Source organism: Aquarana catesbeiana, linkage group LG08 (assembly GCF_042186555.1).
Source record: "Aquarana catesbeiana isolate 2022-GZ linkage group LG08, ASM4218655v1, whole genome shotgun sequence".
NCBI lineage: Eukaryota > Metazoa > Chordata > Amphibia > Anura > Ranidae > Aquarana > Aquarana catesbeiana.
The window spans coordinates 295,273,093-296,275,912 of NC_133331.1; the positions used below are offsets into that span (position 1 = coordinate 295,273,093).

The 1,002,820-nt window shown below is 46.9% G+C and overlaps 32 protein-coding genes and 1 long non-coding RNA gene across 34 annotated transcripts; 5 read left to right on the forward strand and 28 right to left on the reverse strand.

The window, feature by feature from the left end:
• Window positions 1–32,136: 32,136 nt before the first annotated feature.
• LOC141104871 (uncharacterized) lies at window positions 32,137–40,940 on the reverse strand. The gene is made up of 5 exons (XM_073594657.1): window positions 40,778–40,940; window positions 40,564–40,661; window positions 40,278–40,484; window positions 40,027–40,168; window positions 32,137–33,745 (listed from the first exon to the last, which is right to left on the reverse strand). Exons 1-5 carry the CDS (start codon window positions 40,860–40,862, stop codon window positions 33,048–33,050), a joined length of 1,230 nt encoding a protein of 409 aa, XP_073450758.1. The 5' UTR covers window positions 40,863–40,940; the 3' UTR covers window positions 32,137–33,047.
• A 32,725-nt stretch (window positions 40,941–73,665) lies between these two features.
• LOC141106820 (uncharacterized) lies at window positions 73,666–87,053 on the reverse strand. The gene is made up of 5 exons (XM_073597748.1): window positions 86,978–87,053; window positions 83,404–83,501; window positions 83,124–83,324; window positions 82,874–83,015; window positions 73,666–75,745 (listed from the first exon to the last, which is right to left on the reverse strand). Exons 1-5 carry the CDS (start codon window positions 87,051–87,053, stop codon window positions 75,126–75,128), a joined length of 1,137 nt encoding a protein of 378 aa, XP_073453849.1. The 3' UTR covers window positions 73,666–75,125.
• Window positions 87,054–104,038: 16,985 nt separating this feature from the next.
• Window positions 104,039–151,397, reverse strand: LOC141106821 (uncharacterized). The gene is made up of 4 exons (XM_073597749.1): window positions 149,530–151,397; window positions 145,212–145,739; window positions 142,775–142,809; window positions 104,039–106,747 (listed from the first exon to the last, which is right to left on the reverse strand). Exons 1-4 carry the CDS (start codon window positions 151,139–151,141, stop codon window positions 105,617–105,619), a joined length of 3,306 nt encoding a protein of 1,101 aa, XP_073453850.1. The 5' UTR covers window positions 151,142–151,397; the 3' UTR covers window positions 104,039–105,616.
• A 1,409-nt stretch (window positions 151,398–152,806) lies between these two features.
• Window positions 152,807–165,391, reverse strand: LOC141105016 (uncharacterized). The gene is made up of 3 exons (XR_012235519.1): window positions 165,297–165,391; window positions 153,724–153,852; window positions 152,807–152,939 (listed from the first exon to the last, which is right to left on the reverse strand). It is a non-coding gene; the product is annotated as an uncharacterized lncRNA (long non-coding RNA).
• Window positions 165,392–175,615: 10,224 nt separating this feature from the next.
• On the reverse strand, window positions 175,616–186,029 carry LOC141106823 (uncharacterized). The gene is made up of 3 exons (XM_073597750.1): window positions 184,494–186,029; window positions 179,613–179,646; window positions 175,616–177,422 (listed from the first exon to the last, which is right to left on the reverse strand). Exons 1-3 carry the CDS (start codon window positions 185,924–185,926, stop codon window positions 175,902–175,904), a joined length of 2,988 nt encoding a protein of 995 aa, XP_073453851.1. The 5' UTR covers window positions 185,927–186,029; the 3' UTR covers window positions 175,616–175,901.
• Window positions 186,030–231,855: 45,826 nt separating this feature from the next.
• Window positions 231,856–234,060, reverse strand: LOC141105410 (uncharacterized). Its single transcript, XM_073595272.1, has 5 exons — window positions 233,935–234,060; window positions 233,721–233,818; window positions 233,439–233,636; window positions 233,152–233,358; window positions 231,856–233,043 (listed from the first exon to the last, which is right to left on the reverse strand). Exons 1-5 carry the CDS (start codon window positions 233,966–233,968, stop codon window positions 232,831–232,833), a joined length of 750 nt encoding a protein of 249 aa, XP_073451373.1. The 5' UTR covers window positions 233,969–234,060; the 3' UTR covers window positions 231,856–232,830.
• Window positions 234,061–248,674: 14,614 nt separating this feature from the next.
• On the reverse strand, window positions 248,675–262,200 carry LOC141106824 (uncharacterized). Its single transcript, XM_073597751.1, has 9 exons — window positions 261,911–262,200; window positions 261,697–261,794; window positions 261,410–261,616; window positions 261,117–261,320; window positions 260,867–261,008; window positions 254,563–254,784; window positions 253,987–254,082; window positions 253,648–253,764; window positions 248,675–248,832 (listed from the first exon to the last, which is right to left on the reverse strand). Exons 1-9 carry the CDS (start codon window positions 261,942–261,944, stop codon window positions 248,675–248,677), a joined length of 1,278 nt encoding a protein of 425 aa, XP_073453852.1. The 5' UTR covers window positions 261,945–262,200.
• A 23,074-nt stretch (window positions 262,201–285,274) lies between these two features.
• LOC141104810 (uncharacterized) lies at window positions 285,275–289,553 on the reverse strand. Its single transcript, XM_073594575.1, has one exon. It carries the CDS (start codon window positions 288,716–288,718, stop codon window positions 286,910–286,912), a length of 1,809 nt encoding a protein of 602 aa, XP_073450676.1. The 5' UTR covers window positions 288,719–289,553; the 3' UTR covers window positions 285,275–286,909.
• Window positions 289,554–311,672: 22,119 nt separating this feature from the next.
• On the reverse strand, window positions 311,673–347,881 carry LOC141106825 (uncharacterized). Its single transcript, XM_073597753.1, has 5 exons — window positions 345,862–347,881; window positions 344,118–344,130; window positions 327,287–328,728; window positions 318,122–318,213; window positions 311,673–314,356 (listed from the first exon to the last, which is right to left on the reverse strand). Exons 1-5 carry the CDS (start codon window positions 347,382–347,384, stop codon window positions 312,114–312,116), a joined length of 5,313 nt encoding a protein of 1,770 aa, XP_073453854.1. The 5' UTR covers window positions 347,385–347,881; the 3' UTR covers window positions 311,673–312,113.
• Window positions 347,882–362,113: 14,232 nt separating this feature from the next.
• On the reverse strand, window positions 362,114–921,764 carry LOC141106826 (uncharacterized). The gene is made up of 6 exons (XM_073597754.1): window positions 920,964–921,764; window positions 557,263–557,391; window positions 556,479–556,841; window positions 556,248–556,367; window positions 364,547–364,753; window positions 362,114–364,448 (listed from the first exon to the last, which is right to left on the reverse strand). The coding sequence occupies exons 1-6, from the start codon at window positions 921,114–921,116 to the stop codon at window positions 364,215–364,217; spliced, it is 1,206 nt and encodes a 401-aa protein (XP_073453855.1). The 5' UTR covers window positions 921,117–921,764; the 3' UTR covers window positions 362,114–364,214.
• Window positions 370,920–374,071, reverse strand: LOC141104880 (uncharacterized). Its single transcript, XM_073594668.1, has one exon. It carries the CDS (start codon window positions 374,058–374,060, stop codon window positions 372,939–372,941), a length of 1,122 nt encoding a protein of 373 aa, XP_073450769.1. The 5' UTR covers window positions 374,061–374,071; the 3' UTR covers window positions 370,920–372,938.
• Window positions 381,987–397,619, reverse strand: LOC141104992 (uncharacterized). The gene is made up of 3 exons (XM_073594799.1): window positions 396,465–397,619; window position 394,434; window positions 381,987–383,410 (listed from the first exon to the last, which is right to left on the reverse strand). The coding sequence occupies exons 1-3, from the start codon at window positions 397,607–397,609 to the stop codon at window positions 382,316–382,318; spliced, it is 2,241 nt and encodes a 746-aa protein (XP_073450900.1). The 5' UTR covers window positions 397,610–397,619; the 3' UTR covers window positions 381,987–382,315.
• LOC141104924 (uncharacterized) lies at window positions 397,835–491,602 on the reverse strand. The gene is made up of 4 exons (XM_073594730.1): window positions 491,510–491,602; window positions 398,501–398,878; window positions 398,215–398,421; window positions 397,835–398,091 (listed from the first exon to the last, which is right to left on the reverse strand). The coding sequence occupies exons 2-4, from the start codon at window positions 398,804–398,806 to the stop codon at window positions 397,888–397,890; spliced, it is 717 nt and encodes a 238-aa protein (XP_073450831.1). The 5' UTR covers window positions 398,807–398,878; window positions 491,510–491,602; the 3' UTR covers window positions 397,835–397,887.
• LOC141105466 (uncharacterized) lies at window positions 416,848–480,179 on the reverse strand. The gene is made up of 7 exons (XM_073595318.1): window positions 479,012–480,179; window positions 473,727–473,913; window positions 463,496–464,682; window positions 452,460–452,466; window positions 443,379–444,712; window positions 441,576–441,579; window positions 416,848–418,664 (listed from the first exon to the last, which is right to left on the reverse strand). The coding sequence occupies exons 1-7, from the start codon at window positions 480,160–480,162 to the stop codon at window positions 417,261–417,263; spliced, it is 5,274 nt and encodes a 1,757-aa protein (XP_073451419.1). The 5' UTR covers window positions 480,163–480,179; the 3' UTR covers window positions 416,848–417,260.
• LOC141104889 (uncharacterized) lies at window positions 431,364–432,874 on the reverse strand. The gene has a single exon (XM_073594678.1). It carries the CDS (start codon window positions 432,857–432,859, stop codon window positions 431,855–431,857), a length of 1,005 nt encoding a protein of 334 aa, XP_073450779.1. The 5' UTR covers window positions 432,860–432,874; the 3' UTR covers window positions 431,364–431,854.
• Window positions 453,735–455,804, reverse strand: LOC141104861 (uncharacterized). Its single transcript, XM_073594646.1, has one exon. The coding sequence runs from the start codon at window positions 455,569–455,571 to the stop codon at window positions 454,204–454,206; it is 1,368 nt and encodes a 455-aa protein (XP_073450747.1). The 5' UTR covers window positions 455,572–455,804; the 3' UTR covers window positions 453,735–454,203.
• Window positions 464,742–476,793, reverse strand: LOC141104894 (uncharacterized). Its single transcript, XM_073594686.1, has 7 exons — window positions 476,745–476,793; window positions 466,962–467,090; window positions 466,087–466,254; window positions 465,875–465,998; window positions 465,661–465,758; window positions 465,344–465,571; window positions 464,742–465,222 (listed from the first exon to the last, which is right to left on the reverse strand). Exons 2-7 carry the CDS (start codon window positions 467,055–467,057, stop codon window positions 465,043–465,045), a joined length of 894 nt encoding a protein of 297 aa, XP_073450787.1. The 5' UTR covers window positions 467,058–467,090; window positions 476,745–476,793; the 3' UTR covers window positions 464,742–465,042.
• Window positions 488,433–490,423, reverse strand: LOC141104831 (uncharacterized). The gene has a single exon (XM_073594606.1). It carries the CDS (start codon window positions 490,387–490,389, stop codon window positions 488,761–488,763), a length of 1,629 nt encoding a protein of 542 aa, XP_073450707.1. The 5' UTR covers window positions 490,390–490,423; the 3' UTR covers window positions 488,433–488,760.
• LOC141104975 (uncharacterized) lies at window positions 506,528–537,991 on the reverse strand. The gene is made up of 3 exons (XM_073594785.1): window positions 536,447–537,991; window positions 517,341–517,343; window positions 506,528–507,634 (listed from the first exon to the last, which is right to left on the reverse strand). Exons 1-3 carry the CDS (start codon window positions 537,979–537,981, stop codon window positions 506,776–506,778), a joined length of 2,397 nt encoding a protein of 798 aa, XP_073450886.1. The 5' UTR covers window positions 537,982–537,991; the 3' UTR covers window positions 506,528–506,775.
• On the reverse strand, window positions 553,724–555,296 carry LOC141104883 (uncharacterized). The gene has a single exon (XM_073594671.1). It carries the CDS (start codon window positions 555,266–555,268, stop codon window positions 554,162–554,164), a length of 1,107 nt encoding a protein of 368 aa, XP_073450772.1. The 5' UTR covers window positions 555,269–555,296; the 3' UTR covers window positions 553,724–554,161.
• On the reverse strand, window positions 609,094–610,514 carry LOC141104885 (uncharacterized). The gene has a single exon (XM_073594673.1). The coding sequence runs from the start codon at window positions 610,478–610,480 to the stop codon at window positions 609,380–609,382; it is 1,101 nt and encodes a 366-aa protein (XP_073450774.1). The 5' UTR covers window positions 610,481–610,514; the 3' UTR covers window positions 609,094–609,379.
• LOC141105469 (uncharacterized) lies at window positions 624,979–660,572 on the reverse strand. Its single transcript, XM_073595319.1, has 4 exons — window positions 660,498–660,572; window positions 656,429–656,573; window positions 651,636–653,680; window positions 624,979–629,745 (listed from the first exon to the last, which is right to left on the reverse strand). The coding sequence occupies exons 1-4, from the start codon at window positions 660,570–660,572 to the stop codon at window positions 627,451–627,453; spliced, it is 4,560 nt and encodes a 1,519-aa protein (XP_073451420.1). The 3' UTR covers window positions 624,979–627,450.
• On the reverse strand, window positions 654,601–860,104 carry LOC141105470 (uncharacterized). The gene is made up of 8 exons (XM_073595320.1): window positions 860,026–860,104; window positions 856,887–857,008; window positions 856,675–856,798; window positions 856,461–856,558; window positions 856,172–856,378; window positions 656,370–656,573; window positions 655,474–655,686; window positions 654,601–654,895 (listed from the first exon to the last, which is right to left on the reverse strand). The coding sequence occupies exons 1-8, from the start codon at window positions 860,102–860,104 to the stop codon at window positions 654,692–654,694; spliced, it is 1,251 nt and encodes a 416-aa protein (XP_073451421.1). The 3' UTR covers window positions 654,601–654,691.
• LOC141105471 (uncharacterized) lies at window positions 657,664–778,076 on the forward strand. The gene is made up of 24 exons (XM_073595321.1): window positions 657,664–657,723; window positions 668,344–668,458; window positions 668,504–668,600; window positions 668,760–668,903; window positions 686,460–686,590; window positions 686,707–686,804; window positions 686,884–687,078; window positions 687,174–687,315; window positions 687,660–688,676; window positions 690,984–691,108; window positions 695,293–695,367; window positions 702,530–702,658; window positions 702,786–702,920; window positions 703,043–703,123; window positions 718,669–718,821; window positions 718,910–719,071; window positions 736,952–738,218; window positions 756,340–756,770; window positions 772,600–772,788; window positions 772,879–772,951; window positions 773,068–773,165; window positions 773,255–773,473; window positions 773,621–773,741; window positions 774,868–778,076. Exons 1-24 carry the CDS (start codon window positions 657,664–657,666, stop codon window positions 775,623–775,625), a joined length of 6,015 nt encoding a protein of 2,004 aa, XP_073451422.1. The 3' UTR covers window positions 775,626–778,076.
• Window positions 703,479–722,046, forward strand: LOC141104858 (uncharacterized). 2 transcript variants are annotated; one of them, XM_073594643.1, is made up of 3 exons: window positions 703,479–703,617; window positions 703,699–704,189; window positions 719,659–722,046. In XM_073594643.1, exon 3 carries the CDS (start codon window positions 720,333–720,335, stop codon window positions 721,758–721,760), a length of 1,428 nt encoding a protein of 475 aa, XP_073450744.1. In that variant the 5' UTR covers window positions 703,479–703,617; window positions 703,699–704,189; window positions 719,659–720,332; the 3' UTR covers window positions 721,761–722,046. The 2 variants fall into 2 exon arrangements, with proteins under 2 accessions (XP_073450744.1, XP_073450743.1); XM_073594642.1 differs by lacking the exons at window positions 703,479–703,617; window positions 703,699–704,189 and adding exons at window positions 719,154–719,247; window positions 719,328–719,534.
• LOC141104839 (uncharacterized) lies at window positions 707,224–711,253 on the forward strand. The gene has a single exon (XM_073594618.1). It carries the CDS (start codon window positions 707,421–707,423, stop codon window positions 708,954–708,956), a length of 1,536 nt encoding a protein of 511 aa, XP_073450719.1. The 5' UTR covers window positions 707,224–707,420; the 3' UTR covers window positions 708,957–711,253.
• Window positions 785,458–808,242, forward strand: LOC141104856 (uncharacterized). Its single transcript, XM_073594640.1, has 5 exons — window positions 785,458–785,777; window positions 803,678–803,792; window positions 804,285–804,419; window positions 804,508–804,631; window positions 805,251–808,242. The coding sequence occupies exons 1-5, from the start codon at window positions 785,746–785,748 to the stop codon at window positions 806,297–806,299; spliced, it is 1,455 nt and encodes a 484-aa protein (XP_073450741.1). The 5' UTR covers window positions 785,458–785,745; the 3' UTR covers window positions 806,300–808,242.
• LOC141105472 (uncharacterized) lies at window positions 822,536–851,160 on the reverse strand. The gene is made up of 3 exons (XM_073595323.1): window positions 849,620–851,160; window positions 834,404–835,483; window positions 822,536–824,459 (listed from the first exon to the last, which is right to left on the reverse strand). The coding sequence occupies exons 1-3, from the start codon at window positions 851,135–851,137 to the stop codon at window positions 823,692–823,694; spliced, it is 3,366 nt and encodes a 1,121-aa protein (XP_073451424.1). The 5' UTR covers window positions 851,138–851,160; the 3' UTR covers window positions 822,536–823,691.
• Window positions 861,792–881,373, reverse strand: LOC141104981 (uncharacterized). The gene is made up of 2 exons (XM_073594790.1): window positions 879,148–881,373; window positions 861,792–862,823 (listed from the first exon to the last, which is right to left on the reverse strand). Exons 1-2 carry the CDS (start codon window positions 881,356–881,358, stop codon window positions 862,395–862,397), a joined length of 2,640 nt encoding a protein of 879 aa, XP_073450891.1. The 5' UTR covers window positions 881,359–881,373; the 3' UTR covers window positions 861,792–862,394.
• LOC141105473 (uncharacterized) lies at window positions 881,457–891,360 on the reverse strand. Its single transcript, XM_073595324.1, has 5 exons — window positions 891,333–891,360; window positions 888,823–888,938; window positions 888,539–888,742; window positions 882,236–882,448; window positions 881,457–882,104 (listed from the first exon to the last, which is right to left on the reverse strand). Exons 1-5 carry the CDS (start codon window positions 891,358–891,360, stop codon window positions 881,901–881,903), a joined length of 765 nt encoding a protein of 254 aa, XP_073451425.1. The 3' UTR covers window positions 881,457–881,900.
• On the reverse strand, window positions 893,239–916,896 carry LOC141105003 (uncharacterized). The gene is made up of 3 exons (XM_073594811.1): window positions 915,521–916,896; window positions 894,941–895,163; window positions 893,239–894,724 (listed from the first exon to the last, which is right to left on the reverse strand). Exons 1-3 carry the CDS (start codon window positions 916,884–916,886, stop codon window positions 893,971–893,973), a joined length of 2,343 nt encoding a protein of 780 aa, XP_073450912.1. The 5' UTR covers window positions 916,887–916,896; the 3' UTR covers window positions 893,239–893,970.
• Window positions 921,765–930,801: 9,037 nt separating the features above from the next.
• On the reverse strand, window positions 930,802–948,124 carry LOC141106827 (uncharacterized). The gene is made up of 2 exons (XM_073597755.1): window positions 946,127–948,124; window positions 930,802–933,695 (listed from the first exon to the last, which is right to left on the reverse strand). Exons 1-2 carry the CDS (start codon window positions 948,095–948,097, stop codon window positions 931,665–931,667), a joined length of 4,002 nt encoding a protein of 1,333 aa, XP_073453856.1. The 5' UTR covers window positions 948,098–948,124; the 3' UTR covers window positions 930,802–931,664.
• A 24,553-nt stretch (window positions 948,125–972,677) lies between these two features.
• On the forward strand, window positions 972,678–974,556 carry LOC141104886 (uncharacterized). Its single transcript, XM_073594675.1, has one exon. The coding sequence runs from the start codon at window positions 972,690–972,692 to the stop codon at window positions 973,737–973,739; it is 1,050 nt and encodes a 349-aa protein (XP_073450776.1). The 5' UTR covers window positions 972,678–972,689; the 3' UTR covers window positions 973,740–974,556.
• The last annotated feature ends 28,264 nt before the right edge of the window (window positions 974,557–1,002,820 follow it).

Consider the following 1,002,820-nt stretch of genomic DNA (forward strand, 5'->3'; position numbering starts at 1 on the left):
GAGGTCTGCGTACTGGGAGCGGCCGAAGTAGTAGGAGGGAGGTCTGTATACTGGGCAGCAGAGGGAGTAGGAGGGAGGTCTGTGTACTGGGCAGCCGAGGGAGTAGGAGGGAGATCTGTGTACTGGGAGCGGCCGCGAGAGGTCTGCGTACTGGGAGCGTCCGCGAGAGGTCTGCGTACTGGCAGCGGCCGAATTAGTAGGAGGGAGGTCTGTGTATTGGGCAGCCGAGGGAGTAGGGGGAGATCTGTGTCCCGGGGAGCGGCCGCGAGAGGTCTGTGTCCCGGGGAGCGGCCGCGAGAGGTCTGTGTCCCGGGGAGCGGCCGCGAGAGGTCTGTGTCCCGGGGAGCGGCCGCGAGAGGTCTGTGTCCCGGGGAGCGGCCGCGAGAGGTCTGTGTCCCGGGGAGCGGCCGCGAGAGGTCTGTGTCCCGGGGAGCGGCCGCGAGAGGTCTGTGTCCCGGGGAGCGGCCGCGAGAGGTCTGTGTCCCGGGGAGCGGCCGCGAGAGGTCTGTGTCCCGGGGAGCGGCCGCGAGAGGTCTGTGTCCCGGGGAGCGGCCGCGAGAGGTCTGTGTCCCGGGGAGCGGCCGCGAGAGGTCTGTGTCCCGGGGAGCGGCCGCGAGAGGTCTGTGTCCCGGGGAGCGGCCGCGAGAGGTCTGTGTCCGGGGAGCGGCCGCGAGAGGTCTGTGTCCCGGGGAGCGGCCGCGAGAGGTCTGCGTACTGGGAGCGGCCGAGGTAGTAGGAGGGAGGTATGTGTACTGGGAAGCCGAGGGAGTAGGAGGGAGGTCTGCGTACTGGGAGCGGCCGCGAGAGGTCTGCGTACTGGGAGTGGCCGCGAGAGGTCTGCGTACTGGGAGCGGCCGCGAGAGGTCTGCGTACTGGGAGCGGCCGCGAGAGGTCTGCGTACTGGGAGCGGCCGCGAGAGGTCTGCGTACTGGGGAGCGGCCGAAGTAGTAGGAGGGAGGTCTGTATACTGGGCAGCAGAGGGAGTAGGAGGGAGGTCTGCGTACTGGGTGCGGCCGCGAGAGGTCTGCGTACTGGGTGCGGCCGCGAGAGGTCTGCGTACTGGGTGCGGCCGCGAGAGGTCTGCGTACTGGGTGCGGCCGCGAGAGGTCTGCACATTGGGAGCGGCCGAGGTAGTAGGAGGGAGGTCTGTGTACTGGGGCGCCCACGAGAGGTCTGTGTACTGGGGCGCCCACGAGAGGTATGTGTTCTGGGCAGCCAAGGGAGTAGGAGGGAGGTCTGCGTACTGGGAGCGGCCGCGAGAGGTCTGCGTACTGGGAGCGGCCGCGAGAGGTCTGCGTACTGGGAGCGGCCGCGAGAGGTCTGCGTACTGGGAGCGGCCGCGAGAGGTCTGCGTACTGGGAGCGGCCGCGAGAGGTCTGCGTACTGGGAGCGGCCGCGAGAGGTCTGCGTACTGGGAGCGGCCGCGAGAGTAGGAGGGAGGTCTGTGTACTGGGCAGCCGAGGGAGTAGGAGGGAGGTCTGTGTACTGGGAGCGGCCACGAGAGGTCTGCGTACTGGGAGGTTTTTATTAAAATTTTAAACAGCTACCAAAAACAAAATTCATGCACATAACAAAGTATAAAATAAAACAGACCATACTGGAAAAAACAAAACATTAACAAACAAATCAATAATCACTTAATTTTTCCTGAATAGGTATATAACAGGCCCTGAGCCTGCATAAAACATAAAAACTCATAACATACTGGCATACCACCTGCTGGCCTCACCCATGTCTTGGGGAGCCACTGCAGAAATGGGTCATGGCCACCTACAACTTATTCCTACGACTTATTCTTACTTATTAAACTAAAATAAAACCACCCCACACTACACTGCACTGCACTACACGTCACACCATTTTTACAGGCGAGAACGTATAGACCAGGTTTGTCTGCAACCTTATGTCAAAAATAACCAAGAACAAAATCTAAGGGGAGTGGAAAGAACAGAAAGGACCACCACCCTTCAAGGGAGAGAGTCTGGCTCAAGGAGGCTGGAAGTTAAAACCCCTCCATAAACGGGCACACCTTTCTGCCCCGACTCTCTCCCTTTCCAGACTCCTCACCTTCACCAGCTCCTGAAAGACATCACCCACCACCTCATGCACCGACAGGATTTTACCCCTAGTGGATACCAAACACCTAGCGTGCCAAGTGTAATAGAGAACCACTGTACTGACTAGAAAAAGTGATGATAACTCAAACCCTCTGTGAACTCTGAAGTTACCATACACCCTCTCAGGAAGGGACAAGGCTGAGAGGCGGGGATAGCCGATGGCATCCTCCACTCCCCTCAGAACCTCCAGGTTGAAGGGACACTGGACCAAAAAATGGTCCATGGTCTCCAGTACCCCCCCACACTCCTGACGAGGTACTGGGTGCGGCTGCTAGAGGTCTGCGTACTGGGAGCGTCCGCGAGAGGTCTGCATACTGGGAGCGGCCGAGTTAGTAGGAGGGAGGTCTGTGTATTGGGCAGCCGAGGGAGTAGGGGGGAGATCTGTGTACTGGGAGCGGCCGCGAGAGGTCTGTGTACTGGGAGCGGCCGCGAAAGGTCTGTGTCCCGGGGAGCGGCCGCGAGAGGTCTGTGTCCCGGGGAGCGGCCGCGAGAGGTCTGTGTCCCGGGGAGCGGCCGCGAGAGGTCTGTGTCCCGGGGAGCGGCCGCGAGAGGTCTGTGTCCCGGGGAGCGGCCGCGAGAGGTCTGTGTCCCGGGGAGCGGCCGCGAGAGGTCTGTGTCCCGGGGAGCGGCCGCAAGAGGTCTGTGTCCCGGGGAGCGGCCGCAAGAGGTCTGTGTCCCGGGGAGCGGCCGCAAGAGGTCTGTGTCCCGGGGAGCGGCCGCAAGAGGTCTGTGTCCCGGGGAGCGGCCGCGAGAGGTCTGTGTCCCGGGGAGCGGCCGCGAGAGGTCTGTGTCCCGGGGAGCGGCCGCGAGAGGTCTGTGTCCCGGGGAGCGGCCGCGAGAGGTCTGTGTCCCGGGGAGCGGCCGCGAGAGGTCTGTGTCCCGGGGAGCGGCCGCGAGAGGTCTGCGTACTGGGAGCGGCCGAGGTAGTAGGAGGGAGGTCTGTGTACTGGGAAGCCGAGGGAGTAGGAGGGAGGTCTGCGCACTGGGAGCGGCCGCGAGAGGTCTGCGTACTGGGAGCGGCCGAGTTAGTAGGAGGGAGGTCTGTGTACTGGGAAGCCGAGGGAGTAGGAGGGAGGTCTGCGTACTGGGAGCGGCCGCGAGAGGTCTGCGTACTGGGAGCGGCCGCGAGAGGTCTGCGTACTGGGAGCGGCCGCGAGAGGTCTGCGTACTGGGAGCGGCCGCGAGAGGTCTGCGTACTGGGAGCGGCCGCGAGAGGTCTGCGTACTGGGGAGCGGCCAAAGTAGTAGGAGGGAGGTCTGTATACTGGGCAGCAGAGGGAGTAGGAGGGAGGTCTGCGTACTGGGTGCGGCCGCGAGAGGTCTGCGTACTGGGTGCGGCCGCGAGAGGTCTGCGTACTGGGTGCGGCCGCGAGAGGTCTGCGTACTGGGTGCGGCCGCGAGAGGTCTGCGTACTGGGTGCGGCCGCGAGATGTCTGCACATTGGGAGCGGCCGAGGTAGTAGGAGGGAGGTCTGTGTACTGGGGCGCCCGCGAGAGGTCTGTGTACTGGGGCGCCCACGAGAGGTATGTGTTCTGGGCAGCCAAGGGAGTAGGAGGGAGGTCTGCGTACTGGGAGTGGCCGCGAGAGGTCTGCGTACTGGGAGCGGCCGCGAGAGGTCTGCTTACTGGGAGCGGCCGCGAGAGGTCTGCGTACTGGGAGCGGCCGCGAGAGGTCTGCGTACTGGGAGCGGCCGCGAGAGGTCTGCGTACTGGGAGCGGCCGCGAGAGGTCTGCGTACTGGGAGCGGCCGCGAGAATAGGAGGGAGGTCTGTGTACTGGGCAGCCGAGGGAGTAGGAGGGAGGTCTGTGTACTGGGAGCGGCCACGAGAGGTCTGCGTACTGGGAGGTTTTTATTAAAATTTTAAACAGCTACCAAAAACAAAATTCATGCACATAACAAAGTATAAAATAAAACAGACCATACTGGAAAAAACAAAACATTAACAAACAAATCAATAATCACTTAATTTTTCCTGAATAGGTATATAACAGGCCCTGAGCCTGCATAAAACATAAAAACTCATAACATACTGGCATACCACCTGCTGGCCTCACCCATGTCTTGGGGAGCCACTGCAGAAATGGGTCATGGCCACCTACAACTTATTCCTACGACTTATTCTTACTTATTAAACTAAAATAAAACCACCCCACACTACACTGCACTGCACTACACGTCACACCATTTTTACAGGCGAGAACGTATAGACCAGGTTTGTCTGCAACCTTATGTCAAAAATAACCAAGAACAAAACCGAGAGGTCTGTGTCCCGGGGAGCGGCCGCGAGAGGTCTGTGTCCCGGGGAGCGGCCGCGAGAGGTCTGCGTACTGGGAGCGGCCGAGGTAGTAGGAGGGAGGTCTGTGTACTGGGAAGCCGAGGGAGTAGGAGGGAGGTCTGCGCACTGGGAGCGGCCGCGAGAGGTCTGCGTACTGGGAGCGGCCGAGTTAGTAGGAGGGAGGTCTGTGTATTGGGCAGCCGAGGGAGTAGGGGGGAGATCTGTGTACTGGGAGCGGCCGCGAGAGGTCTGTGTACTGGGAGCGGCTGCGAGAGGTCTGTGTCCCGGGGAGCGGCCGCGAGAGGTCTGTGTCCCGGGGAGCGGCCGCGAGAGGTCTGTGTCCCGGGGAGCGGCCGCGAGAGGTCTGTGTCCCGGGGAGCGGCCGCGAGAGGTCTGTGTCCCGGGGAGCGGCCGCGAGAGGTCTGTGTCCCGGGGAGCGGCCGCGAGAGGTCTGCGTACTGGGAGCGGCCGAGGTAGTAGGAGGGAGGTCTGTGTACTGGGAAGCCGAGGGAGTAGGAGGGAGGTCTGCGCACTGGGAGCGGCCGCGAGAGGTCTGCGCACTGGGAGCGGCCGCGAGAGGTCTGCGTACTGGGAGCGGCCGCGTTAGTAGGAGGGAGGTCTGTGTATTGGGCAGCCGAGGGAGTAGGGGGGAGATCTGTGTACTGGGAGCGGCCGCGAGAGGTCTGTGTACTGGGAGCGGCCGCGAGAGGTCTGCGTACTGGGAGCGGCCGCGAGAGGTCTGCGTACTGGGAGCAGCCGAGTTAGTAGGAGGGAGGTCTGTGTATTGGGCAGCCGAGGGAGTAGGGGGGAGATCTGTGTACTGGGAGCGGCCGCGAGAGGTCTGTGTACTGGGAGCGGCCGCGAGAGGTCTGTGTACTGGGAGCGGCCGCGAGAGGTCTGTGTCCCGGGGAGCGGCCGCGAGAGGTCTGTGTCCCGGGGAGCGGCCACGAGAGGTCTGTGTCCCGGGGAGCGGCCACGAGAGGTCTGTGTCCCGGGGAGCGGCCACGAGAGGTCTGTGTCCCGGGAAGCGGGCGCGAGAGGTCTGTGTCCCGGGGAGCGGGCGCGAAAGGTCTGCGTACTGGGTGCGGCCGCGAGAGGTCTGCGTACTGGGAGCGGCCGCGAGAGGTCTGCGTACTGGGAGCGGCCGCGAGAGGTCTGCGCACTGGGAGCGGCCGAGGTAGTAGGAGGGAGGTCTGTGTATTGGGCAGCCGAGGGAGTAGGGGGGAGATCTGTGTACTGGGAGCGGCCGCGAGAGGTCTGTGTACTGGGAGCGGCCGCGAGAGGTCTGCGTACTGGGAGCGGCCGCGAGAGGTCTGCGTACTGGGAGCGGCCGAGTTAGTAGGAGGGAGGTCTGTGTATTGGGAAGCCGAGGGAGTAGGGGGGAGATCTGTGTACTGGGAGCGGCCGCGAGAGGTCTGTGTACTGGGAGCGGCCGCGAGAGGTCTGTGTACTGGGAGCGGCCGCGAGAGGTCTGTGTCCCGGGGAGCGGCCGCGAGAGGTCTGTGTCCCGGGGAGCGGCCACGAGAGGTCTGTGTCCCGGGGAGCGGCCACGAGAGGTCTGTGTCCCGGGGAGCGGGCGCGAGAGGTCTGTGTCCCGGGGAGCGGGCGCGAAAGGTCTGCGTACTGGGTGCGGCCGCGAGAGGTCTGCGTACTGGGAGCGGCCGCGAGAGGTCTGCGCACTGGGAGCGGCCGAGGTAGTAGGAGGGAGGTCTGTGTACTGGGGCGCCCGCGAGAGGTCTGTGTACTGGGGGGGCCGCGAGAGGTCTGTGTACTGGGCAGCCAAGGGAGTAGGAGGGAGGTCTGTGTACTGGGTGCGGCCGCTAGAGGTCTGAACACTGGGAGCGGCCGAGGTAGTAGGAGGGAGGCCGCGAGAGGTCTGTGTCCCGGGGAGCGGCCGCGAGAGGTCTGTGTCCCGGGGAGCGGCCGCGAGAGGTCTGTGTCCCGGGGAGCGGCCGCGAGAGGTCTGTGTCCCGGGGAGCGGCCGCGAGAGGTCTGTGTCCCGGGGAGCGGCCGCGAGAGGTCTGCGTACTGGGAGCGGCCGGGGTAGTAGGAGGGAGGTCTGTGTAATGGGAAGCCGAGGGAGTAGGGGGGAGATCTGTGTACTGGGAGCGGCCGCGAGAGGTCTGTGTACTGGGAGCGGCCGCGAGAGGTCTGCGCACTGGGAGCGGCCGCGAGAGGTCTGCGCACTGGGAGCGGCCGAGTTAGTAGGAGGGAGGTCTGTGTATTGGGCAGCCGAGGGAGTAGGGGGGAGATCTGTGTACTGGGAGCGGCCGCGAGAGGTCTGTGTACTGGGAGCGGCCGCGAGAGGTCTGTGTCCCGGGGAGCGGCCGCGAGAGGTCTGTGTCCCGGGGAGCGGCCGCGAGAGGTCTGTGTCCCGGGGAGCGGCCAAGTTAGTAGGAGGGAGGTCTGTGTATTGGGCAGCCGAGGGAGTAGGGGGGAGATCTGTGTACTGGGAGCGGCCGCGAGAGGTCTGCGTACTGGGAGCGGCCTCGAGAGGTCTGCGTACTGGGAGCGGCCGCGAGAGGTCTGCGTACTGGGAGCGGCCGCGAGAGGTCTGCGTACTGGGAGCGGCCGCGAGAGGTCTGCGTACTGGGAGCGGCCGAGTTAGTAGGAGGGAGGTCTGTGTATTGGGCAGCCGAGGGAGTAGGGGGGAGATCTGTGTACTGGGAGCGGCCGCGAGAGGTCTGTGTACTGGGAGCGGCCGCGAGAGGTCTGTGTACTGGGAGCGGCCGCGAGAGGTCTGTGTACTGGGAGCGGCCGCGAGAGGTCTGTGTACTGGGAGCGGCCACGAGAGGTCTGTGTACTGGGAGCGGCCACGAGAGGTCTGTGTCCCGGGGAGCGGCCGCGAGAGGTCTGTGTCCCGGGGAGCGGCCGCGAGAGGTCTGTGCCCCGGGGAGCGGCCGCGAGAGGTCTGTGTCCCGGGGAGCGGGCGCGAGAGGTCTGTGTCCCGGGGAGCGGGCGCGAGAGGTCTGTGTCCCGGGGAGCGGCCGCGAGAGGTCTGCGCACTGGGAGCGGCCGCGAGAGGTCTGCGTACTGGGAGCGGCCGCGAGAGGTCTGCGTACTGGGAGCGGCCGCGAGAGGTCTGCGTACTGGGAGCGGCCGCGAGAGGTCTGCGCACTGGGAGCGGCCGCGAGAGGTCTGCGCACTGGGAGCGGCCGAGGTAGTAGGAGGGAGGTCTGTGTACTGGGGCGCCCGCGAGAGGTCTGTGTACTGGGGGGGCCGCGAGAGGTCTGTGTACTGGGCAGCCAAGGGAGTAGGAGGGAGGTCTGTGTACTGGGTGCGGCCGCTAGAGGTCTGAACACTGGGAGCGGCCGAGGTAGTAGGAGGGAGGCCGCGAGAGGTCTGTGTCCCGGGGAGCGGCCGCGAGAGGTCTGTGTCCCGGGGAGCGGCCGCGAGAGGTCTGTGTCCCGGGGAGCGGCCGCGAGAGGTCTGTGTCCCGGGGAGCGGCCGCGAGAGGTCTGCGTACTGGGAGCGGCCGAGGTAGTAGGAGGGAGGTCTGTGTAATGGGAAGCCGAGGGAGTAGGAGGGAGGTCTGCGCACTGGGAGCGGCCGCGAGAGGTCTGCGCACTGGGAGCGGCCGCGAGAGGTCTGCGCACTGGGAGCGGCCGAGTTAGTAGGAGGGAGGTCTGTGTATTGGGCAGCCGAGGGAGTAGGGGGGAGATCTGTGTACTGGGAGCGGCCGCGAGAGGTCTGTGTACTGGGAGCGGCCGCGAGAGGTCTGCGTACTGGGAGCGTCCGCGAGAGGTCTGCGTACTGGGAGCGGCAGAGTTAGTAGGAGGGAGGTCTGTGTATTGGGCAGCCGAGGGAGTAGGGGGGAGATCTGTGTACTGGGAGCGGCCGCGAGAGGTCTGTGTACTGGGAGCGGCCGCGAGAGGTCTGTGTCCCGGGGAGCGGCCGCGAGAGGTCTGTGTCCCGGGGAGCGGCCGCGAGAGGTCTGTGTCCCGGGGAGCGGCCGCGAGAGGTCTGTGTCCCGGGGAGCGGCCGCGAGAGGTCTGCGCACTGGGAGCGGCCACGAGAGGTCTGCGTACTGGGAGCGACCGCGAGAGGTCTGCGTACTGGGAGCAGGCGCGAAAGGTCTGCGTACTGGGAGCAGGCGCGAAAGGTCTGCGTACTGGGTGCGGCCGCGAGAGGTCTGCGTACTGGGAGCGGCCGCGAGAGGTCTGCGCACTGGGAGCGGCCGAGGTAGTAGGAGGGAGGTCTGTGTACTGGGGCGCCCGCGAGAGGTCTGTGTACTGGGGGGGGCCGCGAGAGGTCTGTGTACTGGGCAGCCAAGGGAGTAGGAGGGAGGTCTGTGTACTGGGTGCGGCCGCTAGAGGTCTGAACACTGGGAGCGGCCGAGGTAGTAGGAGGGAGGTCTGTGTACTGTGGCGCCCGCGAGAGGTATGTGTTCTGGGCAGCCAAGGGAGTAGGAGGGAGGTCTGGGTACTGGGTGCGGCCGCGAGAGGTCTGCGTACTGGGAGCGGCCGCGAGAGGTCTGCGTACTGGGAGCGGCCGCGAGAGGTCTGCGCACTGGGAGCGGCCGCGAGAGGTCTGCGCACTGGGAGCGGCCGCGAGAGGTCTGCGCACTGGGAGCGGCCGCGAGAGGTCTGCGCACTGGGAGCGGCCGCGAGAGGTCTGCGCACTGGGAGCGGCCGAGGTAGTAGGAGGGAGGTCTGTGTACTGGGGCACCCGCGAGAGGTCTGTGTACTGGGGGGGCCGTGAGAGGTCTGTGTACTGGGGCGCCCGCGAGAGGTCTGTGTACTGGGCAGCCAAGGGAGTAGGAGGGAGGTCTGTGTACTGGGTGCGGCCGCTAGAGGTCTGCACACTGGGAGCGGCTGAGGTAGTAGGAGGGAGGTCTGTGTACTGTGGCGCCCACGAGAGGTCTGTGTACTGGGGTGCCCGCGAGAGGTATGTGTTCTGGGCAGCCAAGGGAGTAGGAGGGAGGTCTGCGTACTGGGAGCGGCCGCGAGAGGTCTGCGTACTGGGAGCGGCCGCGAGAGGTCTGCGTACTGGGAGCGGCCGCGAGAGGTCTGCGTACTGGGAGCGGCCGCGAGAGGTCTGCGTACTGGGAGCGGCCGCGAGAGGTCTGCGTACTGGGAGCGGCCGCGAGAGGTCTGCGTACTGGGAGCGGCCGCGAGAGGTCTGCGTACTGGGAGCGGCCGCGAGAGGTCTGCGTACTGGGAGCGGCCGCGAGAGGTCTGCGTACTGGGAGCGGCTGCGAGAGGTCTGTGTACTGGGCGGCAGAGGGAGTAGGAGGGAGGTCTGTGTACCGGAGCCCCAGGGAGTAGGAGGGAGGTCTGTGTACTGGGCAGCGGCGAGAGGTCTGCGTACCAGTGGGCCCGCGAGAGGTCTGCGTACCGGGGCGCCCGCGAGAGGTCTGCGTACCGGGGCGCCCGCGAGAGGTCTGCGTACCGGGGCGCCCGCGAGAGGTCTGCGTACCGGGGCGCCCGCGAGAGGTCTGCGTACCGGGGCGCCCGCGAGAGGTCTGCGTACCGGGGCGCCCGCGAGAGGTCTGCGTACCGGGGCGCCCGCGAGAGGTCTGCGTACCGGGGCGCCCGCGAGAGGTCTGCGTACCGGGGCGCCCGCGAGAGGTCTGCATACCGGGGCGCCCGCGAGAGGTCTGCGTACGGGGCGCCCGCGAGAGGTCTGCGTACCGGGGCGCCCGCGAGAGGTCTGCGTACCGGGGCGCCCGCGAGAGGTCTGCGTACCGGGGCACCCGCGAGAGGTCTGTACTGGCCGGCCAAGGGAGTAGGAGGGAGGTCTGTGTACCGGGGCGCCCGCGAAAGGTCTCTGTACCAGGGCGCCCGCGAAAGGTCTCTGTACCGGGGCGCCCGCGAAAGGTCTCTGTACCGGGGCGCCCGCGAAAGGTCTCTGTACCGGGGCACCCGCGAAAGGTCTCTGTACCGGGGCACCCGCGAAAGGTCTCTGTACCTGGGCGCCCGCGAAAGGTCTCTGTACCGGGGCGCCCGCGAAAGGTCTGTGTACCTGGGCACCTGCGAAAGGTCTGTGTACCAGGTCGCCCGCAAAAGGTCTGTGTACCGGGCGGTCAAGGGAGTAGGAGGGAGGTCTGTGTACTGGGCAGCCAAGAGAGGTCCGTTTACTGGGGCGTCCGCGAGAGGTCTATGTACTGGGGCGCCCGCGAGAGGTCTGTGTACTGGGCTGCAGAGGGAGTAGGAGGGAGGTTCATTTCACTGGGTGCCCGCGAGAGGTCTGTGTACTGGGGCGCCCGCGAGAGGTCTGTGTACCGGGGCGCCCGCGAGAGGTCTGTGTACCGGGGCGCCCGCGAGAGGTCTGTGTACCGGGGCGCCCGCGAGAGGTCTGTGTACCGGGGCGCCCGCAAGAGGTCTGTGTACCGGGGCGCCCGCAAGAGGTCTGTGTACCGGGGCGCCCGCAAGAGGTCTGTGTACCGGGGCGCCCGCAAGAGGTCTGTGTACCGGGGCGCCCGCAAGAGGTCTGTGTACCGGGGCGCCCGCAAGAGGTCTGTGTACCGGGGCGCCCGCAAGAGGTCTGTGTACCAGGTCGCCCGCAAAAGGTCTGTGTACCGGGCGGTCAAGGGAGTAGGAGGGAGGTCTGTGTACTGGGCAGCCAAGAGAGGTCCGTTTACTGGGGCGTCCGCGAGAGGTCTATGTACTGGGGCGCCCGCGAGAGGTCTGTGTACTGGGCTGCAGAGGGAGTAGGAGGGAGGTTCATTTCACTGGGTGCCCGCGAGAGGTCTGTGTACTGGGGCGCCCGCGAGAGGTCTGTGTACCGGGGCGCCCGCGAGAGGTCTGTGTACCGGGGCGCCCGCGAGAGGTCTGTGTACCGGGGCGCCCGCAAGAGGTCTGTGTACCGGGGCGCCCGCAAGAGGTCTGTGTACCGGGGCGCCCGCAAGAGGTCTGTGTACCGGGGCGCCCGCAAGAGGTCTGTGTACCGGGGCGCCCGCAAGAGGTCTGTGTACCGGGGCGCCCGCAAGAGGTCTGTGTACCGGGGCGCCCGCAAGAGGTCTGTGTACCGGGGCGCCCGCAAGAGGTCTGTGTACCGGGGCGCCCGCAAGAGGTCTGTGTACCGGGGCGCCCGCAAGAGGTCTGTGTACCGGGGCGCCCGCAAGAGGTCTGTGTACCGGGGCGCCCGCAAGAGGTCTGTGTACCGGGGCGCCCGCAAGAGGTCTGTGTACTGGGCAGCCAAGGGAGTAGGAGGGAGAGGTCTGTTTACTGGGGCGCCCGCGAGAGGTCTGTGTACCGGGGCGCCCGCGAGAGGTCTGTGTACCGGGGCGCCCGCGAAAGGTCTGTGTACCGGGGCGCCCGCGAGAGGTCTGTGTACCGGGGCGCCCGCGAGAGGTCTGTGTACTGGGGCGCCCGCGAGAGTAGGAGGGAGGTCTATGTACTGGGGCGGCCACAAGAGATCTGCGTACTGGGGAGCCCGCGAGAGGCCTGCGTACTGGGGCGCCCGCGAGAGGCCTGCGTACTGGGGCGCCCGCGAGAGGCCTGCGTACTGGGGCGCCCGCGAGAGGCCTGCGTACTGGGGCGCCCGCGAGAGGTCGGTGTACTGAGCGGCCAAGGGAGTAGGAGGGAGGTCTGTGTACCGGGCAGCCAAGGGAGTAGGAGGGAGGTCTGTGTACCGGGGCGACCGCGAGAGGTCTGTGTACCGGGGCGACCGCGAGAGGTCTGTGTACTGGGCGGCCAAGAGAGTAGGAGGGAGGTCTGTGTACTGGGCAGCCGCTAGAGGTCTGCTTACTGGGGCACCCGCGAAAGGTCTGTGAACCGGGGTGCCCATGAGAGGTCTGTGTACCGGGGCAGCCAAGGGAGTAGGAGGGAGGTCTGTGTACCGGGGCGCCCGCGAGGTCTGTGTACCGGGGTGCCCGCGAGAGGTCTGTGTACTGGGGCGCCCGCAAGAGGTCTGTGTACCGGGGAGGCCAAGGGAGTAGGAGGGAGGTCTGTGTACTGGGCAGCCGCTAGGTCTGCTTACTGGGGCGCCCGCGAGAGGTCTGTGTACTGGGCAGCAGAGGGAGTATGAGGGAGGTCTGTTTTACTGGGTGCCACTAGAGGTCTGCTAACTGGGGTGCCCACGAGAGGTCTGTGTACTGGGGCGCCTGCGAGAGGTCTGTGTACTGGGGCGCCCGCGAGAGGTCTGTGTACTGGGGCGCCCGCGAGAGGTCTGTGTACTGGGCAGCCAAGGGAGTAGGAGGGAGGTCTGCGTACTGGGCGGCGGCGAGAGGTCTGCGTACCGGGGCGCCCGCGACAGGTCTGCGTACCGGGGCGCCCGCGACAGGTCTGCGTACCGGGGCGCCCGCGACAGGTCTGCGTACCGGGGCGCCCGCGACAGGTCTGCGTACCGGGGCGCCCGCGACAGGTCTGCGTACCGGGGCGCCCGCGACAGGTCTGCGTACCGGGGCGCCCGCGACAGGTCTGCGTACCGGGGCGCCCGCGACAGGTCTGCGTACCGGGGCGCCCGCAAGAGGTCTGCGTACCGGGGCGCCCGCAAGAGGTCTGCGTACCGGGGCGCCCGCAAAAGGTCTGCGTACCGGGGCGCCCGCAAGAGGTCTGCGTACCGGGGCGCCCGCAAGAGGTCTGCGTACCGGGTGGCCAAGGGAGTAGGAGGGAGGTCTGTGTACTGGGCGGCGGCAAGAGGTCTGCGTACCGGGGCGGCGGCAAGAGGTCTGCGTACCGGGGCGCCCGCAAGAGGTCTGCGTACCGGGGTGCCCGCAAGAGGTCTGCGTACCGGGGCGCCCGCAAGAGGTCTGCGTACCGGGGCGCCCGCAAGAGGTCTGCGTACCGGGGCGCCCGCAAGAGGTCTGCGTACCGGGGCGCCCGCAAGAGGTCTGCGTACCGGGGCGACCGCAAAAGGTCTGCGTACCGGGGCGACCGCAAAAGGTCTGCGTACCGGGGCGACCGCAAAAGGTCTGCGTACCGGGCGGCCAAGTGAGTAGGAGGGAGGTCTGTGTACTGGGCGGCGGCAAGAGGTCTGTGTACCGGGGCGCCCGCGAGAGGTCTGTGTACCGGGGCGCCCGCGAGAGGTCTGTGTACCGGGGCGCCCGCGAGAGGTCTGTGTACTGGGCGGCCAAGAGAGTAGGAGGGAGGTCTGTGTACTGGGCAGCCGCTAGAGGTCTGCGTACCGGGGCGCCCGCAAAAGGTCTGCGTACCGGGGCGCCCGCAAAAGGTCTGCGTACCGGGGCGCCCGCAAAAGGTCTGCGTACCGGGGCACCCGCAAAAGGTCTGCGTACCGGGGCACCCGCAAAAGGTCTGCGTACCGGGGCACCCGCAAAAGGTCTGCGTACCGGGGCACCCGCAAAAGGTCTGCGTACCGGGTGGCCAAGGGAGTAGGAGGGAGGTCTGTGTACTGGGCGGCGGCAAGAGGTCTGCGTACCGGGGCGCCCGCAAGAGGTCTGCGTACCGGGGCGCCCGCAAGAGGTCTGCGTACCGGGGCGCCCGCAAGAGGTCTGCGTACCGGGGCGCCCGCAAGAGGTCTGCGTACCGGGGCGCCCGCAAGAGGTCTGCGTACCGGGGCGCCCGCAAGAGGTCTGCGTACCGGGTGGCCAAGGGAGTAGGAGGGAGGTCTGTGTACCGGGGCGCCCGCAAGAGGTCTGCGTACCGGGGCGCCCGCAAGAGGTCTGCGTACCGGGGCGCCGCAAGAGGTCTGCGTACCGGGGCGCCCGCAAGAGGTCTGCGTACCGGGGCGCCCGCAAGAGGTCTGCGTACCGGGGCGCCCGCAAGAGGTCTGCGTACAGGGGCGCCCGCAAGAGGTCTGCGTACCGGGGCGCCCGCAAGAGGTCTGCGTACCGGGGCGACCGCAAAAGGTCTGCGTACCGGGCGGCCAAGTGAGTAGGAGGGAGGTCTGTGTACTGGGCGGCGGCAAGAGGTCTGTGTACCGGGGCGCCCGCGAGAGGTCTGTGTACCGGGGCGCCCGCGAGAGGTCTGTGTACCGGGGCGCCCGCGAGAGGTCTGTGTACCGGGGCGCCCGCGAGAGGTCTGTGTACCGGGGCGCCCGCGAGAGGTCTGTGTACCGGGGCGCCCGCGAGAGGTCTGTGTACTGGGCGGCCAAGAGAGTAGGAGGGAGGTCTGTGTACTGGGCGGCGGCAAGAGGTCTGCGTACCGGGGCGCCCGCAAGAGGTCTGCGTACCGGGGCGCCCGCAAGAGGTCTGCGTACCGGGGCGCCCGCAAGAGGTCTGCGTACCGGGGCGCCCGCAAGAGGTCTGCGTACCGGGGCGCCCGCAAGAGGTCTGCGTACCGGGGCGCCCGCAAAAGGTCTGCGTACCGGGGCGCCCGCAAGAGGTCTGCGTACCGGGGCGCCCGCAAGAGGTCTGCGTACCGGGGCGCCCGCAAGAGGTCTGCGTACCGGGGCGCCCGCAAGAGGTCTGCGTACCAGGCGGCCAAGTGAGTAGGAGGGAGGTCTGTGTACTGGGCGGCGGCAAGAGGTCTGTGTACCGGGGCGCCCGCGAGAGGTCTGTGTACCGGGTCGCCCGCGAGAGGTCTGTGTACCGGGGCACCCGCGAGAGGTCTGTGTACCGGGGCGCCCGCGAGAGGTCTGTGTACCGGGGCGCCCGCGAGAGGTCTGTGTACCGGGGCGCCCGCGAGAGGTCTGTGTACTGGGCGGCCAAGAGAGTAGGAGGGAGGTCTGTGTACTGGGCAGCCGCTAGAGGTCTGCTTACTGGGGCACCCGCGAAAGGTCTGTTTACTGGGCGCCCGCGAGAGGTCTGTGAACCGGGGTGCCCATGAGAGGTCTGTGTACCGGGGCAGCCAAGGGAGTAGGAGGGAGGTCTGTGTACCGGGGTGCCCGCGAGAGGTCTGTGTACTGGGGCGCCCGCGAGAGGTCTGTGTACCGGGGAGGCCAAGGGAGTAGGAGGGAGGTCTGTGTACTGGGCAGCCGCTAGGTCTGCTTACTGGGGTGCCCGCGAGAGGTCTGTGTACTGGGCAGCAGAGGGAGTATGAGGGAGGTCTGTTTTACTGGGTGCCACTAGAGGTCTGCTAACTGGGGCGCCCGCGAGAGGTCTGTGTACTGGGCAGCCAAGGGAGTAGGAGGGAGGTCTGCGTACCGGGGCGCCCGCGAGAGGTCTGCGTACCGGGGCGCCCGCGAGAGGTCTGCGTACCGGGGCGCCCGCGAGAGGTCTGCGTACCGGGGCGCCCGCGAGAGGTCTGCGTACCGGGGCGCCCGCGAGAGGTCTGCGTACCGGGGCGCCCGCGAGAGGTCTGCGTACCGGGGCGCCCGCGAGAGGTTTGTGTACTGGGCAGCCAAGGGAGTAGTAGGGAGTTCTGTGTACTGGGCGGCGGCGAGAGGTCTGTGTACCGGGGGTTCGCTAGGGGTCTGTGTACCGGGGCGCCCGCGAGAGGTCTGTGTACCGGGCGGCCAAGGGATTAGGAGGGAGAGGACTGTTTACTAGGGCGCCCGCGAGAGGACTGTGCACTGGGGCGCCCGCGAGAGGACTGTGCACTGGGGCGCCCGCGAGAGGACTGTGCACTGGGGCGCCCGCGAGAGGACTGTGCACTGGGGCGCCCGCGAGAGGACTGTGCACTGGGGCGCCCGCGAGAGGACTGTGCACCGGGGCGCCCGCGAGAGGTCTGTGTACCGGGGCGCCCGCGAGAGGTCTGTGTACCAGGGCGCCCGCGAGAGGTTTGTGTACCGGGGAGCCCGCGAGAGGTCTGTGTACTGGGCAGCCAAGGGAGTAGTAGGGAGTTCTGTGTACTGGGCGGCGGCGAGAGGTCTGTGTACCGGGGGTTCGCTAGGGGTCTGTGTACCGGGGCGCCCGCGAGAGGTCTGTGTACCGGGCGGCCAAGGGATTAGGAGGGAGAGGACTGTTTACTAGGGCGCCCGCGAGAGGACTGTGCACTGGGGCGCCCGCGAGAGGACTGTGCACTGGGGCGCCCGCGAGAGGACTGTGCACTGGAGCGCCCGCGAGAGGACTGTGCACTGGGGCGCCAGCGAGAGTAGGAGGGAGGTCTGTGTACCGTGGGGGCCCGCAAGAGGTCTGTGTACCGGGGCGCCCGCGAGAGGTCTGTGTACCGGGGCGCCCGCGAGAGGTCTGTGTACCGGGGCGCCCGCGAGAGGTCTGTGTACCGGGGCGCCCGCGAGAGGTCTGTGTACCGGGGCCCCCGCGAGAGGTCAGTGTACCGGGGCCCCCGCGAGAGGTCTGTGTACTCGGCGGCCAAGGGAGTAGGAGGGAGGTCTGTTTACTGGGGCGCCCGCGAGAAGTCTGTGTGCTGGGGCGCCCGCGAGACGTCTGTGTGCTAGGGCGCCCGCGAGAGTAGACGTCTGCGTACTGGCTGCGGCCGCGAGAGGTCTGTGTACTGGCTGCGGCCGCGAGAGGTCTGTGTACTGGGCGGCCAAGGGAGTAGGAGGGAGGTCTGTGTACTGGGCAGCGGCAAGAGGTGTGTACTGGGGCGCCCGTGAGAGGTGGGGGAGATTTTGTATTAGAAACTAGGAGGTGGGGGAAGCACTGTGTATTGGGGGGTACTAGAAGGTGGGGGGGACACTGTATTGGGGAGGTACTAGGAAGTTGGGGAGCACTGTGTATTGGGGGGTGCTAGAAAGTGTGGGGAGCACTTTGTATTGGGGAGTGCTAGAAGGGGTGGGGAGCGCTAGAAGGTGGGGGAGCTCTTTGTATTGGGGGCTAGGAAGTGGGGCGAGATTGTGTTTTGGGGCTAGGAGATGGGGCGAGATTGTGTATTGGAAACTAGGAGATGGGGGAAGCACTGTGTATTAGGGGAGGGGGTTAGTGGGGGAAGCACTGTGTATTGGGGGGTACTAGAATATTGGGGAACACTGTTTATTGGGGGGTACTAGGAGGTTGGGGAGCACTGTGTATTGGGGTGCTAGAAGGTGTGGGGAGCACTGTGTATTGGGGGGTGCTAGAAGGTGTGGGGAGTGCTAGAAGGTGGGGAGAGCTCTTTGTATTGGGGGGCTAGGAGGTGGGGCGAGATTGTGTTTTGAAAACTAGGAGATGGGGGAAGCACTGTGTATTGGTGGGTGCTGGGAAGTGGGGGAAACACTGTGTATTGGGGGGGACTAGAAAGTGGGGGGTGCACTGTGTATTGGGGCTGCTAGGAGGGGGGAGCACTATGTATTGGGGACTGCTAGGAGGGGGGAGCACTATGTATTGGGGACTGCTAGGAGGTGAGGGGAGCACTATGTATTGGGGGTAATATAAGGTGGGGGGAGCTCTGTGCATTAGGGTTGTCATAGGAGGTTGGGGAGCTCTCTGTATTGGAGAGTGCTAGGAGGTGGGATTAGATCTGTGTATTGGGGGTGCTGGAAGATTGGGGAGATCTGTGTATTGGAGGGTGCTGAAAGGTTGGGGGGGAGATCTGCGCATTGGGGGTGCGGCAGCTCTGTACCTGGGAGGGGGGGACTTATCTGTACTGGTGCGGTGGAAGGAGGGTGAGCCTTATGTACTGGGGGGTGGGACAGCAGGGGGGAGGGGTTTGTTCTCTTGGTTGCTAAGTATACAGTAGTATCCAGGACATTGTACAGAGTAGGGGGTGGGTTCCTGTGTCATAGGAAGGTATTGACCTCCCAATAGTCAATGCAGTGCAAATAGACCCCCGCCAAGTACAAGTGTCTACCGAGAGGTGAAGGACTGTCCTACTTCATTGCACTTGGTATCTTGGAAAATTTTATTTGACCAGTGAGATGGGAAGAAGGTGAAGGGTGACTTCCTTTCCTGGCATGAGTTCTGTAAGAAGGTCTGAAGTAATTTAAGGTGGGAGGACCTTCATAGACTAGCGATGAGCCGAACACCCCCCCAGTTCGGTTCGCACCAGAACCTGCGAACGGACCGAAAATTTGCATGAACGTTAGAACCCCATTGAGGTCTATGGGACTCGAACGTTTGAAATCAAAAATGCTAATTTTAAAGGTTAATTTGCATGGTATTGTCCTAAAAAGGATTTGGGGACCCGGGTCCTGCCCCAGGGGACATGTATCAATGCAAAAAAAAGTTTTAAAAATGGCCGTTTTTTCGGGAGCAGTGATTTTAATGATGCCTAAAGTAAAAAAAAAAGAAAAGTGAAATATTCCTTTATATATATATATATCATACCTGGGGGGTGTCTATAGTATGCCTGTAAAGTGGCGCGTGTTTCCCGTGCTTGGAACATGTCAAAATGACATTTTTAAAGGAATAAAAGTCATTTAAAACTGCTTAAGGCTTTAATGTAATGTCGGGTCCTGGTAATATGGATGAAAATCAGTGAGACAAATGGCATGGGTACCCCACCCCCCAGTCCATTACCAGGCCCTTTGGGTCTGGTATGGAAATTAAGGGGACACCCCGCACCCAAATTAAAAAAAGGAAAGGTGTGGGACCACCAGGCCCTATATACTCTGAACAGCAGTATACAGGCGGTGCAAACAAGACAGGGACTGTAGGTTTGTTGTTAAGTAGAATCTGTTTGTAATTTTGAACTGGTACATTTTTAAAGTGTAAAGTGCTTTTTGGAAAACATAGGGAAGGGTAATCACCCCTGTGACATTTGTTTTGCTGTCTGTGCTCCTCTTCAGAAGATTTCACCTAATTTTTTGTCCCAATGACAAATGTTTTTAGAAAATTTGGGGTTTTTAGTGAAACAAGGATTGCTGATAAAGCATCAGTGGAAAGGAGAAATGTTTTTCCCATATTAACTCTTACAGGAGAGAATTTCCTTTCCTAGGGTTAGATTTCATCTCACTTCCTGTTGTCTCCTTCCGTTTGCAAGTAGGAGTCGTTTGTAAGTTGGATGTTTGAAAGTAGGGGCCTGCCCTATATACTCAGCAGAAATTGTGGCCTTAGGTGTTGGTGTTGCCACAACACTGTAAGCCCTCACAGGGCCCTGCTGTGAAATATTAGATCAAGATTTGTAATTACATGTCCCTGTTGAACGGGATCAGAAAAATTGGGCCTTAGGCACTGGTGCCACAACACTGCAACCCCTCACAGATACTCTAGTTGGAGTGCAGGAAACAAAAATATTCTTACAAGCTATCAGCATGATCATTGAGGAGGAAGAGGATAGTCACTCAGCATCAGCATAGGGATCTGATATTTCAAAAAAATGTATTCGGTTACATCAGCATCAGGTGCTTGGTATCTGGTGGTGATCCAAGACTGATTCATTTTCATGAAGGTCAGTTGATCGACCGAGTCGGTGGACAGACGCACCCTGTGATCGGTTACAAATCCTCCAGCAGCACTGAATGTGCGTTCCAAAAGAACGCTGGATGCAAGACAGGCCAGTAGCTCAATTGCATATTGTGCAAGCTCTGGCCAGTGATCCATCCTCAAGACCCAGTAACCCAGAGGATTTTCGGTGGGAAAGGTGTCCAAGTCAGATCATGCCCCTAGGTGTTCCTGCATCATGTAAAACAGACGCTGGCGATGGTTGCTAGAACCGTTCTTACCTTGGGGCTGCGGACTAAAAAATTGTCTGAACGCATCGGTCAGACGGCCACTTTCTCCACCGCTCCTTCTTTGACTGACCGAAGCCTCAGCAACACGTTGTCCAGGAACAGGAGTTTGTAACCTCCCAGTCTCTGGGAACGCATTGCACAGACCTTTCTGCAAGGCCTCCTGAAGATGTTTCATCCTCTGCGACGGCAAGATAAGGTCCGCAACCTTACCCTTGTAAAGTGGATCAAGGAGGGTTGCCAGCCAGTAACGATCCCCCTCCTTGATACTGATACCACGAATATGAGGATCCTTTCGCAGGCTTTGCAGGATCAGGGAGGCCATGCAGCGTAGGTTTGCTGAGGCATTCAGTCCGGAGTCCTCTGGGTCACTAAGGACGACATGATCCGCAGCCACCTCCTCCCAGCCATGTACAAGTCCATGGGTTTCTTGGTACTGTAAATGATCCCTTAAAGACTGCTGCTGATGCTGCGTGCCAGGCTCCACCAACATGCTGACAAAATCCTCCTCCTCCTCTTCCTGTGTGATCGGCGGGCACGCAGGAACACTGTCTGGATAAAGGTGGCCTTGAGAGCTAAGGAAGTCCTCCTCTTCCTGCCTCAAGTGCCCTGTCCATTATTCCACGCAGCGTGTGCTCCAACAGGTGGACAAGGGGGACAGTGTCACTGATGCATGCACTGTCACTTCTCACCATCCTCGTGGCCTCCCCAAATGGTGACAGGACAGTGCATGCATCCCTGATCATGGCCCACTGGTGTTGGGGAAAAAAAACAAGCTACCCTGACCCTGTCCTGGTGCCATAGTCGCACAGGTACTCATTGATGGCCCTCTGCTGCGTGTGCAGCCGCTGCAGCATGGCCAATGTTGGGTTCCACCTGGTGGGCATGTCACAGATTAGGCGGTTCTTGGGCAGGTAAAATTCCTTTTGGAGGTCTGCCAGCCAAACACTGGCATTATATGACTGGCGGAAATGCACACAGACTTTCCTGGTCTGCCTCAGGACATCCTGTAAGCCCGGGTACCTGCCCAAGAACCGCTGCACCATCAAGTTAAGGACGTGAGCCAAACAGGGTACATGGGTCAGTTGTCGCTGTCGGAGGGCGGAGAGGAGGTTGGTGCCATTGTCGCAAACCACCATTCCTGCCTTAAGTTGGCATGGCGTCAACCACCTCTGAACCTGCCCCTGCAGAGCTGACAATCTCTGCCCCAGTGTTGCTCCTGCCCCCAAGCACACCAGCTCAAGCACCGCATGTCATCTTTTGGCCTGTGTACTTGCGTAGCCCCTTGAACGCCTACAGAGCACCGCTGGTTCCGAGGACAAAGCACAGGAGGAGGCCATGGAGAAAGAAGAGGAGGGGGTGGAGGAGAGAGGTGTGTCAGAATCACCAGTACTGGCATTTTGGATGGAACAACCTCCAACACTACTGCACCTTGTCCTGCATCCTTCCCAGCTGCCAGCAGAGTCACCCAATGCGCGGTGAAACTTAGGTAACGTCCCTGTCCATGCCTGCTGGACCATGAGTCAGTGGTAATATGCACCTTATTGCTGACCGCCCTGTCCAGCGAGGCCAAGACATTGCCTTCCACATGCCGGTAGAGAGCCAGAATCACCTTCCGTGAGAAAAAGTGGCGTTTGGGAACCTGCCACCGAGGAACTGCACATTCCACAAACTCATGGAAGGGGGCAGAATCTACCAACTGAAAAGGTAGCAGTTGAAGTGCTAGCAATTTTGCCAAGCTAGCATTCAACCGCTGGGCATGTGGATGGCTGGGAGCGAACTTCTTTCTGCGGTGCAGCAGCTGGGGCAGGGAAATTTGCCTGGTACAATCTGACGTTGGTGTACCGATAGCAGGTTGCCCGCAAGTACTTGGCTGTGACACACCTAATTCTACACCTTCATTCCTCTCAGTGCAGGTCTCAGAGAGGACTGAAGGTATAGTGGGGTTGGAGATCCCAGCTGATGAGGAGCAAGGAGAGGTCCTCTTTGTTCTTTGGTGTGGGTCTTTTAGGTACACTTGCCAACGAACTGCATGGCAGGTCAACATATGTCTGGTCAAGCATGTGGTGCCCAAGCGGGAGATGTTTTGGCCACGCGAGATACGCTTGAGACATATGTTGCAAATAGCAGCGGTGCGATCTGATGCACTTGTCTCAAAAAAGGCCCACACCAAAGAACTTTTGGAATAAAGCGCAAAGACAGCAGCGCCCTGCACATGCGGAGCTCTGCGGTGTGATGCAGTCAGTGTGCTGCCCTTAGGCTGGCCCCTGGAGGGCATCCTGCCTCGTTGGTAATGTGCCGCCTCCTTCTCTCAGGCACCCACGTGGAGTCAGTGACCTCATCATCCCCTCCCTCCTCATCACTGGAGCAAACCTGGCAGTATGCTGCAGCACGGGAACAGGACTGCCAGATTGCTGTCCTTCTTGGGCACCCCCTCTGTCTGGGCTCACGTTACTGCCTTCCTCTAGCTGAGTACCATCATCGGAGCCTTCAAAACACAGAACATCCTCCTGGAGCATGTACCCAATACTGTGGTCAAACAGTTCGAGGGACTCCTCAGGAGGACATGGTGGGGCTAGGGAAGGAGTGACTGATACCATTGAGCCGAGGGAAGAGGCCGCGTTGGAAGCTGCTTTGCCAGACAAAGTACCCTGAACCTGGGTGAGAGAGGATGAGGACGGCTTGGTCGTTCACTCGACCAAGTCTTCCGCATGTTGTGGCTCAATGCGGCCAGCTGCTGAAAAAAAGGCCAAGCGTGTCCCACGGCCACGTGCTGATGAGGATGCAACGTGTCCACGACCAGCACTGTTGCCTCTAGACACAGAGCCTGCTTGCCCTCTTTTATTGGCTTGTGACTGTCTGCCTCTCCTTGTTGGCCTGCCAGACATACTATTGGCCTGCACAAAACTGGGATGTGAGATATATAGATATATAACGATTATACTGCAGCTAGCAGAATCAACTGCCTGCCTGTAGTATTATTAGTATGAGAACACCTGCACTTGTCTTCAGGTAACTATACTGTAGGTGCAACTGTGCAGGGTACACAGTACAGTAACTGGAAATACGTCAAGAGCCTACACAAGCACCTGGCTACAGGTAGCTATACTGTAGGTGCAACTGTACAGGGTACACAGTACATTAACTGGAAATACGTCAAGAACCTACACAAGCACCTGGCTTCAGGTAGCTATACTGTAGCGCAACTGTACAGGGTACACAGTACAGTAACTGGAAATACTTCAAAGAGCCTACACAAGCACCTGGCTGCAGGTAGCTATACTGTAGGTGCAACTGTGCAGGGTACATAGTACAGTAACTGGAAATACTTCAATGAGCCTACACAAGCACCTGGCTTCAGGTAGCTATACTGTAGGTGCAACTGTGCAGGGTACATAGTACAGTAACTGGAAATACTTCAAAGAGCCTACACAAGCACCTGGCTTCAGGTAGCTATACTGTAGGTGCAACTGTACAGGGTACACAATACAGTAACTGGAAATACGTCAAGAGCCTACACAAGCACCTGGCTACAGGTAGCTATACTGTAGGTGCAACTGTGCAGGGTACACAGTACAGTAACTGGAAATACGTCAAGAGCCTACACAAGCACCTGGCTGCAGGTAGCGATACTGTAGGTGCAACTGTGCAGGGTACACAGTACAGTAACTGGAAATACTGCAAAAACGCCTGCCTGTCAGTATATTAGGAAGAGAAGAACAGGAACTAGCTAAACTGAATACAGTGTATATATATATATATAAGTCCAGCTAACTGACTCGACCTGCCTACTCTAACTTAAATCAAATGACACTATCTCTCTCTCAAGCCGGAACGCACTACACAGGGCCAATGTGCAGGCGGCCTTATATCGTGTGGGGCGTGTACTAAACCCCCTGAGCCTCTTCCTTCAGAGCCCTCTAATAAGGTCCCAGAGTCCTTCAACCCCACTACCCCCTCAGTGCTGTTCAGCTCCACTGCCTCCTCAAGAGCCCCAAGGTCCTTTAGCCTCACTACCCCCTGAGATGTTCTTCAGCTCCTCTACTTCCTTCAGAATTTTCCTCCCCCTGACCCCAATGATGGAACATATTCTTCATGGCAGGCTGGGGAATGTTTTCTTCCTCCTGACCAGCAATGTAAGGGGCTCTATGCTCCATACTCCTGACCCCCGCACTCCATCATTATGTTGGCTGCATAGTGTGATTGCCCATTGACTGCCTGTGTAGTGTAATAATTGTCCTTTGTAGGCCATGTATGGTCAGGATGGTCATTGTCTTGTCTATTTATTGTCAGTGCTGTTTGTTTAGAGGAACATATTACTAGAATTTATCTCCAAAATGAAGAGAATGTTCCGGCCCCGTAAGTGGGGGAATGTTCTTCCCCTGAAGGGGTTAATCTAGGTTCTCACACTATATATGTGTGTATCATCATCTGCTGGAGATAAAAGACATCACAGTGACTATGGAGGAAGAGGACGGACATGACGGGGGGTTACTGGGTGTAAATAGAAAATAAGATCTTATTACCTCTTCTGCTGCCACTGCCAGCAATGTCTCCTGTCTACTCCGTACCTCATGGAACTTGCTGTCTTTATCTAACAGCACTTCCTGTCTGACCCTGACATCACTTCCTGTCTTCCATAGAGGCTTCCTGTCTCTATGGTATAAGTGAGAAGATCACCACCTTGTGGAGTTCAGAGGAACTGCAGCCCCGAATAGTGTGAACACGGCCTTGTGCTGTGTGTGTATGTAGTGTATATCCTTACAGATGGGGTCATCTCCACTCCCACCAAGGGATATATATATATATATATATATATATATATATATATATATATATATATATATATATATATATATATTATTTGTAATATGGGAGTTGCTTAGCTCAGTGGTAGATTAATTTCAGTGAACTCCATGCCAGTCCTACCTATGTTTGAAAGGCTTAGAAGCCCACTTTTATTTACCAAAAATAACCAAAATTCCAGACACACAGGGGTTCTTCTCCAGCGAAAACTGATAACAGAGAATACCAAACCACCTGGCTCTCTCAGTTTGTAGTCCTAGCTCCCAGATCTCTGGTTCTCCTGGCTCATTCAGCCTTTACTGCAGCACCTCACTGCATGGGCCCACCTCTGGCTTCTGGGTAGAGGTTCTCCTGACACCCCGGCCTCTCTCACTCTCCCGAGCCTTACAAACTTCCTCTGTGGCGGAATGCCCCTTTATCTACAGTGGGTGCAGGTACCTTTAATTCAAACTCCCACAATCCTCTGGGCTCCTAGAATCCTCTGAGTTCATGGACATGCCCAGGGGATATAAATTCCAGCTTCCTGTGCTCAGAAGAGACCCTGCCTGACGGGACAGCAGTGACTGGGCAAGTGAACTGTCACCAGGTGCTGGGTTCTCTCCCCCATTAAGTCTGGTGTGCAGGCCACCAGCAGTGAGCACAAGAACACGCAGCATCTATCTAAGCCCCAGTCGATGGAGAGGACTTTGCTACAGTCCGTTTGGAGAGGCTGTCCACGCAGTGGCGTGGCCCTATCTTCAGCCACCAGAACCTCCTGACCGAAGACAACAGCAGCAGTGCCAGTGTGAACTACACTGATCACTGATATAAAGGGGTCCTTCTCCCATTGGTCACCAATGTAAGAGACCACTACACTGACCACTGATATAAGGGGGTCCTTCTCCCATTGGTCATCTAATCCCATGTCAAATCGGCAGGTATTGCCAGCAATGGTACCTTCCCGAATCGATGCAATGCTGCACCGATCTCAAAAAGTAGTTTCTGTACTACTTTTGTGGACTTCGGGTGTGATTTCAATAGACATCTGTGCAGGAACCCGCAGCAGTATAAACCTAGGCTAAAGGATTGTAGCAAAAATAACGATCAAATCCACAAAAAAAAATCGCATAGAGGACTCATTTACACCATATGTGTTGGGCCGCGTTGGTCAGTTCAGTCCCAACTCACAAATGGCAAAAAGCTAAAATGTTAGTTGACACGAAAAATCGGCTTTTAATAAAAAAAATGTGGTTAGGTTAGACTCCGTTTGGCTTTAATACATTCTAATAATATCTACGATGTTCTGTTCCAGTCTATGAATTCCTTGAGATCAGCAAACCACAAAGTGATATATTTGGCAAGATATGACATTCGTTATTTCACCCATTGTATCTGTTTAACTCTAAAAACGGTGGTGATCACATATCTCTCTAGTCTCTAGCCGGGTCAGTGTCGGAGACTGTTGATGGAGTAGAGATGGGGATTATGTGTAGTGAACGATCTTGAAAAATGGACAGGCGGACCCGATCAGACCGATCGTGTGAAAGGGGCTCAAGGCTGCTTTCATACTGATTCACTGCGGTATCCGCACCTCAACTGACCTCAATCTTCACTTCTTCCTCAGAATACCTGCAGGTATCGCTGGCTGCTGCTGTTCCCCAGGCGGGTATGGCTGGCGGCTGCTGCTTGCTTTCCTCCAGGGCAGGTACCGCTGGCTGGTACTACTGGTGGGTATTGCTGGCTGATACTACTGGCAGGTACTGCTGGCAGGTACTACTGAATGGTACTGCTGGTGGGTACTACTGGCTGGTACTGCTTGTTGGTACTGCTGGTGGGTACTACTGGCTGGTACTGCTGGCTGGTACTACCCGTGGGTATTGCCAGCCTTTACTGCTGGCTGGTACTGCTGGTGGGTACAGCCGGCTGGAACTGCCAGCCTCTACTGCTGGCTGGTACTACTGGTGGGTACTGCTGCCGGCCTTTACTGCTAGCTGGTACTGCTGGCAGGTACTACTGGAGGGTACTGTTGGCTGGTACTATCAATGGGTACTGCTGGCAGGTATTGCTGGCTGGTACTGCCGGCCTTTACTGCTGGCTGTTACTGCTGGCGGGTACTACTAGCTGCTACTACTGGCTGTTACTGCTGATGGGTATTGCTGGCGGGTACTGCTGGTGGGTACTGCTGGCGGGTACTGCTGGGGGGTATCCCTGGTGGCTGCTGTCTCTAGATCGTGGGTTCCCAACCTGCCATCCCTGATCATCTGTGTGACAGGAGCCAGCACTGGAGGAAGCATGCAGCTGCAGTAGAGAGCAAAGCCAATGCTTCCTGTATAGCTCCTGTCACAGGCGGAGTACATTTGGTATCCCTCCACCTGTGACAGGAGCAGGTTCTATACAGGAAGCATCGGCTCTGCTTCCTCTGGTACCGGCTTCATTCTTCATACTGATGCTCAGAGATGGCGGGTCGTGATCTGGGCTTGCCAAACCACACCCCTAGTTTAGGGGAATCGACTTTTTTGAAAGGAGAGTTTTAGCACATGTAAAGATCTTTTAGTAGGTCAAGTGAGAGGCTAGTCTAGCTTGGTCACAACAAGCCCACATGCCATCTGAGGCCTTGGCATTGAGTGTATCCTGGTGTTATTATACGCAAAGGGGTTGTGAGTTTGAAACCGAGTGAAAGCTCTTGAAGATAATGGCATTTTTTTGGACAATTTCACATGGTCCAAGGGAATTGACCCCTGGCCTACTAAAAGATCTTCGTAGCTGTTAAAATGCTCCTTCATTTTAACAGCTACGAAGATCTTTTAGTAGGCCAGTTTTCAAAATTTCCACTCGCCTGCTCACATTTGGCGAGTGGAAATAAGATGAGGGTGAGTGTGGAGCCGCATTGGAGTGGATAACCATCGCTCACTGGCAATCACCCGCCGCCCTATCCGAGCGCCTCTCACATCGATACCAGTGGAGTGCCGGCCGCTCACACCACTGTGATATTTCGATGCAGGCTCCCGCCACCATGTGTACGGGGTCGAAGTTCGTGAGTAAAAATAGGATGGTGGCCGGCGCACACCCTTGACCTCCCGCCGTCTGTGACACTTCTAGCCTGGCCCGAATCATCCCTCTTTCCTGGCCGTTTCACACTGGCACACACAGGCAGCCCTGAGCACAGGGGTGTAAGGGGAGGGGGAGGGCCGGTGTTCTGTCAAAATAGCCAATTCATCAAGATCTCCAATTACATCACTTATGGTTACTGCAAACCGTCATTAATTGTAGATTTCGATGACTCGGCAACCGTACACGGTATTATGAGCGGATATTAGTTGTTAGTTAGTCCGCTCTGATACTAACCAACAAAATGGCAGCCTCCGCAGCGGCAACAACTCTTTCCTCGTTACCTGCTGTTGTGTGAAAACACAAAGTCTTCATGTACGGGAGTGTACACGCTTGGCAGTGTTATGTGTTGTGCCCCACTGTTGGTGTCAGTGAAAAGAATAGTGCCCCACTGTTGGTGTTGGTGGGAGGAATAGTGCCCCACTGTTGGTGTCGGTGGGAGGAATAGTGCCCCACTGTTGGTGTCGGTGGGAGGAATAGTGCCCCACTGTTGGTGTCGGTGGGAGGAATAGTGCCCCACTGTTGGTGTCGGTGGGAGGAATAGCGCCCCATTGTTGGTGGCGGTGGCAGAAACAATGCCTCAAGGGCTGGATAAAGGCAAACAAAGGACCGCATCCAGCCCCCAGGCCACAGTTTGGAGACCACCGTTATATAGCATGAGGTACCCGGGTAGAATGAAAGCTACACTATTTGGGTGAAACCTGCATGGCACTTACCTAGGTGCCAAAGGGCTTTTAATCTCCTGCCCCCTGAAGAACAGTTTTTCCCAGGCGAAAGATAATACTCACTGGGTGACTTGTTGCCAGATCTGTATGCGGCACAATAGCTGTGGATACTTGGGTTGTATAATTCAGGGTGCTGTGCCACCTCTTCTATGAGTACGGATACATTAACCGCTTGCTGACATACCAATTAGCACTTGGCACCCGGTGGCCTATTTGAACTGGTCTATCACTGTGCAGTTGCTGAATGGTCTACAGCTCATTACTGTGTTCCCAAGACCTGATCTGCTGTACCTGTTTACCCGTGTGTGACCCAGCTTGCCTTTGGACTTCGCTCCTGCTCTCGCTCTGTTAACTACTACTCCGACCTTGACTTGTGTACTGGATCTGATTTGTCTGCTGACTCTGTACCGCGTTGCCTGGCTGCTCACGACCTTGGCCTGCATCCTGGACTTGCTGTGCCTGCCGATTCAGTGCCTCGCTGCCCGGTTGCCGCTGACTGCTGCTTGTTTCCCGGTTCTGCTTCCGTCACATGCTGCTCCTGCATCCTGTTCCAAGGACTGCAACTACCAGCTCTACCCACCTACAGAGTGGACAGCACCAGCTAGCTGCTACGGCGCTCGTGCCACTCCTTACCCTTGCACTCTCTTTCTCCACCTTCAGGAGTGTTGGGCGGGGGGGGGGATGCAAGAGAGGCCTCCACAACATTCCAGTCTTCACCAGGTACGTGAGAGTATGACTTGGCCTGGCTGACTTCACTTCTGATTTCTGCTCCTGTTTTTTGGCTCCTGACAACGCTGACTCATGGTTTCCTGACCCCGGCTCGTCTAATTACCCGATCTGGCCTCCAAACCCTTGCTTCTGTTTTTGACTACGTTCCTGATCCATTAAATTTTTGCTATTTCATTAAAGGTGTGATTTTACCTGCATTTTCAAGCTCTCCTTGGTTTATGGTTCCTGATAGTACGTGGCACATGGTCACAAAACTAAATAATTTTTCTGCATTGCGCCTCATGGGCTTTTGGCTAAGTCCGGGGCAATTTTTGCTACCAGGCCTCAGGGCCTAGCCAGTGTACATTGCAAGGACACTATTTATTTTTTCCTTCACATTTGTCACTCTTTCACTTTTGTGTGTTTTTTTTCACTGGATGAAGCGTGTGCGTTCTCGTGCCTACCTTGAAGTCTGGGGAGAGGATGTGTGGCCATTAGGTTCCTTCCTCCCGTAAACTGGGGGGGGGGGGGGGTCTCTCTTTGGGAGAAGACCTGCTACTCGTTGGTTGACTTTGGCTGGCCATGAGGAGAGGGGCCTGCCAAGCCTTTCGGCTAGGTGGACTAACATAGTAACCTTGTCCCTGGGGTTTAGGGTAAGGTTCTACCCCCTTCGGAAAGGTGGATAAAAGCACACCCTTAGTGGGAGAGCCCCTCGACCTACTACTCGTTGGCTGACTTTGGCTGGCCATGGAGGAGAGGGGCCCGCCAAGCCTTTCGGCTAGGTGGACTAAGTTAGCAACCTTGTCCCTGTCCCCGGGGGTTTAAGTTAAGGTCCTACCCCTTCGGAGAGGTGGATAAACGCACACCCTTAAGTGCCCCTTTTTTTGGGTGTGTTTTCACATGGGCCTTTTTTGTACACTTAATGGTTTTCATTTTTTTTCGCACCACCACGCATTAAAAAAAAAATAGGACGCTTGTAGGTTTCCGTAGGTCACTCTAAACATAGAAGAGGAGTTTTATTTAACTTCAACATCATGTCCACACGAGAATGTTCATACGTGCTTACATAATTTAATTTGTTGATTGGATAAATGAAAGGTATATAAATATGAATTCTTTTTTTTTACATATATGTTATTTGTATACAGCTCATTAATACTTGGCGACACAGCTCCTGATGAAGCCTTTGTTGGCGAAACATGTTGAGGAGAGCAACCTTTATGGAGAAGAGAGACATCAATATTTTCTGCTGTATATGTAAAGTAAAAATGTACACTCTAACCACTTGAAGACTAAGCCTTTTTCTGACATTTGTTGCTTACAAGTTAAAATCAGTATTCTATGCTAGAAAATTACTTAGAAAGCCACAAACATTATATACTTTTTTTCCACCTAGAGAATAAAATGGCGATCGTTGCAATTTTTTTTTATGTCACACTGTATTTGCACAGCGGTCTTTCAAATGCAATTTTAAAAAAAAAAAATAAACTTTTTTCAATTAAAAAAACCCCAGAAAAGTTAGCCCAATTTTTTGTATAATGTGAAAGATGATGTTACGCTGAGTAGATAGATACCAAACATGTCACACCCTAAAAGTCTCCATAGCCGATGCTTTAAACATTTTTTACAGGTTACCGGTTTAGAGTTACAGAACTAGAATTATTGCTTTTCCTCTAATAATCACAGCAATTCCTCACATGTGTTGTTTGAACCATGTTTACTTATGCAGGTGCGACTTACGTATGCGTTCGCTTCTGTGCGCAAGCTCGGAAGAAGGGAGCACTTTCACTTTTTTTTTTCTTATTTGTTTTACTTTATACCTTTTTTTTGGTTTATCTCTTATATTCCTATTACAAGGAATGTAAACATCCCTTGTAAAAGAAATAAGCAGGACAGGTCCTCTTTATTAAGAGAGCTGGGGTCAAAAAGAACGCAAATCTCTACTCTACCTTTAAAAGCAAAAGAAGAAGAGAAAAGATTTTTTATTTTTTTTTTATATTGACTTTAAAAAAAAAAAAAACATTTTGTTTTTTCCTGAGAACTGGAAGTGATGCTAGAGGTCTCTCCGGTCCTCCAAGGGCATAGAGATGAGTGGGGGCCCATCTTGCCCTCACTCGACTTCCTGCCCAGGAAAATGGCCACATCTGATCACTTCCAAGCTTTACTGGCGGCTCCGGTAAGCCCGGAAAACTACCGGAAATCGGTGGGGCGGGGCACTTCTGCCGCCTCTAAAAAGTGATCCAGCGGCGAATGCACCAGTGCGACCACTTTTAAGCGACACAGAATCACCCATTGTAAAAAAAAAAAAAAAAAAAAAAAAAAAAAAAAAAAAAAAAAGATACCAGGGTTATGGCAGCTAGTTGCTGCCAAAACACTAGTAATGACGTATTTTTACTATGGGACGGTCGCCAAGTGCTTTTTACTTAAGGCTCCTCCTGATGAAGCCATTGTTGGCAAAACATGTCGAGGAAAGCAACCGTGTAGCCATTATGGAGAAGAGTGCCATCAATATTTTCGTCTGTATATGTTATATTTGAATAAGATTTTGATGGATACTTAATAAAGTAAACCTTTTTTAAAAGAATTGTACTTGTTTTAGCCCCCTAAAAACCCCATATTTAAGTTGGTATTTACCAATCAATAGATTTGCGCTGAGTTTGGTGCCAAGGGCATAGAGATGAGTGGGGGCCCATCTTGCCCTCACTCGACTCCCTGCCCCCAGCAAACGGCCGCATCTGATCGCTTCCAAGCTTTTCTGGCAGCTCCGGTAAGCCCGAAAACTACTGGAAAGCGGTGGGGCGGGGCACTTCTCCCGCCGCCTCTAAAAGTTATCCCGCTGCGAATGCGCCAGTGGGACCACTTTTAAGCGACACAGAATCACCCATTGTAAAAAAAAAAACAATACCAGGGTTATGGCAGCTGGTTGCTGCCAAAACACTGGTATTTAATGTCAAAGTAATGACGTATTTTTAGTATGGGCCAGCCACCAAGTGCCTTTTACTTAACGCTCATCCTGATGAAGCCATTGTTGGCGAAACATATAGAGGAAAGCAACAGTGTAGCCATTAAGGAGAAGAGAGCCATCAATATTTTCTGCTGTATATGTTTTATTTGAATAAGATTTTGATGGATACTTGTTTAAGTTGGTATTTACCAATCAATAGATTTGCGCTGAGTTTGGAGCAACACCCAGGGGAAGCTGCTTGTGGTGTGACCTGGAGAGGATGTGCGAAGGGCTGATGATCAGAAGAGAGATATGGAGGGATCCTTTCTCAAACATCTGTTTGGGGGATGAGAAGAGAGATCGATGGATGGTGGAGGGCTGATGATCAGATGAAAGGGATCAAAGAACCCATTTTCTCTCAGAACTTTTAAACCTGTGGTTGGGGCTTCATCAGGTTTCTCTGCATATCTCATTAGTAATCTATATTGATTATAATTTATCATCTCCTTATAAACTGTTTCTTCCATGATGAAGATCCGCCATGGAGTATATCTGAGGTGTATATCAGGGTGTGCTTCTTCCCCACATGTCCAGCAACATTCATATACAAGACATTTTCCGCACTCACCAATACATCTCGAGGGTTGTGTGGGACCCCTGATGTACAGGAAGACAGGACTTCAGTGAGGAACAATTCTCTCACTCAGGACAGGAAAATGGTTTCTCCTCCGTGTCCAATCTCAGATGACTGTAAACAGAAGACTTCTGCGAGTGACAATTTCCACACTCAGGACAGGAAAGTGGCTTCTCTCCCATGTGACATCTCTGATGTTTGTAAACATTGAACTTCTCTGAAAAACCTTTCCCGCACTCAGGACAGGAATACGGCTTCTCCCCTGTGTGCAATCTCTGATGTGTATCAAGACGTAACTTAGATGAAAAACTTTTCCCACATTCAGCACAGGAATACGGCTTCTCTCCTGTGTGAGATCTCTGATGTGTATAAATATTGGACTTATCTGAAAAATATTTCCCACTCTCAAGACATGAATACAGCTATTCCCCCGTGTGCGATCTCTGATGTGTGGAAAGACTGGAACTATTTGAAAAACATTTCCCACATTCAGGACAGGAATATGGCTTCTCACCCTTGTGCAATCTCTGATGTCTGTAAAGACTGGAACTGTGTGAAAAACTTTTCCCGCACTCAGGGCAGGAAAACGGCTTCTCACCCGTGTGTGATCTTTGATGTGCAGTTAGATGGGACTTCATGGAAAAACTTTTATTGCACTCAGGGCAGGAATACGGCTTCTCACCCGTGTGAAATCTTCTATGAACATTAAGAGCAGATTTCAAATGGAAACCCTTCCCACAATCCATACAGATAAACCTCTTATCTGTTGGAAGGGTGGCACAGCCCCGCACAGTCTGAGGTCCCTCAGGATAAGAGGAATACGATGGTCCGGCACCGTCCCTCACAGTCTGAGGTTCCTCAGGATAAGAGGAATACGATGGTCCGGCACCGTCCCGCACAGTCTGAGGTTCCTCAGGATAAGAGGAATACGATGGTCCGGCAGCACCCCTCACAGTCTGAGGTTCCTCAGGATAAGAGGAATATGATGGTCCGGCACCGTCCCTCACAGTCTGAGGTTCCTCAGGATAAGAGGAATGCGATGGTCCGGCACCGTCCCGCACAGTCTGAGGTTCCTCAGGATAAGAGAAAGTGAGACAATCCCTCATCTTCCGTCCATGTACTAAAATAGAAATACAAAAGATTATTACTAAAAAAGAAGGGGAACTAATGCGCAAAACCAAAGTGTAATAGGCAGAATACGAATATAAGGATAGGAGAAGCTGACAAACATATATAAAAGTGTTCCCACACAGAAAAAACAAATGATTAATAATAAGAAGTATGTGGCGCTAACTAGAATGTGTAGATGAATAAACACAATAAATATAACTAAAACGTGTATCTAATGATAACCCTTCAAAGTGATATCAAAACTATATCAATATAAAATATAAGCAACAATACATGAAGCAAATGATAATATTCTTAAAGTGCATAAAAGTGAAACAAATGTCAAATCCCATGAAAATGGAAAAAAAAAAATCGAATCAAGTGAAAAAAGTCACATAAGTTGAAAAAAATCGCATAAATTGCAAAAAAGTGAAAAAAAAAAACACACTAAATATATAGATAAAGGTTCATAGTCCAATAAAGTGCAATATGATTCCGGCGTGAAGGAAAACAAATCTTCATATAACAGTTTATGCAAAAAAGTATATTACAAAAAAAGTGCATGTGCAAGGAATGATCGGTTTCAGATTCCTCCAATCACCAGCAGCAATCCGTGGTGCGCCACACGATTCCCCCAGCCTCTCACCTCTATTAAAGACCCCTACCGGTTGAGTCAAGCCTGCAGTCAGGAAACAGGTGGAAAGCCAGCAATCGACCAATCTCCTCCGATCGTCTCAGCACTAACAGGTCTCTGATAGAGGGCTTCAGACTTGGCAAGTAAGGTGAGGGCATGTAATATGAAGGAAGATCCCCATCGTGTAGTAATCCAACACAATTTTATTATAAACAGAACGTGGTAACTTACAGTGAAAATTCTGGATAACCAGCACAGGACAAAGTACTTCCGGTCTCGGCCGCGACCGGAAGTGACGACACCTGACTCCTCTCTGACACGTTGCGTCACTGCTCACGTGACTTCATCAAAGATACATGTTTTAGTTATATTTATTGTGTTTATTCATCTACACATTCTAGTTAGTGCCACATACTTATTATTATTAAAGATTATTACTAGACATGAAACCAGGACTCAGCCCACATCAGGCAGCTTTGTCTCTGAGGATCTTACAATTCCCCCTCAAGGTAACTAGTAAATGGGTCCTCTGATCTCCTACCAGTTCATTTCTTTATTCATGGACTTTAGTCAGAGAGTGAGGAAACAACGAGAACTGTCTTTTATAGGAGTGACAGTGATGAGGGGATTATAGGACGAGTGTCCCCACCCCCTCTATCACTCATTGCCATCTTCCCAACTTTCACATGCCTGATACTGGAGGCCAATGGAGAGAGGGCCTCCCTTGCGGCTAAGCTCCAAACTCCCCTGAAGGTGGAACAGGAGGAGTCAGGCTCAAAGAAGCATGGGCTGCCTGCAGGAAAACCTTGCAAGGTTGTTCTGACTGGAGTGTTGTCAGACAAGATGTTCAGGTACTCAGATGAAACACCAGTATAGTGTCTGCAGACCAGCGGCATCCTAGGGAAGTAGCAGGAGTTAGGAGAGAAGCCAGGGTAAGGTACCGGGTACAGACAAGAGCAAGCATAGTCAGAAGGGTAGCAAGGGCCATACACAGGTGAGCAAGATAAGACAGTCAGTTTAACAAGTCGAGGTCAGATCAGGAGGTAGGCAAAAGACAGAGCCAAGAGCAAGCCGAGTCAGTAACAGGTATCCACCAATGCAAGGATATCACGGGAACAAATCATCAGATATAAAATGTCCAGCTGGTAGGAAATGGGTGCAACAAAAGAGAATACATATTACGTGTATATATAGCAGTGGGTAGAGGGGAGAGAGCAGAAGTCAGGACTATGTAATGTACAACATAGAGTATATAGTGCAGGGGTCAGGAGTAGGGATGAGCCAAACAACCCCCCGGTTCGGTTTGCACCAGAACATCCGAACATGCAAAAAAGTTTGTTCAAACACGCGAACAACGTTAAAATCTGTGGGACACGAACGTGAAAAATCAAAAGTGCTAACTTTAAAGGCTTATATGCAAGTTTTTGCCATAAAAAGTGTTTGGGGACCCGGGCATGCCGGACATGTATCAATGCAAAAAAAAGTTTTAAAAACGGACGTTTTTTCGGGAGCAGTGATTTTAATAACGCTTAAAGTGAAAAAATAAAAATGAAATATTCCTTTAAATATTGTGCCTGGGGGTCCCCTTAGTCTGCCTCTAAAGTAGCACGTTTCCCGTGTTTAGAACAGTACCACAATAAAATGACATTTCTAAAAGGATAAAAAGTCATTTAAAACTGCTTGCGGCTGTAATGTATTGTCGGGTCCCGGCAATATAGATGAAAATCATTAAGAAAAACGGCATGGGCCCCAGCCCATTACCAGTTCTTTGGGTCTGGTATGGATATTAAGGGGAACCCCACACCCAAATTTAAAAAAATGGCGTGGGGGGGCCCCCAGGCACTATATACTCTGAACAGAAGTATATATACTATACGGCCTGCCCTATATACTCTGGAGAAAATTGGGCCTTGAGTGTTGGGGGTGCCAGAACACTGTAACCCCTCACAGATACTCTTGGTGGGCGCTGGAACGGGCCCTGCTGTGAAATATTTGATCAAAAATTGTAATTACATGCCCGTGTTAAACAGGGGCAGAAAAATGGGCCTTAGGCAGTGTTGGTGGTGCTCTAAACCAAAAATTTTATTGGAAGCTAGCATTATCAAGATTGAGGAGGAATAGGATAGTCACTCAGCATAGGCAGTCTTCAAGGGATCCCACATCCATAGAAAAATCAATCAGTTATCAGGTGCTTGATAGCTGCTGCTGATCCAAGACTGATTCATTTTTTATGAATGTGAGCCTATCAACGGAGTCTGTGGACAGGCGCACTCTATGATCCATTACAAACCCTCCAGCAGCACTGAATGTGCGTTCAAAAAGAACGCTGGATGCAGGACAGGCCAGTAGCTCAATTGCATATTGAGCAAGTTCTAGCCATCCCCAAGACCCAGTAACCCAGTGGATGGTCTGTTGGAAAGGTCTCCAAGTCTGCTCTTGCCCCAAGATATTCATGCACCAGCAGACGCTGGCATTGGTTGCTTGAACCGATCAGACCTTGGCGCTGAGGACTGAAAAATTGTCTAAAGGCATAGGTCAGCCGGCCACCTTCTCCTGAAGATGCTTCATCCTCTGCTCCCTCTGTGAAGGCAGGATGAGTTCTGCAACTTTACCCTTGTAACGTGGATCAAGAAGGGTTGCCAGTCAGTAATGATCCCTCTCCTTCATACCACGAATCCTAGAATCAGGGAGGCCATGCAGTGTAAGTTTGCAGAGGCATTCAATTGTGAGTCGTCTGGGTCACTGAGGATGACGTTGTCAGGAACTACCTCCTCCCAACCATGTACAACTCCTTGGTTTTCTGGGGACTGAAAAGCATCCCTTGAAGACTGCTGCTGAGTGTTATCCTCTACATCTATGCTGACACAATCTTCCTCCTCCTCTTCTTCCTGTGTGTTTGGCGGGCCCACAGGAATACTATCTGGATAAAGGGGGCCTTGAGAGGTAAGTAAGTCCTCCTCTTCCTCCTGCTGTTCTGCCTCAAGTGCCCTGTCCATTATTCCACGAAGCGTGTGCTCCAACAGGAAGACAAAAGGGACAGTATCACTGATGCATGCATTGTCGCTGCTCACCATTCTCGTGGCCTCCTCAAATGGTGACAGGACAGTCCATGCATCCTTGATCAGTAGCCACTGGCGTGTGGGGGAAAAAAGCCAAGCTCCCCTGACCCTGTCCTGGTGCCATACTCACACAGGTACTCATTGATGGCCCTCTGCTGTGAGTGCAGCTGCTGCAGCATTGCCAACGTTGAGTTCCACCTGGTGGGCATGTCAAAAATGAGGCGGTTGGTAGGCAGGTTGCATTCCCTTTGAATGTCAGCCAGCCGAGCACTGGCATTGTATGCTTGGCGGAAATGACCACAGACTTTTCTGGCCTGCCTCAGGAGATCCTGTAAGCCTGGGTACCTGCTCAAGAACTGCTGCACCACCAAATCCAGGACGTGTGCCAAACATCAAGTGTCGGAAGGCAGAGAGGTTTGTGCCATTGTCACATACAACCCTTCCTGGGTGAAGCTGGCGTGGCGTCAACCACCTCTGAGCCTGCCCCTGCAGAGCTGACAGAATCTCTGCCCCAGTGTGGCTCCTGTCCCCTAAGCAGTCCAACTCAAGCACCGCATGGCATCTTTTTGCCTGAGTGCTTGCGTAGCCCTTTGAACTCTTACGGAGCACCGCTAGTTCAGAGGAGAAATCTGCAGAAGAGGCCATAGAGGAAGGGGTGGAGGAGAGAGCTGTGGCAGAATCACCACTAGCATTTTGGAGGCGTGGTGGTGGAACAAGCTCCAACAATACTGATTCCTGTCCTGCATCCTTTGCAGCCAGCAGAGTTACCCAGTGCACCGTGAAAGAAAGGTAACATCCCTGTCCATGCCTGCTGGACCATGAGTCAGCGGTAATATACACCATACTGCTGACCACCCTGTCCAACGAGGCCAAAACATTGCCTTCCACATGCAGGTAGAGAGCCGGAATGGCCTTCCGTTAAAAGAAATGGCGTTTTGGAACCAGCCACTGAGGTACAGCACATTCCACAAATTCACAAAAGGGGGCAGAGTCTACCAGCTGAAAAGGCAGCAGTTGCAGTGCTAGCAATTTGGCAAAGCTAGCATTCAGACGCTGAGCATGTGGATGGCTGGGACCGAATTTCTTTTAAAGGTTTAGCAACTGGGGTAGGGAAATTTGCCTGCTAAAATCAGATGGAGGTGTACTGATAGCAGATTGGCTGCAAGTACTTGGGACACCTATTGCTATACCTTCATTCCTCTCAGTGCAGGTTTTTGAGAGGACTGAAGGTATAGTAGGGTTGGAGATCCCAGATGAGGAGCAAGGAGAGGTCCGCCTTTTTCTTTGATGTGGGTCTTTCAAGTGCTGTTGCCAATGGACTGCATGGCAGATCGTCATATGTCTGGTCAAGCATGTGGTGCCCAAGCAGCTGCTGTTCTGGCCACGCTTCAGACATAGGTAGCAAACAGCAATGGTGCGATCTGCTGCACACATGTCCAAAAAGGTCCACACCAAAGAATTTTTAAAAATCAGTGGGAGCCAGCAGCACCCTGCACCTGTGGAGCTCTGCGGTGTGATGCAGTAGGGTGGCTGCCCCCTAGAGGACATCCTGCCTCATTGGAGTTGTGCCTCCTCCTCCTACTCTCTTCTATCAGGCACCCAAGTAGAGTAAGTGACCTCATCATCCCCTCCATCCTCGTCACTGGAGCAAACTTGGCAGTATGTTCTGGCTGGGGGAACATGACTGCCAGTTTCTTCTCCTTCTTGGGCACCCCCTCTCTAGGCTCACGTTACTCCCTTCCTCAACCTGGGAACCAACATCGGAGCCTTCTAATCGTTGCGCATCCTCCATCAACATGTACCCAACACTGTAGTCGAATAGTTTGGGGGACTCCTCTGTGCATGATGGTGGGGCTACGGAAGGAGTGACTGTGGACAAGGAGCCGATGGAATAGGTGCTTTGGCAGCTGCATTGGAAGGCAAACTACTCTGAGCCTGGGTGACAGAGGATGAGGAGGATGGAGACAGCTTTGTTATCCACTCCACCAACTCTTCTGCATGTTCTGGTTCAATAACAGCCAGCAGCAGAGAAAAAGGACAAGCGTGCCCCACGGCCACCTGCAGAGGATGCACCGTGTCCATGACCAGCACTGTTGACTGTAGACACAGAGCCTGCTTGCCCTTTTTTAGTGGCCTTCGAACGGTGTTCGAGTCAAACTCATGTTCCACCCAAACATCAAGCTCATCCCTAGTCAGGAGTATGTAATGTACAACATAGAGTATATAGTGCAGGAGTATGTAACATACAATACACCCATCAGCCAAAACATCGTGACCATCCACCTAATATTGAGTAGGTTGCCAAGACCTAAAACGCATGTCCCTGGTGCCTAGGTCAAGCATTGTCTATACCAAGAATATACATTTTAATGCCAGCTGAACCCCAGAATCTCCATAAATCCAGTCTAGATACATAAATTGTGTCTGCAGCACAGAGAAGGAAGATTATCCGAGAGAAATACAGGAATACAGGACGGGGAACACAGCTCAGGAAAGTGACCAGGGGATTACAGGCTGATATCATCCAGTCCCCACCCTACTCTGGACCAATCAGTGAGCAGTATGGGTGGAGGAATGTATTTAGTGTTAATGACCCACCTGTGCTGATCTCTGTAGGAGTGTCCTCCTCTATAAATGTCCCCGTTATTCCATTCTTCTCCATAGACTGCTGATCATCCCTCACATACCTCTCTTCTTCTTCTGATTTAACCTCAAATTCTATATCGATTGGATCTCCACTCTAAACCAAGAGAATGAGAGAGAATATCATCTGTAAAATATGAGCTTACATAAAAAAAAAATCCACACATCTCCATGAGTCCATGTTCTAGATGCTTCATCTGACTAACCTTGTAACATTGAAAGATGGTGTGATCTTCCTGTGTGGATTCCCAGGAATACAGAGAACGGGGACATCTCTCTGGTGGGTTCCTGGTATTAGGTGGCTCCATCATATCCTTGTGTCCCGCTAAAAACTCCTCCATCACTCCATACTCTTCATCCTCCTCTTTATACTCTTCTTTTACAACAATATTATAATCCCTGAGGTTTCCACTCTGAATATATAATAAAACATTGATTATAACAAACATACTGTGTATAAATCATAATGACCAATAATTGTTCCTCATCTACCTGATGATGGTGAGGGATGGTGTGATCTTCCTGTGTGGAATCCCGGGAATACAGAGGACGGGGACATCTCTCTGGTGGGTTCCCATTACTGGATCCATCTGTAGGAAACACACACACTGACTGAATACATTGTTTCTATGTGTTTATCAGATGATGGGGGATCTAGGTGGACCCTCCGTACTGCTCTCTCCTTTACAATAAAGTCTCCTCTTACCCGGTGATGTGAGGGACGGCTGATTGTCCATCATGACGTCCTTGTAGAGATCCTTGTGTCCTTCTAAATACTCCCACTCCTCCATGGAGAAATAGACAGTGACATCCTGACACCTTATAGGAACCTGACACACACAATGATACAGTCACCATCCAGACACATCCCTTGTCTGTTACTGGATAATGTCCCAGAATTCCCAGAATCCTCCTCACCTCTCCTGTCAGCAGCTCCATCATCTTCTTGGTGACTTCTAGAATCTTCTCCATGTTGTGTCTCTCAGGTTTTAGGGAGTCACATGGAGGCACTGTGATGGTCATATAATCACCTGACTTCAAAAGAGGAAATCTCTGTATTGAGGAACCAATAGGAATATCATGTTAGAATCCCACAATCCTCCTCACCTCTCCGGTCAGGTCTGTGTTTTATTAATAGAGATAAGAGTGATGTCATGTGACCTCCCAGAATCCTCCTCACCTCTCCGGACAGGTCTGTGTTTTATTAATAGAGATAAGAGTGATGTCATGTGACCTCCCAGAATCCTCCTCACCTCTCCGGTCAGGTCTGTGTTTTATTAATAGAGATAAGAGTGATGTCATGTGACCTCCCAGAATCCTCCTCACCTCTCCGGTCAGCAGGCAGATGATCTCCAGGGTGAGGTTTAGTATCTTCTCAGTCATGTGACTCCGGTCCTCCTCCATCTTCATTGGTGCCGTCATTTGTTCTATACAGGTCTCCTTGTAGACGGGTAACTTTGGGAAATGAAAGTAAGAATTATTTGGATGGTATTGGTCACACAATAATAGGATGTGGGGGGGAGGGGGGAATAGGAGGGTTGATGTACATTTAGTCAGACATGAAATATGAACAAAGCACATCTCTCTATAGTATGTACTCACCTCAGTCCAGAGCACTAAGTCTAATTTCTGTCTGCTGTCTCCTTCCTCCACTATCTAAATCACTTCTGACAAGTTTTCCTTATACCAAGAGAAAAAAGGTGACAGGGGAGGAGCTCCAGCACACAGCCTGTGATTGACAACCTCAGGTATGTTCCTGTGAAAGGGGGGGGGGGGTGTTTGGTGTCCCTTCCCTCCAATCAGCTTTTCTAACTGAGCTCTGCAAAGTGTAACTTCAGCTCTCCGCCCTCTTTTTTTTCGCATGGCAGCAGGTGTCAGGAAGGGCAGCAGCCTTTCCCCTAGCTGGGACAATCCACTTCTAGGAAAGGCCTTGTGCTCAGTGCATCCAACAAAATAAATACCCTCTCCCAGAATTCCTGAGGGCCACCCTCCCTGGGATTGGCATGAATATTCGTGCTGTGTTCCTCATAGCATCCACCTATTCGTCCAGAACCTTCCTAGGTCAATGAAATACAGAGGAGGCCAGAGGCAGACCCAACCAGTAGTTGAGCACACTGAGCAGGGCTACACCAATCAATTGCAGCCTCTCTGTTAAGTAAATTTCAGTAGCAAACAAAAACTATATTACACTAACCTACCTAGGAGGGCGCTACATTCTCCCCCTGCCGAAAATAGGCTACGTCCTCATTGCTACTTGTGCATTTTTTATTTTTTTTTACTAAAATCCTAACAGAGTATCCTACAAACCTGGAGGGGGGTTAACTATTGTCGCCGCCGCCATTCATAGTAAGGGAACCCGGCAGTAAAGCCTTGCGGCTTTCACAGCCGGTCCCCTACTGTCCATGCGTGAAGCACGCTGCACGTACTGAATGGCCCGGTGATGGGGGAAGGAGAAGGCGGGTGAAACTTCAGAGTGATCGCACTGCAGGCCCCATCTCACGAAAGTGGGTAAGGGGTACCTGTCAAAAAACAGGTACCTGCTGCCCCCCAAACAGGTGCCAAATGTGGCACCGGAGGAGGGGGGGGGCGACTCAGCCGAGGCGTAGCGATTCCTTGCAGTCCTGCAGGAAGAAAAGAGAACACATATGTACACTGGTTACACATCTTATCTGGGACAGGAGTCAGGATGGGTGGGGGGACTTTTGGAACCCAACTTACCTTAGAGGGGTTGGGAAACTCCTTTTTCAGCTCCCCAGGCCCCACTTTTGTGTAAGTAACCCTGTATCTATTAGGGGCACAGGATGACCGAGAAGCCCAGTCTGGTCTGCCCTAACCAGACTCCCAGTACAACCACACATGCTCTCCTTGCCCCTCCTGGACGTAGTATTCTCCCGGACTCAGCATTTCGTGTTACCCCCGTTATCCTGGGTCTTATATGTGTGGTTTGTGTTGAAAGTTGGAGAGGTTCCTTCACTTGGGACAGCAATAGACATGTGCAATTCGTTTAGTTCAGAATTCATTTTTTAACAAATTCGTTAATTCCGAAATTTCCGAATTTTTCAATTTCCAAAATTACGAATTTCCGAAATTACAAATTTTCGAGGTTACGAATTTCCAAGGTTACGAATTTCCGAGATTACGAATTTCCGAGATTAGGAATTTCCGAAATTACAAAATTTCCGAGATTGCGAATTTCCGAGATTGCCAATTTCCGAGATTGCGAATTCTGAGATTGCGAATTTCCGAGATTGCGAATTTCGGAAATTGGAACATTTCGGAAATTGGAACATTTCGGAAATTGGAACATTTCGGAAATTGGAACATTCGAAATTTCATAAATTTTAAAATTCTAAAATTTGAAAATCCAAGAATAAGAATGAAAATCTGAAAATTCAAAAGAATGAAAATCTGGAAATTCAAAAACCCGAACTAATAATAAATATTAAATTATAGGTATTGGAATTTCCTTTCAAATTCGGCTGTTAGTGAACATAACAAATTTATCCAAAGCCACAAATTATCCGAAATAACGAATGCTGCATCTAAACAAATTAGAACGTAACAATCTAATAATAATAAATAATAACTCAAACATTCATTTCCTGGAGAAAATGAGTGGGAATGCTGAATAGCTGAATTGCTAAAGCTAACTGGATGAATAGCTTAAATCCGTAAGAAAAAGTTGAAGAAGTGAGAATAGTTGGAAAAGTAGGAATGGTTTTAAAATAAACATGAATTTCATTAAAAAAGTTTAACAACACCACTAATGTATGAAAGATGTGGAATATTTGAAGGTTTTTTGAAAAGCTTTTTGATCATTAATCCCCACACCTAATGAGTGAGAGACAGTGTGAGAGAACCCTTAAAACAAGTCTAAATAAATGCTATTGAAACAGCGACTTCACCGTTAGAGACACATGGTCTTTGTGAACGTATCGGTATAAAATTTATGTTGATAAACTTAAAAATGTGGGCATGTCAGCGATTGAAAAAAAAAAGTTGGCTGTGCGTTTCGCTGGGAAACGTGAAGAATTTTATACAGGACAGTCAATGGAAGAAAGTGTAGAACTCTTGTCATTTGGAAGCTCAAGCAGCCAAAAGTAAAAGGCGTATCACAAAACTGAGCACATTGGCAGAAACTAGACAGAAATACCTACGTTTTGATGTATAAATTGTGTATGACAAGTAGATCTTGTGGATGTGAGAGCAATTTATAAAGAAGGAACTAAGATAATGTTTTTTGAAGGCTCTTTGCTCTAACTATGACATCATCCACTCTAAGCAGCCCAATACACACTCTGTTTAATCGATAAAATGTCCTGAAATGATCACTAAACTATAACAGCTTTTTCACAAAAACTGTAAAAGATATAAAACTGAAAAGATATAGCCAGATAGCTGAATATTTTGTGAACATTTTAACATTTGTTTGGCGTCTGTAGGTGAAAGTATGGAGGAGCTGAAACCTTTTGGGAGCGGAAGAAGATTTGAAGTATTTGAAGCATGCTCTCATTCACTTCAATGTTAAAAAAAAGTGTTGAAAAGCTTAATATTTTAAAAAGTACCATCATTAGCTCAAAGAGCTGAACATTTTAAAAGTTCAGCTCTTTCAGCTAATGATGATACTTCTTCAACTTTTTTTCTACTATTTATACTTTTTAAAACATTAAGCTTTTTAACACTTTTTTTTAACATTGAAGTGAATTAATAGCTGAAAGTATGCAGAAGTTACGCAGAGCCAAAAACCGTACGGAATAAAACGTACGCAGCTGCTGAATGTTTAGGGCTGTACTTGGGATGTACAGCCCAAGATATGCTGTAAATATATCTCATAACAATATGGTTACCTGAAAAAAAAATGACATTATCCATTACTACCAAAAGTTAAAATTACCAAACAATATGTCTTACTATGCTTACTAAATTAAGTACGACAATATGCTATGTAACTGCAAAATTGGGTTTACTTTACATAGCAAGATAAACAGAGACCAACAACAATGAGACCAACACAGTCTACCTGTTCACCTGTTGTACGCAGAACCTCCTTCAACCTCCGCCGACGCAGGCTTTGAGCTTGTGACCGCTTATTCTTCCTCGGCATTGTTGATGTGATCCAAAAACCACAAATCTTGTTTTATTTTTACTGTAGACAATCAAGATAAACACAATATTAATCACATGTTTCTGGATTAATGATTACTGAGGCAGCATTAATGTAAATGTTGCATTTTACTGATAATAATGTTAACTCCTCTATATACTGTTCGGTAGCTTAAAGGTGCTCTAAGTGATGCGACACTTTTTTAGGCTACAATATTTTTTGTCACATATAGCAAACATCTTCCTATCTGCTAGCTGCCTGTCTCCTGAACACACTGTCAAAAACATCTCCTCACTATCTGCTAGCTGCCTGTCCCCTGAACACACTGTCAAAAGCGTCTCCTCACTATCTGCTAGCTGCCTGTCCCCTGAACACACTGTCAAAAGCATCTCCTCACTATCTGCTAGCTGCCTGTCCCCTGAACACACTGTCAAAAGCATCTCCTCACTATCTGCTAGCAGCCTGTCCCCTGAACACACTGTCAAAAGCATCTCCTCACTATCTGCTAGCTGTATGTCCCCTGAACACACTGTCAAAAGCATCTCCTCACTATCTGCTAGCTGTCTGTCCCCTGAACACACTGTCAAAAGCATCTCCTCAGCATCTCTTCACTATCTGCTAGCTGCCTGTCCCTGAACACACTGTCAAAAACATCTCCTCACTATCTGCTAGCTGTCTGTCCCCTGAACACACTGTCAAAAGCATCTCCTCAGCATCTCCTCACTATCTGCTAGCAGCCTGTCCCCTGAACACACTGTCAAAAGCATCTCCTCACTATCTGCTAGCTGTCTGTCCCCTGAACACACTGTCAAAAGCATCTCCTCAGCATCTCCTCACTATCTGTTAAGTACCTGGTAGGTGAGCCTGACTGTAGGAGAAGACCTCTCATACAACGCTGGTTCAGGAGCCACTGGAGTGGGAACAGTGGTCTCCTGAGCGCAGTGGGGTAGGAGTGCCTGTTGGAGTGAAGTCTCTGATGTAGAGGTAGAGATCCCTCCAGGGATAGCAGGTCTGCAGGTGAGAGGAGACTGGAACAGAAGCAGGCTGACACACTGGATGGTGGAACTTGCAGGTGAGAGGAGACTGGAACAGCAGCAGACTGATACACTGGAAGTGAGGAAGTCACTAGGCTGAAGCTGATGGTGCAACAGCAACAGGTGGACAGGCACAAACAGAGTCAAACAGTCCGGGTTGGCAGGTAACTGGCACACAGGTGATACAGCAGGCAAAGGCAGAGTCGGTGAGCAGGCAGAGGTCGGCAACGGTAGCAGATTCAGACAGCAGAAGAGTCAGGCAGGCCGGGTCGGGATAGGAGCAGGTCGGATGGTCAAACAGGCCGGGTCAATCAGGTAACAAGCAATCAGGATTCAGGTTTCAGGCAGAGTCACAGAGCTGAGACGAAGCAGCACTGTTCCCATGAAACAGGGGAACTTTTATGTGCTGGTTGGCGCCAAACCGGCGCTAACGCGGACGCGCCCGTGCTTGTGCACGCGCCCGCGCCGTGCACCCGCGCGTGCCCGAGCGCCGCGCCGACGCACGGCAACTGTGGTGGTTTGATGCTGTGTCTGAACAGGAGCGCGCTGGCTCCTAGACGCATGCAAACGCCCTGATCTGGTGCTGGTGGATCCCTGACATTGCCCCCCCCCAAGGGGCAGCCTCCGGATGCCCAACAACCTTTTCTTCTCAGGATGAGTAGAGAAATAGGTGCGTACTAAACGCCTAGCATGCACATTACTGTCCGGTTCCCACGAGTTACTTTCTGGACCATAACCTTTCCATTTGATTAAAAATTGGTTTTGCCCTTGCCTTCTTCTACAATCAAGGATAGCCTCAACCTCAAATTCCTCGCTGCCATCAACTACCACAGGTTCAGGAGGTCTTGTCCCTCTATCAGGAAAGGGATCAGGTATAGCAGGTTTGAGCAGAGATACATGGAAAACTGGATGAATTTTCAATGAATCAGGTAAAGTTAGTTCGTAAGACACTTCATTGATCTTCCTTCTAACTGGAAAGGGTCCCATGAATCTGGGTGCCAACTTCTTAGAAGGACATGCCAACTTGATATTAATGGTAGAAAGCCATACCTGATCGCCAATTTGTAAGTTCAGCTCCCCCCTTCTTTTCCGGTCGAAGATCTTCTTACCATCTGCCTGGGCCTTGGACACTGTTTCCTGCAATAACCGGCTGTTGTGACTGAGGAACTCCACTGTATTCTGTACTGCTGGGACCGAAGACTCTGAAAGGAAATCAGGTAAAAAGGTTAGGTGAAAGCCGTAATTGGCGAAAAACGGGGATTGACCGGTGGCAGAATGTTTGGCATTATTGTAAGCAAATTCTGCTAAGGGTAGTAGGGATACCCAATCGTTTTGTGTGAATGATGTGAAGCATCTGATGTATTGTTCCAGGGTCTGATTAGTCCTTTCCGTCTGACCGTTTGTTTGAGGGTGATAGGCCGAGGACAAGGCCAATTCAATCCTTAGGGTTTCACATAGGGATCTCCAGAAACGAGAAGTGAATTGAACCCCTCTATCAGAAACTATGTTTATAGGTACTCCGTGAAGTCTGATGATTTCCTTGATAAATATGCGAGCAGTCTCGGTGGCAGACGGGGTTCCCTTTAAAGGTAAAAAATGAGCCATCTTGGTTAGACGATCTACTACAACAAAGATAACTGAGCATCCTTCGGAGCATGGAAGTTCCACAATAAAGTCCATAGAAATCATTTTCCATGGTCTGTCGGGTACCGGCAATGGTTTCAATAGGCCCCAAGCTCGATTCCTGGATGATTTATTCTGGATGCAGATGGGACAGGAACTAACATACTTTTCACAAAAGTCCTTTAGATTGGGCCACCAGAATGTACGCTGCACTAGTTCCAGGGTCTTGCGGACTCCGAAGTGGCCTGCCAAAGGATGGTCGTGGAGAAGTGTTAAAACCTTGACCCGGACATTTTCAGGAACAAAAATTTGGCTTCCCTTCCAGAACAATCCATCTCTACTCACTAAAGAAATTCCCGTTGGTCTGGCTGTTTCAGAGGATGCTTCTTTAATCAGGGAAAGTAAATCTGTTTGTAGCAGTAAAAAATTGTTTGCAGGTAAGATGGTGTCAGGAGTAGATAAGTCCTTGGGGTTGTCATGCATACGTGATAATGCATCCGGTTTAATATTTTTAGAGCCTGGACGGTATGTGATATGGAAGGAGAAACGTGAGAAGAACAGAGCCCAGCGAGCTTGTCGAGGCCTCAATCGTTTGGCAGATCGCAGGTACTCTAGGTTTTTATGGTCAGTATAGATTAGTACTGGATGCATAGCCCCCTCCAACAGGTACCTCCATTCTTCTAGAGCAGTTTTAATAGCAAGAAGCTCTCGGTCACCGACATCATAATTTCTCTCCGCAGGGGAGAGTTTACGAGAGAAGAACCCTACAGGATGCATTATCTCCTTGTTACCTTTGCGCTGTGAAAGAATCGCACCTACCGCAATCTCAGAGGCATCAACCTCTAAAATAAACGGTAAGGAGGGTTCAGGGTGGCTGAGGATAGGTGCTGAAGTAAACAGTCTTTTGAGATTCTCGAAAGCGTCTTGGGCAAGTTGGTTCCAGGAGAAACGGATATTTTGTCTGGTTAACTGTGTGATAGGTGCAATTATGGCTGAGAAGCCTTTGATGAACTTTCTGTAGAAGTTTGCAAATCCCACAAACCGCTGCACACCCTTCTTGTCCACGGGGACCGGCCAGTCCAAAACAGCGGAAACCTTTTGTGGGTCCATCTTGATGCCTGTTGCAGATATGATTAACCCCAGGAATTGGATGCTATGTTGTTCAAACTCACATTTCTCTGCTTTTGCGTATAGACTGTGTAAGCGGAGGCGACCCAACACCCTGCGGACATGTTCCTGATGCAGTTCACGGGATTCAGAAAAAATCAGTATATCATCCAAGTATGCAATTACAAATACGTCTAGGAAGTCCCTGAGGACGTCGTTAATCAGGTGTTGGAAGGTTGCAGGAGCGTTGCACAGTCCAAAGGGCATGACCAGGTATTCATAATGCCCGAATCGGGTTCGGAATGCTGTCTTCCACTCATGTCCAGCCTGAATACGGATTAAATTATAAGCCCCTCTCAGGTCAAGTTTGGTGAAAATGACGGCAGTCCTTAATCTTTGAAAAAGTTCAGGTATTAAAGGTAAAGGGTACCGGTTCTTGACCGTGATCTTGTTTAGTTCACGATAGTCGATGCACGGCCGGAGAGACTTGTCCTTTTTGGTGACGAAGAATATTCCGGCGCCAGCTGGGGAGGTAGAATGGCGTATAAAACCTTTGGCCAGGTTCTCATCTATGTATGACTTTAACACTTCCTGTTCTTTCTCAGATAATGGAAAAATGCGTCCAAATGGTATTTCGGATCCTGGCAGTAATTCGATGGGGCAATCGTATGGACGATGAGGTGGAAGAGAGTCTGCCCCTTTTTTACTAAACACATCAAGGAATTCATGATATTGTTTGGGTATGACCTGGCAAAGTTTCTGGTCGGTGTCCAAACAAAGTAGGGTGGAAGAGGAATCCGAATCCTTCTCAAAACAGTGTTCAAGACAGTAAGAGGATGAGAATTTTACTTCTCCAGATGTCCACTGAATGTAAGGGTTGTGGGCCTGCAGCCAAGGGATACCCAAGATGATGGGAAACATGGGAGAGGAGATGACATCAAGAACCAGCAGTTCCTTGTGTTGGGAGGAAGTAGAAGCAAGCAGAGGCAGGGTCTCCTTGGTTACTTGTCCTGATCTGATGCGGGATCCGTCCGCTAGAAATACGGCAAGTCCCTGGGTTTTGGCTCGTAAGGGAATGTTATGTTGGCTGGTAAAGTTTGAATCAATAAAGCAACTGCATGCTCCGGAATCAATGATGGCGTTGGTTGTTATAGTCCCTTCTTGCAGCTGTAAAGACAGAGGAATGGAAATGTGGGTAGAGTTCGCTGATAGGGCAGAGAGACTGGTAAACACAACAGACGGGCACTTACTTAACTTAACAGGACAGTTCAGTACGTAGTGTCCAGACCCACCGCAGTAGAGGCACAGATTGAGTTGTCGGCGTCGGGCCCGTTCTTCAGGCGATAATGCAGGTCGCATCAGGCCCAATTGCATTGGTTCCACGGAGTCAGATGAGACATTAGCTGAATTAAGACTGGGTGAAGGTGTATAGCGGGTTGCTGGAAGTGGTGCTCTGGTTGTCATCCAACTCGGGCGGGATTGAAGAGCAGATCGCTCAGATCGACGTTCCCGGATACGTCGGTCGATTTGGATAGTCAAGTTAATCAGGGCCTCGAGAGTGTTTGGTACACCCACTCGGGCAAGTTCATCTTTTAAACCCTCAGATAGGCCCAAGCGGAACTGGTGACGCAGGGCCGCGTCGTTCCACTGAGTGTCCGCACTCCAACGTCTAAAGTCCATGATATAGTCTTCCGCAGGTCTGCGGCCTTGCTGGAGTGTAAACAAAGCGGTTTCAGCTGTAGCAGTCTGTTGGGGGTCCTCATATATCTGTGCCATGGCTTCAAAGAAGGAAGATAAGGACTGGGTCAATGCTGAGTCCCCCTCAAGTAGACGATGGGCCCAGGTCTGGGGTTCCCCTTGTAGGAGGGAGATCACGAATCCCACTTTAGTGGCCTCCAGTGAGAAAGTTCGGGGCTGTAATGCAAAGAAGAGCTTGCATGCGTTGCGAAAGGCCCGGAACTTGGCCCGGTCTCCAAAGAATCTATCAGGAGTGGGAACCTTTGGTTCAGGTGGGAGCATCACTACGGAAGGGCCAGGAACTGACTGTGCCGGGGTTGCAGCTGAGGAGGAGGCCACGGGGTTAGACCCTGCAAGGTGCTGGACTTGTCCTTCCAATCTGCTGTAATTGTCCTGGAGGGATTGGACGGCTTGGCTAAGAGCCGCAAGGTGGGTGCAGATCTCCTTTAATGGAGAGGAATCTCCTGCAGGCTCAGTCATGGCTGCTTCGTACTGTTAAGTACCTGGTAGGTGAGCCTGACTGTAGGAGAAGACCTCTCATACAACGCTGGTTCAGGAGCCACTGGAGTGGGAACAGTGGTCTCCTGAGCGCAGTGGGGTAGGAGTGCCTGTTGGAGTGAAGTCTCTGATGTAGAGGTAGAGATCCCTCCAGGGATAGCAGGTCTGCAGGTGAGAGGAGACTGGAACAGAAGCAGGCTGACACACTGGATGGTGGAACTTGCAGGTGAGAGGAGACTGGAACAGCAGCAGACTGATACACTGGAAGTGAGGAAGTCACTAGGCTGAAGCTGATGGTGCAACAGCAACAGGTGGACAGGCACAAACAGAGTCAAACAGTCCGGGTTGGCAGGTAACTGGCACACAGGTGATACAGCAGGCAAAGGCAGAGTCGGTGAGCAGGCAGAGGTCGGCAACGGTAGCAGATTCAGACAGCAGAAGAGTCAGGCAGGCCGGGTCGGGATAGGAGCAGGTCGGATGGTCAAACAGGCCGGGTCAATCAGGTAACAAGCAATCAGGATTCAGGTTTCAGGCAGAGTCACAGAGCTGAGACGAAGCAGCACTGTTCCCATGAAACAGGGGAACTTTTATGTGCTGGTTGGCGCCAAACCGGCGCTAACGCGGACGCGCGCGCGCCCGTGCTTGTGCACGCGCCCGCGCCGTGCACCCGCGCGTGCCCGAGCGCCGCGCCGACGCACGGCAACTGTGGTGGTTTGATGCTGTGTCTGAACAGGAGCGCGCTGGCTCCTAGACGCATGCAAACGCCCTGATCTGGTGCTGGTGGATCCCTGACACTATCTGCTAGCAGCCTGTCCCCTGAACACACTGTCAAAAGCATCTCCTCACTATCTGCTAGCTGTCTGTCCCCTGAACACACTGTCAAAAGCATCTCCTCAGCATCTCCTCACTATCTGCTAGCTGCCTGTCCCTGAACACACTGTCAAAAACATCTCCTCACTATCTTCCCGAGTGATAGACAGTGTGATACGTTTCATATTGCTATTTTGCACAGATTGCTTATTTGCACATTTTGCACTCCTAGTTTATTATATAAGGATTTTAGTTTTTTAGCAAGATTTTATACATCGGCATTATTTGCCCTGCACAGATCGTTTTTTTTTTTTTATATTTCTTTGTACATGGATTGTTTATATATATATATTATCTGCTTTCTGTGGATACCTTGTTTGTGAATTATCCCTAGCCAAGGTGTGGATCCCTCTTTTCTGCTTGTAAGAAGAATTTCTAGAATTAACGTTTGTAGACAGCATTGTTTGCTTGGAGGGCGTTTGTTATTTATTCATTAATTCATTTATTGTCATAGCATTGGTTTACTAACCTTTGGCTAAACATTTTTAATAAGAGATCAATTTAAGACGCTTGTTTATTTGGATGTAACCCTCTGGAACTTCCAAATATCTTTATTTAATTAGTTATGTGAGTCTTATTATCTTTTTGAAGCGCCTTAATTATTACTTCTTTGGTAAGCGCCACATTACCCTTTTATTGCTATTTTTTACTGATTAGTGTGAGAACACCTTGATGTTGGCAGCTACCTTGTCAGGGTTTAGTTACGTTTATATCTTTTTTCTCCTTTGGTTTGCGCATTAGTTCCCCCTTTTTTGCATAAAATTAGAATATCATCAAAAAGTTAATTTATTTCAGTAATTCAATTCAAAAAGTGAGTGAATATAGATTCATTACACACAGAGTGATAGATTTCAAGCATTTCTTTCTTTTAATTTTAATGACTATGGCTTTCGAGTGACACCCCAAAATTCAGTATCTCAGAAAATTAGAATATTGCATAAGATCAATTTAAAAAAAAAGGATTTTAATCCTTAGTGAAAAGTCTGTCCATGTACAGTATAGTATGCACTCAATACTTGGTCGGGGCTCCTTTTGCATGAAATACGGCATCAATGGAAGCGATCAGCCTGTGGCACTGCTGAGGTGTTATGGAATGAGCACTGTCCTTTGGTTCCACCGGCTACCAACCTCTGAGCACTGCCCCTTGGTTCCACCTCCTAGCACCGCCCCTTGGTTCCACCTCCTACTCACCTCCGAGCACCCACCTCCCATGGTTCCACCCCTACCCACCTCCGAGCACCGTCCCTTGATTCCACCCCCTACCCACCTCCGAGCACCGTCCCTTCCTTCCACCTCCCAGCACCGTCCCTTGGTCCAACCTCCCAGCACCGTCCCTTGGTCCAACCTCCCAGCACCGTCCCTTGGTCCCACCCACCTCGGAGCACCATCCCTTGGTTGCACCGCCCCTTGGTTCCACCTTCGAGCACCATCCCTTGGTTCCACCTCCGAGCACCATCCCTTGGTTCCACCCCCTACCCACCTCCGAGCACTGCCCCTTGGTTCCACCTCCGAGCACCATCCCTTGGCTCCACCCCTACCCACCTCCGTGCACCGTCCCTTGGTTCCACCTTCTAGCACCATCCCTTGGTTCCACCTCCTACCCACCTCCAAGCACCGTCCCTTGGTTCCACCTCCAAGCACCGTCCCTTGGTTCCACGCCCTACCCACCACCGAGCACCGTCCCTTGGTTCCACCTCCGAGCACCATCCCTTGGTTCCACCCCCTACTTACCTCCAAGCACCGTCCCTTGGTTCCACCCCCTACCCACCTCTGAGCACCGCCTCTTGGTCCTACCTCTCAGAACCGTCCCTTGGTTCCTACTCCCAGTACCGTCCCTTGGTTCCACCCCCTACCCACCTCCGAGCACCATCCCCTGGTTGCACCGTTCCTTGGTTCCGACTCCCAGCACCGTACCTTGGTCCCACCCCCTACCCACCTCGGAGCACCATATCTTGGTTGGTTCCATCTCCCAGCACCGCCCCTTGGTCTCACCTCCGAGCACCGCCCCTTGGTCCCAGCACCGCCCCTTGATCCAATCTCCATTACACCTCCGAGCACCGTCCCTTGGTTCCACCTCCAAACACCATCCCTTGGTTCCACCCACTACCCACTTCCAACCACCCTCCCTTGGTTTCACCCCCTACCCACCTCCGAGCACCATCCCTTGGTTACACCTCTGAGCACCGCCCCTTGGCCCCACCTCCGAGCACCGCCCCTTGGTCCCACCTCCGAGCACCGTCCCTTGGTCCCACCTCCGAGCACCGTCCCTTGGTTCCACCCCCTACCCACCTTGGAGCACCGTCCCTTGGTTCCACCTCCGAGCCCTGTCCCTTGATTGCACCCCCTACCCACCTCCGAGCACTGTCCCTTGGTTCCACCTCCCAGCACCGTCCCTTGGTTCCACCTCCCAGCACCGTCCCTTGGTTCCACCTCCCAGCACCGTCCCTTGGTCCAACCTCCCAGCACCGTCCCTTGGTCCAACCTCCCAGCACCGTCCCTTGGTCCCACCCACCTCGGAGCACCATCCCTTGGTTGCACCGCCCCTTGGTTCCACCTTTGAGCACCATCCCTTGGTTCCACCTCCGAGCACCATCCCTTGGTTCCACCCCCTACCCACCTCGGAGCACCGTCCCTTGGTTCCACCCCCTACCCACCTCGGAGCATCGTCCCTTGGTTCCACCTCTGAGCCCTGTCCCTTGATTGCACCCCCTACCCACCTCCGAGCACCGTCCCTTGGTTCCACCTCCCAGCACCGTCCCTTGGTTCCACCTCCCAGCACTGTCCCTTGGTCCAACCTCCCAGCACCGTCCCTTGGTCCAACCTCCCAGCACCGTCCCTTGGTCCAACCTCCCAGCACCGTCCCTTGGTCCAACCTCCCAGCACCGTCCCTTGGTCCAACCTCCCAGCACCGTCCCTTGGTCACACCCACCTCGGAGCACCATCCCTTGGTTGCACCGCCCCTTGGTTCCACCTTTGAGCACCATCCCTTGGTTCCACCTCCGAGCACCATCCCTTGGTTCCACCCCCTACCCACCTCCGAGCACCATCCCTTGGTTCCACCTCCGAGCACCATCCCTTGGTTCTACCCCCTACCCACCTCCGAGCACCATCCCTTGGTTCCATCTCCGAGCACCATCCCTTGGTTCCACCCCCTACCCACCTCCGAGCACTGCCCCTTGGTTCCACCTCCGAGCACCATCCCTTGGCTCCACCCCCTACCCACCTCCGTGCACCGTCCCTTGGTTCCACCTCCTACCCACCTCCAAGCACCGTCCCTTGGTTCCACCTCTGAGCACCGTCCCTTGGTTTCACGCCCTACCCACCACCGAGCACCGTCCCTTGGTTCCACCGTCCCTTGGTTCCACCTCCGAGCACCATCCCTTGGTTCCACCCCCTACCCACCTCCGTGCACCGTCCCTTGGTTCCACCTCCTAGCACCATCCCTTGGTTCCACCTCCTACCCACCTCCAAGCACCGTCCCTTGGTTCCACCTCCGAGCACCGTCCCTTGGTTCCACGCCCTACCCACCACCGAGCACCGTCCCTTGGTTCCACCTCCGAGCACCGTCCCTTGGTTCCACGCCCTACCCACCACCGAGCACCGTCCCTTGGTTCCACCTGCGAGCACCGTCCCTTGGTTCCACACCCTACCCACCACCGAGCACCGTCCCTTGGTTCCACCGTCCCTTGGTTCCACCCCCTACCCACCTCTGAGCGCCGTCCCTTGGTTCCACCCCTACCCACCTTGGAGCACCGTCCCTTGGTTCCACCGCTACCCACCTCGGAGCACCGTCCCTTAGTTCCACCCCTACCCACCTAGGAGCACCGTCCTTTGGTTCCGCCTCCGAGCCCTGTCCCTTGGTTCCACCCCTACCCACCTCCGAGCACCGTCCCTTGGTTCCACCCCTACCTACCTCAGAGCACCGTCCCTTGGTTTCACCCCCTACCCACCTCTGAGCACCATCCCAGATTAGCAGCCTTCAGCTCATCTGCATTGATGGGTCTGGTGTCATCTTCCTCTTGACAATACCAGACAGATTCTTCTCTATGGGGTTAAGGTCAGGTGAGTTTGCTGGCTAATTAAGCACAGTGATCCCATGATCATGTGTCCAGGTATTGGTAGTTTTGGCAGTGTGGACAGGTGCGAAAGTCCTGCTGGAAAATGAAATCAGCATCTCCATAAAGCTGGTCAGCAGAGGGAAGCAAGAAGTGCTCTAGAATTTCCTGCTAGAGGACTGCGCTGACTTTGGACTTGATAAAACACAGTGGACCAACACCAGCAGATAACATGGCTCCCCAAATCAACACCGACTGTGGAAACTTCACACTGGACCTCATGAAACTTGGATTCTGTGCCTCTCCGCTCTTCCTCCAGACACTGGGGCCGCGATTTCCAAATTAAATTCAGAATTTACTTTCATCTGAAAAGAGGACTTTGGACCACTAAGCAACAGTCCAATCCTTGTTCTCCTTAGCCCAGGTAAGACGCTTCTGACGTCTCTGGTTCAGGAGTAGATTGACACAAGGAATGGGACAATTGTAGCCCATGTCCTGGATGCATCTGTGCGTGGTGGCTCTTGAAGCACTGACACCAGCTGTAGTCCACTCCCTGTGAATCGCCCCCCAAATTCTTCAATGACCTTTGCATCACAATCCTCTCAAAGCTGAGGTTACCCCTGTTGCTTGTGCACCCTTTCCTACCACACGTTTCCTTACACTCAACTTTCCATTAATATGCTTGGATACAGCACTCTGTGAACAGCCAGCTTCTTTAGCAATGACCTTGTGTGACTTGCCCTCCTTGCGGAGGGTGTCAATGACTGTCTTCTGGACAACCGTCAAGTCAGCAGTCTTCCCCATTATTCTGTAACCTACTGAACCAGACTGAGAGACCATTGCAGGGGGTCTCAAACTGGCGACCCTCTAGCTGTTCTAAAACTACAAGTCCCATCATGCCTGTGGGAATCATGCTTGTAACCGTCAGCCTTGCAATGCCTCATGGGACTTATGGGCAGCGGGAGAGGTGCCCCCTTTACCGGTCGGGCAGGAAGTCGAGTGAGGGCAAGATGGCCCCACACTCCACTCTATGCCCTTGGAGGACTGGAGCAATGTCTGACGTAATTTCCGCCCTCCGGCCTTAAAGAGCCCATTTTTTTTCATGTAAATTTTTTTTTTTTTTTTTGCCTTTAAATGTGAGATCTTTTTGACCCCAGATACAGGGTGGATATAAATCAATGATTTAAAAAAAAAAACAGATTTTTTTTATTTAAAATAGATTTTTTTTTTTATTTTTAATCAAATTTATTTTAATAAAATGCTTTTGGAGTAAAAATCTATCTAAAGATAGTTTTCTGTTTAAGATACATTCATAATTTAGTTTTCTCAGCATGAAACGGAGCTTAGTTATGTAGCATGAGGCTGTATATTCTGCAATATTTATATTTTTGGTAAACTTACTCAATAAATCCAAGCTCTGCAAGCTAAGATAACATGCACTGCATTGATCACACAATGTCACAGTAACCATGAGATAAACCAAAATTCAGGAATATTCCTCTATGTACACTAAACTGTACGATTGAATCGGTTCTGATATCGCCGTTTTACTAACTTGACAGCTTATTATTCTAAATAGGAAACCTTCATTTTGTTTGTAAATATTAAAGATTCCAGCAAGAATGAGTCCTTCCATTTAAAGAGCACCTGTCATTTCAGATCCATCATGGCAGCTCCTGTTAGCGGGCGTCCAATCACCTGCTGTCACCACATCCCTCACCTTGTTGTGTCACTGCCATCTCACCAGCCGTCCCATTAAAGTGAATGAGATTGTCAGTGAGTCAACAGCGCATTAGAGGAGGGGCCAACGGTGGGTCAGAGAAGGGGCCAAAAGCGGGTTCAGAGGACAGAGGCCAACAGCAGGTTCAGAGGAGGGGCCAACAGCGGGTTCAGAGGAGAGAGGCCAACAGCGGGTTCAGAGGAGAGAGGCCAACAGCGGGTTCAGAGGAGAGAGGCCAACAGCGGGTTCAGAGGAGAGAGGCCAACAGCGGGTTCAGAGGAGAGAGGCCAACAGCGGGTTCAGAGGAGAGAGGCCAACAGCGGGTTCAGAGGAGAGAGGCCAACAGCGGGTTCAGAGGAGAGAGGCCAACAGCGGGTTCAGAGGAGAGAGGCCAACAGCGGGTTCAGAGGAGAGAGGCCAACAGCGGGTTCAGAGGAGAGAGGCCAACAGCGGGTTCAGAGGAGAGAGGCCAACAGCGGGTTCAGAGGAGAGAGGCCAACAGCGGGTTCAGAGGAGAGAGGCCAACAGCGGGTTCAGAGGAGAGAGGCCAACAGCGGGTTCAGAGGAGAGAGGCCAACAGCGGGTTCAGAGGAGAGAGGCCAACAGCGGGTTCAGAGGAGAGAGGCCAACAGCGGGTTCAGAGGAGAGAGGCCAACAGCGGGTTCAGAGGAGAGAGGCCAACAGCGGGTTCAGAGGAAAGAGGCCAACAGCGGGTTCAGAGGAGAGAGGCCAACAGCGGGTTCAGAGGAGAGAGGCCAACAGCGGGTTCAGAGGAGAGAGGCCAACAGCGGGTTCAGAGGAGAGAGGCCAACAGCGGGTTCAGAGGAGAGAGGCCAACAGCGGGTTCAGAGGAAAGAGGCCAAAAGCGGGTTCAGAGGAGAGAGGCCAAAAGCGGGTTCAGAGGAGAGAGGCCAACAGCGTGTTCAGAGGAGAGAGGCCAAAAGCGGGTTCAGAGGAGAGAGGCCAAAAGCGGGTTCAGAGGAGAGAGGCCAACAGCGGGTTCAGAGGAGAGAGGCCAAAAGCGGGTTCAGAGGAGAGAGGCCAACAGCGGGTTCAGAGGAGAGAGGCCAACAGCGGGTTCAGAGGAGAGAGGCCAACAGCGGGTTCAGAGGAAAGAGGCCAAAAGCGGGTTCAGAGGAGAGAGGCCAAAAGCGGGTTCAGAGGAGAGAGGCCAACAGCGTGTTCAGAGGAGAGAGGCCAAAAGCGGGTTCAGAGGAGAGAGGCCAAAAGCGGGTTCAGAGGAGAGAGGCCAAAAGCGGGTTCAGAGGAGAGAGGCCAACAGCGGGTTCAGAGGAGAGAGGCCAAAAGCGGGTTCAGAGGAGAGAGGCCAACAGCGGGTTCAGAGGAGAGAGGCCAACAGCGGGTTCAGAGGAGAGAGGCCAACAGCGGGTTCAGAGGAGAGAGGCCAACAGCGGGTTCAGAGGAGAGAGGCCAACAGCGGGTTCAGAGGAGAGAGGCCAACAGCGGGTTCAGAGGAGGGGGCCAACAGCGGGTTCAGAGGAGAGAGGCCAACAGCGGGTTCAGAGGAGAGAGACCAACAGCGGGTTCAGAGGAGAGAGGCCAACATCGGGTTCAGAGGAGAGAGACCAACAGCGGGTTCAGAGGAGAGACGCCAACAGCGGGTTCAGAGGAGAGACGCCAACAGCGGGTTCAGAGGAGAGAGGCCAACAGCGGGTTCAGAGGAGACAGGCCAACAGCGGGTTCAGAGGAGACAGGCCAACAGCGGGTTCAGAGGAGAGAGGCCAACAGCGGGTTCAGAGGAGAGAGGCCAACAGCGGGTTCAGAGGAGAGAGGCCAACAGCGGGTTCAGAGGAGAGAGGCCAACAGCGGGTTCAGAGGAGAGAGGCCAACAGCGGGTTCAGAGGAGAGAGGCCAACAGCGGGTTCAGAGGAGAGAGGCCAACAGCGGGTTCAGAGGAGAGAGGCCAACAGCGGGTTCAGAGGAGAGAGGCCAACAGCGGGTTCAGAGGAGAGAGGCCAACAGCGGGTTCAGAGGAGAGAGGCCAACAGCGGGTTCAGAGGAGAGAGGCCAAAAGCGGGTTCAGAGGAGAGAGGCCAAAAGCGGGTTCAGAGGAGAGAGGCCAACAGCGGGTTCAGAGGAGAGAGGCCAAAAGCGGGTTCAGAGGAGAGAGGCCAAAAGCGGGTTCAGAGGAGAGAGGCCAACAGCGGGTTCAGAGGAGAGAGGCCAAAAGCGGGTTCAGAGGAGAGAGGCCAACAGCGGGTTCAGAGGAGAGAGGCCAACAGCGGGTTCAGAGGAGAGAGGCCAACAGCGGGTTCAGAGGAGAGAGGCCAACAGCGGGTTCAGAGGAGAGAGGCCAACAGCGGGTTCAGAGGAGAGAGACCAACAGCGGGTTCAGAGGAGAGAGGCCAACATCGGGTTCAGAGGAGAGACGCCAACAGCGGGTTCAGAGGAGAGACGCCAACAGCGGGTTCAGAGGAGACAGGCCAACAGCGGGTTCAGAGGAGACAGGCCAACAGCGGGTTCAGAGGAGACAGGCCAACAGCGGGTTCAGAGGAGACAGGCCAACAGCGGGTTCAGAGGAGACAGGCCAACAGCGGGTTCAGAGGAGACAGGCCAACAGCGGGTTCAGAGGAGACAGACCAACAGCGGGTTCAGAGGAGACAGACCAACAGCGGGTTCAGAGGAGAGAGGCCAACAGCAGGTTCAGAGGAGAGAGGCCAACAGCAGGTTCAGAGGAGAGAGGCCAACAGCAGGTTCAGAGGAGAGAGGCCAACAGCAGGTTCAGAGGAGAGAGGCCAACAGCGGGTTCAGAGGAGGGGGCCAACAGCAGGTTCAGAGGAGGGGGCCAACAGCGAGTTCAGAGGAGAGAGGCCAACAGCGGGTTCAGAGGAGAGAGGCCAACAGCTGGTTCAGAGGAGGGGCCAACAGCAGGTTCAGAGGAGAGAGGCCAACAGCGGGTTCAGAGGAGGGGCCAACAGCAGGTTCAAAGGAGAGAGGCCAACAGCGATTTCAGAGTAGGGGCCAACAGCGGGTTCAGAGTAGAGAGGCCAACAGTGGGTTCAGAGGAGAGACACCAACAGCGGGTTCAGAGGAGAGACGCCAACAGCGGGTTCAGAGGAGAGAGGCCAACAGCGGGTTCAGAGGAGAGAGGCCAACAGCGGGTTCAGAGGAGAGAGGCCAACAGCGGGTTCAGAGGAGAGAGGCCAACAGCGGGTTCAGAGGAGAGAGGCCAACAGCGGGTTCAGAGGAGAGAGGCCAACAGCGGGTTCAGAGGAGAGAGGCCAACAGCGGGTTCAGAGGAGAGAGGCCAACAGCGGGTTCAGAGGAGAGAGGCCAACAGCGGGTTCAGAGGAGGGGCCAACAGCGGGTTCAGAGGAGGGGCCAACAGCGGGTTCAGAGGAGAGAGGCCAACAGCGGGTTCAGAGGAGGGGGCCAACAGCGGGTTCAGAGGAGAGAGGCCAACAGCGGGTTCAGAGGAGAGAGGCCAACAGCGGGTTCAGAGGAGGGGCCAACAGCGGGTTCAGAGGAGGGGCCAAAAAATGTAAGCGTTGCCTATGGAGATTTTTAGGGTTAAAAATATTTTTATTTGGAACATGCAGAGTACAAAAGAACGACATCAAATAATTAAGTGTGGAAATGAGTCTGCTTAATGGCGATCGCCTACGGCTAGACTTGTGTCGATCAATAATAACATATAAACATAAAAAGTCCATGGGTAGGGGTCATCAGGAAACACTATATAAACAAAAAAAATAGGGATTTACAGTTCCGTTGTTTATGTGAGAAAGGGAGAAATTTAAATAAAAGGACAAAGAAAATCAAAGGAAAAGTAGGAAAGAAGAGAAGGGGAAACAGTAAAAGAAAAAGAAAGATGGAGGAGAATTCAGCTGGGGAAAGTGATCTAGGAAACGATAAGAAGGAAGCAGGAAAAAAACATTCCTCAGGGCCCTGAATCAAGGCAGGTATGTGGATGGTCCTGCTGGGGTCGGGAGCAGAGCTGCGAGGCACATTCCAGGAGCGGGCACAATTTGAAAGTGTGACATGTTTGGTATCTATTTACTCGGCGTAACATCATCTTTCACATTATACAAAAAAAATTGGGCTAACTTTACTGTTTTCTTATTTTTCAAATTCAAAAAAAGTGTATTTTCTACCCCAAAACTTGCGTTTGTAAGACTGCTAAGCAAATATGGTGTGACAAAGTTATGCGGCCTTGGGTAGTTGACCTGAGGGCCTGAAGTCAGAGAGGAGCTGAACCCAGAGGTCCTGGAGAGCTGACTGGAAGGGACACACCAGCAAGGATCTGGTGGGAGAGGGTGGCTGACCCTCATCTTTAGAAGTTGCCTTGTGGCCTTGGGTAGTTGACCTGAGGGCCTGAAGTCAGAGAGGAGCTGAACCCAGAGGTCCTGCAGAGCTGACTGGAAGGGACACACCAGCAAGGATCTGGTGGGAGAGGGTGGCTGACTCTCATCTTTAGAAGTTGCCTTGTGGCCTTGGGTAGTCAACCTGAGGGCCTGAAGTCAGTGAGGAGCTGAACCCAGAGGTCCTGCAGGACTGACTGGAAGGGAGACACCAGCAAGGATCTAATTCTGCCTACAGCAAGTACAGATCTGTGTCATGGGGGACTGTCCTGTGAGGGCCACCACTTCACCTAGAAGAGTCAGTGGATGGGTGTCAGTCAAGGGGATGCTCCTGAAGATGAAGTAGTCTGCTGCCAGAGTAATGGTTCTCAACTCCTGTCCTCAGGACCCACCAACAGGCCAGGTTTTCAAGAGAACTGAAACACATCCCAGGTGATCTCATATGCTGTTCAGTGATTGCAGTATTCTAGTCTGCGTCTCCCCCAAGGTAATACATAAAATCTGTCCCGTTAGTGAGTCCTGAGGACGGGAGATGAGAACCACTGAGCTAGAGAGAACAAGAAGACACAAATCTTCCATACAAGTGGCAGTATGGTAAGAGCAGTGTGTCTGCCTCCACAAGTACTCTGGAGAGGCCAAGTGTGAGTGGTCCTCATCTACTATGAATAGTTCAAGTCGGAGTATCCCAACTATTCCCTTCTCCCATCCAAGCTCTACAATAAATATATAAAAAAAAAAATTCCATGGACCGATTATTGCGTAACAAGCAAACGGGAGTAATGCCGCGTACACACGGGCAGACTTTTCGACCAGACTGGTCTGACGGAATTTCCAACGAACGGACTTGCCTACACACGATCAAGCAAAGTCCGACAGATCCGTACGTGATGACGTACGACCGGACTAAAATAAGGAAGTTGATAGCCAGTAGCCAATAACGAGTCTGTTTTAGTCCGTCGGACTAGCATACAGACGAGCGGATTTTTCGACCGGACTCGAGTCTGTCTGAGAGATTTGAAACATGTTTTATTTCCAGGTCCGTCGGACTTTTGGGGAAAAAAAGTCAGCTGGAGCCCACACACGATCTGCCGGACCAAGTCTGTCGGAAAGTCCGCTCATGTGTACGCGGCATAAGGGTCTTACAAGCGCACTTTTTTTTTGGAAAAAATACACTTTTTTGAATTAAAAAAAAAATAAGACAGCAGGAAAGTTAGCCCAGTTTTTTTTTTTTTTTATATTGTGAAAGTTGATGTTACGCCGAGTAAATTGATACCCAACATGTCACGCTTCAAAATTTGCGCCCGCTCGCGGAATGGCGACAAACTTTTACCCTTAAAAATCTCCATTGGCGACGTTTAAAAAATTCTACAGGTTGCATGTTTGAAGTGACAGAAGAGGTCCAGGGCTAGAATTATCACTCTCGCTCCACTGATCGCGGTGGAAAAAAAGCATGACAGGACCTCTTAAATGTGAGATCTGGGGGTCAAAAAGACTTCACATCGGTTTCCTGTGCAGAAGAAGTGAGCCAGATTTCCCGCTCTACAGCTTTATCACTATTATTATTATTATACACGATTTATATAACGCCAACAGTTTACGCCGCGCTTTACAATGTAGGGGGGGGGGGGGAACAGCACAATGACAGTTCAATACAGAAGGGACAGGAGGGCCCGGCTCGTAGAGCTTACATTCTAAAGGGAGGGGGGTGGTGGTACAAAAGGTAATAGAAATAGAAAAAATAAATAAATAAATACATTTAAAAATAAATACACATTCATAAATAAAAAATGAATAAAAAAATAGAAATAGAAAAGGTAGTAGCTTTAGTAAATAAGCCCCACGAGACTACAACATTTTCACGATATTCAAATTTTCTAGAGATACAGAATTTTGGGTTGTCACTAGCCGTATGCCATAATCATCAAAATTATATATAAAAGTTTACCTCTTTTTTTTTTAAATGAATTGTTGAAATAAATTTACTTTTTGGTGATATTCTATTTTTTTTTTTTTTAAGCACACCAGAAGAGGTTAGGAACACAAGTCTATGGACCCTTCATGTTGTCTAAATTTGTTTATTTCAGTTTCATTCATTCATTTTTTTCCTTTTCCGGGGCCGTTCGTTATGATCGCAATTCGTAATTTCTTGAATGGATCGGCAGCAAGCCGCTGATCGAAGAAGTTTTTCCCAGCAGTCCCGTTCTACAGAAGCTGATCTGATGGGCGGCTTCTGTCTAACGGGCAAGGCCACACATAGATCAAAATTCGTCTGGTCCCTGCTGAACCGAACGAATTTTGATCCGTGTGTACTCGGTTTTCTCTTCTTCCTTGCTCCAGTAGGTTCCCTCCCGGTGCTGCCCTGTGACTGGTCCTCGGGAGCTCCTGGGTGAATTGTGAGTGGCTGTGGTCACACTCCAGCCACATCATACCATACAGGGTTAATGCTCCTCTATGGTATGATGATGATTTCTGGGTGGAGGGGGAAGAGCACTGCACATGGCTGGAGCAAGTACAAGATTTCCCCCCAGTGCTGGGCACCCGCGAGAGGTCTGTGTACTGGGGCGCCCGCAAGAGGTCTGTGTACTGGGGCGCCCGCGAGAGGTCTGTGTACTGGGGCGCCCGCGAGAGGTCTGTGTACTGGGCGCCCGCGAGAGGTCTGTGTACTGGGCGCCCCGAGAGGTCTGTGTACTGGGGCGCCCGCGAGAGGTCTGTGTACTGGGGCGCCCGCTAGAGGTCTGTGTACTGGGTGCCCGAAAAAGGTCTGTGTACTGGGAGCGGCCGCGAGAGGTCTGTGTACTGGGGCGCCCGCGAGAGGTCTGTGTACTGGGGCGCCCGCGAGAGGTCTGTGTACTGGGTGCCCGAAAAAGGTCTGTGTACTGGGAGCGGCCGCGAGAGGTCTGTGTACTGGGAGCGCCCCCGAGAGGTCTGTGTACTGGGAGCGCCCGCGAGAGGTCTGTGTACTGGGAGCGCCCGCGAGAGGTCTGTGTACTGGGAGCGCCCCCGAGAGGTCTGTGTACTGGGAGCGCCCCCGAGAGGTCTGTGTACTGGGAGCGCCCCCGAGAGGTCTGTGTACTGGGAGCGCCCCCGAGAGGTCTGTGTACTGGGAGCGCCCCCGAGAGGTCTGTGTACTGGGAGCGCCCCCGAGAGGTCTGTGTACTGGGAGCACCTGCGAGAGGTCTGTGTACTGGGGTGCCCGCGAGAGGTCTGTGTACTGGGGCACCCCGCGAGAGCGCTAGAAGGTGGGGGGGCTCTTTGTATTGGGGGGGCTAGGAGGTGGGCGGAGATTGTGTATTGAAAACTAGGAGATGGGGGAAGCACTGTGTATTGGGGGGGTGCTGGGAAGTGGGGGAAGCATTGGGGGTACTACAATGTGGGGGAGCACTGTGTATAGGGGCTGCTAGGAGGCGAGGGGAGCACTATGTATTGGGGGGCTATAGGATGGAGCGAGATTGTGGGTTTGGGGGGCTATAAGGTGGGAGGGAGCTGTGTATTGGTGGGTGCTAGGAAGTGGGGGGGGGGAGCTCTGTGAATTAGGGGGGTCCTAGGAGGTTGGGGGGGGGGCTCTCTGCATTGGAGAGTGCTAGGAGGTGGGAGGAGATCTGTGTATTAGGGGGTGCTGGGAGGAGGCTGGGAGGTTGGGGGGAGATCTGTGTATTGGGGGGTGCTGGGAGGTTGGGGGGAGATCTGTGTATTGGGGGGGGATTTAAGCATTGGGGGTGCTGGGAGGTGGGGGAGCATTAAATATTGGGGGGGGGGGGGGGGTGCGGCAGCTCTGTACCTGGGAGGAGGGGGGGGACATATCTGTACTGGTGGGGTGGAAGAAGGGTGAGCCTTATGTACTACGGGGGGGGGAACAGCAGGGGGGGAGGGGTTTGTCCTCTTGGTTGCTAAGTATACAGTAGTTTCCAGGACATTGTACAGAGTGGGGGGGGGTGGGTTCCTGTGTCATAGGAAGGTATTGGACTGTCCCCCAGACGCACAGCACTGACCTCGCAATAGTCAATGCAGTGCAAATGGACCACCTTTAAGTACAAGTGCCTCCTGAGAGGTGAAGGACTGTCCTCCATTCCTCTTGGTATCTTGAAGAATTTTATCTGACCAGTGAGATGAGAAGAAGGTGAAGGAGGACTTCCTTTCCTGGCAGGAGTTCTGTAAGAAGGTCTGAAGTAATTTAAGGTGGAAGGCCCATCATAGACCAAGAGCCCCAATCTCTACCTTAGAGTCCAACTGAGCCCTACAGCCTCCTCTTCCTTCAGAGCCCTCTAATAAGGTCCCAGAGTCCTTCAACCCCACTACCCCCTCAGTGCTGTTCAGCTCCACTGCCTCCTCAGGAGCCCCAAGGTCCTTTAGCCACACTACCCCCTGAGATGTTCCTCAGCTCCTCTACTTCCTTCAGTATTTTCTCCCTCTGACCCCAATGATGGAACATATTCTTCATGGCAGGCTGGGGAATGTTTTCTTCCTCCTGACCAGCAATGTAAGGGGCTCTATGCTCCATACTCCTGACCCCGGCACTCCATCATTGTGTTGGCTGCATAGTGTAATGATTGCCCTTTGTAGGCCATGTATGGTGAGGATGGTCATTGTCTTGTCTATTTATTGTCAGTGATGTTTTTTTAGAGGAACATATTACTAGAATTTATCTCCAAAATGAAGAGAATGTTCCGGCCCCATAAGTGGGGGATTGTTCTGCCCCTGAAGGGGTTAATCTAGGTTTCCACACTATATATGTGTGTATCATCATCTGCTGGAGATAAAAGACATCACAGTGACTATGGAGGAAGAGGACGGACATGACGGGGGGTTACTGGGTGTAAATAGAAAATAAGATCTTATTACCTCCTCAGCTGCCTCTTCCAGCAATGTCTCCTCTCTACTTCCTTCCGCCTCACCTCTCACCCGGAACTTCCTGTCTGTACCTGACATCACTTCCTGTCTGTACCTGACATCACTTTCTATCTTCCGTAGAGACTTCCTGTCTCTATGGTAGATGTGAGAAGATCACCACCTTGTGGAGATCAGAGGAACTGCAGCCCTTGAGAAACATCTCGTAGTGTGAACACGGCCTTGTGCTGTGTGTGTATGTTCTGTATATCCTTATAGATGGGGTCATCTCCACTCCCACCAAGGAATATATATTTATTATAATATAGGATTTGCTTAGCTCAGTGGTAGATCAATTTCAGTGAACTCCATGCCAGTCCGACCTATGTTTGAAAGGCTTAGAAGCCCACTTTTATTTACCAAAAATAACCAGAGTTCCAGATACACAGTTACCCACACAGAGGTTCTTCTCCAGCGAAAACTGATAACAGAGAAAACCAAACCACCTGGCTCTCTCAGCTTGTAGTCCTAGCTCCCAGATCTCTGGTTCTCCTTGCTCACTCAGCCTTTACTGCAGCACCTCACTGCATGAACCCACCTCCGGCTTCTGGGTAGAGGTTCTCCTGACACCCCAGCCTCTCTCACTCTCCCGAGCCTTACAAACTCCCTTTGTGGCGGAGTTCCCCTTTATCTACAGTCAGGTGAAGGTCCCTTTAATTCAAACTCCCACAATCCTCTGGGCTCCCAGAATCCCCTGAGTTTTTGGAACCACGCCCAGGGGATATAAATTCCAGCTCCTCTCTGCTTCCTGTGCTCAGGAGAGACCCTGCCTGACGGGACAGCAGTGACTGGGCAAGTGAACTGTCACCAGGTGCTGGGTTCTCCCCCCCATTAAGTCTGGTGTGCGGGCCACCAGCAGTGAGCACAAGAACACGCAGCATCTATCTAAGCCCCAGTCAATGGAGAGGACTTTGCTACAGTCCGTTTGGAGAGGCTGTCCATGCAGTGGGGTGGCCCTATCTTCAGCCACCAGAATCTGACCAAAGACAACAGCAGCAGTGTCAGTGTGAACTACACTGATCACTGATATAAAGGGGTCCTTCTCCCATTGGTCACTAATGTAAGGGACCACTACACTGACCACTGATTTAAGGGGGTCCTTCTCCCATTGGTCACCAATGTAAGGGACCACTACACTGACCACTGATATAAGGGGGTCCTTCTCCCATTGGTCACCAATGTAAGGGACCACTACACTGACCACTGATATAAGGGGGTCCTTCTCCCATTGGTCACCAATGTAAGGGACCACTACACTGACCATTGATATAAGGGGGTCCTTTTCCCATTGGTCACCAATGTAAGGGACCACTACACTGACCACTGATATAAGGGGGTCCTTCTCCCATTGGTCACCAATGTAAGGGACCACTACACTGACCACTGATATAAAGGGGTCCTTCTCTCATTGGTCACCAATGTAAGGGACCACTACACTGACCACTGATATAAAGGGGTCCTTCTCCCATTGGTCACCAGTGTAAGGGACCACTACACTGACCACTGATATAAGGGGGTCCTTCTCCCATTGGTCACCAATGTAAGGGACCACTACACTGACCACTGATATAAGGGAATCTGTCTCCCATTGGTCACCAATGTAAGGGACCACTACACTGACCACTGATATAAGGGGGTCCTTCTCCCATTAGTCACCTAATCCCATGTCAAATCGGCAGGTATTGCCGGCAACGGCATCGGCCGAATTGGTGCAACGCTGCACCGATCCCAAAAAGTAGTTTCTGTACTACTGTTGGCAACTTCGGGTGTGATTTCAATAGACATCTGTGCAGGAACCCGCAGCGGTGTAAACCTAGGCTAAAGGATTGTTGCAAAAATAACGATCAAATCCACAAAATAGAAAAAAAAATTGCATAGAGGACTCATTTACACCACATGTGTTGGGCCGTGTTGGTCAGTTCAGTCCCAACTCACAAACATGGTAAAAAGCTAAAATGTTAGTTGACACGAAAAATCGGCTTCTAAATAAAAAAAGATGTGGTTAGGTTAGACTCCGTTTGGCTTTAATACATTCTAATAATATCTACGATGTTCTGTTCCAGTCTATGAATTCCTTGAGATCGGCAAACCACAAAGTGATATATTTGGCAAGATATGACATTCATTATTTCACCCATTGTATCTGTTTAACTCTAAAAACGGTGGTGATCACATATCTCTCTAGTCTCTAGCCGGGTCAGTGTCGGAGACTGTTGATGGAGTAGAGATGGAGATCATGTGTAGTGAACGATCTTGAAGATAATGGCATCAGTTGAGATGATGGGTATGGTGGGTATGTCTGGCGGCTGCTGCTGGCTGTCCTCCAGGACAGGTACCGCTGGCTGGTACTACTGGTGGGTACTACTGGCTGGTACTACTGGTGGGTATTGCTGGCTGGTACTACTGAATGGTACTGCTGGTGGGTACTACTGGCTGGTACTGCTGGGGGGTACTGCTTGTTGGTACTGCTGGAGGGTACTGCTGGCTGGTACTACCCGTGGGTACTGCCAGCCTTTACTGCTGGCTGGTACTGCTGGTGGGTACTGCTGGCTGGTACTGCTGGCTGGTACTACTGGTGGGTACTGCTGCTGGCCTTTACTGCTGGCAGGTACTACTGAAGGGTACTGCTGGCTGGTACTACCGATGGGTACTGCTGGCAGGTATTGCTGGCTGGTACTGCCGGCCTTTACTACTGGCTGCTACTACTGGCCGGTACTGCTGGCGGGTACTGCTGGCTGAAACTGGTGGTGGGTATTGCTGGTACTGCTGGTGGGTACTACTGGTGGGTACTGCTGGGGGGTATTGCTGGCGGGTACTACTGGCTGGTACTGCTGGTGGGTACTGCTGGTGGGTACTGCTGAGGGGTACAGCTTGGGGGTATCCCTGGTGGCTGCTGTCTCCAGATCGTGGGTTTCCAACCTGCCATCCCTGATCATCTGTGTGACAGGAGCCAGCACTGGAGGAAGCATGCAGCTGCAGTAGAGAGCAAAGCCAATGCTTCCTGTATTGCTCCTGTCACAGGCGGAGTACATTTGGTATCCCTCTGCCTGTGACAGGAGCTGGTGCTATACAGGAAGCATTGGCTCTGCTTCCCCTGGTGCCAGCTTCGTTCTTCATACTGATGCTCGGAGATGGCGGGTCGTGATCTGGGCTTGCCAACCCACACCCCTAGTTTAGGGGAATCGACTTTTGAAAGGAGAGTTTTAGCACATGTAAAGATCTTTTAGTAGGTCAAGTGAGAGGCTCGTCTAGCTTGGTCACAAGCCCACTTGCCATCTGAGGCCATGGCATTGAGTGTATCCTGGTGTTATTATACGCAAAGGGGTTGTGAGTTTGAAACCGAGTGAAAGCTCTTGAAGCTAATGGCATCTTGTTGGACAATTTCACATGGTTCAAAGGAATTGACCCTTAAAAGGAGCATTTTACCAGCTACGAAGATCTTTTAGTAGGCCAGTTTTCAAAATGTCCACTCGCCTGCTCACATTTGGCGAGTGGAAATAAGATGAGGGTGAGGGTGGAGCCGCATTGGAGTGAATAACCATCACTCACTGGCAATCACCCGCCGCACTATCCGAGCGCCTCTCACATCGATACCAGTGGAGTGCCGGCCCCTCACACCACTGTGATATTTCGATGCAGGCTCCCGCCACCATGTGTTTGGGGTCGAAGTTCGTGAGTAAAAGTAGGATGGTGGCCGGCGCACACCCTTGACCTCCCACCGTCTGTGACACTTCTAGCCTGGCCCGAATCATCCCTCTTTCCTGGCCGTTTCACACTGGCACACACAGGCAGCCCTGAGCACATGGGTGTAAGGGGAGGGGGAGGGTGTTCTGTCAAAATAGCCAATTCATCAAGATCTCCAATTACGTCACTTACGGTTACTGTAAACCGTCATTAATTGGAGATTTCGATGACTCGGCAACCATACACGGTATTATGAGCGGATAATGTTAGTCCGCTCCGATACTAACCAACAAATTGGTCGCCTCCGCGGCGGCGACAACTCTTTCCTCGTTACCCGCTGTTGTGTGAAAACACAAAGTCTTCATGTACGGGAGTGTACACGCTTGGCAGTGTTGTGTGTTGTGCCCCACTGTTGGTGTCGGTGGAAAGAATAGTGCCCCACTGTTGGTGTCGGTGGGAGGAATAGTGCCCCACTGTTGGTGTCGGTGGGAGGAATAGTGCCCCACTGTTGGTGTCGGTGGGAGGAATAGTGCCCCACTGTTGGTGTCGGTGGGAGGAATAGTGCCCCACTGTTGGTGTCGGTGGGAGGAATAGTGCCCCACTGTTGGTGTCAGTGGGAGGAATAGCACCCCAGCTGAATGGTCTACAGCTCATTATGTGTTCCCAAGACCTGATCTGCTGTACCTGTTTACCCGTGTGTGACCCGGTTTGCCTTTGGACTTCGCTCCTGCTCTCGCTCTATTAACTACTACTCCGACCTTGACTTGTGTACTGGATCTGATTTGCCTGCTGACTCTGTACCGCATTGCCTGGCTGCTCACGACCTTGGCCTGCATCCTGGACTTGCTGTGCCTGCCGATTCAGTGCCTCGCTGCCCGGTTGCCGCTGACTGCTGCTTGTTTCCCGGTTCTGCTTCCGTCACATGCTGCTCCTGCATCCTGTTCCAAGGACTGCAACTACCACCTACAGAGTGGACAGCACCAGCTAGCTGCTACGGCGCTCGTGCCACTCCTTGCCCTCACACTCTCTTTCTCCACCTTCAGGAGTGTTGGGCGGGGGGGGGGGTGCAAGAGAGGCCTCCACAACATTCCAGTCTTCACCAGGTACGTGAGAGTATGACTTGGCCTGGCTGACTTCACTTCTGATTCCTGCTCCTGGTTTTTGGCTCCTGACAACCCTGACTCATGGTTTCTTGACCCCGGCTCATCTAATTACCCGATCTGGCCTCCAAACCCTTGCTTCTGTTTTTGACTACGTTCCTGATCCGTTAAATTTTTGCTATTTCATTAAAGGTGGGATTTTACCTGCATTTTCAAGCTCTCCTTGATTTATGATTCCTGATAGTACGTGGCACATGGTCACAAAACTAAATACTTTTTCTGCATTGCGCCTCATGGGCTTTTGGCTAAGTTCGGGGCAATTTTTGCTACCAGGCCTCAGGGCCTAGCCAGTGTACATTGCACAGACACTATTTATTTTTTCCTTCACGTTTGTCACTCTTTCACCTTTGTGTGTTTTTTTCACTGGATGAAGCGTGTGCGTCCTTGGGCCTACCTTGAAGTCTGGGGGGAGGATGTGTGGCCATTAGGTTCCTTCCTCCCGTAAACTGTGGGGGGGGGGGTCTCTCTTTGGGAGACCTACTACTCGTTGATTGTCTTTGGCTGACCATAGAGGAGAGGGGCCCGCCAAGCCTTTCGGCTAGGTGGACTAATATAGTAACCTTGTCCCTCTCCCCGGGGGTTTAGGTTAAGGTCCTACCCCTTCGGAGGGGTGGATAAAAGCACACCCTTAAGTGCCCCTTTTTTTGGGTGTGTTTTCACATGCACCTTTTTTGTACACTTAATGGTTTTCATTTTTTTTCGCACCACCACGCATTTAAAAAAAAAAAAAAAAAAATAGGACACTTGTAGGTTTCCGTAAGTCACTCTAAACATAGAAGAGGACTTTTATTTAACTTCAACATCATGTCCACACGAGAATGTTCATACGTGCTTACATAATTTAATTTGTTGATTGGATAAATGAAAGGTATATAAATATGAATTCTTTTTTTTACATATATGTTATTTGTATACAGCTCATTAATACTTGGCGACACAGCTCCTGATGAAGCCTTTGTTGGCGAAACATGTTGAGGAGAGCAACCTTTATGGAGAAGAGAGACATCAATATTTTCTGCTGTATATGTAAAGTAAAAATGTACACTCTAACCACTTGAAGACTAAGCCTTTTTTTGACATTTGTTGCTTACAAGTTAAAATCAGTATTCTTTGCTAGAAAATTACTTAGAAAGCCACAAATATTATATACTTTTTTTCCACCTAGAGAATAAAATGGTAATTTTTTTTTATGTCACACTGTATTTGCACAGCGGTCTTTCAAATGCAATTTTTTTTTAAAAATACACTTTTTTGAATTAAAAAACCCCCAGAAAAGTTAGCCCAATTTTTTTGTATAATGTGAAAGATGATGTTACGCTGAGTGGATAGATACCAAACATGTCACACCCTAAAAGTCTCCATAGGCGATGCTTTAAACATTTTTTACAGGTTACCGGTTTAGAGTTACAGAACTAGAATTATTGCTTTTCCTCTAATAATCACAGCAATTCCTCACATGTGTTGTTTGAACCATGTTTACATATGCAGGTGCGACTTACGTATGCGTTCACTTCTGTGCGCAAGCTCGGAAGAAGGGAGCACTTTCACTTTTTTTTTTCTTATTTGTTTTACTTTTTACCTTTTTTTTGTTTATCTCTTATATTCCTATTACAAGGAATGTAAACATCCCTTGTAAAAGAAATAAGCAGGACAGGTCCTCTTTATTAAGAGAGCTGGGGTCAAAAAGAACGCAAATCTCTACTCTACCTTTAAAAGCAAAAGAAGAAGAGAAAAGATTTTTTATTTTTTTTATTTTGACTTAAAAACTAAAAAATAAAATAAATAATAAAATAATAAAATAAAATAAAAACATTTTGTTTTTTCCTGAGAACTGGAAGTGATGCTAGAGGTCTCTCCGGTCCTCCAAGGGCATAGAGATGAGTGGGGGCCCATCTTGCCCTCACTCGACTTCCTGCCCAGGAAAATGGCCACATCTGATCACTTCCAAGCTTTACTGGCGGCTCCGGTAAGCCCGGAAAACTACCGGAAAGCGGTGGGGCGGGGCACTTCTGCCGCCTCTAAAAAGTGATCCTGCGGCGAATGCGCCAATGGGACTACTTTTAAGCGACACAGAATCGCCCATTGTAAAAAAAAAATAAATAAATAAAAAGAAGATACCAGGGTTATGGCAGCTAGTTGCTGCCAGAACACTAGTAATGACGTATTTTTACTATGGGACGGTCGCCAAGTGCTTTTTACTTAAGGCTCCTCCTGATGAAGCCATTGTTGGCGAAACATGTCGAGGAAAGCAACAGTGTAGCCATTATGGAGAAGAGTGCCATCAATATTTTCTGCTGTATATGTTATATTTGAATAAGATCTTGATAGATACTTAATAAAGTAAACCTTTTTTAAAAGAATTGTACTTGTTTTAGCCCCCTAAAAACCCCATATTTAAGTTGGTATTTACCAATCAATAGATTTGCGCTGAGTTTGGAGCAACACCCAGGGGAATCTGCTTGTGGTGTGACCTGGAGAGGATGTGCGAAGGGCTGATGATCAGAAGAGAGATATGGAGGGATCCTTTCTCAAACATCTGTTTGGGGGATGAGAAGAGAGATTGATGGATGGTGGAGGGCTGATGATCAGATGAAAGGGATCAAAGAACCCATTTTCTCTCTGAACTTCTAAACCTGTGGTTGGGGCTTCATCAGGTTTCTCTGCATATCTCATTAGTAATCCATATTGATTATAATTCAACATCTCCTTATGAACTGTTTCTTCCATGATGAAGATCAGCCATGGAGTATATCTGAGGTGTATATCAGGGTGTGCTTCTTCCCCACATGTCCAGCAACATTCATATACAAGACATTTCCCGCACTCACTAATACACCTCGAGGGTTGTGTGGGACCCCTGATGTACAGGAAGACAGGACTTCAGGGAGGAACAATTACCTCACTCAGGACAGGAATACGGCTTCTCCTCCGTGTCCAATCTCAGATGACTGTAAACAGAAGACTTCTGCGAGTGACAATTCCCGTACTCAGGACAGGAAAGTGGCTTCCCACCCATGTGAGATCTCTGATGTTTGTAAACATTGGACTTCTCTGAAAAACCTTTCCCGCACTCAGGACAGGAATACGGCTTCTCTCCTGTGTGCAATCTCTGATGTGTATCAAGACGTAACTTAGATGAAAAACTTTTCCCACATTCAGCACAGGAATACGGCTTCTCTCCTGTGTGAGATCTCTGATGTGTATAAATATTGGACTTATCTGAAAAATATTTCCCACTCTCAAGACATGAATACGGCTATTCCCCCGTGTGCGATCTCTGATGTGTGGAAAGACTGGAACTATTTGAAAAACATTTCCCACATTCAGGACAGGAATATGGCTTCTCACCCTCGTGCAATCTCTGATGTCTGTAAAGACTGGTCTTCGCTGGAAAACACTTCCCGCACTCAGGACAGGGATACGGCTTTTGCCCCGCGTGTAATCTCTGATGTCTGTAAAGATTGGAACTGTGTGAAAAACTTTTCCCGCACTCAGGGCAGGAAAACGGCTTCTCACCCGTGTGTGATCTTCCATGTACGGTTAGTTGGGACTTCATGAAAAAACGTTTATTGCACTCAGGGCAGGAATACGGCTTCTCACCCGTGTGAGATCTTCTATGAACATTAAGAGCATATTTCAAACGGAAACCCTTCCCGCAATCCATACAGATAAACCTCTTATCTGTTGGAAGGGTGGCACAGCCCCGCACAGTCTGAGGTCCCTCAGGATAAGAGGAATACGATGGTCCGGCACCGTCCCTCACAGTCTGAGGTTCCTCAGGATAAGAGGAATGCGATGGTCCGGCACCGTCCCTCACAGTCTGAGGTTCCTCAGGATAAGAGGAAGTGAGACAATCCCTCATCTTCCGTCCATTTACTAAAATAGAAATACAAAGATTATTACTAAAAAAGAAGGGGAACTAATGCGCAAAACCAAAGTGTAATAGGCAGAATATGAATATAAGGATAGGAGAAGCTGCCAAACATATATAAAAGTGTTCCCACACAGAAAAAACAAATGATTAATAATAAGAAGTATGTGGTGCTAACTAGAATGTGTAGATGAATAAACACAATAAATATAACTAAAACGTGTATCTAATGATAACCCTTCAAAGTGATATCAAAACTATATCAATATAAAATATAAGCAACAATACATGAATCCAATGATAATATTCTTAAAGTGCATAGAAGTGCATAAAAGTGAAGCAAATGTCAAATCCCATAAAAATGGAAAAAAATCGCATCAAGTGAAAAAGTCGCATAAATTGCAAAAAAAGTGAAAAAAACACACTAAATATATAGATAAAGGTTCATAGTCCAATAAAGTGCAATATGATTCCGGCGTGAAGGAAAACAAATCTTCATATAACAGTTCATGCAAAAAAGTATATTACAAAAAAAGTACATGTGCAAGGAATGATCGGTTTCAGATTCCTCCAATCATCAGCAGCAATCCGTGGTGCGCCACACGATTCCCCCAGCCTCTCACCTCTATTAAAGACCCCTACCGTGTGAGTCAAGCCTGCAGTCAGGAAACAGGTGGAAAGCCAGCAATCGACCGATCTCCTCCGATCGTCTCAGCACTAACAGGTCTCTGATAGAGGGCTTCAGACTTGGCAAGTAAGGTGAGGGCATGTAATATGAAGGAAGATCCCCATCGTGTAGTAATCCAACACAATTTTATTATAAACAGAACGTAGTAACTTACAGTGAAAATTCTGGATAACCAGCACAGGACAAAGTACTTCCAGTCTCGGCCGCGACCGGAAGTGACGACACCTGACTCCTCTCTGACGCGTTGCGTCACTGCTCACGTGACTTCATCAAAGATACACGTTTTAGTTATATTTATTGTGTTTATTCATCTACACATTCTAGTTAGTGCCACATACTTATTATTATTAAAGATTATTACTAGACATGAGCAGATTGGTTCCCCTAAACCAGGACTCTGCCCACATCAGGCAGCTTTGTCTCTGAGGATCTTATGCCGCGTACACACGAGCGGACTTTACGGCAGACTTTGCCCGGCGGACTTTTCAACGTACTTTACGACGGACTTTCTGAATGAACGGACTTGCCTACACACAATCCACCAAAGTCCGTCGAATTCGTACGTGATGACGTACGACCGGACTAAAACAAGGAAGTTCATAGCCAGTGGCCAATAGCTGCCCTAGCGTGGCTTTTTGTCCGTCGAACTAGCATACAGACGGCGGACTTTTCGACCAGACTCGATTTCAACGGATTAATTTAAAACATGTTTCAAATCTAAGTCCGTCCAACTTTTGAGAAAACAAAGTCCGCTGGAGCCCACACACAATCGAATTGTCCGACCAAATCCCGTCCACCGGGCAAAGTCTGCCGTAAAGTCCGCTCGTGTGTACGCGGCATTACAATTCCCCCCTCAAGGTAACTAGTAAATGGGTCCTCTGATCTCCTACCAGTTCATTTCTTTATTCATGGACCTTAGTCAGAGAGTGAGGAAACAACGAGAACTGTCTTTTATAGGAGTGACAGTGATGAGGGGATTATAGGACGAGTGTCCCCTCCCCCTCTATCACTCATTGCCATCTTCCCAACTTTCACATGCCTGATGCTGGAGGCCAATGGAGAGAGGGCTTCCCTTGTGGCTAAGCTCCAAACTCCCCTGAAGGTGGTACAGGAGGAGTCAGGCTCAAAGAAGCATGGGTTGTCTGCTGGAAAACATTGCAAGGTTGTTCTGACTGGAGTGTTGTCAGACAAGATGTTCAGGTACTCAGATGAAACACCAGTATAGTGTCTGCAGACCAGCGGCATCCTAGGGAAGTAGCAGGAGTTAGGAGAGAAGCCAGGGTAAGGTACCGGGTACAGACAAGAGCAAGCATAGTCAGAAGGGTAGCTAGGGCCATACATAGGTGAGCAAGATAAGACAGTCAGTTTAACAAGTCGAGGTCAGATCAGGAGGTAGGCAAAAGACAGAGCCAAGAGCAAGCCAAGTCAGTAACAGGTATCCACAGATGCAAGGATATCACGGGAACAAATCATCAGATATAAAATGTCCAGCTGGTAGGAAATGGGTGCAACAAAAGAGAATACATATTACGTGTATATATAGCAGTGGGTAGAGGGGAGACAGCAGAAGTCAGGAGTATGTGATGTACAACATAGAGTATATAGTGCAGGGGTCAGGAGTAGGGATGAGCCAAACACTCCCCCCCGGATCAGTTTGCACCAGAACATTCCGAACATGCAAAAAAGTTTGTTCAAACACGCGAACAACGTTAAAATCTATGGGACACGAATGTGAAAAATTTAAAAGTGCTAATTTTAAAGGCTTATATGCAAGTTTTTGCCATAAAAAGTGTTTGGGGGGACCCGGGCCTGCCTAACATGTATCAATGCAAAAAAAAAGTTTTAAAAACGGACGTTTTTTCGGGAGCAGTGATTTTAATAATGCTTAAAGTGAAAAAATAAATATGAAATATTCCTTTAAATATTGTGCCTGGGGGTCCCCTTAGTCTGCCTCTAAAGTAGCACATGTTTCCCGTGTTTGGAACAGTACCACAGCAAAATTACATTTCTAAAAGGATAAAAAGTAATTTAAAACTGCTTGCGGCTGTAATGTATTGTCGGGTCCCGGCAATATAGAAGAAAATCATTAAGAAAAACGGCATGGGCCCCAGCCCATTACCAGGTTCTTTGGGTCTGGTATGGATATTAAGGGGAACCCCGCACCCAAATTAAAAAAAAAATGGCGTGGGGGGGCCCCCAGGCACTATATACACTGAACAGAAGTATATATACTATACGGCCTGCCCTGTTGCCTTGTCTTGAGTGTTGGTGGTGCCAGAACACTGTAACCCCTCACAGATACTCTTGGTGGGCGCTGGAACGGGCCCTGCTGTGAAATATTTGATGAAAAATTGTAATTACATGCCCCTGTTAAACAGGGGCAGAAAAATTGGGCCTTAGGCAGTGTTGGTGGTGCTCTAAACCAAAAATTTTATAGGAAGCTAGCATTATCAAGATTGAGGAGGAATAGGATAGTCACTCAGCATAGGCAGCCTTCAAGGGATCCCACATCCATAGAAAAATCAATCAGTTATCAGGTGCTTGATAGCTGCTGCTGATCCAAGACTGACTCATTTTTATGAATGTGAGCCTATCAACGGAGTCTGTGGACAGGCGCACTCTATGATCCATTACAAACCCTCCAGCAGCACTGAATGTGCGTTCAGAAAGAACGCTGGCTGCAGGACAGGCCAGTAGCTCAATTGCATATTGAGCAAGTTCTAGCCATCCTCAAGACCCAGTAACCCAGTTGATGGTCTGTTGGAAAGGTCTCCAAGTCTGCTCTTGCCCCAAGATATTCATGCACCAGCATACGCTGGCGTTGGTTGCTTGAACCGATCAGACCTTGGTGCTGAGGACTGAAATATTGTCTAAAGGCATTGGTCAGCCGGCCACCTTCTCCACAAGATGCTTCATCCTCTGCTCCCTCTGTGAAGGCAGGATGAGTTCTGCAACCTTACCCTTGTAACGTGGATCAAGAAGGGTTGCCAGTCAGTAATAATCCCTCTCCTTCATACCACGAATCCTAGAATCAGGGAGGCCATGCAGTGTAAGTTTGCAGAGGCATTCAATTGTGAGTCATCTGGGTCACTGAGGACGACGTTGTCAGGAACTACCTCCTCCCAACCACGTACAACTCCTTGGTTTTCTGGGGACTGAAAACCATCCCTTGAAGACTGCTGCTGAGTGTTATCCTCTACATCCATGCTGACACAATCCTCCTCCTCTTCTTCCTGTGTGTTTGGCGGGCCCACAGGAATGCTATCTGGATAAAGGGGGCCTTGAGAGGTAAGGAAGTCCTCCTCTTCCTCCTGCTGTTCTGCCTCAAGTGCCCTGTCCATTATTCCACGAAGCGTGTGCTCCAACAGGAAGACAAGAGGGACAGTATCACTGATGCATGCACTGTCGCTGCTCACCATTCTCATGGCCTCCTCAAATGGTGACAGGACAGTCCATGCATCCTTGATCAGTAGCCACTGGCGTGTGGGGGAAAAAAGCCAAGCTCCCCTGACTCTGTCCTGGTGCCATACTCACACAGGTACTCATTGATGGCCCTCTGCTGTGAGTGCAGCTGCTGCAGCATTGCCAACGTTGAGTTCCACCTGGTGGGCATGTCACAAATGAGGCGGTTGGTGGGCAGGTTGCATTCCCTTTGAATGTCAGCCAGCCAAGCACTGGCATTGTATGCTTGGCGGAAATGACCACAGACTTTTCTGGCCTGCCTCAGGAGATCCTGTAAGCCTGGGTACCTGCTCAAGAACTGCTGCACCACCAAATCCAGGACGTGTGCCAAACATGGGACATGGGTCAAGTGTCCCTGTCGGAAGGCAGAGAGAAGGTTGGTGCCATTGTCGCATACAACTCTTCCTGGGTGAAGCTGGCGTGGCGTCAACCACCTCTGAGCCTGCCCTTGCAGAGCTGACAGAATCTCTGCCCCAGTGTGGCTCCTGTCCCCTAAGCAGTCCAACTCAAGCACCGCATGGCATCTTTTTGCCTGAGTGCTTGCGTAGCCCTTTGAACGCTTACGGAGCACCGCTAGTTCAGAGGAGAAATCTGCAGAAGAGGCCACAGAGGAAGAAGAAGAGGAAGGGGTGGAGGAGAGAGCTGTGGCAGAATCACCACTAGCATTTTGGAGGCGTTGTGGCGGAACAAGCTCCAACAATACTGATTCCTGTCCTGCATCCTTCGCAGCCAGCAGAGTTACCCAGTGCACCGTGAAAGAAAGGTAACATCCCTGTCCATGCCTGCTGGACCATGAGTCAGCGGTAATATACACCTTTCTGCTGACCACCCTGTCCAACGAGGCCAAAACATTGCCTTCCACATGCAGGTAGAGAGCCGGAATGGCCTTCCGTTAAAAGAAATGGCGTTTTGGAACCAGCCACTGAGGTACAGCACATTCCACATATTCACAAAAGGGGGCGGAGTCTACCAGCTGAAAAGGCAGCAGTTGCAGTGCTAGCAATTTGGCAAAGCTAGCATTCAGACGCTGAGCATGTGGATGGCTGGGACCGAATTTCTTTTAACGGTTTAGCAACTGGGGTAGGGAAATTTGCCTGCTAAAATCAGATGGAGGTGTACTGATAGCAGATTGGCTGCAAGTACTTGGGACACCTATTGCTATACCTTCATTCCTCTCAGTGCAGGTTTTTTAGAGGTCTGGAGGTATAGTAGGGTTGGAGATCCCAGATGAGGAGCAAGGAGAGGTCCGCCTTTTTCTTTGATGTGGGTCTTTCAAGTGCTGTTGCCAATGGACTGCATGGCAGATCGTCATATGTCCGGTCAAGCATGTGGTGCCCAAGCAGCTGCTGTTCTGGCCACGCTTGAGCCACTTCAGACATAGGTAGCAAACAGCAATGGTGCGATCTGCTGCACACGTGTGCAAAAAGGTCCACACCAAAGAATTTTTAAAAATCAGCGGGAGTCAGCAGCGCCCTGCACCTGTGGAGCTCTGCGGTGTGATGCAGTAGGGTGGCTGCCCCCTAGAGGACATCCTGCCTCATTGGAGTTGTGCCTCCTCCTCCTCTCTTCTATCAGGCACCCAAGTAGAGTAAGTGACCTCATCATCCCCTCCATCTTCAAACTTGGCAGTATGCTCTGGCTGGGGGAACATGACTGCCAGTTTCTTCTCCTTCTTGGGCACCCCCTCTCTAGGCTCACGTTACTCCCTTCCTCAACCTGGGAACCAACATCGGAGCCTTCTAATCGCTGCGCATCCTCCATCAGCATGTACCCAACACTGTGGTCGAATAGTTCGGGGGACTCCTCTGTGCATGATGGTTGGGCTACGGAAGGAGTGACTGTGGACAAGGAGCCGATGGAATAGGTGCTTTGGCAGCTGCATTGGAAGACAAACTACTCTGAGCCTGGGTGACAGAGGATGAGGAGGATGGAGACGGCTTTGTTATCCACTCCACCAACTCTTCTGCATCTTGTGGCTCAATAACAGCCAGCAGCAGAGAAAAAGGACAAGCGTGCCCCACGGCCACCTGCAGAGGATGCACCGTGTCCATGACCAGCAGTGTTGACTGTAGACACAGAGCCTCCTTGCCCTTTTTTAGTGGTATTGTGTGCTGTGTACACCAACAGAAAAGTAGTAGAAACAGTACACCACGGACTGCACTGCAGATATAGGCATCATAATTGTATATATATAACTGTCTGCATCATAATTATATATATATCAAATACACCACCTGAAGTAGATTAGAAATAGTACACCACGGAATGCACTGTAGATATAGGCTACACGGGATGCAGAGTGCATATATATATTTTTGGGCGTGGACTTAGTCCCCCTAAACGATGATTGGCCAAAGGCAGGCTCTCTTAGCAGAGGGCGCTGGGATTGGCCAAAGCATGCAGGTCAGGTGCATGCTTTGGCCAATCATCATACAGCAATGCACTGCGATCTCACAGTGCATTATGGGGCGTTCCGCGGGCGCTCGAATATTCCACGAATTCCCCATATGTTCGTTCTTCGGCGAACGGTGTTCGAGTCAAACTCATGTTCGACCCGAACATCAAGCTCATCCCTAGTCAGGAGTATGTAATGTACAACATAGAGTATATAGTGCAGGAGTATGTACCATACAATACACCAATCAGCCAAAACATCGTGACCATCCACCTAATGTTGAGTAGGCTGCCAAGACCTAAAACGCATGTCCCTGGTGCCTAGGTCAAGCATTGTCTATACCAAGAATATACATTTTAATGCCAGCTGAACCCCAGAATCTCCATAAATCCAGTCTAGATACATAAATTGTGTCTGCAGCACAGAGAAGGAAGATTATCCGAGAGAAATACAGGAATACAGGACGGGGAACACAGCTCAGGAAAGTGACCAGGGGATTACAGGCTGATATCACCCAGTCCCCGCCCTACTCTGGACCAATCAGTGAGAAGTATGGGTGGAGGAATGTATTTAGTGTTAATGACCCACCTGTGCTGATCTCTGTAGGAGTGTCCTCCTCTATAAATGTCCCCGTTATTCCATTCTTCTCCATAGACTGCTGATCATCCCTCACATACCTCTCTTCTTCTTCTGATTTAACCTCAAATTCTATATCGATTGGATCTCCACTCTAAACCAAGAAAATGAGAGAGAATATCATCTGTAAAATATGAGCTTACATAAAAAAAAATCCACACATCTCCATGAGTCCATGTTCTAGATGCTTCATCTGACTAACCTTGTAACATTGAAAGATGGTGTGATCTTCCTGTGTGGATTCCCAGGAATACAGAGGACATCTCTCTGGTGGGTTCCTGGTATTAGGTGGCTCCATCATATCCTTGTGTCCCGCTAAAAACTTCTCCATCACTCCATACTCTTCATCCTCCTCTTTATACTCTTCTTTTACAACAATATTATAATCCCTGAGGTTTCCACTCTGAATATATAATAAAACATTCATTATAACAAACATGCTGTGTATAAATCATAACTACCAATAATTGTTCCTCATCTACCTGGTGATGGTGAGGGATGGTGTGACCTTCCTGTGTAGAATCCCGGGAATACAGAGGACGGGGACATCTCTCTGGTGGGTTCCCATTACTGGATCCATCTGTAGGAAACACACACACTGACTGAATACATTGTTTCTATGTGTTTATCAGATGATGGGGGATCTAGGTGGACCCTCCGTACTGCTCTCTCCTTTACAATAAAGTCTCCTCTTACCCGGTGATGTGAGGGGCGGCTGATTGTCCATCATGACGTCCTTGTAGAGATCCTTGTGTCCTTCTAAATACTCCCACTCCTCCATGGAGAAATAGACAGTGACATCCTGACACCTTATAGGAACCTGACACACACAATGATACAGTCACCATCCAGACACATCCCTTGTCTGTTACTGGATAATGTCCCAGAATTCCCAGAATCCTCCTCACCTCTCCTGTCAGCAGCTCCATCATCTTCTTGGTGACTTCTAGAATCTTCTCCATGTTGTGTCTCTCAGGTTTTAGGGAGTCACATGGAGGCACTGTGATGGTCATATGATCACCTGACTTCACAAGAGGAAATCTCTGTATTGAGGAACCAATAGGAATATCATGTTAGAATCCCAGAATCCTCCTCACCTCTCCGGTCAGGTCTGTGTTTTATTAATAGAGATAAGAGTGATGTCATGTGACCTCCCAGAATCCTCCTCACCTCTCCGGTCAGGTCTGTGTTTTATTAATAGAGATAAGAGTGATGTCATGTGACCTCCCAGAATCCTCCTCACCTCTCCGGTCAGGTCTGTGTTTTATGAATAGAGATAAGAGTGATGTCATGTGACCTCCCAGAATCCTCCTCACCTCTCCGGTCAGGTCTGTGTTTTATTAATAGAGATAAGAGTGATGTCATGTGATCTCCCAGAATCCTCCTCACCTCTCCGGTCAGGTCTGTGTTTTATTAATAGAGATAAGAGTGATGTCATGTGACCTCCCAGAATCCTCCTCACCTCTCCGGTCAGGTCTGTGTTTTATTAATAGAGATAAGAGTGATGTCATGTGACCTCCCAGAATCCTCCTCACCTCTCCGGTCAGGTCTGTGTTTTATTACTAGAGATAAGAGTGATGTCATGTGACCTCCCAGAATCCTCCTCACCTCTCCGGTCAGCAGGTAGATGATCTCCAGGGTGAGGTTTAGTATCTTCTCAGTCATGTGACTCCGGTCCTCCTCCATCCTCATTCGTGCCGTCATTTGATCTATACAGGTCTCCTTGTAGACGGGTAACTTTAGGAAATGAAAGTAAGAATTATTTGGATGGTATTGGTCACACAATAATAGGATGTGGGGGGGAGGGGGGAATAGGAGGGTTGATGTACATTTAGTCAGACATGAAATATGAACAAAGCACATCTCTCTATAGTATGTACTCACCTCAGTCCAGAGCACTATGTATAATTTCTGTCTGTTGTCTCCTTCCTCTACTATCTAAATCACTTCTGACAAGTTTTCCTTATACCAAGAGAAAAAAGGTGACAGGGGAGGAGCTCCAGCACACAGCCTGTGATTGACAACCTCAGGTATGTTCCTGTGCAGGGGGGGTGTTTGGTGTCCCTTCCCTCCAATCAGCTTTTCTAACTGAGCTCTGCAAAGTGTAACTTCAGCTCTCCGCCCTCTTTTTTTTCGCATGGCAGCAGGTGTCAGGAAGGGCAGCAGCATTTCCCCTAGCTGGGACAATCCACTTCTGGGAAAGGCCTTGTGCTCAGTGCATCCAACAAAATAAATACCCTCTCCCAGAATTCCTTAGGGCCACCCTCCCTGGGATTGGCATGAATATTCGTGCTGTGTTCCTCATAGCATCCACCAATTCGTCCAGAACCTTCCTAGGTCAATGAAATACAGAGGAGGCCAGAGGCAGACCCAACCAGTAGTTGGGTAGAATTTAAGAGGTTACGAATTTCCGAGGTTATGAATTTCCGAGATTACGAAATTTCCGAGATTACGAAATTTCCGAGATTGCGAAATTTCCGAGATTGCGAATTTCCGAGATTGCGAATTTCGGAATTTGGAACATTTCGGAAATTTCATAAATTTTAAAATTCTAAAATTTGGAAATTTGAAAATCCAAGAATAAGAATGAAAATCTGAAAATTCAAAAGAATGAAAATCTGGAAATTCAAAAACCCAAAAATCCGAACTAATAATAAATATTAAATTATAGGTATTGGAATTTCCTTTCAAATTCGGCTGTTAGTGAACGTAACAAATTTATCCGAAGTCACAAATTATCCGAAATAACGAATGCTGCATCTAAACAAATTAGAACGTAACGATCTAATAATAACAAATAATAACTCGAACATTCATTTCCTGGAAAAAATGAGTGGGAATGCTGAATAGCTGAATTGCTAAAGCTAACTGGATGAATAGCTTAAATCCGTAAGAAAAAGTTGAAGAAGTGAGAATAGTTGGAAAAGTAGGAAAGGTTTTAAAATAAACATGAATTTTATTAAAAAAGTTTAACAAACACGACTAATGTATGAAAGATGTGGAATATTTCAAGGTTTTTTAAAAAAGCTTTTTGATCATTAATCCTCACACCTGATGAGTGAGAAACAGTGTGAGAGAACCCTTCAAACAAGCCTTAATAAATCCACAACAGTACATGCTATGGAAACAGCGACGTCACCGTTAGAGACACACGGCCTTTGTGAATGTATCGCTATAAAATTTATGTTGATAAACTGAAAAATGTGAGCATGTCAGCGATTGAAAAAAGAAGTTGGCTGTGCGTTTCGCTGGGAAATGTGAAGAATTTTATACAGGATAGTCAATGGAAAAAACTCTTGTCATTTGGAAGCTCAAAATTTCCTGAAATGATCACTAAACTTAAACAGCTTTTTCACAAAAACTGTAAAAGATATAAAACTGAAAAGATATAGCCAGATAGCTGAATATTTTGTGAACATTTTAACATTTGTTTGGCGTCTGTAGGTAAAAGTATAAAGGAGGTGAAACTTTTGGGAGCGGAAGAAGATTTGAAGGATTTGAAGCATGCTCTCATTCACTTCAATGTTAAAAAAAAGTGTTAAAAAGCTTAATATTTTAAAAAGTATAAATAGTAGAAAAAAAGTTGAAGAAGTACCATCATTAGCTCAAAGAGCTGAACATTTTAAAAGTTCAGCTCTTTCAGCTAATGATGGTACTGCTTCAACTTTTTTCCTACTATTTATACTTTTTAAAATATTAAGCTTTTTAACACTTTTTTAACATTGAAGTGAATTAATAGCTGAAAGTATGCAGAAGTTACGCAGAGCCAAAAAACATACGGAATAAAACGTACGCAGCTGCTGAATGTTTAGGGCTGTACTTGGGATGTACAGCCCAAGATATGCTGTAAATATATCTCATAACAATATGGTTACCTGAAAAAAAAATGACATTATCCAGTACTACCAAAAGTTAAAATTACCAAACAATATGTCTTACTATGCTTACTAAATTAAGTACAACAATATGCTATGTAACTGCAAATTTGGGTTTACTTTACATAGCAAGATAAACAGAGACCAACAACAATGAGACCAACACAGTCTACCTGTTCACCTGTTGTACGCGGAACCTCCTTCAACCTCCGCCGACGCAGGCTTTGAGCTTGTGACCGCTTATTCTTCCTCGGCATTGTTGATGTGATCCAAAACCACAAATCTTGTTTTATTTTTACTGTAGACAATCAAGATAAACACAATATTAATCACATGTTTCTGGATTAATGATTACTGAGGCAGCATTAATGTAAATGTTGCATTTTACTGATAATGGTAACTCCTCTATATACTGTGCAACTCTTGTGATGCAACTCTTTTTTAGGTTACAATATTTTTCGTCATGTATAGCAAACATCTCCCTATCTGCTAGATGCCTGTCCCCTGAAGACACTGTCAAAAACATCTCCCTATCTGCTAGCTGCCTGTCTCCTGAACACACTGTCAAAAACATCTCCTCACTATCTGCTAGCTGTCCGTCCCCTGAACACACTGTCAAAAGCATCTCCTCACTATCTGCTAGCTGTCTGTCCCCTGAACACACTGTCAAAAGCATCTCCTCAATATCTGCTAGCTGTCTGTCCCCTGAACACACTGTCAAAAGAATCTCCTCACTATCTGCTAGCTGCCTGTCCCCTGAACACACTGTCAAAAGCATCTCCTCACTATCTGCTAGCTGTCTGTCCACTGAACACACTGTCAAAAGCATCTCCTCACTATCTGCTAGCTGTCTGTCCCCTGAACACACTGTCAAAAGCATCTCCTCACTATTCGCTAGCTGTCTGTCCCCTGAACACACTGTCAAAAGCATCTCCTCAGCATCTCTTCACTATCTGCTAGTTGCCTGTCCCCTGAACACACTGTCAAAAACATCTCCTCACTATCTGCTAGCTGTCTGTCCCCTGAACACACTGTCAAAAGCATCTCCTCACTATCTGCTAGCTGTCTGTCCCCTGAACACACTGTCAAAAGCATCTCCTCACTATCTGCTAGCTGTCTGTCCCCTGAACACACTGTCAAAAACATCTCCTCACTATCTGCTAGCTGTCTGTCCCCTGAACACACTGTCAAAAGCATCTCCTCACTATCTGCTAGCTGTCTGTCCCCTGAACACACTGTCAAAAGCATCTCCTCACTATCTGCAAGCTGCCTGTCCCCTGAACACACTGTCAAAAGCATCTCCTCAGCATCTCTTCACTATCTGCTAGTTGCCTGTCCCCTGAACACAATGTCAAAAACATCTCCTCACTATCTGCTAGCTGTCTGTCCCCTGAACACACTGTCAAAAGCATCTCCTCACTATCTGCTAGCTGTCTGTCCCCTGAACACACTGTCAAAAGCATCTCCTCACTATCTGCAAGCTGCCTGTCCCCTGAACACACTGTCAAAAGCATCTCCTCAGCATCTCTTCACTATCTGCTAGTTGCCTGTCCCCTGAACACAATGTCAAAAACATCTCCTCACTATCTGCTAGCTGTCTGTCCCCTGAACACACTGTCAAAAGCATCTCCTCACTATCTGCTAGCTGTCTGTCCCCTGAACACACTGTCAAAAGCATCTCCTCACTATCTGCTAGCTGTCTGTCCCCTGAACATACTGTCAAAAGCATCTCCTCACTATCTGCTAGCTACCTGTCCCCTGAACACACTGTCAAAAGCTTCTCCTCACTATCTGCCTGAGTGATAGACAGTGTGATACGTTTCATATTGCTATTTTGCACAGATTGTTTATTTGCACATTTTGCACTCCTAGTTTATTATATTAGGATTTTAGTTTTTTAGCAAGATTTTATACATCGCCATTATTTGCCCTGCACAGATCGTTTTTTTTTTTTGTTTTTTATATTTCTTTGTACATGGATTGTTTATATATATATATATATATATATATATTATCTGCTTTCTGTGGATACCTTGTTTGTGAATTATCCCTAGCCAAGGTGTGGATCCCTCTTTTCTGCTTGTAAGAAGAATTTCTAGAATTAACGTTTGTGGACAGCATTGTTTGCTTGGAGGGCGTTTGTTATTTATTCATTCATTTATTGTCATAGCATTGGTTTACTAACCTTTGGCTAAACATTTTTAATAAGAGATCAATTTAAGATGCTTGTTTATTTGGATGTAACCCTCTGGAACTTCCAAATATCTTTATTTAATTAGTTATGTGAGTCTTATTGTCTTTTTGAAGCACCTTAATTATTACTTCTTTGGTAAGCGCCACATTACCCTTTTATTGCTATTTTTTACTGATTAGTGTGAGAACACCTTGATGTTGGCAGCTACCTTGTCAGGGTTTAGTTACATTTATATCTTTTTTCTCCTTTGGTTTGCGCATTAGTTCCCCCTTTTTTGCATAAAATTAGAATATCATCAAAAAGTTAATTTATTTCAGTAATTCAATTCAAAAAGTGAGACTCATTATATAGATTCATTACACACAGAGTGATAGATTTCAAGCATTTCTTTCTTTTAATTTTAATGACTATGGCTGTCGAGTGACACCCCAAAATTCAGTATCTCAGAAAATTAGAATATTGCATAAGATTAATTTAAAAAAATAATATATAGTATATAGTATATAGTATGCACTCAATACTTGGTCGGGGCTCCTTTTGCATGAAAAACGGCATCAATGGAGGCAATCAGCCTGTGGCACTGCTGAGGTGTTATGGAATGAGCACTGTCCCTTGGTTCCACCGGCTACCCACCTCTGAGCACTGCCCCTTGGTTCCACCGCCTAGCACCGCCCCTTGGTTCCACCTCCTACTCACCTCCGAGCACCCCCCTCCCATGGTTCCACCCCCTACCCACCTCCGAGCACCGTCCCTTGATTCCACCCCCTACCCACCTCCGAGCACCGTCCCTTGGTTCCACCTCCCAGCACCGTCCCTTGGTTCCACCTCCCAGCATCGTCCCTTGGTCCAACCTCCCAGCACCGTCCCTTGGTCCAACCTCCCAGCACCGTCCCTTGGTCCCACCCACCTCGGAGTACCATCCCTTGGTTGCACCGCCCCTTGGTTCCACCTTCGAGCACCATCCCCTGGTTCCACGTTCGAGCACCATCCCTTGGTTCCACCCCCTACCCACCTCCGAGCACCATCCCTTGGTTCCACCTCCAAGCACCATCCCTTGGTTCCACCCCTACCCACCTCCGAGCACTGCCCCTTGGTTCCACCTCCGAGCACCATCCCTGGGTTCCACCCCCTACCCACCTCCGTGCACTGTCCCTTGGTTCCACCTCCTAGCACCATCCCTTGGTTCCACCTCCTACCCACCTCCAAGCACCGTCCCTTGGTCCCACCGTCCCTTGGTTCCACCTCCGAGCACCGTCCCTTGGTTCAACCTCCGAGCACCGTCCCTTGGTTCCACCCCCTACCCACCACGAGCACCGTCTCCTGGTTCCACCGTTCCTTGGTTCCACCTCCGAGCACCATCCCTTGGTTCCACCCCCTACCCACCTCTGAGCACCGCCTCTTGGTCCTACCTCCCAGAACCGTCCCTTGGTTCCACCTCCCAGTACTGTCCCTTGGTTCCACCCCCTACCCACCTCCGAACACCATCCCTTGGTTCCACCTCCCAGCACCGTACCTTGGTTCCACCCCCTACCCACCTCGGAGCACCATCCCTTGGTTGCACCTCCCAGTAACCTCCCTTGGTCCCACCCCCTACCCACCTCGGAGCACCATATCTTGGTTGCACCATATCTTGGTTGGTTCCATCTCCCAGCACCGCCCCTTGGTCCCAGCACCGCCCCTTGGTCCCAGCACCGCCCCTTGGTCCCATCTCCATTACACCTCCGAGCACCGTCCCTTGGTTCCACCTCCAAGCATCATCCCTTTGTTCCACCCACCTCCAAGCACCCTCCCTTGGTTCCACCCCCTACCCACCTCTGAGCACCGCCCCTTGGTCCCACCTCCGAGCACCGTCCCTTGGTTCCACCTCCGAGCACCGTCCCTTGGTTCCACCTCCGAGCACCGTCCCTTGGTTCCACCTCCGAGCACCGTCCCTTGGTTCCACCCCCTACCCACCTCGGAGCACCGTCCCTTGGTTCCCCCCCACCTCGGAGCACCGTCCCTTGGTTCCACCTCCGAGCACTGTCCCTTGGTTCCACCCCCTACCCACCTCGGAGCACCGTCCCTTGGTTCCACCACTACCCACCTCGGAGCACCGTCCCTTGGTTCCACCCCTACCCACCTCGGAGCACCGTCCCTTGGTTCCACCCCTACCCACCTCGGAGCACCGTCCCTTGGTTCCACCCCTACCCACCTCAGAGCACCGTCCCTTGGTTCCACCCCCTACCCACCTCCGAGCACCGTCCCTTGCTTCCACCCCCTACACACCTCTGAGCACCATCCCAGGTTAGCAGCCTTCAGCTCATCTGCATTGTTGGGTCTGGTGTCATCTTCCTCTTGACAATACCCCACAGTTTCTCTATGGGGTTAAGGTAAGGTGAGTTTGCTGGCTAATTAAGCACAGTGATCCCATGATCATGTGACCAGGTATTGGTAGTTTTGGCAGTGTGGACAGGTGCGAAAGTCCTGTTGGAAAATGAAATCAGCATCTTCATAAAGCTGGTCAGCAGAGGGAAGCAAGAAGTGCTCTAGAATTTCCTGCTAGAGGACTGCGCTGACTTTGGACTTGATAAAACACAGTGGACCAACACCAGCAGATAACATGGCTCCCCAAATCAACACCGACTGTGGAAACTTCACACTGGACCTCATGAAACTTGGATTCTGTGCCTCTCCGCTCTTCCTCCAGACACTGGGGCCGCGATTTCCAAATTAAATTCAGAATTTACTTTCATCCGAAGAGGACTTTGGACCACTAAGCAACAGTCCAGTCCTTGTTCTCCTTAGCCCAGGTAAGACGCTTCTGACGTCTCTGGTTCAGGAGTAGATTGACACAAGGAATGGGACAGTTGTAGCTGATGTCCTGGATGCATCTGTGTGTGGTGGCTCTTGAAGCACTGACACCAGCTGTAGTCCACTCCCTGTGAATCGCCCCCCAAATTCTTCAATGACCTTTGCATCACAATCCTCTCAAGGCTGAGGTTACCCCTGTTGCTTGTGCACCCTTTTCTACCACACGTTTCCTTACACTCAACTTTCCATTAATATGCTTGGATACAGCACTCTGTGAACAGCCAGCTTCTTTAGCAATGACCTTGTGTGACTTGCCCTCCTTGCGGAGGGTGTCAATGACTGTCTTCTGGACAACCGTCAAGTCAGCAGTCTTCCCCATTATTCTGTAACCTACTGAACCAGACCGAGAGACCATTGCAGGGGGTCTCAAACTGGCGACCCTCTAGCTGTTGTAAAACTACAAGTCCCATCATGCCTGTGGGAATCATGCTTGTAACCGTTAGCCTTGCAATGCCTCATGGGACTTATGGGCAGCGGGAGAGGTGCCCCCCTTCCCGGTCGTTTTCCACTTGCTGGAGATGTCAGTAGTGGTGAAAAAGATCCAATGTGCTAGAGGGTTGGGCAGGAAGTTGAGTGAGGGCAAGATGGCCCCGCACTCCACTCTATGCCCTTGGAGGACTGGAGCAATGTCTGATGTAATTTCCGCCCTCCGGCCTCAAAAGAGCCCATTTTTTTTCGTGTAAAATTTTTTTTTTTTTTGCCTTTAAATGTGAGATCCTTTTGACCCCAGATCCAGGGTGTATATAAATCAATGATTTTAAAAAAAATCTGATTTTTTTGATTTACAATAGATTTTTTTTTTAATTTTTAATCAAATTTATTTTAATAAAATGCTTTTGGAGTAAAAATCTATCTAAAGATAGTTTTCTGTTTAAGATACATTAATCATTTAGTTTATTCAGCATGACATGGAGCTTAGTTATGTAGCATGAGGCTGTATATTCTGCAAAAGTTACATTTTTGGTAAACTTACTCAATAAATCCAAGCTCTGCAAGCTAAGATAACATGCACTGCATTGATCACACAATGTCACAGTAACCATGAGATAAACCAAAGTTCAGGAATATTCCTCTATGTACACTACAAACTGTACGATTGAATCGGTTCTGATATCGCCATTTTACTAACCTGACAGCTTATTATTCTAAATAGGAAACCTTCATTTTGTTTGTAAATATTGAAGATTCTAACTACCAGCAAGAATGAGTCCTTCCATTTAAAGAGCACCTGTCATTTCAGATCCATCATGGCAGCTCCTGTTAGCGGGCGTCCAATCACCTGCTGCCGCCACATCCCTCACCTTGTTGTGTCACTGCCGCATCACCAGCCGTCCCATTAAAGTGAATGAGATTGTCAGTGAGTCAACAGCGGATTCAGAGGAGAGAGGCCAACAGCGGGTTCAGAGGAGGGGGCCAACAGCGGGTTCAGAGGAGAGACGCCAACAGCGGGTTCAGAGGAGAGAGGCCAACAGCGGGTTCAGAGGAGAGACGCCAACAGCGGGTTCAGAGGAGAGAGGCCAACAGCGGGTTCAGAGGAGAGAGGCCAACAGCGGGTTCAGAGGAGAGAGGCCAACAGCGGGTTCAGAGGAGGGGCCAACAGCGGGTTCAGAGGAGGGGCCAACAGCGGGTTCAAAGGAGAGAGGCCAACAGCAGGTTCAAAGGAGAGAGGCCAACAGCGGGTTCAGAGGAGGGGCCAACAGCGGGTTCAGAGGAGAGGCCAAAAAATGTAAGCGTTGCCTATGGAGATTTTTAGGGTTGAAAATATTTTCATTTGGAACAACATGCAGAGTACAAAAGAACGATATCAAATAATTAAGTGTGGAAATGAGTCTGCTTAATGGCGATTGCCTACGGCTAGACTTGTGTCGATCAATAATAACATATAAACATAAAAGTCCATGGGTAGGGGTCATCAGGAAACACTATATAAACAAAAAAAATAGGGATTTACAGTTCCGTTGTTTATGTGAGAAAGAGAGAAATTTAAATAAAAGGACAAAGAAAATCAAAGGAAAAGTAGGAAAGAAGAGAAGGGGAAACAGTAAAAGAAAAAGAAAGATGGAGGAGAATTCTGCTGAAGAAAGCGATCTAGGAAACGATAAGAAGGAAGCAGGAAAAAAACATTCCTCAGGGCCCTGAATCAAGGCAGGTGTGTGGATGGTCCTGCTGGGGTCGGGAGCAGAGCTTCGAGGGTCTATGGGGATTTTTCCTGCAGTTTTCCGCCATTCCACAAGCGGGCACAATTTTAAAGCGTGACATGTTAGGTATCTATTTACTCGGCGTAACATCATCTTTCACATTATACAAAAAAAAAATTGGGCTAACTTTACTGTTTTCTTATTTTTCAAATTCAAAAAAGTGTATTTTCTACCCCAAAAATTGCGTTTGTAAGACCGCTAAGCAAATATGGCGTGACATAAAGTTATGCGGCCTTGGGTAGTCGACCTGAGGGCCAGAAGTCAGAGAGGAGCTGAACCCAGAGGTCCTGCAGAGCTGACTGGAAGGGGGACACCAGCAAAGATCTGGTGGGAGAGGGTGGCTGACTCTCATCTTTAGAAGTTGCCTTGCGGCCTTGGGTAGTTGACCTGAGGGACTGAAGTCAGAGAGGAGCTGAACCCAGAGTTCCTGCAGAGCTAACTGGAAGGGGGGCACCAGCAAGGATCCGGAGGGAGGGGGCGGCTGCCCCTCCTCTGTAGAAGTTGTTTTGCGGCCTTGGGTAGTCAACCTGAGGGCCTGAAGTCAGAGAGGAGCTGAACCCAGAGTTCCTGCAGAGCTGACTGGAAGGGGGACACCAGCAAGGATCCGGAGGGAGGGGACGGCAGCCCCTCCTCTGTAGAAGTTGCTTTGCGGCCTTGGGTAGTTGACCTGAGGGCATGAAGTTAGAGAGGAGCTGAACCCAGAGGTCCTGCAGAGCTGACTGGAAGGGGGACACCAGGAAAGATCTGGTGGGAGAGGGTGGCTGACCCTCATCTATAGAAGTTGCCTTGTAGTCTTGGGTAGTCAACCTGAGGGCCTGAAGTCAGTGAGGAGCTGAACCCAGAGGTCCTGCAGGACTGACTGGAAGGGAGACACCAGCAAGGATCTAATTCTACCTACAGCAAGTACAGATCTGTGTCATGGGGGACTGTCCTGTGAGGGCCACCACTTCACCTAGAAGAGTCAGTGGATGGGTGTCAGTCAAGGGGATGCTCCTGAAGATGAAGTAGTCTGCTGCCAGAGTAATGGTTCTCAACTCCTGTCCTCAGGACCCACCAACAGGCCAGGTTTTCAAGAGAACTGAAACACATCCCAGGTGATCTCATATGCTGTTCAGCGATTGCAGTATTCTAGTCTGCGTCTCCCCCAAGGTAATACATAAAATCTGTCCCGTTAGTGAGTCCTGAGGACGGGAGATGAGAACCACTGAGCTAGAGAGAACAAGAAGACACAAATCTTCCATACAAGTGGCAGTATGGTAGGAGCAGTGTGTCTGCCTCCACAAGTACTCTGGAGAGGCCAAGTGTGAGTGGTCCTCATCTACTATGAAAAAAAAAAGTCTGTGTACTGGGCGCCCGCAAGAGGTCTGTGTACTGGGTGCCCGAAAAAGGTCTGTGTACTGGGGCGCCTGAAAAAGGTCTGTGTACTGGGGCGCCCGCGACAGGTCTGTGTACTGGGGCGCCCGCAAAAGGTCTGTGTACTGGGGCGCCCGCAAAAGGTCTGTGTACTGGGGCGCCCGCGACAGGTCTGTGTACTGGGCCGCCCGCGACAGGTCTGTGTACTGGGCCGCCCGCGACAGGTCTGTGTACTGGGGCGCCCGCGAGAGGTCTGTGTACTGGGGCGCCCGCGAGAGGTCTGTGTACTGGGGTGCCCGCGAGAAGTCTGTGTACTGGGCGCCCTCGAGAGGTCTGTGTACTGGGTGCCCAAAAAAGGTCTGTGTACTGGGGCGCCTGAAAAAGGTCTGTGTACTGGGGCGTGTGTACTGGGGCGCCCGCGAGAGGTCTGTGTACTGGGCGCCCGCGAGAGGTCTGTGTACTGGGCTGCCCGCAAGAGCTCTGTGTACTGGGGCGCCCGCGACAGGTCTGTGTACTGGGGCGCCCGCGAGAGGTCTGTGTACTGAGGCACCCCGCGAGATCGCTAGAAGGTGGGGGGAGCTCTTTGTATTGGGGGGCTAGGAGGTGGGCAGGGATTGTGTATTGAAAACTAGGAGATGGGGGAAGCACTGTGTATTGGGGGGGTGCTGGGAAGTGGGGGAAGCATTGGGGGTACTACAATGTGGGGGAGCACTGTGTATTGGGGGGTACTAGAAGATGGGGGAGCACTGTGTATTGGGGCTGCTAGGAGGCAAGGGGAGCACTATGTATTGAGGGGCTATGAGATGGAGCGAGATTGTGGGTTTGGGGGGCTATAAGGTGGGAGGGAGCTGAGTATTGGTGGGTGCTAGGAAGTGGGGGGAGCTCTGTGAATTAGGGGGGTCTTAGGAGGTTGGGGGGGCTCTCGGTATTGGTGAGTGCTAGGAGGTGGGAGGCGATCTGTGTATTAGGGGGTGCTGGGAGGTTGGGGGGAGATCTGTGTATTGGGGGGTGCTGGGAGGTTGGGGGGAGATCTGTGTATTGGGGGGTGATTTAAGCATTGGGGGTGCTGGGAGGTGGGGGAGCTTTAAATATTGGGGGGGTGCTGCAGCTCTGTACCTGGGAGGAGGGGGGGGACATATCTGTACTGGTGGGGTGGAAGGAGGGTGAGCCTTATGTACTGGGGGGGACAGCAGGGGGGGAGGGGTTTGTCCTCTTGGTTGCTAAGTATACAGTAGTATACAGGACATTGTACAGAGTAGGGGGGTGGGTTCCTGTGTCATAGGAAGGTATTGGACTGTCCCCCAGACGCACAGCACTGACCTTGCAATAGTCAATGCAGTGCAAATGGACCACCTTTAAGTACAAGTGCCTACCGAGAAGTGAAGGACTGTCCTACTTCATTCCACTTGGTATCTTGAAGAATTTTATCTGACCAGTGAGATGAGAAGAAGGTGAAGGAGGACTTCCTTTCCTTACAGGAGTTCTGTAAGTAGGTCTGAAGTAATTTAAGGTGGAAGGCCCATCATAGACCAAGAGCCCCATTCCCTACCTTAGAGTCCAACTGAGCCCTACAGCCTCCTCTTCCTTCAGAGCCCTCTAATAAGGTCCCAGAGTCCTTCAACCCCACTACCCCCTCAGTGCTGTTCAGCTCCACTGCCTCCTCAGAAGCCCCAAGGTCCTCCAGCCTCACTACCCCCTGAGATGTTCCTCAGCTCCTCTACTTCCTTCAGTATTTTCCTCCCTCTGACCCCAATGATGGAACATATTCTTCATGGCAGGCTGGGGAATGTTTTCTTCCTCCTGACCAGCAATGTAAGGGGCTCTATGCTCCATACTCCTGACCCCGGCACTCCATCATTGTGTTGGCTGTTGGCAGGATGGTCATTGTCTTGTCTATTTATTGTCAGTGCGTTTTTTTTAGAGGAACATATTACTAGAATTTATCTCCAGAATAAAGAGAATGCTCCGGCTATGTAAGTGGGGGAATGTTCTGCCCCTGAAGGGGTTAATCTAGGTTTCCACACTATATATGTGTGTATCATCATCTGCTGGAGATAAAAGACATCACAGTGACTATGGAGGAAGAGGACGGAACATGACGGGGGGGTTACTGGGTGTAAATAGAAAATAAGATCTTATTACCTCCTCTCCTGCCTCTTCCAGCAATGTCTCCTCTCTACTTCCTCCCGCCTCACCTCTCATCCGATACTTCCTGTCTGTACCTGACATCACTTCCTGTCTTCCATAGAGACTTCCTGTCTCTATGGTAGATGTGAGAAGATCACCACCTTGTGGAGATCAGAGGAACTGCAGCCCCCGAGAAGCGTCTCGTAGTGTGAACACGGCCATGTGCTATGTGTGTATGTACTGTATATCCTTATAGATGGAGTCATCTCCACTCCCACCAAGGAATATATATATATTTATAATATAGGATTTGCTTAGCTCAGTGGTAGATCAATTTCAGTGAACTCCATGCCAGTCCTACCTATGTTTGAAAGGCTTAGAAGCCCACTTTTATTTACCAAAAATAACCAGAGTTCCAGATACACAGTTACCCACACAGAGGTTCTTCTCCAGCGAAAACAGGTAACAGAGAAAACCAAACCACCTGGCTCTCTCAGCTTGTGGTCCTAGTTCCTAGATCTCTGGTTCTCCTGGCTCACTCAGCCTTTACTGCAGCACCTCACTGCATGGGCCCACCTCCAGCCTCTGGGTAGAGGTTCTCCTGACACCCCGGCCTCTCTCACTCTCCCGAGCCTTACAAACTCTGTGGCGGAGTGCCCCTTTATCTACAGTCAGGTGGAGGTCCCTTTAATTCAAACTCCCACAATCCTCTGGGCTCCCAGAATCCCCTTTTTGGACACATGCCCAGGGGATATAAATTCCAGCTCCTCCCTGCTTCCTGTGCTCAGGAGAGACCCTGCCTGACGGGACAGCAGTGACTGGGCAAGTGAACTGTCACCAGGTGCTGGGTTCTCCCCCCCATTAAGTCTGGTGTGCGGGCCACCAGCAGTGAGCACAAGAACACGCAGCATCTATCTAAGCCCCAGTCGATGGAGAGGACTTTGCTACAGTCCGTTTGGAGAGGCTGTCCACGCAGTGAGGTGGCCCTATCTTCAGCCACCAGAATCTGACCGAAGACAACAGCAGCAGTGCCAGTGTGAACTACACTGATCACTGATATAAAGGGGTCTCTCTCCCATTGGTCACCAATGTAAGGGACCACTACACTGACCACTGATATAAGAGGGTCCTTCTCCCATTGGTCACCAATGTAAGGGACCACTACACTGACCACTGATATAAGGGGGTCCTTCTCCCATTGGTCACCAATGTAAGTGACCACTACACTGACCACTGATATAAGGTGGTCCTTCTCCCATTAGTCACCAATGTAAGGGACCACTACACTGACCACTGATATAAGGGGGTCCTTCTCCCATTGGTCACCAGTGTAAGGGACCACTACACTGACCACTGATATAAGAGGGTCCTTCTCCCGTTGGTCACCAGTGTAAAGGACCACTACACTGACCACTGATATAAGGGGGTCCTTCTCCCATTGGTCACTAATGTAAGGGACCACTACACTGACCACTGATGTAAGGGGGTCCTTCTCCCATTGGTCACCAATGTAAGGGACCACTACACTGACCACTGATGTAAGGGGGTTCCTTCTCCCATTGGTCACCAATGTAAGGGACCACTACACTGACCACTGATATAAGGGGGTCCTTCTCCCATTGGTCACCAGTGTAAGGGACCACTACACTGACCACTGATATAAGAGGGTCCTTCTCCCGTTGGTCACCAGTGTAAAGGACCACTACACTGACCACTGATATAAGGGGGTCCTTCTCCCATTGGTCACTAATGTAAGGGACCACTACACTGACCACTGATGTAAGGGGGTCCTTCTCCCATTGGTCACCAATGTAAGGGACCACTACACTGACCACTGATGTAAGGGGGTTCCTTCTCCCATTGGTCACCAATGTAAGGGACCACTACACTGACCACTGATATAAGGGGGTCCTTCTCCCATTGGTCACCAATGTAAGGGACCACTACACTGACCACTGATATAAGGGGGTCCTTCTCCCATTGGTCACCTAATCCCATGTCAAATCAGCAGGTATTGCCGGCAACGGCATCGGCCGAATTGGTGCAACGCTGCACCGATCCCAAAAAGTAGTTTCTGTACTACTGTTGGCAACTTCGGGTGTGATTTCAATAGACATCTGTGCAGGAACCCGCAGCGGTGTAAACCTAGGCTAAAGGATTGTTGCAAAAATAACGATCAAATCCACAAAATAGAAAAAAAAATTGCATAGAGGACTCATTTACACCACATGTGTTGGGCCGCGTTGGTCAGTTCAGTCCCAACTCACAAACATGGCAAAAAGCTAAAATCTTAGTTGACACGAAAAATCGGCTTCTAAATAAAAAAGATGTGGTTAGGTTAGACTCCGATTGGCTTTAATACATTCTAATAATATCTACGATGTTCTGTTCCAGTCTATGAATTCCTTGAGATCAGCAAACCACAAAGTGATATATTTGGCAAGATGTGACATTCGTTATTTCACCCATTGTATCTGTTTACCTCTAAAAACGGTGGTGATCACATATCTCTCTAGTCTCTAGCCGGGTCAGTGTCGGAGACTGTTGATGGAGTAGAGATGGAGATCATGTGTTGTGAACGATCTTGAAGATAATGGCATCAGTTGAGATGATGTTCTATGGTTTAAGGCAAGGGTGCCCAACCTTTTAAAGAGCGAGGGCCACTTTAGCGACTTGGTAAACGGTCGTGTGTCACAATGAACAGAGCGGGCAGATGACAGGTACGTGCCAACTCTACATATGCAGAGCAGACACGGACACAGCCCCGCTCTACTCTTCGATCCGATCCACCCAGGGATCCTCTTCTGTATTTTTCAGGTAGATCAGATTGGAGCTAGGCGGGTGTAAACTGACACAAGTCCATTTACATCTGTCGTTCTATAGAGGTGAATGGAGGGTCCATTTGGGTCTGCATGAAAAACAGACAGGCGGACCCGATCAGACCGATCGTGTGAAAGGGGCTCAAGGCTTCTTTCACACTGATGCATTGCGGTACCCACACCTCAAATGACCTCAATCTTCACTTCTTCCTCAGAATACCTGCAGGTATCGCTGGCTGCCGCTGTTCCCCAGGTGGGTATGTCTGCTGCTGGCTGTCCTCCAGTGCAGGTACTGCTGGCAGGTACTACTGAATGGTACTGCTGGGGGGTACTGCTGGCTGGTACTACTGAATGGTACTGCTGGTGGGTACTGCTGGGGGGGTACTGCTGGCTGGTACTACTGAATGGTACTGCTGGTGGGTACTGCTGGGGGGTACTGCTGGCTGGTACTACTGAATGGTACTGCTGGCGGGTACTGCTGGCTGGTACTGCTGGCAGGTACTACTGAATGGTACTGCTGGTGGGTACTGCTGGCTGGTACTACCGGTGAGTACTGCCAACCTTTACTGCTGGCTGGTACTGCTGGCGGGTACTGCTGGCTGGTACTACTGAATGGTACTGCTGGTGGGTACTACTGGCTGGTATTGCTGGGGGTACTACTGGTGGGTACTGCTGGCTGGTACTACCGGTGGGTGTGGGTACTGCCGGCCTTTACTGCTGGTACTACTGGCCTTTACTGCTGGCTGGTACTGCTGGTGGGTACTGCTGGCTGGTACTGCTGGGGGGTACTGCTGGCATGTATCCCTGGTGGCTGCTGTCTCCAGATCGTGGGTTCCTGACCCGCCATCCCTGATCATCTGTGTGACAGGAGCCAGCACTGGAGGAAGCATGCGGCTGCAGTAGAGAGCAAAGCCAATGCTTCCTGTATTGCTCCTGTCACAGGCGGAGTACATTTGGTATCCCACCGCCTGTGACAGGAGCTGGTTTTAGTAGGTCAAGTGAGAGGCTAGTCTAGCCTGGTCACAACAAGCCCACTTGCCATCTGAGGCCATGGCATTGAGTGTACCCTGGTGTTATTATACACAAAGGGGTTGTGAGTTTGAAACCGAGTGAAAGCTCTTGAAGATAATGGCATCTTTTTGGACAATTTCACATGGTCCAAGGGAATTGATCCTTAAAATGAGCATTTTAACAGCTATGAAGATCTTTTAGTAGGCCAACCCTCAAAATTTCCACTCGCCTGTTCACATTTGGCGAGTGGAAATAAGATGAGGGTGAGTGTGGAGCCGCATTGGAGGGGATAACCATCGCTCACTGGCAATCACCCGCCGCACTATCCGAGCGCCTCTCACATCAATACCAGCGGAATGTTCCGGCCGCTCACACCGCTGTGATATTTCGATGCACGCTCCCACCACCATGTGTTTGGGGTCGAAGTTCGTGGGTAAAAACAGGATGGTGGCCGGCGCACACCCTTGACCTCCCACCGTCTGTGACACTTCTAGCCTGGCCGTTCCACACTGGCACACACAGGCAGCCCTGAGCACAGGGGTGTAAGCGGAGGGTGAGGGTGTTCTGTCAAAATAGCCAATTCATCAAGATCTCCAATTCCGTCACCTATGGTTACTGTAAACCATTATTAATTGGAGATATAGACGACTCGACAACCGTACACGGTATTATGAGCGGATATGGTTAGTCCGCTCCGATACTAACCAACAAAATGGCCGTCTCCGCGTCGGCAACAACTCTTTCCTCGTTACCTTCTGTTGTGTGAAAACAGAAAGTCTTCATGTACGGGAGTGTACACGCTTGGCAGTGTTGTGTCCCACTGTTGGTGTCGGTGGAAGGAATAGTGCCCCACTGTTGGTGTCGGTGGGAGGAATAGTGCCCCGCTGTTGGTGTCGGTGGGAGAAATAGTGCCCCACTGTTGGTGTCAGTGGGAGGAATAGTGCCCCACTGTTGGTGTCGGAGGGAGGAATAGTGCCCCACTGTTGGTGTCGGAGAGAGGAATAGCACCCCATTGTTGGTGGTGGTGGCAGAAATAATGCCTCGAGGGCTGGATAAAGGCAAACAAAGGACCGCATCCGGCCCCCAGGCCACAGTTTGGAGACCACCGTAATATAGCATGAGGTACCCGGGTAGAATGAAAGCTACACTATTTGGGTAAAAACTTGCATGGCACTTACCTAGGTGCCAAAGGGCTTTTAATCTCCTGCCCCCTGGAGGACAGTTTTTCCCAGTGGAAGGATAATACTCACTGGGTGACTTGTTGCCAGATCTGTTCCGTTTGTATGCATCACAATAGCTGGTGATACTCGGGTTGTATAATTCAGGGTGCTGTGCCACCTCTTCTATGAGTACGGATACATTAACCGCTTGCTGACACATACCAATTAGCACTTGGTGGCCTATTTGAACTGGTCTATCACTGTGCAGTTGCTGAATGGTCTACAGCTCATTACTGTGTTCCCAAGACCTGATCTGCTGTACCTGTTTACCCGTGTGTGACCCAGCTTGCCTTTGGACTTCGCTCCTGTTCTCACTCTGTTAACTACTACTCCGACCTTGACTTGTGTACTGGATCTGATTTGTCTGCTGACTCTGTACCTCGTTGCCTGGCTGCTAACCACCTTGGCCTGCATCCTGGACTTGCTGTGCCTGCCGATTCAGTGCCTCGCTGCCCAGTTGCAGCTGACTGCTGCTCATTTCCCGGTTCTGCTTCCGTCACATGCTGCTCCTGCATCCTGTTCCAAGGACTGCGAATACCAGCTCTACCCACCTACAGAGTGGACAGCACCAGCTAGCTGCTACGGCACTCGTGCCACTCCTTACCCTTACACTCTCTTTCTCCACCTTCAGGAGTGTTGGGCAGGGGGTGCAAGAGAGGCCTCCACAACATTCCAGTCTTCACCAGGTACGTGAGAGTATGACTTGGCCTGGCTGACTTCACTTCTGATTCCTGCTCCTGACAACGCTGACTTCTGGTTTCCTGACCCCGGCTTGTCTAATTACCCGATCTGGCTTCCAAACCCTTGCTTCTGTTTTTGACTACGTTCCTGATCCTTTAAAATTTTTGCTATTTCATTAAAGGTGGGATTTTACCTGCATTTTCAAGCTCTCCTTGGTTTATGGTTCCTGATAGTACGTGACACATGGTCACAGCACCAAATACTTTTTCTGCATTGCGCCTCATGGGCTTTTGGCTAGGTCCGGGGCAATTTTTGCTACCAGGCCTCAGGTCCTAGCCAGTGTACAGTGCAGGGCCACTATTTATTTTTTCCTTCACGTTTGTCACACATTCACTTTTGTGTGTTTTTTTTCACTGGATGAAGCGTGTGCGTCCTCGGGCCTACCTTGAAGTCTGGGGGGGAGGATGTGTGGCCATTAGGTTCCTTTCTCCCCTAAACTGAGGGGGGAAGTCCCAAAGGGAGCCCCTCGACCTACTACTCTTTGGTTGACTTTGGCTGGCCATGGAGGAGAGGGGCCCGCCAAGCCTTTCGGCTAGGTGGAGTAAGTTAGTAACCTTGTCCCTGTCCCTGGGGGTTTAGGGTAAGGTCCTACCCCTTCGGAGGGGTGGATAAAAGCACAACCTTAAGTGCCCTTTTTTTGGGTGTGTTTTCACATGCGCCTTTTTTGTACACTTAATGGTTTTCATTTTTTTTTTCGCACCACCACACATTAAAAAAAAAATAGGACACTTGTAGGTTTCTATAGGTCTTCTAAACATAGAAGAGGAGTTTTATTTAACTTCCACATCATGTCCACACGAGAATGTTCATACATGCTTACATGACAATTTTAATTTGTTGATTGGATAAATGAAAGGTATATAAATATGAATTATTTTTTACATACATGTATATGTTATTTGTATACAGCTCATTAATACTTGGCGACACAGCTCCTGATGAAGCCTTTGTTGGCGAAACATGTTGAGGAGAGCAACCTTTATCAGAAGAGAGACATCAATATTTTGTAAAGTAAAAATGTATACTTTAACCACTTGAAGACTAAGTCTTTTTCTTACATTTGTTGCTTACAAGTTAAAATCAGTATTCTTTGCTAGAAAATATTACTTAGAAAACCACAAACATTATATATATATTTTTTTACCTAGAGAATAAAATGGAGATCGTTGCATTTTTTTTTTTATGTCACACTGTAATTGCACAGCGGTCTTTCAAAAAATACACTTTTTTAAATTAAAAAACCTCCGAAAAGTTTGTTTTTTATTTTGACATTTTGTTTTTGGCCGAGAACTGGAAGTGATGCTAGAGGTCTCTCCGGTCATCCAAGGGCATAGAGATGAGTGGGGGCCCATCTTGTCCTCACTTAACTCCCTGTCCCAGGCAAACGGCCGCATCTGATCACTTCCAAGCTTTTCTGGCGGCTGCGCTAAGCCCGGAAACTACCAGAAAGCGGTGGGGCGGGGCACTTCTCCCGCCGCCGCTAAAAGTTATCCCGCTGCGAATGCGCCAGTGGGACCACTTTTAAGCGACACAGAATCACCCACTGTAAAAATTAAAACGATACCAGGGTTATGGCAGCTGTTTGCTGCCAAAACACTGGTATTTAACGTCAAAATAATGACGTATTTTTAGTATGGGCCAGCCGCCAAGTGCCTTTTACTTAACGCTCATCCTGATGAAGCCATTGTTGGCGAAAAATGTTAAGGAAAGCAACAGTGTAGCCATTATGGAGAAGAGAGCCATCAATATTTTCTGCTGTATATGTTTTATTTGAATAAGATTTTGATGGATACTTGTTTAAGTTGGTATTTAACAATCAATAGATTTGCGCTGAGTTTGGAGCAACACCCAGGGGAAACTGCTTGTGGTGGGATCTGGAGAGGATGTGCAAAGGGCTGATGATCAGAAGAGAGATATGGAGGGATCCTTTCTCAAACATCTGTTTGGGGGATGAGAAGAGAGATCGATGGATGGTGGAGGGCTGATGGTCAGATGAAAGGGATCAAAGGACCCATTTTCTCTCTGAACTTCTAAACCTGTGGTTGGGGCTTCATCAGATTCCTCTGCATATCTCATTAGTAATCCATATTGATTATAATTCAACATCTCCTTATGAACTGTTTCTTACATGATGAAGATCAGCCATGGAGTATATGTGAGGTGTATATCAGGGTGTGCTTCTTCCCCACATGTCCAGCAACATTCATATACAAGACATTTCCCGCACTCAAGGCACTAACACACCTCAAGGGTTGTGTGGGAACCCTGAAGTACAGGAAGACAGGACTTCAGTGAGGAACATTTCTCTCACTCAGGACAGGAAAGTAGCTTCTCCTCCGTGTCCAATCTCTGATGACTGTAAACAGAAGACTTCTGTGAGTGACCATTCCCGTACTCAGGACAGGAAAGTGGCTTCTCACTCATGTGAGATCTCTGATGTTTGTAAACATTGGACTTCTCTGAAAAACATTTCCCACACTCAGGACAGGAATACGGCTTCTCCCCTGTGTGCAATCTCTGATGTGTATCAAGACGTAACTTAGATGAAAAACTTTTCCCACACTCAGCACAGGAATACGGCTTCTCTCCTGTGTGAGATCTCTGATGTGTATAAATATTGGACTTATCTGAAAAACATTTCCCACACTCAAGACATGAATACGGCTTTTCCCCCGTGTGCGATCTCTGATGTGTGGAAAGACTGTAACTATTCGAAAAACATTTCCCACATTCAGGACAGGAATATGGCTTCTCACCCTTGTGCAATCTCTGATGTCTGTAAAGATTGGACTTCTCTGGAAAACACTTCCCGCACTCAGGACAGGGATACGGCTTTTGCCCCGCGTGTAATCTCTGATGTCTGTAAAGATTGGATCTGTGTGAAAAACTTTTCCCGCACTCAGGGCAGGAAAACGGCTTCTCACCCGTGTGTGATCTTTGATGTATGGATAGATGGGACTTCATGGAAAAACATTTATTGCACTCAGGGCAGGAATACGGCTTCTCTCCCGTGTGTGATCTTTGATGTGCGGTTAGATGGGACTTCATGGAAAAACGTTTATTGCACTCAGGGCAGGAATACGGCTTCTCACCCGTGTGAGATCTTCTATGAACATTAAGAGCAGATTTCAAACGGAAACCCTTCCCGCAATCCATACAGATAAACCTGTTATCTGTTGGAAGGACGGCACCGTCCCACACAGTCTGAGGTTCCTCAGGATAAGAAGAATACGATGGTCCATCTACACTGTGTCCTCTTGGATGGACATTTGAGGTAGTCGGGTTTTCTCCTGGACTATACTGGGTGATGTCCTCATCTTCTACTTTACAGTCTGGAGACAAAGTGAGACAATCCTCTGAGGTTTTCCTCATCTCCCGTCCATCTACTAAAATAGAAATACAAAGATTATTACTAGACATGAGCAGATTGGTTCCCCTAAACCAGGACTCCGCCCACATCAGGCAGCTTTGTCTCTGAGGATCTTACAATTCCCCCCTCAAGGTAACTAGTAAATGGGTCCTCTGATCTCCTACCAGTTCATTTCTTTATTCATGGACCTTAGTCAGAGAGTGAGGAAACAACGAGAACTGTCTTTTATAGGGGTGACAGTGATGAGGGGATTATAGGACGAGCGTCCCCACCCCCTCTATCACTCATTGCCATCTTCCCAACTCTCACATGCCTGATGCTGGAGGCCAATGGAGAGAGGGCTTCCCTTGCGGCTAAGCTCCAAACTCCCCTGAAGGTGGTACAGGAGGAGTCAGGCTCAAAGAAGCATGGGTTGCCTGCTGGAAAAGCTTGCAAGGTTGTTCTGACTGGAGTGTTGTCAGACAAGATGTTCAGGTACTCAGATGAAACACCAGTATAGTGTCTGCAGACCAGCGGCATCCTAGGGAAGTAGCAGGAGTTAGGAGAGAAGCCAGGGTAAGGTACCGGGTACAGACAAGAGGAAGCATAGTCAGAAGGGTAGCTAGGGCCATACATAGGTGAGCAAGATAAGACAGTCAGTTTAACAAGTCGAGGTCAGATCAGGAGGTAGGCAAAAGACAGAGCCAAGAGCAAGCCGAGTCAGTAACAGGTATCCACAGATGCAAGGATATCACAGGAACAAATCATCAGATATAAAATGTCCAGCTGGTAGGAAATGGGTGTATCAAAAGAGAATACATATTATGTGTATATATAGAAGAGTGCCTTTTTAATATACAACATGTTTTATGAGGTACAATAGTTAGGACTATATGGTATCATAATTATGTGATGTACAACACAGAGTATATAGTGCAGCGGTCAGGAGTATGTAATGTACAACATAGAGTATATAGTGCAGCGGTCAGGAGTAGTAATGTACAACATATAGTATATAGTGCAGGGGTCAGGAGTATGTAATGTACAACATAGAGTATATAGTGCAGGGGTCAGGGGTATGTAATGTACAACATAGAGTATATAGTGCAGGGGTCAGGAGTAGGGATGAGCCAAACACCCCCTGGTTTGGTTCGCCCCAGAACATCCGAACATTCAAAAAAGTTCATTCGAACACTCGAACACCGTTAAAGTCTATGGGACACGAACGTGAAAAATCAAAAATGCTAAATTTTAAAGGCTTGTATGCAAGTTTTTGCCCTGAAAAGTGTTTGGGGACCCGGGTCCTGCCCATTACCAGGCTCTTTGGGTCTGGTATGGATATTAAGGGGAACCCCGCACCCATTAAAAAAAAAAAGAATGCGTGGGGGGGCCCCTAGGCACTATATACTCTGAGCAGAAGTATATATACAATACGGCCTGCCCTATATACTCTGCAGAAAATTGGGCCTTAGGTGTTGATGGTGCCACAACACTGTAACCCCTCACAGATACTCTTGTTGGGCGCAGGAACGGGCCCTGCTGTGAAATATTAGATCAAAAATTGTAATTACATGCCCCTGCTAAACAGGGGCAGAAAAATTGGGCCTTAGGCAGTGGTGGTGGTGCCCTAAACCAAAAATATTGTTGGAAGCTGGCATTATCAAGATTGAGGAGGAATAGGATAGTCACTCAGCATAAGCAGTCTTCAAGGGATCACACATCCATAGAAAAATCAATCAGTTACATCAACATCAGGTGCTTGATAGCTGCTGCTGATCCAAGACCGATTCATTTTTATGAATGTGAGCCTATCAATGGAGTCTGTGGACAGGCGCACTCTATGATCCGTTACAAACCCTCCAGCAGCACTGAATGTGCATTCAGAAAGAACGTTGGATGCATGACAGACCAATAGCTCAATTGCATATTGAGCAAGTTCTGGCCAGTGGTCCATTCTCAAGACCCAGTAACCCAGTGGATGGTCTGTTGGAAAGGTCTCCAAGTCTGCTCTTGCCCCAAGATATTCATGCACCATGTAATGCAGACGCTGGTGATGGTTGCTTGAACCGATCAGACCTTAGCGCTGAGGACTGAAAAATTGCGTAAAGGCATCAGTCAGCCGGCCACCTTCTCCACTGCACTTCCTCTGACTGAACAAAGCCTCAGCAACATGTTGTCAAGCACCAGGAAATTGTACCCTCCCAGGGTCTGGAAACGCACTGCAGAAACCTTTCTTCATGGCTTCCTGAAGACGTTTCATCCTTTGCTCCCTCTGCAAAGGCTAGATGAGTTTTGCAACTTTACCCTTGTAACGTGGATCAAGAAGGGTTGCCAGCCAGTAATGATCCCTCTTCTTGATACCACGAATCCTAGGGTTCTTTCACAGGCTTTTCAGAATCAGGGAGGCCATGCAGCGTAAGTTTGCAGATGCATTCAATTGTGAGTCGTCTGGGTCACTGAGGAAGACATTGTCAGAACTACCTCCTCCCAACCACGTACAACTCCTTGGGTTTCTGGGGACTGAAAACCATCCCTTGAAGACTGCTGCTGAGTGTTACACACCCACTACACATCCTCTACATCCATGCTGACACAATCCTCCTCCTCTTCCTGTGTGTTTGGCGGGCCCACAGGAATGCTATCTGGATAAAGGGGGCCTTGAGAGGTAAGGAAGTCCTCCTCTTCCTCCCGCTGTTCTGCCTCAAGTGCCCTGTCCATTATTCCACGAAGCATGTGCTTCAACAGGAAGACAAGAGGGACAGTATCACTTATGCATGCACTGTCACCATCCTCATGGCCTCCTCAAATAGTGACAGAACAGTGCATGCATCCTTTATCAGTAGCCACTGGCGTGGCGAAAAAAAAGCCAAGCTCCCCTGACCCTGTCCTGGTGCCATACTCACACAGGTACTCATTGATGACCCTCTGCTGTGAGTGCAGCTGCTGCAGCATTGTCAACGTTGAGTTCCACCTGGTGGGCATGTCACAAATGAGGCAGTTGGTGGGCAGGTTGCATTCCCTTTGAATGTCAGCCAGCCAAGCACTGGCATTGTATGATCGAAGGAAATGACCACAGACTTTTCTGGCCTGCCTTAGGAGATCCTGCAAACCTGGGTACCTGTTCAAGAACCGCTGTACCACCAAATCCAGGACGTGTGCCAAACATGGGACATGGGTCAAGTGTCTCTGTCGGAGAAAAGGTTGGTGTCATTGTCGCATACAACCATTCCTGTCTGAAGCTGGTGTGGCATCAACCACCTCTGAGCCTGCCCCTGCAGAGCTGACAGAATCTCTGCCCCAGTGTGGGACTGAATTTCTTTTTACAGTTTAGCAACTGGGGTAGGGAAATTTGCCTGCTAAAATCAGATGGTGGTGTACTGCTAGCAGATTGGTTGCAAGTACTTGGGACACCTATTGCTATACCTTCATTCCTCTTAGTGCAGGTTTTTGAGAGGACTGGAGGTATAGTGGGGTTGGAGATCCCAGATGGGGAGCAAGGAGAAGTCCGCCTTTTTCATTGATGTGGGTCTTTAAAGTGCTGTTGCCAACGGACTGCATGGGAGGTCGTCATATGTCTGGTCAAGCATGTGGTGCCGAAGCGGCTGCTGTTGTGGCCACGCTTGATCCGCTTCAGACATAGGTTGTAAACAGCAACGGTGCGATGTGCTGCACACGTGTCAATAAATGCCCACACCAAAGAACTTTTCAAAATCAGCGGGGAGTCAGCAGCGCCCTGCACCTGCGGAGCTCTGCGGTGTGATGCAGTAGGGTGGCTGCCCTTCAGCTGCCCCCTAGAGGACATCCTGCCTTGTTGGAGTTGTGCCTCCTCCTCCTCTCTTCTATCAGGCACCCAAGTACAGTCAGTGACCTCATCATCCCCTCCCTCCTCGTCACTGGAGCAAACTTGGCAGTATGCTGCGGCTGGAGGAACATGACTGCCAGTTTCTTGTCCTAATTGGGCACCCCCTCTCTAGGCTCACGTTACTCCCTTCCTCAACCTGGGAACCAACATCGGAGCTTTCAAATCGCTGCGCATCCACCAGCAACATGTACCCAAAACTGTGGTCGAATAATTCTGGGGACTCCTCTGTGCATGATGGTGGGGCTACGGAAGGAGTAACTGTGGACAAGGAGCTGGTGGAATAGGCCGCTTTGGCAGCTGCATTGGAAGGCAAACTACTCTGAGCCTGGGTGACAGAGGATGAGGACGGCTTTATTATCCACTCCACCAAATCTTCTGCTTGTTGTGGCTCAATAACACGGCCAGCAACAGAAAAAAAGGACAAGCGTGCCCCACGGCCACCTGCAGAGGATGCACTGTGTCCATCACCGTTGACTGTAGACAGAGAGCCTGCTTGCCCTCTTTTAGTGGCCTGTGAGCGTCTGCCTCTCCTTGGTGGCCTTCCGGACATGATTTGGTTTTGCAACACCACACTACACTGTATTAGATACCGTGTACACCACCAGAAAAGTAGTAGCAACTGTACACCACGGAACACCCGATGTTCGACTTATACATTTTGCTGCCAGCTGAACCCCATAATCTCCATAAATCCAGTCTAGATACATAAATTGTGTCTGCAGGACAGAGAAGGAAGATTATCCGAGAGAAATACAGGAATACAGGATGGGGAACACAGCTCAGGAAAGTGACCAGGGGATTACAGGCTGATATCACCCAGTCCCCGCCCTACTCTGGACCAATCAGTGAGCAGTATGGGTGGAGGAATGGATTTAGTGTTAATGACCCACCTGTGCTGATCTCTGTAGGAGTGTCCTCCTCTATAAATGTCCCCGTTATTCCATCCTCCTCCATAGACTGTTGATCATCCCTCACATACCTCTCTTCTTCTTCTGATTTAACCTCAAATTCTATATCGATTGGATCTCCACTCTAAATCAAGAAAATGAGAGAGAATATCATCTGTAAAATATAAGCTTACATAAAAAAAAAAAAAATCCACACATCTCCATGAGTCCATGTTCTAGAAGCTCCATCCAACTAACCTTGTAACGGTGAGGGATGGTGTGATCTTCCTGTGTGGAATCCCAGGAATACAGAGGATGGGGACATCTCTCTGGTGGGTTCCTGGTATTTGGTGGCTCCATCATATCCTTGTGTCCTACAGGAAACTCCTCCATCACTCCATACTCCTCATCCTCCTCTTTATACTCTTCTTTTACAACAATATTGTAATCCCCAAGGTTTCCACTCTGAATATATAATAAAACATTCATTGTAACAAACATGCTGTGTATAAATCATAACTACCAATAATTGTCAATCATCTACCTGATGATGGTGAGGGATGATGTGATCTTCCTGTGTGGAATCCCGGGAATAAAGAGGATGGGGACATCTCTCTGGTGGGTTCCCATTACTGGATCCATCTGTAGGAAACACACACACTGACTGAATACATTGTTTCTATGTGTTTATCAGATGATGGGGGATCTAGGTGAACCCTCCGTACTGCTCTCTCCTTTACAATAAAGTCTCCTCTTACCCGGTGATGTGAGGGGCGGCTGATTGTCCATCATGACGTCCTTGTAGAGATCCTTGTGTCCTTCTAAATACTCCCACTCCTCCATGGAGAAATAGACAGTGACATCCTGACACCTTATAGGAACCTGACACACACAATGATACAGTCACCATCCAGACACATCCCTTGTCTGTTACTGGATAATGTCCCAGAATTCCCAGAATCCTCCTCACCTCTCCTGTCAGCAGCTCCATCATCTTCTTGGTGACTTCTAGAATCTTCTCCATGTTGTGTCTCTCAGGTTTTAGGGAGTCACATGGAGGCACTGTGATGGTCATATGATCACCTGACTTCACAAGAGGAAATCTCTGTATTGGAGAACCAATAGGAATATCATGTTAGAATCCCAGAATCCTCCTCAGCTCTCCGGTCAGGTCTGTGTTTTATTAATAGAGATAAGAGTGATGTCATGTGACCTCCCAGAATCCTCCTCACCTCTCCGGTCAGGTCTGTGTTTTATTAATAGAGATAAGAGTGATGTCATGTGACCTCCCAGAATCCTCCTCACCTCTCCGGTCAGGTCTGTGTTTTATTAATAGAGATAAGAGTGATGTCATGTGACCTCCCAGAATCCTCCTCACCTCTCCGGTCAGGTCTGTGTTTTATTAATAGAGATAAGAGTGATGTCATGTGACCTCCCAGAATCCTCCTCACCTCTCCGGTCAGGTCTGTGTTTTATTAATAGAGATAAGAGTGATGTCATGTGACCTCCCAGAATCCTCCTCACCTCTCCGGTCAGGTCTGTGTTTTATTAATAGAGATAAGAGTGATGTCATGTGACCTCCCAGAATCCTCCTCACCTCTCCGGTCAGGTCTGTGTTTTATTAATAGAGATAAGAGTGATGTCATGTGACCTCCCAGAATCCTCCTCACCTCTCCGGTCAGGTCTGTGTTTTATTAATAGAGATAAGAGTGATGTCATGTGACCTCCCAGAATCCTCCTCACCTCTCCGGTCAGGTCTGTGTTTTATTAATAGAGATAAGAGTGATGTCATGTGACCTCCCAGAATCCTCCTCACCTCTCCGGTCAGGTCTGTGTTTTATTAATAGAGATAAGAGTGATGTCTAAGGATGAGCTCCGGCGTGTTCGCATGCTGTACGTGCCGATCCCGCCAGGAAGTCGGCACGGCGCAGCGCTAATCACAGGCAGTGAGACATTTCCCGATGTGTGGCTGCAGAGCTCGGGAAATGTCTCACTGCCTGTGATTAGCGCTGCGCCGTGCCGACTTCCTGGCGGGATCGGCACGTACAGCATGCGAACACGCCGGAGCTCATCCTTAGTGATGTCATGTGACCTCCCAGAATCCTCCTCACCTCTCCGGTCAGGTCTGTGTTTTATTAATAGAGATAAGAGTGATGTCATGTGACCTCCCAGAATCCTCCTCACCTCTCCGGTCAGGTCTGTGTTTTATTAATAGAGATAAGAGTGATGTCATGTGACCTCCCAGAATCCTCCTCACCTCTCCGGTCAGGTCTGTGTTTTATTAATAGAGATAAGAGTGATGTCATGTGACCTCCCAGAATCCTCCTCACCTCTCCGGTCAGCAGGTAGATGATCTCCAGGGTGAGGTTTAGTATCTTCTCAGTCATGTGACTCCGGTCCTCCTCCATCCTCATTTGTGCCGTCATTTGATCTATACAGGTCTCCTTGTAGACGGAAAACTTGGGGAAATAAAAGTAAGAATTATTTGGAGGGTGTTGGTCACACAATAATAAGATGGGGGGGGGGGTAATTGGAGGGTTGCTGTACATTTAAAGTCAGACATGAAATATGAACAAAGCATATCCCTATGTAGTGTGTACTTGTCTCAGTCAAGAGCACTAAGTGTCATTTCTGTCTGCTGCCTCCTTCCTCTGCCATCTGCATAAATCACTTTTCATACGTTTTCCTGACACCAAAAGGAAAAAAGGTGACAGGGGAGGGAGCTCCAGCACACAATCTATGATTCACAGTCTCAGCTCCGTTCCTGTGTACTGTATAAGGGGGGGTCCCTTCCCTTCCCTCCAATCAGCTTTTCTTACTCAGCTCTGCAAAGTTTAACTTCAGCTCCCCATCCTCTTTTTTTCTGACAGTCCAGACAAGCTGTTTAAATTCAGCAATTTTAACAGATGTAGAGAAGAGAACACTGCAGATAAACAGGTACAACTTATGTAGGAGGATTTGTTTCATCTCTATATCACCTGAGGCCGGTCACTTCACTGGGTATGTGGAGGGTTTACAACCACTTTAAGAACTACTGCCCCCCATGGGAACACATTTATCTACTCGGTAAAGCTCTGGTGAAGTCCTTGCTGGGTCGCTCTCTCTGACTTCAGGCCCTCAGGTCACCCACCTGAGGCTGCATGGCAGCAAGTGCCAGGAGGAGCAGCAGCCTCTCCCGTAGCTGGTACAATACACTCCGGAAAAGACCTCAAAGCTCTTCAGAACACTAGCCAGTGTTCCCTTGTTTGGACCCTTAGCTGACTATATAGCCCACCAGAAGAGGTTAGGAACACAAGTCTATGGATCCCTTATATTGTCGGTAGTCACAAAATGTCCAGGGAAAACTGGTAGCCTCCTTCCAACTTCCTAGCGACACTCTATACCAGTGACCTTCAATAGACATCCCCCTCACCAGTGTTACCAGACCAGATCTTCTCAGCCAGCTCTCTGTAGAACCAGGGTCGCTCTCTCTGACTTCAGGCCCTCAGGTCACCCACCTGAGGTCGCATGGCAGCAGGTGCCAGGAGGAGCAGCAGCCTCTCCTTAGCTGGGACAATCCACTTTTGGGAAAGACCTTGTGCTCAGTGCATCCAAAAAAATAAATACCCTCCTGCCAGAATTCCTTAGGGCCACCCTCTCTGGGATTGGCTGGAGCGGCATTAATATTCGTGCTGTGTTCTGCATAGCATTCACCTATTCAGCCAGAACCTTCTTAGGTTACTTGGATACAGAGAGTGCCAGAGGCGGACCCAACCAGCAGCCGAGTAGGCTACACCAATCAATTGCAGCCTCTCTGTTAAGTAAATTTCCTTGTCAAAAGAAGTTTATTGAGTATACAATGTTATAAAGATACATAAAGTAAGTTTACAAGGATCTATAAAGTAAGCTCATTGTTTTACAGTAGGGTTTATATAGGTAAATATCATGAAATTTCAAATATTAAACATTGGGTTCACGTAAACCTAAATTAAAGATATATATCATTTCCTTAGTTACTTTTGTAGGTATTTAAATGATTTATACCTACTATACATATTGTTTACAAGTAGAGTGTATATAGGTCAAATAAATTCTGATAATGAGCTTTAATCGTAAGGTGGAGAAAAGGAAAGAGAAAGAAGAAAAAGGGTTGAAAGGTAGAGGTATGGTCCACAAGGTTGTCCCGCTCGTCAGTTTATTATTCTTTTTAGTTCTCTTTGAAGCCTTAGAATGGGTGTCTCTGTAAGTCATTTAATTCTGTTAAGTAAATTTCAGTAGCAAACAAAAACGACATTACACTAACCCAGGGCTTGACAAATTTGCTTGGAATCTAGGAGCCAGCTAAAAAAGTTAGGAGCCAGGTTTTTTTTTTTTTTTTTTAAACGACCGACAAAGCTTTATTTTCAATATAAAAATGAACCAATCTTAAATTTACACAGAGACGACTAGAACAAATGTGACTGCTTTTATTTCCTGCCATGCAGGGACACAAGACCGCCATATTCCCGCTAAGGATCCAATCAGGTCCTCCTGGAAAACTGACAGGTGAACCTGATCAGACAGCCCGTGTGAAGGGGGCCAAGCAGGGAGATGACAAATCATAAATTCATTTTAATGAACCACTTCCTTCCCGCAGGACGACTATATACGTCCTGTCTTTGAAGAGAAATACCGTTCTTATGGTAGCATCTAGCTACCATAACCCCGGTATCTTCTTCAAGAGCCGGCGGTTCTCTTTCAGATAAAAGTGGTCTCTGCAGCAGATTCGCAGCGAGATCAATTTTATCGGCGGCAGGAGAGGGCCCCCCCCCTACCGCCGCTCTCCGGTGCCCTTCACCGCTTACCGTGGCCGTCGGTAACGGCGGAGGCGATCCGGATCTGTCCCTGGCCTGACATGGAGACCAGCGAGAGGAAGATGGGCCCCCCAGCCCATCTCCAAGTCATTGCAGGGCGGAAGCGACGTCAAATCTTCACTTCCACCCATAGCTCTTGAAGGGACATTTTATTATTTTTTTTTCAAATGACAATTTCTTTTTTTTTTTTTTTAATGCATTTTAGTGTAAATATGAGATCTGAGGTCTTTTTGACCCCCCAGATGTCATATTTAAGAGGTCCTGTCATGCTTTTTTTTCTATTACAAGGGATTTTTACATTCCTTGTAATAGGAATAAAAGCGACTTTTTTTTTTTTTTTTTTTTAAAAGAACAGTGAAAAAATAAAAGTTAAAATAAATAAGAAAAAAAAAATTAAATATGCCCCATCCCTTGTAATAGAAATAAAAGTGACACCATTTTTATTTTTTTTTAAAAAACAGTGTAAAAATAAATGCGCCCCGTCCCGCCGAGCTCACTTGCAGAAGCAAACGCATATGTGAGTAGCACCCGCATATGAAAGCGGTGTTCAAACCACATATGTGAGGTATTGCCACGATCGGTAGAGTGAGAGCAATAATTCTAGCCTTAGACCTCCTCTGTAACTCAAAACATGCAACCTGTAGAATTTTTTAAACGACGCCTATGGAGATTTTAAAGGGTAAAAGTTTGTCGCCATTCCACGAGCGGACGAAATTTTGAAGCGTGACATGTTGGGAATCAATTTACTCGGCGTAACATTATGTTTCACAATATAAAAAAAATTGGGCTAACTTTACTGTTTTCTTATTTTTTAATTTAAAAAAGTATTTTTTCCCAAAAAAGTGCGCTTGTAAGTCCGCTGCGCAAATACGGTGTGACAAAGTATTTTAATGACCACCATTTTATTCTCTAGGGTGTTAGAATAAAAAATATATATAATGTTTGGGGGTTCTAAGTAAAGGGAAGGAGATGAGCAGGCAGTGAAAACAGGTAGGGAAAGCTCCATTAGCATTGGTGGATGTCTTGTCATACCAACGGCCACCACCAGAGGGCGCCTGATTGCAGAAGGAACCATAGGACTGCAGTAGGCCGCAAAGCTGGGGCCTCAATTACCGGCGTGGCCCAACGCGATCGCACCGGGAGGGGGGGGTGTCGAACGGACACAGGATACCCCAGCTGTGCCGCCCCAGGCGCCAGGTTGCTAATTCTAGTCGCAAATGCGTCCTGGCGCCCGGGGTTTGTCGAGCCCTGCACTAACCTACCTAGGAGGGCGCTGCATTCTCCCCCTGCCAAAAATAGGCTACGTCCACATTGGCCTGGGCAGCCACCCATGAGTATTCCACAAACCTGGAGGGGAGGGGGGTAAAAGTTTAACAAAATGAACAGGGCCAATGTGGCATTCCGCATTCGTGGCCAAGAAATACAAAAAGTTATAATTGCAAAAATATAAAAGGAAAATAATACTGGGAGTATGCTATAGGCCCCCTAACCTGAGGGAGGAAGTGGAGACGGATCTCCTATCACAAATTGGATTAGCAGCAAGGATGGGAAGTGTTATCATAATGGGGGATTTTAATTATCCAGACATGGACTGGGTGGAGGGAACCGCGCATTCATTTAAGGCTCGCCAGTTCCTTAGTGTCTTGCAGGACAATTTTATGGGTCAGATGGTAGACTCACCAACTAGAAATAAAACATTACTAGATCTACTGATTACCAACAATACAGACCTGATCACAGATGTGGAAATACGGGGCAATTTAGGTAACAGCGATCACAGGTCAATTAGTTTCAGTATAAATCACACAAATAGGAAACATGAAGGGAACACAAAGACACTGAATTTCAAAAGAGCCAACTTCCCTAAACTACAAACCTTGCTAAAAAGGCATAAATTGGGATAAAATCTTAGGAACAAAGAATACGGAGGAGAGGTGGGTTTGCTTTAAGAGCATATTAAATAAGGTCATTAGCCAATGTATCCCATTGGGTAATAAATTTAAAAGAGCGAACAAAAATCCTGGATGGCTTAACTCCAATGTAAAAATGCATATAAAAGCAAAGGAGAAGGCCTTCAAAAAATACAAGGTTGAGGGATCATCCTCAGCATTCAGACTTTATAAAGAATGCAACAAGAAATGTAAGGGTGCAATTAGGACGGCTAAGATAGAACATGAAAGACACATAGCGGAGGAGAGCAAAAAAAATCCCAAGAAATTCTTTAAGTATGTAAACAGTAAAAAAGGGAGGACAGACCATATTGGCCCCATAAAGAATGAGGAAGGACATCTGGTTACAAAGGATGGGGAGATGGCGAAGGTATTGAATTTATTCTTCTCCTCAGTCTTCACGAGTGAATCGGGGGGCTTCAGTAACCAAAACTGTAGTGTTTATCCTCATGACACAACACAGGAAGCACCTCCATGGTTAACAGAGGACAGAATTAAAATTAGACTTGAGAAACTTAACATTAATAAATCACCGGGACCAGATGGCTTGCATCCGAGGGTACTTAGGGAACTCAGGTGATTGCCAGACCGTTGTTCCTAATTTTTACAGACAGTCTATTGACTGGAATGGTACCAGCTGATTGGAGAAAAGCCAATGTAGCACCAATATTTAAAAAGGGCCCAAAAAACATCCCTGGGAATTACAGACCAGTTAGCCTAACATCAATAGTATGTAAACTCTTGGAGGGGATGATAAGGGACTATATACAAGATTTTAGTAATAAGAACGATATCATTAGCAGTAATCAGCATGGATTCATGAAGAATCGTTCTTGCCAAACCAATCTATTAACCTTCTATGAGGAGGTGAGTTGCCATCTAGATAAAGGAAGGCCCGTAGACGTGGTGTATCTGGATTTTGCAAAAGCATTTGACACAGTTCCCCATAAACGTTTACTGTACAAAATAAGGTCCGTTGGCATGGACCATAGGGTGAGTACCTGGATTGAAAACTGGCTACAAGGGCGAGTTCAGAGGGTGGTGATAAATGGGGAGTACTCAGAATGGTCAGGGGTGGGTAGTGGGGTCCCCCAGGGTTCTGTGCTGGGACCAATCCTATTTAATGTGTTCATAAACGACCTGGAGGATGGGATAAACAGTTCAATCTCTGTATTTGCAGATGATACTAAGCTAAGCAGGGCAATAACTTCTCCGCAGGATGTGAAAATCTTGCAAAAAGATCTGAACAAATTAATGGGGTGGGCGACTACATGGCAAATGAGGTTCAATGTAGAAAAATGTAAAATAATGCATTTGGGTGGCAAAAATCTGAATGCAATCTATACACTGGGGGGAGAACCTCTGGGGGGATCTAGGATGGAAAAGGACCTGGGGGTCCTAGTAGATGATAGGCTCAGCAATGGCATGCAATGCCAAGCTGCTGCTAACAAAGCAAACAGAATATTGGCATTAAAAAGGAAATCAACTCCAGAGATAAAACGATAATTCTCCCGCTCTACAAGACTCTGGTCCGGCCACACCTGGATTATGCTGTCCAGTTCTGGGCACCAGTCCTCAGGAAGGATGTACTGGAAATGGAGCGAGTACAAAGAAGGGCAACAAAGCTAATAAAGGGTCTGGAGGATCTTAGTTATGAGGAAAGGTTGCGAGCACTGAACTTATTCTCTCTGGAGAAGAGACGCTTGAGAGGGGATATGATTTCAATTTACAAATACTGTACTGGTGACCCCACAATAGGGAGAAAACTTTTTCGCAGAAGAGAGTTTAATAAGACTCGTGGCCACTCATTACAATTAGAAGAAAAGAGGTTTAACCTTAAAATACGTAGAGGGTTCTTTACTGTAAGAGCGGTAAGGATGTGGAATTCCCTTCCACAGGCGGTGGTCTCAGCGGGGAGCATTGATAGCTTCAAGAAACTATTAGATAATCACCTGAATGACCGCAACATACAGGGATATACAATGTAATACTGACACATAATCACACACATAGGTTGGACTTGATGGACTTGTGTCTTTTTTCAACTTCACCTACTATGTAACTATGTAATAAAAGCATCTGCTGTAAAAAGATTACATACAAAAGGTTTAGGTAGAGCCCTACCAAGTGCGCTTTGGTCTGTGCATCCCCCCGTGACAAATATAAATGATGGGGGGTTGAAAGAAACAACCACATACCTAACTAATCCTAAGCCAACAATACTTAAATAGGAGTTCTACCAGCCAGTCCCTCCATTCATGCCTGGGGAGCCTTCCCATGTGTCTCAGCTCCCAGGGGAGTTAAGTCACCATCTCTGCATGAACTCGTGCAGATAAAACCATTTCTTGAGGAACTTCTCATAGGAGGCCCCTGTCTGTGGCCACCAAATCCTCCATTGCATCGATTTCGGCTACTCTTTTCAACCAGACGGCCACCGCCGCCGGCTGCGTCTGCTTCCAGAACAGTGGGATACAGCTCTTCGCTGCTGTGAGCAGGAGAGGCAGGATGGGTCTCCTATAGATCTTGCTTGGAATCTCGTGGTGGTGCAAGAGGAAGAACGCAAGGGGTCAAAAGGCAACTCCCGATCAGTAAACTTCTGGACAATGCGGTGAACCTCGGTCCAATAAGGGACCAGAAGACGACAAGACCTGAAGATGTGGAGGAGAAAACTAAGTATCTTCCCACAACTCTAGCACAAATCTGAGCTCTCGGGGAACATCTTGTGGACTCTCACAGGCGTAAAGTACCACTTTTTTGATAAAAAATGTGGGATATTTTTTATAGCAAAAAGTACAAAATATTGTGGTTTTTTTTCAAAATTGTCGCTTTTTTTGTTTATAGCGCAAAAAATAAAAACCGCAGAGGCGATCAAATGCCACCAAAAGAAAGCTCTATTTGTGGGGGGAAAAAGGATGTCAATTTTGTTTGGGTGCAGCATGGTACGACCACGCAATTGTCAGTTAAAGCGACGCAGTGCCGAATCGCAAAAAAATGGCCCGGTCATCGAGCAGCCAAATCTTCCGGGGCTGAAGTGGTTGAATGAATGAATGATTTGTAAAGCGCTGTAAATGCGAACTGAATCGCCTCAAGGCGCTAAATGCGTTGGTGTTGACCAGCTTCTTAGAAGAGGAAGGTTTTGAGTTTTTTCCCTGAAGGCCTGATGGTTTTCTTCCATGCGGATGTGAGTCGGAAGAGCATTCCATAGCCGAGGTCCCTGGACTGCGAATCTGCGTTCTCCCCTTGCTTTGTAGCGATATTTGGGAACGAGGAGGATGTTTTGGTTGGATGATCGCAAACTGCGATTCGGTGTGTAGTGTTTTATTTTCTCTCGGAGGTATTGAGGGGCGTTACCTTGTATGCATTTTTGGGTGAGGCAGAGGGTCTTGAATGTGATCCGATTCTTTACCGTTGGTGTAGGCTCCTCAGGGATGGGTAGATGGACTCCCAGGGTTTTTTTCCTGTTATCAGTCTTGCCGCCACGTTTTGAATGGCCTGTAGGCGCGCAAGCTGATATTGGGGCAAGCCTATGTAGAGTGAGTTTGCGTAGTCAAGACGGGAATTGATGATTGTTCCAACTACTGCTGCTTTGTCCTTTTCTGGGATGAAGGGGATGAGTCTGCGTAGCAGGCGGAGGAGATGATGAGATCCGCTAACTACTGAACCTATTTATGCATCCATTGTCATTTCTGAGTCAAAGATGACTCCAAGACTCTTGGCTTTGGTGCTCGGAGAGATGGTCTGTCCGAAGATGGCGGGAGGTTTCCATGGAGTCTTGGATTTGGGATTTTGGTTAGTGTGTAGGAGGAGAAGTTCTGTTTTTGACCCGTTGAGTTTGAGGGAACTAATGGTCATCCAGTCATCTATCAAAGTGAGACACTTCTCTAGTTGTTGATGATGGTCTTTTTGTCCGGTGATGCGGAAGTAGATTTGGGTATCGTCAGCGTATGAGTGGAAGCAGAGGTCCGATTTTCTGATGATATTGAGGAGTGGGCGGATGTAGATGTTGAATAGCACTGGCGACAAAGGTGAACCCTGGGGGACTCCACAGGAAATTGTCTGGGTGTCAGAGGTAAATGCTCCCAGTTTCATGGTCTGCGAGCGATTCTCTAAGGATGCAAAAACGAGTTCGGAATGAAACAAAGTGCACATGTCTAGCGCCAGGTGCTGGGGTGGGGGGCAGCCTCTGCTCCTAGCTGGTGCAATCCCTGGGAAAGACCTCGTGTTGAGTGCATCCAAAAGAATAACTACCCTCCTCCCAGCATGCCTCCCTGGGATTGGCTGGAGTGGCATTATTTCTAATGCTGTGTTCTGCACAGCGTCCACCTATTCATCCAGAATCTTCCTGGGTCACTTGGACACAGAGGATACCAGAGGAAGACCCAACCAGCAGCTGAGCACACTGAGCAGGCTACACCAATCAATTGCAAGCTCTCTGTTGAAGCAGAGAACTACACAAATGGACTCAGCTCTAGGTGGGTCGTCTATATAGTCTCCCACGCTATCCTCATAACTGCAGGTGCGATGCCCAGCTCGTTATCTGAAGACTAGGAGGCACAAAAATTCCAAAACTTAAATTTTACAGAGTGCCCAGGTCTGTGTACTGGGAGGGGGGGGAGGTCTGTGTACTGGGAGGGGGGGGGGCCCGTGTACTGGGAGGAGGGGGGGAGGTCTGTGTACTGGGAGGAGGGGGGGGAGGTCTGTGTACTGGGAGGGGGGGAGGCCTGTGTACTGGGAGAGGGGGGAGGTCTGTGTACTGGGAGGAGGGGGGGAGGTCTGTGTACTGGGAGGAGGGGGGGAGGTCTGTGTACTGGGAGGAGGGGGGGAGGTCTGTGTACTGGGAGGAGGGGGGGAGGTCTGTGTACTGGGAGGAGGGGGGGAGGTCTGTGTACTGGGAGGGGGGGGAGGTCTGTGTACTGGGAGGGGGGGGAGGTCTGTGTACTGGGAGGGGGGGAGGTCTGTGTACTGGGAGGAGGGGGGGAGGTCTGTGTACTGGGAGAGGGGGGAGGTCTGTGTACTGGGAGGAGGGGGGAGGTCCGTGTACTGGGAGGAAGGGGGGAGGCCCGTGTACTGGGAGGAAGGGGGGAGGCCCGTGTACTGGGAGGAAGGGGGGAGGCCCGTGTACTGGGAGGGGGGGGGGGGAGGTCTGTGTACTGGGAGAGGGGGGAGGTCTGTGTACTGGGAGGGGGGGAGGCCTGTGTACTGGGAGAGGGGGGAGGTCTGTGTACTGGGAGGAAGGGGGGAGGTCTGTGTACTGGGAGAGGGGGGAGGTCTGTGTACTGGGAGGAGGGGGGGAGGTCTGTGTACTGGGAGGGGGGGGGGGAGGCCCGTGTACTGGGAGGAAGGGGGGAGGCCCGTGTACTGGGAGGGGGGGGAGGCCTGTGTACTGGGAGAGGGGGGAGGTCTGTGTACTGGGAGGAGGGGGGGAGGTCTGTGTACTGGGAGGAGGGGGGGAGGTCTGTGTACTGGGAGGAGGGGGGGAGGTCTGTGTACTGGGAGGGGGGGAGGTCTGTGTACTGGGAGGGGGGGGAGGTCTGTGTACTGGGAGGAAGGGGGGAGGTCTGTGTACTGGGAGGAAGGGGGGAGGTCTGTGTACTGGGAGGAAGGGGGGAGGTCTGTGTACTGGGAGGAAGGGGGGAGGTCTGTGTACTGGGAGAGGGGGGAGGTCTGTGTACTGGGAGGAGGGGGGGAGGTCTGTGTACTGGGAGGAGGTGGGGGGAGGTCTGTGTACTGGGAGGAGGTGGGGGGAGGTCTGTGTACTGGGAGGAAGGGGGGAGGCCCGTGTACTGGGAGGTGGGGGGAGGTCTGTGTACTGGGAGAGGGGGGAGGTCTGTGTACTGGGAGAGGGGGGAGGTCTGTGTACTGGGAGAGGGGGGAGGTCTGTGTACTGGGAGGAGGGGGGGAGGTCTGTGTACTGGGAGGGGGGGGGGGAGGTCTGTGTACTGGGAGAGGGGGGAGGTCTGTGTACTGGGAGGAGGGGGGGAGGTCTGTGTACTGGGAGGAGGAGGGGGGAGGTCTGTGTACTGGGAGGAGGAGGGGGGAGGTCTGTGTACTGGGAGGAGGAGGGGGGAGGTCTGTGTACTGGGAGGAGGAGGGGGGAGGTCTGTGTACTGGGAGGAGGGGGGGAGGTCTGTGACCTGGGAGGAGGAGGGGGGAGGTCTGTGTACTGGGAGGAGGGGGGGAGGTCTGTGTACTGGGAGGAGGGGGGGAGGTCTGTGTACTGGGAGGAGGGGGGGAGGTCTGTGTACTGGGAGGAGGGGGGGAGGTCTGTGTACTGGGAGGAGGGGGGGAGGTCTGTGTACTGGGAGGGGGGGGAGGTCTGTGTACTGGGAGGGGGGGGAGGTCTGTGTACTGGGAGGGGGGGGAGGTCTGTGTACTGGGAGGAGGGGGGGAGGTCTGTGTACTGGGAGGAGGAGGGGGGAGGTCTGTGTACTGGGAGGAGGGGGGGAGGTCTGTGTACTGGGAGGAAGGGGGGAGGTCTGTGTACTGGGAGGTGGGGGGAGGTCTGTGTACTGGGAGAGGGGGGAGGTCTGTGTACTGGGAGGAGGAGGGGGGAGGTCTGTGTACTGGGAGGAAGGGGGGAGGTCTGTGTACTGGGAGGTGGGGGGAGGTCTGTGTACTGGGAGGAGGAGGGGGGAGGTCTGTGTACTGGGAGAGGGGGGAGGTCTGTGTACTGGGAGGAGGAGGGGGGAGGTCTGTGTACTGGGAGAGGGGGGAGGTCTGTGTACTGGGAGGAGGGGGGGAGGTCTGTGTACTGGGAGGAAGGGGGGAGGTCTGTGTACTGGGAGGTGGGGGGAGGTCTGTGTACTGGGAGAGGGGGGAGGTCTGTGTACTGGGAGGAGGAGGGGGGAGGTCTGTGTACTGGGAGGAAGGGGGGAGGTCTGTGTACTGGGAGGTGGGGGGAGGTCTGTGTACTGGGAGGAGGAGGGGGGAGGTCTGTGTACTGGGAGAGGGGGGAGGTCTGTGTACTGGGAGGAGGAGGGGGGAGGTCTGTGACCTGGGAGGAGGAGGGGGGAGGTCTGTGTACTGGGAGGAGGAGGGGGGAGGTCTGTGTACTGGGAGGAGGAGGGGGGAGGTCTGTGTACTGGGAGGAGGAGGGGGGAGGTCTGTGTACTGGGAGGAGGAGGGGGGAGGTCTGTGTACTGGGAGGAGGAGGGGGAGGTCTGTGTACTGGGAGGAGGGGGGGAGGTCTGTGTACTGGGAGGAGGGGGGGAGGTCTGTGTACTGGGAGGAGGGGGGGAGGTCTGTGTACTGGGAGGAGGGGGGGAGGTCTGTGTACTGGGAGGGGGGGGAGGTCTGTGTACTGGGAGGGGGGGGAGGTCTGTGTACTGGGAGGAAGGGGGGAGGTCTGTGTACTGGGAGGAAGGGGGGAGGTCTGTGTACTGGGAGGAAGGGGGGAGGTCTGTGTACTGGGAGGAAGGGGGGAGGTCTGTGTACTGGGAGGGGGGGGAGGTCTGTGTACTGGGAGGGGGGGGAGGTCTGTGTACTGGGAGAGGGGGGAGGTCTGTGTACTGGGAGGGGGGGGAGGTCTGTGTACTGGGAGGGGGGGGAGGTCTGTGTACTGGGAGGGGGGGAGGTCTGTGTACTGGGAGGTGGGGGGAGGTCTGTGTACTGGGAGGAGGGGGGAGGTCTGTGTACTGGGAGGAGGGGGGAGGTCTGTGTACTAGGAGGAGGGGGGAGGCCCGTGTACTGGGAGGAAGGGGGGAGGTCTGTGTACTGGGAGGAGGGGGGAGGTCTGTGTACTGGGAGGAAGGGGGGAGGTCTGTGTACTGGGAGGAGGGGGGAGGCCCGTGTACTGGGAGGAAGGGGGGAGGTCTGTGTACTGGGAGGAAGGGGGGAGGTCTGTGTACTGGGAGGAAGGGGGGAGGTCTGTGTACTGGGAGGAAGGGGGGAGGTCTGTGTACTGGGAGGAAGGGGGGAGGTCTGTGTACTGGGAGGAGGGGGGAGGCCCGTGTACTGGGAGGAAGGGGGGAGGTCTGTGTACTGGGAGGAAGGGGGGAGGCCCGTGTACTGGGAGGAAGGGGGGAGGTCTGTGTACTGGGAGGAGGGGGGAGGCCCGTGTACTGGGAGGAAGGGGGGAGGTCTGTGTACTGGGAGGAAGGGGGGAGGTCTGTGTACTGGGAGGAGGGGGGGAGGTCTGTGTACTGGGAGGAAGAGGGGAGGTCTGTGTACTGGGAGGAGGGGGGGAGGTCTGTGTACTGGGAGGAAGAGGGGAGGTCTGTGTACTGGGAGGAGGGGGGGAGGTCTGTGTACTGGGAGGAAGGGGGAGGTCTGTGTACTGGGAGGAAGGGGGGAGGTCTGTGTACTGGGAGGAAGGGGGAGGTCTGTGTACTGGGAGGGGGGGGAGGTCTGTGTACTGGGAGGGGGGGGGAGGTCTGTGTACTGGGAGGGGGGGGAGGTCTGTGTACTGGGAGGAAGGGGGGAGGTCTGTGTACTGGGAGGAAGGGGGGAGGTCTGTGTACTGGGAGGAAGGGGGGAGGTCTGTGTACTGGGAGGAGGGGGGGAGGTCTGTGTACTGGGAGGAAGGGGGGAGGTCTGTGTACTGGGAGGAAGGGGGGAGGTCTGTGTACTGGGAGGAAGGGGGGAGGTCTGTGTACTGGGAGGAAGGGGGGAGGTCTGTGTACTGGGAGGAAGGGGGGAGGTCTGTGTACTGGGAGGAGGGGGGAGGTCTGTGTACTGGGAGGAAGGGGGGAGGTCTGTGTACTGGGAGGAGGGGGGGAGGTCTGTGTACTGGGAGGAAGAGGGGAGGTCTGTGTACTGGGAGGAGGGGGGAGGCCCGTGTACTGGGAGGAAGGGGGGAGGCCCGTGTACTGGGAGGACTGTATAGTGAAATGAACCACTGAAGGTCAGATATGTTGCCTTCAAAAGGTTGTCAACATCCCGGATCGGTACAAAAAATAAGACCCTTTGGTTAGGGAGCTCATATACCCCCCAGTATAATGGGACTTTGTAGGCGAACCATACGATTGAATTAGATAAAAAAAAAAAAAAATTTATTTGAAAAAGCATAAAAACAAAATACATTGGACATGAATCTCAACAGTAGTACTTATACAATAAAATTTGCTTTCATATAACAATTTTGTTTTGGAAATGGAAGTATACAAAATTGTTATATGAAAGCAAATTTTATTGTATAAGTACTACTGTTGAGATTCATGTCCAATGTATTTTGTGGGAGGTCTGTGTACTGGGAGGTGGGGGGAGGTCTGTGTACTGGGAGGTGGGGGGAGGTCTGTGTACTGGGAGGTGGGGGGAGGTCTGTGTACTGGGAGGAGGGGGGGAGGTCTGTGTACTGGGAGAGGGGGGAGGTCTGTGTACTGGGAGGTGGGGGGAGGTCTGTGTACTGGGAGGAGGAGGAGGAGGGGGGAGGTCTGTGTACTGGGTGGAGGAGGAGGAGGGGGGAGGTCTGTGTACTGGGAGGAGGAGGAGGAGGGGGGAGGTCTGTGTACTGGGAGGAGGAGGGGGGAGGTCTGTGTACTGGGAGGAGGAGGGGGGAGGTCTGTGTACTGGGAGGAGGAGGGGGGAGGTCTGTGTACTGGGAGGAGGAGGGGGGAGGTCTGTGTACTGGGAGGAGGAGGGGGGAGGTCTGTGTACTGGGAGGAGGAGGGGGGAGGTCTGTGTACTGGGAGGAGGTCTGTGTACTGGGAGGAGGAGGGGGGAGGTCTGTGTACTGGGAGGAGGAGGGTGGAGGTCTGTGTACTGGGAGGAGGAGGGTGGAGGTCTGTGTACTGGGAGGAGGAGGGGGGAGGTCTGTGTACTGGGAGGAGGAGGGGGGAGGTCTGTGTACTGGGAGGAGGAGGGGGGAGGTCTGTGTACTGGGAGGAGGAGGGGGGAGGTCTGTGTACTGGGAGGAGGAGGGTGGAGGTCTGTGTACTGGGAGGAGGAGGGTGGAGGTCTGTGTACTGGGAGGAGGAGGGGGGGAGGTCTGTGTACTGGGAGGAGGAGGGGGGGAGGTCTGTGTACTGGGAGGAGGAGGGGGGAGGTCTGTGTACTGGGAGGTGGGGGGAGGTCTGTGTACTGGGAGGTGGGGGGAGGTCTGTGTACTGGGAGGAGGGGGGGAGGTCTGTGTACTGGGAGGAGGGGGGGAGGTCTGTGACCTGGGAGGAGGAGGGGGGAGGTCTGTGTACTGGGAGGAGGAGGGGGGAGGTCTGTGTACTGGGAGGAGGAGGGGGGAGGTCTGTGTACTGGGAGGAGGAGGGGGGAGGTCTGTGTACTGGGAGGTGGGGGGAGGTCTGTGTACTGGGAGGAGGGGGGGGGAGGTCTGTGTACTGGGAGGAGGAGGGTGGAGGTCTGTGTACTGGGAGGAGGAGGGTGGAGGTCTGTGTACTGGGAGGAGGAGGGGGGAGGTCTGTGTACTGGGAGGAGGAGGGTGGAGGTCTGTGTACTGGGAGGAGGAGGGTGGAGGTCTGTGTACTGGGAGGAGGAGGGGGGAGGTCTGTGTACTGGGAGGAGGGGGGGAGGTCTGTGTACTGGGAGGGGGGGGAGGTCTGTGTACTGGGAGGAGGAGGTGGGAGGTCTGTGTACTGGGAGGAGGAGGGGGGAGGTCTGTGTACTGGGAGGAGGAGGGGGGAGGTCTGTGTACTGGGAGGAGGAGGGGGGAGGTCTGTGTACTGGGAGGAGGTGGGGGGAGGTCTGTGTACTGGGAGGAGGAGGGGGGAGGTCTGTGTACTGGGAGGAGGAGGGGGGAGGTCTGTGTACTGGGAGGAGGGGGGGAGGTCTGTGTACTGGGAGGAGGAGGGGGGAGGTCTGTGTACTGGGAGGAGGGGGGAGGTCTGTGTACTGGGAGGAGGGGGGGAGGTCTGTGTACTGGGAGGAGGAGGGGGGAGGTCTGTGTACTGGGAGGTGGGGGGAGGTCTGTGTACTGGGAGGAGGAGGGGGGAGGTCTGTGTACTGGGAGGTGGGGGGAGGTCTGTGTACTGGGAGGTGGGGGGAGGTCTGTGTACTGGGAGGAGGGGGGGAGGTCTGTGACCTGGGAGGAGGAGGGGGGAGGTCTGTGTACTGGGAGGTGGGGGGAGGTCTGTGTACTGGGAGGAGGGGGGAGGTCTGTGTACTGGGAGGAGGAGGGGGGAGGTCTGTGTACTGGGAGGAGGGGGGGAGGTCTGTGTACTGGGAGGAGGAGGGGGGGAGGTCTGTGACCTGGGAGGAGGAGGGGGGGAGGTCTGTGACCTGGGAGGAGGAGGGGGGGAGGTCTGTGTACTGGGAGGAGGAGGGGGGGAGGTCTGTGTACTGGGAGGAGGAAGGGGGGAGGTCTGTGTACTGGGAGGAGGAGGGGGGAGGTCTGTGTACTGGGAGGTGGGGGGAGGTCTGTGTACTGGGTGGAGGAGGAGGAGGGGGGAGGTCTGTGTACTGGGTGGAGGAGGAGGAGGGGGGAGGTCTGTGTACTGGGAGGAGGAGGAGGAGGGGGGAGGTCTGTGTACTGGGAGGAGGAGGGGGGAGGTCTGTGTACTGGGTGGAGGAGGAGGAGGGGGGAGGTCTGTGTACTGGGAGGAGGAAGGGGGGAGGTCTGTGTACTGGGAGGAGGAGGGGGGAGGTCTGTGTACTGGGAGGAGGGGGGAGATTGTGTATTGGAAACTAGGAGGCAAGGGAGCACTGTGTATTAGGGGGGGTGCTGGGAAGTGGGGGAAGCACTGGGTATCGGGGGGTACTAGGAGGTGACGGGAGCACTGTGTCTTGCGGGGTGCTAAGAGGTGAGGTGAGCTCTGTGTATTGGGGGTGCTAGGAGGTGGGGGGGCACTGTATGGGGGGTACAAGGAGGTGAGGGAGTTCTGTGTATTAGGGGAGTTTCCCAACTTTGCCCTGGGCATTAGTTGCCCTTGTCCCGGCACTGTATGGGAGGAGGAGGACAGCAGGGGGGAGGGGTTTGTTCTCTTGGTTGCCAAGTATACTGTAGTATCCAGGACATTGTACAGAGTGGGGGGGGGGGGGGGGTTGTGAGTTCCTGTGTAATGAGGACTGTCCTCCATTCCTCTTGGTATCTTGGAGAATTTTATCTGACCAGTGAGATGAGAAGAAGGTGAAGGAGGACTTCCTTTCCTGGCAGGAGTTCTGTAAGAAGGTCTGAAGTAATTTAAGGTGGGAGGACCATCATAGACCAAGAGCCCCAATCTCTACCTTAGAGTCCAACTGAGCCCTACAGCCTCCTCTTCCTTCAGAGCCCTCTAATAAGGTCCCAGAGTCCTTCAACCCCACTACCCCCTCAGTGCTGTTCAGCTCCACTGCCTCCTCAGGAGCCCCAAGGTCCTCCAGCCTCACTACCCCCTGAGATGTTCCTCAGCTCCTCTACTTCCTTCAGTATTTTCCTCCCCCTGACACCAATAATGAAACATATTCTTCATGACAGGCTGGGGAATGTTTTCTTCCTCCTGACCAGCAATGTAAGGGGCTCTATGCTCCATACTCCTGACCCCGGCACTCCATCATTGTGTTGGCTGCATAGTGTAATGATTGCCCTTTGTAGGCCATGTATGGTCAGGATGGTCATTGTCTTGTCTATTTATTGTCAGTGATGTTTGTTTAGAGGAACATATTACTAGAATTTATCTCCAAAATAAGGAGAATGTTCCGGGCCCATAAGTGGGGGGAAATATTCTGCCCCTGAAGGGGTTAATCTAGGTTTCCACACTATATATGTGTATATCATCATCTGCTGGAGATAAAAGACATCACAGTGACTATGGAGGAAGAGGACGAACATGACGGGGGGTTACTGGGTGTAAATAGAAAATAAGATCTTATTACCTCTTCTGTTGCCTCTTCCAGCAATGTCTATTTCGTAGCTCATGGAACTTGATGCCTTTATCTAACATCACTTCCTGTCTGGCCATGACATCACTTCCTGTCTTCCATAGAGACTTCCTGTCTCTATGGTAGAAGTGAGAAGATCACCACCTTGTGGAGCTCAGAGGAACTGCAGCTCCGAGAAACGTCTCATAGTGTGAACACGGCCTTGTGCTGTATGTGTATGTACTGTATATCCTTATAGATGGGGTCATCTCCACTCCCACCAAGGAGAATATATATATATATATTTGTAATATGGGAGTTGCTTAGCTCAGTGGTAGATGAATTTCCGTGAACTCCATGCCAGTCCGAACTGTGTTTGAAAGGCTTAGAAGCCCACTTTTATTTACCAAAAGTAATAAAAATTCCATAGACACAGTTGCCCACACAGAGGTTCTTCTCCAGCAAAAACAGATAACAGAGAATACTGAACCACCTGGCTCTCTCAGCTTGTAGTCCTAGCTCCCAGCTCTCTGGTTCTCCTGGATCACTCAGCCTTTAGCTCACTGCATGGGCCCACCTCCGGCCTGTGGGTAGAGGTTCTCCTGACACCCCGGCCCCTCTAAAGCCTCGTACACCCGATTAGATTTTCAGGCCGGGAATTGTGTGATGACATACCGTTTGCCTAAAATCTGACCGTTAGTACGCTCCATCAGACAATTGTTGTCCAACTTTCGGCCAACAAATGTTGGATGGCAGGCTAGTAAATTTTCGGCGGACAACGGTCGGTTGTCAGATTTTCATATCTATCGTGTGTACACAAGTCCGTCACTCAAAAGTCCAAAGTGCAAACACGCATGCTCGGAATCAATGCTCACCAAACACGACATTAGCAGAAGGGGCCCAAAGGGTGGCACTCAAGAGCTGAAATTCCACGTAGTACGTCACTACGTTCGTATTTGTTGGCCGACAATTGTGTGCCGTTTGTATGCAAGACAAGTTCCCGGCGCTCGTCCTTCGGACAAAAAGTCTGACGCTTTGTTGGCCAACAATCAGATCGTGTGTACGAGGCTTTACTCTCGAGACTTATATCCCTCCAGTCCCATGCACTCTCTAGTTGCCTCCACTTTCTCAGTCTCCCCAGATTCGCACAGCTGTCCCAACTCTCCCAGTGCTGTGGACAAGGATTCCCTCCATCATGGGATGCCTTCTCCTTAGTTGGTCACCTCTCCTGCCTGGAGCACACACCTCTCCTCAAACAAAGGCTCTGTCTCCAAATGGGAGTCTTACATTATGGTCAGGCCTGGCTTATAACGAATCTACACACCTGTCCACTCACACGGCCTGCAGGTCTCCAGCAAGACCCGGACACAGGAAATCTCTGTGAATTAACGGGGTTGTAAACCCTCATGTTTTTTCACCTTAAGGCATCCTATGAATTCTTCTCAGCCAGCCTGAGCCCAGCCTTGAGACAAAGCCCTCTAGACTTAGGGGACCCCTCCTAGGGTACCAACAGCCTCCTCAGCAATCCATCTTCCACCCAATCCCCCCGGCTGGCATGGCTCCACCATATTTAAGGGCTGACCTAGCTACCCTGCCAGGACATTCTGCCTGTGGATTGGCCCAAGTTCCCTCAAGTTTGCAGATCAGGACCTCCTGGCCTCCGCTTACTAACATCCATGAGCTTCTACATCCAGAGGGAGGTTCCAGAGACTTGCATCTCTAACAGCCATCCAGCCTGACCTGCAGGAACCTGACCCAATTAGACTCCCATAAACTACCATGAGTCATAAGGGTAAGGACCATGAGGTCAGTTCCTCCACTGATGTTGGATGAGAAGGCCTAGCTCGCCGTCTCTGCTCTAATCCACCCTAAAGGTGTTCTGTCGGGTTGAGGTCAGGACTCTGTGCAGGACAGTCAAGTTTCTCCACCCCAAACTCGCTTATCCATGTCTTTATGGACCTTGCTTTTTGTACTGGTGCTCAGTCATGTTGTAACATGTTGGAACAGGAAGGGGCCGTCCTCAAACTGTTCCCACAAAGTTGGGAGCATGAAATTATCCAAAATGTCTTGGTATGCTGAAGCCTTAAGAGTTCCCTTCACAGGAACTAAGGGGCCAAGCCCAACCCCTGAAAAACAACCCCCCACACCATAATCCCCCCCACCCCGAAAACCATAATCCCCCCTCCACCAAATGATTTGGACCAGAGCACAAAGCAAGGTCCATAAAGACATGGATGAGCGAGTTTGGGGTGGAGGAACTTGACGGGTCCTGACCTCAACCCGACAGAACACCTGTTGGACTGCGAGCCAGGCCTTCTCATCCAACATCAGTGCCTGACCTCACAAATTCTGGAAGAATGGTCAAACATTCCCATAGACGCCCTCCTAAACAATGAGGACGGCCTTCCCAGAAGAGTTGAAGCTGTTATAGCTGCAAAGAGCGGAGCCAACTCAATATTGAACCCTCCGGACTAAGACTGGTATGCCATTAAAGTTCATGTGTGTGTAAAGGCAGGCGTCCCAATACTATTGACAATATAGTGTATGTTGATTTAGGATAGATGACAATAATTATATAAAATGAAAAACAGCCCACCCAAACCCCCCCCCCTCCCCCCCCGCCGATCATCTGGAAGACACGCAGGGCAGAGCTGTGCCTGTGTCCTGTCAGCAAGGAAGTCATGGATTTTCTTTCCCCCCCACAAAGCAGGGAATAAAAATCAATTTCTTCCCTAAGTGAAAGCAGCACACATACTACACCTAAAACACCGGCTAGGCACACTTTTAACCCTTTGATCGCCCCAAGATGTTTAACTTCTTCCCAGCCAGTGTCATTAGTACAGTGACGGTGCATATTTTTTAGCACTGACCATTGTAGGGTTCTCCGTCGTTCTCTTCTCCTTTTTCCTTCCATGTTTCCCAGCATCAGGGTCTTTTCCAAAGAGTCCTCCCTTCGCATTAGGTGGTCAAAGTATTCGAGTTTCAGCTTCAGGATCTGTCCTTCCAGTGAATATTCAGGGTTCACTCCCTTCAGGATTGACTGGATTGATCTTCTTGCCGTCCAAGGGACTTTCAAGAGTCTTCTCCAACACCATAGTTCAAAAAGCATCAATCCTTCGGCGTTCAGCCCTTCTTATGGTCCAACTTTCACAGCCATAGGATCAGGGCTTTTTTTCAGCGGAAACGTGGGGGGAACGCAGTTCCGGAACCTTTAGTACTGAATGTATGTGATGGCAAGGGGTACTGGGGTATGCTGGAGGGCCTATTGATGCTGGCAGGAATCTATTGTTGCTGAAGTCTAGGCATGTGCAATTCGTTTCGTTACGAATTCGTTTTTTAACGAATTTCGACAAATTCGTTAATTCGGGACTATCCGAATTAACGAAAACCCGTTTAACAAATTTTTTCCGAATATTCGTAAATTCGATAAAATTGGACATTCGTAAATTCGGGCATTCGAACATTCGTACATTCGCAATTTACATTCGTACATTCGCAATTTACATTCGTACATTCGTACATTCGAACATTCGTACATTCGTGCATTCGTACATTCGTGCATTCGTACATTAGTAAATTAGTGAATTCGTACATTTGTAAATTCGAAAATTCGGAAATCTGAAATAATAGTTAACTAATAATAACTTAACTATTAGTAATTACTAGTAACTTTGAATTTATAGGTATTGTAATTTCCTTTTAAATTTGGCTGTTAGTGAACGTAACACATACAAATTTATCCGAAGTTATGAATGATCCGAAAAAACGGAAAGGAACGTAATGAATTAATAATAATAAATAACAATAATAATAATAACAATGTTTTATTATTATTATTTATTATTAATTTGTTCCGTTCCATTTGTTTAAATGCAGCCTTCATTTTGGATAATTCGTAACTTCGGATAAATTTGTATTTGTTACGTTCACTGACAGTCAAGTTTGAAAGGAAATTACAATACCTATAATTTAATAGTTAGTTACTATTTCAGATTTTTGAATTTTCGGGGTTTTTGGTTTTTCAAACTTCGAATTTACAAATTTCCGAATTTTCGAATTTACAAATGTACGATTTTACGAATGTACGAATTTACGAATGTACAAATGTAAAAATGTACGAATGTACGAATGAACGAATGTTCGAATTCCGAATGTTCGAATTACGAATGTTCGAATTACGAATGTTCGAATGTACGAATGAACGCATTTACGAATTTACGAATTTACGAATTTACGAATCGCAATCATAACGAATGACCCGAAAAACGAAAAAAATAATAAACTAATGAAACGAAAACGAAAATGAACGAATTTTTTTGGCTGTGCACATGTCTACTGAAGTCTATTGTTGCTGGGGGAGGTCTATTGTTGCTGGGGAGGGTCTAGCGTTGCTGGGAGGGTCTAGTGTTGCTGAGGGGGGATCTATTACTGCTGGGGGAGGTCTATTGTTGCTGGGGAGGGTCTAGCGTTGCTGGCGGGGTCTATTGTTGCTGGGGTGGGTCTAGTGTTGCTGAGGGGGGATCTATTACTGCTGGGGGAGGTCTATTGTTGCTGGGGGAGGTCTATTGTTGCTGGGGGAGGTCTATTGTTGCTGGGGGAGGTCTATTGTTGCTGGCTGCTGAGGATCGATTTTACTGTTTTTCTTGTTATCATTAACAAATACCATACAAATGATTTAGCGTCACAAAGGGGCAGTACTGGGAGGTGGGTAGGGGGTGGAACCAAGGGACGGTGCTCAGAGGTGGGTATGGGGGCGGAGACAAGGAGTGACTCAGAAGGGGGGAGTTCCTGCCCCTATTCCCTGAGAAAAAAAGCCCTGCATAGGATACTACTGGGAATACCAAAGCTTTGACTATACGGCACTTTGTCGGTAGGGTGGTGTCTCTGGTTCTTATAATGTTGTCTAGGTTTGCCATTGCTTTCCTCCCAGGAAGCAAGCGTCTTCTAAATTCATGGCCACGGTCACCATCTACCGTGATCCTAGGAAGATAAAATCTGTCACTGTTTCCATTTCTTCTCCTTCTATTTGCCAAGGAGTGATGGGACCGGTTGCCATGATCTCAGTTTTCTTAAAAGAGAAGTATGTTTTCACAGATGGTTCTCAATCAGCAGCTCTCCCGCTCTGCTCCTGCTCGCTCACTGGAGCACTGAGCTGTGGCGGGAGCGGGGGAGCGCCTCGCTGAGAGGCTGAGACGGCCATCAGTCCAGGCACCTGGCGGATCCAGACTCTATTGTCAGGATGGCGCAGTGCCCCGGACTGTTTCCAGTGACGTCAGCGGAGGGCGGACTTCAGACCGCTCTCCGCTGAAAATGGGTCACAGGAGTGCAAAACGAATTGCACTCCTGTGACCCAGAGGAGAAGCCCGGCCAAATGATCTCAGGCTGGACTTCTCCTTTAATGTTCAATTTCAGGCCAGCTTTTGCGCTCTCATCTTTCACCTTCATTAAGAGGATCTTTAGTTCTTCTTCACGTTCTGCCTTCAGTGTGGTATCTTCTGTATATTTTTGGTTGTTGATGTTTCTCCCGGCTATCTTAATTCCGGCTTGTGATTCGTCGATCCCGGCATCTCACATGATGTACTCTGCATATAAGTTAAATAAGTAGGGTGACAATATACATCCTTGCCGCACTCTGCTGTACCTGCTTAACCATGTGTGACCCGGCTTGCCTTTGGCCTTCACTCCTGCTCTCGGCTCTGGTAACTACTACTCCGACCTTGGCTTTACTGGATCTGATCTGCCTGCTGACTCTGTACCACGTTGTGTGGCTGCTAACGACCTTGGCTTGCCTCCTGCTGATTCAGTGCCTCGCTGCCCAGTTGCCACTGACTGCTGCTTGTCTCCTGGTTCTGCTTCCTTCCCACGTCCTGCTGCCAAGCTGCTCCTGCATCCTGTTCCATGGAGTGCGACTACCAGCTCTACCCACCTACAGAGTGGACATCACCAGCTAGCTGCTACGGCACTCGTGCCACTCCTTGCCCTTACACTCTCTTTCTCCACCTTCAGAAGTGTTGGGCGGGAGATGCAGGAGAGGCCTCCACAACATTCCAGTCTTCACCAGGTACGTGACTGTATGACTTGGCCTGGCTGACTTCACTTCTGATTCCTGCTCCTGACAATGCTGACTTCTGGTTTCCTGACCCCGGCTCATCTAATTACCCACTCTGGCTTCCAAACCCTGTGTCATGAGTCTGCAGTAATGTTCATGTCTGTCTGCTTACCTCTCTGTTGTGTTTAGCTTAGAGACCGACCCCTGTTCTCCTGTCTGCTTAAGTAATCTTCCCTCAAGCATGGCTCCACCCAAGCCCCTAACTGGGAACACTATATTAACCTGTGCACTGCAGTCAAGCCTCACTGATCAATATTGTGTGTTTGGCTTCCTGTGTGCTTCTTGCCGTGTGCTCTACGTCTGATTCTGTTTACCGTCCTTGGCTTGTTCTTGACTATCCTTGTCTGCTTCATACCCTGACCTTTGGCGTGTTCTTTGACTACCTCTGTCTGCTCGTTGCCCCGACCTTTTGGCTTATCTCCTGACTATCCCTTGTTGTCCCGGTCTGCTGCTTCCTCTCTATCCTCCAGTAGCCTACTGTGAGCGTGAGCTGGGAGACCCTGGGGGTTGCAGCGATGTCCATCCCCACCACTAGGGGCTCTGGTGAACACCTGCTGGCTCTTAGACTCTGCGCCCTGGGGAATTTCTTACTCCCAGTGTGATCCGTGTTGGTGCTCCAGGGCTCCATCCGCAGCAATCAGCCATAAGGTCCACTACGTTAACAGTGCACTCCTGACCCCAACGGCGTGCATCTGTCACCTGGCCTCAGGTGACCTGACAGTTTGATCAGCCATGGACCCGGCTGATGTGCCTCTACCCGCAGATGATCCGTTGTAGGGCATAGTCCGCAGACTCGAGACCCAGGAATCTAATCAAAATCAGGTGATTCGATTCCTCCAGGATTTGGCTTCCTGCTTCAAGCCCCCTTAGGAACCCTGATTCAGCAACGTCAATCACAATCAGCAGCTGTACCTATTTCGGTCGCAGCCACACATTTACTGAAACTGCCAGCTCCGTCCCGTTTCTCTGGGGACTCCAAGGCCTGCAGGGGGTTCCTCGGCCAGTGCACCATTCACTTCGAACTCCAGCCTCAAGATTTCTCGTCTGATCGGGCAAAGGTAGCCTATATTATTTCCCCTTCTTTCCGGTGAGGCTTTAGGCTGGACTGCTCTCCTGTGGGAGAAGAATGATCCAGTGGTTTCTAGCCTGCCTGACTTCTTGAAGCTCTTTCGGAATATCTTTGAGGAACTGGGTCGGGTTCTTCAGCGACCGGTGCCATTTTACGTCTTCGCTAAGAGCCTTCTTCCGTGGGACAGTATGCCTTTCAGTTTTGTATACTAACAGCTGAGTTGAGCTGGAATAATGAGGCCTTAGTTGCAACCTTTTTACATGGCCTCTCTGACCGAGTGAAGGATGAATTAACGGGAAGAACCATCCCCGCCGGTCTGGACAATGTCATTTCCTTGTGTAACCAGATCGATATTTGCTTTCAGGAGACGTCCCTAGAAAAAAGACGCCAGCACTCCCTGGTCCTTAGCCAGCCTGGGCTCCCCTCCCTCCACCCCGTGGAGCATCTTCTGCCAGCTGAGCAACCTATGCAGTTGGGCTGGACCAGGCTTTCCCCTGAGGAACGTGCTAAGTGCAGAACTCTGGGCCTGTGTCTCTGTTATGGGGGCAAAGGTCATTTTCGTGACTCCTGCTTGCTTCGTCTGGGAAAAGCTCAGGTCTAATACATCTGGAAGGCGGAGTGTTGAACCCAGAAATATCACCTTTTTGTCTCCTTCTGTGTTCCTTCATGTAGGCGCTTCCCCTCAATCGGTCTTGGCATATCTGGATTCTGGTGCTGCTAGCAATTTTATGGACTGGAGAACTCCATCTTCCATGAAGCTTACCCTTTCGCCCCTCACCACACCACTGGTGGTATCGGCTATTGATGGCACTGTTCTTCCAGGGGGCCCTATCTGCTTCCAGGACCTCCCTGTTAAGATGTTGGTAGGGATACTCCACCAGGGGTGGATATCCTCCCTTATCCTACATAAGGCCTCAACCCTCATCCCATTGGGCCTCCATTGGCTACAGCTCTATTCTCCACACGTTAAATGGACTTCTGGGCAGATCCTGGCTTGGGGTCCCTCCTGTTTCTTGTCCTGCCTATTCAAGGTTGCCCCAAAGGAGAAGTCCACGTTGAATGGACTTCTGGGCAGATCCTGGCTTGGGGTCCCTCCTGTTTCTCGTCCTGCCTATTCAAGGTTGCCCCAAAGGGGAGAGTTCTGGTTGCAAACACATCTGTATCTTCTGCTCTTCCTGCTGCATATAGCGATTTCCGGGATGTGTCCTGCAAAAAATCAGCTGAGGTGCTTCCTCCTCGCAGGCCCTTTGACTGTGCTATTGACCTTGTTCCCTGAGCAACTCTGCCCAGGGGCCGTACCTACCCTCTGTCTATCCCAGAGACCCAGTCCATGTCAGAGTATGTTGCTGAGAATCTTGAGAGACGGTTCATCCGGAAATCTTCATTGCCTGCGGGAGCAGGGCTCTTTTTCGTTGCCAAAAAAGATGGTACCTTAAGACCCTACATTGACTATCGAAGCTTAAACGCGGTGACAATCAAAAATCGATACCCCTTACCCTTAATATCTGAGCTATTCGACAGATGCCTCCGTTTTTACCAAGCTGGATCTCAGAGGTGCGTACAATCTGATCCGGATATGGGAAGGTGATGAATGGAAAACCGCGTTTAACACTAGAGATGGGCATTACGAACACTTGGTTATGCCTTTTGGTTTGTGTAATGCCCCAGCTGTTTTCTAAAACTCTGTCAACAAAATCTTCAGGGATCTGCTTTATTAATTTGTGGTCATCTATCTGGATGACATTCTCATCTTTTTGGAAAACCTGCTTGTTCACAGAAACCATGTCTGGATTGTACTTCAGTGCCTTAGAGAGAATAATCTGTATTGCCAAGCTGGAGAAATGTTCTTTTGAATGTTCTGTACCTGGGATGCTTTGTCTCTAGTTTGGGTCTTCCTAGGGATCCTCGAAAGGTCTCGGCCATTACCAATTGGCCTCTTCCTGCCAGCCTCAAGGCCACACAGCACTTTCTTGGGTTCACAAATTATTATAGGCAGTTCATCACAAATTTCTCTTCCATTGCTGCGCCTATTACCACCTTGACCAAGAAGGGTGCGAATGTGAAGGAGTGGTCTCCTGAAGCTGTCTCTGCGTTTCATGATTTGAAAACAGGCCTTTGTTTCTGGACCTCTCTTGAGGAGACCTAATCCTGGGGATCCATTTTTTATTGAAGTGGACTTTTCTTCAAAGGGAGGTGGGAGCTGTGCTTCTTCAAACCTTTGAGAAGAGACGTCAACCGCATGCTTTCTTCTCCAAAAAAGAAATAAATTCTCAGGCAGAGAAAAATTACGCTATTGGTGATCGGGAACTTCTTGCAATTAAATTGGCGTTAGAGGAGTGACGTCATCTATTTGGAGGGTTCCTATCACTCCATAATGATTTTCAGTGATCATCGGGCTGATGCACTCTCTAGGTCATTTGACCCACAACTGAACCTGAGCCGATCATTCCGACCTCCTTTTTTTTTTTTTTAAGAAGAAAAGGTTTATTCAAATCTTTACATTACAAGCAATGAACAGGCACAGTCGGTAACATTTACAATACAATAGGGATTACCACCGCAATTCTCTGATATCCCAGAGGAGAAAGGGGTGTGAGACACCTAAAATACAGTAGGATGGTCCTCTGATAGTTGTATTGTACTTTATAGATAAAGGAGGAACCAAAGAGGTGGGAGGGGAGGAGAGGGGGGACCCCAAGTGAAAAAGATTAATTACAAACTCTATATAGGTATTAAACGGCAAGGGAACACATGAGTAAACAGTTGTCAAGGCACAGCTTCATGACCTAAAACAAGGTTTCTCAACCAGGGTTCCGTGGAACCCAAGGGTTCCTCCAATGGTTGCTAGGGGTTCCTTTAGCAATGACCGATTTTTGACTCTCAGATAAGTTCCCAGTGACAAAAATGATCTTTTTAGCTATCTGTAGGGGGGAAATTCTTCCCCAAGACCACAGATGTAAGGAGCACTCTTCCATTGACCATCCTACGAATTTATCTTGAGTTGTAGATATAGCCATTTTTTAACAGGGGTTCCCTGAGACCGAAAAGGTTATTTCAAGGGTTCCTCTGTGTTGAAAAGGTTGAGAAAGTCTGACCTAGAGCATCGTCTGTAATCTCCGAGCCCCAAGCATCTATCCATCCTGACCAGATTTGAATCTAATTTGTTAGGGCAAATCCGGTTAAGCTAAGTGATTCCATACGGTGGCAAAACAGTGTTTAGAAAAGAGCGCCAAGTAGATGCCATGGGTGGTGAAGCATCTTTCAAATGGAGAAATGTCTCCCTACGTGGATAAAAAGTGGCATAACTAACCACTTAAAGGACTGAGATTTGTTGTTTACAAAAGTTAAAAACGGTTTCTTCTCGCTAGAAAATGACTTAGAACCCCCAAACATTATACTTTTTTTTTTCTAAAACCTTAGAGAACAAAATGGCGGTCGTTGCAATACTTTCTGTCGCACCGTATTTGCGCAGCGGTCTTACAAGCGCACTTTTTTATTTATTTATTATTATTATTATTTTTATTTTTTTACAAGCTCACTTTTTTTTGGAAAAAATACACTTTTTTTAATTAAAAAATAAGACAAACAGTAAAGCTCGGCGGGACGGGGCGCGTTTAAAAAATTTTTTCTTTTTTTTCTTATTTATTTTACCTTTTATTTTTTATTTTTACACTGTTCTTTAAAAAAAAAATTGTGTCATTTTTATTCCTTTTACAAGGAATGTAAACATCCCTTGTAATAGAAAAAAAGCATGACAGGACCTCTTAATTATGAGATCTGGGGGGTCAAAAAGATCTCACAACTCATATTTACACTAACATGCAATAAAAAAAAATGTCACTTAAAATTTTTTTTTTTTTTTTAAATGACCCTTTAAGGGCTATGGGCGTAAGTGAAGTTTTGACGTCGCTTCTGCCCTGCAATGGTATGGAGACGGGTGGGGGCCATCTTCCCCTTTTTCGTCTCCATACCCAGCATGGAACAACATCCAATCGCCTCCGCTGCTGCTGACGGCTCCGGTAAATGGCGGAGGGCACCGGAGCGTGGCTGGAGAAGGGGCCCCTCTCCCACCGCCGTTAAAAGTGATCTTGCGGCAAATCCGCCGCAGAGACCACTATTATCGGAAACCGGACCACCGGCCAAAAAAGAGAGGATACCGGGGTTATGGCAGCTAGCTGCTGCCATAACAATGATATTCCTCTTCAAACTTCGGACGTATATCAGCGTGCGGCGGTCCGGAAGTGGTTAACAACAACTTAGTATATCGGCCCTTAACGTTAGTACCAAAAACATTAAGCAACATAAACCTGGGATCTGACTCAAGGACTAGAGAGGTAATCCGATTGAGATCAGTAAGAATCCCTGACCAAAAGGCATCAAGGCGTGGACAGGACAAGAACATATGGAGAAAAAGAAGCAGCCTGCTTACCACATTTGGGACAGGATACCGGGGGCCACCGGGTTCATAATTGTCAATCTTTTTGGGGGTGAAGTAGGCCTGTGCAAGAACCTAACCTAACTGGCTGAGACCATATTAGTCACAAAAGAGGACAAACAACCCTCCCAATCGTCCTCAGTTAAGCCAGGGATGTCTACTTTCCACTTGTCAAAGGTCTTTTCTCATTTATTAGTAGGGGTATGGATAGGCGGAAGAAGTACAGGGAAGATAGAGGTTTGTCTATTACCTTAGCAATAAGCAATTCTTCAACAGGGTCCGATTCTAGGGTGAGAGAAGGTGGGAACGGTTTATGAAATGCGTTTTCTCTGCCTGAGAATTGTTTTTTTTTTTTTTTTGGAGAAGAACGCACATGGTTGACGTTTCTTCTCAAAGGTTTGAAGAAGCACAGCTCTCACTCCCCATTGAAGAAGAGTCCACTTCAATAAAAAATGGATCCCCAGCATTAGGTCTCCTCAAGAGAGGTCCAGAAACAAAGGCCTGTTTTCAAATCATGAAATGCAGAGACAGCTTCAGGAGACCACTCCTTGACATTCGCACCCTTCTTGGTCAAGGCGGTAATAGGCGCAGCAATGGAAGAGTAATTTGTGATGAACTGCCTATAATAATTTGTGAACCCAAGAAAGCGCTGCGTGGCCTTGAGGCTGGCAGGAAGAGGCCAGTTGGTAATGGCCGAGACCTTTCGAGGATCCATATGAAGACCCAAATTAGAGACAAACTTCACCACGCATTTCCCAGACCTTAAAGATATGCATCTTTAAGGTCGGCGAAAGAGCGCAACTTGCCAATTCACTATCCCTCTTGTTGCCCAAACCTGAGGGTCAGGAACACTATTCAGATGCAGAGATACGGATTACCCCAAAGGGGGTATGTAGGGAGAACGTCTCCGGAGAGCTATAACGGGCCCTCGCCCTGTGCCACACCGAAATAGTGGTACGCATCAAATCTGTAATTCCCCTGAACACCAAGTTTACTAAGGGTGGAGTACGACCCCATGATGGCCGCCTCCAGAGTAACCGCTGGGTTATCTTTAGGTTGGGAGAACCACCATCTCACTGTTACCAGGACCGCCACCCAGAAATAAGCCTAAGAGCTGGGTAGGGACAGGCCCCCCTGGGTGAGAGGGAGCTGTAAACTAGAGATAGCCAAACATGGAGGCCTCCCATTCCACACAAAGGATGATATAATTCCCCCCCCCGTAGTTGGTTAAAGAAGGAGGCTGGAGGCACCAGAGGGGAACTACGGAAGAGATAAAAGAACTTAGGTAAATATACCATCTTAACAAGGATCACTCTACCCACTGGAGCAAGAGGGAGAGACCTCCAGACCATACATTTCTGAGAGAAGGTCCTAAGCAATGGCAAGAGTTTCAGCTCAAAATATGAGGACTACAGGGCCCTTTTCACTACACCTAAATATTTAAATTCTGTAGTCCAGGTCAACGGAGTACTAATCTGGGTGCGGGGATCTGAGGTGTGTAACGGGAATAGGAGTGACTTTCCCCAGTTAACCTTGATGCCCGAAAATGATCCAAAAACATCTATGATTTGAAGGGCCGGAGGCAAAAAAGGAGATATCTTTCAGGAGTGTCGTCTGCATACAGGGATATTTTGTCACCCCCGCCTGGATGCCCTCAACCGAGGGAGCAGACCTAATGCGCACCGCCAGGGGTTCCATTGCCAATGCAAACAGGCCCGGGGAGAGTGGGCAGCCCCGTCTAGTACCCCAAGTCAGGGGGAAAGGAGAGGACAGTGAGTTATTAGTACGTATGCGGGCCGTAGGGTTGTGATAAAGCAATTGGACCCACTTAATAAACCGAAGGACCGAATCCAAATTTACGTAGGACAGCCCAGAGGTAGCGCCACTCCACTGAATCAAAGGCCTTAATATCGGTTTACCTACCCGGCATAAATCCGGATTGATCCACATGTACCAAAGCAGTGATCACAGTGTTCAAATGACCGGCCAGGACCTTAGCTCAAAATTTTTTGCATCCACATTAAAGTGATTGTAAAGGTTCGAGTTTTATTTTTAAAAAATAACAAACATGTCATACTTGCCTCCACTGTGCAGCTCGTTTTGCACAGAGTGGCCCTCGTCTTCTGGGGTCCCCTGGCGGCTCCCCCGCGCATCAGATAACCCCCTAGGAGAAGCGTTCTCCCAGGGGGGTTACCTTGCGGGCACGCTCCCGAGTCCAGCATTTGCGTCCATAGACACGAATGCCGGACTCGGCCCAGCCGTCATTGGATTTCATTGACAGCAGCAGGAGCCAATGGCTGCGCTGCTATCAACCTATCCAATCAAGAGCCGGAACCCCGTGGAGAGAGGGCCAGTGCGTCTCCGCCGGGGGGAAATACGGGGCTCAGGTAAGTAAAATGGGGGGCTGGGGGCCGGTCACTGCCAGGTGTTTTTTCACCTTACTGCATAGGATGCAATAAGGTGAAAAAACACGAGGGTTTACAACCCCTTTAAGGAAGGATATTGGCCGGTCCGAGGAACACTGCTCCGGAGCCTTCCCAGGTTTGAGAAGGCCCACAACAACTGCTTCAGACATGGAAAGAGGAAGACACCCCTCCTCCATTGCTTTTTGAAGCAATAGGAAGCAGTTCCTTTCGCATAGGTCTTAAAGAATTCAGCAGGGAGGCCATCAAGGCCCGTTTTTTTACGATTTTGCAGGGAAGCCACCGCCCGATGGAGCTCCTCCAGCGTAATGGGGGCATCCAATGCATCTCTAAAAGTAGATGTTAAGCATGGCAGCTCAATTTCCTCCAGATAGTCATATAGTTCCTCATCCATGCCCACCTTCCTGGAGCTATATAGCTCTTGATAAAACGATGCAAAACAAGCATTAATAGAGGCAGGATCAGTCATCAGCGACCCGTTAGAGTCACGAATGCTGGAGATAGACACAGGTGAGGAACTCTCCCTAGCCAACCATGCCAGCATACTCCCAGTTTTTTCCCCATGTTTGAATATGCGTTGGGATTGATGTAGAAGCTGGGTTTTAGTAGCAGATGTTCGGAGCAGAAGAACATCTCTTAGTGCCGCCTGAAAATCAGAGTACACTCGGGAAGCTCTTGACAGGGAGTACTCTACCTCAAGGGCAGCCACCCTCTCTTCAGCCCTCAGCAAATCCTCCCTCAAGCCCCTGCGAACCTGACGCACCTGTGACTGCAGACTGCCTCTGGAAAACGCTTTAAAAGCATCCCAAGACGTGGACAGAGATATAGAACGGTCCTAATCCTTCGAGTAGTGTATCATGTCAGATCTATACGGCTCAGAAACTCTCGAATCGGACAACCAGAACCTGGATAGATGCCACAAACTATCCTGCGGGGCAATAGATACATTCAGTTTCAAGGCAAGGAGGAGCATGGTCCAAAATGCCACGAGGTAGGATGGAGATGTCCCAAATTCTAGAAAGGACAGACCCCCCAGCATAGACTAGGTCTATAAGGGAAAAGGTTTTATGCGAGGCGGAATGACAGGTGTAGGAGCGTTGATGGGGATGATGCCATTTCCACACATCTGTCAGATTGGAGGCTTCCGCCCAAGCGTACCGCTCCGAGGGAGTACACGCCCCGGTGGAAAGTCTTTCCATCCCAGGACCTGAGACCATATTGAAATCTCCAAGAGTCATCACATTATCAGTAGAGTAGGTAACAATTTTGGCAAGACCTCATGCATTCTTGCCCATTCCACCACCCTGGAGTCAAAAATTCCTCCTGGCAAGACCTTCGTCCCCACTGAGCTAAGAGCTAAGATCCTTTGTTGGGGACATGATTCCAAGGTGGCAGGTCCTGCTGGGTTCCTCCGATCCTTCCTGCTCATCAGTCGCCACTACTGGTGGCCTACTCTCAGCTCGGATGTCAAAGACTACGTTAAGGCTTGTCATGTCTGTGCTCAGTCTAAATCCTCCGCACAAGCTCCTGCTGGTTACAATGCCATGGATTTTATCACCAATCTCCCACTGTCTGAGAATAATACGGTCATTTGGGTGGTAATCGATGGGTTCTCCAAGATGGCTCATTGTGTTCCTCTTCCTGGTCTGCCTTCTGCTCCGTGTTCAATTTACTTCTAGTTTTTGGAGAGCCTTTTGCCCTCAATATCGTCTTGGATTTTTCCTCTTCTTACCACCCTCAACCCAATGGACAGACTGAGAGGGTTAATCAGGAATTAGAGGCCTTTCTCGGCACCTTAGTCTTTGCTCATCATGACGATTGGTCCTCTCTACTCCTGTGGGCAGAATTCTCTCACAATAATCATGTAAACACCAGTTCTCAGAAGACACCCTTTTGTACAGTTTATGGAAGACACCCTCAGTTCCCTCTTCCTATGACCTGTTCTCCAGACATACCAGTTTAGGCTACGGCTCAGCAATCTTTGAATTCTATTTGAGGTGACGTTCATGATTCCCTCTGGGCAGCTGCTGACAAATTCAAAGGTTTTGCTGACCGTGGCGGGCGTAAACCGCCTTTCTACAGCCAGGGGACAAAAAGTCTGACTTTCCACCGGAAACATCAAGATCCGGGTTCCTTCTCTGAAGTTTGCCCCAAGATTCATTGGCCCATACTCTATAACTTCTAAACTTCTAGGCCTCGTAAGGGGGGGGGGGGTACTGTCATGAGTCTGCAGTAATGTTCATGTCTGTCTGCTTACCTCTCTGTTGTGTTCAGCTTAGAAACCGATCCCTTTTCACCTGTCTGCTTAAGTAATCTTCCTTCAAGCATAGCTCCACCCCAGCCTCTAACAGGGAACACTATATTAACCTTTGCACTGCAACCAAGCCTTGCTGATCAATATTGTGTGTTTGGCTTCCTGTGTGCTTCTTGCCGTGTGCTCTATGTCGGATTCTGTTTACTGTCCTTGGCTTGTTCTTGACTATCCTTATCTGCTTCATACCCCGACCTTTGGCGAGTTCTTTGACTACCCCTGTCTGCTCGCTGCCCCAACCTTTTGGCTTATCTCCTGACTAGCCCTTGTTGTTCCGGTCTGCTGCTTCCTCTCTATCCTCCAGTAGCCTGCCATGAGCTGGGACACCCTGGGGGGCCGCGACCTGGAGCCAGTTGCAGCAAAGTCCATCCCCACCACTAGGGGCTCTGGTGAACACCTGTTGTCTCTTAGACTCCATGCCCTGGGGAATCTATGCTCCAGCTCCCAGTGTGATCCGTGTTAGTGCTCCAGAGGACCAGCTTTCCTGAACCACCCAGAGCTCCATCCGCGGCAGTCAGCTGTAAGGTCCACTACCTAAGCGGTGCACTCCTGACCCCCAACGGCGCGCATCTGTCCCCTGGCCTCAGGTGACCTGACACCCTGGCTTCTGTTTTTGACTAAGTTCCTGATCTGTGTTATTTTTTTCTATTTCAGGTGCGATTATAACTGCATTTTCTGTCTCTGCTTGGTTTATGGTTCCTGACAGTACATCACACATGGTCAAAGCACTAAATACTTTTTCTGCACTGCTCCTCTATGGGCAAGGCCTATTGGCTAAGTCCTGGGCAATATTTGCTACCAGGTCTCAGGGCCTAGCCAGTGTACATTGCACGGCCAATATTTATGTTTTCCTTCACATTCGTCACTCTTTCTCTTTTGTGTGTTTTTTCACTGGATGGAGGGAGTCCCCAGGCCTACCTTGAAGTCTGGGAGGAGGATGTGTGGCCATTAGGTTCCTTCCTCCCGTGAACGTGGGGGGGGGGACTCTCTTTGGGAGAAGACCTACTACTTGTTGGTTGACTTTGGCTGGCCATGAAGAGAGGGGTCCGCCAAGCCTTTCGGGTAGGTGGACTAAGTTCGTAACCTTGTCCCTGTCCCCGGGGGTTTAGGGTAAGGTCCTAACCCTTCGGGGAGCGGATAAAAGCACACCCTTAAGTGCACTTTTTTCGTGTGTGTTTTCACATGTGGGCCTCTTTTGTACACTGAATGTTTTTTTTTCGCACCACCACAGATTGAAAAATAAATAAATAGGACACTTGTAGGTTTCTGTAGGTCTTCTAAACATAGAAGAAGTGTTTTATTTAACTTCCACATCATGTGCACAGGAGAATCTTTATACATGCTTCCATGACTTGACAATTTAATTTTGTTGATTGCATAAATTAAATGTCTGTAAATGTGATTTTTTTTTTACATACACATATGTTATTTGTATACAGCTCATTAATACTTGGCAACATTCTCCTGATGAAGCCTTTGTCGGCGAAACATGTTGAGGAAAGCAACAGTGCAGCCTTTATGGAGAAAAGAGACATCAATATTTTCTGCTGTATATGTTATATTTTTATAAGATTTTAATGGATACTTAATAAAGAAAATATTTTTAAAAGAATTTTACTTGTTTTAGCACCCTAAAAATCCAACATTTGTTTAATCAAGTGATTAGCGCTGTGTTTGGAGCCACACCCAGGGAAAGTAGCTTGTGGTGTGACCAGGAGAGGATGTGCGAAGGGTTGATGATCAGAAGAGAGATATGGAGGGATCCTTTCTCAGACAAACACACAAAGGTCTCAGTTGGGGGATCAGAAGAGAGATCGATTTATGGTGAAGGGCTGATGATCAGATGAAAGGGATCAAAGATCCCATTTTCTCTCTGAACATCTAAACCTGTGGTTGGGGCTTCATCAGGTTTCTCTGCATATCTCATTAGTAATCCATATTGATTATTATACAACATCTTATGAAATGTTTCTTACATGATGAAGATCCGCCATGGAGTATATCTGAGGTGTATATCAGGGTGTGCTTCTTCCCCACATGTCCAGCGACATTCATAAAGAAGACATTTCCCGCACTCACTAATACACCTCGAGGGTTGTGTGGGAACCCTGATGTACAGGAAGACAGGACTTCAGTGAGGAACAATTCCCTCACACGGGACAGGAATGTGGCTTCTCCCCGTGTGAGATCTCTGATGTGTATTAAGATTGGACTTATCTGAAAAACATTTCCCGCACCCAAGACAAGAATGCGGCTAGGGCTGCAACTAACGATTATTTTCATCTGTGTGTAATCTTTGATGTCTGGATAGATATGACTTCATGGAAAAAAGTTTTTTGCACTCAGGACAGGAATACGGCTTCTCCCCGGTGTGAGACCTTTGATGTGCAACAAGGTTTTGTTTATGTACAAAACATTTCCCACATTTAATACAGGAATACGGCTTCTCCCCAGTGTGAGATCTTCGATGTGTACAAAAATTGGACTTATCTGAAAAACATTTCCCGCACTCAGCACAGGAATACGGCTTCTCACCCGTGTGAGATCTCTGATGTGTGGAAAGACTGGAATTATATGAAAAACATTTCCCACACTCAGGACAGGAATACGGCTTCTCACCCGTGTGAGATCTCTGATGTCTGTAAAGATCGGACTTATCTTGAAAACATTTTCCACACTCAGGACAGGAATTTGACTTTTCCTCTGTGTGCAATCTCTGATGTCTGTTAAGATGGGACTTATCTGGAAAACATTTTCCGCACTCGGGGCAGGAAAACGGCTTCTCACCTGTGTGTGATCTTTGATGTCTGGATAGATGTGACTTCGAGGAATAAAGTTTTTTGCACTCGGGGCAGGAATACGGCTTCTTCCCCGTGTGAGACCTTTGATGTGCCACAAGGTTTGGCTTATTTACAAAACATTTCCCACATTCAATACAGGAATACGGCTTCTCCCCTGTGTGAGATCTTTTATGAATATTAGGAGGTTCCTCAGGATAAGAGGAATACGATGGTCCGGCACCGTCCCGCACAGTCTGAGGTTCCTCAGGATAAGAGCAATACGATGGTCCGGCACCGTCCCGCACAGTCTGAGGTTCCTCGGGATAAGAGGAATACGATGATCCGGCACCGTCCCGCACAGTCTGAGGTTCCTCAGGATAAGAGGAATATGATGGTCCGGCACCGTCCCGCACAGTCTGAGGTTCCTCGGGATAAGAGGAATACGATGGTCCGGCACCGTCCCGCACAGTCTGAGGTTCCTCAGGATAAGAGGAATATGATGGTCCGGCACCGTCCCCCACAGTCTGAGGTTCCTCAGGATAAGAGGAATACGATGGTCCGGCACCGTCCCTCACAGTCTGAGGTTCCTCAGGATAAGAGGAATACGATGGTCCGGTACCGTCCCCCACAGTCTGAGGTTCCTCAGGATAAGAGGAATACGATGGTCCGGCACCGTCCCTCACAGTCTGAGGTTCCTCAGGATAAGAGGAATACGATGGTCCGGCACCGTCCCTCACAGTCTGAGGTTCCTCAGGATAAGAGGAATACGATGGTCCGGTACCGTCCCCCACAGTCTGAGGTTCCTCAGGATAAGAGGAATACGATGGTCCGGCACCGTCCCGCACAGTCTGAGGTTCCTCAGGATAAGAGGAGTACGATGGTCCATCTACACTGTGTGGTGCCGGATGGACATTTGAGGTAGTCGGGTTTTCTCCTGGACTATACTGTGTGATGTCCTCATCTTCTACTTTACAGTCTGGAGACAAAGTGAGACAATCCTCTGAGGTTTTCCTCATCTCCCGTCCATCTACTAAAATAGAAATACAAAGATTATTACTAGACATGAGCAGATTGGTTCCCCTAAACCAGGACTCCGCCCACATCAGGCAGCTTTGTCTCTGAGGATCTTACAATTCCCCCCTCAAGGTAACTAGTAAATGGGTCCTCTGATCTCCTACCAGTTCATTTCTTTATTCATGGACCTTAGTCAGAGAGTGAGGAAACAACGAGAACTGTCTTTTATAGGAGTGACAGTGATGAGGGGATTATAGGACGAGTGTCCTCTCCCCCTCTATCACTCATTGCCATCTTCCCAACACAAGAAGTCCTGCATTTCCTTATTTAGTCCATGATTTAGTCATAATTAACAGCGGGGCTGAGCCTCACCAGAGGTCAGAGAGTGAGGATGGGGGGGGAGAACAACCAAGATGAAGACTGGACTGATCCTGAAGACCACCATCATTGGGTTACTGACTCCTCCCTCATTATCACTTTCTGTTTAAGGTTCCAAAGTTGGAGGATGTTATCACCTTACTATCAACATGTAAAAGTCTGTGCTCCAATCACATCATCAGATATAAAATGTCCAGCTGGTAGGAAATGGGTGTAACAAAAGAGAAGACATATTATGTGTATATATAGCAGTGGGTGGAGGGGAGAGAGCAGAAGTCAGGACTATGTAATGTATAACATAGAGTATATAGTGCAGGGGTCAGGAGTATGTAGCATACAATACACCAAGCAACCATAACATCATGATCATCAACCTAATAGTGAGTAGGTCCCCCTTTTGCCAAGACCTATAACGCATGTCCCAGGTGCCTAGGCCGAGCAACGCCTATGCCAAAAATCTAAATTTTACTGCCAGCTGAACCCCAGAATCTCCATAAATCCAGTCTAGATACATAAATTGTGTCTGCAGCACAGAGAAGGAAGATTATCCGAGAGAAATACAGGAATACAGGACGGGGAACACAGCTCAGGAAAGTGACCAGGGGATTACAGGCTGATATCACCCAGTCCCCGCCCTACTCTGGACCAATCAGTGAGCAGTATGGGTGGAGGAATGTATTTAGTGTTAATGACCCACCTGTGCTGATCTCTGTAGGAGTGTTCTCCTCTATAAATGTCCCCGTTATTCCATCCTCCTCCATAGACTGCTGATCATCCCTCACATACCTCTCTTCTTCTTCTGCTTTAACCTCAAATTCTATATCGATTGGATCTCCACTCTAAACCAAGAAAGTGAGAGAGAATATCATCTGTAAAATGATAAGCTTACATACAAAATACAAATATCATCTCCACCAGTCCATGTTCTAGATGCTCCGTCCCACCAACCTTGTAATGATGAGGGATGGTGTGACCTTCCTGTGTGGAATCCCGGGAATACAGAGGACGGGGACATCTCTCTGGTGGGTTCCCATTACTGGATCCATCTGTAGGAAACACACACACTGACTGAATACATTGTTTCTATGTGTTTATCAGATGATGGGGGATCTAGGTGGACCCTCCGTACTGCTCTCTCCTTTACAATAAAGTCTCCTCTTACCCGGTGATGTGAGGGGCGGCTGATTGTCCATCATGACGTCCTTGTAGAGATCCTTGTGTCCTTCTAAATACTCCCACTCCTCCATGGAGAAATAGACAGTGACATCCTGACACCTTATAGGAACCTGACACACACAATGATACAGTCACCATCCAGACACATCCCTTGTCTGTTACTGGATAATGTCCCAGAATTCCCAGAATCCTCCTCACCTCTCCTGTCAGCAGCTCCATCATCTTCTTGGTGACTTCTAGAATCTTCTCCATGTTATGTCTCTCAGGTTTTAGGGAGTCACATGGAGGCACTGTGATGGTCATATGATCACCTGACTTCACAAGAGGAAATCTCTGTATTGGAGAACCAATAGGAATATCATGTTAGAATCCCAGAATCCTCCTCACCTCTCCGGTCAGGTCTGTGTATTATTAATAGAGATAAGAGTGATGTCATGTGACCTCCCAGAATCCTCCTCACCTCTCCGGTCAGGTCTGTGTATTATTAATAGAGATAAGAGTGATGTCATGTCACCTCCCAGAATGCTCCTCACCTCTCCGGTCAGGTCTGTGTATTATTAATAGAGATAAGAGTGATGTCATGTGACCTCCCAGAATCCTCCTCACCTCTCCGGTCAGGTCTGTGTTTTATTAATAGAGATAAGAGTGATGTCATGTGATCTCCCAGAATCCTCCTCACCTCTCCGGTCAGGTCTGTGTTTTATTAATAGAGATAAGAGTGATGTCATGTGACCTCCCAGAATCCTCCTCACCTCTCCGATCAGGTCTGTGTTTTATTAATAGAGATAAGAGTGATGTCATGTGGCCTCCCAGAATCCTCCTCACCTCTCCGGTCAGGTCTGTGTTTTATTAATAGAGATAAGAGTGATGTCATGTGACCTCCCAGAATCCTCCTCACCTCTCCGGTCAGGTCTGTGTTTTATTAATAGAGATAAGACTGATGTCATGTGGCCTCCCAGAATCCTCCTCACCTCTCCGGTCAGGTCTGTGTTTTATTAATAGAGATAAGAGTGATGTCATGTGACCTCCCAGAATCCTCCTCACCTCTCCGGTCAGGTCTGTGTTTTATTAATAGAGATAAGAGTGATGTCATGTGACCTCCCAGAATCCTCCTCACCTCTCCGGTCAGCAGGTAGATGATCTCCAGGGTGAGGTTTAGTATCTTCTCAGTCATGTGACCCCCGTCCTCCTCCATCCTGATTGGTGCCATCATTTGATCTATACAGGTCTCCTTGTAGACGGATAACTTTGGGAAATGAAAGTAAGAATTATTTGGATGGTATTGGTCACACAATAATAGGATGTGAGGGGGTTAATTGGAGAGTTGCTTTACATTTAAGGACTACTCCCTCTATGGTAACACATTTAGTTTTGACTGTTTAGTGATTGTTACATTTCCAGGAACCCGGGACCCTCTTGGCCTGCCGGATCAGAAATTTCCCTTTTTCTCTGTTGGGTTTGTTTGGTTTCTGAACTGGATTTGATTAGTATTGTAAAAAAGAAAATGAAGTCAACATAAAACATAAGTCCTTATTAATCCGTATATAGATCAAGCTTCAATCCTTGATCATGGAAGGACGTATAAATTCTTCTCCGTAACTTATGCACACTGAATCTGTAGGAAATGCGCTTACCAGAGTAGCTGGACCTCTACATTGTAGGAGGTCAAACGGGCATGATAATCAAACACCATCAGCACAGCGACACCGATCACCTGGATATTTGTCCTCATCCACCATAGCCTGATGACAAGCTGGAGATAGTGTAAACTGTATTGCAGTAATCCTCAATCAGATCCTCAGTGTATTTAGCAAAGCACCAAAGGTAAGAAGTGCCATGGAGATAAAAAGAAAACAAAGTCTTCTACAGTAAGTGTAGACTGATTGCTACTTTATTTCAAAAACAAAAGAAATGTCAATCCTAAAAGCGCTGTGGAGCGCGGTAATAAAGTAAAGCTCAAGAACAAGTAAACAATTCCTCTGGCCGCAGCAGCGCTGCGATGCAGGGTCAGACCAGTGACTAATAAGTAAGACTCAAAGAACGCTCAGCTGTTTGCGTCCGAACAGCTGAGAAGGCTGCGGGTGACGTCACAGGCAGGCTCCACCCCCCGTACGCGGCGTTACGTCCAGATGGACTTCGTCCCTTCGACCGAGGGATTGAAGCTTGATCTATATACGGATTAATGAGGACTTATGTTTTATGTTGACTTCATTTTCTTTTTTGCGCTGCACTTATCTTCTTTATTACATTATTTTCGGGTTGGTGAATCCTTTAGTGTTCAGCTTGCAATATTTGCTTTTTGTTAATTGTTTTGCGCTGATTGTTCCCTTTATCTTATAACTATTTGATTAGTATTAGATCTGCAGACAAGGAATGATAAATACGATCCTTCCTTTGACTTGTTTGCTCTGAGGCAGTGCTGTGAGGTCAATGGAGGGTCATCATGATGTCCAGCAAGGGGAACTTGTTGACCTTTGGCCGGAGTTGCCGAATAATAAGGATAATCACCAAAACTCTGACTGTAAGGCCCCAATCTCCGACAGCCTGCTGACTGACAGGAGTGATGTCACTCTCTGCAGTAAGAGAAGGGATTGGATTGGACAACAGGAGGATGCTGCTGGCGGGGTAGAGAGCTTGTGGGGGAGGAGTATGTTCTCTTCCCTCCAATGGCAGCCCAGTATGGGTAGGAAGAGGACAGCAGGGGGAGGGGTTTGTTCTCTTGGTTGCCAAGTATACTGTAGTATCCAGGACATTGTACAGGGTGGTGGTGGGTTCCTGGGCCTCTGAACTCCAGCACCGGGCACTGCCAGACTCTGTGTCATGGGAAGGCCCCCCAGATTCACAACACTGATCCCTGACCACCCATTAGGCAATTCTTCACAAACCGACCTCATCCAAGAATAAGTGCCCACCAATTGGTGAGAGACTGTCCTTTTTCATTCCCCTTGGTATCTTGAACAATGTTATTATAAGGAGAAGGTCGCCTCCATTTCCTGGCAGGGGTTCTGTAAGGAGGTCTGAAAAGTATGAGCAGGTAGGAGGACCATCATAGATCAAGAGCTTCCCTCCCTACCTTGGAATCCCTCTGAGTCCTACAGCCTCCTCTTCCTTCAGAGCCCTGATGCCTGACAACCCTATCATGGGCCCAGAGCCATTCAACTCCACTACCCCCTCAGGGGCCCCAGAGTCCTCTAGTCTCAGTCCCCCCGTGAGATGTTCCTCAGCTTCTCTACATTTCTCAGAACCCTCAGTATTTATCTCCCTCTGACACCAGTGGTGGAACATATTCTTCATGACAGGCTGGGGAATGTTTTCTTTATCCTGACCAGCAATGTAAGGGGATCTATGCTCCATACTCCTCACCCCGGCACTCCATCATTGTGTTGGCTGCATAGTGTAATGATTGCCCATTAGCTGCCTGTGTAGTGTAATAAGTGCCCTTTCTAGGCCATGTATGGTCAGGATGGTCATTGTCTTGTCTATTTATTGTCAGTGCTGTTTGTTTCAAGCAGTGGTTCTCAACCTTAGTCCTCAAGTACCCCCAACAGTAGGGTGACCAGACGTCCCCAGTTTTCAGGGACAGTCCCTAGGTTGAGGACACTGTCCCCAGACCAAGTCTGTCCCCGGTTTTGTCCCCGGATTCCTGGTTTTGTCCCAGGAACTTGGGGGTGCTCAAGCACCCTCACAAATTCTTAAAGCACCCCCAAAATTCACATACCAGTTTTTATATTTGTTACAGTGTTTTTTTAAAATTGCATTCTACCTGTAAATCCTATACTGATGCCAGGAAGCTGGGGACTCTTTCTTTCCTGTGGAGGGATACAGCAGCTCCTGCCGCATATGCCGATGATCTTTAGCTAGGTCCGGCAGGCAGATTTATATACAGCCTCTTGGTGTCTTCTCAGCCAATAGGAAAGTGCTGAACCCGCCCCCTTCTCCAGCCTGCCTTCTTTGAGTTGTGAGATGCGGGGAGAAGAGGACATGAAGAGAGAGGAGAGAGCTCAGCCCAGCAATAGAACAGAGAGATTCTCCAGCTCCTGGCTGCAGGGAGGGAGTTTTCCCTACACTTGGCCTAAAGAGAGAAAGGAGCAGCTTCAGCATGAAGGGCACATGCTGGTTTCTGCAGTGTGGCATAGTGGAGATTAATAGGGCAGCTCCAGAGAACAAGACCATCCAGGCTGTATTCTGACACCAACAAGGCTTTTGGTCCTTGTGGGGTGGACAGAGCACACACATCCTGCATTACTTTCTGCCAGCACAAAGCTCATGGCTCTTACAGAGACTCTGACAGGGAGAAAAGAATGCAGGATTTCTGTGTGTTCTGTCTGTCCATCCATCCATCTACTTTCCTTATCTTTGACATAAACATTGCTGGTGTTACAATACAAGATAAATAGATTGAAAAAAGGATTTTGTTCTCTGGTGTTATTCTAACGCTGTTTCCCACTCTTTAGAAACTTTCCTCCATCCAGGCAGCCCAGGTGCAGTGTACAGCAGTCCTTTATACAGTGGTGCTATCATAAACATAAATACAGCAGTGTACAACCATTCATGTCAATGACAGGCTGTACGTTGCACCTGGGCTGCCTGGATGGAGGAAATTCAACTGCAATTACACAGAATATTACACCTGTGTGCAAGAGAAACAAATCTCAATAAAAGTAACGTGTACTTTCCCTCTCCCTCCTCATGTCATGCACTCTATTCAAGAGAATCAGCCAATTCGCAACTGTGCACTCCACGTAATACATTCCTGAACTCTGCACCCTGTACATAGCACCCTCCCGAGCCCTGCACTCCCTACGTAGCACCCTCCCAAGCCCTGCACTCCCTACGTAGCACCCTCCTGAGCCTTGCACTCCCTACGTAGCACCCTCCTGAGCCTTGCACTCCCTACGTATTACCCTCCTGAGCCTTGCACTCCCTACGTAGCACCCTCCCAAGCCCTGCACTCCCTACGTAGCACCCTCCTGAGCCTTGCACTCCCTACGTAGCACCCTCTTGAGCCTTGCACTCCCTACGTAGCACCCTCCTGAGCCCTGCACTCCCTACATAGCACCCTCCCGAGCCCTGCACTCCCTACGTAGCACCCTCCTGAGCCTTGCACTCCCTACGTAGCACCCTCCTGAGCCTTGCACTCCCTACGTAGCACCCTCCTGAGCCCTGCACTCCCTACGTAGCACCCACCTGAGCTCTGCACTCCGTAAGTAGCATCCTCCTAAACCCTGCACGTAGCATCCTCCTGAACCTTCGCCCTGCACATAGCATCCTCCTGAATCCTGCACCCTGCATGTAGCATCTTCCTTAACCCTGAACGTAACACCCTCCTGAGCCCTGCACTCCGTACGTAGCACCCTCCCGAGTCCTGCACTTCATATGTAGCACCCTGCTAAACCCTGCACTTCCTACGTAGCACCCTCCTGAGCCCTGCACTCCCTACATAGCACCCTCCTGAGCACTGCACTCCGTATGTAGCTTCCTCCTAAACCCAGCACGTAGCATCCTCCTGAACCCTGCATGTAGCATCCTCCTGAATCCTGCACCCTACACATAGCATCTTCCTGAACCCTGCATGTAGCACCCTCCTGAGCCCTGCACTCCGTACGTAGCACCCTCCTGAGCCCTGCACTCCATACGTAGCACCCTCCTGAGCCCTGCACTTCGTACGTAGCACCCTCCTGAGCCCTGCACTTCGTATGTAGCACCCTCCTGAGCCCTGCACTTCATAGGTAGCACCCTCCTGAGCCCTGCACTCCCTACGATGAACCCTCCTGAGCCCTGCACCCCCTACGTAGCACCCTCCTGAGCACTGCACTCTGTACGTAGCATCCTCCTAAACCTCATAAACTTCGCCCTGCACATAGCATCCTCCTGAATCCTGCACCCTGCATGTAGCATCTTCCTTAACCCTGAACGTAACACCCTCCTGAGCCCTGCACTCCGTACGTAGCACCCTCCCGAGTCCTGCACTTCATATGTAGCACCCTGCTAAACCCTGCACTTCCTACGTAGCACCCTCCTGAGCCCTGCACTCCCTACATAGCACCCTCCTGAGCACTGCACTCCGTATGTAGCTTCCTCCTAAACCCAGCACGTAGCATCCTCCTGAACCCTGCATGTAGCATCCTCCTGAATCCTGCACCCTACACATAGCATCTTCCTGAACCCTGCATGTAGCACCCTCCTGAGCCCTGCACTCCGTACGTAGCACCCTCCTGAGCCCTGCACTCCATACGTAGCACCCTCCTGAGCCCTGCACTTCGTACGTAGCACCCTCCTGAGCCCTGCACTTCGTATGTAGCACCCTCCTGAGCCCTGCACTTCATAGGTAGCACCCTCCTGAGCCCTGCACTCCCTACGATGAACCCTCCTGAGCCCTGCACCCCCTACGTAGCACCCTCCTGAGCACTGCACTCTGTACGTAGCATCCTCCTAAACCATGCATGGAGCATCCTCCTGAACCCTTCGCCCTGCACGTAGCAACCTCCTGAATCCTGTACCCTACATGTAGCACCATCCTGAGCCCTGCACTCTGCACGTAGCACCCTCCTGAACCCTGCGCTCCCTACGTAGCACCCTCCTGAACCCTGCGCTCCGTACGTTGCACCCTCCTGAGCCCTGCGCTCCGTACGTAGCACCCTGCATGTAGCATCCCCTGAACATAGCATCCCTTTGAACCCTGCACGTAGCATCCCCCTAAACCCTGCACGTAGCATCCCCCTAAACCCTGCATGTAGCATCCCCCTGAACATAGCATCCCTTTGAATCCTGCACGTAGCATCCCCTTGAACCCTGCACGTAGCATCCCCCTGAAGGGAGGGGATCATGCTCTGCTTCAGTATGTCACAGTACATGTTGGCATTCGTGGTTCCCTCAATGAACTGTAGCTCCCCAGCCAAAGACAACCTCTGGATATGACGCTGAGCACGTGACCTCAACTTCTTTGGTGGACCATTGCGAGGCCTGTTCTGAGGGGAACCTGTCCTGTTATACCGCTGTATGGTCTTGGCCACCGTGCTGCAGCTCAGTTTCAGGGTCTTGGCAATCTTCTTATAGCCTAGGCCATCTTTATGTAGAACAACAATTCTTTACTTCAGATCCTCAGAGAGTTCTTTGCCATGAGGTGCTTGAAATTTTAAATTTTTTTTTACTTTTTATTTTGACACTGTCCTTTTAACCACTTAAGGACCGCCTAACGCCGATTTATGTCGGCAAAGCGGCACGGGCAGGCAAAATCACGTACATGTACGTGATTTGCCTTCCGCGGGTGGGGGGTCCGATCGGACCCCCCCCCCCCCCCCGGTGCCCGAGGCGGTCCCGTTCTGTTCCCCGGCGATCCGAGATGAGGGGGAGGCCATCCGTTCGTGGCCCCCCCCCTCGCGATCGCCGCCGGCCAATGGGAACATTCCTTTGCTGCTGTATGCTAAACAGCAGCAAAGGAAATGATGTCATCTCCCCTCGGCTCGGTATTCTGTTCCAGCGCCGAGGGGAGAAGACATCAATGTAAGTGCACAACACTACACAACACAGTAGAACATGCCAGGCATACAAAACACCCCGATCCCCCCCCCACCGATCCCCCCCCCCCGATCGCCCCCCCGATCCCCCCCTAATCACCCCCCCCCCCCCCTGTCACAAACTGACACCAGCAGGTTTTTTTTTTTTTTTTTTTTTTTTTTTTTTTCTGATTACTGCATAGTGTCAGTTTGTGACAGTTACTGTGTTGGGACAGTTAGTATTACCCCCCTTTAGGTCTAGGGTACCCCCCTAACCCCCCTAATAAAGTTTTAACCCCTTGATCACCCCCTGTCACCAGTGTCACTAAGCGATCATTTTTCTGATCGCTGTATTAGTGTCGCTGGTGACGCTAGTTAGGGACGTAAATATTTAGGTTCGCCGTCAGCGTTTTATAGCGACAGGGACCCCCATATACTATCTAATAAAGGTTTTAACCCCTTGATTGCCCCCTAGTTAACCCTTTCACCACTGATCACCGTATAACCGTTACGGTTGACGCTGGTTAGTTTGTTTATTTTTTATAGTGTCAGGGCACCCGCCGTTTATTACCGAATAAAGGTTTAGCCCCCTGATCGCCCGGCGGTGATATGCGTCGCCCCAGGCAGCGTCAGATTAGCGCCAGTACCGCTAACACCCACGCACGCAGCATACGCCTCCCTTAGTGGTATAGTATCTGTACGGATCAATATCTGATCCGATCAGATCTATACTAGCGTCCCCAGCAGTTTAGGGTTCCCAAAAACGCAGTGTTAGCGGGATCAGCCCAGATACCTGCTAGCACCTGCGTTTTGCCCCTCCGCCCGGCCCAGCCCACCCAAGTGCAGTATCGATCGATCACTGACACTTACAAAACACTAAACGCATAACTGCAGCGTTCGCAGAGTCAGGCCTGATCCCTGCGATCGCTAACAGTTTTTTTGGTAGCGTTTTGGTGAACTGGCAAGCACCAGCGGCCTAGTACACCCCGGTCGTAGTCAAACCAGCACTGCAGTAACACTTGGTGACGTGGCGAGTCCCATAAGTGCAGTTCAAGCTGGTGAGGTGGCAAGCACAAGTAGTGTCCCGCTGCCACCAAGAAGACAAACACAGGCCCGTCGTGCCCATAATGCCCTTCCTGCTGCATTCGCCAATCCTAATTGGGAACCCACCGCTTCTGCAGCGCCCGTACTTCCCCCATTCACATCCCCAACCAAATGCAGTCGGCTGCATGAGAGGCATTTTGTTTATGTCCTCCCGAGTACCCCTACCCAACGAACCCCCCAAAAAAGATGTCGTGTCTGCAGCAAGCGCGGATATAGGCATGACACCCGCTAATATTGTCCCTCCTGTCCTGACAATCCTGGTCTTTGCATTGGTGAATGTTTTGAACGCTACCATGCACTAGTTATTAGCGTAGGGTACAGCATTGCACAGACTAGGCACACTTTCACAGGGTCTCCCAAGATGCCATCGCATTCTGAGAGACCCGAACCTGGAACTGGTTACAGTTATAAAAGTTAGTTACAAAAAAAGTGTAAAAAAAAAAATATATATAAAATAAAAAAAAAATAGTTGTCGTTTTATTGTTCTCTCTCTCTCTATTCTCTCTCTATTGTTCTGCTCTTTTTTACTGTATTCTATTCTGCAATGTTTTATTGTTATTATGTTTTATCATGTTTACTTTTCAGGTATGCAATTTTTTATACTTTACCGTTTACTGTGCTTTATTGTTAACCATTTTTTTGTCTTCAGGTACGCCATTCACGACTTTGAGTGGTTATACCAGAATGATGCTTGCAGGTTTAGGTATCATCTTGGTATCATTCTTTTCAGCCAGCGGTCGGCTTTCATGTAAAAGCAATCCTAGCGGCTAATTAGCCTCTAGACTGCTTTTACAAGCCGTGGGAGGGAATGCCCCCCCCCCCACCGTCTTCCGTGTTTTTCTCTGGCTCTCCTGTCTCAACAGGGAACCTGAGAATGCAGCCGGTGATTCAGCCAGCTGACCATAGAGCTGATCAGAGACCAGAGTGGCTCCAAACATCTCTATGACCTAAGAAACCGGAAGCTACGAGCATTTTATGACTTAGATTTCGCCGGATGTAAATAGCGCCATTGGGAAATTGGGGAAGCATTTTATCACACCGATCTTGGTGTGGTCAGATGCTTTGAGGGCAGAGGAGAGATCTAGGGTCTAATAGACCCCAATTTTTTCAAAAAAGAGTACCTGTCACTACCTATTGCTATCATAGGGGATATTTACATTCCCCGAGATAACAATAAAAATGATTAAAAAAAAAAAAAATGAAAGGAACAGTTTAAAAATAAGATAAAAAAAGCAGAAAAATAATAAAGAAAAAAAAAAAAAGCACCCCTGTCGCCCCCTGCTCTCGCGCTAAGGCGAACGCAATCGGCGGTCTGTCGTCAAACGTAAACAGCAATTGCACCATGCATGTGAGGTATCACCGCGAAGGTCAGATCGAGGGCAGTAATTTTTGCAGTAGACCTCCTCTGTAGATCTAAAGTGGTAACCTGTAAAGGCTTTTAAAGGCTTTTAAAAATGTATTTATTTTGTTGCCACTGCACGTTTGTGCGCAATTTTAAAGCATGTCATGTTTGGTATCCATGTACTCGGCCTAAGATCATCTTTTTTATTTCATCAAACATTTGGGCAATATAGTGTGTTTTAGTGCATTAAAATTTAAAAAAGTGTGTTTTTTCCCCAAAAAATGCGTTTGAAAAATCGCTGCGCAAATACTGTGTGAAAAAAAAAATGAAACACCCACCATTTTAATCTGTAGGGCATTTGCTTTAAAAAAATATATAATGTTTGGGGGTTCAAAGTAATTTTTTTGCAAAAAAAAAATAACTTTTTCATGTAAACAATAAGTGTCAGAAAGGGCTTTGTCTTCAAGTGGTTAGAAGTGTGGGTGATGTGTGACATAAGCTTCTAAATGTTGTGCATAAAATGCCAGGACAGTTCAAAACCCCCCCAAATGACCCCATTTTGGAAAGTAGACACCCCAAGCTATTTGCTGAGAGGCATGTCGAGTCCATGGAATATTTTATATTGCGACACAAGTTGCGGGAAAGAGACACATTTTTTTTTTTTTTTGCACAAAGTTGTCACTAAATGATATATTGCTCAAACATGCCATGGGAATATGTGAAATTACACCCCAAAATACATTCTGCTGCTTCTCCTGAGTACGGGGATACCACATGTGTGAGACTTTTTGGGAGCCTAGCCACGTACGGGACCCCGAAAACCAAGCACCGCCTTCAGGCTTTCTAAGGGCGTGAATTTTTGATTTCACTCTTCACTGCCTATCACAGTTTCGGAGGCCATGGAATGCCCAGGTGGCACAAACCCCCCCCAAATGACCCCATTTTGGAAAGTAGACACCCCAAGCTATTTGCTGAGAGGTATGGTGAGTATTTTGCAGACCTCACTTTTTGTCACAAAGTTTTGAAAATTGAAAAAAGAAAAAAAAAATGTTTTTTCTTGTCTTTCTTCATTTTCAAAAACAAATGAGAGCTGCAAAATACTCACCATGCCTTTCAGCAAACAGCTTGGGGTGTCTACTTTCCAAAATGGGGTCATTTGGGGGGTTTTGTGCCACCTGGGCATTCCATGGCCTCCGAAACTGTGATAGGCAGTGAGGAGTAAAATCAAAAATTTACACCCTTAGAAATCCTGAAGGCGGTGCTTGGTTTTCGGGGCCCCGTACGCGGCTAGGCTCCCAAAAAGTCCCACACATGTGGTATCCCCATACTCAGGAGAAGCAGCTAAATGTATTTTGGGGTGCAATTCCACATATGCCCATGGCCTGTGTGAGCAATATATCATTTAGTGACAACTTTTTGTAAATATTTTTTTTTTTTTGTCATTATTCAATCACTTGGGACAAAAAAAATAAATATTCAATGGGTTCAACATGCCTCTCAGCAATTTCCTTGGGGTGTCTACTTTCCAAAATGGGGTCATTTGGGGGGTTTTGTACTGCCCTGCCATTTTAGCACCTCAAGAAATGACATAGGCAGTCATAAACTAAAAGCTGTGTAAATTACAGAAAATGTACCCTAGTTTGTAGACGCTATAACTTTTGCGTAAACCAATAAATATACGCTTATTGACATTTTTTTTACCAAAGACATGTGGCCGAATACATTTTGGCCTAAATGTATGACTAAAATTTAGTTTATTGGATTTTTTTTATAACAAAAAGTAGAAAATATCATTTTTTTTCAAAATTTTCGGTCTTTTTCCATTTATAGCGCAAAAAATAAAAACCGCAGAGGTGATCAAATACCATCAAAAGAAAGCTCTATTTGTGGGAAGAAAAGGACGCAAATTTCGTTTGGGTACAGCATTGCTAATTACTGCAATTAGCAGTTAAAGCGACGCAGTGCCAAATTGGAAAAAGACCTCTGGTCCTTAGGCAGCATAATGGTCCGGGGCTCAAGTGGTTAAAATAAAAAAATTTGGGTCACTTTTATCCCTATTACAAGGAATGTAAACATCTCTTGTAATAGAAAAAAAACATAACAGGTCCTCATTAATATGAGATCTGGGGTCAAAAAGACCTCAGGTCCCACATTTACACTAAAATGCAGAAATGCAATAAAAAAAAAAATTCCCCTTTAAGACATTGGGCGGAAGTGACGTTTGACTTTGCTTCCGCCATCCAATGGTGGGGAGCCGCGCGCAGGGGGCGGCCATCTGTCCCTGTGAGACGATCGTCTCCCTGCTGCTACCGAAGGCTCCGGTAAGCGGCGGAGATGACCAAAGCGGGGCCGGAGGGGGGAGGGGGCCCAGAGAAGATTCACCATAGAGACCACTTTTATTTGAAAGCGGACCGCCCGCTGATAAAGAGGGTACCGGGGTTATGGTAGCTAGCCGCTGCCATAACAACGATATTCCACTTCAAAGTGCCGATGTACAACTGCGGCAGGCGGTCCTTATGTGGTTAAAGGACCATATTACTAAAACGTATCTTCAAAATGAAGAGGATGTTCCGGCCCCGTAAGTGGGGGGAATGTTTTGCCCCCCGAAGGGGTTAATCTAGGTTTCCACACTATATATGTGTGTATCATCATCTGCTTGAGATAAAAGACGTCACAGTGACTATGGAGGAAGAGGACGAAACATGACGGGGGGTTACTGGGTGTAAATAGAAAATAAGATCTTATTACCTCCTCTACTGCCAATTTCAGCAACGTCTCCTCACTACTTCCTCCCGACTCACCTCACACCCGGCACTTCCTATTTGTATATGACATCACTTCCTGTCTTTACCTGACATCACTTCCTGTCTTCCATAGAGACTTCCTGTCTCTATGGTAGAAGTGAGAAGATCACCACCTTGTGGAGATCAGAGGAACTGGAGCCCCCGAGAAACGTCTCGTAGTGTGAACACGGCCTTGTGCTGTGTGTGTATGTGTGTATGTACTGTACATCCTTATAGATGGGGTCATCTCCACTCCCACCAAGGAATATGCCTGTGTGTATATATATATATATATATATATATAGATAGATATCTATCTATATATATATATATATATAGATAGATAGATAGATAGATAGATAGATAGATAGATAGATAGATAGATAGATAGATAGATAGATAGATAGACACAGGATTGAAGGCTTCATCCCACCCAAGACACTTTGAAGCCTTCAAACCCAAGACCCCAGCTCTCTGGCTCTCCTGGCTCACTCAGTAGGGGTTCTTCTCCAGCAAAAACAGATAACATAAAATACAGAGCCACCTGGCTCTCTCAGCTTGTAGTTCTAGCTCTCAGCTCTCTAGCCTCATTCAGCCTTTAGCTGCAGCACCTCTCTGTATGGGCCTACCCCTGACCTCTGGCCTCTCTCACTCTCCCGAGACTTACAAACTCCCTCCAGTCCTCTAGACTCACTAGTCACCTCAGTTTTCTCAGTCACCCCAGATTCACACAGCTGTCTCAACTACTCCAGTGCTGTGGGCAACAAATCCCTCCAACATGGGATGCCTTCTCCCAAGTGGGTCACCTCTCTTGTCTGGTGCACACACCTCTCCACAAACAAAGGCTCTGTCTCCAAATTAGAGTTTTAAGTTATGGTCAGGCATGGCTTATAATGAATCTGCACATCTGTCCACTCACATGGCCTGTATGTCCCCAGCAAGACCTGGACACAGGATTGAAGGCTTCATCCCACCCAAGACACTTTGAAGCCTTCAAACCCAAGACCCCAGCTCTCTGGTTCTCCTGGTTCACTCAACAGGGGTTCTTCTCCAGCAAAAACAGATAACATAAAATACAGAGTCACCTGGCTCTCTCAGCTTGTAGTCCTAGCTCTCAGCTCTCTAGCCTCATTCAGCCTTTAGCTGCAGCACCTCGCTGCATGGGCCCACCCCTGACCTCTGGGTGGGGGTTCTCCTGACACCCCGGCCTCTCTCACTCTCCCGAGACTTACAGACTCCCTCCAGGCCTCTGGACTCACTAGTCACCTCAGTTTTCTCAGTCACCCCAGATTCTCACAGCTGTCCCAACTCCTCCAGTGCTGTGGGCAACAAATCTCTCCAACATGGGATGCCTTCTCCCAAGTGGGTCACCTCTCTTGTCTGGAGCACACACCTCTCCACAAACAAAGGCTCTGTCTCCAAATTAGAGTTTTAAGTTATGGTCAGGCATATAACAAATCTGCACATCTGTCCACTCACATGGCCTGTATGTCTCCAGCAAGACCTAGACACAGGATTGAAGGCTTCATCCCACCGAAGACACTTTGAAGCCTTCAAACCCAAGACCCCAGCTCTCTGGTTCTCCTGGCTCACTCAACAGGGGTTCTTCTCCAGCAAAAACAGATAACATAAAATACAGAGCCACCTGGCTCTCTCGGCTTGTAGTCCTAGCTCTCAGCTCTCTAGCCTCACTAAGTGTTTAGCTGCAGCACCTCGCTGCATGGGCCCACCCCTGACCTCTGGATAGAGGTTCTCCTGACACCCCGGCCTCTCTCACTTTCCCGAGACGTACAGACTCCCTCCAGTCCCCTGGACTCACTAATCACCTCAGTTTTCTTAGTCACCCCGGATTCGCACAGCTGTCCCAACTCCTCCAGTGCTGTGGGCAACAAATCCCTCCAACATGGGGTGCCTTCTCCTGAGTGGGTTACCTCTCATGGCTGGAGCACACACCTTTCTCCAAACAAAGGCTCTATTTCCACATGGGATTTTTAAGTTATGGTCAGGCCTGGCTTATAATGAATCTGCACATCTGTCCACTCACATGGCCTGCAGGTCTCCAGCAAGACCTGGACACAGGATTGAAGGCTTCATCCCACCCAAAACGCTTTGAAGCCTTCAAACTCCAGGCCCTGATCCGGATTCCAAATCTTGGCGAAAAGGGAAAACACGGTCTTATCCGCTCACAATAAAAATGCTGGAGCCCCGCACTCGGCATTACCGTTTAAATAGCGGCAGGGCTTCAGACTGTCATAATGCTTATCAGCGTTATTTAATTGACAGTTAAAGTTCCAGTGCTGTGGGAAAGGATTCCCTCCAACATAGGGGTGAATTCTCCTGAGTGGTTCACCTCTCCTGGCTGGAGCACACACCTTTCTCCATACAAAGGTTCCATCTCCAAATGGTAGTTTTAAGTTATGGTCAGGCCTGGCTTATAACAAATCTGCACACCTGTCCACTCACATGGCCTGCAGGTCTCCAGCAAGACCCGGACACAGGATTCAAGGCTTCATCCTACCCAAGACACTTTAATCACTTCAATACTGGGCACTTTTTACCCCCCTTCCTGCCCAGGCCAATTTTCAGCTTTCGGCGCTGTCACGCTTTGAATGACAATTGCGCGGGCATGCAACACTGTACTCATATGATTTTCCCCACAAATAAAGCTTTCTTTTGGTGGTATTTACTTCCCATTGGGTTAATTTTTTTTTTTACTAAACAAACGAAAAAAGACAGAAAATTTTGAAAAAAAAAAGGTTTTTCTTTGTTTCTGTTATAAAATGTTGTAAATAAGTATGTTTTCTACTTCACTGACAAGCACTGATGAGGAGTCACTGATAGGCAGCACTAATGGGCACAGATCCGTGGCACTGATAGGCCACAATGATGGGCACTGATATGCAGCACTGATGGGCACCAATATGCAGCACTGATAGGCCACGATGATGGGCACTGATATGCAGCACTGATAGGCCACGATGATGGGCACTGATATGCAGCACTAATGGGCACAGATAGGTGGCACTGATAGGCAACAACGGTGGACACTGATAGGCAGCAGTGATGAGTGACCCCAATGCACAGGAACCATTTCCAGTAGATGATCTCTCTAGTGGAATCAGCAATCAGACCCCACAGATTTTTTTTTACCCTTTTGTCATATACCTGGTTGGAGGCTGAAGTAACAAGATGGCTTCCCTTGTGACGGAGTGCAGAGCACCCCTGAAGGTGGAGACAGGGGGAGCTGCGCCCAAAGAAGCACGGGTTGACAGCTGCGAAGTTGCCTGAAGATCTGAGTAGATGAGGCACCAGAAGGAGATTTGACCATGCATCTAAGTCAGCAGGACAGAAACCACTCTATATGAGCAGGTAAAGTCTTGACTGTGCAGAGGTACCAGTAAGACAGGAGTAACTCTAGATGCACAGGTGGATCTTAACAGGTGGGCGACACAGAAAGCGAGGTCAGGAGCCAGAACCAGAATCATGCACAAGAGATCAGTTGGGAACAGGAGCTGATGCGAGGTCAGGAGCTAGAACCAGGATCATGCACAAGAGATCAGTTGGGAACAGGAGCTGATGCGAGGTCAGGAGCTAGAACCAGGATCATGCACAGGAGGTAAGTCAGGAGCAGGAGCGGAAAAGAGGTCAGGAGCCAGAACCAGGATCATGCACAGAAGCTCAGTAAGGAACAGGAGTGGAAACGAGGTCAGGAGCCAGAACCAGGATCATGCACACGAGGTCAGTCGGAAACAAGAGAGGAAGCGAGCACAGGAGCCAGAACCAAGATCATGCACAGGAGGTCAGTCGGAAACAGGAGAGGAAGCGAGCACAGGAGCCAGAACCAGGATCATGCACAGGAGGTCAGTCAGGAAAAGGAGAGGAAGCGAGGTCAGGAGCCAGAACCAGGATCATGCACAGGAGGTCAGTCAGGAATAGGAGAGGAAATGAGGACAGGAGCCAGAACCAAGATCATGCACAGGAAGTCAGTCAGGAACAGTAGCGGAATGGAGGTCAGGAGCCAGAACAAAGATCATGCACAGGAGGTCAGTCGGGAACAGGAGAGGAAGCGAGGACAGGAGCCAGAACCATGATCATGCACAGGTCAATCAGGAACAGGAGCAAAGCAAGGTTAGGCGCCAGAACCAGGATCATGCACAGGTCATTCTGGGACAGGAGCGGAAGCGAGGTCAGGAGCCAGAACCAGGATCATGCACAGGAGGTCAGTCGGGAACAGGAGCGGAAGCGAGGTCAGGAGCCAGAACCAGGATCATGCACAGGAGGTCAGTTGGGAACAGGAACAAAAGCGAGTTCAGGAGCCAGAACCAGGATCATGCACAGGAGGTCAGTCAGGAACAGGAGCGGAAGCGAGGTCAGGAGCCGGAACCAAGATCATGCACAGGAGGTCAGTCGGGAACAGGAGAGGAAGCGAGGACAGGAGCCAGAACCAGGATCATGCACAGGAGGTCAGTCGGGAACAGGAGAGGAAGCGAGGACAGGAGCCACAACCATGATCATGCACATGTCAATAAGGAACAGGAGCGGAAGCAAGGTCAGGAGCCAGAACCAGGATCATGCACAGGTCATTCGGGAACAGGAGCGGTAGCAAGGTCAGGAGACAGAACCGGGATCATGCACAGGAGGTCAGTCAGGAACAGGAGCGGAAGCGAGGTCAGGAGCCAGAACCCGGATCATGCACAGGAGGTCAGTCGGGAACAGGAATAGAAGCGAGGACAGGAGCCAGAACCAGGATCATGCACAGGAGGTCAGTCGGGAACAGGAGAGGAAGCGAGGACAGGAGCCAGAACCAGGATCATGCACAGGAGGTCAGTCGGGAACAGGAGAGGAAGCGAGGACAGGAGCCAGAACCAGGATCATGCACAGGAGGTCAGTTGGGAACAGGAGAGGAAGCGAGGATAGGAGCCACAACCATGATCATGCACAGGTCAATAAGGAACAGGAGCGGAAGCAAGGTCAGGAGCCAGAACCAGGATCATGCACAGGTCATTCGGGAACAGGAGCGGTAGCAAGGTCAGGAGACAGAACCGGGATCATGCACAGGAGGTCAGTCAGGAACAGGAGCGGAAGCGAGGTCAGAAGCCAGAACCCGGATCATGCACAGGAGGTCAGTCGGGAACAGGAATAGAAGCGAGGACAGGAGCCAGAACCAGGATCATGCACAGGAGGTCAGTCGGGAACAGGAGAGGAAGCGAGGACAGGAGCCAGAACCAGGATCATGCACAGGTAAATCAGGAACAGGAGTGGAAGCGAGGTCAGGCGCCAGAACCAGGATCATGCACAGGTCATTCGGGGAGAGGAAGCAAGGTCAGGAGACAGAACCAGGATTATGCACAGGTCAGTCAGGAACAGGAGCGGAAGCGAGGTCAGGAGCCAGAACCAGGATCATGCACAGGAGGTCAGTCGGGAACAGGAGAGGAAGCAAGGACAGGAGCCAGAACCAAGATCATGCACGGGAGGTCAGTTGGGAACAGGAGTGGAAGCGAGGTCAGGAGCCAGAACCAAGATCATGCACAGGAGGTCAGTCTGGAACAGGAGAGGAAGCGAGGACAGGAGCCAGAACCAGGATCATGCACAGGTCAATAAGGAACAGGAGCAGAAGCGAGGTCAGGAGCCAGAACCAGGATCATGCACAGGTCATTCGGGGAGCGGTAGCAAGGTCAGGAGACAGAACCAGGATCATGCACAGGAGGTCAGTCAGGAAAAGGTGCGGAAGCGAGGTCAGGAGCCAGAACCCGGATCATGCACAGGAGGTCAGTCGGGAACAGGAATAGAAGCGAGGACAGGAGCCAGAACCAGGATCATGCACAGGAGGTCAGTTGGGAATAGGAGAAGAAGCGAGGACAGGAGCCAGAACCAGGATCATGCACAGGTCAATCAGGAACAGGAGTGGAAGCGAGGTCAGGCGCCAGAACCAGGATCATGCACAGGTCATTCAGGGAGAGGAAGCAAGGTCAGGAGACAGAACCAGGATCATGCACAGGTCAGTCAGGAACAGGAGCGGAAGCAAGGTCAGGAGCCAGAACCAGGATCATGCACAGGAAGTCAGTCGGGAACAGGAGAGGAAGCAAGGACAGGAGCCAGAAACAAGATCATGCACGGGAGGTCAGTCGGGAACAGGAACGGAAGCAAGGTCAGGAGCCAGAACCAGGATCATGCACAGGAGGTCAGTTGGGAACAGGAACGAAAGCGAGTTCAGGAGCCAGAACCATGATCATGCACAGGTCATTTGGGAACAGGAGCGGAAGTGAGGTCAGGAGCCAGAACCAAGATCATGCACAGGAGGTCAGTCGGGAACAGGAACGGAAGCGAGGACAGGAGCCAGAACCAGGATCATGCACAGGTCAGTAAGGAACAGGAGCAGAAGCGAGGTCAGGAGCCAGAACCAGGATCATGCACAGGTCATTTGGGAACAGGAGCGGAAGTGAGGTCAGGAGACAGAACCAGAATCATGCACAGGAGGTCAGTCGGGAACAGGAACGGAAGCAAGTTCAGGAGCCAGAACCATGATCATGCACAGGAGGTCAGTAAGGAACAGGAGCAGAAGCGAGGTCAGGAGCCAGAACCAGGATCATGCACAGGTCATTTGGGAACAGGAGCGGAAGTGAGGTCAGGAGACAGAACCAGGATCATGCACAGGTCAGTCGGGAACAGGAACGGAAGCGAGGTCAGGAGCCAGAACCAGGATCATGCACAGGAGGTCAGTTGGGAACAGGAACGAAAGCGAGTTCAGGAGCCAGAACCATGATCATGCACAGGAGGTCAGTCAGGAACAGGAGTGGAAGCGAGGTCAGGCGCCAGAACCAGGATCATGCACAGGTCATTCAGGGAGAGGAAGCAAGGTCAGGAGACAGAACCAGGATCATGCACAGGTCAGTCAGGAACAGGAGCGGAAGCAAGGTCAGGAGCCAGAACCAGGATCATGCACAGGAAGTCAGTCGGGAACAGGAGAGGAAGCAAGGACAGGAGCCAGAACCAAGATCATGCACGGGAGGTCAGTCGGGAACAGGAGCGGAAGCGAGGTCAGGAGCCAGAACCAAGATCATGCACAGGAGGTCAGTCGGGAACAGGAGAGGAAGCGAGGACAGGAGCCAGAACCAGAATCATGCACAGGTCAGTAAGGAACAGGAGCAGAAGCGAGGTCAGGAGCCAGAACCAGGATCATGCACAGGTCATTTGGGAACAGGAGCGGAAGTGAGGTCAGGAGACAGAACCAGGATCATGCACAGGAGGTCAGTCGGGAACAGGAACGGAAGCGAGGTCAGGAGCCAGAACCAGGATCATGCACAGGAGGTCAGTTGGGAACAGGAACGAAAGCGAGTTCAGGAGCCAGAACCATGATCATGCACAGGAGGTCAGTCAGGAACAGGAGCAGAAGCGAGGTCAGAGCCAGAACCAAGATCATGCACAGGAGGTCAGTCGGGAACAGGAGAGGAAGCAAAGACAGGAGCCAGAACCAGGATCATGCACAGGAGGTCAGTCGGGAACAGGAGAGGAAGCGAGGACAGGAGCCAGAACCAAGATCATGCACAGGAGGTCAGTCGGGAACAGGAGCGGAAGCGAGGTCAGGAGCCAGAACCAAGATCATGCACAGGAGGTCAGTCGGGAACAGGAGAGGAAGCGAGGACAGGAGCCAGAACCAGGATCATGCACAGGTCAATAAGGAACAGGAGCGGAAGCAAGGTCAGGAGCCAGAACCAGGATCATGCACGGGTCATTCAGGAACAGTAGCGATAGCAAGGTCAGGAGACAGAATCAGGATCATGCACAGGAGGTCAGTTAGGAACAGGAGTGGAAGCGAGGTCAGGAGCCAAAACCAGGATCATGCACAGGAGGTCAGTCGGGAACAGGAACGAAAGCGAGGACAGGAGCCAGAACCAGGATCATGCACAGGGGTCAGTCGGGAACAGGAGAGGAAGCGAGGACAGGAGCCAGAACCGGGATCATGCACAGGTCAATCAGGAACAGGAGAGGAAGCTTGGACAGAAGCCAGAACCAGGATCATGCACAGGAGGTCAGTCGGGAACAGGAGCGGAAGTCAGGTCAGGAGCCAGAACCAGGATCATGCACAGGAGATCACTCAGGAACAGGAGAGGAAGCGAGGTCAGAAGCCAGAACCAGGATCATGCACAGGAGGTCAGTCGGGAAAAGGAGCGGAAGCGAGGTCAGAAGGTAGAACCAGGATCATGCACAGAAGATGACTCAGGAACAGGAGAGGAAGCGAGGTCAGAAGCCAGAACCAGGATCATGCACAGGAGGTCAGTCGGGAAAAGGAGCGGAAGCAAGGTCAGGAGCCAGAACCAAGATCATGCACAGGAGGTCAGTCGGGAACAGGAGAGGAAGCGAGGACAGGAGCCAGAACCAGGATCATGCACAGGTCAGTAAGGAACAGGAGCAGAAGCGAGGTCAGGAGCCAGAACCAGGATCATGCACAGGTCATTTGGGAACAGGAGCGGAAGCGAGGTCAGGAGACAGAACCAGGATCATGCACAGGAGGTCAGTCGGGAACAGGAACGGAAGCGAGGTCAGGAGCCAGAACCAGGATCATGCACAGGAGGTCAGTTGGGAACAGGAACGAAAGCGAGTTCAGGAGCCAGAACCATGATCATGCACAGGAGGTCAGTCAGGAACAGGAGCGGAAGCGAGGTCAGAGCCAGAACCAAGATCATGCACAGGAGGTCAGTCGGGAACAGGAGAGGAAGCGAAGACAGGAGCCAGAACCAGGATCATGCACAGGAGGTCAGTCGGGAACAGGAGAGGAAGCGAGGACAGGAGCCAGAACCAAGATCATGCACAGGAGGTCAGTCGGAAACAGGAGCGGAAGCGAGGTCAGGAGCCAGAACCAAGATCATGCACAGGAGGTCAGTCGGGAACAGGAGAGGAAGCGAGGACAGGAGCCAGAACCAGGATCATGCACAGGTCATTCAGGAACAGTAGCGATAGCAAGGTCAGGAGACAGAATCAGGATCATGCACAGGAGGTCAGGAGCCAAAACCAGGATCATGCACAGGAGGTCAGTCGGGAACAGGAACGAAAGCGAGGACAGGAGCCAGAACCAGGATCATGCACAGGAGGTCAGTCGGGAACAGGAGAGGAAGCGAGGACAGGAGCCAGAACCAGGATCATGCACAGGTCAATCAGGAACAGGAGAGGAAGCTTGGACAGGAGCCAGAACCAGGATCATAAACAGGAGGTCAGTCGGGAAAAGGAGCGAAAGCGAGGTCAGAAGACAGAACCAGGATCATGCACAGGAGGTCAATCAGGAAGAGGAGCGGAAACAAAGTCAGGAGCCAGAACCAGGATCATGCTGCGGAGGTCGGAAGTGTGGTCAGGATTTAGCCAAGGTCATACACAGAAGGCAGTGAGTGAGGTTCGAGGAACAAGCCGGGGTTAGAAGCAGGAGAGAAGCCAAGACAGGTCCAAGGGCAAGCTGGGTTAGCAACAGGGAATCCAAGAATACAGCAAGACACGGAAGCACAGGAACGGGGAAGGCTGATGATAATCCAGCAACTTTTGGACCAGACTGCTGACTTCCAGTAGGCCACTCTTCGGCTCCACCCACTAGCTTCTAGAAACTTCTGGTAGCTTCTAGAACCAAGGAGAGGTACCAGAGGCCTGATCTGTAGAGTTCCTCCAGCCTGACCTACAGTAACCCCCGACCAATTACCCAGAATCACACAGCTACTGCGTAAAAATACATTTTCCTCACTCGCTAACTAGACTGTACAATAGAGGGCGCTACAAGTGGTTGGATTAATATTGTTAGTTTAATTAATTTATATTGTTCGATGTCTTTTGTACTCAAAAGTGCATGAGGATGATCTCAGTTATTTGTAGCAATCCATGTCTGCTGAAGGAAACTAAGGGGTCTATCTTATAAAAAAATGTTCAAAGTATTGGCCCAGCCATGAAAAATCCTGTCCGTAATTTGATAAACAAATTGATTTCCTATGATCCTCAGCTCCATCTAGTGGTAACATTATGACCACTAGATGGAACCAATGAGCATAGGAAATCATCAAGAAAATCAAGAAATAAAATAAAGCCAAATTTGTTATATTATTTTTTATTAAATTTTTTTAAAACAAACCTCTGTGTTTTTACACCACAAAATGTCCTCAGCCAATGAGAGGTAATGACTCCATTTTTATTTTAAAAAGCCTAGGGGACTGCCTTTTAAGTGGTGGGGTTAACGTGTTTCGTCCTGGAAGACGACTTGAGAAAACTGACCTCTTGCAAGAGTTTCCACCACAAAATGTACTCAGCCAATGAGAGGTAATGACTCCATTTTTATTTTTCTCCTGCTATCAATGGCCAACACGGTACAACACTTCATCCATGTCTTTGGTGATCTCTGATCTCCTTATCAACTGTTTCTTACATGATGAAGATCAGCCATGGAGTATATCTGAGGTGTATATCAGGGTGTGCTTCTTCCCCACATGTCCAGCAACATTCATATACAAGACATTTCCCGCACTCACTAATACACCTCGAGGGTTGTGTGGGACCCCTGATGTACAGGAAGACAGGACTTCAGTGAGGAACTATTCCCTCACTCAGACCAGGAAAGTTCATTCTCCTCCATGTCTAATTTCAGATGACTGTAAACAGAAGACTTCTGTGACGGACAATTCCCGTACTCAGGACAGGAAAGTGGCTTCTCCCTCGTGTGAGATCTCCGATGTTTGTAATAACTAGACTGATCTGAAAAACGTTTCCCACACTCAGGACAGGAATACGGCTTCTCCCCCGTGTGCAATCTCTGATGTGTATAAAGATGGGACTTAAGTGAAAAACATTTCCCGCACTCAGGACAGGAATACGGCTTTTCCCCCGTGTGAGATCTCTGATGATGATAAAGATTGGACTTATCTGAAAAACATTTCCCGCACACAAGACAGCAAAATGGCTTCTCCCCCGTGTGAGACCTCTGATGTGTGACAAGGTTTAATTTATGTACAAAACATTTCCCGCACTCAGGACAAGAATGCGGCTTCTCGCCCGTGTGCAATCTCTGATGTCTGTAAAGAATGGACGTCTGTGAAAAACATTTCCCGCACACAGGACAGGAATATGGCTTCCCCTCTGTGTGAGACCTTTGATGTCTGCTAAGACTGAACTTCCCTGAAAAACATTTCCCGCAGTTAGGACAGGAATATGGCTTTTCCCCCGTGTGAAACCTTTGATGTGGGATAAGTTGTGATTTTCTTGCAAAACATTTTCCGCACTCAGGACACGAATATGGCTTCTCACCCGTGTGAGATCTTTTATGCGCATTAAGACGGGATTTAAAACGGAAACGTTTCCCGCACTCAGTACAGGAAAACCTCTTATGTGTTGGAAGGATGGCACCGTCCCTCACAGTCTGAGGTTCCTCAGGATAAGAGGAATACGATGGTCCGGCACCGTCCCTCACAGTCTGAGGTTCCTCAGGATAAGAGGAATACGATGGTCCGGCACCGTCCCTCACAGTCTGAGGTTCCTCAGGATAAGAGGAATACGATGGTCCGGCACCGTCCCTCACAGTCTGAGGTTCCTCAGGATAAGAGGAATACGATGGTCCGGCACCGTCCCGCACAGTCTGAGGTTCCTCAGGATAAGAGGAATACGATGGTCCGGCACCGTCCCTCACAGTCTGAAGTTCCTCAGGATAAGAGGAATACGATGGTCCGGCACTGTCCCTCACAGTCTGAGGTTCCTCAGGATAAGAGGAATACGATGGTCCGGCACCGTCCCTCACAGTCTGAAGTTCCTCAGGATAAGAGGAATACGATGGTCCGGCACTGTCCCTCACAGTCTGAGGTTCCTCAGGATAAGAGGAATACGATGGTCCATCTACACTGTGTGGTGCCGGATGGACATTTGAGGTAGTCGGGTTTTCTCCTGGACTATACTGTGTGATGTCCTCATCTTCTACTTTACAGTCTGGAGACAAAGTGAGACAATCCTCTGAGGTTTTCCTCATCTCCCGTCCATCTACTAAAATAGAAATACAAAGATTATTACTAGACATGAGCAGATTGGTTCCCCTAAACCAGGACTCCGCCCACATCAGGCAGCTTTGTCTCTGAGGGTCTTACAATTCCCCCCTCAAGGTAACTAGTAAATGGGTCCTCTGATCTCCTACCAATTCATTTCTTTATTCATGGACCTTAGTCAGAGAGTGAGGAAACAACGAGAACTGTCTTTTATAGGAGTGACAGTGATGAGGGGATTATAGGACGAGTGTCAGGACTTTGTAATGTATAACATAGAGTATATAGTGCAGGGGTCAGTACTCATAATTTTGGTATTCAGTAATCAGTGGCAGGTTATATGTTTATCAGAGACAAGTTGCAGAGGTCCCACACCGCTGCCTCCCATCCCCTGAGACTGTACTCAGTGACTTGGGTCTGAGACTATACAGACATATCCCTCCACCCGGCACAGCCAGCAAATAACAGAGCAAGTAACCCCAGGAGAATTGTTCTGTCAGAGATCTTCCTAGACCCGGGTATGGGGCAGAAGACCCGGGTAGGTCAAGCAACATCTATGGTGAAAATAAACATTTTGCTGCCAGCTGAACCCCAGAATCTCCATAAATCCAGTCTAGATACATCAATTATGTCTGCAGCACAGAGAAGGAAGATTATCCGAGAGAAATACAGGAATACAGGACGGGGAACACAGCTCAGGAAAGTGACCAGGGGATTACAGGCTGATATCACGCAGTCCCCGCCCTACTCTGGACCAATCAGTGAGCAGTAGGAGGAGGAGGAATGTATTCAGTGTTAATGACCCACCTGTGCTGATCTCTGTAGGAGTGTCCTCCTCTATAAATGTCCCCGTTATTCCATCCTTCTCCATAGACTGCTGATCATCCCTCACATACCTCTCTTCTTCTTCTGATTTAACCTCAAATTCTATATCGATTGGATCTCCACTCTAAATCAAGAAAATTAGAGAAAATATCATCTGTAAAATATATTTATTATTATTTTGACATCACATAAGAAATCTACACATCGTCTCCATGAGTCTGTGTCTTATAATCTCCATCCCACCAACCTTGTAACAGTGAGGGATGGTGTGATCTTCCTGTGTGGAATCCCGGGAATACAGAGGACGGGGACATCTCTCTGGTGGGTTCCTGGTATTAGGTGGCTCCTTCATATCCTTGTGTCCTTCTGAAAACTCCTCCATAACTCCATACTCCTCATCCTCCTCTTTATACTCTTCTTTAACAACAATATTATCATCCCCGAGGTTTCCACTCTGAATATATAATAAAACATTAATTGTAACAAACAAGCTTGTGTATAAATCATAACTACCAATAATTGTTCCTTATCTACCTGATGATGGTGAGGGATGGTGTGACCTTCCTGTGTGGAATCCCGGGAATACAGAGGATGGGGACATCTCTCTGGTGGGTTGCTGTAGCTGGATGACTCCACCATGGTGTCCTGGTACAGATCTTTGTGTTCTTTTGGAATCTCTGACTCCTCCATCACCCCATCCTCATCATCCTCCTCTTTTATCTCTTCTTTAACCTCAACTTTAGAATCTCTCAAGTTCCCACTCTGAATATATAATAAAAATGACATCAATGGTAACAATGCAGATAATGTACAGATCCTAATGATACTATCAGTGATTGTTCTTCATCTACCTGATGATGGTGAGGGATGGTGTGACCTTCCTGTGTGGAATCCCGGGAATACAGAGGACGGGGACATCTCTCTGGTGGGTTCCCATTACTGGATCCATCTGTAGGAAACACACACACTGACTGAATACATTGTTTCTATGAGTTTATCAGATGATGGGGGATCTAGGTGGAGCCTCCGTAATGCTCTCTCCTTTACAATAAAGTCTCCTCTTACCCGGTGATGTGAGGGGCAGCTGATTGTCCATCATATTGCCAGCTCGGCTCTCGTAATTTGCTATTTATACCTGACATCACTTCCGGTCTTTACCTGACATCACTTCCTGTCTTCCATAGAGACTTCATGTCTCTATAGTAGAAGTGAGAAGATCACCACCTTGTGGAGCTCAGAGGAACTGCAGCCCCGAGAAACGTCTCGTAGTGTGAACACGGCCTTGTGCTGTGTGTGTATGTACTGTATATCCTTATAGATGGGGTCATCTCTACTCCCTCCAAGGGGGATAGAAATATATTTTGAGATATGGGGTTCGCTTAGCTCATTGGTAGATGCATTTTAGTGAACTCCATGCCAGTCTGAACTATGTTTAAAAGGCCTAGAGGCCTGGTTTTATTTACCAAAAATACTGGAAATTCCACGTACTGTATATAGCTGCCCATGCAAGAACAGATAACAGAAAATACAGAGCCACCTGGCTCTCTCAGCTAGTAGTCCTAGCTCCCAGCCCTCTGGTTCTCCTGGCTCACTCAGCATTTAGCTGAAGCACCTGGCTGCATGGACTCATCCCCGGTGTCAGTGTAGCACCCCCTAGCCTGGCTAGAGTGCTAAGTATAGGTTTAGTGTTAGTGTAGGTACATTTTCAGGCTTAGCTGGTAGCCAAGCCTGTGTGTTTATCTGGGTCAGGGTTTGAGTGACTCAGGTAGGCTGGATGACTCATCAACAGCTTCTCTGGTGACTCCCCCTGTTATCTGGAAACTCGGAGAAGATTCCAGGAGTAGTTGGGAGGGGTCTATGAGGAGCTAGCTGGAGTATTCTGAGGGCTCTGACCAATCCCCAACATAAGGTTCGGCAGTCCCCCTTAAATACTCTGGGTCAGCCCAGCTGGGGCAGTGTGGAGTTCAGGTGGAAGATGGAGATGGAGTGTTAGGCTGTCGGAGGACTTTGAGATTAACTCCCTAGTCTGAGGGGGGGGGGGGGGGGGTTTGAACCCAGGCCTGGGCTCGGGTACAGAAGGGTCCCCTTCTTATAACACATGGAGGGATCCTGATCAGAAGGCATGGGAGCAAGGAGAGGACAGCAGAAGGACACTGCCAGGCAAATCTCTAGGGAGGAAGACAGTCAGGAGGGCTGGTGAGTGTTGCAGTCAGAGGACTGAGATGCATGCATTAAAGGAATGGGCGCAAGCAGTCATGGATGGATGCAGAGTCAATCTGGGAGGACTGTGGAGAACTAGCCACGAGGGCTAGTGAAAGGGGAAGCTGTATCCAGGCGGGATGGCAGTGCCTGAAGAGGTGGTACTGGGAGCAGTAGCCACAGAGAAAGACAGATAACACCAAAGACCTCTCTTTTTGCTACACCACTAAAGGGCCCCGCGGTCCCTGCCTGCAAAGGGCATTCACTTGGATCTGACTGAGGCTGTCTTGGATCAATTTGTCAGTGCTAGCTGGTCCTGGGAGCTGTAGTTCTACAAGCAAGTCTGTGCTGGAGGAAGAAGAAGAGTGTGTATATACAGGATGTATATAGTTTGTGTCCCTGAAGAGTTTCTACTAATCAAATGGGCATCCCATAATAACCGTAACCCATCCAAGGTTACTTCCCCTAAATAATAAAACAAACAAAGATGCAAGGACTGCTTCTTGTCTCAGGAGTGATTGAGATATTCATGTGCCTGGCTGTGCAGGGTGGTGGATAACCAACGTTCACCAGCAGCTCCTGCGGGGGTAGTGCTACATCTGGATAGGGGTTCTCCTCACACCCCGGCCTCTCTCAAGACTTAAAGACTCTGTCCAGTCCCCTGGACTCACCAATTGCCTCAGCTTTCTCAGTCTTTCCATATTCGCATAGCTGTCCCAACTTTCCCAGTCCTGTGGGCAAGGATTCCCTCCAACATGGGGTGCATTCTCCTGAGTGGGTCACCTCTCCTGGCTGGAGCACACACTTCTCTACAAAGTTTTTGTCTCCAAATGGTAGCCTTGAGCTATGGTCAGGCCTGGCTTATAACGAATCTGCACAACTGTCATCTCACATGGCCTGCAGGTCTCCAGCGAAACGCAGACAAAGGACCAAAGGTTTTATCCCACCCAAGACATTGTGAAGCCTTCAAGCCCAGCTCTCTGGTTCTCCTGGCTCACTCAGCAGGGGGTTTTCTCCAGCAAAGACGGATAACATAAAATGCAGAGCCACCTGTCAGACAAATCTGATTTATTTTTAGGAAGAGGTAAGTAAAACATTGGACAGAGGGGTGGCTGTGGAATACTTGGCTAGAGGGGTGGCTGTGGACATGGTAAACTTGGACAGAAGGGTGGCTGTGGACGTGGTATACTTGGACAGAGGGGTGGCGGTGGATGTGGTATACTTGGACAGAGGGGTGGCGGTGGTCGTGGTATACTTGGATTTTGCTAAAACGTTCGATACAGTTCCCCACACACGGCTCATGTGCAAGGTAAAGTCTACAGGCTGGAAATATCAGTTTGTAAATGGATAGAAAACTGTCTAAAAGACAGAATTCAGAGAGTCATGGTCAATGACTCTTACTCTGAAAGGTCTAAGATTATCAGTGGTGTACCCCAAGGTTCAGTGCTGGGACCATAACTTTTTAATACCTTTATAAATGATATTGGGTCTGGGATCAAAAGTACCATTTCGGTCTTTGCAGATGACACCAAGCTATGCAGTGGAATAACGTCCTTACAGGATGTCTCCAATTTACAAGCCGACCTCAATGCTCTGTCTAATTGGGCGACTATGTGGCAGATGAGGTTTAATGTTGATAAATGGAAAGTTCTGCACTTGGGGGAATAAGAATTTGCATCATACATACTAGGGGGAGTACAACTGGGGGAATCCATAGTGGAGAAGGATCTGGGGGTTTTGGTAGATCATAAGCTCAATAATAACATGCAATGCCAAGCTACGGTTTCCAAAGCGAGCAAAGTCCTTTCTTGTATAAGAGAGGTATGGACTCCAGAGAGAGAGATATAATTTTGCAGGTTTAACAGGTGGGCGATACAGGAAGCGAGGTCAGGAGTCAGAACAAGGATAATGCACAGGGGGTCAGTTGGGAACAGAAGTAGAAGCGAGGTCAGGAGCCAAAACCTTCTCTCTGCCAATCGCTCCACTGGCTTCCATTCAGTGTCCTTCACCCCTCTCTGCCAATCCCTCTACTGACCTCCATTCAGTGTCCTCCACCCCTCGCTGCCATTCCTCTATTGGCTTCCATTCAGTGTCCTCCACCTCTCTCTGCCAATCCCTCCACTGGCTTTCATTCAGTGTCCTCCACCCCTCTCTGCCAATCCCTCCACTGGCTTCCATTCAGTGTCCTCCACCCCTCTCTGCTAATCCCTCCACTGGTCTCCATTCAGTGTCCTCCACCCCTCTCTGCCAATCCCTCCGCTGGTCTCCATTCAGTGTCCTCCACCCCTCTCTGCCAATCCTTCCATTGGTCTCCATTCAGTGTCCTTCACACCTCTCTGCCAATCCCTCCACTGGTCTCCATTCAGTGTCCTCCACCCCTCTCTACCAATCCCTCCACTGGTCTCCATTCAGTGTCCTCCACTGGTCACCATTCACTGTCCTCCACCCCTCTCTACCAATCCCTCCACTGGCCTCCATTCAGTGTCCTCCACCCCTCAGACAATCCCTACTCTGGCCTCCACCCCTCTCTGACAATCCCTCCACTGGCCTCAATTCAGTGTCCTCCACCCCTCTCTGCTAATCCCTCCACTGGTCTCAATTCAGTGTCCTCCACCCCTCTCTGCCAATCCCTCCACTGACCTCCATTCAGTGTCCTCCACCCCTCTCTACCAATCCCTCCACTGGTCTCAATTCAGTGTCCTCCACCCCTCTCTGACAATCCATCCACTGGCCTCAATTCAGTGTCCTCCATCCCTCTCCACTGCATCATATTTCTTCAAGGAGTTTTTTAAGAAAAAAACAGACCTGTAAGACTGAAGGGCAGTGGAGATCTCTCTCTTCAGCTGCTCTCCTTCCTCAGCTCCAGCCTGGAGGCAGAGCCCCCTCAGCCCTGGGGTCCCCTCCCAGGCTCCACAACATCCATCCTCAGCACTCCAATTTTCACCCGGCAATAACAAACCTTCCCTTGCTAGCCAGGCTCCACAATATTTATGGGCTAACTCAACCACCCTGCCAAGCCACCTGCCTGGGGATTGGTCAGATCTCCATAAATATGCAGATCATAGTCTCTCTTCGCCTCCCCCCACTAGCTTCTAGAAACTTCTGGTAACTTCTAGAACCACAGAGAGGTACCAGAGGCCTGACCTGTAGAGTCCTCCAGCCTGACCTACTGTAACCCCCGACCAATTACCCAGACTCACACAGCTACTGCGAGTGAGAATAAATTTTCCTCACAAATAGACTGTACACTAGAGGGCACTACAAGTGGTTGCTTTAATATTGTTAGTTTAATTAATTTATATTATTCAATGTCTGCTGTAATCATAAGTGGATGAGGATGATCTCAGTTATTTGTAGCAATCCATGTCTGCTGAAGGAAACTAAGGGGTCTATTTTATTAAAAAAAATTAGTTGGACAAATGTGAGAAGCATTTGCCAAGCCCTGAACACAGTGATTTCCTATGATCCTCAGAGCTATCCGGTGGCTATAATGTGGTATTTTTTTCCTGTACCTTCATTAGCAAAAATAGTGCCTCACAGCATTCTGGTCACTAGATGGAGCCAATGATCATAGAAAATCATCAAGAAAATCAAGAAATAAAATACAGCCAAAATTTATCATAGGTGGGTGAATGCGTGTTACATTCGTTCAACAAATTTTTAACAAACAGACCTGTAAATGTTTTTGAAATCTTCCACCACAAAATGGTGGAATGAGGTAATGACTCCATTTTTATTTTAAAAGGCCTAGAGGACTGCCTTTTAAGTGGTGGGGTTAACGTGTTTCGTCCTGGAAGACGACTTGAGAAAACAGACCTCTTGCAAGAGTTTACACCACAAAATGTACTCAGCCAATGAGAGGTAATGACTCCATTTTTATTTTTCTCCTGCTATCAATGACCAACACGGTACAACACTTCATCCATGTCTTTGGTGATCTCTGATCTCCTTATCAACTGTTTCTTACATGATGAAGATCAGCCATGGAGTATATCTGAGGTGTATATCAGGGTGTGCTTCTTCCCCACATGTCCAGCAACATTCATATAGAAGACATTTCCCGCACTCACTAATACACCTCGAGGGTTGTGTGGGACCCCTGATGTAGAGGAAGACAGGACTTCAGTGAGGAACAATTCTCTCACTCAGACCAGGAAAGTTCGTTCTCCTCCGCGTCCAATCTCAGATGACTGTAAACAGAGGACTTCTGTGACTGACAATTCCCGTACTCAGGACAGAAAAGTGGCTTCTCCCTCGTATGAGATCTCTGATGTGTATAAAGATGTGACTTACGTGAAAAACATTTTCCGCACTCCGGACAGGAATACGGCTTCTTCTCCATATGAGACCTCTGATGATAATAAAGAATGGACTTGTCTGAAAAACATTTTCTGCACTCAAGACAGGAAAACGGCTTTTCACCCGTGTGAGATCTCTCATGTGTGACAAGGCTTAATTTATGTACAAAACTTTTCCCGCACTCAGGACAGGAATACGGCTTCTCCCCCGTGTGGGATCTCTGATGTGTGTAAAGATGGGCTATCTGTGAAAAACATTTCCCGCACTCAGAACAGGAATAGGGCTTCTCACCCGTGTGCAATCTTTGATGTCTGTAAAGAATGGACTTCTGCGAAAAACATTTTTCACACTCAGGACAGGAATACGGCTTCTCTCCCGTGTGAGATCTCTGATGTGTGTAAAGATGGGCTATCTGTGAAAAACATTTCCCGCACTCAGAACAGGAATACGGCTTCTCTCCCGTGTGAGATCTCTGATGTCTGTAAAGATGGGACTTCTGCGAAAAACATTTTCCACACTCAGGACAGGTATACGGCTTCTCTCCCGTGTGCAATCTCTGATGTATGGATAGATGGGACTTCATTAAAAACAGTTTTTTGCACTCAGGGCAAGAATACGGCTTCTTACTGGTGTGAGATCTTCTATGAACATTAAGATGGGATTTAGAATGGAAGCATTTCTGGCACTTAGTACAGGGAAATCTCTTATGTGTTGGAAGAACGGCACCATCCCGCACAGTCTGAGGTTCCTCAGGATAAGAGGAATACGATGGTCCGGCACCGTCCCTCACAGTCTGAGGTTCCTCAGGATAAGAGGAATACGATGGTCCGGCACCGTCCCGCACAGTCTGAGGTTCCTCAGGATAAGAGGAATACGATGGTCCGGCACCGTCCCTCACAGTCTGAGGTTCCTCAGGATAAGAGGAATACGATGGTCCGGCACCGTCCCTCACAGTCTGAGGTTCCTCAGGATAAGAGGAATACGATGGTCCGGCACCGTCCCTCACAGTCTGAGCTTCCTCAGGATAAGAGGAATACGATGGTCCGGCACCGTCCCTCACAGTCTGAGGTTCCTCAGGATAAGAGGAATACGATGGTCCATCTACACTGTGTGGTGCCGGATGGACATTTGAGGTCGTCGGGTTTTCTCCTGGACTACACTGTGTGATGTCCTCATCTTCTACTTTACAGTCTGGAGACAAAGTGAGACAATCCTCTGAGGTTTTCCTCATCTCCCGTCCATCTACTAAAATAGAAATACAAAGATTATTACTGGACATGAGCAGATTGGTTCCCCTAACCAACCAAGATGAAGACTGGACTGATCCTGAAGACCACCATCATTGAGTTATTGACTCCTCCCTCATTATCACTTTCTGTTTAAGGTTCCAAAATTGGAGGATGTTATCACATTATTATCACCATGTAAAAGTCTGTGCTCCAATCAAATCATCAGATATAAAATGTCCAGCTGATAGGAAATGGGTGTGACAAAAGAGAATACATATTATGTGTATATATAGCAGTGGGTGGAGGGGAGAGAGAGAAGTCAGGACTATGTAAGGTACAACATAGAGTATACATTGTAAGGGTCAGGACTCATAATATTGGTATTCAGTAATTAGTGGTGGATGAAATGTTTATTTCAGAAAAAGTTGCAGAGGTCCCACACCGCTGCCTCCCATCTCCTGAGACTGCACTCAGTGACTTGGGTCTGAGACTATACAGACATATCCCTCCACCCGGCACAGCCAGCAAATAACAGAGCAAGTAATCCTGGGAGAATTGTTCTGTCAGAGATCTTACTAGACCCGGGCATGGGGCAGAAGACCCAAGGTACATACCCCAGGTGTCTAGGTCAAGCAAACCCTATGGTGAAAATCTAAATTTTACTGCCAGCGGAACCCCAGAATCTCCATAAATCCAGTCTAGATACATAAATTGTGTCTGCAGCACAGAGAAGGAAGATTATCCGAGAAAAATACAGGAATACAGGACGGGGAACACAGCTCAGGAAAGTGACCAGGGGATTACAGGCTGATATCACCCAGTCCCCACCCTACTCTGGACCAATCAGTGAGCAGTATGGGTGAAGGAATGTATTCAGTGTTAATGACCCACCTGTGCTGATCTCTGTAGGAGTGTCCTCCTCTATAAATGTCCCCGTTATTCCATCCTCCTCCATAGACTGCTGATCATCCCTCACATACCTCTCTTCTTCTTCTGATTTAACCTCAAATTCTATATCGATTGGATCTCCACTCTAAACCAAGAGAATGAGAGAGAATATCATCTGTAAAAATAAGCTTTGTTATTGTGACATCACATAAGAAATCCAGACATTGTCTCCATGAGTCTGTGTTTTATAATCTCCATCCCACCAACCTTGTAACAGTGAGGGATGGTGTGATCTTCCTGTGTGGAATCCCGGGAATACAGAGGACGGGGACATCTCTCTGGTGGGTTCCTGGTATTAGGTGGCTCCACCATATCCTTGTGTCCTTCTGAAAACTCCTCCATCACTCCATACTCCTCATCCTCCTCTTTATACTCTTCTTTAACATCAATAGTATCATCCCCGATTTTTCCACTCTAAAAGATATAATAAAATATTCATTGTAACAAACATGCTTGTATATAAATTATAACTACCAATAATTGTCAATCATCTACCTGATGATGGTGAGGGATGGTGTGACCTTCCTGTGTGGAATCCCGGGAATACAGAGGACGGGGACATCTCTCTGGTGGGTTCCTGGTATTAGGTGGCTCCACCATATCCTTGTGTCCTTCTGAAAACTCCTCCATCACTCCATACTCCTCATCCTCCTCTTTATACTCTTCTTTAACATCAATAGTATCATCCCCGATTTTTCCACTCTAAAAGATATAATAAAATATTCATTGTAACAAACATGCTTGTATATAAATCATAACTACCAATAATTGTCAATCATCTACCTGATGATGGTGAGGTATGGTGTGACCTTCCTGTGTGGAATCCCGGGAATACAGAGGACGGGGACATCTCTCTGGTGGGTTTCTGTAGCTGGATGACTCCACCATGGTGTCCTGGTACAGATCTTTGTGTATTTCCTCCATCACCCCATCCTCATCATCCTCCTCTTTTATCTCTTCTTTAACCTCAACTTTAGGATCTCTCAGGTTTCCACTCTGAATATATAATAAAAATGACATCAATGGTAACAATGCAGATAATGTACAGATCCTAATGATACTATCAGTGATTGTTCCTCATCTACCTGATGATGGTGAGGGATGGTGTGATCTTCCTGTGTGGAATCCCGGGAATACAGAGGACGGGGACATCTCTCTGGTGGGTTCCTGGTATTAGGTGGCTCCATCATATCCTTGTGTCCTTCTGAAAACTGCTTCATCACTCCATACTCCTCATCTTCTTCTATAAACTCTTTCTTAACACCAATATTATCATCCCCGAGGTTTCCACTCTGAATATATAATAAAGCATTTATTGTAAAAAATATGATTGTGTATAAATCATAACTACCAATAATTGTCACTCCTCTACCTGATGATGGTGAGGGATGGTGTGACCACCCTGTGTGGAATCCCGGGAATACAGAGGACGGGGACATCTCTCTGGTGGGTTCCCATTACTGGACCCATCTGTAAGTGTAGCACCCTCCTAGCTAGGTGCTAGAAGAGAGTTTAGTTTTTGGGTCTTTCTGCTTACCAGGAAGATTGCTAGGCATATTTAGAGTGCACTCTGTCTACCAGGGAGCAGGATCCATTGATAGAGTCTGCTCATGGTGCTCAGGTGACGCTCAGCTTGTCTGAATGTTTCACACTGCTCCAGTAGAGAGGCATATTGGACAGTGGAAGGAAACCTGACAAGTTAGGTCACAGGTATTGTTACAGCCTTGACTATTGGCAGAGGAAAGTGCCTCGTTGCATACTGGGTGACTGTATAAATACCAAGGGCACATGTGCTCGGGGTCTTCGGCTGGAGAGCGGGGTCCTGGAGGGAGGGGGGCGGTTGCCCCTCCTCTGTAGAAGTTGCCATGCGGCCTTGGGTATTCGACCCAATTGCAGGAAAGTCAGAAAGAAGCTGAACCCAGAGGTCCTGCAGAACTGACTGGAAGGGAGACACCAGGAAGGACATAATTCTGCCTACAGTGAGTACAGATCTGTGCCATGGGGTCTGTCCTGTGAGGACCACCACTTCACCTAGAAGAGTCAGTGGATGGGTGTCAGGTGATGCTAGAGTGTGTCCTGAACATAAAGTAGTTGCATCAAGTCTTTTGCTAGAGAGAACAAGAAGACTTCATTCTTTCATACAAGTGGCAGTATGTTAAGAGCAGTGTGTCTGCTTCCACAAGTACTCTGGTGAGGCCAAGTGTGAGTGGTCCTCATCTACTATGAATAGTTCAAGTTGGAGTATCCCACTATTCCCTTCTCCCATCCAAGTTCTACAATAAATATAAAAAAAAACAAATACCCTGGACTGTTTATTGAGTAACAACCAAATGGGAGTAAGGGGGGATATGTGAAAAAACCCCTAGTAACTGCCAGGCAAAAAAATCAGAGAGAGGTCCAAGAAGTCAACACACAGCAAGCCCTACGGGGACAGCGCTACTTAGGAAACACACACACTGACTGAATACATTGTTTCTATGTGTTTATCAGATGATGGGGGATCTAGGTGGAGCCTCCGTACTGCTCTCTCCTTTACAATAAAGTCTCCTCTTACCGGGGGATGTGAGGGGCGGCTGATTCTCCATCGTGTTACCACTTCCAGCAATGTCTCCTCTCTACTTCCTCCTGACTCAGCTCTCACCCGTAACTCATTATTTATACCCTACATCACTTCCTGTCTGTCCCTGGCATCACTTCCGATCTACCATAGAGACTTCCTGTCTGAGTTAAAGTGAGAAGATCACCACCTTGTGGAGCTCAAAGGAACTGCAGCCCCCGAGAAACGTCTCGTAGTGTGAACACGGCCTTGTGCTGTGTGTGTATGTACTGTATATCCTTATAGATGGGGTCATCTCCACTCCCACCAAAGGGGGACACAAAATATATTTTGTGGCATGGGTTTTGCTTAGCTCAATGGTAGGTGCGTTTTAGTAAACTCCATGCCATTCCAAACTGTGTTTAAAAGGCTTAGAGGCCCACTTTTATTTACCAAAAGTAATGGAAATTTTACAAACACAGTTGCCCATGCAAAAAATAGAAAATACAGAGCCACCTGGCTCTCTCAGCTTGTAGTCCTAGCTCCCAGCTCTCTGGTTCTCCTGGCTCACTCAGCATTTAGTTGAAGCACCTCACTGCTTAGGCCCACCCCCATCCTCTGGATAGGGGTTCTCCTGACACCCCAGGCCTCTCTCACTCTCCTGAGACTTGCAGCCTACCTCCAGTCCCCTAGACTCACTAGTTGCCTCCACTTTCTCAGTCTCCCCATATTCATAGTTACATAGTTAGTCAGGTTGAAAAAAGACACAAGTCCATCTAGTTCAACCAAAAAAAAATAATCATGCAATCCTATATACACAATCCTTCACCCACAGTTGAACCAGAAGAAGGCGAAAACCCCAGCAGAGCATGATCCAATTTGCTACAGCAGGGAAAAAAATTGCTTCCTGATCCCCCAAGAGGCAATCAGATTTTCCCTGGATCAACTTTACCTATAAATGTCAGTACCCCGTTATATTCTGTACATTTAGGATATAATCCAGGCCCTTCTTATAGCAATCTACTGAGCTGGCCAGAACCACCTTTGGAGGGAGTCTATTCCATGTTTTCACAGCTCTTACTGTGAAGAAACCTTTCCGTATTTGGAGATGAAATCTCTTTTCCTCTAGAATTACTATGTGGCTGGGCGGTCCTCAATGTGATACAGCACCTCATCCCAAAAATCTAATGATAAAGTCAGAGGAAGGGAATATGGGGATTATGACGGTGCCAGGAAAAACACAGTATATTTTTTTAAAATAAATAATTTTTATTAGGACATATCATGTATATAAAAAATATAAACAGAAGGATTACAAAATCAAGGTGTGCATAAATGCTAAAAACATATCTGTAGTGAACTTCACAGGGCTTGGCCTCATGGGTGTGACGGCCAATGCGAAGGGTAGGTATTTTAATTATCCGACATGTTTCGCCAGTGTTGGCTTCTTCAGGGATAGGTTGTTAATACCTAGAACGCTACAGTAATTCTGTGAAAATGACATAACAATCAGTAGATGTAATCGAATAAATGATACAATAGAAAAAATATCATTTAAATAGATATATATATATATGTTTGCGAGCTGACAGTATAGACTGACCTCCACCACCACCCAAAGGGCACCAAGAGAAAGTCCCCACACAACATCGGGCAGCCCAGAGATCCCCATCCCGAAACAATCACCCAACCAGACATTCTATAGATGGAAATGAGATACCTGCAGGTCACCAAGGGGGGCCCCCACACACCTCCAGCACTAAACCTCCAGCCAAGATCACAATGAGTAGCTGCAGGGGGCAGTAAAAAGGACCTGGCCAAGTATGTATCTAAAGAGGTATAAATTATTTAGAATAAGATCATTTATCATAATGTCATATTTTTTTTTCAAAGAAGTCATATAAGTTCCAATAGTTGGTGGAGAAAATTCATTATATGGGACTAAAGAGTCTCCAATTAATGTACTTACAAAATAGTGCTCTTTAAAGTGAATGGCGGGACACCGATAAGTCCTTCAGCTTAGAGAGAAACTTTAAGCAACAATAGGAGACGTATCTCTATGATTTGCATAAACAGGAGAAGAGTTTATATGCCACTTGTAAGATTATCTGGGGGGGAGAAGGTATAATCACAAAATGCACTTTGGTTGATCCATAGGTAGATTACACCAGCGAAAAGCAAGGTAAGTACACACTTACCATTGAGTAGATATAAAGCGAAATGCTGGGCTAAGTAAAGCCTGCAGCCAGTGATAACACTAGATAGGAAAAACCAAAAAGCAAAAGATAGTAAGAACAAAAAGTAAGTCTATTAAGGCGCCAAGCAATAAGGGTCCATACTAGTACCTACCCAGTCAAGTGGTGGTTGATACGTCGGTGTCCTGTAACATCCCTGGCGAGTGTGCTGGCCTGGGATGCCGGCGTTCTTATGCCCCCCACACACGCGCGGCGTCTGACGTCACCGCACGTGTGAGCGGACAAAGGAAGCCACGGCGCATGCGCCCACCGCAAATCCGTCCCGGCCTACAAGATCCAGAAGGCATTGCGGTGGTGTCCATGGTGATGTGATCAACATCACAGACAGAACGCGGTGTCAGACGCCGCATAGAGCGGAGTGATACCTGGAAAAGAATAGAAATTCCCAATGTGTCGTGGCTAAGGTGGGCAGAGGGAATTCCCTACGCCCTTGGGTGTCCATACAGCTAAGTGTGTCCCCGGTAGGAGGCTAAAAGTACCGGATAAAGTGCATAAACCCCACATCAGGAAGCAGGGACTCAGGGACAATAGAGAAACCAGAAAGGGGATTGAGAGGGAATAAGGGAAGAGAAGGAGAAAAGGAAGGAGATGGGCCGGAAAGTGGAAAGACAGGAGAGGAAAGAGGCAAGGGAGGGGGGGAAAAAAGAAGAGAAAGAAGGGGAAGAAGGGGAATGGGAAGGGAAAGAGAAAGCCCGAGCATCCGAGGGCACGGGGACGTCATCGAGGCACACAGAGGGAGAAGGTAAAGGTGGGTGAGAACACTCCAGGGACATGTGTAAAACCCCAAAGAAGCGCCTGCACACAAGGCATGAAATTGGGAAAGATTACAGAAGGAAAAATGAAGAGGGGGGGGGGGGGGGTTTTGTCCCTGGAGTGTGCTCACACAAGTCGCCCTGACAGCTCGCAAAAACCATACATAGGTAATAGTGATAAAAGTTCATAAACTACCAATCAAACAGAGAGGTCAACATATAATTTACAATAATGTACAAGATAGTAAAGTAAGTATCTTAACTGAACATAAATATACCGTGAAGTATCCCATAGTAAGAGAAAGTATATTTTTTTCTCCCAAAGAAAAAAGAAAAGGAAGGGAAAGGGGGGGCTGTGTCCCAATCCAACACAGCCAACTTATGCATGGGGAGGGCTAAGGGGAGGATTATGAAGAAAACACATAAATAAAGTAAATGAATACAGTAAAACTTAATATAGTCCACATCACAGAGGAGTATTTTATAAGAAGGGTTTGAAACTAATATTTTCATTGAGCCCAGGATATCTGGTGGCATCCAAGATGTGTATCCACTTGGTTTCTAACTGTAAAAGTTTCTGGTCAATATCTCCACCCCTTACATGTACAGGGATGTGTTCTAATGCTGTAAATCCTATGACATGGGGATTAAACTCATGATACTGTGCTATATGTCGATTAATAGAGGTAGAAGTCTTCCCTTTCAATAAGGGCTTGATATGGTCTCGAATCCTCACACAAAATTGGCGTTTGGTTTTACCCACATAGTAACTGCCACAGAGGCATGTGGCAAGATATACTACACCAATAGTCTGGCACGTAACTTTATGTTTAATTTTGTATGTTTGGCCATTGGGAAGCGGTTTCTCGCATGTATCGTAGATGAACTCACATGTGTCACAGTGGCCACAAGGAAATGTGCCATGCACAGTTGAAAGGCACTCAAGTTTAGATGTATGGTGACTCACCGTGACTTTATCCCTTAGGGATGGGGAGCGACGGTAAGTAATTTGAGGCTGAGACTGAATGTATTTTTTGATGGTATTGTCTGCTGTCAAGAGAGGCCAAAATTTACATAAAATGTCTCTTATTTCCTTGTGATGTTGGGAATATTGGGTTATAACCCGGACAGGCTGGACATCATCCCTATTTTTGGTAGAAAATATCAGTTTTTTACGATCCAATTTTCTAACTTTGTTGAAGGCCTGCTTTAGCAAGTTATGACTGTAACCTCTTCTTTTTAGTCTTTCATAAAGTTCATGTGAGGCCTTAAAGAAGTCACCTTCATCCGTACAGTTTCGTCTGATACGCAAGTATTGGCTGTAAGGAATGCTGTTGAGCAATGGTTTGGGATGGGCACTGTCAGCATGTAAAATAGTGTTCCCTGATGTTTCTTTACGAAACAGAGACGAGGAAAGATTTCCTTCAGAGTCCAATCGTATTTCCAGGTCAAGGAAAGTGATCCTTGTCTGGCTACACTCCATTGTGAACTTAAGATTATACGAGTTAACCGCAAGAGTGTCTATAAATCTCGAGAGATGTTCTCGAGTACCTGTCCAAAAGAAAATGATATCGTCTATATACCTGTGCCACGAGGTAACGTGGCACAGGAAATCGACCAAGTCATGATTGGAAAAGAGGTCTTTTTCCCACCCCCCCAGGTACAAGTTGGCGTAGGATGGCGCACATTTAGTGCCCATGGCTACGCCTTGTACCTGGAGGAAGTGGGAAGTACCAAATACAAAGTGGTTACGTGTTAGGATAAATTTCAGGAGGTCAACAACAAATTGGTTGTATGCCTCAGAGCTAGGGCCTCTGTCTTGTAGCAGTTTAGAAATAACTTGAGTACCAGTATCATGGGGTATTGTGTTATACAGACTTTCTACATCCAAAGCCACCATCCACGTGTTTCCTGGAAGCTTTAGATTCTCAAGAACACGGAGAAGGTGTACTGTATCCTGTATATATGAAGGAAGAGCCTGAACATGTGGGCTCAGGTACTTGTCCACCAAAGCACTCGCATTTTCTGTCAAGCTTGAACATCCTGATATAATTGGGCGCCCAGGGGGATTTTTTAGAGACTTATGGAGTTTGGGCAAGGCATAGAACGTGGGTATTCTTCCATCTTTGACATTTAGGAATTTCCAGGTGTTAATGTCTATGATTCCCTTCTGGTAAGCAGAAAAGATGAGTTCATAATATTCGCAAGCGTAATTTTCAATAAGTGTACGTGAGATGGGTCTATACCAATCAGGGTTGTCAAGGATGTTGCGGCACATGATTTCATATGCCGCAACATCCATGACAACCACATTACCACCTTTGTCCGCAGGCTTTATAACTAAGCCAGCGTGGTTTTGAAGAGATCTCAAGGCCTGTCTTTGGGCTCCAGACAAATTAGAGGAACGTGAAGTGGAAAAATCGGTATCTCTGATGGTCTTAGTTATTTGTTCAACGAATGCCCAGATGTTGGGATTCGTGGAAAGGTTAGGGAAATTGGTAGATTTGGGTTTGAAGCATAAGGGAGGAGGGAAGGATACTCCAGAGGCAACGATGCCGTGGTCATCAGATTGCCACTCACATTCGTCCTCTGTGCCACCTTCTTCAAGAAGTGTTAACAGGTCTTCGATGGCCTGGATTTCGGCCACCGTGGGAACAGTATTGTCTGAAGCTGAGGCTACCGTAGAAGTAACCATTGTTTTATCAAAAATGACCTTATACATCAATTTTCTTGCAAACAGTTGTATGTCTTTGACAAATCGAAATTTGTCAAATTCTGCTGAAGGACAGAAGGTGAGGCCTAATTGTAAAACTTTTATTTGGTGTTTAGTTAAAGGAAAAGACGAGAGATTGACCACATCTAGGTCAAGGGTATTAGATACAGGAGTAGTAGGGGCTACAGAGTTGGACTCTGGGTTGAGTCCAAGGCTTGGGATAAAAAAATAGGAGCTAACTTGGGATCAATCGACTGGGATGCTGTGGGAAACATAGTAGTTAAAGTAGGTTCACTTACCCGTCTTGCCATAGAAACAGGGAGTGCAGGTGGTGCCGGAGTGGTGATAGGAAGTGCTGAGTGAGAGGTACGAGTGGAGGTGAGTGGTGGTCGTGGTAGTGCTCGTGTGAGTGGGGTGGAGGTGCTCGTGGTTTTAGGTCGGGCCCCTAGGGGCTTAGTAGAGTGCGTAGTTCCAAAAGTGCGTCGAATAGAATCTGTAGAGGAAGTAGGTAGGTCATTCTTTCTTTTTTTAGGAATTCCATCTTGTGAAAGCTCGCGATAGATGGTAGATGAGCTGGAGGAAAAGGAGGTAGAAAAAACATTAGGTACTTCAGTGTTGTTTTTAGGTGCATTATCCGGATTTGATTTAGTGAAAGGTTTTTTGGGGGTATTTCCATCCCATCTATAGGCGTAGCCATTGGTATGGGCGAGTTTGTCCCGCAGAAACTTGTTTATATTTTTTATATACATGATATGTCCTAATAAAAATTATTTATTTTAAAAAAATATACTGTGTTTTTCCTGGCACCGTCATAATCCCCATATTCCCTTCCTCTGACTTTATCATTAGATTTTTGGGATGAGGTGCTGTATCACATTGAGGACCGCCCAGCCACATAGTAATTTTTGTGGTTTTTCTGGACTCTTATCCTGAAATTTCAGTGTTTTAATACACATTTTTCAGGCTGGGCTACCCTCTCATATTTATATTTATGTCTGTGCCAGGACATGCACTTATATATTACTGTGTATTAACTATTTTCTAAAAATTGTCCTATTTTGTGCTCTAAACTAATCTTTTCTAATTTTTGAAGCTGATATATTGTAATACGGTGTAATTTCTGCATACATTTTTCGCTGTTCCCTCTGAAGCCATGGCTGATTTTTGTGGGGCAGGGTGGGAGGACCTCATGACAAAAATTCAAACGTCACATACTAGCTCAAATGTCTCCGACACTGAGCTAGATAAATACTTTATTAGATTGCAACGTTTGTTGGAAAAGAAGGTTCGTGTCTATTGGCACAAAACTTACTTTGAAAAATACGTTGAGAATCAGATTGTCCCCTGGGGACTTAGAATCCAGATATTCCCCAATATTAAAAAAATCACTGACCCCCTTAAAAAGATTTGGGAAGATAACTTACAAATGTGCTCTTTTAATATGATTCGTACGCTTTGTGAGGAATATGACAAGGAATTGGCAGTTCTGGATGTCTCTATTAACGAATGGCTTGTGGATCGGGCGGCAGATGTAGCCTCCTCGAGATTTGCCCAGAGGGAGAAGGACCTCCGCGCTCACCTCGAGGAGTACACAATAGACATAATTAATGCCAAAGAAAACAAGTTTCTGCGGGACAAACTCGCCCATACCAATGGCTACGCCTATAGATGGGATGGAAATACCCCCAAAAAACCTTTCACTAAATCAAATCCGGATAATGCACCTAAAAACAACACTGAAGTACCTAATGTTTTTTCTACCTCCTTTTCCTCCAGCTCATCTACCATCTATCGCGAGCTTTCACAAGATGGAATTCCTAAAAAAAGAAAGAATGACCTACCTACTTCCTCTACAGATTCTATTCGACGCACTTTTGGAACTACGCACTCTACTAAGCCCCTAGGGGCCCGACCTAAAACCACGAGCACCTCCACCCCACTCACACGAGCACTACCACGACCACCACTCACCTCCACTCGTACCTCTCACTCAGCACTTCCTATCACCACTCCGGCACCACCTGCACTCCCTGTTTCTATGGCAAGACGGGTAAGTGAACCTACTTTAACTACTATGTTTCCCACAGCATCCCAGTCGATTGATCCCAAGTTAGCTCCTATTTTTTTATCCCAAGCCTTGGACTCAACCCAGAGTCCAACTCTGTAGCCCCTACTACTCCTGTATCTAATACCCTTGACCTAGATGTGGTCAATCTCTCGTCTTTTCCTTTAACTAAACACCAAATAAAAGTTTTACAATTAGGCCTCACCTTCTGTCCTTCAGCAGAATTTGACAAATTTCGATTTGTCAAAGACATACAACTGTTTGCAAGAAAATTGATGTATAAGGTCATTTTTGATAAAACAATGGTTACTTCTACGGTAGCCTCAGCTTCAGACAATACTGTTCCCACGGTGGCTGAAATCCAGGCCATCGAAGACCTGTTAACACTTCTTGAAGAAGGTGGCACAGAGGACGAATGTGAGTGGCAATCTGATGACCACGGCATCGTTGCCTCTGGAGTATCCTTCCCTCCTCCCTTATGCTTCAAACCCAAATCTACCAATTTCCCTAACCTTTCCACGAATCCCAACATCTGGGCATTCGTTGAACAAATAACTAAGACCATCAGAGATACCGATTTTTCCACTTCACGTTCCTCTAATTTGTCTGGAGCCCAAAGACAGGCCTTGAGATCTCTTCAAAACCACGCTGGCTTAGTTATAAAGCCTGCGGACAAAGGTGGTAATGTGGTTGTCATGGATGTTGCGGCATATGAAATCATGTGCCGCAACATCCTTGACAACCCTGATTGGTATAGACCCATCTCACGTACACTTATTGAAAATTACGCTTGCGAATATTATGAACTCATCTTTTCTGCTTACCAGAAGGGAATCATAGACATTAACACCTGGAAATTCCTAAATGTCAAAGATGGAAGAATACCCACGTTCTATGCCTTGCCCAAACTCCATAAGTCTCTAAAAAATCCCCCTGGGCGCCCAATTATATCAGGATGTTCAAGCTTGACAGAAAATGCGAGTGCTTTGGTGGACAAGTACCTGAGCCCACATGTTCAGGCTCTTCCTTCATATATACAGGATACAGTACACCTTCTCCGTGTTCTTGAGAATCTAAAGCTTCCAGGAAACACGTGGATGGTGGCTTTGGATGTAGAAAGTCTGTATAACACAATACCCCATGATACTGGTACTCAAGTTATTTCTAAACTGCTACAAGACAGAGGCCCTAGCTCTGAGGCATACAACCAATTTGTTGTTGACCTCCTGAAATTTATCCTAACACGTAACCACTTTGTATTTGGTACTTCCCACTTCCTCCAGGTACAAGGCGTAGCCATGGGCACTAAATGTGCGCCATCCTACGCCAACTTGTACCTGGGGGGGTGGGAAAAAGACCTCTTTTCCAATCATGACTTGGTCGATTTCCTGTGCCACGTTACCTCGTGGCACAGGTATATAGACGATATCATTTTCTTTTGGACAGGTACTCGAGAACATCTCTCGAGATTTATAGACACTCTTGCGGTTAACTCGTATAATCTTAAGTTCACAATGGAGTGTAGCCAGACAAGGATCACTTTCCTTGACCTGGAAATACGATTGGACTCTGAAGGAAATCTTTCCTCGTCTCTGTTTCGTAAAGAAACATCAGGGAACACTATTTTACATGCTGACAGTGCCCATCCCAAACCATTGCTCAACAGCATTCCTTACAGCCAATACTTGCGTATCAGACGAAACTGTACGGATGAAGGTGACTTCTTTAAGGCCTCACATGAACTTTATGAAAGACTAAAAAGAAGAGGTTACAGTCATAACTTGCTAAAGCAGGCCTTCAACAAAGTTAGAAAATTGGATCGTAAAAAACTGATATTTTCTACCAAAAATAGGGATGATGTCCAGCCTGTCCGGGTTATAACCCAATATTCCCAACATCACAAGGAAATAAGAGACATTTTATGTAAATTTTGGCCTCTCTTGACAGCAGACAATACCATCAAAAAATACATTCAGTCTCAGCCTCAAATTACTTACCGTCGCTCCCCATCCCTAAGGGATAAAGTCACGGTGAGTCACCATACATCTAAACTTGAGTGCCTTTCAACTGTGCATGGCACATTTCCTTGTGGCCACTGTGACACATGTGAGTTCATCTACGATACATGCGAGAAACCGCTTCCCAATGGCCAAACATACAAAATTAAACATAAAGTTACGTGCCAGACTATTGGTGTAGTATATCTTGCCACATGCCTCTGTGGCAGTTACTATGTGGGTAAAACCAAACGCCAATTTTGTGTGAGGATTCGAGACCATATCAAGCCCTTATTGAAAGGGAAGACTTCTACCTCTATTAATCGACATATAGCACAGTATCATGAGTTTAATCCCCATGTCATAGGATTTACAGCATTAGAACACATCCCTGTACATGTAAGGGGTGGAGATATTGACCAGAAACTTTTACAGTTAGAAACCAAGTGGATACACATCTTGGATGCCACCAGATATCCTGGGCTCAATGAAAATATTAGTTTCAAACCCTTCTTATAAAATACTCCTCTGTGATGTGGACTATATTAAGTTTTACTGTATTCATTTACTTTATTTATGTGTTTTCTTCATAATCCTCCCCTTAGCCCTCCCCATGCATAAGTTGGCTGTGTTGGATTGGGACACAGCCCCCCCTTTCCCTTCCTTTTCTTTTTTCTTTGGGAGAAAAAAATATACTTTCTCTTACTATGGGATACTTCACGGTATATTTATGTTCAGTTAAGATACTTACTTTACTATCTTGTACATTATTGTAAATTATATGTTGACCTCTCTGTTTGATTGGTAGTTTATGAACTTTTATCACTATTACCTATGTATGGTTTTTGCGAGCTGTCAGGGCGACTTGTGTGAGCACACTCCAGGGACAAAACCCCCCCCCCCCCCTCTTCATTTTTCCTTCTGTAATCTTTCCCAATTTCATGCCTTGTGTGCAGGCGCTTCTTTGGGGTTTTACACATGTCCCTGGAGTGTTCTCACCCACCTTTACCTTCTCCCTCTGTGTGCCTCGATGACGTCCCCGTGCCCTCGGATGCTCGGGCTTTCTCTTTCCCTTCCCATTCCCCTTCTTCCCCTTCTTTCTCTTCTTTTTTCCCCCCCTCCCTTGCCTCTTTCCTCTCCTGTCTTTCCACTTTCCGGCCCATCTCCTTCCTTTTCTCCTTCTCTTCCCTTATTCCCTCTCAATCCCCTTTCTGGTTTCTCTATTGTCCCTGAGTCCCTGCTTCCTGATGTGGGGTTTATGCACTTTATCCGGTACTTTTAGCCTCCTACCGGGGACACACTTAGCTGTATGGACACCCAAGGGCGTAGGGAATTCCCTCTGCCCACCTTAGCCACGACACATTGGGAATTTCTATTCTTTTCCAGGTATCACTCCGCTCTATGCGGCGTCTGACACCGCGTTCTGTCTGTGATGTTGATCACATCACCATGGACACCACCGCAATGCCTTCTGGATCTTGTAGGCCGGGACGGATTTGCGGTGGGCGCATGCGCCGTGGCTTCCTTTGTCCGCTCACACGTGCGGTGACGTCAGACGCCGCGCGTGTGTGGGGGGCATAAGAACGCCGGCATCCCAGGCCAGCACACTCGCCAGGGATGTTACAGGACACCGACGTATCAACCACCACTTGACTGGGTAGGTACTAGTATGGACCCTTATTGCTTGGCGCCTTAATAGACTTACTTTTTGTTCTTACTATCTTTTGCTTTTTGGTTTTTCCTATCTAGTGTTATCACTGGCTGCAGGCTTTACTTAGCCCAGCATTTCGCTTTATATCTACTCAATGGTAAGTGTGTACTTACCTTGCTTTTCGCTGGTGTAATCTACCTATGGATCAACCAAAGTGCATTTTGTGATTATACCTTCTCCCCCCCAGATAATCTTACAAGTGGCATATAAACTCTTCTCCTGTTTATGCAAATCATAGAGATACGTCTCCTATTGTTGCTTAAAGTTTCTCTCTAAGCTGAAGGACTTATCGGTGTCCCGCCATTCACTTTAAAGAGCACTATTTTGTAAGTACATTAATTGGAGACTCTTTAGTCCCATATAATGAATTTTCTCCACCAACTATTGGAACTTATATGACTTCTTTGAAAAAAAAATATGACATTATGATAAATGATCTTATTCTAAATAATTTATACCTCTTTAGATACATACTTGGCCAGGTCCTTTTTACTGCCCCCTGCAGCTACTCATTGTGATCTTGGCTGGAGGTTTAGTGCTGGAGGTGTGTGGGGGCCCCCCTTGGTGACCTGCAGGTATCTCATTTCCATCTATAGAATGTCTGGTTGGGTGATTGTTTCGGGATGGGGATCTCTGGGCTGCCCGATGTTGTGTGGGGACTTTCTCTTGGTGCCCTTTGGGTGGTGGTGGAGGTCAGTCTATACTGTCAGCTCGCAAACATATATATATATATCTATTTAAATGATATTTTTTCTATTGTATCATTTATTCGATTACATCTACTGATTGTTATGTCATTTTCACAGAATTACTGTAGCGTTCTAGGTATTAACAACCTATCCCTGAAGAAGCCAACACTGGCGAAACATGTCGGATAATTAAAATACCTACCCTTCGCATTGGCCGTCACACCCATGAGGCCAAGCCCTGTGAAGTTCACTACAGATATGTTTTTAGCATTTATGCACACCTTGATTTTGTAATCCTTCTGTTTATATTTTTTATATACATGATATGTCCTAATAAAAATTATTTATTTTAAAAAAATATACTGTGTTTTTCCTGGCACCGTCATAATCCCCATATTCCCTTCCTCTGACTTACTCTTTTCCTCTAGGCGTAAAGAGTGCCCCCTTGTCCTCCTTGTGATGACCTTAAAGTGAATAACTCAACACCAAGTTCACTATATTGACCGATTGTGTATTTATACATGGTGATCATATCCCCCCTTAATCTCCTCTTCTCAAGAGAGAATAAATTCAGTTCCTCTAATCTCTCCTCATAGCTGAGCTCCTCCATGCCTCTTATCAGTTTGGTTGCTCTTCTCTGCACTTTCTCCAGTTCCCCGATATCCTTTTTGAGAACTGGAGCCCAAAACTGAACTGCATATTCCAGATGAGGTCTTACTAATGATTTGTACAGATGATCTCTCTCTCTGGGGTCCATACCTCTCCTAATACAAGAAAGGACTTTGCTCGCTTTGGAAAGTGCAGCTTGGCATTGCATGTTATTATTGAGCTTATGATCTACCAAAACCACCAGATCCTACTCCACTACGGATTCCCCCAGTTTTACTCCCTCTAATATGTATGATGCATATTCTTAGCCCCCAAGTGCTGAACTTTACATTTATCAACATTAAACCTCATCTGCCACATAGACACCCAATTAGACATTGAGCATTGAGGTTGGCTTGTAAATTGGAGACATCCTGTAAGGACGTTATTCCACTGCATAGCTTAGTGTCATCTGCAAAGCCTGAAATGTTACTTTTGATCCCAGACCCGATATCATTTATTAGGGATGAGCCGAACACCCCCCCCCGGTTCGGTTCGCACCAGAACCTGCGAACGGACCGAAAGTTCGCACGAACGTTAGAACCCCATTGACGTCTATGGGACTCGAACGTTCGAAATCAAAAGTGCTCATTTTAAAGGCTAATTTGCATGGTATTGTCCTAAAAAGGGTTTGGGGACCCCCAGGGGACATGTATCAATGCAAAAAAAACTTTTAAAAACGGCCGTTTTTTCGGGAGCAGTGATTTTAATGATGCTTAAAGTAAAAAAAAAAAAAGTGAAATATTCCTTTAAATATCGTACCTGGGGGGTGTCTATAGTATGCCTGTAAAGTGGCGCGTGTTTCCTGTGTTTAGAACAGTCCCTGCACCAAATGTCATTTTTAAAGGAAAAAATCTCATTTAAAACTGCTTGCGGGTTTAATGTAATGTCGGGTCCTGGCAATATGGATGAAAATCAGTGAGACAAACGGCATGGGTACCCCCCAGTCCATTACCAGGCCTTTGGGTCTTGTATGGATATTAAGGGGAACCCCACACCCAAATTAAAATAAGGAAAGGTGTGGGGCCACCAGGCCCTATATACTCTGAACAGCAGTATACAGGCTGTAGGTTTGTTGTTAAGTAGAATCTCTTTGTAATTTAGAACGAGTACATTTTTAACGTGTTTAGCTCCAGCCAAAAAATCTTTTTTAAGCTTTTTGGAAAACATAGGAAAGGGTTATCACCCCTGTGACATTTGTTTTGCTGTCTTTCCTCCTCTTCAGAAGATTTCACCTCACTTTTTGTCCCAATGGATTGGAAAGCATCAGTGGAAAGGAGAAATGTTTTTCCCATATTAACTCTTACAGGAGAGAATTTCCCTTCCTAGGGGTAGATTTATTCTCACTTCCTGTTGTCTCCTTCCGTTTGCAAGTAGGAGTCGTTTGTAAGTTAGTTGTTTGAAAGTAGGGTCCTGCCCTATATACTCAGCAGAAATTTGGGCCTTAGGTGTTGCTGTGGCCACAACACTGTAAGCCCTCACAGGGCCCTGCTGTGAAATATTAGATCAAGAATTGTAATTACACGCCCCTGTTGAACAGGAGCTGAAAAATTAGGCCTTAGGCACTGGTGCTGGTGCCACAACACTGCAACCCCTCACAGACACTCTAGTTGGAATGCAGGAACGAGCCCTGCTGCAAAGTATTGCATCAAAAATTGTAATTACACGCCCCTGTTAAACAGGGGCTGAAAAATTGTGCCTTAGGCACTGGTGGTGGCACCCAGAACCAAAAATAGTCACTCAGCATCAGCATAGGCAGTCTTTGAAGGGATCTGAGATTTCAAAAAAAATTATTCGGTTACATCAGCATCAGGTGTTTGGTAGCTGATGGTGATCCAAGACTCATTCATTTTTATGAAGGTCAGTTGATCGACCGAATCAGTGGACAGACGCACCCTGTGATCGGTTACCACGCCTCCAGCAGCACTGAATGTGCGTTCCGAAAGAATGCTGGATGCAGGACAGGTCAGTAGCTCAATTGCATACTGTGCAAGCTCTGGCCAGTGATCCATCCTCAAGACCCAGTAACCCAGAGGATTTTCGGTGGGAAAGGTGTCCAAGTCTGATCTTGCCCCTAGGTATTCCTGCACCATGTAAAACAGACGCTGGCGATGGTTGCTGGAACCAATCATACCTTGGGGCTGCGGACCAAAAAATTGTCTGAACGCATCGGTCAGACGGCCACCTTCTCCACCGCTCCTTCTTTGACTGACCGAAGCCTCAGCAACACGTTGTCCAGAAACAGGAGTTTGTAACCTCCCAGTCTCTGGGAACGCGTTGCACAGACCTTTCTGCAAGGCCTCCCGAAGATGTTTCATCCTCTGCTCCCTCTGCGATGGCAAGATAAGGTCTGCAACCTTACCCTTGTAACGTGGATCAAGGAGGGTTGCCAGCCAGTATTGGTCCTTCTCCTTGATACCACGAATACGAGGATCCTTACGCAGGCTTTGCAGGATCAGGGAGGCCATGCAGCGTAGGTTTGCTGAGGCATTCGGTCCGGAGTACTCTGGGTCACTAAGGACGACATGGTCCGCAGCCACCTCCTCCCAGCCACGTACAAGTCCATGTGTTTCTTGGGACTGATCCCTTAAAGACTGCTGCTGATGCTGAGTGCCAGGCTCCACCTCCATACTGACACAATCTTCCTCCTCCTCCTCCTCCTCCTCTTCCTCCTCGTCCTCTTCCTGTGTGATCGGCGGGCACGCAGGAACACTGTCTGGATAAAGGGGGCCTTGAGAGCTAAGGAAGTCCTCCTCTTCCTGCCTCTGTTCTGCCTCAAGTGCCCTGTCCATTATTCCACGCAGCGTGTGCTCCAACAGGTGGACAAGGGGGACAGTGTCACTGATGCATGCACTGTCACTGCTCACCATCCTCGTGGCCTCCTCAAATGGTGACAGGACAGTGCATGCATCCCTGATCATGGCCCACTGGCGTGGGGAAAAAAAAAACAAGCTCCCCTGACCCTGTCCTGGTGCCATAGTCGCACAGGTACTCATTGATGGCCCTCTGCTGCGTGTGCAGCCGCTGCAGCATGGCCAACGTTGAGTTCCACCTGGTGGGCATGTCACAGATTAGGCGGTTCTTGGGCAGGTTAAACTCCTTTTGGAGGTCCGTCAGCCGAGCACTAGCATTATATGACCGGCGGAAATGCACACAGACTTTCCTGGCCTGCCTCAGGACATCCTGTAAGCCCGGGTACCTGCCCAAGAACCGCTGCACCACCAAGTTAAGGACGTGAGCCAAACAGGGCACATGGGTCATTTGTCCCTGTCGGAGGGCAGAGAGGAGGTTGGTGCCATTGTCGCAAACCACCATTCCTGCCTTAAGTTGGCGTGGCGTCAACCACCTCTGAACCTGCCCCTGCAGAGCTGACAGAACCTCTGCCCCAGTGTGGCTCCTGTCCCCCAAGCACACCAGCTCAAGCACCGCATGGCATCTTTTGGCCTGCGTACTTGCGTAGCCCCTTGAACGACTACGGAGCACCGCTGGTTCCGAGGAAGAGGCCATGGAGGAAGAAGAAGAGGAGGGGGTGGAGGAGAGAGGTGTGTCAGAATCATTAGCATTTTGGAGGCGTGGTGGCGGAACAACCTCCAACACTACTGCACCTTGTCCTGCATCCTTCCCAGCTGCCAGCAGAGTCACCCAATGCGCCGTGAAACTTAGGTAACGTCCCTGTCCATGCCTGCTGGACCATGAGTCAGCGGTAATATGCACCTTACCGCTGACCGCCCTGTCCAGCGAGGCATGGACATTGCCTTCCACATGCTGGTAGAGAGCCGGAATCGCCTTCCGTGAGAAAAAGTGGCGTTTGGGTACCTGCCACTGAGGAACCGCACATTCCACAAACTCACGGAAGGGGGCAGAGTCTACCAACTGAAAAGGCAGCAGTTGAAGTGCTAGCAATTTTGCCAAGCTAGCATTCAACCGCTGGGCATGTGGATGGCTGGGAGCAAACTTCTTTCGGCGGTGCAGCAGCTGGGGCAGGGAAATTTGCCTGGTACAATCTGACGTCGGTGTACCAAAATCAGATTGCCCACAAGTACGTGGCTGTGACACACCTAATTCTACACCTTCATTCCTCTCAGTGCAGGTCTCAGAGAGGACTGAAGGTCTAGTGGGGTTGGAAATCTCAGCTGATGAGGAGCAAGCAGAGGTCCTCTTTGTTCTTTGGTGTGGGTCTTTTAGATACGCTTGCCAACGAACTGCATGGCAGGTCAACATATGTCTGGTCAAGCATGTGGTACCCAAGCGGGAGATGTTTTGGCCACGCGAGATACGCTTGAGACATATGTTGCAAATAGCAGAGGTGCGATCTGATGCACTCGTCTCAAAAAAGGCCCACACCAAAGAACTTTTTGAATAACGCGCAGAGACTGCAGCGCCCTGCACATGTGGAGCTTTGGGGTGTGGTGCAGTCAATGTGCTGCCCTTAGGCTGGCCCCTGGAGGGCATCCTGCCTCGTTGGTGATGTGCCGCCTCCTCCTCCTCCTCCTCTCTCCTATCAGGCACCCACGTTGAGTCAGTGACCTCATCATCCCCTCCCTCCTCATCACTGGAGCAAACCTGGCAGTATGCTGCAGCAGGGGGAGCATGACTGCCAGATTGCTGTCCTTCTTGGGCACCCCCTCTGTCCGCGCTCGTGTTACTGCCTTCATGGAGCTCAGTATCATCATCAGAGCCTTCCAAACGCTGGGCATCCTCCTGGAGCATGTACCCAACACTGTGGTCAAACAGTTCGAGGGACTCCTCAGGAGGACATGGTGGGGCTAGGGAAGGAGTCACTGATGACATTGAGCCGAGGGAAGAGGCCGCTGCTTTGCCAGACAAAGCACCCTGAGCATGGGTGAGAGAGGATGAGGAGGATGAGGACGGCTTGGTCATCCACTCGACCAAGTCTTCCGCATGTTGCGGCTCAACACGGCCAGCTGCCGAAAAAAAGGCCAAGCGTGTCCCATGGCCACGTGCTGATGAGGATGCACCGTCTCCACGACCAGCACTAGACACAGAGCCTGCTTGCCCTCTCTTATTGGCTTGTGACTGTCTGCCTCTCCTTCTTGGCCTTCCAGACATACTAATGGCCTGTAGCTGCACTAAGCTGGGATATATATATATATATATATATATATATATATATATATATATGTACTGATACTGCAGCTAGCAAAATCAACTGCCTGCCTGTAGTATGAGAACACCACCAACCTTCTACAGGTAGCTTTAGCTGAACACTGTGAGGTGGACGCACCCCACTAACTTGTAGGTTTAGCAGAACACTGTGAGCAGGACGCACTGCACTAACTGTAAATAGTCTAGCTGCCTGACTGTGGTACTAATAGGATCAAAAGAACACCAGTAATTTTCTTCAGGTAGCTGTATTTACTGTAACAAGACAAGCCTGCCTGTCAGTAAGAAGATAACAGAAACGGATCTAGCTGAACACTGTGAGGTGGACGCACCCCACTAGCTTGTAGGTTTAGCAGAACACTGTGAGCAGGACGCACTGCACTAACTGTAAATAGTCTAGCTGCCTGACTGTGGCACTAATAGGATGAAAAGAACACCAGTAATTTTCTTTAAAATACTGTAACAAGACAAGCCTGCCTGTCAGTAGGAATATAACAGGAACGGATCTAGCTGAACACTGTGAGCAGGACGCACTGCACTAAATGTAAATAGTCTAGAAGATAACAGGAACGGATCTAGCTAAACTGAATACAGTGTATATATATATATATATACACATATATATACACAATACACTTTAAGTGCAGCTAACTGACTGACTGTCCTGCCTAATCTAGCTAACTCAAATGAAATGACACTGTCTCTCTCTCTCTCTCTAAGCACACCGGAACACACTGCACAGGGCCGCCGTGCAGGCGGCCTTATATAGTGTGGGGCGTGTACTAAATCCCCTGAGCCATAATTGGCCAAAGCCTCCTTGGCTTTGGCCAATTATGGCTCTCTGTTAAGGCGGCGCTGTGATTGGCCAAGCATGCGGGTCATAGTGCATGCTTGGCCAATCATCAGCAAGCAATGCACTGCGATGCCGCAGTGAATTATGGGCCGTGACGCGCCACACGAATTTGGCACGAACGGCCCATATCGTTCGCAATTCGGCGAACGATCGAACAGCCGATGTTCGAGTCGAACATGGGTTCGACTCGAACACGAAGCTCATCCCTATCATTTATAAAGATATTAAAAAGTAAGGGTCCCAACACTGAACCTTGGGGTACACCACTTATAACCTTAGACCATTCAGAGTAAGAATCATTAACCACTACTCTCTGAATTCTGTCATTTAGCCAGTTTTCTATCCATTTACGAATTGATCTTTCCAAGCCCATAGACTTTACCTTAAAATTAGCCGTGTGTGGGGAACTGTGTCAAACTCTTAGAACTAGATGTGTACCTCAAAATGGGATTTTAAGGGCAATGCAAAAATTGGCAGTGTTGAATTATAGTTAAAAAGAAGTTTATTGATACAAAAACGAATAGGATATACATGAACATACACATTGATCTAGTTAAGAATAATTATAAAAACATCAGATATATGGAAACATATGATGCATCCTACTGCTAGTTACAAGTACCACCCCCGATAGGTGTGATGGCGTCCTGATAGCAGATTTCCAACGCGTTTCAACTTATTGTAAGGATAAAGTCTTCCTCAGGGAGGGACTGCATCACATTCTAAAATTTTAAGTAACAGCATGATTATTGGTATATACTTAAATATTTGTTTGTTACCTATATCTACAGAAATCGCATTACAACAGAAAAGTATTATATGCGACTTACATTTGCGACTACAGAGATCGCATTACAACAGAAAAGTATTATATGCGACTTACATTTGCGACTACAGAAAATCGCATTACAACAGAAAAGTATTATATGCGACTTACATTTGCGACTACAGAAATCGCATTACAACAGAAAAGTATTATATGCGACTTACATTTGCGACTACAGAGATCGCATTACAACAGAAAAGTATTATATGTGACTTACATTTGCGACTACAGAAATCGCATTACAACAGAAAAGTATTATATGCGACTTACATTTGCGACTACAGAAATCGCATTACAACAGAAAAGTATTATATGCGACTTACATTTGCGACTACAGAAAATCGCATTACAACAGAAAAGTATTATATGCGACTTACATTTGCATTTAACTGTGAAAAATCGCTTTCCCAGTGCTGGCAGGGGTCCTAACACGTGATTGTCAATGCTGCTCAAATATCCTCTATGGGATGGCCTGGTATATTGTGAAGAAACCAGTATTTGGCAGTTGTGATAATTAAACAACTGAAAAACATGAAGGTATAAGGGAAATGCTAAGAAATTGAACATCAAAGAGGTCAAAGAATGGAAATAATGGTGATTCGTAGGGGAAATAAGGTTCCCCAGGGCCATCATAGAGTAAAAGAGATCAAATACCTTAAATTGATTGTGTCAGGTGTATTGTTCCAAGTGGCAGGGAGCTCCGGTCCTGGAGTACCTCTCTGTAACAAAGCCAGTTGTGGAATGCTGCCTGTGGCCATCCCTGGCGTCCTAATATATGGGGTGTGGGCGTGGCTAAGTGATGGGCGTAGCCCTATTCTAGGTAGAGTCTCACATTCATTGGTGGTGCAGTGGAGGGGGTGCGACTTCAATTGGCTGCTGTCACTGTTTAGAGGAAGCACCTTTGTACAATGTATTGAGGGGAAGCGTCCACAAGCTTCCCTGTTGTCTAGGTAGCAGACGCTTGGACCTCCTCCTTCCTTTTCTCCTCCCCGTGACGTGAAGCCTATTGCTTACACGTAGCCCATGTAATATGGGCACGGGGTGAGGCGGGGAGAGAGGTGCGTCTGGTTGCCAGGGCAATGTGCTTTTGTAGATATAGGTAACAAACAAATATTTAAGTATATACCAATAATCATGCTGTTACTTAAAATTTTAGAATGTGATGCAGTCCCTCCCTGAGGAAGACTTTATCCTTACAATAAGTTGAAACGCGTTGGAAATCTGCTATCAGGACGCCATCACACCTATCGGGGGTGGTACTTGTAACTAGCAGTAGGATGCATCATATGTTTCCATATATCTGATGTTTTTATAATTATTCTTAACTAGATCAATGTGTATGCTCATGTATATCCTATTCGTTTTTGTATCAATAAACTTCTTTTTAACTATAATTCAACACTGCCAATTTTTGCATTGCCCTTAAAATCCCATTTTGAGGTACACATCTAGTTCTAAAAATTACAAGGGATGTTGGCAATGACACGGCCAACCCTCTGAGTCATACATTTATGTAAACAATTTATTAGGGTGGAAAATACACCCACACCTCATCTATCGTTGACTCAGACAGTTGGTTGTGGACTCTCCTTGAACCAAAAATAAATATTTAATCTAATTAATACGAGGCTCCACCCATCCTATTATATAATAAGGGATTTTCCTGTTTTAGGAGTGGAGCAGCCCAACTCAGTCATTGGAGAACCCCCGATGACCATTTATCTTTCTTTTTCTTTTTTCTGCTTTTGGGTTGAGTGTATTTCCACTAGGCAGTAACGACATACAATGGGGGACCTATTGGGGTGAGAATGGGAGGAACTTATGGCTAATATCCAAAAAGACTATCAAGACAAAGAACAGGTCACCTCAGACCTATCTTCACTTTTTTCATGCTTAACCAAAATACTAGAGAAAAAATCTGCCCTACACTGGCATATAGAATCTTTAGGACGCTACATCAGGGAGGGCATAAACCCTATAGGTCTACGAATACAAATATTCCCCACCCTGGATAACATTACCAAAGAACTGAAAACAAATTGGGAAACAAAACTAAATGAATGTTCCAAACACCTCATGCTACTGCTGCAAAACGAATACCAGCAGCAATTGAGAGGTATGGACATGGAAATCCAAACACTTTATACCCGACTTTCCGCCCTCAAAAAACACGAACAATATACAGTATATGAGAAAAAACTGAAGGAACACCTAGAAACCTTCAGCAAAAATATTCTCATAAAAAAGGAGAAAAAATACTGGAGGGATAAAAACGCTTTTGGCGAAGGCAGGGCATATAAGTGGAATACCAATTCACAGATAAGAAAAAGTTCCAGATTTCCCAAACAGAATAATATAAACCAGACCAATGACTATCTTTCGGATACACCTTCCAATAACTCCTCCTCCTCAGCCTCATCCCAGGCTGGCAAATTTCGAGGCAAAAGAAAGGGTCCCTTTCCCAAACAAACAGATATGGAGGGAGAGATTCAACAAACACACAAGAGAAGAACCACAGACGTCCAGTCAAATGAAAGCACACGAGGTGGAAGAGAAGGGGGCATGGGTAGAACTAGGGGGACAATACCGGGCAACCCAAAAGGCTCATCCTCTCAGAATACCGGAAAAAGTTACAAAGAACAGGGTGCGATTCCGAAAACCCAGCAGACCCATATAGACACTTTTTTAGACAAGAGCAACATACAATCCCAACCTCCTCCAACCCCACCACCACAACTTTCAATGATATCCATGACAGCTCCACCGGTGAAGGAAAACTAAATGTCATAAATCTCTCATCTCACAAACTCACAACAATAGAACAGGAAGTTTTGTCTCTAGGTCTCTCCTTTTGTCCGAATCGGAGTTTAGACAGCTTTGAAACCATCAAAGATATAAATCTGTTCGCCAGAAAACTTTTACTCAAAAGCTTATATGCGACTAAAAAAACCACGGCTACACCTGAAGTGGAACCTAATGTCAAAGCAGCAGACTTTAGAGCTCTCAGAGATCTTAATCTATTACTGCAAGAAAGTGGCCCAATAGAGGATTTTTGTGAGAGGGATCTTGACAGTGAAAGCAGTGAAGAAGAATATGAGGAACCCAGCAGAGTCCAAACCACCAAAAAATACAAAAGGAAATCACACAGATTTCCACCACTGAATCAGAATCCAGCCATAGCTCTATTTGTAGGACAGATCACTAAAGAAATCAACAAGATGGAAAAATACAACAAAAAAAGCAACCTAAATCGGGAACAACAAAAGGCATTAAACTCCCTTAAAAACAACACAGAAATTACAATCAAAGCATCAGACAAGGGAGGGAACATCGTCCTTATGGACAATGCCAAATATGAAAAAATGTGTTTTAACATATTGAATGATACCAAATGCTATAAAAAGATTTCTCCCTCCACAGTAGACAAATTCAACCAGGAATTCTTCTCCCTGGTGGATGAATCTGTCAATGAAGGGGTAATAGATAAAGACACGTGGGATTTTATACGCACTAGACATCCACGTCAACCCACCTTTTATGCACTACCCAAAGTGCATAAAAAACTAAATGACCCACCAGGGAGACCTATCATTTCCGGGAATGGTTCCATCACAGAGGGGATCAGCCAAATAATAGATCAATACCTGAGACCCCATGTAATGGAACTTCCATCGTATACAAGGGATACCATACATCTATTGCAAATCCTCGATGGAATATCCATTCCCAGTTCAGCTCTACTTGCTACAGTGGATGTGGAATCGCTGTATAATAGTATCCCACACCACTTAGGCATAGCTGCAATTGAACGTGTCCTACAACAAAGAGCAACAACAGACTGGAAATTCAATGCATTCATTCTAACTATGCTGGACTACATCCTCAGACACAACACCTTCCTTTTCAAGGGCTCCCACTACCTCCAGGTGCAGGGAGTGGCTATGGGGACGTGCTGCGCACCCTCCTATGCCAACCTGTACCTGGGGGAGTGGGAGAGGGAATTCCTACAGGGGGAGGCAGCGTCTGTGTACACTCGCCACATATGTATGTGGCAGAGGTACATAGACGATCTCTTCATCATCTGGGACGGCCCCCCTGAATTATTGAGGGACTGTCTAAAGCTGATGAACAACAATGCTTTTAACCTGTTTTTCACTATGACCTCGGATACCCATGAAGTAAATTTCCTGGACATTACCATCTTTAAAAACTCTGAGGGCGGACTATCAAGTAAACTTTACAGAAAGGAGACTGCTGGCAACACCCTGTTGCATGCAAACAGCTTTCACCCGGAACCTCTGAAAAGATCCATTCCCTACAGCCAGTTTCTCCGCCTTAAAAGAAACTGCAGTAACAACGAAGACTTTCAACACGAAGCGGACAAACTTACCATTAGGCTCATGAACAGAGGCTACTCCAAATCCTCTTTAAAAAAAGCGTTCAACCGAGTTAAGCAAACCAATAGAAGGGATTTAATCTTCTCAAAGAAACCAACCAAAGAAGACGACACTACAAGGATTATTGTGAGATTTTCTAATGAGCATTTTAAAATCAATAAAATTATCTCAAAATATTGGTCCATCCTTACAGATGATCCAATCCTGAAAGGATTAATTGGTCCTAAACCCCAAATCACCTATAGAAAACCTGGCTCAATAGGAAATGCACTCATCCAAAGTGAATACAAGGGCACGGCAAGAAAGGACCCCTGTAAAACATGGGGTACATACCCATGTGGTTCCTGTGCCCAATGTCCAGTCATCGGTAGGAGGACCACACTGGCACTGCCTAATGGGGAAAGTTTTTCCCTGCGTCATTTTGCCAATTGCAAGACGCAGGGTGTGGTATACCTCATGCAGTGCCAGTGTGGTGCCTTCTACGTGGGCAAAACAAGACAGGAATTTAGAAAACGCGTCGACAAACATATGCAAAGTATGCAAATCGGCAACTTGTATCTGACTTTGGGAAGGCATGTTGCCAGATATCACAATTACCGACTACCCTCGGTGAACTTCACAGTCCTTGATAGGATTCATTTGCCACTCAGGGGGGGAGACTGGAACAAGGTCCTCCTCCAGCGTGAAATGCGCTGGATAAGGTACCTTAGGGCCACTACCCCCCCAGGCCTAAATGAAACCGAAAGTTTCAGACCCTTCTTGGAGGGCTTCAGCTCGGGGAAAACGGATTAACATAATTTTTATCTCACCTTCTTTGTTCCCTTGCACCTCTGCTTTTCTAGAACTGGAGTTCTATTCCAGTACCCCTTGCGGAGAAACAGAGGGCTCCCTCCACAACAACATAGGCCCATTATCTCCCCATTGATGATCATATGTCTTAAACTGCTAAGAATCTACACCCTACCCAGTCAGAAACTATATAGGAGAGTTTTTCTAATTAAACTTATTTACTGTAATTACTGTAATCTCTTTTGTGTAACTATTTTGTATACAGTATTATGTTAATTGCTGTTATTTCTGCAGATGCATTTTTCATGCGACTGTGCCATATGAATCCGCCTCTCAGTGCTGAAACAAAGGGCCAATGATACCGTTGCCATTCTGCCCACTATCCCTACCCGGCACAGGGGGGGGGCCATGACGCAATATCATGGCCCGAATACCCCGAAGGCGTCAGATCTTATTTTGATGCCCCGGGATTTCCTACTGTGTCAGTGGTTATAAGCCCTCATTTTGATGTTCTGCCATTCGCTCAATGACAGTACAATCATCATAAAGAGGTTTGGGCATATTTAAGAATAAAAATCTCCCTTCACATTCTCTTATTATGTATATTTCATATTTCATCAGCACTATCCCCATTTCAATCAATTCTTTGCAATTCTTTTATACAATTTTTCTTCCTTCCTTTTTCCATCTCTAATGAGGGAGTATAGACCTGCTACTTTTTGTCATACTTGTCACTGTATATCTTGGTGACATCTATGACATCAGCATAGAACAGTACCCCATACACCGCTGTGCATACTCTGATACTTTTTTGTCAGACAGCGGGGCTACTATGCCCCGATGCCCGGTTTAACATGGATAAGACTGCTCAATAGCGCTGTGGAGTCACACGGCGCCCCTCCCTCTTTTAGGAACTGACCCTCGGGGCCATGTGACCCCAACGTCATATGCACATTGCCCTGGCAACCAGACGCACCTCTCTCCCCGCCTCACCCCGTGCCCATATTACATGGGCTACGTGTAAGCAATAGGCTTCACGTCACGGGGAGGAGAAAAGGAAGGAGGAGGTCCAAGCGTCTGCTACCTAGACAACAGGGAAGCTTGTGGACGCTTCCCCTCAATACATTGTACAAAGGTGCTTCCTCTAAACAGTGACAGCAGCCAATTGAAGTCGCACCCCCTCCACTGCACCACCAATGAATGTGAGACTCTACCTAGAATAGGGCTACGCCCATCACTTAGCCACGCCCACACCCCATATATTAGGACGCCAGGGATGGCCACAGGCAGCATTCCACAACTGGCTTTGTTACAGAGAGGTACTCCAGGACCGGAGCTCCCTGCCACTTGGAACAATACACCTGACACAATCAATTTAAGGTATTTGATCTCTTTTACTCTATGATGGCCCTGGGGAACCTTATTTCCCCTACGAATCACCATTATTTCCATTCTTTGACCTCTTTGATGTTCAATTTCTTAGCATTTCCCTTATACCTTCATGTTTTTCAGTTGTTTAATTATCACAACTGCCAAATACTGGTTTCTTCACAATATACCAGGCCATCCCATAGAGGATATTTGAGCAGCATTGACAATCACGTGTTAGGACCCCTGCCAGCACTGGGAAAGCGATTTTTCACAGTTAAATGCAAATGTAAGTCGCATATAATACTTTTCTGTTGTAATGCGATTTCTGTAGTCGCAAATGTAAGTCGCATATAATACTTTTCTGTTGTAATGCGATTTTCTGTAGTCGCAAATGTAAGTCGCATATAATACTTTTCTGTTGTAATGCGATCTCTGTAGTCGCAAATGTAAGTCGCATATAATACTTTTCTGTTGTAATGCGATTTCTGTAGATATAGGTAACAAACAAATATTTAAGTATATACCAATAATCATGCTGTTACTTAAAATTTTAGAATGTGATGCAGTCCCTCCCTGAGGAAGACTTTATCCTTACAATAAGTTGAAACGCGTTGGAAATCTGCTATCAGGACGCCATCACACCTATCGGGGGTGGTACTTGTAACTAGCAGTAGGATGCATCATATGTTTCCATATATCTGATGTTTTTATAATTATTCTTAACTAGATCAATGTGTATGCTCATGTATATCCTATTCGTTTTTGTATCAATAAACTTCTTTTTAACTATAATTCAACACTGCCAATTTTTGCATTGCCCTTAAAATCCCATTTTGAGGTACACATCTAGTTCTAAAAATTACAAGGGATGTTGGCAATGACACGGCCAACCCTCTGAGTCATACATTTATGTAAACTGTGTCAAACTCTTTTGCAAAATCCAATCCATTTTTTCAAAATATTCGCACAGCTGCCCCAACTTTTACAGTCCTGTGGATAAGGATTCCCTCCAACATGGGGTGCATTCTCCTGAGTGGGTTACCTCTCCTGGCTGGAGCACACACCTCTCTCCAAAGTCTTGGTCTCCATATGGTAAACTTAAGCTATGGTCAGGCCTGGCTTATAACGAATCACCCAGACACAGGACTGAAGGTTTCATTCTACCCAAGACATTTTGAAGCCTTCAAGCTCCAGACCCCCATCTCTCTGGTTCTCCTGGCTCATTCAGGTTCTTCTCCAGCAAAAACAGATAACATAAAATGCAGAGCCAACTGGCTCTCTTAGCTTGTAGTCCCATCTCCCTTCTCTCTAGCTCTTCTGACTCACTCAGGCTTTAGCTGCTGCACCTCACTGCACGGGCCCACCTCCGGCGTCTGTATAAGGGTTCTCCTGACACCCCGGCCTTTCTCACTCTCCCGAGACTTACTGACTCCCTCCAGTCCCCTGGACTCACTAGTCACCTCAGTTATCTCAGTCCCCCCAGATTCACACAGCTGTTCCAACTCCTCCAGTGCTGTGGGCAACAAATCCCTCCAACATGGGACACCTTCTCCCAAGTGGGTCACCTCTCCTGGCTGAAGCACACACCTCTCCCCAAACAAAAGCTCTATCTCCAAATGGGAGTTATGGAAAGTCCTGGCTTATACCAAATCTGCGCACCTGTCTACTCAAATGGCCTGCAGGTCTCCAGCAAGACCTGGACACAGGTTTGAAGGCTTCATCCCACCCAAGACACTTTGAAGCCTTCAAGCTCCAGGCCCTGATCCGGGAATACAAATCTTGGAAAAAAGTGAAAAGACAGATTTCTCCGCTCACAATAAACATGCCTGATACCCGTACTCTGCATTACTGGGATCCCAGCGTCATTCCTATATCCATTTCCATAGCGGCAGGGCCCCGCACTGTCACAATGCATATCTGCATTTTTAATTGGCAGTTCAATTTTAGAGTGAGTTCTAACTACAAAGTACGATGGCCAGAATAGGCAACATCTGCTATCCAGCGAGAGAAGGTGCTCACTGTATTATCATTCAGAGAATATTTAGAACTCAACGAATGTCAAATTTGCTGCCCAACTTCCCAAATTATTTTCTCCACACATCACCTCTCTAAAATAGAGGAAACTCCCTGAGAATGACCCAGCCTGGCATGACCAGGGCCCTCTTCCAACCCACATCTGCCTTATTAGCAATGGACCCCATAGTGACCCCAATGCACAGGAACCATTTTCAAGAGATGATCCCTTCTGGTGGAATCAGCAATCAGACCTCAGAGATAGTTTTTACTTAACTGTTTTGTCATGTTCCTGGTTGGAGGCCAAAGTGACGAGAGGGCTTCCCTTGTTACTGTGTGCAGAGTACCCCTAAAGGTGGGGACAGGGAGTGCTGCACCCAAAGAAGCACGAGTTTCCAGCTGGGAAGTTGCCTGAAGATCTGAGTAAATGAGTCACCAGAAGGGGACTTGCCCATGCACCTGTGTCAACAGGACAGAAGACATTCTAGATAAGCAGGTGAAGTCTTGACTGTGCAGATACCAGTAAGACAAAAGTATCTCTAGATGCACAGGCAGATCTTGGTAGACAGGCGATTGAGGAAGCGAGGTAAGGACCAGAACAAAGATCATGCACAGGAGGTAAGTCAGGAACAGGAACGGAAGTGAGGTCAGGGGCCAGAACCAGGATCACGCACAGGAGGTAAGTCAGGAACAGGAGCGGAAGTGAGGTCAGGGGCCAGAACCAGGATCATGCACAGGAGGTCAGTCAGGAACAGGAGCGGAAGTGAGGTCAGGGACCAGAACCAGGATCTTGCACAGGAGGTAAGTCAGGAACAGGAGCGGAAGTGAGGTCAGGGGCCAGAACCAGGATCACGCACAGGAGGTAAGTCAGGAACAGGAGCGGAAGTGAGGTCAGGGGCCAGAACCAGGATCATACACAGGAGGTCAGTCAGGAACAGGAACGGAAGTGAGGTCAGGGGCCAGAACCAGGATCATGCACAGGAGGTAAGTCAGGAACAGGAGCGGAAGTGAGGTCAAGGGCCAGAACCAGGATCATGCACAGGAGGTAAGTCAGGAACAGGAGCGGAAGTGAGGTCAAGGGCCAGAACCAGGATCATGTGCAGGAGGTAAGTCAGGAACAGGAGCGGAAGTGAGGTCAGGGGCCAGAACCAGGATCATACACAGGAGGTAAGTCAGGAACAGGAACGGAAGTGAGGTCAGGGGCCAGAACCAGGATCATGCACAGGAGGTAAGTCAGGAACAGGAGCGGAAGTGAGGTCAAGGGCCAGAACCAGGATCATCCACAGGAGGTAAGTCAGGAACAGGAGCGGAAGTGAGGTCAGGGGCCAGAACCAGGATCATACACAGGAGGTCAGTCGGGAACAGGAACGGAAGTGAGGTCAGGGACCAGAACCAAGATCATGCACAGGAGGTAAGTCAGGAACAGGAGCGGAAGTGAGGTCAAGGGCCAGAACCAGGATCATGCGCAGGAGGTAAGTCAGGAACAGGAACGGAAGCCAGCAGAAACTGGCACCAATACTGGTGCTTATTATTGCAGAAACTGACACCAATACTGGCGGTTATTATTGCAGCAACTGGCACCAATGCTGGCGATTATTGCAAAAACTGACACCGATGCTGGGGATTATTATTGCAGAAACTGACACCAGGTCAACCACATCCTCTGGTAAACTAGCAGAGACTTCAACAACAGTTCCCACATCTTGGCCACTGCAAAACTAGGTACACTCTCCCCCCCCAAAAAAATGCCAAATGTGGCAGTGGAAGAAGGGAGGGTTGTCACACTTTATGTGATAATGACTAAGCTCCTCCCCTTTATGACATTGTCAAAAAGGGGCGGCGCATAGGTGACCTTAAAAATGATGCCCCCCCCGGAAAAAAAATTCTGTGGAGGCTCGTGGAGGAAGCTGTAGTAGTCCACAGGGAGCAGAGGAGGCAACATGGCTGGGTGTGCTGCTGACTCAGAACCCGTCCCAATGTATGGTAAGGAGAAGGCTGAGGCTGCAGGCGCAGGGGTTCGGAGTGGGAGCGGCATCGCTGAGATCCCCGGAGAGCTGATCGCATGTGCAGGAAGCTGGCTGGCAGGTAGGTCCCTCAGCTTCTCCCCAAAGCGATTGTCTGACGAGGCTGCATTGATGGATACTGATAGGCTGCACTGATGTGGTGGCACTGATGAAAACTTATGGGCACTGATAGGCTGCACTGATGGACACTAATAGGCTGCACTGATGGGCACTGATAGGCTGCCCTGGTGGGCACTGATGAAGTGGCACTGATGGAAGCTGATGGGCACTGATAGGCTGCCCTGGTGGACACTGATAAGCTGCACTGATGGGCAATGATGAGGTGGCACTGATGGACACTGATAAGCTGCACTGGTGAGCACTGATGAGTATATAATTATCATGATATAAAATAATGGATGTGGGGGCCTTTTGGTGGGCGTGATTTTTTTTTTTGGGGGGGGCAGCATTTTATTCTTGGACCCAGGCAGCACAATGTCTTGGGCCAGCCCTGATTGTTAGTTGAATTAATTTAACCGGTTCAATACAGGGCAATTTCACCCCCTTCCTTCCCGGCCAATTTTTAGTTTTCAGCGCTGTCGCACTTTAAACGTCAATTGCGCGGTCGTGCGGCGTTGTACCCAAAAAAAATTGACGTCCTTTTTTCACCACAAATAGAGCTTTCTTTTGGTGGTATTTGATCGCCTCTGCGGTTTTTATTTTTTGCGCTATAAACAAAAGAAGAGCGACAATTTTGAAAAAAACACAATATTTTTTACTTTTTGCTATAATAAATATCCCAATTTAAAAAAAAAAAAAACAAATTTTTTCCTCAGTTTCGGCCGATACGTATTCTTCTACATATTTTTGGTAAAAAAAAATCGCAATAAGCGTATATTGATTGGTTTGCGCAAAAGTTATAGCGTCTACAAAATAGGGGATAGATTTATTTATTTATTTTAGATTTATGGCATTTTTAAAAAAAAAAAAAATTATTTATTTTTTTAGCGGCGATCGCGATTTTTTTTCGTGACTGCGACATTATGGCGGACACATCGGACACTTTTGACACATTTTTGGGACCATTCACATTTATACAGCGATCAATGCTATAAAATTGCATTGATTACTGTGTAAATGTGACAGGCAGTGAAGGGGTTAACCACTAGGGGGCGGGGAGGGGTTAATATGTTTCCTAGGGAGTGATTACTAACTGAAGGGGGAGGGGACGCACAAGGGGAGGAGACCGATCAGTGTTCCTCCGTTCTGGGAACACACGATCGCTCTCCTCAGAGCTGACAGGACGTGGATCTGTGTGTTTACACACACAGATCCACATGCCGGCCCGGTTAACGGGCAATCGCGGGTGCCCGGCGGACATCGCGGGCGCCGGGCACATGCACCGGGTCCCGAGCAACGCGGCGCGCGCGCTCCCGGCGGCGAGCGCGCGCCCCCTAGGCGGCCGGGAATCCCAGGACGTCATATGACGCCCACCCAGGATGGGAGATCCCATCCCAGGATGTCATATGACAATACGCCGGTACTGAAGTGGTTAAATTGTTCGATGTCTGCTGTACTCATAAGTGCATAAGGAAGATTTCAGTTATTTTAGCAATCCATGTCTGCTGAAGGAAACGAAGGGGTCTATCTTTTAAAAAATGTGTGAAGCATTTGCCCAGCCATGAAAAATTCTGTCCGTAATTTAATGAACACGGTGATTTCCTATGATCCTCAGCTCCATCTAGTGGCTATCATGTGGTATTTTTTTCCTGAAATACTGTACCTCCATTAGTAGAAATAGCACAACGCAACATTATGATCACTAAATGGAGCCAATGAGCATAGGAAACCATCAAGAAATAAAATACAGCCAACATTTTTATATTTGTTTTCATTCAAATATTTAAAAAACAGACCTCTATGTGTTTTTACACCACAAAATGTACTCAGCCAATGAGAGGTAATGACTCCATTTTTATTTTTCTCCTGCTATCAATGGCCAACACGGTACAACACTTCATCCATGTCTTTGGTGATCTCTGATCTCCTTATCAACTGTTTCTTACATGATGAAGATCAGCCATGGAGTATATCTGAGGTGTATATCAGGGTGTGCTTCTTCCCCACATGTCCAGCAACATTCATATACAAGACATTTCCCGCACTCACTAATACACCTTGAGGGTTGTGTGGGACCCCTGATGTACAGGAAGACAGGACTTCAGTGAGGAACAATTCCCTCACTCAGGACAGGAAAGTGGCTACTCCCCCGTGTGAGATCTCTAATGTCTGACAAGGCTTGATTTACGTGCAAACCTTTTCCCACATTGCGGACAGGAATACGGCTTCTCCCTTGTGTGAGATCTTTGATGTGTGGATAGATGGGACTTCGATGAGAAACGTTTTTTGCACTCAGGGCAGGAATACGAATGGATTGGTGGGACTTTAAATGAGGGATGTGTATGTAAGTAATAAAGAAGAAGAAAACTTATTATAGGTTATATGTCGTTGTTACCATAGGGAAAAACTTTCGCAGACCCGCCCCTCCTTAGTTAACCCATGAGTAACGTATGAGTCGCCAAATTTCTCTTTTTAGACGGTATGGTATATATTTTTAGATCCTCCTTACCTATTGACCCCTTTTTCATCCTTTAGCCAAAACCTATGCCCTTTACTCCTGATGATTGGCTGTAAATGCCATGAAACGCGTCGAGTCTTCATTTAAGGATGCCAAGCCAGGCTTGCTTAGAATCACAAATTCTGAAAATACTATATATTGTCTATATTTGGTATCATGATTATCAATTTCATTGGATTTGAATGTTTATTTAATCAACTTATCAATTACCTATGTCTGTATCAATCATGTTTTATCAACTACCAATATTAAATATGTCAATGTCTATTATTATATCTCTTCTTGTTTACATCACGTATTATGTATCATTATATATCGTATTATATGTCGCATTCATTAGATTGTGTTCAAACATATTGGGGTTGTCAAATCAGATCGATTCATTTCATTATGGCTATATGGTTTTTCCCTATGGGTGCAACGACATATAACCTATAATAAGTTTTCTTCTTCATTTTACTTACATATACATCCCTCATTTAAAGTCCCACCAATCCATTCCCCCCTCTTTTACATATATATATATATATATAGGAATGGAGGCATGTCTACGATACGTTTTGGTTGGGTTCTAACAGGTTACTTTTCATTCTCTATTTTCTTACCAGTGTGAGATTTTTTATGCTTATTAAGACCGAATTTGTAACTGAAACGGTTCCCTCACTCAGTACAGGGAAACCTCTTATCTGTTGGAAGGACGGCACCGTCCCTCACAGTCTGAGGCTCCTCAGGATAAGAGGAATACGATGGTCCGGCACCGTCCCTCACAGTCTGAGGTTCCTCAGGATAAGAGGAATACGATGGTCCGGCACCGTCCCTCACAGTCTGAGGTTCCTCAGGATAAGAGGAATACGATGGTCCGGCACCGTCCCTCACAGTCTGAGGCTCCTCAGGATAAGAGGAATACGATGGTCCGGCACCATCCCTCACAGTCTGAGGTTCCTCAGGATAAGAAGAATATGATGGTCCGGCACCGTCCCTCACAGTCTGAGGTTCCTCAGGATAAGAGGAATACGATGGTCCGGCACCGTCCCTCACAGTCTGAGGTTCCTCAGGATAAGAGGAATACGATGGTCCGGCACCGTCCCTCACAGTCTGAGGTTCCTCAGGATAAGAGGAATACGATGGTCCGGCACCGTCCCTCACAGTCTGAGGTTCCTCAGGATAAGAGGAATACGATGGTCCGGCACCGTCCCTCACAGTCTGAGGTTCCTCAGGATAAGAGGAATACGATGGTCCATCTACACTGTGTGGTGCCGGATGGACATTTCAGATAGCCAGGTTTTCTCCTCTGTGAGAATTTTGATGTTCTACAAGCTCTGATTTTTGTACAAAACATTTCCCACACACAGGACAGGAATACGGCTTCTCCCCTGTGTGAGACTTCAGATGTGTGTAAAGATGGGCCTTCACTGAATAACATTTACCACACTCAGGACAGGAATATGGCTTTTCACCTGTGTGAGAAATTTGGTGTCTGCTGAGAATGAATTTCCTTGCAAAACATTTCCCGCACTCAGAACAAGAATAAGGCTTTTTCTCCATGTGAGACCATTGATGTGTGACAAGCGCTGATTTTTGTATAAAACATTTCCCACACATAGAACAGGAATACGGCTTCTCCCCCGTGTGTCGTTGCTGATGACTGCGAAGATTGGCCTTAGCTGAAAAACATTTCCCACATTCAGGACAGGAATACGGCTTCTCCCCCGTGTGTGATCTCTGATGTACGTAAAGAATGGACTTCTTTGAAAAACATTTCCCGCACTCAGTACAGGGAAACCTCTTATCTGTTGGAAAGACGACACCTTCCCTCACAGTCTGAGGTTCCTCAGGATAAGAGGAATACGATGGTCCGGCACCGTCCCGCACAGTCTGAGGTTCCTCAGGATAAGAGGAATACGATGGTCCGGCACCGTCCCGCACAGTCTGAGGTTCCTCAGGATAAGAGGAATACGATGGTCCATCTACACTGTGTGGTGCCGGATGGACATTTGAGGTAGCCGGGTTTTCTCCTGTGTGAGAATTTTGATGTTTTATAAGCTCTGATTCTTGAACAAAACATTTCCCACACACAGGACAGGGATACGGCTTCTCCCCCGTGTGAGTTCTCTGATGACTGTTAAGATGCGATTTGTATGCAAATCTTTTCCCGCATTCAGTACAAGAATATGGCTTCTCACCTGTGTGATATCTTTTATGTACAGAAAGATAGCCTTTCAAACGGAAACATTTCCCGCACTCAGGACAGGAATACGGCTTCTCTCCCGTGTGCAATGTCTGATGTCGGTAAAGATGGGCCTTATGTGAAAAACATATCCCACACTCAGGACAGGAGTGCGGCTTCTCCCCCGTGTGAGATTTTTTATGCTCATTAAGACTGGCTTTGGAACTGAAACGCTTCCCACACTCAGTACAGGAATGTGCCTTCTCTCCGGTGTGAGTTACTTTATGAAGATCAAGTTTGGATTTACAAGAGAAACACTTTCCGCACTCAGGACAGGGAAACCTCTTATGTGTTGGAAGGACGGCACCGTCCCTCACAGTCTGAGGTTCCTCAGGATAGGAGGAATACGATGGTCCGGCACCGTCCCTCACAGTCTGAGGTTCCTCAGGATAAGAGGAATACGATGGTCCGGCACCGTCCCGCACAGTCTGAGGTTCCTCAGGATAAGAGGAATACGATGGTCCGGCACCGTCCCTCACAGTCTGAGATTCCTCAGGATAAGAGGAATACGATGGTCCGGCACCGTCCCGCACAGTCTGAGGTTCCTCAGGATAAGAGGAATACGATGGTCCATCTACACTGTGTGGTGCCGGATGGACATTTGAGGTAGTCGGGTTTTCTCCTGGACTATACTGTGTGATGTCCTCATCTTCTACTTTACAGTCTGGAGACAAAGTGAGACAATCCTCTGAGGTTTTCCTCATCTCCCGTCCATCTACTAAAATAGAAATACAAAGATCATTACTAGACATGAGCAGATTGGTTCCCCTAATCCAACCAAGATGAAGACTGGACTGATCCTGAAGACCACCATCATTTGGTTATTGACTCCTCCCTCATTATCACTTTCTGTTTAAGGTTCCAAAGTTGGAGGATGTTATCACATTATTATCACCATGGAAAAGTCTGTGCTCCAATCAAATCATCAGATATAAAATGTCCAGCTGGTAGGAAATGGGTGTAACAAAAGAGAATACATATTATGTGTATATAATGTAAAATGTACAACATAGAATATATAGTGCCGGGGTCAGGAGTATGTAATGTGTGATGGACGCACCTGGGACAGAGGCTCTTGGAGGGGACTGAATGCTAGCGTCTTGCCTACTGACTATGGGACCTGATGTTTAACCACTTGCCGACCGACCCACGAACATTTACGTCAGCAGAATGGCACGGACCAGCAAATGGGCGTATATATACGTCCCTTTAAATTTGTCGCCGTGCCCGCGGACTCGATGTCCGCCGGTGTCCCGCGATCGTGTCACGGAGCTGCAGAACGGGGGGAGGCCAATGTAAACAAGGCATCTCCCTGTTCTGCCTTGTGACAGGACACTGATCTTCTGTTCCCTGTCATCGGGAGCGGTGATCTGTCACATGTAGCCCAGCCCCCACACGGTTAGAATCACTCCCTAGGACACACTTAACCCCTTCCCCGCTCCCTAGTGGTTAACCCCTTCCCTGCCAGTGTCATTTACACGGTAATCAGTGCATTTTTATAGCACTGATCGCTCTATAAATGACAATGGTCCCAAAATAGCGTGAAAAGTGTCCGATGTGTCCGCCGCAATATCGCAGTCACGATAAAAATCGCAGAACGCCGCCATTACTAGTAAAAATGCCATGAAACTATCCCCTATTTTGTAGACGCTATAACTTTTGGGCAAACCAAACAATAAACGCTTATTGCGATTTTTGTTTACCAAAAATATGTAGAAGAAGAATACATATCGGCCTAAACTGAGTTTAGCAATGATTAAGCACTGTTTGTAGTGTGAAACGCGTCAGTTTCTTGTCCTGCTGTGGCATGTACTTTTTGATGTTGTTTTTTTTGAATAAAAGGCATATTTTTTTCGGAATTCGGCTGTCCAGAACTACTTCCGATCTATTGGGAGAAATCCATGCTAATGCCCCTGGATCCCCTTCCAGATTCATTGCCATCTGCACTTTCTCATCTTATGGTTGTTTCTTCTATAAAATATTTGGGTATAACCAGGGGCGTTGCTAGGGGGGTGGCTTTTGGGGCTATAGCCCCGAATCTGAGGCCAATAGCCCCGAGTCTCTGCAGGGGTCCCCCAAGGGGAGGGGAGGCTCTCTGGGGACCCTGATGTAAGTGGGGGGCTCTCTGGGGACCCTGATGTAAGGGAGAGGCTCTCTGGGGACCCTGATTTTAAGGCCTAGGCTCTCTAGGGACCCAGATTTAAGGGGGAGGCTCTCTGGGGACCCTAATGTAAGGGGGCCTCTCTGGGAACTCTGATGTAAGTGGGGGGGGGTACCCTAATGGAAGGGGGAGGTTCTCTGAGGACTCTGATGTAAGGAGGAGGCTCTCTGGGGACCCTGATGTAAGGTGATGTAAGGGGGGCTCTCTGGGGACCCTGATGTAAGCGGGGGGCTCTCTGGGGATATATATACACCCACACTTTTGTTACTGTATATACATGTGTATGCCCGCCCAAGTGTATGACTTTCTTTACTACGCTGCTATGGGCTCTAGCCCCAGATCTTTTGTAGACCTACCAACGCCCCCTGGGTATAACTATTTCTGACTCCCCGCAGTCATATATTGTGGAAGATAAACTTACATTGCTTTCTAGATTCCAAAATCAAGGAAAACCTGGAATCAGCTCCCTTATGTTTAATAGGCCGTATCAATCTGATTAAGAAGATATGGATGCCTCAGCTTCTTTATTTTAGACACAATGCCCCCCCGATCTGGATCCCCAATACGGATCTTTATTAAGATAATTACCATATTTAGGGCGATTAATATGGCGGGAACGAAACCCCTCGTATTAAATTGGAGATTCTACAACACCCCAAAAATGCGGGCGGTCTGGCAGTTCCTAATCCAAGCTTGTCATTTTTTGCATCCCAACTACAGCACTTTGCTGGATGGGGGTCTGAGCCGACACTTCTTCCTGCTCGATAATTATTTTCTTATGCATTTAAGGGTCGGTTACCGCTTTATTATTATTATTATTATTATTATTATTATACAGGATTTATATATTATTATTATACAGGATTTATATATTATTATTATACAGGATTTATATGGCGCCAACAGTTTGCACAACGCTTTACAACATCGGGGAGGACAGTACAATTACAATACAATTCAATACAGGAGGGATCAGAGGGCCCGGATCGTTAGAGCTTACAATCTAGAAGGGAGGGTCAAGTGGAACAATGGAGAGTAGCTGTGAGGGGATGATCAGATGGACAAAATGAAAACACAGTTGCTAGGTGGGGGTGGGGTAGCCTTCTCTGAAGAGGAGGATTTTCGGGGATTGTCTAAAAGCTAATAGAGTAGGAGATAGACTGACAGATTGGGGTAAGGAGTTCCATAGGCTTGGAGAGGCTCTGGAAAAGTCCTGGAGGCGAGCATGGGAGGAGGTGATGAGAGAGCTAGAGAGCAGGAGGTCTTGAGAAGAACGAAGAGAACGAGTAGGTTGGTATTTTGAGACTAGGTCAGTGAGGTATCTGGGGCCAGGTCATGGATGGCTTTGTAGGTAGTTGTTAGTATTTTGAATTCGATTCGTTGGGTGAGCGGAAGCCAGTGGAGCCAGTGGAAAAAGGGCCGGTGCTACCACTAGGCAAACTAGGCAGCCGTCTAGGGCGCACTGCTGCCTAGGGGTGCCTGGCCACTGGTGTTCCTACTCTCTTCTCTCTGCAACAAGCAACTAAGTCTCAGCATCAGCAGGCAGCCACCGCTCCGTTCGCACATAGTGTCAGAGGCGCAGTGGCGGCGGAGGACTGTGTCTGAGTCCCAACTCCTGAATGAATGGAAGCAAGCAAACATTTATTGATGGGCACTGGTGAGCTGCATTTGATGGGGGCTGGTGAGGCTACATTTGATGGGGGCTGGTGAGGCTGCATTTGATGGGGGCTGATGAGGCTGCATTTGATGGGGGCTGGTGATCCTGCATTTGATGGGGGCTGGTGAGGCTACATTTGATGGGGGCTGGTGAGGCTACATTTGATGGGCGCTGGTGAGGCTGCATTTGATGGGGGCTGGTGAGGCTGCATTTGATGGGGGCTGGTGAGGCTGCATTTGATGGGTGCTGATGAGGCTGCATTTGATGGGGGCTGGTGATCCTGCATTTGATGGGGGCTGGTGAGGCTACATTTGATGGGGGCTGGTGAGGCTACATTTGATGGGCGCTGGTGAGGCTGCATTTGATGGGGGCTGGTGAGGCTACATTTGATGGGCTCTGGTGAGGCTACATTTGATGGGGGCTGGTTAGGCTGCATTTGATGGGGGCTGGTGAGGCTGCATTTGATGGGGGCTGGTGAGGTTGCATTTGATGGGGGCTGGTGAGGCTGCATTTGATGGGGGCTGGTGAGGCTACATTTGATGGGCTCTGGTGAGGCTACATTTGATGGGGGCTGGTTAGGCTGCATTTGATGGGGGCTGGTGAGGCTGCATTTGATGGGGGCTGGTGAGGTTGCATTTGATGGGGGCTGGTGAGGCTGCATTTGATGGGGGCTGGTGAGGTTGCATTTGATGGGGGCTGGTTAGGCTGCATTTGATGGGGGCTGGTTAGGCTGCATTTGATGGGGGCTGGTGAGGCTGCATTTGATGGGGGCTGGTGAGGTTGCATTTGATGGGGGCTGGTTAGGCTGCATTTGATGGGGGCTGGTGAGGCTGCATTTGATGGGGGCTGGTGAGGTTGCATTTGATGGGGGCTGGTGAGGCTGCATTTGATGGGGGCTGGTGAGGTTGCATTTGATGGGGGCTGGTGAGGCTGCATTTGATGGGCGCTGGTGAGGCTACATTTGATGGGCGCTGGTGAGGCTGCATTTGATGGGCGCTGGTGAGGCTGCATTTGATGGGTGCTGATGAGGCTGCATTTGATGGGGGCTGGTGATGCTGCATTTGATGGGGGCTGGTGATGCTGCATTTGATGGGGGCTGGTGAGCCTGCATTTGATGGGGGCTGGTGAGCCTGCATTTGATGGGGGCTGGTGAGCCTGCATTTGATGGGGGCTGGTGAGCCTGCATTTGATAGGCACTGGTGAGGCTGCATTTGATGGGGGCTGGTGAGCCTGCATTTGATGGGGGCTGGTGAGCCTGCATTTGATGGGGGCTGGTGAGCCTGCATTTGATGGGGGCTGGTGAGCCTGCATTTGATGGGGGCTGGTGAGCCTGCATTTGATAGGCACTGGTGAGGCTGCATTTGATGGGTGCTGGTGAGCCTGCATTTGATGGGCGCTGGTGAGGCTGCATTTGATAGGCACTGGTGAGGCTGCATTTGATGGGCGCTGGTGAGGCTGCATTTGATGGGGGCTGGTGCGGCTGCATTTGATAGGCACTGGTGAGGCTGCATTCGATGGGCACTGGTGGGTTGCATTTGATGGGCGCTTCATTAAAAAGGTGGGGTATACATGGGTAGGACAAAAGGGGTGGAGTCAAGGGGGGTGCAGCAAAATGAAGTTTCGCCTAGGGTATCAAAAATCCTTGCTCCAGCCCTGGAGAGAGAGGAGTAGCAGAGACAGAGCGGTTGGTAAGGTGGATGAGTCTGGCAGCTGCATTCATGATGGACTGAAGGGGGGATAGAGTATGCAGAGGTAGGCCAATGAGGAGGGAGTTGCAGTAGTCGAGGTGAGAGATGACCAGCGAGTGAATTAAGAGCTTTTTGGTGTCATTGGTTAGAAAGGGGCGTATTTCGGAGATGTTGAAGCGGCAAGATTTGGACAGTGATTGGACATGGGGCTTAAAGGAGAGTTCAGAGTCCAGGACTACTCCTAGGACCTTGGCATGTGGGGGATGGGCTGATAGTTGTGCCATCAATTTTGACCGAGAGATCAGGGGAAGAGGCACGTGGGGGAGGAAAAATGATAAGTTCAGTTTTGGATAGATTAAGTTTGAGGAAGTGGTGTGACATCCAGACTGATATATCTGATATCGCTCTATGTCCTAGATGGTGCAAGAGGGGGTGTCTCGCTTGCCGATATGCCTACCTTCACGTTAATATGTAACGTTCCGTCTAATGGTATAATGCATCTTACCTATCACTCTATTTCCCGTATATCCCCAAGTGAACAGACATCACCACAGCTTACGTGCTTACATCCTCCGTACCATGCTCTTCTGCCCTCTACCCAGCACCGCACTTGGCTTTTTATTCATAGACAACAAAAGCAATGACAAACAGGAAGCCATGGCCCCAACAGCCAATCGCTTCCTTCATGGGAAATGACATCACAGGAAATGACCTCCACACAGGAAATGACCTCACAGGATGAGTTTATACAAACAACCAAGAAATAATGGCTGACGGACATATCCCCACTCTGCAAACACCTCTCCCCAACCTCAGGAAGCTTTCCACTACCAGACGAGACTCAACCAGCGTCAGTCTGCCCCAGTCAGCTCTTTAGAGCTGGGCTACGGGAGAACTAACACTGGGAGACACTATGACAATACACATTAAAAATACATCTTCATAAAATTTCCACAACACACTCCTATATGGGAAAATGATAGACTTCCTCAAATTTTGGCCCTTAGAGGCTTTCAGAGATGGGGGGAAATTAGGAATAACACCTCTAGCTCAGTTATACGAAAACGCTATACTTAAATCCTTTGAAGATGTAAGGGGAGAGTTCTCTCTACAATCTGATTGGTTCTATCAATTCCTCCAACTAAGACATGCTTTACATGCCTAATTCTCTTCTGCTAGGATCCCCCCCCCCCCCATCCTTGTTCTTGATAAGATAGTACAGGCAGGGTCAACAAAAGGTCTCACCTCTGCTACATATAGGGTATCGTCAGATAGGTTCCTACTGAACTTTCCCATCCGCTCTAGGACTGGTTGGGAAAAAGATATCGGTTCTATCCCCGAGGAGGTCTGGGATGATATTCTCTGGTCCTCGCCCCGGGTGTCTCTCTCTCCATCACACAGATCTTTATTCTCCATAGAGTCTCTAGAACCCTAGAATCTGAGTCAGCCTGTTCTAGATGTGGTAATACAGGTACGCTAGTGCAGCGTACACACGGGCGGACTTTTCGTCCGGACTGGTCCGACGGTCTAGCCGACGGACTTCCGATGGACTTTCCCAACGAACGGACTTGCCTACACACGATCACACCAAAGTCCGACGGATTCGTACGTGATGACGTACGACCGGACTAAAACAAGGAAGTTGATAGCCAGTAGCCAATAGCTGCCCTAGCGTCGGTTTTTGTCCGTCGGACTAGCATACAGACGAGTGGACTTTTCGACCGGACTCGAGTCCGTTGGAAAGATTTGAAACATGTTCCAAATCTAAAGTCCATCAGATTTTTGACCGAAAAAGTCAGCTGCAGGTCCGATGAAGCCCACACACGGTCGAATTGTCCACTGGACTCGTTCCGTCGGACCAGTCCGGTCCAAAAGTCCGCTCGTGTGTACGCGGCATAATACATCTTTTGTGGTGGTGTCCCGAAACTTCAAAGATACCGGGTGGAGGTGATTCGTACCCTAAACGTGCTATTGGATACTAATATTCCGGTTGAACCACTTATATGTCTATTGGGATACCCCGATACCTCTATTTATACCTCCTCTATTGGTAACGCTATAAGACGCGCACTTTTTGTTGCCCGTAGACAGATTGCTCTTAATTGGACCTCTCCCTACCCGCCGACCGTATCTGAGGTATGTGAGTGGATTTTAGATCTCAATAGGATTATTCTTTTTGAAAAACATGCATACTCCCTAAGGAATCCCATGAGTAAGTTTGATGCTACCTGGTCAAGATGGCTTCAATGCATGACCTAGGTATCATGTGAACATATAGGTACTATATTTGTAATATTGGATGCTGTTTTTTCTGTCTTTATTTTTTACATACATACTCCAAGAACAAGGTGGGGGTTGGGGGATGGGGGGGTTGTTGAGGTGGGGTGGTTTGGGTTTTTTTTTTTTTTGCTTTGTGTTTTGTTTAATGTGATTTTGTTTTTTGTATAATTTATCTGGACTGTCTCAATGTTGTTTGCATATATGAATAAAAAAAAAAGATCTGTGTGACGGGAGGGTCAGTGGAACCAAGAATCACTTGGAAAGGTTGGGAAACCCATGTTTTAGCTCCCCATGCACCTCTTATGTCTAAGTCACCCTATGCCATCATGGCACAGGGTGACTGAGAAAATATATCTTGGATTACTTGAAATGGGACAGTGATATTTATCCACAATATCTCCCAGGATATATGTAAAGACAATTCTTGGGTTGTTTGATTCTGAGCTCAACATGTTAGTTGAGTGAGCTGATCACATTGGCCTCTAGAACTGGGTAGGAGCCGGACAGTCTACTCCTACTATAGTTATAGTTGCCTACTAGGCTGAGGAGGGGGGAGATCACTGTTTGTATTGTTAATTGTAATTAGCTCCCGCTATTGTGAGGTGTCCTATGTTTATACTAATGTGTGAAGATCGGTGACAACAAGTCTGACCTGTAGTGAAATCCTGAAAAACAATGACCCACCTGTGCTGATCTCTGTAGGAGTGTCCTCCTCTATAATTATCCTCATTATTCCATCCTCCTCCATAGACTGCGGATCATCCCTCACATACCTCTCTTCTTCTTCTGATTTAACCTCAAATTCTATATTGATCGGATCTCCACTCTAAACCAAGAGAATGAGAGAGAATATCATCTGTAAAATATAATCTTACATAAAAAATACACACATCATCTCCACCAGTCCATGTTTTAGATGCTCCGTCCCACCAACCTTGTAACAGTGAGGGATGGTGTGATCTTCCTGTGTGGAATCCCGGGAATACAGAGGACGGGGACATCTCTCTGGTGGGTTCCTGGTATTAGGTGGCTCCATCATATCCTTGTGTCCTTCTGAAAACTCCTCCATCACTCCATACTCCTCATCCTCCTCTTTATACTCTTCTTTAACAACAGTAATATAATCTTCAAGGTTTCCACTCTGAATATATAATAAAACATTCATTGTAACAAACATGATTGTGTATAAATCATAACTATCAATAATTGTTCCTCGTCTACCTGATGATGTTGAGGGATGGTGTGACCTTCCTGTGTGGAATACATTGGATGGGGACATCTCATTGGTGGGTTCCTGGTATTAGGTGGTTCCATCATATCCTTGTGTCCTTCTGAATACTCCTCCATCACTCCATACTCCTCATCCTCCTCTTTATACTCTTCTTTAACAATAATATTATAATCTTCAAGGTTTTCCCTCTGAATATATAATAAAACATTCATTGTAACAATCATGCTGTGTATACTGTAAATCATAACTACCAATAATTGTCAATCATCTACCTGATGATGGTGAGGGATGGTGTGACCTTCCGGTGTGGAATCCCGGGAATACAGAGGACGGGGACATCTCTCTGGTGGGTTCCCATTACTGGATCCATCTGTAGGAAACACACACACTGACTGAATACATTGTTTCTATGTGTTTATTAGATGATGGGGGATCTAGGTGGACCCTCCGTACTGCTCTCTCCTTTACAATAAAGTCTCCTCTTACCCAGTGATGTGAGGGGCGGCTGATTGTCCATCATGTTGCCACTTCCAACAATGTCTTCTCTCTACTTGCTCCTGACTCAGCTCTCAACCGTCACTTGATATTTATAACTGACATCACTTCCTGTCTGTACCTGACATCACTTCCTATGTTCCATAGAGACTTCCTGTCTGGGTAGAAGTGAGAAGATCGCCACCTTGTGGAGCTCAGAGGAACTGCAGCCCCGAGAAACATCTCGTAGTGTGAACACAGCCTTGTGCTGTGTGTGTATGTACTGTATATCCTTATAGATGGGGTCATCTCCACTCCCACCAAGGGGGATATATACTATATATATATTTGCAGACAAAAAATGAATTAGTGAGTAGCAGCCAGCACAATACCCTTGTGACAGACTCACCCGGGACAAAGGCTTTTGGAGGGGTCTGAACGCTAGCCTCTTGCCCACCGATCATGGGCCCTGGCATCTGGGGGAATGGTGCTCTCTGTGAGCTGTATGCCTGGGGACCCTGGAGGTGGTGTTACCTTGGATTCAGGTCCATGTGCCCCCAAGACACACAGACTCTGGGAACCCTTTATATGCCATATTAGAATAGTGACTGATTCATACTGTTGGGGCTCATACTGTTAGATGCTAATGTCATCAACTCCAGCTACCTGTCTGTTGTCTGCTATAATGTGTTTATTGTAAATAAGTCTAGTGTGGGCTCTAAGAGTCTTTTCATCCATTGTTGTTTGTGTTAATTAACTCTGCTACTTTCATGGATCTGCCACCTAAGGGTTAACTTAGTCCAGGCTGATTTCAGTGATTGGCAACAGGCTGCCTTATTTAAACACCTCAGCAGCACTGTGTCCTTGCTGTCTGATCTGCAGCTCTGTGTATGTGTTTCCTGAAGATCTGATATCTGCTCCTGTTTGACCCGGCTTGTTTTGAGACTATTCCTGTTATCCACCTGCATCTGACCCTTGGCTTGTTTGACGATTCCTTCTGCCTGCTCCTCCTGTACCTCTGTTGCCAGCCTGATTACCGACCCGGCCCGCCTGATGTTCCAAGACTCTCCTCCAGTCTGCTATACTTTCCTACTGCAGCCATCCAGCTCCAGTCCCGGTTTGCCTCACCTGTCTGCTGATCCATCCAGTCTGCTCACCTATCTGCTGATCCATCCAGTCTGCTCACCTATCTGCTGATCCATCCAGCCTGCTGGTCCTGTCTGCTGTGCCGGCCATCTGACCCATCTGCTGTTGATCCTGCCAGGCACTCATACCATTCTGCACTCCCGTGCCACCTGTCTGCTCTACCAGGGTCCGCAAGTCAGATACGTAAGAGAGGCCTTCCTCTGCACTATCGGGCTCATCAGTCAGGTACGTGAGAACTTGACAGTATCAGACAGCCATGTCTGAGCCCGAGCGAGGAACCTCCCCCATGGAAGAACTGTGCCGACACCTGGCGGGTTTGACACAAGCTGTTAAAGATCTGCAAGAGGGATATACTCGGCTGGAAGAACGAGTTCAAATTCTGTCATCTCCCGCCAACCCTCAAAGCGCTACCTTAGCTGGTACCTCATCTGCACCTTCAGTAGTGATGTTACCACCAGAACCAAGGGTACTCACGCCCGAAAGGCTTGCGGGTGAACGTAGCAAATACAGAGCCTTTCGTAATGCTTGTGAACTCTATTTTGCCATACAACCCCGCACCTTTTATCTGGAAGCAACTAAAGTGGGCTTCGTTATCTCCCTGTTGACCGGTGAACCCCAAGCCTGGGCACATCGCCTTCTGGAACAAAAGGCCGAATCATTAAACAACCTCACCACATTCTTTGTCGCTATGCCACAACTTTATGAGATCCTCTTCAGAAGGATTTTCCCTTTAACCAAGCTTGAGTTGGGCACGCTGAAGGACTATATTGATGACAACCTTAAAAAAGGATTTATTCGCCCATCTACTTCTCCGGCTGGCGCAAGCATCTTCTTTGTTGAAAAGAAGGACCATTCACTATGCCCCTGCGTAGACTACCGAGAATTGAACAAGATTACCCACTGTCTCTTGTGCCCAAACTGTTTCAAAGAGTGGGAACCGCAGTCATCTTCACAAAACTGGATCTCCGGGGAGCATAGAACCTAATCTGTATTCGAGAAGGAGATTAGTGGAAGACGGCTTTTCGTACCCGATTCGGGCACTTTGAATACCTAGTCATGCCTTTTGGGTTATGCAACGCTCCAGCCACCTTTCAGCACTTTGTCAATGACATTTTTCGTGACTATCTGGACTTGTACGTCATTGTGTACCTGGATGACATCCTGATTTTATCCCCCACAGTAGATGACCACCGTAGGCATGTCCAAAATGTGCTAACCCGACTCCGGCAGTATGGCCTCTATGCCAAACCGGAGAAGTGCGAATTTGAACTTCAGTGTATCCAGTTCTTAGGTCTGATAATCTCTGTTGAAGGCATCAAGATGAACCCCCAGAAAGTCACTGCCATCTTACATTGGCCAGTTCCTGTGGACAAGAAGGGGGTTCAGCGCTTCATCGGGTTTGCCAACTTCTACCGGACATTTATTAGGGGGTTTTCTGCTATTATTGCCCCCATTACTGAACTAACTAAACAAGGAACCCAATTCCTCTGGTCTCCCAAAGCGCAATCGGAATTTGAAGCCCTCAAAAAACTGTTCACTTCAGCCTCCATCTTGAAGCACCCTGACCCTGCCTTACAGTTTGTTCTTGAAGTTGATGCCTCGGAAGTTGCAGTAGGGGCTGTGCTGTCTCAATGGCAAGGAGCTAAAGCCCTACTCTACCCAGTTGCTTTCTTTTCCTGCAAATTATCTACAGCGGAAAGAAATTATGATGTGGGAGACAGTGAGCTTTTGGCCATCAAGGCCACATTAGAAGAATGGCGTTACTTACTTGAAGGTGCAGCACATCCCATTCTGGTCTATACGGACCACAAGAATTTAGAATATCTGAGAACAGCTAAGAGATTAAAACCACGGCAGGCAAAGTGGGCACTTTTTTTCTCTAGATTCTCGCTCCATATAACGTACAGGCCAGGGTCGAAGGATACAAAACCAGATGCACTCTCACGTATGTTCAATGACTCTGAGAGGTCCACACTTCCAGACACCATCCTTCCCTCAGGAAACTTTCTCATACCACAGGAGAATCTGCTATCCCGAATCAAACAGGCTTCTGCTAAGGTTGCTTCGTCTTCTGAAACCAGCTTACAGGCACAGTATGGCCTACTGTGGAATGAAGGTAAAGTTGTTGTACCTAAGGACTTAAGGGTGGCGGTATTGGAGCTCTGTCATGACCAAAAGCTGGCTGGGCACTTCAGTGCCATGAAGATGGCCGAACTGGTACAACGCATGTTCTGGTGGCCTCAGGTGGTAGATGACTGTAAGAGTTATGTGGAGTCTTGTACTACTTGCTCCCGAAGCAAGAACAGCAAGGTAAAAGCCTGGGGTTTACTGAACCAATTGCCCGTTCCAGAGAGACCCTGGAAAATGATCTCAATGGACTTCATTGTGGAACTCCCTCCGGCAGAGGGTTTTTCTACCACCTTCGTGGTGGTGGACAGGCTGTCCAAAATGGCCCATTTTTTGCCCATGAAAGGAACACCCTCGGCTGCGGAAACTGCAAAAATATTCATCAAAGAAATTGTAAGGCTCCATGGAGTCCCAGCCAACATTGTGTCCGACCAGGGTGTCCAGTTCACCTCCAAGTTCTGGACAGCTCTGTGTGGGACCCTTGAGATCGAATTGGCCTTCTCCTCCGCATACCACCCTCAGACGAACGGGCAAACGGAAAGAACCAATCAGATCCTGGAGCAGTACCTCCATTGCTTTTCTTCGTTCTCACAAGATGACTGGGTCGCTTTACCCCCCATGGCCGAGTTCGCTTATAATAACTCTTCAAATTCTGCCATCAAATTCCATTTTTTTGCTAATTACGGCTTTCACCCGTCCTTCCTGCCTAGTACCATACCTGAATGCTCAATCCCTGCAGTCTCTGAAACGATAGATTTCTTCTTTAAAAACAACAAACTATTACAAAAGACCATGACCAAAACACAAGAGTACAATAAAAAGATCTTTGACAGGAAAAAATGAGGAGAACTAATTCTGGAACCCGGTCTAAAGTGAACTTGAAAATGGCTTGCCCCTCAAGCAAATTGTGCCCTAAGTTTGTGGGCCCCTTCCCACGTAGTTTATGAGCTGGAATTACCTGATTCACTTAAAGTTCACCCTGTCTTCCATGTGACTCTTTTGAAACCTGCTGTTCCGAATCCCTTCCCTGAACGAAGTACTGGTCCACCGGAGCCTGTAATAGTCAATGGAGAGGAGGAATTTGAGGTGGAGGCAATCTTGGATTGTAGAAGGAGGTACAATCAGGTTCAGTATCTAATTAAATGGAAGGGTTATGGGCCGGAAAATAACTCTTGGGAGCCTGAAAGCAATATTCATGCTAAAGAACTAATGCAATACTTCAAGAGATCCCATGCTGTGAAGTTGGCCCAATTGGGCATCTGGAGGCTTCCCTTTAGGAAGGGGCAATGTCATGGATCTGCCACCTAAGGGTTAACTTAGTCCAGGCTGATTTCAGTGATTGGCAACAGGCTGCCTTATTTAAACACCTCAGCAGCACTGTGTCCTTGCTGTCTGATCTGCAGCTCTGTGTATGTGTTTCCTGAAGATCTGATATCTGCTCCTGTTTGACCCGGCTTATTTTGAGACTGTTCCTGTTATCTGCCTGCATCTGACCCTTGGCTTGTTTGACGATTCTTTCTGCCTGATCCTCTTGTACCTCTGTTGCCAGCCTGATTACTGACCCGACCCGCCTGATGTTCCAAGACTCTCCTCCAGTCTGCTATACTTACCTACTGCAGCCATCCAGCTCCAGTCCCAGTTTGCCTCACCTGTCTGCTGATCCATCCAGTCTGCTCACCAGGCAGTTGATTTTGCTAGCTGCAGTATCAGTATATATATATATATATATATATATATATATATATATATATATATATATATATATATATATATATATATATATATATATATCCCAGCTTAGTGCAGCTACATATCACTGCAGGCCATTAGTATGTCTGGAAGGCCAACAAGTAGAAGCAGACAGTCACAAGCCAATAAAAGAGGGCAAGCAGGCTCTGTGTCTAGAGGCAACAATGCTGGTCGTGGAGACGGTGCATACTCATCAGCACGTGGCCGTGGGACACGCTTGGCCTTTTTTTCGGCAGCTGGCCGTGTTGAGCCGCAACATGCGGAAGACTTGGTCGAGTGGATGACCAAGCCGTCCTCATCCTCATCATCCTCTCTCACCCATGCTCAGGATACTTTGTCTGGCAAAGCAGCTGCCAACATGGCCTCTTCCCTCGGCTCAATGTCATCAGTGACTCCTTCCCTAGCCCCACCATGTCCTCCTGAGGAGTCCCTCGAACTGTTTGACCACAGCGTTGGGTACAAGCTCCAGGAGGATGCCCAGCATTTAGAAGGCTCTGATGATGCTACTGAGCTAGATGAAGGCAGTAACATGAGCACGGACAGAGGGGGTGCCCAAGAAGGACAGCAATCTGGCAGTCATGTTCCCCCTGCTGCAGCATACTGCCAGGTTTGCTCCAGTGATGAGGAGGGAGGGGATGGTGAGGTCACTGACTCCACATGGGTGCCTGATAGGAGAGGAGGAGGAGGAGGCACATCACCAATGATGCAAGGGGCCAGCCTAAGGGCAGCACACTGACTGCATCACACCGCAAAGCTCCGCATGTGCAGGGCGCTGCTGTCTCTGCGCGTTATTCCAAAAGTTCTTTGGTGTGGGCCTTTTTTGAGACGAGTGCATCAGATCGCACCGCTGCTATTTGCAACATATGTCTCAAGCGTATCTCGCGTGGCCAAAACATCTCCCGCTTGGGTACCACATGCTTGATCAGACATATGTTGACCTGCCATGCAGTTCGTTGGCAAGCGTACCTAGAAGACCCACACCAAAGAACATAGAAGACCTCTCCTTGCTCCTCATCAGCTGAGATCTCCAACCCCACTATACCTTCAGTCCTCTCTGAGACCTGCACTGAGAGGAATGAAGGTGTAGAATTAGGTGTGTCACAGCCAAGTACTTGCGGGCAATCTGCTTTCGGTACACCGATGTCAGATTGTACCAGGTAAATTTCCCTGCCCCGGCTGCTGCACCGCCGAAAGAAGTTCGCTCCCAGCCATCCACATGCCCAGCGGTTGAATGCTAGCTTGGCAAAATTGCTAGCACTTCAACTGCTACCTTTTCAGTTGGTAGACTCTGTCCCCTTCCGTGAGTTTGTGGAATGTGCGGTTCCTCAGTGGCAGGTACCCAAACGCCACTTTTTCTCACGGAAGGCGATTCCGGCTCTCTACCGGCATGTGGAAGGCAATGTCCATGCCTCGTTGGACAGGGCGGTCAGCGGTAAGTTGCATATTACCGCTGACTCATGGTCCAGCAGGCATGGACAGGGACGTTACCTAAGTTTCATGGCGCATTGGGTGACTCTGCTGGCAGCTGGGAAGGATGCAGGACAAGGTGCAGTAGTGTTGGAGGTTGTTCCGCCACCACGCCTCCAAAATGCTAGTACTAATGATTCTGACACACCTCTCTCCTCCACCCCCTCCTCTTCTTCTGGCCCATTTTAAAGTCTGATAGGACCTTAGGGAAAATCCTTACAAAAAAGCCCCGTTTTATTGATAGGAAAGCACCAACCCTTAGAAACCATTTGCTTTGTAACGTTATCGATCCCCCTAAGACTAGACTTTTTTAGTATAAAGGGCTTTTACAGGTGCCAGAAATGCCTGGCTTGCCGGGTCAGTAAGAAACAACCTAAGAAAAGAACTTCCTTTAAATCAAGGCATGGAAATGAGTATGAGATTAGAGAACTGGTCACCTGCAATACTACCCATGTGACTTACGTCATCGAATGTCCGTGCCGATTACAATACGTGGGTAGGACCACCAGACCCCTTTGTGTACGCATTAGGGAACACATTAATAATATTAGAAAGGGGTTCCCTAAACACAATCTTTCCAGACATTTTGATGAATTTAATCATAGGGATCCATGTTTTTTGTTTTTTTATGGCATCGACACCATTAAGGACCACTGGAGAGGGGGCAGTAAGAAAAACCTGATATCCCAGAACGAAACCAGATGGATATACCGTTTAGATTGTTTGGTACCGAGAGGGCTAAATGTGGAGATTGACTAAAACTGCTTTTTATCTAATTTTTAATATGGACCACCTCCCTAGTCCCCACACGTCTTCTATTCATCTCCCCCTTTTTTATAATTTTTATAATATAGTTTTTTACATTATCATTTATATCTAATAAGCTTATACACACACTTGCTTATAACATATATCTTTGACATGGGAGATATTTTTATTTTACGATAGTATGGCTTTGTATTTATTCTTTTTTCTATATTCAACATATGCGGTGATGCATCTAGTTGCACTTCCATTTTTATTTTCACTTTAATCTGATCCCCTTTTTTATTTTTATTTTTTATTTTTATTTTTATTTAAATTGATCTATTGTAGGAGACTTAATCATTTTTTATATTGCCATTTTTGGTTGTTTTTAATATACGCCTTATAATATATATATTTTTTATATACTTTTACATATTTATATATTTTTGTCTATTTAAATTTGTTGATTAAATTGGATACATGGAGGCGCCAACTATGACTATATTCTAATATTCCACTAGATGGCGTTTGGTGCAAACCTCTTTATTCCATTATTAAAGGTTTTTTACATCACGCCCTGTTTTGATTGGATATTATGGCGCCTCTATGTACTATATATAGGCGTATGGTGTACCAATATGGCAGCGCCTCAGATGACGTCTGTGTGACGAAACGCGTAAGGCGTGGCTACGTGGTACGCATACGTCTCGTCTGTGTGTTTCTTTCCTTTGGACTTCCGGTTTCTGGTAGGCAGGCTGTGGAACGCACGCCGCTACCACGCTGTTGCTGCGGCTATCGGCTTTGAGCCAGCCGGCGGAGCATTGTCAGCTCCCGTTTTAAATTGTTTTTTATTAACAATAAATTTCATTTCTTGGATTTACACTATGAGGCTCCTTTTTTTCTATACTATATGGATGTCTATCGTTGGGGACCATTAAGAGGACACCCGTGGTACATAGTAAAAGGAGAAGGAAACGGCACCCGTGCAGAGGACCATCTATCACCAAGAAACATCACTGCTGGATCTTAGCCTACATGCCTATTACCCCTGTAGGGGTTAGGCGCTCTGGTGAGTGAGGGTAGGATTGGGGTTGCAGTTGAAGACGGGGAGCACTTGTTACATCATTATATCAAGAATTTTCTTTCTCCTCTTTTTTTGGATTGATACATTATAGTTTTTTACAGACTTTATTCATCTTTTTTCAGGACACAGAACTTTTATTACTACTTGTTACACCCAGTATTTTCCACATCACATTTTTGTTTTTTTGCTATCTTTTCACAGTGGTTTGATGTGGATTTAATCAAAAGATTTTTTATATTACGTTATTTGGTGTTCAATATCACCGTTAGTTATTCCTTTATCTTTATGAATTGTATTTAACTGATATATTTAGATCACATATTTTCTAGCACTTTGCACTTTATAGTATAATATTGTATTTTGGTACATTCTCACTTGGAGTCTTTATTTAGTTATCGATTCACATCTATTTTTATTTATTTATTTATTTATTTAAATCACTGATTAACTTAATATTTATTATTTAATATTTACTGAATACCTTTTTGAACAGCGCCAATTCCCCCATTATAGGATCTCTCTTCCTGTGCTCGGAACCAGCGGTGCTCCGTAGGCGTTCAAGGGGCTACGCAAGTATGCAGGCCAAAAGATGCCATGCGGTGCTTGAGCTGGTGTGCTTGGGGGACAGGAGCCACACTGGGGCAGAGGTTCTGTCAGCTCTGCAGGGGCAGGTTCAGAGGTGGTTGACGCCACGCCAACTTAAGGCAGGAATGGTGGTTTGCGACAATGGCACAAACCTCCTCTCCGCCCTCCGACAGGGACAAATGACCCATGTGCCCTGTTTGGCTCATGTCCTTAACTTGGTGGTGCAGCGGTTCTTGGGCAGGTACCCGGGCTTACAGGATGTCCTGAGGCAGGCCAGGAAAGTCTGTGTGCATTTACACCGATCATATAATGCCAGTGCTCAGCTGGCAGACCTCCAAAAGGAGTTTAACCTGCCCAAGAACCGCCTAATCTGTGACATGCCCACCAGGTGGAACTCAACGTTGGCCATGCTGCAGCGGCTGCACACGCAGCAGAGGGCCATCAATGAGTACCTGTGCGACTATGGCACCAGGACAGGGTCAGGGGAGCTTGGTTTTTTTTCCCCACGCCAGTGGGCCATGATCAGGGATGTATGCACTGTACTGTCACCATTTGAGGAGGCTACGAGGATGGTGAGCAGTGACAGTGCATGCATCAGTGACACTGTCCCTCTTGTCCACCTGTTGGAGCACACGCTGCGTGGAATAATGGACAGGGCACTTGAGGCAGAACAGAGGCAGGAAGAGGAGGACTTACTTAGCTCTCAAGGCCCCCTTTATCCAGACAGTGTTCCTGCGTGCCTGCCGATCACACAGGAAGAGGAGGAGGAGGAGGAGGATTGTGTCAGTATGGAGGTGGAGCCTGGCACTCAGCATCAGCAGCAGTCTTTAAGGGATCATTTACAGTCCAAAGAAACACATGGACTTGTACGTGGCTGGGAGGAGGTGGCTGCGGATCATGTCGTCCTTAGGGACCCAGAGGACTCCGGACCGAATGCCTCAGCAAACCTACGCTGCATGGCCTCCCTGATCCTGCAAAGCCTGCGTAAGGATCCTTGTATTCGTGGTATCAAGGAGAAGGAACAATACTGGCTGGCAACCCTCCTTGATCCACGTTACAAGGGTAAGGTTGCGGACCTTATCTTGCCATCGCAGAGGGAGCAGAGGATGAAACATCTTCGGGAGGCCTTGCAGAAAAGTCTGTGCAACGCGTTCCCAGAAACTAGGAGGTTACAAACTCTTGTTCCTGGACAACATGTTGCTGAGGCTTCGGTCAGTCAAAGAAGGAGCGGTGGAGAAGGTGGCCGTCTGACCGATGCGTTCAGACAATTTTTTAGCCCGCAGCCCTAAGGTATGATCGGTTCCAGCAACCATCGCCAGTGTCTGATTTACATGGTGCAGGAATACCTAGGGGCAAGATCTGACTTGGACACCTTTCCCACCGAAAATCCTCTGGGTTACTGGGTCTTGAGGATGGATCACTGGCCAGAGCTTACACAGTATGCAATTGAGCTACTGGCCTGTCCTGCATCCAGCGTTCTTTTGGAACGCACATTCAGTGCTGCTGGAGGCTTTGTAACCGATCACAGGGTGCGTCTGTCCACCGACTTGGTCGTTCGACTGACCTTCATAAAAATGAATCACTCTTGGATCACCACCAGCTACCAAGCACCTGATGCTGATGTAACCGAATAAATGTTTTTGAAATGTCAGATACCTTCAAAGACTGCCTATGCTGATGCTGAGTGACTATCCTGTTATGCTGAGTAATTATCCTCTTTTTATTATTATTATTATTATACAGGATTTATATAGCGCCAACAGTTTACATAGCGCTTTACAACTTGAGGGTAGACAGTACAAATACAATACACTTTGATACAGTAGGAATCAGAGGGCCCTGCTCCTTAGAGCTTACAATCTAAGAGGGAAGGTCAAAAGATACAAGAGGTAATAACTGTGGGTGATGTGCTGATTGAGAAGATAAATGTACAGTTGTTAGGTGGGGGCCAGATAGGCTTCTCTGAAGAGATGAGTTTTCAGGGATCGTCTGAAAGTGGATAAAGTAGGAGAAAAACGGACGGATTGGGGTAGAGCATTCCAGAGGATGGGGGAGGCTCTGGAGAAGTCCTGAAGGCGAGCATGGGATGAGGTGACAAGGGAGTTTGAGAGCAGGAGGTCTTGGGAGTAGCGAAGAGAACGATTAGGTTGGTATTTTGTGACTAGGTTAGAGATGTAGCTGGGGGCCAGGTTGTGGATGGCTTTGTAAGTTATAGTTAGTATCTTGAATTTAATTCGGTGATTGAGTGGCAGCCAATGGAGGGATTGGCAGAGGGGTGTAGCAGACGCTGAGCGGTTTGTGTGGTGGATGAGCCTGGCAGCAGCGTTCATGATGGACTGAAGTGGGGATAGCCTATTTAGAGGTAAACCAATGAGGAGGGAGTTGCAGTAGTCGAGGCGGGAGATGACCAGGGAGTGGATTAGAAGCTTTGTGGTGACATTGGTTAGGAAGGGGCGTATCTTGGAGATGTTGCGGAGATTGAGGCGGCAAGCTTTGGATAGTGATAGAATGTGGGGGCGAAAGGTTAGTTCAGAGTCCAGGATTACACCTAGGACCCTGGCGTGGGGAGATGGGTTGATAGTTGAGCCGTTGATATTGACAGGGAAAGCAGGGGAAGTGGCACCTGAGGGAGGAAATATCATGAGCTCGGTTTTGGATAGGTTGAGTTTGAGGTAGTGATGTGACATCCAGGCTGATATGTCTGCTAGTAAGTTGGTAATGCGTGAGGAGACAGATGGAGAGAGCTGAGGGGTGGAGAGATAGATTTGGGTGTCATCAGCGTAGAGATGATATTGAAAGCCATGGGAGGCAATCAACTGACCCAAGGAGGTGGTGTAGATTGAGAAAAGGAGAGGTCCAAGAACAGAACCTTGGGGGACCCCAACGGAAAAAGGAAGAGGAGAGGAGGAAGTAGAGTTGTAAGTGACACTGAAGGAGCGGTGTGATAGGTAGGATGAGAACCAGCGAAGAGTACAGTCACGGAGACCAAAGGAGTGGAGTTTTTTGAGGAGGAGGGGGTGGTCCACTGTGTCAAAGGCAGCAGAGAGATCCAGGAGAAGTAGTACCGAATAGTGTCCATTGGCTTTAGCCATTAGTAGGTCATTTGAGAGTTTAAGGAGAGCAGTTTCCGTGGAGTGTTGAGGGCGAAAACCGGACTGGAGGGGATCTAGAAGTTTATTCATGGTCAGATGGTCGCTTAGTCGGATGTAGACCAGTCTTTCAAGAAGTTTGGAGGAGAAGGAGAGTAAGGAGATTGGACGTAAGTTGTTGAGATTGGTGGGATCCAGTGAGGGCTTTTTTAGAATGGGGATGACTAGCGCATGTTCCTTCTCAATCATCACCCTGATAGCTTATAAGAACATTTTTGGTTCTGGGCGCCGCCACCAGTGCCTAAGGCCCAATTTTTCAGCCCCTGTTTAACAGAGGCATGTAATTACAATTTTTGATGCAATACTTTGCAGCAGGGCTCCTTCCTGCGTTCCAGCTAGAGTATCTGTGAGGGGTTGCAGTGTTGTGGCACCAGCACCAGTGCCTAAGGCCCAATTTTTCAGCCCCTGTTCAACAGGGTCATGTAATTAGAATTCTTGATCTAATATTTCACAGCAGGGCCCATTTCTGCTCCCACCAAGAGTGTCTGTGAGGACTTACAGTGTTGTGGCACCACCAGCACCACCAAATGCCCAATTTTTCTGCCCCTGTTCAACAGGGAAACGTAATTACAATTCTTGATCTAATATTTCACAGCAGGGCCCTGTGAGGGCTTACAGTGTTGTGGCCACAACAACACCTAAGGCCCAAATTTCTGCTGAGTATATAGGGCAGGCCCCTACTTTCAAACATCCAACTTACAAACGACTCCTACTTGCAAACGGAAGGAGACAACAGGAAGTGAGCTGAAATCAACCCCTAGGAAGGGAAATGCTCTCCTGTAAGAGTTAATATGGGAAAAACGTTTCTCCTTTGCACTGATGCTTTATCACCAATCCTTGTTTCACAAACAAACCCAAATTTTCAAAAAACATTTGTCATTGGGACAAAAAGTGAAGTGAAATCTTCTGAAGAGGAGCACAGACAGCAAAACAAATGTCACAGGGGTGATAACCCTTCCCTATGTTTTCCAAAAACTGTCTGGAGCTAAACACGTTAAAAATGTACCAGTTCAAAATTACAAACAGATTCTACTTAACAACAAACCTACAGTCCCTGTCTTGTTTGCACCGCCTGTATACTGCTGTTCAGAGTATATAGGGCCTGGGGGCCTCACACCATTCCTTTTTTAATTTGGTTGCGGGGTTCCCCTTAATATCCATACAAGAGCCAAAGGGCCTGGTAATGGACTGGGGGGTACCCATGTCGTTTGTCTCACTGATTTTCATCCATATTGCCAGGACCTGACATTACATTAAATCCGCAAGCAGTTTTAAATGACTTTTTTTCCTTTAAAAAATGACATTTTGTGCAGGGACTGCTCTAAACACGGGAAACATGCGCCACTTTACAGGCATACTATAGACACCCCCCAGGTACGATATTTAAAGGAATATTTCACTTTTTTTTTTTTTTACTTTAAGCATCATTAAAATCACTGCTCTCAAAAAAACAGCCATTTTTAAAAGTTTTTTTTGCATTGATACATGTCCCCTGGGGCAGGACCCGGGTCCCCAAACCCTTTTTAGGACAATACCATGCAAATTGGCCTTTAAAATGAGCACTTTTGATTTTGAACGTTCGAGTCCCATAGACGTCAATAGGGTTCTAACGTTCGTGCAAATTTTCGGTCAGTTCGCAGGTTCTGGTGCGAACCGAACCGGGGGGGGGGGGAGGTGTTCAGCTCACCCCTACTGTTAGATGCTAATGTCATCAACTCCAGCTACCTGTCTGTTGTCTGCTATAATGTGTTTATTATAAATAAGTCTAGTGTGGGCTCTAGGAGTCTTTTCATCCATTGTTGTTTGTGTTAATTAACTCTGCTATTGTGTGAAGCTGGGTGACCACAAGTCTGTCCTAAAGGTCATGTATCTTAGTCACCTAGGCTGTCTAAAGGATTAGATAATTAGCTCATGTTAATTAGGTTTCTGGATACAGATTGTATTGTCATCCTGCTGTATATATTTGTGTGCCATCTCAAATAAAACAGTCCATGTTAGCAGCTAAACAAGTGTCGTCTTGTTTTGTGCTTGTGAGCGGTTGGAATATCTGATATCTAGATTCAGACTGGGAGGAAGTGGTATACTGACGGAAGCATTCAACCGTTTTTGTATATTTAAATTTATTTGATAATATGGGGGTTGTTTAGCTCAATGGTAGATTATTATTATTAGTATTATTATTATTATTATAGAAGATTTATATGGCGCCAACAGGTTGCGCAGCGCTTTACAACATGAGGGCAGACAGTACAGTTACAATACAGTTTAATACAGGAGGAATCAGAGGGTGTTGCTCATAGGAGCTTACAATCTTAAAGTGAGGATGACGTGATACCAAAGGTAATATCTGTGGGGGTTGGGCTGATGGAAAAAATAAAATATCAAGGTTGTTAGGTGGGGGTGGGATAGGGTTCTCTGAAGCGAAGTGTTTTCAGGAATCGTTAAAAAGCAAACAGAGTAGGAGATACAGTAGGTGTGTTTGAGTGAAGTCCACACCAGTCCAAACTGTAAAGGCCTGGAGGCCCACTTTTATTTAGCAAAAGAAACGAAAGTCCACACACACAGTTGCCCATGCAGGGGTTCTTCTCCAGCCGAAAGAGATAACATAAAATACTGAGCCATCTGGCTCTCTGAGCTTGTAGTCCCAGCTTCCATGTCTTTGGTTCTCCTGGCTCAGTCAGCCTTTAGCTGCAGCACCTCACTGCATGGGCCTACCCCCGGCCTCTGGATAGAGGTTCTCCTGACACCCATCAGCTATCTCAGTCTCCCCAGGTTCACACAGCTGTCCAAACTCCTCCAGTCCTGTGTACTGCAAAACCTGTGTCATTCCTATTTCCATAGCGGCAGGGCCTCGCACTGTCACAATTTATATCAACATTTTTATTGGCAGTTGAATTTTAGAGTGAGTTTTAACTACAAAGTACGATGGCCAGAATAGGCAACATCTCAGGGCGTCACTATAGAGGGCACAATTGAGACCTATCCTCATGCTTCAGGGTGCCCCTGCAGCTCCCGTCACATTTGTCTACTCCTGGATAGAAGGGTCGGTGCGATGGAGCAGCTTATAGAAGAACCGATCTCTTCCATTATCCTCCTGACTTCTGCAGCCGCTAAATGCTTGTGGGAAGGAGAGGAGGAGAAGCAAGCTTTCAGCAGCTGCAAGAGTCAGGTGGGTAATGGAGGTGATCGGTTCTTCTATAAGCCGCTCTGCCCCTCCTATCCAGCCTGGTGCTCTGATCCGCTGGTGTTGGCAAGGGGTCATCGGTCCGCCTCTCAGTTCCTCCACTTCAGCTCCCGCTCATCCAGGCTGCTCCTGCTGGGAAAGTCTTGCTTCCTGGCTGTGTCTACCTATACTTCTCTGCCCCCTCCATTAATATGACTGCCCTTCTGTCACATGGCTTATCCTCTTGTCACACTGTCCCCCTCCTGTCATACAGCCCCTCCTCCTGTCAAATGGTTTATCCTCCTGTCATACTGCCCCCTCCAGTCACGCTGCTCCCCCTCCTGTCATACTGCCCCCTCCAGTCACGCTGCTCCCCCTCCTGTCATACTGCCCCCTCCTGTCACACTGCTCCCCCACCTGTCACACTGCCCCCTCCTGTCATACTGCTGCCCCTCCTGTCATACTGCTGCCCCTCCTGTCACACTGCCCCCCTCCTATCATACTGCTCCCCCTACTGTCACACTGCCCCCCTCCTGTCACACTGCTCCCCTCCTGTCATACTGCTCCCCCTCCTGTCACACTGCTCCCCCTCCTGTCACACTGCTCCACTCCTGTCATACTGCTCCCTTCCTGTCACACTGCCCCCCCCTGTCACACTGCCCCAATCATGTCATACTGCTTCCCCTGCTGTCACACTGCCCCCCTCCTGTCACACTGCCCCCTCCTGTCACACTGCCCCCTCCTGTCATACTGCCACCCCTCCTGTCATACTGCCCCCCTCCTGTCACACTGCTCCCTCTCCTGTCACACTGCTCCCCATCCTGTCACACTGCTCCCCTCCTGTCACACTGCCCCCCTCTGGTTACACTGCCCCCCCCGTCACATCTTTTATATTTTACCAAATAATTGGGTAATACAGTAAAATCTTGGATTGAAAGTAATTTGGTTTGAGAGCATTTTGCAAGACAAGCAAATTTTTTTTTCTTAAATTTTGCCTTGATATACAAGTGATGTCTTGATATACGAGTAGCATCACGGCACAACAGAGTATAAAAGAGAAGAGAGGCGCCTCTAAGTGTACCAATATGGTTACATTTAATGAAGGTACAACATTTAGCAACTCACATGGTTGATGATTAAAGTCTAAGTTTGCAGGCATCCGGGGTAAAGCTGTCCACATAGACCGTAATCCTCACCGCCATCTACCTCATCCCTTCCACACTGCGCTCCACGAATGCTCCAAGCCTCGCTTTTAGATCGCTCTACTGTGGGGTAGTCTTCCCGGTCACCATTGCAGACTGACAGCGGTGAGAGCCGGCATTGCGGGGGATGGTCTATGTGGACAGCTTTACCCCGGATGCCTGCATACTTAGATGCTGGTGGTTATTATTGCAGAAACTGGCACCAATACTGGCTGTTATTATTGCAGAAACTGGCACCAATGCTGGTGGTTATTATTGCAGAAACTGACACCAATACTGGGGGTTATTATTGCAGAAACTGGCACCAATGCTGGGGGTTATTATTTCAGAAACCGACACCAATGCTGGGGGTTATTATTTCAGAAACTGACACCAATGCTGGGGGATTATTATTGCAGAAACTGACACCAATGCTGGGGGTTATTATTGCAGAAACTGGCACCAATACTGGCTGTTATTATTGCAGAAACTGGCACCAATGCTGGGGGTTATTATTGCAGAAACTGACACCAATGCTGATGGTTATTATTGCAGAAACTGACACCAATGCTGGGGGTTATTATTGCAGAAACTGACACCAATGCTGGGGGTTATTATTGCAGAAACTGACACCAATGCTGGGGGTTATTATTTCAGAAACTGACACCAATGCTGGGGGATTATTATTGCAGAAACTGACACCAATGCTGGGGGTTGTTATTGCAGAAACTGACACCAATGCTGGGGGTTATTATTGCAGAAACTGACACCAATGCTGGGGGTTATTATTGCAGAAACTGACACCAATGCTGGGGGATTATTATTGCAGAAACTGACACCAATGCTGGGGGTTATTATTGCAGAAACTGACACCAATGCTGGGGGTTATTATTGCAGAAACTGACACCAATGCTGGGGGTTATTATTTCAGAAACTGACACCAATGCTGGGGGATTATTATTGCAGAAACTGACACCAATGCTGGGGGTTATTATTGCAGAAACTGACACCAATGCTGGGGGATTATTATTGCAGAAACTGACACCAATGCTGGGGGTTATTATTGCAGAAACTGACACCAATGCTGGGGATTATTATTGCAGAAACTGACACCAGGTCAACCACATCCTCTGGTAAACTAGCAGAGACTTCAACAACAGTTCCATCATCTTGGCCACTGCAAAACTAGGTACACTCCCCCCAAAAAAGTTTCAAATGTGGCAGTAGAAGGTGGAGGGTTATCACACTTTATGTGATGACTAAGCCCCTCCCCTTTATGACATTGTCAAAAAGGGGCGGCGCATAGGTGACCTTAAAATGATGCCCCCCCCTGAAAAAAGTTCTGCGGACGCTCATGCAGGCAACTGTAGTAGTCCACAGGAAGCAGGGGAGGCAATGGGGCTGGGAGCGCCGCTGACTCAGACCCCTGATGTATGGTCGGGAGAAAGCAGAGGCTGCAGGCGCAGGGGTTTGGAGTGGGAGCAGCAGCGCTGAGATCCCTGGAGCACTGATCGTATGTGCAGCAAAATGGCCGGCAAGTAGGTCCTTCAGCTTCTCCCCAATGTGATGCCTGTGTGGATTGTCTGATGAGGCTGCATTGATGGATACTGATAGGCTGCACTGATGAAAACTTATGGGCACTGATAGACTGCACTGGTGGGCACTGATAGGCTGCACTGGTGGGCATTGATAGGCTGCACCGATGAGGTGGCACTGGTGGGCATTAATAGGCTGCACTGGTGGGCACTGATAGGCTGCACTGGTGGGCACTGATGGAAATTATGAACACTGATAGGCTGCACTGATTGACACTAATAGGCTGCACTGGTGGGCACTGATGGAAAATTATGAACACTGATAGGCTGCACTGATTGACACTAATAGGCTGCACTGGTGGGCACTGATGGAAAATTATGAACACTGATAGGCTGCACTGATTGACACTAATAGGTTGCACTGGTGGGCACTGATAGAAACTGATGGGTGCTGATGGACACTAATAGGCTGCACTGGTGGGCACTGATGGGCACCGAAAGGCTGAACTTGTGGGCACTGATAAGCTGCACTGATGAACACCGATGAGTATATAATTATCATGATATAAAATAATGGATGTGGGGGCCTTTTGGTGGGCGTGATTTTTATTTGGGGGGGGGGGGGTGGCAGCATTTCATTCTTGGACCCAGGCAGCACAATGTCTTGGGCCAGCCCTGATTGTTAGTTGAATTAATTTAAATTGTTCGATGTCTGCTGTACTCATATGTGCATGAGGATAATTTCAGTTATTTTAGCAATCCATGTCTGCTGAAGGAAACTAAGGGGTCTATCTTTTAAAAAATGTGCGAAGCATTTACCCAACCATGAAAAATTCTGTCCGTAATTTAATGAACACGGTGATTTCCTATGATCCTCAGCTCCATCTAGTGGCTATAATGTGGTATTTTTTCCTGAAATACTGTACCTCCATTCGTAAAAATAGCACAACGCAACATTATGATCACTAAATGGAGCCGATGAGCATAGGAAATCATTAAGAAATAAAATACAGCCAACATTTTTATATTAGTTTTTATTCAAATATTTTAAAAATAGACCTCCATGTGTACACCACAAAATGTACTCAGCCAATGAGAGGTAATGACTCCATTTTTATTTTTCTCCTGCTATCAATGGCCAACACGGTACAACACTTCATCCATGTCTTTGGTGATCTCTGATCTCCTTATCAACTGTTTCTTCCATGATGAAGATCAGCCATGGAGTGTATCTGAGGTGTATATCAGGGTGTGCTTCTTCCCCACATGTCCAGCAACATTCATATACAAGACATTTCCCCCACTCACTAATACACCTCGAGGGTTGTGTGGGACCCCTGATGTACAGGAAGACAGGACTTCAGTGAGGAACAATTCCCTCACTCAGGACAGGAAAGTGGCTACTCCCCCGTGTGAGATCTCTGATGTCTGTAAAGACTGGACTTCTGCGAAAAACATTTCCCGCACTCAGGACAGGAATATGGCTTCTCCCCTGTGTGCAATCTCTGATGTCTGTCAAGCCTTGATTTATATACAAAACTTTTCCCACATTCAGGACAGGAATACGGCTTCTCACCCGTGTGAGATCTCTGATGGTTGTAAAGACTGGACGTCTGCGAAAAGCATTTCCCGCACTCAGGACAGGAATATGGCTTCTCCCCCGTGTGTAATCTCTGATGTGTGACAAGGCTTGATTTATGTACAAAACTTTTCCCACATTCAGGACAGGAATATGGCTTCTCCCCTGTGTGAGATCTTTGATGTGCGGATAGATGGGACTTCATTAAGAAACGTTTTTTGCACTCAGGGCAGGAATACGGCTTCTCACCTGTGTGAGTTTTTTTATGAACATTAAGATGGGATTTAGAGTAGAAACACTTCCCGCACTCAGGACAGGGAAACCTCTTATCTGTTGAAAAGATAGCACCGCCCCGCACAGTCTGAGGCTCCTCAGGATAAGAGGAATACGATGGTCCATCTACACTGTGTGGTGCCGGATTGACATTTGGGGTAGCCGGGTTTTCTACTGTATGAGAATTTTGATGTTTTAAAAGCTCTGACTTTTGTACAAAACATTTCCCACACACAGGACAGGGATACGGCTTCTCCCCCGTGTGAGTTCTCTGATGACTGTTAAGATGTGATTTGTTTGCAAATCTTTTCTCGCACTCAGTACAAGAATACGGCTTCTCACCTGTGTGATATCTTTTATGTACAGTAAGATTGCCTTTCAAACGGAAACATTTCCCACACTCAGGACAGGAATATGGCTTCTCTCCTGTGTGCAAAGTCAGATGTCGGTAAAGATCGGCCTTCTCTGAAAAACATATCCCACACTCTGGACAGGAATGCGGCTTCTTACCTGTGTGAGATTTTTTATGCTTATTAAGACCAGATTTGTAACTGAAATGCTTCCCGCACTCGGTGCAGGGAAACCTCTTATTTGTTGGAAGGACGGCACCGTCCCTCACAGTCTGAGGTTCCTCAGGATAAGAGGAATACGATGGTCCATCTACACTGAGTGGTGCCGGATGGACATTTGAGGTAGTCGGGTTTTCTCCTGTGTGAGAATTTTGATGTTCTACAAGCTCTGATTTTCGTACAAAACATTTCCCACACACAGGACAGGAATACGGCTTCTCCCCCGTGTGAGATCTCCAATGTCTGTAAAGACTGGACCTCTGTGAAAAACATTTCCCACACTCACGGCAGGAGTATGGTTTCTCTCCCGTGTGCAATCTTTGATGTATGGTAAGATCAGGCTTGTTTGAAAAACATTTCCCGCACTCAGAACAGAAATATGGTTTTTCTCCAGTGTGATATCTCAGATGACAGTGAAGAAGTGAATTGTTTGAAAATCTTTTCCCGCATTCAGTACAAGAATATGGCTTCTCACCTGTGTGAGATCTTTTATGTAAAGTAAGATTGCCTTTCAAACGGAAACATTTCCCACACTCAGGACAGGAATACGGCTTCTCTCCTGTGTGCAATGTCTGATGTCGGTAAAGATGGGCCTTGTGTGAAAAACATTTCCCGCACTCAGGACAGGAATGCGGCTTCTCACCTGTGTGAGATTTTTTATGCTCATTAAGACTGGCTTTGGAACTGAAACGCTTCCCACACTCAATACAGGGAAACCTCTTATGTGTTGGAAGGATGGCACCGTCCTGCACAATCTGAGGTTCCTCAGGATAAGAGGAATACGATGGTCCGGCACCGTCCCTCACAGTCTGAGGTTCCTCAGGATAAGAGGAATACGATGGTCCGGCACCGTCCCGCACAGTCTGAGGTTCCTCAGGATAAGAGGAATACGATGGTCCGGCACCGTCCCTCACAGTCTGAGGTTCCTCAGGATAAGAGGAATACGATGGTCCGGCACCGTCCCGCACAGTCTGAGGTTCCTCAGGATAAGAGGAATACGATGGTCCATCTACACTGTGTGGTGCCGGATGGACATTTGAGGTAGTCGGGTTTTCTCCTGGACTATACTGTGTGATGTCCTCATCTTCTACTTTACAGTCTGGAGACAAAGTGAGACAATCCTCTGAGGTTTTCCTCATCTCCCGTCCATCTACTAAAATAGAAATACAAAGATTATTACTAGACATGAGCAGATTGGTTCCCCTAAACCAGGACTCCGCCCACATCAGGCAGCTTTGTCTCTGAGGATCTTACAATTCCCCCCTCAAGGTAACTAGTAAATGGGTCCTCTGATCTCCTACCAGTTCATTTCTTTATTCATGGACCTTAGTCAGAGAGTGAGGAAACAACGAGAACTGTCTTTTATAGAAGTGACAGTGATGAGGGGATTATAGGACGAGTGTCCCCACCCCCTCTATCACTCATTGTCATCTTTCCAACACAAGAAGTCCTGCACTTCCTTATTTAGTCCATGATTTAGTCATGAATAACAGCGGGGCTGAGCCCCACCAGAGGTCAGAGAGTGAGGATGGGGGGAGAACAACCAAGATGAAGACTGGACTGATCCTGAAGACCACCATCATTGGGTTATTGACTCCTCCCTCATTATCATTTTCTGTTTAATTCCAAAGTTGGAGGATGTTATCACATTATTATCACCATGTAAAAGTCTGTGCTCCAATCAAATCATCAGATATAAAATGTCCAGCTGGTAGGAAATGGGTGTAACAAAAGAGAATACATATTATGTGTATATATAGCAGAGGGTGGAGGGGAGAGAGCAGAAGTCAGGACTATGTAATGTACAACATAGAGAATATAGTGCAGGGGTCAGGAGTATGTAATGTACAATATAGAGTATATAGTGCAGGGGTCAGGAGTATGTAATGTACAACATAGAGTATATAGTGCAGGGGTCAGGAGTATGTAATGTACAGCATGGTCGGGACTATGTAATGTGTGATGGACTCACCTGGGCCAGAGGCTTTTGGAGGGGACTGAATGCTAGCCTCTTGCCTACTGACTATGGGCCCTGACGTTTAAGAGAACACTACTCTTTGTGAGGTGTATACCTGGGGGACCCTTGGAGTAATGTTACTTTAGATTCAAGTCCCTGTCTCCCCAAGACACACTGACTCTTGGACCATGTTAAAGGCCTAGATGCCACATTTCCAGCAATGACTGCTCCACACTGTGGGACTCATAGCAGATGATGATGTCATCAGCAAGCCACCTGCTATAATGTGTTTATTGTAAGTAGGTCTAGTGTGCCTCCTAAGGGTCTCTCACCCATTGTTTATTGTGCTAATTAACACACCTATTGCCTGTCTGCTAGCAAACCATTGGGGGATGTGTTCATACTTGTTATAATGTGTATTGCTTTTAGGGAGCTTGAAGTCGGCAAGTCTGACCTGGAAGGAGACCTCTGAGCCCTCCAGGTGGCTAATTAACGTCATGTTTATAGTATATGTCGGTTGTTGTAATTATATTCCTGTGTGCAGTTTGTATTGTTAAGGTAATATGATTGGGGGGGGGGTGTCCTCCTATGTAATATAAATTCTTTGTAAGAGTTCAAATAAACAGTTCTTATTCTGGTTTACTCCAAAACTGGTATTGCCTAGGTACTGGGGTAACTATAGCCAGATTCACTGGCCTCATGTTGGGAAGCAGCTTCTTGGCGGAGATACCCAGTCAGGGTGTCCAGGTTCTCTTACATTGTTGGCAGGCAGTGGGACGCTTTCTGAAGTCTGAGACATCTAAACCCCCACCTGGATCCAAGATCGGGATAGCAGACTTCGGTCACCCCATCGGAGATATGGACCTGGCCTCCACACCCATGGCAGTTCCAGAGGCCCAGGGTGAGAAGCAGGCTATCACTCCCCAGCAGCAGTTCAAAAACTCGGGAGGAGAGGTGGTCGTCCTCCCTCCCCAGCCACAGATTACAGAAAGCATGAAGTTAATTGACGTTAATTGACATTTCATTGAAGGATGTAACAATTACAGAAATTCAAACTGAAGTGCTAATAGCAGGGCTGCGCTCTGCCAGCCTCTACCCAGCACCATGAACATCTTCTGGGTTTCAGGGACAGCAGATGGTGAACCACTATTCCCAGACACGAGTTCCAGAGACTGAGGATTTAATAGACTTTTCTGCTGAAAACAATCCAGTGAGCCTCCAGCAGAAGATAGCTGCTGACATCTGCCTGCAACCATCGTTGACCCTGGCCACCGGCTTTGTCAGTGCAAGGCCGACCGACTTTTACGTTTACTTCCCAGCGGACCAGCTGGCTACAGGGCAGAACATCACTAAGCTCTGCCCAGCACCAACAGCAGCTTTAGACTTCCTGAGAGAAGAGGCAGCCGGCTTTTCTCCCACAACAGTGATAGGAACATGAGATTTCCTGTCAGCAGCATCTGTGAGAGTTACAAAAAACGTCTCCAGCTGAAGTGCTGACAACTGGACAGAGGGTCCAAGACCTCTGCCCCACACCAATAGCAGTTCCGGATGCCCAGGGCAAGGAGGGGGCGGTCACTCCTCAGCAGCAGATCAGGATCCAGGGGGAGAAGGGAGAGGAGGTTGTCATCCTCCCTCCCCAACAGTCAGCCAGAGTGGAGAAAAGCGTCTTCCCTCCCCAACAGTTGGCCGGTGCGGATTATGTGGGGTCCCCAGCAGAAGTGCTGGCAACAAGGGCTGAGTGCTACGAACCCATGCCCAGCACCAACTGTGGAGTTCCAGGGAGCCGGGGTAGACAGCCCCTCTGCCTAGCAACACACCGAGCTATGAGCCATGTAATGGTAAAGACCACCCAGCTGAAGCGCTGGAAGCCGGACAGAGAGTCAATCACCTCTGCCCCACACCTACTGATGACAACCATTTCCTGCAGCCAAGAATGTAAATCAGGTTGACCGACTATGTGAGTTCACTCTGCCCGACTAACGCATGTCCAGACCAGGTGGAGGTCTGGGACCTTGTTAGTCGACTTTTGATGTGGGGGAGAAATGTGACAGACTCACCCAGGACAGTCGCTTTTGGAGGGGACTGAATGCTAGCCTCTTGCCTACTGACTATGGGCCCTGGCTTTTAAGGGAACACTACTCTTTATGAGGTGTATCCCTTGGAGTAATGGTACTTTGGATTCAAGTCCCTGTCTCCCCAAGACACACCGACTCTGGGACACTAGGCCTGGGATCCATGGTAAATGCCTAGATGCCACATTTCCAGCAATGACTGCTCCACACTGTGGGACTCATAGCAGATGTTGATGTCATCAGCAAGCCACCTGTCTGGGGTCGCCTGCTATAATGTGTTTATTGCAAGTAGGTCTAGTGTGCCTCCTAAGGGTCTCTCACCCATTGTTTATTGTGCTAATTAACACACCTATTGTCTGTCTGCTAGCCATTGTGGGATGTGTTCATACTTGTTATAATGTGTATTGCTTTTAGTGAGCTTGAAGTCGGCAAGTCTGACCTGGAAGGAGACCTCTGAGTCCTCCAGGTGGCTAATTACCGTAATGTTTATAGTATATGCCGGTTGTTGTAATTATACTCCTGTGTGCAGTTTGCATTGTTAGGGTAATATGATCAGGAGGGGTGGGGGGGGTGTCCTCTTGTAGCGTGTAAATTCTCTGTGACAGTTCAAATAAACAGTTCTTATTCTGGTTTACTCCAAAACTGGTATTGCCTAGGTATTGGGGTAACTATAGCCAGATTCACTGGCCTTGTGTTCCAGAGCTTGGTGGAGATACCTTGTCAGGGTGTCCGGGTTCTGTTACATAATGTTCATCACAGAGTATATAGTGCAGGGGTCAGGAGTATGTAATGTACAACATAGAGTATATAGTGCAGGGGTCAGGAGTATGTAATGTACAATATAGAGTATATAGTGCAGGGGTCAGGAGTATGTAATGTACAATATAGAGTATATAGGGCAGGGGTCAGGAGTATGTAATGTACAAGAGTATATAGGGCAGGGGTCAGGACTTTTAATATTGGTACTCAGTAATCAGTGGTGGATGAAATGTCTATTTCAGAAAAGGTCCCACACCGCTGCCTCCCATCTCCTGAGACTGCACTCAGTGACTTGGGTCTGAGACTAAACAGACATATCCCTCCACCCGGCACAGCCAGCAAATAACAGAGCAAGTAACCCCGGGAGAATTGTTCTGTCAGAGAGCTTCCTAGACCCGGGTATGGGACAGACACAAGGTCTGTTGGCTGAATCCGGCCCACCAGGCTATTTTATGTGGCCCTCACACCTAATGTTTTTTCAGCCAGAACATGGTGGAACTCCATTCTTCCACCTCCGGCTCTCGCTCTCCTCTCACCACTATCACTTGTACACATAGAAGACTTCTGTGATTAGAAGAACAGCTTTCCTCTTGGCGGCTCTCACCGATCCCTGCCTGCCCGGCATTTACAGCAGGGACAAGGGAGATGCAGAGACAGGTGCAGCGTGGGAGGGAGCATCGTGTGGTTAGCGGCACTGTGATCCCTATCTTAATCCGGGTGTACAGACACCAACCAATGACCTACCTGAAAGTGAGAGAGAGAGAGAGAGGTAGGGCCACCTACAGTTTCGGAGGTACTAGAGATGGGCCAAGTAGGTGAGATGCAAGGAAAGTTTTGGGGTGTGTGTGTGGGGGGAGATGAGGGCTGTGGATGGAGATGTATGCAGAGGTGGGGGATGAGGGGGGAGTGGTGCAGAGGTCAGGGCCAAGGAGGGCAGGAAGTGAGATGTGCATAGACTGTGAAAGAGAGCTGAACCCTGCACACTGTGCACAGCACATTTCTAAACCCTGCACTCTGTATGTAGTGCACCCCTCAACTCTGCACTCTGTATGTAGCACACTCCTCAACCTTGCATTCTGTATACAGCGCACCCCTAAACCCTGCACTCTGTACACAGCGCACCCCTAAACCCTACACTCTTTATGTAGTGCATGCATCAACCTTGCACTCTGTACACAGTGCACCCTTAAACCCTGCACTCTGTATGCAGCACACCCCTAAACCCTGCACTCTGTATGTAGCGCAATCCTCAACCCTAAGCACAGTGTACCCCCTAAACCCTACACTCCATATGTAGTGCATGCATCAACCTTGCACTCTGTACACAGCGCACCCTTAAACCCTGCACTCTGTATGCAGCACACCCCTAAACCCTGCACTCTGTATGTAGCGCAATCCTCAACCCTGCACTCTGTACACAGTGCATCCCTAAACCCTGCACTCTGTATGTAGTGCACTCCTCAACCTTGTGCTTTGTACACAGTGTATCCCCTAAACCCTGCACACTGTATGTAGCACACTCCTCAACTCTGCACACCCCTAAACCATGCACTCTGTATTTAGGCAATCCTCAAGCCTGTACTCTGTACACAGTAAATCCTTAAACCCTACACTATGTATGTAGTACACTCCTCATCCCTGCACTCTGTACATAGTGCATCCCTGAAGCTGCACCCTCTCCGAATATAACACTCTTGGTGGGGTGGGGGGGGTGGTGGCTGATATCAGCCAGTCCACACCCTACTCTGGACCATACAGTGAGCAGTATGGGTGGAGGAATGTATTTAGTGTTAATGACCCACCTGTGCTGATCTCTGTAGGAGTGTCCTCCTCTATAAATATCCCCGTTATTCCATACTCCTCCATAGACTGTTGATCATCCCTCACATACCTCTCTTCTTCTTCTGATTTAACCTCAAATTCTATATCGATTGGATCTCCACTCTAAATCAAGAGAATGAGAGAGAATATAATCTGTAAAATATAAGCTTACATACAAAATACACACATCATCTCCACCAGTCCATGTTCTAGAAGTTCCATCCCACCAACCTTGTAACAGTGAGGGATGGTGTGACCTTCCTGTGTGGAATCCCGGGAATACAGAGGACGGGGACATCTCACTGGTGGGTTTTTGTAGCTGGATGACTCCACCATGGTGTCCTGGTACAGATCTTTGTGTTCTTCCTCCATCACTCCATCCTCCTCTTTTATCTCTTCTTTAACCTCAACTTTAGGATCTCTCAGGTTTCCACTCTGAATATATAATAAAAATGACATCAATGGTAACAATGCAGATAATGTACAGATCCTAATGATACTATCAGTGATTGTTCCTCATCTACCTGATGATGGTAAGGCATGGTGTGATCTTCCTGTGTGGAATCCCGGGAATACAGAGGACGGGGACATCTCTCTGGTGGGTTCCTGGTATTAGGTGGCTCCATCATATCCTTGTGTCCTTCTGAAAACTCCTCCATCACTCCATACTCCTCATCCTCCTCTTTATACTCTTCTTTAACTACAATATTATCATTCCCGAGGTTTCCACTCTGAATATATAATAAAACATTTATTGTAACAAACATGCTTGGGTATAAATCATAACTACCAATAATTGTTCCTCATCTACCTGATGATGGTGAGGGATGGTGTGACCTTCCTGTGTGGAATCCTGGGAATACAGAGGACGGGGACATCTCTCTGGTGGGTTCCCATTACTGGATCCATCTGTAGGAAACACACACACTGACTGAATACATTGTTTCTATGTGTTTATCAGATGATGGGGAATCTAGGTGGACCCTCCGTACTGCTCTCTCCTTTACAATAAAGTCTCCTCTTACCCGGTGATGTGAGGGGCGTCTGATTGTCCATCATGTTGCCACTTCCAACAATGTCTTCTCTCTACTTCCTCCTGACTCAGCTCTCAACCGTCACTTGATATTTATACCTGACATCACTTCCTGTCTGTACCTGACATCACTTCCTGTCTTCCATAGAGACTTCCTGTCTCTATGGTAGAAGTGAGATCACCATCTTGTGGAGATCAAAGGAACTGCAGCCCCGAGAAACATCTCGTAGTGAGAACACGGCCTTGTGCTGTATGTGTATGTACTGTATATCCCAATAGATGGGGTCATCTCCACTCCCACCAAAGGGGATATGCAGACAAAAAAGTGTGCTGCACTGATGCTTTTGTATATTTAAATATATTTGATGATATGGGGGTTGCTTAGCTCAATGGTAGATTATTAATATTATTATTATACGGGATTTATATGGTGCCAACAGTTTGGCCAGCGCTTTACAACATGAGGGCAGACAGTACAGTTACATACAATACAGTTTAATACAGGAGGAATCAGAGGGCCTTGCTCATAGGTGCTTACAATCTAAGAGTGAGGGTGATGTGAAACCAAAGGTAATAGCTGTGGGGGGTCCAGGTTGTTAGATGGGGGTGGGACAAGCTTCTCTGAAGCAAAGTGTTTTCAGGAATCGTTAAAAAGCAAACAGAGTAGGAGATAGGTGCGTTTGAGTGAAGTCCACACCAATCCAAACTGTGTTTTAAAGGCTTGGAGGCCCACTTTTATTTAGCAAAAGAAACGAAAGTCCACACACACAGTTGCCCACACAGGGGTTTTTCTCCAGCCGAAACAGATAACATAAAATACTGAGCCACTTGGCTCTCGCAGCTTGTAGTTCTAGCTCCCAGCTCTCTGGTTCTCCTGGCTCTCTCAGCCTTTAGTTGAAGCACCTCACTGCATGGGCCCACACCTGGCCTCTGGATAGAGGTTCTCCTGACACCCCGGCCTCTCTAACTCTCCCAAGACTTACAGACTCCCTCCAGTCCCCTCAGCTATCTCAGTTTCCCAGGTTCGCACAGCTGTTCAAACTCCTCCAGTCCTGTGGGAAAAATTTCCCTCCAACATGGGATGCCTTCTCCTGAGTGGGTCACCTTTCCTGGTTGGAGCAAACACCTCTCTACAAAGGCTCTGTCCAAATTGGAGTTTTAAGTTATGGTCAGGCCTGGCTTATAACGCATCCGCACACCTGTCCACTCATATGGCCTGCAGGTCTCCAGCAAGATAAGGACACAGGATCGAAGGCTTCACCGAAGACACTTTGAATCATTTAAGCTCCAGGCCCTGATCCGGGATTACAAAACACGTCGGAGCCCCACACTCTGCATACTGCAAAACTTGTGTCATTCCTAGTTTTATTTCCATAGTGGCAGGGCCTCGCACTGTCACAATTTATATCAACATTTTTATTGCCAGTTTCATTTTAGAGTGAGTTTTAACTACAATGTACGAGGGCCAGAATAGGCGACATCTCAGGGCGTCACTATAGGGGTCACAATTGAGATCCATCCCCATGCTTCAGGGGGCCCCTGCGGCTCCCGTAAGATTTGTCTACTCCTGGATAGGGATGGGCTGAACGGACCCCTGTTCGGTTCACACCAGAACTTCCAAACACCGCGAAAGTTTGGAACCAAATAGCGAACCCCATTAAAGTCAATGGGACTCGAACGTCAAAAATCAAAAGTGCCCATTTTGAAGGCTTAAATGCAAGTAATTAGGCATACAATGGTTATAGGGGTCCGGGTCCTGCCCTGGGGGATATGTATCAATAAAAAAAAAGTTTGTGAAAAACGTCATTTTTAAATGAGCAGTGATTTTTTTATTTTTAAAATGAAAGCATAAAAATGAAAAATTCCTTCCAATATAGTGCCTGGGGGGTCCCCTTAGTCTACCTGTAAAGTGGCAGATCTGTACCATGTATAGAATCTGCTGCAGCAATAATTGCATTTATAAAGTCTAAAAAAAAAAAAAATTTTCCCTGCAAGCTGCCTTCATTTTGCTCAGCAACAGCTGGGGATCCAGTGTGTATGATGAGGCCACAATGTAGTGCACTGGGAACAAGATTAGAGATTTTTTGGATACATTCTGGTGTCACTTTGGCTTTGTATAGAAGTAACGTGTGCGTAAAAATTGGTCTTTGGGTGTCGGTGGCGCCTTCCCACTGTAACCCTATAGAGGTACTCTTGATGAAAGCAAGAATTGGCCTTGCTGTAAAAAATTGCAATGATATTCACCTGTCAAACAGGTGCTGAAAAATCGGTCTTTGGGTGTTAACTGTGCCCATAAAACCTTTACAAAAAACATTCTTCCATATGAAATGATTGAACACCCTCAAAGCTAGGCAGCCTCGAAGTCCTGCAGAGATTCCACATCCCAAAAAGACTTAATCAGTGACATTGGCATCAGGGGCTTCATAGCTAGTAATCCAGGACTGATTCATTTTTATAAAAGTCAAACGGTCCACGGAGTCTGTGGACAGACGTGTTCTATGATCAATAACAAAGCCTCCTGCAGCACTGAATGCCCATTCTGAAAGCACGCTGGATGCAGGGCAGCCCAACAACTCAATAGCATACTGGGCAAGTTCTGGCCAGTGGTCTATTCTCATGACCCAGTAAGTCAGTGGATCGCCAGCTGGAAAGCTCTCCATCTGTTTTGGCCCCGAGGTAATCGTCCACCATGTGATGCAGACGCTGTGATGCAGATTCACTGCTTCAGCCAATCAGGGCTTGCAATGCACTGTTCAGAGCCGCAATGCATTGGGGTTGGTTCATGGGGGGGGGTAGAACAAACGGTCGAACTACCTGTTTGTTTGGCTAATCCCTGAACGTCAGAATAGTGAAAGTTCGGCCCGAACTTATGCTCTGGCCGAACCGCTCACCCATCCCTACTCCTGGATAGAAGGGGCAGCGTGGTGGAGTGGCTTTTAGAAGAAGAACCAATCCCTTCCATTATCCTCCTGCAGCAGCTGAATGCTTGTGGGAAGAAGATGAGGAGAAGCAAGCTTTCAGCAGCTGCAGGAGTCAGGTGGGTGATAGAGGGGATCGGTTCTTCTATAAGCCGCTCTGCCCCTCCTATCCAGCCTGGTGCCCTGATCCACTGATGTTGGCAAGGGGTCATCGATACTTCAGGCTGCTCCTGCTGGGTGAGTCAGAATAAATTCTCCTCACAACTAGACTGTACACTAGAGGGCACTACAAGTGATTGGATTAATATTGTTAGTCTAAATAATTTATATGATTCGATGTCTGCTGTAATCATAAGTGGATGAGGAAGATCTCAGTTATTTGTAGCAATGTAGTCTGCTGAAGGAAACTAAGGGGTCTATTTTATGAAAAAAGCATTTGCCCAGCCATGAAAAATTCTGTCCGTAATTTAATGAACACAGTGATTTCCTATGATCCTCAGCTCCATCTAGTGACTATAATGTGGTATTTTTTTCCTGAATTACTGTACCTCCATTAGTATAAATAGCGCAACACAACATTATGACCACTAGATGGAGCCAATGAGCATAGGAAACCATCAAGAAAATCAAGAAATAAAATACAGCCAAGATTTTTATGTTAATTTTTATTCACATTTTTAAAAAATAAACCTCTATGTGTTTTTACACCACAAAAACGTGTTTCGTCCTGGAAGATGACTTGAGAAAACAGACCTCTTGCAAGAGAATAATAGACCTCTAAGTCTCCATAACACAAAATGTACGCCAATGAGAGATAATGACTCCATTTTTATTTTTCTCCTGCTATCAACGGCCAACACTTTATCCATGTCTTTGGTGATCTCTGATCTCCTTATGAACGGTTTCTTCCATGATGAAGATCAGCCATGGAGTATATCTGAGGTGTATATCAGGGTGTGCTTTTCCCCACATGTCCAGCAACATTCATATACAAGACATTTCCCGCACTCACTAATACACCTCGAGGGTTGTGTGGGACCCCTGATGTACAGGAAGACAGGACTTCATTGAGGAACATTTCCCTCACTCAGACCAGGAAAGTTCATTCTCCTCTGTGTCTAATCTCAGATGACTGTAAACAGAGGACTTCTGTGACTGACCATTCCCATACTCAGGACAGAAAAGTGGCTTCTCTCCCACATGAGACCTCTGATGTTTGTAATAACTGGACTTATCTGAAAAACATTTCCCACACTCAGGACAGGAAAGTGGCATCTCCTCCGTGTGAGATCTCAGATGTGTGACAAACCTTGACTCATATACAAAACTTTTCCCACATTCAGGACAGGAATACGGCTTCTCCCTCGTGTGAGACCTCTGGTGTATGAAAAGCCTTGATTTATGTACAAAAATTTTCCCACATTCAGGACAGGAATGTGGCTTCTCCCTGGTGTGAGATCTCTGATGTATGGAAAGATGGGCCTTCTGTGAAAAACATTTTCTACATTCAGGGCAGGAATACGGCTTCTCCCCTGTGTGAGATCTTTTATGAACATTAAGAGAGGATTTGGAATAAAAACACTTCCCACACTCAGTACAGGGAAACCTTTTATCTGTTGGAAGGACGGCACTGTCCTTCACAGTCTGAGGTTCCTCAGGATAAGAGGAATACGATGGTCCATCTACACTGTGTGGTGCTGGATGGACATTTGAGGTAGCTGGGTTTTCTCCTGTGTCAGAATTTAGATGTTTTGCAAGTTTTGGTTTTTGTACAAAACATTTTCCGCGCTCAGGACAGGAATACGGCTTCTCTCCTGTGTGAGATCTCCGATGTCTGTAAAGACTGGACATCTGTGGAAAACATTTCCCGCACCCATGACAGGAATACGGTTTTTCTCCCGTGTGCAATCTTTGATGTATGGTAAGATCAGGCTTGGTTGAAAAACATTTCCCACACTCAGAACAGAAAAACCTGTTATCTGTTGGAAGGACGGCACCGTCCCTCACAGTCTGAGGTTCCTCAGGATAAGAGGGATACAATGGTCCGGCACCGTCCCTCACAGTCTGAGGTTCCTCAGGATAAGAGGAATACGATGGTCCGGCACCGTCCCTCACAGTCTGAGGTTCCTCAGGATAAGAGGAATACGATGGTCCGGCACCGTCCCTCACAGTCTGAGGTTCCTCAGGATAAGAGGAATACGATGGTCCGGCACCGTCCCTCACAGTCTGAGGTTCCTCAGGATAAGAGGAATACGATGGTCCGGCACCGTCCCTCACAGTCTGAGGTTCCTCAGGATAAGAGGAATACGATGGTCCGGCACCGTCCCTCACAGTCTGAGGTTCCTCAGGATAAGAGGAATACGATGGTCCGGCACCGTCCCTCACAGTCTGAGGTTCCTCAGGATAAGAGGAATACGATGGTCCATCTACACTGTGTGGTGCCGGATGGACATTTGAGGTAGTCGGGTTTTCTCCTGGACTATACTGTGTGATGTCCTCATCTTCTACTTTACAGTCTGGAGACAAAGTGAGACAATCCTCTGAGGTTTTCCTCATCTCCCGTCCATCTACTAAAATAGAAATACAAAGATTATTACTAGACATGAGCAGATTGGTTCCCCTAAACCAGGACTCCGCCCACATCAGGCAGCTTTGTCTCTGAGGATCTTACAATTCCCCTCTCAAGGTAACTAGTAAATGGGTCCATAGGTGTGCACAGACTATTACATTAGGGTGTGCACCCCAAAGTTCAAACACACATGCGTGCGTGTGTATGTTTATATTATATTATTTATATATATATATATATATATATATATATACACACACACACACACACACGAACATTAATGGCATCCCAACTCTTTTTTTTTTTACAAAAAATAAATATTTTAATATTTTTTTAAGTATACATAATATATTGTATACATGGCTAAACATAATAACAAAAACTTACATCAACTTATAATACAGTGCCTTGAAAAAGTATTCATACCCCTTGAAATTTCCCACATGTTGTCATGTTACAACCAAAACCATAAATGTATTTTATTGGGATTTTATGTGATAGACCAACACAAAGTGTCACATAATTGTGAAGTGGAAGGAAAATGATAAATGATACAAATAAATATGTGAAAGGTGTGTGTGTGTGTGTGTGTGGGGGGGCATTTGTATTCAACCCCCTTTACTCTGATACCCCTAACTAAAATCTAGTAGAACCAATTAGTCACCTAATTAGTAAATAGAGTCCACCTGTGTGTCATATACTCTCAGTATAAATACAGCTGTTTTGTGAAGCCCTCAGAGGTTTGTTAGAGAACCTTAGTGAACAAACAGCATCATGAAGGCCAAGGAACACACCAGACAGGTCAGGGATAAAGTTGTGGAGAAGTATAAAGCTGGGTTAGGTTATAAAAAAATCTCCCAAGCTTTGAACATCTCACGGAGCTCTGTTCAATCCATCATCAGAAAATGGAAAGAGTATGGCACAACTGCAAACCTACCAAGACATGGCTGTCCACCTAAACTGACCGGCCGGGCAAGGAGAGCATTCATCAGAGAAGAGCCAAGAGGTCCATGGTAACTCTGAAGGAGCTGCAGAGATCCACAGCTCAGGTGGGAGAATCTGTCCACAGGACAACTATTAGTCGTGTTCTCCACAAATCTGCCCTTTATGGAAGAGTGACAAGAAGAAAGACATTGGTGAAAGAAAGTCATAAGAAGTCCTGTTTGTAGTTTGTGAGAAGCCATATGGAGGACACAGCAAACATGTGGAAGAAGGTGCTCTGGTCAGAGGAGACCAAAACTGAACTTTTTGGCCTAACGCTATGTGTGGGGGAAAACTAACACTGCCCATCACCCTGAACACACATCCCCACTGTGAAACATGGTGGTGGCAGCATCATGTGGTGGGGATGCTTTTCTTCAGCAGGGACAGGGAAGCTGGTCAGAGTTGATGGAAGATGGATGGAGCCAAATATAGGACAATCTTAGAAGAAAACCTGTTAGGGATAGTTTAACCTTAAACTACGTAGAGGGTTCTTTACTGTAAGAGCGGCAAGGATGTGGAATTCCCTTCCACAGGCGGTGGTCTCAGCGGGGAGCATTGATAGCTTCAAGAAACTATTAGATAAGCACCTGAATGACCGCAACATACAGGGATATACAATGTAATACTGACATATAATCACACACATAGGTTGGACTTGATGAACTTGTGTCTTTTTTCAACCTCACCTACTATGTAACTATGTAACCTGACACCGTGCATTGCAGGTGTAATATCAGACTACTAAGTTGACTAGATAAAGAGTGTCCAAATCAAATCCCTTGCGATTCTGCAATGTTTCATACACCCACTCAGCATAAGACCTGATAGGCAAGAAAGGAATATTCAGAACCCTCCCCACCTATTTATAGACTTCTACATTGAAAGGGCAGTGAAGAAAGAAGTTGTCCATGGTTTCCACCTCACCCTGACACTCTGCTCTCAAACAACCACGGTTGTCCAAAGAGCGGCACTTCGCGTTCCCCCTCACATAGAGCCTACCGTGGAAAGCGGGCCAGGCCTGGTCCCCAAACTTCAAGGGAATCCGCTCAGAATTTATCAAACGTAAACCCTCCCTCATAATATGATCTGGGAAATCCCTTAAGGCCAGTGGTGCATGATAGACAGTACCCACGATCTTCTCACCCAGGAGTCTCCTAGGGAGGGACCTGATATCCCCCGCTGTCACATGCCACCGTCTAATGCCCCGTACACACGATCGGATTTTCCGACAACAAATGTTGGATGTGAGCTTGTTGGCAGAAAGTCAGACTGTGTGTACGCTCCATCGAACATTTGTTGTCGGACTTTCCGCCAACAAATGTTGGCTAGCAGGTACTCAAATTTTCGTTGTCGGACTTTCCGATCGTGTGTACACAAGTCCGTTGCAGAAAAGTCCACGCATGCTCAGAATCAGGTACGAGCCGGAAGCGCTCGGTCTTGTAAAACTAGCGTTCGTAATGGAGACATCATGAACGCATTGTACGCCACTACGTTCGTAATTGTTGGCCAACATTTGTGTGACCGTGTGTATGCAAGACAAGTTGGAGCCAACATCCTTCGGACAAAAATCCACGGTTTTGTTGTCCGATCGTGTGTCCATACACAGGCACGGGGCAACATAAGCCAGGAGCTTACCATGCTTGACACTTAGGCTTTTCACTGGCCCGCCACTCTCCCAACAGCCCAGAAAAGATCTAAACCAGATCTGGAAAATACCCACCCATCCAGGCGGTCTCTCTGCTAGCATGCTACCACAATTGTGTTTCAAAAGCATCAGAGAAAAGAACACAACCAGGTTGACCATCCCTAGGCCACCCTCCCACCTAGATAGGTAAGTAACATTTCGCTTCACAAGATTCAGCTTGTTTCCCCCATAACAATTGGAAGAAACAACTGTAAATCCTGGTATTAAAGGACTGGCAATATGCAAAGCTGACATACAGAAAGGTAGGAATCAGGTAGGTCTCAATCAAGTCCACCTTTTCCCTCAAGGAGAGCCGCCACCCTTTCCAGCATTTCACCTTGACATCAGCATCATTCAGCCTGGCTTCCCAATTTGACTTACTGTAATCATCAGGGCCAAACTCCATGCCTAATACTTTGACTTTCTGCTGAGGCCTCGGGAACGTGTCCAGAAGTGAAAAGATCTCACCTTACTCAAAAAAAAAAAAAAATTTAAGCTGCGCTAAAAATTCTCAATGAATGCGTCCACTGAAACAGGCATAACAACAGGGAAATCAATTTAAAACCACTTGAAAACTTGATACCACCGCAGTTTGCACACGCAAACAAGAAGAGTGCCCAACCACCGTAGCTGTAGATTCTGCTTACCAGACGGCAAGCTTAAAAGGCGTATGGCTATAGCCCAGCCTAGGCCTTTTAGCTTGCAGATGACCACAATAGGGACGGTAAACCGGATGGTGCAGATCGCTCCCTCTGTCCCGCTAAAGTGTCTGTATACACTCAAATGGATACCCAGGAAAAGAGAAAAAATGTAAAAGAAATTAGTATTGCATAAAAGAATTCCCGCCGGCACAAACACACGGAGCCTGTCCTCCTACTCCAATCGCGGGGTGACGCCACTACGTGCCTTCCTCCAGACGTGTTTCGTCATCAGCAGATGTTGTCAATGGGGAACGGTCTCACCTCACTCACTCATCCAAAAAACATCACTTTTATCACGGTTGACCTTGGAGCCAGATGCCTCAGAATACTACTCTATCACTGAGACAACCTCCTGCACCTCCTCTGTCCCAAAGATATAGACAGCAACTTCATCAGCATAGGCTACAACCCTCAAGGGCAGCTCACCAGTAATGTCTACCAGCACCCCGCACAACGTTCTGCTCTCTAGCCTTCTGACGAAGGGGTCGATTGTGAACACTTATAGCAAAGGTCTCAGCAGACACCCCTGGCGCCCCCCCCCCCCCAAAGGGCTGTCCAACCCAACCCTTAACAAGCATGAAGCTCTCTGCCTCTCTGTACAAAGTCTTAAGCCATCCAATAAACCCACCCTCCAGGCCATACTTGTCAAGGAGAAGCCAGAGGTACTCATGATTGACGCGATCAAAAGCCTTCGCCTGATCCAATACCAGCAAATACTTTCCCCAGCTTTCAGCCCTGCAACGTTCCAGAGCCTCCCTGACAGCTAACACCACTGAAAAAGTGCTCCCGCCCTGGACCAAACAGTGCTGCTGACAAGAAAGCAATCTGTCTGCTACTGACGACAAGCGCCAGAAAATTATCTTCACCAGAATCTTTCTATCGACATTGAGAAGGCTAATGGGGCGCCAATTCTCAATCATCGAGGGATCCTTGCCTTTTGACAACAGAATCACAGCAGATTGTCTCATGGAGGGAGGGGGCGAACCCTCCTGCAGACAGCCGTTAAATACCTCCACAAGATAAGATTCCAAGCTGGATGTGAAAGTTTTATAAAATTCAGCCAGCAATCCATCCGGCCCAGACGTTTTAATAGCCAGACCGTCTATAGCTTTGACTACTTCTTCTGCTGTGATCTCCCACGTCAAACTTGCCAGTGGAATGTCATTTCCCAGACCTGGTGTAGAGTCCAGAAAACTCGACATCTTTGACCAATTGAGGTACTCCTCCCCAGAAGATCCATAAAAAGACCTCGAGACCTCCAAGATCCCTGACCTGGATTTCGTCCAAGAGCCCATACTATCCCTTAGCTCAACAACCATCTTAACTGCTGCGCTTTGTTCGCAGTTCTAGTAAGGGTCAGGGGAGGGATATTTGCTGCAGTCCCTTTCCAGAATCAAAGAAGCATTCCGGTCATACTGATACTTCCTAAAAGGAGAAGTTTCACCTCAGAGATCGCCCCTGAATCTCCACCACTCGAGACAAAAGACCCACTGATCCGGCTTTTTGGTAAGCTCCCACCACTTCGACTTACTGCTGCAGAAATCCAGAATGGTTACCTGAGCCTGAAAAAAGTTCCCAAAAGGTCGTCTTACCTCCTCGTCTTCTAGTAGAACCAAATTCATCCTCCAAATAATACCCCTTTCTTTAGCTAGGATATGTGAAGCATTGAGAATAACAGACAGCATAAGGTGATCAGAGAACTCCACCATATGACTAGACATGTGCAATTCGTTTAGTTCCAAATTCGTTTTTTTGACGAATTTTTACAAATTCGTTAATTCCGAAATTACCGAATTTTCAAATTCCGAAATTTTCGGATTTTCGAATTTCCGTAAAAAACAGAATGAAACGAAAACGAACACATTTTTTGTCAGTGCACATGTCTACATATGACCCTCAGGAGCCAAAAAGGCAGAGTCCCCTAAAAAAAAAAAAAAAAAAAAAAAAAACCTATCTATCCTGCTCTCACAACTGCCTCGCTTAAATGTGTGACCTGAGCTGTCTGGGCAACGCTTCATATGCTCATCTTCCAGACCTGCTTCCCTGGCTATCATATTAAGAAAGACGCTATCATATCTCAGGCTGTCAGTGGAACCTTTCCTGTCTTTGACCCTACTGACGGTGTTAAAATCACCTCCAAAGACAACTTGCTGAGATGTAAAAAGGAAAGGCTTAATCTTTGTAAAGAGGCATGTGCCCGTCCCACCTAGATTGTGGTCCTTAAATATTTCTTAAAAGTAGATCATGCCCCTTCACAGAGACGTCCAGGACCATACACCTTCCAATCTCTACCTCAATAACCCGCCAACACGTTACCATGCCAGTAAAAAGTACTGCAGCTCCGCTGTAAGGCTCAGCCGCAAGAGACCAGAAGGAGGGCCCACGCCTCCACCCCCTCTTTGCCAGGTGGACATCGGCAAGGCTATTTAGCCGTGTTTCTTGCAAAAAATAAAATATCAGCATCCATCTCACTGAGCAAAAATAAGGCCGTATTACGAGCCCGAGATTTTATACTGGCAACATTTATCGTCACCACCTTTATCGGAGTGGGAACTGCCATCAAGGTGATTAAGGTAGGCTTTTCTTAGCCTGAGCTCCCTCCCCTCCCTTACTGGAGACCCTGACCTCTTTAGGGAATCCTCTACCCCATCCTCCTCCATCTGAGACACGGATTTAGAAGAGTCCTCCTCCCCCTCAGATAAGATCCCAAACTTGTTTCCCAGAGATATGTAGCCAAGTCCCTTATAGTTACCTCCAGAGTTAGGGAGCGCTGACGTCCTTCAGTGTAGAGTGGGTTACAAGGTATTGTGGGTGTAATGCAAGATGAGCTGATGAGCTTTTTGAATGCAATGAGATTTATTGTCTCTTAAATAGAACTGTGGGAGAGAGGGTTAGGGCCAGGACACCCTTAGGTAGATGCAAAGATAATTAGCAGACTCCGGGACTTCTATAGATAGACAGCTATACAGGTGAAGGCCTCCAGCTGGACACCACTTGTAGGTAGGATCGCTGTCTCCAATGTAACAGTAATTGGTTTTAACTATTTGTAACACGAACAGTCCTCAGATTACCCCACACTCACTCACTGTGGGTCTTCACTCAACAAGCTCCCAGTCTTTCACTAGACTTCAGATCCACTAGCCACTGGATCCCCTGAGCTCTTTCGCTTTAGCACTCAGTATCTTCCTAAAGCTTCACCATCGCTTCACTGCTGGGTCCCTGGCTTGGCACTCACAGATACTCTTCAAGCTTCACACTCTGCTGACACGTTAGGTCCCTGGCTTGGCACTCACAGACATTCTTCAAGCTTCACCCCCTGCTGACACGTTAGGTCCCTGGCTTGGAACACACTGATGCTCCACAAGCTCTGCTGTCCCGCTGGGTCCCTGACTTGGCACTTGCTGAATTTTTCCCACTTCTTCACCTTCCCCGGGTTGGCGAGAAGTCTGCTCTGGTACTGGCCTCAGATTATTCACAGTGGTCTCTGGAAGCAAGGTGGATGGTACCTTAGTGGCGACAGCTTTCCCTCTACCTCAGACCACGACTGGTTTCCCTGGCCGGTTGAACTGTTACTTCGGGTTAGGACTACAAGGCCCCAGTCCCAATGCTACGCTGCTTTTCCTGCTTCTAGATAGGCGCTCAGACAGCCTACACAAGTCCACCAAGACAGCCGTCCAGGAGGCACGGAACCCTGATCATCTGACTCCACCCAAATAAATAGGGTCTCCCAGCAGGCCAGAAGACCCAAGAAAATCCCTGTCCATTTGGCCCGAGACACTCCATTCTTTCCTAATCTGTCTTTGCTATGCCCTTGTCAATACGTAAATTGTGTCTGCACCACAGAGAAGGAAGATTTTCTGAGAGAAATACAGGAACACAGCTCAGGAAAGTGACCAGGGGATTACAGGCTGATATCACCCAGTCCCCGCCCTACTCTGGACCAATCAGTGAGCAGTATGGGGGGGAGGAATGTATTTAGTGTTAATGACCCACCTGTGCTGATCTCTGTAGGAGTGTTCTCCTCTATAAATGTCCCCGTTATTCCATCCTCCTCCATAGACTGCTGATCATCCCTCACATACCTCTCTTCTTCTTCTGATTTAACCTCAAATTCTATATCGATTGGATCTCCACTCTAAACCAAGAAAATACGAGAGAATATCATCTGTAAAATATAAGCTTTATTATTGTGACATTAAATAAGAAATACACACATCATCTCCATAAGTCCATATTCTAGATTTTCCATCCCACCAACCTTGTAACATTGAGGGATGGTGTGACCTTCCTGTGTGGAATCCCGGGAATACAGAGGACGGGAACATCTCTCTGGTGGGTTCCTGGTATTAGGTGGCTCCATCATATCCTTGTGTCCTTCTGAAAACACCTCCATCACTCCATAGTCCTCATCCTCCTCTTTATACTCTTCTTTTACATCTATATTATCATCCCCAAGGTTTCCACTCTGAATATAAAACATTCATTGTAACAAACACGCTTGTGTATAAATCATAACTACCAATAATTGTTCCTCATCTACCTGATGATGGTGAGGGATGGTGTGACCTTCCTGTGTGGAATCCCGGGAATACAGAGGACAGGGACATCTCTCTGGTGGGTTTCTGTAGCTGGATGACTCCACCATGGTGTCCTGGTACAGATCTTTGTGTTCTTTTGGTATCTCTGACTCCTCCATCACCCCATCCTCATCATCCTCCTCTTTTATCTCTTCTTTAACCTCAACTTTAGGATCTCTCAGGTTTCCACTCTGAATATATAATAAAAATGACATCAATGGTAACAATGCAGATAATGTACAGATCCTAATGATACTATCAGTGATTGTTCCTCATCTACCTGATGATGGTGAGGGATGGTGTGACCTTCCTGTGTGGAATCCCGGGAATACAGAGGACGGGGACATCTCTCTGGTGGGTTCCCATTACTGGATCCATCTGTAGGAAACACACACACTGACTGAATACATTGTTTCTATGTGTTTATCAGATGATGGGGGATCTAGGTGGACCCTCCGTACTGCTCTCTCCTTTACCATAAAGTCTTCTCTTACCCGGTGATGTGAGGGGCGGCTGATTCTCCATCGTGTTGCCACTTCCAGCAACATCTTCTCTCTACTTCCTCCCAACTCACTTTTCACCCGTAAATTCCTATTTATACCTGACATCACTTCCTGCCTTCCATAGAGACTTCCTGTCTCTATGGTAGAAGTCAGAAGATTACCACCTTGTGGAGATCAGAGGAACTGCAGCCCAGAGAAACGTCTCGTAGTGTGAACACGGCCTTGTGCTGTGTGTGTATGTACTGTATATCCTTATAGATGGGATCATCTCCACTTCAACCAAAGGGGATGTAGTAATTTCCTAAATTCTTTTTGCTGTGTATTGTGATCTGTTAGTGTAGTTAGTTAGTCAGCTTGCTTAGCAGTGTGCTCTCGGTGCACTCCAGTGGGCTGTACACACGATAGGATTTTCCGACAACAAATGTTGGATGTGAGCTCATTGTCGGAAAGTCCGACCGTGTGTATGCTCCATAGAACATTTGTTGGCGGAATTTCCGCCAACAAATATTTGAGAGCAGGTTCTCAAATTTTCCGACAACAAGATTTGTTGTCGGAAATTCCGTGCGTGCGTAGACAATTCCGACGCACAAGAGTCCACACATGGTCGGAATCAAGCAGAAGAGCCGCCCTGGCTATTGAACTTCATTTTTCTCGGCTCGTCGTACGTGTTGTACGTCACCGCGTTCTTGACGTTCGGAATTTCCGACAACATTTGTGTGACCGTGTGTATGCAAGACAAGTTTGAGCCAACATCCATCGGAAAAAAATCCACGGTTTTGTTGTCGGAAAATCCTATCGTGTGTACATAGCTTTTGTGTCCAGAGATTATTCTCAGTCACATGCTGTGTGAGGGTTCTCCAGCAGGGTGTGCTAGAAATATTACTGCACATTATAGATTTTTAATACCTGGCCAATCAGCAGGCCTGAGGAGCTTGCTGTGCATGCTGGGAGAGCTATTAAATATCTGAGTCACTTCCTGCTCTTTCTCTTTCCCTCCAGGGATTTTCCCTGGGAAGATGTCTGTGTGATCCACTTCTCCAGGCTTCAGGCCTTAAGGAATCTCCTGTCCTGGGAGGTGCCCCTAAGCTGCTGGCTGAGATGAAGAGCTACTGGCTATTGAGGAAGCAAAGTTGTCCTACCACAGGGGTGGTGAGTGACTGACCGAGCTGGGAAGCACCACATGAACCTTCCTACTGCCGTCCTGCCTTGTATCATAAGACTGAGAATACACAGGAACCTCAGTTGGCAAGGAGCCACATTTATGAGCTGTATTCCATCCAGCAGAGTTCTGTTACAGGAGGATTGATATTAGTGAGAAGACCATGTATGAGACCAGAGACTGTGTATTGTTCATGGAACCCTCAAGTCTCCTGTGTTCCCTCCACCATCCTTCCCACTCTTCATACATGTGCATTATTAAAACATCTAAAATGTATTCAAAGTGACTGTCGCCCTTAAAAGAGAAGTATGGGAATCCAGTTTTTCCCAGGATCATGCTTACCTAGGTGGGTGCAGCATGGGTCTGATGCTGCATCTGTCCCCTGGCACCTCTACACTGAGAACTGAGCGATCGAACATCGCAGATGGCTCGGTTCTGACAGCTCCCCGAGCAAAGAGCTGCTGACTGTCAATCAGCAGCTCTCCTCGCTCACTGGAGCGCTGAGCTGTGGAGGGGCCGTCTCAGTCTCAGGCAGACAGGCATCAGCCCAGGCGCCTGGCGGATCCTGACCTCCATTGTCACAATGGCGCGGTGCCTGGACTGATTCCTGTGATGTCAGCAGAGAGCGGACGTGGGTCACTCCTGTGACCCATAGGAGAAGCCCAGCCAAACGAGCCCAGGCTGGACTTCTTTTAATGAATCCACCACCACCCGGGAAAAAGGACTTTCACCCTGAGAAGGAATGTGCCTGGGACATTCACATGTACCTATCGGGCATCGGTAGAGCCAAATGTGCCAGGACTGGTTACCGATAGCGTTACAAATATACAAAAAGTCCACGTATTGCTGCACAGAAATGACCTCCTATTAACTACAATATCATTTGTTCAAAAAATACTTCTGGACCTTTGGAAGGTGACTGCATCTCATTACACCTTCTTTCTGGGATTTAGGATGAAGTAATTCTGACAATTTGTATTGATTAATTGTTAAATTGATACCTAATTGATTCCTGGTGTGAAATGTAACAATGTAAAAGGATGTAAGAATATTGCCATTGTATATCTTGTTCCTACTTGAGGAAGGGAGTAAGCTATATAGCCCGAAACTGTTGTATTTGGAACAATATGTAGCTTATTACATGTGAATCTTCTATAATACATTTTTAAGTGCAGCAATCCCTGGACTTTTTCTTTATATACGGCCATTGGGAAGGCTTGATTGCTGGCACTTGGAAGTATACCGTGTGCTGTCCACCTCACCAGTGAAATTATATATATTTAAATATACATACAGTATCTGACAAAAGTAAGTACACCCCTCACATTTTTGTAAATCTTTTCATGTGACAACACTGAAGAAATGACACTTTGTCTACAATGTAAAGTAGTGAGTGTACAGCTTGTATAACAGTGTAAATTTACTGTCCCCTCAAAATAACTCAACACACAGCCATTAATGTCTAAACCGCTGGCAACAAAAGTCAGTACACCCCCAAGTGAAAATCTCCAAATTGGGCCCAATTAGCCATTTTCTCTCCCCGGTGTCATGTGACTCGTTAGTGTTACAAGGTCTCAGGTGTGAATGGGGAGCAGGTGTGTTAAATTTGGTGTTATCGCTCTCACTCTCTCATACTGGTCACTGGAAGTACAACATGGCACCTCATGGCAAAGAACTCTCTGAGGATCTGAAAAAAAGAATTGTTGCTCTACATAAAGATGGCCTAGGCTATAAGAAGATTGCCAAGACCCTGAAACTGATCTGCAGCACGGTGGCCAAGACCATACAGCGGTATAACAGGACAGGTTCCACTCAGAACAGGCCTCGCCATGGTCCACCTAAGAAGTTGAGGTCACGTGCTCAAAGTCATATCCAGAGGTTGTCTTTGGGAAATAGACGTATGAGTGCTGCCAGCATTGCTGCAGAGGTTGTAGGGGTGGGGGGTCAGCCTGTCAGTGCTCAGACCATACGCCGCACACTGCATCAAATTGGTCTGCATGGCTGTCGTCCCAGAAGGAAGCCTCTTCTAAAGATGATGAACAAGAAAGACCACAAACAGTTTGCTGAAGACAAGCTGACTAAGGACATGGATTACTGGAACCATGTCCTGTGGTCTGATGAGACCAAGATAAACGTATTTGGATCAGATGGTGACAAGCGTGTGTGGGGGCAACCAGGTGAGGAGGACAAAGACAAGTGTGTCTTGCCTACAGTCACAGACACAGTTGCCCAAATAGGGGTTCTTCTCCAGCTAAAACAGATAACAGAGAATACTGAGCCACCTGGCTCTCTCAGCTTGTAGTCCTAGCTCCCAGCTCTCTGGTTCTCTTGGCTCACTCAGCCTTTAGCTGCAGCACCTCACTGCATGGGCCCACCTCTGGCCTCTGGATAGAGGTTCTCCTGACGCCCCAGCCTCTCTCACTCTCCTGAACCTTACAAACTCCCTCCAGTCCCCTCAGCTATCTCAGTCTCCCCAGATTCGCACAGCTGTCCCAACTCTCCCAGTGCTGTGGGCAAGATTTCCCTCCAATATGGGGTGCCTTCTCCTGAGTGGGTCACCTCTCCTGGTTGGAGCACACACCTCATTCCAAAGGCTCTGTCTCCAAATGGGAGTCTTAAGTTATGGCCAGTCCTGGCTTATAACGAATCTGCACATCTGTCCACTCACATGGCCTGCAGGTCTCCAGCAAGACCTGGACACAGGATTCAAGGCTTCATCCTACCCAAGACACTTTGAAGCCTTCAAGGTCCAGGCCCTGATCCGGGATTACAAAACTCGACGAAAACTGAAAAGATTTCTCCACTCATAATAAGCACATAAGAGCCCCGCACTCTGCATTGCGTCAAACCCTGCGTCATTCCTTTATCCATTTCCATATCGGCAGGGCCCTGCACTCTCACAATGCTTATCGGCATTTTTAATTGACAGTTTAACCACTTCAGCCCCGGAAGATTTGGCTGCTCAATGGCCAGAGCACTTTTTGCGATTCGGCACTGCGTCACTTTAACTGACAATTGTGCAGTCGTGTGACGTTGTACCCAAACAAAATCCATGTCCTTTTTTTCCCACAAATGGAGCTTTCTTTTGGTGGTATTTGATCACCTCTGCAGGTTTTATTTTTTGCGCTATAAACAGAAAAAGAGCGACAATTTTGAGATAAACAATATTTTTTGTTGCTATGGTAAATATCCCCAATTTTTTTTTAAAAAACAACAAATTTCTTCCTCCGTTTAGGCCGATATGTATTCTTCTACATATTTTTGGTAATAAAAATCGCAATAAGCGTATATTGATTGGTTTGCACAAAAGTTATAACGTCTACAAAATAGGAGATAGATTTATGGGTTTTTATTTTATTATTTTTATTTTTACTAGTAATGACGGTGATCTGCGATTTTTTATCAGGACTGCGACATTGCGGCAGACACATCGGACACTTTTGACACATTTTTTGAAACCACTGACAATTATACAGCGATCTGTGCTATAAAAATGCGCTGATTACTGTGTAAATGTCACTGGCAGGGAAGGGGTTAACACTAGGGGGCGATCAAGGGGTTAACTGTGTTCCCTGACTGTGTGTTCTAACTGTGGGGGGAGGGGACTGACTATAGGAGATGACAGATCGTGGTTACTAGCTATTGGGAACTCACAATCTGCCTCTCCTCTCCTCACAGAACATGGAATTGTGTGTTTACACACACACACACGTCCCTGTTCTGTCTCTTGTGCCACCGGCCACGAGCATCAGCACCCCCGTAATGCAGCGAGCGCGCGCCTGCCATCTTGCTTAAAGCAGCTGATGTACAGCTACGACGGTTCGTTGGATCGCGCCGTTCGCAGTATTATGGCGGCGGCTGGTCGGCAAGTGGTTAATTTTAGAGTGAGTTCTGACTACAAAGTATGATGATCTGAAAAGGCAACGTCTTAGGAGTGTAACTACACGGGGGGTTGCAACCCGGCCCCATGCTTCATGGGGGCCCATGCGGCTCCCCTGTCAGATTTGTCTACTTCTGGACAGGAAGGGCAGCACGGTGTACATAAGTATGACAGGCTCCTCCCATGTACTTAAGTATGACAGGCTCCTCCCATGTACATAAGTATCACAGACTCCTCCCATGTACATAAGTATCACAGCCTCCTCCCATGTACATAAGTATCACAGACTCCTCCCATGTACATAAGTATCACAGACTCCTCCCATGTACATAAGTATCACAGACTCCTCCCATGTACATAAGTATCACAGACTCCTCCCATGTACATAAGTATCACAGGCTCCTCCCATGTACATAAGTATCACAGACTCCTCCCATGTACATAAGTATCACAGCCTCCTCCCATGTACATAAGTATCACAGCCTCCTCCCATGTACATAAGTATCACAGACTCCTCCCATGTACATAAGTATCACAGACTCCTCCCATGTACATAAGTATCACAGACTCCTCCCATGTACATAAGTATCACAGACTCCTCCCATGTACATAAGTATCACAGACTCCTCCCATGTACATAGGTATCACAGCCTGTGCTCAATACTTTGGTGAAGCTCCTTTGGCACCAATTACATCCTCCAGTCTTTTTGAGTATGACGCTACAAGCTTGACACACCTATTTTTGGACAGTTTCTCCCATTCTTCTTTGCAGGACCTCTCATTCACTCAAGGACATTCACAGAGTTGTCCCGTAGCCACTCCTTTGTTATCTTGGCTGTGTGCTAAGGGTTGTTGTCCTGTTGGAAGATGGATCTTCTGTCTGAGGTCCAGAGTGCTCTGGAGCAGGTTTTCATCAAGGATGTCTCTGTACATTGCTGCATTCATCTTTCCCTCAATCCTGACTAGTCTTGCAGTTCCTGCCGCTGAAAAACATTCCCACAGCATGATGCTGCCACCACCATGCTTCACAGTAGGGATGGTATTGTCAGAATGTTTATACTGAAATATTAAAATAATATTATATTTATGGAATTATGCTAACAACTATGTTTCAGGAGATTTCTACATTTTTCCACAAATACAATCAAGTAATTCAAGTTCATTTATTCGTGCTTTTTTGAAGACAAGTGATAATAAATATATATTTTCAGCATATCGTTGTTAACTAAAAATTCAGTGTAAAATATTATCAGGTATATTTGGTGATAATACAAAAAAGATATTATATACTTTCAAACATCAAATATATATGGGGATACAGATGATAATCACATTTTTACCACAAGCTCTTATTACAAAATACCATATTTCAATACTTGAATAACTTGGAAAATTTGGACTTGGTAACTTTTAGTGAATAGCTTTCCATAGCTCCACTGACTTATGTAAACAGACTAGGTGCTGATGTTGACACTTGTGCTTCTTCTCAAAACAAATAGACCTTCAAACTTACACTTTTGATGGGCACAGTGGCTGCGTTTGATGGCACAGTGGCGGAAACTGATGGGCACAGTGGCAGCATTGATCATACTATTGATGTTAGGCTAACTGGTCTGTAATTCCCAGGGATGTATTTTGGGTCCTTTTTAAAATATTGGTGCTACATTGGCTTTTCTCCAATCAGCTGGTACCTTTCCAGTCAGTAGACTGGTCGTAGAAATTAGGAACAATGGTCTGGCAATTACTTGACTGAGTTCCTTAAGGATCCTCAGGTGCAAGCCATCTGGTCCCGGTGACTTATTAATGTTACGTTTTTCAAGTCTATTTCTAATTCTGTCCTCTGTTAACCATGGAGGTGCTTCCTGTGATGTGTCATGAGGATAAATATTGCAGTTTTGGAACTGAAGCCCCCCTATTCCCTCGTGAAGACTGAGGAAAAGAATAAATTCAATACCTTCACCATCTCCCCATCCTTTGTAACCAGATTCCCTTCATCATTCTTTATGGGACCAATATGGTCTGTCCTCCCTCTTTTACTATTTTGTACTTAAAGAATTTCTTGGGATTTTTTTTTACTCTCCGCCGCTATGTGCCTTTCGTGTTCTATCTTAGCCGCCCTGATTGCACCCTTACATCTCTTGTTGCATTCTTTGTAAAGTTGGAATGCTGATGATGATCCTCAGCCTTGTATTTTTTGAAGGCCTTCTTCTTTGCTTTTTTTATGCATTTTTACTTTGGAGTTAAGCCACCCAGGACTTTTATTAGCTCTTTTGAATTTATTTCCCATTGAGATGCATTGGCTAATGCCCTTATTTAATATGCTCTTAAAGCATATCCATTTATCCTCCGTGTTCTTTGTTCCTAAGATTTTATCCCATTTAGTATCTTCTAGCAAGGATCGTAGTTTAGGGAAGTTGGCTCTTTTGAAATTCAGTGTTTTTTTATTCCCCTTATGTTTCCTATTTGTGTGATTTATACTGAAACGAATTGACCTTTGATCGCTGTTTCCTAAATTGCCCCGTATTTCCACATCCGTGATCAGGTCTGTATTGTTAGTAATCAGTAGGTCTAGTAATGCTTTGTTTCTAGTTGGTGCGTTTACCATCTGACCCATGAAATTGTCCTGCAAGACCTTTAGGAACTGGTGAGCCTTAGATGAATGCGTGGTTTCCTCCACCCAGTCTATGTCTGGATAAATAAAAACCCCCATTATGATGACACTTCCCATCCTTGTCGCTAATCCAAACTGTGATAGGAGGTCCACCTCCTCCCTCTGGTTAGGGGGCCTATAGCATACCCAGTATTACTGTCATGTGCCTTTTTCCTGAGAAGTGGCTTCCGTCTGGCCTCTCTACCATACAGGCCTGATTGGTGGAGTGCTGCAGAGATAGTTGTTCTTCTGCAAGGTTCTTCTCTCTCCACAGACCTTTGACGGGGAAGAAATGTGACAAACCTAGCCAGGACAGAGGCTTTTGGAGGGGACTGAATGCTAGCCTCTTGCCTACCGATCATGGGCCCTGGCATTTGGGGGAACGGTGCTCTTTGTGAGCTGTATGCCTGGGGACCCTTGAGGTGGTGTTTCTTTGGATTCAGGTCCATATCCCCCCAAGACACACACAGACTCTGGGAAACCTGTATATGCCATATTATAAATAGTGACTGATTCATAATGTTGGGGCTCATAGAAGATGCTGATGTCATCAACTCCAGCCACCTGTCTGTTGTCTGCTATAATGTGTTTATTGTAAATAAGGCTAGTGTGGGCTCTAAGAGTCTTTCACCCATTGTTGTTTGTGTTAATTAACTCTGATATTGTGAGAAGGTTTTCTGTGTTTCTATTATGATAATGTCAATTGTGTCTTCTGAGCTAAAAAAACGGCAAGACTGTCCTAAAGGTCATGTCTCTGAGTCACCTAGTCTGGGTAAATGATTTAGTAAACTAGCTCATGTTAATTAGGTTTCTGGTTACACGTGTATTGTTAAAGTAATATGATTAGGAGGGGAGAACCTCTTCTCCTACTGTATATAAGACTGTATTCTGGTCCTAACAAAAGAGTCCATGTCAGCAGCTACACAAGTATCGTCCTGTTTTGTGCTTGTGAGCGCTTGGCATATCTAATATCTATATTCAGACTGGGAGGAAGTGGTATATGACATGCACTGTTACCTGTGGGACCTTATATAGACAGGTGTGTGCCTTTCCAAATCATGTCCAATCAACTGAATGTACCACAGGTGGACTCCAATCAAGCTGTAGAAATGTCCCAAGGATGATCAGTGGAAAAAGGATGCACCTGAGCTCAGTGTTGAGTGTAATGGCAAAGGGTGTGATACTTCTGTACATGGGATTTTTTCCTTTTTTATATTTTTAAAATTTGCTAAGATTTCAAACAAACTTCTTTCACGTTGTCATTATGGGGGATTGTTTGTAGAACTTTGAGGAAAATAATTAATTTAATCCATTTTGGAATAAGGCTGTAACATAACAAAATGTGCTCCCCCTAGCTGCAGCCTGATAATAACATTGCTGGGAGGTCTGTTCATTTATCTGCTACATACTTCCCATTTTTCTATAAACGACTCCTGAGATTTAGGGGTCTAGTCATAAAAAAATGTGCATAGCAATTCCCCTAGAGAAAGTCCATGTGCATTCCTTCTCTCTAAATAGGGGTAAAAAACCAAACGTTATTACGCTATATGCTATGCTGGTCGAATGGTCTCTACTGATTTGAAAGGGAAAATACCGCATCTGGCCAGTAGATGGCACTAGCTGCTGTGATAAGTAGTGCCACCTAATTGCCAAATGCAGTATTTTCTACTCTAAATCCGTGTGTAGCGCTACCCCCTAGAGGGCCGCTGGATTTTGGCTCTCCCTATTCCTGCACAGCCAGGCAAATATGCATTTTCCAACTTTAAAATCAGTCAATGGGCTTGTTTTTATTGGGGAAAACAACTTGGACAGGGAAGAGGGATTATGGGATGCCCCACTTGATATGATAGAACATCTAGAGGACAAACTACCTTCACTATATACAAAGAAAATGCTGAATCCTGGACTGTATCCCCTCTAGAATAATATCAGTCTCTCCTATATTTGCAGAAAGAATTCCTCTTATAGGAGCTCCCAGTCCCCTTAGTGGGATTTAGCCCCATACTTGTAGGAGCTCCATGTCCCCTTAACTGAAAATACCAGCCCACCTGGCTGCCTCACAACATGTCCCAGGATAAGGGCTTGAGCTTAGCTGTGACACCGTCTCTTTAAAGCTTGCTGAATGTTGCATCTGGCATCCTTCTCCCTCTTTGGCCCCCGGGGGGTGTAGAGGTACCCCCACTGTCCCCTGAATTTGGATAAGATTTCTGTTCAGGCCTCCTGCTGTCCAGGTCCTCCCATAATAGCCAGGGTGTCCCCTAGAGAGAGACTGAAGGGTAGTGGAGATTCCTCTCTTCAGCTTCTCTCCTTCCTCAGCTCCAGCCTGGAGGCAGGGCCCCCTCAGCCCCGGGGTCCCCTCCTAGGCTCCATGACATCCAGCTTCAGCACTCCATCTTCCACCCAACAACAAACCTTCCCTTGCTGGCCAGGCTCCACAATATTTATGGGCTACCCTACAAAGCCACCTCCTGCCTGGGGATTGGTCAGATTTCCATGAATATTCAGATCATAGCCTCTCTTCGCTTCCACCCACTAGCTTCTAGAAACGTTTGGTAACTTCTACAACCACAGGGAGGTACCAGAGGCCTGACCTGTAGAGTCCTCCAGCCTGACCTACAGTAACCCCCGACCAATTACCCAGACTCACACAGCTACTGAGTAAGAATAAACTTTCCTCCTAACTAGACTGTACACTAGAGGGCGCTACAAGTGGTTGGAATAGAATTGTTAGAATAATTTATATTGTTCAACGTCTACTGTAATCATAAATGGATGAGGATGGTCTCAGTTATTTGTAGCAATCCATGTCTGCTGAAGGACATGGGTGGGGGGGTCTATGTTATTAAAAATGTGGAAAACATTTGCCCAGCCATGAAAAAGTCTGTCCATAATTTAATGAACACATTGATTTTCTTATGATCTTCAGCTCCATCTAGTGGTAACATTATGACCACTAGATGGAACCAATGAGCATAGGAAATCAAGAAAACCAAGAAATAAAATACAGCCAAAATTGTTATATTCATTATTAAATTTTTTTTAATATTAGACCTCTATCTGTTTTTACACCACAAATTGTCCTCAGCCTAATGACTCCATTTTTATTTTTCTCCTGCTATCAATGGCCAACACGGTACAACACTTCATCCATGTCTTTGGTGATCTCTGATCTCCTTATCAACTGTTTCTTCCATGATGAAGATCAGCCATGGAGTATATCTGAGGTGTATATCAGGGTGTGCTTCTTCCCCACATGTCCAGCAACATTCATATACAAGACATTTCCCGCACTCACTAATACACCTCGAGGGTTGTGTGGGAACCCTGATGTACAGGAAGACAGGACTTCAGTGAGGAACAATCCCCTCACTCAGACCAGGAAAGTTCGTTCTCCTCCGTGTCCAATCTCAGATGACTGTAAACAGAGGACTTCTGTGATGGACAATTCCCGTACTCAGGAGAGGAAAGTGGCTTCTTCCTCCTGTGAGACCTCTGATGTGTGGAAAGGTTTGATTTATATACAAAACTTTTCCCACATTCAGGACAGGAATACGGCTTCTCCCCTGTGTGAGATATCTGATGTGTATAAAGAATGGCCATCCGCGAAAAAAATTTCCCGCACTCAGGACAGGAATACGGCTTCTCCCCCGTGTGAGACCTTTGATGTCTGTAATAACTGGACATATCTGAAAAACATTTCCCGCACTCAGCACAGGAATATGGCTTCTCCCCCGTGTGAGATCTCTGATGTATCACAAGGCCTTTTTTATATAGAAAACTTTTCCCACATTCGGGACAGGAATACAGCTTCTCCCCCGTGTGAGATCTCTGATGTGCATTAAGATTGGCCGTCCGCGAAAAACATTTCCCACATTTAGGACAGGGATACGGCTTCTCCCCCGTGTGAGATCTCAGATGTGTATCAAGAATGGCCTTCTGCGAAAAACATTTCCCGCATTCAGGACAGGAATACGGCTTCTCACCCGTGTGCAATCTCTGATGTCTAAAAAGAATGTCCTTCCGCGAAAAACATTTACCACACTCAAGACAGGAATACGGCTTCTCACCTGTGTGAGATCTCTGATGTGTGGAAAGATCAGACTTTCTTATGAAACGTTTTTTGCACTCAGTACAGGAATATGGCTTCTCACCCGTGTGCGATCTCTGATGTCTATAAAGAAGGGCCGTCTGCGAAAAACATTTCCCGCACTCAGGACAGGAATACGGCTTCTCACCTGTGTGAGATCTCTGATGTTTGGAAAGATCGCACTTTCTTATGAAACGTTTTTTGCACACAGGACAGGGATACGGCTTCTCCCCCGTGTGAGATCTCATATGTCTGTAAAGAGTGGACCTATGTGAAAAACATATCCCGCACTCAGAACAGGAATAAGGTTTCTCTCCTGTGTGCAATCTTTGATGTGCGGTAAGTTTAGGCTGGTTTGAAAAACATTTATCGCACTCAGAACAGAAATATGTTTTTTTTCCAGTGTGATATCTCTGATGACTGTTAAGATGCGATTTGTTTGAAAATCTCTTCCCACACTCAGTACAAGAATATGGCTTCTCACCTCTGTGAGATCTTTTATGTAAAGTAAGATTGCCTTTCAAACGGAAACATTTCCCGCACTCAGGACAGGAATACGGCTTCTCTCCTGTGTGACATCTCTGATGTCGGTAAAGATGGGCCTTCTGTGAAAAACATTTCCCGCACTCAGGACAGGAATGGGGCTTCTTACCTGTGTGAGATTTTTTATGCTCATTAAGACTACTTTTGGAACTGAAACGCTTCCCACACTCAGTACAGGGAAACCTCTTATCTGTTGGAAGGACGGCACCATCCCTCACAGTCTGAGGTTCCTCAGGATAAGAGGAATACGATGGTCCGGCACCATCCCTCACAGTCTGAGGTTCCTCAGGATAAGAGGAATACGATGGTCCGGCACCGTCCCTCACAATCTGAGGTTCCTCAGGATAAGAGGAATACGATGGTCCATCTACACTGTGTGGTGCCGGATGGACATTTGAGGTAGTCGGGTTTTCTCCTGGACTATACTGTGTGATGTCCTCATCTTCTACTTTACAGTCTGGAGACAAAGTGAGACAATCCTCTGAGGTTTTCCTCATCTCCCGTCCATCTACTAAAATAGAAATACAAAGATTATTACTAGACATGAGCAGATTGGTTCCCCTAACCAACCAAGGAGTATGTAATGTACAATATAAATTATATAGTGTAAGGGTCAGGGCTCATAATATTGATATTCAGTAATCAGTGGAAGGTTAAATGTTTACTGGAGACAAGTTGCAGAGGTCCCACACCGCTGCCTCCCATCTCCTGAGACTGCACTCAGTGACTTGGGTCTGAGACTATACAGACATATCCCTCCACCCGGCACAGTCAGCAAACAACAGAGCAATTAACCCCGGGAGAATTGTTATGTCAGAGGTCTTGCTAGACCCGGGCATGGGGCAGACACAAGGTCTGTTGGCTGAATCCGGCCCACCAGGCTATTCAATGTGGCCCTCACACCTAAGGTTTTTTCAGCCAGAACACGGTGGAACTCCGTTCTGCCACCTCCGTCTCTCATCCTCCGCTCTCCACTCACCACTATCACTTGTAAACATAGAAGCCTCCTGTGATTAGAAGAACAGCTTTCCTGTCGGTGGCTCTCACCAATCCCTGCCTGCCCGGCACTCACAGCGAGGACAAGGAAGATGCAGAGACAGGTGCAGTGTGGGAGGGGACACCATGTGGTGAGCGGCATTGTGATCCCTATCTGTGTCCAGGTGTACAAACACCAACCAATGTCCTCCCTGCAAGTGAGAGAGGTGGAGCCACCTACAGTTCCGGGAGGTACTAGAGATGGGCCGGGTAGGTGAGATACAAGGAAGGTTTTGGAGGGTGTGTGGGCGGGGAGATGAGGGCTGTGGGGTATACAGAGTTGGGGGATGGGGGAGAGTGGTGCAGAGGTCAGAGCCAAGGAGGGCTGGAAGTGAGATGTGCATAGACTGTGAAAGAGAGCTGAACCCTGCACTCTGTACACAGTGCACCCCTAAACCCTGCACTCTGTACACAGCGCGCCCCTAAACCCTGCACTCTGTACACAGCGCGCCCCTAAACCCTGCACTCTGTACACAGCGCGCCCCTAAACCCTGCGCTCTGTACACAGCGCGCCCCTAAACCCTGCACTCTGTACACAGCGCGCCACTAAACCCTGCACTCTGTACACAGCGCGCCCCTAAACCCTGCACTCTGTACACAGCGCGCCCCTAAACCCTGCACTCTGTACACAGCGCGCCCCTAAACCCTGCACTCTGTACACAGCGCGCCCCTAAACCCTGCACTCTGTACACAGTGCACTCCTCAACCCTGCACTCTGTACACAGCGCACCCCTAAACCCTGCACTCTGTACACAGCGCACCCCTAAACCCTGCACTCTGTACACAGTGCACCCCTAAACCCTGCACTCTGTACACAGCGCACTCCCCAACCCTGCACTCTGTACACAGTGCACCCCAAAACCCTGCACTCTGTACACAACGCACCCCTAAACCCTGCACTCTGTATGCAGCGCACTCCTCAACCCTGCACTCTGTACACAGTGCACCCCTAAACCCTGCACTCTGTACACAGTGCACCCCTAAAACCCTACACAGTGCACCCCTAAACCCTGCACTCTGTACACAGTGCACCCCTAAACCCTGCACTCTGTACACAGTGCACCACTAAACCCTGCACACAGTGCACCCCTAAACCCTGCACTCTGTACACAGTGCACCCCTAAACCCTGCACTCTGTACACAGTGCACCCCTAAACCCTGCACTCTGTACACAGTGCACCCCTAAACCCTGCACTCTGTATGTAGTGTACTCCTCAACCCTGCACACTGTAAACCTTGCACTCTGTATGTAGGGCACCCCTAAAGCCTGCACTCTGTACACAGTGCTATAACATAAATATAAGAGTAGGATAGTTTTTTCCAGTAGTGTGATGTGATCTGTAGAAGTCGTATAATTGTAGATGGAATTCTGGGTAATTAGAGATTTAGTATTCAGTAATCAGTCATACACATAGGTTCTTTCATTAGCATTTGAGGACAGGACTATCTTTAATGATAGAGGGGACACCTAGATTAGGGTGACCAGACATCCCCGGTTTCCAGGGACAATCCCCGGAAAAAGTCTGTCCCTGGTTGAGGGGCCGGATTAAAGTAGACAGGGCATCCCATGTTGGCTGAGAAACCGACGCCCCCTGCTGGATGATCTCACTGCCGCTACTGTTCAGTGGAGGAGAAGCAGAGCCAAAAATTGACTGTGTGGAGGGCTGAGACCTCTGTGTATTATATAGTCCTGTGCCCAGTTCTCTGTGTATTATATACTCCTGTGCCCAGCGCTCTGTGTATTATGTAGTCCTGTGCCCAGAGCTCAGTGTATTATATACTCCTGTGCCCAGCGCTCTGTGTATTATATACTCCTGTGCCCAGCGCTCTGTGTATTATGTAGTCCTGTGCCCAGCGCTCTGTGTATTATGTAGTCCTGTGCCCAGCGCTCTGTGTATTATATAGTCCTGTGCCCAGCGCTCTGTGTATTATATAGTCCTGTGCCCAGCGCTCTGTGTATTATGTAGTCCTGTGCCCAGAGCTCTGTGTATTATGTGGTCCTGTGCCCAGCGCTCTGTGTATTATATAGTCCTGTGCCCAGCGCTCTGTGTATTATGTAGTCCTGTGCCCAGAGCTCTGTGTATTATGGAGTCCTGTGCCCAGAGCTCTGTGTATTATATAGTCCTGTGCCCAGCGCTCTGTATATTATATAGTCCTGTGCCCAGTGCTCTGTGTATTATGGAGTCCTGTGCCCAGAGCTCTGTGTATTATATAGTCCTGTGCCCAGAGCTCTGTGTATTATGGAGTCCTGTGCCCAGCGCTCTGTGTATTATATAGTCCTGTGCCCAGCGCTCTGTGTATTATATAGTCCTGTGCCCAGAGCTCTGTGTATTATGGAGTCCTGTGCCCAGAGCTCTGTGTATTATATAGTCCTGTGCCCATTGCTCTGTATATTATATAGTCCTGTGCCCAGCGCTCTGTGTATTATGTAGTCCTGTGCCCAGCGCTCTGTGTATTATATAGTCCTGTGCCCAGCGCTCTGTGTATTATGGAGTCCTGTGCCCAGAGCTCTGTGTATTATATAGTCCTGTGCCCAGCGCTCTGTATATTATATAGTCCTGTGCCCAGCGCTCTGTGTATTATATAGTCCTGTGCCCAGCGCTCTGTGTATTATGTAGTCCCGTGCCCAGCGCTCTGTGTATTATATAGTCCTGTGCCCAGCGCTCTGTGTATTATGTAGTCCTGTGCCCAGCGCTCTGTGTATTATATAGTCCTGTGCCCAGCGCTCTGTGTATTATATAGTCCTGTGCCCAGCGCTCTGTGTATTATATAGTCCTGTGCCCAGCGCTCTGTGTATTATGTAGTCCTGTGCCCAGCGCTCTGTGTATTATATAGTCCTGTGCCCAGCGCTCTGTGTATTATGTAGTCCTGTGCCCAGAGCTCTGTGTATTATATAGTCCTGTGCCCAGCGCTCTGTGTATTATATAGTCCTGTGCCCAGAGCTCTGTATATTATATAGTCCTGTGCCCAGCGCTCTGTGTATTATATAGTCCTGTGCCCAGCGCTCTGTATATTATATAGTCCTGTGCCCAGCGCTCTGTGTATTATGTAGTCCTGTGCCCAGCGCTCTGTGTATTATATAGTCCTGTGCCCAGCGCTCTGTGTATTATGTAGTCCTGTGCCCAGCGCTCTGTGTATTATATAGTCCTGTGCCCAGAGCTCTGTGTATTATGTAGTCCTGTGCCCAGCGCTCTGTATATTATATAGTCCTGTGCCCAGCGCTCTGTGTATTATGTAGTCCTGTGCCCAGCGCTCTGTGTATTATATAGTCCTGTGCCCAGAGCTCTGTGTATTATATAGTCCTGTGCCCAGCGCTCTGTGTATTATATAGTCCTGTGCCCAGAGTTCTGTGTATTATATAGTCCTGTGCCCAGCGCTCTGTGTATTATATAGTCCTGTGCCCAGCGCTCTGTGTATTATGTAGTCCTGTGCCCAGCGCTCTGTGTATTATGTAGTCCTGTGCCCAGCGCTCTGTGTATTATGTAGTCCTGTGCCCAGCGCTCTGTGTATTATGTAGTCCTGTGCCCAGCGCTCTGTGTATTATGGAGTCCTGTGCCCAGCGCTCTGTGTATTATATACTCCTGTGCCCAGTGCTCTGTGTATTATATAGTCCTGTGCCCAGCGTTCTGTGTATTATATAGTCCTGTGCCCAGCGCTCTGTGTATTATGGAGTCCTGTGCCCAGCGCTCTGTATATTATATAGTCCTGTGCCCAGCGCTCTGTGTATTATATAGTCCTGTGCCCAGCGCTCTGTGTATTATATAGTCCTGTGCCCAGCGCTCTGTGTATTATATAGTCCTGTGCCCAGTGCTCTGTGTATTATATAGTCCTGTGCCCAGCGCTCTGTGTATTATATAGTCCTGTGCCCAGCGCTCTGTGTATTATATAGTCCTGTGCCCAGTGCTCTGTGTATTATATAGTCCTGTGCCCAGCGCTCTGTGTATTATGGAGTCCTGTGCCCAGCGCTCTGTATATTATATAGTCCTGTGCCCAGCGTTCTGTGTATTATATAGTCCTGTGCCCAGCGCTCTGTGTATTATGTAGTCCTGTGCCCAGAGCTCTGTGTATTATGTAGTCCTGTGCCCAGCGCTCTGTGTATTATATAGTCCTGTGCCCAGCGCTCTGTGTATTATATAGTCCTGTGCCCAGCGCTCTGTGTATTATGTAGTCCTGTGCCCAGAGCTCTGTGTATTATGTGGTCCTGTGCCCAGCGCTCTGTGTATTATATAGTCCTGTGCCCAGTGCTCTGTGTATTATGTAGTCCTGTGCCCAGAGCTCTGTGTATTATGGAGTCCTGTGCCCAGAGCTCTGTGTATTATATAGTCCTGTGCCCAGCGCTCTGTATATTATATAGTCCTGTGCCCAGTGCTCTGTGTATTATGGAGTCCTGTGCCCAGAGCTCTGTGTATTATATAGTCCTGTGCCCAGAGCTCTGTGTATTATGGAGTCCTGTGCCCAGCGCTCTGTGTATTATATAGTCCTGTGCCCAGCGCTCTGTGTATTATATAGTCCTGTGCCCAGAGCTCTGTGTATTATGGAGTCCTGTGCCCAGAGCTCTGTGTATTATATAGTCCTGTGCCCATTGCTCTGTATATTATATAGTCCTGTGCCCAGCGCTCTGTGTATTATGTAGTCCTGTGCCCAGCGCTCTGTGTATTATATAGTCCTGTGCCCAGCGCTCTGTGTATTATGGAGTCCTGTGCCCAGAGCTCTGTGTATTATATAGTCCTGTGCCCAGCGCTCTGTATATTATATAGTCCTGTGCCCAGCGCTCTGTGTATTATATAGTCCTGTGCCCAGCGCTCTGTGTATTATGTAGTCCTGTGCCCAGCGCTCTGTGTATTATATAGTCCTGTGCCCAGCGCTCTGTGTATTATGTAGTCCTGTGCCCAGCGCTCTGTGTATTATGTAGTCCTGTGCCCAGCGCTCTGTGTATTATGTAGTCCTGTGCCCAGCGCTCTGTGTATTATGTAGTCCTGTGCCCAGAGCTCTGTGTATTATATAGTCCTGTGCCCAGCGCTCTGTGTATTATATAGTCCTGTGCCCAGAGCTCTGTATATTATATAGTCCTGTGCCCAGCGCTCTGTGTATTATATAGTCCTGTGCCCAGCGCTCTGTATATTATATAGTCCTGTGCCCAGAGCTCTGTGTATTATGTAGTCCTGTGCCCAGCGCTCTGTATATTATATAGTCCTGTGCCCAGCGCTCTGTGTATTATGTAGTCCTGTGCCCAGCGCTCTGTGTATTATATAGTCCTGTGCCCAGAGCTCTGTGTATTATATAGTCCTGTGCCCAGCGCTCTGTGTATTATATAGTCCTGTGCCCAGAGTTCTGTGTATTATATAGTCCTGTGCCCAGCGCTCTGTGTATTATATAGTCCTGTGCCCAGCGCTCTGTGTATTATGTAGTCCTGTGCCCAGCGCTCTGTGTATTATGTAGTCCTGTGCCCAGCGCTCTGTGTATTATGTAGTCCTGTGCCCAGCGCTCTGTGTATTATGTAGTCCTGTGCCCAGCGCTCTGTGTATTATATACTCCTGTGCCCAGTGCTCTGTGTATTATATAGTCCTGTGCCCAGCGTTCTGTGTATTATATAGTCCTGTGCCCAGCGCTCTGTGTATTATGGAGTCCTGTGCCCAGCGCTCTGTGTATTATATAGTCCTGTGCCCAGTGCTCTGTGTATTATATAGTCCTGTGCCCAGCGCTCTGTGTATTATATAGTCCTGTGCCCAGCGCTCTGTGTATTATATAGTCCTGTGCCCAGCGCTCTGTGTATTATATAGTCCTGTGCCCAGCGCTCTGTGTATTATGGAGTCCTGTGCCCAGCGCTCTGTGTATTATATAGTCCTGTGCCCAGCGTTCTGTGTATTATATAGTCCTGTGCCCAGCGCTCTGTGTATTATATAGTCCTGTGCCCAGTGCTCTGTGTATTATATAGTCCTGTGCCCAGCGCTCTCTGTATTATATAGTCCTGTGCCCAGCGCTCTGTGTATTATGTAGTCCTGTGCCCAGAGCTCTGTGTATTATATAGTCCTGTGCCCAGCGCTCTGTGTATTATATAGTCCTGTGCCCAGCGCTCTGTGTATTATATAGTCCTGTGCCCAGCGCTCTGTGTATTATATAGTCCTGTGCCCAGCGCTCTGTGTATTATATAGTCCTGTGCCCAGCGCTCTGTGTATTATGGAGTCCTGTGCCCAGCGCTCTGTGTATTATGTAGTGGGGTGGGGGGCGTACCGATTATCTGAGAAAAAAAAATTCATATAGCCTTACAGATACAACTGTCTCTTTGGGGCAATCAGAATGTTGATGCAGCCCATGATGAAATGGAGTTTGACTCCCCTGCACTACGTGTTTAGGTTGAGCAACGCCTATGGTGAAATTGAACATTTTACTGCCAGTTGAACCCCAGAATCTCCATAAATCCAGTCTAGATACATAAATTGTGTCTGCAGCACAGAGAAGGAAGATTATCCGAGAGAAATACAGGAATACAGGACGGGGAACACAGCTCAGGAAAGTGACCAGGGGATTACAGGCTGATATCACCCAGTCCCCGCCCTACTCTGGACCAATCAGTGAGCAGTATGGGTGGAGGAATATATTTAGTGTTAATGACCCACCTGTGCTGATCTCTGTAGGAGTGTCCTCCTCTATAAATGTCCCCGTTATTCCATCCTCCTCCATAGACTGCTGATCATCCCTCACATACCTCTCTTCTTCTGATTTAACCTCAAATTCTATATCGATTGGATCTCCATTCTAAACCAAGAGAATGAGAGAAAATATCATCTGTAAGATATAAGCTCACATACAAAATCCACACATCATCTCCACCAGTCCATGTTTTAGATGCTCCGTCCCACCAACTTTGTAACACTGAGGGATGGTGTGATCTTCCTGTGTGGAATCCCGGGAATACAGAGGATGAGGACATCTCTCTGGTGGGTTCCTGGTATTAGGTGGCTCCATCATATCCTTGTGTCCTTCAGGAAACTCCTCCATCACTCCATACTCCTCATCCTCCTCTTTATACTCTTCTTTACCAACAATATTATCCAATATTTCATTCTGAAAAATATAATAAAACCGTGATTGTAACAAATATGCTTTTATATAAATTATAACTACCAATAATTGTTCCTCATCTACCTGATGATGGTGAGAGATGGTGTGATCTTCCTGTGTGGAATCCCGGGAATACAGAGGACGGGGACATCTCTCTGGTGGGTTCCCATTACTGGATCCATCTGTAGGAAACACACACACTGACTGAATACATTGTCTCTATGTGTTTATCAGATGATGGGGGATCTAGGTGGAGCTAGGGTTGCCACCTCATCCCTTTAAACCCGAACACATAGTAATTACACAGGTTCTGAGACTAATTTAGTGCAGATAAAGCACCAAGTGAGTTTAATTACCACCTTAATCAGCCACAGAACCTGTGTAATTAATATGTGTTTGGGTTTAAAGGGATAAGGTGGCAACTCTAGGTGGACCCTCCGTACTGCTCTCTCCTTTACAATAAAGTCTCCTCTTACCCGGTGATGTGAGGGGTGGCTGATTGTCCATCGTGTTGCTACTTCCAGCAATGTCTCCTCTCTACTTCCTCCCAACTCACTTTTCACCTGGAAATTCCTATTTATACCTGACATCACTTCCTGTCTGTATCTGACATCACTTCCTGTCTTCCATAGAGACTTCCTGTTTCTATTGTAGAAATGAGAAGATCACCATCTTGTGGAGCTCAGAGGAACTGCAGCCCGAGAAACGTCTCGTAATGTGAACACGGCCTTGTGCTGTGTGTGTATGTACTGTATATCCTTATAGATGGAGTCATCTCCACTCCCATCAAGGGGGATATATAATGTATGTATATATATATATATATATATATATATATATATATATATATATAAAAGCAAAGAAAATTGCTCTAAATGCCCCAAAAAAATAAATTAGTGAGTAGTAGCCAGCACAATACCCAAATACATACATAAATACAAAGAGCGTTGCACTGATTTTTTTGTATATATATATATATATATATATATATATATATATATATATAAATTATATGGGGGTTGCTCAGCTCAATGGTAGATTATTATTATTATACAGGATTTTTACAGCGCCAACAGATTGAGGGCAGATAGTACAGTTACGATACAATTTAATACAGGAGGAATCAGAGGGTCTTGATCATAGGAGCTTACAATCTATGAGTGAGGGTGACGTGATACCAAAGGTAATAGCTGTGGGGGGATGGGCTGATGGAGAAAATAAAATTCCAGTTGTTAGGTGGGGGGCGGGATAGGCTTCTCTGAAGAGAAGGGTTTTTAGGAATCATCTAAAAGCAGGCAGAGTAGAAGATACAGTAGATGCGTTTGAGTGACATCCACACCAGTCCAAACTGTATTTTAAAGGCTTGGAGGCCCACTTTTATTGAACGAAAGAAACGAAAAGTCCACAGACACAGTTGCCCATGCAGGGGTTCTTCTCCAGCAACAAAACAGATGACAGAGAATACAGAGCCACCTGGCTCTCTCAGCTTGTAGTCCTAGCTCCCAGCTCTCTGGTTCCCTGGGCTCACTCAGCAGTAGGGATGGACGAACGGTTTGGTCCGAGCATGAGTTCGGGTCGAACATTGGCTGTTGGCCTGTTTGACGAACACCTGAATTGTCAGGGCTTTCGACCACTTGCATAGTTGCCAACAGTCCCGATTTTCCCGGGACAATCCCGATTTTGGGACCCTTGTCCCGATTTAATTTTGTCCCGGGTGTTTTCCCGAATTTTTGGGGTTTGTCCCGAGAAAATCGTGAGTGTTTTTGTAAAAAACGGCAACGGCTCCACAAAAATGGCCGCCGTTGCCTCCACGAGTCAGTCACAAAGTTCCCCTTGTGTTCAGTGCAGGGGAGAGGGGCAGCCAATCCGCTTCTCTCTTCAGTGTACAAATAGAAAATTCTATTGTACACTGAAGCCTATTGGCTGGAGGGATTGGCAACCCCTCCCCGCTCTACACTGAACACAAGGAAGACGTGATCAGCCTCCACTGCCATCACCCTCCGCCCCCGTGTGTCCAACGGAGCTCTGAGGAATAGTGGGAGTGACGGGAGGGAAGAAGGGAGGCTTTCATCTGGCTGTTCAGGAGTTGTCTGACACTGTGAGTAGTGGCCTGTCAGTGTAGTGGGGGAGAGGAGAGATAGGGGGAGGGGGTGTACTCAGTGTATGGGAGGCTTGGAGCTTTCCCTGCAGTACACTTCTCAAAGGCTGAGGTCCAGCATGGATGGACTGGGGCTCCGCTGGCTGGGGACATTGATGGTCCTGGCTCCCCTCTTGCACACCATGTCACCACCATACCTGCACCCCTCTCCCCCCGTGTCACCACCATACCTGATTCCCCCCTCCCCCCTGTGTCACCAACATACCTGCACCCCCCTCTCCCCCCCTGTGTCACCAACATACCTGCACCCCCCTCTCCCCCCTGTGTCACCAACATACCTGCACCCCCCTCTCCCCCCCTGTGTCACCAACATACCTGCACCCCCCTCTCCCCCCCTGTGTCACCAACATACCTGCACCCCCCCTCCCCCCTGTGTCACCACCATACCTGCACCCCCCTCTCCCCCCCTGTGTCACCACCATACCTGCACCCCCCTCTCCCCCCCTGTGTCACCACCATACCTGCACCCCCCTCTCCCCCCCGTGTCACCACCATACCTGCACCCCCCTCTCCCCCCCTGTGTCACCAACATACCTGCACCCCCCCTCCCCCCTGTGTCACCACCATACCTGCACCCCCCTCTCCCCCCCTGTGTCACCACCATACCTGCACCCCCCTCTCCCCCCCTGTGTCACCACCATACCTGCACCCCCCTCTCCCCCCCCTGTGTCACCACCATACCTGCACCCCCCTCTCCCCCCCGTGTCACCACCATACCTGCACCCCCCTCTCCCCCCCTGTGTCACCACCATACCTGCACCCCCCTCTCCCCCCCTGTGTCACCACCATACCTGCACCCCCCTCTCCCCCCCCTGTGTCACCACCATACCTGCACCGCCCTCTCCCCCCCGTGTCACCACCATACCTGCACCCCCCCTCTCCCCCCCGTGTCACCACCATACCTGCACCCCCCTCTCCCCCCCTGTGTCACCACCATACCTGCACCCCCCTCTCCCCCCCCTGTGTCACCACCATACCTGCACCCCCCTCTCCCCCCCCTGTGTCACCACCATACCTGCACCCCCCTCTCCCCCCCCTGTGTCACCACCATACCTGCACCCCCCTCTCCCCCCCTGTGTCACCACCATACCTGCACCCCCCTCTCCCCCCCCTGTGTCACCACCATACCTGCACCGCCCTCTCCCCCCCGTGTCACCACCATACCTGCACCCCCCCTCTCCCCCCCCTGTGTCACCACCATACCTGCACCCCCCTCTCCCCCCCCTGTGTCACCACCATACCTGCACCCCCCTCTCCCCCCCCTGTGTCACCACCATACCTGCACCCCCCTCTCCCCCCCCTGTGTCACCACCATACCTGCACCCCCCTCTCCCCCCCTGTGTCACCACCATACCTGCACTCCCCTCTCCCCCCCTGTGTCACCACCATACCTGCACTCCCCTCTCCCCCCCTGTGTCACCACCATACCTGCACTCCCCTCTCCCCCCCTGTGTCACCACCATACCTGCACTCCCCTCTCCCCCCCTGTGTCACCAACATACCTGCACCCCCCCTCCCCCCTGTGTCACCACCATACCTGCACCCCCCTCTCCCCCCCTGTGTCACCACCATACCTGCACCCCCCTCTCCCCCCCTGTGTCACCACCATACCTGCACCCCCCTCTCCCCCCCCTGTGTCACCACCATACCTGCACCCCCCTCTCCCCCCCGTGTCACCACCATACCTGCACCCCCCTCTCCCCCCCTGTGTCACCACCATACCTGCACCCCCCTCTCCCCCCCTGTGTCACCACCATACCTGCACCCCCCTCTCCCCCCCCTGTGTCACCACCATACCTGCACCGCCCTCTCCCCCCCGTGTCACCACCATACCTGCACCCCCCCTCTCCCCCCCGTGTCACCACCATACCTGCACCCCCCTCTCCCCCCCTGTGTCACCACCATACCTGCACCCCCCTCTCCCCCCCCTGTGTCACCACCATACCTGCACCCCCCTCTCCCCCCCCTGTGTCACCACCATACCTGCACCCCCCTCTCCCCCCCCTGTGTCACCACCATACCTGCACCCCCCTCTCCCCCCCTGTGTCACCACCATACCTGCACCCCCCTCTCCCCCCCCTGTGTCACCACCATACCTGCACCGCCCTCTCCCCCCCGTGTCACCACCATACCTGCACCCCCCCTCTCCCCCCCCTGTGTCACCACCATACCTGCACCCCCCTCTCCCCCCCTGTGTCACCACCATACCTGCACCCCCCTCTCCCCCCCCTGTGTCACCACCATACCTGCACCCCCCTCTCCCCCCCCTGTGTCACCACCATACCTGCACCCCCCTCTCCCCCCCTGTGTCACCACCATACCTGCACTCCCCTCTCCCCCCCTGTGTCACCACCATACCTGCACCCCCCTCTCCCCCCCTGTGTCACCACCATACCTGCACCCCCCCTCTCCCCCCCCTGTGTCACCACCATACCTGCCCCGCCCTCTCCCCCCCGTGTCACCACCATACCTGCACCCCCCTCTCCCCCCCGTGTCACCACCATACCTGCACCCCCCTCTCCCCCCCTGTGTCACCACCATACCTGCACCCCCCTCTCCCCCCCTGTGTCACCACCATACCTGCACCCCCCTCTCCCCCCCCTGTGTCACCACCATACCTGCACCGCCCTCTCCCCCCCGTGTCACCACCATACCTGCACCCCCCCTCTCCCCCCCCGTGTCACCACCATACCTGCACCCCCCTCTCCCCCCCTGTGTCACCACCATACCTGCACCCCCCTCTCCCCCCCCTGTGTCACCACCATACCTGCACCCCCCTCTCCCCCCCTGTGTCACCACCATACCTGCACCCCCCTCTCCCCCCCTGTGTCACCACCATACCTGCACCCCCCTCTCCCCCCCTGTGTCACCACCATACCTGCACCCCCCTCTCCCCCCCCTGTGTCACCACCATACCTGCACCGCCCTCTCCCCCCCGTGTCACCACCATACCTGCACCCCCCCTCTCCCCCCCCTGTGTCACCACCATACCTGCACCCCCCTCTCCCCCCCCTGTGTCACCACCATACCTGCACCCCCCTCTCCCCCCCCTGTGTCACCACCATACCTGCACCCCCCTCTCCCCCCCTGTGTCACCACCATACCTGCACCCCCCTCTCCCCCCCTGTGTCACCACCATACCTGCACCCCCCTCTCCCCCCCCTGTGTCACCACCATACCTGCACCGCCCTCTCCCCCCCGTGTCACCACCATACCTGCACCCCCCCTCTCCCCCCCCCGTGTCACCACCATACCTGCACCCCCCTCTCCCCCCCCTGTGTCACCACCATACCTGCACCCCCCTCTCCCCCCCCTGTGTCACCACCATACCTGCACCCCCCTCTCCCCCCCCTGTGTCACCACCATACCTGCACCCCCCTCTCCCCCCCCTGTGTCACCACCATACCTGCACCCCCCTCTCCCCCCCCTGTGTCACCACCATACCTGCACCCCCCTCTCCCCCCCTGTGTCACCACCATACCTGCACTCCCCTCTCCCCCCCTGTGTCACCACCATACCTGCACCCCCCTCTCCCCCCCTGTGTCACCACCATACCTGCACCCCCCTCTCCCCCCCTGTGTCACCACCATACCTGCACCCCCCTGTGTCACCACCATACCTGCACCCCCCTGTGTCACCACCATACCTGCACCCCCCTGTGTCACCACCATACCTGCACCCCCCTGTGTCACCACCATACCTGCACCCCCCTCTCCCCCCTGTGTCACCACCATACCTGCACCCCCCTCTCCCCCCCTGTGTCACCACCATACCTGCACCCCCCTCTCCCCCCCTGTGTCACCACCATACCTGCACCCCCCTCTCCCCCCCCTGTGTCACCACCATACCTGCACCCCCCTCTCCCCCCTGTGTCACCAACATACCTGCACCCCCTTCTCCCCCCTCTGCTGGGGGCACCTTATGTAAGGACAGACTCTGCTGGGGGAACCTGATGGCATCTGGTGGCAGGTGACGTGGCAGGTGACACGCTCAGGGGTCCCACTGATTCTGCATTATGGTGAGTTGAATGATTTCATTATTTATATTACAATGTAATAATAGTAATAATGCGCTTCAATCATCCTGACATTATAACAACCATGGTGCCGGGATGATTGAAGTGCTAACACCAGGTGTTTGGAGTATCTTTATCTGCTGATTATTAAACTCTGGAATACACATTGCTATTATGGTGTAGGATCTGGGTCTGCTGTCCCTCCATCCCTCTACCCCCCTTTCCCTCTGCATCCCTCATTCATCTCAGACTCTAACCACACCCCATTTAGCCACGCCCATGTAAGCCACGCCCACTATTTCACGTAAACCACGCCCATTTTTTTGCGCGGCGCGCTTCGCGCGCCGCATTTTTCCTTTTTCCTATGCCCCGCCTACTATCGCATGCCCCGCCCCCTAATTATAGCCTGACTCCGCCTACAGCCAAAAAAAGTGTCCCAAATTTTTTTTCCCCAATGTTGGCAACTATGCACTTGTTTGGCCCGCCCAACCACCACAAGGCACTGCCCCGCTGCACAGTGCCTTGGAAGCCCTGATTGGCTGAAGCAATGAAAGCTTCGCCCAATCAGGGCACAGAGCGCTGTCAGAGCCATGATTGGACACTGACATGATGAAGCTATCCAATCATGGCTCATTGTTCTTAGTCCCACCCCACACTATATAAGTATTCTTTCAATAGTGGCCATTTGCAGTGCAATATCAGTGTGGAGAGAGATAGAACAGGGCTCTGTTCAGTGCTACTAAACAGTTAGTGTGCTATTCTGATTCTATTGTCAGTGTAGAATATCAGTTTAGTGTGAATCTAGTGATAGTTCAGTGTGAGTGTAGTGCGATCATTCATTTTTACTTTAGTGTCAGTTTTTTGTCTTGGCAGGTTTTCTGCAGTATAGTTCAGTGTGTTACTGTACATTTAACGCTGTATATTTCAGTGTGTTAGTGGATGTTAAACTCCGTTTATTGTAGTGTGTCAGTGGAGTGTGTCTGTGTAGTGAGTACTCAGGTTAACCACTTAAAGCGGCTGTATCCCCCGCTTGGTGATTTTTACATACAGGTAAGCCTATAATAAGGCTTACTTGTAGGCAGTGGCGGCCCATGCATTAAGGGCGCATGGGCGGCGCCCCCTCTCTCCTGCTACCCCCTCTAGCACCAATAGATAGATTCACGCATTGCATTAATCTATCTATGGCCACCGCTGCCACCCCCTATTCAGGCGCCCGGCCCCTTTTCGGGCACCTGAATTACAGCAGCGGGGGGTGTTTTTGAAGCACCTGATTAGAGCCCTAGGCTCTAATAGGCGTCAAAAAAGGTGACCTGCGAGCGCCATGCTGGGCACTTGCAGGTCACTCAGCTGTGTTAGAAAAGTGAATGAATTTTCTCTTTCCTAACACTAAACCTCCTCTCCCCCAATCATTTGCTCGGATCTGTTACCCGTCACCTGACTGGCTGAACGACAGGCGCTGTGATTGAAGGCCAGGCGTCCAATCACAGCGCCGTCCCGTCAAATCATAGCAGAGGACGGGAAGAGAAGACGGGAGAAGACATCGGGGAACTGTCCCACCGAGACAGGTAAGTGCAGACAGCGGGCGGCACAGTGGCAGCATTTGATATGGCACAGTGACTGCGTTTGATGGGGCACAGTGGGAACAATTGATGGGCAGAGTGGCGGCAATTGATGGGCACAGTGGCTGCATTTGATGGGGCACAGTGGCTACATTTGATGGCACAGTGGCTGCGTTTGATGGGCACAGTGGCTGCGTTTAATGGGCACAGTGGCTGCATTTGATGGGCACAGTGGCTGTGTTTGATGGGTACAGTGGCTGCGTTTGATGGGCACAGTGGCTGCGTTTAATGGCACAGTGGCTGCGAATGATGGCACAGTGGCTGTGATTGATGGGGGTTTTCTTCTGAATTTTTCAGTTTGTTCGCGCCCCCCCAATTTGAGCACAAGCCGCCACTGCCTGTAGGTAAAATGAATATCTCCTAAATCTGCACGGTTTAGGAGATATTCGCCCTGCATGCAGCCGCTGACGTCAGCGGCCGCATGTGCTCTGTAGGTCTGGCGGATCGTGACGGAAATCCAGAGCTCCTTGCAGGAATGGAGGACTCCCATGCACGCGGGGGGAGTGACGTCATCGCGGCTCCAGCCACTCACAGCGCCGGAAACGTCATCCCAGAAGAAATGCAGAGGGAACATGTCAGCTCCCTCAGCTGTGACCGGGAGGCGGTGCGGGCGTTTCGTTCTCTAAGTATTGCATACTAGCTCATAATGCTTTGCCTTTACAGGTTTTTATTTTTGTCAGGCATACAACCGCTTTAAGGACCGGAAGGTTTTACACCACTTAATGACCAGGCCATTTTTTGCGATATGGCACTCCGTTAATTTAACTGACAATTGCCCAAACGTGCACCCAAATAAAATGTACTTCTTTTTTTTCCCACAAATAGAGCTTTCTTTTGGTGGTATTTGATCACCTCTGCGGTTTTTATTTTTTGCGCTATAAACAAAAAAAGACCGACAATTTTGAAAAAAAAAAACAATATTTTTTTACTTTCTGCTATAATAAAACATAACCAATAAAAAATGTAAAAAATCAAATTTCTTCATCAATTTATTCCAATATGTATTTAGCTACATATTTTTGGTAAAAAAAATCCCAATAAGCGTATATTGATTAGTTTGCACAAAAGTTATAGCGTCTACAAAATAGGGGATAGATTTAGAAACTTTTTTCTTTTTTACTAGTAATGGCGGCCATCAGTGATTTTTTTAGCCAGACTGCGACAATGCGCTGTTCTGACCCGCTTATCCTGACCTCTTGGCTTTACCCTTGGCTTGCACCCTGACTCTGCTCCTGGTTTGGCTAATGACTCTGCCTATTACCAATCTCACCATGTATGACCCCTGGCCTGGCTCCTGATCCTGTTCCTGGTTTGCTCCACTGCCACATACAACTGGCACCACCCAAGCACAAGTGCATCCTGCCTGTTCAAGCTATCCTCTGGTGATCAGCTCATCAAGCTTCAGTAACCGGCAAACCATGCTTCTTTGGGCACTGCATTCCCTGTATCACTCTCAGGACTTAGCCACATGGGGAGCTCTCTCAGCAGCTCGGCCTCACTCCTGGAATGTGACACTATTGCACGGAACGATGTACAGGTACGTCGCTTTGCGCAATAGAGCCAACCTGCTGCAGTATATATACTGTGACTGGTCGGCAAGTGGTTGTATAATACCACCAATGCGGAAGTTGTACCTATGGGTAAGCCTATAATAAGGCTTAACTATAGGTACTGTAAATATCTCCTAAACGTGAGCCGTTTAGGAGATATTTACCTTGTAGTGCGCCGATGATGTCATCGGCACATGCGCTGTGAAGAAACGGCCCCTCCGTGCTGTTTCTTCACTAACAAGTGCCCGTGACTGATGGTTCCCACCATTGATTCAGGGGCATCCATGTACACATTTCCACATCTTTATTATTGTGTTAATGAGACCCTTCCCCCATCATGTCTGGGAGGACAACAAGGAGACAGATGTTCTCTTGGCACTGTGAGGGGCCCAGCAGCGTCTATGTCCACAGGCAAAGGTGGACGTGATCCGTCCTCGGGCAGGGCTCTATTTCCTCTGTTTAGTGATTTTGCCCATTCTATACAGCCACAGCATGCAGAGGAGGTGGTGGACTGGCTTACTAACCCATCCTGATCCTCCGTCACTCAAGCAGAGACTGGTACACAGTCCACTGCAACTGCGAGAGTGGCTTATTCTGCCTCCTTGTCCACAGCCATTCCTGTCACAGCCCCAACATCAGGCATGGAGTCAGCTGAGTTATTTGAACACAGCGCCAGCCACTTGTTTCTTGACGATGCACAGCCATTACTTAAATCAGGTGTTGGTTCTGAGGCTGAGGAAGGTAGGAACATGAGCCTACAGAGAGGGGAGAACAATGATACACAACAAATTGGCACTCATGTTCCCACAGCCACAGTGTATTGCAAAGTTGGCTCCAGTGATGATGAGGATGGAGGTTATGATGATGATGAGGTAACTGACACGACTTGGGTGTCAGGTCAAATAGAGTGAAGGAGGAAAGTGAGGGTGAGGCACAATGAGGCAGCCATCATGGAAGAGTAGAGAGCAGCCACCCTATTCCATCACATTGTGGAGCTGTTATCTCCCGGCCCACTTCCCACAGCTCAGCTGTCTGGGCCTTTTTTAGTACATGTGTAGCCGATCGCACTGTTGCAATTTGCAAACTTTGCCTCAAGCACATCAAGCGTGGCAAAAACACCAGCCATATGGGTACCACATGCTTGACAAGGCATTTAACCTCCCACCACTCAGCCCGTTGGCAAGAGCACCTGAAAGCCACACAAAAGGGACGCAATTCTGCTCCTCCTCACCTCAGTCTACCCCGCTATACCTCATGACCTCTCAGCAGCCTCCACTGACAGGGATGATGGTATAGCAGAGGGTGTCCGAGGTCCTTGCAGCACACCTGCTAGTAGCACACCACCAGCTGTAGATTATAGCTGGCAAATTTCTCTGCCCCATCTGCTGCAGCAGAAAAAAAATACAGTCACTGCCACCCACGTGCCCAGCATCCAAATGCAAGTTTGTCAAAGCTGCTGCCTTTACAACTCCCGCCTTTCCGTCTGGGGGATTTTGCCCCCTTCCATTAATTTGCAGAATGTGCGGTACCACAATGACAGGTTCCCAGACGCTAATTCTTTTCACATAGGCCATTGCAGCTCTGTAGCATCACGTGGAAGGCAATGTTGTGGCATAGTTGGGTAAGGCAGTTAGCCGCAAAGTTCACATTACTGCTGACACGTGGTCCAGCAAACATGGTCAGGGACGATATATTTAGTTCACAGCACACTGGGTAACTCTGCTTGCAATGCGGAAGGATGCAGGACAGGGCTTAGTGCTGCAGCTTGTTGTGCCATCACGTCTCCATACAGCTAGTGGTGATGATGCGAGATTTGTCAGTTCCACCCCCTCCTCCTTCATGCCCTCCTCTGCTGAATTGTCATATGAACCACAAGTACCCCCTAAGCATTTTAGGGGCTATTGAATGAGTCTGGCTAAAAGGTGCCATGCAGTGCTTCAGCTGGTGTGTCTAGGGGACAGGAACCACACTGGAGCAGAGATTCTTGTAGCTCTGCAGGGGCAGGCCCAGAGGTGGTTCACGCCATGCCAGCTGGAGCCAGGAATGGTGGTGTGTGATAATAGCACAAACATCCTGTCCGCCCTTAGACAGGGAAATTTGACGCATGTGCCATGCCGGGCACATGTCCTCAATTTGGTGGTGCAGCATTTCTTAAATAGGTACCCAGGGTTGGAAGACCTGCTAAAGCAGGCCGGAAGAGTCTGTAGCCATTTCAGATGGTCATACACAGCCAGTGCTCGGTTGGCTGAAATTTAGCAAACTTGCGGTGCATGGACTCCCTCATGCTTCAAAGCCTGCGAAAGGACCGGAGAATGCGTAAAATCAAGGAGAAGGATCACTATTGATTGGCAACCCTCCTTGACCACCATTACAATGGGAAAGTCTAAGAACTCATCCTGTTCCCACAGAGGGAGCAGAAGATTAAATATCTTGACACCTTAAAGAGGAGTTTATGTAACGCCTTTCCAGGTTCTGGTAGCTTACACTGTCGCGGAAGATGTAATTTTGAGGCTTCTGTTGGTCAAGAGAGGAGTGGTGGAGAGGGGGGGCTCCTAAGTGATACATTTCATACTTTTTTTAGTCCTCAGTGTCAGCTTTAACATCCCATTGGCAGCGTCTGCATCACATGGTGGACAATTGTCTAGGGGCAAAAATAGAGATAGGGAGCTTTCCAGCTGACGATTCACTGGGTTGCTGGGTCATGAGAATAGACCACTGGCCAGAACTTGCTCAGTATGCAATTGAGCTGCTGGGCTGCCCTGCATTGCTGCTTTCCGAATGGGAATTTAGTGCTGCCGCAGGTTTTGTGACATAATAGAGCATGTCTGTCCACAGACTCTGTGGACCGGCTGACATTTATCAAAATGAATCAGTCCTGGATTACCAGCAGGTACAGTATGAAGCCCCTGATGCAGATGACTTCTAGGCTGCCTAGCAATGTAGGTGTTGATTTCATCTGGAAGATTTTTTTTGGTTTAGGTTTCATGGGCACAATTAACACCCAAAGACCAATTTTTCCGCATATCTTTTACATTTTTTGACAGTAATAGGCAATTCTTGCTTTCATCAAGAGTAGCTCTATAGGTATACAGTGTGAAGGCACCTCTGACACCCAAAGACCAATTTTTCCACACCTGTTACTTCTATCCAAAGTCTGTGGAAGAGTCACCAGAATTTTTCCAAAAAATCTCTAATCTTGTTCCCAGTGCACTACATTGTGGCCTCATCATACAGACTGACTCCCCAAGCCGTTGCTTACAAAATAAAGAAAACTTGAATGGAAAATGTCATTCCTTTGGCTTTATAAATGCAATTATTGCTTCAGCAGGTCAGAGGCGGCTCTAGGCTTTGTGAGGCCTTAGGCAAAACTTAGATGGGTAAAAGAAAAATGGGAAAAAGAATTAAAGTGATACAAATTAATAATTCATTGCACTGTAGTGTCCAATAAACTGATGACAATTCACCCATGGCAGTTCAGCACGCCATTATCATATCACACCAGGATATGCACTGCAACACAAGCTCCCTCCATATAGCGATCGTCACTTACTAGACAGCTCACTGTTATGCCTACATCTCACTTTTCCTTGGCCATAGATTCATCATCTATTTTCCTAAACCTATGCCCCATGCCTGCTGTGGACACAACCAATGGTTATGATTATGGTCAATGACTATGACAATGACAGTAAACCTGAATACAGAAATTATTTATTTAAGCATGAGCTAATCATGTGTTTTAGGGACACACATCAGAGGATGCAGGACTAGGGATAATCTCCCATGTGCAGCCTCTACACACATCCTATGATCCCAGTGCTGGGGCTGACTGGCAACTAATTGAGGAGAGAGAGAGAGGGAGGAGAGAGGAATAGGAGAGAGGGGGGAAGAAAAAAGGAGGAGGAAGAGAGGATCGAGAAAGAGAGGAGAGAGAAAGAGAGGAGGGAGAAAGAGAGGAGGGAGAAAGAGAGGAGAGAGAAAGAGAGGAGAGAGAAAGAGAGGGGGAGAGGAGGGAGAAAGAGAGGGGGGTGAGGTGAGAGAAAGAGAGGGGGAGAGGAGAAAGAAAGAGGTGTGAGAGAGGGAACAATAGTGAGGAGAGGGGGGAGTGAGAAAAAGGTGGGATAGAGGGGGGAAAGGGGGAGAATGGAGAGAGAGGGGCAGAGAAGAGAGAGGGGAGGAGAGAGGGGGGAGTGGAGAGAGAGAGAGGGGGGAGAGGAGAGAGGGGGGAGAGGAGAGAGGGGGGAGAGGAGAGATGGGGGAGAGAGAAAGAGGGGGGAGAGGAGAGAGAGAGGAGGAGAGAGAGAGGGGGGAGAGGAGAGAGAGAGGAGGAGAGAGAGAGGGGGAGAGGAGAGAGAGAGGAGGAGAGGAGAGAGAGAGGAGGAGAGAGAGGGGGGGAGATGAGAGGGGGAGAGGAGAGAGCGGGGGAGAGGAGAGAGAGGGGGGAGAGAAAGAGGGGGAGAGGAGAGAGAGAGATATAACATATCCTTCCTGTCACTGGACTCACCCCGTTCCCCATGTTCATCAGATCGCCTTCACTACTGGCAGCCTTTGCATTGCCGCTGGGTGAAATCACAACACATGTGAGGGCGGGCTTCATCTACCAGTCAACACGGCATCCTACAGTTCATTGGACCAACCAATGATAATGTTTCCTCCCATTATCGCTGGTGCAGATCTTATTACTGGCATTACAGCGGCTCGAGGGGCAGTGACTTAACCTGGTTCTCCCTCTGTGCAGCCCGGGATAAAGATGAGAGGGAGAGAGGCAGTCCAGCTGGTGTTAGTGCAGAGTCCTGGCATGAGGAGATTGGTCCCGCACATCCGCAAGCAGTGCCATCATTCTTCCCGATGCTGGGCTCTCCCTTTCCTCCGTCAGGCAAATTAGGCGGCAGCGAGGCCCGTGTGAGAGCGAGGCCTTAGGCGACCGCCTTATTTGCCTAATTAAAGAGCCGCCTCTGCAGCAGGTTCTATACATGGTACAGATGTGCCACTTTACAGGCAAACTAAGGGGACCCCCAGTCACTATATTGAAAGGAAGTTTTCAATTTTATTGTCATTTCTCATTTTTATGCTTTCACTTTAAGCATCAGTAAATCACTGCTCATTTAAAAATGACGTTTTTTACATAATTTTTTTATTGATATATGTCCCCTAGGGCAGTACCCAGACCCCCATAACCATTGTATGCCCAATTACTTGCATATAAGCCTTCAAAATGGGCACTTTTGATTTTTCCAGTTCGAGTCCCAAAGACTTCAATAGGGTTCGTTATTCGGTTCCAAACTTTCACAATGTTCGAAAGTTCTGGTGCGAACGGACCAGGGGGTCGTCCATCCCTACTGGCGAGGCTACAGTTTTTTATAGGCTGACCCAACCACCATGCCAAGCTACCTGCCTGGGGATTGGTCAGATTCCCATGAATATGCAGTTTATAGCCTCTTTGCCACCACCCACTAGCTTCTAGAATATACTGGTACCTTCTAGAACCTGGGGGAGGTACCAGAGGCCTGACCTGTAGAGTCCTCCAGCCTGACCTACGGTATCTCCTGCCAATTACCCAGACTAACACAGCTACTGTGAGTCAGCAAAAATTTTACTCACAACTAGACTGTACAATAGAGGGAGCTACAAGTGGTTGGATTAATATTGTTAGTTTAACTCATTTATATTGTTCGATGTCTGCTGTAATCATAAGTGCATGAGGCTGATCTCATTATTTGTAGCAATCCGTGTCTGCTGAAGGAAACCAAGGGGTCTATCTCATAACAAAATGTGCAAAGCATTTGCCCAGCCATGAAAAATTATGTTCGTAATATAATGAACACAGTGATTTCCTATGATCCTCATCTAGTGGCTATAATGTGGAAATGTTTCCTGAAATACTGTACCTCCATTAGTAAAAATAGCGCAACACAACATTATGATCACTAGATGGTGCCAATGAGCATAGGAAATCATCAAGAAATAAAATACAGCCAACATTTTTATATATTAATTTTTATTCATATTTTCGAAAAATAGACCTCCATGTGTTTTTACACCACGAAATGTATTCAGCCAATGAGAGGTAATGACTCCATTTTTATTTTAAAAGCCCTAGAGGACTGCCTTTTTAAGTGGTGGGGTTAACGTGTTTTGTCCTGGAAAACACACCTCTTGTAAGAGAGTTTACACCACAAAATGTACTCAGCCAATGAGAGGTAATGACTCCATTTTTATTTTTCTCCTGCTATCAATGCCCAACACGGTACAACACTTCATCCATGTCTTTGATGATCTCTGATCTCCTTATCAACTGTTTCTTACATGATGAAGATCAGCCATGGAGTATATCTGAGGTGTATATCAGGGTGTGCTTCTTCCCCACATGTCCAGCAACATTCAAATACAAGACATTTCCCGCACGCAAGGCACTAATACATAATTTCACGAATACACCTCGAGGGTTGTGTGGGACCCTTGATGTACAGGAAGACAGGACTTCAGTGAGGAACATTTCCATCACTCAGGACAGGAAAGTGGCTTCTCCCCCGTGTGAGATCTCTGATGTTTGTTAAGACTGGACTTTACTGAAAAACATTTCCCACACTCAGGACAGGAAAACGGCTTCTCCCCTGTGTGAGACCTCTGATGTCTGTTAAGAGTGGACTTCTGTGAAAAACATTTCCCGCACTCAGGACAGGAATACGGCTTCTCACCCGTGTGCACTCTCTGATGTGTGTAAAGAGTGGTCTTATCTGAAAAACATTTCCCGCACTCAGGACAGGAATACGGCTTCTCACCCGTGTGAGATCTCTGATGTATGGAAAGATGGGACTTCATTGAGAAAAGTTTTTTGCACTCAGGGCAGGAATACGGCTTCTCACCTGTGTGAGATCTCTGATGTTTGTTAAGACTGGACTTCACTGAAAAACATTTCCTGCACTCAGGACAGGAATAAGGCTTCTCCCCCGTGTGGGATTTCTGATGATTATAGAGATTGGACTTATCTGAAAAACATTTACCGCACTCAGGACAGGAAAACGGCTTCTCCCCCGTGTGAGACCTCTGATGTGTGACAAGCTTTGATTTAAGTACAAAACCTTTTCCACATTTAGGACAGGAATATGGCTTCTCCCCCGTGTGAGATCTCTGATGTGTGTAAAGATGGGCTCTCTGTGAAAAACATTTCCCACACTCAGGACAGGAATACAGCTTCTCCCCCATGTGAGACCCCTGATGTGTGTAAAGATGGCTTAGCTGTGAAAAACATTTCCCGCAATCAGGACAGGAATATGGCTTCTCCCCTGTGTGCAATCTCTGATGTGTGTAAAGATGGCTTATCTGTGAAAAACATTTTCCGCATTCAGAACAGGAATACGGCTTCTCACCCGTGTGAGATCTCTGATGTCGGTTAAGACCGGACTTCTGTGAAAAACATTTCCCGCACTCAGGACAAGAATACGGCTTTTCACCCGTGTGCAATCTCTGATGTGTGTAAAGGGTGGTCTTATCTGAAAAACATTTCCCGCACTCAGGACAGGGATACGGTTTCTCACCCGTGTGAGATCTCCGATGTATGGAAAGATGGGACTTCATTGAGAAAAGTTTTTTGCACTCAGGGCAGGAATACGGCTTCTCACCTGTGTGATATCTTTTATGAACATTAAGATGGGATTTAGAATTGAAACACTTCCCGCACTCAGCACAGGAATGTGGCTTCCCTCTGGTGTGAGATCTTTTATGCACATTAAGATCATAGTTAGAATGGAAACACTTTCCGCACTCAGTACAGGAAAACCTCTTCTGTTTTGGAAGGATGGCACCGTCCCTCACAGTCTCAGGCTCCTCAGGATCAGAGGAATACGATGGTCCGGCACCGTCCCTCACAGTCTGAGGTTCCTCAGGATAAGAGGAATACGATGGCCCGGCACTGTCCCTCACAGTCTGAGGTTCCTCAGGATAAGAGGAATACGATGGTCCGGCACCGTCCCTCACAGTCTGGGGTTCCTCAGGATAAGAGGAATACGATTGTCCGGCACCGTCCCGCACAGTCTGAGGTTCCTCAGGATAAGAGGAATACGATGGTCCGGCACCGTCCCTCACAGTCTGGGGTTCCTCAGGATCAGAGGAATACGATGGTCCGGCACCGTCCCTCACAGTCTGAGGTTCCTCAGGATAAGAGGAATACGATGGTCCGGCACCGTCCCGCACAGTCTGAGGTTCCTCAGGATCAGAGGAATACGATGGTCCGGCACCGTCCCTCACAGTCTGAGGTTCCTCAGGATCAGAGGAATACGATGGTCCGGCACCGTCCCTCACAGTCTGAGGTTCCTCAGGATAAGAGGAATACGATGGTCCGGCACCGTCCCTCACAGTCTGAGGTTCCTCAGGATAAGAGGAATACGATGGTCCGGCACCGTCCCTCACAGTCTGAGGTTCCTCAGGATAAGAGGAATACAATGGTCCGGCACCGTCCCTCACAGTCTGAGGTTCCTCAGGATAAGAGGAATACGATGGTCCATCTACACTGTGTGGTGCCGGATGGACATTTGAGGTAGCCGGGTTTTCTCCTGGACTATACTGTGTGATGTCTTCATCTTCTACTTTACAGTCTGGAGACAAAGTGAGACAATCCTCTGAGGTTTTCCTCATCTCCCGTCCATCTACTAAAATAGAAATACAAAGATTATTACTAGACATGAGCAGATTGGTTCCCCTAAACCAGGACTCCACCCACATCAGGCAGCTTTGTCTCCGAGGATCTTACAATACCCGCTCAAGGTAACTAGTAAATGGGTCCTCTGATCTCCTACCAGTTCATTTTTTTATTCATGGACCTTAGTCAGAGATGTATCATTAAAAAAATAAAAAAAGCAATAGTTTTTGCAGGAGCAGTGATTTTAATTATGCTTAAAGTGCAACAAAAAAATTCCTTTAAATATAGTGCCTGGGAGGTCTCCTTAGTATGCCTCTAAAGTGGCGTATCTGTACCATGTATAGAGCCTGTTGCAGCAAAAATTATATTCTTTCTGAATTCCAGGCCAGAACTGCAGGAGCAAACCTGTTTGGCATTAGACACTGACTCTAGAACTGCAGTCCTCTTTCATTCAGCAGATATGTACTCTGAGGCAGGAGGCCCGGACTAAATACAGCTCTTAGCTGTCAAATGAAGCTAGCCATTGAAGGGGACAGTTTAAACACTTGCAGTGCAGAACAGATTGTCCCACTTTTCAGAATTCTTTAGGATAGAATATTCTTCATCTCAACTTCCATTGCATTGGCAGAGAGGCAAGGGTTAAGGCAGGCTTCCAGGCTGCAACTGCAGAAAGAAATACTCCTTAGGGACAAGTCCAACACAAAGCTACCACCAGAAGATGCTACACCCCCCCCCCCCAAAGACACACCCAATCATCCTGATTAAGTATACCCCTGAAGGACACTGCATCCTCCAATGACAACTCCATGCATACGGGCTAAGATGATGAAGGCCACATCAACCAAACAGAGGACTCATTGTGACAGACTCACCCGGGACAGAGGCTTTTGGAGGGGACTGAATGCTAGCCTCTTGCCTACCGACTATGGGCCCTGGCATTTGAGGGAGCTACAAGCATTTAGGAAGATATTCTGTTATTTAATGCAAAAGGACATTATTAAGGAGGCCATAATGGTCTCTGCCAGCTCGGGACTAGGTGGAGAGATGTCAGTGAAAGGAATGATGATTAATGAGATCTGGAAAGCCCAGGTCTTTCACCCAATAGTTTAGTGTGTTCATTAACACACCTTTGTCTCCTAGCAAACTATTGGGGGATGTGTTTATACTTATGTGTATTGTAAATTATGAGTGAGGAAATGGCAAGTCTACCCTGAAAGGTCATATCTCTGAGTCACCAAGTCCGGGTAAATGATTAGATAACTAGCTCATGTTAATTAGGTTTCTGGTTACAGTTTGTATTGTCAGCCTGCTGTATATATTTGTGTGTCATCTCAAATGAATCAGTTCATGGTGAGCAACCAAATGAGTATTGCCTTGTTTTGTGGTTGGAATATCTGATATCTATATTCAGACTGGGAGGAAGCGGTATAGGACGAAAGCACTCAAGCGGAGTGAGGGACGTTTCATTACACTCATTATGCTGGAAGACCTCTTCCCCATAAGTGCCTTATTCTGACAACCTGTAGTGCAGGTAGAAGTGTCCCGGTTGGGTTTTGAACTTGAGCAACCCAGTACTGCAAAGTGCTGACCACTAAGACATTCTGCTGCTCTTTCCTTCTGTTCAATTTGCACCCCCTCTTTAAGAATGAGCTTCCGGCTTAAACATTCTAAAAAAAAAAGGGCAATGCACTCCTTTAGAAGTGCTAAAATACTCGCATTGCAGGTACCTCTGCCATGTTAGGCACCCCAGCAGCCTTACAAAAAGGAGGTACAAAAACCTGCTCAAAAGGTCCTCCTCATCCGCATCTTCCTTTAAGGAATTGTTTTGAAGAGGGTTAAGTTGGCTAGATGACTGGTCCTGCAAGGAAAAGCTTGACATTTTCAGAGTAGGGAATCCTTGCACAGGGAGAGTTCTAACAGACTCCTTTAGAGTGTCTTGACTACCTGTGGCAACCTGTTGGTGGTCATCTTGCTCCCTGGATGCCTGAACAAGGCAGGACATTCATACAAGGTTTTGCCAACCAAGGCACGAGCAGCAAAGGTCCAGTCTACAGAGTGTATAATACATGCAGATCTGGAGAGGCTTAATAGCAAGAGTCCATTAGTCAGCTTCCCATAGACCAGCTTCAGGAGGCCTGCAGAAGGGCTGACCATCCAAAAACAGTACCAGGAAGGAAGACACTGCCCACCTCCAGCTGTGACCCGCATAGAGCAGACACAGCATAGAGGGAATAGGCTGCAGCGGCACAAGGACTTGTTTCAGAAATAAACAAATCCCTGCAAGTCTAAGGGAGAACTTCACATTGTTAATAAAATAAATATTAAAAACATGTACAATTGCTACTGACGCCATGTAGTCATTTATTAAATAACATTCCCAAATCAAAAAACTGCAGCTGCTGAAGTTTCCTAAGCTGTCCAACGAGACAAAGTAACAGTTGTTTGTTTGCCAGGTTAGAAAACCCCTAAGGGGTTAACTACTGCTAAAGGAATACTGACACTGCAGACTTCTCACATCAGAGCTCCACCACAACCGGTGATTTCATTAGACCGAGCCTCCAACACACAAAGAAAAAATCCTGCTTAACCACCTGCAGACCGGGCCATAGCTGAATTGTGGCTACAGCGCGGTCGGCTAGTTCTCGAAGGGCGTACCTTGACTTCCTCCCAGACTCCGGAAACACCCTCTGGACGCATCGCTTCACAGATCGGTGTAAAGGGCTGATGACAGCGGCCCTTTACCACGTGATCGCTCCATCCAGTGAAGGAGCGATCACTTGTCAACAAACCGATGCATGTTCGGTTCAGCTCTCTCCTTTCCTTACATGTGATCGGTATAGCGTGGGAGGAGAAGAGGGAGCCGGTGCAGCACAGCGAGTGGGCTGTCTCTGGAGTGCCCACAGCACAGATCTGTGCCCGTTCATGCCTCATCCGTGCCTGATACATGCCCATCCAGGCCTTATACATGCCCATTCATGCCTCATCACTGCCCATCCGTGCCTCACCCATGCTTCATCCGTGCCTCACCACTACCCATCTGTGCCCATTTATGCCTTATCCGTGCCTCATACATGCCCATCCATACCTCATCTGTGCCCCATCCACACCTCGTCCGTGCCCATTCATACCTCATCTGTGCCCATCCATGCCACATCAGTGCTCATCGTGCCACATCCATACCACATCAGTGCTCATCTTGACGGTGCTCCCTGCATGTTGGGCCTCTGTATGTGGCCAGGCTGTGTAAAGGTCTCACACATGTGGTATCTCCATACTCGGGAGGAGTAGCAGAATGTGTTTTGGGATGTAATTTTTGCTATGTACATGTGATGTGTTACAAATATCTTATAAATTGCTAACTTTGTGTAAAAAAAAATTTTTTTTTTAAATATGCGTTTTCATTTTCTTTCCACATTTTCCAAAAACTTGTGGGAAAAAAATGACATGTTCAAAAGACTCATTATGCCTCATAGAATATACATTGGGGTGTTTGCTTTCCAAAAATTTCTGGGCGTTTCCATTGTCCTGGTGCTCCAGGGCCTTCAAAAGTGTGATAGGTCATCAAAAATTTAAATGTGTAATTTATGCTCCTAGAACACCTGAAGGTGCTCCCTTAATGTTGGGCCTCTGTATGTGGCCAGGCTGTGTAAAAGTCTCACACATGTGGTATCGTCATACTCAGGAGGAATAGCAGAATGTATTTTAGGGTGTAATTTGTGTTATGCATATACCATGTGTGAGAAATAACTTGTTAATATGACAGTTTTGAGGGAAAAAAAAATTAATCTTCTACGCATGTGTGCCATTCACTACCTCGCTGTTAACTGGGGACTCGGTGACTATTGGAGCCATCCTAACAATTTCTGGATACCACAGGATGCTCCCAATAGCCACATGGCTGTCCCACATGAGACCCCGGTCACCACATCTTCCAAAAGGTATGAAACGTTATACAAAATGGTCCTATGAGTGAAGAGGACAAAAAAGAAACATGGCCTCTGGCTCAGCCTGAAAGTTTATGGGAGTGGGGTCCTATGGGGTAGGAGCGAAAGTGGGGCTACCCAAACGTATGCTGCCATGGAGTCTGTCAGCAAATTGAGATTGACTCCTCTGCATCAGGTTTAGGTTGAGCAACGCCTATGGTGAAAATCAACATTTTGCTGCCAGCTGAACCCCAGAATCTCCATAAATCCAGTCTAGATACATAAATTGTGTCTGCAGCACAGAGAAGGAAGATTATCCGAGAGAAATACAGGAATACAGGACGGGGAACACAGCTAAGGAAAGTGACCAGGGGATTACAGGCTGATATCATCCAGTCCCCGCCCTACTCTGGACCAATCAGTGAGCAGTATGGGTGGAGGAATGTATTTAGTGTTAATGACCCACCTGTGCTGATCTCTGTAGGAGTGTCCTCCTCTATAAATGTCCCCGTTATTCCATCCTCCTCCATAGACTGCTGATCATCCCTCACATACCTCTCTTCTTCTTCTGATTTAACCTCAAATTCTATATCGATTGGATCTCCACTCTAAACCAAGAAAATGAGAGAGAATATCATCTGTAAAATATAAGATTTAATATTGTGACATCATATAGAAAAAAAAAAAAATAATACACATCCTTTACACAAGTCCATGTTCTAGATTCTCCGTTCCACCAACCTTGTAACAGTGAGGTATGGTGTGATCTTCCTGTGTGGAATCCCGGGAATACAGAGGACGGGGACATCTCTCTGGTGGGTTCCTGGTATTAGGTGGCTCCATCACATCCTTGTGTCTATTTGAAAACTCCTCTATCACTCCATACTCCTCATCCTCCTCTTTATACTCTTCTTTAACATCAATATTATCATTACCGAGGTTTCCACTCTGAATATATAATAAAACTGTCATTGTAACAAACATGCTTGTGTATAAATCATAACTACCAATAATTGTCAATCATCTACCTGATGATGGTGGGGGATGGTGTGACCTTCCTGTGTGGAATCCCGGGAATACAGAGGACGGGGACATCTCTCTGGTGGGTTTCTGTAGCTGGATGACTCCACCATGGTATTCTCATTCAGATCTTTGTGTCTTTTTAGAATCTCTGACTCCTGCATCATCCCATCCTCATCACCATCCTCTTTTATTTCTTCTTTAACCTCAACTTTAGGATCTCTCAGGTTTCCACTCTGAATATATAATAAAAATGACATCAATGGTAACAATGCAGATAATGTACAGATCCTAATGATACTATCAGTGATTGTTCCTCATCTACCTGATGATGGTGAGGGATGGTGTGACCTTCCTGTGTGGAATCCCGGGAATACAGAGGACGGGGACATCTCTCTGGTGGGTTCCCATTACTGGATCCATCTGTAGGAAACACACACACTGACTGAATACATTGTTTCTATGTGTTTATCAGATGATGGGGGATCTAGGTGGAGCCTCCGTACTGCTCTCTCCATTACAATAAAGTCTCCTCTTACCCATTGATGTGAGGGGCGGCTGACTGTCCATCACGTTGCCACTTCCAGCAATGTCTCCTGTCTACTTCCTCCCAACTCACCTTTCACCCGGAAATTCCTATTTATACCTGACATCACTTCCTGTCTGTAGCTGACATCACTTCCTGTCTTCCATAGAGACTTCCTGTCTGGGTAGAAGTGAGAAGCTCACCATCTTGTGGAGCTCAGAGGAACTGCAGCCCCCGAGAAACATCTCGTAGTGTGAACACGGCCTTGTGCTGTGTGTGTATGTACTGTATATCCTTATAGATGGGGTCATCTCCACTCCCACCAAGAGGGATGTATACTGTGAGAGGGTTAGATCGACAGCAGGTGTGTGTGACCCCCTGGATGAGTTCAATACACAAAGTAGGCACAGCAAACAGCATTATAGGTGAAAAAAAACAGAGACGCAGTTTATTTACACTATATACAATAAAAAAATAACAGCAAAAGAAAAACGAAACATGAAAATAAAACCTTGCCAACTTGGCCACTTACTACACACGCAGGTTCCCTATCTATCAACTAGGTGCAGCCCCCAGTACCTATCTCCCTGTTTTAGAGGTTTGCCACACAGGACAGGTATCAAGCTCCCCAGTCTACACAGAACTGGTTCCACGATGGAGCAACTCCCTAAGCAGGCTGGGAACTTTTGTAGAGGCCCAATGAGCCAACTTGCTTCAGCTGGGCTCATTACCTCACCAGTGAAGGACTCTCAGCACTATATATATACAGTGCCTTGAAAAAGTATTCATACCCCTTGAAATTTTCCACATTTTGTCATGTTACAACCAAAAATGTAAATGTATTTTATTAGGATTGTATGTGATAGACCAACACAAAGTGGCGCATAATTGTGAAGTGGAAGGAAAATGATAAATGATACAAATAAATATGTGAAAAGTGTGGGGGGCATTTGTATTCAGCCCCCTTTACTCTGATACCCCTAACTTGGAACCAATTGCCTTCAGAGGTCACCTAATTAATAAACAGAGTCCATCTGTGTGTCATATTAATCTCAGTATAAATACAGCTGTTCTGTGAAGCCCTCAGTGGTTTGTTAGAGAACCTTAGTGAACAAACAGAATCATGAAGGCCAAGGAACACACCAGACAGGTCAGGGATAAATGGAAAGAATACTTTTATAGTGTGGGGCGGGACATGGCACAATTGCAAACCCACCAAGACATGGCCGTCCACCTAAACTGACCAGCCAAGCAAGGAGAGCATTCATCAGAGAAGAGCCAAGAGGTCCATGGTAACTCTGCAGGAGCTGCAGAGATCCACAGCTCAGGTGGGCAGGGACAGGGAAGCTGGTCAGAGTTGATGGGAAGATGGATGGAGCCAAATACAAGGCAATCTTAGAAGAAAACCTGTTAGAGTCTGCAAAAGAATTGAGACTGGGCAGAGGTTCACCTTCCAGCAGGACAACGACCCTAAACATACTGTACTGATTCAGGAACCATCTAAAAGCAAACAGAGTAGGAGACAGATGTGTCTGAGTGAAGTCCACAACAGTCCAAACTATAGTTTAAAGGCTTGGAGGCCCACTTTTATTTAGCAAAAGAAACAAAAAGTCCACAGACACAGGTGCCCACGCAGGGGTTCTTCTCCACCTAAAACAGATGACAGAGTACACGGAACCACCTGGTTTTCTCAGCTTGTAGTCCTAGCTCCCAGCTCTCTGGTTCTCCTGGCTCACTCAGCATTAGGATTGGGCGAACAGTTCACCCCGAACATGAGTTCAGGCCAAACATTGGCTGTTCATCCGTTCAACGAACATCCAAATTATCTGGGCATTTGACCGTTTCTTCGGCCCGCCGAAGGACCACAATGCACTACAACGCTGGACAGTGCATTGAAAGCCCTGATTGGCTGAAGAAATGAAAGCTTTGCCCAATCAGGGCACAGAGAACTATCAGGGACATTATTGTAGAAAGTAATGATGGCTCTATCCAATCATGGTTCATTGCTCTTAGTCCCGCCCCACACTATAAAAGTATTCTTTCAATAGCAGCCATTTGTAGTGTGATATCAGCATAGAGAGAGATAGAACAGGGCTCTGTTCAGTGCTACTAGACAGTTAGTGTGTTATTCTGATTCTCTTGTCAGTGTAGAGTATCAGTTTAGTGTGAATTTAGTGATAGTTCAGTGTGAATGTAGTGCGACCATTCATTTTTACTTTAGTGTCAGTTTTTTTTTTCAGGGCAGGTTTACTGAAGTACAGTTCAGTGCTTTAGTGCACGTTTAACGCAGTATATTTCAGTTCGCTTATGCACGTTTAAAGCAGTATATTTCTGTGCACTAGTGCACATTTAACGCAGTACATTTCAGTGCGCTAGTGTAGGTTAAATGCAGTATATTTCAGTGTGTTACTGCACGTTTAACGCAGTATATTTCAGTGCCCTAGTGCAGGTTTAACGCAGTATATTTCAGTGCATTACTGCACGTTTAACGCAGTATATTTCACTGCGCTAGTGCACATTTAACACAGTATATTTCAGTGCATTACTGCATGTTTAACAGTCTATTTTAGTGTGTTAATGCAGCACATTTAACGTAATATATTTCAGTGCATTACTGCACATTTGACGCAGTACATCTCAGTGCGTTAGTGCGCGTTTAACGCAGTATATTGTAGTGTGTCAGTGGAATGTGTCTGTGTAGTGAGTACTCAGGTTAAAGTGCATCAAACACCACTTTCCATTGATTGAAGTGCATCAAGGTATACATTTCCACATCTTTATTACATTTTGGTAATAAGGCAGACGTTCCCATGGCACTGTGAGGGGGCCAACAGCGTAGGTGTCCACAGGCAAAGGTGGACATGGTCAGTCCTCAGGGAGGGCATCATTTCCTCTGTTTAGTGATGTTGCCATGCTATCCAGCCACAGCTTGCAGAGGACGTGGTGGACTGGCTTACTAAACCATTCTCATCTTCCGTCACCCAAGCAGAGACTAGTGCGCAGTCCACTGCAGCTGCCAGAGTGGCTAAACCTGCCTCCTTGTCCACAGCTATTCCTGCCATAGCCCAGGCATCAGGCATGGAGGAGTCAGCTGAGTTATTTGAACACAGAGTCAGCCACTTGTACCTTGATGATGCACAGCCATTACTCGATTCAGATGTTGGCTCTGAGGTTGAGGAAGGCAGGAACATGAGCCTACAGAGACCGGAGAACACTGGTACACAAATTGGCAGTGATGTTCCCCCAGCCACGGCGTATTGCCATGTTGGATGAGGTCACTGATGCGACTTGGGTGCCAGATAAAGCAGAAGAGGAAAGTGAAGGTGAGGCACAACCCCAACAAGGCAGCCATCATGGAAGAGTAGAGAGCAGCCACCCTAATTAACCCGATTGTGGAGCTGTTATTTCCTGTCCCACAGCTCAGCTGTCTGGGCCTTTTTTAGTACATGTGCAGCCGATCACACTGTTGCAATTTGAAAACTTTGCCTCAAGCAGATGAAGCGTGGCAAGAACACCAGTCATTTTGGTACCACATGCTTGACAAGGCATTTAACCTCCCACCACATAGCCCATTGGCAAGAGCACCTGAAAGCCACACAAAAGAGACATAATTTTGTTCCTCCTCCTTACTCACCTCAGTCTGCCCCCGCTATACCTCATGACCTGTCAGCAGCCTCCACTGACAGGGATGATGGTATAGCGCAGGGTGTCACAGGTCCTTGCAGCACATCTGCCAGTATCACACCACCAGCTGTAGACTATAGCCGGCAAATTTCTCTGCCCCATCTGCTGCAGTGAAAAAAAAAATACAGTCACTGCCACCCATATGCCCAGCATCTAAATTCAAGCTTGTCAAAGCTGCCGGCTTTACAACTCCCGCCTTTCCATCTGGTGGAATCTGCCCCCTTATGTGAATTTGCAGAATGTGCTGTACCACAAGGGCAGGTTCCCAGTCGCTATTTCTTTTCACGTAAGGCCATTCCAGCTTTGTACCATCACGTGGAAGGCAATGTTGTGGTATCGTTGGGCAAGGCAGTCAGCTGCAATGTCCACATTACTGCTGACATATGGTCCAGCAAGCATGGTCAGAGATGATATATTTCATTCACAGCACACTTAGTAACACTGCTTGCAACTCAGAAGGATGCAGGACAGGGCTTAGTGCTGCAGCTTGTTGTGCTGCCACGTCTCCATACAGCTAGTGGTGATGATGCAGAATTTGTCAGCTCTACCCCCTCCTCCTTCATGCCCTCCTCTGATGAATTGTCCTATGAACCACAAGTACCCCTAAGCATTCAAGGGGCAATTCAATGAGTCAGGCTAAAAGGTGCCATTCCTGCTACACCAGTGCTTCAGCTGTGTCTAGGGGACAGGAACCACACCAGAGCAGAGATTCTTGCAGCTCTGCAGGGGCAGGCCCAGAGGTGGTTCACGCCATGCCAGCTGGAGCCAGGAATGGTGGTGTGCGATAATGACACAAACCTTATATACACTCTTAGACAGGAAAAGTTGACGCGTGTGCCATACCTGCCACATGTCCTCAATTTGGTGGTGCAGCATTTCTTAAATAGGTACCCAGGGTTGGAAGACCTGCTAAAGCAGGCCAGAAGAGTATGTAGCCATTTCAGGCGGTCATACACAGCCAGTGTTCAGTTGGCTGAAATTCAGCGGGAATTCCACCTGCCCGTAGACCACCTGATTCGTGACATGCCCGCTAGGTGGAACATGACTTTGACAATGCTGCAGCGGCTGCACATGCAGCAGAGGGCTGTCAGCGAGTACCTGTGTGAGTATGGCACAATGACATGCTCAGGCTGGCTCGGCTTTTCTTCCCCACGCCAATGGCTGCTCATAAAGGATGCATGCAGTGTACTGTCACCATTTGAGGAGGCCACAAGGATGGTGAGCCGTGACAGTGCATGCATCAGTAACACAATCCCTCCTGTGTTCCTGCTGGAGCAGACTCTGCATGGCATTATGGACAGGGCACTCGAGGCAGAGTAACGGGAGGAAGAGTACTTTCTTTACTCTCAGGGCCCACTTTATGCAGACACCATTCTTGCCACGCCACAGAACACAAAGGAGAGGATGGTGGAGGATTCTGGCAGTTTTGGAGACATTGAAGCAGAGTAAGACATACGTCAAACCTTAAGAGATGGTTTTCCTTCCCCAGAACCCTTGGGAGTAGTATGTGGCTGGGAAAAGGCAGTTCCAGATACTGTAATCCTCAGTGAACCCGAGGAGTCTGCTTCTCATGCCTCTGCAAACTTGTGGTGCATAGGCTCCCTCATGCTTCAAAGCCTGCGAATGGACCCGAGAATACGTGGCATCAAGGAGAAGGATAACTATTGGTTGAGAACCCTCCTTGACCACTATTACAAGGGGAAAGTCTCAGAACTCATCCTGTCCCCACAGAGAGTGCAGAACATGAAAACTCTTGAAGACACCTTAAAGAGGAGTTTATCTAATGCTTTTCCAGGTTCTGGTAGGTTACAGTGTAACAGTGGAAATTTTAATTTTGAGGCTTCTGTTGGTCAAGAGAGGAGCGGTGGAGAAGGGGGCTGCCTAAGTTATACATTTCACAATTTTTTTATTCCTCGATGCCCAGGGATGTCAGCTTCCACATCCCATCAGCAGGGTCTGCATCATATGGTGGATGATTATCTAGGGGGGAAAACAGATGGAGAGTTTTTCAGTTAACGATCCACTGGGTTACGAGAATAGACCACTGGCCAGAACTTGCCCAGTATGCAACTGAGCTGATGGGCTGCCCTGCATCCAGCATGCTTTCCGAATGGGCATTCAGTGCTGCTGGAGGTTTTGTTACTGATAAAAGAGAGAGTCTGTCCACAGACTCTGTGGACCGGCTGACATTTTGTCGAAATGAATCAGTCCTTGGATTACCAGCAGCTATTGTATGAAGCCCCTAATGCCGATGTCACTGATTAAGTGTTTTAGGGATGTGGATTCTACAAGATTTCTAGGCTGCTTAGCATTGTGGGTGTTGATTTCATCTGGAAGAAATGTTTTTGTGTAGGTTTCATGGGCACAATTAACACCCAAAGACTAATTTTTCCGCAACTGTTTGATAGGTGCATTACATTTAAATTTTTGGCAGTAAGGCCAATTCTTGCTTTCATCAAGAGTACCTCGATAGGGTTACGGTGTGAAGGCACCTCCGACACCCAAAGACCAATTTTTCTGTGCCTTTTACTTCTATCCAAAGTCTGTGGAAATGTATAATCTTGTTCCCAGTGCACTACATTGTGGCCTCATCATACAGACTGGCTCCCCAAGCCGTTGCTTACAAAATAAAGAAAGCTTGCAGGGAAAATGTCATTTTTTTGGTTCATAAATACAATTATTGCTGCAGCAGCTTCTATACACAGTACAGATGTGTCACTTTACAGGTGGACTAAGGGGACCCCCCAGGCACAATATTGAAAGAATTCTTTCATTTTTATTGTTGTTATTTTTCCTTTTTGTTGCCTTCACTGTAAGCATCAATAAATCACTGCTCATTTAGAAATTAAGTTTTTTTACAAACTTTTTTTTACTTTAATACATGTCCCCCAGGGCAGTACCCAGACCCCCATGCCCTTTGTTTGCCTAGCTACTTGCATATAAGCTTTGAAAATAGGCACTTTTTTCCAGTTCGAGTCCCACAAACATCAATGGGGTTTGTTATTTGGTTCTGAACTTTTGCAATGTGCGAAAGTTCTGATGCGAACCAAACAGGGGGTCGTTCGGCCCATCCCTACTGGCCAGGCTCCAAATGATTTATGGGCTGACCCAACCACCCTGCCAAGCCACCTGCCTGGAGATTGGTCAGATTCCCATGAATATGCAGATCATAGCCTCTTTGCCTCCATCCACTAGCTTCTAGAAACTCCTTGTAGCTTCTAAAACCAAGGGGAGGTACCAGAGGCCTGACCTGTAGAGTCCTCAGTAACACCGTGCAAAGCATTTGGCCAGCCATGAAAAATTCTGTTCGTAATTTAATGAACACATTGATTTCCTATGATCTTTAGCTCCATCTAGTGGCTATCGTGTGGTATTTTTTCCTGAAATTCTGTACCTCTATTAGTAAAAATAAAGCAACACAGCATTATGGTCACTAGACAAAGTCAATGATCATCAAAAAAAAATCAAGAAATAAAATACAACCAAAATTTGTCACAGGTAGGTGAATAGCTTTTTATTTTTATATTCATTCTTATTTAAATGTTATAAAAATAGTCCTCTGTATTTTTGCACCTTAAAATGTACTCAGCCAATGAGAGGTAATGACTCCATTTTTATTTTTCTCCTGCTATCAATGGCCAAAATGGTACAACACTTCATCCATGTCTTTGGTGATCTCTGATCTCCTTATGAACTCTTTCTTACATGATGAAGATCAGCCATGGAGTATATCTGAGGTGTATATCAGGGTGTGCTTCTTCCCCACATGTCCAGCAACATTCTTATACAAGACATTTCCCACACTCACTAATACACCTCGAGGGTTGTGTGGGACCCCTGATGTACAGGAAGACAGGACTTCAGTGAGGAACAATTCCCTCACTCAGACCAGGAAAGTTCATTCTCCTTTGCGTCCAATCTCAGATGACTGTAAACAGAGGACTTCTGTGACTGACAATTCCCGTACTCAGGAGAGGAAAGTGGCTTCTCCCTCGTGTGAGATCTCTGATGTATGACAAGCCTTGATTTATATACAAAACTTTTCCCACATTCAGGACAGGAACATGGCTTCTTCCTCGTGTGAGATCTCTGATGTGCATAAAGATGTGACTTAAGTAAAAAACATTTCCTGCACTCTGGACAAGAATACGGCTTCTCCCCCTTGTGAGATTTCTGATGATAATAGAGATTGGACTTATCCGAAAAACATTTCCCGCACTCAAGACAGGAAAACGGCTTCTCCCCCGTGTGAGACCTCTGATGAGTGACAAGCCTTGATTTATGTATAAAACTTTTCCCACATTTAAGACAGGAATACGGCTTCTCCCCCGTGTGAGATCTCTGATGTGTGTAAAGAATGGACTTCTGCGAAAAACGTTTCCCGCAATCAGAACAGGAATACGGCTTCTCACCCGTGTGCAATCTCTGATGTATGTAAAGATTGGTTATCTGTGAAAAACATTTTCCGCATTCAGAACAGGAATATGGTTTCTCACCCGTGTGCAATCTCTGATGTCTGTAAAGAATGGATCTCTGCGAAAAACACTTCCCACACTCAGGACAGGAATACGGCTTCTCCCCCGTGTGCAATCTCTGGTGTGTGTGAAGACTGGGCTTATCTGAAAAATATTTCCCGCACTCAGGACAGGGATACGGCTTCTCACCCGTGTGAGATCTCTGATGTATGGAAAGATGGGACTTCATGAAGAAACGTTTTTTACACTCAGGACAGGAATACGGCTTCTCACCTGTATGATATCTTTTATGAACATTAAGATGGGATTTGGAATTGAAACACTTCCCGCACTCAGCACAGGAATATGGCTTCTCTCTGGTGTGAGATCTTTTATGCACATTAAGATCGTAGTTTGAACGGAAACGCTTTCCGCACTCACTACAGGAAAACCTCTTCTGTTTTGGAGGGGCGCCACCATCCCTCACAGTCTGAGGTTCCTCAGGATAAGAGGAATACGATGGTCCGGCACAGTCCCTCACAGTCTGAGGTTCCTCAGGATAAGAGGAATACGATGGTCCGGCACCGTTCCTCACAGTCTGAGATTCCTCAGGATTAGAGGAATACGATGGTCCATCTACACTGTGTGGTGCCGGATGGACATTTGAGGTAGTTGGGTTTTCTCCTGGACTATACTGTGTGATGTTCTCATCTTCTACTTTACAGTCTGGAGACAAAGTGAGACAATCCTCTGAGGTTTTCCTCATCTCCCGTCCATCTACTAAAATAGAAATACAAAGATTATTACTAGACATGAGCAGATTGGTTCCCCTAAACCAGGACTCCGCCCACATCAGGCAGCTTTGTCTCTGAGGATCTTACAATTCCCCCCTCAAGGTAACTAGTAAATGGGTCCTCTGATCTCCTACCAGTTCATTTCTTTATTCATGGACCTTAGTCAGAGAGTGAGGAAACAACGAGAACTGTCTTTTATAGGAGTGACAGTGATGAGGGGATTATAGGACGAGTGTCCCCTCCCCCTCTATCACTCATTGCCATCTTCCCAACACAAGAAGTCCTGCACTTCCTTATTTAGTCCATGATTTAGTCACGAATAACAGCGGGGCTGAGCCTCACCAGAGGTCAGAGAGTGAGGATGGGGGGAGAACAACCAAGATGAAGACTGGACTGATCCTGAAGACCACCATCATTGGGTTATTGACTCCTCCCTCATTATCACTTTATGTTTAAGGTTCCAAAGTTGAAGGATGTTATCACATTATTATCAACATGTAAAAGTCTGTTCTCCAATCACATCGTCAGATATAAAATGTCCAGCTGGTAGGAAATGGGTGTAACAAAAGAGAATACATAATATGTGTATATATAGCAGTGGGTGGAGGGGAGAGAGCAGAAGTCAGGAGTATGTAATGTACAACATATTGTATATAGTGCAGGGGTCAGAAGTATGTAATGTACAACATAGAGTAGATAGTTCAGGGGTCAGGACTCATAATAATGGTTTTCAGTAATCAGTTATTTCAGAAAAAGTTGCAGAGGTCCCACACCGCTGCCTCCCATCTCCTGAGACTGCACTCAGTGACTTGGGTCTGAGACTATACAGACATATCCCTCCACCCGGCACAGCCAGCAAATAACAGAGCAATTAACCTCGGGAGAATTGTTCTGTCTGAGATCTTGCTAGACCCAGGCATGGGGCAGACACAAGGTCTGTTGGCTAAATCCGGCCCACCAGACTATTCCATGTGGCCCTCACACCTAAGGTTTTTGCAGCCAGAACATGGTGGAACTCCGTTCTTCCACCTCCGTCTCTCGCCCTCCGCTCACCACTATCACTTGTACACATAGAAGCCTCCTGTGATTAGAAGAACAGCTTTCCTCTCGGTGGCTCTCACCGATCCCTGCCTGCCCGGCACTCACAAGGAAGATGCAGAGACAAGTGCAGTGTGGGAGGGAACACCATGTGGTTATCGCAATTGTGATCCCTATCTGTGTCCGGGTGTACAGACACCAACCAATGACTTATACTATAAGAAAAGAAAACCATATAAGTCATCAACTCACTATTGAGTAGCCGCTACACCGTTGTACATATGCGCATACAGGTGCAGCGGACCTTAATTTGGAGACTGACCAGTTAAGGTGCGGTCTTCGTAACTAAAGCTTAATCTAGAAAAAAAAGACCAGGGGTAAAGAGGCCCACTGGAAAGGGCTACGGGTAGACCAAGCTACTTGAAAAAGGTATATTTTATTTCACAAAAACCTAATTTATGATACACTGTTCCAAACACCGGGTACCAGCCACCAACACCCAGACTCTCTAAAAAAAGGACAACGTTGTTCTGAATAAAGACAATAGCGCCACGTTCCGATCTTATATACATCTATCACCCACCCTGAGGTTTAAACATTAAGTACAAAGTATGACTAGGGGTTAGCTCACAGATCCCAGTGGGTATCACCATTGACCAGGGTTACCCATCGTCATTGAATACTGAAAAGACCCCCAGCTGGGGGATAATCAAGGGTATTGATGAAATCATAAGCTGTGCGCTTCTGATTGGGTCCCTGGAAAAAATATCGTTTTGAACTGAATACTGCTATTAGGTCCTACGTAGCAGACGGCATATAGCCCACTGTTAATTGGTTAATAATAATCCAGGTGTTCAGCCAAACAATAGCGCCATATATTAACCGCTTGCTTACTGGGTACTTAAACCCCCCCTCCTGCCCAGACCAACTTTCAGCTTTCAGCGCTGACGCACTTTGATTGACAATCCGCGGTCATACAACACTGTGCTAAAATTGTTATCATTTTTTTCCCACATATAGAGTTTTCTTTTGGTGGTATTTAATCACAGCTGGGGTTTTTATTTTTTGCTAAACAAACAAAAAAAGATGGAAAATTTTGAAAAAAAAAAGTTTCATAGTTTGTTATAAAATTTTGCAAACAGGTAATTTTTCTCCTTCATTGATATGCCCTGATGAGGCGGCACTGGTGGGCATTGATAGGCTGCACTGATGGGGACAGATAAGGCGGCACTGATGGGGACAGATCAGATAAGGCGGCACTGATGGGGACAGATAAGGCGGCACTGATGGGGACAGATCAGATAAGGCGGCACTGATAGGCACAGATAAGGCGGCACTGATGGGGACAGATAAGGCGGCACTGATGAAGACAGATAAGGCGGCACTGATGAAGACAGATAAGGCGGCACTGATTAGGACAGATAAGGCGGCACTGATTAGGACAGATAAGGCGGCACTGATGGGGACAGATAAGGCGGCACTGATGGGGACAGATAAGGCGGCACTGATGGGGACAGATAAGGCGGCACTGATGGGCACAGATAAGGTGGCACTGATGAGGACAGATAAGGCGGCACTGATAAGGACAGATAAGGCGGCACTGATGGGGACAGATAGGCACAGATAAGGCGGCACTGATGGGGACAGATAAGGCGGCACTGATGGGGACAGATAGGCACAGATAAGGCGGCACTGATGGGGACAGATAAGGCGGCACAGATAAGGCGGCACTGATGGGGACAGATAAGGCGGCACTGATGAGGACAGATAAGGCGGCACTGATGGGGACAGATAAGGCGGCACTGATGGGGACAGATAAGGCGGCACAGATAAGGCGGCACTGATGGGGACAGATAGGGCGGCACTGATGGGAACAGATAAGGCGGCACTGATGGGGACAGATAAGGCGGCACTGATGGGGACAGATAAGGCGGCACTGATGGGGACAGATAAGGCGGCACTGATGGGGACAGATAAGGCAGCACTGATGGGGACAGATAAGGCGGCACAGATAAGGCGGCACTGATGGGGACAGATAGGGCGGCACTGATGGGGACAGATAAGGCGGCACTGATGGCCACTTCTAAGATGGCATTGATGGGCCCTGATGGGTACTGGTAGGTGGCACTGATGGGCAGCACTGCTGAGGCACTGATTGTGAGCACTGAGAGGTGACACTGTGGGTGGCTCTGGTAGGCACTGGTAGGCGGCAGTGTTGTGTACTGCTAGTTGGCACTTGCAGGTAGCACAAGTGGCACAGATGAGCTGGCGGCAGCTCTCCGTGATCGGTACTGATGTCCCTCTCACAGCCGCCAGTGACCGGCTTTTTTTTTTTTCTCCTCGAGCCATTAGTGTGAGGAGAAAAAATAGCCGATTACTGGCTCTGTTTACATCACATGGTCAGCTGTCATTGGCTGACAGCTGATCACATGGTAAGGGGTCGGGATCGACCCCTTACTCCGATCTGCGATCAGGCGGGTCTCATAGACTCGCTGATCACAGAGCGCACCACGTGCGCCCAGCAGGGGCGCGCAGGCTGCTCTGGCACGGGAGGACATCAATATACGTACTCCTGGCAAAGCAGGTCCGCGCTGTAGCCGTCATTTGGCTATAGCACGGATCTGAACCAGTTAAAGCAGAGCGTGATCCCAGAGAGTGTGCTGCTCAAAGGATAAACCACTATTCAGAACAGGCATATTATCAGTAGTTATTCAGCAAACTCAATTGGACTGGTCCGCTCACCCGACCACAATGAACAGGAGTTTGGAATTATCAGACAGATGTCCCGGTTCCTCCTTGGAAGTCCATAAGTTGCAAAGGGTTTCATCTACTGCATGAAGCTGTTCAGCTGTGATACTCTACTGTTTACAAGTGGATCCTGGTGGCTAAGCAGACGATCTGCTGGGTGCTATGTAGCGCTAACTGTTATCCCACAAGCCCTTCTGATGTCTGTACAAAAAAAATGGCTGCTGCTGGCTTCAGATAGTGCACTGCGCATGCGCCTGTGTGGCGTGATGCGTCCTCCGTGACGTAAAGAGCGTTACCTTTGTGGAATTACCTCTTTTTTAGAGAGTCTGGGTGTTGGTGGCAGGTACCTGGTGTTTGTAACAGTGTATCATAAATTACATTTCAGAGAGAGATGGAGCCACCTATATTGCTGGGAGGTACTAGAGATGGGCCGGGTAAGTGAGATACAAAGAAGCTTTTGGGGGGCACAGGGTAGGGGGATGAGGGCTGTGGAGGAAGATGTATGCAGAGATGGGGGATGGGGGGGGAGTGGTGCAGAGGTCAGAGCCAAGGAGGGCTGGAAGTGAGATGTACATAGACTGTGAAAGAGAGTTGAACTCTGCACACATCACATCTCTAAGCCTTGCACTCTGTATGTAGTGCACCCCTCAACTCTGCACTCTGTATGTAATGCACTTCCTAACCCTGCACTCTGTACACAGTGTAGCCCTAAACTCTACACTCTGTATGTAGCGCACTCCTCAACACTGCACTCTGTATGTAGGGCACCCCTAAACCCTGCACTCTGTATGTAGCACACTCGTCAACCCTGCACACTGTATGTAGTGCACCCCTCAACCCTGCACTCTGTATGTAGTGCACCCCTCAACCCTGCACTCTGTATGTAGTGCACCCCTCAACCCTGCACTCTGTATGTAGCGCACTACTCAACCCTGCACTCTGCACACAGTGCACCCCTAAATCCTGTACTCTGTATGTAGCACACTCCTCAACCCTGCACTCTGTACAAAGTTTATCCCTAAACTCTGCACTCTGTACATAGCGTACCCCTGAAATCTGGGCATAGGGCCCCCCTGAAGCTGCACTCTCTCTGCACATAATGCACTTTTGGTATTTATGCGGCCACACCCACTGTTCGATGTTGTTCGGGGGGGTTATGGCCCGGTTGAGTTCCTGTACCTATTTTTTGAGAAAATTTTTTACATAGCCTTACAGATGCACCCAGTTCTTTGAGGGCAATCAGAATGCTGATGTCGCCCACGATGAAATGGAGTTTGACTCCCCTGAATTACGTGTTTAGGTTGAGCAACGTCTATGGTGAAAATCAACATTTTGCTGCCAGCTGAACCCCAGAATCTCCATAAATCCAGTCTAGATACATAAATTGTGTCTGCAGCACAGAGAAGGAAGATTATCCGAGAGAAATACAGGAATACAGGACGGGGAACACAGTTCAGGAAAGTGACCAGGGGATTACAGGCTGATATCACCCAGTCCCCGCCCTACTCTGGACCAATCAGTGAGCAGTATGGGTGGAGGAATGTATTTAGTGTTAATGACCCACCTGTGCTGATCTCTGTAGGAGTGTCCTCCTCTTTAAATGTCCCCGTTATTCCATCCTCCTCCATAGACTGCTGATCATCCCTCACATACCTCTCTTCTTCTTCTGATTTAACCTCAAATTCTATATCGATTGGATCTCCACTCTAAATCAAGAAAATATAATATGTAAAATATAAGCTTTATTACAAAATACACTCATCATCTCCACCAGTTCATGTTCTAGTTGCTCTGTCTCACCAACCTTGTAACAGTGAGGGATGATGTGATCTTCCTGTGTAGAAACCCGAGGATACAGAGGATGGGGACATCTCTCTGGTGGGTTCCTGGTATTAGGTGGCTCCACCATATCCTTGTGTCCTTCTGAAAACTCCTCCATCACTCCATACTCCTCATCCTCCTCTTTATACTCTTCTTTTACAACAATATTATCAACCCCGAGGTTTCCTCTCTGAAAATTTAATAAAACATTCATCGTATTAAACATGCTGTGTATAAATCATAACTACCAATAATTCTCAATCATCTACCTGATGATGGTGAGGGATGGTGTGATCTTCCTGTGTGGAAGTCCGGGAACACAGAGGACGGAGACATCTCTCTGGTGGGTTCCTGTAGCTAGATGACTCCTCCGTGGTGTCCTGGTACAGATCTTTGTGTTTTTTAGCAAAATCTGACTCCTCCATCACACCATCCTCCTCTTTAATCTCTTCTTTAACCTCCACTTTAGGATCTCTCAGGTCTCCACTCTGTATATATAAAAAAAATGACATCAATGGTAACAATGCAGATAATGTACAGATCCTAATGATACTATCAGTGATTGTTCCTCATCTACCTGATGATGGTGAGGGATGGTGTGACCTTCCGATGTAGAATCCCGGGAATACAGAGGACGGGGACATCTCTCTGGTGGGTTCCTGGTATTAGGTGACTCCATCATATCCTTGTGTCCTTCTGAAAACTCCTCCATCACTCCATACTCCTCATCCTCCTCTTTATACTCTTCTTTAATATCAATATTATCATCCCCGAGGTTTCCACTCTGAATATATAAATAAAACATTCATTGTAACAAACATACTGTGTATAAATCATAACTACCAATAATTGTTCCTCATCTACCTGATGATGGTGAGGGATGGTGTGATCTTCCTGTGTGGAATCCCGGGAATACAGAGGACGGGGACATCTCTCTGGTGGGTTCCCATTACTGGATCTATCTGTAGGAAACACACACACTGACTGAATACATTGTTTCTATGTGTTTATCAGATGATGGGGGATCTAGGTGGAGCCTCCGTACTGCTCTCTCCTTTACAATAAAGTCTCCTCTTACCCGGTGATGTGAGGGGCGGCTGATTGTCCATCGTGTTGCCACCTCCACTACGTCTCTGTTCTATTTCCTCCTGACTCAGCTCTCAACTGTAACTTGCTATTTATTCCTGACATCACTTCCTGTCTGTACCTGACCTCACTTCCTGTCTTCCATAGATACTTCCTGTCTCTATGGTAGAAGTAAGAAGATCACCATCTTGTGGATCTCAGAGGAACTGCAGCCCTGAGAAACGTCTCGTAACGTGAACACGGCCTTGTGCTGTGTGTGTGTATGTACTGTATATTCTTATTAGGGTTGCCATCTTCTCTTCAAGCCAAACGCGAACATGTTAGTGGTGCGCGGAACTGCTCTTGCCTAACTCAACCTATTCAACTGAATGGGGCTCTGCTACAACCGTGTGCAATGCACATGGCTACAGCACAGTGGTGTAGGTTTTTAGGGGTTAAAAAAGGTGGTGAGGAGGCAACATAACGCTTCTTCGCCCACCTGTCAAATACCTTCAAAACATGATCCACTATGGATCACTCTTCAGAGTGCCCTGCGACTCAGTTTACACTTGTGGTTGGGGGACAGTAAAAATTAGAGGTTGAGCTGTGTTTTAATTGCTACCCAACCATTCCCCTTAAGCTGAAAAGGAAGCAGAGGGGAACTTGCCACACTTTGCATCACAGTGCAGCAAAACATGTCTGCACTGTTGGGTTGTGCGAGCAGTAATGCCTGCTGAATGTGGCCCATTCAAGTGAATGGGGGCTTCCTGCATCCATGTGCAATGCATTAAATTGTGGGGCGATGCTGTGGGGTTTAAACAGGTGGTGAGGAGGTGCTATAATACCTCCTCCCTGCCTGTCAAATGCCCTCTGAAGGCCAATGCAAATGTGGATTGCTCTTCAGAGGGCCCCACATGTGTAAATGAGCCCTTAAGGCTGTTCAGCCATTCCAGTATATTCTGTGGAATCAGCTGGGGGCCAGGGGAAGGAACAGGACTATTTAACCTCTGGGCTCAAGCACTTACCTTCTGTGTTTCTCTGCACTGTTCCATGTTTATCATGTGTAAAAATGTGGAGAGGGTGTAAAAACCTTCTCCTCTCAGACACGTGTTATGTCAACAGTGTCTTAGGCGTTTTGTTCAAAAGTTCAGTAGCCAGGCTGTCTTAAAACAAAGTGTGAGTTTATTTGGTCACACTTGGCAACAACTTGAAAATATACAAAGTTAAATTCTTCTTACAGCTTGATGTAGTAAAACAAAAATAATAAGAACAAAAACTTGTATCAAGAATGTTCAAGAGATGTCTCAGCTCCGTTTGTGCTTTTCTATGTCAGAGAGATGTCCACTCTAGCAGCTGTTTGTGAGGTAGGCTGTATTTAGGCCTAATGTAAACGAAATGTCTTCTGTAGAGTAAGAATGCGTGTGTTCTTCTTCTTTATGTGTGTGAAAAAGTAGCGAAGTCCTTCTGTGTGTGAGTGAAGGACATGTGTTGTGTTGTGTCGTGTAGTGAAGTGTAGTGAAGTGTGTCGTGCGTCCTGAAGTGAAGTGTCACTCTGTTTTTATACTATTTCAAATCAACTAGTCAGCAAACTAAAGCCATAGCCATATACGGCTAGAACTAAAAATGAAATGATCATATTCGTGATTATTCTAAATATTCTCTTTGCCAACAGCTGACACGTCTCTTAAACCTCTTTGATTGTCAGTAACACACAACAGTTTCTTATAAAAAACTCAAGGTGAATGACCTTTACAAATGGCCAAATTCTTGTAATGGATATCTTTTAAACTACAGAAATGCAATTCTGTACCAAACCTTACAAATGCATATTAAACTATAATTGGATACATATATAAATATATACTACTTCACACAAACTCAATCTAACTAACTAATTAAATAACTATATCAAATAACTAACTATATTATGGATAATATGTTTTTACCTTTAAAAAGATCTTTACAATAAAGTTTATGACAGATATACTGAGTATATTCTTATCTGTGAAATCACTGACCTACTGACCTTTAGTCATTAACTCTGCACATGAAGAACAACTGTTACAAAAAATGACATGCACACAACCTAGCTATTTCAAGATTCGTCTTATGCTGAGCTGAGTAAGCTTTTTCAATGTCAAAGCTTAAAAGGGACCCAGATTGCATAAATACAGATCTTGATTGTAAAGCCGAATTAATATAATTATTCTACATCATGCACCAGCCGTCTAATGCTTGTAAAGAGGCTCAGAGACCCAATGTCCACTTCATAGGTGTGTGCAGCCTGTTGCACTAGGTTGTGCACCCCAAATCAAAGCTCAAACACACATGGGTGTATGTATATATATATATATATATATATATATATAAAGGGGGCAGGATGACAGGAGGGGTCAGGCAGAAAGACAGGAAGGGGCAGGCAGAGTGACAGGACGGGGGCAGGATGACAGGAGGGGGGCAGGATGACAGGAGGGGGGCAGGATGACAGGAGGGGGGCAGGATGACAGGAGGGGGGCAGGATGACAGGAGGGGGCAGGATGACAGGAGGGGGGCAGGATGACAGGAGGGGGCAGGCAGAGTGACAGGAGGGGGCAGGATGACAGGAGGGGGCAGGATGACAGGAGGGGGCAGACAGAGTGACAGGAGGGGGGCAGGATGACAGAAGGGGGCAGACAGAGTGACAGGAGGGGGGCAGGATGACAGAAGGGGGCAGACAGAGTGACAGGAGGGGGCAGGTAGACAGGAGGGGGGCAGGATGACAGGAGGGGGCAGGATGACAGGAGGGGGGCAGGATGACAGGAGGGGGCAGACAGAGTGACAGGAGGGGGCAGACAGAGTGACAGGAGGGGGGCAGGATGACAGGAGGGGGCAGGATGACAGGAGGGGGCAGGATGACAGGAGGGGGCAGACAGAGTGACAGGAGGGGGGCAGGATGACAGGAGGCAGCAGGATGACAGGAGGGGGCAGGATGACAGGAGGGGGTAGGCAGAAGGACAGGAGAGGGGCAGGATGACAGGAGGGGGCAGGATGACAGGAGGGGGCAGGCAGAGTGACAGGAGGGGGGCAGGATGACAGGAGGGGGCAGGCAGAGTGACAGGAGGGGGCAGGATGACAGGAGGGGGCAGGATGACAGGAGGGGGCAGGCAGAGTGACAGGAGGGGGGCAGGATGACAGGAGGGGGGCAGGATGATCAGTGTTTTTCTTACCTAGTTGTAGCTGATTCTGCAGCTGATCTCTTGCAGGGTCTGTTCCCAGTCAGCTATCTGTGTGATAAACTACATACTGTACATGCTGATCGGCCGATCATGGAGCTCCCATCCCTGATCCAGGGCGCTGTCCTCCAATTCTCCACTGACAGGGCACTGCTGGTCAGAGTGGACTTCTTTAGTGGTCTCTTCCTCTCTGTAAAGTTGTCCAGGGTTCGAGTGCCCTCAGTGTCTGCCAGGCACCTCTTCTCCTCCCGTAGGATCCTGCGCATTGTCTGAGAAAGTCGGCGGCTCTTCCAGAAAAAAGCCGTGGGAGCACGGGGGGGGGGGGGGGGATCATCAAATAGTCCTGGTAGCAATCTCTGAGCTGTGGTTCCCGGCAATTACATTCCCCTGGTGGATACTATGAAGCGGGCGTTGGGACTTTGCTGTATTAGGATAAGGAACCTGTGCCTGATAAACTCTAGTAATGTTCCTGCCCCGGCCCCCAGCTGAACAGTTGGAGCCCTAAGTCACAGTGCAGTCTGGATCGTGTGTCCGGGTTCCAGGCGGACACATGATTCAAAATGACTCTAAACCTGTACTGTCCGAGTGAATTCTGGACAGCAAAATGCAAATAGTGCTGCACTGATATTTTTGTATATATAAATATATTTGATGATATGGGGGTTGCTTAGCTCAATGGTAGAATATTATTATTATTATACAGGATGTATATAGCGCCAACAGTTTGCACAGCGCTTTACAAAACAAGGGCAGACAGTACAAGTACATTACAGTTTAAAGGGGTTGTAAACCCTCATGTTTTTTTTTTTTTTTTAAACAAACATGTCATACTTGCATCCACTGTGAGTGGTCCCGGTCCTCCTCTTTTGGGGTCCTTCAGTGGTGCTGGTGGCTCCTCCCCACATCGATTGTCCACATTGGTGGACACAAGTACGGGCGTGCTCCCGAGTCCCACATCTGTGTCCATTCACACAGAGTGCAGGACTCTGCCCCGCCCCCCCAGCGTCACCATATGGGATTTGATTGACAGCAGCAGGAACCAATGGCTGCGCTGCTATCAATCTATCCAATCAGGACACGAGACACCAGCTAGAGCTCGTTCCCGGCCGGAGAAGAATCGGGGACAGGACCACAGAAGGTTTTTCACCTAATGCATAGGATGCAAACCACGAGGGTTTACAACCCCTTTAATACAGGAGGAATCAGAGGGTCTTGCTCATAGGAGCTTTCAATCTAAGAGCGAGGGTGATGTGATACCAAAGGTAATAGCTGTGGGGGGATGGGCTGATGGAGAAAATAAAAGTCCAGTTGTTAGGTGGGGGCGGGATAGGCTTTTCTGAAGAGAAGGGTTTTCAGGAATCGTCTAAAAGCAAACTGAGTAGGAGATAAAGTAGATGCGTTTGAGTGAAGTCCACACCAGTCCAAACTGTATTTTAATGGCTTGGAGGCCTACTTTTATTTAGCGAAAGAAATGAAAAGTCCGCAGACACAGTGTCCATGCAGGGGTTCTTCTCCAGCAAAAACAGATAACAGAGAACACCAAACCACCTGGCTTGTAGTCCTAGCTCCCAGCTCTCTGGTTCTCCTGGCTCACTCCGCATTAGGGATGGGCGAATGGTTTGGTCCGAGCATGAGTTTGGGCCAAACATTGGCTGGTTGCCCATTTAATGAACACCCGAATTGCCAGGGCGTTCAACTGTTTGTTCGACCGGCCGAACGACCACAATGCACTGCACCGCTGCACAGTTCATTGAAAGCCCTGATTGGCTGAAGCAATGAAAGCTTCATTCACAGAGCAGCGTCAGAGCCATGTTTAAAGAAAGTAATGATGACTCTATCCAATCATGGCTCATTGCTCTTAGTCCTGCACTATAAAACTATTCTTTCAATAGCGGCCATTTGTAATGTGATATCGGCATGGAGAGAGATAGAACAGGGCTCTGTTCAGTGCTATTAGACAGTTATGCCCCATACACACGATCGGATTTTCCGACAACAAATGTTGGATGTGAGCTTGTTGAAAGTCCTTGAAAGTCTGACCGTGTGTATGCTCCATCGAACATTTGTTGTCGGACTTTCCGCCAACAAATGTTGGCTAGCAGGTTCTCAAATTTTCCGCCAACAAATTTTTGTTGTCGGACTTTCCGATCGTATCCGTCGCACAAAAGTCCACGCATGCTCGGAGTCAATGCTCACCAAACACAACATTAGAAGAAGGAGCTCAAAGGGTGGCGCATGACTATTGAACTTTCTTTTTATCGGCTCGCCGTACGTCTTGTACATCACTACGTTAGTAATTGTTGGCCAACATTTGTGTGCCTGTGTGTATGCAAGACAAGTTGGAGCCAACAACCTTTAAACAAAATTCCACGGTTTTGTTTTTGGAAAGTCTGATTGTGTATACGGGGCACTAGTGTGTTATTCTGATTCTATTGTCAGTGTAGAGTATCAGTGTAGTGTGAATCTAGATATTCAGAGTGCAGGTGAGTGTAGTGCAAACGTTCATATTTACTTTAGTGTGAGTTTATTTTGCCAGGGCAGGTTTACTGCAGTATATTTCAGTCTATTACTGCACGTTTAATGCAGTATATTGTAGTGTGTTAGTGCAGTTTTACTGCAGTATATTATAGTGTGTCAGTGGAGTGTGTCTGTGTAGTGAGTACTCAAGTTAAAGTGCACCAAACACCACTTTCCATTGATTAAAGTGCGTCCACGTACACATTTCTACATCTTTATTACATTTTGTTAATAAGACCTCCCCCCCATCATGTCTGGGAGGACAACAAGGAGAGGCAGATGTTCCCATGACACTGTGAGGGGTTCAGCAGCATATGTGTCCACAGGCAAAGGTGGATGTGGTCAGTCCTCAGGCAGGGCATCATTTCCTCTGTTTAGTGATGTTGGATTTTGCCCCCCTGTGAATTTGCAGAATGTGCTGTATCACAATGGCAGGTTTCCAGTCGCTATTTCTTTTCACGTAAGGCCATTCCAACTCTCTACCATCACATGGAAGGCAATGTTGTAGCATCATTGGGCAAGGCAGTCAGCTGCAAAGTCCACACTACTGCTGACATGTGGTTCAGCAAGCATGGTCAGAGAATATTTTGTTCACATCACACTAGGTACAGTAACTCTGCTTGCAACTCAGAAGGATGCAGGACAGGGCTCAGTACTGCAGCTTGTTGTGCTGCCATGTCTCCATACAACTAGTGGTGATGATGCGGGATTTGTCAGCTCCACTCTCTCCTCCTCCTTCATGCCCTCCTCTGCTGAATTGTCCTATGAGTCACAAGTAGCCCCTAAGCGTTTAAGGGGATTTTCAATGAGTCCGGCTAAAAGATGCCATGCAGTGCTTCAGCTGGTGTGTCTAGGGGACATGAACCACACCGGAGTAGAGATTCTTGCAGCTCTGCAGGGGCAGGCAAAAAGGTGGTTTACACCACGTCAGCTGAAGCCAAGAATGGTGGTGTGCGATAATGGCACAAACCTCCTGTCCGCCCTTAGACAGGGAAAGTTGCCTGGCACATGTCCTCAATTTAGTGGTGCAGCGTTTCTTAATTAGGTACCCAGGGTTGGAAGATCTGCTAAAGCAGGCCAGAAGAGTCTGTAGCCATTTCAGGCGGTCATACACAGCCAGTGCTCGGGTGGTTGAAATTCAGCGGAAATTATACCTGCCGTTAAACAGCCTGATTTTTAACATGCCCACTGCGTGGAAGTCGACTTTGGCAATTCTGTAGTGGCTGCACATGCAGCAGAGTGCTGTCAACGAGTACCTGTGTGAGTATGGCACAATGACACTCTCAGGCCAGCTCTGCTTATTTTCCCCATGCCAATGGCTGCTCATAAAGGAGGCATGCTCTGTACTGTCACCATTTGGGGAGGCAACAAGGATGGTGAGCCGTAACAATGCATGCATCAGTGACACGATCCCTGCTGTGTTCCTGCTGGAGCAGACTCTGTGTGGCATTATGGACAGGGCACTTGAGGCAGAGCAACTGGAGGAAGAGGAGGACTTCCTTTACTCTCAAGGCTCGCTTTATGCAGACACCATTCTTGCCACGCCACAGAACACACAAGAGGAATCTGGCAGTTTTGGATGCACTGAAGCAGAGGAAGACATACATCAAACCTTAAGAGATGGGTCTTCATCCCCAGAACCCTTGGGAGTAGTACATGGCTGGGAGGAGACAATTCCAGATACTGTAATCCTCAGTGAACCCGAGGAGTCTGCTTCTCATGCCTCCACACACTTGCAGTGCATGGGCTCCCTCATGCTTCACAGCCTGCAAAAGGACCCAAGAATATGTGGCATCAAGGAGAAGGATCACTATTAGTTGACAACCCTTCTCAGCCACCATTACAAGGAGAAAGTCTCAGAACTCATTTCATTCACTCAGAGGAAGCAGAAGATGACATCTCTTGAGGACACCTTAAATAAAAGTTTATCTAACGCTTTTCTAGATTCTGGTGGGTTACAGTGTCATGGAATTTAGTTTTGAGGCTTCTGATGGTCAAGAGAGGAGCGGTGGAGAAGGGGGCTGCCTAAATGAAGTATTTCACAATTCTTTTAGTCCTTGGCACCCAGGGCTGTCTGCTTCCACATCCAATTGGCAGCGACTGCATCACATGGTCGACGATTATCTAGGAGCAAAAACAGAAATGGAGAGCTTTCCAGTTGACTATCCACTGGGTTACTGCGTCATGAGAATAGACAACTGGCTAGAATTTGCCCTTTCCAAATGGGCATTCAGTGCTATAAGAGGTTTTGTTACTGATAACAGAGCACATCTGTCCACAGACTCTGTAGACCGGCTGACATTTATCAAAATTAATCTGTCCTAGATTACCAGCAGCTACTCTATTGCCCCGTACACACGGTCGGACTTTGTTCGGACATTCCGACAACAAAATCCTAGAATTTTTTCCCACAGATGTTGGCTCAAACTTGTCTTGCATACACACGGTCACACAAAGTTGTCGGAAAATCCGATCGTTCTAAACGCGGTGACGTAAAACACATACGTCGGGACTATAAACGGGGCAGTGGCCAATAGCTTTCATCTCTTTATTTATTCTGAGCATGCGTGGCACTTTGTCCGTCGGATTTGTGTACACACGATCGGAATTTCTGACAACGGATTTTGTTGTCGGAAAATTTTATATCCTGCTCTCAAACTTTGTGTGTCGGAAAATCCGATGGAAAATGTGTGATGGAGCCTACACACGGTCGGAATTTCCGACAACAAGGTCCTATCACACATTTTCCGTTAGAAAATCCGACTGTGTGTACGGGGCATATGAAGCCCCTGATGCCGATGTCGCTGATTAAGTGTTTTTGGGATCTTAAATCTCTGCAAGACTTCTAGGCTGCCCAGTGTTGTGGGTGTTGATTGAAAGAATTTTTTTGTTGTAGGTTTCATGGCACAATTAACACCCAAATTTTCCCGCACCTGTTTGACGGTGCATTTCATTAAAATTTTTGACAGAAAGGTCAATTCTTGCTTTCATCAAGAGTACCTCTATAGGGTTACAGTGTGAAGGCGCCACCGACACCCAAATTCCAATTTTTCCACACCCGTTACTTCTATCCAAAGTCTGCAGAAGACACAAGAATTTTTCAAAAAAATCTGTAATCTTGTTCCCAGTGCACTACATTGTGGTCTCATCATACAGACTGACTCCCCAAGCCATTGCTTACAAAATAAAGTTTCCAGGGAAAATATAAATGCAGTTATTGCTGCAGCAGGTTATATACATGTTACAGATGTGCTAATTTAAAGGTAGACTAAGGGGACCCCCAGGCACTATATTGAATCTTTCATTTTTATTGTTATTTCTCATTCTTATGCTTTCATTTTAAACATCAATAAATCACTGCTCATTAAAAAAATTACGTTTTTTACAAACTTTTTCATTGATAAATGTCCCCCAGGGCAGTACCCTGACCCCTATAAGCATTGTATGCCCAATTACTTGCACATAAGCCTTCAAAATGGGCACTTGATTTTTCCAGCTTGAGTCACACTTGAGTCAGACTTCAAAGGGGTTCGTTTTTTGGTTCCGAACTTTCGTGATGTTCGAAAGTTCTGGTGCGAACCAAACAAGGCTTATCCCTACTTATCAAGCTCCACAAAATGTATGGGCTGACCCAACCACCCTGCCAAGCAACCTACCTGGGGATTGGTCAGATTTCCATAAATATGCAGATCATAGCCTCCACCAGCTAGCTTCTAGAAACTTTTGGTAGCTTCTAGATCCAAGGGAAGGTACCAGACCTGTAGAGTCCTCAAGCTTGACCTTCAGTAACCCCCAACCAATTACCCAGACTCACACAGCTACTGTGAGTCAGAATACATTTTCTTCACAACTAGACTGTACATTAGAGAGCGCTGCAAGTGGTTGGATTAATATTGTTAGTTTAATTAATTTGTATTGTGCAATGTCTGCTGTACACATAAATGCATGAGGATCATCTCAGTTATTTGTAGCAATCCATGTCTAAAGGAAACTAGGGAGTCTATCTTATAAAAAATGTGGGAACCATTTGCCCAGCCATGAAAGAATTTGTACATAATTTAATGAACACAGTGATTTCCTATGATCCTCAGCTCCATCTAGTGGCTATTGTGGTACTTTTTCCTGAAATACTGTACCTCCATTAGTAAAAATTGCACAACACAACATTATGATCACTAGATGGAGCCAATGAGCATAGGAAATCATCAAGAAAATCAAGAAATAAAATACAGCCAGAATTTGTCACTGGTGGGTGGATACCTTTTTATATTCACTTTTATTCAATTTTTTTTTTAAATAGACCTCTATCTGTTTTTACACCACAAAATGTAAAAAATAACGCAACACAGCATTATGGTCACTAGACAAAGTCAATGATCATCAAAAAAAATCAAGAAATAAAATACAACCAAAATTTGTCACAGGTAGGTGAATACCTTTTTATTTTTATTCGTTCTTATTTAAATTTGATAAAAATAGACCTCTAGCTGTTTTTACACCACAAAATGTACTCAGCCAATGAGAGGTAATGACTCCATTTTTATTTTGCTCCTGCTATCAATGGCCAACACGGTACAGCACTTCATCCATGTCTTTGGTGATCTCTGATCTCCTTATCAACTGTTTCTTACATGATGAAGATCAGCCATGGAGTATATCTGAGGTGTATATCAGGGTGTGCTTCTTCCCCACATGTCCAGCAACATTCATATACAAGACATTTCCCACACTCACTAATACACCTCGAGGGTTGTGTGGGACCCCTGATGTACAGGAAGACAGGACTTCAGTAAGGAACAATTCCCTCACTCAGACCAGGAAAGTTCATTCTCCTTCGTGTCCAATCTCAGATGACTGTAAACAGAGGACTTCTGTGACTGACAATTCCCGTAATCAGGACAGGAAAGTGGCTTCTCCCTCGTGTGAGATCTCTGATGTATGACAAGCCTTGATTTATATACAAAACTTTTCCCACATTCAGGACAGGAATAGGGCTTCTCCCCGGTGTGAGATATCTGATGTGTGTAAAGAATGGACTTCTGCGAAAAACATTTCCCACACTCAGGACAGGAATAAGGCTTCCCCCTCATGTGAGATTTCTGATGATTATAGAGATTGGACTTATCTGAAAAACATTTCCCACACTGAAGACAGGAAAACGGCTTCTCCCCCGTGTGAGACCTCTGATGTGTGACAAGCCTTGATTTATGTACAAAACTTTTCCCACATTTAGGACAGGAATACGGCTTCTCCCCCGTGTGAGATCTCTGATGTGTGTAAAGAATGGACTTCTGTGAAAAACATTTCCCACACTCAGCACAGGAATACGGCTTCTCACCCGTGTGCAATCTCTGATGTATGTAAAGATTGGCTATCTGTGAAAAACATTTTCCGCATTCAGAACAGGAATACGGTTTCTGCCTCGTGTGTGATCTCTTATGTCTGTAAAGAATGGACTTATCTGAAAAACATTTCCCGCACTCAGGACAGGAATACGGTTTCTCACCCGTGTGAGATCTCTGATGTATGGAAAGACTGCTTATCTGTGCAAAACATTTCCCGCACTCAGGACAGGAATACGGCTTCTCACCAGTGTGCAATCTCTGATGTGTGTAAAGACTTGACTTCTCTGAAAAACATCTCCCACATTCAGGACAGGGATATGGCTTCTCACCCGTGTGAGATCTCTGATGTATGGAAAGATGGGACTTCATTGAGAAACGTTTTTTGCACTCAGGACAGGAATACGGCTTCTCACCTGTGTGATATCTTTTATGAACATTAAGATGGGATTTAGAATAGAAACACTTCCCGCACTCAGCACAGGAATATGGCTTCTCTCTGGTGTGAGATCTTTTATGCACATTAAGATCGTAGTTAGAACGGAAACACTTTCCGCACTCACTACAGGAAAACCTCTTATGTTTTGGAAGGACGGCAGCATTCCTCACAGTCTGATGTTCCTCCGGATTAAAACAATACGATGGTCCGGCACCGTCCCCCACAGTCTGAGGTTCCTCAGGATAAGAGGAATACGATGGTCCGGCACCGTCCCGCACAGTCTGAGGTTCCTCAGGATAAGAGGAATACGATGGTCCGGCACCGTCCCGCACAGTCTGAGGTTCCTCAGGATAAGAAGAAGACGATGGTCCATCTACACTGTGTGGTGCCGGATGGACATTTGAGGTAGTCGGGTTTTCTCCTGGACTATACTGTGTGATGTCCTCATCTTCTACTTTACAGTCTGGAGACAAAGTGAGACAATCCTCTGAGGTTTTCCTCATCTCCCGTCCATGTACTAAAATAGAGATACAAAGATTATTACTAGACATGAGCAGATTGGTTCCCCTAACCAACCAAGATGAAGACTGGACTGATCCTGAAGAGCACCATCATTGAGTAACTGACAAAGATGGAGGATGTTATCACATTATTATCAATATGTAAGATAGAAAACGAAAAGGCACATAGCGGAGCAGAGTAAAAAAAATCCCAAGAAATTCTTTATGTATATAAATAGTAAGAAAGGGAGGTCAGATCATATTGGTCCCATAAAGAATGATGAAGGGAATCTGGTTACTAAGAATGGAAAGATGGCAAAAGGTATTGAATTTATTCTTCTCTTTCAGAAACCAAAACTGCAATCCTCATGACACATCACAGGAAGCACCCTCATGGCTAACAGAGGATAGAATTAGAAATAGACTTGAAAAACGTAACATTAATAAGTCACCGGGACCAGATGGCTTGCACCCGAGGGCCCTTAAGGAACTCAGTCAAGTAATTGCCAGACCGTTGTTCCTAATTTTTACGAACAATCTACTGACTGGAATGGTACCAGATGATTGGAGAAAAGCCAATGTAGCACCAATATTTAACCAAGATACATCCCTGGGAATTACAGACCAGTTAGCCTAACATCAATAGTATGTAAACTCTTGGAGGGGATGATAAGGGACTATATACAAGATTTTAGTACTAAGAACGATATCATTAGCAGTAATCAGCATGGATTCATGAAGAATCGTTCTTGCCGAACCAATCTACTAACCGTCTATGAGGAGGTGAGATGCCATCTAGATAAAGGAAGGCCCGTAGACGTGGTGTATCTGGATTTTACAAAAGCATTTGACACAGTTCCCCATAAACGTTTACTGTACAAAATAAAATCCGTTGGCATGGATCATAGGGTGAGTACATGGATTGAAAACTGGCTACAAGGGGGAGTTCAGAGGGTGGTGATAAATGGGGAGTACTCAGAATGGTCAGGGGTGGGTAGTGGGGTCCCCCAGGGTTCTGTGCTGGGACCAATCCTATTTAATTTGTTCATAAACGACCTGGAGGATGGGATAAACAGTTCAATCTCTGTATTTGCAGACGATACTAAGCTAAGCAGGGCAATAACTTCTCCGCAGGATGTGGAAACCTTGCAAAAAGACCTGAACAAATGAATGGGGTGGCAACTACATGGCAAATGAGGTTCAATGTAGAAAAATGTAAAATAATGCATTTGGGTGGCAAAAATATGAAAGAAATAAATCTACTCACTAGGGGGAGAACCTCTGGGGGAATCTAGGATGGAAAAGGACCGTACTGGTGACCCCACAATAGGGATAAAACTTATTCGCAGACGGGAGTTTAACAAGACTCGTGGCCACTTATTAAAATTAGAAGAAAAGAGGTTTAACCTTAAACTACGTAGAGGGTTCTTTACTGTAAGAGCAGCAAGGATGTGGAATTTCCACAGGCGGTGGTCTCAGCGGGGGGCATTGATAGTTTCAAGAAACTATTAGATAAGCACCTGAACGACCGCAACATACAGGGATATACAATGTAATACTGACATATAATCACACACATAGGTTGGACTTGATGGACTTTTTTCAACCTCACCTACTATGTAACTATGTAAAAGTCTGTGCTCCAATCAAATCATCAGATATAAAATGTCCAGCTGGTAGGAAATGGGTCTAACAAAAGAGAATACATATTATGTGTATATATAGCAGTGGGTAGAGGGGAGAGAGCAGAAGTCAGGAGTATGTAATGTACAACATAGAGTAGATAGTTCAGGGGTCAGGACTCATAATAATGGTATTCAGTAATCAGTGGTGGATGAAATGTTTACTGGAGACAAGTTGCAGAGGTCCCACACCGCTGCCTCCCATCTCCTGAGACTGCACTCAGTGACTTTGGTCTGAGACTATACAGACATATCCCTCCACCCGGCACAGCCAGCAAATAACAGAGCAAGTAACCCCGGGAAAATTGTTCTGTCAGAGATCTTGCTAGACCCGGGCATGGGGCAGACACAAGTCCCTTTGGCCAAATCCGGCCCACCAGGCTATTTCATGTGGGAAGACCACCATCATTGGGTTATTGACTCCTCCCTCATTATCACTTTCTATTTAAGGTTACAAAGTCGGAGGATGTTATCACATTATTATCAACATGTAAAAGTCTGTGCTCCAATCAAATCATCAGATATAAAATGTCCAGCTGGTAGGAAATGGGTGTAACAAAAGAGAATACATATTATGTGTATATATAGCAGTGGGTGGAGGGGAGAGAACAGAAGTCAGGAGTATGTTATGTACAACATAGAGTATATAGTGCAGGAGTCAGGAGTATGTAATGTACAACATAGAGTATATAGTGCAGGGGTCAGGAGTATGTAATGTACAACATAGAGTATATAGTGCAGGAGTCAGGAGTATGTAATGTACAACATAGAGTATATAGTGCAGGGGTCAAGAGTATGTAATGTACAACATAGAGTATATAGTGCAGGGGTCAGGAGTATGTAATGTACAACATAGAGTATATAGTGCAGGGGTCAGGAGTATGTAGCATACAATACACCAAGCAACCATAACATCATGATCATCGACCTAATAGTGAGTAGGTCCCTCTTTTGCCAAGACCTACAACGCATGTCCCAGGCGCCTAGGCCGAGCAACGCCTATGCCAAAAATCAACATTTTGCTGCTAGATGAACCCCAGAATCTCCATAAATCCAGTCTAGATACATAAATTGTGTCTGCTGCACAGAGAAGGAAGATTATCCGAGAGAAATACAGGAATACAGGACGGGGAACACAGCTCAGGAAAGTGACCAGGGGATTACAGGCTGATATCACCCAGTCCCCACCCTACTCTGGACCAATCAGTGAGCAGTATGGGTGGAGGAATGTATTTAGTGTTAATGACCCACCTGTGCTGATCTCTGTAGGAGTGTCCTCCTCTATAAATGTCCCCGTTATTCCATCCTCCTCCATAGACTGCTGATCATCCCTCACATACATCTCTTCTTCTTCTGATTTAACTTCAAATTCTATATCAATGGGATCTCCACTCTAAACCAAGAAAATGAGAGAAAAATATAATCTGTAAAATATAAGCTTACATACAAAATACACAACTCATCTCCAACAGTCCATGTTCTAGAAGTTCCATCCCACCAACCTTGTAACAGTGAGGGATGGTGTGATCTTCCTGTGTGGAATCCCGGGAATACAGAGGAGGGGAACATCTCTCTGGTGGGTTCCTGGTATTAGGTGGCTCCATCATATCCTTGTGTCCTTCTGAAAACTCCTCCATCACTCCATACTCCTCATCCTCCTCTTTATACTCTTCTTTTACAACAATATTATCATCCCTGAGGTTTTCTCTCTAAATATTTAATAAAACATTAATTGTAACAAACATGATTGTGTATAAATCATAACTACCAATAATTGTTCCTCATCTACCTGATGATGGTGAGGGATGGTGAGACCTTCCTGTGTGGAATCCCGGGAATACAGAGGACGGGGACATCTCTCTGGTAGGTTTCTGTAACTGGATGACTCCACCATGGTGTCCTGGTACAGAGCCTTGTGTATTTCCTCCATCACTCCGTCATCATCATCCTCCTCCTCTTTTATCTCTTCTTTAACCTCAACTTTAAGATCTCTCAAGTTTCCACTCTGAATATATAATAAAAATGACATCAATGGTAACAATGCAGATAATGTACAGATCCTAATGATAATATCAGTGATTGTTCCTCATCTACCTGATGATGGTGAGGGATGGTGTGACCTTCCTGTGTGGAATCCCGGGAATACAGAGGACAGGCACATCTCTCTGGTGGGTTCCCATTACTGGATCCATCTGTAGGAAACACACACACTGACTGAATACATTGTTTCTATGTGTTTATCAGATGATGGGGGATCTAGGTGGACCCTCCGTACTGCTCTCTCCTTTACAATAAAGTCTCCTCTTACCCGGTGATGTGAGGGGCGGCTGATTGTCCATCGTGTTGCCACTTCCAGCAATGTCTTCTCTCTACTTCCTCCTGACTCAGCTCTCAACCGTCACTTGCTATTTATACCTGACATCACTTCCTGTCTGTACCTGACATCACTTCCTGTCTTCCATAGAGACTTCCTGTCTCTATGGTAGAAGTGAGAAGATCGCCATCTTGTGGAGATCAGAGGAACTGCAGCCCCAAGAAACGTCTCGTAGTGTGAACACGGCCTTGTGCTGTGTGTATGTACTGTATATCCTTATAGATGGGGTCATCTCCACTCCCACCAAGGGGGGTATATACTAACTAATAAATATATAACGCAAAAAAAACTGCGCTGAATGCCCAATAAAAATATGTAGTGAGTAGCAGCCACACCAACACCCTAATACAAGGCATACACACATACAAAAAGTGTTTTTGTATATATATATATATATATATATATATATATATATATATATATATATATATATATATATATATATATATATATATATTATATGATATGGAGATTGCTTAGCTCAATGATAGATTTTTCTTATTATTATACAGGATTTATATATTATTATTATAGAGGATTTATATGGCGCCAACAGTTTGCTCAGCGCTTTACAACATGAGGGCAGACAGTACAGTTACGATACAATTTAATACAGGAGGAATCAGAGGGTCTTGATCATAGGAGCTTACAATCTATGAGTGAGTGTGACGTGATACCAAAAGGTAATAACTGTGGGGGATGAGCTGATGGAGAAAATAAAAGTCCAGTTGTTAGGTGGGGGGTGGGATAGGCTTCTCTGAAGAGAAGGGTTTTCAGGAATCATCTAAAAGCAGAGTAGGAGATATAGTAGATGCGTTTGAGTGAAGTCCACACCAGTCCAAACTGTATTTTAATGGCTTGGAGGCCCACTTTTATTTAGCGAAAGAAATGAAAAGTCCACAGGCACGGTGTCCATGCAGGGGTTCTTCTCCAGCAAAAACAGGTAACAGAGAACACCGAACCACCTGGCTTGTAGTCCTAGCTCCCAGCTAGCTCCCAGCTATTCCATCACATTGTGGAGCTGTTATCTCCCGGCCCACTTCCCACAGCTCAGCTGTCTGGGCCTTTTTTAGCACATGTAGCCGATCACACTGTTGCAATTTGCAAACTTTCTCTCAGGCACATCAAGCATGGCAAGAACACCAGCCATTTGGTTACCACATGCTTAACGAGGCATTTAACTCCCACTACTCAGCCTGTTGGCAAGAGCACCTGAAGGCCACACAAAAGGAACGCAAATCTGTTCCTCCTCTTTACTCACCTCAATCTGCCCCCGCTATACCTCATGACCTCTAAGCAGCCTCCACTGACAGGGATGATCAAATAGTGAAGGGTGTCACAGGTCCTTTCAGCACATCTACCAATAGCACACCACCAGTTGTAGAGTATAGCCGGCAAATTTTTCTGCCCCATCTGCTGCAGCGGAAAATAAAATACAGTCACTGCCACCCACATGCCCAGCATCTACATGCACGCTTGTCAAAGTAGCTGGCTTTACAACTCCCGCCTTTCCATCTGGTGGATTCTGCCCCCTTCTGTGAATTTGCAGAATGTGCTCTATCACAATGGCAGGTTCCCAGTCACTAATTCTTTTCAAGTAAGGCCATTCCAACTCTGCACCATCACGCAGAAGGCAATGTTGTGGCATCAATGGGCAAGGCAGTCAGCTGCAAAGTCCATGTTGCTGCTGACATGTGGTCCAGCAAGCATCGTTAGAGATGATATATTTTGTTCACAGCACACTGGGTAACTTTGCTTGCAACTCGGAAGGATGCAGGACAGGGCTCAGTACTGCAGCTTCTTGTGCCGTCATGTCTCCATACAGCTAGTGGTGATGATGCGGAATTTGTCAGCTCCACCCCTCCTCCTCCTCTATGCCCTCTGTTGAATTGTCCTATGAATCACAAGTACCCCCTAAGCATTCAAGGGGCTATTCAATGTGTCAGGCTAAAAGGTGCCATGCAGTGCTTCAGCTGGTGTGTCTAGGGAACAGGAACCACACCGGAGCAGAGATTCTTGCAGCTCTGCGGGGGGCAGGCCCAGAGGTGGTTCACGCTACGCCAGCTGAAGCCAAGAATGGTGGTGTGCGATAATGGCACAAACCTCCTGTCCGCCCTTAGACAGGGAAAGTTGACACATGTCCCATGCCTGAATTTGGTGGTGCAGCATTTGTTAATTAGGTACCCAGGGTTTGGAAGATCTGCTAAAGCAGGCCAGAAGTGTCTGTAGCCATTTCAGGTGGTCATACACAGCCAGTGCTCGGGTGGTTGAAATTCAGCGGGAATTACACCTGCCAGTAAACCGCCTGATTTGTGACATGCCCACCGGGTGGAAGTCAACTTTGGCAATGTTGCAGCGGCTGCACATGCAGCAGAGGGCCGTCAACAAGTACCTGTGTGAGTATGGCACAATGACACGCTCAGGCTGGCTTGGCTTTTTTTTCCCACACCAATGGCTGCTCATAAAGGATGCATGCACTGTACTGTCACCATTTGAGGAGGCAACAAGGATGGTGAGCTGTAACAATGCATGCATCGGTGACACAATCCCTGTTGTGTTCCTGCTGGAGCAGACTCTGTGTGGCATTATGGACAGGGCACTCAAGGCAGAGCAGCGGGAAGAAGGGGAGGACTTCCTTTCCTCTCAAAGCCAGCTTTATGCAGACACAATTCTTGCCACGCCACAGAACACACAAGAGGAGAGGGAGGAGGATTCTGTCAGTTTTGGATGCACTGAAGCAGTGGAAGACATACGTCAAACCTTAAGAGATGGTTTTCCATCCCCAGAACCCTTGGGAGTAGTACATGGCTGGGAGGAGGCAATTTCAGATACTGTAATCCTCAGTGAACCCAAGGAGTCTGCTTCTCATGCCTCCACACACTTGCAGTGCATGGGCTCCATCATGCTTCAAAGCCTGCAAAAGGACCTGAGAATACGTGGCATCAAGGAGAAGGATCACTATTAGTTGGCAACCCTCCCTGACCACCATTACAAGGAGAAAGTCTCAGAAAACATTTAGTTCCCACAGAGGGAGCAGACGATGAAATCTCTTGAAGACACCATAAAGAGGAGTTTATCCAGGGCGGCCTGTCCATTAAGGGTGCAAGGGCGCCGCCCCCTCTGTCCAGCCACTCCCTCTATGTAGAATGGATAGATTCATGCATTGCATGAATCTATCCATGGCCGCCGCCACCCCCTATTCAGGCCTCCGGCCCATTTTAGGATGTCAGGCGCCTGAATTACAGCCCCGGGGGTGGGTTTTTTAAGCACCCAATTAGAGCCATAGGCTCTAATATGCTTCAACAAAGGTGGACTCAGAGCACAGAACAGTGCATTTGGAGCCCACCCAGGTGTCTTAGAAAAGCAAATGAATATTTGCTTTTCTAACGCTGAACCGCCTCTCAGGTAGCGTGGGTCTGATACCCATTACCTGATTGGCTGAAAGGACAGGCGCTGCTATTGGACGCCTAGCAGGAAGCAGAAAGATGAGACACACAGAGGACACAGCACGCCGCTGCCTGACCCACCACCAAGATGGGGTAAGTGCCGGCCAGACAGCAGGTGGGCGAGGGGTCACAGTGGCTGCATTTGATGGGCACAATGGTGGCATTTGATGGGCACAATGGCGGCATTTGATGGCACAGTGGCTGCGTTTGATGGCACAGTGGCTGAGTTTGATGGGCACAGCGGCTGCAATTGATGGGCACAGCGGCTGCAATTGATGGGCACAGTGGCTGCGTTTGATGGGCACAGTGGCTTTGTTTGATGGGCATAGTGGCTGCATTTGATGGGCACAGTGGCTGCATTTGATGGCACAGTGGCTTAGTTTGATGGGAATAGTGGCTGCATTTGATGGGCACAATGGTTGCGTTTGATGGCACAGTGGCTGCATTTGATGGGCACAGTTAGGCTGCAACTGCTATATTTTTTTCAGATTTTTTCTTTTTGTTTGCGCCCCCCCGAAAATTTTGAGCACCAGCCGCCACTGAGTTTATCTAATGCTTTTCTAGACTCTGGGGGGATACAGTATCGTAGAAAACGTAGTTTTGAGGCTTCTGTTGGTCAAGAGAGGAGCGGTGGAGAAGGGGGCTGCCTAAGTGATGCATTTAACAATTTTTTTTAGTCCTCAGCGCCCAGGGCTGTCAGCTTTCACATCCCATCGGCAACGTCTGCATCACATGGTCAACGATTATCTAGGGGCGAAAACCAGTGGTGTATTTTGGTTTAGTGCTGCCCTAGTCAAGAGTAAAATCTGACGCCCCCCCATCTGAATTTGCCACACCCCTTACTGTTTAAGATCCACCCCTTCCACTGTAAACTCCACCCCGTCCTTTTTAGGCTCCACCTCTTCCTCTTAGAGCTCTACCTCAGGAGTTGGTCAGAGACTGCAGAGATGATAAAAGAGATGGTCAGAGACTGCGGACATGATGCAAGAGATGGTCCGAGACTGCGGACATGATACAGGAGATGGTCAAAGACTGCAGACATGATACAGGAGATGGTCAGAGACTGCAGACATGATACAAGAGATGGTCAGAGACTGCGGACATGATACAGGAGATGGTCAGAGACTGCAGACATGATACAGGAGATGGTCAGGGACTGCAGAAATGATACAAGAGACGGTCAGAAACTGCAGACATGATCAGAAACTGCAGACATGATACAAGAGATGGTCAGAAGCTGCAGACATGATGCAGGAGATGATTATAGACTGCGGACATGATCAGAGGCTGCGGACATGGTCAGAGGCTGGGGACATGGTCAGGTGCTGCGGAAATGGTCAGAGGATGCAGACGTGGTCAGAGGCTGCGGAAATGGTCAGAGGCTGCAGACATGGTCAGAAGCTGCAGAAATGGTCAGAGGCTGCGTATATGGTCAGAGGTGGCGGACATGGTCAGAGGATGCGGACATGTTCAGAGGCTGCAGACATGGTCAGTGACTGCGGGTATATGGTCAGAGGCTGGGGACATGATCAGAGGCTGCGGACATGATCAGAGGCTGCAGAAATGGTCAGAGACTGCGGACATGGTCAGAGGTTGCGGAAATGGTCAGAGGCTGCGGACATGGTCAGAGACTGCAGAAATGGTCAGAGGCTGCAGACATGGTCAGCATCTTCTCTAACATGATCAGCATCCTTCTTCTAATACATTTGCCAGTTATCATTACTTACATCCCTGTGACCGTCCCCTCTGCCTGAGCCCAGCAAAGCCTAGGTGAGTTAAGACCGCCTGCTTCCCCGCCCAAGCACAGCACAGCACAGCAGAGACCGCCCCCCCAACGAGCACAGCCGAGCCCAGCCGAGCGGAGACGGCCCCTCCACCCAAGCACAGCCCAGCCGAGCAGAGACCGCCTCCGCCCAAACACAGTAAAGCAGAGACCGCCTGAGCACAGCTGAGCAGAGACCGCCCCTCTGCCTGAGCACAGCCAAGCGGAGACCACCCGAACACAGTCGAGCCCAGCCAAGCAGAGACCACCCCTGCCAGTCACTTTATGCTGCTCTATGGGAGACTGTATTTGTGTGGCTGTCAGGACTCGGGAGGAGGTGGGGGCTTTTTTTGCGCAAAGTGCCGCCCTAGGCCTGGGCCTTGTCGCCCTAGGCCAAGACACAGCGCTGGTGAAAACAGAGATGGAGAGCTTTCCAGTTGACTATTCACTGGGTTACTGGGTCATGAGACTAGACCACTGGCCAGAACTTGCCAATTGAGCTACTGGGCTGCCCTGCATCCAACATGCTTTCCAAATGGGCATTCAGTGTTGCCAGAGGTTTTTGTTACTGATAATAGAGCATGTCTGTCCACAGACTCTGTGGACTGGCTGACATTTATCAAAATGAATCAGTCCTGGATTACCAGCAGCTACAGTATGAAGTCCCTGATGCCGATGTTGTTGATTAAGTGTTTTTGGGATGTGGAATCTCTGCAAGACTTCTAGGCTGCCTAGCGTTGTGGGTGTTGATTTAATCTGGAAGAATATTTTTGGTGTAGGTTTCATGGGCACAATTAGCATCCAAAGACGAATTTGTCTGCATCTGTTTGACAGGTGCATATCATTGCAATTTTGACAGCAAGGCCAATTCTTGCTGTCATCAAGAGTACCTCTATAGGGTTATGGTGTGAAAGCGCCGCCAACACCCAAAGCCCAATTTCTCTGCACCTTTTACTTCTATCCAAAGTCTGCGGAAGAGACACCAGAATTTTTCCAAAAAATCTCTAATTTTGTTCCCAGTGAACTACATTGTGGCCTCATTATACAGACTGGCTCTGCAAGCCACTGTTTACAAAATAACGAAAGCTTGCAGGGAAAATTACATTTTTTGGGGGCTTTATAAATACAATTATTGCTGCAGCAGGTTCTATACATGGTACAGATGTGCCACTTTACAGGTAGACTAAGGGGACCCCCCAGGCACTATATTGAAAGGATTTTTTTTTCTTTTTATTGTTTTTTCTCATTCTTATGCTTTCACTTTAAGCAAATGTACGTTTTTTTACAAACTTTTTTTCATTGATGCCTCACAGGGCAGTACCCGGACCCCACAACCATTGTATGCCCAATTACTTGCATATAAGCCTTCAAAATGGGCACTTTTGTTTTTCTAAGTTCGAGTCCCATAGATTTCAATGGGGCTTGTTATTTGGTTCTGAACTTTCGCAATGTTTGAAAGTTCTGGTGCAAACCAAACAAGGCTTATGCCTACTGGTCCACAAAATGTATGGGCTGACCCAATCACCCTGCCAGGCCACCTACCTGGGGATTGGTCAGATTCCTATTAATATGCAGATCATAGCCTCTTTGCCTTCACCCACTAGCTTCTAGAAACTTCTGGTAGCTTCTAGAACAAAGGGGAGGTACCAGAGGCCTGACCTGTAGAGTCCTCCTGCTTGACCTAAAGTAACACCGGCCAATTACCCAGACTCACACAGCTACTGTGAGTCAGAATACATTTTCTTCACAACTAGACTGTACACTAGAGGGTGCTACAAGTGGTTGGATTATTATTGTTAGTTTATTTACTTTATATTGTACGATGTCTGCTGTACTCATGAGTGCACGAGGATGATCTCAGTTATTTGTAGCAATCCATGTCTGCTGAAGGAAACAAAGGGATCTATCTTATATGTACGAGGCATTTGCCCAGCCATGAAAAATTCTGTCCGTAATTTAATGAACACGGTGCTTTCCTTTGATCTTTAGTTCCATCAAATGGTTATAATGTGGTATTTTTACCTGAAAAATACTGTACCTCCATTAGTAAAAATGGCGCAACACAACATTATGATCACTAGATGGAACCAATAATCATAGGAAATCAAGAGGAAGAAGATCAAGAAATAAAATACAGCCCAAAATTTTTATATTTGTTTTTATTTAAATTTTTTAAAATAGACCTCTATCTGTTTTTACACAAAATGTACTCAGCCAATGAGAGGTAATGACTCCCTTTTTATTTTCCTCCTGCTATCAATGGCCAACACAGTACAACACTTCATCAATGTCTTTGGTGATCTCTGATCTTCTTATGAACTGTTTCTTACATGATGAAGATCAGCCATGGAGTATATCTGAGGTGTATATCAGGGTGTGCTTCTTCCCCACATGTCCAGCAACATTCATATACAAGACATTTCCCGCACTCACTAACACACCTCGAGGGTTGTGTGGGACCCCTGATGTACAGGAAGACAGGACTTCAGTGAGGAACATTTCCCTCAGTCAGACCAGGAAAGTTCGTTCTCCTCCGTGTCCAATCTCAGATGACTGTAAACAGAGGACTTCTGTGACTGACCATTCCCGTACGCAGGACAGGAAAGTGGCTTCTCCCTCAAGTGAGATCTCTCATGTATGACAAGCCTTGATTTATATACAAAACTTTTCCCACATTCAGGACAGGAACACGGCTTCTTCCTCATGTGAGATCTCTGATGTATGTAAAGATTGCTTATCCTTGAAAAATATTTTCCACATTCAGAACACGAATACCGTTTCTGCCGAGTGTGCAATTTCTGATGTCTATAAAGAATGGACTTATCTGAAAAACATTTACCGCACTCAAGACAAGAAAACGGCTTCTCCCCCGTGTGAGACCTCTGATGTGTGACAAGCCTTGATTTATTTACAAAACGTTTCCCACATTTAGGACAGGAATACGGCTTCTCCCCTGTATGAGATCTCTGATGTGCGTTCAGATTGGACTGCATAGAAAAACATTTCCCGCACTCAGGACAGGAATACGGCTTCTCATCTGTGTGATATCTTTTATGAACATTAAGATGGGATTTCGAATAGAAACACTTCCCGCACTCAGCACAGGAATATGGCCTCTCTCTGGTGTGAGATCTTTTATGCACATTAAGATCGTAGTTAGAACGGAAACACTTTCTGCACTCACTACAGGAAAACCTCTTCTGTTTTGGAAGGACGGCACCATCCCGCACAGTCTGAGGTTCCTCAGGATAAGAGGAATACGATGGTCCGGCACTGTCCCTCACAGCCTGAGGTTCCTCAGGATAAGAGGAATACGATGGTCCGGCACTGTCCCTCACAGCCTGAGGTTCCTCAGGATAAGAGGAATACGATGGTCCGGCACCATCCCTCACAGTCTGAGGTTCCTCAGGATAAGAGGAATACGATGGTCCGGCACCGTCCCTCACAGTCTGAGGTTCCTCAGGATAAGAGGAATACGATGGTCCGGCACCGTCCCTCACAGTCTGAGGTTCCTTAGGATAAGTGGAATACGATGGTCCGGCACCGTCCCGCACAGTCTGAGGTTCCTCAGGATAAGAGGAATATGATGGTCCGGCACCGTCCCTCACAGTCTGAGATTCCTCAGGATAAGAGGAATACGATGGTCCATCTACACTGTGTGGTGCCGGATGGACATTTGAGGTAGTCGGGTTTTCTCCTGGACTATACTGTGTGATGTCCTCATCTTCTACTTTACAGTCTGGAGACAAAGTGAGACAATCCTCTGAGGTTTTCCTCATCTCCCGTCCATCTACTAAAATAGAAATACAAAGATTATTACTAGACATGAGCAGATTGTGTCCCCTAACCAACCAAGATGGAGACTGGACCGATCCTGAAGACCACCATCATTGGGTAACTGACAGATGGAGGATGTTATCACATTATTATCAACATGTAAGATAGAACACGAAAGGCACATAGCGGAGGAGAGTAAAAAAAAATCCCAAGAAATTCTTTAAGTACATAAATAGTAAGAAAACGAGGTCATATCATATTGGTCCCATAAAGAATGATGAAGGGAATCTGGTTACTAAGAATCAGGGGTCTTCAGTAATCAAAACTGCAATGTTTAATCCCATGACACATCACAGGAAGCACCCTAATGGCTAACAGAGGATAGAATTAGAAATAGACTTAAAAAACTTAACATTAATAAGTCACCGGGACCAGATGGCTTGCACCCGAGGGCCCTTAAGGAACTCAGTCAAGTAATTGCCAGACCATTGTTCCTAATTTTTACAAACAGTCTACTGACTGGAATAGTACCAGCTGATTGGAGAAAAGCCAATGTAGCACCAATATTTAACCAAGATACATCCCTGGGGATTACAGACCAGTTAGCCTAACATCAATAGTATGTAAACTCTTGAAGGGGATGATAAAGGACTATATACAAGATTTTAGTAATGAGAATGATATCATTAGCAGTAATCAGCATGGATTCATGAAGAATCGTTCTTGACAAACCAATCTATTAACCTTCTATGAGGAGGTGAGTTGCCATCTAGATAAAGGAAGGCCCGTAGACGTGGTGTATCTGGATTTTGCAAAATCATTTGACACAGTTCCCCATAAACGTTTACTGTATAAAGTAAGGTGCGTTGGCATGGACCATAGGGGGAGTACATGGATTGAAAACTGGCTACAAGGGCGAGTTCAGAGGGTGGTGATAAATGAGGGGTACTCGGAAAGGTCAGGGGTGGGTAGTGGGGTCCCCAGGGTTCTGGGCTGGGACCAAATGTAAAATAATGTATTTGGGTGGCAAAAATCTGAATGCAATCTATACACTGGGGGGAGAACCTCTGGGGGAATCTAGGATGGAAAAGGACCTGGGGGTCCTAGTAGATGATAGGCTCAGCAATGGCATGCAATGCCAAGCTGCTGCTAACAAAGCAAACAGAATATTGGCATTAAAAAGGGGATCAACTCCAGAGATAAAACGATCATTCTCCCGCTCTACAAGAATCTGGTCCGGCCGCACCTGGAGTATGCTGTCCAGTTCTGGGCACCAGTCCTCAGGAAGGATGTACTGGAAATTCAGCGAGTACAAAGAAGGGCAACAAAGCTAATAAAGGGTCTGGAGGATCTTAGTTATGAGGAAAGGTTGTGAGCTCTGAACTTATTCTCTCTGGAGAAGAGACGCTTGAGAGGGGATATGATTTCAATGTACAAATACCGGACTGGTGACCCCACAATATATAAATACCGGACTGGTGGCCCCACAATAGGGAGAAAACGTTTCCACGAAAGGGAATTTACCAAGACACGTGGCCATTCAGTAAAATGAAAAGAAAATTGGTAGAAACCCTAAACTGCGTAGAGGGTTCTTTACTGTAAGAGCGGCAAAGATGTGGAATTCCCTTCCACAGGCGGTGGTCTCAGCGGGGAGCATCGATAGTTTAAAAAAACTATTAGATAAGCATCTGAATGACCACAACATACAGGGATATATAATGTAATACTGACACATAATCACAGACATAGGTTGGACTTGATGGACTTGTGTCTTTTTTCAACTTCACCTACTATGTAACTATGTAAAAGTCTGTGCTCCAATCAAATCATCAGATATAAAATGTCCAGCTAGTAGGAAATGGGTGTAACAAAAGAGAATACATATTATGTGTATATATAGCAGTGGGTGGAGAGCAGAGAGCAGAAGTCAGGAGTATGTAATGTACAATATAGAGTATATAGTGCAGGGGTCAGGAGTATGTAATGTACAATATAGAGTATATAGTGCAGGGGTCAGGAGTATGTAATGTACAACATAGAGTATATAGTGCAGGGGTCAGGAGTATGTAATATACAACATAGAGTATATAGTGCAGGGGTCAGGAGTATGTAATGTACAACATAGAGTATATAGTACAGGGGTCAGGAGTATGTAATGTACAATATAAATTATACAGTGTAAGGGTCAGGACTTATAATATTGGTACTCGGTAATCAGTGGTGGATGAAATGTTTACTGGAGACAAGTTGCAGAGGTCCCACATCGCTGCCTCCCATCTCCTGAGACTGCACTCAGTGACTTGGGTCTGAGACTATACAGACATATCCCCCAACCCGGCACAGACAGCAAATAACAGAGCAAGTAACCCCGGGAGAATTGTTCTGTCAGAGATCTTGCTAGACCCGGCATGGGGCAGAAGACTCAAGGTCTGTTGGCCGTATCCGCCTCCCCAGACTATTTTATGTGGCCCTCACACCTAAGGTTTTTTCAGCCAGAACATGGTGGAACTCCATTCTGCCACCTCCGTCTCGCCCTCCGCTCATCACTATCACTTGTACACATAGAAGCCTCCTGTGATTAGAAGAACAGCTTTCCTCTCGGTGGCTCTCACCGATCCCTGCCTGCCCGGCACTCACAGCGAGGACAAGGAAGATGCAGAGACAGGTGCAGTGTGGGAGGGGACACCATGTGGTAAGCGGCATTGTGATCCCTATCTGTGTCCGGGTGTACAAACACCAACCAATGACCTCCCTGCATGTGAGAGAGGTGGAGCCACCTACAGTTCCGGGAGGTACTAGAGATGGGCCAGGTAGGTGAGATACAAGGAAGGTTTTGTGTGGGGGGGGAGAGATGAGAGCTGAGAAGGGAGGTGTATGCAGAGGTGGGGGATGGAGGAGAATGGTGCAGAGGTCAGAGCCAAGGAGGGCTGGAAGTGAGATGTGCATAGACTGTGAAAGAGAGCTGAACCCTGCACACTGTGCACAGCGCACCCCTAAACCCTGCACTCTGTATGTAGTGCACCCCTAAACCCTGCACTCTGTATGTAGTGCACCCCTCAACTCTGCACTCTGTATGTAGTGCACCCCTAAACCCTGCACTCTGTATGTAGCGCACTCCTCCGTGGCTCGGTTGAGTTCCTGTACCTATTGTCTGAGAAATTGCTTTAGATAGCCTTACAGATGCACCCAGTTCTTTGAGGGCAATCAGAATGCTGATGCATCCCATGATAAAATTGAGTTTGACACCCCTGCATTACGTGTTTGAGCAATGTCTATGGTGAAAATCAACATTTTGCTGTCAGCTGAACCCCAGAATCTCCATAAATCCAGTCTAGATACATAAATTGTGTCTGCAGCACAGAGAAGGAAGATTATCCGAGAGAAATACAGGAATACAGGACGGGGAACACAGCTCAGGAAAGTGACCAGGGGATTACAGGCTGATATCATCCAGTCCCCGCCCTACTCTGGACCAATCAGTGAGCAGTATGGGTGGAGGAATGTGTGACGGACTCCAGACACCCTGTTGGGTATTTTCGCCAAGAAACTACTTCCCAAGTCCTGGAACATGAGACCAATGGATATGGTTATAGAAACCCCAAGGACCAGACAACACCAGTCTTGGAGTACACCAGAAAAATGAACTGCTTTATTTGAGAAACACACTGAATTTATACAGCAAACCATCAGATAAGAGCTACTCCCATTATCTCAGACAAAGGCCACCTTACACAGTAGAGCTAGACCTATTATCATAACAATGACCTCCTTAGACAGTCCGGCTCCCCGGACTAACTTGCATAAGAAGCCACAAGCAATTAGTGACCAGCTCTGGATAACTTAAGAATACATTATAACAGAGAGTTCTCCAGGCCATGGTTCTCCTGCAGCCCAAAGTCTGTGACAGAATATATTTAGTGTTAATGACCCACCTGTGCTGATCTCTGTAGGAGTGTCCTCCTCTATAAATGTCCCCGTTATTCCATCCTCCTCCATAGACTGCTGATCATCCCTCACATACCTCTCTTCTTCTTCTGCTTTAACCTCAAATTCTATATCGATTGGATCTCCACTCTAAAAAGAGAAAATATAATCTGTAAAATATAAGCTTGCATACAAAATACACACATCATCTCCACCAGTCTATGTTGTAGAAGTTCCATCCCACCAACCTTGTAACAGTGAGGGATGGTGTGATCTTCCTGTGTGGAATCCCGGGAATACAGAGGACGGGGACATCTCTCTGGTGGGTTCCTGGTATTAGGTGGCTCCATCATATCCTTGTGTCCTTCTGAAAACTCCTCCATCACTCCATACTCCTCATCCTCCTCTTTATACTCTTCTTTAACATCAATATTATCATCCCCGAGGTTTCCACTCTGAATATATAATAAAATATTCATTGTAATAAACACGCTTGTGTATAAATCATAACTACCAATAATTGTTCCTCATCTACCTGATGATGGTGAGGGATGGTGTGACCTTCCTGTGTGGAATCCCGGGAATACAGAGGATGGGGACATCTCTCTGGTGGGTTTCTGTAGCTGGATGACTCCACCATGGTGTCCTGGTACAGATCTTTGTGTATTTCCTCCATCACCCCATCCTCATCATCCTCCTCTTTTATCTCTTCTTTAATCTCAACTTTAGGATCTCTCAGGATTCCACTCTGAATATTTAATAAAAATGACATCAATGGTAACAATGCAGATAATGTACAGATCCTAATGATACTATCAGAGATTGTTCCTCATCTACCTGATGATGGTGAGGGATGGTGTGATCTTCCTGTGTGGAATCCCGGGAATACAGAGGACGGGGACATCTCTCTGGTGGGTTCCCATTACTGGATCCATCTGTAGGAAACACACACACTGACTGAATACATTGTTTCTATGTGTTTATCAGATGATGGGGGATCTAGGTGGAGCCTCCGTACTGCTCTCTCCTTTACAATAAAGTCTCCTCTTACCCGGTGATGTGAGGGGCGGCTGATTGTCCATCATGACGTCCTTGTAGAGATCCTTGTGTCCTTCTAAATACTCCCACTCCTCCATGGAGAAATAGACAGTGACATCCTGACACCTTATAGGAACCTGACACACACAATGATACAGTCACCATCCAGACACATCCCTTGTCTGTTACTGGATAATGTCCCAGAATTCCCAGAATCCTCCTCACCTCTCCTGTCAGCAGCTCCATCATCTTCTTGGTGACTTCTAGAATCTTCTCCATGTTGTGTCTCTCAGGTTTTAGGGAGTCACATGGAGGCACTGTGATGGTCATATGATCACCTGACTTCACAAGAGGAAATCTCTGTATTGGGGAACCAATAGGAATATCATGTTAGAATCCCAGAATCCTCCTCACCTCTCTGGTCAGGTCTGTGTTTTATTAATAGAGATAAGAGTGATGTCATGTGACCTCCCAGAATCCTCCTCACCTCTCCGGTCAGGTCTGTGTTTTATTAATAGAGATAAGAGTGATGTCATGTGACCTCCCAGAATCCTCCTCACCTCTCCGGTCAGGTCTGTGTTTTATTAATAGAGATAAGAGTGATGTCATGTGACCTCCCAGAATCCTCCTCACCTCTCCGGTCAGGTCTGTGTTTTATTAATAGAGATAAGAGTGATGTCATGTGACCTCCCAGAATCCTCCTCACCTCTCCGGTCAGGTCTGTGTTTTATTAGTAGAGATAAGAGTGATGTCATGTGACCTCCCAGAATCCTCCTCACCTCTCCGGTCAGGTCTGTGTTTTATTAATAGAGATAAGAGTGATGTCATGTGACCTCCCAGAATCCTCCTCACCTCTCCGGTCAGGTCTGTGTTTTATTAATAGAGATAAGACTGATGTCATGTGACCTCCCAGAATCCTCCTCACCTCTCCGGTCAGGTCTGTGTTTTATTAATAGAGATAAGAGTGATGTCATGTGACCTCCCAGAATCCTCCTCACCTCTCCGGTCAGGTCTGTGTTTTATTAATAGAGATAAGAGTGATGTCATGTGACCTCCCAGAATCCTCCTCACCTCTCCGGTCAGCAGGTAGATGATCTCCAGGGTGAGGTTTAGTATCTTCTCAGTCATGTGACTCCGGTCCTCCTCCATCCTCATTGGTGCCGTCATTTGATCTATACAGGTCTCCTTGTAGACGGATAACTTTGGGAAATAAAAGTAAGAATTATTTGGATGGTGTTGGTCACACAATAATAGGATGTGTGTGGGGGGAGGGGGAATAGGAGGGTTGCTGTTAGGGATGAGCTTCGAGTTCAAGTCGAACATCGGCTGTTCGCAAGGGGATCGGGGATCAGGGAATTGGCACGTCTGTGTACCCGTTGCACTTTTTTGTGAGCACTCTTTATGTGTGTGCACATAAATAATTTTTATGCGCCGGGTGAAGTTTTTGGGTGTGTTTTGCACGCCATAGGCTTTCAATTAAAAAAAAAAAAAAAAAAAATCGGCTGTTTGCCAGTTCGCCGAACAGCGAACAATTTGGGGTGTTCGCCGCAAATTAGAATGCCGCGGAACACCCTTTAAAAGTCTATGGGAGAAATCAAAAGTGCTAATTTTAAAGGCTTATATGCATGGTATTGTCATAAAAAGTGTTTGGGGACCCGGGTCCTGCCCCAGGGGACATGTATCAATGCAAAAAAAAGTTTTAAAAACGGCCGTTTTTTCGGGAGCAGTGATTTTAATAATGCTTAAAGTCAAACAATAAAAGTGTAATATTCCTTTAAATTTCGTACCTGGGGGGTGTCTATAGTGTGCCTGTAAAGGGGCGCATGTTTCCCGTGTTTAGAACAGTCTGACAGCAAAATGACATTTCGAAGGAAAAAACCCATTTAAAACTACTCGTGGCTATTAATGAATTGCTGGTCCGACAATACACATAAAAGTTCATTGATAAAAACAGCATGGGAATTCCCCACAGGGGAACCCCGAACCAAAATTTTTAAAAAAACTGACGTGGGGGTCCCCCTTAAATTCCATACCAGGCCCTTCAGGTCTGGTATGGATATTAAGGGGAACCCCGGCCAAAATTAAAAAAAAAAAAAATGACGTGGGAGTCCCCCTAAATTCCATACCAGACCCTGGTATGGATATTAAGGGGAACCCCGGCCAAAATTAAAAAAAAAAATGACGTGGGGGTCCCCCTAAATTCCATACCAGACCCTTCAGGTCTGGTATGGATTTTAAGGGGAACCCTGCGCCAAAAAAAAAAAAAACGGCGTGGGGTCACCCCACGCGTCACACAGCGGGAGCCTCCCTCCATGCCAGCATGGATGCGGAGCGGCCCGAGGAAGAAAATGAAGAAGAGAAGAAGATGAAGAAGAGAAGAAGATGAAGAAGAGAAGAAGATGAAGAGAAGAGCGGGAGCCTCCCCTCATGCCATGGGTGCAGAGATTCTGCTCTATTCTGTTTCTCCTCCTACCTATCACAGCGTTCCTTCGGTGTTACCTACAACTCTGTCTCCTCCTCTCCACTTCCTCTAGGGGTCCCCCAAGGCTCTGTACTTGGACCCCTTCTCTTCTCACTCTACACCTCCTCCCTTGGTCACTTGATAAACTCCCACGGCTTCCAATACCATCTGTACACCAATGACACCCAAATCTATCTGTCTACTCCTCACCTCATATCAGCCTGGATGACGCACCACTTCCATCTCTCTAAAACCGAGCTGATAATATTCCCCGCTACCCGTGCCCCCCTCCATGACTTTTCCATCAAGGTCAATAATGCAACCATCAATCCCATCTCTCATACCAGGGTACTCGGTGTAATCCTAGACTCTGATCTCTCCTTTCAGCCCCAAAGCCAATCGTTGTCAAAAGTTTGTAGACTTCACCTCCGTAACATCTCTAAAATTCACCCTTTTTAACGAATGAAACCACCAAGCTCCTCATTCCCTCCCTCGTTATCTCTCCCCTTGACTATTGTAACTCCCTCCTCATTGGCCGGCCTCTCCATAGGCTCCTCCCCTCTTCCCTCCATTATGAATGCTGCTGCCAAACTCATCTACCTTACCAACCACTCAGTGTCTGCCACCCCTCTCCGCCAATCCCTACACTGGCTTCGCATCGCCCAGCAAATTAAATTCAAAATACTAACCACAACATACAAAGCCATTCACAACTCTGCCCCGAGCTACATCACCAAACTTGTCTCCAAATATCACCCAAATCGTCCTCTCCGCTCTTCTCAAGACCACCTACGCTTGTCTCCAGAGCCTCTCCCATCCTCTGGATCTCCCTACCCCAATCTATCCGGCTATCTCCTACTCTGGCTGCCTTCAGGCGAGCCCTAAATACTCATCTCTTCAGAGAAGTCTATCACACCTCCAACTAATATTTTACCACTTCCCTCAGCCCATTCCCCACAGTTACGACCTTTTGTGCCACCCGCCACACCCTATTAGATTGTAAGCTCTTCTGAGCGTGGCTCTCTTAACCCTCTTTTATTTTACTGTATTCTAACTGTATTGTCTCCCTTTCATATTGTAACGCAATGTTGGCACAATATAAATCCTGTATAATAATATTCTAGGTTTCCACACTATATATGTGTGTATCATCATCTGCTGGAGATAAAAGACGTCACAGTGACTATGGAGGAAGAGGATGGACATGACGGGGGGGTTACTGGGTGTAAATAGAAAATAAGATCTTATTACCTCCTCTGCTGAAACTTCCAGCAATTTCTCCTCTCTACTTCCTCCTGACTCACCTCTCACCCAGAACTTCCTGTCTGTGCCTGACATCACTTCCTGTCTCTATGGTATAAGTGAGAAGATCACCACCTTGTGGAGCTCAGAGGAACTGCAGCCATGAGAGACGTCTCGTAATGTGAACACGGCCTTGTGCGGTGTGTGTATGTACTAATATTATATATATATATATATATATATATATATATATATATATATATGTATATATATATATATATATATATATATGTATATATATATATATATATATATATATATATATATATGTATATATATATATAAAATAAAGCAAAGAAAACCTGAATGCTGCAAAAAAAATAAATTTGTGCGTAGCAGCCAGCGCAATACCCTAATACAAGGCATAGATAAATACAAAAAAGTGCTGCACTGATGTTTTTATATATATATATATATTTGGGATGGGCTATCTGTTCGAGTCGATCAGGAGTTCAACTCGAACATTGGCTGTTCGCCCGTTCACCGAACAGCAAACAATTTGGGGTGTTCGCGGCAAATTCGAAAAGCCGCGGAACACCCTTTAAAAGTCTATGTGAGAAATCTAAAGTTCTAATTTTAAAAGGTTAATATGCAAGTTATTGTCATAAAAAGTGTTTGGGGACCCGGGTCCTGCCCCAGGGGACATGTATCAATGCAAAAAAAGTTTTAAAAACGGCCGTTTTTTCGGGAGCAGTGATTTTAATAATGCTTAAAGTGAAAAAATAAAAGTGTAATATTCCTTTAAATTTCGTACCTGGGGGGTGTCTATAGAATGCCTGTAAAGGGGCGCATGTTTCCCGTGTTTAGAACTGTCTGACAGCAAAATGACATTTCTTAAGGAAAAAAAAAGTAATTTAAAAGTACTAGCACTAGTGCCGGCTAATAATGAATTGTCGGTCCCGACAATACAAATAAAAGTTATTGAAAGTCATTTAAAAAAAAAAAATGCGTGGGGGTCCCCCAAAATTCCATTACCAGGCCCTTCAGGTCTGGTATGGATATTAAGGGGAACTCCGCACCAAAATTAAAAAAAAATGGCTTGGGGTTCCCCTAAAAATCCACACCAGACCCTTATCCGAGCACGCAACCTGGCAGGCCGCAGGAAAAGAGGGGGGGCGAGAGAGCGCCCCCCCTCCTGGACCGTACCAGGCCACATGCCCCCATGGATGTCCCCATGTTGATAGGGACAAGGGCCTCCTCTGATGCAACGCAGGATTTCCGTTGCATCAGAGGGGGTCAGGGTCACTCGTACACGTCACTGGGAAACCCCGGCGTTTCCCCTTGTCAGAGAGGAATGGGGTCACGTGATGGGTGGCCCCGCCCTCAGCTACATAAGAGCTGTCAAGCTGGTGCCACGTCATTGGCTGGGTGCCTCCGGTGGAGGCAGGATCCTGTGTGTGTTCCTCGCTGGAGATCATCCATCGCTGGAGATCGAGAATTGGATTACATCGCTGGAGTAGGAGCGTGGATTTATTGGATTACATCGCTGGAATTTTTTTATTTTTTTTTGCATTTTTAATAAAGGACTTGTCCCAAGTCTCCTGTTGTTTTTTAACATTTTGACACTTTCTTTTTGTGAAATAGTAGGGGTAAAATGTACCCCTTACCAATTCACATGGGGGGGCAGGATCTGGGTGTCCCCTTTGTTAAAGTAGGCTTCCAGATTCCGATAAGCCCCCCGCCCGCAGACCCCCACAACCACCGGGCAAGGGTTGTGGGGATGAGGCCCTTGTCCCCATCAACATGGGGACATCCTCCCCATGTTGAGGGCATGTGGCCTGGTACGGTTCAGGAAGGGGGGCGCTCTCTTGTCCACCCCTCTTTTCCTGCGGCCTGCCAGGTTGCGTGCTCGGATAAGGATCTGGTGTGGATTTTTGGGGGAACCCCACGCCATTTTTTTAAAAATTTTGGTGCAGGGTTCCCTTTTAAATCCATACCAGACCTGAAGGGTCTGGTGTGGATTTTTGGGGGAACCCCACGCCATTTTTTTTTTAATTTTGGCGTGGAGTTCCCCTTAATATCCATACCAGACTTGATGGAATTTTGGGGGACCCCCACACATTTTTTTTTTAATTTTTCAATGATTTTCAATGACTTTTATGTGTATTGTCGGGACCGACAATTCATTAATAGCCGGCACTAGCGCTAGCACTTTTAAATGACTTTATTTTCCTTTAGAAATGTCATTTTGCTCTCGGACTGTTATAAACACGGGAAACATGCGCTACTTTACAGGCATACTATAGACACCCCCCAGGTACAATATTTAAAGGAATATTTCACTTTTATTGTTTTACTTTAAGCATTATTAAAATCACTGCTCCCAAAAAAACGAGCGTTTTTAAAACTTTTTTTTATATGATGCCAACAGTTTGCGCAGCGCTTTACAACATGAGGGCAGATAGTACACTTACAATACAATTTAATACAGGAGGAATCAGAGGGTCTTGGTCATAGGAGCTTACAATCTATGAGTGAGGGTGACGTAATACCAAAAGGTAATAACTGTGGGGGATGGGATGATGGAGAGAATAAAAGTCCCGTTGTTAGGTGGGGGTGGGATAGGTTTTTCTGAAGAGAAGGGTTTTCAGGAATCGTCTAAAAGCAAACAGAGTAGGAGATACAGTAGATGCATCTGAGCGAAGTACATAGGAGTCCAAACTGTATTTTAAAGGCTTGGAGGCTCACTTTTATTTAGCGAAAGAAACGAAAAGTCCACAGATACAGGTACCCACACAGGGGTTCTTCTCCAGCAAAAACAGATAACAGAGAATACCGAGCCACCTGGCTCTCTTAGCTTGTAGTCCTAGCTCCCAGCTCTCTGGTTCTCCTGGCTCACTCAGACTTTAGCTGAAGCACCTCACTGCATGGGCCCACCCCCGGCCTCTGGATAGAGGTTCTCCTGACACCCGTCCTCTAACGCTCCTGAGACTTACAGACTCCCTCCAGTCACCTCAGTCTTTCCAGATTTGCACAGCTGTCCCAACTCTCCCAGTACTGAGGGCAAGGATTCCCCTCCAACATGGGGTGCCTTCTCCTGAGTGGGTCACCTCTCATGGCTGGGGCACACACCTCTCTCCAAACAAAGGCTCTGTTTCCACATGGGATTTTTAAGTTATGGTCAGGCCTGGCTTATAATGAATCTGCACACCTGTTTACTCACATGGCCTGCAGGTCTCCAGCAAGACCTGGACACAGGATTGAAGGCTTCATCCCACCCAAGACACTTTGAAGCCTTCAAGCGGACCCTAGCCTTTGGATTGTGAGACCCACTGAATTTCTTCGGGATGTGTAAGAAGTCCCACACCAGGTCATCCTCCCACTAGGTGCAGGTAGTCTCGATAATATCCATATCAAGTCCTGATATGCAATATTCTCTAATGTACTCAGCCAATGAGAGGTAATGACTCCATTTTTTATTTTAAAAGGCCTAGAGGGCTGCCTTTTAAGTGGTGGGGTTAACGTGTTTTGTCCTGGAAGACGACTTGAGAAAACAGACCTCTTGAGACCTCAAGAGAATGATAGACCTCTAAGTCTCCACACCACAAAATGTACTCAGCCAATGACTCCATTTTTATTTTTCTCCTGCTATCAATGGCCAACACGGTACAACACTTCATCCATGTCTTTGGTGATCTCTGATCTCCTTATCAACTGTTTCTTACATGATGAAGATCAGCCATGGAGTATATCTGAGGTGTATATCAGGGTGTGCTTCTTCCCCACATGTCCAGCAACATTTATATACAAGACATTTCCCGCACTCACTAATACACCTCGAGGGTTGTGTGGGACCCCTGATGTACAGGAAGACAGGACTTCACTGAGGAACAATTCCCTCAGTCAGACCAGGAAAGTTCATTCTCATCTGCGTCCAACCTCAGATGACTGTAAACAGAGGACTTCTGTGACTGACAATTCCCGTACTCAGGACAGGAAAGTGGCTTCTCCTCCCTGTGAGATCTCTGATGTCTGTAATAACTGGACTTATATAAAAAACGTTTCCCACATTCAGGACAGAAATACGGCTTCCCCCTCGTGTGCAGTCTCTGATGGCTGGAAAGCATTGACTTGTATGAAAAACATTTCCCGCACTCAGGACAGGAATACGGCTTTTCCCCCGTGTGAGATCTCTGATGTGCATTAACATTGGACTTTTGTGAAAAACATTTCCCACACTCAGGACAGGAATATGGCTTCTCCCCTGTGTGAGACCTCCGATGTTTGTAAAGATTGGACCTCTCTCGAAAACACTTTTCGCACTCAGGGCAGGAAAATGGCTTCTCACCCGTATGATATCTCTGATGCAGGGAAAGATGGGACTTCTTTAAGAAAAATTTCTCGCACTCAGGACAGGAATATAGTTTTTCACCTGTGTGAGTCCTTTGATGTTCACTAAGTTTGGATTTAAAACTGAAACCCTTCCCGCACTCGATACAGGAGTACGGCTTCTCACCTGTATGAGTTCTTTTATGCTCATTATAATTTGATTTAGAAGCAAAACACTTTCCGCACTCAGTACAGGAATAGGGCTTCTCACCTGTGTGGGATCTTTTATGCTCATTAAAATTGGATTTAAAATTGAAGCACTTCCCACACTCAGCACAGAAAAACTTCTTATCTTTTGGAAGGACGGCACCATCCTGCACAGTCTGAGGTTCCTCAGGATAAGAGGAATACGATGGTCCGGCACCGTCCCGCACAGTCTGAGGTTCCTCAGGATAAGAGGAATACGATGGTCCATCTACACTGTGTGGTGCCGGATGGACATTTGAGGTAGTCGGGTTTTCTCCTGGACTATACTGTGTGATGTCTTCATCTTCTACTTTACAGTCTGGAGACAAAGTGAGACAATCCTCTGAGGTTTTCCTCATCTCCCGTCCATCTACTAAAATAGAAATACAAAGATTATTACTAGACATGAGCTGATTGGTTCCCCTAAACCAGGACTCCGCCCACATCAGGCAGCTTTGTCTCTGAGGATCTTACAATTCTCCCCTCAAGGTAACTAGTAAATGGGTCCTCTGATCTCCTACCAATTCATTTCTTTATTCATGGACCTTAGTCAGAGAGTTAGAGTCAGGACTATGTAATGTACAACATAGAGTATATAGTGCAGGGGTCAGCAGTATGTACCATACAATACACCAATCAGCCATAAAATCATGACCATCCACCTAATATTGAGTAGGTCCCCCTTTTCCAAGATCAAAAACACATCCCCAGGTGCCTAGGTCGAGCAATGCCTATGCCAAAAATCAACATTTTACTGCCAGCACAGAGAATGAAGATTATCAGAGAGAAATACAGGAATACAGGACGGGGAACACAGCTCAGGAAAGTGACCAGGGGATTACAGGCTGATATCACCCAGTCCCCGCCCTACTCTGGACCAATCAGTGAGCAGTATGGGTGGAGGAATGTATTTAGTGATAATGACCCACCTGTGCTGATCTCTGTAGGAGTGTCCTCCTCTATAAATGTCCCCGTTATTCCATCCTCCTCCATAGACTGCTGATCATCCCTCACATACCTCTCTTCTTCTTCTGATTTAACCTCAACTTTAGAATCTCTCAGGTTTCCACTCTGAATATATAATAAAAATGACATCAATGGTAACAATGCAGATAATGTACAGATCCTAATGATACTATCAGTGATTGTTCCTCATCTACCTGATAATGGTGAGGGATGGTGTGACCTTCCTGTGTGGAATCCCGGGAATACAGAGGACGGGGACATCTCTCTGGTGGGTTCCCATTACTGGATCCATCTGTAGGAAACACACACACTGACTGAATACATTGTTTCTATGTGTTTATCAGATGATGGGGGATCTAGGTGGACCCTCCGTACTGCTCTCTCCTTTACAATAAAGTCTCCTCTTACCCGGTGATGTGAGGGGCGGCTGATTGTCCATCATGACGTCCTTGTAGAGATCCTTGTGTCCTTCTAAATACTCCCACTCCTCCATGGAGAAATAGACAGTGACATCCTGACACCTTATAGGAACCTGACACACACAATGATACAGTCACCATCCAGACACATCCCTTGTCTGTTACTGGATAATGTCCCAGAATTCCCAGAATCCTCCTCACCTCTCCTGTCAGCAGCTCCATCATCTTTTTGGTGACTTCTAGAATCTTCTGCATGTTGTGTCTCTCAGGTTTTAGGGAGTCACATGGAGGCACTGTGATGGTCATATGATCACCTGACTTCACAAGAGGAAATCTCTGTATTGGAGAACCAATAGGAATATCATGTTAGAATCCCAGAATCCTCCTCACCTCTCCGGTCAGGTCTGTGTTTTATTAATAGAGATAAGAGTGATGTCATGTGACCTCCCAGAATCCTCCTCACCTCTCCGGTCAGGTCTGTGTTTTATTAATAGAGATAAGAGTGATGTCATGTGACCTCCCAGAATCCTCCTCACCTCTCTGGTCAGCAGGTAGATGATCTCCAGGGTGAGGTTTAGTATCTTCTCAGTCATGTGACTCCGGTCCTCCTTCATCCTCATTGGTGCCGTCATTTGATCTATACAGGTCTCCTTGTAGACAGAAAACTTGGTCACGGTCACGATGGTGTTGGTCACACAATAATAGGATGCGGGGGGGGGGTAAAAAGAGGGTTGCTTTACATTGAAGAACTATTGCCTCCATGGGAACACTTTTAGTCCGGCCTATTTAGGGCTTTCTACATTTTTGATAGCCTTGTGCCGTATAAAAATTTCCCTTTTTTTCTGTTGGGTTTGTTTGGTTTCTGAACTGGATTTGATTAGTATTAGATCTGCAGACAAGGAATGATAAATATGATCTGTTTGCAGTGCTGTGAGGTCAATGGAGGATCATCATGATGTCCAGGAAGGGGAACCTCCTACACAAATGGACTCATCTCTAGGTAGGTCTGCTATATGGTCTCTCACGCTATCCTCGTAACGGCAGGTGCAATGCCCAGCTCGTTACCTGAATACTAGGATGCATGAATTCCACATTTAAATTTTACAGAGTGCGGCCATCCAGAATTTTTGTGCATCCTAAGGGGAACTTGTTGACTTTTGGTCGTAGTTGCCGGTTAATCAGGATATCTGCCAGAACTCCGGCTGCAAGGCTCCAATCTCTCCCGCTTTAGTGGCACCTTCCCCTCCACTCTAAAGCATGCACAGATCACTCCCATACTTAAAAAGCCCTCATCTCTTTGCTCCCGTTCACCTCTAAACTTCTAGAACACTTAGTCCACAACCATCTTAGCTCCTACCTCAGTGAAAATAACCTTCTTGACCCCTTACAGTCTGGCTTTTACTCGCAGCACTCCATGGAAACTTCCTTACTAAAACTCACAACGATTTACTGCTAAATCCAATGGCCACTACTCCATACTCTTTCTACTTAACCTGTCTCTAGCCTTTGATACTGTTGACCATTCGCTCCTCCTCAATAAACTCTGTTCCTTTGACCTCCACGATTCTGCTCTATTCTGGTTCTTCTCCTACCTATCACAGCGCTCCTTCGGTGTTACCTACAACTCTGTCTCCTCCTCTCCACTTCCTCTAGGGGTCCCCCAAGGCTCTGTACTTGGACCTCTTCTCTTCTCGATCCACACCTCCTCCAATGGTCACTTGATAAACTCCCACGGCTTCCAATACCATCTCTACACCAATGACACCCAAATCTATCTGTCTACTCCTCACCTCTCCCCTTCAGTCTACTCTCCCATTTCTTACTTACTGACATATCAGCCTGGATGACGCACCACTTCCTTAAAGTAAATCTCTCTAAAACCGAGCTGATAATATTCCCTGCTACCCATGCCCCCCTCCATGACTTTTCCATCAAGGTCAATAATGCAACCATCAATCCCCATCTCTCATACCAGGGTACTCGATGTAATCCTAGACTCTGACCTCTCCTTTCAGCCCCAAATCCAATCGTTGTCAAAAGTTTGTAGACTTCACCTCCGTAACATCTCTAAAATTCACCCTTTTTAACTAATGAAACCACCAAGCTCCTCATTCCCTCCCTTGTTATCTCTCGCCTTGACTATTGTAACTCCCTCCTCATTGGCCGGCCTCTCCATAGGCTCCTCCCCTCTTCAGTCTATCATGAATGCTGCTGCCAGACTTATCCACCTTACCAAACACTCAGTGTCTGTCACCCCCAATACTAACCACAACATACAAAGCCATTCACAACTCTGCCCCGAGCTACACCACCAATCTTATCTCGAAAATATCACCCAAATCGTCCTCTCAAGACCTCCTACTCTCTACCTCCCATGCTTGTCTCCAGAGCCTCTCCCATCCTCTGGATCTCCCTACCCCAATCTGTCCGGCTATCTCCTACTCTTGCTGCCTTCAGGGGAGCCCTAAATACTCATCTCTTCAGAGAAGTCTATCACGCCTCCCACTAATGGTTTACCACTTCCCTCATCTCATTCCCCACAGTTACGACCTTTTGTACCACCTGCCCCACCCTATTAGATTGTAAGCTCTTCTGAGCAGGGTCCCCTTATTCCTCTTTTATTTTACTGTATTCTAACAGAATTGTCTCCCTTTCATATTGTAAAGCAACGTTGCCACAATATAAATCCTATATTTAAATAATCTAGGTACACACTATATATGTGCTGGAGATAAAAGACGTCACAGTGACTATGGAGGAAGAGGACGGAACATGACGGGGGGTTACTGGGTGTAAATAGAAAATAAGATCTTATTACCTCTTCTGCTACTCCCAGCAATGTCTCCTCTCTGCTTCCTCCTGACTCCCCTCTCACCCGAAACTTCCTATTTATACCTGACATCACTTCCTGTCTTCCATAGAGACTTCCTGTATAGATAGAGGCGAGATCACCATCTTGTGGAGCTCAGAGGAACTGCAGCCCCCCGAGAAACGTCTCGTAGTGTGAACACGGCCTTGTGCTGTGTGTGTATGTACTGTATATCCTTATAGATGGGGTCATCTCCAGTCCCACCAAGGGGGATATATATACAGGGCTTTTTTTCAGGGGGAACTCAGTTCCACCACCTCTGGCTCAGACCCTTTGGTGCTTGCTCACCACAGACACTTGTAAACACAGAAGTCTGGTTTATGTGTTTACAAGTGACAGCTCTGCATTCTGTGTGTAATGCAATCCTAATATTTAATGCCCCTTTAAGGCCCTTCTACTGTTTGTGAAATATGACCACACCCATTATTTGATGTGAGTTGGAGGGTGTGTGTAGGGGGGGGGGTTTGGGGGGTCGTGGTTGAGTTCCAGCACCTATATATATATATGTAAAGCAAAGAAAATCTGAATGCCCCAAAAAAAGTATTAGTGAGTAGTAGAGAGCACAATATCCTAATACAAGGCATACATAAATAAATACAAAAAAGTGCTGCACTGATGTTTTTGTATATATATATATATATATATATATATATATATATATATATATATATATATATATATAGATACATAAATCTATTTTATGATATAGGGGTTGCTTAGCTCAATAGTAGATTGTTATTATTATACGGGATTTATATATTATTATTATAGAGGATTTATATGGCGCCAACAGTTTGTGCAGCGCTTTACAACATGAGGGCAGACAGTACAGTTACCATACAATTTAATACAGGAGGAATCAGAGGGTCTTGCTCATAAGAGCTTACAAACTAAGAGTGAGGGTGACGTGATACCAAAGGTAATAACTGTGGGGGATGGGCTGATGGAGAAAATAAAAGTCCCGTTGTTAGGTGGGGGGTGGGATAGGCTTCTCTGAAGAGAAGGGTTTTCAGGAATCATCTAAAAGCAAATAGAGTAGGAGATACAGTAGATGCGTTTGAGTGGAGTCCCCAACGGTCCAAACTGTATTTTAAAGGCTTGGGGGCCCACTTTTATTTAGCGAAAGAAACGAAAAGTCCACAGACACAGTTGCCCACGCAGGGGTTCTTCTCCAGCTTAAAGCGGAGTTCCACCCATTTAAAAGTCAGCAGCTACAAAGAGTGTAGCTACTGACTTTTAATAATCAGACACTAACCAGACACTAACTCCTCTCCGTGGCGCCGGCATTTTAACTGTGGGCGCCTGGTTGTAGTTTCACAGCCAGGCGCGCACTGCGTGAATTGCCGGGCAATCTTCTGGGACCTGTGATGTGTCCAGAAGATTGCAGGGAGGGAGGGGGGGAGAGGTGATCTTCCTTCTGGCGTCACCGCGCCAGGGGAGAAAGTGGGCGTTGGGTGCCTGTAAAAACAGGGTACCTGCTCCCCCCCCCCCCAAAAAAAAAAATGACATGCCAAATGTCAGGGGGTCACGAGAACTTAAACCGGAAGTTCCATTTTTGGGTGGAATTCCGCTTTAAACAGATAACAGAGAACACCGAACCACCCAGTTCTCTCAGTTTGTAGTCCTAGCTCCCAGCTCTCTGGTTCTCTTGGCTCACTCAGCCTTTAGCTGCGGCACCTCATTGCATGGGCCCACTGCTGGCCTCTGGATAGGGGTCCTCCTGACACTCCAGGCTCTCATTCTCCCAAGACTTACAAACTTCCTGCAGTCACCTCAGCTATCTCAGTCTCCCCAGATTTGCACAGCTGTCCAAACCCTCCCAGTCCTGTGGGCAAAAACTCCCTCCAATATGGGGTGCCTTCTCCTGAGTGGGTCACCTATCCTGGCTGGAGCACGCACCTTTCTCCAAACAAAGGCTCTGTCTCCAAATGGGAATCTTACGGTATGGTCAGGCCTGGCTTATAACGAATCTGCACACCTGTCCACTCACATGGCCTGCAGGTCTCCAGCAAGACCCGGACACAGGATTGAAGGCTTCATCCCACCCAAGACACTTTGAAGCCTTCAATGTCCATGACATCTTCAGGGACATACAGGTAGTTCAATCCCCATTCTAGTGCAGTCCTCCTTTGCACTTCTTGCTGGAATCTTGAAAAACAGGGAAGTTCCCTGATCCTGCCCTGTCCAGGGAGGGCATAGGATTGCGGGGATCTAACGATCTAGTCCCGATATGCAACATTCTGGGACTGGGTGCTGGCCCAAGTACCACACAGTCCTGACTTTACTCGATGCTGCATATAAGCTGAGCTCAACTGCAGCCCTTCTCCACAGGTAACAGCCGCTCAGCTGTCAGCTAATCGCCAGCTCCTATCTCTCCACAGTTACTCAGATGTTGATGATATCCTGCTCGTCAGTCCTGCCTACTTAAGACATACAATCCAGTGGATCTCTGCCTTCGCCTTGGTCACATCACAGAAACTATCTCCTGCGATCCTGTACAAGACATGCTTTGCTGACATCCCTTCTGGCTCCAGATCCTGCTTGCTGTTCCACTACATTGATCCCTGACTTCTGGCTTGGCTGACTATCCGTTCCGATTACTGAACTTTGGCTATATTTTGACTACGTTTGTTCTTTTTACTTTCATTATTAAACAAGTGTAATTACCTGTACTTCTGTCTCGGCCTGATTCCATGGTTTCTGACACACTGATACCAACAATGGGACACTATTTCTTCCACTGATACCAACAATGGGGCACTATTCCTTCCACTGATACCAACAATGGGGCTTTATTCCTTCCACTGATACCAACAATGGGGGCACTATTTCTTCAACTGATACCAACAATGGGGCACCATTCCTTCCACTGATACCAACAATGGGGCACTATTCCTTCCTCTGATACAAACAATAGGGCACTATTCCTTCCACTGATACCAACAATAGGGCATTATTCCTTACACTGATACCAACAAGGGGGGCACTATTCCTTCCACTGATACCAACAATAGGGCACTATTCCTTCCACTGACGCTGGGGCATTTTCTACTCCCACTAGCCACAGTCCGGCCTCCCTAAACCTTGAAGTATAGTAAACTGCCCCTTTGTTTATAAAGTTTGGAGACCCCTGCTCTATATCATTTATGAATAAATTAAACAGAATTGGTCCCAAGACAGAACCTTGTGGTACCCCACTTTCCACTCCAGACCAGTCTCAGCACACGTTATTTATCACCACCCTTTGGACACGCTCCGGTAACCAGTTTTCTATCCAAGAACAAACCTTATGGTCCATGCCTACAGACCTCGGCTTGTAGATTAAGCGTTTGTGGGGAACCGCACCGGATGCAATATCCAGATACACCACATTCACAGGCCTCCCCTTTTCTAGATGGCAGCTCAGTTCCTCATAGAATGTTAGCAGATTGGTTTGGCAAGAACGACCCTTCAAAAACCCATGCTGATTACTAATAATGATACTGTTTCCATCAGCAAATTATTGGATATAGTCCCTTATCATCCCCTCCAATAATTTACATACTATTGATGTTAGGCTGACTGGCCTGTAAGTTCCCAGGAATATGTCTCTGCCCTTTTTTGAATAATGGTACCACATTGGCTTTTCTCCAATCATCTGTTACCATTCCCGTCAGTAAGATTAGGAATAATGGTCTGGCGAGTTCTTTGAGGACTCTCGGGTGTAAGCCATCTGGTCCCGGTGATTTGTTCATGTTTTCTAGTTTTTTCTGGACACCGGCTTCTGTTAGGCACAAGGGTACATCCTGAGACGTGTTACTAACCATACAGTCGTGGTCAGTATAACCCTCCTTTTCATGTGTAAAGACTGAGGAAACTAAGGGGTCTATTTTATAAAAATAAAATAGAAGAAGAAGAAAAATTTTGGCCGTAAGTTAATGAACACAGTGATTTCCTATGATCCTCAGTTCCATCTTGTGGCCATAATGTGGTATTTTTACTAAAAGAGCCCCATTATGACCACTAGATGGAGCCAATAATCATAGGAAATCATAAGAAATAAAATAGGGCCAACATTTGTGAGAATGGTGAAAATATGTCATATTTGTTCAACAAATTTAATAAAAATAATAGACTTATAAGTGTTTGTGAAATCTTCCACCACAAAATGTACTCAGCCAATGAGAGGTAATGACTCCATTTTTATTTTTCTCCTGCTATCAATGGCCAACACGGTACAACACTTCATCCATGTCTTTGGTGATCTCTGATCTCCTTATCAACTGTTTCTTCCATGATGAAGATCAGCCATGGAGTATATCTGAGGTGTATATCAGGGTGTGCTTCTTCCCCACATGTCCAGCAACATTCATATACAAGACATTTCCCGCACTCACTAATACACCTCGAGGGTTGTGTGGGACCCCTGATGTACAGGAAGACAGGACTTCAGGGAGGAACAATTCCCTTACTCAGGACAGGAAAGTGACTTCTTCTTTGTGTGAGATCTCTGATGTCTGGAAAGATTGGAATTATCTGCAAAACCTTTCCCGCACTCAGGACAGGAATACGGCTTCTCCCCCGTGTGAGACCTCAGATGTCTGGAAAGAGTGGACTTCTGTGAAAAGCATTTCCCGCACTCAGGACAGGAATATGGCTTCTCCCCCATGTGAGATCTCCGATGTCTGGAAAGATGGGACTTATCTGAAAAACATTTCCCGCACTCAGGACAGGAAAGTGGCTTCTCCCCCATGTGAGATCTTCGATGTCTGGAAAGATGGGACTTCCGTGAAAAACATTTCCCGCACTCAGGACAAGGATACGGCTTCTCCCCCGTGTGCAGTCTCTGATGGCTGGAAAGCATTGACTTGTATGAAAAACATTTCCTGCACTCAGGACAGGAATACGGCCTTTCCCCCGTGTGTGATCTCTGATGTGTGTTAAGATTGGACTTCTGTGAAAAACAATTCCCGCACTCAGGACAAGAATACGGCTTCTCCCCCGTGTGAGACCTCCGATGTTTGTAAAGATTGGACCTCTCTCGAAAACACTTTCCGCACTCAGGGCAGGAAAATGGCTTCTCGCCTGTGTGATATCTCTGATGTAGGGAAAGATGGGACTTCTTTAAGAAAAATTTCTCGCACTCAGGACAGGAATATAGTTTTTCACCTGTGTGAGTCCTTTGATGTTCACTAAGTTTGGATTTAAAACTGAAACCCTTCCCGCACTCGATACAGGAGTATGGCTTCTCATCTGTGTGAGTTCTTTTATGCTCATTATAATTTGATTTAGAAGCAAAACACTTTCCGCACTCAGTACAGGAATAGGGCTTCTCACCTGTGTGGGATCTTTTATGAATATTAAGTTTGGATTTAGTACGGAAACATTTCCCGCACTCAGGACAGGAGTATGGCTTCTCACCTGTGTGAGATCTTTTATGCTCATTAAAATTGGATTTTAAACGGAAACATTTCCCGCACTCAGGGCAGGAATGTGGCTTCTCACCTGTGTGAGAATTTTTATGCGCAGTAAGATTGGATTTAAAATTGAAGCACTTTCCACACTCAGCACAGAAAAACTTCTTTGGAAGGATGGCACCGTCCCTCACAGTCTGAGGTTCCTCAGGATAAGAGGAATACGATGGTCCGGCACCGTCCCTCACAGTCTGAGGTTCCTCAGGATAAGAGGAATACGATGGTCCGGCACCGTCCCTCACAGTCTGAGGTTCCTCAGGATAAGAGGAATACGATGGTCCGGCACCGTCCCTCACAGTCTGAGGTTCCTCAGGATAAGAGGAATACGATGGTCCGGCACCGTCCCTCACAGTCTGAGGTTCCTCAGGATAAGAGGAATACGATGGTCCGGCACCGTCCCTCACAGTCTGAGGTTCCTCAGGATAAGAGGAATACGATGGTCCGGCACCGTCCCGCACAGTCTGAGGTTCCTCAGGATAAGAGGAATACGATGGTCCGGCACCGTCCCCCACAGTCTGAGGTTCCTCAGGATAAGAGGAATACGATGGTCCGGCACCATCCCTCACAGTCTGAGGTTCCTCAGGATAAGAGGAATACGATGGTCCGGCACCGTCCCGCACAGTCTGAGGTTCCTCAGGATAAGAGGAATACGATGGTCCGGCACCGTCCCACACAGTCTGAGGTTCCTCAGGATAAGAGGAATACGATGGTCCATCTACACTGTGTGGTGCCGTATGGACATTTGAGGTAGTCGGGTTTTCTCCTGGACTATACTGTGTGATGTCCTCATCTTCTACTTTACAGTCTGGAGACAAAGTGAGACAATCCTCTGAGGTTTTCCTCATCTCCCGTCCATCTACTAAAATAGAAATACAAAGATTATTACTAGACATGAGCAGATTGGGTCCCCTAAACCAGGACTCCGCCCACATCAGGCAGCTTTGTCTCTGAGGATCTTACAATTCCCCCCTCAAGGTAACTAGTAAATGGGTCCTCTGATCTCCTACCAATTCATTTCTTTGTTCATGGACCTTAGTCAGAGAGTGAAGACTATGTAATTTACAACATAGAGTATATAGTGCAGGGGACAGGAGTATGTACCATACAATACACCAATCAGCAATAAAATCATGACCATCCACCTAATATTGAGTAGGTCCCCCTTTTGCCAAGATCCAAAACACATTCCCCAGGTGCCTAGGCCAAGCAACGCCTGTGACAGACTCACCCGGGATAGAGGCTTTTGGAGGGGACTGAATGCAAGCCACTTGCCAACCGATTATGGGCCCTGGCATTTGGGGGAATGGTGCTCTTTGTGAGCTGTATGCCTGGGGACACTTGAGGTGGTATTAGTGTGGATTCGGGTCCTGGTCCCCCAGGACACACAGACTCTGGGGACCCTGTGTATGCCATATGGGAAATGGTGATTCGGAGGGTATGTCTTGGATTGCTTAAAATGGGACAGTAATATTTATCCCCAATATCTCCCAGGATATATATGTAAAGACTATTCTTGGTTTGTTTGATTCTGAACTCAACATGTTAATTGAGTGAGCTGATCACATTGGTCTCCAGGACTGGCTAGGAGACGAACAGTCTACTCCTACTATAATTTATGATGACTAGGCTGAGGAGGGGGGATTCCACCAGCAGCCCCCCTGCTGATAAGACTGATTCATACTGTTGGGACACATACTGTGAGGAGATGCTGGTGTCATCAACTCCAACTACCTGTCTTGTTCTCTGCTATAATATGTTTAATGTAAATGAGTTTAGTCTGGCTTACCACAGGTTCTAAGGGTATTCCACACATTGTTGTTTGTTCTAATTAACCCTATGTTGATGTTTATGGTAATAATGTGTATTGAATAGTCACCTAGTCTGGGTAAATGATTTAGTAAACTAGCTCATGTTAATTAGGTTACAGTTGTATTGTTAGAGGAGGTTCCAACGGCATATAAAGTCTTGTAATTTTGATTCTAAATAAAACAGTCCATGTTAGCATCTAAGCAAGTCTCGCCTTGTTTTGTGCTTGGGAGCAGTTGGAATATCTGATATATGTATCCAGACTGGGAGGAAATGGTATACTGACGGAAGCACTCAAGCGGAGTGTGGGACGTTCCGTGACAGCACCTATGCCAAAAATCAACATTTTACTGCCAGCACAGAGAAGGAAGATTATCCGAGAGAAATACAGGAATACAGGACGGGGAACACAGCTCAGGAAAGTGACCAGGGGATTACAGGCTGATATCACCCAGTCCCCACCCTACTCTGGACCAATCAGTGAGCAGTATGGGTGGAGGAATGGATTTAGTGTTAATGACCCACCTGTGCTGATCTCTGTAGGAGTGTCCTCCTCTATAAATGTCCCCGTTATTCCATCCTCCTCCATAGACTGCTGATCATCCCTCACATACCTCTCTTCTTCTTCTGCTTTAACCTCAACTTTAGGATCTCTCAGGTTTCCACTCTGAATATATAATAAAAATGACATCAATTGTAACAATGCAGATAATGTACAGATCCTAATGATACTATCAGTGATTGTTCCTCATCTACCTGATGATGGTGAGGGATGGTGTGACCTTCCGGTGTAGAATCCTGGGAATACAGAGGACGGGGACATCTCTCTGGTGGGTTCCTGGTATTAGGTGACTCCATCATATCCTTGTGTCCTTCTGAAAACTCCTCCATCACTCCATACTCCTCATCCTCCTCTTTATACTCTTCTTTAATATCAATATTATCATCCCTGAGGTTTCCACTCTGAATATATAAATAAAACATTAATTGTAACAAACATACTGTGTATAAATCATAACTACCAATAATTGTTCCTCATCTACCTGATGATGGTGAGGGATGGTGTGATCTTCCTGTGTGGAATCCCGGGAATACAGAGGACGGGGACATCTCTCTGGTGGGTTCCCATTACTGGATCCATCTGTAGGAAACACACACACTGACTGAATACATTGTTTCTATGTGTTTATCAGATGATGGGGGATCTAGGTGGACCCTCCGTACTGCTCTCTCCTTTACAATAAAGTCTCCTCTTACCCGGTGATGTGAGGGGCGGCTGATTGTCCATCATGATGTCCTTGTAGAGATCCTTGTGTCCTTCTAAATACTCCCACTCCTCCATGGAGAAATAGACAGTGACATCCTGACACCTTATAGGAACCTGACACACACAATGATACAGTCACCATCCAGACACATCCCTTGTCTGTTACTGGATAATATCCCAGAATTCCCAGAATCCTCCTCACCTCTCCTGTCAGCAGCTCCATCATCTTCTTGGTGACTTCTAGAATCTTCTCCATGTTGTGTCTCTCAGGTTTTAGGGAGTCACATGGAGGCACTGTGATGGTCATATGATCACCTGACTTCACCAGAGGAAATCTCTGTATTGGAGAACCAATAGGAATATCATGTTAGAATCCCAGAATCCTCCTCACCTCTCCGGTCAGGTCTATGTTTTATTAATAGAGATAAGAGTGATGTCATGTGACCTCCCAGAATCCTCCTCACCTCTTCGGTCAGGTCTGTGTTTTATTAATAGAGATAAGAGTGATGTCATGTGACCTCCCAGAATCCTCCTCACCTCTCCGGTCAGGTCTGTGTTTTATTAATAGAGATAAGAGTGATGTCATGTGACCTCCCAGAATCCTCCTCACCTCTCCGGTCAGGTCTGTGTTTTATTAATAGAGATAAGAGTGATGTCATGTGACCTCCCAGAATCCTCCTCACCTCTCCGGTCAGGTCTGTGTTTTATTAATAGAGATAAGAGTGATGTCATGTGACCTCCCAGAATCCTCCTCACCTCTCCGGTCAGGTCTGTGTTTTATTAATAGAGATAAGAGTGATGTCATGTGACCTCCCAGAATCCTCCTCACCTCTCCGGTCAGGTCTGTGTTTTATTAATAGAGATAAGAGTGATGTCATGTGACCTCCCAGAATCCTCCTCACCTCTCCGGTCAGCAGGTAGATGATCTCCAGGGTGAGGTTTATTATCTTCTCAGTCATGTGACCCCCGTCCTCCTCCATCCTCATTGGTTCCGTCATTTGACCTATACAGGTCTCCTTGTAGGCGGAAAACTTTGGGAAATAAAAGAAAGAATTATTTGGAGGGTATTGGTCACACAATAATAGGATCCGGGGGGGGGGGGGGGTAATAGGAGGGTTGCTGTACATTGAAGAACTATGATAAATTCGATCCTTCCTGTGACTTGTTTGCTCTGAGGCAGTGCTGTGAGGTCAATGGAGGGTCATCATGATGTCCAGTGTTGTGGAAAATGTTATATTAATGTGTTGTCATAAATCTCCCAGTGTCTGATCTCTCGCAGGACGCTCTAAAGAGCTGACTGGGGCAGTCTGACGCTGGCTGAGACCTGTTAGGTAGTGGAAAACTTCCTGGTGTTTGGAGAGAGGTGTTTGCGGAGAGAGGACATGTCCGCCAGCAAAGGGCCCCTGTGCAATGCACAGAACGATTGTTTGGTGGGGATGCGTTCACTCTGCAAAGACGTTATCGGTTTAGAGGTGTTTTGCTCTTGTCACCCCTGGTATGCCTGACCAACATGTTTGGGGTGCCATGACGTATACCTGCAGATAATCTCCCATCCACAAGGAACTTTAGTCATCGTCATTTAGTATATTGTATCATGTCCTGTAGTCATTGTTCATTGGTTGTTTTGTGTTCTGTTGTTAAATCCTTATATGGTCACTCACATCCTGTGAGGTCATATCCTGTGAGGCTGAGGTCATACCCTGTGAAGGAAGCGATTGGCTGTTGGGGCCAGGGCTTCCTGTTTGTGATTGCTTTTGTGGTCTTTTGAATAAAGGAGGCAGACAGAGCTGTAAGGGGAGTCTTTGCTGAGATGAGAGTGTAAGAAGGATGTGTTGTGGTTCTATTTGTAAGCATGAGGCACACACCAGAGGATGAGATACACCAGAGGAGAGACATATGATCAAAAGGTGAGATGGTATTATATCATTAGACAAAACTGTTATTATGATTAGAAACAGGAGGTTTGGCTGTGTGCTCTGTGTGCAGCCAAATTTCGCTAACACCAGGAAGGGGAACTTCCTACACAAATGGACTCAGCTCTAGGTGGGTCTGCTATATGGTCTCTCACGCTATCCTCCTAACCGCAGGTGTAATACCCAGCTCATCACCTGAAGACTAGGATGCACAAAAATTCCAAATTGAAATTTTACAGCGTGCAACCATCCAGAATTTTTGTGCATCCTAAGGGGAACTGGCTGACTTTTGGCCGGAGTTGCCGGTTAATCATGATATCTGCCAGAACTCCGGCTGCAAGGCTCCAATCTGTCCCTCTCTAGTGGCACCTTCCCCTCCACTCTAAAGCATGCACAGATCACTCCCATACTTAAAAAGCCCTCATCTCTTTGCTCCCGTTCACCTGTAAACTTCTAGAACACTTAGTCCACAACCATCTTAGCTCCTACCTCAGTGAAAATAACCTTCTTGACCCCTTACAGTCTGGCTTTCACTCTCAGCACTCCACAGAATACTGAAACTCACTAATGATTTATTGCTAAATCCAATGGCCACTACTCCATACTCCTTCTACTTGACCTGTCTCTGGCCTTTGACACTGTTGACCATACACTCCTCCTCAATAAACTCTGTTCCTTTGGCCTCCAAGATTCTGCTCTATTCTGGTTCTTCTACCTATCAGAACGCTCCTTCAATGTTAACTACAACTCTGTCTCCTCCTCTCCACTTCCTCTAGGGGTCCCCCAAGGCTCTGTACTTGGACCTCTTCTCTTCTCGATCCACACCTCATCCCTTGGTCACTTGATAAACTCCCACGGCTTCCAATACCATCTGTACACCGATGACACCCAAATCCAACTGTCTACTCCTCACCTCTCCCCTTCAGTCTACTCTCCCATTTCTTACTTACTGACATATCAGCCTGGATGACGCACCACTTCCTTAAAGTAAATCTCTCTAAAACCGAGCTGATAATATTCCCCGCTACCCATGCCCCCCTCCATGACTTTTCCATCAAGGTCAATAATGCAACCATCAATCCCCATCTCTTATGCCAGGGTACTCGGTGTAATCCTAGACTCTGACCTCTCCTTTCAGCCCCAAATCCAATTGTTGCCAAAAGTTTGTAGAATTCACCTCCATAACATCTCTAAAATTCACCCTTTTTAACTAATGAAACCACCAATCTCCTCATTCCCTCCCTCGTTATCTCTCCCCTTGACTATTGTAAGTCCCTCCTCATTGGCCGGCCTCTCCATAGGCTCCTCCCCTCTTCAGTCTATCATGAATGCTGCTGCCAGAGTTATCCACCTTACCAACCACTCAGTGTCTGCCACCCCCAATACTAACCACAACATACAAAGCCATTTACAACTCTGCCCCGAGCTACACCACCAATCTTATCTCCAAATATCACCCAAACTGTCCTCTCCACTCCTCTCCAGACCTCCTACTCTCTACCTCCCATGCTTGTCTCCAGAGCCTCTCCCATCCTCTGGATCTCCCTACCCCAATCTGTCCGGCTATCTCCTACTCTGGCTGCCTTCAGGTGAGCCCTAAAAACTCATCTCTTCAGAGAGGTCTATCACACCTCCAACTAATCTTTTAGCACTTCCATCAGCTCATTCCCCACAGTTACGACCTTTTGTACCACCCGCCCCACCCTATTAGATTGTAAGCTCTTCTGACCAGGGCCCTCTTAAAACTCTTTTATTTCATTGTATGTTATACTGTAAAGCAATGTTGGTGCTATATAAATCCTCTATAATATTAATTTAGGTTTCCACACTACATATGTGTGTATCATCATCTGCTGGAGATAAAAGACGTCACAGTGACTATGGAGGAAGAGGACGGAACATGACGGGGGGGTTACTGGGTGTAAATAGAAAATAAGATCTTATTACCTCTGCTGCCACACCAAGCGAAGTCTCCTCTCTACTTCCTCCCGACTCACCTCTCACCCGGAACTTCCTATTTATAACTTGTCATCACTTCCTGTTTGTACCTGACATCACTTCCCTTTTTCCATAGAGACTTCCTGTCTGGGAAGAAGTGGAGCTCAGAGGAACTGCAGCCCTGAGAAACATCTCATCGTGTGAACACGGCCTTGTGCTGTGTGTATATGTACTGTATATCCTTATAGATGGGGTCATCTCCACTCCCACCAAGGGGGGGGATAAATATATATATATATATATATATATATATATATATATATATATATATATATATATATATACTGTACTGTATATATAATTATGTAAAACAAAGAAAACAAGAATGCCCCAAAAAATACATGTGTGAGTAACAGCCAGCACAATACCCTAATACAAGGCATACATAAATACATACAAAAAGTGCTGCACTGATGTTTTTGTATATATATAAAAATATATTTTATGATATGGGGGTTGCTTAGCTCAAGGATAGATTATTATTATACAGGATTTATATATTATTATTATAGAGAATTTATATGGCGCCAATAGTTTGTGCAGCACTTTACAACATGAGGGCAGACAGTACAGTTACAATACAATTGAACACAAGAGGAATCAGAGGGTCTTGCTCATAGGAGCTTACAATCTAATGCCGTGTACACACGGTCGGACATTCCGACAACAAAATCCTGGATTTATTTCTGACGTATGTTGGCTCAAACTTGTCTTGCATACATACGGTCACACAAATGTTGTTGGAAATTCCGAACGTCAAGAACGCGGTGACGTACAACACGTACGACGAGCCGAGAAAAATGAAGTTCAATAGCCAGTGCAGCTCTTCTGCTTGATTCCGAGCATGCGTGAAATTTTCTGCGTCACGATTGTCTACACACGATTGGAATTTACGCGAACGGATTTTGTTGTCGGAAAATTTGAGAACCAGCTCTAAAAATTTTTGTTGTCCGAAATTCCGACAGCAAATGTCTGATGGAGCCTACACACAGTCAGAATTTCCGACAACAAGCTCCCATCGAACATTTGTTGTCGGAAATTCCGACCGTTTGTATGCAGCATAAGAGTGAGGGTGATGTGATACCAAAGGTAATAACTGGGGGATGGGCCAATGGAGAAAATATAAGTCCAGTTGTTAGGTAGGGGTGGGATAGTCTTCTCTGAAGAGAAGGGTTTTCAGGAATCGTCTAAAAGCAAACAGAGTAGGAGATAGATGTGAGTCCAAACTGTATTTAAAGGCTTTGAGGCCCACTTTTATTTAGCTACAAAAAGTCCACAGGCACAGTTGTCCACACAGGGGTTCTTCTCCAGCAAAAACATATATCAGAGAATATTGAGCCATCTGGCTCTCTCAGCTTGTAGTCCTAGCTCCCAGATCTCTCTTTCTCTTGGCTCACTCAGCCTTTAGCTGAAGCACCTCACTGCATGGGCCCACCTCCGGCCTCTGGATAGAGGTTCTCCTGACACCCCGGCCTCTCTAACACTCCAGAGACTTACAGACTCCCTCCAATCACCTCAGCTATCTCAGTCTCCCCAGATTCGCACAGCTGTTCAAACTCTCCTAGTGCTGTGGGCAAGGACTCCCTCCAACATGGGGTGAATTCTCCTGAGTGGGTCACCTCTCCTGGCTGGAGCACACACCTCTCTCCAAACAAAGGCTCTGTCTCCAAATGGAAATCTTACATTATGGTCAAGCCTGGCTTATAAAGAATCTGAACAATATATTACATCGCACACATGTCGCAAGTACCCCATTATTAGTGGGTCCTACCCTCATCATTGCCTCTCCACCTGTGTTATAGGAGGTGTTCTTTAGTCCTCTCATATAGAGGAGTGTATTTCTCCCATGGTTTAGAGAAGCAGGATCTCCCATTCTATGGATAGCATAAGACCCACTAATAATGGGGTACTTTGTCGCAGTAGGTGAGCTTAAGCACCATATAGCAATATGGTGTGACCAAATCCCCATATTTTTTGAAAATGTTCAGGTGTTTTAAATAGCCTTGCATAAGGTAAATGTCATTTTTTGCATGTGTACGCTGTAATATTTAGTTTTGTTGTATGGTCTTATGGCTGCACCATCTTTAATGCATCTTTTAGGGTGTGCCCCCCAAATATTTTGTTTGTTTATAAAGAATCTGCACACCTGTCCACTCACATGGCCTGAACGTCTCTGGCAAGACCCATACACAGGATTGAAGGCTTCATCCCACCCAAGACACTATGAAGCCTTCAAGCGGGCCCAAGCCTTTGGATTGTGAGACCCACTGAATGGCTTTGGGACGTATAAGAAGTTGCACACCGGGTCATCTTCCCACTGGGTGCGGTTAGTCTCAATAATGTCCATGACATCTTCGGGGACATACAAATAGCTCAGTGCCCATTCTAGCGCAGTCCTCCTGGACTTGATGCTGCATATAAGCTGAGATCATCTGCAGTCCTTTTCCACAGGTTAACAATTGGTCAACTTCTGTTGCCCGCTCAGCCTGCGTAGGAGATAAAACCTCACCAGAAAGTCCTACTGTCAGCTCTCCTTCCTGTGTGTCAGTCCCCCAATCCCACTCAGAATCAGACTCGCTGGTTAGAGACGACTCATTCAGCTCTGGCTCCAGGGGCCCCGATTAATCTCCCACCACTGTCAATCTCTGCCGGCTCACCTGAAGAAGATTCCCCTGAATCCAGCTGACAGGGGGCACTACGACAGCTGACCTCTACAAGACATCTGCTGGTTCTTCTTGGAGCCATTCGGTTGTGTTTTCCTCCCAGACTGTGAGTAGCAGCGGGCTTTTGGCCCCTGCCATGGGTGTACTTTACCTTCATGGGGGAATCTCTGTCCTGGGACGCGACCTCGCTCTCTGCATCCACTTCCCGGTCCTATCCAGCCGACCAGGTCTTCTTCACTGGCTGCTCTGTGCACAAACCGGACTGTAGGTTATGGGAGCCAATTTGCTGGGTTTTAGCTTCACAAGCGGCTCTGCTTGTGACCTCTACAGGCTAGACAATGGCAGCCTGACTGCCATCAGGTATCAGGATGAAATCCTTGGACCCATTGTCAGACCCTACGCTGGTGCAGTGGGTCCTGGGTTGCTCCTGGTGCACGACAATGCCCAGCCTCATGTGGTGAGAGTATGCATCCAGTTCCTGGAGGACGAAGGAATTCAATACCATTGAATGACCCCCGCGCTCAAATGACCTAAATCCAATAGAACAAATCTGGGACATTATGTCTCGGTCCATCCAACGCCACCAGGTTGCACCTCATTCTGTTCAGGAGCTCAGTGATGCCCTGGTCCAGATCTGAGAGTAAATTCCCCAGGGCACCATCTGTCTTCTCATTAGGAGCATGCCCCAACATTGCCAGGCATGCATACAAGTACATGGGGGCCACACAAACTACTGAGGACCATTGTGAGTTGCTGGAATAAAATTTCAGCAAAATGGACTCGCCTGCTGCATCATTTCTTCACTTTGATTTTTGGGGTGTCTTTGAATTCAGCCCTCTGTAGGGTGATCCCTTTCATTTCCATCAATACAATGTGGCATTCTTTCATCCCCAACACATTACCCAGTCCATACCAGTATAGATCCTAACACATTACCCAGCCAATACCAGTATAGATCCCAACACATTACCCAGCCAATACCAGTATAGATCCTAACACATTACCCAGCCAATACCAGTATAGATCCTAACACATTACCCAGTCCATACCAGTATAGATCTAATGTGTCTTCAAAGTGTTCCTTTCATTTTGTTGAGCGGTGTATAAGTACACAGTCATTAATCCCAGCCATGGTTTGGACACTTGTAATCCACAAGGCAATAGCCTGTCCTGGTTGCTGCGGGCGATGGCAAGCAGGATAGCACAGTTCACACCGACTTTAGCAGGATTTGTAGTAGGGTGAACATAGATCCCAGCCGCTTTGGGGCAACTGGATGACAGTTGCAGTTCTGAATGAGACTGAAGGGTATTGGAGATCCCTTTCTCTTTCCTCAGCTCCAGCCTGGAGGCAGAACCCCCCAGCCCCGGGGTCCCCTCCCAGGCCTCATGACACAACCTCAGCACTCCATCCTCCACCTGATCTCATTACTGACCAGGCTTTTCAATATTTATGGGCCAGTCTGACTCTCATTTAACGTTCAGACCCAGCCTCCTTATCTCCGCCCACTAGTTTATAGACATTTCCATGGACCCACAGAACCAGGGGGGAGGCGATAGAGTTCTGCAGAGCATCCCAGCCCGACCTTAAGCTGAACGCATAGCAATTACCAGACCCACAAAAGCTACCGCAAGTCAGCATAAAGTTACCTCACCACACTGCACACTAGAGGATGCTACATAAGGTTGGACATGTTTGGTATCTAAATACTCGGCACAACCTCACCTTTTATATTTTAACAAATAATTGGATAATATATTGTGTTCATGTGACCTAAAATTACATTTAGTGTACCTCAATTTTCTGAAAGCAGAAAATATAGGTTTGGGGGAGGAGTCTGTGATACTTATGTACATGGGAGGAGCCTGTGATACTTATGTACACGGGAGGAGCCTGTGATACTTACGTACATGGGAGGAGTCTGTGATACTTATGTACATGGGAGGAGTCTGTGATGCTTATGTACATGGGAGGAGCCTGTGATACTTATGCACATGGGAGGAGTCTGTGATGGGAGGAGCCTATGATACTTATGTACATGGGAGGAGCCTGTGATACTTATGTACATGGGAGGAGCCTGTGATACTTGTGTACATGTGAGGAGTCTGTGATGGGAGGAGCCTATGATACTTATGTACATGGGAGGAGCCTGTAATACTTATGTACATGGGAGGAGTCTGTGATACTTATGTACATGGGAGGAGCCTGTGATACTTATGTACATGGGAGGAGTCTGTGATACTTATGTACATGGGGAGGAGCCTGTGATCCTTATGTACAGGGGAGGAGCCTGTGATACTTATGTACATGGGAGGAGCCTGTGATACTTATGTACATGGGAGGAGCCTGTGATACTTATGTACATGGGAGGAGCCTGTGATACTTATGTACATGGGAGGAGTCTGTGATGGGAGGAGCCTGTGATACCTATGTACATGGTATTTTTCTCATTTTTTTATTTTTAATAAATTTTCAAAGATTTCAAACAAACTTCTCTCACGTTGTCATTATGGGGATTGTAGAATTTTGAGGAAAATAATTAATTGAATCCATTTTGGATTAAAATATAAAAATATTGGAATAAAAAAAAAAATAGGTGGACGAATGTAAGAAAAATTCTGGCCATAATTTAATGAACACAGGGATTTCCTATGATCCTCAGCTCCATCTAGGGGCTATAATGTGGTATTTATTTTATGAAATAGCTCCATTACTAATAAAGGCGCAACACAGCATTATGACCACTAGATGGAGCCAATGATCATAGGAAATCATAAGAAAAAAAAAATGGCCAACATTTGTGAGAGTTTGGTGAAAATGTATCACATTTGATCAACAAATTAAAAAAAAAACAGACCCGTAAGTGTTTGTGAAATCTTCCACCACAAAATGTACTCAGGCAATGAGAGGTAATGACTCCATTTTTATTTGAAAAAGCCTAGAGGACCGCCTTTTAAGTGGTGAGGTTAACGTGTTTCGTCCTGGAAGACGACTTGAGAAAACAGACCTCTTGCAAGAGAATATTAGATCTCTAAGTCACAATACCACAAAATGTACTCAGCCAATGAGAGGTAATGAATCCATGTTTATTTTAAAATGCCTAGAGGACTGCCTTTTAAGTGGTGGGGTTAACGTGTTTCGTCCTGGAAGACGACTTGAGAAAACAGACCACTCGCAAGAGTTTACACCACAAAATGTACTCAGCCAATGAGAGGTAATGACTCCATTTTTATTTTTCTCCTGCTATCAATGGCCAACATGGTACAACACTTCATCCATGTCTTTGGTGATCTCTGATCTCCTTATGAACTGTTTCTTACATGATGAAGATCAGCCATGGAGTATATCTGAGGTTTATATCAGGGTGTGCTTCTTCCCCACATGTCCAGCAACATTCATATAGAAGACATTTCCCGCACTCACTAATACACCTCGAGGGTTGTGTGGGACCCCTGATGTACAGGAAGACAGGACTTCAGTGAGGAACAATTCTCTCACTCAGGACAGGAATATGGCTTCTCCCCCGTGTGAGACCTCTGATGATAATAAAGACTGGGCTTCCGTGTAAAACATTTCCCGCAATCAGGACAGGAATACGGCTTCTCCCCCGTGTGAGATCTCTGATGTCTAGAAAGATGGGACTTCTGTGAAAAACATTTCCCGCACTCAGGACAGGAATACGGCTTCTCTCCCGTGTGACATTTCTGATGGTGGTAAAGATTGGACCTTGCTCGAAAACATTTCCCGCATGCAGAGCAAGAAAATGGTTTCTCGCCCGTGTGATATCTCTGACGAACAGAAAGTGTCTTCTCTAAGATTAATTTTCCGCACTCAGGGCAGGAATATAGTTTTTCACCTGTGTGAATCCTTTGATATTCACTAAGTTCTGATTTAAAACGGAAACATTTCCTGCACTCAGGACAGAAATACGGTTTCTCACCTGTGTGAGATCTCTGATGCTGGTAAAGATGGGAATTCTGTGAAAAAGATTTCCCGCACTCAGGGCAGGAATACGGCTTTTCACCTGTGTGCACTCTCTGATGTGTGGAAAGAGTGGACTTCTGTGAAAAACCTTTTCCGCACTCAGAGCAGGAATACGGCTTCTCCCCTGTGTGAGATCTCTGATGTGCGTCCAGATTGGACTGCCTTGAAAAACATTTCCCACAGTCAGGACAGGAATGCGGCTTTTTGCCCGTGTGAGATCTCTGATGAACGGAAAGATGGGACTTCTTTATGAATAATTTCCCGCACTCACCTGTGTGAATCATTTGATGTTGACTAAGTTCAGATTTAAAATGGAAACACTTCCCGCATGCAGTACAGGAAAACCTCTTATCTGTTGGAAGGACGGCACCATCCCTCACAGTCTGAGGTTCCTCAGGATAAGAGGAATACGATGGTCCGGCACCGTCCCTCACAGTCTGAGGTTCCTCAGGATAAGAGGAATACGATGGTCCGGCACTGTCCCTCACAGTCTGAGGTTCCTCAGGATAAGAGGAATACGATGGTCCATCTACACTGTGTGGTGCCGGATTGACATTTGAGGTAGTCGGGTTTTCTCCTGGACTATACTGTGTGATGTCCTCATCTTCTACTTTACAGTCTGGAGACAAAGTGAGACAATCCTCTGAGGTTTTCTTCATCTCCCGTCCATCTACTAAAATAGAAATACAAAGATTATTACTAGACATGAGCAGATTGGTTCCCCTAAACCAGGACTCCGCCCACATCAGTCAGCTTTGTCTCTGAGGATCTTACAATTCCCCCCTCAAGGTAACTAGTAAATGGGTCCTCTGATCTCCTACCAGTTCATTTCTTTATTCATGGACCTCAGTCAGAGAGTAAGGAAACAACAAAAACTGTATTTTATAGGAGTGACAGTGATGAGAGTATTACAGGGTGATATCACCCAGTCCCCACCCTATTCTGGACCAATCAGTGAGCAGTATGGGTGGAGGAATGTATTTAGTGTTAATGACCCACCTGTGCTGATCTCTGTAGGAGTGTCCTCCTCTATAAATGTCCCCGTTATTCCATCCTCCTCCATAGACTGCTGATCATCCCTCACATACCTCTCTTCTTCTTCTGATTTAACCTCAACTTTTATATCGATCGGATCTCCACTCTAAACCAAGAAAATGAGAGAGAATATCATCTGTAAGATATAAGCTTTAATATTGTGAGATCACATAAAAAATCCACACATTGTCTCTGTAAGTGTATGTTCTAGATTCTCCGTCCCACCAACCTTGTAACAGTGAGGGATGGTGTGACCTTCCTGTGTGGAATCCCGGGAATACAGAGGACGGGGACATCTCTCTGGTGGGTTCCTGGTATTAGGTGGCTCCATCATATCCTTGTGTCCTTCTGAAACCTCCTTCATCACTCCATACTCCTCATCCTCCTCTTTATACTCTTCTTTAACCACAATATTATCATTGCTGAGGTTTCCACTCTGAATATATAATAAAACAGTAATTGTGACAAACATGCTGTGTATAAATCACATTAACCAGTATTATTTAATGATCTACCTGAACATGTTTTGCGTAGCTGTGATCTTCAAGTGTGGAACTCCTAAAATACTGAGGACAGAGACATCTCTCTGGGGGGTTTATGTTTATAGAGGACTCTGCCATGGTGTCCGGGTATAGATCTTTGTGTTTTTTTGGAATCTCTGACTCCTTCTTCACCCCATCCTCCTCTTTTATCTCTTCTTTAATATTGACCTGTGTAGAATCCTGGAAATACAGAGGACGGGGACATCTCTCTGGTGGGTTCCTGTAGCTTGAGGACTCATCCAAGGTGTCCTGGTACAGACCTTTGTGTTCTTCCTCCATCACCCCATCCTCATCATCCTCCTCTTTTATCTCTTCTTTAACCTCAACTTTAGAATCTCTCAGGTTTCCACTCTGAATATATAATAAAAATGACATCAATGGTAACAATGCAGATAATGTACAGATCCTAATGGTACTATCAGTGATTGTTCCTCATCTACCTGATGATGGTGAGGGATGGTGTGACCTTCCTGTGTGGAATCCCGGGAGTACAGAGGACGGGGACATCTCTCTGGTGGGTTCCCATTACTGGATCCATCTGTAGGAAACACACACACTGACTGAATACATTGTTTCTATGTGTTTATCAGATGATGGGGGATCTAGGTGGAGCCTCCGTACTGCTCTCTCCTTTACAATAAAGTCTCCTCTTACCCGGTGATGTGAGGGGCGGCTGATTGTCCATCATGACGTCCTTGTAGAGATCCTTGTGTCCTTCTAAATACTCCCACTCCTCCATGGAGAAATAGACAGTGACATCCTGACACCTTATAGGAACCTGACACACACAATGATACAGTCACCATCCAGACACATCCCTTGTCTGTTACTGGATAATGTCCCAGAATTCCCAGAATCCTCCTCACCTCTCCTGTCAGCAGCTCCATCATCTTCTTGGTGACTTCTAGAATCTTCTGCATGTTGTGTCTCTCAGGTTTTAGGGAGTCACATGGAGGCACTGTGATGGTCATATGATCACCTGACTTCACAAGAGGAAATCTCTGTAAAGAAACCAATAGTGATGTCATGTGACCTCCCAGAATCCTCCTCACCTCTCCGGTCAGGTCTGTGTTTTATTAATAGAGATAAGAGTGATGTCATGTGACCTCCCAGAATCCTCCTCACCTCTCCGGTCAGGTCTGTGTTTTATTAATAGAGATAAGAGTGATGTCATGTGACCTCCCAGAATCCTCCTCACCTCTCCGGTCAGGTCTGTGTTTTATTAATAGAGATAAGAGTGATGTCATGTGACCTCCCAGAATCCTCCTCACCTCTCCGGTCAGGTCTGTGTTTTATTAATAGAGATAAGAGTGATGTCATGTGACCTCCCAGAATCCTCCTCACCTCTCCGGTCAGCAGGTAGATGATCTCCAGGGTGAGGTTTAGTATCTTCTCAGTCATGTGACTCCGGTCCTCCTCCATCCTCATTGGTGCCGTCATTTGATCTATACAGGTATCCTTGTAGATGGATAACTTTGGGAAATGAAAGTAAGAATTATTTGGATGGTATTGGTCACTCAATAATAGGATGTGTGTGGGGGGAGGGGTAATAGGAAGGTTGCTGTACATTGAAGAACTATTGCCTCCATGGGAACACTTTTAGTCTGGCCGGTTCAGAAACTCCCTTTTCTATGTTGGGTTTGTTTGGTTTCTGAACTGGATTTGATTAGTATTAGATCTGCAGACAAGGAATGTGACTTGTTTGCTCTGAGGCAGTGCTGTGAGGTCAATGGAGGGGAACTTACTGAATTTTGGCCGGAGTTCCCGGTTAATCAGGATAATTGAGAGAACTTTGGCTGCAAGGCTCCAATCTCCGGCAGCCTGCTGACTGACAGGAGTGATGTCACTCTCTGCAGTAAGTGAAGGGATTGGATTGGATAGCATGAGGATGCTGCTGGTGGAGTAGAGAGCTGTGGGGGAGGAGTCTATTCTCTTCCCTCCAATGGCAACGCAGTGTGGGTAGGATGAGGACAGTAGGGGGAGGGGGTGTTCTATGGGTTGCCAAGTATAGTGTAGTATCCAGGACATTGTACAGGGTGGTGGTGGGTTCCTGGGGCTCTGAATTCCAGCACCGGGCACTGCCAGACCCTGTGTCATGGGAAGGTATTGGACTGACCACTGTATGCATAGCACTGACCCCTGACCATCCATTAGGTAATGCTGTGCAAACAGACCTCCTTCAAATACGAGTGATCACCAAAGGGTGAAGGACTGTACTTCTTTATTTCCCCTAGTATCTTGAAAAATGTTTTTTGACCAGTGAGATGGTAAGGAGGTGAAGGTTGCTTCCATTTCCTGGCAGGTGTTCTGTAAGGAGCTCTGAAAAGTAAGTGCAGGAGGGAGGACCATCAAGGACCAAGAGCCCCGTTCCCTACCTTACAGTCCTCCTGAGCCCTACGTCCTCCTGTTCCCTCAGAGCCCTGCTGTCCATCAACCTGATCAAGGGCCCAGAGCCATTCAACTCCTCTACCCCCTCAGGGGCCCCAAAGTCATTTAGCCTCAGTACCCCCTGAGATGTTCCTCAGCTCCCCTTCATTCCTCAGAACCCTCAGCATTTTCCTCCCTATAACACCAATGATTATTTTTAGTATTATTATTATACAGCATTTATATGGCGCCAACAGTTTGCGCATCGCTTTACAACACAAGGGCAGACAGTACAATTGCAATACAATATAATACAGGAGGAATCAGAGGGCCCCATTCATTAGAGCTTACAATCTAGGAGGGAGGGTCAAGTGATACAAAAGGTAATAGCTGTAAGGGATGGGCCGATGGAGAGAATAAAAGTCCAGTGTATTTTCAGGAATCGTCTGAATGCAGACAGAGTTGGAGATAATCGGACAGATTGGGGTAGGGAGTTCCATTTGATGGGAGATGCTATGGAAAAGTACTGGAGGCGAGCATGGGAGGAGGCGACGAGAGATCAGGAGGACTTGGCAGGAATGAAGAGAACGATTGGGTTGGTATTTTGAGTCTAGACTGGTGATGTAGCTGGGGGCAGAGTCGTGGATGACTTTGTAAGTTTTTGTTAGTATTTTAAATTTAATTCATTGGGTGAATGGCAGTCAGTGCAGAGATTGGCAGAAAGGGGTGAAGAACACTGAATGGAGATCAGTGGAGGGATTGGTAGAGAGGGGTGGAGGACACTGAATGGAGACCAGTGGAGGGATTGGTAGAGAGGGGTGGAGGACACTGAATGGAGACCAGTGGAGGGATTGGTAGAGAGGGGTGGAGGACACTGAATGGAGGCCAGTGAAGGGATTGGCAGAGAGGGGTGGTGGACACTAAATGGAGGCCAGTGCAGGGATTGGTAGAGATGGGTGGAGGACACTGAATGGAGGCCAGTGGAGAGATTGGCAGAGAGGAGTGGAGGACACTGAATGGAGGCCAGTGGAGGGATTGGTAGAGAGGGGTGTAGGACACTGAATGGAGACCAGTGCAGGGATTGGCAGAGAGGGGTGGAGGGCACTGAATGGAGGCCAGTGGAGGGATTGGTAGAGAGGGGTGGAGGACACTGAATGAAGACCAGTGGAGAGATTGGTAGAGAGGGGTGGAGGACACTGAATGGAGACCAGTGGAGGGATTGGCAGGGAGGAGTGGAGGACACTGAATGGAGGCCAGTGGAGGGATTGGTAGAGAGGGGTGGAGGACACTGAATGGAGACCAGTGGAGGGATTGGCAGAGAGGGGTGGAGGACACTGAATGGAGGCCAGTGGAGGGATTGGCAGAGAGGGGTGAAGAACACTGAATGGAGATCAGTGGAGGGATTGGTAGAGAGGGGTGGAGGACACTGAATGGAGGCCAGTGAAGGGATTGGCAGAGAGGGGTGGTGGACACTAAATGGAGGCCAGTGCAGGGATTGGTAGAGATGGGTGGAGGACACTGAATGGAGGCCAGTGGAGAGATTGGCAGAGAGGAGTGGAGGACACTGAATGGAGGCCAGTGGAGGGATTGGTAGAGAGGGGTGTAGGACACTGAATGGAGGCCAGTGGAGGGATTGGCAGAGAGGGGTGAAGAACACTGAATGGAGACCAGTGGAGGGATTGGTAGAGAGGGGTGGAGGACACTGAATGGAGGCCAGTGAAGGGATTGGCAGAGAGGGGTGGTGGACACTAAATGGAGGCCAGTGCAGAGATTGGCAGAAAGGGGTGAAGAACACTGAATGGAGGTCAGTGGAGGGATTGGTAGAGAGGGGTGGAGGACACTGAATGGAGGTCAGTGGAGGGATTGGTAGAGAGGGGTGGAGGACACTGAATGGAGGCCAGTGGAGGGATTGGCAGAGAGGGGTGGTGGACACTAAATGGAGGCCAGTGCAGGGATTGGTAGAGATGGGTGGAGGACACTGAATGGAGGCCAGTGGAGAGATTGGCAGAGAGGAGTGGAGGACACTGAATGGAGGCCAGTGGAGGGATTGGTAGAGAGGGGTGGAGGACACTGAATGGAGACCAGTGCAGGGATTGGCAGAGAGGGGTGGAGGGCACTGAATGGAGGCCAGTGGAGGGATTGGTAGAGAGGGGTGGAGAACACTGAATGAAGACCAGTGGAGAGATTGGTAGAGAGGGGTGGAGGACACTGAATGGAGACCAGTGGAGGGATTGTCAGGGAGGAGTGGAGGACACTGAATGGAGGCCAGTGGAGGGATTGGTAGAGAGGGGTGGAGGACACTGAATGGAGACCAGTGGAGGGATTGGCAGAGAGGGGTGGAGGACACTGAATGGAGACCAGTGGGGGGATTGGCAGAGAGGGGTGGAGGACACTGAATGGAGACCAGTGGAGGGATTGGTAGAGAGGGGTGGAGGACACTGAATGGAGGCCAGTGGAGGGATTGGTAGAGAGGGGTGGAGGACACTGAATGGAGACCAGTGGGGGGATTGGTAGAGAGGGGTGGAGGACACTGAATGGAGACCAGTGGGGGGATTGGCAGAGAGGGGTGGAGGACACTGAATGGAGACCAGTGGAGGGATTGGTAGAGAGGGGTGGAGGACACTGAATGGAGACCAGTGGAGGGATTGGTAGAGAGGGGTGGAGGACACTGAATAGAGACCAGTGGAGGGATTGGCAGAGAGGGGCAGAGGACACTAAATGGAGGCCAGTGGAGGGATTGGCAGAGAGGGATAGCAGACACGGAGTGGTTGGTAAGGTGAATGAGTCTGACAGCAGCATTCATGATGGACTAAGGGAAGGAGGAGCCTATGTAAAGATAAGCTGATGAGGAGGGAGTTGCAGTAGTCAAGGTGAGAGATAACCAGGGAGTAGGGATGGTCCTGATGTTATGTTCGACTCGAACATTGGGCGTTTGTTTGGTCGTAGAAGAAACGAACATATGGGGCGCTCATGGGAAGTTCGCCAGCTGCAGCGCGCCCCATAATGCACTGCGAGATCGCAGTGCATTGAAGGCTGCTGATTGGCCAAAGCATGCACCTAACCTGTATGCTTTGACCAATCACAGCGCGATATGCTGGGGTGCCTTTGGCCAATCATGGCTCAGGGGCTAAGTCCACGCCCCATACTATATAAGGCTGCTTACATGGCGGCCGTATATAATGTATATTAATGAAGAGAGATTAGGCAGGTTAGTTAGTGGATTGAGTATGCAGTCCGTGTAGTATATATAATCATACAGTGTAGAGTATATAGTACAGTCAGTGTAGTGTATATAATCATACAGTGTAGAGTATATAGTGCAGTCAGTGTAGTGTATATAATCATACAGTGTAGAGTATATAGTACAGTCAGTGTAGAGTATATAATCATACAGTGTAGAGTATATAGTGCAGTCAGTGTAGTGTATAAAATCATACAGTGTAGAGTATATAGTGCAGTCAGTGTAGGGTATATAATCATACAGTGTAGAGTATATAGTGCAGTCAGTGTAGTGTATATAATCATACAGTGTAGAGTATATAGTGCAGTCAGTGTAGTGTATATAATCATACAGTGTAGAGTATATAGTGCAGTCAGTGTAGTGTATATAATCATACAGTGTAGAGTATATAGTGCAGTCAGTGTAGTTTATATAATCATACAGTGTAGAGTATATAGTGCAGTCAGTGTAGTGTATATAATCATACAGTGTAGAGTATATAGTGCAGTCAGTGTAGTGTATATAATCATACAGTGTAGAGTATATAGTGCAGTCAGTGTAGAGTACATAATCATACAGTGTAGAGTATATAGTGCAGTCAGTGTAGTGTATATAATCATACAGTGTAGAGTATATAGTGCAGTCAGTGTAGTGTATATAATCATACAGTGTAGAGTATATAGTACAGTCAGTGTAGAGTATATAATCATACAGTGTAGAGTATATAGTGCAGTCAGTGTAGAGTATATAATCATACAGTGTAGAGTATATAGTGCAGTCAGTGTAGTGTATATAATCACACAGTGTAGAGTATATAGTGCAGTCAGTGTAGTGTATATAATCATACAGTGTAGAGTATATAGTGCAGTCAGTGTAGTGTATATAATTATACAGTGTAGAGTATATAGTGCAGTCAGTGTAGTGTATATAATCATACAGTGTAGAGTATATAGTGCAGTCAGTGTAGAGTATATAATCATACAGTGTAGAGTATATAGTGCAGTCAGTGTAGTGTATATAATCACACAGTGTAGAGTATATAGTGCAGTCAGTGTAGTGTATATAATCATACAGTGTAGAGTATATAGTACAGTCAGTGTAGTGTATATAATCATACAGTGTAGAGTATATAGTGCAGTCAGTGTAGTGTATATAATCATACAGTGTAGAGTATATAGTGCAGTCAGTGTAGAGTATATAATCATACAGTGTAGAGTATATAGTGCAGTCAGTGTAGTGTATATAATCACACAGTGTAGAGTATATAGTGCAGTCAGTGTAGTGTATATAATCATACAGTGTAGAGTATATAGTGCAGTCAGTGTAGTGTATATAATCATACAGTGCCGAGTATATAATACAGTCAGTGTAGTGTATATAATCATACATGGTAGAGCATATAGTAGGGATGCACCAAATGGGTTTTATGGTGCCGAAACCGATACCGAAAATAAATCTTCCTTGATCCCGAAAACCGATACCAAAAGTGACAGTTTTTAAAAAAACTTTTATACAGAAGATGGTCAGAGACTGGGGACATGGCACAGGAGATTGTCAGAGACTGCAGACATGGTACAGGAGATTGTCAGAGACTGCAGACATGGTAGAGGTGATGGTCGGAGACTGCAGACATAGTACAGGAGATGATCAGAGACTGCAGACATAGTACAGGAGATGATCAGAGACTGCAGACATAGTACAGGAGATGATCAGAGACTGCAGACATAATACAGGAGAGAGTCAGAGACTGCAGACATGATACAGGAGATGATCAGAGACTGCAGACATAGTACAGGAGATGATCAGAGACTGCAGACATAGTACAGGAGATGATCAGAGACTGCAGACATAGTACAGGAGATGATCAGAGACTGCAGACATAGTACAGGAGATGATCAGAGACTGCAGACATAATACAGGAGAGAGTCAGAGACTGCAGACATGATACAGGAGATGATCAGAGACTGCAGACATAATACAGGAGATGATCAGAGACTGGTGGTGACATGATACAGGAGATGATCAGAGACTGCAGACATAATACAGGAGATGATCAGAGACTAGTGACATGATACAGGAGATGATCAGAGACTGCAGACATAGTACAGGAGATGATAAGAGACTGCAGACATAATACAGGAGATGATCAGAGACTGCAGACATAGTACAGGAGATGATCAGAGACTGCAGACATAATACAGGAGATGATCAGAGACTGCAGACATAATACAGGAGATGATCAGAGACTGCAGACATAGTACAGGAGATGATAAGAGACTGCAGACATAATACAGGAGATGATCAGAGACTGCAGACATAGTACAGGAGATGATCAGAGACTGCAGACATAGTACAGGAGATGATCAGAGACTGCAGACATAATACAGGAGATGATCAGAGACTGCAGACGTAGTACAGGAGATGATCAGAGACTGCAGACGTAATACAGGAGATGATCAGAGACTGCAGACGTAATACAGGAGATGATCAGAGACTGCAGACGTAATACAGGAGATGATCAGAGACTGCAGACGTAATACAGGAGATGATCAGAGACTGCAGGCATAGTACAGGAGATGGTCAGAGACTGCAGACATAGTACAGGAGATGATCAGGGACTGCAGACATAATACAGGAGATGATCAGAGACTGCAGACATAGTACAGGAGATGATCAGAGACTGCAGACATAGTACAGGAGATGATCAGAGACTGCAGACATAGTACAGGAGATGATCAGAGACTGCAGACATAGTACAGGAGATGATCAGAGACTGCAGACATAATACAGGAGAGGAGTAGAGACTGCAGACATAGTACAGGAGATGATCAGAGACTGCAGACATAATACAGGAGATGATCAGAGACTGCAGACATAATACAGGAGATGATCAGAGACTGCAGGCATAATACAGGAGATGATCAGAGACTGTAGACATAGTACAGGAGATGATCAGAGACTGCAGACATAATACAGGAGATGATCAGAGACTGCAGGCATAATACAGGAGATGATCAGAGACTGCAGACATAATACAGGAGATGATCAGAGACTGCAGGCATAATACAGGAGATGGTCAGAGACTGCAGACATAATACAGGAGATGGTCAGAGACTGCAGACATAATACAGGAGATGATCAGAGACTGCAGACATAATACAGGAGATGATCAGAGACTGCAGACATAATACAGGAGATGATCAGAGACTGCAGACATAATACAGGAGATGATCAGAGACTGCAGACATAATACAGGAGATAATCAGAGACTGCAGACATAATACAGGAGATGATCAGAGACTGCAGACATAATACAGGAGATGATCAGAGACTGCAGACATAATACAGGAGATGATCAGAGACTGCAGACATAATACAGGAGATGATCAGAGACTGCAGACATAGTACAGCTTGCCAGTTCCTGAATCAGAGTGTCGATCTCCATGTGTCACGGAGCTGCATTTGAATTGCCCGGGTCGCAGTATCGATGTTCCGCCTCCTGTGATCACGTCACACTGATTCAATGTCCCACCATTGGCTCGGTGTGCCGTCTGTCACAGGAGGCGGGAAATTGTTACTGCGGTCTGTGTAGTTAAGCCCTGTGACACAACAGAGATCGCGGCGAGGAGGGAGGGGAGGAGGAGAAGAGAGGAGAGGACTGCGGCGCGCCGCGCCAGAAGGACACCCCCGTAATGGGCAGCACCAGGGATGGGGCCTCGCCCCCATTTTCGGCGAGATTTCCTTTTCGGCATATTTCCAAAAAGGCCATTTTCGGCCGATATGTTTCGGCGGCTGAAATTTTGGTGCATCACTAGTATATAGTGCAGTGTATATAATCATACAGTGTAGAGTATATAGTGCAGTCAGTGTAGTGTATATAATCATACAGTGTAGAGTATATAGTGCAGTCAGTGTAGTGTATATAATCATACAGTGTAGAGTATATAGTGCAGTCAGTGTAGTGTATATAATCATACAGTGTAGAGTATATAGTGCAGTCAGTGTAGTGTATATAATCATACAGTGTAGAGTATGTAGTGCAGTCAGTGTAGTGTATATAATCATACAGTGTAGAGTATATAGTGCAGTCAGTGTAGTTTATATAATCATACAGTGTAGAGTATATAGTGCAGTCAGTGTAGTGTATATAATCATACAGTGTAGAGTATATAGTGCAGTCAGTGTAGTGTATATAATCATACAGTGTAGAGTATATAGTGCAGTCAGTGTAGTGTATATAATCATACAGTGTAGAGTATATAGTGCAGTCAGTGTAGTGTATATAATCATACAGTGTAGAGTATATAGTACAGTCAGTGTAGTGTATATAATCATACAGTGTAGAGTATATAGTGCAGTCAGTGTAGTGTATATAATCATACAGTGTAGAGTATATAGTGCAGTCAGTGTAGTGTATATAATCATACAGTGTAGAGTATATAGTGCAGTCAGTGTAGTGTATATAATCATACAGTGTATATAGTGCAGTCAGTGTAGTGTATATAATCATACAGTGTAGAGTATATAGTGCAGTCAGTGTAGTGTATATAATCATACAGTGTAGAGTATATAGTGCAGTCAGTGTAGTGTATATAATCATACAGTGTAGAGTATATAGTGCAGTCAGTGTAGTGTATATATAATACAGTGTAGAGTATATAGTATAGTCAGTGTAGTGTATATAATCATACAGTGTAGAGTATATAGTACAGTCAGTGTAGAGTATATAATCATACAGTGTAGAGTATATAGTGCAGTCAGTGTAGTGTATATAATCATACAGTGTAGAGTATATAGTGCAGTCAGTGTAGTGTATATAATCATACAGTGTAGAGTATATAGTACAGTCAGTGTAGAGTATATAATCATACAGTGTAGAGTATATAGTGCAGTCAGTGTAGTGTATATAATCATACAGTGTAGAGTATATAGTGCAGTCAGTGTAGTGTATATAATCATACAGTGTAGAGTATATAGTGCAGTCAGTGTAGTGTATATAACGCAGTGCAGAGTATATAATGCAGTGTATTGAGATGGTTAAGGGGAAACCTATGACAGAATTTTTTAAAAATTGGCATGGGGTCCCCCCCAGTCCCTTTGGGTCTGGTATAGATTTTAAGTGAAATTCCACACCAAAATGTAAAAAAAAATTGGCGTGGGGTCCCCGCCAAAATCCATACCAGACCCTTAACAGGCAGACTAATGGGACTAATGGGGCAAGATTTGGACAGTGATTGAATGTGGGGCCTAAAGGAGAGTTCAGAGTCCAGGATAACACCTAGAACCTTGGCATGGGTTGATGGTTGTGCCATCGATCTTAACAGAGATAAGGGGGCGGAAGTTATATGACCTCGGTTTTGGATAGATTGAGTTTGAGGAAGTGGTGTGACAGCCAGGCTGATATGACTGTTAGTAAATTAGTGATGTGTGAGGAGACTCTGGAGGAACCCAACAGAGAAAAGAAGAGGAGAGGAGGAAGTAGAATTGTAAGTGACACTGAAGATATGGTAGGATAAGTAGGAAGAGAACCAGCGGAGAGTACAGTCATGGAGACTGTCATTGTCTTGTCCATTTATTGTCAGTGATGTTTGTTTAGAGGAATATATTACTAGAATTTATCTCCAAAATGAAGAGAATGTTTCGGCCCCGTAAGTGGGGGGATGTTCTGCCCCTGAAGGGGTTAATCTAAGTTCCCACACTATATATGTGTGTATCATCATCTGCTGGAGATAAAAGACGTCACAGTGACTATGGAGGAAGAGGACGGACATGACGGGGGGGTTACTGGGTGTAAATAGAAAATAAGATCTTATTACCTCCTCTGCTACAACTTCCAGCAATGTCTCCTCTCTACTTCCTCCCGACTCACCTCTCACCCGGAACTTCCTGTCCGTATCTGACATCACTTCCTGTCTTCCATAGAGACTTCCTGTCTGGGTAGAAGTGAGATCACCACCTTGTGGAGCTCAGAGGAACTGCACCCCAGAGAAACGTCTCGTAGTGTGAACACGGCCTTGTGCTGTGTGCGTATGTACTGTATATTTTGGCCGCTAGATGACGCCAGTTGCTAAAATAAATATATATATATATAAAATATATATATATATATATATATATTTATTTATATATAACATTACATTATCATAGCTGCCAACTGTCCCGGATTTCCCGGGACATTCCCGGGACTTGGACTTCATTCCCGAATTTGTGGTGTCCCGGGAAATGTCCCGAAAAATCCGGTTCCCGTTTTCGAAACCGCCGCCGCCGCTAGAGGTCGGCGGCCGGCAGAGACATTGTCTCCGCCGGCCGCCATTTTGTGGAAGTTCAGGAAGACGGCTGGGGGGGGCTAGACGAAGCTTCTGCATCGCCGCCCACCCCCTGCCCCGCTCCGCCTCGGCCCGCCCCGCTCCGCCTCGCCCCGCTCCGCCTCGGCCCGCCTACCCCCCGCCCCGCTGCCAGTCTGATATGGAAAGGGGCGGGGGTTCTAGCCATGCTGCGGACACACCTCTGAGGTGGGGGGAGCGCGCGCACCGCTGTGGGACACCTGATGTGAGTGGGGGGGGCACTGGGGACACCTGATGTGAGTGGGGGGGCACTGGGGACAGCTGATGTGAGTGGGGGGGGCACTGGGGACACCTGATGTGAGTGGGGGGGGCACTGGGGACACCTGATGTGAGGGGGGGCACAGGGGACTCCTAATGTGAGGGGGGCTCCGCTGGGGACTCCTGATGTGAGGGGGGCTCCGCCGGGGACTCCTGATGTGAGGGGGACTCCTGATTGTGAGGGGGGGCTCCGCCGGGGACACCTGATGTGAGGGGGGCTCCGCTGGGGACTCCTGATGTGAGGGGGACTCCTGATTGTGAGGGGGGCTCCGCCGGGGACTCCTGATGTGAGGGGGGGCTCCGCCGGGGACTCTTGATGTGAGGGGGAGCTCCGCTGGGGACTCCTGATGTGAGGAGGGGCTCCGCCGGGGACTCCTGATGTGAGGGGGGCTCCGCCGGGGACTCCTGATGTGAGGGGGGGATCCGCCGGGGACTCCTGATGTGAGGGGGGGCTCCGCCGGGGACTCCTGATGTGAGGGGGCTCCGCCGGGGACTCTTGATGTGAGGGGGAGCTCCGCTGGGGACACCTGATGTGAGGGGGGCTCCGCCGGGGACTCCTGATGTGAGGGGGGCTCCGCTGGGGACTCCTGATGTGAGGGGGGGCTCCGCCGGGGACTCCTGGTGTGAGGGGGGGCTCCGCCGGGGACTCCTGATGTGAGGGGGGGCTCTGCCGGGGACTCCTGATGTGAGGGGGGGCTCCTCCGGGGACTCCTGGTGTGAGGGGGAGCTCTGCCGGGGACTCCTGATGTGAGGGGGGGCTCCGCCGGGGACTCCTGATGTGAGGGGGGGCTCCGCCGGGGACTCCTGGTGTGAGGGGGGGCTCCGCTGGGGACATCTGATGCAAGGACGGACGGCTGGTGGCAGGCGACGTGGCTAGTGACACACTCGGGGCTCCCACTGATTCTGCATTATGGTGAGTTGAATGATTTCATTTTATATAACAATGTAATAATAGAAATAATGCGCTTCAATCATCCTGACACCATAACAACCATGGTGCTGGGATGATTGAAGTGCTAACACCAGGTGTTTGGAGTATCTTTATCTGCTGATTGTTAAACTTTCTAGAATACACATATTTCTATTGTGTAGGATCTGGGGCTGCTGTCCCGTCATTCCCCTCTCTCTCCCCCTTTCCCTCTCCATCCCTCATTCATTTCAGACTCTAACCACACCCTCTAGAGCCACGCCCATTTAAGCCACGCCCACAATTTCGCTTCGCGCGCCGCAGTTGTCTATTTTTGCTAGGCCACGCCTGCTGATGAATGCCCCGCCCCCTAATTATTGGACAGCTCCGCCTACAGCCACAAAAGTGTCCCACATTTTTTTTTTACAATGTTGGCAACTATGCATTATACATCAAAAATGTGACCCGCTTTTTTGCTTTTTGTGGTAAATACCTCATAAAGCAATAGTGAATTGACATTTTCAGGAGCCCCTTTTTCCCAAATGTTGTATTTGGGAAAACACCTAAATACCGCGTGTGATCTGCTTTTGAGTAGGGATGAGCTTTACGTTCGGGTCGAACATAAGTTCGACTCGAACATTGGCTGTTCGCCGAATAGCGAACAATTTGGGGTGTTCGCGGCAAATTCGGAAGCCCTTTAAAAGTCTATGGGAGAAATCAAAAGTGCTCATTTTAAAGGTTAATATGCAAGCTATTGTCAAAAAAAGTGTTTGGGGACCCGGGTCCTGCCCCAGGGGACATGGATCAATGCAAAAAAAAGTTTTAAAAATGGCTGTTTTTCGGGAGCAGTGATTTTAATAATGCTTAAAGTGAAACAATAAAAGTGTAATATTCCTTTAAATTTCGTACCTGGGGGGTGTCTATAGTATGCCTGTAAAGGGGCGCATGTTTCCCGTGTTTAGAACAGTCTGAAAGCAAAATGACATTTCAAAGGAAAAAAAGTCATTTAAAACTACTCCCGGCTATAATGAATTGTCAGGTCTCTGCAATACAGATAAAAGTCATTGAAAAAAAAAGGCATGGGATTACCCCACAGTCCATTACCAGACCCTTTGGGTCTGGTGTGAATATTAAGGGGAACCCCGAACCAAAATTTTAAAAAAATCTTGCTTGGGGGTCCCCCCAAATTCCATACCAGGCCCTTCAGGTCTGGTATGGATATTAAGGGGAACCCCCTCGCCAATTAAAAAAAATTGGCGTAGGGGTCCCCCTCAAAATCCATACCAGACCCTTATCTGAGCACGCAACCTGGCAGGCCGCAGGAAAAGAGGGGGGGACAAGAGAGTGCCCCCTCCCTGAACCGTACCAGGCCACATGCCCTCAACATGGGGAGGATGTTGATGGGGACTAGGGCCTCATCCCCACAACCCTTTCCCGGTGGTTGTGAGCGTCTGCGGGCGGGGGGCTTATCGGAATCTGGAAGCCCCCTTTAACAAGGGGATCCCCAGATCCCGCCCGTGTGTGTGAAATAGTAACGAGTACATTGTACTCCTGCCATTTCACAAAAAAAGTGTCAAAAATTGTATAAAACACACAGACACAGCATGGGACAAGTCCTTTATTAAAAAAGAAAAAAAGAAATTCCAGCGATGTAATCCTTCCTCGTCCCTGGGATACGGAGAAACACACCGCCAAGATAGGATCTGCCTCCATGGGAGGAGTCCGCTGAATGACTCTAGACCCGCCGGGACAGCTCTTAATAGCTGAGGGCGGGGCAACCCGTGACGTGCGCGGGTGACCCTGCCCCCCTCTGACACAATGGGGAAATGCCGCGGGGTTACCCAGTGACATGTATGGGTGACCCCTCCCCCCTTTGATGCAACGGGGGTTTCCGTGTGCCTACCTCACCTGGCTCCCCAGTGTCCCCTCCCCACTGTCCTCTGCCTCCCCAGCTGTGCCGGCCTCATCCGGCTCCCCAGTGTCCCCTTCCTAGCTGTGCCCACCTCGTCGGGCTCCCCAGTGTCCCCTCCCCACTGTTCTTCCCCTGCCTCCCCAGCTGTGCCCACCTCATCCGGCTCCCCAGTGTCCCCTCCCCACTGTCCCCCTCCCCAGCTGTGTCCACCACGTCGGGCTCCCCAGTGTCCCCTCACCACTGTCCTCCTCCATCTCCCCAGCTGTGCCCACCTTATCCGGCTCCCCAGTGTCTCCTCCCCACTGTCCTCCTCCGCCTCCCCAGCTGTGCCCACCTCATCCGGCTCCCCAGTGTCCCCTCCCCACTGTCCTCCTCCATCTCCCCAGCTGTGCCCACCTTGTCGGGCTCCCTAGTGTCCCCTCATCACTCTCCTCCTCCATCTCCCCAGCTGTGCCCACCTCCTCCGGCTCCCCAGTGTCCCCTCCCCACTGTCCTCCTCCGCCTCCCTAGCTGTGCCCACCTCATCAGGCTCCCCAGTGTCCCCTCCCCACTGTCCTCCTCCGCCTCCCCAGCTGTGCCCACCTTGTTTGGCTCCCCAGTGTCCCCTCCCCACTGTCCTCCTACGCCTCCCCAGCTGTGCCCACCTCGTCTGGCTCCCCAGTGTCCCCTCACCACTGTCCTCCTCCATCTCCCCAGCTGTGCCCACCTCATCTGGATCTCCAGCGTTCCCTCCCCACTGTCCTCCTCCATCTCCCCAGCTGTGCCCACCTTGTCAGGCTCCCCAGTGTCCCCTCCCCACTGTCCTCCGCCTCCCCAGCTGTGCCGGCCTCATCCGGCTCCCCAGTGTCCGCTCCCCACTGTCCTCCTCCGCCTCCCCAGCTGTGCCCACCTCGTCCAGCTCCCCAATGTCTCCTCCCCACTAATATCCTCCGCCTCCCCAGGTGTGCCCACCTCATCCGGCTCCCTAGTGTCCCCTCCACACTGTCCTCCTCCGCCTCCCCAGCTGTGCCCACCTCGTCCAGCTCCCCAGTGTCCCCATGCGCCTCCCCAGCTGTGCCCACCTCATCCGGCTCCCCAGTGTCCCACACCCACTGTCCTCCTCCACCTCCCCAGCTGTGCCCACCTCATCCGGCTCCCCAGTGTCCCCTCCACCTCCCCAGCTGTACCCACCTCGTCGGGCTCCCCAATGTCCCCTAACCACTGTCCTCCATCTCCCCAGCTGTGCCCACCTCATCCGGCTCCCCAGTGTCCCACACCCACTGTCCTCCTCCACCTCCCCAGCTGTGCCCACCTCATCCGGCTCCCCAGTGTCCCCTCCACCTCCCCAGCTGTACCCACCTCATCGGGCTCCCCAATGTCCCCTAACCACTGTCCTCCATCTCCCCAGCTGTGCCCACCTCATCCGGCTCCCCAGCTGTGCCCACCTCATCCGGCTCCCCAGTGTCCCCTCCCCAGCTGTGCCCACCTCATCGGGCTCCCCAGTGTCCCCTCCCCACTGTCCTCCTCCGCCTCCCCAGCTGTGCCCACCTCATCCGGCTCCCCAGTGTCCCCTCCCCACTGTCCTCCTCCGCCTCCCCAGCTGTGCCCATCTCGTCAGGCTCCCCAGTGTCCCCTCACCACTGTCTTCCATCTCCCCAGTTGTGCCCACCTCATCCGGCTCCCCAGTGTCCCCTCCCCACTGTCCTCCTCCGTCTCCCCAGCTGTGCCCACCTAATCCGGCTCCCAAGTGTCTCCTCCCCACTGTCCTCCGCCTCCCCAGCTGTCTCCACCTCATCCGGCTCCCCAGTGTCCCCCTTCATCTCCCCAGCTGTGCCCACCTTGTCGGGCTCCCCAGTGTCCCCTTCCCATTGTCCTCCTCCACCTCCCCAGCTGTGCCCATCTCGTTGGGCTCCACAGTGTCCCCTCCCCACTGTCCTCCTCCACCTCCCCAGCTGTGCCCACCTCGTCCCCAGTGTCCCTTCCCCACTGTCCTCCTCCGCCTCCCCAGCTGTGCCCACCTCGACGGGCTCCCCAGTGTCCCCTCACCACTGTCCTCCTCCATCTCCCCAGCTGAGCCCACCTCATCCGGATCTCCAGTGTCCCCTCCCCACTGTCCTCCTCCGCCTCCCCAGCTGTGCCAACCTCATCCGGCTCCCCAGTGTCCCGTCCCCACTGTTCTCCTCAGTCTCCCCAGCTGTGCCCACCTCGTCCGGCTCCCGAGTGTCTCCTCCCCACTGTCCTCCTCTGCCTCCCCAGGTGTGCCCACCTCATCTGGCTCCCCAGTGTCCCGCCCCCACTGTTCTCCTCAGTCTCCCCAACTGTGCCCACCTCATCCAGCTCCCCAGTGTCCCCTCCCCACTGTCCTCCTCCGCCTCCCCAGGTGTTCCCACCTTATCTGGCTTCCCAGTGTCCCCTCCACCTCCCCACCTGTGCCTACCTCGTCTGGCTCCCCAGTGTCCTCTCCACACTGTCCTCCTTCGCCTCCACAGCTGTGTTCGCTGGACATTCTTCAGCCCCTCATGTTCTCCGGCCAAGCTAGAGGGGAAGTCAGTGGCTGCGCCCCCTAGGTGGCTGCATGGTTCGCCTAGCGGGATCGTCGGCCCTGTACGTTCCCCTAAATAGACAAAGCTCCTATCCAATTGTATATGTATAATGGCTGGGCGGGAGGTGGTTAAATAAACATCTCCTGACACTTTGGGGTCTATTCAGAAATAATTTGCACAGCAATTTGCTTGGCTTCATTAACTCACGTTCTTCGATGTCTTCTGTACTCATAAGTGTATGATCTCAGTTATTTGTATGAAATCACGTCTGATGGAGGAAACTAAGGGGTCTATTTCATAGAATATTAGTTGATTATTGTGACAAACATTTGCCCAGCCATGAAAAATTCTGTCCATTTTATAATGAAGACAGTGATTTACTATGATCCTCAGCGCCATCTAATGTTTATAATGCAGTATTTTTTCCTTAAATACCTTCATCAGTAAAAATAGTGCAACACCGCATTATGGCCACAAGATGGAGCCAATGATCATAGGAAATCATAATAAGAAATACAATATGGACAAAAATCATCACAGTCGGGTGAATGTGCATCATATTTCTTCAAGGAGTTTAAAAAAAAAACAGACCTGTAAGTGTTTGTGAAATCTTCCACCACAAAATGTACTCAGCCAATGAGAGGTAATAACTCTTTTAAGTGGTGGGGTTAACGTGTTTTGTCCTGGAAGATGACTTGAGTAAAAACAGACTTTTTGCAAGAGAATAATAGACCTCTAAGTTTTCATACCAGAAAATGTACTCAGCCAATGAGAGGTAATGACTCCATTTTTATTTTAAAATGCCTAGAGGACCACCTTTTAAGTGGTGGGGTTAACGTGTTTCGTCCTGGAAGACGACTTGAGAAAACAGACCACTTGCAAGAGTTTACACCACAAAATGTACTCAGCCAATGAGAGGTAATGACTCCATTTTTATTTTTCTCCTGCTATTAATAACCAACACGGTACAACACTTCACCCATGTCTTTGGTGATCTCTGATCTCCTTATGAACTGTTTCTTACATGATGAAGATCAGCCATGGAGTATATCTGAGGTGTATATCAGGGTGTGGTTCTTCCACACATGTCCAGAAACATTCATATACAAGACATTTCCTGCACTCAAGGCACTAATACACCTCGAGGGTTGTGTGGGACCCCTGATGTACAGGAAGACAGGACTTCAGGGAGAAACAATTCCCTCACTCAAACCAGGAAAGTGACTTCTTGTTTGTGTGAGATCTCTGATGTCTGGAAAGATGGGACTTCTGTGAAAAACATTTCTTGCACTCAGGACAGGAATACGGCTTCTCTCCCGTGTGGGATCTTTGGTGTTTGTAAAGGGTGGACTTCTGTGAAAAACATTTCCCGCACTCAGGACAGCAATACGGCTTCTCCCCCGTGTGAGATCTCTGATGGATGTAAAGGGTGGACTTATCTGAAAAACATTTTCCACACTCAGGACAGGAAAATGGCTTCTCCCCCGTGTGAGACCTCAGATGTTTGTAAAAATAGGACCTGTCAGAAAAACATTTCCTGCACTCAGGGCAGGAAAATGGCTTCTCCCCCGTGTGAGATCTCTGATGTTTGTAAAAATAGGACCTGTCAGAAAAACATTTCCCACATTCAGAACAGGAAAACGGCTTCTCTATCGCGTGAGACTTCTGATGTTTGTACAGTGTGGACTTTAGTGAAAAACATTTCCTGCACTCAGGACAGGAAAACAGCTTCTCCCCCGAGTGAGACTTCTGATGTTTGTAAAAATTGGACCTGTCTGAAAAACATTTCCCGCACTCAGAACAGGAAAATGGCTTCTCCCCTGTGTGCAATCTCTGATGTGTGTAAAGATTGTCCTTCTTTGAAAAACACTTCCCACACGCAGGACATGAAAACCTCTTGTGTGTTGGAAGGACTGCACTTTCCCTCACAGTCTGAGCTTCCTCAGGATAAGAGGAATACGATGGTCCGGCACCGTCCCGCACAGTCTGAGGTTCCTCAGGATAAGAGGAATACGATGGTCCGGCACCGTCCCTCACAGTCTGAGGTTCCTCAGGATAAGAGGAATACGATGGTCCGGCACCGTCCCTCACAGTCTGAGGTTCCTCAGGATAAGAGGAATACGATGGTCCGGCACCGTCCCGCACAGTCTGAGGTTCCTCAGGATAAGAGGAATACGATGGTCCGGCACCGTCCCTCACAGTCTGAGATTCCTCAGGATAAGAGGAATACGATGGTCTGGCACTGTCCCTCACAGTCTGAGGTTCCTCAGGATAAGAGGAATACGATGGTCCGGCACCGTCCCTCACAGTCTGAGGTTCCTCAGGATAAGAGGAATACGATGGTCCGGCACCGTCCCTCACAGTCTGAGGTTCCTCAGGATAAGAGGAATACGATGGTCCGGCACCGTCCCGCACAGTCAGAGGTTCCTCAGGATAAGAGGAATACGATGGTCCATCTACACTGTGTGGTGCCGGATGGACATTTGAGGTAGTCGGGTTTTCTCCTGGACTATACTGTGTGATGTCCTCATCTTCTACTTTACAGTCTGGAGACAAAGTGAGACAATCCTCTGAGGTTTTCCTCATCTCCCGTCCATCTACTAAAATAGAAATAAAAAGATTATTACTAGATCTCCTACCAGTTCATTTCTTCATTTATGGACCTTAGTCAGAGAGTGAGAATCAGGACTATGTAATGTACAACATAGAGTATATAGTGCAGGAGTCAGGAGTATGTACCATACAATACACCAATCAGCCATAAAATCATGACCATCCACCTAATATTGACTAGGTTCCCCCTTTTTCCAAGATCCAAAACACATCCCCAGGTGCCTAGGCCGAGCAATGCCTATGCCAAAAATCAACATTTTACTGCCAGCACAGAGAAGGAAGATTATCGGAGAGAAATACAGGAATACAGGACGGGGAACACAGCTCAGGAAAGTGACCAGGGGATTACAGGCTGATATCACCCAGTCCCCGCCCTACTCTGGACCAATCAGTGAGCAGTAGGAGGAGGAGGAATGTATTTAGTGTTAATGACCCACCTGTGCTGATCTCTGTAGGAGTGTCCTCTATAAATGTCCCCGTTATTCCATCCTCCTCCATAGACTGCTGATCATCCCTCACATACCTCTCTTCTTCTTCTGATTTAACCTCAACTTTAGGATCTCTCAGGTTTCCACTCTGAATATATAATAAAAATGACATCAATGGTAACAATGCAGATAATGTACAGATCCTAATGATACTATCAGTGATTGTTCCTCATCTACCTGATGATGGTGAGGGATGGTGTGATCTTCCTGTGTGGAATCCCGGGAATACAGAGGACGGGGACATCTCTCTGGTGGGTTCCTGGTATTAGGTGGCTCCATCATATCCTTGTGTCCTTCTGAAAACTCCTCCATCACTCCATACTCCTCATCCTCCTCTTTATACTCTTCTTTAATATCAATATTATCATCCCCGAGGTTTTGACTCTTAATATATAATAAAACATTCATTGTAACAAATACACTTGTGTATAAATCACAACTACCAATAATTGTTCCTCATCTACCTGATGATGGTGGGGGATGGTGTGATCTTCCTGTGTGGAATCCCAGGAATACAGAGGACGGGGACATCTCTCTGGTGGGTTCCCATTACTGGATCCATCTGTAGGAAACACACACACTGACTGAATACATTGTTTCTATGTGTTTATCAGATGATGGGGGATCTAGGTGGACCCTCCGTACTGCTCTCTCCTTTACAATAAAGTCTCCTCTTACCCGGTGATGTGAGGGGCGGCTGATTGTCCATCATGACGTCCTTGTAGAGATCCTTGTGTCCTTCTAAATACTCCCACTCCTCCATGGAGAAATAGACAGTGACATCCTGACACCTTATAGGAACCTGACACACACAATGATACAGTCACCATCCAGACACATCCCTTGTCTGTTACTGGATAATGTCCCAGAATTCCCAGAATCCTCCTCACCTCTCCTGTCAGCAGCTCCATCATCTTCTTGGTGACTTCTAGAATCTTCTCCATGTTGTGTCTCTCAGGTTTTAGGGAGTCACATGGAGGCACTGTGATGGTCATATGATCACCTGACTTCACAAGAGGAAATCTCTGTAAAGAAACCAATAGTGATGTCATGTGACCTCCCAGAATCCTCCTCACCTCCCCGGTCAGGTCTGTGTTTTATTAATAGAGATAAGAGTGATGTCATGTGACCTCCCAGAATCCTCCTCACCTCTCCGGTCAGGTCTGTGTTTTATTAATAGAGATAAGAGTGATGTCATGTGACCTCCCAGAATCCTCCTCTCCTCTCCGGTCAGGTCTGTGTTTTATTAATAGAGATAAGAGTGATGTCATGTGACCTCCCAGAATCCTCCTCACCTCTCCGGTCAGGTCTGTGTTTTATTAATAGAGATAAGAGTGATGTCATGTGACCTCCCAGAATCCTCCTCTCCTCTCCGGTCAGGTCTGTGTTTTATTAATAGAGATAAGAGTGATGTCATGTGACCTCCCAGAATCCTCCTCACCTCTCCGGTCAGGTCTGTGTTTTATTAATAGAGATAAGAGTGATGTCATGTGACCTCCCAGAATCCTCCTCACCTCTCCGGTCAGGTCTGTGTTTTATTAATAGAGATAAGAGTGATGTCATGTGACCTCCCAGAATCCTCCTCACCTCTCCGGTCAGGTCTGTGTTTTATTAATAGAGATAAGAGTTATGTCATGTGACCTCCCAGAATCCTCCTCTCCTCTCCGGTCAGGTCTGTGTTTTATTAGTAGAGATAAGAGTGATGTCATGTGACCTCCCAGAATCCTCTTCACCTCTCCGGTCAGGTCTGTGTTTTATTAATAGAGATAAGAGTGATGTCATGTGACCTCCCAGAATCCTCCTCACCTCTCTGGTCAGGTCTGTGTTTTATTAATAGAGATAAGAGTGATGTCATGTGACCTCCCAGAATCCTCCTCACCTCTCCGGTCAGGTCTGTTTTATTAATAGAGATAAGAGTGATGTCATGTGACCTCCCAGAATCCTCCTCACCTCTCCGGTCAGGTCTGTGTTTTATTAATAGAGATAAGAGTGATGTCATGTGACCTCCCAGAATCCTCCTCACCTCTCCGGTCAGGTCTGTGTTTTATTAATAGAGATAAGAGTGATGTCATGTGACCTCCCAGAATCCTCCTCACCTCTCCGGTCAGGTCTGTGTTTTATTAATAGAGATAAGAGTGATGTCATGTGACCTCCCAGAATCCTCCTCACCTCTCCGGTCAGCAGGTAGATGATCTCCAGGGTGAGGTTTAGTATCTTCTCAGTCATGTGACTCCGGTCCTCCTCCATCCTCATTGGTGCCGTCATTTGATCTATACAGGTCTCCTTGTAGACGGATAACTTTGGGAAATGAAAGTAAGAATTATTTGGATGGTGTTGGTCACACAATAATAGGATGTGTGTGGGGGGAGGGGTAATAGGAAGGTTGCTGTACATTGAAGAATTATTGCCTCCATGGGAACACTTTTAGTCCGGCCTATTTAGTGCTTTCTACATTTTCGAGGGCCTTTGTTTGGTTTCTGAACTGGATTTGATTAGTATTAGATCTGCAGACAAGGAATGATAAATACGATCCTTCCTGTGACTTGTTTGCTCTGAGGCAGTGGTGTGAGGTCAATGGAGGGTCATCATGATGTCCAGGAAGGGGAACTTCTGATTTTTGGCTGGAGTTGCCGACTAAAAAGAACTCCGGCTGTAAGGCTCCAATCTCCGTCAGCCTGCTGACTGACAGGAGTGATGTCACTCTCTGCAGTAAGAGAAGGGATTGGATAACAGAAGGGTGCTGCTGGTGAAATAGAGAGAGGTGTTGGGGAGGAGTGTAATCTCTTCCCTCCTATGGCAATGCAGTGTGGGTAGGAGGAGGACAGTAGGGGGGGAGGGGGTGTTCTATGGGTTGCCAAGTATAGTGTAGTATCCAGGACATTGTACAGGGTGGTGGTGGGTTCCTGGGTCTCAGAATTCCAGCACCGGGCACTGCCAGACCCTGTGTCATGGGAAGGTATTGGAATGACCACTGTATGCACAGCACTGATACGCTGACCATCCATTAGGCAATGCTGTGCAAAGACAACTCCTTCAAATACGAGTGATCACCAAAGGGTGAAGGATTGTCCTTCTTCATTTCCCCTAGTATCTTGAAAAATGTTTTTCGACCAGTGAGATGGTAAGGAGGTGAAGGTTGCTTCCATTTCCTGGCAGGTGTTCTGTAAGGAGCTCTGAAAAGTAAGTGCAGGTGGGAGGACCATCAAGGACCAAGAGCCCCCCATTCCCTACCTTACAGTCCTCCTGAGCCCTACGTCCTCCTGTTCCCTCAGAGCCCTGCTGTCCATCAACCTGATCAAGGACCCAGAGCCATTCAACTCCTCTACCCCCTCAGAGCTTAGAATCTAGGAGGGAGGGTCAAGTGATACAAAAGGTAATATCTGTGGGGGATGGGCTGATGGAGAACAAGAGAACGAAGAGAACAATTGGGTTGGTATTTTGAGTCTAGGTTGGTGATGTAGCTGGGGGCCGAGTTGTTGATGGTTTTGTAAGTTGTTGTTAGTATTTTTAATTTAATTCATTGGGTGAATGGAGGCCAGTGGAGGGATTGGTAGAGAGGGGTGGAGGACACTGAATGGAGGCCAGTGGAGGGATTGGCAGAGAGGGGTGGAGGACACTGAATGGAGGCCAGTGGAGGGATTGGTAGAGAGGGGAGGAGGACACTGAATGGAGGCCAGTGGAGGGATTGGCAGGGGTGGAGGACACTGAATGGAGACCAGTGGAGCAATTGGTAGAGAGGGGTGGAGGACACTGAATGGAGACCAGTGGAGGGATTGGCAGAGAGGGCTGGAGGACATTGAATTGAGGCCCGTGTTGGGATTGAGGACACTAAATGGAAGCCAGTGGAGGGATTGGCAGAGAGGGGTGGAGGACACTAAATGGAGGCCAGTGGAGGGATTGGCAGAGAGGGGTGGAGGACACTGAATGGAGACCAGTGGATGGATTGGTAGAGAGGAGTGGAGGACACTGAATGGAGACCAGTGGAGGGATTGGCAGAGAGGGGTGGAGGACACTGAATGGAGGCCAGTGGAGGTATTGTCAGAGAGGGGTGGAGGACACTGAATGGAGGCCAGTGGAGCGATTGGCAGAGAAGGGTGGAGGACACTGAATGGAGACCAGTGCAGGGATTGGTAGAGGGCACTGAATGGAGGCCAGTGGAGGGATTGGCAGAGAGGGGTGGAGGAAACTGAATGGAGGCCAACGGAGGGATGGGCAGAGAGGGGTGGAGGACACTGAATTGAAGCCAGTGGAGGGATTGGTAGAGAGGGGTGGAGGACACTGAATGGAGGCCAGTGGAGCGATTGGCAGAGAGGGGTGGAGGACGCTGAATGGAAGTCAGTGGAGGGATTGGCAGAGGGGGTGGAGGACACTGAATGGAGGTCAGTGGAGGGATTGATAGAGAGGGGTGGAGGACACTGAATGGAGGCCAGTGCAGGGATTGGTAGAGGGCACTGAATGGAGGCCAGGGGAGGGATTGGCAGAGAGGGGTGGAGGAAACTGAATGGAGGCCAGTGGAGGGATTGGCAGAGAGGGGTGGAGGACAGTGAATGGAGGCCAGCGGAGGGATGGGCAGAGAGGGGTGGAGGACACTGAATGGAGGCCACTGGAGGGATTGGCAGAGAGGGGTGGAGGACACTGAATGGAGGCTAATGGAGAGATTGGCAGAGAGGGGTGGAGGACACTGAATGGAGGCCAGTGGAGGGATTGGCAGAGAGGGGTAGCAGACACGGAGCGGTTGGTAAGGTGAATGAGTCTGACAGCAGCATTCATGATGGACTAAAGGAAGGAGGAGACTATGTAAAGGTAAGCCAATGAGGGAGTTGCAGGGTGCCTTTGGCCAATCATGGCTCAGGGGCTAAGTCCACGTCCCATACTATATAAGGCTGCTTACATGGCGGCCGCATATAATGTATATGAATGAAGAGAGATTAGGCAGGTTAGTTAGTGGATTGAGTGTGCAGTCCGTGTAGTATATATATATATATATAGTAATACAGTGTAGAGCAGGGGTCTCAAACTGGCGGCCCTCCAGCTGTTGCGGAACTACAAGTCCCATCATGCCTCTGCCTATGGGAGTCATGCTTGTAACTGTCAGCCTTGCAATGCCTCATGGGAATTGTAGTTCTACAACAGCTGGAGGGCCACCAGTTTGAGACCCCTGGTGTAGAGTATATAGTGCAGAGTATATTTTGCAGTCAGTGTAGGGTATATAATCATACAGTGTAGAGTATATAGTGCAGTCAGTGTAGTGTATATAATCATACAGTGTAGAGTATATAGTGCAGTCAGTGTAGTGTATATAATCATACAGTGTAGAGTATATAGTGCAGTCAGTGTAGTGTATATAATTATACAGTGTAGAGTATATAGTACAGTCAGTGTAGTGTATATAATCATACAGTGTAAAGTATATAGTGCAGTCAGTGTAGTGTATATAATCATACAGTGTAGAGTATATAGTGCAGTCAGTGTAGTGTATATAATTATACAGTGTAGAGTATATAGTACAGTCAGTGCAGTGTATATAGGGATGAGCTTCGAGTTCGAGTCGAACTCATGTTCGACTCGAACATTGGCTGTTCGCAAGTTCGTCGAACAGCGAACAATTTGGGGTGTTCGCGGCAAATTCGAATGCCGCGGAACACCCTTTAAAAGTCTATGGGAGAAATCAAAAGTGCTAATTTTAAAGGCTAATATGCAAGTTATTGTCATAAAAAGTGTTTGGGGACCCGGGTCCTGCCCCAGGGGACATGGATCAATGCAAAAAAAAGTTTTAAAAACAGCCGTTTTTTCAGGAGCAGTGATTTTAATAATGCTTAAAGTCAAACAATAAAAGTGTAATATCCCTTTAAATTTCGTACCTGGGGGGTGTCTATAGTGTGCCTGTAAAGGGGCGCATGTTTCCTGTGTTTAGAACAGTCTGACAGCAAAATGACATTTTGAAGGAAAAAACTCATTTAAAACTACCCGCGGCTATTGCATTGCCGACAATACACATAGAAGTTCATTGATAAAAACGGCATGGGAATTCCCCAAAGGGGAACCCCGAACCAAAATTTTAAAAAAAAAATGACGTGGGAGTCCCCCTAAATTCCATACCAGGCCCTTCAGGTCTGGTATGGATATTAAGGGGAACCCCGGCCAAAATTTAAAAAAAAAAATGACGTGGGGTTCCCCCTAAATTCCATACCAGACCCTTCAGGTCTGGTATGGATTTTAAGGGGAACCCCGCGCCAAAAAAAAAAAAAAAAAAAAAACGGCGTGGGGTCCCCCCCAAAAATCCATACCAGACCCTTATCCGAGCACGCAACCTGGCAGGCCGCAGGAAAAGAGGGGGGGACGAGAGTGCGCCCCCCCCCCTCCTGAACCGTACCAGGCCACATGCCCTCAACATTGGGAGGGTGCTTTGGGGTAGCCCCCCAAAACACCTTGTCCCCATGTTGATGAGGACAAGGGCCTCATCCCCACAACCCTGGCCGGTGGTTGTGGAGGTCTGCGGGCGGGGGGCTTATCGGAATCTGGAAGCCCCCTTTAACAAGGGGACCCCCAGATCCCGGCCCCCCCCCCTGTGTGAAATGGTAAGGGGGTACAAAAGTACCCCTACCATTTCACTAAAAAACTGTCAAAAATGTTAAAAATGACAAGAGACAGTTTTTGACAATTCCTTTATTTAAATACTTCTTCTACCTTCCTTCATCTTCTGGTTCTTCTGGTTCTTCTGGCTCTTCTGGTTCTTCCTCCGGCGTTCTCGTCCAGCATCTCCTCCGCGGCGTCTTCTATCTTCTTCTCCTCGGGCCGCTCCGCACCCATGGCATGGGGGGAGGCTCCCGCTCTTCTCTTCTTCTTCATCTTCTTCTCTTCTTCTTTTCTTCTCTTCTTCATTTTCTTCTCCGGGCCGCTCCTCACACATGCTAGCATGGCGGGAGGCTCCCGCTGTGTGACGGCGCTCCTCGTCTGACAGTTCTTAAATAACGGGGGGCGGAGCCAGAAGAACCAGAAGATGAAGGAAGATAGAAGAAAGAAGAAGTATTTAAATAAAGGAATTGTCAAAAACTGTCTCTTGTCATTTTTAACATTTTTGACAGTTTTTTAGTGAAATGGTAGGGGTACCCCCTTACCATTTCACACAGGGGGGGGCCGGGATCTGGGGGTCCCCTTGTTAAAGGGGGCTTCCAGATTCCGATAAGCCCCCCGCCCGCAGACCCCCACAACCACCGGCCAGGGTTGTGGGGATGAGGCCCTTGTCCTCATCAACATGGGGACAAGGTGTTTTGGGGGGCTACCCCAAAGCACCCTCCCAATGTTGAGGGCATGTGGCCTGGTACGGTTCAGGAGGGGGGGGCCGCACTCTCGTCCCCCCCTCTTTTCCTGCGGCCTGCCAGGTTGCGTGCTCGGATAAGGGTCTGGTATGGATTTTTGGGGGGACCCCACGCCGGTTTTTTTTTTTTTTTTGCGCGGGGTTCCCCTTAAAATCCATACCAGACCTGAAGGGTCTGGTATGGAATTTAGGGGGAACCCCACGTCATTTTTTTAAAAAAATTTTGGCTGGGGTTCCCCTTAATATCCATACCAGACCTGAAGGGCCTGGTATGGAATTTAGGGGGACTCCCACGTCATTTTTTTTTTTTAATTTTGGTTCGGGGTTCCCCTTTGGGGAATTCCCATGCCGTTTTTATCAATGAACTTCTATGTGTATTGTCGGCAATGCAATAGTCGCGGGTAGTTTTAAATGAGTTTTTTCCTTCAAAATGTCATTTTGCTGTCAGACTGTTCTAAACACAGGAAACATGCGCCCCTTTACAGGCATACTATAGACACCCCCCAGGTACGAAATTTAAAGGGATATTACACTTTTATTGTTTGACTTTAAGCATTATTAAAATCACTGCTCCTGAAAAAACGTCCGTTTTTAAAACTTTTTTTTGCATTGATCCATGTCCCCTGGGGCAGGACCCGGGTCCCCAAACACTTTTTATGACAATAACTTGCATATTTGCCTTTAAAATTAGCACTTTTGATTATTCATGTTCGTGTCCCATAGACTTTAACGGTGTTCACGTGTTCGAACGAACTTTTTTCCTGTTCGCATGTTCTGGTGCGAACCGAACAGGGGGGTGTTCGGCTCATCCCTAAGTGTATATAATCATACAGTGTAGAGTATATAGTGCAGTCAGTGTAGAGTATATAATCATACAGTGTAGAGTATATAGTACAGTCAGTGTAGTGTATATAATCATACAGTGTAGAGTATATAGTGCAGTCAGTGTAGGGTATATAATCATACAGTGTAGAGTATATAGTACAGTCAGTGCAGTGTATATAATCATACAGTGTAGAGTATATAGTACAGTCAGTGTAGTGTATATAATCATACAGTGTAGAGTATATAGTGCAGTCAGTGTAGGGTATATAATCATACAGTGTAATGTATATAGTGCAGTCAGTGTAGAGTATATAATCATACAGTGTAGAGTATATAGTACAGTCAGTGTAGTGTATATAATCATACAGTGTAGAGTATATAGTGCAGTCAGTGTAGGGTATATAATCATACAGTGTAAAGTATATAGTGCAGTCAGTGTAGAGTATATAATCATACAGTGTAGAGTATATAGTACAGTCAGTGTAGAGTATATAATCATACAGTGTAGAGTATATAGTACAGTCAGTGTAGTGTATATAATCATACAGTGTAGAGTATATAGTACAGTCAGTGTAGTGTATATAATCATACAGTGTAGAGTATATAGTGCAGTCAGTGTAGAATCATACAGTGTAGAGCAAGGATATGCAATTAGTGGACCTCCAGCTGTTGCAGAACTACAAGTTCCAAGATCTCTATGACAGAATTTAAAAAATATGGCATGGGGTCCCCCCTCAGTCCATACCAGGCCCTTTGGGTCTGGTATAGATTTTAAGGGGAATTCCACGACATAATGTAAAAAAAAAATTTGCGTGGGGTCCCCCCAAAATCCATACCAGACCCTTTTCCGAGCATGCAACCTGGCAGGCCAGGAAATGGGAGGACGAGCGCCCCCCCCCCCCCCCTCCTGAACCATACCAGGCTGCTTGCCATCAACATGGGGAGGGAGCCAGGGTTGCCAAGAAGAGGCCCTTGTCCCCATCAACATGGGGACAAGGTGCTTAGAGGGGCACCCCAAAGCACCCTCCCTATGTTGAGGGCAAGCAGGTTTGGGGGGGGCTCATTCATCCCCCCCCCCATCCTGACCTGCCAGGCTGCATGCTTGGATAAGGGTCTGGTATGGATTTTGGGGGGAACCCCACGCCAATTCTTTTTTTTTCATCTATATTGCCGGCAGCTATAAATTACAGCTATTGCCGGGGCAATACATTACAGCCACAAGCAAGTTTAAATGACATTTTTTCCTTTAGAAATGTCATTATTGCTGCGACTTGTTCTATACATGCTACAGATGTGCTACTTTACAGGCAGACTAATGGGACCCCCCCCCCCCCCCGGCAAAGAATATTTCATTTTTATTGTTTTACTTTAGGCATCATTAAAATCACTGCTCCTTTAAAAACGATTGTTTTAAAAACATTTTTTTGCATTGATACATGTCCCCTGGGGCAGGACCCGGGTCCCCAAACACTTTTTATGACAATAACTTGCATATAAACCTTTAAAATGAGGACTTTTTGCCTGTTCGAGTAGTTCTGGTGCAAACCGAACCGGGCGGGGGGGGGGTGGGGTGTTCAGGCCATCCCTACCAGGGAGTGAACTAGGATCTTGGTGGTGTCATTGGTTTGGAAGGGGCATATTTTGGAGATGTTCCGGAGGTTGAGGCGGCAAAATTTGGACAATGATTAAATGTGGGGCCTAAAGGAGAGTTCAGAGTCCAGGATAACACCTAGAACCTTGGCATGGGTTGATGGTTGTGCCATCGATCTTAACAGAGAAGTCAGAGGAAGGGGCAGGTGGGGGCGGAAGTTATATGACCTCGGTTTTGGATAGATTGAGTTTGAGGAAGTGGTGTGACAGCCAGGCTGATATGACTGTTAGTAAATTAGTGATGTGTGAGGAGACTCTGGAGGAACCCAACAGAGAAAGGAAGAGGAGAGGAGGAAGTAGAATTGTAAGTGACACTGAAGATACGGCGGGATAAGTAGGAAGAGAACCAGCGGAGAGTACAGTTATGGAGACTGTCATTGTCTTGTCTATTTATTGTCAGTGCTGTTTGTTTAGAGGAAAATATTACTAGAATTTATCTCCAAAATGAAGAGAATGTTCCGACTCCGTAAGTGGGGGAATGTTCTGCCCCTGAAGGGGTTAATCTAGGTTTCCACACTATATATGTGTGTATCATCATCTGCTGGAGATAAAAGACATCACAGTGACTATGGAGGAAGAGGACGGAACATGACGGGGGGGGGTTACTGGGTGTAAATAGAAAATAAGATCTTATTACCTCCTCTACTGCCTCTTTCAGCTACGTCTCCTCTCTACTTCCTCCTGACTCACCTCTCACCCGGAACGTCCTGTCTGTACCTGACATCACTTCCTGTCTTCCATAGAGACTTCCTGTCTGGGTAGAAGTGAGATCACCACCTTGTGGAGCTCAGAGGAACTGCACCCACAAGAAACTTCTCATAGTGTGAACACGGCCTTGTGCTGTGTGTGTATGTACTGTATATCCTTATAGATGGGGTCATCTCCACTCCCAGCAAAAGGGACGTGTATGTAAATGTATTTATATGGACATTTTTAATTTTAGAGTAAGTTCTAACCACAAAGTACGATGGCCAGAATAGGTTATCATCTGTTATGCAGCGGGAGAAGGTGCTCGCTGTGTTATCATTCACGGAATGTTTAGAACTCACATTTGACGAATGTCACATTTGCCACCCGCCAGAATTATTTTCTTTACACATCACCTCTCTAAAATAGCATTTTAAAAATAATAATCCAATGTATATCCTTTTAGAAATTCATCATCCGTTGTACGGACCTTACTTTTTTTTTATTGAAGAGCAAATTCATTCCAGTGAGAAGAAGACAGACAAACGGAGGGTAACATGGTATCCTCAGGAAGGTGAAAGGTGGACACAGTCTATGGATGGAAGTATGGGCTGTAAATCAATCATGTTCTTGAGAAGAGTAAGAAAAGGTGATTGGCCACCAACTCAGATACCTTCTCAGGTTGAGACAATAACAAGAATAGCTTCTGTGCTGGGGTCATAGAAGAAACCTTGTGCAATGGTTTGAAGAAAGGATACTGAAGTGCTGATAACACATAGAACCACGGAACAATGTAACTGATGTAAGTGTACTGGTTTGACACTAGCTGCACTGGTCACATGGTACTGGTGTGACGGTGATCAGGTACTGGTATGTTAGTGACACTGGTACAGATATTGATTGGGCCCTGTACCCCGATCTGTGATTGGCGGAGTCCAAGAGACACGACAATCACAGTTTTCACCAGTACACACCCCCGAGGGGCACAGTGGGAGGATGTACGGGTACATTCCCCTAAATAGACAAAGCTCCCATCCAACTGTATATGTATAATGGCTGGGCGAGTAGTGGTTAAATAAACATCTCCTGACATTTAGGGGTCTATTCAGAAATAATTTGCACAGTAATTTGCCCAGGTAAAGTGCATGTTCATTCCTTCTCTGGATATCGGGGGAAAATATGAATGTTATTTGGCTATTTGCTGAGCTTTTCATGTTTTCCATTGAATTAAAATGGAAAATACCACATTTGGCCACTAGTTGGCCCTAATCCCCATACTTAGTGCCATCTAATGACCAAATGTAGAATTGTCCTTTCTATATCAATGGTTGATATAATATTGTTGGCTTCATTACCTCACGTTCTTCAATGTCTTCTGTACTCATAAGTGTATGATCTCAGTTATTTGTATGAAATCACTACTGATGGAGGAAACTAAGGGGTCTATTTCATAGAATATTAGTTGATTATTGTGACAAACATTTGTTCAGCCGTGAAAAATTCTGTCCATTTTATAATGAACACAGTGATTTCCTATGATCCTCAGCTCCATCTAGTGTTTATAATGCAGTATTTTTTCCTGAAAGACCTTCATCAGTAAAACTAGTGCAACACCGCATTATGGCCACAAGATGGAGCCAATGATCACAGGAAATCATCATAAGAAATAAAATATGGCCAAAATTCATCACAGTTGGGTGAATGTACATCATATTTCTTCAAGGAGTTTTAAAAAACAGACCTGTAAGTGTTTGTGAAATCTTCCACCACAAAATGTACTCAGCCAATGAGAGGTAATGACTCCATTTTTATTTTAAAAGGCCTAGAGGACCGCCTTTTAAGTGGTGGGGTTAACGTGTTTCGTCCTGGAAGACGACTTGAGAAAACTGACCTCTTGCAAGAGTTTACATCACAAAATGTACTCAGCCAATGAGAGGTAATGACTCCATTTTTATTTTTCTCCTGCTATCAATGGCCAACACTGTACAACACTTCATCCATGTCTTTGGTGATCTCTGATCTCCTTATCAACTGTTTCTTACATGATGAAGATCAGCCATGGAGTATATCTGAGGTGTATATCAGGGTGTGCTTCTTCCCCACATGTCCAGCAACATTCATATACAAGACATTTCCCGCACTCACTAATACACCTCGAGGGTTGTGTGGGACCCCTGATGTACAGGAAGACAGGACTTCAGTGAGGAACAATACCCTCACTCAGGACAGGAAAGTGACTTCTTCTTTGTGTGAGATCTCTGATGTCTGGAAAGATTGGACTTCTGTGAAAAACATTTCCCACACTCAGGACAGGAATACGGCTTCTCCCCCGTGTGGGATCTCTGGTGTTTGTAAAGGGTGGACAACTGTGAAAAACATTTCCCGCACTCAGGACAGAAATACGGCTTCTCCCCCGTGTGAGATCTCTGATGTTTGGAAAGATGGGACTTCTGTGAAAAACATTTCCCACACTCAGGACAGGAATACGGCTTCTCCCCCGTGTGGGATCTCTGGTGTTTGTAAAGGGTGGACAACTGTGAAAAACATTTCCCGCACTCAGGACAGGAATACGGCTTCTCCCCCGTGTGAGATCTCTGATGTTTGGAAAAATTGAACTTGTGTGAAAAAAATTTCCCACACTCGGGACAGGAAAATGGCTTCTCCCCCGTGTGAGATCTCTGATGTTTGTAAAGACTGGACTTCTGTGAAAAACATTTCCCGCACTCAGGACAGGAAAACAGCTTCTCCCCCGAGTGAGACTTCTGATGTTTGTAAAAATTGGACCTGTCTGAAAAACATTTCCCGCACTCAGAACAGGAAAATGGCTTCTCCCCTGTGTGCAATCTCTGATGTGTGTAAAGATTGTCCTTCTTTGAAAAACACTTCCCACACGCAGGACATGAAAACCTCTTGTGTGTTGGAAGGACGGCACCGTCCCTCACAGTCTGAGGTTCCTCAGGATAAGAGGAATACGATGGTCCGGCACCGTCCCTCACAGTCTGAGGTTCCTCAGGATAAGAAGAATACGATGGTCCGGCACCGTCCCGCACAGTCTGAGGTTCCTCAGGATAAGAGGAATACGATGGTCCATCTACACTGTGTGGTGCCGGATGGACATTTGAGGTAGTCGGGTTTTCTCCTGGACTATACTGTGTGATGTCCTCATCTTCTACTTTACAGTCTGGAGACAAAGTGAGACAATCCTCTGAGGTTTTCCTCATCTCCCGTCCATCTACTAAAATAGGAATAAAAAGATTATTACTAGATCTACTTCCCGTTCATTTCCTCATTTATGGACCTTAGTCAGAGAGTGAGAGTCTGGACTATGTAATGTACAACATAGAGTATATAGTGCAGGAGTCAGGAGTATGTACCATACAATACACCAATCAGCCATAAAATCATAACCATCCACCTAATATTGAGTAGGTTCCCCCTTTTTCCAAGATCCAAAACACATCCCCCAGGTGTCTAGGCTGAGCAACGCCTTTGCCAAAAATCAACATTTTCCTGCCAGCACAGAGAAGGAAGATTATCCGAGAGAAATACAGGAATACAGGACGGGGAACACAGCTCAGGAAAGTGACCAGGGGATTACAGGCTGATATCACCCAGTCCCCACCCTACTCTGGACCAATCAGTGAGCAGTATGGGTGGAGGAATGTATTTAGTGTTAATGACCCACCTGTGCTGATCTCTGTAGGAGTGTCCTCCTCTATAAATGTCCCCGTTATTCCATCCTCCTCCATAGACTGCTGATCATCCCTCACATACCTCTCTTCTTCTTCTGATTTCACCTCAACTTTAGGATCTCTCAGGTTTCCACTCTGAATATATAATAAAAATGACATCAATGGTAACAATGCAGATAATGTACAGATCCTAATGATACTATCAGTGATTGTTCCTCATCTACCTGATGATGGTGAGGGATGGTGTGACCTTCCTGTGTGGAATCCCAGGAATACAGAGGATGGGGACATCTCTCTGGTGGGTTCCCATTACTGGATCCATCTGTAGGAAACACACACACTGACTGAATACATTGTTTCTATGTGTTTATCAGATGATGGGGGATCTAGGTGGAGCCTCCGTACTGCTCTCTCCTTTACAATAAAGTCTCCTCTTACCCGGTGATGTGAGGGGCGGCTGATTGTCCATCATGACGTCCTTGTAGAGATCCTTGTGTCCTTCTAAATACTCCCACTCCTCCATGGAGAAATAGACAGTGACATCCTGACACCTTATAGGAACCTGACACACACAATGATACAGTCACCATCCAGACACATCCCTTGTCTGTTACTGGATAATGTCCCAGAATCCTCCTCACCTCTCCTGTCAGCAGCTCCATCATCTTCTTGGTGACTTCTAGAATCTTCTCCATGTTGTGTCTCTTAGGTTTTAGGGAGTCACATGGAGGCACTGTGATGGTCATATGATCACCTGACTTCACAAGAGGAAATCTCTGTAAAGAAACCAATAGTGATGTCATGTGACCTCCCAGAATCCTCCTCACCTCTCTGGTCAGGTCTGTGTTTTATTAATAGAGATAAGAGTGATGTCATGTGACCTCCCAGAATCCTCCTCACCTCTACGGTCAGGTCTGTGTTTTATTAATAGAGATAAGAGTGATGTCATGTGACCTCCCAGAATCCTCCTCACCTCTCCGGTCAGGTCTGTGTTTTATTAATAGAGATAAGAGTGATGTCATGTGACCTCCCAGAATCCTCCTCACCTCTCCGGTCAGGTCTGTGTTTTATTAATAGAGATAAGAGTGATGTCATGTGACCTCCCAGAATCCTCCTCACCTCTCCAGTCAGGTCTGTGTTTTATTAATAGAGATAAGAGTGATGTCATGTGACCTCCCAGAATCCTCCTCACCTCTCCGGTCAGCAGGTAGATGATCTCCAGGGTGAGGTTTAGTATCTTCTCAGTCATGTGACTCCGGTCCTCCTCCATCCTCATTGGTGCCATCATTTGATCTATACAGGTCGCCTTGTAGACGGATAACGTTGGGAAATGAAAGTAAGAATTATTTGGATGGTGTTGGTCACACAAAAATAAGATGTGTGTGTGTGGGGGGAGGGGTAATAGGAAGGTTGCTTTACATTGAAGAATTATTGCCTCCATGGGAACACTTTTAGTCCGGCCTATTTAGTGCTTTCTACATTTTCGAGGGCCTTGTGCCGTATAATAATTTCCCTTTTTCTCTGTTGGGTTTGTTTGGTTTCTGAACTGAATTTGATTAGTATTAGATCTGCAGACAAGGAATGATAAATATGATCCTTTCTGTGACTTGTTTGCTCTGAGGCAGTGGTGTGAGGTCAATGGAGGGTCATCATGATGTCCAGGAAGGGGAACTTACTGACTTTTGGCCGGAGTTGCCGGCTAAAAAGAACTCCGGCTGTAAGGCTCCAATCTCCGTTGGCCTGCTGACTGACAGGAGTGATGTCACTCTCTTCAGTAAAAGAAGGGATTGGATTGGATAACATGAGGATGCTGCTGGTGAAGTAGAGAGCTGTGGGGGAGGAGTGTAATCTCTTCCCTCCTATGGCAATGCAGTGTGGGTAGGAGGAGGACAGTAGGGGGGGAGGGGGTGTTCTATGGGTTGCCAAGTATACTGTAGTATCCAGTACATTGTACAGGGTGGTGGTGGGTTCCTGGGACTCAGAATTCCAGCACCGGGCACTGCCAGACCCTGAGTCATGGGAAGGTATTGGACTGACCACTGTATGCACAGCACTGATACGCTGACCATCCATTAGGCAATGCTGTGCAAAGACAACTCCTTCAAATACGAGTGATCACCAAAGGGTGAAGGATTGTCCTTCTTCATTTCCCCTAGTATCTTGAAAAATGTTTTTCGACCAGTGAGATGGTAAGGAGGTGAAGGTTGCTTCCATTTCCTGGCAGGTGTTCTGTAAGGAGCTCTGAAAAATAAGTGCAGGTGGGAGGACCATCAAGGACCAAGAGCCCCGTTCCCTACCTTACAGTCCTCCTGAGCCCTACATCCTCCTGTTCCCTCAGAGCCCTGCTGTCCATCAAACTGATCAAGGACCCAGAGCCATTCAACTCCTCTACCCCCTCAGGGGCCCCAAAGTTCTTTAGCCTCAGTACCCCCTGAGATGTTCCTCAGCTCTCCTTCATCCCTCAGAACCCTCAGCATTTTCCTCCCTATAACACCAATGATTATTATTAGTATTATCATTATACAGGATTTGTTTGGCGTCAACAGTTTGCACAGCACTTTACAACACGAGGGCAGACAGTACAATTACAATACAATATAATACAGGAGGAATCAGAGGGCCCTGATCCGGAGAGCTTAGAATCTAGGAGGGAGGGTCAAGTGATACAAAAGGTAATATCTGTGGGGGATGGGCTGATGGAGAACAAGAGAACGAAGAGAACAATTGGGTTGGTATTTTGAGTCTAGGTTGGTGATGTAGCTGGGGGCCGAGTTGTTGATGGTTTTGTAAGTTGTTGTTAGTATTTTTAATTTAATTCATTGGGTGAATGGAGGCCAGTGGAGGGATTGGTAGAGAGGGGTGGAGGACACTGGATGGAGGTCAGTGGAGGGATTGGCAGAAAGGGCTGGAGGACATTCAATTGAGGCCCGTGTTGGGATTGAGGACACTGAATGGAAGCCAGTGGAGGGATTGGCAGAGAGGGGTGGAGGACACTGAATGGAGGCCAGTGGAGGGATTGGCAGAGAGGAATGGAGGATACTGAATGGAGACCAGTGGATGGATTGGTAGAGAGGGGTGGAGGACACTGAATGGAGACCAGTGGAGGGATTGGCAGAGAGGAGTGGAGGACACTGAATGGAGGCCAGTGGAGGTATTGTCAGAGAGGGGTGGAGGACACTGAATGGAGGCCAGTGGAGCGATTGGCAGAGAGGGGTGGAGGACACTGAATGGAAGTCAGTGGAGGGATTGGCAGAGAGGAGTGGAGGACACTGAATGGAGGCCAGTGCAGGGATTGGTAGAGGGCACTGAATGGAGGCCAGTGGAGGGATTGGCAGAGAGGGGTGGAGGAAACTGAATGGAGGTCAGTGGAGGGATTGGCAGAGAGAGGTGGAGGACACTGAATGGAGGCCAGTGCAGGGATTGGTAGAGGGCACTGAATGGAGGCCAGGGGAGGGATTGGCAGAGAGGGGTGGAGGAAACTGAATGGAGGCCAGTGGAGGGATTGGCAGAGAGGGGTGGAGGACACTGAATGGAGACCAGTGGAGGGATGGGCAGAGAGGGGTGGAGGACACTGAATGGAGACCAGTGGAGGGATTGGCAGAGAGGGGTGGAGGACACTGAATGGAAGTCAGTGGAGGGATTGGCAGAGAGGAGTGGAGGACACTGAATGGAGGCCAGTGCAGGGATTGGTAGAGGGCACTGAATGGAGGCCAGTGGAGGGATTGGCAGAGAGGGGTGGAGGAAACTGAATGGAGGTCAGTGGAGGGATTGGCAGAGAGAGGTGGAGGACACTGAATGGAGGCCAGTGCAGGGATTGGTAGAGGGCACTGAATGGAGGCCAGGGGAGGGATTGGCAGAGAGGGGTGGAGGAAACTGAATGGAGGCCAGTGGAGGGATTGGCAGAGAGGGGTGGAGGACACTGAATGGAGGCCAGCGGAGGGATGGGCAGAGAGGGGTGGAGGACACTGAATGGAGGCCAGTGGAGGGATTGGTAGAGAGAGGTGGAGGACACTGAATGGAGGCCAGTGGAGGTATTGTCAGAGAGGGGTGGAGGACACTGAATGGAGGCCAGTGGAGCGATTGGCAGAGAGGGGTGGAGGACACTGAATGGAAGTCAGTGGAGGGATTGGCAGAGGGGGTGGAGGACACTGAATGGAGGTCAGTGGAGGGATTGGCAGAGAGGGGTGGAGGACACTGAATGGAGGCCAGTGCAGGGATTGGTAGAGGACACTGAATGGAGACCAGTGGAGGGATTGGTAGAGAGGGGTGGAGGAAATTGAATGGAGGCCAGTGGAGGGATTGGCAGAGAGGGGTGGAGGACACTGAATGGAGGCCAGCGGAGGATGGGCAGAGAGGGGTGGAGGACACTGAATGGAGGCCAGTGGAGGGATTGGCAGAGGGGGGGGGAGAAAATGAATGGAGACCAGTGGAGGGATTGGTAGAGATGGGTGGAGGACACTGAATGGAGGCCAGTGGAGCGATTGGCAGAGAGAGGTGGAGAACACTGAATGGAAGTCAGTGGAGGGATTGGCAGAGGGGGTGGAGGACACTGAATGGAGGTCAGTGGAGGGATTGGCAGAGAGAGGTGGAGGACACTGAATGGAGGCCAGTGCAGGGATTGGTAGAGGGCACTGAATGGAGGCCAGGGGAGGGATTGGCAGAGAGGGGTGGAGGAAACTGAATGGAGGCCAGTGGAGGGATTGGCAGAGAGGGGTGGAGGACACTGAATGGAGGCCAGCGGAGGGATGGGCAGAGAGGGGTGGAGGACACTGAATGGAGGCCAGTGGAGGGATTGGTAGAGAGAGGTGGAGGACACTGAATGGAGGCCAGTGGAAAGATTGGCAGAGAGGGGTGGAGGACACTGAATGGAGGCCAGTGGAGGGATTGGTAGAGAGAGGCGGAGGACACTGAATGGAGGCCAGTGGAGAGATTGGTAGAGAGGGGTGGAGGACACTGAATGGAGGCCAGTGGAGGGATTGGTAGAGAGGGGTGGAAGACACTGAATGGAGGTCAGTGGAGGGATTGGTAGAGAGGGGTGGAGGACACTGAATGGAGGCCAGTGGAGGGATTGGTAGAGAGGGGTGGAGGACACTGAATGGAGGCCAGTGGAGGGATTGGCAGAGAGGGGTAGCAGACACGTAGCGGTTGGTAAGGTGAATGAGTCTGACAGCAGCATTCATGATGGACTAAAGGAAGGAGGAGACTATGTAAAGGTAAGCCAATGAGGGAGTTGCAGGGTGCCTTTGGCCAATCACGGCTCAGGGGCTAAGTCCACGCCCCATACTATATAAGGCTGCTTACATGGCGGCCGCATATAATGTATATGAATGAAGAGAGATTAGGCAGGTTAGTTAGTGGATTGAGTGTGCAATCTGTGTAGTGCATATAATCATATAGTGCAGAGTATATTGTGCAGTCAGTGTAGTGTATATAATTATACAGTGTAGAGTATATAGTACAGTCAGTGTAGTGTATATAATCATACAGTGTAGAGTATATAGTGCAGTCAGTGTAATGTATATAATCATACAGTGTAGAGTATATAGTGCAGTCAGTGTAGTGTATATAATCATACAGTGTAGAGTATATAGTGCAGTCAGTGTAGTGTATATAATCATACAATGTAGAGTATATAGTGCAGTCAGTGTAGTGTATATAATCATACAGTGTAGAGTATATAGTGCAGTCAGTGTAGTGTATATAATCATACAATGTAGAGTATATAGTGCAGTCAGTGTAGTGTATATAATCATACAGTGTAAAGTATATAGTGCAGTCAGTGTAGTGTATATAATCATACAGTGTAAAGTATATAGTGCAGTCAGTGTAGTGTATATAATCATACAGTGTAAAGTATATAGTGCAGTCAGTGTAGTGTATATAATCATACAGTGTAGAGCAGGGATATGCAATTAGTGGACCTTCAGCTGTTGCAGAACTACAAGTTTCATGAGGCATAACAAGACTCTGAGAGCCACAAGCATGACACCCAGAGGCAGAGGCATGATGGGACTTTTTGCAACAGCTGGAGGTCCACTCAGTGCATATCCCTGGTGTAGAGTATATAGTGCAGTCAGTGTAGTGTATATAACGCAGTGCAGAGTATATAGTGCAGTGCAGAGTATATAATACAGTGTTTTGAGGTGGTTAAGGGGAACTCTATGACAGAATTTAAAAAATATGGCATGGGGTCCCCCCCCAGTCCATACCAGGCCCTTTGGGTCTGGTATAGATTTTAAGGGAAATTCCACGACATCATGTAAAAAAAAAATTTGCGTGGGGTCCCCCCAAAATCCATACCAGACCCTTTTCCGAGCATGCAACCTGGCAGGCCAGGAAATGGGAGGACGAACCATACCAGGCTGCTTGCCATCAACATGGGGAGGGAGCCAGGGTTGCCAAGAAGAGGCCCTTGTCCCCATCAACATGGGGAAAAGGTGCTTAGAGGGGCACCCCAAAGCACCCTCCCTATGTTGAGGGCAAGCAGGTTCGGTTCGGGGGGGGGCGCTCGTTCATCCCCCCCAATCCTGACCTGCCAGGCTGCATGCTTGGATAAGGGTCTGGTATAGATTTGGGGGGAACCCCACGTCAATTTTTTTTTTTTTTCATCTATATTGCTGGGAGCTATAAATTACAGCTATTGCCGGGGCAATACATTACAGCCACAAGCAAGTTTAAATGACATTTTTTTCCTTTAGAAATGTCATTATTGCTGCGACATGTTCTATACATGCTACAGATGTGCTACTTTACAGGCAGACTAATGGGACCCCCCCACAGGCACGATATTTAAAAGAATATTTCATTTTTATTGTTTTACTTTAGGCATCATTAAAATCACTGCTCCTTTAAAAACTTTTTTTTGCATTGATACATGACCCCTGGGGAAGGACCCGGGTCCCCAAACACTTTTTATGGCAATAGCTTGTATATAAGCCTTTAAAATGAGGACTTTTGATTTTTCATGTTCGTGTCCCATAGACTTCAATAGGGTTCTCATGTTCGCTAAAACTTTTTGCCTGTTCGAGTAGTTCTGGTGCAAACCGAACCAGGGGGGTGGGGTGTTCGGGCCATCCCTAACAGGGAGTGAACTAGGACCTTTGTGGTGTCATTGGTTTGGAAGGGGCATATTTTGGAGATGTTCCGGAGGTTGAGGCGGCAAAATTTGGACAGTGATTGAATGTGGAGCCTAAAGGAGAGTTCAGAGTCCAGGATAACACCTAGAACCTTGGCATGGGTTGATGGTTGTGCCATCGATCTTAACAGAGAAGTCACGGGAAGGGGCAGGTGGGGGCGGAAGTTATATGACCTCGGTTTTGGATAGATTGAGTTTGAGGAACTGGTGTGACAGCCAGGCTGATATGACTGTTAGTAAATTAGTGATGTGTGAGGAGACTCTGGAGGAACCCAACAGAGAAAAGAAGAGGAGAGGAGGAAGTAGAATTGTAAGTGACACTGAAGATATGGTAGGATAAGTAGGAAGAGAACCAGCGGAGAGTACAGTCATGGAGACTGTCATTGTCTTGTCTATTTATTGTCAGTGCTGTTTGTTTAGAGAAAAATATTACTAGAATTTATCTCCAAAATGAAGAGAAAGTTCCGACCCCGTAAGTGGGGGGATGTTCTGCCCGGAAGGGTTAATCTAGGTTTCCACACTATATATGTGTGTATCATCATCTGCTGGAGATAAAAGACATCACAGTGACTATAGAGGAAGAGGACGGAACATGACGGGGGAGGTTACTGGGTGTAAATATAAAATAAGATCTTATTACCTCCTCTACTGCCTCTTTCAGCGACGTCTCCTCTCTACTTCCTCCTGACTCACCTCTCACCCGGAACTTCCTGTCTGTACCTGACATCACTTCCTGTCTTCCATAGAGACTTCCTGTCTGGGTAGAAGTGAGATCACCACCTTGTGGAGCTCAGAGGAACTGCACCCACAAGAAACTTCTCATAGTGTGAACACGGCCTTGTGCTGTGTGTGTATGTACTGTATATCCTTATAGATGGAGTCATCTCCACTCCCACCAAAAGGGATGTGTATGTAAATGTATTTATATGGACATTTTTAATTTTAGAGTAAGTTCTAACCACAAAGTACGATGGCCAGAATAGGTTATCATCTGTTATGCAGCGGGAGAAGGTGCTCGCTGTGTTATCATTCACGGAATGTTTAGAACTCACATTTGACGAATGTCACATTTGCCACCCGCCAGCCAGAATTATTTTCTTTACACATCACCTCTCTAAAATAGAATTTTAAAAATAATAATCCAATGTGTATCCTTTTAGAAATTCATCATCCATTGTACGGATCTTACTTTTTTTTTATTGAAGAGCAAATTCATTCCAGTGAGAAGAAGACAGACAAACGGAGGGTAACATGGTATCCTCAGGAAGGTGAAAGGTGGACACAGTCTATGGATGGAAGTATGGGCTGTAAATCAATCATGTTCTTGAGAAGAGTAAGAAAAGGCGATTGGCCACCAACTCAGATACCTTCTCAGGTTGAGACAATAACAAGAATAGCTTCTGTGCTGGGGTCATAGAAGAAACCTTGTGCAATGGTTTGAAGAAAGGATACTGAAGTGCTGATAACACATAGAACCACGGAACAATGTAACTGATGTAAGTGTACTGGTTTGACACTAGCTGCACTGGTCACATGGTACTGGTGTGACGGTGATCAGGTACTGGTATGTTAGTGACACTGGTACAGATATTGATTGGGCCCTGTACCCCGATCTGTGATTGGCGGAGTCCAAGAGACACGACAATCACAGTTTTCACCAGTACACGCCCCCGAGGGGCACAGTGGGAGGATGTACGGGTACATTCCCCTAAATAGACAAAGCTCCCATCCAACTGTATATGTATAATGGCTGGGCGAGAGGTGGTTAAATAAACATCTCCTGACACTTAGGGGTCTATTCAGAAATAATTTGCACAGTAATTTGCCCAGGTAAAGTGCATGTACATTCCTTCTCTGGATATCGGGGTAAAATATGAATGTTATTTGGCTATTTGCTGAGCTTTTCATGTTTTCCATTGAATTAAAATGGAAAATACCACATTTGGCCACTAGTTGGCCCTAATCCCCATACTTAGTGCCATCTAATGACCAAATGTAGAATTGTCCTTTCTATATCAATGGTTGATATAATATTGTTGGCTTCATTACCTCACGTTCTTCAATGTCTTCTGTACTCATAAGTGTATGATCTCAGTTATTTGTATGAAATCACGTCTGATGGAGGAAACGAAGGGGTCTATTTCATAGAATATTAGTTGATTATTGTGACAAACATTTGCCCAGCCGTGAAAATTTCTGTCCATTTTATAATGAACACAGTGATTTCCTATGATCCTCAGCTCCATCTAGTGTTTATAATGCAGTATTTTTTCCTGAAAGACCTTCATCAGTAAAACTAGTGCAACACCGCATTATGGCCACAAGATGGAGCCAATGATCATAAGAAATCATCATAAGGAATAAAATATGGCAAAATTCATCACAGTTGGGTGAATGTGCATCATATTTCTTCAAGGAGTTTTAAAAAACAGACCTGTAAGTGTTTGTGAAATCTTCCACCACAAAATGTACTCAGCCAATGAGAGGTAATGACTCCATTTTTATTTTAAAAGGCCTAGAGGACCGCCTTTTAAGTGGTGGGGTTAACGTGTTTCGTCCTGGAAGACAACTTGAGAAAACAGACCTCTTGCAAGAGTTTACACCACAAAATGTACTCAGCCAATGAGAGGCAATGACTCCATTTTTATTTTTCTCCTGCTATCAATGGTCAACACGGTACAACACTTCATCCATGTCTTTGGTGATCTCTGATCTCCTTATCAACTGTTTCTTACATGATGAAGATCAGCCATGGAGTATATCTGAGGTGTATATCAGGGTGCGCTTCTTCCCCACATCTCCAGCAACATTCATATACAAGACATTTCCCGCACTCACTAATACACCTCGAGGGTTGTGTGGGACCCCTGATGTACAGGAAGACAGGACTTCAGTGAGGAACAATACCCTCACTCAGGACAGGAAAGTGACTTCTTCTTTGTGTGAGATCTCTGATGTCTGTAAAGATTGGACTTCTGTGAAAAACATTTCCCACACTCAGGACAGGAATACGGCTTCTCCCCCGTGTGGGATCTCTGGTGTTTGTAAAGGGTGGACAACTGTGAAAAACAATTCCCGCACTCAGGACAGGAATACGGCTTCTCCCCCGTGTGAGATCTCTGATGTTTGGAAAGATGGGACTTCTGTGAAAAACATTTCCCACACTCAGGACAGGAATACGGCTTCTCCCCCGTGTGGGATCTCTGGTGTTTGTAAAGGGTGGACAACTGTGAAAAACATTTCCCGCACTCAGGACAGGAATACGGCTTCCCCCCCGTGTGAGATCTCTGATGTTTGGAAAAATTGGACTTGTGTGAAAAAAATTTCCCACACTCAGGACAGGAAAATGGCTTCTCCCCCGTGTGGGATCTCTGATGTTTGTAAAGACTGGACTTCTGTGAAAAACATTTCCCGCACTCAGGACAGGAAAACAGCTTCTCCCCCGAGTGAGACTTCTGATGTTTGTAAAAATTGGACCTGTCTGAAAAACATTTCCTGCACTCAGAACAGGAAAATGGCTTCTCCCCTGTGTGCAATCTCTGATGTGTGTAAAGATTGTCCTTCTTTGAAAAACACTTCCCACACGCAGGACATGAAAACCTCTTGTGTGTTGGAAGGACGGCACCGTCCCTCACAGTCTGAGGTTCCTCAGGATAAGAGGAATACGATGGTCCGGCACCGTCCCGCACAGTCTGAGGTTCCTCAGGATAAGAAGAATACGATGGTCCGGCACCGTTCCTCACAGTCTGAGGTTCCTCAGGATAAGAGGAATACGATGGTCCGGCACCGTCCCTCACAGTCTGAGGTTCCTCAGGATAAGAAGAATACGATGGTCCGGCACCGTTCCTCACAGTCTGAGGTTCCTCAGGATAAGAGGAATACGATGGTCCGGCACCGTCCCTCACAGTCTGAGGTTCCTCAGGATAAGAGGAATACGATGGTCTGGCACCGTCCCGCACAGTCTGAGGTTCCTCAGGATAAGAGGAATACGATGGTCCGGCACCGTCCCTCACAGTCTGAGGTTCCTCAGGATAAGAGGAATACGATGGTCCGGCACCGTCCCTCACAGTCTGAGGTTCCTCAGGATAAGAGGAATACGATGGTCCATCTACACTGTGTGGTGCCGGATGGACATTTGAGGTAGTCGGGTTTTCTTCTGGACTATACTGTGTGATGTCCTCATCTTCTACTTTACAGTCTGGAGACAAAGTGAGACAATCCTCTGAGGTTTTCCTCATCTCCCGTCCATCTACTAAAATAGGAATAAAAAGATTATTACTAGATCTACTTCCCGTTCATTTCCTCATTTATGGACCTTAGTCAGAGAGTGAGAGTCTGGACTATGTAATGTACAACATAGAGTATATAGTGCAGGAGTCAGGAGTATGTACCATACAATACACCAATCAGCCATAAAATCATCACCATCCACCTAATATTGACTAGGTCCCCCTTTTTCCAAGATCCAAAACACATCCCCCAGGTGTCTAGGCTGAGCAACGCCTTTGCCAAAAATCAACATTTTCCTGCCAGCACAGAGAAGGAAGATTATCCGAGAGAAATACAGGAATACAGGACGGGGAACACAGCTCAGGAAAGTGACCAGGGGATTACAGGCTGATATCACCCAGTCCCCACCCTACTCTGGACCAATCAGTGAGCAGTATGGGTGGAGGAATGTATTTAGTGTTAATGACCCACCTGTGCTGATCTCTGTAGGAGTGTCCTCCTCTATAAATGTCCCCGTTATTCCATCCTCCTCCATAGACTGCTGATCATCCCTCACATACCTCTCTTCTTCTTCTGATTTAACCTCAACTTTAGGATCTCTCAGGTTTCCTCTCTGAATATACAATAAAAATGACATCAATGGTAACAATGCAGATAATGTACAGATCCTGATGATACTATCAGTGATTGTTCCTCATCTACCTGATGATGGTGAGGGATGGTGTGATCTTCCTGTGTGAAATCCCGGGAATACAGAGGACGGGGACATCTCTCTGGTGGGTTCCTGGTATTAGGTGGCTCCATCATATCCTTGTGTCCTTCTGAAAACTCCTCTATCACTCCATACTCCTCATCCTCCTCTTTATACTCTTCTTTAATATCAATATTATCATCCCAGAGGTTTTGACTCTTAATATATAATAAAACATTCATTGTAACAAATACACTTGTGTATAAATCATAACTACCAATGATTGTTCCTCACCTACCTGATAATGGTGGGGGATGGTGTGATCTTCCTGTGTGGAATCCCAGGAATACAGAGGACGGGGACATCTCTCTGGTGGGTTCCCATTACTGGATCCATCTGTAGGAAACACACACACTGACTGAATACATTGTTTCTATGTGTTTATCAGATGATGGGGGATCTAGGTGGACCCTCCGTACTGCTCTCTCCTTTACAATAAAGTCTCCTCTTACCCGGTGATGTGAGGGGCGGCTGATTGTCCATCATGACGTCCTTGTAGAGATCCTTGTGTCCTTCTAAATACTCCCACTCCTCCATGGAGAAATAGACAGTGACATCCTGACACCTTATAGGAACCTGACACACACAATGATACAGTCACCATCCAGACACATCCCTTGTCTGTTACTGGATAATGTCCCAGAATTCCCAGAATCCTCCTCACCTCTCCTGTCAGCAGCTCCATCATCTTCTTGGTGACTTCTAGAATCTCCCCCATGTTGTGTCTCTCAGGTTTTAGGGAGTCACATGGAGGCACTGTGATGGTCATATGATCACCTGACTTCACAAGAGGAAATCTCTGTAAAGAAACCAATAGTGATGTCATGTGACCTTCCAGAATCCTCCTCACCTCTCCGGTCAGGTCTGTGTTTTATTAATAGAGATAAGAGTGATGTCATGTGACCTCCCAGAATCCTCCTCACCTCTCCGGTCAGGTCTGTGTTTTATTAATAGAGATAAGAGTGATGTCATGTGACCTCCCAGAATCCTCCTCACCTCTCCGGTCAGGTCTGTGTTTTATTAATAGAGATAAGAGTGATGTCATGTGACCTCCCAGAATCCTCCTCACCTCTCCGGTCAGGTCTGTGTTTTATTAATAGAGATAAGAGTGATGTCATGTGACCTCCCAGAATCCTCCTCACCTCTCCGGTCAGCAGGTAGATGATCTCCAGGGTGAGGTTTAGTACCTTCTCAGTCATGTGACTCCGGTCCTCCTCCATCCTCATTGGTGCCATCATTTGATCTATACAGGTCTCCTTGTAGACGGATAACTTTGGGAAATGAAAGTAAGAATTATTTGGATGGTGTTGGTCACACAATAATAGGATGTGTGTGGGGGGAGGGGTAATAGGAAGGTTGCTGTACATTGAAGAATTATTGCCTCCATGGGAACACTTTTAGTCCGGCCTATTTAGTGCTTTCTACATTTTCGAGGGCCTTGTGCCGTATAATAATTTCCCTTTTTTTCTGTTGGGTTTGTTTGGTTTCTGAACTGAATTTGATTAGTATTAGATCTGCAGACAAGGAATGATAAATACGATCCTTCCTGTGACTTGTTTGCTCTGAGGCAGTGGTGTGAGGTCAATGGAGGGTCATCATGATGTCCAGGAAGGGGAACTTCTGATTTCTGGCTGGAGTTGCCGGCTAAAAAGAACTCCGGCTGCAAGGCTCCAATCTCCGGCAACCTGCTGACTGACAGGAGTGATGTCACTCTGTTCAGTAAGAGAAGGGATTGGATTGGATAACATGAGGATGCTGCTGGTGAAGTAGAGAGCTGTGGGGGAGGAGTCTAATCTCTTCCCTCCAATGGCAACGCAGTGTGGGTAGGATGAGGACAGTAGGGGGGGAGGGGGTGTTCTATGGGTTGCCAAGTATATGTAGTATCCAGGACATTGTACAGGATGGTGGTGGGTTCCTGGGTCTCAGAATTCCAGCACCGGGCACTGCCAGACCCTGAGTCATGGGAAGGTATTGGACTGACCACTGTATGCACAGCACTGATACGCTGACCATCCATTAGGCAATGCTGTGCAAAGACAACTCCTTCAAATACGAGTGATCACCAAACGGTGAAGGATTGTCCTTCTTCATTTCCCCTGATATCTTGAAAAATGTTTTTCGACCAGTGAGATGGTAAGGAGGTGAAGGTTGCTTCCATTTCCTGGCAGGTGTTCTGTAATAAGCTCTGAAAAGTAAGTGCAGGTGGGAGGACCATCAAGGACCAAGAGCCCCATTCCCTACCTTACAGTCCTCCTGAGCCCTACATCCTCCTGTTCCCTCAGAGCCCTGCTGTCCATCAACCTGATCAAGGACCCAGAGCCATTCAACTCCTCTACCCCCTCAGGGGCCCCAAAGTTCTTTAGCCTCAGTACCCCCTGAGATGTTCCTCAGCTCTCCTTCATCCCTCAGAACCCTCAGCATTTTCCTCCCTATAACACCAATGATTATTATTAGTATTATCATTATACAGGATTTGTTTGGCGTCAACAGTTTGCACAGCACTTTACAACACGAGGGCAGACAGTACAATTACAATACAATATAATACAGGAGGAATCAGAGGGCCCTGATCCGGAGAGCTTAGAATCTAGGAGGGAGGGTCAAGTGATACAAAAGGTAATATCTGTGGGGGATGGGCTGATGGAGAACAAGAGAACGAAGAGAACAATTGGGTTGGTATTTTGAGTCTAGGTTGGTGATGTAGCTGGGGGCCGAGTTGTTGATGGTTTTGTAAGTTGTTGTTAGTATTTTTAATTTAATTCATTGGGTGAATGGAGGCCAGTGGAGGGATTGGCAGAGAGGGGTGGAGGACACTGAATGGAGACCAGTAGAGCGATTGGTAGAGAGGGGTGGAGGACACTGGATGGAGGTCAGTAGAGCGATTGGTAGAGAGGGGTGGAGGACACTGGATGGAGGTCAGTGGAGGGATTGGCAGAGAGGGCTGGAGGACATTGAATTGAGGCCCGTGTTGGGATTGAGGACACTGAATGGAAGCCAGTGGAGGGATTGGCAGAGAGGGGTGGAGGACACTAAATGGAGGCCAGTGGAGGGATTGGCAGAGAGGGGTGGAGGACACTGAATGGAGACCAGTGGAGGGATTGGTAGAGAGGGGTGGAGGACACTGAATGGAGACCAGTGGAGGGATTGGCAGAGAGGGGTGGAGGACACTGAATGGAGGCCAGTGGAGCGATTGGCAGAGAGGGGTGGAGGACACTGAATGGAAGTCAGTGGAGGGATTGGCAGAGAGGGGCAGAGGACACTGAATGGAGGTCAGTGGAGGGATTGGCAGAGAGAGGTGGAGGACACTGAATGGAGGCCAGTGCAGGGATTGGTAGAGGGCACTGAATGGAGGCCAGTAGAGGGATTGGCAGAGAGAGGTGGAGGAAACTGAATGGAGGCCAGTGGAGGGATTGGCAGAGAGGGGTGGAGGACACTGAATGGAGGCCAGCGGAGGGATGGGCAGAGAGGGGTGGAGGACACTGAATGGAGGCCAGTGGAGGGATTGGCAGAGAGGGGTGGAGGACACTGAATGGAGGCCAGTGGAGAGACTGGTAGAGAGCGGTGGAGGACACTGAATGGAAGTCAGTGGAGGGATTGGCAGAGGGGGTGGAGGACACTGAATGGAGGTCAGTGGAGGGATTGGTAGAGGGCACTGAATGGAGGCCAGGGGAGGGATTGGCAGAGGGGTGGAGGACACTGAATGGAGGCCAGTGGAGGGATGGGCAGAGAGGGGTGGAGGACACTGAATGGAGGCCACTGGAGGGATTGGCAGAGAGGGGTGGAGGACACTGAATGGAGGCCACTGGAGGGATTGGTAGAGAGAGGTGGAGGACACTGAATGGAGGCCAGTGGAGAGACTGGTAGAGAGGGGTGGAGGACACTGAATGGAGACCAGTGGAGAGATTGGTAGAGAGGGGTGGAGGACACTGAATGGTGGCCAGTGGAGGAATTGGCAGAGAGGGGTGGAGGACACTGAATGGAGACCAGTGGAGAGATTGGTAGAGAGGGGTGGAGGACACTGAATGGAGACCAGTGGAGGGATTGGCAGAGAGGGGTGGAGGACACTGAATGGTGGCCAGTGGAGGAATTGGCAGAGAGGGGTGGAGGACACTGAATGGAGACCAGTGGAGAGATTGGTAGAGAGGGGTGGAGGACACTGAATGGTGGCCAATGGAGGGATTGGCAGAGAGGGGTAGCAGACACGGAGCGGTTGGTAAGGTGAATGAGTCTGACAGCAGCATTCATGATGGACTAAAGGAAGGAGGAGACTATGTAAAGGTAAGCCAATGAGGGAGTTGCAGGGTGCCTTTGGCCAATCATGGCTCAGGGGCTAAGTCCACGCCCCATACTATATAAGGCTGCTTACATGGCGGCCGCATATAATGTATATGAATGAAGAGAGATTAGGCAGGTTATGATGGGACTTTTTGCAACAGCTGGAGGTCCGCTCAGTGCATATCTCTGGTGTAGAGTATATAGTGCAGTCAGTGTAGTGTATATAACGCAGTGCAGAGTATATAGTGCAGTGCAGAGTATATAATACAGTGTTTTGAGGTGGTTAAGGGGAACTCTATGACAGAATTTAAAAAATATGGCATGGGGTCCCCCCCAGTCCATACCAGGCCCTTTGGGTCTGGTATAGATTTTAAGGGGAATTCCACGACATAATGTAAAAAAAAAATTTGCGTGGGGTCCCCCCAAAATCCATACCAGACCCTTTTCTGAGCATGCAACCTGGCAGGCCAGGAAATGGGAGGACGAGCGCCCCCCCTCCTGAACCATAGCAGGCTGCTTGACATCAACATGGGGAGGGAGCCAGGGTTGCCAAGAAGAGACCCTTGTCCCCATCAACATGGGGACAAGGTGCTTAGAGGGGCACCCCAAAGCACCCTCCCTATGTTGAGGGCAAGCAGGTTCGGGAGGGGGGGGGGGGCGCTCGTTCATCCCCCCCCAATCCTGACCTGCCAGGCTGCATGCTTGGATAAGGGTCTGGTATAGATTTGGGGGGGAACCCCACGTCAATTTTTTTTTTTTTCATCTATATTGCTGGGAGCTATAAATTACAGCTATTGCCGGGGCAATACATTACAGCCACAAGCAAGTTTAAATGACATTTTTTTCCTTTAGAAATGTCATTATTGCTGCGACATGTTCTATACATGCTACAGATGTGCTACTTTACAGGCAGACTAATGGGACCCCCCCAGGCACGATATTTAAAAGAATATTTCATTTTTATTGTTTTACTTTAGGCATCATTAAAATCACTGCTCCTTTAAAAACTTTTTTTTGCATTGATACATGACCCCTGGGGAAGGACCCGGGTCCCCAAACACTTTTTATGGCAATAACTTGCATATAAGCCTTTAAAATGAGGACTTTTGATTTTTCATGTTCGTGTCCCATAGACTTTAATAGGGTTCTCATGTTCGCTAAAACTTTTTTCCTGTTCGAGTAGTTCTGGTGCAAACCGAACCAGGGGGGTGGGGTGTTCGGGCCATCCCTACTAGGGAGTGAACTAGGATCTTTGTGGTGTCATTGGTTTGGAAGGGGCATATTTTGGAGATGTTCCGGAGGTTGAGGCGGCAAAATTTGGACAGTGATTGAATGTGGGGCCTAAAGGAGGGTTCAGAGTCCAGGATTACACCTAGAACCTTGGCATGGGTTGATGGTTGTGCCATCGATCTTAACAGAGAAGTCAGAGGAAGGGGCAGGTGGGGGCGGAAGTTATATGACCTCGGTTTTGGATAGATTGAGTTTGAGGAACTGGTGTGACAGCCAGGCTGATATGACTGTTAGTAAATTAGTGATGTGTGAGGAGACTCTGGAGGAACCCAACAGAGAAAGGAAGAGGAGAGGAGGAAGTAGAATTGTAAGCGACACTGAAGATACGGCGGGATAAGTAGGAAGAGAACCAGCGGAGAGTACAGTTATGGAGACTGTCATTGTCTTGTCTATTTATTGTCAGTGCTGTTTGTTTAGAGGAAAATATTACTAGAATTTATCTCCAAAATGAAGAAAAAGTTCCGACCCCGTAAGTGGGGGGATGTTCTGCCCCTGAAGGGTTAATCTAGGTTTCCACACTATATATGTGTGTATCATCATCTGCTGGAGATAAAAGACATCACAGTGACTATGGAGGAAGAGGACGGAACATGACGGGGGGGGGGTTACTGGGTGTAAATATAAAATAAGATCTTATTACCTCCTCTACTGCCTCTTTCCTCTCTACTTCCTCCTGACTCACCTCTCACCCGGAACGTCCTGTCTGTACCTGACATCACTTCCTGTCTTCCATAGAGACTTCCTGTCTGGGTAGAAGTGAGATCACCACCTTGTGGAGCTCAGAGGAACTGCACCCACAAGAAACTTCTCATAGTGTGAACAAGGCCTTGTGCTGTGTGTGTATGTACTGTATATCCTTATAGATGGAGTCATCTCCACTCCCACCAAAAGGGATGTGTATGTAAATGTATTTATATGGACATTTTTAATTTTAGAGTAAGTTCTAACCACAAAGTACGATGGCCAGAATAGGTTATCATCTGTTATGCAGCGGGAGAAGGTGCTCGCTGTGTTATCATTCACGGAATGTTTAGAACTCACATTTGACGAATGTCACATTTGCCACCAGCCAGAATTATTTTCTTCACACATCAACTCTCTAAAATAGCATTTTAAAAATAATAATCCAATGTGTATCCTTTTAGAAATTCATCATCCGTTGTACGGACCTTACTTTTTTTTTTATTGAAGAGCAAATTCATTCCAGTGAGAAGAAGACAGACAAATGGAAGGTAACATGGTATCCTCAGAAAGGTGAAAGGTGGACACAGTCTATGGAAGGACGGAGGATGGGCTGTAAATCAATCATGTTCTTGAGAAGAATAAGAAAAGGTGATTGGCCACCAACTCAGATACCTTCTCAGGTTGAGACAACAGTAACAAGGAAGGCTACCTTCTGTGCTGGGGTCATAGAAGGAACCTTGTGCAATGGTTTGAAGAAAGGATACCGAAGTGCTGATAACACATAGAACCACGGAACAATGTAACTAATGTAAGTGTACTGGTTTGACACTGGCTGCAATGGTCACTTGGTACTGGTGTGACGGTGATCAGGTACTGGTATGTTACTGACACTGGTACAGATATTTATTGGGCCCTGTACCCCGATCTGTGATTGGCGGAGTCCAAGAGACACGACAATCACAGTTTTCACCATTACATGCCCCCGAGGGGTACAGTGGGAGGATGTACGGGTACATTCCCCTAAATAGACAAAGCTCCCGTCCAACTGTATATGTATAATGGCATTTGGCCAGTAGATAGCCCTAACCCCAATACTTAGCGCCACCTAATGACCAAATGTAGAATTGTCCTTTCTATATCAATGGTTGGTATAATATTGTTGGCTTCATTATAGCGGGGTTCCACTCAAATTTTTAACTTAATCTTACCCCCTTCAGTTAATTGCATAGATGTTGAAATGGCGCACGAAAATTTTTTTTTATCTCTGTAATTACCTTTATATTGTACTTTATTGTGGCACTTCCTGTCTCTCCTCCCATGGGCGTGTTTATTGCCTTTCCCCGGCGCCGCACTGTCTCCTGGGAGCTTAGTGTCAGGCTTCCCAAGATTCAGTGCGGAAACAATTATCATGCGCGTGAACAAGCTGTGAATGAACAGCATTTACTGCATCCAGGAAATCAATGCTTGTGGGCTTCACATGCCCACAAGCAAGATGGAAACAGCCAGCATCACATTTTTTAAGTTATTCTTCAGTACGAAAACAGAGGCGGAAATATTACACCCAAACTGGGAGTATTATTTTGGGGTTAGCAAAGTGTCTCAATGACCTAAAAAAAAAAAAGATTGATCGCCGGACTCCCGCTTTAACTCACATTCTTCAATGTCTTCTGTACTCATAAGTGTATGATCTCAGTTATTTGTATGAAATCACGTCTGATGGAGGAAACTAAGGGGTCTATTTTATAGAATATTAGTTGAGGATTGTGACAAACATTTGCCCAGCCGTGAAAAATTCTGTCCATTTTATAATGAACACAGTGATTTCCTATGATCCTCAGCGCCATCTAGTGTTTATAATGCAGTATTTTTTCCTGAAATACCTTCATCAGTAAAACTAGTGCAACACCGCATTATGGCCACAAGATGGAGCCAATGATCATAGGAAATCATCATAAGAAATAAAATATGGGCAAAATTAATCACAGTTGGGTGAATGTACATCATATTTCTTCTAGGAGTTTTAAAAAATAGACCTGTAAGTGTTTGTGAAATCTTCCACCACAAAATGTACTCAGCCAATGAGAGGTAATGACTCCATTTTTATTTTAAAAGGTCTAGAGGACCGCCTTTTAAGTGGTGGGGTTAACGTGTTTCGTCCTGGAAGACGACTTGAGAAAACAGACCTCTTGCAAGAGTTTACACCACAAAATGTACTCAGCCAATGAGAGGTAATGACTCCATTTTTATTTTTCTCCTGCTATCAATGGCCAACACAGTACAACACTTCATCCATGTCTTTGGTGATCTCTGATCTCCTTATCAATTGTTTCTTACATGATGAAGATCAGCCATGGAGTATATCTGAGGTGTATATCAGGGTGTGCTTTTTCCCCACATGTCCAGCAACATTCATATACAAGACATTTCCCGCACTCACTAATACACCTCGAGGGTTGTGTGGGACCCCTGATGTACAGGAAGACAGGACTTCAGTGAGGAACAATTCCCTCACTCAGGACAGGAATATGGCTTCTCCCTCGTGTGAGATCTCTGATGTCTGGAAAGATGGGACTTCTGTGAAAAACATTTCCCACACTCAGGACAGCAATACGGCTTCTCCCCCGTGTGGGATCTCTGGTGTTTGTAAAGGGTGGACAACTGTGAAAAACATTTCCCACACTCAGGACAGGAATACGGCTTCTCCCCCGTGTGAGATCTCTGATGTTTGGAAAAATTGGACTTGTGTGAAAAAAATTTCCCGCACTCGGGACAGGAAAATGGCTTCTCCCCCGTGTGGGATCTTTGATGTTTGTAAAGACTGGACTTCTGTGAAAAACATTTCCCGCACTCTGGGCAGGAATATGGCTTCTCCCCCGTGTGCAATCTCTGATGTGTGTAAAGATTGGACTTATCTGAAAAACATTTCCCGCACTCAGGACAGGAAAATGGCTTCTCCCCTGTGTGAGACCTCTGATGTTTGTAAAGGGTGGACTTGTGTGAAAAACATTTCCCACACTCAGGGCAGAAAAACGGCTTTTCCCCCGTGTGAGATCTCTGATGTTTGTAAAAATTGGACCTGTCTGAAAAACATTTCCCGCACTCAGAACAGGAAAATGGCTTCACCACTGCATGAGACTTCTGATGTTTGTAAAGGGTGGACTTGTGTGAAAAACATTTCCCGCACTCAGGACAGGAAAACAGCTTCTCCCCCGAGTGAGATTTCTGATGTTTGTAAAAATTAGACCTGTCTGAAAAACATTTCCCACACTCAGAACAGGAATATGGCTTCTCCCCCGTGTGCAATCTCTGATGTGCGTAAAGATAGGCCTTCTTTGAAAAACATTTCCCACATTCAGGACATGAAAGCCTCTTGTGTGTTGGAAGGACGGCACCATCCCTCACAGTCTGAGGTTCCTCAGGATAAAAGGAATACGATGGTCCGGCACCGTCCCTCACAGTCTGAGGTTCCTCAGGATAAGAGGAATACGATGGTCCGGCACCGTCCCTCACAGTCTGAGGTTCCTCAGGATAAGAGGAATACGATGGTCCGGCACCGTCCCTCACAGTCTGAGGTTCCTCAGGATAAGAGGAATACGATGGTCCGGCACCATCCCGCACAGTCTGAGGTTCCTCAGGATAAGAGGAATACGATGGTCCATCTACACTGTGTGGTGCCGGATGGACATTTGAGGTAGTCGGGTTTTCTCCTGGACTATACTGTGTGATGTCCTCATCTTCTACTTTACAGTCTGGAGACAAAGTGAGACAATCCTCTGAGGTTTTCCTCATCTCCCGTCCATCTACTAAAATAGAAATACAAAGATTATTACTAGACATGAGCAGATTGGTTCCCCTAAACCAGGACTCCGCCCACATCAGGCAGCTTTGTCTCCGAGGATCTTACAATTCCCCCCTCAAGGTAACTAGTAAATGGGTCCTCTGATCTCCTACCAGTTCATTTCTTTATTCATGGACCTTAGTCAGAGAGTGAGGAAACAACGAGAACTGTCTTTTATAGGAGTGACAGTGATGAGGGGATTATAGGACGAATGTCAGGACTATGTAATATACAACATAGAGTATATAGTGCAGGAGTCAGGAGTATGTTCCATACTAATTACCAATCGGCCATAAAATCATAATCATCCACCTAATATTGAGTAGGTCCCCTTCTTGCCACGATCCAAAACACATTTCCCCAGGTGCCTAGGCCGAGCAACGCCTATGCTAAATGTCAACATTTTACTGCCAGCACAGAGAAGGAAGATTATTGGTGGAGGAATGTATTTAGTGTTAATGACCCACCTGTGCTGATCTCTGTAGGAGTGTCCTCCTCTATAAATGTCCCCGTTATTCCATCCTCCTCCATAGACTGCTGATCATCCCTCACATACCTCTCTTCTTCTTCTGATTTAACCTCAAATTCCATATCGATTGGATCTCCACTCTAAATCAAGAAAATGAGAGAGAAAATATCATATGTAAAAATAAGCTTTATTATTGTGACATGACAAAAGAAATCCACACATCATCTCCACAAGTCTGTTTTATAAGCTCCATCTCACCAACCTTGTAACAGTGAGGGATGGTGTGACCTTCCTGTGTGGAATCCCGGGAATACAGAGGACGGGGACATCTCTCTGGTGGGTTCCTGGTATTAGGTGGCTCCATCATATCCTTGTGTCCTTCTGAAAACTTCTTCATCACTCCATACTCCTCATCCTCCTCTTTATACTCTTCTTTTACAACAATATTATCATCCCCGTGAAATCTCTCTGGTGGGTTCCCATTACTGGATCCATCTGTAGGAAACACACACACTGACTGAATACATTGTTTCTATGTGTTTATCAGATGATGGGGGATCTAGGTGGACCCTCCGTACTGCTCTCTCCTTTACAATAAAGTCTCCTCTTACCCGGTGATGTGAGGGGCGGCTGATTGTCCATCATGACGTCCTTGTAGAGATCCTTGTGTCCTTCTAAATACTCCCACTCCTCCATGGAGAAATAGATAGTGACATCCTGACACCTTATAGGAACCTGACACACACAATGATACAGTCACCATCCAGACACATCCCTTGTCTGTTACTGGATAATGTCCCAGAATTCCCAGAATCCTCCTCACCTCTCCTGTCAGCAGCTCCATCATCTTCTTGGTGACTTCTAGAATCTTCTCCATGTTGTGTCTCTCAGGTTTTAGGGAGTCACATGGAGGCACTGTGATGGTCATATGATCACCTGACTTCACAAGAGGAAATCTCTGTATTGGAGAACCAATAGGAATATCATGTTAGAATCCCAGAATCCTCCTCACCTCTCCGGTCAGGTCTGTGTTTTATTAATAGAGATAAGAGTGATGTCATGTGACCTCCCAGAATCCTCCTCACCTCTCCGGTCAGGTCTGTGTTTTATTAATAGAGATAAGAGTGATGTCATGTGACCTCCCAGAATCCCCCTCACCTCTCCGGTCAGGTCTGTGTTTTATTAATAGAGATAAGAGTGATGTCATGTGACCTCCCAGAATCCTCCTCACCTCTCCGGTCAGGTCTGTGTTTTATTAATAGAGATAAGAGTGATGTCATGTGACCTCCCAGAATCCTCCTCACCTCTCCGGTCAGGTCTGTGTTTTATTAATAGAGATAAGAGTGATGTCATGTGACCTCCCAGAATCCTCCTCACCTCTCCGGTCAGCAGGTAGATGATCTCCAGGGTGAGGTTTAGTATCTTCTCAGTCATGTGACTCCAGTCCTCCTCCATCCTCATTGGTGCCGTCATTTGATCTATACAGGTCTCCTTGTAGACGGATAACTTTGGGAAATGAAAGTAAGAATTATTTGGATGGTGTTGGTCACACAATAATAGGATGTGTGTGGGGGGAGGGGTAATAGGAAGGTTGCTGTACATTGAAGAACTATTGCCTCCATGGGAACACTTTTAGTCCGGCCTATTTAGTGCTTTCTACATTTTCGTGGGCCTTATGCCGGATCAGAATTTCCCTTTTCTCTGTTGGGTTTGTTTGGTTTCTGAACTGGATTTGATTAGTATTCGATCTGCAGACAAGGAATGATAAATACGATCCTTCCTTTGACTTGTTTGCTCTGAGGCAGTGCTGTGAGGACAATGTCGGGTCATCATGATGTCCAGGAAGGGGAACTTGTTGACTTTTGTCCAGATTTGTCGGCTAATCAGGATAATTGCCAGAACTCCGGCTGCAAGACTCCAATCTCCGGCAGCCTGCTGACTGACAGGAGTGATGTCACTCTCTGCAGTAAGAGAAGGGATTTGATTGGATAACAGAGGATGATGCTGGTGGAGTAGAGAGCTGTGGGGGAGGAGTCTGTTCTCTTCCCCCCAATGGCAGCCCAGTGTTGGTAGGAGGAGGACAGCAGGGGGAGGGGTTTGTTCTCTTGGTTGCCAAATATACTGTAGTATCCAGGGCATTGTACAGGGTGGTGTTCAGGGCAGGGTGGGGGGGGGGAGAAAAGGGGTAAGTGAGGGCAGGGTAGTTGAGCGAGGGGTGAAATAAGGATTGTGGGGTGGGAAAGTTGGGATGGAAAAGGCTGTGATCACAGGGGGGGATGGGAGGGTCATTGGGGCAGAGATGACAGCTGGTGGAGGCAGGAGAGCACTATACAGGGGGTTAGGAGGGCACAGTAAGGGGGGGGTAGGAGGGCACAGTAACGGAGGTAAGAGGGCACAGCAAGAAGTTAGGAGAGCACAGTAATGGGGTGTAGGAAGGCACAGTACAGGGGTTTAGGAGGGCACAGTAAGAAGGGGAGCAGGGCACAGTATAAGGGGTGTAGCAGGGCACCGTAGAGGGTTAGGAGGGCACAGTAAGGAGAGGTGGGCACAGTTCAGGGGGTTAGGAGGGCACAGTAAGGGGGTAAGAGGTCACAGTAAGGTGTGTAGGAGAGCACAGTACAGGGGGTTAGGAGGGCACAGAAAGGGGGTGGGAGGGCACAATAAGGGGGGTAGGAGGGCACAGTAAGTGGTGTAGGAAGGCACAGTGCAGGGAGGTAGGAGGGCACAGTAAGAAGAGGAGGAGGTCACAGTACAGGGGGTTGGGAGGACACAATAAGGGAGTTAGAAGGGCACAGTACAGGGGCTTAGAAGGGCACAGTAGAGGGGGTTAGGAGGGCATAGTACAGGGGGTTAGGAGGGCACAGTAAGAGGGTAGGAGGGCACAGTTAGGTGGGTAAGAGGGCAAAAAAGGTGGGTAGGAGGGCACAGTAGAGGGGGTGTAGAAGGGCACAGTAGAGGGGGTGTAGAAGGGCACAGTAAGGTGGGTAGGAGGGCACAGTAGAGGGGGTTAGGAGGGCACAGTAAGGGGTGTAGGAGGGCACAGTAAGGTGGGTAGGAGGGCACAGTAAGGTGGGTAGGAGGGCACAGTAAGGAGTGTAGGAGGGCACAGTAAGGGGTGTAGATGGGCACAGTAAGGAGTGTAGGAGGGCACAGTAGAGGGGGTTAGGTGGGCACAGTAAGGGGTGTAGGTGGGCACAGTAAGGGGTGTAGGTGGGCACAGTAGGGGGGGTAGGAGGGCACAGTAAGGTGGGTAAGGGCACAGTAGAGGGGGTTAGGTGGGCACAGTAAGGGGTATAGGAGGGCACAGTAAGGTGGGTAGGAGGGCACAGTAGAGGGGGTGAGGTGGGCACAGTAAGGGGTCACTGCTGGCAGAGCTTTGTCTCCCATCCCTGCATTGTACACATCCTGAACACAGGCAGAGCTCCCCACACAGCACACACTGGAGGTGAAATCCCATTCCCTGCACAGTGTATATCTAACTACTGGTTGCAGTTCTGACCTGTGACCTTCCATGGTGGGAACGGAGTTGCAGTATCTATCTATACACTATGCACATGGTAGCTGTAAGGGAATGGGATGGGGAGGAGGAGCTCTTAGTTCTGTGCTCAAGATGTGTGCCATGCGGGGATGGGAGACTGCCGGCAAGCGTCAGGGGTGGTGGAGGGCTTGGAAGGGGGGAGCCCACCCCTCCCCAGTACCCCACCCACCCCCAGTACCCCCCTAGATCAGGGAATGATCTTACCTCTGCTACTTGTGTTGGAGGAATGTCTACTGCTCCGATCCCCGACGGCTTTCTTCTCCATGCCCTGTGATTGGAGCACTACAGATCCCGCTCACATAGGCAGTGCCCAGGTTGGCCCTGTGCATTAAGATGGCCCTGGACCTGAGGAGAGAGCCCGCCGGAGGGGAGGAGGAGGTGTTCCACTCCCAAGGTGACGTCACTTCCAGTATTGCAGCATTTTCATGAGTACCGATACTCTCAAACATGCCTAGTATCAGTCCCGATACCGATATGTCCATTTCTTAGCTGTGTAGTCAGGATGTAGGCCATGTATGGTCAGGATGGTCATTGTCTTGTCTATTTATTGTCAGTGCGGTTTGTTTAGAGGAACATATTACTAGAATTTATCTCCAAAATGAAGAGAATGTTCCGGCCCCATAAGTGGGGAAATGTTCTGCCCCTGAAGGGGTTAATCTAGGTTTCCACACTATATATGTGTGTATCATCATCTGCTGGAGATAAAAGACATCACAGTGACTATGGAGGAAGAGGACGGAACATGACGGGGGGTTACTGGGTGTAAATAGAAAATAAGATCTTATTACCTCGTCTGCTGCCAATTTCAGCAATGTCTCCTCTCTAATTCCTCCCAACTCACCTCTCACCCGGAACATCCTGTCTGTACCTGACATCACTTCCTGTCTCTATGGTAGAAGATCACCACCTTGTGGAGCTCAGAAGAACTGCAGCCCCAAGAAACGTCTCGTAGTGTGAACACGGCCTTGTGCTGTGTGTTTATGTACAGTGAAACCTTAGATTATGAGCATAATCTGTTCCAGGAGAATGATTGTAATCCAAAGCACTCGCATATAAAAGCGAGTTTCCCCATAGAAGTCAATGGAAATGAAGATAATTCGTTCCACATTGACTTCTATTTCATGTAATACCGCATGTGGCCAGAGGTGGGGGGGGGGGGGGACCGGAGAGACTTGGAAATACTCAGAGACCGCTTGGAAACACTCGGGAATGGAGTATTTCTGAGTATTTCTGAGCGGCTCCGAGTGTCACCGGCACCCCAGGCCAAATGCGGTACTGCAAACTTTAAAAAAATAATAGTTCATATTGCGAAACGTTCGATAACTCGAGGTTCCACTGTACTGTATATCCTTATAGATGGGGTCATCTCCACTCCCACCAAGAGGGAGATATATGTAAATATATATTTATATGGACATTTCTAATTGGCAATTGAATTTTAGTATTCTAACCATAAAGTACGATGGCCAGAATAGGGAACATCCGTTAAGCAGAGGGAGAAGGTGCTCACTGTGTTATCATTCAGGGAATGTTTAGAACTCAATGAATGTCACATTTGGCGCCCGACTGCCAGAATTCCTCTCTTCACACATCACCTCTCTAATATAGCATTTTAAAATAATATTCCAATGTGTGTCCTCATGGAAATCTGGTGTCCGTTGTATGGAGCTTAGTTTTTATTAATTGAGGAGCAACTTCATTCCAGTGAGAAGAAGACAGACAAATGGAAGGTAACATGGTATCCTCGGGAAGGTGAAAGGTGGACACAGTCTATGGAAGGATGGAGGATGGGCTGTAAATCAATCATGTTCTTCAGAAGAATAAGAAAAGGTGATTGGCCACCAACTCAGATACCTTCTCAGCTTGAGACAACAGTAACAAGGAAGGTTGCCTTCTGTGCTGGGGTCGTAGAAGGAACCTTGTGCAATGGTTTGAAGAAAGAATACCGAAGTGCTGATAACACATAGGGGTAGAGTGGGAGGATGTACAGGTACATTCCCCTAAATAGACAAAGCTCTCTTCCAACTGTATATGTATAATAAAGTGATGATACCCACAAAATATATTGCAAGAAAATGGTATATAGTTTAATACAAAAAGATCATAAAACCAAATACATAATAAAAGGAGTACATTTGGGCTACAATGAAGCATGTTGACATACGTAGGTTTACAGACATGGTTCGAATAATGATTATACATGTACAGAACATGATAAAATGGTGTAATACATAGTACACTAGATAGATGTATGCATCAATAGATGTTAACTCTACGCGTTTCTTGGCTTGAAACCAATCGTCAGGAGTCTGATGCAGTGTAGCTGCATTGAAAAAATAACTATGTGTCAGTAGAAGTATGGGGAAAATGGACTCATAAAAAAATTTATTTTGATATACTCACAGAGGATGCATGGGTGAATGATAACCCATACATTATGGTGCAATGTTGGTCCGGGTGCACTGGTTCATTGTAGCCCAAATGTATTTCTTTTATTATGTATTTGGTTTTATGATCTTTTTGTATTAAACTATATACCATTTTCTTGCAATATATTTTGTGGGTATCATCACTCTATACAGGATCCACTTTAGACACCCTATTACAACATTTTTTGTTATGTGGACATATTCACCAACATGCCTCACACAAAGTCCCGCCTCCATTTTCCATTTTTTTCTGTACCTATGGGATGGAGGCATGTTGGTGCATCCACACAAAAATAAGTGGACAGGTCACAACCCCAATTTTGATGTATATGTATAATAGCTGGGCGGGAGGGGGTTAAATAAACATCTCCTGCCATTTAGGGGTCTATTCAGAAATCATTTGCACAGTAATTTGCCCGGGTAAAGTGCATGTACATTCCTTCTCTGGGTATCGGGGTAAAAAATTAATGTTATTTGGCTATTTGCTGAGCTTTTCATATGTTTTTCATTGATTTAAAATGGAAAATACCACATTTGGCCACTAGATGGCCCTAATCCCCATACTTAGTGCCATCTAATGACCAAATGTAGAATTGTCCTTTCTATATCAATGGTTGGTAGAATATTGTTGGCTTCATTAACTCACGTTCTTCGATGTCTTCTGTACTCATAAGTGTATGATCTCAGTTATTTGTATGAAATCACGTCTGATGGAGGAAACTAAGGCTTCTATTTTATAAAATATTAATTGATTGTTGTGACAAACATTTGCCCAGCCGTGAAAAATTCTGTCCATTTTATAATGAACACAGTGATTTCCTATGATCCTCAGCTCCATCTAGTGTTTATAATGCAGTATTTTTCCCTGAAATACCTTCATCAGTAAAACTAGTGCAACACCGCATTATGGCCACAAGATGGAGCCAATGATCACAGGAAATCATCATAAGAAATAAAATATGGCCAAAATTCATCACAGTTGGGTGAATGTGCATCATATTTCTTCAAGGAGTTTTAAAAAAACAGACCTGTAAGTGTTTGTGAAATCTTCCACCACAAAATGTACTCAGCCAATGAGAGGTAATAACTCCTTTTTTATTTTAAAAGGCCTAGAGAACCACCTTTTAAGTGGTGGGGTTAACGTGTTTCGTCCTGGAAGATGACATGAGAAAACAGACCTCTTGCAAGAGAATAATAGACCTCTAGGTCTCCATACCACAAAATGTACTCAGCCAATGAGAGGTAATGACTCCATTTTTATTTTTCTCCTGCTATCAATGGCCAACATGGTACAACACTTCATCCATGTCTTTGGTGATCTCTGATCTCCTTATCAACTGTTTCTTACATGATGAAAATCAGCCATGGAGTATATCTGAGGTGTATATCAGGGTGTGCTTCTTCCCCACATGTCCAGCAACATTTATATTCAAGACATTTCCCGTACTCACTAATACACCTCGAGGGTTGTGTGGGACCCCTGATGTACAGGAAGACAGGACTTCAGTGAGGAACAATTCCCTCACTCAGGACAGGAAAGTGACTTCTTCTTTGTGTGAGATCTCTGATGTGCAGAAAGATGGGACTTTTGTATAAAACATTTCCCGCACTCAGTACAGGAATACGGCTTCTCCCCTGTGTGGGATCTCTGGTGTTTGTAAAGGGTGGACAACTGTGAAAAACATTTCCTGCACTCTGGACAGGAATATGGCTTCTCCCCCGTGTGAGATCTCAGATGTTTGGAAAAATTGGACTTGTGTGAAAAACATTTTCCACACTCAGGACAGGAAAATGGCTTCTCCCCCGTGTGGGATCTCTGATGTTTGTAAAGGATGGACTTCTGTGAAAAACATTTCCCACACTCTGGACAGGAATATGGCTTCTCCCCCGTATGCAATCTCTGATGTGTGTAAAAATTGGACTTATCTGAAAAACATTTTCCACACTCTGGACAGGAATACGGCTTCTCCCCCGTGTGCAATCTCTGATGTGTGTAAAGATTGGATTTATCTGAAAAACATTTTCCACACTCTGGACAGGAATACGGCTTCTCCCCTGTGTGCAATCTCTGATGTGTGTAAAGATTGGACTTATCTGAAAAACATTTCCCGCACTCAGGACATGAAAACATCTTGTGTGTTGGAAGGACTGTACCATCCCTTACAGTCTGACGTTCCTCAGGATAATAGGAATACGATGGTCCGGCACCGTCCCCCACAATTTGAGGTTCCTCAGGATAAGAGGAATACGATGGTCCGGCACCGTCCCTCACAGTCTGAGGTTCCTCAGGATAAGAGGAATACGATGGTCCGGCACCGTCCCTCACAGTCTGAGGTTCCTCAGGATAAGAGGAATACGATGGTCCGGCACCGTCCCCCACAGTCTGAGGCTCCTCAGGATAAGAGGAATACGATGGTCCGGCACTGTCCCTCACAGTCTGAGGTTCCTCAGGATAAGAGGAATACGATGGTCCATCTACACTGTGTGGTGCCGGATGGACATTTGAGGTAGTCGGGTTTTCTCCTGGACTATACTGTGTGATGTCCTCATCTTCTACTTTACAGTCTGGAGACAAAGTGAGACAATCCTCTGAGGTTTTCCTCATCTCCCGTCCATCTACTAAAATAGAAATACAAAGATTATTACTAGACGTGAGCAGATTGGTTCCCCTAAACCAGGACTCCGCCCACATCAGGCAGCTTTGTCTCTGAGGATCTTACAATTCCCCCCTCAAGGTAACTAGTAAATGGGTCCTTTGATCTCCTACCAGTTAATTTCTTTATTCATGGACCTTAGTCAGAGAGTGAGGAAACAACGAGAACTGTCTTTTATAGGAGTGACAGTGATGAGGGGATTATAGGACGAGTGTCAGGACTATGTAATGTACAACATGGAGTATATAGTGCAGGAGTCAGGAGTATGTACCATATAAAAGACTGATCAGCCATAAAATCATGACCATCTACCTAATTTTGAGTAGGTCCCCCTCTTGCCAAGATCCAAAACACATCCTCCAAGGACCTAGGTTGGGCAACGCCTATGCTAAACGTACTGCCAGCACAGAGAAGGAAGATTATGGGTGGAGGAATGTATTTAGTGTTAATGACCCACCTGTGCTGATCTCTGTAGGAGTGTCCTCCTCTATAAATGTCCCCGTTATTCCATCCCCCTCCATAGACTGCTGATCATCCCTCACATACCTCTCTTCTTCTTCTGATTTAACCTCAAATTCTATATCAATTGGATCTCCACTCTAAATCAAGAAAATGAGAGAGAATATCATCTGTAAAATATAAGCTTTATATTTGTGACACCACATAAGAAATCCACACATCATCTCAATGAGTCTGTTTTATAATCTCTGTCCAACCAACCTTGTAACAGTGAGGGATGTTGTGACCTTCCTGTGTGGAATCCCGGGAATACAGAGGACGGGGACATCTCTCTGGTGGGCTTCTGTAGCTGGATGACTCCACCATGGTGTCCTGGTACAGATCATTTTCTTCTTTGGGAATCTGCAACTCCTCCATCACCCCATCCTCATCATCCTCCTCTTTTATCTCTTTTTTAACCTCAACATTAGGATCTCTCAGGTTTCCACTCTGAATATATAATAAAAATGACATCAATGGTAACAATGCAGATAATGTACAGATCCTAATGATACTATCAGTGATTGTTCCTCATCTACCTGATGATGGTGAGGGATGGTGTGACCTTCCTGTGTGGAATCCCAGGAATACAGAGGATGGGGACATCGCTCTGGTGGGTTCCCATTACTGGATCCATCTGTAGGAAACACACACACTGACTGAATACATTGTTTCTATGTGTTTATCAGATGATGGGGGATCTAGGTGGACCCTCCGTACTGCTCTCTCCTTTACAATAAAGTCTCCTCTTACCCGGTGATGTGAGGGGCGGCTGATTGTCCATCATGAGGTCCTTGTAGAGATCCTTGTGTCCTTCTAAATACTCCCACTCCTCCATGGAGAAATAGACAGTGACATCCTGACACCTTATAGGAACCTGACACACACAATGATACAGTCACCATCCAGACACATCCCTTGTCTGTCACTGGATAATGTCCCAGAATTCCCAGAATCCTCCTCACCTCTCCTGTCAGCAGATGAACCATCATGGTGGTTAGTTGCAGGATTTTCTGCTCTTTGTTCCTCTCAGGTATGGGAGAAGGAGGAGGAGGCACCATGGTTGGGCTCTGGGTCCTGCTCCATCCTCCTGAGATTGGCTCCCCACTAGACTTCTTCACTACAACATAATCCTACAGATCAGGAGAAAGATAAACCGACATCAATCATCTGACATCATCTAAATGTCTACAATAAGAACATGGTCTACTGACTAGACTAGACAAGAGTGATGTCATGTGACCTCCCAGAATCCTCCTCACCTCTCCGGTCAGGTCTGTGTTTTATTAACAAAGATAAGAGTGATGTCATGTGACCTCCCAGAATCCTCCTCACCTCTCCGGTCAGGTCTGTGATTTATTAATAGAGATAAGAGTGATGTCATGTGACCTCCCAGAATCCTCCTCACCTCTTTGGTCAGGTCTGTGTTTTATTAATAGAGATAAGAGTGATGTCATGTGACCTCCCAGAATCCTCCTCACCTCTCCGGTCAGGTCTGTTTTATTAATAGAGATAAGAGTGATGTCATGTGACCTCCCAGAATCCTCCTCACCTCTCCGGTCAGGTCCATGTTTTATTAATAGATAAGAGTGATGTCATGTGACCTCCTAGAATCCTCCTCACCTCTCTGGTCAGGTCTGTGTTTTATTAATAGATAAGAGTGATGTCATGTGACCTCCCAGAATCCTCCTCACCTCTCCGGTCAGGTCTGTGTTTTATTAATAGAGATAAGAGTGATGTCATGTGACCTCCCAGAATCCTCCTCACCTCTCCGGTCAGGTCTGTGTTTTATTAATAGAGATAAGAGTGATGTCATGTGACCTCCCAGAATCCTCCTCACCTCTCCGGTCAGCAGGTAGATGATCTCCAGGGTGAGGTTTAGTATCCTCTCAGTCATGTGACTCCGGTCCTCCTCCATCCTCATTGGTGCCGTCATTTGATCTATACAGGTCTCCTTGTTGACGGATAACTTTGGGAAATGAAAGTAAAAATTATTTGGATGGTATTGGTCACACAATAATGGGATGTGGGGGGGTAATAGGAGGGTTGCTGGATATTGAAGAACTACTAGCCCCATTGTAATCACATTTATGATTTGGACTGTTTGCACCGATTAAATAGATACCAAACATGTCAAACCTTAAACTTACGTGCACCCATAAAATGGTGGCTAACTTCAGTACCCGATATTTATTTTATATATATATATATATATATATATATATATATATATATGCTTTAAAAGCCCCCTATATGTCATCAGTTTAGTGTTACAGCAGAGGTCTTCTGTAAAATTATCGCTCTCATTCCGGCATGCGTGGCGATATGCAACATGTGTTTCGCAAACAAATTTTCAGGCGTGTGTGTATGTGTGGTGGTGGGGTGGGATTTTATGTGCTTGGGTGTAACTTTAACTTTTTACAATAAATTTTTATTTTTTTATTTTACGTAACTTTTTTCCCCATAACATAAAAAGTCCCCTATATGATGATTATTTTTTTAGGTGACAGGTTCTTTTTAATGAGACATCCAGGGTCTAAAAGACCCCCAATGTCTCCCCCTGAGCTCTACTGAATGTAATGCGATGCACATCACACTGCATTACATTCTTTTCCGGCCTCGATGGTCGGGGAAACTGCCAATGAGGACCTGGAAGTCATGTCATACACGTCACTTCCAGGTCAGCAACAAGAAGGGGAGGAGAGCGGATGTGTGTACGCTCTCCTCCCTCCCCCATACCCGGCAGCACCTGCTATGCCAGTCCCGAGCCTGCAGATGGGCAATCGGGATACATAGCGGAGGACGCGCATGGAGTGTGTTTAGTATTCTGGTGGCAGACCAGGTGCCAGGACGCAATTTTTTTTTTTGCCATGGTGGACTGGCACCTGGGGTTTGTTGAGCCTGATTTAGTGTTTGTTACATATTACACTAGGGACTAGGGATGGGCCAAACGACCCCCTGTTGGGTTCACACCAGAACTTTCGAACATTGCAAAAGTTCAGAACAGAAAAAAAAATGGCACTCAGACAGGATAAATCAAAAGTGCCCTTTTTTTACGCGAGGCCGAGCACATGGAGAGATTGGACACCTTCTTCCTCGTCTCCCGCACACACCAGGCAATCAACGGCTCCTGGCGCCCCTACAACAGCCCTGCAGGTCGGTAATGGGGCTTATTGAACCTAACAAAGAAAAAAGTGCCCATTTTGAAGGCTTATATGCAAGTAATTGGGCATACAATGGTTATAAGGGTCTGGGTACTGCCCCAGGGGACAGTTATCAATGAAAAAAGTTTGTAAGAAACGTAATTTTTAAATGAGCAGTGACTTACTGATGCTTAAAGCATAATTTTTTTTAAATAAAGTGCCTGGGGGGTCCCCTTAGTCTACCTGTAAAGTGGTGCATCTGTACTGTGTATAGAACCTGCTGCATTATTAATTGCATTTGTAAAGCCAAAGAAATGACATTTTCCCTGCAAGCTTTTACTTTGTAAGCTACGGCTTGGGGAGCCAGTCTGTATGATGAGGCCACAAAGTAGTGCACTGGGAACAAGATTAGAGATTTTTTGGATAAATTCTGGTGTTTCTTCCACAGACTTTGGATAGATGTAACAGGTGCGGAAAAATTGTTCTTTGGGTTTCGGTGGCGCCTTCACACCATAACCCTATAGAAGTACTCTTATTGAAAGCAAGAATTAGCCTTGCTGTCAAAAAATGAAATAATATGCACCTGTAAACAGGTGCGGAAAAATTGATCTTTGGGTGTTAATTGTGCCCAAAAACATTCTTCCAGATGAAATCAACACCCACAGTGCTAGGCAGCCTAGAAGTCCTGCAGAGATTCCACATCCCAAAAACAATTAATCAGCGACATCAGCATCAGGGGCTTCATAGCTGTTGGAAAAACAGGACTGATTCATTTTGATAAATGTCAGATGGTCCACGGAGTCTGTGGACAGACGCATTCTACTATCTGTAACAAAACCTTCAGCAGCAATGAATGCCTGTTCGGAAAGCACGCTGAATGCAGGGCAGCCCAGCAGCTCAATTGTATCCTAGGCAAGTTCTGGCCAGTGGTCTATTGTCATGACCAAGTGGCCATGGCCAGTGGATCGTTAACTGGAAAGCTCTCCATCTCTGTTTTTGCCCCTAGATAATCGTCCACCATGCGATGCAGACGCTGCAGATGGGATGTAGAAGCTGACAGCCCTGGGCGTTGAGGACTAAAGAAATTGTAAAATGCATCCCTTAGGCGGACGCCTTCTCCACCGCTCCTCTCTTGACCAACAGAAGCCTCAAAACTACGTTTTCCACGACACTGTAACCTACCAGAGTTGGGAAAAGCGTTAGATAAACTCCTCTTTAAGGTGTCCTCAACAGATTTCATCTTCTGCACTATCTGTGGAGGACTGGATGAGTTCTGAGATTTTCCCCTTGTAACAGTGGTTAAGGAGAGTTGCCAACCAATATTGATCCTTCTGTTTTATGCCACATATTCTTGGGTGTTTTTGCAGGCTTTGAAGTGTGAGGGTGCCCATGCATCGCAATTTTTCGGAGGCATGAAAAGCAGAATCCCCAGGGTCACTGAGGATTACAGTATCTGGAACTGCCTCCTTCCAACCATGTACTACTCCCAAGGGTTCTGCGGATGGAAAACCATATCTTACTGTTTGGCGTATGTCTTCTTCTGCTTCAATGCCTCCAAAACTGCCAGAATCCTCCTCCTCCTCTTGTGTGTTCTGTGGCGTAGGAACAATGTTTGCATAAAGTGGGCCTTGAAAGGAAAGAAAGTCCTCCTCTCCCTCCCGCTGCTCTGCCTCAAGTGCCCTGTCCATAATGCCACGCAGAGTCTGCTCCAGGTACTCGTTGATGGCCCTCTGTTGCATGTGCATCCACTGCAGCATTGCCAAAGTCAAATTCCACTTGGTGGGCATGTCACAATCAGGCGGTTTATTCAGGCGGGTGGTCTATGGGCAGGTGGAATTCCTGCTGAATTTCAGCCAACCAAGCACTGGCTGTGTATGTTCGCCTGAAATGGCTACAGACTCTTCTGGCCTGCTTTAGCAGATCTTCCTTCCCTGGGTACCTGTTTAAAAAATGCTCCACCACCAAATTAAGGACATGTGCCAGGCATGGCATGTGTCAACCTTCCTTGTCTAAGGGCAGACAGGAGGTTTGTGCCATTATCGCACACCACCATTCCTGGCTCCAGCTGATGTGGCGTGAACCACCTCTGGGCCTGCCCCTGCAGAGCTGAAAGAATCTCTGCTCTGATGTGGTTCCTGTCCCCTAGACACACCAGCTGAAGAACTGCATTGCACTTTTTAGCCTGACTCATTGAAAAGCCCCTTGGATGCATAGTGGGTACTTGTAGTTCATAGGACAATTCAGCAGAGGAAAGCATTGAGGAGGAGGAGGTGGAGCTGACAAATCCTGCATCATCGCCACTAGCTGTATGGAGTCGTGGCAGCACAAAACAAGCCGCAGCACTGAGCCCTGTCCTGAATCCTTCCGAGTTGCAAGCAGAGTTCCCCAGTTTGCTGTGAACAAAATATATCATCCCTGACCATGCTTGCTGGACCATGTGTCAGCAGCAACGTGGACAACATTGCCTTTCACATGATGGTACAGAGCTGGAATGGCCTTACATGAAAATAAATAGTAACTGGGAACCTGCCATTGTGGTACAGCACATTCTGCAAATTCACGGAAGGTGGCAGAATCCAAAGGCAGAAGTTGTAGAGCCAGCAGCTTTGACAAGCTTGCTTTTAGACATTGGGCACATGGGTCGCAGTGACTGTATTTTTTCTTTTTCGCTGCAGCACATGAATCAGAGAAATTTGCCGGCTATATTCTACAGTTGGTGGTGTGCTACTGGCAGATGTGCTTCAAGGACCTGGGACACCCTGCGCTATACCATCATCCCTGTCAGTGGAGGCTGCTGAGAGGCCATAAGGTATAGTGGGGGTAGACTGAGGTGAGTAAGGAGGTGGAACAGAATTGCGCCTCTTTTGCGTAGCTTTCAGGTGCTCAAGCCAATGGGCTGAGTGGTGGGAGGTTAAATGCCTTGTCAAGCATGTGATACCCAAATGGCTAGTGTTTTTGCCACGCGTGATGTGCTTGAGACAAAGTTTGTAAAAAACAACAGTGTGTTCAACTGCACATGTGCTAATAAAGGCCCAGACAGCTGAGCTGTGGGAAGTGGGCCGGGAGATAACATCTCCACAATGTAATGGAATAGGGTGGCTGCTCTCTACTCTTCCATGATGGCTCCTTCGTTAGGGTTGTGCCTCACCCTCACTTTCCTCCTCTGCTCTATTCGGCACACAAGTCACGTCAGTGACCTCTTTTATCATCATCTCCTCCATCTTCATTATCGCTGGAGACAACTTGGCAGTACGCTGCGGCTGGGAGTACATGACTGCCAATTTATGTACCAGAGTTCTCCCCTCTCTGTAGGCTCATGTTCTTACCTTCCTCAACCTCAGAACCAACATCTGAGTCAAGTAGTGGTTGTGCATTGTCAAGGAGCCTGACGCAGTGTTCAAATAACTCAGCTGATTCCTCCATGCCTGATGCTGGGGCTATGTCAGGAATAGCTGTGGACAAGGAGGCAAAATAAGTCACTCTGGCAGCTGCAGTTGACTGCGCACTAGTGTTTGCTTGGGTGACGGAGGATGAGGATGATGATTTAGTAAGCCAGTCCACCACCTCCTCTGCATGCTGTGGCTGGATAGCACGGGCAACATCACTAAACAGAGGAAATAATGCCCTGCCTGAGGACTGACCAGGTCCATCTTTGCCTGTGGACACCTACGCTGCTGGCCCCCTCACAGTGTCATGGGAACATCTGCCTCTCCTTGTTGTCCTCCCAGATATGATGGGGGGGCGCTTATTAACAAAATGTAATAAAGATGTGGAAATGTGTACGTGGATGCACTTTAATCAATGTAAAGGGGTGGTTGGTGCACTTTAACCTGAGTACTCACTACACAGACACACTCCACATTATAATATACTGCAGTAAAACTACACTGAGGCACTGCAATATACTGCGTCAAATGTGCACTAATGCACAGAAATATACTGCGTTAAACGTGCACTAATGCACTGAAATTTACGGCAGTAACCTTGCAGTAACCTACTGAAATATACTGCGTTAAACGGCACATATGTCACTGAAATATACAGCGTTAAACTTGCAGTAACACAATGAAATATACAGGGTTAAATGGCTAGTAACGCACTGAAATATACGGTGTTAAACTTGCAGTAACGCAATGAAATATACTGCATTAAACGGCAAGTAACAAACTGAAATATACGGTGCTAAACTTTTAGTAACGCACCGAAATATACTGTGTTAAACGGCACATGATGCACTGAATATAAAGCTTTAAACTTGCAGTAACACAATGAAATATACTACGTTAAATGGCACATAACGCACTGAAATATACAGTGTTAAACTTGCAGTAATGCAATAAAATATACTGCGTTAAATGGCATGTAACGCACTGAAATATATATACGGAATTAAACTTTCAGAAATGCACTGAATTATACTGCATTAAATGGCACGTAATGTACAAAATTAAACAACGTTAAACTTGCAGTAATGCACAGAAACATACTGTGTTAAACATGCACTAACGCACTGAAATATATGGTGTTAAACTTGCATAATGCTCTTAAAAATACGGCGTTAAACTTGCAGCAACACATGGCATGTAACGCCCTGAAATATATGGCGTTACACGGTACATAACTTCTGAAATATACTGCAGTAAACCTGCCCTGACAAAATAAACTGATACTAATGTAAACGAAAATGAAAGGTCACTACACTCACACTGACTGAACTATCACTAGATTAAACTGACTAAAGGTCAGACTAAACTGATATTCTACACTGACAATAGAATCAGAACAGCTCACTATAACACACTAACTGTCTAGTAGCACTGAACAGAGCCCTGTTCTATCTCTCTCCACGCTGATATCACACTACAAATGGCCACTATTGAAAGAATACTTTTATAGTGTGGGGCGGGACTAAGCAATGAGCCATGATTGGATAGAGTCATCATGACAGTGTCCAATCATGGCTCTGACAGTGCTAGGTGCCCTGATTGGGCAAAGCTTTCATTGCTTCAGCCAATCAGGGATTCCAATGCACTGTTTGGCGGCACAGTGCATTGTGGTCATTCGGCGGGCCGAACAAACGGTCAAATGCCCCGATAATTTGGGTGATCATCGAACGGGTGAACAGCCAATGTTCGCCCCGAACTCATGCTCGGGCTGAATCATTCACCCATCCCTACCCGGGACCCTCTTGGTCTGTCAGATCATAAACTCCCTTTTCTCTGTTGGGTTTGTTTGGTTTCTGAACTGGATTTGATTCGTTTTAGATCTGCAGACAAGGAATGGTAAATACGATCCTTCCGTTGCCTTGTTTGCTCTGAGGCAGTGCTGTGAGGTCAATGGAGGGTCATCATGATGTCCAGGAAGGGGAACTTCCTACACAAATAGACTCAGCTCTAGGTGGGTCTGCTATATGGTCTCTCACGCTATCCTTGTAACTGCAGATGCAATGACCAGCTCATTACCTGAAGACTAGGAGGCACAAAAATTCCAAATTTAAATTTTATAGAGTGCAGCCATCCAGAGTTTTTGTGCATCCTAACTTGCTGACTTTTGGCCGGAGTTGCCGGATAATCAGGATAATTGCCAGAACTCCGGCTGCAAGACTCCAATCTCTGGCAGCCTACTGACTGACAGGAGTGATGTCTCTTTCTGCAGTAAGAGAAGGGATTTGATTGGATAGCAGGAGGATGCTGCTGGTGGAGTAGAGAGCTGTGGGGGAGGAATCTATTTTCTTCCCTCCAATGGCAGCCCAGTGTGGGTAGGAGGAGGACAGCAGGGGGGGAGGGGTTTGTTCTCTTGGTTGCCAAGTATACTGTAGTATCTAGGACATTGTACAGGGTGGTGGTGAGGGCAGGGTGGGGGGGGAGTAAAGGGGTAAGTGATGGCAGGGTAGTTGAGCGAGGGGTGAAATAGGGATTGTGGGGTGGGAGAGTTGGGATGGAAAAGACTGTGATCATGGGGGGGGGGGGGGGGCATGGGGATGGGGGGGGTCATTGGGGCAGAGTTGACAACTGGTGGAGGCAGGAGGACAAAACACAGGAGGCAGGAGAGCACAGTACAGGGGGTTAGGATGGCACATTAAGGGAGTTAGGAGGGCACAGTACAGGGTAGAGCTGCACAATTAATCGTCAAGAATCGTTATCGTGATTAATCGTCAAAGAATCGTTATTGCGATCTTGACTAAAGTGTTTCACAATTCTTTCTATGCAAAGAATTCTCTCTGCTCTTCTGAAGCCGCAGCCCTCAAAAGAAAGGAAGAGAAAAATCGGGCAGTCTACCAAGAAACAAAACATTCTTTATCAGTTGAACTTAAGTATAAACATTGTAACAATTTGTCAATGGAATAGACTTCCTGTGTAAGTGAAAAAAGTTTAACACTAAACCTTTTTCTGACATTTGTTGGTTTCAAGTTAAAATCATTTTTTTTTACTAGAAAATTATTTAGAACCCCCAACATATATATTTTTTTAGTAGACACCCTAGAGAATAAAATGGTGGTTGTTGCAATAATTTATGTCACCCTGTATTTGCGCAGCGGTCTTTCAAATGCAATTTTTTTGGAAAAAAATACTTTAATGAATTAAAAAAAATAAAAATCTAACCAGTAAAGTTAGCCCGTTTTTTTTTTTTTGTATAATGTGAAAGATTTTAGTTTGCGAGAATTGTGATCTTTTTATTCTAAGCAAAAAAATTGTGATTCTCATTTTGGCCAGAATCGTGCAGCTCTAGTACAGGGTGGATAGGAGGGCACAGTAAGGGGGTTGGGAGGGCACAGAAAGGTGGGTAGGATAACACAGTAAGGGGTGTAGGTGGGCACAGTAAGGGGTGTAGGAGGGCACAGTAAGGGGTGTAGGAGGCCACAGTAGAGGGGGTGAGGTGGGCACAATAAGGTGGTTAGGAGGGCACAGTAGTGGGAGTTAGGTGGTAACAGTAAGGAGTTTAGGAGGGCACAGTAGAGGGAGTTAGGTGGGCACAGTAAGGAGTGTAGGAGGGCACAGTAGAGGGAGTTAGGTGGGCACAGTAAGGAGTGTAGGAGGGCACAGTAGAGGGAGTTAGGTGGGCACAGTAAGGGGTGTAGGAGGGCACAGTAAGGTGGGTAGTAGGGCACAGTAATTGGGTTGGGAGGGCACAGTAAGGTGGGTAGGAGGGCACAGTAAGGGGTGTAGGAGGGCACAGTAAGGGGTGTAGGAGGGCACAGTAAGGGGTTTAGGTGGGCACAGTAAGGTAGGTAGGAGGGCACAGTAAGGGGTGTAGGAGGCCACAGTAGAGGGGGTGAGGTGGGCACAATAAGGTGGGTAGGAGGGCACAGTAGTGGGAGTTAGGTGGTAACAGTAAGGAGTTTAGGAGGGCACAGTAGAGGGAGTTAGGTGGGCACAGTAAGGAGTGTAGGAGGGCACAGTAGAGGGAGTTAGGTGGGCACAGTAAGGAGTGTAGGAGGGCACAGTAGAGGGAGTTAGGTGGGCACAGTAAGGGGTGTAGGAGGGCACAGTAAGGTGGGTAGTAGGGCACAGTAATTGGGTTGGGAGGGCACAGTAAGGTGGGTAGGAGGGCACACTAAGGGGTTTACTGCTGGAAGAGCTCTGTCTCCCATCCCTGCATTGTACACATCCTGAACACAGGCAGAGCTCCCCACACAGCACACACTGGAGGTGAAATCCCATTCCCTGCACAGTGTATATCTAACTACTGGTTGCAGTTCTGACCTGTGACCTTCCATGGTGGCAACGGAGTTGCAGTATCTATCTATACACTATGCACATGGTAGCTGTAAGGATGGGGAGGAGGAGCTCTTAGTTCTGTACTCAAGATGTGTGCCATGCGGGGATGCTAGACTGCCGACAAGCGTCAGGGGTGGTGGAGGGCTTCCCCAGTACCCCACCCGTCCCCAATAACCCCCCTAGATCGGGGCATGATGGAATGTCTACTGCTCCGATCCCCACCGGCTCTCCTCTCCATGCCCTGTGATTGGAGCAGTACAGATCCCGCTCACATAGGCAGTGCCCAGGTTGGCCCCGTGCATTAAGATAGCCCTGGACCAGAGGAGAGAGTCGGCCTGAGGGGGGGAGGAGGTGTGCCATTCCCAGGGTGACGTCACTTCGGGTATCGGAGCATTTTCACGAGTACCGATACACGTAAAAATGCCTAGTATCGGCCCCCGATACCGGTATGCCCATTTGTTAGCTGTGTAGTCAGGATCTAGGCCATGTATGGTCAGGATGGTCATTGTCTTGTCTATTTATTGTCAGTGCTGTTTGTTTAGAGGAACATATTACTAGAATTTATCTCCAAAATGAAGAGAATGTTCCGGCCCAGTAAGTGGGGAAATGATCTGCCCCTGAAGGGGTTAATCTAGGTTTCCACACTATATATGTGTGTATCATCATCTGCTGGAGATAAAAGACGTCACAGTGACTATGGAGGAAGAGGACGGAACATGACGGGGGGTTACTGGGTGTAAATAGAAAATAAGATCTTATTACCTCTTCCAACAATTTCTTCTCTCTACTTCCTCCAGACTCACCTCTCACCCGGAACTTCCTGTCTGTACCTGACATCACTTCCTGTCTTCCATAGAGACTTCCTGTCCGGGTAGAAGTGAGATCACTAAAACACTCGTTAACCGCGTTACTCGCAATCCGAGGTTCCACTGTACTGTATATCCTTATAGATCATCTCCACTCCCACCAAGGGGGAGATATATGTGAACATAAATTGATATGGACATTTTAAATTGGCAATTTAATTTTAGAGTGAGTTCTAACCACAAAGTACGATGGCCAGAATAGGGAACATCTGGTATTCAGTAGAAGGTCCTCGCTGTGTTTTCATTCAGGGAATGTTTAGAACTCAACAAATGTCACATCTTTCCACCCGACAGCCAGAATTTTTTTCTCCACGCATCACCTCTCTAATATAGCATTTTAAAATAATATTCCAATATGCGTTCTCATGGAAATCTGGTGTCCGTTGTACGGAGCTTAGTTTTTTTAATTGAAGAGCAACTTCATTCCAGTGAGAAGAAGACAAATGGAAGGTAACATGGTATCCTCAGGAAGGTGAAAGGTGGACACAGTCTATGGAAGGGAGGAGGATGGGCTGTAAATTGATCATATTCTTGAGAAGAATAAGAAAAGGTGATTGGCCACCAACTCAGATACCTTCTCAGGTTGAGACAACAGTAACAAGGAAGGCTGCCTTCTGTGCTGGGGTCGTAGAAGGAACCTTGGGCAATGGTTTGAGGAAAGGATACAGAAGTGCTGATAACACATAGAGCCACGGGACAATGTGACTAGTGTGACGGTGATCAGGTAATGGTATGTCAGTGACACTGGTACTGATATTACTGGCTGCACTGGTCACATGGTACTGGTGTGATGGTGATCAGGTACTGGTATGTCAGTGACAAGGCTACAGATTTTGATGGGGCCCTGTACCCCGATCTGTGATTGGCGGTGTCCAAGAGACACAACAATCACAGTTTTCACCACTACACGCCCCCGAGGGGTACAGTGGGAGGATGTACGGGTATGTTAGATAATAGACAAAGCTCCCTCCAACTGTATATGTATAATGGCTGGGTGGGAGGTGGTTAAATAAACATCTCCTGACACTTAGGGGTCTATTCAGAAATAATTTGCACAGCAATTTGCATGGGTAAAGTGCATGCACATTCCTTCTCTGGGTATCGGGGTAAAAAATTAATGTTATTCAGCTATTTGCTAAGCTTTTCATATGTTTTCCATTGATTTAAAATGGAAAATACCACATTTGGCCAGTAGATGGCCCTAATTCCCATACTTAGCGCCATCTAATGACCAAATGTGGAATTGTCCTTTCTAAATCAATGGTTGGTATAATATTGTTGGCTTCATTCACTCACGTTCTTCGATGTCTTCTGTACTCATAAGTGTATGATCTCAGTTATTTGTATGAAATCACATCTGATGGAGGAAACTAAGGGGTCTATTTTATAGAATATTAGTTGATGATTGTGACAAACATTTGCCCAGCCGTGAAAAATTCTGTCCATTTTATAATGAACACAGTGATTTCCTATGATCCTCAGCTCCATCTAGTGTTTATAATGCAGTATTTTTTCCTGAAATACCTTCATCAGTAAAACTAGTGCAACACCACATTATAGCCACAAGATGGAGCCAATGATCATAGGAAATCATCATAAGAAATACAATATGGCCAAAATTCATCACAGTTGGGTGAATGTGCATCATATTTCTTCAAGGAGTTTTAAAAAACAGACCTGTAAGTGTTTGTGAAATCTTCCATCACAAAATGTACTCAGCCAAGGAGAGGTAAGGACTCTATTTTTATTTTAAAAGCCCTAGAGGGCTGCCTTTTAAGTGGTGGGGTTAACGTGTTTCGTCCTGGAAGACAATTTCAGAAAACAGACCTCTTACAAGAGAATAATAGACCTCTAAGTCTCCATACCACAAAATGTACTCAGCCAATGAGAGGTATTTTTATTTTTCTCCTGCTATCAATGGCCAACACGGTACAACACTTCATCCATGTCTTTGGTGATCTCTGATCTCCTTATCAATTGTTTCTTACATGATGAAGATCAGCAATGGGGTATATCTGAGGTGTATATCAGGGTGTGCTTCTTCCCCACATGTCCAGCAACATTCATATACAAGACATTTCCCGCACTCACTAATACACCTCGAGGGTTGTGTGGGACCCCTGTACAGGAAGACAGGACTTCAGTGAGGAACAATTCCCTCACTCAGGACAGGAAAGTGACTTCCTCTTTGTGTGAGATCTCTGATGTGCAGAAAGATGGGAATTTTGTATAAAACATTTCCCACACTCAGGACAGGAATAAGGCTTCTCCCCCGTGTGGGATCTCTGGTGTTTGTAAAGGGTGGCAAACTGTGAAAAACATTTCCAGCACTCTGGACAGGAATACGGCTTCTCCCCCGTGTGAGATCTCAGATGTTTGGAAAAATTGGACTTGTCTGAAAAACATTTTCCACACTCAGGACAGGAAAATGGCTTCTCCCCCGTGTGCAATCTCTGATGTGTGTAAAGATTGGCCTTCTTTGAAAAACATTTCCCACACGCAGGACACGAAAACCTCTTGTGTGTTGGAAGGACAGCACCGTCCCGCACAGTCTGAGGTTCCTCAGGATAAGAGGAATACGATGGTCCGGCACCGTCCCTCACAGTCTGAGGTTCCTCAGGATAAGAGGAATACGATGGTCCGGCACCGTCCCTCACAGTCTGAGGTTCCTCAGGATAAGAGGAATACGATGGTCCGGCACCGTCCCTCACAGTCTGAGGTTCCTCAGGATGAGAGGAATACGATGGTCCGGCACCGTCCCTCACAGTCTGAGGTTCCTCAGGATAAGAGGAATACGATGGTCCGGCACCGTCCCGCACAGTCTGAGGTTCCTCAGGATAAGAGCAATACGATGGTCCGGCACCGTCCCTCACAGTCTGAGGTTCCTCAGGATAAGAGGAATACGATGGTCCGGCACCGTCCCTCACAGTCTGAGGTTCCTCAGGATAAGAGGAATACGATGGTCCGGCACCGTCCCTCACAGTCTGAGGTTCCTCAGGATAAGAGGAATACGATGGTCCGGCACCGTCCCGCACAGTCTGAGGTTCCTCAGGATAAGAGGAATACGATGGTCCGGCACCGTCCCGCACAGTCTGAGGTTCCTCAGGATAGGAGGAATACGATGGTCCGGCACCGTCCCTCACAGTCTGAGGTTCCTCAGGATAAGAGGAATACAATGGTCCATCTACACTGTGTGGTGCCAAATGGACATTTGAGGTAGTCTGGTTTTCTCCTGGACTATACTGTGTGATGTCCTCATCTTCTACTTTACAGTCTGGAGACAAAGTGAGACAATCCTCTGAGGTTTTCCTCATCTCCCGTCCATCTACTAAAATAGAGATACAAAGATTATTACTAGACATGAGCAGATTGGTTCCCCTAAACCAGGACTCCGCCCACATCAGGCAGCTTTGTCTCTAAGGATCTTACAATTCCCCCCTCAAGGTAACTAGTAAATGGGTCCTCTGATCTCCTACCAGATCATTTCTTTATTCATGGACCTTAGTCAGAGAGTGAGGAAACAATCAGAATTGTCTTTTATAGGAGTGACAGTGATGAGGGGATTATAGGACAAGTGTCAGGACTATGTAGTGTACAACATAGAGTATATAGTGCAGGGGTCAGCAGTATGTTCCATACAATACACCGATCAGCCAAAAAATCATAACCATCCACCTAATATTGAGTAGGTCCCCCTCTTGCCAAGATCCAAAACACATCCCCCAGGTGCCTAGGCCAAGCAAGGCCTATGCTAAACGCCAACATTTTACTGCCAGCACAGAGAAGGAAGATTATGGGTGGAGGAATGTATTTAGTGTTAATGACCCACCTGTGCTGATCTCTGTAGGAGTGTCCTCCTCTATAAATGTCTCCATTATTCCATCCTCCTCCATAGACTGCTGATCATCCCTCACATACCTCTCTTCTTCTTCTGATTTAACCTCAAATTCTATATCGATTGGATCTCCACTCTAAATCAAGAGAATGAGAGAGAATATCATCTGTAAGATATAAGCTTTATAATTGTGACATCACATAAGAAATCCACACATCGTCTCCATGAGTCTGTTTTATAATCTCCGTCCAACCAACCTTGTAACAGTGAGGGATGGTGTGACCTTCCTGTGTGGAATCCCGGGAATACAGAGGACGGGGACATCTCTCTGGTGGGTTCCCATTACTGGATCCATCTGTAGGAAACACACACACTGACTGAATACATTGTTTCTATGTGTTTATCAGATGATGGGGGATCTTGGTGGACCCTCCGTACTGCTCTCTCCTTTACAATAAAGTCTCCTCTTACCCGGTGATGTGAGGGGCGGCTGATTGTCCATCATGACGTCCTTGTAGAGATCCTTGTGTCCTTCTAAATACTCCCACTCCTCCATGGAGAAATAGACAGTGACATCCTGACACCTTATAGGAACCTGACACACACAATGATACAGTCACCATCCAGACACATCCCTTGTCTGTTACTGGATAATGTCCCAGAATTCCCAGAATCCTCCTCACCTCTCCTGTCAGCAAATGGACCATCATGGTGGTCAGTTCCAGGATCTTCTGCTCTTTGTTCCTTTCTGGTATAGGAGAAGGAGGGGGAGGCACCATGGTGGGGCTCTGGGTCCTGCTCCATCCTCCTGAGATTTGCTCCCCACCAGACTTCTTGACTACATCATAATCCTGTAGATCAGGAGAAAGATAAACCGATATCAATCATCTGACATCATCTAAATGTCTACAATAAGAACATGGTCTACTGACCAGACTAGACAAGAGTGATGTCATGTGACCTCCCAGAATCCTCCTCACCTCTCCGGTCAGGTCTGTGTTTTATTAATAGAGATAAGAGTGATGTCATGTGACCTCCCAGAATCCTCCTCACCTCCCCGGTCAGGTCTGTGTTTTATTAATAGAGATAAGAGTGATGTCATGTGACCTCCCAGAATCCTCCTCACCTCTCCGGTCAGGTCTGTGTTTTATTAATAGAGATAAGAGTGATGTCATGTGACCTCCCAGAATCCTCCTCACCTCTCCGGTCAGGTCTGTGTTTTATTAATAGAGATAAGAGTGATGTCATGTGACCTCCCAGAATCCTCCTCACCTCTCCGGTCAGGTCTGTGTTTTATTAATAGAGATAAGAGTGATGTCATGTGACCTCCCAGAATCCTCCTCACCTCTCTGGTCAGGTCTGTGTTTCATTAATAGAGATAAGATTGATGTCATGTGACCTCCCAGAATCCTCCTCACCTCTCCGGTCAGCAGGTAGATGATCTCCAGGGTGAGGTTTAGTATCTTCTCAGTCATGTGACTCCGGTCCTCCTCCATCCCCATTGATGCCGTCATTTGATCTATACAGGTCTCCTTGTAGATTGAAAAATTTGGGAAATGAAAGTAAAAATTATTTGGATGGTCACAAAAATATAGGGGGGGGGGGGGGTAATAGGAGGGTTGCTGGATATTGAAGAACTACTAATCCCATTGGTAACACATTTTTGATTTGGACTGTTTGCACTGATTAAAAAGACACCAAACATGTCAAACGTTAAATTTACGTGCACCCATAAAATAACGGCTAACTTCAGGACCGGATATTTATTATATATATATGTACAGTATTTATATCTGCTTTAAAAGCCCCCTATATGTGATCAGTTTAGCGGAGACAGTAGAGGTCTGGTTTAGAATTATCGCTCTCATTCTGGCATGTGTGGCGATATGTAACATGCGTATCGCAATCGACTTTTCTGGTTTGTGTGTATGTGTGGTGGTGGGGTGGGATTTTATGTGCTTGGGTGTAACTTTAATTTTTTACAATAAAAAATTATTTTTTTATTTTACATAACTTTTTTCCCCATAACATAAAAAAGTCCCATATATGATGATTATTTTTTTTAGGTGACAGGTTCTTTTTAATGAGACATCCAGGGTCTAAAAGACCCCCAATGTCCCCCCTAACGCAATGCACATCACACTGCATTACATTCTTTTCCGGCCTTGATGGTCGGGGAAACTGCTAGTGAGGACCTGGAAGTCACATCATACACGTCACTTCCAGGTCAGCAACAAGAAGGGGAGGAGAGCGGATGTGTGTTTGCTCTCCTCCCTCCCCCATACCCGGCAGCACCTGCTATGCCAGTCCCGAGCCTGCAGATGGGCAATCGGGATACATAGCAGGGGGCGCACATGGGGTGTGTGGAATATTCGGGTGGCAGCTGGTGGACTGGCACCTGGGGTTTGTTGAGCCTGGTTTAGTGTTTGTTACATATTAGAGGACCTGGGACTAGGGATGGGCCGAACGACCCCCTGTTGGGTTCACACCAGAACTTTCGAACACCGCAAAAGCAAAACCAAAAAAAAAAAACCTGTTGAAGTCTATGTATGGCACTCAAACAGGAAAAATCAATAGTGCCCATTTTTTTTCGCGTGGCCGAGCGCATGGAGAGATAGGACACTTCTTTCCTCGGCTCCCACACACACCAGGCAATCAACGGCCCCCGGCGCCCCTACAACAGCCCTGCAGGTCAGTAAAGGGGCTTATTGAACCTAATAAATATATATATATATATATATATATATATATATATATATATATATATTTATATATAATATAAAATACTTATATGCAAGTAATTGGGCATACAATGGTTATGAGGGTCCCGTTACTGCCCTGGGGGACATTAATCAATGAAAAAAAAGTTTGTAAGAAACTTAATTTTTAAATGAGCAGTGATGCTTAAAGCATAAAAATGAAAAAAAAAATCATTTAATATAGTGCCTGGGGGGTCCCCTTAGTCTACCTGTAAATTGGTGCCTCTGTACTGTGTAGAGAACCTACTGCAGTAATAGCTGCATTTGTAAAGCCAAAGAAATGACATTTTCCCTGCAAGCTTTCTTTGTTTTGTAAGCAACGGCTCGGGGAGCCAGTCTGTATGATGAGGCCACAATGTAGTGCACTGGGAAAAAGATTAGAGATTTTTTGGATTAATTCTGGTGTTAGAAGTAACAGGTGCGGAAAAATTGGTCTTTGGGGTTTGGTAGCGCCTTCACACCGTAACCCTATAGAAGTACTCTTGATGAAAGCAAGAATTGGCCTTGCTGTCAAAAATTGAAATGATATGCACCTGTCAAACAAGTGTGGGAAAATTGGGTGTTAATTGTGCCCAAAAACATTCTTCCAGATGAAATCAACACCCACAGTGCTAGGCAGCCTAAAAGTCCTGCAGAGATTCCACATCCCAAAAACACTTAATCAGCGACATCAGCATCAGGGGCTTCATAGCTGTTGGTAATCCAGGACTGATTCATTTTGATAAATGTCAGATGGTCCACGGAGTCTGTGGACAGACGCATTCTATTATCAGTAACAAAAGCTCTCCATCTCTGTTTTTGCCTCTAGATAATCGTCCACCATGTGATGCAGACACAGCAGATGGAATGTGGAAGTTGACAGCCCTGGGCGTCGAGGACTAAAGAAATTGTAAAATGCATCACTTATGCGGATGCCTTCTCCACCGCTCCTCTCTTGACCAACAGAAGCCTCAAAACTACGTTTTCCACGACATTGTAACCTACCAGAGTTAGATGAACTCCTCTTTAAGGTGTCCTCAAAGATTTCATCTTCTGCCCTATCTGTGGGGGACTGGATGAGTTCTGAGATTTTCCCCTTGTAAAGGTGGTCAAGGAGGGTTGCCAACCAATATTCTTCTGTTTTATGCCACATATTCTTGGGTCCTTTCGCAGGCTTTGAAGTGTGAGGGTGCCCATGCACCGCACCTTTGTGGAGGCATGAGAAGCAGAGTCCTCAGGGTCACTGAGGATTACAGCATCTGGAACTGCCTCCTCCCAACCACGTACTACTCCCAAGGGTTCTGTGGATGGAAAACCATCTCTTACTGCTTGGGGCATGTCTTCTTCTGCTTCAATGCCTCCAAAACTGCCAGAATCCTCCTCCTCCTCCCTCTCCTCTTGTTTGTTCTGTGGCGTAGGAACAATGTTATCTGCATAAAGTGGGCCTTGAGAGGAAAGAAAGTCCTCCTCTTCCTCCTGCTGCTCTGCCTCAAGTGCCCTTTCCATAATGCCATGCAGAGTCTGCTCCAGCAGGAACAAAACAAGGATTGTGTCACTGATGCTTGCATTGTCACGGCTCACCATCCTTGTGGTCTCCTCAAATGGTGACAGTGCAGTGCATGCATCTATTGTGCCATATTCACACAGGTACTCATTGACGGCCCTCTGCTGCATGTGCATCCACTGCAGAATTGCCAAAGTCGAATTCCAATTGGTGGGCATGTTACAAATCAGGCGGGTGGAATTCCCACCAACCAAGTACTGGCAGTGTATGTTTGCCTGAAATGGCTACAGACTCTTCTAGCCTGCTTTAGCAGATTTTCCAACCCTGGGTACCTGTTTAAAAAATGCTCCACCACCAAATTAAGGACATGTGCCAGGCATGGCATGTGTCAACTTTCCTTGTTTAAGGGTGGACAGGAGGTTTGTGCCATTATCGCACACCAACATTCCTGGCTCCAACTAATGTGGCGTGAACCACCTCTGGGCCTGCCCCTGCAGAGCTGATAGAATCTCTGCTCTGATGTGGTTCCCTTCCCCTAGACACACCAGCTGAAAAACTGCATGGCACCTTTTAGCCTGACTCATTGAAAAGCCCCTTGGACGCTTAGGGGGTACTTGTAGTTCATAGGACAAATTAGCAGAGGAGAGCATTGAGGAAGAGGAGGAAGTAGAGCTGAAAAATCCTGCATCATCACCATTAGCTGTATGGAGACATGGCACAAAACAAGCTGCAGCACTGAGCCCTGTCCTGGATCCTTCCGAGTTGCAAGCAGAGTTCCCCAGTGTGCTGTGAACAAAATATATAATCCCTGACCATGCTTGCTGGATCACGTGTCAGCAGTAATGTGGACTTTGCGGCTGACTGCCTTTCCCAACGATGCCACAACATTGCCTTTCACGTGATGGTAGAGAGCTGGAATGGCCTTACGTGAAAATAAATAGTAACTGGGAACCTGCCATTGTGGTACAGCACATTCTGCAAATTCACAGAAGGTGGCAGAAGTTGCAGAGCCAGCAGCTTTGACAAGCTTGCATTTAGACATTGGGCATGTGGGTGGCAGTGACTGTATTTTTTCTTTTTGCTGCAGCAGATGAATCAGAGAAATTTGCCGGCTATAGTCTACAGCTGGTGGTTTGCTACTGGCAGATGTACTTCAAGGACCTGGGACACCCTGCGCTATATCATCATCCATGGCAGTGGAGGCTGCTGAGAGGCCATAAGGTATAGTGGGGGCAGACTGAGGTGAGTAAGGAGGTGGAACAGAATTGTGCCTCTTTTGTGTGGCTTTCAGGTGCTCTTGCCAATGGGCTGAGTGGTGGGAGGTTAAATGCCTTGTCAAGCATGTGATACCCAAATGGCTGGTGTTTTTGCCACGCGTGATGTGCTTGAGACAAAGTTTGCAAATTGCACTAGTGCAATCGACTGCACTGTGCTAAAAAAAGTCCCAGACAGCTGAGCTGTGGGAAGTGGGCCGGGAGATAACATCTCCACAATGTGATGGAATAGGGTGGCTGCTCTCTACTCATCCATGATGGCTGCCTCATTGGGGTTGTGCCTCACCTTCTCTTTCCTCCTCTGCTCAGCACCCAACTCACGTCAAATCTTTTATCATCATTTCCTCCATCTTCATTATCACTGGAGACAACTTGGCAATACGTTGCGGCTGGGGGTACATGACTTCCAATTTGTGTACCGGTGTTCTCCCCTCTCTGTAGGCTCATGTTCTTACCTTCCTCAACCTCAGAACCAACATCTGAATCAAGTAGTGGTTGTGCATCATCAAGGAGCAAGTGCCTGACGCTGTGTTCAAATAACTCAGCTGATTCCTCCATGCCTGATGCTGGGGCTATGTCAGGAATAGCTGTGGACAAGGAGGCAGAATAAGTCACTTTGGCAGCTGCAGTGGACTGCGTACTAGTCTTTGCTTGTGTGACGGAGGAGGAGGATGATGATTTAGCAAGCCAGTCCACCACCTCCTCTGCATGCTGTGGCTGGATAGCACGGGCAACATCACTAAACAGCCAAAATGAAGAGAATGTTCCGGCCCCGTAAGTGGGGAAATGTTCTGACCCTGAAGGAGTTAATCTAGGTTTCCACACTATATATGTGTGTATCATCATCTGCTGGAGATAAAAGACGTCACAGTGACTATGAAGGAAGAGGACGGAACATGACGGGGGGGGGGGGTTACTGGGTGTAAATAGAAAATAAGATCTTATCACCTCCTCTGCTGCCACTTCCAGCAATGTCTCCCCACTAATTCCTCCCAATACGCCTCTCACCCGGAACTTCCTGTCTGTACCTGACATCACTTCCTGTCTTCCATAGAGACTTCCTGTCTGGGTGGAAGTGAGAAGTTCACCACTGTGTGGAGCTCAGAGGAACTGCACCCGCCAAGGAACGCCTCATGGTGTGAACACGGCTTTTAATTGGCAATTTAATTTTAGAGTGAGTTCTAACCACAAAGTACGATGGCCAGAATAGGCAACATCTGTTATTCAGTGGGAGAAGGTCCTCGCTGTTATCATTCAGGGAATGTTTAGAACTCACCAAATGTCACATTTGTCGCCCAACTGCCAGAATTCCTTTCTTCACACATCACCTCTCTAATATATTACTGGCTGCACTGGTCACATGGTACTGGTATGTCAGTGACACTGGTACAGATGTTGATGGGGCCCTGTAGCCCAATCTGTGATTGGAGGTGTCCAAGTGACACAACGATCACAGGTCCCACCGTTACACGCCCCCGAGGGGTACAGTGGGAAGATGTAGGGGTAAGTTGTCCTAAATAGACAAAGCTCCGGTCCAACTGTATATGTATAATGGCTGGGCGGGAGGTGGTTAAATAAACATCTCCTGACACTTAGGGGTCTATTCAGGAATAATTTGCACAGTAATTTGCCCGGATAAAGTGCATGTACATTCCTTCTCTGTGTATCGGTGTAAAAAATGAATGTTATTCAGCTATTTGCTGAGCTTTTCAGATGTTTTCCATTGATTTAAAATGGAAAATACCACATTTGGCCAGTAGATGGCCCTAATCCCCATACTTAGCGCCATCTAATGACCAAATGTAGAATTGTCCTTTCTATATCAATGGTTGGTATAATATTGTTGGCTTCATTAACTCACGTTCTTCGATGTCTTCTGTAATCATAAGTGTATGATCTCAGTTATTTGTATGAAATCACGTCTGATGGAGGAAACTAAGGGGTCTGTTTTATAGAATATTAGTTGATGATTGTGACAAACATTTGCCCAGCCGTTAAAAATTCTGTCCATTTTATAATGAACACAGTGATTTCCTATGATCCTCAGCTCCATCTAGTGTTTATAATGCAGTATTTTTTCCTGAAAGACCTTCATCAGTAAAACTAGTGCAACACCGCATTATGGCCACAAGATGGAGCCAATGATCACAGGAAATCATCATAAGAAATAAAATATGGACAAAATTCATCACAGTTGGGTGAATGTGCATCATATTTCTTCAAGAAGTTTTAAAAAACAGACCTGTAAGTGTTTGTGAAATCTTCCACCACAAAATGTACTCAGCCAATGAGAGGTAAGGACTCCATTTTTATTTTTCTCCTGCTATCAATGGCCAACACAGTACAACACTTCATCCATGTCTTTGGTGATCTCTGATCTCCTTATCAACTGTTTCTTCCATGATGAAGATCAGCCATGGAGTATATCTGAGCTGATTATCAGGGTGTGCTTCTTCCCCACATGTCCAGATACAAGACATTCATATACAAGACATTTCCCGCACTCACTAATACACCTTGAGAGTTGTGTGGAACCCCCTGATGTACAGGAAGAAAGGACTTCACTCAGACCAGGAAAGTTCATTCTCCTCCTTGTCCAATCTCAGATGGTTGTAAACAGAGGACTTCTGTGACTGACAATTCCCGTACTCAGGACAAGAATACAGCTTCTCCCCCGTGTGAGATCTCTGATGTCTGTAAAGATGGTCCTTCTGTGCAAAACATTTACCGCAGTCAGGACAGGAATGTGGCTTCTCCCCCGTGTGAGATCTCTGATGTGTGTTAAGACTGGACTTCTGTGAAAAACATTTCCCACACTCAGAACAGGAATACGGCTTCTCCCCCGTGTGAGATCTCTGATGTCTGTAAAGATGGTCCTTCTGTGCAAAACATTTATCGCAGTCAGGACAGGAATGTGGCTTTTCCCCTGTGTGAGATCTCTGATGTGTGTAAAGGGTAGACGTTCTAGAAAAACATTTCCCGCACTCAGGACAGGAAAACGGCTTCTCCCCCGTGTGAGACCTCAGATGTGTGTAAAGGGAGGACTTCTGTGCAAAACATTTCCCGCACTCAGGACAGGAATGTGGCTTCTCCCCTATGTGTGAACTCTGATGTGTGTAAAGGGAGGACTTCTGTGAAAAACATTTACCGCACTCAGGACAGGAATACGGCTTCTCCCCCGTGTGACATCTCTGATGTGTGTAAAAATTGGAAATCTTTGAAAAACTTTTCCCGCAATTTGGACAGAAATATGGCTTTTCCCCAGTGTGAGATCTTTGATGTGAGTTAAGACTGGACTGGTGTGAAAAACATTTCCCGCACTCAGGGCAGGAATACGGCTTCTCACCCGTGTGCAATCTCTGATGTGAGTTAAGACTGGACTTCTGTGAAAAACATTTCCCGCATTGAGAACAGGAATATGACTTCTCACCCGTGTGAGATTTCTGATGTCTGTAAAGAAGGGCCTTCTTTGAAAAACATTTCCCGCACTCAGTACAGGAAAACCTCTTATGTGTTGGAAGGGCGGCACTGTCCCTCACAGTCTGAGGTTCCTCAGGATAAGAGGAATACGATGGTCCGGCACCGTCCCTCACAGTCTGAGGTTCCTCAGGATAAGAGGAATACGATGGTCCAGCACCGTCCCTCACAGTCTGAGGTTCCTCAGGATAAGAGGAATACGATGGTCCGGCACCGTCCCTCACAGTCTGAGGTTCCTCAGGATAAGAGGAATACGATGGTCCGGCACCGTCCGTCACAGTCTGAGGTTCCTCAGGATAAGAGGAATATGATGGTCCGGCACCGTCCCTCACAGTCTGAGGTTCCTCAGGATAAGAGCAATACGATGGTCTGGCACCGTCCCGCACAGTCTGAGGTTCCTCAGGATAAGAGGAATACGATGGTCCGGCACCGTCCCTCACAGTCTGAGGTTCCTCAGGATAAGAGGAATACGATGGTCCGGCACCGTCCCGCACAGTCTGAGGTTCCTCAGGATAAGAGGAATACGATGGTCCATCTACACTGTGTGGTGCCGGATGGACATTTGAGGTAGTCGGGTTTTCTCCTGGACTATACTGTGTGATGTCCTCATCTTCTACTTTACAGTCTGGAGACAAAGTGAGACAATCCTCTGAGGTTTTCCTCATCTCCCGTCCATCTACTAAAATAGAAATACAAAGATTATTACTAGACATGAGCTGATTGGTTCCCCTAAACCAGGACTCCGCCCACATCAGGCAGCTTTGTCTCTGAGGATCTTACAATTCCCCCCTCAAGGTAACTAGTAAATGGGTCCTCTGATCTCCTACCAGATCATTTCTTTATTCATGGACCTTAGTCAGAGAGTGAGGAAACAACGAGAACTGTCTTTTATAGGAGTGACAGTGATGAGGGGATTATAGGACGAGTGTCAGGACTATGTAATGTACAACACAGAGAATATAGTGCAGGGGTCAGCAGTATGCACCGTACAATACACAGATCAGCCATAAAATCATAACTATCCACCTAATATTGAGTAGGTCCCCCTTTGCCAAGATCCAAAACACATCCCCCAAATGCCTAAGCTGAGCAACACCTATACCAAAAATCAACATTTTACTGCCAGCAAAGAGAAGGAAGATTATCCAAGAGAAATACAGGAATACAGGACGGGGAACATAGCTCAGGAAAGTGACCAGGGGATTACAGGCTGATATCACGCAGTCCCCGCCCTACTCTGGACCAATCAGTGAGCAGTATGGGTGGAGGAATGTATTTAGTGTTAATGACCCACCTGTGCTGATCTCTGTAGGAGTGTCCTCCTCTATAAATGTCCCCGTTATTCCATCCTCCTCCATAGACTGCTGATCATCCCTCACATACCTCTCTTCTTCTTCTGCTTTAACCTCAAATTCTATATCGATTGGATCTCCACTCTAAACCAAGAGAATGAGAGAAAATATCATCTGTAAAATATAAGCTTTATGATTGTGACATCACATAAGAAATCCACACATCATCTCCAAGAGTCTGTGTCTTACAATCTCCGTCCCACCAACCTTGTAACATTTAGGGATGGTGTGACCTTCCTTTGCGGAATCCTGGGAATACAGAGGTGGATTCCTGGAGCTGGATGACTCCACCATGGTATCCTGGTACAGATCTTTGTGTATTTTTTCCATCACACCATCCTCATCATCCTCCTCTTTTACCTCTTCTTTAACCTCAACTTTAGAATCTCTTAGGTTTCCACGCTGAAAGATAATAAAACATTCATTGTAACAAATATGCTTGTGTATAAATCATAACTACCAATAATTGTTCCTCATCTACCTGATGATGGTGAGAGATGATGTGACCTTCCTGTGTGGAATCCCGGGAATACAGAGGACGGGGACATCTCTCTGGTGGGTTCCCATTAAAGGATCCATCTGTAGGAAACACACACACTGACTGAATACATTGTTTCTATGTGTTTATCAGATGATGGGGGATCTAGGTGGACCCTCCGTACTGCTCTCTCCTTTACAATAAAGTCTCCTCTTACCCGGTGATGTGAGGGGCGGCTGATTGTCCATCATGACGTCCTTGTAGAGATCCTTGTGTCCTTCTAAATACTCCCACTCCTCCATGGAGAAATAGACAGTGACATCCTGACACCTTATAGGAACCTGACACACACAATGATACAGTCACCATCCAGACACATCCCTTGTCTGTTACTGGATAATGTCCCAGAATTCCCAGCACCGCTCACCTCTCCTGTCAGCAGATGGACCATCATGGTGGTCAGTTCCAGGATCTTCTGCTCTTTGCTCTTCTCAGCTATGGGAGAAGGAGGTGGAGTCACCATGGTGGGGCTCTGGGCCCTGCTCCATCCTCCTGAGATTGGCTCCCCACTAGACTTCTTCACTACAACATAATCCTACAGATCAGGAGAAAGATAAACCGATATCAATCATCTGACATCATCTAAATGTCTACAATAAGAACATGGTCTACTGACCAGACTAGACAAGAGTGATGTCATGTGACCTCCCAGAATCCTCCTCACCTCTCCGGTCAGGTCTGTGTTTTATTAATAGAGATAAGAGTGATGTCATGTGACCTCCCAGAATCCTCCTCCCCTCTCCGGTCAGGTCTGTGTTTTATTAATAGAGATAAGAGTGATGTCATGTGACCTCCCAGAATCCTCCTCCCCTCTCCGGTCAGGTCTGTGTTTTATTAATAGAGATAAGAGTGATGTCATGTGACCTCCCAGAATCCTCCTCACCTCTCTCCGGTCAGGTCTGTGTTTTATTAATAGAGATAAGAGTGATGTCATGTGACCTCCCAGAATCCTCCTCACCTCTCTCCGGTCAGGTCTGTGTTTTATTAATAGAGATAAGAGTGATGTCATGTGACCTCCCAGAATCCTCCTCACCTCTCTCCGGTCAGGTCTGTGTTTTATTAATAGAGATAAGAGTGATGTCATGTGACCTCCCAGAATCCTCCTCACCTCTCCGGTCAGGTCTGTGTTTTATTAATAGAGATAAGAGTGATGTCATGTGACCTCCCAGAATCCTCCTCACCTCTCCGGTCAGGTCTGTGTTTTATTAATAGAGATAAGAGTGATGTCATGTCACCTCCCAGAATCCTCCTCACCTCTCCGGTCAGGTCTGTGTTTTATTAATAGAGATAAGAGTGATGTCATGTGACCTCCCAGAATCCTCCTCACCTCTCCGGTCAGCAGGTAGATGATCTCCAGGGTGAGGTTTAGTATCTTCTCAGTCATGTGACTCCGGTCCTCCTCCATCCTCATTCGTGCCGTCATTTGATCTATACAGGTCCCCTTGTAGACGGATAACTTTGGGAAATGAAAGTAAAAATTATTTGGATGTATTGGTCACACAATAATAGGATGTGGGGGGGGGGGTAATAGGAGGGTTGCTGGATATTGAAGAACTACTAACCCCATGGTAACACATTTATGATTTGGACTGTTTGTACCGATTAAATAGATACCAAACATGTCAAACCTTAAATTTACGTGCGCCCGTGAAATGGTGGCTAACTTCAGTACCTGATATTATATATATATATATATATATATATATATACATATATTTATATATATATATATGAAAATATGTGTGTACAGTATTTATATATGCTTTAAAAGCCCCTTATATGTCATCAGTGTTACAGCGGTAAGGTCTTGTGTAGAATTATCGCTTTAATTCCGGCATGCATGGAGGACCCTGGACTAGGGATGGGACGAACGACCCCCTGTTGGGTTCACACCAGAACTTTGGAACATCACAAAAGTTTGAAACCGAAAAACAAACCATATTGAAGTCTACGTATGGCACTCAAACTGGACAAATCAAAAGTGCCCATTTTGAAGGCTTATATACATTTATCAATGAAAAAAAGGTTTGTAAGAAACATAGTTTTTAAATGAGCAGTGATCTACTGATTCTTAAAGCATAAAAATGAAAAAAATCCTTTTAATATAGTGCCTGGGGGGTCCCCTTAGTCTACCTGTAAAGTGGTGCATCTGTACTGTGTATAGAACCTGCTGCAGTGATAATTGCATTTGTAAAGCCAAAGAAATGTCATTTTCCCTGCAAGCTTTCTTTATTTTGTAAGCAACGGCTTGGGGAGCCAGTCTGTATAATGAGGCCACAATGTAGTACACTGGAAACAAGATTAGTGATTTTTTGGATAAATTCTGGTGTTTCTTCCACATACTTTGGATAGAAGTAACAGATGCGGAAAAATTGGTCTTTGGGTTCCGGTGGCGCCTTCACACAGTAACCCTATAGAAGTACTCTTGAAGAAAGCAAGAATTGGCCTTGCTTTTAAAAATCTAAATGACATGCACCTGTCAAACAGGTGCGAAAAAATTGGTCTTTGGGAGTTAATTGTGCCCAAAAACATTCTTCCAGATGAAATCAACACCCACAAAGCTAGGCAGCCTAGAAGTCCTGCAGAGATTCCATATCACAAAAACACTTAATCAGCGACATTTGCGTCAGGGGCTTCATAGCTGTTGGTAATCCAGGACTGATTCATTTTGATAAATGTCAGATGGTCCACGGAGTCTGTGGACAGACGCATTCTATTATCAGTAACAAAACCTTCAGCAACACTGAATGCCCATTCGGAAAGCACGTTGAATGCAGGGCAGCCTAGCAGCTCAATTGCATACTGGGCCAGTTCTGGTCAGTGGTCTATTCTCATGACCTCGTAAGCCAGTGGATCGTTGACTGGAAAATGCTCCTTCTCTGTTTTTGCCCCTAGATAATCGTCCACCATGTGATGCAGACGCAGAAGCTGACAGCCCTGGGCGGTGAGGACTAAAGAAATTGTAAAATGCATCACTTATGCAGATTCCTTCTCCACTGCTCCTCCCTTGAACAACAGAAGCCTCAAAACTACATTTTCCACTACACTGTAACCTACCAGAGTTGGGAAAAGCGTTAGATAAACTGCTCTTTAAGGTGTCCTCAAGAGATTTCATCTTCTGCATCTGTGGGGGACTGAATTAGTTCTGAGATTTTCCCCTTGTAACGGTGGTCAAGGAGGGTTGCCAACCAATAGTGATCCTTTTGTTTTATGCCACATATTCTTGGGTCCTTACGCAGGCTTTGAAGTATGAGGATGCCCATGCACCGCAAATTTGTGGAGGCATGAGAAGCAGACTCCTCAGGGTCACTGAGGATTACAGTATCTGGAGCTGCCTCCTCCCAACCACGTACTACTCCCAAGGGTTCTGCGGATGGAAAACCATCTCTTACTGTTTGGCGTATGTCTTCCTCTGCTTCAGTGCCTCCACAACTGCCAGAATCCTCCTCCTCCCTCTCCTCTTGTGTGTTCTGTGGTGTAGGAACAATGGTGTCTGCATAAAGTGGGCCTTGAGCGGAAAGAAAGTCCTCCTCTTCCTCCCACTGCTCTGCCTCAAATGTCCTGTCCATAATGCCACGCAGAGTCTGCTCCAGCAGGAACACAACAGGGATTGTGTCACTGATTCTTGCATTGTCACGGCTCCCCATCCTTGTGGCCTCCTCAAATGGTGACAGTGCAGTGCATGCATCTTTTATGAGCAGCCATTGGCATGGGGAAAAAAAAAGTGGAGCTGCCCTGAGCCTGTCATTGTGCCATATTCAAACAGGTAATCATTGACGGCCCTCTGCTGCAATGTGCAGCATTGCCAAATTCGAATTCCACTTGGTGGGCATGTCACTAATCAGGCAGTTTACAGGCAGGTGGAATTCCTGCTGAATTTCAGCTAACCGAGCACTGGCTGTGTATAACCGCCTGAAATGGCTACAGACTCTTCTGGCCTGCTTTAACAGATCTTCCAACCCTGGGTAACTGTTTAAAAAAATGCTCCACCACCAAATTGAGGACATGTGCCAGGCATGGCACGTGTCAACTCTCCTTGTCTAAGGGTGGACAGGAGGTTTGCGCCATTATCGCACACCACCATTCCTAGCTCCAGCTGGGCCTGCCCCTGCAGAGCTGCTAGAATCTCTGCTCTGATATGGTTCCCATCCCCTAGACACACCAGCTGAAGCACTGCATGGCATGTTTTAACCTGACTCATTGAAAAGCCTCTTGGATGCTTAGGGGGTACTTGTAGTTCATAGGACAATTCAGCAGAGGAGAGCATTGAGGAGGAGGTAGAGCTGACAAATCCTGCATCATCACCACTAGCTGTATGGAGACGTGGTGGCACAAAACAAGCTACAGCAATGAGCCCTGTCCTGGATCCTTCTGAGCTGCAAGCAGAGTTCCCCAGTGTGCTGTGAACAAAATATATCATCCCTAACCATGCATGCTGGACCACGGGTCAGCAGTAACGTGGACTTTGCGGCTGACTGCCTTGCCCAACGATGCCACAACATTGCCTTTCACGTGATGGTACAGAGCTGGAATGGCCTTACGTGAAAATAAATAGTAACTGGGAACCTGTGGTACAGCACATTCTCCAAATTCACGGAAGGCGGTAGAATCCAAAGGTAGAAGTTGTAGAGCCAGCAGCTTTGACAAGCTTGCATTTAGACATTGGGCATGTGGGTGGCAGTGACTGTATTTTTTCTTTTTCGCTGCAGCAGATGGGTCAGAGAAATTTGCTGGCTATAGTCTACAGCTGGTGGTGTGCTACTGGCAGATGTGCTTCAAGGACCTGGGACACTCTGCGCTACACCATCATCCCTGCCAGTGGAGGCTGCTACGAGGCCATAAGGTATAGTGGGGGCAGACTGAGGTGAGTAAGGAGGTGGAACAGAATTGTGCCTCTTTTGTGTGGCTTTTAGGTGCTCTTGCCAATGGGCTGAGTCGTGGGAGGTTAAATGCCTTGTCAAGCATGTGGCACCCAAATGGCGGCTGTTTTTGCCACGCGTGATGTGCTTGAGACAAAGTTTGCAAATTGCAATCGATTGCACATTTGCTAAGAAAGGCCCAGACAGCTGAGCTGTGGGAAGTGGGCCAGGAGATAATAGCTCCACAATGTGATGGAATAGGGTGGCTGCTCTCTACTCTTCCATGATGGGTTAAACTTGTAGTAACGCACTGAAATATACTGCGTTAAAGGACACATAATGCACTGAAATATACAACTTTAAACTTGCACTAATGTACTGAAATATACGGTGTTAAACTTGCAGTAACGCAATGAAATATACTGCGTTAAATGGCATGTAACACACTGAAATATACGTTGTTAAACTTGCAGTAATGCACTGAAATATACTGGGTTAAACGGCACATAATCCCTTGAAATATACAGCTTTAAACCTGCAGTAACGTACTGAAATATACGGTAATAAATACGCTAATAAACACAATTAAATATACTGCGTTAAATGGCACGTAACGCACTGAAATATACTGCGTTAAACGGCATGTAACGCTCTGAAACATATATATGGCGTTAAAATTGCAGTAATGCACTGAATTATACTGTGTTAACTGGCATGTAACATACAGAAATATACTGTCTTAGACTTGCAGTAACGCATTGAAATATACTGCGTTAAATGGCATGTAATGTACAGAAATAAACAATGTTAAATTTGCAGTAACGCACTGAAATATATGGTGTTAAACTTGCATAACGCTCCTAAAAAATACAGCGGTAAACTTGCAGTAACACACTGAAATATAGGCGTTAAACTTGCATAACGCTCTATAATATACAGCATTAAACTTGCAGTAACGCACTGAAATATACAGAGTTAAATGTCACGTAACGCACTGAAATATACGGCATTAAACATCACATAACGCACTGAAATATACTGCAGTAAACCTGCCCTGACAAAATAAACTGATACAAATGTAAAAATGAATGGTCACTACACTCACACTGACTGAACGATCACTAGATTCACACTAAACTGATATTCTACACTGACAATAGAATCAGAACAGCACACTATAACACAATAACTGTTTAGTAGCACTGAACAGAGCCCTGTTCTATCTCACGCTGATTTCACACTACAAATGGCCACTATTGAAAGAATACTTTTATAGTGCGGAGCAATGAGCCATGATTGGATAGAGTCATTATGACAGTGTCCAATCATGGCTCTGACAGTGCTCAGTGCCCTGATTGGACAAAGCTTTCATTGCTTCAGCCAATCAGGGATTCCAATGCACTGTGTGCCAGCACAGTGCATTGTGGTTATTCGGCGGGCCGAACAAACGGTCAAACGGCCCGATAATTGGGGTGATCATCGAACGGGCGAACATCTAATTTTCGCCCCGAACTCATGCTCGGGCCGAACCATTCACTCATCCCTACCCGGGACCCTCTTGGCCTGTCAGATCATAAACTCACTTTTCTCTGTTGGGTTTGTTTGGTTTCTGAACTGGATTTGATTAGTATTAGATCTGCAGACAAGGAATGATAAATATGATCTGTTTGCAGTGCTGTGAGGTCAATGAAGGGTCATCAAGATGTCCAGGAAGGGGAACTTCCTACACAAATGGACTCAGCTTTAAGTGGGTCTGCTATATGGTCTCTCACGCTATCCTTGTCAATACAGGTGCAATGACCAGCTCGTTACCTGAAGACTAGGAAGCAGAAAAATTCCAAATTGAAATTTTATAGAATGCGGCCATCCTAACTTTCTGAGTTTTGGCCTGAGTTGCTGGCTAATCAAGATAATTGGCAGAAATCTGGCTGCAAGATTCCAATCTCCGACAGCCTGCTGACTGACAGGAGTGATGTCACACTCTGCAGTAAGAGAAGGGATTTGATTGGATAGCAGGAGGATGCTGCTGGTGGAGTAGAGAGCTGTGGGGAAGAGTCTTTTTTCTTCCCTCCAATGGCAGCCCAGTGTGGGTAGGAGGAGGACAGCAGGGAGAGGGGTTTGTTCTCTTGGTTGCCAAGTATACTGTAGTATTCAGGACATTGTACAGGGTGGTGGTGGTTTCCTGGGTCTCAGAATTCCAGCACTGGGCACTGCCAGTCCCTGTGTCATGGGAAGGTATTGGACTGTCTCCCTGTATGTATAGCACTGACCCCTGACCATTCGAGTGCCCAACAAGGAGTTAAGGACTGCCCTTCTTCATTCCGATTGGTATCTTGAAAATTTTTCATTTGACCAGTGAGATGGTAAGAAGGTGAAGGTCGTCTCCATTTCCTGGCAGGAGTTCTGTAAGGAGGTCTGAAAAGTAAGTGTAGGTGGGAGGACCATCATAGACCAAGAGCCCCATTCCCTACTTAGAGTCCCCCTGACCCTACAGCCTCCTCTTCCCTCAGAGCCCTGATGCCTGCCAACCCTATGAAGGGCCCAGAGCCATTCAACTCCACTACCCCCTCAGGGGCCCCAAAGTCCTCTAGCCTTAGTACCCCCTGAGGTGTTCCTCAGCTCCTCTACTTCCTTCAGAATTTTCCTCCCCCTGACCCCAATGATAGAACATATTCTTCATGGCAGGCTGGGGAATGTTTTCTTCCTCCTGACCAGTAATGTAAGGGGCTCTATGCTCCATACTCCTGACCCCGGCACTCCATCATTGTGTTGGCTGCAAAGTGTAATGATTGCCCATTGGCTGCCTGTGTAGTGTAATAATTGTCCTTTGTAGGCCATGTATGGTCAGGATGGTCATTGTCTTGTCTATTTATTGTCAGTGATGTTTGTTTAGAGGAACATATTACTAGAATTTATCTCCAAAATGAAGAGAATGTTCCGGCCCCGTAAGTGGGGGAATATTCTGCCCCTGAAGGGGTTAATCTAGGTTCCCACACTATATATGTGTGTATCATCATCTGCTGGAGATAAAAGACATCACAGTGACTATGGAGGAAGAGGACGAACATGACGGGGGGTTACTGGGTGTAAATAGAAAATAAGATCTTATTACCTCCTCTACTGCCACTTCCAGCAATGTCTCCTCTCTACTTCCTCCCGACTCACCTCTCACCCAGAACTTCCTGTTTTCCATAGAGACTTCCTGTCTGGGTAGAAGTGAGATCACCACCTTGTGGAGCTCAGAGGAACTGCAGCCCCGACCGAGATATGTCTTGTAGTGTGAACACGGCCTTGTGCTGTGTGTGTATCAGTGGCGGCTGGTGAAGTTTTAAGATGGGGGGCCCTCCTTTTGACCCCTCCCACTTGGTACAAATGGGTGTGGTTTTAGCAAAATAGTGGGCGTGGCTCTAAGGTGGTGTGGTTAGCATCTGAGATGAACGAGAGATGGAGGGAGAGGGAGAGAGGGATGGAGGGACAGCAGGCCCAGATCCTGCACAACAATAGAAATATGTGTATTCTAGAAAGTTTAACAATCAGCAGATAAAGATATTCCAAACACCTGGTGTTAGCACTTCAATCATACCGACACCATGGTTGTTATGGTGTCAGGATGATGGAAGCGCATTATTTCTATTATTACATTGTAACATAAAAGGAAATCATTCAACTCACCATAATGCAGAATCAGTGGGAGCCCTGAGCGTGTCACTAGCCACGTCGCCTGCCACTAGATGCCATCAGGTGTCCCCAGCGGAGTCCATCCTTACATCAGGTGCCCCCAGTGGAGTCCCTCCTTACATGCAGCCTGTGTCACATAAAATGCAGCCTGTGTCCCACTAAATACAGCCTGTGTCCCACAAAATACAGCCTGTGTCCCACCAAATACAGCCTGCCTGTGTCCAACGAAATGCAGCAGCCTGTGTCCCACCAAATACAGCCTGTGTTCCAGGACATGCAACAGCCTGTGTCCCACCAAATGCAGCAGCCTGTGTCACCACCAAATGCAGCAGCCTGTGTTACCACCAAATGCAGCAGCCTCTGTCCCACCAAATGCAGCAGCCTGTGTCCCCACCAAATAAAGCAGCCTGTGTCACCACCAAATGCAGCAGCCTGCCTGTGTCACATCAAACCCCCCTCCCCCGTTACTTACCTTGCTGTGTGTTGTCCTCTCCAGCGGTGTCTCCTGTGGAGAGGTCCGTTCCTCTCATACTTCCTGTTTCCTCTCTCCCGGGCGCAATGGGAGAGAAAAAACAGGAAGTGACATCAAGCTCAGATGTCAAACTGCCCGGCCGTAGTAATACATACTACAGGAGCCAGGCGGAAGCTACTCGGCACTTCAGAAAGCGACGCAAGATGGGCTAAACGCCTGCAAATGAAGCGCCACGTCTGCAATCTCGTGATTGCATAGACGTGGTGCTTCCCATAAGTGCACTGTATCCGGCGTCCAAACACAGTGCACTTAAGGACCTTTTTTTGTATTTTTTTTTAAAGGGCCAGTTTTATAAAAAAAAAATTTTTGACATTTTTTTTGTGACTGCCTGGACGGGGGCGGCGACTAGGCGCCCCCTATGGATGGTCTGCCACTGGTGTATATGTACTGTATATCCTTATAGATGGTGTCATCTCCACTACCACCAAGGGGGACATATATGTAAATAAATTTATATGGACATTATTAATTGGCAATTTAATTTTAGAGTGAGTTCTAACCACAAAGTATGATGGCCAGAATAGGTAACATCTGTTATTCAGCGGGAGAAGGTGCTCTCTGTGTTATCATTCAGGGAATGTTTAGAACTCAATGAATGTCACATTTGTTGCCCGACTGCCAGAATTCTATTCTTCACACATCACCTAATATAGCATTTTAAAATAATAATCCAATGTGTGTCCTCACGGAAATCTGGTGACCATTGTAGGGAGATTACTTTTTTTCTAGCAACTTCATGCCAGTGAAAAGAAGACAGACAAATGGAGGTAACATGGTATCCTCCAGAAGGTGAAAGGTGGTCTATGGAAGGGAGGATGGGCTGTAAATCAACCATGTCCTTGAGAAGATTAGAAAAGATGATTGGCCACTAACTGTCTAATCTGAGACAATAGTAACAAGGAAGGCTGCCTTCTGTGCTGGGGTCATAGAAGGAACCTTGGGCAATGGTTTGAAGGAAGGATACTGAAGTGTTGATAACACAGAGAGCCACGGGAGGCTTAATAAAAGGAACCATGTAACTGATGCCATTGTTGTGACCCAAGCATCCTTGAAATATTGCAGGGGCCAACAGCTGGCCCTCAGTGTTGTTAAGTGGCAGGCTCTGATCAATGCCATATTACATTTAGACAATGTAACTGACACCCTGAATAAAGCTGTGACTCAGAAAGTGGGTTGTAGGACACAATCTTTGGAGTGGGATGTAAAGCAATCAAAAAGTCCTTAAGAAGAATAAGAAAAGCTGAATGTCCGGCAACTTGGATACACATCTTCAGGTTGAGACCATGACAAGAAAGGCTTCCTTCTGGGCTAGGGTCATAGGGCTCCATTCACAAAGTCATATCTTACGGTATCCGAGTATGGGGAGGGCATCGTGATTGACGATGGATCTACACCCGGGGACTTTTCTTTAATTGTTTTTGTTTTTTTAATAAAGGACTCAAAAACTGCCTCCTGTGTTTTTTTTGGTGAAAGAGAAGGGGTATGTACCCCATGCTCATTCAAATGGGGGGGGGGGGGGGCTGGGATCCAGATTCAAATAAGCCCCCACCCATACACCCCCACAACCACTGGCCAGGTTGTGGGGAAGAGGCCCTTGTCCCCATCAACACGGGGAAAAGGTGCTTTGAGGGGGCAGAGCCCAACCTGCCCCAAAGCACCCCCCCTGTGTTGAGGGCATGTGGCATGGTATGGTACAGGAGGGGGAAGCGTTCCCTCAGCCCCCTCCCCTTCCTGTCCTGTCAGGCTACATGCTCAGATAAGGGTCTGGTATGGATTTGGGGGAGGGGGGGCACGCCATTTGTTTTTACATTTTGGCATGAGGGTTCTCCTCAAAATTCATACCAGACCCAAAGGGCATTATATGGATTGGGTGGGCCCCATGCTATTTTTATTTATTTTTCATCACCAGCAAAATTTTTTCTTTACAGTCAGCGGGGTAATCCCGCTGACAGTTGATGATTCATTGGTTCTTAAGGACGCGGTGGCCACCCATTCCTTAACAACTATTGTTTACTGGTTGTTAGGGATGCCAGCGGCTATTGATTCTTTCAATCTTGCATGCCGAGACCACTACTTATTTGCAGCATGCATTTTTTTTCGTCTTGTGAATTGACTCCTGTTTTTGCGGTATTTACCGAGCGTTTTTGCATTTTGTGGTAAATACCGTATAAAGTAATAGTGAATTGACATTTTCAGGATCGCATGTCGTATTTGGGAAAACACCTAAATACCGCGTGAGATCTGCTTCTGTGAATGGAGCCCATAAAAAGAATGTCACATATTGTTTTTTTTTTGTTTTTTTGCATGCTAGTCTCATAGCAAAAGTGAATAGGTTATCAGAGTTACGAAAATTCTTGTAAGTATTGCATTGTATAGTAATCCGTCATTTCCGTGCATCCAAGTCTTAGTCACTCAATTTTTTTTTATGGACGAATACTGTACTGATTAAACGAAAGTCCCTTGTTCTGTTATCTTTCGCGAAAAATTGTTTGTGCTTGTCCCTTCAAATAATTTAGCATGAACTGTCATGATTGGCTCTCAAAAGTTGTGAATTGCCGGTGCTCACCACTTCACCAGGATGTACTGTGTTGCTGGTGCTTGCCACTTCGTCAGGATGTACTGCGCTGCCGGTGCTCGCCACTTCACCAGGATGTACTGCGCTGCCGGTGCTCACCACTTCACCAGGATGTACTGCTCTGCTGATGCTCGCCACTTCACCAGGATGTACTGTGCTACCGGTGCTCACCATTTCACCAGGATGTACTGCGCTGCCGGTGCTCACCACTTCACCAGTATCTACTGCGCTGCTGGTGCTCACCACATCACCAGGATGTACTGCGCTGCCGGTGCTCACAACTTCACCAGGATGTACTGCGCTGCCGGTGCTCACCACTTCACCAGTATCTACTGCGCTGCTGGTGCTCACCATCACCAGGATGTACTGCGCTGCCGGTGCTCACCACATCACCAGGATGTACTGCTCTGCTGATGCTCGCCACTTCACCAGGATGTACTGCGCTACCGGTGCTCACCCCTTCACCAGGATGTACTGCCGTGCTGGTGCTCGCCACTTCACCAGGATGTACTGCGCTGCCGGTGCTCACCACTTCACCAGGATGTACTGCGCTGCCGGTGCTCACCACTTCACCAGTATCTACTGCGCTGCTGGTGCTCACCACATCACCAGGATGTACTGCTCTGCTGGTGCTCGCCACTTCACCAGGATATCCTGCTCTGCTGGTGCTCACCACTTCACCAGGATGTACTGCTCTGCTGGTGCTCACCACTTCACAAGGATGTACTGCACTGCTGGTGCTCACCACTTCACCAGGATGTACTGCACTGCTGGTGCTCAGCACTTCACCAGGATGTACTGCTCTGCTGGTGCTCACCACATCACCAGGATGTACTGCTCTGCTGATGCTCGCCACTTCACCAGGATGTACTGCGCTACCGGTGCTCACCCCTTCACCAGGATGTACTGCCGTGCTGGTGCTCGCCACTTCACCAGGATGTACTGCGCTGCCGGTGCTCACCACTTCACCAGGATGTACTGCGCTGCCGGTGCTCACCACTTCACCAGTATCTACTGCGCTGCTGGTGCTCACCACATCACCAGGATGTACTGCTCTGCTGGTGCTCGCCACTTCACCAGGATATCCTGCTCTGCTGGTGCTCACCACTTCACCTGGATATCCTGCTCTGCTGGTGCTCGCCACTTCACCTGGATATCCTGCTCTGCTGGTGCTCGCCACTTCACCAGGATATACTGCTCTGCTGGTGCTCGCCACTTCACCTGGATATCCTGCTCTGCTGGTGCTCGCCACTTCACCAGGATTTCCTGCTCTACTGGTGCTCACCACTTCACCAGGATGTACTGCGTTGCTGGTGCTCACCACTTCACCAGGATGTACTGCGTTGCTGGTGCTCACCACTTCACCAGGATGTACTGCGCTGATGGTGCTCGCCACTTCACCAGGATGTACTGTGCTGCTGGTGCTCACCACTTCACCAGGATGTACTGCGTTGCTGGTGCTCGCCACTTCACCAGGATGTACTGCACTGCTGGTGCTCACCACTTCACCAGGATGTACTGCCGTGCTGGTGCTCACCACTTCACCAGGATGTACTGCGTTGCTGGTGCTCGCCACTTCACCAGGATGTACTGTGTTGCTGGTGCTCGCCCCTTCACCAGGATGTACTGCTCTGCTGGTGCTCACCACTTCACCAGGATGTACTGCTCTGCTGGTGCTCACCACTTCACCAGGATGTACTGCACTGCTGGTGCTCACCACTTCACCAGGATGTACTGCACTGCTAGTGCTCACCACTTCACCAGGATGTACTGTTCTGCTGGTGCTCACCACTTCACCAGGATGTACTGCGCTGCTGGTGCTCACCACTTCACCAGGATGTACTGTTCTGCTGGTGCTCACCACTTCACCAGGATGTACTGTTCTGCTGGTGCTCACCACTTCACCAGGATGTACTGTTCTGCTGGTGCTCACCACTTCACCAGGATGTACTGCGTTGCTGGTGCTCGCCACTTCACCAAGATGTACTGCGCTGCTGTTTCTCCTCATTCTCCTTGTTGGGATTCTTTCATCTTCTGAATCGGTTACTGAACCGCGGCTCTCCATGGGTTCATATTCAGAATCCCAATCTGACAGTGAGAGCTCCTCCCAGCTACTCTCATCTGTCATGATCAAAATCTGAAAGGCGCCCTCCACTTCTGTACCTTTGTTCGGACATGGTGTTCATGTTTCTGCTGGCTCTGGTGACTCTGTACTGGTTTGACAGTGGTACAGATATTACTGGCTGCACTGGTCACATGGTACTGGTGTGACGGTGATCAGGTACTGGTATGTCAGTGACACTGGTACAGATATTACTGGCTGCACTGGTCACATGGTACTGTTGTGACGGTGATCAGGTACTGGTATGTCAGTGACACTGGTAACAGATGTTGATGGAGCCCTGTACCCCGATCTGTGATTGGCGGAGTCCAAGTGACACAAAGATCACAGGTCGCACCGCTACACACCCCTGAGGGGTACAGTAGGAGGATGTATGGGTACGTTCTCCTAAATAGACAAAGCTTCCATCCAACTTTATATGTATAATGGCTGAGCGGAAGTGGGTTAAATAAACATCTCCTGACACTTAGGGGTCTATTCAGGAATAATTTGCACAGTAATTTGCCCGGGTAAAGTGCATGTACATTCCTTCTCTGTGTATCGGGGTAAAAAATTAATGTTATTTGGCTATTTGCTGAGCTTTTCATATGTTTTCCATTGATTTAAAATGGAAAATACCACATTTGGCCATTAGTTGGCCCTAATCCCCATACTTAGCGCCACCTAATGACCAAATGTACAATTGTCCCTTCTAACGCAATGGTTGGTATAATATTGTTGGCTTCATTCACTCACGTTCTTCGATGTCTTCTGTGCGCATAAGTGTATGATCTCAGTTATTTGTATGAAATCACGTCTGATGGAGGAAACTAAGGGGTTTATTTTATAGAATATTAGTTGAGGATTGTGACAAACATTTGCCCAGCTGTGAAAAATTCTGTCCATTTTATAATGAACACAGTGATTTCCTATGAGCCTCAGCTCCCTCTAGTGTTTATAATGCAGTATTTTTTCCTGAAATACCTTCATCAGTAAAACTAGTGCAACACCGCATTATGGCCACAAGATGGAGCCAATGATCATAGGAAATCATCATAAGAAATAAAACATGGGCAAAATTCATCCCAGTTGGGTGAATGTGCAGCATATTTCCTTAAGGAGTTTTAAAAAAATAAACCTGTTTGTGAAATCTTCCACCACAAAATGTACTCAGCCAATGAGAAGTAATGACTCCATTTTTATTTTTCTCCTGCTATCAATGGCCAACACAGTACAACACTTCATCCATGTCTTTGGTGATCTCTGATCTCCTTATCAACTGTTTCTTCCACGATGAAGATCAGGCATGGAGTATATCTGAGGTGTATATCAGGGTGTGCTTCTTCCCCACATGTCCAGCAACATTCATATACAAGACATTTCCCGCACTCACTAATACGCCTCGAGGGATGTGTGGGACCCCTGATGTACAGGAAGACAGGACTTCAGGGAGGAACATTTCCCTCACTCCGGACAGGAAAGGGGCTTCTTCTTTGTGTGAGATCTCTGATGTAGGGAAAGATTGGACTTATCTGAAAAACATTTCCCGCACTCAGTACAGGAATACGGCTTCTCCCCTGTGTGAGATCTCTGGTGTTTGTAAAGACCGGACTTCTGTGAAAAACATTTCCCGCACTCTGGACAGGAATATGGCTTCTCCCCCGTGTGAGATCTCTGATGTCTGGAAAAATGGGACTTGTTTGAAAAACATTTCCCGCACTCAGGACAGGAATACGGCTTCTCCCCTGTGTGGGATCTCTGATGGTTGTAAAGACCGGACTTCTGTGAAAAACATTTCCCGCACTCTGGACAGGAATACGGCTTCTCCCCTGTGTGCAATCTCTGATGTGTGTAAAGATTGGACTTCAGTGAAAAACATTTTCCACACTCAGAACAGGAAAATGGCTTCTCCCCCGTGTGAGACCTCTGATGTTTGTAAAGGATGGACTTCAGTGAAAAACATTTTCCACACTCAGAACAGGAAAATGCGTTCTCCCCCGTGTGAGATCTCTGATGTTTGTAAAAATTAGACATGTCAGAAAAAAATTTCCCGCACTCAGAACAGGAATATGGCTTCTCCCCCGTGTGAGACCTCTGATGTTTGTAAAGGGTGGACTTGTGTGAAAAACATTTCCCGCACTCAGGACAGGAAAACAGCTTCTCCCCCGTGTGAGTTTTCTGATGTTTGTAAAAATTGGACCTGTCTGAAAAACATTTCCCGCACTCAGAACAGGAAAACGGCTTCTCCCCTGTGTGCAATCTCTGATGTGTGTAAAGATTGGCCTTGTTTGAAAAACACTTCCCACACGCAGGACATGAAAACCTCTTGTGTGTTGGAAGGACTGCACCGTCCCTCACAGTCTGAGGTTCCTCAGGATAAGAGGAATACGATGGTCCGGCACCGTCCCTCACAGTCTGAGGTTCCTCAGGATAAGAGGAATACGATGGTCCGGCACCATCCCTCACAGTCTGAGGTTCCTCAGGATAAGAGGAATACGATGGTCCGGCACCGTCCCGCACAGTCTGAGGTTCCTCAGGATAAGAGGAATACGATGGTCCGGCACCGTCCCTCACAGTCTGAGGTTCCCCAGGATAAGAGGAATACGATGGTCCGGCACCGTCCCTCACAGTCTGAGGTTCCTCAGGATATGAGGAATACGATGGTCCAGCACCGTCCCTCACAGTCTGAGGTTCCTCAGGATATGAGGAATACGATGGTCCGGCACCGTCCCGCACAGTCTGAGGTTCCTCGGGATAAGAGGAATACGATGGTCCATCTACACTGTGTGGTGCCGGATGGACATTTGAGGTAGCCGGGTTTTCTCCTGGACTATACTGTGTGATGTCCTCATCTTCTACTTTACAGTCTGGAGACAAAGTGAGACAATCCTCTGAAGTTTTCCTCATCTCCCGTCCATCTACTAAAATAGAAATACAAAGATTATTACTAGACATGAGCAGATTGGTTCCCCTAAACCAGGACTCCTCCCACATCAGGCAGCTTTGTCTCTGAGGATCTTACAATTCCCCCCTCAAGGTAACTAGTAAATGGGTCCTCTGATCTCCTACCAGTTCATTTCTTTATTCATGGACCTTAGTCAGAGAGTGAGGAAACCACGAGAACTGTCTTTTATAGGAGTGACAGTGATGAGGGGATTATAGGACGAGTGTCAGGACTATGTAGTGTACAACATAGAATATATAGTGCAGGGGTCAACAGCATGTTCCATACAAATTACCGATCGCCATAAAATCATAACCACCCACCTAATATTGAGTAGGTCCCCCTCTTGCCAAGATCCAAAACACATCCCCCAGGTGCCTAGGCCAAGCAAGGCCTATGCTAAACGCCAACATTTTACTGCCAGCACAGAGAAGGAAGATTATTGGTGGAGGAATGTATTTAGTGTTAATGACCCACCTGTGCTGATCTCTGTAGGAGTGTCCTCCTCTATAAATGTCCCCGTTATTCCATCCTCCTCCATAGACTGCTGATCATCCCTCACATACCTCTCTTCTTCTTCTGATTTAACCTCAAATTCTATATCGATTGGATCTCCACTCTAAATCAAGAGAATGAGAGAAAATATCATCTGTAAATATAAACTTTATAATTGTGACATCACATAAGAAATCCACACATCATCTCCATGAGTCTGTGTTTTATAATCTCCGTCCCACCAACCTTGTAACAGTGAGGGATGGTGTGACCTTCCTGCGTGGAATCCCGGGAATACAGAGGACGGGGACATCTCTCTGGTGGGTTCCCATTACTGGATCCATCTGTAGGAAACGCACACACTGACTGAATACATTGTTTCTATGTGTTTATCAGATGATGGGGGATCTAGGTGGACCCTCCGTACTGCTCTCTCCTTTACAATAAAGTCTCCTCTTACCCGGTGATGTGAGGGGCGGCTGATTGTCCATCATGACGTCCTTGTAGAGATCCTTGTGTCCTTCTAAATACTCCCACTCCTCCATGGAGAAATAGACAGTGACATCCTGACACCTTATAGGAACCTGACACACACAATGATACAGTCACCATCCAGACACATCCCTTGTCTGTTACTGGATAATGTCCCAGAATTCCCAGAATCCTCCTCACCTCTCCTGTCAGCAGATGGACCATCATGGTGGTCAGTTCCAGGATCTTCTGCTCTTTGTTCCTCTCAGGTATGGGAGAAGGAGGGGGAGGCACCATGGTGGGGCTCTGGGTCCTGCTCCATCCTCCTGAGATTGGCTCCCCACTAGACATCTTCACTACAACATAATCCTACAGATCAGGAGAAAGATAAACCGATATCAATCATCTGACATCATCTAAATGTCTACAATAAGAACATGGTCTACTGACCAGACTAGACAAGAGTGATGTCATGTGACCTCCCAGAATCCTCCTCACCTCTCCGGTCAGGTCTGTGTTTTATTAATAGAGATAAGAGTGATGTCATGTGACCTCCCAGAATCCTCCTCACCTCTCCGGTCAGGTCTGTGTTTTATTAATAGAGATAAGAGTGATGTCATGTGACCTCCCAGAATCCTCCTCACCTCTCCGGTCTGGTCTGTGTTTTATTAATAGAGATAAGAGTGATGTCATGTGACCTCCCAGAATCCTCCTCACCTCTCCGGTCAGGTCTGTGTTTTATTAATAGAGATAAGAGTGATGTCATGTGACCTCCCAGAATCCTCCTCACCTCTCCGGTCAGGTCTGTGTTTTATTAATAGAGATAAGAGTGATGTCATGTGACCTCCCAGAATGCTCCTCACCTCTCCGGTCAGGTCTGTGTTTTATTAATAGAGATAAGAGTGATGTCATGTGACCTCCCAGAATCCTCCTCACCTCTCCGGTCAGGTCTGTGTTTTATTAATAGAGATAAGAGTGATGTCATGTGACCTCCCAGAATCCTCCTCACCTCTCCGGTCACGTCTGTGTTTTATTAATAGAGATAAGAGTGATGTCATGTGACCTCCCAGAATCCTCCTCACCTCTCCGGTCAGGTCTGTGTTTTATTAATAGAGATAAGAGTGATGTCATGTGACCTCCCAGAATCCTCCTCACCTCTCCGGTCAGGTCTGTGTTTTATTAATAGAGATAAGAGTGATGTCATGTGACCTCCCAGAATCCTCCTCACCTCTCCGGTCAGGTCTGTGTTTTATTAATAGAGATAAGAGTGATGTCATGTGACCTCCCAGAATCCTCCTCACCTCTCCGGTCAGCAGGTAGATGATCTCCAGGGTGAGGTTTAGTATCTTCTCAGTCATGTGACTCCGGTCCTCCTCCATCCTCATTGGTGCCGTCATTTGATCTATACAGGTCTCCTCTCCTTTGGGAAATGAAAGTAAAAATTATTTGGATGGTATTGGTCACACAATAATAGGGTGTGGGGGGTTGCTGGATATTGAAGAACTACTAATCCCATGGTAACACATTTTTGGACTGTTTGCACCGGTTAAATAGATACCAAACATGTCAATCCTTAAATTTACGTGCGCCCGTGAAATGATGGCTAACTTCAGAACCCGATATTATATATATATATGTACAGTATTTATATATGCTTTAAAAGCCCCCTATATGTCATCAGTTTAGTGTTACAGTGGGGGTCTGGTGTAGAATTATCGCTTTCATTCCGGCATGCGTGGCGATATGTAACATGTGTATCGCGGGGGGCGTGGCCAACGACCGGGATGTGAGGACGTGTAAAGCCTGAGCTCCGTCCATCTCACTCAGATCCTTCAACCATCCTGCTAGCCCGGCCGCCATCCACAACCATCCTGAAGCTTACTAACCTCCCAGGACTCCAGAGCACCTCTGGCCATGGTGAAATACGGTCCGGCCATGGAGGAAACCTCGGGATTCGGTCCGCCATCGCAGCCATGCCCGCAGCAGCAAAATGGCGCCGGCCGGCTCCAAGCTCAGAAGCAAGGTCAGCCATCCACCTCCCTGACAATCCAGCAGCATCGAGGGAAGGGTGAGTCACAACATACCCCTGGCAGCAGCCCTGAAGGCCCCCTTCTATCCTCCTCCCCAGATGACATAGACTCAGTATCTGATCCTAATGCTGATGTGGCTGCAGGCCCTGCAGAGCCCTCTCTCTCACAAATCATTGAGGCTATACAGCACAGCCATGCTTCCCTTACCACTCAGATGGACTCAATTAAAACTGATCTATCATTCCTGAAGCATGATGTGCAAAACCTGCGACATAGAGTGCAAAATGCGGAACAGCGCATAGGAGATTTAGAGGATGACACGCGTCCTTTGCAGGGATCTGTAAGGGAGTTGCGCCAGGCCCAAGATTATATGGCTGATAAGCTTACAGATATGGAAGATCGTCTAAGACGCAATAATCTCCGCTTCCTAGGCTTTCCGGAAGGGGCAGAGGGCAAGGCCCCAGAAAAGTTTATGGAGCAATGGCTGATGTCAGTATTTGGCGCAAATGTTTTTTCCACCATGTTTGCCATCGAGAGAGCCCATAGGGTTCCGCTGCGCCCCTTACCCCTGGGGCACCCCCACGTGCCATGCTCATTAAGATGCTGCATTTCAGGGATAGAGAAGCCATCATCAGGGCGGCCAGAGAGAAGGGGAACATACTCTTCAACGGTAATGGCATCACCATCTTCCCTGATTTCTCGGTAGCCACACAGAAACAGCGTGCCACTTTCCTAGCGGTCAAGAGGCGTTTGCGTGATCTACAACTACCATACAGCATGCTATATCCTGCACACCTTCGGGTCATTCATCAGGGTAAAGCCCATTTCTTCAGTGATCCGAAAGAAGCAGCTCACTGGGCAGACACGCTAGGACCTTTAGAGCAAAGGAACTTGCCACGGAGATCACCCCCTCGATGACCAATACATCTCCTTATTGTTCAAATAACAGCAAAGCTCTCTGTTCATTGACATCCTTGAGCTAATGATCTTTAATATCCAAGAAGATTGAAAACTAGCCCCAGGAACTTGACATTCCCATATTGGCACTTATCCAACTGCAGGAAGACTAAGATATCCAATGCTGTACGTCCCATGATGGAACTGTTAGTATCCTTCTATAGGCTGACCAATCTGGTTACAGCTAGGTGGGCTGGAACTGAAACTTTCCTACCATCATTCAGAAGAATATTTTGTTAAGGCCAGGCTGATGAATATTCAGCTTGGGAAGTATCCACGGGTGGTAGCTTGTGTTCACAATCTCCCCCTGATTAGTGTTATCTCAGGTTATTGACCACGAGACTGTTCTAAACACCCCCTGCTACGCAGTTTCAGTTTAGGGTACAAAGCTCTCATGAGTTGGGGTATGGGAGCCGGGAGGGTTAGGGTGGGTTGGAAAACCTTATGGGTATTGGCATCGTTTATGCCATGGTTACATGATTATTACTTTATGATAAATATTTGCAGGTTCACGGATCAGACAAATCATCAAGGTGCTCAGGTATACGTGTTTGATAACATAATATTTTTTCAGAAAAGTGTCCGGAGTTGCGCCCCCACCTCTCGGGGAGATTGAAGTTCCACACGATGGTTAGCTCTGAGGTGCCTCGGAAGGTGGTCGTGCAACCTTAAGTTTTACACTCAGAAATGAATACTTTACGTCTGATATCATGGAATGTTAGGGGGCTTAATTCTAAGATAAAACATTCAGTGATGTTTGATTACTTAGCACGCCACAAGCCGCATGTGATCCTCCTCCAGGAGACCCATCTCCAGGGCTCCAGAGTTATGGCCCTTAAAAGAGCTAAAATAGCTTATGCTCTACATTCCACCTATTCCTCTTTTGCCAGGGGGACGTCTATTCTCATTGCCAAATCAGCACCAATCCCAATTAAACACATTAAACTTGATCCAAATGGCTGTTTTGTCATCTTGGTAATGGAACTTCTAGGTAAACCATATACGGTGATAAACATTTATATCCCACCACCCTTTACAAAGAAATTTTTTGAGAAGGTGATGGGAACAATACTCGAAATTGCTGAAGGCCCATTAATAATAGCTGGGGATTACAATACGGTGCGAGATAATTCTATGGACAGATTCCGATGTTCTACACTACCCCCAACGCCCCTAGGGTCTTATCTAACTCAATTTGACCTGGTGGAGGCCTGGAGGTGGAGACATGCTAATGTGAGGGAATACTCGTGTCAATCTGACTCCCATAATACTCTATCACGAATTGATCTCTGCTTGGTCTCTTCTAATATACTTCATTTAATAACAGGAATTAAGTACCTACCCAGGGCACTATCAGACCATTCACCTCTGATGGTGGACCTGGCCTTTAACGCGCCCTCCTTGTACAGGGTGTGGAGGCTGAGCCCACTCTGGTTAGAGGATCAGGCCGTGATAGACCAGAGTTCAGCTGATATGAAACTTTACTGGATAAATAACAAACATAGTGCAGACGCCCTGATGGTCTGGGATGCCTTTAAGGCCACCACTTGTGGTTCCTTTGCAGCTGCGATTGGACAGGCCCGCAAGGCATCACAGTCCAGACTAGTGGACGCAGAGGGTGGGCTCAGGGACGCAGAGATTGCGCACTCTGATGGCCCTACTTCTGCGACACACGCCACTTGGCGACACAAGGCAAGAGAGCTGGATTTGGTACTAGTGGAACGTACACAAAAAAAACTTCTATATCAGAGCCAGCGTATATTTGAATTCGGGGATAAAAATAGTCGGTTATTAGCATACCTAGCCAGACCAGCCTGCAATATCCCCAGAATTAAAAATTCAGCGGGCATAGTGGTGGAACAGAGCGAAGATATTATGGAAGCATTTGTCGAGTTCTACTCCACCCTATACACAACCAGAGCTCACTATACAATAGTGGAACTAGACGATTACCTCTCGGAAATTTCACTCCCCAAATTAACGGAGCTTCAGACAGTTACACTTGACGCCCCATTGACGGTAGACGAAATAGGAGAAGCAATACAATCCTTTGCTAGACACAAAACTCCAGGCCTTGATGGATTTCCTATTGAGTGGTACATGCAATTTAGGGACCTACTAATACCTCATTTGTTAAGGATGTACAATTTTGCCATTAAAACAGGTCAGCTGCCACCCTCCATGTCAGAAGCACTGATAGTGTTAATCCCCAAGCCTCATAAAGACCACCTCTTATGCGAATCATACCGGCCAATCTCGCTTATCAACTCTGATGTAAAGATTTTAGCTAAAGTACTTGCTAAACGATTGAATGCGGTGATTACGACCATTGTGGGGGCGGATCAAACAGGATTCATACCTGGAAGGTCAACCTCTATCAATTTGCGTAGACTGTATACTAATCTGAAGGCAATTCACGATACAACTGGTACCCGCGCTGTACTTGCTTTAGACGCTCACAAGGCCTTTGTCTCAGTCGAATGGCCATATCTTTTTGAAGTTCTAGCCAAATTTGGATTTGGCCCTACTTTTATAAAGTGGGTACGCCTCCTTTATTCCAATCCTATTGCTAGATTGAGAGTAAATGCGTCCGTATCAAAAGCTTTTCAGATAAAGAGAGGTACAAGACAAGGGTGTCCATTGTCACCACTCCTGTTCGCAATAGCAATAAAGCCCCTGGCAGCATTGGTGAGATCCAGTGGGGAAATTAAGGTACTGACGACTGGGGGCCTAGAAGAAAAAGTGTCCTTATATGCGGATGACATCTTGATATATTTGGAGGACCCCCAGTCGTCACTCCCGACCCTGCTGGAAATCATCCGGCGGTTTGGCCATTTTTCAGGCTTTCAGGTCAACTGGGATAAATCTTTATTGTTCCAGATCGACCGAGAGGCTCAAATAAGACTACCTCAAGACTGCCCATTACAAATAGTCCACAGCTTTAGATACCTGGGGGTTTTGATTGAACAACCTATCTCTTCCTATGCCAAGATTAATTTAGACCCCCTCATTAGTAGATTAAAAAACACATTGAAAACCTGGAATAACCTCCCACTTACGCTCTTAGGAAGAATAAATATCTTTAAAATGATTTACCTCCCGAGATTCCTTTACGTTCTGGGTAACTCACCAATCTATATAACAAAAGCTAAATTTAAGGAAATAGACTCTATAATCACCCATTTTATATGGAGGGGCGGTGTGGTGAGGATTGCCAAACATACCTTACAATTGCCCACCTTGGAGGGGGGACTGGCGCTACCATGTCTCCAAACATATTATATCGGTTCACAACTGGCACATGCCCATTGGTGGTTCTTTCCAGAGGCCAACAATGCAGCTACTGCTCTTGAGGCAGCCTTCCTCACCTCATACGAATCCCTCCAAAACCTAATACATCGCATGTCACTTAGGGGGAGAGGGGGAGTAAAGGTTCTGGCCATGACACTACAGATTTTTAAAATTTCTAAACTACTACCCCCTAGTTCTAGAGCTGTCTTGTCTCCTAATGCTCCATTATGGGGAAATCCAAGCTTACCAGAATTTAACCAGAGAACTGACGGGGGATATTGGGCAAAGAAAGGGGTTAAAACTATAGCACACCTGTTTTTAGACAATACATTCTGATCTTTTATGGAATTTCAGAGGGATTTTGGGCTCCCACACACGGCCTATTTCCAGTATTTACAGATAAGACATACTGCAGTGGCACAATTTGGGCTTCGTAATACAGAGATGCAACCTTCCCAACTTGAGCTTCTACTGACCGATCCTTGACATGACAAACTTATATCGTCCTATTATAAGACTTTGCTACACTCTACTACTACTAGGCTCACTGCTATTGAACATAAATGGAAATCGGACATACCCGAGCTGACGGAGGAGATTTGGGGGGAAATATTGCCCGTACAGATCCCCTCTGTCATCTCTTCTAGAGATAAAGTGATCCAGACTAAGTTATTATACAGAGCATACTTCACACCACAATTGCTATTTAAACTTAAGAGAGCATCTGATTCTTTATGTCCTCGATGCGGGACAGCTGAGGGCACGTTCTTCCACTTAATATGGGAGTGCGCGCCGGTACGGCAATTTTGGTCAGAGGTTACGGCCATTATCAGCACTATAGCTAAAATACCAAATATCTGTAATCCTCTTAGATGTCTGTTGGGGTATATTGATGATGAAGAGTTACCCAAAAATGTTCAATCCTTCATACGTATAGTGATGTTTTATGCTAAAAAAACAATAACCATGCATTGGAAATCTAATGTGGTCCCGACCGTGAAACTCTGGCTCACTATTGTCAACCAAGCTATACCATTATATAAGCTGACATATGAAGCTACAGGATGCCCCAAAAAGTTCACCAAAATCTGGAACTCATGGGTGAGTTCAGAGAGTACCATACCTCCTGCTTAATAAGAGACCACAACATTGGTATGATATTGTAAATCCCAGTACCTAACACCTGATGGCGACAATGATATGTATTTTGAGATGTGTTGTATGTACTACTGCATAATGTTAATCTGTATACCTGTCCACTGTATTGAACCTTGAATAATGCAATATTTGCTGTGCTTTGTACACCTGTATAACAATTATTGTTACTGTTTATAAAAACAATAAAAAAGTTACCTTTAAAAAAAACAAAAAAACATGTGTATCGCAATCGACTTTTCAGGCGTGTGTATGTATATTTTTTAATTTTATGTAACTTTTTTCCCCATAACATAAAAAAGCCCCCTATTTTTTTGGTGATAGGTTCTCTTTAAGGAGACATCCAGGGTCTAAAAGACACCCAATGTCCCCCCTGAGCTCCACTGAATGTAATGCGATGCACTTCGCACTGCGTTACATTCTTTCCCAGCTTCGATGGTCGGGGAAACTGCCAATGAGGACCTGGAAGTCACGTCATACAAGTCACTTCTGGGTCAGCAACAAGAAGGGAAGGAGAGCGGATGTGTGTTCGCTCTCCTCCCTCCCCTATACCCGGCAGCACCTGCTATGCCAGTCCTGAACCTGTAGATTGGTAATCAGGATCCATAGCGGAGGGCACACCTGGGGTGTGTGGAGTATTCGGGTGGCAGCCCAGGTGCCAGGACGCAATTTTTTGTCACCATGACGGCCTGACACCTAGGGTTTGTTGAGCCTGGATTATTGTTTGTTACATATTAGAGGACCCGGGACTAGGGATAGACCGAACGACCCCCTGTTGGGTTCAAACCAGAACTTTCAAACATCGCAAAAGTTTGGAACTGAAAAACAAACCCCATTGAAGTCTACGTATGGCACTCAAACTGGACAGATCAAAAGTGCCCATTTTGAAGGCTTATATGCAAGTAATTGGGCATACAATGGTTATGAGGGTCCGGGTACTGCCCTAGGGGACATTTATCAATGAAAAAAAAGTTTGTAAGAAACGTAATTTTTACATGAGCGGTGATCTACTGATGCTTAAAGCATAAAAATGAAAAAAAAAATCATTTTAATATAGTGCCTGGGGAGTCCTCTTAGTCTACCTGTAAAGTGGTGCATCTGTACTGTGTATAGAAACTGCTGCAGTAATAATTGCATTTGTAAAGCCAAAGAAATGACATTTTTCCTGCAAGCTTTCTTTATTTTGTAAGCAACGGCTTGGGGAGCCAGTCTGTATGATGAGGCCACAATGTAGTGCACTGGGAACAAGATTAGAGATTTTTTGGATAAATTCTGCTGTTTTTTCCACAGACTTTGGATAGAAGTAACAGGTGCGGAAAAATTGGTCTTTGGGTTTTGGTGGCACCTTCACACTGTAACCCTATAGAAGTACTCTTGATGAAAGCAAGAATTGGCCTTGCTGTCAAAAATCTAAATGACATGCACCTGTCAAACAGGTGCGAAAAAATTGGTCTTTGGGAGTTAATTGTGCCCAAAAACATTCTTCCAGATGAAATCAACATCCACAAAGCTAGGCAGCCTAGAAGTCCTGCAGAGATTCCACATCACAAAAACACTTAATCAGCAACATTAGCGTCAGGGGCTTCATAGCTGTTGGTAATCCAGGACTGATTAATTTTGATAAATGTCAGATGGTCCACGGAGTCTGTGGACAGACGCATTCTATTATCAGTAACAAAACCTTCAGTAGCACTGAATGCCTGTCCGGAAAGCACGCTGAATGCAGGGCAGCCCAGCAGCTCAATTGCATACTGGGCAAGTTCTGGCCAGTGGTCTATTCTCATGACCTCATAAGCCAGTGGATCGTTGACTGGAAAACTCTCCATCTCTGTTTTTGCCCCTAGATAATCGTCCACCATGTGATGCAGACGCTGACCAACAGAAGCCTCAAAACTACGTTTTCCATGACACTGTAACCTACCAGAGTTGGGAAAAGCATTAGATAAACTCCTCTTTAAGGTGTCCTCAAGAGATTTCATCTTCTGCACTAGCCTGAGTTCTGAGATTTTCCCCTTGTAACGGTGGTCAAGGAAGGTTGCCAACCAATAGTGATCCTTCTGTTTTATGCCACATATTCTTGGGTCTATTCGCAGGCTTTGAAGTATGAGGGTGCCCGTGCAAATTTGCGGAGGCATGAGAAGCAGACTCATCAGGGTCACTGAGGATTACAGTATCTGGAACTGCCTCCTCCCAACCACGTACTACTCCCAAGGGTTCTGCGGATGGAAAACCATCTCTTACTGTTTGGCGTATGTCTTCCTCTGCTTCAATGCCTCCAAAACTGCCAGAAACCTCCTCCCTCTCCTCTTGTGTGTTTTGTGGCGTAGGAACAATGGTGTCTGCTGCATAAAGTGGGCCTTGAGAGGAAAGAAAGTCCCCCTCTTCCTCCCGCTGCTCTGCCTCAAGTGTCCTGTACATAATACCATGCAGAGTCTGCTCCAGCAGGAACACAGCAGGGATTGTGTCACTGATTCTTGCATTGTCACGGCTCCCCATCCTTGTGGCCTCCTCAAATGGTGACAGTGCAGTGCATGCATTTTTTATGAGCAGCCATTGGCATGGGGACACACCAGCTGAAGCACTGCATGACACGTTTTAGCCTGACTCATTGAAAAGCCCCTTGGACGCTTAGGGGGTACTTGTAGTTCATAGGACAATTCAGCAGAGGAGAGCATTGAGGAGGAGTAGGAGGTAGAGCTGACAAATCTTGCATCATCACCACTAGCTGTATGGAGACATGGCAGCACAAAACAAGCTACAGCAATGAGCCCTGTCCTGGATCCTTCCGAGTTGCAAGCAGAGTTACTCAGTGTGCTGTGAACAAAATATATCATCCCTGACTATGCTTGCTGGACCACGTGTCAGTAGTAACGTGGACTTTGCGGCTGACTGCCTTGCCAAACGATGCCACAACATTGCCTTTCACGTGATGGTACAGAGCTGGAATGGCCTTACGTGAAAATAAATAGTATCTGGGAACCTGCTATTGTGGTACAGCACATTCTGCAAATTCATGGAAGGTGGTAGAATCCAAAGGCAGTAGTAGAGACAGCAGCTTTGACAAGCTTGCATTTAGACATTGGGCATGTGGGTGGCAGTGTCTGTAATTTTTCTTTTTTGCTGCAGCAGATGGGTCAGAAAAATTGCTGCTGAGAGGCCATAAAATATAAATATATAAATATAGTGGGGGCAGACTGCGTTGATTAAGGAGGTGTAACAGAATTGCGCCTCTTTTGTGTGGCTTTCAGGTGCTCTTGCCAATGGGCTGAGTGGTGGGAGGTTCAATGCCTTGTCAAGCATGCGGTACCCAAATGGCTGGTGTTCTTGCCATGCTTGATACAAACTTTGCAAATTGCAACAGTGCAATCGACTGTACATGTGCTGAGAAAGGCCCAGACAGCTGAGCTGTGGGAAGTGGGCTGGGAGATAACAGCTCCACAATGTGATGGAATAGGGTGGCTGCTCTCTACCCTTCCTTGATGGCTGCCTCGTTGGGGGGTGTGCCTCACCCTCACTTTCCTCCTCTGCTCTATTCAGCACCCAAGTCACGTCAGTGAGCTCATCATCATCATCTCCTCCATCTTCATTATCACTGGAGACAACTTAGCAATATGCTGCGGCTGGGAGAACATGACTGCCAATTTGTGTACCGGTATTCTCCCCTCTCTGTAGGCTTATGTTCTTACCTTCCTCATCCTCAGAACCAACATATGAATCAAGTAGTGGCTATGCATCGTCAAGGAGTAAGCTCAGCTCAGCTGACTCCTCCATGCCTGATGCTGGGGCTATGTCAGGAATAAGACAAGGAGGCAGAATAAGTCACTCTGGCAGCTGCAGTGGACCACGCACTAGTCTTTGCTTGGGTGACGGAGGATGAGGATGATGATTTAGTAAGCCAGTCCACCACCTCCTCTGCATGCTGTGGCTGGATAGCATGGGCAACATCACTAAACAGAGGAAATGATGCCCTGCCTGAGGACTGACCACGTCCATCTTTGCCTGTGGACACCTACGCTGCTGCTGGTCCCCTCATAGTGCCACGGGAACGTCTGCCTCTCCCTGTTGTCCTCCCAGACATGATGGGGGGGCGCTTATTTACAAAATGTAATAAAGATGTGGAAATGTGTACGTGGATGCACTTTAATCAATGGAAAGTGGTGTTTGGTGCACTTTAACCTGAGTAGTCACTACACAGACACACTCCACACTATAATATACTGCAGTAAAACTACACTGAGGCACTGCAATATACTGCGCCAAATGTGCAGTAATGCACAGAAATATACTGTGTTAAACGTGCACTAATGCACTGAAATATACGGCGGTAAACTTGCAGTAACGCAATGAAATAAACTGCATTAAATGGCTAGTAACGCACTGAAATATATGGTGTTAAACTTACAGTAACGCAATGAAATATACTGCGTTAAACGGCACATAATGCACTGAAATATACAGCTTTAAACTTGCAGTAACGTACTGAAATATACGGCGTTAAACTTGCAGTAACGCACTGAAATATACTGCATTAAATGGCACGTAACATGCAGAAATAAATAACGATAAATTTGCAGTAATGCACTGAAATATATGGTGTTAAACTTGCATAACGCTCCTAAATATACAGCGTTGAACTTGCAGTAACACACTGAAATATACAACGTTAAACTTGCAGTAACCCCAGAAATATACAGCGTTAAACTTGCAGTAATGCACAGAAATATACAGCGTTAAACTTGCAGTAACGCACTGAAATATACAGCGTTAAACGGCACGTAACGCACTGAAATATACGGCGTTAAACGGCACGTAACGCACTGAAATATACTGCAGTAAACCTGCCCTGATAAAATAAACTGATACTAATGTAAAAATGAATGGTCACTACACTCACACTGACTGAACTATCACAAGATTCACATTAAACTGATACTCTACACTGACAATAGAATCAGAATAGCACACTAACTGTCTAGTAGCACTGAACAGAGTCCTGTTCTATCTCTCTCCACGCTGATATCACACTACAAATGGGCACTATTGAAAGAATGCTTTTATAGTGTGGGGCGGGACTAAGCAATGGGCCATGATTGGATAGAGTCGTCATGACAGCGTTCAATCATGGCTCTGACAGTGCTCGATGCCCTGATTGGACAAAGCTTTCATTCCTTCAGCCAATCAGGGATTCCAATGCACTGTGTGCCAGCACAGTGCATTGAGGTCATTCGGCGGTGCCAAACAAACGGTCAAACGCCCCGATAATTCGGGTGATCATCTAATGAGCGAACAGCCAATGTTCGCCCGAACTCATGCTCAGGCCGAATCATTCACCCATCCCTACCCAGGACCCTCTTGGTCTGTCAGATTATAAACCCCCTTTTCTCTGTTGGTCTTGTTTGGTTTCTGAACTGGATTTGATTAGTATTAGATCTGCAGACAAGGAATGATAAATATGATCTGTTTGCTCTGAGGCAGTGCTGTGAGGTCAATGGAGGGTCATCATGATGTCCAGAAAGGGGAACTTCCTACACAAATAGACTCAGCTCTAAGTGGGTCTGCTATATGGTCTCTCACACTATCCTCGTAACGGCAGGTGCAATGATGAGCTCGTTATCTGAAGACTAGAAAGCACAAAAATTCCACATTTTAATTTTATAGAGTGCGGCCATCCAGAGTTTGCTGAATTTTGGCCGCAGTAGCCGGCTAATCAGGATAATTGCCAGAACTCCGGCTGCAAGGCTCCAATCTCTGACAGCCTGCTGACTGACAGGAGTGATGTCACTCTCTGCAGTAAGAGAAGGGATTTGATTGGATAGCAGGAGGATGCTGCTGGTGGAGTAGAGAGCTGTGGGGGAGGAGCCTTTTTTCTTCCCTCCAGTGGCAGCCCAGTGTGGATAGGAGGACAGCAGGGGGAGGGGTTTGTTCTCTTGGTTGCCAAGTATTCTCTAGTATTCAGGACATTGTACAGGGTGGTGGTGGGTTCCTGGGTCTCTGAATTCCAGCACCGGGCACTGCCAGACCCTGTGTCATGGGAAGGTATTGGACTGTCTCCCTGTATGTATAGCACTGATCATTTGAGTGCCCAACAAGGAGTTAAAGCGGTATTCCGCCCCAAAAAAAAATATTAAGAGCCAGCAGCTACACATACTGCAGCTGCTGGCTTTTCACAATAGGACACTTACCTGTCCTGGAGTCCAGCGATGTCAGCACCGCAGCTGATGTTTCCATCAGCTGTCAGGTGCTGCAGCCGCCATTGCCGGTGAGGGTACCCGGCAGTGTAGCCTTACGGCTTCATGCTGGGAACCCTACTGTTGTCGTGGATAAACCACTATATTCTTTTGCGCTATTAAGCGCCCTTTCAGCTTCTCAGTATAATCCATCTTTAAACAACCCGTGTCTCCTTCATTTCCCCAATAAACAGACACAGTCACCGTTCTGATGTTCTTAGCTCCATCGCTCAAACCCACTGACCTGAACCTCTAAGCACATTTTATTCATATAGCCTCATGGTTTTTCAATCGACCAATCAAGCACAGGCATTCCCCCAAACAGGAGGGGTTATACAACAACCAATGAACAATGACTAGGGGAGTCTTATGGGCGTGTCTGGGCGGGGGCAGCGTGTACGATTTCCCGCCCCCTGTCTCTGTAAGCTAAAATAGAAAAAAAAATAAAAAGCTAAAAGACAACTGGCTATTTTGGACTATGCCGCCTAGAACTATGACGACTAAAGGAGTGGGGTGTTCCATTCCAGTATTAGCATTTTGTCTCACAGACTACTGTGAAAGCTCCAACCAGGAGCTTGTAATTTATGTTGTTCGTAAAAGTTAATGTACAGTTTTTTTTGTTTTTTTTATGGTTTAGGCTACAAACAGCTGATCCCAGTTTGTTTGCTGGGTTGCATTTTTGGGGCTTTTCCTTTTAGTTTGTAATTTGCCTTTTGCTGTCACTTTTTAAATAGCTTTTTTTTTCCCTCTGGTTTCATCAGTCTATCAATTAAGGGTTGTGGTTAATTGCTCACAGGTGCCTATTTAACTGGTTGTAGGACTCAGTCTGAAGCTGTGGAACTTGGTGTAAGTGGAGCTGGAATAAGTGGGAGTTAAAAACCAGAGTTTAAAACAGGAGGTTATAACAGGGGTCATAGTACCTGTGTAGTGTGAGTATCTGAGTGTTGCCTGAGTAGTGTGTGTGGATCGTTAGTACTTGTGTATTGCGAGTGCACGTAGGTCTGTGAGTACCTGTGTATTGTCTTGTTTTGTACCTGTGTATTGTCTTGTCGTGTACCTGTGTATTGTCTTGAGTATTAGTGCCAGGAAGCTAGCTGTTAGGTAATTTGGACAGGGTAAAATCCCCAAATCCTCACTAAATTTAATAGGTACGATGCCCAGCAGGTGTGGAGAGGCGACTCTTTGTACATCTTGCCGCATGTATGCGTTCCTTGATCATCCGATCGAGGGCGAATACTGCTGTGCAAAATGTAAGCACATTGTTTCCCTGGAAGCCCAGGTTCTGAATCTAGGGAAGCAACTGTCAGCACTGAGGAGTCCCTCCATACTAAAGGTGAGCCAGGAACGTACACGGCAGGTGCCGTCAGGGGCCAGCACAGAGGCGGGTGGAGACAAAGAGGTGCCGGCACTAGCAGAGAGTAGATGGGTGACAGTCAGGAGGGGTAGAGGGGGAAGTGCCAGAGAGGCCGATCCAGGACTGGAGCATCCCAATAAGTACACTCCATTGAGTGACATTGGTGAAACCAGTCAGGGACCAGCACTGCTGGAGATGAGGGACTCTCCTAGCTGCTAGGGGAAGAACTCCTCCAGTGAGAGTGGGGGGGCAGCAAAGGGAAAGGAAAGACAGATTCTGGTGGTAGGGGACTCAATTCTTAGAAGGACAGAGAGGGCAATCTGTAACCAAGACCTGAAGCGCCGAACAGTATGTTGTCTACCGGGCGCTCGGGTTCGGCACATCACGGATCTTGTGGACAGATTACTGGGAGGGGCTGGGGAAGACCCGGCTGTCATGGTGCACGTTGGCACCAATGACAAAGTCAGAGGCAGATGGAGTGTCCTAAAGAACGATTTTAGGGACTTAGGAGCTAAATTGAGGAAAAGGACCTCCAAGGTAGTGTTCTCAGGAATACTACCGGTACATCGAGCCACACCAGAAAGGCAGAGGGAGATTAGGGAAGTAAACAAGTGGCTGAAGAGCTGGTGTAGTAAGGAGGGGTTTGGGTTCCTGGAGGACTGGGCCAACTTCTCAGTCGATAACCGGTACTATAGAAGGGACGGACTGCACCTAAATGAGGAGGGTGCAGATCTGCTGGGAATGAAGATGGCCAAAAAGTTAGAGGGGTTTTTAAACTAGGCGATGGGGGGGAGGGTCCAGAGACAGTGATAGCCAGCGCGGAAGATATTCCAGAGGGTAGTATTGGGGGCATTAGTGGTAGGTTAACCAAAGCACAAAAACACAAGGTGAGTATAGTAGCAAGTCCTAGTTGCAATCTTGAAACACCCAATACGAGGACAATATGCGACCGGTCTAAACTATGTGGCATGTTCACTAATGCCAGGAGTATGGCGGACAAGATGGGTGAACTAGAGATACTGTTGTACGAGGAGGATTTGGATTTTGTGGGAATTTCAGAGACCTGGTTCAACAGCTCTCATGATTGGCTGGCAAACATTCAAGGGTATACCCTATACCGCAAGGATAGAGAGGGTAAAAAAGGGGGAGGGGTATGCCTATATATCAAGAATAATGTACAAGTGAATGTGAGAGATGACATCACTGAGGGGGCTAGGGAGGAGGTGGAATCTTTATGGGTAGAGCTCCAAAGGGATGAAGCTAAGGGGAAAATAATACTGGGACGGATCTCCTATCACAAATTGGATTAGCAGCAAGGATGGGAAGTGTTATCATAATGGGGGATTTTAATTATCCAGACATAGACTGGGCGGAGGGAACCGCGCATTCATTTAAGGCTCGCCAGTTCCTTAATGTCTTGCAGGACAATTTTATGGGTCAGATGGTAGATGCACCAACTAGAAATAAAACATTACTAGAGCTACTGATTACCAACAATACAGACCTGATCACAGATGTGGAAATACGGGGCAATTTAGGTAACAGCGATCATAGGTCAATTAGTTTCAGTATAAATCACACAAATAGGAAACATGAAGGGAACACAAAGACACTGAATTTCAAAAGAGCCAACTTCCCTAAACTACAAACCTTGCTAAAAGGCATAAATTGGGATAAAATCTTAGGAACAAAGAATACGGAGGAGAGATGGGTTTGCTTTAAGAGCATATTAAATAAGGGCATTAGCCAATGTATCCCATTGGGTAATAAATTTAAAAGAGCGAACAAACATCCTGGATGGCTTAACTCCAATGTAAAAATGCATATAAAAACAAAGGAGAAGGCCTTCAAAAAATACAAGGTTGAGGGATCATCATCAGCATTCAGAATTTATAAAGAATGCAATAAGAAATGTAAGGGTGCAATTAGGACGGCTAAGATAGAACATGAAAGACACATAGCGGAGGAGAGCAAAAAAAATCCCAAGAAATTCTTTAAGTATGTAAACAGTAAAAAAGGGAGGACAGACCATATTGGCCCCATAAAGAATGAGAAAGGACATCTGGTTACAAAGGATGGGGAGATGGCAAAGGTATTGAATTTATTCTTCTCCTCAGTCTTCACGAGTGAATCGGGGGGCTTCAGTAACCAAAACTGCAGTGTTTATCCTCATGACACAACACAGGAAGCATCTACATGGTTAACAGAGGACGGAATTAAAATTAGACTTGAGAAACTTAACATTAACCACTTCCCGCCCGCCCTATAGCGGATTGACGTCCGGGAAGTGGTTGTGTTATCCTGACTGGACGTCACATGACGTCCAGCAGGATAACATGCCGCAGCGCGCCCCCGGGGGCGCGCATCGCGGCGATCGGTGTGTCAGTCTGACACACCGCTACACTGATCTTGGTAAAAAGCCTCCGGCGGAGGCTCTTTACCACGTGATCAGCCGTGTCCAATCACGGCTGATCACGCTGTCAATAGGAAGAGCCGTTGATCGGCTCTTCCTCACTCGCGTCTGACAGACGCGAGTAGAGGAGAGCCGATCGGCGGCTCTCCTGGCAGGGGGGGTCTGCGCTGATTGTTTATCAGCGCAGCCCCCCCGCAGATCACCACACTGGACCACCAGGGATCGCCACTAGGACCACCAGGGAAGGGGCAACATGTGGATGGCCAGGTATGTACCCCATGGCCATCCACATGTGCCCAGTGTGCCAAATCTGTGCCAATCAGTGCCCACAAATGGGCACTGATTGGCACAATTATGTTGCAGTGATGCCCAGCAATGCCACCCTTAGGGGCATCACTGCAAACAAGCAATGCCATCAGTGCCACCCATCAGTGTCCATTCATGCCATCTGTTAGTGCCCATCCGTGCCCATCAATCAGTGCCCATCTGTGCCCATCTGTGCCAACTATCAGTGCCACCCATAAGTAACCATCAATGCCACCTACGAGAGCCCATCAATGCCACCTATGAGTGCCCATCAGTGCCGCCTATAAGTGCCCATCCGTGCCACCTATGAGTGCCCATCAGTGCCGCATACCAGTGCCACCTATCAGTGCCCATCAGTGCCACCTATCAGTGCCCGTCAGTGCCGCCTATTAGTGCCCATCATCAGTGCCGTCAGTGCCACCTCATCGGTGCCCATCAGTGCTGCTGTATCAGTGCCCGTCAGTGCAGCCATATCAGTGCCCGTCATTGAAGAAGAAAACGTACTTATTTACAAAAAGGTTTAACAGAAACAAAGAAAAACTTTTTTTTTTCAAAATTTTCGGTCTTTTTTTATTTGTTGCGCAAAAAATAAAAACCGCAGAGGTGATCAAATACCACCAAAAGAAAGCTCTATTTGTGGGAACAAAATTATAAAAAATTTGTTTGGGTACAGTGTAGCATGACCGCGCAATTGTCATTCAAATTGTGACAGCGCTGAAAGCTGAAAATTGGTCTGGGCGGGAAGGTGTCTAAGTGCCTGGTATTGAAGTGGTTAATAAATCACCGGGACCAGATGGCTTGCATCCGAGGGTACTTAGGGAACTCAGTCAGGTGATTGCCAGACCGTTGTTCCTAATTTTTACAGACAGTCTATTGACTGGAATGGTACCAGCTGATTGGAGAAAAGCCAATGTAGCACCAATATTTAAAAAGGGCCCAAAAAACATCCCTGGGAATTACAGACCAGTTAGCCTAACATCAATAGTATGTAAACTCTTGGAGGGGATGATAAGGGACTATATACAAGATTTTAGTAATAAGAATGATATCATTAGCAGTAATCAGCATGGATTAATGAAGAATTGTTCTTGCCAAACCAATCTATTAACCTTCTATGAGGAGGTGAGTTGCCATCTAGATAAAGGAAGGCCCGTAGACGTGGTGTATCTGGATTTTGCAAAAGCATTTGACACAGTTCCCCATAAACGTTTACTGTACAAAATAAGGTGCGTTGGCATGGACCATAGGGTGAGTACATGGATTGAAAACTGGCTACAAGGGCGAGTTCAGAGGGTGGTGATAAATGGGGAGTACTCAGAATGGTCAGGGGTGGGTAGTGGGGTTCCCCAGGGTTCTGTGCTGGGACCAATCCTATTTAATTTGTTTATAAATGACCTGGAGGATGGGATAAACAGTTCAATCTCTGTATTTGCAGACGATACTAAGCTAAGCAGGGCAATAACTTCTCCGCAGGATGTGGAAATCTTGCAAAAAGACCTGAACAAATTAATGGGGTGGGCGACTACATGGCAAATGAGGTTCAATGTAGAAAAATGTAAAATAATACATTTGGGTGGCAAAAATATGAATGCAATCTATAGACTGGGGGGAGAACCTCTGGGGGAATCTAGGATGGAAAAGGACCTGGGGGTCCTAGTAGATGATAGGCTCAGCAATGCCATGCAACACCAAGCTGCTGCTAATAAAGCAAACAGGATATTGGCATTAAAAGGGGATCAACTCCAGAGATAAAACGATAATTCTCCCGCTCTACAAGACTCTGGTCCGGCTGCACCTGGAGTATGCTGTCCAGTTCTGGGCACCAGTCCTCAGGAGGGACTTACTGGAAATGGAGCGAGTACAAAGAAGGGCAACAAAGCTAATAAAGGGTCTGGAGGATCTTAGTTATGAGGAAAGGTTGCGAGCACTGAACTTATTCTCTCTGGAGAAGAGACGCTTGAGAGGGGATATGATTTCAATTTACAAATACTGTACTGGTGACCCCACAATAGGGATAAAACTTTTTCGCAAAGAGAGTTTAATAAGACTCGTGGCCACTCATTACAATTAGAAGAAAAGAGGTTTAACCTTAAACTACGTAGAGGGTTCTTTACTGTAAGAGCGGCAAGGATGTGGAATTCCCTTCCACAGGCGGTGGTCTCAGCGGGGAGCATCGATAGCTTCAAGAAACTATTAGATAATCACCTGAATGACCACAACATACAGGGATATATAATGTAATACTGACACATAATCACACACATAGGTTGGACTTGATAGACTTGTGTCTTTTTTCAACCTCACCTACTATGTAACTAAAAAAGACAGGTATCCTGTCCCACCTCCCCCCCCCCCCCCCCGAAAGGTGCCAATTGTGGCACCGGAGGGGGAGAGGAGACATATGAGCGGAAGTTCCACTTTTGGGTGTAACTCAGCTTTAAGGACTGCCCTTCTTCATTCCGATTGGTATCATGAAAAATGTTAAGTTGACCAGTGAGATGGTAAGGTGAAGGTCGCCTCCATTTCCTGGCAGGAGTTCTGTAAGGAGGTCTACACAGTAGTATAAACACAATAGCAGGAGCTAATTACAATTACCAATACAAACAGTGACCTCCCCCCCCCCCCCAGCCTAGTAGGCAACAAACTATAGTAGGAGTAGACTGTCCGACTCCTACCCAGTTCTAGAGGCCAATGTGATCAGCTCTCTCAACTAACATGTGGAGTTCAGAATCAAACAAAGTCTTTACATATATCCTGGGAGATGTTGTGGATAAATATTACTGTCCCCTTTTAAGTAGTCCAAGATATATTTTCTCACTCACCCTGTGCCAGGATAGCACAGGGTGACTTAGACATAAGAGGTGTATGGGGAGCTGAAACAAGGGCATCCCATACTTTCCAAGGGATTCTGGGTTCCATGGGCCCTCTCGTCACACTCGGCTTTAAGGACTGCCCTTCTTCATTCCGATTGGTATCATGAAAAATGTTAATTTGACCAGTGAGATGGTAAGAAGGTGAAGGTCGCCTCCATTTCCTGGCAGGAATTCTGTAAGGAGGTCTGAAAAGTAAGTGCAGGTGGGAGGACCATCATAGACCAAGAGCCCCATTCCCTACTTAGAGTCCCCCTGACCCTACAGCCTCCTCTTCCCTCAGAGCCCTGATGCCTGTCAACCCTATGAAGGGCCCAGAGCCATTCAACTCCACTACCCCCTCAGGGGCCCCAAAGACCTCTAGCCTCAGTACCCCCTGAGATGTCCCTCAGCTCCTCTACTTCCCTCAGAACCCTCAGTATTTTCCTCTCTCTGGCACCAATGATGGAACATATTCTTCATGGCAGGCTGGGGAATGTTTTCTTCCTCCTGACCAGCAATGTAAGGGGCTCTATGCTCCATACTCCTGACCCCGGCACTCCATCATTGTGATGGCTGCATAGTGTAATGATTGCCCATTGACTGCCTGTGTAGTGTAATAATTGCCCTTTGTAGACCATGTATGGTCAGGATGGTCATTGTCTAGTCTATTTATTGTCAGTGTGGTTTGTTTAGAGGAACATATTACTAGAATTTATCTCCAAAATGAAGAGAATGTTCCAGGCCCGTAAGTGGGGGAATGTTCTGCCCCTGAAGGGGTTAATCTAGGTTTCCACACTATATATATGTGTATCATCATCTGCTGGAGATAAAAGACGTCACAGTGACTATGGAGGAAGAGGACGGACATGACGGGGGGGTTACTGGGTGTAAATAGAAAATAAGATCTTATTACCTCTTCCAACAATGTCTTCTCTCTACTTCCTCCCGACTCACCTCTCACCCAGAACTTCCTGTCTGTACCTGAGATTACTTTTTGTCTTCCATAGAGACTTCCTGTCTCTATGGTAGAAGTGAGAAGATCACCACCTTGTGGAGCTCAGAGGAACTGCAGCCCCCGAGAAACGTCTCGTAGTGTGAACAAGGTTTTGTGCTGTGTTTGTATGTACTGTATATCCTTATAGATGGTGTCATCTCCTCTCCCACCAAGGGGGGCATATGTGTAAATACATTTATATGGACATTTTTAATTGGCAATTACATTTTAGAGTGAGTTCTAACCACAAAGTACGATGGTCAGAATAGGTAACATCTGTTATTCAGCGGGAGAAGGTGCTCGCTGTGCTATCATTCAGGGAATGTTTAGAACTCAACGAATATCACATTTGTCGCCCAACTGCCAGAATTCTTTTCTTCACACATCACCTCTCTATTATAGCATTTTAAAATAATAATCCAATGTGTGTCCTCATGGAAATCCGGTGTCCGTTGTAGGGAGCTTACTTTTTTACTAGCAACTTCATTACAGTGGGAAGAAGACAAATGGAGGTAACATGGTATCCTCAGAAAGGTGAAAGGTGGACATAGTCTATGGAAGAGAGGATGGGCTGTAAATCAACCATGTTCTTGAGAAGAGTAAGAAATGGTGATTGGCCACCAACTGTCTAATCTGAGATAATAGTAACAAGGAAGGCTGCCTTCTGTGCTGGAGTCATAGAAGGGACCTTGGGCAATGGTTTGAAGGAAGGATACTGAAGTGTTGATAACACATAGAGCCACGGGAGGCTTAATAAAAGGAACCATGTAACTGATGCCATTGTTGTGACCCAAGTAAGGGTTGCCAAGCATCCTTGAAATATTGCAGGGGCCAACAGCTGGCCCTCAGTGTTGTTAAGTGGCAGACACTGATCAATGCCACATTACATTCGGACAATGTAACTGACACCCTGAATAAAGCTGTGACTCAGAAAGTGGGTTGTAGGACACGATCTTTGGAGTGGGGTGTAAAGCAATCAAAAAGTCCTTAAGAAGAATAAGAAAAGCTGAATGTCTGGCAAGTGGCAACTCGGATACACGTCTACAGGTTGAGACCATGACAAGAAAGGCTTCCTTCTGGGCTAGGGTCATAGGGCTCCATTCACAAAGTCATATCTTACGGTATCCGAGTATGGGGTTGTCATCGTGATTGACAATGGATCTACATCCGGGGACTTTTCTTTAATTGTTTTTGTTTTTTAATAAAGGAGTCAAAAACTGCCTCCTGTGTTTTTTTGGTGAAAGAGAAGGTGTACCATGTACCCCATGCTCATTCATATAGGGGGGGGCTGGGATCCAGATTCCGATAAGCCCCCCACCCATACACACCCACAACCACTGGCCAGGTTGTGGGGAAGAGGCCCTTGTCCCCATCAACACGAGAAAAGGTGTTTTGGGGGGGCAGAGCCCAACCTGCCCCAAAGCATCCCCCCTATGTTGAGGGCATGTGGCCTGGTATGGTACAGGAGGGGAAGGGGCGCTCGCTCATCTTCCCCCTTTCCTGTCCTGCCTGGCTGCATGCTCAGATAAGGGTCTGGTATGAATTTGGGGAAGGGGGGGGCACGCCATTTGTTTTTACATTTTGGCGTGAGGGTTCTCCTCAAAATTCATACCAGACCCAAAGGGCCTGGTATGAATTGAGTGGGCCCCATGCCATTTTTATTTTTTTCATCGCCAGCAAATCTTTTTCTTTACAGTCAGCGTGGGAATTCCTCTGACAGCCGATGACTCATTGGTTTTAAAGGACGCAGCGGCCGCCCGTTCCTTAACAACTATTGTTTTCTGGTTGTTAAGGATGCCAGCAGCTACTGATTCCTTCAATATCACATGCCGAGATCATTAATTATTTGCTGCATGCATTTTTTTTTCCTCTTGTGAACTGATTTTCACTCCTGTTTTTGCGGTATTTACCGAGCGTTTTTGCTTTTTGTGGTAAATACCGCATAAAGCAATAGTGAATTGACATTTTCAGGATGTCGCATGTCGTATTTGGGAAAACACCTAAATACCGCGTGAGATCTGCTTCTGTGAATGGAGCCCACAGAAAGCATCTCACACATTGTTTTTGTTTTTTTTTTGCATGCTAGTCTCATAGCAAAAGTGAATAGGTTACCAGAGTTACGAAAATTCTTGTAAGTATTGACTATAGTAATCCTTCATTTCCGTGCATCCACGTCTTGGTCTACAGACGAATACTGTACTGATCAAACGAAAGTCACTTGTTCTGTTATCTTCCGAGAAAATTTTTTGTGCTTGTCCCTTCAAATAAATTAGCATGAACTCGTGATCGGCTCTCGAAAGCTGTGAACTGCCGGTGCTCACCACTTCACCAGGATGTACTGCGTTGCTGGTGCTCACCACTTCACCAGGATGTACTGCACTGCTGGTGCTCGCCACTTCACCAGGATGTACTGCTCTGCTGGTGCTCACCACTTCACCAGGATGTACTGCGTTGCTGGTGCTCACTACTTCACCAGGATGTACTGCACTGCTGGTGCTCGCCACTTCACCAGGATGTGCTGTGCTGCTGGTGCTCACCACTTCACCAGGATGTACTGCGCTGCTGGTGCTCACCACTTCACCAGGATGTACTGCGTTGCTGGTGCTCGCCACTTCACCAGGATGTGCTGTGCTGCTGGTACTCACCACTTCACCAGGATGTACTGCGCTGCTGGTGCTCGCCACTTCACCAGGATTTAATGCTCTGCTGCTGCTCGCCACTTCACCAGGATGTACTGCGCTGCTGGTGCTTGCCACTTCACCAGGATGTACTGCGCTGCTGGTGCTTGCCACTTCACCAGGATGTACTGTGTTGCTGGTGCTCGCCACTTCACCAGGATGTACTGCGCTGCTGGTGCTCACCCCTTCACCAGGATGTACTGTGCTGCTGGTGCTCGCCACTTCACCAGGATGTACTGCGCTGCTGGTGCTCACCCCTTCACCAGGATGTACTGCGTTGCTGGTGCTCGCCACTTCACCAGGATGTACTGCGCTGCTGGTGCTCACCCCTTCACCAGGATGTACTGCGTTGCTGGTGCTCGCCACTTCACCAGGATGTACTGCGCTGCTGGTGCTCACCACTTCACCAGGATGTACTGCGCTGCTGGTGCTCACCCCTTCACCAGGATGTACTGCGTTGCTGGTGCTCGCCACTTCACCAGGATGTACTGCGCTGCTGGTGCTCACCACTTCACCAGGATGTACTGCGCTGCTGGTGCTCGCCACTTTACCAGGATGTACTGTGCTGCTGGTGCTCACCACTTCACCAGGATGTACTGCTCTGCTGATGCTCGCCACTTCTCAAGGATGTACTGCTCTGCTGGTGCTCGCCACTTCACCAGAATGTACTGCGCTGCTGGTGCTCGCCACTTCACCAGGATGTACTGTGCTGCTGGTGCTCACTACTTTACCAGGATGTACTGCGCTGCTGGTGCTCACCACTTCACCAGGATGTACTGCTCTGCTGGTGCTCACCACTTCACCAGGATGTACTGCGCTGCTGGTGCTCACTACTTTACCAGGATGTACTGCGCTGCTGGTGCTCACCACTTCACCAGGATGTACTGCTCTGCTGGTGCTCACCACTTCACCAGGATGTACTGCGTTGCTGGTGCTCACCACTTCACCAGGATGTACTACGTTGCTGGTGCTCACCACTTCACCAGGATGTTCTGCGCTGCTGGTGCTCACCACTTCACCAGGATGTTCTGCGCTGCTGGTGCTCACCACTTCACCAGGATGTTCTGCGCTACTGGTGCTCACGACTTCACCAGGATGTACTGCACTGCTGGAGCTCATCACTTCACCAGGATGTACTGCGCTGCTGGAGCTCATCACTTCACCAGGATGTACTGCGTTGCTGGTGCTCACCACTTCACCAGGTTGTACTGCGCTGCTGGTGCTCACCACTTCACCAAGATGTACTGCGCTGCTGTTTCTCCTCATTCTCTTTGTTGGGATTCTTTCATCTTCTGAATCGGTTACTGAACCGCGGCTCTCCATGGGTTCATATTCAGAATCCCAATCTGACAGTGAGAGCTCCTCCCAGCTACTCTCATCTGTCATGATCAGAATCTAAAAGGCCCCCTCCACTTCTGTACCTTTGTTCAGACATGGCGTTCATTTTTCTGCTGGCTCTGGTGACTCTGTATTGGTTTGACACTGGTACAGATATTACTGGCTGCACTGGTCACATGGTACTGGTGTGACGGTGATCAGGTCCTGGTATGTCAGTGACACTGGTACAGATATTACTGGCTGCACTGGTGTGATGGTGATCAGGTACTGGTATGTCAGTGACACTGGTAAAAGATGTTGATGGGGCCCTGTACCCCGATCTGTGATTGGCGGAGTCCAAGTGACACAACTATCACATTTCTCACTCCTACACACCCCCGAGGGGTACAGTGGGAGGATGTACGGGTACGTTCCCCTAAATAGACAAAGCTCCCAACCAACTTTATATGTATAATGGTTGGGTGGGAGGTGGTTAAATAAACATCTCCTGACACTTAGGGGTCTTTTCAGGAAACATTTGCACAGTAATTTGCCTGGGTAAAGTGCATGTACATTCCTTCTCTGTGTATCGGGGTAAAAAAATGAATGTTATTTGGCTATTTGCTGAGCTTTTCATATGTTTTCCATTGATTTAAAATGAAAATACCACATTTGGCCACTAGATGGCCCTAATCCCCATACTTAGCGCCATCTAATGACCAAATGTAGAATTGTCCTTTCTATATCAATGGTTGGTATAATATTGTTGGCTTCATTAACTCACGTTCTTCAATGTCTTCTGTACTCATAAGTGTATGATCTCAGTTATTTGTATGAAATCACGTCTGATGGAGGAAACTAAGGGGTCTATTTTATAGAATATTAGTTGAGGATTGTGACAAACATTTGCCCAGCCGTAAAAAATTCAGTCCATTTTATAATGAACACAGTGATTTCCTATGAGCCTCAGCTCCATCTAGTGTTTATAATGCAGTATTTTTTCCTGAAATACCTTCATCAGTAAAACTAGTGCAACACGGCATTATGGCCACAAGATGGAGCCAATGATCATAGGAAATCATCATAAGAAATAAAATTTGGACACAATTCATCACAGTTGGGTGAATTGGAGGGATATAGGGGTGGAGGCGCCCCCACCCCTATATCCCTCCAATTCTATAATCCGGATGATGGCATTTATATTTGGTATTTACCAATGTGTAAACTGAGGCTATACTCACTTTCACAGTTGGGTGAATGTGCATCATATTTCTTCAAGGAGTTTTAAAAAATAGACCTGTATGTGTTTGTGAAATCTTCCACCACAAAATGTACTCAGCCAATGAGAGGTAATGACTCCATTTTTATTTTTCTCCTGCTATCAATGGCCAACACGGTACAACACTTCATCCATGTCTTTGGTGATCTCTGATCTCCTTATCAACTGTTTCTTACATGATGAAGATCAGCCATGGAGTGTATCTGAGGTGTATATCAGGGTGTGCTTCTTCCCCACATGTCCAGCAACATTCATATACAAGACATTTCCCGCACTCACTAATACATCTCGAGGGTTGTGTGGGACCCCTGATGTACAGGAAGACAGGACTTCAGGGAGGAACAATTCCCTCACTCAGGACAGGAAAGTGACTTTCTCTTTGTGTGAGATCTCTGATGTCTGGAAAGATTGGAATTATCTGCAAAACCTTTCCCGCACTCAGGACAGGAATACGGCTTCTCCCCCGTGTGAGATCTCTGATGTGTGGAAAAATGGGACTTGTTTGAAAAACATTTCCCGCACTCAGGACAGGAATACGGCTTCTCCCCCGTGTGGGATCTCTGATGTTTGTAAAGATTGGACTTCTGTGAAAAGCATTTCCTGCACTCTGGACAGGAATACGGCTTCTCCCCCGTGTGAGACTTCTGATGTCTGTAAAGATTGGACTTCAGTGAAAAACATTTTCCACACTCAGGACAGATAAACGGCTTCTCCCCCGTGTGGGATCTCTGGTGTTTGTAAAGGGCAAACAACTGTGAAAAACATTTCCCACACTCTGAACAGGAATACGGCTTCTCCCCCGTGTGAGATCTCTGATGTGTGGAAAAATGGAACTTGTTTGAAAAACATTTCCCGCACTCAGGACAGGAATACGGCTTCTCCCCCGTGTGAGATCTCTGATGTTTGTAAAGATTGGATTTCAGTGAAAAACATTTTCCACACTCAGGACAGGAAAATGGCTTCTCCCCCGTGTGAGACCTCTGATGTTTGTAAAGGATGGACTTGTGTGAAAAACATTTGCCGCACTCAGGGCAGGAAAATGCGTTCTCCCCCGTGTGAGATCTCTGATGTTGGTAAAAATTAGATATATATGAAAAACATTTCCCACACTCAGAACAAGAAAATGGCTTCTCCCCCGTGTGAAACCTCTGATGTTTGTAAAGGGTGGACTTGTGTGAAAAACATTTCCCGCACTCAGGACAGGAAAACAGCTTCTCCCCCGAGTGAGATTTCTGATGTTTGTAAAAATTGGACCTGTCTGAAAAACATTTCCCGCACTCAGAACAGGAAAATGGCTTCTCCCCTGTGTGCAATCTCTGATGTGTGTAAAGATTGGCCTTGTTTGAAAAACACTTCCCACACGCAGGACATGAAAACCTCTTGTGTGTTGGAAGGACGGCACCGTCCCTCACAGTCTGAGGTTCCTCAGGATAAGAGGAATACGATGGTCCGGTACCGTCCCGCACAGTCTGAGGTTCCTCAGGATAAGAGGAATACGATGGTCCGGCACCGTCCCTCACAGTCTGAGGTTCCTCAGGATAAGAGGAATACGATGGTCCGGCACCGTCCCGCACAGTCTGAGGTTCCTCAGGATAAGAGAAATACGATGGTCCGGCACCGTCCCTCACAGTCTGAGGTTCCTCAGGATAAGAGGAATACGATGGTCCGGCACCGTCCCGCACAGTCTGAGGTTCCTCAGGATAAGAGAAATACGATGGTCCGGCACCGTCCCTCACAGTCTGAGGTTCCTCAGGATAAGAGGAATACGATGGTCCATCTACACTGTGTGGTGCCGGATGGACATTTGAGGTAGTCGGGTTTTCTCCTGGACTATACTGTGTAATGTCCTCATCTTCTACTTTACAGTCTGGAGACAAAGTGAGACAATCCTCGGAGGTTTTCCTCATCTCCCGTCCATCTACTAAAATAGAAATACAAAGATTATTATTAGACATGAGCAGATTGGTTCCCCTAAACCAGGACTCCGCCCACATCAGGCAGCTTTGTCTCTGAGGATCTTACAATTCCCCCCTCAAGGTAACTAGTAAATGGGTCCTCTGATCTCCTACCAGTTCATTTCTTTATTCATGGACCTTAGTCAGAGAGTGAGGAAACAACGAGAACTGTCTTTTATAGGAGTGACAGTGATGAGGGGATTATAGGACGAGTGTCAGGACTATGTAGTGTACAACATAGAGTATATAGTGCAGGGGTCAGCAGTATGTTCCATACAAATTACCGATCGGCTATAAAATCATAACCACCCACCTAATATTGAGTAGGTCCCCCTCTTGCCAAAATCCAAAACACATCCCCCAGGTGCCTAGGCTGAGCAACGCCTATGCTAAACATTTTACTGCCAGCACAGAGAAAGAAGATTATGGGTGGAGGAATGTATTTAGTGTTAATGACCCACCTGTGCTGATCTCTGTAGGAGTGTCCTCCTCTATAAATGTCCCCGTTATTCCATCCTCCTCCATAGACTGCTGATCCCTCACATACTTCTCTTCTTCTTCTGATTTAACCTCAACTTTTATATCGATTGGATCTCCACTCTAAATCAAGAGAATGAGAGAAAATATCATCTGTTAAATATAAGCTTTATAATTGTGACATCACATAAGAAATCCACACATCGTCTCCATGAGTCTGTTTTATAATCTCCGTCCCACCAACCTTGTAACAGTGAGGGATGGTGTGACCTTCCTGTGTGGAATACCGGGAATACAGAGGATGGGGACATCTCTCTGGTGGGTTCCCATTACTGGATCCATCTGTAGGAAACACACACACTGACTGAATACATTGTTTCTATGTGTTTATCAGATGATGGGGGATCTAGGTGGACCCTCCGTACTGCTCTCTCCTTTACAATAAAGTCTCCTCTTACCCGGTGATGTGAGGGGCGGCTGATTGTCCATCATGACGTCCTTGTAGAGATCCTTGTGTCCTTCTAAATACTCCCACTCCTCCATGGAGAAATAGACAGTGACATCCTGACACCTTATAGGAACCTGACACACACAATGATACAGTCACCATCCAGACACATCCCTTGTCTGTTACTGGATAATGTCCCAGAATCCTCCTCACCTCTCCTGTCAGCAGATGGACCATCATGGTGGTCAGTTCCAGGATCTTCTGCTCTTTGTTCCTCTCAGGTATGGGAGAAGGAGGGGGAGGCACCATGGTGGGGCTCTGGGTCCTGCTCCATCCTCCTGAGATTGGCTCCCCACTAGACTTCTTCACTACAACATAATCCTACAGATCAGGAGAAAGATAAACCGATATCAATCATCTGACATCATCTAAATGTCTACAATAAGAACGTGGTCTACTGACCAGACTAGACAAGAGTGATGTCATGTGACCTCCCAGAATCCTCCTCACCTCTCCGGTCAGGTCTGTGTTTTATTAATAGAGATAAGAGTGATGTCATGTGACCTCCCAGAATCCTCCTCACCTCTCCGGTCAGCAGGTAGATGATCTCCAGGGTGAGGTTTAGTATCTTCTCAGTCATGTGACTCCGGTCCTCCTCCATCCTCATTGGTGCCGTCATTTGATCTATACAGGTCTCCTCTCCTTTGGGAAATGAAAGTAAAAATTATTTGGATGGTATTGGTCACACAATAATAGGATGTGGGGGTTGCTGGATTTTGAAGAACTACTAATCCCATGGTAACACATTTTTGATTTGGACTGTTTGCACCGGTTATGTACAGTATTTATATATGCTTTAAAAGCCCCCTATATGTCATCAGTTTAGTGTTACAGCGGGGGTCTGGTGTAGAATTATCACTTTCATTCCGGCATGTGTGGCGATATGTAACATGTGTATCGCAATCGACTTTTCAGGTGTGTGTGTATTTGTATTTTTTTATTTCATGTAACTTTTTTCCCCATAACATAAAAAAGCCCCCTATTTTTTTGGTGATAGGTTCTCTTTAATGAGACATCCAGGGTCTAAAAGACCCCCAATGTCCACCCTGAGCTCCACTGAATGTAATGCGATGCACTTCGCACTGCGTTACATTCTTTCCCGGCTTCGATAGTCGGGGAAACTGCCACTGAGGACCTGGAAGTCATGTCATACACGTCACTTCCAGGTCAGCAACAAGAAGGGACACACATCCGCTCTCCTCCCTCCCCTATACCCGGCAGCACCTGCTATGCCAGTCCCAAGCCTGCAGATGGGCAATCGGGATCCATTACGGAGGGCACACCTGGGGTGTGTGGAGTATGCTGGTGGCAGCCCAGGTGCCAGGACGCAATTTTTTGTCACAATGGCGGCCTGGCACCTGGGGTTTGTTGAGCCTGGATTAGTGTTTGTTACATATTAGAGGACCCTGGACTAGGGATAGACGGAACGACCCCCTGTTGGGTTCACACCAGAACTTTCGAACATTGCAAAAGTTTGGAACCGAAAAACAAACCCCATTGAAGTCTACGTATGGCACTCAAACTGGACGAATCAAAAGTGCCCATTTTGAAGGCTTATATGCAAGTAATTGGGCATACAATGGTTATGTGGGTCTGGGTACTGCCCCAGGGGACATTTATCAATGATAAAAATGTTTGTAAGAAACGTAATTTTTTAATGAGCAGTGATCTACTGATGCTTAAAGCATAAAAAATAAAAAATCCTTTTAATATAGTGCCTGGGGGTCCCCTTAGTCTACCTGTAAAGTGGTGTATCTGTACTGTTTATAGAACCAGCTACAGTAATAATTGCATTTGTAAAGCCAAAGAAATGACATTTTCCCTGCAAGCTTTTTATTTTGTAAGCAATGGCTTGGGGAGCCAGTCTGTATGATGAGGCCACAATGTAGTACACTGGAAACAAGATTAGAGATTTTTTGGATAAATTCTGCTGTTTCTTCCACAGACTTTGGATAGAAGTAACAGGTGCGGAAACATTGGTCTTTGGGTTTCGGTGGCGCCTTCTTACTGTAACCCTATAGAAGTACTCTTGATGAAAGCAAGAATTGGCCTTGCTGTCAAAAATCTAAATGACATGCAGCTGTCAAACAGGTGCGGAAAAATTGGTCTTTGGGAGTTAATTGTGCCCAAAAACATTCTTCCAGATGAAATCAACACCCACAGTGCTAGGCAGCCTAGAAGTCCTCCAGAGATTCCACATCACAAAAACACCTAATCAGCGATATTGGCATCAGGTGCTTCATAGCTGCTGGTAATCCAGGACTGATTCATTTTGATAAATGTCAGATGGTCCACGGAGTCTGTGGACAGACGCATTCTATTATCAGTAACAAAACCTTCAGCAGCACTGAATGCCCGTTTGGAAAGCATGCTGAATGCAGGGCAGCCAAGCAGCTCAATTGCATACTGGGCAAGTTCTGGACAGTGGTCTATTCTCCTGATCTCATAAGCCAGTGGATCGTTGACTGGAAAACTCTCCATCTCTGTTTTTGCCCCTAGATAATCCTCCACCGTGTGATGCAGACGCTGCAGATGGGATGTGGAAGCTGACAGCCCTGAGCCGCGAGGACTAAAGAAATTGTAAAATGCATCACTTAGGCGAATGCCTTCTCCACCGCTCCTCTCTTGACCAACAGAAGCCCCAAAACTACGTTTTCCATGACACTGTAACCTACCAGAGTTGGGAAAAGCGTTAGATAAACTCTTCTTTAAGGTGTCCTCAAGAGATTTCATCTTCTGCACTAGCCTGAGTTCTGAGATTTTCCCCTTGTAATGGTGGTCAAGGAAGGTTGCAAACCAATAGTGATCCTTCTGTTTTATGCCACATATTCTTGGGTTTATTTGCAGGCTTTGAAGTATAAGGGTGCCCATGCACCGCAAATTTGTGGAGGCATGAGAAGCAGACTCCTCAGGGTCACTGAGGATTACAGTATCTGGAACTGCCTCTTCCCAATCACGTACTACTCCCAAGGGTTCTGCGGATGGAAAACCATCTCTTACTGTTTGGCGTATGTCTTCCTCCTCTTCAATGCCTCCAAAACTGCCAGAATTCTCCTCCCTCTCCTCTTGTGTGTTCTGTGGCGTAGGAACAATGGTGTCTGCTGCATAAAGTGGGCCTTGAGAGGAAAGAAAGTCCCCCTCTTCCTCCCGCTGCTCTGCCTCAAGTGTCCTGTCCATAATACCATGCAGAGTCTGCTCCAGCAGGAACACAACAGGGATTGTGTCACTGATGCATGCATTGTCACATGTCCTCCCCATCCTTGTGGCCTCCTCAAATAGTGACAGTGCAGTGCATGCATCTTTTATGAGCAGCCATTGGCGTGGGGAAAAAAAAGTTGAGCCGCCCTGTCGTTGTGCCATAATCACACAGGTACTCGTTGACGGCCCTCTGCTGCATGTGCATCCGCTGCAGCAATGCCAAAGTTGAATTCCACTTGGTGGGCATGTCACAAATCAGGCGGTTTACAGGCAGGTGGAATTCCCGCTGAATTTCAGCCAACCGAGCACTGGCTGTGTATGACCGCCTGAAATGGCTACAGACTCTTCTGGTCTGCTTTAGCAGATCTTCCTACCCTGGGTACCTGTTTAAAAAATGCTCCACCACCAAATTGAGGACACGTGTCAACTTTCCTTGTCTAAGGGCAGACAGAAGGTTTGTGCCATTATTGCACACCACCATTCCTGGCTCCCGCTGATGTGGCATGAACCACCTCTGGGCCTGCCCCTGCAGAGCTGCTAGAATCTCTGCTTAGGTGTGGTTCCCATCCCCTAGACACACCAGCTGAAGCACTGCATGGCACGTTTTAGCCTGACTCATTGAAAAGTCCCTTGGACGCTTAGGGGGTACTTGTAGTTCATAGGACAATTCAGCAGAGGAGAGCATTGAGGAGGAGGTAGAGCTGACAAATCCTGCATCATCACCACTAGCTGTATGGAGACGTGGCAGCAAAAAACAAGCTGCAGCAATGAGCCCTGTCCTGGATCCTTCCGAGTTGCAAGCAGAGTTAGCCAGTGTGCTGTAAACAAAATATACCATCCCTGACCATGCTTGCTGGACCACGTGTCAGCAGTAACGTGGACTTTGCGGCTGACTGCCTTGCCAAATGATGCCACAACATTGCCTTTCAGGTGATGGTACAGAGCTGGAATGGCCTTACGTGAAAATAAATAGTACCTGGGAACCTGTGTTACAGCACATTCTGCAAATTCGTGGAAGGTGGTATAATCCAAAGGCAGAAGTTGTAGAGCCAGCAGCTTTGACAAGCTTGCATTTAGACATTGGGCAATTGGGTGGCAGTGACTGTATTTTTTCTTTTTTGCTGCAGCAGATGGGTCAGAGAGATTGCTGCTGAGAGGCCATAAGGTATAGTGGGGGAAGACTGAGGTGAGTAAGGAGGTGGAACAGAATTGCTCCTCTTTTGTATGTCTTTCAGGTACTCTTGCCAATGGGCTTAGTGGAAGTTAAATGCCTTGTCAAGCATATGATACCCAAATAGCTGGTGTTCTTGCCATGCTTGAGACAAACTTTGCAAACTGCAACAGTGCGATCGACTGCACATGTGCTAAGAAAGGCCCAGACAGCTGAGTTGTGGGAAGTGGGCCAGGAGATAACAGCTCCACAATGTGATGGAATAGGGTGGCTGCTCTCTACTCTTCCATGATGGCTATCTCGTTGGGGTTGTGCCTCAACCCCACTTTCCTCCTCTGCTCTATTCAGCACCCAAGTCACGTCAGTGACCTCATCATCATCTTCTCCATCTTCATTATCACTGGAGACAACTTGGCAATAAGCTGCGGCTGGGGGTACATGACTGCCAATTTGTGTACCGTTGTTCTCCCCTCTCTGTAGGCTTATGTTCTTACCTTCCTCAACCTCAGAATCAACATCTGAATCAAGTAGTGGCTATGCATCGTCAAGGAGCAAGTGCCTGACGCAGTGTTCAAATAACTCAGCTGATTCCTCTATGCCTGATGCTGGGGCTATGTCAGGAATAGCTGTGGACAAGGAGGCAGAATAAGTCACTCTGGCAGCTGCAGTGGACTGCGCACTAGTCTTTGCTTGTGTGACGGAGGATGAGGATGATGATTTAGTAAGCCAGTCCACCACCTCCTCTGCATGCTGTGGCTGGATACTTCACAGCATGAGAGAGGAAATGATGCCTTGCCTGAGGACTGACCACGTCCATGTTTGCCTGTGGACACCCACACTGCTGGCCCCCTCACAGTGTCATGGGAACGTCTGCCTCTCCTTGTTGTCCTCCCAGACATGATGGAGGGGGGGGGCGCTTATTTACAAAATGTAATAAAGATGTGGAAATGTGTACGTGGATGCACTTTAATCAATGGAAAGTGGTGTTTGGTGCACTTTAACCTGAGTACTCACTACACAGACACACTCCACACTATAATATACTGCAGTAAAACTACAGTAAGGCACTGCAATATACTGCGTCAAATGTGCAGTAACACACAGAAATATACCGTGTTAAACGTGCACTAATGCACTGAAATATACGGCGGTAAACTTGCAGTAACACACTGAAATATACTGCGTTAAACGGCACGCAGCGCACTGAAATATACAGTGTTAAACTTGCAGTAACCCAATTAAATAAACTGCATTAAATGGCTAGTAACGCACTGAAATATACGGTGTTAAACTTGTAATAACTCACTGAAACGCAATGAAATATACTGCACAATGAAATATACTGCGTTAAACGGCACATAATGCACTGAAATATACAGCTTTAAACTTGCAGTAACATACTGAAATATACTGCGTTAAATGGCACATAACATACAGAAATATACTGCGTTAAATGGCACGTAACATACAGAAATAAACAACGTTAAATTTGCAGTAACGCACTGAAATATATGGTGTTAAACCTGCATAACGCTCCTAAATTTACGGCCTTAAACTTGCAGTAACACACTGAAATATACAGCGTTAAACTTGCAGTAACCCACAGAAATATACAACGTTAAACTTGCAGTAATGCACTGAAATATACTAGATTAAATGGCACGTAACGCACTGAAATATACGGCGTTAAATGGCACATAACACACTGAAATATACTGCAGTAAACCTGCCCTGACAAAATAAACTGATACTAATGTAAAAATACACTCACACTGACTGAACTATCATTAGATTCACATTAAACTGATATTCTGCACTGACAATAGAATCAGAATAGCACACTCATAGGGCGTACACACGGTCGGACTTTGTTCGGACATTCCGACAACAAAATCCTAGGATTTTTTCCGACGGATGTTGGCTCAAACTTGTTTTGTCTACACACGGTCGCACAAAGTTGTCGGAAAATCCGATCGTTCTAAACGCGGTGATGTAAAACACATACGTCGGGACTATAAACGGGGCAGTGGCCAATAGCTTTCATCTCTTTATTTATTCTGAGCATGCGTGGCACTATGTCCGTCGGATTTGTGTACACACGATCGGAATTTCCGACAACAGATTTTGTTGTCGGAAAATTTTATCTCCTGCTCTCCAACTTTGTGTGTCGGAAAATCCGATGGAAAATGTCCGATGGAGCCCACACACGGTCGGAATTTCCGACAACGCACTCCGATCGGACATTTTCCATCGGAAAATCCAACCGTGTGTACGGGGCATAACTGTCTAGTAGCACTGAACAGAGCCCTGTTCTATCTCTCTCCACGCTGATATCACACTACAAATGGCCACTATTGAAAGAATACTTTTATAGTGTGGGGCGGGACTAAGCAACGGGCCATGATTGGATAGAGTCATTATGACAGTGTCCAATCATGGCTCTGACAGTGCTCAGTGCCCTGATTGGGCAAAGCTTTCATTGCTTCAGCCAATCAGGGATTCCAATGCACTGTGTGGCAGCACAGTGCATTGTGGTCATTTGGTGGGCCGAACAAACGTTAAAACGCCCCAATAATTCGGGTGATCACCGAACGGGCGAACAGCCAATGTTCGCCCGAACTCATGCTGTTGGGTTTGTTTGGTTTCTGAACTGGATTCGATTAGTATTAGATCTGCAGACAAGGAAGTCAATGAAATTTTATAGAGTACGGCCATCCAGAGTTTTTGTGCATCCTAACTTGCTGAATTTTGGCCACAGTAGGAATGATAAATATGATCTGTTTGCTCTGAGGCAGTGCTGTGAGGTCAATGGAGGGTCATCATGATGTCCAGAAAGGGGAACTTCCTACACAAATAGACTCAGCTCTAAGTGGGTCTGCTATATGGTCTCTCACGCTATCCTCGTAACGGCAGGTGCAATGATGAGCTCGTTATCTGAAGACTAGAAAGCACAAAAATTCCAAATTTAAATTTTATAGAGTGCGGCCATCCAGAGTTTTTGTGCATCCTAACTTGCTGAATTTAGGCCGCAGTAGCCGGCTAATCAGGATAATAAACCACTATACTATTTTGCGCTATTAAGCACCCTTTCAGCTTCTCAGTATACTTAAACAGAAGAAACAGACAGCTCAAAACCTAATTACTAAAACTCAGCAGCTGGACGCTGTAGGTCAATATACAAAACCTAAAAAGACATACAAAAAAATATAGCAGTGCAGCGCTCAATACAGGTCAGATGTATACACATAAAATGTACATATTAAACGTACATAAATAAAACGCATGAGGCAAAGTCCCAAAAAGTATATCTTAGTCCGAGGAGATCAAAAGCTGCCCACTTGCAAAAGGGGGATCCCTCAGTTGGCAAGGAAAGGGTGCAGTAATGGGATAAGATTGTATTCGTTATATCACCACCAATGTGAACCTCCACCAAGGGTCTAGGCTGCTCACCTTATTAAGTGGACCTTCTGGGTTAGCAGCAAGGTCACTCATGCATTCCCTTCCACAGGGTAGATTATGGAGATAGGGGTCCACAGGCAGTATCCCAAATTCAGTCTCATCGGTTGATATATATCATGTTAAAAACAAAAATAACAGGACATAGTGCTCTCCATACGAAAAGGTATAAAATGTATTAAATAAGAAAAATATTACTCACAAAGCAAGCACTGTTTCCCAGTGCAGGAGTATACAGCATAAAATGAACCAGATGGGTGGCTGTACTGACATCACAGAGCCCCTCGCACGCGTATCGTCCGTGTGGACGTCCTTAGCGAATCTGATTGGGGGCCCGTGCGTCAGCTCTTATATCTAATCCTGGTTCCACATACAATTCATGATGATACTGGAAACCCCGCCCACTCTCCAATAATACACAGGTGAATGGACTTAACTACTAAGTAGTAGAGAATCAGGAGTGGCTACAAATCTAATAGGGCACAAGCAAGCTGAATACACTGATAACTTACTGATAGGCAGCCACCATTCCTCCCATGCTATGCGCTAAAGCATTTCCAGGTCAAATCCTTATCTTCCAATAGCAGTGAACACTGCTGTGTCCTGAAAGACAGCCCGCCCCCATTTCCGGGTCAAAAAAAAAAAAAAAAAACCAGGCCCCATCCTGCTTAGCCTCCGAGATCAGACAAGATCAGGCGCTTTCAGGGTGATATGGCTGTAGGCAAATCCATCTCGTTCAATGGCAGCTAACGCTGCTGCGTCCTGGGAAGAAGCCCGCCCTCTAATGGGGCGTTCGTATGGAGACGGGGATGGGGGGGGGGGCGGGAGCACAACAAACAAGCCGCCCATTTCATACACGTCGCTCACAGACTAAGAGAACGGCAACAGGGAGCGCAAGACGCAATGCGCGCTCCGCCCCTCCCTTCCACGTCACTCCCTGGACAGATCGAGATGCAAACTCCAGTCTCCTTTCCCCAATAAACAGACAGTCACCGTTCTGATGTTCTTAACTCCATCGCTCAAACCCACTGACCTGAACCTCTGAGCACATTTTATTCATATAGCCTCATGGTTTCACAATCGACCAATCAAGCACAGGCATTCCCTCAAACAGGAGGGGTTATACGACAACCAATGAACAATGACTAGGGGAGTCTTATGGGCGTGTCTGGGCGGGGGGGCAGCGTGTACGATTTCCCGCCCCTTGTCTCTGTAAGCTAAAATAGCTAGACAAAGGAAGCCGCATGGCTTGAATTCATGAACGCTGTCCGACCATAACGCACCCAAAAACTCCCGTTTTTACCGATTGGCGTGAATCCTTATTCTGCGTTGTTCAGAGAACAAAGCATACCCGGATTATACTACCGTCCAGTGTGGATGGGAGATTATCTGCAGGTGCACGCCACGGCACCCCCCCCCCCAAATGTGTTGATCAGGCACACAGGGGTGACACGAGCCTACATCCGCTAAACCGATAGAAAGACGATCGTTCTGTGCATCGCACAGGGGCCCTTAGCTGGCGGACATATCCCCACTCTGCAAACACTTCTCTACATCTCCAAGGAGCTTTTCACTACCAAACAGATCTCAACCAGCATCAGTCTGCCCCAGTCAGCACTTTAGAGCGGGCTGCGGGAGAACTAACACTATGACAATACATATTAAATACATCTTCATACAATTTCCACAACACTGCACATGCGCAAGGCCCCGCTCCTCTCTCCTACTGGCCCGGTGACAGGTAAAGGAGGAGGGAGCCCCGTGGTGATGTCATGGGCCGTGGCCCGGACTCCAAGACAGGTATCATGTCCCCCCCCCCCCTGAAAGGTGCCAATTGTGGCACCGGAGGGGGAGAGGAGACAGATGAGTGGAAGTTCCACTTTTGGGTGTAACTCTGCTTTAAGGACTGCCCTTCTTCATTCCGATTGCTATCATGAAAATTTTTCATTTGACCAGTGAGATGGTAAGAAGGTGAAGGTCGCCTCCATTTCCTGGCAGGAGTTCTGTAAGGAGGTCTGAAAAGTAAGTGTAGGTGGTAGGACCATCATAGACCAAGAGGCCCATTCCCTACTTAGAGTCCCCCTGACCCTACAGCCTCCTCTTCCCTCAGAGCCCTGATGCCTGCCAACCCTATGAAGGGCCCAGAGCCATTCAACTCCACTACCCCCTCAGGGGCCCCGAACACCTCTAGCCACAGTACCCCCTAAGACAGGGGTCTTCAAACTGCGGCCCTCCAGGTGTTCAGGAACTACAATTCCCATCATGCCTAGTCATGTCTGTGAATGTCAGAGTTTTACAATGCCTCATGGGATGTGTAGTTCTGCAGCAGCTGGAGGGCCGTAGTTTGAGGATCCCTGCCCTAAGATGTTACTCAGCTCCACTACTTCCCTCAGAACCCTCAGTATTTTCCTCCCTCTGGCACCAATGATGGAACATATTCTTCATGGCAGGCTGGGGAATGTTCTCGTCCTCCTGACCAGCAATGTAAGGGGCTCTATGCTCCATACTCCTGACCCCGGCACTCCATCATTGTGTTGGCTGCATAGTGTAATGATTGCCCATTGGCTGCCTGTGTAGTGTAATAATTGCCCTTTGTAGGCCATGTATGGTCAGGATGGTCATTGTCTTGTCTATTTATTGTCAGTGATGTTTGTTTTGTTTAGAGGAACATATTACTAGAATTTATCTCCAAAATGAAGAGAATGTTCCGGCCCTGTAAGTGGGGAGTATTCTGGCCCTGAAGGGGTTAATCTAGGTTTCCACACTATATATGTGTATATCATCATCTGCTGGAGATAAAAGACGTCACAGTGACTATGGAGGAAGAGGACGGACATGACGGGGGGTTACTGGGTGTAAATAGAAAATAAGATCTTATTACCTCTTCCAACAATGTCTCCTCTCTACTTCCTCCCAACTCACCTCTCACCCGGAACTTCCTGTCTGTACCTGACATCACTTCCTGTCTGTTCCTGACATCACTTCCTGTCTTCCATAGAGACTTCCTGTCTGGGTAGAAGTGAGAAGATCACCACCTTGTGGAGCTCAGAGGAACTGCAGCCCCCGAGAAACATCTTGTAGTGTGAACAAGGTTTTATGCTGTGTGTGTATGTACTGTATATCCTTATAGATGGGGTCATCTCCACTCCCACCAAGAGGGGCATATATGTAAATAAATTTATATGGACATTATTAATTGGCAATTTAATTTTAGAGTGAGTTCTAACCACAAAGTACGATGGTCAGAATAGGTAACATCTGTTATTCAGAGGGAGAAGGTCCTCGCTGTGTTATCATTCAGGGAATGTTTAGAACTAGAATTAGAATGTCACATTTGTCGTCCGACTGCCAGAATTCTTTTCTTCACACATCACCTCTCTATTATAGCATTTTAAAATAATAATCCAATGTGTGTCCTCATGGAAATCTGGTGACCATTGTAGGGGAGCTTACTTTTTTTCTAGCAACTTCATTACAGTGGGAGGAAGACAAATGGAGGTAACATGGTATCATCAGGAAGGTGAAAGGTGGTCTATGGAAGGGAGGATGGGCTGTAAATCAACCATGTCCTTGAGAAGAGTAAGAAAAGGTGATTGGCCACCAACTGTTTAATCTGAGACAATAGTAACAAGGAAGGCTGCCTTCTGTTCTGGGGTCATAGAAGGGACCTTGGGCAATGGTTTGAAGGAAGGATACTGAAGTGTTGATAACACAGAGAGCCACGGGAGGCTTAATAAAAGGAACCATGTAACTGATGCCATTGTTGTGACCCAAGTAAGGGTTGCCAAGCATCCTTGAAATATTGCAGGGGCCAACAGCTGGCCCTCAATGTTGTTAAGTGGCAGGCACTGATCAATGCTATATTACATTTAGACAATGTAACTGACACCCTGAATAAAGCTGTGACTCAGAAAGTGGGTTGTAGGACACGATCTTTGGAGTGGGATGTAAAGCAATCAAAAAGTCCTTAAGAAGAATAAGAAAAGCTGAATGTCCGGCAACTCGGATACACTTCTTCAGGTTGAGACCATGACAAGAAAGGCTTCCTTCTGGGCTAGGGTCATAGGGCTCCATTCACAAAGTGATATCTTACGGTATCCGAGTATGGGGTTGTCATCGTGATTGACGATCGATCTACATCCGGGGACTTTTCCTTAATTTTTTTTGTTTTTTTAATAAAGGACTCAAAAACTGCCTCCTGTGTTTTTTTTGGTGAAAGAGAAGGTGTACCATGTACCCCATGCTCATTCATATAGGGGGGGCTGGGATCCAGATTCCGATAAGCCCCCCACCCATACACCCCCACAACCACTGGCCAGGTTGTGGGGAAGAGGCCCTTGTCCCCATCAACATGGGGAAAAGGTGCTTTGAGGGTGCAGAGCCCAACCTGTCCCAAAGCACCCCCCCTGTGTTGAGGGCATGTGGCCTGGTATGGTACAGGAGGGGCGCTCCCTCATCCCCCCCTTTCCTGTCCTGCCTAGCTGCATGCTCAGATAAGGGTCTGTTATGGATTTGGGGAAGGGGGGGGCACGCCATTTGTTTTTACATTTTGGCGTGAGGGTTCTCCTCAAAATTCATACCAGACCTAAAGGGCCTGGTATGGACTGAGTGGACCCCATGCCATTTTTATTTTTTTCATCGCCAGCAAATCTTTTTCTTTACAGTCAGCGGGGGAATTCCTCTGACAGCCGATGACTCATTGGTTTTAAAGGACGCAGCGGCCGCCCGTTCCTTAACGACTGTTGTTTTCTGGTTGTTAAGGATGCCAGCAGCTACTGATTCCTTCAATATCGCATGCCGAGATCATTACTTATTTGCCGCATGCATTTTTCTTTCCTCTTGTGAATTGACTTTCACTCCTGTTTTTGCGGTATTTACCGAGCGTTTTTGCTTTTTGTGGTAAATACCGTATAAAGCAATAGTGAATTGACATTTTCAGGATGTCGCATGTCGTATTTGGGAAAACACCTAAATACCGCGTGCGATCTGCTTCTGTGAATAGAGCCCACAGAAAGCATCTCACACGTTGTTTTTGTTTTTTTTTTTGCATGCTAGTCTCATAGCAAAAGTGAATAGGTTACCAGAGTTAAGAAAATTTGTGTAAGTATTGACTATAGTAATCCTAAATTTCCATGCGTCCAAGTCTTGGTCTACAGACGAATACTGTACTGATCAAATGAAAGTTACTTGTTCTGTTATCTTCCGAGAAAATTTTTTGTGCTTGTTCCTTCAAATAAATTAGCATGAACTCGTGATCGGCTCTCGAAAGCTGTGAACTGCCGGTGCTCACCACTTCACCAGGATGTACTGCTCTGCCGGTGCTCACCACTTCACCAGGATGTACTGCTCTGCTGGTGCTCGCCACTTCACCAGGATGTACTGCGCTGCTGGTGCTCATCACTTCACCAGGATGTACTGCTCTGCTGGTGCTCGCCACTTCACCAGGATGTACTGCGCTGCTGGTGCTCATCACTTCACCAGGATGTACTGCGCTGCTGGTGCTCATCACTTCACCAGGATGTAATGCGCTGCCGGTGCTCACCACTTCACCAGGATGTACTGCGCTGCTGGTGCTCGCCACTTCACCAGGATGTACTGCGCTGCTAGTGCTCACCACTTCACCAGGATGTACTGCGCTGCTGGTGCTCACCACTTCACCAGGATGTACTGCTCTGCTGGTGCTCACCACTTAACCAGGATGTACTGCACTGCTGGTGCTCACCACTTCACCAGGATGTTCTGCGCTGCTGGTGCTCGCCACTTCACCAGGATGTACTGCGCTGCTGGTGCTCACCACTTCACCAGGATGTACTGCATTGCTGGTGCTCACCACTTCACCAGGATGTTCTTCGCTGCTGGTGCTCACCACTTCACCTGTACCCCGATCTGTGATTGACGAAGTCCAAGAGACACAACGATCACAGGTCGCACCTCTACACACCCTCGAGGGGTACAGTGGGAGGATGTACGGGTACGTTCCCCTAAATAGACAAAGCTCCCATCCAACTTTATATGTATAATGGCTGGGCGGGAGATGGTTAAATAAAAATCTCCTGACACTTAGGGGTCTTTTCAGGAATAATTTGCACAGTAATTTGCCCGGGTAAAGTGCATGTACATTCCTTCTCTGTGTATCGGGGTAAAAAATGAATGTTATTTGGCTATTTGCTGAGCTTTTCATATGTTTTCCATTGATTTAAAATGAAAATACCACATTTGGCCAGTAGATGGCCCTAATCCCCATACTTAGCGCCATCTAATGACCAAATGTACAATTGTCCCTTCTAAATCAATGGTTGGTATAATATTGTTGGCTTCATTAACTCACGTTCTTCGAAGTCTTCTATGCTCATAAGTGTATGATCTCAGTTATTTGTATGAAATCACGTCTGATGGAGGAAACTGAGGGGTCTATTTAAAGAATATTAGTTGAGGATTGTGACAAACATTTGCCCAGCCGTGAAAAATTCTGTCCATTTTATAATGAACACAGTGATTTCCTATAATCCTCAGCTCCATCTAGTGTTTATAATGTATTTTTTCCTGAAATACCTTCAACAGTAAAACTAGTGCAACACCACATTATGGCCACAAGATGGAGCCAATGATCATAGGAAATCATCATAAGAAATAAAATTTGGACACAATTCATCACAGTTGGGCGAATTGGAGGGATATAGGGGTGGAGGCGCCTCCACCCCTATATCCCTCCAATTCTATAATCCGGATGATGGCATTTATATTTTGTATTTACCAATGTGTAAACTGAGGCTATACTCACTTTCACAGTTGGGTGAATGTGCATCATATTTCTTCAAGGAGTTTTAAAAAACAGACCTGTAAGTGTTTGTGAAATCTTCCATCACAAAATGTACTCAGCCAAGGAGAGGTAAGGACTCTATTTTTATTTTAAAAGCCCTAGAGGGCTGCCTTTTAAGTGGTGGGGTTAACGTGTTTCGTCCTGGAAGACAATTTCAGAAAACAGACCTCTTACAAGAGAATAATAGACCTCTAAGTCTCCATACCACAAAATGTACTCAGCCAATGAGAGGTATTTTTATTTTTCTCCTGCTATCAATGGCCAACACGGTACAACACTTCATCCATGTCTTTGGTGATCTCTGATCTCCTTATCAACTGTTTCTTCCATGATGAAGATCAGCCATGGAGTATATCTGAGGTGTATATCAGGGTGTGCGTCTTCCCCACATGTCCAGCAACATTCATATACAAGACATTTCCCACACTCACTAATACACCTCGAGGGTTGTGTGGGACCCCTGATGTACAGAAAGACAGGACTTCAGGGAGGAACATTTCCCTCACTCAGGACAGGAAAGTGACTTCTTCTTTGTGTGAGATCTCTGATGTCTGGAAAGATTGGACTTATCTGAAAAACCTTTCCCGCACTCAGGACAGGAATACGGCTTCTCCCCTGTGTGAGATCTCTGATGTGTGGAAAAATGGTACTTGTTTGAAAAACATTTCCCGCACTCAGGACAGGAATACGGCTTCTCCCCCGTGTGGGATCTCTGATGTTTGTAAAGACTGGACTTCTGTGAAAAACATTTCCTGCACTCAGGACAGGAATATGGCTTCTCCCCCGTGTGAGACTTCCGATGTCTGTAAAGATTGGCCTTCAGTGAAAAACATTTTCCACACTCAGGACAGCAAAACGGCTTCTCCCCCGTGTGGGATCTCTGGTGTTTGTAAAGGGCAAACAACTGTGAAAAACATTTTCCACACTCAGGACAGGAAAACGGCTTCTCCCCCGTGTGAGTTTTCTGATGTGTGGAAAAATGGAACTTGTTAAAAAAACATTTCCCGCACTCAGGACAGGAATGCGGCTTCTCCCCCGTGTGAGACCTCTGATGTGCGTAAAGATTGCACTTATGTGAAAAACATTTTCCACACTCAGGACAGGAAAATGGCTTCTCCCCCGTGTGAGATCTCTGATGTTTGTAAAGGGTGGACTTGTGTGAAAAACATTTCCCGCACTCAGGACAGGAAAACCTCTTGTGTGTTGGTAGGACGGCACCATCCCGCACAGTCTGAGGTTCCTCAGGATGAGAGGAATACGATGGTCCGGCACCGTCCCTCACAGTCTGAGGTTCCTCAGGATAAGAGGAATACGATGGTCCGGCACCGTCCCGCACAGTCTGAGGTTCCTCAGGATAAGAGGAATACGATGGTCCGGCACCGTCCCTCACAGTCTGAGGTTCCTCAGGATAAGAGGAATACGATGGTCCATCTACACTGTGTGGTGCCGGATGGACATTTGAGGTAGTCGGGTTTTCTCCTGGACTATACTGTGTGATGTCCTCATCTTCTACTTTACAGTCTGGAGACAAAGTGAGACAATCCTCTGAGGTTTTCCTCATCTCCCGTCCATCTACTAAAATAGAAATACAAAGATTATTACTAGACATGAGCAGATTGGTTCCCCTAAACCAGGACTCCGCCCACATCAGGCAGCTTTGTCTCCGAGGATCTTACAATTCCACCCTCAAGGTAACTAGTAAATGGGTCCTCTGATCTCCTACCAGTTTATTTCTTTATTCATGGACGTTAGTCATAGGAGTGACAGTGATGAGGGGATTATAGGACGAGTGTCAGGACTATGTAGTGTACAACATAGAATATATAGTGCAGGGGTCAACAGCATGTTCCATACAAATTACCGATCGCCATAAAATCATAACCACCCACCTAATATTGAGTAGGTCCCCCTCTTGCCAAGATCCAAAACACATCCCCCAGGTGCCTAGGCACAGCAACGCCTATGCTAAACATTTCACTGCCAGCACAGAGAAGGAAGATTATGTGTGGAGGAATGTATTTAGTGTTAATGACCCACCTGTGCTGATCTCTGTAGGAGTGTCCTCCTCTATAAATGTCCCCGTTATTCCATCCTCCTCCATAGACTGCTGATCATCCCTCACATACCTCTCTTCTTCTTCTGATTTAACCTCAAATTCTATATCGATTGGATCTCCACTCTAAATCAACAGAATGAGAGAAAATATCATCTGTTAAATATAAGATTTATTATTGTGACATCACATAAGAAATCCACACATCGTCTCCATGTGTTTTATAATCCCCATCCCACCAACCTTGTAACAGTGAGAGATGGTGTGACCTTCCTGTGTGGAATCCCGGGAATACAGAGGATGGGGACATCTCTCTGGTGGATTCCTGGAGCTGGATGACTCCTCCATGGTATCCTGGTACAGATCTTTGTGTATTTTCTCCATCACCCCATCCTCATCATCCTCCTCTTTTATCTCTTCTTTAACCTCAACTTTAGAATCTCTCAGGTTTCCACACTGAAAGATAATAAAACATTTATTGTAACAAACATGCTTGCGTATAAATCAAAACTACCAATAATTGTTCCTCATCTACCTGATGATGGTGAGGGATGGTGTGACCTTCCTGTGTGGAATTCCGGGAATACAGAGGACGGGGACATCTCTCTGGTGGGTTCCCATTACTGGATCCATCTGTAGGAAACACACACACTGACTGAATACATTGTTTCTATGTGTTTATCAGATGATGGGGGATCTAGGTGGACCCTCCGTACTGCTCTCTCCTTTACAATAAAGTCTCCTCTTACCCGGTGATGTGAGGGGCGGCTGATTGTCCATCATGACGTCCTTGTAGAGATCCTTGTGTCCTTCTAAATACTCCCACTCCTCCATGGAGAAATAGACAGTGACATCCTGACACCTTATAGGAACCTGACACACACAATGATACAGTCACCATCCAGACACATCCCTTGTCTGTTACTGGATAATGTCCCAGAATTCCCAGAATCCTCCTCACCTCTCCTGTCAGCAGATGGACCATCATGGTGGTCAGTCCCAGGATCTTCTGCTCTTTGTTCCTCTCAGGTATGGGAGAAGGAGGGGGAGGCACCATGGTGGAGCACTGGGTCCTGCTCCATCCTCCTGAGATTGGCTCCCCACTAGACTTCTTCACTACAACATAATCCTACAGATCAGGAGAACGATAAACCAATATCAATCATCTGACATCATCTCAATGTCTACAATAAGAACATGGTCTACTGACCAGGCTAGACAAGAGTGATGTCATGTGACCTCCCAGAATCCTCCTCACCTCTCCGGTCAGGTCTGTGTTTTATTAATAGAGATAAGAGTGATGTCATGTGACCTCCCAGAATCCTCCTCACCTCTCCTGTCAGGTCTGTGTTTTATTAATAGAGATAAGAGTGATGTCATGTGACCTCCCAGAATCCTCCTCACCTCTCCGGTCAGGTCTGTGTTTTATTAATAGAGATAAGAGTGATGTCATGTGACCTCCCAGAATCCTCCTCACCTCTCCGGTCAGGTCTGTGTTTTATTAATAGAGATAAGAGTGATGTCATGTGACCTCCCAGAATCCCCCTCACCTCTCCGGTCAGCAGGTAGATGATCTCCAGGGTGAGGTTTAGTATCTTCTCAGTCATGTGACTCCGGTCCTCCTCCATCCTCATTGGTGCCATCATTTGATCTATACAGGTCTCCTTGTAGACGGATAACTTTGGGAAATGAATGTAAAAATTATTTGGATGGTATTGGTCACACAATAATAGGGTGTGGGGGGGTTGCTGGATATTGAAGAACTACTAATCCCATGGTAACACATTTTTGATTTGGACTGTTTGCACCGGTTAAATAGATACCAAACATGTCAATCCTTAAATTTACGTGCGCCCGTGAAATGGTGGCTAACTTCAGAACCCGATATTATATATATATATATATATATATATGTACAGTATTTATATATGCTTTAAAAGCCCCCTATATGTCATCAGTTTAGTGTTACAGCGGGGGTCTGGTGTAAAATTATCGCTTTCATTCCGGCATGTGTGGCGATATGTAACATATGTATCGCAATCGACTTTTCAGGCGTGTGTGTATGTGTATTTTTTTATTTTATTTAACTTTTTTTTCCCCATAACATAAAAAAGCCCCCCATTTTTTTGGTGATAGGTTCTCTTTAATGAGACATCCAGGGTCTAAAAGACCCACAATGTCCACCCTGAGCTTCACTGAATGTAATGCGATGCACTTCGCACTGCGTTACATTCTTTCCCGGCTTCGATGGTCGGGGAAACTGCCAATGAGGACCTGGAAGTCACGTCATATCGTTACTTCCAGATCAGCAACAAGAAGGGGAGGAGAGCGGATGTGTGTCCGCTCTCCTCCCTCCCCTATACCCGGCAGCACCTGCTATGCCAGTCCCAAGCCTGCAGATGGGCAATCGGGATCCATAGCGGAGGGCACACCTGGGTTGTGTGGAGTATGTGGGTGGCAGGACGCAATTTTTTGTCACAATGGCGGCCTGGCACCTGGGGTTTGTTGAGCCTGGATTAGTGTTTGTTACATATTAGAGGACCCGGGACTAGGGATGGACCGAACGACCCCCTGTTGGGTTCACACCAGAACTTTCGAACATTGCAAAAGTGTGGAACCGAAAAACAAACGCCATTGAAGTCTACGTATGGCACTCAAACTGGACGAATCAAAAGTGCCCATTTTGAAGGCTTATATGCAAGTAATTGGGCATACAATGGTTATGAGGGTCTGGGTACTGCCCTAGGGGACATTTATCAATGATAAAAAAGTTTGTAAGAAACATAATTTTTAAATGTGCAGTGATCTACTGATGCTTAAAGCATAAAAAATAAAAAAATCCTTTTAATATTGTGCCTGGGGGTCCCCTTAGTCTACCTGTAAAGTGGTGCATCTGTACTGTGTATAGAACCTGCTGCAGTAATAATTGCATTTGTAAAGCCAAAGTGACATTTTCCCTGCAAGCTTTTTATTTTGTAAGCAATGGCTTGGGGAGCCAGTCTGTATGATGAGGCCACAATGTAGTACACTGGGAACAAGATTAGTGATTTTTTGTATAAATTCTGGTGTTTCTTCCACAGACTTTGGATAGAAGTAACAGGTGCGGAAAAATTGGTCTTTGGGTTTCAGTGGCGCCTTCACACTGTAACCCTATACAAGTACTCTTGATGAAAGCAAGAATTGGCCTTGCTGTCAAAAATCTAAATGACATGCACCTGTCAAACAGGTGTGGAAAAATTGGTCTTTGGGAGGTAATTGTGCCCAAAAACATTCTTCCAGATGAAATCAACACCCACAGTGCTAGGCAGCCTAGAAGTCCTCCAGAGATTCCACATCACAAAAACACCTAATCAGCGAAAGTGGCATCTGGGGCTTCATAGCTGCTGGTAATCCAGGACTGATTCATTTTGATAAATGTCAGATGGTCCACGGAGTCTGTGGACAGACGCATTCTATTATCAGTAACAAAACCTTCAGCAGCACTGAATGCCCGTTCGGAAAGCACTCTGAATGCAGGGCAGCCAAGCAGCTCAATTGCATACTGGGCAAGTTCTGGACATTGGTCTATTCTCCTGATCTCATAAGCCAGTGGATCGTTGACTGGAAAACTCTCCATCTCTGTTTTTGCCCCTAGATAATCGTCCACCATGTGATGCAGACGCTGCAGATGGGATGTGGAAGCTGACAGCCCTGGGCGGCGAGGACTAAAGAAATTGTAAAATGCATCACTTAGGCAGATGCCTTCTCCACTGCTCCTCTCTTGACCAACAGAAGCCTCAAAACTATGTTTTCCACGACACTGTAACCTACCAGAGTTGGGAAAAGCGTTAGATAAACTCCTCTTTAAGGTGTCCTCAAGAGATTTCATCTTCTGCACTATCATGAGTTCTGAGATTTTCCCCTTGTAACGGTGGTCAAGGAAGGTTGCCAACCAATAGTGATGCTTCTGTTTTATGCCACATATTCTTGGGTCCATTCGCAGGCTTTGAAGTATGAGGGTGCCCATGCACCGCAAATTTGTGGAGGCATGAAAAGCAGACTCCTCAGGGTCACTGAGGATTACAGTATCTGGAACTGCCTCCTCCCAATCACGTACTACTCCCAAGGGTTCTGCGGATGGAAAACCATCTCTTACTGTTTGGCGTATGTCTTCCTCTGCTTCACTGCCTCCAAAACTGCCAAAATTCTCCTCCCTCTCCTCTTTTGTGTTCTGTGGCGTAGGAACAATGGTGTCTGCTGCAAAAAGTGGGCCTTGAGAGGAAAGAAAGTCCCCCCCTTCCTCCCGCTGCTCTGCCTCAAGTGTCCTGTCCATAATACCATGCAGAGTCTGTTCAAGCAGGAACACAACAGGGATTGTGTCACTGATGCATGCATTGTCACATGTCCTCCCCATCCTTGTGGCCTCCTCAAATAGTGACAGTGCATGCATCTTTTATGAGCAGCCATTGGTGTGGGGAAAAAAAAGTAGAGCCGCCCTGTCATTGTGCCATAATCACACAGGTACTCGTTGATGGCCCTCTGCTGCATGTGCATCCGCTGCAGCAATGCCAAAGTTGAATTCCACTTGGTGGGCATGTCACAAATCAGGCGGTTTACAGGCAGGTGGAATTCCCGCTGAATTTCAGCCAACCGAGCACTGGCTGTGTATGACCGCCTGAAATGGCTACAGACTCTTCTGGCCTGCTTTAGCAGATCTTCCTACCCTGGGTACCTGTTTAAAAAATGCTCCACCACCAAAATGAGGACATGTGCCAGGCATAGCTCGTGTCAACTTTCCTTGTCTAAGGGCAGACAGGAGGTTTGTGCCATTATCGCACACCACCATTCCTGGCTCCCGCTGATGTGGCATGAACCACCTCTGGGCCTGCCCCTGCCCCTGCAGAGCTGCTAGAATCTCTGCTCTGATGTGGTTCCCATCCCCTAGACACACCAGCTGAAGCACTGCATGGCATGTTTTAGCCTGACTCATGAAAAGCCCCTTAGGGGGGACTTGTAGTTCATAGGACAATTCAGCAGAGGAGAGCATTGAGGAGGAGGAGGAGGTAGAGCTGACAAATCCTGCATCATCACCACTAGCTGTATAGAGACGTGGCAGCACAAAACAAGCTGCAGCAATGAGCCCTGTCCTGGATCCTTCCGAGTTGCAAGCAGAGTTAGCCAGTGTGCTGTAAACAAAATATATCATCCCTGACCATGCTTGCTGGACCACGTGTCAGCAGTAATGTGGACTTTGCGGCTGACTGCCTTGCCAAACGATGCCACAACATTGCCTTTCACGTGATGGTACAGAGCTGGAATGGCCTTACGTGAAAATAAATAGTACCTGGGAACCTGTGTTACAGCACATTCTGCAAATTCGCGGAATGTGGTAGAATCCAAAGGCAGAAGTTGTAGAGCCAGCAGCTTTGACAAGCTTGCATTTCGACATTGGGCATGTGGGTGGCAGTGACTGTATTTTTTCTTTTTTGCTGCAGCAGATGGGTCAGAGAGATTGCTGCTGAGAGGCCATAAGGTATAGTGGGGGAAGACTGAGGTGAGTAAGGAGGTGGAACAGAATTGCTCCTCTTTTGTTTGTCTTTCATGTACTCTTGCCAATGGGCTGAGTGGAGGTTATACCCAAATAGCTGGTGTTCTTGCCATGCTTGAGACAAACTTTGCAAATTGCAACAGTGCGATCGACTGCACATGTGCTAAGAAAATCCCAGACAGCTGAGCTGTGGGAAGTGGGCCAGGAGATAACAGCTCCACAATGTGATGGAATAGGGTGGCTGCTCTCTACTCTTCCACGCTGTCTCGTTGGGGTTGTGCCTCACCCCCACTTTCCTTCTCTGCTCTATTTAGCACCCAAGTCACGTCAGTGACCTCATCATCATCATCATCTCCTCCATCTTCATTATCACTGGAGACAACTTGGCAAAAAGCTGCGGCTGGGGGTACATGACTGCCAATTTGTGTACCGTTGTTCTCCCCTCTCTGTAGGCTTATGTTCTTACCTTCCTCAACCTCAGAACCAACATCTAATTCAAGTAGTGGCTATGCATCGTCAAGGAGCAAGTGCCTGATGCAGTGTTCAAATAACTCAGCTGATTCCTCCATGCCAGATGCTGGGGCTATGTCAGGAATAGCTGTGGACAAGGAGGCAGAATAAGTCACTCTGGCAGCTGCAGTGCACTGCGCACTAGCCTTTGCTTGTGTGACGGAGGATGAGGATGATGATTTAGTAAGCCAGTCCACCACCTCCTCTGCATGCTGTGGCTGGATAGCATGGGCAACATCACTAAACAGAGGAAATGATGCCCTGCCTGAGGACTGACCACGTCCATCTTTGCCTGTGGGCACCTACACTGCTGGCTCCCTCACAGTGTCATGGGAACGTCTGCCTCTCCTTGTTGTCCTCCCAGACATGATGGGGGGGGCGCTTATTTACAAAATGTAATAAAGATGTGAAAATGTGTACGTGGATGCACTTTAATCAATGGAAAGTGGTGTTTTGTGCACTTTAACCTGAGTACTCACTACACAGACACACTCCACACTATAATATACTGCAGTAAATCTACAGTAAGGCACTGCAATATACTGCGTCAAATGTGCAGTAACGCACAGAAATATACCGTGTTAAACGTGCACTAATGCACTGAAATATACGGCGGTAAACTTGCATTAACACACTGAAATATACTGCGTTAAACGGCATGTAGCACACTGAAATATACAGCGTTAAACTTGCAGTAACCCAATTAAATAAACTGCGTTAAATGGCTAGTAACGCACTGAAACATACGGTGTTAAATTTGTAATAACGCAATGATATATACTGCACAATGAAATATACTGCGTTAAACGGCACATAATGCACTGAAATATACAACTTTAAACTTGCAGTAACGTACTGAAATATACTTAAATGGCACATAACGTACAGAAATATACTGCGTTAAATGGCACGTAACATACAGAAATAAACAGCATTAAATTTGCAGTAACGCACTGAAATATATGGTGTTAAACCTGCATAACGCTCCTAAATATACGGCGTTAAACTTGCAGTAACACACTGAAATATACAGCGGTAAACTTGCAGTAATGCACAGAAATATACTAGATTAAATGGCATGTAACGCACTGAAATATACAGCGTTAAATGGCACATAACACACTGAAATATACTGCAGTGAACCTGCCCTGACAAAATAAACTGATACTAATGTAAAAATACACTCACACTGACTGAACTATCACAAGATTCACATTAAACTGATATTCTACACTGACAATAGAATCAGAATAGCACACTAACTGTCTAGTAGCACTGAACAGAGCCTTCTTCTATCTCTCTCCATGCTGATATCACACTAGAAATGGCCACTATTGAAAGAATTCTTTTATAGTGTGGGGCGGGACTAAGCAACAGGCCATGATTGGATAGAGTCATCATGACAGTGTCCAATCATGGCTCTGACAGTGCTCAGTGCCCTGATTGGGCAAAGCATTTATTGCTTCAACCAATCAGGGATTCCAATGCACTGTGTGGCTGCACAGTGCATTGTGGTCTTTGGCGGGCCGAACAAACGTTAAAACTCCCCAATAATTCGGGTGATCATCGAACGGGCGACCAGCCAATGTTCGCCCGAACTCATGCTCGGGCTGAATCGTTCACCCATCCCTACCCGGGACCCTCTTGGTCTGTCAAATCAACTCACTTTTTTTATGTTGGGTTTGTTTGGTTTCTGAACTGGATTCGATTAGTATTAGATCTGCAGACAAGGAAAGATAAATATGATCTGTTTGCAGTGCTGTGAGGTATTGATGTCCAGGAAGGGGAACTTCCTACACAAATGGACTCAGCTCTAGGTAGGTCTGCTATATGATCTCTCACGGTATCCTTGTAACCACAGGTGCAATGATCAGCTCCTTACCTGAAGACTAGGATGCACAAAAATTCCAAATTGAAATTTTATAGAGTTTTTGTGCATCCTAACTTGCTGAATTTTGGCCGCAGTAGCCGGCTAATCAGGATAATTGTCAGAACTCTGGCTGCAAGGCTCCAATCTCCGACAGCCTGCTGACTGACAGGAGTGATGTCACTCTCTGCAGTAAGAGAAGGGATTTGATTGGATAGCAGGAGGGTGCTGCTGGTGGAGTAGAGAGCTGTGTGGGAGGAGTCTTTTTTCTTCCCTCCAATGGCAGCCCAGTGTGGATAGGAGGACAGCAGGGGGAGGGGTTTGTTCTCTTGGTTGCCAAGTATTCTCTAGTATTCAGGATATTGTACAGGGTGGTGGTGGGTTCCTGGGTCTCAGAATTCCAGCACCGGGCACTGCCAGACCCTGTGTCATGGGAAGGTATTGGACTGTCTCCCTGTATGTATAGCACTGACCCCTGACCATTCGAGTGCCCAACAAGGAGTTAAAGCGGTGTTCCGCCCAAAAAAAAAAAATTAAAAGCCAGCAGCTACACATACTGCAGCTGCTGGCTTTTAACAATAGGACACTTACCTGTCCTGGAGTCCAGCAATGTCGGCACCGCAGCTGATGTTTCCATCAGCTGTTGGGTGCTGCCGCCGCCATTGCCGGTAAGGGTACCCAGCAGTGTGGCCTTATGGCTTCACACAGGGAACCCTACTGTTGTGATGGATAAACCACTATACTCTTTTGCGCTTTTAAGCGCCCTTTCAGCTTCTCAGTATAATCCATCTTTAACCACATGCCGACCGGGCCATAGCCGAAAGACGGCCACAGCGCGGTCGGCTTATCCTGGGAGGACGTCCATGGACGTCCTCCCAGAATACTGCTCTCGCGCGCCCCCTGGGGCGCGCACCCGAGAACTTCCGTGACCGCCGGGTCCAGAGGACCCGGCGCATCACGGATCACGGTGAACGGCCGCTAATCGCGGCCGTTTACCATGTGATCGCTCCGTCAAATGACGGAGCGATCACATGTAAACAAACCGGCGTCATGTCATGACGCCGGTTCCTCCCTCCCCTCTGTGTACCGATCGGTACAGAGGGGGAGGAGCGGGGGAGGGATCGGATGGTAGCAGCGTTGTGGGCTGCATCTGTAGTGCCCACAACGCTGCTCTGTGACAAATACAGTCACATCCAGCCATCCATCCCTCCATGCTCAGCCATCCCTCCATACTATAATACCCCACAATACTCTGCACTACTCTGCAACACCCCACAATGCTCTGCAATACTCTGCACTACTCCCCAATACCCCGCACTACTCTGCAACACCCCACAATACCCCGCAATACCCCACAATAACCAGCAATACCCCACAATACTCCGCAACACCCCACAATACCCCACAATACTCCGCAACACCCCACAATACTCCGCAACACCCCACAATACCCCGCAATACTCCGCAACACCCCACAATACCCCACAATACTCCGCAACACCCCACAATACCCCACAATACTCCGCAACACCCCACAATACTCCGCAACACCCCACAATACCCCGCAATACTCCGCAACACCCCACAATACCCCACAATACTCCGCAACACCCCACAATACCCCACAATACTCCGCAACACCCCACAATACCCCGCAATACTCCGCAACACCCCACAATACCCCGCAATACTCCGCAACACCCCACAATACCCCGCAACACCCCACAATACCCCGCAATACCCCACAATACTCCGCAACACTCCACAATACCCCGCAATACCCCGCAATACCCCACAATACTCCGCAACACCCCACAATACTCCACAACACCCCACAATACCCCACACTACTCTGCAACACCCCACACTACTCTGCAATACCCCGCAACACCCCACAATACTCCGCAACACCCCACAATACTCCGCAACACCCCACAATACCCCGCAACACCCCACAATACCCCGCAATACTCTGCACTACTCCGCAACACCCTGCAATACTCTGTACTACTCCGCAACACCCCGCAATACTCTGTACTACTCCGCAACACCCCGCAATACTCTGTACTACTCTGCAACACCCTGCAATACTCTGCAACACCCCGCAATACCCAGCCATACCCAGTCATACTCGGTGATACCCTGCCATGCGCAGCCATGCTCAGCCATGCTCGGCCATATTCGGCTGTACTCGGCCTCTGTATGTGACCAGGCTGTGGAAGTCTCACACATGTGGTATCGCCGTACTCAGGGGGAGTAGGTGAATCTATTTCGGGGTGTCATTTTTGGTATGTACATGTTATGTGTTCGAAATATTGTATAAATGGACAACTTTGTGTTAAAAAAAAAAAATGTGTTTTAACCACTTCCCGCCCACCGGCCATCATACGACGTCCTTGACTTTGTGTGGGGATATCTGAATGATGGGTGCAGCTACAGGCATCATTCAGATATCAGCTTTTTCAGCCGGCGATTCCCTACACCATAAGAATGATCATAGCGGCTATTCCACTGCTTGATCGTTCTCATGGGAGGCGAGAGGGGACCTCCCCCCCTTCCCGCCGCCCTCCAGTGCTTCTACCGTCTCACCACTACGATCGAAGCCAGGATCGTTTTTTTTTTGGTTTTTTTTTTTTTTTTTATTTCAGGCTTCCCAGCCTAGAGGTGAGATGTGGGGTCTTATTGACCCCATATCTCACTGTAAAGAGGACCTGTCATGCCATATTCCTATTACAAGGGATGTTTACATTCCTTGTAATAGGAATAAAAGTGATCAAATTTTTTTTTTTTTTTTAAAAAGTGTCAAACTAAAATAAATAAAGTAAAACGAACAATAAAAAAAAAAAAAATTTTTTTAAAGTGCCCCTGTCCGTGTGCTCGCATGCAGAAGCGAATGCACACGTAAGTCCCGCCCACATATGAAAACGGTGTTCAAACCACACATGTGAGGTATCGGTGCGAACGTTAGAGTGAGAGAAATCATTTTGGCCCTAGACCTCCTCTGTAACTCAAAACATGTAACCAGTAAAAAATGTTAAAGCGTCGCCTATGGGGATTTTTAAGTAGCGAAGTTTGGCGCTATTCCACGAGCGTGTGCAATTTTGAAGAATGACATGTTAGGTATCTATTTACTCGGCGTAACTTCATCTTTCACATTATGCAAAAACATTGGGCCAACTTTACTGTTTTTGTTTTTTTTTAAAGCACAAAACTGTGTTTTCCCCCAAAAAAAGCGTTCAAAAAATTGCTGCGCAAATACCGTGCAAGATAAAAAGTTGCAACAACCACCATTGTATTCTCTAGGGTCTTTGCTAAAAAAAACATATATAATGTTTTGGGGTTCTATGTAATTTTCTAGCAAATAAATGATGATTTTTACATTTAGGAGAGAAATGTCAGAATTGGCCTGGGTGCTCCAGAACGCCTGGAGGTGCTCCGTGCATGTTGGGCCTCTGTATGTGGCCACGCTGTGTAAAAGTCTCACACATGTAGTATTGCCATACTCGGGAGTAATAGCAGAATGTGTTTTGGGGTGTAATTTGTGGTATGCATATGCGGTGTGTGAGATATAACATGCTAATATGACATTTTTGTGGAAAAAAAAAAAAAGAAAAAAAAAATCTTGATTTTGCAAAGAATCGTGGGAAAAATTGCCAACTTCAAAAAACTCACCCTGCCTCTTACTAAATACCTTGGAATGTCTTCTTTCCAAAAAGGGGTCATTTGGGGGGTATTTGTACTTTTCTGGCATGTTAGGGTCTCAAGAATATAGATAGTCCGTCAGTAATTTAGGTATGATCAATTTTCAGATATTGGCACCATAGCTTTTGGACTCTATAACTTTCACAAAGACCAAATAATTTACACCGATTTGTACTTATTTTTACCAAAGATATGTAGCAGTATAAATTGTGGCCAAAATTTACGAAGAAAAATTACTAAATTTGCTAAATTTTATAATGGAAACAAAGAAAATTTCATTTTTTAACCGAATTTTCAGTCTTTTTTCTTTTATAGCGCAAAAAATAAAGAACCCAGCGGTGATTAAATACCACCAAAAGAAAGCTCTATTTGTGTGAAAAAAAGGACAAAAATTTCATATGGGTACAGTGTTGCATGACTGAGTAATTGTCATTCAAAATGTGAGAGCACCGAAAGCTGAAAATTGGTCTGGTTAGGAAGGGGGTTTAAGTGCCCAGTTGTCAAGTGGTTAAACAACCCGTGTCTCCTGCATTTCCCCAATAAACAGACATAGTCACCGTTCTGATGTTCTTAGCTCCATCGCTCAAACCCACTGACCTGAACCTCTGAGCACATTTTATTCATATAGCCTCATGGTTTCACAATCAACCAATCAAGCACAGGCATTCCCTCAAACAGGAGGGGTTATACAACAACCAATGAACAATGACTAGGGGAGTATTATGGGCGTGTCTGGGCGGGGGGGGGGGGCAGCGTGTACGATTTCCTGCCCCCTGTCTCTGTAAGCTAAAATAGCTAGACAAAGGAAGCCGCATGGCTTGAATTCATGAACGCTGTCCGACCATAACGCACCCAAAGACTCCCGTTTTTACCATTTGGCGTGAATCCTTATTCTGCGTTGTTCAGAGAACAAAGCATACCCGGATTATACTACCGTCCAGTGTGGATGGGAGATTATCTGCAGGTGCATGCCACGGCACCCCCCCCCCAAATGTGTTGATCAGGCACACAGGGGTGACACGAGCCTACATCCGCTAAACCGATAATGTCTTTGCAGAGCAAACGCATCTCCCCAGGCGATCGTTCTGTGCATCGCACAGGGACCCTTAGCTGGCGGACATATCCCCACTCTGCAAAAACTTCTCTACATCCCCAAGGAGCTTTTCACTACCAATAAGATCTCAACCAGCGTCAGTCTCCCCCAGTCAGCACTTTAGAGCGGGCTGCAGGAGAACTAACCCTGGGAGACACTATGACAATACATATTAAATACATCTTCATACAATTTCCACAACACTGCGCATGCGCGAGGCCCTGCTCCTCTCTCCTACTGGCCCGGCGACAGGTAAAGGAGGAGGGAGCCCTGTGGTGATGTCAAGGGCCGTGGCCCGGACTCCAAGAAGACAGGTATCATGTGTCCCCCCCCCCAAAAGGTGCCAATTGTGGCACCGGAGGGGGAGAGGAGACAAATGAGTGGAAGTTCCACTTTTGGGTGTAACTCTGCTTTAAGGACTGCCCTTCTTCATTCCGATTGGTATCATGAAAAATTTTCATTTGACCAGTGAGATGGTAAGAAGGTGAAGGTCGCCTCCATTTCCTGGCAGGAGTTCTGTAAGGAGGTCTGAAAAGTAAGTGCAGGTGGGAGGATCATCATAGACCAAGAGCCCCATTCCCTACTTAGAGTCCCCCTGACCCTACAGCCTCCTCTTCCCTCAGAGCCCTGATGCCTGCCAACCCTATGAAGGGCCCAGAGCCATTCAACTCCACTACCCCCTCAGGGGCCCCGAAGACCTCTAGCCTCAGTACCCCCTAAGATGTTGCTCAGCTCCACTACTTCTCAGACCCCTCAGTATTTTCCTCTCCCTGGCACCAATGATGGAACATATTCTTCATGGCAGGCTGGAGAATGTTTTCTTCCTCCTGACCAGCAATGTAAGGGGCTCTATGCTCCATACTCCTGACCCCGGCACCCCATCATTGTGTTGGCTGCATAGTGTAATGATTGCCCATTGGCTGCCTGTGTAGTGTAATAACTGCCCTTTGTAGGCCATGTATGGTCAGGATGGTCATCGTCTTGTCTATTTCTTGTCAGTGATGTTTGTTTAGAGGAACATATTACTAGAATTTATCTCCAAAATGAAGAGAATGTTCCGGCCCCGTAAGTGGGGGAATGTTCTGCCCCTGAAGGGGTTAATCTAGGTTTCCACACTATATATGTGTGTATCATCATCTGCTGGAGATAAAAGACGTCACAGTGACTATGGAGGAAGAGGACGGACATGACGGGGGGTTACTGGGTGTAAATAGAAAATAAGATCTTATTACCTCTTCCAACAATGTCTTCTCTCTACTTCCTCCCGACTCACCTCTCACCCAGAACTTCCTGTCTGTATCTGACATCACTTCCTGTTTGTTCCTGACATCACTTCCTATCTTCCATAGAGACTTCCTGTCTGGGTAGAAGTGAGATCACCACCTTGTGGAGCTCAGAGGAACTGTAGCCCCCGAGAAACGTCTTGTAGTGTGAACAAGGTTTTATGCTGTGTGTGTATGTACTGTATATCCTTATAGATGGGGTCATCTCCACTCCCACCAAGGGGGACATATATGTAAATAAATTTATATGGACATTATTAATTGGCAATTTAATTTTAGAGTGAGTTCTAACCACAAAGTATGATGGCCAGAATAGGTAACATCTTTTATTCAGCGGGAGAAGATGCTCTCTGTATTATCATTCAGGGAATGTTTAGAACTCAATGAATGTCACATTTGTCGTCCGACTGCCAGGATTCTTTTCTTCACACATCACCTCTCTATTATAGCATTTTAAAATAATAATCCAATGTGTGTCCTCATGGAAATCTGGTGACCATTGTAGGGGAGCTTACTTTTTTTCTAGCAACTTCATTACAGTGGGAGGAAGACAAATGGAGGGTAACATGGTATCCTCAGGAAGGTGAAAGGTGGTCTATGGAAGGAAGGATGGGCTGTAAATCAACCATGTCCTTGAGAAGAGTAAGAAAAGGTGATTGGCCACCAACTGTCTAATCTGAGACAATAGTAACAAGGAAGACTGCCTTCTGTGCTGGGGTCATAGAAGGGACCTTGGGCAATGGTTTGAAGGAAGGATACTGAAGTGTTGATAACACAGAGAGCCACGGGAGGCTTAATAAAAGGAACCATGTAACTGATGCCATTGTTGTGACCCAAGTAAGGGTTGCCAAGCATCCTTGAAATATTGCAGGGGCCAACAGCTGGCCCTCAATGTTGTTAAGTGGCAGACACTGATCAATGCCACATTACGTTCGGACAATGTAACTGACACCCTGAATAAAGCTGTGACTCAGAAAGTGGGTTGTAGGACACGATCTTTGGAGTGGGATGTAAAGCAATCAAAAAGTCCTTAAGAAGAATAAGAAAAGCTGAATGTCCGGCAACTCGGATACACGTCTACAGGTTGAGACCATGACAAGAAAGGCTTCCTTCTGGGCTAGGGTCATAGGGCTCCATTCACAAAGTGATATCTTACGGTATCCGAGTATGGGGTTGTCATCGTGATTGACGATGGATCTACACCCGAGGACTTTTCCTTAATTTTTTTTGTTTTTTTAATAAAGGACTCAAAAACTGCCTCCTGTGTTTTTTTGGTGAAAGAGGTGTACCATTTACCCCATGCTCATTCAAATAGGGGGGGGGGCTGGCATCCAGATTCTGATAAGCCCCCCACCCATACACCCCCACAACCACTGGCCAGGTTGTGGGGAAGAGGCCCTTGTCCCCATCAACATGGGGAAAGGGTGCTTTGGGGGGCAGAGCCCAACCTGCCCCAAAGCACCCCCCCTGTGTTGAGGGCATGTGGCCTGGTATGGTACAGGAGGGGCGCTCCCTCATCCCCCCCCTTTCCTGTCCTGCCGGGCTGCATGCTCAGATAAGGGTCTGGTATGGATTGGGTGGGCCTCATGCCATTTTTTTTTCTTTTTCATCGCCAGCAAATCTTTTTCTTTACAGTCAGCGGGGGAATCCCTCTGCCAGCTGATGGCTCATTGGTTTTTAAGGACGCGGTGGCCACCCGTTCCTTAACAACTATTGTTTACTGGTTGTTAGGGATGCCAGCGGCTACTGATTCCTTCAATATCACATGCCGAGACCACTACTTATTTGCCACATGCATTTTTTTTCCTCTTGTGAATTGACTTTTACTCCTGTTTTTGCAGTATTTACCGAGCGTTTTTGCTTTTTGTGGTAAATACCGCATAAAGCAATAGTGAATTGACATTTTCAGGATCGCATGTCGTATTTGGGAAAACACCTAAATACCGCGTGAGATCTGCTTCTGTGAATGGAGCCCACTGAAAGAATGTCACATATTGTTATTTTTTTTTTTTTTTTTTTGCATGCTAGTCTCATAGCAAAAGTGAATAGGTTATCAGAGTTACGAAAATTCTTGTAAGTATTGACTATAGTAATCCTTCATTTCCGTGCATCCAAGTCTTGGTCTACAGAAGAATACTGTACTAATCAAACGAAAGTCACTTGTTCTGTTATCTTCCGAGAAAAAAATGTTGTGCTTGTCCCTTCAAATAATTTAGCATGAACTGTCATGATTGGCACTCGAAAGGTGTGAACTGCCGGCAATGGTATATTTTGGTTTTGTGCTGCCCTAGGCCCAACTAAACTCATGCACTCCCTATTTAAAATATGGGCCACCCCTTCCTGTCAAGGCCACACCCCTTCTGTTTAAGACCTGCCCTATCTGTAAACCACACCCCTTCCTATTCAGGCTCCACCTTTTCCTTTCAGAGCTCCACCTCTTCCACTCTGTACATTAAAAGTGGGTACCAAGTGGCCTCATCAGTCAGTGGCCATCAGTGCAGCCTATTAGTGCCCATCAGTGCCACCTATCAGTGCTCATCAGTACAGCCTTATCAGTGCCCATCAGTGCAGCCTCATCAGGGGCAACCGGTGCAGCCTATTAGTGCCCATCAGTGTCCAACAGTGCAGCTCATCAGTGGCCATCAGTGCGGCCTCATCAGGGGCAACTAGTGCAGCCAATTAGTGCCGCCTATCAGTGCTCATCAGTACAGCCTTATCAGTGCAGACTCATCAGTACAGCCTTATTAGTGCCCATCAGTGCAGCCTCATCAGGGGCAACCAGTGCAGCCTATCAGTGCCCATGAGTACAGCCTTATCAGTGCCCATCAGAGCATCCTTATTAGTGCCCATCAGTGTGGCCTCATCAGGGGCAACAAGTGCAGCCTAATAGTGGTCATAAGTGCTCATATCAGTGCAGCCTATCAGTGCCCATATCAGTGCAGCTCATCAGTGCCCATATCAGCGCAGCTCATCAGTGCCCATATCAGCGCAGCTCATCACTGCCCATATCAGTGCAGCTCATCTGTGCAGCCTATCAGTGCCCATATCGATGCAGCTCATCAGTGCCCATATCGGTGCAGCTCAGCTCATCAGTGCCCATATCGGTGCAGCTCATCAGTGCCCATATCGGTGCAGCTCGTCAGTGCCCATATCGGTGCAGCTCGTCAGTGCCCATATCGGTGCAGCTCATCAGTCCACATATTATTGCAGCCTATCAGTGCCCATAACAGTGCAGCCTATCAGTGCCCATATCAGTGCAGCTCATCAATGGCCATCAGTATAATAACTTTAACATTGAGCACTTGACACACATTAGTAATAGTAACATAACCTGTCCTGGCCACTGGCTGGGGATTCCCCTCGTGCTCCTCTCTCTCTCTCTCCTCCTCCTATCGCCCCGGGCCGGGGAGAAGATTCAGTGAAGAAGCCATACGGAGAGTGGGCGGAGCATTGAGCTCCACCAGTCAGATTACATTTAGCCGGCCTGGCCAATCATTGGCTGCCAATGGGGGTGCCAGTCATCGTCGCTGCCGCCCCACCCCCTCCCCGCCCACCAAGCACGCTCCAAATACTGCCCACAATATTTACAAGTGCCGCGCTGCAGCAAGACGGCCGCTGGGGCTGTGTTTGATGGGCACAGTGGCTGCATTTGATGGGCACAGTGGCTGCATTTGATGGGCACAGTGGCTGCATTTGATGGGCACAGTGGCTGCATTTGATGGGCACAGTGGCTGCATTTGATGGTGCTGTGAGGCTGCAATTGATGGGGTTTTTTTTCCAGAATTTTTCAGTTTTTTTTGCGCCCCTCCAAAAATTTTGAACACCAGCCGCCACTGGATGGGATCATCATTGTGCCGCTTCTCCTTACTTGTTGAATGGCAGGCTGAGGGCATGTACATTCCAGTGTGGGCTTTGAGGAAGGCCGTTGAATGAGGCTGCCTGTCGTTCAAACTGGAGGGCTTGTTTTATTTTTAATGGGCTTTTTTTATTTATCTTGCTGCAGTTCTGTTTTCAAAATGAACGTCAAGCAAACAGCTATTCACACACATATGTGAAATGTTTCATATACCAAAAGATCTGTAATTCTGTGCACCCATTTTTGTGATTCATTTTCCTCTGCCAGACAGTACAGCCAGAATGGTGCACCACCTTCTCTATTACAGTTAACTAATACAGCAGTGTTATCTACCCTCTCCCTAAACCTGCTGGTAATGAAGAAGCATTACACTGATAAGTTATCAATCATGCTCATTCTTATGTTTTCCCCTATCAGCATCCTGTATCATTGTTCGCGCAGTCTCTGAACATCTCCTGTATCATGTCCGCGCAGTCTCTGACCATCTCCTGTATCATGTCCGCGCAGTCTCTGACCATCTTCTGTATCATTGTCCGCACACAGTCTCTGACCATCTCCTGTATCATGTCCGCGCAGTCTCTGACCATCTCCTGTATCATTGTCCGCACACAGTCTCTGACCGTCTCCTATATCATTGTCCGCACACAGTCTCTGACCGTCTCCTGTATCATTGTCCGCACACAGTCTCTGACCTTCTCCTGTATCATTGTCCGCACAGTCTCTGAGCATCTCCTGTATCATTGTCCACACACAGTCTCTGACCATCTCCTGTATCATTGTCCACACACAGTCTCTGACCATCTCCTGTATCATTGTCCGCACACAGTCTCTGACCGTCTCCTGTATCATTGTCCGCACACAGTCTCTGACCATCTCCTGTATCATTGTCCGCACACAGTCTCTGACCGTCTCCTGTATCATTGTCCGCACACAGTCTCTGACCTTCTCCTGTATCATTGTCCACACAGTCTCTGAGCATCTCCTGTATCATTGTCCACACACAGTCTCTGACCATCTCCTGTATCATTGTCCGCACACAGTCTCTGACCATCTCCTGTATCATTGTCCGCACACAGTCTCTGACCATCTCCTGTATCATTGTCCGCACTGTCTCTGACCATCGCCTGTATCATTGTCCGCACACAATCTCTGACCATCTCCTGTATCATTGTCCACACACAGTCTCTGACCATCTCCTGTATCATTGTCCGCACACAGTCTCTGACCATCTCCTGTAACATTGTCCGCACACAGTCTCTGACCATCGCCTGTATCATTGTCCGCACTGTCTCTGACCATCGCCTGTATCATTGTCCGCACACAGTCTCTGACCATCTCCTGTATCATTGTCCACACACAGTCTCTGACCATCTCCTGTATCATTGTCCGCACACAGTCTCTGACCGTCTCCTGTATCATTGTCCGCACACAGTCTCTGACCATCTCCTGTATCGTTGTCCGCACACAGTCTCTGACCGTCTCCTGTATCATTGTCCGCACACAGTCTCTGACCTTCTCCTGTATCATTGTCCGCACAGTCTCTGAGCATCTCCTGTATCATTGTCCACACACAGTCTCTGACCATCTCCTGTAACATTGTCCGCACACAGTCTCTGACCATCGCCTGTATCATTGTCCGCACTGTCTCTGACCATCGCCTGTATCATTGTCCGCACACAGTCTCTGACCATCTCCTGTATCATTGTCCACACACAGTCTCTGACCATCTCCTGTATCATTGTCCGCACACAGTCTCTGACCATCTCCTGTAACATTGTCCGCACACAGTCTCTGACCATCGCCTGTATCATTGTCCGCACTGTCTCTGACCATCACCTGTATCATTGTCTGCACACAGTCTCTGACCATCTCCTGTATCATTGTCCGCACTGTCTCTGACCATCGCCTGTATCATTGTCCGCACACAGTCTCTGACCATCTCCTGTATCATTGTCCACACACAGTCTCTGACCATCGCCTGTATCATTGTCTGCACACAGTCTCTGACCATTTCCTGTATCATTGTCCACACACAGTCTCTGAGCATCTCCTGTATCATTGTCCGCACACAGTCTCTGACCGTCTCCTGTATCATTGTCCGCACACAGTCTCTGACCGTCTCCTGTATCATTGTCCGCACACAGTCTCTGACCGTCTCCTGTATCATTGTCCGCACACAGTCTCTGACCGTCTCCTGTATCATTGTCTACACACAGTCTCTGAGCATCTCCTGTATCATTGTCCACACACAGTCTCTGACCGTCTCCTGCATCATTGTCCGCACACAGTCTCTGACCATCTCCTGTATCATTGTCCGCACATAGTCTCTGACCGTCTCCTGTATCATTGTCTGCTCACAGTCTCTGACCATCTCCTGTATCATTGTCCGCACACAGTCTCTGACCATCTCCTGTATCATTGTCTGCACACAGTCTCTGAGCATCTCCTGTATCATTGTCTGCACACAGTCTCTGACCATCTCCTGTATCATTGTCCACACACAGTCTCTGACCGTCTCCTGTATCATTGTCCGCACACAGTCTCTGACCGTCTCCTGTATCATTGTCCGCACACAGTCTCTGAGCATCTCCTGTATCATTGTCCGCACACAGTCTCTGACCCTCTCCTGTATCATTGTCCGCACACAGTCTCTGACCAACTCCTGTATCATTGTCCGCACACAGTCTCTGACCATCTCCTGTATCATTGTCTGCACACAGTCTCTGACCATCTCCTGTATCATTGTCTGCACACAGTCTCTGACCATCTCCTGTATCATTGTCCGCACACAGTCTCTGACTGTCTCCTGTATCATTGTCTGCACACAGTCTCTGACCATCTCCTGTATCATTGTCCGCACTGTCTTTGACCATCGCCTGTATCATTGTCCGCACACAGTCTCTGACCATCTCCTGTATCATTGTCCGCACACAGTCTCTGACCATCTCCTGTAACATTGTCCGCACACAGTCTCTGACCATCGCCTGTATCATTGTCCGCACTGTCTCTGACCATCACCTGTATCATTGTCTGCACACAGTCTCTGACCATCTCCTGTATCATTGTCCGCACTGTCTCTGACCATCGTCTGTATCATTGTCCGCACACAGTCTCTGACCATCTCCTGTATCATTGTCCACACACAGTCTCTGACCATCGCCTGTATCATTGTCTGCACACAGTCTCTGACCATTTCCTGTATCATTGTCCACACACAGTCTCTGACCATCTCCTGTATCATTGTCTGCACACAGTCTCTGACCATCTCCTGTATCATTGTCCGCACACAGTCTCTGAGCATCTCCTGTATCATTGTCTGCACACAGTCTCTGACCATCTCCTGTATCATTGTCCACACACAGTCTCTGACCGTCTCCTGTATCATTGTCCGCACACAGTCTCTGACCGTCTCCTGTATCATTGTCCGCACACAGTCTCTGAGCATCTCCTGTATCATTGTCTGCACACAGTCTCTGACCCTCTCCTGTATCATTGTCCGCACACAGTCTCTGACCAACTCCTGTATCATTGTCCGCACACAGTCTCTGACCATCTCCTGTATCATTGTCCGCACACAGTCTCTGACCATCTCCTGTATCATTGTCCGCACACAGTCTCTGACCATCTCCTGTATCATTGTCCGCACTGTCTCTGACCATCGCCTGTATCATTGTCCGCACAGTCTCTGACCATCTCCTGTATCATTGTCCACACACAGTCTCTGACCATCTCCTGTATCATTGTCCGCACACAGTCTCTGACCATCTCCTGTAACATTGTCCGCACACAGTCTCTGACCATCGCCTGTATCATTGTCCGCACTGTCTCTGACCATCGCCTGTATCATTGTCCGCACACAGTCTCTGACCATCTCCTGTATCATTGTCCACACACAGTCTCTGACCATCTCCTGTATCATTGTCCGCACACAGTCTCTGACCATCTCCTGTAACATTGTCCGCACACAGTCTCTGACCATCGCCTGTATCATTGTCCGCACTGTCTCTGACCATCACCTGTATCATTGTCTGCACACAGTCTCTGACCATCTCCTGTATCATTGTCCGCACTGTCTCTGACCATCGCCTGTATCATTGTCCGCACACAGTCTCTGACCATCTCGTGTATCATTGTCCACACACAGTCTCTGACCATCTCCAGTATCATTGTCCGCACACAGTCTCTGACCATCTCCTGTATCATTGTCCGCACACAGTCTCTGACCATCGCCTGTATCATTGTCTGCACACAGTCTCTGACCATTTCCTGTATCATTGTCCACACACAGTCTCTGAGCATCTCCTGTATCATTGTCCGCACACAGTCTCTGACCGTCTCCTGTATCATTGTCCGCACACACAGTCTCTGACCGTCTCCTGTATCATTGTCCGCACACAGTCTCTGACCGTCTCCTGTATCATTGTCCACACACAGTCTCTGAGCATCTCCTGTATCATTGTCCACACACAGTCTCTGAGCATCTCCTGTATCATTGTCCACACACAGTCTCTGACCGTCTCCTGTATCATTGTCTGCACACAGTCTCTGACCGTCTCCTGTATCATTGTCTGCACACAGTCTCTGAGCATCTCCTGTATCATTGTCCGCACACAGTCTCTGACCATCTCCTTTATCATTGTCCGCACACAGTCTCTGAGCATTTCCTGTATCATTGTCCGCACACAGTCTCTGACCATCTCCTGTATCATTGTCCGCACACAGTCTCTGACCATCTCCTTTATCATTGTCCGCACACAGTCTCTGAGCATTTCCTGTATCATTGTCTGCACACAGTCTCTGACCATCTCCTGTATCATTGTCCGCACACAGTCTCTGACCATCTCCTGTATCATTGTCCGCACACAGTCTCTGACCATCTCCTGTATCATTGTTCGCACACAGTCTCTGACCGTCTCCTGTATCATTGTCTGCACACAGTCTCTGACCATCTTCTGTATCATTGTCCGCACACAGTCTCTGACCATCTCCTGTATCATTGTCTGCACACAGTCTCTGACCATCTCCTGTATCATTGTCCGCACACAGTCTCTGACCATCTCCTGTATCATTGTCTGCACACAGTCTCTGACCATCTCCTGTATCATTGTCCGCACACAGTCTCTGACCATCTCCTGTATCATTGTCCGCACACAGTCTCTGACCGTCTCCTGTATCATTGTCTCTATTCCTCTTCTTTCCAAAACCAGCCCCCCCCCTTTTCCTGTGCCCTTTGGAACGCACGCTCTGTCTGTAACAAACTCACCGCCCTCCACGACCTCTTTATCACAAATTCCTTTAACCTACTTGCCATTACTGAAACCTGGCTTCATGAATCAGATACTACTTCTCCTGCTTCCCTCTCCCATGGGGGCCTTCTCTGGACTCACACCCCCAGAACAAGTGGACGGAAGGGAGGTGGAGTGGGCATCCTTCTAGCCCCATGCAGCACCTATCAGGTACTTCACCCACCTCCCTCTCTGACACTCTCCTCTTTTGAGGCACATTGTATTTGTCTATGCTCTCCCATTTCTCTAATGCCCCGTACACACGGTCGGACATTGATCGGACATTCCGACAACAAAATCCATGGATTTTTTCCGACGGATGTTGGCTCAAACTTGTCTTGCATACACACGGTCACACAAAGTTGTTGGAAAATCCGATCATTCTGAACGCGGTGACGTAAAACGCGTACGTCGGGACTATAAACGGGGCAGTAGCCAATAGCTTTCGTCTCTTAATTTATTCTGAGCATGCGTGGCACTTTGTGTGTCGGATTTGTGTACACACGATCGGAATTTCTGACAACGGATTTTGTTGTCGGAAAATTTTATAGCCTGCTCTCAAACTTTGTGTGTCGGAAATTCCTATGGAAAATGTGTGATGGAGCCTACACACGGTCAGAATTTCCGACAACAAGGTCCTATCACACATTTTCCATCGCAAAATCCGACCATGTGTACGGGGCATATGTGTTGCTGTCATCTACCGGCCCCCTGAACCAGTATCAGCCTTCCTTGATGACTTCTCTGCCTGGCTACCCTACTTTTTCTATTCTGAAATCCCCACAATTATTCTCGGTGACTTCAACATCCCTGTTAACACTAATACTGCTATTACTTCTAAACTTCTCAGTCTAACCTCATCGCTTGACCTGAAGCAATGGATACAGGCTCCTACTCACTCCAACGGCAACACCCTTGACCTTGTCTTCTCCTATCTGTGCACTCCGTGCAACCTTTCCAACAATCTACTCCCACTCTCTGATCACCACCTTATTAGTTTTGCTTTCTCCCTGTCTTCCACCTCCTCTCCCTCCAACCGCCTAACAGTTACCCGTAGAAACCTTCGCCACCTCAACCCTTCTCTTCTCTACTCTGCTACTGATCACCTCTATGACAAAATCTCACCCCTGTCCTGCCCCAACCTAGCCACTTTCATCTACAACAGCTCACTGTCTTCCTCCCTAGACAAGCTTGCTCCCCTCACTACACGCAGAATTAGGCCCCGACTGCTACAACCCTGGCAAACAGATGACACCAGAAGTCTCAGAAAACGTAGCCGCGCTCTTGAGCGTCTGTGGCATAAGACTAAGATCCGGGAAGACTTCACACAATATAAATCTGCCCTCCTAAAATACTATTCCTGCTTTCACACTGCCAAACAGACCTACCTTATCGCACTCATTAAGACCTTCTCATCCAGTCCACGTCAACTCTTCTCTACCTTCAACACTCTACTCTGTCCTCCACTGCCTCCACCCACCAACTCACTCACTGCCCAGGAGATCGCCAATCACTTCAAAACTAAGATTGATACAATTCATGAGGAGCTCTCCAATGCGCAATAACCTCCCCCATGCAACACCCCATGACCACAGATACAATCATTACTTCCCTCATTCCACACTGCTACTATTAATGAGGTTGCTAATCTTTTATCTAACACTCATCTAACCACCTGCCCCCTGGATCCTGTTCCCTCACAAATGCTATGCTCACCCTCTGACTCAATTCTACACTCTCTAACTCACATTTTCAACCTCTCCCTCTCTTGTGGCATCTTCCCACACTCTCTAAAACATGCACTGGTCACCCCCATACTTAAAAAGCCCTCGCTGGACCCCACCAATCTTAACAACCTACGTCCCATCTCCTTACTCGCCTTCTCCTCCAAACTTCTTGAAAGACTGGTGTACAACCAACTAAGCCACCATCTGACCATGAATAAACTTCTTGATCCCCTTCAGTCCAGATTTCGCCCTCAACACTCCACGGAAATTGCTCTCCTTAAACTTTCAAATGACCTACTAACGGCTAAAACCAGCAGACACTATTCTGTACTACTTCTCCTTAATCTCTCTGCTGCCTTTGACACAGTGGACCACCCCCTCCTCCTCAATAAACTCCACTCCTTTGGTCTCCGTGACTGTACTCTTCGCTGGTTCTCATCCTACCTATCCCACCGCTCCTTCAGTGTCACTTACAACTCTACTTCTTCCTCTCCTCTTCCTTTCTCCGTTGGGATCCCCCAAGGTTCTGTTCTTGGACCTCTCCTTTTCTCAATCTACACCACCTCCTTGGGTCAGTTGACTGCCTCCCATGGCTTTCAATATCATCTCTACGCTGATGACACCCAAATCTATCTCTCCACCCCCCAGCTCTCTCCATCTGTCTCCTCACGCATTACCAACTTACTAGCAGACATATCAGCCTGGATGTCACATCACTTCCTCAAACTCAACCTATCCAAACCCGAGCTCATGATATTTCCTCCCTCAGGTGCCACTTCCCCCTGATTTCTCTGTCAATATCAACGGTTCGACTATCAACCCATCCCCCCACGCCAAGGTCCTAGGTGTAATCCTGGACTATGAACTAACCATTCAGCCCCACATTCTATCACTATCCAAAATTTGCCGCCTCAACCACCGCAACATCTCCAAGATACGCCCCTTCCTAACCAATGTCACCACAAAGCTTCTAATCCACTCCCTGGTCATCTCCCGCCGCGACTACTGCAACTCCCTCCTCATTGGTTTACCTCTAAATAGGCTCCTCCCCACTTCAGTCCATCATGAACGCTGCTGCCAGGCTCATCCACCACACAAACCGCTCAGCATCTGCCACACCCCTCTGCCAATCCCTCCACTGGCTGCCACTCAGTCACCGAATTAAATTCAAGATACTAACTATAACTTACAAAGCCATCCACAATCTGGCCCCCAGCTACATCTCTAACCTAGTCTCATAATACCAACCTAATCGTTCTCTTCGCTCCTCCCAAGACCTCCTGCTCTCAAACTCCCTTGTCACCTCATCCCATGCTCGCCTTCAGGACTTCTCCAGAGCCTCTCCCATCCTCTGGAATGCTCTACCCCAATCCGTCCGATTTTCTCCTACTTTATCCACTTTCAGACGATCCCTCAAAACTCATCTCTTCAGAGAAGCCTATCTGGCCCCCACCTAACAACTGTACATTTATCTTCTCAATCAGCACATCATCCACAGTTATTACCTCTTGTATCTCTTGACCTTCCCTCTTAGATTGTAAGCTCTAAGGAGCAGGGCACTCTGATTCCTACTGTATTAAAGTGTATTGTATTTGTACTGTCTACCCTCAAGTTGTAAAGCGCTACGTAAACTGTTGGCGCTATATAAATCCTGTATAATAATAATAATCATTGTCCGCAAGTCTCTGACCATCTCCTGTATCATTGTCCGCACACAGTCTCTGACCATCTCCTGTATCATTGTCTGCACACAGTCTCTGACCATTTCCTGTATCATTGTCTGCACACAGTCTCTGACCATCTCCTGTATCATTGTCCGCACACAGTCTCTGACCATCCCCTGTATCATTGTCCGCACACAGTCTCTGACCATCTCCTGTAACATTGTCCGCACACAGTCTCTGACCATCTCCTGTATCATTGTCCACACACAGTCTCTGACCATCTCCTGTATCATTGTCTGCACACAGTCTCTGACCATCTCCTGTAACATTGTCCGCACACAGTCTCTGACCATCGCCTGTATCATTGTCCGCACACAGTCTCTGACCATCTCCTGTATCATTGTCCGCACACAGTCTCTGACCATCGCCTGTATCATTGTCCACACACAGTCTCTGACCATTGCCTGTATCATTGTCCGCACACAGTCTCTGACCATCTCCTGTATCATTGTCCACACTGTCTATGACCATCGCCTGTATCATTGTCCGCACACAGTCTCTGACCATCTCCTGTATCATTGTCCACACTGTCTATGACCATCGCCTGTATCATTGTCCGCACACAGTCTCTGACCATCTCCTGTATCATTGTCCACACTGTCTCTGACCATCTCCTGTATCATTGTCCACACTGTCTATGACCATCGCCTGTATCATTGTCCGCACACAGTCTCTGACCATCTCCTGTATCATTGTCCGCACTCAGTCTCTGACCATCTCCTTTATCATTGTCTGCACACAGTCTCTGACCATCTCCTGTATCATTGTCCGCACACAGTCTCTGACCATCGCCTGTATCATTGTCCACACACAGTCTCTGACCATTGCCTGTATCATTGTCCACACTGTCTATGACGATCGCCTGTATCATTGTCCGCACACAGTCTCTGACCATCTCCTGTATCATTGTCCACACACAGTCTCTGACCATCTCCTGTATCATTGTCCGCACACAGTCTCTGACCATCTCCTGTATCATTGTCCACACTGTCTCTGACCATCTCCTGTATCATTGTCCTCACACAGTCTCTGACCATCTCCTGTATCATTGTCCACACTGTCTCTGACCATCTCCTGTATCATTGTCCACACACAGTCTCTGAGCATCTCCTGTATCATTGTCCGCACACAGTCTCTGACCATCTCCTGTATCATTGTCCGCACACAGTCTCTGACCATTTCCTGTATCATTGTCCGCACACAGTCTCTGACCATCTCCTGTATCATTGTCCGCACACAGTCTCTGACCATCGCCTGTATCATTGTCCACACACAGTCTCTGACCATCGCCTGTATCATTGTCCACACTGTCTATGACCATCGCCTGTATCATTGTCCGCACACAGTCTCTGACCATCTCCTGTATCATTGTCCGCACACAGTCTCTGACTGTCTCCTGTATCATTGTCCGCACACAGTCTCTGACCAACTCCTGTATCATTGTCCTCACACAGTCTCTGACCATCTCCTGTATCATTGTCCGCACACAGTCTCTGACCATCTCCTGTATCGTTGTCCGCACACAGTCTCTGACCATCTCCTGTATCATTGTCCGCACACAGTCTCTGACCATCTCCTGTATCGTTGTCCGCACACAGTCTCTGACCATCTCCTGTATCATTGTCCGCACACAGTCTCTGACCAGCTCTGTATCATTGTCCGCACACAGTCTCTGACCATCTCCTGTATCATTGTCTGCACACAGTCTCTGACCATCTCCTGTATCATTGTCCGCACACAGTCTCTGACCATCTCCTGTATCATTGTCTGCACACAGTCTCTGACCATCTCCTGTATCATTGTCCACACACAGTCTCTGACCATCGCCTGTATCATTGTCCGCACACAGTCTCTGACCATCTCCTGTATCATTGTCTGCACACAGTCTCTGACCATCTCCTGTATCATTGTCCGCACAGAGTCTCTGACCGTCTCCTGTATCATTGTCCGCACAGTCTCTGACCATCTCCTGTATCATTGTCCGCACACAGTCTCTGACCATCTCCTGTATCGTTGTCCGCACACAGTCTCTGACCATCTCCTGTATCATTGTCCGCACACAGTCTCTGACCATCTCCTGTATCGTTGTCCGCACACAGTCTCTGACCATCTCCTGTATCATTGTCCGCACACAGTCTCTGACCAGCTCTGTATCATTGTCCGCACACAGTCTCTGACCATCTCCTGTATCATTGTCTGCACACAGTCTCTGACCATCTCCTGTATCATTGTCCGCACACAGTCTCTGACCATCTCCTGTATCATTGTCTGCACACAGTCTCTGACCATCTCCTGTATCATTGTCCACACACAGTCTCTGACCATCGCCTGTATCATTGTCCGCACACAGTCTCTGACCATCTCCTGTATCATTGTCTGCACACAGTCTCTGACCATCTCCTGTATCATTGTCCGCACAGAGTCTCTGACCGTCTCCTGTATCATTGTCCGCACACAGTCTCACTGTAATAGATATACAGTATACATTCTATGTTTAATGATATTTAATTAAAAAATAATTGGTCAGAGAAATTTATAGAAACTGTGAATTCATAGTTCATAGGATTTAAGGCTGCTAATATATGCATTTATACAGTTAATATTTATCACCTATATTTTTCCCAATATGGGAGTGAGTGGGGCCTCATGTCTAAGTTTTGCCTAAGGCCTCACAAAGTCTAGAGTTGCCTCTGCTGGTACAGGTATTGATGGGGCCCTGTACCCCGATCTGTGATTGGCGGTGTCCAAGAGACACAATGATCACAGGTCCCACCACTACAGGCCCCCGAGGGGTACAGTGGAAGGATGTACGGGTACGTTCTCCTAAATAAGACAAAGCTTCCATCCAACTGTATATGTATAATGGCTGGGCGGGAGGTGGTTAAATAAACATCTCCTGACACTTAGGGGTCTATTCAGAAATAATTTGCACAGCAATTTACCCGGGTAAAGTGCATGTACATTCCTTCTCTGGGTATCGGAGTCAATGAATGTTATTTGGCTATTTGCTGAGCTTTTCATATGTTTTCCATTGATTTAAAATGGAAAATACCCCATGTGGCCACTAGTTGGCCCTAATCCCCCTACTTAGCGCCATCTAATGACCAAATGTAGAATTGTCCTTTCTATATCAACGGTTGATATAATATTGTTGGCTTCATTAACTCACGTTCTTCGATGTCTTCTGTACTCATAAGTGTATGATCTCAGTTATTTGTATGAAATCACGTCTGATGGAGGAAACTAAGGGGTCTATTTTATAGAATATTAGTTGAGGATTGTGACAAACATTTGCCCAGCCATGAAAAATTCTGTCCATTTTATAATGAAGACAGTGATTTCCTATGATCCTCAGCGCCATCTAGTGTTTATAATGCAGTATTTTTTCCTGAAATACCTTCATCAGTAAAACGAGTGCAACACGGCATTATAGCCACAAGATGGAGCCAATGATCATAGGAAATCATCATAAGAAATACAATATGGCCAAAATTCATCCCAGTTGAGTGAATGTGCATCATATTTCTTCAAGGAGTTTTAAAATACAGACCTGTAAGTGTTTGTGAAATCTTCCACCACAAAATGTACTCAGCCAATGAGAGGTAATGACTCCATTTTTATTTTTCTCCTGCTATCAATGGCCAACACAGTACAACACTTCATCCATGTCTTTGGTGATCTCTGATCTTCTTATGAACTCTTTCTTACATGATGAAGATCAGCCATGGAGTATATCTGAGGTGTATATCAGGGTGTGCTTCTTCCCCACATGTCCAGCAACATTCATATACAAGACATTTCCCGCACTCACTAATACACCTCGAGGGTTGTGTGGGACCCCTGATGTACAGGAAGACAGGACTTCAGTGAGGAACAATTCCCTCACTCAGGACAGGAATACGGCTTCTCCCCCCGTGTGAGATCTCTGATGTGAATAAAGCCTGGACTTAACCGAAAAACATTTTCCGCACTCAGCACAGGAATATGGCTTCTCCCCCGTGTGCAATCTCTGATGAATGGAAAGATAACACTTCTGTGCAAAACATTTCCCGCACTCAGGACAGGAATACGGCTTTTCCCCCCGAGTGACACCTCTGATGTTTGGCAAGATCTGATTTTCGTACAAAACATTTCCCACACTCGGAACAGGAATACGGCTTGTCCCCCATGTGAGATCTCTGATGTCTGTGAAGATTGGACTTCCGTGAAAAACATTTCCCGCACTCAGGACAGGAATGTGTTTTTTTTCCCACAGAATGAGTCCTTTGACTCGTAACAAGATCTGATGTTTGTAAAAGAAAATTCCCACACTCAGGATTGGAAAATGGCTTTTCTCCCGTGTGAGACTTCAGATGTGTGTCAAGATCTGATTTTTTTACAAAGCATTTCCCACACTCAGAACAGGAATACGGCTTTTCTCCAATGTGAGTTCTTTGATGTGTAATATGATTTGAAATCCGTGCAAAACATTTTCCGCATTTAGGACAGGAATACGGCTTCTCCCCCGTGTGAGATCTCAGGTGTGTGATAAGAACTGATTTCTGTGCAAAACATTTTCCACACTCAGAACAGCAATATGGCTTCTCCCCCGTGTGAAATCTCTGATGTATGATAAGATTTGAAAGCTGTACAAAACATTTTCCGCACTCAGGACAGGAATACGGCTTCTCCCCCGTGTGAGATCTCTGATGTGTTGAAAGATGGGATTTCTGAGAAAAACATTTCCCGCACTCAGGACAAGAGCGCGGCTTCTCTCCTGTGTGAGATCTTTTATGCTTCTTAAGATTGCCTTTAAAATTGAAGCATTTCCCACACTCAGCACAGGAAAACCTTTTATCTGTTAGAAGGATGGCACCGTCCCTCAAAGTCTGAGGTTCCTCAGGATAAGAGGAATACGATGGTCCGGCACCGTCCCGCACAGTCTGAGGTTCCTCAGGATAAGAGGAATACGATGGTCCGGCACCGTCCCTCAAAGTCTGAGGTTCCTCAGGATAAGAGGAATACGATGGTCCATCTACACTGTGTGGTGCCAGATGGACATATGAGGAAGCCGGGTTTTCTCCTGGACTATTCCCCGTATGAGATCTCCAATGTGTGATAAGAAATGATTTTCGTGCAAAACATATTCCACATTCAAGACAGGAATATGGCTTCTCTCCCGTATGAATTCTCTGATGTACTAAAAGACTGGACTTCTGTGAAAAACCCTTCCCACACTCAGGGCAGGAATACGGCTTCTCACCTGTGTGAGTTCTTTTATGTACATTAAGATTGCCTTTCAAATTGAAACACTTTCCGCACTCAGGACAGGGAAATCTCTTATCTGTTAGGATGACAGTATACCTCATAGTCTGAGGTTCCTCAGGATAAGAGGAATACGATGGTCCGGCACCATCCCTCACAGTCTGAGGTTCCTCAGGATAAGAGGAATACGATGGTCCGGCACCGTCCCGCACAGTCTGAGGTTCCTCAGGATAAGAGGAATACGATGGTCCGGCACCGTCCCTCACAGTCTGAGGTTCCTCAGGATAAGAGGAATACGATGGTCCGGCACCGTCCCTCACAATCTGAGGTTCCTCAGGATAAGAGGAATACGATGGTCCGGCACCGTCCTGCACAGTCTGAGGTTCCTCAGGATAAGAGGAATACGATGGTCCGGCACCGTCCCTCACAGTCTGATGTTCCTCAGGATAAGAGGAATACGATGGTCCGGCACCGTCCCTCACAGTCTGAGGTTCCTCAGGATAAGAGGAATACGATGGTCCGGCACCGTCCCTCACAGTCTGAGGTTCCTCAGGATAAGAGGAATACGATGGTCCATCTACACTGTGTGGTGCCGGATGGACATATGAGGAAGCCGGGTTTTCTCCTGGACTATTCCCCGTATGAGATCTCCAATGTGTGATAAGAAATGATTTTCGTGCAAAACATATTCCACATTCAAGACTGGAATATGGCTTCTCTCCCGTATGAATTCTCTGATGTACTAAAAGACTGGACTTCTGTGAAAAACCCTTCCCACACTCAGGGCAGGAATACGGCTTCTCACCTGTGTGAGTTCTTTTATGTACATTAAGATTGCCTTTCAAATTGAAACACTTTCCGCACTCAGGACAGGGAAATCTCTTATCTGTTAGGATGACAGTATACCTCATAGTCTGAGGTTCCTCAGGATAAGAGGAATACGATGGTCCGGGACTGTCCCGCACAGTCTGAGGTTCCTCGGGATAAGAGGAATACGATGGTCCGGGACCGTCCCGCACAGTCTGAGGTTCCTCAGGATAAGAGGAATACGATGGTCCGGGACCGTCCCGCACAGTCTGAGGCTCCTCAGGATAAGAGGAATACGAGGGTCCATCTACACTGTGTGGTGCCGGATGGACATTTGAGGTAGTCGGGTTTTCTCCTGGACTATACTGTGTGATGTCCTCATCTTCTACTTTACAGTCTGGAGACAAAGTGAGACAATCCTCTGAGGTTTTCCTCATCTCCCGTCCATCTACTAAAATAGAAATACAAAGATTATTACTAGACATGAGCAGATTGGTTCCCCTAAACCAGGACTCCGCCCACATCAAGCAGCTTTGTCTCTGAGGATCTTACAATTCCCCCCTCAAGGTAACTAGTAAATGGGTCCTCTGATCTCCTACCAGTTCATTTCTTTATTCATGGACCTTAGTCAGAGAGTGAGGAAACAACGAGAACTGTCTTTTATAGGAGTGACAGTGATGAGGGGATTATAGGACGAGTGTCAGGACTTTGTAATGTCCAACATAAAGTATATAGTGCAGGGGTCAGGAGTATGTACCATATAATACACTGATCAGCCATAAAATCATCACCATCCACCTAATATTGAGTAGGCCCCCCAGGTGCCTAGCTTGAGCAACGCCTATGCCAAAAATCGACATTTTACTGCCAGCACAGAGAAGGAAGATTATTGGAGAGAAATACAGGAATACAGGACGGGGAACACAGCTCAGGAAAGTGACCAGGGGATTACAGGCTGATATCACCCAGTCCCCGCCCTACTCTGGACCAATCAGTGAGCAGTATGGGTGGAGGAATGTATTTAGTGTTAATGACCCACCTGTGCTGATCTCTGTAGGAGTGTCCTCCTCTATAAATGTCCCCGTTATTCCATCCTCCTCCATAGACTGCTGATCATCCCTCACATACCTCTCTTCTTCTTCTGATTTAACCTCAACTTTTATATTTATCAGATCTTCACCCTAAACCAAGAGAAGGACAGAAAATGTTATCTCTAAAATATAAGCTTTAGCTTGTGACATCACATAAGAAATACAGAATACTTTATTAATTCCAAAGGAAATTGGGAAACCCAAACATTATCTCCATGAGTCCATGTTCTAGTTGTTCCGTCCCACCAACCTTGTAACAGTGAGGGATGGTGAGACCTTCCTGTGTGGAATCCCGGGAATACAGAGGACGGGGACATCTCTCTGGTAGGTTCCTGGTATTAGGTGGCTCCATCATGTCCTTGTGTCCTTCTGAAAATTCCTCCATCACTCCATACTCCTCATCCTCCTCTTTATACTCTTCCTTAACAATAATATTATAATCCCCGATGTTTTGACTCTGAATATATAAAAAAAAAACATTCATTGTAACAAACATGCTTGTGTATAAATCAAAACTACTAATAATTGTTCCTCATCTACCTGATGATGGTGAGGGATGGTGTGATCTTCCTGTGTGGAATCCCGGGAATACAGAGGACGGGGACATCTCTCTGGTGGGTTTCTGTAGCTGGATGACTCCACCATTGGGTCCTGGTACAGATCTTTGTGTATTTCCTCCATCACCCCATCCTCATCATCCTCCTCTTTTATCTCAACTTTAGGATCTCTCAGGTTTCCACTCTGAATATATAATAAAAATGACATCAATGGGAACAATGCAGATAATGTACAGATCCTAATGATACTATCAGTGATTGTTCCTCATCTACCTGATGATGGTGAGGGATGGTGTGACCTTCCTGTGTGGAATCCCGGGAATACAGAGGACGGGGACATCTCTCTGGTAGGTTCCCATTACTGGATCCATCTGTAGGAAACGCACACACTGACTGAATACATTGTTTCTATGTGTTTATCAGATGATGGGGGATCTAGGTGGACCCTCCGTACTGCTCTCTCCTTTACAATAAAGTCTCCTCTTACCCGGTGATGTGAGGGGCGGCTGATTGTCCATCATGACGTCCTTGTAGAGATCCTTGTGTCCTTCTAAATACTCCCACTCCTCCATGGAGAAATAGACAGTGACATCCTGACACCTTATAGGAACCTGACACACACAATGATACAGTCACCATCCAGACACATCCCTTGTCTGTTACTGGATAATGTCCCAGAATTCCCAGAATCCTCCTCACCTCTCCTGTCAGCAGCTCCATCATCTTCTTGGTGACTTCTAGAATCTTCTCCATGTTGTGTCTCTCAGGTTTTAGGGAGTCACATGGAGGCACTGTGATGGTCATATGATCACCTGACTTCACAAGAGGAAATCTCTGTATTGGGGAACCAATAGGAATATCATGTTAGAATCCCAGAATCCTCCTCACCTCTCCGGTCAGGTCTGTGTTTTATTAATAGAGATAAGAGTGATGTCATGTGACCTCCCAGAATCCTCCTCACCTCTCCGGTCAGGTCTGTGTTTTATTAATAGAGATAAGAGTGATGTCATGTGACCTCCCAGAATCCTCCTCACCTCTCCGGTCAGGTCTGTGTTTTATTAATAGAGATAAGAGTGATGTCATGTGACCTCCCAGAATCCTCCTCACCTCTCCGGTCAGGTCTGTGTTTTATTAATAGAGATAAGAGTGATGTCATGTGACCTCCCAGAATCCTCCTCTCCTCTCCGGTCAGGTCTGTGTTTTATTAGTAGAGATAAGAGTGATGTCATGTGACCTCCCAGAATCCTCCTCACCTCTCCGGTCAGGTCTGTGTTTTATTAATAGAGATAAGAGTGATGTCATGTGACCTCCCAGAATCCTCCTCACCTCTCTGGTCAGGTCTGTGTTTTATTAATAGAGATAAGAGTGATGTCATGTGACCTCCCAGAATCCTCCTCACCTCTCCGGTCAGGTCTGTGTTTTATTAATAGAGATAAGAGTGATGTCATGTGACCTCCCAGAATCCTCCTCACCTCTCCGGTCAGGTCTGTGTTTTATTAATAGAGATAAGAGTGATGTCATGTGACCTCCCAGAATCCTCCTCACCTCTCTGGTCAGGTCTGTGTTTTATTAATAGAGATAAGAGTGATGTCATGTGACCTCCCAGAATCCTCCTCACCTCTCTGGTCAGGTCTGTGTTTTATTAATAGAGATAAGAGTGATGTCATGTGACCTCCCAGAATCCTCCTCACCTCTCCGGTCAGGTCTGTGTTTTATTAATAGAGATAAGAGTGATGTCATGTGACCTCCCAGAATCCTCCTCACCTCTCCGGTCAGGTCTGTGTTTTATTAATAGAGATAAGAGTGATGTCATGTGACCTCCCAGAATCCTCCTCACCTCTCCGGTCAGGTCTGTGTTTTATTAATAGAGATAAGAGTGATGTCATGTGACCTCCCAGAATCCTCCTCACCTCTCCGGTCAGGTGTGTGTTTTATTAATAGAGATAAGAGTGATGTCATGTGACCTCCCAGAATCCTCCTCACCTCTCCGGTCAGGTCTGTGTTTTATTAATAGAGATAAGAGTGATGTCATGTGACCTCCCAGAATCCTCCTCACCTCTCCGGTCAGGTCTGTGTTTTATTAATAGAGATAAGAGTGATGTCATGTGACCTCCCAGAATCCTCCTCACCTCTCCGGTCAGCAGGTAGATGATCTCCAGGGTGAGGTTTAGTATCTTCTCAGTCATGTGACTCCGGTCCTCCTCCATCCTCATTGTTGTGGTCATGTGATCTGTGCGGGTTTCTCTGTAGACGGATAGTGGGGAATTATCTGGACTGTATTGGTTGTACAATGTTGGGATGGGGATATAAGGGGTTAATATTCTGGCTGCCCCTCAGTGGGGATTGGAACAGGTAGATCAGGTTACTTAGGGGTCTAGCTATAAAAAAAAGTTGCATAATCATTCGTCCAGCAAAGCTGCATGAGCATTTGTTCTGTGCAAATTGTGCGATTACAAGCATTCTTCAGAATTTTTTCTCTTAACAAATTTTATTTGAGTAAGCGCAGTAGTGAAATACCACACTGGGGGCCACTAGATGGAGCTGAGGAGCACAAGAAATACACAGAATATAACTTTGTAAGAGGAGATTTAAAGAAAGATTACGGAAAGAGAGGAAAAATTCAATAGCACCTACATCCCAAATATTCACTTTAAATATAGGAGAAGGGCATTGAGGCCATTGTATGGTCCTCAGGGACTTTTTACGGTGCTTGAGTCAAATGATATATCCAACATATCATAAAATCATATTTTATTAAACAATCTTATAAAAGGAAACAGACATGATAAAGGACAATATACAAAAAAGAAAAAAGGGGAGGGAGGATAACCCTTTGATACATAAATTATACAAATTAATACCACTTTCTCAACATGTTTCGCTTGCATAAGCTTCTTCAGGAGATATATTTGTGATATTAAGGTCAACTATAAAAAATAGAAAGAATATCTGTAAATAATACATATACATGTCTGTTAATACCTCATACAGTCATGATATTAGAAAATAAACCATATACAAAATGAATCTAATAATTAAATCTGCATATATATAAGCATTATATATTTAAATTTAAGCATAAAAAAAAAAAAAAAAAAAGGGGGAGGGGGTTTTTTTTGCATTATCATCATTCAGCTCAAAAGAGCTTACCTGTAGAGAAAAGTCTACAATTCACATGGAGATTTACGTAATGGCAAAATGCTTCCTCCTCGATTCTCACCTCACTTGGGAGGCATGCAGAGAGAGATAAAAATCTTTAGGCATAAGCTCTTCTTAGAAGAGAAAGAGAATGGAAAAAAGTAAGTCTAAGTAGTTAGAGTAATTATCAATGATAATTATGTATAAATATAAATCCAGAAATACCTCAATAGAATCAATTCAAGATAAAAAGAAGGCTACATCCAGGGGATGGTAGATTGCAAAATTGCTAACAGATATAAAAGATGGTTCTAATATTGCAGTGGAGTAGCAAAACCAAAGGGGGGTAGTATACGTCCATACACAGCTGATGGCTGAAGCTGGACCCGGAGGTATTGCTGCAAACTAACCACAAAAAACCTAAAAAATAAATAAAGACATATTGGAGAAATGTCTCTGAGTATCATCAATATTAGGAGTGCATAATTCATGTAGACGGCAAAAAAGCATAGACTTACTATGATGATCAAAGTTCTTATTTGAATTAGAATGGCCCGTCCGGGAGATCTCTCTGCCCCATGTGTCAAACAGGAACTGACAGAAAATTGGCGGGGGATAAAGCCCCGCTTTTAAAACTCTCCAGCGTGACGACGTCCGACTCATCGTCACGCTGCGGACACAAAGAAGACGCCCGCGCATGCGCACACCTCTGACTCCCGTACATCGGAAAGCGTGAGTGACGTCAGGTACTGGCAAATGGGCTCGCGGCCATCTTTAAAAATCCTGCGTCCTAAGTGTGGTAGTAAGGAGGCTCACAAGGCTCAAAAGAGAAGAGCAACAATAAAGTTGAATTGTACTAGGTAAATGCGATGAAATTAATTAAGCTCAAAAATCATTAGAATAAAAAGTAGCCATAATTGGGGATTGTTCAGAAATGGTCCGGAAATGAAAAAGCCCAATGATAAATTTTCGTGGATCTAATAAAATAATGAATACTGTAGGCACGAAAAAATCGGAGACAGAAAGGGGGGGGGGGGGGGCGCCGCCGCGCAAGGGGTCTAAAAAACAGGCAACCGAGCAACCAAAACATTGATTAAGAAATGATTGCCCAGGTGCCCGGGGTGTCCGTACATGCCAAATAGTGTAGAGGGAGGAAATCAAGGAAGAAGCAAGAGCTCATACCACCTTTTAGGTCAATAAAATTAATAATTAGGTTGATTAAACCGTCAATTGATTTAATAATATATAATGCAAAAAAAAAAATACACTAATATTTTTTACATTATCAAAAAGGAATAAATTATAAAAAAGGTTTGTAACTCAGAGTATCATTTAGGCCTGGATGTTTTAGAGCATTGAGGGTAACAATCCATTTGGTTTCACGTTGTAACAGGATTTTATCATAATCACCCCCTCTTTCATTTGGGGGGGACGTGTTCCAAAGCATAAAAGTGCATCAACTGATCATTAAATTGATGATGGAGGCCCATATGTCGACTTATCGGGGTCTCCATCCTCTTTTTACACACTAAAGATACATGGTCTCTGATCCTATGAAAAAAGGGGCGTTTGGTTTTGCCCACATAGTATGCGTTACATTCGCATGTCATTATATAGACTACACCTATGGACTGACATGTAGCTAGGAACTTAGGATTGTATAACTGACCATTAGGAAGAGTAATATTGCGAGATGAATAGATATATCTGCAAAAATCACATTTATGGCAGGGTCTGGTGCCTTTGTTTTTGGTCTGCATTATAGATGGTGGGACATAGTGACTGTGAACTAGATGGTCTTTAATTGACCGGAGACGTACCTAGGGCATACAGTTGCTTTATTTTGGATCTTCTGAAGTTTATTCTCATGAATAACATTTTCTTGTTTGCTCGCTCCCACTACCTTCAGGTGCAGGGAGTCGCTATGGGGACCAGATGTGCCCCCACCTATGCGAACCTGTACCTGGGGGAGTGGGAGCAGAACCTTCTCTTTAGGGAGGATTTGGAAAATTTGACGAAAAACATATCAATATGGAAACGATATATTGATGATGTTTTCCTAATCTGGACAGGAAGTAGAGAGGAGCTTTCATCTTTCTTTGAGAGCTTAAAGACCAATCCTTATAATTTAACTTTTACTATGGAAGCAAGTCAAACGACCTTAACATTCTTGGATGTTACTCTTTTCATTAATCCAGACAGATCAATTGGAACCACCCTTTTCCGCAAGGCATCAGCAGGAAACTCACTCCTGCATGCTGCCAGCTCCCATCCCCAACCACTTATTGATAATGTCCCCTACGGACAGTATTTAAGACTAAGGAGAAATTGCAGCGAGAACATTCATTTTGAGTCCGAGGCCAGGGCATTGAGGGAACGTCTTAGAGCAAGAGGCTATAGCAACAAATGTTTAAAAAGAGCCTATCTCGGAGCGAAAAGAAACCAACGTAATCTACTAATCTACAGGCCCACAAAATCCAAATCGACCTCAGGCCTGAGAATGATCACTACTTTCTCTGGTCAGCATCAACAAATGCGGGAGTTGCTGCAAAAACACTGGTATTTGTTGATGGGAGACCCTAAGGTGTCCAAACACCTCAAAGAGTACCCTGAGATCACTTTTCGCAGATCCCGATCAATTAAAGACCATCTAGTTCACAGTCACTATGTCCCACCATCTATAATGCAGACCAAAAACAAAGGCACCAGACCCTGCCATAAATGTGATTTTTGCAGATATATCTATTCATCTCGCAATATTACTCTTCCTAATGGTCAGTTATACAATCCTAAGTTCCTAGCTACATGTCAGTCCATAGGTGTAGTCTATATAATGACATGCGATTGTAACGCATACTATGTGGGCAAAACCAAACGCCCCTTTTTTCATAGGATCAGAGACCATGTATCTTTAGTGTGTAAAAAGAGGATGGAGACCCCGATAAGTCGACATATTGGCCTCCATCATCAATTTAATGATCAGTTGATGCACTTTTATGCTTTGGAACACGTCCCCCCAAATGAAAGAGGGGGTGATTATGATAAAATCCTGTTACAACGTGAAACCAAATGGATTGTTACCCTCAATGCTCTAAAACATCCAGGCCTAAATGATACTCTGAGTTACAAACCTTTTTTATAATTTATTCCTTTTTGATAATGTAAAAAATATTAGTGTATTTTTTTTTTTTTTTTTTTTTGCATTATATATTATTAAATCAATTGACGGTTTAATCAACCTAATTATTAATTTTATTGACCTAAAAGGTGGTATGAGCTCTTGCTTCTTCCTTGATTTCCTCCCTCTACACTATTTGGCATGTACGGACACCCCGGGCACCTGGGCAATCATTTCTTAATCAATGTTTTGGTTGCTCGGTTGCCTGTTTTTTAGACCCCTTGCGCGGCGGCGCCCCCCCCCCCCCCCCTTTCTGTCTCCGATTTTTTCGTGCCTACAGTATTCATTATTTTATTAGATCCACGAAAATTTATCATTGGGCTTTTTCATTTCCGGACCATTTCTGAACAATCCCCAATTATGGCTACTTTTTATTCTAATGATTTTTGAGCTTAATTAATTTCATCGCATTTACCTAGTACAATTCAACTTTATTGTTGCTCTTCTCTTTTGAGCCTTGTGAGCCTCCTTACTACCACACTTAGGACGCAGGATTTTTAAAGATGGCCGCGAGCCCATTTGCCAGTACCTGACGTCACTCACGCTTTCCGATGTACGGGAGTCAGAGGTGTGCGCATGCGCGGGCGTCTTCTTTGTGTCCGCAGCGTGACGATGAGTCGGACGTCGTCACGCTGGAGAGTTTTAAAAGCGGGGCTTTATCCCCCGCCAATTTTCTGTCAGTTCCTGTTTGACACATGGGGCAGAGAGATCTCCCGGACGGGCCATTCTAATTCAAATAAGAACTTTGATCATCATAGTAAGTCTATGCTTTTTTGCCGTCTACATGAATTATGCACTCCTTAATATTGATGATACTCAGAGACATTTCTCCAATATGTCTTTATTTATTTTTTAGGTTTTTTGTGGTTAGTTTGCAGCAATACCTCCGGGTCCAGCTTCAGCCATCAGCTGTGTATGGACGTATACTGCCCCCCTTTGGTTTTGCTACTCCACTGCAATATTAAAACCATCTTTTATATCTGTTAGCAATTTTGCAATCTACCATCCCCTGGATGTAGCCTTCTTTTTATCTTGAATTGATTCTATTGAGGTATTTCTGGATTTATATTTATACATAATTATCATTGATAATTACTCTAACTACTTAGACTTACTTTTTTCCATTCTCTTTCTCTTCTAAGAAGAGCTTATGCCTAAAGATTTTTATCTCTCTCTGCATGCCTCCCAAGTGAGGTGAGAATCGAGGAGGAAGCATTTTGCCATTACGTAAATCTCCATGTGAATTGTAGACTTTTCTCTACAGGTAAGCTCTTTTGAGCTGAATGATGATAATGCAAAAAAACCCCCCTCCCCCTTTTTTTTTTTTTTTTTTTATGCTTAAATTTAAATATATAATGCTTATATATATGCAGATTTAATTATTAGATTCATTTTGTATATGGTTTATTTTCTAATATCATGACTGTATGAGGTATTAACAGACATGTATATGTATTATTTACAGATATTCTTTCTATTTTTTATAGTTGACCTTAATATCACAAATATATCTCCTGAAGAAGCTTATGCAAGCGAAACATGTTGAGAAAGTGGTATTAATTTGTATAATTTTTGTATCAAAGGGTTATCCTCCCTCCCCTTTTTTCTTTTTTGTATATTGTCCTTTATCATGTCTGTTTCCTTTTATAAGATTGTTTAATAAAATATGATTTTATGATATGTTGGATATATCATTTGACTCAAGCACCGTAAAAAGTCCCTGAGGACCATACAATGGCCTCAATGCCCTTCTCCTATATTTATTTGTAAGAGGAGATATGATGTAGCAATTCTGGAGAACACTAGAGGGAATAAATGTAACCAATGGGTGTGCAGCATACACAGGTTGTTAAAAAGCTATTGGAGCCCCATTTGTATGCAGCCTGCCATCACCTTGCAACATCATAGTATAAATAAAAGTTGGGCTATCCATTCACCTCCATCAATATACTACAAAGGCAGTGAGACCTCATATGAGAGGTAGAGTTACTGCACAAGTAGGGGAAAGTAGTTGCTGCACAGGGAGATAGTAGGGGGAGGGCAGTTGCTGCACAGGGAGATAATGGGGGAGAGAGTAGTACAGAGATAGTAGAGAGCACTTGCTGCACAGGGAGATAGTAGGGAGAAAGCAATTACCGCACAGGGATAGTAGGGGGAAAGCAGTTGCTGCACAGGGAGATAGTAGTGGGAGAGCAGTTAGTGCACAGGGAGATAGTAGGGAGAGAGCAGTACGGAGATAGTAGGGAGAGAGCAGTTGCTGCACATGGAGATAGTAGGGAGAGAGCAGTACAGAGATAGTAGGGGGAGAGTAGTTGCTGCACATGGAAATAGTAGGGGAAGAGCAGTTACTGCACAGGGAGATAGTAGGGGGAGAGCAGTATGGAGATAGTAGGGGGAGAGCAGTATGGAGATAGTAGGGAGAGAGCAGTACAGAGATAGTAGGGGGAGAGCAGTTGCTGCACAGAGATACAGTAGGGGAAGAGCAGTTAGTGCACAGGGAGATAGTAGGGAGAGAGCAGTTGCTGCACGAGGAGATAGTAGGGAGAGAGCAGTATGGAGATAGTAGGGAGAGAGCAGTATGGAGATAGTAGGGAGAGAGCAGTATGGAGATAGTAGGGAGAGAGCAGTACAGAGATAGTAGGGAGAGAGCAGTATGGAGATAGTAGGGAGAGAGCAGTACAGAGATAGTAGGGAGAGAGCAGTTGCTGCACAGGGAGATAATAGGGAGAGAGCAGTACGGAGATAGTAGGGAGAGAGCAGTTGCTGCACAGGGAGATAGTAGGGAGAGAGCAGTTGCTGCACAGGGAGATAATAAGGAGAGAGCAGTTGCTGCACAGGGAGATAATAGGGAGAGAGCAGTTGCTGCACAGGGAGATAATAGGGAGAGAGCAGTACGGAGATAGTAGGGAGAGAGCAGTACAGAGATAGTAGGGAGAGAGCAGTATGGAGATAGTAGGGAGAGAGCAGTACAGAGATAGTAGGGAGAGAGCAGTATGGAGATAGTAGGGAGAGAGCAGTATGGAGATAGTAGGGAGAGAGCAGTTGCTGCACAGGGAGATAGTAGGGAGAGAGCAGTTGCTGCACAGGGAGATAGTAGGGAGAGAGCAGTTGCTGCACAGGGAGATAATAGGGAGAGAGCAGTACAGAGATAGTAGGGAGAGAGCAGTTGCTGCACATGGAGATAGTAGGGAGAGAGCAGTTGCTGCACAGGGAGATAGTAGGGAGAGAGCAGTTGCTACACAGGGAGATAATAGGGAGAGAGCAGTACGGAGATAGTAGGGAGAGAGCAGTTGCTGCACATGGAGATAGTAGGGAGAGAACAGTACAGAGATAGTAGGGGGAGAGCAGTTGCTGCACAGGGAGATAGTAGGGGAAGAGCAGTTACTGCACAGGGAGATAGTAGGGAGAGAGCAGCTGCTGCACAGGGAGATAGTAGGGAGAGAGCAGTTGCTGCACAGGGAGATAGTAGAGAGCAGTACGGAGATAGTAGGGGGAGAGCAGTTGCTGCACAGGGAGATAGTAGAGAGCAGTACGGAGATAGTAGGGAGAGAGCAGTTGCTGCACGAGGAGATAGTAGGGAGAGAGCAGTTGCTGCACAGGGAGATAGTAGGGAGAGAGCAGTTAGTGCACATGGAGATAGTAGGGGAAGAGCAGTTACTGCACAGGGAGATAGTAGGGAGAGAGCAGTTGCTGCACAGGGAGGTAGTAGGGAGAGAGCAGTTGCTGCACAGGGAGATAGTAGAGAGCAGTACGGAGATAGTAGGGGGAGAGCAGTTGCTGCACAGGGAGATAGTAGGGAGAGAGCAGTTGCTGCACAGGGAGGTAGTAGGGAGAGAGCAGTTGCTGCACAGGGAGATAGTAGAGAGCAGTACGGAGATAGTAGGGGGAGAGCAGTTGCTGCACAGGGAGATAGTAGAGAGCAGTACAGAGATAGTAGGGGGAGAGCAGTTGCTGCACAGGGAGGTAGTAGGGAGAGAGCAGTTGCTGCACAGGGAGATAGCAGGGAGAGAGCAGTTGCTGCACAGGGAGATAGCAGGGAGAGAGCAGTTATTGCAGGACATAACGGTGGTAAGTCTTTACAAATTAGAGGCAGGGTACATCTACCGACCAATAAAGCCAGAGCACACACAGGAGGCCGATGACCGGTAGAATAAGTGACCAATTATCTCCAACTCCTTCAAGATTGTCTTGGGTCTAACGGGTCAAAAATGATGGAGAAAGTGAAATCAGCAGCTGTCTGCTCTGCCCACCCCCCTCCTTAGACGCTCACTGGAGTCCTGGGTTGTGGAGGGAATGGCCGGCTCAGGCTCTCAGTGGCTCAGTGCAGGGTTGTGGGAAGATAACGAACATATTGTCATGAACTTTCCTGGACCGGCTCTGTGATGTCAGCCTGCTGTCTGCTGAAAACGGGTCACGGAACGAACCACGCACCTGTGATCCACGGGAGAAGTTCAGCCAAACCAGCTTTTCCCCGTACTTCTCTTTTAGATAAACGTCTTCTAAGTATCTGATCTCCTCTAAGCCTTCATGAGAATAGTCCCCTATGACTCAACATAACCGGAATATTGGCCACTTCTAGGATCTTCCACTCCCGCAGGCTCCTCCTCTCTTTCTTTTTTTTTAGTAATTTTTGCTTGCAGAAATAAAAATCAACCCTCCCCCCACACAATTATGGCAACTCTTAAAATTGTGTGTCCCCATGAAAGGGTGACTAACTTCACTACCCAACACGGTGCCAAGACAACGCTGTAGAAGCTCCTGCAGGTCATCAGTTTAGAGAAAACTGGGAATAACGGCCCCCAGAATTATTCCTCTCACTGCAGGGGGTGTGACAATGACAACAACCCCCTATGTGATAATGTAGTAGAAATGACAGGTCCTCTTTAACCACGTCCCACCCACGTTATAGCCGAAAGACGTCTACAGTGCGGGCTTACTTTGCCGGGAGGGCGTCCATGGACATCCCCCCATGATCACTCTACTCACACAATCCTTCGGACTCAGCTGATCAAAGATGAAGGTAAAGGGCCAATCACAGCATCAAGGTTTCCACACTATATATGTATTTATCATCATCTGCTGGAGATAAAAGACGTCACAGTGACTATGGAGGAAGAGGACGGAACATGACGGGGGGGTTACTGGGTGTAAATAGAAAATAAGATCTTATTACCTCCTCAGCTGCCACTTTCAGTGACGTCTCCTCTCTACTTTGTACCTCACGAACTTCCTGTCTGTAGCTGACATCACTTCCTGTCTTCTATAGAGACTTCCTGTCTCTATGGTATAAGTGAAATAACCATCTTGTGGAGATCAGAGGAACTGCAGCCCGGAGAAACGTCTCGTAGTGTGAACACAGCCTTGTGCTGTGTGTGTATGTACTGTATATCCTTATAGAAGGGGTCATCTCCACTCCCACCAAGGGGGAAAGAAATATATTACTGCCTAGTCCAGCCTTTCTCAGCCAGGGTTCCTCCAAAGGTTTCTAGGGGTTCCTTGAACAATGAACAATTTCTGTCTTCCAGTAACTGACATCAATGATCTGTAGGGGGGGGCAGTCTCCTCACTGATGACAATGTAAGAATGTCCTTTTCCCACTGGCCACTGATATAAGAGAGTCCTTTTCCAATTGGTCACCAATGTAAGGGACCACTAATATACGGGGGTCCTTCTCCCATTGGTCACCAATGTAAGGGACCACTACACTGACCACTGAAATAAAGGGGTCCTTCTCCATTAGCCACCAATGTAAGGGGCCACTACACTGACCTGTAATATAAGAGGGTCCTTTTCCCATTGGTCACTGATGTAAGGGACCACTACACTGACCACTCATATAAGGAGGTTCTTCCCCATTAGTCATCAATGTAAGGGACCACTATACTGACCACTGATGTAAAGGAGTCCTTCTCCATTAGCCACCAATGTAAGGAACCACTACACTGACCACTCATGTAAGGGGGTTCTTCTCCCATTGGTCACCTGTGTAAGGGAATACTACACTGACCACTGATATACTAGAAAGCTCTCCATGTCTGTTTTTGCACCTAAAATCATCCACCATATGATGCAGATGCTGCCAATGGGCACGGAGGACTAAAAAATGTTTGAAATGCATCATTGAGGAGGTCCCATTCTCCACCGCTCCTCCTTTGACCAATGGAAGCCTCAAAACTAGCTTTTCCATGAGACTGTAACCTACCAGAGTCTGGAAAGGTGTTAGGTAAACTCCTCTTTGAGGTGTACTCAAGATATTTCACCCTGTGCTCCCTCTGTGAGGGCAGGATGAGTTCCGAGACTCTCCCCTTGTAACTGTGGTCAAGGAGGGTTGCCAAGCAACCTTGATGCCACGAATTCTCGGGTCTTTTCACTGGCTTTGAAGAATAAGGAAGCCCATGCACAGCAAGTTTGCGGAGCAATGAGAAGTAAAATCCTTGGGGTCACTGAGGATTACAGTATCTGGAACTGCCTCCTCCCAGCCACTTACTACTCCCAAGGGTGCTGGGGATTGAAAATCATCTCTTAAGGTTTGACGTATGTCTTCCACTGCTTCAATGCCTCCAAAATTCTCCTCCTCTTGTGTGTTCTGTGGCATCGCAAGAATGGTGTCTGCATAAAACAGGCCTTGAGAGGAAAGGAAGTTCTCCTCTTCCTCCCGCTGCTCTGCCTCAAGTGCCCTGTCCATAATACCATGCAGAATCTGCTCCAGCAGGAATATAAGAGGGATTGTTTCACTGATGCAAGCATTGACATGGCTCACCATCCTTGTCGCCTCCTCAAATGGTGACAGTACAGTGCATGCATCCTTTATCATCATCAGCTATTGGCGTTGGGGGAAAAAAAGCCAAGCTCCCCTGAGCCTGTCCTTGTGTCATACACAGGTACTCGTTGATGGCCTTCTGCTACGCTGCAGCATTGCCAACGTTGAGTTCCACCTGTGGGCATGTTACAAATCTTGCGGTTTACAGGCAGGTGGAATTCCCGCTGAATTTTAGCCAACTGAACACTGGCTGTGTATGACTGGCTAAAAAAGCTACAGACTCTTCTGCCAGTCTTACAAATTCTTGCACCACCAAATTGAGGACATGTGCCAGGCATGGTACATGTGTCAACATTCCCTGTCGAAGGACAGACAGGTTAGTGCCATTATCGCACACCACCATTCCTGGCTCAAGCTGGCATGGCGTGAACCACCTCTGGGCCTGCCCCCACAAAGCTGAAAGAATCTCTGCTCTGGTGTGGCTCCTGTCCCCTAGACACACCATCTGAAACACTCCCTGTCATTTTTTAGCCTGACTCGTTTTAGCCCCTTTGAACGCTTATGGGGTACTGGTGGTTCACAGGACAATTCAGCAGTGGAGGGTATAGAGGAGAAGGACGGGGTGGAGCTGACAGATCTCGCATCATCACCACCACCAGCTGTATGGAGATGTGGTGGAAAAACAAGCTCTAGCACTGAGCCCTGTCCTGCATCCTTTCTAGTTGCAAGCAGCGTTACCCAGTGTGCTGTGAACAAAATATATCATCCCTGACCATGCTTGCTGGACCACGAGTCAGTGAGGTGGACCTTGCTGCTTTCTCCCTTGCCCAACAATGGCAAAACATTGCCTTCCACGTGATGGTACAGATCTGGAGTGGCCTTACGTGAAAAGAAATAGCATCTGGTAATCTGCCATTGTAGTACAGCATCTTCTGCAAATTCACAGAAGGGGCAGAAGCCACCAGATAGAAAGGCAGGTGTTGTAAAGCCAGTGGACAAGCTGGAGTTTAGATGCTGGGCATGTGGGTGGCAGTGACTGTATTTTTTTTTGCACTGCAGCAGCTGGGGCAGAGACATTTGCCTGCATTACTCTAGCTGGTGGTGTGCTGCTAGCAGACATGTTGCAAGGACCTGTGACATCCTTCGCTATACCATCATCCTTGTCAGTAGAGGCTGCTGAGAGGTCATGAGATATAGCGGGGGTAGATATCAAAAGAAGGGTCCTAGTTCTGAAGTACCTAAAAAACAGGGTGACTCTGTAGGTACTTAATAAAAATTTGTGCCAACGTCCCCAACATTGTAATTGTGAACATATAAAGACTAAGAAATGGGACTTTAGGGGCACAACGGTATTAAACTACAAAAAGATAGGTATAGTTTTTGAAATTTTATTATCAAAGTACAAAAAACAGAAAATAAACATAAGAGTTTAAAAACAAGTCTGACTAGACATGGGACCTAATTATATACACCATATGGATCCTATCCTGCAAGCTCTCATAAGATCTCTTGTATCTATAAATATACAATCCAGACACTCATTCCAAACGGAAAAGAATAAACTTCCCCAAGCAAGAGGTGATGGAAGAATGTGGAGCTGTGATTGAAGGAATGCTGCAGGTCTGGTAGTCCAAGGTGCGGTGCTCTCTAATTGCTCAACATGTTTCACGTTAACAAAAAACGCTTCTTCAGGAGCTAGAGGTTCAATTATGTATGGTGATTGTGGATGCTACCAGTGAAACAGGTAATCGGTTGATCGCAAAACGACCAGGAGTAATTGTATCTGAATTGATTAAAAAAGACAGCGGTCGGAGCCAGGAACCTGCCAGGTGCATGTAACATCGGATAGTCGTGGGTAGGAGGAATAGCTTTTGTGAGCTATAATTCCAGGGGCAGATGAGAGGAGGTTTGGGGGTACACTGCTCAGTTAGACCAGTACCTTATCCATGAAAGGTCATGGATAAGGCACTGGTCACACTATATAGTCATATAGTGCTAAGCCCACATACTGCGACAAAGTACCCCCAATTAGTGGGTCCTACACTAGTAATAGAATGGAAGATCCTTTTTCTCAACCATGGGAGCCGAACTCCTCTATGTGGGAGAACTGAAGGGGATACATCCTAAACACTGGTGGCCACTAAATAGGAGGTAATGAGGAGGGGGAGGGGTGCTCCAGCCCAAAAAACCTGGTCAGGGCCTATTACAAGATACAAGAACATATTTGGGGGGCACACCACACAATGCGTTTAAATTCAAGATGGTGCTGCTATAAGACCTACAAACAATACAAAATATTTTACAGCGCACACATACAAGAATGACATTTCCTGCAGGGCTAGTTAAAAACACCTGAACATGTTCAAAAAAATATGGGGGTTTGGTCACACTATATGGTCATATAGTGCTAAGCCCACTTACTGCGACAAAGTACCCCGAATTAGTGGGTCCTACACTACTAATAGAATGGAAGATCCTTTGTCTCAACCATGGGAGCCGAACTCCTCTATGTGGGAGAACTGAAGGGGATACATCCTAAACACTGGTGACCACTAAATAGGAGGTAATGTAGTCTTTGTAGGCTCATGTTACTCCCTTCCTCTACCTCAGAACCAACAAAATCTTAATAAACTTCAATATCACCACAATACTGGTCTCTGTGATATGTAACGTCACATATAATACATATCACACAGAATGCAAGACATAAAAAAATGAAACTTTGCAGGGATGGTGGAAACCCCTCCTACAGATATTTGGCAGTGGACTGTGTCAGTAAAGCAGTGGACGGTGTCCACTGCTTATCAGTGCAGCATATCAGTGCCCATCACTGCAGCATATCAGTGCCCATCAGTGCAGCTTATCAGTCCTGTCTTGTCAGTGCAGCTTATCAGTGCCCATAAGTGCAGCCTCAGCAGTGCAGCTTATCTCTGCCTTATCCGTGCAGCCTCATAAGTGCCCACCAGTGCAGCTTCATCAGTGCCACCTATCAGTGCCCAAAAGTGCAGCCTTATCAGTGTCACCTCAGTGCAGCTTATCTGTGCCCATCAGTGCAGTCTCATCTGTGCCCATCAGTGCAGCTTCATCAGTGCCGATCAGTGCAGCCTTATCAGTGCTGCCTCATTGCAGCTTATCTCTTCCCATCAGTGAAACCTATCTGTGCCCATCAGTGCAGCCTATCTGTGCCTATAAGTGCAGTCTCATCTGTGCCCATCAGTGCAGCTTCATCAGTGCCCATCAGTGCAGCCTTATCAGTGCTGCCTCATTGCAGCTTATCTGTTCCCATCAGTGCAGCCTATCTGTGCCCATAAGTGGAGTCTCATCTGTGCCCATCAGTGCAGCCTATCTGTGCCCATAAGTGGAGTCTCATCTGTGCCCATCAGTGAAGCCTATCTGTGCCCATCAGTGCAGCCTATCTGTCCCCATAAGTGCAGTCTCATCTGTGCTCATCAGTGAAGCCTATCTGTGCCAATAAGTGTATTCTCATCTGTGTCCATCAGTGCAGCCTGTGCCCATCAGTGTCCATAAGTGCAGTCTCATCTGTGCCCATCGGTGAAACCTATTTGTGCCCATAAGTGCATTCTCATCTCTGCCCATCAGTGCAGCTTATCAATGTCCATCAGTGCAGTCTCATTTGTGCCCATCAGTGCAATCTCATCTGTGCCCATCAGTGAAGTCTCATTTGTGCCCATCAGTGCAGCTCATCAATGTCCATCAGTGCAGTCTCATCTGTGCCCATCAGTGCAGCTCATCAATGTCCATCAGTGCAGTCTCATCTGTGCCCATCAGTGCAGTCTCATTTGTGCCCATCAGTGCAGCCTCATTTGTGCCCATCAGTGCAGCAGGGACTGTTAGGAGACACCAGCCGTATGACAGAGCGGGGATCTCCCGCTGTGACAGATCTTGTATGTGAAAAGCCAGTCACTGTAAAGTCCTGCCTCCTGGACCGGCATTGGACCAGTGAGCTGTCCATCACAATGCCGGTCCAGGAGACAGGACTTTACATCAACCGGCATTTCACATACAAGATCTGCCACAGCAGAGAATCCCCGCTCTGTCATCCAGCTGGCCGGTGTCTCCTAACAGTCCCTACTGCACTGACTGATGACTGAATGACGGGCAGGCGGGAAGTGACTGGCGTGCTGGTAGGGAGCGGAGGAGGAGGACACCACCTCCATGGGCAGTACAGACCGGGGTGGGGGGGGGGGATCTGGGAGACCCGTCCACCCACTACAGCAAGTAGGGACAGAAGTACAAGTCCCTGCTTGCTGGAAAGAACTACAAATCGGCTGTCCCAAGACCAGTGGCTGAAAGTCCAGGAGGAATAGTAGCCACCGGTCAGGAAATCACAGGGGATTCAGGGTTTTATTTCATAATCATCAAGGCCATTACAGAGGAACTACTGAGCTTAGAGGAAGATGGACGGCCTAGTTGGTGAATGAAGGAGGTCGACAACAAGGACATGGAAAAAAGTTTTTGCCCCGGAGTTCTCCTTTAAGGTAATACTGTTGGTGTAAATGATCTGGTTCCTGGGCATGGCAGCTTCTACGCCCCTCCCCTGAGGATCTCCAAAGCCTCCTTGGCTTGTAGTGTAATGTGAAAAGGAGTTGAAATTGAGGCGCCAACACCAACGCCAAGACGTCCAGATACAACTTTATTATATTAAAAGGTCAGGGGTACAATTCAAAAAGTAGCCAACGCATTTCAAGTGTCTAATTAGAGTGATTAGGATTATTATTGTTGTTAGTACTATTATTATGCTATTTTTTTATTATTGTTTTTTATTTACTTATTTATTATTATTATTTTTATCTGTTTTACGATTGTACAGTCAGCTTGTATAACGTACGGTTCAATATATACACATACCAGTTTTAGGAGTTTTTATTTCTCATCATATCACCCACAAATCGTTTTAAACAATAGAGATAAATATTATTATTATATAACCTTTTGGGTTGTTTTCTCTCTTCAGCGCTCATATTCCCATTTTTTTCTGTAATTATTTTGACACTTTTATTACTACTGACCGTTTGGTTTTAATTATGACCCCAATGGAGGGGAAATTATAATGATATCAGATTGATATAAAAATCTTCTTATGTTCTTTCTAGCCCTGATGGAGGGGGGCTCTTAGACCCCTGAAACGTGTTGGCTACTTTTTAAAATTGTACCCCCGATCCTTTTATGGAACAAAGTTGTATCTGGACCTCTTAGTAGTGTTGTGGTGCTTCAATTTCAACTCTTTCTAGATCCCCATGTGATGAATTGCCAAACTCTGCTGTACATATTAGAACCCCCCCTGTAGCTGCAGCCTGGTAATAACATGCTAGGAGGTCTATTCATTGAGCTGCTCCATACTTCCCATCTTTATATAAACGTCTCCAGACATTTAGTGGTCTATTCATAAAAGGTTTGCATAGAAATTCACCTGGAGAAAGCCCATGTACATGTCTTCTGTGTGAATGGGGGAAAAAATGAATGTTATTAAGCTATTTGCTGAGCTGGTTGAATGCTTTCTAGTGATTTAAAATGGAAAAATACTGCTTTCAGCCACTAGATGGAGCTAATGCTAATGACACGTGCCGCCATCACTTTAATAAATAAAATACAACCAATATTTATCATGGCTGGACAAATGCTTATCACATGTACTCAATAATTAAAAAAAAAATAGATTTCTAAGTGTTTGTGAAATCTTCCACCACCAAATGTACTCAGCCAATGAGAGGTAATGACACCATTTTTATTTTAAAAGGCCTAGAGGACCGCCTTTTAAGTGGTGGGGTAAATGTGTTTCGTCCTGGAAGACGACTTGAGTAAAAACAGACCTCTTGCAAGAGAATAATAGACCTCTAAGTCTCCATACCACAAAATGTACTCAGCCAATGAGAGGTAATGACTCCATTCTTATTCTAAAAGGCCTAGAGGACCGCCTTTTAAGTGGTGGGGTTAACTTGTTTTGTCCTGGAAGACGACTTGAGAAAACAGACGTATTGCAAGAGTTTACACCACAAAATGCACTCAGCCAATGAGAGGTAATGACTCCATTTTTATTTTTCTCCTGCTATCAATGGCCAACACGGTACAACACTTCATCCATGTCTTTGGTGATCTCTGATCTCCTTATCAACTGTTTCTTACATGATGAAGATCAGCCATGGAGTATATCTGAGGTGTATATCAGGGTGTGCTTCTTCCCCACACGTCCAACAACATTCATATACAACACATTTCCCGCACTCACTAACACACCTCAAGGGTTGTGTGGGACCCCTGATGTACAGGAAGACAGGACTTCAGTGAGGAACAATTCCCTCATTCAGGACAGGAAAATGACTTCTTCGCCGTGTGAGATCTCTGATGTGTGGAAAGATGGGACTTCACTGAAAAACACTTCCCACACTCAGGACAGGAATACGGCTTCTCCCCAGTGTGGGATCTCTGATGTTCGTAAAGGGTGGACAATTGTGAAAAACATTTCCTGCACTCTGAGCAGGAATACGGCTTCTCCCCTGCGTGAGATCTCAGATGCTTGGAAAAATTGGACTTGTGTGAAAAACATTTCCCGCACTCAGGACAGCAATATGGCCGCTCTCCCGTGTGAGATCTCTGATGTGTGGTAAGATTTGAAAGCTGTACAAAACATTTTCCGCACTCAGGACAGCAATACGGCTTCTCCCCCGTGTGAGATCTCTGATGTGTTGCAAGATGGGATTTCTGAAAAAAACATTTCCCGCACTCAGGACAGGAGTACGGCTTCTCACCTGTGTGAGATCTTTTATGCTTCTCAAGATTGCCTTTAAAATTGAAATATTTTCCACACTCACCACAGGAAAACCTCTTATCTTTTTGAAGGATGGCACCGTCCCTCACAGTCTGAGGTTCCTCAGGATAAGAGGAATACGATGGTCCGACACCGTCCCTCACAGTCTGAGGTTCCTCAGGATAAGAGGAATACGATGGTCCGGCACCGTCCCGCACAGTCTGAGGTTCCTCAGGATAAGAGGAATACGATGGTCCGGCACCGTCCCTCACAGTCTGAGGTTCCTCAGGATAAGAGGAATACGATGGTCCGGCACCGTCCCTCACAATCTGAGGTTCCTCAGGATAAGAGGAATACGATGGTCCGGCACCGTCCTGCACAGTCTGAGGTTCCTCAGGATAAGAGGAATACGATGGTCCGGCACCGTCCCTCACAGTCTGAGGTTCCTCAGGATAAGAGGAATACGATGGTCCATCTACACTGTGTGGTGCCGGATGGACATTTGAGGTAGTCGGGTTTTCTCCTGGACTATACTGTGTGATGTCCTCATCTTCTACTTTACAGTCTGGAGACAAAGTGAGACAATCCTCTGAGGTTTTCCTCATCTCCCGTCCATCTACTAAAATAGAAATACAAAGATTATTACTAGACATGAGCTGATTGGTTCCCCTAAACCAGGACTCCGCCCACATCAGGCAGCTTTGTCTCTGAGGATCTTACAATTCCCCCCTCAAGGTAACTAGTAAATGGGTCCTCTGATCTCCTACCAGTTCATTTCTTTATTCATGGACCTTAGTCAGAGAGTGAGGAAACAACGAGAACTGTCTTTTATAGGAGTGACAGTGATGAGGGGATTATAGGACGGGTGATATATGATATAGCGGTTGGTATAAACAGCTCAATCTCAGTGGTTGCTCAGAATACAAAGCTAAGCAGGACAATAACTTCATAGCAAGATAAAGAAACCTTACAAGAAGACCTGAATAAAATAATGAGGTTGGCAACTACATGGTATATGAGGTTTAATGCTGAAAAATGTAAAGTGATGCACTTGGGGGCTAAAAATATAAACACAAATTACTCACTAGGGGGAGAACCTCTGGGGGAATCCAGGATGGAGAAGGATCTGGGGGTCCTAGTAGAAGACAGACTCAGCAATGCCAAGCTGGGGCTACCAAAGCCAGAAGACTACTAGCATGCATTAAAAAGGGAATTTACTCCAGAGATAAAATTATAATCCTGTTTTATAGAACTCTGGTCCGGCCGCATCTGGAGTATTCCGTCCAGTTCTGGTCGCCAGTCCTCAGAAGTGATGTGCTAGAACTGGAGAGAGTCCAGAGAAGGGCAACTAAAATAATAAAGTAGATTGATGGACCCCATTTATGAGGAACGACTACAAGCGTTAAGCGTCTCTTCTCCAGGGAGTATAAGTTTAAGAGATGATATGATAGCGATATACAAATATCTCATCGGTGATCCAGGTAGGTAGAAAACTATTCAGTCTCAGGGGGTGTAAGAAGACACGGGGGCCCACACAATGAGAGTTGAGGAAAAAGCGGTTTAACCTTAAGCTGTGTAGGGGTTTTTTTTCACTGTCAGGGCAGCAAGAATGTGGATCTCTCTTCCACAATCGGTGGGGTCAGCGGGCAGTATCGATCGATTTAAAAGACTCTTGGGACGTACATCTTAACCACTTCCGGACCGCCGCACACCGATATCCGTCCTAAGTTTGAAGAGGAACCCCGGTATCCTCTTTTTTTCGGCTGGCGGTCCGCTTTCCGATAAGAGTGGTCTCTGCGGCGGATTCGCCACGAGATCACTTTTATCGGCAGCGGGAGAGGGGCCCCCCCCTTCCTCCGCACTCGGGCGCCCTCTGCCGCTTACCGGAGCCGTCGGCAGCGGCGGAGGCAATCGGACGTTTTCCCTTACTTGACATGCAGTTGAGTGAGGGGAAGATGGCCCCCCACCCGTCTCTATACCATTGCAGGGCGGAAGCGACGTCAAAACTTTACTTCCACCCATAGCTCTTAAGAGGGCCATTTTTTTTTTTTAAATTAAAACATTTTTTATATTTTTTTATATTTTTTTTTTTTTATTGCATTTTAGTGTAAATATGAGATCTGAAGTCTTTTTGACCCCCCAGATCTCATATTAAAGAGGACCTGTCATGCTTTTTTCTATTATAAAGGGATGTTTACATTCCTTGTAATAGGAATAAAAAGTGACACCATTTTTGTTTTTTAAAAAACAGTGTAAAAATAAAAAAGGTAAAATAAATAAGAAAAAAACTAAAAAATTTTTTAAACGCGCCCCGTCCCGACGAGCTCGCGCGCAGAAGCGAATGCATACGTGAGCAGCGCCCGCATATGAAAACGGCGTTCAAACCACAGATGTGAGGTATCGCCGCGATCGGTAGAGCGAGAGCAATAATTCTAGCTCTAGACCTCCTCTGTAACTCTAAACATGCAACCTGTAGACATTTTTAAACGTCGCCTATGGTGATTTTTAAGGGTAAAAGTTTGTCGCCATTCCACGAGCGGGGCGCAATTTTGAAGCGTGACATGTTGGGTATCAATTTACTCGGCGTAACATTATCTTTCACAATATCAGAATTAAAGGAATTTTTTTATTAATGTATGTTGTCAGATGCCCCCCAGTGTCTGTTTTGCTGTAATACTCTCATGTGAGGGTATTCGTACATACAGACATCGGTGGAAGACCATTGGATGCGGAGACCTTCCCGTGGACACGGCAGATCTGGTTGCTCTTTTAAGGATGTTTGTTTATGCCTCAGCAAGGGACTGGCCACTCCATGGCGACCGCATTTAAACTCCTAAGTAAGCAGATCTGCGTACATGGGAACCATAGCATAACCATGCAAAATTATTGCCCTCTGGGCCATGATAGAGTACGGCTCATTGGTAGCAGTGGGAGTGTTTGGAACTATGTGCTCGCCGCATGGTTTTGCACACCACCATCTGCAGACGTTACTACTGTATTTCTATTTGAATATATGCATGTGTGTGTGATTGGTTCTTTTGAATGAATACAAGTGTCTGATTGGCTGATTCTGAAGCCAGCACGCTCTTTTCTTATCCACGTGTTTAGTATAAATAAAAGCAGCTTGGCCATTTTGTTCAGGATTATACTGAGCTCGAGGTGATACCAGCATCTGTTTGTGTTACTTGGAGAGATACACTAGCGCACTTTCCCGGCATTATATAAGAGAGAAATGATATGCTTAACCAGTTACCAACCGGCCCATAGCCAAATGACGGTTACAGGGCGGCTGGATAACTCTGGGAGAGCGTACTGTGACGTCCTCCCAGAATCCTGCTCTTGCGGGCCCCCTGGGGCGCGCACCCGAGAACATCCGTGACCACACATCACAGATCACGGTAAACGGCCGCTGATTGCGGCAAATGAGTAATCACATGTAAACAAACCGGGATCATGTCATGACGCCGGTTCCTCCCTCCCATCTGTGTAGCGATTGCAGTCACATCCAGCCGTTCATCCATGCTCAGCAATACCCGCCAATACTCTGCCAATACCCTGCAATACTCCGCAATACTCTGCAATACCCGCCAATACTCTGCAATACCCGCCAATACTCTGCAATACCCGCCAATACTCTGCAATACCCGCCAATCCTCTGCAATACCCGCCAATACCCGCCAATACTCTGCAATACCCGCCAATACCCGCCAATACTCTGCAATACCCGCCAATACTCTGCAATACCCGCCAATACTCTGCAATACCCGCCAATACCCGCCAATACTCTGCAATACCCGCCAATACTCTGCAATACCCGCCAATCCTCTGCAATACCCCGCAGTACTCTGCAATACCCGCCAATACTCTGCAATACCCGCCAATACTCTGCAATACCCGCCAATACTCTGCAATACCCTCCAATACTCCGCAATACTCTGCAATACCCGCTAATACTCTGCAATACCCGCCAATACTCTGCAATACCCGCCAATACCCGCCAATACCCGCCAATACTCTGCAATACTCTGCAATACTCTGCAATACCCGCCAATACTCTGCAATACCCTCCAATCCTCTGCAATACCCGCCAATACTCTGCAATACCCTGCCAATACCCCGCAATACCCCGCAATACCCGCCAATACTCTGCAATACCCCGTAATACCCGCAATACTCTGCAATACCCTGCCAATACTCTGCAATACCCGCCAATACTCTGCAATACTCTGCCAATGCTCTGCCAATACCCCGCAATACTCTGCCAATACCCTGCAATACCCGCCAACATTCTGCAAATACTCTACAATACCCCGCAATACTCTACAATACCCCGCAATACTCTACAATACCCCGCAATACTCTACAATACCCCGCAATACTCTACAATACCCCACAATACTCTACAATACCCCACAATACTCTACAATACCCCACAATACTCTACAATACCCCACAATACTCTGCAATACCCCCACAATACTCTACAATACCCCGCAATACTCTACAATACCCCGCAATACTCTACAATACCCCACAATACTCTACAATACCCCACAATACTCTGCAATACCCCGCAATACTCTACAATACCCCGCAATACTCTACAATACCCCGCAATACTCTACAATACCCCGCAATACTCTGCAATACCCTGCAATACTCTACAATACCCTGCAATACCCGCCAACATTCTGCCAATACTCTGCCAATACCCCGCAATACTCTACAATACCCTGCAATACTCTACAATACCCTGCAATACTCTACAATACCCCGCAATACTCGCCAATACTCTGCCAATACTCTGCAATAACCTCCAATACCCTGCCATACCCAGTCATTATCAGCCATACTCGCCCTCTGTATGTGGCCAGCCTGTGGAAGTCTCACACATGGGGTATCGCCGTACTCAGGAGGAGGAGGAGAATCTATTTTGGGGTGTCATTTTTGGTATGTACATGTTATGTGGTAGAAATATTGTATAAATGGACAACTTTGTGTTTAAAAAAAAAATGCGTTTTAACCACTTCCCGCCCACCGGCCGTCATACGACGTCCTTGACTTTGTGCGGGGATATCTGAATGATGGGTGCAGCTACAGGCATCATTCAGATATCAGCTTTTTCAGCAGGCGATTCCCTACACCATAAGAACGATCATAGAGGCTGTTCCACTGCTTGATCATTCTTATGGGAGGCGAGAGGGGACGTCCCCCCCTCCCGCCGCCCTCCGGTGCTTCTACCGACTCACCACTACGATCAAAGCCAGGAAAGTTTTATTTATTTATTTCAGGCTTCCCAGCCTAGAGGTGAGATGTGGGGTCTTATTGACCCCATATCTCACTGTAAAGAGGACCTGTCATGCCATATTCCTATTACAAGGGATGCTTACATTCCTTGTAATAGGAAAAAAAGTGATCAAAAAATAATTTAAATGGAAAAAAGTGCCAAACTAAAATAAATAAAGTAAAATGAACAATAAAAAAAAAAAAAATATGTTTTCCCCATGTCCCCGTGTGCTCGCATGCAGAAGCGAACGCATACATAAGTCCCGCCCACATATGAAAATGGTATTCAAATCACACATGTGAGGTATCACTGCGATTGGTAGAGCGAGAGCAATAATTTTGGCCCTAGACCTCCTCTGTAACTCAAAACATGTAACCAGTAAAAAAATTTAAAGCGTCACCTATGGAGATTTTTAAGTAGCGAAGTTTGGCGCCATTCCACAAGCGTGTGCAATTTTGAAGGGTGACATGTTGGGTATCTATTTACTCAGCGTAATTTCATCTTTCACAGTATGCAAAAACATTGGGCTAACTTTACTGTTTTGGTTTTTTTTAAAGCACAAAACTGTTTTTTTCCAAAAAAAAGCGTTCAAAAAATTGCTGCGCAAATACCGTGTGAGATAAAAAGTTGCAATGACCGCCATTGTATTCTCTAGGGTCTTTGCTGAAAAAAACATATATAATGTTTGGGGTTTCTATGTAATTTTCTAGCAAATAAATGATGATTTTTACATGTAGGAGAGAAATGTCAGAATTGGCCTGGGAGCTCCAGAACGCCTGAAGGTGCTCCCTGCATGTTGGGCCTCTGTATGTGGCCACGCTGTGTAAAAGTCTCACACATGTGGTATCGCCATACTCGGGAGTAATAGCAGAATGTGTTTTGGGGTGTAATTTGTGGTATGCATATACTGTGTGTGAGAAATAACCTGCTAATATGACAATTTTGTGCAAAAAAAAAAAATAAAAATCTTGATTGTGCAAAGAATTGTGGGAAAAAATGACAACTTCAAAAAACTCATCATGCATCTTTCTAAATACCTTGGAATGTCTTCTTTCCAAAAAGGGGTCATTTGGGGGGTATTTGTACTTTTCTGGCATGTTAGGGTCTCAAGAAATGAGATAGGCCGTCAGGACTTCAGGTGTGATCAATTTTCAGATATTGGCACCATAGCTAATACAGTTTTGGGTAGAGAGCAAACAGGAGGCATCCAAGTTCTTGTAGTAACATCTAGGTACAGAGAGGAGCCAGGAGATTGTTTTGAATAGTGGAGGATTTTCATGGTGTTTTTGTAGTTGTCGGACAAACATGTTTAGAAGGCTGGATATCGTGAGACCGGTCGGGCCGTGTATAATAATCGGAATTCCAGTGCGTGATTGTATTGGCATAAACGTGAGGAGTAGTACGCCAGCAGCCCTGCTCAGGTCGTGTACGATAATTGGGAAGCGGGGGGCCGGTTATAGTGATAAAGGCGCAAACAATAACCGCTCCGAAAGTAAAGCGCAGGGTTCTCTGGACGCCAAAAAAAAGCAATTTGAATCATCACGAGCAATGGGCCGTCCATGCACCCCAGTCAGACAGCTGCACAATCCATGAAATCTGAGTTTGGGGCTAAGGCCATTAGACTCCTTAAGATTGGCAGATATGGTCAGAGGATACAGTAAGGTGTATTCCTTTGGAGACCCCAGAATAAAAATACCTTGGAAGTAGTTCAGCTGTGGCTTCAGAAATCTGTGATGAGCGAGTTGATGGATGTATAGTACACGTTTATGTGTTTTAAAATTCTCAGGCCTGTTTTTGGACTTTGTGTGGCTGGTCCATGCGAGGTTTCGAGCTGCTCTCATGTTTTTCCCATTGTATTTTTTTCTATTGCTACAAGAGTGAAGGTAGCATTCCATCTGGTTGTTTTGGTTTTTTTTTTTTCAATTTTGTTTTGGGAACTATGAAATATGAAATATCACCCCCACATTTGTATCTAAATGCTTGTTAAGTCTCCTCTTACCCGGTGATGTGAGGGGCGGCTGATTGTCCATCATGACGTCCTTGTAGAGATCCTTGTGTCCTTCTAAATACTCCCACTCCTCCATGGAGAAATAGACAGTGACATCCTGACACCTTATAGGAACCTGACACACACAATGATACAGTCACCATCCAGACACATCCCTTGTCTGTTACTGGATAATGTCCCAGAATTCCCAGAATCCTCCTCACCTCTCCTGTCAGCAGCTCCATCATCTTCTTGGTGACTTCTAGAATCTTCTCCATGTTGTGTCTCTCAGGTTTTAGGGAGTCACATGGAGGCACTGTGATGGTCATATGATCACCTGACTTCACCAGAGGAAATCTCTGTATTGAGGAACCAATAGGAATATCATGTTAGAATCCCAGAATCCTCCTCACCTCTCCGGTCAGGTCTGTGTTTTATTAATAGAGATAAGAGTGATGTCATGTGACCTCCCAGAATCCTCCTCACCTCTCCGGTCAGGTCTGTGTTTTATTAATAGAGATAAGAGTGATGTCATGTGACCTCCCAGAATCCTCCTCACCTCTCCGGTCAGATCTGTGTTTTATTAATAGAGATAAGAGTGATGTCATGTGACCTCCCAGAATCCTCCTCACCTCTCCGGTCAGGTCTGTGTTTTATTATTAGAGATAAGAGTGATGTCATGTGACCTCCCAGAATCCTCCTCACCTCTCCGGTCAGGTCTGTGTTTTATTAATAGAGATAAGAGTGATGTCATGTGACCTCCCAGAATCCTCCTCACCTCTCCTGTCAGGTCTGTGTTTTATTAATAGAGATAAGAGTGATGTCATGTGACCTCCCAGAATCCTCCTCACCTCTCCGGTCAGGTCTGTGTTTTATTAATAGAGATAAGAGTGATGTCATGTGACCTCCCAGAATCCTCCTCACCTCTCCGGTCAGCAGGTAGATGATCTCCAGGGTGAGGTTTAGTATCTTCTCAGTCATGTGACTCCGGTCCTCCTCCATCCTCATTGATGTGATCATGTGATCTATGCGGGTTTCTCTGAAGATGGATAGTGGAGAATTATCTGGACTGTATTGGTTGTACAATGTTAGGATGGGGATATAAATGGTTGATAGGCCGGCTGCCCCCCCAGTGGGGATTAGAACATGTAGATCGGGTTACTTAGGAGTCTATAAAAAACATTTGCATAATCATCCAGAAAATTTACATTTACATGTTGCTGCACGGGGAGATAGTAGGGGGAGAGCAGTAGGGAGATAGTAGGGGGAGAGCAGTTGCTGAGGAACATAACAGAGGTAGGACTGCACAAACTAGAGGCAGGGTACATCTCCAACCAATTAAGTCACAGCACACAGAGGAGGTGATGCACTTCGGGTCACCTACTGTCCATAAGGACAATAAGGGACGCCTAGCAGCTGTAGCATATAGGTTGGTTTTATCTTCCAGAGGCGCAGAGTTTATTGCTTTATCATAACCAGATATGATATACTTTTACTCCCCTGAGCCCCCCACTTCCCCAGACTCCTCCAGGTTGTACGACCGGTCCACACAACCTCTTCTTCCCAATACCGGGCCCATAGCCCTTCATTGGACAGGAGGAGGGACAGTCCATTGCTGGAGTGTAAGAATGCTTTTCCTGGTTCCCTACACCCAAATTACCATATAGCCATTGGTGTGGGGTTGCCCCAGTTATGTTAAGGATTAAATACTCATGTAGGTTTTGGTAATTTTCCTTTCCCTGGAGATGGGCTTTAAAAAAATGTAAAAAAAATTCACACACATGGTAAAATCTGCATTTTTTTTTTGCTCTAAAGAAAGTTGCCCCTCCCCCCAAACACACAATTATCAACTTTTAACATTTTATGTCCCTATGAAACGGCGACTAACTTCACTACTCAACACGGTGCAAAGACAACACTGTAGAAGCTCCTACAGGTCATCAGTTTAGAGAAAACCGTGAATAACGGCCCCCAGAATTATTTCTCTCACTCCTATGTGCGTGACAATGGCTCTGAGCCTAGAAGTGATGAAATGCTCGTCTCTTCTGGGTTCATTCACCGGAGGGGAGATCCGAGAACTGATCACCCTCCACTCCATCCGCCATGCCGGTTAGGATTGCCACCTCATCCCTTTAATCCAGGACACATATGAATTACACGGGTTCTGATGCTAATTAAATGCAGATAAGGCAACAAGTGAGTCTAATTACCACCTTAATCAGCCACAGAACCCGTGTAATTCATATGTGTTCGGGTTTAAAGGGATGAGGTGGCAACTCTAATGCCGGTCCTTGGCCATGCAGGAGAGGGCAGAGGAGCCTGTGGTACACGGCGGGGGTAGTCAGGTGTAGGGGAGGGGTCGGGTGTGGAAGCGTAAGTTTCAGTACAACCCGAATCTGAATCTCATCCTTCGTTACAAGAGACTTCTAAGTTGAGAAGGTGACACGTCTCCAAAATAAAGAGAAGGTTCCGTCCCCGTAAGTGGGGGAATGTTCTGCCCCTGAAGGGGTTAATCTAGGTTTCCACATTATATATGTGAGTATCATCATCTGCTGGAGATAAAAGACGTCACAGTGACTATGGAGGAAGAGGACGGAACATGACGGGGGGGGGGTTACTGGGTGTAAATAGAAAATAAGATCTTATTACCTCCTCTGCTTCACTTCCAGCAATATCTCCTCTCTACTTCCTCCTGATTCACCTCTCATCCGGAACTTCCTATTTATATGTGACATCACTTCCTGTTTGTACCGGACATCACTTCCTGTCTGTACCTGACATCACTTCCTGTCTGTACCTGACATCACTTCCGGTCTTCCATAGAGATTTTCCGTCTGGGTGGAAGTGAGGAGATCCCCATCTTGTGGAACTCAGAGGAACTGCACCCCCGAGAAACATCTTGTAGTGTGAACACGACCTTGTACTGTATATTATTATTATACAGGATTTATATAGTGCCAAAAATCACTTTACAACATGAGGGCAGACAGTACACTTACAATGCAATTCAATACAGGAGGAATCAGAGGGCCCGGCTCCTAAGATCCTTGTAGCACACTCTCTGTCTCTGTAGGATGCTATATACATTTAGTTTAGTTTCTCTGTACTCAGAGGAGCAGTGGTTGATTGGTTTAGTCTGCTCAATGCTTCACAGTCGCTGATCTGATTAATTTCCCCTGCATTCTGCAGGATTCTTTATTCTCAGTGGAAGGAAGAATAGAAAGGCAGCCTGAATATTTATGGGGACCCAGCCCATCCCTGGGGTGGTGTGTTGAGTCAGTGGCTGGAGACACCATAAATAGTTGGAGGCCTGAAGTAGTAGGGGTGTGGGTCCTGGGTCCAGTCCTGCAAAAGGGTAACCCCCTGTCTAAGGGGCTTAGCCCCTCAGGGCAGGACGCTGGAGATGCTACTTGAAGGTCATTCGGGTCCCAGTTGAAGTCTAAGCTGGGGAGCTAATTTCCAAAGTCTGGGATTTTCTTATAGAGACTACCTGGTGGAAGTTGGGGGGGGGGGGAGTGTCTAGCTGTGTGTCTCCCTCACTCAAGAGTGCTGGGTGGATATCAGAAGGAGGCAACTGATGACTTGTGGCATTGTGAGTTCTGACCTCCATTCTGTGCCCTAGTGTCTTGTGCAGTCCTCAGTTCTACAAAGGCAAGCCCTCATAGGCATTTCCCAGCCAGTAGTGAACATGGAGGGAGCTCTCTGTCAGATCAGTCAATTCAGTTTCCTTTTGGGGTATCCTATGTGTCCCCCTCACCCAGCCATGTTTTCTTCAGTAATAAAAGTATAAAAGACACTCCCTGGAGCAATTGAGGGAAAGGAAATGCTGTGTGCCTGGCTGTGTGTGCATTGAGTTTGGAGAAAAGGACAGTCAAAGCCAGCGGCTCCTTTATAGGTGCGCTTCATCCTTATAGATGGGGTCATCTCCACTCCAACCAAGGGGGATAGAAATATATAAAAGCCTACATGAATCCCACTGATGATGATAAAAGAATGTCCTTCTCCCATTTGTCACCAATGTAAGGGACCACTACACTGACCACTGATATAAGGGGTCCTTCTCCCATTGGTCACCAATATAAGGGACCACTACACTGACCACTCATATAAGGGGGTTCTTCTTCCATTGGTCACCAATATAAGGGACCACTACACTGACCACTGATATAAGGGGGTTCTTCTTCCATTGGTCACCAATATAAGGGACCACTACACTGACCACTCATATAAGGGGGTCCTTCTCCCATTGGTCACCAATATAGGGGACCACTACACTGACGACTAATATAAGGGGGTCCCTCTCCCATTGGTCACCAATGTAAGGGACACTACACTGACCACTGATTTAAGGGGACCTTCTCTCATTGGTCACCAATGTAAGGGACCACTACACTGACCACTGATATAAGGCGTCCTCCCATTGGTCACCAATGTATGGGACCACTACACTGACTATTGATATTAGAGGGTCCATCTCTCATTGCTCACCAATGTAAGGAACCACTACACTGACCACTAATATAAGGGGGTTCTTCTCCCATTGGTCACCAATGTAAGGGACCACTGATATAAGGGGGTCCTTCTCCCTTTGGTCACCAATATAAGGGACCGCTACACTGACCACTGATATAAGGGGATCCTTCTTCCATTGGTCACCAATATAAGGGACCACTACACTGACCACTCATATAAGGGGGTCCTTCTACCATTGGTCACCAATATAGGGGGCCACTACACCGACCACAGATATAAGGTGGTCCTTCTCCCATTGGTCACCAATTTATGGGGCCACTACATTGACCACTGATATAAGGGGGTCCTTCTCCCATTGGTCACCAATGTAAGGGACCACTACACTGACCACTGATATAAGGGGGTCCTTCTCCCATTGGTCACCAATGTAAGGGACCACTACACTGACCACTGATATAAGGGGACCTTCTACCATTGGTCAACAATGTAAGGGACCACTACACTGACCACTGATATAAGGGGTTCTTCTCCCATTGGCCACCAATGTAAGGGACCACTACACTGACCACTGATATAAGGGGGTCCTTCTCCCATTGGTCACCAATGTAAGGGACCACTACACTGACCACTGATATAAGGGGACCTTCTCCCATTTATCACCAATGTAAGGGACCACTACACTGACCACTGATATAAGGGGACCTTCTCCCATTGGTCACCAATGTAAGGGACCACTACACTGACCACTGCTATAAGGGGACCTTCTCCCATTGGTCACCAATGTAAGGGGCCACTACACTGACCACTGATATAAGGGGACCTTCTCCCATTTATCACCAATGTAAGGGACCACCACACTGACCACTGATATAAGGGGACCTTCTCCCATTTATCACCAATGTAAGGGACCACTACACTGACCACTGATATAAGGGGACCTTCTCCCATTGGTCACCAATGTAAGGGACCACTACACTGACCACTGATATAAGGGGACCTTCTCCCATTTATCACCAATGTAAGGGACCACTACACTGACCACTGATATAAGGGGGTCCTTCTACTAGTCACCAATAAAAGGGACCGCTACACTGATCCTGATCAAGCTTCCCGAGTGCCCCCTGCAGCGTGCAACAGCAGTGATCTGTGATCGCTGTGTCCTTCGGACTGTCCAATCACAGTGTAAACAGGGTTTGGCGGTTATCGGCAATTCCCTCCTCACACTGACAGCACCGAGAGCTGAAAATTGTCTTGGGCAGGAAGGGGGGGAAAGTGCCCGGTAGACTCAGGGTTAAAGGCATGACTACCTCACGGGGCGACTGGGGAGCACCAGGGGCACAATGGAGCACTTTGAGGACTTTGTACAGGAATGTGTATGGAGGACGTCTCTGAGAATTATTCCTCCTTCAGTAAAAGAACTTTGTTGTTATTAAACCCCTTCAATACCGGGCACTTTAACCCCCTTCCTGCCAGGGCCAATGTTCAGCTTTCAGCGCTGTCGCACTTTGAATGACAATAACGCAGTCGTGCTACACTGTACACATAGGACATTTTTATAATTTTTTTTTTCACACAAATAGAACTTTCTTTTGATGGTATTTAATTACCACTGCTGGCGTTTTTTATTTTTTTGTTAAACAAACTAAAAAAGACCAAAAATTATAAAAAAAATGCATCTTTCTTCGTTTCTGTTATAAATACCAGTGGCAGCCAGTTGACAAGGGGCACAAGGGCGCCGCCACCCCCCCCCCCAGCTGTGTGGCCATGCACTGTGCGGGGCGCCAGACCAACAGGTCTCTACCAGGTCCGTCACCATCTCACAAGCAGGTGACCACAACCCGAGGCCCCAATTGGCCAGTATCATAATGTCCTCAAGGCGAAGAGCACCTGTACATTTTTAATACTTTTTTTTTTTTTTATTTTACGTTTTTTTTTTTTTTTCTTACATACTGTGAACAGAGCAATACAGTGGTGATCAGCGACACTGACTGGCAACAGCATGTAAAAAACATACATTTTTAATCATTTTTTTCTACAATTTTGTTTACATATTGTTGCCAGTCAGTGTCACTGATCACCAGTGTATTGCTCTGGTCACAGTATGTAAAAAAAAATCGTAAAATGAAGAAAAAAAAATGGAAAAATGTAACATTAAAAAAAAAAAAAAAAAAATCTTTTTATTTTTTTACGATTTTTTTTTAACATATTGTGACCGGAGCAATATAGTGCTGATTAACAACACTGACTGGCAACAGTATATAAAAAATAAATAAATACATTTTTAATAATATTTTTATTACTTTTTTTTTAGGATTTTTTTTCCCCGTACATACGATGAGCAGAGCATTACACTGCTGGAAACCGTATGTAAAAAATAAATAATACATTTTTAATAATATATTTATTACCCTTTTTTTTTTCCTTGTACATACAGTGACCAGAGCATTACAGTGGTGATCAGCAACACTGACTGGCAACAGTATGTAAACAAAAATACATTTTTAATACTTTTTTTTATGATTTTTTTTTTTTTTACATATTGTGACCAGAGCAATACAGTGCTGATTAACAACACTGACTGGCAACAGTATATAAATAAATAAATAAATAAATAAATACAATTTTAATAATATTTTTATTACTTTTTTTGGGAGGGGGGGGGGGTTCCGTAAATACGGTGACCAGAGCATTACAGTGGTGATCAGCGACACTGACTTGCAACAGTATGTAAAAAAAATAAATTTTTGATAAAAAATTTTAGACATATTGTCACCAGAGCAATATAGTGCTGATTCACAACACTGACTTGCAACAGTATATAAAAAAAATATATAAATACATTTTTAATAATATTAAAAGGGAGAAGAATGAGGGAAAATGTGGGACTTTATATGAGGTATAGGGGTGCCGCTCAGGTCCCCCCCTCCATCCCGGTTGAATGAAATAAAAAATGAAGGAATAGCGGGACTTTTTATATAAACACACGGGGGCAAAAATAAAATTGATAGCTTTTAATAGAATCAAATAATTATAGAGTTTCTGTATTCAAATAATTCAATGCATGATGCTATATATGAGATTATTCGTACAACTACTACAATTCATTGAAACCACAGAAGATATACATACATACATATTCCAACAAGGAATCAATATATAATATACATAGTATAGTCAACACATTTGGAGCATGATTACATGATTAAAATGGAAAAAATATAAAAAACAAAGAAAAGAGAAAGGTGTTGTAGGGGGGAGAAAAACCAATTAATATGAAACGGCCTGATCAGATGCATCAATGTGTACACTAGGTTGTTGTAGGCTCTACGCGTTTCAAGGTATTTGACCTATCGTCACTTCTGCCTTTTCTCCTCTCCCTTTCTCCCCCTTCCTGTTCCTCACCATTTGCCCCCCTCTAATCACTCCGCCATTCCCTTCCCCTCCCCCTTTCCCTTTTCAGCTTCCTATTTCCCTCTCACCTTTTTCACAACTTCACACCTTTTTTCTATTCACACTAATCCTCTTCACCCCCTCTTATTCCTTCCTGTGTTCTACATCTTTCTTTCTCTACCTCTTTCTCCTCACTTGTGCCTCACGTTCACTCCACAGCAACATAACTTTCTTTTCCTTTTTTGGCTCTCTTGTTCCATCACTTTCTACACTGTTATTCCTGCGGGGCGTCGTCCATTCCTGTGGTTTGCTTCCTGCGGCATGTCCCCTCAGCTCCCGAGCATGACATACTTGGTTTGGCCTGGGTGTTTCATGGCCGCACCGCCACTGTGTGGACCACACATGTAAGTGTACGGGCAGTTTGGGTCCATCAGGGAAGACCCTTCCTGACTGTTCTGAGTTTTTTTTTTTCTTTTTTTTTTTTTGTTTTTTTTTTTTTTTTCAAATAAACATTTTTCTTTCATTTTTTAGATTATCACTATGGTTCCTTGCTCCTGACGATAGGTCAAATACCTTGAAACTCGTAGAGCCTACAACAACCTAGTGTACACATTGATGCATCTGATCAGGCCGTTTCATATTAATTGGTTTTTCTCCCCCCTACAACACCTTTCTCTTTTCTTTGTTTTTTATATTTTTTCCATTTTAATCATGTAATCATGCTCCAAATGTGTTGACTATACTATGTATATTATATATTGATTCCTTGTCGGAATATGTATGTATGTATATCTTCTGTGGTTTCAATGAATTGTAGTAGTTGTACGAATAATCTCATATATAGCATCATGCATTGAATTATTTGAATACAGAAACCCTATAATTATTTGATTCTATTAAAAGCTATCAATTTTATTTTTGCCCCCGTGTGTTTATATAAAAAGTCCCGCTATTCCTTCATTTTTTATTACATTTTTAATAATATTTTTATTACTTTTTTCTTTTAGGATTTTTTTTTTCCGTACATACGGTGACCAGAGCATTACAGTGGTGTTCAGGAACACTGACTTGCAACAGTATGTAAAAAATAAATAATACATTTTTAATAATATATTTATATAACCTTTTTTTAACGTGTTTTTTTTTTTTTTTTGTACATAAGGTGACCAAAGCATTACAGTGGTGATCAGCAATACTGACTCGCAACAGTATGTAAAAAAAAAAAAATAAATAAATACATTTTTAATATTTTTATTCCTTTTTTTGTGTACTTACTGTGACCAGAGCATTACAGCGTTACCATAGTAACATTGTACTACTCTGGGGAGGTGATCAGGATTTTTTTTTACACATTGTGATCACTTATAACAGTGATACTCATTGTTATAAGCAAACATCTTTTTTTCTGAATTAAATCCTTTCATTCGGTGTGTATTGAGATCATCACAATAGTACACAATGAATGGCATGCATGGAAGCCCTCCATTGTTTACAGTTGTCATGTGATCTGCTGTGATTGGTCACAGTGACCACATGGTACCATCAGCGGGCGACAGATCCTGACGTATCCCATCACATGACGTCCACACAGGATAACAGGGGCTCCCGGCTCGACCGTCGTTTGCCTATATAGGCCCAGGCAGGAAGCAGTTAAAATACCTAATCTGAAACCAGTGCCTGGTGTATCAATAGAGCCGGGCCTGACAGGGGAAGAGAGGAGTTGGTGAATGCTGTACCAATGTTCAACCAGCAGAGGAGCCGTCCAGAGGAGGATATATTGCTGTTATCAATGACTACAGTGTTAGTATCAGGTGCACAAGCAACCAGCTAGTCAGGAAGCGGGTGACATTTCAGGTAGGGGCAGGAGGCCCTGGTGATGAAGGAGCTCGGTGCTTAGGCGACCAGTTCCCCACATATTGGAACTGAACTTGCGGTTATTCAGAGAAAGAAATAGTGAAATAACACATTATGGCCACTAGATGGAACTGACGATTATAGGAAATTACGTTTTTAAGAAAAAAAAAAAAAAACAGACCTGTGTTTGTGAAATCTTCCACCACAAAATGTACTCAGCCAATGAGAGGTAATGACTCCATTTTTATTATAAAAGGCCTACAGACTGCCTTTTAAGTGTTGGGGTTAACATGTTTCGTCCTGGAAGACAACTTGGGGAAACAGACCTGTTGCAAGAGTTTACACCACAAAATGTACTCAGCCAATGAGAGGTAATGACTCCATTTTTATTTTTCTCCTGCTATCAATGGCCAACACAGTACAACACTTCATCCATGTCTTTGGTGATCTCTGATCTCCTTATCAACTGTTTCTTACATGATGAAGATCAGCCATGGAGTATATCTGAGGTGTATATCAGGGTGTGCTTCTTCCCCACATGTCCAGCAACATTCATATACAAGACATTTCCCGCACTCACTAATACACCTCGAGGGTTGTGTGGGACCCCTGATGTACAGGAAGACAGGACTTCAGTGAGGAACAATTCCCTCACTCAGGACAGGGATATGGCTTCTCCCCCCCGTGTGAGATCTCTGATGTTTGTACAAATTGTGCTTATCTGAAAAACATTTCCCGCATTCTAAACAGGTATACGGCTTCTCCCCCGTGTGAGACCTCTGATGTCTGTCAAGACTGGACTTCTGTGAAAAACATTTCCCGCACTCAGGGCAGGAAAGTGGTTTCTCCTCCGTGTGAGATCTCTGATGTCTGTAAAAATTGGACTTATCTGAAAAACATTTCCCGCACACAGCACAGGAATACGGCTTCACACCCGTGTGAGACCTCTGATGTTTGTTAAGACTGGACCTCTGTAAAAAACATTTCCCGCACTCAGGACAGGAAAGTGGTTTCTCCCCCGTGTGCAATTTCTGATGATCGTCAAGAGAGCCCTTCTGTGAAAAACATTTCTCGCACTCAGGACAGGAATACGGCTTCACCCCTGTGTGCAATTTCTGATGTTTGTAAAGATTAGACTTCTGTGAAAAACATTTCCCGCACTCAGGACAGGAATACGGCTTCTCCCCCGTGTGCAATATCTGATGTCTGTAAAGACGGGAATAATCTGAAAAACATTTCCCGCACTCAGGACAGGAATACGGCCTCTCCCCCGTGTGAGATCTCTGATGTACAGAAAGATTGGACCTATATGGAAAACATTTCCCACACTCAGGACAGGAATATGGCTTAACACCCATGTGAGATCTCTTATGTTTGTTAAGACTGGACCTCTGTAAATAACATTTCCCGCACTCAGGACAGGAATGTGGTTTCTCCTCTGTGTGCAATTTCTGATGTTTGTAAAGACTACACTTCTGTGAAAAACATTTCCCGCACTCAGGACAGGAATACGGCTTCTCCCCCGTATGTAATCTCTGATGTGTGTAAAGATTGGACATCACTGAAAAACATTTCCCGCACTCAGGACAGGAATACGGCTTCTCCCCCGTGTGAGACCTCTGATGTGTGACAAGGTCTGATTTTGTTTGAAAACATTTCTCACATTTAGAACAGGAATACGGTTTCTCCCCCGTGTGCAATTTCTGACACCTGCAAAGACATGACCTATCTGACAAACATTTCCCACACTCAGGACAGGGAAATGTTTTTTCCCCCATGTGAGATCTCTGATGTAGGACAAGTTCTGATTTTTGTACCAAACATTTCTCGCACTCAGCACAGGAATGTGTCTTCTCCCCAGTGTGAGATCTCTGATGTCTGTAAAGCTTAAATATCTGTGAAAAACTTTCCCCACACTCAGGACAAAAAAATGGCTTTTCTTCCATGTGAGACCTCTGGTGTAAGTTAAGTTTAGACTTCTGTGAAAAACATTTCTCGCACTCAGGACAGGAGTATGGTTTTTCCCCCGTGTGTGACCTCCGATGTGCGACAAAATCTGATTTTTGTACAAAACATTTCCCACACTCAGAACAGGAATACAGCTTTTCCCCTGTGTGAGATCTTTTATGTTCACTAAGTTTGGATTTAGAATGAAAACCCTTCCCGCACTCAATACAGGAAAACCTCTTATCTGTCGGAAGGACGGTACCGTCCCTCACAGTCTGAGGTTCCTCAGGATAAGAGGAATACGATGGTCCGGCACCGTCCCGCACAGTCTGAGGTTCCTCAGGATAAGAGGAATACGATGGTACGGCACTGTCCCTCACAGTCTGAGGTTCCTCAGGATAAGAGGAATACGATGGTCCGGCACCGTCCCTCACAGTCTGAGGTTCCTCAGGATAAGAGGAATACGATGGTCCGGCACCGTCCCTCACAGTCTGAGGTTCCTCAGGATAAGAGGAATACGATGGTACGGCACCGTCCCTCACAGTCTGAGGTTCCTCAGGATAAGAGGAATACGATGGTCCGGCACCGTCCCTCACAGTCTGAAGTTCCTCAGGATAAGAGGAATACGATGGTCCGGCACAGTCCCGCACAGTGTGAGGTTCCTCAGGATAAGAGGAATACGATGGTCCGGCACCGTCCCTCACAGTCTGAGGTTCCTCAGGATAAGAGGAATACGATGGTCCATCTACACTGTGTGGTGCCGGATGGACATTTGAGGTAGTCGGGTTTTCTCCTGGACTATACTGTGTGATGTCCTCATCTTCTACTTTACAGTCTGGAGACAAAGTGAGACAATCCTCTGAGGTTTTCCTCATCTCCCGTCCATCTACTAAAATAGAAATACAAAGATTATTACTAGACATGAGCAGATTGGTTCCCCTAAACCAGGACTCCGCCCACATCAGGCAGCTTTGTCTCTGAGGATCTTACAATTCCACCCTCAAGGTAACTAGTAAATGGGTCTTCTGATCTCCTACCAGTTCATTTCTTTATTCATGGACCTTAGTCAGAGAGTGAGGAAACAACGAGAACTGTCTTTTATAGGAGTGACAGTGATGAGGGGATGATAGGACGAGTGCTTTCTTTGCTTGGCCTCAGTATATCCTGTTGGCCACCCTGCAACCCTGGAATGTGAGGAGCGATCTCTTCTTGGGGAGGACAGCTTTAATGCCAAGTCTGTTTTCTAGACTTCTTACCGACCTTATTTGAAGCCCACATGCCTTGAGATAGCAACCCCACCGGCATAATGTCTCATGTTATGTATCCATAATTTTAACATCACACAATGAAATATTGAAAAACATCTTTCTATTCAATACTATGTAAGTAGTCTCTGGAAATGTTCGGTATTGTATATATTTTTTGTACCATGACTGCAATCCTCTACTTGTGAAACTGATTATATTTGTCTCTTATTATGCCATAGAGGAATTCCTCCTCTTCATGCACCCCTGAAGAAGGACTCAATTACTACCCCGAAACGAGTTGGTTGTAAGGGGGGTCTTTCAGTATGGTGATTTTGTCTAGAAAAAGTCATATTTCATGTCTAACCGTATTTTTAATCATGTCTAATTATAAATAAAAATCTTTTTGTTACTATTATACTTGTATACATTGATACTATTTGGTGCAACAAAAGTCCACCCAGGGGAAAAATTCTCTTCTTTCTTAGTCAGAGAGTGAGGAAACAACGAGAACTGTCTTTTGTAGGAGTGACAATGATGAGGGGATGATAGGACAAGTGATATATATTGGTTGGTATAAACAGCTCAATCTCAGTGGTTGTTGAGGATACAAAGCTAAGCAGGACGATAACTTCACATCAGGATATAGAAACCTTACAAGAAGACCTTAAAAAAAAATTTGAGGTTGGCAACTACATGGCATATGAGTTTTAATGTTGAAAAATGTAAGGTAATGCCCTTGGGGGCTAAAAATATAAACACAAGTTACTCACTAGGGGGAGAACCTCTGGGGGAATCCAGGATGGAGAAGGATCTGGGGGTCCTAGTAGAAGACAGACTCAGCAGCGGCATGCAATGGCAATGCCAAGCTGCAGCAAGTAAAGCCAGCAGAATATTAGCATGCGTTAAAAAGGGGATATACTCCAGAGATAAACCTATAATCCTGTCTCTTTATAGAACTCCGGCCACATCTGGAGTACTCCGTCCAGTTCTGGTCACCAGTCCTCAGGAAATATGTGCTGGAGAGCTTGGGAGAGTTCAGAGAAGGGCAACTAAATTAAAAAGGAGGCTGGAGGACGTCAGTTATGAGGAAGGACTACAAACATTAGACCTATTCTCCCTGGAAAAGAGACGCTCAAGAGATGATATGAGAGCGATATACAAATATCTCAAAGGTGACCCCAGCGTAGGGAGGAAACTATTCGGTCTCGGGGTCGTAGAAGACACGGGGCTACACAATGAGATTAGAGAAGAGGTTTAACCTTAAGCTGTATAGGGTTTTTTTTTCACTGTCAGGGCAATAAGGGTGTGGAACTCTCTTCCACAACTGGTGGTGTCAGCGGGAAGTATGGATAGTTTTAAAAGATGGGCGTGCATCTTAGAGAACACAACATACAAGGATACGGGGAAATGATTACAGACATGAACACACACCTACACAATTTGAACTGGATGGACTGTTGTCTTCAGTCAACGTTACCAACTATGTAAATATTTACTTAACCGAGACAAGTTGCAGAGGTCCCACCCCGCTGCCTCCCATCTCCTGAGACTGCACTCAGTGACTTGGGTCTGAGACTATACAGACATATCCCTCCACCCGGCACAGCCAGCAAATAACAGAGCAAGTAACCCCGGGAGAATTGTTCTGTCAGAGGTCTTACTAGACCCGGGTATGGGGCAGAAGACCCAAGGTACATTGATAAGAAATATGTAAAGAATTACAAGTGATATCAACATTTGCCTTGTTCCTTATATGCTTTTTTCTAGCTAAAATGGCGCTGACTTATTGTTTATGCAATCTGCTTAGTTCCGACCAACACCTACAACAATATTTAAAGAATTAGCAAAAGTTTACCATAATAGGAAATATTGCGTAAAGACACACTGTTTTTTTGACAAATAAAGCTGACGATGCACCATGAGTCACCAGTGTGCCTTAGCCAATGGTAGCTTGCCAAATACTGCTATAAAATGACATGTGTAAAAGGGTTCTGGATGACTCTGTTGAAACTCCTTGCTGTGTACAGAGCTCATCCCTATGTACCGGCACATTTGTAATAAATCTGTCTTCTAATCAACATGACCGGAGTTGACTGATCAGTGAGAGAATGGAATTTTACCGACATACATACCCCAGGTGCCTAGGTCAAGCAAACCCTATGGTGAAAATCAACATTTTGCTTCCAGCTGAACCCCAGAATCTCCATAAATCCAGTCTAGATACATAAATTGTGTCTGCAGCACAGAGAAGGAAGATTATCCGAGAGAAATACAGGAATACAGGACGGGGAACACAGCTCAGGAAAGTGACCAGGGGATTACAGGCTGATATCACCCAGTCCCCGCCCTACTCTGGACCAATCAGTGATCAGTATGGGGGGAGGAATGTATTTAGTGTTAATGACCCACCTGTGCTGATCTCTGTAGGAGTGTCCTCCTCTATAAATGTCCCCGTTATTCCATCCTCCTCCATAGACTGCTGATCATCCCTCACATACCTCTCTTCTTCTTCTGATTCCACCTCAACTTTTATATCTATCAGATCTTCATCCTAAAACAAGAGAATGAAAGAAAAGCACACCCTGTAAGGTCCATAAATCACCTCCATGAGTCACTTTGAAGTTCTGGATGCTCCGTTCCACCAACCTTGTAATAGTAAGGGATGGTGTGATCTTCCTGTGTGGAATCCCGGGAATACAGAGGACGGGGACATCTCTCTGGTTGGTTTCTGTAGCTGGATGACTCCACCATGGTGTCCTGGTACAGATCTTTGTGTCCTTTTGGAAACCCTGACTCCTCTATCACCCCATCCTCCTCTCTTATCTTTTCTTTAACAGCAATATTATTAAAGCCGAGGTTTCCACTCTGAATATATAATAAAATGACATCAATGGTAACAATGCAGATAATGTACAGATCCTAATGATACTATCAGTGATTGTTCCTCATCTACCTGATGATGGTGAGGGATGGTGTGACCTTCCTGTGTGGAATCCCGGGAATACAGAGGACGGGGACATCTCTCTGGTGGGTTCCCATTACTGGATCCATCTGTAGGAAACACACACACTGACTGAATACATTGTTTCTATGTGTTTATCAGACGATGGGGGATCTAGGTGGACCCTCCGTACTGCTCTCTCCTTTACAATAAAGTCTCCTCTTACCCGGTGATGTGAGGGGCGGCTGATTGTCCATCATGACGTCCTTGTAGAGATCCTTGTGTCCTTCTAAATACTCCCACTCCTCCATGGAGAAATAGACAGTGACATCCTGACACCTTATAGGAACCTGACACACACAATGATACAGTCACCATCCAGACACATCCCTTGTCTGTTACTGGATAATGTCCCAGAATTCCCAGAATCCTCCTCACCTCTCCTGTCAGCAGCTCCATCATCTTCTTGGTGACTTCTAGAATCTTCTCCATGTTGTGTCTCTCAGGTTTTAGGGAGTCACATGGAGGCACTGTGATGGTCATATGATCACCTGACTTCACAAGAGGAAATCTCTGTATTGAGGAACCAATAGGAATGTCATGTTAGAATCCCAGAATCCTCCTCACCTCTCCGGTCAGGTCTGTGTTTTATTAATAGAGATAAGAGTGATGTCATGTGACCTCCCAGAATCCCCCTCACCTCTCCGGTCAGGTCTGTGTTTTATTAATAGAGATAAAAGTGATGTCATGTGACCTCCCAGAATCCTCCTCACCTCTCCGGTCAGGTCTGTGTTTTATTAATAGAGATAAGAGTGATGTCATGTGACCTCCCAGAATCCTCCTCACCTCTCCGGTCAGGTCTGTGTTTTATTAATAGAGATAAGAGTGATGTCATGTGACCTCCCAGAATCCTCCTCACCTCTCCGGTCAGGTCTGTGTTTTATTAATAGAGATAAGAGTGATGTCATGTGACCTCCCAGAATCCTCCTCACCTCTCCGGTCAGGTCTGTGTTTTATTAATAGAGATAAGAGTGATGTCATGTGACCTCCCAGAATCCTCCTCACCTCTCCGGTCAGCAGGTAGATGATCTCCAGGGTGAGGTTTAGTATCTTCTCAGTCATGTGACTCCGGTCCTCCTCCATCCTCCTTGGTGTGGTCATGTGATCTCTGCGGGTTTCTCTGTAGATGGATAGAGGACAGTTATTTGGACTGTATTGGTTGTACAATGTTAGGATGGGGATATAAGGAGTCATTATGCCGGCTGCCCCCCGGCGGGGATTGGAACATGAAGATCGGGTTACTTAGGAGACTATGTATAAAAAACATTTCATAATCACACAGAACATTTACATTTACATTTTTTTTTGTGTGAATACAAACATTCTTCAGACTTTTGTTCTTTTCTGAACAAAAGTTCTTTTTATATTGGGCAGTAGTAAAATAGCACTTTGTGGCCACTAGGTGGGGCTGAGGAGCACAGGAAATACATGCGCCTTTTGCAACAAGAGTTGGGCTCCATGCATACTGAGCTTAAATAAGACGTCTGTTCTCTTGGGAGTAAATAACGCTCACATAGAGCATTTTTAGTACAAGTTTAGGACAGTTTTACGCTTTTTCTGCCGGTGAGCTCCAATCAAAAAACACGAACCGGAAGGTTTTTTTTTTTTTTTGCCTCTAAACGTTGAGCTGAAAATATGCCTGTAAACGTCCTAATGTGCTTGGACACATAGAAGAACATTGAGCTGCTTCTACAGGCAGAACACAGAACTCCTGGAGAAGCAGCCATTTTTTATGCCAATGTTCAGGGAGCCTTACAATGTTTTGGATAACGCTAGAGGGAATGAGCAAATAAATGTAACCAATGGGTGTGCAGCATACACAAGTTGTTGAAAAGTTGTTGGAGCCCCATTTGTAGGCAGCCTGCTGTCACCTTGCTGTGTGAAAAACAGTGTGCACTAAAAGCAGCACACATTTATCCCTCCCATGAGGAGATAGTAGGGGAGAGCAGTTGCTGTACGGAGAGATAGTAGGGGGAGAACAGTTAATGCACAAGGAGATAGTAGGGGGAAGAGTAGTTGCTGCACGGGGAGATAGTAGGGGGACAGCAGTTGTTGCACGAGAAGATAGTAGGGGGAGAGCAGTTGCTGCACAGGGAGATAGTAGGGGGGAGCAATTACTGCACAGGGAGATAGTAGGGGGAGAGCAGTTGCTGCACGGGGGAATAGTAGGGGGAGAGCAGTTGCTGCACGGGGGAATAGTAGGGGGAGAGCAGTTGCTGCATGAGGTGATAGTAGGGGAGAGCAGTTGCTGCACGAGAAGATAGTAGGGGGAGAGCAGTTGCTGCACAGGGATATAGTAGGGGGGAGCAATTACTGCACAGGGAGATTGTAGGGGAGAGCAGTTGCTGCACAGGGAGATAGTAGGGGAAGAGTAGTTGCTGCATGAGGAGATAGTAGGGGGAGAGCAGTTGCTGCACGAGGAGATAGTAGGGGAAGAGTAATTGCTGCACATGGAGATAGTAGAGAGGAGCAATTACTGCACGGGGAGATAGTAGGGGGAGAGCAGTTGCTGCACGAGTAGATAGCAGGGGGAGAGCAGTTGCTGCATGAGGAGATAGTAGGGGGAGAGCAGTTGCTGCACATGGAAATAGTAGGGGGGGGGCAATTACTGCACGGGGGGATAGGAGGGGGACAGCAGTTGCTGCACGAGGAGATAGTAGGGGGAGAGCAGTTGCTGCACATGGAAATAGTAGGGGGGAGCAATTACTGCACGCGGAGATTGTAGGGGAGAGCAGTTGCTGCACAGGGAGATAGTAGGGGAAGAGTAGTTGCTGCACGGGGAGATAGTAGGGGGAGAGTAGTTGCTGCACATGGAGATAGTAGGGGGGAGCAATTACTGCACGGGGAGATAGTAGGGGGAGAGCAGTTGCTGCACGAGTAGATAGTAGGAGGAGAGCAGTTGCTGCATGAGGAGATAGTAGGGGGAGAGCAGTTGCTGCATGAGGAGATAGTAGGGGGGAGAGCAGTTGCTGCATGAGGAGATAGTAGGGGGAGAGCAGTTGCTGCACATGGAAATAGTAGGGGGGGGCAATTACTGCACGGGGGGATAGGAGGTGGACAGCAGTTGCTGCACGAGGAGATAGTAGGGGGAGAGCAGTTGCTGCACATGGAAATAGTAGGGGGAGAGCCGTTGCTGCATGAGGAGATAGTAGGGGAAGAGTAGTTGCTGCATGAGGAGATAGTAGGGGAAGAGTAGTTGCTGCACAAGGAGATAGTAGGGGGAGAGCAGTTGCTGCACATGGAAATAGTAGGGGGAGAGCCGTTGCTGCATGAGGAGATAGTAGGGGGAGAGCAGTTGCTGCATGAGGAGATAGTAGGGGAAGAGTAGTTGCTGCACGAGGAGATAGTAGGGGGAGAGCAGTTGCTGCATGAGGAGATAGTAGGGGGAGAACAGTTGCTGCACGGGGAGATAGTAGGGGGAGAGCAGTTGCTGCACAGGGAGATAATGGGGGAGAGCAGTTGCTGCACAGGGAGATAGTAGGGGGAGAGCAGTTGCTGAGGAACATAACAGAGGTAGGGTTGCACAAACTAGAGGCAGGGTACATCTCCAACCGAAAACACAGCACACAGAGGAGGTGACACACTTCCGTTGACTACTGTCCACAAGGACAATAGGGGGCGCCTAGCAGCTGTAGCATATAGGTTGGTTATATCTTCCAGAGGCGCAGAGTTTATTACTTTATCATAACCAGATATGATGTACTTTTACACCCCTGAGCCCCCCCCCCCCACTTCCGCAGACTCCTCCAGGTTGTAGGACTTCTCCACACAGCCTCTTCTTCCCTATGCTCCATTGGTTGCAGGCTCTCTGATGTCATCCAGCTCCCTCCACTGGACAGAAGGGGGGACAGTCCATTGGCGGAATGTGGGGAAGTAGAAGAGAGTGCTGACCACCAGGGAAGTAGAGGACCGGGTTAGTAAAAGTGTTTCTCCTGCTTCCCTACACTTAAATGACCATTAAACCTTCAGAGGTGGACCGTTACGTAAGGGTTAAATGCTCCTTTAGGTCTCGGCCATTTTTCCTTACCCCAGAGATGGGCTTTAAATTTTTTTTTTTTTTTTTTACACAGATGGTAAAATCAGCATTTGTTCGTTATAAAGTTACCCCCCCCCCCCCCCCAACACACACAGACAATTATGTCAACTCTTAAAATTGCAACTACCTTCACTACCCAACATGGTGCAAAGACAATGCTGTAGAAGCTCCTACAGGTCATCAGCTTAGAGAAAACCGGGAATAACGGCCCCCAGAATTATTCCTCTCACTCCGGGGTGTGACAATGTGTGCCCCCCCCGCCATGTGATAGTATAGTAGAAATGACAGGTCCTCTTTAAGGAGACATCAGAGGTCTATTAGACCCCCTAACATCACCTATGGCCCCCGGTGAAGCTGATGAAGGACAGATCGGGATTAATCAGCTTCTTCCCTGACCACAGTGACCGGGGAATGACGGCTCTGAGCCTGGAAGTGATGAAATGCTCGTCTCTTCCGGGTTCATTCACCGGAGAGGAGATCCGAGAACTGATCACCCTCCACTCCATCCGCCATACCGGTCCCGGGCCTGCAGGAGGGGCAGAGGAGCCCGGGGTACATGGAGGAGGTAGTCAGGAGTGGGGGAGGGGTTTGTGTCTTCGGAGGAAGGGTGCGGAAGTGCCAATTTCAGTACAAACCGAATCCGAATCTCATCCCTCGTTAGAGACTGCTAAGGGGAGAAGGTGACATCTCCAATATGAAGAGAACGTTCCGACCCCGTAAGTGGGGGAATATTCTGCCCCTGGAGGGGTTAATCTAGGTCTCCACACTATATATGTGTATATCATCATCTGCTGGAGATAAAAGACATCACAGTGACTATGGAGGAAGAGGACGGACATGACGGGGGGGTTACTGGGTGTAAATAGAAAATAAGATCTTATTACCTCCTCTACTGCCAAATCCAGCTTTGTCTTCTCTCTATTTCCTCCCGACTCACCTCTCACCCGGAACTTCCTGTCTGGCCCTGACATCACTTCCTGTCTTCCATAGAGACTTCCTGTCTGAGTAGAAGTGAGATCACCACCTTGTGGAGCTCAGAGGAACTGCAGTCCCCGAGAAATGTCTCGTAGTGTGAACACGGCCTTGTGCTGTGTGTGTATGTACTGTATATCCTTATAGATGAGGTCATCTCCACTCCCACCAAGGGGGAGAGAAATATATTACTGCCTAGTCCAGCCTTTCTCAGCCAGGGTTTCTCCAAAGGTCTCTAGGGGTTCCTTGAGCCGTAGCTCCCAACTGTTCCTGATTTCGAGGGACTGTCCCTGATTTGGAACAATGTCCCTCTGTCCCCCTTTCCCCCTCATTTGTCCCTCATTTTGGTATGATCCACATAGTTGTATATAAAATGCACTTTTTATCTTTCAAAAGCTGATTCCCAGTGCTAAACCTTTCATCCAATTTCTAAATTGCTGCATTTGTACATTTTTAAAGCCAGTATAAATGAATAGTAGTGGTAAAAAAAAGCACTTCTGGATTTGAGTAACCTTTTCTTTTGGTTAATTCTCCTTTAAGGGGGTGTGGCAGGGGGCGTGTAATATGCCTACATACATTTTCTAGTAGGTGTCCCTCATTCCCATCTGAATATGTTGGGAGGAATGCCTTGAGAAATGAACAATTTCTGTCTCTCGGTAACAACTGACATCAATGATCTGTAAGGGGGGGCAGTCTTCCCAATGATGACAATGTAAGAAAGTTTTTCTACCACTGATATAAGGGGGTCCTTCTCCATAAGCCACCAATGTAAGGGGCCTCCACACTGACCACTGATATAAGGGGTCCTTCTCCCATTGGTCACCAATGTAAGGGACCACTACAATGACCATTGATATAAGGGGGTCCTTCTCCCATTGGTCACCAATGTAAGGAACCACTACACTGACCACTGATATAAGGGAGTCTTTCTCCCATTGGCCACCAATGTAGGGACCACTACAATGACCATTGATATAAGGGAGTCTTTCTCCCATTGGCCACCAATGTAGGGACCACTACAATGACCATTGATATAAGGGGTACCTTCTTCTATTGGTCACCAATGTAAGGGGCAACTACCAGTGTTGGCTGGACCACAAGGGGTGCAGGGGCTCTACCCCCCCCGGCCCGCACAATCCGCCCCCTAGCCTGCACAATCAAACATCAAAACGTTCCAATTCTAAATAACTAACAATATGACTAACACCCTTCGACATCTCAAAGTTAAAAAATGTTAGTCATACTATCAATCATCCGAAAACCAATCGATCCATGTGTGTGGCCGTGCACTGTGCAGGGCACCGGACCAACAAGTCCCCACCAGGTCCGTCACCCACTCACAAGCACGTGACCAGAGCCTGAGGCCCCAATTAGCTTGTTTCATGTTGTCCTCAGGGCACAGAGCACTGCGCCTCGAACCCTCCCTCCCTGCGATACCAGCGAATCAACACTCGCCATCGGCTTCTGGCTTCCCGCCCTGGCCAATCAGGACAGGAGGCCGAAGACCCAGAACCCGGAAAGAAGACCAGGTCAACACAGAAGCCGCGGCGCTGGGCACCAGGGGAGCCGCGACTGCTGGAGGGTGAGTGCAGACCTGAAGGGGCCCACGCATGCCTGTCCAAAATCCTCCAGTACCAGCCGCCACTGACCACTACATTGACCACTGATATAAGCGGTTCTTCTCCCATTGGTCACCAATGTAAGGGACCACTACACTGACCACTGATATAAAGGGGTCCTTCTCCCATTGGTCACCAATGTAAGGGACCACTACACTGACCACTGATATAAGGGGTCCTTCTCCCATTGGTCACCAATGTAAGGGACCACTACACTGACCACTGATATAAGGGGTCCTTCTCCCATTGGTCACCAATGTAAGGGACCACTACACTGACTACTGATATAAGGGGGTCCTTCTCCCATTGGTCACCAATGTAAGGGACCACTACACTGACCACTGATATAAGGGGGTCCTTCTCCTACTGGTCACCAATGTAAGGGACCACTACTAGTGGGCTCCAGGTTGTGTCTCAACCGAGGTTCAGACTGAATTTTGTTTGTTTGAAGATTCAGAGAATGACCAAACTAAATGAGTATTCATCCATGTATAACCCGATTACTATCGCTGCTAAATACTACTGTCTGCTCAGCCCCCATTCCTGGTCAGCCAGGCTGTATGCTCAAAGAGTCTGTTATGGATTTTTTTGGGGAACCTCATTGTTTTTACACGAGGATCCCCTTTCCTGAAAAAATCTGGTCTGTAATTTTTCGGGACTCTACGCAAATTTTTTTTTTTTAACAAAAGGAGCCGGCAATGAAATGTCATTTGTCAGCAATTTCTTTGTAAATGTCACTTTTGCTGTACCGTCTCCTACAAGCCGGCAATGAAATGTCATTTGCAGCAATTTTAAACTTTTTTCCTTCATAAATATCAGCGCTGGTGCAGCTCTTCTGTCCATCACAGACATATCCCCCTTCGCAGACAGGATTAGGACACCCCCCCAGGATTAGGACACCCCCCAGGATTAGGACACCCCCCCAGGATTAGGACACCCCCCAGGATTAGGACACCCCCCCAGGATTAGGACACCCCCCCAGGATTAGGACACCCCCCCAGGATTAGGACACCCCCCCAGGATTAGGACACCCCCCAGGTTTGGGACCCCCCCCAGGATTAGGACACCCCCCAGGATTAGGACACCCCCCAGGATTAGGACACCCCCAGGATTAGGACATACCCCAGGATTAAGACACCCCCAGGATTAGGACACCCCCGATTAAGTCACCCCCAGGATTAGGACACCCTCCCGGATTAAGACACCCCCAGGATTAGGACACCCCCAGGATTAGGACACCCCCCAGGATTAAGACACCCCCAGGATTAGGACACCCCCCGATTAAGTCACCCCCAGGATTAGGACACCCCCAGGATTAGGACACCCTCCCGGATTAGGACACCCTCCCGGATTAAGACACCCCCAGGATTAGGACATCCCCCAGGATTAAGACACCCCCAGGATTAGGACACCCCCAGGATTAGGACACCCCCTAGGATTAGGACCCCCCCCCAGGATTAGGACACCCCCAGGATTAGGACACCCCCCCAGGATTAGGACAACCATCAGGATTAGGACACCCCCCAGGATTAGGACAACCGTCAGGATTAGGACACCCCCCAGGATTGGTGTCCTGGTGCAAGAGACACATTGGTGGCTGAGTGTTGAGAGGGTCTTCAAGAGAGCGAATGTTCTCCTGGGATTTAGAATTGGATCCCTTTCACCTGGTCTCCACCATAGCTACAAGTGAGGGGTATTTTCCTGTGGGGTACTCATGGAGTAGGGTGCGGGAGATAGAGTAAGCGTGTTCTGGTACATGGTAACCTAGGTGTAGACTGTTCTGCTATGAATCTTAGTTGATGGCAGGAAGCACCTTATAAGGGCGATAGGTGGTGGGACCAATGGTGTGATGTAACACCTGGTCATCCACCTGAGACTGAGCTCCCAGTGGTTGAATTTTAGCACCAAGTTTGAAAAGTTTGCACTGTGAAGTGGATACATTCCAGACATAGTCCCAACGCTGTATCTTGGCCTAGGCTGACAAGGCCCAGGTCGGCACTTTGCAGGGGGCAGCAAAAAAGCTGCCCAAAACAGCCTCCTCCTGGCTCCTGCGCAAAAAGAGTCCCCGTGCGCTTTTAGTGTAGTGCCAGTCTTATGGGGCGGACTGGGCCAGGGGGCAAATTGGTCATAAAGCCACACCTATGGCCACTGATAAGCTGCACTGATGAGGCAGCACTGATGGGCACCAATAGGCTGCACTGATGAGGTTGACTTATAGGCACTGATAGACTGCACTGATAGGCTGCACTGATGGATACTGATGAGACTGACAGTGACTATGGAGGAAGAGGACGGACATGACGGGGGGGGGGTTACTGGGTGTAAATAGAAAATAAGATCTTATTACCTCCTCATCTGCCTCTTCCAGCTTTGTCTCCCCTCTATTTCCTCCCGACTCACCTCTCACCCGGAACTTCCTGTCTGTCCCTGACATCACTTCCTGTTTTCCATAGAGACTTCCTGTCTGGGTAGAAGTGAGATCACCACCTTGTGGCTCTCAGAGGAACTGCAGTGCCGAGAAACGTCTTGTAGTGTGAACACGGCCTTGTGCTGTAGTACTCTATATCCTAATTAGCGTTAGGCGAGCGATTCGGCCCGAGCATGAGTTCAGGCCGAACAATTGCCTGTTAGAGCATTTGGCAAACATCCGAATTATCGTGTGCTCGACCGTTTGATCGGCCAGCTGAATGACCACAATGTACTGCGCAGCCGTGTAACACAGTGCATTGGAAGCCCTGATTGGCTGAAGCAATGAAAGCTTTGCCTAATCAGGGCACAGAACACAGTCAAGAAGCTAATGATGACTCTCTCCAATCATGGCTCATTGCTCTTAGTCCCACCCCCTCTACAGAATAAAACTATTTCTATTGCCGGTGTTCTGCCGAGAAAGATCCGCTCGGCGGATAAGGACCCCCCTCTACTGCGCAGACGCTGCTCCTGTGCAGTAGGATCCGGCGGAAATAGCCGACGATAAATAGGGGAAAATCAGCTGTACACGGCGCCTGTAAGAGGGCTCGCTTCGCTCGGCTCTTTTAGATTCCCCCTCTAGGTCCACTTGGATGGTGGGGAAGGAACCTGGACCCAGAGCACAGGCGCCGTGTACAGCTGATTGTAGATTTTGTCGTTCGGCTATCTCCGACGGCTGCTAGTAGTTGGTACTGCGCAGGCGCTGCGCCTGCGCAGTACAGGGGGGGAATTTATCCGCCGAGGGAACTTTCTCGGCAAGACACTGGTTTATATGGACAGCCATGTCTTGGTAGGTTTGCAGTTGTGTCATAACCTTTCCATTTTCCGATGATGGATTGAACAGAGCTCTGTGAGATGTGTAAAGCTTGGGAGATTTTTTTTATGACATAACCCTGCTTTATACTGTAGTGCTGACAGTTTTTGTTTTTAGTCATCTGTATGTTATAAAAGAATATAAGTTGATCTAGTGCACAATTGAAAAGGTACAACACTTTTATGTTTCATGATTAAGAGAAGTGACATGGAAGTGATTGATTGTTTACTTCTGAACATTAACTATGACCTACCCACAATGCTCCTGGACAAGAGAAGAACTGAACTGCATTGTGGGAGGATATAAAAGGGCTGGGAGCGGCCATCTTAGGTCTCTTGTTCCTGGGATCCGTTGCCTGCCAGCAGAACTCTGTGGGTGTGTGTGTGTCCCACAGGGTTGCGGTCTACCTTGTGAAGGAGCGGAGCAGCAGCAAGGATCCTGCCATCATATCACAGTGTGCTGGAGGAGCAGAAGTTATTGTTCCGGAGACCCGTGGGGGAGGTAACCGAGGACTCCTGGTCATTAGTGAACAGAACAGTGTGACGGTGTGGTGGTGCCTCCATACGGACTGAGAACTGCTGAAACGGAGACATCCATCTGCCTGGATCCCGTGTGGTGAGAGGGTTAACACCCGGAACTTTGTTTAATACTACACACACTTAGAACTGTTACAGAGTATTGCTCGGACTGATAGTCCCACGGAACAAGTTAAGTTGGAGAACGTTTGCATAGATTTCAGTATTCAAGAACTGATGCTAGATGTTTGTCTTCTTCGTATAAGAACACTTAATCAATCTTCTGGATTATAATTTTCTTAGTGTATTTCCTTACACTGCGCAACGCTCAAGAAGAACCCTCTTACAATTACAAATTTGTAGCTAGCGAAGGTTGAAGACATCAAGACTTTCTCTTTTATTGCAGGGCCCTGCATCTAGTTACAAAGAGTAGTGACTTTACGGTTTAGAGCAGGGGGAGCTCCCTGGTACAGATATATATATATATATATATATATATTTGGGTATATTTGTGTTTGTTACCAAGATTGTCATAATTGTCTACTATACTGTTGCACTACGTTGGTGTGATAGTGTAGTCACTGTAATAATTCTTTATATAAATATATAATTTATTCACACAAAGAAGTTATCTTGGTTATTACAGAAGTTTGTGTGCAGTGTTGTTATTTCTCCTGCAGGTGGAGCTACAAGCACCCAGGTAGAGGTAAATATAAATATAAGTGTATATTGTGGGTTAAAGTTGGTACTAATATCATTACAACACTGCACTACAGCTGTGTCAAGGGGATTGAACAATTTAAGAGGGGTGAAAAGAATAGAGGACAGGCCCAATAATAAACCAGCAGCTCCACCGTGAGTTGTTGCTACAATACTTCTCCACAACTTTTTCCCTGACTTGTCTTGTGTGTTCCTTGGCTTTCATGATGCTGCTTGTTCACTAAGGTTCTCTAACAAACCTCGGAGGGCTTCACAGAACAGGTGCATTTATACTGAGATTAAATTACACACAGGTGAACTCTATTTACTAATTTGGTGACTTCTGAAGGCAATTGGTTCCACTAAATTTTAGTTAGGGGTAATGGGGGCTGAATAAAAATGCACGCCACACTTTTCACACATTTATTTGTAAAAAAAAGTTGAAAATCATTTTCCTTCCACTTCACAATTATGTGCCACTTTGTGTTGGTCTATCACATAAAATCCCAATAAAATACATTTACGTTTTTGGTTGTAACATGACAAAATGTGGAAAATGTCAATGGGGTGCGAATACTTTTTCAAGGCACTGTACTTGATTCAGATCTTGGTTCTGTCAACTAGGTTGAGAAAGGTAGGAACATGAGCCTACAAAGAGCCATAAGCACACCACCAGCTGTCGACTACAGGCAAATTTCTCTGCCCCATTTGCTGCAGCAAAAAAAATAATACAGTCGCTGCCACCCACATGCCCAGCATCTAAATTCAAGCTTGTCAAAGCTGCTGGCTTTACAACTCCTGCCTTTTTTCCATTTGGTGAATTCTGCCCCCTTCTGTGAATTTGCAGAATGTGCTGTACCGCAATGGCAGGTTCCCAGTCACTATTTCTTTGCACGTAGGGCCATTACAGCTCTGTACCATCACGTGGAAGGCAATGTTGTGGCATTGTTGGACAAGGCAGTCAGCTGCAAGGTCTACATAACTACTGACATGTGGTCCAGCAAGCATGGTCAGGGACAATATACAATATTTCATTCACAGCACACTGAGTAACTCTGCTTCCAACTTGGAAGGATGGAGGACAGGGCTCAGTGCTGCAGATTGTAGTGCTTCCAAGGCTCCAGACAGCTAGTGTCAGCTCCACCCCCTCTTCCTGCTCCAGCTCCATGCCCTCCTCTGCTGAATTGTCCTATGAACCACCAGTACCCCCTAAGCTTTCAAAAGGGCTACTCAATGAGTCAGGCTAAAATATGCCATGCAGTGCTTCAGCTGGTCTGTCTAGGAGACAGGAGCCACACCGGAGCAGAGATTCTGTCAGCTCTGCAGGGGGCAGGTCCAGACGTGAGCCAGGAATAATGGTGCGCGATAATGGCACTAACCTCCTGTCTGTCCTTCAACAGGGAAAGTTGACACGTGCCGTGCCTGGCACATGTCCTCAATTTGGTGGTCCAGTATTTCTTAAATAGGTACCCAGGGCTGAAGGATCTGCTAAAGCAGGCCAGAAGAGTCTGTAGCCATTTCAGGCGATCATACACAGCCAGTGTTCGGTTGGCTAAAATTCAGCGGGAATTCCACCTGCCCATAAACCGCCTGATTTGTGATATGCCCACCAGGTGGAACTCGACTTTGGCAATGCTGCAGTGGCTGCACATGCAGCAGAGGGCCGTCAATAAGTACCTTTGTGAGTATGGCACCAGGACAGGGTCAGGGGAGCTTGGCTTCTTTTTGCCACGCCAGTGGCTACTGATTAAGGATGCATGCACTGTTCTGTCACCATTTGAGGAGGCCACAAGAATGGTGAGCAGTGACAATGCATGCATCAGTGACACTGTCCCTCTAGTCTTCCTGCTGGGGCACACGCTTCGTGAAATCATAGATAGGGCACTTGAGACAGCGGAGAAAGAGGCAGACTTCCTTTCCTCTCAAGGCTCTCTTTATGCAGATAGCATTCCTGTGAGGCTGCCAAACACACAAGAAGAGGAGGAGGAGGATTGTGTAAGCATGGATGTAGAGGATAACACACAGTAGTCTTCAAGGGATGGTTTTCAGTCCCCAGAAACCCAAGGAGTTGTACGTGGCTGGGAGGAGGTAGTTCCTGACAATGTCATCCATAGTAATCCAGATGACTCAGAATTGAATGCCTCTGCAAATTTACACTGCATGGGCTCCCTGATTCTGCAAAAGGACCCTAGGATTCGTGGTATCAAGGAGAGGGATCATTACCGGCTGGCAACCCTTCTTGATCCATGTTACAAGGGTAAAGTTGCAGAGCTCATCCTGCCTTCGCAGAGGGAGCAGAGGATGAAACATCTTCAGGACGCCTTGAAGAAAAGTTTGTGTAACGCCTTTCCAGACCCTGGGAGGTTACCATTTCCTGGTGCTGGACAACGTGTTTCTGAGGCTTTGTTCAGTCAGAGGAAGAACGGTGGAGAAGGTGGTCTGCTGACTGATGCCTTTAAACAATTTTTTAGTCCTCAGGGCCCAGGGCTGATGGGTTTAAGCAGCCATCGGCAGCGTCTGCATTATATGGTGCAGGAATATCTAGGGGCAAGAGCAGACTTGGGAGACCTTTCCAACTGAGCATCCACTGGGTTACTGGGTTTTGAGGATGGACCACTGGCATGAACTTGCTCAATATGCAATCGAACTACTGGCCTGTCCTGCATTGAGCGTGCTTCCTGATCGCACCATCAGTGCCACTGGAGGGTTTGTAACGGATCAAAGAGTGCGCCTGTCCACAGACACTGTTGATAGGCTCACATTCATAAAAATGAATCAGTACTGGATCAGTAGCTATCAAGCCCCTGATGCTGATGTAACTGATTGAATTTGCTAGGGATCTGGGATCCCTTGAAGACTGCCTATGCTATTCCTGAATCTTGATGATGCTAGCTTCAAACAATATTTAGGGCATCACCAACACCCAAGGCCCAGTTTTTCTGCCCTTGTATAACTGGGGCATGTAATTTTAATTTTGGAACAAATTTTTAACAGGACTCTTAGGTCTGGTATAGATTTAAAGGGGAACTCCACGTCAATTTAAAAAAAAAAAAAAAAACTGTGTGGGGTCCCCCCCAAAATCGATACCAGGCCTTTTGGGTCTGGCAAAGATATTAAGGGGAACTCCACGGCAAAATTTTTTTAAAAATTGGCGAGGGGTCTCCCCCAAAATCCATATCAGACCCTTATCCGAGTAAGCAGCCTGGAAGGCCAGGAAAGAGGGGAGGCGAGCGAACTGTCTCCCCCCTCCTGAACCAAGCCTGCTTGCCCTCAAACATGGGGAGGGTACTTTGGGGCCCCCCCAAAGCACCTTGTTGATGGGGACAAGTTCCTCTTCCCAACAACCCTGGCCATTGGTTGTGGGGGCCTGCGGGCGGGGGGCTTATCAGAATATGGAATCCGCCTTTAACAAGAGGGCCCCAGATATCACCCCCCCATGTGAACGGGTAAAAGTGTCAAAAAGTAAAAACCACAATACACAATACAATACACACAATACAGAGTTTTTGACAATTTCTTTATTAAAAAAGAAAAAAAAAGTGTCCGGTGATCCATCCATCCATCTTCAATCACGCTGCCCGGGGACCAGAAAAATAGAAAAAGTTCCGCCTCGATGGGAGGCCTCCCGGTGACTGCTGTCTCTTGGCTGTGACAGCAGTTATATAGGCAAGGGCGGGGCCACCCAGGGACATAACCGAGTGACCCCACCCCCTTCTGATGTCATGTGATGTCTGATGGGGCGGGGTCATCCAGATTCCGATAAACCCCCCGCCCCCCAATGGCCAGGGTTGTGGGGAAGAGGCCCTTGTCCCTATCAACATGGGGACAAGGTGCTTCGGGGGGCATCCCAAAGCACCCTCCCCGTGTTAAGGGCAAGCAGCCTGGTATGGTTCAGGAGGGGGGGGACCACTAGCTCGTCTCCCCCCTTTCCTGGCCTGCCAGGCTGCTTGCTCGGATAAGGGTCTGGTATGGATTTTTCGGGGCCCCATGCCAATTTTTTTTTCAATGTTGGCATGGAGTTCCTCTTCAAATCTATGCCAGACCCAAAGGACCTGATATGGATTTTGATGGGACCCCACACTGTTTATTTTAGTGTGAAGTTCCCCTTAAAGAGCATACCAGACCCAAAGGGCCTGGTATGGACTGTGGGGGTGGGGGGGGGGACCCACGCTGATTATTTCCTTGATTTTTCATCTATTTTGCCGGGAGCCGGCAATACATTACAGCTGCGAGCAATTTTAAATGACATTTTTTCCTTTAGAAATGTCATTATTGCTGCGGCATGTTCTATACATTGCACAGATGGGCCACTTTACAGGCAGACTAAGGAAAACCCCCAGGCACGATATTTAAAGGAATCTTTCATTTTCATTGTTTCACTTTAAGCATTATTAAAATCTCTGCTCCTGAAAAAAACGGACATTTTTGAAAACTTTTGTTTGCACTGATGCATGTCCCCTGGGGCAGAACCCGGGTCCCCAAACACTTTTTATGGCAATAACTTGCATATAAGCCTTTAAAATGAACACTTTTGACTTTTCATGTTTGTGTCCCATAGACTTTAATAGGGTTCGCATGTTCGCTAAAACTTTTTGCCTATTCGCATGTTCTGGTGCAAACCTAACTGAGGAGGGGGGGGGGGGGGGGGTGGGCTCAGCCCTATTTTCAATAAAGGAATTGTCAAAAACTGCCTCCTGTTTTTATTTATTTTTACACTTTTTTGGTGAATGGGTAGGAGTACTATGCACCTCATACTCATTCACATGGGGGGGGGACTGGGATCTGGGGGCTTATTCTAATGTCCCCTGCCCTCAGACACCCACAGCCCAGGGTTGTGAGGATGAGGCCCTTGATCCATTAACATGGGGACAAGGTGCTTTGGGGTGAGAAGGGCAGAGACCCCCATTGCCTTTAAAACTGAGGACTCACTGAGTGGGGGAGTATTATAGGAAATGTGCCCCCCCCATAGGAGGGGTGTCATGTACCTGATTGGAGTCTGAAGTGACGAAGTCGGCCTCCCTTGTATCTCCAGCCCAGGCCCCACTGAGAGTGAGACAGAGGGTGCCAAGGGACAGGAGGAACATGAGTGCCCGTAGGTGTAAGTTGCAGAGCTTGTGACAGAAGTCGAAGACTTGGAGATTCAGGCAGAACATCAAGCCTGGAACTGTGATGATGCTGGGTAGATCAACCGAGGTTAAAGGGGAACTCCACCAGGCTTGCAGTTTCAGGAGATGCGGCTTGCCAGAGCTTCCAGCAGACAGGTGTTCAATGGAGCTTGGAAGAGAGGAAGCCACCTCAGGTACTTGGAGGCGTGGAGCCAGACAGGAAACAGGAGTGAAGTCAGTGGACCAGCCAGAGTGGGCAGCGAAGTACCAGGGCATCAGACAGAATCAGGAACCAGTAATCAGCAGTATAATCGGAATCCAAAGCTTATGTCGGTGGTAAGCCAGGTCATCTACGGATGAATAAACAGGATACAGCCAGGTCACAGGGAAACAGCTGAAGACCAGTCAGCATTGAGCAAGGGTCAGAGCATCCTTTAAATAGGCCATCTGGTGCCAAAGGGAACTGTGGACGCGCTAACGCGAGCGCGCGCATTCCTTTGCGCATGCGCACCTGCGATCAGCCAGGTTCAGTATGCGTGCATGCGCAGGCGCGTGTGTGCGCCCGATGCGCTACAACCGTTCTCTTACAGGGGGTTTTCTCAAAAGCTTGCCAGTGTCCAATCACCTGAAAGTACGTGCCTATAACCCCATGGTGTATGAATATGTTTCCTGCGTCCTGCACTGTATGATTAAGATATTGCTCCAAAGCACTTAACCCTCCCAAATTTTTGGAGCCCCCCCTGTACATGCGCATATGAATGTGAACACGCATGTTGCAGGCGACATACATTGTGCTACATACATATCGCCATGTGTTCCGGCGTTAGAGCAATAATTGTCAGTCCATTATTCACAGTTACTTCCAAACTGATGGCCTGTAAGGGCTTTGAAGCGTCACCCACGGACCATTTTTGGGGACCAAAGTTTTTTCGTCATTGCACCAAAACACACAATTTTATTTAAAAAAATTCTTTATTCAAGAAAAAAGAACAATCCAGAAGGTATATAGACATAGAGCATTATAGTGTATTACAATCGTGTAACACGAGAGGTTATAAGGCACCAATATAGAGTAGGGTCCATATGACAAAAATATGGCCGTCCTTCCTCTCCCATGACCTTACTATAATTTTAGATCTCTAGAAAGGACCTTAAAAGAGAAAATAAAGCGATAGTAGGGGGGGGGGGGGTTTGGGGAAGGAAGTGGGATCACACACAATTTTAAGGCTTGGGCGTGTTGGGTATCTATTTACTCGGTACAACCTCATCTTTTCTATTTTACCAGAAAAATTGGCTATTATATTGTGTTTGTCTGCACTTGAAATACATTTGGTGTATTCTTTACTCATATTTACTATTAATAAAACCGTCATCTGATATAAAAAAAACTGGAACTACCACCATTTTATTCTCCAGGGCCCTTGTTATCAGAAAATATATGTTTTGGGGGTTTTCAGAAAATAGACATTTTGTAGGGGGGGGGTTTAACTAATCTTCAGGCCCAAGATGTCCATTTTAACAGATGTAATAGATGGATTCTCTCTGCTGTGGTCACACTCGAAAAACATTAGAGCTCCCCCTAGCTGCAGCCTGGTAATAACATTGCTGGGAGGTCTATTCATTTATTTGCCACAAACTTCCCATCTTTGAATAAAAGGCTCCTGAGATTTAGGGTTCTATTCATAAAAAAAAATGCATAGCAGTACGCTCAGTGTAATAGAAAGTACATTCCTTCTTTGTGAATGGGGGATAAACAAATGTTATTAGGATATTTGCTGTGCAAAGCAAACGTTTTCCATTGATTTAAAATGAAAAATACCACATTTTGCCCGTAGGTGGAGCTAATTCCTATGATACTTAGGCCAAATTCAGTCATTTTCATTTTACATCAATGATTGGTTTAATTAACTTATTTTTGTACAATGTTGATTGTACTCATATGTGCATGAGCCAATGAGAGGTAATGACTCCATTTTTATTTTAAAAGGCCTAGAGGACCGCCTTTTAAGTGGTGAGGTTAACGCGTTTCGTCTTGGAAGACGACTTAAGAAAACAGACCTCTTGCAAGAGTTAAAACCCCAAAATGTACCAATGAGAGGTAATGACTCCATTTTTATTTTTCTCCTGCTATCAATGGCCAACACGGTACAACACTTCATCCATGTCTTTGGTGATCTCTGATCTCCTTATCAACTGTTCCTTACATGATGAAGATCAGCCATGGAGTATATCTGAGGTGTATATCAGGGTGTGCTTCTTCCCCACATGTCCAGCAACATTCATATACAAGACATTTCCCGCACTCACTAATACACCTCGAGGGTTGTGTGGGACCCCTGATGTACAGGAAGACAGGACTTCAGTGAGGAACATTTCCCTCACTCAGGACAGGAACGTGGCTTCTCCCCCGTGTGAGACCTCTGATGTCTGCAACAATTGGACTTATCTGAAAAACGTTTCCCGCACTCAGGACAGGAAAACGGCTTCTCACCTGTGTGCAATCTCTGATGTTTGAAAAGACTGGACTTCTGTGAAAAACATTTCCCACACTCAGGACAGAAATACGGTTTCTCCCCCGTGTGAGATCTTTCATGTTTGACAAGACATGATTTTTGTACAAAACATTTCCCGCACACAGAACATGAGTAGGGCTTCTCACCTGTGTGAGATCTCTGATGATAGTAAAGATATGACTTGTGTAAAAAAGATTTCCCGCACTCAGAACAGGAATACGGCTTCTCCCCCGTGTGCAATTTCTGATGATCGTAAAGGGAGCTCATCTGTGAAAAACATTTCCCGCACTCAGGACAGGAGTATGGCCTCTCCCCCGTGTGCAGTTTCTGATGTTTGTAAAGATTCGATTTCTGTGAAAAACTTTGTCCACACTCGGGACAGGAATATGGTTTTTCCCCTGTGTGAGACCTTTGATGTGTGACCAGCTTTGATTTTACTCGAAAACATTTCTCACATTCAGAACAGGAATACGGCTTCTCCCCCTTGTGGGATCTCCGATGTGTGACAAGTTCTGATTTTTGTACAAAACATTTACCGCACTCAGGACAGGAATAGGGCTTTTCATCCATGTGCAATTTCTGATGTTTGTAAAGATCAGACATCTGTGAAAAACCTTTCCCGCACTCAGAACAGGAATAAGGCTTCTCCCCCATGTGCAATCTCTGATGTTTGTAAAGGTCAGACTTCTGTGAAAAGCAATTCCCACACTCAGGACAGGAAAGTGGTTTCTCCCCCATATGCAAGCTCTGATGTATGTAAAGCTTGCATTTTTCTGAAAAACATTTCCCGCACTCACGACAAGAATATGGCTTCTCCATGTGAGATTTCTGATGATTATTAAGAGAGGACTTCACTGAAAAACATTTCCCACACTCAGGACAGGAATATGGCTTCTCCGCGTGAGATCTCTGATGTTGGGAAAGATTGGACTTCTGTGAGAAACTTTTCCCACATTTAGAACAGAGAAATGTTTTTTCCCCCGTGTGATATCTCTGATGATTATTAAGAGAGGACTTCATTGAAAAACATTTCCCGCACTCAGGACAATAATGCGGCTTATTCCTCGTATGAGATTTCTCATGTCGGGAAAGATGGGACTTGTGTGAAAAACATTTCCTGCACTCAGGACAGGAATACGGCTTCTCCCCTGTGTGAGATCTTTTATGCACATTAAAATTGTATGTAGAATGGAAACACTTCCCGCACTCCGGACAGGAAAGACTCTTATGTGTTGGAAGGACGGCACTGTCCCTCACAGTCTGAGGTTCCTCAGGATAAGAGGAATACGATGGTCCGGCACTGTCCCTCACAGTCTGAGGTTCCTCAGGATAAGAGGAATACGATGGTCCGGCACCGTCCCTCACAGTCTGAGGTTCCTCAGGATAAGAGGAATACGATGGTCCGGCACCGTCCCTCACAGTCTGAGGTTCCTCAGGATAAGAGGAATACGATGGTCCAGCACCGTCCCCCACAGTCTGAGGTTCCTCAGGATAAGAGGAATACGATGGTCCGGCACCGTCCCTCACAGTCTGAGGTTCCTCAGGATAAGAGGAATACGATGGTCCGGCACCGTCCCTCACAGTCTGAGGTTCCTCAGGATTAGAGGAATACGATGGTCCGGCACCGTCCCTCACAGTCTGAGGTTCCTCAGGATAAGAGGAATACGATGGTCCGGCACCGTCCCTCACAGTCTGAGGTTCCTCAGGATAAGAGGAATACGATGGTCCGGCACCGTCCCTCACAGTCTGAGGTTCCTCAGGATAAGAGGAATACGATAGTCCATCTACACTGTGTGGTGCCGTATGGACATTTGAGGTAGTCGGGTTTTCTCCTGGACTATACTGTGTGATGTCCTCATCTTCTACTTTACAGTCTGGAGACAAAGTGAGACAATCCTCTGAGGTTTTCCTCATCTCCCGTCCATCTACTAAAATAGAAATACAAAGATTATTATTAGACATGAGCAGATTGGTTCCCCTAAACCAGGACTCCGCCCACATCAGGCAGCTTTGTCTCTGAGGATCTTACAATTCCCCCCTCAAGGTAACTAGTAAATGGGTCCTCTGATCTCCTACCAGTTCATTTCTTTATTCATGGACCTTAGTCAGAGAGTGAGGAAACAACGAGAACTGTCTTTTATAGGAGTGACAGTGATGAGGGGATTATAGGACGAGTGTCCCCACCCCCTCTATCACTCATTGCCATCTTCCCAACACAAGAAGTCCTGCACTTCCTTATTTAGTCCATGATTTAGTCATGAATAACAGCGGGGCTGAGCCCCACCAGAGGTCAGAGAGTGAGGATGGGGGGAGAACAACCAAGATGAAGACTGGACTGATCCTGAAGACCACCATCATTGGGTTATTGACTCCTCCCTCATTATCACTTTCTGTTTAAGGTTCCAAAGTTGGAGGATGTTATCACATTATTATCAACATGTAAAAGTCTGTGCTCTAATCAAATCATATAGTGCTGGGGCCAGGACTCACGATATTGGTGATCAGTAATCAGTGGAAGGTTAAATGTTTATCGGAGACAAGTTGCAGAGATCCCACACCGCTGCCTCCCATCTCCTGAGACTGCACTCAGTGACTTGGGTCTGAGACTATACAGACATATCCCTCCACCCGGCACAGCCAGCACATAACAGAGCAAGTAACCCCGGGAGAATTGTTCTGTCAGAGATCTTGCTAGGAATGGGGCAGAAGACTCAAGGTACATAACCCAGGTGCCTAGGTCAAGCAACGCCTATGGTGAAAATCAATATTTTACTGCCAGCTGAACCCCAGAATCTCCATAAATCCAGTCTAGATACATAAATTGTGTCTGCAGCACAGAGAAGGAAGATTATCCGAGAGAAATACAGGAATACAGGACGGGGAACACAGCTCAGGAAAGTGACCAGGGGATTACAGGCTGATATCACCCAGTCCCCGCCCTACTCTGGACCAATCAGTGAGCAGTATGGGTGGAGGAATGTATTTAGTGTTAATGACCCACCTGTGCTGATCTCTGTAGGAGTGTCCTCCTCTATAAATGTCCCCGTTATTCCATCCTCCTCCATAGACTGCTGATCATCCCTCACATACCTCTCTTCTTCTTCTGATTTAACCTCAAATTCTATATCGATTGGATCTCCACTCTAAATCAAGATAATGAGAGAAAATATAATATGTAAAATATAACTTTACATACAAAATACCCACATCATCTCCACCAGTCCATGTTCTAGATCAGTGTTTCTCACCCATTTTTTCAGTCAATGAACCTATCTCAGGGCACATTATTCTAAAATGTAAAAAACTAAACCAAACTAAGACAGCAACAGCCACACACGGAGGTCACCCAGCATTACACGTGATTTATTCTTCCAAAGAAAATACACCTTTGCACACTGGTTCTGACTAGTAGTCCAATGTTTCTCTTCTCCCTCACTGCCTGTGCTGATGAAGTAAGGCAAACAAGGGTGCTGTGGGGGCACCCGACATTTCCCTTATCAGCCGATGACATCATTGGTTGTTAGGACGCCAGAGGCTGGACGGTTGTATTGGTGCACACTGAAATCCCATGGCTTCGTGTAACAAAAAGGCCAGCTTGATTGATCTGCAGGCTTGTATACAATTTTTGAGCAATTTTTATCCATTTTGCCAAGACACCCCTGAAGAAACCTGAAGGCACCCTGGTTGAAAAAGGCCTTTCTCGATGCTCCGCCCCACCAACCTTGTAACAGTGAGGGATGGTGTGATCTTCCTGTGTGGAATCCCGGGAATACAGAGGACGGGGACATCTCTCTGGTGGGTTTCTGTAGCTGGATGACTCCACCATGGTGTCCTGGTACAGATCTTTGTGAACTTCCTCTATCACCCCATCCTCATCATCCTCCTCTTTTATCTCTTCTTTAACCTCAACTTTAGAATCTCTCAGGTTTGCACTCTGAATATATAATAAAAATGACATCAATTGTAACAATGCAGATAATGTACAGATCCTAATGATACTATCAGTGATTGTTCCTCATCTACCTGATGATGGTGAGGGATGGTGTGACCTTCCTGTGTGGAATCCCGGGAATACAGAGGACGGGGACATCTCTCTGGTGGGTTCCTGGTATTTGGTGGCTCCATCATATCCTTGTGTCCTTCTGAAAACTCCTCCATCACTCCATACTCCTCATCCTCCTCTTCTTTTACAACAATATTATCATCCCCAAGGTTTCCACTCTGAAATATAATAAAACATTATTTGTCACAAACATACTTGTGTATAAATCATAACTACCAATAATTGTTCCTCATCTACCTGATGATGGTGAGGGATGGTGTGACCTTCCTGTGTGGAATCCCGGGAATACAGAGGACGGGGACATCTCTCTGGTTGGTTTCTGTAGCTGGGTGACTCCTCTGTGGTGTCCTGGTACAGATCTTTGTGTTCTTTTGGTATCTCTGACTCCTCTATCACCCCATCCTCATCATCCTCCTCTTTTATCACTTCTTTAACCTCAACTTTAGGATCTCTCAGGTTTCCACTCTGAATATATAATAAAAATGACATCAATGGTAACAATGCAGATAATGTACAGATCCTAATGATACTATCAGTGATTGTTCCTCATCTACCTGATGATGGTGAGGGATGGTGTGACCTTCCTGTGTGGAATCCCAGGAATACAGAGGACGGGGACATCTCTCTGGAGGGTTCCTGGTCTTAGGTGGCTCCATCATATCCTTGTGTCCTTCAGAAAACTCCTCCATCAACCCATATTCCTCATCCTCCCCTGTAAATTCTTCTTTTACAACAATATTATCCTTGGAGTTTTCATTCTGAAAGATTTAATAAAACATTCATTGTAACAAAATGCTTGTGTATAAATCATAACTACCAATCATTGTCAGTCATCTACCTGATGATGATGAGGGATGGTGTGACCTTCCTGTGTGGAATCCCGGGAATACAGAGGACGGGGACATCTCTCTGGTGGGTTTCTGTAGCTGGATGACTCCACCATGGTGTCCTGGTACAGATCTTTGTGTATTTCCTCCATCACCCCATCCTCATCATCCTCCTCTTTAATCTCTACTTTAGGATCTCTCAGGTTTCCACTCTGAATATATAATAAAAATGACATCAATGGTAACAATGCAGATAATGTACAGATCCTAATGATACTATCAGTGATTGTTCCTCATCTACCTGATGATGGTGAGGGATGGTGTGATCTTCCTGTGTGGAATCCCGGGAATACAGAGGACATCTCTCTGGTGGGTTCCCATTACTGGATCCATCTGTAGGAAACACACACACTGACTGAATACATTGTTTCTATGTGTTTATCAGATGATGGGGGATCTAGGTGGAGCCTCCGTACTGCTCTCTCCTTTACAATAAAGTCTCCTCTTACCCGGTGATGTGAGGGGCGGCTGATTGTCCATCATGACGTCCTTGTAGAGATCCTTGTGTCCTTCTAAATACTCCCACTCCTCCATGGAGAAATAGACAGTGACATCCTGACACCTTATAGGAACCTGACACACACAATGATACAGTCACCATCCAGACACATCCCTTGTCTGTTACTGGATAATGTCCCAGAATTCCCGGCACCGCTCACCTCTCCTCCATGATCTCTCTGGTGACTTCTAGAATCTTCTTTTTATTTCTCTATTCTATCAGGGAGGGAGGTGGAGGCAATGTGATGGTCAGATGATCTCCAGACTTCACAGGAGGAAAACTCTAGATCTGAAGACAAATAGTAAAATCAAATGATGTTCCCAGAATCCTCCTCACCTCACTGGTCAGGTCTCCATTTTTTTTGAGGCCTTACTTCAAGTTGAGATATAATTTACCCACACAGGGCCCCCAACTCTGTAGGTTAAAATCTTGTCAAAAGGAATTCTGACGTCATTACACACAATGCAGGAGCAACACTCCCGCTTTGCTTATAAAAGGGACATTGAGAGGAGGAGCTGTGAGGTCAGTGTGATGTCATAGGATTGTATGACTCTGGTTGGAGGGACATTGGAAGGAGGAGCTGTGAGGTCAGTGTGATGTCATAGGATTCTCTGGATGGAGGGACATTGGGAGGAGGAGCTGTGAGGTCAGTGTGAGGTCATAGGACATATAGACTCTGGATGGAGGGACATTAGGAGGAGGAGCTGTGAGGTCAGTGTGATGTCATAGGATTCTCTGGATGGAGGGACATTGGGAGGAGGAGCTGTGAGGTCAGTGTGATGTCATAGGATTCTCTGGATGGAGGGACATTGGGAGGAGGAGCTTTGGGGGGGGGCGCTGTGTGAGGTTTCTGTACACAGAATCATTTCTCCTGGGTGCGTCCCTCCTCTTCTAATCTAGGTTTCCACACTATATATTAGGGTTGTCCCGATAGCACTTTCTTAAGACTGAGTACGAGCACCGATACTTTTTTTTAATGTCAGGTGACAGTGGCACTAATATGCAGCACTGATGACGCAAGGACTGAGTCAGTAGTTTTTTATTTTTATGTTTTTACAATTTTATTTTTTACAATTTTTTCTTTCTTTTTTTTTTTTTACAATGCTTTTTTTTTGGGGGGGGGGGATTGGGGGACGTGGACGGTGTCAGTGTTTTTTATTTTATTTTTTAATTATTGTTCTTACAATTTAAGCTTTTAAATATTTATTTATTGCAATTCTTTATCAGCCCTGTTGGGGGGGTTTTGGTGAAATAAAAGGGGTCTTAACACCCCTGACATCTCCCAGTCCCTTTCTCAGCAGCCTCAGCTGCACTGGAGATGAATGGACAGGAAACAAGGACTCCTCTCCATTCATAAACTGAAGTATCGTAACACAGATTACAATCCTCAGTTATGATTGGACAGTCACTGATCACTGACTCTCTTCATTTTACATAGGAAGGAGCCGACAGATTTACTGGCTGTATAGAGGAATACACGGAGGGGGGACAGGAGAGGAGTATACAGAGGGGGAGACAGGAGAGGAGTATACAGAGAGGGGACAGGAGAGGAGTATACAGAGGGGGGACAGGAGAGGAGTATACAGAGAGGGGACAGGAGAGGAGTATACAGAGGGGGGGCAGGAGAGGAGTATACAGAGGGGGGACAGGAGAGGAGTATACAGAGGGGGGACAGGAGAGGAGTATACAGAGGGGGGACAGGAGAGGAGTATACAGAGGGGGGACAGGAGAGGAGTATACAGAGGGGGGACAGGAGAGGAGTATACAGAGGGGGGACAGGAGAGGAGTATACAGAGGGGGGACAGGAGCAGAGTATACAGAGGGGGGACAGGAGAGGAGTATACAGAGAGGGGACAGGAGAGGAGTATACAGAGAGGGGACAGGAGAGGAGTATACAGAGAGGGGACAGGAGAGGAGTATACAGAGGGGGGACAGGAGAGGAGTATACAGAGGGGGGACAGGAGAGGAGTATACAGAAGGGGAACAGGAGCGGAGTATACAGAGGGGGGACAGGAGAGGAGTATACAGAGGGGGGACAGGAGAGGAGTATACAGAGGGGGGACAGGAGAGGAGTATACAGAGGGGGGACAGGAGAGGAGTATACAGAGGGGGAACAGGAGCGGAGTATACAGAGGGGGGACAGGAGAGGAGTATACAGAGGGGGGACAGGAGTGGAGTATACAGAGGGGGGACAGGAGAGGAGTATACAGAGAGGGGACAGGAGAGGAGTATACAGAGGGGGGACAGGAGTGGAGTATACAGAGGGGGGACAGGAGAGGAGTATACAGAGGGGGGACAGGAGAGGAGTATACAGAGAGGGGACAGGAGAGGAGTATACAGAGGGGGGACAGGAGAGGAGTATACAGAGGGGGAACAGGAGCGGAGTATACAGAGGGGGGACAGGAGAGGAGTATACAGAGGGGGAACAGGAGCGGAGTATACAGAGGGGGGACAGGAGAGGAGTATACAGAGGGGGGACAGGAGAGGAGTATACAGAGGGGGACAGGAGAGGAGTATACAGAGGGGGGACAGGAGAGGAGTATACAGAGGGGGGACAGGAGAGGAGTATACAGAGGGGGGACAGGAGCGGGTTATACAGAGGGGGAACAGGAGAGGAGTATACAGAGGGGGGACAGGAGAGGAGTATACAGAAGGGGAACAGGAGCGGAGTATACAGAGGGGGGACAGGAGAGGAGTATACAGAAGGGGAACAGGAGCGGCGTATACAGAGGGGGGACAGGAGTGGAGTATACAGAGGGGGGACAGGAGAGGAGTATACAGAGAGGGGACAGGAGAGGAGTATACAGAGGGGGACAGGAGAGGAGTATACAGAGGGGGGACAGGAGAGGAGTATACAGAAGGGGGACAGGAGAGGAGTATACAGAGGACAGTCAGGGGGTGAGGGGTACGGTGGGAGGAGTTACAATCACCGATCTCCTTGTATAAATTTCAATAAATCAGCTGGAAGCCGCGGAGGGGAGAGGAGAGGAGAGGAGAGGAGAGGAGAGGAGAGGCGTCTGTCAGCTACTTTATTGAAATCTATACAGGGAGATCGGTGATTGTAACTCCTCCCACCGCCAGAACTGATCACCCCCTGACTGTCCAGGTATTGGATAAAGCATCAGAGCATTTGCCCGAGTACAAGTACTAGTATCGGTATCGGTGCAACCAACCCTACTATATATGTGTGTATCATCATCTGCTGGAGATAAAAGACGTCACAGTGACTATGGAGGAAGAGGACGGAACATGACGGGGGGGTTACTGGGTGTAAATAGAAAATAAGATCTTATTACCTCCTCTGCTGTCTCTTCCACCAATGTCTCCTTGCTAGGTCGTAACTCATGGAACTTCCTGTCTGTACCTGACATCACTTCCTGTCTTCCATAGAGACTTCCTGTCTGGGTAGAAGTGAGATTACCACCTTGTGGAGCTCAGAGGAACTGCAGCCCCTGAGAAACGTCTCGTAGTGTGAACACGTCCTTGTGCTGTGTGTGTTTGTACTGTATATCCTTATAGATGGGGTCATCTCCACTCCCACCAAGGGGGAGAGAAATATATTACTGCCTAATCCAGCCTTTCTCAGCCAGGGTTCCCTACAATTTTATGATAATGTAAGAATGTCCTTCTCCCATTGACTACTGATATATGGCCTTTTCCTATCGGTCACCAATAAGGGGCCAATAAAACAGACCATGAGGAATGCGCTCCGGGTTGAGACTGAATTTGACTTGTTTAGGGGGTCAGAGAATAGCTGAACTAAATAGGATATTCAGCCAAGTTGAACCTCCAGTTGCAGTGTTAATATAGCTGCTAAATGTGGCATCTTCCCACTAAGGTTGGTTGAGAGCAAGTCGGCAGCCACGGGTGCCATAACACCTGGTGACATCCTGGTGGGTCCAGCATGTACACACCCTGGTAATGGTGCGTCCCCCATGTACACACCCTGGTAATGGTGGGTCTCCCCTGTACACACCCTGGTAATGGTGGGTCTTCCCTGTACACACCCTGGTAATGGTAGGTCTCCCCTGTACACACCCTGGTAATGGTGGGTCCCCCCTGTACACACCCTGGTAATGGTGGGTCCCCCCTGTACACACCCTGGTAATGGTAGGTCTCCCCTGTACACACCCTGGTAATGGTAGGTCTCCCCTGTACACACCCTGGTAATGGTGGGTCCCCCCTGTACACACCCTGGTAATGGTGGGTCTCCCATGTACACACCCTGGTAATGGTGGATCCCCCCTGTACACACCCTGGTAATGGTGGGTCTCCCCTGTACACACCCTGGTAATGGTGGGTCTCCCATGTACACACCCTGGTAATGGTGGGTCTCCCCTGTACACACCCTGGTAATGGTGGGTCTCCCCTGTACACACCCTGGTAATGGTGGGTCTCCCCTGTACACACCCTGGTAATGGTGGGTCTCCCCTGTACACACCCTGGTAATGGTGGGTCTCCCCTGTACACATCCTGGTAATGGTGGGTCCCCCCTGTACACACCCTGGTAATGGTGGGTCTCCCCTGTACACACCCTGGTAATGGTGGGTCTCCCCTGTACACACCCTGGTAATGGTGGGTCTCCCCTGTACACACCCTGGTAATGGTGGGTCTCCCCTGTACACACCCTGGTAATGGTGGGTTCAGCATGTACACACCCTGGTAATGGTGGGTCTTCCCTGTACACACCCTGGTAATGGTGCGTCCCCCATGTACACACCCTGGTAATGGTGGGTCTCCCCTGTACACACCCTGGTAATGGTGGGTCCCCCCTGTACACACCCTAGTAATGGTGGGTCTCCCCTGTACACACCCTGGTAATGGTGCGTCCCCCATGTACACACCCTGGTAATAGTGGGCCTCCCCTGTACACACCCTAGTAATGGTGCGTCCCCCATGTATGCACCCTGGTAATAGTGGGTTCAGCATGTACACACCCTGGTAATGATGGATCTCCCCTGTACATACCCTGGTAATAGTGGGTCTCCCCATGTACACACCCTGGTAATGATGGATCTCCCCTGTACACACCCTGGTAATAGTGGGTCTCCCCTGTACACACCCTGGTAATGGTGGGTCTTCCCTGTACACACCCTGGTAATAGTGGGTCTCCCCTGTACACACCCTGGTAATGGTGGGTCTTCCCTGTACACACCCTGGTAATGGTGGGTCCCCCCTGTACATACCCTGGTAATGGTGCGTCCCCCATGTACGCACCCTGGTAATAGTGGGTTCAGCATGTACACACCCTGGTAATGGTGGGTCTCCCATGTACACATCCTGGTAATGGTGGGTCTCCCCTGTACACATCCTGGTAATGGTGGGTCTCCCCTGTACACACCCTGGTAATGGTGCGTCCCCCATGTATGCACCCTGGTAATAGTGGGTTCAGCATGTACACACCCTGGTAATGGTGGGTCTCCCCTGTACACACCCTGGTAATGGCGGGTCTCCCCTGTACACATCCTGGTAATGGTGGGTCTCCCCTGTACACACCCTGGTAATGGTGGGTCTCCCATGTACACACCCTGGTAATGGTGGGTCCCCCCTGTACACACCCTGGTAATGGTGGGTCCCCCCTGTACACACCCTGGTAATGGTGGGTCTCCCCTGTACACACCCTGGTAATGGTGGGTCTCCCCTGTACACACCCTGGTAATGGTGGGTCCCCCCTGTACACACCCTAGTAATGGTGGATCCCCCCTGTACACACCCTGGTAATGGTGGGTCCCCCCTGTACACACCCTGGTAATGGTGGGTCTCCCCTGTACACACCCTGGTAATGGTGGGTCTCCCCTGTACACACCCTGGTAATGGTGGGTCTCCCCTGTACACACCCTGGTAATGGTGGGTCCCCCCTGTACACACCCTGGTAATGGTGGGTCCCCCCTGTACACACCCTGGTAATGGTGGGTCTCCCCTGTACACACCCTGGTAATGGTGGGTCTCCCCTGTACACACCCTGGTAATGGTGGGTCTCCCCTATACACACCCTGGTAATGGTGGGTTCAGCATGTACACACCCTGGTAATGGTGGGTCTTCCCTGTACACACCCTGGTAATGGTGCGTCCCCCATGTACACACCCTGGTAATGGTGGGTCTCCCCTGTACACACCCTGGTAATGGTGCGTCCCCCATGTACACACCCTGGTAATGGTGGGTCTCCCCTGTACACACCCTGGTAATGGTGGGTCTCCCCTGTACACACCCTGGTAATGGTGCGTCCCCCATGTACACACCCTGGTAATAGTGGGCCTCCCCTGTACACACCCTAGTAATGGTGGGTCTCCCCTGTACATACCCTGGTAATGGTGGATCTCCCCTGTACACACCCTGGTAATGGTGCGTCCCCCATGTACACACCCTGGTAATAGTGGGCCTCCCCTGTACACACCCTAGTAATGGTGGGTCTCCCCTGTACACACCCTAGTAATGGTGGATCTCCCCTGTACACACCCTGGTAATGGTGCGTCCCCCATGTACACACCCTGGTAATAGTGGGCCTCCCCTGTACACACCCTAGTAATGGTGGGTCTCCCCTGTACACACCCTGGTAATAGTGGGCCTCCCCTGTACACATCCTGGTAATAGTGGGCCTCCCCTGTACACACCCTGGTAATGGTGGGTCTCCCATGTACGCACCCTGGTAATAGTGGGTTCAGCATGTACACACCCTGGTAATGATGGATCTCCCCTGTACACACCCTGGTAATGGTGGGTCCCCCCTGTACATACCCTGGTAATGGTAGGTCTCCCCTGTACACACCCTGGTAATGGTGGGTCCCCCCTGTACATACCCTGGTAATGGTGGGTCTTCCCTGTACACACCCTGGTAATGGTGCGTCCCCCATGTACGCACCCTGGTAATAGTGGGTTCAGCATGTACACACCCTGGTAATGATGGATCTCCCCTGTACACACCCTGGTAATGGTGGGTCCCCCCTGTACATACCCTGGTAATGGTGGGTCTTCCCTGTACACACCCTGGTAATGGTGCGTCCCCCATGTACGCACCCTGGTAATAGTGGGTTCAGCATGTACACACCCTGGTAATGATGGATCTCCCCTGTACACACCCTGGTAATGGTGGGTCCCCCCTGTACACACCCTGGTAATGGTGGGTCTCCCCTGTACACACCCTGGTAATGGTGGGTCTCCCCTGTACACACCCTGGTAATGGTGGGTCCCCCCTGTACACACCCTGGTAATGGTGGGTCTCCCCTGTACACACCCTGGTAATGGTGGGTCTCCCCTGTACACACCCTGGTAATGGCGGGTCTCCCCTGTACACACCCTGGTAATGGTGGGTCTCCCCTGTACACACCCTGGTAATGGTGGGTCTCCCCTGTACATACCCTGGTAATGGTGGGTCTCCCCTGTACACACCCTGGTAATGGTGGGTCCCCCCTGTACACACCCTGGTAATGGTGGGTCTCCCCTGTACACACCCTGGTAATGGTGGGTCCCCCCTGTACACACCCTGGTAATGGTGGGTCTCCCCTGTACACACCCTGGTAATGGTGGGTCTCCCCTGTACATACCCTGGTAATGGTGGGTCCCCCCTGTACACACCCTGGTAATGGTGGGTCTCCCCTGTACACACCCTGGTAATGGTGGGTCCCCCCTGTACACACCCTGGTAATGGTGGGTCTTCCCTGTACACACCCTGGTAATGGTGGGTCTCCCCTGTACACACCCTGGTAATGGTGGGTCCCCCCTGTACACACCCTGGTAATGGTGGGTCCCCCCTGTACACACCCTGGTAATGGTGGGTCCCCCCTGTACACACCCTGGTAATGGTGGGTCCCCCCTGTACACACCCTGGTAATGGTGGGTCTCCCCTGTACACACCCTGGTAATGGTGGGCATACCTCCCAAATTGTTGAGATGGGAATGAGGGACACCTATCAGCAAAAGTATGCAGGCATATGACACACCCCTTGCCACGCCCCCTTAAAGGGGGATTGTACAAAAAACAAGATTGGTTAAACCCGCAAGTGCTTTTTTTTTACCGCGACTATTCCTTTATATTGGCTTTTGGAATTTACAAATGCAGCAATTTAGAAATCAGATGAAAGGTTCAGCTCTGGAAAACCCTTTTTGATAGATAAAAAGTGCATTTTATATACATCTATATAGATCAGACCAACATGGGGAACAAATGAGGAGGACAAAGGGACATTGCTCCACATCAGGGACAGTTGGGAGCTATGCATACACACAGCACAAGGCCGTGTTCACACTACGAGACGTTTCTCAGGGCTGCAGTTCCTCTGATCTCCACAAGGTGGTGATCTCACTTCAACCCAGACAGGAAGTCTCTATGGAAGACAGGAAGTGAGGTCAAATACAGACAGGAAGTTCCGGGTGAGAGGTGAGTTGGGAGGAAGAGAAGAGACATTGCTATAAGTGACAGCAGAGGAGGTAATAAGATCTTATTTACACCCAGTAACCCCCCGTCATGTCCGTCCTCTTCCTCCATAGTCACTGTGATGTCTTTTATCTCCAGCAGATGATGATACACACATATATAGTGTGGAAACCTAGATTAACCCCTCCAGGGTCAGAACATTCCCCACTTCCAGGGCCGGAACATTCTCTTCATTTTGGAGATAAATTCTAGTAATATGTTCCTCTAAACAAACATCACTGACAATAAATAGACAAGACAATGACCATCCTGACCATACATGGCCTACAAAGGACAATTATTACACTACACAGGCACTGTTCCCATAGGGGTAGTAGTTCTTAAATATAAAGTAACCCTCCTATTACCCCCCTCACATCCACATCTTATTATTTTCTGACCAACACCATCCAAATAATTCTTACTTTCATTTCCTAATATTATCTGTCTACAAGGAGACCTGTATAGATCAAATGATGGCACCAATGAGGATGGAGGAGGACCGGAGTCACATGACTGAGAAGATACTAAACCTCACCCTGGAGATCATCTACCTGCTGACCGGAGAGGTGAGGAGGATTCTGGGAGGTCACATGACATCACTCTTATCTCTATTAATAAAACACAGACCTGACCGGAGAGGTGAGGAGGATTCTGGGAGGTCACATGACATCACTCTTATCTCTATTAATAAAACACAGACCTGACCGGAGAGGTGAGGAGGATTCTGGGAGGTCACATGACATCACTCTTATCTCTATTAATAAAACACAGACCTGACCGGAGAGGTGAGGAGGATTCTGGGAGGTCACATGACATCACTCTTATCTCTATTAATAAAACACAGACCTGACCGGAGAGGTGAGGAGGATTCTGGGAGGTCACATGACATCACTCTTATCTCTATTAATAAAACACAGACCTGACCGGAGAGGTGAGGAGGATTCTGGGAGGTCACATGACATCACTCTTATCTCTATTAATAAAACACAGACCTGACCGGAGAGGTGAGGAGGATTCTGGGTGGTCACATGACATCACTTTTATCTCTATTAATAAAACACAGACCTGACCGGAGAGGTGAGGAGGATTCTGGGAGGTCACATGACATCACTCTTATCTCTATTAATAAAACACAGACCTGACCGGAGAGGTGAGGAGGATTCTGGGAGGTCACATGACATCACTCTTATCTCTATTAATAAAACACAGACCTGACCGGAGAGGTGAGGAGGATTCTGGGAGGTCACATGACATCACTCTTATCTCTATTAATAAAACACAGACCTGACCGGAGAGGTGAGGAGGATTCTGGGAGGTCACATGACATCACTCTTATCTCTATTAATAAAACACAGACCTGACCGGAGAGGTGAGGAGGATTCTGGGATCTAACATGATATTCCTATTGGTTCCTCAATACAGAGATTTCCTCTTGTGAAGTCAGGTGATCATATGACCATCACAGTGCCTCCATGTGACTCCCTAAAACCTGAGAGACACAACATGGAGAAGATTCTAGAAGTCACCGGGAAGATGATGGAGCTGCTGACAGGAGAGGTGAGGAGGATTCTGGGAATTCTGGGACATTATCCAGTAACAGACAAGGGATGTGTCTGGATGGTGACTGTATTATTGTGTGTGTCAGGTTCCTATAAGGTGTCAGGATGTCACTGTCTATTTCTCCATGGAGGAGTGGGAGTATTTAGAAGGACACAAGGATCTCTACAAGGACGTCATGATGGACAATCAGCCGCCCCTCACATCACCGGGTAAGAGGAGACTTTATTGTAAAGGAGAGAGCAGTACGGAGGGTCCACCTAGATCCCCCATCATCTGATAAACACATAGAAACAATGTATTCAGTCAGTGTGTGTGTTTCCTACAGATGGATCCAGTAATGGGAACCCACCAGAGAGATGTCCCCGTCCTCTGTATTCCCGGGATTCCACACAGGAAGGTCACACCATCTCTCATCATTTTAAGGTTGGTGGGACAGAGTATCTAGAACATGGAGATGTAGTGTCATGATTTATATTTTACATCTCATTTTCTTGGTTTAGGGTGAAGATTTGATAGATATAAAAGTTGAGGTTAAATCAGAAGAAGAAGAGAGGTATGTGAGGGATGATCAGCAGTCTATGGAGGAGGATGGAATAACGGGGACATTTATAGAGGAGGACACTCCTACAGAGATCAGCACAGGTGGGTCATTAACACTAAATACACTACATACTCTATGTTATGTGCAGGACTTCTTGTGCTGGGAAGATGGCAATGAGTGATAGAGGGGGTGGGGACACTCGTCCTATAATCCCCTCATCACTGTCACTCCTATAAAAGACAGTTCTCGTTGTTTCCTCACTCTCTGACTAAGGTCCATGAATAAAGAAATGAACTGGTAGGAGATCAGAGGACCCATTTACTAGTTACCTTGAGGGGGGAATTGTAAGATCCTCAGAGACAAAGCTGCCTGATGTGGGCGGAGTCCTGGTTTAGGGGAACCAATCTGCTCATGTCTAGTAATAATCTTTGTATTTCTATTTTAGTAGATGGACGGGAGATGAGGAAAACCTCAGAGGATTGTCTCACTTTGTCTCCAGACTGTAAAGTAGAAGATGAGGACATCACACAGTATAGTCCAGGAGAAAACCCGACGACCTCAAATGTCCATCCGGCACCACACAGTGTAGATGGACCATCGTATTCCTCTTATCCTGAGGAACCTCAGACTGTGAGGGACGGTGCCATCATTTCAACAGATAAGCAGAGGCTTTCCTGTACTGAGTGTGGGAAGTGTTTCCGCTACAAATCCAAACTTAGTGTGCATATAAGATCTCACACAGGTGAGAAGCCGTATTCCTGTCCTGAGTGCGGGAAATGTTTTTTAGTAAAGTCCCATCTTTCCCGACATCAGAGATCTCACAGGAGGGATAAGCCATATTTCTGTTCTGAGTGCGGAAAATGTTTTTCACATAAGTGCAATCTGTATAATCATCACAGATTGCACACGGGGGAAAAGCCGTATTTCTGTCCTGAGTGCGGGAAATGTTTTTCACAGAAGTCCACTCTTTCCACACATCAGAGATTGCATACGGGGGAAAAGCCATATTCCTGTCTTGAGTGTGGGAAATTGTTTTCACTAAGGTCATATCTTTACAGCCATCAGAGAGTGCACACAAAGGTAGAGCCACTTTCCTGTTCTGAGTCCTGGAATTGTAACCCACAGAAGTCCTCTATTTACAGTCATCTGAGATTGGACACGGAGGAGAACGAACTTTCCTGGTCTGAGTGAGGGAATAGTTCCTCACTGAAGTCCTGTCTTCCTGTACATCAGGGGTCCCACACAACCCTCGAGGTGTATTAGTGAGTGCGGGAAATGTCTTGTATATGAATGTTGCTGGACATGTGGGGAAGAAGCACACCCTGATATACACCTCAGATATACTCCATGGCTGATCTTCATCATGTAAGGAACAGTTGATAAGGAGATCAGAGATCACCAAAGACATGGATGAAGTGTTGTACCGTGTTGGTCATTGATAGAAGGAGGAAAATAAAAATGGAGTCATTACCTCATTGGCTGAGTACATTTTGTGGTGTAAACTCTTGCAAGAGGTCTGTTTTCTCAAGACGTCTTCCAGGACGAAACATGTTAACCTCACCACTTAAAAGGCTGTCCTATAGGCCTTTTAAAATAAAAATGGAGTCATTACCTCTCATAGGCTGAGTACATTTTGTGGTGTAAACTCTTGCAAGAGGTCTGTTTTCTCAAGACGTCTTCCAGGACGAAACATGTTAACCTCACCACTCAAAAGGCTGTCCTATAGGCCTTTTAAAATAAAAATGGAGTCATTACCTCTCATTGGCTGAGTACATTTTGTGGTGGAAGATTTGACATGGGGCAGATTCCGTTCCGATCAGCTCACAGAACCCCCGGTAATCAGAGCAGTCTGGGCGCCTGGAAGTAAACGGACTCCGCTGTCTGTTTACACCCAACTACCCGCTGATCTGCTCTACCCAAACGAAAGTAGACATGTTGCAGAATGGAAAAATGTGTCTCGTTTCGTTTCAGATAGATTCGTTATGTTACTAATTAAATTTTGTTAATTCGTTTGGTTACGTTTCGTTTAATTATATATTTTCGAATAAAATATAATAACAAATATAAAAATAAAATATTTCGAATAAATATAAATTTTCGAATAAATTCCAATATTTCGGAACAGTTCGAATTTGGATCGGTTGAAAAATGTTTGACCGATTTAGAATTCTGTGTGAAGAATAGTTGGTTCTTAAGCAGCGGGTCGGGAAGCCGGCCGCCAGCACCTTAACAACTGATGACTCAGCGGCTGTCAGCGGGCTTCCCCACCGACAGCTGAAATGTATACAAAACAATGCTGGCAATCAAAAATTCTGAAAAAAAACCCAGCATGGGGTCCCCTCCCCCCAATCCATACCAGGCCCTTATCTAAGCACGCAGCCTGGCAGACCAGGAAATGAACCATACCAAGCTACATGCCCTCAAATTGGGGGGGGAGTGTGCTTTGGGGCAGGGGGGCTCTGCCCCCCCATCCTGAAGCACCCTTCCCCGTATGTTGATGGAGACAAGGGCTTTATCCCCACAACCCTGGCCAGGGGTCTGCAGGCGGGAGCTTATCAGAATCTGGAAGCCCTTTTCCAGATCCCACCCCTCCCCCCCTTTCATTAATGAGTATGGGATACATGGTACTGCTACCCATTCACCAAAAAAGTGAGTGTAGCACCCTGGAGTTTAGGCAGGGTTGCTCCTAAATTTACCTGCCAGGTATAGCTGCCTTGGCTAATTGTTAAGGATTAATTGATTTCACTCTAAGTCTGTATTTGCTGCATTTCTCTCTTTTGTCGCTAGGTGGCTGGGTACCTGGTAGCATTAGATATAAGAAGGGCAATGCAAGGTCAGATTATGGGTATATGGGATATCCCAGCCAATGGGCAGGGGTTTTCTTAAATCCCTTGGCCTGCTGGGAGAACCTATATATTCGGGTGGAGTCAGATGATCGGTGTTCTGTGCCACCTGGACGGCTGTCTGGGTGGACGTGTGTTGTATTGCCCGGGCTGCTAGGCCGGAGATTGGGCCTATCCGGGGCACATCTGGCTGCTAGGCTGTCTGAGGGCCTACGGTTCTGCCGTATTTTCCCCAGACAGGCACACGCTTAGGCTCGTTTCTTGAATAATTAGTCCAGGGGTTTTGGTTGTTTTTAATATTTGAGAACTTGGATAGGGAAGGGTAGATAGTGGGATACTGCAGATTCAACTAATTACAGGGAGGACAACTTCTTCAGCTTGACTGTGGAATTCCTATTTGCAGCAACATGCGCTCTTGAGCAATTCCCTTGAGAAGGACGGACTATTGCTCCTCAGGACACAAGCCAGTATCCTTTCTCTGCTGTACCCAGTAGCTGAATTTCCTAGCACAGAGAGGTAGCCTACAAAAGAAGAGGCCCCTGGATCTTTGGTCTTTACCAACATGAGTCGCCAACAGATCGTCGCAGGCATGGCTCCCCTCAGAACACGTGGGTCAGCTCTCCAGCTTCCAGGCCTCCAGCCTGAGGCCGCATGGCAGCAGGTGCTGAGTAGGGATGGGCGAACGGTTCGGGCCGAGCATAAGTTCGGGCTGAACTTTTGTTGTTCGGTCGTTCGGCGAACAGCCGAACTATGGGTAGTTTATTCGGCCCCCCGAACCAACCACAATGCATTTCAGCGCTAAACCGTGCTTTGCAAGACCTGATCAGCTGAAGCAGTGAAAGCTTCAGTCAATCAGGGCACAGAGCACTGTCAGTCATGATTGGACACTGTCATCATGACTTTATCCAATCATGGCTCATTCCTGCCCCACGGTATAAAAGTATTCTTTCAATGGCAGCCATTTTCAGTGTGATTTCGGCATGGAGAGAGATAGAACAGGGCTCTGTTCAGTGCTATCAGTTAGTGTGCTATACTGTGCTATTTTGCTTTAACTGTCAGTGTAGAATATTAGTTTATTGTCAGTCTAGGGATAGTGTGAGTGTAGTGAGGAGGACCATCATTTAGCTTTGCATAGTGTGCAGCTAGAGTAGGGACAGCTCAGATAGTTTCACTGTAGTGTAGTGAGACCGTGTCAGTAATCTTTACATTAGTGTAAAGCTAGAGTAGGGACAGTTCAGATAGTGTCAGTGTAGTGACGGTTAAAAAACGTCTATTTGATTGCGTTACTGCCAGTTTAATGCCATTTACTTCTGTGTGCGTTACTGCTAGTTTAACGCCATATTGTTTTGCGTGCGTTACTGCCAGTTTAATTCCATATAGTTTTGTGCATTACTGCCAGTTTAACGCCATATAGTTATGTGTTTGTTACTGCCAGTTTAACGCCATATAGTTTTGTGTGTGTTACTGCCAGTTCAATGCCATATGGTTTTGTGCGTTACTGCCAGTTTAAAGCCATTTACTTCTGTGTGTTTTACTACCAATTTAACGCCATGTAGTTTTGTGTGCGTTACTGCCAGTTTAATGCCATATAGTTCTGTGTGCGTTACTGCCAGTTTAATGCCATATAGTTTTTTGTGAGTTACTGCAACATTAACGCAATTTACTTCTGTGTGCGTTACTGCAAGTTTATCGCCATTTACTTCTGTGTGCATTACTGTAAGTTTAACGCCATATAGTTCTGTGCGTCACTGTACGTTTGGCGCATTATATTGCAGTATATTATAGTGTATCCGTGGAGTGTGTCTGAGTAGTGTGAGTACTCAAATTAAAGTGCACCAAACACCACTTTACATTGATTAAAGTGCATCTACGTACAGATTTCCACTTTTTCTTTACATTTGCTTATAAGCACCGCCCCCTCCCTCCCAATAATGTCTGGGAGGACAACAAGGAGAAGCAGATGTTCCCTTGGCACTTTAAGGGGGCCAGCAACAAATGTGTCCACAGGAAAAGGTGGACGTGGTGGTCAGTCCTCAGGCAGGGCATCATTTCCTCTGTTTAGGGAGTTTGCCCGTGCTATCCAGCCACAGCATGCAGAGGAGGTGGACTGGCTTACTAAACCTTCCTCATCCTCCTCATCCTCTATCACGCAAGCAGTTGCCAGAGTGGATAAACCTGCCTCCTTGCCCACAGCTATTCCTGCCATAGCCCCAACATCAGCCATGGAGGAGTCAGCTGAGTTATTTGACCACAGCGTCAGTTAATTGCTCCTTGATGATGGCCAGCCATTACTGGATTCAGATGTTGGTTCTGAGGTTGAGGATGACAGAAACATGAGCCTAGAGAGAGGGGAGAACACTGGTAGACAAATTGGCATTCATGTTCCCCCAGCTGCAGCGTATTGCCAAGTTGTCTCCAGTGGTAATGATGAAGATGGAGATGATGATGATGAGATCACTGACAAGCCCACTTCCCAAAGCTCAGCTGTCTGGGCCTTTTTCAGCACTTCTGCAGCAGATCGCACTGTTGCTATCTGCAAACTGTGTCTCAGGCACATCAAACGTGGCAAAAACACCAACCATTTGGGTACCACATCCTTAACAAGGCAATTAACGTCCAACCACTCAGCCTGTTGGCAAGAGCACCTAAAAGCCACACAAAAGGGGCACAAATCTGTCCCTCCTCCTTACCCACTTCAGTCTGCCCCTGCTATACTGAGTCATTACCTCTCAGCAGCCTCCACTGACAGGAATGATTGTATAGCGCAGGGTGTCCCAGGACCTTGCAGCACATCTGCCAGCAGCACACAAGCAGCTGTAGCTGGCAAATTTCTCTGCCCCATCTGCTGCAGTGGAAAAAAAATACAGTCCCTGCCACCCACATGCCCAGCATCTGAATGCAAGCTTGTCAAAGCTCTTGCTCTCCAACTTCTGCCTTTCAGCCTGGTGGATTCTACCCCCTTCCGTGAATTTGCACAATGTGCTGTACCACAATGGCAGGTTCCTGGTTGCTACTATTTTTCACCTAAGGCCGTTCCATCTCTCTACCATCACATGGAAGGGAATGTTCTGGCATCTTTGGGCAAGGCAGTCAGCTGTAAAAAATCAACCTTACTGCTGACATGTGGTGCAGCAAGCATGGGCAGGGACGATATATATTTAGTTCACAGCACACTGGGTAACGCTGCTTGCAACTCGAAAGGATGCAGGGCAAAGCTCGGTGCTGCAGCTTGTTGTACCCCTACGTCTCCATACAGCTGGTGGTGATGATGCCAGACCTGTGAGCTCTACCTCCTCCTCCGCCATCTCCATGCCCTCCTCTGAAGAATTGTCCTATGAACATCAGGTACCCCCTAAGCCAGTGGTTCTCAACCTGGGGGTCGGGACCCCCTCGGGGTCAAATGACGATTTGCCAGTGGTCACTGAATCCTGGCCTGTTCCTGAAGCCTGTCCTGCTCTCCCAGCCTTTTTGCAGCCGCCCAGCTGGGCTGTTCCTGGAGCCCACGGCCGCCCACTCAGCCTCTTTGCAGCCACCCATTCAGTTCATGCCATGGGGCAGAGACTAGAGGTCAGCTGATTGGTGAGGAATGTGAAGTGGGAGGGGCTGGAGGAGACCCTATCAACTGATTTTGGCATAGGTCTTACTGCTACAAGACACCACAAAGTCAGAGACACAGTGAGTAACACTACCTGGGATTATAGTTGCCATTAAAGGTCCCACTACAGTTCTCAGATCAGAGATGACTTTGATCAAGAGCACCTAAGTTGGCTGATCAGAACTCCCCCAGTACTGCCACTCATCCCATTCCCCCCACCAAGGAGTAAGAGAAAGAATAAAAATAGAGAGGGAAGAACAAAGGGAGAGGAAAAGAGGGGGAGGAGCAAAGAAAAAGGGAGAGAAAGAATAAGAGAAAGAACAAGAAAGATGGCTAGAGAGAGGGATGGGGGAAAAAACAAGAAATTAGCATAGAGGGATAAAAGGGAAAGGTAAGGAGAAGAAAAAGAAAGGAGTGGTACATCCTAAAATGTACCATAGGGGTTTTAATAGTGTATGTGTGGAAGGGACTCAGGGAGTGCTAAATATCTGTGGGTTGGGGGTACAAATTACTTGTCTTGCCTTGGGTGCTGACAACCTATAAAAATAATTTTACTGTTAGGGGTCCCCGCAACTTGGGAAATTTTATTAAGGGGTCACGACACTAGAAAGGTTGAGAACCAGTGCCCTAAGCGTTCAAAGAGCTATTCCCAGAGTCAGGCTAAAAGGTGCCATGCAGTGCTTCAGCTGGTGTGTTTAGGGGACAGGAACCACACTGGAGCAGAGATTCTTGCAGCTCTGCAGGGACAGGCCCAGAGGTGGTTCACACCACGCCAGCTGGAGCCAGGAATGGCGGTGTGCGATAATGACTCAAACCTCCTGTCCGCCCTTAGACAGGTAAAGCAGACATGCCTGGCAAATGTCCTCAATTTGGTGGTGCAGCGTTTCCTAAATACGTACCCAGGGTTGAAAGATGTGCTAAAGCTGGCCAGAAGAGTCTGTAGCCATTTCAGGCGGTCATACACAGCCAGTGCTAGGTTGGCTGAAATTAAGCGGGAAATCCACCTGCCCGTAAACTGCCTGATTTGTGACATGCCCACCAGGAGGAACTTGACTTTGTCAATGCTGCAGCAGTATACATGCAGCAAAGGGCTGTCAACGAGTACCTGTGCCAGTACGGCATGACGACAGGCTCAGGCCACCTCGGCTTTTTTTTCCCCCACGCCAATGGTTGATCATTAAGGATGCATGCACTGTATTGTCACCATTTGAGGAGGCCACAAGGATGATGAGCCATCACAGTGCATGCATCAGTGACACAATCCCTGTTGTGTTCTTGCTGGAGCAGACTCTGCGTGGCATTATGGGCAGGACACTGGAGGCAGAGCAGCAGGTTGAAGAAGATGACTTCTTTTCCTCTCAAGGCCCACTTTATCCAGACACCATCATTCCTATGTCACAGAACACACAGGAGGAGAGAGGGGAAGAGGATGAGGAGGAGGATTCTGGCACTTTCATAGGCTTCGAAGAAGAGGAAGACATGCGTCAATCTGTAAGCGATGGCTTTCCAACCCCAGGACCCTTGGGAGTAGTACGTGGCTGGGAGGAGGAAGTTCCAGATGCTGTCCTCCTAAATGACCCCGAGGAGTCTGCTTCTCAAGCCTTGGCAAATTTGAGGAGCATGGGCAACCTCATGCTTCAAAGCCTGCGAAAGGACCCAAGAATAAGTGGCATAAAGGAGAAGGATGATTACTGGTTGGCAACCCTCCTTGACCACCGTTATAAGGGGAAGGTCTCAGAACTAATCCCGTCCCCACAGAGAGTGCAGAAGATAAAATCTCTTGAGGAAACGTTAAAGAGGATTTTATTGAACATTTTTCCTGACTGACAGTAGGCTACAGTGTCGTGGAAAACGTAGTTTTGAGTCTTCTTTTGGTCAAGAGAGAAGCGTTGGAGAAGCGAGAGAAGCGTCCGCCTAAGTGAGGCATTTTTGAATTTTTTTTTAGTCCTCGCCACCCAGGGCTATCAGCTTCCACATCCCATTGGCAGCGTTTGCATCACATGGTGGACGATTACCTCGGGGCCAAAATAGAGATGGAAAGCTTTCCAGGTGACGATCCACTGACTTACTGAATCATGAGAATAGACCACTGGCCAGAACTTGCCCAGTATGCTATTGAGTTGTTGGGCTGCCCTGCATCCAGCGTGCTTTCAGAACTGGCATTCAGTGCTGCAGGAGGTTTCGTTACTGATCATAGAACGCATCTGTCCACAGACTCCGTGGACCGTTTGACTTTTATAAAAATGAATCAGTCCTGGACTATCAGCTATGAAGCCCCTGATTAGGGATGAGCTTCGTGTTCGAGTCGAACCCATGTTCGACTCGAACATCGGCTGTTCGATCGTTCGCCGAATTGCGAACGTTATGGGCCGTTCGCGCTAAATTCGTGTGGCGCGTCACGGCCCATAATTCACTGCGGCATCGCAGTGCATTGCTGGCTGATGATTGGCCAAGCATGCACTATGACCCGCATGCTTGGCCAATCACAGCGCTGTCAGTAGAGAGAGCTGTAATTGGCCAAAGCCAGGGTGGCTTTGGCCAATTATGGCTCAGGGGATTTAGTACACACCCCACACTATATAAGGCCGCCTGCACGGCGGCCCTGTGTAGTGTGTGTTCCGGTGTGCTGAGAGAGAGAGAGACAGTGTCATTTGATTTGAGTTAGATAGATTAGGCAGAACAGTCAGTCAGTTAGCTGCACTTACAGTGTATTGTGTATATATATGCATCCCAGGTGTTGCATATATATATATACACTGTATTCAGTTTAGCTAGATCCGTTCCTGTTATCTTCTATCTAGACTATTTACATTTAATGCAGTGCGTCCTGCTCACAGTGTTCAGCTAGATCCGTTCCTGCTATTTACATTTAGTGCAGTGCGTCCTGCTCACAGTGTTCAGCTAGATCCGTTCCTGTTATCTTCTAGACTATTTACATTTAGTGCAGTGCGTCCTGCTCACAGTGTTCAGCTAGATCCGTTCCTGCTATTTACATTTAGTGCAGTGCGTCCTGCTCACAGTGTTCAGCTAGATCCGTTCCTGCTATTTACATTTAGTGCAGTGCGTCTTGCTCACAGTGTTCAGCTAGATCCGTTCCTGTTATCTTCTAGACTATTTACATTTAGTGCAGTGCGTCCTGCTCACAGTGTTCAGCTAGATCCGTTCCTGCAATTTACATTTAGTGCAGTGCGTCCTGCTCACAGTGTTCAGCTAGATCCGTTCCTGCTATTTACATTTAGTGCAGTGCGTCCTGCTCACAGTGTTCAGCTAGATCCGTTCCTGCTATTTACATTTAGTGCAGTGCGTCCTGCTCACAGTGTTCAGCTAGATCCGTTCCTGCTATTTACATTTAGTGCAGTGCGTCCTGCTCACAGTGTTCAGCTAGATCCATTCCTGCTATTTACATTTAGTGCAGTGCATCCTGCGCACAGTGTTCAGCTAGAGCCGTTCCTGCTATTTACATTTAGTGCAGTGCGTCCTGCTCACAGTGTTCAGCTAGATCCGTTCCTGTTATCTTCTAGACTATTTACATTTAGTGCAGTGCGTCCTGCTCACAGTGTTCAGCTAGATCCGTTCCTGCTATTTACATTTAGTGCAGTGCGTCCTGCTCACAGTGTTCAGCTAGATCCGTTCCTGTTATCTTCTAGACTATTTACATTTAGTGCAGTGCGTCCTGCTCACAGTGTTCAGCTAGATCCGTTCCTGTTATCTTCTAGACTATTTACATTTAGTGCAGTGCGTCCTGCTCACAGTGTTCAGCTAGATCCGTTCCTGTTATCTTCTAGACTATTTACATTTAGTGCAGTGCGTCCTGCTCACAGTGTTCAGCTAGATCCGTTCCTGTTATCTTCTAGACTATTTACATTTAGTGCAGTGCGTCCTGCTCACAGTGTTCAGCTAGATCCGTTCCTGTTATCTTCCTACTGACAGGCAGGCTTGTCTGGTTACAGTATATAAAGCTACCTGAAGAAAATTACAGGTGTTCTGTTTGATCCTATTAGTACCACGGTCAGGCAGCTAGACTATTTACATTTAGTACAGTGCGTCCTGCTCACAGTGTTCAGCTAGATCCGTTCCTGTTATCTTCCTACTGACAGGCAGGCTTGTCTGGTTACAGTATATAAAGCTACTTGAAGAAAATTACAGGTGTTCTATCCCAGCTTAGTGCAGCTACAGGCCATTAGTATGTCTGGAAGGCCAAGAAGGAGAGGCAGACAGTCACAAGCCAATAAGAGAGGGCAAGCAGGCTCTGTGTCTAGTGCTGGTCGTGGAGACGGTGCATCCTCATCAGCACGTGGCCATGGGACACGCTTGGCCTTTTTTTCGTCAGCTGGCCATGTTGAGCCGCAACATGCGGAAGACTTGGTCGAGTGGATGACCAAGCCGTCCTCATCCTCCTCATCCTCTCTCACCCATGCCCAGGGTGCTTTGTCTGGCAAAGCAGCGGCCTCTTCCCTCAGCTCAATGTCATCAGTGACTCCTTCCCTAGCTCCACCATGTCCTCATGAGGATTCCCTCGAACTGTTTGACCACAGTGTTGGGTACATGCTCCAGGAGGATGCCCAGCGTTTGGAAGGCTCTGATGACGATACTGAGCTCGATGAAGGCAGTAACATGAGCGCGGACAGAGGGGGTGCCCAAGAAGGACAGCAATCTGGCAGTCATGCTCCCCCTGCTGCAGCATACTGCCAGGTTTGCTCCAGTGATGAGGAGGGAGGGGATGATGAGGTCACTGACTCAACGTGGGTGCCTGATAGGAGAGAGGAGGAGGAGGAGGAGGAGGAGGAGGAGGCGGCAGCACATCACCAACGAGGCAGGATGCCCTCCAGGGGCCAGCCTAAGGGCAGCACATTGACTGCATCACACCCCAAAGCTCCACATGTGCAGGGCGCTGCAGTCTCTGCGCGTTATTCAAAAAGTTCTTTGGTGTGGGCCTTTTTTGAGACGAGTGCATCAGATCGCACCGCTGCTATTTGCAACATATGTCTCAAGCGTATCTCGCGTGGCCAAAATATCTCCCGCTTGGGTACCACATGCTTGACCAGACATATGTTGACCTGCCATGCAGTTCGTTGGCAAGCGTATCTAAAAGACCCACACCAAAGAACAAAGAGGATCTCTCCTTGCTCCTCATCAGCTGAGATTTCCAACCCCACTAGACCTTCAGTCCTCTCTGAGACCTGCAGTGAGAGGAATGAAGGTGTAGAATTAGGTGTGTCACAGCCAAGTACTTGTGGGCAATCTGCTTTTGGTACACCGACGTCAGATTGTACCAGGCAAATTTCCCTGCCCCAGCTGCTGCACCGCCGAAAGAAGTTTGCTCCCAGCCATCCACATGCCCAGCGGTTGAATGCTAGCTTTGCAAAATTGCTAGCACTTCAACTGCTGCCTTTTCAGTTGGTAGACTCTGCCCCCTTCCGTGAGTTTGTGGAATGTGCGGTTCCTCAGTGGCAGGTACCCAAACGCCACTTTTTCTCACGGAAGGCGATTCCGGCTCTCTACCGGCATGTGGAAGTCAATGTCCATGCCTCGCTGGACAGGGCGGTCAGCGGTAAGGTGCATATTACCGCTGACTCATGGTCCAGCAGGCATGGACAGGGACGTTACCTAAGTTTCACGGCGCATTGGGTGACTCTGCTGGCAGCTGGGAAGGATGCAGGACAAGGTGCAGTAGTGTTGGAGGTTGTTCCGCCACCACGCCTCCAAAATGCTGATTGTGACACACCTCTCTCCTCCACCCCCTCCTCTTCTTCTTCCTCCATGGCCTCTTCCTCGGAACCAGCGGTGCTCCGTAGGCGTTCAAGGGGCTACGCAAGTACGCAGGCCAAAAGATGCCATGCGGTGCTTGAGCTGGTGTGCTTGGGGGACAGGAGCCACACTGGGGCAGAGGTTCTGTCAGCTCTGCAGGGGCAGGTTCAGAGGTGGTTGACGCCACGCCAACTTAAGGCAGGAATGGTGGTTTGCGACAATGGCACCAACCTCCTCTCTGCCCTCCGACAGGGACAAATGACCCATGTGCCCTGTTTGGCTCACGTCCTTAACTTGGTGGTGCAGCGGTTCTTGGGCAGGTACCCGGGCTTACAGGATGTCCTGAGGCAGGCCAGGAAAGTCTGTGTGCATTTCCGCCGGTCATATAATGCCAGTGCTCGGCTGACGGACCTCCAAAAGGAGTTTAACCTGCCCAAGAACCGCCTAATCTGTGACATGCCCACCAGGTGGAACTCAACGTTGGCCATGCTGCAGCGGCTGCACACGCAGCAGAGGGCCATCAATGAGTACCTGTGCGACTATGGCACCAGGACAGGGTCAGGGGAGCTTGGTTTTTTTTCCCCACGCCAGTGGGCCATGATCAGGGATGCATGCACTGTCCTGTCACCATTCAAGGAGGCCACGAGGATGGTGAGCAGTGACAGTGCATGCATCAGTGACACTGTCCCCCTTGTCCACCTGTTGGAGCACACGCTGCGTGGAATAATGGACAGGGCACTTGAGGCAGAACAGAGGCAGGAAGAGGAGGACTTCCTTAGCTCTCAAGGCCCCCTTTATCCAGACAGTGTTCCTGCGTGCCCGCCGATCACACAGGAAGAGGACGAGGAGGAAGAGGAGGAGGAGGAAGATTGTGTCAGTATGGAGGTGGAGCCTGGCACTCAGCATCAGCAGCAGTCTTTAAGGGATCAGTCCCAAGAAACACATGGACTTGTACGTGGCTGGGAGGAGGTGGCTGCGGACCATGTCGTTCTTAGTGACCCAGAGGACTCCGGACCGAATGCCTCAGCAAACCTACGCTGCATGGCCTCCCTGATCCTGCAAAGCCTGCGTAAGGATCCTCGTATTCGTGGTATCAAGGAGAAGGACCAATACTGGCTGGCAACCCTCCTTGATCCACGTTACAAGGGTAAGGTTGCGGACCTTATCTTGCCATCGCAGAGGGAGCAGAGGATGAAACATCTTCGGGAGGCCTTGCAGAAAGGTCTGTGCAACGCGTTCCCAGAGACTGGGAGGTTACAAACTCCTGTTTCTGGACAACGTGTTGCTGAGGCTTCGGTCAGTCAAAGAAGGAGCGGTGGAGAAGGTGGCCGTCTGACCGATGCGTTCAGACAATTTTTTGGTCCGCAGCCCCAAGGTATGATCGGTTCCAGCAACCATCGCCAGCGTCTGTTTTACATGGTGCAGGAATACCTAGGGGCAAGATCAGACTTGGACACCTTTCCCACCGAAAATCCTCTGGGTTACTGGGTCTTGAGGATGGATCACTGGCCAGAGCTTGCACAGTATGCAATTGAGCTACTGGCCTGTCCTGCATCCAGCGTTCTTTCGGAACGCACATTCAGTGCTGCTGGAGGCGTGGTAACCGATCACAGGGTGCGTCTGTCCACCGACTCGGTCGATCGGCTGACCTTCATAAAAATGAATGAGTCTTGGATCACCACCAGCTACCAAGCACCTGATGCTGATGTAACCGAATAATTTTTTTTGAAATCTCAGATCCCTTCAAAGACTGCCTATGCTGATGCTGAGTGACTATCCCTGAGTAATTATCCTCTTCCTCCTCAATCATCACGCTGATAGCTTGTAAGAACATTTTTGGTTCTGGGCGCCACCACCAGTGCCTAAGGCACAATTTTTCAGCCCCTGTTTAACAGGGGCGTGTAATTACAATTTTTGATGTAATACTTTGCAGCAGGGCTCGTTCCTGCATTCCAACTAGAGTGTCTGTGAGGGGTTGCAGTGTTGTGGCACCAGCACCAGTGCCTAAGGCCCAATTTTTCTGCCCCTGTCTAACAGGGGCGTGTAATTACAATTTTTGATGCAATACTTTGCAGCAGGGCTCGTTCCTGCATTCCAACTAGAGTGTCTGTGAGGGGTTGCAGTGTTGTGGCACCAGCACCAGTGCCTAAGGCCCAATTTTTCTGCCCCTGTCTAACAGGGGCGTGTAATTACAATTTTTGAAGCAATAATTTGCAGCAGGGCTCGTTCCTGCGTTCCAACTAGAGTGTCTGTGAGGGGTTGCAGTGTTGTGGCACCAGCACCAGTGCCTAAGGCCTAATTTTTCAGCTCCTGTTCAACAGGGGCATGTAATTACAATTCTTGATCTAATATTTCACAGCAGGGCCCTGTGAGGGCTTACAGTGTTGTGGCCACAGCAACACCTAAGGCCCAAATTTCTGCTGAGTATATAGGGCAGGACCCTACTTTCAAACATCTAACTTACAAACGACTCCTACTTGCAAACGGAAGGAGACAACAGGAAGTGAGATGAAATCTACCCCTAGGAAGGGAAATTCTCTCCTGTAAGAGTTAATATGGGAAAACAAGTTCTCCTTTCCACTGATGCTTTCCAATCCTTGTTCCACAAAAAAACCCAAATTTTCAAAAAACATTTTTCATTGGGACAAAAAAGTGAGGTGAAATCTTCTGAAGAGGAGGAAAGACAGCAAAACAAATGTCACAGGGGTGATAACCCTTCCCTATGTTTTCCAAAAAGCTTAGAAAAGATTTTTTGGCTGGAGCTAAACACGTTAAAAATGTTCAAAATTACAAACAGATTCTACTTAACAACAAACCTACAGTCCCTGTCTTGTTTGCACCGCCTGTATACTGCTGTTCAGAGTATATAGGGCCTGGTGGCCCCACACCTTTCCTTATTTTAATTTGGGTGCGGGGTTCCCCTTAATATCCATACAAGACCCAAAGGGACTGGTAATGGACTGGGGGGTACCCATGCCGTTTGTCTCACTGATTTTCATCCATATTGCCATGACCCGACATGACATTAAACCCGCAAGCAGTTTTAAATGAGATTTTTTCCTTTAAAAATGACATTTGGTGCAGGGACTGTTCTAAACATGGGAAACACGCGTCACTTTACAGGCATACTATAGACACCCCCCAGGTACGATATTTAAAGGAATATTTCACTTTTTTTTTTTTACTTTAAGCATCATTAAAATCACTGCTCCCGAAAAAACGGCCGTTTTTAAAAGTTTTTTTTGCATTGATACATGTCCCCTGGGGTAGGACCCGGGTCCCCAAACCCTTTTTAGGACAATACCATGCAAATTAGCCTTTAAAATGAGCACTTTTGATTTCGAACGTTCGAGTCCCATAGACGTCAATGGGGTTCTAACGTTCGTGCGAACTTTCGGTCCGTTCGCGGGTTCTGGTGCGAACCGAACCGGGGGGTGTTCGGCTCATCCCTACTCCTGATGCCGATGTCACTGATTAAGTCTTTTTGGGATGTGGAATCTCTGCAGGACTTCGAGGCTGCCTAGCTTTGAGGGTGTTCAGTCATTTCATCTGGAAGAATGTTTTTGGTATAGGTTTTATGGGCACAGTTAACACCCAAAGACCAATTTTTCAGCACCTGTCTGACAGGTGCATTTCATTGCAATTTTTTTACAGCAAGGCCAATTCTTTGCTTTCATCAAGATTACCTCTATAGGGTTACGGTGGGAAGGCACCACCAACACCCAAAGACCAATTTTTACGCACCCGCTACGTCTATCTAAAGTCAAAGTGACACCAGAATTTATCCAAAAAATCTCTAATCTTGTTCCCAGTCTGCTACATTGTGGCCTCATCATACACACTGGCTCCCCAGCTGCTGCTGAGCAAAAAAAAGGCAGCTTGCAAGGAAAAGGTAATTTCTTTTGGCTTTATAAATGCAATTATTGCTGCAGCAGGTTCTATACATGGTACAGATGTGTCACTTTACAGGTAGACTAAGGGGACCCCCAGACACTATATTGGACGGAATTTTTCATTTTTATGCTTTCACTTTAAAAATCACTGCTCATTTAAAAAGGACGTTTTTCACAAACTTTTTTTTTTGATGCATGTCCCCCAGGGCAGGACCCGGACCCCTATAACCATTGTATGCCCAATTACTTGCACATAAGCCTTCAAAATGGGCATTTTTGACGTTCGGGTCCCATTGACTATAATGGGGTTCCTTATTCGGGTTCGAACTTTCGCGGTGTGACCAAATAGGGGTCAGTTTGACCTATCCCTTGTGCTGAGGAGGGCAAAGCGCTGCCTCCTCCTCAGCTGGACTCTAATCTCCAGGCAAAAGACCACTTCCTGTGTCTCCTCACTGGATGTAAATACCCCTTCCCAGCATGCATAGGGGCCCCTTTGCCTGCAATTGGCTGGGATGGCCTCCATATTCATGCCACTGATCTGCATGAGTCACTCCTGTCCACCCAGCAAATTCCAACAATGCCTGGATACAGATGAGTCAATGCAAGATCCAGTAACATTTGTTAAACACAAAGGACTCCCTCACTACACCAATTCAGCCTCCCTGTTAGGCTGGAAACAACTATGTTTTACCTTAGTTTCCTGTTAAGCAGGAGACTACACTACACTATTAGAGATGGACTCGGATGTGTTTGAATTCCCACGTGCCCGATCCCGCCAGGAAGCCAAAACTGCAAATCGCTAATCACAGGCAGTGAGACATTTCCTGTTCTGCAGCTGCACAGATCGGGAAATATCTCACTACCTGTGATTAGCCGTGTGCAATGTCGGCTTTCTGGCGGGATCGGGCACGTGGGATTTCGGAAAAGCCAAAGCCCATTTCTACTAACTAAATACATCCTAGCAACCTACCTAGGAGGGCGCTACACTTACACATTACCATTTTTTCTGCTTTCAACATGTCAACTTCAGGGACAATATATTCACTTGCTGCCTAATACATCCCACCCACTTTCAGATGTCATTGTAATGAGATGATCAATGTTATTCACTTCACCTGTCAGTGATCTGAATGTTATGGCTGATTGGTATACAGTACATACACACACAGCACAAGGCCGTGTTCACACTACGAGACGTTTCTCGGGACTGCAGTTCCTCTGAGCTCCACAAGATGGTGATCTCACTTCTGCCTAGACAGAGAGTCTCTATGGAAGACAGGAAGTGATGTCAGCGACAGGCAGGAAGTGATGTCAGGTATAAATAGGAAGTTCCAGGTGAGAGGTGAGTCGGGAGGAAGTAGAGAGGAGACATTGCAGGAAGGAGCAGCAGAGGAGGTAATAAGATCTTATTTTCTATTTACACCCAGTAACCCCCCGTCATGTCCGTCCTCTTCCTCCATAGTCACTGTGACGTCTTTTATCTCCAGCAGATGAAGATACACACATATATAGTGCGGAAACCTAGATTAAGCCCTACAGAGTCAGAACATTCCCCCACTTATGGGGCTGTAACATTTCTTCATTTTGGAAAAATTTTTTACTAATATGGTCCTCTAAACAAACCGCACTGACAATAAATAGACAAGACAATGACCATCCTGACCATACATGGCCTACAAAGGGCAATTATTACACTACACAGGCAGTGTTCCCATAGGGGTAGTAGTTCTTAAATATAAAGCAACCCTCCTATTACCCCCCTCACATCCACATCTTATTATTTTCTGACCAATACCATCCAAATAATTCTTACTTTCATTTCCCAAAGTTATCCGTCTACAAGGAGACCTGTATAGATCAAATGACGGCACCAATGAGGATGGAGGAGGACCGGAGTCACATGACTGAGAAGATACTAAACCTCACCCTGGAGATCATCTACCTGCTGACCGGAGAGGTGAGGAGGATTCTGGGAGGTCACATGACATCACTCTTATCTCTATTAATAAAACACAGACCTGACCGGAGAGGTGAGGAGGATTCTGGGAGGTCACATGACATCACTCTTATCTCTATTAATAAAACACAGACCTGACCGGAGAGGTGAGGAGGATTCTGGGAGGTCACATGACATCACTCTTATCTCTGATAATAAAACACAGACCTGACCGGAGAGGTAAGGAGGATTCTGGGAGGTCACATGACATCACTCTTATCTCTATTAATAAAACACAGACCTGACCGGAGAGGTGAGGAGGATTCTGGGAGGTCACATGACATCACTCTTATCTCTATTAATAAAACACAGACCTGACCGGAGAGGTGAGGAGGATTCTGGGAGGTCACATGACATCACTCTTATCTCTGATAATAAAACACAGACCTGACTGGAGAGGTGAGGAGGATTCTGGGATCTAACATGATATTCCTATTGGTTCCCCAATACAGAGATTTCCTCTTGTGAAGTCAGGTGATCATATGACCATCACAGTGCCTCCATGTCACTCCCTAAAACCTGAGAGACACAACATGGAGAAGATTCTAGAAGTCACCAAGAAGATGATGGAGCTGCTGACAGGAGAGGTGAGGAGGATTCTGGGAATTCTGGGACATTATCCAGTAACAGACAAGGGATGTGTCTGGATGGTGACTGTATCATTGTGTGTGTCAGGTTCCTATAAGGTGTCAGGATGTCACTGTCTATTTCTCCATGGAGGAGTGGGAGTATTTAGAAGGACACATAGATCTCTACAAGGACCTCATGATGGACAATCAGCTGCCCCTCACATCACCGGGTAAGAGGAGACTTTATTGTAAAGGAGAGAGCAGTACGGAGGGTCCACCTAGATCCCCCATCATCTGATAAACACATAGAGACAATGTATTCAGTCAGTGTGTGTGTTTCCTACAGATGGATCCAGTAATGGGAACCCACCAGAGAGATGTCCCCGTCCTCTGTATTCCCGGGATTCCACACAGGAAGATCACACCATCCCTCACCATCATCAGGTAGATGATTGACAATTATTGGTAGTTATGATTTATACACAAGCATGTTTGTTACAATGAATGTTTTATTATATTTCAGAGTGGAAACCACGTGGATGATAAGTTTGTTGTTAAAGAGGAGGATGAGGAGTATGGAGTGATGGAGGAGTTTTCAGGACGACACAAGGATATGATGGAGCCACCAAATACCAGGAACCCACCAGAGAGATGTCCCCGTCCTCTGTATTCCCGGGATTCCACACAGGAAAGTCACACCATCTCTCATCATTTTAAGGTTGATGGAACAGAGTATCTAGAACATGGACCCATGGAGATGTAGTGTTACGATTATATTTTACATGTGATATTTTCTCTCATTTCTTGGTTTAGGGTGAAGATCTGATAGGTATAAAAGTTGAGGTTAAATCAGAAGAAGAAGAGACGTATGTGAGGGATGATCAGCAGTCTATGGAGGAGGATGGAATAACGGGGACATTTATAGAGGAGGACACTCCTACAGAGATCAGAACAGGTGGGTCATTAACACTAAATACACTACATATTCTATGTTGTGTGCAGGACTTCTTGTGTTGGGAAGATGGCAATGAGTGATAGAGGGGGAGGGGACACTCGTCCTATAATCCCCTCATCACTGTCACTCCTATAAAAGACAGTTCTCGTTGTTTCCTCACTCTCTGACTAAGGTCCATGAATAAAGAAATGAACTGGTAGGAGATCAGAGGACCCATTTACTAGTTACCTTGATGGGGGAATTGTAAGATCCTCAGAGACAAAGCTGCCTGATGTGGGCGGAGTCCTGGTTTAGGGGAACCAATCTGCTCATGTCTAGTAATAATCTTTGTATTTCTATTTTAGTAGATGGACGGGAGATGAGGAAAACCTCAGAGGATTGTCTCACTTTGTCTCCAGACTGCAAAGTAAAAGATGAGGACATCACACAGTATAGTCCAGGAGAAAACCCGACTACCTCAAATGTCCATCCGACACCTCACAGTGTAGATGTACCATCGTATTCCTCTTATCCTGAGGAACCTCAGACTGTGCGGGAAGGTGCCGGACCATCGTATTCCTCTTATCCTGAGGAACCTCAGACTGTGAGGGACGGTGCCGGACCATCGTATTCCTCTTATCCTGAGGAACCTCAGACTGTGAGGGACGGTGCCGTCCTACCAACAGATAAGAGGTTTTACTGTACTGAGTGCGGGGAGTGTTTCCCTTTCAAATTTAGGCTTCGTATGCATAAAAGATCTCACAAGGGGGAAAAGCCTTATTCCTGTTCTGAGTGCGGGAAATGTTTTCCATGGAAGTCCACTCTTTACAAACATCAGCGATTTCACACGGGGGAGAAGCCATTTTCCTGTCCTGAGTGCGGGCAATGTTTTTCACAGAAGTCCAATCTCTACAGACATCAGAGACTGCACACAGACAAGAAGCCACTTTCCTGTAATGAGTGCGGAAAATGTTTTTCACATAAGTGCAATCTGTATAATCATCAGAGATTGCACACGGGGGAGAAGCTGTATTCCTGTTCTGAGTGTGGGAAATGTTTTGTACAAAAATCAGAACTTGTCCTACATCAAAGATCTCACACAGGGGAGAAGCCGTATTCCTGTCCTGAGTGCGGGAAATGTTTTTCACAGAAGTCCACTCTTTCCACACATCAGAGTTTGCACACGGGGGAAAAGCCATATTCCTGTCTTGAGTGCGGGAAATGTTTTTCACTAAGGTCATATCTTTACAGCCATCAGAGAGTGCACACAAAGGTAGAGCCACTTTCCTGTTCTGAGTACGGGAATTGTAACCCCCAGAAGTCCTCTGTTTACAGTCATCTGAGATTGGACACGGAGGAGAATGAACTTTGCTGGTCTGAGTGAGGGAATTGTTCGTCATTGAAGTCCTGTCTTCCTGTACATCACCACACAACCCTCGAGGTGTATTAGTGAGTGCGGGAAATGTCTTGTATATGAATGTTGCTGGACATGTGGGGAAGAAGCACACCCTGATATACACCTCAGATATACTCCATGGCTGATCTTCATCATGTAAGAAACAGTTGATGAGGAGATCAGAGATCACCAAAGACATGGATGAAGTGTTGTACCGTGTTGGCCATTGATAGCAGGAGAAAAATAAAAATGGAGTCATTACCTCTCATTGGCTGAGTACATTTTATGGTATGGAGACCTAGAGGTCTATTATTCTCTTGAAAGAGGTCTGTTTTTACTCAAGTCGTCTTCCAGGACGAAACACGTTAACCCCACCACTTAAAAGGTGGTCCTCTAGGCCTTTTAAAATAAAAATGCAGTCATTACCTCTCATTGGCTGAGTACATTTTGTGGTGGAAGATTTGACATGGGGCAGATTCCGTTCCGATCAGCTCACAGAACCCCCGGTAATCAGAGCAGTCTGGGAGCCTGAAAGTAAACGGACTCTGCTGTCTATTTACACCCAACTACCCGCTGATCTGCTCTACCCAAACGAAAGTAGACATGTTGCAGAATGGAAAAATTTGTTTCATTTCGGATAGATTTGTTATGTTACTATTTTTCTTTTGTTAATTTGTTTGGTTACGCTTCATTTAATTTCATTTTGTTTATTAATTTTCTAATGAATTCCAAATTTTCGGAACAGGTTGAATTTGGATCGGTCGAAAAGCGGTTGACCGATTCAAATTCTGTGCGAAGAATTGCTGGTTTTTAAGCAGCGGTCCGGGAAGCCGGCCGCCACCTCCTTAACAACCGATGACTCAGCAGCTGTCAGCGTGCTTCCCCACTGACAGCTGAAATGTAAACAAAACAATGCTGGCAATCAAAAATTCAAAAAAAAATACCCAGCATTGGGGTCTTCTCCCCCCTATCCATACCAGGCCCTTATCTAAGTATGCAACCTGGCAGACCAGGAAATGAACCATACCAAGCCACATGCCCTCAATATAGGGGTGGGGGTGCTTTGGAGCAGTAGGGCTTTGCCCCCCCATCCCGAAGCACCCTTCCCTGTATGTTGATGGAGACAAGGGCCTCATCCCCACAACCCTGGCCAGGGGTCTGCGGGCGGGAGCTTATCAGAATCTGGAAGTCCCTTTTAACAGATCCCAACCCCCCCTCTTTGAGTATGGGGTACATGGTACCACTAACCATTCACCAAAAAAGTGACAACATGAGTTTTTGACAAGTCCTTTAATAAAACATAAAAAATGGGGGCATGGTTGAGCAGCGAATGTAACAGGGCGTGTGTACTGGTCTCTCCGCCAGTGATCCTGCTAATTATCCTTGGGGTGACCCGTTTCACCACAAACACACGTCGGCAGATTGCTACAGCACAGCGGCAGCTTCTGGACAGGTTAATCCACTCGTCGCCATGGCCAAAAAGCTGAAAGAAGCTCTTTCTTTCCCGGACCTGGCATTCCAAGATGGCGACCGGCCACAGCGCTCGGCAAAAGGAGGCCACGCAGAAGTTCTTTGCGTGGTCCTCCCCGAAGGCCCCTCACGCTTCCTCCATCTCCAGGGACCAACTATCAGGGGCACAGTCAGAAGCAGATGACACGGCGCCGCTGGAGGATCCGACCGGACTGCTGGCTGAGTGAGATAAATTAAGTGCACAAACTGTCTCCCCTACTGTGCCACCACAATCACCTGGGGACAGCCCTGAGCCGGTCACTAGCTGCACTACTTCCATTACTGTTTTAACTGCTGGGATAAAGGGGGGTGAAGGCAGAAGTGTCTTTCATTCGGCATGACTTACAAAAATTGAGGGAACGGACCTCAGCTCTGGAGGGTCGAGTCAGTACAGTAGAGGATGACATGGAGCCATTGCTGCGAGATGTGAAGCAAAATGTGATGATGACTGCTCACCATGCTGCTCGCTTAGATGATTTAGAGAATAGGATGAGGCGCAATAATGTGCGGGCAACTGGTATACTAGTAAGAGCATAGGAGAAAAATCCTATTGTTTTTATTGAATCTTGGTTGCTCACAGTATTTGGGAAGGAATCCTTTACCCCCATATTTTCCGTGGAGAGGGCACACATAGTGCCCAAGCGCCCCCTACCTCCGGGACACCCGCCTCGCACCTTCTTGTTCAAAATGTTAAATTACAAGGGCAGAGATGTGATACTGGCCAAGGCACGTGAAGTGAACGGAGGGTTGGCTATGGATAATACTAAAATTTCCCTATTCCCAGATTACTCGGCGGAAGTACAGAAGCAGAGGGTGAAATTTACCGATGTAAAACGACGCCTCAGGTCCCTCAATCTACAATACATCATGCTCTTCCCCGTGAAGCTACGAGTGGTGGCCAATGGAGAGGCCAGTGGCAGCTGGTGCTCAAATCTTTTGGAGGGGTGCAAACAAACTGAAAAATACTTTTAAAAAAATCTATTGCAGCCTCAGTGTGCCTATCAAATTCAGCCACTTTTCCCATCAAATGCAGCCACTGTGCCATCAATTGCAGCCACTGTGCTCATCAAATGCAGCCACTGTGCCCATCATATGCAGCCACTGTGCCTATCAAATGCAGCCACTGTGCCCATCATATGCAGCCACTGTGCCATCAAATGCAACCACTGTGCCCATCATATGCAGCCACTGTACCCATCATATGCAGCCACTGTGCCCATCAAATGCAGCCACTGTGCCCATCATATGCAGCCACTGTGCCATCAAATGCAGTCACTGTGCCCATCAAATGCAGCCACTGTGCCCAGCATATGCAGCCACTGCGCCCATCAAATACAGCCACTGTGCCCATCATATGCAGCCACTGTACCATCATCATCTTACTTGAGCACGCAACCTGGCAGGCCGCAGGAAAAGAGGGGGGACAAGAGAGCCCCCCCCATCCTGAACCGTACCAGACCACATGCCCTCAACATGGGGAGGGTGCTTTGGGGTCCACATGTTGATGGGGACAAGGGCCTCATCCCCACAACCCTTGCCCGGTGGTTGTGGGGGTCTGCGGGTGGGGGGCTTATCGGAATCTGGAAGCTCCCTTTAACAAGGGGACCCTCAGATCCTGGTTACGTAACCGGGTGGCTCTGCCCCCCTCTCACGCCCCGGGAAAGCCATAGGGAAGTCCCCGTGCATCAGAGGGGGGCGGCGTCATCCGGCAACGTCATGGTGTGGCCCCCCTCAGTTATAAAAGAACTGTCAAAGCGAAGACGCGTCATATGGTGGGAGTCTCCCATGGAGGCGGGTCAGTCACGGTTTTTTTTCTTTTTTGGTCAAGAGAGAAGAAGATGAATGTACTACGTAGGACATTTTTATTTATTTTATTTTTTAATAAAGAACTTGTCCCAAGCCGTGTCTTGTCATTTTTACCATTTTGATGCTTTTTTTGTGAAAAGGTAACGGGGTACATACCCCGTTACCATTTCACACAGTGGGGGAGGCAGGGATCTGGGGGTCCACTTGTTAAAGGGGCTTCCAGATTCCGATAAGCCCCCCGCCCGCAGACCCCCACAACTACCGGGCAAGGGTTGTGGGGATGAGGCCCTTATCCTTATCAACATGGGGACAAGGTGCTTTGGGGGGCTACCCCAAAGCACCCTCCCCATGTTGAGGACATGTGGCCTGGTACGGTTCAGAAGGGGGGGTGCTCTTTCGTCCCCCCCTCTTTTCCTGTGGCCTACCAGGTTGCATGCTCGGATAAGGGTCTGGTAAAGATTTTGGGGGGGACCCCGACGCCATTTTTTAAAAAATTTTGGCGCGGGGTTCCCCTTAATATCCATACTAGACCTGAAAGGCCTGGTATGGAATTTGGGGGGACCCCCACGCAATTTTTTTTTAAATTTTGGTTCGGGGTTCCCCTTAATAAACATACCAGACACAAATGGACTGGGGGATCCCGTGTCGTTTTTTTCAATGACTTCTTTTATCTGTATTGCCGAGACCTGACAATTCATTAATAGGAATGGAATTTAGGGGGACCCCCCACGTCATTTTTTTTTTAAATTTTGGTTCGGGGTTCCCCTGTGGGGAATTCCCATGCCGTTTTTATCAATGAACTTTTATGTGTATTGTCGGACCGGCAATGCAATAGCCGCGAGTAGTTTTAAATGACTTTTTTTCCTTTGAAATGTTTTTTTGCTGTTAAGACTGTTCTAAACACAGGAAACATGCGCCCCTTTACAGGCATACTATAGACACCCCCCAGGTACAAAATTTAAAGGAATATTACACTTTTATTGTTTCACTTTAATCATTATTAAAATCACTTCTCCCGAAAAACCGTCCTTTTTTAAAACTTCTTTTTGCATTGATCCATGTCCCCTGGAGCAGGACCCGGGTCCCCAAACACTTTTTATGACAATAACTTGCATATAAGCCTTTAAAATGAGCACTTTTGATTTTTCATGTTTGTGTCCCATAGACTTTAACGGTGTTCGCGTGTTCGAACAAATTTTTTACCTGTTCGCATGTTCTGCTGCGAACCGAACTGGGGGGGGGGGGGGTTCAGCCCAGGACATGCGGGTTGCATTGCTGTGGGGATTCCCCAGGGAAAGCACCTTTTTAGCTTGGCTGGTGGCTGTGGGGATCTTTGGACGGGGATCATACTGAGGCCCCCATATACTTTCTTTCCACGTGAATGAGTATGGGGTATATGGTACTGGACAGTAGCACTAGCCGGATGATGGCTCCCTAAACTGTCACCATCTACATACAGTAAGTGAAGGAACAGAGCTAGTGGTGACCCTAATACCTGAATATGACCAGTGGCTATATTTGGTCGGTGATGTCACTCCTATCCCCACCCACTTGCTTAGATGGCAGGGATTCCGGATGACATCAGTGATTCTAGAGACGTAGCAGCTGCAAGAATCCAGGGCTTCTTTAGGTGAAAGTGGGAGGCTATCACATATGAACGTGGTAGAAATGTCTCTTCTATAAGGCTCCATTCACACCTGGGCATTTGGAACTACCGCAATTCCAAATTGCGGCAAAACACGGGACGCGATTGCGATGCCGTTACTTTTTACATTTTTGTTTGCACGATTTTGCCGCGATTGGTTGCCGGACAGTCGCAGCAAAATTGCCATTAAGAAGTGATGGCATCGCAAACGCATCTCACATCTTGCCGTGATTCCAAATGATGCCAAACAGGGAACTGGAAGAGCAAAAGTTTGGTTTGGACTGTGAGCTCATCCCTACTCTCCGACAACTAAACACAGAACTCATCCCTATTGGTCAATGTAGTGCCCCCTATATTGGGGACCAATAGAAGGAGGACCCCCTTATATCAGTTGTCAGTGTAGTGGCCCCTATATTAGTGACCCATGGAAGAAGGACCCCCTTATACTAGTGGTCAGTGTAGTGGTCCCTTGGTGACCAATGGGAGAAGGACCCCCTTATATCAGTGGTCAGTGTATTGGTCCCTTACAGTGGTGACCAATGGGAGAAGGACTCTAGAGTTGCCACCTCATCCCTTTAAACCCGAACACATACGAATTACACAGGTTCTGAGGCTAATAAAATGCAGATAAGGCACCAAGTGAGTTTAATTACCACCTTAATCAGCCTCAGAACCTGTGTAATTCATATGTGTTCGGGTTTAAAGGGATGAGGTGGCAACCCTAAAGGACCCCCTTATATCAGTGGTCAGTGTATTGGTCCCTTACAGTGGTGACCAATGGGAGAAGGACTCTAGAGTTGCCACCTCATCCCTTTAAACCCGAACACATACAAATTACACAGGTTCTGAGGCTAATAAAATGCAGATAAGGCACCAAGTGAGTTTAATTACCACCTTAATCAGCCTCAGAACCTGTGTAATTCATATGTGTTCGGGTTTAAAGGGATGAGGTGGCAACCCTAAAGGACCCCCTTATATCAGTGGTCAGTGTATTGGTCCCTTACAGTGGTGACCAATGGGAGAAGGACTCTAGAGTTGCCACCTCATCCCTTTAAACCCGAACACATACGAATTACACAGGTTCTGAGGCTAATAAAATGCAGATAAGGCACCAAGTGAGTTTAATTACCACCTTAATCAGCCTCAGAACCTGTGTAATTCATATGTGTTCGGGTTTAAAGGGATGAGGTGGCAACCCTAAAGGACCCCCTTATATCAGTGGTCAGTGTAGTGGTCCCTTACATTGGTGACCAATGGGAGAAGGACCCCCTTATATCAGTGATCAGTGGGAGAAGCACACTCTTTAAACGTGATCAGTGGGAAGATTGCTCCCTTACTGATCACTGATGTCACTGTGTGATAGAAATTGTTCATTGCTCAAGGAACCCCAAGAAACCTTTGGAGGAACCCTGGCTGAGAAAGGCTGGACTAGGCAGTAATATATTTCTCTCCCCCTTGGTGGGAGTGGAGATGACCCCATCTATAAGGATATACAGTACATACACACACAGCACAAGGCCGTGTTCACACTACGAGACGTTTCTTGGGACTGCAGTTCCTCTGATCTCCACAAGATGGTGATCTCACTTTTACCATAGAGACAGGAAGTCTCTATGGAAGACAGGAAGTGATGTCAGGTACAGACAGGAAGTTCCGGGTGAGAGGTGAGGCGGGAGGAAGTATAGAGGAGACATCGCTGGAAGTGGCAGCTGAGGAGGTAATAAGATCTTATTTCTCTTCCATCCATTAAAATATACAGCCAGATCTTCACGATGAATGGTTTTAGTGTTGGTATCTGTAGGAGCAGGACAAAACTAAAAGCACACCTTATGGTCGAACCATTGCTGGTGGCCAAACCTCACATTTCCAACACTAGTGATAGTTTTTGTTGCCTAGCGGTCAGGAGCGAGGACCTAGGAATTTTTTTTCTCTGCTCCTTTTATGTTGCGTTTGAAGGATTTTTGTTCCAGCCGATGGATTTCTTTATGGTCCATCAACTGTGGTGCTGGGTGACAGAGCATGATACATATAGATGTAGTTTTCGACTGTGATGAGGTCCACACTTTGGCGGATAATGGTCAGACCTGGCCCTTTCAGTGTGACGCAGCATTAAAGTGTGGGGGGGGGGTCCCTTTCCAATGCAGCTGCCCCAAACCTCAGCGGTGTCTCTCTACAGCAGCGCGGATTCACCACCGTTCAGATCAGGTGGTGATCCCGTTCATTTTTTGGAACTCCTTTTCCTTCTAAATCAGAGATATAAACTCTGTGCAGGTCAGTCAAGTTTCTCCACCCCAAAGTCACTCATCCATGTCTTTATGGACCTTGCTTTGTGCACTGGTGGGCAGTCATGTTGGAACAGGAAGGGAACATCCTCAAACTGTTCCCACAAAGTTGGGAGCTTTAAATTGTCTGAAACTACTTGGTATGCTGACGCCTTAAAAGTTCCCTTCACTGGAACCAGGGGGTTAAGCCCAACCCCTGAAAAACAACCCCACACCATCATCCCCCCTCCACCAAATGATTTGGACCAGTGCACAAAGCAAGGTCCATAAAGACATGGATGAGCGAGTCAGTGACACTACTGGTAGCATGAGGCCATACCTGGACCCTATAGTGGTCAGTGTCCCTACTGGTAGCATGAGGCCATACCTGGACCCTATAGAGGTCGCACAGGCAGTCCAACTCCTCCAGGATGGCACATTAATACGTACCATTGCCAGAAGGTTGGCTGTGTCTCCCAGCACAGTCTCAAGAGCATCGAGGAGATTTCAGCAAACAGGCAGTGACTTGAGGAAAGCTGGACAGGGCCGTAGAAGGTCTTTAACCCATCAGCAGGACAGGTATCTGCTCCTTTGTGCAAGGAGGAACAGGTTGAGCACTACCAGAGCCCTACCAATTGACCTCCAGCAGGCCACCGGTGTGAATGTCTCTGACCAAACAATTAGAAACGGACTTCAATATTGGTGGCCTGAGCACCAATGTCCTCTAGTGGGCCTTGTGCTCACTGCCCAGCGCCGTGGAGCTTGATTGCCATTTGCCATTGAACAGCAGAATTGGCAGGTCCACCATTTGCGCCCTGTGCTTTTCTCAGATGAGAGCAGGTTCACCCTGAGCACATGTGACGGACGTGAAAGGGTCTGGAGAAGGCGCACAGAATGTTATGCTGCCTGTAACATCGTTCGCCATGGCTGGTTTGGTGGGTCAGTGATGGTCTGGGGACACACAGACCTCTACAGGCTAGACAATGACACCCTGACTACCATTAAGTATCGGGATGAGATCCTTGGACCCGTTGTCAGAACCTACGCTGGTGCAGTGGGTCCTGGGTTCCTCCTGGTGCACGACAATGCCTGGCCTCATGTGGTGAGAGCATGCAGCCAGTTTCCAGAGGATGAGGGAATTTATACCATTGAATGGCCCCCCACGCTCGCCTGACCTAAAAACAATAGAACACCTCTAGGACATTATGTTTCGGTCCATCCAACGTTGCTAGGTGGCACCTCAGTCTGTTCAGGAGCTCAGTGATGCCTTGGTCCAGATCCGTAAGGAAATGCCCCAGGACACCATCTTCTCATTAGGTACATGAATACAAGCATGTGGGGGCCATACAACCTACTGAGAACCATTTTGAGTTGCTGCAATGAGATTTCTGATGTGTTTTCAAAGTGTTCCTTTCATTTTTTTTGAGCGGTGTAGTAAAGAGTTACATTTTATATAAGTTCCTTTCTTTGTTTGGCACCTACTATATATATAAAGTCCCATTCCATGCTTGCATACGATATATACTCATTCAGGATGAGGTACCTTTGGGTATATTGGTTAGGTGAAAGCAATAAGATAATTACTTCAGCCACATCTCTGTGGATTCTTCAGGTTGGACCTCCGAAGTTGATTCCTTCCCTCCTGCTTCAGATAGTGAAGAGGAGCTACTGGTGGCCAGTTTGGGGCACGAGAAGGAGCTGGTCATGGCAGTCCAGGGAATTTTAAAGATGGAGGATTCCTCATCTACTTTAATGGATTCCCAGGTTCTCGTGTTACTTGCAGGTGAAGAAAAAGTCCTGTAAAGTTTTTCCTTATGACCCCCCCCCCCTTTTTTTTTTTTGATGATTTCATCTACAAGACTTGGTCCCATCGATCTAAGTCGTTCACCTTGCCTAAACCTATTCTCTCTGTTCTATCCTTTTGAGGAGGTGTTTGTCAAATAACTGTTCTGCTCCTCCAATAGTAGACCCTCCTATTTCAAGAACTTGAATAAAGCCACCATCATTCTGTGTCAGGAATCCCCCTCTTACGGGGAACCATCAGGCAGAATGGTGGAAAGCGCTGCATATCCACTTCATGACCTCCATGTGAGGTGAAGAGGGGGGTGTGACGAAAATGTAAGCGTAGGATAGTTTTGCCTTAACAAGATGTGGTGTGATCTGTAGAAGTAGTGTTATTGTAGATGTAGTTTAATTCTGGGTTATTAAATATATAGTATTCTATGTCAGTCATGCACATATGTTCTTTCATTAGCATTTGAAAAGGACAGAGACCGTTTTTCCTAGGATCGAAGTGACACCTAGATGCCAATAAAAGTTCCCATTAGAGTAAACATAGATTGCCACCTTCCTGAGGCTCAAAGAAAACTGCTAGTCATCTTGGCCACACGGATCTGCAGGGGGCATTCACAAGGCTCCGGACAGTCTGTAAGCTTTGATTAATATCAAGAGATCTAAGGAACCTATTTTATCTCTCATAAAAGCTAAAATATTAACGGCAGAGAGATGAAAATAATTCCTTTTGATCGTACACCTGTTGGGTTACGTGTACATGTAACTCTGTATGTTTAGCAGGTGTGGAATCCTAGAGAACCACACAAAACCGTTATATGGCGCCTGATTGCACCAGGCAGGCGGTGATTGGTACTGTTGCGATCGGACTGATGCGCTGGTATCGGAAATCCTATCCACGACCCAGCAATCAGCGCCGTTCTGGGCCAATTCCACTCTGGTAAATTCAGAACACAAAACCTCTTGTGGGCTGAGACAGGAACACCCCCCCAGGGTTGATTGGCCAAGGGCTAAAGTCCAGCCCGCATCCATATTTCAATAAATTGGGTAGCCTGAGATATGGACCTTGTTCCACGAAGCCAGTTCAACACTGGGGAGGTCCCACATGTTCCAGTATGCTTCTACTAAAGGATAGACTTGGGTAAAGTTTATTTCTGTTTTTATCCCTTTTTATTTTCATAGCAAATTGCCAATTTGTGTGTCTTTCTGCATTTTTTGTATCTTTTTTGGTAAATCCTTTTTCCTTGTATATCTTTTATGCACTGCCCACTTTCGGGATATTAAATGATAAAATTAATAAGTGACTTCTGTGTACTAAGCTAGGACTCATATCTCTGGAGAGGTTGTTGTATTTTAGTGCCTAAGTACTCGGTCTAAGTTACGTGCCAATCGGTATGCAATTGCACTGTGTGTTGGCAGATTGTATGCAGATTGTAAGCTAACAGATCTTCCAGACAGAGATCTGTGTGTGTGGTGGCTCAGCAGACCAGTCTGCGGACAAACTGTTGGGTGGTGGCAGGCTATCGTTTATTGTGTGTTTGGTGTGTGGGTGTGGGGACAGTGAGAAGAGTGATTAACACAGGGGTTCAAGCTTGTAGGATAGCTGGAGGAACCCTAGAAGTGTATAGTAATTGCTAGACTGCTCCCCAAACCTTAGAGTGCACCAGATTGTATGTAAGATTCGTATCTGCCTGTGTGTGGTCAGCTAGCTGGATTGGAGTGGAGTCTCCCTCTAGTGGTGGCCAAAGGTAGTGTAGGCTGTGAACGTACCACAGCCAGTCTTACATGCTCAGTATAAGTTCTCCCTTAGTTCCTCATAACCCCCGGTCACGGAACGCACGTCACGGTTAGTTAGTCGCCGTGCGAATTCGTGACAGGGGGCACCTTTATGAGATTGGGGAGAGGGAATATGTGTTGGAGGGGGGGAGTGTGAGGTGGTAAGAATTGTTCTAGGAAGGGGGAATTTGGGGACGTGCGCTAGGAGTGGTGATTTGGGGGCATTTGTGTTGGGAAGGGGGATGGGTGAAGAGAATTTGTGCTGGGGGGGTTGCTAGAAAAGGTAATGTGGTTGGGGGGATTTGTGATAAGATTTGAGTTTTTTTTCAGGAGGGGGGAGCGATTAATGCCAGTATGGGATGACTGGGGGGTATTTGTGCTGGGGGGGGGGGTATTTGGAGTTGGGGGTGAGGATTTTTGCTCTGAGGGGATTTTGAAGAAAGTGTAGAGTGGGAAGTTTTTCTTTTTAAAGGGGGGGGGGGTGGTGTTTGCTGGGGGCATATGGGGAGAGAGAGGATTTGGGATGGGGGGGCAAAGATGTGTGCCAGGAGGGGGTATTTCAGCAGTGGGGTGGATTTGTATTGGGAGGAATAGGGGATTTATGCTTAGGGGGGGAAGATGCAGATTAGTGCTCTTCTTTTTTTTTCTTTTTTTTTTTTTTGAGGGGTTGGGATTTTTGCTGACACATCATCATACATCTTTGGGAGGCACAATTTGGCATGTTCTCCCTAGGCTCTAGGTGACCTTGTCCCGGCACTGACGACCGCAATACGTATATCTACGTTGCGGCTTTGAAGTGGTTTACTGGGGTTATGGCTGAAGCTATCAGCCATAACCCCGGGAATTTTTTCTTCAGCCATCGATTCAGTTTCTCATAAAAGTGGTCCGAGCGGCTGATGAGCCCCTGGATATCTTTTAGAAGCAGCGGGACTGGTCTTCCCCTTCACCCCCGCTGCTTGGCAGTGTTTCTCAAGCTTACCAATCTTACCGACGAGCCTGGGAAACGATCCAACGGTTTGTGCGGCTGGCCATAAAGGTAAACGGAGACCAGATCATCTCTGATCGCTTCTATGATCTAGGAGGACCAGAGCGACATCATGACGTCACTTCCGATCGTAGAGGCGGAAGTAATATTTTTTTTTTTTTTTTTTTTTAAGCAAAAGATTTTTTTGGATCTTTTGCTTTCAAAGGTAGAGGAGAGATTTGGGGTCTTGTAGACCTCAGATCTCTCCAAAAAGAGGGTCCCGGTCCTTAAGTTGATATTCTATGTATATGTCCAATCTTTGCCAATATCGGCCTTGGTTTCCCAGACGCTGACAGAATGAGCAAAGGTCTTGTGCCAGGGTCTGGTTTCTCCCCGCTAAATGGAATTGGTGGATGAGTTGGGTTCAAGATTTGCAGTACTTGTGTAATGCAGCCCTGGATTCCGGTCATCTGGTCTTCCATCTGATGGTTTCCGGTGTGGTTTTGCGATGTCTGCTTTGGCTCAAGTGTGGATCCATGAGATTTTGACTTCTATGCAGGCAGTCGTCTTTTGGTACATCTCTAGACAACATCTTCAAGAACATCAAGAGTACCTTTCTACTTAGGGCCTGGTAGAATAAGGCCACTTTTCCATGGCCAAGGCTCTTCTACAAAGGACAAGTCCCTGGTGTCAGAAGGAGGAAAATAGAGGAGTTGAGGGGCTGTGAGGGATAATATATAGCTAATGGGCTCTGAGGGACCTTGAAGGGGTATTGGGCTTGAAGGGCTATGATGGGGTAATGTAGCTGAAGTACTCTGGGCTCTTAATCGTGTTGGTGGACAGCAGGACTCAGAGGTAAAAGTAGGCTGTAGGGCTCAAGGGGATTGTAAGGTAGGGAGGGAGCTCTTGGTCTATGATGGTCCTCCCACCTGCATTTCATTTTCAGACTTCCTTACAGAACTGGAGCCTACAAGGAATTGACGGCAGCCTACACCTTCTTACCAAGTCACTGATGGAGACAAGGTGCTTTGGGGTAGGGGGGCAGAGCACCAAAGCACCCCTCTATGTTGAGAGCTTGTGGCCTGGTATGCTTTAGGAGGGGGTGCTCACTGGTCCCCCTCCCCTTTCCTGGCTTGCTGGGCTGCATGCTTGGATAACGGTCTGGTATGGATTTTGGGGGGGACCCCACGCCGTTTTTTTTTCTTTGGTTTAAATTTCAGCTGTGTGTGGGGAAGCCCGCTGACAGCTGACGAGTCATTGATTGTTAAGGATGCGGGGCACTTGTTCTTAGAGGAGGTCTGTTTGTGCAGCATTGACTATTGGGTGGCCTTTGGTCTGAATTGGGGTTCTTGTAGGTCGGTCCAATACCTTCCCATGACACAGGCTCTGGCACTGCCCAGTGCTGGAATTCAGAGCCCCAGAAACCCACCACCACCCTGTACAATGTCCTGGGTATGACAGTATACTTAGCAACCAAGAGAACAAACCCTTCCCCCTTCTGCCCTCTTCCCACCCACACTGGGTTGCCATTGGAGGGAAGAGAACAGACTCCTCCCCCACAGCTCTCTACTCCACCAGCATCCTCCTGCTATCCAATCCAATCCCTTCACTTACTGCAAAGAGTGACATAACTCCTGTCAGTCAGCAGGCTGCCGGAGATTGGAGCCTTGCAGCCGAAGTTCTGACAACTATCCTGATTAGCAACTCTGAAACTCTGACCAAAAGTCAGATGTCCCCTTCCTGGACATCATGATGACCCGACATTGTCCTCACAGCACTGCCTCAGAGCAAACAAGTCACAGGAAGGATCGTATTTATCATTCCTTGTCTGCAGATCTAATACTAATCAAATCCAGTTCAGAAACCAAACAAACCCAACAGAGAAAAGGGAAATTCTGATCCGGCAGGCCAAGAGGGTTCTGAGTTCATGAAAATGTAACAAACAGTCCAAACTATATGTGTTCCCATGGGGGGGGAGGGGGGGGTAGTAGTCCTTAAATATACAGCAACCCTCCTATTCCCCCCTCCACATCCTATTATTGTGTGACCAATACCATCCAAATAATTCTTACTTTCATTTCCCAAAGTTATCCGTCTACAAGGAGACCTGTATAGATCAAATGATGGGACCAATGAGGATGGAGGAGGACCGAAGTCACATGACTGAGAAGGTACTAAACCTGACCCTGGAGATCATCTACCTGCTGACCGGAGAGGTGAGGAGGATTCTGGGAGGTCACATGACATCACTCTTATCTCTATTAATAAAACACAGACCTGACCGAAGAGGTGAGGAGAATTCTGGGATTCTAACATGATATTCCTATTGGTTCTCCAATATAGAGATTTCCTCTTGTGAAGTCAGGTGATCATATGACCATCACAGTGCCTCCATGTCACTCCCTAAAACCTGAGAGACACAACATGGAGAAGATTCTAGAAGTCACCAAGAAGATGATGGAGCTGCTGACAGGAGAGGTGAGGAGGATTCTGGGAATTCTGGGACATTATCCAGTAACAGACAAGGGATGTGTCTGGATGGTGACTGTATCATTAAAATCAGGTTCCTAAGTAGTGTCACTGTCTAATTCCCTATGTAGGAGTATTTAGAAGGACACAAGGATCTCCACAAGGACGTCATGATGGACAATCAGCCGCCCCTCACATCACCGGGTAAGAGGAGACTTTATTGTAAAGGAGAGAGCAGTACGGAGGGTCCACCTAGATCCACCATCATCTGATAAACACATAGAAACAATGTATTCAGTCAGTGTGTGTGTTTCCTACAGATGGATCCAGTAATGGGAACCCACCAGAGAGATGTCCCCGTCCTCTGTATTCCCGGGATTCCACACAGGAAGATCACACCATCCCCCACCATCATCAGGTAGATGAGGAACAATCACTGATAGTATCATTAGGATCTGTACATTATCTGAATTGTTACCATTGATGTCATTTTTATTATATATTCAGAGTGGAAACCTGAGAGATCCTAAAGTTGAGGTTAAAGAAGAGATAAAAGAGGAGGGTGATGGAAGAAGAACACAAAGATCTGTACAAGGACACCATGGTGGAGTCATCCAGCTACAAAAACCCACCAGAGAGATGTCCCCGTCCTCTGTATTCCCGGGATTCCACACAGGAAGATCACAACATATCTCACCATCATCAGGTAGATGAGGAGCAAGTATTGGTAGTTATGATTTATACACAAGCATGTTTATTACAATTAATGTTTTATTATATCTTTCAGAATGAAAACGGCAAGAATAATATTGTTGTAAAAGAAGAGTATAAAGAGGAGGATGAGGAGTATGGAGTGATGGAGGAGTTTTCAGAAGGACACAAGGATATGATGGATCCACCTAATACCAGGAACCCACCAGAGAGATGTCCCCGTCCTCTGTATTCCCGGGATTCCACACAGGAAGATCACACCATCCCTCACCATCATCAGGTAGATGATTGACAATTATTGGTAGTTATGATTTATACACAAGCATGTTTGTTACAACGAATGTTTTATTATATATTCAGATTGGAAAACTTGGAGATGATAATATTGATGTTAAAGAAGAGTATAAAGAGGAGGATGAGGAGTATGGAGTGATGGAGGAGTTTTCTGAAGGACACAAGGATATAATGGAGCCACCTAATACCAGGAACCCACCAGAGAGATGTCCCCGTCCTCTGTATTCCCGGGATTCCACACAGGAAGATCACACCATCCCTCACTATTACAAGGTTGGTTGGATGGAGATTATAAGACAGACTCATGGAGACGATGTGTGGATTTCCTATGTGATGTCACAATAATAAAGCTTATATCTTACAGATGATATTTTCTCTCTCATTTTCTTGGTTTAGAGTGGAGATCCAATCGATATAGAATTTGAGGTTAAAGCAGAAGAAGAAGAGAGGTATGTGAGGGATGATCAGCAGTCTATGGAGGAGGATGGAATAACGGGGACATTTATAGAGGAGGACACTCCTACAGAGATCAGCACAGGTGGGTCATCCATTCTTCCAACAGTAGTGGGGTAAAATGTTTTGGGGAATTATATGAAGTTGAAGAAATTGTGTATTTCAGGGACAATCAATTATTACTTTGTGTGTCACGGACCATATTTACCATTATTTGCATTAATTTTGTGCATTTTATTTCATCATTTCATTTGATTTTTTCACCTATACATATATTAGAGCTGCACGAATAATCTTTAAGAATCAAAATCGTGATTCTATTCCCTTCCCGATCTTAAAACAGCATTTCCCGATTCCATCTAACAAATGCAGAGAGTTCTCTGACAGCTGACAAAAAAAAAAATCCAGGCAGCCTGAAAAATTTTTTATCCCAACATCGCAGATAACTATAAACAAAGTAACATTTCGTTCGTAGATCAAAGGAATGAACTTCGGTCTGTAAATGAGGTCAGTTTAACCACTTAAAGACTAAACCTTTTTCTGACACTTGCTGCTTACAAGATAAAATATGTATTTATTGCTAAAAAATTGCTCAGACCCCCCCAAACATATATTATATTATATTATATATTATATATATATATATATATATATATATATATATATATAATATTTATTTATATTATTATTAATAATATTTTTTTTTTAACAGAGACCCTAGAGAATAAAATGGTTGTTGTTGCAATATTTTATGTCACACCGTATTTGTGTGCAGCAGTCTTTCAAATGCAATTATTTTGAAAAAAAAATACAGTTTAATGAATTAAAAGAAAGAGTAAAGTTAGCCCAATTTTTTTTTTATAATGTGAAAGATGTTGTTACGCCATGAGAATCGTGGTCTTTATACTAAGCAAAAAAAATGTGATTCTCATTTTAGCCAAAATCATGCAGCTCTAATATATATATATATATATACACACAGTGCCTTGAAAAAGTATTCATACCCCTTGAAGTTCCCCACATTTTGTCATGTTACAACCAAAAACGTAAATGTATTTTATTGGGATTTTATGTGATAGACCAACACAAAGTGGCCCATAATTGTGAAGTGGAAGGAAAATGATAAATGATACAAATAAATATGTGAAAAGTGTGGGGGGGGCATTTGTATGGCGCCCCCCGGAGTCAATACTTTGTAGAACCCCCGTTCTCTACAAGTCTTTTTGGGGATGTCTCTACCAGCTTTGCACATCTAGAGAGGACATTTCTGCCCATTCTTCTTTGTAAAATATCTCAAGCTCTGTCAGATTGGATGGAGAGCGTCTGTGAACAGCAATTTTCAAGTCTTGCCACAGATTCTCAGTGTGATTTAGGTCTGGACTGTGACTGGGCCATTCTAACACATGAATATGCTTTGATCTAAACCATTCCATTGTAGCTCTGGCTGGATGTTTCGGGTCGTTGTCCTGCTGGAAGGTGAACCTCCCCCCCAGTCTCAAGTCTTTTGTAGACTCTAACAGGTTTTCTTCTAAGATTGTCCTGTATTTGTCTCCATCCATCTTCCCATCAACTCTGACCAGCTTCCCTGTCCCTGCTGAAGAAAAGCATCCCCACCACATGATGCTGCCACCACCATGTTTCACAGTGGGGATGGTGTGTTCAGGGTGATGTGCAGTGTTAGTTTTCCCCACACATAGCGTTTGAATTTTGGTCTCATGTGATCAGATCACCTTCTTCCACATGTTTGCTGTGTCCTCCACATGGCTTCTCACAAACTACAAACAGGACTTCTTATGACTTTCTTTCTCCAATGTCTTTCTTCTTGTCACTCTTCCATAAAGGGCAGATTTGTGGAGAACACGACTAATAGTTGTCCTGTGGACAGATTCTCCCACCTGAGCTGTGGATCTCTGCAGCTCCTCCAGAGTTACCATGGACCTCTTGGCTCTTCTCTGATGAATGCTCTCCTTGCCCGGCCGGTCAGTTTAGGTGGACGGCCATGTCTTGGTAGGTTTGCAGTTGTGCCATACTCTTTCCATTTTCCGATGATGGATTGAACAGAGCTCCGTGAGATGTTCAAAGCTTGGGAGATTTTTTTATAACCTAACCCTGCTTTATACTTCTCCACAACTTTATCCCTGACCTGTCTGGTGTGTTCCTTGGCCTTCATGATGCTGTTTGTTCACTAAGGTTCTCTAACAAACCTCCGAGGGCTTCACAGAACAGCTGTATTTATCCTGAGATTACATTACACACAGGTGGACTCTATTTACTAATTGGGTCACTTCTGAAGGCAATTGGTTGCACTAGATTTTAGTTATAGGTATCAGAGTAAAGGGGGCTGAATACAAATGCCCCCCCCCACACTTTTCACATATTTATTTGTATCATTTATCATTTTCCTTCCACTTCACAACTATGTGCTACTTTGTGTTGGTCTATCACATAAAATCCCAATAAAATACTTTTACATTTTTGGTATGAAAACTTTTTCAAGGCACTGTGTGTGTGTGTGTGTATATATATATATATATATATTCTCTTTTATTACACGCATTTTCTACCAGCTGTTAGGAAAATATCTGATGATTTGATTGGAGCACAGACTTTTACATGTTGATAATAATGTGATAACATCCTCCAACTTTGGACCCTTAAACAGAAAGTGATAATGAGGGAGGAGTCAATAACCCAATGATGGTGGTCTTCAGGATCAGCCCAGTCTTCATCTTGGTTGTTCTCCTCCCATCCTCACTCTCTGACCTCTGGTGGGGCTCAGCCCCGCTGTTATTCATGACTAAATCATGGACTAAAAAAGGAAGTGCAGGACTTCTTGTGTTGGGAAGATGGCAATGAGTGATAGAAGGGGTGGGGACACTCGTCCTATAATCCCCTCATCACTGTCACTCCTATAAAAGACAGTTCTCGTTGTTTCCTCACTCTCTGACTAAGGTCCATGAATAAAGAAATGAACTGGTAGGAGATCAGAGGACCCATTTACTAGTTACCTTGAGGGGGGAATTGTAAGATCCTCAGAGACAAAGCTGCCTGATGTGGGCGGAGTCCTGGTTTAGGGGAACCAATCTGCTCATGTCTAGTAATAATCTTTGTATTTCTATTTTAGTAGATGGACGGGAGATGAGGAAAACCTCAGAGGATTGTCTCACTTTGTCTCCAGACTGTAAAGTAGAAGATGAGGACATCACACAGTATAGTCCAGGAGAAAACCCGACTACCTCAAATGTCCATCCGGCACCACACAGTGTAGATGGACCATCGTATTCCTCTTATCCTGAGGAACCTCAGACTGTGCGGGATGGTGCCGGACCATCGTATTCCTCTTATCCTGAGGAACCTCAGACTGTGAGGGACGGTGCCGGACCATCGTATTCCTCTTATCCTGAGGAACCTCAGACTGTGCGGGACGGTGCCGGACCATCGTATTCCTCTTATCCTGAGGAACCTCAGACTGTGAGGGACGGTGCCGGACCATCGTATTCCTCTTATCCTGAGGAACCTCAGACTGTGAGGGACGGTGCCATCCTTCCAACAGATAAGAAGTTTTCCTGTCCTGAGTGCGGGAAGTGTTACCGTTTAAAATCAGATTTTAATGTGCATAAAAGATCCCATACAGGTGAGAAGCCATATTGCTGCCCTGAGTGCGGGAAGTGTTTCTATACTAAATCCAGTCTTAATGTGCATAAAAGATCTCACATGAGGGAGAAGCGTTATTCCTGTCCTGAGTGCGGGAAAGGTTTTTCAAGCAAGTCCAATCTTTCCATACATCAGAGATCTCACACAGGGGAGAAGCCGTATTCCTGTCCTGAGTGTGGAAAAGGTTTTTCACAGAAGTACAGCCTATCTAAACATCAGAGAATACACACTGGGGAGAAGCCTTATTCCTGTCCTGAGTGTGGGAAATGTTTTTCAGATAATTCCAGTTTTTACGCACATCACAGATTACACACGGGGGAGAAGCCGTTTTCCTGTCCTGAGTGCGGGAAATGTTTTTCAGATAGGTCCACTTTTTGCACACATCAGAGATCTCACACGGGGGAGAAGCCGTATTCCTGTCCTGAGTGTGGAAAATGTTTTTCACTAAAGTCCACTTTTTACATACATCAGAGATTGCACACGGGGGAGAAGCCGTATTCCTGTCCTGAGTGTGGGAAATGTTTTTCAGATAAATCCAGTTTTTGCACACATCAGAGATTACACACAGGGGAGAAGCCGTATTCCTGTTCTGAGTGTGGGAAATGTTTTTCAGATAGGTCCGCTTTTAACATACATCAGAGATTACACACGGGGGAGAAGCCATATTCCTGTCCAGAGTGTGGGAAATGTTTTTCAGATAAGTCCAGTCTTTCCAAACATCAGAGATCTCACACGGGGGAGAAGCCACTTTCCTGTCCTGAGTGCGGTAAATGTTTTTCACAGAAGTCCAATCTTTCCAGACATCAGAGATCTCACACAGGTGAGAAGCCATATTCCTGTCCTCAATGTGGGAAAAGTTTTGCACGTAAATCAAGCCTTGACAGACATCAGAGATTGCACAAGGGGGAGAAGCCGTATTCCTGTCCTGAGTGAGGGAATTGTTCCTCACTGAAGTCCTGTCTTCCTGTACATCAGGGGTCCCACCAACCCTTGAGGTGTATTAGTGAGTGCGGGAAATGTCTTGTATATGAATGTTGCTGGACATGTGGGGAAGAAGCACACCCTGATATACACCTCAGATATACTCCATGGCTGATCTTCATCATGTAAGAAACAGTTGATAAGGAGATCAGAGATCACCAAAGACATGGATGAAGTGTTGTACCGTGTTGGCTATTGATAGCAGGAGAAAAATAAAAACGAATGTGACGCACATTCCCAGAGCCGTGACAAATATTTGCCATGTTTTATATAATACAGTGATTTTTTAATATATTCTTAGGCTCCATCTATTGGACATAATGTGTTAGTTTGCTATTTTTACGATTACGTTTTGTCAGAATAAATTATGGCTGATAAATGTTGCGGACGTTAATAGAAAATTATTGTTTTTATTAAATTAGGGGCAGAATTTGGCAGGGCTGGGAAATGATTGTAGCATTCATCTTTTACCACCCATTCACACAGAAGGAATGTACACGCACTTTCACCCGGAGAACGGCTACGCCACATTTTTTATGGATGGACCCCCAAGACCCACCCTTTTCTGACAATTTTTGTTAAAATCAGTACTTTTTGCTAAAAAATTACTTATAACCCCGTTTTGCTTGCGTCTATTTAGCAAGCTTACTTTGCGGTATAAGCACGGAAACTCAGACCTTTGCAGTGTGTAAGTGTGCTTTTACTATACAAAAATGCTGTACATACAAAACTATTACAATATTAGGAATACAATACAAGACTGACAGATATCTATAGCAAGATGCCTAGCAAATAAGCATAAACTATGGTCTATCCACAATAAAAGTAGGCTTAGAAGTTACTTAATTCCGGTTACTGTATGTTCATGATCTCCGTTGCTTCTGGAGATCAGGCATCTTCCTCTTGGCTGGAACAGATTTGAGTGTCCTTGGTTCTAATGCATGATGTGTGGCCCCCCTAGCTTATGCCTGACAACCATTTTATGTGTCAGGCTGTTTACCATAGTTACCAAACAACAGAAAACATACTTGTTTACTGTAGCTGTAGAGACAATGGACTGCTGAAACTGTCAGCAGTTCCCACTCTTTAAGGACAGCCTATGTATTCATTACCAAAATATTAGTTTGAGAAACAGCCTCAAACAAACTCAAACAAAACCTGATTTCTGTTTCTGTTAAAACTAATATGTTGGAGAAACTAATTAATTTAATAAATACATTATATATCTATATATAGATATACTCAAATCAAATAGAACACATTCCGCCCTTGATTTTTCTCTCAGACTACACACAGAAAATCTCTTCATTAATAACAACTCATTCTACACATTATTTTCCTTATTTCTCCCATTTTCTGTCACTGAGAAGGTGTTTCAGTCTTTGGAATAAAAGTTCATTAGAATGTCCCTTCAGGCTTGTAATGCATCAACGACCTTGCTCTCCACAGCTCCTGTAGTCTTCCATTATTCTGTCCATCATGAAGCCACTTTTCTCTGGCCTTCCTATGGATCAAATCAGAGACAGCCTGTGGAATAGAAAACAAAGCAAATTATCTGTTCCTTCTAATAATACATAAACAGTAGACCCTGGCCCTTCAGCTACAATCTCTCCTCTAACTGGCTTCTTGCCTGCATCTCTGACCGACACTTTGCCACCTGCCTGTAGCCACTTCTGATCCTCCCAAAGAACACCAATCGGGAGGAGATGAAATATACTGATATTTCCCAGAAGATCACTGTCACGGGCATGGCCGGAGCAGAGGCTGTTGGAGAGGACTGTGTGCAAGCCTGTTGCCCACCGATTATGGGCCCTAGCATTTGAGGTGAATGAGAAATCCAGTCTGAACTGTATTAATCGGACTCAGTCATGTATATATTGTATGGGGACTCCTTACTGTATATTTGTGTCCCTGAAGAGGGAGGGGGGATTTCTCCAGCAGCCCCCTGCTGATAAGACTGATTCATTCTGCTGGGACACATCCTGTGAGGAGATGCTGGTGTTATCAACATGTGTTTATGTTAATTGAGAGAGCTGATCACATTAGCCACCAGCCCTGGCTAATAGACGAATGGTCTAGGCTGAGGAGGGGGGAGATTGTTGTTTGTATTGTTAATTGTATTAATGTGTGAAGCTCGGTGCCCACAAGACTGTCATCTGGTCTGGGTACATGTAGTAAATTAGGTCATGTTAATTAGGTTAGCTTTGAGTCATCCCTGCTGTATAAAAGGTCTGTGAGATCTCAAAATAAAGAGGAGTTCTGATGTACTCCAAGACTGGTGTTGTCTAGTTCTTGGGGTTCCTATAGCCAGATCCATTGGACTCGTGTTTCAGAACTTAGGAAGCGGTATATGACGGAAGCACTCAAGCGGAGTGTGGGGCATTCCGTGACAATCACTGTTTGTTTTGGAAGGTTTGATGTTATTTAGCCTCACTTTCCACTCTTGCTGAGAAGTATCCACTAACCAGTCAGAGTCCCAGACACTGTCTTGAAGCTCATCTGCCAATGCAAATATAACTTCAAAGCTTCCTAGATAGGCTTAAGCTTCAGATACATCACTCTTGGTTTCTATTTCTATGGATGAAGCTTGAAGGTATCCGGAATGCCAAGCTAGGGACCCAGCAGGGAAGCATGGGTGACGCTTGAGGGAGATACCACCGCAAAAGCCTTGAGGAGCTCATGGGATTCAGAGTCAGTGAATCAGAGGGTCCAGTGAGAGACCAGGAGCTCAAGGGGCTGAATAACTACAGGGAGAAGTCGTAGTACAGCTGAGAGAACTGTTTAAGTACTGTTGCCATAGGAGATAGCAATCCTGCACATGCAGAAGCGGCACCTTGCTGGGGCCTTTTCCAGTACGGCTGTCTTCCTGTTTAAGTCTTGGAGTCTGCCATTTGAAATTACAACTACTTAAGAGTGTCCTGGCCCTAACCCTCTTTCCCCCCAAAATACAAAGGGGGACTGTTAAAAAAAACAAAACTTCTTTTGCATCCAAAAAGTGTCTGGCGCCCAATGACTTTTACTATCTTTGCACCCACTATGCCTCACAACCCACCACATGTTGAAGGATGTCAGCTGTATTTGGCCCTGAAGGTTCCCATTAGACTGGAAGAGGTCAGAGAGTCTGCTACATCTGGCGCCCAATGTGGGGCTAAGGCATTGTCCTTGCTGCAGTCACCCATAGCAACCGGCTCCAGCTGTAACGGGATTTCACCTAGCTCCGTGGGAAAGTGGCAAGTAACCTTTAATCCTTCTTATAGACTCCGTTGTTGTGTGTACAATCAGCGTGGGGAAGAACCAAAAGAGTCTCGCTGCTCATGAGAAAGAACCAGCCTGGTCTTTTGACACTTCCCGCCAGCGCTGTAAGGGTTAATATAGGCCCCAAAATGGACTCCATTACAGTTTTGGCATGCAGAAGCAAGAAGAAGGCGGGTGCCACAGTTACCGAGAAACATTTGCACCAATTCGTTGGCAGGGGAAGGAGCTCCCGCTCTGCAGAGGAGGATAAGGAAGTGCTGCCACGTGTGTGTCTGATTATGGGCTAGCAAAGAAAATGGGGCAGTTCTGGAGTGTAATGGCGGATTGGACAATGCATTTTGCTGGTGTTGACCCCCGGGTGTTCTGACTGTTACCGGAGTGCGGTATGCCACTGAGGGTCAGCTCGCCCTTAGGCCTGAAGGCTATGAGTCGGTGGGACTGATATGTAGGAGATGTTCCGGTCTGACCCCGTAGCTGAGGCCTTGGATCAGATGTGGAGGCTGCGGAAAGCACCTGTTGGAGGTTGTATTTATGACTCAGCCTTTGAGGATTCTGCACATGGATCAAGACCTGATACCGCCCCAATGATCATCCCGGGACCCAGCTCATCAGTCGCTGATGGAGGCCGAGATTGGGTCAAGCGGTTGGGTGAGGGAAGTGCCGGGACTGAGTAAGCCAGTGGGAAGTGGTGTGTCTGAAGAGAAAGTGATGTCCGCAGAGGCTAAAGGGGATACCCCAGGGGTGTCCACGAACGTGACCATCATGCCTAATTACATACTTGTGGGAGAGTGTCCTACTATGCCAAAGTCAGATGCTTTATCTATTGGACTTCCTGAACCCGAGATTAATACCTTGTCCGATAGTGAGGAGTACAGTGACAGTGATGAAGAACTAGTGTGGGGGTGGGTGAAAGGAATCCAGGATCGCTGGATTCCTAAAATCACCCGCTATTGTGGCAATATGCTCAGCACCGAATACCCTCACTGCAAAGATTCAAATCCAGTCTGGGAGCCAGTTTATCCTGTCCACGGGATTCCGGATAAAGAAGCAGAGGCACCCATATAGGATAAATGAGTGATGATGTAAAATTGCTAATGATGTGCTAAGTTTTAATTAGCTGGACGACTTCCTGCTAATCAAACGGCTTGATGAGTTCCCCTCAGATTTAGATAATTAAGGGTAGTGTTCAGCAACCTCAATGTGCCCTTAGCAGAACATAAAGTGGAAGGCCCCGCACAGTCCATCACCTTCCTAGGAATCACCCTTGACACCTGCTCTATGCAGGCCAGCCTACCACTTGACAAGCTGTCCCGGATTAGGGCAGTCATTCACGCCTTCACCACCTCACGAAGATGCACCAACAGACAGCTGCAGTCCCTGTTAGGCATGCTGAACTTTGCTGCAGATCTAGCAATGTGGGACAACTTCCTTGAGAGATGGAACGGCATATCCATGTTCATCCCAGCAGCTTCAGCCTCATCACCTCATATAGTAACAGATGCAGCAGCCTCCACAGGCTTCGCTGCCATGTTTGGCACCCATTGGTCTGCAGGTCCATGGCCACTGGAAATCCTCCTGGTCCCCGGTTTCAGCCAGACGTCCTCATTGTTCAAGCTTTACCATAACTTTGCGGCAGCTCAGGTCTGGAGACACACCTGGGCGGGGCAGATTGTGGTCTTCTCCACTGACAACTTAGCCACGGCTGAGATTGTCAACAAAAGCAGGTCCAAGTCCCTGTCCATCATGTCCTTCCCATGCAGGCTGGTGCAGATATCCCTTCACTACAATTGCAATGTGCACTGTACTTACATACCTGGCAAGTGCAATCTCGCAGCAGACACACTATCCTGCCTCAATTTTCCTTTGTATTTCTTACAGAGACCCGGAGCTGACCCAACCTCATATCCTATCCCACCTTGGTCGCAGCTAACGATGGGCTAAGACACCACCTTCACAATGCTATGCTGCTCATAAACCGGTCACTGTTGCCCAACACGCTGAAGGCCTATCGCGCCGCCTGGATGCCTACGGCAAATTCTTAGCCACATGCCCCGGGACAGTCACATTAAGCACATCACATTAAGCATGTTCTGGCCTTCATGTCTTACTGTCACACTCATCTGAGCCTGTCCCACGACACTGTCAGGCTGTACCTAGCTGGCATCCAGCATTTCCTCTCCCTACAAGCCCCTGGGAATTCCTCGTTGTTTGCGACCCATGCGGTCAAAGCCTTGCTGCATGGCATCCAGAAACATCAGCCGATAGCCAGTAGATAACGCTTGCCCATATCAAGTTCCACGTTCTGGGACATGTCACCCATCCTGTCATGGTCCCCTTTTGGGTTGTGCCCAGCCTGGTCATCTAAGCAGCTATCTACCTTCTACGGCTTCCTGCAGCCCGGTAAGTTCACTTACAGTGGCCCCAGTTGCCAGGTGCCATCTGGCCCGCCTTCAAGACCCTTTTGTCCTACATCTGGCAGTGTCCAAAACTCATCAGTCCGGCACCGGGGTTGATATCAAATTCTTCCAGACCCACAATGAATGGTGTCCAGTAACGGTTCTGGACCTGTTGTTATCACACCTGCCAAGCCAGTCTAGCTCCAACCCATTGTTGCTTTTTCCTTCCAGCCCACTAACAGCTAGCCAGTTCATCAGACATGTTCGCATCCTCCTGGCTAATCTAGGCCTCAACTCTTAACCAGTTTTCCTGGCACACCTTCTGGATCTGAGCAGCCTCAGCTGTCTGCCAGGACGGAGTGGCAGGTCATGTCATCAGAAGATTAGATAGATGGAAATAGCTGGTACATATAGGAATCCCCAGTTTGAGATGTCGCAAGCCTTTACCAAGCTTGCTCAATAAATGTCATGTATACCAATAAAACAGCTTCCCCGTCCTGGAATTTTTGCCCCCATTTTGGCGTACCGACCAGCTGACCAGGGCACACCTCAGGTCTATGTTATGTTGTGAGTCTTGTGGCGTCTTTATGTGGTTTCAAGTCTATCCACAGAAGGCCAGTATGGTGGCCTGAATTTATGGGAGGAGCCCCGGGGGGGTATTTAAGCAGCCCACTCACCTGTGTTCCTTCACGGTTCCAGTGCACGATACCCTTCCTCCCATCCCCTTTTACAGGGGACTTCCTTCACATCCCTCTTCTACAATCAACCATTACTTATCTTGGGCATGCCCCCTTTTACCAGGGCACACCTCAGGTCTATGTTATGTTGTGAGTCTTGTGGCGTCTTTATGTGGTTTCACGTCTATCTCGGTTGGAGGGCCCTGACCATAAGTACGTATATATGCACACTCTATTGTCAAAAGTATTGGGACGCCTGCCTTTACACGCACATGAACTTTAAAGGCATCCCAGGCCTATGCCGTAGGGTTCAATATTGAGTTGGCCCACCCTTTGCAGCTATGACAGCTTCAACTCTTCTGGGAAGGGCGTCCACAAGGTTTAGGAGGGTGTCTATGGGAATGTTTGACCATTCTTCCAGAAGAGCATTTGTGAGGTCAGGCATTGATGTTGGAGGAGAAGGCCTGCTCCGCTCTAATTCATCCCAAAGGTGTTCTATCAGGTTGAGGTTTTATATACTTACGATTTAGAAAATCCTCTTCTGGCCGTTGCTATGATGATTGTGGGCATGTGAAGCCCAATCGTAACCTCTTCCTGGATTAGCGATGGAGAGGTGCATGCCCCGTTGTTTTGGCAACCTAGACAGATCCGCTTTAAATTGTGTCATTTCCTATCGGGAAATAACGCAATTTTTTTTTACACACTCCTGCCCACTGACTCACATTTCCCAGGAGCATAGGCGAGGGAGGAAGTGATGCGGAGCCGGAATGTGGCAGATTAGGAGCCACCACATAGCAACAGGGCATTTCCGGTGAGAAAAAAATGTTTTTTTTAATCCAAATGTTTGTTATTACTAGTAAAGGACTGTGATAATGTAAAATGGTTTTCAGGGTGGAACTCCGCTTTAATAAAATAAACAAGATTTGGGGAAAAAAAAAAATAAAAATGAGACAAGGATCCCCTTATATCAGTGGTCAGTGTAGTGGTCCCTTACATTGGTGACCCATGGGAGAAGGACCCCTTATATCAGTGGTCAGTGTAGTGGTCCCTTACATTGGTGACCAATGGGAGAAGGACCCCCTTATATCAGTGGTCAGTGTAGTGGTCCCTTACATTGGTAACCAATGGGAGAAGGACCCCCTTATATCAGTGGTCAGAGATAGAAGGACATTCTTACATTGTCATCAGTGGGAAGACTGCCCCTCTTACAGATCATTGATGTCAGTTGTTACTGAGAGACAGAAATTGTTCATTGTTCAAGGAACCCCTGGAGACCATTAGAGGAACCCTGGCTGAGAAAGGCTGGAATAGGCAGTAATATATTTCTCTCCCCCTTGGTGGGAGTGGAGATGACCCCATCTATAGGGATATACAGTACATACACACACACAGCACAAGGCCGTGTTCACACTACGAGACGTTTCTCGGGGATGCAGTTCCCCTGAGCTCCACAAGGTGGTGGTCTTCTACCATAGAGACAGGAAGTGATGTCAGGTATAAATTGGAAGTTCCAGGTGAGAGGTGAGTCGGGAAGAAGTAGAGAGGAGACGTTGCTGGAAGTTTCAGTAGAGGAGGTAATAAGATCTTATTTTCTATTTACACCCAGTAACCCCCCGTCATGTCCGTCCTCTTCCTCCATAGTCACTGTGATGTCTTTTATCTCCAGCAGATGATGATACACACATATATAGTGTGGAAACCTCGATTAACCCCTTCAGGGGCAGAACATCCCCCCACTTACGGGCCGGAACATTCTCTTCATATTGGAGATGTGTCTATTTCTCACCTTATCAGTCTCTTTTAAGGAGGGATGAGAGTCGAATTCGGGTTTTACTGAAATTGGCACTTCCACACCCTTTATTTTGAAAATACGAACCCCTACCTCTCACCTGACTACCTCCACCATGTACCCCGGGCTCCTCTGCCCCTCCTGCAGGCCCGGGACCGGTATGGCGGATGGAGTGGAGGGTGATCAGTTCTCGGATCTCCTCTCCGGTGAATGAACCCTGAAGAGACGAGCATTTCATCACTTCCAGGCTCAGAGCCGTCATTCCCCGGTCACTGTGGTCAGGGAAGAAGCTGATTAATCCGAATCTGTACTTCATCAGCTTCACCGGGGTCCATAGGTGATGTTAGAGGGTCTAATAGACCTCTGATGTCTCCTTGAAGAGAACCTGTCGTTTCTACTACACTATCACATGGGGGTTGTTGGCCGCACATTGTCACAACCCGGAGTGAGAGGAATAATTCTGGGGGCCGTTATTCCCGGTTCTCTCTAAGCTGATGACCTGTAGGAGCTTCTACAGCATTGTCTTTGCACCGTGTTGGGTAGTGAAGAGTCGCCGTTTCATGGGGGACACGTAAGGTTTGACATAAATGTGTGGGGGGGGGACGTTTTTTTCTGAGCAAAAATGCAGATTTAGCCATGTGTGTGAATTTATTTTTTATTTTTTTTAAAGCCCATCTCCAGAGAAAGGGACAATGGCCGACACCTAAATGAGCATTTAACCCTTACATAACCGGGGGAAAAAAACACTCCAAGGGAAATATGGCTGTTTTGGTGTAGGGAAAACACTTACATTTGCTCCCTGGCTGTCAGCGGTCTCCTACAATTCAGCAGGGGAATTGTTCCTCCTCTTCCTGTCCAATGAAGGACTATGGGCTCTGCATTGGTTTTGATGACATCAAAGAACCTGAGACATAGGGGAGAAGAGGCTGCGAGGACAAGCCACATAACCCAGAGGAGCCTGTGAGAGTGAACGATCGATGAAGTAAAAGGGCTTTTGCAGGTTCCCTACACCTAAGCCACCATTTACCCCTTGGCGTGGGCATTGTTTGTATTTGCCAAACTTGTAAAAAAAGAATGTGAATTTACTGCATGAATAATTGTACAAATGTTGATTATAAATTGAACCCTAGACAACCCAATGTACTTGTTCCAATTCACATTTGAGCAGCCCACCTATTAACCCCTTATATCCCCATCTGAATATTGTACAAACAATACAGTCCAGATAATTCTCCACTATCCATCTACAGAGAAACCCGCATAGATCACATGACCACATCAATGAGAATGGAGGAGGACCGGAGTCACATGACTGAGAAGATACTAAACCTCACCCTGGAGATCATCTACCTGCTGACCGGAGAGGTGAGGAGGATTCTGGGAGGTCACATGACATCACTCTTATCTCTATTAATAAAACACAGACCTGACCGGAGAGGTGAGGAGGATTCTGGGAGGTCACGTGACATCACTCTTATCTCTATTAATAAAACACAGACCTGACCAGAGAGGTGAGGAGGATTCTGGGATTCTAACATGATATTCCTATTGGTTCACCAATACAGAGATTTCCTCTTGTGAAGTCAGGTGATCATATGACCATCACAGTGCCTCCATGTGACTCCCTAAAACCTGAGAGACACAACATGGAGAAGATTCTAGAAGTCACCAAGAAGATGATGGAGCTGCTGACAGGAGAGGTGAGGAGGATTCTGGGAATTCTGGGACATTATCCAGTAACAGACAAGGGATGTGTCTGGATGGTGACTGTATCATTGTGTGTGTCAGGTTCCTATAAGGTGTCAGGATGTCACTGTCTGTTTCTCCATGGAGGAGTGGGAGTATTTAGAAGGACACAAGGATCTCTACAAGGACGTCATGATGGACAATCAGCCGCCCCTCACATCACCGGGTAAGAGGAGACTTTATTGTAAAGGAGAGAGCAGTACGGAGGATCCACCTAGATCCCCCATCATCTGATAAACACATAGAAACAATGTATTCAGTCAGTGTGTGTGTTTCCTACAGATGGATCCAGTAATGAGAACCCACCAGAGAGATGTCCCCGTCCTCTGTATTCCCGGGATTCCACACAGGAAGGTCACACCATCCCTCACCATCATCAGGTAGATGATTGACAATTATTGGTAGTTATGATTTATACATAAGTGTGTTTGTTACAATGAATGTTTTATTATATATTCAGAGTGGAAACCTCGGGGATGATAATATTGTTGTTAAGAAAGAGTTAATAGAAGAAGATGAGGAGTATGGAGTAATGGAGGAGTTTTCAGAAGGATACAAGGATATGATGGAGCCACCAAATACCAGGAACCCACCAGAGAGATGTCCCCGTCCTCTGTATTCCCGGGATTCCACACAGGAAGGTCCCACCATCCCTCACTATTACAAGGTTGGTGGGACGGAACATCTAGAACATGGACTCATGAAGATGATGTGTGAAGTTTCTTTTTGTGATGTCACAATAATAAAGCTTATATTTTACAGATGATATTCTCTCTCTTTTCTTGATTTAGAGTGGAGATCCAATTGATATAGAATTTGAGGTTAAAGCAGAAGAAGAAGAGACGTATGTGAGGGATGATCAGCAGTCTATGGAGGAGGATGGAATAACGGGGACATTTATAGAGGAGGACACTCCTACAGAGATCAGCACAGGTGGGTCATTAACACTAAATACATTCCTCCCCCCATACTGCTCACTGATTGGTCCAGAGTAGGGTGGGGACTGGGTGATATCAGCCTGTAATGCCCTGGTCACTTTCCTGAGCTGTGTTCCCCGTCCTGTATTCCTGTATTTCTCTGAGATAATCTTTCTTCTCTGTGCTGCAGACACAATTTATGTATCTAGACTGGATTTATGGAGATTCTGGGGTTCAGCTGGCAGCAAAATGTTGTTTTACATCATGGGTGTTGCTTGACCTAGACACCTGGGGTATGTTTCATGAGTCTTCTGCCCCATACCCGGTCTACCAAAATCTCTGGCAGAACAATTCTCCCGGGGTTACTTGTTCTGTTATTTGCTGGCTGTGCCGGGTGGAGGGATATGCCTGTATAGTCTCAGACCCAAGTCTGACAATGAGGGACTAAGGTCCATGAATAAAGAAATGAACTGGTAGGAGATCAGAGGACCCATTTACTAGTTACCTTGAGGGGGGAATTGTAAGATCCTCAGAGACAAAGCTGCCTGATGTGGGCGGAGTCCTGGTTTAGGGGAACCAATCTGCTCATGTCTAGTAATAATCTTTGTATTTCTATTTTAGTAGATGGACGGGAGATGAGGAAAACCTCAGAGGATTGTCTCACTTTGTCTCCAGACTGTAAAGTAGAAGATGAGGACATCACACAGTATAGTCCAGGAGAAAACCCGACTACCTCAAATGTCCATCCGGCACCACACAGTGTAGATGGACCATCGTATTCCTCTTATCCTGAGGAACCTCAGACTGTGAGGGACGGTGCCGGACCATCGTATTCCTCTTATCCTGAGGAACCTCAGACTGTGCGGGACGGTGCCGGACCATCGTATTCCTCTTATCCTGAGGAACCTCAGACTGTGAGGGACGGTGCCGTCCTTCCAATACATAAGAGGCTTTCCTGTACTGAGTGTGGGAAGTGTTTCCCTTTTCAATCCAAACTTAATATACATAAAAGATCTCACACGGGTGAGAAGCCGTATTCCTGTCATGAGTGCGGGAAATGTTTTTCTCATAAGTATTATCTTTGCAGCCATCAGAGATTGCACACAGGTGAGAAGCTGTATTCCTGTTCTGAGTGTGGGAAATGTTTTGTACAAAAACCAGATCTTGTCAAACATCAGAGATTGCACACGGGTGAGAAGCCGTATTCCTGTCCTGAGTGCGGGAAATGTTTTTCAAATAAGTCCCATCTTCACTCACATCAGAGATCTCACACGGGGGAAAAGCCGTATTCCTGTCCTGAGTGTGGGAAATGTTTTTCACAGATGTCCGCTCTTTCCCATCATAAGAAGTTGCACACGGGGGAGAAGCCGTATTCCTGTCCTGAGTGCGGGAAATGTTTTTCACAGAAGTCCCATCTTTCCGGTCATCAGAAATTGCACACGGGGGAGAAGCCGTATTCCTGTTCTGAGTGCGGGAAATGTTTTTCACAGAAGTCCCATCTTTCCGATCATCAGAAATTGCACACGGGAGAGAAGCCGTATTCCTGTCCTGCGTGCGGGAAATGTTTTGCACGAAATACTCTTCTTTTCCGTCATCAGAAGTTGCACACGGGGGAGAAGCCGTATTCGTGTTCTGAGTGTGGAAAATGTTTTGCACAGAAGTCCAATCTTTCCTGTCATCAGAGATTACACACGAGGGAGAAGCCGTATTCCTGTCCTGAGTGCGGGAAATGTTTTTCACAGAAGTCCCATCTTTCCAATCATCAGCAATTGCACACGGGAGAGAAGCCGTATTCCTGTACTGAGTGCGGGAAATGTTTTAGAGTGAAGGCCTCTCTTTCCGATCATCAGAGATTACACACGGGGGAGAAGCCGTATTCCTGTCCTGAGTGCAAGAAATGTTTTTCATATAAGGCCAATCTTTACAGACATCAGAGATCTCACACGGGGGAGAAGCCACATTCCTGTCCTGAGTGAGGGAATTGTTCCTCACTGAAGTCCTGTCTTCCTGTACATCAGGGGTCCCACACAACCCTCGAGGTGTATTAGTGAGTGCGGGAAATGTCTCGTATATGAATGTTGCTGGACATGTGGGGAAGAAGCACACCCTGATATACACCTCAGATATACTCCATGGCTGATCTTCATCATGTAAGAAACAGTTGATAAGGAGATCAGAGATCACCAAAGACATGGATGAAGTGTTGTACCGTGTTGGCCATTGATAGCAGGAGAAAAATAAAAATGGAGTCATTACCTCTCATTGGCTGAGTACATTTTGTGGTGTAAACTCTTTCAAAAGGTCTATTTTCTTATGTCCTCTTCCAGGACAAAACACGTTAACCCCACCATTTAAAAGTGGGTCCTCTAGGCCTTTTAAAATAAAAATGCAGTCATTACCTCTCATTGGCTGAGTACATTTTGTAATGGAAGCTTTCACAAACACTTAAGACAAGGTTTTGCCCAGCCATAATGAACATTCGCCATGTTTTATTTAATTCTGTGTTTTTTTTATATTCATCAGCTCCATCTATTGGCCATAATGTACTATTTCTCTATTTTTCCGATTGCAATACTTCAGAAAAGATTATGGGCACTAGATGTTGGCATGATTTCATACAAATGCACTTACGAGTATAGTAGATATTGAGGGACATAAGTTAATTGAACCAATAGTGTTAAACCAACCATTGATAGAGGTGGGTCGAACACCTCCGATTCATTTCGCGCCACAACTCTCGAACATTGTAAAAGTCCAGGCCCGAACCACGAACCCTTTTAATGTCTATGGGACCCCAACTTAAAAAATCAACAGCCCCTGTTTTGAAGGTTTCTGTGCATGTTATTGGCCATAAAAAGGGTATGGGGACCCAGGTACTGCCCGGGGGGACATGAATCAATGTAAAATGTTTTTTTTTTAAAAGGAGCAGTGATTTTAATGACGCTTAAAGCAACAATAAAAATAAAAAATTCCTTTAAATATGGTGCCCATAGTCTACTTTTAAAGTGACACATCTGTACCATGTATAGAACCTGCTGCAGCAAATTTTACATTTACAATCCAAAAAAAAATGACATTTTCCCTGCAAGCTTTCTTTTTTTTATAAACAATGGCTTGGGTCTGCACAAGATGCTCTACATCGGGTGGTGTCATCATCGGCAGATAAAAAGCGTTTCTTCTTGAAACTGGCATTTTATGAAGAGGGAGAACAAAGGGGGAGGCTGCTGGTCAGAATTGCTAGAGCACAAACCTGAGGGGGTTCTATTGGTGCCTGGTGAAGAGGGAATGGGAGACCAGTCACTACCCCAGACTCTATTATGTTGGAGCTTGTCTCCTTTTACTCCACTCTGTATCAATCCAGACAAGTCTGCACACCAGATGACATTTTGACATATTTGAATGGCATTAGTCTACCGAAATTGTCTCCCCAAAATAGGAGAATGCTTGACTCTCCAATTGCATTGGAGGAGTTGCCACAGGCGGTCGCTGCTTTTTAGGCAGTGTGGCACTTTACCATACTCAATGACTAAAGCTAACATCATTCTCTTGCTCAAACCAGGTAAGGACCCCTCTGACACAGGATCATATAGGCCGATTTTTCTACTTCAAAGTGACATCAAAATCACGGCCAAAGTGTACTGGCTCTGCGTCTTAACAAAGCCATCTCCTCAACAATCAACCCTTATCAATCTGGATTCATGCCTCAGAAGTCCACGGCTGTAAACTTGAGGAGACTGTTTCTCAACATTCAGACTCTGGCGGATTACAGGGGCAGCAGGGCTTTGTTGTCCTTAGATGCGGCCAAGGCCTTTGACAACGTGGAATAGCCCTTTCTTTGGGCTGGCCTTGCTAGAGTCATCTTTGGCAATGTCTTCACATCATGGGTCAAACTGTTATACAGTCACCCATTGGCGACCATTCAAGAGACAGGGTGGATTTCGACCATGTTCCCCCTGAGCAGGGGTACCCGACAAGGGTGTCCCCTCCCCCCATCCCCCTTATTATTCGCACTGGCAATTAAACCTTTGGCCGCCTCTATCAGACAAAACTCGTAACATAGTGGGCTTTCAATTTGGGGAATTGCAGGAGAAGGTCATGCTTTACACTGATGACACTATGCTGTTACTGGAGGACATCTCGAGTTCTCTAGAGGCAGCAATACACACAATCACCCAATTTGGGTTCTCTGCTTGGCCGTTCAGAGATAAAATTAAAATTTGGAATAGACTCTGGCTTTCTTTAGTCGGCAAAGTGAATTTGGTAAAAATGATCTTTATGCCCCAGTTTTTGTACTTCCTGCACAATACACCTGTGGTTATACCACTGAGTGTCTTTCAGGAGATGAACTCTTATTTTAGGCAACTGTTATGGCACATCAAGTTTCCAAGAGTGAGGATAGAACACCTGCAAAGACCTAAGGATGCAGGTGGCCTAGCTATGCCCAATCCATGGCTTTATTACTTGGCTGCACAATTGCAGCACTTATGCAAGGATCTGGCGCCTAACGCTGGTCAGCTCCAATTGCATTCTGATCCCTCTCTAAACATTCTCCTGTATACGACTGGGGGGGTTTGATATGCCTACTGGCTTGGAGGCTATGGCCTTTGCTAAATCTAACCCACATACATCCTTATCCAAAAAGTATGGAACAAAGCCAAGCAGCTCCAGCAAGTAACCGGTTTTACTCGCTACAGCCCGATTTGGCAGAATCATAACTACTCTGAGTTGGCTAAAACCCAACAAGCCTCAAGATGGCGCAAGTGGGGTATTATCCAACTTCATCATATCTTTAGAAATGGAACCTTGTGCTCCTGAGTGTGAACTGAATGTGAAGTTCTCCCTCCTTAGGTCCATGCTATTGCGATAGCGATAGAATGGCAACAATCCCAAACCCCAGTGTTTAATATGATGGCTAAAACAGTCTCCACAAAGGGATTTATATCCAGATGTTATGCAATGTTGCTGAATGATTTTCTAACTTTATTCCCCTTGAAGGTGAACGAGATCAGTGGGTTCATGGTCAATGAGTGGCTCAATGATCCAAAGCGTATTTCCTAATTTAATACGGGAGGAACTGACATATAGACATAGAGGAAGCCCTAAAAAATGTTTTTGAAAATTTGGTCCTGGTGGTTAGTCTCCAATTTGTCTGAGCAAGTAGTTGAACATATTAATGATACTGAGGAAAGTTAATGAGATGGATCCTTAGAGGTGCATATTTAAAGGGGGGGTAGTAATTAAACTGAATATAATGGTTAGCTTTATATTGTTAAACTCAGGTAGGAAAAAATGTAACTATTAAATTCAATTTGATGTGAGGTTTTGTAAAGAATAATCCTTTTGTGTGCCTTTTTTTCTCTCTCGTAGTTGTTTAATGGGGTGGTTCTGTGGGAATGCTTTGTGCGTTTTGAAGTTGTTGTTTTTTTCTTTTGTTGTTGTAAATTTGAAAATGAAATAAAAACTATGGGGTGCAAAAAGATCAGTGGGAGGAGGCTCTGCAGGTTGTACCCCAATGCCCCCCTTACGTAACTGTCGGGTCATCTGATGCGAGGTGACAGATGCAGGGTCGGGAGCACACCGCAAAGCTTGTGGAACCTTCGGCTGAGTGCTGCAGATGGAGCTCTGGGTGGTTCAGGAAATTAGCTCCACCTGAGCACCGACACGGATTGAACAGAGAGCTAGAGCATACGGCCCCCAGGGTCTCCCAGCTCAGGGCAGGCTCTGGTGGATCGAGAGGAAACTGCAAGTTCAGGGCAACAGGGAATAGTCAGAAGGACAAGCAAAGGGTCAGGGTAGCAAGCAGACAGGGATGGTCAGGAGAACAGGCCAAAGGTCAGGGCATCAAGCAGACAGGGATAGTCAAGGAGAACACGCCAAAGGTCGGGGCTACAAGCAAACAGGGATAGTAGGGAGAACTAGCCAAAGTCGGTACATGGAATCAAACGTAGAGCACACAGCAAGAGACACACAGGGGAGCCTAAACACACTATTGCTTGGGAAAGGCTGGCTTGCAGTGCACGGTGTTAAATAGTGTTTCCTGTTGGAGACTTGGGTGGAGCCAAACTGAGAGAAAACGACTTAAATATGCAGGTGAGAGAGCGCGGTCCCTAAGCTGATACACAGACCAGAGGTAAGCAGACAGACAGGGCATGAAACATTACCGCAGATTCATGACAGTAACACAGAGACTCATGCAGTTATATATTCTCCTGAGGGCTCACTTTACCCCAGCCAGGTTGCATACAATGGGCATTCTAGACCCCCCAACCTGTGACAAATGTTTGAGGGATCATGGAGACCTGATTCACTTAACCTGGGGTGTCCAAAAATGCATCCTTATTGGGTGGGGATGATAAACACCATAAATACCGTATTTCAGATTTCCATACTGCTTGGTCCTAAACCCTTCCTTTTGGGGATTTTGGATGACTTCCAACTACAAGCTCCTACAAGAGAAGCAGTTGCTAGAGCCCTCTTTCAAGCCCGAAGGGTAATACTGAGAAAATGGAAGCTTGCTGACACTCCTTCCCACAAAGAATGGATACAATGTATATGGAAATATGTTTACCAGCATAGGGGGCGTTTCAGTAAATTTAACAATCTATGGGGGACCATGGCTGGACAACCAGGTCTGAGCCTGTTGGAGTTAGTACTGGATAGACTACTTCTAGGCTAGGTCAGACTCACCTGCCTGGTGTTTGTTGCAGTACGATTGTTGCCTAGTGTAGTATGTCCCTGTATGTACCCAATGAGGTGGTTATTAAACTATCCCCTTTTAGATTTTTCAATTCTGTATCTCTGCTTCAGTTGTTGATAAATGTAATGCTATAAGCAGATGCTAATAGTATTTGTGGAACTGTCTTGGAAACTTTATATTGTATACTACTTTTTTTGTTTCTCTGATTTAAAAATGGCTTGGGGAGCCTATTTGTATGAAAAGGCCACAATGTAGTGCACTCGGAACAAGATTAGAATTTTTTTGGATAAATTCTGGTGTCTCTTTGGCAGACTTTGGATAAAGATAACAAAGTTTCGTACCACAGTGAGCAAGCCTTATGTGAAGAAGCCAAATTATAGTACACTCAGGTCAGGATTAACAATTTTGTTTTAGATAATGTCTCATGTCTCTTTCGCAGACTTTGGCTAGTAGTAACAGGTGCAGAAAAATTGGGCTTTGGGTGTTGATGGTGCCTTCACACTCTTGATTAGACATGTGCATTCGTTTTCGTCCGAATGCATTTTGGTCCGAATTTCAGGTATTTTCGTTATCGTTTTAACAAACGATAACGAAAGTGCAGAGTCCGAAAAACGAAAGATCCGACATAAACAAATGCTTTATTTTCGTTTTCGTTGCTACAACAGTTCGATATAGATAGGAGATTCGACATGATGATGACAATAACAATCTGTGTCCATCAAACCTGTGGTCGAATGTGCCTAACCTTAGCTCTATTAGTCCAAGATTATTCTACATAGAGAGAAAAGATTCGACGTAGGGGAGAAAAGATTCGACGTAGGGGAGAAAAGATTCGACGTAGGGGAGGAAAGATTCGACGTAGGGGAGGAAAGATTCGACGTAGGGGAGGAAAGATAAATAAAAATAATGATGATGATGAATGTTATTAGCTGATTGTAACCAAAGAGGTGGAGCAGTAAAATAGCTAGAACTAAGTACACACGTACTTTGGCTTATGGTGTCTGTTGAAAGTTCTAAGAAGATTCAACGGAGCAGGTAAACTATACGGCATTGTACAGTTTAGCTGCTCCGTCGAATCTTCTTTGAACATTCGACAGACACCATAAGCCTTCAATGACAGATTCGACCGTAATTTGGATTTTCGGACGAATGCAATTTTTAACGAAAAACGAAATAAATAAAAACGAATTTCGGGAGTAACTAAATAAATTTATTTTTCAGACGAAAACGAAATTCCGAAACGAAATATTTCAGTGTGCACATGTCTACTCTTGATGTACTCTTGATGAAAGCAAGAATTGGCTTTGCTGTAAAATATTAAAATTTGATGCACCTGTCAAACAGGTGAGGAAAAATTGGTCCTTGGGTGTTAATTGTGCCCATGAAACCTATACCAAAAAATGACAAGATTAAATCAACACCCACAAAGCAAAGGAACCTAGACAGTCTTGAAGAGATTTGAGATCCGATTAACACTTAATCAGTGACATCGGCATCAGGGGCTTAATAGCTGCTGCTAATCCAGGACTGATTCATCTTGATAAATGCCGGCCGGTCAATGGAGTCTGTGGACAGACGCACTCTTTTATCTGTCACAAAACCTCCGACAGCACTGAATGCCTGTTCGGAAAGCTTGCTGGATGCAGAGCAGCTCAATTGCATACTGGGCAAGTTCTGGCCGGTGGTCTATTGTCATGACCCAAAAACCCAGTGAATTGTCTACTGGAAAGCTCTCCATGTCTGTTTTTATCACTAGATAATCTTACACCATATGATGCAGACGCTGCCGATGGGATCTTGAAGCTGACAGCCCTGGGTGCCGAGTACAATTTTCTTTTGAAATGCATCACTGAAGTGGCCCCCTTCTCCACACTCCTCCTTTGACCAACAGAAGCTTCAAAACTAGCTTTTCCATGAGACTGTAACCTACTACAGTCTGGAAAGGCGTTACAGAAACTCCTCTTCAAGGTGTCCTTAAGATATTTCATCCTTTGCTCCCTCTAAGAGAGCAGAATGAGTTCCGAGACTTTCCCTTTGTAACGGTAGTCAAAGAGGGTAGCTAAACAATAATGATCCATCTCCTTGATGCCACATATTCTCGGGTCCATTTGCAGGCTTTGGAGAATAAGGGAGCCCATGCACCGCAAGTTTGCAGAGGCATGAGAAGCAGAGTCCTCGGGGTCACTGAGGATTACAGTATCTGGAACTACCTCCTCTCAGCCACGCACTACTACTAATGTTTCTGTGGACTGAAAAGCATCTCTTAAGGTTTGACATATGTCTTCCTCTACTTCTATGCCTTCAAAACTGCCAGAATCCTCCTCCCTCTCCTCTTGTGTGTTCTGTGGTGTAGGAAGAATGGTGTCTGCATAAAGCGGGCCTTGAGAGGAAAGGAAGTCCACCTCTTCCTCCTGCTGCTCTGCCTCCAGTGCCCTGTCCATAATGCCACGCAGAGTCTGCTGCAGCAGGAACACAGGAGGGATTGTGTCACTGATGCATGCATTGTCACAGCTCACCATCCTTGTGGCCTCCTCAAATGGTGACAGTACAGTGCATGCATCCTTTATGAGAAGCCATTGGTGTGGAAAAAAAAAGCTGTGCCGGCCTGAGCCTCTCCTTGTTCCATACTCACACAGGTACTCGATGGCCTTCTGCTGCATGTGCAGCTGCTGCAGCATTACCAAAGTTGAGTTCCACCTGGTAGGCATGTCCAGAAATCAGGCAGTTTATGGGGAGGTGGAATTGCCACTGAATTTCAGCCAACCAAGCACTTGCTGTGTAGGACCACCTGAAATGGCTAGACTTTTCTGGTCTGCCTTAGAAGATCTTGCAATACTGGGTACCTGTTTAAGAAATACTGCACCACCAAATTGAAGACGTGCCAGGCATGCAACATTCCCTGTCTAAGGGTGGAAAGGAGGTTTGTGTCATTATCGCACACCACCATTCCTGGCTCCAACTGGCGTGGCGTGAACCACCCCTGGGCCTGTCCCTGCAGAGCTAAAAGAATCTCTGCTCTGGTGTGGCTCTTGTCCCCTAGACAGACCAGCTGAAGCACTGCATGACACCTTTTAGCCTGGCTCGTTGAATAGCCCCTTAAACACTTAGGGGTGCTGGTGGTTCATAGGACAATCCAGCAGAGGAGGGCATGAAGCAGGAGGGGGTGGAGCTGACAGATCTCACATTATCACCACTAGCTGTATGGAGATGTGGCAACAAAACAAGCTGCAGCACTGAGCCATTTCCTGCATCCTTCCAGGTTGTAAGCAGAGTTATCCAGTGTGCTGTGAACAAAATATATCGTCCCTGTCCATGCTTGCTGGACTATGTGTCAGCAGTAACGTGGACCTTGCTGCTGACTGTTTATCCCAACAATACCAAAACATTGCCTTCCACATGATGGTACAAAGCTGGAATGGCCTTACATGAAAATACATACCGACTGGGAAACTGCCATTGAGGTACAGCACATTCTGCAAATTCACAGAAAGGGGCAAAATCCACCAAAAGGAAAGGCAGAAGTTGTAAAGCCAGCAATTTGGACAAGCTGGAATTTAAACGCTAGTCATGTGGGTGGCAGGGAGTGTTTTTTTGTTTTGCTGCAGCAGCTGGGGCAGAGATATTTGCCTGCTATACTCTACAGCTGGTGGTGTGCTATTGACAGACATGTTGCAAAGACCTGTGACACCTGTTCCCTATACCATCATCCCTGTCAGTGGAGGCTGCTGAGAGGTCATGAGATATAGTAGGGGTAGGTCTGAAAGGTGAGGAGGAGAAGAATTGATTCCCTTTTTTGTGGCTTTCAGGTGCTCTTGCCAACAGGCTGTGTGGTGGGAGGTTAAATGCCTTGTCAAGCATGTGGTACCCGAATGGCTGGTGTTCTTGCCATGCTTGATCTGCTTGTGGCAGAGACTGCAAATTGCAACAGTGAGATCAGCCGCACATGTGCTAAATAAGGCCTACAGCTGAGCTGTGGGAAGTGGGCAGGGAGTTGGGGATGGGGCCCTTGTCCTCATCAACATGGGGACAAGGTGTTTTGGGGGGCTACCCCAAAGCACCCTCCCAATGTTGAGGGCATGTGGCCTGGTACGGTTCAGGAGGGGGGGGGGCGCTCTCTCGTCCCCCCCTTTTTTCTGCGGCCTGCCAGGTTGCGTGCTCAGATAAGGGTCTGGTATGGATTCTTGGGGGGACCCCACGCCTTTTTTTTTTTTTTTTTTTTGGTTCGGGGTTCCCCTGTGGGGAATTCCCATGCCGTTTTTATCAATGAACTTCTATGTGTATTGTCGGACCGGCAATGCAATAGCCGCGAGTAGTTTTAAATGGGTTTTTTCCTTCGAAATGTCATTTTGCTGTCAGACTGTTCTAAACACAGGAAACATGCGCCCCTTTACAGGCATACTATAGACACCCCCCAGCTACGAAATTTAAAGGGTTATTACACTTTTATTGTTTGAATTTAAGCATTATTTAAATCACTGCTCCTGAAAAAATGGCCGTTTTTAAAACTTCTTTTTGCATTGATACATGTCCCCTGGGCAGGACCCAGGTCCCAAAACACTTTTTATGACAACAACTTGCATATAAGCCTTTAAAATTAGCACTTTTGATTATTCATGTTCGTGTCCCATAGACTTTAACGCTGTTCACGTGTTTGAACGAACTTTTTTCCTGTTCGCATGTTCTGGTGCGAACCGAACAGGGGGGTGTTCGGCTCATCCCTAATCATCATCACTGGAGCCAACTTGGCAATACGCTGTGGCTGGGGGAACACGACTGCCAATTTGTTGTTTACCAGTGTTCTCCCCTCTCTGTAGGCTCATGTTCCTACCTTCTACCTCAGAACCAACATCAGAATCAAGTAATGGCTGTGCATCATCAAGGAGCAAGTGGCTGATGCTGTGTTCAAATAACTCAACTAACTCCTCCATGCATGATGCTGGGGCGATGGCAGGAGTAGCTGTGGACAAGAAGGCAGAATAAGTCTTTCTGACAGCTGCGGTGGACTGCTCACTAGTGTCAACTTGGGTCATAGAGGATGTCCTCCAGAGATAGCCATCATGGAATAGTAGAGAGCAGCCACAAAATTCAATCATGTTGTGGAGCTGTTATCTCTCGGCCCACTTCCCACAGCTCAGCTGTGTGGGCCTTTTTTTAGCACATGTGCAGCCGATCCCACTGTTGCAATTTGCAATCTCTGCCGCAAGCAGATCAATCGTGGCAAAACACCAACCATTTGGGAACCACATGCTTGACAAGGCATTTAACCTCCCACCACTCAGCCCATTGGCAAGAGCACTTGAAAGCCACACAAAAGGCACACAATTCTTCTCTTCCTCACTCCTCACCTTTCAGGTCTACCACCGCTATATCTTATTACCTCCCAGCAGCCTCCATGGACAGGGATGATGGTATATCGAAAGGGTGTCACTGGTCCCTGCAGCACGTCTGCCAGCAGCACACCACCAGCTGTAGAATATAGCAGGCAAATTTCTCTCCCAGGCTGCTGCTTTGAAAACAAATACACTCCCTGCCACCCACATACCCAGTGTCCAAATTCCAGCTTGTCAAAGCTGCTGGCTTTACAACTCCTACCTTTCCGTCAGGTGAATTCTGCCCCCTTCCATGAATTTGCAGAATGTGCTGTACCACAATGGCAGGTTCCCAGTCGCTATTTCTTTGCACGTAAGGCCATTCCAGCTCTGTACCATCATGTGGAAGGCAATGTTTTGGTATCGTTGGGCAAGGCAGTCAGCAGCAAGGTCCACATTACTGCTGACACGTGGTCCAGCAACCACAGTCAGGGACGATATACACACACTGGGTAACACTGCTTGCAACTAGGAAGGATGCAGTACAGGGCTCAGTGAGGGAGCTTGTTTTGCCACCACGCCTCCATACAGTTTTTGTATGTTTCGTTAACAAAAATAAACAGATTTATTTTCGAGAGTACCTATGTAGGATTACAGTGTGAAGCCACCACCAACACCCTAAGCCCAACTTTTCCGCACCTGTTACTTCTATCCAAAGTCTGTGAAGGAGATACCAGACTTTATCTAAAAAAACATTTTTAATCCAGGCCTGAGTGTATTATAATTTGGCTTCTTCACATAAGGCTTGCTCACTGTGGTGCAAAACTTTGTTATTTCCATACAAGGTCTGCCAAAGAGACACCACAATTTATCCAAAAAATCTTGTTCAGTTTCCAAAATAAAGAAAGCTTGCAGTGAAAATGTCTTTTTTTTAATAAATGTAATTTTTGCTGCGGCAGGTTCTATACATGGTACAGATGCACCACTTTACAGGCAGACTAAGGGGACCCCCCCAGGCACTATATTTAAATGAATTTTTCATTTTTATTGTTTCACTTTAATAATCATTAAAATAGTTGCTCATTTAAAAACCCCATACTGTTTTTATGGCCAATAATTTGCATATAAGCCTTCAAAATGGGCTTTTGATTTTTCAAGTTCAGGTCCCATAGACTTCAATAGGAGATTTGCGGTTTGGGTCCGAACTTTTGCGATGCTCGAGAATTCTGGTGCGAACCAAACCGGAGGGTGCTCGGCTCAACTCTATTCCTTACATTGGTGACCAAAAGGAGAAGGACCCCCTTATATCAGTGTAGTGGTCCCTTACATTGGTGATCAATGGGAAAAGGACCCCCTTATGTCAGTGGTCAGTGGGAGAAGGACATTTTTACATTGTCATCAGTGAGAAGGCTGCCGTCCTTACAGATCATTGATGTCAGTTGTTACTGAGAGACAGAAATGGTTCATTGCTCAACGAACCCCTAAAAACCTTTTCTTCCCCCATTGCGCCCCTTGCCCCCCTTGGTGGGAGTGCAGATGACCCCATCTATAAGGATATACAGCACAAGGCCGTGTTCACACTACGAGATGTTTCTCGGGGCTGCAGTTCCTCTGAGCTCCACAAGGTGGTAATCTCACTCCTACCCAGACAGGAAGTCTCTATGGAAGACAGGAAGTGACGTCAGTTACAAACAGGAAGTTCCGGGTGAGAGGTGAGTTGGGAGGAAGTAGAGAAGAGACATTGTTAGAACTGGCAGCTGAGGAGGTAATAAGATCTTATTTTCTATTTACATTCAGTAACCCCCCCGTCATGTCCGTCCTCTTCCTCCATAGTCACTGTGACGTCTTTTATCTCCAGCAGATGATAATACACACAGGTTACCTTTTTTATATGAGCAAAAATTAGAGTTGCCACCTCATCCCTTTAAACCCGAACACCTTTAAATTACACAGGTTCTGAGGCTAATTAAATGTAGAGAAGGCACCAAATGAGTTTAATTACCACCTTAATCAACCACAGAACCTGTGTAATTAATATGTGTTCGGGTTTAAAGGGATGAGGTGGCAACCATAGCAAAAATGCAGATTTTACTGTGTGTGAAATTTTTTTTTTTTTGTTAAGCCCAGCTCCAGGGGAAATGAAAAATGATATAAATGAGCATTTATTAACCCTTACATAGCGGGGGCAACTCAGCTCCAAGGGTTACATGGTTGTTTCGGTATAGGGAACCAGGAAAAACACGGTTACTTATGTTTGCTCCCCGGCTGTCAGCACTCTCCTCTAATCCCCTACGATCCCGCTGTCCTCCCATCTCTTCTTTTATTTTGAATTATAGTATAAATGTTATTTATAAATGGACCCCTAGGTAACCCAATTTACTTGTTCCAATTCACATTTGTGCAGCCCACCAATTAACCCCTTATATCCCCATCTGAATATCGTACAACCAACCAACCGATACAACCAATAATTCTCCACTGTCCGTCTACAGAGAAACCCGCAGAGATCACATGACCCCATCAATGAGGATGGAGGAGGACCGGAGTCACATGACTGAGAAGATACTAAACCTCACCCTGGAGATCATCTACCTGCTGACCGGAGAGGTGAGGAGGATTCTGGGAGGTCACATGACATCACTCTTATCTCTATTAATAAAACACAGACCTGACCGGAGAGGTGAGGAGGATTCTGGGAGGTCACATGACATCACTCTTATCTCTATTAATAAAACACAGACCTGACCGGAGAGGTGAGGAGGATTCTGGGAGGTCACATGACATCACTCTTATCTCTATTAATAAAACACAGACCTGACCGGAGAGGTGAGGAGGATTCTGGGAGGTCACATGACATCACTCTTATCTCTATTAATAAAACACAGACCTGACCGGAGAGGTGAAGAGGATTCTGGGAGGTCACATGACATCCCTCTTATCTCTATTAATAAAACACAGACCTGACCAGAGAGGTGAGGAGGATTCTGGGAGGTCACATGACATCACTCTTATCTCTATTAATAAAACACAGACCTGACCGGAGAGGTGAGGAGGATTCTGGGATTCTAACATGATATTCCTATTGGTTCCTCAATACAGAGATTTCCTCTTGTGAAGTCAGGTGATCATATGACCATCACAGTGCCTCCATGTGACTCCCTAAAACCTGAGAGACACAACATGGAGAAGATTCTAGAAGTCACCAAGAAGATGATGGAGCTGCTGACAGGAGAGGTGAGGAGGATTCTGGGAATTCTGGGACATTATCCAGTAACAGACAAGGGATGTGTCTGGATGGTGACTGTATCATTGTGTGTGTCAGGTTCCTATAAGGTGTCAGGATGTCACTGTCTATTTCTCCATGGAGGAGTGGGAGTATTTAGAAGGACACAAGGATCTCTACAAGGACGTCATGATGGACAATCAGCCGCCCCTCACATCACCGGGTAAGAGGAGACTTTATTGTAAAGGAGAGAGCAGTACGGAGGGTCCACCTAGATCCCCCATCATCTGATAAACACATAGAAACAATGTATTCAGTCAGTGTGTGTGTTTCCTACAGATGGATCCAGTAATGGGAACCCACCAGAGAGATGTCCCCGTCCTCTGTATTCCCGGGATTCCACACAGGAAGGTCACACCATCCCTCACCATCATCAGGTAGATGAGGAACAATTATTGGTAGTTCTGATTTATACAAAGTATGTTTGTTACAATGAATGTTTTATTTTTTATTCAGAGTGGAAACCTCGCGGATTATAATCTTGTTGTTAAGAAAGAGTATAAAGAGGAGGATGAGGAGTATGGGGTGATGGAGGAGTTTTCAGAAGGACACAAGGATATAATGAAGCCACCTAATACCAGGAACCCACCAGAGAGATGTCCCCGTCCTCTGTATTCCCGGGATTCCACACAGGAAGGTCACACCATCCCTCACCGTTACAAGGTTGGTGGGACAGAACATCTAGAACATGGACTCATGAAGATGATGTGTGAAGTTTTTTTTGTGGTGTTACAATATTCACACTTATATTTTACAGGTGATATTTTCTCTCTTTTCTTGGTTTAGAGTGGAGATCCAATCGATATAGAATTTGAGGTTAAATCAGAAGAAGAAGAAGAGAGGTATTTGAGGGATGATCAGCAGTCTATGGAGGAGGATGGAATAACGGGGACATTTATAGAGGAGGACACTCCTACAGAGATCAGCACAGGTGGGTCATTAACACTAAATACATTCCTCCACCCATACTGCTCACTGATTGGTCCAGAGTAGGGCGGGGAATGGGTGATATCAGCCTGTAATCCCCTGGTCACTTTCCTGATGTCTAGTGAGAGCTCAGACAGAACAATTCTCCCGGGTTTACTTGCTCTGTTGTCTGCTGACTGTGCCGGGTGGAGGGATATGTCTGTATAGTCTCAGACCCAAGTCACTGAGTGCAGTCTCAGGAGATGGGAGGCAGCGGTGTGGGACCTCTGCAACTTGTCTCCAGTAAACATTTCAGCCACCAATGATTACTGAACACCAATATTATGAGTCCTGACCCCTGCACTATATACAATATGTTGTACATTACATACTCCTGACTTCTGCTCTCTCCCCTCCACCCACTGCTATATATACACATAATTTGTATTCTCTTTTCTAACACCCATTTCCTACCAGCTGGACATTTTATATCGGATGATGTGATTGGAGCACAGACTTTTACATGTTGATAGTAAGGTGATAACATCCTCCAACTTTGGAACCTTAAACAGAAAGTGATAATGAGGGAGGAGTCAATAACCCAATGATGGTGGTCTTCAGGATCAGTCCAGTCTACATCTTGGTTGTTCTCCCCCCATCCTCACTCTCTGACCTCTGGTGGGGCTCAGCCCCGCTGTTATTCATGACTAAATCATGGACTAAATAAGGAAGTGCAGGACTTCTTGTGTTGGGAAGATGGCAATGAGTGATAGAGGGGTGGGAACACTCGTCCTATAATCCCCTCATCACTGTCACTCCTATAAAAGACAGTTCTTGTTGTTTCCTCACTCTCTGACTAAAGTCCGTGAATAAAGAAATGAACTGGTAGGAGATCAGAGGACCCATTTACTAGTTACCTTGAGGGGGGAATTGTAAGATCCTCAGAGACAAAGCTGCCTGATGTGGGCGGAGTCCTGGTTTAGGGGAACCAATCTGCTCATGTCTAGTAATAATCTTTGTATTTCTATTTTAGTAGATGGACGGGAGATGAGGAAAACCTCAGAGGATTGTCTCACTTTGTCTCCAGACTGTAAAGTAGAAGATGAGGACATCACACAGTATAGTCCAGGAGAAAACCCGACTACCTCAAATGTCCATCCGGCACCACACAGTGTAGATGGACCATCGTATTCCTCTTATCCTGAGGAACCTCAGACTGTGAGGGACGGTGCCGGACCATCGTATTCCTCTTATCCTGAGGAACCTCAGACTGTGAGGGACAGTGCCGGACCATCGTATTCCTCTTATCCTGAGGAACCTCAGACTGTGAGGGACGGTGCCCGACCATCGTATTCCTCTTATCCTGAGGAACCTCAGACTGTGAGGGACGGTGCCGGACCATCGTATTCCTCTTATCCTGAGGAACCTCAGACTGTGAGGGACGGTGCCGGACCATCGTATTCCTCTTATCCTGAGGAACCTCAGACTGTGAGGGACGGTCCCGGACCATCGTATTCCTCTTATCCTGAGGAACCTCAGACTGTGAGGGATGGTGCCGGACCATCGTATTCCTCTTATCCTGAGGAACCTCAGACTGTGAGGGACGGTGCCGGACCATCGTATTCCTCTTATCCTGAGGAACCTCAGACTGTGAGGGACAGTGCCGGACCATCGTATTCCTCTTATCCTGAGGAACCTCAGACTGTGAGGGACGGTGCCGTCCTTCCAACAGATAAGAGGTTTCCATGTCCTGAGTGCGGGAAGTGTTTCCGTTTTAAATCTCGTCTTAAAGTGCATAAAAGATCTCACACAGGCGAGAAGCTATATTCCTGTCCTGTTCCTGAGTGCGGGAAACGTTTTTCTCATAAGCCTCATCTTTACATCCATCAGAGATTGCACACAGGTGAGAAGCTGTATTCCTGTACTGAGTGTGGGAAGGGTTTTCCTTTTAAATCAACACTTAATGAGCATAAAAGATCTCACACAGGTGAGAAGCCGTATTCTTGTCCTGAGTGCGGGAAATGTTTTTCTCATAAGCCTCATCTTTACAGCCATCAGAGATTGCACACAGGTGAGAAGCTGTATTCCTGTTCTGAGTGTGGGAAATGTTTTGTACAAAAATCAGATCTGGTCAGGCATCAGAGATCTCACACTGGGGAGAAGCCGTATTCCTGTACTGAGTGCGGGAAATGTTTTGCAGATAAGTCCAATCTTTACTCGCATCAGAGATTGCACACAGGTGAGAAGCCGTATTCCTGTGCTGAGTGTGGGAAAAGTGTTTCTCATAAGTCGAATCTTTACAAACATCAGAGATTGCACATGCGGAAAAAATAACTTTTCTGTCCTGTGAGGGAATTGTTACTTCCTGTCCTGAGTGTGGTAAATGTTTTTCATGGAAGTCCAATCTTCACAGACATCTGAAGTCTCACACGGGGGAGAAGCCGTATTCCTGTCTTGAGTGCAGGAAAAGTTTTTCACAGAAGTCTGATCTTTCCAGACATCAGAGATCTCACACGGTGGAGAAGCCTTGTTCCTGTCCTGAGTAAGGGAATTGTTCCTCACCGAAGTCCTGTCCTCCTGTACATCAGGGGTCCCACACATCCCTCGAGGTGTATTAGTGAGTGTGGGTAATGTCTTGTATATGAATGTTGCTGGAGATGTGGGGAAGTCATTACCTCTCATTGGCTGAGTACATTTTGTGGTGGAAGCTTTCACCATGTTTTATTTAATTCTGGGTTTTTTTTTTGTATTCATCAGCTCCATCTATTGGCCATAATGTACTATTTCACTATTTTTCCGATTTGCAGTATTTCAGAAAAAATGATGGCCGCTAAATGTTGGCATAATTTCATACAAATATCTGAGATCACACTCATGCACTTATGAGTACAGTAGATATTGAGGGACATAAGTTAATTGAACCAATAGTGTCAAACCAACCATTGATAGAGGTGGGTCGAACACCCCCGATTCGTTTTGCGCCGCAAGTCTCGAACATCATAAATGTTCAGACCCGAACCACAAACCCTTTTAAAGTCTATGGGACCTGAACTTGAAAAATCAATAGTCCCTGTTTTTAAGTTTATATGCATGTTATTGGCCATAAAAAGGGTATGGGGACTCGGGTACTGCCCGGTGGGACATGAATCAATGCAATTTTCTTTTAAAGGATCGCTGATTTTAATGATGCTTAAAGCAACAATAAAAATGAAAAATTCCTTTAAACATAGTGCCCATAGTCTACTTTTAAAGTGATACATCTGTACCATGTATAGAACCTGGTGCAGCAAAATTTACATTTACAAAGCCAAAATAATGACATTTTTCCTGCAAGCTTTCTTTTCTTTTTTTTTTTTTTGATTTAAAAAGGTTTTTATTTATAATAAAGAGTATAAGTAACATAAATCATCCCTCGCAGGGGAATCTTACTAGAAAGATCAAGGCACAGAGAAAACATAGCATATACAATATTATGGTGGTATTCTAGGTGTACAAAGGATATCCTAAAGAATAATGTAACTAGACAATGTCTGGACAGATCCCTTAAAATTTCTACTTTAAGGTTAGTAGTGAAGGATACAAAATTTTTAGGCATGACTAAGGGTACCTAGACTTTTAGACAATAAATTGCCAATTGCCCTGGAGCCCCCACACCCCAAATGGGTACAAACTGTGTGAGTGCTGCCAGGACTACCGGCTATTGGAGAGAGAGTTAATCTAAGTACATTGTTAGGAGATAACTCCAGACAGAGGAAATTCACAATTAAAGATTATCTAGTCCCTTCTGGAGAGCTTTCTTTTTTTTATAAAAAATGGCTTGGGTCTGCACAAGATGCTCTAGATCAGGTGGTGTCATCATCGGCAGATAAAAAGCGTTTCTTCTCGAAACTGGCATTTTATGAAGAGGGAGAACGAAGGGGGAGGCTGCTGGTCAGAAATGCTAGAGCACAAACCTCAGGGGGTTCTATTGGTGCCTGGCGAAGAGGGGATGGGAGACTAGTCATTACCCCAGACTCTATCATGTGGGAGCTTGTCTCCTTTTACTCCACTCTGTATCAATCCAAACAAGTCTGCACACCAGATGACATTTTGGCATATTTGAATGGCATTAGTCTACCGGAATTGTCTCCCCAAAATAGGAGATTCCTTGACTCTCCAATTGGAGGAGTTGCCACAGGCGGTTGCAAATTGCAAGGCACCAGGTGATGATGGCTTACCCATAGAGGTGTACAAACAATACGGGGAAAGGGTACTGCCATACCTGTTAAGGGTGTTGAATGCTGCTAGGCAGTGTGGGACTTTATCATACTCTATGACTAAAGCTAACATCATTCTCTTGCTCAAACCAGGTAAGGACCCCTCTGACACAGGATCATATAGGCCGATTTCTCTACTTCAAAGTGACATCAAAATCACGGCCAAGGTACTGGCTCTGCGTCTTAACAAAGCCATCTCCTCAATAATCCACCCGGATCAATCCTGATTCATGCCTCAGAAGTCCACGGCTGTAAACTTGAGGAGACTGTTTCTCAACATTCAGGCTTTGGCGGATTACAGGGGTAGCAGGGCTCTGTTGTCCTTAGATGCGGCCAAGGCCTTTGACAGCGTGGAATAGCCCTTTCTTTGGGATGGCCTTGCTAGATTTGGCTTTGGCAATGTCTTCACATCATGGGTCAAACTGTTATACAGTCACCCGTTGGCGACCATTCAAGAGACAGGGCGGATTTCTACCACGTTCCCCCTGAGCAGGGGAACCCGACAAGGATGTCCCCCCCCCCCCATCCCCCTTATTATTCGCAGTGGCAATTAAACCTTTAGCCGCCTCTATCAGACAAAACTCGTAACATAGTGGGCTTTCAATTTGGGGAAATGCAGGAGAAGGTCATGCTTTACACTGATGACACTATGCTGTTACTGGAGGACATCTCAAGTTCTCTAGAGGCAGCATTGCAAACAATCACCCAATTTGGGGAATTCTCTGTTTGGCCGTTTCAGAGATAAAATTAAAGTTCGTGAAGTGAATTTGTTAAAAATGATCTTTATGCCCCAGTTATTGTACTTCCTGCACAATATACCTGTGGTTATACCACTGAGTGTCTTTCAGGAGGTGAACTCTATTTTTAGGCAACTGTTATGGCACAATAAGTTTCCAAGAGTGAGGATAGAACACCTGCAAAGACCTAAGGATGCAGGTGGCCTAGCTATGCCCAATCCATGGCTTTATTACTTGGCTGCACAATTGCAGCACTTATGCAAGGATCTGGCGCCTAACGCTGGTCAGCTCCAATTGCATTCTGATTCCTCTCTAAACATTCTCCTGTATACGACTGGGGGGTCTGATATGCCTACTGGCTTGGAGGCTATGGCCTTTGCTAAATCTAACCGTCTGTTACTCACATACATCCTTATCCAAAAAGTATGGAACAAAGCCAAGCAGCTCCAGCAAGTCACCGGTTTTACTCACTACAGCCCGATTTGGCAGAATAGTAACTACCCTGAGTTGGCTAAAACCCAATAAGCCTCAAGATGGCGCAAGTGGGGTATTATCCACCTTCATCATATTTTTAGAAATGGAACCTTGTGCTCCTTTGCAGAACTGAGTGTGAAGTTCTCCCTCCCTAGGTCCATGCTATTTTACTATATTCAACTCAAACATGCTGTAACAGCACTGGGCTCAGCGATAGAATGGCAACAATCCCAAACCCCAGTGTTTAATATGATGGCTAAAACGGTCTCCACAAAGGGATTTATATCCAGATGTTATGCAATGTTGTTGAATGATTTTTGTGACAGACCTAGCCGGGACAGAGGCTTTTGGGAGGGGACTGAATGCCAGCCTCTTGCCAACCGATTATGGGCCCTGGCATTTGGGGGAACGGTGCTCTTTGTGAGCTATATGCCTGGGGACCCTTGAGGTGGCATTACTTTAGATTCAGGTCCATGTCCCCCAAGACACACAGACTCTGGGGACCCTGGATATGCCATGGTGATGGGAGTCACTAATAGGGGCACAAGGTGAATGAGAACCCCACAGACTCAATGCTGTATATATGTATATATATATTGTGTGTTGTCTCATGCTGTTATGTACTATTTGCTATGCTACTTTGGGGTGGGGCTGTATTCCAATGTTCTATTGTGTCTGTCTGCCTTGGATATCACAGGATCTGTATCTCTGTGGAGGGAGGGGGGATTCCTCCAACAGCTCTCCCTGCTGATAAGACTGTTTTCTGAAGTTATACACACCTGACCTGTGTGTCCATTGTCATTGGACAGTTTAACCTGCCCTGTTTTCCAAGGGTGGGGGGAAGTGTTTTGAAGTGGTATCTGTATAACTTGTGTTTGAATAAAGAATCATTCCTGCTTGAACCTCAAGACAGAGCATCTTGTCTCGTACTTGGGGGAGAATTATTTGTATGGGTTCCTTGTTCGGCTGACTGAAGTGTCCGGTAGCTGCCTGTGTGTTCGGGAATGGAATGTCCTAAATGACTTTAACCTCTTTCATACTCGGGGTGTCGTTACAATTTTATAACTTTATTTCTCTTGAAGGTGAATGAGCGATGGGAGAGGGATATTGGTCCATTTGTTGATGATCAGTGGGAGGAGGCTATGCAGGCTGTACCCCAATGCTCCCTTAACGTAACACAGAGACTCATGCAGTTATATATTCTCTTGAGGGCTCACCTTACCCCAGCCAGGTTGCATACAATGGGCATTCTAGACTCCCCTACCTGTGACAAATGTTTGAGGGATCATGGAGACCTGATTCACTTAACCTGGAGGTGTAATGTACCTGGTAGTTGAGCCTGACTGGTGGAAGGAGACCTCTCTTAAACGCTGGTTCAGGAGCCGCTGGAAGTGGGAACAGTGGTCTTCTGAGCACAGTGGGTAGGAGGGCCTGATGTAGGTTCCAGCAGAAGCAGACACCGGAACTGGAAGGATGTCCCTCAGGGATGGCTGAATCGCGGATGCAGGCAACTGGTGCAGGCCGGAGGGCAGGCGGACAGATGCGATGACAGCAGCTGGAAGCAAACAAGCAGGCTGGAAGCAGCGTCACAGGACACAGGCAAACAAGGTCAGACAGTCCGTGTTGGCAGGAGATCAGGCAGGTATAAACAGGAGGGATGATCCAAGGATAGTCAGACAGGCAGGAGTTCGGCAACAGGTAACAGAATAAGCAAGGTCAGGCAAGCCGGGTTGGGTTTGGAGACTGGAGAGTGGTCAGACGTAGCCGGGTCAATAGCAAACAATCAGCAAGCAGATACAGGAACTTTCAGGTGCAGAGCTGCAGACGAACAGCACCTGACATGAGCACCTGTGACTCTTTTAAAGGCCCCTTGGCGCCAAACGGCGCTAGCGCGAACGGGCGCGCGCGCGCACCCGCGTACGGGCGCACGCGGAACCGCGCCGGCGCCCCCTGGTGGGGAATTTAGCTGAATTCGCCTAGAAACATTTCTTGTGGACCTACGTGCACGCAGATTCACCCGACGACTGCTGACATGTCCCTGACATTGCCCCCTCCCTCCGGATGACTTTTCTTTTCCGGATGGGCAGAGAAAAAGGCCCTTGCTCTTCCTCTTGCTGCTCTGCTTCCAGTGCCCTGTCCATAATGCCACGCAGGGTCTGTGTCAGGGCTGGGCTTAGCACTCCCTTCTCAGAGCTGGCCGCTCAGCTGTCAGCTAATTGCCAGCTCCTATCTCTCCACAGGTACTCAGCTGTTGATGATATCCTGCTCGTCACTCCTGCCTACTTAAGCTGTTCAGCCCACGGGATCTCAGCCTTTGCCTTGGTCAAACATCACAGAGGCTATTACCTGCATTCCTGTTCAAAGACTTGCTTTACTGATATCCCTTCTGGCTCCAGATCCTGCTTGCTGTTCCACTACATTGATCCCTGACTTCTGGCTTGCCTGACTATTTGTTCTGGTTACTGAACTCTGGCTATGTTTTGACTACGTTTGTTCTTTTTACTTTTATTATTAAACAAGTTTGATTTAACTGTACTTCTGTACTTCTTTAACTGATTTTATGGTTTCTGATAGTCTGCTCCAGCAGGAACACAGGAGGGATTGTGTCACTGATGCATGCATTGTGACAGCTCACCATCCTTTTGGCCCTTCTCAAATGGTGACAGTGCAGTGCATGCATCCTTTATCAGCAGCCATTGGCATGGGGAAAAAAAAGCTGAGATGCCCTGAGCCTGTCCTTGTGCCATTCTCATACAGGTACTTGTTGACGGCCCTCTACTGAAATTTGATTCACCTGTCAAACAGGTGATGAAAAATTGGTCCTCGAGTGTGAATTGTGCCCATGAAACCTATACCAAAAAATTACTTCAAGATTAAATCAACACCCACAAAGCAAGGGAACCTAGACAGTCTTGAAGAGATTTGAGATCCCATTAACACTTAATCAGTGACATCGGCATCAGGGGCTTAATAGCTGCTGCTAATCCAGGACTGATTCATTTTGATAAATGTTTGCTAGTCAATGGAGTCTGTGGACAGACGCGCTCTTTTTTAATCTGTCTCAAAATCTCCAGCAGCACTGAATGCCCGTTCAGAAAGCATGCTGGATGCAGGGCAGCTCAGTTGCATACTGGGCAAGTTCTGGCCAGTGGTCTATTCTCATGACCCAGAAACCCAGTGGATCATCTACTGGAAAGCTCCCCATTTCTGTTTTTGCCACTAGATAATCTTACACCATATGATCATATGATGCAGGCACTGCTGATGGGATCTTGCAGCTGACAGTCCTGGGCGTCGAGTACAAAAAAATGTTGAAATACATCACTGAGGTGGCCCCCTTCTCCACCGCTTCTCCTTTGACCAACAGAAGCCTCAAAACTAGCTTTTCCACGAGGCTTTAACCTACAAGAGTCTGGAAAGGTGTTATATAAACTCCTCTTTAAGGTGTCCTCAAGATATTTCATCCTCTGCTCCCTCTGCGAGGGCAAAATGAGTTCCGAGACTTTCCCTTTGTAACAGTAGTCAAGGAGGGTTGCCAACCAATAATTATCTCTCTGCTTGATGCCACGTATTCTTGGGTCTATTTGCAGGCTTTGCAGAATAAGGGAGCCCATGCTCTCCATGTCTGTTTTCGTCACTAGATAATCTTACACCATATGATGCAGATGCTGCCGATGGCATCTTGAAGCTGACAGCCCTGGGCGCTGAGTACAAAAATGTTTTGAAATGCATCACTGAGGTGGCCCCCTTCTCCACCGCTCCTCCTTTGACCAACAGAAGCCTCAAAACTAGCTTTTCCATGAGGCTGTAACCTACAAGAGTCTGGAAAGGCGTTATATAAACTCCTCTATAAGGTTTCCTCAAGATATTTCATCCTCTGCTCCCTCTGCAAGGGTAGAATTAGTTCCGAGACTTTCCTTTTTTTAACAGCAGCCAAGGAGGGGTGCCAACCAATAATGATCCTTCTCCTTGATGCCACATATTCTTGGGTCCGTTTTGCAGGCTTTGCAGAATAAGGGAGCCCATGCACCGCAAGTTTGCGGAGGCATGAGAAGCAGAGTCCTCGGGGTCAGTGAGGATTACAGTATCTGGAACTACCTCCTCTCAGCCATGTACTACTACCAAGGTTTCTGGGGACTGAAAACCATCTCTTAAGGTTTGACATATGTCTTCCTCTACTTCTATGCCTCCAAAACTGCCAGAATCCTTCTCCTCTCTCTCCTCTTGTATGTTCTATGGCATTGGAAGAATGGTGTCTGCATAAAGTGGGCCTTGAGAGGAAAGGAAGTCCTCCTCTTCCTCTTGCTGCTCTGCTTCCAGTGCCCTGTCCATAATGCCACGCAGAGTCTGCTCCAGCAGGAACACAGGAGGGATTATGTCACTGATTCTTGCATTGTGACGGCTCACCATCCTTGTCCCCTCCTCAAATGGTGATAGTGCAGTGCCTGCATCCTTTATCAGCAGCCATTGGCGTGGGGAAAAAAAAGCTGAGCTGCCCTGAGCCTGTCCTTGTGCCATACTCACACAGGTACTCGTTGATGGCCCCCTACTGCATGTGCAGTTGCTGCAGCATTGCCAAAGTTGAGTTCCACCTGGTAGGCATGTCAAAAATCAGGAAGTTTATGGGCAGGTGGAATTCCCACTGAATTTCAGCCAACCAAGCACTTGCTGTGTATGACCACATGAAATGGCTAGACTTTTCTGGTCTGCCTCAGATCTTGCAACACTGGGTACCTTTAAGAAATGCTGCACCGCCAAATTGAGGACATGTGCCAGGCATGTTAAATGTGTCAACATTCCCTGTCTAAGGGCGGACAGGAGGTTTATGCCATTATTGCACACCACCATTCCTGGCTCCAACTGGCATGGCGTGAACTACCTCTGGGCCTTCCCCTGCAGAGCTAAAATAATCTCTGCTCCATGTGGTTCCTGTCCCCTAGACAGACCAACTGAAGCACTGCGTGACACCTTTTAGCCTGGCTCGTTGAATAGCCCCTTAAACGCTTAGGGGGTACTTGAGGTTTATAGGAAAATCCAGCAGAGGAGGGCATGGAGGAGAAGTAGCAAGAGGGGGTGGAGCTGACAGACTTCGCATCATCTCCACCAGCTGTATGGAGACATGGCAGCAAAACAAGCGGCAGCACTGAGCCCTGTCCTGCATCCTTCTGAGTTGCAAGCAGAGTTACCCAGTGTACTGTGAACAAAATATATCGTCCCTGACCATGCTTGCTGGACCACGTGTCAGCAGTAACGTGGACCTTGCTGCTGTATGCTTTGCCCAATGATGCCAAAACATTGCCTTCCACATGATGGTACAAAGCTGGAATGGCCTTATATGCAAAGACCCACTGACTGGGAAACTGCCATTGTGGTACAGCGCATTCTGCAAATTCATGGAAAGAGGAAAATCCACCAGAAGGAAAGGCAGGAGTTGTAAAGCCAGCAATATGGACAAGCTGGAATTTAAACTTTGGTCATGTGGGTGGCAGGGAGTGCTTTTTTGTTTTGCTGCAGCAGCTGGGGCAGAGATATTTGCCTGCTATACTCTACAGCCAGTGGTGTGCTATTGGCAGACATGTTGCAATGACCTGTGACACCCTTCCCTATATGGAAGGCAACTATCCGTCTACAAAGAAACCCCTGTCAGTGGAGGCTGCTGAGAGATCATGAGATATAGTGGGGGTAGCTCTGAAAGGTGAGGAGGAGAAGAATTGATTCCCTTTTTTGTGCTTTCTGCATGTGGTAGAGACTGCAAATTGTAACAGTGCGATCAGCCACACATGTGCTAAGGCCTACAGCTGAGCTGTGGGAAGTGGGCTGGGAGTTAACAGCTCTACGATGTGATGGAATAGGGTGGCTGCTCACTACTCTCCCATGATGGCTGCCTCATTGGGGTTGTTTCTCCCCCTCACTTTCCTCCTCTTCTTTATCCAGGACCCAAGTCCCATGACCTCATCAATATCATCCCCTCCATCATCATCATCACTGGAGCCAACTTGGCAATATGCTGTGGCTGGGGGAACATGACTGCCAATTTGTTGTTTACCAGTGTGCTCCCCTCTCTGTAGGCTCATGTTCCTACCTTCTTCTACCTCAGAACCAACATCAGAATCAAGTAATGGCTGTGCATCGTCAAGCAGCAAGTGGCTGATGATGTGTTCAAATAACTCAACTGACTCCTCCATGCATGATGCTGAGGCTATGGCAGGAGTAGCTGTGGACTAGGAGGCAGAATAAGTCTCTGGCAGCTGCAAGGGACTGCGCACTAGTGTCAGCTTGGGTCATAGAGAATGTCCTCCAGAGACAGCCATCATGGAATAGTAGATAGCAGCCACAATATTCCATCAAGTTGTGGAGCTGTTATCTCCCGGCCCACTTCCCACAGCTCAGCTGTTTTTTAGCACATGTGCAGCTGATCACACTGTTGCAATCTCTGCCGCAAGCAGATCAGGCATGGCAAAACACCAACCATTTGGGAACAACATGCTTGACAAGGCATTTATCCTCCCACCACTCAGTCCATTGGCAAGAGCACCTGAAAGCCACACACAAGGCTCACAATTCCTCTCCTCCTCACTCCTCACCTTTCAGGTCTACCCCTGCTATATCTCATGACCTCTCAGCAGCCTTCATGGATAGGGATGATGGTATATCGAAAGGGTGTCACTGGTCCCTGCAACATGTCTGCCAGCAGTACACCACATCTGTAGAGTATAGCAGGCAAATTTCTCTGCCCAGCTGCTGCACTGAAAACAAATACACTCCCTGCCACCCACATACCCAGTGACCAAATTCCAGCTTGTCAAAGCTTCTGGCTTTACAACTCCTGCCTTTCAATCAGGTGAATTCTGCCCCTTCCATGAATTTGCAGAATGTGCTGTACCACAATAGCAGGTTCCCAGTAGCTATTTCTTTGCACGTAAGGCCATTCCAGCTCTATACCATCCTGTGGAAGGCATGTTTTAGCATCGTTGGGCAAGGCAGTCAGCAGCAAGCTTCACATTACCGCTGACACGTGGTCCAGCAAGAATGGTCAGGGACGATACACAGCTCGCAACTAGGAAGGATGCAGTACAGGGCTCAGTGCAGGAGCTTGTTTTGCCACCACGTCTCTATACAGTTTTTGTATGTTTCGTTAAGAAAAATAAACAGATTTATTTTCAAGAGTATGTAGAGTTACGGTGTGAAGATACCACCAACATCCTAAGCCCAACTTTTTCACACCTGTTACTTCTATCCAAAGTCTGTGACATAAGGCTTGCTCGCTGTGGTACAAAACTTTGTTATTTCCGTACAAGGTCTGCCAAAGAGACACCACAATTTATCCAAAAATGTTGTTCTGTTTCCAAAATAAAGAAAACTTGCAGGGAAAATGTATTTTTTTTATAAATGCAATTTTTGCTGCGGCGGGTTCGATACATGGTACAGATGTACCACTTTACAGGCAGACTAAGGGGACCCCCCAGGCACTAAATTTAAAGGAAGTTTTCATTTTTATTGTTTCACTTTAATTATCATTAAAATAACTGCTCATTTAAAAACCCCATACCCTTTTTGTGGCCAATAACTTGCATATAAGCCTTTTAAAATGGGCTTTTGATTTTTCAAGGTCAAGTTCCATATACTTCAATAGGAGTTGCGGTTTGGGTCCGAACTTTTGCGATGCTTGAGAATTCTGGTGCAAACCAAACCGGAGGGTGTTTGGCTCAACTCTATCCCTTACATTGGTGACCAAAGGGTGAAGGACCCCCTTATATCAGTGTAGTGGTCTCTTACATTGGTGATCAATGGGAAAAGGACCCCCTTATGTCAGTGGTCAGTGGGAGAAGGACATTTTTACATTGTCATCAGTGAGAAGACTGCCCTCCTTACAGATCATTGATGTCAGTTGTTACTGAGAGACAGAAATGGTTCATTGCTCAAGGAACCCCTAAAAACGTTTGGAGGAACCCTGGCTGAGAAAGGCTGGACTAGGCAGTAATATATTTCTCTCCCCCCTTGGTGGGAGTGCAGATGATCCCATCTATAAGGATATACAGTACATACACACACAGCACAAGGCCGTGTTCACACTACGAGACGTTTCTCTTGGCTACAGTTCCTCTGAGCTCCACAAGGTGGTGATCTCACTCCTACCCAGGCAAGAAGTCTCTATGGAAGACAGGAAGTGATGTCAGGTACAGACAGGAGGTTCCGGGTGAGAGGTGAGTTAGGAGGAAGTAGAGAAGAGACATTGTTAGAACTGGCAGCTGAGGAGGTAATAAGATCTTATTTTCTATTTACACCCAGTAACCCCCCCGTCATGTTCCGTCCTCTTCCTCCATAGTCACTGTGACGTCTTTTATCTCCAGCAGATGATAATACACACAGGTTACCTTTTTTATACGAGCAAAAATGCAGATTTTATCGTGTGTGAAAAAAAATATTTTTTTGAAAAATGATCTAAATCTAAATGAGCATTTAACCCTTACATAGCCGGGGCAACTCAACTCCAAGGGTTACATGGTTGTTTCGGTGTAGGGAACCAGGAAAAACACGGTTACTTACGTTTGCTCCCCTAGAGTGACCACATTTTCAAACTGCCATTCAGGGACAATTTTGCCAAGGACCGGGGGGGGGGGGAGTTTGTGTTGAATGTAGTCTCGGGTTGACGGGATTTCGTCGGCGAGTGATTTGTCGGGTGAATGGCTGGTTTTAGCACTTATATCATCCCAACACCATGCTTGGAATGTATTTTTATTATTACATTAAGTAAAGACCCCCCTCTCTCAGTACGGACCCCCCTCTCCACTAAGTATAGACCCCCCTCCCTCAGTACGTACCCCCCTCTCCACTAAGTATAGACCCCCCTCCCTCAGTACAGGACCGGGGGGGGGAGTTTGTGTTGAATGTAGTCTCGGGTTGACGGGATTTCGTCGGCGAGTGATTTGTCGGGTGAATGGCTGGTTTTAGCACTTATATCATCCCAACACCATGCTTGGAATGTATTTTTATTATTACATTAAGTAAAGACCCCCCTCTCTCAGTACGGACCCCCCTCTCCACTAAGTATAGACCCCCCTCCCTCAGTACGTACCCCCCTCTCCACTAAGTATAGACCCCCCTCCCTCAGTACAGACCCCCCCCTCCACTAAGTATAGACCCCCCCTCCCTCAGTACGTACCCCCCTCTCCACTAACTATAGAGCCCCTCCCTCAGTACGGACCCCCCTCCACTAAGTATAGACCCCCCTCCCTCAGTATGTACCCCCCTCTCCACTATGTATAGACCCCCCTCCCTCAGTACAGACCCCCCTCTCCACTAAGTATAGACCCCCCTCCCTCAGTACAGACCCCCCTCTCCACTAAGTATAGAACCCCTCCCTCAATACAGACCCCCCCTCTCCACTAAGTATAGAACCCCTCCCTCAGTACAGACCCCCCTCTCCACTATGTATAGACCCCCCTCCCTCAGTATGTACCCCCCTCTCCACTAAGTATAGAGCCCCTCCCTCAGTACGGACCCCCCCTCCACTAAGTATAGACCCCCCTCCCTCAGTACGGACCCCCCCTCTCCACTAAGTATAGACCCCCCTCCCTCAGTACGGACCCCCCTCTCCACTAAGTATAGACCCCCCTCAGTACGGACCCCCCTCTCCACTAAGTATAGACCCCCCTCCCTCAGTACGTACCCCCCTCTCCACTAAGTATAGACCCCCTCCCTCAGTACGGACCCCCTCTCCACTAAGTATAGACCCCCCTCCCTCAGTACGGACCCCCTCTCCACTAAGTATAGACCCCCTCCCTCAGTACGGACCCCTCTCCACTAAGTATAGACCCCCCTCAGTACAGACCCCCCTCTCCACTAAGTATAGACCCCCCTCCCTCAGTACGAACCCCCCTCTCCACTAAGTATAGACCCCCTCCCTCAGTACGGACCCCCCTCTCCACTAAGTATAGACCCCCTCCCTCAGTACGGACCCCCCTCTCCACTAAGTATAGACCCCCTCCCTCAGTACAGACCCCCCTCTCCACTAAGTATAGACCCCCTCCCTCAGTACAGACCCCCCTCTCCACTAAGTATAGACCCCCTCCCTCAGTACGGACCCCCTCTACACTAAGTATAGACCCCCTCCCTCAGTATGGACCCCCTCTTTACTAAGTATAGACCCCCCTCCCTCAGTACGGACCCCCCTCTCCACTAAGTATAGACCCCCCTCCCTCAGTAAAGACCCCCCCTCTCCACTAAGTATAGACCCCCCTCCCTCAGTACGTACCCCCCTCTCCACTAAGTATAGACCCCCTCGCTCAGTACGGACCTCCCTCTCCACTAAGTATAGACCCCCCTCCCTCAGTACAGACCCCCCTCTCCACTAAGTATAGACCCCCTCCCTAAATACGGACCCCCCTCTCCACTAAGTATAGACCCCCTCCCTCAGTACGGACCCCCCTCTCCACTAAGTATAGACCCCCCTCCCTCAGTAAAGACCCCCCCTCTCCACTAAGTATAGACCCCCCTCCCTCAGTACGTACCCCCCTCTCCACTAAGTATAGACCCCCTCGCTCAGTACGGACCTCCCTCTCCACTAAGTATAGACCCCCTCCCTCAGTACAGACCCCCCTCTCCACTAAGTATAGACCCCCTCCCTAAATACGGACCCCCTCTCCACTAAGTATAGACCCCCTCGCTCAGTACGGACCTCCCTCTCCACTAAGTATAGACCCCCCTCCCTCAGTACGGACCCCCCTCTCCACTAAGTATAGACCCCTCCCTAAATACGGACCCCTTCTCCATTAAGTATAGACCCCCTCCCTCAGTACGGACCCCCCTCTCCACTAAGTATAGACCTCAGATCAGGAGGTGATTGGAGCTAAACAGTAGGTGCGGAGGAGGAAGTTAAATCTCCTCCGCTGTGAATGCTGGGTCTCTGCCTCTCTCCTGCCTGTGACCTCACTGGTTGCTACACACCAAGTGGGCGGCAGGTAGCAACCAGTTTGGGCACTGAGCCAGCGGCGGTGGTGAATAAAGCAAACGGGTCTCTGCCAGTTAGGGGTCCACCACAGGCTGAGACAGTGAGAGACAGAGTTGATGCAAAGGCTATTTTAGGGGGCATTAGATCAACCCAGGGAAAGGGGCAATTCCGCAAGGACACTGTATTGTCCCGGAATGAAGGTGCCCGGGACAGACCTGCTAATTGCGGGATTGTCCCGGCCAATCTGGGACACGTGAGCACCCTATGCTCCCCGGCTGTCAGAACTCTCCTCGAATCCCCTATGATCCAGCTGTCCTCCCATCTCTCCATTATTGTGAAATATAATATAAATTTTATTTATAAATTGACCCCTAGGTAGCCCAATTTACTTAATCCAATTCACATTTGTGCAGCCCACCTATTAGCCCCTTATAACCCCATCTGAATATTGTACAACCAACCAACTGATACAACCAATAATTCTCCACTGTCCGTCTACAGAGAAACCCGCAGAGATCACATGACCACATCAATGAGGATGGAGGAGGACCAGAGTCACATGACTGAGAAGATACTAAACCTCACCCTGGAGATCATCTACCTGCTGACCGGAGAGGTGAGGAGGATTCTTGGAGGTCACATGACATCACTCTTATCTCTATTAATAAAACATAGACCTGACCGGAGAGGTGAGGAGGATTCTGGGAGGTCACATGACATCACTCTTATCTCTATTAATTAAACACAGACCTGACCGGAGAGGTGAGGAGGATTCTGGGAGGTCACATGACATCACTTTTATCTCTATTAATAAAAAAAAAGACCTGACCGGAGAGGTGAGGAGGATTCTGGGAGGTCACATGACATCACTCTTATGTCTATTAAAAAAACACAGACCTGACCGGAGAGGTGAGGGGGATTCTGGGAGGTCACATGACATCACTCTTATCTCTATTAATAAAAAAAAAGACCTGACCGGAGAGGTGAGGAGGATTCTGGGAGGTCACATGACATCACTCTTATCTCTATTAATAAAACACAGACCTGACCGGAGAGGTGAGGAGGATTCTGGGAGGTCACATGACATCACTCTTATCTCTATTAATAAAACACAGACCTGACCGGAGGGGTGAGGAGGATTCTGGGAGGTCACATGACATCACTCTTATCTCTATTAATAAAACACAGACCTGACCGGAGAGGTGAGGAGGATTCTGGGATTCTAACATGATATTCCTATTGGTTCTCCAATACAGAGATTTCCTCTTGTGAAGTCAGGTGATCATATGACCATCACAGTGCCTCCATGTGACTCCCTAAAACCTGAGAGACACAACATGCAGAAGATTCTAGAAGTCACCAAGAAGATGATGGAGCTGCTGACAGGAGAGGTGAGGAGGATTCTGGGAATTCTGGGACATTATCCAGTAACAGACAAGGGATGTGTCTGGATGGTGACTGTATCATTGTGTGTGTCAGGTTCCTATAAGGTGTCAGGATGTCACTGTCTATTTCTCCATGGAGGAGTGGGAGTATTTAGAAGGACACAAGGATCTCTACAAGGACGTCATGATGGACAATCAGCCGCCCCTCACATCACCGGGTAAGAGGAGACTTTATTGTAAAGGAGAGAGCAGTACGGAGGGTCCACCTAGATCCCCCATCATCTGATAAACACATAGAAACAATGTATTCAGTCAGTGTGTGTGTTTCCTACAGATGGATCCAGTAATGGGAACCCACCAGAGAGATGTCCCCGTCCTCTGTATTCCCGGGATTCCACACAGGAAGATCACACCATCCCCCACCATCATCAGGTAGATGAGGAACAATTATTGATAGTTAAGATTTATACACAAACATGTTTGTTACATTGAATGTTTTATGTTATATTCAGTGTGGAAACCTCGGGGATTATAATATTGTTGTTAAGAAAGAGTATAAAGAGGAGGATGAGGAGTATGGAGTGATGGAGGACTTTTCAGAAGGACACAAGGATATGATGGAGCCACCTAATACCAGGAACCCACCAGAGAGATGTCCCCGTCCTCTGTATTCCCGGGATTCCACACAGGAAGATCACACCATCCCTCACCGTCACAAGGTTGGTGGGACGGAACATCTAGAACATTGACTCATGAAGATGATGTGTGAATTTTCTTTTTGTGCTGTTACAATATTCACGCTTATATTTTACAGATGATATTCTTTCTCTTTTTTTTGTTTAGAGTGGAGATCCAATCGATATAGAATTTGAGGTTAAATCAGAAGAAGAAGAGAGGTATGTGAGGGATGATCAGCAGTCTATGGAGGAGGATGGAATAACGGGGACATTTATAGAGGAGGACACTCCTACAGAGATCAGCACAGGTGGGTCATTAACACTAAATACATTCCTCCACCCATACTGCTCACTGATTGGTCCAGAGTAGTGCGGGGGCTGGGTGATATCAGCCTGTAATCCCCTGGTCACTTTCCTGATGTCCGGGTCTAGCAAGATCTCTGACAGAACAATTCTCCTGGGGTTACTTGCTCTGATATTTGCTGGCTGTGCCGGGTGGAGGGATATGTCTGTATAGTCCCAAGTCACTGAGTGCAGTCTCAGGAGATGGGAGGCAGCGGTGTGGGACCTCTGCAACTTGTCTCCGCTAAACATTTAACCTTCCACTGATTACTGAATACCAATATTATGAGTCCTGACCCCTGCACTATATACTCTATGTTGTAAATTACATACTCCTGACTGCTGCTCTCTCCCCTCTACCCACTGCTATATATACACATAATATGTATTCTCTTTTGTTACACCCATTTCCTACCAGCTGGACATTTTATATCTGATGATTTGATTGGAGCACAGACTTTTACATGATGATAATAATGTGATAACATCCTCCAACTTTGGACCCTTCAACAGAAAGTGACAATGAGGGAGGAGTCAATAACCCAATGATGATGGTCTTCAGGATCAGTCCAGTCTTCATCTTGGTTGTTCTCCCCCCATCCTCACACTCTGACCTCTGGTGGGGCTCAGCCCCGCTGTTATTCATGACTAAATCATGGACTAAATAAGGAAGTGCAGGACTTCTTGTGTTGGGAAGATGGCAATGAGTGATAGAGGGGGTGGGGACACTCGTCCTATAATCCCCTCATCACTGTCACTCCTATAAAAGACAGTTCTCGTTGTTTCCTCACTCACTGACTAAGGTCCATGAATAAAGAAATGAACTGGTAGGAGATCAGAGGACCCATTTACTAGTTACCTTGAGGGGGTATTGTAAGATCCTCAGAGACAAAGCTGCCTGATGTGGGCGGAGTCCTGGTTTAGGGGAACCAATCAGCTCATGTCTAGTAATAATCTTTGTATTTCTATTTTAGTAGATGGACGGGAGATGAGGAAAACCTCAGAGGATTGTCTCACTTTGTCTCCAGACTGTAAAGTAGAAGATGAGGACATCACACAGTATAGTCCAGGAGAAAACCCGACTACCTCAAATGTCCATCCGGCACCACACAGTGTAGATGGACCATCGTATTCCTCTTATCCTGAGGAACCTCAGACTGTGAGGGACAGTGCCGGACCATCGTATTCCTCTTATCCTGAGGAACTTCAGACTGTGAGGGACGGTGCCGGACCATCGTATTCCTCTTATCCTGAGGAACCTCAGACTGTGAGGGACAGTGCCGGACCATCGTATTCCTCTTATCCTGAGGAACCTCAGACTGTGAGGGACGGTGCCGGACCATCGTATTCCTCTTATCCTGAGGAACCTCAGACTGTGAGGGACAGTGCCGGACCATCGTATTCCTCTTATCCTGAGGAACCTCAGACTGTGAGGGACGGTGCTGTCCTTCCAATACATAAGAGGCTTTCCTGTACTGAGTGTGGGAAGTGTTTCCCTTATAAGTCCAAACTTAATGAGCATAAAAGATCTCACACAGGTGAGAAGCCATATTCCTGTCCTGAGTGCGGGAAATGTTTTTCTCATAAGTCTCATCTTTACAGCCATCAGAGATTGCACACAGGTGAGAAGCTGTATTCCTGTTCTGAGTGTGGGAAATGTTTTGTACAAAAATCAGATCTGGTCAAACATCAGAGATTGCACACGGGGGAGAAGCCGTATTCGTGTCCTGAGTGCGGGAAATGTTTTGCAGATAAGTCTAATCTTCACTCACATCAGAGATTGCACACAGGTGAGAAGCCATATTCCTGTGCTGAGTGTGGGAAAAGTTTTTCTCATAAGTCAAATCTTTACAAACATCAGAGATTGCACATACGGAAAAAGGAACTTTACTGTCCTGTGAGGGAATTGTTACTTCCTGTCCTGAGTGCGGGAAATGTTTTTAACGGAAGTCCAATCTTCACAGACATCTGATGTCTCACACGGGGGAGAAGCCGTATTCCTGTCTTGAGTGAGGGAATTGTTCCTCACTGAAGTCCTGTCTTCCTGTACATCAGGGGTCCCACACAACCCTCGAGGTGTATTAGTGAGTGCGGGAAATGTCTTGTATATGAATGTTGCTGGACATGTGGGGAAGAAGCACACCCTGATATACACCTCAGATATACTCCATGGCTGATCTTCATCATGTAAGAAACAGTTCATAAGGAGATCAGAGATCACCAAAGACATGGATGAAGTGTTGTACCGTGTTGGCCATTGATAGCAGGAGAAAAATAAAAATGGAGTCATTACCTCTCATTGGCTGAGTACATTTTGTGGTGGAAACTTTCACAAACACTTAAGACAAGGTTTTGCCCAGCCATAATGAACATTTCGCCATGTTTTATTTAATTCTGTGGTTTTTTTTATATTCATCAGCTCCATCTATTGGCCATAATGTACTATTTCACTATTTTTCCGATTTGCAGTATTTCAGAAAAAATTATGGCCACTAGATGTTGGCATAATTTCATACAAATATCTGAGATCACACTCATGCACGTATGAGTACAGTAGATATTGAGGGACATAAGTTAATTGAACCAATAGTGTTAAACCAACCATTGATAGAGGTGGGTCAAACACCCCTGATTTGTTTCGCGCCACAACTCTCGAACATCGTAAAAGTTCGGACCCGAACAACGAACCCTTTTAAAGTCTATGGGACCCGAACTTGAAAAATCAATAGTCCCTGTTTTGAAGGTTTATATGCATGTTATTGGCCATAAAAAGGGTATGGGGACCCAGGTACTGCCCTGGGGGGACATGAATCAATGCAAATTTCTTTTTTTTTTTTTAAAGATCGTTTTTAAAGGAGCAGTGATTTTAATATGCTTAAAGCAACAATAGAAATGAAAAATTCCTTTAAATATAGTGCCCTTAGTCTAATTTTAAAGTGATGCATCATGTATAGAACCTGCTGCAGCAAAATTTACATTTACAAAGCAAAAAAAATGACATTTTCCCTGCAAGCTTTCTTTTTTTTATAAACAATGGCTTGGGTCTGCAGAAGATGCTCTAGATCGGGTGGTGTCATCATCGGCATATAAAAAGCGTTTCTTCTCCAAACTGGCATTTTATGAAGAGGGAGAACAAAGAGGGAGGCTGCTGGTCAGAATTGCTAGAGCACAAATTCAGGGGGTTCTATTGGTGCCTGGCGAAGAGGGGATGGGAGACTAGTCTCTACCCCAGACTCTATCATGTTGGAGCTTGTCTCTTTTTACTCCACTCTGTATCAATCCAAACAAGTCTGCACATCAGATGACAATTTGGCATATTTGAATGGCATTAGTCTACCGGAATTGTCTCCCCAAAATAGGAGAATGCTTGACTCTCCAATTACATTGGAGGAGTTGCCACAGGCGGTCGCTGCGTTTCCTAATTGCAAGGCACCAGGTAATGATGGCTTACCCATAAAGGTGTACAAACAATACGGGGAAAGGGTACTGCCATACCTGTTAAGGGTGTTGAATGCTGCTAGGCAGTGTGGCACTTTATCATACTCTATGACTAAAGCTAAAATCATTCTCTTGCTCAAACCAGGTAAGGACCCCTCTGACACAGGATCATATAGGCCGATTTCTCTACTTCAAAGTGACATCAAAATTATGGCAAGGTACTGGCTCTGCGTCTTAACAAAGCCATCTCCTCAATAATCCACCCAGATCAATCCGGATTCATGCCTCAGAAGTCCACGGCTGTAAACTTGAGGAGACTGTTTCTCAACATTCAGGCTCTGGCGGATTACAGGGGCGGCAGGGCTCTGTTGTTCTTAGATGCGGCCAAGGCCTTTGACAGCGTGGAATAGCCCTTTCTTTGGGCTGTCCTTGCTAGATTCGGCTTTGGCAATGTCTTCACATCATCGGTCAAACTGTTATACAGTCACCCGTTGGCGACCATTCAAGAGACAGGGGGGATTTCGACCACGTTCCCCCTGAGCAGCGGTACTTGACAAGGATGTCCCCCCGTCCCCCTTATTATTCGCACTGGCAATTAAACCTTTGGCCGCCTCTATCAGACAAAACTCGTAACATAGTGGGCTTTCAATTTGAGGAAATGCAGGAGAAGGTCATGGTTTACACTGATGACACTATGCTGTTACTGGAGGACATCTTGAGTTCTCTAGAGGCAGCAATGCACACAATCAACCAATTTGGGGAGTTACCTGCTTGGCCATTTCAGAGATAAAATTAAAATTTGGAACAGACTCTGGCTGTCTTTAGCCAGCAAAGTGATTTTGGTAAAAATGATCTTTATGCCCCAGTTATTGTCCTTCCTGCACAATACACCAGTGGTTATACCTATGAGTGTCTTTCAGGAGGTGAACTCTATTTTTAGGGATGATGAACACCATAAATACCGTATTTCAGATTTCCATACCACTTGATCCTAAACCCTGCCTTTTGGGGATTTTGGATGACTTCCATGCTCCTACAAGAGAAGCAGTTGCTAGAGCCCTCTTTCAAGCCCGAGGGGTAATAATGAGAAAATGGAACTTTGCTGACTCCTATTCCCACAAAGAATGGATACAATGTATGGGAGAAACCTTTAGACTAGAGATATATGTTTACCAGCATAGGGGGCTTTCCAGTAAATTTAACAACCTATGGGGGCCATGGCTGGATACACCAGATCTGAGCACACTGGAAGTAGTTCTGAATAGACTACTTATAGGCAAAGTCATACTCACCTGGCTAGTTTTTGCTGCAGTACGATTGTTGGCTAGTGTAGTATGTCCCTGTATGTACCCAATGAGGTGGTTATTAAACTATCCCCTTTTAGCTTTTTCAATTCCGTATCACTGCTTCAGTTGTTGATAAATGTAATGCTATAACCAGATGCTAATAGTATTTGTTGAACTGTCTTTGAAACTTTATATGTGTACTAATTTTTTTGTTTCTTGTTTTAGTCCTTAATAAAATGTCTCTGATTTAAAAAAAAAACAGTGGCTTGCTGAGTCTGTATGATGAGGCCACAATGTAGTGCACAGGGAACAAGATTAGAGCTTTTTTGGATACATTTTGGTGTCTCTGGCAGACTTTGGATAAAGATAACAAAGTTTTTCACTACAGTGAACAAGCCTTATGTGAAGAAGCAAAATTATAGTACACTCAGGTCAAGATTAATATTTTTTTTACATTAAGTCTGAAGTCTCTTTCGCAGACTTTGGATAGTAGTAACAGGTTTGGAAAAATCGGGTTTTGGATGTTGGTGGTGCCTTCACACTCTTGATGAAAGCAAGAATTGTCCATGCTATAAAATATTGAAATTTGATTCACCTGTCAAACAGGTGATGAAAAATTGGTCCTCGAGTGTGAATTGTGCCCATGAAACCTATACCAAAAAATTACTTCAAGATTAAATCAACACCCACAAAGCAAGGGAACCTAGACAGTCTTGAAGAGATTTGAGATCCCATTAACACTTAATCAGCAACATTGGCATCAGGAGCTTAATAGCTGCTGCTAATCCAGGACTGCTTCATTTTGATAAATGTTTGCCGGTCAATGGAGTCTGTGGACAGACACGCTCTTTTATCTGTCACAAAACCTCCGGCAGCACTGAATGTCCGTTCAGAAAGCATGCTGGATGCAGGGCAGCTCAATTGCATACTGGGCAAGTTCTGGCCAGTGGTCTATTCTCATGACCCAGAAACCCAGTGGATCATCTACTGGAAAGCTCCATGTCTGTTTTCGCCACTAGATAATCTTACACCATATGATGCAGACGCTGCCGATGGGATCTTGAAGCTGACAGCCCTGGTCGCGAGTACAAAAATGTTTTCAAATGCATCACTGAGGTGGCCACCTTCTCCACTGCTCCTCCTTTGACCAACAGAAGCCTCAAAACTAGCTTTTCCATGAGGCTGTAACCTACAAGAGTCTGGAAAGGCATTATATAAACTCCTCTTTAGGGTGTCCTCAAGATATTTCATCCTCTGCTCCCTCTGCAAGGGCAGAATGAGTTCCGAGACTTTCCCTTTGTAACAGTAGTCAAGGAGGGCTGCCAACCAATAATGATTCTTTTCCTTGATGCCACGCATTCTTGGGTCCGTTTACAGGCCTTGCACAATAAGGGAGCCCATGCACCGCAAGTTGGTGGAGGCATGAGAAGCAGAGTCCTCGGGGTCACTGAGGATTACAAAATCTGGAACTACCTCCTCTCAGTCACGTACCATTACCAAGGTTTCTGGGGACTGAAAACCATCTCTTAAGGTTTGACGTATGTCTTCCTCTACTTCTATGCCTCCAAAACTGCCAGAATCCTCCCTCTCCTCTTGTATGTTCTATGGCATAGGAAGAAAGGTGTCCACATAAAGCGGGCCTTGAGAGGAAAGGAAATCCTCCTCCTCCTCTTGCTGCTCTGCTTCCAGTGCCCTGTCCATAATGCCACGCAGAGTCTGCTCCAGCAGGAACACAGGAGGGATTATGTCACTGATTCTTGCATTGTGACAGCTCACCATCCTTGTGGCCTCTTCAAATGGTGACAGTGCAGTGCATGCATCCTTTATCAGCAGCCATTGGCGTGGGAAAAAAAAAGCTGAGCTGCCCTGAGCCTGTCCTTGTGCCATACTCACACAGGTACTCATTACGACCCTCTACTGCATGTGCAGTTGCTGCAGCATTGCCAAAGTTGAGTTCCACCTAGTAGGCATGTCAAAAATCAGGCAGTTTATGGGCAGGTGGAATTCCCACTGAATCTCAGCCAACCAAGCACTTGCTGTGTATGACCACCTGAAATGGCTAGACTTTTCTGGTCTGCCTTAGATCTTGCAACACTGGGTACCTGTTTAAGAAATACTGCACCACCAAATTGAGGAGATGTGCCAAGCATTGTACATGTGTCAACATTCCCTGTCTAAGTGCGGACAGGAGGTTTATGCCGTTATGGCACACTACCATTCCTGGCTCCAACTGGCATGGCGTGAACCACCTCTGGGCCTTCCCCTGCAGAGCTAAAAGAATCTCTGCTCTGGTGTGGTTCCTGTCCCCTAGACAGACCAGCTTAAGCACTGCATGACACCTTTTAGCCTGGCTCGTTGAATAGCCCCTTAAACGCTTAGGGGGTACTCGAGGTTCATAGGAAAATCCAACAGAGCAGGACATGGAGAAGGGGGTGGAGTTACATAGTTACATAGTTAGTCAGGTTGAAAAAAGACACAAGTCCATCCAGTTCAACATTACAAAAAAAAAAAATATATATCGTACAATCCAATAGACCCAATTCTATACCCACAGTTGATCCAGAGGAAGGCAAAAAACCCCAGCAGAGCATGCTCCAATTTGCTACAGCAGGGGAACAAATTCCTTCCTGATCCCAGAGAGGCAATCGGATTTTCCCTGGATCAACTTTACCTATAAATGCTAGCCAGGTTCATAGCGGACTCTCCCAGGACCCTGGTAATAGTAATGGGGGATTTTAACATGACGATGAATAAGAGCTTAGACAGGTTCCCACCAAAATGCAAAACCAGTGAGGTCACCAAGAGCCCCCTCTTGCAATACTGTGATGAAATAGGGCTGGTGGATATCTGGAGGAGGAGGCATCCGGAAGAGAGGCAATATTCATGCCACTCCAGGACTCATGCCACCTTATCCAGAATTGACCTCGTCCTGGGTAATATGGAAGCACTAAACGTAGTGGAGGAAATAGTCTACGAGCCAAGAGGTGTCTCGGACCACACGCCAGTTATCACCACTGTAAAGGTAGGGGAGCGATACAGTGGGGGTGGCTGGAAGGTTAACCCCTTTTGGCTCGAGCTTATAGGAGAGGAGGAGAAAGTGATGGAAGGCCTGTCTGAGTTTATTAATATTAATTTAGGATCGGCCCCATTGAGGGTAGTCTGGGACTCCCTGAAGGCTTACCTCCGGGGAGCCCTAATTCAGAAAATCGCATATATTAGAAAACAGTCACAAGCAGAGGAATTAGGAGCCAAAGAAAGTGCGAGACTGGCGGAGGCGCAGTTCATAGTAACACCATCCCAAGCTAGCTATGAGTGTTGGGTGAGGAGACAGGAAGAGTATAGCAGGGTACTCCGGGAAAAGATGGAAAAAATTAGATCCTTTCAGAGGCAGAGCTTTTTTGGAGAAGGAGAGCGAGTCGGGGAAGCTCTGTCCCTGATAATCAAGGCAAATGGCCCCCCGATTGCTATACCAGCAATTGAGGGGAGGGAAGGAGTATTAAAAACAACTACCCCTGACATACTGGGTGAATTCAGGTCATACTTTGAGAAACTATATAGTTCATCTAAAACAAATGTGGAGGGGGAAATGCAGGGTTTTTTTGAGGGGCTGGAGATAACTCCAGTAACAAGGGAGGACCGGGAAATGCTGGATGCCCCATTGACTCTCGCGGAGTTGCAAAGGGCAGTGGGAGACATGGCGGGCCAAAAGTCACCAGGCCCGGATGGTCTGCCCATAGAAACATTTAAAAAATATGGGGAGGTACTATTGCCCTTACTCTTGGAGGTATTTAATGGAGCCAGGGAGGATAAAATCTTACCTTCCTCTATGTCGGAAGCTATAATAATAACATTGCTGAAAGAAGGGAAGAACCCAACAGATATGACTTCATATAGGCCCATCTCGCTGTTGTGTTCGGACGTGAAGATCTTGGCGAAAGTATTGGCCGCTAGGCTGAACAAGATAATTTCCAAATTAATACATGTGGACCAGTCCGGGTTTATCCCGGACAGATCCACAAGTACGAACATAAGACGAGTATACCTTAACATGCAAATACCCATAGAAAATAGTGGCAGGAGAGCGGTTCTTTCATTGGACGCGGCCAAAGCCTTCGATTCTCTGGAATGGCACTACTTGTGGAAGGTGCTGGCGGAATACCAGTTTGGCTCTGGGTTTGTCCAATGGCTAAGTTTATTGTACGCTAATCCGAGGGCCAAGGTTAAAATTAATGGACAGTGTTCAGAGTGGTTCCAGCTGAGCAGGGGTACAAGACAGGGGTGCCCTTTGTCCCCCCTGCTTTTCGCCCTGGCAATCGAGTCCTTGGCTGTTGCTTTAAGGATGGCACAGGGTGTACAGGGGTTTAAAAGAAGAAGAGGGGTGGACAAAGTAGCCCTGTACGCCGATGATATTCCGCTGTTTCTGGCAGACACGCAGGAATCATTGGAATCAGCTATGAGGATAATTGAGGAGTTTGGTGTTTTCTCCGGGTTATTGGTCAATTGGGAGAAATCAGTGATTTTACCTATAGACCCCCTGGGTGTACCCCTCCCTCCCCAAGTATCCCAAGTCAAAGTAGTCAGACAAATGAAATATCTGGGGATCAATATATCTAGCGATCCAGGACAGTACATATCCGGAAACCTCGTTCCACTGTTGAAAAAGCTGAAGCAGAAGTGTCGAGTGTGGAGACGCCTACCCCTCTCGGTTGCCGGGCGCTGCAACCTGATCAAAATGGTCTGGCTATCCCAAATTTTATATGTTCTGCAGAACTCCCCTGCTTGGATTCCCAAGCACTGGTTTAAAAAAATCGACAGTGTGTTCAGGGAGCTTATTTGGAAAAATGGGGTGGCTAGGATCGGTTTGCGGACGTTGCGGCAACCAGAGGCGAAGGGCGGCCTGGCGGTACCAGACCCACGAGACTATTTTTTAGCAGCCCAATTGCAACAGGTGGGAGGTAGCAATAGGCTAGGGGATGAAGGAGTGGGGGGTAGTATTCTGTTGAATGACACTGCTCACGACACAATTGCGGAGGGATTAGAGGCAGACTCATTTTGCACTAAATGCCCCACTACCCGGATGATGGTTAAGGTGTGGGTACAAGCCAAAAAAATTTTGGGATATACTGGCTTTGCAGAATTCTCCCCACTTTGGGATAACAACAGCCTCAATGAGCTTAAAAAGATGGGACGTTTCGAGGAATGGGACCGTCAGGGTATCCACTACTTGGCACAGATGTACAGGGTTGGGAGGTTAAAATCTTTTCGTGAGCTGGTAGAGGAATACGCAATCTCCAATAGGTCATTTTATAGATATTTGCAAATTAGACATGCCCTGGAGGCACAATTCGGGAAGGAAACACCAGTATGGTGTGAAATGGCCTCTTTGAGAAAGCTGATTGACGCAGGCTCTACGAGGGGTTTGATCTCTGGCTTGTATGGATGCCTGAAGGCATCAGCCCAGGAAGGTATGGTGGAAAATAAAAATAGGATTAAATGGGAGAAAGATGTGGGAGCACTGTCTGATGATCAATGGGAGTATGTCTTGTCGCTAGGGCCCAGGGTTACTCTCTCTCCTTCACAGGTGATGTCTCACTTCTATTTATCCTATAGGGCATATTACACACCCCTGAAATTATTCGAGTGGGGTAAGAGACCTGACCCAAAGTGCCAAAGATGTGGAGGGGGGCACGGAGATTTGATTCACATGTTTTGGCGATGTCCCAAATTGCATAGATACTGGAAGGGAGTGGTGGAAAAAATAAACGCAGTGCTTGGGACGTCGCTGAGGTTGGAGGCGAGAGAGTGCCTATTGGGACTGACGGAGGATAAAGCGATATCAAAGGACATACAGACAGCAAGGGTTAGATGCCTGTTCCAGGGAAGAAAGCTCATTGCACAGCGCTGGCAGAGAAAGGAGGCGCCGACGGTGCCAGAATGGGAGAATGCAGTAAGGGAGGTGATCTGTAGGGAAAAGTACATATATAAGAAGAGGGGTAATTATAAGAAATTTGAAAATATATGGAAAATATGGCTAGACCAGGACAAGGTCAGAACAGAAGGGGGGGTGGGGCAGGATGGTATGGGGCGGGTCTAGTCTTAAGAAGTATGGTAGAGTAAATGGCGGGAGGCTGGATAGGGGGTGGGGTGAGGGAGTAAAATGGGGGGGGGGGGAAAGAAGAAACCATCTTGAAAGCTTACTGCACACGGGTATTTTGAACTGGTATATTTTGAATTAATGGATAAATGCTAGTACCCAGTTATATTATGTACATTTAGGAAAGAATTCAGGCCTTTCTTAAAGCAATCTACTGAGCTGGCCAGAACCACCTCTGGCGGGAGTCTATTCCACATTTTCACAGCTCTTACAGTGAAGAAACCTTTCCGTATTTGGAGATGAAATCTCTTTTCCTCCAGTCGTAAAGAGTGCCCCCTTGTCCTCTGTGATGACCATAAAGTGAATAACTCAACACCAAGGTCACTATATGGACCCCTTATATATTTAAACATGTTGATCATATCCCCCCTTATTCTCCTCTTCTCAAGAGTGAATAAATTCAGTTCCTCTAATCTTTCCTCATAGCTGATCTCCTCCATGCCTCTTATCAGTTTGGTTGCCCTTCTCTGCACTTTCTCCAGTTCCCCGATATCCTTTTTGAGAACTGGTGCCCAAAACTGAACTGCATATTCCAGATGAGGTCTTACTAATGATTTGAACAGGGGAGCAAAATGATATCTCTCTCTCTAGAGTCCATACCTCTCTTAATACAAGAAAGGACTTTGCTCGCTTTGGAAACCGTAGCTTGGCATTGCATGTTATTATTGAGCTTATGATCTACCAAAACCCCCAGATCCTTCTCCACTACAGATTCCCCCAGTTGTACTCCCCCTAGTATGTATGATGCATATTCTTAGCCCCCAAGTGCAGAACTTTACACTTCTCAACATTAAACCTCATCTGCCACATAGTCGCCCAATCAGACAGAGCATTGAGGTCAGCTTGTAAATTGGAGACATCCTGTAAGGATGTTATTCCACTGCATAGCTTGGTGTCATCTGCAAAGACAGAAATGTTACTTTTGATCCCAGACCCAATATCATTTATAAAGATATTAAAGACTAAGGGTCCCAACACTGAACCTTGGGGTACACCACTTATAATCTTAGACCATTCAGAGGAAAAATCATTAACCACTTCTCTCTGAATTCTGTCTTTTAGCCAGTTTTCTATCCATTTACAAACTGATATTTCCAAGCCTGTAGACGTTAACTTACACATGAGCCGTGTGTGCGGAATCCAAGTATACCACGACCACAGCCACCCCTCTGTCCAAGGTTTTACTTACCTCTTCATAAAAAGAAATCAGGTTTGTCTGACAACTTCTGTCTTTCATGAATCCATGCTGTCTGTTGCTTAAAATGTTTTTTTCCAGCAAGAACTCGTCTATGTGGTCTTTTATTAAATGCTCCAGTATCTTCCCGACTATAGAAGTTAAACTAACAGGTATATAGTTACAAAACAATCTGCAGCACTGAGCCCTGTGCTGCATCATTCCGAGTTGCAAACACAGTTACCCAGTGTACTGTGAACAAAATATATCGTCTCTGACCATGCTTGCTGGACCACGTGTCAGCAGTAACGTGGACCTTGCTGCTGTATGCTTTGCCCAACAATGCCAAAAAATTGCCTTCCACATGATGGTACAAAGCTGGAATGGCCTTACATGCAAATGCATACCAACTGGGAAACTGCCATTGTGGTACAGCACATTCTGCAAATTCATGGAAGGGGCAAAATCCACCAGAAGGAAAGGCAGGAGTTGTAAAGCTAGCAGTTTGGACAAGCTGGTCATGTGGATGGCAGGGAGTATTTTTTGTTTCACTGCAGCAGCTGGGGCAGAGATATTTGCCTGCTATACTCTACAGCTGGTGGTGTGCTATTGACAGACATGTTGCAAGGAACTGTAACACCCTTCCCTATACCATCATCCCTGTCAGTGGAGGCTGCTGAGAGGTCATAAGATATAGTAGGGGTAGATCTGAAAGGTGAGGAGGAGAAGAATTGATTCCCCTTTTTGTGGCTTTCAAGTGCTCTTGCCAACAGGCTGAGTGGTGGGAGGTTAAATGCCCTGTCAAGCATGTGTTACCCAAATAGCTGGTGTTCTTGCCATGCTTGATCTGCTTGTGGCAGAGACTGCAAACTGTAACAGTGAGATCAGCCACACATGTGCTAAATAAGGCCTACAGCTGAGCTGTGGGAAGTGGGCCCGGAGTTAACAGCTCTACAATGTGATGGAATAGGGTGGCTGCTCTCTACTCTTCTATGATGGCTGCCTCATTGGGGTTGTTTCTCCCCCTCACTTTCCTCCTCTTCTCTATCCAGGGTAAAAAGAAAAACAAATCAGCGCAATCAAAAACCCTATACCGAGATAGCTGCTGAACACCAGGGTCAATAATCACAAATCCCTCAAGAGAATATAAAATAGATAGTGCAGCGCTAAAATCAAGTCCACATATCAATCAATAAAACACCATCCATGTGATCTTCGGTGATATATGGATACAGCATGCAGGTGACTCCATGGGTATATGTAAAACCTCCATGGGTATATGTAAAAATGTTGCGTCCCTATGGACGGGGACTTCATCAGCAGATACAATATGATACCATCCAATTGTGCCCACAAGGGAAGGTGTATTTGACCCTCTATAATCAAAGGGTCCCCTCAGTGAGGTGAGAGGCCATCTTTATTACTGGCGGAGGTTTTATATATACCCACGGAGTCACCTGCATGCTGTATCCATATATCACCGAAGATTACATGGATGGTGTTTTATTGACTGATATGTGGACTTGATTTTAGCGCTGCACTATCTATTTTATATTTATCTTCTCTATCCAGGACCCAGGTCGCAGGACCTCATCATCCTCATCCCCTCCATCATCATCATCACTGGAGCCAACTCGGCAATACGCTGTGGCTGGGGAAACATGACTGCCAATTTGTTGTTTACCAGTGTTCTCCCCTCTCTGTAGGCTCTGTTCCTACCTTCTACCTCAGAACAAACATCAGAATCAAGTAATGGCTGTGCATCATCAAGGAGCAAGTTGCTGATGCTGTGTTCAAATAACTCAACTAACTCCTCCATGCATGATGCTGGGGCTATGGCAGGAGTAGCTGTGAACAAGGAGGCAGAAATAGTCTCTCTGGCAGCTGCGATGGACTGCTCACTAGTGTCAACTCATAGAAGATGTCCTCCAGAGACAGCTATCATGGAATACTAGAGAGCAGCCACAATATTTAATCATGTTGTGAAGCGGTTATCTCCCGGCCCACTTCCCACAGCTCAGCTGTGTGGGCCTTTTTTAGCACATGTGCAGCCGATTGCACTGTTGCAATTTGCAATCTCTGCCGCAAGCAGATCAAGCATGGCAAAACGCCAACCATTTGGGAACCACATGCTTGACAAGGCATTTAACCTCCCACCGCTCAGCCCGTTGGCAAGAGCACTTGAAAGCCACACGCAAGGCACACAATTCTTCTCCTCTTCACTCCTCACCTTTCAGGTCTACCCCTGCTATATCTCATGACCTCCCAGCAGCCTCGATGGATAGGGATGATGGTATATCGAAAGGGTGTCACTGGTCCCTGCAGCAAGACTGCCAGCAGCACACCACCAGCTGTAGAGTATAGCAGGCAAATTTCTCTGCCCAGCTGCTGCATTGAAAACAAATACTCTCCCTGCCACCCACATACCCAGTGTCTAATTTCCAGCTTGTCAAAGCTGCTAGCTTTACAACTCCTGCCTTTCTGTCAGGTGAATTCTGCCCCCTTCCATGAATTTGCAGAATATGCTGTACCACAATGGCAGGTTCCCAGTCGCTATTTCTTTGCACGTAAGGCCATTCCAGCTCTATACCATCCTGTGGAAGGCAATGTTTTGGCATCGTTGGGCAAGGCAGTCAGCAGCAAGGTCCCCATTACTACTGACACGTGGTCCAGCAAGCATGGTCAGGGATGATATATACACACTGGGTAACACTGCAACTAGGAAGGATGCAGGACAGGGCTCAGTGCAGGAGCTTGTTTTGTCACCATGTCTACATACAATTCTTGTATGTTTCGTTAAGAAAAATAAACAGACTTATTTTCAAGAGTACCTATGTAGGATTATGGTGTGAAGGTACCACCAACATCCTAAACCCAACTTTTCCACACCTGTTACTTCTATCCAAAGTCTGTGAGGGAGACACCAGATTTTATCTAAAAAAAAAACATTTTTAAGCTAGGCCTGAGTGTACTATAATTTGGCTTGCTCACTGTGGTGCAAAACTTTGTTATTTCCATCCAAGGTCTGCCAAAGAGACACCACAATCCAAAAAAATCTCTAATCTTGTTCTAAATGCACTAAGATATGGCCTCATCATACAGACTGGCTCCCCAAGCCATTGTCTCCAAAATAAAGAAAGATTGCAGGGGAAATTTCTTTTTTTTTTTAATAAATGTAATTTTTGCTGCGGCAGGTTTTATACTTGGTACAGATGCACCACTTTACAGGCAGACTAAGGGGACCACCCAGGCACTATATTTAAAGGAAGTTTTCATTTTTATTGTTTCACTTTAATCATGATTAAAATAACTGCTCATTTAAAAACCCCATACCCTTTTTATGGCCAATAATTTGCATACAAGCCTTCAAAATGGGCTTTTGATTTTTCAAGTTCAGGTCCCATAGACTTTAACAGGAAATTAAATTACGGTAGCAGTTTGGGTCTGAACTTTTGCAATCCTCGAGAATTCTGGTGCGAACCAAACTGGAAGGTGTTCGGCCCAACTCTATCCCTTACATTGGTGACCAAAGGAAGAAGGACCCCTTTTATCAGTGTAGTGGTCCCTTACATTGGCGATCAATGGGAAAAGGACCCCCTTATATCAGTGGTCAGTGGGAGAAGGACATTTTTACATTGTCATCAGTAAGAAGACTGCCCTCCTTACTGATCATTGATGTCAGTTGTTACTGAGAGACAGAAATAGTTCATTGGTCAAGGAACCCCTAAAAACCTTTGGAGGAACCCTGGCTGAGAAAGATTGGACTAAGCAGTAATATATTTCTCTCCCCCCTTGGTGGGAGTGAAGATGACCCCATCTATAAGGATATACAGCACAAGGCCGTGTTCACACTACGAGACGTTTCTCAGGGCTGCAGTTCCTCTGAGCTCCACAAGGTGGTGATCTCACTCTTACCCAGACAGGAAGTCTCTATGGAAGACAGGAAGTGACGTCAGTTACAAACAGGACGTTCCGGGTGAGAGGTGAGTCAGGAGGAAGTAGAGAAGAGACATTGTTAGAACTGGCAGCTGAGGAGGTAATAAGATCTTATTTTATATTTACACCCAGTAACCCCCCCCCGTCATGTCCGTCCTCTTCCTCCATAGTCACTGTGATGTCTTTTATCCCCGGTAGATCAGGATACACACAGGTTACCTTTTTTATAGGAGCAAAAATGCATATGTTACCGCGTGTGAAAAAAACTATTTGTTTTTTTTTAAAGCCCAGCTCCGGGGAAATGAAAAATGACCGAAATCAAAATGAGCATTTAACCCTTACATAGCGGGGGGAGCTCAACTCCAAGGGTTACATGATTGTTTCGGTGTAGGGAACCAGGAAAAACACGGTTACTTACGTTTGCTCCCCGGCTGTCAGCACTCTCCTCTAATCCCCTACGATCGCGCTGTCCTCCCATCTCTTCTTTTATTTTGAATTATAGTATAAATGTTATTTATAAATGGACCCCTAGGTAACCCAATTTACTTGTTCCAATTCACATTTGTGCAGCCCACCAATTAACCCCTTATATCCCCATCTGAATATTGTACAACCAACCAACCGATACAACCAAAAATTCTCCACTGTCCGTCTACAGAGAAACCCGCAGAGATCACATGACCACATCACTGAGGATGGAGGAGGACCGGAGTCACATGACTGAGAAGATACTAAACCTCACCCTGGAGATCATCTACCTGCTGACCGGAGAGGTGAGGAGGATTCTGGGAGGTCACATGACATCACTCTTATCTCTATTAATAAAACACAGACCTGACCGGAGAGGTGAGGAGGATTCTGGGAGGTCACATGACATCACTCTTATCTCTATTAATAAAACACAGACCTGACCGGGGAGGTGAGGAGGATTCTGGGAGGTCACATGACATCACTCTTATCTCTATTAATAAAACACAGACCTGACCGGAGAGGTGAGGAGGATTCTGGGAGGTCACATGACATCACTCTAATCTCTACTAATAAAACACAGACCTGACCGGAGAGGTGAGGAGGATTCTGGGAGGTCACATGACATCACTCTTATCTCTATTAATAAAACACAGACCTGATCGGAAAGGTGAGGAGGATTCTGGGAGGTCACATGACATCACTCTTATCTCTAGTAATAAAACACAGACCTGACCGGAGAGGTGAGGAGGATTCTGGGAGGTCACATGACATCACTCTTATCTCTATTAATAAAACACAGACCTGACCGGAGAGGTGAGAAGGATTCTGGGAGGTCACATGACATCACTCTTATCTCTATTAATAAAACACAGACCTGACCGGAGAGGTGAGGAGGATTCTGGGAGGTCACATGACATCACTCTTATCTCTATTAATAAAACACAGACCTGACCGGAGAGGTGAGGAGGATTCTGGGAGGTCACATGACATCACTCTTATCTCTAGTAATAAAACACAGACCTGACCGGAGAGGTGAGGAGGATTTAGGTTTCTAAGGCTGGCCATAGATTATGCAATTTTCTTTCCTTCAACCACAGGTTGAAGGTTAGAAAAATTACTCTATTTCTCCATCAGTACAGTCAGTGTTGATGGGGGAGTCCCTCCCACTGCTCTATTGTATTCTGACAAGGGAAGTTTCCAAACTATAGCCATCGGCAGTGATCGTACAAAAAAAAACAGGCTGGTTTTACTAAAGTCAATCGATATAATGACTTCAGTACAAGCAGCCTGCCCATAGATGGTATGAAACTCATCTGGTTCCTGTTGAACTGGCCAAATTTGGACCTGTCTGTGGCCGTGTTTACATGATATTCCTATTGGTTTTTCAATACAGAGATTTCCTCTTGTGAAGTCAGGTGATCATATGACCATCACAGTGCCTCCATGTGACTCCCTAAAACCTGAGAGACACAACATGGAGAAGATTCTAGAAGTCACCAAGAAGATGATGGAGCTGCTGACAGGAGAGGTGAGGAGGATTCTGGGCCAGCAGATGTGTCTGGATGGTGACTGTATCTTTGTAAGTATCAGGTGATGTCACTGTCAATTCTCTATGTAGGAGTATTTAGAAGGACACAAGGATCTCTACAAGGACGTCATGATGGACAATCAGCCGCCCCTCACATCACTGGGTAAGAGGAGACTTTATTGTAAAGGAGAGAGCAGTACGGAGGGTCCACCTAGATCCCCCATCATCTGATAAACACATAGAAACAATGTATTCAGTCAGTGTGTGTGTTTCCTACAGATGGATCCAGTAATGGGAACCCACCAGAGAGATGTCCCCGTCCTCTGTATTCCCGGGATTCCACACAGGAAGGTCACACCATCCCTCACCATCATCAGGTAGATGAGGAACAATCACTGATAGTTTCATTAGGATCTGTACATTATCTGAATTGTTACAATTGATGCCATTTTTATTATATATTCAGAGTGGAAACCTGAGAGATTCTAAAGTTGTTGTTAAAGTTGAGATAAAAGAGGAGGATGATGAGGATGGGGTGAGGGAGGAATCAGAGTTTCCAAAAGAACACAAAGATCTGTACCAGGACACCATAGTGGAGTCATCCAGCTACAGAAACCCACCAGGGAGATGTCACCGTCCTCTGTATTCCACACAGGAAGGTCACAGCTATGGACACCATCATCAGGTTGGTGGGAAGGAGTGTCCAGAACACAAAAGTTACTCATGTAGACAATGTGTGGACCCTACAAGATGATTTTTATTTTCTATTTGGTCTCACATTATTAGAAGTTATATTTTACAGATGTTATTGTTGATCCTTCCCTTGGTTTAGGGAGAAGAGCTGATAGATATACAAGTTGAGGTTAAGGCAGAAGAAGAAGAGACGTATGTGGAGGAGGATGGAATAACGGGCACATTTATAAAGGAGGACACTCCTACAGAGATCAGCACAGGTGGGTCATTAACACTAAATACATTCCTCCACCCATACTGCTCACTGATTGGTCCAGAGTAGGGCAATCGCTTGGCACTAAGAGCATGTAAGACATGATTTATGTATCTAGACTGGATTTATGGAAATTCTGGGGTTCAGTTGGCAGCAAAATATTGATTTTCACCAAAGGTGTTCCTTAACATCGTCATCTAATGCACGTACTTTAGATCTTCTGCCCCATGCCGGGTCTACCAATATCTCTGACATAACAATTCTCCGGGGTTACTTGCTCTGTTATTTGCTGGCTGTGCCGGGTGGAGGGATATGTCTGTATAGTCTCAGACCCAAGTCACTGAGTGCAGTCTCAGGATATGGGAGGCAGCGGTGTGGGACCTCTATAACTTGTCTCCAGTAAACATATAACCTTCCACTGATTACTGATTGCCAATATTTTGAGTCCTGACCCCTGCACTTTATACTCTATGTTGTACATTACATACTTCTGACTTCTGCTCTCTCCCCTCCACCCACTGCTATATATACACATAATATGTATTCTCTTTTGTTACACCCATTTCCTACCAGCTGGACATTTTATATCTGATGATTTGATTGGAGCACAGACTTTTACATGTTGATAATAATGTGATAACATCCTCCAACTTTGGAATCTTCAACAGAAAAGTGATAATGAGGGAGGAGTCAATAACCCAATGATGGTGGTCTTCAGGATCAGTCCAGTCTTCATCTTGTTTTTTTCTGCCCCCCATCCTCACTCTCTGACCTCTGGTGGGGCTCAGCCCTGCTGTTATTCATGACTACATCATGGACTAAATAAGGAAATGCAGGACTTCTTGTGTTGGGAAGATGGCAATGAGTGATAGAGGGGGAGGGGACACTCGTCCTATGATCCCCTCATCACTGTCACCCCTATAAAAGACAGTTCTCGTTGTTTCCTCACACTCTGACTAAGGTCCGTGAATAAAGAAATGAACTGGTAGGAGATCTGAGGACCCATTTACTAGTTACCTTGAGGGGGGATCTATAAGATCCTCAGAGACAAAGCTGCCTGATGTGGGCGGAGTCCTGGTTTAGGGGAACCAATCTGCTCATGTCTAGTAATAATCTTTGTATTTCTATTTTAGTAGATGGACGGGAGATGAGGAAAACCTCAGAGGATTGTCTCACTTTGTCTCCAGACTGTAAAGTAGAAGATGAGGACATCACACAGTATAGTCCAGGAGAAAACCCGGCTACCTCAAATGTCCATCCGGCACCACACAGTGTAGATGGACCATCGTATTCCTCTTATCCTGAGGAACCTCAGACTGTGAGGGGCGGTGCCAGACCATCGTATTCCTCTTATCCTGAGGAACCTCAGACTGTGAGGGACGGTGCCGGACCATCGTATTCCTCTTATCCTGAAGAACCTCAGACTGTGAGGGAAGGTGTTGTCCTTCCAACAGATAAGAGGTTTCCTTGTACTGAGTGCGGAAAGACTTTCTATTCTAAATTCAGTCTTAAGGTTCATAAAAGAACTCACACAGGGGAGAAGCCGTATTCCTGTCCTGATTGCGAGAAGTGTTTTTCTCATAAATCTCATCTTTACATACATCAAAGACTGCACTCCGGTGAGAAGCCATATTCTTGTTCTGAGTGCGGGAAATGTTTTGTACAAAAATCAGATCTAGTCAAACATCAGAGATCTCACACAGGGGAGAAGCCGTATTCCTGTAGTGAGTGCGGGAAATGTTTTTCAGATAAATCCAATCTTCACACACATCAGAGATTGCACACAGGGGAGAAGCCGTATTCCTGTCCTGAGTGCGGGAAATGTTTTTCTCATAAGTCCAATCTTTATACACATCAGAGATTACACATTCGGAAGAAGGCACTGTCCTGAGTGAGGGAATTGTTCCTCACTGAAGTCCTGTCTTCCTGTACATCAGGTCCCAAACAACCCTTGAGCTGTATTAGTGCCTTGGGGGCCGGAAATTTCTTGTATATGAATGTTGCTGGACATGTGGGGAAGAAGCACACCATGATATACACCTCAGATATACTCCATGGCTGATCTTCATCATGTAAGAAACAGTTGATAAGGAGATCAGAGATCACCAAAGACATGGATGAAGTGTTGTACCATGTTGGCCATTGATAGCAGGAGAAAAATAAAAATGGAGTCATTACCTCTCATTGGCTGAGTACATTTTGTGGTGTAGAGCAAGGTTTGGCAAATCATTTTCTCAGGAGGCCACATGAGAATCTGGGACTGTTGCAGAGGGCCGAATTTAATTCTGCTCAATATTAATTTTGGAGGCCCACGATAAAATAGATAGATCAAATAGATATAATACATCTTCCATCAAAACGATTTACAGATTTAGAAATGCAGGTCTTAGGCCTTGGACTGAATTTTTGTCCTGACCAGCCCATAGATCAATTTGCAGTGCCAATCGTTCCAGGGAGGACATGTCTATGTACCTGTGCCACATTATCCTATGGCATAGATACATAGATGATATCCTCCATCATGTGCCAATCTGTACCCAGGGAGAGGGAGCGCCAATTATGTGCCAGGGAGGACATGTCTATGTACCTGTGCCCCATTATCCTATGGCACAAATACATAGATGATATCCTCATAGTATGGATGGGTTCAAAACAGGCCCACGATAAAATAGATAGATAAAATAGATATAATAAATCTTCCATCAAAACGATTTACGGATTTAGAGTTTTGGGTCTTAGGCCTGGGATTGAACTTTTGTCCTGACCAGCCCATAGATCAATTTGCAGTGCCAATTGTTCCAGGGAGGACATGTCTATGTACCTGTGCCACATTATCCTATTGCACAGATACATAGATGATATCCTCCATCATTTGCCAATCTGTACCCGGGGAGAGGGAGCGCCAATTATGTGCCAGGGAGGACATGTCTATGTACCTGTGCCCCATTATCCTATGGCACAGATACATAGATGATTTCTTCCATCATATGCCAATTTGTACCTGGGGGGGCGAGAGTGCCAATTTTTTACCAGGGAGGACTTATTTATGTACCTGGGCCACATTATCCTATGGCACAGATACATAGATGATATCCTCATAGTATGGATGGGTTCAAAACAGGAATTGAGGGGAGGTACATGATTTTAATTTAAAGGTTCACACACAGATTTGGTATAAAGATTTCATTTCTGGATATTAAAATTTGAACTCAAGAGGACGGGAGGCTAGCTACCTTGATTTATAGAAAAGAGACAAGAGTCACTACTAATCTAAGGGCAAACAGTGCCCAATCTAGAGCATTAATTAGGAGAATTCCACATGGGCCGTATTTTAAGAAGATAGAGGAACTGCTCAGAAGATGTAGATTTTCAAAGATAGGCAGCAGCGTTGAGGGACCGCCTGCTATTACGTGGGTATAGCAAGAAATCCCTTAAAAAAGCAGACAACAGGGAGGTTGCTTTCAGAACTCCTCCTTGGCCCAATTAAAAGAAAAGATCCAGAGACAGTTACATTTATCACTAAACATACGTGTCATTGGGAGGAATTGTACCCCATCACTGGGGTCATTGGGAGGAACTGTGGCCCACCGTTGATGTAATTGAAAGGAATTGTGGCCCATCATTGGTGTCATTGAGAGGAATTGTGCCCCATTACTGGTTTCTTTGGGAGGAATTATGGCCCATCATTGTGTCATTGAACGGAATTGTGCCCCATCAACGGTTTCTTAGGGAGGAATTGTGGCCCATCGTTGGTGTCATTGAGAGGAATTGAGTCCCATCACTGGTTTCATTGAGAGGGATTGTGTCCCATCACCGATGTCATTGTTGGATGTCATTTTGAGAAACTGTGCCCCATCGTTGGTGTCATTGGCAGGAATTGTGCCCCATCGTTGGTGTCATTGGGAGGAATTGTGCCTCGTTATTGGTGTCAGTGAATGAAATTGTGCCTCTAAGGCCAAAAAGCATGCAGAGGGCCGCATCCGGCCACCGGGCGCAGTTTGGAGACCACTGATCTAAAGCACTGGAGAAATATTGGTCCTTGTTAAGCTCAGATGAAATAATTGGTAACTATGTAAAGTCTCACCCCAGGGGTGGTTTATAGATGATGTACATCCTTCAGAGATAGGTTGGTAAAAGAACATTTTGCCCCAGAACCTACACAGAGATAAAGGCCCAATGAAACTTTCAGATGTGGCAGTTGCCCTGAATGCCCATTCATTAACCACCTGCCTAGCAAGCACTAACGCATCCTTCCTGCCCAGGCCATTTTTCAGCTTTCAGTGCTGTCGTACTTTGAATGACAATTGCGTGGTCGTGCTACACTGTACCCAAACAAATTTTTTTTTCTTCACACAAATAGAGCTTTCTTTTGGTGGTATTTAATCACTGCTGGGTTTTTTATTTTTTACAAAAATTTTGAAAAAAAAAGGTTTTTAACTTTTTTTCTGTCAGTAAATTTTGTAACTAAGTAATTTTTTGCCTTCACTGATGTGCGCTGATGAGGCGGCACCGATGGGCACTGATAGGCTGAACTGGTGGGCATTTATAAGGTGGCACTTATGGGCACTGATGAGGTGGCACTGATAGGCGGCACTGATGGGCACTGTTAGGTGGCACTGATGGGCACTAATCGGCGGCACTGGTGGGCACTGATAGGCGGCAGTGGGGGGCACTGATAGGCTGCACTGGTGGGCACGGATAGGCTGTACATATGGACACTGATGGGCATTGATGGGTGGCACTGATGGGCGACACTGATGGGCATTGATGGACAGCAGTGATGGGCAGCACTGATTGCCAGCACTGACTGGCATGGCTAATGGGCACTGATTGCTGCCACTGGTGAGCACTGTATGCTGGCATTGGTGGGCACTGTATTGTGACACTATATTTCTTTATTGTAATCAGGGCACTGATGATCAGTGCCCTGATTACATACCTACATGTCCCCCTGTGAGGAGATGCCGCTGATCGGCTCTCCTCGCCACACACTCTGTCAGTGTGAGGCGAGCCAATTACCGGCATCTTCGTGTTTACATGTGACCAGATGTGATTGGACACAGCGGACGCGGCTCTTTACACAGATCGAGGTCGCGCCGTGTCCTAGCAACATGGTGCGACCCCGAGCTGCACCGCCCCGCCGCCACGTATATTATACTGGAAATGGAAAGATAGTCTCCCCGATTGGTAGACATGTAGGTGTAAGCCACAATTTTGATGTAACAATGATGCATTTTTTGGGGAATTTTGACAAAATAATTCTACGAGAAACTCATTGGATACAACATCTCAAAGTCTGTAAATGTTATATTCCTTTGCACTGCACTCTGGACCATTATTCATGGTTAACTCTAAACTGATGACCTGAGGTGAAGTCACTCACCTCTTGATAAGAGGAGCCATTTAATAAAATGTGGTATTATTGGCACTATCTCCAGGACTATGCTACCCTTCTACCCTATGATCCTTTGGAGGGTTTCACAAAGGTATGCTTTCGACTCCAGACATCTAGACTGGCTTCCAGCTGTCCAACCCCTTCCCTCATTCCTTTCCCCCTCCTTCCCTGCAGCCCCCCCTCCTTTTTTTCCCCCTCTTTCTCTTCCCTCCTTTCCTATCTTTCTACATCTGACATATTTGGCCCTCGGCCTTACCTTCTCCCTTTGTCTCTTTAGTCCTTGGCCTTACCTTCTCCCTTTGTCTCTTTAGTACCTGGCCTTATCTTCTCCCTTTCTTTTTTTAGTTCTCAGAACTTATCGTCTCCCTTTCTCTCTTTAGTCCGCGGCCTTATCTTCTCCCTTTCTCCCTGGCCTTATCTTCTCCCTTTCTCTCTTTAGTCCTCGGCCTTATCTTCTCCCTTTCTCCCTGGCCTTATCTTCTCCCTTTCTCTCTTTAGTCCTCAGCCTTATCTTCTCCCTTTCTCTTTTTAGTCCTCTGCCTTATCTTCTCCCTTTGTCCCTGGCCTTATCTTCACCCTTTGTCTCTTTAGTACCCGGCCTTATCTTCTCCCTTTCTCTCTTTAGTCCTCGGCCTTATCTTCTCCCTTTCTCCCTGGCCTTATCTTCTCCCTTTCTCTCTTTAGTCCTCAGCCTTATCTTCTCCCTTTCTCTTTTTAGTCCTCTGCCTTATCTTCTCCCTTTGTCCCTGGCCTTATCTTCACCCTTTGTCTCTTTAGTACCCGGCCTTATCTTCTCCCTTTCTCTCTTTAGTCCTTGGTCTTATCTTCTCCCTTTCTCTCTTTAGTTCTCAGACCTTATCTTCTCTCTTTAGTCCCCGGCCTTATCTTCTCCCTTTCTCTCTTTAGTCCTCCGCCTTACCTTCTCCCTTTAGTCCTCGGCCCTACCTTCTCCCCTTCTCTCTCTAGTCCTCGCCTTACTTTCTCCCTTTCTCTCTCTAGTCCTTACCTTACCTTCTCCCTTTCTCTCTTCAGTCCTCGGCCTTACTTTCTCTCTTTAGTCCTCGGCCTTACCATCTCCCTTTCTTTTAGTCCCCGGCCTTATTGTCTCCCTTTCTCTCTTTTAGTCCCCAGCTTTACATTCTCCCTTTCTCTCTCTAGTCCTCACCTTACCTTCTCCCTTTCCCTCATTAGTCATTGGCCTTACCTTCTCCCTTCCTCTCTCTAGTCCTCACCTTACCTTCTCCCTTTCTCTCTCTAGTCCTTGCCTTAACTTCTCTCTTTCTCTTTTTAGTCCTCGGCCTTACCTTCTCCCTTTTTCTCTCTAGTCCTTGGCCTTACCTTCTTCTTTTCTCTCTCTAGTCCTTGCCTTACCTTCTCCCTTCCTCTCTTTAATCATTGGCCTTACCTTCTCCTTTTCTCTCTTAGTCCTCGGCCTTATCTTCTCCTTTTCTCTCTTTAGTCCTCGGCCTTACCTTCTCGCTTTCTCTCCTTATTCCTCGCCTTACCTTCTCCCTTTCTCTCTTTTACTCCCTGGCCTTACCTTCTCCCTTTCTCTCTCTAGTCCTCACCTTACCTTCTCCTTTTCTCTCTTTAGTCCTTGGCCTTATCTTCTCCCTTTCTCTCTTTTATGTCCTTGGCCTTACCTTCTTCTTTTCTCTCTTTAGTCCTCTGCCTTATCGTCTCCCTTTCTCTCTTTAGTCCCCGGCCTTATCCTCTTTCTTTAGTCCTCAGCCCTAACTTCTTCCTTTCTCTCTTTAGTCCTCAGCCTTCCTTTCTCCCTTTGTCTCTTTAGTCCTCGACCTTACCTTCTTCCTTTCTTTCTTTAGTCCTTGACCTTACCTTCTCCCTTTCTTTCTTTAGTCCCCAGCCTCATCTTCTCCCTTTGTCTCTTTAGTCCTTGACCCTACCTTCTTCCTTTCTCTCTTTAGTCCTTGGCCTTACCTTCTCCCTTTCTTTCTTTAGTCCTCAGCTTCGTCTTATCCCTTTCTCTCTTTAGTCATCTGCCTTATCTTTTTTTTTGGACCACTCATTTCCCATATCCATTTCTTACCCACTTGAGCTCCAGAAGGTTTTACCCCCTTCATGACCAGGCCACTTTTTGCTATTCAGCACTGTGCTACTTCAACTGGTAATTGCGTGGTCATGCAACACTTTACCCAAATATAATATACTGTATATAATTTTTTGTGCACATTGGACTCCCAATTGGCTGAAAAAGATTTGTCCTTAGATAAAATGGTATGTGTCAGGTGGCGTCTGAGTGTGAAGTAGCAAATCTGTCAGACAGAGATCTGTGTGTATGTATAGTTGCCTAGTAGACCAGTCAGCAAACAAACTGCTAGGTGGTGGCAAGTTATGGTAAGTCATGTGCCTGGTATATGTGGGTGTGCATAGGCAGCGGGAAGAGTGATTAACACAAGGTTTCTAGGTAGCTTGAGGAATATAAGAAGTTTGTGCTAATTGCTAGACTTCTCCCAAACCCTTATGCCAAGTATAGACGATCAGAATTTCCGACAACAAATGTTCGATGTGAGCTTGTTGTCGGAAATTCCAACCGTGTGTATGCTCAGACATTTGCTGTCGGAATTTCCGACAACATGTTTGAGAGCAGGTTCTCAAATTTTCCGACAACAAAACTTGTTGTCAGAAATACCGAGCGTGTGTACACAAGTCCAACGCACAAAAGTCCACGCATGCTCGGAATCAAGCAGAAGAGCCGCACTGGCTATTGAACTTCATTTTTCTCGGCTCGTCGTACGTGTTGTACGTGACCGCATTCTTGACGTTCGGAATTTCCGAAAACATTTGTGTGACCGTTTGTATGCAAGACAAGTTTGAGCCAACATCCGTCGGAAAAAAAGCCACGGTTTTGTTGTTAGAATGTCCGATCGTCTGTACGCTGCATTAGAGTGCACCAGATTGCATGTAAGGTTTGTATCTGCCTGTGTGTGGCCAGCTAGCTTGATCTGGGTGAAGGCTCCCTCTAGTGGTGGCCAGAGGTACTGCAGGCTGTGAGAACTGTATCACAGCTGGCTTTACCTACCAAAATCAAGTTCTGCCCTCATATCCTCCTACACCAAACAGGGTCCTTGCCATGGTTATCTAGATGCTATGGGGTTGTGTCCTTAACGTCTGGTGGTAGACATGGGATATTAGAGGGTGAATGCTGTGGTACTTCTGTTACCTGTGTCTGGACTGGGAAAAATGGGATTCTCGCAAGAATCAACCAGCGTGCTGGTTGGTTTCTGAGGACGCACAGTGGACAGCAATGGATAATCTTACCACATCTCAGGAAATCCCTACCTTCCTTATTACACTCTGTTTTTTTTATTGTCTATATTCTATAGCATGAGGTTCAATAATAATGTAATCTGTGACATATACGATCTACAAGAAGATGGAGACTCACTCTCCGTAACTAGCCCATTTCTGACATTTTAGTCTGCGTTTCACCCCAATGGGCTTGCTCAGAAAGTTATGCCCCGTGCTCACAATCGGACTTTCCGACAACAAAACCGTGCAATTTTGTTCGAAGTTTGTTGGCTCCAACTTGTCTTGCATACACACGGCCACACAAATGTTGGCCAACAATTACGAACGTAGTGGCGTACAGGATGTACGGTGAGCCGAAAAAAGGGAAGTTCAATAGTCATGTGGTATCTCCATTACGAACGCTAGTTTTACAAGACCGAGCGCTTCCGGCTCGTCCTTGATTCCGAGCATGCATGAACTTTTGTGCGACGAACTTGTGTACACAAGATTGGAAAGTACGACAACAAAAGTTTTGTTGGCGGAAAATTTGAGAACCTGCTAGCCAACATTTGTTGGCGGGAAAGTCCGACAACAAATGTTTGATGGAGCATACACACAGTCGAACTTTCTGCCAACAAGCTCACATCCAACATTTGTTGTCGGAAAATCTGACCGTGTGTACGGGGCATAAGAGTAACCCCAAACACTACCCTATCTATGTGAGCAAGCCCATGGAGGTGAAACGTGTTTAGAGAGTGTGGTTTTTGCGGGAGGAGTCTACATGTATGGAGTTACTCCATCATCAACAGAAGACAATATCATAAGTGAGCTAATTACGGAGTGCAACTCTATATCTTATATTTTCATGTTGAAATAGAGACTGGCTACAGGAGTCGGCATCCAGATGGTCCATGGTCATTGAGAGGTGTAGGGTTGGAAGAGGTGCCATGGATTTGGGTATGTTCTTACCATATGGTCTACACTCATCCTCTGTGATCTTGGAAATCATCCAAAGTCTCCAGATGGAAACTTTAAAATCTAAAAATTTAGTATTTATGCTTCTCACAAAAAATCCCTCTTCTTCAAGCTATCCTCGTCTTGAATTGATAAATACACTCTGGCCTTTATTAGGTACACCTTGCTAGTACTGGGTTGGATCCCCTTTTACCTTTATTCTTCGTGGCATAGATTTAACAAGGTGTTGGAAAGAGATTTTGGTCCATGATAGCACCACACAGTTGCTGCAGATTTGTTGGCTGCACATTGATAGCTCTTTCTCGATCCTGTGGGTGGTGGTGCATGGCCGTTGAAGCGAGAGCCCCTCGGGGCTCACCCCCCTCCCCATTCCACTACATCCCAAAGGTGCTCTATTGAATTTGATGTGGTGAGTGTGGAGGCCATTGGAGTACAGTGACCTCATTGTCCAGTGGTGAGATGATTGGAGCTTTGTGACATGGTGCATTATCCTGCTGGTAGGAGCCATCAGAAGATTGGGACACTGTAGTCATAAAGGGATGGACACATTTTTTAATGTAATGTAAACATCCCTTGTAATAGAAGAAAGCATGACAGGATCTCTTACTTATGAGATCTGGTGTCAAAAAGACTTCACAGCTCATATTTACACTAAAATGCAATAAAAAAAAAAATTAAATGTCATTTAAAAAAAAAATTTAAAAATGTTGCTTTAAGAGCTATAGGCGGAAGTGATGTTTTGACGTCGCTTCCTCCCTGCAATGCTATGGAGACGGGTGGGGGCCATCTTCCCCTCACTCGTCTCCACGCCTGACAGGGGGAAGGATGCGATCGCCTCCGCAGGTAATCGGCAGAGGGCACCGGAGAGCGGCGGGAGGGGGGTCCTCCCCCGCCAGCCGATAAAAGTGATCTTGCGCCGAATCCGCCGCAGAGACCACTTTTATCTGAAAGCGGACCGACCGCTGAAGAGGATACCGGGGGTTATGGCAGTTTTTTACAGCTTTTTACACACTGATCACCAGCCCATTGTCCCCACACAATGTCTCCAAAATAATGTCCCAGCAACAGTGTCACCCCACTCATGTCCCCACACAGAAAAAAACACCTGTCCCCACATATGTGCCAGTAAAATCATATGTCCCAATGATCATCTGCACACATCTGTCCATGATCATCTGCACACATGTGTCCGTGATCATCTGTGCACATCTGTCCGTGATCATCTGCGCACATCTGTCCGCGATCACACAAACCAATTATTATACACTCAGTTTTTTTTTTTACCAAAGACATGTAGCAGAATACATTTTGGCTTAAATTTATGACAAATTTGTACCATCATCCAAAAAATTTGTTTTTTGAAGTGCATAGTTCTCCACTCCAACAGCTCTATTCCATCCATTTAGGTACCAGTCCATTGACTTGCAATCCCCCCCCCCCTAGTTGCCGCGGGGGACCCCTTGAATGACGTCCTGTGCTCTGTGCATGCCGGGTGTTGGTAAGCAACTCTGCTTGTTCCCCAATGTATATTTTGGACTGATATGATTTTATGTACTGTTGTGATTATTTGGTCAATTGCAATGTTATTGATCACTTGTCAATCAAATTACAGATATTCTCCTGACGAAGAGGCATTAGAACGCGAAACTAGTTGAGACGCTATCTGTGATCAACTATCCCACTGTGATTTTCCCCCCCGTTTGGGGACCATTATTTTGGTGATACTCATGGATTGTTACCAATGTTTTTTAGTCTGTTTTTGGTTATTTGCCATGTATTATTATTATATATAATACATTTTTATATATTTTTCTATACAATTGTTTATATTTACAGTGGCGTCACCTGTACTGCAATAGTCCAATTGTCTCTGTCTTCTAAGGTAGCTCGGTTGGGGACCAAGCTCCCGTTTTATATTCATCTCTTGTGGCAAAATTAGATTTTATTGGATTTCTTTTAAAATAGAAAGTAGAAAGCATTGGGTTTTTTACCACTCTTTACACTCTTTTTCCGCTTATAACGCAAAAAAAAAAAAAAAAAAACGAAAGTAGTGAATAAATACCACCGAAATAAAGCTCTATTTGCGTGAACAAAATGATAAAAAAAAAAAAATTCATATGGGTACGGTGTTGCATGACCGCGCAATTACCATTGAAAGCGCGAGAGCGCTGAAAGCTGAACATTGGCCTGGTACAGGAAAGGGGGTGAAAGTGCCCGGTATTGAAGGGGGTTAAGGACAAATGTGACAATAAAACGTTCAAAATGCTAAATGAGGTGTTCACACTGCGAGACGTTTCTTGGGGGCTGCAGTTCCTCTAAGATCCACAAGATGGTGATCTTCTCACTTCTACCATAGAGACAGGAAGTTCCTTTACGGCGTGACGTACTTATGAGACATCGCTTGAAGTGGCAGCAGAGGAGGTAATAAGATCTTATTTTCTATATAAACCCAGTAACCCCCCCCCCGTCATGTTCCGTCCTCTTCCACCATAGTCAATGTGAGCTTCCATTCATGGTGAGTAGTTGATGGGAATGGATCACGTTGGAGGTCAGCAGCATCATTCAATAACATTATGGAGGGCCATCTTACGTGTGGGAAAGTATTTGGGGGCCATCTTATTTTTCTTCATTTTCTTTATTCAAAATTTCTCGGGGACTATTGCCTATAAGAGCATTTCTCTCTCCATAAATTTTCTTTCCCTATTCCTTCCCTTCTCCTTCCTTCCCCTCCCCGCTTCTCGTTTCCCCTTATCGGACATCTAGGTTACTATGTATCCTTTTCCTTTGCGTCCCACCAAAGACTCCAGATCAAGTCATATTTCCGGAGTGCTCTCTGTCTTATATATACCGTTCTTCCTTTAACCACTTAAGGACCAGCCTCGTTTTGGATTTTAGGTGTTTACATGTTTAAAACATTTTTTCTTGCTAGAAGATTACTTAGAACCCCCAAACATTATTTTTATAACACCCTAGAGCAGTGTTTCTCAACTCCAGTCCTCAAGGCGCACCAACAGGTCATGTTTTCAGGATTTCCCTCAGATGAAAGGGCTGTGGTATTTACTAAGGCATTGAAACTGATCAAATCACCTGTGCAAAATTAGTGGAAATCCTGAAAACATGACCTGTTGGTGCGCCTTGAGGACTGGAGTTGAGAAACACTGCCCTAGAGAATACAATGGCGGTCATTGAAATACTTTTTTTTGCACCGTATTTGCGCAGCGGTCTTACAAGCGCATTTTTTTTGGAAAAAATTCACTTTTTTGAATAAAAAAATAAGACAACAGTAAAGTTAGCCCAATTTTTTTTTATATTGTGAAATATAATGTTACGCCAAGTAAATTCATACCCATAACATGTCACGCTTCAAAATTGCGCCCGCTCGTGGAATGGCGTCAAACATTTACCCTTAATAATCTCCATAGGCGACGTTTAAAAAAATTCTACAGGTTGCGTGTTTTGAGTTACAGAGGAGGTCTAGGGCTAGAATTATTGCTATCGCTCTACCGGTCGCGGCGATACCTCACGTGTGTGGTTTGACCACCGTTTTCATATGCGGGCGCTACTCACGTATGCGTTCGCTTCTGCGCGCGAGCTCGCCGGGACAGGGCGCTTTGAAAACATTTTTTTTTATTTTCTTATTAATTTTACTTTATTATATTTATTTTTGCACTGTTTTTTAAAAAAAAAAAAATTTGGATCACTTTTATTCCTATTACAAGGAATGTAAACATCCCTTGTAATAGAAAAAAAGCATGACAGGACCTCTTAAATATGAGATCTGGGGGGTCAAAAAGTCCTCAGATCTCTTTTTTTTGGACTAGAATGCAAAAAAAAAAAAAAAAAAAAAAAAAAGTAGTTTGAAAAAATGACAAAAAAAAAAATGCCTTTGAGACATATGGGCGGAGCTTACAAGAACATATTTGGGGGCACACCCTACAATGCATTTAAATTCAAGATGGTGCTGCTATAAGACCTACAAACAGTACAAAATATTTTACAGCGCACACATACAAGAATGACATTTCCTGCAGGGCTAGTTAAAAACACCTGAACATATTAAAAAAATACGGGGGGGTTTGGTCACACTATATGGTCATATAGTGCTAAGCCCACTTACTGCGACAAAGTACCCCGAATTAGTGGGGCGGAGCTGACGTCATGACGTCGCTTCCGCCCTCCTATGGTATGGAGACGAGTGGCGGCCATCTTAGCCTCACTCGTCTCCATACCTCAGCAGTGAGAGGTCCCGATCTCCTCCGCCGCTACCGACGGCTCCGGTAAGCGGCGGAGGGCGGGGGAGAGCGGCGGGAGGCGGGGTGGCCCCTCTCCCGCCGCCGATAACGGTGATCTCGCAGCAAAACCCGCCACAGAGACCACCATTATCGTACACAGAACTGGCTCCTGTAAAGATGGTTGTGGCAGCAGCTGCTGCCGTTACCGAGATATCCATCTTCAAAGTGCCGACGTACATGTACAGGAGCCGGTCGGTAAGTGGTCAAGAATAACGGTATTCATAATATTAACCCATTCCTCACTGGAAGGGGGAGTCGCCAACTGCCATCTATGAGCAATCAGGTTCCTTGCTTGGAATAAGCATCTTGAGATCGCCGTTTTGTCTATTTCCCAGTTTCCCCCCCTCCTCCCTCCACTAGTCCCAGCAAACATCGCTTTGCCTCACTCTCAATGGGGGTACCAAAAACCCGGTCAATGTGATCTATTACTCTCGTCCAATAGCGAAACAATTTTGGGCATCTCCAAAACACGTGGAGCATGTCCGCCTCTGCGCCTCCGCACCTGGGGCAGTTCGAGTCTGGTCGGCAGCCAAACCCGAAAAAGTTTTTAGAAAAAGTGTAATAAGTTCTATGAAGCATAAACAAGAGTGGCATCCTTCGGGAGGGAGACAAAGAAACTATCGGGGCCAATTCCAGAATTTCCTTTTCCACTGGGGGTACGGAGATATTCCCCACTTCTTTTTCCCATTTTTCCCTGTGTAAAAGGGGTTCTGCCTCTCTCGTTTTTTTTTCTTGTTGATATGTAAGTATAGTTTTGATATTAGGCTTTTCCCTGTTTCGCTGTAAAACTAGATCTTTGAGTACAGGAATTGCACTCCATTCTAAGGTCCTTCCCCTGAATTGTTCCGTTAGTGCATTCGTAAATAATTAAAGAAGGATTTATTTGAAAGGGCATATTGATCTCTTAGGTCCTGGAAGGACCTAAGGGATCCGTTTGTATATAGTTGGGCGACAACCTTTATTCCTCCATTCCTCCAATCCTCTATCGTCTCGATCTTCTGCAGTTCTCCCAATTTGTTGTTGTATGGCGCTGCCCTTATGGAGACAAAAATTTTTTTTTTTCTTCTTTGTAGTGAATGTATTGCCTAGTGTCCTTATAGAATTGCTGTATGGACGGTCACGGTGTCTGCCACTGTGCAGCAATCAAGGATATCCCCCAAACTTTACTTGCGTATTGTGGTGTAGTAATTACATGTAAAGGAAAGAAGGTATGCCCATCGCGTAAAACCATAAGAGAACTTTTATTAAAACTTAATAGACAAATGCACTCACATTTCAAATGAACAAATCAAGCATGGCAAAAGTTAGCAAATTCCCTTTGTTAGAGGCGCTGCAAGACGTTCGTAAACCCCCGCCCTACGCGCGTTTCGTCGTCAGACTTCTACTGGGGCGTTCTTCTTGCTGTGCCTCCTGAGTTTAAAGCGGGGGTCCACCTATCTATCGTTTTTTTTTTTTTTTTTGAGTTCATTCACAAACTTTTCTTCTCAGCATTCCATACTCACATATTGTGTGTAATATGTCCGCCTGTGTCAGATTTCGTCGGAAAGAATAACTTATAGTATTCACTGCAGGCGGTTTCCATCTTCATTGTGGGCATTTGAAGCCCACAAGCATTTATTTCCTGAATGCGGTGAATGCTGTGCTCCCAGCATTCACTGCTCGTTCCCGCACATGCTCAGTGGCATCCTGGAAAGCCTGAGACTAGCTCCCAGGAGACTGTGCGGAGTCTGGGAGAGGCAGAAACATGCCTACTCCCACGGGAGGAGAACCAGGAAGTGCAAAGAAGAATAGAAAAATAAAAGGTAATTACTGCGATTTAAATTTTTTTAAACGGCATGTCAGCATCTAGGCAAGGAAGAGAATACATACAGATATTGCTCAAAATTTGGGTGGAACCCCGCTTTAAATAGTGTGGCCAGTAATAAGTGCAATTGGATCGGCGGCCATTTTTGCTGGGATTTTGAAGACCGAAGCCTAATAGGACTGTGCATTAGGTTGTTAGCGGCCATTTTCTTGTGGATATTGCAGACCGAAGCCTTGTAGAACTATCCGTTGAGTCCTTATGGCGGCCATTTTCTTGGGGGTTTTGTAGACCGAAGCCCCGGGTTAGCGCGCCTGCGCTTTACTGTTAGTGGGGGGAACGTTGAGTCAGAGCTGTCAGCAAAGAACGTCACCCTTGACGCCCGGCCGCATTCTTTCTTCCCCCCCCACTTCGTATTGGAATCTAAGCCGACTTCCGGGTCGGTGACACCCCCCAAGCCACTGCTAATCGTTTTTTTTGGAAAAAAAAAAGTATATGCACCTACTGGTCCCACTATTACTCTATGTTCTAAGGTTTAAACATACATGTCAAAAAATGAGATATTATAAACATATTAAAAATTTAAAAATAAATATAAAATAAATTCAAATATGAAAGTACACATATGTGAATCTTATATATATATATTTATATACCTGCATGTAACCTGGAGAGGTTGTCCTATATGTGTGTTTTAAAACTAAGATTAGAAGCAGGGAGGGAAGAGGGTGTGTGTGTTACCCATAGTCTATGTATAGTTGGGGGCTTTAAATTCCATTCTGTATATGTGCCCCTAAGTGACCTTATTTTGAATTAGAGTGGGGATTGGGGGGGTTTCTTAGGAGGTTAAAGTGCATGTTGTTTCAGGTCTCATGGACAGTGAGAAATAGACAATCCAAGGGACAAGAAATAAAAAAAATAATTGATTGTTAAAAAAATTCTTTGTTTGCTAAGAATTTTTTTCTAGAAATTTGTGATTATATAGGACATGGAAATGGGGGCAATTGGGTCCCCGGGACTTTAACGGTGCTCAAAATGATTCAGGGTAACTAAGGCTACAAAAAAATATATGCAACTATGCAAATAAAACCAACAATTTTTATTTAGAAAAATACATAATCACATACCGTATATACTCGAGTATAAGTCGTTCCGAGTATAAGTCGAGGCCCTAATTTACCACAAAAAAATGGGAAAAACTTATTGACCCGAGTATAAGACGAGGGTGAGAAATGCGCAGCTACTGTAAGTGGAAAAGAGGGTCAACAATGCCCATTTGCAGCCTCACTGTGCCCATTTGCAGCCTCACTGTGCCCATTTGCAGCCTCACTGTGCCCATTTGCAGCCTTACTGTGCCCATTTGCAGCCTCACTGTGCCCATTTGCAGCCTTACTGTGCCCATTTGCAGCCTCACTGTGCCCATTTGCAGCCTTACTGTGCCCATTTGCAGCCTCACTGTGCCCATTTGCAGCCATAGGTCCCCTGAACTTCAAACTCGGTAGTTAAGGGTTCCTAGATGCCCCCCTAGCTGCAGCCAAAATTAGGGGTCTCTGGACCCAAAGGGTCCCGAAATGACATTGCTGCAGATGGATACAGTTGACCGAATTTGGGGCCCCGTATCTCAGGGCCACTTAGCGCTAAGAACCCCAAATTTGGTATGCAAACCCAGTGGAACTGGCACCATAAAATTATCAAAGCTGGGGTTTCTAGCACTAAGTGGCCCCGAGATACAGGGCCCCAAAAATCAGTTCAGAAAATGTCAAGCACTTTTCTGCAGCAGAGAATGACATTTTCCGAACCGAATTTGGGGCCCTGTATCTCGGGGCCACTTGGTGCTAGGAACCCCAGCTTTGGATATGTTATTGTACCAGTTCCACTGGGTTTGCACACCAAATTTGGGGTTCCTAGCCCCAAGTGGCCTCGAGATACAGGGCCCCAAAAATCAGTTCAGAAAATGTCACGCACTTTTCTGCAGCAGAGAATGACATTTTCCAAACCGGTTTTGGGGCCCCGTATCTCAGGGCCACTTAGCGCTAAGAACCCCAAATTTGGTATGCAAACCCAGTGGAACTGGCACCATAAAATTATCAAAGCTGGGGTTTCTAGCACTAAGTGGCCCCGAGATACAGGGCCCCAAAAATCAGTTCAGAAAATGTCAAGCACTTTTCTGCAGCAGAGAATGACATTTTCCGAACCGAATTTGGGGCCCTGTATCTCGGGGCCACTTGGTGCTAGGAACCCCAGCTTTGGATATGTTATTGTACCAGTTCCACTGGGTTTGCACACCAAATTTGGGGTTCCTAGCCCCAAGTGGCCTCGAGATACAGGGCCCCAAAAATCAGTTCAGAAAATGTCACGCACTTTTCTGCAGCAGAGAATGACATTTTCCAAACCGGTTTTGGGGCCCCGTATCTCAGGGCCACTTGGTGCTAGGAACCCCAGCTTTGGATATGTTGTGGTACCAGTTCCACTGGGTTTGCACACCAAATTTGGGGTTCCTAGCCCCAAGTGGCCTCGAGATACAGGGCCCCAAAAATCAGTTCAGAAAATGTCACACACTTTTCTGCAGCAGAGAATGACATTTTCCAAACCGGTTTTGGGGCCCCGTATCTCAGGGCCACTTGGTGCTAGGAACCCCAGCTTTGGATATGTTGTGGTACCAGTTCCACTGGGTTTGCACACCAAATTTGGGGTTCCTAGCACCAAGTGGCCCTGGAGATACGGGGCCCCAAATTCGGTTCAGAAAATGAAATTTTTTGCTGCAGAAAAGTGCTTGACTTGAGTATAAGTCGACGGGGGCACTTTCAGCACAAAAAAATGTGCTGAAAAATTCGACTTATACTCGAGTATATACGGTATGTTTAAAAGAGATCCACTTTTTGAAAAGGCACACAGGCCCATCATGTTAGAAATACCAATTAGCGACTCAACATGTTTCGCTCAACTTCTTGAGCTTCATCAGGAGTTTATGGTACATAAATGGTCTCAACTGTGGATGAAAAAAAAATATATATAAACATATATATATATATATATATATATATATATATATATATATATATATATATATATATATGGTGTAAGCCAACAAGGTAAATGCAAACCATGCTAACAGTGCATGGGTCAGAGACAATAGTTGCATATGGTTATTACAGAAATTACATCAAAGTAGTTGATAAATAATAATAATAGTTGATTATTCATAAAGATTGTTACACTATGACAATAAAATCTCAATGTCTGAACATAGTGTTAAAGAACACATGAATTTACAAAAATGGAAATACAACTATCTTACCAAGCCTGATTAAAAGAAAAAAGCACTGTGCATTGATTGTGGATATAGGAACGCAGAATATCGCACTTCCAATTTTGAGCGGGTCTCAGATACCGATACCTCCCAAGTATGATGGTCACAGAGGGACTAGTGTATAGAGTAGTAGAAAACCTGTTCATTTCCTGCCGGTTGGAGGGTGTCCATCAGGAAAATCCATTTGGTCTCATTTTGTGAGATTTTGATTTTTTTTTTTTTTTATTCTCACCTCTCCAATGTCCTTTAATTTTATCGATCCCATAGAATACCATACATGACGGGTCCTTATTGTGATAATCTTTAAAAATGTCTTGAGACGCTGTGTTTAGGATATCCGTTTTTGATGTTTGTTACGTGTTCCCTGATTCTAACGTTTAGCTGTCTTGTCGTCCTACCCACGTATTGTATATGGCACGGGCATTCCAGTACATAGGTCACATGAGTAGTGTTGCAGGTTATGAGCTCTTTTTATGTTATATTCTTTGCCATTAGGTTGCTGATCTGAATGTTGTTATTTTCCTATTAGTTTTTTTTTTTTTTTTTGCTGCTTTTACACGGTAGGCATTTTCCGCACTTGAAAAAAATCTTTCAGGTTTTTTATTATTTTAACCTGTTTTGGTGGGTCCAGAGCGTTATGCTCCAATTTATTTCTGAGTGGAGGGGCTTTTCTGTAGATGAAACTAGGCTTTTTTTGGTAATATGGAGTTCAGAATTTTATCCAATTGTAAAATGGACCAGTGTTTCTTGACTATGGACTCTGCCAAAGCTATGGATGGAATCCAAGGGTAACCAGAAACATAGATACAGGGAACAGAGAAAGGGAGGAGGAAATACAACGGGAGGAGAAGACAGACCACCAAAATGGGCAAGAAGAAACGATACAGAGGAAAGAGAGGGGGGACTAAGAAAAAGAAGAAGGGAATATTAGGAAGTGGCATTTTTAATCTAAGTGATGTAAGTTTTAATGAAGAAGAACCTCTCCAGGTTATATGCAGGTATATAAATATATATATATAAGATTCACATATGTGTACTTTCATATTTTAATTTATTTTATATTTATTTTTACATTTTTAATATGTTTATAATATCTAATTTTTGACATGTATGTTTAAACCTTAGAACATAGAGTAATAGTGGGACCAGTAGGTGCATATACTTTTTTTCCAAAAAAAAACGATTAGCAGTGGCTTGGGGGGTGTCACCGACCCGGAAGTCGGCTTAGATTCCAATACGAAGTGGGGGGGGAAGAAAGAATGCGGCCGGGCGTCAAGGGTGACGTTCTTTGCTGACAGCTCTGACTCAACGTTCCCCCCACTAACAGTAAAGCGCAGGCGCGCTACCCGGGGCTTCGGTCTACAAAATCCCCAAGAAAATGGCCGCCATAAGGACTCAACGGATAGTTCTACAAGGCTTCGGTCTGTAAAAATCCACAAGAAAATGGCCGCTAACAACCTAATGCACAGTCCTATTAGGCTTCGGTCTTCAAAATCCTAGCAAAAAATGGCCGCCGATCCAATTGCACTTATTACTGGCCACACTATTTAAACTCAGGAGGTACAGCAAGATGAACGCCCCCAGTAGAAGTCTGATGACGAAACGTGCGTAGGGCGTCTTGCAGCACCTCTAACAAAGGGAATTTGCTAACTTTTGCCATGCTTGATTTGTTCGTTTGAAATGTGAGTACATTTGTCTATTAAGTTTTAATGGTTTTACGCGATGGGCATACCTTCTTTCCTTTACGTGTAATTACTACACCACAATACGCAAGTAAAGTTTGGGGGACATCCTTGATTGCTACACAGTGGCAGACACTGTGACCATCCATACCCCTGCAGGGGAAAGGAGAATCCGGTGAGTGCAAGCATTGTCAGAGCATTTTAATTAAAGAAACCAGCACCTGGATAAGAAGCTTTCCTACAGATATTTGACCCTCAAGGATTGAACACTACAAAATACTCCAAAAAGAACTTGTTTTTTCATAAACGGAACTTTTCCTATCCAACTAATACTGGTCACAGCACAAGAGTCACTATTTATGATGGATAATTTGCACAATGTTGTATGGATTTGTATGATTTAACACTGGTCACTTTAGTGATGCTGCACTATGCACTTTTGTTGAACAATTGGAGCACCAGTTGTTGTATTTTCACTTCTAATAGAAATATTCACCACCAGTCACAGTATGTTTTAGAAGCAATTCTATAAGGACACTAGGCAATACATTCACTACAAAGAAGAAAAAAAAAATGTTGTCTCCATAAGGGCAGCGCCATACTACTCCTGCTTTTTTTACCATTATCTAATACTTTCCACTTAGGTGGTATTGTATGTGTAGAGGCAGCAGCCATATCCATAACTAAAACATTCAATTCATTGCGCGGATTTTCCCCCATACACCTAAAATTCAGTGAGGCCTTCATATTTCAAGATGGTTTTTGCTGTGTCCCGGACTTTCACCATAAGGTTCAGAGTGGGCATTTCTGAGGGGAAGGAGCCAGCCTCCAGGGCCTCGACTATCGAGTCATGTGGAGTGTTTTGTAGCAGCCTCCTTCTCCTTGGTTCTTGTTCTGCCAGGTTACATCCACCAACATGCTGAAGTTGAGACGCTAAAAAATAGCTAAATGGATGTGGGAGGACTACTGCTCCTCCTTCCTGCTGCTGAAGTTGAAGGACACTCAACCGGATCCGGGCATTTCCGCCCCACCAAACCGACTCTCTAAACAGGCCATCAATCTTCTGAAACCATTTTTCGTACAGCCATATCGGAGAGTTGTGCAGCACGTAAAGAAGCTCCGGCATCCAGATCGTTTTAACTAAACTGCATCGCCCCGCCACTGAGATTGGCAAATTTTTTCCAAATGTTTGTTTTGGCTCTAAGCTTGGTCAGTAATGGGACGATGTTGTCCACAACATAACTTGAAGGGTCTCCGGATATGGTTATACCTAGATACTTAAATTTGTTCACCACTGGAGTCTGGGCAACCTCTTCTGGTAAGGGGGCACACAGCGGGTCAACCAACAGCAGAGAAGATTTTGCCCAATTTATTTTCAGCCCTGATATTGCTCCAAAATTATTGATGATCCTCACTGCTTCCCTGGGAGATTCTCGCATATCCCCCAGAAACAGCAACAGGTCGTCTGCATACAATGCGAGTTTGTCTTCCCGTTCGCCCACTCCAAATCCCTTCACCCGTCCTGAGGCTCTAAGGGTGGCAGCCAGGGGTTCTATAGCAAGGGCAAAGAGGAGGGGGGGACAGGGGGCAGCCCTGTCTCATCCCCCTCCCCAAGCTAAATCTATTCCGATAGTTCATTATTTACCTTGACTCTAGCTCCAGGTGCACCATATAGCATTTTAACCCGCCCGATAAATCTCAGTCCAAGCTGGGCTGCTTTCATGGCTCTCCATGGGTACTGCCACTCCAAGCAGTCAAAAGCCTTAGCGGCATCTAATGAAGGAACGGCTCTCTCATCATCTTGTTCCATTGGGGCTTGTAGATTCAGAAAAAGACGTCTAATATTTATATATTTATAAACCTGATTGGTCAAAACGAATAAGTTTCACAATGACCTTGTTCAGCCGTGCTGCCAAAATTTTTGCAAAAATTTTTATATCTGTATTTAAAAGCGCTATGGGTCTGTATGAAGCCACATCAAGTGGATCTTCACCCTCTTTATATATGGTTATAATAGTGGAATCCATCATTGATGGGGGGTAGGGCGCCTTCTATCATTGAGACATTCAATACCCTCAACAATTCAGGTAGCAGAACCTTCCCAAATTCTCGATATATTTCCACCGGCAGACCGTCTGGGCCCAGTGTTTTTTGACTTGCCATCTCATTGATAACCAATTGGAGTTCTTCTAGCGCAATAGGGTGATCCAATTCAGTTCTATCCCCGTCAGTGAGGGACGGAAGGTCCAAGTCGCCGAAAAAAAAACTTTCCAACTCGTCCTCCGTCCCTCCCTGGCGGGATCTGTACAGATCTTCGTAGTATTCCTTAAATTTGATCACTATTTCCGGGGGTGGGTGGGAAGTCCCTCTTCCATCCCGTGCAGTGACTGATGACACTACTGAGGTGGAAGAGTTTGACCCAACCAATTGCGCCAGCATACGTCCCACCGTTTCCCCCTCTCCAAAGGCCACCTGTCTTTGGAAGAGATATTTATTCTCTGATCTTTGGAGAGTCACCAATCGGTAATTGTTTTGTTTATCTATCCAGGCCCTTAAGGTTTCTTGTGACGGGTTGTTGATATAGTGTCTCTCTGCTGCTGCTACCTTATCGCCCATTGATCTTTCCCAAACATTTGTTTGTTTTTTAAATTTTGGAAATTTGTGAGATCAATAGGCCTCTCGGGAAGGCTTTCATGGCGTTCCATGCTAGTCCCTCCGGAGCAGACCCTCTATTTAAGTCAATAAATTCTTGCAGGATTTCGTCCGAGTCTCCCAACAATTCAGTCCAAAGAGGGCTTATCCCCCCACTCCCTCGCTAGGGGGCGTTCTCCCATTTGTAATATTGCCGTCACCGGGGGAGTGGTCTGACAAACCTCTCGGATTGTAATTTATGCTTTTTTATCAGAGGTACCATTTCCTCATTCCCCAGGGTTAGGTCAATTCTGGAGAGTGTGGAATGTGTCTTAGAGAAACATGAGTATTGACGGGTCTCTGGGCTCCGAGTTCTCCAGATATCTCTCAATCCAATTTCCATCATAAACTCAGTTAGACGGGCTTAGTTTGTGTGGAGGGGGGGAAACCTATCCCGCCCAAAGTCTGTTACCATATTGAAGTCCCCCGCTACTACCACCGGCACCCCAGGCTTATCCAGCATGAACTCAACAAGACCCACAAGAATCGCGGTGTCGAAAGGAGGGGGAATATAAACATTTGCCAGTACGCAGGGTCTATTTTCAATTCTACAATACAAAAAAACATATCTACCGTGTTCATCTATTTTGGACTGTATAGGGAAGAAGGCCACGTCATTCCTAATAAGGATACTAGTTCCTCTGGAATAAGACGTGTGAACAGGGTGAATCTGTGTCTTATATTCTCGACATCTCAGTTGATGAGCGGAAGCCTTGGTGAGATGCGTTTCCTGCAGGCATAGAATGGCTGCTTCATATGTTTCTGCTCTAAGAAAGATTGCCGCCTCTTCCCCTGGTTCGCCCATTCCTCGTATATTCCAAGAACATAAAGTGAATTTTTTAAAGTGCGTATTTCTACCCATCATATCTTAATTCTCTATAAAACAAAGAAGGGTTCTTTTCGTGAAATTCCGTGCCGTGGCATCATTTTTTTTTTTTGCTTTCGTGCCTATGTATGTGTCCAAACACTCTTGTATGCCTTCCGCACCTCTTACAACTCTGATGCCGGCCATGCACGGTTCGAATTTCGTAAGAATTTTCTTTCGAAAATCGTATGAAAGAATTTTCGTATGGATTTCGCACCATTAGTGGGGCTACAGCGACGGCCGATTTTCGTGCAGCAATCAAATTTGACATGTTGGAAATTTTTAGAAAAACGAACGATTTTCTAATCAATGATGGGAGAATCGTGCGAGAAATGCAATAAGAAAAGAACATTTACGGAGAGAAAAGAAAATTCCTGGCCACGAAAATTCTTTTCTGTAGCAACATGCGGTGAAATTGAAGGCTTGGTCGGCCGAATTTGGAAAATCAATGGTGGCACCATCGGATCACAAAAAAAAAAACGAACATTCTGATTTTGAAAAGAAAATTTGTTCGAAATTCGACCATCTATGGCCTGCTTTACACACCTTTTTACATCCCATTTTTACTCGCCCACTGGGCCTTCTAGGGGGCACCACCCTCATGTGACCATTCCACACTCTAGTGATTTCAATAGTTTTTAACAACTCTATTTTCAACAAATACCGCTTTTGCATCCCTTCTCCTGCCACTCTTCCCAACCCCACTCCACCCCCCAAGACAAAACCAATCACCTAAACACCGAACAAGACAAATCAGACATACAACAAATAACACATAAGTGAAACATTTTTCACAGTGTCTCACCATTGTGAATGGTGACGTAAATTCCTCCTTCCCCACCCACCTCCCCTCCCAAACCTGGTGCCGAAAACTGAAAAAAGATAATAATCTTATACACTCAATGTTATCCTATAGTGTCAGTAAATTAAATTCTGAGCGCAAATAATCAGGAATCTTGGTACTCATAAGCGCCCAGGGGGGAAGAGGAGAAACAAAGTTCCCTAGATAGAGAAACTAGGAGCATTCACCTCGGAAACCCGGGCAATCTCCTGTGGAGTCCCTCAGGGTTCACCCTTGTCACCAGTGCTATTCAACATCTACATCCGCCCACTCCTCAATATCATCAGAAAATCGGACCTCTGCTTCCACTCATACGCTGATGACACCCAACTCTACCTTCGCATCACCGGACAAAAAAGACCATCAGCAGCAATTAGAGAAATGCCTCGCTTTGATAGATGACTGGATGACCATTAGCTCCCTCAAACTCAACGTTTCAAAAACAGAACTTCTTCTCCTACACGCTAACAAAATTTTCAAAACTAAGACTCCGTGGACACCTCCCACCGTCTTCGGACAGACCATCTCTCCAAGCACCAAAGCCAAGAGTCTCGGAGTCATCGTTGACTCAGAAATGACAATGGATGCACAAATAGGATCAGTAGTTAGCGGATCTCACCATCTCCTCCGCCTGCTACGTAGACTCATCCCCTTCATCCCAGAAGAGGACAAAGCAGCAGTAGTTGGAGCAATCATCAATTCCCGACTCGACTACGCAAACTCGCTCTACATAGGACTACCCCAATATCAGATTGCGCGCTTACAACTCATCCAAAACACGGCGGCAAGACTGCTAACAGGAAAAAAAACCCTGGGAGTCCATTTCCCCATCCCTGAGGAGCCTACATTGGCTAACCGTAAAGAATCGGATCACATTCAAGACCCTCTGCCTCACCCACAAATGCTTACAAGGAAACGCTCCTCTATATCTCCAAGAGAAAATACACACCCAATCGCAGTCTGTGATCAGCTAACCAAAACCTCCTCATCATTCCCAAATACCGCTACAAATCAAAGGGAGAACGAAGATTCGCAGTCCAAGGACCTCGGCTATGGAACGCTCTTCTGACTTACATCTGCATGGAAGAAAACCATCAGGCCTTCAGGAAAAAACTCAAGACCTTCCTCTTCTAAGAAGCTGACAACAGAGAACGCATCTAGCGCCTTGAGGCAATTCAGTTCGCATTTGCAGCGCTTTACAAATCATTCATTCATTCCCATATTTTTTAAAGTTTTTTCTTATAGGATATTATCCACTCCTCCACTTTCTCTGGGTTATCAAGAACCACAGTCTCTTCCATGGCGTTTATTCGTAGCCTTGTTGGGTATAACAAGGCATATTTCACTTTTAATTGTTGTAGCTTCCGCTTGACTTCCCCAAACCTGGCTCTCTTTTTCTGCAGTTCTGGGGAAAAATCAGGATACATAGAAACCCGGTTCCCATTATACATGATGTTGCCTATTTCTCTGGCCTTATTTAGGATGGTCATTTTGTCCTTGTAGAAAAGAAATTTCACCAAAAGAGATCCCGACTGAGGGGATCTGGGGGGGGACCCTATGGGCTCTTTCCAAAGCAAAAAAAGGCGAGAGGGACTGATCAGAAAACAGCTCCTTGAACCATTTTCTAAAAAGAGAATGGGGTCCAAGCCTTCACTTCATTCAGGCAGTCCTACTATCCGTATATATTCTTCCTACGCATCCTATTCTCCATTTCATCAAATTTTAACTGATAGTTGGTAATTTGCTCCTTTATGGTACCCAGTTCCCTTTTTTATTGGGTTTACATCATCCTCCAATATACTGACCCTTCCCTCTAAAGCCGCCGTTCTTTCCCGTATTTTCTGCATATCATGTCTCACAAGTGACAGTTCTGCTTGCATTGCTTTAAGTTGTGTGGAAATCCCATCTGTGGAGAATTTACAGGAATTAATTGCTTGCAATATGTCTTTTAGTGATGGTTCTTGGGGTGCTGACTGGCCGGGAGGATCCTGGCTGGGACCGGGTGGGGGGGAGTCTTGGAGAACATCGGGTTTAGGAGTAACAGCCTTACGCATGTGACTGCGCATACGTATCCTCTGAAGAAGACCCGATGGGGTCGAAACGCGTCAGGATCTACCCAAGCGCTCTACTAATTAATATTTTGTATTTGTATAATGTGTTTAGTTTCCCATGTGTGGTTACGCTGTTTACTTATCCCCTGTAACACAGCTCATATTTTTACTTCATTGTCATCTTCTGAAATTATGTCTCAATAAGGCTCATCAATTTCATATTCCGTGATATCATCTTTATCGCCTTGCTGCCTGGAAAACCCCTTTTCAGTTGGGGGACCATTTCCTTTTTTTCTGATTACACTCGGGGTGTGCAGCATTCCCTTCTTTTCTCAAGTGTTTCCCTGTCTTTTAGTGATGGTTCTAATTCCCCCATATTTGCCACACATGGAGGTGGTGTTGTTTGACCCTGCGCCCCCTCCAGCCCTTCTGTTGGTGCATTTCCTATGGAAGTGTTCGTTCCTGTTACCGGGGTTACGTGACCCTGACCTTGACCCTGGCTTCTCCTGGCTGGATTAGCCCCTGGCTGTAATTTTGACAACATGCTGGTATGAGCTGGTTGTTGGTTACTTTTTGGAGGGGTCTGCCCGTGTGTAAACTCCTTTTAATTTAGCAGCAGCTGCTTGACTCACTTCTGTGGTACGTTGTGATGGCATACTCGTATCATAATGTATAAATTGGGAAAGTGTGGTATTTAAGGGCTCTCTCCCATGATTCAAAGACACAAAGAGAACTCAGGTAAAACTGTTTAGTTCAGCCCCTACTGTCCAGGTGTAGAACATACAATACAAATGGTGGTAAAATACTGGCAGATAGGCACAGATCAGAAAAGAAGAAAAAATTGGGTATCTCTCACCAAAGTCCGACGTCTTCCAGTCTGATATTCTATCTATGTCCGATTTCATCAGCCTGGTTTCAGCAGGAGTGTTTCCGGTACTGGTCTCGGTTTTCCAGATAAAGGGGGGGGGGAATCGGCGGGAGTCTCTCACACTGCCGCCGTCACCTCACCACTACAATCCTGTCTCTTCCCTCTGTGTTTCGGCGCGCTCAGCCTGGCGGCGTGTCAGGTCTCCAATGGGAGGTGCACTCCGGTGCCGACACTCCCTTCCGTATCCGGCCAACGCCGTCCACAGCTGGTCAGCGTTCGTATAGTAGAGACAAGCCGGTGGAAGCCGGGATCCGAGCGCTGTCTGTCCAGCATCAACTGGTCAGTAGCTCTGGTCAATGACGTCCTGGGGCATCTGGAGGGGATCTCCACGAGGTGTATAGGGGATATAGCTGGACTTAGGTTAAGCGGGAAGGGAGAAGGAGGGGCAGGGAGATGGCAGAGGTTGCGCTCTCACATCTCACACCACACTGCCGCCAGCATCCGCTTCCGGTCACGCCCCCGAGGGCCATCTTATTTTTAAGGGGAGCATCCAGATTCCATTTAAACCCCCCCCCCCCACCAAGAGACCCCCCAATGTAAGGGTTGTGGGGATGGGGCCCTTTGCAAAGTACACTCCCCCTGTTGAGGGCATGTGGCCTGGCATGGTTCAGGGGGAATGCGCATGCTCACCCCCCCTTGTTCCTGGCCGGCCAGCTTAGATAAGAGTCTAGTATGGAATTTGGGGAGGACCCCAGGCCATTTTTGTTATGTTGTGTGGATCCCCCCCCCTTTACTTCCCATATCAGATCCTCATCAAAGATGAGGGTCCGGTGTGTATTTTTTAAGGGAAACCCCATATCATTTTGGGGTTTTTTTTTGGGTGAGAGTCCCCTATTACAGGATAAGTTCACCTTTTTTTTCCCCCTAGATTCCACCTCTCTTATGTACCAATATATCATTAATGTACCTCTGTTGCAGTAAAATAAAAGCTTTCTTTGATGTTTAGAACAAAGCCTTACCTCGGCCCTTGTTGTATTTCTTAGAAAGCTTCAGAGACTTCCAGGTATGTCGATTTGGGATGGAGATGGAGAAACCAGTAAAACACAGGAAGGAGTTTACCAGATGACTTCATTAGCACACACATCCTTCACCCATCAACTACACTATATTGTCATTGGGACGCCTGCCTTTACACACACATGAACTTTAATGGCATCCCAGTCTTAGTCCGTAGGGTTCAATATTGAGCTGGCTCCGCCCTTTGCAGCTATAACAGCTTCACCTCTTCTGGGAAGGCCGTCCACAAGGTTTAGGAGGGTGTCTATGGGAATGTTTGACCATAGCTGTTATAGCTGCAAAGGGTGGGGCCAACTCAATATTTAACCCTACAGACTAAGACTGGGATGCCATTAAAGTTCATGTGTTTGTAAAGGCAGGTGTCCCAATACTTTTGACAACATAGTGTATGTTTGTACAGCACCCCCAGCCTCCCTCAACGCCTGAATTTGCCTGGCTTGTCAATGTAGGCTGCCACAGCTGCTATGTCTGCATGCTAAGCTCTCTGGGGCCGCATGTGGCCCACCAGTTGGACACGCTTGGTGTAGTGCAATGGCCTGCCTGATTGGATAGATGGCCTCTCCTTCTATTCCATAGTTTTGGTAAATCTAAAGGAGATTGTACAATCACCTCGAATGTGTATGACCACCTTTAAGACACTCCCTATCACACCCTTTTCTGTAATACTTCAGTACTTTTGTTAGTCAAAGCAGGCCAAGCACAGCTTTGTAGGAAACAGGAAGTAACCAGATCTACATGTCCCAATTCCCACCGGGGGGCAGCCCACCTATAAACCCCTTATATCCCCCTCCTAACATTGTACAACCGATATAATCCAGATAATTCTCCAATATCCATCTACAGAGAAACCCGCACAGATCACATGACAACACAAATGAGGATGGAGGAGGACCGGAGTCACATGACTGAGAAGATACTAAACTTCACCCTGGAGATCATCTACCTGCTGACCGGAGAGGTGAGGAGGATTCTGGGAGGTCACATGACATCACTCTTATCTCTATTAATAAAACACAGACCTGACCGGAGAGGTGAGGAGGATTCTGGGAGGTCACATGACATCACTCTTATCTCTATTAATAAAACACAGACCTGACTGGAGAGGTGAGGAGGATTCTGGGAGGTCACATGACATCACTCTTATCTCTATTAATAAAACACAGACCTGACCGGAGAGGTGAGGAGGATTCTGGGAGGTCACATGACATCACTCTTATCTCTATTAATAAAACACAGACCTGACCGGAGAGGTGAGGAGGATTCTGGGAAGTCATATGACATCACTCTTATCTCTATTAATAAAACACAGACCTGACCGGAGAGGTGAGGAGGATTCTGGGAGGTCACATGACATCACTCTTATCTCTATTAATAAAACACAGACCTGACCGGAGAGGTGAGGAGGATTCTGGGATTCTAACATGATATTCCTATTGGTTCTCCAATACAGAGATTTCCTCTTGTGAAGTCAGGTGATCATATGACCATCACAGTGCCTCCATGTGACTCCCTAAAACCTGAGAGACGCAACATGGAGAAGATTCTAGAAGTCACCAAGAAGATGATGGAGCTGCTGACAGGAGAGGTGAGGAGGATTCTGGGAATTCTGGGACATTATCCAGTAACAGACAAGGGATGTGTCTGGATGGTGACTGTATCATTGTGTGTGTCAGGTTCCTATAAGGTGTCAGGATGTCACTGTCTATTTCTCCATGGAGGAGTGGGAGTATTTAGAAGGACACAAGGATCTCTACAAGGACGTCATGATGGACAATCAGCCGCCCCTCACATCACCGGGTAAGAGGAGACCTTATTGTAAAAGAGAGAGCAGTACGGAGGCTCCACCTAGATCCCCCATCATCTGATAAACACATAGAAACAATGTATTCAGTCAGTGTGTGTGTTTCCTACAGATGGATCCAGTAATGGGAACCCACCAGAGAGATGTCCCCGTCCTCTGTATTCCCGGGATTCCACACAGGAAGGTCACACCATCCCTCACCATCATCAAGTAGATGAGGAACAATCACTGATAGTATCATTAGGATCTGTACATTATCTGCATTGTTCCCATTGATATCATTTTTATAAAAATATTCAGAGTGGAAACCCGAGAGATTCTAAGGTTGAGGTTAAATCAGAAGAAGAAGAGAGGTATGTGAGGGATGATCAGCAGTCTATGGAGGAGGATGGAATAACGGGGACATTTATAGAGGAGGACACTCCTACAGAGATCAGCACAGGTGGGTCATTAACACTAAATCCATTCCTCCACCCATACTGCTCACTGATTGGTCCAGAGTAGGGTGGGGACTGGGTGATATCAGCCTGTAATCCCCTGGTCACTTTCCTGAGCTGTGTTCCCCGTCCTGTATTCCTGTATTTCTCTCAGATAATCTTTGTATTTCTATTTTAGTAGATGGACGGGAGATGAGGAAAACCTCAGAGGATTGTCTCACTTTGTCTCCAGACTGTGAAGTAGAAGATGAGGACATCACACAGTATAGTCCAGGAGAAAACCCGACTACCTCAAATGTCCATCCGGCACCACACAGTGTAGATGGACCATCGTCTTCTTCTTATCCTGAGGAACCTCAGACTGTGAGGGACGGTGCCGGACCATCGTCTTCTTCTTATCCTGAGGAACCTCAGACTGTGAGGGACGGTGCCGCCCTTCCAACACATAAGAGGTTTTCCTGTACTAAGTGTGGGAAGTCCTTCCGTTTTAAATGCGATCTTACAGTGCATAAAAGAACACACACAGGTGTGAAGCCGTTTCCCTGTCCTGAGTGCGGGAAACGTTTTTTAAGTAAGTCAAATCTTTGCAAGCATCACAGGTTGCACACAGGAGAGAAGCCTTATTCCTGCTCTGAGTGTGATAAATGTTTTGCACAAAAACCAGAGCTGGTCACACATCTAAGGTATCACACGGGGGAAAAGCCTTATTACTGTTCTGAGTGTCGGAAATGTTTTGTACAAAAATCAGAACTGGTCATACATCAAAGGGTTCACACAGGGAAAAAGCCATATTCCTGTCCTGAGTGCGGAAAATGTTTTTCACAGAAATGCCATTATAACACCCATCAGAGATCGCACACGGGGGAGAAACCATATTCCTGTCCTGAGTGCGGGAAAAGTTTTTCACAGAAATGCCATTATAACACCCATCAGAGATTGCACACGGGGGAGAAACCATATTCCTGCCCTGAGTGCGAGAAATGTTTTTCAAGGAAGTTCAATCTTTACACACATCAGAGATGGCACACAGGTGAGAAGCCGTTTTCCTGTTCCGAGTGCGGGAAATGTTTTGTACAAAAATCAGATCTCGTCACACATCAAAGGTCTCACACAAAGGAAAAGCCGTATTCCTGTCCTGAGTGTGGGAAATGTTTTTCAAGGAAGTCCAATCTTTCCAAACATCAAAAATCTCACACGAGGGAGAAGCCGTATTCCTGTCCTGAGTGAGGGAAATGTTCCTCACTGAAGTCCTGTCTTCTTGTACATCAGGGGTCCCACACAACCCTCGAGGTGTATTAGTGAGTGTGGGAAATGTCTTGTATATGAATGTTGCTGGACATGTGGGGAAGAAGCACACCCTGATATACACCTCAGATATACTCCATGGCTGATCTTCATCATGTAAGAAACAGTTGATAAGGAGATCAGAGATCACCAAAGACATGGATGAAGTGTTGTATCGTGTTGGTCATTGATAGCAGGAGAAAAATAAAAATGGAGTCATTACATCTCATTGGCTGAGTACATTTTGTGGTATAAAGACTTAGAGGTCTATTATTCTCTTGCAAGAGGTCTGTTTTCTCAAGTCGTCTTCCAGGACGAAACACGTTAACCCCACTACTTAAAAGGCGGCCCTCTAGGCCTTGCAAAAATTTGTGACAGTCACGAAGCAACTCTTCTATGAGGACAAACCAATGATGAAAGTATTGATTTTTATTTGAAACTATCCAAAAATGTAATTCTAAATACAAATAACAATGAAAAAATTAAATATACATCCCTATTTCCAATACATACTAAAAAGACTATATGTCTTTTTAGTATGTATTGGGAATAGGGATGTATATTTAATTTTTTCATCACTGGTTTGTCCTCATAGACGAGTTGCTTCGTGACTGTCAAAATTTTTTTCTAGATTGATATTTAACTCAGAGGACAACCAAATCCCGGTATCTCTGGTATCTATATTACTTCCTGGGATACCCCGATCTGGACAATGAAACCGGTTAAATCCCCAAAGGGTTAGGCAAATTTATGGCCACTATTTCGCATAGGGGAATACCGAATAGGTATTAAGGAGTAGTTGAGATTTCCCTTTTTTTTTTCCTTTTTTCTTTGATTATATGGCCCTCTAGGCCTTTTAAAATACAAATGGGAGTCATTACCTCTCATTGGCTGAGTACATTTTGTGGTGTAAACTCTTGCAAGAGGTCTATTTTCTCAAGCCGTCTTCCAGGACGAAACACGTTAACCCCACCACTTAAAAGGCGGCCCTCTAGGCCTTTTAAAATACAAAAGGGAGTCATTACCTCTCATTGGCTGAGTACATTTTGTGGTGTAAACTCTTGCAAGAGGTCTATTTTCTCAAGCCGTCTTCCAGGACGAAACACGTTAACCCCACCTCTTTAAAAGGCGGCCCTCTAGGCCTCCCCTTCAGTATTAGTGTTTCCCCCAGATGGGAGGTTAACATGTTTCCTGGAACCTATGTGATCCCTGACCCAACCCAAAACCCTTTTCAAATTTGCACCGCAGCCACCCCAGACATGTGAACCGGCTCCATTGAAAGGCGGTCACACTCGCATGTTATACAATTTGGGTGCTGCGTAAAACATGCATCCACTTCGCATATATGTGAACCATGCATAGAGATATACTTGGGTATGAGGCAATGCACCTTTCACCTCCTAGCAATGTTATTACCAGGCTGCAGCTAGGGGGAGCTCTAATGTGTGACCACAGCAGAGTGATCCCATCTAGCTCACAATAATCCTTTCACTGCTAGAGTTTTTTTTTTTACTTTAGAGTTAAAATGCAGATTTTGGGCCTGAAGATTAGATAAAACCCCCAAACATATATTATCTGAAAGCAGAGGCCCTGGAGAATAAAATGGTGGTGATTGTTAAGGTGTTCCTCGTACACAAATTTCCCCCTTCATATCCGGGTTTATTTTCTCCTTTCCCCCCATTTTCTATGGTGTGATCTTTTCTACAATACTTTGTTATAATAATGTAACACGTTGTGTATTGTATTGTATGACTCCGCCTCCACATTTCAGGCAAGTCATTTACCTGACCAATCAAATTTCTGCCTTTTACTATTTCCCGATCTTATGACTGCAAATCTTATTAAAAGTAAAATTATAATTAAAAACTTTGTGTGGAAAAAAAAAAGTTGCGTGTGATGACAATATCTATCTATATATTCCTCGTAGGTGACGTTTTAAGCCTTCGGAGGTCATCAGTTTGGAGTGAAGTGTGAATAATAGTCCTAGAGTGCAGTGGTCAGGAGTAGGGATGAGCCGAACACCCCCCTGTTCGGTTCGCACCAGAACATGCGAACAGGAAAAAAGTTCGTTCGAACACGCGAACACCGTTAAAGTCTATGGGACACGAACATGAATAATCAAAAGTGCTAATTTTAAAGGCTTATATGCAAGTTATTGTCATAAAAAGTGTTTGGGGACCTGGGTCCTGCCCCAGGGGACATGGATCAATGCAAAAAAAAAAAAAACGGCGTGGGGTCCCCCCAAAAATCCATACCAGACCCTTATCCGAGCACGCAACCTGGCAGGCCGCAGGAAAAGAGGGGGGGACGAGAGTGCGGCCCCCCCTCCCTCCTGAACCGTACCAGGCCACATGCCCTCAACATTGGGAGGGTGCTTTGGGGTAGCCCCCCAAAACACCTTGTCCCCATGTTGATGAGGACAAGGGCCTCATCCCCACAACCCTGGCCGGTGGTTGTGGGGGTCTGCGGGCGGGGGGCTTATCGGAATCTGGAAGCCCCCTTTAACAAGGTGACCCCCAGATCCCGGCCCCCCCCCTGTGTGAAATGGTAAGGGGGTACATAAGTACCCCTACCATTTCACGAAAAAAGTGTCAAAAATGTTAAAAATGACAAGAGACAGTTTTTGACAATTCCTTTATTTAAATGCTTCTTCTTTCTTCTATCTTCCTTCATCTTCTGGTTCTTCTGGTTCTTCTGGCTCTTCTGGTTCTTCCTCCGGCGTTCTCGTCCAGCATCTCCTCCGCGGCGTCTTCTATCTTCTTCTCCTCGGGCCGCTCCGCACCCATGGCATGGGGGGGAGGCTCCCGCTCTTCTCTTCTTCTTTTCTTCTCTTCTTCATTTTCTTCTCCGGGCCGCTCCGCAATCCATGCTGGCATGGAGGGAGGCTCCCGCTGTGTGACTGCGCTCCTCGTCTGACAGTTCTTAAATAACGGGGGGCGGGTCCACCCGGTGACACCGCCCCCCTCTGACGCACGGTGACTTGACGGGACTTCCCTGTGGCATTCCCCGTGACGTCACAGGGAAGTCCCGTCAAGTCACCGTGCGTCAGAGGGGGGCGGGGTCACCGGGTGGCCCCGTCCCCCCCGTTATTTAAGAACTGTCAGATGAGGAGCGCAGTCACACAGCGGGAGCCTCCCTCCATGCCAGCATGGATTGCGGAGCGGCCCGGAGAAGAAAATGAAGAAGAGAAGAAGAGAAGAAAAGAAGAAGAGAAGAGCGGGAGCCTCCCCCCCATGCCATGGGTGCGGAGCGGCCCGAGGAGAAGAAGATAGAAGACGCCGCGGAGGAGATGCTGGACGAGAACGCCGGAGGAAGAACCAGAAGAGCCAGAAGAACCAGAAGATGAAGGAAGATAGAAGAAAGAAGAAGCATTTAAATAAAGGAATTGTCAAAAACTGTCTCTTGTCATTTTTAACATTTTTGACACTTTTTTCGTGAAATGGTAGGGGTACTTATGTACCCCCTTACCATTTCACATAGGGGGGGGGCCGGGATCTGGGGGTCACCTTGTTAAAGGGGGCTTCCAGATTCCGATAAGCCCCCCGCCCGCAGACCCCCACAACCACCGGCCAGGGTTGTGGGGATGAGGCCCTTGTCCTCATCAACATGGGGACAAGGTGTTTTGGGGGGCTACCCCAAAGCACCCTCCCAATGTTGAGGGCATGTGGCCTGGTACGGTTCAGGAGGGAGGGGGGGCCGCACTCTCGTCCCCCCCTCTTTTCCTGCGGCCTGCCAGGTTGCGTGCTCGGATAAGGGTCTGGTATGGATTTTTGGGGGGACCCCACGCCGTTTTTTTTTTTTTTTTTTGGCGCGGGGTTCCCCTTAAAATCCATACCAGACCTGAAGGGTCTGGTATGGAATTTAGGGGGAACCCCACGTCATTTTTTTTTTTTTAATTTTGGCCGGGGTTCCCCTTAATATCCATACCAGACCTGAAGGGCCTGGTATGGAATTTAGGGGGACTCCCACGTCATTTTTTTTTTTTTAATTTTGGTTCGGGGTTCCCCTTTGGGGAATTCCCATGACGTTTTTATCAATGAACTTCTATGTGTATTGTCGGCAATGCAATAGCCGCGGTAGTTTTAAATGAGTTTTTTCCTTCCAAATGTCATTTTGCTGTCAGACTGTTCTAAACACAGGAAACATGCGCCCCTTTACAGGCACACTATAGACACCCCCCAGGTACGAAATTTAAAGGGATATTACACTTTTATTGATTGACTTTAAGCATTATTAAAATCACTGCTCCTGAAAAAACGGCCGTTTTTAAAACTTTTTTTTGCATTGATCCATGTCTCCTGGGGCAGGACCCAGGTCCCCAAACACTTTTTATGACAATAACTTGCATATTAGCCTTTAAAATTAGCACTTTTGATTTCTCCCATAGACTTTTAAAGGGTGTTCCGCGGCATTCGAATTTGCCGCGAACACCCCAAATTGTTCGCTGTTCGGTGAACTTGCGAACAGCCAATGTTCGAGTCGAACATGAGTTCGACTCGAACTCGAAGCTCATCCCTAGTCAGGAGTATATCATATACAGTCCTGTGTACAGAGTGCAGTGGTCAGGAGTATATCATATACAGCCCTGTGTATAGAGTGCAGTGGTCAGGAGTATATCATATACAGTCCTGTGTACAGAGTGCAGTGGTCAGGAGTATATCATATACAGCCCTGTGTATAGAGTGCAGTGGTCAGGAGTATATCATATACAGCCCTGTGTATAGAGTGCAGTGGTCAGGAGTATATCATATACAGTCCTGTGTACAGAGTGCAGTGGTCAGGAGTATATAATATACAGCCCTGTGTATAGAGTGCAGTGGTCAGGAGTATATCATATACAGCCCAGGGTACAGAGTGCAGTGGTCAGGAGTATATCATATACAGTCCTGTGTACAGAGTGCAGTGGTCAGGAGTATATCATATACAGCCCTGTGTATAGAGTGCAGTGATCAGGAGTATATCATATACAGCCCTGTGTACAGAGTGCAGTGGTCAGGTGTATATCATATACAGCCCTGTGTATAGAGTGCAGAGGTCAGGAGTATATAATATACAGCCCTGTGTATAGAGTGCAGTGGTCAGGAGTATATCATATACAGCCCTGTGTATAGAGTGCAGTGATCAGGAGTATATCATATACAGCCCTGTGTATAGAGTGCAGTGGTCAGGAGTATATTATATAAAGCCCTGTGTATAGAGTGCAGTGGTCAGGAGTATATCATATACAGCCCTGTGTATAGAGTGCAGTGGTCAGGAGTATATCATATACAGACCTGTGTATAGAGTGCAGTGGTCAGGAGTATATCATATACAGCCCTGTGTATAGAGTGCAGTGGTCAGGAGTATATCATACACAGCCCTGTATACAGAGTGCAGTGGTCAGGAGTATATCATATACAGACCTGTGTATAGAGTGCAGTGGTCAGGAGTATATCATATACTGCGCCTTGAAAAAATATTCATACCCCTTGAAATATTCCAGATGTTGTCATGTTACAACCAAAAACGTAAACGTATTTTATTAGGATTTTATGTGATAGACCAACACAAAGTGTCACATAATTGTGAAGTGGAAGGAAAATGATAAATGATACAAATAAATATGTGAAAAGTGTGGGGGGGGGGGCATTTGTATTCAGCCCCCTTTACTCTGATACCTCTAACTAAGATCTAGTGGAACCAATTAGTCACCTAATTAGTAAATAGAGTCCACCTGTGTGTCATTTAATCTCAGTATAAATACAGCTGTTCTGTGAAGCCCTCAGAGGTTTGTTAGAGAACCTTAGTGAACAAACAGCATCATGAAGGCCAAGGAACACACCAGACAGGTCAGGGATAAAGTTGTGGAGAAGTATAAAGCAGGGTTAGGTTATAAAAAAAATCTCCCAAGCTTTGACCATCTCACGGAGCTCTGTTCAATCCATCATCGGAAAATGGAAAGAGTATGGCACAACTGCAAACCTACCAAGACATGGCCGTCCACCTAAACTGACCGGCTGTCACGTGCCTGGTGGGTTTTGAGCCCGAACTGCAGAGAGAGGCCTCCCCTACGGCTCCCACTCACGGCCCTCTGGAATGGGGACAGAGAGCACAGGAGTGAGGGGTGGTATGAGTGCCTGGCAGGATCAACAGCAGGTGAGTAGGCAGAAGACTGGAGTGCTGGACTGGAACCAGGAACAACAGCAGGCGAGTAGGCTTGAGACTGGAACACTTAACAGGAACCAGGAACAACAGCAGGTGAGCAGACTGGAGACTGGATGCTGGACTGGAACCAGGAACAACAGCAGGCAAGTAGACTGGAAACTGTATGCTGGACTGGAACCAGAAACACAGCAGGCAAGTAGGCAGGAGACTGGAATGCTGACTGGAGCCAGGAACAACAGCAGGTGAGTAGACTGGAAACTGGATGCTGGACTGGAACCAGGAACAACAGCAGGCAAGTAGGCAGATATCAGGAATCAGGCAGAAGGATCGTCAAACAGGCCAGTGATCGGTATCAGACGGACAGCAAAGGTACCAGGGATCAAACGGGAGGATAGTCTGGGCAAGCCGGTGGTCAGATGCATGCAGATAGCTGGGTTGGTCACAAACAGATAGCCGGGTCAATAACAGGTAGTCTCAGATCAGATCAGGTGAACACACAGAACGCTGTAGAGCAGACAGTGGAGACTGAGTGTGACAGGCAGGTTTAAATAGCCCGCCTGGCGCCAACAAGGATGCACGCGCCCGTGCGCACACACGCACGTGTGCATGCGCATCGGCGCCCGCAAACGCGCACCAGTGAGCCTGGGATGCTGATTGCTGGCAGGATCTTCCTGACACCGGCCTGGCAAGGAGAGCATTCATCAGAGAAGAGCCAAGAGGTCCATGGTAACTCTGGAGGAGCTGCAGAGATCCACAGCTCAGGTGGGAGAATCTGTCCACAGGACAACTATTAGTCGTGTTCTCCGAAAATCTGCCCTTTATGGAAGAGTGACAAGAAGAAAGACATTGGTGAAAGAAAGTCATAAGAAGTCCTGTTTGTAGTTTGTGAGAAGCCATGTGGAGGACACAGCAAACATGTGGAAGAAGGTGATCTGGTCAGATGAGACCAAAATTCAACTTTTTGGCCTAAAAGCAAAATGCTATGTGTGGGGGAAAACTAACACTGCCCATCACCCTGAACACACCATCCCCACCGTGAAACATGGTGGTGGCAGCATCATGTGGTGGGGATGGTTTTCTTCAGCAGGGACAGGGAAGCTGGTCAGAGTTGACGGGAAGATGGATGGAGACAAATACAGGACAACCTTAGAAGAAAACCTTTTGAGACTGGGGCGGAGGTTCACCTTCCAGCAGGACAATGACCCTAAACATCCAGCCAGAGCTACAATGGAATGGTTTAGATCAAAGCATATTCATGTGTTAGAATGGCCCAGTCACAGTCCAGACCTAAATCACATTGAGAATCTGTGGCAAGACTTGAAAATTGCTGTTCACAGACGCTCTCCATCCAATCTGACAGAGCTTGAGATATTTTGGAAAGAAGAATGGGCAAAAATGTCCTCTCTAGATGTGCAAAGCTGGTAGAGACATCCCCAAAAAGACTTGTAGCTGTAATTGCAGAGAAAGGGGATTCTACAAAGTACTGACTCCGGGGGGCGCCATACAAATGCCCCCCCACACTTTTCACATATTTATTTGTATCGTTTATCATTTTCCTTCCACTTCACAATTATGAGCCACTTTGTGTTGGTCTATCACATAAGTTCCCAATAAAATACATTTACGTTTTTGGTTGTAACATGGCAAAATGTGAGAAATTTCAAGGGGTATGAATACTTTTTCAAGGCACTGTACAGCCCAGGGTACAGAGTGCAGTGGTCAGGAGTATATATCTATATACACAAATTTAGCCACGTTAGCTTTTAGCAGCGTTTCTCTGCCTCTATTCGAAATCAATGGTTCCCTATGAGAGCCGTCTTAACTGATCCAACTTTCAGCCAATTGATTTTAATAGAAGTCGCATCCAAGTCAAATCATCATGATCTTACTTGTGGTGTGACGTGTGCACTGAGGATCTTAAAGGGGAACCTCACGCCAAAATGTAAAAAAGGAAACAACGTGGCCCCCCCCAAGACCATACCAGACCCTTATCCGAGCATGCAGCATGGCAGGTCAGGAAAGGGGGGAGAATGAGCACCCCCTCCCCCCCTCCTGGAGCATAGCAGGCCACACGCCCTCAGCATGAGGACAAGATGCTTTGGGGTGGGAGAGCCCCCCCTGCCCCAAAGCACCCACCCCCCATGTTGAGGGTGTTTGGCCTGGTATGCTCCGGGGGGGCGCTCATTCTTCCTCCTTTCCTGACCTGCTGTGCTGCATGTTTGGATAAGGGTCTGATATGGTCTTGCGGGGGGGACCCCACGCCATTTTCTTTGTTGATGGGGACAAGGGTCTCTTCCCGATAATCCTGGGCAGTGGTTGTGGTGGGAGCTGCGGGCGGGGGGCTTATCGGAATCTGGAAGCCCCCTTTAATAAGGAGGCCCCCAGATCCTCCCCCCCTATGTGAATGAGCATGGGATACATTGTACCCCTACCCATTCACCCCAAAAAAAGGCAGTGTAGTGTAAATAAAAACAAGAGTCCTTTAATAAAAGTCTTCCTCCGGTATTCTCCCTTTGTTCTTCCTCTGGTCTTCTCTGCTGCTAACCTGATCCTCCTCCGACGCTCTGTCCCGTCCTTGTGCCAGCTCCACTCTCTGCCGGTTTTTATATAGTCATGGGGCATGGCCATCCAGTGACATAATCATCAGACCCCGCCCATTGTGCCATCAGGTGCTGTTGCAAGGGGTGGGGTCTCATGGTGACGTCACCGGATGACCACGCCCCATGGCTATAAAAAAAAAAAATACGTCAGAGAGCAGAGCTGGCACAGCGATGGGAGATAGCATCGAAGGAGGATCGGGTTAGTGGCAGAGAAGACCAGAGGAAGAAGAACAGAGGGAGAAGACCAGAGGGAGATTTTTATTAAAGGACTTGTCAAAACTTGTTTTTATTTACACTACACTGCCTTATTTTGGGGTGTGTCGGAGGAGAATTGGGTAGGCAGCGGAGAAGATTGGAGGAAAGAACACCTCCAATTCACATTGGGGGGCCAGATTCCAATAAGCCCCCCCCCCCGCAGAACCCCACAACCCTCACCCAGGGTTGTCAGGAAGAGGTTCTTGTCCCCATCAACATGGGAACAAGGTGCTTTGGGGTGGGGAGCACAAAGCCCCCCTGCCCAAAAGCACATACCCCCTCCCCCATGTTGAGTGCGTGTGGCCTGGTCTGATCCAGGAGGGGGGCACTCGCTCGCCCCCCCTTCCCTGATCTGCCGTGGTGCACGGGAGAATTTGTGCACATGACCTGACACCTTGCCGTGTCTTTATGTAGACATCCCCGTCTCCTTTTCCTTGCCTTGAGCAATTGATTTCCAGTGCATATAGCATTAAATACATGAGGTCAGTTTTTAATATCAATATATATGGATCTATAGTGATTGAACTGTTGTGTATATTTGTATGACATTATATATATAATCATTATATTTTGTATCAACCTCATAGATTGTTTGTATTTTTATGGAAGCCTTTCAGCCCTCTCTCCCTGAAGAAGACCCTCACTTTACATGTCGAAACGCGTTGGATTTAATCTGTCTGGTTGGCAGTAGCTTTGGGCTTCTTCCATCTTTTTATGCTGTAACTTCCTGTGTTTTTCAAAGTCACTATGTGTTTTAGCTTCCCTTTGACATGATGTTAATGAATAAAAACTTTATTTTTTACAAAACATTTTTCTCTGTTTTTCTCTGAGTGTTCATAGTCCTTTAAAGTCCCGTTTTCTTTTACATATTGTACAAGGGATGTGGACCTGAACCTTGTCTTTCCCATCCAATTAGTCTCATCCAATTTTTGTCCTTCCCTGACCTACCGGGCTGCATGCTCAGATAAGGACCCGGTATAGATTTTGGGGGGGGCCCCACGCCATTTTTCTTATTCAGTCTGGTATGGATTTTAAGGGGAAATCCCACACCAAAAAAAAAAAAAAAAAAACGGTGTCTGGTATGGTCTTGGGTCTGATAGGGTCTTGGGGGTGGGGCCATTTTTGTTTTCATTTTGGTGTAGGGTTCCCTTTCAAGATCCATACCAGACTCAAAAGGCCTGGTATGGATCTTGGGGGGGGACCCCACGCCGTTTCTTTTAAAATTTGGCGTGGGGTTTGCCTTCAAGATCCTCAGAGCACAGGTCGGATCATGATGCGACCTCCATTCAAATAAATGGGCTAAAAGTCGGATCAGTTAAGATGGCTCTCATAGGGAACCATTGATTTTGATGAAAAAAGAAAAAAAATGCTTGACACAGCTTAACGCTGTTTCCAGCATTAAGCCACGTTTAGCAGCGTCAGACGTTTTTACAGCCTAAGCGCTTTCCCCGACTTGTTCATTCCCCAACTTAGTTGGGGTAGGCGGAACACTTTGGTGGGGGTGGGTCAGCCACGCCTCTTGACCATTGACCTCTGGGGACCATCCTGCTGACCTTTGGAGGAGGTCCCTATTCCAATCCCTGAGTCCTAACCTTGTTCTTCAGGGGAAAACGTTAACCCTAACCCCTACTTTTCCCAGATGCCATTCGGTTTGTCGGAAAAAGGGTAAAAAAAAATTTGTTTCGCTCGCTCGCCCCGTAGAAACTCGTAGGATGCTCGGCAGCCTTATAAAAAGCATTTGCTACGCACGCGAAACGTTTTCCCCGACTTAGTTGGAGTAAGGCGGAACACTTTGGTGGGGATGGGTCAGCCACGCCTCTTGACCATTGACCTCTGGGAACCCGCCTGCTGACTTTTGGAGGAGGTCCCTATTCCAATCCCTGAGTCCTAACCTTGTTCTTCAAGGGGAAACCCTAACCGCTGGTCTTCAGAACACGGGCCCTGGGGTTTTTTTTTTTTTTTTTTGCAGCTCGTAGGCGCCTATGCCACTTACAGCTTTTAAAAGCCTGTGTGTGCATGAGGCCGTAGAATAAAATGGAGAGGCGTTTTTAAGCTGCAAAAAAAAAAAAAAAGTCGGACGCTGGTAAAAAAGCAGCTGTAAAAACGCCCCGTGTGCATGAGGCCTTCCATACATGGCTACACACGTAGACGCTAAGGTTTAGTTTCAGACTGACAATGAAAAAATCCCAGGCCCTGCGCAAAAGAATATCACCTCTCTTATCCATGGGACCCTTAAGGGTCCTCATGTTGTCAAATGACCAGGTCCATATTTTGATGCGTCCAACTTGAGAGACTTGTTTCATCTTCATCAAATGGAAACCTGCTTTTAAGTCTGCTGGAAAAAAAAATGGTTTCCTCTCAGGATTCTCCCGTTCTAATTTAATACAACCCCTGGCAAAAAATGATGGAATCACCAGTCCCTGAGGATGTTCTTTCAGTTGTTTATTGTTATAGAAAAAAGCAGATCACAGACATGGCCAAAAACTAAAGGCATTTCAAATGGCAACTTTCTGGCTTTAAGAAACACTAAAAGAAATCAAGAAAAATAATTGTGGTGCTAAGTAACAGTTAGATTTATAGAAAAAGCACAGGGAATAAATTATGGAATCACTCAATTGTGAGGAAAAAATTATGGAATCACCCTGTAAATTTTCATTACAAACACTAACACCTGCATCAGATTAAATCTGCTTGTTAGTATGTAGGTAAAAAGGAGTGATCACACCTTGGAGAGCTGTTGCAACAAGTGGACTGACATGAAGCATGGCTCCAACACCAGAGATGTCAATGGAAAAAAAGGAGAGGATTATCAAACTCCTTAAAGAGGGTAAATCATCACACAGTGTTGCACAAGATGTTGGTTGTTCACAGTCGGCTGTGTCTAAAACATGGACCAAATACAAACAACATGGGAAGGTGGTTAAAGGCAAGCATACTGGTAGACCAAGGAAGACATCAAAGCGTCAAGACAGAAATCCAATCATCCACAGTCCACGATTGCCTTTCCTTAGCCCATTGTAACCTTGTTTTTTTGTGTTTAGGTGTTAGAGATGGCTTTCTTTTAGCTTTTCTGTATGTAAATTCCATTTCCTTTAGGCGGTTTCTTACAGTTCGGTCACAGATGTTGACTCCAGTTTCCTCCCATTTGTTCCTCATTTGTTTTGTTGTACATTTTCTGTTTTCAAGGCATATTGCTTTATGTTTTCTGTCTTGACGCTTTGATGTCTTCCTTGGTCTACCAGTATGCTTGCCTTGAACCACCTTGGTCCGCCGGAAATCTCTATGATCTACATCCGGCGCCGGCGGATCTACTCTCCGCCTCACCAATCGTAACGGTGAGTCGGAGCAGGCACCGGAGGGCGGCGGGAGGGGGGGGACGTCCCCTCTCGCCTCCCATAGGAACGATCAAGCGGCGGAACGGCCGCTATGATCGTTCCTATGGTGTAGAGATTCGCCGGCTGAAACCGGCAATATCTGAATGATGTCTGTAACTACAGGCATCATTCAGATATACCTGCTCAAAGCCAAGGACATCATATGACGTCCTTAAAGCCAGAAAGTTGCCATTTGAAATGCCTTTAGTTTTTGGCCATGTCTGTGATCTGCTTTTTTTCTACAACAATATACAACTGAAGGAACATCCTCAGGGACTGGTGATTCCATCATTTTTGCCAGGGGTTGTAGTATCTAGAAGGAAGCTGTGCACAGGAAAAACTCTGGACTTCTTCTTATGCATTCCTTGGTACATAAGATCGAGGCATTTAGACAATTGCACCTTCTCCTCCTCAATTTCAAGTGTCTCATAGATGGCCTTTAACCGCTTCCATACCGGGCCTATTCTGGCACTTCTCTCCTACATGTAAAAATCTGAGTAATTTTCTAGCAAAAAAAAAAATGATGAACTCCTAAACATCATATATATATTTTTTTGCAGAGACCCCATGGAATAAAATGGCGGTTGCTGTCATTTTTTGATGTCACACGGTATTTGCGCAACAATTTTTCGAACGTGTTTTTTTTGGGGGAAAAAAACAGCTTCGTGAATTAAAAAAATAAAAAAACAGTTAGCGTTAGCCCAATTTTTTTGTATAATGTGAAAGATGATGTTACGCCGAGTAAATAGATATCCAACATGTCACGCTTTAAAATTGCGCACGTTCGTGGAATGGCGCTAAACTCTGGTACCTAAAAGTCTCCATAGGTGACGCTTCAATCTAGTGCCACTTATCTTTTTACACATAAATGTGTAACTCCCGCAATAAGAGGTAAATGTAAGATGGCAAGGGGAAGAAGAGAGGGATCCCAGGATAGTGTAGTATGTTTTGAAACAACATTTATTTTTTTAATAAAAATGGTGGATACAGGTATTCACATTCACAAAGTACATTACAGTCATCAAACCACGAGCGACGAGCTCGCCTACGTCACTTCTGGTTCCTCTACGTCCCTACATGTATCGTCACGGTCACATGACTTCATCACGGGATCCCGATCGTGGAATGACTTCATCAGGGGAGCCCGCTCGTGGAATGGCGGCAAACTTTTACCCTTAAAAATCTCCATAGGCGACGTTTACAAATTTTTACAGGTTACATGTTTAGATTTAAAGAGGAGGTCTAGTGCTAGAATTTTCGCTCTCGCTCTAACGATCGCAGCGATCGTTATTGTTTATTTTACTTTAATTTTTTGTATTTTTACACTTTCTCTTTAAAAATTTTTATTTTATTTTTTGATCACTTTTATTTCTATCACAAGGAACGTAAACCTCCCTTATAATAGGAATGGTGCATGACAGGTCCTCTTTATGGAGAGATGTGATGTCTATAATACCCCACATCTCTCGTCCAGGCTGGAAAGATTGAGACAAAAACAAATCAATTACCGATCTCTTTCTTTCTAGCCGAGATCTCGGCTTTGTTTATTTCTTTGTCATAAACATCGCAAGCCTGGGCTCTCCGGCAGTCATAGAGATGACTAGGAACCATCTGGTCACTGAAAATCTCTATGATCATCGCCAGGCGGCGGATTCTTTCTCCAGGTCCCCAATCGCACGGGCGAGACTGGAGAAGCACCGGAGGGCGGCGGGAAGGGGGTGGGGATGTCCTCTCCCGCTGCCTGTAAGAACAATCAAGCAGCTGAGCTGCCACTATTGATTCTTACGGCGCACGGAATCGCCGGCTGAAAAAGTTGATATCTGAATGATGTCTGCAGCTGCACCCATCATTCAGATATCCCCACTGAAAGTCTAAGACAGGGTTTCTCAACTAGGGTTCCTCCAGTGGTTGCTGGGGGTTCCTTGAGTAATGAGCTATTTCTGTCTCTCAGATAAGTTCCCACTGCCATCATTGATCTTTTTAGCTATTTGTAATATGACCTCCTTGGGCTGGAAGTGGTTAACAAATCATAAACGTTATCCAGCGATAGTTTGTACCTAGAGCCCCTGATGGATTCGCTATCCTTGGGCACCAGTAGAAACTGCAGGCCTATCAGGAGACGGACCCCGAGAAGGGGGCTGCATCTTGTCAATCATGGATCTGAATGAGCTTAATGCTGAGGTTAGCTCATCTCTTAGAGAAGTAAGCATTTTATGACAGGCTGTTGCTGGATCATCCTTAATCAAGCTACAGTATTTATACACGTGCAGCAAAGAGGTTTACTCCAAGATGGCCTTGATTTAGAAACACAAACTGCACAGTTCCGCTTAGGCACTTGCGCCCCGGGGGCCTTGTCATGAAATCAGAAAACAGAGACTGGAAGGTTGAGACTCGAGCTACCCAACCTCTCTAAAAACACACCCAAGTGCATGAGAGAGGAAAGGTGCCCCTCACCAGAACCAGGTGATTGGAGAAAAGCCAATGTAGCACCAATATTTAAAAAAGGGCCCAAAATACATCCCTGGGAATTACAGACCAGTTAGCCTAACATCAATAGTATGTAAACTCTTGGAGGGGCTGATAAGGGACTATATACAAGATTTTAGTAATAAGAATGATATCATTAGCAGTAATCAGCATAGATTCATGAAGAATCGTTCTTGCCGAACCAATCTACTAACCTTCTATGAGGAGGTGAGTTGCCATCTAGATAGGAGAAGGAAGGCCCGTAGACGTGGTGTATCTGGATTTTGCAAAAGCATTTGACACAGTTCCCCATAAACGTTTACTGTACAAAATAAGGTCTGTTGGCATGGACCATAGGGTGAGTACATGGATTGAAAACTGGCTACAAGGGCGAGTTCAGAGGGTGGTGATAAATGGGGAGTACTCAGAATGGTCAGGAGTGGGTAGTGGGGTCCCCAGGGTTCTGTGCTGGGACCAATCCTATTTAATTTGTTCATAAACGATCTGGAGGATGGGATAAACAGTTCAATCTCTGTATTTGCAGATGATACTAAGCTAAGCAGGGCAATAACTTCTCCGCAGGATGTGGAAATCTTGCAAAAAGACCTGAACAAATTAATGGGGTGGGCGACTACATGGCAAATGAGGTTCAATGTAGAAAAATGTAAAATAATGCATTTGGGTGACAAAAATTTGAATGCAATCTATACACTGGGGGGAGAACCTCTGGGGGGATCTAGGATGGAAAAGGACCTGGGGGTCCTAGTAGATGATAGGCTCAGCAATGACATGCAATGCCAAGCTGCTGCTAACAAAGCAAACAGAATATTGGCATTAAAAAGGGGATCAACTCCAGAGATAAAACGATAATTCTCCCGCTCTACAAGACTCTGGTCCGGCCGCACCTGGAGTATGCTGTCCAGTTCTGGGCACCAGTCCTCAGGAAGGATGTACTGGAAATGGAGCGAGTACAAAGAAGGGCAACAAAGCTAATAAAGGGTCTGGAGGATCTTAGTTATGAGGAAAGGTTGCGAGCTCTGAACTTATTCTCTCTGGAGAAGAGACGCTTGAGAGGGGATATGATTTCGATATACAAATAACGGAGTGGTGACCCCACAATATATAAATACCGGACTGGTGACCTCACAATAGGGAGGAAACTTTTTCGCAGAAGAGAGTTTAATAAGACTCGTGGCCACTCATTACAATTAGAAGAAAAGAGGATTAACCTTAAACTACGTAGAGGGTTCTTTACTGTAAGAGTGGCAAGGATGTGGAATTCCCTTCCACAGGCGGTGTCTTTTAGGCGTTTCCTTCAATAGTTCAATAGTCAGACTGACTTAAAACAAAGCGTGAGTTTATTTAATCATACTTGGCATCGACTTAAAAGTAAATACAAAGATAAAACAAATTACAGATTGAAACAAAAATATAAAAGGAATAAAAGCTGTAGTTAGAAGATATTATAGAAAAAGATTTCACTTGGTGCCCGCTCTATGGCCATGGGGCGTCTGTTAGTTTTTAGAAAAAAGAAAGAGAGAACAGCTGTTAGGAGTGAAGCAATGTGTCGGCCTAAAGTAAACAAAACGTCAGCTCCAGTGTGTGAATACAGTGCTAGGAAAAAGTATTCACACCCCTTGAAATATCCCACATTTTTTCTGGTTACAACCAAAAATATTGCATTTTATTGGGGATTTTATGTGATAGACCAACACAAAGTGTCACATAATTGTGAAGTGGAAGGAAAATGATAAATGATACAAATAAATATGTGAAAAGTGTGGGGGGGACATTTGTATTCAGCCTCCCCCCCCCGACACGGAGAGCCAGGCTGCCAGCGGGGACGTTACCCGGCCCGGTCAGCGAGATCCGGCTCCTGGCCAGACTGGACTAGGGACCTGGGAACATTAGTAGCGGTCCTGGCCTTCCCTAGGCACTGAAGACTTGAGATTAGTAGATGCCCCCAACCCCCTGGAGGATGTATCGCTCTGGGCAATAGAAGGTAGGCACCATTTCTCTACCGAGTATCAGGAGCACAGCACGTGAGACCCAGGGATCACATAGGTTCCAGGAAACATGTTAACCCCCCATCCGGAGGAAACACGAATACTGAAGGGGAGGCCTAGAGGGCTGCCTTTTAAGTGGTGGGTTTACGTGTTTCGTCCTGGAAGACGACTGGAGAAAACAGACCCCTTGCAAGAGTTTACACCACAAAATGTACTCAGCCAATGAGAGGTAATGACTCCATTTTTTAATTTTCTCCTCTATCAATGGCCAACACGGTACAACACTTCATCCATGTCTTTGGTGACCTCTGAGCTCCTTATGAACTGTTTCTTACATGATGAAGATCAGCCATGGAGTATATCTGAGGTGTATATCAGGGTGTGCTTCTTCCCCACATGTCCAGCAACATTCATATAGAAGACATTTCCCGCACTCACTAATACACCTCAAGGGTTGTGTGGGACTCCTGATGTACAGGAAGACAGGACTTCAGTGACTAACAAATCCCTCATTAAGGACAGGAACGTTTCTTCTCCCCGTGTGCAATCTTTGATGTCTGTACAGACAGGACTTATCTGAAAAACATTTCCCGCACTCAGGACAGGAAAACGGCTTCTCCCCCGTGTGAGATCTCTGATGTTTGACAAGATCTGATTTTTGTACAAAACATTTCCCGCACTCAGAACAGGAATACGGCTTCTCCCCCGTGTGCAGTCTCTGATGTATGATAAGACTGCCCTTAAATGAGAAACATTTCCCGCATTCAGAACAGAAATATGGCTTCTCACCTGTGTGAGATCTTCTATGTCTACTTAGATCAGATGGAAAACGAAAACGCTTCCCGCACTCAGTACAGGAAAGCCTCTTATCTGTTGGAAAGACGGCACCGTCCCTCAGAGTCTGAGGTTCCTCAGGAAAAGAGGAATACGATGGTCCGGCACCGTCCCTCACAGTCTGAGGTTCCTCAGGATAAGAGGAATACGATGGTCCATCTACACTGTGTGGTGCCGGATGGACATTTGAGGTAGTCGGGTTTTCTCCTGGACTATACTGTGTGATGTCCTCATCTTCTACTTTACAGTCTGGAGACAAAGTGAGACAATCCTCTGAGGTTTTCCTCATCTCCCGTCCATCTACTAAAATAGAAATACAAAGATTATTACTAGACATGAGCAGATTGGTTCCCCTAAACCAGGACTCCGCCCACATCAGAAGATTATACGAGAGAAATATAGGAATGCAGGACGGGGAACACAGCTCAGGAAAGTGACCAGGGGATTACAGGCTGATATCACCCAGTCCCCGCCCTACTCTGGACCAATCAGTGAGCAGTATGGGGGGAGGAATGGATTTAGTGTTAATAACCCACCTGTGCTGATCTCTGTAGGAGTGTCCTCCTCTATAAATGTCCCCGCTATTCCATCCTCCTCCATAGACTGCTGATCATCTCTCACATACCTCTCTTCTTCTTCTGATTTAAACTCAACTTTTATATCTATCAGATCTTCAACCTAAATCAAGAGAATGAGAGAGAATATCATCTGTAAAATATAAGCTTTATTACTGTGACATCACATAAGAAATCCACACATCGTCTCTATGAGTCTGTTTTATAAGCTCAGTCCCACCAACCTTGTAATAGTGAGAGATGGTGTGACCTTCCTGTGTGGAATCCCGAGAATACAGAGGACGGGGACATCTCTCTGGTGGGTTCCCATTACTGGATCCATCTGTAGGAAACACACACACTGACTGAATACATTGTTTCTATGTGTTTATCAGATGATGGGGGATCTAGGTGGACCCTCCGTACTGCTCTCTCCTTTACAATAAAGTCTCCTCTTACCCGGTGATGTGAGGGGCGGCTGATTGTCCATCATGACGTCCTTGTAGAGATCCTTGTGTCCTTCTAAATACTCCCACTCCTCCATGGAGAAATAGACAGTGACATCCTGACACCTTATAGGAACCTGACACACACAATGATACAGTCACCATCCAGACACATCCCTTGTCTGTTACTGGATAATGTCCCAGAATTCCCAGAATCCTCCTCACCTCTCCTTCCAGTAGCTCCATCATCTTCTTGGTGACTTCTAGAATCTTCTGCATGTTGTGTCTCTCAGGTTTTAGGGAGTCACATGGAGGCACTGTGATGGTCATATGATCACCTGACTTCACAAGAGGAAATCTCTGTATTGAGGAACCAATAGGAATATCATGTTAGACTCCCAGAATCCTCCTCACCTCTCCGGTCAGGTCTGTGTTTTATTAATAGAGATAAGAGTGATGTCATGTGACCTCCCAGAATCCTCCTCACCTCTCCGGTCAGGTCTGTGTTTTATTAATAGAGATAAGAGTGATGTCATGTGACCTCCCAGAATCCTCCTCACCTCTCCGGTCAGGTCTGTGTTTTATTAATAGAGATAAGAGTGATGTCATGTGACCTCCCAGAATCCTCCTCACCTCTCCGGTCAGCAGGTAGATGATCTCCAGGGTGAGGTTTAGTATCTTCTCAGTCATGTGACTCCGGTCCTCCTCCATCCTCATTGATGTGGTCATGTGATCTATGCCAGTTTCTCTGTAGATGGATATTGGAGAATTATCTGGATTGTATATATATTATTAGGATGGGGATATAAGGGGTTTATAAGCAGGCTTGAGACATGTAGATCGGGTTACTTAGCGTTTCCTACAAACCTGTACTTGGCCTGTTTTGACTACAAGAAGTACTGTAGTTGTCACAAAATCATTTACATTTTTTTAATATCAGAAAAAAGCTTTTTGGGGACAGATATGTTTGTATGAAGCACCAACAGACCTAAATGTAGAGTCAGAAGCTGCAGATGTCACAGGGTGTCCCTTATGCCCATTGGGGGGGGTCTGAGAGCAGCCATGATGGCAGCGTGTTGAAGCTGGTGACAGTGAACGATAGTGAGGAGCCAAATGTACCCGGTTTCAGTCCAGTTCGTGAACAAAGCGGCCTGGGATTCTTTGATCCATACTGGACCCTTATCCAAAATAAGGGTCTACTATAGACATAAATAGGGGACTTCCACCAAAAAATAAATAAATAAACTGTGCGTAAAAAATACATACCAGACCCTTATCCTTGATGAATGTCAAGGGAAAATCCAAAAACAACATAGCATGAGGTCCTCCCCAAATTCCATACCAGGCCCTTATCTGAGCATGCAGGCTGGAAGGCCAGGAACGGGGGAGGTGAGCATGTGCCCATCCCCCCCGAACCATGCCAGACCACATACACTCAACATGGGGAGTATATCTTGCAAAGGGCCTCTTCCCCACAACCCTGGCCCAGTGGGGGTCTCTTGTTGGGGAGGCTTAATGAAATCTGGAAGCCCCCCTTTAGAAATAAGGGGGGCCCTCAGATACCTCTCCACACGTGAATGTGTAAGGGGTACATACTCATTGAGAAAGAAATAATGTAAATATGATAAATAAAATAGTATATATAAAAAGACATTACTGACACTATATCACCAGTCCTTAAGTGAGGTAAATCCCTCATCAATCGTCCAACGATGTAGATCGACATCAATAATAATGAACAATGCCCGCCGAAAAAAAAATGCTGACCGCCAACACGATCCGTTCCCAGCGACTACTCACCGTGAATGACAGAGGAGGCTCTAAACACTGTGAGGCCTTAGGCACAGCCTAGACATGAGGCCCCACTCACTCCCATAATTGGAAAAAAAATGAAACTGTATAAATTGCATATAATTAAAAGGTTTAAAGTACTGTTGTCAGCGCTCTCTATCTCGGTGCTGGTGTCAGCGCTCTCTATCTCGGTGCTGGTGTCAGCGCTCTCTATCTCGGTGCTGGTCTTGGCGCTCTCTATCTCGGTGTTGGTGTCGGCGCTCTCTATCTCGGTGTTGGTGTCGGCGTTCTCTATCTCGGTGTTGGTGTCGGCGTTCTCTATCTCGGTGTTGGTGTCGGCGTTCTCTATCTCGGTGTTGGTGTCGGCGTTCTCTATCTCGGTGTTGGTGTCGGCATTCTCTATCTCGGTGTTGGTGTCGGCGTTCTCTATCTCGGTGTTGGTGTCGGCGTTCTCTGTCTCGGTGCTGGTGTAAGCGCTCTCTATATCGGTGCTGCTGTCAGCGCTCTCTATCTCGGTGCTGGTCTTGGCGCTCTCTATCTCGGTGTTGGTGTCAGTGTTTTCTATCTCGGTGTTGGTGTCAGTGTTCTCTATCTTGGTGTTGGCCCTCTCTATCTTAGTGCTGGTGTCAGTGAGAGCGATAGCAGCGGAGAAGCCAATCAACACTCCAACACTACTGCACCTTGTCCTGCATCCTTCCCAGCTGCCAGCAAAGTCACCCAATGCGCTCTGAAACTTAGGTAACGTCCCTGCCCATGCCTGCTGGACCATGAGTCAGAGGTAATATGCACCTTACCACTGACCGCCCTGTCCAGCGAGGCATGGACATTGCCTTCCACATGCCGGTAGAGAGCCGGAATCGCCTTCCGTGAGAAAAAGTGGCGTTTGGGTACCTGCCACTGAGGAACCGCACATTCCACAAACTCACGGAAGGGGGCAGAGTCTACCAACTGAAAAGGTAGCAGTTGAAGTGCTAGCAATTTTGCCAAGCTAGCATTCAACCGCTGGGCATTTGGATGGCTGGGAGCGAACTTCTTTCTGTGGTGCAGCAGCTGGGGCAGGGAAATTTGCCTGGTACAATCTGACGTCGGTGTACCGATAGCAGATTGCCCATAATTACTTGGCTGTGACACACCTAATTCTACACCTTCATTCCTCTCAGCGCAGGTCTCAGAGAGGACTGAAGGTATAGTGGGGTTGGAGATCTCAGCTGATGAGGAGCAAGGAGAGGTCCTCTTTGTTCTTTGGTGTCGGTCTTTAAAGGTACGCTTGCCAACGAACTGCATGGCAGGTCAACATATGTCTGGTCAAGCATGTGGTGCCCAAGCGGGAGATGTTTTGGCTACGCTTGAGACATATGTTGCAAATAGCAGCGGTGCGATCTAATGCACTCGTCTCAAAAAAGGCCCCCACCAAAGAACTTTTGGAATAACGCGCAGACAGCAGCGCCCTGCACATGTGGAGCTTTGGGGTGTGATGCAGTCAGTGTGCTGCCCTTAAGGTGGCCCCTGGAGGGCATCCTGCCTCGTTGGTGATGTGCCTCCTCCTCCTCCTATCAGGCACCCACGTGGAGTCAGTGACCTCATCATCCCCTCCCTCCTCATCACTGGAGCAAACCTGGCAGTATGCTGCAGCAGGGGCAACATGACTGCCAGATTGCTGTCCTTCTTGGGCACCCCCTCTGTCTGGGGTCACGTTACTGCCTTCCTCTAGCGGAGTACCATCATCGGAGCCTTCAAAACGCTGGGCATCCTCCTGAAGCATGTACCCAACAATGTGGTCAAACAGTTTGGGGGACTCCTCAGGAGGACATGGTGGGGCTAGGGAAGGAGCGACTGATTCCATTGAGCCGAGGGAAGAGGCCAGGTTGGCAGCTGCTTTGCCAGACAAAGTACCCTGAGCCTGGGTGAGAGAGGATGAGGAGGATGAGGACGGCTTGGTCATCCACTCGACCAAGTCTTCTGCATGTTGCGGCTCAACACGGCCAGCTGCCGAAAAAAAGGCCCAGCATGTCCCACGGCCACGTGCTGATGAGGATGCACTGTCTCCACGACCAGCACTGTTGCCTCTAGACACAGAGCCTGCTTGACCTCTTTTATTGGCTTGTGACTGTCTGCCTCTCCTTGTTAGCCTTCCAGACATACTAATAGCCTGCAGTGATATGTAGCTGCACTATGCTGGGAGATTATATATATATATATACACACTGCAGCTAGCAAAATCAACTGCCTGCCTGTAGTATTATTAGTATGAGAACACCATCAATCTTCTACAGGTAGCTTTAGCTGAACACTGTGCAGAGGTCGCACTACACTAACTTGTAGCTTTAGCTAAACACTGTGCAGAGGTCGCACTACACTAACTCATAGCTTTAGCTGAACATTGTGCAGAGGACACACTACACTAACGTTTAAATAATGTAGCTGCCTGCGGTAGTGGTAGGATCAGGAAAACACAACCAACCTTCTATAGGTAGCTTTAGCTTGAACACTGTGCAGAGGTCGCACTACACTAACTTGTAGCTTTAGCTTGAACACTGTGCAGAGGTCACACTACACTAACTTGTAGCTTTAGCTGAACACTGTGCAGAGGTCGCACTACACTAACTTGTAGCTTTAGCTGAGCACTGTGCAGAGGTCGCACTACACTAACTTGTAGCTTTAGCTGAACACTGTGCAGAGGTCGCACTACACTAACTTGTAGCTTTAGCTGAACACTGTGCAGAGGTCGCACTACACTAACTTGTAGCTTTAGCTGAACACTGCAGAGGTCACACTACACTAACTTGTAGCTTTAGCTGAACACTGTGCAGAGGTCGCACTACACTAACTTGTAAATAATGTAGCTGCCTGCGGTAGTGATAGGATCAGAAAAACACCACCAATCTTCTACAGGTAGCTTTAGCTGAACACTTTGCAAAGGACGCACTACACTAACTGTAAATACTGTAGCTGCCTGACTGTGGTACTAATAGGATCAGAAGAACACCAGCAATTTTCTTCAGGTAGCTTTAGCTGAACACTGTGCAGAGGACGCACTACACTAACTGTAAATACTGTAGCTGCCTGCCTGTGGTATTAATAGGATCAGTAGGAAGAGAATAACAAGAACAGATCTAGCTAAACTGAATACAGTGTGTGTGCGTATATATATATATATACACACACACACAACACTTGGGCTGCATATATATATATACACAATCCACTGTAAGTGCAGCTAACTGACTGACTGTCCTGCCTAATCTATCTAACTTAAATCAAATGACACTGGCTCCATAAATTGACGGCGCTATATAAGTACCTTAAATATTAACAATAATAATGTCTGCTTTCTTCTACATACCTCATGGAACTTCCTTGTCTGTAGCTGACATTACTTCCTGTCTGTAGTTGACATCACTTCCTTTCTGTTCCTGACCTCACTTCCTGTCTTTCATAGAGACTTCCTGTCTGAGGAGAAGTGAGCTCACCATCTTGTGGAGCTCAGAGGAATTGCAGCCCCTAGAAAATTCTTAAAAGAGAAGTAAAGGTTTTATTTTTTTTCCCCCCATTTATACTTACCTAGGTGGATGCCGCATGGGTCCTATGCTGCACCTGTCCCCCGCCACCTCTACACTGAAAACTTAGCGATCAAACATCGCTGATCGCTCAGTTTTCAGAGCTCCGTGAGCAGAGAGCTGTAGACTGTCAGTCACAGCTCTCTGCTCTTCTCCTTCCTCGCTCATTGGAGCGCTGGGCTGTGAAGGGGGGGGGGGGGAGCAGCTCGCTGAAGGGGTTGAGACGGGTATCAGTCCAGGCACCTGGCAGATCCAGATCCATGGTCGTGATGGCGCTGTGCCTGGACGGACATCTGTGACGTCAGTCCGCTCTCTGCTGAAAACGGGTCACAGGAGTTCTAAATGAAATGGACTCCTGTGACCTATAGGAGAAGCCCAGCCAACTTCTCCTTTAATACTTTATTTCTGGACCATTTATCATCCTCTGATCACACGTGTTCACATGGTCTTGTACCACCATTCCTTGAAACCCATATATTCACATACTGACGATCATTCTTATGTTTCATTTTTTATAGTCTATTTTTTTATTTGTCAGACTTCATCATGCAATCCTCAATTTTCATTACATTTCGCTTTCTTTTTTCACTTTTTTACAGTCCTGTTTACACCTTGATTTTGCTTTGCTTTTCTTCAGAAATTATACCCCATGTCACTTTAGTTGTGCTTTAAAGCATCTTCAAAGCCTCCATAGAAGTCTATGGCAAAGCTCGCTTGAAGCCCCTCCAAAGCCTCATCAAATCCCCACCAAATGCTCATCTAAGCCCCATTGAAGCCCCACCAAAGGCTCATCGAAGCTCCACCAAAGGCTCATCGAAGCCCCACCAAAGGCTCATCGAAGCCCCACCAAAGGCTCATCGAAGCCCCACCAAAGGCTCATCGAAGCTCCACCAAAGGCTCATCGAAGCTCCACCAAAGGCTCATTGAAGCTCCTGTTTACACCTTGCTTTTGCTTTGTGCTTTGGTGGGGCTTCGATGAGGCTTTGGTGGAGCTTCGATGAGGCTTTGGTGGAGCTTCGATGAGCCTTTGGTGGGGCTTCGATGAGCCTTTGGTGGAGCTTCAATGAGCCTTTGGTGGAGCTTCGATGAGCCTTTGGTGGGGCTTCAATGGGGCTTCGATGAGCCTTTGGTGGGGCTTCGATGAGGCTTTGGTGAGACTTCGATGAGGCTTCGGTGGGGCTTCAAGCGAGCTTTGCCATAGACTTCTATGGAGGCTTTGAATACGCTTTGAAGCACAACTAAAGTGACATGGTAAATAATTTCTGAAGCGAAGCTGAAGCAAAGCAAAGCAAAAGCAAGGTGTAAACAGGACTGTAAGCTAACCATTTTATTTAGTGACAGGAGCTTTGACTGGCGTTCAGAGAGCTTTAACACAGCCTGTCCGAAGCCATGTTTTGAAGCAAGCACACCCGAAGCAAAGCAAAGTGTAAACAGGACTGTAAGCTAACTATTTTATTTAGTGACAGGGGCTTTGACTGGCGTTCAGAGAGCTTCAACAAGGCCTGTCCAAAGCCTGTTTTTGAAGCAAGTGTAAATTAGCCCTTAATGTGCGTTGAAGCCGAAGCAAGTGTACATGAGCCCTTAGGGCTAGTTTACACTTGCTTCAAAACAAGGCTTCGGACAGGCTTTGTTAAAGCTCTCTGAACGCCAGTCAAAGTTCCTGTCACTAAATAAAAATGGTTAGCTTACAGTCCTGTTTACACCTTGATTTTGCTTGGTGCTTTGGTGGGCTTCGATGAGGCTTTGGTGGGCTTCGATGAGCCTTTGGTGGGACTTCGATGAGCCTTTGGTGGGGCTTCGATGAGCCTTTGGTGGGGCTTCGATGAGCCTTTGGTGGGGCTTCAATGAGGCTTTGGCGGGGCTTCAAGCGAGCTTTTCCAGACTTCTATGGTTGCTTTGAAGACACTTTGGAGCACAACTAAAGCGACATGGGGTTTATTTTTGAAGCAAAGCAAGGTGTAAACAGGACTGTAAGCTAACCATTTTATTTAGTGAGCCTTTGGTGGAGCTTCGATGAGCCTTTGGTGGGGCTTTGATGAGGCTTTGGAGGGGCTTCGATGAGCCTTTGGTGGGGCTTCAATGAGCCTTTGGTGGGGCTTCATGGGGCTTCGAGCGAGCTTTGCCACAGACTTCTATGGAGGCTTTGAAGCACAACTAAAGCGACATGGGTTTTTTTTTTTTTTTTGCATATGTATTATAGCAGAAAGTAAAAATATATATTTTTTTCATAGTTGGTGCTTTTTTTTATAGCGTAATAAAAACCAACAAATACCACCAAAAGAAAGCTCTATTTGTGGGAAAAAAAGGACAAAAAGTTTTATTTGGGTACAACATCGCACGATCGTGCAATTGTCAGTTAAAGCGTCGCAGTGCTGTATCGCAAAAAATAGCCTGGTCATTAAGGGTGGGGGGGATAAATCCTTCTGGGGCTGAAGTGGCTAACAAATCATCGGCATCGTCTAGTGATAATTTGTGCCTAGAGCCTTTGACAGATTCGCTATCCTTGGGCTCTGCCTCTGATCCTGAATCTGCCTGGGAAGAATGAGGAGAGCTCATGAGCTTCCTCCACTGGACCTTCGCTTTCCGCACTCTGCGGAGGAGCGCCAGTAGAAACCGCAGGCCTATCAGGAGACAGACCCTGAGAAGGGGGCTGCATCTTGTCAATCATGGATCTGAATGAGCTAAACATTGACGTTAGCTCATCTTGTAATTATTTTATGATAAGCTGGATCATCCTTAAGCTATCTATACACGTGCGGCAATGAGGTTTACTCCAAGATGACCTCAATTTAGCCACGCAAACTGCACAGTTTCGCTTGGGCCTGGGCCTTGTCCTGCAATCAGAAAACAAAGACTGGAAGGTTGAGACTCAAGCTACCCAAGCTCTCTAAAAACACACCCAAGTGCATGAGAGAGGAAAGGTGCCCCTCACCAAAACCCAACTAAGCCCATGGGAGAGGAAAAAAAACTCCACTCTGAGGGACACCAGATCCCCAGGCTTACCTGTGAAGTTCTGGCACCAGAGCCTGCGTCCGCTGCCTGTGCAGGTACCGCAGAGGAATCCATCCCGCTCTTTGCGGTGATCGGCAAAGCCTCTGCTGGGTCCCCGTACTGCTACACCAGCCGCTCAGGAAAACCCCTGTTGCAGAGACTGGAACCAGCATGATGTCAACTGAATCAGCAGCTGCTGTCAACTGACCCAGAAGCGACGCGCCCGCCACTTCCCCTTAACCAGCTTAGAGCGCAGAATCTTCGCCCCCTTCACGTGCACGGGAAGCGGCGAGCAAGCAGCCTTTCCCTCAACATGGCCAGCACGGCTGCCAGCGGGTATGCTAACCACCCTGGCCAACGAGATCCAGCTCCTGGCCGGACTGGACTGGGGGACCTATGAACATTGGCAGCGGTCCTGGCCTTTCCCTAGGCACTGAGGACTTGAGATTAGCACCCGCTACCCCGACCCCCCAGGAGGAGGTATCGCTCTGGGCAGGAGAAGGTAAGCACAATTTCCCTAATGAGTATCAGGAGCACAGCCCATGAGACCCAGGGATCACATAAGTTCCAGGAAACATGTTAACCCCCCTTCCAGAGGAAACAAGAAAACTGAAGGGGAGGCCAAGAGGACCGCCTTTTAAGTGGTGGGGTTAACGTGTTTCGTCCTGGAAGAAGACTTGAGAAAACAGACCTCTTGCAAGAGTTTGCACCACAAAATGTACTCAGCCAATAAGAGGTAATGACTCAATTTTTTATTTTTCTCCTGCTATCAATGGCCAACACGGTACAACACTTCATCCATGTCTTTGGTGATCTCTGATCTCCTTATCAACTGTTTCTTACATGATGAAGATCAGCCATGGAGTATATCTGAGGTGTATATCAGGGTGTGCTTCTTCCCCACATGTCCAGCAACATTCATATACAAGACATTTCCCGCACTCACTAATACACCTCGGGGGTTGTGTGGGACCCCTGATGTCCAGGAAGACAGGACTTCAGTGAGGAACAATTCTCTCACTCAGGACAGGAAATGTGTTTCCCCCCCATGTGAGATCTCTGATGTCTGGAAAGATGGGACTTCTTTGAAAAACATTTCCCACACTCAGGACAGGAATACGGCTTCTCCCCCGTGTGAGATTTCTGATGACTGTTCAGACTGGACTTATCTGAAAAACATTTCCCACACTCAGGACAGGAATATGGCTTCTCCCCCGTGTGAGATCTCTGATGTTTGACAAGAACTGATTTTTGTACAAAACATTTCCCGCACTCAGAACAGAAATACGGCTTCTCCCCCGTGTGCAATCTCTGATGTATGGTAAGACTGCCCTTTAATGAGAAACATTTCCCACACTCAGAACAGAAAAGTAGTTTCTCCGCCGTGTGTGATCTCTGATGTTCATAAAGATTGGACTGATGAGAAAAACATTTCCTGCACTCATGACAGGAATACGGCTTCTCACCTGTGTGAGATCTTTTATGCCTATTAAGATCGGATGGAAAACGGAAAAACTTTCCGCACTCAGGACAGGGAAACCTCTTATCTGTTGGAAGGACGACACCGTCCCTCACAGTCTGAGGTTCCTCAGGATAAGAGGAATACGATGGTCCGGCACCGTCCCTCACAGTCTGAGGTTCCTCAGGATAAGAAGAATACGATGGTCCGGCACCGTCCCGCACAGTCTGAGGTTCCTCAGGATAAGAGGAATACGATGGTCCGGCACCGTCCCTCACAGTCTGAGGTTCCTCAGGATAAGAGGAATACGATGGTCCGGCACCGTCCCTCACAGTCTGAGGTTCCTCAGGATAAGAGGAATACGATGGTCCGGCACCGTCCCTCACAGTCTGAGGTTCCTCAGGATAAGAAGAATACGATGGTCCATCTACACTGTGTGGTGCCGGATGGACATTTGAGGTAGTCGGGTTTTCTCCTGGACTATACTGTGTGATGTCCTCATCTTCTACTTTACAGTCTGGAGACAAAGTGAGACAATCCTCTGAGGTTTTCCTCATCTCCCGTCCATCTACTAAAATAGAAATACAAAGATTATTACTAGACATGAGCTGATTGGTTCCCCTAAACCAGGACTCCGCCCACATCAGGCAGCTTTGTCTCTGAGGATCTTACAATTCCCCCCTCAAGGTAACTAGTAAATGGGTCCTCTGATCTCTTACCAGTTCATTTCTTTATTCATGGACCTTAGTCAGAGAGTGAGGAAACAACGAGAACTGTCTTTTATAGGAGTGACAGTGATGAGGAGATTATAGGACGAGTGTCCCCTCCCCCTCTATCACTCATTGCCATCTTCCCAACACAAGAAGTCCTGCACTTCCTTATTTAGTCCATGATTTAGTCATGAATAACAGCGGGGCTGAGCCCCACCAGAGGTCAGAGAGTGAGGATGGGGGGGGGGGGACCAACCAAGATGAAGACTGGACTGATCCTGAAGACCACCATTATTGGGTTACTGACTCCTCCCTCATTATCACATTACTATCAACATGTAAAAGTCTGTGCTCCAATCAAATCATCAGATATAAAATGTCCAGCTGGTAGGAAATGGGTGTAACAAAAGAGAATACATATTATTTGTATATATAGCAGTGGGTAGAGGGGAGAGAGCAGAAGTCAGGAGTATGTAATGTACAATATAAATGATACAGTGTCAGGACTCATTATAGGCATTCAGTTTATAGGTGGTAGATTAAATGTACTGTATACTTGAGTTCAGTTGTAGGGAGAATTGCTCTGTCAGAGATCTTGCTAAACTAGGTATGGAGCAAAACACCTAAGCTACATACCCCAGGTGCCTAGGTTGAGTAAGGCCTATGGTAAAAATCAACATTTTGCTGCCAGCTGAACCCCAGAATCTCCATAAATCCAGTCTAGATACATAAATTGTGTCTGCAGCACAGAGAAGGAAGATTATCGGAGAGAAATACAGGAATACAGGACGGGGAACACAGCTCAGGAAAGTGACCAGGGGATTACAGGCTGATATCACCCAGTCCCCGCCCTACTCTGGACCAATCAGTGAGCAGTATGGGTGGAGGAATGTATTTAGTGTTAATGACCCACCTGTGCTGATCTCTGTAGGAGTGTCCTCCTCTATAAATGTCCCCGTTATTCCATCCTCCTCCATAGACTGCTGATCATCCCTCACATACCTCTCTTCTTCTTCTGATTTAACCTCAAATTCTATATCGATTGGATCTCCACTCTAAACCAAGAAAATGAGAGAGAATATCATCTGTAACATATAAGCTTTAATATTGTGATATCACATAAGAAATCCACACATCATCTCAATAAGTCTGTGTTTTATAATCTCCGTCCCACCAACCTTGTAACAGTGAGGGATGGTGTGACCTTCCTGCGTGGAATCCCGGGAATACAGAGGACGGGGACATCTCTCTGGTGGGTTCCCATTACTGGATCCATCTGTAGGAAACACACACACTGACTGAATACATTGTTTCTATGTGTTTATCAGATGATGGGGGATCTAGGTGGACCCTCCGTACTGCTCTCTCCTTTACAATAAAGTCTCCTCTTACCCGGTGATGTGAGGGGCGGCTGATTGTCCATCATGACGTCCTTGTAGAGATCCTTGTGTCCTTCTAAATACTCCCACTCCTCCATGGAGAAATAGACAGTGACATCCTGACACCTTATAGGAACCTGACACACACAATGATACAGTCACCATCCAGACACATCCCTTGTCTGTTACCGGAAATGTCCCAGAATTCCCAGAATCCTCCTCACCTCTCCTGTCAGCAGCTCCATCATCTTCTTGGTGACTTCTAGAATCTTCTCCATGTTGTGTCTCTCAGGTTTTAGGGAGTCACATGGAGGCACTGTGATGGTCATATGATCACCTGACTTCACAAGAGGAAATCTCTGTATTGAGGAACCAATAGGAATATCATGTTAGAGTCCCAGAATCCTCCTCACCTCTCCGGTCAGGTCTGTGTTTTATTAATAGAGATAAGAGTGATGTCATGTGACCTCCCAGAATCCTCCTCACCTCTCCGGTCAGGTCTGTGTTTTATTAATAGAGATAAGAGTGATGTCATGTGACCTCCCAGAATCCTCCTCACCTCTCCGGTCAGGTCTGTGTTTTATTAATAGAGATAAGAGTGATGTCATGTGACCTCCCAGAATCCTCCTCACCTCTCAGGTCAGGTCTGTGTTTTATTAATAGAGATAAGAGTGATGTCATGTGACCTCCCAGAATCCTCCTCACCTCTCCGGTCAGGTCTGTGTTTTATTAATAGAGATAAGAGTGATGTCATGTGACCTCCCAGAATCCTCCTCACCTCTCCGGTCAGGTCTGTGTTTTATTAATAGAGATAAGAGTGATGTCATGTGACCTCCCAGAATCCCCCTCACCTCTCCGGTCAGGTCTGTGTTTTATTAATAGAGATAAGAGTGATGTCATGTGACCTCCCAGAATCCTCCTCACCTCTCCGGTCAGGTCTGTGTTTTATTAATAGAGATAAGAGTGATGTCATGTGACCTCCCAGAATCCTCCTCACCTCTCCGGTCAGGTCTGTGTTTTATTAATAGAGATAAGAGTGATGTCATGTGACCTCCCAGAATCCTCCTCACCTCTCCGGTCAGGTCTGTGTTTTATTAATAGAGATAAGAGTGATGTCATGTGACCTCCCAGAATCCTCCTCACCTCTCCGGTCAGCAGGTAGATGATCTCCAGGGTGAGGTTTAGTATCTCCTCAGTCATGTGACTCCGGTCCTCCTCCATCCTCATTGATGTGGTCATGAGATCTCTGCGAGTTTTGTAGACGGATAGTGGGGAATTATCTGGGCTGTATTGGTTGTACAATGTTAGGAGGGGGATATAAGGGGTTTTTAAGCAGGCTGCCCCCCAGGGGGAATTGGGACAGGCAGGTTGGGTTACTGTAGTAGTCGCAAAATATTTCAATTTTTTTTTTATATCAGACAAAAGCTTTTTGGGGACAGATATGTTTGTATGAAGCACCAACAGACCTAAATGTAGTGTCAGAAGCTGCAAATGTCACAGGGTGTCCCTAATGCCCATTGGGGGGTCTGAAAGTCGCCATGATGGCAGCGTTTTGAAGCTGGTGACAGTGAACGATAGTGAGGAGCCAAATGTACCCGGTTTCAGTCCAGTTCGTGAACAAAGCGGCCTGGGATTCTTTGATCCATACTGGACCCTTATCCAAAATAAGGGTCTACTATAGACATAATATGGGACTTCCACCAAAAAAAAAAAAGATGTGTAAAAATTATATACCGGACCCTTTTCTTTGATAAATATCAAGGGGAAATCCAAAAAAACAGCGGGTGTACAGACCCGGGAACTCAGCACAGGGATGGTGGGAACCCCTCATAATGGGCACAGCAGATGTACACTCAGACCCGGGAACTCAGCACAGGGATGGCGGGAGCCCCTCATAATGGGCACGGCGGGTGTACAGACCCGGGAACTCAGCATAGGGATGGTGGGAACCCCTCATAATGGGCACAGCGGGTGTACAGACCCGGGAACTCAGCACAGGGATGGCGGGAGCCCCTCATAATGGGCACGGCGGGTGTACAGACCCGGGAACTCAGCATAGGGATGGTGGGAACCCCTCATAATGGGCACAGCGGGTGTACAGACCCGGGAACTCAGCACAGGGATGGTGAGAACCCCTCATAATGGGCACTGCGGGTGTACAGACCCGGGAACTCAGCACAGGGATGGTGAGAACCCCTCATAATGGGCACAGCAGGTGTACAGACCCAGGAACTCAGCACAGGGATGGTGGGAACCCCTCATAATGGGCACAGCGGGTGTACAGACCCAGGAACTCAGCACAGGGATGGTGAGAACCCCTCATAATGGGCACAGCGGGTGTACAGACCCAGGAACTCAGCACAGGGATGGTGGGAACCCCTCATAATGGGCACAGCGGGTGTACAGACCCAGGAACTCAGCACAGGGATGGTGGGAACCCCTCATAATGGGCACAGCGGGTGTACAGACCTGGGAACTCAGCACAGGGATGGTGGGAACCCCTCATAATGGGCACAGCGGGTGTACAGACCCGGGAACTCAGCACAGGGATGGTGGGAACCTCTTATAATGATAAATTCATCATAACGAACATTCGTAATTGTTACGAAAAGTTGCCGTATTTCGTACGAATCCAAATTGACTTTCGGACACAAATTACAAATTAATTCTAATACTAAACATAACGAATTTATTGTCGGCGCACATGTCTATCCGGCAACACGATCCATTTCCAGCGACTACTCACTGTGAATGACAGCTAACAGTGACTATGGAGGAAGAGGACGGACATGACGGGGGGTTACTGGGTGTAAATAGAAAATAAGATCTTATTACCTCCTCTACTGAAACTTCCAGCAATGTCTTCTCTCTACTTCTTCCCGACTCACCTCTCACCCGGAACTTTCTATTTATACCTGACATCACTTCCTGTCTTCCATAGAGACTTCCTGTCTGGGCAGAAGTGAGAAGATCACCACCTTGTGGAGCTCAGAGGAACTGCAGCCCCGAGAAACATCTTGTAGTGTGAACACGGTCTTGGTCTACCTGTTTAGCATTTTAAATGTTTTCTGTTTTCTTGTTATATTTTCCCCTTAAATATCCTTTGTGGGGAATTACATTCATAACTAATCCATCCTAATCCATACGATGGCAATGGACTTATATAAAGAAGCAGAAATGTTCAAAGACTTACATTTTTCTCAAACATAACCATTAATAATCATTTTGTTTTCTATGTGTTGGGCCATAGCTGGACCTGGTGTGGACTTGCTAAATGGAGATACTTGACTATAAGGCTTACACACTAGTGAAAAAGAAATGTATACAATATATTACCAAAAGTATTGGGACGCCTGCCTTTACACGCACATGAACTTTAATGGCATCCCAGTCTTAGTCCGTAGGGTTCAATATGGAGTTGGCCCGCCCTTTGCAACTATAACAGCTTCAACTCTTCTGTCCACAAGGTTTAGGAGGGTGTCTATGGGAATGTTTGACCATTCTTCCAGAAGCGCATTTGTGAGGTCAGCAGGCACTGATGTTAGAACTTGGACGAGAAAGCTTGGCTCTTGGTCTCCACTCAAATTCATCCCAAAGGTGTTCTATCGGGTTGAGGTCAGGACTGTGCAGGCCAGTCAAGTTCCTCCACCCGAAACTCGCTCATCCATGTCTTTATGGACCTTGCTTTGTGCACTGGTCCAAATCATTTGGTATAAGACAAAAACAATTCCATAGCTCAACTCACCAACCAGTCTGCTGACCAACCAAATTACCCGTCAAACCGTCTGTTAAAAGCAGGGGTTTAGTTAGCACACATTTGCAAACGCATGTGAAAGCTGCAAGGCCTCGTCACAGCACCCTGTGTTGCTTGCAGTCCTAACACAACAAATTTATAAGTGTCTCCACAGTGGAAGCACATGCATGGAATGGATAGATGTGGGGCAGGTGAGCCTGGTGGCAGCCCAAGCCCCCTTAAAGGAACAGGAGCACACTGGACACCCAGCAAGAGCACAATGGCAGCGAAGGTGCCATTTGGTGGAGGAGGGATTGGGCTTGGCCCCTTGGTTCCAGTGAAGGGAACTCTTAAGGCGTCCAGCCCCCACATTGTCCCCTACCCCTCAAATAACTTTCAGGAAAGCACGCACAATCAAGAACATCCTAGGTCCAAGTAAGCTACAAATCCCCAACAAAAGGCTTCTGACATTAGGTCATATTGTGATAGCAGGACAGGCATCTTCCAATGTCGCAAAAGGGGGTGCCTTACCTGTCAATTCATAACACATGGTCGCTCTGTCATCACTACCAACAAGGGTAACACTTTTCAGGTCAAACAGTTAATCACCTGTTCGACTGATTTTGTTATCTATGTTCTACGGTGCCCATGCAACCTCCTATACGTAGAATGCACTATACGCACTTTGTGAACTAAGGTTGGTGAGCATCATAGGTCCATTACAAAAGGATGTGATGAGCACAGCGTTCCACGCCATTTCCATCAGATGCATATGTAGCAAAGTCCCGGGGCCCCTGAGGCCTAATGGTGACCTCCAGAGTTAGGGACAGCTGACAGAGTGGGTTACAAGGCATGGTGGGTGTAATGCAAGATGAACAGGTGGGCGCCAGACACTTTTTGAATGCAAAGAGATTTATTGTCTCTTAAACAGAACTGTGGGAGAGAGTGTTAGGGCCAGGACACCTTTAGGTAGATGCAATGTTAATTGGCAGACTCCGAGACTTCTATAGGTAGTCTGGGAGGACAACAAGGAGAGGCAGACATTCCCATGACTCTGTGAGGGGTCCAGCAGCGTAGGTGTCCACAGGCAAAGGTGGACGTGGTCAGTCCTCAGGCAGGGCATCATTTCCTCTGTTTAGTGATGTTGCCTGTGTTCACCAGCCACAGCATGCAGAGGAGGTGGTGGACTGGCTTACTAAACCGTCCTCATCCTCCGTCACCCAAGCAGAAACTAGTGTGCAGTTCATTGCAGCTGCCAGAGTGGCTTATTCTGCCTCCTTGTCCACAGCTATTCCTGCCATAGCGCCATCATCAGGCATGGAGGCTTCAGCTGAGTTATTTGAACACAGTGTCAGCCACTTGAACCTTGACGATGCCCAGCCATTACTTGATTCAGATGTTGGTTCTGAGGTTGAGGAAGGTAAGAACATGAGCCTACAGAGAGGGGAGAACACTGGTACACAAATTGGCAGTCATGTACCTCCAGCCACAGCTTATTGCCAAGTTGTCTCCAGTGGTAATGAGGATGGAGGAGATGATGATGATGATAAAGTCACAGACTCAACTTGGGTGCCTGATAGAGCAGAGGAGGAAAGTGAGGGTGAGGCACAACCCCAATGAGGCAGCCATCATGGAAGAGTAGAGAGCAGCCACCCTATTCCATCACATTGTGGAGATGTTATCTCCCGGCCCACTTCCCACAGCTCAGCTGTCTGGGCCTTTTTTAGTACATGTGCAGCCGATCACACTGTTGCAATTTGCAAACTTTGCCTCAAGCAGATCAAGCATCGCAAAAACATTTGAGTACTACATGCTTGACAAGGCATTTAACCTCCCACCACCATTGGCAAGAGCACCTGAAAGCCACTCAAAAGGGACACAATTCTGCTCCTCCTCACTCCTTACCTTTCAGGTATCATGACCTCTGAGCAGCCTCCACTGACAGGGATGATAGTATAGCGCACAGTGTAACAGGTCCTTGCAACACATCTTCCAGCAGCACACCATCAGCTGTAGACTATAGCCGGCAAATTTCTCTGCTCCATCTGCTGCAGTGAAAAAAAAAAAAAAGTCACTGCCACCCACATGCCCAGTGCCTAAATGCAAGCTTGTCAAAGCTGCTGGCTTTACAACTCCTGCCACCTTCTGTGAATTTGCAGAATGTGCTGTACCACAATGGCAGGTTCCCAGTCACTATTTCTTTTCACATAATCCCATTCCAGCTCTGTACCTTCACGTGGAAGGCAATGTTGTGGCATTGTTGGGCAAGACAGTTAGCTGCATGGTCTATGTTACTGCTGACATGTGGTCCAGCAAGAATGGTCAGGGACGAAATATTTTGTTCACAGCACACTGAGAAACTCTGCTTGCAACTCAGAAGAATGCAGGACAGGGCTCAGTGCTGCAGCTTGTTTTGCTGCCACATCTCCATACAGCTGGTGGTAGTGATGTGAGATTTGTCAGCTCCACCCCCTCCTCTGCTGAATTGTCCTATGAACTACAAGTACCCCTTAAGCATTCAATGGACTATTCAATGAGTCAGGCTAAAAGGTTCAGCTGGTGTGTCTAAGGGACAGGAGGCACACCGGAGCAGAGATTCCATCAGCTCTGCAGGGGCAGGCCCAGAGGTGGTTCATGCCAACGCCAGCTTGAGCCAGGAATGGTGGTGTGTGATAATGCCACTAACCTCCTGTCCGCCCTCAGACAGGGAAAGCTGACACGTGTACATTACCTGGCACATGTCCTCAATTTGGTGGTGCAGCATTTCTTAAACGGTTACCCAGGGTTGGAAGATCTGCTAAAGCCGGCTAAAAGAGTCTGTAGCCATTTCAGACGGTCATACACAGCCAGTGCCCGGTTGGCTGAAATTCAGCGGGAATTCCACCTGCCTGTAAACCGCCTGTTTTGTGACATGCCCACCGGGTGGAACTAAACTATGGCAATGCTGCAGAGGCTTCACATGCAGCAGAGGGCTGACTTTTTTGGTGTAGCTTTCATGGGCACAATTAACACCCAAGGACCAATTTTTCCACACCTGTTTGACAATTGCATATCATTTACATTTTTTTTACAGCAAGGCCAATTCTGTATAAATACATAAGGAGGGATATGATCTCCATGTATAAATACATAAGGAGGGATATGATCTCCATGTATAAATACATAAGGGGGATATGATCTTCATGTATAAATACATAAGGAGGGATATGATCTCCATGTATAAATACATAAGGAGGGATATGATCTCCATGTATAAATACATAAGGGGGATATGATCTTCATGTATAAATACATAAGGGGGGATATGATCACCATTAGAAATGGGCTGAACACTCCCCCAGTTTGGTTCGCGCCATAACTCTCGAACAGCGTGAAAGTTCAGAGTTGAATAACGAACCACATTGAAGTCTATGGGACCCAAACTAAAACAATTAAACGTGCCCAATTTTACTTCGATGCAAGTAATTGGGCATACAATGGTTATGGAGGTCCAGGTACGTCCCGGGGGACATGTATCAATGAAAAAAAAGTTTTTTAAAGGAGCAGTGATTTTATTGATGCTTAAAGTGAAACAATAGAAATGAAAAATGTATTTAAATAAAGTGCCTGGGGGGTCTCCCTTAGTCTATCTGTAAAGTGGCAGATCTGTACCATGTATAGAACCTACTGCAGCAAAAATGACATTTATAAAGGCAAGCGTTCTTTATTTTATAAACAAAAGCTGGGGAGTCAGTCTGCATGATGAGGTCACAATGTAGTGCACTCGGAACAAGAGTAGAGATTTTTTGGGATAAATTCTGGTGTCTATTTGGCAGACTTTGGAAAGAAGTAACAGGGGTGGAAAAAATTTGGCTTTGGGTGTTGGTGGTGCCTTCACACCCTATAGAGGTACTCTTGATGGAAGCAAGAATTGGCCTTGCTGTAAAAAATGTAAATGATATGCAAATGTCAAACAGGTGTGGAAAAATTGGTCCTAGGGTGTTAATTGTGCCCATGAAACCTATACCAAAAAATGTCTTCCAGATAAAATCAAAGCTGGGCAGTCCAGATCCAGAAAACACTTAATTGGTGAAATCGGCATCAGCGGCTTGATAGCTGTGTTGTCACAAGAATTGTGTCTGCATAAAAAGGGCCTTGAGAGGAAAGTAAGTCCTCCTCTTCCTCCCGTTGCTCTGCCTCGAGTGCCCTGTCCATAATGCCACACAGAGTCTGCTCCAGCAGGAACACAACAGGGATTGTGTCACTGATGCATGCATTGTCACGGCTCACCGTCCTTGTGGCCTCCTCAAATAGTGACAGTACAGTGCATGCATCCTTTATCAGCAGCCATTGGCGTGGGGGAAAAAAAAGCCAAGCCGGGCCTCAGCCTGTGGTTGTGCCATGCTCACACAGGTACTTGTTGACGGTCCTCCGCTGCAGCATTGCCAAAGTTTAGTTCCACCCGGTGGGCATGTCACAAAACAGGCGTGTTTACGAGCAGGTGGAATTCCCAATACAGCATCATGATACAATATAACTGGCGTGGAGGTGATCAGGGACACTGGTGACAACACATAAAAAAATAAAACAAAATAATAATAATTTAATAATTATTTTTCAATTTTTTTAAATATTGTTTTTGGAAAACAAAGGGATTTAAAAAAAAAGAAATTTCTTCACAATTTTTTTTTTACATGCTGTGACCAGTGCAATATAGCATCATAATGCAATATAACTGGTGTGGTGGTGATCGGGGACACTGACTGGTGTTATATGAAAAATAAAAAAAACATTTGTTCACTTTTTCATTACACTTTTTTTTCTTTTTTATGATTTTATTTTATTTTGACCATACTGTGACCAGAGCAATGTAGGACTTTTTTTTTCCATTACACCCTATGATTGCTTATACCATTTGAATGTTACTGTTATAAACAACCATTTTTCTGAATGAAACTTATTCAGTCTGAGTTTACTATTGTTATTACCCTGTTTCCCCGAAAATAAGACCTAGCGTGATTGTCGGTGATGGCTGCAATATAAGCCCTACCCCCCAAATAAGCTCTACCCTATTTCTCCCGAAAAGAAGCCCTACCCTGAAAATAAGACCTACAAGGACTTTAACTAGGGCTTATTTGGGGGGTAGGGCTTATATTGCAGCCATCACCGACAATCACGCTAGGTCTTATTTTCGGGGAAACAGGGTAGCTGTAATTGACCACACCTAATCACATGGTACAGATGAGCTGTGATTGGCCCTGTCTGTACCATGTGATTACTGTGACCAATCACAGAGATCAACACAATAGTATACAATGAATGGCACGAATAGAAACCATCCATTGTGTACAATTTTTATGTAATCTGCTGGGATTGGTCAAATCGATCACATGGTACCGGCAGCAAATCGGTACACTGATTTGTTATTCTGCTCCATTTTCGTGACTGGCCCTGTCTGTACCATGTGATCACTGTGACCATTCACAGAGATCAACACAATAATACACAATGAATGACATGAATAGAAACCATCTGTTGTGTACAATTGTCATGTAATCTGCTGGGATTGGTCACAGCAATCACATGGTACCGGCAGCGAATCGGTACACTGATTTGTTATTCTGCTCCATTTCTGTGACTGGCCCTGTCTGTACCATGTGATCACTGTGACCAACCACAAAGATCAACACAACAGTACACAATGAATGGCATGAACAGAAAGTGTGTACAATTGTCATGAAATCTGCTGGGATTGGTCACAGCGATCACATGGTACCGGCAGCGAGTTGGTACCCTGATCGTTCATTCTGCTCCATTTCTTTGACTGGCCCTGTCTGTACCATGTGATCACTGTGACCAATCACAAAGATCAACACAACAGTACACAATGAATGGCATGAACAGAAAGTGTGTACAATTGTCATGAAATCTGCTGGGCTTGGTCACAGCGATCACATGGTACCGGCAGCGAGTTGGTACCCTGATCTGTCACCAGACACAGCGGGTGACAGATCGCTCCACAGCGTGGCCCGTGGGAGGTGCGTTCTGCAGGGGGGGGACGTCATATGATGTCCACCCAGAATGGCGAATGTCCTGCCAGGCCGTCATTTTACTCTAGGCCAGACGGGACGGTGTTAAAGTGTCACCGAAGAGCCGTTTTCAGGTACTCAAGTTTGAAATCATTGCACCGACACACACACATACCATTTTTTTTTCTTATTTCATTTTTTTTTTTAGAACTTTAAGTTTTAACAAGATTGCAGTCATAAAATCAGTAAACAGTAAAAGGAAGAAATCCAATTGGTCAGTAAAATCACTTTATATTTTAAACAAAATGTTTGGTTTACAATTGCTGGGCTAATTAACATAGTTTCTTCAAAGTCTAACTGTACGAATATGATCTCAGGTATTTGTAGTAGACGACCTGACGAAGGAAACACAGGGATCTACTTACTAAAAAATAAGATGCACAAATTCTACATCCAGCCATGATGAACATCTAGCCCAGTGTTTCTCAACCTTTTTCCAGTCAGGGCACACTTAAAAAGTATTTTCAGTCTTGAGGCACCCCAGTCCAAGGCTTAGTTCACATTAATGTGTGTCGCGGAACATGCACAAAATTGCACTCGTTCCTGACACACAGACAAATGCTCTGCTCTTTAGGGGTACCATTAAATCTTCATGGTACCTCACACATTGGAAAATGTGGGGTGCTTTTTGTGCAGTGCAATTTAAAAAAAAAAAAGGTCGGGGATTTCCTTCCCTGAATTTTTGTGGTTAGGGAAGCCCATTGAAATGAATGGGCTGCACTACACACAGCATGCAGCAACACAGATGTGAACCAAGGGCTTGTTCACATGTCGGGTTGGAGGGGTGGTAAAAGCACATGGTTAAGCTGTTTTTACCACCCCCAAATTCTTCCCCTTTAGCTGCAGAGACAACAGCTGGGGGTGTACACATGTGGCTGCAACTGGAGGTATACCCAGGGTGAATGGGGCTGAACTGCAACTACCCTGCAACTGTGTACATTGCACGGTTGCGGTGTAGTGATGCTGCATTAAAACAGGTGGTGAGGAGGCAACATAATGCCTCTTTACCGCCTGTCAAATGCCTCTGAAAAGCGATCTGTGCATAGGTTGCTTTTCAGAGGAGAAGCAGTCCTTGCTGCTATCACAAACAAGACCTACAAAAGCAGTTCTGATGGTACAGGAATTGGGGGGGGGGGGGGGTGTCAGGATTAAAAGTAACATACGCACACACACATATACAGACACATACACGTGCACACACGCATACAGACACATACATACAGACACTTGTACATACGCACATGCAGACACATGCACACACACATGCAGACACACATACAGACACATGCACACACACACACATGTACACACACACATACAGACACATGCACACACACACATGTACAAACATACAGACAGACACATGCACACACACACACACACATACAGACCAGCACACACACACACACATACAGACCAGCACACACACACACACATACAGACACTCACATGCACACACACATACAGACACATGCACACACACACACACACACACGTACAAACACACATACAGATGTACACACACATATACAGACACTCACATTCTCACGCACATACACACACATGCACACACACATACCAGACACATGTACAAAGACACATACAGACACATGTACACACATGTACACACACACACACACACATGTATAAAGCCCTTTTAAAACGAATCTAGCTTCTAGCACAGTACCTTTCCAGTTTCCTCATTCAGCCAGGTACTGCACTGTAGGGGGAAGCAGAGAGCACATCACACTCCCCTGCACTTTACTTTCACTTTGCTGAGGTTGACAGAGCTTCTCACAGTGCCGATGTACAGTTCGGCAGGGGATCGGGCTCATCTGACAGCCCTTCTCTCCCCTGATCCCGCGGCACACCTGAGAACCTCTGACGGCACACCAGTGTGCCGCGGCACACTGGTTGAGAAAGGCTGCTCTAGCCTTATTTGAACTAACACAGTGATTTCCTATGATGGTCAGCTCCATCTAGCGGCCAAAACTAGGTATTTTTTTTTCTTTTTCTGAAACACCTCCATCAGGAAAAATAGCAATATAGCCACTAGATGGAGCCAATGATCATGGGAAATCATTGTAAGAATTTTAAATACGGCCAAAATTTGTCAAAGTTGGGCAAATGCTTGTCCTATTTATTCATTTCATTTTTAAAAAATACATACATTAAATAAAAACAAATATTCGCTATGGGTCACATTTCTCCAACACATTTTTCAAAAACAGACCTGTAAGTGTTTGTGAAATCGTCCACCACAAAATGTACTCAGCCAATGAGAGGTAATGAATCCATTTTTTTTATTTTAAAAGCCCTAGAGGACCGCCTTTTAAGTGGTGGGGGTTAACGTGTTTCGCCCTGGAAGACGACTTGAGTAAAAACAGACCTCTTGCAAGAGAATAATAGACCTCTAAGTCTCCATACCACAAAATGTACTCAGTCAATGAAAGGTAATGACTCCATTTTTATTTTAAAAAGCCCTAGAGGACCGCCTTTTAAGTGGTGGGGGTTAACGTGTTTCGTCCTGGAAGACGACTTGAGAAAACAGACCTCTTGCAAGAGTTTCCACCACAAAATCTACTCAGCCAATGAGAGGTAATGACTCCATTTTTATTTTTCTCCTGCTATCAATGGCCAACACGGTACAACACTTCATCCATGTCTTTGGTGATCTCTGATCTCCTTATCAACTGTTCCTTACATGATGAAGATCAGCCATGGAGTATATCTGAGGTGTATATCAGGGTGTGCTTCTTCCCCACATGTCCAGCAACATTCATATACAAGACATTTCCCGCACTCACTAATACACCTTGAGGGTTGTGTGGGACTCCTGATGTACAGGAAGACAGGACTTCAGTGAGGAACAATTCCCTCACTCAGGACAGGGAAGTGGCTTCTCGCCCGTGTGAGATCTCTGATGGGTGTAAAGACTGGACTTTCTTGAAAAACAATTCCCACAGTCAGAACAGGAATACGGCTTCTCCCCCGTGTGCAATCTCTGGTGTCTGAAAAGGCTGGACTTCCGTGTGAAACATTTCCCGCACTCAGAACATGAAAGTGGCTTCACCCCCGTGTGAGATCTCTGATGGGTGTAAAGATTAGACTTCTGTGAAAAAAATTTCCCGCACTCAGGACAGCAATATGGCTTCTCCCCAGTGTGCAAGCTCTGATGTTTGGAAAGATAGGTCTTTACTGAAAAACATTTTCCGCACACATGACAGGAATACGGCTTTTCCCCCGTGTGAGATCTCAGGTGTGCATTAAGATTGTACTTCACTGAAAAAGATTTCCCGCACTCAGGGCAGAAATATGGTTTCTCCCCCTTGTGCAGTCTTCGATGTCTATAAAGATCGGACTTGTGTGAAAAACATTTCTCGCATTCAGGACAGGAATACGGCTTCTCCCCCGTGTGAGTCCTCTGATGCGTGACAAGATCTGATTTTTGAATAAACCATTTTCCACAATCAAAACAGGTATGCAGATTTTCACCCGTGTGCAATCTTTGATGTCTGTAAATATGTGACTTGGCTGTAAAACATTTCCCGCACTCAGGACAGGAATACGGCTTCTCACCCGTGTGAATTCTCTGATGTGTGTGAAGATTGGACATCCGTGAAAAACATTCCCCGCACTCAGAACAGGAAAATGGCTTCTCCCGTCTGTGCCATTTTTGATGAGTGGAAAAACTGGATTTATGTGCAAAACATTTCCCACACTCAGGACAGGAATACGGCTTCTCCCCTGTGTGCACTCTTTTATGTCTGTAAAGACTGGAATTATCTGAAAAACATTTCCCACACTCTGGGCAGGAATACGGCTTCTCGCCTGTGTGAGATCTTTTATGCACTTTAAGATGAGATTTAAAACGGAAACACTTCCCGCACTCAGGACATGGGAACCTCTTATGTGTTGGAAGGATGGCACCGTCCCTCACAGTCTGAGGTTCCTCAGGATAAGAGGAATACGATGGTCCGGCACCGTCCCTCACAGTCTGAGGTTCCTCAGGATAAGAGGAATACGATGGTCCGGCACCGTCCCTCACAGTCTGAGGTTCCTCAGGATAAGAGGAATACGATGGTCCGGCACCGTCCCTCACAGTCTGAGGTTCCTCAGGATAAGAGGAATACGATGGTCCGGCACCGTCCCGCACAGTCTGAGGTTCCTCAGGATAAGAGGAATACGATGGTCCATCTACACTGTGTGGTGCCGGATGGACATTTGAGGTAGTCGGGTTTTCTCCTGGACTATACTGTGTGATGTCCTCATCTTCTACTTTACAGTCTGGAGACAAAGTGAGACAATCCTCTGAGGTTTTCCTCATCTCCCGTCCATCTACTAAAATAGAAATACAAAGATTATTACTAGACATGAGCAGATTGGTTCCCCTAAACCAGGACTCGGCCCACATCAGGCAGCTTTGTCTCTGAGGATCTTACAATTCCCCCCTCAAGGTAACTAGTAAATGGGTCCTCTGATCTCCTACCAGTTCATTTCTTTATTCATGGACCTTAGTCAGAGAGTGAGGAAACAACGAGAACTGTCTTTTATAGGAGTGACAGTTACATAGTTACATAGTAGGTGAGGTTGAAAAAAGACACAAGTCCATCAAGTCCAACCTATGTGTGTGATTATATGTCAGTATTTCATTACATATCCCTGTATGTTGCGGTCATTCAGGTGATTATCTAATAGTTTCTTGAAGCTATCAATGCTCCCCGCTGAGACCACCGCCTGTGGAAGGGAATTCCACATCCTTGCCGCACTTACAGTAAAGAACCCTCTACGTAGTTTAAGGTTAAACCTCTTTTCTTCTAATTGTAATGAGTGGCCACGAGTCTTATTAAACTCTCTTCTGCGAAAAAGTTTTATCCCTATTGTGGGGTCACCAGTCCGGTATTTATATATTGAAATCATATCCCCTCTCGAGCGTCTCTTCTCCAGAGAGAATAAGTTCAGAGCTCGCAACCTTTCCTCATAACTAAGATCCTCCAGACCCTTTATTAGCTTTGTTGCCCTTCTTTGTACTCGCTCCATTTCCAGTACATCCTTCCTGAGGACTGGTGCCCAGAACTGGACAGCATACTCCAGGTGCGGCCGGACCAGAGTCTTGTAGAGCGGGAGAATTATCGTTTTATCTCTGGAGTTGATCCCCTTTTTAATGCCAATATTCTGTTTGCTTTGTTAGCAGCAGCTTGGCATTGCATGCCATTGCTGAGCCTATCATCTACTAGGACCCCCAGGTCCTTTTCCATCCTAGATTCCCCCAGAGGTTCTCCCCCCAGTGTATAGATTGCATTCATATTTTTGCCACCCAAATGCATTATTTTACATTTTTCTACATTGAACCTCATTTGCCATGTAGTCGCCCACCCCATTAATTTGTTCAGGTCTTTTTGCAAGGTTTCCACATCCTGCGGAGAACTTATTGCCCTGCTTAGCTTAGTATCGTCTGCAAATACAGAGATTGAACTGTTTATCCCATTCTCCAGATCGTTTATGAACAAATTAAATAGGATTGGTCCCAGCACAGAACCCTGGGGGACCCCACTATCCACCCCTGACCATTCTGAGTACTCCCCATTTATCACCACCCTCTGAACATGCCCTTGTAGCCAGTTTTCAATCCATGTACTCACCCTATGGTCCATGCCAACGGACCTTATTTTGTACAGTAAACGTTTATGGGGAACTGTGTCAAATGCTTTTGCAAAATACAGATACACCACATCTACGGGCCTTCCTTTATCTAGATGGCAACTCACCTCCTCATAGAAGGTTAATAGATTGGTTTGGCAAGAACGATTCTTCATGAATCCATGCTGATTACTGCTAATGATATCATTCTTATTACTAAAATCTTGTATATAGTCCCTCATCATCCCCTCTAAGAGTTTACATACTATTGATGTTAGGCTAACTGGTCTGTAATTCCCAGGGATGTATTTTGGGCCCTTTTTAAATATTGGTGCTACATTGGCTTTTCTCCAATCAGCTGGTACCATTCCAGTCAATAGACTGTCTGTAAAAATTAGGAACAACAGTCTGGCAATCACCTGACTGAGTTCCCTAAGTACCCTCGGATGCAAGCCATCTGGTCCCGGAGATTTATTAATGTTAAGTTTCTCAAGTCTAATTTTAATTCTGTCCTCTATTATTCTGTCCTTCCTGTGTTGTGTCATGAGGATAAAAACTGCAGTTTTGGTTACTGAAGCCCCCCGATTCACTCGTGAAGACTGAGGAGAAGAATAAATTCAATACCTTCGCCATCTCCCCATCCTTTGTAACCAGATGTCCTTCCTCATTCTTTATGGGGCCAATATGGTCTGTCCTCCCTTTATTACTGTTTACATACTTAAAGAATTTCTTGGGATTTTTTTTGCTCTCCTCCGCTATGTGTCTTTCATGTTCTATCTTAGCCGTCCCAATTGCACCCTTACATTTCTTGTTGCATTCTTTATAAAGTCTGAATGCTGATGATGATCCCTCAACCTTGTATTTTTTGAAGGCCTTCTCCTTTGCTTTTATATGCATTTTTACATTGGAGTTAAGCCATCCAGGATTTTTGTTCACTCTTTTAAATTTATTACCCAATTGGATACATTGGCTAATGCCCTTATTTAATATGCTCTTAAAGCAAACCCATCTCTCCTCCGTATTCTTTGTTCCTAATATTTTATCCCAATTTATGCCTTTTAGCAAGGTTTGTAGTTTAGGGAAGTTGTCTCTTTTGAAATTCAGTGTCTTTGTGTTCCCTTCATGTTTCCTATTTGTGTGATTTATACTGAAACTAATTGACCTGTGATCGCTGTTACCTAAATTGCCCCGTATTTCCACATCTGTGATCAGGTCTGTATTGTTGGTAATCAGTAGATCCAGTAATGTTTTATTTCTAGTTGGTGCGTCTACCATCTGACCCATAAAATTGTCCTGCAAGACACTAAGGAACTGGCGAGCCTTAAATGAATGCGCGGTTCCCTCCGCCCAGTCTATGTCTGGATAATTAAAATCCCCCATTATGATAACACTTCCCATCCTTGCTGCTAATCCAATTTGTGATAGGAGATCCGTCTCCACTTCCTCCCTCAGGTTAGGGGGCCTATAGCATACTCCCAGTATTATTTTCCCCTTAGCTTCATCCCTTTGGAGCTCTACCCTCTACTCAGTGATGTCATCTCTCACATTCGCTTGTACATTATTCTTGATATATAGGCATACCCCTCCCCCTTTTTTACCCTCTCTATCCTGGCGGTATAGGGTATACCCTTGAATGTTTGCCAGCCAATCATGAGAGCTGTTGAACCAGGTCTCTGAAATTCCCACAAAATGCAAATCCTCCTCGTACAACAGTATCTCTAGTTCACCCATCTTGTCCGCCGTGCTCCTGGCATTGGTGAACATGCCACATAGTTTAGACCGGTCGCATATTGTCCTCGTATTGGGTGTTTCGAGATTGCAACTAGGACTTGCTACTATACTTACCTAGGGTTTTTGTGCTTTGGTTAACCTACCACTAATGCCCCCAATACTACCCTTTGGAATATCTTCCACGCTGGCTATCACTGTCTCTGGACCCTCCCCCCCATCGCCTAGTTTAAAAACCCCTCTAACTTTTTGGCAGTGATGAGGGGATTATAGGACGAGTGTCCCCACCCCCTCTATCACTCATTGCCATCTTCCCAACACAAGAAGTCCTGCACTTCCTTATTTAGTCCATGATTTAGTCATGAGTAACAGCGGGGCTGAGCCCCACCAGTGGTCAGAGAGTGAGGATGGGGGGAGAACAACCAAGATGAAGACTGGACTGATCCTGAAGACCACCATCATTGGGTTATTGACTCCTCCCTCATTATCACTTTCTGTTTAAGGGTCCAAAGTTGGAGGATGTTATCACATTATTATCAACATGTAAAAGTCTGTGCTCCAATCACATCATCAGATATAAAATGTCCAGCTGGTAGGAAATGGGTGTAATAAAAAAGAATACATATTATGTGTATATATAGCAGTGGGTAGAGGGGAGAGAGAGAAAAGTCAGGAGTATGTAATGTACAACATAGAGAATATAATGTACAACAAAGAGTATACAGTGTAAGGATCAGGACTCAGGAATATTGGTATTCAGTAATCAGTGGAAAGCTATATGTCTACTAGAGACAAGTTTCAGAGGTCCCACACCGCTGCCTCTCATCTCCTGAGACTGCACTCAGTGACTTGGGTCTGAGACTATACAGACATATCCCTCCACCCGGCACAGCCAGCAAATAACAGAGCAAGTAACCCCGGGAGAATTGTTCTGTCAGAGATCTTGGTAGACCTGGATTTTGGTCTGAAGGCGCCTAGATCTAGTAACGCCTATGACGGAATCCAACATTTTACTACCAGCTGAACCCCAGAATCTCCATAAATCCAGTCTAGATACATAAATTTTGTCTGCAGCACAGAGAAGGAAGATTATCCAAGAGAAATACAGGAATACAGGACGGGGAACACAGCTCAGGAAAGTGACCAGGGGATTACAGGCTGATATCACCCAGTCCCCGCCCTACTCTGAACCAATCAGTGAGCAGTATGGGTGGAGGAATGTATTTAGTGTTAATGACCCACCTGTACTGATCTCTGTAGGAGTGTCCTCCTCTATAAATGTCCCCGTTATTCCATCCTCCTCCATAGACTGCTGATCATCCCTCACATACCTCTCTTCTTCTTCTGATTTAACCTCAACTTTTATAGCTATCAGATCTTCATCCTAAACCAAGAAAATGAGAGAAAATATAATCTGTAAAATATAAGCTTTAATATTGTGACATAAAATAAAGGAGAATAACCCATTATCTCCACCAGTCCATGCTCTAGATTATCCATTCCACCAACCTTGTAACAATGAGGGATGGTGTGACCTTCCTGTGTGGAATCCCGGGAATACAGAGGACGGGGACATCTCTCTGGTGGGTTCCTGGTATTAGGTGGCTCCATCATATCCTTGTGTCCTTCAGAAAACTCCTCCATCACTCCATACTCCTCATCCTCCTCTTTATACTCTTCTTTAACAACAATATTATCATCCCCGAGGTTTCCACTCTGTTACAATAAATGTTTTATTATATATTCAAACATGCTTCTGTATAAATCATAACTACCAATAATTGTTCCTCATCTACCTGATGTTGGGGAGGGATGGTGTGATCTTCCTGTGTGGAATCCCGGGAATACAGAGGACGGGGACATCTCTCTGGTGGGTTCCTGGTATTAGGTGGCTCCATCATATCCTTGTGTCCTTTTGAAAACTCCTCTATCACTCCATACTCCTCATCCTCCTCTTTATACTCTTCTTTAACAACATTATCAATGCAGACGTTTCCACTCTGAATGTATAATAAAAAATTCATGATAATGAATAACCTTGTGCATAAATCACCACTATCAATGACTGTTACTTAGCTACCTGATGATGGTGAGGGATGGTGTGACCTTCCTGTGTGGAATCCCAGGAATACAGAGGACGGGGACATCTCTCTGGTGGGTTCCTGGTATTAGGTGGCTCCATCATATCCTTGTGTTCTTCAGAAAACTCCTTCATCACTTCATAGTCCTCATCCTCCTCTTTATACTCTTCTTTAAAATCAATATAATTATTGTCCAGGTTTCTTCCCTTAAAATATATCATAAAACATTTATTGTAACTAAATGGCTTGAGTATAAACCTTTCCCACCAAAAATGGTCAATCATCTACCTGATGATGGTGAGGGATGGTGTGATCTTCCTGTGTGGAATCCCGGGAATACAGAGGACGGGGACATCTCTCTGGTGGGTTCCCATTACTGGATCCATCTGTAGGAAACACACACACTGACTGAATACATTGTTTCTATGTGTTTATCAGATGATGGGGGATCTAGGTGGACCCTCCGTACTGCTCTCTCCTTTACAATAAAGTCTCCTCTTACCCGGTGATGTGAGGGGCGGCTGATTGTCCATCATGACGTCCTTGTAGAAATCCTTGTGTCCTTCTAAATACTCCCACTCCTCCATGGAGAAATAGACAGTGACATCCTGACACCTTATAGGAACCTGACACACACAATGATACAGTCACCATCCAGACACATCCCTTGTCTGTTACTGGATAATGTCCCAGAATTCCCAGAATCCTCCTCACCTCTCCTCGATGATCTCTTTGGTGACTTCTAGAATCTTCTTTGAATTTCTCTATTCCATCAGGGAGGGAGGTGGAGGCAATGTGACAGTCATATGATCTCCAGACTTCACAGGAGGAAAACTCTAGATGTGAACACAAAGTGTAAAATCAAATGACGTTCCCAGAATCCTCCTCACCTCTCCGGTCAGGTCTGTGTTTTATTAATAGAGATAAGAGTGATGTCATGTGACCTCCCAGAATCCTCCTCACCTCTCCGGTCAGGTCTGTGTTTTATTAATAGAGATAAGAGTGATGTCATGTGACCTCCCAGAATCCTCCTCACCTCTCCGGTCAGGTCTGTGTTTTATTAATAGAGATAAGAATGATGTCATGTGACCTCCCAGAATCCTCCTCACCTCTCCGGTCAGGTCTGTGTTTTATTAATAGAGATAAGAGTGATGTCATGTGACCTCCCAGAATCCTCCTCACCTCTCCGGTCAGGTCTGTGTTTTATTAATAGAGATAAGAGTGATGTCATGTGACCTCCCAGAATCCTCCTCACCTCTCCGGTCAGGTCTGTGTTTTATTAATAGAGATAAGAGTGATGTCATGTGACCTCCCAGAATTCTCCTCACCTCTCCGGTCAGGTCTGTGTTTTATTAATAGAGATAAGAGTGATGTCATGTGACCTCCCAGAATCCTCCTCACCTCTCCGGTCAGGTCTGTGTTTTATTAATAGAGATAAGAGTGATGTCATGTGACCTCCCAGAATCCTCCTCACCTCACTGATCAGGTTTCCCCACTTCAGGCTGAGATATCATTTACCCACACAGGGTCCTGAACTCTGTAGGTTACAAGCGTGACACAAGGAATTCTGGTGTCATTACACACAATGCAGGAGCAGCAGTCCCAGCATCCCTTCACAGACATCAGAATTCGTTATTTTCCCTTTTCTATATATTTTATTTAGCTTATAAAATACAAACATGTGCATTATAAATCAATCGCTACCCCACCCCCATATCCCAAATTATTGTATTAAGCATTAGCATAGACCAGGCATCACTAAATGATGGCCCGTGGTCCGCATCTGGACCAGGTCACTGTCCCATCTGAACCCCAGTGGTCCCCACCATTTAGCAGCTGGTCCCTCCCCCCCCAGCTTCTGTCGCTGTCATTATCACAAGTAGAGCGGAGAGCTGGAGCTACCGGAGTTCACTGTTTAAGTTAACCAGTTGGCGATTGGTTTCTAGGATGCAGGGTGGTTCTAGCAACCAATCACCAGCTTGTTGATATGAAAAGTTAATTTCGACTGCAGCTTCCAATCCCGCCCTCTGTCCAGAGCCGTCCTGCCTCCAGTTCTCCGCTCTGTGCAAATGTAGGACAGTGAGGAGGCAGAGCTGCAGGGGGGTGGGTGGGGGTGAAGTGGCGGGCAAGAAGTGGGGAGGGGCAGAGCTGCAGGGCTCTGTGATGTGGAGGGTCAGAGGACACAGGCCAGGGTCTGATGTGAAGGGTCAGAGGACACAGGCGGGGGTCTGTGTTGTGGAGGGTCAGAGGACACAGGCGGGGGTCTGATGTGAAGGGTCAGAGGACACAGGCAGGGGTCTGATGTGGAGGGTCAGAAGACACAGGCCGGGGTCTGATGTGGACGGTCAGAGGACACAGGCCGGGGTCTGTGATGTGGAGGGTCAGAGGACACAGGCGGGGGTCTGATGTGAAGGGTCAGAGGACACAGGCGGGGGTCTGTGATGTGGAGGGTCAGAGGACACAGGTGGGGGTCTGATGTGAAGGGTCAGAGGACACAGGCGGGGGTCTGATGTGGAGGGTCAGAGGACACAGGCCGGGGTCTGATGTGGACGGTCAGAGGACACAGGCCGGGGTCTGATGTGGAGGGTCAGAGGACACAGGCAGGGGTCTGTGACGTGGATGGGGCAGAGCTGAAGGGCTGTGTGATGTGAAGGGTCAGAGGACACAGGCGGGGGTCTGTGATGTGGAGGGTCAGAGGACACAGGCGGGGTCTGTGATGTGGAGGGTCAGAGGACACAGGCGGGGGTCTGTGATGTGGACGGTCAGAGGACACAGGCGGGGTCTGTGATGTGGAGGGTCAGAGGACACAGGCAGGAGTCTGTGATGTGGAGGGTCAGAGGACACAGGCAGGGGTCTGTGATGTGAAGGGTCAGAGGACACAGGCGGGGGTCTGTGATGTGGACGGTCAGAGGACACAGGCGGGGGTCTGTGATGTGGAGGGTCAGAGGACACAGGCAGGGGTCTGTGATGTGAAGGGTCAGAGGACACAGGCCAGGGTCTGATGTGAAGGGTCAGAGGACACAGGCGGGGGTCTGTGATGTGGAGGGTCAGAGGACACAGGCAGGGGTCTGTGACATGGATGGGGCAGAGCTGAAGGGCTCTGTGATGTGAAGGGTCAGAGGACACAGGCGGGGTCTGTGATGTGGACGGTCAGAGGACACAGGCGGGGTCTGTGATGTGGACGGTCAGAGGACACAGGCGGGGTCTGTGATGTGGACGGTCAGAGGACACAGGCGGGGTCTGTGATGTGGAGGGTCAGAGGACACAGGCAGGGGTCTGTGACATGGATGGGGCAGAGCTGAAGGGCTCTGTGATGTGAAGGGTCAGAGGACACAGGCGGGGTCTGTGACGTGGATGGGGCAGAGCTGAAGGGCTCTGTGATGTGAAGGGTCAGAGGACACAGGCGGGGGTCTGTGATGTGGAGGGTCAGAGGACACAGGCAGGGGTCTGTGACATGGATGGGGCAGAGCTGAAGGGCTCTGTGATGTGAAGGGTCAGAGGACACAGGCGTGGGTCTGTGATGTGGATGGGGCAGAGCTGTGAAGGTGGACAGAAGACACTACTATAGGGGGGGGGGGGGGGGTGATGTGACATCTCAAAAATGAAGAGAATGTTCCGACTCCGTAAGTGGGGGAATGTTCTGCCCTTGAAGGGGTCAATCTACGTTTCCACACTATATATGTGTGTATCATCATCTGCTGGAGATAAAAGACGTCACAGTGACTATGGAGGAAGAGGACGGAACATGACGGGGGGGGGGGGGAATTACTGGGTGTAAATAGAAAATAAGATCTTATTACCTCCTCAGTTGCCACTTTCAGTGACGTCTTCTCTCTACTTCCTCCCGACTCACCTCTCACCCGTAAATTCCTGTCCGTACCTGACATCACTTCCTGTCTTCCATAGAGACTTCCTGTCTGGATAGAAGGCATTCGAAGGAACTGCACTGCAGCCCCGAGAAACGTCTTGTAGTGTGAACACGGCCTTGTGCTGTGTGTGTATGTACTGTATATCCTTATAGATGGGGTCATCTCCACTCCCACCAAGGGGGAGAGAAATATATTACTGCCTAGTCCAGCCTTTCTCAGCCAGGGTTCCTCCAAAAGGTATCTAGGGGTTCATTTAGCAATGAACAATTTCTGTCTCTCAGTAACCACTGACATCAATGATCTGTAAGGGGGGGGGGGGGGGGGCAATCTTCCCACCAATAATGATGCAAGACTGTCCTTCTCCCATTAGTCACCACTGGTATAAGAAGGTCCATCTGCCATTGGTCACCAATGTAAGGGACCACTATACAGACCACTGATATTAGGAGGTCCATATGCCATTGAGATCATTACACCGACCAGTAATATAAGGGGGTTCTTCTCACATTGGTCACCAATGTAAGGGACAACTACACTGACCACTGATATAAGGAGATCCATATGCCATTAAGATCACTACACTGACCACTGATATAAGGGGGTCCTTCTCCCATTGGTTACCAATGTAATGGACCACTACACTGACCTCTAGGAATGGGCTCCAAGTCTCGTATGACCCATATTATGTTCAGCCAGTATTTTGCTTGTTCAAAGATTCAGATAACGGTTGAACGAAATGGGAATTCACTCAATGGGATTTGAACCTCGTACTATCGCTGTTAATATTATCCAATGCCCCCTCCTCTCCCAGATTTAGGGTCTGGCATGGATTTCCTGAGGGACTTCACACTTTTCTTTTTGCATGAAGACCCCTCTTACAATCCATAGTGGACTCGAAAGATCTGCTACATAATTTTGAGGGACTCCATGCAAGTATTTTCATTTTTTTTCCATTCTTCCTGACATTTCATTGCCAGCTGCTTAATAAAAAACAAAAAAAAAAAAAAACACACAAACCCCTCGGAGGGAGATAAATAGCAGACCATTTGAGATTTCGGTGTGATTTTTTTTTTTTATCAAGAACTTGACAATGGAATGTCATTCGCAGCAAACTTAATGCCTTTTTTCTTTGCAAATGTTTGCGCTGCTGTAGCACTTTCTGTACATCACAGAGCTATCCCCCTTTACCGGCAGGATTAGGGCACCCCCCCCCCCCCCGCCGACACATCACCCAGCCTGCTGTGGGTTAGGGGGGCATGCAACTTGCCGCTTCGGCGACTGTTGTGCACACTGGTCCCAGCTGATTCCGGTGATTTCCTATGAATATCAGCTCCATCTAGTGGCCGGCGCAGGCAGGCTGGATGGCATACAAGTACATCATCCAGCCTGCTGCAGGTTACGGGCGTGCAAGCGTGTCACTCCCACAACCGCTGTGTGATCACAACGGTTTCCGGTGATTTACGATTATTCGATTCATTTAGCGGCCGGCACAAGCAGGCTGGATGACGTGCCGGTACGTCATCCAGCCTGCTATGGGTTAGGGGCATGCCACTTTCACGATCCTTGTGTCCTTCCCAGTGATCATGTGATTTCCTATGATTATCAGCTCCAACTGGTGGACATAATAAGGTATTTTCCTGAAATACTTCCGTAAAAAAAAAAAAATAGCTAAATTCCGCATTAAGGCCACAAGATGGTGCTAATGGTCATAGGAAATCACTGTATGAATTAAAATACGTACAATCTTTATCATGGCTGGGTGAATGCTGATCATATTCATTCAACTAATTTTTTTTAACAAATAGCTTGTTTGTGAAATCTTCCACCACAAAATGTACTCAGCCAATTAGAGGTAATGACTCTCAGCCCAGGGATCACATAGGTTCCAAGAAACATGTTAACCCCCCTTCCGGAGAAAACGCGAATACTGAAGGGGAGGCCTAGAGGACCGCCTTTTAAGTGGTGGGGTTAACGTGTTTCGTCCTGGAAGACGACTGGAGAAAACAGACCTCTTGCAAGAGTTTAAACCACAAAATGTACTCAGCCAATGAGAGGTAATGACACCATTTTTATTTTTCTCCTGCTATCGATGGCCAACACGGTACAACACTTCATCCATGTCTTTGGTGATCTCTGATCTCCTTATGAACGGTTTCTTCCTTGATGAAGATCAGCCATGGAGTATATCTGAGGTGTATATCAGGGTGTGCTTCTTCCCCACATGTCCAGCAACATTCATATACAAGACATTTCCCGCACTCACTTAAACACCTCGAGGGTTGTGTGGGACCCCTGATGTACAGGAAGACAGGACTTCAATGAGGAACATTTCCTTCAGTCAGACCAGGAAAGTTCATTCTCCTCCGTGTCCAACCTCAGATGACTGTAAACAGAGGACTTCTGTGAGTGAATTCCCATATTTAGAAGAGGAAAGGAGCTTCTGCTTCGTGTGAGATTTCTGATGTCTGGAAAGATTGGACTTCTGTGAAAAACATTTCCCGCACTCAGGACAGGAATACGGCTTTTCCCCCGTATGAGACCTCCGATGTTTGACCACCTCCGATATTTGTACAAAACATTTCCCACACTCAGGACAGGAATACGGCCTCTCCCCCGTGTGAAACCTCAGATGGGTGATGAGATTGGACTTCCCTGAAAAACATTTCCCGCATTCAGGACAGCAATACGGCTTTTCCCCCGTGTGAGATCTCTGATGTGTGACAAGATTTGATTTTTGACCAAAACACTTCCCGCACTCAGTACAGAGAAACCTCTTCTTATCCTGAGGAACCTCAAACTGTGAGGGACGGTGCCGTCCTTCCAACAGATAAGAGGAATACGATGGTCCATCTACACTGTGTGGTGCCGGATGGACATTTGAGGTAGTCTGGTTTTCTCCTGGACTATACTGTGTGATGTCCTCATCTTCTACTTTACAGTCTGGAGACAAAGTGAGACAATCCTCTGAGGTTTTCCTCATCTCCCGTCCATCTACTAAAATAGAAAAACAAAGATTATTACTAGACATGAGCAGATTGGTTCCCCTAAACCAGGACTCCGCCCACATCAGGCAGCTTTGTCTCTGAGGATCTTACAATTCCCCCCTCAAGGTAACTAGTAAATGGGTCCTCTGATCTCCTACCAGTTCATTTCTTTATTCATGGACCTTAGTCAGAGAGTGAGGAAACAACGAGAACTGTCTTTTATAGGAGGAGTGACAGTGATGAGGGGATTATAGGACGAGTGTCAGGAGTATGTAATGTACAACGTATTGTATAGGATACAACAGTAAGGGCTATATAGTATTATGACTATGTAATGTACAATATAGAGTATATAGTGCAGGGGTCAGGAGTATGTAATGTACAATATAGAGTATATAGTGCAGGGTCAGGAGTATGTAATGTACAACAGAGTATACAGTGCAGGGGTAAGGTCTATGTAAGATGCAAAAGTGAATAGAGATGGGTGAACACCCCCCCGGTTCGGCGCCAGAACTTTCGAGCATTGCAAAAGTTCGGAGCCGAACATCATTAAAAAGTCTATGGAATCCAAACTGGAAAAAAATCAAAAGTGCCCATTTTTAAGGCTTATGTGCAAGTTATTAAGCATACAAATGGCATGGGGGTCTGGGTACTGCCCTGGGGGACATGTATCAATGCAAAAAAAAAATGTTAAAAAAAAAAAAAGATCATTTTTAAATGAGAAGTGATTTAATGATGCTCAAAGTGAAACAATAAAAATGAAAAATTCCTTTAAATATAGTGCCTGGGGGGGGGGGGGGGGGTGTCCCCTTAGTCTGTCTGTAAAGTGGCGCATCTGTAGCATGTATGAAACCTGCTGCAGCAAAACTGACATTTACAAAAGGGAACAAAAACTAGATTTTCCCTGCAAGCTTTTTTTTATTTTGTAAACGACGACTTGGGGAGCCAGTCTGTATGATGAGGCCACATTTAGTGCACTGGGAACAAGATTAGAGATTTTTTGGGATAAATTCTGATGTCTCATTTGCAGACTTTGGATAGAAGTAACAGGTGTGCAAAAATTGGTCTTTGGGTGGTGGTGCCTTCACACCGTAACCCTATAGATGTACTCCTGATGAAAGCAAGAATTGGCATAGCTGTAAAAATTTTTAAAATTGCCTAGGTCAAACAGTGGCAAAAAAATTGGGGTTTGGGTGTTAATTGTGCCCATGAAACCTATACCAACACCACAGCTAGGCAGCCTAGATAGTCTTGCAGAGATTTCACATCCCAAAAACACTTAATCGGTGATATCGGCATTAGGGGCTTGATAACTGCTGCTAATCTAGGAATGATTAATTTTAATAAATGTCAGCTGGTCAACAGAGTCTGTGGACAGACGAGCTCTTATCTATCACAAAACCTCTAGCAGCACTGAATGCCCATTCGGAAAGCACGCAGGATGCAGGGCAGCCCAGCAGTTCAAATGCATACTGGGCAAGTTCTTGCCAGTGGTCTATTCTCATGACCCAGTAATCCAGTGGATCATCGACTGGAAAGCTCTCCATGTCTGTTTTCGCCCCTAGATTTATCTCCCACCATATGATGCTGCCGATGGGATGTGGAAGCTCACAGCTCTGGGCGCTGAGGACTAATAAAATTTTGATAAGCGTCACTGAGGCGGCCCCCTTCTCCACCGTTCCTCCTTTGACCAACAGAAGCCTCAAAACTACCTTTTCCATGAGACTGTAACCTACAAGAGTCTGGAAAGGCATTACACAAACTCTTTAAGGTGTCCTCAGGATATTTCATCCTCTGCTCTCTGTGGGGATAGGATAGATTCTGATACTTTCTCCTTGTAATAGTGGTCAAGGAGGGTTGCCAAACAATAATGATACTTCTACTTGATGCTACGCATTTTCTGGTCCTTTCGCAGGCTTTGAAGTGTGAGGGTGCCCATTCACCGCAAGTTTGCGGAGGCGTGAGAAGCACAGTCCTCAGGGTCACAGTATCTGGAACTGCCTCCTCCCAGCCACGTACTACTCCCAACAGTTCTGGGGACAGAAAAGCATCTCTTAAGGTTTGACGTGTGTCTTCCTCTGCTTCAATGCCTCCAAAACAGCCACCATCCTCCTCCTTCTCCTCCCCTTGTGTGTTCTGTGGAATCACAAGAATGGTGTCTGCATAAAGCGGGCCTTGAGAGGAAAGGAAGTCCTTTTCTTCCTCCTGCTGCTCTGCCTCGAGTTCCCTCTCTATAATGCTCCAGCAGGAACACAACAGGGATTGTGTCACTGATAATTGCCTTGTTATGGCTCACCATCCTTGTTGCCTCCTAAATGGTGACAGTACAGTGCATGCATCCTTTATGAGCAGCCATTGGCGTGGGGGGAAAAAAGCTGAGACGTCCTGAGCCTGTCCTTGTACTATACTCATACACTGGTACTCATTGACAGCCTCTGTTGCATGTGCAGCCACTGCAGCATTGCCAAAGTGGAGTTCCACCTGGTGGGCATGTCACAAATCAGGCGGTTTACGGGCAGGGGAAATTTCTGCCAACACTGGCTGTGTATGACCGCCTGAAATGGCTACAGACTCTTCTGGCCTGCTTTAGAAGGTCTTGCAACCCTGGGTACCTATTTAGAAAATGCTGCACCACTAAATTGAGGACATGTGCCAAGCCAAGCATGGCACATGCGTCAACTTTCCCTGTCAAAGGGCAGACAGGAGGTCTGTGCCATTATCACACACCACCATTCCTGGCTCAAGCTGGCATGGCGTGAACCATCTCTGGGCCTGCCCCTGCAGAGCAGAAAGAATCTCTGCTCTGATGTGGTTCCCATCCCCTAGACACACCAGCTGAAGCACTGCATGGCACCTTTTAGCCTGACTCATTGAATAGCCCCTTGAATGCTTAGGGGGGTACTTGAGGTTAATAGGAAAATCCAACAGAGGAGGACATGGCGAAGGAGAAGTAGGAGGAGGTGGAGCTAACAGATCTTGCATCATCTCCACCATCTGTATAGAGATGTGGCAGCAAAACAAGCTTCAGCACTGAGCCCTGTCCTGCATCCTTCCGAGTTGCAAGCAGAGTTACCCAGTGTACTGTGAACAAAATATATCGTCCCTGACCATGCTTGCTGGACCACGTGTCAGCAGTAATGTGGAACTTGCTGCTGTATGCTTTGTCCAATGATGCCACAACATTGCCTTCCACGTGATGGTACAGAGCTGGAATGTATTTAGTGTTAATGACCCACCTGTACTGATCTCTGTAGGAGTGTCCTCCTCTATAAATGTCCCCGTTATTCCATCCTCCTCCATAGACTGCTGATCATCCCTCACATACCTCTCTTCTTCTTCCGATTTAAAATCAACTTTAGGATCTCTCAGGTTTCCACTCTGAATATAAAATAAAAACGACATTGATGGTAACAATGCAGATAATGTACAGATCCTAATGATACTATCAGTGATTGTTCCTCATCTACCTGATGATGGTGAGGGATGGTGAGACCTTCCTGTGTGGAATCCCGGGAATACAGAGGACGGGGACATCTCTCTGGTGGGTTCCTGGTATTAGGTGGCTGCATCATATCCTTGTGTCCTTCTGAAACCTCCTTCATCACTCCATACTCCTCATCCTCCTCTTTATCCTCTTCCTTGACAACAATGTTATAATTCTCAAGGTATTCACTCTGAATATATAATAAAACATTCATTGTAACAAACATGCTTGTTGATAAATCATAACTACTAATAATTGTTCCTCATCTACCTGATGATGGTGGGGGATGGTGTGACCTTCCTGTGTGGAATCCCGGGAATACAGAGGACGGGGACATCTCTCTGGTGGGTTCCCATTACTGGATCCATCTGTAGGAAACACACACACTGACTGAATACATTGTTTCTATGTGTTTATCAGATGATGGGGGATCTAGGTGGACCCTCCGTACTGCTCTCTCCTTTACAATAAAGTCTCCTCTTACCCGGTGATGTGAGGGGCGGCTGATTGTCCATCATGACGTCCTTGTAGAGATCCTTGTGGCCTTCTAAATACTCCTACATAGAGAAATAGACAGTGACATCACTTAGGAATCTGATACTTTATAATGATACAGTCACCATCCAGACACATCCCTTGTCTGTTACTGGATAATGTCCCAGAATTCCCAGAATCCTCCTCACCTCTCCTGTTAGCAGCTCCATCATCTTCTTGGTGACTTCTAGAATCTTCTCCATGTTGTGTCTCTCAGGTTTTAGGGAGTCACATGGAGGCACTGTGATGGTCATATGATCACCTGACTTCACAAGAGGAAATCTCTGTATTGAGGAACCAATAGAAATATCATGTTAGAATCCCAGAATCCTCCTCACCTCTCCGGTCAGGTCTGTGTTTTATTAATAGAGATAAGAGTGATGTCATGTGACCTCCCAGAATCCTCCTCACCTCTCCGGTCAGCAGGTAGATGATCTCCAGGGTGAGGTTTAGTATCTTCTCAGTCATGCGACTCCGGTCCTCCTCCATCCTCATTGGTCCCATCATTTGATCTATACAGGTCTCCTTGTAGATGGATAACTTTGGGAAATGAAAGTAAGAATTATTTGGATGGTATTGGTCACACAATAATAGTATGTGGATGTGGGGGGTGGGGTGATAGGAGGGTTGCTGCCCCCCCCCCATGGGAACACATTTAGTTTGGACTGTTTAGGGTTTTCTACATTTTCATGACCCTCTTGGCCTGCAGGATCAGAAATCCCCTTTTCTCTGTTGGGTTTGTTTGGTTTCTGAACTGGATTTGATTAGTATTAGATCTGCAGACAAGGAATGATAAATATGATCCTTTCTGTGACTTGTTTGCTCTGAGGCAGTGATGTGAGGACAATGTCGGGTCATCATGATGTCCAGGAAGGGGAACTTGCTGACTTTTGTCCAGATTTGCCGGCTAATCAGGATAATTGCCAGAATTCCGGCTGCAAGGCTCCAATCTCCGGCAGCCTGCTGACTGACAGGAGTGATGTCACACTCTGCAGTAAGGGAAGGGATTGGATTGGACATGAGGATGTTGCTGGTGGAGTAGAGAGGTGGGGGAGGAGTCTGTTTTCTTCCCTCCAATGGCAGCCCAGTGTGGGTAGGAGGACAGTAGGGGGAGGGGGTGTTCTATTGGTTGCCAAGAATACTGTAGTATCCAGGACATTGTACAGGGTGGTGGTGGGTTCCTGTGGCTCTGAATTCCAGCACCGGGCACTGCCAGACCCTGTGTCATGGGAAGGTATTGGATTGAACCTCCTGATTCACAACACAGAATACCGACCACCCATTAGGCAATGCTGCACAAACAGACCTCCTCTGAGTACAAGTAACCATCAAGGGGTGAAGGACTGTCCTCCTTCATTCCACTTGGTATCTTGAAAATTTTTATTTGACCAGTGAGATGGTAAGAAGGTGAAGGTCACCTCCATTTCCTGGCAGGAGTTCTGTAAGGAGGTTCTGAAAAGTAAGTGCAGGTGGGAGAACCATCATAGACCAAGAGCTTCCCTCCCTACCTTAGAGTCCCCTGAGCCATACAGCCTCCTGTTCCCTTAGAGCCCTGGTTCCCAACAACCCTCCAAGGACCCAGAGCCCTTCAGCCCCACTACCCCCCTGAGAGCTGTTGAGTCCCACTACCCCCAAAAGGGGTCCCAAGAGTTCCTCAGCTATCAATTATCCCTCAAAGCCCCTTAGCTTCTCTTCATCCCTCAGTATTTTCCTCCCTCTGACACCAATGATGAAACATATTCTTCATGTCAAGCTGGGGAATGTTGTCTTCCTCCTGACCAGCAATGTAATGGTCCATACTCCTGACCCCGGCACTCCATCATTGTGTTGGTTGCATAGTGTAATGATTGCCCATTGGCTCCCTGTGTGGTGTAATAATTGTCCTTTGTAGGCCATGTTTGGTCAGGATGGTCATCGTCTTGCAGGGCCAGATCTAGCCTGTCTGATGCGGGGGTGCAGTAAAAAAATGTCAGAGGGGCGGGAGATGGGGGGGTCAGCAGGACAGTGTATAGGGAGAGTTCAGGGGTTAGTACGCAGAGGACAGATATTGCATAACAGTGGGAGGAACTTAAAGAGGGACAATTAAATTGAATCTGTGCCTAGTCACTGTATACACTTCACCCATACTTCAGTACATGTACCCACAAAATACTTCTATTTACCAGGTCACAGATACACATAAACCTCAGAACAAAGGATCATTTCTAAAACTATAAAAGTTTCCATCACCTATGCTATTCTGCACACAAAAAGTGATCTCTGTGTCTGTCTGATCCGACCTTAAAAAGAACATTTAAACCAGCAACTGTTGGGATGATGAGCACCTTGGTCAGGTCTATGTATAACATAATGTATAGAGTGAAGGGGTCAGGAGTAAGTAATATAGAAAGGAACCACTAGAGTGCAGTATCAGGATGAGCCCACCTTGTTCACATCAGGTTTCCCCCTTACGTCAAGAATTCCCCTTTTTATATCAGTGTTCTTCCCCGCATGTCAGCATCCCAAGATCCCTCCCAAAATCAGGGGTCCCAGAGTCCCCTCCTGTACATCAGGGTCCCCAGTCATACCCCTAATATCAGGGTCCCAAGGGCCCCCCTCCTTACATCAGGGTCCCCAGAGTTTCCCCTAACATCAGGGTCACCCCTCTTTCTTTCATCAGGGTCTTCAGAGCCACCCCCTTACATTAGGGTCCCAAGAACTATCCCCTTTACATCAGGGTCCCCAGAGTTACCCCCCCTTTACACTAGTGTCCTCAGAGTCCCCTTCCTTACATGAGAGCTACTGGGGCCCCCCTACCTTACATCAGGGTTCCCAGAGTCACCCCCTTACATCAGTGTTCCTAGAGCTACCCCCCCCCCTTACATTAGGGTTTACACAGAGCCACCCAGTTTACATCAGGATCCCCCAAGTCACCCCTGTTGCACCAGGGTTCCCAGATCCTCCTTCCTTACACCAGGGTTCCCAGAGCCCCCCCCCCCCCCACATCAGTGTCCCCGTAATCTCTGTCCTTTACATTAGGGTCCCCAGAACTGCCCCTCCAACACAAAATCAGTGACTGAAGATTTAACCTTACTCCCTTTACATCAGGGTCCCCAGAGTCACCCCCTTTACAATAGTGTCCTCAGAGTCCCCCTCCTTACATCAGGGCTACTGGGGCCCCCCTACCTTACATCAGTGTTCCTAGAGCTACCCCCCTTACATCAGGGTCCCCGGAGCCACCCCACCTTACTTCAGGGACCCCCTTACATTAGGGTTTACACAGAGCCACCCAGTTTACATCAGGATCCCCAAAGTCACCCCTGTTGCACCAGGGTTCTCAGATCCCCCCTCCTTACACCAGGGTTCCCAGGGCCCCCCCCCCACCTCAGCGTCCCCATAATCTCTATCCTTTACATTAGGGTCCCCAGAACTCCCCCTCCAATACTGAATCATCGACTGAAGATTTAACCTTACTCTCTTTGCATTAGTATCCACCACTTCCAATTACAGTGCAGCCTGCAGGTACGAGAAACCTGGGAGGTGGGGCACTGGCAGCAGGTTTGGAGAAGCGATTTCTGTACTCCTCCTCTGGGGGGCGGGGGTGAAGCAAGCAAGTGGGTTGGTTCTCAGGACGCTGGGCAGTCCTATCAACCAACCACAGTTCTCTTTGTGTTTACAAGTAGATGTAGGTAGCGCTGTAGAGCTGACAGTGGCGGGTAGAAACTGTGCTTCACACGGGGTATTCCTTGGCTTTGGGGAGGGGCAGAATTAAAATATGAGGGGGGCACAGCCCCCCAACCCAGTACCCCCATAGATCCGGCCCTGTTGTCTTGTCTATTTATTGTCAGTGCTGTTTGTTTAGAGCAGGGGTGCCCAACCACCCTCCAATGTGGCCCGCCATGTCTTGCTCTGAGATGGCGGGTCGACAAGCCCAGATCGCGGGTTTCTGGCCCGCCATCTCAGAGTATCAGCGCGAAGAACGGAGCCGCTGCTAGAGGAAGCAGAGCCGAGGCTTCCTGTATAGCGGCGGCTCCTTCACAGGCCGAGTGATACCAAATGTACTCCGCATGTGACAGGAAGCATCGGCTCTGCTCTCTACTGCAGCCGCATGCTTCTGTCACACTAATGCACGGGAACCCGCAATCTGGGACAGCAGCCAGCAGTGCCAGAGCCAGCAGTGCCAGTACCAGCCACCAGTACCCACCAGCAGTATCGGTACCAGCACCTGTCCGCAGTACCCAACAGCAGTACCAGTACCCGCCAGCAGTACCACTCAGCAATACCAGCCAGCGAGATCTGCCAGCAGTACCAGCAGGCAGTACCCAACAGCAGTACCCGCCAGCAGTATCAGAACCCACCAGCAGTACAAGCAGGCAGTACCCAACAGCAGTACCCGGCAGCAGTATCAGTACCCACCAGCAGTACCAGCAGGCAGTACCCAACAGCAGTACCCGGCAGCAGTATCAGTACCCACCAGCACTACCAGCAGGCAGTACCCAACAGCAGTACCCGCCAGCAGTATCAGTACCCACCAGCAGTACCAGCAGGCAGTACCCAACAGCAGTACCCGGCAGCAGTATCAGTACCCACCAGCTGTACCAGCAGGCAGTACCCAACAGCAGTACCCGGCAGCAGTATCAGTACCCACCAGCAGTACCAGCAGGCAGTACCCAACAGCAGTACCCGCCAGCAGTATCAGTACCCACCAGCAGTACCAGCAGGCAGTACCCAACAGCAGTACCCGGCAGCAGTATCAGTACCCACCAGCTGTACCAGCAGGCAGTACCCAACAGCAGTACCCGGCAGCAGTATCAGTACCCAACAGCAGTACCAGCAGGCAGTACCCAACAGCAGTACCCGCCAGCAGTATCAGTACCCACCAGCAGTACCAGCAGGCAGTACCCAACAGCAGTACCCGGCAGCAGTATCAGTACCCACCAGCTGTACCAGCAGGCAGTACCCGCCAGCAGTACCACTCAGCAGTACCAGCACCTGTCCGCAGTACCCAACAGCAGTACCAGTTCTGGAGGACAGCCAGCAGCAGCCACCAGTTATAACCACCTGGTGGACAGCAGCAACCAGCTGCAGGACTCCTGAGGAAGAAGTGAAGATTGAGGAGCAGGTAAACCGCTGTGCATCAGTGCGAAAGCAGCCTCAGGCCCCTTTCACACGATTGGTCTGATCGGGTCCACCTGTCTGTTTTTCAGGCGGACCCTCCATTCACCTCTATAGAGTGGCAGATGTAAACGGACTCGTGTCTGCTTACACCCGCCTATCTGCAACCCGATCCGCTTAAAAAAAAAACAGAAGGGGATCCGTCCCCTTCTGTCTGGGCGGATTGGAGGGCCCTTAGGGTAGAGCGGGCTGCATCTGTGTCTGCTCTACATATGGAGAGTGGACACAGACCTGCCATCCGCCCGCTACACTTATTGTGGCCCGCGGCCGGTTACCAAGTTGCTAAAGTGGCCCTCGCTCATCAAAAGGTTGGGCACCCCTTGTTTAGAGGAACATATTACTAGAATTTATCTCCAAAATGAGGACAATGTTCCGGCCCCATAAGTGGGGGAATGTTCTGACCCTGAAGGGGTTAATCTAGGTTTCCACACTATATATGTGTGTATCATCATCAGCTGGAGATAAAAGACGTCACAGTGACTATGGAGGAAGAGGACGGAACATGACGGGGGGGGTTACTGGGTGTAAATAGAAAATAAGATCTTATTACCTCCTCTGCTAAAACTTCCAGCGATGTCTCCTCTTTACTTCCTCCCGACTCACCTCTCACCCAGAACTTCCTGTTTATATCTAACATCACTTCCTGTCTGTCCCTGACATCACTTCCTGTCTCTATGGTAGAAGTGAGATCACCACCTTGTGGAGCTCAGAAGAACTGCAACCCCCGAGAAACATCTCAGCATTTTTTGACAGCCATACATATACATTATATATATATATATATATATATATATATATACACACACACACACATACACACACACACACATTATATATATATAAATAATTTGTATAGCGCTGCAAATGCGAACTGAATCGCCTCAAGGCGCTAGATCGGTCCTGTGTTCTCCAGCTTCTTAGAAGAGGAAGGTCTTGAGTTTTTTCCTGAAGGCCCGATGGTTTTCTTCCATGCGGATGTAAGTCAGTAGAGCGCTCCATAGCCGTGGTCCTTGGACTGCGAATCTTCGTTCTCCCTTTGATTTGTAGCGGGATTTGGGAATGAGGAGGAGGTTTTGGTTAGATGATCGAAGACTGCGATTGGGTGTGTAGTGTTTTATTTTCTCGCATAGGTATTGAGGAGCGTTTCCTTGTGTGCATTTGTGGGCGAGGCAGAGGGTCTTGAATGTGATTCAATTCTTGACGGTTAGCCAATTTAGGCTCCTCAGGGATGGGGAGATGGACTCCCAGGGTTTTTTTCCTGTTAGCAGTCTTGCCGCTGTGTTTTGGATGAGTTGTAAGCGCGCAATCTGATATTGGGTTAATCCTATGTAGAGGGAGTTTGCTTAATCGTGTCGGGAATTAATGATTGTTCCAACTACTGCTGCTTTGTCCTCTTCTGGGATGAAGGGGATGAGTCTGCGTAGCAGGCGGAGGAGATGGTGAGATCCGTTGACTACTGATCCTATTTGTGCATCTATTGACATTTCCAAGTCAAAAATGACTCCGAGACTCTTGGCTTTGGTGCTTGGAGAGATGGTCTATCCAAATATATATATATATATATATACATACACCAAATTACCAAAAGTATTGGGAATAGATCCCTAAGGCTGGGTACACACAGGTATGGCTGCGGTTTGCAGTCCGGGGTCCTGTGCGTTTGTGTTCACCGATTCAGGTGCAGATTTTCCCTAAATTCGCACCTGAACTGGACCAAAAAATGCACAGCACCATCCAATTTGCATATACACTATATTACCAAAAGTATTGGGACGCCTGCCTTTACACGCACATGAACTTTAATGGCAACCCAGTCTTAGTACGTAGGTTTCAATATGGAGTGCAGGTTTAGGAGCTATCCGGGGTAGCTACAGGTAAGCCTATAATAAGCCTTATCTGTAGCTACCCCTTGTATCTCCTAAACCTGGTTTACAACCACTTTAAGGCATCATCATACCAAGACATTTTGAACAATTCCATGCTACCTTTAAGCTGGTTTAACCAGTGTTCTAGATTTCTTGCCATGCCTATGAGTGCCATAGCCGGTGTGACAGACCCAAACGGGTCTAATTCCTCCCATAGGTGTTCTGTCAGGTTGAGGTCAGGACTCTGTGCAGGCCAGTCAAGTTCCTCCACCCCAAACTCGCTCATCCATGTCTTTATGGACCTTGCTTTGTGCACTGGTCCAAATCATTTGGTGGAGGGGGGATTATGGTGGGGGGGGGGTTATGGTGGGGGTTGTTTTTTCAGGGGTTGGGTTTGGCCCCTTAGTTCCAGTGAAAGGAACTCCTAAGGCATCAGCATACCAAGACATTTTGGACAATTTCATCCTCCCAACATTGTGAGAACAGTTTGGAGATGGCCCCTCCCTGTTCCAATATGACTGCCCACCAGTGCACAAAGCAAGGTCTATAAAGACATGGATGAGCGAGTTTGGGGTGGAGGAACTTGACTGGCCTGCACAGAGTCCTGACCTCAACATGACAGAACACCTATGGGAGGAATTAGACCCGTTTGGGTCTGTCACCCCGGCTATGGCAGTCATATGCATGGCAAGAATTCCTGACCTCAACCCGATAGACTTAATGAATTAAAGCGGAGACTGCGAGCCAGGCCTTCTCGTTCAACATCAGTATCTGACCCCACAAATGCTCTTCTGGAAGAATGGTCAAACATTCCCATAGCCACACTCCTAAACCTTGTGGACGGCCTTCCCAGAAGAGTTGAAGCTGTTATAGCTGCAAAGGGCGGAGCCAACTCAATATTGAACCCTATGGACTAAGACTGGGATGCCATTAAAGTTCATGTGTGTGTAAAGGCAGGCGTCCCAATACTTTTAACAAAATAGTCTATCTATATATCTATCTATATATATGGGGGGACTTGCAGAGCAGCACTATTCATTTGTCTAAGAGGAGTACCATTTCTACAAAGCTTAGTATTGTGACTGTTGCACCCTCAGGCACAGCCTCTGTTTGCTAAAGGGGGTAGCGATTAGTGGTAAACTAGAAGCTCAACTATGTGTTTTTACCACCCCCAATCTCATCTGTAATTTAATCCTCAAGGACTCATTCACATCGGTATTCTGGCCGTTTGAATGAGCGGAATGTTTCTGCAGCTGGAGACGCCTGTTGCTCCATATGGGATGCCGCAGCTGTATGAACACAGCCGCAGGTCCTAAAATGGCAAGTTTGCAGGCATGGGTGAGTAGCCCCCAAACGCACACCGTCTATGTTTTGGGGCTGTACGTGTTTTCACCCATACGCCTGTCAAATTAAGAGCTGCGGCTGTGTTCATTCCCACAGTGTGCACACAGCTCCAGCCACATAAACAAAGCACTGGTTCACAGGAGTGGATTGTTTAGGGCTGCTCAGGTTTTCTCAGGCTGCTGCTCTGTTATTTCCCACAAAGACATCACAGTGACTATGGAGGAAGAGGACGGACATGACGGGGGGGAGTTACTGGGTGTAAATCGAAAATAAGATCTTATTACCTCCTCTGCTGCAACTTCCAGCAATGTCGCCTCTCTACTTCCTCCCGACTCAACTCTCACCTGGAACTTCCTATTTATACCTGACATCACTTCCTGTGTGTATCTGACATCACTTCCTGTCTACCATAGAGACTTCCTGTCTGGGAAGAAGTGAGATCACCACCTTGTGGAGCTCCGGGGAACTGCAGCCCTCGAGAAACGTCTCGTAGTGTGAACACGGCCTTGTGCTGTGTGTGTATGTACTGTATATCCTTATAGATGGGGTCATCTCCACTCCACGTAATTCCTATTACTATCATTGCTAAAAACGATTGCCCCCTGGCAAGGCTGGCTGTACGCTTGGATTAAAGGTTTGGTATTGACTTTCTGGTGGACCTCATGCATTTATTTTTGTTTTTGTTTTTTTCGTGTAAGGACCCCTCTTAAAAACCCTACCAGACTCATAGGGTCTTGTATGTCATTTTGGGGAACTTTGATGTTCCCCTTCACAGGCAGAACTAGGACCCCCCCCCAGGCATGTTCTTTAACCACTTGCTTACCGGGCACTTTCACCCCCTTCCTGCCCAGGCCAATTTTCAGCTTTCAGCGCTGTCGCGCTTTGAATGACAATTACGCGGTCATACAACACTGTACACATATGACATTTTTTTTCACACAAATAGAGCTTACTTTTGGTGGCATTTAACCGATTGCCGACCAGCCGCCGCAGTTATACAGCGGCAGGTTGATACAGCTGCACAAATTGGCGTAGCTATACGTTGCTCCTTTAAGACGACATAGCAGGTGCGTGTCCCCGGGGCCGAAGTGATGTCCGCCGGGGCACCCGCGATCGCTCGTGACAGAACGAGAACTGGAATGTGTGTGTGTAAGCACACACATGACCCGGTTCTCTCAGGGGAGAGGAGACAGATCGTGTGTTCCTACTAAGTAGGAACACCGATTGGTCTCCTCCCCCAGTCAGTCCTATCCCCCCCTATAGTTAGAACACACACTAGGGAAAACAGTTGACCCCTTGATCACCCCCTAGTGTTAACCCCTTCCCTGCCAGTGATATTTATACAGTAACCAGTGGCTAATTTTAGCTCTGATTGCTGTAAAAATGTTCCCAAAAAAGTGTCAAAAGTGTCCGATCTGTCCGTTGCAATGTCGCAGTGCCGATGAAAATGGCAGATCGCCGCCATTACTAGTAAAAAAAAAAAAATAATAATAAAAAAAATGACAGAAATCTACTTTGTGGACGTTATAACTTTTGCGCAAACCAATCAATATACGCTTATTGCGATTTTTTTTTTTTTTACCAAGAATATGTAGAAGAATAAATATCGGCCTAAGCTGAGGAAGAAATTCAGGTTAGCAAAAAGTACAAAATATTGTGTGTTTTTCAAATATGACGCTCATTTTTTGTTTATAGCGCAAAAAATAAAAAACGCAGAGGTGATCAAATACCACCTAAAGGCATCTCTATTTGTGGGGGAAAAAAAAGGACGTCAACTTTGTTTGGGTACAGCGCCGCAGGACCGCGCGATTGTCAGTTAAAGCGACGCAGTGCCGAATCGCAAAAAACGGCCTGGTCAGGAAGGGGGCAAATCCTTCCGAGGCTGAAGTGGTCAATCACTTAAGGACAGAGCCTCGGTTTGAGATTCGGTGTTATATGACGTCCACCCAGAACGAGAGCCGCACCGCCCCGCCGTCATTTGACGATGGGTGGGCGGCAAGTGGTTGAAGTGTCATTTTACCCAAAAGTTTAGGTATCGTAGTTTGGCGCAGTTCCACAGGCGTTTCTGCGATTTTAAAGCATGACGACATGTTAGGTATCTATTTACTCGGCATAACATCATCTTTTATATTTTACCGCAAAAAAAATCGTATTATATTGTGTTTGTTTGCACTAAAGTTCATTCAAGTGTAATTTTTCTAAAACTTTTGGCGCCGTTCCACAGGCGTATCCGCGATTTTAAAGCGTGGAATGTTTGGTATCTATTTACTCGGCATAACATCATCTTTTATATTTTACCAAAAAAAAAAAAAAAGAAGTATTATATTGTATTTGCACTAAAGTTTATCAAAGTGTAATTTTTCCAAAACGTATCGTAGTTTGGCGCCGTTCCACTGGCGTTTTTGCAATTTTAAAGCGTGACATGTTAGGTATCTATTTACTCGGCATAACATCATCTTTTATATTTTACCCAAAAAAATTTGTATTATATTGTGTTTGTTTGCACTAAAGTTAAAGTATCATTTTTCCAAAACGTTTGCGTATAAAAAACCTCAGCGCAAATGCCGTGTGAGATAAAAAATTGCAACACCCACCATTTTTTTCTCTGTGGCCTCTGCTTAAAAAAAAAAAAAACATATATAATGTTTAGAGGGTTCTAAGTAAAAAAAAATAATGATTTATTTTTTCAGAATAGGCCTGGGAAACAGGCGATTAACTTACGTTCTTCGATGTCTACTAAACTCAAAAGTGTATGAGTCTGATCTCAGTCATTTGTAGTAAACCGCGCCTGACGAAGGAAACGAATAAAAAAAATGTGTTGAAGGAAGGTGACAAGCATTGGCCCAGTCGCGACAAATTCTGTCCATATCTAAATGAGTGATTTCCTATGACTGTCAGCTCCATCTAGGGGCAGTATTAATACCACAGGGCCAGATTTCTGCCACTAGGTGGAGCCAATGATTCAATATTTGTCATGTTTAGACAAATGCGTGTCACATTCGTTCAACATTTTTTTTTTTAGAAACAGACCTGTTAAATTTTGTGAAATCTTCCACCACAAAATGTACTCAGCCAATGAGAGGTAATGACTCCATTTTTATTTTAAAAGCCCTAGAGGGCCGCCTTCTAAGTGGTGGGGTTAACGTGTTTCGTCCTGGAAGACGACTTGAGAAAACAGACCTCTTGCAAGAGAATAATAGACCTCTAAGTCTCCATACCACAAAATGTACTCAGCCAATGAGAGGTAATGACTCCATTTTTATTTTTCTCCTGCTATCAATGGCCAACACGGTACAACACTTCATCCATGTCTTTGGTGATCTCCTCAACTGTTTCTTGCCGTTTCTTATGTTGTTGCCTTTTATTTGGAAAGTTTTATTATCCCCACATGGGTGTGGCCCCTTTCTCAATACCATGTTTCAATGGGAGCAACATTTACCAATCCAACCTTTAGATGGCACTGTTGTATCATCCATTCCATAGGACATCTTTGTCAAAAGGTCAGGCTATGGTTGAGGTCTATGAACTGTTTCTTACATGATGAAGATCAGCCATGGAGTATATCTGAGGTGTATATCAGGGTGTGCTCCTTCCCCACATGTCCAGCAACATTCATATACAAGACATTTCCCGCACTCACTAATACACCTCGAGGGTTGTGTGGGACCCCTGATGTAAAGGAAGACAGGACTTCACTGAGGAACATTTCCCTCACTCAGGACAGGAAAATGACTTCACCACCATGTGCAGTCTCTGGTGTCTGTACAGATCGGACTTCTTTGAAAAACAAATCCCGCACTCATTACAGGAAAGTTGCCTCTCCCCCGTGTGCGATTTCTGATGTCTTTGAAGATGGGACTTATTTGAATAACATTTCCCGCACTCAGAACAGGAAAGTGGCTTCTCCCCCGTGTGCAATTTCTGATGTCTTTGAAGATTGGACTTCTGTGAAAAACTTTTCCCGCACTCAGGACAGGAATACGGCTTCTCCCCCGTGTGAGATCTCTGATGTGTGACAAGCTCTGATTTATTTAAAAATAATTTTCCGCACACAGGACAGGAATGCAGCTCCGCCCCCGTGTCATACCTCTGATGTGTGACAAGATCTGATTTATCAACAAAACTTTTTGTGCAGAAATTTATCTGATGTTTGTAAAGACTGGACTTCCTAGAAAAACATTTCCCACACTCAGGACAGGAATACGGCTTCTCACCCGTGTGCACTCTCTGATGTAAGCGAAGACTGGACTTCTGTGAAAAACATTTCCCACACGCAGAACAGGAATACGGCTTCTCCCCTGTGTGAGATCTCCCATGTCTGACAAGATCTGATCTCTCTTGAAAACATTTCCCGCACTCAGGACAGGAATACGGCTTCTCCCCCGTGTGAGATCTCCCATGTCTGACAAGATCTGATCTCTCTAGAAAACATTTCCCGCACTCAGGACAGGAATACGGCTTCTCCCCCATGTGAGATCTCCCATGTCTGACAGGATCTGATCTCTCTAGAAAACATTTCCCGAACAAACGTCTCTGATGTTTGTAAATTTGATACTTCTGTGAAAAACATTTCCCGCACTCAGGACAGGAATACGGCTTCTCCCCCGTGTGAGATCTCCCATGTCTGACAAGATCAGATTTTTTTAAAAAATATTTCCCGCACTCAGGACAAGAATATGGCTTCTCCCCCGTGTGAGTTCTTTTATGGTTATTAAGGGTGCGTCTTGCTGTGAAATGTTTTCCGCACTCAGTACAAGAATATGGCTTCTCCCCTGTGTGAGACCTTTGGTGTCTGTTGAGATCGCACTTTTCTGAAAAACATTTCCCACACTCAGGACAGGAATACGGCTTCTCCCCCGTGTGAGACCTTTGGTGTCTGTTGAGATCGCATTTCATGGAAAAAAATTTCCCACACTCAGAACAAAAATATGGTTTTTCCCCCGTGTGAGATCTCTGATGTCTAAAAAGATGAGACTTCTGTGAAAAACATTTCCCGCACTCAGAACAGAAATATGGTTTTTGCCCCGTGTGAAATCTCTGATGCTGGGAAAGATGAGACTTCTTTGAAAAACCTTTCCCGCACTCAAGACAGGAATACGGCTTCTCCCCTGTGTGAGATTTTATATGAAGATTAAGACTGATTTTAAAACTGAAACCCTTCCCGCACTCAGGACAGGAATAAGGCTTCTCTCCTGTGTGAGATCTTTTATGCACATTAAGATCGTATTTAGAACGGAAACACTTCCCGCACTCAGGACAGGGAAACCTCTTATGTGTTGGAAGGACAGCACCGTCCCTCACAGTCTGAGGTTCCTCAGGATAAGAGGAATACGATGGTCCGACACTGTCCCTCACAGTCTGAGGTTCCTCAGGATAAGAGGAATACGATGGTCCGGGACCGTCCCGCACAGTCTGAGGTTCCTCAGGATAAGAGGAATACGATGGTCCGGGACCGTCCCGCACAGTCTGAGGTTCCTCGGGATAAGAGGAATACGATGGTCCGGGACCGTCCCGCACAGTCTGAGGTTCCTCAGGATAAGAGGAATACGATGGTCCGGGACCGTCCCGCACAGTCTGAGGTTCCTCAGGATAAGAGGAATACGATGGTCCGGGACTGTCCCGCACAGTCTGAGGTTCCTCGGGATAAGAGGAATACGATGGTCCGGCACGTTCCCTCACAGTCTGAGGTTCCTCAGGATAAGAGGAATACGATGGTCCGGCACCGTCCCTCACAGTCTGAGGTTCCTCAGGATAAGAGGAATACGATGGTCCATCTACACTGTGTGGTGCCGGATGGACATTTGAGGTAGTCGGGTTTTCTCCTGGACTATACTGTGTGATGTCCTCATCTTCTACTTTACAGTCTGGAGACAAAGTGAGACAATCCTCTGAGGTTTTCCTCATCTCCCGTCCATCTACTAAAATAGAAATACAAAGATTATTACTAGACATGAGCAGATTGGTTCCCCTAACCAAACAAAGATAAAGACCAGGCTGATCCTGAAGACCACCATCATTGGGTTATTGACTCCTCCCTCATTATCACTTTCTGTTTAAGGTTCCAAAGTTGGAGGATGTTATCACATTATTATCACCATGTAAAAGTCTGTGCTCCAATCAAATCATCAGATATAAAATGTCCAGCTGGTAGGAAATGGGTGTAAAAGAGAATACATATTATGTGTATATATAGCAGTGGGTGGAGGGGAGAGAGCAGAAGTCAGGAGTATATAATGTACAACATAGAGAATATAGTGCAGGGGTCAGGAGTATGTAATGTACAATATAAATGGTTTATGATAGGTTTAGCAATGCCTATGGTGAAAATCAACATTTTGCTGCCAGAATCTCCATAAATCCAGTCTAGATACATAAATTGTGTCTGCAGCACAGAGAAGGAAGATTATCCGAGAGAAATACAGGAATACAGGACGGGGAACACAGCTCAGGAAAGTGACCAGGGGATTACAGGCTGATATCACCCAGTCCCCGCCCTACTCTGGACCAATCAGTGAGCAGTATGGGTGGAGGAATGTATTTAGTGTTAATGACCCACCTGTGCTGATCTCTGTAGGAGTGTCCTCCTCTATAAATGTCCCCGTTATTCCATCCTCCTCCATAGACTGCTGATCATCCCTCACATACCTCTCTTCTTCTTCTGCTTTAACCTCAAATTCTATATCGATTGGATCTCCACTCTAAACCAAGAAAATGAGAGATAATATAATCTGTAAGATATAGGCTTTATTATTGTGACATCACAAAAAAAAAAAAAACACACACACATCGTCTCCATGAGTCCATGATCTAGAAGCTCCGTCTCACCAACCTTGTAATATTGATGGATGGTTGGACCTTCCTGTGTGGAATCCCGGGAATACAGAGGACGGGGACATTTCTCTGGTGGGTTTCTGTAGCTGGATGACTCCACCATGGTGTCCTGGTACAGATCTTTGTGCTCTTCCTCCATCACCCCATCCTCATCATCCTCCTCTTTTATCTCTTCTTTAACCTCAACTTTAGGATCTCTCAGGTTTCCACTCTGAATATATAATAAAATTGACATCAATTGTAACAATGCAGATAATGTACAGATCCTATATAGAGTTGGGCGAAAGGTTTGGCCCGAACATCGCCTGTTTAAACGTTCGGCGAACACTCGAATTCGGGCTGCACAGAGCATTCTAAGCCCTAATTCGGCAAAGCTTTCTCCAATCAGGAGACAGTGAATAGTTGGTTGGTAAGGAGTGGGGCCCGGAAGCCGGCCGCGTCATCCTTAACAACTGATGACTCATCAGCTGTCAGTGGGCTTCTCTGCTGACAGCTGAAGGAAAAAAAAAATACATTGCCGGCAATAAAAAAAGTGAAAAAAAAAAAAAAACACCATGGGGTCCCCCCCTCCATATCAGGTCCAGCATGCATCGATCAGTGATGTCACAATGGGGTGGGGCCACCAGGTGATGTCACGAGTGGCTCCGCCCCTTACCTATAAGAACTGTCAAACAGTAGGCGGTCAGACTTCATGGAACTACGGAGCATTTTTTGGATTTCGGTGGTGGCGGTGGGCGACGGCTCTACATCAAGGGACATTGTTTTTTTAATAAAGGACTTGTTAAAAACCTGTCTACGGTTTTTATTTATTTTTGACACTTTTTTTTAGGTGAATGGGTAGGGGTACAATTGGGGGGGGGGGTTCAGATGGGGGGGGCTGGGATCTGGAGGCCCCCTTGTTAAAGGGGCTTCCCAATTCTGATAAGCCCCCCCACCCGCAGACCCCAACAACCACAGCCCAGGGTTGTGGGGAAGAGACCCCTTCAACATGCTCCAAAGCACCCCCTGCTATGTTGAGAGCATGTGGCCTGGTATGGTTCAGGAGGGGGGGTGCTTGCTTGTCCCCCCTTCTTTACTGGTCTGCCAGGCTGCATGCTCAGATAAGGGTCTGGTACGGATTTTGGGGGGACCCCACACCGTTTTTTTAAATTTTGGGCCTGGGGGGGCCCACACCGTTTTTTCTTTCTTTTTTTTAACTAGAAGGGTGCCGGGAATTGCAACCTCGAGTCAATTTAAATGAAATTTGAATAGTTTTTTTTTCTTTAATGTTGTCAGTTTTGCTGCAGCAGGTTCTATACATGGTACAGATACGCCACTTTACAGGCAAACTAAGGGGACCCCCAGGCACTATATTTAAAGGAATTTTTCATTTTTATTTTTTCACTTTAAGTATCACTAAAATCACTGCACCTTTAACCGCTTCTGGACCGCTCCCATTACATATATACTGTGGCAGGACGGCCCGGCTGTGAAAAATCACGTACCTGTATGTGATTTCGTTCACGCGATCTGGGGCACGTGCCACCGGAGCACCGCTCCCACTGTGATTGGACACAGCAGGAGTCAATCAGCGGGTCTGGCAGCCGCAATTGCCACCAGGACCCGCCGATCGTTCGGAGGAAAGGCAGAATGGTGGTCTGCTTATGTGAACAAGGCAGACCACTGCTCTGTCAGGGAGTAAAAGACATCTGTCATGAACCATGAATCAGACGGAGACAGAAAATGCAGTAAAATTCACACCTTTTAATAAAATGTAAAAATGGTACAAATAGTAAACGAAATCAAAACATAGCCAGGGTTCGGTAATCAAAGCGGGTAGTCAGTGCTAGCCAGTAAATCAGGAAGCCAGAGATCAGTGTAGTCGGAGACAGCAAACAGGATCAGGAACCAGAAGGGATGTTATCCAGGCAAGTCTTTAACAAGAACACAGAAGAGAATCTTCAGATATGTTGACCAAGGCGAAGGCATGGGAGAAATGAACCAGGCAGTTTAAATAGCCAGAAGGGGCTGGCTGACGAGTAGGAAATAATCACTAGGTGAGGCACTGCGGAACGATGAGTGCTGGAAATTAACAGACAGCTAAGCACCGAGAAGGGAGGGCTGAGCCCAGCCCTGACAGTACTCCCTCAACGACCCCTTCCCCTCGGAGGGCCACCAGGTTTGAGGGGAAAACGTCTATGGAAAGCACGGAGGAAGACAGGAGCATGTACGTCTGAGGGTGATACCCAAAAGCACTCCTCCCAAACAGTACCCTTTTCAATGAACCAGTTACTGTATGCGCCCACAGAACCTACGGGAGTTAGTGATTGATTGTATCTCACACTCCTTATGGTTCGCAACCTAAACTGGGCGAGGGCATGGTATCAAGGTGGTGAAGTGGTTGCACACCAAGGGGTTTAATAGGCAGACATGAAATACATTTGAAATACGCATGTTAGAAGGAAGGTCTAATGTGTAAGCCACTGGGTTGATCTTATGGAGAATATGAAAAGGCCGAATAAACCGTGGTGCCAGTTTCAGTGAGGTAACATGGAGTCGGAGGTTGCGAGATGACAGCCAGACCCTCTCCCCAACCTGGTAGGAAGGCGTAGGTAGGCACCTGCGGTCAACATGGAGTCTGTGCCTATCACGTGGCAAGGACTCTTGGACCTGTACCCAAGTGGAACGAAGACCACTGAGATGCTCCTCTAATGCAGGAATTCTTTGAGGATCAAACGAGTGAGGCAGCATGGATGGTTGGAAACCATAAATTCGGCAAAAACAGAAAATCGGGAAGCAGTATTGACGGCACTATTGTGAGCAAACTCCGCCAAAGGTAAGAGGTCTGACCAGTTGTTATGGTGGTCAGAAATAAAGCAGCGTAGAAACTGCACCAAGACTTGGTTGGCTCGTTCTGCGGAATCCATTGGACTGCAGGTGATACGTAGAGGAGAAGGAAAGCTGAATTCCAAACTGCACAAATGGCTCGCCAAAATCTGGAGACAAACTGGCTACCCCTGTCTGAGATGATAATCTTGGGTAGCCCATGTAATCGAAAAATCTCCCGAGCAAAAATGGACACCAGTTCTTTGGATGTGGGCAACTTCTTAAGTGGAATACAATGTGACATTTTCGAGAATCAGTCAACCAGCATAAAAATAACTGTGTTGCCCTGGGAGTTGGGTAACTCCATAACAAAATCCATAGACAGGTGGGTATAAGGCTTCTCTCCATTGGGTATGGGTTGTAGGAGGCCCACTAAAAGGTGTCATGGTGTCTTACACTGAGCACACACGGAACAAGCGGCTATAAAGGCGGCTAAATCCGTGCAGAGACTAGGCCACCAGAATTTTTGGGAAATGGCCCAAATGAGTTGATTCTTCCCAGGGTGGCCAGCTACCTTGGGAGAATGGTAAGTCTGCAGCAAAGCAGTGCGGAGACTCTCTGGGACAAAGCAGCAGTCACAAGGTTTCTCAGGAGAAGAGTGGATCTGAGCGGCAAGAATTTTGTCACCCAAAGGTGTGGTGAGACTGGTACGAACAGTGGCCAGAATACCATAAGGAGGTATCACAGGAACCGACGCCATCTTGGAAGCGGAGGAAAACTTTTGCAACAATGCATCAGCCCTTACATTCTTAGTACCGGGTAAGAACGAGACTGTAATTGAAGCTTGGCAGAAAAAGAGCTCATCGCACCCTTCTGGGAGACAAACGTTTTGAATGTGAGATTCTTGCGGTCAGTCAAAATGAGGACCGGCACAGTGGTACCTTCAAGGAGATGCCCCCATTCTTTAAGAGCTAAAATGATCGCTAACAACTCTCTGTCCCCAATCTAGTAATTGCATTCCACAGGAGACAATTTCTTGGAAAAGTAGTCACAAGGATGCAAAGCGCTCTCAGAGGTGGGATGTTGAGACAGAAGGGTGCCAACACCAGTCTCGGATGCATCAACCTCAAGAATGAAGGGTAACGTGGGATCAGGATGTGCCAACACAGGAGCAGAAACAAAAGGCAGCCTTGAGAGACTCAAAGGCTTTAATGGAATCCGGAGACCAATTCTGTGAGTTACCGTCCTTTCTGGGCATATCAGTCAGGGGTTTGACCAAAGAGAAGTGACGAATAAACTTCTGAAAATAACTGGCAAAGCCAAGAAAACGTTGTAGCGAACGTAGACCTATGGGTCGAGGCCACTGTAGAACTGCAGATAGTTTCTCTGGGTCCATCGAAATAACTTGAAATTGGAAATATCTCATGGTGAAGAGGCCCTATGGCCATGGTCAACCGAGCAGTCTCATGAGTCACATGGGCAGGCTGTAGAGGTCTCCCATCAATAGCCTCAATGGCTGCAGCGGAATTAAGTGCTTAGACACAAAGGCACTATCTATGAACAGGCCTGCAGCCCCGGAGTCGATTAAAGCCTGTGTCTCAATGGATGATTCAGACCAAGAAAGGGTAACTGGACAAAAGGATTATCCTTCAGGATAACTGGGGACGTAACAACCCCACCTAAGGTCTATCCCCTACAGGACTTCAGGTGCAAGCATTTCCCAGACGGGTAGGGCAGGACTTCAACAAGTGACCTGTCTGGCCACAATAAAGGCACAATCTCTCCCTCCTCCTAAAGGCTCTCTCCTCTGCAGAGAGACGTGTGAAGCCCAACTGCATGGGTTCTACTTCACTGGCAGACTCGGTACAAGGAGGCATGGGAGGTGAGGGAGGCACGGGTGGGACTGCAAAGCTCGGAGCCAAAACATACAGGAGGCTTCCGCAAGCATTCCTTAAAGGAAGGTCTCTCGGAGTCTTGAGTCAATCAGAATGGCAAATGTGATCAACTTCTCCAGATCTGTAGGTATGTCTCGGGCTGCTATCTCATCTTTGATGTTATCTGAGAGACCATGAGAAAAAGCAGCCATGAGGGCCCCATTGTTCCAAGCAACCTCTGCTACCAAAGTAGGGAATTCAATAGCGTGATCAGCAACAGTTCTCGTACTCTGTTTGATTGACATGAGGCTCTTGGCAGCAGAAGTGGAGTGAGCAGGAACGTCAAATACCCTTTTAAAGGAAGCCACAAACTCTGGGTAACTCAGGACAATGGGTTTTTGTGTCTCCCAGCTCTATCAGAAAGCAAATAAATGATGAAGCCTACTTTGCTTCTGTGGGGAACGCCTGGGGCAGCATCTCAAAGTATATCCCAACCTGGTTCAGAAACCCTCTGCATTGGACTGAATCGCCCCCGAATCGCTGAGAAAGCGGAGCAGAACCAGACATACCTCTTACAGAGGTAATATTCGAGGCTGGTGCCTGCACAGAGACTGGAGCAGCAGCAGGGACGGCCTGCAACACAGGTTGTACCGGAACAGCCTCAGTGGGAGGATCCAGACGAGCCGTGTGAATCAGGAGCGTCTGTAACGTTATGGCAAACTGATCCATGCGGTGATGCTACTCATTCAACCTGGAAAAAATATTACCACTAGGTGGATTGCCTGCATCTTCTAAATTCATGGCCTTCACCTACTGTCAGGAACCATGAATCAGACTGAGACAGAAAATGCAGTAAAAATCACACCTTTTAATATAGTGGTAAAAATGGTAGTCAAAACATTGCCAGGGTTGGGTAATCAAAGCAGGTAGTCAGAACAAGCTAGTAAATCAGGAAGCCAGAGATCAGCGTAGTCGGAGACAGCAAACAGGATCAGGAACCAGAAGGGACGTCAGCCAGGCAAGTCTTTAACAGGAACACAGCAGAGAATCCCTAGATATGATGACCAAGGCGAAGGCGTGGGAGAAATGCATCCACTCCCCTCACAGTTAGAAAGCACTCCCTAGGAGCACACCTAACCCCTTGATTGCTCCTGGTGTTAACCCCTTCTCTGTCAGTGTAATTTTTTTCAAAATTGCCGGTCTTTTTTTGTTTACAGCTCAGAAAATAAAAAACAGCAGAGGTGATCAAATACAACCAAAAAAAAGCTCTATTTGTGGGGAAAAAAGAACATCAATTCTATTTGGATACAGCATTGCAGGACCGCGCAATTGTCAGTTAAAGCGACCCAGTGGCGTATCGCAAGAAATGGCCTGGTCAGGAAGGTGGTAAAACTTTCTGGAGCTGAAGTTAAAAAATTTTTTTTTGCATTGATACGTGTCCCCAAAGGGCAGTACCTGGACCCCCTAACCCCTTTTTATGGGCAACAACTTGCATATAAGCCTTCAAAATGGGGACTCTTTCTCATGCTTGGCTCCCATCGACTTGAACGAAGTTCACGGTTCGGGGGCCAAACTTTTCCCCTGTTCGGGGAAAATACTATCAGTGAATGTTCCTCATTTACCTGATGATGGTGTGGGATGGTGTGATCTTCCTGTGTGGAATCCCGGGAATACAGAGGACGGGGACATCTCTCTGGTGGGTTCCTGGTATGAGGTGGCTCCATCATATCCTTGTCTCCATCTATAAACTTCATCACTCCATACTCCTCATCCTCCTCTTTAAACTCTTCTTTTACAACAATATTATCATCCCCGAGGTTTCCACTCTGAATATATAATAAAACATTCATTGTAACAAACATGCTTGTGTATAAATCATAACTACCAATAATTGTTCCTCATCTACCTGATGATGTTTTGCATAGTTGTGTTCTTTTAGTATGGAATCCCGGGAATACAGAGGACGGAGACATCTCTTTGGTGGGTTCCCATTACTGGATCCATCTGTAGGAAACACACACACTGACTGAATACATTGTTTCTATGTGTTTATCAGATGATGGGGGATCTAGGTGGACCCTCCGTACTGCTCTCTCCTTTACAATAAAGTCTCCTCTTACCCGGTGATGTGAGGGGCGGCTGATTGTCCATCATGACGTCCTTGTAGAGATCCTTGTGTCCTTCTAAATACTCCCACTCCTCCATGGAGAAATAGACAGTGACATCCTGACACCTTATAGGAACCTGACACACACAATGATACAGTCACCATCCAGACACATCCCTTGTGTTGAACCTTCACAGACATCAGAAATAGTTGTTTCCTCCTCCATAAAGATTATAAAATCAAACTTACATTTTGTAAACCCCCCCCTCCTAAATAAAACCCCCATCCCGTATTATCGTATAAACTGAAAAGGTGAAATTGATGGAACAGCGACACATCTCCAAAATGAAGGAAATGTTCCGACCCTGTTTGTGAGGAACTGTTCTGCCCTGAAGGGGTTAATCTAGGTTTCCACACTATACATGTGTATATCATCATCTGCTGGAGATAAAAGGCGTCACAGTGACTATGGAGGAAGAGGACGGACATGACGGGGGGGTTACTGGGTGTAAAAAGAAAATATCTTATTACCTCCTAGGCTGCCGCTTCCAGCAACGTCTCCTCTCTACTTCTTCCCGACTCACCTCTCACCCGGAACAGCCTATTTATAACCTGACATCACTTCCTGTCTGTCCCTGACATCACCTCCTGTGTTCTATAGCGACTTCCTGTCTGCAGAAATGAAATTTCCATCTTGTGGCGCTCAGGGGAACTGCAGTCCCGAGAAACGTCTCGTAGTGTGAACACGGTCTTGTGCTGTGTGTGTATGTACTGTATATCCTTATAGATGGGGTCATCTCCACTCCCACCAAGGGGGGTAGAAATAAATACCTCCCATCTCTCCCCCCTGCTACCCTATCTCCACATACCCCTCTTTGGTTGAATCCCTCTCTTCTACACTTTTATACTGTCCCGGATCCCCAGGCTTGGGGATCCAAATATAAAAGAAAAACCTTGAAGCATATAGCTGGAAGCACTGGCCTACTTCCCTTCCATACCCTTAGATCCAAATTTAATTTACCCTCCCACTATTATTTTAGATACCTTCAGGTTTCCCGTGCCTTCAGTTGTCAATTTTCAGAGCACCAATTGTCTCTCTCATATTCTGAACTGGAGGCTATCCTAATGCCGTGTACAAACGACCGGACTTTTTGGCATCAAAGGTCCGACGGTCTTTCCGACGGACTTTCGACGGAGTTACGACGGGTTTCGAACGACCGGACTTGCACACACACAAGTCCGTTCGAAAGTCCGGTCGTTTGAACGTGATGACGTACGAAGGGACTAGTATAAGGAAGTTCATAGCCAGTAGCCAATAGCTGCCCTTGCGTCGTTTTTTGTCCGTCTGACTAGCATACAGACGAAAGGAATTTTCGATCGGACTCGAGACCGTCGGAAAGATTTGAAACATTTTCTATTTCTAAAGTCCGTCAGATTTTTCGGTCGAAGAGGTCAGATGAAGCCCACACACGATTGCAATGTCCAACGGATTCGTTCCGTCTGACCAGTTCGGTCGAAAAGTCCGGTCGTGTCTACACAGCATTAGATAGGATTGCCACCTCATCCCTTTAACCCGAACACATATGAATTACACAGGTTCTGACACTACTTTATATGCAGATAAGGCACCAAGTGAGTTTAATTACCACCTTAATCAGCCACAGAACCTGTGTAATTAATATGTGTTCGGGTTTAAAGGGATGAGGTGGCAACCCTATCCTTTAAGCACCAGACATGGAGAAGCCCACCTCGGAATTGTATCGCTATCTTTTTTTTTTTTTTGCCAAAATAAAGTTTATTGATTGTCAAGCGTGATATAGATCCGCTTTTTCTATATGGGCTAATGGACTGTGGGATTGGGGTCATCAGACCTCTAGCAATCCCCGCGAAGAGAGACCGATGGGTTGTTTCTTTGATTAAGACTCTTAGGGGGGGAGGTGTAGAGAGTCCATCAGGGGAGCGGTTTGGAGAGGTGTTTTCTTCTCCGGAGGGTGAAAGGAGAAGGTAGACTAGAGAGTCAACTGAGAGCGGTATATTTCTCAGGCTTAGGGGGGGATGCATAGGGTCTTTGTCCCTATCACTATCAGGGGGGTGTACTCTGTGTTATACAACGTAGACTACAGGGGTAGTGTTGAGGAATGGAAATGGTGGGGGGAGGGGTTTCAGGGGTGTAGGAGGATCTCTGTTCTCCTCCTCCGCATTATTGTCTTGTGCCTTCAGATTGTTCTAAGCCAATAGGTTGGTGTATTCTGCAGTCGTTTGGAAATGTTGCCAGCAAGCCCAGGTTTTCCGGTATTTGGTGGAGGTACCTTTAGCTTGGTGGACCAGGTCCTCCATTTCCGCTACTCTGTTCACGTGCTTAATTCATTCCGCTATGGTATGTGGGCTGAGGGATTTCCAGTGTACTGGTATACCCATTTTTGTGGCATTTAGTAGGTGTAGGGCTAGCGAGCAGTGGTAAGCGTTTTTTGGGATGGAGGAATGGTGTAGAAGTGCTTGGGCTGGTGAGAATTCCAATTGGAATGTGGCGATTTGGATCGTGAGGCGGTGGATTTCTTTCCAGAAGTTTTGGATTATAAGGCATTCCCACCATATGTGAAGGAGAGAGAGCACCTTGGTAGAACATCTCCAGCAGGTGGGGGGCAGTCGTGGGGTTAATTTTGTGCAGTTTGAGGGAGGTCTTGTACCATCTGGAGAATAGTTTAAAGCCATTTTCCTGGGCCGAAACATTGATTGTTCCCTTGTGTGTGTATATAAGAATATATTTTTTCCCAATCATCTTCTGAAAGGTTGATTGAGAGATCTTTTTCCCATTTCGTGCTCGCTGTGTTGGACTTTGGGTTGTGTTCTGCAAAGAGAATGGAGTAAATGGTTGAGATCAGATGTCGCTGAGGTTCTGTGTTGGTACTGTGTGTGTTGTCTCGAAAAGTCTGAGCGTGATAGGGGGTCATTAGGAAAGTGTCGGAGTTGCACATATGTCCAGAGCAGGAAAGGTTGTCCGGAGAGGTCTTTTTCCCATACTTACATGGATGTCCTCCTGTTCTCACGCTGCTCCTGGGACTTGGGTTATCACAGATCGGGTAAAGGGCCAATCATAGCAGGCCATTTACCATGTGATCAGCTGTCAGCCAATGACAGTTGATCATGGAAGTAAACAGAAGCCGGTCATTGGCTTTTTTTTTTTCCCTCCCGCTGTCAGCATGAAGAAAAGAAGAAAGCTAACTGGAATGTAACAAAAAAGAAAAGAAGAAAGCCATTAACCGGCTTCTGATAGAGGGACATCGGTCGATCGCACCATACATGTGAGATATCATGGCACACGTCAGAGTGGGAGCAATAATTCTAGCACCAGTCCTCCTGTGTAACCATAAACTGGTGACCTGTAAAGGCATTTAGAGCGTTGTCTATAGAGATTTTTAGGTACCGTAGTTTGGCGCCGTTCCACAGGCGTTTCGTCAATTTTAAAGCGTGACATGTTAGGTATCTATTTACTCGGCATAACATCATCTTTTATATTTTACCAAAAAAATTATTATTATATTGTGTTTGTTTGCACTAAAGTTCATTAACCACTTATCCACCGGGCACTTTCACCCCCTTCCTGCCCAGGCCATTTTTTCAGCTTTCAGCGCTGTCACACTTTGAATGACAATTGCGCGGTCATACAACACTGTACAGATATGACATTTTTCTTATTTTCTTCACACAAATAGAGCTTTCTGTTGGTGCTATTTAATCACTGCTGGCATTTTAATTTTTTTCCCAAAAAAAAAAAAAAAAATGACCGAAAATGTTGAAAAAAAAAATTTGTAAATAAGTAATTTTTCTCCTTCACTGATGAGGTGGCACTTATGGGCACTGATCAGGAGGCACTAATATTCTGCACTTATGGGCACTGATAGGTGGCACTGGTGGGCATTGATAGGTGGCACTGACAGGCGATTAATTAACTTACATTCTTCGATGTCTACTAAACTCAAAAGTGTATGAGTCTGATCTCAGTCATTTGTAGTAAACCGCGCCTGAGGAAGAAAACAAATAAAAAATGTGTTAAAGGAAGGTGACAAGCATTGGCCCAGTCGCAACAAATTCTGTCCATATCTAAATGAGTGATTTCCTATGACTGTCAGCTCCATCTAGTGGCCAAATGGCAGTATTAATACCACAGGGCCAGATTTCTGCCACTAGATGGAGCCGGTAATCCAATATTTGTCATGATTAGACAAAGGCGTGTCACATTCGTTCAACATTTTTTTTTTTAGAAACAGACCTGTAAGTGTTTGTGAAATCTTCCACCACAAAATCTACTCAGCCAATGAGAGGTAATGACTCCATTTTTTATTTTAAAAGGCCTAAAGGACCGCCTTTTAAGTGGTGGGGTTAACGTGTTTCGTCCTGGAAGACGTCTTGAGTAAAAATAGACCTCTTGCAAGAGTTTACACCACAAAATGTAGTCAGCCAATAAGAGGTAATGACTCCATTTTTATTTTTTCTCCTGCTATCAATGGCCAACACAGTACAACACTTCATCCATGTCTTTGGTGATCTCTGATCTCTTTATCAACTGTTTCCTGCTTTTTTGTATGTTGTTGTCTTTTTAGTTGGAAAGTTTTATTATCCCCACATGGGTGTGGCCCCTTTCTCAATACTATGTTTCAATGGGAGAAACATTTACCAATCCAACCTCTAGATGGCACTGTTGTATCATTCATTCCATAGGACATCTTTGTCAAAAGGTCAGGCTATGGTTGAGGTCTATGAACTCTTTCTTACATGATGAAGATCAGCCATGGAGTATATTTGAGGTGTATATCAGGGTGTGCTTCTTCCCCACATGTCCAGCAACATTCATATACAAGACATTTCCCGCACTCACTAATACACCTCGAGGGTTGTGTGGGACCCCTGATGTACAGGAAGATAGGACTTCAGTGAGGAACAATTCCCTCACTCAGGACAGGAAAATGACTTCACCACCATGTGCAGTCTCTGGTGTCTGTACAGATCGGACTTCTTTGAAAAACAAATCCCGCACTCATTACAGGAAAGTTTCTTCTCCCTCGTGTGCAATTTCTGATGTTTTTGAAGATGGGACTTATCTGAACAACATTTCCCGCACTCAGGACAGGAAATTGGCTTCTCCCTCATGTGCAATTTCTGATGTTTTTGAAGATTGCACTTCTGTGAAAAACATTTCCCACACTCAGGACAGGAATACGGCTTCTCTCCGGTGTGAGATCTCTGATGTTTGACAAGCTCTGATTTATTTAAAAATAATTTTCCGCACACCGGACAGGAATACGGCTCCGCGCCTGTGTCATATCTCTGATGTGTGACAAGATCTGATTTCTCTACAAAACTTTTCCCACAGAAATTTATCTGATGTTTGAAAAGACTGGACTTCCAAGAAAAACATTTTCCGCACTCTGGACAGGAATACGGCTTCTCACCCGTGTGCAATCTCTGATGTAAGCGAAGACTGGACTTCTGTGAAAAACATTTCCCGCACTCAGGACAGGAATGCGGCTTCTCCCCCGTGTGAGATCTCTGATGTACGGAAAGATTGGACTTCTGTGCAAAACATTTTCCGCAGTCAGGGCAGGAATACGGCTTCTCCCCCAGGTGAAATCTCTGATGTGTGCTAAGACTTGACTTCTGTGTAAAATATTTCCCACATTCAGGACAGGAATACGGCTTCTCCCTCGTGTGAGATTTCCCATGTGTGACAAGATCTGATCTCTCTAGAAAACATTTCCCGAACAAACGTCTCTGATGTGTGTAAAGATTGGACTTCTGTGAAAAACATTTTCCACAGTCAGGACAGGAATACGGCTTTTCCCCCGTGTGAGATCTTTTATGGTTATTAAGGGTGCGTCTTGCTGCAAAATGTTTTCCGCACTCAGGACAAGAATATGGCTTCTCCCCCGTGTGAGACCTTTGGTGTCTGTTGAGATCGTATTTCATGGAAAAAAATTTCCCGCACTCAGAACAAAAATATGGTTTTTCCCCCGTGTGAGATCTCTGATGTCTAAAAAGATGAGACTTCTGTGAAAAACATTTCCCACACTCAGAACAGAAATATGTTTCTTGACCCGTGTGAAATCTCTGATGCTGGGAAAGATGAGACTTCTTTGAAAAACCTTTCCCGCACTCAAGACAGGAATACGGCTTCTCCCCCGTGTGAGATCTTATATGAAGATTAAGACTGATTTTAAAACTGAAACCCTTCCCGCACTCAGGACAGGAATACGGCTTCTCTCCTGTGTGAGATCTTTTATGCACATTAAGATCATATTTAGAACGGAAACACGTCCCGCACTCAGTACAGGGAAACCTCTTATGTGTTGGAGTGACGGCACCGTCCCTCACAGTCTGAGGTTCCTCAGGATAAGAGGAATACGATGGTCCGGCACCGTCCCTCACAGTCTGAGGTTCCTCAGGATAAGAGGAATACGATGGTCCGGCACCGTCCCTCACAGTCTGAGGTTCCTCAGGATAAGAGGAATACGATGGTCCGGCACCGTCCCGCACAGTCTGAGGTTCCTCAGGATAAGAGGAATACGATGGTCCGGCACCGTCCCTCACAGTCTGAGGTTCCTCAGGATAAGAGGAATACGATGGTCCGGCACCGTCCCTTACAGTCTGAGGTTCCTCAGGATAAGAGGAATACGATGGTCCATCTACACTGTGTGGTGCCGGATGGACATTTGAGGTAGTCGGGTTTTCTCCTGGACTATACTGTGTGATGTCCTCATCTTCTACTTTACAGTCTGGAGACAAAGTGAGACAATCCTCTGAGGTTTTCCTCATCTCTCGTCCATCTACTAAAATAGAAATACAAAGATTATTACTAGACATGAGCAGATTGGTTCCCCTAACCAACCAAGATAAAGACCAGGCTGATCCTGAAGACCACCATCATTGGGTTATTGACTCCTCCCTCATTATCACTTTCTGTTTAGGGTTCCAAAGTTGGAGGATGTTATCACATTATTATCAACATGTAAAAGTCTGTGCTCCAATCAAATAATCAGATATAAAATGTCCAGCTGGTAGGAAATGGGTGTAACAAAAGAGAATACATATTATGTGTATATATAGCAGTGGGTGGAGGGGAGAGAGCAGAAGTCAGGAGTATGTAATGTACAACATAGAGTATATAGTGCAGGGGTCAGGAGTATGTAATGTACAATATAAATGGTTTATGATAGGTCAAGCAACACCTATGGTGAAAATCAACATTTTGCTGCCAGCTGAACCCCAGAATCTCCATAAATCCAGTCTAGATACATAAATTGTGTCTGCAGCACAGAGAAGGAAGATTATCCGAGAGAAATACAGGAATACAGGACGGGGAACACAGCTCAGGAAAGTGACCAGGAGATTACAGGCTGATATCACCCAGCCCCCGCCCTACTCTGGACCAATCAGTGAGCAGTATGAGTGGAGGAATGTATTTAGTGTTAATGACCCACCTGTGCTGATCTCTGTAGGAGTGTCCTCCTCTATAAATGTCCCCGTTATTCCATCCTCCTCCATAGACTGCTGATCATCCCTCACATACGTCTCTACACACAACACTGGCTGTGTATGACCACCTGAAATGGCTACAGACTCTTCTGGCTTGCCTTAGAAGATCTTGCAACCCTGGGTACCCATTTAGGAAATGCTGCACCACCAAATTGAAGACATGTGCCAAGCCAGGCACATGTGTCAACTTTCCCTGTCGAAGGGCAGACAGGAGGTTTGTGCCATTATCACACACCACCATTCCTGGCTCAAGCTGGTATGGCATGAACCTCCCCTGGGCCTGACCCTGCAGAGCAGAAAGAATCTCTGCTCCAGTCCCCTAGACAGACCAGCTGAAGCACTGCATGGCATCTTTATCCTGACTCATTGAATAGCCCCTTCAATGCTTGGGTGATACTGTTGGTTTATAGGAGAATTCAACAGAGGAGTGCATGGAGGAGGAGGAGACAAAATCTCATCATCATCATCATTGTCTGTATGGAGACATAGTGGCAAAACAAGCCCTGTCCTGTATCCTTCCTACTTGCAAGCAGAGTTCCCCAGTGTGCCGTGAACGAAATGTAGCATCCCTGACCATGCCTGCTGGACCACGTGTTAGCAGTTACGTGGACCTTTCTGCTAACTGCCTTGCCCAACGATGCCACAATTGCCTCCCACGTGCTGGTACAGAGCTGGAATGTATTTAGTGTTAATGACCCACCTGTGCTGATCTCTGTAGGAGTGTCCTCCTCTATAAATGTCCCCGTTATTCCATCCTCCTCCATAGACTGCTGATCATCCCTCACATACGTCTCTTCTTCTTCTGATTTAACCTCAAATTCTATATCGATTGGATCTCCACTCTAAACCAAGAGAATGAGAGAGAATATCATCTGTAAGATATAAGATTTATTATTGTGACATCACAAAAAAAAAAAAAACACACACACATTGTCTCCACGAGTCCATATTCTAGAAGCTCCGTCTCACCAACCTTGTAACAGTGAGGGATGGTGTGATCTTCCTGTGTGGAATCCCGGGAATACAGAGGACGGGGACATCTCTCTGGTGGGTTTCTGTAGCTGGATGACTCCACCATGGTGTCCTGGTACAGATCTTTGTGTTCTTCCTCCGTCACCCCATCCTCATCATCCTCCTCTTTTATCTCTTCTTTAACCTCAACTTTAGAATCTCTCAGGTTTCCACTCTGAATATATAATAAAATTGACATCAATTGTAACAATGCAGATAATGTACAGGTCCTAATTAGAGTTGGGTGAAAGGTTTGGCCCAAACATCGCCTGTTCGCCCGTTCGGCGAACACCCGAATTCGGGCTGCACAGAGCATTCTAAGCTCTAATTGGGCAAAGCTTTCTCCAATCAGGACACAGTGAATAGCTGGTTGTTAAGGAGTGGGGCCGGGAAGCCGGCCACGTCATCCTTAACAACTGATGAGTCATCAGCTGTCAGTGGGCTTCTCTGCTGACAGCTGAAGGAAAAAACAAAAAAACATTGCCGGCAATAAAAATGTGAAAAAAAACCCGCCATGGCATCCCCCCCCTCCATACCAGGTCCAGTATGCATCGATCAGTGATGTCACAATGGGGTGTGGCCACCAGGTAACGTCGCCAGGTAGCTCCGCCCCTTACCTATAAGAACTGTCAAACAGTAGGCGGTCAGCCTTCATGGACAATGGAACATTTTTCGGGGGGGTTTTGGGCTCCGGTGGTGGCAGTGTTTATTTTTGACACTTTTTTTTTTTTTTTTAGGGGAAAGGGTAGGAGTACAACGTACCCCATACCCATTCACATGGGGGGGGGGCTGGGATCTGGAGGCCCCCCTTGTTAAAATGAGGCTTCAATATTCTAAATATGCCCCCCGCCCGCAGATCCCAACAACCACAGCCCAGGGTTGTGGGGAAGTGACCCTTGTCCCCTTCAACATGCTCCAAAGCACACCCTGCCATGTTGAGAGCATGTGGCCTGGTATGGTTCCGGAGGGGGGGGGGGTGCTTGCTTGTCCCCCCCTTTACTGGTCTGCCAGGCTGCATGTTCAGATAAGGGTCTGGTACAGATTCTGGGGGGGATAAACACCGTTTATCCCGGGGATCCCACGCCGGATTTAAAAAAAAAATTTTTATATAGCCGGGTGCCGGGAATTGTAACTGCGAGTCAATTTAAATGGGATTTTTTTCTTTATTAAAGTCAGTTTTGCTGCAGCAGGTTCTATACATGGTACAGATACGCCTCTTTACAGGCAGACTAAAAGGACCCCCCAGGCACTATACTTAAAGGAATTTTTCATTTTTATTGTTTCACTTTAAGTATCACTAAAATCACTGCACTTTTAACCTCTTCTGCACCGCTCCCACTACATATATACTGCGGCAGGGCGGCCCGGCTGTGAAAAATCACGTACCTGTATGTGATTTCATTCACACGATCTGGGGCACATGCCGCTGGAGCGCCACTCCCACTGTGACTGGACACAGCGAGAGTCAATCAGCAGGTCCGGCAGCCGCAATGGCCACCAGGACCCGCCGATCGTTTGGCGGAAAAAGAAAGAATAGTGGTCTGCCTATGTAAACAAGGCAGACCGTTGCTCTGTCAGGGAGTAAAAGAGATCTGTCATGAACCATGAATCAGATGAAGACAGAAAATGCAGTAAAAACCTTTTGATAAAATGGTACAAATAGTAAACGTAATCAAAACATAGCCAGGGTTGGGTAATCAAAGCAGGTAGTCAGTGCTAGCCAGTAAATCAGGAAGCCAGAGATCAGTGTAGTCGGAGACAGCAAACAGGATCAGGAACCAAAAGGGACGTTAGCCAGGCAAGTCTTTAACAGGAACACAGCAGAGAATCTTCTGCTATGTTGACCAAGGTGAAGGCATGGGAGAAATGAACCAGGCAGTTTAAATAGCCAGAAGGGGCTGGCTGACGAGCAGGAAATAATCACCAGGTGAGGCACTGCAGACCGATGAGTGCTGCAAATTAACAGACAGCTGAGCACTGAGAAGGGAGGGCTGAGCCCAGCCCTGACAGTACTCCCTCCTCAACTACCCCTCCTCCCTTGGAGGGCCACCATATTTGAGGGGAAAATGTCTATGGAAAGGAGGAGGACAGGAGCATGTACATCCGAGGGTGATACCCAAGAGCACTCCTCCCGAACCGTACCTTTTCCAATGAACCAGGCACTGTATGCACCCACGGAACCTACGGGAGTCAATGATTGATCCTATCTCATACTCCTCATGGTTCTCAAACTGAACCGGGCAAGGACATGGTACCAAGGTGGTGAAGTGGTTACACACCAAAGGTTTTAATAAGGAGACATGAAATACATTTGAAATACACATGTTAGAAGGAAGGTCTAATGTGTAAGCCACTGGGTTGATCTTACGGAGAGTACAGAACAGCCCAATAAACCGTTGTGCCAGTTTAAGTGAGGGAACACGGAGTCGGAGGTTGCGAGGTGACAGCCAGACCCTCTCCCCAATCTGGTTGGAAGGCGTAGGTAGGCACCTGCTGTCAGCATGGAGTCTGTACCTATCACTGACACGTTGCAAGAACTCTTGAACCCGTACCCAAGTTGAATGAAGACCACGGAGATGCTCCTTTAACGCAGGAATTCTTTGAGGAGCAAATGAGCCAGGCAACATGGATGGCTGGAAACAATAATTTGCCAAAAACAGAGATAATCAGGAATCGGCACTATTGTGAGCAAACTCCGCACAAGGTAAGAGGTCTGACCAGTTGTTATGGTGGTCAAAAATATAGCAGCGTAGAAACTGCTCCACGGCTTGGTTGGCTCTTTCTCTGCAGAGGAGGAGGAGAAGGAAAGCTCAATTCCTAACTGTGCACAAAAGGCTCGCCAAAATCTGGAGACAAAATGGCTACTCCTGTCCGAAATGATGACCTTGGGTAGCCCATGTGATCGAAAGATCTCCCGAGCAAAAATAGACGCTAGTTCTTTGGATGTGGGCAACTTCTTAAGTGGAATACAATGTGACATTTTCGAGAACCGGTCAACCACCATAAGAATAACTGTGTTGGCCTGGGAGATGGGTAACTCCACAATAAAACCCATAGACAGGTGGGTCCAAGGCCTCTCTCCATTGGGTATGGCTTGTAGGAGACCCACTGGAAGGTGTCATGGTGTCTTACACTGAGAACACATGGAACAATCGGCAATAAAGGCGACTACATCCACGCAGAGACTAGGCCACCAGGATTTTTGGGAAATGGCCCAAATGAGTTGATTCTTCCCTGGGTGGCCAGATGCCTTGTAAAAATGGTAAGTCTGGAGCAAAGCAGTGTGGAGACTCTCAGGGACAAAGCAGCGGTCACAAGGTTTCTCGGGAGGAGAGTGGATCTGAGCGGCAAGAATTCTGTCACCCGAGGGTGAAGTGAGACTGGTATGAACAGTGGCCAGAATACGATCAGGAGGTATCACAGGAACAGGAACCGACTGCATCTTGGAAGCGAAGGAAAACTGGCGCGACAATGCATCATTTCTTACATTCTTGGTACCGGGTAAGAACGAGACTACGTAATTGAAGCTTGACAGAGAAAGAGCCTATCACACCCTTCTGGGAGATAAATGTTTACACTCAGACAAGGAATGTGAAAATTCTAGTAGTCAGTCAAAATGAGGACCGGTACAGTGGTACCTTCGAGGAGATGCCCCCATTCTTTAAGAGCTAAAATGATCGCTAACAGCTCTCTGTCCCCAATCTTTTAAATGCATTCTGCAGGAGACAATTTCTTGGAAAATTAGCCACAAGGATGCATAGCGCTCTCAGAGGTAGGACGTTGAGACAGAAGGGCACAAACTCCAGTCGCGGATGCATCAACCTCAAGAATGAAGGGTTACGTTGGGATTAGGATGTGCCAACACAGGAGCAGAAACAAAGGCAGCCTTGAGAGACTCAAAAGCTTTAATGGAATCCAGAGACCAACTCTTTGAGTTACCATCTTTTCTGGTCATATCAGTCAGGGGTTTGACCAGAGAAGAGAAGTTACGAATAAACTTCCGATAACTGGCAAAGCCAAGAAAATGTTGTAGCGGACGTAGACCTACGGGTCGAGGCCACTGTAGAACTGCAGATGGTTTTTCGATGGACCCAGAGAAACTAGCATTAGAAATTACATAACCCAGAAATTTAACCTGTGCACGATGGAACTCGCACTTCTCCAACCTACAATATAGGTTATTATCTCTCAGCCTCTGTAGCACACGGGAGACATCTGTGTGGTGGTTCTCTAGGGAATTAGAATATATGAGGATATCGTTGAGATAAACCACCACACATTGCTGCAACATATCTTGGAGGACATTGTTGATAAATTCCTGAAAAACTGCAAGAGCTTTGCAAAGACCAAACGGCATTATGAGGTACTCATAATGTCCTGTCCTAGTATTAAACACAGTTTTCCATTCATTGCCCTCCTTGATCCTCCCGAGATTGTATGCCATAAGCAATGGAATTGGATACGCGTTCTTAATCATGATGCGATTGAGACCCCTATAATCAATACAAGTTCCCAGTTCTCCACTCTTCTTTTTCACACAGAAGAAGCCAGAACCAGCAGTAGACGAGGATTTGCGGATGAACCCTCGAGGAACTGCGTCGGCAACATAGTCCTCCATGGCTTTATCCTTCGAGACAAACAAAGGGTAAACCTGGCCACGAGGAGGCATGGCACCAGATTGAAGGTCAATCGTGCAATCATGCGCCCGGTGTTGGGGCAAACTACCGGCTTGACCTTTGTCAAAGACATTGCCAAATTTGCGGTACTCCTCTGGCAGGGAGGAGAGTGAAGAGGTGCACAAGACCTTAGCCACTTTCCAAAAACATGTTTTACTGCATTGTGGCGGCCCGGAAAGAACCTCAGCCTGAAGCCTCTGTAACCAAGGATAACCAATAACCACCGGATAATGGGGTGAGGAAATAACTTGAAATTGGATTATCTCATGGTGATGAGCCCCTACGGCCATAGTCAATGGAGCAGTCTCATGAGTCACATAGACAGGCTGTAGAGGTCTCCCGTCAATAGCCTCAATGACAAGTGGAGTGACGCGAAGCTGCAGCGGAATCAAATGATTAGACACAAAGGCACCATCTATGAACAGGCCTGCAGCCCCGGAGTCAGTTAGAGTCTGTGTCTCGATGGACGACTCAGACCAAGAAAGGGTGACGGAACCAGGGGCGTATCCTTCTGGATAACTGGGGACGTAACAACAGGTCTACAGGAAGTCAGGTGCAAGCGTTTCCCAGATGGGTAGGACAGGACTTCAGAAAGGACCTGCCTGGCCACAATAAAGGCACAATCTCTCCCTCCTCCTAAAGGCCCTCCTCCTGCGCAGAGAGACGTGTGAAGCCCAACTGTATGGGTTCTACTTCATTGGCAGACTCAGTACCAGGAGGTATGGGAGGTGAGGGAGGCACGGGTGGGACCGCAAAGCTTGGAGCCAAAACGTACAGGAGGCTTCGGCAAGCACTCCCTAAAGGAAGGTCTCTCTCGGAGTCTGGAGTCAATCAGAATGACAAACGTGATCAACTTCTCCAGATCTGTAGTTATGTCCCAGGCTGCTATCTCATTTTTTTTTTAAAGATATTTTTATTGCGGTTTTACGACATACAGACATAAAACAAAAAAGGCACAAACAAAAACTACAACACCGATAACAGAATGCTCCTACTCCAGCATATCATGAAAATCTGGGCAGTGTGCAATAATAAACTAGATATTACATCTACCAGTGGATATAAAACATCAACAGAGGAGTAAGCGATACGGTTTTTAAACATCCTGGACATAACAGAAGTTCCTGTTTAATACAACACTCACAAGGTGAACCCCTGTCATGGTAGTACAGGGGAGAGGGTCAGTGGGCTAGCCATATATTGTGCCCCATATTTTGTGGAACGCTTTAGTCCTCTTACGGATGTCAATGGTAAGTTTATATAGCGGCAGGGAATCATTGACAAGTTTCATCCACATATTCCGTGTTGGGGTCTCTGACCCTTTCCACGTCAGCAGGAGGGACTTCCTCGCATAGAAACAGAGGATGCGAAGTAGTCTCTTAGCCTGAGGCTGGACAGCGAGGTCACCAAATATGCCCAGCAGACCGTTTTTTAGGGTGCGCCATATTTGGCAAACCCAGTGCAGAAGATATGAAGGCCCCCATGTCCACCCAGAAGCCGCGTACCAGTGGACACGTCCAAAAGCAGTGGAGAAAATCAGCAGTTTGTCCGCAACCGCGGAAGCAGTCAGCAGAGGGGGATAGTCCCATTTTATACAGTCTAGCAGGGGTGGGGTGCGAATGATGGAAAATTTTTACTTGAATCACCCTGTCCCTCGAGGAGATAACAGAGGTTTTGAACGTATCACAGAACTCAGACCAATTCTCTTCTGCGATAAGAGATATCAAAAAGGAGGCCCACCTCTCTTGAGCCCTCCGAAACCTAGGGTTAGTGCCTGTCATGAGAGTGGAGTAATATGTGGATATAAGTTTCGTCTGGTCCGGGTCTCTCAGACGTTTTTCCAGTTGAGGTGTCTTAATAGGACTGAGCAGAGAACCAAACTGAGTACGTATAGCAAGTCTGAGTTGTAAATAGTAAAATACGTTTTTCCAGGTCAGGTGTCTTAATAGGTCTGAGCATAGAACCAAACTGAGTACGTATAGCAAGTCTGAGTTGGAAATAGGTATGTCGATGGGATGTCAAAGTCTGTCTGTTGTTGAGAAAAGGATTTAAAACCCTGGGGGGTATATAGATGACATAGGTATTTCACTCCCTTTGATGACCATCTGATGGGGTCAGGTATAGAACATAACTCCTTAAGGTTAGGGTTGAACCACAAGGGACTGTTGGGGGAGGTCTGCCATGAATGAGCGGACATTTTCACAACTACCATTCGGAATGGGGAGCGGGAGGTTTTGGATTATCGACATGCCCGGTCCAGGTGGTGTGCATCCCCTATAGGCAATGCTGTGGAGTGTCTCGAATGAGGAAACAATGGCTCCCTCAGTAGTGGTGCAGGCATTATCAGAGTTAGGATGAAGCCAGTCATGAATGTTACCCAGCTGGGATGCTTGGTAGTAAAAGGTAGAAGTTAGGGAATGCCAGACCTGCCATATGTGAGGGGAGTTTTAAGCGCAACTCTAGGGGACTGCCTGTTCCAAAAGAACCTAACACAGATGGAGGCAATGCCTTTAAAACGTGGATTTGGGAATTTTGCAAGGTGAATTAGCCATAACATACAGTGGTTTAGGTAAGTAAATAATTTTAAGGACATTGGCTCTCCCCATGCTGTCTCATTTTTGATGTTATCTGAGAGACCATGAGAGAAAGCAGCCACGAGGGCCTCATTGTTCCAAGCGACCTCTGCTGCCAGAGTACGGAATTCAATGGCGTATCCAGCAACAGTTCTCGTACTCTGATGGACATGAGGTTCCTGGCAGCAGAAGTGGAGCGAGCAGGAACGTCAAACACCCTTTTAAAGGAAGCCACAAACTCTGGGTAACTCAAGACAATGGTTTTTTGCATCTCCCATAGAGGGTTTGCCCAGGCCAAGGCTCTCTCAGAAAGCAAAGAAATTATGAAACCGACTTTGCTTCTGTCCGTGGGGATCGCCTGGGGCAGCATCTTAAAGAGTATCCTAACCTGGTTGAGAAACCCTCTGCATTGAACTGGATCGCCTCCAAACCGATGGGGAAGCGGAGAGGAACCAGACATACCTCTTATAGAGGTAATACTCAAGGTGGGTGCCTCCACAGAGACTGGAGCAGCAGCAGGGACGGCCTGCAACTCCAGATGTATACCGGAACAGCCTCAGTGGGAGGATCCAGGTGAGCCATGCAACTCAGCAGCGTTTGTAACGCCATGGCAAACTGATCCAGACGGTGATCCTGGTCATCCAATCTGGAAAAAAATATTACCACTAGGTGGATTGGCTGCATCTTCTGAATTCATGGCCTTCGCCTACTGTCAGGAACCATGAATCAGACGGGGACAGAAAATGCAGTAAAAAAAAAAAATCACACCTTTTAATATAGTGGCAAAAATGGCGCAAATAGTAAAACGTAGTCAAAACATAGCAAGAGTTCGGTAATGAAAGCGGGTTAGTCAGAACAAGCCAGTAAATCAGAAAGCCAGAGATCAGCATAGTCGGCGACAACAAACAGGATCAGGAACCAGAAGGGACGTCAGCCAGGCAAGTCTTTAGCAAGAACACAGCAGAGAGAGAATCTCTAGATACGTTGACCAAGGCGAAGGCGTGGGAGAAATGATCTCTCCTTTTATCCAGTGCATCCACTACCCCCACAGTTAGAAAGCACTCCCTAGGGACACACTTAACCCCTTGATCCCCCCCTGGCGTTAACTCCTTCCCTGTCAGTGTTATTTATACAGTGACAGTGCATTTTTTTAGCATTGATCACTGTATTGATGTCACTGGTCCCCAAAAAGTGTCACAGATTTGTCCAACGCAATGTCGGAGTCCCGCTAAAAAAAAAAAATCACTTGTCGTCATTACTAGTAAAAAAAATTTAAAAAATAATATATAATATAATAAAAAAAAAAAAAAAATATATATATATATATATATATATATATATATATATATATATATATATATATATATATATATTTTTTTTTTTTTTTTAATTATATTATAATAATAAACAATACAAAAAATAAAAAGTCCATAAATTTACTCCATAGTTTGCAGGCGCTATATTTTTTGCGCAAACCAATCAATATACACTTATTGGGATTTCTTTTTACCAAACATATGTAGCAGAATATATATTGGCCTAAATTGATGAAAAAATTAGATTTTTTTTTAAAAAAATGTATTGGGTATGTTTTATAGCAGTAAGTAAAAAAATATTATTTTTTTTCAAAATTGTCTGTCTTCTTTTGTTTATAGCGCAAAAAATAAAAACCGCAGAGGTGATCAAATACCACCAAAAGAAAGCTTCATTTGTGGGGAAAAAAAAGGACATCAATTTAGTTTGGGTACAATGTCGCATGACCGCGCAACTGTCAGTTAAAGTAACGCAGTGCTGTATCACAAAAAAATGGCCTGGTCAGGAAGGGGTAAATCCTTCCCGAGCTGAAGTGGTTAAAAACAATTGTTTTTAGAAAACATTTTTTGCATTGATACGTGTCCCCAAAGAGCAGTACCTGGACCCTCTAACCCCTTTTTATGGCACATAAAATTCAAAATGGGGACTCTTTCTCATGTTCGGGTCCCATAGACTTGAACGGAGTTCGCGGTTCGGCCCATCTCTAAATACTAATGATACTATCAGTGATCGTTCCTCATCTACCTGATGATGGTGAGGGATGGTGTGACCTTCCTGTGTGGAATCCCGGGAATACAGAGGACGGGGACATCTCTCTGGTGGGTTCCTGGTATTAGGTGGCTCCATCATATCCTTGTGTCCTTCTGAAAAGTCCTCCATCACTCCATACTCCTCATCCTCCTCTTTATACTCTTCTTTAACATCAATATTATCATCCCTGAGGTTTCCACTCTGAATATTAAATAAAACGTTCATTGTAACAAACATGTTTGTGTATAAATCATAACTACAAATAGTTGTCCTACCTGACGATGTTTTGCATAGTTGTGTTCTTTTAGTATGGAATCCCGGGAATACAGAGGACGGGGACATCTCTCTGGTGGGTTCCCATTACTGGATCCATCTGTAGGAAACACACACACTGACTGAATACATTGTTTCTATGTGTTTATCAGATGATGGGGGATCTAGGTGGACCCTCCGTACTGCTCTCTCCTTTACAATAAAGTCTCCTCTTACCCGGTGATGTGAGGGGCGGCTGATTGTCCATCATGACGTCCTTGTAGAGATCCTTGTGTCCTTCTAAATACTCCCACTCCTCCATGGAGAAATAGACAGTGACATCCTGACACCTTATAGGAACCTGACACACACAATGATACAGTCACCATCCAGACACATCCCTTGTGTTGAACCTTCACAGACATCAGGAATAGTTGTTTCCTCCACCATAAAACTTATAATTATTTTTTTTATTATACAGTATTTATATAGCGCCAACAGTTTACGTAGCGCTTTCATAAAATCAAACATACATTTTGTAAACCCCCCCCCGCCCCCTAAATAAAACCCCCATACTCCGTTAGTATAAACTGAAAAGGTGAAATTGATGGAAAAGCGACACATCCCCAAAATGAAGGAAATGTTCTGCCCCTGGAGGGGTTAATCTAGGTTTCCACACTATATATGTGTGTATCATCATCTGCTGGAGATAAAAGACGTCATAGTGACTATGGAGGAAGAGGACGGACATGACGGGGGGGTTACTGGGTGTAAATAGAAAATGAGATCTTATTACCTCCTCTGCTGCCACTTCCAGCAATGTCTCCTCTCTACCTCCTCCCGACTCACCTCTCACTCGGAACAACCTATTTATAACCTGACATCACTTCCTGTCTGTCCCTGACATCACTTCCTGTCTTCTATAGAGACTTCCTGTCTGCAGGAATTAGATCTCCATCTTGTGGAGGTCAGAGGAACTGCAGCCCCGTCAAACGACTCGTAGTATGAACACGGCCTGCTGTGTGTGTATGTACTGTATATCCTTATAGATGGGGTCAACTCCACTCCCACCAAGGGGGGTAGAAATAAATACCTTCCATTTCTCCCCCTGCTACCCTATCTCCACATATCCCTCTTTGGTTAAATCCCTCTCTTCCACACTTTTATACTGTCCCGGATCCCCAGGCTTGGGGATCCTATATAAAAGAAAAACCTAGAAGCATATAGCTGGAAGCACTGGCCTACTACCCTTCCATACCCTTAGATCCAAATTTAATTTACCCTCCCACTATTATTTTAGATACCTTCAGGTTTCCCGTGCCTTCACTTGTCAATCTTCAGGGCACCAATTGTCTCTCTCATACTCTGAGCTGGAGGCTATCCTTAGATAGGGTCGCCACCTCATCCCTTTAAACCCGGACACATACGAATTACACAGGTTCTAACATTACTTTAATGCAGATAAGACACCAAGTGAGTTTAATTATACCTTAATCAGCCACAGAACCTGTGTAATTCATATGTGTTTGGGTTTAAAGGGATGAGGTGGCAGCCCTATCCTTAAAGCACCAGACATGGAGAAGCCCACCTCTGAATTGTATCCCTATCTTTTAGTGGCGGTCGGTCCCGAGCTATCCTCATTACGCCAGAAATGGACTGTGGATATTCCTGGACGATGAAGACTGGAAAGAGATCTGTGACTTTCCCTTCTCTCATTTGGGATAAAATGATCCAATTTAAAATCTTACACCGAGCTTACTATACTCCGTACAGAGTCCATAGGATGATTACCTCACTTTCCCCAGCATGCTGGCGCTGCTTGCACCAAACTTTTCACATCTTTTGGACATGTCTGGCTATAGTACAATATTGACAAGACGTATTGGAAGTGATAGGTAGCGCGACACAAATTGTCTTTCCCCTTGAACCACAATAATGTTTACTGGGTCTGGTGGAATTGTTGGCTGCAATGGTGGATAAAAAGACCCTTATCAGCCTCCTGTTATTTTAGGCTCGTAAGGCAATTACTATGTGTTGGAAACAAGTCTCTCCTCCCACAATGCCCTTTTGGATGCGTTTAATTAATTCTAATTTGCCTCTGTACCAAGCCATTTATACTAATAGAGGATGCCCCTCTAAGTTCCAGAAGGGGTAGCGGAGGAGGACACAGAGGGGGAGAGGAGGAGGACACGGAGAGGGAGAGGAGTACATGGAGGGGGGGGGGCGAAGGAGGACATGGAGGGGGAGCGTAGGAGTACACAGTGGGGGGGGCGAAGGAGGACATGGAGGGGGAGAGGAGGAGTACACGGAGAGGGGGTGGAGGAGTACATGGAGGGGGCGTGAAGGAGGACGTTGAGGGAGAGAGGAGGAGGACACAGAGGGGGAGAGGAGTACACAGAGGGGGGGCGGAGGAGTATATGGAGGGGGGACGAAGGAGGACATCGAGGGGGAGAGGAGGAGGACACGGAGGGGGAGAGGAGTACACGGAGGGGGGCGAAGGAGTACATGGAGGGGGGCGAAAGGAGGACACGGAGGGGAGCGGAGGAGGACATGGAGGGGGAGCGGAGGAGTACGTGGAGGGGGGGTGAAGGAGGACACGGAGGGGGACGGAGGAGGAAATGAAGGGGGAGTGGAGGAGGACACAGAGGGGGAGTGGATGAGGACACGGAGGGGGAGAGGAGGAGGACATGGAGGGGGAGTGGATGAGGACACGGAGGGGGAGAGGAGGAGTACCTGAAGGGGGAGAGGAGGAGTACACGAAGGGGGAGCGGAGAAGGACCCAGAGGGGGAGCGGAGAAGGACATGGAGGGAAAGCAGAGAAGGAGCGTAGGAGGACACAGAGGGGGAGCGGAGAAAGAGCGGAGAAGAACCTAGAGGGGGAGCGAAGGAAACGGAGGGAGAGTGGAGGAGAACATGGAGGGGGAGCAGAGGAGGACAGGGAATGGGAGCAGAGGACACGGAGGGGGAGCAGAGGAGGACACGGAGAGGGGGTGGAGAAGGACCCTATGGGGGAGCGGAGAAGGACATGGAGCAGGATTGGAGGAAGAGGGGAGGAGGACACAGAGGGGGAGCAGAGGAGGACACAGAGGGGGAGCAGAGGAGGACACAGAGGGGGAGCAGAGGACACGGAGGGGGAGCAGAGGAGGACACGGAGGGGGAGTGGAGAAGGACATGGAGCGGGATTGGAGGAGGAGGGGAGGAGGACACGGAGGGGGAACGAAGAAGGAGCAGAGAAGGACCCGGAGGGGGAGCGGAGAAGGACCGGAGGGGATAGTGGAGAGGGAGGACATGGAGGGGGAGCGGATAAAGAGCGGAGAAGGACCTGGAGGGGGAGCAAAGGACACAGAGGTGGAGTGGAGAAGGACACAGAAGGGGAGCGTAGGAGGACAGAGGAGGACTGAAGGAGGACATGGTGGGGACCTTAGGAGCCACAGAGGAGGAAACGGAGGACACAGGGGACAGTCAGGGATGATCAGTGCAGCGGTGGGGGCCTTTACAAGCACCGGTCTCCCTGTATAGATTTCAATAAAGCAGCTAAAAGCCACGGGGGGGAGAGGAGGAGAAGTGGCTCCTCAGCTGCTTTATTGAAATCTTTACAGAGAGATTGGTGCATGCAAAGGCCCCCCACCGCTGTACCGATCATCCCTGACTGTCCAGGTATCGGGTTAGGCATCGGAGCATTTGCACGAGTACAAGTACTAGTATCAGTGCAACCCTAGTTTCATAAATTTAAATATTCTCTAAATATTTTTGTCGAAAAACGAATCCAGACCAAAAGGAATTGCACACGTCTAACAGTTATGTGGGGTTCATTTGGAAATTCCACCCCCCACAAGATCGTCATAGAGATGGATAATTTTATCCCAAAAGGGGGTAATTTGTGGGCATGTGCCCCCAAATGTGTGTCATGGTGTCAGGGGCCTGTAAGCATCTCCGGCACATGTCTGGTACGTCAGGATCTAATTTATGTAGGTTAGAAGGGCAGCGATATCACCCAGACAATTCTGGCAATATTTAAAGTGTTTGTTAAACCCCCCCGCCAAAAAAAATGCTGCTCCTGTCCCTTTAATGTGCAATTAGCAGCGTGGTGCTTTTTAAATGATCCCTCTGTATCTCCTACAATAGCCGTTTGATAATGCCATGTCCTGACTCCTCCCCCCCGGAGTTCTGACCACGATTACCATGTCTGCTGAGCTGAGAGATCGTAGTCTGTGCATGTCTCTCCTATTCTCCTCTCAGCTCCCCCTTCCTCCCCATCCCCCTTCCTGTGAACACGTAGCCTCTCTCCTCTCTGTTTGTCTGCTTGGCTCTCATACTTAACCTGAAAAGCTCCCATCCCCTCTGTATTAGAACAAGAAGTTCCCCTGTGTCTGTGTTATATCATAAATATGATTATCACATGACTCCTTGGCTCTGTCTCTCCTCTCTCCTCTCCTCCCTAGCTGATGTCAGTGGCAGTGCTCGCCCCCATCCCCCCTTGGAACTCTCAGCTGGCAGAGGAGAGGAGAGAAAAGACAACTGATGGCAGGAAGAAGGTGTGTTATCAGTACAGATAAGCAGATTTATGATACAACACAGGCACAGGGGAACATATTGTCCTAATACAGAGGGGATGGGAGCATTTTATACAAGTGGCTTAACAACCACTTTAAATGAGTGATTTCCTATGACGGTCAGCTCCATCTAGTGGCCAAACTGTGGTATTAATACTACAGTGCCAGATTTTTGCCATGTAGTCATAAGTGAATGGGTATAATATCTCCGGCGTTTGTAGGAAACCATGCCTGATGACGGAAACCAAGGGATCAATGTACAGAAGATTTGTTGGATGAGTGTGACAAGAATTAGCCCAGATGCGATCAATTCTGGCCGTATTGTAATTAGCAGAGTGATTTCCAATGAGTAGAGTAAGGGGGAGTTAGGGGAAGGGGGACAATTGAGACTTTATATGAAACACACCACTAGGGTTTCATATAAAGTCCCAATTGTCCCCCTTCCCCTAACTCCCCCTTACTTTTCTCATATACATAGGGATGGAGACCTGTGTACTGGATGGTCATGGTCTCATATAAAGTCCCAACCTAAACTTTTTGTTCCAGATTTCCAATGAGTGTCAGCTCCATCTAGTGGCCAATAATGAGGTATTGTTCCTGAAATTCTTCCATGTGGAAAAGGATTGTTGTAGCCCCCTGGTCCTAAACTGGGGTTATAATATAAATGTAGTTTCGGGCTGGGCTGTAGCCATCTCAGATTGATTGTACAGTTTATCTGTTCTTTCCCTAAGCTCAATTATGTTGTACATTTCTCACTGTCGCCAGTTGGAGTCACTGGTACCGCAGGCCAGTATGAAAAGTACAACTAGGTTAAGTTCTGGAAGAGGATCTATATTTGGGCTGGGCCATGTGCTCACTCTCTTGCCTCAGGCCCTCCTGGCCTGGAGATGTGCTGCTGAAGTGAGCTCTGCAAGTAGACCTAGATGCCTGTCTGGGCGACTACTAATCCTGGAGGTGGTCCTCAGGCTGTCTTGCTCGGCGTGGAAGAAGTCAAACCAAATAGAGAAGATCCAGGGGAGGACTCATGCTGGAGAGAGCCTGGATGCAGGCTGGTCACCCAGAAGGGTATGGTGACTCGTTTGAAGGACGCACCTACATCTAAAACATGCTTACAGTGTCGCCGGGTCGGCTTATAGGTTCTGACACTGTGAAGCCGAATCTTTGTCTACATCGGAAAACGTGTTTGAAGTATCGCCGGGTCGGCTTAAAGGTTCTACTACTGTGAAGCTGTACTTTTTCGGGATCCAAGGAGTCTATAAGTGATCTGCTCCTGGTATCTGAGACCCCCAACCCTTTCTCCTACTACTTCCTTCCACGTTCTCCATTAACCACTTCCGGACCGCCCGCCATCGATATATGCCGGTACTTTGACGTTTGACTTTAAATACCGGGGTTATGGCAGCAGATAGCTGCCATAACCCCGGTATTTTCTTAAATGGCGGGTGGTGCGCTTTAAGATAAAAGTGGTCTCTGTGGCGGATTCGCAGCAAGATCACTTTTCATCGTCGGTGGGAGAGGTGCCCACCCCCCCTCCCGCCATGTTTCGGTCGTCTAAGCCGCTTACTGGAGCCGTCTGTAGCGGCGGAGACGATCCGTTCCTTTCCCCTCAGAGGCACTAAGTCAAGGGAGGGAATGGTGGCCCCCCCACTCGACTCAATGCCGTTGGATGACGGAAGCGACGTCAAATGTCACTTCTGCCCAACGGCCTTAAAAAGGGTCATTTTTTTTTTGTAAATGTGAGATCCGAGGTCTTTTTGACCCCCCAGATCTCATATTTAAGAGGTCCTGTCATGTTTACATTCCTTGTAATAGGAATAAAAGTGATCTCATTTTTTTTTTTAAAGGGACAGTGTAAAAATAAAAAATAAAATAAATAAGAAAAAAAAAATTAAAAATGTAAAGCGCCCCGTCCCTCCGAGCTCGCACGCAGACGTAAGTCGCGCCCACATATGTAAACGGTGTTCAAACCACACATGTGAGGTATCGCCGCGATCGATAGAGTGAGAGCAATCATTCTAGACCTCCTCTGTAACTCAAAACTGGTAACCTGTAGAAATTTTTAAACGTCACCTATGGAGATTTTTAAGCGTCAAAGTTTGTCGCCATTCCATGAGCGGGCGCAGTTTTGAAGCATTACAGGTTAGGTATTAATTTACTTGGCGTAGCATTAGCTTTCACAATATAAAAACAAATTGGGCTAACTACTGTTTTCTTTTTTTTTTATTTAAAAAAGTGTATTTTTTTTCAAAAAAATTGCGTTGGTAAAACCGATGCGCAAATACGGTGTGACATAAAGTATTGCAACGACCGCCATTTCATTCTCTAGGGTGTCTGGAAAAAAACATAATGTTTGGGTGTTCTAAGTAATTTTCTAGAAAAAAAAGAAGATTTTACTTTGTAAAAACAAGTTTAAAAAATAGACCAGGTCCTTAAGTGGTTAAAGCTTTGAAAAGATCAAAAAGTAACTGGCGCCCAATTTTTGTTCAAAACTCCCCAATGTAGCCTTGGACTCAGCCCTGGGGTACATGCTAGCTCGCCCCCCCCCCCACCCCTGGTGGTGACGCCCTGCCTTCAGTAGACCCAGGGGGGCCCTACATTGTGATACAGAATTATGGACACTAGATGGAGGCAATGATCATAGAAAATCACAGTTATATAAAATATGGACAATATTTGTCACGGCTGGGCAAACCTGTGCCACATTCCATCAACTATTTGTTTTCTTATTCATAATAGACCTCTAAGTCTCCGCACCACAAAACGTACTCAGCCAATGAGAGGTAATAACTCCATTTTTATCTTAAAAGGCATAGAGGACCGCCTTTCAGTGGTGGGGTTAACGTGTTTCGTCCTGGAAGACGACTTGAGAAAACAGACCTCTTGCAAGAGTATAGACCTCTAAGTCTCAATACCACAAAATGTACTCAGCCAAAGAGAGGTAATGACTCCATTTTTATTTTAAAAGGTGTAGAGGACTGCCTTTTAAGTGGTGATGTGTTTCGTCCTGGAGGACGACTTGAGAAAACAGACCTCTTGCAAGAGTTTACACCACAAAATGTACTCAGCCATGATTACGTAGCTATCACATTAATATTACAATTGTACTTTTATGGTAACAAGGGGCGTAACATAGGCAGGCTAATTCTAATCAGGACTGGAAAGAATGCAAACATGTAATGAAAACATTATTAGTGCCGTGTGCAATACATACAAAATACAATACAATTCTATACAGAACTTACACATTTCCTTTACACATTCATTCTACAAAGTTTAAGGAACAGACCTGTAAGTGTTTGTGAAATCTTCCACCACAAAATGTACTCAGCCAATGAGAGGTAATGACTCCATTTTTATTTTAAAAGCCCTAGAGGACTGCCTTTTAAGTGGTAAGGTTAACGTGTTTCGTCCTGGAAGACGACTTGAGAAAACAGACCTCTTGCAAGAGTTTACACCACAAAATGTACTCAGCCAATGAGAGGTAATGACTCCATTTTTATTTTTCTCCTGCTATCAATGGCCAACACGGTACAACACTTCATCCATGTCTTTGGTGATCTCTGATCTCCTTATCAACTGTTTCTTACATGATGAAGATCAGCCATGGAGTATATCTGAGGTGTATATCAGGGTGTGCTTCTTCCCCACATGTCCAGCAACATTCATATACAAGACATTTCCCGCACTCACTAATACACCTCGAGGGTTGTGTGGGACCCCTGATGTACAGGAAGACAGGACTTCAGTGAGGAACATTTCCCTCACTCAGGACAGGAAAGTGGCTTCTCCCCCTTGTGAGATCTCTGATGTCTGTAAAAATTGGGCTTATTTGAAAAACTTTTCCCGCACACAGGACAGCTATATGGCTTCTCACCTGTGTGTAATCTCTGATGATTGTTAAGAGAGGACTTGTGTGAAAAACATTTCCCGCACTCAGGACAGGAATACGGTTTCTCTCCTGTGTGAGACCTTAAGTGAATGTTGAGAGTGGATTTCTTTGAAAAGCATTTCCCACACTCAAAACAGAAATATGGTTTTTCCCCCATGTGAGACCTTTGATGTGTGAGGAATGTCGACTTGTCTGAAAAACATTTCCTGCACTCAGCACAGGAATATGGCTTCTCAGCCGTGTGAGACCTCTGATGTATGAGAAGATGGGACTGCTGCGTAAATTTTTTCCCACACTCGGAACAGAAATATGGCTTTTCTCCCGTGTGAGACCTCAGATGTACGACAAGTACTGATTTATCTACAAAACATTTTCCACACTCAGGACAGCAATGCAGCTTCTCCCCCGTGTGAGTCATTTGGTGTTTGTTGAGATCGGAATTCCTTGAAAAACATTTCCCGCACTCAGGACAGGAAAACGGCTTTTCCCCCGTGTGAGACATTTTGTGTCTTTTGAGATCGGACTTCTGTGAAAAGCATTTTCCGCACTCAGAACAGACATGTGGTTTTTCCCCCGTGTGAGTTCTCTGATGTGTGTAAAGATGTGGCTTCTGTGAAAAACATTTCCCACACTCAGGACATGAACACACCTTCTCCCCTGTGTGAGATCTTTTATGCACATCAAGTTTGTATTTAGAAACGAAACACTTCCCGCACTCAGTACAGAAAAACCTCTTATGTGTTGGAAAAACAGCACCGTCCCTCACAGTCTGAGGTTCCTCAGGATAAGAGCAATACGATGGTCCGGCACCGTCCCGCACAGTCTGAGGTTCCTCAGGATAAGAGGAATACGATGGTCCGGCACCGTCCCTCACAGTCTGAGGTTCCTCAGGATAAGAGGAATACGATGGTCCGGCACCGTCCCTCACAGTCTGAGGTTCCTCAGGATAAGAGGAATACGATGGTCCGGCACCGTCCCGCACAGTCTGAGGTTCCTCAGGATAAGAGGAATACGATGGTCCGGCACCGTCCCTCACAGTCTGAGGTTCCTCAGGATAAGAGGAATAGGATGGTCCGGCACCGTCCCGCACAGTCTGAGGTTCCTCAGGATAAGAGGAATACGATGGTCCGGCACTGTCCCTCACAGTCTGAGGTTCCTCAGGATAAGAGGAATACGATGGTCCATCTACACTGTGTGGTGCCGGATGGACATTTGAGGTAGTCGGGTTTTCTCCTGGACTATACTGTGTGATGTCCTCATCTTCTACTTTACAGTCTGGAGACAAAGTGAGACAATCCTCTGAGGTTTTCCTCATCTCCCGTCCATCTACTAAAATAGAAATACAAAGATTATTACTAGACATGAGCTGATTGGTTCCCCTAAACCAGGACTCCGCCCACATCAGGCAGCTTTGTCTCTGAGGATCTTACAATTCCCCCCTCAAGGTAACTAGTAAATGGGTCCTCTGATCTCCTACCAGATCATTTCTTTATTCATGGACCTTAGTCAGAGAGTGAGGAAACAACGAGAACTGTCTTTTATAGGAGTGACAGTGATGAGGGGATTATAGGACGAGTGTCCCCACCCCCTCTATCACTCATTGCCATCTTCCCAACACAAGAAGTCCTGCACTTCCTTATTTAGTCCATGATTTAGTCATGAATAACAGCGGGGCTGAGCCCCACCAGAGGTCAGAGAGTGAGGATGGGGGGAGAACAACCAAGATGAAGACTGGACTGATCCTGAAGACCACCATCATTGGGTTATTGACTCCTCCCTCATTATCACTTTCTGTTTAAGGTTCCAAAGTTGGAGGATGTTATCACATTATTATCAACATGTAAAAGTCTGTGCTCCAATCAAATCATCAGATATAAAATGTCCAGCTGGTAGGAAATGGGTGTAACAAAAGAGAATACATATTATGTGTATATATAGCAGTGGGTAGAGGGGAGAGAGCAGCAGTCAGGAGTATGTAATGTATAATATAAATGGCCTATGACAAAAATCTGTATTTTGCTGCCAGCTGAACCCCAGAACCTCCATAAATCCAGTCTAGATACATAAATTGTGTCTGCAGCACAGAGAAGGAAGATTATCCGAGAGAAATACAGGAATACAGGACGGGGAACACAGCTCAGGAAAGTGACCAGGGGATTACAGGCTGATATCACCCAGTCCCCGCCCTACTCTGGACCAATCAGTGAGCAGTATGGGTGGAGGAATGGATTTAGTGTTAATGACCCACCTGTGCTGATCTCTGTAGGAGTGTCCTCCTCTATAAATGTCCCCGTTATTCCATCCTCCTCCATAGACTGCTGATCATCCCTCACATACCTCTCTTCTTCTTCTGCTTTAACCTCAAATTCTATATCGATTGGATCTCCACTCTAAATCAAGAAAATGAGAGAAAATATCATCTGTAAAAATAAGTTTTATTATTGTGACATCACAAAAGAAATCCACACATTGTCTCCACAAGTCTGTTTTATAAGCTCCATCTCACCAACCTTGTAACAGTGAGGGATGGTGTGACCTTCTTGTGTGGAATCCCGGGAATACAGAGGACGGGGACATCTCTCTGGTGGGTTCCTGGTATTAGGTGGCTCCATCGTATCCTTATGTCCTTCTGAAAACGACTCCATCACTCCATACTCCTCATCCTCCTCTTTTACAACAATAGTATACTCCCCGAGGTTTCCACTCTGAAATATAATAAAACATTCATTGTAACAAACATGCTTGTGTATAAATCATAACTACCAATAACTGTTCCTCATCTACCTGATGATGGTGAGGGATGGTGTGATCTTCCTGTGTGGAATCCCGGGAATACAGAGGACGGGGACATCTCTCTGGTGGGTTCCCATTACTGGATCCATCTGTAGGAAACACACACACTGACTGAATACATTGTTTCTATGTGTTTATCAGATGATGGGGGATCTAGGTGGACCCTCCGTACTGCTCTCTCCTTTACAATAAAGTCTCCTCTTACCCGGTGATGTGAGGGGCGGCTGATTGTCCATCATGACGTCCTTGTAGAGATCCTTGTGTCCTTCTAAATACTCCCACTCCTCCATGGAGAAATAGACAGTGACATCCTGACACCTTATAGGAACCTGACACACACAATGATACAGTCACCATCCAGACACATCCCTTGTCTGTTACTGGATAATGTCCCAGAATTCCCAGAATCCTCCTCACCTCTCCTGTCAGCAGCTCCATCATCTTCTTGGTGACTTCTAGAATCTTCTCCATGTTGTGTCTCTCAGGTTTTAGGGAGTCACATGGAGGCACTGTGATGGTCATATGATCACCTGACTTCACAAGAGGAGATCTCTGTATTGGAGAACCAATAGGAATATCATGTTAGAATCCCAGAATCCTCCTCACCTCTCCGGTCAGGTCTGTGTTTTATTAATAGAGATAAGAGTGATGTCATGTGACCTCCCAGAATCCTCCTCACCTCTCCGGTCAGGTCTGTGTTTTATTAATAGAGATAAGAGTGATGTCATGTGACCTCCCAGAATCCTCCTCACCTCTCCGGTCAGGTCTGTGTTTTATTAATAGAGATAAGAGTGATGTCATGTGACCTCCCAGAATCCTCCTCACCTCTCCGGTCAGGTCTGTATTTTATTAATAGAGATAAGAGTGATGTCATGTGACCTCCCAGTATCCTCCTCACCTCTCCGGTCAGGTCTGTGTTTTATTAATAGAGATAAGAGTGATGTCATGTGACCTCCCAGAATCCTCCTCACCTCTCCGGTCAGGTCTGTGTTTTATTAATAGAGATAAGAGTGATGTCATGTGACCTCCCAGAATCCTCCTCACCTCTCCGGTCAGGTTCGTGTTTTATTAATAGAGATAAGAGTGATGTCATGTGACCTCCCAGAATCCTCCTCACCTCTCCGGTCAGGTCTGTGTTTTATTAATAGAGATAAGAGTGATGTCATGTGACCTCCCAGAATCCTCCTCACCTCTCCGGTCAGGTCTGTGTTTTATTAATAGAGATAAGAGTGATGTCATGTGACCTCCCAGAATCCTCCTCACCTCTCCGGTCAGGTCTGTGTTTTATTAATAGAGATAAGAGTGATGTCATGTGACCTCCCAGAATCCTCCTCACCTCTCCGGTCAGGTCTGTGTTTTATTAATAGAGATAAGAGTGATGTCATGTGACCTCCCAGAATCCTCCTCACCTCTCCGGTCAGGTCTGTGTTTTATTAATAGAGATAAGAGTGATGTCATGTGACCTCCCAGAATCCTCCTCACCTCTCCGGTCAGGTCTGTGTTTTATTAATAGAGATAAGAGTGATGTCATGTGACCTCCCAGAATCCTCCTCACCTCTCCGTTCAGGTCTCTGTTTTATTAATAGAGATAAGAGTGATGTCATGTGACCTCCCAGAATCCTCCTCACCTCTCCGGTCAGCAGGTAGATGATCTCCAGGGTGAGGTTTAGTATCTTCTCAGTCATGTGACTCCGGTCCTCCTCCATCCTCATTGGTGCCGTCATTTGATCTATACAGGTCTCCTTGTAGACGGATAACTTTGGGAAATGAAAGTTAAGAATTATTTGGATGGTATTGGTCACACAATAATAAGAAGGTTCCTTTAGATTTAGGAACTACTGCCTCCATGGGAACACATTTAATTTGGACTGTCTAGTGTTTGTTACATCTTGGAGGACCCGGGACCATCTTGGTCTGCTGGATCAGTTTTTCTTTTTTCTCTGTTGGGTTTGTTTGGATTCTGAACTGGATTTGATTAGTTTTAGATCTGCAGACAAGGAATGATAAATATGATCCTTCCTGTGACTTGTTTGCTGTGAGGCAGTGCTGTGAGGACAATGGAGGGTCATCATGATGTCCAGGAAGGGGAACTTGCTAACTTTTGGCCGGAGTTGCCGACTAATCAGGATAATTGCCAGAACTCCGGCTGCAAGGCTCCAATCCAGTGGCGGACTTATAGGAACCTGACACACGCAATGATACAGTCACCATTCAGACACATCCCTTGTGTTGAACCTTCACAGGACATCAGGAATAGTTACAGTACATCCTCCACCATAAAGCTTATAAAATCAAACATACATTTTGAAAGACCCCCCCTCTAAATAAAACCCCCACCCCGTATTATCGCATAATTTGTTAGAATAAACTCAAAATAAGAAATTGATGGAACAGCGACACATCTCAAAAATGAGGAGAATGTTTCGGCCCCTTAACTGTGGAAATGTTAGGACCCTGAAGGGGTTAATCTAGGTCTCCACACTATATATGTGTGTATCATCATCTGCTGGAGATAAAAGACGTCACAGTGACTACGGAGGAAGAGGATGGACATGACGGGGGGGTTACTGGGTGTAAATAGAAAATAAGATCTTATTACCTCGTCTGCTGCCTCTTCAAGCGACGTCTCTTCTCTACTTCCCGACTCACCTCTCACCCGGAACTTCCTGTCTGTACCTGACGTCACTTCCTGTCTGTACCTGACATCACGTCCTGTCGGGCCAAGGTCTGGCTGCGGAGTGGGGCTCCACATTTGACAGGAAGCGTGTGGCCTCAACTCTACATTTTTATTTCTTTTTTTATTGACCTTTATTTAACAAACAATGAATGGTTGTAGCTCCAATGTTGGTAGGAAACATGTGGCCTCCGCTCCACCTTTTTTTTTTTTTGTTTAATGAACTTTATTGTAACAAACATTCACTAGGCTAGACATTAGAAACGACAAGTGGATGTGACATGTTTCCTGTCCTATCTGCATTTTCCGGGAGGGTATCTGGCTGCTTGTGGCTCTCAGAGGAACTGCAGCCCCGAGAAACATCTCGTAGTGTGAACACGGTCTTGTGCTGTGTGTATGTACTGTATATCCTTATAGATGGGGTCATCTCCACTCCCACCAAGGGGGAGAGAAATATATTACTGCCCAGTCCAGCCTTTCTCAGCCAGGGTTCCTCCAAATGGACCGGTTGGAATGAGTTCCGGTTTTGGACTGAACCCATGTTTGTACAGAATTTGGTTTACTTGGGGGTTCAGCGAGCGTCTGAACTAAATGGGTATTCAGCCAAGTTGAACCTCCATTTGCAGTATTACTATCACAGCTAAATGTGGCAGCTTCCCACTCAGGCTGGTTTATAGGAAGCCAGTGGCTGTAGGCACCCCAACACCTGGTGATATTCAAGTCTGGTCTGGATTTTAGAAGGGAACCCTATGCTATATATATAAAAGGTACCCCTAAAATCCACACCAGATCCTCATTTGAGCATGCAGCCTGGCTGGGTAGGAAAAGGTGAGGGGTAGGAAGTGAGCATGCCCCCTCCTGAACCATACCCGGTGTCAGTAATGTGTCCTCAACATGCCAAGTCTTGCCTAGTCCATTCCCTCCTGGTTGGAAAAGTTGAACAAGTCCAATGTATGAGGTTGTATCGGGGGACATGAGGGATCTGTACAACATAAGACATCGGGAAATGTATATCTGTCTGAAGAACACAGGGGAGATATCGGAACTCTAATTCATGGTCACCTGGAAATAATGAAAAGGAGAAAGTCCATCCAAACCGTGAGATTGGTCAGAGAATAATTGGTATCATTCTGGGCATTGCCAGACTAGGTCTTGGTGACAGAGTGAAAGGTGATGCTGCTCATACTACACAGTGCTTTGAAAAAGTATTCATATCCATTGAAATTTTCAACATTTTGTCATGTTACAACCAAAAATGTAAATTTTATTGGGATTTTATGTGATAGACCAACACAAAGTGTCATATAATTGTGAAGTGGAAGGAAAATGATAAATGATACAAATAAATATGTGAAAAGTGTGTGTGTGGGGGGGGGGGGGCATTTGTATTCAGCCCCCTTTACTCTGATGCCCCTAACTAAAATCTAGTGGAACCAAATGCCTTCACAAGTCACCTAATTAGTAAATAGAGTCCTCCTGTATGTCATTTAATCTCAGTATAAATACAGCTGTTCTGTGAAGCCCTCAGAGGTTTGTTAGAGAACCTTAGTGAACAAACAGCATCATGAAGGCCAAGGAACACACCAGACAGGTCAGAGATAAAGTTGTGGAGAAGTATAAAGCAGGGTTAGGTTATAAAAAAATCTCCCAAGCTTTGAACATCTCACGGAGCTCTGTTCAATCCATCATCGGAAAATGGAAAGAGTATGGCACAACTGCAAACCTACCAAGACATGGCTGTCCACCTAAACTGACCGGCCGGGCAAGGAGAGCATTCATCAGAGAAGAGCCAAGAGGTCCATGGTAACTCTGGAGGAGCTGCAGAGATCCACAGCTCAGGTGGGAGAATCTGTCCACAGGACAACTATTAGTCGTGTTCTCCACAAATCTGCCCTTTATGAAGAGTGACAAGAAGAAAGACATTGGTGAAAGAAAGTCATAAGAAGTCCTGTTTGTAGTTTGTGAGAAGCCATGTGGAGGACACAGCAAACATGTGGAAGAAGGTGATCTGGTCAGATGAGACCAAAATTCAACTTTATGGCCTAAAAGTAAAACGCTATGTGTGGGGGAAACTAACACTGCCCATCACCCTGAACACACCATCCCCACCGTGAAACATGGTGGTGGCATCATGTGGTGGGGATGCTTTTCTTCAGCAGGGACAGGGAAGCTGGTCAGAGTTGATGGGAAGATGGATGGAGCCAAATACAGGGCAATCTTAGAAGAAAACCTGTTAGAGTCTACAAAAGACTTGAGACTGGGGTGGAGGTTCACCTTCCAGCAGGACAACGACCCGAAACATCCAGCCAGAGCTACAATGGAATGGTTTAGATCAAAGCATATTCATGTGTTAGAATTTCCCAGTCACAGTCCAGACCAAAATCACATTGAAAATCTGTGGCAAGACTTGAAAATTGCTGATCACAGACGCTCTCCATCCAATCTGACAGAGCTTGAGATATTTTACAAAGAAGAATGGGCAAAAATGTCCCTCTCTAGATGTGCAAAGCTGGTAGAGACATCCCAAAAAGACTTGCAGCTGTAATTGCAGAGAAAGAGGGTTCTACAAAGTATTGACTCCGGGGGGCGCCATACAAATGCCTTCCCACACTTTTCACACATTTATTTGTATCATTTATCACTTTCCTTCCACTTATTATGTGCCACTTTGTGTTGGATCTCCAAACTACAGTCTTTCAGCTATTGCGGAACTACATGTCCCATGAGGCATTGTAAAACGCTGACATTCACAGACATGACTAGGCATGATGGGAATTGTAGTTCCTGAACACCTGGCGGGCCATAGTTTGGAGACCCCTGGTCTATCACATAAAATCCCAATGAAATACATTTACGTTTTTGGTTGTAACATGACAAAATGTGGAAAACGTCAAGGGGTATGAATACTTTTTCAAGGCACTGTATGTAACCCTCATCTATACCTTGGACATTTTCTTCAGCTTCTTAATACATAGGATAGAAATCTTCACAATCCTATAGAAGAGGTTGGGGTCCTGAGTAGTCATAAAAAGGCTCAGCATCCAATAGTAGAGGAAGAGGTGGTCTGGTGACATGGAGAAGAAGACTCCGGTCAATCTCTGGATTGCAATCATTGAAAACATGCGGACAACTAGAAATCCTCACAATCCTATAGATAAGGTTGGGGGTCCTGAGTAGTCATAGAGAGGCCCAGCACTACAAAAGTAGAGGAAGAGGTGGTCTGGTGACAAGGAGAAGAAGACTCCAGTCAATCTCTGGATCTCCATCATTGCAAACATGGTGAGACAACTAGAAATCCTCACAATCCTATAGATAAGGTTGGGGGTCCTGAGTAGTCATAGAGAGGCCCAGCACCACAAAAGTAGAGGAAGAGGTGGTCTGGTGACAAGGAGAAGAAGACTCCAGTCAATCTCTGGATCTCCATCGTTGGAAACATGGTGAGACAACTAGAAATCTTCACAATCCTATAGAAAAGGTTGGGGTCTTGAGTAGTCATAGAGAAGCCCAGCACCCCAAAAGTAGAGGAAGAGGTGGTCTGGTGACATGGAGAAGAAGACCTCGGCCAATCTGTGGATCTCCATCATTGGAAACACGCAGACAACTAGAAATCCTCACAATCCCAAAGTCAGCCCCCCCTTCATGCGCCCTCTGGAATGCCTGCTCGGTCTTCAACAAACTAGCTTCTGTCAATGACCTTTTCCTCTCCAAATCCCTTAATCTCTTTGCTATAACCGAAACTTGGCTCCAGGAATTCGACACTACGTCTCCAGCTGCCCTGTCTGGACTCTACCAGACCCAGTGGATGAAAAGGAGGTGACATTGGACTTTTCCTCTCCCCACAATGCACCTTCCAGGCTCTTCCCACACCTCCCTCTCTTTGTCCTGCTCTTTCAAAGTGCACTGCATTCGTTTTTTCTCTCCAGCTTGTCTGAGGGTCACAGTCATTTTTCGGCCTCCTGGACCAGTGTCACGCTTTCTGGATGACTTCTCTGCATGGCTACCCTACATTCTCTCCTCTGAAGTACCTGCCATCATCCTAGGTGACTTTAACATTCCAATCAATGTTAATACTGCAACCACTTCTCAACTGCTCAACCTAACCTCCTCTTTTAACCTAACACAATGGACACAAACCACCACCCACTCCAACAGCAATACTCTTGACCTCGTATTCTCCCATCGCTGTACTCCCTGCAACCTCTTTAACACCCCCTTTTCCTCTCTCTGATCACAACCTTATCCATTTCACACTCTCCTTGTCTCCTACCACCCATGCTGCCAACCCACAAACCCCTACCTGCAGAAACCTTCACAACCTCAACCCTTCCCTCCTTCATTCTGCTACTGATGGCCTTTACAACAAAATCGTACCCCTGTCCTGCCCAGACCTAACCACTTCCATCTACAACACCACGTTGTCATCCTCCCTAGATGTACTTGCTCCTCTTTCTACACGCAGAACCAGGCCCCATCTGCCACAACCCTGGCAAACAGACAACACCAGAAGTCTCAAGAGACACAGCCGTACTCTTGAGCGAGCATGGCGTAAATCTAAGTCCCTGCAAGACTTTAGCCTCTACATATCTGCCCTTCTCAAATACAACTCCTGCCTCCACACTGCTAAACAAACCTACTACAACACTCTCATCAAAACCCTCTCATCCAAACCTTGTCAACTCTTTTTTACCCTTAATTCCTTACATCACTCCCCACTGCCCCCACCCACCAACTTGCTTACCGCTCAACAGATTGCCAACCATTTCAAAAGCAAAATCGACACAATTCGCAAGGAGATATCCAGCATTCAACTTCCTTCCCTACCCAACACATCAGGTCCAAAACCACACTCAATACTCTCCTCCTTCTGCCCAGTTACCACCGATGAAGTTGATAAACTCCTCTCCATGGCCCACCTCACCACCTGTCCCCTCACAATTACTGCGACCACCTTCCCGCTCTATCCTAAACTCCCCAACCCACATCTTCAACCTCTCCCTCTCCTCCAGCACCTTTCCTTCCCCGCTCAAACATGCACTGGTTACCCCCATACTTAAAAAACCCTCACTAGACCCCACCTGTTTGAATAACTTAAGACCCATCTCCCTGCTCCCATTTGCCTCCAAGCTCATCGAACACCTTGTCCATGACCGAATGAGTCGCTACCTCATGGACAACAACCTTCTCGACCCCCTATAGTCTGGCTTCTGTCAACAACATTCCACTGAAACTGCCCTACTAAAACTCACCAATGACCTACTAACTGCTAAAACGAATGGCCATTACTCCATACTCGTACTCTTAGACCTCTCTGCTGCCTTCAACACAGTTGACCACCTGCTCCTCCTCAGCAGACTACACTCCCTTGGCCTCCATGATTCTGCTTTATTCTGGTTCTCCTCCTACCTATCTCAGCGCACTTTGAGTGTCACTTCCAACTCCATCTCCTCAGCTCCTCTTCCTCTCTCTGTTGGGGTACCCCGAGGCTCTGCCCTTGGGCCCCTCATATTCTCGCTCTATACCTCTCCCCGGGCCAGTTGATAACCTCCCATGGTTTCCAATACCACCTCTATGCCGATGACACCCAGATCTATCTCTCCACTCCTCAACTTACCCCCTCAAACTTACAGAATGACATCTCGGTATGGATGTCACACCACTTTCTCAAACTCAATCTTTCTAAAACTGAGCTTGTAATATTTCCTCCTTCACGGTCCTCCCCCCCATGACTTTACCATTAATATCAACAACACAACCATTGGTCCCTCCACACATGCCAGGGTCCTGGGTGTAATCCTTGACTCTGACCTCTCCTTCAGCCCCCACATCCAATCACTGGCTAAATCCTGCCGCCTTAACCTCCACAACATCTCCAGAGTTTGACCCTTCCTGACTAATGACACCACAAAGCAACGTATTCACTCCTTGATTATTTCCCACCTTGACTACTGCAACTCTCTCCTTAATGGCCGACCCTTACACAGGCTCCTCCCCCCTTCAGTCTATTATGAATGCTGCTGCTAGACTAATACACCTCACTAATCGATCCATGACTGCTGACCCTCTCTGACGATCCCTTCACTGGCTTCCCCTACCCCACCATATAAAATTGAAAATGCTAACCACAACATACAAGGCCATCCACAACATCGCCCCCATCTACATCACCAACCTTATCTGCAGATATCGCCAAATTGTCCCCTCCGCTCCTCCCAGGACCTCCTGCTCTCTAGCTCCCTTGTTACCTCCTCTCATGCTCACCTTCAGGACTTCTCCAGAGCCTCTCCCATCCTCTGGAACTCCCTGCCCCGGTATGTCCGATCAGCCCCTACCCTGTCCACCTTTAGGACTTCTCCAGAGCCTCTTCCATCCTCTGAAACTCCCTGCCCCGGTATATCCGATCAGCCCCTAACCTGTCCACCTCCAGGACTTCTCCAGAGCCTCTCCCATCCTCTGGAACGCCCTGCCCCAGTATATCCAATCAGCCCCTAACCTGTCCACCTTTAGGATATCCCTGAAAACTCACTTATTCAGGGAAGCCTATCCCACCCCCACCTAACAACTGTCCCTGAGCCACCCCCCATCAAATCATTCCCTGCATCTATTACCTTTTGTACCACCTCCCCCCTCCCTTTAGAATGTAAGCTCTACGAGCCAGGCCCTCCTGTCCCTTCTGTATTGAACGGTAATTGTGCTGTCCCCCCTCTACATTGTAAAGCGCTGCGTAAACTGTTAGCCCTATATAAATTGTGAATAATAATAATAATCCTATAGATAAGGTTGGGGATCCTGAGTAGTCATAGAGAGGCCCAGAACTCCAAAAGTAGAGGAAGAGGTGGTCTGGTGACATGGAGAAGAAGACTCCGGTCAATCTCTGGATCTCCATCATTGAAAACATGGTGAGACAACTAGAAATCTTCACAATCCTATAGAAGAGGTTGGGGGTCCTGAGTAGTCATAGAAAGGCTCAGCACCCCAATAGTAGAGGAAGAGGTGGTCTGGTCACATGGAGAAGACTCCGGTCAATCTGTGGATCTCCATCATTGGCAACATGGTGAGACAACTAGAAATCTTCACAATCCTATAGAAGAGGTTGGGGGTCCTGAGTAGTCATAGAAAGGCTCAGCACCCCAATAGTAGAGGAAGAGGTGGTCTGGTCACATGGAGAAGACTCCGGTCAATCTGTGGATCTCCATCATTGGCAACATGGTGAGACAACTAGAAATCTTCACAATCCTATAGAAGAGGTTGGGGGTCCTGAGTAGTCATAGAAAGGCTCAGCACCCCAATAGTAGAGGAAGAGGTGGTCTGGTCACATGGAGAAGACTCCGGTCAATCTGTGGATCTCCATCATTGGCAACATGGTGAGACAACTAGAAATCTTCACAATCCTATAGAAGAGGTTGGGGGTCCTGAGTAGTCATAGAAAGGCCCGGCACCCAAATAGTAGAGGAAGAAGCGGTCTGCTGACATGTAGAAGAAGACTTCGACCAATCTCTGGATCTCCATCATTGGAAAAATGGTGAGACAACAAATACAGCGGGGTGGTGGAGGAGATGTTGGTGTGTAAATGGACAGAACACGGGATGATGACCCTGAAAGAACAATACGGCTTCATCCTTTTTTTTATACAATCTTTATTGAAGGTTTTTTTGATGCAGTACAATGACAAAAGGAATTAGCGTAGGAGTTCCATCAAGCGAGTGCACATGGGATTTCTACAATCAAGTAAGGTGATCTAGATTGTCATTTATATCTATATATATACATACACACAGTATATACTGTATATATAGAGGAGACGCACAAAAAAAGAAAAGGGAATGACTTATAATCATCTTATGTTCCTCAATGTCTACTAAACTCAAAAGTGTAGGAGGATGATCTCAGTAACTTCTAGCAAACCGCGCCTTACGAAGGAAACTAAGGGGTCTATTTATAGAAATATTGCTGAAGGAATGTGACATCCGCCCAGCGGTGAACGATTCCGGCCATATTTAAAATGAATGATTTCCTTTGACTGTCAGCTCCATCTAGTGGCCAAAATGTTGTATTAATACCACAGTGCCAGATTTTTGCCACTACCTGCGTTTCCCCCAAAAAATAAGACCGGGTCTTAAATTAATTTTGCCTACAAAAAAAAAAACACACACACACTAGGGCTTATTTTCAGGGGATGTCTTATTTATTTGGTGACACCAGCCCCACTCCGAGCACCGTAGAGGGCCGCTGACGTCAGCCGGGAGGAGAAGATCTCCGGCGGGGTCACGTGAACGATCAGCGGCGCTGGAAAGAAGGTATTTTCCACAATAAAAGTTACAAAAAGGAGGCACACTGCACATTACATCATCTTTTTACAAAAACGGATTACATGTTTTTTTACAAGGACTTTAACTAGGTCTTATTTTCGGGGTAGGGCTCTTATTGCAGCCATCCCTGAAAATCATGCTAGGTCTTATTTTTGGGGTAGTGCTTATATATTGCAGCCATCCCTGAAAATCATGCTAGGTCTTATTTTCAGGGTAGGGCTTATATATTGCAGCCATCCGTGAAAATCATGCCAAGTCTTATTTTTGGGATAGGGCTTATATATTGCAGCCATCCCTGAAAATCATGCTAGGTCTTATTTTCGGAGTAGGGCTTCTATTGCAGCCATCCCTGAAAATCATGCTAGGCCTTATTTTCAAGTTGGCCTTCTATTGCAGCCATCCCTGAAAATCATGCCAAGTCTTATTTTCGGGGTAGGGCTTCTATTGCAGCCATCCCTGAAAATCATGCTAGGCCTTATTTTCAGGGTAGGGCTTCTATTGCAGCCATCCCTGAAAATCATGCTAGGTCTTATTTTCAGGGTAGGACTTCTATTGCAGCCATCCCTGAAAATCATGCTAGGCCTTATTTTCAAGTTGGCCTTCTATTGCAGCCATCCCTGAAAATCATGCTAGGTCTTATTTTCGGGGTAGGGCTTCTATTGCAGCCATCCCTGAAAATCATGCCAAGTCTTATTTTCGGGGTAGGGCTTCTATTGCAGCCATCCCTGAAAATCATGCTAGGCCTTATTTTCAGGGTAGGGCTTCTATTGCAGCCATCCCTGAAAATCATGCTAGGCCTTATTTTCAGGGTAGGGCTTCTATTGCAGCCATCCCTGAAAATCATGCTAGGTCTTATTTTCGGAGTAGGGCTTCTATTGCAGCCATCCCTGAAAATCATGCTAGGTCTTATTTTTGGAGTAGGGCTTCTATTGCAGCCATCCCTGAAAATCATGCTAGGTCTTATTTTTGGCGTAGGGCTTCTATTGCAGCCATCCCTGAAAATCATGCTAGGTCTTATTTTCGGGGTAGGGCTTCTATTGCAGCCATCCCTGAAAATCATGCTAGGTCTTATTTTCGGAGTAGGGCTTCTATTGCAGCCATCCCTGAAAATCATGCCAAGTCTTATTTTCGGGGTAGGGCTTCTATTGCAGCCATCCCTGAAAATCATGCTAGGCCTTATTTTCAGGGTAGGGCTTCTATTGCAGCCATCCCTGAAAATCATGCTAGGTCTTATTTTCAGGGTAGGGCTTCTATTGCAGCCATCCCTGAAAATCATGCTAGGTCTTATTTTCGGAGTAGGACTTCTATTGCAGCCATCCCTGAAAATCATGCTAGGTCTTATTTTCGGGGTAGGACTTCTATTGCAGCCATCCCTGAAAATCATGCTAGGTCTTATTTTTGGAGTAGGGCTTCTATTGCAGCCATCCCTGAAAATCATGCTAGGTCTTATTTTCAGGGTAGGACTTCTATTGCAGCCATCCCTGAAAATCATGCTAGGTCTTATTTTCGGAGTAGGACTTCTATTGCAGCCATCCCTGAAAATCATGCTAGGTCTTATTTTCGGGGTAGGGCTTCTATTGCAGCCATCCCTGAAAATCATGCTAGGTCTTATTTTCAGGGTAGGGCTTCTATTGCAGCCATCCCTGAAAATCATGCTAGGTCTTATTTTCGGGGTAGGGCTTCTATTGCAGCCATCCCTGAAAGTCATGCTAGGTCTTATTTTCAGGGTAGGGCTTCTATTGCAGCCATCCCTGAAAATCATGCTAGGTCTTATTTTCGGGGTAGGGCTTCTATTGCAGCCATCCCTGAAAGTCATGCTAGGTCTTATTTTCAGGGTAGGGCTTCTATTGCAGCCATCCCTGAAAATCATGCTAGGTCTTATTTTCGGAGTAGGACTTCTATTGCAGCCATCCCTGAAAATCATGCTAGGTCTTATTTTCGGGGTAGGACTTCTATTGCAGCCATCCCTGAAAATCATGCTAGGTCTTATTTTCGGGGTAGGGCTTCTATTGCAGCCATCCCTGAAAATCATGCTAGGTCTTATTTTCGGGGTAGGACTTCTATTGCAGCCATCCCTGAAAATCATGCTAGGTCTTATTTTCGGGGTAGGGCTTCTATTGCAGCCATCCCTGAAAATCATGCTAGGTCTTATTTTCGGGGTAGGGCTTATTTTTGGGGAAACAGGGTAGATGGAGACGATGACCCAATATTTGTCATGACCGGATGAATGCGTGTCACATTAGTTCGACAATTTTTGGTGAGGGTTGTGTGGGACCCTCTGATATACAGAAAGACAGGACTTCAGTGAGGAACAATTCCCTCACTCAGTATCAGAAAGCTGCTTCTCCCTCGTGTGCAATTTCTGATGTCTTTGAAGATGGGACTTATCTGAATAACATTTCCCGCAATCAGGACAGAAATAGGGCTTCTCCCCCGTGTGGCATCTCAGATGTCTGCAAAGACTGGACTGCTGTGAAAAGCGTTTCCCGCACTCAGGGCAGGGATACGGCTTCTCCCCCGTGTGAGATCTCTGATGTTTGAGAAGTTCTGCTTTTTTGAAAAAGCATTTTCCGCACTCGGCACAGGAATGAGGCTTCTCCCCCGTGTGATACCTCTGATGTCGGGTAAGATAGGACTTCTCTACAAAACCTTTCCCACACTCAAGACAGCTATATGGATTCTCTCCCGTGTGAGATCTCAGATGTCTGCAAAGACTGGACTTCTGTGAAAAACATTTCCCACACTCAGCACAGGGATACAGATTCTTCCCTGTGTGCAATTTCTGATGTCTGCAAAGATGTGACTTAACTGAAAAACATTTCCCGCACTCAGGGCAGGAATACGGCTTCTCCCCTGTGTGAGTTCTTTTATGCTCTCTGACATTGCGTCTCGCTTTGAAATGTTTTCCGCACTCAGGGCAGGAATACGGCTTCTCCCCTGTGTGAGACCTCAGATGTGCTGTAAGATTATCCCTCTTAAAAAAACGTTTCCCACACTCAGAACATAAAAACGGCCTATCCCCCGTGTGAGATTGCAGATGTCGGGAAAGATGGGACTTTACTATAAAACATTTCCCACACTCGGGACAGGAATACGGTTTCTCACCTGTGTGAGATCTTTTATGCACATTAAGATGGGATTTAAAACCGAAACATTTCCCGCACTCATTGCAAGAAAACTTCTTGACACCGTCCCGCACAGTCTGAGGTTCCTCAGGATAAGAGGAATACGATGGTCCGGCACCGTCCCGCACAGTCTGAGGTTCCTCAGGATAAGAGGAATACGATGGTCCGGCACCATCCCTCACAGTCTGAGGTTCCTCAGGATAAGAGGAATACGATGGTCCGGCACCGTCCCTCACAGTCTGAGGTTCCTCAGGATAAGAGGAATACGATGGTCCGGCACCGTCCCTCACAGTCTGAGGTTCCTCAGGATAAGAGGAATACGATGGTCCGGCACCGTCCCTCACAGTCTGAGGTTCCTCAGGATAAGAGGAATACGATGGTCCGGCACCATCCCGCACAGTCTGAGGTTCCTCAGGATAAGAGGAATACGATGGTCCGGCACCGTCCCTCACAGTCTGAGGTTCCTCAGGATAAGAGGAATACGATGGTCCGGCACCGTCCCTCACAGTCTGAGGTTCCTCAGGATAAGAGGAATACGATGGTCCGGCACCATCCCGCACAGTCTGAGGTTCCTCAGGATAAGAGGAATACGATGGTCCATCTACACTGTGTGGTGCCGGATGGACATTTGAGGTAGTCGGGTTTTCTCCTGGAATATTCCCCGTGTGAGACCTTTGATGTGCAGTAAGATTATCAATCTGTGAAAAAAATTTCCCGCACTCAGAACAGAAATACGGCTTATCCCTCATGTGAATTCGGTGATGTCGGGAAAGATGGGACTTTACCAAAAAACATTTCCCGCACTCAGCACAGGAATACGGTTTCTCACCTGTGTGAGATCTTATATGCACATTAAGTTTGGATTTACAAACGAAACACTTCTCACACTCAGGACAGGGAAACCTTTTATGTGTTGGAAGGAAGTCACCGTCCCGCACAGTCTGAGGTTCCTCAGGATAAGAGGAATACGATGGTCCGGCACCGTCCCTCACAGTCTGAGGTTCCTCAGGATAAGAGGAATACGATGGTCCGGCACCGTCCCGCACAGTCTGAGGTTCCTCAGGATAAGAGGAGTACGATGGTCCATCTACACTGTGTGGTGCCGGATGGACATTTGAGGTAGTCGGGTTTTCTCCTGGACTATACTGTGTGATGTCCTCATCTTCTACTTTACAGTCTGGAGACAAAGTGAGACAATCCTCTGAGGTTTTCCTCATCTCCCGTCCATCTACTAAAATAGAAATACAAAGATTATTACTAGACATGAGCAGATTGGTTCCCCTAACCAACTAAGATAAAGACCAGGCTGATCCTGAAGACCACCATCATTGGGTTATTGACTCCTCCCTCATTATCACTTTCTGTTTAAGGCTCCAAAGTTGGAGGATGTTATCACATTATTATCACCATGTAAAAGTCTGTGCTCCAATCACATCATCAGATATAAAATGTCCAGCTGGTAGGAAATGGGTGTAACAAAAGAGAATACATATTATGTGTATATATAGCAGTGGGTAGAGGGGAGAGAGCAGAAGTCAGGAGTATGTAATGTACAACATAGAGTATATAGTGCAGGGGTCAGGACTTATAATATTGGTGGCTTAATGTTTACTGGAGACAAGTTGCAGAGGTCCCACACCGCTGCCTCCCATCTCCTGAGACTGCACTCAGTGACTTGGGTCTGAGACTATACAGACATATCCCTCCACCCGGCACAGCCAGCAAATAACAGAGCAAGTAACCCCGGGAGAATTCTTCTGTCTGAGATCTTGCTAGACCCGGGAAGGGGGCAGAAGACCCAAGGTACATACCCCAGGTCCCTGGGTCGAGCAACACCTATGGTGAAATTCAACATTTTGCGGCCAGCTAAACCCCAGAATCTCCATAAATCCAGTCTAGATACATAAATTGTGTCTGCAGCACAGAGAAGGAAGATTATCCGAGAGAAATACAGGAATACAGGACGGGGAACACAGCTCAGGAAAGTGACCAGGGGATTACAGGCTGATATCACCCAGTCCCCGCCCTACTCTGGACCAATCAGTGAGCAGTATGGGTGGAGGAATGTATTTAGTGTTAATAACCCACCTGTGCTGATCTCTGTAGGAGTGTCCTCCTCTATAAATGTCCCCGTTATTCCATCCTCCTCCATAGACTGCTGATCATCCCTCACATACCTCTCTTCTTCTTCTGATTTAACCTCAAATTCTATATCGATTGGATCTCCACTCTACATCAAGAAAATGAGAGAAAATATCATCTGTAAAATATAAAAGTTACATACAAAATACACCCATCGTCTCTAGGAGTCCATGTTCTAGATGCTCCATCCCACCAACCTTGTAACAGTGAGGGATGGTGTGATCTTCCTGTGTGGAATCCCGGGAATACAGAGGACGGGGACATCTCTCTGGTGGGTTCCTGGTATTAGGTGGCTCCATCATATCCTTGTGTCCTTCTGAAACCTCCTCCATCACTCCATACTCCTCATCCTCCTCTTTATACTCTTCTTTAACATCAATATTATCATCCCCGAGGTTTCCACTCTGAATATATAATAAAACATTCATTGTAACAAACATGCTGTGTATAAATCAGAACTACCAATAATTATCAATCATCTACCTGATGATGGTGGGGGATGGTGTGACCTTCCTGTGTGGAATCCCGGGAATACAGAGGACGGGGACATCTCTCTGGTGGGTTCCTGTAGCTGGATGACTCCACCATGGTATTCTCATTCATATCTTTGTGTCTTTTTGGAATCTCTGACTCCTCCATCACCCCATCCTCATCATCTTCTTCTTTTATCTCTTCTTTAACCTCAACTTTAGGATCTCTCAGGTTTCCACTCTGAATATACAATAAAAATGACATCAGTTGTAACAATGCAGATAATGTACAGATCCTAATAATACTATCAGTGATTGTTCCTCATCTACCTGATGATGGTGAGGGATGGTGTGACCTTCCTGTGTGGAATCCCGGGAATACAGAGGACGGGGACATCTCTCTGGTGGGTTCCCATTACTGGATCCATCTGTAGGAAACACACACACTGACTGAATACATTGTTTCTATGTGTTTATCAGATGATGGGGGATCTAGGTGGACCTTCCGTACTGCTCTCTCCTTTACAATAAAGTCTCCTCTTACCCGGTGATGTGAGGGGCGGCTGATTGTCCATCATGACGTCCTTGTAGAGATCCTTGTGTCCTTCTAAATACTCCCACTCCTCCATGGAGAAATAGACAGTGACATCCTGACACCTTATAGGAACCTGACACACACAATGATACAGTCACCATCCAGACACATCCCTTGTGTTGAACCTTCACAGACATCAGGAATAGTTGTTTCCTCCTCCATAAAGATTATAAATTCAAACATACGTATTATAAATCCAGCTCTCGATAAAACCCCCATACCCTATTATAGTATAATCCGTTAGCATAGATTGAGGTGAGAAGGTGATTGGTAGGGAAACATCTCCAAAATGAAGAGAATGTTCCTGCTCCCTTAAGTGGGGAATGTTCTGACCCTGGAGGGGTTTATTTGGTTTCCATACTATATTACCAAAAGTATTGGGACACCTGCCTTTACACACACACATGACCTTTAATGACATCCCAGTCTTAGTTTGTAGGGTTCTATATTGAGTTGGCTCCGCCCTTTGCAGCTATAACAGCTTCAACTCTTCTGGGAAGGCCGTCCACAAGGTTTAGGAGGGTGTCTATGGGAATGTTTGACCATTCTTCCAGAAGAGCATTTGTGAGGTCAGGCACTGATGTTGGATGAGAAGGCCTGGCTCGCAGTCTCCGCTCTAATTCATCCCAAAAGTGTTCTATCGGGTTGAGGTCAGGACTCTGTGCAAGTTCCTCCGCCCCAAACTCGCTCATCCATGTCTTTATGGACCTTGCTTTGTGCACTGTCCAAGACATTTTGTACAATTTCATGCTCCCAACTTTGTGGGAACAGTTTGGGGATGTCCCTTTCCTGTTCCAACATGACTGCGCACAAAGCAAGGTCCATAAAGACATGGATGAGCGAGTTTAGCGTGGAGGAACTTGACTGGCCTGCACAGATTTCTGGCCTCAACCTTTGACCTAAAACACCTTTAGGATGAATTAGAGCGGAGACTGCGTGTCAGGCCTTCTCATCCAACATCAGTGCCTGACCTCACAAATACGCTTCTGGAAGAATGGTCAAACATTGCCATAGACACACTCCTAAACCTTGTGGACGGCCTTCCCAGAAAAGTTGAAGCTGTTATAGCTGCAAAGGGCGGGGCCAACTCAATATTGAACCCTCCGGACTAAGACTGGGATGTCATTAAATTTCATGTGCGTGTAAAGGCAGGCGTCCCAATACTTTTGGTAATATAGTGTATGTGTTTATCATCATCTGCTGGAGATAAAAGACGTCACAGTGACTATGGAGGAAGAGGACGGAACATGACGGGGGGGTTACTGGGTCTAAATAGAAAATAAGATCTTATTACCTCCTCTGCAGCCACTTCCAGCAAAGTCTCCTCTCTACTCCGTGGCACATGGAACTTCCTGTTTGTAACTGACATCACTTCCTGTCTGTGTCTGACATCAATTCCTGTCTTCCATAGAGACGTGCTGTCTCTATGGTATAGGTGAGATCACCACCTTGTGGAGCTCAGAGGAACTGCAGCCCCCCGAGAAACGTCTCGTAGTGTGAACACGGCCTTGTGCAGTGTGTGTATGTACTGTATATCCTTATAGATGGGGTCATCTCCACTCCCACCAAGGGGGAGAGAAATATATTACTGCCTAGTCCAGCCTTTCTCAGCCAGGGTTCCTCCAAAAGTTTCTAGGGGTTTCTCGAGCAATGAACAATTTCTGTCTTCCAGTAGCAATGATTTCATGACGATGTAAGAATTTCCTTCTCCCACTGACTACTCATATAAGGGGATCCTTCTCCCGTTGGTCACCAATGTAAGGGACCAATAAACGGACCACTTCCTAATTGATCAATCGATGAATCCTTCCCCGCCCCATCTCCCTAGAAATTTAGATCAGCTTGTGGGCAAGTCACAGTCTCAAATTCTCATTTTTTTACCCCTCTTCTCCACCCCAAAGCTTTTACCTATCACCCTCACTTCTACCCTCTCCCTACTACTGTACTCTTCACCTCTTGTAAATACTGAACCCACATGCTGACCCAAACACCAGGACAGGGAGGTACATGCACTCATATCATCCCATCTTACTTTCTTCAACCTCTTTCTTCTCCTAATCTCTGAGGAGATCTCCCCTACTGCTACGCTTCTGGTATCTTACTGCCGCCCCACATCCAGCACCCTCCTTCCTCTGACAATAGCTGCAATTCACTCAGTTTAATCCCGACCCCCCACCCCCGGCTTCCAAACCCCCTTATTATGTGCCCTCTGGAATGTCTGCTCTGTCTGTAACATGCTCACCTCTGTCCATGACCTTTTTGTCTTCCATTCTCTTAACCTACTCGCAATCAGTGAAACCTGGCTTCAAGAATCTGACTCTGCCTCTCCCGCTGCTCTCTCCCATGGAGGCCTCCACTGGACTCACCCAGACCAAGTGGACGGAAAGGAGGTGGTGTTGGTTTTCTTCTATCCCCACTGAGCACCTTTCAAGTCCTTCCCACCCCTCCCTCTTCATCCTTCTCTTCTTTCGAGACTCGCTGTATTAGTCTTTTTTTGCAGGAGTGTTCAGCAAGTAAAGCAGTAGAAAGAAACCAACGAAGAAATCAACTGCACTCTGGACTGACCGCAAGCAAACCAACATTTTGTAAATCTTTTCTTACAAGTCTGATTCCTACTCCCTCTACCCTTTGATATGCCCCATCTTCTCTTCCTTCTCAGATTAGTATCCTCCATTCTCAAATTCTCATTTCTCCACCCCAAAGTTTGTACCTATCACCCTCACTTCTACCCTCTCCTTACTACTGTACTCATCACCTCTTGTAAATACTGAACCCACATGCTGACCCAAACGCCAGGACAGGGAGGTACATGCACTCATATCATCCTATCTTACTTTCTTCAACCTCTTTCTTCTCCTAATCTCTGAGGAGATCTCCCCTACTGCTACGCTTCTGGTATCTTACTGCCGCCCCACATCCAGCACCCTCCTTCCTCTGACAATAGCTGCAATTCACTCAGTTTAATCCTGACCCCCCCCCCCCCCGGCTTCCAAACCCCCTTATTATGTGCCCTCTGGAATGTCTGCTCTATCTGTAACATGCTCACCTCACCCAGACCAAGTGGACGGAAAGGAGGTGGTGTTGGTTTTCTTCTATCCCCACTGAGCACCTTTCAGTTCCTTCCTACCCCTCCCTCTTTATCCTTCTCTTCTTTCGAGGCTCACTGTATTAGTCTTGTTTTGCAGAAGTGTTCAACAACTAAAGCAGTAGAAAGAAACAACAAAGAAATCAACTGCACTCTGGACTGACCACAAGCAAACCAACATTTTGTAAATCTTTTCTTACTGATTCCTACTCCCTCTACCCTTTAATATGCCCCTTCTTCTCTTCCTTCTCAGATTAGTATCCTCCCTTCTCAAATTCTCATTTCTTTACCCCTCTTCTCCACCCCACAGTTTTTACCTATCACCCTCACTTCTACCCTCTCCTTACTACTGTACTCATCACCTCTTGTAAATACTGAACCCACATGCAGACCCAAACATTAGGACAGGGAGGTACATGCACTTGTAGCAAACCCACGTAGGAGCTGCAGATAGAAGGGATCCCCCAACTCCTGTACAACCAGGCATGCAGAATCTTCACCAACACCTCAGAGTGTCAGGGCTGGGCTCAGCCCTTCCTTCTCAAAGCTGGCCGCTCAGCTGTCGGCTAATTGCCAGCTCCTTTCTCTCCACAGTGACTCACCTGTTGATGATACCCTGCTCATCAGTCCTGCCTACTTAAGCGGTCCAGCCCAGATAATCTCTGACTTCGCCTTGGTCACATCACTAGAGACGCTCTAGTGATGTGTTCTGTTTTCCTGTTAAAGACTTGCTTGGCTGACATTCCTTCTGGCTCCAGATCCTGCTTGCTGTTCTACTACGCTCATCTCTGGCAACCCTGACGTTTTGGCTTGTCTGACTATCCGTTCCGGTTCCTGAACTCTGGCTATGTTTTGACTACGTTTACTCTGTTTACCTTTTTTATTATTATTAAACAAGTGAGATTTGACTGTACTTCTGACTCAGTCTGATTCATGGTTTCTGACACAGAGACAGAGAACAGTGTATAGCTTTGTTTGAGAGCTATGGATGGGAGGTTATGGGATGCCCACTTGACTTCATCAACTTCAGGGACAATTTCATATCCACGGTCTCTATATACAGCCTCCAATTCTTCAGCCATCTGTACACACTTGGCTCTGACTGACTCACTCCTTGATGGGAGCTGACAAGGTCTGATTGTCAGCTCAGACATAGCCCATTACAGGCAGGAACTCACAGTCCCTTAAAGTGTAAGTTCACCTTTACAGAAAACTCTGTAAGGTGAACTTACACAGGTCCCCCTCCTCACCCCCCCCCCCTCGGTCCGCCGCAATCTCCGGTTCTAAGCCCGTGGCTTAGAAATCCTCTCTCCATCCTCACGTCTTCTACATGGCTGACAGGACGGGCTATGAGGCTGCTGATTGGTCCGTGCTGCCCAAGTGAGGGCACTGACCAATTAGAATGCTCCATGTTCCAAAACGTCTCCCTGATGAGGGATGTTTTGGACATTCAGCTCAGGAGGATTTCCAAGCCCTGGGCACCTGGCGCGAATATACCGTGACTTAGAACCAGAGATCACGGCGGTACAGGTAAGTGGGATCGGGGGGGGGGGGGGGAGGGGGACCTGTGTAAGTTCACCTTACAGAGTTTTCTGTAAAGGTGAACTTAGCCTTTAACAGTAATACAGTGGTGACCCAGCTTCAACTTTCTCCTTGACATCTTCTGTGGTCATTGAGCCCAACACCAATTCTTCAGGCAATGCCACCCCACCTAGCTGCATATGCCCCTTTACACCAGTCCACTCGCCTGACTCTTCACTAGCCCACTCGCCTGACTCTTCACTAGCCCACCTGGCTGACTCTCAGGAGAAAGGCGGAAGACATAAGCACACCGGTGTCTTCAAGGGAGACTGACTACATGTGGCAGTCTCCATCCATTGTAGTTCCCCCAGTGCTACTCACTCTGTCCTCTCTTGCTCCCGTGCCTCCAGGAAGGCTTCCTCCTCTGTGTTTTAGCAGGAATCCTCCAGCATCCAAGCCCCGGTCCAAAGTCACCCACCCCCAGATTAGGGGGCACCCCTGATGGCCATTGACAGCCTCCTCAGCATCTTCCACCTGACTGCCTTTGCTGGCATGGCCCATATCTATTTATGAGGTAAACTCTGCCCCCCTGCCTGCCCTCTACTGGGGATTGGCTGAGGTCTCACAAATATTCATGGCCGCTCCTGCCCACTAGCTCTAGAACATTCTCCAATGTTCCAGAAACAGGGGGAGGCACCAGGAGAGCTGTCAGGATGAGTCATCCAGCCCTGACTCACTGAACCCTGACCCAAATTCACAGCTCAGGCTTAGCCCTGAGCTAACTAAATTTACCTACACTAACAAAACCTACACTAACATACCTATACTACTTCTAGCACACACTAGAGGGTGCTACACACTCATATACATCCTGTGCCCATCTTACTTTCTTCACCCTCTATCTTCTTCTAATCTCTGAGGATATCTCCCCTAATCCTGGTCCTCTGGTAGCTCACTGTCACCCCACATCCGGCACCCTCCTTCCACTGGCAACAGATGCAATCCACTCAGTGTAATCCTGATCCCCTGGCTTCCAAACCCCCCTTTTCATGTGCCCTCTGAAATGTCCGCTCTGTCTGTAACATGCTCAGCTCTGTCCATGACCTTTTTGTCTCCCATTCCCTTAACCTACTTGCAATCATTGAAACCTGGCTTCAAGAATCTGACTCTGCCTCTCCCGCTGCCCTCTCCCATGAAGGCCTCCACTGGACTCACTCACCCAGACCCAGTGAATGGGAAGGAGGTGGAGTTGGACTCCTATCCCCACAGAGAACCTTTCAAGCCCTTTCTACCCCTCCCTCTCTAGCCTTCTCTTCTTTTGAGACTCACTGTATTAGTCTGTTTTCTCCAATTTCTCTGAGGATTGCAATAATCTATTGGCCTCCTGGACTGGTGTGGAACTTTTTTGATGACTTCTCTGCCTGGTTACTCTACCTTCTGTCCTCTCAAATATCCACTATCATTCTTGGTGATTTTAAAATCCCTATTAATTAATGTAAACAGACCAGCTACATCTCAATTTAACTTCATCTTTGACCTAGCACAATGGACACCACTGGCTCTGATGGTAATACACTTAACCTTGTTTTCTCCCATCTTTGCACTCCTGGCAACCTCACCCACAGCCCCTTTCCTCTCTCTGATCACAACCATCATTAGTTGATGATCACTTAAGAACAGAGTTCTTGTTTTTAACTACCTGTCCCTACAAGCATCAAACAATTACCCGTAGAAACCTTTAATCCCCCTCTTTTCTACTCTGCAACTGACCACCTCTATGACAAAATCACCCCCCTGTCCTGACCTGGCCAGTCTACAATAGTTCACTCACATACTCACTGGACTCACTTGCAACACCACTCTTTGCCAATCCCTCCACTGGCCCTATTCAGTGTCCTCTACCCCTCTCCACCAATCCCTCCACTGGCCTCCATATAGTGTCCTCCACCCCTCTCTACTAATCCCTCCACTGGCTTAAATTCAGTGTCCTCCACCCCTCTCTGCCAATCCCTCCACTGGCTTTCATTTAGTGTCCTCCACCCCTCTCTGTCAATCTCTCCACTGGCTTCCATTCAGTGTCCTCCACCTCCCTCTGCTTATCCCTCCACTGACCTCCATTAAGTGTCCTCCACCCCTCTCTACCAATCCCTCCACTAGTTTCCATTCAGTGTCCTCCTCCACTCTCTGCCAATCCCACCACTGGCTTCCATTCAGTGTCCTCCACCCCTCTCTGCCAATCCCTCCATGTGCTTCATTTCAGTGTCCTCCACCCCCCCTCTGCTAATCCCTCCACTGGCTTTCATTCAGTGTCCCCCACCCCTCTCTGCCAATCCCTCCACTGGCTTCCATTCAGTGTCCTTCACCCCTCTCTGCCAATCCCTCCACTGCCCGCCATTCAGTGTCCTCTACCCCTCTCTGCCAATCCCTCCACTGCCCTCCAATAAGTGTCCTCCAACCCTCCCTACCAATCCTTTTACTGGCTTTCATTCAGTGTCCTCCACCCCACCAATTCCTCCACTGGCCTCCATCTTTCTCTGCCAATCCCTCCACTGGTTTCCATTCAGTGCCCTCCACCGCTCTCTGACAATCGCTCCACTGGCCTCCATTCAGCGTCCTCCACCCCTCTCTACCAATCCCTCCACTGGCTTCCATTCAGTGTCCTCCACCCCTCTCTGCCAATCCCTCCACTGGCTTCCATTCAGTGTCCTCCACCCCTCTCTGCCAATCCCTCCACTGGCTTCCATTCAGTGTCCTCCATCTTTCTCTGCCAATCCCTCCACTGGTCTCCATTCAGTGTCCTCCACCCCTCTCTGCCAATCCCTCCACTAGTTTCCATTCAGTGTCCTCCACCACTCTCTGCCAATCCCTCCACTGGACTCCATTCAGTGTCCTTCATCTTTCTCTGCCAATCCCTCCACTGCCCTCCAATAAGTGTCCTCTACCCCACCCTGCCAATCCCTCCACTGGCCTTCATCTTTCTCTACTGATCCCTCCACTGGTTTCCATTCAGTGCCCTCCACCGCTCTCTGCCAATCCCTCCACTGGCTTCCATTCAGTGTCCTCCACCCCTCTCTGCCAATCCCTCCACTGGCTTCCATTCAGTGTCCTCCATCTTTCTCTGCCAATCCCTCCACTGGTCTCCATTCAGTGTCCTCCACCCCTCTCTGCCAATCCCTCCACTAGTTTCCATTCAGTGTCCTCCACCACTCTCTGCCAATCCCTCCACTGCCCTCCAATAAGTGTCCTCTACCCCACCCTGCCAATCCCTCCACTGGCCTTCATCTTTCTCTACTGATCCCTCCACTGGTTTCCATTCACTGTCCTCCACCCCTCTCTACCAATCCCCCCACTGGCATCCATTCAGTATCCTCCCCCCCTCTGCCAATCCCTCATTTCCTATGCCAGAGTCATCATTCTGTTACTGGGAGTGAGGTAACAGAGATGCGCTGGACTGGTGGAGGGAATGTGGCTCATCCCACTACTCTGATTGCAACAAGTCAATGCCACTGTGTGCAGAGCGATGGGACACCATTAAACAGAGGAACTTAGCTTCATTACTATCTGCAGTGAAAGTTCATCTATAAGTCGGAGAACTGCCCAAATGTTAGACTGTGCACATGACCGCAGGCCCTACCTGATCCCGGGCATTGGTGAGCACACCCTCAGGCAAAGGTACCCCTAGTTCATGGGCACGGTAGGCCCCCCTCCCACAAGTTAAAGTAGAGTATTAGAACCATGCCAGTCATAATAACCAGCCAGAGTAATAATAACAATGATAACAACACACACTGAGAACTGTATCATCTGTTCTTTCAGAATATGGAACATGCTTTTTCCCATCACTCCGTAACCAAGACCTAGTCTGGCAATGCCCAGAATGATACCAACGGGTCTCTGACCAATCTTATGGTTTGGATGGACTTTCTTCTTTTCATTATTTCCAGGTGACCATGAATTAGAGTTCCAATATCTCCCCTGTGTTCTGTAGACAGATATACATTTCTTGATACATTATAAATACATCCCAACCATCCCTGATTCACCGGGACCGTCCCGGATTAAATGTATGTCCCGGAGATTCAGAGTTCGGTCCCGGAATGGAGCCCAGTGCTGGAACAAGTTTGACGCTATACTCCTGACCACTCCACTCTGTACTGATTATTCACGGTTAACTCTGATGAACTATGATCTCCTATGAGCAATTGTTGAATACTGAAGTTTGTCCTCATTGCACCGACACACACAATTTATTTTTCCTTCGATCCATTTTTATTATAATTTTATAAGATTTGCAGTCATAAGATCTGGAAACAGTAAAAGGTAGAAATGCGATTGGTCAGGAAAATGACTTGCCTGGACTGTGGAGGCGGAGTCGTACAACACAATACACAACGTGTTACATTATTATAACAAAGTATTGTAAAAAAAGATCACACCATAGAAAATGGGGGAAAAGGAGAAAATAAACCCGGATATTAAGGGCACATTTGTGTATGAGGAACACCTTAACAATCACCACCATTTTATTCGCCAGGGCCTCTGCTTTCAGAAAACATATGTTTGGGGGTTTTAACCAGACCTTAAATGTGCATTTTAGCACCAATGTAAAAACAGCTCTGACAGCGAAAGAGTTAATATGAGCTAGATGGGATCACTCTGCTGTGGTCACACATTAGAGCTCCCCCTAGCTGCAGCCTGGTAATAACATTGCTGGGAGGTCTATTCATTTATCTGCTCCATACTTCCCATCTTTATATAAACGTCTCCTGACATTTAGGGGTCTATTCATTAAAGATTTGCATGGAAATTCACCCGGGGAAAGTCCATGTACATGCCTTCTGTGTGAATTGGACATAAAATTAATGTTATTAGGCCATTGGTTGAGCTGGTTAAATGATTTCTATTGATTTAAAATGTAAATTGTTGCATTTGCCACTAGATGGAGCTAATTTCGATGATACATAGCGCCATCTAGTGCCCAAATGAAATATTTTCTGTTTTACGTCAATGGTTGGTTTAATTGACTTATATCCTTCAATATCTACTAAACACATAAGTGTATGGGTATGATCTCAGTTATTTCTATGAAACCGCGCCTGACGAGGAGAAGCTAAGGGGGCTATTTATAGAAAATTTGTTTAACGAATGTGACAAGCATTTGCCCAGTCGTGACAAATTCTGTCTATATTGAAATAAACACAGTGATTTCCTATGACTGTCAGCTCCATCTAGTGGCCGAAATGAAGAATTAATACCACAGTGGCAGATTTGTTTTCCCCTAGATGGAGCCGATGATCCAATATTTGTCATGACTGGACGAACGCGTGTCACATTCATTCAACAATTTGTTTTTTTTTAAAACAGATCCCTAAATGTCTGTGAAGTCTTCCACCACAAAATGTACTCAGCCAATGAGAGGTAATGACTCCATTTTTATTTTAAACGGCCTAGAGGACCGCCTTTTAAGTGGTGAGGTTAACGTGTTTCGTCCTGGAAGACGACTTGAGAAAACAGACCTCTTGCAAGAGTTTACACCACAAAATGTACTCAGCCAATGAGAGGTAATGACTCCATTTTTATTTTTCTCCCGCTATCAATGGCCAACACGGTACAACACTTCATCCATGTCTTTGGTGATCTCTGATCTTCTTATCAACTGTTTCTTACATGATGAAGATCAGCCATGGAGTATATCTGAGGTGTATATCAGGGTGTGCTTCTTCCCCACATGTCCAGCAACATTCATATACAAGACATTTCCCGCACTCACTAATACACCTCGAGGGTTGTGTGGGAAGCCTTATGTACAGGAAGACAGGACTTCAGTAATCAACCATTCCCTCACTCAGGACAGGGATATGGCTTCTCCCCCGTGTGAGATCTCTGATGTCTGCAAAGATCGGTCTTATGTGAATAACATTTCCCGCACTCAGGACAGAAATACGGCTTCTCCCCCGTGTGAGATCTCTGGTGTGTGTTAAGATTGCCCTTTAGTGAAAAACATTTCCCGCACTCAGGGCAGGAATAGGGCTTCTCCCCCATGTGAGATCTCTGATGTCTGGAAAAATAGGACTTTCTAGAAAAACATTTCCCGCACTCAGGACAGGAATAGGGCTTCTCCCCCGTGTGAGATCTCTGATGTTTACAAAAATAGGACTTATCTGAAAAACATTTACCGCACTCAGGACAGGAATACGGCTTCTCCCCTGTGTGCACTCTCTGATGTGTGTAAAGACTGGTCTTCATTGAAAAACATTTCCCGCACTCACCACAGCAATATGGTTTCTCCCCCGTGTGAGATCTCTGATGTGTGTAAAGAGTGGACTGGAATGAAAAACATTTCCCGCACTCAGGACAGGAATACGGAGTCCTCCCCGTGTGCAATCTCTGATGTGCGTAAAGACTGGTCTTCACTGAAAAACATCTCCCGCACTCAGCACAGGAATAAGGCTTTTCCCCCGTGTGAGACCTCTGATGTGAGTTAAGATTGGACTTCATTGAAAAACATTTCCCGCACTCAGCACAGGAATACGGCTTCTCCCCCGTGTGAGTAATTTTATGCTCATTCATATGGTATTTTGAATTGAAACACTTTCCGCACTCAGAACAGGAATACGGCTTTTCTCCCGTGTGAGACCTCCGGTGTTTTGTAAGTTGGGACTTCTGTGAAAAACATTTCCCACACTCAGAACAGAAATATGGTTTTTCCCCTGTGTGAGATCTCTGATGTGAGACAAGAAGTGATTTAAGTTTAAAACATTTGCCACACTCAGGGCAGGAATATGGTTTCTCTCCTGTGTGAGATCTTATATGAATATTAAGTTTGGGTTTAGTACAGAAACATTTCCCGCATTCAGGACAGGAGTACGGCTTCTCACCTGTGTGAGATCGCTTATGCTCATTAAAATTGGATTTCAAACGGAAACATTTACCACACTCAGGGCAGGAATACGGCTTTTCCCCTGTGTGAGATCTTTTATGAATATTAAGATTGCCTTTCAAACTGAAACACTTCCCACACTCAGGACAGGGAAATATCTTATCTGTTGGAAGGACGGCACCGTCCCTCACAGTCTGAGGTTCCTCAGGATAAGAGGAATACGATGGTCCGGCACCGTCCCTCACAGTCTGAGGTTCCTCAGGATAAGAGGAATACGATGGTCCGGCACCGTCCCGCACAGTCTGAGGTTCCTCAGGATAAGAGGAATACGATGGTCCGGCACCGTCCCGCACAGTCTGAGGTTCCTCAGGATAAGAGGAATACGATGGTCCGGCACGTTCCCTCACAGTCTGAGGTTCCTCAGGATAAGAGGAATACGATGGTCCGGCACCGTCCCTCACAGTCTGAGGTTCCTCAGGATAAGAAGAATACGATGGTCCGGCACCGTCCCTCACAGTCTGAGGTTCCTCAGGATAAGAGGAATACGATGGTCCGGCACCGTCCCGCACAGTCTGAGGTTCCTCAGGATAAGAGGAATACGATGGTCCGGCACCGTCCCGCACAGTCTGAGGTTCCTCAGGATAAGAGGAATACGATGGTCCGGCACCGTCCCTCACAGTCTGAGGTTCCTCAGGATAAGAGGAATACGATGGTCCATCTACACTGTGTGGTGCCGGATGGACATTTGAGGTAGTCGGGTTTTCTCCTGGACTATACTGTGTGATGTCCTCATCTTCTACTTTACAGTCTGGAGACAAAGTGAGACAATCCTCTGAGGTTTTCCTCATCTCCCGTCCATCTACTAAAATAGAAATACAAAGATTATTACTAGACATGAGCAGATTGGTTCCCCTAAACCAGGACTCCGCCCACATCAGGCAGCTTTGTCTCTGAGGATCTTACAATTCCACCCTCAAGGTAACTAGTAAATGGGTCCTCTGATCTCCTACCAGTTCATTTCTTTATTCATGGACCTTAGTCAGAGAGTGAGGAAACAACGAGAACTGTCATTTATAGGAGTGACAGTGATGAGGGGATTATAGGACGAGTGTCCCCACCCCCTCTATCACTCATTGCCATCTTCCCAACACAAGAAGTCCTGCACTTCCTTATTTAGTCCATGATTTAGTCATGAATAACAGCGGGGCTGAGCCCCACCAGAGGTCAGAGAGTGAGGATGGGGGGAGAACAACCAAGATGAAGACTGGACTGATCCTGAAGACCACCATCATTGGGTTATTGACTCCTTTCTCATTATCACTTTCTGTTTAAGGCTCCAAAGTTGGAGGATGTTATCACATTTCTATCACCATGTAAAAGTCTGTGCTCCAATCAAATCATCAGATATAAAATGTCCAGCTGGTAGGAAATGGGTGTAACAAAAGAGAATACATATTATGTGTATATATAGCAGTGGGTGGAGGGGAGAGAGCAGAAGGCAGGAGTATGTAATGTATAACATATTGTTTAAGATACAACAGATAGGATAGTATCAGAATTATGTAATGTACAACATATTGTATATAGTGCAGTGGTCAGGAGTATGTAATGTACAGCATAGATTATATAGTGCAGGGGTCAGGAGTATGTAATGTACAGCATAGATTATATAGTGCAGGGGTCAGGAGTATGTAATAAACAACATTGAGTATATAGTGCAGTGTAGTGTTTAGTATCCGACTCTTCATGACCTCATGGACCATAGTATGCCAGGCTTTTCTGTCCTCCACTGCCTCCCGGAGCTTGCTTAACTTCATGTTCATTGTTTCGATGATGCTATCTATTCATCTTGTTTACTGTCGTTCTCTTCTCCTTTTTCTTCCATGTTTCCCAGCACCAGGGTCTTTTCCAAAGAGTCCTCTCTTCGCATTAGGTGGCCAAATATTTGGCTTCAGGATCTGTCTTTCCAAAGAATATTCAAGATTGATTTCCTTCAAGATTGACTGGATTGATCTTCTTGCCCTCCAAGGGACTTTCAAGAGTCTTCTCCAACACCATAGTTCAAAAGCATCAATTCTTCGCTGTTCAGCCTTCCTTATGGTCCAACTTTCACAGCCATAAGTTACTACTGGGAATACCATAGCTTTGACTATACGGCAATTTGTCGGTTGGGTGTCGTCTCTGATTTTTATAATGTTGTCTAGGTTTGCCCCTCACAGTCACTGTCTGCCGTGATCCTAGGAAGATAAAATCCATCACTGGTTTCATTTCTTCTCCTTCTATTTGCCAAGGAGTGATGGGACTGCATTGCCATGATCTTCATTTTCAATTTCAGGCCAGCTTTTGTGCTCTCCTCTTTCAGCTTCATAAACTACTATTGGATGCCTATCAGGAGGAGGGGAGGAGACGCTTGGAGGACACACCTCACCGCTGTCTGACCCGCTGCAAGGAAGCTGCCTCGCGACCCTGAGACACAGATGCCCGAAAGCACCAGAGGCACTAGCCCCCTCATGGAGCGTGTCGTAAGAGGCAAGGGCGGATCCCGCCCTTAGGATTGAACACCTGAACAGGCGTGCAACAGAAAAAAATGTGTCAGGGAAGGTCCAGGCCTTACCCAGAGCCCAACAGGAACATGAAAGACATCTAATCAACCGGCAGGAGGTCACAGTAGACAAGGGTACATGAACCACACAGACCATATCCAAAAGCATTCGGCACAAGCTCCTTAGGATACCAGACATCGCCACAAGGAAGGCAGGGCAATATTCTCAGGTAAGTGAGAGACTGACACCACCTGCCAGGCAGGAGAGACACAAAAAAGGAATCACCCTATCCCTGTGAAAAAACAAACAGGGAGACAAACAAGCTAACTCAGACGTGTTCCGTAGAAGCAAAAATACACAAAAGGGCAACCCTCTGAAAAAAAGAAGACAGGTAATATCCTCCATACTGTCCAAGGGAAGGCTTCTAGAATATCAAAACCCCAACCCAAACCTAATAAGGTTCACAGGGGGAACACAGGGAACCTCAACGACAAATCATCCAGGGCAGACTAGACCCTGGAGAGGCGACCCTTCTGAAGAGCCAACCACCAAAAAACAACTAAGACCAGCCGTACCATGTCAGCGTACTACAGGCCAATCTGGGGCCAATCGACGGACCGGAACCCCTACAGTTGCCGTCCCATGAATCCTACAGCAGACAAAAGAATATAGTGCATCTAATGCATCCGCCAGGCGTACCCGTAGCCTTACCCAATCATTACAGCCCCCTGTAAGGCAGGAGACCAAAACAACCCTTCCAGGGATTCTCCACTATAGGCAATCTGCTGAAAAACAAAACTGTCTGGGTACAGAACTGACTTCCCATGTGGACAGTGAAAATCAGGTGAATCAATAGCGTAATAAATGACCGTCCATAGGAAAGGAAGGGAGTACGCCCTGGCTTGCCGGACAGAGGACTCGAACCACCATAAGAGGAAAGTCCTCGATGATCGGTCCAGAAGAGCTGGTCGTCTAAGGAATGTAGGTTCACACCGAATGTACCAAATGTTTTCCCACAGAATCCCCCCATGGAACTGCCCACACAAGGCCTTCCAGAAAGGTGGGTACCAAAGGAACCACAGTCCATAATCGAGACTGTTGGAAGGCTCACTCATGGGGTAAAAAGTGATTGGACTGCAATCAGAAAATTCTTCTATGAGAAGAAACATGCTGGCATGCTCCAAGCCGAGAATCAGGTCCCGAGACTCCAGTCTCCCAGTCAGAACAGTCCAACAGATGTCCCGTAACCAGCCAAAGCCCTGCCGGGAGCCTTGGGTCCCCTAAGAGACCAGCCACCGTGGTGAGACTACACGCCCAAAAAACAGTCACAGCAATCCCAGCTGCCTCAGCAACACCAAGACTGGAACCAGTACCTCCGAAAAAAAACACAGAGTGCGACAAAGCAGGTCAAGGGAAAAAATCAATAGCTTGACCCACAGCTCGACCTCTGGTCCCTGAGACAGGACCATGAACAGAATGGAGGAACCCTCGTAACTTGTGCCATCTCGGGCACAGGGATCAAAACCCTCTCAGCGTGGTAGATACAGCACTGGGCGCATAGAGGAAAAGAAGATTGGAGGGAAGGAACTGCTCAGCAGATAAGAAGGAAAGCTACAGCCAGACAGAAGAAATAAGCAGACCCACCTGTCGGAAACAGGGGGGTTCCATGGTCCAAAAACCAACAAGGCAAGCCCCAACCCAGAAAATTCATGAGCATCGCGGACTCGTAGTTCCAAGAGCGATTACCCCCCCTCCAGTCCTGGAGCTGGTCAGGCATCAAGTTAAAGCGGAAATTTATGACCTGACAGACACAGTACATGGCCCATACTGTGGATCTTAGGACCCATGAACAAACAACAGTGACATGCCACCTAGTAAAACGGGGCAGGTGGAAACTACAAGCCAAAGCTTAGCTGCGGACTCGAAGGGGGACCCACAAATTACTTTCAGGGCCTGGATTTGAACCCAGAATCTCTGCTGTGCCAGGCAATGTCTCTTCTTGCTGAGCTACCTGGAATGCTCACGTGTGGCCGCTGGTTGAGCCGCCCAGAGTGAGCCAACGTGCAAAGCAGTCTGACAGAGGTCCTGCCCAAAGGCCACCGCAAGAGGAGCCGTCGCCTGCGGCCCCGCAAAGGAAGCCCCCAGAGGCCCGCAAGGGGAGCCGCCAACTGAGGCATCGCAAAGGAGGTCGTTGTCTGAGGAAGGAATGAAGTATCTAAGCATATCTTCCGAAACATGTTGGGACTTCTGTGTACGAACACCTCGCTTGGCTTCCCTTAGTGAGATCAATTGTGTGTTTCAGAACTTTGCTGTATTATACCATTATCCATTCTTGCTTTTAGAAACATATTGTGTTAATTTACTTGTTTTCTTTTTGTACTTAATACATTTTGTATAATTTTTTATATACGTTTGACACCTCCTGTACTTGGTTCTTCTCCTCTGCCCATAAAATCCCAGGGGCAACCCTCTTGCTTTTTCTGTATACATTTGGCATGTGGCATAGGTTTCTATATTTTTATAACCAACAGGTAGCTTACACAACTTTTTCTCCAGCTATCCCCCCCCGTGAGCAGTGTGCAGGCATGCAGACTCACGACCTCCTGGGGGGGGGGGGGGCAACAGGAGAACAAGTCTGGAGGGAGGAAGGGAACCCTGGAGGAACTGACTACCCCAGTTAGCACCTGCGCCCCACACCATATCCAGGGAAGGAGAGGAGGGGATCCAGCAAAGCATGTGGGTAACACTCTCAAGACAGAACCTCCTCGCCACCAAAGTGGGGGGTGGGGGGGGGGGGCTGTCGGCCTAAACTCACCTACCTGACAACTACATTGGCCTACCTGACCCTACACTGGCCCACCTGACCCCTACACTGGCCTACCTGACCCTACTCTGGCCCACCTGACCCCATACATTTGCCTACCTGACCCCTACACTGGCCTACCTGACCCCATACACTTGCCTACCTGACCCCTACACTGGCCTACCTGACCACTACACTGGCCCACAGATTCCTACATAGGCCCACCTGACAACTACACTGGCCTACCTGACCCTACACTGGCCTACCTGACCACTACACTGGCCCACAGATTCCTACATAGGCCCACCTGACAACTACACTGGCCTACCTGACCACTACACTGGCCTACCTGACCACTACACTGGCCCACAGATTCCTACATAGGCCCACCTGACAACTACACTGGCCTACCTGACCACTACACTGGCCTACCTGACCACTACACTGGCCCACAGATTCCTACATAGGCCCACCTGACAACTACACTGACCCACCAGATTCCTACATAGGCCCACCTGACCACTACACTGGCCTACCTGACCACTACACTGCCCCACAGATTCCTACATAGGCCCACCTGACAACTACACTGACCCACCAGATTCCTACATAGGCCCACCTGACCACTACACTGGCCCACCTGACCCCTACACTGGCCCACCTGACCCCTACACTGGCCCACCTGATTCCCACTAACTGTGTCCTGTACATCTCCAGCCCTCAGAAAAGCCCTGCACTGCTCACAGAACACCCCCCCCCTTTCTCCAGTATAATGTGCATCGGTGGATCTTCCCCCCCTCTCCATGGTCTCCAGGCTCCATCGTCAGGCTCTCCCCAGCACCGGACACACAGAATAATCCTTTGGGGTCCCACCACCCAGCCGTTCCTCGGTATCACCGCAGGTCCACCAACAGCCGCTGTACCTCTGCGCTCCACCCATCTGCACTGTGCACCACCCCTCCCCCGTCCGTCGTTCTCACACAACAGGCCGCACCAGGCCAGAGGGTTTCTGAGGCGAGGGGGGAGGGGTAATAGGCTGCTGCGGAACGCATCTCATTGGAGGAGGCAACAGGCCGCAGCACAGCACACTCGGGGCAGTGTGGAGAGGCCGGGTGAGTGGAGCCGCCCTAAGGAGCAGCCAAGCTGCCTTGGGCCCCACAAATACATGTAGCCCCGGCCCAGTCCGCCCCTTCCGGCGTCGTCCCGGACTGAAGTGCACTCTAGGCCGGCGCCTACCTTGCCTATGGGTAGCGCTGGCCCTGCTCTCCAGGATATCCAGTTCAAGGTCATTAACTGCATCATCGGGGTTACATGGGACATTCAGACCTTTCATGTATAGTTCTTCTGTGTAATCTTGCCATCTCTTCTTTATCTCTTCTGCTTCTTTCAGGTCCTTGTCATTTTTGTCTATTATCGTGCCCATCTTTGCACAAACCTTTCCCTTGATATCCCCAATGTTCTTGAAAAGCTCTCTAGTCTTTCCCATTCTGTTCTTTTCCTCTTATTCTTTGCATTGATTGTTTAAGAAGGTCTTTTTTTGTCTCTTATTGTTATCCCCTGGAAGTCTACATTCAGTTGGGTAGACTTTTCCCCTTTCTCCATTGCCTTTTGCTTTCCTTCTTTGCTCAGCTCTTTGTATGGCCTCCTCAGATGCTTTCTTGCATTCCTTCCTCTTTGGGATGGTTTTCCTTGCTGCGTCTTGTATGATGTTACACACTTCCTTCCATAGTTCCTCAGGCACTCTGTCAGATCTAATCCCTTAAATCTGTTCATCGCCTCCACTGGGTATTCCCCCAAGGGATCCGACTTAGATCATATCTGAAATGTCTAGTGGTGTTTCCCACTTTCTTCAATCTGAGCCTGAATCTTGCCATAAGAAGCTCATGGTCTGAGCCACAGTCAGCTCCAGGTCTTGTTTTGACTGACTGGATAGAGCTTCTCCATCTTTGGCTGCAGAGAATATAATCAATCTGATGTCTGTATGGACCATCTGGTGATGTCCATGCATGGAGTCACCTCTTTGGTTGTTGGAAAAGAGTGTTGGTTATTACGAGTGTGTTCTCTTGACAAAACTCTATTAGCCTTTGGCCTGCTTCGTTTTATACTCCAGGGCTGTTATTCCCGGATATGCTTTGACTTCCTACTTTAGCATTCCATTCTCCCATTACGAGAAGGATATCATTTTTTTGGAGTAAATTCTAAAAGGTGTTGTAGATCTTCATAATAGTAGTCAACGTCAGCTTCCTCCGCATCAGATGTTGGTGCATAAACTTGGATTATTGGGTTGTTTGCCTTGGATACATACTGAGATCACACTGTCGTTTTTGGGATTGTACCCCAGTACTGCTTTCTTCACTCTTTTGTTGACTATGAGGGCTACACCTTGTCCACAGTAGTAGATATACCCTGTTTCCCCGAAAATAAGACCTAGCGTGATTGTCGGTGATGCCTGCAATATAAGCCCTACCCCCCCAAATAAGCCCTACCCTGTTTCCCCGAAAATAAGCCCTACCCTGAAAAGAAGACCTACAAGGACTTTAACTAGGGCTTATTTAGGGGGGTAGGGCTTATATTGCAGCCATCACCGACAATCACGCTAGGTCTTATTTTCGGGGAAACAGGGTAGTAGTCATCTGAGTTGAATTCTCCCATTACAGTACATTTTAGTTCACTAATTCCCAAGATATCGATGATCCATCTTGCCATCTCCTGAATGAACACATCCAGAGTACCCTGATTCACCAATCTTACATTTCGGGTTTCTATGCAGTATTCTTCTTTACAGCATCGGACTTTCCTTTCAGTCCGACCATCTACAGCTGAGAGTCCTTGTGGCTTTGGCCCAACCATTTCATTAGTTCTGGAGCTACTTGAAATTGCCCTCGGCTCTTCCCCAGTAGCACATTGGACACCTTCCGGTCTTGGGGGCTCATCTTCCGGTGTCATATCTTTTAGCCTTTTGTTTCTGTTCATGAGGTTTTCTTGGCGAGGATACTGGAGTGGGCTGCCATTTCCTTTTCCAGTGGATCACATTTTGTGGGATTTCTCCGCCGTGACCTGTCTGTCTTGGTTGAGCCTACACGGTATAGCTCATGGCTTCACTGAATTATGCAAGCCCCTTCGGCAAAGCAGTGATCCATAAAGTAATGTATAACAGAGTATATAGTGCAGAGGTCCGTAGTGTATAGTGCAGGGGTCAGGAGTATATAATGTACAACAGAGTATACAGTGCAGGGGTCAGGAGTATGTAATGTACAACACAGAGTATATAGTGCAGGGGTCAGGAGTATGTAATGTACTTTATATATTATATAGTGTAAGGATCAGGATTCATAATATTGGTGGCTGAAATATTTACTGGAGACAAGTTGCAGAGGTCCCACACCGCTGCCTCCCATCTCCTGAGACTGCACTCAGTGACTTGGGTCTGAGACTATACAGACATATCCCTCCACCAGGCACAGCCAGCAGACAACAGAACAAGTAACCCCGGGAGAATTCTTCTGTCAGAGATCTTGCTAGACCCGGGCATGGGGCAGAAGACTCATGAAACATACCCCAGGTGCCTAGGTCAAGCAACACCTATGATGTAAAACAACATTTTGCGGCCAGCTAAACCCCAGAATCTCCATAAATCCAGTCTAGATACATAAATTGTGTCTGCAGCACAGAGAAGGAAGATTATCTGAGAGAAATACAGGAATACAGGATGGGGAACACAGCTCAGGAAAGTGACCAGGGGATTACAGGCTGATATCACCCAGTCCCCGCCCTACTCTGGACCAATCAGTGAGCAGTATGGGTGGAGAAATGTATTTAGTGTTAATGACCCACCTGTGCTGATCTCTGTAGGAGTGTCCTCCTCTATAAATGTCCCCGTTATTCCATCCTCCTCCATAGACTGCTGATCATCCCTCACATACCTCTCTTCTTCTGATTTAACCTCAAATTCTATATCGATTGGATCTCCACTCTAAACCAAGAGAATGAGAGAGAATATAATCTGTAAAATATAAGCTTACAAACAAAATACACACATCATCTCTACCAGTTCATGTTCTAGATGCTCCGTCCCACCAACCTTATAACAGTGAGGGATGGTGTGATCTTCCAGTGTGGAATCCCGGGAATACAGAGGACAGGGACATCTCTCTGGTGGGTTCCTGGTATTAGGTGGCTCCATCACATATTTGTGTCCCTCTGAAAACTTCTCTATCACTCCATACTCCTCATCCTCCTCTTTATACTCTTCTTTAATATCAATATTATCATCCCCAAGGCTTCCGCTCTGAATATATAATAAAATGACATAAATGGTAACAATGCAGATAATGTACAGATCCTAATGATACTATCAGTGATTGTTCCTCATCTACCTGATGATGGTGAGGGATGGTGTGACCTTCCTGTGTGGAATCCCGGGAATACAGAGGACGGGGACATCTCTCTGGTGGGTTCCTGGTATTAGGTGGCTCCATCATATCCTTGTGTCCTTCTGAAAACTCCTCCATCACTCCATACTCCTCATCCTCCTCTTTATACTCTTCTTTAATATCAATATTATAATCCCCGAGGTTTTTACTCTGAATATATAATAAAACATTCATTGTAACAAACATGCTGTGTATAAATCATAACTACCAATAATTGTTCCTTATCTACCTGATGATGGTGAGGGATGGTGTGACCTTCCTGTGTGGAATCCCGGGAATACAGAGGACAGGGACATCTCTCTGGTGGGTTCCCATTACTGGATCCATCTGTAGGAAACACACACACTGACTGAATACATTGTTTCTATGTGTTTATCAGATGATGGGGGATCTAGGTGGACCCTCCGTACTGCTCTCTCCTTTACAATAAAGTCTCCTCTTACCCGGTGATGTGAGGGGCGGCTGATTGTCCGTCATGACGTCCTTGTAGAGATCCTTGTGTCCTTCTAAATACTCCCACTCCTCCATGGAGAAATAGACAGTGACATCCTGACACCTTATAGGAACCTGACACACACAATGATACAGTCACCATCCAGACACATCCCTTGTGTTGAACCTTCACAGACATCAGGAATAGTTATTTTCTCCTCCATAAAGCTTATACAATCAAACGTACGTATCATAAATGCACCTCTACATAAAACCCCCAACCCGTATCATCGTATAATCCATTAGTATAAACTGAATAGATCAAATTGATGGAACAGCGACACATCTCCAATATGAAGAGAATGTCCCGGCCCGGTAAAGTGGGGGAATGTTCTGCCCCTGAAGGGGTTAATTTAGGTTTCCACACTATATATGTGTGTATCATCATCTGCTGGAGATAAAAGACATCACAGTGACTATGGAGGAAGAGGACGGACATGACGGGGGAGTTACTGGGTGTAAATAGAAAATAAGATCTTATTACCTCCTCTACTGCCACTTCCAGCAACGTCTCCTCTCTACTTCATACCTCATGGAACTTTCTGTCTTCCATAGAGACTTCCTGTCTCTATGGTAGAAGTGAAATTACCACCTTGTGGAGCTCAGAGGAACTACACCCCAAGAAATGTCTCGTAATGTGAACACGGCCTTGTGCTGTGTGTGTATGTACTGTATATCCTTATAGATGGGGTCATCTCCACTCCCACCAAGGGGGAGAGAAATATATTACTGTCTAGTCCAGACGTCCTCAGCCAGGGTTCCTCCAAAGGTTTTTCAAGTTTTCTAGGGGTTCCTTGAGCATGGGACAATTTCAGTCTTCCAGTAACAATGAATTTCCTTCTCCCACTGACTACTCATATAAGGGGATCCTTCTCCCGTTGGTCACCAATGTAAGGGACCAATAAACAGACCACTTCCTAATTGATCAATCGATGAATCCTTCCCCGCCCCATCTCCCTAGAAATTTAGATCAGCTTGTGGGGCAAGTCACAGTCGGGCCATCTTTCTTTTTTTTGCCGGAGCGTTATTTTGCAGGAGTGTTCAGCAACTAAAGCAGGATAACTAAAGCAGTAGAAAGAAACAACAAAAAAATCGGCTTCACTCTGGACTGACCGCAAGCAAACCGACATTTTGTAAATCATCTCTTACAAGTCTGATTCCTAGTCCCTCTACCCTTTAATGTGCCCCTTCTTCTCTTCCTTCTCATATTAGTATCCTCTGGTCTCAAATTCTCATTTCTTTACCCCTCTTCTCCACCCCAAAGCTTTTACCTATCACCCTCACTTCTACCCTCTCCCTACTACTGTACTCATCACCTCTTGTAAATACTGAACCCACATGCTGACCCAAACACCAGGACAGGGAGGTACATGCACTCATATCATCCCATCTTACTTTCTTCACCCTCTTTCTTCTCCTAATCTGAGGAGATCTCCCCTACTGCTTGGCCTCCGGTATCTCACTGTTACCCCACATCTGGCACCCTCCTTCCTCTGGCAATAGCTGCAATCCACTCAGTTTAATCCTGATTACTCGGCTTCTAAGCCCCCCCTCCTTCTCCTTTGGAATGCCCACTCTGTCTGTAACATGCTCACCTCTGTCCATGACTTTTTTGTCTCCCATTCCCTTAGCCTACTTGCAATCAGTGTAACCTGGCTTCAAGAAAGAATCTGACTCTGCCTCTCCCACTGCCCTCTCCCATGGGGGCCGCCACTGAACTCACTCTCCTAGGCCCAAGGAAAGGAGGTGGCGTTGGTTTGCTTCTATCCCCACTGAGCACCTTTCAAATCTTACCCCTGTTACCCCCCCTCCCAATTTCCCCCTCCAGCAACCCCCCCCCCCCACAAAATTACACCTTTTCCACATCCTTCCCAAATTTCCCCTCCTAAAGCTAACCATACCCCTGTCACCCCCCGATTTCACCCTCCAGCACAACCTCCCCCCCTAGCCTGAATCACCCTCTTACCACATCCTTCCCAAATTTCCTCTCCTAGAACAAGTCTTACTCCTGTCCCCCCCCAATTCCCCCTCTCGGCCAGCATCCCCCCCCCCACAATCCCACCATTACCGGGGTATGTGGAGGACTCACTATTATTAGGGTGTGCAGAGAATCCACTATTACTGGGGTGTGCAGGGGGACCCACCATTATTGGAGTGGGCAGGAGATGCATCATTACTGTTGTGTACCCGGGGATCCACCATTGCTGGGGTGTGCTCAGGGACCCACCATTACTGGGGTTTGTGGAGGGCTCACTATTTTCAGGGTGTGCAGAGAATCCACTATTACTGGGGTGTGCAGGGGGACCCACCATTACCGCAGGGTATCGGAGGACCCACCATTACCAGGGTGCGCAGGGGACCCATCATTACTGGGGTGTGCTAGGGGACCCTCCATTACAGGGGTGTGTGTGTGGGACCCACTATTATCAAGATGTGCGGGGAACACACTATTACTGGGGTGTGCAAGAGGACTTACCATTACCAGGGGGGGTGCGGAGAACCCACCATTACTGGGGGGGTGCGGAGGACCCACCATTACCAGGGTGCGCAGGGGACCCATCATTACTGGGGTGTGCAGAGGACCCACCATTACCAGGGTGTGCAGTAGGACCCATCATTACCTGGGTGTGTGGGGGTCCCATCATTACCAGGGTGCACAGGGAGGACCCGCCATTACTGGGGTGTATGGGGGAACCCACCATTATCAGGGTGTGTGGAAGGGACCCACCATTACTGAGGTGTGCGGGGGAGACCCATCATTACCGGAGTGTGCGGGGGAGACCCATCATTACTGGGCTGTGCGGTAGGACCCACCATTACCTGGGTGTGTGGGGGGGTCCTATCATTACCAGGGTGTGCGGGGGTGGGATCCACTATTACTAGGGTGTGTGGGGAGGGCCCACCATTACTGATATGTGCCGGGGGACCCACCATTACCAGGGGGGGGGTGTCGAAGTTATCACTTTGTCATGTTTTTCTCATAGAAATTCTAATGAATAATATGGATTGTTAATTAAAGATGGCGCCTGGACTTCAGACAAAGCCGACACTACAGGTGTCACCTGACCATTTCCTGATCTCAGGACTGGAGTAACGGGAAGAGTTTGTTGTGGAAGTGAAGTTGTGTACAAGTCAATGAAACCCCCCGACACTCCCAGCTGAGAACAATGAGTTTACTATTCCAGTCCTCCAACCAGTTTTCTGGCTAGGAATATTTCCGCAGCTGACCAGGAACAATGAAGGAGTTTACTATGCAAATCCTCAACATCTAGTTTTCCCACTCACTATTTTCCCAACTGGCAGACACAAGACTTCCTATACAGTGTCAGCTTCTTACATCGTCCAGCATCGGGAAATGGGTGATCAATACAATGACCCCTCCCCTTATATCCATTAATCCCGCCCTCTTATCATCAAAGTAAAACATCGGTGATAAATCATCGACTCATCTCTCTCTTAGAGCTCCAATATCTCCCCTGTGTTCTGCAGACAGATATACATTTCCAAATGCCTTATGTTCTACAGATTCCTCATGTTCCCCGATATGACCTCATACACTGGATTTGTCCAACTTTCCAACCAGGAGTGAATGGCCTTGGCAAGATACTCTCCCTATGTTGAAGGTATGTGGTCTGGTATGGTTTAGGAGAGGGCACGCTTGTTATGGAAATGATTAAGAGCTCCAATCGAGCTCAAGGTTATCTGCTGCTGTCTCTAATTTGAAAAGTGTTGATATGCATGCATATAAAAGTAAACACACTGAGACACGCTCAGTTTCGTTACTGTTACACTTCTAATTTATTCAAGGCGGTGTTAATGTTTTATACACACAAATACGTCATTGCTATGTCAGTCTAATAGGTACATCTCATTGGTCAAGAAGATAAAGAAGATGGAGAATTTTCATAACGAGGTTTGGCTCTCTTTGGTTTTATCTCCAGTTCCGCGTTCTTCTGATGTGTGGGAGGTAGGGGGTACGCGCCATCTTGAGAAAATATAGGAACAGAGCTAATCTGTATACTTATGTAATGAGTAAGGAGAAAAATATGTATGCACATAAGAAAATAGACATTTTCAGATTACTATTATTATCTACATCACATTCCTTCACAATCCCCCCTAAAATGACTATTTTCTCTTTTCTGTCCCTAATACTAAAGGTCCCACTTTGGCCTGGCCCTTCTCCTCAGCAACTCTTTTAGGCTGTATATAGAATTGGGCAGCAACTGTTCACTTCCCTCCTCGATACAGCTGGAGAGGTGCAGTCAGGCGCTATCTATCCCTAAAACCCTATAGGATTGTGAGGTTATGGACAGGGAGTGACTGTAGAGGAGTGAAGGGTTTGTCATCTTCCATCATAAGGGGGTCCTCTTCTTCTTGGTGGAGAAATGTAGGTGTGCTATTGTCTACAGCCTTGCTCATTAACTTTTTTACAAAAGGTAGAATACAGCATATAATCAGGGCTAAAAGATCCAGGATTATTAATACCGTTACCCGTATCTGGGCGAGCACCTTTTGCCACCCACTCATCCAGCTAAAATATTGGTCCCATGGGTCTGTGATACCTGAGTTCTTCTTCAACTCCAGTGACAGATCTTCTAATTTCTTTATAGCTAAAGTAACCTTACCATTTGGGCCAATATTATCAGGAATGTATGTGCAGCAGGTTCCCGGTTTTTCCTATGATTTTACAGACACCCCCCTTCTCGGCTAACACCATGTCTAAGGCCATCCGGTTCTGGAATGTCATGTAGGTAGTGGGGGCTAGCTGGTCAGCAATTCCCTGGAGGGCGTCTTTAGTGTAATTTACGAATCTCTGTTGGTTATAATATGTGTAGTGTCAGGTCACCTAGAGGCTGGATGACAGATGCACTCCGTTGGGATCAGGAATGCACCGCAAGGTAGTGGACCCTAGCACTGACTGCTGCGGATTGTACCTTGGGAGGTTCAGGAAGCAGGTCTACTGGATCACTGACACAGATCCCACTGGGAGCTAGAGCATAGATTCCCCAGGGCGCGGAGTCTAAGAGCCAGCAGGTGTTCACCAGAGCCTCTAGTGGTGAGGATGGACTGCGCTGCAGTCTGGCTCCAGGTCGCGGCCCCCAGGGTCTCACAGCTCACGCTCACGGTAGACTACAGGAGCAGAGGAAGGAGGGAGCTGGCTGGAACATCAGGGTCACAGGCAAACAGGGATGGCCGGGAACAGGCCAAAGTCGGTAACAGAAATCAGATGTAGGAAACATAGCAAATACACACATAGGCTAACACACAGTGGTTGATCAGCACTGCTGGCTTGCAGTGCACAGGTTAATATAGGGTTCCCTGATAGGGCCTGGGGTGGGGCCATGCTTAGAGGGGAGGTTACAAAAGCAGTCAGGTGAGGGTCAGCTGGTCTCTAGAGATGAACACATGGAGACAGGTATGCTGATCGACAAACTCTATTGCATAACCATGACATGTAGTTAATCCAATCTACATTCTTGCTGACAGTTGTTATGGGGATCAAAGACTCAAAACCAGCTTTTACCTGATCCCTGGCTTTAAATTCATCAGGGACCCCCCTTGAAACCCCTATGACATGTATGTATACATGAGGATCAAAAGCTTCCGGAGAGAGCTGCTCGCTTCCTCCTCTGACTGTGTGCTGGGTCAGTGTATGTATCAGGGGTATCTTTGGTTAGGATATGGGGGCTTTCTATTTTCATCTTTTTTGTCTAATGCACTCTGTGGTCGCCCATTCTGGCCCTGTGTTCCAACCCACTGGCCCCCACAGAAGCCACAACTCTGTCCCCAGTAACTGTCTGTGTGGCATACATATATGTCCTTACCGTCAGGGATATCACTGTACCAATGGCATCACCATGAAGGGTCAAACGGACAAGGTACTATGTCACAGTAATCTAAGGTAAAGGTGGTCACATGTGTACCTGAAGAGTTACACCAAAACGTAATTATGTTATCATTTTTGTGATGGCCACCTCCTGGGCCCCTCCCCCCTAGATCAAACAGAAAAAGGATATGCAGCACCCGAAAACACGCTCTCCTGCAGTGATAAGCGTGCATTCAGGTGTTCTTCCTGGCCAACTTGACTGAGGTGGCTGTGGTCAGCAAAACTTGGAATGGACCATCATAACTTGGCTCAAGGATCTCCAGACAGTAGTTGGTGTGTTCCTGTATCTGATTCAGGATCTGGAATGGAAGAAAACACCTGGACATGCATTCAGGTTAATTCTCGTGATAATGTGGTTACATAATTAGTCAACACATCAGACTGCAACTGTTGTGGAAAGTAACAACCAAGTCTGGGAGCTGAACCAAACAAAATTTCATAAGGGGATAGGGCATGTTTCCCCTGGGGGTGTGTCTGACACTGAACAGGGCAATGGGCTAACTGTCTGGCCAACTCATGTTAGTCTCTTGGGCCATCTTTAACATCCTGTTTTTAGTGTCCCATTCATCCTTTCTACCTTCCCGCTACTTTGAGGGTGGTATGGGATGTGTAGTGCCAAGTGAACCCCCAGTGCTGCCCAAATCTCTTTAGTAAGGGTTGTTGTTAGGGCTGGTCCCTGATCTCTCAATATCACCTCTGGGACCCCAAATCTACATACTATCTCACTCAGTAATTTCTTAGCTGTGGTCCTGGCAGTCATGACCACTTCCACTAGGGCGTATTCGAATCTGTCACTTCTTGGCACTTGAGAATGATCAATTTGCATCCTCTGGAATGGGGTATAGGGCTTTTGCCAGGTGCTTCTTCTGTGCATCCTGGGTTACATTTGGTGCAGATAATGCATGATCTGCAGAAGCTGTCGGTCAGTGGAGTAACTCTTGGTGCAACACTTGTTGATAAGAGAGTTCATAAAAGTCTTTGTCAAGTGGGCAGCTCCATGTGCCCATTGCACCACGGCTGGGTACATACTCCTGGGTAGACAAGGCTTCTTGTTGCACTCGAATAGTCCATTTCTGAGAGTTGTTCCTCTCCGTTTCCAGCTTTCCTTCTTATCCGGACTTGTTGTTTCCTGTAGTTCTTTTAGATAAACTCTGTCCACTGGGAAAGTCTGTAAGGTAAGCACGGGGTGGTTTTCTTCTACCACCCTGCTGTCCACTTCCCGCGGACCACCAGCTGTCTGTTTAGCAGCTGTATTGGCTCGATGATTGCCTTAAGCTTCCTTTGAGTTCATTTTGTCGTGTGCTTTTACTCAGAATAGTCACTTGGGTTGGGAGAAGCAAGGCATCAATCAAGTTTTCACAGGTGTTCCTGCAGCCATCAGGAATCCTCTGTCCTAGATAACACCATAATCATGGGCAATGCTGAAAGCATATCTTGAGTCAATATGAATGTTGGCTCTTATTCCCTCTGCCCATTTACATGCTGTAGTAAGTGCTTACAGGTCTGCCTCCTGTGTAGACATCACTGGTGGTAAGGCTTCAGCTTGTAGAACAGTGTTTTCAGTGGTGACCGCGTGTCCTGTGTGGTCATGGGGTGACAAGCCAAGACTCTACTCCTCCTTTTCCCCCCTCGAGAAGTGGAAGAAGGGTGGTAGGGTTCAGTGTTGGATCTTGGTTGAATATGGCAACAACATCATGGGGGGCAAGCACAACGAGGCAGTGTCCGAGGACCAAGTTCAAAGTTTTGTCAAGCAAGGCTTGTGTAGCAAATCCAGCTCGCAGACACAATAGGCCTCCTCTTGCTACCGCATCCAGCCGACAGGAATAATATCCTATGGGGCGTAGGCTGATGCCGTGTGATTGGGTGAGTACACCTGCAGCATGTCCCAGACGTTCGGATACAAAGAGCTTGAGCGTTTTGTCGTAGGCTGGGAGCCCTAGCGCCGGGGGTGGCGCACTCAAGGGTTTCAAACTTTAGATATTTCTTCAGGAGACATCTGGAAGGGTCTGATTGCAGAGCATCAGTAGGAAGGCTTCTGGAATCCATGCTCTGCACTAGGAAATTAGTCCAAGGAAAATGACAGGTGTTGAGCACCACTGCAATTTGGGCTTTGAGGCTCTGCAGCCCTGGTTGGCAAGATAGCACAACAGGCTTTCTGAGGTGACTTCAAGAGGGGGTAAGTCAGCTGCACAAAAGAGAAGGTCATCAACATGTTGGAAGAGAATCACTTCCGGGTGTTCCTTTTGTCATGTGTCAAGGATGATAGCCATAGCTTTTGCAAACTGGCTTGGAAAGTTCTGTGCCCCTTGTGGCACAACTGTTTAGGTATGTTGCCGTTTCTTTCCGTGGATGAATGCGAAAAGGTACCAGCAGGAGGGGTGAGGGTGGACACTGAAGAAAACGTTTGTAAGGTCCACCTCTGTGAGGTATTTTGCAGTCAAAGGCATCCACAGTAGGTACCTGGTTCTCTTTTTAGGATTCTCTTCTTGGGGTTATTGTGGTTTCCGGGGCAATGAAGCGCCCTCTTTTAGCTTGACTGAAACTGGTGGCACCTTTAAGTTACCGTTGTCTCCCGGTCCTGTGGACCATAGGCACGCAGGGATTCTGTCAAGTACTTCCTGCAGTATTGAACTTGAAGTTTTTTTTTTTTTTTCTTCATTAAGAGTCATCAGGAGAGGCAGAGAACACAAAGCAGATGAGTCTTCTAAAGATAGGGGAGTATGTAACTTCACCCCCCTTCAGGCGTGTCCTGATTGAGGCCTGTAGTCTGGACAACACATCAGCTCCTAGTAGATTCAAGGGACATGTAGAGGACACCACAAATCTGGCAAGCAAATCAGGAAGTGGAAAGGAAAGAATTATTAGGCAGGTTCACCGCTCTCAACACACTTTTGGCTGCACCCCTGTCAATGAGGAAAGTGGTAGGTTTTTCGTCTGGGACATCTTGGGGCTCTGCATTCTTTTTTGAAGTGACCCCGTTTCCCACAGTTGTAACAGGTGATCCTTTTCCTGGTATTGGGCAGTGGTGGTGGACGAGTGTAGGCGGGATCTTCGTCATGGGTTACCATGAGGGGCGTGGGTTTTTTACCTTTTTGATTTTCTATACCTCTGGTCACCAACAATAAATCAGACATTTTCATTGAATGGTATTCAGGGCGGGCCACCATCAGGCCTTTTCTGATATCCTCTCTGAGCCCTGAAACAAAAGCAGTTGATAACATGTGTGTGTGTGCCTTTATGAGTCTAGCATGATACTTCTTCACAGACTCCCCTTTATCTTGGGTAATATCTTGGATTGTGGTCTTCTGATCCGTCAACTTCTCCTTTGCCCAGTCGTGGAGTTGTGCACAGAACTCCACGCCTGAGGTGTAGGAAGTGGCACTTGTCAGGCAGGCATCATTGAAGGCCATCTGCATGACTGGCCAAAAGACATATCCTGCTTTGATTTGGCATAGGCTGATCAAGTCTCTCCAGGCAGCTGAGTAAGTTTCTTGTATCTGCACTATCCTGTGGTAGAAGGGAATTGGCTGCTTCTCTGGGTCAGGCAGACTTGTCACTAAGGCCGCTGCTTGTGATAGAGTAAAAGCGACATACATCACTGGTGCCCCTTCTGGTAACCGAGACTGTTGTTGGGGCAGGGGCTGGCAAGGGGCACTGTTCTTTACGGTTGCCAGCATGTGTTTGAGATCCTCTCGGAACTGAGAGTCTGGAGCCGGATTGGGGGTTAAATCAGTGGGTGGCCTTGCTGCCTGCTGTCGGGCTTCCCACTCAGATGCTTCTTCATCATTAACATATCCGGCCTGAGAATGTGATGCTCCCGTATTGGGGAAGACAGGTGTGTGGTATGAACCATCTTGGTTTAAAACAGGGAGGGCTGGGTACAGGCTGTTTAAGCTTACTGGGTGTACCAAGATGGCCGCCGGCAGGAAGTGCACTGGACTGGGTAGAAAGTGAAGGCATGGGTGCACTAAGATGGCCGCCGGGCTGAGTTGTCACAGTGGGTTGTGCTTGGGTGGTGAGAAAGGAGTGGTTGTTAGACGGAGGGCAGTGCTGTCCCTCCCCTCCTTTGTTTCAGGTTCCAACATATTATCAGTTTTGTGATAAACATACATAATACAATCGCCATCTTTCTTAACTTCCTTTATACAATTTTCTTTACATACATAATACAATCGCCATCTTTCTTAACTTCCTTTATCCAATTTTCTTTATCACACAGGATTTTTCTCCCTGTTTCTTCTGCAACATAACTTTCGTCACTTCTTTCAACTTTGTTAACTATTTCAACATCTTCTTTGCAATATCACTTTCTGTTTCTCGGCTAACGGCTTGAGAGGGGAATACATACAACCAAGGAGTTAATATTTTTCTCAGCGTTCTTATCAGCAAATTCCTTCGGTGGGAGCTCATAAGACTAATGTACGGTTAATCTCAGAACAAGAACAAACACATCAGGGGTAGTGAGGAGCAACGGCCCGCGACCCAACAGATCTCCCGGGCAGCCCCCCTCCGACTTTAACCAGTCCCCACCCCCTCTCGTGTATATAGCAAACAATAAACCACAAATACAATCACGACAGGACATTACACCTGCCACTCTTCGAACCGTAAAGCCTCAGCAGGCTAAGATAATCGCAAGGGCAGACCACCCTGCAAAAAAAATAAACCCGTTTATAGACGTTTTTCTACAGCTCTACACCAAGAGGCCGACAACTCTTCTTGGGGTGAGTCCTCTGTAACGCTTTCAGACTGCAAAGCCCGCAGCTGAGATAACCCTCAAAGGTTCCTTGAACCTAGAGTACACCCGTCTATAAACGACTGCCACAAGGGAAACTATCTCACTCCAGAGGCCGACAGCTCGTCTGGAGATGAGAACATACATTCACGCATGTAGCACTTTTAGACTGCTGAGTTTCGTAGCCCAAAGAATGGCAGACAGTGAACAAATACAGTCAGCAGAAACCCATCAGCAGGTTCGTTAAACAACCTCAGGCGAGGAAATACCTGCCTCTAAGACAGTCTCAGCATACCGACAGAATCCAGCCGTCAACCGAAAGATAAGAGAGTCGTACAGTGGTAAGAATATCAATCAACTCACCGGTACTGTTAGGGCTGCGCAAGACCCCCTCTGTTATCTTTCAATTAACGCCCGAATGCTTGTCGCGGTATAACTTCGACCGTAGCCTGAGGTCCCGGGTTTCGGCACCATCTGTTATGGAAATGATTAAGAGCTCCAATCGAGCTCAAGGTTATCTGCTGCTGTCTCTAATTTGAAAAGTGTTGATATGCATGCATATAAAAGTAAACACACTGAGACACGCTCAGTTTCGTTACTGTTACACTTCTAATTTATTCAAGGCGGTGTTAATGTTTTATACACACAAATACGTCATTGCTATGTCAGTCTAATAGGTACATCTCATTGGTCAAGAAGATAAAGAAGATGGAGAATTTTCATAACGAGGTTTGGCTCTCTTTGGTTTTATCTCCAGTTCCGCGTTCTTCTGATGTGTGGGAGGCAGGGGGTACGCGCCATCTTGAGAAAATATAGGAACAGAGCTAATCTGTATACTTATGTAATGAGTAAGGAGAAAAATATGTATGCACATAAGAAAATAGACATTTTCAGATTACTATTATTATCTACATCACATTCCTTCACACGCTCACCCCCCAGCCCCACCCTTTCTTGGGCAGCCAGGCTGCATTCTCGGATGGGGGTCTGGTATGGATTTTGGGAGGGACCTCACACTTTTATTCTTGATTTTAAGTTCCCTCTTATCAACCATAACAGACCTGAAGGGTCAAGTATTTTTTTGGGGGGGCCTCATGCCGTTTTTTTTCTTACATTTTGCCTACATGCACCTGTCAGCCAGGAACCTCAAGTGGACAGCTGAATGGGCAGGGGAGGATACATCCCCGGGTGTTGGGGAACCTGTGACCATTGGATCCCTATCAACCAGCCCGAGGCTTGTGTGGGAAGCTCCAACATTTAGCAGTGGTAGTAATACTGCTGCTGGAGGTTCAACTTGGCTAAGTACACATTTAGTTGAGTTGTACCCTGACTGCCCCCCCCAAACAAGCCAAATTCTATCCAAACATGGGTTCAGTAAAAACCCAGAGCGCATTTCAAGTGGTCAGTTTTTTGGTCCCTTTGTCCCTTACATTGGTGACCAATAAGAAAAGGATACCCTTATATGTAGTCACCGGGAGAAGGACTTTCTTACATCATCATAAAATAGTTGTTATCGAGAGATGGCAATTGTTCATTGCTCAAGAAGCCTGTAGAAACCTTTGGAGGAACCCTGGCTGAGAAAGGCTGGACTAGGCAGTGATATATTTCTCCCCCCCTTGGTGGGAGTGGAGATGACCCCGTCTATAAGGATATACAGTACATACACACACAGCACAAGGCCGTGTTCACACTACGAGACAATTCTCGAGGCTGCAGTTCCTCTGAGCTCCACAAGACGGTGATCTCACTTCTACCATAGAGTACCATAGAGACAGGAAGTCTCTATGGAAGACAGGAAGTGATGTCAGGTATAAATAGGAAGTTTTGGGTGAGCGGTGAGTCGGGAGGAATTAGTGAGGAGACGTTGCTGGAAGAGGCAGCAGAGGAGGTAATAAGATCTTATTTTCTATTTACACCCAGTAACCCCCCCGTCATGTTCCGTCCTCTTCCTCCATAGTCACTGTGATGTCTTTTATCTCCAGCAGATGATGATACACACATATATAGTGTGGAAACCTAGATTAACCCCTTCAGGGGCAGAACATTTCCCCACTTATGGGGCCGGAACATTCTCTTCATTTTGGAGATAAATTCTAGTAATATGTTCCTCTAAACAAACCGCACTGACAATAAATAGACAAGACAATGACCATCCTGACCATACATGGCCTACAAAGGACAATTATTACACTACAAAGGGCAGCCAATGGACAATCATTACACTATGCAGCCAACACAATGATGGAGTGCCGGGGTCAGGAGTATGGAGCATAGAGCCCCTTACATTGCTGGTCTGGAGGAAGAAAACATTCCCCAGCCTGCCATGAAGAATATGTTCCATCATTGGTGTCAGGGGGAGGAAAATGCTGATGGGCTGTGAGGGATAATGCAAAGCTGATGGTCTCTAAGGGCCCCTGAAGGTGTTGTGGGGTTGAAGTGCTTGGATGGGGTAGTGTAGCTGACAGACATTGGGCCCTTAATCGGGTTGGTGGGCAGCATGGCTCTGAGGGAAGAGGTGGCTGTAGGGACCGGGCTCCCTATAGTCCTGAAATGGCCAGTGCTTTCTCGCTCTTTTTTCATTCTCTGTTTTTACTGGGAGCTGTAGTCCAGATTTTCATTCGACTCGGGCTACAATCGTATTTATCATTCCTTGTCTGTAGACCTAAAACTAAGCCGTTTAGAAACCAAACAAACCCAACAGAGAAAATGGAATTTCTGATCCACAAGCCAAGAGGTTCCTGGGTTTTTGAAAATGTATTAAATAGTAAACAGTCCAGACTAAATGTGTTCCCATGGGGGCAGTAGTCCTAAATGTACAGCAACCCCCCCCCCCCCCATCCTATTATTGTGTGACCAATACCCTCCAAATAATTCTTATTTTAATTACCCAAAGTTATTTGTCTACAAGGAAAACTGTATAGATCAAATGACGACACCAATGAGGATGGAGGAGGACCGGAGTCACATTACTGAGAAGATACTAAACCTCACCCTGGAGATCATCTACCTGCTGACCGGAGAGGTGAGGAGGATTCTGGGAGGTCACATGACATCACTCTTATCTCTATTAATAAAACACAGACCTGACCGGAGAGGTGAGGAGGATTCTGGGAGGTCACATGACATCACTCTTATCTCTATTAATAAAACACAGACCTTACCGGAGAGGTGAGGAGGATTCTGGGAGGTCACATGACATCACTCTTATCTCTATTAATAATACACAGACCTGACCGGAGAGGTGAGGAGGATTCTGGGAGGTCACATGACATCACTCTTATCTCTATTAATAAAACACAGACCTGACCGGAGAGGTGAGGAGGATTCTGGGATTCTAACATGATATTCCTATTGGTTCTCCAATACAGAGATTTCCTCTTGTGAAGTCAGGTGATCATATGACCATCACAGTGCCTCCATGTGACTCCCTAAAACCTGAGAGACACAACATGGAGAAGATTCTAGAAGTCACCAAGAAGATGATGGAGCTGCTGACAGGAGAGGTGAGGAGGATTCTGGAAATTCTGGGACATTATCCAGTAACAGACAAGGGATGTACATTATCTGCATTGTTACAATTGGTGTAATTTTTATTATATATTTAGAGTGGAAACTTCGGGGTTAATAATATTTTTGTTAAAGAAGAGATAAAAGAGGAGGATGGGGTGATGGAGGAGTCAGACTTTCCAAAAGGAGACAAAGATCTGTACCAGGACACCATGGTGGAGTCATCCAGCTACAGAAACCCACCAGAGAGATGTCCCCGTCCTTTGTATTCCCGGGATTCCACACAGGAAGATCACACCATCCCTCACTGTTACAAGGTTGGTGGGATGGAGCATCTAGAACACAAAAGAGACTCATAGAGATGATGTATGAAACGTACAAGATGTTATCGTCTCTCATTTTCTTGATTTAGAGTGGAGATCCAATCGATATAGAATTTGAGGTGAAATCAGAAGAAGAAGAAGAGAGGTATGTGAGGGATGATCAGCAGTCTATGGAGGAGGATGGAATAACGGGGACATTTATAGAGGAGGACACTCCTACAGAGATCAGCTCAGGTGGGTCATTAACACTAAATCCATTCCTCCACCCATACTGCTCACTGATTGGTCCACAGTAGGGTGGGGACTGGGTGATATCAGCCTGTAATCCCCTGGTCACTTTCCTGAGCTGTGTTCCCCGTCCTGTATTCCTGTATTTCTCTCTGATAATCTTCCTTCTCTGTGCTGCAGAAACAATTTGTGTATCTAGACTGGTGGGGCTCAGCCCCGCTGTTATTCATGACTAAATCATGGATTAAATAAGGAAGTTCAGGACTTCTTGTGTTGGGAAGATGGCAATGAGTGATAGAGGGGGAGGGGACACTCGTCCTATAATCCCCTCATCACTGTCACTCCTATAAAAGACACTTCTCGTTGTTTCCTCACTCTCTGACTAAGGTCCATGAATAAAGAAATTAACTGGTAGGAAATCAGAGGACCCATTTACTAGTTACCTTGAGGGGGGAATTGTAAGATCCTCAGAGACAAAGCTGCCTGATGTGGGCGGAGTCCTGGTTTAGGGGAACCAATCAGCTCATGTCTAGTAATAATCTTTGTATTTCTATTTTAGTAGATGGACGGGAGATGAGGAAAACCTCAGAGGATTGTCTCACTTTGTCTCCAGACTGTAAAGTAGAAGATGAGGACATCACACAGTATAGTCCAGGAGAAAACCCGACTACCTCAAATGTCCATCCGGCACCACACAGTGTAGATGGACCATCGTATTCTTCTTATCCTGAGGAACCTCAGACTGTGAGGGACGGTGCCGGACCATCGTATTCCTCTTATCCTGAGGAACCTCAGACTGTGAGGGACAGTGCCGGACCATCGTATTCCTCTTATCCTGAGGAACCTCAGACTGTGAGGGACGGTGCCGGACCATCGTATTCCTCTTATCCTGAGGAACCTCAGACTGTGAGGGACGGTGCTGGACCATCGTATTCCTCTTATCCTGAGGAACCTCAGACTGTGAGGGACGGTGCCGGACCATCGTATTCCTCTTATCCTGAGGAACCTCAGACTGTGAGGGATAATCCAACAGATAAGAGGTTTCCCTGTCCTGATTGTGGGAAATGTTTCCAATATAAATCCAGTCTTAATGTGCATAGAAGATCTCACACAGGAGAGAAACAATATTCCTGTACTGAGTGTGGGAAATGTTTTGTACAAAAATCACATCTTGTCATACATCAGAGGTCCCACACGGGGGAGAAGCCGTATTCCTGTTCTGAGTGCGGAAAATGTTTTTCTCAGAAGTCACATCTTTACAAACATCAGAGATCTCACACGGGGGAAAAGCCGTATTTCTGTCCAGAGTGCGGGAAATGTTTTTCACACAAGTCCAATCTTTACACACATCAGAGATGTCACACAAATGAGAAGCCGTATTCCTGTCCTGAGTGTGGGAAATGTTTTTCAGATAGATCCACCCTTTACAATCATCAAAGATTGCACACTGGTGAAAAGCCATACTCCTGCCCTGAGTGCGGGAAATGTTTCTCAGTGAAGTCCAGTCTTTCCACACATCAGAGATTGCACACGGGGGAGAAGCCGTATTCCTGTCCTGAGTGCGGGAAATGTTTTTCACAGAAGTCCATTCTTTCCAGACATCAGAGATCTCACACAAGATAAAAACCCCTTTCCTGTCCTGAGTGAGGGAATTGTTCCTCACTGAAGTCCTGTCTTCCTGTACATCAGGGGTCCCACACAACCCTCGAGGTGTATTAGTGCCTTGAGTGCGGGAAATATCTTCTCTATGAATGTTGCTGGACATCACAGCTCTCGTGTAGGGAAGAAGCACACACTGGTATAGATGCAGCACTCCCCCAGATAGGCGGCTAGGTTTGGTTAGGCAAATGGTGCCCTGTGGTTGTCCTGTAATCAGCAGAGCAGCAAGTGATTGCTTTGGGCTTCTCTGGGCTCTGCAGGCTGCGAGTTTGATTGCTTACCACTGTCTTCTGGAGGCTTCCAGAATATGGTTGAACGGAAGAGTCAGATAAGCAGCCTGAATATTTATGCAGCTCCAGCCAATCTCTGGGGGGAGGGGGCCCAGATGGTGGCTGGGAGAGTGTATAAATAGTCTAAAAGGACAGTGTTCTTCCCTCAAGGAGAGGTTCCCATCCAGAAGGGCTGCTGCTCTTTCTGGCAGCCCAGCTGAAGCTTCTGCCTGTCTCATTGAAATGTCTATCTATAATGCCATTTGATTGATTATGTTTGATACTCCCCATACCCCTGACGAAGGAGCTGTATAGTCTCTGAAACGCGTCGGAAGGAGGAAGTCATGCAGTATCATCGTATCTCTCATAGTTGGCGTACAAGTCGCCTTACATACCATGTACACATTGTTTTCGTGTCTTTTTCCTGTTGACACGGTACTAAAACCTGTTTTTGTTAACTTTTTTCGCTACATACTATTGAAGTGCCTTAAAAATCCCATTGCTTGGGTAAATCTCGCTTTTTTTGTAAAGGAATAAAATAAAACCGTTTCCACTTTAGGACCCGGCCTTTTCTGGAATTTTTTGCTTACAAGTTTAAATCAGTATTTTTTTCTAGAAAATTACTTATAACCCCCAAATAAAAAAAAAAAAAAAAAAATATATATATATATATATATATATATATATATATATATATATATATATATTTTTTTAAATTTATTTATTTTTTAATTTATTTTTTTTTTAGCAGAGACCCTAGAGAAAAAAATGGTGATTGTTGCAATATTTTCTGTCGCGCACTGTATTTGAGCAGCTGTCTTTTAAACACAATTTTTTTGGGGGAAAAAATACACTTTTTTAAAATAATAATAATAAAAAAAAAAAAACAATAAAGTTATCCCAATTTTTTTGTGTAATGTAAAAAGATGATGTTACGCCGAGTAAATAGATACCCAACATGTTGCGCTTTAAAATTGCGCGCCACTCGTGGAATGGCGACAAACTACGGTACTTAAAAATCTCCAAATCTCCGACGGTTTCAATGTATTTTTTTTTTTTACAGGTTACCAGTTTACAGTTACAGAGGAGGTCTAGCGCTAGAATTATTGCTCTCGCTCTAACGATCGCGGCGATACCTCGCATGTGTGGTTTGAACGTCGTTTACATATGTGGGCGCAACTTATTAGTTCATAGTTTCTTCACAGTAAGAGCTGTGAAAATGTGGAATGGACTCCTTCCAGAGGTGGTTCTGGCCGGCTCAGTAGATTGCTTTAAGAAAGGATTGGATACTTTCCTAAATGTACAGAATATAACTGGGTACTGACATTTATAGGTAAAGTTGATCCAGGGAAAATCCAATTACCTCTCGTGGGATCAGGAAGGAATTTTTTCCCCTGCTGTAGCAAATTGGATTATGCTCTGCTGGGGTTTTCACCTTCTTCTGGATCAACTGAGGGTATAGTATTGGGTATATTGGATTGTACGATATATTTTTTTTTTTTTTTTTATGGTTGACCTGGATGGACTTGTGTCTTTTTTCAACCTAACTATGTAATTATATGAGTTTGCTTCTGCGCACGAGCTTTACTTTTTATTATTATTATTTATTTTACTATTTATTTTTACACTGTCCCTTTTAATTTTTTTGATCGCTTTTATTCCTATTACAAGGGATGTTTACATCGCCTACGGAGATTTTTAAGTACCGTAGTTTGCCGCCATTCCACGAGCAGGGCGCAATTTTAAAGCGTGACATGTTAGGTATCTATTTACTCGGCGTAACATTATCTTTTTACATTATACAAAAAAAATTGGGCTAACTTTACTGTTTTGGGGGGGGTTTATTTTAAAAAAGTTGTGATTGACAGCCGCGCAAATACAGTGTGACAGAAAAATAATTATGTCGGGGCCTCTTTATTGAGAGATCTGGGGGTGAAAAAAGATCTCAGATCTCTCATTTACCTTTTTTTTTTTTTTTTTTTGTTTAAACTTTCTTTATTGTATTCAGTCACAGTTTGACAAACATAGTTCAATATTGGCGCCTTGATGACAAATACTTTCTCGTTTCAACAGTGGCAATAAATTGCGTACACATAAGTGACATAAATAATAAGTGAAAAGAAATGGCAAGGGAAGGGAAGATAAGAAAGGAGGATAAATAGGCTAGTGCGGTACTAAAACAGCAATTAAAGGGGGTTGTAAAGGTAAAAATTTTTTCACCTTAATGCATTCTATGCATTAGGCTATGTTTCCACTAGTGCGACTTTTCATGCGACTTGGGACTGAAAAGTCGCATGACAAATTGTATCCCATGATTTCCAATGAGTACCGTTCATATTTGTGCGACTTCAAGTCGCAGCGACTTCAAAGTAGTCCCTGCACTACTTTGGTCCCACTTTGATGCGACTTGAGGTCCATAGATACAGGCATTGCTTCAAATCGCGGTAAAAAGTCGCGGTAAAATTGCGGCAAAATCGCGCGACTTTTGGGGACGCAATAGTGGAAACATAGCCTTAAGGTGAAAAAACTACTAACAATACCGCCGTCCCCAGCCCCCCCCCCCATTTTACTTACCCGACCCCTCGAAATTCGGCTGCTCGTTCCCGACCTCCATTCCGCTGCTCAGCCTGGCCGCTGATTGGCTACAGTGGATGGATTGGAAGCAGCGCAGCCATTGGCTCGCGCTGCTGTCAATCACATCCAATGACGCGGCGCGGCCGAGTGATATAGCCGCTCGCTGTATCACGGGAGCGCGCCCGCAATAACTAACCACCATGCGAGGGAGCTCGCGTTAAGGTGGTTAGTTATTACGGGGAGGAGCTGAAACAGCCGCCGAGGGACCCCAGTAGAGCCGCACAATTAATCGTTAAAAAATCGTGATCTCGATTCACCTCCCCTGACGATCTCTCCTGCTGAGTTTGACGATTCTTTCATATAAACAAGTGGAGAGACTTATCTGCTCACTCAGCTGTCAAAAGAAAACATCCAGGCATTCTGCCAAGTTTAGAACTTGAAACATTGTATCTAACTTCCTTCTTAGATCAAAGGGAAAGAACTTCTGTGTAAACAAATAACCTGGGCAGTCTGCCAAGCTTTAAACAACGTGTAAATGCAGGAAGTTTAACCACTTAAAGTCTAAATCTTTTTCTGACACTTCTTTCTTAAGTTAAAATCAATATTTTTTGCTAAAAAAAATTACTTGGAACCCCCAAACATTAGAGATAAAATATATATATATATATATATATATATATATATATATATATTCTAATATTTTATAATATGGAATAAAATGGCAATTGCTGCAATATTTTATGTCGCACTGTATTTGCCCAGCGGTCTTTCAAATGCAATTTTTTGGGAAAAAATACACTTCAATAAATAAAAAAAAAGAAACAGTAAAGTTAGCGCAATTTTTTTTGGTTTTAATGTGAAAGATGATGTTACGCCGCGAGAATCGTGAGAGAATCGTGATCTATCCTCTAAGCAAAAAAATCGTGATTCTCATTTTAGCCAGAATCGTGCAGCTCTAGACCCCAGAAGACCAGGTTCGGGGCCACTCTGTGCAAAACGAGCTGCACAGTGAAGGTAAGTATAACATGTTTGTTATTTTTAAAAAATAAAAAAATTACCTTTTACAACCCCTTTAAGGCATTGAGAATGTGCGCTTTTAGTGTTACATATACAAGTTGTTTGAAGGCCTCAGCACCCAAAAGGTGGAGACTGGCTGGGCTCTCTATCTAATCGTGGATTCCTACAACTGAGCCATGCTGGTCTCCTGGACCGAGGAAAAGTAAGCCGCGGCAGCACAGTACCAACCCCTACCCAGGGCCCACACCGGGAGAGGGGGGCCCCTCTAGGCCTCCTTCTGTCCTCTCCCGGCGCGCCCCCCCCCCCCAGACCACAGGCGCACCCCCCCGCCACCACGACCCTCCCGGCCAGGGGAGCATCTCCACTACAAATCCACCTCGTAATAATGTGGTCATCAACTTTTTTTTTTTTTTTATCAATAATTGCTAACATTCTGGTCATTCAGCAAATAAGTCTGTTGATTACAGTGCCTATTAGGATAGGAAAGAGCAAGGGGAGAAAAAAGAGAGGGGGGAGTGGGTAGAGGGTAAGTGGAGTAGGGAGGGGTGGATAGGATCTCACCTTTAGATCTGTGTATTGCTCCTAGGATCTGCTCCGGATAGTCCGCCGCCAGGTGGCCTTCTTGTCTTGGTAAGAGCACATATGCTTTGCATGCGGTCCATGTTTCGGTCTTAGAGAAATTAGTGTTGGTTATTACTTAGGGAGGTCACGAAGACCCAGTGTGGGGTCTGCCAATTTTAATAAGGATACGTCTAGACTGGATGACACTTGGGCAGTGTCATGGAAGTGTTCATATCCATGTTGACCATGTGGCTGTGTGTTTGTCTGTAGTGCCTTTTGCTACCCATTCCTCTGCTTCCCTTATCTCATCTACCCTGCGTATCCACCTCTCTTTGCTCGGTACCTGTTCCTTCTTCCAAAAGATTGGCAGTAGCCGCTTAGCAGCGTTTAGCAAATGGTGTAGTGCGCTTTTTTTTTGTAGCGACTAACTGGCATGGGAGGGATATGCAGGAGGAGATGTCCCGGGGAGAGGGGAATCTCTATCCCAAGGATATCTTTATTCTGGTTTTTAATAGTTTGCCAGTATGTCTTTATTCGAGGGCATTCCCACCACAGGTGTAAGAGGGTACCTCGGCCTCCGCATCCTCGCCAGCATAGGTCTGAGCTAGCCGGGTATATCCGTGGCCAAGTCAGAGGGAACTCTGTACCAGCGTGTTAATAGTTTGTAATTTGCCTCTTGCATCTTGGAGTCCACTGAGCTGGAATGCGTGAGTTGGTATAAGTGTGTTAGCTGAGATCCAGAGAACTCTTTACCAAGGTCTCTTTCCCAGGCATGTATATAAGTAGGTTTAGATGCCGAGGCCGAAGACCCTATCAATAGGTACATTTCCGAAATCATGTGGGGGATCGGTTCCTCCGCTATGAACATTTTACTCAAAAGGTGTGAGCAATGAGATATCTCTTATAGGGCTACTGTGTATCTCGAAGAAGTGGTGCAACTGTCTGTACTTCCAGAAATTGAGCTGCGGTCTGCCAGGTCGGTTCCCCAGGGATTCGAAGGGCAAAATTTCCCACAGCTGGCATTCTTGTCTTCCACCCATGTTCCAAAGAAGCCCGCATGTCCCCCCAGAGGAATCCACCCAGAGGAATCCACCCAGAGGAGTCAGCGGGGACACAGGGGGGGCTAAGTTCAACGTTCGATTAACTCGGTCCCATGTGTTGAGCGTAGTTATCTTTAATGGGGACGTAGTTTCGGACAATCCCCTGTGTTCCCGTGAAAGCCACGGGGCATAGGACAGGTTTCTCCCTGCCATACATTTTTCCATGGTCATCCATAGTTTGGATTGTCCACACCTGGGGCTCACCTCTACACACCACCCTACACTCAGCACTTCTCCTCCCAGCAAGCCACCACAAAGGATCTGCAATTTCGAGTGCCATTTCCATTACCGTGGGACCATCTACTTAGACAAGTCTTCATCCTTATCCACTGAGTGTGGTAAAAGCTGTTATGACCCTTCTGTTAGCTCAGGGGTCCATATGCTAAGGTGAGCGGTTTGGCTGGCCGGTGGTGGGTTCACGGACTTGTAGCACTGCATGGAATTTTTTTGAGCACCTACATCATTCTAGAGGAGAATCCTTCTTTCCATTCATATGCGTTTTCCAATTCTTTTGGGACTTTATTTGGACTTTTAGTATAGCGCTGCACTGCTTTGTTTTCCATATGTCACCCATAGTTTGGACTGACCATGGAATTGCCAATTTAGAATCCTCTTCAGGGCAATGGCCTGGCAGTACCGCTGCAAGTCCGGGACACCTAACCCTCCGTAGTGTTTTGGACGCCTCAACATCTTCATAGCTGTTTGTGGTTTCCGTGAGTTCCATATGAAAGTAGTGATCAAGTTAGGCACTTGTGTGAAGAATATAGAACAAGATTCTAGGGAGAACGTTCATCTTTATTATGTTCGCCCAACGTAAAGGCTATTTTCGTCCACCGTGCTTTCAGACAAAAGTCTGGCGTAGTTTGTAGTATATAAGGTGTCAAAGCAGTCTGTCAGTTGTATGCCCAGGTAGCGTAGGGAAGTGTTGGTCCATGTGAAGGGGAATTCAGCCTTTAAGCTATTTGTCATAGATGTAGGTACGTTTATGGGCAGAATTTCTGATTTATTATAATTAATCTTAAAGTTAGAGAGGGTTCCGAAATATTGGAGTTCCCGCATCAGGACCGTCAACGAGATCAGAAACAGTACGTCATCTGCGTAAGCCGAGAGTTTGTGTTCCACAGCTCCCACAATCAGACCTGAGATATCGGTATTTGCTCTCACTCTTCGTAACAGTGGTTCGAGGGCCAGAGCGAAGAGCAGGGGGGAGAGTGGGCACCCCTGTCTCGTGCCGTTCCCGATCGGGAACCTGGTTGAGAGGACTCCATTAACCTTAACCTGTGCACTAGGTTCTGAGTAGAGGGCTAGTATCCAAGATAGCATATTCGGGCCCAGCCCCAGTGAGGTTAAAACCTCCCTGAGGTAGGACCAGTCAATGCGGTCGAATGCCTTCTCGGCGTCGGTAGAATGTATTAAGTGGGGGGGGACCTCTCTATTTTTAGCCCAGTGTATTAGTTGAATCGCTCGTATGGAGTTGTCTCGGGCTTCACGACCCGCAATAAATCCGGTCTGGTCTAGGTGTATTATAAGGGGGACAAGATGCTTCAGACGGTTTGCTAGGATTTTCGCCAGAATTTTTACGTCTGTATTCAGGAGGGATATGGGGCGGTAGCTCTGTGGGACAGTCAGGTCTTTGCCCTCTTTCGGTATAACCGATATGTGGGCTAAGAGAGCCTCAGGGGGAATATGGCAACCTTTATTTAGGGAGTTAAAGTACCTACACATATGGTTCGCGAGTATCGGGGAGAACTTAGCATAGTAGGCTTTGGTGAACCCATCAGGGCCTGGGCTTTTCCCATTGGGTAACGATTTGATGGTGGACTCGAGCTCTGCGGTAGTGATAGGAGAATCTAAGTCAGCTAGTTGGTCTTCAGTCAGGGAAGGCAATCCAATTAATAGATAGATAGTCACGGATTTTTTTCAGTCTGGTCACCTTAGCTTCTGAGGTCGTGTTCGCATCTAGGTTATAGAGGTCGGCGTAATAGTCGCGGAACCCTGCCGCTATCTTGGAAGAGTGGGATGTCATGTCTCCTGTGGAGGAGCGGAGTTTGTGCACTTGCATTTGGGCTCGCTTTGTGCGCAGTGCTCTTGCCGACATCCGTCCGCACTTATTATTATGTTTTTTTTTTTTTTTTTTTTTTTTAATCCAACAAGATTTTATTAAATTTGCAGGGAAAGCACTACAAGCATTGTAGCCAGGTTTACACATCACCTCTTGTGCTACACATAATCCAATAGTAGAGTAACAATCTCCATATAACATTGTTAAAAGGTTATTCTAATCACAGTCAACCTCTATCCAGGTCTCACCCGGCATTAATACCTAACAACCTGTCATATACCAGTTCCATAGGTGCCAATCCCGGTACATCTAACCATGGACCCCATATTTTTTCAAATTTTGGCATGCTACCTCTATGTTGGTAAATCAACTTTTCCATTTTTAGAGTTGTGTTAATACTTTCAGTCCACTCTTTAACAGTCGGTGACCTATCGGACTTCCAGTGAGTCATAATCAGTCTTCTGGCCTGAAAAAGTACTCTATGCACAGCTTCTCTGTTGTGACCTTCCCATTCGTATTCCTCCAGAGCACCCAAGAGACACGCTCTAGGGTCCTGTGGAAGACCCACATCAAAGATTGAGTTAATAGTTTGAACCACTCCTGCCCAGTACGCATACAACTTGGGGCATCTCCACAGCATATGAATCAGATCTCCATGTTCCCGTTTACACCTAGTACATGTTGGTTCCGTCAGCCTGTTCATTAGATGTAATCTGTGCGGAGTATAATATGTTCTCAATAGAATATATAATTGGGTGAGTTTTTGTGACACATTAAGTGAACATTGGTTCACTGCCTGAAAGATCTCCTCCCACTGATCACTTATTATTATGTTTATAGTATTTGTGGGATAAATACCGCAATTGTTTACGCGCCTGTCGTTCTAATAACCGCGAGAATATGTGTCTAAGTTCTATTAGTTCCCGTAGGGCTTCTGGGGCACCCCCCCCCCCCCCCCGCTTTGTGCTTAAGTTCCGCTTGCTGGAGTGCGTTAAAAACTCTATTGTAGTCTGCTAGCCGTTCTCTCTTCAGTCTAGTGCCCTGGGCAATAAGCTCACCCCTTTTTACTGCCTTGTGGCATTCCCATATCGTGCCCTCACTCAAGTTCTCTGATGTATTCTCTCGTAAGTAGTTCTTTAGCGTATCTGAGATCTGAGTTTCCACTACAGGGTCATCTAATAAGTTTTCATTGAGACGCCAGTTCCACTTTCTATGGGACCCCGCCGGGATGGTAAAGGTAGCAGCAGCCGGAGCGTGGTCCGAAATGGTAATGTTTCCTAAAAAAAGAGCTTTGGAGGAGCTCTAGGGTCGGGCGATCAATATATATCAAATCTATGCACGTGTAGACATTGTGTACTGCCGAGTAGTAGCTATAGTCCCTTTCTGTGGGGTGCAGAACCCTCCAGCTGTCGACTAAGCCCACTGTCTAGAGGGACCTCCGTAAGTGCCTAAGGAAGGCATGCGAGTGCGAAGGACGGCTATGCGAAGTGTCCAGGGATGGCTCCGGGCTCACATTGAAGTCGCCTCCCAGGATTAGGGACCCCTCCCTGAACCCCTCTAGGTGCTCTATGATTGAGTCAAGGAAGGTCAATTGATTCGAGTTAGGGGAATATATATATTAGCGAAGGTGTATTTAGTACCCGCAATGGTCCCTTTCAGGAAGACGTATCTCCCCTGGGGGTCAACCATGTCGCCCGTATGTTGAAAGGGGCAGTTTTTGTGGATAGCTATTGCAGTGCCTCTGGACTTATTGACCGGGGAAGTGATATGGTACCACTGACTATATATGTGTGTCGGTAATTTGGGAATAGAGTGGTGGGTAAAGTGCGTTTCCTGCAGGAAAACTACCTGTGCTTTCAATTTTTTTCAGTTCCCACCACAATTTACTACGCTTACAGGGGGAGCAAAGACCGCGGACATTATAAGAAATTACCTTAACAGCTGTCAGTGAAGCATGGTGTTGTAGGTTGGATTTGGTCCCGGCGGCGGAGTCCGGAGCAGGCAATGTCAATCTGGTGAGTCCTGTTAGTAAAGGGGGGGGGGGGGGGGGGAGCAGAGACCAAGAAGAGAAAAAAGAATAGTAGAGAAAAGTAAAGAGACGAGGGAAAAACAATCATTAACGTCATCGTAAACATAGGCAACGATTAAACTCAAAAAGAACCTAACAGTGGTTCGGAATAGGTGCAGACTGTGCCTAATGAGTCCCCTTTTCTCAGGGGGCCCACTCTGTCCAGACCTGACATCCCAAATGGGATTAATAGCCGTATAAGGGTGGCCTACTGGGGGGTCGTGGGCCAACATGAAGGAGGGAAGGAGGAAAGGGTCCGCTCCGCCCCCACTTCATAGGAGCTTCTCTGTGACCTCAAGTATCGGGGGAGGGGGGAATGGCAGGGGCTTAGGGGATTGCATAATCCGAGATGAGTCCTGGGGAGGGTAGATCCGGTAAGTGAAGAGGTCTGGAAGCAACCCCAAAATGTGTCTATCTGGGTTGCAGGGCAAAACCTTGACTATCTTTGTGCCGTCAAAGCCAAGTCAGGACAAGCACAGATATGGCCAAGTTAGGTGAGGAGCTTCCAATCTTCTGGTGGTCTTGCAATTAGGGGTGCTTCCATGTTAGGGGGTAGGGATGAAGTTTAGGATCCAGGCAGTACCATCAGTCTCTTGGTATAGAGGGGCCAGGAGAGGCATCCGATTCCTGCTGGTGGCGACTGCGTCCACGGCCTCGGCGTTGAGGCATCTGCATCCAGGGCTGGGGGAGTGGAATGGCTGGAAAGTTTGCCATCGCAGGATCCCCACGCCAATCTGGAAAGTCAACTTAATTCAATCTTATTTTATTGATAGGCAGAGTATCATTGCAAAGATGTACAGTATACATATAGGTCGTTCAATAACACATAACAAAGATATACATTCGTATATTCGTAAACATTCGTGCAACACTGTTGTCGTACCATCTCATGGTTTAGATAATTCGTGAACTCGGAAAGTCAACTTTACCTAGGTCCAAAGCAGAGAGGAAGTGAGGAAGGTCATCTCTGGTGCGTAATGTGGCTGAGCGGCCATCTTTAGTGGCCTGGAGGTAGAAGGGGAAACCCCAGCGGTATGCGAGACCCGCTTCTTGGAGGGCCAATAACACAGGTTTTAGGGCCCGACGCTGCATGAGCGTGCGTCTGGAGATGTCCTGAAAGAAACAAAGATGGGCGCCATCGAAATCAAAGAAAGGCCTGTTGCGCATCTTTTTGCATTATTCGCTCTTTGAGGGTGTATTTATGCAGCTTGCATATTATGTCTCTGGGGTTTTCAACATCTTGGGATGGCGGTCTCAGGGCCCGGTGGGCTCGGTCGATCTCGATGGGCACCGTGTTCGGTAGTTCCAGGATATCCCTGAATATGCCTTGCAAGGAGGGAATAATATCCCTGGGGGGCTGTGGCTTCTGGCATACCTCGAATGCGGATATTAGCCCTCCTGCTACGGTTCTCAAAATCGTCAAGTTGTGACAACAGTAAGTCCAGCTTTTGATCTTGAGCTGTACATCTCAATTGCATAGCTGACATAGTAGGAAGAGCCTCATGCAGCCTTTGTTCAAATGTTTCCACTCTTGTGCCCAGATGTGCGGTGTCCTCCTTAAGCTGTGCTATATCCTCTTTAAATGCCTTTTCCACCCTTGCTGTGAATTTTTCTAGATCTTCTCTAGTGGGGAGGGACCAAATATGCCTCTTGATATCCCCATCCTCCATGAGGTCAGCAATGTCCGATCCCCCAGCCCTGGACACGGAGGACCCAGGGGAGGCCGGGGGTGCAGAGTCACTCACCGATCTGGGTGATAGCTGTGGAGACATGGCAAGGCGGTGTGGGCTGCTTCTGTGTCGGCGCGTGCTGTTTCGCCGTTTTGCTGACCGGCGCCATCTTGGATTTTTCCTGGGCCTTGCCGCGGGTCCAGGAGAAATAGGAGTCCAGCTGCCCCTGCTGTGTATTATCCGTCCCGGAGTTGTGGGCCGTATTCTGCCGCCTCTGTGACATGTCCTGGGCCGTGTCAGGGCCCAGGATCGCAGGTGTGCTGCTGGGGAAGTAGCGGTGGGAGCGGAGCGCGGACCAAGCACGTCCTCACAGCTCCATGTTCAGGACACGCCCCTCTCATTTACCTTTTAAAAGCAAAAAAAAAAAAAAAAGTAATTTTACATTAAACAGAAAAAAATGTGGCCCTTTAAGGGCGTTAGGTGGAGGTGACGTCAGAAGCCGCTCCAGTCCTCCAAGGGTATAGAGTTGAGTGGGTGGTTATCTTGCCCTCACTCGACCTGCCCATCGCTCCAGCAGATCTGATCGTTTCCTCCTTTTACCGATCTCTCCGGTCAGCGGGGGGGGAAACGACCAGGAAGCAGGGCAGGTCGCCACCTCTAAAAGTGATCTTGCGGTGAATGCGCCACTGAGACCACTTTTGTTTTGTAGACGATCGCCCACAGAACAGGAGGATACCGGGGGGGGGGGTTATGACCGCTAGCTTCCCCCATAACAACGGTACTTAGCGTCAAAGTAATGATGTACAGTGCCTTGCAAAAGTATTCACCCCCTTGGCTTTTTACCTATTTTGTTACATTACAGCCTTTAGGTCAAAGTTTTTTTAAATCTGAATTATATGTGATGGATCAGAACACAAAAGTCTAAGTTGGTGAAGTAAAATTTAGAAACATATATACATAAAACTATTTTTCAGAAACAAAAAACTCATAATTGGCATGTGTGTATGTATTCACCCCCTTTGTTATAAAGCCCATAAAAAGCTCTGGTGAAACCAATGACCTTCAGAAGTCCCATAATTAGTGAAATGATGTCCACCTGTGTGCAATCTAAGTGTCACATGATCTGTCATTACATAGACACACCTTTGTGAAAGGCCCCAGAGGCTGCAACACCTAAGCAAGAGGCACCACTAACCAAACACTGCCATGAAGACCAAGGAACTCTCCAAACAAGTAAGGGACAATGTTGTTGAGAAGTACAAGTCAGGGTTAGGTTATAAAAAAAAAATATCCAAATCTTTGATGATCCCTAGGGGCACCATCAAATCTATCATAACCAAATGGAAAGAACATGGCACAACAGCCAACCTGCCAAGAGACGGCCGCACACCAAACCTCACGGACCGGGCAAGGAGGACATTAATCAGAGAGGAGCACAGAGACCTAAGGTAACCCTGGAGGAGCTGCTGAGTTCCACAGCAGAGACTGGAGTATCTGTACATAGGACCACAATAAGCCCTACGCTCCATAGAGTTGGGCTTTGTGGCAGAGTGGCCAGAAGAAAGCCATTACTTTCAGCAAAAAACAAAATGGCACGTTTTGAGTCTGTGAAAAGGCATGTGGGAGACTCCCAAAATGTATGGAGGAAGGTGCTCTGGTCTGATGAGACTAAAATTCAACTTTTTGGCCATCAAAGAAAACGCTATATCTGGCGCAAACCCAACACATCACATCACCCAAAGAACACCATCCCCACTGTGAAAGATGGTGGTGGCAGCATCATGCTGTGGGGATGTTTTTCAGCAGTCGGGACTGGGAAACTGGTCAGAGTTGAGGGAAAGATGGATGGTGCTAAATACAGGGATGTTCTGGAGCAAAAACCTGTAGCACTCTGTGTGTGATTTGAGGCTAGGATGGAGGTTCACCTTCCAGCAGGACAATGACCCCAAACACACTGCTAAAGCAACACTTGAGTGGTTTAAGGGGAAACATGGAAATGTGTTGGAATGGCCTAGTCAAAGCCCAGACCTCAATCCAACAGAAAATCTGTGGTCAGACTTAAAGATTTCTGTTCACAAGCGCAAACCATCCAACTTGAAGGAGCTGGAGCAGTTTTGCAAGGAGGAATGGGCAAAAATCCCAGTGGTGAGATGTGGCAAGCTCATAGAGACTTATCCAAAGTGACTTGGAGCTGTGATAGCCGCAAAAGGTGGCTCTACAAAGTATTGACTTTAGGGGGGTGAATAGTTATGCACATTGACTTTTTCTGTTATTTCATTGACAGGAATTTGCACCATCTAGTGGCGAAACATGTGTAGCGCCCTTCTAATTTAGGAGGTTAGGCAAATGTAGTTCTTTTTGGCTGCTCTGTAATCAGCGGAGCGGTTGTTGATTGCTTTGGGCTTTTCGAGAAAGGCGAATTCCTGTGCACAGAAGATTGGACCTTGCGCACTTGCGCGAACGGGTGCATGAGCGTTCACAAACTGCAGGCGGGTTATTTAGGCTTGAATATAGTAGAAAACACCTGTAGTAATTCCCCGAAGTGGTGAGCCGTCGGTGCACTGGCTTGTAGTGGCCTCCTAGCACTCGAGCAAGCATGTAGAGAAAGGAAAGCCGGCAGCACGATCTTCCGCAATTATTCAATTTTTGAATGCAGGTGTGGTACAAAATAATACAGGGCTTACGCGTTTCGGCATGTAGCCTTAGTCATTCGGCATAGTACTGAGTTGTCATTGAGCCATTCGCTCGGTGTGCTGTCAATTACTGAGCATTCATTATACTGGCCCCCCCCTCCGGACACTTTATATTGAGTCTCACGTGTTAGCTTGCAGAAGGAGCGTGGCTGCCACGTCACTCGCAGCCTGTACGCTCAGGAAACACGTTGCTTTCCAGTGACGTCATCCCGCCTAGCATGTATGGCACCTGCGCATTGTCCTCCACTGCGGCTGGCTATTTACCATCCAGCAGTGATTATCGAGCAGAGTGCGTCCACCTCGCAGGAACGGATTGACGACCTGATGACCACATTGTCCCCATGTTGGGATTTCCTATGCCTACTTATGTCTACTCAAATGTGAGTTGCCTGTACTAAGTGTTATTAAACTTGTCATAAATATTCGGTATATACAGACAGGCTAGTGTAGTATATAGACAGGCAAGTGTATATACAGACAGGCTAGTGTATACAGACAGTAGGGTATATACATACAGGCTAGTGTAGTAGATAGACAGGCTAGGGTATTACATAGACAGACTAGTGTAGTATACAGACAGTAGGGTATATACAGACAGGCTAGTGTAGTATACAGACATGCTAGTGTAGTATGTAGACAGGCTAGTGTAGTATATAGACAGGCTAGGGTATACAGACAGTAGGGTATATACATACAAGCTAGTGAAGTAGATAGACAGGCCGGGGTATTGTATAAACATGTTAATGTAGTATATAGACAGGCTAGTGAAGTATATAGACAGGATAGTGAAGTATATAGACATGCTAGTGTAGTATATAGACAGGTTAGGGTATATACAGACATGCTAGTGTAGTATATAGACAGGCTAGGGTATATACAGACAGGCTAGTGTAGTATATAGACAGGTTAGGGTATAAGACAGGCTAGTGTAGTATATAGACAGGCTAGTGTAGTATATAGACAGGTTAGGGTATATAGACAGTCTAGTGTAGTATATAGACAGGCTAGTGTAGTATATAGACAGGCTAGTGTATTGTATAAACAGGCTAGGGTATTATATAGACAGGCTAGTGTAGTATATAGACAGGCTAGTGTAGTTTATAGACAGGCTAGGGTATATACAGACAGACTAGTGTAGTATATAGACAGGCTAGGGTATATACAGACAGGCTAGTATAGTATATAGACAGGCTAGTGTAGTATATAGACAGGCTAGTGTAGTATATAGACAGGCTAGTGTATTGTATAAACAGGCTAGGGTATTATATAGACAGGCTAGTGTAGTATATAGACAGGCTAGTGTAGTTTATAGACAGGCTAGGGTATATACAGACAGACTAGTGTAGTATATAGACAGGCTAGGGTATATACAGACAGGCTAGTATAGTATATAGACAGGCTAGTGTAGTATATAGACAGGCTAGTGTAGTATATAGACAGGTTAGGGTATATAGACAGGCTAGTGTAGTATATAGACAGGCTAGTGTATTATATAGACAGGCTAGGGTATTATATAGACAGGCTAGTGTAGTATGTAGACAGGATATGGTATTATATAGACAGGCTATGGTATTATATAGACAGGCTAGTGTAGTTTATAGACAGGCTAGGGTATATACAGACAGGCTAGTGTAGTATACAGACAGGCTAGGGTATATACAGACAGGCTAGGGTAGTATATAGACAGGCTAGGGTATTATATAGACAGTCTAGGGTAGTTTATAGACAGGCTATAGTATATACAGACAGGCTAGGGTAGTATATAGACAGGCTAGGTTATTTACAGACAGGCTACTGTAGTATATGAATAGGCTAGGGTATATACAGACAGAATAGTGTAGTATATAGACAGGTTAGGGTATATACAGACAGGCTAGTGTAGTATATAGACAGGTTAGGGTATATACAGACAGGCTAGTGTAGTATATAGACAGGCTAGGGTATTATATAGACAGTCTAGGGTAGTTTATAGACAGACTAGGGTATATACAGACTGGCTGGTGTACTATATGGATAGGCTAGGGTATACAGGCTCACCTGACACCACCCCTGCTCAGTAGCTCATGTGAGGAAGTTCCTCCCTGCTCTATCATATGGGCGGAGGAAGGGAGGACGCTCGCTCTCACGCTGATCTCTGGCTGTCACTGAGGCATCGAGTGCAGACTCGGTGAGAGTGCCGCGGCTGTGAGGGACAGCGCTGTGACAGGCAGCCCGTGACACTCTCACTGAGTCTGCACTCGGTGTGGATCACGTGGGTAGCGGCAGCCCTGCTCTGCCGCCCCTCTCAACTTGCCGCCTGGGTCCATTGGACCCACTGGGACCCATGGTAGGGCCAGCCCCGACTGCCCCCCTAACAGACCATTGATGTCAGTTGTCACTGAGAGACAGAAATTGTTCATTGCTCCAGGTACCCCTAGAAACCTTTGGAGGAACCCTGGCTGAGAAAGGCTGGACTAGGCAGTCATATATTTCTCTCCCCCTTGGTGGGAGTGGAGATGACCCCATCTATAAGGATATACAGTACATACACACACACAGCACAAGGCCGTGTTCACACTACGAGATGTTTCTTGGGGAGTGCAGTTCCTCTGATCTCCACAAGGTGGTGATCTCACTTATACCATAGAGACAGGAAGTCTCTATGGAAGACAGGAAGTGATGTCAGGTGCAGACAGGAAGTGATCTTAGATAAAGACGGGAAGATCCATGAGGGACGAAGTAGAGAGGAGACATTGTTGGATGTGGCAGCAGAGGCGGTAATAAGATCTTATTTTCTATTTACACCTTTGGCTGAGAAAGGCTGGACTAGGCACTAATACACACTATATTATCAAAAGTATTGGGACGCCTTTACACGCACATAAAGGTTAACCATCTCCTGCCTGCGCTATAGCCGAATGACTGCTACAGCGTGGGTCTCAATTGCCGGGAGGCCGTCATATGACATCCTCCCGTGCATTAGCTGCCTGCCCTGTGGGACGCTCACGGCGTGCTCTGTGATCACCGAGTCTATGAGACTCGGCTGATCACAGATCGAATTAAAGGGGCCGATCCTGGGCCCCTTACCATGTGATCAGCTGTCAGCCAATGACAGCTGATCACGTGATGTAAACAGAAGATCGGTAATGGTTATTTTCGTGAGGGGAAAAAAAAAGGCAGATCACCGGTTTCTGCCAGAGGGATGTCGGTCCCTCACACAGAGAGCTGCGGCTAACTTATCTGTACCCACCAGTGCCATCTACCAGTGCCAATCAGGGTCACCTACCAGTGCCGCCTTATCAGTGGACCTTGCTTTGTGCACTGGTCCAAATCATTTGGTGGAGGGGGGATTATGGTGTGGGGGGTTGTTTTTCAGGGGTTGGGCTTGGCCCCTTAGTTCCAGTGAAGGGAACTCTTAAAGAGGAGTTCCGCCAACCCCTCTCCAAAAATAAAAGTCAGCAGCTACACGTACTGTAGCTGCTGACTTTTAATAATAGGACACTTACCTGTCCTGGAGTCCAACGATGTCGGCATCACAGACGATGATTCCATCGGCTGTCGGATGCTGCCGCCGCCTTTGCCAGTAAGGGTACCCGGCAGTGAAGCCTTGCGGTTTCACAGCCGGGTCCCGACTTCACATGCGTGAAGCTCACTGTACTCTCTTATTGGCCTGGCGGCAGGGGAAAAGGGAGGGGGCCTGACTTCTGACGTACCTCGCCGTGCCCAAGTCTGGCGGAAGTGGGGATAGGGTACCTGTCAAAAACAGGTACCCGCTCCCCCCTCCCCCATGAAAGGTGCCAAATGTGGCACCGGCTGGGGGGGAGGAATCGGATAAGTAGAAATTCTGCTTTTGGTTGGAACTTCGCTTTACACGCACATGGACTTTATTGGCATCCCAGTCTTAGTCCGTAGGGTTCAATATTGAGTTGGCCCACCCTTAACATCTTCAATTCTTTTGGGACAGCTGTCCACAAGGTTAGAAGGTTTAGGAGTGTGTCTATGGGAATGTTTGACCATTCTTCCAGAAGCACATTTGCAAGGTCAGGCACTGCTGTTGAATGAGAAGGCCTGCCTCGCAGCCAAAAGTGTTCTATGGTTGAGGTCAGGACTCTGTGAAGGCCAGTCAAGTTCCTCCATCCCAAACTCGCTTCTCCATGTCTCTATGGACCTTACTTTGTGCACTGGTCCAAATCATTTGGTGGAGGGGGGATTATGGTGTGGGGTTGTTTTTCAGGGGTTGGGCTTGGCCCATTAGTTCCAGTGAAGGGAACTCTTAAGGCGTCAGCATACCAAGACATTTTGGACAATTTCATGCTCCCAACTTTGTGGGGACAGTTTGGGCCCCTTCTTGTTCCAACATGACTGCCCACCAGTGCACAAAGCAAGGTCCGTAAAAACATGGATGAGCGAGTTTGGGGTGGAGGAACTTGACTGGCCTGCACAGAGTCCTGAACTCACCCTGATAGAACACCTTTGGGATGAATTAGAGCGCAGACTGCGAGCCAGGCCTTCTCATCCAACATCAGTGCCTGACCTCACAAATGCTCTTCTGGAAGAATGGTCAACCATTCCCATAGACACACTCCTAAACCTTGTAGACAACCTTCCCAGAAGAGTTGAAGCTGTTATAGGACAACTTGATTTTAAACCCTGCGGACTAGGACTGGGATGCCATTAAACTTCATGTGTGTGTAAAGGCAGGCGTCCCAATACTTTTGGATATATAATCTATTTCTCTCCCCCTTGGTGGGAGTGGAGATGACTCCATCTATAAGGATATACAGTACATACACACACAGCACAAGGCTGTGTTCACATTACGAGACGTTTTTTGGGGATGCAGTTCCTCTGAGCTCCACAAGGTGGTGATCTTCTCACTTCTACCATAGAGACAGGAAGTCTCTATGGAAGACAGGAAGTGATGTTCGGTATTAAAAGGCAGAGGGGGGCGAAAGGTGAGTCATGAGGAAGTAGAGAGGAGACATTGTTGGAAGAGGCAGCAGAGGAGGTAATAAGATCTTATTTTCTATTTACACCCAGTAACCCCCCGTCATGTTCCGTCCTCTTCCTCCATAGTCACTCTGACGTCTTTAATCTCCAGCAGATGATGATGCACACATATATAGTGTGGAAACTTAGATTAACCTAGGGTTGTCCCGATACCACTTTTTTAGGACCGAGTACAAGTACCGATACTTTTTTCAAGTACTCGCCGATACCGATTACCGATACTTTTTTTTAATGTCACGTGACAGTGGTTTTTTTTTTTTTTTTGGGGGGGGGGGGGGGAGTGAACGGTGTGTGTGTGTTTTGTTTTGTTTTTTTTTTTGTTTTTTTTTCATTTACATTTATTATTTTTTACAATTTAATTTTTTTTTATTCTTTATTGTGTGTGTTTTTTTTTTTTTAATCAGCCCTGTTGGGGGGCTTTGGTGAGATATCAGGGGTCTTAACAGACCTCTGATATCTCCCCCTTGAGACAGAGAAAGAGACAGAGGATAGAGATTCCCCAGTCCCTTTCTCTGCAGCCTCATATGTACTGAGAATGAATGGAGAGAAGACAGCGGCTCCTCTTCATTCATAAACTGAGACATCGTAATCACAGGTGATTACAATGTTTCAGTTATGTGAATAGACAGAGTCAGCTGACTCTGTCCATTCACACAGCGGAGAGACAGCAGAACGGAGGGGACAGAGGAAGAGAGAGGGGGACAGCGGAAAGCAGGAAAAGAAGGGGACAGCGGAGGGGGACAGAGCAACGGAGGGGGACAGAGCAAAGAAGGAGAACAGCGGAGGGGGACAGAGGAATGGAGGGGGACAAAGCAACGGAGCAGGACAGCGGAGGGGGACAGAGGAACGGAGGGGGACAAAGCAATGGAGCAGGACAGCGGAGGGGGACAGAGGAATGGAGGGGGACAAAGCAATGGAGCAGGACAGCGGAGGGGGACAGAGGAACGGAGGGGGACAAAGCAACGGAGCAGGACAGCGGAGGGGGACAGAGGAACGGAGGGGGACAAAGCAACGGAGCAGGACAGCGGAGGGGGACAGAGGAACGGAGGGGGACAAAGCAACGGAGCAGGACAGCGGAGGGGGACAGAGGAACGGAGGGGGACAAAGCAACGGAGCAGGACAGCGGAGGGGGACAGAGGAACGGAGGGGGACAAAGCAACGGAGCAGGACAGCGGAGGGGGACAGAGGAATGGAGGGGGACAAAGCAATGGAGCAGGACAGCGGAGGGGGACAGAGGAACGGAGGGGGACAAAGCAACGGAGCAGGACAGCGGAGGGGGACAGAGGAACGGAGGGGGACAAAGCAACGGAGCAGGACAGCGGAGGGGGACAGAGGAACGGAGGGGGACAGAGCAAAGAAGGAGAACAGCGGAGGGGGTCAGAGGAATGGAGGGGGACAAAGCAACGGAGCAGGACAGCGGAGGGGGACAGAGGAACGGAGGGGGACAGTGCAAAGAAGGAGAACAGCGGAGGGGGTCAGAGGAATGGAGGGGGACAAAGCAACGGAGCAGGACAGCGGAGGGGGACAGAGGAACGGAGGGGGACAGAGCAAAGAAGGAGGACAGCGGAGGGGGACAGAGGAACGGAGCAGGACAGCGGAGGGGGACAGAGGAACGGAGGGGGACAAAGCAACGGAGCAGGACAGCGGAGGGGGACAGAGGAACGGAGGGGGACAAAGCAATGGAGCAGGACAGCGGAGGGGGACAGAGGAACGGAGGGGGACAAAGCAACGGAGCAGGACAGCGGAGGGGGACAGAGGAACGGAGGGGGACAAAGCAACGGAGCAGGACAGCGGAGGGGGACAGAGGAACGGAGGGGGACAAAGCAACGGAGCAGGACAGCGGAGGGGGACAGAGGAACGGAGGGGGACAAAGCAACGGAGCAGGACAGCGGAGGGGGACAGAGGAACGGAGGGGGACAAAGCAACGGAGCAGGACAGCGGAGGGGGACAGAGGAACGGAGGGGGACAAAGCAACGGAGCAGGACAGCGGAGGGGGACAGAGGAACGGAGGGGGACAAAGCAACGGAGCAGAACAGCGGAGGGGGTCAGAGGAACGGAGGGGGACAAAGCAACGGAGCAGGACAGCGGAGGGGGACAGAGGAACGGAGGGGGACAAAGCAACGGAGCAGGACAGCGGAGGGGGACAGAGGAACGGAGGGGGACAAAGCAACGGAGCAGGACAGCGGAGGGGGACAGAGGAACGGAGGGGGACAAAGCAACGGAGCAGGACAGCGGAGGGGGACAGAGGAACGGAGGGGGACAAAGCAATGGAGCAGGACAGCGGAGGGGGACAGAGGAACGGAGGGGGACAAAGCAACGGAGCAGGACAGCGGAGGGGGACAGAGGAACGGAGGGGGACAAAGCAACGGAGCAGGACAGCGGAGGGGGACAGAGGAACGGAGGGGGACAAAGCAACGGAGCAGGACAGCGGAGGGGGACAGAGGAACGGAGGGGGACAAAGCAACGGAGCAGGACAGCGGAGGGGGACAGAGGAACAGAGGGGGACAAAGCAACGGAGCAGGACAGCGGAGGGGGACAGAGGAACGGAGGGGGACAGAGCAAAGAAGGAGGACAGCGGAGGGGGTCAGAGGAACGGAGGGGGACAAAGCAACGGAGCAGGACAGCGGAGGGGGTCAGAGGAACGGAGGGGGACAAAGCAACGGAGCAGGACAGCGGAGGGGGTCAGAGGAACGGAGGGGGACAAAGCAACGGAGCAGGACAGCGGAGGGGGTCAGAGGAACGGAGCAGGACAGCGGAGGGGGACAGAGGAACGGAGGGGGACAGAGCAACGGAGCAGGACAGCGGAGGGGGTCAGAGGAACGGAGGGGGACAAAGCAACGGAGCAGGACAGCGGAGGGGGACAGAGGAACGGAGGGGGACAAAGCAACGGAGCAGGACAGCGGAGGGGGACAGAGGAACAGAGGGGGACAAAGCAACGGAGCAGGACAGCGGAGGGGGTCAGAGGAACGGAGGGGGACAAAGCAACGGAGCAGGACAGCGGAGGGGGACAGAGGAACGGAGGGGGACAAAGCAACGGAGCAGGACAGCGGAGGGGGACAGAGGAACGGAGGGGGACAAAGCAACGGAGCAGGACAGCGGAGGGGGACAGAGGAACGGAGGGGGACAGAGCAAAGAAGGAGGACAGCGGAGGGGGTCAGAGGAACGGAGGGGGACAGAGCAACGGAGCAGGACAGCGGAGGGGGACAGAGGAACGGAGGGGGACAAAGCAACGGAGCAGGACAGCGGAGGGGGACAGAGCAACGGAGCAGGACAGCGGAGGGGGACAGAGGAACGAAGGGGGACAAAGCAACGGAGCAGGACAGCGGAGGGGGTCAGAGGAACGGAGGGGGACAAAGCAACGGAGCAGGACAGCGGAGGGGGACAGAGGAACGGAGGGGGACAGAGGAACGGAGGGGGACAGAGGAACGGAGGGGGACAGAGGAACGGAGGGGAACAGAGGAACGGAGGGGGACTAAGGGGGATGAGGTGACAGTCAGCGGTGATCGTGTGTGGGGGAGTTACAAGCACCGATCACCGCTGTATGTCACTAAAGCAGCTGAAAGCCGCGGGGGGGATGCTTGTAACTCCCCCACGCGCCGATCACCGCTGACAGTCAAGGTATCGGGGGAAGCATCGGGAGCATTTGCCCGAGTACAAGTACTTGGGCAAATGCTCGGTATCGGTGCCGATACCGATACTAGTATCGGGACAACCCTAGATTAACCCCTTCAGGTGCAGAACATCCCCCACTTACAGGGCCAGAACATTCTTTTCATTTTGGAGATGTGTCACCTTTCCCACCAATCACCTCATCTGTCTATAGTAACGGATTATACGATAATATGGGATGTGGTGGTGGCGGTGTTGGGGGATTTATAATGCACGTGTTTATATTTTATAAGCTTTATATAGAAAAGGAAAAATAACTATTCCTGATATCTGTGAAGGTTCTACACAAGGGATGTGTCTGGATGGTGACTGTATCATTGTGTGTGTCAGGTTCCTATAAGGTGTCAGGATGTCACTGTCTATTTCTCCATGGAGGAGTGGGAGTATTTAGAAGGACACAAGGATCTCTACAAGGACGTCATGATGGACAATCAGCCGCCCCTCACATCACCGGGTAAGAGGAGACTTTATTGTAAAGGAGAGAGCAGTACGGAGGGTCCACCTAGATCCCCCATCATCTGATAAACACATAGAAACAATGTATTCAGTCAGTGTGTGTGTTTCCTACAGATGGATCCAGTAATGGGAACCCACCAGAGAGATGTCCCCATCCTCTGTATTCCCGGGATTCCACACAGGAAGGTCACACCATCCCTCACCATCATCAGGTAGATGAGGAACAATCACTGATAGTATCATTAGGATCTGTACATTATCTGCATTGTTACCATTGATGTCATTTTTATTATATATTCAGAGTGGAAACCTGAGAGATCCTAAAGTTGAGATAAAAGAAGAGATAAAAGAGGAGAATGAGGTGATGGTTGAGTCAGCATTTTTAAAAGGACACCAAAATCTGTACCAGGACACCATGGTGGAGTCATCCAGCTACAGGAACCCACCAGAGAGATGTCCCCGTCCTCTGTATTCCCGGGATTCCACACAGGAAGATCACACCATCCCTCACCATCATCAGGTAGATGAGGAACAAATATTGGTAGTTAAAATTGTTATACAAGCGTGTTTGTTAGAAATTAATGTTTTATTATATCTTTCAGAATGAAAATGGCAAATATAATGTTGGAAAAGAAGAGTATAAAGAGGAGGATGAGGAGTATGGAGTGATGGAGGAGTTTTCAGAAGGACACAAGGATATGATGGAGCCACCAAATACCAGGAACCCACCAGAGAGATGTCCCCGTCCTCTGTATTCCCGGGATTCCACACAGGAAGATCACACCATCCCTCACTGTTACAAGGTTGGTGGGACGGAGTATTTAGAACATGGACTCATGGAGATGATGTGTGGATTTCTTACAGTCATGACCGAAATTGTTGGCGCCCCAGACATTTTTCCAGAAAATCAAGTATTTCTCACAGAAAAGTATTGCAGTAACATGTTTTGCTGTACACATGTTTATTCCCTTTGTGTGTATTGGAACAAAACAAAAAAAGGGAGGAAAAGAAGCAAATTGGACATAATGTCACACAAAACTCCAAAAATGGGCTGGTCAAAATTCTTGGCACCCTTTCAAAATTGTGGATAAATAAGATTGTTTCAAGCATGTGATGCTCCTTTAAACTCACCTGGGGCAAGTAACAGGTGTGGGCAATATAGAAATCACACCAGAAAGCAGATAAAAAAGGAGAGAAGTTCACTTAGTCTTTGCATGGTGTGTCTTGTGTGCGCCACACTAAGCATGGACAACAAAGAGAAGAGAACTGTCTGAGGACTTGAGAACCAAAATTGTGGAAAAATCTCAAGGTTACAAGTCCACCTCCAGAGATCTAGATTTGCCTTTGTCCACAGTACTCAACGTTATCAAGAAGTTTGCATCCCATGGCACTGTAGCTAATCTCTCTGGGCGTGGACAGAAGAGAAAAATTGATGAAAGGTTGCAACGCAGGATAGTCCGGATGGTGGATAAGCGGCCCCAAACAAGTTCCAAAGAAATTCAAGCTGTCCTGCAGGCTCAGGGAGCATCAGTGTCAGCGCGAACTATCCATAGACATTTAAGTGAAATGAAACGCGATGGCAGGAGACCCAGGAGGACCCCACTGCTGACATAAAGACATAAAAAAGCAAGACTACAGTTTGCCAAAATGTACTTGAGTAAGCCAAAATCCTTCTGGGAAAACGTCTTGTGGACAGATGAGACCAAGATAGAGCTTTTTGGCAAAGCACATCATTCTACTGTTTACCGAAAACGGAATGAGGCCTTCAAAGAAAAGAACACAGTACCTACAGTGAAATATGGTGGAGGTTCAATTATGTTTTTGGGGTTGTTTCGCTGCCTCTGGCACTGGGTGCCTTGAATGTGTGCAAGGCAGGGGCATTGCTAGGGGGTGGCTTTTGGGGCTATAGCTCCGAATCTGAGGCCAATAGCCCTAAGTCTCTGCAGGGGTCCCCGAGGGGAGGCTCTCTGGGGACCCTTATGTAAGTGGGGGGGTATCTCTGGGGACTCTGATGTAAGGGAGAGGCTCTCTAGGGACCCAGATTTAAGGGGGAGGCTCTCTGGTGACCCTAATGTAAGTGGGGGGGGGGGGGGGGGGTATCTCTGGGGACCCTGATGTAAGGGAGAGGCTCTCTAGGGACCCAGATTTAAGGGGGAGGCTCTCTGGGGACCCTAATGTAAGTGGGGGGGGGGGTATCTCTGGGGACCCTGATGTAAGGGAGAGGCTCTCTAGGGACCCAGATTTAAGGGGGAGGCTCTCTGGGGACCCTAATGTAAGTGGGGGGGGGGGTATCTCTGGGGACCCTGATGTAAGGGAGAGGCTCTCTAGGGACCCAGATTTAAGGGGGAGGCTCTCTGGGGACCCTAATGTAAGTGGGGGGGTATCTCTGGGGACCCTGATGTAAGGGAGAGGCTCTCTAGGGACCCAGATTTAAGGGGGAGGCTCTCTGGGGACCCTTATGTAAGTGGGGGGGTATCTCTGGGGACCCTGATGTAAGGGAGAGGCTCTCTAGGGACCCAGATTTAAGGGGGAGGCTCTCTGGGGACCCTAATGTAAGGGGGCCTCTCTGGGAACCCTGATGTAAGTGGGGGGGCCCTCTGGGTACCCTGATGGAAGGGGGAGGCTCTCTGAGGACTCCGATGTAAGGAGGAGGCTCTCTTGGGACCCTGATGTAAGCGGGGGGGGGCTCTCTGGGGATATATACACCCACACCTATATTACTGTATATACATGTGTATGCCCGCCCAAGCGTATGACTTTCTTTACTACGCTGCTATGGGCTCTAGCCCCAGATTATTTGTAGACCTAACAATGCCCCTGGTGCAAGGCATCATGAAATCTGAGGATTACCAAAGAATTTTGGGTGGCACTGTAGAGCCCAGTGTCAGAAAGCTGGGTTTGTGTCCGAGATCTTGGGTCTTCCAGCAGGACAATGATCCCAAACATACGTCAAAAAGCACCCAGAAATGGATGGCAACAAAGCGCTGTTCTAAAGTGGCCAGCAATGAGTCCAGATCTTAATCCCATTGAACACCTGTGGAGAGATCTTAAAATTGCTGTTGGGGAAAAGGCGCCCTTCCAATAAGAGAGACCTGGAGCAGTTTGCAAAGGAAGAGCGGTCCAAAATTACGGGTGAGAGGTGTAAGAAGCTTATTGATGGTTATAGGAAGCGACTGATTTCAGTTATTTTTTCCAAAGGGTGTGCAACCAAATATTAAGGGTGCCAAGAATTTTGACCAGTCCATTTTTGGAGTTTTGTGTGACATTATGTCCAATTTGCTTTTATTTCCTCCTTTTTTTGTTTTGTTCCAATACACACAAAGGGAATAAACGTGTGTCTATAGCAAAACACGTGTTACTGTAATACTTTTCTGTGAGAAATACTTGATTTTCTGGAAAAATGTCTGGGGTGCCAACAATTTCGGCCATGACTGTATGTGATGTCACAATAATAAAGCCTATATCTTACAGATGATATTTTCTCTCATTTTCTTGATTTAGAGTGGAGATCCAATCGATATAGAATTTGAGGTTAAATCAGAAGAAGAAGAGAGGTATGTGAGGGATGATCAGCAGTCTATGGAGGAGGATGGAATAACGGGGACATTTATAGAGGAGGACACTCCTACAGAGATCAGCACAGGTGGGTCATTAACACTAAATACATTCCTCCACCCATACTGCTCACTGATTGGTCCAGAGTAGGGTGGGGACTGGGTGATATCAGCCTGTAATCCCCTGGTCACTTTCCTGAGCTGTGTTCCCCGTCCTGTATTCCTGTATTTCTCTCGGATAATCTTCCTTCTCTGTGCTGCAGACACAATTTATGTATCTAGACTGGATTTATGGAGATTCTGTGGTTCAGCTGGTAGTAAAATGTGGATTTTCACCATAGGTGTTGCTCAGCCTAGACACCTGGGGTATGTACCTTTGATCTTCTGCCCCATGCCAGGGTATAGCAAGATCTCTGACAGAGTAATTCTCCCGGGAATACTTGTTCTGTTATTTGCTGGCTGTGCCGGGTGGAGGGATATGTCTGTATAGTCTCAGACCCAAGTCACTGAGTGCAGTCTCAGGAGATGGGAGGCAGCGGTGTGGGACCTCTGCAACTTGTCTCCAGTAAACATATAAGCAACTAATGATTACTGAATACCAATATTATGAATCCTGACCCCTGCACTATATACTCTATGTTGTACATTACATACTCCTGACCCCTGCACTATATACTCTATGTTGTACATTACATACTCCTGACCCCTGCACTATATACCCAATATTGTACATTACATACTCCTGACCCCTGCACTATATACCCAATATTGTACATTACATACTCCTGACCCCTGCACTATATACTCTATGTGGTACATTACATACTCCTGACCCCTGCACTATATACTCTATGTTGTACATTACATACTCCTGACTTCTGCACTATATACCCAATATTGTACATTACATAGTCCTGACCCCTGTACTATATACTCTATGTGGTACATTACATACTCCTGACCCCTGCACTATATACTCTGTTGTACATTACATACTCCTGACTCCTGCACTATATACTCTGTTGTACATTACATACTCCTGACCCCTGCACTATATACTCTATGTTCAAACATAAACTCTATTATATCTACTTAATGGACAAACAAACATGAACAAATCCACCCTTCTCGTGTCACAGACAATAAGCTGACAGCGGGCCACTCTGCAATACCTTCATACAGGGCCGTTCCTAGGGTCACAGACGCCTGGATGCAGAAATATTTTTGGCGCCTCCACATGGGCGTGGTCATCTTTACTAACACCTCCCCTTTACAAGTGTTTCTATGGCAACGACTCAAACACAGAGATGCTTCCGTAAGGAGTCTTCCTTACCCTGGGATCCTCCCAAGAACTCTTAACAATAAACAAAATGCAGGAAGAGAAGCGGAGATTACTCTATTTGGACCTGGAGGAGGTCTCTCTAATGGACACGGAGAGGGCCTCTGTTAGAAAGAGATTCCAGACATTCTGCAGGAGATGGTCAGAGACTGCAGACAAGAGATCAATGCAGCCTCACCTGTGCCCATCAAATGCAGCCCCACAACGGTGATCTCCCGCTGTGTCACAGATCCTGGATTTGAATTGCCCAGTGGCCACTGTAACAAAGTCTCACCTCCTAGACCGGTTCCTGTGATAGAGCATTGGATCTTATCACAGGGTCCGGTCTAGGAGGCGGGACAGCGGCCGCCGAATATTTCAGATCCGAGCTCTGTGACACAGCGGGAGATCGCAGCTCTGTGTGACATACACAAGGAGAGGAGGAGGGAGGTCAGGACTCTGCACTTGAGCTCCGGCGCCCCCCCTCTGCCTCAGCTTGCGGTGCACCCTGCGCATCGGCCCTGACCTCCCGCAATTCCAGGTGTTCTCTCACCTCTTCAGATGGACCCCATTGCTAAATAACAAGAGGACATAACCAGCATGAAATCACACCTTCAGGTCCATGTAGATGGAGCCTCCTCTTTAGGTAGCCAGACACAGCTCCTGCTATGTGCTTGACTTCTCTTTGTCTGAATATACTCAAGAAGAGATAAAGAGACTACATAGTGCTGACTGTTCTATGTATTAAATGGATAAGATAGAAAAGCACTCACATGGTTAAAATAACAATTCAGCATTGAATACACATAATCACTGCAGATTCCCCAAGCATCGGTCTCAGTGTAACTTGAGGGCACTTCACCTAACGTGATGAGGTCCTCAAACCACACCCTCATGATGGGCTCTGATGACCCCATCAGAGTCCCCCTTTACAGCAGATGTCCCCATCAGAGTCCCCCTTTACAGCAGATGTCCCCATCAGAGCCCCCCTTTACATCCAGATGTCCCCATCAAAGCTCCTCTTTACAGCAGATGTCCCCATCAG

Excerpts from the sequence above, each read along its gene's own strand:
- LOC141106827 (XM_073597755.1), bottom strand. The coding sequence starts at position 948,097 with ATGTGGGCGGAGTCCTGGTTTAGGGGAACCAATCTGCTCATGTCTAGT. Across the intron at positions 933,696-946,126 it reads AGCCATATCCCTGTCCTGAG|GGACGGGAGATGAGGAAAAC; the intron begins TGAGGGAATGGT and ends ATTTTAGTAGAT.
- LOC141104810 (XM_073594575.1), bottom strand. The coding sequence starts at position 288,718 with ATGTCTAGTAATAATCTTTGTATTTCTATTTTAGTAGATGGACGGGAG.
- LOC141106821 (XM_073597749.1), bottom strand. The coding sequence starts at position 151,141 with ATGTGGGCGGAGTCCTGGTTTAGGGGAACCAATCTGCTCATGTCTAGT. Across the intron at positions 142,810-145,211 it reads GGTGGCTTCCCTGCAAAATC|AATCGGACCCTGTTGAAGAA; the intron begins GTAAAAAAACGG and ends CTCTCACCCTAG. Across the intron at positions 106,748-142,774 it reads AAGAATTGCTTATTGCTAAG|AGGGGAACCAATCTGCTCAT; the intron begins GTAATAGACAAA and ends GAGTCCTGGTTT.
- LOC141104924 (XM_073594730.1), bottom strand. The coding sequence starts at position 398,806 with ATGGAGGAAGAACACAAAGGTCTGTACCAGGACACCTTGGATGAGTCC. Across the intron at positions 398,422-398,500 it reads GCTACGCAAAACATGTTCAG|AGTGGAAACCTCAGCAATGA; the intron begins GTAGATCATTAA and ends TTATATATTCAG. Across the intron at positions 398,092-398,214 it reads CCATCCCTCACTGTTACAAG|AGTGGAGATCCGATCGATAT; the intron begins GTTGGTGGGACG and ends TTCTTGGTTTAG.
- LOC141105469 (XM_073595319.1), bottom strand. The coding sequence starts at position 660,572 with ATGTCAGGTACAGACAGGAAGTTCCATGAGTTACGACCTAGCAAGGAG. Across the intron at positions 656,574-660,497 it reads TGGAAGAGACAGCAGAGGAG|AATGAAAACTCCAAGGATAA; the intron begins GTAATAAGATCT and ends TAAATCTTTCAG. Across the intron at positions 653,681-656,428 it reads CCCTCCAGAGAGATGTCCCC|TAGATGGACGGGAGATGAGG; the intron begins GTCCTCTGTATT and ends TTTCTATTTTAG.
- LOC141104975 (XM_073594785.1), bottom strand. The coding sequence starts at position 537,981 with ATGAGGAAAACCTCCGAGGATTGTCTCACTTTGTCTCCAGACTGTAAA.
- LOC141105003 (XM_073594811.1), bottom strand. The coding sequence starts at position 916,886 with ATGAGGAAAACCTCAGAGGATTGTCTCACTTTGTCTCCAGACTGTAAA. Across the intron at positions 895,164-915,520 it reads CTGTCCTGTGTGCGGGAAAA|GTTTTTCAAAGAAGTCTCAT; the intron begins GTTTTTCAAATA and ends AGTGCGGGAAAG. Across the intron at positions 894,725-894,940 it reads AGGTCTCACACGGGGGAGAA|GGAGAAGCCGTATTCCTGTC; the intron begins GCCATATTCTTG and ends ATCTCACACGAG.
- LOC141104858 (XM_073594643.1), top strand. The coding sequence starts at position 720,333 with ATGTGGGCGGAGTCCTGGTTTAGGGGAACCAATCTGCTCATGTCTAGT.
- LOC141106825 (XM_073597753.1), bottom strand. The coding sequence starts at position 347,384 with ATGTCTAGTAATAATCTTTGTATCTCTATTTTAGTACATGGACGGGAG. Across the intron at positions 318,214-327,286 it reads AATGAACTTTCCTGGTCTGA|GACCATTTTGTATAACGTTT; the intron begins GTGAGGGAATTG and ends CTTCACTCATAG. Across the intron at positions 314,357-318,121 it reads GCTATTGGGAGCATCCTGTG|ATCCTCGGAGACAAAGCTGC; the intron begins GTATCCAGAAAT and ends GGGTATTGTAAG.
- LOC141105472 (XM_073595323.1), bottom strand. The coding sequence starts at position 851,137 with ATGTGGGCCGAGTCCTGGTTTAGGGGAACCAATCTGCTCATGTCTAGT. Across the intron at positions 835,484-849,619 it reads CTCACACGGGCGAGAAGCCA|TGCCTGATGTGGGCGGAGTC; the intron begins CTTCCCTGTCCT and ends CAGAGACAAAGC. Across the intron at positions 824,460-834,403 it reads TGGGGGGGAAACACATTTCC|CTGTGTTCCCCGTCCTGCAT; the intron begins TGTCCTGAGTGA and ends CACTTTCCTGAG.
- LOC141106824 (XM_073597751.1), bottom strand. The coding sequence starts at position 261,944 with ATGATGGACAATCAGACGCCCCTCACATCACCGG. Across the intron at positions 261,795-261,910 it reads GACGCCCCTCACATCACCGG|ATGGATCCAGTAATGGGAAC; the intron begins GTAAGAGGAGAC and ends TGTTTCCTACAG. Across the intron at positions 261,321-261,409 it reads CCATGCCTTACCATCATCAG|AGTGGAAACCTGAGAGATCC; the intron begins GTAGATGAGGAA and ends TTATATATTCAG.
- LOC141106826 (XM_073597754.1), bottom strand. The coding sequence starts at position 921,116 with ATGTGGAGCCCCACTCCGCAGCCAGACCTTGGCCCGACAGGACGTGAT. Across the intron at positions 556,842-557,262 it reads TCTACCTGCTGACCGGAGAG|GATTATGTTGTAGTGAAGAA; the intron begins GTGAGGGGGATT and ends CCTGATCTGTAG. Across the intron at positions 364,449-364,546 it reads CCATCCCTCACTGTTACAAG|AGTGGAGATCCAATCGATAT; the intron begins GTTGGTGGGATG and ends TTCTCTTTTTAG.
- LOC141104831 (XM_073594606.1), bottom strand. The coding sequence starts at position 490,389 with ATGTCTAGTAATAATCTTTGTATTTCTATTTTAGTAGATGGACGGGAG.
- LOC141105470 (XM_073595320.1), bottom strand. The coding sequence starts at position 860,104 with ATGCCTTCTATCCAGACAGGAAGTCTCTATGGAAGACAGGAAGTGATG. Across the intron at positions 856,799-856,886 it reads AAAGAGATCATCGAGGAGAG|GTTCCTATAAGGTGTCAGGA; the intron begins GTGAGGAGGATT and ends TGTGTGTGTCAG. Across the intron at positions 654,896-655,473 it reads CCATCCCTCACTGTTACAAG|AGTGGAGATCCAATCGATAT; the intron begins GTTGGTGGGGCG and ends ATCTTGATTTAG.
- LOC141105410 (XM_073595272.1), bottom strand. The coding sequence starts at position 233,968 with ATGATGGACAATCAGCCGCCCCTCACATCACTGG. Across the intron at positions 233,819-233,934 it reads GCCGCCCCTCACATCACTGG|ATGGATCCAGTAATGGGAAC; the intron begins GTAAGAGGAGAC and ends TGTTTCCTACAG. Across the intron at positions 233,359-233,438 it reads CCATCCCTCAACATCATCAG|AGTGGAAACCTTGAAGATTA; the intron begins GTAGACGAGGAA and ends TTATATATTCAG.
- LOC141105473 (XM_073595324.1), bottom strand. The coding sequence starts at position 891,360 with ATGGAGGACCTGGTCCACCAAGCTAAAG. Across the intron at positions 888,939-891,332 it reads CCTGGTCCACCAAGCTAAAG|TGTGTGTGTTTCCTACAGAT; the intron begins GTACCTCCACCA and ends GTATTCAGTCAG. Across the intron at positions 882,105-882,235 it reads CCATCCATCAATATTACAAG|AGTGGAGATCCAATCGATAT; the intron begins GTTGGTGAGACG and ends TTCTTGGTTTAG.
- LOC141105471 (XM_073595321.1), top strand. The coding sequence starts at position 657,664 with ATGCAGGAGCAACACTCCCGCTTTGCTTATAAAAGGGACATTGAGAGG. Across the intron at positions 686,591-686,706 it reads GCTGCCCCTCACATCACCGG|ATGGATCCAGTAATGGGAAC; the intron begins GTAAGAGGAGAC and ends TGTTTCCTACAG. Across the intron at positions 687,316-687,659 it reads TCCTACAGAGATCAGAACAG|TAGATGGACGGGAGATGAGG; the intron begins GTGGGTCATTAA and ends TTTCTATTTTAG.
- LOC141104883 (XM_073594671.1), bottom strand. The coding sequence starts at position 555,268 with ATGTCTAGTAATAATCTTTGTATTTCTATTTTAGTAGATGGACGGGAG.
- LOC141106820 (XM_073597748.1), bottom strand. The coding sequence starts at position 87,053 with ATGCCGAGGAAGAATAAGCGGTCACAAGCTCAAAGCCTGCGTCGGCGG. Across the intron at positions 83,502-86,977 it reads GGAGGTTCCGCGTACAACAG|ATGGATCCAGTAATGGGAAC; the intron begins GTGAACAGGTAG and ends TGTTTCCTACAG. Across the intron at positions 83,016-83,123 it reads CCATCTTTCAATGTTACAAG|AGTGGAGATCCAATCGATAT; the intron begins GTTAGTCAGATG and ends TTCTTGGTTTAG.
- LOC141104992 (XM_073594799.1), bottom strand. The coding sequence starts at position 397,609 with ATGAAGAAAACCTCAGAGGATTGTCTCACTTTGTCTCCAGACTGTAAA.
- LOC141104839 (XM_073594618.1), top strand. The coding sequence starts at position 707,421 with ATGTGGGCGGAGTCCTGGTTTAGGGGAACCAATCTGCTCATGTCTAGT.
- LOC141104894 (XM_073594686.1), bottom strand. The coding sequence starts at position 467,057 with ATGACGGCACCAATGAGGATGGAGGAGGACCGGAGTCACATGACTGAG. Across the intron at positions 466,255-466,961 it reads TCTACCTGCTGACCGGAGAG|GATTATGTTGTAGTGAAGAA; the intron begins GTGAGGAGGATT and ends CCTGATCTGTAG. Across the intron at positions 465,999-466,086 it reads TTCATCTGCTGACAGGAGAG|GTTCCTATAAGGTGTCAGGA; the intron begins GTGAGGAGGATT and ends TGTGTGTGTCAG.
- LOC141104886 (XM_073594675.1), top strand. The coding sequence starts at position 972,690 with ATGAGGAAAACCTCAGAGGATTGTCTCACTTTGTCTCCAGACTGTAAA.
- LOC141104885 (XM_073594673.1), bottom strand. The coding sequence starts at position 610,480 with ATGTCTAGTAATAATCTTTGTATTTCTATTTTAGTAGATGGACGGGAG.
- LOC141104856 (XM_073594640.1), top strand. The coding sequence starts at position 785,746 with ATGAGACATCGCTTGAAGTGGCAGCAGAGGAG. Across the intron at positions 803,793-804,284 it reads TCTACCTGCTGACCGGAGAG|AGATTTCCTCTTGTGAAGTC; the intron begins GTGAGGAGGATT and ends TCTCCAATACAG. Across the intron at positions 804,420-804,507 it reads TGGAGCTGCTGACAGGAGAG|GTTCCTATAAGGTGTCAGGA; the intron begins GTGAGGAGGATT and ends TGTGTGTGTCAG.
- LOC141104981 (XM_073594790.1), bottom strand. The coding sequence starts at position 881,358 with ATGTCTAGTAATAATCTTTGTATTTCTATTTTAGTAGATGGACGGGAG. Across the intron at positions 862,824-879,147 it reads GACACCAGAGACTGCACATG|GATAAGAAGAGGTTTCTCTG; the intron begins GTGGTGAAGTCA and ends GAGGTTCCTCAG.
- LOC141104880 (XM_073594668.1), bottom strand. The coding sequence starts at position 374,060 with ATGTGGGCGGAGTCCTGGTTTAGGGGAACCAATCAGCTCATGTCTAGT.
- LOC141104861 (XM_073594646.1), bottom strand. The coding sequence starts at position 455,571 with ATGTGGGCGGAGTCCTGGTTTAGGGGAACCAATCTGCTCATGTCTAGT.
- LOC141105466 (XM_073595318.1), bottom strand. The coding sequence starts at position 480,162 with ATGAGGAAAACCTCAGAGGATTGTCTCACTTTGTCTCCAGACTGTAAA. Across the intron at positions 473,914-479,011 it reads AAGTCACTTTCCTGTCCTGA|AAAGAGACATCACTCCTGTC; the intron begins GTGAGGGAATTG and ends CTCTTACTGCAG. Across the intron at positions 464,683-473,726 it reads TTGTGCCTCCTAGTCTTCAG|CCTCAGAGACAAAGCTGCCT; the intron begins GTAATGAGCTGG and ends GAATTGTAAGAT.
- LOC141104889 (XM_073594678.1), bottom strand. The coding sequence starts at position 432,859 with ATGAGGAAAACCTCAGAGGATTGTCTCACTTTGTCTCCAGACTGTAAA.
- LOC141104871 (XM_073594657.1), bottom strand. The coding sequence starts at position 40,862 with ATGGAGGAGTGGGAGTATTTAGAAGGACACAAGGATCTCTACAAGGAC. Across the intron at positions 40,485-40,563 it reads CCATCCCTCACCATCATCAG|AGTGGAAACCTCAGGGATTA; the intron begins GTAGATGAGGAA and ends TTATATATTCAG. Across the intron at positions 33,746-40,026 it reads TCCTACAGAGATCAGCACAG|TACATGGACGGAAGATGAGG; the intron begins GTGGGTCATTAA and ends TTTCTATTTTAG.
- LOC141106823 (XM_073597750.1), bottom strand. The coding sequence starts at position 185,926 with ATGTCCAGTAATAATCTTTGTATTTCTATTTTAGTAGATGGACGGGAG. Across the intron at positions 179,647-184,493 it reads AACGAACTTTCCTGGTCTGA|CTATATACAGTACGTGGAAT; the intron begins GTGAGAGAATTG and ends TTGCATGGGCAG. Across the intron at positions 177,423-179,612 it reads TGGAATTTCCAGTATTTTTG|CCTCAGAGACAAAGCTGCCT; the intron begins GTAAATAAAACC and ends GAATTGTAAGAC.